Source organism: Budorcas taxicolor, chromosome 5 (assembly GCF_023091745.1).
Source record: "Budorcas taxicolor isolate Tak-1 chromosome 5, Takin1.1, whole genome shotgun sequence".
NCBI classification, from domain to species: domain Eukaryota; kingdom Metazoa; phylum Chordata; class Mammalia; order Artiodactyla; family Bovidae; genus Budorcas; species Budorcas taxicolor.
This window is the reverse complement of record NC_068914.1, coordinates 80657227-81810659: the sequence shown is the minus strand read 5'-3', so window position 1 is coordinate 81810659 and position 1153433 is coordinate 80657227. Positions and strand designations below refer to the sequence as shown.

The following is a 1153433-nucleotide window of genomic DNA, read 5'->3' as shown; positions in this document are numbered from 1 at the left end:
GCATTCCTTCTTAATTGATTTTGACTTGACTGAGACATACCGATAACTACAGTATCCTTAAGAGTTTTATCTACAATTGTCCAAAAGTCTTTAAGAAACTAGAGCACAGTACTAAAACTGCTTGAGATAAAAGTTTAAAAATGACTTTAATAATCGTGAACATGAATAGCCAGACGGAGAGACTTTTACGCAAAATCTGAAGATTTTTATTTGTCTCAAACGTGCATTTTCTATCCCTTGCCTATTGAACTGGATGCTCTCTGAGCCATCATGCACTCTGTGCTTGCTTGTTGTTTGGAGTGCCCTTGGAGAGGTCTGGGATTTCCTTTTTACTTTTCATACAAAATTAGCACACTTAATAAAGACAGCATGCCTACATTCAACTCTAAGGTCATTGAAAAGGGAAATGAATTGTTCAAAATGAGGAAAAATATTAATTTGAACACATTGCTTGATATGTCTGATTTAGGATAGTATACTAAATCTAGTGAAAAGAGGGGGGATGTATTAATAAGCGATTATATTAGAGCAAAGTAAAAAAGACACTTATTTGAATTGGAAGTAGCAGCATGACTTATGACCTTTTGGGAAAGGGGGGCTAATTGGAATAGGTTGAGCTTGGGACAGGCTACATGTCTATGAGGATGCTGGACAAAGACAAAAATATAAAGCATGCTAAACAAAAGTTGTACCTACTGATGGGAGTCAAAGATCAATGTCCAATGTCTGCTAAAATTTGAGAAGATTCAGAGAACAAGCCATTCTATTAATAGCAAGGATCAAATATTTTGATATGTTTAACTGATACATCCTCTTCCCTATAACTCTGGTTGGGAAGTGAAAAATATTAAGGAAACAAGAAACCAAAGAAATAAAAAAACAAACATGAAAAGAAAGAAAGAGAAGGAAAAGGCAGTCCTGCTGAGTTGACACAGATGGCAGTTGGGGTCCTGGAATGGGAAATAAGAGCAGTCTTCAGACAAACTGAAGCCTGAGTTCACTGAGGAGTACTCTGGGCTTTAGGAAATTGATCTTTGTTTTGCCCAATATCTCAGTAAACATTCTGGAATGTGTTGGAATTGTTTATATCAGCCACTTGCTTCCGATGAGCAGGCCAGTGTTCAGAACAGCCAGATGCAAAGGAGATCAAGGAAGAAAGCCCTTGTGAGAATTACAAAGAGCTTCTTCTGGCCTGGTAGAATCCACACTCCTGCAAGTGAGTGATATCATTCACATCCCATAGCTTTTGTCATTGAAAACATTTTGCATCCTCTTCTGTTGGCATCTGTCAGTAACACCATTACCTCATTGTAACAAAGGATAAATTCTAACTACTAGTAGAGGAGATAGCAGAATTCACTTCTAAGTTAGCAAGTGGAAGTTTTTTTAGGTAGCAAAGTCACATACATATACAGGAATATAAAGAGAGCAGAAATAAAATAAAATGTGTTAATGTATTAATATTATTAAAAATGCATTAACATTATTTACAAAATTAAAAGTGAGCAAGATTAATTCCGTTCTTAAATGATTTTTGAGATTAGGTTAAAAAAATCAGAAAATATTTTTTAGGTAAAATATACTATAAACTAGGTAATAATAAATAGATGCACACACTGGAATGGGCAAAAAGTGAAAAGCAGAATGATAATATTATCAACAGAGAAGGTATAATTTAAGAAAATTACAAAATAGGGTAATGATGTCATATACTAAAGTCATAACTCGTATATATCAAATAAAAAGATAAATATGCAAAACAAAAATTACATAAATACATATAGAACTTGATTAAAAACTTAACTTGCAGTGTCAGATTTAGTATAACTCTTTTAGAATCAGACATACTTAGTAGAGTACATAAAAGAAAGAAATATTTTTTAAAAACCAATCTACTCCATTATTTCTCCACAAACAAGCCTAGATGAAATAAAAAATAGTAGAGCTTTTACAGGCTACATTTTTTATCATAAATCAAATAAAGTATAAAAAGGTAATAGGGCATCTAGGTTGCTTCCATGTCCTGGCTATTATAAACAGTGCTGCGATGAACATTGGGGTACATGTGTCTCTTTTGCTTGGGGCTGGTGCACTGGGATGACCCAGAGAGATGATATGGGGAAGGTGGTGGGAGGGAGGGTTCAGGGTTTGGAACTCATGTACACCTGTGGTGGATTCATGTCAATGTATGGCAAAACCAATACAGTATTGTAAAGTAAAAAAAATTAAAAATAAAACCTCAAAAAAAAAAAAGAAGTAGACACGGAAAAAAAAAGATAATAGGAAGTCTTCATATATGGAGCTATCTGAAAATTAGGAATTATCTTTCTAAAGAAACTCTAAATAACAAGCTAAAACCAAAAATTACAGAACTATATACAGAAAAAAAATGAAAGCATTATGCCAAAATCATAAATCCAGCTAAAACTGGAATGCCTTCAAATTTAAGAAGAAATACAGTATAAAAACTAAGACTGGCAGAATTAACCAAAAAGATACATGGACAAAAATCAAGTACAAAATTTCATAGGTGATTTTTCTCTAATCTTAAGAACAGGTAATCTCAGGATATATTGGATCTTTACCTGACTATAGTAAAAAGGATATAAATATTCTTAGTTTATTTTATCAAACCAGACACCTCGATACCAAAACCTGATATGTATGCTCTGTGCTTAGTCTTTCAGTCATGTCCAACTTTTTGTGACCCTATGGACTGTAGCCCACCAGGCTTCTCTGTCCATGAGAATTCTCCAGGCAAGAATAATGAAGTGGGTTGCCATGCCTTCTTTCAAGGGATCTTCCCAACCCGGGGATCAAACTCAGGTCTCCTGCACTGCAGGCAGATTCTTTACCATCTGAGCCTCCAGGGAAGCCCTGACATAGTACCAATGAGAGGGGAAGAGAGAGACAGAGACCATAAAAAAGATATAAATAGAGACATAGAGAAAAACGAGAGAGAAGAGAGAAAACCATTGGCCAATCTCTAAATACAGTATTAGTTTAAAAATCTGATTAGTAACTCAAAAATGACCATTTTATGACAAAGAACAGTTTAACAAGGAATACAGTGTTAGTTCAACACTTTCCTCTGCTTCTGGCATACCCATTCGATGTACATTAGACTATAATGTCCTACAGCGTTGGAATGCGCTGTTCCATTCCTCTCACTCTTTTTTCTCTTTGTGTTTCAGTTTGGGTAATATTTTTTGACCTCTCTTCCTGGTCACTTGTGCTTTCCTTAGCTTGTTGTGTCTACCCGTGGGCCCACTGAAGGCATTCTTCTTTTCTGTTAACACACTTTAGATTGTTAGCATTTCCACTTGATTTTGTTTGAATAAATGTACCACGTGTACCTGAAAAAAATGAGATTATGTTCTTGTTGGAGGCTGTGTTCTATGTATGCTAATTACTCCTTCTGCATTTTCCATATTCAATTGAGGAAGGTGTATTACAGGCCTTAATAAGATAGCAAATTTATCTCTTCCTTTCTTTTTCAACTGTTATTGGATGCATTCAGGTTTATGATTGAGATATCTTTCTGTTGGAAGAGATCATTATGTAATGTTCTTCCTAATCTTCAATAATGCTCTGAGCTTTAACATCTATATTTTCTTTGGTAAGAATAGTTGCATCAGCTTTACTTTGGGTAGTGTTTGTATGTTACAGTTCTTTTTTCCTTTCATTTTCTTTTTTTTTAATTTATTTTTTAATTGGAGGAAAATTGCTTTACAATGTTGTATTGGTTTCTGCCATAAAACACTGTGAACCAGTCATAATTTTATATATGTATAAATATATATATATGTGTGTATATACATATTTATGAAATATATATAGCCTCCTTCTTGAGCTTCCCTCCCCTCCTCCACAACTCACCTCTCTAGGTCATCACAGAGCACCAAGCTGGCCTCCCTGTGTTATAAAGCAGCTTCCCACTAGCTATCTATTTTACACATAATATTGTATATACATCAATGCTTTCTTAGTCTGTCACACCTTCTCTTTCCCCCCACTGTGTCCAGAAGTCAGTTCTCTACATCTTCATCTCCATTCAGTTCAGTTCAGTTCAGTCGCTTAGTCATGTCTGACTTTTTGCAACTCCATGAGCCACAGCATGCCAGGCCTCCCTGGCCATCATCAGTTCTGAGAGTCGACCCAAATCCATGTCCATCGAGTCGGTGATGCCGTCCAACCATCTCATCCTCTGTCATCCCCTTCTCCTCTTGCCCCCAATCCCTCCCAGCATCAAGGTCTTTTCCAACAAGTCAGTCCTTCACGTGAGGTAGCCAAAGTATTGGAGTTTCAGCTTCAACATCAGTCCTTCCAAAGAACACCCAGGACTGATCTCCTTAGGATGGACTGGTTGGATCTCCTTGCAGTCCAAGGGACTCTCGAGAGTTCTCTCCAACACCACAGTTAAAAAACATCAATTCTTCGACACTCAGTTTTCTTTGTAGTCCAACTCTCACATCCATACATGACCACAGGAAAAACCATAGCCTTGACTAGACGGACCTTTGTTAGCAAAGTAATGTCTCTGCTTTTTAAAATGCTGTCTAGGTTGGTCAAAACTTTCCTTCCAAGGAGTAAGCATCTTTTAATTTAATGGCTGCAATCACCATCTGCAATGATTTTGGAGCCCAGAAAAATAAAGTCAGCCACTGTTTCCTCTGTTTCCCCATCTATTTGCCATGAAGTGATGGGACTGGATGATCTTAGTTTTCAAAATGTTGAGGTTTAAGCCAACTTTTTCACTCTCCTCTTTCACTTTCAACAAGAGGTTCTTTAGTTCTTCTTCACTTTCTGCCATAAAGGTGGTGTCATCTGCATATCTGAGGTTATTAATATTTCTCCAGCAATCTTGATTCCAGCTTGTGCTTCCTCCAGCCCAGCGTTTCTCATGATGTACTCTGCATATAAGTTAAATAAGCAGGTGACAATATACAGCCTTGACGTACTCCTTTTCCTATTTGGATCCAGTCTGTTGTTCCAAGTCCAGTTCTAACTGTTGCTTCCTGACCTGCATACAGATTTCTCAAGAGGCAGGTCAGGTGGTCTGGTATTCCCATCTCTTTCAGGATTTTCCACACTTTCCACTTCTGTGATCCACACAGTCAAAGGCTTAGGCATAGTCAATAAAGCAGAAATAGATGTTTTTCTGGAACTCTCTTGCTTTTTCCATGATCCAGCGGATGTTGGCAATTTGATCTCTGGTTTGTCTGCCTTTTCTAAAACCAGCTTGAACATCTGGAAGTTCACAGTTCATGTATTGCTGAAGCCTGCTTTGGAGAATTTTATTTTATTATTATTTTTTAAGTTATTATTTATTTTTAAAATATAAATTTATTTATTTTAATTGGAGGCTAATTACAATATTCTATTGGTTTTGCCATAAATCAACATGGATCCTCTACAGGTGTACACATGTTCTCCATCTTGAACACCCCTCCCTCCCTCTCCATCTCATCCCTCTGGGTCATCCCAGTGCACCAGCCCCGAGCATGTTGTATCATGCATCAAACCTGGACTGGTGATTCGTTTCACATATGATATTATACATGTTTCAATGCCATTCTCCCAAATCATCCCACCCTCTCCCTCTTCCACAGAGTCCCATGTCTGTGTCTCTTTTGCTGTCTCGCATACAGGGTTATCGTTACCATCTTTCTAAATTTTATATATATGTGTCAGTATACTATATTGGTGTTTTTTGTTCTAGCTTACTTCACTTTGTATAATCGGGTCCAGTTTCATCCACCTCATTAGAACTGATTCAAATGTATTCTTTTTAATGGCTGAGTAATACTCCATTGTGTATATGTACCACTGCTTTCTTATCCATTCGTCTGCTGATGGACTTCTAGGTTGCTTCCATGTCCTGGCTATTATAAACAGTGCTGTGATGAACATTGGGGTACATGTGTCTCTTTCATTTCTGGTTTCCTTGGTGTGTATGCCCAGGAGTGGGATTGCTGGGTCGTATATCAGTTTTATTTTTAGTTTTTTAAGGAATCTCCACACTGTTCTCCATAGTGGCTGTACTAGTTTGCATTCCCACTAATAATGTAAGAAGGTTCCCTCTTCTCCACATCCTCTCCAGAATTTATTGCTTGTAGACTTTTGATAGCAGCCATTTTGACTGGTGTGAAGTGGTACCTCATTGTGGTTTTGATTTGCATTTCCCTGATAATGAGTGATGTTGAGCATATTTTCATGTGTTTGTTAGCCATCCGTATGTCTTCTTTGGAGAAATGTCTGTTTAGTTCTTTGGCCCATTTTTTGATTGGGTCATTTATTTTTCTGGAATTGAGCTGCAGGAGTTGCTTGTGTATTTTTGAGATTAATTCTTGGTCAGTTGCTTCACTTGCTATTTTCTCCCATTCAGAAGGCTGTCTTTTCACCTTGCTATAGTTTCCTTTGTTGTGCAGAAGCTTTTAAGTTTAATTAAGTCCCATTTGTTTATTTTTGCTTTTATTTCCAATATTCTGGGAGATGGGTCATAGAGGATCTTGCTGTGATTTATGTTGGAGAGTGTTTTGCATATGTTCTCCTCTAGGAGTTTTATAGTTTCTGGTCTTCTGTTTAGATCTTTAATCCATTTTGAGTTTATTTTTGTGTATAGTGTTAGAAAGTGTTCTAGTTTCATTCTTTTACAAGTGGTTGACCAGTTTTCCCAGCACCAGTTGTTAAAGAGATTGTCTTTTCTCCATTGTGTATTCTTGCCTCCTTTGTCAATGATAAGGTGTCCATAGGTGCATGGATTTATCTCTGGGCTTTCTATTTTGTTCTGTTGATCTATATTTCTGTCTTTGTGCCAGTACCATACTGTCTTGATGACTGTGGCTTTGTAGTAGAGCCTGAAGTCAGGCAGGTTGATTCCTCCAGTTCCATTCTTCTTTCTCAAGATTGCTTTGGCTATTTGAGGTTTTAAAAATATGGAACGCTTCACAAATTTGCATGTCATCCTTGCACAGGGGCCATGCTAATCTTCTCTGTATCATTCCAATTTTAGTATATGTGCTGCCAAAGCGAGCACTGGTTTGGAGAATTTTAAGCATTACTTTACTAGCATGTGAGATGAGTGCAGTTGTGCGGTAGTTTGAGCATTCTCTGGCATTGCCTTTCTTTGCAATTGGAATGAAAACCGACCTTTTCCAGTCCTGTGGCCACTGCTGAGTTTTCCAAATTTGCTGGCATATTGAGTGCAGCACTTTCACAGCATCATCTTTCAGGATTTGAAATAGCTCAACTGGAATGCCATCACCTCCACTAGCTTTGTTTGTAGTGATGCTTTCTAAGGTCCACTTGACATCACATTCCAGAATGTCTGGCTCTAGGTGAGTGATGACACCATTGTAATTATCTGGGTCATGAAGATCTATTTTGTACATTCTTCTGTGTATTCTTGCCACCTCTTCTTAATATCTTCTGCTTCTGTTAGGTCCCTACCATTTCTGTCCTTTATTGAGCCCATCTTTGCATGAAATGTTCCCTTGATATCGCTAGTTTTCTTGAAGAGATTTCTAGTCTTTCCCATTCTGTTGTTTTCCCCTATTTCTTTGCATTGATCACTGAAGAAGACTTTCTTATCCCTCCTTGCTATTCTTCGGAACTGTGCATTCAAATGGGTTCATCTTTCCTTTTCTCCTTTGCATCTCCATTACTTTCCTGCAAATATGCCCATCAGCACATTTTTCTAGATTCCGTATATATGCATTAATATACTGTATTTGGGAGAAGGCAATGGCACCCCACTCCAGTACTCTTGCCCGGAAAATCCCATGGATGGAGGAGCCTGGTAGGCTGCAGTCCATGGGGTCCACAAAGAGTCAGGCACGACTGAGCGACTTCACTTTCACTTTTCACTTTCATGCATTGGAGAAGGAAATGGCAACCCACTCCAGTGTTCTTGCCTGGAGAATCCCAGGGATGGCAGAGCCTGGTGGGCTCTCGTCTATTGGGTCGCACAGAGTCGGACACAACTGAAGCGACTTGGCAGCAGCAGCAGCAGCAGCAGCCTACTGTATTTGTTTTTCTCTTTCTGACTAACTTCACTCTGTATGACAAGCTCTAGATCATCCACATCACTACAAATGACTCAAAATAGTCTCTTTTTATGGCCAGGTAATATTTCATTGTATATATGCACCACTTCTTCTTTATCCATTTATCTGTCAGTGGACATCAAGGTTGCTTCCTTGTCCTGGCTATAGTAAATAGTGCTGCAATGAACACTGGGGTACATGTGTCTTTTAGAATTATGGTTTTCTCAGAGTATATGTCCAATAGTGGGATTACTAGGTCATATGGTCACTTCATTCCTAGTTTTTTAAAAAACTCTCCATATTATTTTCCCTAGTGACTGTATTTCTTTTTAAACGTTCTGTGTACTTATATTTAAGGGATCTCTTGTAAGCTGCCTGTAATGATCTTTTGGCCCTTCTTCCATCTGACAATCTTAATCTTTTTTTTTTTTTTTTGAACTATTTAGTCCATTTACTGATAGACAGGTAGATGTATTTCCCACATCCGCAAGAAAGAGGCCTGTCACCCTGCGACAGGAAGCATTACCAGAAGAATGACTTTCCCCAACAGCTCCCTCAGGGTCTGCTTCAGTGGCAGGGGAACATTCACCTCCACATTTCCCTGCTTCTTCCAGTGCTGCACACATTTAGAGATTGAGCCAGTTGTAAATGCCTAGCCATTTCAACACAACCTAGGACAACTCTGAGGGCAACACCTGCCTCAGAGCTCCCTGCCAAGTTGGCAAAGTATTTGTTGCACCTGAATTTCATTTTCACCTATTCCTCTGCCCAATTCTCCTCCCTTCACCACTGTTAAGCACAGTTCTCATGATACTAGTTTTCAACTAGAATTTTTCCTTGGCTTTTTGCTGTAATTGAATGTCAAATTTTTATCCCAAGATATTTCTTGTTTTATGATTCCTATTGCTTATGGTTCACTCAAACCAAACTCTTTAGTGCTCCATAAATGTATCCCCCAAATCACGGCTACACTGTGCCATTTTCCAAGTTATATTTAGTCATTTTCTCTCTAAACATTTGCTTTCAAAATCCTACCTGTTATACAAGTCACTATTTAAGTGCTACTTCTTTTATGAAAATTTCATTTATGCTCCAGTAAGATTGCATGAGTTTGCTTGCCTCTACATCTTCCTGTTGTGCGTGTGTTAGTTGTTCAGTCTTTGAGACACCATGCAGTAGCCTCTGTCTATGGAATTTTCCAGGTAAGAAATCTAGAGTGGGTAGCCATTCCCTTCTCCAGGTAATCTTCCTGACACAGGGATCAAACCCAGGTCTCCTGCACTTCAGGCAGATTTTTTTTTACCAGCTGAGCAACCAGGAAAACCCTATCTTCCTATATAACCCTATATAACTATATAACCCTTGTTATATAGTTTTAACTTGGCCTTTGGTGCTTACTAAATTCTGTCTAACATTATACTGACTTGTATATCTCTACTACCAAAATGTAAAATTTAGAAGTCAGTTATTATTTGGTAATATATATATATATATACTCATTAATCACATTTTGCTCAAAGAATAATAAACATTCAGTTCAGTTCAGTTCAGTCGCTCAGTCGTGTCCGACCCTTTGCGACCCATGAATCGTAGCACACCAACTCTGGAGCTTACCCAAATTCATGTCCATAGAGTTGGCGATGCCATCTAGCTATCTCATCCTCTGTCATCCCCTTCTCCTCCTGCCCCCAATCCCTCCCAGCATCAGTCTTTTCCAGTAAGTCAATTCTTCGCATGAGGTAGCCAAAGTATTGGAGTTTCAGCTTCAGCATCAGTACTTCCAGTGAACACCCAGGACTCATCTCCTTTAGGATGGACTGGTTGGATCTCCTTGCAGTCCAAAGGACTCTCAAGAGTCTTCTCCAACACCACAGTTCAAAAGCATCAATTCTTTGGCGCTCAGTGTTCTTCACAGTCCAACTCTCACATCTATACATGACCGCTAGAAAAATTATAGCCTTGACTAGAGGGACCTTTGTTGGCAAAGTAATGTCTCTGCTTTTTAATATACTACCTAGGTTGGTCATAACTTCTGTTCCAAGGAGTAAGTGTCTTTTAATTTCAGGGCTGCAATCACCATCTGCAGTGATTTTGGAGCCCAAAAAAAAAAGTCTGACACTGTTTCCACTGTTTCCCCACCTATTTCCCATTAAGTGATGGGACCAGATGCCATGATCTTCCTTTTCTGAATGTTGAAGTTTAAGCCAACTTTTTCACTCTCCTCTTTCACTTTCATTAAGAGGCCTTTTAGTTCCTCTTCAGTTTCTGCCGTAAGGGTGGTGTCATCTGCATATCTGAGGTGATTGATATTTCTCTTGGCAATCTTGATTCCAGTTTGTGCTTCCTCCAGCCCAGCATTTCTCATGATGTACTCTGCATATAAGTTAAATAAGCAGGGTGACAATATACAGCCTTGAGGGACTCCCTTTCCTATTTGGAACCAGTCTGTTGTTCCATGTCCAGTTCTAACTGTTGCTTCCTGACCTGCATACAGGTTTCTCAAGAGTCAGGTCAGGTGGTCTGGTATTCCTATCTCTTTCAGAATTTTCCACAGTTTACTGTAATCCACACAGTCAAAGGCTTTGTCATAGTCAATAAACATTAGTAAATGAATAAAAGAGCGAATCACATAAGTATTCAAAAATAAACTGATGTCAAATTGTATAGAGATTTTCTACTGCTTTTCACTGTATTTCTGCAAGCTTGGGCGTGGAGGCATTCAGACTATCTGTAGTGATTGCTTGCACCAAGGTCAATCTCTTCCTTGCCTCTTCTGTTTTAGCCTGACCACTTTCAAATCCATTTTACAGAGAGAGATGATTTGGAGCAAGAACAAAATATTTCACAAAGCAAGATAATATGTTTGTTTTAGTTTACAGTCAATCTTAAAGTTTAGAAATTCAGTATTTACCCACAAAGTGCTTTCAGCACCTCAGAAGGATAACATAACTCAAATCCAAAGTGCCATTATGTCGTTATCTTCAGTTTCTTGGGTTATGAGGTCACGCTTATTACTCATGTAGTTGGATACTTTACATTTAACAAATACTTCCCAGAAACAGTCCCACCCTAAATAAAACTGTTCAAAGTAAAGACCCTTAGTTTTAAAGTATAAATAAATAAATGATGAAACTTGGTAAAATGATCTTTTAAACCCTATTTGGAACAAAAGAATGTCAACGAGAAGCTTTATAAATGATGCAGAAAAACATTTATTTCTGCATCAGCTAAATTTCTTTCTCTGTCACCTGTGAAGGATCAATTGTCATGTTCTATAAAACTATGTGAGTCATGAGTTTCCAAAAAGTACATACCATTGCCCATCATCAGCTTATGTGGACTTGGAGTTGAAGAAAACAAGCACAAGAGTCTCAAGCTTGAAACATTAATAATACAGTTGAAAGAGATTATAGCAGGAGATCTCTCTCCCATCACTGGATAATCTGATAAAAGCTATTTGGGTTGTATTTACATAAGAAAAAGAAAACTATTTAATTCAGCAAATCTGATTTTTGAAATGGATAAATTATAGCCAATTGGTGATGTATTTAATACACATAAATACATTGATGCAGCCTGTATTTAATACATATAAATCATGTAAATAAAATAACATATAAGTTGTGATATGCATAAATTTAAGCACTCCTGTCTCTACATTCCATTATTAAATTGAAAAGTAGCTGAGGATGAACATCAAGGTCAAGAGTGAGGACTCTGAAAAACCAGACTGCCTAGGTTCAAATCCCAGCTCAAAGATTAACTATGTAATCTTAAGCAAATTAATTAAAATCAAGGTTCTTATATATTGTTACCTTGATTGGAGAGTTGGTTACTGGATGTAAAAATTTATCAAATTCCATTTGACTGAACATCTAAAATGTGTGGATTTTATTTTACATAAATTATATCTCAATTCAGAAGAACAAAATTGCTTAAAAATTATCATTCCTGTAAGAAGTGGGGGGGGAAATCACAGTAGTTATTACAAAGGTTTGTTTCATGGATTAAATAAGATAATGCATTCAGAAATTCCCATCAAATCATAACTGTTATCATTTGAATAAGCCATCAAAATTTTGCAGGGTAAGATTTGTTTTGAACTAATGAGGAAACAGTCTCAGAAATGTGTACTAACTTGCCAGAGATTTGAAACAGAGCATTAAACTGTGGTCTGCTGAAAGTCAGAGTTTTCTGCACTCTAAGAGAAAATTACAGTGTGGACATTTTAAAGGAAGTTTAAAGTTGGATTGAATGAGCAGTTAAGTGGAGATTCCGGTTTTTCTTGCAGTTTAACCAGGAGAAAAGAACTCAAAGATTCAAATGTTTTAGTTTAAAATATTCTGCTTGCAATAAATTTTAGTTTGAAAGTTTACAATTGAAAATCTTATAGTAGCAGCAGTGTTAATCGCTCAGTCATGTCCAACTCTGCAGAGACTGTCGCTCCTCTGTTCTTGGGATTTTTCAGGCCAGAATACTGAAGTGGGTTGCCATTCCTTTCTCCAGGGGATCTTCATAACCCAGGGATCAAACCCAGGTTTCCTGCATTGCAGACAGATTACCATCTGAGCCACCAGGGAATGAGATATAATAGAAAGGAACAGTAATATAAGAGAAGATAGGAACTTCATTCTTGCTTTCTGCTAGCTACTAAGGGACTATTCCTTTGTCTCAAGTATGTTTAGAACTGGTAATTTTCATACTGACAGCCTAATGAATGATACTACAGAACAGATAAAGATACTCTATTTCCTCCTCAGGCACATGGAGAGATATACATAAACACATGAAATTGGCTGCAAACACATTGGTTATATGGTCTGAAAAAAGAAAACCACCATGAAATATATGGTCTGTCTACATAAATGTATTTCCAAATGATACTTTGTAGGTTATGAAATATCTAAAATTACTTATCATTCCTATATTTAAAAAGTTTCCAAATTTCTGCTAAACTACAGATGAAGTTAGCTCCACTTTTTAGCTCATCACCTTTAGCCATATGATGAATATGATCTTGTGAATTAAGCAACATTTTACATACTAAATTATAAGCTTTGATTCTATGTATTATAAATTCATTTATATATTATTATTCATTCTAAGTTTTGAAATTCTAACAGTTTAAAAGTTTTTATATAGACCATTTTTTAAAGTCTTTCTTGAATTTGTAACAATATTGCTCCTGTTTTATATTTTGGTTATTTGGCCAAGAGGCATGTGGGCTCTTAGCTCTCTGAACAGGAATCAGTCTCACACCCTGCATTGGAAGGTGCAGTCTTAACCACTGGACCACCAGGGATGTCCCTGAAATTCTAACATTACAAAGAACTTATTTAAAAGATATGAATTTTTTAGAAACATTATTTAAAATCCTTTTTATATTGCTTTGTTCAGTTGCTGTTGTGTTCAACTCTTTTCAGCCTCATGGACTGCAGCACACCAGGCTCCTCTGTCCTCCACTATCTCTTGCAATTTTTTCAAATTCATGTCCAACTGAGTCAGTGATGCTATCTAACCAGCTCATCCTCTGTCACCCCCTTCTCCTTTTGCCTTCAGTCTTTCCCAGGGTCTTTCCAGTGAGTCAGCTCTTCACATCAGATGGCCAAAATTTTGGAGCTTCAGCTTCAGCATCAGTTTTTCCAATGAATATTCAAGTTTGATTTCCCGTAGGATTGACTGGTTTGATCTTGAGATCCAAAGGATTCAAGAGTCTTCTCCAGCACCACAATTCGAAAGCATTGATTCATTGTCACTCAGCCTTCTTTACGGTCCAACTCTCACATCTATACAAGACTACTGGAAAAACCATAGCTTTGTGTAGATGGACTTTTCTCAGCAAAGTGATGTCTCTGCTTTTGAATACTCTGTATAGGTTTGTCATATCTTTACTTCCAAGAAGAAAGCATCTTTTAATTTCGTGGCTGCAGTCACCATCCACAGTGATTTTGGAGCCTGAGAAAATAAATCTATCACTGCTTCCACTCTCCCCTTCTATTTGCCATGAAGAGATGGGACCGAGGCCATGATCTAATTTTTTTGAATGTTGAATTTCAAGTCAGCTTTTTCACTTTCCCCTTTAACCCTCATCAAGAGACTCTTCAGTTCCTCTTCACTTTCTGCCATTAGATTGGCATCATCTGCTTCTCTTAGGCTGCTGATATTGCTCCTGGCAATCTTGATTCCAGTTTATGATTCATCCAGCCCAGAATTTTGCATGATATATTCTGCATATAAGCTAAATAAGCAGGGTGATATAATACAGCCTTGTTGTACTCATTTTTCAATTTATATAGCAGCATCTTAATGTAAAAAAATCACTATGTTTCCTTTATTCATCCATTAAATAGCACTAGTAATCACATTCAGAAAGAAAATAACTGTCCTGAGTTTGGTATACAAAGGCATCTTCAATGAACTTTCAGTTTAGCGAGGGGAAAACAAATTTATGCGGAAGGGGCTATGATAAAAATCAATGACATCATTTAACCCATGACCAGTGGGAACAAAGCAAGAAGATATTTAGGAAAAGGCAATTTATCCTGAATAGAGAAAGTTTGTATGTGACAATCTTATCTTTGATACAATAAAAATACAGTAAAGAGTATAACTGAGGATGATCTGAAAAAAGGAATCAAAATAAGCAGTGGCAGAAGCACACAAGAACAGAGATTCAAGAGGAGAAAAATAAATAAGATTAATAGCAACTGGTATAACTAAACATTTCAGGTAGTAGAGAAATGAGAGATAGGTATTTGAAAGGATGGTTGGAATCAGAATTTGAAGGTCTGAGAATGCTAAGATAGAGAATTTACTCTCCAGCCTCTGAAATCCTGGCTTTATCTTTATTCAAAGCAGTGGTTCTCAAAGTGTTGTCTAGGGAACATCGGAGCCTCCATGAGGTTTTCAGAATCCACGAAACTATCTTCATAATAACACTAAGATATTCATAGCCATTGTCACTCTCATCGTCCCACAGGTTTACTGTGGAGTTTCCCATGATGTGGGACATCACAAAAGATTAAATGCACAAGCTGATGTGAGAATCCATGGGTCTTCTCTTAAGGCAGACATTAAAGACATTTATGAAACAAAAACACATGCCATTTTTCTTGATAAGTGTGCTTTGTTCTGGAGAATATAATTTTTATAAAAATATATAATGTATATCAACATGTATTGGCTTATTAAAGTTAATTTATAATAAACTAAAATATTTTTGAAGTTCTCAGTTTTATTTCATATATATATATATATATGAATACATATATATATATCAATGTAGATATAACTCAGCTGAACAAAAGCTCTTTGGAGACTCCACCAATTTTTAAGAGCTTAAAGAGGCCCTGAAACAGAAGGTTAGAGAACTGTTGCTGTAACAGTAACTTGGCCTTGGTACAATTCTATCATGGCCTCTAGAGGACACATCCAGCCATTTTGTGAACATGGGGAAAACTGATTCAGTTGCCAAAGTAAAAGAACATAATTAAAAATTTTTAATAAGCCTATATATCTAAAAATATAATTTTGACATGTAATCAATGTAAAATGAGATATAATGAATTCAAAAGAACATCATTTGAAATCCCACTTATCAATTCTTCCTGAGACTTCAGTGAAAAAGCTTTTCTACCAGAGGTGCCAAATCGAAGTTCGGCTCATTTGGCTCAGAACAAGGTGTCTGGAAGCCTCCCTGATTCAAATCACCTGAGCAGCTGACTTCAAAGGAAGATTCCTAGGTCTTACCAGAACTTCCAGTCATCTCTTATGGAAGATCCCATATGCATTCAATCAAGAGTTGCACATTGTTCTTATGAACACTGCCATTTAAAATCCTTGTATTAGGATACTTGTGGTGTACTTAAAGAACTGACAAAAAAAAGCATCACAAAATGGTGGTTAAAACATACATGGTGTCAAACATTTCACTTAACTGGAATTTCGGTTACCACAGATACAGGTGTTTTTCTACTAGAAGGTATCTCGTTGTCAGGCAACAATTGAGAACCCTGACCTTTACAGAACTTATCCAGAGAAAAATAGTTACTCATGGGTCCCTGAAAGTGAAAGTGTTAGTCACTCAGTCCTGTTCAACTCTTTGCAACCCCATGGACTGTAGCCCACCAGGTTCCTCTGTCCATAGAATTCTCCAGGTAAGAATACTGGAGTGAGTTGCCATTCTCTCCTCCAGGGGATCTTCCTGACCCAGGAACTGAACCCACTTTTGCATTGCAAGCAGATTCTTTACCATCTAAGCCTCCAGGGAAGCCTATGGGACCCTAGTGAGACATAAATTCATCAGACATCACTCTGCCCTCACGGAAGAAAAAAGTGTGGATAAAACCTGAGCTTTTGAGACTTTTAAGGTATACAAGAGAATCACCAAAGATTACAAAGCCAATATTTACTATATAATCATTTACAGAAAAAAAATTGCTGTCTCCTGCTCTAAATGAATACTTCTTAAACGTTAACAAATTAATCTTTCAGGACTTCTGTTAAAATGCAGATTCAGTGGATCTGGAGTCAAGATTCTTATTTCTAATCAGCTCCCAGGAGATGCTACTGGCCCACTGGCCACCTCAGAGCAGGTGTGAAATGCAAGACTTCAGGCCAACTGCAGTCCTATTGAACTGGAAGCTGTACTTCACCAGGATCCATGGATAAGCCTCATGCCCACTAACAACTACACCAGAAGAACTGATGTCGATTACAAAAAAGGGTGTGACCCTTGACTTCAGACAAAGCAGAACCAGAATCCTCCTTAATAGTCATGGGGATGCATGTCTGCATGCAAAGTCACTTTAATCATGTCCAACTCTTTGCAACCCTATGAACCTTAACCCACCAGGCTACTCTGTCCATAGGATTCTCCAGGCAAGAATACTGGAGGGGGTTGCTGTTCCCTCCTCCAGGGGATCTTCCTGACCCAAGGATCTAACTTGCATCTCTTACGTCTACCTGCATTAGCAAGTGGGTTCTCTTCTAGCGCCACCTGGGAAACCCAGTCATGGGGATATCTGCATGCAGCTTAAACTCTCCAAGCCCCAGTTTTTTCCACTTCTAAAGTGGGGACAAGAATATTTTGTTCACCCACCTCATAACTATTGTGAAAATAAAAAATGACAATGGAAACAATTTATAAATAACACTAACACATATTGCTGCTGCTGCTGCTAAGTCGCTTCAGTCGTGTCCGACTCTGTGCGACCCCATAGACGGCAGCCCATGAGGCTCCCCCGTCCCAGGATTCTCCAGGCAAGAACACTGGAATGGGTTGCCATTTCTTTCTCCAATGCATGAAAGTGAAAAGTGAAAGTGAAGTCGCTCAGTCATGTCCGACTTTTAGCGACCCCATGGACTGCGGCCCACAAGGCTCCTCCGTCTGTGGGATTTTCCAGGCAAGAGTGCTGGAGTGGGGTGCCATTGCCTGGGTTACTATACCCAAGCTACTATGGCAATTAATTTACAAATAAAGAGATTGAGTATCAGCGAGACAAAACGATTTTTCAGGATTCACACTGCAAACCAGAGAAGAGTTAAACTGGTATTTGGTCCCAACCAGTAGTTACCCGCTCCCACACTTTTTATGACCATATGATTGTGCAACTTTGAAGGTCTTTCAGCCCTATTCCAATGTCTGTGTTGGTGACTTCTATTATTTTTTGCAATCATTCCCCAAAATATATCTCAATGAATAAATGAAAGAAATCTACAATCTGGGAAATAGGGAAAATGCTGCAAAGCATATTGCAAACATTTGACCTTGCCAAGAAGTCAAAAAACAATGAAATAAATCAAAATTGTCTGAACCCATATATTACATCAGAGCAACTTTGTTAATTAAGATCAAGCTTCCAGAAATCCAGGAATGATCAACTCTTAGGCTGACTAATCGTATATTGAAGGAAATAGCAGTATACACAGGCCTCAATTATACAGTCTCCTGATCTTTAAAATCACCTTTGAGCATTACTCTCAGAACAGTTTTTGGCAGCAAAGCCTCCATCTGCTTATAATTTCCCTTGCATTTTCATGGCCTTTTCAGTCCTTGCTGCTTTACCCAGCAGGAAGTCAAATTGGGTGAATCATTTCCACCAGGCAATCCCCATCTCTGCAACTCACTTTCATTTTCCCTTCATGCCCTTAGTAGAGGGTCATAGCCCTGGAAAACGGTCTCTGAAAGAGGAGCAACAGCATCCTCTACTGACTGTGGGTTACAGCGTCAAAGAGGCACCAATTCACTTCAGCATTTCAGTGTGATTTGCATCATTCTTCTTTAGTGCCCTTATCAGTGTTTTTTATGTCTTTATTTTAGAATGAAAATAAAACCCTGGTATTTAACTTTTAAAGCCACTTTATTGAGGTATATAATTGACATGGAAAAAACTGTACTTATTTAATATATACAACTTGATGAGCTTGGAGATAAGACTAAAATCATCACCACAATCTATACCATAAACATACAAATCAGATCACAAAGTTGCCTTCTACTCTCTATTATTATTATTATTTATGATAGGCATACTTAACATAAGATCTGTCCTCCTGAACACTATGGGTGGGAACATAAACTGGTAGAGCCACTGTTGAAAACAGTATGGAGGTTTCTCAAAAAACTAAGAACTACCATATGGACCAACAATTCCACTCCTGGATATATATATGTATGTATGTATATATGTACATACATACATATATATATACCAAAAACACTAATTCAAAAAGATACCTGCACCCCAATATTAATAGCAGCATTATTTACAATTACCAAGACATGGAAGCAACCTAAGTGTCAATCAACAGATGAATGGATAAAGAAGATATGGTTTATTTATAATTAATGAACTATTCATCATAAAAATGAAAAAAAAATTTGCCATTTGCAGTAATATAGAGAGTCTCAGGAGGCATTAGGAGAAGGAAATGGCAACCCATTCCAGTATTCTTGCCTAGAGAATCCCATGGACAGAGTGGCCTGGTGGGCTTCTGTCCATAGGGTCGCACAGAGTCAGACACGACTGAAGCGACTCGACATTCATACATGCATTGGAGAAGGAAATGGCAACCCACTCCAGTATTCTTGCCTGGAGAATCCTATGGACAGAAGAGCCTGGTGGGCTGCTGTCTATGGGGTCGCACAGAGTTGGGCACAACTAAAGCAACTTATGCAGCAGCAGCAGCAGAAGGCATTATGGTAATTGAAATAAGTCAGACAGAAAAAGACAAAAACTATATATCACTTATATGTGGAATCTAAAATATACAACAAAGAAGCAGACTCACAAATATAGAGAACAAATTAGTGGTTACCAATAGGCAGGTAAGAGGAGCAATATAGAGGTGGGCGAATGGAAAGTACAAGCTGTTAGGTGTAAGACTGCTCAAGAATGTATTGTACAACACAGGGAATATAGCTAACATTTTGTAATAACTGTAAATTGAAAGTAACTTTTTCCTTGGTTTCTTTTTTTAATATACATTTATTTATTTTAATTGGAGGTTAATTACTTTACAATATTGTATTGGTTTTACCGTACATCAACATGATTTCGCGATGGGTGTACACGTGTTCCCCATCCTGAACCCCTCCTTCCTCCTTCCTCCCCGTACCATCCCTCTGGGTCATCCCAGTGCAACAGCCCCAAGCATCCAGTATCATGCATCAAACCTGGACTGGCGATTCATTTCATATATGATATTATACATGTTTCAATGCCATTCTCCCAAATCATCCCATCCTCTCCCTCCTCCCACAGAGTCCAAAAGACTGTTCTATACATCTGTGTCTCTTTTGCTGTCTCGCATACAGGGTTATTAAAAGTGAGTCCCTGGTAAAGAAAGCTGGTAAAGAATCTGCCTGCAATGCAGGAGACCCCGGTTCGATTCCTGGGTCGGGAAGATCTACTGGAGAAGGGATAGGCTACTCACTCCAGTATTCTTGGGCTTCCTTGGTAGCTCAGCTGGTAAAGAATCTGCCTGCAGTTTGGGAGACCTGGGTGCGATCCCTGGATTGGGAAGATCCCCTGGAGAAGGGAGCAGCTACCCACTCCAGTAGTCTGGCCTGGAGAATTCCATGCAATTACAGTTGCAAAGAGTCAGACATGACTGAATGACTTTCACTTTCACTTCACTTCACATCACCTCAACTTTTAAAAATTGAATTTTTTTTTTTTCAGATTTTAAAGCAAACAGTCTCTCTACTATCACTGAGACTCTAGGTTTCCAAAGAGGTACACACCCAATCTCTGTTTACATGTAACATGTTTGTATACTGTGAAACTAGTTCACAAAAGCATTATCCATGATCCCACAGGTCATGATAAAAGTAGTAATGACAGTTAACACTTTAAAAATTTATTGGAGAGAGAAATCTAGGAACATGGTATAGTAAGAATCATCAAGAATCTTTGTTTTCCCACCTAGAAAACCATTGTACTGGCAGGACCTGTCTGATATAACCATTTTAGATCTCTGGCATCTATTGAAGCTTTGCAACTTCCAGGGGATGGCTTGAACAGTAAATTGTGATCAATTTCAGTCAATTTGGAGGCTTCCCTGGTGGTTCAGATGGTAAAAAGTCTGCCTAAAACCCAGGAGATCTGAGTTTGATCCATGAGTTGGGAAGATCTCCTGGAGAAGAGGATGGTAACCCACTCCAGTATTCTTACCTGGAGAATTTCATGGACAGAGGAGCCTGGTGGGCTAAAGTCCATGGGGTCATATAGAGTTGGATATGACTGAGTGACTATCACACATACTCAATCAATTTCAGATTTACCTCAACAGCATACTCATAGCCCCTCCCCATTCCCAAGGAAGACAGTCATGATTTGTTCCTGGAGCAGCTTGCACACAGCTTGAGGAATCCAGGGTGAGCAACAAGGACCTGTCCTGAAAATGTGGGGGACATATGTTTGTTCACTGTGAGCTGCTTCTGATCATGACGATACAGATATGGAGACAGGCAGTTACTATGAAACACATCCCCATATACACACCCACTGTTGCAATCCCCTCACTCCCAGCCTAAAGAAATTTACAGGAAATTTAAAGAGCAAGATCTTTTTCCCTCCTTTGCTTTTCTCTTTTTCCCCTTTTGGGAGCCAAACAGTAATGACCAAGACATTCAAAAGCAATTGTATTTGAATTTAGAAAGTCACTGTGAGTGGTTTGGAAAAAGATGTGAGAAGACTTTACACTTACATCCAAGTTGATTGCTGGCACAGAGACAGCCTATAACAGTCCAAACCAAGAGAGAAACAACAAAAAGCAAATCCTTTTTGAAAAAGAGAATCTGATTGCCAGAATTTCTACATAATTAAATTTAAATGTTCTATTTTCAACAAAATGTCACAAGACATATCAAAAAAAACCATGAAAGTATAGACCATTCATTGGGAAAAAATAAACCAACAAAACAAAAACGCCCCTGAAAAGAGACTAGATGGCAGACCTACTAGATAAAATTTTAGAAAGATGCTCAAAGAACTAAAGGAAGACTTAGTGAAAGTCAAGAAAATGTAAATAAATGGAAACATCAGTAAAGGCATAGAAAACCTGTAAAGAAATTTTTAAAAACTATAATTGAAAAGTAAAATACACTAGGGAAATTCAAAGGCAGGTTTGAGTGGCAAAATAACCCATTAACTTGAAGACAGGATAATTTAAATTATCAAGTCTGAGAAACAGGAAGAAAAACAATTGTTAAGAACAAATGTGAATACAGCCTAAGGGACCTGTGGCACACCGTCAAACAGACCATCACATGAACTGTGGGAATCCCAGAAGAAGAGAGAAAGGGGCAGAGAAGTTATTTAAAGAAATAATGACCAGGAACTTTCCAAATCTGATGAAAGACATGAACAAAAGTGTACAGTAAGCTCAATGAACTCCAAGTAAGATGAACTAAAAGAAACCCAAATTGACACACATTAAAATCAAACTGTCCAAATTAAAAATGAAGGAGAGTATTGGAAGCAGCAAGAGAGAATTAACCCATCACACTCAAGTGATCCTTAATAAGGTTTTGGACAGATTTGTCACCAGAAACTTTGGAGTTCAAAAGGCAGTGAGCTAATACATTCAAAATGTAAAAAGAGAAAAAAAAAAGAAAAAAAACACATCAACCGAGAATCCTATATCTGGCAAAACCAGACGAAGATTAAGATATTTCCAGATAAACAAAAGATGGAGCTTATTACTACTAGTCCTGCCCTGCAAAAAATGCTACAAGTAGTCCTGAAAGTTGAAATGAAGGAACACTAGCTAGTAACTTAGTTATAAGAAGAAATAAAGATGTCAATAAAGGTAAATAAATGACTCATTATAAAAGCTAATATTATTTTAAAATTTGTAGCTCTAATTTTGTTTTCTACATGATTTAAGAGAATAATGCATTATGAAAATCAATTACTGACTTATGTTTTAGATCACATAATGTATAAAGCTATACTTTTGTAACATCAATAACTGAAAAACATGGGAAGGAGCTGTAAAAAAATGCTTGTGTATTTTTGAGGTTAAGCTGGTATAAATTCAAATTAGAATATTGTAACTTTAGAATATTAAATATAATCCCCATGGTAACCACAAAGATAATAGTTATAGAATATCACAAAAGGCAATAAAAGTAGAATTAAAATACTAAAAGTTATTGACTAAATACAAAAGAAGACAATAATTCAGGAAATGAGGTACAAAAAAAGCATCATAAAGCACACAGAATATAAACGGCAAATAACAGAAGTAAGTCCTTATCAGTATTTACTCTAAATGTAAGAGAATTAAATTCTCTAATTAAAAGACAGAGATTGGAATATTAGATAAAAAATGATATACTGTTATGTTAATTACATGCTGTTTTTAAGAGACTCACTTTAGTTCAAAGACAAAAATAGGTTGGAAGAATGGAAAATATTTCATGCAAATACTAAACAAGAGAGCCACAGGAGAAGCTATACTAATAGACAAAATGACTTAAAATTTAAAAAAGGTATTAGACAAAGAAAGACATCAATATAAGTAACAGTGTCGACACAGCAGGAAGATATAATAATTAGAAGCATTTACACACCTAATAACAGATGACAAACATACATGAAATATAAATGGACAAAATTGAAGAGAGAAATAGACATTTCTGCAATAATAATTGGTGACACCAATGCTCTACTCTCAATAGTGGATAGAGCAATCAGACAGAAGTAAGGAAATAGAGAACTCATAACACAATCAGTTCAGTTCAGTTCAGTTCAGTCGCTCAGTCATGTCCGACTCTTTGCAACCCCATGAATTGCAGCACGCCAGGCCTCCCTGTCCATCACCAACTCCCGGAGTTCACTCAGACTCACGTCCATCGAGTCAGTGATGCCATCCAGCCATCTCATCCTCTGTCGTCCCCTTCTCCTCACAATAAACCAGTTAAATCTAACAGACATATACAGAACACTGCAAGAACAGAACACACATTCTTCTCAACCCTACAGTGGACATTTTCCAGCAAGGAATATATGTTAGGCCACAACTTAAGTCTTAATAGGTTTAATAAGATAGATATCATATAGAGTATTTTTTATGACAGAGCATTTTTATTTTCATCTAATGATGAAGTTAGAAAACAAAATAGAAGTAAAACTGGAAAATGTACAAATTTGTAGAAATTAGACAACACACTCTTAAACAACAAATGCATCAGAGAAGAAATCACAAGGGAAATTAGAAAATACTTATCGATGAATACACTGAAAATTATGCGAGTGCTGTCTCATCTGACTCTTTGAGACCCTATGGACTGTGGCCTGCCAGTTTCCCCTGTCCATGGGATTCTTCAAGCAAGAATACTGGAGTGGGTTGCCATGCGCTCCTCTGGGGGATCCCATCCCAGGACCTAACCTGTATTTCTTGCATTGGTAGGTGGGTTATTTACCACTAGCACCATCTGGAAACATAACAGAAACAATACTAACTAGGCAATTTATTGTTACAAGCACATTAAAAAAGAAGCAATATCTCAAATCAACAAGCTAACTTTGCAACTTAAAGAACTAGAAAAGAACCAACTAAAAATAAAACTAGCAGAAGGAAGAAAATAATAAGGATTAGAGATAAATGAAACAATAGAAAAATAATAAAGAAAAATCAATAAAACCAAAAGTTGATTCTTTGAAAATATGAACAAAACTGAAAACCTTTAGTTGGCCTAAGAAAAGAGAGAGTAGAACTGAATACCTAAAATAAAAAATGGAAGTGGCAGCATTACCATCAACAATAAATATAGACAACAAAAAGGATTATAAAGAGTAAGATGAACAACTCTGTGCCATCAAATTGGATAATTTAGATGAAATGGACAAACGTGAGAAACACAAAACCAATCAAGATTGAGTCACAGAGATACAGAAAACATGACTAAACTGATAACTAGGTAGGAGGTTGAATCAGAAATCAAAAGCATTCCAACAAAATTCCTGAACTTAATGGCTTCACTTGTGAATTCCATTGAACATTTAAAGAAAAACTAACACCGATTTTTCTCAAACTTTAAAAAAATAATTTCAAGGTGAGAGAACACTTTCTAACTTCAAATTTCTCATTCTCTGAGGCCAGCATTCCTCTAACACCGAAGCCAAAGACACTAGAAGGAAAGGAAACCACAGACCAACACACCCTTATGAACACTGATGCAAACTATGCAACAGAAAATATATGCTTGCATCTAAAGGGCTAATATCCAGAATAAACCCCAGCAATAACAGCAAAAACAAACAACCTAATTAAAAAATGGGCAAAGAACTTGAATAGACATTTTTCAAAAGAAGATATATGAATGACCAATGAGCACATAAAAATGCCAAAATTATTAATCATTAGAAAAATGTAAATCAAAACCACAGTGAGATAGCATCTTACATCCATTAGTGTGGCTACTATCAAAAACATTAAAAATAACCACTGTCAATGAAGACATGGAGAAATTGGATCTGTTCATGGGATTGTAAAATGGAGTAACCACTTTGGAAAACAGCACGAAGCAGTATGGTGGGTCCTCAAACAAATAAACACAGAACAACCATATTATCAAGAATTCCACTTCTGGGTATACACCCCAAAGAAGAGAGACCAGAGTCTCAAAGAAACTCTTGTACATCCATCTTGACAGAGCATTATTCACAATAGCTAAAACATGAAAGGAACCCAAATGTCCACTGACAGTTGAATGGACAAGCAATGGATGGTATATACAATGGAATATTATTAGCCTTAAAATTAGAAGGAAATTCTGACACGTGCCACAACATGGATGAACATTAAATGGGAAATTATTGTTTAATGGCACACTGTTTCAGATTTCCAAAATGAAAAGAGTTCTGAAGATGGATGGTGGCAATGGCTGAAGTACTGAATATCCCTAAACTGAATTTTTTTAAATGGGTAAGGTGGTAAATATCATGTAATGCATATCTTACCACAATAAAAATGTTTAAGCAAAAATGATTTTTAACCTAACTTATGAATCTGACCTAGTGCCAAGTTTTTATAGATTAATATTTTAGCCACAAAGTGAGAAAGATACTACTAACAGCTCACATGTATAGTTACAACCATAATGTTCATACAAAGTCTGTGATTTTCCCAAGGTCATAGAGCTTACATAAGCAGCAGAACGGGAGTGTAGACCTTCAGAACCTGCTGCTTGGTCACTAGAGCCCTTTTGGAATTATTTTCTATGTTTAACATTAAAGAATATAGCTAATTTAGCACTTTCTACCATTCAAGGCATATTCACAAACAATAGCCCATTTAATCTCGTAACTTATATATTAGGAGGGCAAGCAGTGAAATTTTTCTTCCCACCATTTTACAATTTACAACATTGAGGTTACAGTTGTGTGTTTATTATGAGACCCAAAAGACAGAAAATGCAAAGTACATCAAAAACTCAGGCAGACTTAACTATGAAACACTGTGAATGAAATCTTTTTGCTTTGTTTGGTAAACTGAACAGGTTTTGTGCATTAAAAGTGCTGATCTACTCCATTCCAGGACTGCGTTATTTCCTCACAATTAAATACTAAATAGTTTTGTTTCTTCTGGTTCAAAATGGCAGAGTAGAAGGACAGGTACTCATCTCCTGCTAGAGCACCAAAATCACAACTAACTGTTGAACAATCATCAACAGGAGGATGCTGGAACCTACTAAAAGAAGATACCCCAAGTCCAAAGACAAAGAATAAGCCTCAGCAAGATGGTAGGAGGGGGGTAATCATGATAAAGTCAAATCCCACAGCCGCTCGATGGGTGACCCACAAACTGGAGAACAATAATACCAAAGTTCTCCCACTGTTGTGAAGGTTTGGAACCACATGTCAGGCTTCCCAGCCTGGGGACCCGACAAAGGGACTGGGAAACCCCAGGGAAGCTGACCTTGAAGGGCAAAGGGACTTGATTACTAAACTTCCACAGGACTGGGGGAAACACAGACTCAAGTCTTGGAGGATACAAACAAAACCTTGTGCACACCAAGACTAGGGGAAAGGAGCAATGACTCCACAGTAGACTGAACCCAAACTGCCCGCTAGTGTTGGAGGGTCTCCTGTGGAAGCGTGGGTCAGCAGGGCCTCACCACAGGGATGGAAGGACTGGAAGCAGCTTTCTGGGAAGGTCCCCTTTGGCATAAACCCTGCTGGAGGTCACTATTAACCTGACCATAGAACCCTTAGATCAAAGAGCTGGGTTGCCTCAGACCAATGAACTACCAGGGAGGAAGCTCAACCCCACTCATCAGCAGATAACTGGATTAAGTTTTACTTGATTAAGTTTTAATTGTTAAGTTTTACTCTACAAGTCCCTCTCAACAGTCCAGTTCAGTCTCTCAGTCCTGTGAGACTCTTTGTGATTCCATGAAATGCAGCACTCCCAGAGCTTACTCTAACTCATGTCCATCGAGTCAGTGATGTCATCAAACCATCTCATTCTCTGTTGTCCCCTTCTCCTCCTGCCTTCAATCTTTCCCTGCATCAAGGTCTTTTCCATTGAGTTGGTTCTTCCCATCAGGTGGCCAAAGTATTGGAGTTTCAGCTTCAGCAACAGTCCTTCCAATGAATATTCGAGACTGATTTCCTTTAGGATGGACCGGTTGGATCTCCTTGCAGTCAAAGGGACTCTCAAGAGTCTTCTCCAACATCACAGTTCAAAAGCATCGATTCTTCAGCACTCAGCTTTCTTTATGGTACAATTCTCACATCCATTCGTGACTACTGAAAAAACATTAGCTTTGACTAGATGGAACTTTGTCGACAAAGTACTGTCTCTGCTTTTCAATGTGCTGTCTGGGTTGGTCATTCTTTTCTTCCAAGGAGCAAGTGTCTTTAAATTCCATGGCTGCAGTCAGCATCTGCAGTGATTTTGGAACCCAAGTAAATAAAGTCTGTCACTATTTCCACTGTTTCCCCATCTATGTGCCATGAAGTGATGGGACTGGATGCTATGATCTTAGTTTTTGGAATGTTGAATTTTAACACAACTTTTTCACGCTCTTCTTTCACTTTCAAGAGGTTTTTTAGTTCTTCACTTTCTGCCATAAGGATGGTGTCATCTGCATATCTGAGGTTATTGATATTTCTCTTGGCAATCTTGATTCCAGCTTGTGCTTCCTCCAGCCCAGCATTTCTCATGATGTACTCTGCATATAAGTTTAATAAGCAGGGTGACAATATACAGCCTTGACGTAATCTTTTCCTGATTTGAAACCAGTCTGTTGTTCCTTGTCTGTTTCTAACTGTTGCTTCTTGACTTACATACAGATTTCTCAGGAGGCAGGTAAGGTGGTCTGGTATTCCCATCTCTTGAAGAATTTTCCAGTTTGTTGTGATCCACACAGTCGAAGGCTTTATTGTAGTCAGTGAAGCAGAAATAGATGCTTTTCTGGAACTCTCTTGCTTTTTCGATGATCCGATGGATGTTGGCTATTTGATCTCTGGTTCCTCTGCCTTTTCTAATATCAACTTGAACACCTGGAATTTTCACAGTTCACATAGTGTTGAAGCCTGGCTTAAAGAATTTTGAGCATTACTTTCCTATCATGTGAGATGAGTGCAATTGTGTTAGATAAATATAAATTCAAACAGTTGAATACTACTCTCTACTCCATCAGATCAAAAAAATTTGACATGTCACTGAGAATGTAGATATTCTTTTTTTTATCATTTTCAACATGGTTTTTAATACCTTAATGCACATATACACACACAAACACATCAGAGACATGGCATTGCATACTTAAAATACTCTATAAAATTATAATGTAAATATATATTTGCATTATGATTTATTCATGTTTATCATTTTGCTAAAGTCATTGGTTTTAATAGTGTATATTAGTATATATTAATTTATTAGTCTATTTACGTTCACCTGTTTTTTCTTCTATTGATGGACAGTTAGGTTATTTTCATTGTTTAAAAATGGAGCAGCAGTAACATTCTTGTACATATTTCCTTGCACAAGAGGTAAGAACATTTAGATAAAAGTCAGTAGCTGTATCATAAAGCAGGTGCATCTTTCATCTCTAATAGATATTCTCAAATAGATCTGCATAGACTACACTAATCTACACTGACCATAAATTATGAATCATTACTTCACAACTGCACCAATATTTGGTATTATCAGGCTTTTACCATTTTTGCTATTTTTATTGGTAAAATATGGTAGGAGAATGTAGATATTCTAATATTTGTACACAGAGGCAGTGGTAATTTAAATTTATTCCACCCCTTTAGAAAGTAGTACTTTGGCAATTTCTGGTGAAGTTGAAGACAAAAAATGGTGGACATAAAATCTTATTGTTCCCAAGGATCTTCTCCCTCCCTTGGGAGAAGATGGTGAGTCCTCACTCATTTCCATACATCTGGCCATCCTGCCCTGTAGCAGAAGTATATTTCCCTGTCCCATTGCCTAGGATTTGGTCATGTGATTTAATTTGGCCAACTGAATATAAGCATACATGGTACCCCTTCTATAAACAGAAGTCATGGCAAATTTCTGTCAGCCTCATGCCCTTATTTCCATAAGGGTGTACACTGCTACTGCTAAGTCACTTCAGTCGTGTCTGACTCTGTGTGACCCCATAGACAGCAGCCCACCAAGCTCCCCCGTCCCTGGGATTCTCCAGGCAAGAACACCAGAGTGGGTTGCCATTTCCTTCTCCAGTGCATGGAAGTAAAAAGTGAAAGTGAAGTCGCTCAGTCGTGTCTGAGTCTTAGCGACTCCATGGACTGCAGCCCACCAGGCTCCTCCATCCATGGAATTTTCCAGGCAAGAGTACTGGAGTGCGGTGCCATTGCCTTCTCCTAGGCAGGAGTTATTTCCATCGAAATTGCAACAATTAGAGTAAAATGTTTTAGAATTTCTGAAGTGATTTTCCAGTTACAGACTTTTTTTGGTGAAGAATTCTTTTTTTCTTCCTTTTTTTTAAGGAAAATGAAAGCAAAGTCCCAATGTATCACACAAAGATCTTTATTATTCAAATATTTATAAATTATATGATTTTACTTATGCTTAAAAACATTTCTAGAACATGTTATACATTTCGTAATAATGTTTGTAACTGGTTTCAGGCACATAGTGCAAAATACTTCTTTTCTGATACAGAGATCCCTAAATGTTTATTTAACCACATTGGTACAAAATTGCTTTAGTACCTTATATGGTACAATACACCCCTAATAGTTTGAAAAAGAAAAACTTTGTGGGTAAAACTACTACACTACTATTTCCTGGCAAAAACCTATTATTAGATTCAGTTTTCTTGGTTTATAGAGGAGGTTATCATAGAAAAATATTATCTATGATTCTTTTAAAATCAAATGGTTGTATAATACACAATTAAATTATTCACCTAAAAAATCTCTTAATACCTGAGCATTTACTCGTGAATAGTTAATTTTTATACTATCTTTCATGTTCTGGATTTGAGAGACCTCAGATATAAAATAACTTGAACTCTCTAATAAAAATTTTGCATATGTAAAAATAATTTTATGTTTACCAAAACAGGTTCTTCAAAATGTCAATAATTCTTAGTTTTCTACTTGATTAATATACAGTACATAACTTTGAGAAAATAAATTTTTTAAGAGTAGACATATAGGCATATAAGTTATAAAGACATGATAGAATATAAACATTTTAAAAACAATGTATTGCTCTTATAAGTACAATCAAATTAGAGGTAGGTGTTTTTCAGTGAAATTCTACTAAATCATATTTTATTCTGTATTATACCCACAAAATTTCATCTTTAGTATTTAACCCAACTATATACTTTAATTACAAAACTATACTATATTTTAGGATGATTTTTTTGAAGCACCATAATGCATAATTGAAAATTAAAGGAAACATAAAACAAGGTATCTAAGCTGTATCAGTAGAAAGTATAACGGCTATGTACTTTTTTGATGTGACCATTGATTTGCTATTCTCCTGACAGATTCAATAATGTTTATGATTTAAGTTCATTTTCCTAATTTTTATTTGCTCCATTTTAACAAGTAGAATAAGCATTTCATTGTATAGTAGGATGTGAGCAGAGATTTACAAGTGTGTTTATAGGCATAACATAATTCTGGTCCAGTGCAATCTGTTAACAGTAGTATTATCCTAGCATAATTCAAACATCCCTGTATGCCCTACCATAAATTATTTCATCCTTTTAAGGATCCTGATTAGAACCATGTATCATTCAGTTTATTTCAAAGGCCTTGAAAAATTAAGCAGTGATTGACTCCTCATGAGCATCCTGGAAAAAAGGCACAAATATTTTAGACATAAATCTCAGGAAGGAGTAAAGAAACAAGCACCAGCTATTTGCAGGTTCCAGAGAATGTCTCTTCTTTGGGACACACTTTCCTTCTGAATGTTCATACTACTTGAATTGGGAGACCAGTAGTCATGTGAGGAATACACTTTCCACAGAACCCTCCACATCTGCCATAGACTTTGGTTCCATCCTGAAAATAGAAAAGGCAGAGATACAGGAGAATCTGTTACATGCTGGTATCTGTGTGCACGTGGCAGAAAAGCAAAGGCTTTGAATCATGTGGCTGAAATAATTAGCCAAGGTTTCCTATAACAATTATACTTGAGGCCAAAGATCATGCCATTTCAGGATTAGTTGAAATCTGTGGTCACAGGAATTAGAGAACCTGAGATTCATATTAGCCACTTGATGATTATAAACTACACTTTATGTTAGACAATTCATCTCATTCCACGTATTTCTCATCAAGGTATCCATTTGCTTCAGTGAGTTTATTAAAACCTCTCCCAATTTGTTGTCCAGTGTTTCTCACAGACCGAATAAAAGAAAGGTATTAGGATTTTATATAAGATTCTCATGGACTAAATAAAAGAAGGATATTATGCAAACTTGACCTTAACTTCAAACATCTCCTGGAAGCATTAGAAACACAGCTTGAAGAAAATACAAAAGGTGATAGAATGGAGGGAAAAAACTGGATTGCAAGTAATAATTATAATTAGACACAGAGTCAGACACAACTTAGTGACTAAACAACAACAGAAAAGGAGATTCTTTCTTCTTCTTTTTTTTTTTTAGAAAAGCAGAGCTGCTAACTGAGGAATGAGTGGGCAGAGGCTGGTGAAGGAAGTGATGAGGACAGGATAGATTTTCTTTCCAGACTGTCTTCCAACTTTAGGTCCAAAAGTCAAAAGGCCTTTTGATAGGATGAAACAAAAATAGTTTGAACTCTTATGGTTTCTGAAGAAGGTAAGTTTTGCTTTATTTATGTTTTTGTTTTTTTAATCTAAGGAGGGAGGGTAGAAAAGGAAACTGGGTTCCTGAAACTTTTGAGGATAAAGAATGTTTTGAGATCAGGGGCTTTTGAAGTTGCCTCTTCTTTCAGAAGCTTTCTACACTCTAGAGAATCTGAGTAAACAGAGAAGGGGATGGCAGTAAAAATTCCAATTTATATACATTCCTGTTCTCAAATGGATCAAGTAAAGCCCTAATCTTGTTTAACTTTACTAGGAAATGAAAATATGTGTTCATTTCCATAAGTACATTTGGGTTTCATAAGTCAGAGTTTCACTCCATACGTCAGATCTCAGGAAATACCTTCCTGTGCAAAATCTTTGACTGAGGGAGAAATTCTCAATTAAGTAAACAAATAGTCTTTACAATAAAATGTAAATAGATGCGAAAGGAATGATTGTACTAAATATTCATTTTTACTGCTGCCCTTGGCCAGCTGTCATTTAATCAGAAGATACCTAACAACTAGATAAAGTCAGAATATCTCATTGCACTGTCTAAATTTTATACCTACTCAGAACATATTTTAACTAAGTAACTGATTTATTTCTGTTCTTCTACCCAAAAGGATGACACCTAAATTTGCCAAATAAATATTTAGAAATAAATAGCCATCTTAAAAGCCTACTGTTTACCCATGTGATAGAAATAATAAAAATAAAAAGTCTTTAATTATTAATTAAAACACAATTTCATAATAGTCAGAAGTAAAGTATTTTAAAGTCTGCAAATATCAGAAAACTGAATTTCATTTACAAGTAGTATTCATATATAGGAATGAAGTCACTTTTAGCAAAAGAAAGAAAAATTCTAAAACCTTGGTGTAGGCAGGGACTGTTGATGGTACTGATTTAAATGGTGCAATATAGCTGAGAACAGAAATTATAACACAGATCCTGATTAATGTAGATCGGGTCATGCTATCTAAGATGTGGTAATTCTAAGTACCAGGAGCCATCTCATAAATTTTATGTGCTAGCACACTATACCAGCACCACAATTATGAGGATAATACTTTAGATAATACATGTGCTCTAGGAAAAATTAAAATCCCAGAGCACTGGCCCTGAGTGCCTTGTCTCATACATCAAACGTGGACTGGCGATCTACTTCATACATGGTAATATACATGCTTCAGTGCTATTCTCTCAAATCATGGCAATGTTTTCTAAATAAAGATAGACGAGGAAAATGTTCATACAACCATAAAAATATTCCTAATTCTTGAAGAAACTATAATGGATGTTCATTAAATGACAAATGACTCTGACATCACTAAATCACTAAGTCAAAGCAGTGAGGTAAATAAACCAAAAATTTACCTCTTACTTTGAAATATTAAAATGTAACAGTCTTTAATAATTAGAGTATAGCTAAAAAGACTACCTCTTTTTGAAGCACCTGTGTTTCAAACCATTAGCCCCAAACTTGAACTACTTAAATCTATATGCTCTGGCACTTGATTTCATGCACAGATATCTATAGCCTAAACAAGAATGTGTATATATATATAAAACCTCCATAAGCACATGAATAAAAATGAACCTCATTCCATAATTTCATTAGTTATACCTCGTCATAATGTAACATACCCCATTATATGAAAAAACTCATTAGTCATTCAGTTCAGTTCAGTTCAGTTCAGTCCCTCAGTCGTGTCCGACTCTTTGTGACCCCATGAATCGCAGCACGTCAGGCCTCCCCATCTATCACCAACTCCCGGAGTTTACTCAAACTCATGTCCATCAAGTTAGTGATACCATCCAGACATCTCATCCTCTGTCGTCCCCTTCTTCTCCTGCCCCCAATCCCTCCCAGCGTCAGAGTCTTTTCCAATGAGTAAACCCTTCACATGAGGTGGCCAAAGTACTGGAGTTTCAGCTTCAGCATCAGTCCTTCCAAAGAAATCCCAGGGCTGATCTCCTTCAGGATGGACTGGTTGGATCTCCTTGCAGTCCAAGGGACTCTCAAGAGTCTTCTCCAACACCACAGTTCAAAAGCATTAGTCATTAACTTCATATAATTCTGAATTTAAGGTAGAGGAATTTAACACTACTTTCACAGCACTTTCAGACAGGCTTTTTGGTCCAGCAGGACTTACCTGTGATCTGTGAATGATCACAGAGGCATAACTGCCCTGAGCCAGCCACTTTGCTGTACTGGATATCTTCATCCCAGTTCCTGCCAAATTAATGCTGAACTGTCCCTTGATTATAAATAAAAAATAAAAAAAATAAGACTAGATGGAATTAATAAAAAATATATTTATGCATGTACTTGGCTGGAAACACATGAATTGGTATGATCTAAAAAACTTGCCTTCCTAGATTCTTTAGAAAATGAAAGAACGTTGATATAAAACATACACTTTCTTACACTAACAAAATGAACAAGCTAGAGATTTTTTAAACTGATTACAAATAAATCTTCTCAATTACAAGGGACAACTGAAATAATGCCAGATAGTGTTATCTGTTGAAAAGTAATTTTGTCCAGTCTAGGATTCTAGTGATTGACAGCTAGAGCTTACATCCCTAGAGCATCAGCAACAGCAAGTCTAGATAGAAGAGGTGTCATAGGAACTGGTACCAGACTAGCATTTATCCAGTTTCAATTTTTGACCCCTCACTGCTAACTTCACTGATAAGTTACACTTATTTAATGTATTTCCATCTGTTATTGTGCCCTTACATCTATCACACAAAAACTATTGAACATAGTATCATGGTCCCAGCTATCACATCCTTTTAAGTACCCAGAAGTGTTCTGCAGATGTGTGATGCCACATGAATTACACACATGGTATGTGAGCCCCCTAGTGGCATTATGATCTAATTATTCTCAAGACAAGAACCATTTTATGTCAAAATATTCTAGACTATCACTGTTAAAAACTAAACTTTAAATATCTGTTAAGTAAGAAAGTGCATGACTAAAATGTGTGGCATTCATGTATATGATCTCACAGTACAGAATCACACACTGAAAAGCTGAAGTATTTAATGAATGCTAATTAAGCCTACGCCAATGTTCAGTATACATATAGATTTAGAGCTATATTAGGACAATCTTAGATCACATCACGATATTCTGTGGCCTAGGACACAGGAATCTTAAGCAAAACTGTGATAAAACATTAAGGATTATGTTACGTGATGGGAAATATTACCTTTCATGAAAGCAAAAGTAAAATATATTTGTAATATAAATTACTACAATTGCTCAAAATTATGTATCATTCAGTTTATTAAGTTAGATTTCTTATCAATCACATACTTATTTAAAATCAAAATAGATTCAAATATATTTATAATACAATGATAATATATGCAGAATTTTCCCCGAACAGAAATAATTTGTTTTAGATAAATTCCAAAGAAAGTTTATTATTATATACATCACTTGGTTATGGAATTTAAAACACCTGTATGTTTGCTTCATTGATGTAATCCTAGATTCCAAAAGAAGGCCTAGGAACTCTGTGTGTGTGCTTAGTCACTCAGTCATGTCCAACTCTGTGCAACCCCATGGACTATAGTCCTCCAGACTCCTCTGTCCATGGGGATTCTCCAGGCAAGAATACTGGAATGGGTTACTACGCCCTCCTCCAGGGGATCTTCCCAACCCAGGGATAGAACCCAGGTCTCCTGCATTGCAGGCAGATACTTTACTGTCTGAGCCATCAGCAAGACCCATTCAGGTACTCAGTAAGTGTTTTTAAATGGATGAATTAAGTGTAACATTATAAATATTAAATTTTAGCATCATAAAAATTAATATATAGATATATATCTAAACCCTTTACACTTGTGATAATAAATGACATGAACACTAGACACATCAGAATTTTACATTAGTAAATATTTAAATTAAAACTAATTCTAAGGATATATTCTACTATTTGATACTTAGTCATCTGATACAGATTTTGAACTAAATATTTAATCCCACATTAACTCATTTTTTAAGTCAGCTTCTTGCCAAATAAAAGAAATGGAAATATATTCTGTGAAGTAGCTTGTCTGTAACTAACCATTTATGGCACTCTTGTTGTGTCATGCAGTATTTTCACAACTTAATATTTATTGTTTACTTCCCTGCTCAACGTTGCTGGGAAGGATTCAAATGTATATACACTAGAAGTGAAAGAAAAAAAAAAATCCAACTGAGTAATGAGAGATTCAAGTAATGAGAGACCCATAATCAGTTGGGTCTAGAAATATCTATAGCTTCATTTTTCCAGATTAATTTTCAAGAGCTTTGCTTACTTCTTTAGTCCTTCTTCAAAAGCTACATAATGGTATCAAGAAGTAGAAAAACAGTTCATCTGAAACTGGGATGATATCAATTGAGGTAAAAATACATTTCACTCATTTGTTCAAAATTGAGTGGCAGACTTGGTGTCAAGTAGCCACAAGAGTGGAAAGGTCAATCCTTATCCCAATTCCCAAGAAGGGCAGTACTAAAGAATGTTCAAACCAGCAAACAATTGCACTCATCCCCCATGCTAGTAAGGTTATGCTTAAAATCCTGCATGCTAGGCTTCAGCATTATGTGAACCGAGAACTTCCAGATGTTCAAGCTGGGTTTAGAAAAGGCAGATGAACCAGAGACCAAATTGCCAACATTTGCTGGATCACAGAGAAAGCAAGGGAATTCTAGAAAAACATCTACCTCTGTTCAATTGAATACGCTAAAGCCTTCAACTGTGCGGATAAGAACAAACTGTGGAAAACTTAAAGAGACAGGAATACCAGACCATCTTACCAGTCTCTTGAGAAACCTGTATGCTGGTCAAGAAGCAACAGTTAGAATCTTGTACAGAACGACTGACTGGTTCAAGACTGAGAAAGGAGTACGACAAGGCCTGTTTACTGTCACCCTGTTTATTTGACTTATAAGCCGAGCACATCATGAGAAATACTGGGTTGGATGAGTTACAAGCTGGAATCAAGATTGCCAGGAGAAATATCAACAACCTCAGATATGCGGATGAAACCACTCTAATGGCAGAAAGTGAAGAGGAACAAAACAACCTCTTGATGAGGGTGAAGGAGAAGAGTGAAAAGGCCAGCTTCAAATGAAATATTAAAAAAAAACTAAGATCATAGCAACCGGCCCATCACTTCATGGCAAATAGAAGGGGAAAAGGTGGAAGCAGTGGCTGATTTCCTCTTCTTGGGCTCTAAAATCATTGCGGACGATGACTGCAGCCATGAAATCAGAAGATAACTCTGGGAGATCCTGAGAGACAAGAAAGCCTGATGTGCTGCAGTCCATGGGGTCACAACGAGTCAGACACAACTTGGTGACTGAGCAACAAAAACTATGGGAGTACTGAGAAAGGTCTTAGTCTTGATCTGAGAAGGGAAGCATAGATTGATGGTTGCCAGAGGTAGGAGTCAAGGGGAAGGGAAGTGTGTGAGAGTGGACAAAAAAGAAAATCTTCCAGTGACAAGATAAATCACAAGTAGAAGGTAAGGTGATTCAAAAGAACTAAGAATTCAACAAATAGGAATGTTTTCCTGGAATAATTAGCTTCATTAAAGGAAAATATACTTATGGATACAGAGGGAAAGCATAGAAATAGATACAAGCTTTAAAGTTCCACTTCTTGGACTGACTGCTTGGTTCATACGTCCCCATTATGTCATTAGGTTTTACAGTTTTAAAGTTTGTTCCACCTATATCACTATGAAAGGGATCTATAAGTCTAATGCAATTCCAAAAAGAGAACCGATTCTAAAATTTATATAAATTTATATTTCTTTTATAAAGAAATTAAAATAATTAAAACAAGTTTGAAAAAAAAGAATAAAGTTAAAGGACCCACACTACCTTGTTTTAACACTTCTTATAAGGCTATCATTGGAGAAGGGCATGGCCACCCACTTCAGTATTCTTGCCTGGAGAACCCCACGGACAGAGGGGCCTGGTGGGCTTCAGTCCATAGGGATGCAAAGAGCCAGACACAATTGAGCCAGACACAGCTTAGCACGCATGTGAGCATAAGGCTGTCAGAGGCAGTGCTAGTGTTAAAGAACCTGCCTGCCAGTGCAGGAGATATAAGAGATGTGGGTTTAATCAGTGGGTCAGGAAGATCTCCTGGAGTAAGAAATGGCAACATGCTCCAGTATTCTTGCCTGGAAAATTCTATGGACAGAGGAGCCTGGCAGGCTATGGTCCATGAGGTCAAAGAGTCGGATGCAACTGAGCACACACACACATCCACACCCAAACATAAAGCTATCATAACCAAGACAGTGCTGTGATGGTGAAGAGAGAGACATATGCCGATCAATGGATCAGAACAGAGAGTCAGAAATAGACTCAAAATATGTCCAGTTGACTTCTCTTGGCCACACCACATGGCAAGCGGAATCTTAGTTCCCTGACTAGAGATTGAACTTGTAGCCACTGCATTGGAAGCATGGATTCTTAACCACTGAACGACCAAGGAAGTCCCCTCCAGTTGATTTTTGACAAAGGTGGAAAGGAGAGAAACAACTGCCTTCTCAACATATGGTGTTAGGACAGTTGGAGGTCTATACGCAAAACTCTTGCAACTTCATACAAAATTAGTTCAAAATCAATCATAGGTCTAGATATAAAACATACAACTATAAATTTTTTAAAGAAAACATAGCAGAAAATCTTTGTAACTTGGACTAAGTCAAAGAGTTCTTAAATATGACACTAAATGTCATAAAGAAAAAAATGCTAAATTTGAATTCATTAAACTTTAAAACCTCCACTTCAGTGTAAGACACTTAAGAAAAAGAAGGGATAAGGTCCAGACCATGAGTGAAACATGTGCAAATGTTATATACAACAAAAGATTTGTATCCAGACTATATACAGAACTCTCAGGACTTCCCTGGTAGTACGGTGGATAAGAATCTGCTTGCCAATGCAGGCAGAAAGATTGGATCCTTGGTGTAGGAAGATTCCACGTGCCGTGGGGCAACTAGGCCCCTGCACTCGGAGCCCGTGCTCCACAAGAGAAACCACTGCAATGAGAAGAGCACGCACCACAACTAGAGAGAAACCCCTGTCACCACAGCTAGAGGAAGCTGGCGAGCAGCAACAAGGACCAGGGAAGCCAAAAATTAATTAACTTTAAAAAAAGAACTGTCAAAACTATAAACATTAATGGACAATTAGGAAACAACTTAATTGTTTAGATGAGAAAGACTTGGATATACACTTTACCAAAGAGGATACTCAGATGACAAATAAGCACATGAAAGATGCTTAACATTATGAGTGAAATAGAAATTAAAACTACAAAAAGATATCACTGAAGATGGGGAAATGAAAAACTTGACAATACTAAGTGCTGACAAAAGAAGAGAAACAACTAGAAATTTAATCTTTGCTGATGGAAATTTAAAAATGGTACAGTCACTGTATCAAACAGTTTGGATGGGGGGTGGGTAGGAGGGAGGTCCAAGAGGGCTGGGATATATGTATACTCATGACTGATTCACATGGCTGTACAGTGGAAACCAATACAACATTGTAGAGCAGTTATTCTTCAATTAAAAATAAATTAAAACAACAAAAATAAACTAGTTTGCAAGTTTCCTATAAAGTTAAACATACATATATCATATGACCCTACAATCTCACTCACAGGCATTTCTCCCAGAGAAATGAAAATACATGTACACACAAAAACCTGTACACAAATGTGCATATCCACTCTATCCATAATTTCCAAATTCTATAAACAACCCATTTTCTTCCAACAAATGAACACTGTAGGGTAACTGTATGACATCTGATTGATGGAATAATGCTTAGCAATGAAAAAGAACAAATTATTGACACATGCAGCATGCAAAAGACAGATGGACCTCAAAAGAATTACATTGACCAATGTAATGAGAAGGAGTCCCATCTCAAGAGGTTACGCACTGTGTGACTTCATTTCTATGACATTTCTATGTCATCCCAGAAAATGCAAAACTAAAGCAATGAAGTAAAGATCAGTGTTTACCAGGAGGTAGGTGGAAGGAATTGACTCCACAGAGCCAGTATGAGGGAGTTGTTCTATATTCAGATTATGGTGATAACAACATGAATTTGCATACATGTTTAAAACTGTATACTAATAAAGGCAATTTTACTGTTATCTTTTTTCAGTTAAAAATGTGAATGGATATAACATCTAAAGAAAAAAAAAATTCCAATTGACTTGAAAACAAAACCCAAATTACATTCTATATGTAAGAAATACATTTCAAACAAAGTGACTCAGAAAAGCCAAAATTAAAAGTATGTGTGGCAGTGAAGAGAGAATTACTGTGCTGACTTACGGTGATCATCTTTAAAAAATTAAGATAAATTAATTAATTTTAATAAAAGGATGTGCAAGACTATACAGACTTCCCAGGTGGTGCCAGTGCTAAAGAACCTGCCTGCCAAAGTGGGAGACAGAAGAGACGTGGGTTCGATCCCTGGGTCGAGAAGATACCCTGGAAAAGGGCATGGAAACCCACTCCAGTATTCTTGTGTGGAAAATCCCATGGACAGAGGAGCCTGGTGGGGTTACAGTTCATAGGGCTGCAAAGAGTTGCACATGACTGAGGTGACTTTGCACACACACATGCACGCAAGAGTATACCTGGTAACTGGGCATAAAAAGAGAGCAAGTGAAGCAAATCCTGATAATGTAAAATAGAATTCAAGTCTGATATCAGGAAAACATGACATAGAAGTGCTAAACCCATGATCCACAATGAAGATATAACACATGAATATTATACATCAAATAACACAGCTACTTTTATGAAGCAAAACTACAGGAGATGAAAGGAGACGTAGGTAGAAACACCCTAAAAATAGGAAATTGTAATATACCACTTTTAGCAACAAGATAGATCAAGAGGACAAGAATAACGAGAAAGAGGATCTAAGCAGTATAATCAAAAGGGTATGCATATACATCTAACTTGACACATTATAATAAAAAATACACATTCAAAATATTTAAAAATTGGCTCTAAATACTCAAAATGTATGCTGGCCATGATCCTTTGGCATTGGGTATTTCTCCTGCTCTCGTGTAATCAATATTAATTACAAAATAGATAAAGAGATACACATTGGGGATTTTTCTGTTTTGTGGCTCTGCGAAAAGTACCAAACATTTTACTTCACTTCACTTTTGATATATGTATTCTAAAGTCACATCACACTCCTTAACTTCATCTTATATTACAATATCGCAAAGTTTATTTTCCTTAAAGATTGCCATATGTGTCCATTCTCTTTTTAGCATTTATGTCCTGGGGTGCCCTGTCATATGCAAACACAGAGGATGTGGTTTTGATGAATGCTAAACAACAGAATAAGTTCTTTCGGTGACATTAAACATCTGGAGAGTATTCATGAAAATGTTGTATAAATTAACACACAATCTGGTTTATATATTTGACAGAATATCTTCAAGAATACTAGGTAGTTTGTACTCTTAGTAACAGTAACTTCAGGCAATTGAACACAGACTGGAAAAAAAAATGGGCATATCTTTTTTTGACAGCACATACTTATGCCCAATAATATCTAATTTTGGAAATAAAGCTCTGTGTTCCAGAAATGTCTAGAGAACTCTGTGGGGAAGACATCTCACCTTGATGAGCAGGAGGAGCATTTTATTACTATAATAATGCTGCCTTTGACTTTCTGAAGGATCTTAGACAGCTTTTTGACACAGAGTTTCTCTTTCTCCAACTGTAAACTGGAGTTACCTAGTTTATAACTACAAAACTTTCTCAAGATATTGTAGGAGGAAATGACCATTATATTACTTATTTGTGTATCAGTCTCCTGTGAATTTTATTGATGTCTCACTGACCAGGGGCTTCCGAGGTGGTGCAGGGGTAAAGAATCTGCAAGAGATGCAAGAGATAAGGGTTCAGTATCTGAGTTGAGAAGATTCCTGGAGAAGGAAATGGCAACTCACTCCAATATTCTTTCCTAGGAAATCCCATGAACAGAGGAGCCTGGCAGAGTATAGTGCATGGGATCACAAAGAGTCTAACACAACTGAGCAACTGAGCACAGCCATAAATATTTGTTTACAAGTCTCTATGTGAGCATATGTCATACATCTTCTCATTTGCCAGAGCTTATTCAATTCAACATGTTATAAAAAGGACCAGATTTCCAGAACTTCATGATCTTCCCAAAATGATGGTACCTTATAGCAGACTCTTCACATCTCTAGGTGGCATCTTCAATTTCCCTCTCTCTAATCATATCAAGTACATGACCGAAAGGAAGTGATTAGAAGGAAAATGGATTATCGGACAAAGCTGACCAGTCTTGACATGAGCTGGTCATTGGAGAATGAATAATCTCCATTTAAAGAGTAAAAATGGAAATGTTATTTTAAATACATATGTGAGGGAAAAGATTGTTTAGAGCTGTAAAAGTTTTAGATTACACATCCTTGACCTTAGAACAGGTGTTCAAAGAGATGCAATATAAAACTTCAGAAGGGGAAGTTCATCAGGGGAAAGAGAGTCCTGGGAAAAGAACTAAATAAAAGATGTAGTTCAGAGAGTTATCATCTTGGAGGGAGACCAATTGTAGACGAACATGAAAGAAGAGAAAGAGAAGAATAGACATGAATCAAGCTTCTTCTTCTGCTGCTGCTGCTAAGTCGCTTCAGTCATGTCCAACTCTGTGCGACCCCATAGACAGCAGCCCACCAGGCTCCCCCGTCCCTGGGATTCTCCAGGCAAGAACACTGGAGTGGGTTGCCATTTCCTTCTCCAATGCATGAAAGTGAAAAATGAAAGTGAAGTCGCTCAGTCGTGTCCGACTCTTAGCGACCCCATGGACTGAAGCCTACAAGGCTCCTCTGTCCAAGGGATTTTCCAGGCAAGAGTACTGGAGTGGGGTACCATTGCCTTCTTCAATGAATCGAGCTAACCAGGCTCAAAGATTGAGTGAGAGCTTGAGATTCCTCTGAAAAGTTATCTACCTTAAAAGCAGAGCCAAGAGAGGGAGCACTTTTGGAACGGCAATTTGAAGAGACCTGTGGACTAAAGAGTGAAATATAGGGAAAAACAGGAATAGAGGAGAATTTCCTCAACTTGATAAAGAACACATACCAAAATTCTGTAGCCAACAATACAGTTAATGATGGAAGTCTGAATGCTTTCTCCCTAAGATCAGAAGCAATTAAAGCATATTCACTATCGCCACTCTTCAAAATGCTAGAAGTTACAGACATATGTACTAATATGATTCTACTTATACAATAGACAAAAAAAAGACAAAAATTATGGAAAGGAAGACTAGATTAGTGGTTGCTAGGGGATAAGGTGAAGCTGGTGGTGCAAGGGGAGTAGTTGTCATTATAAAAGTCCTTGTGATGATGAAAATGTTCTGTATCTTGATATAGTGATGTCAATATCCTAGTTGCAATATTATACTATAATCCTATAAGATGTTACCATTTGGGGATACTGGGTACATGAGATCCCTGTCTTATTTCTTAGAGCTACATGTCAACAGTTATCTCGAAACAAAATGTTTCATTTCAAGCATTTAAAAAATTATAAAACAACAACCATTTAAATTCTCTTGAAATTGTCCTAAGGTTATACAACAATTGGAGAAACATTTATTCAAGAAAATCTATGAAATCTAGGTTAGAAGAGTAAGTGTCTGTGACATTTTGAACCATGACCTGTCTATGGCCTGTCCTCTCTTTTTCCCACTTCAGCAAGATGATAGCTCCACTCATCATGGGTACAGCTAAGAACAGAGGATTTTATTTCCCCCAGCTCTCTGTTAGGGATAAGCTTTCTCCAAGGGTATATGTCAGGGGCAGGCGAGACACCAGCACTCCTCATCTCACACAGCTCTGTGCTACAGAAGCTGGATCAGAGGTAAGAACTACAGAGATCTGAAGCTCCGTTCCACCACTCAGTCCTCCTTATTCATAGATCTGGAGATCTGCCCCACGCATGGTCGGCCAAGAACTCAAGGCCTGAATCATTCCCACTTAAAATCACTGGTAGGGCACAGGTTTCATGCTGAGCAGTACAAGCCAAGAAGACCAGGGAATAATGTCAAGACCCAGCATTCTGCTCATAGACTAGGGATGTTACTCTGCAAAGTGGGATCTACCCACTCAATCCACAGAATGGGTGCAAAGGCTCTTCCTCAGGGAAAAATCAAGAACAGAAAGTTTCACAGATTTTCCTAAGTAGCCTGAGTATTTGGGACAGAAAATGGGGAAGTTCAAGCCTGAAGAGGCTATTGAAAAAAAAAAAAGAAAGATTTTAGTGGTGTGTAGTTGAGAGGAGCATGGTAGTAACTGCATGAGAGCAACAAGCAAAATAGTAGGTCAGATCTCAGTTTAACAGAGAAAACCAGGGAAAGAGATAGCCAAGAAAGTCGCTTTTTGAGGTTTTTCTGACCTGACCTCAAAGACTTGACCTATAAGCCTACTCTGGCCCTGGGGCTTGAGTTTAATTGGCTCAGACCATAGAGTAATTTATGCCTCCAGGATGTTATTGAAAGAACAGAGCCGTCATCTACCAGTTAGTAGCGGGTAAGAGTTGAGTGTGGTATCAGTAGAGGCAGACCAGCTAGAAACTTCATCAAAGAGAGCCCAGCTAAAAACACTATCATTCCAGAAGGACTGGGTGACTGTACATGTCCAAGGCTGAGCCCTCTGAAGAGTGACACTAAAGGCTACATAATACAGGGGAAATAGATGTCACTGAAATAGCCCAGTCAAGGAGCTAAACAAATACACAGCTAAGCAAACAACAAATCCTAAAGGGGAAAGGAAACTTAGTATCCACTGTTGCTAAAATATACTATCTAAAATGATCTGTTTTCAACAAAAAATTGTGACACAGGCAAAGAAACTGGAAAGGATGACTCATATAATGGAGGAAAAGGCAGCAGAAACTGCCTTTGAGAGGTTTCAGATGTTAGACTGTGCAGATAAAGATTCAAAATATATTAAAAATATATCCAAAGCTATAAAAATATATCCAAAGAACTAAAGAAAACCCATGTTTAAAAAAGTAAGAAAAGTATGATAATAATGTCTCAGCAAAAGAGACTATCACTAAAGAGATAAAAATTATATTTATAAAAAGATCTAAAGGATAATTCTGGAGCTGAAAAGTACAATAACCAAAATAAAAATTCACTAGAGGGGATCAACCAGCAGATTGGAGCTGGCAGAAGAATCAGCAAACTTGAAAAGATACCAATAGTGATGATACAATCTGAAAAAGTAGCAAAAAAAATAATAAAAAGAAGAAAAATGAATAGAGCCTCAGAGAAATGAGAAACACCATTAATACACCAAACCATGCATGATGGAAGTACCAAAAGGACCAGATAATATATTTGAAGAAATCCTGGCTGAAAATTTTCTAAGTTTGGTGAAACTATATTAATCAACACATCTAAGAAGTCAACGGATTCCAAGTTGAGTAGACACAAAAAGATCCACATCCAAATATATCACAAGAAAGATACTGAGACTCAAAAACAAAGGAAAAAATCTGAGAGCATCTAGAGGAAAATAAGCACATATATGGGAATGTCGGTAAGATAAATTGCTGAGTTCTGTTGTTCATCCAGAAGCCAGAGGACAGTGGGATGGCATATTTAGACTCACAGACTTAGGAAATGAACTTACAGTTGCCACAGAAGGAAAGCATACAAGTAAAGAAAATTTCATCAATAGCAACTATAGAAGACATTATAATTGTATGTTTCTTTATTCTCAACTTATTTAAAAGCAATTGTATAAACCAGCATGTATGTAATTATACCATTGACCAGTAATATACAGAAATGTGGGCTTCCCAGGTGGCGCTAGTAGTAAAGAACCCACCTGCCAATGCAGGAGATGTAAGAGACACTGGTTTGATCTCTGGGTGGGGAAGGTCCCCTGGAGAAGGGCATGGCAACCTACTCCAGTATACTGGCCTGGAGAATGCCACAGACAGAGGAGTCTGCTGGCTATGGTCCATAGGTTGCAAAGAGTCAGATATGACTGAAGCGACTTAGCACACAGGCATACAGAAATTTAACATACTTGAAAAGATTGCCACAAATGAAGCAGGTAGGTGGAACCAAAGATGTTTGGGGATAATTAAATGAAAGCAGCTGATAACTGCAATCCACAGGAAGAAATGAAGAGAAGCAAAAAGTTTCACACACACACACAAAAAAACTCTATGAAATTTAAGTTCTCTCATTTCTTACCTCTAAAAGATATAAAATTATACAGTGAAAGTTGCTCACTCGTGTCTGACTCTTTGCAACCCCATGGGCTATACAGTCCATGGAATTCTCTAGGCCAGAATACTGGAGTGGGTAGCCTTTCCCTTCTCCAGAGGATTTTCCTAACCCAGGGATCGAACCCAGGTCTCCTGCATCGCAGATAGATTCTTTACCAGCTGAGCCACAAGGGAAGCCCAAAATTATGTAAAGTAATATTATAAAAATGTATTGTGGGTTTGTTACATAGGTTAGATGGTATATGCATTACAAATACAACAACAGAAAAGGAAAGGGGGAAAAGTATATGTAGGAGTAATACTTCTATGTCACTGCAATTAGGTAATATAAATCTGGAATAAATTCTATTAAGATGTACACTGTAAGCCCTAGAGCAACTATTAAGAAAACAATTAAAAATATAGTGAGAAAATTATGAAAGAAATTAAAATGTTACACTTGAAAACATTCACTGAAATTTTTAAAAACAGTAAAATGAGGACAGAAAACCAGAAATGAAAAGACATATGAAAAACAAAATGCAAATGGCAAAGATAAATTCAGATATATCAATCATAACATTAAACAGTCCAATCAAATGGCAGAAATTCAACAAAATGTTCTCTGTAGAAGTGTCAAAAGCAAATGGGAGGAAAACATATACACCATGTACTATAAACAAGCTGAGTTGCCACTATAATATCAGATAAATTAGACTTTAAAACATAAAATGATACTACAGATAAAAGGGAACGTTTTGTAATGACAAAAGTGTCAATATATCAGGAAATTATGATAATTATAAACAGACGATCATGTGCAATAAAAATCTCAAGGTAAATAAATTACATACAAAGTAAATGAAACTAAAAGATTGATGTGAGAAGTAGATAATTCATCAATAATAACTGCAGTTTCAATACATAAAATAACTAGGGAGAAGATCAACAAGGAAATGGAAGAGTTGAACAATACTTTAAACCAACTAGCCCTGACAGACATCCAGAGAACACTTCACCCAACAACAACAGAACACACATTCTTTCCAAGCACACACTGCACATTTTCCAGGATAGCCATATGCTATGCTATAACACAAGCCTCAATAAATTTCAAAAGATTGAATAATACAAAGTGTATTTTCCAACCACAATGGAATGAAAGTAGAAATCAATAACAGAAGGAAATGTGGGAAATTCACAACAGAGGATGAGAAGGTTAGATAGCATCACTGAGTCAATGGACATGAATTTGAGCAATCTCTGGGAGATAGTGAAGGACAGATAAGCCTGGTGTCCTGCAGTCCATGGGGTCGCAAAGAGTCAGACCAGACTCAGTGATGCAAGAACAAAAACAGCACACTCTTAGATAACCAGTGAGTCAAATACGACATCACAAATGATAATAGGAAACACTCAAGATGAATAAAAATGAACGCACAGCACCAAAACTTCAGGAATGCTGCAAAAGAAGTATTTAAAGGGGATTTTATAGTTGTAAATGCCCATATTAAAAGATAAAAAGGCTCTCATTCCATGACCTAAACTTCTACCTTAAGCACTGAAAAAAAAGGTGGGGGGCAAATTAAATCTAAAGCAAGCAGAAGGAAAGAAATGATACTGAATAGAGTGGAAACTGGAGAAACAAACGAGAAAAATTACAGAGAAAATCAGCAAAATCAAAAGTTGGTTTTTTGAAGTAAGCCAGAAAGAAAAACACCAATACAGAATACTAACACATAAATGTGGAGTTTAGAAAGATAGTAATGATAACCCTGTATGAGAGACAGCAAAAGAGACACAGATGTATAGAATGGACTTTTGGACTCTGAGGGAGAGGGAGAGGGTGGGATGATTTGGGAGAATGGCACTGAAACATGTATATTATCATGTAAGAAACGAATCGTCAGTCTATGTTCGATACAGGATACAGGATGCTTGGGGCTGGTGCACAGGGATAATCCAAAGAGATAATATGGGGTGGGAGGTGGGAGGGGGGTTCAGGATTGGGAACTCATGTACACCTGTGGTGGATTCATGTCAATGTATGGCAAAACCAATACAGTATTGTAAAGTAAAATAAAGTAAAAATAAAAAGTTTTTTTAAAAAGTTGGTTTTTTGAAAAGAACAAAATTAACAAAATCAAGGAAAGAGAGGAGATTCAAATCACTGAAATCAGGAACAACTGCAAATCTTACAAGAATATAAAGGATTATAAGGCAATACTATGGACAACTGCAAGCCAACAGTTTAGATAACTTTGATGAAATGGACAAATTCCTAGGGGAAAAAAACTACCAAAATAGACTTAAGAGCTAGAAAATCTGAAAAAATCCACAATAAATAAAGAGATTGAATTAGTAAATAAAACTACATTCACAAAGAAAAGCCCAAGCTCAGATGGCTTTGGTGGTGAATCCCACCAAACATTACTTTTTCACAAACTCTTCCGAAAAACCAGAAGTGGGGCGGGGTGCTTATCAATTTATTCTATGAAGCCAGTATTTCCCTGAGACCAAAACCAGACAAGGGCATCACAAAAAAAGAAAATGATAGGCCAACATCTTTTCTGTAAACAGACAAAAAATTTTCAACAAAGCATACCAAATCTAGTGACATACAAAGTAGATTAGATATCATCAAGGATTTCCCCCAGGAATGCAAAATTGCTTCAACACACAAACATCAGTGTGTACACCATTTCACTATCACTATAGTAATGAACAGTAACCACAGGATTATCTCAACAAATGCAGAAGAAGCATCTGACAAATCCAGCATTCACGATGAGCCTCCCTGGTGGCTCAGTGGTGAAGAATCCGCCTGTCAATGCAGGAAAAGCAAGAGACACAGGGGATGGGTTTGATCAGATCAGGAAGATACCCTGGAGGAGGAAATGGCAACCAACTCCAGTATTCTTGCCAGGAAAATCCCAAAGACAAAGCAGCCTGGTGGGCTACAGTCCATAGGGGTCACAAAGAGTCAGACATGACTGAACACACACACACAACATTTATGATAAAATCACTTAACTTAGGAATAGAAGGGCACTTCTTCAAATTGATTAAAGGCATCTACAAAACACTCACAACTAACACAATAAATGATAAAGGACTTAATGCTTTTCCTCTGCAATCAAGACTAAGACAAGGATGTCCACTGTAGCCACTTCTATTCAAAAGTATACTGAAAGTTTTAGACAGTGCAATGAGGCAAGATAAAGACATACAATTTAAAAAAATCCAGACTGCAAAGGAAGAAGTGAAACTATTTGTAGATAACATTCCTCTGTATACAGAAAATCCTAAGGAATCCAGCGAAAAATTATGACAACTAATAAATGAGTTTAGCAGGCTTGCAGAATACAAGATCAATTTACAAAAATATGGACAAAAATTAGTGATTTACTGAGGCCTCAGATTTTGCAGAGTGTCTCCTTACTGGAAAACGCTCTCTGACAGAAGTCTTTTTTACCTTAAACTGGAATCTTCTGTCTCATTCATATCTCCTTAAGTAAGGCTTTTTTGGCTAAGATTAAGTGGTGGCTCAGACGGAAAGCGTCTGTCTACAATGTGGGAGACCTGGGTTCAATCCCTGGGTCGGGAAGTTCCCTGGAGAAGGAAACGGCAGCCCACTCCAGTACTGTTGCCTAGAAAATCCCATGGATGGAGGAGCCTAGTGTTCATGGGGTCACAAAGAGTTGGACACGACTGAGTGACTTCACTTCTTTTTCACTTTTTAAGTAACACATACTGATGCCACTGCTGTCTCATGGCACTCTCTACATATTTAATGATAGTTAATCATAACCTCTCTCTCCTTTCCTGGCCACCTTCTTCATTTTCTTTACAAAACATGACTTAAACCTTCCCCTCTTTTCCCCTGATTCTACTCCTAGATAGATTAAAATTTTATCTTTCTCAGACAGAAAATTTTAAATAAATATATTTCAGTGTCAAGCACAAATAAATCTTTTGGTCTCAACATGGTGTTTCGGTACCTTACAATTATACTGGGCAGTTTAGGCATTACTACATGGTCTACATGAGTCATATTGAACTCAGGGTGGTTGAATAAACAACCTAAGTCACTTTCTTATCACTGTGCTGTGTGCTGCGCTTAGTCGCTCAGTCGTGTCCGACTCTCTGCAACCCCATGGACTGCAGCCAGCCAGGCTCCTCTGACCATGGGATTCTTCACGCAGGAATACCGGAGTGGGTTGCCATGTCCTCCTCCAGGGGATCTTCCCAATCCAGGGATCAAACCCAGGTCTCCCACATTGCAGGTGGATTTTTTACCTACTGAGCCAGCAGGAAAGCCTAAGAATACTGGAGTGTGTAGCCTGTCCCTCCTTCAGGGGAACTTTTTGACCCAGGAATTAAACCTGGGTCTCCTGCACTGCAGATGGATTCTTGACCAGCTGAACTACCAGTTCAGTTCAGTTCAGTCATTCAGTCATGTCCAAGTCTTTGCGACCCCATGGACTGCAGCACATCAGGCTTCTCTGTCTGGCACCAACACCTGGAGCCTGCTCAAACTCATGTTTTCATGGAGCTGGTGATGATAACCAACCATCTCATCCTCTGTCATTTCCTTTTCCTCCTGCCTCAATCTTTCCCAGAATCAGGGTCTTTTCCAACGAGTCAGCTCTTCCCATCAGGTGGCCAAAGTATTGGAGCTTCAGCTTCAGCCCTAGTCCTTCCAGTGAATATTCAGGACTGATTTCCTTTAGGAACCCCCAAGGAATCTGACTTTGAAGGCCAGTGGGATTTGACTACAGAACTTCCACAGGACTGGGGAAACAGACTCTTCGAGGGGACAAACCAAACCTTATATGCAGCAGGACCCAGGAAAAAGGAACAGTGACCCCACAAGAGACTGAGCCAGACTTGCCTGTGAGTGCCCTGGAGTAGCCAGTGAAGGTGTGGGTCGACAGTGGCTTGCCATGGGGTCGGGGCACTGAACACAACAGCCCTGGCATAAGTCCTTTGGAAGGAGGTCGCCATTATCGCCATTGGTTTAGCTGCTAAGTTGTGTCCGACTCTTGCAACCCCATGGACTGTAGCCCGACAGGCCCCTGTCAGGACTTCTTATTGACTGAGCTAATAGAACCCCATTACTGCATCATAGTTTGGCCTCAGGCCAACCATCCATCAGCAGAAAATTGGGTTAAAGATTTACTGAGCATTCCACCTATCAGAGCAAGCCCCAGATTTCCCCACAGCCATTCCCTCCAATCGGGAAGTTTCCACAAGCCTCTTATCCTTATGGAAACCACAATCACAGAAAACTAACCAAATGGATCACTTGGATCACAGTGCTGACTAACTCAATGAAACTATGAGCCATGTCATGCAGGGCCACCCAAGACAGATGGGTCATGATAGATAGCACTGAGGAAATGTGGTTCACTGAAGAAGGGAATGGCAAACCACTTCAGTATTCTTGCCTTGAGAAACCCATGAACAGTGTGAAAAGGCAAAAAGATATGACACTGAAAGATGAACTCCCCAGGCAAGTAGGTACCCAATATGCTACTGGAGAAGAGTGGAGAAATAGCTCCAGAAAGGATGAAGAGCCTGAGCCAAAGTGAAAACAATGCCCAGTTGTGGATGTGACTGGTGATGGAAGTAAAGTCCACTACTATAAAGAGCAATACTGCATAGGAACCTGGAATGGAAGGCCCATGAATCAAGGTAAATTGGAAGTGATCAAACAGGAGATGGCAAGAGTAAACATCAGTTTTTTAGGAATCGGGAAACTAAATTGGATTCCAGATGAGCTACTTCAAACCCTAAAAGATGATGCTATTAAAGTGCAGCACTCAACATGCCAGCAAATTTGGAAAACTCAGCAGTGACCACAGGACTGGAAAAGGTTAGTTTTCATTCCAATCCCAAAGATAGGCAATGCCAACGAATGTTCATGTCTTTGTGCTGACATCCAGTCACATCCACAACTGGGCATTGTTTTCACTTTGGCTCAGCCTCTTCATTCTTTCTGGAGCTATTTCTCCACTCTTCTCCAGTAGCATATTGGGTACCTACTTGGCTGGGGAGTTCATCTTTCAGTGTCATATCTTTTTGCCTTTTCACACTGTTCATGGGTTTCTCAAGGCAAGAATACTGAAGTGGTTTGCCATTCCCTTCTCCAATGGACCACATTTCCTCAACACACAACTGCACTCATCTCACACACAAGCAAAGTAATACTCAAAATTCTCTAAGTTAGGCTACAACACTATGTGAACCAAGAACTTTCAGATGTTCAAGCTGGATTTAGAAAAGGCAGTGGAACCAGAAATCAAATTGTCAACATACGTTGGACCCTAGAAAAGATAAGAGAATTCCAGAACATCTCAGTTCAGTTACTTAGTCATGTCCAACACTTTGCAACCCCATGGACTACAGCTCTCCAGGCCTCCCTGTCTATAATTAACTCCTGGAGTTTTCGCAAAACTTGTGATCTGGGCACTTCCTTTGCCTAGATTTGTGCTTGTACAGTACTGAATGCATTTTTGTGGGGAAAGAAAATGAACACAGGCCACATCTTCATTAAATACAGTGGAAGATGGATAATTAGTATTACAAAAGACGCTCTTTTCAAACACTTACTCAGTAAAGGAATTTTCCTGCTTGGTATCTGGCATTTGTGTTTCTCTACAAACCATAAAATCAAAACCTTTATTTGTAATTTTCTTTGTACAGTATGCCAAATCAATATCAGTTCAGTCCCTCAGTCATGTCCAACTCCTTGCTACCCCATTGACTGCAGCAAGCCAGGCTTCCCTGTCAATCACCAACTTCTGGAGCTTACTCAAACTCATGCCCATCAAGTCAGTGATGTCATCCAACCATCTCATCCTCTGTCGTCCCCTTTTCCTGCCTTCAATCTTTCCCAGCATCAGGGTCTTTTCTAGTGAGTCAATTCTTTGCATCAGGTGGCCAAAGTATTGGAGTTTCAGCTTCAGCATCAGTCCTTCCAATGAATATTCAGGATTGATTTTCTTTAGGGTAGACTTATTGGATCTCCTTGCAGTCCAACGGAATCTCAAGAGTCTTCTAAAACACTACAGTTCAAAAGCATCAATTCTTCAGCATATAAGTTAAATAAACAGGGTGACTATACAGCCTTGAAATACTCCTTTCCCGATTTGGAACCAGTCTGTTTTTCCAGAAAGGAGTGAGACAAGGTTGCATATTGCCACGCTGCTTCATTAAATAATATATAGAATACATCATGGAAAATGCCGAGTTGGATGGAGCACAAGCTGGAATCAAGATCGCTGGGAGAAATATCAATAACCTCAGATGTGCAGATGACACCACCCTTATGGCAGAAAGTGAAGAAGAACTAAGGAGCTTCTTGATGAAAGTGAGAGGACAGTGTAAAAGTTGGCTTAAAGCTCAACCTTCAAAAAACTAAGATCATGGTATCCGGTCCCATCACTTCATGGCAAATAGAGGGAGAAACAATGGAAACAGTGACAGACTATTTTCTTGGGCTCCAAAATCACTGCAGATAGTGACTGAAGCCATGAAATTAAGAGACTCTTGCTCCTTGGAAGAAAAGCTATGACCAACCTAGACAGCATATTAAAAGGCAGAGACATTACTTTGTTGACAAAGGTCCGTTTAATCAAAGCTATGGTTTTTCCAGTAGTCATGTATAGATGTGAGAGTTGGACTGTCAAGAAAGCTGAGTGCCAAAGAATTGATGCTTTTGAACTGTGGTGCTGGAGAAGAATCTTGAGAGTCCCTTGGACTGCAAGGAGATCAAACCAGTCAATCCTAAAGGAAATCAGTCCTGAATATTCATTGGAAAGATGGATGCTGAAGATAAAGCTCCAATACTTTGGCCATCTGATTCAAAGAGCTGACTCTTTGGAAAAAACCTTGATGTTGGGAAAGACTGAAGGCAGGAGGAGAAGGAGATGACAGAGGATGAGATGGTTAAATGGCATCACCAACTTGATGGACTTGAATTTAAGCAAGCTCAGGGAGTTGATGATGGACAGGAGAGCCTGGCATGCTTAATTCCATGGGTCACAAAGAGTCAGACACGACTGAGTGACTGAACCGAACTGACTAAAATGAACTGGAATGAGCTACCAGGATAGCCCTCATATCCTTTTACCAGGTTCTATTTGTATTTCTCGGTCTGAAGTCAAGAAGTGAAGCTCAGTCGTGTCCTACTCTTTGCAACCCCGTGGACTGTAGCCCACCAGGCTCCTCCGTCCATGGGATTCTCCAGGTAAGAATACTGGAGTGGGTTGCCATTTCCTTCTCCAGGGGAATCTTCCCAACCTAGGGATCGAACCCGGTTCTCCCGCATTGCAGGCAGACGCTTTAACCTCTGAGAAGATTTATATTTATCTCAGTTAACTTATTTTTTTCATACATTCCAAGAATAGCTTTATTTTTAAAAGTCTGTGTTCATAGTTTAGGTAGATATTTAATCACTTTCTATAATTCAAAATTAAGACCCATAATGCCTCACTTAATCATTGCCTCAAGGAAATGGCAACCCACTCCAGTGTTCTTGCCTGGAGAATCCCAGGGATGGGGAAGTCTGGTGGGCTGCCATCTCTGGGGTCGCACAGAGTCGGACACGATTGAAGCGACTTAGCAGTAGCAGCAGCAACATAATTTTTGCTAGAATGAGTTGTCATTTTTTTTTATTGAATTTATTTTATTATTATTATTTTTACTTTACAATATTGTATTGGTTTTGCCATACATCAACATGAATCTGCCACAGGTGTACATGTGTTCCCCATCCTGAACCCCCCTCCCTCCTCCCTCCCCATACCATCCCTCTGGGTTAACTTTTTTCATATTCATTTGAGCCTATAGTTCTAGTGACCTCCTTTAAGTGCACTGCTCTAATACAGAAAAAGTCCTTTTTTTTTTAAATATTCAGCATATCTTACATGCCATTTGATGGAAATTGTGAATACAAAATTCCTAGAAGAGACAATACAAGCAAACTATTGACTACTTGTCTTCAAAATGACATCAACATTATAATTAGTCCTCCTGTGCATGATTTTTTAATTTTCTATAAATCTACCTAATGATGCTATATTCACCTAGCTTTTATCTCTCTGTCTTATTATAAAATATTGCTCGCTCATAACAACTCTATAAAATCCTTTATTAAAAATGAGATAGTAAATTTATTCTAGAAAACACATTTTGTACTAGAAATCTCAAAGATGACATAAAAATATATATGAAGAGAACCCTGGAAAAGAAAGAATAAAACCAAGAAGACATGGAAATGTATTACTTCACAAATAATGGAAAATTATTTTGAGAATGTTACAGGCCCAGAAAGCTAAAATAACTGATGTTGGTAGCAGTGTAATGAAAGTCACATGCTTGTGATGCATTTCTTTACCTTGTAATATATTGTCTATTCATTTCTAAGAACTAAGTGGAAAGATTAAAAATAATAAAGCATTGTGGAAGGAGAAACAGGATCTAACCTATTTTAAATTCTTATATTATACCTTTTAAACAAATGCAATATTAGCAAAGATGCTTTTCTTCCAAAGTTTATCTATAAACTTTGCAATAAATTTCATCTAAGAAGTTATCATTTTCTATTTATTTATGTTTTTTGCAGTACTGTGGTCAAGAAAATAAATGAGGAAAAATATTATTAATTTTTTTCAGTGAGAAAATACTAAACAAATATGAAATACCTGTGGGCATCTGGCAGCACTATAGCAATCTCCAGCTGTGGCAAATGGAACTGCATTTCCAAATATTGTCTGGGCGAAAAGAAGGTCTGTAGCTAGAAAATAATAAATGAAACTCTTCAGCACTAAGACACTGTATTCAAATCTTCATTGAATACAAAGCATGCAGTCTTCACATTATATTCTTAAATACATTCATATAATTAATCCAAAACTTTAAGCAAAAATGTTGCACAACTGTCCTACATAACATAGATCAGGCTCTCAAATTTTTATTTAACATAAAATAAATGTTCATCTCAAAAACTGCCCTAAAAATGGCAGGGACATCTGTAACTAATCCAGATGTTTTAAAAGCTAAATATATGTTCTATTGTATTTTAGATCATAGTGAATATCTAAAATAGATAAAGTGGAGTCAAGGAACAAAATTAGAAGAAGAATTATTTAAAGATAAATAGGTGTGGAGGCATGGGTTGGCAGGGGCTTACCACAGGGACAGTGGCACTGGAAGGTCCCCAGTGTAAACCCCCTTGGAGTTCACCATTAATCCTACCATGGAGCCTGTAGACTCCAGGCTGGGTCACCTCAAGGCAAACAACTACCAGGAAGGGAGCACAAACCCACCCATCAGCAGATAATTGAATTAAAGCTTCACTGAGCAAGGCCCTGCCCACCAGAGCAAGACTCAGTTTTTACCATCACCATTCCCTCCCATCAAGAAGCTTACACAAGCTTCTTAGCCTCATCTATCAAAGGGCAAACAAGAAGAAGCAAGAAGAAGCATACTCTCAAAGCAGCTAAAACAAAACCACATTACATAAAGTTAATCATGATGAAAATGCATAAAATTATGTCCCAGATGAAGGGACAAGATAAAACCCTAGAAAAACCAGCAAATGAAGTGAAAATAGGCAACCTTCCAGATAAAGAATTCAGAATAATGGTAGTGAAGATGATCCAGGATCTTGGGAAAAGAATGGAGGCAAAGATTGAGAAGATGAATGAAATGCTTAACAAAGACCTAGAACTAAAGAACAAACAAACAGAGATAAAAGGAATCAACAGCAGGATAACTGAGGCAGAAGAACGGGCAAATGACCTGGAGGACAGAATGGTGGAAATCTCTGCCACAGAACAGAATATAGAAAAAAGAATGAACAGAAATGAAGACAGGCTAAGAGACCTCAGGGACAACATTAAATACACCAATATTTGCAGTATAGGAGTCCCTGAAGGAGAAGAGAGAGAGAAAGGACCTGAGAAAATATTTGAAGAGATAATAGCTGAAAATTTCCTGAACATGGGAAAGGAAATAGTCAACCAAGTCCAGGAAGCACAGAGAGTTCCAGGAAGGAGAACCCAAGGAGGAACACACCAAGACACATACTAAAGATAAATAGGGAATTCCAGTGGCTAGCACTCAGTGCTTTCACTGCTCAAGGGCCCAGGTTCAATCCCTGGTCCAGGAACTAAGATTCCACAAACTGTGTGGTGTGACCAAAAAATCAAACAAATTTTAAAAGAGATAAATTATGACAAAGCAATATGCAAGTGCTTATAGAGAGTACATTTATCAGTTCATTTAGGGAATTCAAAAACACCCAGCTAAAAAGTGTGCTATTTCTTTGATTTCTTATATTATTACATTATATTATTATTTCATTTCTATTTTATTTTTGCTAATGGTGTTAACAAAATTTCTCGATTGGCAAAAATGCTGGGGATTCTATATAAAGTATCAAAAAAGTAGAGATCTTGGCTCAAAAATAGGAGAAACCCTGAAGATAAGCTGGGCCAATCACTTTTTGATGCTTAAACCACTTAAATAATATTCCAACTAATGTTCACTCATTCCGTGGCTTTCACCTCTGCTAACATTGTTTCAAATTCTTTCCAAGAAGACTGCAAGACCACTGCATGCCCCAGTGATGACACCAGTCCCCTAGAGGCAATCCCCAAAGGTAGCATTTCTGGAAATATTTATCGTATCTCTAAGAGTAGTTTCCAAACCCAGGAGGCCTTCCGTGGTGTGCCAGGTCAGCTTGTACCCAATCATGAGAACAAGTTTGGTGTGTCTTTTCCTACCTGCATGCAAAACGAGCTCGTGTTGGTAGCTTAAAATTGGTCATGGTGGGACTATATACGTCAATAAACTGAAAAATAATACAAATCAAACTTTTTCCTGGTTGTTAAGAGTTGATTGTTGAACATTTACCCATTGCTTACACATGGGTTAGCAAGGCAAACAGACACAATTTCCAAATCATCCTTTGCTATGGTCTCCTACACCATTACCTGGATAACCCCAAAATTTCACTTAAATTGTCCAAAGAAAGCTGAAAGCCGAAGAATTAATGCTTTTGAACTGTGGTGTTGGAGAAGACTCTGTAGAGTTCCTTGGACTGCAAGGAGATCAAACTAGTCAATCCTAAAAGAACTAAATCCTGAATATTCATTGGAGGGACTGATGCTGAGGCTCCAATATTTGGCCACCTAATGCAAAGAACTGGCTCACTGAAAAAGATGCTGATGCTGGGAAAGATTGAAGGCAAGAGGAGAAGGGGACAACAGAGGACAAGATGGTTGGATGGCATCAACAACTCAGTGAACATGAGCTTGAGCAAGCTCCAGAAAGTGAAGGACAGGAAAGTCTGGCATGCTGCAGTCCAGGGGGTTGCTAAGAGTCGGACACAACTGAGTGACTGAACAATTACAGGTCACAAGCTAAATGCAATTATCCTTTCATGTCACAATTAACATTTCATGCCACAAATCCCCATATTCTTTCTGTTAGAAAATCACAGAGTGTGCCTCTTTAATATTCCTCTCAGGTTCTCAGGCTCTCTGTCTTAAACCTTGTCCTTAACAATTTAGACCCTCATCACTTTCCATCTGAACTATTATATTATTAATAATATTAGCTTTCTAATTATCTTCATGGATAAAATTTGTTTTCCCTCCAACTAAGTCTGTTTCCTCCTTTGCTTATACTTTTACCCCAAAGGTCCTCATAACTCAAAAGAAAAAGAAGATAAATTCAATTTATAGTTTAGTATACATTGTTATTTATGATCTTCTTTCTGGGAAATTCTTTAACAAACTGCTACCAATGTCCACTCAATTTATGCTTAGGCAAAATTGGATGACTTAATCTCTGATGGAACCAGATACTTCACCATCCCATGCTGCGTTCAAGATGCCTCTGCCTCCTGAAACTCCATTTTCTCTCTTTGGTTAATACAAATTTGGCTTCCAGATTTCCTCAAGATAGCTTCTTGAAGAAAGTTGACTCATTCATCAAATATTTCTCTAGAACATATTATGTATTGGGCATTATTATAAGTACTACAAGTGAATGAAACAGGGCCTGATGGACTCTGAGTGCTACCAGAAAGAGAGGTAAGTAGCAGAGTAGATACTATCATATGTTACAGGTGATTATCGCGATAGGAAAAATACATAACCAGGAAAAGGACAGGGGGAAATGAAGTTTAGGCATGGAGAGGGTCTAGGATGCATTCATTGGGAAAATATATTTAAGCAGAGACCCAAAAAATATTAAGTGGTAAATCCAACATATAACTGTGGGACAGTCATTCTAGGCAGATAGAACAGAAAGTGCAGAGGCTTTAAGGAGGGATGGGGTAGATGTTTGATGTATTCAAGGAACAGCAAAGGGACAGGTGTGTCTGAAGCAGTTCATGGATGGGAGGAATGTGGAGGCAAGGAGCAGAGAAATAATGGGTTGGGAAGGTCATGTTGAGTTTTACTTGCCATTGGCAAGGTTTTTATTTTATGAGTTAGATGAGAGATGTTTGGAAAGTTTTGAGCAAAGGTTGGAGTTGTTAAAAAGATGAAATGAGATCATGTGCGAGGTATGACATGGCTTGCTTTATGGATCACTCTGGCTTCTCTGCTGAGAAGAGAATCTAGGTCAGGAGTAGGAGCAAAGGTGAAAAGGAACTTGAGTGCTACCAGAGTAAACAGGGATTCCACTCCATAGGTATAATAATTCAGGTGGAAAAAAATTATATTGACTTCTATCAAGGTGGGAGCTAATGAGGTAATGTCAAAGCGGGACTTGGTGTGTGTCTTAGTTCAAGCTGCCCTTACAAACTCATAGACTGGGTGTCTTAACAGAAACTTATTTCTCCCAGTTCTAGAACCTAAGATCAGGTGTCAGCATCATCAGGGTCTGATGAAAGGTCCCTATCTGGCTTGTAGAACTTGGTAATGGATGGCATGCAAGTATGAGAGAAAGGGGGGAGTTAAAGATGTTGCTGTATTTCAACAAGAGTAACTAGAAGATTATAGTTGCCATATATTGAAATGGTGAAAATTAGGGGTAGAAGGAGTTTTTGTGAAGAAACATTGAAAGTTGAGTTGTGGATACATTGCCAGGTGCCTGTTAGATGTAGGTATGCTGAGCAGGGAGTTGAATCTTGAAATTCAGGGCAGCAGTCCAAATTGGAGCTATACATTTGGGACTGTCATTTAACAGATGGTGTTTGAACTCTGTAAGTTGAAAGAGCTCATTTAACAGATGGTGTTTGAACTCTGTAAGTTGAAAGAGCCCTCTAAGGAAATGATGGAGTCCTGAATTTCTTCAATACTCATTGTTGTAGAAGATAAAGAACCAAGTTGAGAAACAGTGAGAAAAACGGAAGAAAGAGTGACCAAGACAGGCACCAAATGATGAGTGTGTGGACTCCTGGAAGCCAAATGCTGCTGATGGATCAAGTGAAATAAAGACCAAGAATCTGTCATTGGATTTAGAGAAATGGAGGGAAAACGGGTGATATAAGAGAGAAAGGAAAGCTTGCTGAAATAATGTTCTGGAGTTGGTTCAAAGCAAGAAGCCCAGAGCACAAGTAGAGAGGGTTGCCTCAGATGGGAGTGGGAACAGTTCATCCACAGTAACCAGGAGAGGAAACAAAGTCTATAGGTCAAGGTTTAGGTGGGTTAGTAGTTGTGATGTTACCAAAAGCGGGATCCAACTCCTTGCCACTCTAAAGCCAGTAAAGAGTCAGAAAGTGAAGTCACTCAGTCATGTCTGACTCTTTGTGACCCCATGAACTGTAGCCAACCAGGCTCCTCCGTCCATGGGATTTTCCAGGCGAGAATATTGGAGTGGGTTGCCATTTCCTTCCCCAGGGGATCTTCCTGACCCAGGGATTGAACCCAGGTCTCCTGCATTGCAGGCAGATTCTTTACCATCTGAGCCACCAGGGAATCCCCAATAAAGAGTCAAGGGTGGTGAAAAGGAAAGGTTGCTTTATTTCAGAGGCCAGCAACCAGAGGACTGGGCAGGCTCCTATCCACAAGCCAGTTCCCCCACCACTGACAGTCAGTGGGCAAAAGCTTTTATAGACAGAGCGAGGGGGCTACATGCAAAAACAGCACAGTCAGCTCTGAGAGTCACCTTGGAATTAGTCGTGCAGTAGTCTGATCAGAGTCATCCTGATTGTTTTAAGTACAGTTAGTCTTTAGTTCCAGGCTTTCCAGGTAGTGCTAGTGGTAAAGAACCTGCCTGCCAAGGCAGGAGACATAAGAAACTCGGGTTGGATCCCTGGGTCGAGAGGATCCCGTAAAGGAGGAAATGGTAACCCACTCCAGTATTCTTGCATGGAAAATTCCATAGACAGAGGAGTCTATAGTCTATGGGGTCACAAAGAGTCAGACACAACTGAAGCATCATGCCCACACACACACAGCCTTTAGTTCCAGGATCAGTTTCTTCCCATTTCTTTGAGGCCAGTACTCAAAATTGTGGCAGCTTATGTCACAGCTATAGTCCGATGATCATCATGTAGTTATCTTCTTCAGCCTGGTGGGAGTTTCAGTATCTATAAGACAGCTCAAAGGATATGGCTCAGAATATTATCTATAGCCCTTGCGGAAGAACTAAATAAAGATCCTTGACTTTGCTTAATGACTATTGGTCTCCTTTGACTGTTTTCCTTCGTTTCTACATTTTCTCACTTCTCTGATTAAACTTACTCTTTGGCTAAAGTTTCTCTACAGACAGAAGGCAGGCTGAGAACATGAAGGGCAAGAACCGTAGGATCCTGCACCATTTCAGTGGTAGTTTGCAGAAATTCCATTCTTGTTGTTCTTAGTTTCTCAGTGAGAGAGGAAACAAGATCATCAGCAATAAGGGACTAGAGTGGAGGTATTAGAAATTTTAGAAGCTTGAAGCTGGAGAAGAAGCTGTGAGTTAGACATTGAAAGGAGTGGAGGAGGAATGGAGTAGGGTCCATGCAAGCTCAGGAGTCAGCATTTAAAGTAAATCAGTCAGGAGGCCTGTGTACTATTTGCCACACACACATCTCATGCTGCAGATGCAGAGCAGGTGAAAGGTTTAACTTAATCAAGACTGGAGTTTTGGCACACAAGTTTGAGGAAGGACAATGAAAGCAAGTGGAAAGTGTATACATTTAATATTGTATCTTCAGAGCCCAGCCCAATGCCTGGAAAAATGGCAGGTTTGTTAAATAAATGAATGAAAAATAAAAAGTTAATGAACAGCAAATAAGTTCCTAATTGTCCATTATTTACTCAGCAATGCTGACACAGCATATATGATTAAATAATAACTTTATTTATAGAGCACTTACTACCTACAGGGAATTTACTAAGTATGTTGCAAGTATTCTCTCTTAATTCTATCCAAAAACAAAACATAAATAAATAAAAGAAGGAAAGAAGACATAAAAAGAAAGAAAAAGCTTGAGAGGCATCTTACTTTAGAAATGAGGGGATTTAGGCTTAGAGAGAGATGCCCAAGGTCATAGACTAGTAACCAGATGAAGATGGCTTACACTCAGGAGTCTAGCTTGTTTATGATCATATCCAAAGCAGTATAATCCTTCCCCACTACAGTAACGGTGGGTGTTTAGCAAATGGTAGCCACTATCACTGACAATAATAGTTCACCATCATATGACTGCAAGTTAGAGATTATGTATTCATGCATTCACTGTCTCAACACTTTTTTGTTTCTTTTTATGATTTAGGCACTATGCTAGGCTTTGGTGATTTAATTTTTATTTAGAGTTTCTGCTTCTGAAATGAACTTATTTGCCTTTCATGTCACTATGTAATATCCAGGAGGGTAGACTGTCTGATATGTTAGCGTTCATGAACATACTTAAACTATACTGTCCTGTAAATTGATTCCTAGAAAGGCAGCAGGTCCATAATCTGGGATTGTGGGTGGGAGGGACTTTATCTCTGCAATGCCAGTTACTAACTCCAAGAAGTGGGGCAAGTCACTTAATTCTGTAAGTGCATCTTAATTTTATCACTTGCAACAGTATGATGAAATACTGCCTTATCTAGTATAAGGTTGTAAAAAAAAATCAAAGGAGACAAAGTATAAGAAAATATTAGACAAACTGTCACCTGAAACTAATGTTAATTACTACTTTAAACCTTTGCAGAAAGCTTATACAACTACATTTAAAATATTGATTTCCTTATTTTTAATGTAATTTGGAATTTTAGGGTAGAGGGTTATATCTCAGAAGGGCGATATCTTTATTACAACAATATCTTTAGTAACAACAGTATCATTACCACATTTTTATTAAGAACCCCCAAGGTCCATATTATTGCATTGAAGAATGTAGCTAATAACATATTTTTTTAATTTTTAAGTAATTATTGTACAATGCTAGACCCCAGATACCACATACACCAAATAGCATATTGTTAACCTTGCATTAGCAAATAAATGTTTCTCATTTTACTAGAGATTCAGTACTTACTTTTAATTTGCATGGAAGTAAGATCAATTCTTATTTTGCTAAAAACAGTGTGTCCAGCAGCCAGATAGTCATTTTTACATTCACAGTCATGCCTCCTGCTTCCATTAAAAGGACATTCATATGGATTTCGTAGTCTATAACAACATTAGAATATTTTGGTGTTAGGTACAGTTATTAGACCATAATGTAAACAGTAGCTTTGAAAGTGGGAGGGAAAAAGAAACCTCTTCAATATTTTTTGTGTCAACAAGTTAAATGTGAAAGAAGGAAAAATCACTCAAGGTTAACGTACAAAATGATCAATGGGAAATTCAAGACCAGTCTGCAGAAAAATAATTCAGCTGTAGTTCTCCTAGCTTTTGTTACTGGAATCAACTTGATTTCTGTGAAAACATACACAGGTCTTAAATTCTACCCTCCTCTGTTGTCCCATTGCTCACCCACAGCATCCTTCTTATTCAATCTTTCTGTGAGTACATGTTAATACCTAAAGTTTGATTACTGAACAGGCATGGACAACATCTGGCTTATGTCCTAATATGTTCACCTGCTCTTAAATTACTTGTCCCGCTGCGAGCTATTCAACTACCACTCCAAACTCTGGAACTTCTAATTCTCTTGATGAACCATAAATATGCACAGAGAAGGCAAAATACAGCTCATACCTAAAACCATACACTTCAGAAAAGTTGTCTTCTTCACCTTTGACCAATGATATATATTCCTTAGGGTTCTGCAAGTGCATGCCAGCACAATAGATCTAAAGGGAAAATGCAAAGATCTGGAAAAGCTTGTTTCAAAGTCAATGGTCAGTGTTAAAATCAAATAAGAACTGTTTACATAATACCTTTGTTATTCTTCCTTTAATGTTAAGGTAATAGTCACCATCCTTGGTAATGTTGTTTTTCACTTGTATTTCTTTACAGCTCGTAAATGTTTTACCTTCAAGGACAAGTGAGCACAACTTATCAATAATGAACATATTACAGACACAACATGAATTTAACTTAATTATACCAATATTGTTATACTCTGAAAAAAGAAACCTTCATTTTGTGGAGTGTATGACTACTCTAAATATTTTTTTCAAATTTTAATTAAAACTTCTTTAGAGCACTTAGATTCTAAATAGATTTTTGAAGTCTTTACTTACAGTCACTGACATAACATTTCTTTTGAGCATCTGGTTTTAAATGCTTTAAACATAAATCACTGGACAGACCATTATCGGCCGTGCATTCCACTCTTCTCTCCATCATCCCAACTCCACAAGTCACAGAGCACTGTGAATAGAGTAAAATTGGAAGATGAACTATAAGACAGATAATAAGGCCAGTAAATACACATCTCTTCCTCCCTGACTAGGTCCTTTTGGAACAAACTGATGCTCAGTAATGGCCAGGAGGCTGAAGAGTCACAATGGGATAAATCCTTAAGAGACTGAATCTATTCTTCCTCAGTTACTAACTTTTTTCCCTTCATTTTGTATAGTTATCTCAGCAGTATGTTGTAAATACTTGACAAATATGATTTAATGATGGTCAATCAAACTCCTGAGTTTTTACTCAGTGATACATGTTAAGTTTTCATAGCAATATTTACCTGCTTTTTATCAATTAAATTATACAGTGGAAGTGAGAAATAGATTTAAGGGACTAGATCTGATAGATAGAGTGCCTGATGAACTATGGACGAAGGTTCATGACACTGTACAGGAGACAGGGATCAAGACCATCCCCATGGAAAAGAAATGCAAAAAAGCAAAATGGCTGTCTGAGGAGGCCTTACAAATAGCTGTGAAAAGAAGAGAAGTGAAAAGCAAAGGAGAAAAGGAAAGATATAAGCATCTGAATGCAGAGTTCCAAAGAATAGCAAGGAGAGATAAGAAAGCCTTCCTCGGTGATCAATGCAAAGAAATAGAGGAAAACAACTGAATGGGAAAGACTAGAGATCTCTTCAAGAAAATGAGATATACCAAGGGAACATTTCATGCAAAGATGGGCTCGATAAAGGACAGAAATGGTATGGACCTAACAGAAGCAGAAGATATTAAGAGGTGACAAGAATAAACAGAAGAATTGTACAAAAAGATCTTCATGACCCAGATAATCATGAAGGTGTGATCACTCACCTAGAGCCAGACATCCTGGAATGTGAAGTCAAGTGAGACTTAGAAAGCATCACTATGAACAAAGCTAGTGGAGGTGATGGCATTCCAGTTGAGCTATTTCAAATTCTGAAAGATGATGCTGTGAAAGTGCTACACTCAATATGCCAGCAAATCTGGAAAACTCAGCAGTGGCCGCAGGACTGGAAAAGGTCCGTTTTCATTCCAATCCCAAAGAAAGGCAATGCCAAACAATGCTCAAACTACCACACAATTGTACTCATCTCACACGCTAGTAAAGTAATGTTTAAAATTCTCCAAGCCAGGCTTCAGGAATATGTGAACCATGAACTTCCAGATCTTCAAGCTGGATTTAGAAAAGGCAGAGGAACCAGAGATCAAATTGCCAACATCTGCTGGACCATGGAAAAAGCAAGAGAGTTCCAGAAAAACATCTATTTCTGCTTTATTGACTATGCCAAACACTTTGACTGTGTAGATCACAATAAACTGTGGAAAATGCTGAAAGAGACAGGCATACCAGATGACCTGACCTGCCTCTTGAGAAACCTATATGCAGGTCAGTAAGCAACAGTTAGAAGTGGACATGGAACAACAGACTGGTTCCAAATAGGAAAAGGAGTCTGTCAAGGCTGTATGTCAACCTGCTTATTTAACTTATATGCAGAGTACATCATAAGAAATGCTGGGCTGGAAGAAACACAAGCTGAAATCAAGATTGCTGGGAGAAATATCAATCACCTCAGATATGTAGATGATATCACTCTTATGGCAGAAAGTGAAGAGGAACTAAAAAGCCTCTTGATGAAAGTGAAAGAGGAGAGTGAAAAAACTGGCTTAAAGCTCAACATTCAGAAAACAAAGATCATGGCATCTGGTCCCATCACTTCATGGGAAATAGATGGGGAAACAGTGGAAATAGTGGCTGACTTTATATTTTTGGGCTCCAAAATCACTGCAGATGCTGATTGCAGCCATGAAATTAAAAGATGCTTACTCCTTGGAAGAAAAGTTATGACCAACCTAGATATAATATTAAAAAGCAGAGACATTACTTTGCCAACAAAGGTCCGTCTAGTCAAGGCTAAGGTTTTTCCAGTGGTCATGTGAGAGTTGGACTATAAAGAAAGCTGAGCACCGAAGAATTAATGCTTTTGAACTGTGGTCCTGGAGAAGACTTTTGAGAGTCCCTGGACTATTAGGAGATCCAACCAGTCCATTCTGAAGGAGATCAGTCCTGGGTGTTCATTGGAAGAATTGATGCTGAAGCTGAAACTCCAATACTTTGGCCACCTCATGTGAAGAGTTGACTCATTGGAAAAGACCCTGATGCTGGGAGGGATTGGGGGCAAGAGGAGAAGGGGATGACAGAGGATGAGATGGCTGGATGGCATCACTGACTCAATGGACATGATTCTGAATAAACTCTCAGAGTTGGTGATAGACAGAGAGGCCTGGCGTACTGCAATTCATGGGGTCACGAAGAGTTAGACACGACTGAGTGACTGAACTGAACTGAACATATTAAGTTTGCATAGCAATATTTACCTGCTTCCTGTCAATTAAATTGAAAATGGAACAGGGTGCAAATAACCTGTATTACTCATATGTTAAATTTATTTTCTTTTTCACTGAACTAAAAAATACTGCTTAAGTATCTGCTCAACATGCAAGCCACTGTGCCAGGCTCTCTGAGGAAGAGACAGAAAGATTAGTTATAAACCAAGTTATAGGAAACATAGAGACTAGATATTTGTACAAATAACTGACATAGTGATTGTTAGAAAATTGGGGTATGATACTACTCTGATATCTAGATAGATATGCAGATACCCATGTACCCCACAACTAGAAAATCTCACTCATAAGATTTTAAATTCATAATTACATACTGACCTTGCTCCATTTTCCAACTTTCCAAGTGGCCATATGCAAACAGGTCCTAAAATTGCATTTGTAAACCTGAGGGGAAGGCAGCACAGGGCATACTCGATAGTCTATAGGCCATAGTTCATGAAGTTTATGTTTCTCCGTAGATTGGACCCCAACGCAATATGTAATCCTTTGTCGATAACTAAATCCACAGTTACCTGCACACTGAAAAATACAGTGTTACAAGGGGTGAAGAAGATGCCCTTAAACTTAAGGGTTCACAGCTTAGGGTTTCCCCACACAATCCTATTTATTAGCTTCATTTACAGATGGGTAAACAAAGGTTCAGAGACACTAGGCAACTTTCCCAGTAAATGGAAAGGATCCAGATTCAAGACTGACTGTCTATTTGTAGTGCTATGTTTTTTGCTCGTTTGGGTTCTTTTTTCCTTTGTTTATTTTTCTTGTTGATATTTAAGAATAGCTTAACTGAATGAAAAGTTATCTCCTGATAAGCACAGATTTGGAAAAATGAAACATCAATGGTTCTTAACTGAAATAAAGGACATTTATTAGTCTTAACATACTTGTAACTCTATATAAGTTTAGCATACATCTATCTTCATACACACAATGTGATGTATATTACCATTGACTAGAATAGGTAAGTGATTTAGATATAAATGAAAGATCCAGAGCAAAAATGGGCAAATAGATTTCTGACTCCCGAAGAAAGGAATAACAAGGAACAGAGTTACCTTCTAACCTAAAACAACAGAAACCCCTGGATAAAATATATAAAACAATAGCTCTTAAGACACTGGATATTAGGCAATAAAGGATAGTGATCCCTGGGAGATGGAAACAAAGTGACCCTGTAATTCCTCCAGCTTACTGCACTGAGAGAGTGCCCAGGTTTTGAAAAACGGAAAGGGACCCCAATGGGACAGCAGAGTTCAGACTAGTGTAAACGTGTGAGGCCAACTGAGGCCAAGGTTGGACTGATCAAAAACTCATGAATCACTGTATCTGGCACTCACACAGGACCAGAGACAGTGTCAGTTCCCTTCATTCAGACTGTAAAACCTTATATACATGCAGCAATAGGTACCGTATTCAAAAGGGTCTTGTGGCAGAGTAGAGGGGAATAGCTAAGCCTAGACTAAACAATGTGCTGTGCAAGCATGCTAAGTCACTTCAGTCATGTCTGACTCTGTGATCCCATGGACTTCACCCGCCAGGTTCCTCTGTCCATGGGATTCTCCAGGCAAGAATACTGGAGTGGTTTGCCATGCCCTCCTCCAGGGGATCTTCCTGACCCAGGGATCAAACCTAGGTCTCCTGCATTGCAGGCAGATTCTATACCATCTGAGCCACCAGGGGAGGCCTAAACAATGCTTTGGGATTTTTTTTTTATGTAAGACCAGAGTCACAACACACCTGTCTCACATAAAAAAACTGTAAGAGCTAGATAAGAAAAGTGCAAACTGCTTACAAACAAAATAACTACACTCTGGAACAAAGTTCAAAATATACATACAGATATAGGAATAAAAACTATCCAGTAGCCAACAATAAAAATCAATTTTCACAATAAAAAATAACTAGCATGCAAAGTGAAGTCGCTCAGTCATGTCTGACTCTTTGCGACCCCATAGACTGTAGCTTACCAGGCTCCTCTGTCCATGGGATTTTCCAGGCAATAGTCCTGGAGTGGATTGCCATTTCCTTCTCCAGGGAAAGAGACAGGAAAATATAAACTATGATGAGAAAAATCCATCTATCAAAGAAGACCCTGAGGGGTGAGTGACATCAGTGAAAACAGCAGAGCAACGATGTCTGAAAATGTTCTCTTCTATAAACGTAGTGAGAAAACTGGCAACACTTGTGAAAATCAACTTTTTCCGAGCTCTGTAAACTAACCAAAGGCTTGCAGCAATCCTGGAAGCATTTATTAAAGAAATGAAGCTAAATCTTGGAAGAAGAGTTTTGTATGTTTTAGATGCCGTATTTCCATTCCCCCTCTTCAGCCCTATCGTGGCCTTGAAAATCAATACCTATGCAAACATAGTGAGGAGCAAAAGCCTGGAAGCCACCAGAAGAACTGAACTGTCTAAGCCTCATTTCCAGAAAACTATCATTATTTGAACTCTTTGCTTTTCTGAAAGACCTCCCTTGCAAGTCTCTCTTTATTTGACTTTACTCGGCACTTGCCCAGTGCTAAAAGCCTTCTCCTTGGGGGCATTTTTGGACACAATTAAAGGCTATGTTTAACTTTGCAACTTCCACAGAAGGTGGGTAAGCAGGCAATCAATGGGCAACCCAAAAAAGCTTAAAAGGAAAAGTTTGGAAATGTCCACAGAGCTTTAAAGGCTCCAACAGAGTCATAAACAACTAGGAGGCCATGGACATCCACAAGTTTATCCAGGGCTGTTGCAAACTTAGGAAATAACTGAGAAGTGCCTACACTCTCACTCCTGACTGATGTCAAGGTTCTGCATAAGCAGGAAGTAAAGTTAAGGAACAGCTGTCTGTTGAAGGTGGTCACACATTACACAGAGCCCCTTGGCAAAGACTGGAGATTATTGGTTCCAAATAACTCAGAAAATAATTATCCAGTCATAAGTTTAAAACTTAACTAATCACATAGAGACTTTAATGACCACATGTGACAAAGAAAACAGACTTTACAGCTAGTTCAGAAAAGTCACAAACAACAACAACTAGCAGTAAACAAACTATGGGGAGATGGGAGAACATGTACAGAAATCCATGTAGACCCATAAACAAGTAAATAGGTTGAATTAATAATCAAAAAATTTCACACGATCAAAAATCCAGGACTAGAGGCTTCATTGGTGAATTGCCCCAAATGTTTAGAGAAGAATTAGCACCAACCCTTCCAAAACACTTCCGAAACACAGAATAGAAAAGAATGCTTCTTAATGAGACCAGTATTTCCCTCATGCCAAAACTAGATGAAGATATATCAAGGAAAAAATACTACAGACCAATATCTCTTATGAATATAGATGCAAAACGCTCAACAAAACACAAACAAAACAATCCCAGAAGCAGATAAAAAGGATTGTACATCAAGACAAAGTGAGACTTATCCCAGGAATGTAAGATTGTTTCAATATATGAAAATCAATCAGTAGACTGCATCATAGGAAGAGACTCATATACAAAGACCATGTAAGTATCTCAATAGATGCAGAAAAAGCATTTAACAAAATCTAACACATTTTTATGATATAAACACTAAGCAAACTAGGTATATAAGGACATGATAACAGAATCTATAAAAAAATTCATAGCTAACATATTTAATTATGAAAATTGAAAGAAAATTTTCCGAGGAAGGTGTCTATTTTTACCACTTCTACTTAACAGATTTGGAGTTTCTAGCCAGGGAAACTAGGCAAGAAAACGAAGTAAAAAGCATCCATATTTAAAGGAAGAAGTAAAACTACCTGAATTTGCAAATGATATACTTCTGCATATAGAAAAGCAATCTGTACAAAAAAAAAAAAGAACTGGCCTCCATAAATGTGTTTTAACATACAAAAATTAATTATATTTCTGCACATTATAAATAGATAAGCAGAAAATGAAAAGAGTACAATTCCATTTTCAGAAGCATAAAAAATTAATAAAATTCTTAGGAACAAAATTAATCACAGAAGTGTAAGGTCTGCACAATGAAAATTATAAAATTTAAAACATCTTTGAAAAAAATTAATAAGTCCTAAATAAATGGAAAGGTCATATTCGTGGATTAGAAGACACAATTAAGACGGCAATATTCCTCAACTTGATCATGATTCAATGATGCTGAAGTGTACATATAATGTGACAAGCTGATCCTGAAATTTACATAGGAATGTAAGGGACACAGCATAAGCAAATAATCTTGAAAAAGAAAAGCAAAATTTGTTCCCTCCAGTTCCTGATTTCAAAACTTACTATAAAACTACCTCACTATAAAATCATGATTATGTGGAACCAATATAAGGATAGACACATAAGTCAGGTAACTGAATTGAGAGTTCAGAAATAACTCTTCAATAACAGATAATTCAATGCAGAAAGAATAATTTTTCCAAAAACTGTGTTGAAATATCTGGATAGCCACATGCAAAAGGATAAAGTTGGATCCCACTTTACATCATATACAAAAATATAATACAAAGTGGATCACAGACCTAAACGTAACAGCTAAAGTTATAAAATTCTTAGAAGAAAATATAAGCTTTGTAACCTTATTTTCTTAGATAAGATACCTAAAGTATAAGTAAACAAAAATAAATATGACTTCATCAAATTAAATACATTTGTATGTAAAAAGATACTAAGAAAATGAAAACACAGGATGAAAATTTACAACTGACATCACAGAAATACAAGTATCATAAAAGATTACTGCAAACAATTATATACCAACTAATTAGACAACCTAGAAGACATGGATGGATAAATGGATAAATTTCTAGAAATGTACAGTCTCCCAAAACTGAACCAGGAAAAAACAAAATATATGAACAGACTGATTACCAGTAATGCAATTATATCAGTAGTAAAGCAACTCTTAATAAACAACAGTCCAGGACCAGACTGCTTCACAGGTAAATCCTACCAAACATTTAGAGAAAAGTTAACATCTATCTATTCAAAATATCCCCCAAAATTGATGAAGGAACACTTTCCAATTCATTCTACAAGGCCAGCATTACCTTGATACCAAAACTTACAAAAACTAGACAAATAATCACACACACACACACACATACACATACATACACACAAATACAGATCAATATCACTGATGAACACAGATGTAAAAATCCTCAACAAAATATTAGCAAACCAAATTCAAGTGGAGTTTAGTCCAGGGATACAAGGCTGTTTCAATATCCACTAGTCAACATTCATGATACACCACATTAAGAAAATGAAGGATAAAAATCATATTATTATCTTAATAGTACAGGCAACATACCTAAATATATTAATAATAAAAATTATGTATGATAAACCCATAACTAACATCACACTTAATGATGAAAAGTTGAAAACTTTTCCTCTAAGAACAGGAACAAGTCAAGAATCCCCACTCATCACTTTTATTCAACATAGTTTTAGAAGTTATAACCATAGCGGTCAGATTAAAAAAAAAGACAAAATGCATTCAAACTGGAAAGGAAGAAGCAAAATTTTCACCATTTGCAGAGGACAAGATATTATATATAGAAAACTCTGAAGACGCCACCAAAAGAGCTATTAGAACTAATAAATAAATTCAGCAAAGTTGTGGAATACAAAATAAATGTACAGAAATCTATTGCATTTCTATACATTAATAATGGACTGTCATAAAGAGAAAAACAATTTTAGTTCCATTTATGCTGCTAAGTAGCTTCAGTCGTGTCCAACTCTGTGCGACTCCATAGACAGCAGCCCACTAGGCTCCCCCGTCCCTGGGATTCTTGCCATTTCCTTCTCCAATGCTTGAAAGTGAAAAGTGAAAGTGAAGTCGCTCGTTGTGTCTGACTCTCCGCGACCCCATGGACTGCAGCTTACCAAGCTCGTCCGTCGGGTGATTTTCCAGGCAAGAGTACTGGAGTAGGGTGTCATTGCCTTTTTTGACACATATGCTACTTCTGCCCATTTCCCTTGTTTTCTACAGAACCGGTCTAGTTGTAAAACAGTATTATACTTAAGAGACCCGCCAATTGGCTACCAACACCATCCTCCAGTGGATACCGTGGCCATGCAGTATCACATAGGAAGACCAGGTGTGCCTTCTTTAAGCCCTGGGGATCAAATCTATCCCAGTTTTTCAGGATACAGTTCAAAGGAGTGAGGCTGGAATTGTTAGCTCCCGTCTTGTCCTTAAGAATCTCGGACAAGCCCCCAAGATGAAGGTTGTTGCTGAACCACACAAAGATGCCAGAATTCTTGGCCCCCAGAGGAGAAGAATTTAATCCGGGGCCAGAGACGAGGCTTGATCACTCAGAGTTTTTGTGTAATAAAGTTCTATTAAAGTATAAAGGAAATAGAGAAAACTTCTGACATAGGCATCAGAAGGGGGCAGAAAGAGTACCCATTCCATTTATAGCCTCCTTTAAAAGAATAAAATATCTAGGACTACATTTAACCAGTGAAGTGAAAGACCTATACTTTGCAAACTATAAAACATTGGTGAAATAAGCAGAATAAGACACATATAAACAGAAAGATATAACATGTGCATTTGGACTGGAAGAACTAATATGTTAAAGTGCCCATACTACACAAAGCCATCTACAGATGTAATACAATCCCTATCAAAATATCAGTGGAATTTTTCACAGAAGTAGAACAAAGAATCCTAAAATTTGAATTGAATCATTAAATGCCTGGAATAGCTATAGCAATTTTGAGGAAAAAAAAAAGTTGGAGGTACCAAACTCTGCTTTCAAACTATATTATAAAGCTATAGTAATCAAAACTCTATGATACTGACATAAAAAAAACAGACACATACATGAACGGTACAGAACAGAAAGCCCCCAGATAAATCTATGCTTATGTGATCAATCAAACAACAAAAAAGCTAAGGATATACAATGGAGAATAGACAGTCTTATCAATAAATGGCATTGGGGAAACTGGACAGCTACATGCAAAAGAATGAAACTGGACAACTTTCTTACAACTTATACACAAATAAACTTAAAATGACTAGAGATTTAAATATAGTACCTGAAACCATAAAACTACCAGAAGAAAACATAAGTAATATATTCTTTCACACCAGGCTTAGCAGTGTTTTTTCTTTTTTTTGTATCCATCTCCTTAAGCAAGGGTAACAAAAGCAAAAGCAAACAAATGGGTCCTCAGCACATTAAAAATCTTTTACATAGCTAAGGAAACTATCAAAAACATGAAAAGGCACCCTACTGAATGGGACAATATATTTGCAAAAGTGTACCTGATAAGAAAATAAATAAGCTTACACAACTCAGTATCATAAAAATAAATAAATAAAAGCAAACAGTCCAGCTAAAACATGGGCAGAGACTCTGAATAGACACTTTTCCAAGGAAGACATACAGATGGCCAACAGACACATGAAAAAATGTTCAGCATTTTTAATCATCAAGGAAATTCAAATCAAAACCATGATATCACCTCATACTTGTCAGAATGGCTATAATCAAAAAGATTTTAAAAAAACAAGTGTTGGCAAGGATGTGGAAAAAAGGTAACCCCCATGCACTTCTGGTGGAGATATAAATTGGTACATTCACTGTGGAAAATATTATCGAGTTTCCTCAAAAAATTGTAAGTAGAATTACCATATGATTCAGCAATTCCAATTCTGGATATTTTTCTGAAAAAATGAAAACACTAACTCAAAAATATATATGCACCCCAATATTCATAGCACCATTAATTACAACATCCAAGATATGATAGCAATCTAAGTTTCCATAAATAAATAAATAAAGTATATACTTCATATATACACCTTAAACTTGTACAGTGCTGTGGGTCAGTTATACCTAAATAAAACTGGAAGAAAAAAATTTTTTTAAGCAGCCAGCTATGCAGGTCCAGATGCCAAACTGTTCCTGGTAGTTGGTTTCACAGTTATCACCACTTGACACTTCAGAAATGCACCAGAATTTAACATGCATGTCACTATTCCTGTATTTGCACCATCTAATCTCCCAGTGCTTTTATTCCTTAGGTTAATATACACACTATTACCTGCTCCCATGTTCAAATTCAGACCCAGTTTCAACTGTATCAAATTTGAGACTCAATTTTACTTTCTAAGAGTGAAAGTCCTCAACTTCCTTTCTTTGCCTTACCTGGGACGAGTCTCCTGTTACCACGATATACTTGCAGGGAGAGTTTCTGCACTTTTTCACCGCGAGGGGTCTGGTCGCGAGGTCACAGAAACTCTCACTCACTTGAATGTTTTGTGCATCCATGCACTTCACTTGCCGATATGTCTCTCTTTTCTTACACGATACTGAGCACTAGAAACACAATGATGAAATGAAGAACACTCTCTCACTGAACGGCTGTGTGAAAGTTTACTTGACAATACTCACATCCAACCACTCTCCTGCCGCCCAGTGGTACTGTATGCAGTCCCGATGCCAACACTCTCTCTGAAAATAAGGCCGCGTGGATGGATCACACTTTTCTTCCGCCACCCGACCAACTCCTCTGAGTCTGCAGTACACATCCCTCTGCTGAACTCCGGAGCCGCAGGTCACAGAGCACTGTGAAGCCCAAACGATTTGAATAATCAACTGCTGCTGCTGCTGCTGCTGCTAAGTCGCTTCAGTGTCCGACTTTGTGCGACCCCATAGACGGCAGCCCACCAGGCTCCCCGTCCCTGGGATTTTCCAGGCAAGAACACTGGAGCGGGTTGCCATTTCCTTCTCCAATTCATGAAAGTGAAAAGTGAAAGTGAAGTTGCTCAGTCGTGCCTGACTCTTAGCGACCGCATGGACTGCAGCCTACCACGCTCCTCCGTCCATGGGATTTTCCAGGCAAGAGTACTGGAGTAGGGTGCCATTGCCTTCTTCATAATCAACTAACAAATATAAAATTATGTAAAAATCACAAAATAGAGTCATGACCTATTTTCTTGTTTCTTTTAACATAGCCTGATATTATATCACGAATAAGAAAATACATGCAGGATGTATTTTTAACATCGTCTGGTCTGGAACAGCTATTCAAATACACAAATAGATGTTCTTTATTTTGCAATATTTATTCAAGTCATATAGAAACTATGACCTGATACTCCATCCGAATTGGTAATTCTCTTCTGACTTAAACATGCTTAATATCTACAAAATTTGCCACAACATTCAATCAAACTATTCTACTATTACATTGCTTTTGAAGATTATTTAAATCCTTACACTGTATGCATAATTTCCCTCAAAGCAACAATAATTTCCAAGTTTGGGTTCTATTCATCTTTATACCTACAGTAGGTACTGTAGCATGGGTGTCCTAATATTTGTTGACTCATGACTATATTTCAATAGAGAGGTGTTTGAGGAAACTGCGTCAACTTACAGTTTACCTAGGCAACCTTGCCTTAACCTCTCCAGGTCTCATTTGCCTTATCTGCAAAAAGAAGATTTTGCATTGTTTGTAAAATTTCATAAACTCGTTCCACACATTTATTCCTGACAGTAGATATTCAAAGGTAGTACCAAGACTGAGGTCCTGAGACTCAAAGATGTTAAGTCTTTGCCTGAGCTGCTGACTGGAGTCACTGGTGAGGCAGATTTAAGCTCACTCCTTTCCAGACTCTCCTCGTGCTGCCTCCAGGGAACGGAGAAGGACTTGGCAGCCTCTCAGGGCTTTTTCAGCTCCACAAGGCCAAGCCGTAAAACAACAGAGCCTGACCACAACCAAGAGCTGTGATGCCAACAGTAATAAAGTATGGACACTGTCTAAGGGTATTTATTTAATTTGTGAGCTTGGTTTTTATACTCTTTGTTATTCCAGAAGGGATTGGAGGTCATATTGAGTGTTATGTGGGGCCTTATCATTGTTCCCAACTGTGATAGTGTAAGGATAAAAATTCAGGTTTTTCATTAAGGTCTTTATTTATACAAGATTCCCAGAGTCACTGATCTCTCTTTCCTAACAGTAAATATTTATCTGCAGAATATAGTTTCATCATGAACTTAAAAAAACTTTTAAAGCCCCAAATGCTAAAAAACTTAGTTCACTTGATAGATTCAAATTTCTCTAACAGATTCTTATAGCAGTTTTACTCTAGAGGCCCCTTTAAATTTAGTTTTTTGTGTTGTGTCTGTAAATAGCAACCACGGACTCAAAAGAGAATTTTTATATTATTTTTTAACTTACAAAGAATATTCTGCATATCTACATAGCTTACTTATACATGCATGCTAAGTCACTTTAATTGTGTCTGAGTCTTCATGATCCCATGGACAATAGCCCACCAGACTCATCTGTCCCTGGGATTCTCCAGGCCCTCCTCCAGGGGAACTTCCCGACCCAGGGATCGAACTCTTATGTGTTTCTTATGTCTCCTGCCTTGACAGGCTGGTTCTTTACCACTGGCACCACCTGGGAAGCCTGTAAGTTACTTATACTAACCCTCAATTAATGCTTTTGCAGTTGAATTTTGCCAACTTGTTGAATGTTAAAAAAAAAAAAAAAGACATGGCTCCTTTGTATGCAGATAATAATCACATATTATTTTGTGTATTTTGTCCAGGGTACAAAATTAAGCAGGCAAAGATGTTGGGATGTGGTTTTGCTTATTTGAACCTCTGGTGAAAATGTTTAGCCTATAAAATAAGACTCCTGCAAACATTTTCCAGCAATAATTACAGAAATACAAACTATATTTAGAAAACTTTCTACCTCTAAACCTGAAAAAAAAAATTCCTGAAAAAGAAATTCACAAAAGACAGCTTAATAAAAACTTTTGTCAGACAAATATAATATTCTGTTATTCAAGAATCCAAGTTGCCGATTGATCCTGACTGACCATAGCACAGGTTTAGAAGACTCCACTGAGGCCACGAGTAACTACTATTGTGGAGCTCATCCTCAAAGGAAACAAACCAACAAACAAAAAAATGAAAAAACTGGACTATTGGACTACTGCTTGCTTTTCTTTTCTTTTCTTTTTTTAAGAGAGAAGAATATAAAAGAGTAAACTGATATATTTCAGATTTGAACAGAGAAGAGAATCCATTGCTTAAATGAAATATTTCTTAGCTTAGCATCATCAATAACCCTGACTGCCAAGTCCAACAAAAACTTTTCATGTCTTTTCTTAGTTAACCTCACCGACACATTAAGCACCACTAACCATGTTCTGTTGAGCCATTCTGGCTTCAATCCTCTCTGGTTCCAGGTACTTTTCTCTTGGAGTCCTTAATTGACTCCATTTTCTTTGTTTAGCCTTTAAATGTTAGTGTTTCCCAAGATTTATAACTTGCTTCTCTTTATACCTTCTGAAGTCTCTCTGAGCAATTTTTTCTATATACCAATAATTTCTAAATCTGTTCTCTCCAGTTGGAATAGCAACCCACTCCATAATTCGTGCCTGGAGAATTCAATTGACAGAGGAGCCTGGAGGGCTACAGTCCACGGGAATGCAAAGAGTTGGACACAGCTGAACAACTAACTCTACTTTTTACACTTTTTTATATATTGACAAGATTTTCATATGTTTTCTACGTAGATTTGTCAAAGGCACCTCAAATCCAACATTTCCAAAGGAGAATTTATGGCCTTTTCCCATCAGCTCCTCTTCCAGTTGTAAATGGTGTGAAGATATGATAACTCACTCATAAGTCCAGCAATGTATTACTATTAGAATGACCTCCCAAGGTACACCCCTAACTCCAAAATAGGCACCCTTATTCAACAGCTTTATAGAGCCACACATTTATAAGCATGTTAAATGTAGTCTTTATTTAAAAATCCAAGTAACTCATATGAAGGCAATTTGAGGCCATTATTACATGTATGACACAAATAATTGATTTAAGGCACTAACTCACCACCACTGTATAATTTAATTCAGATAGGAAAAGTCTGCCAAATTTCTTATTTTATGCATAAATACACTACAACTGTCCATCCAACACAAGCCTGGACAGTGGAAGTATAGAAGATAAATTTTAGCCAATCCACAGGTACAATAGCCACATTAGCTACTACAGAACAGAGATGAAGAAATGTTAAACATGCTTTGCCAAAATGGGTTCATTAATGCTAATTCACTCTGTCATTTAATAAACAATCATTTAAAATGTAATAGTAAGCTCCTTCCCTGATGCATTATTTATAATTTCTTTTTAATGGAATAAGATTTTGATTTTATTATAATCAGTTATTTGTAACTATATTTTATTTCAAGTGAATCAGTACTGGAGCAGCAGTAGAGGATTTTGAGTTAAAAAAGACTCCAGAAATATCTAATTCTAATTTCTCTTCAACACTGAAATCTATTTCACAGCAGTAGTGAATGAATGAACATCAAATCCATCCAGACTTCCATAGCTTCATACATTCACTATATCCTAAAAGCATTCTGGTTTTGGTTTGGCTGACTCTAAAGTTAGCAAATTCTCTCCTATATTGACCTGAAATATTCTTCCTTAATCTTTTACCCACTGTTTAGAATCTGTCCTCCCTACCAACATAGAACAAATACATACTGACTTCCATGTGAGAAAGTATAAAGATGTGAGGCCTGGAACTGTGGCAGCTATTTTACGACCTTTAGCAGTTGATCAACAGTACTACAGAAATGACAATCCAGCACCCTTGCCATTGTAGAACTCCTGAATCTAACTTAAATCTAGTGACTTTCTGATTTTATTATGTAAAGAATAAATGTCTTTGAGTTCAAGCCATAATAATCAGGGCTTTTCCTGCTTGCAACAGAATACAATGAAACTTATACAGAATAGTTACAATTCAATTGTGCTTCTCTGGGGATTTGCAAATTTGCCAAGCCTTTTCTTTTAGGGTGGGTCTCAGAATAGGTACTATTCCAAAAATCTGAGCAGAATTTATTACTGCAAAGATATGAACACTTCATCTATTACTGTAATCTAATATGTTGCTAGTGATTTAATACATGATCAATAGAACCTTCAATTATTTACCTATGATGTGTGACAACCATGTATACCTTAAATTGATGCTACAGACTTTTTTTATATATAAATAAGCCTGTAATGAACTCAACACAACATAGAAATTACATTTCTCTTGAATACATTATGTGTAGCCCAGTGACATTCTGCAATTGTTGACTTTAGGTGCTTTGTAAGAGGAGCAAAAGATGTTGCTAAGAAAATATAAAGGCAAGCTAATGTAAAATGATAAAAATAATTATGGCAGCAATTACAGTAGGGAAAACTCAGACCAGTATTCAAATGCTCACCCCTCTCCCTATCACTTCCTGCCAGTGACCTGCACAAGCTACTTAAACCATTTAAGCCTTGTTTCCTCATATACATAATGAATAATCCCTACAACTGTGAGGAATACAGAAGTCTCTCACACAGTGTTAGGAGGTCACTGACCCTTGCTGCTTCCTTCCTAGTCCCATTTTTTCACTTTTGTTACAGAGATACAATTATCCCTGCCTTGAAAAATTTCTCCACACACGTCTCAAACCAAAGAGTATTAGTCATCTCAGCCCACTCAAAGACAGACTGTCTTAAGTATCAAGAAAGATGATAAAGGAAGAGATTTCACAGGCAGCATACAAATGCAAAAACAGAATTGCTGGCACTAGCTAGAAAAGATTGAGAAGCATATTCACCCATTCCCAGAGCAAAGAGACATCCTCCTTCACCTTGGGTTCCAAGCTGTCTTGCCAGAAGAAACACTCGACCTGGGTATAGAGATAAGGGCCCCATGGGAGCTTAAGGTTCACTATCTTTGTAGATTATAAAAGATATATATGTATACAGTGGGAATTTTTCAAGTATGACTATATACATATATGCATGTGTGTGTATGTTGGAAATATATAAAATATGGAATTACAGAAATACCAAATCACTTAAACATGCCAGCATTTAGCAGATAGTTTCCAAAAAAGTTTTTTCCAGATCAGAGGGTTTGGGAAAGGGGGCACGTTCCAAAAATCTCATAGATCTACTGGTTAGTGGGAGGGGAGAATTCTGAACAACTCTTTTCTGAGCATGTAAACTACGTTTGGATGGCACTGAACTAAGCATGAGACATGAGGAATCTAACACCAGTCTAGCCTTAAAAACTTGAATTTATAAGTAAAGCTGGTAGTCTCAAATGGGTAAAATTAGGTGAAAACATAAATAAAAAATGTCTGGTTCCAGAAAGGAAAGGATGAGCTCTTTTTTTTTTTTTCCTTTTTAAATGATTCTAGTATTTCTGTTACATCTAATGGCATACATCTGGACCCAGGAGACAAAGAACTCTATGCAGTTATGTTTGTTCCTGTTTGGTTGCAGTCATTAAAATGCATTACTAAATCTTCATTAAAAAAATGATATCAAATACCAACTCAGAAGTGTTAACTTCAAAACTCATTGAGCACCTCTGTGGTCACAATTTGCCAAACAAATCTTTCCATTAAAGGTATAATGTAAAATAGTAATAAAACGAAATTATTTTCTAGTGAGTGCTATTAAAGCAATGTTACAATTTATGCAGCCAGAACAAAGCAGCAACCAGTGATTATCTCTTAACTACCTCTGAAATTACGCTTCTGCTAAATATATTATTATATGTAGTGCAGCGACAGCCTGCGATCGTTAACTCCACGTGGGTAATTTTTATAGAATAAATCAAAAACCAACGACTTCACAAGTGGTCATTTGTTTCTGGCAGAGTTTTGGGTTCTGTGTGGGTGTATGAAGCTAATTTCTATGACAAGGAAAACCAATTCAAAGAGAAGAAGGTCGACTGTACAAAAGCATCTGTGTTTTCTATAGTCTTTACATATTCATATCTGTATCTTACAAACCCCTGGAATATGTTCCTTTAGTGAATCTTATATAATTTCAGACTTGGTGGCAAGCCAACACCAAGTTGTTAGCACCAGTGATTGATTTACTATTGTGGGACTGGAGGTCAAGGGTCAGGAAGAGTCCCTCATGAATAGCAACCACAGCCGCTGCAAGGCACTGAAAGGGTCCTGGGGATCACCAGGGCTACTGGTGGCCAAAAGGGGAGTCTCTCCCACTCCCATCCCCCAGCATCTCCCACCTGACGTCAGAATTGAAAGGTTTCTGCCATGTGCTGGGTGCAGGGCCTTTGGAATGTTTACTTCTCCAGTGGAAAGCTGCTTTGTCATTACCTGCCACATCTTGGTCCAGAAAAAATAAAGCCTACCCCTACTTTAAGCAAAACCACAACATGACAAATGTATAAATTAACAGATGGCAGGTCCTTTTTATTTTATTTTTTTTTTTGCAACTGAATTATAGAATTCAAAGTAAGAAGTATGTAGCTCCGTACTAAGCTGGGCACTTAGTGAACAAGATATCCATTGTATCTAAGATTTCGAGGCCTGTGATAATGCTGAAGAAATAGGCATGGTTAGATAAGTGGTAAAGAATCTGCCTGCCAATGCAGGAAACACAGGAGACACAGGCTCAATCCCTGGATTGGGAAGATCCCCAGGAGGAGGAAATGGCAGCCCAGGCCAGTAATTTTGCCTGAAAACACCCATGGACAGAGGAGCCTAGCGGGCTACAGTCCATGGGGTTGCAAGGAGTCGGACACAACTGAGCACGCACTCACCAAGACTTTAAACTAAGTCATAGAAGAATTAAGACTTCTTCCAGAGCTCATACCATATGTAAGTAAATAATGGCAAAAATACATGTTATGAGGTCACCTAGAAACAGATGATGATGAACTGGACTGGGGTGATTGCCATGGAGACTCAAGAGTGACTCTGATGGAAGAATTGAGAGAAGCTAGGGCTAGAAAATCCCATGGACGGAGGAGTCTGGTGGGCTGCAGTCCATGGGGTCGCTAAGAGTCGGACATGACTGAGCAACTTCACTTTCACTTTTCACTTTCATGCATTGCAGAAGGAAATGGCAACCCCCTCCAGTCTTCTTGCCTGGAGAATCCCAGGGACGGGGGAGCCGGGTGGGCTGCCATCTATGGGGTCGCACAGGGTCGGACATGACTGAAGCGACTTAGCAGCAGCAGCAGCAGGGAATAACTAACTGTGGGGTCAAGGGAAACAGGATAGACCCAGTGTTTCTTTCTTGAACAACTTAGTGGGTAGTAGTGGCATTCACTAAATAGAACAGATTAATGTGAAATCTTTAAAATCATGGTCTCTGCTAAATCATGAAAAATAATTTCATTTACTGTGTGTGCGTGTTCAGTCACTTCAGTCGTGTCCGATTCTTTGCAACCCCATGGACTGTAGCCCACCAGACTCCTCTATCCTTGGATTTTCCAGGTAAGAATACTGGAGTGGGTTGCCATGCCCTCCTCCAGGGCAATCTTCCCAACTCAGGGATTGAACCCATGTCTCTTGAGTCTCCTGCATTGACAGGTGGATTCTTTTCCAGTAGCACCACCTGGGAAGCTCCAATCTCAAGGAGTGAAGGATAAAATTTAGGGGCCCAGGGGAAGCCCACTTTCAGCTCCTGTCTGAGCCCCTATCTTCTTAATGTAGCTCCTACATCAGACAAAGACAAGGAAGTTTCATCAGCAGAAGATGGGTTTCTTTTTCCCATGGCAGGACTAGCTCTTTTAAGAGACGGATACATACCCTGAGATACAGCAGCAAGCAGCCAGGTAGCTTTGAGAAAGCTTAGCCCCACTGACATCAAGCCTCAGGAAATTATTCTGGTTAACATTTCTGGCCTCATTTATGTTTTTCTCCTCTTTACTATTACCCACGCTGGTCTTTGCTGAACAACCACATTCAAATATATGCCTTTCCAAGTTTAGATTTGGAGTTTACCTCTCTGAGTGTGCCAAAGCAAGTATCCATCAGCCTTCTATAACCTGACTTCTTAGCCCTGTTCTCTTCTCAGTATAAGCTTTGTTTTTGCTGAGTCTTTCCAAGTCTGTCCACTCTGGCCTTAGACCAGCCAGGCTCCCTGGTTCTGTCATGTCCCTAACTTTTAAACCATCTTCAATTACAATCCATGTGGAACTTACCAGTCCCTTTTCCAAGTTGCTGCTGCTGCTAAGTCACTTCAGTCGTGTCCGACTCTGTGCGACCCCATAGACCTTAGCTCAAATCCAAGACTTCAGTGTGGTAACAAGGCAGTTACTAAATACCTCAACATTTGTATTTTACTGTTAGACCACCTGGAATAATGTTATAATCATTGGTAGCCTCCCTAGTATTCCGTAACAGAATTTCTTGTAAAGTTTATAGCCTCCAAAATAATCAAGACTAATTTGTTATTAAACTATGAACTTAGCAAATGTATTAACACTGTATAATATCATTTCAGAGCATAGTGTGAAAAAAAATGTGTAATAGAATAAAATACATTTAGTGGCATAAAAGTTTCAAGGTTATTGAAAGCATGCAGAATGAATTAAGATTTTCTTTTTAAATGCAAACATACGTATATAACCATAAAACACCTTACATACCTCCTTCCATCTGTTGGCTTTCCATGAAGGGCATCGGACAGATCTACAAGCTTTATGTGTTCGAGGTTTCTGTAGATGACTGCAATATTTTTCTTCTAATTTCCTGTGGAATTGGTCAATGCAAAGCACCTCACGGTATTTTAAACCTTTACCACAGGAAGCTGAGCACTGGAAGATAAATATGAATGCACTTGATTCATTTTACCTTGACTGATTTATCTATAAGAAGCAGGAAATGAAACAATCAAAACATCATTACTTTGATATTTTCATCAAATTATACTTTGATATTTCTAAGGAGAGAATTTAAAATTTGCCAGTCTGCCCTAGACCATAAATCAATGTTGGTATCATAAGGTAACCATGTATTTTATAAAAAGTATTGCTTATCTACCATACACCAAGCACTCTTCTGGCACATAAATGCTTTAGCTCCTTTAAGGTTAAAGACTATCTGCAACTAACTCCTGTTACCACACATATTCTAATAAAAAACTTGCTTTCAATTTTGTATGGTCATGGCCTAATCTATTTTTAACCCTATATGTCTTGCCACAGTGCAAACTATGCTTCGAATGTTAAAAAAAAAAAAAAAAATCCTCTCAATGAGAAAGCAGAAAATCTTTTTTCAATACATTAATTTATTTGGCAGCATTGGGTTCTTTATTGCAGTACACAGACTCTAGTTGCAGCACACAACTCTCCAGTTACGGCAAGAGGGCTTAGTTGTTTCATAGCAGGTTGATCTTAGTCCCACGACCAGGGATTGAACCTGCATCTGCTGCATTGGAAGGCAGATTCTTAACCACTGGACCACCAGGGAAATCCTCCAAATTTATTTTTTGTAAGTATGATTCAGTTGAGGTTTTTTTTTTTCTTAATCAATCTGGCAATGGTATCATTCCAACACAAACCCTCCAAAATATTTAGCAGAAAACTAAAATCTCTGTAAAGATACAGGTCAAAAATAATTTGGCTTCAGTTTTCAACCAGTTACCATTTTATGAGTGAAGTCAGTGCAGAGGAGCAGAGCTGGAGCTCTGGCATTAAATACCAGCTCTGCACTTACTAGCTGGGTGACGTTAGGCATATTTCACCCCTTGTCCAAGCCTCGGTTTCTTCATTATAAAGATGATAATTTCACCATATTACTGGTTTATTATGAAGATAAACATGAGATAAAGCATATGGAATGTCTGGTCCTGTTACACATGGTGCATTCTCAGTGAATATTAGCTTCTCCTACCATTTTCCTTCATAAACTCTCAGGATGTTGATAATTTTCAGCATCATATATGCACCAGGGAAGAGTTAAGCTAAGAAGACATGGATTCCAGATAACTCCTGTCATTCTTCTGGGATAGCTGGTCACATATCGTTTCATTTAGAAACATATACTGAGTTCTGAGAACATTAGATAATATATTATGCATTTTATGTATGAGTTCAAAGACTGCATATCTAATATAGACTATAAATGCCTATTTTAAATTAAACAATGAATAGTTTGAGGATAATTTACCTTTATTAGATTTGCAATGCTATATCCTATTTGAATAGGCAATTAATTGAACTTGTTGCCTTGATTATTAAGACTTATTACCGTATCTGAGATGTTCTCTTTCCCTTAACACCTACACCCTTACATGTGACTTAAAACATATTTAATTCTGTGTGAATTGCTAATGGATCTTCATAAATTGTATTGTGTTCATTCTTTCTTGCTATTGATCTTCTCTTTCAGATCTACCTTTCTTTATTTATTTTTTATTTTTACTTTATTTTACTTTACAATACTGTATTGGTTTTGCCATACTTTGACATGAATCCACCACGGGTGTACATGAGTTCCCAAACGTGATCTACCTTTCTTTATGACGTACTTCTCCTAGCTGTTTATCTTAGGCACTTCCCTGCCTGCTTCTTGACTTCAGCGTTTATTTTTTCAAAGAATATAACATATTTTATACTTTAGTATAAAGTATGCTGCTGCTGCTGCTGCTAAGTCACTTCAGTCGTGTCCGACTCTGTGCGACCCCAGAGACGGCAGCCCACCAGGCTCCCCCGTCCCTGGGATTCTCCAGGCAAGAACACTGGAGTGGGTTGCCATTTCCTTCTCCAATGCATGAAAGTGAAAAGTGAAAGTGAAGTCGTTCAGTCGTGTCCGACTCTTCGTGACCTCATGGACTGCAGCCTACCAGGCTCCTCCATCCATGGGATTTTCCAGGCGGGAGTACTGGAGTGGGGTGCCATCGCCTTCTCCGAGTATAAAGTATACTAACCTTTAAAAAATCACATACTGTTGAATACCAGGCATATATTATCAGGGAGCATACATACATGTTCACACACAGAAGAATGCTTTTACCAGCAAGGACCTACTGCAAAGTACAGAGAACTATACTCAAAATTCTGTATTAACCTATAAGGGAAAAGAATCTGAAAAATAATAGATATACATGTATGTATAACTGAATCACTGTGCTTTACACCTGGAACAAACACAGCATTGTAAATCAACTATACTTCAATTAAAAATATATTAAGCTGCATTTTAAAACACACACACACACAGACACACAAAGAGTTTTTCTTCTCAGATTCGTATTATTTTTTCTAACTTTTCAATTGTGACCTTTTGAACAAAAGAGCATTCATTACTCTCCCTGAATGTCCCTTTTAAACAGTAGTCATTTGTGAATATTCATGATATGAATGCAGCAATACTTATGGAAGATTGGAAAACATTTATTATTTTACTCTTTCTGTGAATATTATCAGGTTTCTACCATATACTAAAAGTAGCATATAAATATAGATTCATTAAACAACTCTTTCCTTTGATTTATCCTCAAAATGCTTATAATCCAGATGACACATATCACCTATTAAATGGATAATGTCAGAGTACATCTTAAATAATATTACTCAATAAAGATCAGAATAAAAAAGACAGTAAAAAACCATTAAAATAATACAATAAAATTTATGATTAAATTAAGACAATCATGAAAAATAGCCATTTCTTTATGGGATATTTGGCCAACACTCAGAAAGATGTGATATTTGATGACCCTGTATGCGAGACAGCAAAAGAGACACAGATGTGTAGAGCGGACTCTTGGACTCAGAGGGAGAGGGAGAGGGTGGGATGATTTGGGAGAATGGCATTGAAACATGTATACTATCATGTAAGAAACAAATCGCCAGTCTATGTCTGATGCAGGATACAGCATACTTGGGGCTGGTGCACGGGGATGACCCAGAGAGATGTTATGGGAAGGGAGGTGGGAGGGGGGTTCATGTTTGGGAACGCATGTACACCCGTGGTGGATTCATGTCAATGTATGGAAAAACCAATAGAGTATTGTAAAGTAAAATAAAGTAAAAATAAAAATTAAAAAAAAAAAAAGACAAGACTGAAAAAAAAAAAAACTCAGTCTTGAAGATGTAGGTTTGTTGATGGACAAAGGTGGATGGTCTTATATATTTTTTTGATGTGTCTTATCTAGACATTGCCCTTGTGTCTCTGTTGGTCAGCATTCTCATAGTTCTTTTATCAGTGGCAAGAACCCAAGAATCTCACAGTAAACATGCAGTAAATTGTTGATATTTCTTATAAGAATGACCAATTCACTTACGAAACTATGTAACGCAAGAGGAGACATTAAGCCAAAGATATTACTTTAGAATGAGCAATACATTTTCTCTATAAGCAACATCTTTGTATGGACTGTAAACTGTGACACTATAGTTCACTACTGAAGTGAAGACTGGCTTCTCATCTAACTCAAAGTCTCCTTTGATTCTTTCTCTTCTTTGTTATTGTAGTCTGTAACCAAGACTATCCTTAAACATAATTTTAAGCATACTGCTTTTTTTCTCTGCTCAAGAACTGACAATGCATCCTTATTGTCCTTAATAATAAACTTACACTCTTCTTCGCTTTCTTGATCCATGAAATTTCAGTCAACATCCCTTTCCAACCTCGTATTCTGTTTCTATTCAACACACAACCTTCGCTCTAATTAGGCATAATATGATTACTTTCCCTTTAAGGTGACATCTTCACTCACAGCAATGCCTGATTGGTATTATTTCCAGGTTAAACCTGGACTACTCATTTGCCCTGGCATTTCTAAATAGTATTTATCTTTAAAGCTTAAAGTCAACTCCATGGACATATATCATTCACTTCTCTGAACTCTTCTGTCTCACTCTGCTTTTAGCATTTCATCATTTTCTATTTTTGTCTCATCCTTTATCTACCCAAAGTTCTAGAGGTCAAGGACCTTTTAGATCACCCAGGTGACCCACCACTGGTAGGTACAATAAATATCAGCTGATTAATTGATGTTGATCCTGGGTGCAAGCAGTTCTAATTTGTTTTTATTAAACTCTAAAATAATTTATTAAAACAGCTTATATCTCCATGAAATATATTCACTGGTATTAAATTCAAGGTCCTCTAGGAAAGATAGACAAACAATATAAAATAAAAAAATTGCTAAGTAAATTATGCTTCAATAACACTTTTAAAGAACTCTTTCCCCAAGATCTGAATAGATATATTATTTGTCATGTCTGATGAATTTCATGTGGGGATTTAAGTAAGAGAATATGTTATGCAAAGAGTCATGCTTTAGTTGGAATGAGGCAGTCACAGTGTAAATAAGTAGTCAAATATTACTTTCCTTCTCTCAAACCACAATACATTCTGAGTTGTAAAGATTCTAAAAAATAGCTTATTTGGTAGAAAGACTCAACTTGGCCGTTCTTTTCTCTAGGATCCCAGTAACTCTTTTCATTGCTTTTCTCTATTTTATGTCCCTGGTACAATTTTATCTCCTTGAAGATATATTAACACTGTATAACTCATTTCCAGCATGCTTCTCAGAATTTTTTTCTTTAAATATCACCTCGACACCTTTGACAATCTCCTGAGATTTTTCCGTAAATACTGTAGAGGAGTAGCTACAGGAAGTAGTGACATTAAATACAATAACCTGAATTGACACTTCTTATACATTAGGTGAAGACATGTGCCTGTCTAAGGAAAACGGAGCATTTGAAACAAATGTAGAATTTGCAAGCCCTAAAAATGCAATGGAATATCCAGAATTGTGCAGGCTGGATGGCACATTCAACCCCAAAATGGACAGCTGGAATTAATAAGTCCATTCTCACATGATAACTTTGGAACAAATCCAGTTTTTCAAGTGAAGTTGTATATAATTACAGAATAAGATTCTTTCTGATATTATAAATGTGGACTATTGCTCTGTTTGTTTACATATAAGGATATTATAGAAGAATAAATAGACAATTTGTGAGAAACTTGTTGATTAATTCTACAAACTTAAATTGCAAGACAAAATAAAATAAGGAAATGAAGTTTATCTAGTTCTAGTTCTAGGAAATGGGAAACCATGGAGTGTGTGTGTGCGTGTGGGTGTGTGTGCGCACGCTCAAGCGTGCATTACACTTTTGTAAATTTTAATGGTGATCTAGGTCTCTATCATCTCTGAAAGTACTGGGAAACATACTGATACTGGGTTAATTAGTTTGTATCCTAATTAGAAAAAAAAAATAGCCCTGAAAAGTAACTATTACACTGTACATTAGCCATGTGTAAGTTGCCTTTTATTGACAACAAACTGGGTGACTTTAGGTAATGTTTAAAATCTCATTCAACCCCTATTTTTGATATGTAATATTAGTAAAAGAATAACTATTTCATATAAATGTCTGGGTAAAGGTAAGGAATGGAGGAGGAAATGGCAACGCACTCCATTATTCCTGCAAACTTTCACAGAGGAGCCTGGCAGGCTACATGCAACCCACGGGGTCACGGAGAGCAGAACACAACTGAGCACGTGTCATGACATGGCACAGAGGTGAGGAGAAAGGGGTTTTTTAAACAAGAGAAATGACCAAACTCAGAAAACTCTACAGAACTTATAAGGCTATAGCAAAATGTAAAAATAAAATTAATAAAGAATCCTGCAAAATACAAGGTTGATTACATGAAGGACAACCTTGAAAATGTTTCTCATAATGTAAAAGAGAATGGGAAGATGACGTAAAGAATATCATTACCTGGAAAATGCTTTGCTCATCCCCATCCCTTTGTACATGTCATTTCCTCCGATCCTAACACCTTTCTCCCATTGCATCCCTACAAATTTTTCAATGCTAAATTTTAAATTACTTTCCCTCCCTCCTTTCCTGCTATCAGAGCCCAGACTAGATTAGGCGAGGCTCTTACACAGCATTTATACCTCAATACTCAGTTACCTGCTGCATGCCTCATTTACCTGCTAGAATATAAATGCTCCTGGGAACAGACCTACTGTAGGAAATCACAAAAAATGGAAAGAACCCAGAATCACTTGTTTCTAATTAAATGTGTTATGAACTATTCATCTCAAAGGAAGAAGTAATTCCTGTGTACCATGAACCATTAGTTCAGTTCAGTCACTCAGTCGTGTCCGACTCTTTGCGACCCATGAACCATAGGTCTTCTAAAATAATAGCTATTTCACTGGTGGTACATGAGTTGATTTAGATGATATCTTTTAAATTTAATGCTTATTTTACATAGCAATGGTCACCCTCAATTTTAGCTAAGAAGTAGATTAAAAAAAAGAACGTAAAGTTTGGCCTACTGAATAACAAGTGAAGTCAAAGGTTAAGTGTAAGAATTAATTACTAATTATTTTAATTAAGTTTGACTAGAAGGAGCCTGGCGGACTACAGGCCATGGGGTTGCAAAGAGTCGGACAAGATGGAGTCACTAACATACAATTTATAAATACATTTAGAAAAGTATCTAGACTAGAAATTTGACTAGAAATGTTTATTTCAATGCTCCTGCATAGTGTTCTCTATGAACGAAGGAATATATTTTTGTTTCTATGTTCCTTATGTAAATTTTAGCTAAATAACTCTAAGGATAAGTATTAAAACTAACATTTGATTCTTAATATTAGAAAATCATTATTATAAATACCTGATATTAGTAAAGAGCACTAACATCAACTGCAAGTTCTACATTAAATATTTTTAATGACTATCAAGATAAGCAAACAATCAGTGAAAGTACAGATTTTAAAGAAAAACTCATCCATTCATATAGATTCTTGGTTTTTCATTTAAAATTTCTAAATTAATTTGATATATAGCCTAAATAATTTCCAGTTTTCTAAATGGACTTTAGTCAGTAAATTTGGTGATGACTCCATTTTTAAAGTGAGCAGAGTTAGTCATTCATGGTCAATTCATCATAACTAGAAGTATCTTGTAACAATTTAACACTCTTCTTCAATTGCTGATACGGAAAATATTAAACTATTATTAAAATTTGACAGTGCTACTGTAAACATTTTACTCAATATTACACTTTTTCACAAACCATTTCAGGGATGGTTAAAGTTATGCCATTTGGTTTTTCAGCTATCAGAAATACTTTCACTTTAGCTTTACAAAAATTGATGTTATACAAAAATGATTAACAAGAAAATATAAAACTGAATATAAATAAGTTGAAAGTGAAAGTGTTAGTCACTTAGTCATGTCTGACTCTTTGCGACCACATGGACTGTAGTTCGTCAGGCTCCTCTGTCTATGACATTCTCCAGGCAAGAATACTGGAGCAGGTATCCTTTCCCTTCTCTGAGGGATATCCCCAATCCAGGAATCAAACCCAGGTCTCCCACATTGCAGGCAGATTCTTTAACATCTGAGTCACAAGGGAAGCTATATTAATCAATTTATCTTTGCTTTTCAAATTTTTTGGATTTTTCTGATTGTTTTTTGAAACTAATTCTTAAGTCATTAGGCAATCTGATGAAAAAACAATTTTTTACTTTATTTCTAGATATTGCATCATCTCTTTGTTTCATATATAGTAAGGTTCACATTCATTAGTTGCAAAAGTAAAAGCTCACAACTGGATGACTAGATGTCATGTCTACCTGATTGCTTATGGTATGGCAGATATTAGCTAATTTCTTCAGACAACCAAGAAAAATCTGCTACCAAGTGACAAAGGGGTTCAACAGAGTCTGTTTTAGCAGACCTAAACTCACAGAAATGCAATCACTCAATACAACTTCTTACTACAAACCCCAAATCCTTTCCATCAAGACAAGTGCAACTGAATGAGAAGCATCAATTTACAAGCAATAAAACGGAGTGATGTAGATTTAAACACAAACATATCATAGTAGCTAAAACATAATTGGGTATTTGAAGAGTCTTTCTTGAAACAATTTGAGAGGATTCATTGTGTTTTTCTTAGTCCTTGTGGCAACTCCAAAAGTATCAGTGGATTTCTCTGTAGGAATATGTATTATTTATCTTTGTTTTGTACTAAACAAAACTAAACTATCATATACTTCTATTCAGTTCAGTCTCTCAGTTATGTCCAGCTATTTGCAATGCCATGAATTGCAGCACGCCAGGCCTCCCTGTCCATCACCAACTCCCGGAGTTCACTCAAACTCACGTCCATCGAGTCGGTGATGCCATCCAGCCATCTCATCCTCTGTTGTCCCCTTTTCCTCCTACCCCCAAACCCTCCCAGCATCAGAGTCTTTTCCAATGAGTTAACTCTTCACATGAGGTGGCCAAAGTACTGGAGTTTCAGCTTTAGCATCATTCCTTCCAAAGACCACTCAGGACTGGTCTCCTTTAGGATGGACTGGTTGGATCTCCTTGCAGTCCAAGGGACTCTCAGGAGTCTTCTCCAACGTCACAGTTTGAAAGCATCAATTATTCGGCGCTCAGCTTTCTTCACAGTCCAACTCTCACATCCATACATGACCACTGGAAAAACCATAGCCTTGACTAGATGGACCTTTGTTGGCAAAGTAACATCTCTGATTTTCAATATGCTATCTAGGTTGGTCATAACTTTCCTTCCAAGGAGTAAGTGTCTTTTAATTTCATGGCTTCAGTGACCAACTGAAGTGATTTTGGAACCCCCCAAAAAGTCTGACACTGTTTCCACTATTTCCCCATCTATTTCCCATGAAGTGATGGGACCAGATGCCATGATCTTTGTTTTCTGAATGTTGAGCTTTAAGCCAACTTTTTCACTCTCCTCTTTCATTTTCATCAAGAGGCTTTAGAGTTCCTCTTCACTTTCTGCCATAAGGGTGGTGTCATCTGCATATCTGAGGTTATTGATATTTCTCCCAGAAATCTTGATTCCAGCTTGTGCTTCTTCCAGCCCAGCGTTTCTCATGACGTACTCTGCATAGAAGTTAAATAAGCAGGGTGACAATATACAGCCCTGACATACTCCTTTTCCTGTTTGGAACCAGTCTGTTGTTCCATGTCCAGTTCTAACAGTTGCTTCCTGACCTGCATACAGGTTTCTCAAGAGGCAGGTCAGGTGGTCTGATATTCCCATCTCTTTCAGAATTTTCCACTGTTTATTGTGATCCACACAGTCAAAGGCTTTGGCATAGTCAATAAAGCAGAAATAGATGTTTTTCTGGAACTTTCTTGCTTTTTCAATAATCCAGCGGATGTTGGCAATTTAATCTCTTTTTCCTCTGCCTTTTCTAAAACCAGCTTGAACATCTGGAAGTTCACGGTTCATGTATTGCTGAAGCGTGGTTCGGAGAATTTTGAGCATTACTTTACTAGCGTGTGAGATGAGTGCAATTGTGTGGTAGCTTGAGCATTCTTTGTCACCGCCTTTCTTTGGTTTGGAATGAAAATGGACCTTTTCCAGTCCTGTGGCCACTGCTGAGTTTTCCAGATTTGCTGGCATATTGAGTGTAGCACTTTCACAGCATCATTTTTCAGGATTTGAAAGAGCTCAACTGGAATTTCATCACTTCCACTTGCTTTGTTCGCAATGATGCTTTCTAAGGCCCACTTGACTTCACATTCCAGGCTCTAGGAATGCGAGGCTCTAGGCGAGTTATATACTTGTGTACCAAAGATAAATTTAAAATTTTTTTCATGAGATATTTTTGATCATTATTTTTCTACTGAATTTTTTAGAATGACATTTTGGTGATCATGTTAAATGTCTTTGTAACACTAATGAAACAAAAGATTTGTCTATGAAATGACATATTACAAAGGGAAATAATAGAGCTTCAGGTCAAACAGACCAGAAATTAGATATCCTGTTGAATAAAACACTGTATATGTTTCATTTTTTTCTTTCTGATTTTTAAGAATAGAGAAGCTAAATAAACAAACAAACAACAACAACAAAAACAGGCCAAACCTAAACCCAGGAGCAGCATGGTTTTTGAAATTTCAAGAAGCCAATGATAACTATCCACCTAAGAGAAAAGCCCCACTACAGAAAAACTGTGGGCTTCCCAGGTGGCACTAGAGGCAAAAAAAAAACAACCCTGCTGCCAACGCAGGAGACACAAGAGATATGGATCCCTGTGGCAGGAAGATCCCCTAGTGGAGGGCATGGCAGTGCACTCCACCATTCCTTCCTGGAGAATCCCATGGACAGAGGAGCTGGAGGGGCTACAGTCTATAGTGCCACACAGAGTGGGACACAACTGAAGCAACTTAGCACTCATGCATGCATAGAAAAATGTTAGATATGAATTTTGTACAACTACTTTGTAATTAAGAGCATTCCCTACAATGGTAGAATACTATTTAAAACAGAGCTCCTAAATTATTAGAGAAGTAATACATTAACATAGCAAGAAACAGCCAAAGTATAGTAGAGTATCTCTGTGTTTAAACAGAAGCACACAGAAAAAAAAGTCAAAATATGCATATTAAATGTAGTGTCAACTCTGTAAAAGAGTACTGCTACTGTTCCTTTAATTTGATGCATATGTGCAGTAAGGAGTAAGATACTATATCTATCAACAGGGACCCCATTCACAGTATTTCCTGAAAGATTATACTTAGAGTTTTAAAGTTTAATGGAGTCTGAAAATTTCCTTTTTAACCTGTCACAGACACCCTTTGACTATGTAGCTTTAACAACCCAAGACAGCATTTGGTTTCTAAAACATGTACTACTGAAATATTTCATTCAGTTGTACTGCATCTGATTATATTTAAAATTTGTAAATTCAGATATCTAAAATATTTCAAGTCAGGTTTATTTGCAAAGATGTTTGAGTTTCAACTTAAAGGACAAAGAAACATAGGCTTAATAACAAACACATCCAATAAATTTTCACTACATTTATATCACCATAAAATTAAAACATTTTAATTTCTATTTCATGTTCTAAAATTTTATTTTTGAGTATATATGTATATATTTATGTACACACACAAAATACATTTACAGTTCAAAGCTAATCAATGCAACATGATTATCTCATGCATAATTCATTTGGCTAATTCAATCGTAAGTAATGTCTAAAGATAATTTACTACAATATGGAAAAGGTTTCTGATTATTTTTTTAATGTAAAACCCAAAGCAAAATTGCTTTAACTCAAGCAACTACTTTATACAGAAATTTTCACTTATCATACATTATTTTCTACACACAAATATTAGAAAATCAGAATGAAAAATCATCCCAGTAAATGATAACTAAAATATTCAATAATTGGCTTCATTTTCAGACTTGACAAAAAGTCATTAAAAACCCAGAAACATAAGTTACTGAACTCAGGTTTATTGTGCTAGAAGCAACAGTAAATGTAATTCTAATTCAAAACGTAAGCACAATTTGTAGCAAAAAATAGTCTAGAAAAACTGCTATTAATTTAAAATTTATAGTTTACTGTTTTAACTTTCTGTCTAATAGTATGGTTTGTGTGTATTACAAAGGAGTAGTGCACATTTCAGACTCCCCTATAAAACCTGCTTAGCAAGTGGAACTCATCCAAAGACTTCCTGTTCAGAGATTTTATTGACTCTCTGAGTACCACAAATCTTTACAATTATATGGCCATAGGACCGGAAATGGTCAGTTTTCATTCCTATCCTTAAGAAAGGCAATGCCAAAGAATGCTCAAACTAGTGCATAATTGCACTCATCTCATATGCTAGTAAAGTAATGCTCAAAATTCCCCAAGCCAGGCTTCAACAGTATGTGAACTATGAACTTCCACATGTTCAAGCTGTATTTAGAAAAGGCAGAGGAACCAGAGATCAAATTGCCAATATCCGTTGGAACATCAAAAAAGTAAGAGTTCCAGAAAGACACCTATTTCTGCTTTATTGACTATGCCAAAGCCTTTGACTGTGTGGATCACAATAAACTGTGGAAAATTCTTCAAAAGATGGGAATACCATCTTTTGGTCACCTGACCTGCCTCTTGAGAAATCTGTATGCAGGTCAAGAAGCAACAGTTGGAACTGGATATGGAACCACACACTGCTTCCAATTAGAGAAAAGAGTATGTCAAGGCTGTATATTGTCACCCTGCTTATTTAACTTATATGCAGAGTACAAGAGAAACCCTGGGCTGGATGAAGCACAAGCTGGAATCAAGATTGCCGGGAGAAATATCAATAACCTCAGATATGCAGATGACACCACCCTTATGGCAGAAAGCGAAGACGAACTCAAGAGCCTCTTGATGAAAGTGAAAGAGAAGAGTGAAAAAGTTGGCTTAAAACTCAACATTCAGAAAACTAAGATCATGGCATCTGGTCCCATTATGTCATGGCAAATAGATGGGGAACAGTAAGAGAGACTTTATTTTGGGGGGGCTACAAAATCACTGTAGGTGGTGACTGCAGCCATGAAATTAAAAGACACTTACTCCTTGGAAGAAAATTATGACCAACCTAGATAGCATATTAAAAAGCAGACATTACTTTGCCAACAAAGGTTCATCTAGTTTTTCCAGTAGTCATGTATGAATGTGACAGTTGTCCTATAAAGAAAGCTGAGAGCCGAAGAATGGATGCTTTTGAACTGTAGTGTTGACTCTTGAGAGTCATTGGACTGCAAGGGGTTCCAACCTGTCAATCCTAATGGAAATCAGTACTGGATATTCACTGGAAGGATTGATGCTGAAGCTGAAACTCCAATACTTTGGCCACCTGGTGTGAAGAACTGACTCATTGGAAAAGACCCTGATGCTGGGAAAGATTGACAAATGGAATAGAAGGGGACAACAGAGGATGAGATGGTTGGATGGCATCACCAATTCAATGGACATGAGTTTGAGTAAACTCTGGGAGTTGGTGATGGACAGGGAGGCCTGGCGTGCTGCAGTACATGGGGTCACAAACAGACGCTACTGAGTAACTGAACTGACTGAACTGAGGGAAAAAATGTTATTGTCAATATGAGGCTAATATAAATCTTGTCTAATTTTAACAATTTGTTATGGGCCATTATTGTGCATTTACTTTTTCTTGATGTTTTTATATAAATGACAACTGGGACATTACTTTTGTTAGATGGTATGGCACATTCCATGATGCAAACCCACTCCTATTTTATCTCCTGGGAGCTTACATTCAAAACCATGAGCATCTGCTTTCCTGAATGGAACAAAGCAGAAAACTATTCAGTGTGGGTGGGCCATAAAAAGTTAAGGAAATCAGAAAAACAACTGATACCTTTAGAAATATATTGATTTTCAAGGCATTACTTACTATGGTAACGTTTACAAAATTCCTAAAATCAAGTGCTAACAAAATAGCAGGATTTACCATTTCAAGTTTCTTCAAATGTTTTTGCACTAGCTGTGGGAGTTAACAGAAGTCAAGCCAGGAAGTTTGCTTTCCAGTAGGGTTATAAGGGTCTGAAAAGGAATATGTACTGAGAACTCTTCAATGAGAAATAAAAAATGAGCTCTATGAAGGCTTTGATAAGGGAAAAGTCAAAGTTGAAATTAAAGGAACAATATCCACAGCACCTATTTATGTCTATTTGTCATATGCAATAAAACTTGTGAGAGAGTGTTATAGGGATTAATTCTGAGTGATTTTAAGCTAATTTTTAAATTACCTTAATCAGATAAAAGTAAATTCTTTATGTTAAAATTTAAGGTTGGGTTCTATAGTTTTTACTACTGTGGTGTGGAAAATAGAATAATAAAAAAGACATATAGATTAGAATCACAGACCTACACTTGAACCTCAACTGTCAGCTGTTGAACAGCCTTGGGCTAGATGCTTAACCTTGCTGGTCCTCAGTTGTCTCATCATAAAGTGGCAATAACAACACCTACACCTCAGGGTGGTTGTGAGATTAAAGGTGATAATGGATGAATGAATCTAAAACAGTGCTTGACACAATACTCTAAAGTCATATTAAACCTCTTTTCCCCTGTCTTTTTTCTTCCTTCCCAGATCCTCAGGAAATATAAAATAGGTCATGAAAATACAATCTATGGTGTAGGTTTCTCTATTAAACACTTGAATGGAACAGGCGCATTGTTCAGTGCTCTTACATTTACAAATCATTCATAGCTGAGAGAAGGAGGATAACCACGTTAAGTGAATTTCAGTAAGATCCTATCTTGTTTTTCCTGCAAAAAAAATTCTGTTTACCAAGATACTAAAAAACACATCAGACATACCTCAAGTTATTTCAGAGTCGAGAGAAAGAAAAGAAAATAGAATAGAAGGTGAATAGATATATGATCAAAATCCATAATCAATTTCAGTTAAAAATGGTGGAGCGACTATATGTATTCATTTCCCCTCCCTGATCGATTTTCTTTTACAACCCACAATATCAAAGTAAATAAAATAGATTTGGAAGATTCAAGAAGGGAAAGAAGACCAATGTGAAGCAAGACACCCTTGTACCAGCAGGACCAGTGAGTGGCTCACCACCTGGATGCAACAAGGAAAGCTACAACTCCTCCACTCCTCCTTAGGCAGTGAGTGAAAAATCGCTCAATCCTGTCTGACTCTGCAACCCCATGGACTATACAGTCCATGGTATTCTCCAGGCCAAAACACTGGCGTGGGTAACGTTTCCCTGCTCCAGGGGATCTTTCCAACTCAGGGATTGAACCAGGTCTCCTGCATGGCAGGCAGATTCTTTATCAGCTGAGCCACAAGGGAAGCCCAAGAGTATTGGAATGGGTAGCCTTTCCCTTCACCAGCAGATCTTCTGACCCATGATTCAAACTGGGGTCTCCTACATTGCAGGTGGATTCTTTACAAACTGAGCTATGAGGGTAGATTAGGGGTTTATTCTACAGAGAAGTTAAACGTGGGAGCCACAGAGCTGAGGATGCTGGAGGACGAACAGGGAATTCTGCACATTGAATTCTTGACCCTTGGTCTCTCGAGGCATAGTGCTGTTGCTCACAGGCAAGGCATTCCAGGGTCCTTCTTTGAGAAACGGAGACTCCAAGAGAAAAGATCTAAAACAGTGACTTACAGGGAAAATTACCAGCCACTAAACTCTATCCACATGCAGTTTTATATCAAGTCTAACTCTTAAGTAAGAATGAGCTGCAAAAAACTTCCTTAGGAAAACCAGAAAACCACTTCCATTCTTATCCTAAAAAAAAAGGGTCCAAAGGATAAAGAGACAATTAAGAGAGACTCTCCCCTCAAAAAACAGTTATGAACAAGAGGTAGACTAGATGTTATATGGACCAAAGAATAGACTAGTATGACCCCAAGTAATGGGAAGGCAAGAAGAGACTTTGAATTAAATATATAATAACATTAATAATTCAAGAGATGGCTTAGACATTGACAAAGTTTCCCATTAAGTAAAACCAAATGATAGAGATAGAACATAAGATAATAAAAACAAAAGAACCAGAGGATCAATTCAAAAACTCTAATATTCAGTGAGAAAAAGTTGAAAAAAAGAAAAACAAAGGAAATAGTTACATAGATATTACCAAAGAAATAATAAAATTGATTTTCTCAGCACAAATCTCCTTAATGAAAAGGCCTATAGAATGCATATGGATTTCCCTGGTGGCTCAGATGATAAAGAATCCACCTGCAATGCGGGAGATCTGGGTTCAATCCCGGGGTGGGGAAGATCCCCAGAGAAAGAAATGGCAACCCACTCCAGTAACTGAGTTTTAAACACACACACACTAAGCCACTTCACACAATATCAGAACAACAACAAGGATACCAAAGTTTCAGTGGTATATGCACAGAGTCAAAGGCACTTACAACAAGGATTCAGAATCACCAGATTTCTCAAAAGGCTAAAGAATAAGATAATGCCTTAAAATTCTGAGGGAAATTATTTTTCTGCTAGAAGTCTATAACTGGCCAAGTTATCAAGGAAATATGAGGACTGACTAAAGACATTTTCAGATTTGCACAAAAGGAAAAATGAATCTCCCATTTTTCATCTTTCAAGAAGATACAGGGAAAAGTGCTTTCATATAAAAGAGTAAATTTAAAAAAGTAAATGAGATCCAAGAAAAAGTCATCAAAATAGAAACTGAGTGAAAAGACCTCACAGGATGAGAGAATGATCAGCAAGGTTAAGTTCATCCTAACTAGATCAGAGGGAGAAGATCATGGTTTGGGGGTGGGTAGCTCTGGGAAGAGTTTAGGAAAGAGAAACTATCTGAGCATTTAGGGGAAAAATTCATAGAGCTTTTATATAACTGTTCAAGCTTAAGAGAAAAAATAATAATTGGAATGTTAAAAGAAACTACGCAAATTTTTAAAGGATGCAATTATTAACTCCAGGAAAATCAAAGAGTTATTCAAGAAAGGAGCAGTGCTTCAAAGTACATTACTTGACTTCACAGTGACATAAGAATAATTATTGACTGAATCAAAATTCATTTGGGGTACTTCCCTGGTGGTCCAATGGTTAAGAATCTGCTTTACAATGCAGGGGACATGGGTTTGATCCCTGGTCAGGGAACTAAGATACATGTGCCATGGAGCAACTAAACCCCCAGGCCGTAACTACTGAGTCTGCACAGAGAACACTATTCATTACTTTATGAAAACATGAAAAGCGTGCTTCCCAATTTACTTTAGACATAAAATTACAAGGATTTATTTAACTGACAAAGGATTAATCTCCAAAATATACAAGCAGTTCATGCAACTCAATATCAAAAAAACAAACAACCCAAGCAAAAAATAGGTGGAAGACCTAAACAGACATTTCTCCAAAGAAGACATACAGATGGCCAACATGAAAAGATGCTCAACATAACTCTTTCTTAGAAAAATGTAAATCAAAATTACAAAGTGGTATCACCTCACCCAGTCAGAATGGCCATCACCAAAAAATCTACAAACCATAAATGCTGGAGAGGGTATGGAGTAGAGAACTCTCCTACACTACTGTTGGGAATGTAAATTGGCACAGCCACCATGGAGAACAGTATGCTGCTGCTGCTGCTAAGTCACTTCAGTCGTATCCGACTCCGTGCGACCCCATAGACAGCCTCCTACCAGGCTCCCCCGTCCCTGGGATTCTCCAGGCAAGAACACTGGAGTGGGTTGCCATTTCCTTCTCCAACTCATGAAAGTGAAAAGTGAAAGTAAAGTCGCTCAGTCGTGTCCGACTCAGTGACCTCATGGATTGCAGCCCACCAGGCTTCTCCGTCTATGGGATTTTCCAGGCAAGAGTACTGGAGTGCGGTGCCATTGCCTTCTCCAGAGAACAGTATAGATGTTCCTTAAAAAACTACAAATAGTACTACTATATGACCCATTAATTGCACCACTGGGTTCATAATCTGAGAAAACCATAACTGAAAGAGACACATGTACCCCAAAGTTCCTTGCAGCACTATTTACAAAAGCTGGGACATGGAAGCAACCTAAATGCTCATCAATAGATGAATGAATAAAGAAGTTGTGGTACATATATACAATGGAATATTACTCAGCTATAAAAAGAAATAAATTGGGATCATTGGTAGTGATGTGGATGGATCTAGAGTCTGTCACACAGAATGAAGTATGTCAGAAAGAGAAAAACAAGTCTCATATATTAACGCATACATGTGGAGTTGAGACAAGCAGGACAGATGAACCTATTTGCACAACAGGAACAGAGATGCAGATGTGCAGACGGAAATGTGGATACAAAGGGAGAAGGAGAGGGATAAATTGGGAGAGTAACATTGACAGATATACACTACCATGGTAATATAGACAGATAATGGAAAGTTTCTGTATAACATAAGGAGCTCAGCTCAGTGCTCTGTGATGATCTAGAGGAATGGCACGGGGTGGAGGAGGCTCAAGAGGGAGGGGATATACTTACAGCTGATTCACATTGCTGTACAGCAAAAACTTATACAACATTGTAAAACAATTATACTCCAATCATAAAATTTTAAAAATAAATGAAATGTATCCTTTCACTGGAAAAAAATTAAAAAATAAAATTCAGATATAAGAATTTAAAAAGATACGTGAATCTAAAATATTACAGAAAAATAGATGTTCTATACTTTTGCTTAAAAATATCTACTGCTATGGATAAAATGATTCATAACCCTATCATATACTATACATATTAGGCTTATATTGATGTAAGACTAGTATAAAAAAAGACTAGGTGACAACTAGGGACTGAATTTTGATGCAATATTGATTATATTGGGCAAAGTGTTCATATCAAAGCTGGCAATATTCTTTCTAGCTATATTCTTAACAGTTAGACCATTTTTGCCAATGAATGAAATTCTAGATGTCAGATTTTATGAGAGTAATGCTAAGGCGATTGTGATGATTGAAGAGCTGAACAAAATAGATATATTTAATGAGGAAAACAGAAAAATAGCTGCCTTCAAATATTTGCCCTGTGGAGGAGGAATTTGATGCATTCCTACTTCAGGGTGCAGAATGAATTACAGATGAATATTTCATATATATCAATTTCAGCTCAAAATACAGAACAGAAATCACATAACTTTCCTAGAAAGAAGTGGGTTATGTTATACATAGTCTCCAACCTTTAGAAATGTTCATCAATATAGAAACTGTGTATAATTCAGATGAGAAACTTAATAATGTAAGCTTTGTGTAGTAGGATATGAAAGAGGAAATTGCAAGTCTTTCCCAATTTTAAAGATATAATACCAAACAATGTAAGAAAACAGTATTTTTTAAAATATTTCAAATATCGCAGTAATCTAACTCTTTAGATATATATATTTAGGGGTTTATTTTTTAAATTGTATTATTTACTAAAATGAGAAAATGAAAATTTCTGCACATGTGAATCATAGGACATCCTTTGGTTAGAGAATATGCCATCCTTTAATTCTTAAGAACTTCAAATCAATTTTATATTTTGATATTGCCTCATTTACGATGACATAGGTATTGAATGAAATCCTGAAGTTATTCCCAGACTTTTAAATTTTAATTTCTGATAAAATAGTTTTTAAAAATAATCTGCTTTTTATTACGACAGATGTAAACGAAAAACATTCCAACTTTAATAACTTTTTAATAACTCCTCTAGAAATTTCCTAAGCACTCTACATGGAAACATTTTCCCAACAGATAAGGAAGTGAGTTTTACTTAAAAGTTTTCTCCATATTTTGACTTTAAAAGTAACTATAAAGAAATCCTCATAGTTTGATAGTGACACAGTCATAAAAAACTTGAAAGTCAAAGTGAAAGTCACTCAGTCGTGTCTGACTCTTTGCGACCCCATGGACTATACAGTCCATGGAATTCTCCAGGCCAGAATACTGGAGTGGGTAGCCTTTCCCTTCTCCAGGGGAATCTTCCCAATCCAGGGATTGAACCCAGGTCTTCCACATTGCAGGCAGTTCCTTAAATCGAAGAAAATATTTAATTTCATAAAATACAAAAAAAAATCTCCAGCGCTCTTCTCAGTATAAACCATAATCTTAAATGGCCTACTTAATATATCTAAATAAATACCATATCCTTCTTAGCACAACAGAAATTTAGATATTAGGATTATTTTCATGTTTAAATTATGCATCAACAAAAATAACTAGATTTTCTATCAAAGTATGCACACATGTTAAAGGTGCTGAAATAAACATAAATGAGAATTCTAAACTTAATAAGGTCAGAAACCATATCTATAAATGTTTACTGAATAAATGGTATATAGAAGAAATATATGAGCAAATACACACAAAGATTATTTAAATATGCAGTTTATGTCACCTGAATGATGTAGAGTTGGATGAACTTTAGTTCTATAAAAATTATACAGAAAGGAAAGCTTCATCTAATTTAGATCTCTTTCCTCAAGATTTTTGATGTTGTTGTTCTGATTCTATGGGGTACCCTGTGGGTCAGCAGAGACGAGAAGAATGCAGTCTTCCGGTTGCATCTAAAATTAAGATCTTGCACCAAAATGCTGACTTGGAAACAGGAGCCCATATGAACTCCTACTGTTCTTCTGAGCTTGGACACTGATGTGGGAGGAGCCAAGCCTGGTTATCTTCCCTATTCCAAGATGTGAAAATGCTCCAAAGGCCTAAGAATAAACAGTAAAAACGTTTCCCTCAGCAAACTCAGCAAACTTCGGTGGTAGAACATGGAAACATTTTTTTACTAGTGTGGCAGTAAAAATTTCCTTTTATTCTTTCATTTTCCTGTAGACTATATTCTCAAAGAGCACACATAGCCATTGATACAGTATAATTGGCACATTTTAATTCTCACACTATATTTAATGATATCCCAAACATAGTGAATAGTCTTTAATCACAGAAAATGCTTTTTGGTTCTACCTGTCAGTTTGTTTATGATAGGTAAAATCTACCATAAGAAAGACACTTCTGTGAATGTTTATATTGTTCTTCTTTAGTTGCTAAGTTGTATTGAACTCTTTTGAGACCCTTAGGACTGTGGCCCACCTGGCTCCTCTGTCCATGGGATTTTCTAAGCAAGGATACCAGAGTGGATTGCCATTTCCATCTCCAGGGGAATCTTCTCAACCTTGTGTCTCCTAGATTGCTGGTGGATGGTCACCACTGAGCCACCAGGGAGGGCCGAATATGTTTATACCCTGAAAAAAATTACAGCCTATAAACAAAAATGGTTCTACTGCACATGAGCCTTTTTCTGGCAATTTTAATAACTGGACCAAATTTATGTTCCCCAGAAATCTGATTACCTGTCACAGTATTTTCAATTATGTTTTTATTTAGATTTTGGAACTAGGTTCAAAACTGACCTGGAAAAGGTCAGTTTTCATTCCAATCCCTAAGAAAGGCAATGCCAAAGAAAGCTCAAAATGCTTCACAATTGCACTCATCTCACACGCTAGCAAAGTGATGCTCAAAATTCTCCAAGCCTGTAAAGTAATTAACCTCCAATTAAAATAAATAAATTTTAAAAAAAAATTCTCCAAGCCAGGCTTCAACAGTATGTGAACCGTGAACTTCCAGATGTTCAAGCTTGTTTTAGAAAAGGCAAAGGAACCAGAGATCAAATTGCCAATATCCGCTGGATTATCAAAAAAGCAAAAGAGTTCCGGAAAAACATCTCTTTCTGCTTTACTGACTATGCTAAAGTCTTTGACTGTGTGGATCACAATAAACTGTGGAAAATTCTGAAAGAGATGGGAATACCAGACCACCTGACCTGTCTCTTGAGAAACCTGTATGCAGGTCAGGAAGCAACAGTTAGAACTGGACATGGAACAATGGACTGTTTCCAAATTGGGAAAGGAGTACGTCAAGGAGTACTAAAATTGGGAAAGGAGTACTCAAATTGGGAAAGGAGTACGTCAATACTCTGCATATTTAACTTATAAGCAGAGTACATCATGAGAAACGCTGGGCTGGATGAAGCACAAGCCGGAATCAAGATTGCCGGGAGAAATATCAATAATGCCAGATATGCAGATGACATTATTATGACAGAAAGCGAAGAGGAACTCGAGAGCCTCTTGATGAAAGTGAAAGAGGACAGTGAAAAAGTTGGCTTAAAGCGAAACATTCAGAAAATGAAGATCATGGCATCTGGTCCCATCACTTCATGGTAAATAGGGAAACAATGGAAACGCTAACAGACTTTATTTTCTTGGGCTCCAAAATCACTGCAGATGGGGATTGCAGCCATGAAATTAAGATGCTTACTTCTTGGAAGGAAAGTTATGACCAACCGAGACAGCATATTAAAAAGCAGAGACATTACTTTGCCAACAAAGGTCTGACTAGTCAAGGCTATGGCTTTTCCAGTAGTCATGTATGTATGTGAGAGTTGGACTATAAAGAGAGCTGAGCACCGAAGAATGGATGCTTTTGAAATGTGGTGTGGAGAAGACTCCTTAGAGTCCCTTGGACTGCAAGGAGATCCAACCAGTCCATCCTAAAGGAAATCAGTCCTGAATATTCATTGGAAGGACTGATGTTGAAGCTGGAACTCCAATACTTTGGCCACCTGATGGAAGAACTGACTCCTTTGAAAATCCCCTGATGCTGGGAAAGATTGAAGGCAGGAGAAGGGGATAACAGAGGAAGAAGTGGTTGGGTGGCATCAAAGTCAATGGGTATGAGTTTGAGTAAACTCCGGGAGTTTGTGTTGGACAGGGAGGCCTGGCATGCTGCAGTCTGTGGGATCCCATAGAGTCCAACACAACTGAGCAAATGTACTGAACTGAACTGGAACTAGGTTAAAGTTATATTTTCTGCTATTGATAAATCACACATTAAAGCAAACATTTGTCTCAAATTTATGATAGTCATAATTAAATGTATAATTTGTGTTGTTTTAGTCTTTTCTTCAGAGAAGGCAATGGCACCCCACTCCAGTACTCTTGCCTGGAAAATCCCATGGAGGAGCCTGGTGGGCTGCAGTCCATGGGGTTGATAAGAGTCAAACACGATTGAGTGACTTCATCTTCACTTTTCACTTTCATGCATTGGAGAAGGGAATGACAACCCACTCCAGTGTTCCTGTCTGGAGAATCCCAGGAATGGGGGAGCATGGTGGGCTGCCGTGTATGGGGTTGCACAGAGTAGGACACGACTGAAGTGACTCAGCAACAGCAGTCTTATCTTAACCAGTAATATGTACTTGACCTGTAATATGTACTACCTTCTATCTCTTGATACATTTGTATTTTTACCCTCCACATCTAGTGCTGCGTAACTATCACTTACACATTCTAACTGCTATATAAATATCCAGTACTTCTTAGTAGATCAGTGATAATACAAATCAAAATAATGGAATCTTTAAGTAATGAGCTCTATGTCAACCACTTTACCTATTGTTCCTTTTAATACTAAAAAATGTCCTCTTTAGATAGGAACTATTTTATACTCTAAGAAACAAAATCTTAGAAATGTTAAGTAACTTTCCAAAGGTGACTCCGCTAAACAATAGCCATTTTAACCAAAACCTACACATGCTACCACAATTCTTAGTCTCAAGATGTAGGAAAGACTTAATATTTAAAGATTCAGGAGGCTTAAGAATAATAGTATTGCTTCAAAGCTTTTTTGGTAAATGAAAAATTACATTTCTCTTGGTGAAGTAAAGATTGTATTCTCTTACATGAAACTAATGTAACTAATGTAAGGAGCAGCGGCTGTGCTTTGCTGGAGCAGCCGTGAAGAGATACCCCACGCCGAAGGTAAGAGAAACCCAAGTAAGATGGTAGGTGCTGCAAGAGGGCATCAGAGGACAGACACACTGAAACCATACTCACAGAAAACTACTCAATCTAATCACACTAGGACCAAGGCCTTGTCGAACTCAATGAAACTAAGCCATGCCTGTGGGGCAACCCAAGACAGGCGGGTCATAGTGGAAAGGTCTGACAGAATGTTGTCCACTGGAGAAGGGAATGGCAAACCACTTCAGTATTCTTGCCTTGAGAACCCCATGAACAGTATGAAAAGGCAAAATGATAGGATACTGAAAGAGGAACTCCCCAGGTCAGTAGGTGTCTAACACACTACTGGAGATCAGTGGAGAAATAACTCCAGAAAGAATGAGGGGATAGAGCCAAAGCAAAAACAATACCCAGCTGTGGATGTGACTGGTGATAGAAGCAGGGTCCAATGCTGTAAAGAGCAATATTGCATAGGAACTTGGAATGTCAGGTCCATGAATCAAGGCAAATTGGAAGTGGTCAAAGAAGAGACAGCAAGAGTGAATGTTGACATTCTAGGAATCAGAGAACTAAAATGGACTGGAATGGGTGAATTTAACTGAGATGACCATTATATCTACTACTGTGGGCACGAATCCCTCAGAAGAAATGGAGTAGCCATCATGGTCAACAAAAGAGTCCGAAATGCACTACTTGGATGCAATCTCAAAAATGACAGAATGATCTCTGTTCGTTTCCAAGGCAAATCATTCAATATCACGGTAATCCAAGTCTATGCCCCAACCAGTAATGCTGAAGAAGCTGAAGTTGAACGGTTCTATGAAGATCTACAAGATCTTTTAGAACTAACACCCAAAAAAGATGTCCTTTTCATTATAGGGGACTGGAATGCAAAAGTAGGAAGTCAAGGAACACCAGGAGTAACAGGCAAATTTGGCCTTGGAATGTGGAATGAAGCAGGGCAAAGGCTAATAGAGTTTTGCCAAGAAAATGCACTGGTCATAGCAAACACCTTCTTCCAACTACACAAGAGAAGACTCTACACATGGACATCACCAGTTGGTCAACACTGAAATCAGACTGATTATATTCTTTGCAGCCAAAGATGGAGAAGCTCTATACAGTCAAAAAAATAAGACCAGGAGCTGACTGTGGCTCAGATCATGAACTCCTTATAACCAAATTCAGACTCAAATTGAAGAAAGTAGGGAAAACCGCTAGACCATTCAGGTATGACCTAAATCGAATCCCTTATGATTCTACAGTGGAAGTGAGAAATAGATTTAAGGGCCTAGATCTGATAGATAGAGTGTCTGATGAACTATGGAATGAGGTTCATGACATTGTACAGGAGACAGGGATCAAGACCATCCTCAAGGAAAAGATGCAAATAAGCAAAATAGCTGTCTGGGGAGGCCTTACAAATAGCTGTGAAAAGAAGAGAAGTGAAAAGCAAAGGAGAAAAGGAAAGATATCAGCATCTGAATGCAGAGTTCCAAAGAATAGCAAGAAGAGATAAAAAAGCCTTCTTCAGCAATCAATGCAAAGAAATAGAGGAAAACAACAGAATGGGAAAAACTAGAGATCTCTTCAAGAAAATTAGAGATACCAAGGGAGCATTTCATGTAAAGATGGGCTCGATAAAGGACAGAAATGGTCTGGACCTAACAGAAGCAGAAGATATTAAGAAGAGGTGGCAAGAATACACAGAAGAACTGTACAAAAAAGATCTTCATGACCCAGATAATCACGATGGTGTGATCACTCATCTAGAGCCAGACATCCTGGAATGTGAAGTCAAGTGGGCCTTAGGAAGCATCACTGCGATAAAGCTAGTGGAGTGGATGGCATTCCAGTGGAGCTCTTTCAAATCCTGAAAGATGATGCTGTGAAAGTGCTACACTCAATATGCCAGCAAATTTGGAAAACCCAGCAGTGGCCACAGGACTGGAAAAGGTCAGTTTTCATTCCAATCCCTAAGAAAGGCAATGCCAAAGAATGCTCAAACTACTGCACAATTGCACTCATCTCACACGCTAGTAGAGTAATTCTGCAAGCCAGGCTTCAGCAATACATGAACCGTGAACTTCCTGATGTTCAAGTTGGTTTTAGAAAAGGCAGAGGAACCAGAGATCAAATTGCCAACATCCGCTGGATTATCGAAAAAGCAAGAGAGCTCCAGAAAAACATCTATTTCTGCTTTATTGACTATGCCAAAGCCTTTAACTGTGTGGATCACAATAAACTGTGGAAAATTCTGAAAGAGATGGGAATACCAGACCACCTGACCTGCCTCTTGAGAAACCTGTATGCAGGTCAGGAAGCAACAGTTAGAACTGAACATGGAACAACAGACTGGTTCTGAATAGGAAAAGGAGTAAGTCAAGGCTGTCTATTGTCACCCTGCTTATTTAACTTATATGCAGAGTACATCATGAGAAATGCTGGACTGGAAGAAACACAAGCTGGAATCAAGATTGCCGGGAGAAATATCAATAACCTCAGATATGCATATGACACCACCCTTATGGCAGAAAGTGAAGAGAAACTAAAAAGCCTCTTGATGAAAGTGAAAGATGAGAGTGAAAAAGTTGGCCTAAAGCTCAACATTCAGAAAACGAAGATCATGGCATCCAGTCCCATCACTTCATGGGAAATAGATGGGATGGGGAAACAGTGGAAACAGTGTTAGACTTTATTTTGGGGGGCTCTAAAATCACTGCAGATGGTGATTGCAGCCATGAAATTAAAAGACGCTTACTCCTTGGAAGAAAAGTTATGACCAAAGTATACAGCATATTCAAAAGCAGAGACATTACTTTGCCGACTAAGGTCCATCTAGTCAAGGCTATGGTTTTTCCAGTAGCCATGTATGGATGTGAGTGTTGGACTGTGAAGAAGGCTGAGCACCGAAGAATTGATGCGTTTGAAATGTGGTGTTGGAGAAGACTCTTGAGAGTCCCTTGGACTGCAAGGAGATCCAACAAGTCCATTTTGATGGAGATCAGCCCTGGGATTTCTTTGGAAGGAATGATGCTAAAGCTGAAACTCCAGTACTTTGGCCACCTCATGTGAAGAGTTGACTCATTGGAAAAGACTTTGATGCTGGGAGGGATTGACGGCAGGAGAAGAAGGGGACAACCGAGGATGAGATGGCTGGATGGCATCACGACTCGACGGCCGTGAGTCTGAGTGAACTCCGGGAGTTGGTGATGGACAGGGAGGCCTGGCATGCTGCGATTCATGGGGTCGCAAAGAGTCGGACACGACTGAGTGACTGAACTGAACTGAACCGAACCAAAAACTTTGTAATACTTCATTGAACTATCACAAATATATGAAAATAATATGATATATATATATATATATATATATATATCATATGATACCAGTTTTAGGACATGATAGGACATGATAGAATAATTTCCTACTAGATTTAGGTACACTGGTGAGTTTAAGTAGAATCTTAGGGGTGGGGAAGTACAACCAGGAAGCAGATGATAGTGTCTATGGAAACAAATTACATAATTCCAGTCTTTACTGTGTAGCATATGAGATTTTAGAGATGTTACTGAACCTTTAAGTTTTAAGTGTATCTCAGATACAAGGTGATTCAATGGAGTACCCAAAACATTTTTAATAATTTCTGTTCACCTTTGTTTTTACCAAAGAAAATAAGCTTCACTATATGGAGTTATATGTCAGGCTGATATGTCAAGCATATAATACATCAGGTACCCTGGCAGGGAGATCATCAGTTGCAACTCACCTTCAGTGTACTCACATGTCACACACACCCATTGAGAAAGATGAACGATTATGGTTACACATTTATACATTCGTAACACTCTAATGAGATGAGTGTCATACACACTGCTGCTGCTCTTTTTTCTGCTTTCGGCCCAGTGTGCTAAATCACTTCAGTCATGCCAACTCTATGGACTGTAGCCATAGTGTATGTGACTATGTGTAGCCATGTGTAGTCTCTGTGTCTCTGTGGACTGCGCCTGTCAGGCTTTTCTGTCCATGGGATTCTCCAGGCAAGAATGCTGGAGTGGGTTGCCATGCCCTTCTCCAGAGTTTTACATACTGTATTCAAAGTACCAAATGGCCTCATGAAGATGAAGTAATTACTAACTCTATTACAAAAAGAGGCTTGTTCAAAATTTGCTGAATTTTTTCTATGATAATGATAAAAATGTGATACCTAGCACTTAAAAAAAATAGATTCATAATCTCTCTTTAAGGCAAAGGAGACATTTAGCACTGGATGAGAAAACACTGCTTTGGTGGACTACCCTGGTGGTCTGGTGGTTAAGACTCTGAACTCCCAATGCAGAGGATCTGGGTTCAATCCTTGGTCAGGGAACTAGCGCCCACATGCCTCAACTAAGAGTTTGCATGCCACAACTAAGGCCTGGTGCATCAAAAACAATAGTAATAATAACTGCTTCTTTCAAATCCTTCTTTGAAATGCTTGGAAGTATTTCTAGTGTTATGGGATTTGTTACCATAAGTATACCAACTATAAAAACTCTCCATTGTATTTAAAACTTTGGAGCAAAATTTTCTAATATCTTTAAATTGTTTCCAAATCTTTCAAAGTTTCACTGAGTTTTAACACTATTTGTCAAAATACAAAGATATAACTCCTTTTAGTATAATACTTTTCAAGAAGTGAATGACAGAATGGAAAATGGAAATCTGTCAAATTTCAATAAATTTTTTCAATAATTAGAATATTGGATTTAAATTGAATTACTACTTTATAACGGGAACATTCAGTGGTAATGCTACATGGAGATATGCACTTTTGCAAAGTAATTTTTTCAGCTATGGAAGCTATTGAAATCACATAGTAGAAAAAACCAGACTTTTGAACCACTCTGTGCTGAACAAAGATTTCAAATTAATGAAAATAATGAAATATTCTACCACTTTTTAAAAATGAGATGACTATAACAATAGCTCACTATTGAAAAAACAGAGAAAAATTTTGTTATCCATAAAATTAAAAACATATTAAATATTCATCTTATCCTCTTAAATTCTTATTTGTGTCTTCTATAAATTACATTTATATGTTAGTTTATGCTTATAATGTATAGATTATATAATACTATATAAGGGTATATGATCAAACTATTTTACTGAGAAATATGCATATAATTAAAAAATTAGAAATTAATTGTGTTAATGTTTGACTTTGTTGTTAATTATATAGGCACTAAATCTTATTCTCAAACTACCAAATGTTGATACAAAATTATAACAAAAAATCAGAGTATCTAATAAATATGCTAATATTAATAATGTCTATATATCTTATATATAGTTTTACATAGCACATAGATATTGTAGAATACTGAGACTACATTCTTCTAAAACATTTAAAAATCTGTTTCCAGAGATTCTTAAATATTCTGAAGCACTATGCCTGGAAAAATAGAATTACGACAGAAACATGATTGTCTATTTTTTAATATTAAGAAAAATACATATATCACCAGTTAATGATATTCTTTAGTTACCTACAAACTATAGTTAACTATAAACTATATAAACTTTTAGTTAACTATAAATGTAATGATAAAGTTAACTTTTTAGTTATTTCAAATTACATTCTAACTTCACTCAGTCAAACACACATGCAAATGTCTTTTTCACATTCTCATCATTAGACTGTCTCCTTCAGTTTTGCCTAGATTGCACATGTCAAACTTGCAAGGCCCATTTGTGCCTCTAAAACTGTTTTCAAAGCATCACAGCTAGGGTAAACTATAAATCAGTCCACATCCTCCCTTTTGGTGATTCATGAAATCTATGCATACACAAAAAAAGAAAAAGATGCTGCAATTACACAAAAACTAAAGTATTCTTCTAGCACAGAGACTTCAACAGCGCTCATCTCTTGCCAGGTTGTAATCGAATATACCATACTAGTTTAGGCTTTCTCGAAGGAATTGTTGGAATAATAATTAAGTTGTCAAGTACAGTCCTCATTACAAATTCTTGAATAATTATGGTCTATTAAGCCCCTAATATTATGAGTCTTCACTATTATAAATCACAAGGTTGTTACTGAAAAGAGATAGGAATCCCATTCTGCTTCTGATAATCTGTTTATTTAGTACTTTCACCACCAAACTGCAAATTCCTTATACACAGAGATTGTGCCCGATTTACTTCTAGTGACTAACACAATGCCTATAACATGTAGGGAATGCTTAGAATTTGGGGGAGTCACTGAATGTACCATAGAAAGGTATGGCAATAAAACAAATAGAAACATTATTTCAGTAGATTTTCATGATAAATTGGTAATGAAGTAGATTTCTAGCCCTTTGCTATACTTAAGTGTGTCTTTCCCAAATTTAAGAAAATAACCAATTACTATAGTTTTACTGAACATTCCACTTTACAAAGAATTGACAGCTTCTTGAAACCATCTCCCCACACATTACCTTGTTCCCCTGGCTGCTGCTGGACTTAGGAGCAACAGACGCAGTAACAAGTTTCTTTCCAAGTGCATTCCACCTTGAGTGGGAGCCCAGCCCCTCTGCTCAGACCCTCAGTGGTCTTTTGTTACACAAAACTGTTAAATTGACAAACTGCAAATTTACTAGGTGTGTGCAGCTACCCCATGCTCATTTCTGAAAGTGTTTTTATTTGTCACATTCCATTGTATCTTAATAGGAATTTAGTCATACACACACACACACACACATGTATACATATATATGTTTTAACACAATGCTACAGGAGGGTACTATTTTATTAAAAAAATGCTTTGGGAAAAGCACTAGGATCAAGAGGGTTCAAGTACCAAGCTTTCATCTTTTTAAAAAATATTTTCTCAATTTTAGAAGAAAAAACAATCTTAAATGAAAAAATTATTCTCTTTACTTCTGCTGGATCATCATTAACTCCAGAAAACAATGGAATGCACATTATTGTCTTACTAAATATGAACTGATTTTATGTACAGAATGAAAACATCCTAGGAAAATAAATCACTTAAATGAGGCCTATGGGGAAATATAGAGAAATTAATATAAATTTATTTAAAGAGCATTTGCTAAAATAGTCTATGTTACATGTAGTGCCCCTCACTTTATCAAAGAAAAATAAAAATTTTACTCACCTTTTAAAGACTATCCTGGGCATGAGTACATCTATTAATTTACTAAGTAAGTTTGTTTACATCATAAATTTTTATTCAATATTTATAATATATGAATATTAAAATTCCTAGTATTTAAAAATTTATAGCTAAACAATAAATCTCATTTTTAAAAACCAATGTTAGTTTCTAATAGGATTATATAAAAATAACAGTAGCTTATATACATACTCAGTAAAATTATGAAAACATATACTATTCAATAATTAAATGTTTAATAAGAAAAATTAACAATTTGTTATTTAAAAAACCCTCCAAAGAAAAGAGGCATTCTTTACAATACAGAATCGGTTCAGTGACTTATAACATTTTAGATACTGGTTCAAGGAATAAAAATACAACATACATGTGAATTAAGAAAAGCAAAAGACCAACAACACATCATTAATAAGCAAGGGTTAAAATACAATCATTTCACATTGACTAGTCACAAAAATGCAGTCATTAACAGATATGTTAAGATTATTTTCTTTCTTTAATCATGCTTATAGATTATTACAACACAGTTTCCAACATGGAGAAAATTTAAATGTATATTTACAACTTCATTCCTAGCTACATTTTAATTATTTAGCAATTGGTATTTTAATTTTACTTTAAAATGAAAAGTGTTTAAGATTTCATGTCATTTATATATGTATACTTATATACATATACACACATTTTCTTACTTTTCTAACTTAGTAAATAGGATCTTCTGAAATTAAAGTTATGCATTAAAGAATATTAACCTGACATGTTAATAAGAGGTATTCTGAAATCTGGCTAATACGTAGCAACACTGAAAGAGGTAAATTAAAAGGTTATAACTGGTTTTAACAATAAAACTTCAGATCAATTAAACCCTTTTAATATAAAAGGCTAATTTAAGGATTAAAATTCTTCATATAATAAGAAATCCAGAAACTTTAATGATATATATTTACTTTATTAAAAGTTAATAAATAAAATTATTGTAATTTTAAAATTATCTTCAATTTATCAAAAAATTTACAGTTCTTTAATAGTGCAAAGACTGAATTAATCAATGAACTCCTTTGTGGGACAGACATGCAATAAACAATGAAGAATTATATACCTCTGTTTTACTATTTTGTAATTTGAAATTATTGTTTTCTTGGTCACTTGTTTTTGTGAGGTTGACAAAGTTATCTCTGCAAAAGGTCTTTAGTGAACATTCGGGTTTTTTACTTATGACATACCAAAAAATATCATGATACAAATTATTGGATATAGCATTTGATGCAATCGAACACAATCAAAATTTTGTGAGGTTGTACACTTTAAACTTATACAGTATGACTACATATCTCAATAAAGCTGGAGCAAAATTATGTAAATACTATAGTGAATATGTAGAAAAGATTGATAAACCTTAAAATATTTGAAAATATTAAACAAAGGATCAAAAAATCTAAAACTGACTTCAAATGAATATTTGCAATTCCAATATGCTATAAATTTAGGTATGTCAAATTTTTAAAGTTTCATGATGTTTATTAAATAGAACAGGAATCAACAAACTTTCCCCAGAAAGACCAAATAGTAAGTATCTCAGGCTTTGAGGGTCAGTCTCTATTGTAAAAGAAAGTCTCTATTTTAGAGTCAAAGAAAGTCTCTATTGAGTCTAAGAAAGTCTCAAAAGCAGCCATAGATAATACATAAAAAATGTGCATGCTTGTGTTCCAATAAAAGTTGTCAGTCTCTATTGTAAAAGAAAGTCTCTATTGAGTCAAAGAAAGTCTCTATTGAGTCTAAGAAAGTCTCAAAAGCAGCCATAGATAATACATAAAAAATGTGCATGCTTGTGTTCCAATAAAAGTTGTTTATAAAAATAGACAATGGGCCAGGTTTGATAATTTGCTGATCCCTGATATAGAAGATCTAATTCAAATCACTTAATTTTAGGAACTTCAATATATAGCACAAAGCAGAAGCCATGAGTAAATGTTGAATGCTTTGTGAATGAATAAATTCATGAATGAATAGGGAAAATAAAACCTTTATGTCTGCTGTCCCAATTGAGGCAAATTCCAAGAAGGCAATCTATGGATTCAGTCTTATTAATGACTAGGCTTATAATTAAACCAGTAAAACAAAAGAAAATGTAACAGATATAGTACAGAGAAAGTGAATTTCCAACCAAAAACAACTAATAACAAAAAAAAAATCTATAGTGACTTCTTACAGGACGTCAAATCTCTCCAATTAGATTGTAAACTCCATAGGGTAACAAATATGCCTTTATATTATCATGACAGTATAGTCCCTAGGATATAGCAGATGGTCAGTGAACGTTTTAAGTACATATGTGAATGCTTTCCATAGCAAAATGCTTTTGTTAGTTACCCAAAAGTTATGGCTCTCTAATTCTAATGCAGCAATTTAAGATCTTCCCATAAAGTTAAAATGCTCTGCTGTTTTGTATCAGTCATAGTGACTAAAAAGATGAATTTAGTCTGAATTAGAACTTGACCTATTCTTCAAATAGCATGAATTGAAACAGGTTTACATTTCACTGTAAAACTTTGACCTGGGTGAAGCAAAACAAGTGCATACATCAGGTTCAGGTATAAAATCAGAGTTAATTATTTTCCAAATTAAGAACTGTTTAACTTTATAATCTTAATTATAAATAGATTATAGACTCCAATCATTTTAATCCCGGAAAGAAGTGTACTTGGTTGTTTGTATTTAAAATATCAAAATTGATCATAATGCTAGTTTCAATGTATCCATATATTAATTATTCTTCAAAGCCTGGGTAGTTGAAAAATACTAGAAGAAATTAATCATTCATGGCTATTTATGAATTTTTGTCTATGGCTTCAAAAAATAAAAAATTAAAACAGCCCAAAACACAGTAACTCCACACAGTGGAAGATATGAACATTCATATAAATTACTATATAAATCATACTTTTTCATGATGTATGTAACAAATTGTAAACAATTAATTTACTTTGTGTAAGTAAATTTCTCTTTTTTAATACAATATTTTCACATTTCCAAACAAACTATTAAAGTTTAACAATGATAAAAATGTTATTTGATCAGTTACTGGACATTGACAGACAAAAGCCACAAATAGTTACACACTCAAACAAGACACAGCCTTAACTTGCCATTGTTACAAGCACAATGTTAACATTATGTACAAATGTAAATAGCAAAACATTTTCAATTAATTTGTGGCAAGCCAAAAGGGTACTGGAGAAAAACACTTCCATTAGATTAGTGCTATGGTTCAAAATTCACTTATAAAAATTAAATACATGTAAAACTATTTTTTATATATGTATATATTACAGTACTTGAATGAATTTTTCTCTTTCAAACTGTCAAATTTAATGACATAAGCCAAGAGGGCCAATGGTCTGCTTTAAAAAAAATATTGGAAGATAAAATGTGTGCATCACAATTTATAAAGAGAGAAAATTAAAGAAAAAGGGACAGAATAAAACAAAACAGAAGGATAAAAGTAAGAGTACTATCGTACCGATTTCCATGGTCCCCGATGCCATGATACGTCATCAGGGCAAGCATGTATATGACACTGTACCACACTAGGCGGCTTGTTCAACATTTCACAGTTTTGCTCTTGTGACAGCTGGCCATCGGGAAACTGGCATATTACAAATCTTGATTTTATTCCTCCTCCACACGTTTGCGTACACTAAAAATAAGAAGGAAGATAAAAACTATGTGGCTTCAAAGAGAATATTACGTTGGTTTATTCAGTGGAGTACATAATCAGAACTGCTAAAGCTTAAAGCTTATCCTTTCTTCATAACTCTCAACATTTCTTCAAAAATAAATCAAAGTTTCAGTTCCATCCTTTTTTTAAAAGACAAAATTTTGAAAATTAGTACTGTAATAGGTAATAACTACATAATGTATATGGTATCCTATCAAAAGATACATAGTCATGTATCCATGAAGGGAAATCTAAATTTACAAAGATAAAAAGATGTTGAGTATATCTATTACATGAGAACAGCAGGTGGCAAAGCAGCATGTATAATTAATGATTCTGAAACCCACACAGAACTAAAGTCTGGCAGGAAATTATCAAATATTAAAAGTTTGTATCTCTTCACAATTTTTCAAATTATTTGAATTTTCACAGGAATTAACTCACAACTGAAAAAGTTACTTTCATTTTGGAAAACTGTAAAAGTATATTTTAAAGACATACTTTATATTTATTAGCACCTGATCAGAAGTGTATCTTTAAACAATGATTTCCAAATTCCCTATGGAGAGAAAGGTACTTAAAATCATTAAACAGGGGACTTCCCTGGTGGTGCAGTGGATAGGAAACCTGCTACGAAGAAAGGGGACAGGGCGTTGACCCCTGGTCCAGGAAGATTCCACATACTGCAGAGCAAGTAAGCCTGTGCGTCACAACTACTGCGCTTGCGTATTGCCAACTACTGAAGCGCATGCGCCTAGAACCTGTGCTCTGCAACAAGAGAAGCCACTGCAATGAGAAGGCTGAGCATTGCAATAAAGAGGAACCCCAGTTTGCTGCAACTAAGGAAAGCCTGAGCGTAGCAACAGAGACCCAGTGCAATCAAAAATAAATTAATTAATTTTTTAAAAAAGTCATTAAACACAAATATTTGACTAATTAAATTAAGTGGCTTGTTTTATTTATCCAAAGCCAATGTAAGTCTTTCTTCTTTCTCATGCATAATATAGGTGGAATTAGTATTCATTACAACCATTTTAAAAATTATCCTCATATCCCAGTGCCTAAAAGAAGATCAGGACATGAAGAAAGTGCTAAATAATTGATAGCTATTCATTTTAGATTCATCAAATGAATGGTTCCATAATAGGATATTAACATGGCCAACATATCACTCTATTTTTCTGTCTTTATATCAATTAATTTTCTAAGAAATTAAGAAAATAATATACTAGTTTTAGAGAGATATTAGGAAGTCACCTACTGGCTAGCACATAGCATTCTGTCAAAAATTTGGAGTATATATTTCCTATCATAAATGAGTGATTTATACCATGATACAATGTTTATTAAAAGATTATAGTTTTAGTGACTCAATTTTTAAAAAATCTGTCTAGTATAGTGAAGTAAGATTATTCAACAGTACAGGTATGAAGTGCTTAACTTTTGGTCTTAGGGGATGTCATAATTTCCACAAGTTTAGGAGAGAGTAGGACTTACTTCTCCCCAGCTTCCATAGTTCCACTGTGGACAAGGTCCTGAATCACAGTGCTTTGACTCTGGTGGTTTGGACGCTGTATCACAGTAACTGGCACTTTGTCCATTTTCATCCTGGCAGACCACAACTCTACGTTGAACACCTCCAGCACAACTGCTAGAGCACTGGAAAGGATGAAACACAGGAACACACAAACTGAAGATTCCATGTCACAAAATTACATTATAAAACACTAAAATAAAAGAAAAACAGTTCTTTGACTCAACTTCAAGCTCGCCAAATTACCCCTCCCTCCATTTTGGAATCATAATTTGAATAAAGAATATCTGTCAAAAAAACCTATGGTTTCATTAAAATTTATTGATAGGAAGGTAAATCTTTAAAGTTTGCAATAAAAATTCACCCTTGTCCTAGGCATTAAGTAAAAAGGAATTCAAGTTTTCAGGTCTCACTAGGAAGGAAAAAAAAAAAAAAGATAATATTAAGTTTCCCAACTTTCACATTGTTTTTCTTTACTTGGTATCATTAATCTCATACAAAATACGAACCACAATTGTACATTTTGTACAAAGTAATCATGGTTTTACACCAGCTTACTGCACTGTTATCATATCACACAGTTAATTTCTGGGTTTGATGTTTTTCTTCATAGACATTGGTAATCTTAACACTTAAAAGGTTTCATTTTTACTATAATGGACTCTAAGATTTTTTTCAGATGGATTCCTATGTAATCATAATATCACATTAGGTTATAATTCAATTAGAACTCTATAGAGATTTGCAATCTGCATCAAAAAGTGCTTAATCTTTTTAAGATTTAAACTACTGATCTTCAGAAATAATTAGCATTAAAAGCATCTGATGTCATTATGTACATTTCTGTTAAAAGGCCGTATAACATAACAAAATTACAGAATTAGTATAACTCAATAAAGAGGGCTTACTGATCCCCATGGTCCTGTTCTCCACTGGTTTTCTCTGATTGATGGATGGACCCCCTGATTTTGATTATCTTCTGGTTTGTGAGTTAATGGAAAATTCCTGCCTGGAAAATGGCTTGGCTGCTCAGAGGAACTCGGAAAGTGGCTGTACGTGGGAGGGCAGGCTGCCAGATTACATTCTTGTTCTATCACAGGGCGGACTTCAGGGTCACAGTAATTCTCATTAACTGGCTGATGATAGTTGATGCATAAAACTTGTCGAGTCATTTTTCCATGGCCACAGGAAGCTGAACACTGATCACAAATTTAGCCAATAAACTGCATTACCTCAAAGTTCAAATATTATATTTAAATTTCTCATTTCACTTTTTTTGCAAAAAAGTACTTACAGGTGACCAATTCCCTGTTTGCCACTCTCCACAAGGGCTAAAACAGACAGCTATTTCAGCCGGTCGGGGTAAGTGGGCACAAAATGATTCATCTGCTATTCCATCATGAGCATCACGACAACTTACATAGCGGGCTTGATTTCCTCTTCCACAAGACACGGAACACTGAAAAATTGAATCATTCCAGAGCATTATACAGGACACTCCTACATCCCTTACACTTGGTGTTCAAATTTCTAAACCTCAAGATTCTTGAAAAAACTTAATTTATAAATATTATCACCTGGCATCATTTCTGAGTCAAAGACAGAGCAGTGAATATTCCAATGAGTTTAAAAAATAAACTTCACAAATCAGATGCTTGTGATAATAAAACAAAACACTCAACTTTTCAGAATAGTGATTAGCTATTTGTCAAAATTAAAGAAAAGATTATAGATAAGAGAATCTTAAGATAACATTTAAGACAACTCTGAAAGACCTAGGTAATAGAGAAGATAGGATCTCATAATTAAAATATTCAGAGAATATATGAAACTTAAAAATATATCTTTCATGCAAGACCAAAGCAAGTGTATATTCCAAATCTAATAAAAGTCTAATATCACATCTGCTTCTCCTAACAACCTATGACGTAAATATTATCATCCTCATTTGGTAGGATTAGAAAACAGACCTAGAAAACTTAAATTCTTGCCCACAGAAACAGAGCTCTTGAAAGACAGAACAGGATTTAGTCATTAAATTACCTAATTCTAAACCCTATGCTCTTCCAACACCACCTCCATCAAAATACCTGAGAATGAATGCATATATTAATTTGGCAAATCTGGAGCAACTGAAAGCCTCCATGGTAGAAATACTGTCTCTCTTACAGAAATTCACTTACTGGTGTCCAAGAACCATATCGCCATTGTGTTATCTTTCTCATGGGAACAGGTGGCAAGGAAGTGGCCCCAATTTTAGGGATAACTGGGCAAGGTGTAACAATACAATTCTGTTTGAAAGAAAAATGGACCTCATGAAACATTAATGAATTAACCACTATGATTGATACTAAATCCTATACTTCATTTCTCCTTTCAATTATGTAAGTCAAGAACAGATGCATAGTAAACTACAAATAAGCGATGTAAAGGTTTTTATTTTCCAAAAGTACAAAGTACTATCAAGGGCTAGAAGTGGATAGTATGACTCTGAAGGTTAAAGTTTGGATCATTCTGCCTGATGATTTAAAAAGAAAAGAGTAATAGTCTTTCAAAAATATCACTAAGCTGAAACCTTCTGAATGAACACAGATCACTACCTTAAGCCACACTTGAGAAGTTCATTATGTTCATAATAAGGCATCATCCTTCTATAGTTCAAAGGATGGAAACATAAGTTAAATGAGTGATCCAATATCAGATAAAGAGTAAAAACAAATCCATCAATAAAGCTGGCAAAACCAAGAACAATAAACTCTCTATTTTTAAGGCATATATGTTTAAGTGGAAAAATACATATGGAAATAATTTTAACACATCAATAATCTTCCTGTATCAAACATTTTGGTTTATAATCCATGGAGAGGTGTCGTTTACCTGCCTTTCACTTGGGCGACTAGCTCCATGGCACAGTCTGTCATCTAGCACTGTGCTAAATAGCTCGTTGACACACTTCACAGCACGCATCTGGTACCCCTGTCCACATGTGGCTGTGCACTGGAAGAATATAAGCAGATATGAAACACCATTGCTCAGATATTACATAAACTTAATTTTCTTAACATGTACACAGTTAAGAATCTATTTTCAGTAGATATTTTTATTAGTCCTTTATTCCAGATTCTAGACTTAAAATGAAGAAATTTAATCAACATATATCTTTATTCAAATTTATATAGATACTAATAAAATAAGCAATGCCAAAGAATGCTCAAACTACCACAAAATTGCACTCATCTCACACGCTAGTAAAGTAATGCTTAAAATTCTCCAAGCCAGGCTTCAGCAATACGTGAACCATGAACTTCCAAATGTTCAAGCTGGTTTTAGAAAAGGCAGAGAACCAGAGATCAATTGCCAATATCCGCTGGATCATTGAAAAAGCAAGAGAGTTCCAGAAAAACATCTATTTCTGCTTTATTGACTATGCCAAAGCCTTTGACTGTGTGGATCACAACAAACTGTGGAAAATTCTGAAAGAGATGGGACTACCAGACCACCTGACCTACCTCCTGAGAAATCTGCATGCAGGTCAGGAAGTAACAGTTAGAACTGGATAACAAACTGGTTCCAAATAGGAAAAGGAGAATGTCAAGGCTGTATATTGTCACCCTGCTTATTTATCTTATATGCAGAGTACATCATGAGAAATGCTGGGCTGGAAGAAGCACAAGCTGGAATCAAGATTGCTGGGAGAAATATCAATAACCTGAGATAAGCAGATGACACCTCCCTTATAGCAGAAAGTGAAGAACTAAAGAACCTCTTGATGAAAGTGAAAGAGGAGAGTGAAAAAGTTGGCTTAAATTCAACATTCAGAAAACTAAGATCATGGCATCTGGTCCCATCACTTCATGGCAAATAGATGGGGAAACAGTGGAAATAGTGACAGACTTTATTTTTGGGGGCTCCAAAATCACTGTAGATGGTGACTGCAGCCATGAAATTAAGATGCTTACTCTTTAGAAGGAAAGTTATAACCAACCTAGACAGCATATTCAAAAGCAGAGACACTATTTTGCCAACAAAGGTCTGTCTAGTCAAAGCTATGGCTTTTCCAGTTGTCATGTATGAATGTGAGAGTTGGACTGTGAAGAAAGCTGAGCACAGAAGAATTGATGCTTTTGAACTGTGGTGTTGGAGAAGACTCTTGAGAGTCCCTTGGACTGCAAGGCGATCCAATCAGTCCATCCTAAAGGAAATCAGTGGAAGGACTGATGCTGAAGCTGAAACTCCAATACTTTGGCCACCTGATGCGGAGAGCTGACTCATCTGAAAAGACCCTGATTCTGGGAAAGATTGAGGACAGGAGGAGAAGGGGATGACAGAGGATGAGATGGTTGGATGGTATCACCAACTCAATGGACATGAGTTTGGGTAAACTCCAGGAGGTGGTGATGGACAAGGAGGTGTGCTGCGGTCCATGCGGTCACAAAGTGTTGGATAAGACTGAGCGACTGAACTGAACTGAACTGAAAATAGTGAAATTGAAATGGCAATTATTATTGTATCTTTAAAAAGTTATCATGTAAAACTATCAATAGAAGCTTCATATTTTGGTGGCAGAGTCAATACAGTTTAGGCAAACTAAATACTTTTCAAAATTGACCTGGTATATGCATGCCACTTAATATACTAAGTCAATTTTGAAGAGATAAAGAAAGAAAAGAACAGGACAGAGTTAAATGGCAGATGAGAGCAGGTTTCCTGGCAAGTGCAGCAATCTACACAGAATACTAAACTGCCCACAACGCATCCATCAGATTATCTCCTAGCCATCTGTTTGGCAAAACTTCCCAACAAGGCCTACTCTAAATACAGTAGAGAGAATAATTTAGGCACCAAACATGAAAATGCATAGTTTACATAAAGTTGATGAAAGCATAAATTATTTATTGAAGTACAGTTGATTAACAATGCTATGTTAATTTCTGGCATATAGCAAAGTGATTCAGTTATTCATATATATATTCTTTTTCATATTCTTTTCTATTATGGTTTATGGCAGGATACTGAATACAGAAATTTATAGTATTGTGGTTAACAAAAGAGTTACAAGTCAAAGCTAGAATATTTACCACAGCAAAATTAGCAGTACTGAAAAAATTGTACAGGTACAGATTTACATTTCAGCAATCTTTCTCCAAGAGCCACCCCAAAATTAGATGCAGCCACTAAAAGACTGAATATACAATAATTCTGTGCTATTCTGTAATGATGGATTAGAGCAGAAATCCATAGACTGTCATATACTCACAGAACCCCAAGGTCCTACTTGCCAGGAAGTACATGCATGAAGCTCACAGGGTCTCTGAGACTCAGGCTTGGTGCTTGGGTCACAGAAGCCATCACTCAAGTGATCTTCATTCAGGTGACACCACACCTGCCGCTGCTTTGTTCCTTTTCCACAGGTAACCAGACACTGGAAAAATACCACTGACCATTACTTACAGTATTAGTCAACACAAATACTCCCAAAAAATGCAATGATCAGTTTGTATATTCAAATACAATTAAAGCGGAGAAGGCAATGGCACCCCACTCCAGTACTCTTGCCTGGAAAATCCCACGGACAGAGGAGCCTGGTAGGCTGCAGTCCATGGGGTCGCAAAGAGTTGGACATGACTGAACAACTTCACTTTCACTTTTCACTTTCATGTACTGGAGAAGGAAATGGCAACCCACTCCAGTGTTCTTGCCTGGAGAATCCCAGGGATGGCGGAGCCTGGTGGGCTGCCGTCTACGGGGTTGCACAGAGTCAGACATGACTGAAGCAACTTAGCAGCAGTAGCAGCAGCAATACAGTTAAAGACCATCCTTAAAGACATTTTCCCTCCATGCCTCAGAAAAACCAGAGATATTCATGGGGTAAAATCCGCCACTCCAAACTTCTGCTGCCCAAATCCCAGTGCAAGATCTATTTGTTCCAGAAATAAAGGTACAAAACTGACCTTAGAACAAGTATGTATCTCAGCCTACTGTGTACACCATGAAAATGTACTAATCACTCAGTCGTGTCTGACTCTTTGTGATCCCATGGACTGTAGCCTGCCAGGCTCCTCTGTCCATGGAATTCTCTAGGCAAGAATACTGGAGTGGGCCACCATGCCCTTCTCCAGGGGATCTTCCCAACCCAGGGATTGAACCCAGGTCTCCCAAATTGCAGGTGGATCTTTACCATCTGAGCCACCAGGGAAGCCACCAGGAAAGTCCACTATGAAAATGGTTATAGATTAAACACCAATTATGTCATTGTTGGCCACACACTGTAAATAGCTTAAGGACAAACCATTTTTAAATTTTACTATCTTGATAATACCATTATTTACTAAATGATAGAGCAAATTGAAATATTTTTTGAATTACATAGCCTTCCACTACAAAGATCTCCTTTACAATGTTATAATAGTTCTAAACCTCAAGTGCTTAATGTTACCTCACTCCACTCACTAGTGGCCCAACTGGGACAGGAAAATTCATTGCAATTCTCTGTTGTCACTCGGGGAAGTTCCTGGCATTCTCTGTCAGCAAGACGGTGGCCAAAGTTATTTATACAGTAAGATTCTCGAGACCTCTCCCCTCCTCCACAACTCCTGGAACACTGATTAAAAAAAGAAAAGTGGTGAAAAATGGACGCAAAGTAAAAATTTTAACAAAACACGACTCTGAAGTGACAAATATTTAATTAGGTGTAAAATAAAGGAGCAACTTTTCTTAAGCTATCCTTTTTTCTTTGTACCTGAGACCATTCTAAATAATGCCACCTTGTTAAGACACAGTCACCATGGCAGGGTTCTCGGGTTGGAGGTTTAAGTTGGTCACTGCAGTAGTGGTCATCTACTGGAACAGTCTGTCCTTTATGAATGGAATACTTCATACAATGGACGTCCAATGACTTGTATCCTTGACCACAAAAGGTTGAACATTCACTTTTGCCAATGATGTGCCACCTACAAAAAATGATGTTATTATGCTTAGGAGGTATGCTGATGAACACAATTTAAAACATGGATTCAGAAAAATTTGCACATATTATTCAATTTTAAAAATTATGTTAGAAATTATGGACAAGCCACAATAAAAATATTTGATATATCATTGATTTAGTGATGAAAACTTAAGAGATCATAGAGTCCAAACTTTCATCATATAGATGAGAAAATGAAGCCCAGTGATGCTGTGCATTCAAATGGTATATATGCTTGGCTTCTGTCAGAAATTTTACTTTTCTCTAAATAAAATTTAACATTTATTCCAAATCCATAAAAGCTGGAGGTAGGGAACCAGCACGACACCCAGGCATTTGGAGGAACCCCAAGCCTCACCCTAGAGGAACCCCAAGGAAATTTGTGTTCTCTTCCTAGGAATCCCAAGCCTCTCCCTAGATTGTTGAAAACAACTGCATGAGATTAAGATTGAGATTAAGGTTACCAAGTGGCAGATTTAAAACTATAACCAAGTATATCTGACCTATAATCAGGTGGTATCTCCCTATGCAGCGTCTTTATTTGACTGAGGATCACAGAACATCTGGGCACATGACTACATCAAAAGCCTTTAAAAGTTGGTAAACTTGTCTTTATAAAGCATGTCACATTTTCTCATTAACTGATACAATCTACTTTTAGACATGCTTTCAAAGAGAACATTTCTTTTTCCACAAGTAAAATCTGCTAGCGTTAGCAAAATTATCCCAATTACACTCTAGCAATCTCTCAGACAGTATGAGAGCAGCAGTACAGCAAAGAAGAGAATTCATGGAGCTTCTTTCCATCTGAACAGTATCTCAAGGATTTCGCTGCACTTCACTCTACTGCAAGGCAGTGGATGCAACTTGTACATGCCGTTCTACCACTAGCCTTCTACCATATGTCCCCAAACAATACCACAAATACATAAAAAGTCTCATCCTTGCTGAGTAAAGGAGATTCTGGTCATCCCTGAATGTTGACTTGCCTGCTAGACAGGGTTATTGCTCTTAGCGTCACTGTAAGACCCGCCACAAGAAAACAAATGACAAGAATTTTAGAAGAAAAAACTTGCCTGCCATGATCTAGCATCTCGTTACTTAATGTTTAATGGACAAAATGTTGATAAGATAGACAAATCAATCTATCGATTCTCTAATCCTCAAACTTTAAAAGTTTATTGGTACATGAGTTCAATGGGAATTAGAGGATCATGCTTAAATGTATTGTTTCAGAGCTTTAAACCATAGGTTTTCAGATTAGTTTTCCTATATTTATTTTACAGATAAATTTGTTTCCATTTCTTACACAAAACATTGAGGTCTCTGTACTGAAATTCAGCAAATACTATGAATAAAAAACTCAAACCAACTGCTGAGTTTCACAATAAATTAGCAGGTCTAAAGTTTTTTATGGGAATGGGAAAGGACAGACATTAATTACATGTCCACCTTATACCAGGCACTGCAGTAGATTCTTTACATCTTATCTCACTTATTGATTTTTATCTGGTTACATTATACATTATTTCTTTTTTTCTTACCTGAGTTCACAGTCTGTATTGCACCTTTCAGTTACCAGCAATGGAAGAGGTAAGTGGTCACAGCTTTGATCGGACATGACCATATGATCACTCTTACGTACACAAGTAATTTTTCTTCTATGAAGACCTTAGCAAAAGTCAAATGAAAAATAAAAATCAAAGGAAAAATCACATAAGGAGATGTTCCATAATAATTTACTTTTGCTAAAAGCTTGAAGGATGCAGCTAAGAAAGCAAAAACAATTTCAACATAGCATACAAATAGGCTAGCATATTTAGCTAGTCAGGAATGACTTTCTACAATAAGCAAGATGAATCCTGAAACATTGAGGAGTTTGCTGAGTAAGAAGATGTAAGGAAGGTGGGACAAGTGTGTGAAGTAGGAAGAAATTTATTACAGCTGGATGGAAGGGTTGCTAGTGGAGAACTGAGTGGTCAGGGTCCATGCTAATATGATACAGTATACTACTGCTCCCCATTATTTGCTTGCCTTTTCACTGCAACAAAATTACACATCTCTACTTGCTACAACATTTCTATAACTTCCTAGAGGAGGAGCAGACTTCCCTGCCCATCGACAGACAGCCGGTTTGTGCCAACCACCTGGAAGGGAATGTGACTATTCCAGTTCTAAGCAGAAGCTCTAAAAGTCTTTTCTTGCTTCTGCCAACTCTTTTCTCTCTGTTTCTAAAACAGCCTTCTCCAGATGGGGCTGATCCTTCAGCCTGGAATCATGAATGAAAAGGCAGCATGGTCAGACTTCAGTTGATAATAATGGACCAACTGGAATAAATGTGCCACATGAATGCAAGATGGTAATAACAGGGGAACTGGGGAAGGGGTGTGGAAGAAGAGAGAATATAAGAATTTTTTGTAGTTTTTGCTCAACTTTCTATACACCTAGTGTGAAAGTGAAAGTCGCTTAGTGGTATCCAACTATTTGTGACCCCATGGACGACAGCCTGCCAGGCAAGAATACTGGAGTGGGTAGCTGTTCCCTTCTCCAGGGGACTTTTCCAACCCAGGGATCAAACCCAAACCTAAAACCCCTCTAAAATAAAGTCTATTAATTTGTTTGAGAATGACATGGAGGCAGAGAGCAAGCTGAAGAAGAGTCAGAACCAATTAGCAGCCACCACACAGTATGAGCGAGAAATAAATGTTTGTTGCTCCAAGTCATTGAGATTTAGCAGTTGTTTACACGGTGCATAACCACAGTGAAGGAAACTTCGAGAAGTCAGAGAGGCCAGAGGAGACTGAACTTTGCACTTTCCGCAACGAGGAGATAGGAAAACGTTCAAGCTGTCAGTGGCATGATCAAATTTCTGTTTTCTCCAAGTTCAACTGTATACTTTCAGTTGGCGAAACATGAGCATGCATGTTTATTTCTGCATGCATACCATCTGAAAGAACTATAAAGAATTTTGAAAAGGCAAAAACCTGAAGGAACAAAAAGAATGAAAGAGGAAGCAGTAGGCAGGAAAAGGACATGTTAAATATGAAAAGAAGATGGAAATAACTATTTTAACAGAGCCAAGGAAGCTGAAACCTGAGCCTGTGGAGGAAGAAAGTAAGAAACAAACCATTCATGCCACAGAATCCAAGCAAAGGCCAGGAATCAAAAACACCAGGTTCCTCTGAAGAGGTGAATGTGTAAGGCATAGGCCTGAAAAAATGGAGAAATGACTGAAAAGTATTCATGAAGAACAGTCAGACTTCCACCTAAGAGTCAACAGTAGCGCTATCTAATGAAAACAATGTGAAGCACATGTGATTTTACATTGTCTTGTAGTGACATGAGAAAGTAAAAAGATGCAAATCCAAACAGGATCATTTCCACATGATGTCAACAGAAACACTATTGATGATACATTTCACTTTCTTTTTTCATCCTAAGTCTTCAGAATCCATTGTGCATTTCACACTTGTACCATATTTCAATGGGCTAGCCACATGTGGCTAGTAACTACCATACTGGATACTGGATAGCATAGCTCCAGAGCCCGTGAACTTGGGGGCAGAGACACAGCAGCTGAGGGAAGCTGGGGAAGTGCTGTACCGAAAAGAGAGGGACTCAGTACAAGTCTCCATACTGAAATGATGAGATTCAGGCCCACTGGGCTCACCCTCCATTTCCCTCTGGCTCCAAGCCAATTTTTACAGTTTCTCCAGTCCCCTCACTGGCCATCAGAAGATGGGAGAATTCCTTTCTTGGAAAACTCTTTAGCTCAAGAAAAAAGATTAAGTGACAGCAACATTTGAGCCTTTCCCCCAAAGACACAGTAAAAAACTATAAGAAGGCTTATTTAACCCACACAGGACTTTCAATTAGCATTTTAGTCTTAAATATGAATAAACATCAAAGATCAGTAGGCAATTTAGGAAAGACACTCACACAAAAGAGACCTAAATAAGCAGAAACAGAATTAAGAGGAAACACATATGTCAGGGAGCAGAAGAAAGTTCCAAGACTATAATTAATACTCTCACAGACACAGGTATTGCCTCCATGAAACAAAAGCAAGCTGTTGATGAGAAACACTAAGAAAAAAAAATGTACATTTGGAGAGGAAATTATGAGATAAGAGATCAGACCAGGAGGCTGTATATCCAGACAATATAAATTTTACAAAGAAGAGAAAATTTAATGTGGAGAAATTATCAAAGATATCATACATAAAACTTCTCAGATCAAAGAATCTGTGTTTCCAGTTTGGAAGGCATCCTAATTACCAGGAAAACAGATGAAAGGAAAAGCCAAGCCAACACACAGTGTCCTGACATTTCTCACTCCTGGAATTTAGGAGGGGAGACACAAAATTTCCATACTAGGAAGTATCATATCCAAGCATTGGAAACTGGAAAACAAGATTTTCAGCATTCTAAAGGAAAATAATCTATCTTAGAATTTTATACGAGCCAAGCTATCAATCAAGCGTGAGAAAAGAATAATGCCATTTTCAGACAGGAAAGGTCTCAAAACACTGCCTTGCTTTCTCAGGAAATGTCCGACAGCTATGTTATCCTCGGTGGAGGAAATAAAAAGAGGAATTCACAGAATCTGGGACACAGGGAATCCAACACAGAAGAAAGTTAAAGAGACCTCACACGATGATAAAGAAGGGAGAGCACATGACGACAGCCGTGTAACAGGCCTGAAAAGCAACATGGCCAAGTTAGAGCAGGGGAGAAGAGGGCCAAGGGAACAACAGATAAGAAAAAGGAAAGGAAAGCTGAAGCAAATACCCTGAACACAGAGCTCCAAAATTTACAGCCTTCACAAAATGTCTGGAGCCCGATCATTTTCAGTGCACAGGGAAACAAGTAAACAAAACTAAAGAAACTTCACTTTAGAGAAACCCAAAAGTTACACACGTACAAAAGGAACTATAATCGTAGTATATACTTGGTGGCAATTGAATTAACGGCTCCTTTCCTTCTGTAGGAAAGAGATCTTTCCTGGTTCAGACTCTCAAACTATCTCAAAATGCCTACTCCAGCCTTTCATTTTGGATCGTTATGTGTTTATTTGGTGTGTCCCCCATATTTTAGAATGTTCCTTCATTCGACTGTTTATTTAGACTTCTTCTAGCTCCCCATATCTACTGCCACAGACCAGTTTACCCAGTTATGTTGGAATGCTGGTCCCAGATGCCCAACCCGCTTCTCTATGCTCTTCCATAAAGCACATCCAGGTTCTTTGTGTCAAGATGAATCCCTCTGTCTTCTGTGTTACCAAAGCTTTGTTCCTACTTGCAGTGTTTGTGCCAGTCAGCCTGGCATCATCTACTTCAGGCTCCCTCCCCGGAGACACTGTTCCAACAGGAATGCCTGTTTCCACACCAGCACCCGGCCACTGCTGTCCTAGTACCACAGGGCCAAGTCTGTGCCTTTTTCTGGGATGGGAGACCACCATTCCTTTGGTACCTTGAGGTCAGTTTGTTATCTTGCCCTTCACGTTCCCATCTTGTGTGATTGCTGCCTCTGGCCACCTACCTTCTCTCAGCTCATTTCTGTACTGTTCGGAGCTGCTTCTCCTCTGACTCACTTCTCCCCTAATTCCCAGACCTTGTCTCTAGTGCCCCTGGGAACTACTTTCCCACTCTACACCAATCTCTGTCTTCCCATTTCACCTCAAACTGCTCATTCCATCCTTCCTGGGGTCTCCTCGATGCATCCTTATGGCATGGCTTTTACCGTTTAAAATTAAGAAAATTTACTCATTCTTCTGTTTCATCCACTAGACTGTAAAACTTGAATGCAAAATCAGGATCCTAATGATCCAAAACAAAATAGTCTGTCAATAAACATTTGCTGATTCAAACCAGTGTAGCATCACACAACCAGGTATTCATAATTATAGACTGCCCAAAGATACCCGCCTGTTCACTTGCTTTTCTACTATAACTTCACGGCTTTTTCATCTCTCCCTGTGCTCCTTTCAGTTATTCATCCATCAGTACAAACACATTTCCCTGTGGTCGGAGAAGGGAAACAAGAGAATGAGAGAATGTCGACCCCACGACACTGAAAGAAGGAGATGGGTGTCTGGGAAAGCGGATGGAAGAAAAGGACAAGAAGGTGAGCATTTCACCAGAAAACAGTGTCAAGGTCAGGGAACCTTTCTGTAACTGTGAGAACACGACTGAGCAACTTCACTTTCACGCATTGGAGAAGGAAATGGCAACCCACTCCAGTGTTCCTGCCTGGAGAATCCCAGGGACGGGGGAGCCTGGTGGGCTGCCGTCTGTGGGGTCGCACAGAGTCGGACACGACTGAAGTGACTTAGCACCAGCAGCAGGGAAGGAGCTGTGATGCAAAACATTGAAAACGGCTGAGATAAGGGAGGCTGTTAAGCGTAAGGAGCCCAGAATGAGTGGGGAGAAAAGCAGACAGAGAGCAAAGATGGGAAACCTTTGTAAGTCTGTGTGGTATAAGTGTGTGGGTTCTACAGGCAGCCAGACTCAAGAGCACCCCAAATTATACCAGCATGCCACAGCTGAACTTATGTCCCTTTTATTTAATTCTAGTGTACCTTGACACATTTTTGTACAGTCTTGCCATGGTCCATACGGGTCCCATGTGAATAGATCACTCTTCTCTTCCACGGGGATATTGAAGGAATAACGTACATCAGGGTTGTATAGATTACCCACACACAAAACCTCAATAAAAATACAAAGGGGCACACAATCAATTCATAAAAGATATATTCTTAAAAGATATCACTCTATGTTGAATAATAAATACAAAGCACTTACTTAAGCATCATATTTTACTAATATGATTAAAACTGTCTTAGTAACAACCACTAAGAATTTACCTGCAAAACAAGTTCTTCTTCCAGTCGATCAGTACTATTAATCCTTTCAATTGAGTTGTTTGAACCACTGTATTCAAAAATAGCTCCTTGTATGTTGATTTCCCTTTTGGACATACTTACAACAAAATTCCCATTCAAAAGAAAATTCCCTTGAGTGTCCGATAATGCTGTAAAAGGATAGTGCTCATGAAACAGCAAAACCAGTCAACGGTCCAGAAACAGTTTTAACTTTTAAAATTCACATTCTTTTCTTTTGCAGTTAGAGAATATAAATATAAACTAATACGGAGGAAATAAACTTTACTTTATGATAAAGTGGTATCTAACCCATAAGCAGCGAAACTTTAGCATATCAGCCAAACCCATGAAAATACATTCACTCTACAATTTTTCTTTCTGAGAAGGTCATCTTCCACAAACCATGCAGCACCAGGAGAGACATACAGGAAGTGGAAAAACAGAGGGAAGTCGTGCCAACAGATCAGCTAAATCAACCCTGGTCATCCACGGGGAGGAAAGAAAGGGCAGCCAGGCTGCTGTAGTGTTCTGTTTACCTTGGAAAACATGTATAAAGCTTCAACATCCTAGGGTCAATATTTTAAAAGCCCATGCCTCTCCACTCCTCCCTCTGTAAACATCTGGATCTTTTTCATGGGAGGCACTCATCATTGGTCACGCCTGTGTGAGTGGCTACTTTTTCAGAACCCTCCCACTGCCCCCTCTGTTCTTGCCCCTGGTGATTCTTGCTCTTTCCCATGGATAGGTATTAACATCAGCCTATCAAATAAGTATATGTGTGTCTATCTATATACTAATATTTACATGTGTATATGAGTATGGAACAGAGTATGTAGTCAAAATTTGTTACTTTTGTAAATACAAAATTGCATGGTGTCCACAGTGTTGTGGAAGACCACAGGACTTAGTACAGTTGATTTAAATTCAAATTGTTCCAATTAATTTCTATGTGATCTTGGATAAACTGCTTGCTTTTTAATTACATAACAGGAATAACAAAAATTCCCAACTCACAGGCTTTATAATTAGAATCAAATTTGGAAAATGTTTTTAAAGTATATAGATTGTAAAGTGCTGTGTTGTTAGTTTAAATTTTTGAGAGGGTGTCTAATATTTTAAATTGTACACTAATAAAACCCCCATGTTAATTAAATACATCTTTGCTGATTTACTATACTTCTCAGTGGAATAATCTTTTTGGAAAACACTTATTTGGTCTTCCAGGAAACCCTACCCAGAGCACACAAGTCACCATGACAAAACAAATACTACACACCACCTTGAACCAAAGCTGAAGGAAATACTACCAAACATGTTTGCTGATTCTGTGTCTTGGTGGACTGTTGTGATTGTCTTTATACCCTACACTGAATTCAGTGAAGAACCAACAAAATGAAAATCACTCTGTAAATCTGCACATTATCAGAAGTGGACAGGCCTGTTTAAAGGACTGCCTGTTACACTAAAATTAAGGGAAATAAACAAAACTTTACTGAGAAAAACTATATACATTTCATTATTTTTAGTTACCAAAGCAAATTCCAAGTCCTTTCTAAAGACTCCACACATATATTTTGCTCCCCTATTTAGATTTTGGTATTTCCATTAGTAGTTCTTTGACAAAGTATACTGATATTTTAATAGTGAACATTTCTAATCTTTAAACTTGAGCAGAACCAAATTTCTACATTTGGATCCTAAGAGAGACATAATAAATTGTCTATAATACATATGGCAAATGTCTATGCCAAATGATAAATATGGCATATATCTATGTATATGTAAAAGAAAAAGCAGTGCAACTAAATGTCAACAGGTAAAACATTTACATTTGATTTTCTTTAGGAATTTTTTTGTTTTTGTTTTTGTTTTTATAGAGGTGAAATGAACAAAACCAGAATTAACCATTTTAAATTGAACAACTTGACGGCATGCAGTACATTCACAGTGTTGTGCAACCTCTACTAGTTTTCTAAACTTTTTCATCACCCTGGAAGGAAAATCTGCATCCATTCAGCAGTTGTTCTTTCTACAATTGGCTCTATAAAGCCAGATATAATTTCTGAAATGGGCTGTTCATTATAGATTCAGATTCCCAATCAATTCAAAGCATTGATTACTTGAGCCAATATTTCACATTTCATTAATGTAAGGCAGGTGTTTTTTCATTATCAGCTTTTTATCACCAGCTTAGTGAATTACATGTAAGTCAATATTAAGGTATTTATCAGACAGAAACAAGATTTGTAAAGCATTCTTTTCATCTCTAGGCCTAAGTGAAATGCTTTAAACTTATAAGTCAATTTCCAAAAAGTAAATAACAACTGAAATGTATACTCTAGAAATAGCTAAAAGACAATATATTAGAACTATGTTCATTACCATCTAAAAATATGAAACTATAGTCCTCTTTCTGTAGCATTAGAGCAATAAAAATACAATCACAATAAAAATTATATTTAAAGACTTGTGCTACATGGTAAAAACATTTAAGAAAAAATTTTAAAAACATTTCCCTTCCCCGGTGGCTCAGATGGTAAAGCATCTGCCTACAATGCAAGCAAGAGACCCAGGTTCAATCCCTGGGTTGGGAAGATCCTCTGCAAAAGGCCGTGGCAACCCACTCCAGTACTCTTGCCTGGAAAATCCCATGGACAGAGGAGAGTGGTAGGCTACAGTCCATGGGGTCGCAAAGAGTCGGACACGACTGAGCAACTTCACTTTTTTGGATTGGGAACACGTGTACACCCATGGCGGATTCATGTTGATGTATGGCAAAACCAATACAGTATTGTAAAGTAAAATAAAGTAAAATTTAAAAAAAAAAAAAAAAAAAAACATTTAACCCCAATGAGGTTTATAACTAGAGAACTGTATTCTAACTACATACACAACTTTAACTGAATATAACCTCTGGTTATCTAAAACACCCTCATGGGGAAAAAAGCTTAATTTGTCTTCCAGAATTTAATTTAGTATCTTTAAAATAGGATATGGTATGTAATTCAGAAAGAGAACACATATATGGAGTCAGATGACTTGGCTTAGTCTGAGCCGAAACTGCATGTTTATTCAAGGGGCTCTTCTTGCCTTCCAAGAATTTACAACCACAGACCTCCATGAAACTGCACATACTGGCTGCCATTTAACTAAAAATGTTTACCCAGGTAATTGTCATCTTCTGGTTTTCCAGAATAGCTGTGCTGAAGAATATCAATATTTGTTGCTCCTGGGGGAATCTTTACAACGACATTATAACCTGCAATATAATTTTATACATGTTAACTTTCACAAAAAGCAGATGGCCCAGAGGCTAGTACTGCTGAGTGAAAAATCTGAATAGTATAGTCAGAATTAATTTCATTTTATCTCTGAAAGATGATATGTGCTTATTCTTTTTGAATCAATGGCTTATACAAATTACTAAGCATTAAGAAAAAGTGTTTGTTGCCTAGAAACACACAGTTTGGGATTCTTAAGGTGCACTTCCTAATTTCTATTATTTTTAAAATTCTGAATATAGAATAAAAATGAACCTAGTAATTTAGCTCCTGAACTACTTAACACACACAGTAATTTTTAAATGTGACCAATACTTTTACATTTTATACTTCCTAATGGGGAAAAATACAGGATTCCAAATGCTATTCACAAATCTGGGAGATATAAAAATAGTTGACCATTGCTAGATGTCTATACAGACTCAGTGAACAGCAAAATAGTGAATGTTAAAGAGGAATGTTTTTCTTAAGCTTTTAGGTTCCAGTGTAAGCAGGAATCTCCATAGCTACCCCCTAAATTTTACATTATTTTTTAAAGTCTACTGACAAATTGTCAAGAGAAAAGTAAAAAGTTTACTCTAGGGAAATGTTTTATGAGACCAAATTCAGTAACACTGGCACTTTTCAAAATATGAGGAAACACTATATCAAATATACACTACATTACATATACAAATATACATTAAACAAGAAACATTTTTCCTGCACTAAAACCACTCATGTCACATCATTTTCCAAATACTCTCAGGTTTTAAGTCAACAATTAATTCTGCTCTATGATATTATTCTAAGGTTTTCCTTTCTCACATTAGGATTTTCCTCTTTCATCTAATATAAAAACAAAGAGTTGAAATTTTTCACATACATTAAGTTTTACAAATATGAAATTAACTTTAGAAGAGGAAGTTTTAAAAGAGGTTAAGTCTCATATGAGATTATCTTACGTTTTCAGAGCAGCCTTATTTATTTATATCTAAGATATCATATTTAAATATAAGGTGATAAATGGTATGGTTATTCTGTATACATTAAATGCATACTGGTTGTAGATATAAGCCTACAAAAATAATTTGACTCATGATTCTTTTTCACTATAAAATGTTCCTACCAGCTCCACTATTTATGTCTTTGCTATGCTTTTCAAGAAAGTATTCCAAGGCATTGTAAATGAGACAAGATGAAAGCTATCACTAGGGGGCAGTAATGTGACAACTGCTGTTCAGAACCTGCACATGAATTTAATCTTTTTCCATTTGCAAACTGATTAATTCATAGCACAATTTTAGCAAGGTTAAATTCTAATTTGGTGCATTCAGCTTTATATAGAAAAATTACTTCTCAGTGAATACAGACCAGAATTTGATAAATGTGTGCCACTGGTGATAAAAAGGGATCAAATATATATAGGTCCCAAGAAATAAAGAGTCATAACAACTAGAAAAATAATGTCAAATCATCTAGTCACTTAGATGCATAAGCATGACCAGAGTAGTAAATGTTCTACACTTTTCATATAAATATAGTGTTCTAAATGACACTGTTTTAATTGAAGCGACTCTTACTAACTTAAACAACTCTGTTCAAAAACATGTGAATACAATTTGAAGCTGAACAATAAAACTGTAAAACATACATCATTTATTTTGCAAATAAAGTTTTAATGGGTTGATTTTATTACCATAAAAATAAAAAACGTTTCTGAGAAAATTTAGTGGAAAATATCTGATATATTCTCATAAAATTTTTCAAGAAAAATGAAGCCATAGCCAAATATCAATTATATCTGTAATCCAGACTTACTGAAAAATCAAATGTAACAATAATTCCAAATTAACATTTAAGTTAATGGCTTCATCCTTCACCTTCAATTAGTTTCAATATATCATCAATAAAAAACAACAGACAGGCCAGATCACTCACACAGAAAACATGTAGTGCAGATGATTAAAAATAATTGAAATCAAATTTCCTGGAAAGATTATAAACATATACAATATAAATTACAGAAGCAGCAGTAAAAACACTTCATTAACTGGTACGACAGGGGACTATTTACATATCATTGTCAAATTGTACTGGATTTATTCTAATAAATGCACCTAAATTTTTTTTAAGAATTAAGCTTGTCTTAAGCAGGTAAATTCATTAATTCAATCATACAACTTGTACAAGATTTAATTAATCATTTTGAACTAAAATACAGAATAAACAATAACAAACCAACACTATTATTCCTTAACGATATACTCCCATTATTATACCCAAAGAGAAAACTGGAAAGAAATGCAGAGCTCACCATAATGTGCACTGTTGAAGACGCCTGCCATTGTCCTGCAGGAGGAGTTATCCCCACCACACACGCCACATTTGTCTCTCCTGGCCTTGGAGTTTAACACGTGATCACAGCCAGCTTGCTTCAAAACACAATAATTGCAGTCAAGATTATTAAAGTGACTAGCGAAGCACTAATGGGGCTTTACAAAGTTCTTTCCAAAAATATTCTTTCAATTAACAGGAAATTCAATACAACAGGATTTTTTCAGGATATCTAATGATCTTGCTATATGTACACGAGTATTTTCACACAGCTGTTCACATGGTTGAAAAAGCACTGTTTTTTAAAGGATCATCTACATACTTCCTGCATCAAAATCATCTGGTGTGGGATTTAAAGATAGATTCTCAGATGTTCTTAAAAATCCCTGGAAGTAAAAAGCTAAGAATCCACATTGTAATAAATATTGACAGTGATTCCTATTTTGATTATTTGAGAGTAATTCTTTAAGGACATGTGATTCAAATGGGACAAAAAGTAACACACTATAGTAACTTCAAAAAGAGGTCGTTGATGACTTACTTTATTTTTTTTTAACTTATGACCTTAGAACTCTGGGGATAAACTGAGCATATCTGAAAGAAATAACTTATTTCCTTAAAATTAATATCCAGCATAATGAAGTGTTTAAGAAAAAAATGAGTAAATAAATAAAGGTGAGAGTACACAGTTTGACCCAAGGCTTTGAAAGAACAAACGCAGCTCTTTTCCATACAGATGGTGCCCTCTGCATACACTGCAGTAACATTTAGTTCTTTGGAACACTCCTTTAAATTTAGTGATCAGGAGAGTAAGAAAAATTCATAAGCCTCATGACTTTGTATTTACAAGGTAAATACTTCCAAAAGGAAAATTCCATCCAGATATTTTCTGAAAGTAATATGCATCTTTATGTTCAGACACATGTCATATTTTCTCATTATATCTGACTCTCTGGGTTTAACTTAGATAAAACAAGTTTTCAGGCACCAAGTGCCCTTTTTCTCACATTTAAAAGTCAAATAAAGTGAAGTGAAAGTCGCTCAGTCATGTCCAACTCTTTACAACCCCATGGACTAGCCCATGGAATTCTCCAGGCCAGAAAATCCTGGAGTGAGTAGCCTTTCCCTTCTCCAAGGGATCTTCCCAACCCTGGGATCAAACCCAGGTCTCCCACATTATAGGTGTATTCTTTCCCAGCTGAGCCACAAGGGAAGCCCAAGAATACTGGAGTGGGTAGCCTATCCCTCTCCAGAGGATCTTCCTGACCCAGGAATCAAGCCTGGGTCTTCTGCGTTGCAGGCAGACCCTTTACCAATTGAACTATCAGGGAAGTCCAAAGCTATTTCCAATCTGTAAGTTATTTTCAGTTTCTCTAAACATCTCATTAGCCCTTTGGGTGCAAGGCCTTTATCACCTAGGTAATAACAGATGTTTGGTTATAGGGAGAAGAATTGGTCCTATTAAGTTGCACTTAAGGAATGAGTTCACAAGATGATACTTATATTCTTTAGACAATATTCACTATCCTAGTTCTCAAACTCACCATCCATTGTTAGGATTGCCATCTACAATTTACACGCTTTAATTCAGGGGCTCATCTGCTCTCACCTAAATCCTACCTGCATGCATGTGTGCTAAGTCTTCAGTCATGCCCAACTCTGTGCAATCCTTTGGACTGCAGCCGGCCAAACTCCTTTGTCCATGGAATTCTCCAGGAAAGAATACCAGAGTGGGTTGCCATGCTCTCCTCCAGGGGATCTTCCCGACCCAGGGATCGAACCCGCCTCTCTTACATCTCCTGCATTGGCAGGCCAGCTCTTTACTACTAGCACCACCTGGGAAGCCCCACTAAATGGCCTACCTAACTCCAGTTTCCTAACAACTCGGTACATTCTGAAGATTTTAACATGCAAATCAAATCACATCTCTTGCTTAACTCCAAATTCTTGGATCTTCAAGGACTTCAGGAAAACATTTTCACATAACAACCATCAGCTGGTGGCCACCTCCAATCTTGGTCCCTTACTTCTTCACCTTTCTAAAACTTTCTTATCCTAATAATTAGATCCAGATTCACACCCTGCATGAGCCTCCCCAAATCCTTTACCCACCTCCCCATAGACTAAGACACTCCATCTACAACGTCTGCATGCCACCTTGCACATAAGCCCATAGCCCTGTGTGTGTGCCCATCTCCCCCACAGATCTGCCACCATGTCAGAGGCGGGTGTTCTTTTCTATCTTTTCATCTCAGTGACCAGAACAGTATGTTGAATTCAGAGTGTGTGTGTGTGTGCACGCACTCAGTCATGTCTGACTCTTTTCAACCCCGAGGACTGTAGCCATCCAGGCTCCTCTGTCGATGGGATTCTTCAGGCAAGAATACTGGAGTGAGTTGCAATTTCCTCCTCCAAGGGATATTCCTGACCCAGGGATCAAACCTGTGTCTCTGTGTCTCCCGCATTGGCAGATAGATTCTTTACCACTACTGCCACCTGGGAAGCCCACATAGAAATTTGGTAAAAGTTTGTTGAATACATATAAGAAGTAGGAGAATGGAAAGTGGGTGGGAGGATATCACTGCTTCCAACACAGAGGGAAAAAGTGTCACCACAGAAGGTCATGTTCAAACTAGCAAAAGGACTTTGCATTCCTTGGGTCCTGAGACATCTTAGGAAGTTAACTTCATCCCTCATCTTGATTTTGAGCACCATAGGCAAAACAAAACCAGCAAACTCATCTTACTGCTTCGTGAGTCACTCCTGATGACAAACAATAGCTCCTAACCATGTTCCTATCAGAGAAGGCAATGGCACCCCACTCCAGTACTCTTACCTGGAAAATCCCATGGACAGAGGAGCCTGGTAGGCTACAGTCCATGGGGTCGCAAAGAGTTGACTGAGCGACTTCACTTTCACTTTTCACTTTCATGCATTGGAGAAGGAAATGGCAACCCACTCCAGTATTCTGGCCTGGAGAATCCCAGGGACAGAGGAGCTTAGTGGGCTGCTGTCTATGGGGTCGCACAGAGTCAGACACGACTGAAGCGACTTAGCAGCAGCAGCAGCAACATGTTCCTATAGACAGTGGGGTAGCAACAAAGGATGCTGCACTGAAACTCATAAGAATGTATATCAAATTGCAGAAGTAATATCTGGCTAGAAAAATAGAAGGAAAACAGCATTCTGAAAGTCATTTTAAATGCAGTGATTTTACTTACCCGACACAGACCTTGAACACAGATGTCACTTGTTTCCGTTCCACAAGGAGTACCATCGGCAACCCTATCCTTCAGTTGGTAGAAGCTAGTGGTTCCAGCCACCCGGCAATAGAGTTTACAACGATCTTTTACAGCAACTGTAAGAAAAAGTCAAATTTTGGTGGACACGAACACAGCTGTGTGTTCCTTTGTCTCAAAACTGTTCACAGCAAAAAAATATTCTAATTACTTACTCCCACTGTACTTTGGAAGCCACCTCACGTTAGGGGAGAGACCATTGATGTTGAAATGTTTACCATCAAAATCAGAGCACTGCTTCTCACGGAAGTCTTGCTTGCCTTTTGGACATGAATCAGTGTTACATGATCGAAATTTCATCCTGCGGCCCACACAGTACTTGCCTCCGTTTCTTGGCCTAGTCAAATTCATTACAGTTTAAAGCACATCAGTACAAGGTTATTTCTGCCATTTCATTCTAAAACTGTTCCATCCCTTTCCAGGATCTGGAAAACCACTGATGTCCCACTAACACTTTTTATTTTTAACAGAAGTATGTAACATGATTGGGAAGCAACTCTGTGGTTAATGAACTATAGAAAATCCATTTTAATATGGACATTGTGGCCTGGAGGGCAGAAATGATGTCTTATTCACGACTAGATTAACTAACAAGGAACTAATGGTGGGGATTTGTTTATGCATTTTGGAGGCAGGGAGACATATAGAGTGAACCCAAGATGATCACAAAGGAAGATGACACCATGTTAAAATTAAAAAGAAGTATATCTGACTCTTTGTTGTGTGTATCCTATGTATCACTCAGTTCAAAGAATTTCATGGTATCAATCTATAGACATCCAACTCCATTTCATGTTGGAAGATTAAAAACTTATATGAAGACTTTCAGCATAATTCAACTATTTTAAAATTCAAATAAACTAAGTCATATTCTATTCATAGTATGTCATATTTCTGCATTAAAAATTCTTTATTTATATCTATAATAAGAGAACCATTTTTAAAATTTTTTATGGAATCCCTAAATTCTTCTAAACAGTTTGGTGAGCAGGATCTGTGCTTCAGTACTTATTCAAGCTAAAGACACTGAAGCAACTATAAGATGAAAATAAGAAAAAGAAAATATGACATGACAAATTATACCAAACAGTAAGAAATGGTAACAAAACTACCTATTTTACCCACGAAAACCAAAGCACAGTTGAAAGGGGCCAGGCTCTTTCAACCAAAGCACAGTAAAAGTAAAAAAGCCATTATATGACTGTCATTATTTGCAACTATTTCTCAAATTTACACTAAATCAAAAAAGAAAGAAAATGTCTGTCTTAAATTCTTAAAAGTATTTTACTTTTTTTTTTAAGGTCTGAATCTACCAAGATAGAAAGTAATATGGCTTAAAGTATTCCAGAAGTTTTCTGAATCTCAGAAACTTACAGACTGACCTCCAGTTTTAGAAGTGAATGAAACTGATGTTTACTTTCTGGTGCCTTGAGATAATCTTAATTTACAGTGACATAAAAAAGACATACTCGGGGCGATTACAGAGCCTGCTTGTGCTTTTGATTCCACCTCCACATGTTCTTGAACAAGAACTGTAAGGTCCCCATGGTCCCCAATCTCCATCTACAGGACGTGTTTCCATTTCTTTATTTACACATAGCCCATGGTGGCAATGCTATGAAAATGACACAAAAAGAAACGATTCATGTGTTATCTAGTTAGGACATCCCAGTAATAATAACAACAACAGAAAGACCAGTAGAAGAAAATGCATACAACTCCAAGCAGAATGTTATCAATTCAGAAATGAAATTACATTTGGTACCATTTTGTGAATATTTCCTGAGTATATACTGAGTAACTGGAAACAGATCAACAGAATGCAAAAAGGAACAGGAAATTTACTGTGCTTATGAGAGCTAGAGTCTCACTGGAGAGGGAAGACCTATACCTATGGGGAAAACTTAAAAATGAAAAGTATTTTTGAAAAAGAAGCAAACAAATATTTGATTAATATGGTATATAACCATGCTTCTACCTTTTATGCAAAGGTATCTATCACTCTCCTACTCTTTTAGCTAACTTTCTACTCTATCTTACTCAAAGTCTCAAAGATCACTTTGTTTCTTGTTTTCATCAAGAAAGTGGAAATCTACAAAAGAAGGTGTCCAAAATCTCCCAGAACCTCTTCTACCCACCCAACACCCAAAATCTCCCACCATCCCTTATGCCCAGTATGCGGCCTTCCTGCCCATGAGTAGACATGAAAATTCCAAAATCAGTCCCTCCATCGTGCACCTAATCTCATCTCCTCTCACCACTCCAGCAATTCTCCCATCTCCCCTGCATCATCACTGTTCCAGCCACCACTATATGAAAGCTAATCAAACTGTAGTCCATGCACAGACGCTGGTCTTTGAACTAGTCACTGTCAACTGGGAGAACATGAGTACAGAAGATGAAGGTAAGCATTTAGAAACTTTCAGAAGATTAATTTTGTTTATTAAAGTTAATAATGATGAAATCAGCTTACATTTTATTTTTTAACATTTATGCATTCATTCATTTCTGGCTGTGCTGGGCTTTTGTTGCTGGTCATGGCCATCCTCTGGTTGTGGTAAGCAAGGTCTGAACTTTGTTGCAGGGAGCGGGCTCTCATTGCAGTGACTTTCTTGTCGTAAAGCACAGGCTCTAGGCAAGCAGGCTCAGCTGCCCTACGGCATGTGGATTCTTTCCTGACCAGGGATCAAGCTATGTCCCTGCATTGGCAGGAGGATTCTTAACCACTGGACTACCAGGAAGCCCTGTTCTATTTTTAATTGTGGAAAAAGTCACACAACAAAATGTACTCCCATAGCCGTTTGTAAGTGTAGAGTTCAGTGGCATTAAGAACATTCACATTGCTGTGCAACCATCACACAGAACTCTTTGTCTTCCCAAATGGAAACTCTGCACCCATTAAACCTGGCAACCACCATTCTACCGTGTCTATGAATTCAACTGCTCTGTACATCTCACATAACTGAAATCACACAGTATTTGTCTTTCTGCATACATGCTAAGTCACTTCGGTCATATCTGATTCTGTGCGACCCTATAGACTGTAGCCCGCCAGGCTCCTCTATCCATGGGATTCTCCAGGCAAGAATACTGGAGTGGGTTGCCATCCCCTTCTCCAGGGGATTTTTCCCAAACCAGAGATCAAACCCTGTCTCTTAAGTCTCCTGCATTAGCAGGCAGGTTCTTTACCACTAGTGCCACCTGGGAAGCCCATTTGTCTTTCTAGGACTGGCTTCTTTCACTTAGCAATATGTCCTGAAAGTTAATACATGTTCCAGCATGTGTCAGAATTTCATTCCTCTACCAACTGAAAAATATTCCATTGTATGTATATATCACATTTTCTTTATCCATATATCCATGGAGGGACACGGGTTGCTTCCACTTCTCAGCTATTGTGAATAACGCAATTCTTTTGGATATATACCCAGAAATTTTTGTGTTAGGTCACATGTTTCTATTTTTAATCTTTTTGAGGAACCACCATTTTGTTTTCCATAGAAAAAAATTGGCTCACACTTGGAATGTCTTTCTTCATTTCATTTTTACCACTTTATACAATAGCATGTTTATACATGACCAGAAATAGTTAAAAAAAGAATACTAGTCCTTTACAAGAGATAGTTTGAGAAGCACTCCACTCATTCTTTTTAAACAAAAATATCAGATCTCATTTCCTTCACCAGTTATTGTCCTATTTTTCCGTGAAAGAGTTGTCTTTGTTCATGGTCTAACTCTCTCCACCTCTTCTCATTACCCGACTGCAGCCAGAGGCTTTCACATCCCACCTTCCACGAACCTGCTCATGTGACATCACCAGTGGCCTCCAGGACACCATGACCAGTGGCTAGTTCTTAGTTTCTGCCTTCTTTGACTTATATGACGTAGTAAGTGACAGAGCTAATCATTCTTCTTCTTTGATTCACTTTTTCTTCTCTTGGTTTCCAGGACTCTACACACTCTTGGTTTTCTTTTCTCTTTAATGATTTCTCTTTTGCAGTTTCTTCTTCTTTCTAACCTCTTAATGTCTCTGGGCTCAGACCATGGTCCTTTAGTCATCTGTTTCACTAATCACTCCCAGTCCAGATCTCTTTCCTGAACTCCAAGCTCTATGGACAGCTGCTTCCTCATTTTCATTTCAATGTCTAATAGCCACTTCAAGGATAACATACCCAAAGCTGAACCTGCCCCCTCAAAATCTGCTGAGTGGATCTCAGTTATCAGCCAAATACATAGTCATCTTATCTCTTCCTCCTCTAATATTCCATAGCTAATACATTAGCAAATGCTCTGCTGCTGCTGCTGCTAAGTCACTTCAGTCGTGTCCAACTCTGTGTGACCCCATAGACGGCAGCCCACCAGGCTCCCCCGTCCCTGGGATTCTCCAGGCAAGAACACTGGACTGGGCTGCCATTTCCTTCTCCAATGCATGAAAGTGAAAAGTGAAAGTGAGGTCGCTCAGTTGTGTCCGACTCTTCTCGACCCCATGGACTGCAGCCCACCAGGCTCCTCTGTCCATGGGATTTTCCAGACAAGAGTACTGGAGTGGGGTGCCATCGCCTTCTCTGAGCAAATGCTCTAGTTCCTTCAAAAACATATATAAAGGTGACTTTTAATCATCACTTGATTTGAGCCACCAGCATCTATTTTACTCCAACAGGTCCCCTGAGTACATCTCCTCCTTGTCTACTCTTGGCCCTTAGAGTTTAGTCTCAAAAGTTGTCAGAACAGCCATGGTCCTTTTTTAATGTAGTTTAAAAATTAAGTCAAATTAGGTGACTCCTCTGTCAAGTCTTTCAATTATCTCACTTTGAGTAACACAAAATTCTCATAACATCTAAAAGATTTTCTAGTAACTCCCACACACATCTCTCTCTCTCTCTCTCTTCATTCCACTTCAGTCAAAATGTTATCTTTGCTCTTCCCTGAACACTCCAGGAAAATTCCAGATTTAGAAGTCTGGCTGTTCCCTTTGCCTGGAGCTCAACTCCCCTGCAATGTCCTCATAGCAAACTCCCTCACTTCCTTTAAAACAGCTCATTAGGCAACTTCCCATAAGATCACCCTTGACCATCATATTTTAAATTGCAATCTGTCCTCTCCTACCACACAACATCTAATCCCTTTTCTGCTCTATTTCTCTTATTCATGGTGCCATTATATTGTTTGTAATACTGCAGTATCCAACTAGAATATAAGCTCCAGGACAGGGGCAGGGATCTTTCCTCTTTTGTTCATTGATATATTCTGAGCACCTAGAATAGCATCTGACATGTAGGAGGCCCTTGACAAATTTTTGTTGAATGAATTAATCCTTGTAACAAGATTATTAGCAGAAAAAAAAAATGCTTTGTGCCCTCCATTAGCACAAATCATTTAATATGAGAAAGCCATACTAGAAGTGAACAAAAACAAAATCTCAAAATAGAACATACTGTGTGCATGTAAATTTTGTGGGCATCTTCCAGAAATGTTTAAATAATCCTGGCACACTCCCTTTTTATTTATTTATTTCTGAGGGAACAGAGCATGAAAAAGAATGCTATGTTGTTCACCATGCAGTAAAATTAACTCATTGTCAGATGGGCTCAGCATGTCTACATGCAAACAGATTTACTACGAAAAGCGTTTAACAGACATCATCCATGTAAGATAGTCACAAGATAAAAGAACTAAAGGAAAAATTAAGGATATTTGTTTAACTTTCCTTGAATAACAGGAGCTCTTAATACTCAATACGGCTAATGCATAGGGGCTCACTATTTTCAGTTAATTTTTTTAAGGGAATTTATACCTCGTATGATTTACATTTTATGCCAAACGTCACCTCTACTTTTAATCTACATGGGTTTTAAAGTAGGTCTCGGTTATCTCACCATATTTACCTGGATTTCAACAAACCCATGCTTTCCATACTGTCTCATTGGGGAATTAGTTAAGTGAGCTAATAAAAAAAAGATGCTTAAAATTGGTAATACTTAGGATAATACAAGTCAAAATAAGAATTAAATTCTATTTTGTACCCCCAGAATGGCTAAAAGTTTGTTAAGGCTAACAAAATAAACAATTGGCAAGGAAAGCAGAACAATTCAAACTTTCTTATATTGGTTGGTGAGTCTAAAATGGTTCACATACTTTGGAAAATAGTTTGGTACTTTCTTATGAAGTTAAACACACACCCTATAGCCTAACAATTTACTCAAGAGAAATACAAACATATGGCCACAAGAAGATTTATATAAGGATGTTCACAGTGGCTTTATACATAAAAGCCCCAAACTTGAAATGACCCAACTATCTATCAACAGAAAAGTGGTAAACAAATTATGGCACAGCTGAATTAAACTGCAACATAAAAGAAGAAGCATTGATGCACACAATGATATGAATAAAATTCAAAAACATCATGTTGAACAGAAGAAGCCTGACCCACTAGCTCCTAGCCAAGTGAGAGTATACTAGATAGTTTCATCTACTTTAAAATAAAGAACAGAGAGGAGATGGGGCAAAGATAGTGGACCCTGAGCTCACCTCCTCCTAAGGACACACAAAAATTATAACTATTTATAGAGCAACTATCAATGAGAGTGACCTGAAGACCAAAGAAAAGACTTTAGCTAAAGATATAAAGAAGTAACCACGACAAGATGGGTAGGAGGGAACATAGTATAGTTAAGACCCATACCCCTGGGTAGGCAACCCACAAATAAAAGAATAATTAGAATCGCAGAGGTTCTCTCCAAGGACCCAGAAGTCTAAACCTCACAGCAGGCTCCCCAGCCTGGGAGTCCTGCACCAGGAACACGAGCCTCACAGTGTTTGGCTTTGAATGCCAGCAAGGCTTACTTTCAGGAAAGTCAGAAAAAAGTAGGAAACAGAGACTCCACTCTTAAAAGGCACACACACACACACACACACACACACACAAATCACATGCTTCAAGACCCAGAGAAGAAGCAGAAATTTCAAAGAAGCCTGGGTCAGACCCATTTGCTGATCTTGGAGAGCTTCCCAAAAAGAAAGAAAGCATCTGGGACTCACCCTGGTAACACAGAAGCTGACAGAAGGCATTTTAGGGAGCTCGTCCCACCACGAGGACACTGGTACTGGCAAGCACCACTTTCACTCCTCCTGCTAGCTTATTAGCATCAGGACCTGGCCCCACTCACTAGCTTGCTGGCACATATCTTGGGTCACCCCATGCCAAGCAATTACCTGGGAGGGAACACAGACCCATCTTCCAGCCAGCCACTGAGGCCCCAGCCACTCCAAAAGATGATCTTGCCCACCAGAGGGCCCAGGATCCAGCCCCAACCACCAGTGGGTCATCACTAACCCCAAGGTTCCAAGAGATTTGCAGCCAACCATCAGAGAAGATGCCACCCAACGGGGGCAGGTACCAGCCCTTGTAACCCCTGGGCTCCAGCCATACCACCTGCTGGCCCACACTGACTCTGGGACCAGTAGGGCCCTGAAGCCAGGAACCCAGACCACACTCAGCCACCAGTGGACCAGCATCAGTCTTAGGGCTTCCTGGGCCTTAAGCTACCCACCAGGAAAATAACACCAGCTCCAGGACATCCCAGGTAAACACGGACCCCAGAATCCAGCTCCATTCGCCATGAGCAACTACTAGCTCTGAGGCCAGATTCAGCCACTAGTGGGCAGGAGCAAGTGCCTGGACTCCCTGGACCCACAGACACCATCCCTGGGAGTACCAAGGCTCCATAGCCAGCTGTGTAAAGATCTGGCCCACCCATCAGCAGGCCATCAGCGGGCTGGCACTAGCTCTGGGACCTCTTGGGAACCTCAGCCAACTGCCCTGGAATCGAGGTCCAACCACCAATGAGCAAGCACCAAGACCAAGCCTCCACTGACCATGCAGCCAGCCACATCAGGACCCCATCAAATGTGCAAGTGGCCAGCAGTCTCCACACAAGACAGAATCTGGCAACCAATAAGACCAAGAAGACTGAAATCATATCGAGCATCTTTTCTGACCACAGTCCTATGAAACCTGAGATCAACTACAAGAAAAAATTTGCAAAGAAAAAAAATAAGACACAGTGCGAAAGCTAAACACTGTGCTACTAAACTACCAATAAGTCACACAGTAATTAAAAAAAAAAAAACAACGTGGAGACAAATGAAAACACAACCATCTAAAATCTCTGTAATGAAAGCAAACGCAGTTCTATGAGGAACATTTGTAGCAACACAAGCCTACCTCAGGAAAGAAGAAAAATCTCAAGTAAACCTTATACCAAAAGGAACTAGAATTAAAAGGATAAACGAAACTCAGTGATGGCAAAAGGAAAGAAATTATAAAGGTCAGAAAGAGAAGAAATTAATAAAATAGATACAAAAAAAAGAATAGAAAAGATCAAAGAAACTAAGAGCTGATATTTGAAATGATAAACAAAATTTATTATTTAGATCCATCAAGAAAATAAGAGACGGCTAAAATCTGGTGGCTCAGTGGTAAAGAATCTGCCTGCAATGGAGGAGATATGGTTCAATCCCTGGGTCAGGAAGATCCCCTGAAGCAAGGCATGGCAACCTGCTCCAGTATTTTTGCCTAGGAAATCCCATGGACAGAGGAGCCTGGCAGGCTGCAGTCAATAGGGTCTCACAGAGTCAGACATGACTGAAGCGACTTAGCGGCAGCAAATCAATGAAATAAAAAATGAAAAAGAAGTTACAACTCACACCACAGAAACACAAAGGATCCTAGGAGATTACGATGAACAATTACATGCCAACAAAATGGACAACCTGGAAGAAATGGATCAATTCCTAGAAATGTACAATTTTACCTGATTGAATCAGGAAGAAAACGTAAAAATACCAGTTTATAAAGTTCATTAGTAATGAAACTGAATCAATAATTTTAAAAACTCCTTTTCAGATTTTATTTTACTTTACAATACTGTATTGGTTTTGCCATATATCAACATGAATCCACCACGGGTGTATATGTGTTCCCCATCCTGAACCCTCCTCTCACCTCCCTCCCCATACCCTGAAAAAAATAAAAAAAAAATAAAAACTCCCAACTCTTGAAAGTTCAGAGCCAGATGGTTTCCCAGGTGAATTCTAACAAACATTTAGAGAAGAGTAACACCTATTTTTCCGAAAGTTTGAAAGTCACTCAGTCATGTCTGACTCTCTGTGACCCCATGGACTATACAAGTCCATGGAATTCTCTAGGCCAGAATACTGGAGTGGATGACCTTTCCCTTCCCCAGGGGATTTCCCAACCCAGGGATTGAACCCAGGTCTCCCACATTGCAGGCAGACTCTTTACCAGCTGAGCCACCAGGGAAGCCCATTCTTCTCAAACTATTCCAAAAAATTACAGAGGAAGGAATGCTCTGGAATTCATTCTACAAAGCCAGCATCACCCTGATAATGAAACCAGACAAAGGTATCACAAGAAGGAAAATTACAGACCAGTGTCACTGATGAACATAGATGCAAAAATCTTCAACAAAATATTAGCAAACTGAATTCAACAATACATTAAAAGGATCATACACTATGATTAAGTGGGATGTATTGTTCAATATCCACAAATCAATATATGTAATAGATCACATTTCATTATCACGGTGAACCCAGTCACTTCACATCTTGTTGGCAGATTTACATAAGTTTATCACTGATGCTAGAATGGAAAAGAGGCAGTATGACTGACAGTTTGTCTTAGAGATACAATGTATTTAAAAACACTAAAACCAATAAAGTTCTGAAGAAACTTAAAACTTTCATTTATATTTATCTGAATTTTTAGGACAAATGTATACAATGGTAAATCCTTAAATTTGGGAGTATTTCAGATATTTGCTGAAATACTTATAGCTAGATACATCTTTAATAACAAGACTATAATATGCTTACATAAGTAAATGTCCACGTAATTATGTTAACTATAATATCCGTCTGCTTTATCTTGAAAAAAGGATAAAATTTAAATTCTAATTCACTTGAAAACGTACATCAAACAAACACAGCAAAAACATTAATTCAACTAGCAGAAGAAAATATGATGGTGAATAATGAAGAGTGCTGAAACACAGAGCAATCACATCCTTGGATAATCTCTTGATACAAAACTCACCCTTCGAGAAAACCTACCATCCCAGGACCACAGTTTGTTCCGTCTGCCAGAGGCATGTGTTGAGTGCGGCAGCCCCTGTGGACTCCTTCTGCGCTGGTACACCAGAGACGCCTGCATTGCTTCTGTGAGCAATAAAAGGCAGGCACACAAGAGTGAAAATAACACTACGACCACCAGATCAATTCAGTATCATGCACAGATTTATAAATTGATCCTAGATACTTCCTGGTTTCATGGTCAGAGCTGGAAATAATCAGTAATAATCTTTTACTACGGCTTCACTGATGGCTCAGACAGTAAAGAATCTGGTTGAATGCGGGAGACCCGGGTTTGATCCCTGGGTCAGAAAGATCCCCTGGAGAAGGGAATGGCTACCCACTCCAGTATTCTGGCCTGGAAAATTCCATGGACAGAGGAACCTGATGGGCTATAGTCCGTGGAGTTGCAAAGAGTCAGACATGACTGAACAACTAACACAGATACACATAATAATCTTTACTCAGTCAGTCTTGGTCATCAATTTTCCTCTAAACACATAAAATGGCAACACTTAGTTTTTTAAAAATTGGATTATCATCAAACACTGAATAATGGAAAAGATGACTTGGAGCGAAGCATTCAAAATTACTGACATACTTTTCTCTCTTTGCAAAACATTTTTCTAAAGGATTTTTTGTTGTTAAATGTTATTCACAAGGAGTTTCCAAAAGTCCCTTTTGATCCAATAGAGGAATGTATGAATAATGTGCATAGAAAAACTGTATAATGTATATTGGTTTCCTATTTTGTAAATATAATGCATACTTTCAATTTTTGAACATAGGGTTCTGAAGTTTTCCTAAGATATGAAAACCCACAGAGGCTCACAGGAGCTATGCCCAAGATAATCCCTTTCTTTCTTCGAATTTAAATTCAAAGTTCATTCAGTATCCAAGTCAGTATGAAAAAAATGTATTTTTTTATAAAAAATAATTGACATATATCGTCTCCTCTCCATAGTGGATATTTAAAGACATAAATAATTGTGATTTTAAATTTAAGATTTTAGGAATAATATGCACTATATGCAGTATGCTTTGCATGTCCCTGTGCTCATTAAGTACCTTTCATTTATTCATACATCCATTCATTCATTCATAAATCATTCACGTATTCATTCATTCAACAGTCCGTAAACATTTTTTTTTTGGCTCCTATTATATGGCAGATCTGAACTAAATCCTTGGAACATATCTTTATTTAAATGAATGAACAAGGTGAGATTCCTGGTTCAATCATCTTCACAATCTAGTTGTATAGTAAGCAATTTAGCAAAGGTCTGCACAGGATTGAAGAATATGAAATGAGTATTCTGCTTGGGAAAGTAAGGCATGGATTCACCAAAGTACTGACATTTATTAGAACTAAATCCTAAATTTACCCCCAAAAGAAGACAAAATCTTGGCTACAGAGTCAATAAAAATGTCCTCAACTTTTTCAGAGGTCACTGTTCATTCCAGTCCCAAAGAAAGGCAATGCCAAAGAATGCTCAAACTAACGCACAATTGCACTCATCTCACACACTAGTAAAGTAATGCTTAAAATTCTCCAAGCCAGGCTTCAGCAATACGTGAACTGTGAACTTCCGGATGCTCAAGCTGGTTTTAGAAAAGGCAGAGAAACCGGAGATCAAATTGCCAGCATCTGCTGGATCATCGAAATAGCAAGAGAGTTCCAGAAAAAACATCTATTTCTGCTTTATTGACTCTGCCAAAGCCTTTGACCATGTGATCACCATAAACTGTGGAAAATTCTGAAAGAGATGGGAATACCAGACCACCTGAACTGCCTCCTGAGAAATCTGTATGCAGGTCAGGAAGCAACCGTTAGAACTGGACATGGAACAACAGACTGGTTCCAAATAGGAAAAGGAGTGCGTCAAGGCTGTCTATTGTCACCCTGCGTATTTAACTTATATGCAGAGTACATCATGAGAAACGCTGGCCTGCAGGAAGCACAAGCTGGAATCAAGATTGCTGGGAGAGATATCAATAACCCCAGATATGCAGATGACACCACCCTAATGGCAGAAAGTGAAGAAAGACTAAAGAACCTCTTAATGAGAGTGAAAGAGGAGAGTGAAAAAGTTGGCTTAAAGCTCAACATTCAGAAAACGAAGATCATGGCATCTGGTCCCATTACTTCATGGCAAATAGATGGGGAAACAGTGGAAACAGGGGCTGATTTTGTTTTTCTGGGCTCCAAAATCACTGCAGATGGTGATTGCAGCCATTAAATTAAAAGATGCTTACTCCTTGGAAGGAACGTTATGACCAATCTAGACAGCGTATTAAAAAGCAGAGATTACTTTGCCAACAAAGGTCCGTCTAGTCAAGTCTATGGTTTTTCCAGTGGTCATATATGGACATAAGAGTTGGACTATAAAGGAAGCTGAGCACTGAAGAATTGATGCTTTTGAACTGTGGTATTGGAGAAGACTCTTGAGAGTCCTTTGGACTGCGAGAAGATCCAACCAGTCCATCCTAAAGGAGATCAGTCCTCGGTGTTCATTGGAGGGACTGATGCTAAAGCTGAAACTCCAATACTTTGGCCACCTGATGTGAAGAGCTGACACATTTGAAAAAACCCTGATTATGGGAAAGATTGACGGCAGGAAGAGAAGGCTAGAACAGAGGATGAGATGGTTGCATGGCATTGTCGACTCAATGATGGGTCTGGGTGGACTTCAGGAGTTGGTGATGGATAGGGAGGCCTGGTGTGCTGCATTTCATGGGGTCGCAAAGAGTCGGACATGACTAAGTGACTGAACTGAACTGAACTGAACCTATGAAAAATCCTTGAAACCAATTATAAAGTAATGATTAAAGAAAATTAAACAACAGGCTCCAAATTTCATTCCTTTGTATTCAAATCTGTATACAGTAAAATATAGTCTATGAAATTCTTGGGGTCTTTAATACAATTCATTATTAAAGCACTTGTATTATCTCTCCCACCCACAAAACAACATCATTTGAAAATAACTATTTGAATGCTTTTAATTTTCATTAACCTGGATATTTCATAGGATTTTGTGAGAGTTAAAGATAATTTTTAAGTAACTAACAAAGTGAAAGTGAAAGTTAATCACTCAGTTGTGACTAACAGTGACTCTTTGCAACCACATAGACGATAGTCATCCAGGCTCCTCTGTCCATGGGATTCTCCATGCAAGAATACTGGAGTAGGTAGGCATTCCCTTCTCTTGGGGATCTTCCCAACCCAGGAATCGAACCTGGGTCTCCCACATTGCAGGCAGATTCTTTACCATCTGAGCCACCAGGGAAAGCCCATCTAAAATAGCACCTGGCGAATAATAAGTATTCAATAAATTATAGTTTCCCTTTTTTTAAAAAACCTCTTTCTGACAAACACCAAATTTTTCTAATATTTAAAAATCAAGATAAGTTCAGCATACTACCTGTCCAAGAGAATAAAGTACATTTTGAAATATATCTTAACCATAACTTTATGGTAGTTTTCAAACAAAAGAATATAGTTTTCCTTACTAAATAGGGACACACTTGTGATCCAGGACCAAACATAAGCTCACATTGCTTGTTTACATCATACATTAATCCAGGAAGCTGTGAAGATAGATCATATATTCTTCCATTTGGTTTGTCAAGGAGGCATTCCCCATGACCGGTACTGCAACAACAACAGGGAACAAAATATTGTGAATACACATGGATGTATTTAAGTAGAAGATTCTTTACCACATTTTTCTGTAGCTCTGCACTTTCAAAGAGAACATCAGTATTTTTCCATAATTTAAAAACCAACTCACATCAAAGTCAATAAGAAAATCTCACAGTTTATAAAGGACTGATTCTATGTGTTTGTTTTCATTTAATCCCCACAACTGCCTTAAAGGTAAAATTTTTTTAAAGAATAATGAAAAATAAACAAAAATGCATCGAATATAATGTTTAAAACATGCATTCCTAATGTTTATCACACTACACTTTTGGTCTGCTTTGCTATCCAACAGGAATTCCCTATATCTAATTCCAATCTGTCAAAATGTAAAAAGTAACATTTTCAGATCATCCGAGAAAGTTCCTTTATAGTTGACAACAAAATAAAGGAATTCCAGAGTGCTATGCTGTCTCTGTCTCAAACAGTTTCTTAGAAAAAGAATATAATGCAGAGTAAACAATGCCAGCTTTGGGACTTTGCATTTGAGTGTCACCACTTTCCGAATTGCATGGTGTGGACAAGTTAGTTAGTCTCCCTGGGTCTGAGACTTCTCAACTGCAAATTGAGAGTAGAAATGGCTGCTTTGCAAGTTGCTATTAAATGCATTCTATAATAACTTCAAAGGAGTTTTCAAAATAGTAGATAGTGGCAAAAATGTGTATTTGCTACTCCTAGTTTGTCAAGTAATATATAGTATATAGAAAACTGTGAAAACGTTCAGCCATTCCAATTCAGTTAAAAGCAACCATTTGTTCAATTTGAAATAATTAGAAGAAATATTTTGGGGAGAATTTTTTACTGGCTAGAGGGCATAATAAATTTTGCCCAAAAAAAAAACTGAACATGTAACTTTTAAAATACCCATTGGCAAGAATCATATCACCCCCTTCCAAAAATAAGCATACCTACTAGTATTTTTAATCAGTGCTTCAGTCAGCAATCAAACAAAGCTATATGCCACCATGTACAGATCAGCAACTATGTGTTGTGCTTTTAAATCAAGTTCCCATACAAGGATAAATAATCACTGTTAATCATAATTAAGGGATACATTTATAAATATATATTCCAAAAGATGGTTTCATTCATTCCCATAGTTCTCATAGAGATAGGTAAGTGAAACTGTATAAATTGGTGATTAGAATATGTAGTAGAAAAAATCAAACAATATTGTGATTACACCAAAAGATTACCTGGAAAGAGTTTGGCCTTGCTTTTAGAACAAGTTTCAATAACTAGGATAGAAACACCATTTGGATAAGTTGGGAAGCAGAGAAATGTAGGAGATGAAGAGGCAAGGCTAGAACAATCTGAATCTGAGCTAGCAATCGTCTCCAAAGGATAGGTAAACCCAGAGACTCCATACCTCTTTAGAGAACTATTTGGAATATTCATAATTTGACTTCAGCTATTCTCTGTCCTTCAAGGACACCTCAAACTTGAGCCACTCAAACTCCTCTCAAAATATTACTTTGCAGCTTCTGAAGAAATTTTAATACACAAGGAAGCTTTGATTCCCATTAAGCATTTCCCTAAGAAGGAGTTTTTATCATAACAGGAACCCAAATTAAAAAAAAAAAAAGATAGCTCTGAATTAAATTCCCCACCAAAAAAAAATATAGTTAAGAATGAAATAATAAAACTCTTTGTCTTTAAACATCCATTTGTACAGTGGAAGCAAACTTAAATTTAAGCAATAAAAAACTCAACAGAGATTGAACTATTCTAAAAGAATACACGTTTCAAACTTTATAATCTAATAAATGTTCAATTATGTAATTAAAGTAACACGAAATCACTTACTCTAGGAATTCAGTGATATATTTCTGACTACATTTTGACCAGGTCCAAGGACTTGTGTGGTAATTTAAAGTTGGAGCCATGACATGATACTGATGTTTAATTCCAGTGTCCTTACATTTAAAACTATCATCGTGTGGAACATTAAATCTAAAAATAAAAATAAACACTTAAAAAAGAATAATGAAATGTATACAACATTAGAAACAGATCTCTTATTTTATAATATAATCTAAAATGTAGACCAATCTGATTATATCAGGATTTATACTCTTGATCTCTTCATAAAGTACTGAAATGCTAGGGTTACCTTTATGTTTAGAAGGGCATTGTGTTTAAGAAATAGTAGATTATAACGCTGATCAGTAGCACAGTCTGTTGCTTTGGTATATGAATTTCAACTATCAAATTATTTGGATTCTGGCTCACCTCATCACAATATCAACACAGCATCCACCCATAAAACAATTATAATTTCTAACATGCATACCCGAGGCAATGTGTGTGGAAAGATTAGGTAAAGGCTCCACGGCAGTAACTTCCAGACTACTGACTATCACTACAGAATTAAAAAACAAAAAAACTTCTTTAATTCTTAATTCCATATCACTTTATGCTTTCCACCTATTTCACATGAAACAGCTTAACTGCTCTTTCTGCTTTATAATCATAAAGCAATGACTGATAGAACTGGAATAATAAAAATATTCCCAAATGGCAACCAAATCTTTACAAGGGCAATGACATTAAATGGTCAGCTGGTCAGCAACAGATTCTACATATTTTTTGAGGATCCCAGTGAAAACTACATTTAGAAGGGATAATGAAACCACTTGATTCAGTCCTTACCTGTCAAAATATGTACTTAATATCAGTGTTTTAATTAAACTACTTACTGATATTCTAAACACACCTAAAAAGTTTCTCAGGAAGAAAATAAAAGGTAGCATCCTTTGCGAGAATACTGTACTAGTTAAAACCCTTGGTAACCAGCAAACACTGCCTTCAGGTTGTTACCGCGATGCATGATATGCCTCGAGCATGCTGCTGAACCTGCTCTACTTCAGCAAACAACGTAAAAATCTGAGCATGCATTTGGTGGGTGGTCATGAGATATAACGATGCTACAGGGAACTGAAGAGGAACTAGTTTAATAAAAATTATCTCTGCCTGAAATTATTCCAGTTGAATACTCTAAGGATGTCAAGGCATGACCAGGAAAAGACAATGGAGTTCAAGAGAAGCAGCTCCAGCTTCAATTCCTTATTAGCAAATAACCAAAAAATCAAAAGAGTACTGTGGGTACATTGGGAATCATTTTTCAGAGGATGAATTTCTAGGGGTTTCTGACTTTCTATGGGAGCTTCACGGGTATCATGGGATATCATGGCCTCCACATTCTTAGAGCATAAAACCACAGTAGAATTTTTAATAATATAGGAACAGATAGAATTCTAAATGTTTACCAAAAAAAAAGAAAAAAAAAAAAAACTATAGATCTGGGAGAAAAAGTTTTAAGAAAATATTTCAGTGATTAAGAAATTCCCACAGACCACATACTCTGTTGGGGCTCTGAGCAATAAAAGCAAGAAATAAATTGATACTACAAATATTTGGGGGAGTTCCCTAGAACCAGGGGACCCTATAGGCCCTCCCATAAGACGGTAGAGCACAGTACCTGGTCATGCATAGGATAACAAGGGATAGAGGCCAGAAGTGCTTGTCATATAATCCAATACAGTAAATGAAAGAAAAGAGTTCCAAATTTCTAGTTCTTTGCTTAGTCTGTTGATCTGTGTAGCCTGTCTGACCTAACATAGATCACAAAAGAGCCAGAGTTAGCATTTCAGGGGTTAAAATTACACTACTAATATTTTGTAAAGATATAAGGATGCTAATTACTCCGTTAAAGACAGAATTGTAGACATTCATGCAACGCTATGTAGAAGGCACACTACCGAGGGGACAGAAGGTACTTACACATGACCAAGCTCATGGGCTATGGTAAAGGCAGCACTGAGCCCATTTTCTTCACTAATAGAGCAGCTCCGTAAAGGGTCACACAGGGTACCTAATTCTGCTAAACCTGAAAAATTTCATGTTTGCATTTCAACAAAATGGGGAATAGCAGAATCATAAAGAAAGCACTAAAGCATTTATCATTTGGCATTACTACTTAGAAATAAATGCAGAGTTGACTGTTAATACTGCACAGATGTTTTAAAAGGCAAAGAAAAAAAAGAACAGAATGATTTATCTGTAGCTGAAACCATATACTTTTACTGAAGAAAATAATCCAGAATATGGGATAAGCAAACAATTTTTTAAAAGACAGGAAAAGGAAAAGGCCACAGGAAGAATGAAATTTTAGGCCACGTTAGTGTTATTAGTAGGAAAGGTAATGGATGTCTAAACTGGTAACAGTACTAATAAAGAAAATGGTCCAGAACAATATAAATTATAAATTTTATTTAATTTTTTAAAGCTTTGAAGCAGTATACACTTATTCAATTACCATATGATAATTAAATGACTAAAAATATGTTATATACTTAGAATAGTGCCTGGAGTTAATAGATGTTAAATAAGGCATGATAATGACATAATCATTGGAAGCACTCATTTTGTAACCATTTCAGCAGTGGAACACGTATCACACATCAAGATCTAGCCACTCATTTAAATAACAACTTGCAACTGGAATTGCTGCTGAAAGATGATGACAACATGAACTGGCTGTACACCAAAGACAACAGTTACAACTGATACAGTCTTTTAATCTAGGATAAGAAATATAAAATAAATGCTCATTACAATATTCCATATTTCATCATCAAGTTATGATTCCATTTTACCTTTTAACATAACACATAGCTTTTACTATTACTATCCTTCAACATTTGCTTACAAATTTATTTTCTCTCCTATGATGATTCCTTCAATTAAAAAAAAAGATTTTCATATATACAATAATCAGTTTCTTATTGTAAAATTTTTCATTTAGAAATTCCTTAATATAAAATAAACAGACATATTAGCTACTGTGTTTTAGTCTTTCCTATTACGTGTACCTAAAAAAAGAAATAGAAGTTAACTAAAGAATCTAAAAATACTGGAAAAAAGTCAGACTAATGAGTTCACTCACCAATACATTCTTAACAAAAATGAAAGATGCCCTCTTTCTGACTCTAATGCCAAAAAGCCTTGCTTGGGCAAAGTCCCCACCAAAAGAACTTTTCCTTAGTTAGAATCAAGACCAAAGCAAGAAGGGAAAAAAGAAAGAAAGATATTCTTTCTTTAACAGTCCTCTGAGAAAGAATGAGAGAATTATTATTTTCTTTAAGATTTTAAAATTCATACTGTATGGGCAATTTTTAGTGAATTTCGTATTTCTCCTTTGTCAAAATAAGTTACACTGTACACATTGCTTTTTAAGAATATGTGCAGTTCCCTTGCCTTCACTAGTATTTTCAATTTGCCTAGTGGCTCAGTTCCAGTGTACTATTCATTTACAGTGCTGGGTATTTGAAATACAATATAGACTCCATTGGGTTCCCATGGTGGCTCAGACCATAAAGAATCTGCCTGCAATGTAGGAGACATGGGTGCAAGCCCTGAGTTGGGAAGATCCCCTGAAGAAGGGAATATAGTCACTCCAGTATCCTTGCCTGGAGAATTCCATGGACAGAGAAGCCTGGCAAGCTATTGCCCATGGAGTAGCAAAGAGTCGGACATGACTGAGTGACTAATACTTTAACTTTTCACTTTTTTCATTGACTCCATTACCACCCAAACTTTGCTTCATGCTCAAATATGGGTGGGACTTCCCATAGCTCAGATGGTAAAGAAACTGCCTGCAATGCAAGAGACCAAGGTTCAATTCCTAGGTCAGGAAGATCCCCTGGAGGAAGAAATGGCTTAAGATGGATATATTCTAAGTTGAACATCTTAGTCACATGACATATCTGTAAAAATTAGCATTGCACATGACTAAAGATCAAGCTCAAGCATGTCCATTAGATAAACAAGATAACAAAAATCAAAGTGAATGTATAGCCTTATAGTACCAAGCAGTTGGCTGAGAGTTTATGCCTAGATTCACTCATTCTGATTCAGGGCTCTCTAAAACTGGGCAGAGATATTAACAGAATAAACTAGCACAGCCCAAATGTGACACAGATTCCCTGTGTTTGAAAGTGCAAGAAGCTGCACAAAGTCACCAATCTATCATCTTGAAGAATAACAACAATTTTTAACTTACTTTGTAAAATATTCCCAGAGACTAAGACAACAATACTTGCAAAAGGAGATATAAGCAGGAAACTTACTAACTATTGCCAGTATCTGGTATTTGTTATTAAGAACTATTCTTAGTTTGTTATTTTTTCCACATATTTTAGAAGGGAAACTAAAATACTAAAACTTGGGTTAATACAAGTTGTGTAGCCTTGGACAAATTATTTATCCTCATGTATAAAATTGGAATAATAGGTCTTCATAGGTTTGTTGTAAAGATTAAATGAGTATAATCATGTTAAACCTTAGTGTAGTGTTTGATACATAGGCACTCAAATATATCAGCTATCATTATAATCACTGCTCCTCTTGATTTAAAGGATAACAGGACTACTTTGATTTGCATGGTCTATGTTTCTAGACATCAGTATGATTTATGTGCACAGGAGTAGCTGAACTGCAAAAAATGAATGGGGAGTGAATAACCCAAAATTTAGCATTAAATCATTTTTAAAAATAGAAAAATATAGCAAATATATTCATACTTAACTTTTAGTATAAATATGTAAAAACAAGGCAAAGATAATCTAAGAAATACAGAACATATGCATCTGAGTACCAAGTCACTTCAGCTGTGTTCAACTCTTTGTGACCATATGGACTCTAGCCTGCCAGGCTCCTCTGTCCATGGGGTTCTCCAGGCAAGAATACTGGAGTGGATTGCAGTACCCTCCTCCAGGGGATCTTCCTGACTCAGGGATCAACGTACGTCTCTTACATCTCCTGCATGGCAGGCAGGCTCTTTACCACAAGCACCACCTGGGAAGCCTAGATATACAGAATAATACATCTAGATATATAAATATATTTAATTATATAGAATATATCTACAAAGTTAGAGAGTAGCTTGCGAGGAGAAGAGATGAGGTCTGTTGTAAAAATTAGAGTGGCAGGTGCCTACTTCCACATTTGTGGAAGATTAACTTCTAGACAGTCCTTTTACCACAACGAAACACATCCAGTAATAAAAACTACTTTTTAAATGAATACTGAGCTCATGATGTATGAGAACTATCAAAACTCCACACCTCCAAAACCTAAGATATATTCTCTCCCTGCTCATCTCATACCTAATAATGCATGCATACATACATATGAACAATTGTATCATGTGAGTGAAAGTCTCTCAGTCGGGTCCAACTCTTTGTGACCCCATGAACTATACAGTCCATGGAATTCTCCAGGCCAGAATACTGGAGTGGGTAGCCTTTCCCTTCTCCAGGGGATTTTCCCAGCCCAGGGATCAAACCCAGGTCTCCCGCATTGCAGGTGGATTCTTTACCAGCTGAACCACAAGGGAAACCCCATATGATTCATATCATGTGCTAAATCCTAAACAGCAAGCAAGGAATAGTAAGAATAGGAGTTACTCTGAGACCAAATACTGATAAAAGCAATATGATGCAGAGACTAAGAGCTTGCTAGAGGAAGCTTCAAAGTAGAGGATCTGATTCTGAAGTCTCTGCCTTAGGTATAAGGGAGCTTGGTTATTAACACCCTTCAGATTACAGCAAAAACAACTGAAAATCTCTCTAGAGGAAAGAACACTTTTTAAGCAGTCCACCACTAACCTTATGGATTATTTTTATATAAATATGAACTTACACTTAGAAATCATGAAACATACAAACAAGTAAACATAGCAGAAAATTAGCAGACAATACATATTTGGTTATCAAATGTTTAGAATATGGGAACTGTCAAAGATGGCATATAAAATTACTCCAAATAAAATGTTTCAGTAAATATGAGAGGCAATGATAAATATGAGAAAACATAAAAAGAGTATAAACAAAGTAAATAGGCAGATTTTGAATAACAACTAAGTAGAATATTTGAAATTGCAAAACATGTTGAAATGGAAAATTCAGGGAATGAATGAAATACCAAATTAGATGCAGCCAAAGGAAAAAAAAACAATAATATGCACATTAGAGCTGCTGGAATAAAGCATGAAGATAAAAAGAAATAAAAGGATGGAAAACAATTATAATAAATGTAAATGGACTAACTTTGGTAGTAACAAAGATTATTATGGTTATCATTTTAAAAATCCAATTATATGATGGATTTATCTAAAGAAATGAGACTCTGAACAAAAGATATATCCAGCAAATATTAAACAAGAAAAAGTCAGACTAGTTATAGTATTGCTAGACATAATATTATAAAAATAAAATTATAATGACTATATTTTATTTAAAAAGCATTATTAGACATTAAAAAGTCACTATACAACTGCAAACAACTCAAATCAAACTTATATGCACCTAATAAGTTAGCACAAAAATAGATGAAACAAAGTATCTGAACACTATAACTGAAGAAATTTTAATGTCAAATTAAAAATAAAGAGTAACAAAGACATACTCATGTTTCAGGTTAGTCTCCTACTAAGCAAAAAAAAAAAAGTAAATATGTAGTTGATTTGAACAGCATAAATTCATTTAACAGACATAATTAAGAATATACATTCTGTTTGAACATACACAAACATTTTTTAATTGGCCACATAATAGACCATACAATTGAAGTCTAGCATGGAGGATTTTGAGCACGACCTTGCTAGCATGTGAAATGAGAGCAGTTGTGCAGTAGTTTGAACATTCTTTGACATTGCTCTTCTTTGGGATTGGAATGACAACTGATCTTTTCCAGTCGTGTGGCCACTGCTGAGTTTTCCAATTTGCTGGCATATTTAATGCAGCACTTTCACAGCATCATCTTTTAGGATTTGAAATAGCTCAGCTGGAATTCCATCACCTCTACTAGCTTTGTTGCTAGTGATGCTTCCTAAGGTCCACCTGCCTTTGCACTCTAGGACGTCTGGCTCCAGGTGAGTGATCCCACCATTGTAGTTCTCTGGATCATTAAGATCTTTTTTGTATAGTTCTTATGTGTATTCTTACCACCTCTTCTTAATATCTTCTGCTTCTGTTAGGTTCATACCATTTCTGTCCTTTATTGTGTCTGACTTTGCATTAAATATTCCCTTGGTATCTCTAATTTTCTTGAAGAGAACTCTAGTCTTTCCCATTCTATTGCTTTCCTCTTTTTTTTTTTTTCCATTGTTCACTTAGTAAGGCTTTCTTATCCCTCTTTGCTATTCTCTGGAACTCTGCATTCAGATGGGTATATTTTTCCTTTTCTCCTTTGCCTCTCTTCTCTTCTTTTCTCGGATATTTGTAAGGCCTTCTTAGACAACCATTTGCCTTTTTTGCATTTCTTTTTCTTGGGGATGGTCTTGATCACTGCCTTCTGTACAATGCTACAAACCTCTGTCCATAGTTCTTCAGGCACTCTGCCTATCATATCTAGTCCCTTGAATCTTATTTGTCACTTCCACTATATAATCAAAAGGTATTTGATTTAGGTCATACCTGAATGGCTTGGTGATTTTCCCTACTTTCTTCAACTTAAGCCTGAATTTTGCAATAAGGAGTCCATGATCTGAGCCACAGTCAGCTTCTGGTCCTGTTTTTGCTGACTATATAGAGCTTCTCCATCTTATGTACACATAGAGAGAGCTTATATAGAAAACTGGATTTAGAAAAGGCAGAGGAACCAAAGACCAAATTGGCAACATCTGCTGGATCACAGAAAAAGCAAGAGAATTCCAGAAAAACATCCACTTCTGCTTTATTGAATACACTAAAGCCTTTGACTGTGCGGATCACAACTAACTGTGGAAAATTCTTAAAGAGATGGAAATGAGATTACCTTATCTGTCTTTTGAGAAACCTGTATGCAGATAAAGTAGAAACAGCTAGAACTGGATATGGAATAACAGACTGATTCAAAATTGAGAAAAGAGTACATCAAGGCTGTATATTGTCACCTTGCTTATTTAACTTATATGCATAGTACATTATGCAAAATGCTAGGCTGGAAGAAGCACAAGCTGAAATCAAGATTGCTGGGAGAAATATCAATAACCTCAGATATGCAGATGATACCACTCTTATGGCAGAAAGCAAAGAAATAAAAAACTTCTTGATGAAAGTGAAAGTGGAGAGTGAGAAAGTTGGCTTAAAACTCAACATTCAAAAAACAGAACATGGCATCTGGCCCTACCACTTCATGGCAAATAGATGGGGAAACAATGGAAACAGTGACAGACTTTATTCTCTTGGGCTCCAAAATCACTGCAGATGGTGACTGCAGCCTTGAAATTAAAAGATACTTGCTCCTTGAAAGAAAAGCTATGACAAACCTATACAGCATTTCAAAAAGCAGAGACATTACTTTACCGACAAAGGTCCATCTAAACAAAGCTATGGTTTTTCCAGTAGTCATGTATGGATGTGAGAGTTGTACCATAAAGAAAGCTGAGCACTGAAGAATTGATGTTTTTGAACTGAGGTTTTGGAGAAGTCTCTTGAGAGTCCCTTGTACTGCAAGGAGATCCAACCACTCCATTCTAAAGGAGATCAGTCCTGGGTGTTCTTTGGAAGCACTGATCCTGAAGCTGAAGTTCCAATATTCTGGCCACCTGACGCAAAAAGCCAACTTATTGGAAAAGACCCTGATGCTCGGAAATACAGAGGCAGGAGGAAAAGGGGACGACAGAGGATGAGATGGTTGTATGACATCACCAACTCAATGGACATGAGTTTGAGCAAGCTCTGGGAGATGGTGAAGGACAGGGAAGCCTATTGTGCTGCAATCCATGGGGTCGCACAAAGTCAGACATGACTGAGTGACTGAACAATAGACCATACAGGGGATATCAAAAGACTTCAAAGAATGGGTATCATATAGATCATGTTCTGCAACTACAATGAAATTGAACAAAAAACAGTAAATCTTGATACATTCATATAATTTTAAATGCATTTCTAAATTAATAAGTATAGTTAATAAGTGAAGAAATCAAGATGGATTTACATATACTTAGAATTTTTAAATTTTAAATGTCATTGAAAATATCTATAAAAACATGTAGGACATAGTAAAATGATACCTTGAAGTAAATGGGTAATCTTAACAAAATTAGAAAAGAAAAACTTGGGGGGGGGGGGGGGGGGTTGTGAGCTAAGCAAACATAAGTAAATTGGGGGAAAATGAGAGAGAGAAAGCAGAAATTAAAGAAACAAAAATGAGATTAAAAGAGTTGATCCTCTAAAAAAAAGAAAAATGTAATAGACGATATTTCAGTGAAATTGAGCCATTTAAAGAAGTTCAAATAAATAATATCAGAAATAAAATGAGGCTTGTAGACAGGTATAGACAAGAGAGTTTAAAAGAAAGTGCTATGAGAATAATTTAAGTTATAAATTTTACTACTAAAAGGAATGGTATAATATCTAGAAAAAACAGTTTTTAAAGCACATTCAAAAAGATGTTTTTTTAAGTCTGATTATCCTTGGAGAAATTAAATGGTAAAATATATTTCCACACAGGAAAGATAAAACCCAGATGGTTTTGTAGGTGGGATCTCCCATGCTTTCAAGGTATAGATCACTCCAACACTATATAAAATCTTCCAGAGAATGGGAAAAAATATATACTCCCAACAAATTTGTCATGGTGAATAAAACTTTGGTATCTGTGTCTCTCTTCCTACTCATGACACCACCTGTCTCGCTGTTCACACTGTCCGCACTTTTCGCTGAGCCCAGGCTAGACAAGGCGTGAGCTGAGAGGCTGGAAGGAGCCGTAGGAACTACAGACACGTTTATTCTCGCTGGGCTGGCACGGCAGCCATAACACAGCCACTCTCCTGACTCACGCAGCAGTCGTAGCAGCAGCCGCAACATAACCATAATGCGGCAGTAATACAGCCACGGCATAACCTCACATAACATAGCCATGATGCCACTCCAATGCAGCCCTAGTGCCACAGCAGCGAGGGCTCTTGCGGTGATGCTCTGACTGGCAGAAGGCACAAAGCAGCTTGTGACCAAGCAAGTATCTCGTGATGCCCATGCGCAGCGCTGTAAGTGATCTCAGCTGTTACATAGTTATTATTTACAAAACGTGCGGTGAGAGAGCCTGACCAGGCCATCTTGGCTAATTTGCTCTCTCCTCACAGTGTCAAAATCAGAGAAATACAATCAAAGGAATGTCATTTCAGTCCTGAAAATATACGCATGGAATGAAATCTAGTGGTGTGTTTAGAAACAAAAAAAAAGGAAAAAACCATAATCAAGATTGATTCAGTGTTACAAAACTCATAAAAGGAATTCATAAGATTAAAATAATCATATGATCACTTCTAGATTTGCAAAAAATTTTAATAAAAAGTATACATTTTCTAAGTTTCAGAAAATTATGGTAAGTTTATCAGCCAAGAAGAACTTGTGGCATATATTCCTAATGGTGAAACTTTACAAATATTCCCTTTAAAATCAAGGGAAAAAAGGCTATCATCATCATTTCTATTCAACATTCAACAGGTTTTTATCTTACTTTAAGACAAAAAAAAAAAGGAAAGAAAAATATTTTAAAAAAGGAAAGAATATTATAAGGGTTGAAGAAGGGAAAAGAATAACAGCCATAATTTACAATGATATAAATGCCCACAAGTAAATAATGAGATTAATTAATGAATCAGGTGTCTATATTTAAAATCAATAATCCAAATAATTCATTATATTTCTATCAATCAACATCATACACCAATATATTAATAAAAGAGGTAAATGAAAGTTGGGCACAATAAACTCAAAAAAAATAATACATATTACTAAAAAGTATTTTAAAAGAGCTTCACAAATAGATAACTGTTTCATAATGACTTAACATACTGGTGTAAAATTTTATAGGAGATCATAGGTCCAAGAATAGCCACAAACTCTTGAAGAAAATTAGATAGAGTATATACTCTATGAATTATGATGATTTATTATAAAGCTATATAATTTGAATTTATGGAATTGGTAGATGAACTAAATAAAAAGTATTGATTAATGAAACAGCAGGATGTTTGCACATGCCAGTGCAAACAGAAATTTTATATGTGGCACTGCAGATTCTAAGGAAAGGCACTGCAGATTCTAGGAAGCTAATCAAAACATAATCTCAGGAAACTGGATATCCACACAGAAAAGAATCTTACAAAACTGGATCCTTATTTGATACCATATCAAAAAAACTCAAATAGTAATAAGAAAACAGAATAATACATTCAGATTTTGCACTACAGAATACTTAGAAGGCTATAATTTCATTAATAAGACATAAAATTTCTAACTCTAAAATTATAAATTCAGCTACAGTATACATTTTCATACAAACACAATAATAATCATTAAGGAACTAATCATTAAGAGATATTTATAATACATATAATCTAAAAAGGGTTTGGTATCAAGAAGTTATAAAGAACACTAAAAGGCATAAGAAAATAAAAAGTACTACAGCAGAAAAACAGGCAACTTTTTTTCATTTATTTCATTCCTCTCAGAAAAGATATATAAATGGCTAGTAAATATATAAAAAGATGCCCAGACTCCAGGGAACTGAAAATTACTACCCTAATGAAATATATTAAATTAAGATTGGCAAAAATGAGAAATTTGAAGATTCTTGTATTGATAAGAATATAATCAAAAGGAATGCTTAAACACTATTGATAAAAAATGAAAATTGGCACCACTTTGGAAAATAATTTGGTATATCTTATAAAGTTGAACATGAGCACACTTAATGACAAGAAATTCTAATCTTAGGAATATACCTTAGGGTCTTATAATAAAGTTCCTAATAGAAAAAAGCTGAAATCAGCCCAAGTATTCACTGACAGAATAAAGATATGTGAACCATGGTTGAAATATTGTGTAATAGTGAAAATGCATGAACTAAAGCTCAAAAATAAGCATAATCAAGCAGTTTCTTTTAAGAATACATACATGTGCTATAAAACTATTTTTCAAAAAAATGGAAGGAACTGGCACATACAACATTTATGCAACTGATTATCTCTTGGGAAAATGCAAGGGATAGAATAAGGACTTAGCACAGGCCATAGAACAGTACTGCTAAATTTCTAATTCTTAAATCTAATTCATAAATCAGATAGTGAATTCATGGCTATTCATTTTTTTTTAAATTTTTTAATAATCATTTATCAATAGCTTTTTTTAATTTTTTTATTTTTTTATAGTTTTTTATTTTTTTAATTTTAAAATCTTTATTTCTTACATGTGTTCCCAAACATGAACCCCCCTCCCACCTCCCTCCCCATAACATCTCTGTCGGTCATCCCCATGCACCAGCCCCAAGCATGCTGTATCCTGCGTCAGACAGACTGGCGATTCAATTCTTACATGACAGTTTTTCTTGCTTTACATTTGCATATAAGTTATTATGTACTATTTTATATGGATCAAATGATACATAATAAAATACTTTTTAAAAAAATAAATAAATAAATAAAATACTTTAAATATGTTAAGTTTTGCACAGCACTTGATATTTAGTAATTGTTATATAAATAGTAGTTCCTATTATTCTTTAAAACTTATAGAAGCAAAAATCAAATAATAGTGACACTATAATCATTAATCAAGACAACTAAACAAAATGATTAATATGTAAATTAAGAGAAAGATAATCTAAACATCATCTTAAATAATTCAGTAAACAATTATATAAGCTATATTTACAAAATAACTCACCTAATGTGTCACATTTCTCTCTAGCTCCACAAATGTCTTCCCTTAAAACAAAATATTTTGAAGCATTTTTAGAAAATATTTTCGCAACACGCCAAAGCAAAGACAAAGAAGCTTTAATTTTGACATATCTCTTGCCCTAAATTGACTTCTAAGATCTAGTTCTCTCAAGCTCTCAGTAAGTTTAAACCTAGAGTAATGCACCATTTTTGCATACCAATAAGCAAATAGGTACAGTATAAAAGTGACTGCTATAAACAGCTGGAGCTTAATCAATTTCAATGAAAAGCTTTCTTAATGTATTTTTCACCTCCCTGCCTTTACCTTTGCAGTAGTATATGTAATATTCTTTTCTTGATGTTTCAACATGATTATGAACTAAAGCTATTATTCTCGGCTGCAAGATAATGATGTTCTCAAATGTTACCAAGTTGCTTAAACTTTTTGCTTCTGCATTACTCGGTCTCTAACCATTCAATATGACAATTCTCTAGTCTCTTTCCCCGTGGCCTCCTCTTAGAGCCCTTTTCTTCCCTCCTATTTTAATCTGTTATCTCTAGCCATAACCTAGGGCATTAGAATACAGTGTATAAATGTGAGCAATTCTGCTTTAGTTTGGAAAAGAGATAAAGCACATAGACTATGTCAGTTGTTTTACACTGACTGAAGATTTTCATTTCAGGGTTCTAGAAAGTCAAAATTTCTCTGAATCTGACCTTCAAGCAAAAGATTTTTTTCCCTTTTGGTCAACCAACCAAGCAAAACAAACTACAAAAAACCTGGGATTCTTACACCATGACGGTGGCTGAAACAACAGTGTGAATTAACAATGTACTTATAAAATAAACATTTTATAATAATAGCTGTTATTCATTTAAATAAATAGGGTTGAGAAAAAAGCTTAGCAAAAGCAGCCCAGTAATTAAGATACAAACTGAGCAACAAAACACAGAGCAGATAGGGCTTTTTTAAAGTATAAGGAGTCCAAAATAAATTCAGAGGCTTTATTTTCCAAGCGATTGGAAGGTCAAATAGGGAAGAAACAAAATGCATTCCCAGTTCCATAACTATGCTAATTTTCAAATAATTTTCCGAATTCTGTTATTCTGTCACTAACATACTAAGGAAATCATCTTGTTTAGGTCAAGCCATTACTTAGCAACCTAATGCTGCTAATTTCCTAAGGAATCAGGCCAGTGTTCTGGTCTGAAAGAAACAGAAGAATGCTTTCATTCAAGGGTATCTTTCGTAATACAAGTTCTCACAGAACACTACTATGTACTACTGATAAAGAATTAAGGTAACAAGAAGTATTAGTGATCATGCAGGAGACAAAGGGTAAACAATTTCATTGGAAGGGTTATTCCTAGAACTGTACCTTGTGATAAGAACAGCAGTATCATGGTGGGATGGGTGGGCATCATCAAGAACATTCTGAGTTTGTTGCCACAAACAGAAGTTGCGTAACGTGGTAGCTGCATTAAAACTGATGACTGGTCCTTCCTACACACAAAAAAGCAGCAATTCAACAATTACATCAAAACATTCATGCCCTCTCCCTTCCAAACTTGTCAGTGTTTATGCAGTTCATTAAATAGCATTTTTATAGGCAAATGAAGAAGTCACTTCATTGCTCCCTCATACCTCAAACATATTTTAGCAATCCTTAAAATGTTGTGACCAAAACAGAACTGAATTAGATGCTTCTCAATGTAAGCATCCAATATTTCAGATCAAAAAAACTAACTTCTAAAAATGACCATATTTTAAATCTAACAGTAGACTTATAAAAAGTGAGTATCTGATTGTTTTCAACGTTAACTTTTTAAATTGTTTATTACTTGCTGTGACTTCCTCTGTTGTCATTTCATTTCCATCATGATGGAAAAAGTCAACCTCATTCCTTTCCGAATCAAGATTTTTAACATGTTTTTCAATTATCCCATTTCATGATCTACATACATATATTCCTCCTAAGAGCCTACTACAACTAGGAATATTAGTTTTAGAACTGTTTCTTACCTGCTCATCATGAATTATAACTAATTTTACAATTACTATGTTTATAAGATTTCCAATACTTGAGTCCTTGTAGATTGCTGCAACCTGCAAGGAAAAAGTATAAGATTTGATCAATATTTTTTTTCTCAAAAGGAAATTAAAACCAATCTGACAGCATCAGTTCTCCAATTCATTTGTACACTGGTATCTCCTAGGGAGCTTTTCATAAACCTTAAAGCTCAGGCCACATCCCCCCTCATCAATGAAATCAGAAGCTCTAGGGTTGAGACACAGGCATCAGTATTTTTTAAAACTCCCTGGCATTTTTCTGATTCCAATGTGAAGCCAAGTTTGAGAAACAGTATCCTTAATCTTGTTGCTGAGATTAATCCATTGATCAGCAGCATCCATATCACCTAGAGCTGATTAGAAATACAAACTCTCAGGCCCCACCTGGACAAGTGAGTCAGAATCTTTAGTTTAATAAGATCTTCAAGGCATGTGAATATGGATTGGGGCTTGGAAATACTGTTCTAGATGATTCAGCAAAAAATTCACTCTATTCTGTGTCACAATCCACAATCTATGTGACCAAAATACTCCATAAAAATAAACACATAAAAATAAACACATAAAACACTACCTGTTCTTTGGTAGTTTTACCTAATCTTTCTTGCCATGACTGGGTATTTTCAATTCTGAATATGCTTATGGTTTTTAATTGCTTAGCACCATTAGAATCCATGGAGACAAATTCATCAAGAATCACAAAGAGTCATTAGTTCAGTTCAGTCACTCAGTCATGTCCAACTCTTTGTGACCCCATGGACTGCAGCACACCAGGCTTCCCTGTATTGTCATCAACTCCTGGAGCTTCCTCAAACTCATGTCCATCGAGTCAGCAAAGAGCCACGGAAGAAGTCATAGGTCACAATCTGGTCTTCTACTCTCCAAAACTGGAGAATGCCACTCTACAAGGGACTCTGCATGGGCTCAGTTTGTGACTGATAGTGAAAGTGTTGTACAATTCACCAATTAATATCCTCCTCTTACAGCCACCATGGAGGCTGCCAGATAGCAAGAGTGTATTCCATGACCAACACCTCTGCCTAGGATTTCTGTAGAGATATACCTTTCTGGAGCTGGGCCACCCATGCCATGAAAATTGCTTCTGAATGTGGATCACCATCTCCTGGACCACTGTCCAAACCAAGACAGCAATTCCTTCAGGAGGTGCTACTTCTTTCATTTATTTAATATTCAGCAAATATTCCTTCCTTTATTGGCTACAGACCCAGAGACAGGGAAGAGAAGATGATCCCTGACCTTGTGGAGCTTACAGTTTCCTAGAAGTACCAATAGTGGAGCTCTGATCCTATTACCCAAAGTTGCTTCAATATAATGAATAACATGAGAACCATCAGAACCAGACCCAAAAGCATCTCTGGAAATGCTGACCCTGTAGGTCAGCATGAACTTAAATAAAGTTTCTAGCATTTTTCCTATTGTTTTAGCTGTACAACCACAAGCACAGATTGACCATCTTTACCTGCAGTGATGCCTTTTGTTCTAACATTTTTTGGCAAGAGAGATGGTCACCCCAGTGGAGTTAAGAGTTCAGTTAAACAGAGACAGGCAGATGACTGGCAATTTCACACTGGTTGGCTAGTATTGCAGTATTGCTCACTTTAAAATGGCAGCTGTGGAAAAATCTATGGCTGAACTAATATAGAGTTACACGGAAAATGAGCATCTATTGTAAAAAAACAAAGTATACCCATATGTGTGCCTTCTGAGTTATCCTCTGACCATGTGAGGTTAAAAGTAGATGCTTCCCGAAGTCAAACTAGAAGGTAAACAAAGCACCTCAAAGGCAAGCACAAAGGCTCTTTTAATGAAAGCCAATTGCAAAGACTTGCCACTGGCCAGCATGCATTCCTGGTCCTCCAGAGATAAAAGCTTAGGCACTGTGAAGTATCTAAATGGCTAATTTCTCTACGCATTGCCTGAAATGTGCTGCCTACAAATGACAATCTGGATATACAATATAAACTATAAAATAACCACAAAAATGTTTTCAGTTTCAGAAGAAAACAGATGCGGCACCTTGATTGACAAGTGACCAAGCAACCAGCTAGAATTTAGAAACATGTCCCCAGTGTTCTGATACTGTTTTTTAAAATATATTACTTCAGCAAAATTTCTTTTAAAATTTAACTTTAGGAAAAAAAATAATTCGAGTAATTATGCAAGATGGGCAATGTTATGAAGTAGAGTCCTTTTAATTCCAATGTTAACTGACACTTGATAACACCTAATTACCAGGCTGCTAATAAAGATTAAATGCGATGGTATACAGATAGCATTTAGATCACTAGAAAAATAGCGCTGATGAACCTATTTTCAGGGCAGGAATAGAGACATGGACATAGAGAAGGGACTTGTGGACATGGGGGGTGGGGGGCGGGCAATGGAGAGGAGAGGGTGAGACAAATTAAGAGAGCGGCACCAGCACGCATATACTTCGTGTAAAACAGATAGTGAGTGGCCAGTTGCTGTCTGGCACAAGGAGCTCAGCTCAGTGCTCTGTGATGACCTAGAGGGGCAGGAGGGAGTGGTGGGAGGGAGGCTCATAAGGGAGGGCATATATATACACACATATAGCCCATTCACTTCATTGTACAGCAGAAACCAATAAAACCTCATAAAGCAATTATACTCCAATAAAAAACAAACAAACAAAAGCAACAACAATAAAAAATAAAGCACACTAGTTATTGTAAAGAAAAGCATTTAGATCAGGGTCTGGGTCACAGTGATCAATGACAGCTATTATTACTACATTCAGAAGAAAAGGCATATGTTATACATAATGTTTATTCTAGTTCATGTGTTTCAAATTAGTTATCACAGAATGGCAAATTGAAAGCAAAGGATCCAAAAGCTTCACAGTTTTCTCTCTTTCAATATTTGTTAAATATCTACTGGCTTACCTAATACCATTAAAAATTCAGTCTTCCAGGGGTAAAAGACACAGATGGTTCAGTTTAAATAATTATTCATATATGCCCCAAAAAAATCCTGAGGATGGTATTTTCTAAGTGTATATAAAAACACTAAAATGTCATGTTTCTATATATACTTCCGTGTGTAAAACAGATAAGCTAGTGGGAAGATAGCATAGAGAGTTCAGTTCAGTGCTCTGTGACAACCTAGAAGAGTGGGATGGTAGGGGTTGAGAGGGAGGCTCTAGAGGGAGGGGATGTATGCATACAGATAGCTGGTTCACATTATTGCACAACAGAAACTGTGTAAAGCAAATACACTCCAATAAAAATTAATTAAAATTAAATGGCATGTCTCTTCAAGGTCATTTTGCTTATTTAATTGTAGACACTTACTTCTTACTGTTTTATGTATTGACCTTTATAATCTATGTGCTCACACCCTATACATATATATTTTTTACAGTATTTGGATATTTAAAGGTGCTTTTATTGAATAACTGTTCAATTAAGCTGAATGGTGAATCAGGCAGGTAAGTGATCAGAAGGCCTACTTGTTATTTCAGAAGCTTTTCTAATTATCATGACAACATGCTTCTCTTATCCCTAAAACTGCCACCCCATAATAGGCCACCACAATGATAGGGTATCATGTTTGCAACTTCCTCGTAAATACGTAACTAGAAATAATATTTATTGAATATTTACTGTGTGTCAGATGTGATCTAAGTTTTAAATGTATTAATTCATTTAATAATTCTCAACAAATTTTATAAGCTGGAAACTATTGTGTCCATTTTACATATAAGAAAATTAAGGTACAGAGAAATTCATAACACACTCAAGGTTAGGCGGCTGGGAGCAACACAGTAATTTCCACCCGAGGTAGTCTAGCTTCAGCTCTGACTACTTTGTCTGATCTTATGAAATTTCAGCACTCTACTCTAAGTACTTCCTAAATAGCTTTTGGCACAAAGAGCTATTTTAGACCCTGACATTATTTTAGACCCTGACATGATTCATGCCCCAACCCTGACACTGTCCTGCTAGTTACTTGACCATGGCCTCAGAAGTCCTACGCAGACAGGAGACCTAGATTTCAGCTCTGGCTCTTACTAGTTACAAGTCAGTTGTCCAGCTCTGGAAATTGATTTATCTACTTTTTATCTCAATACCCCCCACCACACTGAGCACCAAGCACCCTTGGTCACAATGCCTTGGTGTATTGGATTAGTATTCACCAGAAGCTGTTGGGAAAAGGGTGTGAGAACATTTGTTTTAAAGAAAAAAAATTATTCCACAGTTGGAGAAAAGTTGAGTAAAAAGATATCTTCATGGGTATCTTGGAGTGGATAACTCCATGGATAACTCTTCATGGAGTCTTGGCTAGGCTAAGTCTTGACTAGCCTTGACTAGTCTTGACATGCATAAATATTAAATGTACGAGAAGTATTTATTATATGCAGCTTCTTACTCAACTGCCTGGCCAAATTCTCTTTTCCCCTCCATCAACAAACCACAGGACTAGTATCCCACCCCACAGACTATACTGTAGAAAATACTAGATCAGATTACTAAGGTATATTTTCTGTTCTATAAAACCATGTAATATTATTATATATAATTGTAATCACTCCATTTTAGAGTGCTATGCATTTGGACTTTTATTGATCCAATTAAAATGTGTTCAATCCTTTATCCTGTAAGTGATTTTTTTTTTCCCTTGGCATATAGAATTCATATTGATTTACAGGCCTCATAAAATAGTAAACACTGCTTCATAGATAATTAGCAAAAGGAAAAGAAATGCTATAAATTGTTTAAATATTTTAAGAAAATCTCAGGCAACATACAGTTCATGCAATATGCAAATTATATCTCTATTAACTGACTACTATTTTGAAACACAGCTTCAGCAAATGTTCAAAAATGGCATGTTTAGAGACCACCTTTTTTTTAAAGCCATTTAAAAAAATTAAGATAATTGACATATATCAGTATATTAGTTGTAGGTATACAATGATTTGATATATATGTGTGTATATGTGTGTGTGTGTGTGTATTACAAATGACCACTACAATAAGTTTAGTTAACATTCATCACCATATATAGTTGTATTTTTTTTCTAATAAGGACTTTTTAGATCTACTCTCTTAGCAACTTTCCAATACAAAATACAGTGTTGCTAACTATAGTCACCATGCTGTACATTACATTCCCCAGGAGTTATTTATCTTATAACTGGTTATTTGTACCTTCTGATCACCTTCACCTTTGAAGTTATCTATAAAAAGCTGATTTTAGCAAAGTGAACAGATTTTGTTACATAGATCCTTACTCATCAGAAAGATGTTATTGTTTTTAAGTTAGAAAATGACATTCCACATATGTCCAAAGAAAATATATGCAAAGAATTAAGAACAGGTAGAGCACTGAGTTGAAGGAAAAGGTAACATAAAATGGTTGAATGTGATGTACGAAAGCAAATCATTAGTTTTTATTCTAATGCGGTTGAAAATTTTCCCCATCCTAAATAACATCAGTAAAGACAACTCAAAGAATTGAAAGCAATGATATTAAGGCAACGTAATGTAGGTAAAACTTTCTAGTTGATAACTGCTTCTAATAGCAACTGTATTTTTAAAAATAGGGCTAATTCCTGACAAATGATGCTCTTGAGATTTACATTATTAAATCTGTAACAAGGTGAATATTATCAAATCAAACTTTGTAAACAAAAGGAGTGTGGAGGCTTCTGACAATATTTCCAAGGTTTATTAAACAGTAAGTCATTGCATATCAAAATAAATCTGCTGAAAAAAGTAATTTTCCTAATTTAAATACTACTTAATAGTTTAATAATGAATTTAAAATGACATTTTAACCTGATAATATCACCCAAATTCTCTAAGGAAAAATTTTAGAGTAGCGAAAAGTTGAACATCTCTGCTCATTTAACACACACTTATTTCATTAGGTACACTATACACCACAAATGTGCTTTTCCCAGCTAATTTTAACGTTATTTCTAGAAACTCTTTGAATTGAGATCACTAAGCTATTTTTACAACATGAGTAAAGCACTCTAAAAGGTGAATTAAATCACACATTATTTCTATATCCACTGCACTCAGCTATTGTTAAAATGTTGAAAGAAAAGGAAAAGTTTGAGAAGACTGCAGAATTGTTTACTTTGTATGGGATGAGTTAAGGTAGATAATCCCCTCTCTAAAGTATGTATACAATCTATCTGCTCAATGCTGAAAGCATTCGGCAGTCTCCCTCACTATATCTGGAGCTCAACACAAAATCTCTTTCGTCACTTTGAACTTTTCTTTAAATGACTCTCAATCATATTCCAGGTGTAAATCACATGTTCTTGTCTTTTTCCTAAGTTACTATGACCAAAAAATATTACCAATACACCTAGTGTGTCTGAATAAATACAGCTAATGTCTCTTTAAAACTCAGGACATACACAAAACTTGAATAGCTTCTTCTTCAACTGGCAACATTTGGAGACAATTTTGGGGAGACAGCATTCCTCTTACTTCTTTAGAGCAATATGGAAATGGACTTCACAAGTGCAGATAAAACAAGCTGGATTATATTTGACAAGTCCCCATGTAGTGTGACCAACTGTCCCTGTCTGCTTAGGACTGAGGGATTTCTAGGGATATAAGATTTTTAATACTAAAACTAAGAAATTCCCAAGCAAAACAAGTCTATTGATTTTCTCCAAGTTTCTCTTTACCTTTAATATGGTTTACATCTACAAATATAGCTACAGCCACTATTGTTAACTAATAAAATAACAATGCATGTCCAAAATCATAAAGTCTGCTGACTTTCCTATGCTGCTAAGTCACTTCAGTCGTGTCCAACTCTGTGTGACCCCATGACGGCAGCCCACCAGGCTCCCCCTTCCCTGGGACTCTCTAGGCAAGAACACTGGAGTGGGTTGCCATTTCCTTCTCCAATGCATGAAAGTGAAAAGTGAAAGGGAAGTCGCTGGGTCGTGTGCGACTCTTAGCGACCCCATGGACTGCAGCCTACCAGGCTCCTCCGTCCATGGGATTTTCCAGGCAAGAGTACTGGAGTGGGGTGCCATCGCCTTCTCCAATATCCTTATTTAAACACTTAATGAAAGAAAAAAGGAATAGAGAAAACAAAAAACCCAGGTAATCTGAAGTCATCTGAAATTGGACCTCTGAAGAAGAAAGAAAGTATGTATAAAACCAAAATTACCTCAAAAGGGAGATTTATCCTCCTAAATATTTCCTCCTATAGTCCATGGGGTTGCAAAAGAGTCGGACATGACTTAGTAACTAAACAACATCTATATTTGGAATATCCCCCTATTCCTCAACTGTGGCGATATTTCCCTATGAATGAAAGCTAAACACAGATTAACTGACAGCATCTACGAACACTTCATCTTAACTGAAATGGGCTCTCCTAATGGAATTAAACATCTAGGGAATGGTACGGGCATGCATAGGTCTGTGGCTTCAAGCAATCTCAGAACCAGATTTACTTTCCATGATGGCAGAAGGTTGACTTTGTCATTCATGAACTCTGGTTTTAAAACCCCCATGGACAACTTCACAAGGTACATCACAATATCTTCTAACTGATACTGTGATTATAATGATTTTAATCATAACATACATATGACAAAACTTTTCTGAGGATGGTACCATCATCAAAACTGTATGTAGTTATTCAAAAATTACTTTTGTGTTCCTTTACCTCTTAGAGTCAGTATTTCCAAAGCACTGATACGGAAGTTGTCATTTAACATCCAAACCTGCTGTACTTATAAAATCTAGTAATTTTCTTCACTATCTCTATCACCTTCCCAATTTTCTTAATGAATATCTTCTTCAACCATATAAAATTTCCAAGTTTAACCCACACTATTCCATATAAATGGTATAATTTCCTATATATCAATCATCATCCTCCATGTTCTCATTAGAATCCCTTCACAATGAGCATGCCACTGCTGCTGCTGCTGCTGCTGCTAAGTCGCTTCAGTCGTGTCCGACTCTGTGCGACCCCATAGGCGGCAGCCCACCAGGCTCCCCTGTCCCTGGGATTCTCCAGGCAAGAATACTGGAGTGGGTTGCCATTTCCTTCTCCAATGCATGAAAGAGAAAAGTGAAAGAAGTGGCTCAGTCGTGTCTGACTCTTCGGGACCCCATGGACTACAGCCCACCAGGCTCCTCCATCCATGGGATTTTCCAGGCAAGAGTACTGGAGTTGGGTGCTATCGCCTTCTCTGGAGCATGCCATACCAGTATCTAAATAATTATACATGTAGATAATTATATACATCTAGATAGTTACTTCAGATTCAGAGGTTAAAAAGTAGTCAGGATAAATCTGTATGTAGAGCTGTGTTGTCACTTTAAAAATTCAATTCAAGTAAATAAAACACTACACTGCACAAATTTCAAAGCATCATTTTAGATGATGTGTTTGTTGCCCATTATAATGTCACTTATTCTGAAAAAAGTATTACCTTAATCATTTATTTACTTATTCTTTTGCTAACTATTGAGTGCTCATTTCATACCAGATCCTTTGTTTAGGCAGCAGAAGCAATGTATTCCCAGCACGTATAAGAATTTAAGATAAAATGCTGTATGTAAGGAAAATAACAAGGTCTTAGGATCTTTTCAGTCACAATGAAGTTGATCGGAAAGTTCTTGCTAAGTGAAATTTATAATCGATGTGTCCAGGTCCCATCTTTCCAACCAAGCAGACCTGAATTCCCTCCCTGTGAATATGAGATATGATCCAATATCCTGAATGTGTATAAATAGAGGAAACTATAAATTTCATCAGCTAAACCAAGATATTCCTGAGCATGAAAGAGCTGCTTTCAGCAGTTACTTCAAAAGAACAGGACTTGATCCAGGAATGTCCCAGACAGTAGGTACATGTGTGTATATATTTGTGTGTGTGTGTGTTAGTCCCTCAGTTGTGTCCAACTGTGTGTGACCCCATGGACTGAAGCTCACCAGGCTCCTCTGGCCATGGAATTCTCCAGGCAAGAATACTGGAGTGGGGAGCCATTCCCTTTTCCAGGGGATCTTCTCCAAGGGATCTCTCCCACCTGGAAATCAAACCTGGGTCTCCTGCACTGGAGGCAGGTTCTTCACCATCTGAGCCACCAGGGAAGCCCGTACATACGTGTATGTGTGCCTATGTACTTTAGTGTATAAAAGTGCTGCCACCAGCAGAACTGGTGCTCTTCAGTAGCACTAGAAATCTATCCATATGCCACCACTGCTCAACAGAGACGTTAACATCAGATCAAAAGTGCTTATAGTTACTGTGCTCTGACTGTTCATTGTTGCTGCTCAGTCACTAAGTGGCTGACTGACTCTTGTGTCTGACTCTGCGACCAGGCTTCCTGGTCCTTCACTCTCTCCCTGAGTTTGCTCAGACTCATGACTGTTGAGTCCATGATGCCATCCAACCATCTCATCTTCTGTCACCCTCTTTCCTCTGGCCCTCAATCTTTCTCAGCATCAGAGTCTTTTCCAACAAGTTGGCTCTTCATATCAGGTGGCCAAATTATTGGAGCTTCAGCTTCAGCATCAGTCCTTCTAATGAATATTCAAGGTTAATTTCCTTTAGGATTGTCTGGTTTGATCTCCTTGCTATCCAAGGGACTCTCAAGAATCTTCTCCAGCACCACAGTTTGAAAGCATCAATTCTTCAGCACTCATACTTTACGGTCCAACTTGCACATCCATACATGACTCCTGAAAAACCATAGCTATGACTTTATGGACTTTTGTTAGCAAAGTGATAAAGAGATTAAAAAGTTTCTGCTTTTTAATACACTGTCTGGGTCTGTCATAGCTTTTCTTCCAAGGAGCAAATGTCTTTTAATTTCAAGGCTACAGTCACCATCCAATGATTTTGGAGTTCAAGAAAATAAAATATGCCACTGTTTCTCTTCCCCTACTATTTTCCATGAAGTGATGGGATCGAAGGCCATGATCTTAAGATTCGTCTTACATCCTAAGTTTGTTAAAGCAGCTCTATTAATAATAGAGCTCATTTTATTACCATAAGTACCTTTATAACTTAAAATATGTGTCCCAATTTGATTTGGTGAATGCAATAGTAGTAAAATTAGTATTCCCTCCTTCTATACAGAAACAATTAAAAATTCAGATTCAAAGGGCAAAAGATCAATTCTGTCACTAGGGGGCAGAAGTCATTCACGTGATGAAATCAAGATTGAAGCACTTTCTGTAAGCGATTTGTTTAAAAGGTTTTAGTTTTTTAAAATTGTCCAAGTAACAGAATGCAACACTTGCTTTATACACCTATATATTTAAATTTCATTCAGATATTTTGGCTTAAATGTAAACAATTTGCTTACATCTAAAGTTTGGGGAAATTTTTAATTAAATGTGAAAAAATATTATGTAAAACATTTTAGAAAATACCACTGTTAAGTTTACTTACAATTGACATCAGAGTTAGTACGTAGTGCTGCAAGTTCTGTCCATGATGATGAACCATTTTAGAGTCAGCTGTAACCATAACTTCCACGTATCTTGGATATGATAAAAAACGTTTCTTCCTGGAATGCAATTGACTTCTTTCATCTTCCAAAGATATATTTTTTGAAGTGTATCCTAAAACTCTCTCTTCCTTTATATTGAGATTTTCATTAATGTCGCTGTAGTTATGAAAGGGTAGAGTAGTTTTCTTTATTTCACTTTCTGGTGGGGGAAGAATATAATAATATAGAGTCATTAAATTGGATGTGACTCATAATACTGCACAGACTAGAAGGGCCAAAAATATTTAATACTTTTACAACTGCTTCCAATAAGAAATATAAGGACAAAAAATGTATTTTAAAGTCTTACACCACATTATCATAAGCATTACTATTACTCATAGTAATATAATGTCCACATTTTCATATATTGTACTAACAAAACTGTATATAAGTCTTACTTTAACAGCCATGACTATTCAAAATGTGCATTAACCACTGGAGAGAAGATAAAAACAAATCAAGGAGAACTTAGGCTTTTTTCAGTAGGTAAATTGGGTCCTCAAGCCGCTGACTGCATCTAATCCCATTGCAGAGAAATTATATTTTATAGGATAAAGCTTCATAAAGTAGAGAAAACAAATATATTTTTTTGTTATGCAACATCAAAAGAGCACCAAATCCATATAGCAATAGATGGCTTTTCGAACCCAGAAATTCAAAGGTTGATGTAAATTTTGTAATACTTGATTATATAAAATACCTGATTACTTTGATTATGTTTGTTTATATATAAATATAGCATTAAAACTAAAACATTAGGGATTATTATGGCAATCACTTTAAGTCCTTCTATAAAAGTTACTTCTAAATTCATGATTATTTGTGCTAATGGAAAAAATTTCATCGGCAGCTTGAGTGTTTGTTCTATTTCCTTCTCCTTCAATTTATTCCTCTACTCTCTTTCTTATTTTTCTCTGCTAATTTTTCTGATAATTGTTTGGTGAAAGTATTTAGAACAGGAAAGTGGATCAAAGCAAATAGGTAAGAAGAAATAAAAGGTCCTGGATAGTTCATAAGTCAAATCATCAATACTACAACAATCAAGATTTAGTTGTATTACAAGGATTGTGAAGTCACTCAGTCATGTCTGACTCTTTGTGACCCCATGGACTGTAGTCTACCAGGCTCCTCAGTCCATGGAATTTTCCAGGCAAGAGTACTGAAGTGGGTTGCCATTTCCTTCTCCAGGGGATCTTCCCAACCCAGGGATTGAACCTGGGTCTCCCACATCGCAGGCAGACGCTTTACCATCTGAGCCACCAGGGAAGCTCAAGGATTAGACAGAATATAAACCTTTATTACAAAAATAATTCATTTCCCTTAAAATTAGTAGCAACTCTATGGTTGTAAAAAATGAAACTAAAGTCCTTGAACAATGTTTCTACAGATGAACTGCTTTTCCTAATTTCTAAAACTATCCTGCCTTTTAATATTACTACACTGTTAAGTTTTAAAATATAGCTCAGTGAGAGACTATGGGCATCTGACAAACTGAATATAGATTCCTAAAATTTTGTTCTGCCATATTTTTCCTAAAGGTGAGTCAACCACCAAAATGTGCTGTGCTGTGCTAAGTCGCTACAGTCGTGTCTGCAAGGCTCCTTTGTCCATGGGATGCTCCAGGCAAGAATTCTGTAGTGGATTGCCATGCCCTTCTCCAGGGGATCTTCCCAAACCAGGGACTGAAACTGCATCACTTACGTCTCCTGCATTGGCAGGCACGTTCTTTACCACTGGTGCCACCTGGGAAGCCCACCCACCAAAATATTCATGACTAATTATTTGACCCTGGAGAAGATCCTAGATATATCTGATATATACAAATCTCAGTGTTATCAGGAAAAAGATAAATATTCATGTTTTTATTATTTGTTCACTCATTTCATTCATTCAAAATAAACTGAGTAACTGCTCAAGGTCAGCAAACATCAGAAATTAAGCAGAAAATAGCATCTAATAAAGTTTATACTCTAGTGGGAAGAATAAAAAAAAAATGAACACATATCGAAGGACTTAAAGTTATCTCAAATTAGTCCTTAAATAACAATTCAACCAAAAGTTTTAAAAAATGACTCTACCTTAACAAAATGGCTAAAACTTAAAAGACTGATAATACCAAGTATTGTCTCAGTCACTTTAGAATGCTATCTGGCAATTTTAAAATTACACATGTACCTATCCTCACGTGAAGTCACTCAGTCATGTCCGACTCTTTGCGACCCCATGGACTGTAGCCTATGAGGCTCCTCCATCCATGGGATTTTCCAGGCAAGAGTACTGGAGTGGGGTGCCATTTCCTTCTCCAGGGGATCTTCCTGACCCAGGGATTGAACCCAGGTCTCCCGCATTGCAGGCAGATGCTTTACCATCTGAGCCACCAGGGAAGCCCTGCAATTACAATCCTGATACCTAAAAGAAGGAAAACATATGTCCAGAAAACACTAAGAATGTCCATAGCATGACCTGCACAAATACGAATGGAATAACCAAGAAAGAAACCTTTATATATATGGTCAAATGATGTTTGACAAATGTGCTAACTAAGGACAGCCCATGAAAAATGAATAGGTTCTTCAACAAATGGTGTTGGGACAACTAGACATGTCCATGCAAAAGAGTGAAATTGGACTTCATCTTACATCATATATAAAAGTTAACTCAAAATGGATTAAGATCTAAAACAACTTTGAAACTCCTAAAAGAAAACAGAGGAAAAGCTCCATGACAGTGGGTTTGACAGTGATTATTTGGATATAACACCAAAGCTCAAGCAATAAATGCAAAAAATCAGACAAATGTGACTGCAAACTTTAACATGTATGTGCATTAAAGAACACAATCAAAACAGTGAAAATGCAATGGGAAAAAATACTTGCAAATCATATCTGATGAGGAGCTATGGAGGTAATACCCACTGCTGCTAAGTCACTTCATTCGTGTCTGACTCTGTGCGACCCCATAGACGGCAGCCCACCAGGCTCCCCCATCCCTGGGATTCTCCAGGAAAGAACACTGGAGTGGGTTGCCATTTCCTTCTCCAATGCATGAAAGTGAAAAGTGAAAGCGAAGTCGCTCAGTCATGTCTGACTCTTAGTGACCCCATGGAATGCAGCCTACCAGGCTCCTCCGTCCATGGGATTTTCCAGGCAAAAGTACTGGAGTGGGGTGCCATTGCCTTCTCCCACTACACATATACAAATATATATATATATATATATATATATATATATATATATATATGCTTATAACTCAATAAGGGCTTCTCTAATAGCTCAATTGGTAAAGAGTCCACCTGTACTGCAGGAGACCTCAGTTTGATTCCTGGGTTGGGAAGGTCCCGTGGAGAAGGGATAGGCTACCCACTCCAGGATTCTTGGGCTTCCCTTGTGATTCAGCTGGTAAAAAAGCCACCGGCAATTGCAGGAGACCTGGGTTCGATCCCTAGCTTGGGAAGATCCCCTGGAGAAAGGAATGGCTACCCATTCCAGTATTCAGGCCTGAGAAGTCCATGGACTACATAGTCCATGGGGTTGCAAAGAGTCAGACACAGTAAGCGGCTTTCATTTTCATGACTCAATAAAAATAACCTGATTTTTTAAATGGGGAAAGGATGTGAATAGACATTTTACCAAAGATAAAAAATGGACAACCGCATATAAAAAGATGGTCAATGTTACTTATCATTAGAGATATGCAAATCAAAACTACAATGAGATATCATTTCAAACCCATTAGGATGGCTAGTATTAAAAAGAACAGAAAATAATAAGTGTTGATGAGGATGTGGAGAAACTGGAACCTTCATGAACTGATGGTAGGATTATAAAACAGGGTGCAACCACTATGGGCAATAATATAAAAGTACCTCAAAAATTTATATACAGAACTACCAAATGATTCAGCAATTCTACATCTCAGTATATATCCAAAAGAATTAAAAGCAGGGTCTTGAAGTAATATTTTCCCACTCATGTTCACTGCAGCATTATTTACAATAACCAAAAGGTAGAAGCAACTCAAATATCTATTGATTGATAAATAGATAAATGAAACGTAGTATATATAGAATATGGGTTATTCATCTTTAAAAAAGGAAATTATTACATTCTCTGATATGGATGAATCTTGAGGATAGTATGATAACTAGAAATGAGCCAGCCACAAAAGTATAAATACTATTTGATTCTACTTATTAGCTATCTAAAACACTCAAAAATCATAGAAACAAAATTGAATGGTTGGTTACCAGGGCCTGTCAATATCTCCACCTGAGATAGCCCCCAAAGTTCTGTCCAGCCTGGGTGCTACAAAATTAAACATCTCACTGGTTAATGGTAAGCTAAACAAGAACACAACTGAGGAAGTACTGTGGCTTGAAGGAGTTAGATTGATAGTAAGTTCAAATAGGTGACTCTGTGTAGGCTGAAATAATGAAAGAAAGAAAGGATTCCAAATTGGAATGAAAACATTGGATAAACAATATATACAGAAAAAAAAAAGAATCCTTAGAACAAAAAAATATACAAATTCAAATTTAAAATTCAATTCTGGAGTAATTGTTTTAAAAAGGGAAAAATAAACATTAAGAAGATATTATAAACAACTTGATACAAACAAATTAAGAAATGTTTTCTAGAAAATTTCTGGAAAAAACATAACTTATCAAAACTGACCCATGAAGAAACAGAAAGTCTAACAGCCACATAACTTAAAGAAATTGAACTCTAATCAATTCTTCCCCAAAAACCCAGTCTCAAAGGGCTTCACCCGCAAACACGACTAAGTATTTAAAGAAATAGCACTACTTTCTCAAAACTTTTCTAAGAATTTTAAAAAAGGGAACAATCTCAAACATGTTTCATCTGTCTTTTAAATGATGATATATCAGAATATATTCATGACCTTGGGTTTTGTTTGAGAAAGGACTTTAGGACACAAAAAATACTAACCAAAAAGACTATTCATTTGAGTAAACCAAGACTTTGAACTGTGTTCACCAACCAACATTATTATGGGAAAAGGAAGAGATATCTGGAATAAATATAAACAAAGGACTTATATACAGATTATATCATTAACCACTGCAAATAGGAAATAAGGTAATAATAAAAATAAGGGAGACTTGAATACCTCACAAAAGGCAAAATTCTAAAGCATAAACACAGGAAACAGTACCAAAAATTACCAATAATCTGAGAAATGCACATTAAAACACAATGAATTTAACTATATATCCTCCCAAATGGCTAAAATGAAAAATATTGAAAATAACTAGGCATGGTAATATAATCTGGGGCCCCTGAACCTCTCATATACTGCTGGAGACAGTGAAAAGTGGAATAATCACTTTGTAAAATTTCAGTGGACTAAGAAGGAATTTGGATATGTGACATAGCTTAGTGCAAAAAGGATACAATTATTACATTCCTTTAAAATCAGTAAGTATAGGTATGCATATATACTGCTGTTAAAATAAGCACATTACCAAAGGAAAAAGATACTTAGTACAAATTCTAAATTCAAAGTGTTGTGGGATGACTTAAGAATAGAAAAGTCAGCAAAAGGAAGGAAATAGAAAAAAAAAAGAAACTGAATAAAATTCATATGAAATACAAATAACACAATGTATATTGTCTATTATAAATCAAGTAGAGATAATCCATGAACAGCATGGGTTTGAACTGTGTGGGTTGACTTATACATGTATGTTTTTCAATAAATATGTACTATGGGACTATGATCTGCAGATCTGAAGACGCAGAACCACAGATATGGAGAGCCAGCTGTAAAGGGACATGCAGAGTTTACCCTGAACAGGGGAGTCAGCACCTCAAACTCCTTCCTTGTTTATGGGTCAACTTTTCATTTCTAACAAATTTATTTATATTAACTCATCTAATTTTTCTTTAATCACTAAGTCATATCCCACTCTTTTGCAACCCCATGTACTGTAATCTACCAGGCTCCTCTGTTCATGAGATCTGCCGCACAGAAAGACTGGAGTGGATTGCTATTCCCTTTTCCAGGGGATCTTCCTGACTCATGAATGGAAACCACATCTCCTGTACTGGAAGGCAGGTTCTTTACCACTGAGCCACCAGGGAAGCCCAACTTATTTAATAGTGGCATATAAAGTAAGTACTATTATTAATTCCACTTTATAGATGAGTAATCCACAATATACAGAGACTAAGGAATTCACATACACAGTTAATTAAATTTTTATGCAGGTCAGGAAACAACAGTTAGAATGGGACATGGAACAACAGACTGATTCCAAATCAGGAAAGGAGTACGTCAAGACTGTAGATTGTCACCTTGCTTATTTAACTTATATGCAGAGTGCATCATGAGAAACACTGATCTGGATGAAGCACAAGCTGAAATCAAGATTGCTGGGAGAAATATCAATAATCTCAGATATGCAGATGACACCACCCTTATGGCAGAAAGTGAAGAAGAACTAAGGAGCCTCTTGGTAAAGTGAAAGAGGAGAGTGAATAAGTTGGCTTGAAACTCAACATTCAGAAAACTAAGATCATGGCATCCAGTCCCATTAATTCATGGGAAATAGATGGGGAAACAGTGGAAATAGTGACAGACTTTATATTCTTGGGCTCCAAAATCACTGCAGATGGTGACTGCAGACATGAAATTAAGAGGCACTTACTCCTTGGAAGGAAAGTTATGACCAACCTAGACAGCATATTAAAAAGCAGAGACGTTACTTTGCCAGCAAAGGTCCATCTAGTCAAAGCTATGGTTTTTCCAGTGGTCATGTATGGATGTGAGAGTTGGACTACAAAGAAAGCTGAGGGCCGAAGAACTGATGCTTCTGAACTGTGGTGTTGGAGAAAACTTTTGAGAGTCCTTTGGACTGCAAGGAGATCCAACCAGTCCATCCTAAAGGAGATCAGTCCTGAGTGTTCATTGGAAGGCCTGGACGTTGAAGCTGAAACTCCAATACTTTGGCCCCCTGATGTGAGGAGCTAACTCATTTGAAAAGACCCTGATGCTGGGAAAGATTAAAAGCGGGAGGAGAAGGGGATGACAAAGGATGAGATGGTTAGATGGCATCACTGACTCAATGGACATGAGTTTGAGTAAACTCTGGGAGTTGGTGATGAACAGGGAGGTCTGGCATGCTGCAGTCCATGGGGTTGCAAAGTTGGACATGACTGAACAACTGAACTGACTGAGCTGAAAATGAAAACAAATAACTGGTTCATTTCAAAAACCAGGAAAAAAAAAGTAACTGGTTCATATACAAACAAAGGTAGTTTAAATTTGTCTATCAAAAAGCAAAAGATCTATAGAATTAGATTAGTAAAATACAACCATATTTAAGTAATAAGTAGCACATCTGAGATTGAAATCCTACATATCTGGCTCCAAAGTTGGTGATTTTAACCAATAAAACATATTGCTTGACAATGAAAGTTAAAGGAAAAAAAGAAAGAAAACTATAATTTAACAACAAACACACTTTCACCAAAACAGATATCACGGGTTTGATCTCTATAGAAAATGAAATAATGATAAGAATATTGTGCAGACTTTGTAAAATATTTGAATTATTTGGAAGAAATCTGATTTCATGCTTTAACACACAACAATATGAGTGAATTTTGTTAATTACAAGTGACCTAAATGAAAAAAATTAAATATGACACATTTTTATGTAGCTTAAAAAACAAAATAAAGATTTAAGAAATATGTATTGATGCAGCAACACTACAGAAAAAGCAGGGAGGTGACGTGCATGACGTTTAGAATGATCGGGTCGGAGGAGGTAGGTGGACTAAAGGGGAGGGGGGATGCAAGCAAAACTGTGTGGCCATATATGGGCTGCTGTCCAAATGCTGTATTTCATATTGGTTTATATATTCATGACTTTCATTATTATTATCAACAAGTTCTTAACAAACAGTAATTTACAAAACCAACTACTATTAAAATAACAGGACAGTTCTGATCGCTATCATACAGTAGTTTTAGAAATGCTATATATTAGGAAAGAAATGCTGAATACTATAGAGAAAGTTTTTTTGCTAATGTTTTGATTCTGCAAATCTAATTTTGCAAAGACAAATGGCTTTGATAACTAAAATAACCAAGAGGCCACATTTAAACCTTTTTAAACAAACAATGTTATGCAGATATGGAAAAAAAATGAGTGAGGTCTATGTGTTTTCATAAGGAAGGATGTTCATGATGCATTTTTAAGTAAAAAGTGTAAGTGGCAAGATAATATGAGTGATAGTATGATCTCATTTTTGTGAAAACAAACTTTTACAAAATATACAGATTCATAAAAACTTATATGATGAGCCAAAAATACATGGAAGTTATACCTCAGACTTTTAGCACCAGTCATAAGGAGAGGTGTGACTAGACAACTACTAAATTCTTTCATTAATATCTCAGTCTCCTTTAAATCATTACAATGAATTTGTTTACTGGTTTCTGAATTATAGTATTATTTTTGAAAATAGTATCTGTAAATATCTTACAGGCTAAACATTTTATCTCATTACCTTTTTCTGATATTTATGCTTAAGTACTATAATAAATGATCATAAAAATGATCTTTCCAAATACCCTAAATAAATGAGCACTATGCAAAACTCTTTGCCAATTCAATTACACCATTTCTATGCAATGCTCCATAAACTCAAATGTTTAAACAATGTCTTGTCTTTTATTAATAACAAGTGTATTATGACCCAAAACTAATTTAGACCAAAGCACTACATCTTAAACATCATGCAACAATGATAATCGGCTTACTAGAACATAAAATACTTAAAATTACAAAAGGAAAAATAACTCCTCCAACAGCATATAGTATTCTAGAATGCAAGGTGATTAAATAATCTATGCAAATATAAACTACTAAAAAGTTTGTCAAACAATAATGAAATTATCCGTAATTTGACTTGAATGTTCTACTGACACAAAGCATATAAAAATGAGTTAATTTTCTTTTCCCATCCCGAGTTTCCCTTTTTCTATCAATATGGGCAATAACTTCCAAATACCACACTGAAACTAAACTGTACACCACAATTGGGCTCTTCCTATCTTTCCTTCACCCTTTGTATCTGATCACCAAGTTTTGCCACTTCTTCAAATTTTTCCTTGTATTGCTCCTGCTGTCAATATTATTATTGCCACTAAACTCATTCAGAGCTTCACACTTAAGAGTAACATTGTTGGAATCAGTTCAGTTCAGTTGCTCAGTCGTGTCCGACTCTTTGCAGCCCCATGGACTACAGCACCCCAGGGCTCCCTGCCCATCACCAACTCCCGGAGTTTACTCAGTCACGTTCATTGAGTCAGTGATGCCATCCAATCATCTCATCCTTTGTCATCCCTTTCTCCTTCTGCCTTCAATATTCCCAGCATCCGGGTCTTTTCAAATAAGTCAGTTCTTCACATCAGGAGGCCAAAGTATTGGAGTTTCAGCTTCAACATCAGTCCTTCCAATGAATATTCAATGATTGATTTCTTTTAGGACGGACTGGTTGGATCTCCTTGCAGTCCAAGGGACTTTCAAGAGTCTTCTCCAACATCACAGCTCGAAAACATCAATTCTTTGGCATTCAGCTTTCTTTATAGACCAACTCTCACATCCATACATGACTACTGGAAAAACCTTAGCCTTGACTAGACGGACCTTTGTTGGTAAAGTAATGTCTCTGCTTTTTAATATGCTGTCTAGGTTGGTCATAACTTTTCTGCCAAGGAGCAAGCATCTTTTAATTTCATGTCTGCAGTCACCATCTGCAGTGATTTGGGAGCCCAAAAAATAAAGTCTCTCACTGTTTCCATTGCTTCCCCATCTATTCGCCTTGAAGTGATGATACCAGATGCCATGATCTTCGTTTTCTGAATGTTGAGCTTTAAGCCAACTTTTTCACTCTCCTCTTGCACTTTCATCAAGAGGCTTTTCAGTTCTTCTTCACTTTCTGCCATAAGGGTGGTGTCATCTGCATATCTGAGGTTATTGATATTTCTCCTGACAATCCTGATTCCAGCTTGTGCTTCATCCAGCCTGGCATTTTGCATGATGTACTCTGTATATAAGTTAAATAAGCAGGGTGACAATATATAGCCTTGACGTACCTCAGGAGGCAGGTCTGGTGGTCTGGTATTCCCATCTCTTATAGAATTTTCCACAGTTTGTTGTGATTCACACAGTCAAGGGCTTTGGCATTGTCAGTAAGGCAAAAGTAGATGTTTTTCTGGAACTCTCTTGATTTTTTGATGATCCAATGGATGTTGGCAATTTGATCTCGGATTCCTCTACCTTTTCTAAATCCAGCTTAAACATCTGGAAGTTCATGGTTCACGTACTGTTAAAGCCTGGCTTGGAGAATTTTGAACATTACTTTGCTAGCGTGTGAAGTGAAGTCGCTCAGTCGTATCCGACTCTTTGCCACCCCATGGACTGTAGCCTACCAGGCTCCTCTGTCCCTGGGATTCTCCAGGCAGAAATACTGGAGTGGGTCACCATTTCCTTCTCCAGGAGATCTTCCCAACCCAGGGATCGAACCCAGGTCTCCCATATTGCAGGCAGACGCTTTACCATCTGAGCCATCAGGGAAGCTCATCACTAGCGTATGAGATGAGTGCAACTGTGTGGTAGTTTGAGCATTCTTTGGCATTGCCTTTCTTTGAGATTAGAATGAAAACTGACCTTTTCCAGTCTTGTGGCCACTGCTGAGTTTTCCATATTTGCTGGCATATTGAGTGCAGCACTTTCACAGCATCAACTGTTAGGATTTGACATAGCTCAACTACTCCCATCACGTCCACTAGCTTTGTTCGAAGTGATGCTTCTTAAGAAGTCAAGGCCCACTTGACTTCTTAAGGCCCGCTTGAATAGTAAATCAAAATAAGACACAAACTATCTCTTGAATGATCCCACTATCATTATCAGTCTCTTCTCCCTCTCATTCACCCTTCATTTGTATCCAAAATGATTCATTTTTAGGACTATCCCTTTCATCTCATCCTTATTCAAGAAATTACAATGGATCTTCATTGCTGATAAGATGAAGTCCCAAGCCTCCCCCCATCAGCCCACCACTAAACATAGTCATCCCCACTACCATCAAGCAATACACTCTGTCAAGGCCTGAAAACACTGCTGGGCAATATGTTCTGCCCTTTAGATATGCTTAATAAATGTTCATGGAAAGAAAGGAAAAGGAGAAGGATGAAGATGAGTGCAACTGTGTGGTTGCACTGTGTGCACTCAAAGTGAGGATGATAAATTTGGAAATGAGATAGAAAAAAGGAAGATAGAAGGAGGAAGATGGAAGAAAGGAATATAATGAGGAACAAGACAATAAATTTATCAGATGAACACGGCAGAGCAGGGGTAATCCAATCAGTTGTCAGCTGCTTCATGTGCAAATGATTTCTCCCATTCTGAGGGTTGTCTTTTTGTCTTGTTTATGGTTTCCTTTGCTGTAAAAAAGCTTTTAAGTTGAATTAGATCCCATTTGTTTATTTTTGTTTTTATGTTTCTTACTCTAGGAGGTGGGTCAAAATGAGTCTTGCTGTGATTTCTGTCAAAGAGCATGTAAACCAGATAACTAGTGAGAACCTGCGGTGTGCAGCACCGGGAGCTCAGCTTGGCACTCTCTGATGACCTAAGGAAGTGGGGGGAAGGAGGTTCAAGAGAGAGGGCATAAATATATACATAAAGCTGACTCACTTTATTGTACAGCAGAAACTAACACAATATTGTAAGGCAATTATACTTGAATTAAAAAAAGCATATCAAGTACAACATTCATTCTAGTCTCTGGGCTGAGGCTGGAATTGATACTCCTGCTCTGTATTTAACCAGATGAGTAAACAAATCTTACATTCTCCAACAGCACATCATCCATTTTAAAAACAAGCATGAAATCACATGAAGCTCATTCTAGACTTTTAATATTTCAAACTACTTGTTAAATACCCAATAGGACTCTCAGCTCAAAGAACTGAGTGTGCCTTGAAATAAAGGACGATCATATCACATATACTGTGACATCTCAATTATATTTTCTCATGATTTAAATTGTCTTCTGGATCTAGTATATGTCCTATATTGCAATCTTATTGAGTTTTCTTATTACTACTACTAGCAACAATAATGGCAAACATAATATTCAATGATGCTAACTATGTATCAGGTACTTGTAAATTACTTCATTATTAACAACTTTATAAGGTGGATATTTTGATTATCTTTATTTGAAGAAAGCGAGGAACAGGAGGGTCAAGTAAACTGTACATGCTAACATAGCTTGTAAATATAATTTCAGAACATATTTTTTAAAACAGCAGTATTCCATAACATAAAAATTCATAAAAATCTATAGTTCTCTGATTTGTCAATATTAGAAATATCAACCACTGTTGAAGAATTTGCTTATAAAACACTTTATAATTCTTTATTTCAAAGAGGTTCACAAGTTAATAATTAGAACCCCATCTATTAGTGATAAATGTGCAGAACATCATGGACTTGCCTGTGGCCAGTTGAAACATGAAATATAAAAGCATTATTACATCATTAGTCCTCATTACATCCCTGAATCAGCTACTATTATGGTGTACTTTTTAAAACAGAGACATGTGACACAAGTTACATAAAATTTCAACAACCACCAAAAATAAGTGCATAACAAAGAGATGAATTCATATTTTCTCAATATCAATTATTACATCCGAATTCCACATCACATGACCCTTTTAAAGGTCATGTGTGGGTAATACATGCAGAATGTTAAGAATTTAGTAATTAGTGTTATAATGGAAAATCCTGCCTCCTACAAAATTAAAAGAGGAGTTAGTCATATGCATGAAAATATAGGGTCTTGTCTTCTTTGCATTACAGAACCATAGAGTTGAGCTAAAATTCTGATATAAACGGGTTTAGCTCTATTTTTTACTTTACTTTTTACTTTAGTGGCCCTCAGGGAGAAAAAAAAAGGGGGCACTGGAAACCCCCAAATTACTCCCATTAATCCTACATATAGCAAGAAATTCTAGTTCCTTCTGCTATGTGTTCTGACAGGACAAAGGGCACACTGGTAAATATTACAGAGTAAATATCCTTTCTTACACATTCTGAAAAGTCAACCTTTGGGGCTAGCTCTGAAGATGTACAAGACAATTTCTCTAATAAGCTGAATCAAGGATTCTTGCATAAATCAAGAGTTAAAAACAAGCATATATTCATTCATAAATTCAAAACCTTTAAGATTTTTTAAATGGAGAGGAATACACAGCCATTGTCTCCTATCAGCTTTTGGCACTCCAACCTCCATAGAATAGGAACACTTGCATTGCCCTTCGCATTTTAGGAAGTGCCTTTTCAGGTCTTAAAATCCTATCTCTTTTCAGAAATTCTAAAAAAAGTGAGACTAAGACAAACTAACCAAATGATACAAATTAAGAAGAATTTGAATGTACAATTACGTATATTGATATAACAATGTTATATTGTATATTGATAATAAATATTGATAATAACAACTGCTTGAAAAGATACTGAAAATCTTATCAATGAGTTAGATTTATACCCTTAGCAACTAAACATGTAAATGAAATGTGACATTTCATTCTTTAAAGAAAAGTCAGTTACTCAGAATTCATGCTGAACACTACATATTTCATTGATATGTAGTGAGCTTATTTTGCAAGAGTGCACTACTGCTGAAATTAGAACATAGCATAACACTATTAAAATAGACACCAACTGAGAATTCTACCTCATTAGTCTTGTCTTCCTATTTTCAGATGAGCTTTCATGGCAAGTCACTCCTGAACCATAGCCACTTACTATTGCTTAATAGTAGATAAAATAACTCCCTCTGCTTTCCAAACTTTCCATGACTTCCTCCTAGAGCTCCATTTCTCCATATTATCTGACAATCTGCCTCATGTAGAATCATTCCAGAACTGCCTTGAGATAATTTTAAGTACTAAGCATCCTAAAACACCTCCCAAAGTACAAAGTTAGTTCTAGGTAGCCATTTATAAGCATTAGATGCTACTTGGGTCTTCCCTGATGGCTCAGCAGTAAAGAATCCGCCCTCAACGCATGAGATGCAGGAGATGCCCATTTGATCCCTGGCTCTGGGAAGATCCCCTGGAGGAGGAAATGGCAACCCACTTCAGTATTCTTACTTAGAAAATCTCATGAACAAAGGAGCCAGGTAGGCTATGGTCCAAGGGTTGCAAAGAGTCGGACATGACTGAGCATGCACACACACCCTATTTTCTCTATCCCTGAACTAATATACTATTTTTCCACACTATTACTAAGTAACTCTTTAAAATCTTACACTTCCTGTAGTGTTATTAACTATGATTTATGTCTCAGATTTTTTGGAAAATAAAGTTATAACTCATAAAAATATAAAATGTAATGCAAAGATATACTTTAACTTATTCTTTATTCCAATGTTACTGCAGTCATTACAATTTATTTCTTAAACTATATATATATATATATATATATATATATATATATATATATATATACACTCTTCCTGACTCTAAAATTCCTGAAACAGTTTTGGCTGAAAATAGACTTCTTATATGAAATATTCTCTGAAACTTTACTATTTGCTTAAAATTTTTTTTAAAAAAAGAAATATTAAAGGTATTTCCCAAAGTAAATATAACAGTGAAAAACTTAGAGATCTAATTAAAACAGTCATTAAATGAACATAAAATGTTAAAAATTAAAATTTTATGCAATATCTTAACAGTAATTAGCATCTATATTATAGACTAAATTTTTATTCACACTGCTTTTGTAAAGGCTTTTATTAAGTCCAGTTCTTTTAGTTACTGACAAAAGTGGGGGAAGAAAATCAAACTCTGAAATCACCGATAGGTCAAATTCTTATTTGCAAGCAGGTATTTTGTTTAATCTTTGGCTACACTTCAGAATTTAACAAATTACCACTTTCTAAAAGAATATTTTTGTCAATGGTACACCAGGAAGTTATTTTATATCTAGGTACATTTGTATTTAGGCAAAAGAAGTTGCAAACTGCAGATTAGATGAGAGTGGGAAGGGAGTTTTTATCTTCAGTTTTCTGGCTCTCTTCCAAGGAAGAAAAGCACAAGGAAGAAGAAGCCTCCTTGGGGGAGGTCCAGAGAACTGGATGCTCTCCACATGAAACAGATGTCTGTCGCTGACCTGATCACTGGCCCAGCTCTCACTCTACCAATAATGATCCTCACAAAGAGTGGAACACCAGCTGGGACCAGCCAAGAACCTGGCCCATCCTTGTGTAATTTTCCCCAACATTTGTACTCATTGTAAAAGTAGACAATCTCATGTCTTGATGTCTTTAAACAGAGCTGCTTTTGAATGTTGCAATTCTGAATTAGATTTTAATTGCAAATAATTAGAATCTTGCATCTTCTTCATGAGAAAAGTATCATGTGAGTCAATACTAGTGATCAAAGATTAATACTTCATTAGCGTTTGTAGTTAAGTCATGTGTTGGAAGACCAAAACAAAACTAAAATGAACAATCTGGCTGATTAGTAAACTAATACTTTACATAGAAAATTTTACATTTATTGCTCTCCAAAAATCTACTGAATTATTTACTTCTTTACTTTTTGAGTAATTCTAAAAGAATATCAAGTATATAAAACAAAAATGACTATATAGCTAATATTTCATAGTCCATCATTTTAATCATTCTTTTCAATAGCCCTTCATCTTCCTTGCTCTTTTCTATGCAATAAGGGAAAAATTACAAACCAAATCCACTCATAAACATAGATGTAGAAACTCTAAAGAAAATACTACCAAAACTAGTCTGATAAGACCCCAAGCCAGATTTGCCATTTAAGAATCAAATAACTAAACAAAGGGGGAAAATATGATCACCTTGGTACATGAAGGAAAAAATGTTTTGATAAAATTTAATATCCATTCATAATAAAAGTTCTTTATGAAGCAGGAGTTTAGGGGAACTTTCTTAATCAGATAAAAATAGATTTTTCTTCCTAAGAAAGAGCTGCAACATTTGGTTGTAGACATTGTGCACATCAGAAAACATCAAAAGCTTTCATTTCAAAACTGGCAATGAGGCAAGAATTTTCATCACTGCAATTTCCATTCAACATTGTTCTAGAAATCCTGCTGCTGCTGCTGCTAAGCCACTTCAGTTGTGTCCAACTCTGTGTGACCGCATAGGTGGCAGTCCACCAGGATCCCCCGTCCCTGGGATTCTCCAGGCAAGAACACTGGAGTGGGTTGCCATCTCCTTCTCCAATGCATGAACGTGAAAAGTGAAAGGGAAGCCGCTCAGTCGTGTTCAACTCTTAGAGACCCCATGGACTGCAGTCTACCAAGCTCCCCTGTCCATGGGATTTTCCAGGCAAAAGTACTGGAGTGGGGTGCCATTGCCTTCTCCGTCTAGAAATCCTAGTCAGTGCAATAAGGCAAGAAAAGAAATAAAATATGGAAATAATCTTTCAAAGAAAGAAATAAAACTGTCTTATATTTTCATATACAAAACTCAACAGTATAAACAAATAAACAGAATATATAAGCAGAAGAAGATCAATGTAAAACTTTGCCTGCATTTTTATGTATAATAATTAGAAAATGAAATTGTTATATACAAAATTTATACATTTTATGTATAATAATTAGAAGATAAAATTTAATTATATTATTTACAATAGTGTCAAAACTGGCTAAATACCCAAGAAGAATCCAAATATACAAGACTTCTACAAAGAAATCCAGAAGACATTAAATGAGAAATTAAGCAAGACTTTATGGATATGTCATATGGATAGATTAGAAGATAATACTGGAAAGATGTCAATGCTTCAAATTGATCTATTAATCCATTTAAATACAATAAAAATCCCTTTTATTCTTTTGTGGAAATCAAAAATATATATATCAAGAATAGCCAAAACAATCTTGAACAAATTTTGAATAAAATCAAGGATCTGTTGTACCACATTTTAAGACTTATAACAGAGCTATAATATTTTTAGGACTCTTTTTAGCTTTTATTGTCATGGTACAATATCATAAATAGGCCAATGATAGAAAAAAATTATATATAAAACAGATACACATATATGAACACTTTTCAAAATAAATGTTATGCTAAATGTTTATTCCCATGAAATATCTCAATTGATTTACATGACATAAACTTATTTACACTGCTTTCAAAAGCTTTATTAAGTTCACTATTTCTGGATTTTGACAAAAGGAATAAATCAAAGTTTGAAATGGATAAATTGAGCTCTTAATTTCAAAGATATAGTTTAGTCCATTTTATGCTGCATTCCAAAGCTTAATGTATCACTTTTTCAACAGAAGTTTTCACCATTGACAGGATTAGTCCTCTCAAAGCCTAAAGATAGTTAATCTAAGTCTCCTTCGTAATACCTTAATGTTATGAATTTTTATTCCTGAAACTATTCTGGAACCCATTCCAATTAGCACAATACTTAGGGTCACCAATCATCTCTACTTTGCAAAATCCAATAATCAGTTCTAAATCTTCATGTTCTTTGAATTCTCAGCACCATTTAGCCAATTAGTCTTACCTTTTGAAAAATCTTTTATCACTTAGATTGGGACACTATTGCCTCAGCTTTTTTTATTATCTCCCTACTTTTCAGTCTTTCTAGTTTTCTCCTCATCTCCACAACTGCTAAAAATCAAATACCTCATTGTTCAGTCCTTGGACTTTTTCTCTTCTGCAACTAATCCATTCCCTACACAATTTTATGCAAACTTATCTTAAAACATCATTTATATAGTCTGACTTCAAAATTAGTATCCCAAGTTTAGACTCCTTACTGATCTTCCAACTCATATATTCCATTGCCTACCTAACTATTCACCTTTTGGATATCTAATTAGTACCTTAAATTCAAAATATCTAAAGGCTAATTTCTTGATATTCTCTTCTAATCCATGGTTTCCACAGACTTCCCCATCTTGGTAAATGACAATTCTTCCACTTGTTTAGGAAAAACAAACAAATATAAAACATAAATAATATGTGGCAATTTTTACTCTCAACCCCCACCTTCACTCCACCTATCAGCTTGACAATTAAGATGTACACAGTATCTGTGTACATGGCTAACTTCATGGCTACTGCCCAGTTCAAGACATCATTTATCAACTTGATTACTGCAATATCCTTTTAACCTTCCTTGCTTCTGCCCTTCTGCTAGCTTTGCAGTGTTCCTTACAACAATCTGAGTGATATCTTTAAAAAACAGGCTGATCAGATTACTCCTACATTCAAAATCCTACAGTGGCTTCCAGTGTTGAAGTTATAGCCAAAGCCATTATTGTGTCTTACAAGGTCCTACATGTTGAGGCGGGTTCACCATGAATCTAAAATAGCTGAACTTTCTATCTCTCACTTACAAAGTCCCTTTCAAAGACCTTGAAGGAAACCTAGAAGCTTTTGTCCTCATAATTTATTTATCATTTTATTTTTACTTTATTTTACTTTACAATACTGTATTGGTTTTGCCATACATTGACATGAATCCACCATGGGTGTACATGCGATCCCAAACATGAACCCCCCTCCCATCTCCCTCCCCACAACATCCCTCTGGGTCATCCCCATGCACCAGCCCCAAGCATGCTGTATCCTGCATCGGACATAGACTGGCGATTCGATTCTTACATGATAGTATACATGTTTCAATGCCATTCTCCCAAATCATCCCACCCTCTCCCTCTCCCTCTGAGTCCAAAAGTCCACTATACACATCTGTGTCTTTTTTGCTGTCTTGCATACAGAGCCATCATTGCCATCTTTCTAAATTCCATATATATGTGTTAGTATACTGTATTGGTGTTTTTCTTTCTGGCTTACTTCACCCTATATAATTGGCTCCAGTTTCATCCATCTCATCACAACTGATTCAAATGTATTCTTTTTAATGGCTGAGTAATACTCCATTGTGTATATGTACCACAGCTTTCTTATCCATTCATCTGCTGATGGACATCTAGGTTGTTTCCATGTTCTGGCTATTATAAACAGTGCTGCGATGAACATTGGGGTACATGTGTCTCTTTCAATTCTCGTTTCCTTGGTGTGTATGCCCAGCAGTGGGATTGCTGGGTCATATGGCAGTTCTATTTGCAATTTAGAAGCTCCCCCTTGTGTAATCTCCAGGTCCCACAACCTGGATTCACCCACATCTATAGGATCTAGCCTGCCATAGGAGATGTTTACTTCATCTCCTTCTACCCTCTCACCCTGCTCACAGCAACTGTATTTGTACCGGCTGGTCATGGGATGAGTTACATCCCCAGCACCACTGTAGCATCAGTGAAGGAGGTGCTCAAATATATGTATTATAAATGAATGAATAAACAAATCCATGTTAGGGTCAAATTGAGACCTCATCCTCCAGAGTTACTGATGTGAAACAAGACCCAGAGTCTCCTCTTAGCAGTCAGCTCTTTTCTCCACTTATTCAATTTAAGCTCACCCCAGAACATGGAGCAGGGAAAACCTGCACACATATTTCACCACTGAACTCTTCTTGCGTCCCTTCTTCATTCTTCTTCTAGCACACCACAAGATGGACAGGCTATTTATTTATTGACCCTACATCATATATTTTCTCCTTCCTGCTGAATGCTATAAATGGAGTCCCCTAGGGCTAGTAATGAATGTACTACTATAGTAAAAGAGAAAGAATTCAGAAATTTCTTCCATTTTCTTGTGGCACAAATTTAAAAGTCATAACCTGAATATCATCTTGGTCTTTCTATTTGCATGCTCTACATCACCAAAATAAAAAACTGAGAGGTGGTCAGGAAATCCAGATTTGCTAGCATGTATGCAAAATTATTGAATACCACGACAGCAGGAAAAAATGAACTGACTGAAAATTCTGGACAGTGTTACACTAAGAACAAAATTACTACTAGTTCTCTTACTCGTACCATAGCTTGTATCTTAGTTATTAATGTCTCAGTCCTCTACTCATTCTGTATATTTCAACGCAAAGTTCAGCTACTAATCTGTTAACGTCAGAAATAGTCTCTTCATTCTGTATTTGTCAGTTGTTGGCATTTTCTTTTGCCAGTGCTCATAGGCACCAATTTTTATAACACCAGTATTATAACTGCCCATCTTGCGTTTCTGCAGTTTCCCCTCTCTAGCATTTATTCACCTAACTTCTCACAACAGTCCCCAATTTCTCTTTGGGTATCTATCCCCATCTATTCACTTAGTCAAGAGTTCCCGTTACACTCACCTGACCCTACCAACAGAGCGATGTGGCTGATTACATCTCTGTCTCCCAATAACAGCAATTAATTCAGACCAAGTCAGGCCAAACAACATAATCAGACCCCATATCAGGATTTTTGTTTGACCTACTTGAGGAGATGACTCTCAATATCTACAGGATAAGTGTTGAGGTAAAGCCCAAACCCCTAATCCAGTTTATACTGACCTCCATGAACTTCCCCTTGTTTACCTCCCCAGTATTAGATCATCCTGCTTCTGTATGGAATACTTCTCACCCTCTCCCTGTCTAATCCCTACTCTTCTTCTGGGTTTCAGATAATGAGTTTTTTCTCAAGTAAGCTTCTACAACTTTCATATCTGCGTTAGACTGTCTTTGTATGATGCACCAACTCACCTTCTAAATGAACCTCATCTTTCATACCTATCTGTAAGCAGTCCAGTTATTTTAGTACTAACAATTTCTCAACTATTTACATGGGCATGTATTATAAGCATAACATAGTACTAGTTGCTGTGGGGAATATAAAAAAATGAAATAAAATATAACCTTTTAGTTTAAGGAACATAAACAAAGAATCTTAAAACTGAGATGTAGGATAACAGAGCACATAAGAAATTTTAAAACAATACAAGATAGTGTTAATTATGTGCAGAATAAATAGAGCAGCCCCTAAATAGTGAGATATTACAGAGCCAGAAATTCAAAAGTCCATGATCTTAATCTGACAAAATCATGGGCAGGTACGTTAACCAGAGGAGAATGAGTAAGATGCTAATTATAAGTAAAATGAATAGCAACTTTTAGTAGAGTAAGAACCTATACTAAGATACAGTTAGTAAAAGAGCTAAAAATGAATAACTCCATTCACATTTTTATCTCTATAAGTGAAGAGCATCTTAAATATCTAAATAAAATTATATTTACAGCAAAGGGATTTTTTAGAAATTTGAGGAGATACCTCTCACTGTAGAGAAAACATTAAGGAGAAATTTCTTTAAAGAACAAGTGACTAAGAGCATGAAAGAAGCCAAAGGAAACATACGGTGGAGACAGAGCACTGAAGAACAAGCACTGCTATAATAAAGGGGAAATGGAGATGTACTCAGCTCTAGCAGAGAGGCTTATATTACCGTCCAGTTAAAACACATAGAAACTTAACCAAGTTGCAAAGTGACTAAGAATACTACATAAGAAATTTCAAAACAGGAAGCGTACCAATCTAAAACAAAGAGAGAAAAGTTATTAACGGAGGTGGGAAAGAAACACAGACGCACAGTGCATTTCAAAGAAGGATTAACAATTTCAGTCTCACCTCAACAGAGATTTGGTGAACACATGAACCAGAACAAGTTGACATCAGAATGCCTAGCAACAAAAAAAAAGCTGTAATTTTACAGCGAGAGATAAGCAAATCTTTAACAGAAACATAAGAAGTGGTTTGGCACTATTATGTTTAAGACACAGGTGTAGTTTACTCTTCAATTAGGGGTTATAATTATGATCATTTCTTTTATACCTCGAGAAGCACAACTCTCCCCATCAATTCCCAAGTTAGTACAAAGACATCAAGAAAAAGACTACGCTTCAAAACTAGAAGAATGGATCATTATTCCTACCAGCAAAACATTCTCCGGTTTAAAGACACAGTGTGAAATATATAATCCCAATACAGAGGAAAGAAGATTTTTTAAAACTGTTAAATTTTTAAGAGTAGTCTTCAGGTAGTTCTTCCTGGTTAGAACTGTTGTTACCACAGTTAAAATATGAAAGATCACAGTGACTTTCCATGATACATATTTTCAAAATGCACCTGTCAGACTGGATAAATATATCTTCTGGTTCCCAGCATGTGGGTTTCCTTCTTCATATCCCATTTAAAACACAATTCACCCAACGGGAATCATTAACTTCATTACAAGTAAAACTAGATAATACAAGACTTCACAAATAAAATAGGACTTCAAAGTTCTGGAACTGCTATAGGCATAATAATGATAACACAAAGTAAGTATCAAAAATGGCAGACTGATCCTTCTCTTTGGAATGAATTATTTAATACATTTCACTATTACAGCAAGCAGAACACACAATTGGCAAAACAGATCAGCTAATAAAATAATGCTATATGCATAGAGCAAATACACAGCACTACTAGGTCTTCCCCTCACAGAAAACATGCATGAGCCAAGGATGATTACAGCTCAGAATTACTCTAAGGAACAGTGACACATGACTATAAGGAGTGCTTTGAAAAGTACAGATCCATGCTTCCCTGGGAGCTCAGCAGTAAAGAATCACCTGCCAATGTAGAAAACACAGGTTTGATACCTGGGTTGGGAAGATCCCCTGGAGAAGGAAATAGCAACCCACTCCAGTATTCTTGCTTGACAAATCCCATGGACACAGGAGCCTGGCAGGCTACAGTTCATAGGGTCACAAAACGTCAGACACGACCGAGTGACTAAACAGCAACAAGATATATTATATATAGATAGATAGATAGATATCTTCTATTCCATAGCATTCACAGTCTCAAAATCTTAATAGGTTGGTCAAATTTCACAGTTTGGGATTTTTCTTTTCTTGGGATAAAACTGAACTTAAGAACATTGCTAGTATAATAAAATGAAGAATAGCCACTTAAGCAACTAAACTGCTTTCATGAACTTTAGCATGCTGATTAACAAATCAAAAAAGAAAACCTGAAGGTTGAGGCAAATAATCTGTTATTCAAATATAAATCAATCTTTTCTAGTTAACTGAACAGGACTTTAAAAAGCATGATACTGGATGCTTAGGGCCAGAGAGATGGTACAGGGAGGGAGGAGGGAGGGTGGTTCAGGATGGGAAACACGTGTATACCTGTGGTGGATTCATGTTGATGTATAGCAAAACCAGTACAATATTGTAAAGTAATTAACCTCCAATTAAAATAAATAAATTTAAAAAATAAAGACAGAAAGAAAGAAAAAAAAAGTAATGCTTGTTAAGTGTGCATCATAGAGCATATGCTTAATTTCAACAGAAATTTGAACACCAAAAACATACTTTTGGGGAGTGCAGGTAAAAAGGGAGATGGGAGAGAGAGTAACTTTGGATTCAGATGTATTGAATCTAAGATACCCTGGGACATCCAAGAAAACACTGGCATCCGGCAGTTGTAACCCTGAGATTTCATCTTAGGACAAGCTGAAGATGAACATGTTTAAGTTCTATATCATTTAAATTAGAAGCTAAAAATTAGAGAAGTACAAAGGAAATATATAGACTATATAAGAACTGGTATAAAGTGGTGGCCAAGAAGTGCACTTTTAAAAAATGTTCAACTTAGAAGATGGGAAAGCAATAACAACCAAGAAGAGAAATGGGAAGAAAGGTAAGAAAGAAAAGGACACTGAGAAGAGAGAGAGAGAGTAGTGATGGCAGAATGGGAATAAGGCTCACGCAGCCTCCCAAGGAGCACAGACCAGCTCTGACCTGCCTTGAAGAGTAAGTAAAGGCAGAACCACACTTAACAGAATCCAGAGGGCTATCGTCATTCCTATCAATCTTTTCAGGGTTTCCCTCCCCCTTTGGTTTAAATTTTGTTACTGTGCGGTTGTTTGTTCATCTCATGGGTTTTATGAGCTTATTTTACCATTACTACTGGATTTACTTCTAATATGTCTGATATCTACCTGGAAACCTGGCATCCACAATGGCTAAGGTTCAGCTACCAAACATAATTCATATAGCCACATGATAAATTCTGATGTAAAAAAAAAATTAATCCATCAAGACTGAAGCAACTATGAATTACAGCATTTTAGAATTTTAAATAAATTTAAATCAATAGAAATATGAGAAAAAATGGCTTTTCCTTTTCCAATTAATTCTTTGGGTTCCTAAGTTAAAGCTTTAGGCCTACCTACTTGAAGAATTCTCCTCATGTTTTTAGAATATATAAGATCCTGCAAGTATTACAGAACAGCAGTGTGTGAACTGGGGACGAAGGAAAAAACCTTCGATAACATTTTACTAATGACATTTACAACTCTCCATTTTACTAACAGGATGATGATTAGCAGCTAATTATTTAGGCCATTAATTGATTGCCTTTTTAGTGATTAAAAATATATATATTAATTATACCTAAAAATGTAGGCAATTTAAGAATTGAAAAGAATGATACTACTTTAGCATTTTAGTAGATAAACATTTTGGGAAAATATATCGTGATTAAAAGAAAACTAAAATTCATAGCTTTCTATTTGCTTGCTATTTGTAGTTTTTATAATAAATCTAATTTAGTACAAGGGGGTTTTTTTGCAGTTTTTTTTTTTTTACTTTTTTAAACAAAAGGGCCTGGCTTTTCTTGAACCATTCTCTTTCTGATAATGAACGGATTGTAAATGCAAAACCCTGCATATCATTATGTGAAACATTTACGCATTCAGAGTGTCTACTTGGTGGCTTTCTTCTTAAGAAGCTAAACAATTCATTAAACAAGCTGCTCGTGAATGGTGGATCAGAACAAGCATAAGCTGCCTTCCGTAGAATTCTATTGTGGAGCTGTACCCATTTGTGTTTTCTTTGAAGCCATAAAAATGAAACCCTTATGCTCATATTAAAAGCATAAGAAAGGCATCTATTATGTCAATAGATTTAAAACACGGCCTTAGACACAGTGAGAACCACTCCAAAATGGCACTCATATAATAGCAAAGGTTAAGAAGTGCATTCCCAGGGAAAACCTTCAAAGGCCTACATATCATTATATCCCCAAACAGATGGCATTGCAGTGTTTGGAACCATAGTTCGCGGACACCTACAATCTCAAATAAATCCTTTCTAATCCCACTCTTGTCTAGATTTTATACTTTGATGGTAAGTGCAGGTGCTTTTCACCATTCTTCATAGAGTGACATAAAATGATATGATGAAGATTCATGTATATTATAAGGACACAGCTCTTAATACAACTTCTATGCAGCATACAAGTATTCTACTAGCAACAGACTTACATTTTATAGAAATAATCAATTCCTAAGTTCTAAACCATGAATAATCTCCATTAGTTTGAATTTTACAGGAAAAAAAAAAAGAGGAACATACTTCTCTCATGTATTGCTGGAAATAAAAATTGATTTAAAAAAACACTTCTTTGCAAAATAATGTGGAATTCTCTAGTAACAATGTGTATACTCTGAATGGACTCAAACACAAGAGATGAGGATAAGAATTTTCACAGCAGCATTTTTTACAGTAGCAAAAAACTACAAATAACCCATAAGCTCATTAACAGGAAGACGGATATTTGAACTGTGATATATACCCTGCAATGAAAATGAACAGCTGCTACATGTACCAACATGGCCAACCCTTAAAAACAATGCTGAGCAAAAAAGTTCCAGAAAACTATCTGAAATATTTCCTTTATACAAATTTAAAAGTATGTAAAGTTGAGCAACATGTTATTGTTACTAAGGTTCAGTTTTTTCAATCATTTAAATTCTGCTGAGAAAAATCATACTATTGTCACTAACAGATTAAAGTAAAAAATTTCTGATTCTTTGTTACAAATCTCAAATCCAGTGGACTCTGAACACAGGTTAGAATTGCACAGGTCCACTTTTATGGAGTTTTTCTCACTAAATACATACTACAGTACTATGCAATTTATGATTGGTTGAATCCATGGATGTAGAACTGCATATAAGGAGCATTAACTATAAAGTTATACATGAATTTTCAACTGGGCAGGGGATCAGTAACCCTCATGTTTTTCAAAGGCTAACTCTACTGAATACTTTTTTGAATGTAAACAATGTACAACAAAATTGGCTATAGATTAATTTCTAATGGATCCCTCAGGTCAAGAAAATTTGTTTAAAATATCACATATATCAAAATTTAAAGAAAATACATAAATTCTAAACTAAAAAAGATAATAATATTACAGTTTTACCATAAAGAGTTTTACTTCACAGTTTACCTGAAACATCACAAGGCTTGTGAGACTGCAGAAAATAGTTCCTCTTTAATTCCTGTCTGTATATAAGATGTGGCTTGCTATGATCATCTTCATGTTCACTCCCATCTGCCTTCATTATAGGTTCTAAGAAATATTCACCATCATGTGCTTTAAATGTTCCCATCTGGAAATAAGGAAAATAAAAATTTATTTTCTTCCGTCACTAAGTAGAAAAAAGTATGCTGTCCCACAGGTTAAAATGAGGACACAGAACAAGATAGCCAGGAGTTCATTCACTAAAGTCATCAACTGAACATAATGTTTCCTTTCCTGGCTCACGTCTTCTTCTTATATATAAAGTCACGGAGAATGAATAATATTCCAATAAACAGAGTTGAAATGACAGGCATTCCAGCTAGGAAGAATAGCATAGGCGACAGCATCAAAATGGCCAAAAGCTTCTAGAAAGAAGTGAGAAAGCCTATTTGGCTTGGTCTATGTAAGGTAATAGTGTGAGACAAGACTTAAAAGGAAGGCTAGGGTCAGATAAAAGATCTCGAGTGTGATGCTAGCAATCTAAATTGTGAGAAGTTGAGAGCCATTGAAGAGTTTTCACAAAGACCTGTCTCCTGAACTCCAGAATGCAATATCTAACTTGCTTTTTGACATCTCCACTTAGATCAACAGTAGCATTCTCAACCTCAACATGTCCAAAACCAAACTCTTTATTTTCAGTCTAAACCTGCTATTCTTCAATGCTCCTTCTTTCAGTAAATGACAACAGTTTTATTTAGATTGCTTCAGACAAAAGTCCTTAGAGAAAAATAAAGGATGGCTCTCTCTCAAATCTCACATTCAATTCATCCGCAAATCCAAATGGCTCAACCTTCAAGATATAATTGAAATCTAACCACTTCTCCCAAATTTCACCCCTGTATCCATGAACTAACCTAACTTTCTCTCCTTCCTGAACTAAATCAAAGCCCTCTACAGTCTCTACAGAGGAGCCACAATAATTTGTCTTTAGTCAAGATCATGTTGCTCTCAAAAAAGACAAAAACAAAAAAAGTATTATAACTGTTCAAATCACTCAGTAAGATCCAAATTCCTTATCATGGTCCGCAATGTCCTATACAATCTGCCCACTCCTTTCCACCACCCCATCCCTCCAAACACACAGACAACCAAGAGCTCTGACTTCATCCTCTGCTCTTCCACTCTGGCTCATTCTCGAGCTCTATTCCTGATGTCTCTGCTATTCTTTAAATATGACAAGTATTCTCCTAGCTCAGGACCTATGACTTAGTAAACCTGCCTCAAGCACTTTTCCCAGCTGGCTCCCTCTGTGACTTGTTTCAGGTCCCAGCTCAACACTCATGACCCTATTTATTAAAATGTTACCAGCCTCCTATGTCTATCCCCACTATCCAGGTTCATTTTTCTCCATAATGCTTATCACTACCTGATAGATTATTACTTATATATGTTACTTGTCTGACACCATCCACCAAAATATAAGTCCATGAGAGTAGGGCTTTGTCCATCTTCTCTGCATGCCTGTCATGCCTGCCACATAGCATATTGGATAATATATATTAAAGGAATGAATAATATTGTAGGCAGTAAAATTTAATCTAGTGACACTGTGTGTTGAAATACTAGATTTATAAGGTAGAAGCTATAGCCCAGAAGGGAGGTAACAAAACCTAAATTATGGTGACAGTGATGGTACAGCAGCTGGAAGAGAAAGATTACATGATGTCAGTGCCTAAGGAAAGCAGAAAAACAGTGAGAGGAAGAATTTATGACGGAGATAATTATCTGGGAAAATATTATTTCCAAAATGACTTCAGAGATGGTAAAAATCCAACAAACCTCTTTACTACCAAACAATAGAAAAAGATACCAGAGTTACATCATAGAAACTCCTGGCCTTGATAATGTCATAGAGGAATCCCACCAAACCTAGCAAGAGCAGATAATTCCACTGTTATTTTCATTGTTTCAAACTATGAAAAAGAAACACTAGTTATTTTTATGTATAGTGTAAACACAAGGAGAAGGCAATGGCAACCCACTCCAGTATTATTGCCTGGAAAATCCCATGGACGGGGGAGCCTGGTAGGCTGCAGTCCATGGGGTCGCTAAGAGTCGGACATGACTAAGCAACTTCACTTTCACTTTTCACTTTCATGCATTGGAGAAGGAAATGGCAACCCACTACAGTCATCTTGCCTGGAGAATCCCAGGGACAGGGGAGCCTGGTGGGCTGCCATCTATGGGGTTGCACAGAGTCAGACACGACTGAAGCAACTTAGCATAGCATAGCATAGTGTAAACACATGGCAAAACCTAGTTAAGACAGCACAAAAGCAAAACAACTACAAAAAAAAAAAAACAACAAAACAAAAATAGGACAAGCTCACATATGACTATATAAGCAAACACAAGTCTGTAACATGGGAAAATGACCAGATGGAGTTTATCATAAGAATATAACGATGGTTCAACATTGGAAATCTTAATTCATCATAGTCACTTACACAAATGTGAAAAAAAAATCACGAGCTTTTTGAAAAAAGTCAACATTATTGATTTTAAAAACATCAATAAAATATAAATAGATGTTCCCTAAACAAGATGAATTGTACCACAGCCCAAAGACAGTATCATGAATAACAAAGATATATGCAAGGCACTCCTACTTAGGTCAGGAATACAAGGATGCCCAGTATCACCGGTTGTAGATAACAGAATTAGATAAAAGATTAGAAACAATAAATTGGAAGACCTAAAACTGTCATCTTCATCAATGTACACCTTAACAAATAAGAATTTTAAAACTACTATAAAAATGAAGTGAATTTAGTCACAGAATATACAGATTAAATAGTATTCACATATATAAAAAACAATGAGAAGATATTATGGAAGAAGCAATCCAATTTACAAATGAAACATGACCCAGCAACACTACCACTGAGCATATACACTGAAAAAACCATAATTAAAAAAGACACATGTACCCCAGTGTTCATAGCAGCTCTATCTACAATGGTCAAGACATGGACACAACCTACAATGGTCAAGATATGGACACATTGACAGATGAATGGATAAAGAAGACATGGTACATATGTATAATGGAATATTATTCAGCCATAAAAAGAAAAATGAATTTGAGTCAGTGATAGTGAAGTGGATGAACCTAGAGCCTGCTATGCAGAGTAAAGAAGTCAGAAAGAGAGAAACAAATACAGTGTATTAAGACATACGTACGTAATCTAGAAAAATGGTATTGATGAACCCATTTGCAGGGAAGGAATGGAGATACAGATGTAGAGAATGGTCTTGTAGACATAGCGGGGGAGGGAAATAGATCTCTTTCTCTAGTTTAGTGAGGCTAAATTATAGAGGACAGGCATTTATCATTATCTCAGTAGCTAATGCTGAAATATACAGCAGGTATCATTCATATACATTCATCATTTATTTCCACCTACCAATAACTCTGAGGCAAGTTATTATTATCCTTATTTTACAGGTGAGACAAAGGAGTAACAGTGAGGTTAAGCACCTTGTCCAGGTCTTACACCTAGTAAGTAACAGGATCAAGGTGTGAACCCAGGCAGCCTGGCTCCATAGTTTGTGCCTTAATACCGTGCACTGTGTTAGTGATCGGACACCGATGCTGATAAACCCGCAAAACAGCTAACAAATATTTAAAGAGCAGGCAGAGGTCAAGGGACTAGACATACAGACGTGAATATGATAAAATTTCTGCTTTCAAAGAATTCATACTTATATAGGAAAAGATTAAAAAATGCAATATGCCTGGTGGTATATCGGTCCTATTACCTATTGGTAATAGGTCCAATAAAGAAAAAATAAGGCAGGGAGACAGAATCCCGGAGGGTGTGGGGATGGAGGCACTCTGGGCTGAGGCTGGAATAATGAGGAGGTAGCCATGGAAAACTCTGGGAGAACACTGCAAACAGAAGAGCAGTGACTGAAAGGCCCAGTGGCGGGGAAAAGCTTGGCAGGTTCAAGCGACAGAGGAGAGTGAGGCTGAAGATCTGCAAACAAGGGATACACAGCAGAAGCTCAACAGTCAGGAGCCAGCTGTACTCATTACATTCGGCAGTGAAAAGCACTCATCACGCCTCCAAAGACACAAATGTACGTTTACCTACATATAAAACTTGGCAAATTTCCACTTAGAAAAGTATATTTCTGTGAACAGCCAATTCAGAAATGAATTACTGAATTATGGATGCTATGACAACTACAGTTTTAGAGAATGAGGCTTCATTTCCATGTCTTAATTGTAAACATCCTTAAGTTATTTAGGGATAATAACTTTGAAATTGTTGTTTTAAATTCCATTGTTAATAACATATGTAAATCACCATTTTAATTGAATAGTCACTCAAAGCTATTTAAATGATTCAGGCAATTAGAGTCATAAATTCTTCTCTACATTCATTACCACACAAAAGCAACCAAGTCTTTACTATTTCTACAGTTCCAAAACCTAAACCATTGCCTGAGACATAGCAGGCACTCAACACATATCTACAGAAATAAACATTTTTGTAACATGGTAATGTACCTGATTTCCCCACACCATATACACATTACTTATCTTTTATTTTTTTCTCTAATATTTTTAAGTTACAATAGTTTAGGGACTTGGCTGAGATCAGCATGATTTCTTTCAATGTTAAAAATTTAAATGTTCAGGCATTCTTGGTAACAAAATGTGTAAATATATTAGGAATACACAGTTTAAAGGCTTAATATAAAGGAAATTTCATCAGATATATGGACATTCTAGAGTAGAAAAGATACATAGATATATATATAACAAATTCATGTTTCTTAGTATATTATATTCTAGAATATTTCATTCATTCTACCAGTGCTTTTTTTTCAAACACAACTACAAATCACTTATTTTCAACACATACCAGAATTCTAGCTTTCTTTGCCTTCCCAGAAAAATAATTAACTATACTTAGAAGTAACAGACTATTTCTGAAACCTGAGTAAATGGACTTATAATGAAAAATCACTTTCTGTCTATTTTAAAAAGCATGCTGAGGAGGGAAAATGTGATAGCATCCTGGTAAAAGATACAAATAGACATGAGGAGGCTTGTTCCTCATCCCAAAAATGTTTTGAATAATGTCACATTTTCCCCAAGCAATGCTGAAAATATCCATATTTTGGAAACTTTTTTATATTCCTTTTTGATCAAACTTTTACTGTGGGGTACTTCAGTGGTAATGTTCAAATAAACCCACACACAAGTCCAACTTTCATTCTCATATGAAAGGTGAATATGGTTGTATCAAGTCCATTAGTATCTCCTGGAGTCATGCTAGAACACTCTAAAAGTGGAAGTGTTAGTTGTTCAGTCATGTCCGACTGTTTGCAACCCCATGGACTGTGTAGCCCACCAGGCTCTTCTGTCCATGGAATTCTCCAGGCAAGAATACTGGAGTGGGTAGCCATTCCCTTCCCCAGGGGATCTTCCCAGTCCCCCAGGGGATCTTCCCAGCCCAGGGACTGAACCCAGTCTCCTGCATTGCAGGCTGTTTCCTTACCAACTGGGCCACTACCAAAGACCCTAGAATATTACCCTGCTAAAAATAATACTGCTTTTATAACTCAATCGTCACCTTCAACAAAATTTCATGTTTTAAAAGAATTAGTTCAAGAAAAAAAATAACTGTCCTCAAAGGGGTTTACCCATATTTATCAGTGAAGAAGTATTTTGCTTCCAACAATTTTCCTATAAATTTCCTACTGCAGAGGACTTTCTGCAAAAATAATGAAAAATATTAGAGCTTTACCTAAAGGCTCCTAATGGAGCACTTATTTTTTTTTAAACTTGGAAAGGAACCTGGTAAGTCATTGGAAGACTTAGTAAAACAGGTGGCTCATACAATTATATTTAGAGCATGCCATATTTTTAGCAACTGCCTATGTACAGAGAGTCACTGCAACTTGATTCATGAGAAATGCCAATCAAATTCCAAACTCTTCCTTTTGATGACTATTAAAAGCAGAATAACTAGCTTTCACTTGAGCAAGGGGTTCCAAAGTTCTTGAAGCAATAATCTGTTACTTGCCACACTGTTTTGAAAGGCAGTAAGTGATTATACAACAAGTTCTAATTTGCTCTCATAGGCCAAAATTTTTATGTTTAGAGGATTTTCATACAATTGTTTTTCTAAAATGTTTCTATTTCACTATTGTGACATTCATTCATACATAGTTTTTTCTAATAACATGGCAAGCACATGTACTGTGGCCACAAACAATAATGTATTCTCAGATTTTATTAAAAGGTAAAAACAACAAGCTCAAAATATAAACCATTTGGACTCTTTTCCCAAAAACTTACAGCTAATCACATTAACATCGGAACAATAGAACTAGTTCAAAATGAAGTACTACTGAACAAGACAATTAGAGCCAATATTGAGAATCTATTTTAGTAACAAATTGTTCCCAACTATTAATAAAATCAGATTTTTATTTAAGGATTGAAACACTGGTAATTAATATCATGAAATCAAAATGTTTAGTTTCTCAATCTTTAATCATTGCTGCTGCTGCTAAGTTGCTTCAGTTGTGTCCGACTCCGTGCAACACCATAGTCAGCAGCCCACCAGGCTCCCCCGTCTCTTTAAGTCATATGAAAATCACTTGGACACTATTTATAATAAGTAAGTCTGAATCCTCGGTTTGCACTCATGGAATCTTGGGCAAGCCACTTCATATTTCAAACCTCAGTTCCACAACTTGTAAAACAAACAAATAATTCTATCTATCTAACCTCCTTAGAAAGGCAGTGTCTGTTAAAATGATGTCACTGGGCTTTCCAGGTGGCACTAGAGGTAAAGAACTGCCTGTCAATGCAAGAGACATAAGAGATGTGGGTTTGATCCCTGAGTCTCAGGAAGATCCCCTGGAGGAGGGCATGGCAACCCACTCCAGTATTCTTCCCTGGAGAATCCCATGGACAGAAGAGCCTGGAGGGCTACAGGCCATAAGGCCACAAAGAGTCAGACAAGACTGAAGAAAAACTCAGCACGGTCCAGCACCTAACTTCCTTAGAAAGGCAAAGTGTGTGTTAAAATAATGTCAATAACAGTTTTGAAAGTCAGTACATTTTGACACAGGATGGAAAAGTCTCCACTAAAACCACAAATGTTACAGCGACTATTTTTTATTCTAAATAAAGTATAAGTGTTATGTAATAAAAGAAGATAAAGATTAACTCTGAGTTTTATCTTTATTTTAGGGTGCTCTATTCAATGCAAAAGGATTTTTCCCCTGACAGCTCCTCATTATTACACTACTAATCATGCCGAGGAAATGGTGTATGATACACAAGCACACACTGAATGAATGAACAGATGATAGGAAGAACATGTAACTGGCCCCAGGAGCCTAAAGCAGAAGATTCATTGCAAAGTTTTTGAAAAGATGGGTCTTCTCTCCTCTGGTTCAGTTCAGTTCAGTTCAGTCACTCAGTCGTGTCGGACTCTTTGCAACCCCATGAACTACAGCACGCCAGGACTCCCTGTCCATCACCAACTCGTGCAGCCTACACAAACTCATGTCCATTAAGTCGGTGATGCCATCAAATCATCTCATCCTCTGTTGTCCCCTTCTCCTCCTACCCTCAATCTTTCCCAGCATCAGGGTCTTTTTATATGAGTCAGCTCTTTGCATCAGGTGGCCAAAGTATTGGAGATTTTGCTTCAATATCAGTCCTTCCAATGAACACTCAGGACTGATCTCCTTTAGGATGGACTGGTTGGATCTCCTTGCAGTCCAAGGGACTCTCAAGTCTTCTCCAACACCACAGTTCAAAAGCATCAGTTCTTCAGTGCTCCGCTTTCTTTATAAGTCCAACTCTCACATCCATACATGACCACTGGAAAACCCATAGCCTTGACTAGACGGACCTCTGTTGCAAACAAAGTAATGTCTCTACTTTTTAATGTGCTGTCTAGGTTGGTCATAACTTTCCTTCCAAGCAGTAAGTGTCTTTTAATTTCATGGCTGTAATCACCATCTGCAGTGATTTTAGAACCCAAAAAAATTAAAGGCAGCCACTGTAACCAATGTTTCCCCATCTATTTGCCATGAAGTGATGGGACTGGATGCCATGATATTTATTTTCTGAATGTTGAATTTTAAGCCAACTTTTTCGCTCTCCTCCTTCACTTTCATCAAGAGGCTCTTTAGTTCTTCTTCATTTTCTGCCATAAGAGTGGTGTCATCTGCATAGTTGAGGTTATTGATATTTCTCCCAGCAATCTTGATACCAGCTGTGCTTCATCCAGCCCAGCATTTCTCATGATGTACTCTGCATATAAGTTAAAAGAGGGTGACAATATACAGCCTTGATGGACTCCTTTTCCTGTTTGGAACCAGTCCATTGTGCCATGTCCAGTTCTAACTGCTGCTTCCTGATCTGCATACAGGTTTCTCAAGAGGCAGGTCAGGTGGTCTGGTATTCCCATCTCTTTCAGAATTTTCCACAGTTTATTGTGATCCACACAGTCAAAGGCTTTGATGTTTTTCTGGAACTCTCTTGCTTTTTTGATGATCCAGGAGATGTTGGCAATTTGATCTCTGGTTCCTCTGCCTTTTCTAAAACCAGCTTGAACATATGGAAGTTCACGGTTCACATATTGCTGAAGCCTGGCTTGCAGAATTTTGAGCATTACTTTACTAGCGTGTGAGATAAGTGCAATTGTGTGGTAGTTGAGTATTCTTTGACATTGCCTTTCTTAGGGATTGGAATGAAAACTGACCTTTTCCAGTCCTGTGGCCACTGCCAAGTTCTCCAAACTTGCTGACATATTGAGTGTACCACTTTCACAGCATCATCTTTTGGGATTTGAAATAGCTCAACTGGAATTCCATCACCTCCACTAGCTTTGTTCATAGTGATGCTTCCTAAGGCCCACTTGACTTCACATTCCAGGATGTCTGGCTCTAGATGAGTGATCACACTGTCATGATTAACTGGGTCATGAAGATCTTTTTTGTACAGTTCTGTGTATTCTTGCCACCTCTTCTTAAAACCTTTTGCTTCTGTTAGGTCCATACCATCTCTGTCCTTTATTGAGCCCATCTTTGCATGAAATGTTCCCTTGCTATCTCTAATTTTTGTGAAGAAATCTCTAGTCTTTCCCAATCTATTGTTTTCCTCTGTTTCTTTGCATTTATCGCTGAGGAAGGCTTTCTTATCTCTCCTTGCTATTCTTTGGAACTCTGCATTCAGATGCTTATACCTTTCCTTTTCTCCTTTGCTTTTTGCTCCTCTTCTTTTCACAGCTATTTGTAAGGCCTCCCCAGACAGCCATTTTGCTTTTTTGCATTTCTTTTTCTTGGGGATGGTCTTGATCCCTGTCTCTGTACAATGTCACAAACCTCTGTCCATAGTTCATCAGGCACTCTATCAGATCTAGGCCCTTAAATCTATTTCTCACTTCCACTGTAGAATCATAAGGGATTTGATTTAGGTCATACCTTAATGGTTTAGTGGTTTTCCCCACTTTCTTCAATTTAAGTCTTAATTTGGCAATAAGGAGTTCATGATCTAAGCCACAGTCCGCTCCCGGTCTTGTTTTTGCTAACTTATAGAGCTTCTCCATCTTTGGCTGCAAAGAATATAATCAATCTGATTTCAGTGTTGGCCATCTGGTGATGTCCATGTGTAGAGTCTTCTCTTGTGTTGTTGGAGTATTTGCTATGTCCCGTGCGTTCTCTTGGCAAAACTCTATTAGCCTTGTCTTGCCTTATTCTGTACTCCAAGGCCAAATTTGCCTGTTACTCCAGGTGTTTCTTGACTTCCTACTTTTGCATTCCAGTCTCCTGTAATGAAAAGGAAATCTTTTTTGGGTGTTAGTTCTAAAAGGTCTTGTAGGTCTTCATAGAACCATTCAACTTCAGCTTCTTCAGCATTACTGGTTGGGGCATAGACTTGGATTACCATGATATTGAATGGTTTGCCTTGGAAATGAACAGAGATCATTCCCTGGTTTTTGAGATTGCATCCAAATACTGCATTTCGGACTCTTTTTGTTGACCATGAGGGCTACTCCCTTTGTTCTAAGGGATTCTGGCCAACAGTAGTAGATATAATGGTCATCTGAGTTAAATTCATCCATTCCAGTCCATTTTAGTTCACTGATGCCTCGAATGTCAATGTTCACTCTTGCCATCTCCTATTTGACCACTTCCAGTTTGCCTTGACTCATGGACCTAACATTCCAGATTCCTACGCAATATTGCTCTTTACAGCCTCAGGACTTATTTCTATCACCTGTTACATCCACAACTGGGTGTTGTTTTTGCTTTGGCTCCATCCCTTCATTCTTTCTGAAGTTATTTCTCTACTGATCTCTAGTAGCATATTGGGCACCTACCGACCTGGAGAGTTCCTCTTTTAGCGTCCTGTCTTTTTGCCTTTTCATACCATTCATGGGGTTCTCAAGGTAAGAATACTGAAGTGGTTTGCCATTCGCTTCTCCAGTGGACCACATTCTGTCAGACCTCTCCACCATGACCTGTCCATCTTAGATGGCCCCATACGGCATGCCCCACTTTCACTGAGTTAGACGAGGCTGTGGTCCATGTGATCAGATTGGCTAGTTTTCCACTAACATTCTTTATTCCCCACTCCACAGGACAACTCCAGATCTGCAGTGTGAACATGAGGGGAAACACTGCTGATACTCACCGAAAAAGACAAGGGGCTCACCACGTCCTGACCCATGAGGAATAAGAATATAAGACAGACTCTGGATTCATCTACCCAAGATTGATGCAGCCAAATGACTCAGCTATATAAACAGTGTCCCAGAGATATCACTAACGAGGAGTAAATTCTGTAACTTTTCTTTTTCCTGGAGGAACTGAGATGTGTTTGAAGTCACTTGGACTCACTAGAAATGGAGAGAACTGTCAAAGAAATGCCCATATTCTTGTGAGGTCTGTGTAGTAGTCCTCAGAAAAGTCTCTCCCAACCTCTTACTAAAATATCTGTGAAGACATAAGGCCTAAAGTCATCATAACAAATTATAAATTTAAAACAATAAGAAATTATTAAGAACTACTCCATAGATGTATAATGGAAAGATGTTCATGATCTAGTGTCAAAACATTTCAAAGCAGTATTACTTAACAAAGATTTATATGTAAGTATTATATATATAAAATAGTTTGGACACATATTACATACCTGACAGACCATCTGTCATATTTACAGCATATATTTTCCTAGTTTTACTTTAAATTTTCAATTTATTTACAGTTATTCTGACATATGGTACTCTTCAATTATTAAGCAAATATCATCTTTATCACTCATTATGTCTCCCTTTACATTTTTCTCTAATGATTATAATATACAAGAAGTTTATTCTATCAATACTGATTTAATACAGTTGGAATTTGGTTTACCAAAGATGAGAATTCAATATTTTGCTTCTCTTCATAGAAGAGTCTTGGAATTCACAGATTTAATGTAAATGCCTTTTAGGCTCTGGTAACTGTCACAGGAAACTAATTCGAAGCAATTACCAAAATTTGACTTCCCATCAGAAGTCAACCTGGTTTTCGAGATTACATTTTCCAAGATACATGAGCCTAGACTAACGAAGCCCTGGACACTTTCATTGTAGAATAATCTACAGACCCTCAGAACTACCAACATTCTGTAGGAAGTTAAAATTTGAATTACAGTCATGCTGTATATTGGGTTGGGGGTGGTGCAGATAATTTACCTTTTAATTCAGTAATTGCTAAACCACAAGGAGCCACATCTGAACTTTATGGCAAAGACTGTGCATTACTCAGAGATCCTGCACATGAGCAGAAACAGTGCCCCTGAAGGCTTGTCTCCTTATATACAATATAAATATGTCTGAAGTGTAAGAAGAGAAAAGCACAGGTATGCTTGGTGCACAGAAAAACAGCCTACAGTGAAAAGTGTTGGTGATCATCAGAATCTGTCCTCTCTTCCTCATGGACATAGCACTGTCCCTCATTTTCTAGCCCCTGACATCTAGGCAGAGCCAGGCAACAAATTTTCATCAACAAAATGTAGACAGAAGTGGTGTGTGTCACGTTTGGACTGAGGGAGTCAAGAGGTTAGGCATGCCTTTCCAATTCTGTTACTATGGTAATAAAGCATTTATGTAACTCATGAATACTTTTAATTAATAGATTTACTGCTGTTGTAATAAGGACATGACTGTATGTCATATATAACAGTGGCTGGTACATAAGCACTGATAAGGATCAGTTGAAAAGAATGATCTATTTCTTCCTCTAAATATTAGTATGAAATGGACAGCTTAAGTAACATTATTTTATGGGAAACAGCAGTTACCAGATAAACAGAAATACAGCCACAAGTAACAAAGGCGCAGTGTAAGCCCATATAAGTGTTAGTCTTTCAGTCAAGCTCGACTCTTTGTGACCCCGTGGACTGCAGCCCATCAGGCTCCTCTGTCCATGGGATTTTCCAGGCAAAGATACTGGAGTGGTTTGCCATTTCCTTCTCTAAGCCATATAAATGAAGTAATAAATGGAACACAACTAACTTAGACATCTGAAAAAGATTCAATCTATATGAAAGAAATTTTAAATATGTCCAAGTATTTCAATTAAAATTGATAAAATAATTTTCTTGCACTGAATTCCAGAATAGAATTAACCTAATTACCTGGAACATATAAATAAAAGTTGCTCTAGATCATTCATTCAAGTACTGAACATTTCTATATGCTATACTGGGTGCTAAAGTAAACAGGAATATCATTCTGTTACTTAAAATCTATAAATGACAGAAACATGGACAAATAACCACAATTCCATATATGATGTATATACAGTCTGGTGGTGGAATGAAGGTAGGCCTGGTCAGCTCTTCCCAGAGAAGATCAGGGCAAAGAAAGCAAGTAAGATGAGTAGGAGTTTTAGGAAAAGGACATTCTAGACAAAGAGAAGAGTAAATATGAACTCAAATCCTTCTGAAGATTAAAGTATACCTATGGTAAAATCAAACAAATATTTCTAGAATAAGTATCTGTTTCTTGCCACCTCCTCCTGGTATTGACTTTCTTGGTCAATGGCTACAGGATCACTCAGTCATTTAAGTCATGAGTCATTAGAACCATATTTTTCGACTGCTCTTCTGATCCAAAATTCTAATAGGTCTCCTACAAGATTGCATAACTTCAGCACCATTGACATTTTGGTATGCTTCATTGTTCTGGGCATTATGGGATGTTTGGCAACATATCTGGCCTCTACGCACTTGGTGCCACTAGCTTCCCCTGCCCGCTGCACAGCTGTGACACCAAAAGTTTCCCCAGACGCTGCCAATGTTCCCTAGGGTACAAAACTGCAGCTGAGAAAGATTGGTCTCCATGTGCACTGCCCACAGGGACCCACTCTTCTTGCCCCTGCAACTACATTACTTTCAGCGGCTCCCCTCCCCTACCCATACAGGGGTCATCCTTACACAACAGTGGTCTTCTCAGTGCCTCCTCTGCCCCTGCACAATGTGCATAAGGGGATACCACTCCTAACACATCGGGCTAATATACCACCTACAGTTTTAGCCCTTACTCTCATAATACATTTCAAGCCTCAATCTGAACTTAACCTTAATTTTCTCTCTTACTTCACAAGCCACTCTATGCTTCAGCAGCTGAGACCCACAAGAAGCCCTTGAATTTTCACATCCCCAAGTGTTTAGTCATCCCTCAAAGTCCAGCTGAGAAGCCTCCTACAGCCTAGTTCTCATAACACTCTTACTTGCACCTTTCTCAAAGTTCACCCAGCACTTCTTATACTCCTCTGTTAACAGCATTTAACAGACTATTTCATTGAGTAGATGTGTTGGTGTGTGTGCCGGACGTCACTGTTTGGTGGCCCTGAGAAGGCTGAGCATAATTAGCTAAGGACTCCCACAGTAGGCTTTGAAAGCCATCGTGCGTGTGCCCCAGCAGTATCTCACATGCACCACTCAGTCAGTAACCAAGTGTGGCCTGGCTATGAAGAGGAAACTTTCTCTTAGGAGGCAAGGGATTCCTCTGCCAGACAAACAGTTTTGATGAGGAGCTTTGTGGAACCTTGCTTAGAGTGCCCTGCAGCCTGGGGTACTTCTACCCAACACTGTCATCCTCTCTTCACTGGTTTCAGACTCCACTGCTCTCTCCTTTTCTCTAACACAGACACTTCCCCTAAATAAACTCTTTGCACAGTTAACCCCACCTTGCCATCTGAGGACCTAGGCTAACACTACAATGTTAAAGGCAGAGGCATAAGAAAGTCTCCCTACTGTTGTTTATTTAACTGAGTATGGGAATAAATAAAAGGGGTCCTTGTGAATTTTACCAACAAAGAATACAGAATAGCATGTGTAATGATCTAAGGCTATAGGACTTCTGAGCAAATAGAAAGTTTAGAAAATAAAAGTTTTACAAGACAAAAAAACAGTAAAGACACTATTGATGGTTTCCATGCAGTTATTTCCTGTCTGAACAAGGAGTTACTAGAGCACCTCAATAATCAGTCATCAGAGGGCATTAGTGTCTGACATGCTGCAGAATGGTTCACATGAGAAACTTCAAAAAAGTACGCACAGACACTGCAAGCTACTCCGTGAGAATACTGTAAAAGCCAGATGCAACGTCTGGTTTTATGACATCTGGAAACTGTTTCTTTCAACCAAAAAGACTGCATTGCTTCAAATCCCACCAAGAAACAGTGAAGTTAATTGTCTAGGCAGTCGGGTTAGTCCCTGAGGGCCTCTGGAAGAAGGGAACCCACCAGGTAATGTAAGAGAGCTGGAAGAGAGACAGGGGTTGTCAGGAACGTCTCTGTACAATTTACACATGCCATCCTGACCAGGATATGCTCCCAATATTATATCTTAAGGAATACTGACCTCTACTTTGGCAATTGTCTATCAACATTATGAGAAGATAAATAATATGACCGTGAAAAAAAAGTCTGTAGTTGAATCTAGGGGTATTAAGGCCTGATAACTATATAGTCTGTGACTTTATCAATGAACTAAAAACAGAGTTGATTAGCCATTATATTGCTCATAGGTAACTTTATGATTTGGCTCTATTTTCATATCTACTATAGATTTTAGAAACATAAAAATAATCAGAAATGTTTGAGTATGTGATAAATACTTATGAGAAAGAAAAATTACAGGGAAGGTAAGATTAGAAAAGCAAAAGTTATACCCACATGAAACAAAGAAAATTTCTGGCAGACTCATAGCCCCTTCTGGTTCTTGGGCCCAAAACACTAAAGAAAACTAAACAATACAAGTTATGGTTCAGTGGTTTAATGAAAGAGAAAAACATGTAAAACCTAAGACTTCCAGAAGTAGGGAAAATATAGCTGAATAGAAATTAAAAGAAAGCTTCAGTTCATATATCTGAGTTGCAACACTAGCAACTATAAGGAATCAATAAATATGTTGCGGTGTCAATTTTTTTAAAGGCTGTATGTTCAGAGGTGTTTGGAAAATAGTAATTTGTTTTTTATTCCCTTCCTCTAAAGGTCAAGTTCCTCAGCAGCCACCAGAGAAAGGAAGGCCAGATGCTACTTCAAGTGAGAAGCTGGAAGGGGAACAAGTCAAGTGAATGAGACATGAAAGGAGAACTTAGTGGATTCCAGGAAGAAAAGAAGGATGGGTGTGAAGGAAACAGTTGAAAGGAGGTGCGTGCGCTGACTCACTGGAGGTTAAGGTCTGGAGGCAGAAGGCGAGTTAGATGGTCTAGGGGCACTGCCAAGATAAGTGCTTCAGCGTGCTACACAGGATTCAGGGAAGGGGTTTCTCTCTGCAAGGCCCTCCCACACACACATTGAACTAAGGGGCATGGCAGAGTCTGGCAAGGGGAGGAATCAAGTCCCCATGCCCTGGAGGGTCTCAGAACCTTAGTGGGGTCTGGAAGATTACCAATGGCATCACCAAACCACCTTACATGGGGACAGCACTGCACAGGAATTAAGTGACCCTGTGTCAAGGGCTGCACAATGCATCCGGCAGACAAGAAATCAAACAGGTGTTGCAGCCAGAACTCAGAGGGACACACAGTGCTAGAGAGAACCCAGGAGGGAATGAGTCAGTGAAACCCAGCTGAACAAAGAAAAGCCATCAGGCTCAGAATATAGCTGCTGGTGCCAGAAAAATGCAGAGACCAAGGCACAAAGGACATTGGAGGCCAGAGGAACTGGAGGACAATATGATTTCCCCACCCTCCTCTCAAGCAATACAAAGGCCTCAAAACACTTTATGGCCCTGTATGAGGTCATTTTCATCAACGGTCAACATTTGCCCGAAACCAGCAATGTTCAAGATAATGAACATTAGCGGGGAAAAAAAATTAGGAAGTCTCACATTCATTCAAGATATTCGGGAAAAGCATTTGATTAAGTACAACATCTATTCATGATTAAAAGCAAAACTAAAAGCAAAGAGCAACCAAAAAAAGAGAACCTCAGCAAGACTCGCTCTAAATATCCTTCAGTAAATCTCAACTTTAGCAATTAACGGACTGACAGATCAAAGCTGGATCATTACAGCAGCACATATACAAAGTCACAAAGATGAGTTGGGAAACGAGAAGGAACTGGGCTGTAGGTGAGCATTACTGACAACCTGGGCATTGCATCAAGGTGGATTTGCAAAAACTCAGCTGGTTCAAGTTGTGGGTAATGCAACTTTATCTGAATCTAAAGACTAATCTGAGATTAAAAAAAGAAATCTGGTGTTATAACAAATGGACTCTAAAGCCTACGAGAAATTCTGCCACCTGACAGAACTATCATTCTAAAGTGTGCTAAGGAGAGAATTGAAGTAGAAATAAAACAATCATAAAGGGAAAGCTGCTCAGTCGTCATGTCTGACTCTTTGTTACCCCATGGGCTATACAGTGTGTGGAATTCTCCAGGCCAGAATACAGGAGTGGGTAGCCTTTCCCTTCTCCAGGGGATCTTCCCAACCCAGGGATCAAACCCCGGCCTCTCACATTGCAGGTGGATTCTTTACCAGCTGAGCCACAAGGGAAGCCCAAAATAATAGCTAATATCTGCTATAGTACTAACATCATAAGTGAAAAAAAATCAAAGAAATGTCACTAATCTCATTAGTGATTCAGACTTATAATTGGTCCTCATCACACTTCTAAAAGATTTTTAGATTCTGGTACCTCTAGTTATTTTCTGTGTTACTAGAAATTTTCTATCTCTGCCATGACTGATGTCTTCAACACAGACTTACACATACAAAGGAAGTGAGATAAAGCTGAGTTATATAGGTATGAAAAATATGTTTTTAAATGTTAAATCAAATTAAACTGATAATATCAATGTCTAAAAGCAAAGTACATACATAAATCAAATTAATAACACAGTATAACTAGACAACTATGTCCTAATTGATGAAGCGAGAAGAAAGGATGAACTTCTGTTAAGACTTAAAAACATTTTCAAAAAGGAGATGCTGAAAAATAATTTGAACTACAGCAACATTATGAATCAACATGAGCAGAAACATCATTCCTAATAACGTTTCCCATCTGGACTTTTTTCCATGCCTTAAATACTAAATCAAGAAAACATACTGACCGTGGCAAATTTGTGGTAGTAAATCTAGAATTGTCCAGACAAACTAAACATTTTGAAAGTTTCTTGAAAAGAGAATACTTTTCTTCCTTTTATCTGTAGATGGCTGTGTAAATATTAGCGTGTTTCTGCCATTCTGATATTGAATTTTACATTTATCTATAGCAGGAAAGAAAACTGTCCACGGCATTCCTTGTATGTATAAATCAAAATAATAATTATATATATATAAAATACCTTGAGATATATATATGTAATATCTTGATATATATATATATATATATACTAAAATAGCAGGGAAAAGAACAAAGAGACATTCCAAATCTACTTAGTAATGACCAATACTCACACCCAGAAAGACATCTTAGATCAATTACCCTGGAAGGAAGTATTATATTTTGCCTAGAGGGAACTGTTATCAATTTTCTACTTCATCAGAAAGTAAATAATGTTGATGTTCTGAAACTCTTCTAAATTTTGACCAACAAAAGCCAGAATACTTGAAGAGAATCCTGTAGCCAAATTATTAGTGTCTTTTTCTTGAACACAAACTTAAGTTCGTGTATGTTTTAATATTAACTGTTCACAACTAAATGTTCTGTGAACTTGGATAGAAAAGTGTTACATCTTTATTTTCCCTAACCTCTGATACTTAACATTTCCTTCAATTACGATCGTAGGTAAAACTACAGACATTGTGACTTTGTTAGCAACTAAAGAATAGTTGCACATTCGTGCTCAGTTGCTTCAGACATGTCTGACCCTTTGTAACCCCATGGACTATAGTCCTCCAGGCTCCTCTGTCCATGGATTCTCCAGGCAAAAATACTGGAGTGGGTTGCCATGCCCTTCTCCAGGGAATCTTTCCAACGCAAGGATCGAACCTTCATCTCCTATGTCTCTTGTACTAGAGGTGGAATCTTTACCACTGAGCCACCAGGGAAGCCCCAAAATAATAGCTACTTCAACACTAACATAATGCAATATGAAACTATCTGGATTATTTATTCTCATTACCACCACAAAAGTATAGAAGTAGTCTTCTCTCCAACAGATATTATTTAATACATTAATAAAGAAGAAAGTATTATGACATCACAAATTCTAATACTTATAACATTTTGATTATTGTTAGTATTTAAAAGAAAGCCAATTAAAGAACATGTATGCTATTTTACACAGTAAAATTATGCTGACAGGAGGTCCTGGGTTTCCCCTAAGAATGCTGAAAAAGTTGATGGGGAGAAAAAAAAGGTTTAGAACCTCTGTTTTAGAATCCAATATTTCATTTTATTTCCTCTCTCTACAATGAGATTTTTACAAAATCCACATCTTTTACTCTTGTCATTCTGATAGTCATTTCTCATTTGCTGGCACCAGATTTTCGTAGATGCTCTACATTTTTAAGTGTACATTTTAAACAGACAGATTCAACCTTTTCCCTATCCTGTAATTCACAGATTAATGATTATCCCCACACTAGCCAAAAAAAACCCAACTCTTTTCAAACCCTATATTCATTCTCTTTTTCTTCTATCACTCTTCATTCAAAGAACATATTTAAGTAAATTCAGGGGTGTTGGTCTCAACAGAGTCCAGCATGGATGTGTAAGTGAAAAAGCCTGCCCTCCTGCTGGAAACCGCACTTCACGTGAGGGCAAAGAGCCCCGCCTGCCTCCCCGACTTGCTCAGCATCTGACACTTTTTCTCACAGCTTTGCAAAAGAGGGTCAGTTTTGCCCAGCAGAGAGGGACAGGCTGATCCTCCACATCCCTCTCCCCCTGCAGGAAGGAGTGGCCTCTGGCTTGGGTTCATCTAGGTGTTAACCCCTCTGGTGGCGCACTCTGATCGCCTGGGTCCCCCAACCGCGCATTCAGGAAAAGCCAATGTTCGGCTTACTGAACTGGATCCCAAGAAAACGCTAAGGGAGCGGAGGGCGCTTACCAAGCCTCCACAGAGACTGAAGACGGCTGTGTGATCCTCGCGAGCATTGACCTGGCCGCGGTAGAAGCAGTGGCGCAGGTCTGCGGGCGCCGCGCTGCGCTCCTCCGCCGGGTGCGCAGAGGTGCCTAAGTGCACCTCGGTGTATCCCGCAGCCAGGAAGGCCGCGTCGGCGCTCAGGTTCAGCTGGAAGAGCTGCCCGTAGGCGCGGATTCGGTAGTGGGTTCTGAACGGTGTGGGCTCCAGAGTCTCCGAGCTGCGCTTCCTCCGGCTGAAGTGGTGGCTCTGCGGGAATACTTCGCCGAACTCATTGACCCGCGCGGGGGTCACCACTTCGTAGGAGGCCAGTGTCCTCACTAAGGCTTCTGCAATCACAGGGATACGGCCATTGAGCCCCACCCGTTTCCAACTTCCCAGCCTCGAACTTCATCAACCAGACTTCCTTTCCAAAGGGCCGAGGCCCCAGGTCCCCATATCCCCGGCCAGGCGCGACAAATGGACACACGCTGGCCAGCGCGCGCGCACACACACACGTGCGCTCTGTGAGTGTGCCTGCCTGCTTTCCCACACCCCCGATTCTCTCCACCCTCCCCAAGCAGGGACTCTGACATTCAGGGTCCTCAGCATCCACCTCCTTCCCGCGTCCCTCTTCTCCTCCCTGTGGCCGCCAACTCGTGCCCGCTGGCGCCCTCGCCATCCTGCCCCTCGCGCCCCCGCCGCGTGGTCCCCGAAGGGAGACGTGGTCCCTGCGCGCGCGATTCCTAGAAACCCCGCATAGCCGCAACCTCCGGGGATGCTTCGGGCTGACGGATCCTGGAGTCCCGAGAGCCCCGGCAGGGCTACGGTCCCCCAAAGGACAGAGTCGCTCCCCGCCCCCGCCTCCGTCCTCCCGCCCCCTCTGGCCCGCGCCCCACCTCGCTCCTGAAGTCGCCCCGCGGTGACCTTACCCTGCCTGGGGTGGAAGTGAACTTCCCAAGACCTGGTGATGAAGAGCGAGAGCTGGTAGAGCAGCCCCGTCAGCCACTTGACCACCCGCATGGTTCCACCCGGGGGATCCCGACCGGGGAGGCCAACTCGAGCCGCCCGCCGCCCCGCCGGCTTCCCAGCGCTCCGCTGCCTCTCCTCCCTCTCGCCTGTCGCTCTCCGCGCCGGCCGCCGCGGCGTCTCAGCAGCCTCCGGAGCAGCAGCCTCGGCCCCGGGCCGGCCCGTCGCGCCACACTGCCAGTCTTCGCTCCCTGAGCCACTGCTTCATCTCACTGCAGCCCCGCAGCCCACGGCTCGCTCTCCGCAGCCTCGCTTCGCTTCTTGCGCCCGCGCCGCCCTCAGAAGCCCTCTACAGCAGTCCAGCCCAGCGCGAGGAAGCAAGCCGACCTAGCAGGAACGGTGCCAAGAGAGCCACCCCGGGCCGGGCTAGCGCAGGGGAGAGCCCGCCCCCAGGGGCCGCGCCGGGCCAATCAGAGGGAGGCGCGGCCCCGGCTCGCCCTCCAGCGAGCTGCCCGCCCCCAGCTCCCAGCCGCACGCGGAGTGCGGTCCCTGAGGGCTCCCGCTGTGGGCGTGCAGCGTGGTGAGTCGCCCGAGGCCCAATTGGACACCATCCAGGTACCCGTAAAACCTAGGACTCAAGTTGCGCGGCCGAGGTCCAGATAGGGGATAGGTGTGTGAGGTTTTAGTTCCTACAATGAAATGGCAAGCATCAGATGAAAAGTTTCTGTTATTTATGCATCATGGTAATGTTAGGCTTCTCAAGCAAGATAAAGTAAACTACAGCGGGAAAATCTTATAGGCAGAGGATGCTACCAACGATGCTTACTGGCCAGGCCTCATTTGCAGGGCCCCTTGTGCACCCGAGGAGTTGTTGAGAGTTTCAGTATTAGAGTGGAAAGCAAAGGTGCAATCAACACACTTCTGGGGAGAATTTCTGACAATCACCTAAAGAAATTCAACAACGACAGAAAAGGATCGCAGTCTCTAAAGTTAGAGTAGTCATCATTTTTTTTTAATTTCAATATTCATTTTTTTGTACCTAATTTTGCATAAAGGGCGTCACCAAATTATGGAAATATCAGCCACCACAAAATTTGGATCTACTCCTGTCTATGGGCCATTGCTTTTATGAGACTTCCTGCGGATACTTTCACAGTATTCATACGCCCTTTGTTTATAACACCCAAATAGCCCCATGTATTCACAGTTATCTTCCTCAGCATTTATTGTAGCTCTGAACCCAGTTGCGTCATCTTGTGGTTTGTTAAGTTGGATAAAGCTCAGGGGCAGCAAAAAGTGTCATCATTTCAGAACTCCTTTCTCATTACCCAAATCCACCTGTTTAATTTACAGGTTCCATATTGCTCCTCTCAATAACCAATATAAAAAAAAAAAAAAGGAAGAGGCAGTGGTCAGATATTCTCCAAATCCAACTAAGGGAGAGAAAAAGTATGAGTATAAAAAATAAAGGAATTAGATGAATAAATCTTCACAAACATAAAGAAATACACTCTCAATTTAGTCCCTGGCTGTCCTTTCTCCTCTGAGCTCTCAACAATGAAAATACTGTTCACTCTGAGTTGACCTCTCATAACAAGCCTCTGTTTCATGCCCTTAGTCCATCTGTTCATCACAAATGTGGAAGTCTTGTCCAAGGAAGATTTTCTTACTTTTGCCAAGGAAATTACCCAGCTTGATAATGGTAATTCTTCCACAATCCATCCCCTTCTCCTCTACCCCTTGCTCACAAGTGTCATTTTTATTCATCACAGAATTACAGACTCCTCATGGTGTTTTTCTAAATTAATCCTACTGTTACTCTAAACAAAGCAAAAACAGACTTGACCCACAACTATTTGGTGGTTGCCTTCAGTATACTGTAATTTAGAGTCATTCCAATTGCCCTGCAGCTCTGAATGCATTGTTACCTTAGGAGCCATGCCTGTGTGTGCATGCTAAATCACTTCAGTCATATGACTCTGTGCAACCCTATGGACTGTAGCCCACCAGGTTCCTCTGTCCATGGGATTCTCCAAGAAAGAATACTGGAGTGGATTGTCAGGCCCTCTGCCAGGGGTACTATCCAACCCTGGGATCAAACCTGCATCTCTTACATCTCCTGCATTGGCAGGCAGGTTCTTTACCACTAGTGCCACCTGGGAAGCCCAGGTGCCATGCCTACCTTCATACAAATAACAGAAAATAGAACTGCACCTGTTTAACTGACTATGACTGCCAACTGCAGGCAAAATAAATATTTCATTTTCATCACAGAATGTTTGTCATTCAAAGCAGTATTTGCAGTGGAGCATTTGATTTTTTTTGATCTGCTGTAACTTTTTGGAAACAATGTCCTAGGAACAGGACTGTTTTTTTCTTGTTTTAAAGAAGCAGGAAGATGTATGGGATATGTATTTTATGTCATTATAATCTGCACAGTGTTTAGTAAAGAGCATTATTTCTTTCCTTTTATAAAAGATAAATGTTACACAGTATCTAAGTAACTGACTGGATTTCTAAAAACCCTGACACCAGAATTTTTTCATTATTCCAGACCAGAACTGTTGTGATGAATATCACAACATTTACTTATCTCTCTTTATTATCTTTCATTATCTCTCTTCCTTTTTCCTTCCCTACTGGTGAACATGTCATGAATAAACTAATCTATGCCACCTAAATCAAACATTTCTCCACATGGACAATTATAGCTACCACTTATAGAATTCCTTTGACATACCAAGCACTATACAAGGGACTTTAGAAAGGTTACTTTATTTATTTATGCATTTCCCCCCATGAGACTTAGAGAAATTTGGTAATTCAACCCAGATCACATATCAAATCTCTTTGGTTTCAAAATCCATACTTTTTAAGAGAAGACTGTATTCTTCATACTAGCTCAAATCTCATGCAGCACAGTCATAACCAACAACAACTTGGAAAATAAAGCCATAATTATATCAAATGTATTGTTTGATTTATAATGCCAACAATTATTATTATAAATACAAACTACGTTATGATATTGGCACAGTGTAGAAGAAGTAATTCCAATCTTTCAGAGCAAGGATATATGTGCACTATACTCAAGATAGACCTTGCTTTATCATCTGAATTCGACCATGACCAGCTGTGTAAAGTTCAAGAATGTATTCAAACTCTATAAGCCTACTCTTTATCAACTGTAAAATAGAGGCAATGATATTTATCTCAGGCAATTGTTAAGGTGACTAAGAGAGCTAACATATTTGGCATAATACTGAACAAAATATGTGCTTAATGTATGTTCGTGCTGACTATGATTTTTATTGTGTTACAAGAGGAGACTGAGCATTCATACCAAAAGAAACAACTAAGTGAATACAGACTGCTTTTCAAGTATTAGTAGGTAGGGTTTAGGTTTATCATTCTCCACTGTTTACCTAAAACTGGGGGGTTTTCTGAGATGCAAGACTTTCAATGTGAAAACGGGATGTGCTGAGCAAACTGGGATGAATGGTCACTCAGGTGCAAGGTTCTCAACTAAGGCACCATCGACTTTTTGGGCTGAGTGAGTGTTTGTTATAGAGTTGCTCCCCTGTACATTTTAGAATGTTTATCAATATCCTTGCCCTCTATACATTCAATGCCAGGAGTACCTCACTCCTGTTGTGACAACCCCAAATATTTCTAGACATTGTCAAATGTGCCCCCAGGGAAACAAATTGGCCCCAGTTGAGAACCACTGACCTAACAGGGGGAAAGAGTTGGAAAATGGTAAATGCACAGAAAATGGGTTTGCCAAGAGACCCCCAGAGTTGCTGTTTAATTTTTAAATGTAAATGACCAACTGTTAAGTAGAAACTCTATATGTTGTAGCAGATCTGGAAATTTTTCATTATTATAGTTAAAATAGTACAAGCTGTGGCCATTGAATTAATAACTTTTAAACCATTGTTATTTGCAGTTTTCATATACAGGTATACAGAAAAAAACCAAGCTCCACTTCCCAAGGATTTATTAACCTATGTTCTAATTGTCTGTTTACTTTTCTGCAAACAAAACTAGATTATAAGCATCACGTGAAGAAGAACTATAAACAGAGCTTGAGGAAGTGTCCTCCATCACCAAATGCTGTGTAAGTACCAAAATTTCTATAACCTAGGAGAACTAGGGAAAATTATTAGCCAATCTTACAAAAGACTGGTTCCAAATAGGGAAAGGAGGACGTCAGGCTGTATATTGTCACCCTGCTTATTTAACTTATATGCAGAGTATATCATGAGAAACACTGGGCTGGATGAAGCACAAGCTGGAATCAAGATTGCTGGGAGAAATATCAATAACCTCAGATACACAGATGACACCACCCTTATGGCAGAACATGAATAAGAACTAAAGAGTCTCTTGATAAAAGTGAAAATGGAGAGCGAAAAAGTTGGCTTAAAGCTCAATATTCAGAAAACTGAGATCATGGCATCTGGTCCTGTCACTTCATGGCAAATAGATGGGAAAACAGTGGACACAGTGACAGATTTATTTTGGGGGGCTCCAAAATCACTGAAGATGGTGACTGCAGCCATGAAATTAAAAGACGCTTACTCCTTTGAAGAAGTTAGGACCAACCAAGACAGCATATTAAAAAGCTGAGACATTATTTTGCCAACAAAGCCCCATCTAGTCAAGACTATGGTTTTTCCAGTAGTCATGTATGGATGTGAGAGTTGGACTTATAAAGAAAGCTGAGCACTGAAAAATTGATGCTTTTGAACTGTGGTGTTGAAGAAGACTCTTGAGAGTCCCTTGGACTGCAAGGAGATCCAACAAATTCATCCTAAAGGAAATCAGTCCTGAATATTCATTGAAAGGACTGATGCTGAAGCTGAAACCCCAGTACTTTGGCCACCTGATACAAAGATCTGACTCATTTGAAAAGACCCTGATGCTGGGAAAGATTGAAGGTGGGAGGAGAAGGGGACAACAGAGGATGAGATGGTTGGATGGCATCACCAACTCGATGGACATGAGTTTTAGTAAACTCTGGGGGTTGGTGATGGACGGGGAGGCCTGGCGTGCTGCAGTCCATGGGGCAACAAAGAGTCAGACACAGCTAAGCAAGTGAACTGAACTGAACTGATCAGCCAGTCTTATCATCTCTCTTTTAATTATGATATTTATGCCATTTATACTTAATATAATTATATATTTACATCCTGCTATTTGTTTCCTATTCTCTTCTCTTCTTTTTTTCTGGGAATAGTAGTCTCAGTTGAGGTTTATTTTTTTCTTTCTCTTTCATAATTTATAGATTTTGATCTACTTTCTTCTTCCTTGAGTGTTTTGCCAATAAAGATATGTCATCCTTATCCTCTGTATATTGGGTATCTTTGTAATGACTGTTTTTATGATTTTCTCTCTTGATCACTATTGTTGTGTGAATTGTTTATGGTGTACCCTGAGGTAATTTTTTTCATGTGTCTTCCTTTTGGAGTTCATTGAATCTTGAGGACTGCAAGTTTATCATTTTCATCAAATGTGCTAACTTGGGAGCCATTATTTTTTCAAATGTATTGTTTTTCCTTCTTCTCCTTTAAGGGTTCTAATTATACGTATATGAAATTGAATGAAATTGTCTTACAGCTCTTAAGGCTCAGTTCTTTAAATACTATTTCTTCCTTTCTGTGTTTCATTTGGTTTATTTATTTATTTATTTTTGCTGTCTTCAAATTCACTTGTCTTTTCTTCTGCAATGTCTAGTTTGACAGTAATCCTATTCAATGTATCTTTTGTCTCACAAACTATAGTTTAGAACTTTAGCTTGGGTCTTTTTAGTAGTTTACATGCCTCTACTCAACTTTTTGAACATATGAAATGCAGTTGCAGTCATCCTTTTGACGTCTGTTTTTAACATATGAAAAAAATTCTTAGTCAAGTTTCGACGAATTGATTTTTCCCCTCAGTATTGGTCATACTTTCCTGCACCTTTGAGTGCTTCATAATTTTTGATGGGTGTGAATATTACACTTGTGAATATTGTGAATATTACATTTTGGGGTGCTACATGTGTTTGTATTCCTATAAATCTTCCTGAACTTTGTTCTGGGATGCAGTTAGAACCTTTCTGATTCTACTTTTAAAATGCATTCAACAACAGTGCATTTGGGCTTCCCAACATAGGGCTAACAACCCAAAAAGATGTCCTTTCCATTATAGGGGACTGGAATGCAAAAGTAGGAAGTCAAGAAACACCTGGAGTAGCAGGCAAATTTGGCCTTGGAATGCGGAATGAAGCAGGACAAAGACTAATAGAGTTTTGCCAAGAAAATGCACTGGTCGTAGCAAACACCTTCTTCCAACAACACAAGAGAAGACTCTACACATGGACATCACCAGATGGTCAACACCAAAATCAGATTGATTATATTCTTTGCAGCCAAAGATGGAGAGACTCTATACAGTCAACAAAAATAAGACCAGGAGCTGACTGTAGCTCAGATCATGAACTCCTTATTGCCAAATTCAGATTGAAATTGAAGAAAGTAGGGAAAACCACTAGACCATTCAGGTATGACCTAAATCAAATCCCTTATGATTCTACAGTGGAAGTGAGAAATAGATTTAAGGGCCTAGATCTGATAGATACAGTGCCTGATGAACTATGGAATGAGGTTCATGACATTGTACAGGAGGCAGGGATCAAGACCATCCCCATGGAAAAGAAATGCAAATAAGCAAAATAGCTGTCTGGGGAGGCCTTACAAATAGCTGTGAAAAGAAGAGAAGTGAAAAGCAAAGGAGAAAAGGAAAGATATAAGCATCTGAATGCAGAGTTCCAAAGAATAGCAAGAAGAGATAAAAAAGCCTTCCTCAGCAATCAATGCAAAGAAATAGAGGAAAACAACAGAATGGGAGAGACTAGAGATCTGTTCAAGAAAATTAGAGATACCAAGGGAACATTTCATGCAAAGATGGGCTCGATAAAGGACAGAAATGGTATGGACCTAACAGAAGCAGAAGATATTAAGAAGAGGTGGCAAGAATACACAGAAGAACTGTACAAAAAAGAGCTTCATGACCCGGATAATCACAATGGTGTGATCACTCATCTAGACCCAGACAGCCTGGAATGTGAAGTCAAGTGGGCCTTAGAAAGCATCACTACGAACAAAGCTAGTAGAGGTGATGGCATTCCAGTTGAGCTATTTCAAATCCTGAAAGATGATGCTGTGAAAGTGCTGCACTCAATATGCCAGCAAATCTGGAAAACTCAGCAGTGGCCACAGGACTGGAAAAGGTCAGTGTTCATTGCAATCTCAAAGAAAGGCAATGCCAAAGAATGCTCAAACTACCGCACAATTGCACTCATCTCACATGCTGGTAAAGTAATGCTCAAAATTCTCCAAGCCAGGCCTCAGCAATACATGAACCGTGAACTTCCTGATATACAAGCTGGTTTTAGAAAAGGCAGAGGAAGCAGATATCAAATTACCAACATCCGCTGGATCATGGAAAAAGCAAGAGAGTTCCAGAAAAACATCGATTTCTGCTTTATTGACTATGCCAAAGCCTTTGACTGTGTGGATCACAATAAACTGTGGAAAATTGTGAGAGAGATGGGAATACCAGACCACCTGACCTGCCTCTTGAGAAATCTGTATGCAAGTCAGGAAGCAACAGTTAGAACTGGACATGGAACAACAGACTGGTTCCAAATAGGAAAAGGAGTATGTCAAGGCTGTCTATTGTCACCCTGTTTATTTAACTTATATGTAGAGTACATCATGAGAAACGCTGGACTGGAAGAAACACAAGCTGGAATCAAGATTGCCGGGAGAAATATCAATCACCTCAGATGTGCAGATGACACCACCTTTATGGCAGAAAGTGAAGAGGAACTAAAAAGCCTCTTGATGAAAGTGAAAGAGGAGAGTGAAAAAGTTGGCTTAAAGCTCAACATTCAGAAAACGAAGATCATGGCATCTGGTCCCATCACTCCATGGGAAATAGATGGGGAAACAGTGGAAACAGTGTCAGATTTTATTTTTTGGGCTCCAAAATCACTGCAGATGGTGACTGCAGCCATGAAATCAAAAGACACTTACTCCTTGGAAGAAAAGTTATGACCAACCTAGATAGCATATTCAAAAGCAGAGATATCACTTTGCCGACTAAGGTCCATCTAGTCAAGGCTTTGGTTTTTCCAGTAGTCATGTATGGATGTGAGAGTTGGACTGTGAAGAAGGCTGAGTGCCGAAGAATTGATGCTTTTGAACTGTGGTGTTGGAGAAGACTCTTGAGAGTCCCTTGGACTGCAAGGAGATCCAACCAGTCCATTCTGAAGGAGATCAGCCCTGGGATTTCTTTGGAAGGAATGATGCTAAAGCTGAAACTCCAGTACTTTGGCCACCTCATGCAAAGAGTTGACTCATTGGAAAAGACCCTGATGCTGGGAGGGATTGGGGGCAGGAGGAGAAGGGGACGACAGAGGATGAGATGGCTGGATGGCATCACTGACTCGATGGACGTGAGTCTGAGTAAACTCTGGGAGTTGGTGATGGACAGGGAGGCCTGGTGTGCTGCGATTCATGGGGTTGCAAAGAGTCGAACATGACTGAGCGACTGAATATAGGGCTTCCCTGGTGGCTCAGATGTTAAAGTGTCTGCTTCCAGTTCGGGAGACCTGGGTTCAATCCCTGGGTTGGGAAGACCCCCTGGAGAAAGAGATGGCAACCCACTTCAGTATTCTTGTCTGGAGAATCCCATGGACAGAGGAGCCTGATAGGCTACAGTCCATGGGGTCACAATGAGTCAGACATGGCTGAGCGACTTCACAAGCAACAGTGAAGCAGTGCTCAATATAGGGATTATTATTGCCCTTATGTATTATTATTAAGAATAATTAATTAGAGGCAAGAGCTGTCTGTGTATATCAATGCTTATGAATGGAAAGGTTTTCCAGTCTGGTTTGGGAACAGACACTGTTTCTAATCCTATAAGAGCCAAGGGCACTATCACTTCTGATTCTTTTGGGTGGTTCTTTCCTTATTCGTGTAGAATGTCTCACATGCATATGCACTGTTTTTAAAGATGGCATAGTTCATATTGTTCAATTATGATGGAAAAGTCGACTTAAAAGATGAACGTTGCTGCATAGATTTGGATAGTTCGCCTTCTTCTGGAAATTTCTTTTAAAAAAACAAAGGATAATGGTAACTCTAAGCTTATAGAACAGTTACTATAAACAAAGAAATAAAGAAAAGAAATAAATAAAATATTCACAAAGGAGAAAGAAGGCTTGGCCAGCACAGATATTAAGTAATATGAGTGAAAAATACATTTTCTTAGGATGAGTATTCACCCTTTTTTTTGAAAATTATAGACCCTGTGTGACACATCAAAAGTTGAGTATGTGAGCAGGTTCATTAGCAGGAGTTCTCCTAGACCATGTTTTGTCAAGAGAAGCAGAGGAAACAGGCTATGCAAACAATAAAATGAAGCCAGAGCTATAGGAAGCTTTATGATAAGACAGAAAGAAAGTAGCTGGAAAGCTACTGCACCTCTCAACCCCAACAAGTAGCTGAGCTGGTCCAGAACAATTCAGTTAATTCAAAGACGGCTTTTCCTCCTTAAGGATTGCCCACAATAAATGCAAATATACTCTAAGAAGCAAGCTGGGAAACAGGATCAAAATTTACCTACCACTGGAAAAAAGAATGTCAGAGAAATCTGGTTATGGAGCAGATAAAAATTGTGACCAAATATTTTAGAATTAATTATAAAACAATGAAGAGATTTCTTTTGAAATTAGACCTCAAATCAGAAATACAGGAAATGAGGGTCAGTATAGAAAGATAAAAGGAAGAAATAAAATATATTCTAGCAAAATTCAGAAAAGAAGTTGGGGGAACATCACAACTAAAACAAAATTGAAAACAGTTTAACAGAAAATTGAAAAATATTAAGAAATAAAGAATTTGGAAAAATGAGGAAAGTGACCATGTTGAAATGGAAATTATGGCAGGAAAGAAAAGAAGGAAAGAAGAATGGATAGATTAGGGAGGAAAAAATAAAAAGATATGTATTAGAAATCAACTGCATGAATTTTGAGTCATCCCTGAAGGAAAAAAAAAAAAACAGAAGAACAGAAAAAAAAAATTGTTAAAGTCATGATTCAGGAGAGCTTTTGTTGAAACAGAACAGCTGAATCAGTGTATCTAGAAAGACACACTGGCTACAAAGGAATTGACAAAAAAGGTCAACATCAAGACATTTCCTAATAAAGTTATTGGGCTTTAAAACAAATAGAAATGTTTTTACCCAATCAGATAAAATAAATATTGTTTATGAGAATAAAATAAATAAGTTATATTCACATTCTCCACAGTAATATTCAACATCTCAAGACAGTGGAATGATATCCTTAATATACATACTTGTGGAAAGAAAACATAAGACAAGGATTGTACCCACCCAAACTATCCTTTACGTACAGACAATAGACAATTTTGAATATACAAGAACTCAGAGAATATTTTTCTGCCAGCCAAAATGCAAAGAGAGGATAGGTAAATGATGGCAAAATGAATGATAGTTTTGAATAATTCTAAGTTGAAGCTAAGATTGAAACAAATGTTGAGTAACAGAACAAAATGAAAATTATATCGAGTAAGATGGTTTTGAACTGTGGTATTGGAGAAGACTCTTGAGAGTCTCTTGGCCTATAAGGAGATCAAACCAGTCAATCCTAAAGGAAATCAACACTGAATATTTATTGGAAGGACTGATGCTGAACCTGAAGCTCCAATACTTGGGCCACCTGATGCGAAGAGCGGACTCATTGGAAAAGACCCTGATGCTGGGAAAGATTGAGGGCAGGAGGAGAAGGGAATGACAGAGGATGAGCTGGTTGGATGGCATCACCAACCCAATGGACATGAGTTTGAGCAAGCTTCGGGAGATAGTGAAGGACAGGAAGCCTGACGTGCTGCAGTCCATGGGGTCGCAAACAACTGGACATGACTAAGTGACTGAACAACAAAGATGAAAAATAAAATACAAATACATCACAGTTTTACATATAAAACCATATTGCATAGAAACAAACACCACATTGTAGAAATTGAATTAAAAGGAGATACAAGAAAGAACAGATTAATTGCAGGAGTTTTTAAAACACATCCATCAGTTCATGACATAGCAGAGGGCAAGAACATAAGTGAGAATACAGAAGACCTAAATAACATAAGTAATAAAATAGTTGTATCTTGAGATATGACTTTTGTATAAGCATGTAGCATACATAAGTTCCAATAAATAAAAATAGTTCTGACAGCAACAGCATTCTTTGATCACAGTCTAGTAAAATAAAAAAAATAACAAAAGCAGAAAAATTAAAGATGCTTCTAGAGAGAGTTTTAAATAATTCTTAGGTCAAGTAGAAAACATATACTAAAGATTTCTAAAAGATTGTTTTAGAATATCAGCAATAATAAAAAGGTGAACATAGGGGTAAATTAAAACAAGACTCAAAAGAAATTTATTTTATAATTTTAAAATTTCAGATAACTTTAAAAAATAAAGGAAAAATTAACAAGTAATTCAAATATTATTTAAAATTAAAGGAAAACAGAATAAAGAAATTGATAAATATGTAAGCAGAATAAAATACTAGAAAACAAACTATTAAGCTCTTAAATTATACTAAAGATAATGTGTCTAATGACTGGTGGAAGAAAATTGCCACAAACGAAGACAATTGCCACAAAAGGGAAACTCAAAAGTCTCCTTGACAAGTTAGTCTGTAAATATGTGTAGCTTAAATATGTGTAGTTACACTATCCTAGTGGCAAACTTTTTTGATTTGTTTTTTGTCATGGGTGATAAGGGAGAGGTTCCAAGGAGAAAAAACAGAAACAAAAAACTAGACATCTTATTTCTGGTTCATAAATGAGAGGAATAAAAAATAATAATAACTTTTACAACAGTATCACTAAGTAATAAAACTAAGAAATGATAGCAAAAGAAGTACGTGGAAAGATACACACTAGTGTCAGTGATGGTATTCTTGGATAGCTACAATGGGCATGTATCCCTTAAATAGTAATAATTAAAAGAGGATTCTCTATCTCAAATAGACCCAAAAATCAATTCCAGATTTACTGCATATTTAAATGTGAAAGATAAAGCAGTAGACTTTTAAAGAAAACATAATATATATGTGACCTTGGGATCAGCAAAACTTTCTTCAAAAGGATTCCACATATATGTGTTAATATAGAATATTTGTTTTTCTGTTTCTGACTCACTTCACTTTGTATGACAGCCTCTAAGTCCATCCACATCTCTACAAATGACCCAATTTTGTGTTACCTTTTATGGCTGAATAGTATTCCATTATATGCCTATACCACATATTCTTCATTCCTCTCCTGATGAACATTTAGGTTGCTTCCATGTCCTGGTTACTATAGATGGTGCTGCAAAGAACCCTGGGGTGTATGTGTCTTTCTGAATCATGGCTTTCCCAGGGTATATGCCCAGTAATGAGATTGTTGGGTCCTATGGTAGTTTTATTTTTAGTTTTTTAAGGAACCTACATACTGTCCCCCATAGTGATTGTATCAATTTACATTCCTACTAACAGTGCAGCTTAGTTCAGTTCACTTCAGTCGCTCAGTTGTGTTTGACTCTTTGCAACCTCATGAATCACAGCATGCCAGGCCTCCCTGTCCATCACCAACTCCCGGAGTTCACTCAGACTCACATCCATCGAGTCAGTGATACCATCCAGCCATCTCATCCTCTGTCGTCCCCTTCTCCTCCTGCCCTCAATCCCTCCAGCATCAGAGTCTTTTCCAATGAGTCAACTCTTCGCATGAGCTGGCCAAAGGACTGGAGTTTCAGCTTCAGCATCATTCCTTCCAAAGAAATCCCAGGGCTGATCTCCTTCAGAATGGACTGGTTGGATCTCCTTGCAGCCCAAGGGACTCTCAAGAGTCTTCTCCAACACCACAGTTCAAATGCATCAATTCTTCAGCACTAAGCTTTCTTCACAATGCAACTCTCACATCCATACATGACCACTGGAAAAACCATAGCCTTGACTAGACAGACTTCGTTGGCAAAGTAATGTCTCTGCTTTTCAACATGCTATCTAGGTTGGTCATAACTCTTCTTCCAAGGAGTAAGTGTCTTTTAATTTCATGGCTGCAATCACCATCTGCCGTGATTTTGGAGCCCCCCAAAATGAAGTCTGACACTGTTTCCACTGTTTCTCCATCTATTTCCCATGAAGTGATGGGACCGGATGCCATGATCTTAGTTTTCTGAACATTGAGCTTTAAGCCAACTTTTCACTCTCCACTTTCACTTTCATCAAGAGGCTTTTTAGTTCCTCTTCACTTTCTGCCATAAGGGTGGTGTCATCTGCATATCTGAGGTTATTGAGATTTCTCCCAGCAATCTTGATTCCAGCTTGTGCTTCCTCCAGCCCAGTGTTTCTCATGGTGTACTCTGCATAGAAGTTAAATAAGCAGGGTGACAATATACAGCCTTGACGTACTCCTTTTCCTATTTGGAACCAGTCTGTTCTTCCATGTCCAGTTCTAACTGTTGCTTCCTGACCTGCATACAGGTTTCTCAAGAGGCAGGTCAGGTGGTCTGGTATTCCCATCTCTTTCAGAATTTTCCACAATTTCTTGTGATCCACACAGTCAAAGGCTTTGGCATAGTCAATAAAGCAGAAATCAATATTTTTCTGGAACTCTCTTGCTTTTTCCATGATCCAGCGGATGTTGGTAATTTGATCTCTGGTTCCTCTGCCTTTTTGAGAACCAGCCTGAACATCTGGAAGTTCACGGTTCATGTATTGCTGAAGCCTGGCTTGGAGAATTTTGAACATTACTTTACTAGCATGTGAGATGAGTGCAATTGTGCGGTAGTTTGAGCATTCTTTGGCATTGCCTTTCTTAGAGATTGGAATGAAAACTGACCTTTTCCAGTCCTGTGGCCACCGCTGCACCTAACAGTGCAGTAGGTGTCCCTTTTCTCCACATCCTCTCCAGCATTTATGGTTTGTAAATTTTTTGATGATGGCCATTCTGACTGTGGTGAGGTGATATCACATTAATTTTTATTTGTATTTCTCTAATAATTAGTGATATTGAACGTCTTTTCAAGTGCCTCTTGGCCATCTGTGTCTTCTCTGGAGAAATGTCTATATAGATCTTCAACCCATTTTTTGATTGTGTGGTTTGTTTTTCAGTATTGAACTACATGAGCTGTTTGTATATTTTGGAGCTTAATCCCTTGTCAGTTGCTTCATTTGCAAATGGGCTTCCCTGGTGACTCAGAGGTTAAAGCATTCTCCTGCAATGCAGGAGACCTGGGTTCAATCCCTGGGTTGGGAAGATTCCCTGGAGAAGGAAATGGCAACCCACTCCAGTATTCTTGCCTGGAAAATCCCATGGACAGAGGAGCCTGGTGGGTTATACCGCATGGGGTAGCAAAGAGTCTGACACGACTGAACCACTCTCTTTCTTTTCTTTCTTTCTCATTTGCAAATACTTTCTCCCAGTCTGAGGGTTATCTTTTCATCTTGTTTATTGTTTCCTTTGCTGTGCTAAACCTTTTAAGTTTAATTAGGTCCCATTTGTTTATTTTTTGTTTTTATTTCCATTACTCTAGAAGGTGGGTCAAAAAATTTTTTGCTGTGATTTATGTCAAATAGTATTCTTCCCATGTGGAATCTAGAAAAATGGTACAGATGAACCTATTTGCAGGCAGGAATAGACATACAGACGTGGAGAACAGACCTGTGGGCTCGACAGAGGAGGTGGGGTGAATTGGGAGACTGGAGTCGACACATATACACTGCCATGTGTAAAATAGATAACTAGTGGGGAGCTGTTACATAGCACAGGGTACTCAGCTTAGTGCTCTGTGATGACCTAAAAGGGTGGGGTTGGGGTGGTGGGTGGGAAGTCCAAGAAGGAGGGGATAGTGGTAATGTTAGTCATTCAGTCATGTCTGACTCTTTGTGACCCCACGTAGTGTAACCCGCCTCTGTGGGCTACAGAATCTTCCATCAATGGCATTCTCCAGGCAAGAATACCAGAGTGGATTGCCACTACCTTCTCCAGGGGATCTTCCCAACCCAGGGATTGAACCCAGGTCTCCTGCATTGCTAGCAGATTCTTTACTGTCTGAGCTACAGGGAAGATCCATACTTTGCAGAGTGATATCTAAATCATTTGGAAAGCTAATCTGATTTAAATGTCTCATTATCACCAGACAATTGTTCTGACTTTTGAGGAAAACACATGCTGCTTCCAAGAGTCTCCTCTGTTCTTTTCTTTCTTCATCCTAGTCTGTAGATCTTGTCAAGAAAGATTTACAGTAAGCAGAATCTGTTGCATAAAACTGTATTGATAATAATAGTCATATTTCAGAAAATACTGTTTCTTTCACTTTGGTTGTTTAAAACTGAGATAGGTCTGAAAAGGTGGTTGAGGTATAGGACAAAGTCAACCTAGGTGTCCATAAGTTTCCCAACTGTTTTCTGAAAATAAGGAAGGGAGTGAAACAAGAAAGGAAGGTGATCATAAAAGAATCACTGAGAGGAAAATGAAGAGTGGGATATATGTATATATATATATATATATATATATATATATATATATATAATTCATTTTGATGTACAGCAGAAACTAACACAATATTGCAAAGCAACTATACCCCAACTTTTTTTTTTACAAAGGATACAAAAGTGTCAATCAAAACTGACTGTAGTAAAGTTAAGAACTTTCATTAATCAAAAGATACCATTAGAAAAATAAAGAATGTGGAAGACATGCTTTGCAAATCGTGTATGTGACAAAGGACTTGTTCTAAATATATACAGGTAAAAGTTTTGCTTGGAATTACAATGAAATTAAGAACTTCTGTTGGAGACACTATTAAGAGAATGAAAAGTATGGAAGAAATTATTTATAGCACATTTTATCTGACAAAAATTTGTAACCAGAATATATTAGAAAAAACTTGAAATAAAAAAATAGACAACTAAATATAAAAATAATCAAAATATTTAAAATATATTTGGTTAAACAGTATATCAAAATAGCCAATAAATGTAGGAAAATGTGCTCAACATCATTAGTCAACAAGAAAATACAGATTAAAATAAAAAAACACACAATTTTAAAATTACACATTTTATTACATACCCACAGAATGGACAGATTTAAAAGATGAAAAGTACCAAATGGTGATAATGACTTGATATACTCAGACACTGCTGGGGGTGCAAAGCACTATGACCACTTTAGAAAGTGCTGAACATATGCGTAGTATATAACTCTTGAGTATATTCTCACAAGAAACGCATTAGTGAGTTCAAGAAGAGACATAAGAGACATGTACAAGAATGTTCACAACAGCACTATTTTTGCAATAGCCAAAAATGAGAAAATAGCACAAAATCAATCAACAGTAGAATAGATCAACAGACTGATATGTGTACATAGTGGCATGCTAGACAGAATGAGGATGTATAATCTACAACTACATGCAACAATAGAAATGAATCTCACTGAAAAAATATTTAGAGAAAGACTTAGAGCCTCCTTCTCCCAACAAATAGTGCATACAAAGTGATTCAATCTATTTGCAATATACAAAAGCAGGCAAACTAGTCAATTTTATTAGAAGTGGCTAATTTCCAGGATGGGGAGAATAAAGATTGAAGTAAAGGTGGGTGAGCTTCCAAGATGCCGGTGCTTTTTTATTTCTTGATCTTTGTTCTAATTGTACAGGTAGTTTGTGAAATTTCATATATCTGAAATCTTGTGTATTTTCATATCATAATGATATGTATCATTTTTCTGTGTATATGTGATGCAATACATTCTATAATAGACATTTTTAGAGTAATGTTACTATAAAGAAACTTCACTATTTTTTTTTGCTATACGGAAAAAATTTGAAAGAACTTCAGGTAATTAAATATTAAAATAATCTTTTAAGATAAATATTTAATTCCAGACACAATTTAATCCAAAACTAGAGTCATAACTAAACATCTCACAAGCCAAAATTGTGGAAAATTCTGATAAAAATAACTTGTTGGTTGTATAAACATTATAAGATTATTTGATAGAAGTATTTTGGACACAATGGATTCACACTGAATACATCAACTGAGTTTCTATGGAGACAAATAATAATGGCCCATGAAAAATGAAATATAATTGGAAGCATCAACTGCTTTAAAAGGATGTAAGTTTTTCAAAACATTTACACAATTATTTCTGTTTAAATGGCCTTTATAATTGGAATTCTGCAAAGTATTATGAATTTATGTGTCTTGCTCCTGAAAGTTTGTCTTTTGGTAAAAAATTATTGAAAGCAAGGTCCTGATTGTTTATAGTATAAAGATACATATAAACAAAATGCTTCCTTCTGGGCTTAATTCAGTAATATATGGTTCATTTCATTTTGCTAATAAGACAAAATTCTAGCAATCTATTAGGATAGAAAATGTCAGGAAAAATTATTTTCACTAAGCTTTATTTAAAATCCTACAGTAGAGAGCAAGGATATACTATATTTAGAAAAAGTAAAAATAGCTTTCCTCTAACCATGGGGTGGCTGAGAGTTGGACACGACTGAGCGACTTCACTTTCACTTTTCACTTTCATGCATTGGAGAAGGAAATGGCAACCCACTCCAGTGTTCTTGCCTGGAGAATCCCAGGGACGGGAGAGCCTAGTGGGCTGCCGTCTATGGGGTCGCACAGAATCGGACACGACTGAAGTGACTTAATAGCAGCAACGAGGTGTTAAATTGGAAATGAGCACTGTGGCATACAACCAGTAGTTTTTCACCAGGGTAAAAAATGGCAGAAGATCAGAAAACATAGGAGCCATTCTTGAAGTTTACCCCAGTGACATGATTGAATGCCAAATAAGCTGAAATGCCACCAGGATGGAGTGAAAATAAGACAAGGAGCCTTCAGCAAACCAATGAAGGAAAGGATGTTATCTTCCCAAGGCCAGAAGAAGAAAGAGTGCTCTTACCCAGCCCACCTTGAATTAGAAAACTCTGGAAGCAAAGGGGGAGCTAATAATACAACTCTGTTCTAGCTGGGGAGGTGCCTGGAAACCCATGGCAGTAACAAGATGATGCCCAAGTGTTTAAATATAAGATTCTACCAGTGTGTTTGCAAAAAGCCAACTACATGCCTGCACTCAGAAGAAAATGACACTGAGCAAAAATCCATCCATGCATTTCATTTCAACACACAATGTCACATTTTTCAAAAATTACAACCATTTATTTTATAAAAATGTGGACTAATTAGACATACTCTAGGACAATGTCACAAAAAAGAGCAAACATGTCAAATCTCTTTACTTAGCCTTTTAAGGTCTCAGTGTGTTTTCTTATCAATAAATTATGAAGACAGGAGTGGATAATTTTGGTGACCATTTACAAGCCTAACATTTTATGTCTCTGTAATTTTATGACTTGAAATAAAGTATAAAAAACACACAATCACCAGGGAGTGGAAGAGTTTATGGGCTGAAATAGGTCAATATGGATATTAGATCTTCATTTTAAAGGAAAGGTAGCAAAAATGGAGGAGAAGGCAATCGCACCCCACTCCAGTACTCTTGCCTGGAAAATCCCATGGATGGAGGAGCCTGGTAGGCTGCAGTCCATGGGGTCGCTAAGAGTCAGACATGACAGAGACTTCACTTTCACTTTTCACTTTCATGCATTGGAGAAGGAAATGGCAACCCACTCCAGTGTTCTTGCCTGGAGAATCCCAGGGACGGGAGAGCCTGGTGGGCTGCCGTCTATGGGGTCGCACAGAGTCAGACACGACTGAAATGACTTAGCAGCAGCAGTAGCAGCAAAAATGGGCAATGCATTTTGGGATATAATCCAGGAACTTGAAGAAATTCTTACTCCTTTATGAAACAAAATATGGTGGGAACCAAAAGCTAAAACCAATATTTCGCCATCCAGTGCAGGTCTGTGCAGCTCAGATGAATTATATGTAGTCAACCAAGTTTCACAAACACACTGAAGTGAAAAGAATGTATTTAACAACCATTTTTGAGATGTTTTATAGAAATAAGATTTATGCACACTGATTTTTTTAGTTCCATCCTTTTACACTGCCCACAAATATAAAAAGAACTCCTTTAACTATAAGGGTAATAAAAACTGAAATAGACTCAACAGAAATGTGGGTTCTCCTTTGTTTCATGTACTCACCTGTGTAAACTGAGACAGAAAATGTATTTCACATAAAAGCATGATGTTTTTATGGAAAATTTAAGAAAGACATTATGAAGCAAGTATAATTCTATATTATTTTCTGGTTGTTTGCTTTTTCCTAATTTTGTCTGCAAGTGCATGAAAAATGCTTGGAAAAGTGTAGGTTTCAGAGCCCAATTATGAACCATATAAGAAAATCATTTTACCTGTTTTATTGCTACATACATTTTATTAACCCATTGTCCAAGTTACATATTTTACCAGACTTACTCTCAGTTGAATAGTGAATGTATTGGAAATTCAAATACATGTTAAGGCCTCCACTGGGGACCCTAAAATTTCTTTTGTAGTGGCTGCCTCCAAGAAAAACTCTTTAAAAATTATTTCAACCTGTTTTAAGAAACATTAATAGTCCCTATCACATAGTGCAGTAAAAGCAAATATGTTTTGTTTAATCTTTTTAGAATATTTTTAGAACTGTGAGCATAACCTATCTATCTATCTACCACATAATCTGCTTGACCAAAATTATCCAATGTATATAATTAAAAGATAAAGCCATCTTCTGTCATCCACAGCTAAATTAAATGAACTCTTAGGAATCACTTTGAACATATATCTTCCTAAGCAATTCTGTATATAGCTTTTTTTCACTTATGTGGCTGTAGATAAATACAAATAGGTGCTATTGTAACTTCCCATTACCTTTGAGGTAATGCTGAGAACACACAAGGTCTGTAGTATCCAGAACAGAAATGCTGCTGAAACGCAAACCAGATATCATCTCTTACCATCATTTTCTCCCTTCTTCCAGAAGTAAACAAGAATTCTAACATGCCTGCTGAGCTTGAGCCATATGAAGTTGGAAATTTGGAAAATACCTAGATACCTGTTTATAAATACAAAGTAAGGAAGGGTAAGCTAAGTTACCTATTTTTGACAGTGGTTTTCCGCAATCTGGATCAGAGCTGAAAGCACTGATATATTTGTTAATTATTCTTGATAGGGCTTTGTCTCATTTAATGTAAGCCAGAAAGAAGATAGGAGGAGCAGGGTGGTGAGCTCTGCCTATGTGTGAAATCACCATGGAAACCACATCTATGACTAATCAGTAAGAACAGGCAGGCATGATTTTGCACTTATTATTACAAAGCCCCACATGTGAACTTATTTAAATTCCCTCTCACTTTGTCTCTCTTTTGAGTTAAAACAATACTCAGGGTTTTATTTTTTCCAGAGTAGTGCCCGGGTGCCATTTAGCCAGAGATCCCCAGCAACCTCTTCTCTCAAAATCTGGCCCAACATTTCTCAAAGCAATTGAAAACATCTATCACCTCTCACCCTCTCTCTCTTTCCCTCTCCCAATCTCTTTCTTTCAATCTGCTCTGCTCTGCCATCATATCTTTTTTTAAATATAGTAACAAGTGTAAAGATATGCCCACATCTGCACGTTTGGTTCATCACAGTTGGAATAAAGAGCTGTTGGGATGGTTCAAAATGCTGTCTTAAAATATCAGGACAGAATGTCGAAATAGGATTCAAAATTAGATTGCTTAAGAACCAAAGTATTTCCAGAAGGACAGGTGTAGTCAAGAAGGTCAAATAAAATGAGGAGTGATAAATATCTATTGGATTTCACAGAGAGGAAATCATCGACGACCTTCGTGGAGCCACTGATGTAAAACTGGAGTAGGATTAATGAGGAGGAGGGGTGAGGAGGTGCAGACAGTGAGTTCAGAATGAAGTTCAAATAACTTCTTTGCAAAGAGAGAATGGCATCTGAGACATATGCTTGAAAAGGGCTTTGTTTTCTAAACATTTTAAAGGCAGAAGTGTCTTGAGTATGTTCAAACACGAACAGGGTGGAGCTAGTAGAGAGCAAACAGTTGCAGACAGAGAGAAGTCAGAGGCAGGAGGCGATAGTATCCTGGGAAGAAGCATGTGGACTGGCCATGGGCAGAAAGAGATACCCAGCTAGTAAAGGGTAGGTTATAACCCAAATTAACATCTCAGTGTGGTGGCAGGAAGTTAAGAGAATTCTACGTTCAGACTTCGAATTTCACCTTAAGGTAAGTAACCAAGTCACCTTCTGAAAAGGAAGGTCAGGAAGCAGATGAGAGGTGTCAGGTAAGTTGAGAAAGTCTGAAAGGTTTTGTTTCTGATGAGGGCAGAAGGAGATTCTGGGGGAAATATTTAAGGATGGCCAAGAAGCACTGAGAAGCCACCTAAGGCTGGAGAGGAGTCTGTGGTGGCACCAAAGCCATGTTGAGGCCACTTTCTTCATCAGGACCAAGTCACCTAGTAGAAGAAAATATTGGGTGGGTGCTAAGTCACTTCAGTCATGTCCAACTCTGTGAGACCCTATGGACTATAGCCCACCAGACTCCTCTCCATGGGATTCTCCAGGCAAGAATACTGGAGTGGGGTTGCCATGCCCTCCTCCAGGGAATCTTCCCAACCCAGGGATTGAACCTGTGTCTGTTATGTCTCTTGCATTGGCAGGTGGGTTCTTAACCACTAGTATTAATTGAGGGAAAATAAAATGGCCTAAAATATTCCTAAGATTATATCACCTATTGAAAATTATTTTTGCCAGCCTTAAAGACCTATTTAAATACATGCATACACAACCTTTTGGAAGGCACACCAAATTTGTCATATTTCTAGGAATTAATCACTGTAAGGCTGTTTGAGGCCAGAGATATGCCTTTCTGACACTGTGCCCCAGGATCTAACAGGGCCAGGCACATAGCAGACAATGAATGTTGATAAATATTTATTTAAATCACTGCTATGGGTTTTGCTATGGGATGGGTTTCTTCAATATACTGTGAAAACAAAACATTGGTCATTTGTCTTCAAGACCAAAAGAAATCAGTATAGAGTATCAGTGTAAAAAGATCAGTATAAAATATCAGTGTAAAGTGCCTTCCCTGGTAGCTCAGATGGTAAAGAATCCACCTGCAATGTGGGAGACCTCGGTTTGATCCCTGGGTTGTGACAATCCCCTGGAGGAGGGCATAACAACCCACTCCAGTATTCTTGCATGGAGAATCCCATGGACAGAGGAGCCTGGCAGGCTACAGTCCATAGGGTTGCAAAGAGTCAGATGCAGTTGAACAACTAGGCATGCACACACATCAGTATAAAGTATAAGGGCAGACTACTTACTGGCAAATTGCATGTGGAAAGACATACATGTACTTTTAGTTTATTACTAAAGAACATGATTTAAAAGAGATCCAGGTACACTTACTAAAAGGAGATCATCATATTTAACTCTTGTGTCAGGAGGAAGTAGGAGACAGTAGCCAAAAGACAGAGGGCTGACCTCAGGGAATGCAGTCAGTACAGATACAAATTTCACGTCATCAGTTGATGATCCAAGGACTTAACCATGAAACCAAAAATAACAGTAGTTAGTCATTATCAAAATAACATTCTGGGGTATGTATTATGTGCCATGTTCTGGGCTCAGCACTTTAGATGAACTCTCTAATCTTTACAACAACCATGGGCGACAGGCACTATAAGCATCCTCTCTTTGTACAAAGGGGACTATACTTAGATGAAATAACTTGCTAATGGGTACAGATCTGGTAAGTGTCAGGGTTCACATGGGTTTAGCTCCGTCACCAGAGTCTACTCTCTTCCCCATGCTGTCTTCTTGTCTAGTGCAACCCTTCATTTGTCTAATGTGGAAACCAAGGCCTGGGGAGTAAAGTGAGTTGTCTCTATCCACACACTTTGTCAATCATAGACCGATGAATAGAACTCATGTCTCTTCATCCCTAACCCAGCAATCTCATATCCATTCTTGAAAGCCATAAACCCTGATACATTAATTCTATATTAATGTAATTTCATTAATTTAAAATACCATAATTTCAAGTACCACCTAATTCCAATTCATTGACTCGATGAACAAAATTCAGCCTTAGCTAAGTGACTGGATCCATTTTTGATCTTAACAATTTTGACCAAACTGAAATGGATCTAATATAATTCATAACTTAGGAACATATTTTTAACTCAGATATTTGAGAGAAATTCTGTCATAATAATCTTTACTATTATTCCATTATTGTAATGTGGGAACAGCAAGAAACAAAGACCACTATAAGAAGAATTTGGGAGAATACCAAAAATAGAAAAAAGTAACAGCAGGTCCTATCACTTCATAGCAAATAGGAGGAAAAGTGGAAGCAGTGACAGATTTCATTTTCTTAGACTCCAAAATCACTGGAGTCTGCTATCACAGTGCTGTAGCCATGATGCTTGCTCTGTGGAAGGAAAGTTATGGCAAACAGTGTATTAAAAAGCAGAGACATCACTTTGCTGACAAAGGTCTGTATAGTCAAAGCTATGGCTTTTCCTATAGTCATGTACAGATACGAGTTGAATGATAAAGAAGGCTGAGTGCCAAAGAATTGATGCTATCAAACTGTAGTGCCAGAGAAGACTCTTGAGAGTCCCTTGGACAGCCAGGAGATCAAACCAGTCAATCCTAAAGGAATTCAACCCTGAATATTCATTGAAAGGACTGATGCTGAAGCTCAAATACTTTGGCCACTTGATGCAAAGAGCTGACTCATTGGTAAAGACACTTATGCTGGGAAAGATTATAGGCAAAAGGAGAAGGGGGTGGCAGAGGATGAGATGGTTAGATAGCATCACTAACTTCAATGGACACAAATTTGAGCAAACTCTGGGAGATAGTGAAGGACAGGGAAGCCTGGCACAGGCTTTGTGACCTTTATGATGTCACAAAGAATGGGACACGACTTAGCAACTGAACAACAATAGTAGCTAATATTACTATGGTCAAGCAATAACCTAAGCTCTTTAAATTTATTATTTATGTATTTATCACAGTATTGTCTCACAGAAGATGGGAAAAAATAGCACTCCATTTTTCAGTTCAAGGAAGTGAAGTACTGGGTGTTTTCATCATGTATCTAAGAAGCAGCAGACTCTGAATATGGATCTTGCCTTTCTGGCTCCAGAGCCCACACTCCTACTGGAGAACCCTTCACTCATATTCACATTTAGGCCTGTGCTGATTGTGCTTGTCAGTTCAGTCGTGTCCAGCTCTATGTGACCTCACGGACTGTAGCTTGCCAGGCTCCTCTGTCCATGGGATTCTCTAGGCAAGTTTACTGGAATGTGTTGCCATTTCCTTCTCCAAAATAATGTTCTTATTTTCATATAAACATAATTTAGGCATATATTTAGTCATATAAAAGAGTAGTAAATAGGACTTCTATACCATTCTTGAGTCTTCAGCTGAGGTCCCAAATCTGAGGTCAATGGATGAAAAGTACTATGTCTCTGATCTAAAGGACTTACCATAACTATTCTAGAAGTCATCACTTCTAAAAATCTATAGAAGATCAGGATAGAGTTTCATTAGAAATTCCCTAGGGGTTTTAGCAAGATGAATTCCTAGTGATGGGAGCAAAGAACAATCTTTGGATAGACTGATGGAGGTGGCATCAGTTCAGTTCAGTCTCTCAGTCGTGTCTAACTCTTTGCAACCCTATGGACTGCAGCATGCCAGGCTTCCCTGTCCATCACCAACTCCCAGAGCTTACCCAACCTCATATTCATCAAGTTAGAAATTCCCTCCAACCATGTCATCCTCTGTCATCCCCTTCTCTTCCCGCCTTCAATGTTTCCCAGCATCAGGGTCTTTTCCAATGAGTCAGTTCTTCACATCAGGTGGCCAAAGCATTGGTGGTTCAACTTAAACATCAATCCTTCTAATGAATATTCAGGACTGATTTCCTTTAGGATTGACTGGTTGGATCTTCTTGCAGTCCAAGGGATTCTCAAGAGTCTTCCAACACACAGTTCAAAAGCATCAATTCTTCGATTCTCACATCCATACGTGACTACTGGAAAAACCATAGCTTTGAGTAGACAGACCTTTGTTGGCAAAGTGATGTCTCTGCTTTTTAATAAGCTATCTAGGTTGGTCATAGCTTTTCTGCCTAGGAGGAAGTGTCTTTTAATTTCAAGGCTGCAGTCACCATCTGCAGTGATTTTGGAGCCCTAAAAAATAAAGTCTGACACTGTTTCCACTGTTTTCCCATCTATTTGCCATGAAGTGATTGGACCTGATGTCATGATCTTAGTTCTCTGAATGTTGAGTTTTAAACTAACTTTTTCACTCTCCTCTTTGACTTTCATCAAGAGGCTCTCTAGTTCTTCTTCACTTTTTGCCATAAGGCTTGTGTCATCTGCATATCTGAGATTATTGATATTTCTCCCGACAGCCTTGATTCCAGCTTGTGCTTCATCCAGCCCAGCATTTCACCTGATGTACTCTGAATATAAGTTAAACAAGCAGGGTGACAATATACAGCCTTGACGTACTCCTTTCCCAATTTGGAAACAGTCCATTGTTCCATGTCCAGTTCTAACTGTTGCTTCTTGACCTGCTTACATATTTCTCAGGAGGCAGGTCAGGTGGTCTGGTATTCCCATCTCTTGAAGAATTTTCCACAGCTTGTTGTGAGCCACACAGTCAAAGGCTTTGGCATAGTCGATAAAGCAGAAGTAGATGTTTTTTCTGGAACTCCCTTGCTTTTTCAATGATTCAACAGATATTGGCAATCTGATCTCTGGTTCCTATGCTTTTTCTAAATCCAGCTTGAACATCTGGATATTCATGATTCACATACTGTTGAAGCCTGGCTTAGAGAATTTTGAGCATTACTTTGCTAGCATGAGATGAATGCAACTGTGTGGTAGGTAGTTTGAACATTCTTTGGAGGTAGCATACTCCAAAGGAAAGGTAAACAGACATCTCATTCTCCCATTGTATGCCCCTTTCTAAGTGGATAAACCCCCTTGATTCATCTTGGTATAATACAAGAGTGAAGTAGAAGAGTCCTTGAGAGAACCTAGTGAATCCCTGGAGTTCAGAGGGCAGAGAGCATAGGTATGAGATGCACCCCTGGAGCAGTGTGGCAGTGGTATCTGGCACAGTGGCCTTTGGCAGATAGGTGAGTAGAGAGAGGAGGGTGGGGTAGTAGGAAAGACCAACTTGTGTTTCTAGAGTTTGGTAGAACCCGGAGGCAGAGCCCAGCTCTGGTGGACCAAACAAATGTCATTGAAGTAAGCCAGATCCTAACCTAAGAGAGTTGTCTGGTTGGGAGGTGGGAATCCAGCAGAGAAAGACTATGATGGCTCTACCTCCAGGACAGAGCTTGAAAAGCTGAACATTGTCCTGAAAGATAAGCTGAAGAAAGTATCACCCATGACAGGGGATGTTACAATATGGAGGTCCTGAGACCATTGGAGGTGGGTCTCAGAGGAGCCACAAAAGAGCCTCCAACAGAGGAAAAGAAGCATTCAGGGATCTCCTACAGGAAGCCCAGGTCTTTTCCCCACTTTTTGATTGGGTTGTTTGTTTTTCTGGCATTGGGTTGTATGAGCTGCTTGTATATTTTGAAAGTCAATCCTTCATCAGGTGTTTCATTTGCTATTATTTTCTCCCATTCTGAGAATTGTCTTTTCATCTTGCTTATAGTTTCCTTTGCTGTGCAAAAGCTTTTAAGTTTAATCAGGTCCGACTTGTTTACTTCTGCTTTTATTTCTGCTACTCTAGGAGGTGGGTTGTAGAGGATCTCGCTTTGATTTATGTCATCAAGTGTTCTGCCTATGTTTTCCTCTAAGAGTTTTATAGTTTCTGGTCTTACATTTAGGTCTTTAATCCATTTTGAGTTTATCTTTGTGTATGGTATTAAGAACTGTTCTAATTCATTTTCTTACACATAGCTGTCCAGTTTCCCAGCATCATTTATTGAAGAGACTGTCTTTGCCCCATTGTATAATCTTGCCTCCTTTGTCAAAAATAAGGTAACCATAGGTGCATGGGTTTATTTCTGTTCTTTCTGTCTTGTTCCATTGGTCTATAATTCTGTTTTTGTACCAGTCCCATACTGTCTTGATGACCGTGGCTTTGTAGTATAATCTGAAGTCAGGAAGGCTGATTCCTTTAGCTCCATTCTTCTTTCTCAAGACTGCTTTGGCTATTCAGGGTCTTTTGTGTTTCCATACGAATTGTTTAATTTTTTGTTCTAGTTCTGTGAAAAATGCCATTGGTAATTTGATAGGGGTCACACTGAATCTGTAGATTGCATTTGGTAGTATAGTCATTTTCACAATATTGATTCTTCCTACTCAGGAACATGGAATATCTCTCCATCTGTTTATGTTGTCTTTGGTTTCTTTCATCAGTGTCTTATAATTTTCTGTGTACAGTTCTTTTGTCTCCTTAGGTAAGTTTATTCCTAGATATTTAATTCTTTTTGTTGCAATGGTGAATAAGATTGACTCCTTAATTTCTCTTTCTGATTTTTCATTGTTAGTATATAGAAATGCAAGCGATTTCTGTGTATTGATTTTGTATCCTGCAACTTTGCTGAATTCACTGATTGGCTCTAGTAATTTTCTGATACAATCTTTAGGGTTTTCTATGTACAGTATCATGTCATCTGCAAACAGTGAGAGCTTTACTTCTTCTTTTCCGATCGGGATTCCTATTGTTTGTCTTCTCTGATTGCTGTAACTAGAACTTCCAGAACTATGTTGAATAATAGTGGTGAAAGTGGACACCCTTGTCTTATTCCTGATCTGAGGGGGGGATGCTTTCAGATTTTCACCATTGAGAATAATGTTTGCTGTAGGCTTCTCATATATGGCCTTTACTATGTTGAGGTAGGTTTCTTCTACACCCATTATTTGAAGAGTTTTAATCATAAATGGGTGCTGAATTTTGTCAAAGGGTTTTTCTGCATATATTGAGATTACCAAATGGTGTTTATCTTTCAGTTTGTTAATATAGTATATTGCATTGATTTTGTGTATATTGAAGAATCCTTGCATTCCTGGAATAAACCCAACTTGATCATGATGTATGAGCTTTTTGATGTGTTGCTGAATTCTGTTTGCTAAAATTTTGTTGAAGATTTTTGCATCTATATTCATTGGTGATATTGGCCTGTAGTTTTCTTTTTGTGTGTTGTCTTTGTCTGGTTTTGGTATCAGGGTGATGATGGCCTCCCAGAATGAGTTTGGAAGTGTTCCTTCCTCTGCAATCTGTTTGAGAGAGTTTTAGAAGGATAGGCATTAGCTCTTCTCTAAATGTTTGATAGAATTCTGTGAAGCCATCTGGTCCTGGGCTTTTGTCTTTTGGGAGATTTTTGATCACAGCTTCAATTTCAGTGCTTGTAATTGGGTTGTTCATAATTTATGTTTCTTCCTGGTTCAGTCTTAGAAAATTGAACTTTTCTAAGAATCTGTCCGTTTCTTCCAGGTTATCCATTTTATTGCCATATAGTTGTTCATAATAGTCTCTTACAATCCTTTGTGTTTTTGCATTGTCTGTTGTAACCTCTCCTTTTTCATTTCTAATTTTGTTGATTTGATTCTTCTCTCTTTTTTTTTCTTGATGAGTCTGGCTAAAGACTTATCAATTTTGTTTATCTCCTCAAAGAAACAGCTTTTAGTTTTATTAATCTTTACTATTATTTCTTTCATTTCTTTTTCATTTATTTCTGCTCAGATCTTTATGATTTCTTTCCTTCTACTAATATTGGGGGGGTCTGTTCTTTTTCCAGTTGTTTCAAGTGTAAAGTTATTTTGTCTGTTCGATTTTTTTTTTAATTTCTTGAGATATGATTGTATTGCTATAAACTTCCCTCTTAGAACTGCTTTCTCTACACCCCATAGGTTTTGAGTTGTCATATTTTCATTGTCATTTGTTTCTAGAAATTTTTTTATTTCCCTTTTGATTTCTTCAGTAACCTGTTAGTTAATTAGAAACATGTTATTTAATCTCCACGTGTTTGTGTTTCTTGCAGATTTTTTCTTGTAATTGATATCTAGTCCCATAGCATTGTGGTCAGCAAAGATGCTTGATATGATTTCAGTTTTCTTAAATTTACTCAGGTTTGATTTATGACCCAAGATGTGGTCTATCTTGGAGAATGTTCCACGTGCACTTAAAAAGAAGGTGTACTCTTCTGCATTTGGATGGAATGCCCTGAACATATCAATGGGATCCATCTCATTCTACTGTATCATTTAAGACTTGTGTTTCCATATTAATTTTCTGTTTTGATGATCTGTCCATTGGTGTGAATGGGGTGTTAAAGTCTCCTACTATTATTGTGTTATAGTCAATTTCTCCTTTTACGTCTGTTAATGTTTGCCTTATGTATTGAGGTGTTCCTACGTTGAACGCATAGATATTTACAATTGCTATGTCTTCCTCTTGGATTAATCTCTTAATCATTATGTAGTATCCTTCCTTATCTCTTGTTATCTTCTTTATTTTAAGGTCTATTTTGTCTGATATAAGAATTGCTACTCCAGCTTTCTTTTGCTTCCCATTTGCATGGAATATATTTTTCATCCTCTCACTTTCAGTCTATATGTGTCTTGAGGTCTGAAGTGGGGTTCTTGTAGACCACATATATATGGGTCTTGTTTTTGTATCCATTCAGCCAGTCTGTGTCTTTGGTTGGAGCATTTAATCCATTTACATTTAAAGTAATTATTGATATATATGTTCCTATTGCCATTTTCTTAATTGTTTGGGGTTGATTTTGTAGATCTTTTTTCTTCTCTTGTATTTCTTGACCAAATAAGCCCCTTTCACATTTGTTGTAAAGCTGGTTTGGTGGTACTGAATTCTCTTAACTTTTGCTTGTCTGAAAGCTTTCTATTTCTCCATCAATTTTGAATGAGATCCTTGTAGGGTACTATAATCTTGCTTGTAGATTTTTCCCTTTCAGTACTTTAAATATACCCTGCCATTCCCTTCTGGCCTGCAGAGTTTCTTTTGAAAGATCAGCTATTAAGCATATGGGATTTCCCTTGTATGTTACTTGTTGCTTTTCCCTTGCTGTTTTTAGTATTCTTCCTTCGTGTTTAGTCTTTGTTAGTTTGATTAGTATCTGTCTTGATGTGTTTCTCCTTGGGTTTATCCTGTATGGGACTCTTTGTGCCTCTTAGACTTGATTGACTATTTCTTTTTCCATGTTGGGGAAATTTTCAACTATAATCTCTTTAAAAAATTTCTCATACCCTTTCTTTTTCTCCTCTTCTTCTGGGACCCCTGTAACTTGAATGTTGGTGCATTTGGTATTGTCCCAGAGGTCTCTGAGACTATCATCAATTCTTTTCATTCTTTTTACTTTATTCTGCTCTTCAGAAGTTATTGCCACCATTTTATCTTCCAGCTCACTGATGTATTTTTCTGCTTCAGATATTCTGCTATTGATTCCTTCTAGACTATTTTTAATTTCAGTAATTGTGTTGTTTGTGTGTTTGTTTCTTAATTCTTCTAGGTCTTTGTTAATTGTCCCTTGCATTTTCTCCATTTTGTTTTCAAGGTTTTTGATCATCTTTACTGTTACTATTCTGAATTCTTTTTCAAGTAGTTTGCCTATTTCCTCTTCATTTATTTGGACTTCTGTATTTCTAGTTTGTTCCTTCATTTGTGTAGTATTTCTCTGCCTTTTCACTAATTTTTTTAACTTATTGTGTTTGAAGTCTCCTTTTCCCAGGCTTCAAGGCTGAATTCTTTATTCTTTATGGTTTCTGCCTTCCTAAGGTTGGTCCAGTGGTTTGTGTAAGCTTCATATAGGGTGAGATTTGTGCTGAGTTTTTGTTTGTTTGTTTTTCCTCTGATGGGTAAGGCCGAGTGAGGTGGTAATCCTGTTTGCTGATGATTGGGTTTGTATTTTTGTTTTGTTTGTTGTTTAGATGAGGCGTCCTGCACAGGATGCTACTGGTGGTTGGGTAATGCTGGGTCTTGTATTCAAGTGGTTTCCTTTGTGTAAGTGCTCAGTATTTGATACTCCCTAGCATTAGTTCTCTGGTTGTCTAGGATCTTGGAGTCAGTGCTCCCACTCCAAAGGCTCAGGGCTTGATCTCTCTTCAAAGACCAGCTTAGGTCCAATCTACCAAGAGGAATTACATCTCAAATGAGAGGGCCTTTACTTGAGTTCCAGAAGCCAGTGTACAAGAACACAACAGAGATCTTTGACTCAGTGGAAACTCAGTATTGCCTGCCACATGGACAGGCCTCCTTGGATTGCAACAGATGACTAGAGGGTCTCCCCTGTAGTTTCTTAACTGGTCACCTTATTGCCGGGGTCCAGCCCCGGTGGATCCAGGGTGATTCGAAGGTGGGGATGGAGTCGGTGTCTTTGGAAAAATACATATTTAATCACAGATATAGAGAGAGATTAGAAATGGATAGTGTAGTAGGAAGATTAGTGGAGAAAAAGAGGCTGAATAACTTGGATTATATGGAATAGCATCCATGCTCCAGATGGGAATTCACCCAGAAAAACGGGAGTAAGAAAGAGGCAACATGGGGGAAACAGTCTTTCCGGAAACTGATCCAATTTCTTTATTTTTGGGTTTGCTTATATACCTTTTGTTGCACATAGGGATGAATACAGAGTCACGCGGGGGTCAGCAGTCCTGACCTTTATCAAAATCAGGTGCTTCACATAAATGTATAAAAAAGGTACATCATCTTCCGGCCATGAGTGAGACCTGCTGACATTTTATGATCCTTTCTGTCTGATAACCAAAAAACTTATTTCTTCCAAGGGTGTTTTTTCTTAAACCAGGCACCACCCTCCAAATAAAGTTACATTCCTATAGGGTGAGGGTGTAGTGAGTTACAATCAAGAAAGGAATTTATTTAACCCAAGGTTAACATGATTAATCTTAAAGGTTAATACTTATTTCTCCTATATGCTTAAAGGTTAATACTTATTTCTCCTATATGCTAGTTATATTCATTATAAGGGTAGGGAACATGGAGATTTAGCAGCAAACATCAGCCCAACAACTGAAAATCCTTTCACCAATGCTCCCCTTAAGATCTATTTAGTCTTAAGATATGATAAAGTTACATTTTTACATAGCAATGACACAGCGATTTATAACAAAGTACAGTGATCTATTACAAAAGAGAAAATCCATTAACTCAAAAAGTCTAGTATTGCTAACATCAAAAACTACTATATTTCCTTTGCTATATTCCAAATACATTGATTAATATATTCCCAGGTGCCTAAGGATATGGAAGCCTGGCGGCAATCATTGACTCAACAAGAAGAAAAAGCCCTATGCTAATTAAGACTCTCAAAATACTCCAAAACTCTCTGTGCTGTTTATGGTTAAGAGGTAGTAAATAATCATGTGCCTAGTGGCAGCAGTATGGATAATCCTGTCACACAAGCTAGTCTGTCAGCAAAGAGGTTTGACCTGAGACATCCTTGTCCCACCCAGAGCAGGGAATTAGCAGCAATTATTGATACAACAAATGAAAAACCCTTCACCAATATAATTCCTAACCAACCCACTATACTAATAATTTCTAACTCCCCAAAATAATTTGCCTTTAGTAAGTCTAAAATATCTCATGCCTCTCAGATTGGGAGGCTGTAAACAATCACATGTGGCCGGACGAACCTATACAGGTGGGCTAGATAACCTTCAGAGGAGTCCGTAAGCTGACACACTCTTGTCACGCCCAGGAATTTTTATTGCCTTTGAGCTGCACGTTTACTCCTTCTCCGAGAGGTACGGTTATGGGGGAGAGCCCCCCGTAAAGTCAGAGGTGTAGGTGAGAGCATAAAACAGACTCTGGTTTAGGGGTTAGATGCTCAGGAACAGGGGGTTTCCTGAGGCTTGATCACGCCTTAGCGTATGCCAAGCCTCGTTCCTCATGACCTTTGCCATGGGCGGAGTTCCTCACGCTGGCTCCCAGCACCTTATCTTCAGTCTAGCAGTTCTTTATCCAACATTTACATTGCTTTCAATAATACTTTTCCAAAAGAAATATTACTTCCTTGCTCTGACCTTTTTTTAATGCTTGCTCCCTCCCAGTTAAGATTGAACTCTTCAATATTCATGGAAGGGATTCAAAAAATCTATTTTCTTATTCATTTTCCAACATATAAGTGTTTTGACTTGTATTTGGACCCACTATGAAGAGGAAAATTTAAATAGATCTCTAAGAATACATTTTGGCCCCACGAAGTTCTGTGGATGTGGACTTTTATTTCCCCAAACTTACTATGAATGTCACAACTCTGTCTCTCAAGCTGAAATGCTTCCATAACCCCAATCAAAATCCAACCACCCTTCAAAGTTCAGCTCAAATATCACCTTTTCTTAAATGTTACCTGATTCCCCCAGTTGGAATCAGTTAGTCCCTGGTCTGTATTCTCCTGACTTTTCCTTATTTTCGTTGTGATCTTGTTTCATTCTGTTTCATATTATAGTTAGCCATGTAGAAAGGGTGCAAGACAAAAGCCCCACATGTACATTCACTCCCAATTTTCAATTTATCAAGAAATAAAAAGATGGATTTATCAGATTCCAGTTACATGAAGATTCAAAGAGTCTGCCTGAACGAGCAGTGACTGAGACCTTTGAACAAGTCCAGGGTCAAGCAAATCTAGTTACCTATGAGGAATGCGGTCTTCAGATGAACCTGAGTGAACAGTGTGGAGATAGTAAGACTCAGTCTTGAGGTACCAGCAGACATGCACCAGGGACAAACCTGAGAGATCCATAATAAGTGGTACCAGTTCCCAACAGCTGGATTTAGAAACCTCAGGAGAAGAATTTAAGAAACTGAACTTAAGAAAGGATTTTTATCTCTAAAGCATTGCAATGATGCTATTTTGGAGCCAGTTAAGAGTTTTTTCATATGGTTTCCACAGTGGAAAGGATAGGGAAAGCGATAGTTAGGGAGTTTGGGATTGACACGTGCACACTGCTGTATTTAAAATGGACAGCCAACATGGATCTACTGTAGAGGGCATTGAACTCTGCTTAATGTTATGTGGTAGTCTGGATGGGAGGGAAGTTTGGGGGAGAATGAATACATGTATATGTGTAGCTGAGGCCCTTTGCTGTCCATCTGAAACTATCACAATTGTTACTTGGCTATACTCCAACATAAAATAAAAAGGTTTTAAAAATTATTTCATTGGAGGGAAGAAAGTTATTTCTTATGTCAGCTGAAGGTGAGAGTGATCAGGGGTAAAAAGAAAGTATTGAAAAGCATGAGGATGTGGGCATGATATCCGAGGGAAGATGACAAACCCTGAATTGTGATTTGGTCTGTCCATATGGGTGCTGTTAGAGGCCGAGCAGCAAGTGTGTGGGCTCAGTGTGTGAATAGGCACAGAGGAGAGGAAGTCAACAGCTCGCGTGTGACTGTGATACTTTGACATATCAGTAGCAGTGGCCTCTGACAAATTACAGAATTGCTTTGGAATTAGAGAAACAACCTCTTATGGCTATAGGGGGACACTCTAACGTGCCAAGAAGCTTGAGTAAATCACTCCACCAGGGAAAGGGATTTGCATTTGAGTTTCACCTACTGCTCACTCCTATATTCCAAGACAGGAGAAACTGAATGTCAAGGGTTACAGTTGGAGACACTTAATAAATGTCCACTGAATAAATAATAAGGATATCATCATGTTCTGTGGAAGATCTCATTATCAGTTCTTGCAAAACAGTGTGTCTGGCAATTCTCTCGTGAGTCAGATGGTAAAGAATCCACCCGCAATGCAGGAGACCTGGGTTTGCTCCCTGAGTTAGGGAGATCCCCTGGAGAATGGAATGGCAACCCACTGCAGTATTCTTACCTGGAAAATTTCATGGACAGAGGAGCCTGGCGGGTTATAGTCCATGGGGTCGCAGAGTCGGACTTGACTGAATGACTAACACTTTTAAAGACTTCCCTGGTGGTCCAGTGGTTAAGACTCCACGCTTCCACTGCAGGTGAGACAGGTTATATCCCTGGTTGGGGAACAAAGATCCCATATGCTTCATGGTGCAACAAAAAAAAAAATTAAATTTGATATTTTGGGTTTCCCTGGTGGCTCAAACGGTGAAGAATCTGCCTGTAATGTAGGAGACCTGGGTTCAGTCCCTCCGTCGGGAAGATCCCCTGGAGAAGGGAATGGCTATCCACTCCAGTATTCTTGCCTGGAGAGTCCCATGGACAGAGGAGCCTGGTGGGCTATGGTCCATGGGGTCTCAAAGAATCAGATATGACTGAGCAACTAACACTTTCACTCTCACTTTCAGCCACCTGTATCTTTACCTGCTGAATATGCCCCTTTCCCCTTCCTCAAGTAAATGCAGCTCTTCTTTGATGGACCTGATCCTCCTTGGCTCTAACTTTTGATATTAAGTGAGGCTGCCAGTAGTAGGCACATGAATCAGGCTTGCCATTCAAATGGTTCAATTGTTTTAGCAACAGGGACTGGTAAGAAGGATTGACACAAGACTCAAACTTTGGTTAATCAGCATTTTTCCATAGAAATGTCATATGCAGAAACATATCTATCTTTCCTCACAGTAACAAACCTACCATGTTAACAATATTGGAGCTGCTGCTCCCAGCCATGTTCACGGTCATATGGAGCAAAACCCAGCATGGAGGAGAAGCGAATGAAGGCCAGCAAAGATAAGCTCAGAGGTGTGTGTGTGTGGGTGTGTGTGTGTGTGTCTAAGACAGAGAGGCAGAGAGAAAATTTTTATTAGGAAAATAGTAATTATGTTTTTCAGTGTACATTTTCTCCATTAAACATTTTCCTGCTGTTTAAACAAAAATTATTCTTTTAAGTCAGAAGAAAACACAAATGTATATAATAAAACACATATTGGGAGGACACATGTGAATGTTTATCATCCTTTAGCTGAGCTAGCCTCTCCAGACTTGCCTGTTTTAGGCTGTTTATATCCATCCTATCACCATTTGTGACAGTAATGAAGATTCTGGCTTCATAGTCCATATGCTAGAAGCTGCATTGTTTTCAGTAACACTCTGGGACCCCACTATAAATATTTAAAGCATGTCAAGCTTGTTATCTACAAAGGAGATTCTGGGTAAGAACTGAGCTCTAAAGCTCTCCTAGAACATTAGCATGGGGTGAGAGAGTCATTATAAATCCATAAAGCTTTGTAAAATTCAGGCTGACTTCTTATTTTAGAAGTTGTCTTTGATTTTTCTCATATATCTTTCTTTGTATATCCTGTTTCTGACTCAATAGCCTTGTTTAATATTTCTAAAGGAGATCATCACACTGATTCTTAAAATCAAAGAACTTAAGGAAGAGGAATTTTAAAAAACCAACAACTAGGGGCGAAAACTAAGCAAAGAATAAAATGTTAAGGAAAAGTAAAATCAAAATTGTCATGAACCACCAACAGACTTGAAAGTTGAATTATTCAAAGCAGCACATTTTCTGGATTCCAGCTCAATGCTGCAAGAATTGGAAACAGAAAACAGGGGCATTGTTATATATTTTTCACTGCCAGCCTTCTGCTGCTGCCACAAAGCACCCCAGTTCCTGTCCTGACTGACAGTCGGCAAAACCTTGCATGGAAATTAACAAACAGAGTCCCTGGTTTTGTTTTTAAGTGATACAGATTCACCTTTAGATTTCTTCGGAAACCCTACTCCATCTAAAATTTTACCCACCAAATTTTTCTAATAATCTATCAGGGAAGACTTGCTTTAATCATTTGCTTTAACATTGGGCACAATTGCAAATATAAAGACTGGATATATTAAGGCAGTTAATTTTCAAAAAGTGGATACAGTTCCTATCATTTCTCTCCAACTTGTGATCTTTAAATCGACATTGCCAGCATTTATCCTAAGATCATATAAGTAATAGACCATCTCCAACTTTATTACAAATATGTTGCCTCCCAACTCCATATATTTTTTGATAATTGAGACTTCAACAAAACACTGCAGTCATTCTTTTTCTTCTTTCCTTCTTTGAAAATAAACTTAAAAAAAATTTTTTAACCTGCACTTCCATAGGGCTATTCATGGGATTTATTTCTTCATGAAAGCAGAGTAGTCTCTGTGTGGTTTGAAGAGCCTTGCCTACAATACTTTTTGTTTTTTTTCTCTTATCAGACTACTTTATGTTAAGTCCTGCATCTCTGGAAAGCCATGGTAAGGCTGTTGAACAATGCCTGAAAGGAAAAGAGGAAGAGAGAAAGCTGGAGTGGGTTAGTCACTGTCTTGGAAGGGCAGACTCAAAAAGGGAGTGTCATGGCAATGCCCAGCAAAGGAACACCTGAAAAGATGTAGCAAAGGAGAGGTGAATTTTGTTGCAGACTTAGGTGATGTTTTAAGTCAACTTTTTCACTCTCCTCTTTCACTTTCATCAAGAGGCTCTCTAGCTCTTCTTCGCTTTCTGCCATAAGGGTTGTGTCATCTGCATATCTGAGGTTATTGATATTTCTCCCAGCAATCTTGATTCCAGCTTGTGCTTCATCCATCCTGGTATTTCACAAGATGTACTCTGCACAGAAGTTAAATAAGCAGGGTGACAATATACAGTCTTGACATATTCCTTTCCCAATTTGGCCCCAGTCTGTTGTTCCATGTCCAGTTCTAACTTTTGCTTCTTGACCTGCATACAGATTTCTCAGGAAGCAGGTCAGGTGGTCTGGTATTTCCATCTCTTGAAGAATTTTTCATCATTTGTGGTGATCCACACAAAGAATTTGGCATAGTCAATAAAGCAGAAGTAGATGTTTTTTGGAACTCTCTTGCTTTTTCAGTGATCCAATGGATGTTGGCAATTTGATCTCTGGTTCCTCTGCCTTTTCTAATCCATCTTGAACATCTGGAAGTTCATGGTTCACGTACTGTTGAAGCCTAGTCTGGAGAATTTTGAGCATTTCTTTGCTAGCGTGTGAGATGAGTGCAGTTGTGCGTTAGTTTGAGCATTCTTTGGCATTGCCTTTCTTTGGGATTGAAATGAAAACTGACCTTTTCCAGTCCTGTGGCCACTGCTAAGTTTTCCAAATTTGATGCTTTTGAACTGTGGTTTTGAAGAAGACTCTTGAGAGGCACTTGGACTGCAAGGAAATCCAACCAGTCCATCCTAAAGGAAATCAGTCCTGAATATTCATTGGAAGGACTGATGCTGAAGCTGAAACTCCGATACTTTGGCTACCTGATGTGAAGAACTGACTCACTGGAAAAATCTCTGATGCTGGGAAAGATTGAAGGCAGTAGGAGAAGGGGATGACAGAGGATGAAATGGTTGGATGGCATCAACAACTCAATGGACATGAGTTTGAGTAAACTCTGGGGGTTGGTGATGGACAGGGAGGCCTGGTGTGCTGCAGCCCATTGGGTCACAAAGAGTCGGACACAACTGAGCGACTGAACTGAACTGAGCTGAAATAGGTGATATAGGGATTCCCTGGTAGTTCAACTGGTAAAGAAAGTGAAAGTCGCTCAGTGGTGTCTGACTCTTTGCAACCCCATGGACTATACAGTCCATTGAATTCTCCAGGCCAGAATACTGGAATGGGTAGCCTATCCCTTCTCCAGGTGATCTTCCCCACCCAGGAGTGGAACAGGGGTTCCTGCATTGCAGGCAGATTCTTTACCAACTGAGCTATGAGGGAAGCTGAAAACTGGTAAAGAATCTGTCTGCAGTGCAGGAGACCCCAGTTTGATTCCTAGGCTGGGAAGATCCCCCAGAGAAGAGCTACCCTCTCCAGTACTCTGGCCTGGAGAATTCCACGGACTGTATAGTCCATGGGGTCACAAAGAGTCGTACACGACTGAGCAACTTTCCCTTCACTAGGTGATTTAGCCTAGGAGAAAGCACTACTACACAGCTTGGCAGGAAGAGCTTTTGTATAGTGTCTCCTTTTCTGCCCTTCTTCCTGGTTGTCCATATAACAGAGAACTAGCCCGATGGGGGACATCGCCAGGACCCACTCCCCCCCAAAAAGACTAAATGTCCACGTTTCCAGTTTCCAACAGATCAGGCATAAGCTAACTCAGTACTATGCTTGTCCTAAATAATGCATGTCTAATGAAATAAGTTTGGAAGGACTAAAAGTTCCCACTCTATCTCTCAGCTAAAATTGCATACAGATGCTGCTCTGTGCCTGTATTAACTTGTAACTGTGAACAAATTATAAGGTTTTAAGATCACAGAAAAGTTTTTGAAGTTGAAAATAACCACCATTGCAGACAAAATAACCTGTCACTTCTTTTAGAGTTCAGGGAAATAAAATGTTGGTAAGAAAATAAAACATTCTGGCTCCATGCCAGAACATAACATTATACTTTCATGCACTTCTAAAGTGCTTATCTTAAGTGTCAGCAAGTGGTTGTTTGTTGAAATCCATATTCCTTAAGCATATTTAAGACCTTTTTGATTGACAATACTGAGTGTCTGTTACACATAAGATTATATGTTAACTTTGCTCTAAAGAAATAACATCCAAACCTTTATTTCATCGGATTCAAACTTACATTTATTTAAAAACCATCCACAAATCAATTAAATATTTATTTAGTATATTTCATGAAAGAAGTGATAACTGTATTTTAACTCTGTAATGTCATTATCATTTCCTAGCTTTGATTATTTGAAACAAATAATACATACAGTTTAGAATCTGGCTAGGAAAACTTTACACTTCTGTCTGCAGATACAAAATCTAATAATAAGAATAAGGTTTTTAAGACATGTGTAAGTTCATAAAAATGAGGCTTAATTATAATTTTATGCTGTGGTTTTGATGGTTTAATCATAATGGTTTAATCATAAAGAATAAATGACCAATATGAAATTTAAAGGGAAGTGGTTTTTACCAACACTCTGGTTAATCAGAAAATGTGCAATGTTAGGTCTCAAAAAGGAGAAAACCTCGTTCTCTCAAGACTTCTCTTCTGCAGCTGTAATATACAGAGATCTAAAAATGACTGAGATGAATTGCCCCAAGGTTCAACCCAAGCTTTTTGTTTGAAGGGCACACTGAGGGTAAATTTTTGAGCCTAATTATTATGCCACTTCAAATACACTCCTCCAGTGGGATCAGTGGAACAGAGCCATCCACACACAGGTTGAGCATCTCAAACGTCTACCCTTCTGACCTTTTTAGCTCCTCTTCCTGCAAGCCAAGTTATTCTGGCTTTTATTTTCTTTATTTATCTTTCCTACACTCAAAGAGAAAAAATGAATGTGAAAGAAACAGAGCCACAGTACCAAGTTCTTGGGCATACATACATAAGCAGGTAGATAGACTCTCTCATACTTAGATTTTTAAACTCTGTGCATAGCTTGTTTCAAATCAGGAAAATAATTTTTAATTTTCAGTAGCAATGGCACCCCACTCCAGTACTCTTGCCTGGAAAATCCCATGGACGGAGGAGCCTAGTAGGCTGCAGTCCATGGGGTCGCTAAGGGTCAGACACGACTTAGTGACTTCACTTTCACTTTGCACTTTCATGCATTGGAGAAGGAAATGGCACCCCACCCCAGTGTTCTTGCCTGGAGAATCCCAGGGATGGGGGAGCCTGGTGGGCTGCCGTCTATGGGGTCGCACAGAGTCGGACATGACTGAAGCGACTTAGCAGCAGCAGCAGCAATATAGGGCCTAGTATGACATGTCATACAGGCCAGGGAACTCAGCATCTGAGAGCACCTTCTGAAGAGTAGAATTGATACATCAGACCAGTTAGCAAACATGTTATAATTTAATTCTGCCTTTATGTTCATAGGTCTAATGTTTTCGACTAATTTGGTATTAACTGGTCTAAAGGTCAGGAATTCTAGATTCTGCCCTTCCTTTAGAACTCTATGTTACCTTGAGTAATTCATGTAAATGATCTGTTCTAAATCATTTGTTTCCTCATCTGTGAGGTGAGGAAGTTGAATCAAGTCAGTTTCTAACCTGTGGGTCAAAAACTTGTTAAGGGCAATGAAGTTACTAAAAAGGTTCAGATAAATCAAATGTACAGCTGAATAAACCCTACTATCACACTAACACATGTATTACTAATGTTTCAAATGTATGCATATACTGTTGCTTTCAGTAGACTATAAATTCATTTAAAAGGCTTACTGAATTCAGAAAAGCATTTTGTTATTTTGCATTTTTATTAATCATCTAACAATAAAATTACAACTGAAATTATGTGAGAGGTCCTATTAAAGTATCTGGTGAAGTCTGAGATTATGCCAACTTTGAAATGTTAAAAAATCCTTGAAAAAAACGCCGTGCAAAATTCTTAGGCTGCTCTTTGGAAGGGCTATAGTAATGTAAAAATAGAGCTATTGGGCACCTCTTTATCCTGTTTTCTACCTCACTATTAAGGTGACTTTTTCTGTGTCTATGGCTGTGGATTCTAAGCACAGTGCCTTCAGACTCCAGCTTAAACTAGGAATACCAAAGACCGGAAGCATGTCTATTTCTTTTTTTGCCAGGAAGATAATCTAGCCTCTAACAACTGCAACATTCTTCTTGGAAGACAAAGCTTAGGCTGTGAAATTCCATATTAGAAAATAGTTTTGAGGCTTGACATGAGAAAAATGAAATAATTCCTTCAGAATAAAAAAAGAGTGTTGGAGAGATAATATACTTCCATGAAATTAGTACCACAGAAATAGGAAAAACTGTATACTATATTCATTGTAATGCTTTGGGCATAATATACGTATTATATAAACATAAGTTTTTTTTCTTTTCTTTTGTTTTCTTTCATTAGTCTTATATGTATCCAAAACTGAAAGTGAGCTAAAATTCTCACTGGGGATACCAATTGATCAATTATCAATCAGAGTAAATCTTTCCTTCTTTAGTTGAGTCTTCATCTCTGTTGCCCATATACCCTCACAATCCTTTCAATGGTATTTTCTGTTGTTCACGTCTCACAAATATCAGAGCACTGGATTCCTCTCGGCATCACTCAGAATGCTGGTGCTTACTTACTATCTACACTCTGATTTTCCACAGGCAGAGTTCACTTTGTCCCAGTGAAACCACAAATTCCTACTCCTGATTGATTCCAGGTCACTTCCTACTCAAATCCATTCTACTCTGCCATCAAAATTGTTTTTCTGAAATAGATTTGCTTACGTTAACAGCTGCACCCAAGTTTTAAAACCCCATTATCATAAAGAGACATTCTGCCCTTCTTAATCTAGCCTACAAAGTTTCACAGCTTGGATGTGAACCTCCTTTTTAGCCACATCTCAAACCAGCTAAATCTTACTATTACACTATGATTTTTTGTAACTCATGGTATTTGCTAGTGCTACTTAGTGGGTCTAAATTATTCTCTTTCTAAAGTCTCACCAATCCTGTGTCCCTACCTGTCAACCTTGTATTCTTCAATATCCAGACTAAATATCCTCTTTTTTGCAGCTTTGTCTTACTCCTTTGTCCTTGGGAAAATGAACTGAACCCTTTGTGCAATAGTAACTAAACATCTATGTGTGATAGCATTCTAGATACTTTGGGTACAAATGTTTATAATGAGACAAATTCTTGCCTTCAGTGAGCTTTCAGACTAGTAAGGGATACAGTTCTGAAAGAAAGAAATGCCACTTACTGCATCAGTTCTGTGACAAAAATCTGTACTCAGAGTGGTTGACCACAAAGAAGAAGGTGATCAGTTCTAGAAGAGGGCAAAGGGGACAAGGAGGAATAGGTCCAAAAAAAATCATAGAGAAGATAGTTCCTGAGCTGAATCTTGAAAACATCAATAGGCATACAACAGGGGATAAATAAGAATCAAGAGAAATGAGAGAGTCTATATATGCAGTCATTCAGTTGTTCATTCAGCCATTTATTGGGTGACCATGATATGTCAAGCACTGCACTAAGGGTTGAGAACATAAAAATAAGTTAAAATACATTCGTATCTTGTAAAAGGCAAACAAGTAAAATAAGCAACTATATGATAACAGATACAGCAGACAGCCTCTAAAATAGCCTCATGGAACAAGGAGTCTGACTTCAATTGCATTTTGCTTTTTGATTCCTGACACCTCTCATGCCCTATTCTCCCCCTTTCCATTCCACCCATATCAGAGCAAGACAGTGAGAAAGCCTTGGGGCTCCATCCACTGGTTCCGGTGGAAAAGTTTAAACTATCCAACCCCTTTCCCGTGGGAACCCTGACCAAGGCCCCACCTCCTCACTATAATAAAAACTACAGCTACTGTCTTCTCCCTTCTCTCAAGAAATTCCAGACTGGCTTTTATGCCTGCCCTACTCTCCAGAAAGACCCCATTATGTGAGTAATAAACATTTTTGTACCATCTTGGTGCATGTGTGGTGTCATCAGTCTGGACATGCAAACCAATTATGGGTGGGATTTATTGCTGCCACAGGACAATCACAGAACATTCTCAATGATGCCAGCCTGGGTGTTCCAGGTCTTGTATAATCCCCTCTATTTGAATGTGAGCTGAGCCTAGTGACTTGTTTCTAACAGGTGTATCCTATCACTTTAAAGAAGTATGCCTCTGTGCTAAGCCATGTCCAACTCTCTGACTCTTTGTGACCCCAAGGACAATATCCCACCAGACTCCCCTGTTCATGGGATTTTCCAGGTAAGTTGCTATTTCCTCCTTCAGGGGATATTCCCAACCCAGGGACTGAACCCTCATCTCCTGCATTGGCAGATGGATTCTTTATCACTGAGCCACTTGAGAAGTCCCTTTAAAGAAGTTAAAATAATCCTCTGTGATTAGAATGCAAAAGACTTGTTTTCCCCTGCTCATTCTTTCCTGCTGTCTTCCTCAGTCTGATGGAAACCAGTTACCAGGCTGTGAGTTACCTATGAGGGCCACATAACAGAGAACTGAAGGAGGCTGGTGTCAAAAGCCAATGAAGGACTGAGGCCCTCAGTCCCTCAGCCTATGTGGAACTGAACTGGCCAAAAGCAAGGTCAGTGAGCTTCAGAGTAGATCTTCCCCTAATTGCACCTTCATATGAGACCACTGCTCTGATTCGCACCTTGATCACAACCTTGTAAGAGACCTTGGATAAAGAACCCAGCCAAGCCATGACCAGATTCCTGACCCACAGAAATTATGGTACAGTAAGTCCTCTACATACGAGCCTTCAAGTTGTGAACTTTTGAAGATGGAAGCACACTTTCCATCCAAGTTAGGTGTGAGTGAAATTGCAGTTTACCCTCTGTCTTCAATTGCTGACAGTTCTTCAGCCCTACCATCTCCCACCTCCTCTTCCTTCTCCAGTCAGTAACTTTTCTTGCCTTTTCATTTGATGCCAGGTCCTGTGTGCCAGCTGTCGTACCATGCTACAGTCCTTTTTAAGGTACTGTGCTGGGAGATTAAAAATATTTTATTTTTTGTGTATGTTTGTTTTTTATATATTGATGTTATTTGTGTGAAAAGTATTATAAACCTATTATAGTACAGTACTATATGGTCGATTGTGTTTGTTGGGTACTTAGCTAACTTAGTTGAACTTACAGATGAATTGGACTTAAGAATGCATTCTTGGATTGGAACTCATTCATATGTAAGGGACTTACTGTATAATAAATATTCATTGTTTTAAGTCAGTAGGTTTGGAGACGATTTACTAAACCTCAATAGATAACTAATACAAAAGACTATTACAGTGGTGAAAATACATAAAGAAAATATGCTACTTCTGAACATAACGGGTAAAGCATACCGACATGAGAAGCGTGGCAAATGTATGAAATGTGTTGCTTAAAGTAATTCAGCATCACTAGACTAGAGAGTCAGGGTAGGGTTTGTCTCCAGCTGAGCCCAGATAGATGTACTAAACCACGATAGGAGAGTGCATTGTGAGGTCATGGAAAGTGGAGAGAAAAGAGGCATTGAAGAATTCTAAACAGCAGGACAACATGATCATATTTATGTAACTTGAGCCTGTGCTGTTCTCTCCCTCAGATTCAGACGTGTCTGGACAGGTTTTTGAGGACTAAGTGGTGTAGACCCTCAGCAGTCCGTTTGCACGAGTGATCAAGAAACACCCTGGAAAATAAGTCAGTCTGTAAGAAGCAAGAGTTCCTAGGACTCTTAAAGTCAGTGACAGAAGAGCAGTGCTTTAAGCTTAGCAACACAATGTCTGCAGCTCTGATTCCCCTTAATTCCTGTCCCTGTAGATTGATGCCTGAGGTCCAAGAAGAAAGAACTGTAATGACGAGCAAGGAATCTACAAGACTATTTCAGAAACTTCCCTGGTGGTCCAGTGGTTAGGACTCCAGGCTTCTACTGCAGAAGGAATGGGTTCAAACCCAGCTTAGGGGGAACATCCCACATGCTGTGTGGTGTGGGGGGGGGGGGGAGGAAACTACAATTAAAAATAAAATAAATGCACTTCACGTTTTTTCAAAAAAAAAATAAACAAAAGGACTGTTTCACAAGATTCCCATGAGACTCTCAGATCCCAAGACAATATCATCAAATCAACAGCAGTGGAGTCAGTAGATTTGGCAGGACGAAAGGTACTGGCTGCTTTGCAAGGACATTGGAGCCTTAAACTTTGGACACCATCATTGGCATCAGTACCCTGGCAAGGACTCCAGATCTTTCAGCAGAAAACATTATTCTCTTTTTTCTTTAGGAGGTAGAACAAGGGAGAAGGAAAGTAATGGATGACCAAAAGACTACATACTTCAGAGTATAGATGGAATGCCACCAGCCCCCCAGGCTCCCACGTTTGGAGAAGAATTTGAGAGATCTAGAGGTTTCTCAATAGGGAGGGGTCAGTGAAATATAAAGAGGAATACTATTTTTTATTAATAAACTTTATTCTTCATAACAGTCTAGATTTATAGAAAAGTTGAGCAGATAATAGAGAGTTTTGACTGCTTTTCCCTATTATTAATATCTTACATCAATATGCTACCTATATTACAATTAACTAACCAATATTGATATATGATTATTAACAAAAGCCCATAGTTTATTCAGATTTCCTTAGTAGTTACCATATGTTCCTTTTTTGCTCTATGATCTTATCCAGGACACCATCTAGAATTACATTTAGTTGTCACATCTCCTTAGGCTCCTCTGAGCTGTGACATTTTGTCAGACTTTCCTTTTTCAATGACCTTAACAGTTTTGAGGAGGACTAGCCAGGTAGATTGTAGGACTCGCCTCTATTGGAATTTTCCTGATTTTTTCACATTATTAGACTGAATTTTGGGGAGGAGAAAAACTATTTTGATACTGATGTTGTGCATATATTTATCTCTATACTGCTTTGGCCTGGGAATATAAAATGTATTATATTTGTATTTCGAAAAATCACTACTATAGAAGAAACATGGAGTAGGGTCAAGAAACTAAACAGTATGACCAATTTGAAGACTATTGCATGATTCAGATAAAATACAATAAGGATCTGGGCCAAGGAAACTTTGCATGAAAAGAGAAGGGAGACATATGAGATGTGTACAGAATGTTGAAATGGCAAAATTCTCTAGCCAACTGCATATGAATAGGAGGATTCTGCAAAAGTGACTGAGAAGAAATGGTTGAAAATGGGACAAAGAACCAGAAAGAGCTGAGTGCAAAAGTCAAAGAAAGAAAGTTTCAGGAAAGATGTGGTAAGTCAAATTAAAGAGGGCCGATGTGATCTTTGGACTTGAAAATTAATAGAGTTTTTGAAGTCAAGGTAGCAGCATGGTTGAAAGGGCTCAAAGTAAAATGAAACTGAAAGTGAAAGTCACTCAGTTTTGTCCGGCTCTTTGTGACCCCATGGACTATGGAATTCTCCAGGCCAGAATACCAGAGTGGTTCACCTAGCGCTTCTCCAGGGGATCTTCCCGACCCAGAAATCGAACCAGGGTCTCCTGAATTGCAGGAGGATTCTTTACCAACTGAGCTATAAGGAAGCCCTGAATTGAATATAAGGAAATTTAAAAATAGTGCCAATATTCTAAGTATTCTGATCCTAAAGGAAAGGAGAATGACTAGTGTAGAAGCTAGAGAAATACATAGAATGGAGGACATTTATTGATAAATGAGACAAGAGCATTTATTTGTAGACTGTATGGGGTAGAAGGAACAAATAAAAAAGATTGAAAACATAGCAAAATGAAAAACTGGTTGTATAGCAGATGACAAGATGGTGTCGTCATGATAATAACAGTATACATACTGAGTGTTTACCTAACTATTCCAGGCACTAGGGTAGGGCTTCAAAGTATTGTTTGTATTAACCTTAACAATACTCTTAAGAGGTAAATATTGTGATTATCCTCATCTTCTGGATGAAAAAACTTAAGCAGATAACAGTGTGAGTCAAGATTTGAACTCAGGCAGATTAACTCTACCATGGGGTCGCACAGAGTTGGACACGACTGAAGCCACTTAGCAGCACCAGCAGCCTAATCACTGTTGTATACTGCATCCCCAACGCTAAGGTGGTAGTCTGAAACAGCAGAAGAGGTATCTGTACCATGGAGGAAAGCAGCATATGTGGGTGGCATATGGTGGTTGCATAATAAATATTTGTAGAATGAATGGAAGAATAACAGAGTGCAAATATAAATACATAGCTATTGGGGCAGGAAGTTGATGGGGGTCACATTTTACAATGCTGATTACATCAGCATTGATGAATTTGTAACACTTCATACATAAACAGTATAGCACTTGTTTCATTATATTACAAATCTGTATTTCACCTCTGTGTCCTCACTTACCTGAATCATACCTCCTCAGCAAGAGAGGGGGTGGGGCTGATCTATCCCTTGGATTCCCTAGGGCAGAACTGGAAAAGACTTCAGAAGATGTCAGAGGCAAGGCAGAAGCAGAGCACAATGAGAAATTGAAATCCAATGAGTTGAAAACCAGCGGTCTCCAAACAGATGGGAGAAGCAGAAGCAGGTTTGGAATCTAAAACTGTGTCACTAGGGATTTGAAATCCTCGGAGTCAAGAGCCAAAGCAGAGACCTGGAAAAATGATTTCAAATGATGTGGCTTTCTGAGTCTTACTTTCAGCTCTCAATCACAGTAATGAATGCCCAAACTGTCTAGTTTAGAATGGGAAAGACTGCAGATCTCTTCAAGAAAATTAGAGATACCAAGGGAACATTTCATGCAAAGATGGGCTCGATAAAGGACAGAAATGGTATGGACCTAATAGAAGCAGAAGATGTTAAGAAGAGGTGGCAAGAATACATGGAAGAACTGTACAAAAAAGATCTTCATACCCAGATAATCATGATGATGTGATCTAATCTAGAGCCAGACATCTTGGAATGTGAAATCAAGTGGGCCTTAGAAAGCATCACTATGAACAAAGCTAGTGGAGGTGATGGAATTCCAGTTGAGCTGTTTCAAATCCTGAAAGATGATGCTGTGAAAGTGCTGCACTCAATATGCCAGCAAATTTGGAAAACTCAGCAGTGGCCACAGGACTGGAAAAGGTCAGTGTTCATTCCAATTTCAAAGAAAGGCAATGCCAAAGAATGCTCAAACTACCGCACAATTGCACTCATCTCACTCAATGCATCTCATTGCAATACGTGAACCGTGATCTCCCTGACGTTCAAGCTGGTTTTAGAAAAGGCAGAGGAACGAGAGATCAAATTGCCAACATCTGCTGGATCATGGAAAAAGTAAGAGAGTTCCAGAAAAACATCTATTTCTGCTTTCTTGACTATGCCAAAGCCTTTGACTGTGTGGATCACAATAAACTGTGGAAAATTCTGAAAGAGCTGCGAATACCAGACCACCTGACCTGCCTCTTGAGAAATCTGTATGCAGGTCAAGAAGCAACAGTTAGAACTGGACATGGCACAATGGACTGGTTCCAAATAGGAAAAGGAGTCCGTCAAGGCTGTATATTGTCACCCTGCTTATTTAACTTCTATGCAGAGTACATCATGAGAAATGCTGGGCTGGAAGAAGCACAAGCTGGAATCAAGATTGCCGGGAGAAATCTCAATAACCTCAGATATGCAGATGACACCACCCTTATGGCAGAAAGTGAAGAGGAACTAAAAAGCCTCTTGATGAAAGTGCAAATGGAGAGCGAAAAAGTTGACTTAAAGCTCAACATTCAGAAAACGAAGATCATGGCATCCGGTCCCATCACTTCATGGGAAATAGATGGGGAAACAGAGGAAACAGCGTCAGACTTCATTTTGGGGGGCTCCAAAATCACTGAAGATGGTGATTGCAGCCATGAAATTAAAAGACTCTTACTCCTTGGAAGAAAAGTTATGACCAACCTAGATAGCATATTCAAAAGCAGAGACATTACTTTGCCAACTAAGGTCCGTCTAGTCAAGGCTATGGTTTTTCCAGTAGTCACGTATGGATGTGAGAGTTGGACTGTGAAGAAGGCTGAGCGCCAAAGAATTGATGCTTTTGAACTGTGGTGTTGGAGAAGACTCTTGAGAGTCCCTTGGACTGCAAGGAGATCCAACCAGTCCATTCTGAAGGAGATCAGCCCTGGGATTTCTTTGGAAGGAATGATGCTAAAGCTGAAACTCCAGTACTTTGGCCACCTCGTGTGAAGAGTTGACTCACTGGAAAAGACCCTGATGCTGGGAGGGATTGGGGGCAGGAGGAGAAGGGGATGACCAAGGATGAGATGGCTGGATGGCATCACGGACTCAACGGACATGAGTCTGAGTGAACTCCGGGAGATGGTGATGAACAGGGAGGCCTGGCATGCTGCAATTCATGGGGTCGCAAAGAGTCGGACACGACTGAGCAACTGAACTGAACTGAACTGATGTCTTTGTTAGCATAATTATGTCCCTTGTGTATGGTGCCTGGCATAGTGAATATGGTTTGAAGCTGATAGGATATGTGGAGGGACTGATCAAGAACTAGGAGAACTAGAACTTAATTGATAATTATTGTTGATGCGTGTATTTCTCAATCTCTTCCTACTTCTGGACATACAGAATGATTATCTCTTGAATGCAATCAAAGTTATCTGACCTGCTTTGATCAGTAAAATAGGAGTGGTAGCACACACACACACAAAAAAAACTGAATGGGATGGAACACTAATCATCTGTAAGTTTAAACTAAAAATTTTAGCAGAGTTCTTAGTGACTATTTAAATGAGCATATTTGAATTTTAACTTGATAATTATGCTGTAATGTCACTTGGATTTTCAATATGTCCCTGGCTTATACTTGGACATTATTGACATATAATATATAGTCCTATTTAAGATGATAAATGATTACCCTTCTAAGGGAATGATAATAGAACTGTGAGTCATAAGTGTATTAATCATTCTCTCTAATTGTAGGTATTCACAGTATTTCCAAACATTTTTATTGAGAACATATGCAACCCAGATGCCTCTCTCTAGTCTTCAGGTTTCCTCAAGTGTATCAGTTAGCATTTGATCAGGGAAGTGAAAATGCTGTAACTGACATAGAATAAGGGATTTTTTAAAAATAGGGATTGGTCCTTATGAACTTGTGGGAGCTGACGAAGAATTTAATGGAAAATACTTGCACATCTGATGGTGGGTCTGCAGTGCCAGCAGGTCAACAGTGCCCACAGTCTTGTGTGAAATGCGAATCTGTGAGGGCAAAATGGTACTCCAAAGAACAAACTGGAAGCCACGAGTAAAAAGTAGACCCCACATCTGTCTCCCAATATCTCCAAACTTGAGATGTGGATGACCTGAAGAAAGGGCTCATCCCCTTCTCCATGGTGCTGCACACCCACCTGGCCCAGGAAGCTAAGAAGCTAAAGGAAGACTTGGGGGGGAGCTGCAGGGCTGCAGGCCAGTGGTGGCCCAACACCCACACACGAGGCCAGCAGATCAGCAACAACGCACAGCACTGGCACTCTCCTCGACCTTCAGAGCATGGTCACCGCTGCTTCATGTGGGCCTTCCAGACTCTTCCTGGCCAATCCTAACCTCAAAACATGCTGAAAAGCAATTCTTGGGAAGGTTATTTTATAGAAGCTGAGTTGATACAACAGAAAATCACATTAAGCAATGCTAGTGTGTTCTGCAAATCTGTGTTTCCCCTCATACAGGACTTCCCTGCTCCAGAGCTTTGCAGGTCACCTCCTTTTGCCTCTCAAGTATTCTGCCAGGTTGTTCTCTTAATATCCTGTTCCTACTCTCGAGTAGGCACGGCTAAGTCACTACTGAAATTATCGATACCCCAGAGTAATGGAAGTATGTGGGACCCAACACTGGAAGTGGCCGAGGCCACCATACTTCCTTTTATTTCCACCCAGCAATGGGAAACTAGATGTCAACATCACCTCTGGTTCCTAAATCAACCACCCAGAGTACTAGACAAAGGAAGAAGAGTTCAAATTCCGAACTCCATATGGCTCTCAGGCAGCTTCTGTTTCTGCCTCAGCCTCCCCCTCCCTCAAAGCTCCCATGGGAACATGACAGTGAGAACACACACTTCTTCAGGGAGAAAAGCCCCTTCTGCACTCACCAAGTGTGCTTGGGCCCAGTGGCCCGAAGAAGGAAACAACAGTGGGCACCCCAGCATGGTTCTCAAAGACAGCTAAATCAGCCTCAAAGAACACTGTGTGGGATACCAAAGTGAAGTCAAGTTAGTGTCAGGCTTTCCCTGCACAAAGAGGAAGAAATCCGGTCTGTGTTTTCTGCTACAGTCTAGTCTTATGGACCTTGTAACAGCAATGTTTAGGCAAAAACAAAATTCTCTCTCTGTGTCTCACACACACACAGACACACTCTCTCTCTCTCTCTCTCCGTCTCTCTTCCCCCAAGAATTATCAGTATTTTTAGGCATTTGGAAACTTCAAGGCAGATTTGGTGGGAGATTCTGTCTTCAGTGTGGAATGATCCTACTGAAAGTGTGAAGTGTTTAGTGAATAGAAAAAAGCCCTAACATCTCAGTGAATGCATTATCTTTCAAGTTCATGGTTGGGTCACCATCTCTTCCAGGAACATTAGGGGATTTTTGTCTTACACTTGTGTAAGTTAAGCTTGGCTTCTGGTGGTTCCCATAATCTCCACCACCAAATCAAAATCTCTTCCACTGATGAATTGACAGCTCCACCTCCAGATGGACAAAATTGTGAACAGCTTGTAAAGGATTCTTTCCTAGTTAAAAAATTAAAAGTTCAGACATTCCATTGCCTTTTCAATGCACCTCCCAATGGAGGCAATCTCTGAGCCTCTATTTATGAAATACTTTTCTTGAAAGAGAATTATAAGAAATAAATGAGATGTTGTCTCTTGGCAAAACTTTCCATATAATAAGTACTCAAAGCTATTAGTATTACATATTACTCATAATATTCAATTCATATACATCTATGTGTACAAACATATATGTGTGTATATGAATACACATCCTTATATATCATTGCTTACAGTATCAGGAAGAAATAATTAGTTTCCATATTGAGCACATATGTGAAAAGGAAAGAAATTCATCTCTCCAGAGAGTGGGAAGGAGAATGGAAAAGACAAAGAAGTATTGAGTGAGGAAAATTTCAGTGAAATAAAACAGACACTCTATAAATTAACTGTAGCAAAATCTCATTTTTATTCCAATTTTGGATGTACCAACAGACATCCTTGAATAGTCTATATTATCTCAAATAAACTATAATAAACATCCCTTGACTTTTATTCCTACTGTAAAAATTATTAAAACTTTTGAGGACAATGAGTTCTACCAATTTTTCAAGGTTTTTCATAAGAACAGATGGTTGTGTGCTAATTTTTCACCTTATTTTGAGCTGTTACATCATAGCATGTGTTTATTATGCTTAAACGTCCAAAGTTGAAACAATGTTAATTTTTTCTTGGCATTTTATATGCTTCAAATGTTTTTATTGTTTTCCTAAAGAAGACTATTTAAGTCATATGGAGGAATCTCTGTATTTACCAGGTTTTTCACATTTAGCAAATTAATACAGATAATAAATCATTTGTTTCATGTCACTAATGAATTCTTTCATGCACCCATGACTCACTGATTAATTTTTGAGATCTTTCCAAGTGCCAGGTACTGTTCTAGACCCTGAAGAAACAGAAACAAGTCTTAGTTTCTGATTCAAACAGATTTATTGAGTCTGTTACCAGCATAGACATTTTTTCAATCACTATACAACGTAATCAGAGGTAAATGTAAAATACTGTGTGGTAAGGAAGGAAGTAACAAATGTTCTGTGGAGAACAGAGAGATGGTAGAAAATAATATTTTAACTGGGTGTTAAAAGAGGGGTTTACACAGAAATAGTAGAATATGGTTTTAAGTAGAGAATAAAACATGATAAGTGTCAGGGAGAGTGGGAAAATCACGTGGCCTGCTGGGTTATGGCAAACAAGGCCCAGGGGAGACAATGAGCTGCAGAGGGAAAGCAACCCAGAGGTACCTTTGGAAAGGCATTCTGAAGAGTTTTCACTTGGTCCTGTCAGCACAAGGCCCTTTAAGGACTGACATAGTTCAAAGATTCAAAAAGTGAAAATCAAAGAAAATGATATAGAACTGATATTTTCCTTGGTGTTTCTTATTGAATTTTAACCTGGACATCACATTATACTAGGTTTCCAACCAATCTGAAGAAGGTCTGTTAATGAAGTATATGATAAAGTTTCAAAGTCAAGAAAGTTTAACCGATGTGAATCTGGGAGAAAGCTCAGAATAGGATAATAATTCCAGGTGAAAGTTCTCTATTTCTGTAGTTACAGTGTGGAAAGTCTTAGTCGTTACACTGTAGAAAGATTTTGACCTGAAATATTCCCTTACCTCCTGGAATATTCAGGAGACTTCCTTCCAGCTTATCTATCATCAGTGATCGTAAGCTATCTGTAAAAATATATTTGCAATGACTCATCACTGTAAAAAATGTAAATTAATATTTTTAAAAGTATAAGAGCAATATATTTCTTTGGGGGATTGTATCTGCATGGGAAAGATAGAAGAAATAACAGACAGGATTTTAAGGAGACTAATTTATCAGAAGACATGAGAAGTTTTGTGTGTGGACATTTATATTATGATACAAAGTCTTTGAATAAATAACAAATAATTCCAAAAAATGTTTAAATCAATACCAGAAGCTAACACTATCTAAAAAGAAGCAAGAAGCAGAGTTTCTAAGAGCTAAAATAAGAATGGTCCTTTATTAACTTTAATTTTATAGAAAAAGTCGAATCTATTTCAACTTATAACCATTTACATCCATTCAGTTCAGTCGCTCAGTCGTGTCCGACTCTTTGTGACCCCATGAATTGCAGCACGCCAGGCCTTACATCCATTGGCTCTTATTAATTGGCATAGATATGGTGCACATAGTTGTTATTAGACAACAACTAATTGTTATTATTAGAAAGTATACTCAAATTTGTATCTTCATTCACCAGTTCTTTGTATACATATATTCATACAAAGTAGTCTAATTACTATAATGTATTATAATTAGGATCTCTACTTGAACCAATTGGAGAAGTAATTTCTACCATTTCCATCTAAAAAGTCACCACCATTCATGATCAAGTTCAATTGCATTTGAAAGTACATTAGACCAGGAATTAAGAGACCATATTTTAGTACCCGCTGTACTATTGATCGGAAAAGGCAATGGCACCCCACTCCAGTACTCTTGCCTGGAAAATCCCATGGACAGAGGCGCCTGGTAGGCTGCAGTCCATGGGGTCGCTACTAGTCAGACACGACTGAGCGACTTCACTTTCACTTTGCACTTTCATGCATTGGAGAAGGAAATGGCAACCCACTCCAGTGTTCTTGCCTGGAGAATCCCAGGGACGGGGGAGCCTGGTGGGCCGCCGTCTATGGGGTCGCACAGAGTCGGACACGACTGAAGCGACTTAGCAGCAGCTGCAGTAGCAGTACTATTGATAATCCCAAGTAGATTGCTACAAACTACTTCATCTCCTTCAAACTCCATTTTTCCAACTATTAAATAAAACAGTTAGAAGGAAGACTTAGGTATCTTCTAGACCCCAGATGCAGATCCTGATATATAGCATTCATTCATTCATTTACTTATCCATTCAACTGATATTTACTGGGTATCTTATCTGTGTCAGTGCTGGAGATACAGCACCTGGGATACAGCAATGCGAAAGACCATCAGAAGTCCCTGCTCTCCTGGAATTTACATACTCACGATAGGAGATAAATAATAAATCAACAAGTAAATGCAGTAATTTCAGATAGTTATAAATGCTGGTAATATGTTTAAGAATATCTGATGAGGAGCAAGGATTTGGTTCAGTACTGTGTACAAATCGATGTACAGTGCATAATGTACCTTACCCCATATGCTTCATATTTGAATAACAATGTTTCTTGCAATTAAATTTTTGTACCTAGTGGTATAAATAGCAAAAATAGCTTATAGACATCGCATATATTGTTCTTTATAGATTAGCTGCCGAATTTAGTTTTATCCTCGGTTGTATTCAACTCTTTGCGATCCCATGGGTAGTAACCCACCAGGCTCCTCTGTCCACGGAATTCTCCAGGCAAGAATACTGGAATGGGTTGCTATTTCCTCTGATCCCTCTTGACACAGGGATCAAAACTGAGTTTCCTGCATCACAGGCAGTTTCTTTACCTGCTGAGCCACCAAAAATCTCTTTTAAAATATGATTATAGTCTGGAGCATTTAGACAGATATTAACATGGAAGTAAAAAGATATTAAAGTGAAAAGGATATGAGAAGAAGGTCATTCAGTTGTTCATCCTTGGGGCCCCATGATAGATCAGAAGGTGGTTAATATTTGCCATGTCCAGAAGGGCAGCGCAAAGCTAGAATCAAGACAACTGTGACTATCAGGCTTATTGATATGATTTTGCTTGGATTATGCACACTTATGTTTCCATTTTTCTTTTATTAAATGACAAAAATATTTCCCTTTCTATTTTATATAGGAGACATAAAGACAAATTTATCATTTCCCTTCATTTGAAATGCTGATTGCTACCATGTGCATATTGAGTTCACAAAAAATATGTTCATCACTGAAAGGTATCAGTATGTGCAGTAACAGCCAAGTAGAGCTTTGTTAGGATGGGTTTTGAAAGCATTCATAATGTCACTATACAGTGATTGTTGTGGGTTTTTTTTTTTTTTTTTTTTTTGAGTTCAAGTCTGTGCTTTAGGTCATAAATAATCCTTAAAGTTGTTTTCCTCTTAGCTGATTTGGTGAATACATTCTGCATTTTCCAAACATGTCATCTATAAACTACTTCAAATAGTACTCTGCAAAATGGAACAGAATTGCAAAATAATGGACCAGTAGGTCAAACTATGGATAATGAAAGATACTGATGTATTTGTTCACATAAGAGATTTGGAAAATAATGATAAATATGCCCCAGAATTCCATAGAGGAGTGGATGAGGATCTTCCCTTTATACAGACATCACATCCAATGTAAAAAAAATTAATAGGTCAAATTGTACCTCATTTAAAACAAAGATGGATAGGACTTAGAATGCTAATCACATCAATTTCTCAGCAGAATATTGCTGCCTCAAGGTGCTCTGGGTGGTGCAGTAAGATGGGTGGAATAAGCTGCAATTGACCAGAGAACTATAGCAATGTAACTTCAGGAAAAAAAAAAAAAAAAAACCACTTAGTTTCCAAAGTGACAGAATGCTTTGAGAAAGTACCTCAAAGTCAGAGTTGAAGATACTACCCCTACTTATTTAGACCTAAAATTTCTCTTTCACAGTATGAAAATAACATAGCCACATTTAAACCATTTTAGATTAGATTGATTTACTTGTGCAAAGAGTTTTTATCTCAGGATATGTATTTTTCAATCTGTTTGAAACTGTAAATAATGAGCCACTTCAGTCCATGGGATCTCAAAGATTCAGACACGACTGAGCAACTGAACTGAACTGCACACAAAAGAAGACTATCAATCTTTGAAACAAATATTTGGTAATTTAAATGCTATGAAAATAAAAGAAAATGTACTGTAAGGTAAAATCTTCCAGTTATACTAGGTATCCCAAGATATAACAGGAAAACTTATTCCAACTTAAAAAAAAATATATGTGACACTCAGAAGTGTTACACTGGCTAAGTCATCAGAAACACATTGTTTCTAAGAGCATTGTTCCAGGTGCCATTGTCCACATAGCCCTGTGACAGGTTTGGTGTAACTGTGTTGTGACCTCCCAGCTTTAAAACAAGACATTTATGAGCAAGCATTTCTTTTCTTTCAGTCCTTTGCTCTTTGCTTGAGGTACACAAGCACAGCCGTCACAGCACAGACAAAACTATAGACAGAAAATGGCCTGGCTAACGTCAAGTGAGCCATGCTCCGACCAAAGATGGGGAAGAGCTGTCCAGGCACAGATGCCTTGTGACTTGACTATGATCCTGTTCAGACTGATGCTGAAGCTGAAGCTCCAGTACTTTGGATACCTGATGCAAAGAACTGACTCATTAGAAAAGATTCTGATGCTGGGAAAAATTGAAGGCAGGAGGAGGAGGGGATGACAGAGGATGAGAAGGTTGGATAGCATCATTGACTTGATGGACATAAGTTTAGCAAGCTCCAGGAAGCTGGTGATGGATGAGGGGCCTGGCATGCTGCAGTTCATGGGGTCACATAGTCGGACATAACTGCGTGATCAACTGAACTGATGATCCTTTCCCCCCTTGGACCAAGAATCAATTTGTATCTTGTTTTTTAGATCAAGTATGGAGTATGAATTTATTCAGTGGACACACCACTTCTGCTTCCAATCTGAGAGAATACATTTTGCTGTAGTGGTCCTATGAGCCTTCACATTGATGTGAATGGCTATAATTCTGTGCATGGGAGTGATCCTCAGTATATGGCAATAAGAGGCTACAGTGTATTCTTCCCCAAATGTGGATGTAAAATAAACAAATTGTCTTTCTAATCTTAAAATAATATCCTGTTTCACTGGCATGCAATAGCAGGAGATTAGCAGAGACCCGACCTCTAACTACATTAAATCTACAGAGCAAACAGAAAACATAAAATATTTCCAGAATATGAGAGAAATAAAATATGTCTGAAGTCTCAGGGTATAGCCAAATAATACTTGATGGTTGACATAGTGCAACTTTACTTACTCTTTTTTCTTTTAATTTACTTCCACTGTCTTTTCCCTCTTACCTTTTTTAAAGCATTCTAAACAAACTGTTCACAGGGATCTAACAGTGACTCAGTTTATATGCTTCCTTAAAAACAGCATAATTTCTTTTAACTCATAGCAACCCTTATTACTTTTAACTCTGTTGTTGCAGGTCAATGAATATCTTATAATTGCTACATGTCCTCGAAATATTTTTGTTAAGTGTTCAAAGACAGAGCACCAATAAAGAATGAAAGAAGGAAGAATGAAGCCATGCACTTGGGTGAAGAACGCCAGCTGTGTGGAAGTCCAGAATCAGCTTGTCTGATGGCTGCTTTGACACCTGCTGTAGAGACATCACGAGCCTAATGAGATAAGAGCCCACATACATATGTCACCAGTTTGGGGTAGGAGGCATATTGGATCCACTCCATCTAGCCATTAGAGCTTTGACTTTGTTATGATGCTGCTGCTGAATATACTTATAGGATTGGAGTCATTTGATACTTACTGAAATATATATTAGTTTTTAAAGAATCGAAGTATGGGGGACCAAACAGTGTATTGAGCTAATTATACAGTATAGCTACTATTTTGCTATTCAACAGTTAAAAATTTGTCACCATAGGTCTTGCTGATCGCTGAACCCAGGGTAGGCAAGGCTCGAGTGGGGAAGCTGGAAAAAATCTGAGGAGCCATAGGAGTTGCAGACATGCTTTGTTCTCTAGTGGCTGCTACTGCTGCCGCAGCAAGTGATTTTCAGGTGGTGCTTATAAAGGTGTACAGAACAAAGGGGGCAGGTGGCCAAGCGAGGACATCATGGCATGGATGCACAGTGCTCTGAATGATCTCAGCTGTTACATAACCATTCAAAGTCATTGTTTACAGAATGTGGGGGGACAGCGAGAGGACATGGGGAGAGAACCTGACCACCACCATCTTAGCTAATTGTTATCCCTCTACATCATAGAAATCAAATGTGCATTTTTTTCTGAGGATCTCATTAATGTAGGTGTTCTCCCAATGTCAACCTTTAGTCCTCATTAATTCTCAACTTCATACTCTCCATAGGGAGTAGCTTCTGTTCTCATTGCTTCAGTTGTATCACTAAACTCACAGTCCCCAAATCTATTCAACCCAGTTCTCTCACTTGGACTTCTGACCCATATATGAAACTACCTGCCAGATCTCCCACATTTGTCTTACTTTTTGTCTCCAAATCCATATGAGTTCTTCCCCCGTGCTCCTTTATTCACTGTATTTTGTCCATTGAATATCATCATCATTCATCCAGTTATCAAGGTCTACACCGGAGACTCTGACTTCATCCCTGCTCCTTCCCTGATATATTAATTACTCCCTGATTTAATCAATCCTAGTAGTTTTTTCTGTTTCTTTAATATTATATCTATATGAGATGATGGATGTTACTAAACCTATTGTGATAATCCTTTCATAATGTATGTAAACCAATCTCTATACTGTATAACTTAAACTTAAATAGTGCTGTATGTCAATTATATCTCAATAAAATATATATGTATATCAAAAATTTAAAAACACAAAACCAGCATAACCTACTTTTCCATTATTATAAGTGATTCCAGAAGCTATCACTCTGTTCATCATGGATAACATTTTATCTATACCATGCTGAAGTTTCAAGGACACTAAATTAGGAAATTTATACCTATGGCTGATTCATGTTGATGTCTGGCAGAAACCAACACACTTCTGTAAAGCAATTATCCTTCAATTAAAAATAAATAAGTTTAAAAAAATTTTTAAAGAAAAAAATTACAAACAAATAGGACTTCCTGGCAGTCTAGTGTTTAAAAATCTACCTGCCAATGCAGGGGACATAGGTTCAATCCCTGGTCTGGGACAATTACATGCAGCAGGGAAACTAAGCCTGTGCAATACAGTTACTGAGCCCTCATGTTCTAGAGCCTGTGAGCTACAATTTCTGAAGCCTGAGTGCCCTAGAGCCCGTGCTCTGCAACAAGATTAACCACTGCAGTGAGAAGTCCACGCACTGCAACTATAGAAAGTAGCTCCCACTCCCCTCAACTAGAGAAAAATGAAGACCCAATATAACCAAAAACAATATATAAATAAAAATTTTAAAACTACAAATAAATAAATGAAAGGAATTCATGTGTTCCACTCCGCTTATGCTGAAGCAGTAGAGTAACAAGGAAATCCTAAACCCACTTGTGACCAGAAGACACTGATGCACCAGATAGGGAAATGTCATGAGTTAAAGCTCATGAGTTCTCTATTCACTTTATTTGGTTATTATTATCTCAGAAAAACCCTAATTTCAATTTCTTTATTCTTATGGACTCAAGAAAAGCTCATTTAATAATCTAATGAGAATTCATTTTAATGCTGAGTTCCTTTGTTAGTCTGGACAAATTTTGTATGGCCCTATCAACTCATAGAACTTGTCATTTGGGCCATATCCAAGTTAGGAAAAACTCAAGCCAGTAACAATTAATGGTATTCAGACTTTCTTTTTTCCCATCAGTTTTGTCTTATCTTTTTTCCTTTCTTCTTTCATTCCTTCCTATTTTCCTCTCAATTACTTCTAAACCATTAATACAGTATCTGTTTCTTTAGAACCACTGTGCAATCCACACAGTTAGGAAGTATAGTATCAGAAGTCTCCTTGCACATTCTTCAAGACTGGTGACCAATAATATCCCAAGAAAAGATGACTCTAATTTTCCTTGTATCTGATGAAATGAGTTGGGACTAATGAATGTCAAAGGGTAAGGGTCAAGGGACAGAATATCCATTTGCCAGAATCATTGTAGGAGTTTTCAAAGGGCAAATCTTTGTGTTGGACCCAACATTCATTCATAAGAAACAGTAGACATCTTTTTTTTGTTCCTGTTGATGATGATCTAATGGTGGAAATTCCCTGCATACTTGCCAGCAGTGAAGAAATGTTGCTTCAAGCAGGACTACTGATGCCTTTCCATTATAACACATAAGGCTGCCAATGTAAAAACCTAGCTCGAGTTTCCTCACCCCCCAAAAAGGAGAGATCATGTGTCTTGAGAGCAAGTAAGGAAAGACAGAAAGAGCATTAACTCCAAACTGGGGACTCTGAAAGCTAGTTCTGGGCTCTGCAACTAGCTTCACTCACCGAACCCTCATTTCTTCAACTGTGGAGTGAAAATATTGGATGAGATGATCCTTAAAGCCCCTTCTGAGAAGGGCATGACAACCCACTCCAGTATTCTTGCCTGGAGAATCCCATGAACAGAGAAGCCTGCTGCTGCTGCCGCTAAGTCACTTCAGTCGTGTCCGACTTTTAGCGACCCCATGGACTGCAGCCCACCAGGCTCCTCCATCCATGGGATTTTCCAGGCAAGAGTGCTGGAGTGGGATGCCATTGCCTTCTCCAACAGAGAAGCCTAGTGGGCTACAATCCGTGGGGTCATAAATAGTTGGACACTACTGAAGTGACTTAACAAACCTCTCACACCTCTAACACCCTTTGTTCCAGAGTTCATCATGAAAATGATTTCAAAGAAAAAATAACAGTGGAGTTTAAATAAAATAAATGAATAAAACAATGAGGAATATGAAGGATAGAGTGAAGAGCATGATGAAATAGTTCCAAACTCCTTGACTGAATAAATACAATCTTTTAAAAAATGAATAAATGAGATCAGTTTAACTGACAAATTCCTGCCACGCTTGTGATCTACGAATGTTCTAAGTAAGGACGTATTTTCCCACTGCAGATCAGAACCTCCTCTGGTAATGAGGCTGAATTTCAGCAGTGAACTTGAGATTCCACAGAACATAAAGGATGTGTTTTAGGGAGATAATGTGGACTCCTAGGAGGACTTGCTAGAGAAGCAAATGTTCTCTGTTCTGTTTCACAGAAGCTGCCTGGCACCAAATCCACAGGCACTAAGCTCACTACTTGCTTTTCCTCATACTCTCTCCATAAATGAAGGGAGACAAAGAAATAAAATGTACCAGTGAGAGAGTTCTGTTACTCACCCCAAACTAGATGCTTACAGTTTGATAGAAAAATTTAGTTTTTAATTGTATAATCTCATTCCTTGAGTCTCAGAAAAATGAAAATGAATGGGGTATTTCTTCTCATTTTTTTCTTTCAGTGTAATCATTTTAGGAAAGTTATTTTGCAATGCCAATTTTAAAACTTTCCCAGTTAACTGTTCTTTCATTTCTGCAGTGCCTAAGCAACTCCCAAAGTTCAAAGATCACAGTTCTTTACAAGGCAGCTCAGTATAACGGTTATGTTCACACAGAGCAATGAATTGCATGCAGTATTTCACGCTCTTTCAGAGTGGTAACTGTTGGCAGGGCAAAACTATTGGTAATCCTTTCCACAGCTGCAAAATAGCCTCTGTGTATCATATCACTAGATCTAATGGCAATCAAAATGCACACTACCTTAACAAATAAATATTAAATTGTATTGAGACTCAAAAATTCAAGATGACCGAAATTTCACATCCTAACATCAAAAGATCTTTATTTATTTATAGTGGGTATTAAATTTGTTTGCAACCTTGCATGAAATATGCATTAAATTTTACTAATTTCATCTGACAGTAGTTTATTTGGCTAGGATGCACAGTACTATGTATGTGCCAGGAAGATTGCTGTTTAATAAGTGGGAAAAAAATGGAGCTCATAAATGTTTGTGGAGGACTGGAATGTTCTACATTAAGACTAAATTTCAGTGATGTATTATTTAAAAATTATAACAGCACTTTGGAATTTGAAGTGTCTGATGTACTGTGTAACATAAAACTGTGTACAAATACCCTCTGTTTTGAGACAAATCCATTCGCTTCAGCCTCTCCACTGCCACCCAGAGGAGTTAAAAATCAACAAACAACAGGGAACATTTCTCTGAGTCAGCGTTAGGAGGAAAAACCGAGTTTCTTTAGGAGTTTGTTTTTGGAGAGCATCAGCCAAAGGATAATAATAACAACAACAACAATTTGGGTGAAGTTTTCAAGTGACCGAGAGATCATCAACTGGAATTCAAACTTAACAAATGTGCAGGGGCATAGGGTTTCAAGTCACAGCCCAACACAGGTTTGCCTGGTGTAGGGCAGAAAACAGAGCATCTCTAAGCATGGCCCATTACTTAAACGCATAAAAGCACTGACTGAAACAGCTGAGTGTTTTCAAAGCTTTTACCCTTCAGTTAGTCTGGATAAAGTAACTTGTTTTAAAGTTAATTGTAGGTTTCTTTTAAATACAGTGTGAGGGGGTCTCCAATTTATGATTCTCCTTTTCATTTATTGCAAAGATAAAAGTGGAGTGTGTATGTGTGTGTGTTTCAGTTGAAAGGCTTTTATAAATTTATGTCCTGAGAGTACCCTGATGGTCTTCTTAGCAGAGATATGTTTTTCATCTTAATGTTTTATGCATTTTTGGTCTTTTTGACACTCTTCAGTAGATCTTAAATAGGAAAGGTGGGATAAACTGCCCCAACTCTTTTAGTCTAATAAAAGATGCTTTCATAAAAAGGCATTAAAATCCCATTACTGTCTCTGTTCCAGGTCAATGGAAGACAGATACACAAATGTTATGGTTAATTCTTACCTCCCATGAAGCTTATGATTTAATGTACACAATAAATATTAAATATGTATTAATGTATATACATGCTATATGTATCTAGTATACTTCCTTAAAATTAATATTTTAGCATCAAATTCTAGTTGGTTTTTTTTTTTTTAAGGGAGAAACAAGGTTTGTTTTTGCTTGGTATAGAGCTACAAAGAGTGTCCACTGATATTGTTTCATTTTATAATTAAGATATATAAGTGAGGTAAATCTTCATATATTTAAAGTCTATAGTTGATTCAGTTTTGACATATATTGGTTCCATGGTAAAGAATCTGCCTGCCACTGCAGGAGATGCAGGAGATGTTTGATCCCTGGGTTGGGAAGATGCCCTGGAGAAGGAAATGGCAACCCGCTCCAATATTCTTGCCTGGTGAATCCTGTGGAGAAAGGAGCCTGGTGGGCTACAGTCCATAGGATCACAAAGAGTCAGACACAACTGAGTGACTGAGCACACACATAGACACCTGTAAACACCACAGCCAAAGAAAAAAAAAACACTTCCATCATCTCCAAAAGTTATCATGTGACCCTTGGTAATCCATCCCTCCTTCATGCAGTCCCCAAGCAATCATTGATCTTTCTTTCCCTATAAATGGGTTTGCATTTTCTAGGGTATTATAAAAGTGGAATTATAGACCATGTGCTCTATTTTATCCAGATTTCCTTCACTCAGCATAACCATTTTGTGATTCACTAGAGTATTTATGTGTAGTGATGATATCTTCCCATTTTATAATTTTATTTATTTATTTTTGGTTGTGCTCGGTCTGTCTTTGCTGTGTGCAGGCTTTCTCTAGGTGCCGTGAGTGGGGGCTACTCTTCCTTGCGGTGCATGGACTTCTTGTTGCAGTGGCTTCTCTTGTTGCAGAGCATAGGCTCTAGGCACAAATAGTTGTGACACGGGGGCTCAGCAGTTGTAGTTCCCAGGCTCTAGAGCACAAGCATAGGCTCGGTAGTTGTGGCAGCAAGAAGGACAACTTAGTTGCTTTGCAGCATGAGGGATCTTCTTGGACCGGGGATTGAACCAGTGTCCCCTGCATTGGCAGGCAGATTCTTTACCACTGAGCCACCGGGGAAGCCCAAAAATATCTTTCTTTTCACTGATGAATAGTATTCATTGTCTGACTCTACAAAAACTTCTGGATTTACTCTTTTGATGGGTATTTGGGTTGGTTCCAGTTTGGGTGAGTTTTTCAAATCTTAGACATTATTTTGTGTGAGTTCTCATTGTGGTTTTAATTTGTATTTATTTCCCTGATGATTAACAACTTTGAGCATATTATCTTCCATTATGTTTGTCTATTGTTTGCTTGAAACAGTTCTTTATATATTCTGGATACAGGTTAATGTTTTCATCTATATTTTCTTATAGAAATTTTATCATTTTAGATTAGATCATTTAGATTGTTTTTAAACTAATGTTTATGTATGGTGTATAGTAAGGGTTGATTTTTTTTTTCCCATTCAAATTCTTGTTTTGTTCTGCTTATGAATGTGTCTATTTTATCATCAATAGGAAACTAACTTTACAGTAGGTCTTGAAATTTACTAGGGTAAATCCTCCAACTTTCTTCTTTTTTATGGCTTTGTTTATTCTAGCTCCTTTGCATTTCCATGAAAGTTCTATGAAAATGTTTTTCTATTAAAAAAAAACTGGAATTTTGATTGGGATTACATCAATTTTATAAATCAGTTTGGGGATCTTAAGAATATTTGCCATCTGAGGGTATTTTTTTGAAGATTTTTTAAAGTATTTATCAAAGATATTGGCCTGTCATGTGGGTTTTTTTTTTTGTTTGTTTTGTTTTTGTAGTGTCTTTGTCTGGGTTTGGTATCAGGATAATATGACCTAATAAAATGAATTTGGGAGTGTTTCAATCTCTGCAATATTTTGGAATTGTTTGAGAAAGATAGGTATTAGTTCTTCTTTATATGTTTGGTAAAATTCCCCTGTGAAGATCCTCTTAACTTTCTCTGCCTCTATGAATTTAGGTGAAATAGTTGCCTATTTCAGTCCTTGAAGGGATGTCTTCCTGTGGGAGTGTTCATCTACAGACGGCGTGTGCTCAATGTCTTTGGTGGGAGGGCTGGATTTGATGTGGACACCGCTTATGTCTTTATTCAGTTTGTGCAGGCAGCTACCACCTTGGTAGAGGGTGTGGCTGGGGTAGCAGGGCTAGTCCTGTGCTGGGTGTGAGGCGGGATTTCCTCTCTGCTTAGTGGCCATCACCACTCTGTCAAGGGTGGAGTCTGAGCCCAAGTTGTTGGAGCAGAAGCCCTGAGCATCAGGCTTAAGCTAGCTTTGTTCCCTTTAAGTTTGTGTTTTCCCTCTCCCCATACCAGGACCTTTGCCCCAGAGGAGGGGAGTGCTGAAGAGAGTGCTACCCACCCCTCACAGACAGAGGTCCAGTGTACTTCTTGAGTAGGCTTCTGGAGCTCCATTCATATGCAGCCCTGGGTGTAAGCCTCTTTTGTCTCCCATAGCCACTGGTCACTGCCCCTGCCTCTGCCACCCCCACCCTTTTGTGAAAGGGCTGGCAGGGACCCGCGTGAAATCTCAGCATGTGTCAGGAGGTTAGCTGTGGTAGAATTGCTGCCATCAGAGATTTTGGTAGCTTCTGTGGTGCTGTGTAAGCACCAAAAATGGCTGTTGCTCTACCCCAACTGCACCCCAGGGCTAGGTCACCTCTGCATCCCACAGTCAAGTCTTTTCCCTGGTTCTAACCCCAGATCTAGTGCCACACTGTGGCTTGGAGAGAGTGAGATTTGCTCAGCTCGAGCTAAGGTGTACAGAGTGGTAGTCACAGGAAACCCAGCAACTGCTGTGGAAGACTTCTCTCCTTATGAGCAGAGTCCAGCTTTCTCCAGCCTTTCTACTGACCCAGCGGCCATTCAACCAGACAAGGGGACTTGTCCCTCTACACTGGACCCCAGGATTAGGATGCCCAGACTGTGGCTCAACTCAGCCACTTCCCATAATGGATGTCTGCTCACGCAGTCTCCATTTTCCTACCAGGGGCACAGGTCCCTACATGATTACTTTTCTTCCCTCCAGGCACAATTTTGTGAGTATCTTTCTTTCTTTATTTCTTTTTAGTTTTTACTTATTTATTTATGGATGGCTGTGCTGGGTCTTTGTTGCTGATCGTGGGTTTGTCTAATTCAGGTGAGTGGAGGATACTCTTCATTGTGGTTCAGTGGCTTCTCTTGTTGAGAGCACAGAGAAGGGCTTCAGTAGTTGTAGCTCATGGGCTCTAGAGTGCTAGCTCAATAGTTGTGATGCACAGGTTTAGTAGCTCTGCAACATGTAGGATCCTCCTGGACCAGGGATGGAGCCCATGTCTTCTACATTGCCCAGTGAATTCTTTACCCCTGAGCCACCAGGGAAGCCCAGGTTTATCATTCTTACAGCCTTGGTTGTGTAAGAGTTCTTCTGCCAGTTTTGGGTTGGTTTGCAGTAAGGATTGTTCCACATGGAGATACATTTGTGATATGTTTGTGTGGGAAGGTGAACTCTATGTCTTCTTATTCTGCCATCTTAATGTCCACTTTTACATATTTTTAATAACAGTATGTTCAAGCTGGCTTTAGTAAAGGCAGAGGAACCAGAGATCAAATTGCCAACATCCGCTGGATCATGGAAAAAGCAAGAGAGTTCCAGAAAAACATCTATTTCTACTTTATTGACTATGCCAAAGCCTTTGACTGTGTGGATCACAATAAACTGTGGAAAATTCTGAAAGAGATGGGAATACCAGACCACCTGACCTGCCTCTTGAGAAACCTATATGCAGATCAGGAAGCAACAGTTAGAACTGGACATGGAACAACAGACTGGTTCCAAATAGGAAAAGGAGTACATCAAGGCTGTATATTGTCACCCTGCTTATATGCAGAGGACATCATGAGAAACGCTGGACTGGAAGAAGCACAAGCTGGAAGCAAGATTGCCGGGAGAAATATCAATAACCTCAGATATGCAGATGACACCACCCTTATGGCAGAAAGTGAAGAGGAACTAAAAAGCTTCTTGATGAAAGTGATAGAGGAGAGGGAAAAAGTTGGCTTAAACCTCAACATTCAGAAAATGAAGATCATGGCATCCGGTCCCATCACTTAATGGGAAATAGATGGGGAAACAGTGGAAACAGTGTCAGACTTTATTTTGGGGGGGCTCCAAAATCACTGAAGATGGTGATTGCAGCCATGAAATTAAAAGACTCTTACTCCTTGGAAGAAAAGTTATGATTAACCTAGATAGCATATTCAAAAGCAGAGACATTACTTTGCCGACTAAGGTCCGTCTAGTCAAGGCTATGGTTTTTCCTGTGGTCATGTATGGATGTGAGAGTTGGACTGTGAAGAAGGCTGAGTGCCAAAGAATTGATGCTTTTGAACTGTGGTGTTGGAGAAGACTCTTGAGAGTCCCTTGGACTGCAAGGAGATCCAACCAGTCCATTCTGAAGGAGATCAACCCTGGGATTTCTTTGGAGGGAATGATGCTACAGCTGAAACTCCAGTACTTTGGCCACCTCATGTGAAGAGTTGACTCATTGGAAAAGACTCTGATGCTGGGAGGGATTGGGGGCGGGAGAAGGGGACGACCGAGGATCAGATGGCTGGATGGCATCACTGCCTCGATGGGCATGATTTTGAGTAAACTCCGGGAGTTGGTGATGGACGGGGAGGCCTGGCGTGCTGCGATTCATGGGGTCGCGAAGAGTTGGACACGACTGAGTGACTGAACTGAACTGAACTGAATAACAGTATTTTCTTTATCAGATGTTTCTTTTGCAAATAGTTTCTCTCAGTCCCTGGCCTGTCTTCTAGTTGTCTTTATATCATTTTATGCAGAGCAGATTTTATTTTCAGTGAGTCCAATTGATCAATTATTCTTTCATGAATTATGTCTTTGGTATTGTATCATAAAAGATCATCTAGATATTCTCCTATGTTATCTTCTAGAAGTTTTATAGTTTCGCATAGGATGATCCATTTTGAGCTCATTTTTATGAAGTGTGTAATGTTTGTATCTAGATTGACTTTTTGTACGTGGATGTTCAGAAGTTCCAGTCCCATTTGTTAAAAGACTGTTTTTGTTCCCTTTTTTTCAACCTTTGCTCCTTTGTCAGATCTCAGTTGACCGTATTTAAAGGAGTCCGTTTCTGTGTTCTCAGTTTTCTTCCATAGATCTATTTGCTTATCCTTTTGCCAACACAATACTGTCCTGATTACTGTAACTTTACTGTAAGGTTTGAAGTTTCATAGTGGCAGATCTCTAACTTTCATCTGCTTCAAAATTGAGTTGACTATCCTGGGTTTTTGCCTCCCCATGGAGACTTATAGAATCAGTATGTAAATATCTACAAAATAACTCACTGGAATTTTGACTGAGATAACATTGAATTTATAGCTCAACTTAGTAAGAACTGACATCTTGACAATAGTATGTTTTACTATCCATGACCATGGTATATCTCTCCATTTATTTAAGTTTTTCTTTGATATATTTCATCAGCTTTATAGTCTTCCTCATAGATCTTGTACATATTTTGTTAGGTTTATACCTAAATTATCATTTTGGGGAAAGCTAATGTAAACAGTAATGTGTTTTAAATCCAAAATTCCACTTGTTCATCACTGATATATAGAAAACTGATTGACTTTTGTACATTAACCTTTTATCCACACCTTTGCTATAATCACTTATTTGTTCCAGCATTTGTTTTGCTTTGTTGTTTTTAATCATTTCTTTCGAATTTTCTACATAAACAATCATGTCATCTACAAAGACAGTTTTATTTCTTCCTTCCCATTCTATATAGCCTTTGTGTTTGTTTTTTTTTTCCTGTAACTTATTGCTTTATTTTTTATTTTATTTTTTTTGCTCTTTATTTTTTATTATTATGATTTTTTTACTTTATGATAGGGAACACCCTTGCTTTCCTCTTAATCTTAGCAGGAAAGACTCACATTTCTGCCTACTAAATGTGATGTTAGCTACAGGGGAATTTGTATGTATTCTTTTTTTAATATAAATTTATTCATTTTAATTGGAGGTTAATTACTTTACAATATTGAGGTAAAAGTTTTCATCTATTCCTATTTTGTTGAAAGTTTTTTAATCATAAATGGTTGTCAGATTTTACCAAAGGCTTTTCTGCATCAATTCCATATAATCAGGTGATTTTTCTATTTTAGTCAGTTATATGATGAATTTCTTTTCAAATGTCAAACTAAACTTGCATACCTGGGATAAATACCCCTTGTTTGTGATGTATAATCCTTTTAATATGTTAGATTAATCTGTTAATGTTCTTGAGGGCTTTGAACTACTATTGGGTTACTGTCAATTTCTTCCTTCATGTTCGTTAATATTTATTTTATGTATTTAGGTGTCTTTATGTTGGTTGCATATATGTAGTCTTTGTTTTCAAGTCTATTTTATCTGATATTAGTAACACTACCTTTGCTTTGTTTTTATTTTCACCTGCATGGAATACCCTTTTTTATCCCTTCACTTTCAGTCTGTATCCATTCAGCTATCTTTTGATTGGAGCACTTAGTCCATTAACATTTAATATAGCTATTGATACATATTCACATATTTCCACTTTGTTAATTGTTTGTGGGTTGTTTTTATAGTTCTTTTTTTGTTCATTTCTTCTGTTGCTCTCTTCTTGTGATTTGATGACTCTCTTTATGTTTGGATTGCTTTCTCTTCCTTGTGTGTATATCTGTTACAGATTTTTGGTTTATGGCTACCATGAAGGGTATGAGTGTGTGTGTGCATATGTCTTCAGTTTGAAAGTATTCTAACAACCCTCAATTTTCCTCCCCTTCCATTTACTGTTTTTCACATCATATTTTGCATATTTTCATTTTGTACATTATGCATAGATAAGATTTTATTCCTTTTGTCTTTTAACCTTCCTAGTAACTTTACTACTGGTTGATCTATGACTTTTACAATATGTTCACCTTTACCAATGAGACTTTTCTTTTGTAATTTTAATATTCCTATGTCTGTGATCTTTTCTTTTCTGTTTATACAAGTCCTTTCAACATTGTTAGAAAGCAGGTTCTGTGTTATTGAAGTCAGTTAGTTTTTGCTTGTCTGTAAAACTTTTGATCTCTTCTTCAAATCTGAATAGCCTTACCAGGTAGAGTATTCTTGGTTGCGAGTTTTTCCCTTTCATTAATTTAAATGTATCATGCCACTACATTCTGACCTGCAGAGTTTCTGCTGAAATGTCAGCTGATAGCATTATCGGGGTTCCCTAGTATATAATTTGTTGTTTTCCCTTTCTATATTTAATCTTGTCATTTTAATTACAATATATCTTGATGTGATACTCTTTCAGTTGTTTCTGTTTGGGACTCTCTGTACTTCTTGAACCAGGATGTCTATTTTCTTCCCCAGGTTAGGGGAATAATGTAAATGTTATAATAAATAATGTATAATAAATGTATTATACATTATAAATATACATTATATACATTATAAATAAATGTATAATAAATAATATAATAAATAAATAAATAATGTAAATGTTAGTACTCTTGATACTGTTCCTAAGGTTTCTTAAAGTATCTTCAATTTTTTAAATTCTTTTTTCTATTCAGATGCAGTGATTTCCACTACTCTGTCTTCCAGTTTGCTGATCTGTTCCTCTGTATCATCTAAATCTACTGCTGATTCCTTCTAGTGTATTTTTATTTCAGCTATTATATCTTCAGCTATTTGGTTCCTTATATTTTCTCTTTGTTAAACTTCTCCGTTTTTGTGAGTGGTGGCTCAAATCTTGGTTCAGTGCTAAAAACACATTCTATGTTTGTTTGAGCCTGTTATAGTAGGAACAAAAAAATGAGCCCAAGATATCTGCTAGTTTATACACAGAGTTAAAGTATCTCTTCTCTGGATCTCTCTTCTTTGAGACTATCTCCTCATTCTCCAGTCCCCAGAGCCTCTTTTGCTATTTTTCTGATTATAAGGATGGACTCTCTATTGAATATTTAGCCCCTCATGTATCCACTCCACTATATGCTGCTCTGTGACTGGGATCTACCCTTGTAGCAAAGCATGAGGAAAAAAAAGTGGGAAACACACCTTGTGCCTTTAGTTTTTAATCCATTCCTCAAAAAATAAACTTTCAGAGTCCTCGGATAGGGTTTTTTTTTTTTTTTTTGTCTGATATTTTAGCTGTAATTAGTAGAAAATATGGCTATAGTTGGCTCACATAACCATGCTGGACACAGAAATCCCATCCTTATTGTTTAAATCAATGTTTCTCAAATTGTGGATCATGACCACTTGTCGGTCATATACTAAGTTTAGTGGTTGTTGATTCACATTCTAAAAATTAAGTGTGTTAGCAACTTGTCTAGATTATATCAGATTGCATCACATGTAGTAAAACTAAGTTATCTCGTAAAATTTTTACTTGCTCTTTATTCAATAAAAATTTATTGAATGCTGGCTAAGTGTCAAAAACTGTTTTTGATCACAGGGAGTATAGTAGTGAACATAATGCACAAATATGCATTTTAAAAATTTTACTTATTAGTTTGGGCTGGGTCTTCATTGCTGTGCATTGGCTTTCTCCAGTTGTGGCGATAGGAGGCTGCTCTCTAATTGTGACGCATGGGTTTCTCTTTATGGTGGCTTCTCTTGATGTGGAGCATGGGCTCTAGAGCACGTGGACTTTCATAGCTGTGACTCCTGGGCTCAGTAGTTGGGGTGCACAGGCTTAGCTGCCCTGTGGCATGTGGAATCATCCCGAACCAGGGAACAAACCTGTGTTCCCTGCATTTGCAGGTGGATTCTTAACCACTGAACCACAAGGGAAGTCCCAGTGCATACTTATTTTTAAATGGATTTGAAGAAAAAATATTTCTTAAAAGTTAGTTCACTCTATAGTAGTTAGACAAATAAAAGAAAAAGTCCACCTTACCTGTCTAGTCTTGTGTGAAGGAATTCTTTGGGGAAAGTGGAAATTGTACCCTATCACAAGAAACAGAAATCTAAGCTTCCTAGGAAGTGATCTGCAATAATGTGGACCAAATAAGGTCTAAGAGCAATTTTACAATAGCTACAGTATAGGGTATTGTGGGTGTTTTTTTTAACAGAGCTTGCATAAACAAGCGTCTTCTCCTCCAAAATGTTTACACTGATTGTTTTACACTGTTTATGAAGATAAAGAGAGTTTACGTGATGTTATAGAATGGAAAGCTAGAACCATTGTTGTTAAAAATTCTACTGCCCCAGAATCAGGAATCTCCTACTGACCACATTTAAGTTGCAGGCCCCCAACGTGGTGCCTGATCTCTCTCTTTCTGCTCTCCCATATTATCTTCTCTGCTACTCACCATAATCACATTCCTGCTTATTTCTTATACAGAATGGTGTCAATTTTCCTTTCTTTAACTTGTCTTCAACTTCTTGCCTCAGATCTGATAGTAGGTCAACCTCAGGACCCATTCTACAGCCTCTTATCACTCTACCCTCCTTAAGCTAGAAAGGCTATTTTTCCTTTGCATCTGGAGTCTTGTTATAGTATTAGGAGTTTTATTTTGGATCTGTACTTGGGAATGGAGCAAAACAAGGCCCTATTGTCCTCATATCCAAACAGTCCCCTCAGTGGAAGTAAGAGAATGAAAGTATGCCTTTCCCATTTCAAAAGCCTCTGGTAACTTATTGGATAGTCTATATGTAGTCTATATGTTTATATATACATGAGAGTATATATCAATACATAGAGTCATACATGCTTTATCCTATTCAAATTTTGTTTGTTACAGACATGTTTGTTTTTAGTAGAAATGTTCTTCATCTATTTCTGATATGGCATTAATATTGGGATGGGAGGCATAGCACCCATTCCATATGTAAAGCAGAGATCTCTAAGGAACAGTTCCCTATATCCCACATCCTTCATTCTTTATTTTTTTCTCAAAACAGCCCTAAGTCAGCCACTGCCAATCAAACCATATTGAAACAGGAGATAGATTATATAGTCCCTCTCTTCTTTTGTTGTTGTTCAGTTGTGTCCGACTCTTTGCAACCTCATGGACCACAGCATGCTGGGCTTCCCTGTCCTTTCCTGTCTCCCAGAGTTTGCCTAAACTCTTGGTCATAACAAAAACAACAACAAAACTTTCCCAGAAAGTTGTGTTTTTGCCAGTTTTCACAAATAAATTTGCATTCCTGTAAGGTAATTGCAGAAAGCAATGCCCATTCCAAGTCATTCAAGTTTCTCTAGGCACCATTTTCACCCAAAAGAAAATTAACTGAGCATACATAGCTAAAGAAAATGTACATTTAGACAAACACAGTGATTCTTTTTAAAGAACAAATATTTCTTTCTAGTCTGCTTCTTAAAATAAAAAAGTGCAGATCTGGAAGCAATTTGGTAAATTTACTGCATGTAAATTATACTTAGCTTTAGACAGAAATCATTTGTTTTCTTGAAAAGAGGTAGATAAACTCAAGGACAAGGAGATCAGATTCAAATCTTAATCCCAGAGTTAAGTGAGGCAGAAAGAGACCCAATGTGCAGTGTCAACTATAAATATACGCTAGGCTCTTTGAATTACTATGTTACTGTCTACAGTGTTGCATTACTTTTTTGCTATAATGAAATCTTACATATTTATGGCTTTGACTACACAGAGACTTTGTGAATATGATTACTTTAGTTCAATATGCTTGCATATAAAATTGAGATGAATTAGAAGTTATATACCACAAGCACCAAGCCTGAAAATGCAATATCAAAGTTGGTTAATATGAGTATTAGTGAATTTCAAAAGAACACTGTTCAAGGAATAACATAAATGAGTTGAAGCAGATATTTCAATTCTGCTTTACAAAAACGGTGCTGTGGAATGTCTATTCTCTCAGACTCTCCCCAGGAGGATCTTCTGTCTCACAGCTTTTACCAGGTAAACAATGGACCATATGCTTTTACCTCTTCACACCAAAGATAGCTAGATAGGTGTCAGCAAGTAACACTAGGGTAACCCAACACCAAGTCCACCAGAAGTCTATAACATGCTTTGGTATGAAAGACTACACAGGAAAAGTAGAGCTAAGTCAATCAGATTTACTACGTAAAGCTGAAAATAACAGATATGGAAGAGAAGGCCAGTTGGTGGTGAGCTGCGAGGCTGGAAGGTTAAGCAGACTCAAGGTTAGAATGTGCATTTGGACAATGAAAATTAACCAAAGCTCAATTTTGAGAGGAGCAAAGAGAGGGGAAAAAAAAAGAAAAGCATAGAGAAAAGCAGAAAATGGAACAACACCTAAAATAGAAAAACTAGTGTCCCTCTGCCCATTAAGGAGTCTGAGATATTGACTTTTCCTGGAGACATCCCTCAAGGATGAGGTTTTGAAAATTGTATCTGCATAAAAACACACCTAAGCTGGGCAGCGGATAAGGTTCAAAGAACTTGTCATCACTGGGGACTACAGTTGGCTATATCAGCCTGGAAGTTAAGTGCTCTGAGAGGTGATCACATTCATGTGATCCAATCATGGATCACATTCATGGAATCATCATCCTGCCCAAGACTTCCATTGTTTCCTTTTCTACCATATTTTCATATATTCACTTCATAAATAGAGCACTTTGCTTGGAGAAGGCCAAAATACCTCTTTCCTCCTATTCTGGGACCTACCCCCTCAAGTCCCCTTAGATATTGCCTTATCAGATATGTATCTCTTCACACTTTTCACTCAGCCTAAATATCAATATATCACCAAATCTCTCTCATCTTAGTTCTGCATCAGCACTGCGTCTTCATAAAGCTAAGACTTGTCTTTTCCCTTCTTTTCTCACATATGCATTTTGAAAGTCTACAGATGTATCTATGCTTCACACTTTCATTAACCCCTTAGCCTACTGTAAGCTGGCTTCTCAAATTGCCAAATATAATAATCTCTTTGAAAACCTGAGAGGGATATTCTTTACCCCAGCAGATTTACTCTCCACTCTTTCCCACTTAGCTTGTTGCTCAAGGAATCTGACCTAGATGAACCGCCTCGACTGCTCTTCTTTTTTCTTCTTGCAACCCACTGAGTTTTGTCAGTGAGTCACTATAGGAGGCCAGAATATGTGCGGAAGGTATACGTCAGGAGGGTCTCTTCTACAGCACAGTCTCTCAATCTCTCTCTCACACACGTACACACTTCTTAATTACCCCATTTGAAGGAGCAAGTTGTTTCCTGGTGAAACTGACTGTTCAAGTCCTTAAAGTCTTTATCAAAATTTTCCTACAATGGAATTTAGTACTCTTAAACATCTCTTCCTTCTAGATAATCTCCAATTTTTGAATTCTTAGTTTTTGACAGCTCATTCTCAACCCACTTTATCCATTTCTCTCTCCATGCTACTCTTTTTATATTGGTGTTTCCCAGAGCCCAAGTTATATTTATTTCATGTTTTCACTAGGATAACCCAATCCAATCTCCTAGCTTTAATACTCACCAAAACGCAGTGTTTGGTTTATAGTAGGCACCCAATATATACTTGCTATGTGAGTGAGTGAACATGTACACTGATGACTACCAGATCTTATCTCTATGCCTGATCTCTCCCTTAATCTTCTTAATATGTATTATTAGTCTCTACCAAACGTCCCCATTTGGATGCCTTCACAAACATCAAAAACTCAACATGTTCAAAACAGAATTAATTATCTTTACCTTCAAATCTTAGTTCTTGTGTCCCCTATCTTATTTAATGCAAACCTACCCACCCAGTTGCTCAATTTATAGATCTAGGTGTTATCTAAATAACCACCTAATTCCACACTTTGCTCCTTAAATCGAGTCAGTTCCACCACATTAAGTCCTCTCTTCCTCATACTTGGTTCTCCATCCGCTACAGTCTTCATCAAGGACCTCATGGTCTCACATCTGACTAGCGCAATGTTCTTTGTTTCTGCTTTACTCCTTTCCAAATTGTCCTGGAAACAGCCTTCCAGGCGATACTTTTATGTTACTTCTCTACTTAAAATGACTCAGTGGTTCTCATTTGCATGACCTTCTTGGTCATGGCAGGCTTCCTACCTAATTTTCAAGCTTTTTGTCTTTTACTTCCAACATGTACTTTAAACAAGTTGACAATACTCAAAATAACTCTTACGGTTCTTTCGGTTAGAATTTTCTCCTCAATTTTATCTTCTATGCATCTTCATATCATCTAAAACCTCAAGTGATCTCCTCACTGATGCCTTTCTTCATTCTTCATTCTTTTTACCTCTCTCTTTTTCTTGTCTTAGCTAATTCCTTGAAAATTATTATTATAGCTCTGAATAAATTGTATTGTCATTACCTATCTATCTCACCCAAGAGACTGTAAGACCCTTGAAGATATATCTTTACTTTGTTTGATGTATTGAATATAAGGCCTTCTTAAATTTAAAAAAAAATGCAAAGAGATAAAGGAAAACAATAAAATTGGAAACTCTAGAGATCTTTTCAGAAAAATTGGAGATATCAAGGGAACATTTCATGCAAGGATGACATGACAAAGGACAGAAAAATCAAGGACCAAACAGAAGCAGAAGAGATTAACAAGAGGTGGCAATCACTTATTGGTCTTTTGGCTAAAATCATGTGAAGAAGAGGTGGCAAGAATACACAGAAGAACTACACAAGGAAGGTCTTAATGACCAGGATAACCATGATGGTGTGGTCACTCACCTCAAGCCAGACATCCTGGAGTGTGAAGTCAAGGGAGCCCTAAGAAACATCACTATGAACAAAACTAGTAGAGGTGTTAGAATTCCAGCTGAGCTATTTAAAATCCTAAATGATGATACACTCATGTCAACAAATTTGGAAAACTCAGCAATGGCCACAGGACTGGAAAAGTCTTTTCTTCTAATTGCAAAGAAGAGTAATGTCAAAGAATGTTTAAACTAGTACAATTTCATGCTCATCTCACATGCTAGCAAGGTTATGCTCAAAATCCTTCAAGCTAGCCTTCAGCAGTACATGAACTGAGAACTTCAAGATGTACAAACTGGGTTTCAAAGAGGCAGAAGAACCAGAGATCAAATTGCCAACACCCATTGGATCATGGAGAAAGTAAAGGAGCTCCAGAAAAACATCTATTTCTGCTTCATTGACTATGCTAAAGCCTTAGACAGTGTGGATCACAGAAAACTGTGGAAAATATTTAAAGAGATAGGGGTACCAGTCCACCTTACCTGCCTCCCGTGAAACCTGTATACAGGTCAAGAAGCAACAGTTAGAATCATACATGGAACAATGGCCAGGTTCAAAATTGGTAACGGAGTATGCCAAGGCTGTATATTGTCACCCTGATTATTTAACATATGCAGAGTATATCGTGGGAAATGCTAGGCTGGATGAATCACAAGCCAGAATCAAGATTGCTGGGAGAAATATTAACAACCTCAGACATGTAGATGATACCACTCTAATGGCAGAAAGTAAAGGGGAACTAAAGAGCCTCTTGATGAGGGTTAAAAAGGAAAATGGAAAAAGCTGGCTTAAACTCAACATTCAAAACACTAAGATGATAACATCCGGTCCCATCATTCCATGGCAAATAGAAGGGGAAAAAGTGGAAGCAAAGACAGATTTTATTTTCCTAGGCTAAAAAGTCACTGCAGATGGTGACTGAAGCTGTGAAATTAAAAGATGCTTTCTCCTTGGAAGGAAAGCGATGACAAAACTAGACAGCATATTAAAAAGCAAAGACATCACTTTGTTGACAAAGTTTCATATTGTCAAAGCTATGTTTTTCCAGTAGTCATGTACAGATGTGAGAGTTGGACCATAAAGAAGGCTGAGTGTTAAACAATTGATGCTTTTTTAAAAATATAAATTTATTTATTTTAATTGGAGGCTAATTACTTTACAATATTGTATTGGTTTTGCCATACATCAACATGAATCTGCCACGGGTGTACACGCGTTGCTAAAGAAAACTCTTGAGAGTTTCTTGGACAGCAAGGAGATTAAACAAGTCAATCCTAAAGGAAATCAACCCTGAACATTCATTGGAAGGACTGATGCTGAAGCTGAAGCTCCAATAATTTGGCCTGATTTTAAGAGCCAGCTCATTGGAAAACACCTTGTTGCTGGGCAAGATTGAAGGCAAAAGGATAAAAGGGTGGCAGATGATAAGAAGGTTAGATAGCATCAACTCAATGGACATGAATTAGAGCAAATTCCAGGAGATAGTGGAGGACAGAGGAGCCTGATGTGCTACAGTCCATGAGGTTGTAGAGGGTGGGACATGACTTAGCAACTGAACAGCAGCAACTGAATTCAGTAAGTAAGTGTTAAATGAATTTCTCTTTCAAATCCTGCTATTCTTATCCAAGATTTACATGGAAATTGTGTTATGGGTTAAATTGTTTCCCCATCAAAATACTGATGTCCTAATCCCCAGAACTTTAGAATGTGACCTTACTGGGAGACTGAGCCTTTACAAACGTAATCAAGTTAAAACAAGTTTATTAGTATGGGCCCTAGTACATAAGACTCAGCTCAGTCATGCAGTCATATCTGACTCTTTGTGACCCCATGGACTGCAGCACACCAGGCCTCCCTGTCCATCACCAACACCCAGAGTCTACTCAAACTCATGCCCATTCAGTTGGTGATGCCACCCAGTCATCTCACCCTCTGTTGTCGCCTTCCCCTCCCACCTTCAATATTTCCCAGCATCAGGGGCTTTTCCAATGAGTCAGCTCTTCGCATCAGGTGGCCAAAGTATTGGAGTTTCAGCTTCAGCATCAGTGCTTCCAGTGAATATTCAGGATTGATTTCCTTTAGGATGGACTAGTTGGATCTCCTTGCTGTCCAAGGAAAACTCAAGAGTCTTCTCCAACACCACAGTTCAAAGGCATCAATTCATCGGCGCTCAGCTTTCTTTATAGTCCAACTCTCACATCCATACATGACTACTGGAAAAACCGTAGCTTTGACTAGATGGACCTTGAAAGGCAAAGTAATGTCTCTGCTTTTTAATACACTGTCTAGGTTGGTCATAACTTTTCTTCCAAGGAGTGAGTGTCTGTTAATTTCATGGCTGCAGTCACCGTCTGCAGTGATTTTGGAGCCCCCCAAAATAAAGTCTGCCACTGTTTCCACTTTTTCTCCATTTATTTGCCAAGAGCTGATAGGACCAGATGCCATGATCTTAGTTTACTGAATGTTGAGCTTACGGCCAACTTTTCCACTCTCCTCTTTCACTTTCATCAAGAGGCTCTTTAGTTCTTCATCACTTTCTGACAAAAGCTTTACCATAGTCAATAAAGCAAAAGTAGACGTCTTTCTGGAACTCTCTTGCTTTTTCAATGATCCAATGGATATTGGCAATTTGATCTCTGGTTCCTCTGCCTTTTCTAAATCCAACTTGAACTTCACAGTTCACATACTGTTGAAGACTGGCTTGGAGAATTTTGAGCTTTGCTAGTGTGTGAGATGAGTGCAATTGTACACTAGTTTGAACATTCTTTGGCATTGCCTATCGTTGGGATTGGAATGAAAACTGACTTTTTCCAGTCCTGTGGCCTCTGCTGAGTTTTCCAGATTTGCTGGCATATTGAGTGCAGCACTTTCACAGCATCATCTTTCAGGATTTGAAATAGCTCCACTGGAATTCCATCACCTCCACTAGCTTTGTTTGTAGTGATGCTTCTTAAGGCTCACTTGACTTTGCATTCCAGGGTGTCTGACTCTAGGTGAGTGATCACACCATCATGGTTATCTGGGTCGTGAAGATCTTTTTTGTACAGTTCTGTGTATTCTTACCACCTCTTCTTAATATCTTCTGTTTCTGTCAGGTCCATACCATTTCTGTCCTTTATTGTGCTCATCTTTGCATGAAATGTTCCCTTGGTATTTCTAATTTTCTTGAAGAGATCTCTAGTCTTTCCCATTTTATTTCTTTCCTCTATTTCTTTGCATTGATTGCTGAGGAAGGCTTTCTTATCTCTCCTTGCTATTCTTTGGAACTCTGCATTCAAATAGGTATATCTTTCTTTTTCTCCTTTGCCTTTATCTTCTCTTCTTTTCTCAGCTATTTGTAAGACCTCATCAGGCAATCATTTTGCCTTTTTGCATTTCTTTTTCTTGGGGATGTTCTTGATCCTTGCCTCCTGTACAATGTCATGAACCTCTGTCCATAGTTTTTAAGGCTCTCTCTCTATCAGATCTAATCCCTTGAATCTATTTGTCACTTCCACTGTATAATCATAAGGGATATGATTTAGGTCATATCTGAATGGTCTAGTGGTTTTCTGTACTTTCTTCAATTTAAATCTGAACTTGCCAATAAGGAGTTCATGATCTGAGCCACAGTCAGGTCCTGGTCTTTCTTTTGCTGACTGTATAGAGCTTCTCCATCTTTGGCTGCAAAAAATATAATCAATCTGATTTTGGTATTGACCATCTGGTGATGTCCATGCGTAGAGTCTTCTCTTGTGTTGTTGGAAGAGGGTGTTTGCTATGACCAGTGCATTCTCTTGTCAAAACTCTGTTAACATTTGACCTGTTTCATTTTGTACCCCAAAGCCAAATTTGCCAGTTACTCCAGGTAGCTATGACTTCCTACTTTAGCATTCCAGTCCCCTATAATGAATAGGACATATGTTTGGGATGTTAGTTCTAGCTAGAAGGTGTTGTAGGTCTTCACAGAGCCATTCAACTTCAGCTTCTTTTGCATTAGTGGTTGGGGCATAGACTTGTATTACTGTGGTATTGAATGGTTTGCCTTACAAACAGAGATCATTCTGTCATTTTTGAGATTTCATCCAAGTACTGCATTTTGGACTCTTGTGTTGACTATGATGGCTACTCCATTTCTTCGAAGGGATTCTTGCCCACAGTAGTAAATACAATGGTCATCTGAGTTAAATTTACCCATTCCAGGCCATTTTAGTTCACTGATTCTTAAAATATCAATGTTCACTCTTGCCATCTCCTGTTTGACCACTTCCAACTTGCCTTGATTCATGGACCTAACCATTCCAGGTTCCTGTGCAATATTGCTCTTTTTTTTGGACTTTACTTCCATCACCAGTCACATCCACAACTGTGTGTTGTTTTTTCTTTGGCTCCATCTCTTCACTCTTTCTGGAATTATTTCTCCACTCTTCTCCAGTAGCATATTGGGCACCTACAAACTTGCAAAGTTCATCTTTCAGTGCCCTATCTTTTTGCCTTTCATACAGTTCATGGGGTTCTCAAGGCAAGAATACCAATAAAACTGTCATAAAAAGAGAAATTTTGGATACAGATACACAAATGGCCAAAAGATGAAGTGAAGAGAAGATGGCTAACTACAAGCCAAGAAGAGAGGCCTGGGCACATCCTTCTCTCACAGCCTTCAGAAGGAACCCACCTGCCAACACCTAGATTTTGGACACAGTTTTGTCCAGTCTCTGTTGTCTAAGCCACCTAGCCTGTGGTTCTTTGTTATGACACCCATAGCAAACTAATACACATTGCAATTCAGCTGTTATTTCTATGCAAGTTTGTCTATATGTTTTTAATTTGCCACTTCTATTCAATCTTTAATACCATTCCTGGATGCTGAGCAATTTTCACTGGGCTTGGAGTTGGCAGTGTTTTCATTATTAAATGTTAATGGTATTCAGTTAACTGAATATCTTTTTAACTTAGTGAGTTAAAATGCAACTACTAATGTACTCTTGTTATGTGGTGGTGGTTTAGTCATGTCCAACTCTTATGACCCAATGGACTGTAGTTTGCCAGGCTCTTCTGTCCATGGAAGCATACCTCTTGTTATACTTCTATAAAACTTCCAATGGATCTTGAAAATATCTCATTGCATTTAAATTCATAACTATCTTACCTGAAATTTGTTTTGCATTTCTCTGGCTCTACTATTTTTTTTCACCATATAGTAGTTTCCTCTTAGATGTTTCCCCTCAAATTAACCAGTCAATATATGTCATATAACCTCCTCTCTCTGAAACCATATTATTGACTCATTTCTCAGACACTGAGTGAGAACTTAAAGGTTTCAACAAATTGTCCAAAGTACTGAAGGTGGTAGAAGAATAGGGCCATCACAAGGGGGGAGAGGATGTGGGAGAGGGAAGGATTGAGAGTTTGGGGTTAGCAGATGCAAATTATTGTATGTAGGGTATATAGACAGACAATAAGGTCTTACTGTATAGGACAGAGAACTATGTTCAATATCCTGTGATAAACAATAATGGTAAAGAATATATATATATATATATACACACACATCATACTACTATAAACTAAATTTCAAAAATAAATAAAATTTAGATAGTAAAACAGAAAAAGAAGAATAGAGCCATCAAATGAAGCCTTGACTACAAAAAGCATGCAAACTAGTATAAAGGATGAAATAAATATGGTAGATCTTGAAATTATTACACATGTGCCCAAAGACATTTGCAATCTCCAAATACCAGCATATAATTTCATTAGTGACTCCTACTAAAATTGATATAATAATACAAGCATTGCAGGGTTGTTTTGACAATTAAATGAAATAAGATATCACAGACAGCAGTACTGTTGCCCTGAAGTCCGCAGATTCTGTATGTCTGTCTAGACTTCCTTCCCTGCTCTCTGTGACTCATGCTCACACATCAGCCTTGAAGCACTCACAATTCAAAATGATACCTCAGCAAATATATGCCACAGACTTCTGTTTTCTTAAAAATGCTCAGATGCCAAAAGTTTGCCCTATTCAAATGGCTGCCATTTAAGCAACAAGGAGGGATTCGGAGGAAAGAGAAATTACACCTGATTGCATTAGAAGATCCTGGGTTAAACAAAATAGCTATTCATACAGGAATTTCATAATTTTTAATGCATGAATGTGAACTATTAATACTTCAGAAGGGCTAAGTATTATAGAATCTTCCCAATGTATATTATCACTAAAGAGTTGGGCATGACTTAGCAACTAAGCAACAAACAACAAATATGATCATAAAGACATTTTTCATAGAAGAAAACATGGGAAACTATTGCTCATAAAACTCCAGCCTGGCAATTCTGGCTTATAAAATAAATCTGAAATTCTTTAGCATGAAAATATTTTCAGTGTTACTCAATTCTTTCTTTTTATTATTGTCTCAGTATCTTATTTTGATTATCTTCACTTGAGGTTTGTAATCCTCTCTGCATTTCCACAATTTATTATTTTTTTTCTACACTGTACAGCTCCTGGGATCTTTGTTCTCTGACTAGGGATCAAACCTGGGCCCATGGCAGTGAAAGCATTGAGTCTTGACTACTGGACTACTGAGGGATTCCCTCTATGCTTTATGTTCTTATTCATGAAGTTCAACCTGCCTTTCCTCCTCTCTGTACACTCTCAATCTTTAGAGCACATGAGAAAATATTTCTTATCAGTCAAGATAGGTCAAGATATTGAAAAGAAGTCATACTTCTTTTTTTTCTCTGAAAACTTCCTACTTCCTGTACACTCAGGCAGAATTATTTTTGTTCTTTATGTTTTTGTTGTTCAGTTGCTAAGTCATGTCCAACTCTGCAACCCCACTGACTGCAGCGTGCCAGGCTCTCCTGTCCTTCACTGTCTCCTGGAGTTTGCTCAATTCATGTCCACTGAGTCCAGTGTTGCTATCTAACCATCTCATCCTCCGCCCCCCTTCTCCTTTTGCCTTCAATCTTTCCCAGCATCAGGTTCTTTTTAAATGAGTCGGCTCTTCGCATCAGGTGGCCAAAGTATTGGAGTTTTAGCTTCAGCATCAGTCTTTCCAATGAATATTCAGGGTTGATTTCCTGGTTTGATCTTGCAGTCCAAGGAGCTCTCAAGAGTCTTCTCTTGAGAAGACTACTCAACATGTTATGTACTACTACAAAACTACTGGAAAAACCATAGCTTTGACTATTGAAATTTCCTACATTCCAGCATATTTCACGGGTATAAAATTATTTGTTTGTGACTATTTTCCTTATTAGGTTGCTACCTCCTTAGAGACAAGAGCTGAATTAAATTCCTCTTTCCATAGCTAGGACTCAGCACAGATGCTGGCCCATGTAGTATCTCCTCAATCCTTACAAATGAAACAATTAGATAATTGAAGCTAAATAATTCAAGTGCATACAATTCATCAGTCAGGTTTTGACTATCAATAATTACCACCCAGCAAGAGGAAACTAAAAAAAAAGAAAAGTTAAGATCTGAATGGGAATTGTAGAGAAGTTGTAAAAGTCTGACTGAAATAGCTGATAGGAAGCAGTCTATAAAAAGAAAGATGGAATTAAAGAGATGATGAAATGAGAGAATTAAGCAAAGTCAAAGGATTCAAGAATCAATGGGTACTCAATGCAGGTTCAGTAGGTCCGAAAATTAGAAAGTTAAAGCACTTCAAGTCAGAAATGATATTTTTAGAGCTTAAGATTTAGAAATGAAGAAATGTAACCAAATACCTGCCTCTTTACAGAATGTATAAAAGTTTGAAGAAGCTGCATAACTTAGGATTGATCGGTGAAAATCACAGGAGAGGCAATTTCCAACTTCATTGGAAGTTGTCAGCAAAGAATTATTCAAGCGAGAATTATTCAAGCTTTGTGTAGCTAGATGGGGGAAATGGGATGGACGTGTAAAACACTGGAGATGGTGAGATTCCAATGTAATATATATAAAATGGAGATAAGTGCACTGTGATCTAACTACTTATGGAAGAAGAGAGGTTGTCCTAGAAGACAATACATGGTGTTACTGACAATGTGAAAGTGAAAGTGGCTCAGTCCAGCTCTTAATGACTCTCATGGACTGTATAGTCCATGGAATTCTCCAGGGCAGAATACTGGAATGGGTAACCTTTCCCTTCTCCAGGGCATCTTCCCAACCCAGGAATCAAACTAGGGTCTCTTGCATCTCAGGCAGATTCTTTACCAGCTGAGCTACCAGGGAAGCCCATCTATATGAAGACAATAATAAACGAAAATGGCATAAACCTCAAAAAAAGAGAAAGGTTGTTTATTGATAGTGGCAAAGAGGATGTTGTTTTCTTCCTCAGGCCTGATGAATTACATGGAAGAGGAAAAAAAATCAGTTCAAGGGTCAAGGGCAAAAGAAGCTTACAAATGAGGTTTCTCTGAGGAAGTGAGAACTGTCAGTGGAAAGAACATATGCAAATATACATGGCAAAATATTAGGTTTGTGTGCATTGACAATGGCAGATTTACTTATGTAAAGCTGGAAATACTTAGTTATTCTATATTTAGACTGAAGAACTTGGAGGTGAATTTTTTGCCTGTAAATGTATAGTGCAGAATATCATAAAAAGTATTCAAATACTTAATAGTGAACTTTAATAATTTTTATTTGTAAGTTATCTTTTGGTGTCTTGTTTTAAAGTCAAAGTACTTAGATTATTTAAAATATCTAAGGTTATCCAAAAATCTATTATAAAAGCATTATCATAAATCTAGAGGGGACACTGACAAACTAGGAAGTGTTCCTGGTAAATGTGACTAGGTTGAAAGGCTCCAGGAATCAATGTTACATGAAAAATGATTTTGAAGTATGAATGCATAATCTAGAAAAGTCTGAAGCAGAGGCATAATATGTCCCTTCACATACTTAAAAAACCTTTCTTGGAGAGAGATTAGACATCTATATAGAAAAAATATTGATCTATGGTAATATCATTCCTATATGTAGATTGGAACTTGAAAAAGAAAACAAATTAATTAAATTGTTTAAATTTTTTTTAAAGAAAAACTAGAAAGTAACCAACAACAAATTGGCTATCTTATAGGGTAGCTGGCTTACCGAAGGGAGAATTGTCCAACAAAAAAAACAAAATATGGGGATTACATTATTATATGTTATTACATGGTTCTTGCATTGGAAGACAGATTAGATGATGGTTGGAGGTTCAGGACATTGTACAGGAGACAGGAATCAAGACCATCCCCAAGAAAAAGAAATGCAAAAAAGTAACATGGCTGTCTAAGGAGGCCAGACAACTAGCTGTAAAAAGAAGAGAAGCAAAAAGCAAAGGAGAAAAGGAAAGATACATCCATTTGAATGCAGAGTTCCAAAGAAGAGCAAGGAGAGATAGGAAAGCCTTCCTCAGCAATCAATGCAAAGAAATAGAGGAAAACAACAGAATGGGAAAGACTAGAGATCTCTTCAAAAAAAAACTAGAGATACCAAGGGAGCATTTCATGCAAAGATGGGCTCAATAGACAGAAATGATATAGACCTAACAGAAGCAGAAGATATTAAGATGTGGCAAGAATACACAGAAGAACTGTACAAAAAAGATCTTCACAATGAAGATAATCACAATGGTGTGGTCTCTCACACTCATCTAGAGCCAGACATCCTGGAATGTGAAGTCAAGTGGGCCTTAAGAAGCATCACTATGAACAAAGCTAGTGGAGGTGATGGAATTCCAGTTGAGCTATTTCAAATCCTGAAAGATGATGCTGTCAAAGTGCTGCACTCAATATGCCAGCAAATTTGGAAAACTCAGCAGTGGCCACAGGACTGGAAAAGGTCAGTGTTCATTCCAATCCCAAAGAAAGCCAATGCCAAAGAATGCTCAAACTACGGCACAATTGCACTCATCTCACATGCTAGTAAAGTAATGTTCAAAATTCTCCAATCCAGGCTTCAGCAATACGTGAACTTCCAGATGTTCCAGATGGTTTTAGAAAAGACAGAGGAACCAGAGATCAAATTGTCAACATCCGCTGGATCATCAAAAAAAGCAAGAGAGTTCCAGAAAAACATCTATTTCTGAGTTATTGTCTATGCCAAAGCCTTTGACTGTGTGGATCACAATAAACTGTGGAAAATTCTGAAAGAGATGGGAACACCAGACCATCTGACCTGCCTCTTGAGAAACCTGTATGCAGGTCAGGAAGCAGCAGTTTGAACTGGACATGGAACAACAGACTGGTTTCAAATAGGAAAAGGAGTGCATCAAGGCTGTATATTGTCACCCTTTGTTTAACTTATATGCAGAGTACATCATGAGAAATGCTGGGCTGGATGAAGCACAAGCTGGAATCAAGATTGCTGGGAGAAATATCAATAACCTCAGATATGCAGATGACACCACCCTTATGGCAGAAAGTAAAGAAGAACTAAAGAGCCTCTTGATGAAAGTGAAAGACGAGAGTGGAAAAACTTGGCTTAAAACTCAACATTCAGAAAACTAAGATCATGGCATCTGGTCCCATCACTTCATGGCAAATAGATGGGGAAACAGTGGCTGACTTTATTTTTCTGGGCTCCAAAATCACTGCAGATGGTGATTGTAGCCATGAAATTAAATGATGCTTACTCCTTGGAAGAAAAATTATGACCAACCTAGACAGCATATTAAAAAGCAGAGACATTACTTTGTCAACAAAGGTCCATCTAGTCAAGGCTAAGATTTCTCCAGTGGTCATGTATGGATGTGAGAGTTGGACTGTGAAGAAAGCTGAGTGCTGAAAAATTGATGCTTTTGAACTGTGGTGTTGGAGAAGACTCTTGAGAGTCCCTTGGACTGCAAGGAGATCCAACCAGTCCATCCTAAAGGAGATCAGTGCTGGGTGTTCATTGGAAGGATTGATGTTGAAGCTGAAACTCCAATACTTGGCCACCTGATGCAAAGAACTGACTCATTTGAAAAGACTCTGATGCTGAGAAAGATTGAAGGGGGGAAGAGAAGGGGATGACAGAGGATGAGATGGTTGGATGGCATCACCAACTCGAAGGACATGGGTTTGTTTAGACTCTGGCAGTTGGTGATGGACAGGGAGGCCTGGTGTGTTGCGGTTCATGGGATCTCAAAGAGTCCTACACGACTGAGCAACTGAACTGAACTGAACTGAAAGTACCTTTTAAACTCAATTTCCTGGTTTAATAGTACTATATGTTTAGCAATCTATTTTACGTTTTAATAAAAATTGAATTAAGTCAAGAACCTTATGGAACCAAGTACATATTTTACAAGCTCCATTTTTCTTTACTGAAATGTTTAAGCAGGTTTAAACATAAATAAGCTCTTTTAAAACACACTTGGCTTTTAAAAGAATATTTATTCAACCATGACTGTTTCTTAAAAGAAGGAAAAATATTAGTAACTTATGTTTATTAAATGGATTTGAAGGACATTAACTCATGATTCACTTAAATGAATTCAAAGAGGTTGACTAATGGTTTTATACTTTCTGTCTAGACTAGAAGCTTAAAAAGCACACCTGTGACTCCCCAAGCCTCTGCTAAATTATGTCTGGTAAGACAGTTTTGTAAGAAGAAGAAAAACTCATCACCCACAATACCCACAAGTATGAATCTATAGATGGGAAGCCGAGAGTCATCACTGCATGTGACTGCAGCAGAGCTTCCCAAAAGCTTTTGGCCTTTGTGCAAATATGCAGAATGTATATTCCAGCAGGAGCTCAGGGAGGGCTGATCGTGGGAAGGAAAAAAAAGTGTGAACCATCTGTTAGTTTCCACTCCATAAATTCTCACCACCCTTCTTCATAAATCAATTCCATGGGCCTTGAGTCTTTCTCTTCCCTGACACTCCTAACGTTTAAGGGTCTATCTTTCTCCCAGCTTAACATTTGAGAAAGACTGGTGTTCAAGCAGTAATGCTGAGTGTGTTCATTGTGTTTTAAGCTAAAATGCAGTAGATTTCTTTTATCTTATCTGATTGGATGACTACTGATTTATTAATTCATTGGAAACTATTCATTCCAAGATTGCCAAATTATAGAAATGAATAAAATAATCCTTTCAGTCATTAAAATATTGGTAGTGGTTTTTCAACTTTGGTCTTCAGAGGCTGAACAGTTATATCCAAGAAACTGTACTGGTTCTTCCCAATTACAACATAAAAGGGGTCTGAAGTCCGCTTACACCACTTACCTTTAAATCACCCATTAGTTCCACAGGCATCTCTGTGACTTAATAGATGAGGCAGACATGTAAATAACTAACACAATAGGAGACAATACAATAAAATCTATTGGGAGCATTTGAACAAATATCACAAAGAATTAGCATTTGCATTGTACATTAAAATCCAAACAGGGTTTTGACAGAAAATGTGAAAGGAAAAAGGGGCAAGAAGGTAAGTGAAGGAAAAGTTGAAAGAAAAATTCACAGAAGCTTAGAAGTAGAAGCATGTTTTAAGAACAAGTCCCAGAATGCAGACTCTTTGTTCTTGGTTTCCTACACGTTTTTTGTTTCTCCCTCCCTCAGGAATTGTTCAGCCAGGATGGACGCAGCATTGGAAAGAATAGGTCTGCAGGATCTAGAAAAGGCTTTTCCTCTGATGTAAATACGCTTGTCATCCAAACGGGACCATGAGACAAGGGCATTAAATACCATCAATGTTAATATAGATATCTGAGCACTTACCACTTATTGCAAGAGTCGTTCAGAGGCAGCAAGCGTCCTCAGTTTGATTTGCTCATTCTTCTTTTACCATTTTTACTCTCCTAGTCCCTAAAATTTTCTCAAATTGAAAAGTTCAGAGGGAACAAAAGATATAACCAGATCGCAATTCACTGGAGCATTTTTTGCCTCTCAAGTAAAATTAAGCGGTTGGCATAGAAGGTCAGGAACATTCTTTCAGGTTGTAATGCTGTTGGATGCTACAAATACAAATGTAGTCAGCATTTAATCCATCTCTCATCTTTCCTCTCTCCTTTTCCTCCTTCCTATTCTCTCTTTCTTTCTCAGTCATAGATATTTATTTTATACATAAAAATGACATACATTTTTGACAACAATGATTTTTAAAAACTACTTAATCTTTAGGCTAGTCTGACATTTTTATCCAGAGGCATTTTATCCCTAAGTGAAAATTCTTATAGTATATTTACATATTTAGCCTACTAATCAATATAAAAATATATGTCATGTATATATGTGTATGTGTACCATGGTACACATATAAATCACTTGTGAAGAGAGTCTAATATAAAAAAGTGAAAATGAAACTCACCCAGTCATGACCGATTCTTTGCAACCCCATGGACTATACAGTCCATGGAATTCTCCAGGCCAGAATACTCGAGTGGGTTCAGTTCAGTAGCTCAGTTGAATCTGACTCTTTGCAACCCCCATGAAGTGCAGCACGCCAAACCTCCCTGTCCATCACCAACTGCCAGAGTCCACCCAAACCCATGTCCATTGAGTCGGTGATGCCATCCAACTATCTCATCCTCTGTCATCCCCTTCTGCCCTCAATCTTTCCCAGCATCAGGGTCTTTTCAAATGAGTCAGCTCTTCCCATCAGGTGGCCAAGTACTGGAGTTTCAGCTTCAACATCAATCCTTCCAATGAACACCCACCACCGATCTCCTTTAGGATGGACTGGTTGGATCTCCTTGCAGTCCAAGGGACTGTCAAGGATTCTCCAACACCACAGTTCAAAAGCATCAATTCTTTGGCACTCAGCTTTCTTTATTGTCCAACTCTCACATCCATACATGACTACTGAAAAAACCTTAGCCTTGACTAGATGGACTTTGTTAACAAAATAATGTCTCTTCCTTTTAATATGCTGTCTAGTTTGGTCATAATTTTTCTTCCAAGGAGTAAGCATCTTTTAATATCATGGCTGCAGTCACCATCTGCAGTGATTTTGGAGCCCAGAAAAATAAAGTCAGCCACTGTTTCCACTGTTTCCTCTTCTATTTGCCATGAAGTGATGGGACTGGATGCCATGATCTTAGTTTTCTGAATGTTGAGTTTTAAGCCAACTTTTCCGCTCTCCTCTTTCACTTTCATCAAGAGTCTCTTCTTCACTATCTGCCATAAGGGTGGTATCATCTGCATATCCGAGGTTATTGATATTTCTCCCAGAAATCTTGATTCCAGCTTGTGCTTTTTCCAGCCCAGCATTTCTCATGATGTACTCTGCATATAAGTTAAGTAAACAGGATGACAGTATACAGCCTTGATGTACTCCTTTTCCTATTTGAAACCAGTCTGTTCCATGTCCAGTTCTAACTGTTGCTTCCTGACCTGCATACAGGTTTCTCAAGAAGCAGGTCAGGTGGTCTGGTATTCCCATCTCTTTCAGAATTTTCCACAGTTTATTGTGATCCACACAGTCAAAGGCTTTGGCATAGACAATAACTCAGAAATAGATGTTTTTTTCTGGAACTCTCTTGCTTTTTTGATGATCCAGTGGATGTTGACAATTTGATCTCTGGTTCCTCTGTCTTTTCTAAAACCAGCTTGAACATCTGGAAGTTCACGGTTCATGTATTGCTGAAGCCTGGCTTGCAGAATTTTGAACATTACTTTACTAGCATGTGAGATGAGTGCAATTGTGCAGTAGTTTGAGCATTCTTTGACATTACCTTTCTTTGGGATTGGAATGAAAACTGACCATTTCCAGTCCTGTGGCCACTGCTGAGTTTTCCAAATTTGCTGGCATATTGAGTGCAGCACTTTGACAGCATCGTCTTTCAGGATTTGAAATAGCTCAACTGGAATTCCATCACCTCCACTAGCTTTGTTTGTAGTGAGCAAAAACAAGACCGGGAGCTGACTATGGCTTAGATCATGAATTCCTTATTGCCAAATTCAGACTGAAATTGAAGAAAGTGGAGAAAACCGCTAGACCATTTGAAAGTGAACTCACTCAGTTGTGTCCGACTCTTTGCGACCCCATGGACTGTAGCTCACCAGGCTCCTCCATCCATGGGATTCTCCAGGCAAGAATACTGGAGTGGATTGCCATTTTCTTCTCCAGGGAGATCATTCAGGTATGACCTAAATCATGACCTTATGACTATACTCAAATGGGTAGCCTTTCCTTTCTCCAGGGGATGTTCCCAACCCAGGGGTCGAACCCAGGTCTCCCGCATTGCATGTTGATTCTTTACCAGTTGAGCCACCAGTGAAGTCCCTAATACAAAATGGCTAATGTCAAATGTGAACACATCCCTATTCAACCCAGAAAGAATATGAGATTTTGCTCTGAGAAAGGAAAGTCTAATAGTTAGTCATTTCAGTAGCGTTCCTAAGACTCCAGAACTCTTGCCTCCAGGATTGTGATTCAGAGCAGTGGTTAGATCAAGTGTAGGGATTTTATTCTAATGGACACTGATCATTAGACTGACATTGACCGTTAGACTAACACTTTAACATTAACATAAGACTTCCTCAGTCCTCATGGAAAAATTAAATAAATTTTTAGCACCCTTGAAGAAGTGGCAATCCTAAATCCAAAGTCGACAAGGGCCCCATGAAACTTTCAGAACTGGTTTCAGCGGGGTTGATAACATGTAAGTATAGTATAAACCCAGGCCCAGGCACTCTACTTCCACTTAGGAGTCCAAATACTCACTTCTGGAAGATTGGTCTCCACACTCTCAAAAAAATTCTGATTTGTGCTGCTTCTTAAATGCTGAATGTGTGGAAGGAAGGTGAGAATTGAACTATGCAAAAGTGAATATGCTGATTTAGCCCATTAAGGAGAAACACCCTGGAAGGTTGGGAAAGCACAGGCAATAATCAGTTAAATGAGTCATACAAAATGAATCTCAAATAATTTTGTATGTCATACAAGTAAGGACATTTCTCTCAAACATATTAAATGTAACTAACTCATTAAACTATTTGGATAATATGGTGAGAATATTTGGATAATACAATGAGAATTAATAGCAGTAGACTAGACTGTAACAAAATGAACCCTTACGAAAAGGTACAGGATAATCTGTTTATAGGAAATTTCATAAACTGCAAGAAAGATTTATTTAGTAATGTCTGTACCACTGTAGAAAAAATCATATGGATATCCTCATTCAGCAAATCTCACGAGTCCCAATACTTGTAGATACATTAAATTTTCTGACTCTGAGAGTTTTGACAAACTTTGCCTTACATTCTAGCATCTTGTATGTAGGTTAGTAATATATATTCCTGGGAGACATATTTAATTTCCACTGGAGCAAAGCAAAAAATTATTTTCTAATCAAACAAACCACACTATAAACATACCCTTGAAAATAAACTAAGCAAATTTTATAGACATGTTGGATTAGACTAGCCTTTAATTATAACAGAACTATTACATCTCTGATGATTAAATTATGAGCTGTCAGCATTTCCTTACATTTAGTAATTAATGACTTGATCATGAAATTTTACTTTCAGCTAAGGCTTGATAAGGAAAGGCCATAATTTAATTATAACAGCAGTAACAACAACCTCATCGAAGATGCAACGAAAATTCCTAAAATTATCCAGGGATTCAGTTTTTATACCTTTTTCAATGTTATCCATTTCAGGTGCATATTGGTTAATTATAGGTTGTTTGTACTTGATACAGGCTTCCCCAGTGCCTCTGTGGCACTAAAGAACCCAAATTCAACATTTTAAATGCAAGAGACTTCAGTCTGATCCTTAAGTCGAGAAGATCCCCTGGAGGGAGGGCATGGCAACCCATTCCAGTTATTTTTGCCTGGAGAATCCCATGGACAGAGGAGCTTGATGGGCTATAGTCCATAGGGTCTCAAAGAGTCAGACACGACTGAAACAACGGAACGTGAGCACATAGAACATAATATAAGTTGTGCTCGTATGTCACTCATATTAAAAATCAAGTTTAAAATAACTTCAAAAATAAGATTTTTATGTTTCCAGTAACATTTTGTGCACAGAAATGGTTAATAGTGACAAAGTAAAACTAGTAAAACTATATTATACATACAGTGATTTTAGAAAATAATAGATTATCAATTTGGTATTTCAAAGTCACAGCCAATGTACTGTTTCTATCTGTTGCATTGTTTATTTGACAAAACAACTGGCTTTGAAGCTTTTGTTTAAAAAAAAAAGCATAATCAAATGAAGTCAACATGATATTTGGAACACATTACTGTAATTTTTAAGGCAAGACTAATTTTAAACTTTACAAAATTCTTTCGAACTATTTGAATTTCTAGGAAATATTTTTTTTAATTGTTTGTGAGTATGTGATAAATTACATATTCTCCCAGGAAGCAATTAAAGTATTAACTACATGTTTTAAACTAATTTTCCTAAGGATCAGATTAAACATTGAATAAGAGAAGAAGGACTTCCCTGGTAACTCAGACGATAAAGCATCTGCTACAATGTGGGAGACCTGGGTTCAGTCCCTGGGTTGGGAAAGTCTCCTGGTGAAGGAAATGGCAACCCACTTCAGGATTCTTGCCTGGAAAATCCCATGGACAGGGAAGCCTGGTAGGCTACAGTCCATGGGGTTGCAAAGAGTCGGACACGACTTCACTTTTACTTTCACTAGAATGATACTATGTCCAAAGGTAAGGAAAATTATTTTTCAACTTCTCTCCTTTAATACCATAGTGAAAGTGAGTGTCTTAAATATTATTAAGTACTGTCTTACAGAAATATCAACTGTCTTATAGTCATATTTATTCTGTCCCACAGTAACTTTAAGACGGTTTTCCAGGCTGCTCAGTGGTAAAGAATCCACCGCCCAGTGCAGGAGCTGTAGGAGACACCAGTTCGATCCCTGAGTCGGGCTGATCCCCTGGAGGAGGAAGTGGCAACCCACTCCAGCTTTCTTGCCTGGAGAATCCTGTGCACAGAGGAGCCTGGAGGGTACAGTCCATAGGGTTACAAAGTGTCGGACACAACTGAGCCACCGAGCATGCACAGATGATATCTCTAAAATAGTGACTTATATATTTAAATCTTAAAAGTTTGTGTTTAAATTTTAAATATGGTTGCCCTAAATTCTGAAACTATAGTTATTTCAGACAATTGAGTGAATTGCCCCAAATCAGTCGTTGAATGGTCCCATGTATATGGAAATGAGATACAAAGTTCATGCTCTCTTCCCAAAGTTTGCAAATGTTTCTTGATTACGTAATTCAATTACTTAGCAATTTGGAGGATTAAGATGGTAAAGAGAAAGCCCCAGGAAGATACTTAAAAATATCCCATGCTAAAAAGATTAGGTGCTTTAGGCTTGACAAATGTGAAGTGACATCTGCTGACCCTTTTGTAGAAAAAGATAAAGGAACTGGTTCATCAAGGAAAAAAAAGAATTCTTACCAGGAACCAGTGAGAGGAATGACACATCATCAAAAAGAAGCAGGGCTAAGCAAGTGGATCACACGTACTGCTTCAGGAGATGAAAGGCAATGGCTTTTAATGGTTTTTAATTCATCTTATTAATATGTAGACCAAAGATAAAGAACCTTCTAGATCAAAGCCTAGAAGCATAATGGAAACTAGTTGAATACAACTAGATCTCAAAACATCTGTCAAGTGCTTAATGTGCAGAAATGAAATGCTTTGGCTCTACTAGATGATCTTTAAAAACTCTTTCAGCTCTATTGTCATATAATATTATATTATGAAACAAAAACCAAGAAGACATGTGTCCTTTCAGGCTAGTACTTTTTAATGTTGAAAACAGGAAGTGTGCCTTGCCTAGCCATGAAAAACTGGGCTCTGGCAAATGGCTGTAGTATAAGAACTTTAAATTACACAAGATTTTTGAATGCTGCTTCATTTTCAGGCAAGACTGCCTAAGTGTTAACATTCAAATGTGATAATTATCAGAGAAAATGTTCACTCCTTTAATATCAATTGAATCATTGAGTATTAAAATTTGCCAACTAAATTAAAACTAACAGGCTCATATCTCTGTAATACTTTTTTCTCTGTGTTAAAATTGTTTTACATATATAGCAAAGAATCCTGTTAGTGGTTGTTACCCACCACAGAATGAATAGGAAACTTTCTTTAGTGAAGACTCACTTAAGTGCGGGGGCCATGAGCCCTATTATTCTATCCAAAGGATCAGTTACTTGAAAGAGATAGATCTTCCTTATTCTGTGGAGAATCACTTATACCATCTCCCTTAGTTATGTAAACGTTTGCCTAGCAGTGCCATGGTCCTGTCAGAAATATATAATAAAAGCATTTTTGGTTCTGAGGCATTTTCTTAAAAGCATGAATGTGTGCTAAGTCTGTTCAGTTATGTACAACTCTTTGTGACTCTATCGACTGTAGCCTGCCCGGCTACTCTGTCCACGGAATTCTCCAGGCAAGAATACTGGAGTAGGTTGCTGTGGCCTCCCTCAGGGGATCTTCCCCACCCAGGGATTGAACCTTGGTCTTTTATATCTCCTGCATTGACAGGCAGGTTCTTTACCACTATTGCCACCTGGGAAAAACTGCCCCACTCACGTGGGAACAAGTTAGTTATTTGGGGAGATCTGGCCTTCAAGGAGGCCCCAGGATGCTTCTAGAACCAGAAGACTCCAGAGCTATGCTAAGAAGGAACTGGAGCCTTGGAGAGGGAAAGATTGATCCTTTGCACTTCCTCCTTAAAGGAGTTGACATACTGCAGCCTGGGGACAGGCTGGAGAATGTTCTTTATAGCTCAAAAGGAGCAAGAGTATGTATGACAGGCTCGGAGCCCTAGGGATGCTAGATGTGTACATGACCTGAGTGATGAGCACTGGCAGCCTACCTATGCAAAGGGGCAGCTGCTTATTTTTGCCAGAGAAAGTGTTTTCACTGAGAATTGTCAGCCTTTCTGATTTTTGTCAGAAAACCCAAGAACATTCATGTGAAAACTCTGTTTCAAATGAAGCCAATGAATTTATGATTTTATTGAAACATTGTGAAGGGCCATACAAAGCAAGTCTACAGGTGGATTCAACTCTGAGTAGGGGCCTGGTGGGTCTCTAATGAAATCAAGTCAAAACAAGTAAGAACAGAGCCACTGAGACTGTGGCCTGAAAACAGCCACCTTTATGTGGAAAGCTTTAGCTTAAAAAAATTTCCTCACCTGAGATCGTTTCCACTTCCAAGGTCAGTCCACATGATCTTAGCCACTGCTGCTGCTGCTAAGTCGCTTCAGTCGTGTCCGACTCTGTGCGACCCCATAGACGGCAGCCCACTAGGCAACTCTGTCTCTGGGATTCTCCAGGCAAGAACACTGGAGTGGGTTGCCATTTCCTTCTCCAATGCATGAAAGTGAAAAGTGAAAGTTAAGTCACTCAGTCGTGCCCGACTCTTAGCAACCCCATAGACTGCAGCCTACCAGGCTCCTCTGTCTTCCAGGCAAGAGTACTGCAGTGGGGTGCCATTTCTTACTCCAGGGGGTCTTCCCAATCCAGGGATTGAACCTGTGTCTCTTGCATCTCTTCCATTAGCAGACAGATTTTTTACCACCAGTGCCACCTTTGAAGCTCCAAGGTCAGTTCACATCCAATGACTAATCTACAAAGAATATAAAAATCTAGCCTCCTTGTGCCAACTCTGGATAACCTGAAGGACCACTTCAGTTCCAGAGCCACTCCTGAGACTATCACTGGGGCCATAACATAGCTCCACTTGTTTCTCTGCCCACTTCTTCTCTTCCTTTTTTGCTAGAAGAATGCTCCTTAATACTTATCCCATATACTAATCTCTTTTGAGTTCCTGGGGAACCCATTCTGAGATATAGATAGAAATAAGAATGATAAATTTTTGTGGATTTCATGGGTTCTTTTCTTTTACATTCCTGAGAAAATACTACTTAGGGAAAATTTTATAATACAAGTTAAGATGACAATTTTAGAATTTGGTTTTAGAGTCTGAAGAATATTTGGTTTAGATTTAAATGATTCTAAAAGGAAGTTTGGAAGATGAAAACAATTATATTATTGTTTTCAATAATTCTAGGTATAGAATAATGAGTTCGATTCCTGGGACAGGAAGATCTCCTGGAGAAGGGAATGGCTCCCCACTCCAGTATTCTTGCCTGGGTAATCCCAAGGACAGAGGAACCTGGTGGGCTACAGTCCTTTGGGTCCCAAAGAATTGGACACAATTTGAGCGGCTGTGCATGCACAAAGACATTGGTATGACAGTATAAGCTTGACTTTTCAAAGGATGCATTATAAATTTGAGGTTCTGTCATAGAGTAATTTTGTCTAATGTACCAAGGAAAGGAAGAAATTTCCCTAGCCTTTTTATTTCCAATAATCTGTAATTTTACAAATAGACTTAATTGTATAAACTTATAATTGGACACACTTCTTGGATTTATGTTTAATTGGAGTTTTATAGGAAAAATTGATAATTAGGCAATTTAAATATAATTTCCTGAAATACTTTAAGGTTGTTTTTGCATCCTGGCAGTTTGAATGACCTTTGGTCAGATGGTATTTTCCTCAGGAACTTCCCAGAAATACTTTCTTTGAAAGAAATTGAATCTATCTACTAATTGCCTCATTTAAATTTATTTCTTGATTTGTGGAAACAGTTTTTGAAATTTTATGAAATGATGCTCACTTCCATAGCTCCTAGAAATGCACGCTTTTTTCTAAAATGTTAAGTTCTGTCTGCAATATACATTTTAAAATACAAAAAAAAAATCATGCCCCTAAAATCATGTCTGCATTATCAGTTAAATGTTGATTTTAATTGTAATGCCTAAATATGCATCCATTCTTCTAATTAAAATAATGATTAAAACATGTTCTGAAAAATATATCTTTATATTTTGGTTTAGAGCGGTAAAGGTATGACTTTCTTAAAATATGGTGATTGAACTCTTGTACCATTTACATATTTGTAATATTTATGAATAATTAATTCAGATGAGACTGAATAATAAAATGAAATCCACAGTGGAGTTAAATTTTTATTACACCTTTGATATACCTTTCCTTAAAAGAGAGTGAGAATGCTAGTGTGTGTGTCATGAAGAACACATGGATTTCACTACTTAATAGCTTTCTGAATGTGGACAGTTTACTTCAATTCTAAACCTCAACTTTACATAGAGATTGTAGCTCAAAATGTGATGGTGAGATTAATTGGGATAATATTGATATAAGGAAAATGCTTAGCACATACAAAATACCTGTCCCATAGTCAGGATTTTAAAAATTATAACAATCATTAATATTTGCATCAGAACACCTGGATTCCTGTCTCTATCATTAGCAGCTGCTGCTGCTACTGCTGCTGCTAAATCGCTTCAGTCGTGTCCAACTCTGTGCAACCCCATAGATGGCACCCACCAGGCTACCCCGTCCTTGGGATTCTTCAGGCGAGAACACTGGAGTGGGTTGCCATTTCCTTCTCCAGTGCAGGAAAGTGAAAAGTCAAAGTGAAGTCGCTCAGTCGTGTCCAACTCTTTGTGACCCCATGGACTGCAGCCTACCAGGCTCCTCTGTCCATGGGATTTTCCAAGCAAGAGTACTGGAGTGGGTCGCCATTGCCGTCTCTGTATCATTAGCTATGGGTCCTAAATCCTCTAACTTGGATTTTTGTCATGAGGAATATGAGGAATTAATAATACCTGGCCTTCTGTACAAGGTTGTCTTAAGGATTAAATGAGATAGTAGATATGAGAGTGAAATGTTAATCACAATGATCCTAATTTTTCAGATGAGGAAACTAAAGGCTAATTATTGGAAGCAAACTGTCAAAGGCTGGATTGCTAGCAAGTAGTAGAGCCCAGATTGGAAACCAAACCTTTAGTCCCTGAACACAGGATTTGGTTCAGTTCATTTTATCACACAGCTGCTTCTCATAAAATTTTTAAGCACTTTTCTTTGCATAGGCCAAGATTATTCCCAGTGCCTGGGGTAGGATTAAGCCAAAAAAGGAAGTGAAAGAGCCTCAGCTGCTGGGGTGAAAGGGCACAGGAGTGGAGAGTAGGGACAGCTAATATACTAACCATTCTGTTCCTAATAATAGTTCTCCCAGCATCCTGAATTCAAGCTCTGAAGTCAATCTTTGACTTTCCCTTCATCACCCACAGTTGTGTTTCCAATTCCAGCCATTTCTTCTTTTAAAATGATTCTATTATCCCTCTTTTTATCCCCATTTCCACTGCTACCATTTCTACATATTGCTTTATGCCTAGATACAGCAAACAGCCAGATAACTTCCTCTGCCAAGTTGTCCTCAGCAATATTGCTAGACAGCTCTTACAAAGACTTCACTTTTAAGAACTGTGAGGACTGGGATTATACAGGAGTGGGCTGGAGCTGGCATGTACCAGCTGGCAAGACTAGACTGTGCACATTTCAATTCTGAATTCAGTGTAAGTAGCTTGAAGCTGGCTGTGGTGTGGATATTTATGCCACAGAAGTCAGTGAATATTACCAATCAGGGCCCATTTCCCCCCAGACAGCAGTTGTTAAGCATTTAGCAGCCCTGACTACATCTGACATATTCACCCCTTATAGATCCTCTGCAGAGTACTAATAAATACATATACTAAAGAAATCAGGAGAAGGCGATGGCACCCTGAATCCCAGGCATGGGGGGGCCTGGTGGGCTGCCTTCTATGGGGTCGCACAGAGTCGGACACGACTAAAGCAACTTAGCAAGCAAGCAAGCAAGCAAAGAAATTAAGGGCTTCCTTGGTGGTTCAAATGATAAAGAACCTGTCTGCAATGTGGGAGATGCAGGTTTGATCCCTGGGTCAGGAAGATCCCTTGAAGAAGGAAAAGGCTACTCACTCCAATATTTTTGCCTGGAGAAGCCCATGGACAGGGGAGCCTGGTGGGCTACAGTCCATGGAGTCACAAAGAGTCAGACCTGACTGAGCAACTAACACACACAAAGAAATTAAGTAAAATCACTCAGCTCCTCAAAAATATATACGTGTTCATTCATCACAGTCCATAGTCTAACTCTGCTGCCTAACTTTTTCGACCTGTTTAATTTGGTTCTTTCTTACATAGCTAACCTTTTTTGTTCTTCTGTAAGACCCATTCCACTTATACTGGTAAGCCCCCACTGGCGTTGGCGTGACCTATGATGAGCCCAAACGTTGTTACCTGTACCCATGCTCTGACTCCCACATAGAGAGATTTCTCTTTCTCCTACTTTTTCAACTTTCTATTATTCTCAAACCTTTTGATCTCTACAGAGTTTGTCCAATTATTTGGCATATATTTCTTTTGTATTCTTTCATTCCTGTAGCTATAGCACAAATGGTTTGCAAGCAGCATCTATGTGGTTGTTTGTATTTCCAGAATCAGGTAATTTGTAGTCAAACTCAAGAAGCTCAGCTAGCCCAGTGGTTTCCAAACACTTCTCTGTGATCTGATATTGTTGTTCTGGTTCAAAACATTCTTCCAAGATTAATGCTGGGCTTCTCATTTTTGAAGCAGTTAGTGGCCCTATCACACTCACAGACCTCATGTGGAGAGAACCAGTGAGCCCCCTACCTGCAGCCCTCACTGGCCCGTCACCCTAGCTGTAACTAAAGGCATGGCTTGGACTGCCTCCATTTTTCTAGAATATTCCTAATAAAATTGATTATTTTTCCTATTTTTGGTCAGCATTATCATGTAAATTAGTATTTTCTAAGTTTAACTGTGAAAAAAACTACATAATATAGGAAAAAGATTGGAAGAATAAGTTCTACTTCGTAATACATAATAAAAAAAAGATTCCTAAATTGACAGCTGTTCAAAAAACAGTTACACATAGGAGTGCCTTAAATATGTTATTATATTATATAGTTATCCATTTTAATAATATTTACCCTTTGTGTGCCACATATACAATGTGAGTGACACCTCCTGGCTCAATTCAGGGCAATATGAGGTTTATAAGAAAGGACTAGTAATTCATCTGCAAATAAGACTCTGTTTAGACTATAAATGGTTGAATGTTTACAGTGTGGTTTGCTAAAAATTCAGAGGATACAAAGATATTGGTTTGACCAAAAAGCTTGTTTGGGTTTTTCCATACCATCTTACAGAAAAACCCAAATGAACTTTTTTGGCTAACCTAACAGATCAGATAATGTTCCTTTTCTCACATGTTTTACCATCTAATGAGGGAGACAGGCCAGGAGGCTACACACTAACTATAAAGCGAAGAAATCACTATAAGTTCAGATTCACCAAGCCGTCATTTTTTTCACTTAAAATAATCAATAAACCCATCATCATTTACTGAGCTGCAGCACAATTAGGCGGTTAGGAACACAGATGGAAGAGCTGGAATTTCAGCTCCGTTGCTAGAGGGTTTGTGAACTTGGCCGGTTTTCTCAGCCTCTCAAATACCTACATTTCCTCCTGTGGAAACTGTGGGAAATAATGACAGTATCTACCTCGTAGGGGTGTTTGTTGTTGCTATTTAGTCGTAGGAGTGTTAGGAGGTTCTAAATAAGTTACCACTTGGAAATGAGCACAGGGTCTGGCACATGGAAAGTGCTAGAGAAATGTTGATTAAGTACCTATTGTGGTGCTTAGAGATTTTTTTTTTTTTTGTCCTGTTTGATTTATCATTCTTAACATATTTCATCTATTTAGAAGAGTTCAGTCAGTTTATGTTGTTTGGGTTCATTTGGGGATAGGATAAAGGAACATAGAGGAGGGAAAACTATCTATATTTGTGTCATTGCTTTTCTTCACCATCAGTAGAATGAAAATGACCTCAGGATATAGAGTTTCTGGTACTGGAAAAAGTGTAACAGACACTGGAGGCCCTTCGCTTCCTAGAAACAACCACGTGCAAGCATTTTTTAATTGAAATGAAAATTAAATCATTTCAGTCATGAAATTAAAAACTCTTAACCAACAGGTGAGGAAATCAAAGCCAAATTTAAAGTTGGGTGGGAAAAGGCTTGAATTACGAACCAAATTCCATTTGCTTCTACTGGATTAGATGATTTACAACAAAATCTGGAAATTTCAGTGGCTCATAAACAACATAAAATCAAGGTTTCAGTGTATCTCATAATTATCTTCTGCAGTCCAAACACACTGACAGAACAGATAGGTACAAATACTTTTAGAAATTTTCCCAGGGTCTAATGGGAATATGTATTGGAACAATAACAAAAATAGACTTCAGTGTTTGCTGCATTGTCCTTATACTAAGAGAGAAAACAAGAACCAAGACACAAAATAATTATGTATCCACCTCTGATGTATTTAAAGGAGCAATTGACACTTTATATGTTGAGATAGCTACATGTACATTTTTCCATAATTATTTATTCAGGCATAACATAATAGTTATTTTGACTTCTTTTTTGTTTACTTTTTTATCCTATGGATTTGAGGCAGACTTTTCCTGTAAAAGGAATGCTAATCTTGAGTCACTAGCAACAATCAAGCAGTTATAATCTCCTCTCACTTTCAAGATTAAATCCACATATTTAACTTCTGCCACAATTCCCTACCTGTTGGAAATGATCTTTTGAAATGTGATCCAAAAAATAACTTTCATTGATTTCATGTGAAGGTACTAGAAAATGCTAAACTATCTAAAATAACTTCTCAGAAACTCTGAGCAAAATAGACAGCTTTATTTTTACAAAAGCCGTTTGAAAATACAGGAAAAAGAAGAAGTGATTCCATGAAAGTACATGAGGTATAAAGTGAGTATATCCCTCATTCTTTTGCTTCTTACCTGCTGAGATTTTTTTAAAAAAAAATGAAACAATAGCAATTACATGATTAACCCTAAAGAAAGAAGAAAGGGCTAATAATACACAGGAAAATAAATAAAAATATATTGAAGTTAAAGGTACCAATAATTAACAATGTAAAAGAACTAAATACTGTAATTATAACTCAAGGATCACTAGAACGAATTAAATAACAACTAATGGTTCCAGAATCACTGTGGATGGTGACTGTAGCCACGAACTGAAAGATGCTTGCTCCTTGGAAGGAAAGCTATGGCAAACCTGACAATGTATTAGAAAGCAGAGACATCACTTTGCAGTGAACAACATATGCTTACAAGAGAAACATCAAAAAACACATAAACATCCAAAAAAAATTTTTTAAGTAGATAATGTTATACCACACAGACATAAACTGTAAGAAGCAATATACTTGCATTGCTATACTTATGTAGCTGAATCACACAGAATAAACTTTTAGGAAGAACCATTACTAGAAATAGAGACATTTCATTATGGTGGAAGTGTAAGTCCACCAAAAAAAAAAATGTAAAATTCAAATTTGTTATGCACATAGTAACATAGCCTCAAAGTATATAAAGCAAAATTTGACAAAAATTAAAAGGACAAACAGACAAATATGTAATCATGAGGGTAGATTTTAATACACTTAGCAACTGATGCAATAAGGATATACACAGTGAAGTCATAAACAATTTGAATAAGACATTTATCAAATTGACCTAATTAGCATAACACCTCACCTCAAACTTCAAAATATACATTATTTTTAAGCATATATAAAACATTTACCAGAACTGACAATATGCTAAATAACAAAGCAAATCACAACAAATTCAAAATAATTGAGTTCTATAGGATTAAGCTAGAAATCAATACCAAAAATACTATTTTTAAAACCCCAGATACTTTGCAGAATACTTTGGGAATTCACTTCTAACTAGCCCATGAGTTGAACCTGAAATATACAAATCTAAAAAATATTTTGAGCTGAATCATGATGAACATATGATATTTCAAATCTTGTGTTATGCAAGTAGCGTGTGAGTGCTCAGGCGCCCGACTCTGCCACCCTATGGGCTGTCGCCTGCCAGGCTCCTCTGTCTGTGGGATACTCCAGGCAAGAATGTTGGAGTGGGTCGCCATGCCTTCCTCCACAGCGTCTTCCCAGCCCAGGGATCAAACGCAGCTCTCTTAGGCCTCCTGCATTGACAGGCAGGTTCTTTACCACTACCACCACCTGGGAAGCCCCAGTATGCAGGTAGAGCTGTGCTTCAAGGAAAGTTTGTCGTTAAGTACTTACATTAGAAAAAAGACTAAAATAGATTATCTAAGTATCCATCTTAGGAACTTAGGAAAAAGAATAACAAATTAAACCCAAAGAAAGTAGAATAAAAGAAATTATAAAAATAAGAGCAGAAATCAGTGAAATATAGTAAACAAAGCCAAAAATTTATTCTTTGAAAAGACTAATAAAATTTGTAAATCTCTGAGAAGATTGACCAAGGAAAAAGAGAAAAAAGGTACAAATTGCCAATAAAAGGAATGATTTATATTTCCTACCAATATTTGAAGGCAATAAAAGTCATCAAAATATTTATGCCAATTAACTTAAAATTTTAAATGAAATAGACAAATTTCTAGAAAAACACAACTTATCAACACTGAGAAAGAAGTAGAAACTTAGAGTCCCATATTTCTAAATATACGTATTTCTACATCATTACATGATCTGGATAATAATAAAAATCTTCTCACAAAGAAAAAGGAGGGAGAAGTGAATTGGTGAATTTTACTAAACATTAAAGAAATATTAAACTTATCCAAGGGCTTCCCTGGTGGCGCAGTTGGTAAAGAATCTACCTGCAATGTAGGAGACCCAGGTTCAATCTCTGGGTCGGGAAGATCCCCTGGAGAAGGAAATGGCAACCCACTCTACTATTCCTGCCTGGAAAACCCCATGGACAGAGGAACCTGAGTCAGATACAACTTAGCGAATAAACAACCACCAACAAAAACTTTATCCAAACTCTTCTTCAAAATAGGAAATAGGAAACACTTTCCAACTAAGTGAAATTTGATAAGAAAGTAGAATAATGAAAAGATTTTTTAAAATAACTTGGGGAAGTATGCATCTTCAATAAACTTCAGATATAAATACACTGTTATGATTTTTAGAAATTATTTTTCCTTGTCCTAATTTTGAATTTTAAACAGTTCAAAAAGAAACTGCTTCTTGGTGTAACTCCATTTGTATTAATGGAATAAAGGAATTTGGGTCTTCTAAGTATTTGTTTTTCATTTCAATACTTCAATAATATTTTTTATTATTTATCTCCTTTCTTTTTACCTTCCCTCCTGAAGGTGGGCTTTTTCCTCCTGTGTACAAAACACTCGGTTACCTTCATCCCTAAAACTCCCCCTCAGCCCTATAAATTCCTGGTTCCCTAGCCTGCCTTTAACCAACTAGACTTGAAAAATGAACCTTATCTTCCATCTCTAATTTTTCACATTCCATTTTGTCTTTCAGCCTCAGCAACCTGATTTCCAACTGCACCATTCCACTCAATCTGCTTTCAGAAAAGTCACCAATAAACTCCAGATTCCCAAATGAAATGTAATTCTTTCTGTCTTTATTTTTTTTCTGGATCTTTCTGCTTCATTAACTCTGCTCACTTCCACAGATTCTCCAGACTTTTCTTCTGTGACAATAACCTCTTCTGGCTCTCTAATCACTATATTTTTTTGGCGCCTTATTCCTCTGATAATGTATTTCTAAACAGATGCTCTATTCCACTTTTTAACTTATGCAATATTCTTATTTATCAAAACAATTTGCATATCCACAATTGCTGTGCTAAAGCTTTAAAGAAACTGTATTTTTAAAATTGGTTTAATACTGCTTACTATTTTTACTGCAAACATTCTTATTACCAAAACTTTAAATAGTCTATAAAGTTAATGCATGTTAGTATGTTATCACAAATTCTAATTCAGTGAATTTACCTGAGAGTGAATTAATTAAAATTGCTGCCAACTCCACCTTTCATTAAGTTGAAACATTCTAAGTGATTTTGATGCATCTTAATTAGTTGTGTTTTGAAAGCAGAAATAGCTACAAATTTGACGCCTATCTTGCTCATCTTTTAAAAATGTAGGATCACCTTTTCCCTTTCAAGATAAATCAGAATTTTCACATTTTAGAAAATGAGTGACAAGGCTAGTAAGCTATCTGTTACTCTCTCTCAAACCCATGAAGAGAAACTTACTAATCACTACAGCTTCAACCTCATATACAACATAGAGACTGGAATAGATTCTCTCTAGAAAAAATTCACAATTGGCCCTTTCTACACCAATAAGAACATGATTGTAATCTTCGCCCAGTAGCCCAAAGCCTTTCCTTTGTAGTCACTTTGGTCTGAATTAAACAACATATGAATATACAAGTCAATAATTGGAGCTTGAATACAATGAGAGTCCTGAAAGATGGTAGAAAATTAGGGATTTTCTACAGGAAAGTGTTTAAATTAACTTGCCTCTTTGGGGCAAAAAGTTGAGAAGCAGTTTTTGCATTTGTCAAACACTTGGCTTGGATTACAGTGAGCTACTCACCTCACTGTAAACTGTCAGTACATTTTAAAGTCCAAATGTGTCCTCAGATTAAGAAGAAAATGTAATATGCTAATTACCATGTGTTACCAAACCAAACTTGGGTCTACTTTGCTCAATCTGCAGCAAAGCCAGTTTACTGATCCTAGGTTGTAATGAAGGAAAGTACAACATTTATTGCGAATTCAAGCAAGGAGAACAGGCAGCTAATGCTCAGAATACTCGAACTCCTAGATGGCTTTCAGGGAAAGCTTTATAAAGGCAAGGTGAGGAAGTGTATCACAGGGTACCTGATCAGTTCATGGACATTCTTCTGATTGGTTGGTAGTGAGGTAACAGGGTGGTATTTTGGGAATCAATCCTCACCTCCAGTCAGTCTGGTTTTATGTATTCATTGTCATCATGCAGTTAGCTTCTTCCACCTGGTATGATTTAAATATCTGCAAAACAATCCAAGGATCTGGCTCAGGACATTGCCTATAGCCCTTCTTGAGGAGGAACCAAAGATCCTTGATTTTGTTTTATGGCTGAACTATTATTGTTTTGTCTTCCTTGTCTGCTTTCCCTTGTTTCTTCATTTCTCACTTCTGTGATTAAATTTGCTCTTTGGAACTTGGAGACAGCCTAGGAGTCTAAAGCCTTTCTACAAACAAGATACAGAGGACACAAAGGTTTGCCCCCAAGAAGGTCCCTCAGGGTCTTGCTCTGGTAAATTCCCTGAAATCATTATTTATAATCACACTGTAGAAATTTACAAAATAGTAATACATATGTTGAATTCACCCAAATAAATCATTTCAATTACTATTTGTCTTTGTCTATGAATTATAATCCCACATGGGCATTCATTGACTCATCCCATAATTTGCAGCCTACTGGTTAATGATCTAGTCCACAAAATCAGAGAACACCAACCATTAAAATGTAGAATACGTGTTTTAAATTATCAAATCTTTCTAAAAATAGTTTAAAGATGTTGTCTAATGAAAAATTATATTCTTTAATCTTTAGCTGAATTTATCTCTAATTCTTATATAATCTTATCATTGAGTGAATATAAATCATAAAGGAATGGAAATTTTCTAAGTAGGAAAGAACTTATGAATGAAGAGGAATTTGTGTGGAAAAGTTACTCTACTTGCAAAGGTATAGTTAAGCTTTTAAATAAAACTTCATGTTTGAAAGGACTTGTTATTAAATTGAAATAGAATCTGTAATTCCTTCACTGCATTTCAATTTAGGTAAAATTTCTTCACCAAATATGAGGTCTTTTTATAAAGAATTCTCTCTCCCTATGTAAAATACCCAGCTGCCCCTTAAGCCCTTTAAGTCATTGTAAAAGATTGGATCTGTGAGTCCAAGTTCGATGCATGAAACAGGGCACTCAGAGCAGGTGCACTGGGACAACCCAGAGGGATGGGATGGGGAGGGAGGTGGGAGGGGATCTCGGAGTGGGGGATCCATGTGCACCTGTGGCTGATTCATGTCCACGTATGGCAAAAAACTACCACAATATTGTAAAGTAATTAGCCTTCAATTAAAATAAATAAAGTGATTTAAAGAAAGGAAAGGAAAAAACAAACAAAAAAGAATGGGTCTGTGAAGGGCAAATACGTGCAGTGGCAACATAACCAGATCCTAGGAAGGAACTCAGTAATTCCAATTCAGAGAAGTCTTAGTAGAATAAAGCATGTTTTAAAAATGCTGTTGCCTTTTGAAAGGTCCACATCTCATAAGACAAAGATAGCATAAAGGATGCCACAACAGTGTTTACAATGCCTGCCTAAGGTAGATTTGAGCCTTTACAAGAGGTTTGCGGACTATCTGCTTCCCATTAGTGACAGAGCAAAGCATGAGAGGCAGCTCCTACCTCTGCCTCCCTCCCCACTTCAGTTCACCCCTGTCAATCTTCACCACAACGCGTTGCTCTCTTAACTGACATGAACAGGAGGGCTCCACTGTGAAACCTTATCTTTTGACAATGGCTTTCTGAAAATCAAGCAGAACCAGGATAAGATGAATGAGGCAGGAAAGAAAATTGAATCAGAGTATAATTTTGCTAACCCTGGCCTTGCCTGTCTTCCATCCCAGGTTTCTTGTCGGGCCCTGAGCACATAGGAGAAGGGGCTATATGTGTCTAGGGTTTCTTTTCATACCCATTCAACTCCCACATTCTTCTGTCTCCCCATCTTACTAGTCACCACACCACAACTCCCTTCAAGGCAAATCCCTGTTTCCTATTAAAAAAGACTTTCTCAGGTTTTGACTACCAGCAAACTGAATTCTTCCAAAATGGCTAAATTGAAGTAATAACTGTAATAAATTAATCCATTCTAATGGAAATGGATAGAAAAGCCTGAAATCGCCTTCCTTCCTCTTCAAATAAACACATTTTGGTAATAATTTGGAATAGTAAAAGATACTTCCTGGCCAAATAAAAAAGGAAAAGATCAGGGAATTACACAGAACATAAATATCCTCTCCTCCTCTTTTCTCCTCTTATAACTTACATCTTCTCTGGTAAGTTAGGCATGCTGTTGTAGGGAAGCTAAATACTAGAATTTGAAACCCTCTCTGTAACTCACAAAGTATATTTCCCAGAACAAGTTCTTATTCTTAAAACTTAAATTCAACAAGTATAAATGGAGTTTAAAAATTATCTAATCATAGAGTTGTGTGGATCAGGTTGGTTTTATGTAAATCTAACAAATACTATAAAAATAAAAACTTTTCTTTTGTAATTTAAACAGTCTTATCAGAAACCCCACTGGTGCCATTATCTGTGTCTGACTTATGGGACATGAGGATATTTTTGTCTAGTTTTAACCAGTAAGCAATAAGATTCTTCACTGCAACATTTTAAAATTTATTACAATTTTCACTCTTTACAACTGATAACATTTTCCTAATGACTACATGTGATACATGGTTTATAATAAATAACCAGGCAAGAATAACTAAAAGCAAAATCTTGGCATGTGGCCAAGCTGTCATCACTGAAACTGGGTTTAGCTTATGTGAAGAGAAATGGTTAAATTTCCAGACAGTCCAAGAGCAGAAATACATTGTCCATATGCCAGGCAGGCAGCAAAGAAATTAAAGCTTAGTAATAATATACCTGCAACCTCTGGTGCAACTGTGGGAAACATGGAAGAAATAGAGCAGATGCACTAATTTCAGGAAAGCTATTAGAAAAGAAGAGGTTAACACTAAATAAAATGTTGGAAAGTCATAAGGTAGAAAGGTAAAATCATGAATAGTTAGTGATCAAATCTCTTAGTAGTCATAGCAGTGGCCCATGGTTAACTTGACATGTAGCTATTTTGAAAGGCATACAGGCATAAGTTGACCAATACATCAATGCTTACTAACAAAGTATAATTACCTATTTTATTTTAAAGTCTCTAGCAATTGTTTCTTCTCACTGATTATTAATCTAAATAATTTCTTAGGCAATAAAAAAATACAATTGCTGGTTAGCTCAAGGGCACACAATCCTAAAAAAAAAAACTAAGAATCCATTTTTGATATTGCTAAAAGAGATAAGGATAATTGTATCCCCTTCAAACATCTTTCTTGTTTGGAACATGTTCTTCACATTAATTTAAACATCTGTAATCATGTTAGATGCTGCCCTCTGACTTAAAAAAAAATCTATTATAGAAAAACATGATTTCATTCAAATGTTAAAATAGATGAAAATTTACTTTTGAAATAGGATCGCCTTCACTATCCCTTATTTCCATGGTAAAATCACTTATCTTGAAGGGTCATGAACTCTTTTTTATAAGAAAAAGAGTTCATGAGGATTCATGTCATCATCTGTGACCCATTATCTTTCCAAAAACATACTGACAACTTTGCTTTGACTATGAGAGATCATTTCAACTATTGTAAAAGGATAAAAACTATAAGGCTAGATTAATGAAAAATGTGTGTGTAAAAAAGTTTCTTATAGCCTTTTTATAAAAATCAGATTATGCTAAGATAATATAAATCTTACTTTTACATCTTATATCCAACTACTCCAATGTTAAAAATTACTGTGGTTTTTCTTTTTCTTCTTTTTTCTTCAGGTGGAACATGCTTTTACCTGAGTCCAAAGGATCTCTTCCATTCTTATTTCTGCTCTTCGAGCTATGAATACTGTCACACTTTTGTGGGAAACGGTCGTGTTCTTCTACTGTGAAATTTTAGTTTAATTACTCGAGTGCATTAAAAAACTAATGATTTACCAAAAATAGTGATTTTTTTCCCAAAGGATAAGAAATATCTCTCTTCAAATCTTAAAAATATACAATAAATTTGCAGATGTCTCAGGGAGAGAGAAAAGCTGGCCTGGTAGATTATAAAGCAGAACATCTATGAGATTTGGATATGATGACAGAGTTTAAAAAAAATGGAATTAAGAATCAAGAAAATCAACGCATATCAAGTAAATATGCAATGTTAGAACAGTACAAATGTGGCCAAATAAAAAGCCAGTGGTCATAGTAAACACTCTCTTCCAACAACACAAGGGAAGACTCTACACATGGACATCACCAGATGGTCAATACCAAACTCAGATTGATTATATACTTTGCAGTCAAAGAAGGAGAGGCTCTACACAGTCAGCAAAAACAAGAATGGGAGTTGACTGTGGCTCAGATCATGAACTCCTTATTGCCCAATTCAGATTTTAATTGAAGACCATTAAACCATTCGGGTATGACCTAAATCAAATCCCTTACGATTATACAGTGGAAGTGACAAACAGATTCAAGGGATTAGATCTGATACACAGAGAGCCTGAAGAACTATGGACGGAGGTTCATGACATTGCACAGGAGGCAGTGATCAAGAACATCCCCAAGAGAAAGAAAGGCAAAATGGTTGTCTGACAAGGCCTTACAAATAGCTGAGAAAAGAAGAGAAGCTAAAGGCAAAGGGGAAAAAGAAAGATTTACCCATTTGAATGCAGAGTTCCAAAGAATAGCAAGGAGAAATAAGAAAGCCTTCCTCAGTGCTCAATGCACAGAAATAGAGGAAAACAATAGAATGGGAAAGACTAGAGATCTCTTCAAGAAAATTAGAGGTACCAAGGGAACATTTCATGCAAAGATTGACTCAATAAAGGACAGAAATGGTATGGACCTAACAGAGCAGAAGATATTAACAAGAAGTGGCAAGAATACTATATGGAAGAACTATAAAAAAATATCTTCATGACCCAGATAACCATAATGGTGTGATCACTCACCTAGAGCCAGACACCCTGGAATGTGAAGTCAAGTGGGCCTTAGGAAGCATCACTACAAACAAAGCTAGTGGAGGTGATGGAATTCCAGTTGAGCTATTTTAAATCTTAAAAGATGATACCATGAAAGTGCTGCACTCAATATGCCAGAAAATCTGGAAAACTCAGCAGTGGCCACAAGACTGAAAAAGATCAGTTTTCATTCCAATCACAAAAAACGGCAATGCAAAAAATGTTCAAACTACTGCACAACTGGATACACACACTAGCAAAGAAATGCTCAAAATTCTCCAAGCCAGGCTTCAACAGTATGTGAACAGTGAACTTACAGATGTTCAAGCCTGATTTAGAAAAGGCAGAGGAACCAGAGATCAAATTGCCAACATTCGTTGAATTATTGAAAAGCAAGAGAGTTCCAGAAAAAACATCTACTTCTACTTTATTGACTATGCCAAAGTTTTTGACTGAGTGGATCACAATAAACTGTGGAAAATTCTGAAAGAGATGGGAATACCAGATCACCTGAACTGCCTCCTGAGAAATCTGTATGCAGGTCAAGATGCAACAGTTAGAACTGGACATGGAACAACAGACTGGTTCCAAATTGGGAAAAGAATAGGTTAAGGCTGTATATTGTCACCCTGCTTATTTAACTTATATGCAGAATACATCATGCAAAATCTGGACTGGATGAAGTTCAAGCTGGAATCAAGATTGCTGGGAGAAATACCAATAACCTCGGATATGCAGATGACACCACTCTTATGACAGAAAGTGAAGAAGAACTAAAGAGCCTCTTCATGAAAGTGAAAGAGGAGAGTGAGAAAGTTGGCTTAAAACTCAACATTCAGAAAAATAAGATCATGGCATCTGGTCCCATTACTTCATAGCAAATAGATGGGAAAATAATGGAAACAGTGCGAGACTTAATTTCGGGGGGCTCCAAAATCACTGCAGATTGTGACTGCAGCCATGAAATTAAAAGATGCTTGCTCCTTGGAAGAAAAACTATGACCAACCTAGGCAGAGACATTACTTTACCAACAAAGATCTGTCTAGTCAAAGCTATGGGTTTTCCAGTAGTCATGTATGGATATGAGAGTTGGACTATAAAGAAAGCTGAGTGCTGAAGAATTGATGCTTTTGAACTGTGGTGTTGGAGAAGACTCTTGAGAGTCTTGGACTGCAAGGAGATCCAACCAGTCCATCCTAAAAGAAATCAGCCCTGAATATTCATTGAAAGGACTGATGCTGACGCTGAAACTCCAATACTTAGGCCACCTGATGTGAAGAGCCAACTCATTGGAAAAGCCCCTGATGCTGGGAAAGATTGAAGGAGGGAGGAGAAGGGGACGACAGAGGATGAGATGGTTGGATGGCATTACCCACGCGATGGACATGAGTTTGAGTAGGCTCCGGGAGTTGGTGCTGGATGGGAAGCCCTGGCATGCTGCAGCCCATGGGGTTGCAAAGAGTCGGATAGGACTGAGCAATTGAACTGAACTGAACTGAGAATGTAGTAAATGTTTTGTCTCTTTAGGAAGGTCAGATTAAAAATATATCTAAGGCCAAAAAAATAATCACAAATTACAATTACACTCCACATTGTTAAGAAGATTTAACCTAATATGTCCTTACCTTTGTGACACTGATAGAAAAAACTGTCAAGACTATGTGGCAGAGGAGATCTGACACAGAAATTTCTAAATGCATTTTAATGGAAGCTTTTATATCACAATTATGATATTAGAGGTAACTTGTTACAGGTTAATAGAACATTTTTTGGCAGTCAATAGATATATGAGTTTTAAATCTTAAAAATAGAAGTCTGACAGATATTACAGTCAAGAAGTATGAAACAGCCAAGATTTTACCCTACCTGAAGCTAATAAATCAGTCTGTCACAGTTTCCTGGATGCTTGTGGAAGACAAGAGTCTCTGGAGTAAAAGACGAGGTTTGCTGGTCACAGCATTACCAGCGGGCTATATACATCAGCATTTTTCCTGTGTCCCTGAGTCTCGTCCACATAGGGTGATGTACAGAGCCAGTGATATCTGCACATGTGGTAGGTTACATTACAGGACTGAAATCCTGAGCTTAGGGAATTCGAATTTTTCATAATGGGCAGTAAGCCTGTGTGAACTTCTACCAAAGAATAACACATTTTTATATTGACAACAAAGAAATCTGCCTTTAATTTGAGGGTGATACTATTTCTATCTCCAAGGCTATTTGCTGTACTAGGTGTCAGCAAATTTTTTTGTACAGAAAACAGGTAGTAAATATGTTAGGCTTTGCAGGCCATCTGGTCTCTGTTGCAATTACTCTACTGTTGTTATTGTAGTATGAAAGCAGAAATAGACAATATGTAAGTAAATTGATGTGCTGAGTTATAATAAAACTTTATTTACAGCAACAGATGATGAGCCAAATTGATCCATGGGCCACCTCTGGTGTAAAAGCATCCTTCAAAATAAAACAAAGGCCAATCAGTGTCTGCTCATAAGATATACAAAAATATGAAAGCCTCCCAACGTTATGAAGCAGTTCTCACCTCTAGTTTAAGGCCAGATGTTTTAACTATAGGAAGTCCCCTACATACAAACCTTCAAGTTGTGAACTTTAAATGGTGTGAACATGTACGCCAGCCCTTGCATGCCGTGCTGTTGTACTGCACTGCTATACTTTTCAAGTAACTGTACCACAAGATTTAAAATGTTTTCTTTATTGTTTGTGATTTTATGTACGTATTATTTGTGTGTAACGCATTATAAACCTATTACGGTACCATTAGCTGACTGTGTTAGTTGAGTACCTAGGCTAACTTGTTGGACTTATGAACAGATTGGATTTACAAATGCATTCTCAGAATGGAACTCATTCGTAAGTAGGAGACTTATTGTATTTATATATCTAGTGATACACACACATACAAAGATAATAATATATCAGAGAAAATATCACTGAAAATGACTGTATTGGCTGACCAGTCAGACAAATGTATTCAATAACCATATACTGAACCTCTACTATGTGTCAGATTTTATTCTATGTGCTGAGATGCAAATGTGAACAAATCAATAGAATTTCTATTATAATGGCAGGAAAGAGGTTTTGAACAAGTGAGCAAGTTAAGTGCAAACAAGTGCTCTGGAGAAGGCACTTAATATATAGAATGACAATATAAAATTTATCTCACTATATAGAATAGACAAAATAAACAGACTTACACATATAAAATAAACTGCTGCTACATGACAGAAGAAACAAATGGAGAAAATGTACAGAGTTAATATGCAGCATTTGAAAATTGGCAAACGAAATGGAAAATAAAACTAATTTTACTTTAATAATATATATGTCTAGATTAATAATCTGAAAAATGTAAGATATCTGCAAACATGAAGTATATATGTCAGGTTGTAGGGAAAGCTCTTCTTTCATACATTTTCAGTAGTACATGTCCATACTGAAGGATATCTGTATGAGGATATTGTATACAGCAGCAAAAATCAGAAATAAGTTAAACGTCCATAAATAATAGGATAGATGAAATGAGGTACATAATAAAGATGAAATGCTGTAATTTAACAAAATAGTGTTTAAAAAATTATGTCAATGTAACTTCATACCCCAAAATTTTGAGTAAAAACAAGCCAAGTTGCAAAAATGACCAGACTAGCTTTTTAACATTTTGGGGCTTATACACAAAAACGTCCTACATTTTCTATGGATGTATATGTATAGAAAGGTAAAAGGTTCTTAAAAAGATAACAAACTAAACATGGTTGACTTCTAAGGGAATGTAGAAAGGGCTGGAATTGGGAGCAAACATCACATGGGATTTTAACTTTATCAGCAACATCCTAAATTTTAACTTAAATGGTCTATATACTCATATGGGTCATAAGCTGAACATGCCCCCCAATCAAAGATATCAGATTTTAGTCCCAGAACCTAAAACATTCTCTTATATGAAAAGATTTTGAAGGTGTGAATTAACTAAAAATTTTGAGATGAAGAAATTATCTTGGATTATCTGGATGAGTTCTAAATGCAATCATAAGTGTGTTTACAGGAACTTTCCTGACAGTACAGTAGATAAGAATCCACCTGCCAATTCAGGAGACACAGGTTCAATCCCTGGTCCGGGAAGATTCCACAGCCACAGAACAGCTAAGCCCATGTGCCACAACTACTGAGCCCACATGCTGCAACTACTGAAGCCTGTGTGCCTATAGCCCATGCTCCTCAACAAAAGAAGCCGTCACAGTTAGAAGTCCACACACCACAACGAGAGAGGAGCCCTCGCTCTCCACAAGCGGAGAAAGCCTGCAGGCAGCAATGACCCAGCACAACCATAAATAAAATTAATTAACTAAGTTTTAAGTGGCTATATCATTTTATTTTAAAATAGAAAAGCATGTTTATGACAGAGAGGTAGAAGAGATTTGACACAGAGATGAAGGCAATAAGAAGATAGAACAGAGATTTGAAGATGCTGACTTTGAAGACTAGAGAGATACAGCCACAAGCCAAGCAATAGCAGCTGCCACCAGAAACTAGAAGAGACGAGGAATGGATTGTCTCCAGGAACATCCGAAGGGAGCATAGACCTGAAACTATCTTGTGTTTTTGGCCTGGTGGAACACATTTCAGACATAGATTCTCGAGAACTAAGATAGAATGAATTTCTGTCATTTTAAGTCACCCAGTTTCTGCTGATTTATTACAGCAGCCAATGGGAAACTAAACTAAAGAATATACAAAGGGAAAAGACCAAAAATAAATCCCTAAAAGCCAAAATGTTAACAGCTATTAGTTCTGGGTCATAGGTTAAGAGTAATTATTCATTTCTTCCTTCTCTGAATTTTTAAAACTAAAAAAAGACACTGATAAAACTGTCAGAGGATTAGAGCATTTAGAAAATTTTACTTTGGAGCCAAATTTCTCAATTAGGGTATTACCTGTAGAAAATCAGTTTTAAAGATTACAAAAATGAATTAATGTCACTCAATCTATGGCATAGCCTCTAAATTAATTTACTTGGTTCACAATTTCAAAGCCTCTGGTATACCTTGAAGAAAATCTAGGTTCTCTGGAATACTCTCCAGGTCTCTTGGTTGTTTCTAGATACCTTCAAGTTAGCATTCTTCAGGCAACAAGCTCAGTCTAGCAGAGAGCCTGAGGCTTGAGCTCAGACAGCCTGAGGCTTGAGCTAAGCTTATAGCTGTGTATGCACTACTATGCTGGTGGCTGCTGTCCCTCCTTGGCTCATCACAGAATCACTGCAATCTTCATAGATATTTTTTAAATGATCAGTTATAAAAGGACCCCACAGTGTACCAAGACTCTACCTGAGAAACTGCCTTTCACAAAAAGGCAAGTTTTTTCTTGCCCATAGCCCCTTTCATGATAGCCATTTTCCTCTTTAGAAGGGAAAACATAATTCTCATCCATCCTGAATCTTATTATAGTATATTGTTTCAGGAAATACACTTGGCATGGATAATCATCTATGGATACACAAATTAATTAGTAGAGCTAGCAAAATTTCCATCTCATTAAAGAGATGCATTACCAATAAAAGTTTATTTTTGTATTTACCATTATCAAAATATATGTACTTTATCAGTTTTATATTCATAATAATCATAGTGAAAACTTAAGCTATTTTTACTTAAAAGTTGTATGGTCACAGGGCATAAAAATCTAAATTCCAATATATAAGTATACATATTTTTATGGAAAATAAGCATGAGAGGGGAGTCTTAGTTTGGGTCTACAAACCAGGAGCTTGAAGAAAGAGCTATGACTTTTATTGCTGTTGAGTCACTCAGTCATGTCTGACTCTTCATGACACCACGGACTGTAGCCCACTATGTCCGTGGAATTTTCCAGGCAAGATTACTGGAGTGGGTTGCCATTTCCTTCCCCAGGGGATCTTTCTGACTGAGGGCTGAAACCTGAGTTTCCATGTCTTCTGCATTTCAGGTGGATTGTTTAACACCGAGCTACTAGGGAAGCTCATAAAACTTGGCATTTATTTATAAAAATAAGTTGCATTCACAGAGAAAAATTCAAACTTTATAAGCTTGATGTAAAATGTTACTAGTTTTTCTTATTTGGGAAAAACAGATCAAATCAAAAAGGTCTCATTTTCATAATACCCCCATATATAACAAATTATCAGACACATCTGTACATATGGGTACACTATATTCTTAGAATATTTTTGCAAATAACTTAAAATCTGATTTGGCAAATCATTCAACTGAAAAATATAGAAGAGCTATAACTCCATATGACTGTAACTATTCTTCATATATTCTAAATATTTACCCCTTCTCTTACATGCTGGTGATTTAGTCACTAAGTCATGTCTGACTCTTGTGACCCCATGGAATGTAACCTGCCAGGCTCCACTGTCCATGGGATTTCCCAGGCAAGAACACTGGAGTGAGTTGCCATTTCCTTCTCCAGGGGATCTTCCCAACCCAAGAATCGAACCTGGATCTCCTGCATTGCAGGCAGACTCCTGTGCCACAGGCAGACTTTACCAACTGAGCTATAAGAGAAGCCCTTGTCTTACATAGGATTTACAAATATTTTCTATCATTCCATAGGTTGCCTTTCAATCTGTTGATTGTCATTTGATGAACACACATTTTAAAATATTGATGTATTCCCATTTGTCTATTTTTATCAAATAAAATCAGTCAGCAGTGTTGAAAATGATTTTTTTTTAAATTTGGCACCAAAAGCAAAAACAACAAAAGTGAAAAGAAACAAGAGGGACCATTCAAACTAAAAAGCAAAAGATTTTCATACCAAGGAAAATCATCAAACAATGAAAAATCAACCTAGAGAAATGTTTACAAATCTGTTTTCTGATATGGGCTTACTATCCAACATATATCAGCATCTCATGCAACTCAATAGTCAAAACACAAACAATCGGATTAAAAACCGGACAGTGGAACCAAACAGACACTTTCCCAAAGAACACAAGTGGCCAACAGGAATATGAAAATGCGCTTTAACAAGGATTAAAAATCCAAATCATTGGGAGGAAAAGTAAAGGAGAAAGAGGGAGAGAAGGAGAATGGCAAAGGTGCACGAGGGCTGGATTTGTTGTGCCCAATACCGAGAAGACACAGGATCAGTTCAGTTCAGTTCAATCGCTCAGTCATGTCTGACTCTCTGTGACCCCATAGACTGCAGCACGTCACCCCTCCATTTCCATCACCAACTCCTGGAGCTTGGTCAGACTCATGTCCACTGAGTCGGTGATGCCATCCAACCATCTCATCCTGTCATCCCCTTCTCCTTCTGTCTTCAATCTTTTCAAGCGTCAGGGTCTTTTCTAAAGAGTCAGTTTTTTGCATCAGGTGGCCAAAGTTTTGGAGCTTCAGCTTCAACATCAGTCCTTCCAATGAATATTTAGAACTGCTTTTTTGAATTTCAGAACTGGTTTGATCTCCTTGCAGTCCAAGGGACTCTCAAGAGTCTTCTCCAACACCACAGTTCTAAAGTATCAGTTCTTTCGCACTCAGCTTCTTTATGGTACAACGCTCACATCCACACATGACTACTGGAAAAACCGTAGCTTTGACTATATTGATCTTTGTCAGCTAAGCAATGTCTCTACATTTTTAATATGCTCTATAGTTTGTCACAGCTTTTCTCCCAAGGAGTAAACATCTTTTAATTTCTTGGCTGCAGTCACCATCTGCAGTGATTTTTGGATCCCCCAAAAGTAGAGTCTCTCACTGTTTCCGTTGTTTTCCCTTCTATTTGCCATGAAGTGATGGGACCAGATGCCATGATCTTCATTTTCTGAATGTTGAGTTTTAAGCCAACTTTTTCACTCTCTCTTTCACTTTCATGAAGAGGCTCTTTAGTTCTTCTTCACTTTCTGCCATAAGGGTGGTGTCTGAGGTTATTGATATTTCTCCTGGCAATCTTGATTCCAGCTTGTGCTTCATCCATCCTGGCATTTCGCAAGATGTACCCTGCATATAAGTTAAATAAGCAGGGTGACAATATACAGCCTTGACATACTCCTTTCCCAATTTGGAACAGAGTCCTTTGTTCCATGTCCAGTTCTAACTGTTGCTTCTTGACCCGCATACAGATTTCTCAGGAGGCAAGTCAGGTGGTCTGGTATTCCCATCTCTTGAAGAACTTTCCACAGTTTCTTGTGATCCACACAAAGGCTTTATTATAGTCAATGAAGCAAAAGTAGATGTTTTTCTGGAATTCATTTGCTTTTTCTATGATCCAACGAATGTTGGCTATTTGGTCTCTTTCTGGTTCCTCTGCCTTTTCTAAATCTAGTTTGAACATCTGGAAGTTCTTGGTTCACATACTGCTGAAGCCTGTCTTGAAGAATTTTGAGCATTACTTTGCTAGCGTGTGAGATGAGTGTAATGTGCGGTAGTTTCAGCATTCTTTGGCATTGCCTTTCTTTGGGATGGGAATGAAAACTGACCTTCTCCAATCCTGTGGCTACTGCTGGTTTTCTAAATTTGCTGGCATATTAATCCAACAACCTTCACTATATGAAAGCAAAACTGTACATGTACTGGCAAAAGGGCTGAATTCTCCTAGCATCAAGAGACCTGACCTTAGATTTTTTTAGCTATTCTCTTCAATTTTCTATTGCTTAAGCACACAGATCTCTCTGTTTGCCTTTCTTATTTGATGTATTTGCTATTCTAAAAAAAAAAAAATCTCAGAAAAGAAATGTAGATCTAGTTTTAATTTTGCTCTTGAAAAACAGTTCATCCTCCAGACTTTATACTTTGATGCTCTAGTCAAACTTCTCTGTGTTTAGGAGAACAAACAAACCAAATTTATAGCCTTATAGATGTTTAAGGCTTTAGGAATACTGAGTGTTTCATTAATCCTAAACACTGCATTCAAGTATCCAAACATCTTGAATTATAAAAGGCATTTTTAACAGGAAGACAAATAATTACATTACCTTTAGTCTGGGCATTTGATCAAGAAGTTTCCTGTCACATTTAGGCAGGAATTTCTGTTTAGATTACTAGTCAGATAGATGCCCTATCATCTTTTTAATCAAGCTAACAACTCTTCAATCAAGGTTACAATGAAATAAAAACACATATAGGAACACACATCTTATAAACAGGAAAAATGCAGGTCATGACACCGTACAATTAACTGTTTGCTCTTAGGGGAAAAGCTCTCATTGTTTCTTTAATAAAATTTAAAAAGTAAATTAAAAACCACTATAATTCATTTCAGGTGTATCTTTCAGGCATACAGAAACATGGTACTAGTCTATAATTCACAATCTATATATATTTGATAATAAAGCTTCCTAAGTACTCTTGTGTGTTTTTTTAAATGATACTCTCTCATCTTTCTTTAGGTGCATGGGTTCTCTTTTTTTTTCCCAAAGTGCTCATCTATGAAATTTTCTACTCAAAGTCACATTACATAAATCATGTATTTCTAGCGGTAACTAGTCAGAATATAGCTAATCTTCTAGCTCTCCTGCTGCTAGACCATGGCAATAACTGATTTAAAAAATAATATAAAATAAAGGCCTTTCCTTCTTGAAGATTGTGCTTTGCGTCTCAGATGCTGAACTGGAGGTTTGAGGCAGAAGTGCTTGCAGGTGAATAGAAGAGTGAAATGATGCTAATTTTGGTGTTTCTCTAAATGTATCAACTGGGCATCAAGAGATAGCCCAGAGTGTGTTTCCCTACCTCTTATCCCTTAACTAATTCTTAGCGCCAAGGATCCTGTGGCCCGGTTTCTATTGAAAAGTTGTTTAAAAATCCAGAGAGATGAAGTGTTTTCTTTTCTGGATAAAATGTTTAAATTTTTATTTTAAAAAATATTATTATTCTCCAACTTAAATAAACATTCAGGTAAATCCTTAACTTTGAAAAGAAATTTAATTATCAAAGACAAAAGCTCCCTCTTTTTGTTGAAAAGCTGAACAAGTTTTCTACTGTTTCTTTTTAAGTGGAGGCCTCTCATAATGTTCTACCCTCAATAAAAAAAACTCTGGGGTAGACCCATCAGCTCTGGGGACATCATTATTTTTCAGGATGATTGGTGATTAACAAATGCATTATATCATCAACTTGCATTTATTAAGTGCCCAAATGAACATAATGTTATGCTGCATGCTGTATGAGGCAAGTTAAATACACAGTCTCTACCCTCTAGAAAGAAATTATTTATATTTATCAGATAGCAGCATGATGTAATCCGTGGGGCATTGAATGAGAGCAGATTTTATTCATGAGAGTATCACTAACTGAAATATATCCTTTAGCTACTCCTTAGGCAAAAAAATGAAGAACAGGAAGAATTACTCTTGTTTTCTGTCTAGGTGTTCTAATAATGATTCTAAATCTCTGCTTCATGTCACAAAGGGATAACCTAGCTACCTTAAAATAAAGTTTAGGAAAATTTCTATTTTATCCAGTAAATTAAGGTGAAGAGATTATAGAAGATATTCCCCAAAAGTAGCAAACTTGTCATTGTCTAAAAATAATTTTAGGGAGTACAAAAAATAGCATTTTAATAATAATAAATTTATAGTAATACATATTAGAAGTTATTTATGTAAATGCTCCCTAAATCTTTGATATAAAATTTCCTTTAGATAAATTTATTCAAGTTTAAAAAGTGATTATATTTTTAAAAATATATTAACTACCATGCAGATATGACAAAAGTCATGAAGGTAGAAAGGAAGATGATGAAGTTTGGGATACATTGGGTTAAAGTATGAACTTAGCATGTAAGTAGCAAAAGAACAATGCCAAAATAGTCTGGCTGGCCTTTCACATAAAATTTTCTTGTTCAAAGTTGTGATGTCATTTTTTTTCATAGGAGCATAACAGTTAAAATATCATGCAATACAAACCCATCAAAACTGTTCATCAAATAATTCACATTTAACACACTGAGAAAACAGATACCATTCCAACTACAATATTACAAAAATTATAAAATACTTAGGATAAAAAATAACAAAGGAAAAGCAGGAGGTGTTCTGAAAACCAGAAAACACCACTGAGATATATTAAAGACCTAAAAAAATAGAAAGGTACCCATTGTTCATAGATTGGAAGACTTGATATTGTCAAGATGCAATATGCCCCAAATTGATCTATAGATTCAATGTAATTTTGGGAAATTCCTCAGTTGGCTCAATGGAATAAGTAGACAAGCTAATTCTACATGGAAATCAGAAATTAGAAAATTTACATGGAAAATCTAGAGACCCGGGATAGTCAAAACAATCTTGTAAAAGAAAAAACAAGTTGGAGAACTCACATTTCCTGACTTTAAACTTACAACAAATTTACAATGACCAAGACAATGTGGTGCTGGCATAGCTAGATGTATACCATTGGAATAGAATTCAGAGTCCAGAAATAAACCCTTATATGGAAGGATTTTTGGCAAAGGTACCATGAAAACTCAATGGTGAAAGAGTAGTCTTTTCAAAAAATTTTGCTGGGACAAATGCATATCCATATGTAAAAGAATGAAGTTAGACCCACCTCATGGTGGTGGAGGTGGTTTAGTCAGTAAATCGTGTCCAACTCTTGCAACCCCATGGACTATAGCCTGCCAGGCTCCTCTGTCCATGGGATTCTCCAGGCAAGAATACTGGAGTAGATTGCCATTTTTGACCCACCTCATATCATATTCAAAAATTAACCCAAAATTCACCAAAGAACAAAATGTAAGCACTAAAACAATAAAACTCTTAGAAGAAAACATAAGCACAAATCATTGTGATCTTGATTTAGGCATTGACTTTTTAGATATGACGGGCTTCCCTGGTAGCTCAGCTGGTAAAGAACCCACCTGCAATGCAGGAGACTCCAGTTCAATTCCTGGGTTGGGAAGATCCGCTAGAGAAGAGATAGGCTACCCACTCCAGTATTCTTGGGCTTCCCTAGTAGCTCAGCTGGTAAAGAATCTGCCTGCAATGCGGGAGACCTGGTTTTGATCCCTGGGTTGGGAAAATCTCCTGGAGAAGGGAATGGCTACCCACTCCAATATCCTGGTCTGGAGCATTCCATGGACTCTATAGTCCATGGGGTCACAAAAAGTCAGATACAACTGCAATTTTTACTTTCATTTTTAGATATGACACCCAAAGCACAAGCAACGAAAGAAAAACAAAGCAATATTAGACTTCACCAAAGTTAAACACTTCTATACTAAAAAAAAAAAAAGTTAAAAGATGACCCATATAATGAAAGAAAATCTTTGTAAATCTTATATCTGATAAGAGATTTGTATCTATAGTATAAAGAATACTTACATTTCAAAAATAAAAAGAAACCACCCAATTAAAAAAAAATGGCTCAGTGATTTGAATAGACATTTCACTAAAGAAAATATATAAATGGCCAACAAGTAGATGGAATACTGGTCAATGTCATTAATCATGAGAGAAATACAAATTGGAACCACAATGAAATGCCACATCATACTATAGAATAGCTATCAAATAGAGAGATAATAAGTATTGGCAAAGATGCAGAGAAATCAAACCCTCATACATTGCTAGTGGAAATATGAAATGATGCAGCTACTTTGGAAAAGTTTGACATTTCTTCAAAAACCTAAATATCAATTTACCATATGCTCCAGCAACTCCAATCTTAAGTATACAACCAAGAGAAATGAAATAATATGTCCACATAAAAACTTACAGATGAATGTTATAGAACCTAATAACCAAATAGTATAACTAATCCAAGTGTTTGTCAGCTGATGAAGGAATAAACAAAATGTGGTATATATATACAATGAAATATTCAACCACAAAAAGAAGTGAATTATGAAACTGAAATACACTACAACATGTTTACATACGTTGAGACCTTGAAAACATTATGCTAAGTGAAAAAAGCCAGAAACAAAAATACAAATATTGCTTGACTCAATATATCAAATGTTTGAAAAGGAAAATTCATACAGACAAAAAGTAGACTAGTGATTGCCAGGGGTTGGGATAAAAGATTGATTGGGAGTGATGGCTAATGGGAATATGGTTTGTTTGGGCAAAGATGATGATGATAGCATTCTGGAATTTGATAGTGGTAATGGTTCTATAACTTTATCAATATACTTAACAAAGTATATTTTGTATATTATATTTTAAAAGGGTGAATTTTATGGTATATGAATTATCAGTTCACTTCAGTTCATTTCAGTCGCTCAGTCATGTCCGACTCTTTGTGACCCCATGGACTGCAGCATGCCTCTTTAAACAGTATATATTACTAAACTAGCAGCATTAGTTCCCATTTTTAAAAATATGCATTAGCTTTGTTTTTCATTTCCCTAGAATGTTGTTCAAAGAATAAAAATAAGCCAGATTCCAGTATCATGAATATATAACTAGTACTTATTAGTTTCTTACAGCTGCTATAACAAATTACCAGAAACTCTATGGCTTAAGATAGCCAAAATTTATTCTCTCATAGTTCTGAAGCCTAGGATTTCTAAATGAACATTTCAGGGAGACCATATTCCCGCAGGAGGCTCTAGGGGAGAATGCCTTCTCTTTTCCAGTATCTGGTGACTGACTATGCTCCTTGACTTGCGGCCATATAATTCTAATCTTTGCCTCCAGGCTCACACTATTTTCTCTCTTCTATGTCTAAGTTTCTTCTGCCTCTCTCTTACCAGTCACTTGTGATGACATTTAGAGCCTATCAAGATAAAACAGGATAACCTCCCTATCTCCCTTTTTCCATAGAAGGCAACACTCACAGGTTCCAGGCATTAGCACATGATATGTTTGGGAGAAATTATTCCACTCATCCTACCTCTAGTACATTGCAGCACTGATAAATTTTAGTGACTCAATGTCCATGAATTGAACCAAACTCCAGATGGTCAAGCACAGGGAAGCCTGGTGTGCTTACATATGGTGTGTTACATAGAAAACCCTAAATATGCCACTAGAAAATTACTAGAGCTAATCAATTAATTTAGTAAATTTGCAGGATATAAAATTAATAATAGAATTATTATGTATTAATAATAATATTAATGGCATTCCTATATACTAACAATGAAAAATCAGAAAGAGAAATTAGGGAAACAATTTTCCTATTTGGAACCAGTCTGTTGTTCCATGTCCAGTTCTAACTGTTGCTTCCTGACCTGAATATAGAGGCAGGTCAGGTGGTCTGGTATTCCCATCTCTTTCAGAATTTTCCACAGTTTATTGTGATCCACACAGTCAAAGGCTTTGGCATAGTCAAGAAAGCAGAAATAGATGTTTTGCTGGAACTCTCTTACTTTTTCCATGAGCCAGTGGATGTTGGCAATTTGATCTCTGGCTCCTCTGCCTTTTCTAAAACCAGCTTGAACATCTGGAAGTTCACGGTTCATGTATTGCTGAGGCCTGGCTTAGGGAATTTTGAGCATTACTTTACTAGCATGTGAGATGAGTGCAATTGTGCAGTAGTCTGAGCATTCTTTGGCATTGCCTTTCTTTGGAATTGGAATGAACACTGATCTTTTCCAGTCCTGTGGCCATTGCTGAGTTTTCCAAATTTGCTGGCATATTGAGTGCAGCACTTTCACAGCATCATCTTTCAGGATTTGAAATAGCTCAACTGGAATTCCATCACCTCCACTAGCTTTGTTTGTAGTGATGCTTTCTAAGGACCACTTGACTTCACATTCCAGGATGTCTGGCCCTAGGTGAGTGATCACAATCTCATGATAATCTTGGTCATGAAGACCTTTTTTGTACAGTTCTGTATATTCTTGCCACCTCTTCTTAATATCTTCTGCTTCTGTTAAATCCATACCATTTCTGTCTTTTATCGAGCCAATCTTTGCATGAAATATTCCCTTGGTATCCCTAATTTTCTTGAACAGATCTCTAGTCTTTCCCATTCTGTTGTTTTTCTCTATTTCTTTGCATTGATTGCTGAGGAAGGCTTTCTTACCTCTCCTTGCTATTCTTTGGAACTCTGCTTTCAGATGCTTATATCTTTCCTTTTCTCCTTTGCTTTTCACTTCTCTTCTTTCCACAGCTATTTGTAAGGCCTCCCCAGACAGCCATTTTGTTTTTTTGTATTTCTTTTCCATGGGGAAGGACTTGATCCCTGTCTCCTGTACAATGTCACGAAAATCAGTCTATAGATCATCAGGCACTCTATCAGATTTAGTCCCTTAAATCTATTTGTCACTTCCACTGTATAATCATAAGGGATTTGATTTAGGTCATACCTGAATGATCTAGTGGTTTTCCCTACTTTCTTCAGTTTAAGTCTGAATTTGGTAATAAGAGTTCATGATCTGAGCCACAATCAGCTCCCGGTCTTGCTTTTGCTACCTGTATAGAGCTTCTCCATCTTTGGCCGCCAAGAATATAATCAATCTGATTTCGGTGTTGACCATCTGGTGATGTCCGTGTGTCGAATCTTCTCTTGTGTGGTTGGAAGAATGTGTTTGCTATGACTAGTGCGTTCTATGGCAAAACTCTATTAGCCTTTGCCCTGCTTCATTCTGCATTCCAAGGCCAAATTTGCCTGTTACTCCAGGTGTTTCTTGACTTCCTACTTTTGCATTCCAGTCCCCTATAATGAAAAGGACATCTTTTTTGGGTGTTAGTTCTAAAAGGTCTTGTAGGTCTTCATAGAACTGTTCAACTTCAGCTTCTTCAGCATTACTGGTTGGGACATAGACTTGGATTACTGTGATATTGAATGGTTTGCCTTGGAAATGAATAGAGATCATTCTGTCGTTTTTGAGATTGCATCCAAGTACTGCATTTTGGACTCTTTTGTTGACCATGATAGCTACTCCATTTCTTCTGAGGGATTCCTGCCCACAGTAGTAGATATAATGGTCATCTGAGTTAAATTCACCCATTCCAGTCCATCTTAGTTCGCTGATTCCTAGAATGTCGATGTTCACTCTTGCCATCTCCTGTTTGACCACTTCCAATTTCCCTTGATTCATGGAACTAACATTCCAGGTTCCTATGCAATATTGCTTTTTACAGCATCAGACCTTGCTTCTATCACCAGTCATATCCACGACTGGGTATTGTTTTGCTTTGGCTCCATCCCTTCATTCTTTCTGGAGTTATTTCTCCACTGATCTCCAGTAGCATATTGGGCACCTATTGACCTGGGGAGTTTCTCTTTCAGTATCCTATCATTTTGCCTTTTCATACTGTTCATGGGGTTCTCAAGGCAAGAATACTGAAGTGGTTTGCCATTCCCTTCTCCAATGGACCACATTCTGTTGACCTCTCCACCGTGACCCACCCATCTTGGGTGAATCCACACGGCATGGCTTAGTTTCACTGAGTTAGACAAGGCTGTGGTCCTTGTGATTAGACTGACTAGTTTTCTGTGAGTATGGTTTCAGTGTATCTGCCCTCTGATGCCCTCTTGCAACCCCTACCATTTTACTTGGTTTCTCTTACCTTGGACGTGGTGTATCTCTTCATGGCTGCTCCAAAGCAAAGTGCAGCCACTGCTCCTTACCTTGGATGAGGGGTATCTCCTCACCAAGGCCCCTCTTGACCTTGAACGTGGAGTAGCTCCTCTCAGGACCCCTGCGATGGCGCAGCCACTGCTACTTCCCAAATGGCCATCTATATTTGTCCCTTAAATATTGAGTGCCAAGCATGTCCCTAGCTCTAGAAATAGTGTTCTAAGAATGCTGGATCATGGAAAAAGCAAGAGAGTACCAGAAAAACATCTACTTCTGCTTTATTGACTATGCCAAAGCCTTTGACTGTGTGGATCACAGAAAGAGATGGAAATACCAGACCACCTGACCTGCCTCTTGAGAAATCTGTATGCAGGTCAGGAAGCAACAGTTAGAAGTGGACATTCAACAACAGACTGGTTCCAAATAGGAAAAGGAGTATGTCAAGGCTGTATATTGTCACCCTGCTTATTTAACTTCTATGCAGAGTACATCATGAGAAATGCTGGACTGGAAGAAGTACAAGCTGGAATCAAGATTGCCAGGAGAAATATCAATCACCTCAGATATGTAGATGACATCACCCTTATGGCAGAAAGTGAAGAAGAACTAAAAAGCCTCTTGATGAAAGTGAAAGAGGAGAGTGAAAAAGTTGGCTTAAAGCTCAACATTCAGAAAACAAAGATCGTGGCAGCTGGTCCCATCACTTCATGGGAAATATATGGGGAAACAGTGGAAACAGTGTCAGACTTTATTTTGGGGGGCTCCAAAATCACAGCAGATGGTGACTGCAGCCATGAAATTAAAAGACACTTACTCCTTGGAAGGAAAGTTATGAGCAACCTAGATAGCATATTCAAAAGCAGAGACATTACTTTGCCGACTAAGGTCCGTCTAGTCAAGGCTATGGTTTTTCCAGCAGTCATGTATGGATGTGAGAGTTGGACTGTGAAGAAGGCTGAGTGCCAAAGAATTGATGCTTTTGAACTGTGGTGTTGGAGAAGACTTGAGAGTCCCTTGGACTGCAAGGAGATCCAATCAGTCCATTCTGAAGGAGATCAGCCCTGGGTGTTCTTTGGAAGGAATGATGCTAAAGCTGAAACTCCAGTCCTTTGGCCACCTCATGCGAAGAGTTGACTCATTGGAAAAGACTTTGATGCTGGGAGGGATTGGGGGCAGGAGGAGAAGGGGACGACCGAGGATGAGATGGCTGGATGGCATCACTGACTCGATGGACATGAATCTGAATGAACTCCGGGAGTTGGTGATGGACGGGGACGCCTGGCGTGCTGCGATTCATGGGGTCACAAAGTGTCAGACATGACTGAGCGACTGAACTGAACTGAACAGGATGTTTTGGTTGCCTAGAAAAGGAGGCTCTCACCATCTAGGGTTTCAGGGAATCCCTCACTGAAAGGTGTTTAAATTAAGACCTTAGATAGTAAGGATTATGCAGGAAGATTGGAAATGATACAGTTGATAAAACAGGGGCAAAGTAGGAAATAATCGGATTTCCATTTTGTAGGAAATAAATGGATTTGAATATGACTATTGTGTATATAACAAATAAACGTTAATATCTTTAATATGGGTAGAATTGTTACAAATAAATAAGCAAAGCTGACCATATCAGGGGCATAAGTCAATTTACCAAAAAAGAAACTGAAATGTGAAATATTTTAGAAGTAATCAGCAAATAAAAATTGGAATTTAAAAAGTGAAAAAATCTAAAAAATTATTTTGCATGTTGTACTAGAAATGCTTTAAAATAACTAGCACTTTTAATTGGAAAGAGGTACTGCGGGTAATTTGCAACCCACTCCAGTGTTCTTGGCTGGAGAATCTCATGGACAGAGGAGCCTGGCAGGCTACAGACCACAGGGTCACAAAGGGTTAGACATGACTGAGTGACTGAGAACAGACACACCCACTCACTGTGGGTGATAATGCACGGTGCCTAGAAGCTTGGGTTGGGAGCCATATTGCCTGGGTTCAAAACTCACCTCTCACTTATCACCTGTATGATCTTTGGCAAGTTTAATCTCTCTTAGTTTCAACATCTATAAAATAGTTCCAGTACAAGCTCATAAGGTTATTGTGAGGTGAGGATTAAATATGAAATAATATGTATCAAGTGATTAAAGCAGCACCTGGTGCCCAGTAAACTGCTGTTATTATTTTGTGACCCTGCCCAGTGATTTTATGTGGTACTGAATCCAAATACTGAATCATAACAGATACCTGGGCTCATTTCCCATCGACTTGTCTAGTCTTACACCATACAATAGCATTTAATTTCATAATGCATATTCATATAATACATGTTAATTGCTGAAGACTTATGTTACTATATTAAAATACATATTAATGACAGGATAAATTCTCTGGTTATCATCCTAATTTTGAAAACTTTCCTGGCTATTTTTGCATGAATTTTTTTCCTAAATGCCCTTTAAAATCTTTTTAAAATTTTCAAATTCCAAAGTAAAATGCTCCAAAAAAAAAAGGCATGGAATGCACTTAATTATAGATGAATGTGGAGAGAGAGTCCCCCTATGTATGTATGTGCTATTTTTCTTTGTTTTACCCTTCCATCTTCCCACATGAATACAACCACGATAGTATGATTTTATACATTTTTTCACATAGGTCAAAGAAACAAAACTCTATGTGCATGTATGTGTGTTTGTGTATATGTATATGCATATATATATATTTATACACAAACACAATGTATTTATAAAACAAATTCTATAGGAAATTCCAAAACAAGTATTTCAATAATGTAGGAATAAGCATATCACTTCCAAAAATAACTCCACTAAAGGAGAAAAGTATTTATTTTAAAGATTCTATTTACCTAAAAATTAATCCTATTTCTTTATAATTAAACTGTATTTCAATAACCTATATATATATAAAGTGCTAAGAAATTCTGTTTTTGGGTGAAAACCTTTGCCAGTTAATCTGACAAAATTATCATATACATCCACACACATCAACACACCCAACTTTGTATTTCTTAATCCAGCTGTGAGTGCTCACATGTTGTACATGGTTATAGTCATTACATTGCATGGCATTTGGATTTTTATGTACTTGAAATATTCTGTTTAATCAGTACATACAAAATGAAGGAACACAATTTATCATGGTTCTTTACAATGGGAAAATTATACATTAATCATTCTCCTTCCAAAATATCAAAGTTAAAAACACCTTACAATCTCTTATTACAGAGAAAGCAGAAGGGCAGTTTCTAGATTCTAGTACATGGACCAAAACAGGCTCTTCAGCAAGAGTCCTAAGCCTGGGCCAGACTGCCGAACTTCTATTCTGTGAAATAACAAATTCAACACTTAGCCCAAAAAGTTCATTAAGTCAAATAGAGGACCAGGTGAGGTATAACACAAATCAGTGGCAAAAACAGCACAAAGTATAATGTATACTATAAACAGCCCTGTGGACAAGCAGAGGCAAACTTACCACGAAGCTAAAGATACTTCAGGGTTTTGCCCTTGCATTGGCCACCTCCAAGACCTCCAGAAGCTGCTGAATCAATGTGGTCATATGTTCACTTGTTTTGTTTATATTTTTTACACTTTTTATTTATATATTTTTAAACTTTAATTATTTAATTTTATTTTTGGCTGTGCTAGGTCTTTGTTGCTGCACATGTGGGCTTTTCTACAGTTGTGGTGCGCAGGCTTCTCATCGCAGTGGCTTCTCTTGTTGCAGAGCATGGGCTCTAGAGTGTGTGGGCATCAGTAGTTGTGGCATGCGGGCCCTAGAGCACGTGGCATGGGCTTAGTTGCCCCGTGGCATCGTGGAATCTTCCCAAGGCAGAAATCAAGCCCATGTGCCCTGCATTAGCAGGCAGATTCTTAACTACTGGACCACCAAGAAAATCCTATTCACTTGTTTTAAACTTATAAAGGTATTTTGCTTTCTGATTCTTAAAGAACCCCTTTCTTCTCATATTGAATTTCGATTCTAGGGAATCCCCTAGCGGTCCAGTGATTAAGACTCTTTGTAACAACATGAAAACTCCAGTATTCTTGCCTGGAGAATTCAATGGCCAGAGGAGACTGGTGGGCTACAGTCCATGGGGTCGCAAATAGTCGGACATGACTAAGCAGCTAACAGTCATAACTTAGGGAATTCCCCGGCAGTCCAGTGATTAGGACTTGGTACTTTTTCACTGAGGAGGGCCTGGGGAACTAAGATCCTACAAGTATATGTAAATATTCTTATATATATTCTTTTTACTTAGTTATTTATTTTGGAGACACTTCTTCCCTAAGTGTAGAGGGACTACACTCTCTTGGCTTTGTTAACACCTCATCGCTCTTGGATACATGCATCCTGTCCCCTCCAACCCTGGTACCCAAACAAAAGCAGGAGGGAAGGATAAATTACTTTTAACTCATTTAAACTTCTGCTTAAAAAGGAATAGTTTGGAGAGAAGTGAATTTTATTACACAAAATGTTAGTGACCAACAAATAACACTTATGTACTACAAAACACATATCGACTTTAAAAATTCCTAGCAATGGCAGAGGAAGAGACCAAGAAAGCCCTCTTTGTATTATCGTTCCCTTCTTGTTCTAAGACACGGATGCTTCCAGAGGCAAAGAAAGGAAAGGAATGCACAGTAGATACTTCAAACTGTCCGTAAAGTTTTATTTTGGTTACATTTTCGTTGCAGGACAGATGAGAAAAATGTTAAGATTAATAAGGAAAATAACCATTTAATAAATGACATCTGTTGGAAAATAGCCTTTGAAAATTCAGCCCTTTCAAGTGAAAAAACATTAAAAATCCTCTAAGCGTCCCTCCCCAAAGTGAAATACAAATTGAGCAGAGCGTTTCTAGGGGGGAAAGGTGTAGCATATTTTTCATATTTTGCAACTGCAAGTGTAAAAGAAAAAGAAGACTGCAGAAAACAGAAGACACTAATAATAAAGTAAGAGATCACCAAAGTTGAAACAAATTTGAAACACATGGACATCACCAGACGGTCAACATGAAATCAGATTGATTATATTCTTTGCAGCCAAAGATGGAGAAGCTCTATACAGTCAGCATAAACAAGACAGGGCGCTGACTGTGGCTCAGACCATGAACTCCTTATTGCCAAATTCAGACTTAAATTGAAGAAAGTAGGGAAAACCACTAGACCATTCAGGTATGACCTAAATCAAATCCCTTATGATTATACACTGAAAGTGAGAAATAGATTTAAGGGACTAGACCTGATAGATAGAGTGCCTGATGAACTATGGACGGAGGTTCGTGACATTGTACAGGAGACAGGGATCAAGACCATCCCCAAGAAAAAGAAATGCAGAAAAGCAAAATGGCTGTCTGAGGAGGCCTTACAAATAGCTGTGAAAGGAAGAGAAGTGAAAAGCAAGGGAAAAAGGAAAGCTATACCTATTTGAATGCAGAATTCCAAAGAATAGCAAGGAGAGATAAGAAAGCCTTCCTTATAGATCAATGCAAAGAAATGGAGTAATACCATAGAATGGGAAAGACTAGAGATCTCATCAAGAAAATTAGAGATACCAAGGGACCATTTCATGCAAAGATTGGCTCGATAAAGGACAGAAATGGTATGGACCTAACAGAAGCAGAAGATATTAAGAGGTGGCAAGAATACGCAGAAGAACTGTACAAAAAAGATCCTCACGAACAAGATAATCATGATGGTGTGATCACTCACCCAGAGCCAGACATCCTGGAATGTGAAGTCAAGTGGGCCTTAGAAAGCATCACTACTATTACACAGTCTAGGCTTGTCACAGCTTTCCTTCCAAGGAGGAAGTGTCTTTTAATTTCACAGTTGCAGTCACTGTCTGCAGTGATTTTGGAGCCCAAGAAAAGAAAATCTATCACTACTTCCACTTTTCCCGCTTCTATTTGCAATGAAGTGATAGAACTAGATTCCATGATCTTAGTTTTTTGAATGTTGAGTTTTATGCTAGCTTTTTCATGCTCCTCTTTCACCTTCATCAAGAAGCTCTTTAGCTCCTCTTCACTTTCTGCCATTAGACTGGTATCAACTGCATATCTGAGGTTGTTGATATGGCTCATGTACTGTTGAAACCTAGCTTGAAGAATTTTGAGCATTACCTTGCTTCTTGTGAAATGAGAGCAATTGTGTGGTAGTTGGAACATTCTTTGGCATTGCCCTTCTTTGGGATTGGAATGAAAACTGACCTTTTCCTATGGCCACTGCTTAGTTTTCCAAATTTGCTTGGATATTGAGTGCAGCACTTTAACAGCATCATCTTTTAAGATTTGAAATAGCTCAGTTGGAATTCCATCATCTCCACTAGCTTTGTTCATGGTAGTGCTTTCTAAGGCCTACTTGACTTCACACTCCAGAATGTCTGGCTCTATGTGGGTACTCACACCATTGTGGTTATCTGGGTCATTAAGGCCTTTTTAAAAAAAAAAAAAAAGATTCTCATGTGTATTCTTCCCACTTCTTAATCTCTTCTGCTTCTTTTAGGTTCTTGCTGTATCTGTCTTTTAATGTGCCCATCTTTGCATGAAAAATCTCCAATTTTCTTGAAGAGATCTCTAGTCTTTCTCATTCTATCGGTTTCCTCTATTTATTCACTTTGCTCACTTATGAATGCTTTCTTATCTCTCCTTGCTATTGTTTGGAAATCTGCATTCAGCTGAGTATATCTTTCCCTTTCTCCCTTGCCTTTTACTTCTCTTCTTTCCTCACCTTTTTGTAAAGCCTCCTCAGACAACCACTTTGCCTTCCTGCATTTCTTTTTCTTTGGGATGGTTTTGGTCATTGCCTCCTGTTCAATGTTTTGAACCTCCGTCCATAGTTCTTCAGGCACTCTACCTACCATATCTAATCCCTTGAATCTATTCATCACCTCCACTATATAATCATAAAGGATTTGATTTAGGTCATACCTGATTGGCTTAGTGGTTCTCTCTACTTTCTTCAATTTAAACCTGAGTTTTGCAGTTCGGAGCTCATGATCTGAGCCACAGTCAGCTCCAGGTCTTGTCTTTGCAGTATATATAGAGCTTCTCCATCTTTATCTGCAACGAATATAATCAATCTGATTTCGATATTGACCACCTGGTGATGTCCATGTGGAGAGTCATCTCTTTTTTTGGAAGAGGATGTTTGGTATGACCGGTGTGTTCTCTTGGCAAAATTCTGTTTCCTTTTTCCCTGCTTCATTTTGTACTTCAAGGCCAAATTTTCCTGTTACTCCAGGTATCCTTTGACTTTCTGTTTTTGCATCCCAGTCCCCTATGATGAAAAGACATCTTTTTTTGGTGTTGGTTCTAAAACATCGTATAGGTCTTCATAGAACTGTTCAACTTCAGCTTCCACAGCATTAGTCACTGGGGCATAGACTTGGATTACTGTGATATTGAATTGTTTGCCTTGGAAACAAACAGAGATCATTTTGTTGTATTTGAGATTGCACCCAAGTACTAAATTTTGGACTGTTGTTGACTGTGAGGGCTACTCCATTTCTCTGAGGGATTCTTGCCCACAGTAGTAGATATACTGGTTATCCGAATTAAATTCTCCCATTCTGGTCCATTTTAGTTCACTGACTCCAAAAATGTTGATGTTCACTCTTGCCATCTCCTGCTTTACCAGGTACAATTCACCTTGATTCACGAACCTAACATTTCAGGTTCCTATGCAATATTGTTCTTTACAGCATCAGACTTTACTTTCAGCACTTTTACAGACACAAGCACAACTGAGCATCATTTCTCCTTTGGTTCAGCCTCTTCATTCTTGCTGGAGCTATTTCTCCACTATTCCCAAGTAGCATATTGGACATACTGACCTGGGGGCTCATCTTTGGTGTCATATCTTTTTGCCTCTTCATACTGTTCATGGAGTCTTCTCCTTCTCAAACAGCTTTTGACATTTTGGTTGGACTTATGGATGTCCAGAAGATGAACCATATTTCCTGGTCTCCTTAGTTGCTCAATGGGCAAGTGACTGAATTCTAGCTAATGACAGGTAAGTTTCTTTAAAAATATTAGGCCCATACCTTTTGATCCTCTCTTGGTCCTTTTTTTCCCTTTCTGCCTTGAAAACATTATAGCAACCAATTTGGATATAAGCAAACCTTGGAATGGAAATCTGTGCATTGCAAAGCAAGATAGAAGACATATGGTTCCCAAACACCTTGCAGGATAAATCTCTTCTACAGCATTGCACCGCCCATTTTAGAATTTTACTTGAGAAGTAAATTAATTACTCTCTTATTTAAACCATTGTTATTTGGGTTTTCTGTTACTGGCAACTGAACATTACCATATCTGACATTGGATATTGCACCAACTAATTTTCTTGGATATTAGTGTCAAGTACTGAGATCTCTCTCTACCATGTATGGGCTATTAAAAATATCAGTGCAAGGTGCTAAGTCATCTTGAGAGGGACAGCATTTTCTCCTCACACAAAATGTGCAAGCTGTAGAATGACTAACTGGAGTACTTAGCCACAGTTTAGACAGAAATGAAAAAGGTGGAGTTCACAGAGACAGAAGTAGAAATGTGGTCATAAGAGTCATCAAGGCTGTGACTAAAGAAGATCTAAGCAGGCAAAGATCCAGGTCAACAAAATTAGCAAAGGTAGACTGGAGTTGGCAAGTACTTGGACCCTGATTAGAAATCAGTAGATCAGGAATCTGGAAGGATTTGAAGACACCCTAGAAGAATGAGACCTAAGATTAGAGATTCTGGGCCATAGAAGATCAGAAACTCACGTCAAAGAGCTTAGCACAGAGCTTATTGTTGTTTTTTAGTTGCTAAATCATGTCCAACTCTTTTGCAACCGTATGGTCTGTAGCCTACCAGGCTTCTCTGTCCATGGGATTTCCCAGGCAAGAATGCTGGAGGGGGTTGCCATTTCCTTCTCCTTAAAAGGCTTAGGTTCCCATTAGAAGGTTTTAAGCAGTCATGGATAATCAACAGTAAAAATGAGGTCTATTACTGAGCTGAGGAGTCTGTAATTTTAGAGCTCCCCATATGTTTAACACAGGGCTAGAATTTATCTCATAATAAGCAACTGATCTGAAACTTCAGATACCTTTGGCTGGGAAGAAGGAGTAAAAGAATTAAAGAATAAAGAAATTCTTGATATAGGGATCCAAACTCCAAGTATGTTAGACTTTCTTGAGCTAATTTATGAGCATGATAGGATTTTATGAAATACAAGATCACAATAGTTGTCATGAAAATGTAGTCTTTCAGTCATGTCTGACTACTTGTGACAGCAGGGTTTATAGCCTTCCAGGCTCCTCTGTCCATGGCACTCTCCAGGCAATACTGGAGTGGGTAGCCATTCTCTTCTCTAGGGGATCTTCCCGACCAATGTATCGAAGTCAGGTCTCCTACACTGCAAGCAGATTCTTTATCATCTGAGCCATCAGGGAATAGGATCCCTTAAAGTCAAGAAATAAACCAATTTAGTGAAGACCATGGTATGACACTCTCATTCTGGTAGAATTAAGTATTACTGACTAGTTTTTCATTTTCTCAAGCATAATGCATAAACTATATATATTCTACATGGAAGCCTGAAATAAGACAATTTGGTTTCATATGTAAGAACATGGAGAAGGCAATGGCACCCCACTCCAGTACTCTTGCCTGGAAAATCCCATGGATGGAGGAGCCTGGTAGGCTGCAGTCCATGGGGTCGCTAAGAGTCAGACACGACTGAGCGACTTCACTTTCACTTTCACTTTCATGCATTGGAGAAGGAAATGGCAACCCACTCCAGTGTTCTTGCCTGGAGAATCCCAGGGACGGGGAAGCCTGGTGGGCTGCCGTCTATGGGGTCGCACAGAGTCGGACACGACTGAAGTGACTTAGCAGCAGCAGCAGCAGCATGTAAGAATATGGAGTTTGTTTGTTTGTTTGTTTTCCTCTAGGAAAATTTTGCCTACTAGGCAATTTTGCCTCTAGGCCTGATAGCTAAACCCTGAAACTGGAATAATCTAAGAAAGAGGTTGAGGCAACTTGGATCATCACTTCCACTGTGTTTTCATGCTGCTATGAGGAAAAAAAGCTATCAACATACAGAGATAAGCAATATCCTGATTTTCCTAGTAACAGAGATAAAGAGAGAGACAGAGATAGAGAGAGACCAACAAAGAAAGAGACAGAGGCTCAGATCTTTAACAGATACTGAGCACCACATTTATGCCAAAATCAGCTTATTTATTTTGATGTAATCTATCCAAGTCTTCACAGAAATTTCTACCTTACCCAAATTTTACCTACTCCTGAAATTCTATCATATTTAAAACAGAATAAAATCCTAGTTTTTAAACTTTAGATTGATAAAAAAAAATAAAGAGGCAGAGATAGGTTTTTCTTTTCAATCCATATAGTTACAGAGTGACTTCTAATTAACAATATGTGTATGATTAACAGATAAATTTCAACTCATTCTACTATAGTGAGAAGAGAAAAATAGTGAAGTTTGAACAAACAGTAGATATAGAGATAATACTATAAGAAAATCAATAGAATGAGATTCCTAAAGAGAAAAAAGAGAAAGAGAGAAGAAATCTAAAGTAAAGGGGTAAAATTACAAATGGGCTTTCAGACAAGCTGTAAGTACTCCAGGCAATGAAGGATGATTGAAGACTGGAATTAAAAACAGATTCAAACAACAAGAAACATATTTTGTACAGAGGGACATATGTAATGGCTCAAGGGGAAGAAAGGAAGTAAGCCATGGAGCAGTGAACATGAGAGAGTGATTCACTCTGCAGTCACAGCAAGGTGATCAAGAGATGAGGTTAGAAAGCACAAAATGACTTCTCAAGTTAAGCAGGAAATTTCAAAGTAATTTCAGGGTCCGAGTAGACATACTGAAATGGTAGCTGATACAAAATTAATCCTCTCCTGTTCTTGAAAGTCTTGAAGTAGGAAGAGGGAAGTTTGTAGGGAAATGAATAGGGAGAAGTTCAAAGATATTCATAGTTGTTTACATGTAAGAAATGCCCAAGTAGGAAAAGATTTTCAGCAAAAGACAACTCATCAATCACCTAATTTAATACTATCAGTATGCAAAGTACTGTGGTCTAGATGAGTGCCCTAAGGTTCAAGGCTTGGTTCCACCTCTTACATTATCATCTTATGCAACATCCTTGTTTCTTTGACCAAAAGGATCTTTGTCTATAAAATGAGGATAATAATGTATATTTAAAAGAATATTATCAAGATTAAATCCAATAAATTGTGCTCAAATGCTATGTAAATAGTACATATTATTGAAAAATAGAAGTGGACATTTACTTTACAGTGGTTTTAAGCAGAAGAAACACCTTAGAGAAGCTGCAGGGATTCACTTAAAGCACTGTGACTAAAACGTCTGTGATCCTAAAATACTTAGCTCTACTGCCTCAGTCCCTGATCTCAGGGACTCTGCAATTTAGTTGAAGGGGAAATATGTGAAGGGGAAATATGTTAAATAATGAGACAACAGAAAAAAAAAAAAAAAAAAACTATCACAAAGAAACACATAATTCACATTAGATGAGTGTTAGAGATACAAAGGTTTATGCTGGAACATTCTTAGAAGAACTTCCTGGAAGAGAAAAGGCTTGAGGCATGCTTTTAGAATGATTGGAATTGACTAATCAAATGAGGAATAATAAAAGAAGAAAATGGCAAAATAATAAGGCTAGAAATATAAAGCATAGATATTCAGATTACTTAGTCCATCTATGTTAGAGAAAGAGATAAAAAGTTTAAATGTAATAGAAATGTTAAATGTTGCTTACATGTCATTGAAACAGAGGAAAATAACTACAAATAATTAACTCCAATATATACAAATATGTTAGATATAGAACATATAGAATAATATAAGACAATTTTCTATTTTGCTAATTGAGGGATAAATTAAAATAAATGCCTATGGGAGGAAAAGGGGATGACAGAGGATGAGATGGTTGGATGGCATCACTGACTCAATGGACATGAGTTTGAGTAAGCTCCGGGAGATGGTGAAGGGGCAGCCTGGCATGCTGCAGTCCATGCGGTCGCAGAGTGAGACATGACTGAACGACTAAACAACAACAACAACGGGATATACTAACCAGAAACCAAAAACCAGTAAAAGAAAATGTAAGCCAAAATGAACACAACCATGATCTTTATAAAGACTGTATTTATTTAGACAAAATTTATTTATTTAAGCAAAATAATACTATAACACTTAAAAAAACCTTATTTTAAATAAGGTAACCTTATTTTAGTTATTCATTTAAAATAACCTTATTTTAAAATATTACTTCTGGATTTTGTGCTTATTTCAGATTTAAGGTTTAATAAAATTATATCCAGTTTCATAAATGCTTGTTATCATTGGCCTTAATAAAAGAGAAGTTAGAAAGAGAAAAATTGAATCTTAGGACTTTTTATTATATACTATTGAAAAAATTGATAAATCTTAACACAACATGGTCTTACAAACTATAAAAACTGCATTGTGTCATCTACTCATTTTGAAAGCACCAAGTCAAAACTCAAAAAGTAGAAACACAAGTATAACATACATAAGAGAGAAGGAAAATGTGCTTAAGTTACAAGGTACTTCTAGGAAACATGGAACTTAGAACAATTCCTGCTGTCTTCATCTCTCTTCATCCCTCTTCTTTGCCCTTTTGGCTTCTGCTGAAACTCTCACAGGGAATGCTGTTGCATTAGAAATGTGAGAAACACCATTCAAGTGGTCCCTGGGCAACTTTGGGGTAAGACCTTACCACATTGTTACCAAAACGTTTTTTCCACTAAAGCATTTCTTATGAAAATGCAAACAGTCTCTGGCAGGAGTAATAAATTCCAAAATTAAAACTGTGATGAGCATTTCATTATCAGCTTTTTATCTATTTTCCTAGTAGGACTTGTAGTCCTAGAGGATTTATTTGCAGGAATGGGAAGTGAGGAAGACCTTGGCATGGCTTGTGTATTATTTAGGATTCTTTTGTAACAAGCAACAGAAACCAAACCTGGCTAAATTAAGTCAAAAGAAAATAATGATATGAGTAGCATACATGCCCTTAGGGAAAGCTAAAGAACAAGGTTGGAAAAGTGGAACCAGACAACGCCAGAAGGCCTTCCCAATCCCATGTGACCATAAATGCTCAAATATAAACAAGTTTCTTTTATCTCTCATTACCTCACTCAAGTATTCTGTCCCTGGACAGCAACTGATTAGTCATATTGAGGTACTTACCTTACTCTTGACACTACTGGGGAGGGTTAGAGGAAGTGTTTGGCAGGAATAGCCAACGAACTTCTTTGTTTTCTGTAGGGACTAATCAAGCACTTGGGTTTCCATCATGGCAACACTTCACACAAAAAAAGGTGGCTAATTTGAAAACAGCAAATCAGAGTGCCATTAGGAAAGGGTAGAGGAGTCTGGCAGCCAAAAAAAAGAATCAAATACTGAATGGCTACACAGAAAATTTCTGTGGAGGTTTTTCAAGTGAAGCAACCCTGTAAAGCAAATGGTCTAGAAAGAAATAACAGCTTCAAATGCATGTTCACACAATACGTAGAAAATAAGTTATTAAAATAACTCGATAATTGCTATTTGAGTATTGACAAAAAAGACTGAATATAGGAAGCACTTAGAAATCAAAACCCAGTAAAAAATGGAATGCCAAATAAAGAGAAAAGCTAACTAAAAAGAAGTTTAATGGATCAATTCAGTTCAGCCACTCAGTCATGTCCGACTCTTTGTGACCACGTGAACCACAGCACACCAGGCCTCCTCTCCATCACCAACTCCTGGAATCCACCCACACCCATGTCCATTGTGTTGGAGATGCCATCCAACCATCTCATCCTCTGTTGTCCCATTCTTCTCCTGCCCTCAATCTTTCCAGCATCAGAGTCTTTTCAAATGAGTCAGCTCTTTGCATCAGGTGGCCAAAGTATTGGAGTTTCAGCTTCAACATCACGCCCTTCAATGAACACCCAGGACTGATCTCTTATCTCCTTTAGAGAGTTTGACTGGTTGAATCTCCTTGCAGTCCAAGGGACTCTCAAGAGTCTTCAACACCACAGTTCAAAAGCATCAATTCTACTGTACTCAGCCTTCTTTATAGTCCAACTCTCATATCCATACATGACCACTGGAAAAACCATAGCCTTGATTAGATGGACCTTTGTTGGCAAAGTGATGTCTCTACTTTTGAATATGCTATCTAGGTTGGTCATAACTTTCCTTCCAAGGAGCAAGCGTCTTTTAATTTCATGGCTGTAGTCATCATCTGCAGTGATTTTGAAGCCCAAAAAAATAATGTTTGACACTGTTTCCCCATCTATTTGCCATGAAGTGATGGGACCAGATGCCATGATCTTAGTTTTCTGAATGTTGAGCTTTAAGCCAACTTTTTCACTCTCCTCTTTCACTTTTAGTTCTTCATTTTCTGCCATAAGGGTGGTGTCATCTGCATATCTGAGGTTATTGATATTTCTCCCGGCAATCTTGTTTCCAGCTTGTGCTTCCTCCAGCCCAGCTTTCTCATGATGTACTCTGCATATAAGTTAAATAAACAGAGTGACAATATACAGCCTTGACGTACTCCTTTTCCTATTTGGAACCAGTCTGTTGTTCCATGTCCAGTTCTAACTGTTGCTTCCTGATCTGCATATAGGTTTCTCAAGAGGCAGGTCGGTGGTCTGGTATTCCCATCTCTTTCAGCATTTTCCACAGTTTATTGTGATCCACACAGTCAAAGGCTTTGGCATAGTCAATAAAGCAGAAATAGATGTTTTTCTGGAGCTCTCTTGCTTTTTCGATGATTCAGCAGATGTTGGCATTTGATTTGTGTTTCCTCTGCCTTTCCTAAAACCAGCTTGAACATCGGGAAGTTCACAGTTCATGTATTGCTGAAGCCTGGCTTGGAGAATTTTGAGCATTACTTTACTAGCGCATTAGATGAGTGCAATTGTGTGGTAGTTTGAACATTCTTTGGCATTGCCTTTCTTTGGGATTGGAGTGAAGACTGACCTTTTCCAGTCCCGTGGCCACTGCTGAGTTTTCCAAATTTGCTGGCATATTGAGTGCAGCACTTTCAAAGCATCGTTTTTTAGGATTTGAAATAGCTCAATTGGAATTCCATCACCTCCACTAGCTTTGTTTGTAGTGATGCTTTCTAAGGACCACTTGACTTCACATTCCAGGGTGTCCGGCTCTAGGTGAGTGTGAGTGATCACACCTTTGTGATTATCTGGGTCATGAAGATCTTTTTTGTACAGTTCTTCTCTGTATTCTTGCCACCTCTTCTTAATATCTTCTGCTTCTGTTAGGTCCATACCATTTCTGTCCTTTATTAAGCCCATCTTTGCATGAAATGGTCCCTTGGTATCTCTTATTTTCTTGAAGAGATCTCTAGTCTTTCCCATTCTATGGTTTTCCTCCATTTCTTTGCATTGATCTCTGAGGAAGGCTTTCTTATCTCCCCTTGCTATTCTTTAGAATTCTGCATTCAAATAGGTATATCTTTCCTTTTCTCCTCTGCTTTTCACTTCTCTTCCTTTCACAGCTATTTGTAAGGCCTCCTCAGACAGCCATTTCTTTTCTGCATTTCTTTTTCTTGGGGATGGTCTTGCTCCCTGTCTCCTGTACAGTGTTGCAAACCTCCGTCCATAGTTCATCAGGCACTCTGTCCACCAGATCTAGTCCCGTAAATCTATTTCTCACTTCCACTGTATAATCATAAGGAATTTAATTTAGGTCATACCTGAATGGTCTATTGGTTTTCCCTACTTTCTTCAATTTAAGTCTGAATTTGGCAATAAGGAGTTCATGATCTGAGCCACAGTCCACTCCCGGTCTTGTTTTTGCTGACTGTATAGAGCTTCTCCATCTTTGGCTGCAAAGGATATAATCAATCTGATTTCATGTTGACCGTCTGGTGATGTCCATGTGTAGAGTTTAATAGATACTCTATACTCAAAAAAAAAAAAAATACTACCTCTAAAGATAAACTCTGGAACTAGCTTTATTTTATGACTCTGAAGGAGCTGCTGTATCTCAAATTTTGTATGCCACAAATTGTTTTGATCCCACAGACAAGTCAAAATTCTAGTGGCATATGTAACATTTACAAATTGCCATGTAGTCTTGGGGTACATGCATGTGGTCACTTCTATATTTTTCCAATTAATTCCTTAGGTCCATATCTGCCTCTTGAGTAGGAAGTGCAGCATCTCTCTTTGGGATCCTCCTTTTCCCTGAACTCTCCAAAAAACCCTGGCTTTACCCAGTAGAAAAGGATATCTTCCACACTGAAGCAGAGAGTCAGTTTTGCTCTTGATTTTTATGCTACCTGGTGCTACTGTTGAAATCTAGTGCAATAGACAGACTGTGCTCATATGATGTACACCCTTGTTCAGGTAGCCTTAGGTCAGGAAAAAAGTATGAGCTCTTTCACCCAGGGAAAACCCCACAAAGTTTGTCCACACTTGATTCCTGAGTCACACAGGGCTGTTTCCATTCTTTATCACATAAAGGACCAGAATCACTCTCCTTTTTCTTTTCCTTAAGATGTGGGGGTATTTTGCTTTTAAATTCTATAAATTCAAAAGCTCTTATTACATCCTATTCCTGCTGACAAGAAGTCTTCTCAAAAATTGTCCAAGGAATGACATGCTCAGGTCTCCTGGCCATTTCCATCCCTTCCCCTAACCCCAACCCCCTGCCTCCCCCCACACACACACACTTCTGAAAGAGACCACTTTTAATGTCTGCAAGGCAATTCATCAACCTAAGGGAAACTACCCAGCTGATTATAATCACTTTCAGCTTCTCTATTGAGTCTATGTTTTCTTTGAAATCAGGTTTAACCACAATTTCCTTACTTTATATTTGCTAAGAAATCTTCAATTATGAATACCCATGCTAAGTTCGTTATATGAATTCCCACTAGCTGAGTTATCAATGCATGCAGAATAGATCCATGGTCTGTAGGGACTTATATGACCTGACTCATATCATCCTGAATCTTCACTCATACCATGTAACCCACAGCCCCAGTAACATTAGTGTTTTCCCCCCTTGAATATGCTAAGCTCATTCATATCCTGCCCAATGCCTTCCACTCTGCCTTCCGTATGAAGGTTTTCTTTTTCATGACTCTTCAGATGTCCTATCTAATTCCTACCTTCTTAATTTCAGTGTCACTGCCTCAGAGAGTCCTCTCCTGAAGCTCCTCTCTTTACTAATTCCATCGCTTGATCATTTCTTCTGTCATACTAAAGCTATTAAAATTTGCTTCTTTACTTCTTTATTGTTTGCAACCTCCCTCTAGAAGTGTCCTTCTCTGTCTTGTGTATTGCATTTCCAGACCCTGGAAAAGTTCCTGAAATACAGTAAGCATTCAATAAATATTTTTTAAATAACATGAACTAATTTATGTGAAACATAACTTTTTAATAACTGTTCCTTTATTTGTAAAATGGAGATGACATCTGTGCTTCGAGGATTGAATAAGAAAAGAGCTTATGAATGCTGATATCGTACTACTACAAATACATAATTATAGCTGTACATAAAATATTAGAAAGGGAATTGAGTATTTCTTAAGCAGTTACTTACCAGATTGTGAGCTCCTCAAGGGCAGGAATTCTATCTATTCCTGCTATCACTGTATATTTCATGCTTAGTATAGTGTTTGCCAACTAAATAAATATTTGTTGAATGAAGAGATGACTCAATTAAGTGAGAACAGCGTCTCTCTGTTTCCAGAAAGACTTCCATCTAGAAGGAAGAAATTTAACTGTAATCCTTCAGAAGGAATTATGCCAATATTACTGTGCTCTGTTCTTCATTTACTCATTCATAAGAATCATTGAGGACCTACTACGTGCCACACACTGTATGTAAGATATGAAGGATACAATGATACAAGTAAGACAACCAATCAACCAAAAATAATGCTCCTGCCCTCATGGATGCCATTATATGATGAGACATTAATCAAATAATCACAGAAATAAATTTATAATTTCAATGAGATAAATGCCGGGAGTGCACTTGAATTACTTTGGAAATAGGCATAGCTATTTCAAACAGATGTTATAAAAGTTTCTCAGACAGAATATATATTTTGGATATTAAAGAAGATAACTTTTTGAAGAGAGAGCTGGATCCAAGAATATACAATATAAATTAAAATTTTTGTCTCATCTACAAAGTTTACTAAATTAACTATTGAATGATTTGCATGTTCAAATATTTGTTTACAAGGGAAATTTCACCTAACTCTCTTTATCCTTAAGTTTGTCAGTTGCCTTTAAAAGTTACCTGCATCCAGAATGTCTCCTCTTGCTGTCAAAATGAAAATTTCCTCTTCTTAATGTGTTTTGAATATTAACTTGATATTGACTTCTTAACTTGATATTAAGACTATGATTTCAATTTGTTATTAAGATCACGACTTCTTTCTGTTGGCATTTGCCTTTGTTCATAACTTTATATTCAACCATTAAAAATATTTGTTTTGGGTGAACCTGTTGCATATAGCGTAAAAGCACAAAGAGTGATATCTTTCCAAAAAAAAAAACTTTTCTGGGATTAAGCCATTATAAATGTACTGATAAATGTTTTTGGCCTCATTTCTATCCCAGATTACTGTTTAATTGAAAGTTTGTGTCCAAAACCAAAATGGAGTTAGACATGCAAGAGATCACTAAGGATACTGTCTCTGAAAGGCAAGGTACGAGGAAACAGAAGTAGAATGGAAAAGCTTTTGGACCAAGGTACCGGTCAGAAAATTGAGCAAAGAGAGGAGAAAGGAAGGACAGCTGGTTAGGAAAGAGCTTCAGGCTGACGCAGCTCCCTGAAAACATTAGGACCAGGCCAGAGAAGAGTCTACAGAGAGACTGCCCATCGAGGGGTCTCTACTATCCATGTCATCCAGCTACTGGCTGCAGTAGCAGACAGAACATGTCAGCTCCAGTGCGTCAGCACTCTGAAGATGCTGCAGCTGGAGCTGATAGGCTAATAGCTTGCCACACGGCAGGGTCACTTTTGAAGGGACAGCTGAGTGAAAGAGTTCAGTGACTGCCACAGACATGCTATTTTACTCAAGTACCATCTACATATAGTGAAATATACAAATCTCAAATGTCTACAGCCTAACGAGTTTTAACAAATTTATAAATCCATTTACCGCATCCCAAATAAGATGTAGAAGATTTTGTTTACACAAAAATATTCTTTCTTGGCCTTAGATCCAAACTTCTTCCCTTTTGCCCCCACCACACACACATACACACTGAAAAACCAACTGTCCTGATTTTTATTACCACAGTTTATTTTGCATTCTTTGAACTTTATATACATGGAATCACAACACATGTTCTCTTTTGTTCCTGGCTTCCCTCATGCAGTACAATACTTTTGATATTCATTAATGCCTTTGCATGTATCTTAAAGTTTTCCTTTTATTGTCTGAATACACCACCATTTCTTTATCCGTTTTCCTTGTATACATGTTTGGGTTGTTTCCAATTGCTGACTATTACAAACAAAGTCACTGTGAACATTTTTTTAAAACATTTTGTAAAATTTTGTGGATGTATATTTTCATTAATCTTTGATAAATACTTAGGAATTGGACTGCTGACTCATATGATATGTTTAAATATATGAAAAATTGCCATATAGGATTCCAAAGTATTTGTACAAGTTTTTACACAGTTGGCTGTGTTTTGATTATTATTTCATTAAATGTACATACCAATTTTGGATGATCTGACATCTGAACAAAATTGAGTCTTCCACTCAATGAATATCATATCTATCTTCATTTTCTTAGTTTTTTTCCTCTCAGAAATACTATCTTGTTAATGATATATAGGACATGGAAATCTTTGTTAAATATATTCCTAAATATTTCATGTTTTCATGCTACTGTAAATAGTGTTGTTTCTAAAATACCACTGCTCAATTATTCATCACTATTATATGGAAAAAATCTTGACTTTTGTACACTGAGTTTGTGGTTTGTGAACCGGCTAAAATCATTTATTACTTTCAGCTATTTCTTTTGTTCTTGTAGATTTCTTTGTATTTTCTTGTATAAAATCATATTGCCTTCCAAAGGTAAAAATTTAATTTTTCCTTTCCATACTTTATGCACTTCTTTTCCTTGCTTTATCCATTGGCTAGGATGTCTAGTATAACAAAAGTGATGAATGCAGATATATTACCTTTTTTTTCTGATCTTAACAGAAACTATAATATTTCACTACTAAGTTTATTCTTAAATATGGATCATATTTTCTGGCTTCATTGACTGTTTTATTTTTTAAAATTTCATCCCCAGTGTTAAGCATAAAGGATCATCAGTATTTTTTAGATTATTTCTCAAACAGTACAAGTTTCTTCCTAACTTGGCTGTTGGAAAGAAAGGCTATTTATTCTGAATCTTCCTGGGACTTGAGTTGTTCTGAGGATAGCCCACAGTTTAATTAGAGTGGGTTTACCTACCCTCAGATATGGAAATAACATGGCTCTCTACTAACTATTAAGAACTCATCTCATCCCAGTACTCAGTCCATCACACTTCCTGGCATACAGCACTCTTTTATAGTTTCCTAGAAAAGCTTGAGAAACCTATATGCAGGCAAAGAAGAAACACTTAGACCTGGACATGGAACAACAGACTGGTTCCAAATAGGAAAAGGAGTACATCAAGGCTGTATATTGTCACCCTGCATATTTAACTTATATGCAGAGTACATCATGAGAAATGCTGGGCTGGAAGAAGCACAAGCTGGAATCAAGATTGCTGGAGAAATATCAATAACTTCAGATATGCAGATGACACCACCCTTATGGCAGAAAGTGAAGAGGAACTAAAAAGCCTCTTGATGAAAGTGAAAGAGGAGAGTGAAAAAGTTGGCTTAAAGCTCAACATTCAGAAAATGAAGATCATGGCATCTGGTCCCATCACTTCATGGCAAATAGATGGGGAAACAGTGTGAGACTTTATTTTGGGGGGCTTCAAAATCACTGCAGATGGTGACTGCAGCCATGAAATTAAAAGACGCTTACTCCTTGGAAGGAAAGTTGTGAGCAACCTAGATAGCATATTCAAAAGCAGAGATATTAATTTGCCAACCAAGGTCCATCTAGTGAAGGCTATGGTTTTTCCAGTGGTCATGTATGGATGTGAGAGTTGGACTGTGAAGAAAGCTGAGTGCTGAAGAATTGATGCTTTTGAACTGTGGTGTTGGAGAATTCTTGACAGTCGCTTGGACTGCAAGGAGATCCAACCAGTCCATTCTGAAGGAGATCAGCCCTGGGTGTTCTTTGGAAGGAATGATGCTAAAGCTGAAACTCCAGTACTTTGGCCACCTCATGCGAAGAACTGGCTCATTGGAAAAGACCCTCATGCTGGGAGGGACTAAGGGCAGGAGGAGAAGGGGATGACAGAGGATGAGATAGCTGGATGGCATCATGGACTCGATGGACATGAGTTTGGGTAAGTTCCAGGAGCTGGTGATGGACAGGGAGGCCTGGTGTACTGCAATTCATGGGGTTGCAAAGAGTTGGACACGACTGAGTGACTGAACTGAACTGAGAAAAGCATAATTTTTATTTTTATTTTTAATTTTAATTTTTATTTCGTCCCAGATTTTCTTGTCATCACAAACACAAAGGTTTTGGGCATCTTAACCACAATATTTTGTCATTTCTGTGTGTATGTAAGTCTTCAAATATTTAGGAGGGTTCAATTTTGTTCTCCTTACCTTTTTGTCCCTTATATTTTCTACTTGTCTACTGTTTAGCGCTTGCTTCGATTTCATCTTCACTTCTCTGATGGTTTTGTTTTTGTCTTCTGCGCCTTTTTTGAAATCTGCTGTCTCCGGTTTCTTCTCATCCTCCATTTATCATGTATTATATTTCCTATGTTCTTTTCTTTCTTCTTCCATTTCTTTTAATTTTTTGGCCACACCACATGGCATGTGGAATCTTAAGTTTCCCAACTAGGGATTGAACCAGCACCCCCTGCATTGTAAGCATGAAGTCTTAACCACCAACAGGAAAGTTCTTTACGTCTCTTTTTTGTCTTCTTTCATAGAAGTGATTGCTTTACCAAAAAATAAAAGTATGTGTCACCATTTTTATCTTCTTTATGGTCACTCGTTTGCAGGCTGTTAGTAAATTTTGCTTCTCTTTTCCACACGTTTATCTCCCCACCCACCCACATATTCATGTTTGTATTGAGACTGTGACAGTTTTCTTTGTTACTCAGTATTGAATGACTTGAATTCTCCTGGGCCAGTTATGTGCAGGAGGTTCTTGGTTAGGAGGGTAAGGCCAGGATAATCTTCCATGATTTATGACTCAAAGATTCTCTCTTCTGCTTCCTACAAGTACTGATACAACATCATTATTTGAGATGATTTTTTTTAGCCTCAAACCAGGTTTGGCAGTATTTTTGCCACCAGCCTACCTACTGAATTTTTCTCTATAGGGTACACCCCTCATATTTAGAAAAAACATTTCTTGCTGTTTTTGAGATCTGCTGTTACTGAACTCTCTTGTCACTTTTCCCCCCCACTTCCTACCATGCAAGTTTTTTCAGTAAAAACTGCTCTTGGCAGTATTTACATGCACTTTAAATTTGCTTATCATATTGTTTACTGATTTTAAAAAATGCTGTTTTCCTTATTGCATATTGCTATGATTTCCATTCAGGAGAAGGGTAAAAAAGCCCAGTTACACAACCACATTCATATCACAAGTCACCTGAAGGTGTTTTGGCAGAGACCTAATGACTTATAAGACTTAATGTCTCTTGGATGACATTAAACCCAATTATAAAAACAGTAACTGAGGATTTAGCTGTTAAGTTCTCTAATTTGTCTTATTAAACACATGTGAAATATTTCCTAATAGCTCCAACTAGGAGAAATTCTATTCCACAGCAATTACTAGAGCAATTAAGCTGACTGTCAAATTACTTTACTTGATTTGTCACCTAGAAAGTGACTGCATGATAAAAATAAACATTCTAACACTTCAGAAACAGGCAGAGAAAATTCTGAAATAGTCTCCAGCTTTCTTTAGAGCACTAAAAACATGGAGAATACCTAGTAGAGTTAGATGAGTGACAAAGGGCTTATAAGTACTAGGATATATTTCACTGTGAAATTAGAGCAGGCATTGAAGTTGAAGGCTGTCTCCTACTGAGTTTTCTTCTGGGAATACTAAGAAACCATCAGTACAAAGGTCACAGAAGTATCTTATGAAGCTAACGACATGACTTTTTGTGGCTATGGAACTGATCAAGTCAGTTGTCAAATGTAGACTGAGAGCATGGGGGCATGAACCAAAGAGAAAGAAAAGTAAAGGGGAAACACAAGGAAATAACTATGAGTAGTCATATTTATATACATATATTTTCTAATACTTTTTGTTTTTAACATAGCCTTTAAAATGCACAATGATCATACGCTCCTCCACTCTCTCTGACTCTATATAATATAGTGTTCCCAGTCTCTTCTTTCATATGTAGAAAATATTTGTATCACACTGAAGTAGGTTCGGAGAAGGCAATGGCACCCCACTCCAGTACTCTTGCCTGGAAAATCCCATGGACGGAGGCGCCTGGAAGGCTGCAGTCCATGGGGTCGCTGAGGGTCAGACACAACTGAGGAAATTCACTTTCACTTTTCACTTTCATGCATTGGAGAAGGAAATGGCAACCCATTCCAGTATTCTTGCCTGGAGAATCCCAGGGACGGGGGAGCCTGGTGGGCTGCCGTCTATAGGGTCGCACAGAGTTGGACACAACTGAAGTGACTTAGCAGTAGCAGCAAAGTAGGTTAGAAAGAATTCAAGAGTATGAATTAAGGAAAAAATATTCTCTTTATATAAATATAAGAAAAATGAAACACACCTACTGTGGAAGACAGTAAGTATTGAAAATATATAAAGGTTAAAAATATTTTTTAAATTTTAATAAAGAATTTGAGCTTGCTTCTCTAATCATGGTTTAATCATGGGTTTTGTGTGTGAAATAGCAACATCCACACACTTTCTGGTTAAACTTATGATTAAGAGAATAATAAGTGATAGAGTATAGAAAATAGTAAATACTACATATATATATACATACATACATACATTTTGTGGGAAAAATTTAAATATTTTTAAATCTTTTACAGTCATTCAAAGTTTCAGTTCAGTTCAGTCACTCAGTTGTGTCCAACTCTTTGCGACCCCATGGACTGCAGCATGCCAGCCTTCCTGGTCTATCACCAACTCCCAGAGCTTGCTCAAACTCATGTCCATCGAGTTGGTGATGCCATCCAACCATCTCTTCCTCTGTCATCCCCTTCTTCTCCCTCCTTCAATCTTTCCCAGCATCAGGGTCTTTTCCAATGAGTCAGTTCTTCACATCAGGTGGCCAAAGTACTGGAGTTTCAGCTTTAGCATCATTCCTTCCAAAGAAATCCCAGGGCTGATCTCCTTCAGAATGGACTGGTTGGATCTCCTTGCAGTCAAAGGGACTCTCAACACCGCAGTTCAAAAGAATCAGTTCTTCGATACTCAGCTTTCTTTATGGTCCAACTCTCACATCCATGCATGACAACTGGATAATCCATAGCTTTGACTAGATGGACCTTTGTCAGCAAAGTAATGTCTCTGCTTTTAAATATGCTGTCTAGGTTGGTCATAGCTTTTCTTCCAAGGAGCAAGTGTCTTTTAATTTCACGGCTGCAGTCACCATCTGCAGTGATTTTGGAGCCCAAGAAAATAAAATCTTTCACTGTTTCCATTGTTTCCCCATCTATTTGCCATGAAGTGTTGGAGAAGACTCTTGAGAATCCCTTCACTTTCTGCCATTAGGGTGGTGTCATCTGTATATCTGAGGTTATTGATATTTCTCCCGGCAATCTTGATTCCAGCTTGTGCTTCATCTAGTCCAGCATTTTGCATGATGTACTCTGATATAAGTTAAATAAGCAAGGTGACAATATACAGCCTTGAGGTACTCCTTTCCCAATTTGGAACCAGTCCATTGTTCCATCATATATTCAAAGTTTAAAATGCTTTGAAATCATGGTTGAAGGAATTAACTCTTCTTATTTTTCTTGAAAAATTCAATGTTTAAATTTTTTATGACAATGGAAATGATTCTTGTATCTAATCAAATGTCTCTTATCAACTAATCATACAGCTCTAATTTGAGGAGCACACATTGTTAGAGCAATCCTCCAGTACCTAGTTTGGATGTTATGACTGTTTTTATTCTTTTAGTGATCATTATAGACATTATACCACATCTTTCCAATTTAACAAAAATTAATCAATATATTTATCCATTTTTACAGATAAACTTATATTGTTAATACATTTTAGTTCCCTCCCAGGTGCTATGTTTTAATTTATCATCTATATTAACCTCAAAGATATTATACACATCAGCATTTTGTCAAGTCAATGCTTGGTTATATTTAACTACATATTTACCACATTTTTTGTTCATCACTTGTTCTTCTACCTTAGGCTTTTGATTTGGGATCTTCTGTCTTCTGCTTGAGGATTATGTTTGTTTTAATTTCTTCTGGTGATAAGCTTTCTGAGTTATTTCAATATATTTCATTACTAGTCTGGAATTAGCTATCATACCCAGAGAATAATCTTTACCTGGATGTTTTTAAGCTTTCTTTAAATTACTGATATATTATATATTAACTATTATGTGTCTCAAAGTGGCTTTATTTTTATTTATACTATTTGGGATTGATTGGACTTCTTAAATCTGTATTTTACTATCTTATTAGCTCCAGACAATTCTCAGCCACTATCTGTTGAAGTGTTGTCTTTACCTTATTACTTTTTTTCAGATTCAATTCCTTCAGATTCCAATTAAATGCATTTTGAATTTCCTGACTGTAACCTTCATGTCTCATCTCTGCACTTTTTTGTTCTTGTTGTTAACCTCATTGTTCCATTCTGGATTTCTTTAGGCCTATATTTTGGTTTACTATTTTCTTATTTCACATCCTAAAGATGATGCTGTGAAAGTTGCACTCAATATACCAGCAAATTTGGAAAACTCAGCAGTGGCTACAGGACTGGAAAAGGTCAGTTTTCATTCCAATCCCAAAGAAAGGCAATGCCAACGAATGTTCAAACTACCACACATTACACTCATCTTACACGCTAGCAAAGTGATGCTCAAAGTTCTCCAAGTCAGGCTTCAACACTATATGAACCATGAACTTCCAGATGTTCAAGCTGGATTTAGAAAAGGCAGAGGAATCAGAGATCAAATTGCCAACATCCGTAGGATCATAGAAAAAGAAAGGGAATTCCAGAAAAAAAAAAAGAAAAAAAAACTACTTCTGCTTCATTAACTAGGCTAAAGCCTTTGACTGTTGGCAATTTGGTCATAACAAACTGTAGAAAATTCTTAGAGATGTGAATACCAGACCACCTTACCTGCCTCCTGAGAAATCTGTACGCGGGTCAAGAAGCAACAGTTAGAACCAGACACAAAACATCAGACTGGTTCCAAATTGGGAAAGGAGTACGTCAAGGCTGTATATTGTCATCCTGTTTATTTAACTTATGTGCAGAGTACATCTTGCAAAATGCTGGGCTGGATGAAGCACAAGCTGGAATCAAGATTGCTGGGAGAAATATCAATAACCTCAGATACGCAGATGACACCACCCTTATGGCAGAAAGTGAAGAAGAACTAAAGAGCCTCTTTATGAAAGTGAAAGAGGAGAGTGAAAAAGTTGGCTTAAAGCTCAACATTCAGAAAACTAAGATCATGGCATCTGGTCCCATCACTTCATGGCAAATAGATGGGGAAACAATGGAAACAGTGACAGACTTTATTTTCTTGGGCTCCAAAATCACTGCAGATGGTGATTGGAGCCATGAGATTAAAAGACGCTTGCTCCTTGGAAGAAAAGCTATGACCAACCTAGAAAGCATATTAAAAAGCAGAGACATTACCTTGCCAACAAATGTTTGTCTAGTCAAAGATATGGTTTTTCCAGTAGTCATGTATGGATGTGAGAGTTGGACTATAAAGAAAGCTAAGCACTGAAGAATTAATGCTTTTAAACTGTGGTGCTGGAGAAGACTCTTGAGAGTCCCTTGGACTGCAAGGAGATCAAACCAGTCAATTCTAAAGGAAATCAGCCCTGAGGATTCATTGGAAGGACTGATGCTAAAGCTGAAACACCAATACTTTGGCCACCTGACATGAACTGACTCATTTGAAAAGACTCTGATGCTGGGAAAGATTGAAGGTGGGAGAAAGGGATGACAGAGGATGAGATAGTTGGATGGCATCACCAACTTGATGGACATGAGTTTGAGTTTGAGCAGGCTCCAGGAGTTGGTGGTGGAGAGGGAATCCTGGCATGCTGCAGTCCATAGGGTCACAAAGTGTTGGACATGACTGAGTGACTGAACTGAATTGATTTTGCTTTCAATTTTGGGCACTGTTAATAAACTCATGAGTTATTAAACTCATTTTGATTATTACAATTTTCACTTCTGGAAAGTATATTAGTTCTTTTTCAAATATGCTAGATAGTATTTTAAATTTCTTGTTTCCTGCATATTTTCAAGCTTGTTTCTTACTTCTTTAAAAGTAGTCAACATGAAGCCCATGTCCAGAATTTTGAAGGTCTATTCATACCATCTTTTGTTTCTGCTGACACTCATACATGATGTATTGCTTCTTCTACTTTTTTTTTTTTTCCTGTGCTGCTTAGTGTCTGAACATAAATGGGAAACCTGGGATAAGTTTCCTCAAGAGAACATTTGTGCTAGTATCTATGACGTGGACTCACTACCACTTAAGTTCAAACCAAGTTCATGGCTTAAGAGTCTTTGGATTCTATAAGAAAAAGCATCTGGGCTTCAGCTTTGGCTCTATGTTTTACCCTTCTCAAGTTTTTTAATTGCACTCTATCTCTGTGCCTTCATCTATAAAATAAAAATAACAGTACTTAACCCACAGATGAATACTTACTGGTAAGATGTAAAATGTTAAACACATAGTGTTCAATGATTAAAATCCCATTATCATTATGTTCCCCCAACTTGCCTTAATGTCATAAAGTATTAGAAATATGCATGCAAATTCAGAAATGGGAAGAAATTAATCACAAATTAATAAGCAAACTGTACTGCGACACTTTGCATTAGGAACCAGCAGAGCAAAGTATTTATCACCATGGGCTTGAAAACAAGGAGAGCTAGGGTAAATATTCTTTGTAAACTAGGGTAAGTTAGTAACCTCTTCAAGCCCTAGAATCTTCACTTGTAAAATGAGAATAGTTACAGTCCCTGAGAGCTGGTTCTGAGTTGTAAGTGAAATTCTGCAATGCATTTAATATTTAAATCAAAAGTAGTCATTTTGTAGGTAGTGATGACAAAGATGAAGAGATTAAAATTATTTTGGCAATTCATGTAGAAGTAGAAAGGCATTATAAGGAGTTTCAGTTCTAATACTCAAAATTTTCTGTGAGGATAAAAGACTATTTTAGAATTTTCCTGAGATACATATACTTACCAAGCAAATTTACCTAGGTGTAAATTATTAAGCCTGCTACATGTGAGGCATGGATGTGTACCTGAGGTATAAAAATGAATACCCTTGAATACTTAGTATAGATGACCAGATATTCACTCAAATAAGTATAACGTGATGTAGGGCTGTTATAAGGACACAGATTTTACCGATGAGACATTTATTAAGTCTAAACAGAGAGGAATGGAGAGGTTGAGAGAGAAAACATGAGAAAACTTGCTATTTTTGGAAAGGAACAAACAGAACTGAACAAAAGGTATATTTTCACAGAACACGAGGCAGATGACACTTGAAAGATAATCTGAAGCCATACTTTGCAGGTCTACATGTGCTGTGTTTAGGAATTTGGATTTTCATTCCATTAATACTGGGAAGCCGCAGAAATGTTATATGGTCTCAACACAATGACAGGATCAGATTTCTACTTTCAGGCGGGGCAGGAGGGTAACTGACATTAGTATACAAAGATAGACCAGTTAGAGTGAAGAATGGGGGCAGTCAGTTAGAAAATTATAACAACAATCAAAACGAGAGACAATATGTACATTAAAAACACAAATCATCAAATGCTTCATATGAAATTAGTTTTCTCTTTCAATGCCTTGGAAGAATGCTCTTAGAATTCAGAATAACTGCATCTCAGTTTGTCCACCGGTTTCTAAATGTAAAACGTGCATTGTTATTATTTACATATCATAAAATCTATTAATTTCTCTTAAAATATTTCATGGAAAAACTAGTTTCCTTTTGAAAATCATATGCAAAAAAACCCAGCACATTTTATCATAGCCTAAGGAAATTATAAAGGTTATGTTAATAGAAAGAGTCTAAACCTTCCCTTTTCAGAAACAAACACTAGTCCTTTATGACCAGGGGTGGGGGTGGAAACAATAATTAGCTAAGATTAAAACCCTATTGTAGTGAAAAATTCAGAATTCTGACTTAATGAGTCTAAGAAAATGCCAGCAAGGCTTACCAGAAAAGGGTGACTTGGAATCAAAGCAGAAAGAATGAAGTCCCTAACCCTCTCCACTCCCCACTCATCTTGTTGCTCAAACACCCTCAGCTGAGGAGTGACCAGCTGTTTGTTCTCTTCCCCCTAAAAACAACCAAATAGCTCTTGTTTTGACTTCATGATTAAATTTCCTCTTTGTAACAGAAAATATTAGTAATTGAGTTGAGTATGTAGACAGGAAACTGATAAAGGAAAGGCAAGTTAATGTTTCTTATATTTTGCCCTATTTTCCAGTGTCTAAATATAAATAATTTCATGGGTATCGTGAAATTAGCTCCTGCTTCTCAGTTGCTGAGAAAATGAATAGCTTAAGATTAGAGTCATTTTCTTTACTTAAAGGTATTCCTGACAGCCCACACTGAAATTACCCAAGATTAACTCCATTAACACCATTTTCCATTCTTTAAACTAGTAGCTTTCTAGAAAGCAGTATCTAGACTGAATAGTTCAAAGCATATTTTAAGAGAAGATCTCACAATGCTTAGAAACACTAATGTTAGCATCATTTAAGGATTCAGAATGAGGTGCTGCGTGGTCAAGAAGTCTATTATTGGTCCTACAGTGAGCCGGAAGTGAAATGAAGACACCACTTGTTTTTCTCTTCGCCATCTAGTGGTCTGCATACTCTTTTTGCAGATGGCATTTCAAATCAAATGATATTGTCAAGGATATCCCTCAAAGGCAGGGATATTACTGATTTGTCTTTCCCCATTGCATCTTACAGAGTGCTGTGAATTTAGGGGCATGTTTGGGGGCCTACCAAAAATAGGTAAAAGGAGAGGGGCTTAGGAAAATAAATTAAAACAGTACCATAAGACATCAAGCTATTCTTAAGAATCTTTCTGAGTCTGAAAGCAAAATCTATAGCACAGGTACTACATTTTAAACTATTTATATATGGCAGTTCAGTAGTTAGGATTTCACGGTCTCACTGCTGAGGGCCTGGGCTTGATCTCTGACCCAGGAACTAAGATCCCACAAGCCATGTGGCATGGTCAAATAAATAATTAAATAGATAAATTAATTAATAGATTATTTGCATTAACCACAATTAGTATTGTGAAAATGTACAATGCATAAATTTTTGTCTCTCTAGTGATATGTTGGCATGAGCAACCAGACCATTCTGAAAAAATGCAATCATGATCCTTCAATTTCCTCACCTTATAGTTGTTAAAATTTCAGTATTCTTTAAGCATTCTTCAGTTTCAGAAGTAAATACAGAAAAAATATGACAAGTCCTATTTTCCTTCCTCTCCAGATCTCCCTCCAACCTCTTCTCCTGTTCCAACATTAATGCAAGAAAGTTTTCCATTATTATATGCAGCTTCATTTCTTGTCTCTTAAGGGTAGTTCTCAGGTGGAAAATATTGAAAAACAGTGACCCAGATAGTTCTTAAAGATCTAAATTTGAATGAACTGCTGAATTCCCAGATTTAGAAATGTGTAATTCTACTTATAAAAAATAAATAAATGTAAAAGTGTGTTGAATTATAATCATTTTATGTTAAGACAGAGTCAGATCAGATCTCAAGGGAAATTCATTAGCCATTCAATTAAAAAACTTTCAACAGAGAGCCCAGTAATGTAATATTAACTAAAATAACACTAGTTACATTTATTAAGAATTTGCTAGGTGCTACACACTAGCACTTTCATAAGATTTTCTAAAAGAAAATCCCTATCAGTACAATTTTAAGATATGACACGTGATCATTAGTACTTGTGCTTATAATATATTGAATTTGTGTACTTTTCATTATTTTGTTTGATGCTATACTGTCCTAGACTGGAAAATGATTACTAACATAACTTCACACTTGACATCACAACAGAGAAATTCAGTGGGTTACTAAAGTGAAAGTGAAGTCACTCAGTCATGTCCGACTCTTTGCGACCCCGTGGACTGTAGCCCACCAGGCTTCTCTGTCCATGGGATTCTCTAGGCAAGAATACTGGAGTGGGTTACCATTTCCTTCTCTGGGGGATCTTCCCCACCCAGGGATTGAACCCGGGTCTCCCGCATTGCAGGCAGACGCTTTGACCTCTGAGCCACCAGGTACACACTAACACAGTGACAGGCCCTCTCTGAATTCAGGTACTCTCATTATTCCCCAAACTTCAATTGTTCATGTATTGCTGTTTTAATTACTGCTATATCTATACTAGTAGTTGCTTATTACCTTTACATTGATTTCCTCTTTTCAAAATTATTTTTCAAAGAAACATCAAAAAAGTGGAAAACCAATATTATTGGCCATAAAAAAAAAGTACCTAGAAAAATAAAGTCAATAAAACACAGCAGTATTATGAAATTCTCATTAGATATTATTGCCTGGTGGTACTCCTGAGCCTAGGGCCTCCACTAGCTCTGTTAAAAAGGTAAACCCAGCAAGTGATATGTAAATATGAAATAGTCAGCTTTCTCCTTGTCTTAAACAGAATGGTTGATGAAAAGGTTGGAAGATGACTGGGAAAACAAAACAATTTTCTCACTGTACTTTTTCAATGAAACTTAATATTGTACCAGGTATCATCTAAAGAAACCTTCAATAGCCTATAATGGTGTTGCCTATCATTGAGATACAAGTCCCAAAATATTCTAGAAAACACCCCCAAATGATTTGGAAATTCCCTAAATGATCTCCTATTACTTTTATTTTGTTCTCAGAATCTCAAAAGTAATTTTCTTTCTCTCAAGACATGCCCCAATATGTCTATTAATCAATATCAAGAAATATTAAGTTGGTAGAAATAGAAATTATTATTAACCAAAAACTTTTCAGAAGGCAAATATTAAGTGGATGAAAGCAGTACTGATCTAGAAGCATAATAAAGTTCAACCAGATACCATCTTGCTTGAACTTGAACAGGTCAGTAAACCACTCAAATATTTTCCCATTTGCAAAAACAGGGAAAACACTACCCACCTACAGGGTGGAAACATGTATTACAACAAGAGGAGCGGAAGTGTCTGTCACAACACTCAGCAAATGTTACCTGGATCAAAGTTGCATATGACTTTGTTTATGATAGCTTACAAAAAATCCAAGTGTTTTTATCTTAATAAAAGACATAAATTTGTTTTACCTTACTAAGCCTGAGTCACTATTGCTCAGTTTCAAATATTACACTGAAAATTAAAACTAATCCAAAGATTCTTCTGAGAGCCTAAAATGCTCCAGAAAAACTGCAAAACCCTAGGTGACTACTCGTTTGGTCCAAAGTCTATTCAAGTCCTTGCTGGGGAAAAAAAATAGAAATTAACATAGCAAATAGTATTAGTATATTAAATAATTTTCCACATGAACCGTATCTGAATACATTTTATGGTAACGGGAAATAAGTTTAGTGATCCTTTCTTTACACAGGGCCAAAGTGCTAAATAAAGATAGCTAAAATTATAGTGCCACCTAGAGGCAAAGAAAATACTGTCAATGATGGCACACTTTTAATACTTTCATATTTTCTAATTGTTACCAATGTTTAAAAGAAAACTGGAATTTAATTATTGAGTAATTCACTTTCAGATTATATTTACAAGATATAATTTATCATATAAAAGTTAAAACATTACTTCTAATTTTTTTTACTACTTAATACAGCATCATTTCATTTTCAATGACCATTAGATAATAAAGGTAATTTTGAAAATCCACAGTACAACAATCTGCAATTTTGGTGTCCTGAATTTATTAATTATTAAAATATATAAAGACAAAACAGGAATCTTCTAGTATTAAAAAAATTCCAAACATTCTATGACATTAACAGAATTGCCTTTTCATTTCTTTCTGTTCCCTTCCAAACTTGGATTTGTGGATATTTATTTAACAGTAACTAAGTGCTAGGTACTTTTCTAAGCTGCTTTATATATATTAACTCAAAATCATCACAATAATCCTAAGAGGTATGTTTATTACCATCCCTGTTTTTATAGAAGTTGAAACTGAAACACACAAACTTCTAAGGCCACACTGCTGTAAATGGCAGAGCCAAGCTTCAAACTAGAGGAGTTTGTCTCCAGTATCCATGCTTTTAATCACTATTCTGAAGTGCCCCTCCTGTGTAAAAGCTGCATTTAGTGTATACACTCCATTTGTGTTTTACATATACTTTTGAGGGGCAATATTTTCTCACATACATAAAACTTTCATTGTTAATACCTTCATGTTTTGCCATCAAATTGTTCCATCTCATTTCACTTTAGGTTAGCTAATGCTGGCCTTTCAAACTGATTCTTTCTACATATAAAAATGTTACACTAAGCAAATCTCACATTACATATGGTTTTTTTCTTCTTCTGAATTTTATTTCCTTATGTTAATATATCCAAAATGGTTTGACTGACTTAAATATATAAAAGTACCACATTACTAACATAATACCCTCTACAGTATTTTAAATTTAAATCATTATGTAATGCTACCAGCAATAAAAGAATGCTCAGATTTTTTCTAATCAGTATATTCCATTTGCTCCCAAATTCAACTGATATAAAGTGGTTAAAGAGATTTGTGACATGGAATAGTTAACCTAACAAATATTTAGAATTGAGAAAGACACAAATACCCCAATGTTCATTGCAGCACTATTTACAATAGCTAGGACATGGACTCAACCTAGATGTCTATCAGCAGATGAATGGATAAGGAAGTTGTGGTACACACACACGGAGTATTACTCAGCTATAAAAAAAAGAATGCATTTGAGTCGGTTCTAATGAGGTGGATGAAACTAGAGCCTGTTATAGAGTGAGGTAAGTCAGAAAGAGAAACACAAATACAGTATATTCATGTATATATAAGGAATTTAGAAAGATGGTAATGATGACCCTACATGCGAGACAGGGAAAGAGACACAGATGAAAAGAACAGACTTTTGGACTCTGTGGGAGAAGGCGAGGGTGGGATGATCTGAGAGAACAGCACTGAAACACGTATATTACCATATGTAAAACAGATGACCAGTGCAAGTTCATTGCATGAAGCAGGGCACTCAAAGCTGGTGCTGTGGGACAACCCAGAGGGATGAAGTGAGGAGGGAGCGGGGAGGGGGTTCAGGATCGGGGGACACATGTACACCCATGGCTGATTTATGTCAATGTATGCCAAAAACTATCACAATATTGCAAAGTAATTATCCTCCAATTAAAATAAATAAATAAATACATTTAAGACATATTTAAATGTTGGAATGGGTAAAATGTTTTCTTCCTCTAGAAACATTAAAAAGGTGGAGATAATTCTATTATTTGTTGTTTATGAGGTTGGTGCCACCTTGATTCCTTAAATGAGCCTCAAAAAGAATCAATAATAGTCACTAGTAAGTGTCAGAGCTAGAGTCTGAGCACAGATCTGACTCTAAAAATTTATGTTCTAGATGATAGAACAAAAATTACAAAAAAGTGGAGGGTCAGTATAGGTCAAAATAAAGAAATTGTATAAAAATGTATTTCAATGTTCATCAAAGATCATTTATTTCATAAAGGGGATATCATACTACTACTACCCTGGGATCAGTTCAGTTCAGTTGCTCAGTCGTGTCTGACTCTTTGCGACCCCATGAACCACAGCACGCCAGGCCTCCCTGTCCATCACCAACTCCCAGAGTCCACCCAAACCCATGTCCATTGAGTCGGTGATGCTATCCAACCATCTCATCCTCTGTCGTCCCCTTCTCCTGCTGCCCCCAGTCTTTCCCAGCATCAGGGTCTTTTCCAATGAGTCAGCTCTTCGCATCAGGTGGCCAAAGTATTGGAATTTCAGCTTCAACATCAGTCCTTCCAATGCACACCCAGGACTGATCTCCTTTAGGATGGACTGGTTGGATCACCTTGCATATCATGTTAATAAATAGAGGGATAATATTTTCCTGAAGTACTGTTCTGATCAATAATTTCAAAAATAGAAAAGAATGGCACTAATTAACAAAACGCTTCATCTTCCCCTCCATATGTTTTGATTACAACCTAGTTTAATCTACATTTTAAGCAAGGAGCCTGAGGATATAAACACTACTCCAAAAGTTTTTCTTTAATGTTATCTTGCAGTATGCTCCTAATAGTCCAGAAAGATTTTAACTTTCATAGCACAGAACAAAGGTCATTGAGATATTAGTTAATAGAAAAAACAAAGGCTTTGGAGTCTTAAGTTCAGATTTTGCCACTTGCTAACTGTACGTCCTCTTCAATGTGAGTATCAAATTCCTACTTCATTGCGATGGTGTGTAATTAAAGAATATAACAATTATAAAGCTACTAGCACATGGTAGACACTCAAATTTTAGCTCCCTTTTCACTTTCCTTTAAAAAGTGGCACATACTGATTATATCAAGGGTATCAGTTTTAAAAGTCATGCTTCATTATTTCCCTCAGACAAACTGTAGCATAACATGAAGCGTCAAGATCAAAAGAGATCAAAAGGGATAAAGTTGCTTCATCGATGTGGGAACCTTCCTTCTTGACATCAATACCATGGTCTTCCATCAATTGGTATGAGAGATTACAGGGATGTTTCAAAATCTTTCTATAGCATCCTGGAACATTTAGTTTCAGGGTAGGTATTTTAAATTTACATGTCTGTAGTCCATCTCTGCTGAGTATTTCCTGGTACCACTGCCCTACTTTGTTTTTAGGGTACTGAATATTGTATCCAAGCACTGGAAGAACCACCTATGCAAGGGAAAGGGAAAAAAAAGGTACATGAAACAGCCTTCAGAAAAATACGTGATCATTTCTCTTTTTTTTTGGCCACCCTGCATAGCACATGGGATCTTACTTCCTTAACAAAGGACTGAACCTGCAGCCCCTGCAGTGGAAGTATGGAGTCTTAATCATTGGCCTGCCAGGGAAGTCCATATGCAATCATATTTTAAATTTACTTCTATGACTGGGAGTTGAATATGTAAAAACACACTCAGAATACAAACACTGCAATCACTCTAAAACGTGCCACTGAATACTACACTATTTTGATTCTTTTTAATGCTGCCAGGCAAAAAGAAGAGCTAACTGAAATCAAGAAGGACTCTTAGTTAACAAGGTAACCAACTCAAGTCAGATATTATTTGACAAATTGCTGTTAAGGTAGAAGAAATGGAATAAGAAGTTGAGGTACATCTAATTACCCAACAAACTTAATCTTTATTCAGTCATACAATGCTAAAAGCATATTCTTTCTGGAACAAAAAGAATAATCCCTACTGCTCAATCACAGAAAATTTGACAATTTTCCATTTTCCTTGCTTACTTATTAATAAAAACATGAAAGCACAGAAGAAGCTGCCAAATTAATTTCTATTTTCTCAGCTGCTCATGAGTAAACTACATTTTGTGGAGGTTTCCTTCTTTGCTGATGACTTCTAGATATTTTTCCTTTAACTGGAACCAAAATGTAGGCAGCAAAAAGCACCAGGTAAAAAACTCAAATACACACAACATGAAAATTTCAAATTCATTATGCTCATTGGAAGAAGCCAGACACAAAAAAATCACATATACTATATGAATCCATTTCTATGGCATTCTTTCAAAGGCAAAACTGTAGGGCAGGAAGTAGCTGAGTTGGGGCAGGGGCAAGGGTGAGAGGTGACTGCAAAGGGGCACAGGAAGTTTGAGGGAGATGGGAAACTGCTCCTTATCTTGATTCTTGAGGTAGTCATATGATTGTCTACATTTATCAAAACTCATAGAACTATAAACTAAGAAGTGAATTTTATTGTATATAAAGTATATCTGAATAAAAAGTAGTAGAAAAAAAGGAGGCGGGGAGGAGAAATGCTTAATACACTGTCTTTTCAGCACAATGTCTATATTTAAGTCTAAATGATACTAATTTTTAAGCAAGTTTACCTGATGTATTGCATATGTGTTAGCTGATTCCTCTTCTTCAGTTACTAGATGAACCTATTTTTAAAAAACATGATGAAAATACAGATGATTCACAAATGTTCCAAATTCCCTCAACTTTTCCTAACTGTTACGTATAATACAACTTCTTAACTGAATATACTCATACTCAAATAAGATCTTTTCACAGCTTGTTTCTATAGGAGCAGACTACTTAAAAATTAGAATGATTCTTCTTGCTTTAACCCAATAACTGCAGGGGAAACAGAGAATGGGGCAGCTTATCACTCTGAAGCAACACCTTCACCTCAGTTATCAATCATCTTTTTCTAAATAGCCAAGTATTTTTTTATTACACTGAATCAAAATCTGTTTCCATGAAATCCCTCTCCAACCCCTGTTCCCAACAGGTATTATAGTACTCTATGAGAAATAGCGCTTCTCAAAATGTGTTTCATAGACTAGGAATAATTGTCACACGTACGTGGGAAAAAAAAAAGTGAGTGATAAGTTTGAGAAATGTTGCTCTAGGACACAGAATAAATAATTTTGATTTCTCTGAGACATGAAAGCTCAAAAGTATAAAGGTAGCTACCATCACTCCATGAGGATTAACACAGTCTCATTTTCCTAAAGCATTCACCATATAATGCCTAGATCGTCTCTAAACTTGCTTGCTTTCCCAATTCTCCCTACTCAGATCAATAATATGCCTCCTTTTTGGTTTTTCATTTTGGGTTTATTTGTTTGTTTACATGTTAATAACCCATTTTAACTGCTGCATTCAGAAATGTACATAATATTCTAGATGTGATCTGACCAAAATACATGGGACTATGATCTCTCTTGCATCATCAATTCCAGCTCTTTGCCTTTCACAAATTCATAAGCATTCCTAAAATACTACAATTTAAGCAATCTGTGAAAATACGGAACAAACATTTTCAAGTACAGAACACCGTAGCTCTCTTTAGAGAAGTCCCTCCAAGCGGATATCAACTGATGAACTAACCATTCTTTGTCGTATGGCATCTCCACAAAGATGAATTCACGTGAATTTCTCTTTGTCTAATTCACATTTCTCCATCTTACTCACAAAAAAATTATGAAAATCTGCCAAGTCACCTGAAATTAAGCTATATCTGTAGGCCTAGTACTCTTGCCTGGAAAATTCCATGGACGGAGGAGCCTGGTAGGCTGCAGTCCACGGGGTTGCTAAGAGTTGAACACGACTGAGTAACTTCACTTTCACTTTTCACTTTCATGCATTGGAGAAGGAAATGGCAACCCACTCCAGTGCTCTTGCCTGGAGAATCCCAGGGATGGCGGAGCCTGGTGGGCTGCCATCTATGGGGTCGCACAGAGTCAGACACGACTGAAGCAACTTAGCAGCAGCAGCAGCAGCAGCAGCAGCAGGCCTAGTAATTCTATCGAAAAGGGATTCAGATTAGATTCCTATAGTTTCCTACAATTTTTAATGTAGATGTGCAACATGAAATATTCTACAAATATTGTTTTTTCCTTTTCCATATTTTATGTCCTGAGCCTCCAATTCTTGCCTTTTCTTTTCTCAGTGCTAACTAATAAAGTATAAATAATCAATTTAAAAAATACAGATACTTTCCGCCACTAATGAAAAGAAACTCTGCAAAATGTGAAAGAGAAAAGTTTTTCTTTTCTCCTATATCTCCTGAGAGAAAAGCAGACAAAATCTTGATCACAAAAATATCCTTGCAAATGTTACTTGGAACAAAGTCTTATGAGACACATGCATTTCAGAGATTATTGCTATATCTTGTCAAAGTGAACTTCTGAAAATTTGAATTAGAAACAGCTGACTTACTAAATAATGTATTGCCAAGAAATATTTAAAAGGACATGTTTTCTGAAAGGTATTAAAAAACTTAATGTTTTTCATTATTTATCAAAATGGAATCAACTGACATAGCCCTTCTTCCATTTATATGAGGTAAAATAAAACCTAAGATGCAGCTAGATTTCTTTTTACACAGTTTCAGAATCTGTGTCTCAGTTAAATGACCATTCTTAATGAAGCTCCTAGTGATCACTTTTTTTTTCCCCTTAATGTTTCTTATATTTTATTGTTTGACTATGCCGGGTCTGACTTGTGGCACGGCAAGATCTTCGATCTTGTTGCAGCTAGCAGGATCTTTACTGTGGCATGTGAACGTTAGCTGAAGCATGAGAACTCTTAGTTGCGGTATGTGGAGTCTAATTCCCTGACCAGGGATGGAACCCAGGCCCCCTGCCTTGGGGGCAACAGAGTCTTAGACACTGGATCACCAGGGAAGTCCCTCGGCTTTCTTATCTAAATATTCACAAGTCATTCATTTAATAGAATAGTAAAGCAGACCTCTTTGTTGTGGCTCACTCATCACTCAGCCTTGACTCCTTTTCTGATAGTGTATCTGCAATTTCCTGGGAGCTTCCCTCCCAGTTCTTGAATGTGGTTTGGGTGGGATGGTTCCAGGAAGGAGTCCTTGGAACACAGGCTTTGCCAATCACATACTGCAGTCCACAGTAACTGGTCTGGGGACATGAACACAAACCAAGCCATTCTGAGACTCAATTCCATGGCTTTGACTGAAACTGTTAGGAAATAAAAGACTTCTTTGCTGGAGAAGAAACTGAGAATGGATCTAACAGAGAGGAAAGCAGAGCTGAAAGATGAAGAAAATGAGATGGATGATTTAGGACACTGTCTAAGCCCCTTCATAACAGCTGTACCTGAATCAATCATGGACTTCAGTTATGAGGGCCAAGAAATTCTTATCTGCTTTCCTTAAGTTAGTCTGAGGTGGGCTTCTATCACTTGAAACAAACAAACAAACAAAATCCTAACTTATACATCTAAAACTCTGCCGTTAATTTAGATAAATCATCCTTTATGGTAAGGTTAGAGTCTGTTTTTTCTCCACTTTTGAAAAATAGGACCATGCCCTATCTCCACATGCTGACACTTTTTTATACCCCATAATTTCTCTAGTTGAGACCAAGCTGGGCTAGGAATCAGACAACTACGTCTTCTGAATTCTGCTACCTACTGTCTCCTCTCCAGCCTGGGTCTCAATTTTCATTTCTATGAAATAGGAATTAGAAAAGAAGTCTCTAAAATATTTTTATCCCCTAAAGTTCAATGATTTTATGATGTTATATACAAAAGCACTACTCAAATCCCTTCATTAATTTGTAAAATATAGTTTTGAGATTGAATTAAGATAATGATGATTAGTCTCTTTTTGCATTACAATGCTATGAAATGAATTTACGTGATTTATGGAATTCAATTTCATTATTTAGGTCAAATTCACAGAGATTAAAATACCATAAAAATACTAGTTGGAAATACCAATATCCAAAATATCCAAAATACCATGGAGGAAATGGAAGGATCAATTTTATAAGACAAATTATATTTCATTAATATAAATGTCTCTAAGATCTTGTTAAGAGAGAAAAAAACATGTTGTAAAACCACACTTATATCAAAGAAATGACATTTCATATCCTATAGCATTATTATAGGAATTTTATTCATTTTCCTTTCATGGTTTGAGTTTCGAGTCTCAAATTTCTGGCTTTTTTTTTTTCTCACTGTTAACTAACAATAAAAATCCACTTTCTGTGGATATTTATGGGAAAGCATAGAAAATGGTCTAGAAGGAAATATGCCAAAAGAGACTGATTTTCTGACAGTGGCAGAGGAAATCACAATAGAGTGGTGGCAGGAATGACATCTCCATCTGTCCTGTTTTGGATTTTTAAGGAGCCTGTTTCATGCATTGGGTGTGTGCTCAGTTGCTCAGTCTTATCTGACTTTTTGCAATCCCACAGACTGTAGCCCGCCAGGCTCCTCTGTCCATGGGATTCTCCAGGCAAGAATACTGGAGTGGGCTGCATTTCTTCCTCCAGGGGGTCTTCCCGACCTGGGGATGGAACTGCGTCTACTGCATCTCCTGCACTGGCAGGCGGATGCTTTTACCGATGAGCCACTGGGGAAGCCCGATTCATGAACAGCTGTGGAATTTTCTAAAGAACGTGTTCTTTTAAGGAAGGCTTACTATCTTTGTAACTCTCACTTCATACCACTGACCATTTGTATACTTCTATTTAATGGCATGTTAAGTGTCAGCTGACAGCAGAGTAGAAGCAGATGAGCAAATACAAGTTTAAAAAAAAAAAAAAGCATGTTTAGTTTTAATTTTTTTCTAAAATAAGAGTTCCTGAAAATAAGTGCTCCTGATACATAACTACTCTTGATGAAATGATACTTACTTTACTACTTGGTAATTGCTCATTGTCAGCATCTTCATCCAAACAGACCAAGTCACCCTCCACAACTCTTGAGCCATAAGTTGCAAGTCTGTAAGATACTGCCTCATTCCAGATTTTGCTGCTGTATGCATGAACGTAGAATATGCGCATAGAATGGGGGAAGGAGAACCACGCCTGGATGCAGCCCTCCTCTGTCATGCCAAAGCGATGCAGTGAGTCTAACAGTGCTCTCTCCCGAACTTTGAATTCGGGCATCAGGGAAAGTGTGCCTTTAGCATCCTCTGAAACAAAGAGATCAGTCAGTTCCTTTTATTCAAAGGCCAGTTATTAAGAGCTTTACCATGCTCTCTAAATGTACTGAGCTATCCTGGGAACCTGAATATGAAGATGAGGCTCAGCACCAGCCATAAACCAGAGCTACATTTGAAGAGGTTTTTTGTTTGTTAAAAATCATTAATCATATGGTTCATTCACTTTCCCTGCTTTAAAAAGAGGACATTAGTAACTCCAATTTCAGGATGGAGCTTAACTAATTTGCAGTTATTTAGAACACTTTTTTTTTAAAGCATTATACAAGTCCCTGAGCTGAGATTTTAAAGAGCTATTATGGACATTTTACAGAATTTTTTGAATAAGAAAGGGTTGACATCTGGATCCTTCAAGTATACTATTCAATATTCTACTATTCAGCATGCTTTTTAAAATTAGATTACTGGACTCCATGGCAAAGCTGCTTATTCAGGTAGGGCCTTGGAGTAAGCATTTTAACAAATGCACCAGGTTTCTTGCACACACTAAAGTTTAACAGTCACTGCCATAAGGAAATTATTTTCTCAGGACCCTACAATAGATGTAATTTTGAACTTTGTTTAGTGTTACTTAGATTACTCATAACAATGTGAAATGCTCATATGGTTTATAGATTTGGGTGTGGCATAAAAATATTTTTCACCTATTAATCATTATATATGTAATATGTACCTAATTAAAAATAATGGAGATATTAGAAACTGATGTCCTTTATTTGTATGCAAGTGAAATTTAATATGCACATATATGTTGATCATGTATTTAATGAATCTAAAATCTTATGGTTGCTGTTACTACTTAAATACCCATAACATTTATTCAGTATTCAGAATAAGCCAGGCACTATTTTAAGAGCATTAAGTCTATTATTTCATTTAAATATTAACAGTCTTTTAGGTACCATTATTAGCTTCAATTTGAAGATGAAGAAACTAAAACAATGAGGCTAAATCACTTGCACAAGACCGTATGCTGGGAAGTACTAAAGTTGTATTAAACCCATGTAGATGGCACCCCACTCCAGTACTCTTGCCTGGAAAATCCCATGGACAGAGGAGCACGGTAGGCTGCAGTCCATAGGGTCGCGGAGAGTCGGACACGACTGAGCGACTTCACTTTTACTTTTCCCTTTCATGCATTGGAGAAGGAAATGGCAACCCACTCCACTGTTCTTGCCTGGAGAATCCCAGGGACGGGGGAGCCTGGTGGGCTGCCGTCTATGGGGTGGCACAGAGTCGGACATGACTGAAGCGACTTAGCAGCAACAGCAGCAGCAGACTGACTCTAGAACCACACTCAACAAATTTTTTTTAGTGCTTCTCATTAAGTATTCTACATATATTTAGCTAAAGTTTTCAAAATTAGCAATCAGGGCTAAATGGAGACTAGATCAAAAACAATGCACAAAGTACCAGATATAACAAATGTACTTTTATTTAGTTTATTTTTCAGTCTCCTGATTGCAGTGAATTATACTTATATCAATGTCAGTTTAGAACTGGGAACTCATCTTTTTTGAGGATTTAGGCCAGGAAAAACTCATAAAGCGTCTTTCCCCTCACCCAACCCCAAAGCAAGAGTTATACAAAAGTCCCATAAAAATGGAGTACCTAGGGCACATAATAAAAATGCTTAAATATATATTACAGTCTATTTCTTATCACATTTATGTAGAAATGAATGCTATCCTGATGATATAACACTTGTATATCTACCTAACTATATACGAGGTAAAGAAACTTTTAAAGTACCAGTCTGAAGAAAATATTTCTTTGCTCTATTTACAGGATCATCCAAATCTTCTGGTGTAAAAAACAATTTTACAGCCTTCACCTTTAAAGACCAAACAAGCAAATACATATTAGATGAAAATGACAAATTACTTACTTTAAAAAAAGGTACATCTTGAAAGAACAGGCATTTAACATGATATTTGACATGGCAATTCTATCTTTAAGCATTCATAAGCTAAACAATTTAGAATTAACTTCCAGTGCAAAGCAACCTAATATACAGATTTAAAACCTTATGGACTGGAAAAGTGGTCGACACAACTTCCATACATCTTCTGTCATTTTTTGCCTCTATCATAGAAGTAAGAACACTGTATTAAGTGATGACAGAAAACTCAGGCTTTTCCAACACACACAACAAAAAAGGGGGAGAGAACAAGCATAGGCAAGTGGCAAGCCACTAATTTCATTTGTGTTCTCAAGTTTCAGAACTCTTTGTCTTTGGTCTTAAAAATAATTTTAAAAAAAATAAATGTAAATAAAAGTTTAACAAATTCCCAACTTTAATATTTTCTTTTAAAACATAAACAGATTAAAAGATGCTCCTTTAAAAAAAAACATATCTACTAGTTCCTGTATTTTATCACTGTTTCCAGTACTATAACTTATTTCTAAGTATGCATCTTAGAGTAGGAAAGGATCTTAAAACAGGGCATTCAATCTAGCATCCAACTCAATCTAGCCTCCAACTCATTCTTCTTTTATACTATTCATTCATTCAAACAAATATTATTCAGCATCTGTTTTGCTGTAAAGTGACATCATGAATATAGTTGCTATTCAATAAACATGATGTACAGTACATATATTTGGGGGTATACATGCATTTATATGCTGGGTTAAGAAAGCAATGAGCTGGTTCATGTAGTAAGTACATCTGACAAAACAGGTAAGTTCATATCTTTTCAGAATCCATACCGTTTCACTCTTCAGCAAAGCCAATCCAATTTGGTCTGTGTGAACTTTCCTTCCCATCCCAAATCTCTGTGGTCCATAGTAATTCACAAACCCTTTATTCTGTAAACACACAAAAAAATCAGTTAATTAAAAATATATTACTATAGACTCATGTCTGTGTCCTCCCAAAAATCACATGTTGAAACCCTAACCTCCAGTGTGATGGTATCTGGAGATAAGGACTTGAAGAGATAATTAGATCATGAGCATAGCGGCTTCATGAATAGGATAAGAACTCTTATAAGAAAAGGTGCTGGAGCTAGCCGACTCTCTTTCCACCCCATGTGAATACAATAAGAAGACCAGGCAGGTATCCTGATCTCACGCTTCTATCCTCCAGAACTATAAGTAATTTTCTCTTGTTTAAAAATCACCTTGCCTATGGTTCTTTGTTACAGTCTCAAACTAAGATAAATAATACAATTATTGTGTCAAAATATGTAACCAAGTCTTTCTCTTTGTCTTTATTGTAATAAAAGAATCCTGTAATTGGCAATACACACATGGATACCAAGTGGGCTGAGAAACACTATATGGTTAAAGAATACAAAGGAAAAGAATAAATGATTGAAAATCAGAAAATAAGTGAAAAAGCTTTAAAAATATGTGAGCTTTTCATTCCCATTATTGAGGAGTTTTCTGGCATGTGGGTTCTTGGTGCTAAAATCAAGAAAGCTCTGGGAAAACTGGGATGAACTGGTTACCTAGTACTGCATCTGCTCTGATCCCTGAAGCTCCTCCTGATTTCGAGGATTCGGCTGTCTGCAGATGCTTGAAATACGAAGCAGGTTTATTTTCAAACCCAGCAAGTCCTGGCTTTTTTGTATATAATGGTTGCTTTTTCGATTATCTCAGTTTCTGAAAGTCTGGGCCAAGACAATGGCATAGCATCACTTCAGTAGGAACAGAAAATTGATATTTACTACTGCAACCATTGAGGATACTGGTTGGTGGTTAAACATGTCCTCACAAAGCAAACAGCAGGCCCATATGGTTTCCTGAAAATCAAAAGAGCTCTCTACACTCACTCTATGGGGGGAATATATTAATATATTCATTCAATGATGATTATCGAGCACCAATTCCAGGACTGTTCAATAACAGATGCAAATAAAAGATAATCTGTAATCAGCACGCTACACAAGGAACTGCATCCTGATCTCATGCCACAAAGATCAACTGCAGATAGAATAAGTACCCCCTGTATTAAGTCTCACAGTTAAATCTTTTAACTATTTCAAATTTGGAAAAATAACATTAGACAATATCCTAAAAACACCAGGAGAGTTTTAAGTACCCCTGCCAAGTTATTCAGGGTTGATTACAATAAAATGTTTATAGCAATCTGAGTTATAACCCTTTAAAACAAAACTCCAAAGATTTCTTATTTTCAGGACTTCTCAGCTCGCTTCCCCTCATCATAAGAACTAAAGGAAAGTTGGCTAAATCTAAGATTATTCCTACAGAGACTTTAAAATGTATATAAATAGGTACCAAATGAAAGATAGGCAATAAATAACATCAAAGTTCAGAAAGCCCCACTCCCTTTTCTAAGAGATATCTTTGTAATAGTTTAACAGGGGGAAAAGAAAAAAAAAAAATAAAGTCTTAGGTAGGTCTAGAGAAAAGGAAAAAATAACCATATGAGGATTTTAAATATCTTTAGTGAAGATATTTTCCTGACTGTTAGGAATAATAGTGATTAAAATCTGGTTTCTGTTTGTTTTCCTGTAGGAGAGGCATAAAATTGTATGAAAAGGTCTTTGTGGTCAGAAACTTGCAGCAGTGTTTCTCAATGTTAGCTGTGGAGTAGAATCACTTAGGGAGATTTTTTAAAATGCTAATGCCTAACCTACATCCCCAAATGTTCTTATTCAATCGGTCTGGGAGAAAAAACAGATTATTGAAAATTTTTAAAACACCCTAGGTTGAGAATTTCTGGTCCAGATCAGGGGTTGGCAAGCTATTTAACTAGTCCACAAGTCAAATCTGGCCCTGTAACCACTGCTTTTGTATATAAAGTTTTATTGGAATACGGCCATGTTCATTCATTTATGTATGGTTCATGGATGCTCCCACACAAAAGCACTAGAGTAGCTGCAACAGAGACCATATGTCTATAAAACACGAACATTTCTTTTCTGGCCCTTCACAGAGAAAAGTTTGCTGACCCACAGTCTATATGATCAGACTGAAGGCTATGGCTATATGTACACATTTAGATGCCCAGCAAATATCATTTTAAAACTTACAGTAAGTAATTTTTTTACTGTAAGAATAAAATGTATATGATTTACCATTTGCATACATTGAAACAAAATTCAAAATTAGATTGAAAAGAAAAAACATTCTGAAAAGTAATATAAAAACTATTTACCAAAGATTTCTGAAAAGAAATGCTGAACAAAGTCTCCCCCCAAATTAATCTCTCTGCCTGTAATATTACTCTAAATGGCAGATGCTAAAAAACAAAACAAAAAAAACCTGTCCTTTTAAATAGATAGGTTTTACCCTTCCAACTGGGGGAGTCTACACAATTTTTTAAATTACACTAACATTGTGTTTTTTTCAATACAAAGATATATACCAAGAAGAAAAAATAAGTAAAATGGATCCAATTATCAGTTTTTAAAATAATTATACATGCACATAAAATGTACAAAAGAAAATATTTCCCTTCATATCTCAATGTAAATAAAGATTTTCCCAAAATACTCTACAGTGCAGTTTTCTTACCTTAACATTTTCTATTGCCTCCAAAATTCTCTCTCTTAGGTTTGCAGAATCATTTATTTGATTTTTTAAATTTCTGATGACAATATCAAAGTGATTTCCTTTGAGCTGACCAAGTCTAAGGGAATCCTCTACAGGCCGAATGTTAAACACATTCATTCTTTTCTTTTCAACTTCTTTTTCAATATTTTTCAACCTATAAATGATAAATCATTTATCATTTGGATTCAGTTAACTCTTACATTTAAAAAATAGTTTGTGTTTAAACTAATGTTAAAAATTATTAATATGTTTAAAATAGTAAAAATGTCAAAAATTAATTTAAAATAAAGTTTAAATGACAGATGGCAGACAACCACTTATACTGGAATACTGAAAAACTGGAGGGATTATTTCAAAAACACATCTTTAATTTATTTCAACAGATGTGCACTAAAAACCCTTTATCATAGGATTATATTAACAGAGTTATTCTAAGAACTGGAACACATATTCCTAATGCTATCACTCTATGTAGCCTTCTGACTTCTCAGTTCAAGTGAAAGAACCTCTTAACTGTTCTTCGCTCTTCTGTCCTTAGACTTTGCTCCTTTCCTTCTCAGTTCTTCTCCAATGTTACCAAAAAGCCACTAGCGCCAGAAGACTTTCCTAAAGTTCTGCTCTGAACACTTCTTTACTCAAATTTTCAGTTCTTCACCAATATTAGATCCCAATTGTCTTATCCTAACTTCTAAGATCCTGTAAGAACTGATGTAAACTTTTCTTTTTCTATATTTTCTGTAGACCTTAAAAGGAACCATCTGCTTTATCAGGCAGACTGTTTTGCTTACAGGTCCTCCAAAATATCTTCAGATTTTCTGCATCTGCTAAAATCTTACTATTGGTTAAAGGGTAATTAAAATTCCATACCCATAAGCCAAATCAAACTACTCTTTCCTCCTAGAAACTAATAAAATATTTTGTCTTTGGTGGTTAAAAAACAGTTTTTAACATCTAAATACCTTTTAACATCTAAAGTCATTCCTTCTTAGCACAGTGCACTTTTTGACCACAAAGACAAAATCATAAACATTTTTCTATCCCTCATATAAGAACTTAAAAATATTTAACAGAAAATAGTACTTAAATATCTGATGACTAAAGATTAATATATTTTTAATACGTCAAGTTAGGCAGAATTTTAGTCCAATGATTCAACTTTTTTTAACTTTACCTTAAGGAAAGCATCCATAAATGGCACAGATTTAAGTGTAATAAAGTTAATCACAGTAGTATTTACAGTGAAAAATTGGAACAAATTTCTATATCCCCAAACAAGGGAAAGTTAAAGAAATTAGTCCATATAATAAACGTGACTTTGAAATATTTCAGGACATAAATTTTCATTAAAAATACTATTTTACTTTTATTAAGTAAAATACAAATTACATATACAGTACAATTTTCACATATATAAAAAAGGCCTCTGTAGCATCTGCAAATATCTTAGTCTCTGAAAAATGTCTGAAACAGACCAAACTGTTTTTGTGGTTATTTCTGTGTAAGAGAAATTTTAGTGACATTTAATATTCTTTTATATTCTTCTAAATCTTCTACAATAAAAATGTATTACTTTTACAATAATAAAAGTCTATTTAGAAGATAATTATACTATTAATGCAGAATATGCTGCTCAGTAAGCCTATAATTACTACTGATAGTGAGGTTAATATGCTCCCAGTATTATTCTCAGTTTTTAATCTAGTATTTATTTATTTGATGCAATAAGAAAATAAAGTTCTCTCCTTTAAACATCTTATTACCTCTCTGGTGTCACTTTTCTAACCACCATCGCTTGATAAGTGATGGCTTTCTTGTCTTTAAGTCCTGCATAACTAAAATCCGAAGGAATCACACCAAGTTTGACAGCTAAAAAACCAACTGCTTCAAACATTTCTAGATTTTCTTTTCGTAGGGTAAAAGCTGAAACAAACAAAAAATCCTCAATTACAAAAAAAGGCAGCTAAATACATCATTTACATTCTTAGCAAACTGACAGATCATTATAGTGAATCAAACCATTAATTTAGATGAGTATTTTTAATCAAAATACAATCAGTAAAATACAAACCTCACAGATTTCAGCTCTCATTTTTAAAATGCTACTTGGTTCACTAAAGGCTTACAGAAAAAAAAAAAAAATCCACATTCCCTGATTAGGCATTCATATTGGCCCTAATCCACCCCTCCAGTCTGCACTTGGGCTATCTTATATATCCTATAATTGTAACCCAGAGAACTTGTCACAATCCTTGGATGAACTAAAGTCTTTCACTGTTGTGGACTTGGATGCATTGAGGTCCTTTGTCTAAAACACATGCTCTCTCTACTTATTATTTGCCACACTTTTTTTCATGCTTCAAGATCCAAGGGCCACAGCAGTTTTCCCTCAAATTCCTTCCAGGTTCTCAAGGCTGAATGCTCCCAAAGTAGGGATCGTGTTTGTTTCATTGACCATTATACCCTCAGACTAACACAGTAAGTATTCAAATATTTGTTGAATAGATGAAAAAACAAACATTACAAGGAGTTGATTACTTAAACCTACATGTCTTCACAAGCTGTCATTATCTACATCATGACACTGAACACCATGCCATAATTTATCTCTTTAAGTTTGTGTGCCCTGTAGATCGGGAGTTCCAGGCCAGGAAATCAGTAAATAAAACAGAGCTTGTTGCCTCATGGTAGAGCCTTCAAATGTCTATTAGATGAGAAGGTGAGAATGAGATCGCAAAAGTGGAAGGAGGAACAAGCCCAGTAACAATTACCACCAAGCACTACCCCCGAACCCTGCCAACCTGTTGGCCTATATAACCTACCAACATTGACAGTAAGAAAATATCTCAGTCCTCAGTTCACCATAAACATATGACACTTCAAAGTACTGTCCTCTTCCCTCATATCATGGAAAGGAAATTCAAAGTATTCTGCAGAATAATTTGTTTTGTACAACTCCTGTAACCATCATCAGGAGCTACAAGGGTCTCTCTGAAGAGCACTCTAAGAAAAATGAACATTTAACATAAGCTTGACTCAGGAAGCAGAAGGATATGAAATCTATCTATCTCTGAATAAATGAAATAGCTAAACAAAAGCTTATAATATCTATTCTTTAGAAATCATGTTTAAAAGAAAAGAAAAGAAAGATCTGTATGTTCTTTGTATCTCTCTATAAAGAATCTCTAAAAACATGGAAACAGCAAGTTTCAAAAATATGCAGGGTGGATATTATTTATGAAAAGTTTTAAAAATTTGCAATGATTCGGTATTTGAACATATTGTAAAATGACCACCACAATAAGTCAACATTTATCACCACACATAATTACAATTTTTTTCTTGTGATGACAGCTTTTAAGATCTATTTTCTTAGCAACTTTCAAATATATAATACAATATCATTGACTATAGTCACCATGCTATACAGGCCTCCTGATGGCTCAGTGGTAGAGAATCCACAGGTTTGATCCCTGGGTCAGGAAGATCCCCTGGGGAAGGAAATGGCAATCCACTCCGGTATTCCTGTCTGGGAAATCCTATGGACAGAGGAGTCTGGCAGGCCATAGCCCATGGGGTCCCAAAGAGTCGGACACAACTTAGGCCACAGCCAGAGGGATGGCAAAGAGTTGGAAACGACTTAGTGACAAAACAACAACAATCATGCTGTCTGTACACAATATTCCAGGACTTGTTTATTTTATAACTGGGAATGTGTACCTTTTGACCACCTCCATCGATAAACATAAATTCATATTTCTAAAAATTCATTTTAAATTGCCAATAAGTTAAACATAATTACAACATAAGCAAAACCTGTTTTGAGATCCATAATAATTTACAAGAACTATCCTAGTCCTGGAGCCAAAACTTTGAGTATCAGTTAGTAATAGCGTGGAAAAAAAATAGTATTTTAAATATACCAAATCTCGCCAGTCTATGTCTGACGCAGGATACAGCATGCTTGGGGCTGGTGCATGGGGATGACCCACAGAGATGTTATGGGGAGGGAGGTGGGAGGGGGGTTCATGTTTGGGAACACATGTAAGAATTAAAGATTTTAAAATTAAAAAAAATAAAATTAAAAAAAAATAAAAAGAAAAAATAAATAAATAAATATACCAAATCTATGAAACTGGACAGACATCACTAAAATATCTTAAAAGTATAGGAACAGCCTGGCTAGGAACTGCAAAGTGTGAAAAACAGACCAAGAAAGTGTATTACATAGAATAAAAATCAGAATCTGATAACAGGGCTCAGAAATCTCTCTCAACAAGCCCTTTTGATGATTGTATGAATGCAAAATTTCGAGAAACTCTTCTTTAAAAGATGGACAGTGTCAAACGAAGGAACTCCCTATAAGTCTGCAGGATTCTTTCCATAGGCGATGAAATCCAGCTGCTCCAGATTACAAGGTATTCTCTTCACTTCCCCAAGTACTGCAAACATATTTTACTTCTTTCCAAATACTTAAGATAATTTTCAAAATACAAAATCAAGATTCACCCCCGTGAGATTTATTAAACAAAGTAATTCTTTAACTTTATACATTTGTGACTACATTAACTATAAACGTGTTAATCACACTTTCATCAATAAGGTTAATATTTTACAACTAGTATATTTTGAAAGGCTTATCTTTCACTTAAAAAAGGACCCATATATTGTTTTCAATATCCCTCTGGACATGTCTATTTAATTCATTTGAAATTACACAGATTTCACATAATTTTATCTAAGTGTACCTAAGAAAATGGTAATGATGTCTTGTTACCTGTGTATGTATCTTTTCTTCCCTGGCATTCAAGAAGAGACCTCTTCCAGTGCTTGTGTGCTTTGACCCGAAATCTTACAGTTATCACCACATTTGGGTTATCAGCACTGTCACTCAGTTCAGGAAAGGATTTGGTCTCCACAAGATTTCCAAACTTCTTGTTGACAAAATGGTGGATAGCTTTTCTGTGTTCTTTGTTTGTATCAGGTTTAAAGGTAAATTTGGAATTTTCTTTCTTTGCATCCAAATATTTAAAAAAGTCAAATGCTTCCTCTTCGGATACCAAGTGACAAAGTTCCTTATACTCAAGATTTGGCCTTACAACAATTTCACAGTTTTTTCCTACAGTTTTTAAAAAAGGAAATTTCTGCCTAATAGCACTATGCAAGGTAGCCCTCTGGTTCTTATCAAGGATTCTGCCTAATGAGAATTCAGGAGATGGTCCAGTTAGCTCAGTTTTGGAGTCCCACTTCTCTTTTATATCACAGGCAAACTGATTCAGTAATTCATTAGTTTTTTCATCTAACAAGGAGCCTAATACGTCAACACTTTCTTCTTCACCTTTGTAAGTTCTATCTTTGATAGTATCTTCCTTTTCTGAACATGGCACAAAATTGTGGTCATCACTGGAGCTACCAGCCGAAGTACTGACTTCTTGATTGCTTGTCTCTTCAAAAGATAAAATCTGAAGATCTAGTTTTGCTTTTTTAGCCAAATTATTTGGCTCAGGTAGTACTTTAGTAATCTTGTAAACAGGTTTGTCACTGGCTTTATTAACTAACTCTCCCTGTTCATCAATCTCAATAACAATGAAGTCACTTGGTGAGCTTTTTATGTTGCCACGAAAACCAACATGATCAGTTATAAAACACAAAGAACTAAATCTGATTCTGAAATCTGTATCCTCTTCCATTCTTGAACAATGCCTACAAAAGAAACAGAGGTGATCAATTACCAGGAAGAAAAAAAAAATCTGGATAACAAAAAAAGAAATAGGTTTGCAGGATTTATTTAATTCTGCTTCTCTCTCTCCCTTCCAATTCTGAGTCCCCTTAAATGACATTACTAATTTATTTCTATATATCATGTGTATTTTGACTCTCCTGTACCAAGATGGCATGTCTGGTCATTTGCATCTTGACTCTTCACCCATTCCACGTTTTCATCTATTAAAACTCCAGGATTAAAATGGGTTAGTTTCAAGCTCACTTTTAAAATATCATTGGTAGACCAACAAAGAAGAGACTGGAACATACACTTTTTTTTACAATGAGTTGTCTGAATTCCATCCCTGAAACCTAAAATTTCCAGTTAATTTCAGAGAATCTGTGACTAGATACTAATATATGGAGGGATAGGGGTAGGGTAAAGGCTGAGGGGAAGACAGGAAAAAACAGTCCACAATGACATATAATGAAGTACTAAAAACAATTTGCAGGACTTCCATGGTAGTCCAGTGGTGACTCCAAGCTTTCAATGCAGGGGGTGCAGGTTTGATCCCTGGTCAGGACACTAAGATCTGCTGGGCATGATTCCAAGGCGCATGGCCAAAGAAATTAATTAAATAAAACCAACATGCAATGTGATTAGGCTTCAAGGAAGGCTTATGTTAACCTTGGACCTTAAACCTTCATGAAAGCTCAGATACAAACTTTTTCAGCTGACCTATAAGAAAAGTACAACCATCTCTCTCTGGCATCAGTGAGAAGACACATTTACAGAGCTTCTTGAAGCAAACTTCACTCACTCTTCGCACAACCCATGGCTACCAAATGGAGTTTCAGGAGAGAGAAAATGCCCAAGGAACTGGTACTGCCCAATTCTTTGTGTTCATCATGCTCTCCAGGTAATACATCATCTGGACCTTCATCCCATTTCTACGGTGTATCTATTCATCTGAACCAATTTAGAAAACCACTTCCACTCCATCCTTTCTGTAATGTGGAACTCACAGAAATTTCCTAATATTCCACTGTCCTAGGAAATAAATAGGATATATTTATTTTTCCTCATTCCTTAATTTCCTGCACAGACTCCTCAGTTTCTTGCCTGAACTGAAACCTGGCTATTTACCTTGGGGTGCTTCGTCTGTAGTCCTCCTATGTGACAGCTATTTTTCCTTTCATACCCACCTGGGGACCTGGAGGTTGTAAATATATTCCGTGTTTGCCACTGCTGCTTCCAAACCACTTCTTCTTCCTCTACCTCCTCAAATCCCATTTCCTTTGAAGTTCATGCCATCAGGCTGTACTATTTGCTGCCACCCTCTCTCTGGTCTCAGGACAATTCTTCTTCACTCACTAATGACTTTAATACCTAGCTTAATATATACTATCCAGCCTGACCTCCACAACCATCCGTATGCATGATTCATTTAACATCACAGTCCCTCAGTTCCTTAATCTCAACCTCAAACCTTCTACTTTGTCTCAGTCTAAGCTTTGATTTTCTCATCACCAAAAGTTGCATCACCTTTAAGCATCTGGCTCTCTGATTATCCCTACTGCCCTTTCATCACCTCTATTTTAATACGTTCACTCCAGAAATTCTTATACACTATGAAGGCCTCTAATCTCTGCTTCTATTACTAGTCTACCATAGTCAATTTTCCACATAGTAGCCAGAATGATGATTTAAAAAGGAAAATTAAATCATAGCACAACCCTATTTAAACCCTCTAATCACATGTATAATAAAATCCAAATTACCTACCCTGGCTTCCAAAGACTTCTAAGATTCTGAACTCTGTTCTCCAAATTTATCCTGTACCCTTTCCCCATTATCCACTATACTTCAGCTACACTGGCCTTCTTCAGTTCCTTTATGCCAGCTGTTCCTGTTGATTAAATCAGTCTCTCTTCAATAATATCCTTAAAGAGATCTTCCTTGACCAATAATCGGAAGAAACCAGCAAGTCACTATTTTCCATAAAATCTTATTTAATTTTCTGCATATTTCTATTTAATCATTTTACTTCACTATTTACTAAATACATACCCCAACTAGAATGTTTGCTCCATGAAAGAATCCTGTCTGCCTTATTCATTGATTATCTCACAATTAGAACAGAATCAAGCACATAGTAGGTGCACAATCAATACTGATTATTGAATAAATAAAATGACTAGTACAAAATAAGGGCAGTAAGAGTGAAGAGGAAGAAAGAGGGGGTCACTTTTGCCTAGAATAATCAGTAAAGCATAATGCAAGAAGTGGCCACCTTTTCAAAACACTTCAGGAGACAGAAATGAGGCAAAGGCATAAACAAACTATGCAACGTGTTAAGAAAAAACTGAACAGCCCAGACACAGAGCAGTCGGAGAAAGTGTTTTCTAGCACAGTTCTGGAAAATATGGCCGGATTAGTGCCAAACTAGGTAAAACACTTAATGCCCTGTCAGGGGCTTAGAATCCATTGAGTGGTTAATCGATGGCCACTGGAGGTGTCTGAACAGGAAAATAACACAATCCTAAAACATGTTTTAGTAAGATGACTGATAGTACTAGGCAGGATGAATCTGTTGAACAGTTAGAGGAGATCAAAAGCAACAAGATGTGATAAGAGCTCAGCTGTAGGAAGAAGATATGAAAACATTCTAAGCTAGTGGCATAGGAGAACAATTTGAGAATACAACGATGAGGGAATTACAGCCAAGCATCCTAGTAAGAGTGGAACCGTGCTGAAGGGCAGCCGAGGAACCCACACAGTCGAGTTTCCATGCCACAGATGTGTCGATAAGCCTGCCGGGCGGACATGGAGAGGGCAGTTTGGCTGACCCACGGCTTGGGAATTTGGATTGTGGCTAAGGGCAGAGTCTAGGAGGATGTTTAAAAAGGACAGTAGCTCCTCCTGTTCCTTCCACCGCCAACGCTCCACCTAATTCACTCTTACTTCCTACTTCTGCCACCAACCAGCAGACTGACTCCTGCAGCTTAGACTTCAGGCGCTTCCCAAAGCACCCCCGACACAGCCATTGGCTCCACGGGCGTCTTCTCCACCCCCATCCCCACCTAACTCAAGGCGCGGTACTAGCTCACATCGCGCTCCTCTTGGGGACAGAGCGTCAGGGGCTCAATGCCAATACTGTCATCGCCCCCTGCACAAGCCCACGTGGCGCCAAGAAGCTCAGCCCAGTCTACCTCAAGTCCAGCTGAAGGGTTTCCTCCGCACCTCGCCGTGCGCATGCCCGGAAGCCATAAACTAGCTAGTCTCCGACAGAAGAGTATTTAAAGGGACAGGCTCCTACTTAAAGAAACGCCGCTCTGGAATTTTTGACTCAGTGAAGCGGCGAGGGGGAAGCACAAAGAGGAAGGGGGCGGAGAGGGGCGGGGGCGGGACCTGACGGATTGGGCACGCCCCGGCCCTTCGTAGTACCTGGGTCCTGAGGTCGCTGGCTCAGCCCCACGGCGCCCTGTGCGCCCCTGCGCCCGCGCCCGGGCAGGTAAGGGGTTCCGGACTTGCGCGCCACCTTCTCCGCGAAGTGTCCGAGGTCTGCGCCCTGGCCTCAGGGTTGTGGAGGGACTGCTCGGAAGGAAAATCGACTTCCCTTCAGCCCAAGTGAGAAAAGTTAGAGGGGAAGTAGGTGGCGTGGGCAGCGCCTGCTCCAGGGTAAAGATTTGGGTGGGTCCCTAGGGATTAGAAAATTGGTGGGTCCTCCATTGGAGGACCGTGGGGGCGAAGAGAAGCGTCACTCGGTGGTCGGACCCCGCCTCGAGTTTCTCAACTCCCGAGCTATGTGTTCCGAGAACCCTGTTTACGAAATGAAATCTCTTTTCCTCAGAACCAGGAAGTAGGACCAGCACCCAACAAAGATGCTGACCGCGTGGAAAGCATTCTGAACCCTCACAAAATTCTAATTAGCTAGTTTCTCAGGCTTCCAGGAAATTAGAAAGTGGAGCGGCATTGTCAGTACGTTATTAGATGGGGAAAGGGTACCGACAGCCTGGAAACGAGAGGGAGCGAGGGGATGAAAAGCAACCTCAGAAAGCATTTTAGCCATTTAGGATGGGATGCTGGGGAAGATTGAAGGCAAAAGAAGGGGTGGCAGGGGAACAGATGATTGGATAGCATCACCGACTCACTGGACAGGAATTTGAGCAAATTCCCAGAGATAGTGGAGGATAGAGGAGCCTGGGGGGCTATTTGGGGTCGCAAAGAGTAGGACGGGACTTAGCAACTGAACAAGTGCCTCAAAAACGTCTCTGCCTTAAGAGCTGAGAGCAGAGGATATTCCGATTTGCCTTTTCCCTTTCTGAGGGTAATCCTTGAAGAGACCTGTCAGAAAGTTAAGATTTCTTTTTACTTTTGTTTGCGTGCTAAACGTTCATTTGACGTTTGCTTACCCCTGTCCAAACAGAAATCCTGAACTTCCAGGCTAAACCTGCTCCTTTCACAGTCTTCTCCATCTTATTGTAAAGGTCAGGAAAGGGGCGGAGAGGGGCGGAACCACGGGCGTCTTCTCCACCCCCATCCCCGCCTGACTCAAGGTGCGATACTAGCTCACATCGCGCTCCTCTTGGGGACAGAGGGTCAGGGTCCTTTCACAGTCTTCTCCATCTTATTGTAAAGGTCAGGAAGCTTGTTCAAGCCAGAAACCTTGGTGCCAACTTCTCACTCTTCATAGCAGCATACAGGATTCTGTGTGATTTCTGAGGTTTCTACCTCAGAAAATATCCATCATCCTAGGAATTCTACCTTCTTTGCTACCACTGTGATGTAAGCTACAGGCACCTCCCACCTGGATTATTGATGTACTTAATTGATCTCTTCCTGCTTTTCTGCCCTCATTTTAATATACTTTATTCAACAATAATTTAAACAGGAATTAAACAACAATAATTTTCCACAGCAGTCCCCGATGTCCTTTTAAGTATAGAGCACGTCTGTCCTCTTCTCAAAATCTCCCCTGTCTTCTCATCTCCCTCAGAAGATGAAAATGAAGTAGGACCTTAGGGGACCTGGCCCCATTACCCCTCTCTTCTGCTCTGCTTTCTTGCTCCCTCTTCTCCAGTCTTACTGTTTTCTTGTGGTTCCTCAGTGAGCCCATTCCAGACCCTTACATTCTGTATTCCTTTTGCCCAGAAACTTATACCACAGATATCCCAGTGGCTAGCTTTCTCATTTCCTTAAACCTTTAATCCCATGGCACCTTTTGAGGCCTACTCTGAGTACTCTATTTAAAATTAAAACCCCTTCTCAGTTATTTTTTTTTCATTTTCATTTGGCATCATATGAAGACTTCCCAGTGGCGCAAGTGGTAAAGGACCCACCTGTTAATGCAGGAGACATAAGAGACTCGGGTTCCGTCCCTGGGTTGGGAAGATCCCCTGGAGAAGGAAGTGGCAATCCACTCCAGTATCCTTGCCTGGAATATCGCATGGACAGACGAGCCTGGTGGGCTACAGTCCATAGGGTCACAAAAGAGTCGGACATGACTGTAGCAACTTAACACAGCACAGTGTACTGTAGAGTAAATGCTTACTACCCATCTTCATCTGTTAGAATATAAGCACTCTTGCCTGGAAAATCCCATGGACAGAGGAGCATGGTAGGCTCCTACAGTCCATGGGGTCACAAAGAGTCGGACACAACTGAGTGACTTCACTCACTCCATGAATTCAGTTAATTTTTTTTTCTTATTTTCCTAATGCTTTATCTCTAGGGACCTGGATCAATATCCAGCACAAAATAGAGACTCAGTAAATATTCATAAATGAATAATATTTTGGTTTTTTAAAAATATATCCAAAATGTTTCAAATTACTTACCATTAAGTTAAATTGATTTTTGAGGATGGTATTAATATATTGTGTTTAATTTATGGCATATTAGCAAACATCCCAGTTTGAGAAGGGCAGTCCTGTATAACCTATTAGATCTAGAAGGTATCACAGGCTTTTGTTCATAATGATGGTGTTGGGTTGTCCAAAAACACTTTTGATCTAGGTAAATGGTTATCTACAATACTTTACTGAGGAAAGCATGGGAGTGAATAATGTATTTTGGGAAGATTATAAGCATATTAAGGATACTATGCTTAGTAACATGACTGTCACCATGAAAAGCTTGGCTGTGTTCTCAGACCTCTTATTTCCACTTCCTCTCCTTTGGTTGCCTTTCACTGCTGTTTTGAAATTGAGCTTAAATAAAACTCTGCACATTTCTTTTTTTAAAATGTGACATAGAAATAACTTCTGCCTTGCAATAATCATCACTATATTTTCTTTGATCACTTATTATTGATAGAATTAGGCATCTTTTGATTTTTAATCTATACAGAAACTCTTAGATATGACCATCTCTGGTTTTCAGATGAAGAAACCGTAGTCCAGAGAAATTGAGTTATTGATGCTAGTCACAGTTGGCTTGTGGAAGAGCTACATTAGAACCCAAAGTCTTCTTGGAAAATGTATTCTACTATGCACTCATTGCTCCACCAAAACTGTTCTTAAGTCACCCAAAGGCCTTTTGGTTTCCAAATTGAGCACACCATCAGTATTTATCTGATCTCTCAGGGACTTTTATGCCAATCTATACCCCATTCTAGAAATCTCTGGTATGCTACTGTCCTGGTTTTCTTAGCTTCCATGACTTATCAATACTTTTTTTATAGTTTCTTTTTTTGTTTCCCCTTCATTCCTTCATTCCTCTTTATATTCCTAATAGGCAGGCCCATGTTTCTTGTTGCTTCAGCCAACTATTCATATAGGAATATGTGAGAAGGCTCATACTTGAGGATTCATTACCAAAACTTCTATCCTAATCTCCAGACTGTATACTTAGCTACTTAGTGCCAGCTTCCCTGATGGTGCTAGAGGTAGATATTTCACATCTAACATTGACCAAAACTGAACATGGGGCAACCCACTCCAGTATTCTTGCCAGAAAAATCCTGTGGCCAGAGGAGCCTGGCGGGCTATAGTCCGTAGAGTTGTAAACTTCGGAGCGAGCACGCGTGCAGAACTGAACACATTATTTCCTCTATCATCTACGTAATTACCCAAGCCCAAAAAGTTAGGAATCAGCTTGTTTTCCTCAGTCTCCCATCCTTCTAATGTCTTGATTTTCCTCCCAAATCTTTGAAGCTGTTTCTTCTCCATCCCCTGACTGAATGCTTTCTTAAGACTTTGATTTACAGATTATTGTAAAGTTTTCAAACTGATCTCTTTCCTTAATATGGACCCCTTCAAGTTTTATCCAGAAGAATCCAGTTAACCAAATAAGATCACTTACCACCTTTTCTTAAATTGTGCAGTGGCTCCCCTGTACCTGTTCATATGAAGTTTAAATCTACCATTGTAGTATATGAGGGCCATGATGACTTGGCCCTGCCTACCTCTCCAACTTTATATTTTACTGCTTAATGATATGTATCCTAGGTCCAGCCATAGCGAACTCCTGGCCTTAGCCTAACCCGCCCTTTGCCATGCTAATCCTGCTGCCTGGAATTCCCTTTGGGGTTTATCCTCATTCCTTCCAACTACCCACCCACCCAAATCTGTCTTCAGACTTCAGACTCTTTAGACTTCCTTCCTTGATGCTTCTCCTCTGGGCCCCATTAACACTGCTAACACTTCTTGTAACATTTATACTGAGTGTAAGTGGTTGTATCCCCCATTAGACTGAGAAGCTTGAAAACAAAGATTTTCTCTTCTCTGTAGCTCCCGTCACTTAGTGCAAAGCCTGACATATATCTTTATTAAGTGTATGAATGAATGAAAGGAAATGACTGGTCTTTCTAGAAAAAAGAATGACATGAACAATGAGTTGAATTAGAGAAACAGGCATATATGACATGAATTTGGAGTCAGACATGGGTTCAAGAACTAACTTTCACTTACTACTTTCATGAAATAGAGATCCCAGCCCTGCCTTACTCACTGTTATGATCAAGTGAAATATATAAGTCACCTAGCATGGGCAAGAAATTCATTCATTTGTAATACTGAATACCAATTTCTGGGGTATGCTAGTAATTAGTTATATATTAGTGAATAAAATGAACATTACCTCTGAATTCATGGAGCTTATAGTCTAATGACGGAGACCATTATAAGCAGCTAAACAAATAAATATATGATTACAAACACATTGTGCAATGACGAAAGATAATTAGGTTGAGAGTAGGTGGACCTATCTAGATGTGATCAAAGAAGGCCTCAGAGAAGAAACTGCCAATATAGAGCCTAAGACACAGGAGGACTTCTTTCTTCTTACCTTTTTGTAGCATCTGAATTTCATACCACGTGAATCTAGTCTTTACTCCCAAATTAATTATATTGCCCTTTTAAAATAAAAGTATGTAAGGGAGCAGGAGAGTAATTGATAGGAGAATATTTAAATCTACTTGTTTTGATTAATTAGAAGGAAAGGCCACTGGCCTGCTGAGAATGAGTGAGGTAGAAGTCAGATAAATTATGGGGAGAGCTAAAGGTATGAAATAAGTCACTCAGGGGGATGAGCAAAGGCAAGTGAAAGGATAAACAGCAGTGTTGAAGGCCCAGTGAAAAGGGGTCCCCTAAATTTGTGTTCACACCAGTCTGCTCAGTTACTGGGTTCTCCACAGCTATATTCAGCAGTGCTGGTATATAAGAAAAATTGTGAGGTCCCTAGCTACAGCTCTCCAGGATGGAGTAACAGAAGAATAGGGGAGTGAGCAAATAAAGGTTCTGCCTAAAGAGTAGTTAGGTGGCAAACCACAGGGTTCACCTTAGTAGGGAATGAATTATCATCAGGCAAGTCTGATGGACTCAAAAATTGCGGCAGAGTCAAGGAAGAACATGTTACATAAAAAGGTAGTGAATAGACCATCTTTGAATGCTATACAAATTATTTCAGGACTTTTTTTTTTTACTTCTACCAAAGAATGTTGCATAAATATTTACTAGTAAAAAATACAGATTGAGAAAAATATTTTAAATTGAAAAATATTTTTCATAATACATTTGATTCCTGAATACATTTACATGAATTTTTATGAAAAAGTACACTTTTTGCACCTTTTTGTAAATTTCACTTAGAAAATATTAATGTCAGAAAAAAATAATCCTGTAATTTTTAATTAATATTTAGAGGCGGAGAAAGACTAAAATATCAATGTCTTGACCTTGGAGTTTTCCTTTATTACAGTGTAATAAGTTGCCAGCATTTCCTATGTTAGAGCAAAGTGTGATGTATAAGCTTATAGATGTCATCACTAAAGCTACTGTAAAATTTTAATGAGAATTTCCATATTTTAGGAATAAAAGATGAACAAACCCATAACAGCATCAACATACGTGCGCTGCCTCAGTCTTGGACTAATTAGAAAGCTGTCCGATTTTATTGATCCTCAAGAAGGATGGAAGAAGTTAGCAGTCGCTATTAAAAAACCATCTGGTGATGATAGATACAATCAGTTTCACATAAGGTAACATAAAAATCTTTCTCTTTTTAAATTCTTACATCACAATTTAGAATGATTAATAGGCACAAATACTGTCTAATGCTGCAGTTCAGAAAATAAATCTCTCTCTAGGGGAGGTATGGTAATAAATCCCTCCTCTTTTTTTTTTTTCTTTTTTTTGCGACTTTTGCTTCATTCTCCAATATATCAGCCAGGTCAATACTGTGATCTTGCAAATAAATTTTTATGGTTAAATTCACGTATGAGTCTCTAATTCACTTAAGTGGTATATTTGGGGAATTCTTCAAATTGATGTTGTAAAGTTGCTTGTACATGTATACATCTATAAATCGACTTCTTAGTTCTTACCATGGATTTTTCAACACTGTCTTCAGAAAAATTCCATTCTGTTTGTCTCTACTTGATTCAGTTTGAGATATAAGTACAAATTTTGTTTTTGTCAGTTATTTCAGCCAAAACTCATGTCAAAATATGTCTCTGGAAGCAAAGGGAAATAAATTTATTTGTGACTTTCAGCATTAACCTGAAAAAAATCTGAAACTTTAGTTTTCATATTAGTCCTTCCAGGAAGTGTTTTCACATGTGAAGGATGAGCATCTTAAATTATTTGGAGGAAGCTTAAGTTTAAACCTCAAAAACCATTCTTATAGACAGTTTGTTGATATTCACTTGAAGACCTTGGGAGAAGGGACTTCCGTGGTGGTCCAGTGGTTAAGAATCTGCCTTCCAAAGCAGGGGATGTGGGTTTGATCTCTGGTCGGGGAACTAAGATCACACATGCCAGGCACGGGGTAGTCAAGCACGTGTGCAGCAACTCCTGAGCTCATGTGCTCTAGAGCCTGTTTACTGCAGCTGGAGAAGCCTGAGCCCCGCGATACAGCACAGCCAAAAAACAAAAAAAAAACGCAGAAAGCATAGTTGAGGGAATGAGGATAAAAGACTCTTCTTTACAGAATAATGGCAGCAAATATTGAAAGAATGAGAGAACTAAAAAATTACCAATTTACGACTACCAGTGAGTAATTGATTATGGAGGGCTCATCAGTGAGTGCTGAAACCCCAAGGCAAAAGGGTGTTGATGAACAAGATACCCATACGATTTCAAAGTATATTCCACAGATGATTTATGAATTGCAAAGGGGAAAGGTGCTTTTGCAGAGAAAAAATCTGCAGTACACCTCCTTAACCAAGTAATCCAGCTGGTGTCATCAGTATTGGTACAGACTGCCAGTATGTGCCCCCGGATGTGATGCAGTGGAAAGGAGACATTGTCATCTATGTAATGCTCTTACCAGCAGTTTTTCATCTGAATTTAATCGTGAGAGATTCGTCAGACAAATCTAGACTGTGAGAGTTCTACTACACATCTGGTCTAAGTTCTGTAAAGTGAGCACACAGACACAGAGATGAAGAGGGAGAGGGCGAAAGCATAAACATGGTTAAACATTGCCTGGTCATTCGGTGAATCTAGATGGTTGCTCATGGTATTTTCCTTTCAACTTTTCTGTAGGTTTGAAATTTTTTGAAATAAATTTTCAGGAAAAAACAGGGAGAGCTAAGTTGTTTAGGTTTTTAAAAATATTGCTTTCAAAACTGTTGATAGTTTTTTTCTTTTTTTTTTTAATTTTTACAATGTGGTGTTGGTTTCTGCCATATAACACAAATCAGTCATAATTATACATATATCCCCTCCCTCTTGAGCCTCCCTCCCTTTCCCCCATCCCTCCTCGCTAGGTCGACCTATCAACAGAGTGCCAAACTGGGCTCCCTATGTTATACAGCAACTTCTCACCAACTATTTTTAAAGAAATTTTTCATGAAAAACTGATCTGTTTTTCCCTCAGTTGAAATGGAATATAGTTAAGATCCAAGGAATAATTCTCCAAGTGTATGTATTTTCTATTTCTTTAAGCAGCCTGATTTATTAAAAATCATAAGGCTAACTGTTAATAAGTCATGAAGGGAACTAGTATAGCTTAGTATGTTCAGAGTACACCTGTGTGTGCAGTGAGATATCAGTTTGAATCTCAGTTTGTATGCAAGTTTATTGGCTGTGTGACTGTGGACTGCTTACCTCTCATGCTTTCTCTTTAGTACATTAGCATGATATTCACAGTGTCTTTGAGAACTATATGAGTTCATGTTTTGCATCCTGTAGCCCACTGTAAATATTCAATGTCTGTCAACTTATCATCACCTTCAGCATCTTTTCTTCCTTCTGCCTGTCTTTCCTATTCTCTGTAATTCTTGCTGACTCTCTTTCTGCCCCTTTCTTTTTTTAATCATAGGAAGTGCTGTGGACAAGAAGGGGATTGAGGGGAATAATACCTACTTGTTAACTCTGCTTACATACTAATCTTATTTCTCTGTTACTTGCTTTAAGGAGATTTGAAGCATTACTGCAAACTGGAAAAAGCCCCACATGTGAATTACTGTTTGACTGGGGCACCACAAATTGCACAGTTGGTGATCTTGTGGATATTTTGGTCCAAAATGAGTTTTTTGCCCCTGCAAGTCTTTTGCTACCAGGTAAACTGAGTGTGTCTACGATATCAGTGACTAGGATGGAAAGACAAGTGACAGAAATAGGAATGTTTCTTCTCTTACTTTTTTCTCAGAGTAGATGAACCTTACCTTTAAGATTCTTCATTCTTTCAACTCTCCCCAACTCTTTAACAAGCACCCCAGACGCTGCAGACTTGCTGCTGAGAAAATCCTGAAACTGGTAAGACTTCAGGATTCAGTCTGAACATGCAGTTAAAGTCAGGTAGCTTTATGCCAATAGGAAATTTAGAATGATGACAAAAAGCTCTTGCTTTTTTTCATCCTCAACTTCCACCCTGATGGGACTCTGTGATTTCTTACATTGTGTTCCAGTGAGTTAGTGTCTGGTTGCCTTCCTTCCCCATCAACTACTTTTTCCCTTTGACGCTATTTACACCAGCAGTTCTTACCCTTCAGAGGGCTTAAGAATCACCTGGAGTTCTTGATTAACATGTAACTTCCTATGCTTTACTCTAGACCTCATTATCAGAATTCTTGAATTAAGTTCAAGGTCAATGTGTTAAAACAGGTACTTCAGTGCTGCTGCTGCAGTGACTTATAGGCCACTTTTTGGAAACACTGCCTTGCCCATCCTTATCCAAATTTACAAATTCTTACTAGGTAAATTCTCATGAGTGCTGTGAAAATATGGGGCTAATGGGTAGAAACTGCAATGATGTTAAGTAAATTGAGCTCCTAATTTAACTTTTTCACAAACACTTTTTCTTATGTAATAACAACTTGTATCTTATTTCACTTCTTAGATGCTGTACCCAAAAATGTTAATACACTGCCTTCTAAAGTCACTGTAACAGTTCAGCAGAAACCGAAGCCCGTCTGTTGCAAAGATAGGACATCTGTGATATCTGATGAGAATCTTAAACAAAACTATGTGCTACCTGACTCCTCAAGTCCAGAAAATACAAGTTTAGAATTTAGTGATACACGTAAGTAATATTTGCCTTGCTTTCTGCTAGTGAGTTTGTCATGAGACCATCACTGCTTTAAAATAAAGCTCTCCTTTTGTTTATTTTCTCTGGCAATAGCTCTTCTGTGGTCTTGTCTTCCTCCTGATTTATTAGGTGGTGTCTTCATTGTTTTAGTGTTATAGGTGAGTAGATGTAATAGGACATATGAACAACCACAGAAGATGTGATAAAAAAAGAAGTAAATATTTACATAGTTTGAAAGGATCATTTTATAAAGAAAATAAGTGACTAGAGTTTAAGTATTTGCATAGGTATGAAATATCCAAATTGAGAAAATACTGAAATTATGAAAACCAATCTCTTTTTTATTGAAGCACTCTTTTTCTTATTCTATTGACATTACAGGTTTTCACAGTTTTTCATTTTTTGAGTTGAAGGATGTCACAAATAACTTTGATGAACGGCCCATTTCTGTCGGTGGTAACAAAATGGGAGAAGGAGGGTTTGGAGTTGTGTATAAAGGCTATGTGAACAACAGGACAGTAGCAGTGAAGAAGCTTGCAGCAGTAAGTTATATTTTCTGGAAGAGAAAAAATTACACTGTTTCCTAGTGTGCTATATGTGAGTGAGTGAAAGTTGCTCAGTCGTGTCCGACTCCTTGCGACCTCATGGCCTGTATAGCCCATGGAATTCTCTAGGCCAGAATACTGGAGTGGATAGCCTTTCCCTTCTCCAGGGGATCTTCCCAACCCAGGGATTGAACCCAGGTCTCCCGCATTGCAAGCAAATTCTTTCCCAGTTGAGCCACAACGGAAGCCCAAGAAGACTGGAGTGGGTAGCCTATCCCTTCTCCAGCGGATCTTCCTGACCCAGGAATAGAGCTGGGGTTTCCTGCATTACAGCTGGATTCTTTACCAACTGAGCTATGAGGGAATAATAAATATCAAATTAATCTTTAGGAAACATATTATTTCAGTGTGTATTTTCGCTCAGTAAACATCATTCTAAATTGGCAATTCTTAACATTTAAAACTTTGTTGAAAGCTATAGACACTGTCTTTACAAGAATTTAGTTGTATTCACATACATACAATTATACACATAATTTGGGGAGATTCATAAAATAGAGAAGCCGAATTCTACACAGTGCTCCATGTAGAATCAATATTAAAACATTAAGATGCTAAGAAAATTTTATAAAAATATCTTCCTTATTTACTTTTCTCATTTAAAAATAAAGTTTAGAAAATATTGCAATAAAATATTTTAAAACTTCTCATTTGCACCCTTTGCATTTCTATTAGAATATCTTATATTTTAAATCTATTCTTATATTCTAAAATATCAATACAATACATTTTTTATAATAAAGATCCCTTTGTCATATATGTTGCAAATACTTTTGCACATCTTGTTTTTCTTTTTGCCTTCAAAATTGCTTATGTTTTCTAACACACTGAATTTTTTTTCAGAATGTTTACAGTAAAGTCTCTTATTATGTCATTTTGTTCCCACAATGAATCACTGAAGTATATGTAGTTATATGAGTTATATGGTTTTCTTCCTTCCATTTAACCAGCCATGAGACCTTGAGCAAATCACTATTTCTAGTTCTCAGTTGTTTATAAAATGGGGAGAATGATGACTTACATATATTTAAAAAAAGCAGGATCTGCCAGATGATCTCTTGTACCCCTTCTAGCTTTAGGAGCCTCTGGGTTATTGTATGGTATTATATTGTATATTATTTTATATTTTTAGATGGTTGACATTAGTACTGAAGAACTGAAACAACAATTTGATCAAGAAATAAAAGTAATGGCAAAGTAAGTTAATTTGGCAGTATGGTACCATGGAAGAGAGCAGAACAAGAAAGGACGTATTTCTTACCCAGAGTATGCCAAGAACTGGTGATATTTTTAAATATGGGCTAAAATAGTTTAATGAACTTGACAGAACTTTAACTCTACAATTTTATGGCTACATATACTCACTCATATGTGTGTAGATTAAACAACAGTCATTCTAAATCATGGCAAAATTATATGGAATTTCAACTATCTGGATAGTTGATAATGGAACTATGATTCCGTTATCATGTTTTCTGTTCCCAAAATTTATGAGAGGTAAATTATAGTATATATATGCATGTGTGTATAAATATATATTTATATATTAATATATACATGGCAAATAGTCTATTTGATATGTTAACACCATAAACCAGGGAAGTGTTATATGCAAGAATGTTTAGAAGCCATTGACTCAGTATGTTTGAAAATTATCAGAAAGAGAAGGAAAAACAAATTGGGAAATTTATTCTAATCATTATAGTGATTGATACTTCACTATATGTTGTTGTTCAGTCACCAAATCGTTTCTGACTCTTTGCGACCACATGAACTGTAGCATACCAGGCTTCCCTGTCCTTCACTATCTCCCTGAATTTGCTCAAACTCATGTGCGTTGCATCAGTGATGCCATCCAACCATCTCAACCTCTTGCCCTCTTCTCCTCTTGCCCCTAATCTTTCCTAGATCAGGGTCTTTTCCAGTGAGTCAGCTCTTCACATCAGTTGGCCAAATATTGGAGCTTCAGCTTCAGCATCAGTCCTTCCAATGAATATTCAGGGTTCATTTCCTTTAGGATGGACTGGCTTGATCTCCTTGCTTGATCTCCCTCAAGGGACTTTCAAGAGTCTTCTCCAGCACCACAGTTTGAAAGCATCAATTCTTCAGCACTCAGCCTTCTTTATAGTTCAACTCTCACATCCATACACGATTACTGGAAAAACCATAGCTTTGACTATACAGACCTTTGTCGGCAAAGTGATGTCTCTGCTTTTTAATATGCTGTCTAGGTTTATCATAGCTTTCCTTCCAAGAAGCAAGCATCTTTTAATTTCATGGCTGCAGTCACCATCCACATTGATTTTGGAGCCCAAGAAAATGAAGTTTGTCACTGTTTCCATTGTTTCCCCATCTATTTGCCATGAAGTGATGGGACCAGATGCCATAATCTTACATTTTTTAATGCTGAGTTTTAAGCCAGCTTTTTTACTTTCCTCTTTTTCACCTTCTATACCATAGACCAAAAACTGTAATGCATTAACCAATTGTTATAACCACAATTGTTGTAACCACCCCAATACACACACTTTTTTTTTCCCACTGAGATACAGAAACATTAAATAACTTTATCCAAGGTCACTTAAACATAAATATGTGGGTTTCAAATCCAGATCTGTCTGACTCCAGAACTTGCGATTTTGAAATAAATCCTAAATAGGATTTACCAATTTATTCTCATTAGACCCATTGCTATAAATGACCAATTCTAGTTGCTTAACTTCAAGAAAGAAAGAATAGATTGGAATTAATTTTTTCAGTAAAAATAATGTACACTGAAAAAAATAAAAAGACTGTCCAGGATTTGTTCTTTCTACTCCTACTTCCACTCTCCAGTCCTAAAAGTAACTTGTTCAAAATAGATAATCTGGAAAATACAGGAAAATATTCATCCCTGGAATATATCACTCAGAGATAACCACTGCTAGTATTTTGATGTACTTGCTTCATGATGAGTGTGTGGCATTTTTTCCATGTTGAAACATTTAAAATTATTGCGTAACATTCTAGCATATATACAAATTATGTTTTATTTAACCATTACCCTTCCATATTTGTTTCTAATTTTCAGTATTACAAATTAAAGCACCTTTAAATCTCTTACATAAATATTTAAGTGCAAATATGCTTTTTTCATCAGGAGACAGTCCTGGAAGAATTACTGGTTCTGAATGCATGCACTTTTTAAAGACTTTCTGAATATTTGTCTAAATGACTTTGTAGTTGTTATAATAATTTGGTGGCTCAGATGATAAAGAATCTGCCTGCAATGCAAGAGACCCAGGTTCAGTCCCAGGGTCCAGAAGATCTCCTGGAGAAGGCCATGGCAATCCACTCCAGTATTCTTGCCTGGAGAATGAATCCCCATGGACAGAGCAACCTGGCGGACTACAGTCCATGGGGTCACAAAGAGTCAGACATGACTGAGTGACTTTCACTTCACATACTTCTACTAGCAGTTTATTGCGATTTCACAACTGCTACCACAATACCATTAAATAGTATTGCTCTTTTTAAAATAAATATCAACCTCTGGCCCTTACTAGCAGAATGACCTCAGCCAAGTTTCTTAATTGTCCGTTTTCTCATTTGTAAAATGGGATAATTATTTTAATAATGAAATGTTTCATTAAGTTATTTTAAGGGTTAATTAAACAAAGCAGGTAAATCAAGTACCCCATGCCTTGTTAGTATAAACTCAGCAAATGTTATCTACTCATTTTTAAAGTGTGCCAATTTGGTGGAAAATGGAATACTTGCTGTTTTAATTTGCACGTCATAGAATATATTCTGGGCTCTCATATTTGTTGCTCTTTAGTCACTAAGTCCTGTCTGACTCTTTTGTGACCCCTATAGACTGTAGCCTACCAGGCTCCTTTGTCCATGGGATTCTCCAAGCAAAAATTACTGGAATGGGCTGATGTTTGCTAGTTCAGGGTATCTTCCCAGCCTAGGGATCAAACCTGCATCTCTTGCTTGGCAGGCTGGTTCTTTACCACTGAGCCACCAGGGAAGCCAGAGGGCTCTCATATGTATTTGCTCATTTAATTCTCACAGCATTTATGTTACATAATAGGCATTATTACCCACATTTACCAGGGAAAGTTGCTGAAGCTCAATGAGGCTGTTAACTTGTGAAAGGTCACATTTCCAGGAGGTGGCAGAGCTGTACTTTTAAACTTAGGACTTTGAGCCCAGATTTCTTTGTACATACTGTACCATAGATGCCTGCAGTTTTGTTATACTTCAGCTTTATTTAGTCTTATTACTCTCAAGTATATAAAGAAACTCAAATTAGGTTATAAATAACCAGATACTATTAAAGATCAAAAATGTATAAATTAGATGTAATTGAAAATCAGATATCTGTAAATCAGTGCTTTGAATGTGTTTGAGAATTCTTGAAAGGGTTGTTGTACACGTTTCAACACACTTCTTGAACTCTTTTGTTTACGCTGTCATTAAAAATTATGTGAAACAATGGTAAACACCTACCTAGTTCTTAACCAAACTATTATATGTGAATTATTGAGCTTTAATTTTAAAATCAAAATTATGTTGATTAATATTGACCAAAAGGGAACTGTTTACAGAACATTATAAACAGTTATACTAAACATATATAAAGATTTAGAAACATACGTATCACATTGCAATAATGTATAGCATATAATTATTTCTTTCTCTGTTTTCTTTTAAAGCTCTAAATTGAATAACATAACCTTCAGGGAAATATGTGTATATATGGTAATAATTTTGGATGGAAAATTATTTGCCACAGGTGTCAACATGAAAACTTAGTAGAGCTCCTTGGTTTCTCAAGTGATGGCGATGACCTCTGCTTAGTGTATGTTTACATGCCCAATGGTTCATTGCTGGACAGACTGGCTTGCTTGGTAAGATGTTTTTTATTAGGTTGTTTGGCTTCCTGTTTCTGTGTTGGAATTCTAATATTTTCTCTATGACAGAATCTTTTAAACTGTATTAATATCTTTCCTAGTTTGTGAAAACTATACAGTTGTTATTTAAACAATTGGAATTCCCTTTCTATCAGATGATAATCTAAAATGGAAAATTATCAGTCAAGGCTAGACTTTGAAGATGCTCTCATATATTTTTATTGTTTGATAAGAAATGCTAACTTCCATTTGATCTTATTTAGCTCCTTTTGTTTAACAACTTAAAAAGTGGTAGTTCTAAATTGTTAGCAATGTAATAATATGGTCAGTAGCTGCTTAGAAGAAATGTTCTGTTATATATTTTCTATAGTTTTTTTTATTCTCCTCTTTTATTTTTAATTGGTTTGTTTCTTACTTCGTAAGGATGGTACTCCCCCACTCTCTTGGTACATGAGATGCAAGATTGCCCAGGGTACAGCTAATGGCCTCAGTTATTTACATGAAAACCATCATATTCATAGAGATATTAAAAGGTAAATGCTGCCTTTAAAAAGCTTTTGGAGAACGGTCTTTAAAGAATAATTTTCTCTCACTCTTCCTATTCACTGTTGACATGAACTTCTTAACTTGCCATGAAAGCTCGTCTCACTAAGGACGTCTATAATCTCCCTTATTTCAAACCCAGTGACCTATTTCTAGTACTCATCCTAAGTAACCTGTGTCTTTTTGTTTGTTTTTCACAGTATGTTACTCTGTTCTTCTTGTCAGAATTATTTTCTTATTTTCTGGATCATCACTCTTTTTTGAATCACTTTCATTCTTCATGAGTACATTTCAGTTATCTTCCTTGTTATGTATTTATTTAGTTAACAAATATTAATTGAGCATCCATTATACGACAGGTACTGTAGATGGTATAGTTAGCAAAAGTAGCATTTGTAGCATCTGTCAGCAATCAGATAATCACAAAATAATATTAGAACTTTAGTGTATAGTCTATAGGATTAGTGTAAAAAAGAGTTCCCTGAGAAAATTATACTTAAGCAGAGATCCAAAGAATGAACAGGACATGAGTGAGCACAATTTGAGAACAGCTGTAGAATATGGAGGAAAAGTATTCTGGGAATAAGGAAGCACATTTCTGAGACCAGTGTTCAGAAGGAACATGATGGATTACAGGAGGTAAAATAAATGACTGAAGTGCAGAAATTGAAGGAGAGATTGATAGAGAAATAAGATAAAATTATAAGGTAGGAAGAGAGCTAAGCCCTGTGTAGGACCTAATAGACCAATATAAGAGCTTTAATTTTATCATAAGTATAATCAAATGCCATTGAATAATTATAAGGAGGAATGTGGCATCATAGTTGAGTTTTGAGAAGATCACTTTGGCTTGAGTATAGAGACTCATTTGTAAGAAAGGGGAGCTTGGAGCCTGTCATAGAAGATTTGGTGATAACAGTTTATATGAAGAAATGTGAACAGATTCTTGCTTACTCTTGCCTGCAGGGTGGGTGGGTAGCATTCAGGGAGAGGAACATGTCAGGAATGACAGGAGGATTTATGGCTTCCAGAACCGCATTCTGGAATGATTGTGGCATGATTCATTTACAGAGAAAGCACTGAAAGAGGACAAGGTTGGGATTGGAAAATGTGAGTTCTCTTTTGTACATGTTGTGTTAAAGGCTCCTTTAAGATACAGAAGTGAGTAGAGATGTTAATCAGCATGACGTACATGGTGGAGCTAAAAGAAGTCTGAGCTGAAGATATCAATTTCTGTGTTACTATGTATGGGTTGAAGAGCTAGCATATAGTTACCTTAACTTTAAGAAAGATACAGATTAAGAAAAGGTTACAAGATTTAGCCCTGAGGAACTTTTTAAGACTTAATGGCCAAGTAGAACAAAATGAGTCTAAAAAGGAATCTAAGAAAGGATGCAATGAAGCTGAAAACCAGGAGAGTGTGGTATCCCTGAGAACAAGGAAAGACAGTTGCCTGAGAAGGATTAGTCAAAATTTTCAGTTGCTTTTTGGAAGTCAGAATGAAAACTGAAAAATGACCCATTTTAAAAAACATTTAAATGAAGCATTTGATTAGTGCCATGAAGGTCATTAGTGACTTTCAGGAAATCTATCTCCATGTAGTAACTGGGTCAGAATTCAGGTGGTAGTTTCATGAAAAGATGGGCTCAATAAAGGACAGAAATGGAGTAGACCTAACAGAAGCCGAAGATATTAAGAAGAGGTGGCAAGAATACAAAGAAGAACTGTACAAAAAAGAGCTTCACGACCCAGATAATCACGATGGTATGATCACTCACCTAGAGCCAGACATCCTGGAATGTGAAGTCAAGTGGGCCTTAGAAAGCATCACTACGAACAAAGCTAGTGGAGGTGATGGAATTCCAGTTGAGCTATTTCAAATCCTGAAAGATGATGCTGTCAAAGTGCTGCACTCAATATGCCAGCAAATTTGGAAAACTCAGCAGTGGCCACAGGCCTGGAAAAGGTCAGTTTTCATTCCAATCCCAAAGGAAGGAAATGTCAAAGAAGGCTCAAACTACCACACAATTGCACTCATCTCACACGCTAGTAGAGTAATGCTCAAAATTCTCCAAGCCAGGATTTAGCAATACATGAACCGTGAACTTGCTGATGTTCAAGCTGGTTTTAGAAAAGGCAGAGGAACCAGAGATCAAATTGCCAACATCGGCTGGATCATCGAAAAAGCAAGAGAGTTCCAGAAAAACATCTTTTTCTGCTTTATTGACTATGCCAAAGCCTTTGACTGTGTGGATCACAATAAACTGTGGAAAATGCTGAAAGAGATGGGAATATCAGACCACCTGACCTGCATCTTGAGAAACCTATATGCAGGTCAGAAAGCAACAGTTAGAACTGGACGTGAAACAACAGACTGGTTCCAAATAAGAAAAGGAGTACGTCAAGGCTGTATATCATCACCCTGCTTATTTAACTTCTATGCAGAGTACATCATAAGAAACGCTGGGCTGGAAGAAGTACAAGCTAGAATCAAGATTGCCGGGAGAAATATCAATCACCTCAGATATGCAGATGACACCACTCTTATGGCAGACCGTGAAGAGGAGCTAAAAAGCCTCTTGATGAAAGTGAAAGAAGAGAGTGAAAAGTTGGCTTAAAGCTCAACATTCAGAAAACGAAGATCATGGCATCTGGTCCCATCACTTCATGGGAAATAGATGGGGAAACAGTGGAAACAATGTCAGACTTTATTTTGCTGGGCTCCAAAATCACTGCAGATGGTGACTGCAGCCATGAAATTAAAAGACACTTACTCTTTGGAAGAAAAGTTATGACCAACCTAGATAGCATATTCAAAAGCAGAGACATTATTTTGCCAACAAAGGTCTGTCTAGTCCAGTCCATTCTAAAGGAGATCAGCCCAGGGATTTCTTTGGAAGGAAAGAGGCTAAAGCTGAAACTCCAGTACTTTGGCCACCTCATGCGAAGAGTTGACTCATTGGAGAAGACTTTGATGCTGGGAGGGATTGGGGGCAGGAGGAGAAGGGGACGACCGAGGATGAGATGGCTAGATGGCATCACTGACTCGATGGATGCAAGTCTGAGTGAACTCCGGGAGTTGTTGATGGACAGGGAAGCCTGGCGTGCTGCGATTCATGGGGTCACAAAGAGTCGGACGCGACTGAGCGACTGAACTGAACTGAGTCAAGGCTATGGTTTTTCCAGTGGTCATGTGTGGATGTGAGAGTTGGACTGTGAAGAAAGCTGAGCACCGAAGAATTGATGCTTTTGAAGTATGGTGTTGGAGAAGACTCTTGAGAGTCCCTTGGACTCCAAGGAGGTCCAACCAGTCCATCCTAAGGGAGATCAGTCCTGGGTGTTCATTGAAGGACTGATGCTAAAGCTGAAACTCCAACACTTTGGCCACCTCATGCAAAGAGTTGATTCATTGGAAAAGATCCTGAGGCTGGGAGGGATTGGGGGCAGGAGGAGAAGGGGACGACAGAGGATGAGATGATTAGATGGCATCACCGACTCTATGGACATTAGTTTGAGTAGACTCCGGGAGTTGGTGATGGACAGGGAGGCCTGGCATGCTGCGATTCATGGGGTCGCAAAGATCAGCCATGATTGAACTGAACTGAACTGAGGAGAGAGTGAAATATGAGTATAAACGAATCTAATGAGACACTTTTATTTAGCCCATGAAGGGGGATAGCTGGAAATCAATGTGTCATTCAGCAAACTTTTTTTTTTAAGATGGCAGAGACCAAAGCGTGCTTTTATGCCTGTGGGAAGAGGGATGTGATAGAACAGAAGAGAGAAGTGAGGTAGTTTATAGAATAAGGTTCCTGAGAATGTAGAGAGGAGTCCTGTAGAGGGCTTGGCCTTAGAAAAGAGAAGATACACCATCTCCCATCCCTTACTCGGTGTATTCTAACTGATCTGTGTTCTAATTGATTGCTACCTCATTGTCTCTTCTGTTAATCCTGCGTATTCTTACTGAGGGATATGTTGACTTCAACTGCTACCTCCATGTGGGTGACTCAAATCTATATCGTCAGCCTCCAGTCCTATATTTTCAGTGTCTCCAGACTAAATCACCCTACCACAATGTTCCATAGCAGTTCCTAAGTCAACATGTTAGAAGTCAAATTCATTTCTCTTCCAACCCAAATTCTTCCCTCTGTGTTTTTTTCCTAATCAAGTGAAGTCAGTATGCATCCCGTCTTCTAAGCTAAAGACTTCCTCATTCCCCATACCATATAAATTACAAGGTTGTATTGAGTGTACCTCAAAATTTGCACCTCCTTTTCTCCTCAGCCTTTATTTATACTTTCACTATCTCTTATTTGCTTTTTCACAAACTTTCCTGGTCATCCTTTAATTGGTCTGTGCCAGTTCTTGTCTGTGCTCTAATATACTGCCAGGTTGTGGTTCTAAAAATCAAGTTTGATAACATCATTCCCCACTATGAAACATTCAGCTGGCATTCTGTTGCTTCCAGGATAAAGTTCAAGTTCTCCTCACATTCCATTGACACTAGTTACTTCAAATTGAGCGTATGTTTTTTGTTTTCATCGGAACTGTGTCCATTCTGTTCCATTTGCCTCAAATGCCTTTCTTTCCCTCAGTAACCTCAACTTCTAATAATCCTTCAAGACTACACACACTTTTCACCTTCTGCTTGAAGTTTTCTGCAGTTCTTCTGCACACACCGTTGTTCTCTCAGCATCACCATTAGGAATTTTTAGAAATTATTTCTATGCCTTTGTCACAGACAAGATTCTAAGATTGTCCCCATGCCCAGCACTGAGCTTAAATACTGTAACACATTGTGGGTCTTCAATAAAGTTTTGTTGAATGAAAGTATGATTGTATGAGCAAATGCATAAAATAAATTAATTAAGATCTTTTAGCCATATTATTTCCTCTTCAAAAGATTTCAGAGAGAGTACCCCCTAAGAAATGATATAGTTGAGATACTCTGGTTGGAAGTTTGTTTTTAAATGAATTGAGAAATTTTAGGGGAGGAATTAAGAAGGGTGCTTTCACATACTTTGAGGGAAGTTGCCCTATAATAAATTATTTGTGAAATAATAAAAATATCACTAATGTGAAGAGTTTTACTTCACTTTTTTTTCAAATTTTCCTTATAGAAACAAAAAGGAAGACAGTTTTATGCTGCTTTAGCTATAATCCTTAATCCAGATTTATTTACATAAATTCAACCTTTTATGATGTGTATTATGAAATACTCTGTAAATACATACAGTGTTATACCTTCCTAAGGAACTATTTGATTTGTTTAAAAAGAAAAACTGTTTTTCAGTGCAAATATCTTACTAGATGAAGACTTTACAGCCAAAATATCTGACTTTGGGCTTGCACGGGCTTCTGAGAAGTTTGCCCAGACAGTCATGACTAGCAGAATTGTGGGAACAACAGCTTATATGGCACCTGAAGCTTTGCGAGGAGAAATTACACCCAAATCTGACATCTACAGCTTTGGTGTGGTAAGTTTCATATATGTGTATTTATGTATACATGTAATAGGCTTCCCAGGTGGTGCTAGTGGTAAAGAACCTGCCTACCAATGCAGGAGGTATGAGATACAGGTTTGATCCCTGGGTCAGGAGGATTCCCTGGAGAAGGGCATGGCAACCCACTCCAGTGTTCTAGCCTGGAGAATCCCATGGAGAGAGGAGCCTGGTGGGCTACAGTCCATGGGGTTGCAAAGAGTTGGACACGACTGAAACAACTTAGCATGCATGCACACATACTTGTAATATATTATATTTTACTATACATATAATTAGTAACAATAATTGTTCTGGCTGTACTTGTGAAATTGAAATAGAATATTTTGAATACACCTATGTTGCTTAGCTCTCATATGTAAAAATACAAATTGCTCACTTTAACCTCTAGTTAAATGAGGAAGTAATAAAAACTTCTCTGAATTTGTAAGGCTTTTAAATTGATTTCTGAAATTACTGTAAGAAATAATATTTTTGCCACATGAATTAGCATGAAACTTAGTATATAAATTGTGTCCTACACTATGCATTTTAGTGTCATATTTTAAAGAGGAAATTTTTTGAAGGAAATATGTTGTGGCATTTTCTGATGTACCAGTTTGATAATAACCTTTTATGATAGTGTAAGGAGTGGGGCAGGAGTGGTTGGAGAATTGGAAAATCCTTTATCTTTTACACTCATATGTGTTTCTTTTATGGATGTCTACTGTCATAACACTGTGAAGTTAAGGCACAAGTTTCTAGGATATGCCTGAGGTTTAGAAAATAGTATTCTCCTAAAAGCCAGAGAAAATTATTCTTGTGAAATATCTTCTTCAAGACAGGAAAAAGAGTATCTCCAGAACACATATTAAGGGGGCTGATTGTTTAGTGAGTTGCCAGTATTAAAGAATTGCGTGTGGAGATGGATGAGTTCTGAGGTGTCAGGGAAGAAAGAGTGGTAAGAAATGACGACAGCTTGTGTTCTTTCCACTTTCATGCCTAAAAGGCATGCAGTGTGTGGAAATGGTTCATTCAATTTCATAATCAAGAGCCATGTTCCTTCCAGTTTTTATGTGTTGTCTTGAGTCTTATGTTTACGGGTTTTACTTTCTTCTTAGGTTTTACTAGAAATAATAACCGGACTTCCAGCTGTGGATGAACACCGTGAACCTCAGTTATTGGTAATCGAAAGATTTCACTTTTCTAGCTCTTTTCTCTTTCATTTATAATCTAAATTTATGTGGGTAAATTTGACATCTGGAAATGTCATTTTCTACTGGCAATCTTTCTGTTGACAATTACATAGTGGCATATGGAAAAAGCATCAATTATTTTTAATCTCAGCTCTGCCATGAAATATTTGTGAAGCTTAGAGAAGACACTGATATATTCTATGTTCTAGTTTCTTTGAAAATCACAATGGAGCTGTATGATTTCTGAGATCTCCTCTAGTGTATTTTTATTTTGTTACTTTCATGGTGATTACTAATACCATTTTCAGAGGAGAAATAACATTCTTCCTTAGAAATTTGTGTCAGACTAGAATTGCTAATAAAATTCTTTCTCCATTTCTATTATGGAATATTTTTAATAAAGTTATTATAGAAAATTTTACCTGTGTATTATATAGGGATTCATTGACAATTATATAAATAGACTAACTGAACGCTAAAACTACAGTAAAGTTATGCCAGGCCTTGTTTTCCTGTATACTAAATTTTAAGAACTTACAGGGTCCTATAAAATTAAAAACTTACATAAATACTACCACATATGTTTTTCATAAAATTATTCATATACCTCAGTTTAGCTCAGTTGCCCACTCTTTTCCAAATCCTTGCCACACCATGGACTGCAGCACTCCAGGCTTCCCTGTCAATCACCAACTCCCAGAGCCTACTCAAACTCATGTCCATCCCGTCAGTGATGCCATCCAACCATCTCATCCTCTATCGTTCCACTTCTCTTGCCTTCAACCTTTCCCAGCATGAGGTTCTTTTCCAGTGAGTCAGTTTTTCACATCAGGTGGCCAAAATATTGGAGGTAAAGCTTCAGCATCAGTCCTTCCAGTGAATATTCAGGACTGATTTCCTTTAGGATGGACTGGTTGGATCTCCTTGAAGTCCAAGGGACTCTCAAGAGTCTTCTCCAATACCACACTTCAAAAGCATCAATTCTTCGGCACTCAGCCTTCTTTCTAGTGCAACTCTCACATCCATACATGACTACTGGACAAACCATAGCTTTGACTAGATGGACCTTTCTTGGCAAAGCAATGTCTCTGCTTTATAATATGCTGTCTAGGTTGTCCATAGCTTTTCTTCCAAGGAGTAAGCATCTTTTAATTTCATGGCTGCAGTCAACATCTGCAGTGATTTTGGTGCCCAAGAAAATAAAGTCTGTCACTATTTCCACTGTTTCCCCATCTATTTGCTATGAAGTGATGGGACCAGATGCCATGATCTTCGTTTTCTGAATGTTGAGCTTTAAGCCAACTTTTTCACTCTCTTCTTTCACTTTCATCAAGAGGCTCTTTAGTTCTTTGTCACTTTGTGCCAAAAGCTTTCAGTTCAGTTCAGTTCAGTTCAGTCACTCAGTCGTGTCCGACTCTTTACGACCCCATGAATCACAGCACGCCAGGCCTCCCTGTCCATCACCAACTCCTGGAGTTCACTCAGACTCACGTCCATCGAGTCAATGATGCTATCCAGCCATCTCATCCTCGGTCGTCCCCTTCTCCTCCTGCCCCCAATCCCTCCCAGCATCAGAGTCTTTTCCAATGAGTCAACTCTTTGCATGAGGTGGCCAAAGTACTGGAGTTTCAGCTTTAGCATCATTCCTTCCAAAGAAATCTCAGGGCTGATCTCCTTCAGAATGGACTGGTTGAATCTCCTTTCAGTCCAAGGGACTCTCAAGAGTCTTCTCCAACACCACAGTTCAAAAGCATCAATTCTTCGATGCTCAAAAGCTTTAGTGTAGTCAATAAAGCAAAAGTAGATGTCTTTCTGGAACTCTTGCTTTTTCTGTGATCCAGCGGATGTTGGCAATTTGATCTCTGGTTCCTCTGCTTTTCTAAATCCAGCTTGAACATCTGAAAGTTCACGGTTCACGTTCTGTTGAAGCCTGGCTTAGAGAATTTTGAGCATTACTTTGCTAGTGTGTGAGATGAGTGCAGTTGTGCAGTATTTTGAACATTCTTTGGCATTGACTGTCTTTGGGATTGGAATGAAAACTGACCTTTTCCAGTCCTATGACAACGGCTGGGTTTTCCAGATTTTCTGGCATGTTGAGTGCAGCACTTTCACAGCATCATCTTTCAGGATTTGAAATAGCTCAACTGGAATTCCATCACCTCCACTAACTTTGTTCATAGTGATACTTCCTAAGGCTCACTTGACTTCACATTCCAAGATGTCTGGCTCTAGGTAAGTGATCACACCATCATGGTTATCTGGGTCGTGAAGATCTTTTTTGAATAGTTCTGTGTATTCTTGCCACCTCTTCTTAGTATCTTCTGCTTCTGGTAGCTCCATACCATTTTTGTCCTTTATCGAGCCCATCAATGCATGAAATGTTCCCTTGTTATCTCTGATTTTCTTGAAGAGATATCTAGTCTTTCCCATTCTGTTGTTTTCCTCTATTTCTTTGCATTGATCGCTGAGGAAGGCTTTCTTATCTCTCCTTTCTATTCTTTGGAACTCTGCATTCAGATGCTTATATCTTTCCTTTTCTCCTTTGCCTTTAGCTTCTCTTCTTTTCTCAGCTATTTGTAAGGCCTACACTGATTTTATTCTAATTTCTGTGTTCTAATGGGACAAACCACTGTGAAAAATTCAGACATGTGTATACCAGATTATTTCCCTAGAACAAAGATTAGAAAGTCAAAAGGTATAATATATTTTCTCAAAGGCTCATGCAATATTTTTAAGAAAAACCATAAATGTAATATCTCTATATTATAATGTTGCTACAGATGTCCCTTATATAAGTATATATTATAAAGCTTGCCATGGGTTCTTGGATATGTACAATGAATATTGAAAAGTGAAAGTGAATGTTACTCAGTCATGTCCAACTCTGCAACCTCATGAAGTATATGGTCCATGGAATTCTCCAGGCCAGAATAATGGAGTGGGCAGCCTTTCCTTTCTCCAGGGGATTGTCCCAACCTAGGGATCGAACCCAAGTCTCCCACATTGCAAGCAAATTCTTTACCAGCTGAGCCAAAGGGAAGCCTAAGAATACAGGAATGGGTAGCCTGTCCCTTCTCCAGTGAATCTTCCCAATTGAAAGGCAATTGTCATTGCCTTTCTTTGGGATTGGAGGGGTCTCCTGCATTGCAGGCGGATTCTTTACCAATTGAATATTACATGGTATCTAATATTTTACAGTAAAGTATAAAGCCTCCAATTATTATGAAAAGTTAATATTTTCATAATATTTCATAATATTTTATACAGGGTGCGTGCATGCTTAGTCATATCTAACTCTTTGCAACCCCATGGACTGTAACCCACCAGGCTTCTCTGTAGCACATAGTGAAATTTTGTCTTTATTAAAGAAATAAATCCTCTGTTCCATTGGTTATTGGAGGTCAGGAAAGAAGCCTGGGCTGGAGTTACAGTTTTTGAGCCGTTCATGTACAGGCATACATAATGCTTTGGATGTTGATTGTATTATACAGAGAAAGTGTATAGATTAAAAATATAAGAGGGAGAAAGATTACTACCACAAAAATAGGACTTGCAATGACAGAATTACTCTGTCATAGTTCTGGAAACCAGAAGTTGAAATCAAAGTTTTGTCTAGGCACCATTCCCTCTGGATACTTTAGGAGAGAGTCTTCCCTTGCCCCTTCCATCTTCCAGTGGCTGTTGACATTCCTTGACTGGTAGCCACATCCCTCCAGTGTCTGCCCCTGTGACGGTCTTCCCCTCTGTGTGTATGTGTATGTGTTTCTTTCTTATACAGATGTTTATCATTGGATTTAAGGCCTACCTGGGTAATCCAGGATGATCTTATCTTAAATTGCTTAACATAATTACATGTGCAAACACCTTTTTCTCCAAATACAGTTACAGTCACATGTTCTGAGAATCAGGACTTGGACATTTCTGTTGGGGGACCACTGTTCAACCACTACAGCATTCTTGTTCTCCACCTCTCTCCGTATTCGTTACCTTTCTATCATGGCCTTGCCCCCTTTTTCCTCCTCCCTTTTTCTCTTGATTCAACAGTGTGAGTACCCACAGAGCAGTGTGCTTGTGCAGAGAGGAAGATCTGCATTCAGAGTTGAAGTTGCATCATTGGGGGCACAGCACAGGAGTAGACCTCACTGTGCTGGAAGCCTAGTAAGGGCTGCTAATGAGCATGTGAGAACAATGGCTAAATGTTTCTAGGAAGGAGATATGTAAGTATGTATTAATATAAGTAAGTAAATAAATAGAGTTTGTCCTAGATGTCCTCAATTCTTAATAAGGTTACAATAGCAGATAGTAAATACGAGTAAATGTTATTATAATATAGATTAAATAATTTAAATTATTATTTTATAACATAGTAATATTAATTTAGTTATAATTTATATTTATTTATAAATACACTTATGAATTTACCTGCTTGTTTCTCTTTTATTTGAAACTTTTAAAGTTTTAACTTTTGCCTTAAAGCTAGATATTAAAGAAGAAATTGAAGATGAAGAAAAGACAATTGAAGATTATGTTGATAAGAAGATGAATGACATTGATCCCACTTCCATTGAAACTATGTACTCTGTTGCCAGTCAGTGTCTGCATGAAAAGAAAAATAAGAGACCAGACATTAAGAAGGTATTCATTTTTATATGTATTTAAAATGTGAAGGAGGTGGGGTTTGTCATTTTTTCCCACGTGTACATTTCCAATCAATTATTTAATGCGTTTGTTTTCTCTTTCTTTATAAAAGGTTCAACAGCTGCTGAAAGAAATGACAGTTTCTTAAAACTTTATTGGAATAGACTCTTGGATTTTTCTATACAGCTATCTAAATCATTTTTTAAACTAAAGTGTTTGGTTTTTTTTGTAAGTATTCTTTATCTTTTATAAGGCAGCATGGTGAAATGCAGTGGTTATTAAAGCTTATGTCCTCACAATATAGAGGACAAACAATAGTCGAACCACTGTTGCAACACAACCCAACTTTCTTAGAGTCACTCTGAGTTCTTACAGTAATCCCTGAGATATTTCCTTGGAACCTCAGCAAACACAGTTTGAAAACTCAGAATTAGCTAAACAGAGGACGGGACTATAGGGTGAAAAGACCCTGTGCTGAAGCCTGACTGTACTACTAACTTTCTGTAAGGATTTGGGAAATGTCTTAGCTGCTTTGAGCCTTGTTTTTTTCACCTGTAGTGTTGGATTAATATCTACTGTGCCTCTCTGACAGGTAGTCATGATGCAGAGTATGTACAAGCACTTTGTAACTTGTAAAGGGATGTAAAATTTAATGTTTATATAAATAATTATAAAATCCTATTATAGTTTTCATTTCTTTATAGGGTCATGTTCACAGTGTGCTATTAGCAATCATTCACCATAAGCCAGTTATGCCCTGATGGTACTCCCATGATGATGTGGCCATTAGATTATGTTATTGGCAAATTTGAAGGTGTTTTGAGATGCAGCTAAGGTCCCTCATCTGCTGACTTTGAGTATCAATAATAAGATGCTGTTTTGGGGGCCTGATCTAATAAGGTAAGCTCTTACAAGAAGTCTGAGTGATCCTCCTATGGACCTTGAAGTAAGCTACCATGTTGTAGGAAGGCCACATTGGCTATAATTTACTGATAGCCTCTAGGAGATGAGAGCTACCTTCCAGCTCTCAGTCAGCAAGAAAAATCTGGAACCTTGGTTGTGTAATACCAAGAAACTCAATTTTCCAAAAACCTGAATTAGCTTAGAAGAGTACTTCACATTTCAGATAATACCATAGCCCCTGCTGACACCTAAATTTCAGCCTTGTGAGACCCTCAGTAGCAAACATGGATTTCTATGCCTGGACTTGTGACATACAAAATCGTGAGATAATGAATGAGTCGCTATAAGCTACTAAGTCTGTGATATTTTTTTATGCAGCAATAGAAAATGAATATAGATATTCCCATGGTTCTCCCATGGGGACATTCCGCCATGTTCATAGGTTATATCCACAATACCAGGTATCTGTAATTACTCATTCATTCAATAATCTTGATATCATTAGTTCTTTCATTAACCCCTGTCAAGAATGGGCAGAGTGAGCTATAGTAGAAGGTGATTGTCCTCTATATTATTTAGACTTTCCTAAATGTTTTCTTGGGGAACAAAGATAGTACACTTTTCAAATCACCTTTATAAACTAAGCATTTAAGCAAAAAGAAATGTTTGCTAGTGGAAAAGGAAAATAAGTAAAATCACTTGATAACAATCTCACTAGGAACCCACATAATCTGAGGTACGTTATGGCTTATAACTGAAAATGATGCTGTTTGAAAATATAATGAGAATTTAATTATTTCTTGAAATTAAATGGTAAACGAGGAGCCAGGCTTCAAATCCACTCTCATATGTAAGCCTATGCTCTTAACCCTTCAGCTTTCTCTTTCTCCTCACCCTTGCCTCACCTCTCAACTAACTTACCTCATGGTTATTGGGATCCCAATGGTGCAGTCAGTTTCCTACTAACTGTACAGATGCTTTCTCACATTGATTTTTTTCATGATTACTTTTTTACACAATTGAGTCTGTTCTTAGCTGAGTAACTTGGTAACTTAAATTTTTGTTCATGTCATCATACCAAGCTGGCTTGGTATCATTTTAGATAATATCTTCCCTAACATCAAGCTTCTATGCAACAGTCTCTTTTGGCCTTTGTCTAACCACTTCATCCACTCTTCAGTGGATTTTCATCTGTGTTTTTGACAGTTTATGGATAAACAAAGATGTCAAAGAGACAGGATGTGTCTGAGTTTATTTATCCTGCCTTTGGCAAAGGAGTCTTTGTCTGCAAAATGAAAGTGGTTAGAAAGCAAAAATAGGATTAAAAAAAAAAAGATGATGCCCACAGTATAGATGTAGCAAGCTCTCGTGTTGTATGCAGTTGAGATTTCTTGCACCATTGGGACCTTAATGACTGTGAGATGGGTTGTTTGAGAGGTGGGGGAGGCGTGAGAAGGAAAGACAGAAAATGATGCTCTACCCTTCAGTTTCACCCTAAAGAAATTGTCCGTTAAACCTGAGATCTGGGTTGTTTGCTAACCACCTCTCCAAAGCATGCATTTGCTCAGAAAATGGGCTTTCAGAGAAAAGAGAAGGATGTGCGTTATTAGCTAAGACCCTATCTCTCCGCAGGGGAAGAGCCAAAAGGTAGCAGAAGTGATGTTCTTAGTTCCGTAAGATTGCACAAGGTACCTAATCTGCTCCATCAGACTCAGTCTCTGTTAAATTGGCTTCCTCCACTGTGTTCTCTGAGAGCTCTCACGTGACAGGTTACCTTCCCTTTACCCTCTTTATCAGTCAGAAATAATTTCATAAGCATCTACTCTGTACTCAGCATTTCCTTTATATACAGGCCAGTTGTCTGATGTGGCTTGGCTGATGTTTCAGGAAGTTTTCTTTGTTGTTGAAACTGTGCTTAATGCTCTCCCTGGATTATCTGCTTCCATATCCAGAACAGTCTTGTAAGAAAGAGTCTATTAACTGTGATTTACAAAAGAAAAAGCAGGCAGAGAGAGGAGAAATGACTTGTTAGAAACCAGACAGCGAATCAAGGGGCAGAGTGTGGATGCTCACCCCACTTCCTCAAATTCTAAAGCCTATACATTTATGACTATCAAATAGCAGAAAAGTGAATAGGAACTCCTCCACCACTGTTCTTCTCATGAACAAAGTGGATTCTGTTGAGGAAAGGTAAATAAGAAAATTGCTTGGTCAAATAAAAATGAATGTCATTGCTTGGTTAAATAAAAACAAATGTTATTACTAATCAGGTGAGCAGTATCTCCAATGCTGCTGGGGAAAAAAAGTCAGGAAATCGCTTATTTTCAGAAAAACACTAATTATACAGATATAAATTCTTCTGAGTAAAAATGCCAAGAACACTAGTGTCATCTTCAGCTTAAATAGGCCTTCTCTAGTTTGGCTGGCATTGAAATATTAGAATTTTATCTTTATTCCTCCAGGAAAAAAAAAGCATATGTATAAAATAGCATGTCCAAACTATATTAAAAAAATTCTAAATGAGTAACCCATTTCACTGATTTTGAAAATTTCACAGTATAATTTGGTAGATATTTCCATTCCATTAAATGGTATTGATATCAGACTTACGAAAATTAGATATGGCTTCTCTCTCAGGTTAAGACTCTGTCTTAACTATTTTGAAAGCAGCAGTATAGTAAATCCAAGATTCCAAAGCAAGAGTCTGCACTGTTTCATGCCCGATGGTTATGTGCTGCATGGTGGGGCCTGAGTTTGTGTGACTCTTAGCTCTGGGAATGAATGACAGAGGGGTTTCCCTCAACTCGCAGCTGAACAGGACTAAAGTTCTGAGAAGAAAAATGTACAATGTACAAGCTCTTTTCACTGTTTCCTCAAGGCAGAATTTAATGGCCTGTAGTGATATCTAGTTGAAGCATTTTCTTAACTGCCTTTGGAACATGCTTCCCCCTAATCTTTTATAGAAACAGAAAAAATCAGACAGATTTTTTAAAAAACTGTTCAGTGGAGACTTTGATGTGAATTTTTCATGTTGCCTCCAACAACTGATTGTGCAAACCAATAAGTAATGAGAGCAGGGTTGAGAACCAGTGGCCTGCCCCATTACCAGAAAGAACAATTGCTTTTTTTCCCTGTATTTTTGACCCATTGAATTTTGCCAACTAGCCAACTAAATTTTTAATTCTAAATTTTTCCAGGTTTTAAGAGGAACAGGCAGATAAGAGAAAAAAATAGTCAATATTTTTCTTTACTTTTCCTGACATAAAATTAAGACAGATTTAAGACATTCTAAAGTATTTATTGGGCTTCCCTGATGGTTCAGTTGGTAAAGATCTACATGCAATGCGGGAGACCTGGGTTCAATGGCAACCCACACCATGCAGTATTCTTGCCTGGAGAATCCCCATGGACAGAGGAGCCTAGCAGACTAGTTCATTGGGTCCCAAAGAGTCAGACACGACTGAGTGACTAAGCAAACACAAAGCATTTATTGCTCTGTTCACCTTTTGGTTCTATAGCTATATAAAATAACTATGGTCCCAGCTATCTATAATTCCTTTTTTCATTTTCAAAATAATCATCAGTTCAGTTCAGTCACTCAATCGTGTCTGACTCTTTGCAACCCCACGGACTGCAGCACACCAGGCTTCCCTGTCCATCACCAGCTCCTGGAGCTTATTCAAACTCATGTCCATTGAGTCAGTGATGCCATCCAGCCATCTCATCCTCTGTCGTCCCCTTCTCCTCCTGCCCTAAATCTTTGCCAGTTTCATGGACTTTTCCAGTGAGTCAGTTCTTCACATCAGGTGGCCAAAGTTTTGGAGTTTCAGCTTCAGCATCAGTCCTTCCAATGAATATTCAGGACTGATCTCACTTAGGATGGACTGGTTGGATCTCCTTGCAGTACAAGGGACTCTCAAGAGTCTGCTCCAACACCACAGTTCAAAAGCATCAGTCTTCGGCACTCAGCTTTTTTTATAGTCCAACTCTCACATCCATACATGACTACTGGAAAAATCATAGCCTTGACTAGATGGACCTTTGTTGATACAGTAATGTCTCTGCTTTTTAATATGCTGTCTAGGTTGGTCATAGCTTTTCTTCCAAGAAGCAAGCGTCTTTTAATTTCATGGCTGCAGTCACCATCTGCAATGATTTTGAAGCCCAAGAAAATAAAAGTCTTTCAATTTGTTTCCCTATCTATTTGCCATGAAGTGATGGGTCTGACGGCATGATCTTAGTTTTCTGAATGTTGAGTTTTATGCCAACTTAAGCAACAAAATAAGCATATATTCTAATTTTTTCCAACTTTATGGAAGTATAGTTGAAAAAATTGTGTATACTTAAGGTGTTCAGATGACACCACCCTTATGGCAGAAAGTGAAGAGAAACTAAAAAGCCTCTTGATGAAAGTGAAAGTGGAAAGTGGAAAAGTTGGCTTAAAGCTCAACATTCAGAAAATGAAGATCATGGCATCTGGTCCCATCACGTCATGGGAAATAGATGGGGAAACAGTGGAAACAGTGTCAGACTTTATTTTGAGGGGCTCCAGAATCACTGCAGATGTTAACTGCAACCATGAAATTAAAAGATGCTTACTTCTTGGAAGGAAAGTTATGACCAACCTAGATAGCATATTGAAAAGCAGAGACATTACTTTGCCAACAAAGGTCCATCTAGTCAAGGCTATGGTTTTTCCAGTGGTCATATATGGATGTGAGAGTTGAACTGTGAAGAAAGCTGAGCGCCGAAGAATTGATGCTTTTGAAGTGTGGTGTTGGAGAAGACTTGAGAGTCCCTTGGACTGCAAGGAGATCCAACCAGTCCATTCTGAAGGAGATCAGCCCTGGGATTTCTTTGGAAGGAATGATGCTAAAGCTGAAACTCCAGTACTTTGGCCACCTCATGCAGAGTTGACTCATTGGAAAAGACTTTGATGCTGGGAGGGATTGGGGGCAGGAGGAGAAGGGGACGACAGAGGATGAGATGGCTGGATGGCATCACTGACTCGATGGCTGTGAGTCTGAGTGAACTCTAGGAGTTGGTGATGGACAGGGAGGCCTGGCGTGCTGTGATTCATGGGGTCGCAAAGAGTCGGACGCGACTGAGCGACTGAACTGAACTGAAGATGTTCAACATGATGCTTTGATATACAGCTCTCAGTATCCCCAAGGCATTGGTCCCATGGCCCCATGGATACCAAAATCCATAGATTCCCAAGTCCTTTCTATAAAATGATGTAGTATTTGCATATAACCTATGTACATCCTCCTGTATATTTTACATCCTCCTGTATATAAGTAATCCTGTAAATTACTTATAACATCTAGTACAATGTAAACATGATATAAATAGTTGTAAATACAATGTAAATAGGTAGGTAGTTGCCAATGTGGCAAATTCATTTTGCTTTTTTGACCCTTCTGGAATTTTTTTCCAAAATATTTTCAATTCATAGATGCAGAAACCATGGGTAGAGGGACCCAACTGTTCATTGTGAAATGAATACCACAGTCAAGCTAATTAATACATCCACCACCTCACATGGTAACCTTTTTAGTTATTTTGGTGTGGTGCGAATACTTCAGATCTAATATTTTAGCAAATTTCAAGTATATAATGTAATATTACTAACTTAAGTCACCATGCTGTACTTTAGAGCCTGCAGACTTACTTATTTTATAACCAAAACTTTAACCCTTTAACCAACCTCTCCCCATACTCCTTCTAAAGTTTGAACTATCCCACTATAAGAATAGACACAGGTAGGATTGGCTTTTTAATCACTCACATTCTAGTCTCAAAAATAGTATGGAGGCAACCATAATGAATCTCCAAAATTAATGCTCAGATGAAATAAGGAAAAAATATGAAATATTCTCACCTAAAATAAAAATCAGTAAACTCAACAAGCTTTGGTTGTTTTCTGTGGTACAGGCACTTAAAAAAGCAATGTATATATGCAAAGTCCTTGTTCTCAAGAGAAACTCTCTGTTCAGATAATGATAACATACAAGTAAATTTATAAAAACAGCATCAGGTAAGGAAAACTGTTAAGAAAACATTAACACTATGTGTTGTCACAGATTCCCTTCACATAGAACATTTAACAACATCCAATGGCACCCCACCTAGAAAATCCCATGGATGGAGGAGCCTGGAAGGCTGCAGTCCATGGGGTCGCTGAGGGTCGGACACGACTGAGTGACTTCACTTTCATGCATTGGAGAAGGAAATGGCAACCCACTCCAGTGTTCTTGCTTGGAGAATCCCAGCGATGGCGGAGCCTGGTGGGCTGCCGTCTATGGGGTCGCACAGAGTCAGACACAACTGAAGTGACTTAGCAGCAAGCTCAAAAAAAAAAAAAAAAAGGAAAGAAAGGAGGCTACCAGTGTAAGTCTCAGAAGTTACTAGAATGTACTGTAACTTTGAAAAAGAAAATAACCTAAACTGAATCAGTTTTTTGTGTGTTATGCTGTGTTATCAGAGACCACTGGGTCTCAGTGAGCCAAGAAGACTTCATTATAAAGTTTCTACTACTAATACTATCCTGGGAAAAGGAATACTGTTTTTCAGATTATGTCAGATGTTTTCCTCTATTGGCTATTTATGCATCACATAATTTGGAGAAGGTAGTAGTTAAGGTCATCTAATCTGATTGCCTCGCACTATGCGCTCAGTTGTTATGTCCAAGTCTTTGCAATCCCATGGTCTGTAGCCTGCCAGGCTCATCTGTCTATGGGATTTTCTCAGCAAGAAATACTGAGGTGGACTGTCGTTTCCTCCTCCAGGGGACCTTCTTGACCCAGGGATCAAACCCATGTTTCCTGCATCTCTTGCACTGGCAGGCAGATTCTTTACCATTGAGCCACCTGGGAAACCTTTGCTTTGCATTGACTGTGTGGATCACAATAAACTGTGGAAAATGCTGAAAGAGATGGGAATACCAGACCACCTGACCTGCCTCTTGAGAAATCTGTATGCAGGTCAGGAGGCAACAGTTAGAACTGGACATGGAACAACAGACTAGTTCCAAATAGGAAAATGAGTACATCAAGGCTGTATGTTGTCACCCTGCTTATTTAACTTGTAGGCAGAGTACATCATGAGAAACACTGGGTGGGAAGAAGGACAAACTGGAATCAAAATTGCTGGGAGAAATATCAATAACCTCAGATATGCAGATGACACCACCCTTAAGGCAGAATGTGAAGAGGAACTAGAAAGCCTCTTGATGAAAGTGAAAGAGGAGAGTGAAAAAGTTGGTTTAAAGCTCAACATTCAGAAAATGAAGATCATGGCATCTGGTCCCATCACTTCATGGGAAATAGATGGGGAAACAGTGGAAACAGTGTCAGACTTTATTTTGGGGGGCTCCAGAATCACTGCAGATGTTAACTGTAACCATGAAATTAAAAGATGCTTACTTCTTGGAAGGAAAGTTATGACCAACCTAGATAGCATATTGAAAAGCAGAGACATTACTTTGCCAACAAAGGTCCATCTAGTCAAAGCTATGGTTTTTCCAGTGGTCATGTATGGATGTGAGAGTTGGACTGTGAAGAAAGCTGAGTGCCGAAGAATTGATGCTTTTGAAGTGTGGTGTTGGAGAAGACTTGAGAGTCCCTTGGACTGCAAGGAGATCCAACCAGTCCATTCTGAAGGAGATCAGCCCTGGGATTTCTTTGGAAGGAATGATGCTAAAGCTGAAACTCCAGTACTTTGGCCACCTCATATGAAGAGTTGACTCATTGGAAAAGACTCTGATGCTGGGAGGGATTGGGGGCAGGAGGAAAAGGGGACGACAGAGGATGAGATGGCTGAATGGCATCTTCAACTCGATGGACATGAGTTTGCATGAACTCTGGGTGTTGGTGATGGACAGGGAGGCCTGGCATGCTGCAATTCATGGGGTCGCAAAGAGTCAGACATGACTGAGCGACAACTGAACAGAATGCCATGTTTATCTGGCAGTCTTTTTTTTAATTTTGATTTTTTGGTCTGGGTTCACCTTTTGGAAGATAATGTACAGTGACAAAGACTGTTGTAATCTACATATCAGTTTTTACTGTGGAATTTTTTTTAAAATTTCATTTATTTATTTATTTTGGTTGCACTGGGTCTTTGTTGCTGTGAGCGGCCTTTCTCTAGTTGCAGTGAGCAGGGGCTACTCTTTGTTTTGGTGCGCTGGATTCTCAATGCGGTGGCCTGTCTTATTGCAGAGCACAGGCTCTAAGTACACGGGCTTCGGTAGTTGCAGCGTGTGGGTTCAAGCTCTGGAACACAGGCTTAGTTGCTCTGCAGCACGTGGAATCTTCCCAGAACTGGGATCAAACCCATGTCCCGTGCATTGACCAATGGATTCCTATCTACTGTGCCACCAGGGATGTCCAGAATGTATTTTTATGATTAGGAAAAATCACATTCTGGTTTATAGTGAAGTACTTTGAAAATTTAGGTAGTATGAATTAAATCTTCAGAGACTGATCATCTCAGGCTGTTCCATAATACTGATATCTAAACTCTAGGTTGTGATAGGCCCCTTCTTCTGCTACAGCCATTCTAACAGCCAGATAGTGTCTTTACCTCTTTTAAGAATTAGAAAGGAGCTAACAGTATGGTGATAATCTTTTTGCAATATGTAAGTGTAGCAAGTCACCATGTTATACACCTTAACCTTACACAGTGTTATGTGTCAATTTTATCTCAATAAACCTGGAAAATAAAAGAATTAAAAAGTTAAGTGGAGACTACATCCTTAGCCCATCCTCTCCTTTATAAAATGTGTAAATAATGATAGAACTTGTATTGTCAAGAAATCATATCCCATTATATATTTTAGACAAAGACTAGCATCCTTTATAACCATAACAGAGTTTGACTATTATAAGTTAATGAATATTGACCTTAAAAATATTGACATGCTGACCAATATCTGTTTAAAAATAATATCACTTCCATTGTTGGCATTCATTGGTCAAATATTCTTAAATCAATTCATAAGTTAGAAGGGAACATGCTATTACTTACTCTGTTAAACATATTAGGAAGCCCTGCCATACCAAGATTATTCTTTTGCCAAGAAAGATTAATAATAGTATCAGCCCTTGAATATTCAGGCCTAGAAAATGGCAAAGGAGCTTTAAAAATTCTTCTCTCCATTAAAAAAAAAAAAAAAAAAGGCCGGCAATAATTGTCAGAATTGACTTTTTCAGAAGTGGAAATTAATCAAAAGCTTGCAGCAACGCCATGAGCATTTATTCAAGGAAAACAGCTAAATCTCAATAAAGACAACAACAACAACAAAAAATAAATAAAGGCAACAAACTTTGTGGCATTTTAATTTACCCTACTCCTATCCCCTGCGTCCTAGCTCAGCAGTAACTTAAAAAAAAAAATAGCCCACATTTTTGGTACCAGAGGGAACAGAACAGAACTGGAGTTCTTCACAGCCTGATTCTGAAAGAACTACAGTTATTTAACTTGTCTGGCGGTTCCCTGGAAGACTCTATTCAAAGGTTTATCTCTATTTGATGTGACTAAAGCTGACGTATCACTAAAAGCTTTTATGTAGAGTCATTGTCAAAACCATTTACTGGGAAATTTATATCTCAGTTTAATATATTTTATTTATTATATTGGAATGTAATTGCTTTATAATGTTGTATTAGTTTCTGCTATATGAAATCATGAATCAGCAATATCATATGCCCTGTCTGTTAAGCCTGTCTTCTGCCTTCCCATTCTACCCCTCTAGGTCATCACAAAGCATCAAACTGAGCTCCCTGTACTATACAGCAGTTACAGCGGAGGAAGCGGGTGGGGGATGAATGAGGGAGTAGCACTGAGATAGATATATATATACTGGTTTAGTTGTTAAATCGTGTCTGACTCTTGTGACCCTGTGGACTGTAGCCTGCCAGGCTCCTCTGTCTAAATCGGGTAGCTGGCAAATGTTTTAATCACAGCTGCCTAAAGTGATGAATAGTACAAACAATAGGTTAATATCCTTGAAAGGAGAAACTGAGGGAGAAGACCTTCATTATGGCTTTGAAAGGTCTTCAATACATTCTTGGGGATGCAGAAAGCCATGCACATGTGTAAAGGCCATGTGCATGCTCAAAAAATCTGTGATGGCCTAAGATCTAACCTCTGGCTGACCTTCAGGCTCTGGACAAGCAGGAAGTGAAAACTAAAGGAGAGTCTAAACTGCCTGGCTGAGTGTGGATGATGTGTCTCACGGAGGTGCACACAGAGCCTGTGGCAAAAACGGGGATTTATTGGTGTCAGACATCAAGCAATCTTTATTGATTCATCAGCTGATGACTAAGCTGAGTTGAGATTTCTGTGGCCACATATCATGAAGAATACAAACTTTGCAAAATTAGCTCATAAAGTCACTACATAAACAACAAATCAAACAATTAACAACAACAACAAACCTTGGGGAGGAGGCAACCTGATGTCCAGAGTTTCCACATTATATTATATTAAATTCCCAGCTTTCAATAAAAATAGACATGCCAATAAACAGCGAAGTATGATTCATATCTGGGGAAAAAAATTTCACTCAAAACTGTACTTAAGGAAGCCTAGATGTTGTGCTTATGAGACAGACTTTAAATCAGTATTTTAAATATGTTCAAGAGCTAAAGGAAACTGTGTATAATGAATTAAAGGAGAACGTGAGAACAATGTCCTAATACATGACATCAGTGAAGAGATATAAATTATGAAAAGAAGGCAAAGAGAAATCCCAAAGTTGAAAAGTACAATAGCTGGAATGACAAATCCATGAGAGGGCCTAACTAGATTTGAGCAGGCAAAAAACAAAGAATCATCAGTCTTGAAGAGAAATCAGTTGAGGAACAGAAAGAAAAAGAATGAAGGAAAATGAGCAGATCCTCAGAAATCTGTGGGGCAGCTTCAAGGTGACCAAAGTATGTATAGTGAGAGTTCCAGAAGGAGAGGTGTGAAAGTGCTAGAAAGAATATTGGAAGAAAGAATGGTTAAAAACTTAGTAAACTTCATGAAAAATGTTAGGCCACTCAACCGAGAAAGTAAGAACTGCAAGTAGGATCAACTCAAAGAGATCTTACTCCCAGATACAGCATAATAAAGACAATCTTGAGAGCAGCAAAAGCAAGAGATTTAGCAGATATAAGGGATTCCCTAAAGGCTCATTATCTAATTCTTCAGCAGGAAACCCAGACATCCAAGGCCTGAAAGAAAGAGTGTCAACCAGTAATTCTAACAAAACAATTCTAAAACATTGAAGAAAATAAGACATTGATAGAGAAACAAATGTTGAGAGAATTTATCAGAAGAAAATCTGCCCTTTGAGAAAAGAAGAAATCCTTCAAGCTGAAATGAGAGAATACTAGAGACTAACTATAATCCACAGGAAATAAAATAGAAATAAAAACACCAGGAAAGGTATTATACACATAAATGTAAGAGGCATCACAGATATCTTGTGTGTGTGATTAAACCAAATGATTATAAATGTCATAAAGCAATAATTATAAATCTGTGTTGGCAGACACACAGTGTGCATAAAGATGTAATTTATATGACAATAGTTCAAAGAAGGGGGCTGGTACAGATCTACACAGGAACAAAGTTTCTGCATATTATTGAAATCAGGTTTATATTACTTGAAACTAGATTTTTGCGTAAATTAAGATGTTAATTGTAATCCCCAGGATACCACTAAGAGAATAACTTAAAAAATATGCTAAAAGAAATGACAAGGAAATTTAATTATTATCCAGGATATACATAAATATGTGTGTATATGTATATATATAGTCCTTCAGTTCTTCCACTAATGCTTTTGTGTTAAATATATTTTTATATATAGGATAATATATATTATATAGTAATGTTAATATTATATTGCTATATAATCTTCACAATAAATATATATTATCCCTAATATTATATTATAATACATAATAAGTATATGCTTTCCAGGTGGCTCAGTGGTAAACAATCTGCCTGTCAGTGCAGGAGACTTGGGTTCGATCTCTGGTTGGGAAGTTCCCCTGGAAAAGGAAATGGCAACCCACTCCAGTATCCTTGCCTGGAAAATCTCATGGACAGAGAAGCCTGGTGGGTTACAGTCCATGGGGTTGCAAAGAGTCAGACATGACTGAGCAACTTCACTTTCACTTGAGCAACTAGACAACAACAATCCTCATAACAACCCTATGAATTTGATAATACTATCCACATTTTATAAATGAGGGAATTGAAGAAAAGTAACTTGCCCAATATTACACAGCTAGTAAATTGCAGAGCTGGAATTTTAACTCAGACATCTGACATCGGTCTGTGCACTTTACTATGCTGCCTCTCATCATACCGATCATAATCATCTTCCCTGTCATTTGAGGAGAGCTAACTGTTGTGCCAAAATCTGTCGGATCATCGAAAAAGCCAGAGAGTTCCAGAAAAACATCCATTTCTGAATACCAGACCACCCGACCTGCCTTTTGAGAAATCTGTATTCAGGTCAGAAAGCAACGGTTAGAACTGGACATAGAATAACAGACTGGTTCCAAATAGAGAAAGGAGTATGTCAAAGCTGTATATTGTCACCCTGCTTATTTAACTTATATGCAGAGTACATCATGCTAAATGCTGGGCTGGATGAAGCACTAGCTGGAATCAAGATTGCCAGGAGAAATATCAATAATCTCAGATATGCAGATGATATTACCCTTATGGCACAAAGTGAAGAACAACTAAAGAGCCTCTTGATGACAGTGAAAGAGGAGTGAAAAAGCTGGCATAAAACTCAACATTCAGAAAACGAAGATCATGGTATCTGGTCCCATCACTTCATGGTAAATAGATGGGGAGACAGTGACAGATTTTATTTCTGGGGGCTCCAAAATCACTGCAGATGGTGAGTGCAGCCATGAAATTAAGACACTTACTCCTTGGAAGGAAAGTTATGACCAACCTAGACAGCATATTAAAAAGCACAGAGACATTACTTTGGCAACAAACATCCATCTAGTCAAAGCTATGGTTTTTCCAGTAGTCATGTATAGATGTGAGAGTTGGACTATAAAGAAAGCTGAGCACCCAAGATGCTTTTGAACTGTGGTGTTGGAGCAGACTCTTGAGAGCCCCTTGGACTGCAATGAGATCCAGCCAGTCCATCCTAAAGGAAATCAGTCCTGAATATTCATTGGAAGGACTGATGCTGAAGCTGAAACTCCAACATTGTGGCCACCTGATGCGAAGAACTGAATCATTGGAAAAGACCCTGATGCTGGGAAAGATTGAGGGCAGGAGGAGAAGGGGGTGACAGAACATGAGATCATTGGATGGCATCACCAACTCAATGGACATGAGTTTGAGTTACCTCCAGGAGTTGGTGATGGACAGGGAGGCCTGGCATGCTGCAGTCTATGGGGTTGCAAAGAGTTGGATACGACTGAGTGACTAAACTGAACTGAACTGTTATGTCAAGCGTTAAGTCTACAGCAGGATCACATTTAATAGCTCTGTAATGTAGGTCCTATTTTTTTTTTCTTATTGAGAAAATTGATGCCCCCAAGTTTAAGTAATTTCTCACTCATTTTCATTGTGTTAGACAGCAATTCTCCACTGTTCCCTAGACCCACGCCCTTTGCAATATACTTCTGTAATTCTTCCCATCAAGAGGTAAATTTCATGTTTCTGGTCCTCGGATTCAGAATGGTCTTGTAACTTACTGTGGCCAATAGACTGTAGACAAAGTGATATATCAGTTCCAATCCTGGGTCTCCAGAGCCCCTGTGCACTACTTTTCTCTGTTCTGTCTCTTGAATCATTGTCCAGTGCTATGAGAACAAGCCAGGGCTAACAGGCTGCTGCTGAGACCGTACTGAGCAAAGACATCTCAGGTGACGTCATTCTAGACCAGCCAACCTGCCAGCAGACCACAGATGTGAGAGAGGTCAGCCAACCAGGAGACTTGTTGGAAATAATTGCTATTTTAAACCACTACATCTAGAGGTAGCTGTAGCTGCCATTAGTATGGTAGCAATACGTAACTGATGCAGTCATGTAGCCAGGATGTGACAGCATCTCTCTCTCACACAAATACACACACACACACAGACATGACCTGTGGGCTCTGATCCATGCAGCTTGATAACAGGAGACTAAGAAATAATTGATTTAACCCCACCTCCATTCATGAAGCCACGAATGTGGAGGGGGCACAGGAGACCCCCTGCCCTAGCACCAGCATTGGTTGAGTAGGAGGGAAGAGGAGGGGAGGGGCCTCCGAGAACTTTCCAGCCTCTTCAAACTAAGAGACATCTCTGTGGCCCGATCTCTGTTCCTTTCTTAAGAGACCCACCCCTCAGCCTGTCCCTCCTTCCTTCCCCTCTCTCTCACCCAGACCTGGTGGATCCTTCAGACCTTTTGCTCTTTCACTCCCTTTGCTGGGGCGGGTGCTGTTTGTATGTGGAGAGTGGATCTTTGAAGTTCCTGTTCTTTTCCAGCCCAAGTCTCTAGAAGTGGAAAGGTGGAAGTGAACAGATTTTTTAAATATAAATAAAGGGTTTATAAGACACTACAGTCTAACTGAATTCTAGCAAACGCAGATGTAATGGATCAGCAGTAGCTGTTGAGTAGAAATTTGTCTTTGGTCTTCGCAGAACAGTCCACTCGGGAATGGGTCAATACTGGAGTTTCCTGGGGTAGAAACTATGGTCTTCTGAAGGCAAGAGGCTGGGCAAGTGCTAGTGACATTTGCCCTGCCCAGAAATACAGCAATGGAGGCCGGTGCCACTGTGCCGAACCTATCACTGCTTCAGCGTGCTCCTTTCCCCACTGTCCAAGGAAAGGCAAAATCTCATTTTATTTATTCAACAATGAAGTATCCACTATGTCCTAGACACTGTTCCAGGTGCTGAGGATGTATCAGTGTAAAAGCCACCAAACTTGTATGGAGACAAGCAACACAAATACATATTTCTTAAGTGCTTTGAGGAAAAATAAAGCAGGATTAAGGTGTGAGGACAGGAAGTACAATCAGACTTGGGAGGTCAGGGAAGACCTTTCTAGGCAGGTGACACTTGAGCAGAGGCTGCATTAAATGAGGACGTAAGGTACGTAGATATTGGGAGAGAGGGTGAGGAACAGCAGTTTTCCTGAGGCAGCAGCCGCGTGCTCGGTCCTTCAGCGGTCCTGCCAGCCGCTGAGCCGATTGCACTGATCAAGGGATGTGGAGAGAGCCATGGGCCAATTATCACCGTTAATCATAACCACTATAGACCAATAGGTAGGAATAGTTTGTGGACTGAATGGAGGGAAACATTCAATTTATATCATTTAAGCCAACTGTATCCCGGTCATGGCTACCCATGAAATCATTTGTGGAACTGTGATTCCTGGGCCCACCTACTCTTTATCAAAATCTCTGGAGATGAAGCCCTAGAATCAGGGATTTTTAAAAACAGAAACAAAAACCCTCCAATGTTTCTAACGTATGATCATATATGCAAAGAGAACACATGAAGAATGTATGCACCAAACTCCAGTATAGGAACCTCAGGCAGAAATGAGCAGAAGTGCCTTAAAGAATTTAACTTTTTAAAATAGTTCTCAAAATTAGCCCTTTTAATGAAATTCTGTCTTGGTAAAACTGCTACCAAAGACATCCAGTTTGTAATATAGCCCTAATAAAAAGGATCAATCTGATCCTTTATTGCAAACCAGAATGCACTCAGTATTTGTTGGATGAATGTCTCTTAACAGCTTACTGTCAAGTCTGTTGGTCACCCTACTCTTCTGGGTTGCTGCTATCACAGCAGAAACCAATAATGCCATTTCCATTATTGCTGCAATAGTGGGAAAGTTCTCATCTATTAAGCACTCTATTGATACAACCTGCTTAGGTTTCAAACGAGTTAAAATCCTTTTTGATGTAGATAGGTTAATTAACAAACAGATGAATGGATTTCTAACCCATCAACAAGTATCGCATTATTTGAGTGAAAGTTGCTCAGTCATGTCTGACTCTTTGCAACTCCGTGGACTGTACAGTCCATGGAATTCTCCAGGCCAGAATACTGGAGTGGGTATCCAGGGGCTTTTCCCAACCCAGGGATCGAACTCAGGTCTCCCGCATCGCAGGTGTTTTCTTTACTACCTGAGCTACCAGGAAAGCCAACTGCATTATGTAGACTTATCCAAACATTAAAAAAGAAAGGTTATACTAGAAAACCAACTTAGGACGCAATTTAAAGAGAAAAATTTTATTGCAATATAAAACGCACTTATAAAATGTCCACAGAAGGCATGTAACTCTTCACTGCTATATAAATTTACTGGGAATACTTTATTCACTTTCTATTGTTATGACATCACCTAAAACATAAACGATGAGTTATACTCTATAACAAATGCATCATTGATTTTCAACAATCATTGGTTTAATAATTAAAGATTATATAATCACATCTATATTCTGGAATGTTCACTTTCATGTAGTGTAATAGAGTTTAAGAGTATAATTGCACATGGATGGTATAGAAAGAAAAACATTCACTACTAAATTATTTTATACCATTATAACAGGTTAACATTCTTCCCGACTGAAAATAAGAGCTTCAGCAGCTTGGTCTATAGTCAACACAGTTCCAGGATTCTCAATGCAGTAGTGTGTATGTGTTTGTGTGTGTGTACCCACCGAAAAACGTAACTCTTTTGTAAAAAAGTGCAACATTACTGTAATTATTTTGCATGTTTAAATATGCAAATATTTGTAAACAAACAAAACCCCACACAAATACTAATTCTAGAAAAAAAAAATCTGTCAACTCATTATTCTAACATGCTTTAGTTGAACACACATTGGATTTCTGAAAGGTGCATATATTACCTTAGATAATAAAGTGTAAAAATGACTTTCTTATTTCATACTATGAAATGGGCATGTCTGGTATTTGCTTTATGCATCATAAAGTTTAGATCAAGAAATTCTAAATCCTGGATCCCCACAATTCACTTAGAAAAGTCCTCAAAATTATGGCTCTTGCAGCAGGTTTATCAGATTACACACGATGAAGTGTTCTAGCTCCCTCTGTTTCAAGTATTGAAGAAAATGAGGCTCAAAATCTCTGGAGGTTGTTAACTAAAAATGTAAAGCTTTAGAAAACAGTTAAATGTGTTTTGAAATATGATATAAACTGAAACATATTCTTAATCTGTGTTAGGCTGATGAGTACCAGGACTTTAAAATAATTTTATTAAATCTGAACATTCATTCAAAAGTGATAAAGAACAATTTGCCTGTTAGTGTACGGTTTTAGACAAATCAATTGTGATGTTTAAAATGTTTTCAATATTGTTGACATCAATTTTGTTTTCTTTTGAATATTAACTTGATGTTCAATTAAACATAAATATTTTGCCTCACACTACATATAATGAAATGACTTGTTTTTGAAATGGAAAAAATTTTATAGCACTAGAATGAGAATGTACTAAAGTTGTTTAAACATGTCTTTCAACATCATCAAAAGTCCTATAGTATAGAAAATATCTAGTACCTTTAAGGTTTCAGAGTGAGCTGATCTTCTGCAATTTTAAAGCCATTTAAAAAACCAGAAAGTCAAATAGAAAAGACTGCTGCAATAAAGCACTGTCTAAACATTGCAGATATGATCCCACAGTCTGAGTGAGCACTGCTCTTCAGAGCAAGCAACTTTCCACTTTTTCCTAGGCACATGAAGTTTTCAGCTTAGAAAATAACCTAACCTGGTCCTTAACATATTCATTAAGTGGAATGAATATTTTAAGGTCTTTCTCCCTTAAAAAAAAAAAGATGTATCACCAAACAGTAATAAGACTTGTATTTTACTTTTAGACATTAGCCTTTTCTGGAATCGGCCCAACTGTATAAAATTTTAAGAATTATATGAAAAGTGTGGAATAATCACCCTGTGAAAACTGTGATGAAATTAAACATCATTATATTGAACTCTTTTCTAGATTTAACTCAGAAATCATAAGTCTTCTTTAACATTAATTTTATAAACATAGAGAAGTGAAAAGTGCTAATTTTCAAAAAGTACAATTTTTCCCTCTACTATATATTAACATGGAATGATTTCAGTTCTCCTGTACTAAAAGCTGGACTTTTAAAAAACTAGTATTATAATACTTTTATTCAGTAGTAGCTTCAGTTTCAGCTGGACCCCTAATTATTCTTCGAATTCCTCTTTTTCCTGAAGGGCCTTTTGGTTTTGCAAAACTTTGTTTATGTGCATGCTGCTTGGGATGTACTTCTTCATAAAGGAAGTCTGCAGTCAACTCATCCCCATTGTCTATCTCGATCTGTAAGAGGTGAAATTAGCAAAGTGTAATGCAGTATGAAAAAACACAACATTCAAAACCTAATACAAACAACGTTTGCAGGTGTGAATGCTCACAGATAAATACATAATACCCATTCCAGCAAGAAAGATCCCGAGACCATATGAAAATAGTTCACTTGAATCTTTTTTGGGAGGAAGAGGTGGGAGCTAAATGGACTTGCTTTAATATATAATCCGCTATATTTATTTTCTGTTTGGTTCTTTCTTCTCCAGTTTAACTAATGTTTAAAAGTAGTATAGTAGGAATCATCACTATATTCTTAAGTTGTTCTGCTTTAGTACACTATATTTTCCAGAAACATTACTAATGAAGCCTTCATCACTTGGGTCACTTGAAATCACTCTGTTACACAGGCTGGCAAACTGTGGCCTGCAGAACAAATCTTGTTCAAGCTAAGAGTGTGTTCTACATTTCTAAAGGGTTGTAAAAAACAAAATAATAAAACAAGAATATGTGAAAAAGACCATATGTGGTCTGGCAAAGCCTAAAATACTATCTGGTCTTCTGGTAGAAAAAGTGAGCCTGCTATAGGTGATTCTTAAGAACTTCAAAAGCTCTTAAAATGCTCAGTACCTAAAACACTGGTAATTTGTAAAGACCTGTGTTTTAGGAGTTGAAGAGGTCAAGAATGACCATATGTTTAATAAACCATATGTTTCCCCATGACTCACCTGCATTTAAGAGAACTTGTAACTTAGTTCCCCAAATTTATGTTATGCTCATACTCTTTCCTAACAACTGGAAAGATTCTCAACACCCCATGACTCAGTTATAAATGAAGACTGTGGTTTCTTACTAATAAAGTCTTGAGAAAATAAGAAATAAGCAGCTTTAGTAGCACTGTCCAACAGAACTTTCTGCAATGTGGACTTACCCTCAAAATTCTGCACCAAATACAGTGCCATTGGTCACATGTAGCTAAAATGAGCATCTGAAAGGTGGCTAGTGCTTTTAAGGAACTGAAATTTAAATCTCATTTAATTTTTATTTATATTTAAATAGCCACATGTACCTTGTGGCTAAACATTAGATCTACAGGGAGGCTGGGATCATAATAGATCATCCCCAAGCACTTAAGAGAATTTCCTAAGGATTCATGATGAGAACAAGGGAAAAAAAAAAAACCTTTTCATTTACAAATTACAGTACATCATGAATTACATGAAAAACAATAAAAATGTAATAAAAATTGAAGAATTTTAAATAGGTATTAAATGTATTAATAAGATAAATTAGGTAAAATAAATTAGATAAATAATTAGGTAATTACCTTTCTAATGACATCCATTTGTAGTTGTCTTTCTACAATCTCTAGCAGAGGGCTCTTGCAGCTAGAATACAGCATTCGTTCTCTTATACTGCATGTGTATCCAGGCATTGAATAAATAAAAACTGTAAATTAAAATAATAATAAATCCAATTAGCATATCAATTAAAGCAAATACTAAATCTTGTAAAACTACAATTAAGCCCTCTGGTCAAGAAATAAGCAAGAATATAGTGATGAAATGCCAATCAGCAAACAAAGAGCAACATGTTAAAAAAAAAAAAAAAGTACCATATACCTATAGACTCCAAATAGTCTCCTTCATGAGAATGTTTATACAGAAAGAAATGATAACGTGCTGCATCTTTGGGAATCCTCTTTGGCAAATCTTTTAGTTCTGTATTTATTGTGTTGGCCAAAATTATAATTTCATTTTTTATATCTATTTCCTGTCAATAGAAACAAAATAGTTATTAAAATAGATACACAGAAATTTAAAATTTATAATTAAAAAAACAAAGAGATAAGGGGAAAGTTACATAGTTTCACTTTTTCCACTGAATATATTTGCTTTTGTAAGTTTAAAAACAATGAATAAAAAATAAACACTTAAAATCCATTAAAAACAAACCTTATATTAATATAAGCCAAAGGTCCCGAAGAGAGAAGCCACTTCATAAAAATCGTATGTCTCTTACCAACTGCACATAGTTCAGCTGTCTGTTATTCAATTTTTCCAAAGCTTGAAAAGCTTCTTGAGAAATAGGAAATGCTACTCCTTGAAGTGTTTGATGCTTAGCGTCCACACTCACGTCAGTTTGTACCTAGTATGACAGATTCAATTTACTGATGAATTTTAGCATTAAGCAGTGTCAGATGGCAAAGAAAACGTAAACTCTACAGAGTGCCATTCCACCCTTTTAATATAATTAATTCTGCCCATTTAAATATAATTAAAAGTAACACTTAAAACACTATGAACTTAAAAGGCAAATTGTTCACATTTGTTTCAGGTTCTGCTAGCACTTTGTCAACATGCAGACTGTATGCCACATTTTGATGAAAATGCCAAAAGTGAACATCTGAGTGAGTGTGCAATGTTAGCAGGACTTTGTTTATATGTTTGGTTTGGCACAACTGCCATGAGCTATACACAAGCTCTTTGAAGTATCTTCAGATTATACTTTTAATTATGATATTTTACTTGATAAAACTTATGAACACTGTGATATAAATATAGTATGTATAGAACTTTGTTCCTCTAGACATAAAGTGCAACACAAACACCATGCAGAGTTGAAAGGAGTACAAACAATATACAAAGACAACATAGCTCAACAAATTATACTACTGCAGAAGTTCCAGACTTAAGAGCTTTCATTCCTAAGAACACGGGTGTGCACGTTTTGGAAGAAGAGTACTTCAAGAAAGCTTTCAATGCACATATTTAAGACTTTCATACTCAATAAAAGATATTTTAGTATAGGGTCTCATTTGCAGTACTGCAACAAAGTCAAAATTGAAAGTTTACTTAAAAAAAAAATGAATGGAGATTCTACAGCATAAATGGCATTGGATAATGAAAACATTACAGAACATATGCAAATGCATACCCCAATAAGATCCTCTGGGTTCTGATTGCAAGGAATAAAACAAACTATCAAACTTGTTAAAAAAAAAAATCACGTAAAAATCCATACTCCAATAACTTGAGTTAAAATAATGATAGATCCTTGCTATCAGGTCAATATAAATAATATTCATTTTCCAGACTGATTCTTATTAGTCTGTTACTCAGAGAAGTGAACAGTAGTTTCTGCTACTTGTTCTTTTCTGTAAAATTCCAGTAGAAATACAGTACCTATAGCTGCAATAAATACATTAGAAATGATAAACTATAATATGGATGAAATTTATTGAGTCATATGCTAAACAAGTACTCATATAACCATCTCCTATATATGTATATATATGTATGTGCACACACCCATCCAGGCAGTGCCCACAGACAACTTACAGAGCCTCTAGAATCCTAAACACACTATAGCATATACGTTTTACTCTCTTTAGCCATTAGTATTCTCTGAAATAACGAAACAAACCTTCCTCAGGCAACCTTATTAGATATCATATCCCTCACACTATGTAAGTAACATATACTTTTCCCATTTATTTAGAATTCAAAGTATAAAATTAAGAACAGCTGTACTTCTAACAGGAGGATTACTAATCTAACCCATATATTATAAAGACAGGAGAAAGCTATTTATGAAATTGACATGAAGTTTAATATTTACTTCCAAGTTTTTCCTAAAAACACATTGAACACGGTCTTGTCTCTAAATGGAACAGAATGTTAGCTATTCAACTTATTTATTCTCCAGTTACCTCTTCATCTATTAATTAAAAATTACAATACTTTTAAGCACTTAAAATCTTGCAAGATTTCAAAATGGTAACATACCTCATTAATTTTAATTTGTCGTAATTCTTCCTCAGCTGCAGTCAGCGGGGCAGGAGAAGACTGTGACAGCAAATATTTTTTATACCCATGTAATGATACATCTTCCTGTAAGCACAGCAATTGACTGTTACTAGTTGTCAGGCTACTTTAGGAAAAACAAAATTATTAATTTAACAAAAAAATATTTTAATTGAAAATAAATGGTAACAAGAATCTTACTACTTCTCTATTTTTAAAAATATTTTATTCTACAGTTTTCAAAAAGTTTTAAGGGGAGTAGCTATGCTTCATTTCCTAAAGCTTTATAATTACTACTCTTTTGTATGAGGTGGTGGTGGTAATGCCAGACACATGATGAACCTAATTGTGCTTCAAGTCTACAGGACAATTACTACTAACCTTCTGGGGAAGCCTTCCCCACAATTATTTAATAATCAGCATCCTCAGATTATGAATTCTGTACTATAATTATTTATAGAAAATAATTATAGTTCTTATTTAAAAGAAAAATTACTTCAAATAAATTTACTTCTCATCAACATTTTGTGGTTTGGAAGACTGAAACTAGAATTGAGAAACCAGACCACTTCACAACTAATGTGAATAAGCAAAGCATTCCCATTCTTGTGCTCTACCCATCAGAATGTAATAGTCACTGAATCACAATAAAAGCTCTGAATACAAAACAAAAAATTTGTTCAAAAAATAAACTGTAATTTTCTGAATGTGGGGGTATATGTACAAATACATGTATTTACCATACAAATTTTATAATGAAGTAAATTCTTAATCTTAACATACATATTAATCAACAATTACCCCAATCATCAATTTACCTTTCAATATTCTAAATAAAATAGTTATTGCTTCCATATTATGAGTATTAATGTCCAAAATACCTAAAAACCACTGTTTCTTTTAAGTAGTCTCTCATTTTCTGAGCCTATTAACTCATCCTTAAATTAAAAGGTTGAACTAAATGAGGGGTTGAACTAAATTATCTCTAAGAGAGATTCTAGCATTTGAAGACTGAGGTGTCAACATATTTTTAAAGGGTGAGTATTGTATGTTTCAGTTAATATGCATATCATATGAAATGTTTCCTCTTATTCTTACGTTTACAGATTTACCAATCAGAATTCACATTAATTACTCCATTACCTAGAAGTTCTTTAAGTGTTTTAACTGCAACACACAGACTCCATATATAATATAAGTTTTGTACCTTTACTGTTCCAAACACTTCATCTTTAATGTGGCCACCTCCAAACTCCTTTTTCAGAGTTGCTCTTGTTGCTGCATACAACATTTTTTGACGAACCTAGTAATTGTGAAAGTTTACTTGTAAGTTTACAGGTGAAGACTATCATTACAAAAATAGCATTTAATGAATGTTTTAAAACCGTCAAGCACATTAAAAACAAACTATGACAAAGTCCATCAAGTGTAACATGCTAAAATGTGCGTATACAGATAGGCATCATAACATTGGCATCTAAAACATCAATAGCTACTAAGGTAGATCTCAACTTATAAGTCATTTTTCAAAAAGTAGAAAAAGCTAAATTTTAAAAAATTCTTCATTTTTTCAAAGTATGAAATGAGTTCAAGAATTAAAAGAAGCTACTTAAAACACTACTTTAAAGTCATTGAAATAAAGTAATCTTGATAGTGACACTCTACTCAAAGCAAGTCTAGGTGAGATATTACTGATTAAAAATCAAATATTCATGGCATAACTATGGCATAAAACATTCTATGAGGGACAAAGATGAAAAGAATTATAAAATATACTATTATTAAGGAGTCTGATATTTATAGCATCTACGGGAAACTACTAAAGATAACTGCCAACCAGTAGAAATCATTTCATAATTTTGCACTGTCAAATCCAATATTTCTTTCAGACAAGATATATAGAGTTAAATAGGAGGGGATGACTTTTGAGAATGATATCTACAAAACTTTAAAAATTATTATTTTTCTATAAGAAGAAAGAATTAAGTCTTTAAAATATTGGATTGTATCCATATTTTTTTTTTGTTCTATCACTTAAGGGCTTCCCTCATAGCTCAGTTGGTAAAGAATCTGCCTGCAATGCAGGAGACCTAGGTTCGATCCCTGGGTCAGGAAGATCCCCTGGAGAAGGGAATGGCAAACCACTCCAGTAGTCTTGCCTAGAGAATCCCTATAGACAGAGGAGCCTGGCTGGCTACAGTCAATGGGTAGCAAGAGTCCAAGAGTCGGACGTGACTTAGTGACTAAACCACCATCACTCAACTTTCCTAAAAGAAATACTTACTTGTATGTATGCTCATCACCTGAATGGTAGCTATTAAGAATATTTCATATAATGCTCAGTTAGTTCTGTAAAAATTATTTATTACGATCAGAGCAAAATAGTAACCTTTATTCTTCAGAGGTCCAGAAAGTCATTTATAATAGCCACAAATTTTTAAATTTAAAATCAATAATAATTATTCTGATTTCAATCAAGGTCAAGATTTCTGAATCTCGGTAAATTATCCTTGGTTCTACATTACCAATCCAAGGATTTTTTTCCATCGTCATTCCCTTCTATGAAAAAGACTATTGGTTCCTAACTTTTTCTTGGCCTAGGAATATTTCAGAAAAAATTTTTTTAGCTTTTAATGTTAAAGTGAAAGTGGAAGTGAAGTCAGTCGTCTCCAACTCTTTGAGACCCCAAGGACTATAGCCAACCAGGCTTCTCAGTCCATGGGATTTTCCAAACAAGAATACTGGAGTGGGTTGCCATTTCCTTCTCCATTTAATGTTAAACAAGTTACCAAAAAATTACTTACATGAGAATGATCAGGAGACCACGCAATGAATATCCATTCATATCCCTGGGCATTCTGAGAATCTAACCTGAATAATACATAGCACGGTTGTTTGTCCTCCAACAGGGGTAAAACAAAAGAATCATAATCCTGATCCCAGGAATCTGAAGGCTTCCTACATGACCCAATCACAAGTTTCTCTGTGAAGAACAATTTTGAAGACACATAAATGGTTTGAAATACCAAATGGTGGAATAATGAAGAACAGAAGAATAAATTAATATGTAATTATTAATTGCTCTATTCACATCAATATATGAAAAGGACCTTGGCTGTAACAATACAATATATAGGAGTATATAATAAAATATTAGTATATACAAAAATATAATATAAAGTAGTATTAAAAAGTAAAAATTATGACCAGGACAGGTAAAATAATGTTATGAAAAACACAAGAAAGGAACATACAAAAATGATTATAAATAGCTGAGCTAGATGGTTGAAGAAACGGTAGTTATAGTCTATTTTCCAAATGTTTGTTATAAAGTATCAACAAAATGTATTTAACTAAGCATCCAACCACTCAAAGGTGTAATTTCTGAAATTAACATTGAATTGCACAGTTAAGAAATACTAAATAAAAACAGGTTTAGCTCCTACTTGGCCATAGTATTACAAATTTAAAAATCTGTCCACAAGCATAAATTGGTACAGTCACCTTGAGACATTACTGGGAGAATCAAGACTGTATTCTGCATAGAGAAACTCTTGCACATATATACAAAGGTATTCACTGCAGCACCATAAAATAACAGTGGAAACTGAAAATAGCCCACATGTTCATCAATAAGAGAAGGGACATAAAATATGTGGCAGTCATGATAAAATTCTATTCATATTTAAAAAGAATTAATGAGCCTCTATCAAAGGGGCTTCCCTGGTGGCTCAGAGGTTAAAGCGTCTGGGTCGGGAAGATCCCCTGGAGGAGGAAATGGCAATCCACTCCAGTATTCTTGCCTGGAGAATCCCATGGACGGAGAAGCCTCATAGGTTACAGTCCATGGGATCGCAATGAGTCGGACACAACTGAGCGACTTCACCTCACCTCACCTCACCTCACCTCACCTCTATCAAAACTAATTATAAAAATATTTACAGAAAAAGGAATGATGCAGAAAAAGACATCAGCTCATATGAACTTAAAATCTCAAAAACAGCACTACATGTTATTTAGGGATTGTACATACAAAAAAAGTTCCTAATATAGTTTCCTCAGGAGAAGGTTGGAAAGTACAGTTGTTTCAACATCAAATTACAAAGGTTTGAAGCAAATTGAAAAAATGTTAGCAGTTATTAATTTAAGAAGGGATGGAAGTATTTGTCATTTATTCTTCATAATTTCCTTATTTAAAATTTTTTCTCAAAACAAAAAACAGGATAAGTGACAGACAAAATAGTGATTTTTCTGTTGTAGAGATGTGTTATACCAACTTTTCCATTTTACTTACCTAAGTCAATTAGAAAGTGATAACACTTAAAATTTTAGTTCAATAGTTCTAAAACAGGCTACTTTACAGTATATGTTTATTCTCATTGAGTGTGTTAACATATGCAGAACTGCATATTTTTCAAACTATTTTAGTATTTTTAACATATAAGAGAAACTGGAAACCAAATTAGATTTACTTCCAGTTTATGAAAGAACAAGATATTTTTCCAAAGCAAAATATTTCAAGGTAATTAAGAAATTAGGCCAATGGGATGTTTTAACATATTCATTTGAGATTAAGTAATTATAATTTAATTATTCACACTCAAACCAGCCAAATTAAAAGACTCTCCCACCCAATTAATTTCCCTGCTTTCAGCTTTATTTTGAAAGGCTCAATTTACAGTTTATTATATTCTCAGAACTGTTTCCCATAACAAGAAAAGGGAATCATTTCTCAACAAACATTACAATCAAGTTGAAAAAACAGGCAGTTTAAAATCCTTTCCTTCTACTTCAAACTAACTTTATTGAAAAATAATTCACAAATAACTGTTTATTTTTCAGATAATCGCCTGTTACTGATTTTCATTCCAGAGATGCAAGCACTGACATTAGATACAGACTGCATTACAGAAACTGAGACTCAAAAAAGTGAAAGAGAAAGATGTCACACCAAAACCAACATCTTTTTGTTTCCCTGATAGTCAACTACAGAATTCAGAAGGTAAGCAAGGGCCTTTAGGAAATGCCCAAAATATAGAGGATACAGGTTAACTAAAGGCAAGCTTTCAACCCGCTTCACATTTATTAATAGTCCAAATCACTGACAATGACTTAGCTTTACATAACACCCAATAATTCAAGAACAAAAAATGTTTAACTAACCATTTTCAATAGATATCTTCAGAAGTCTGTATTTTCCATTTCTTGCTCTGGCAAAAATATCTTTAACGTCTTCACTTGCTGTGCAAAAAGATACAGAAAAGTAATATTTATGCATTAATACTTTCTAATGCTACAATAATAATGCTAATTGAATAAGGAAAACATGAAATATAATACAAAGAAAAAATCTTGAGTATGCAATATTTTCTTATTAACAGTCATTTAAATTATAAAACTTAAAAGGTATACCAGACACTGAAAAATGGCTTTTGCTGTTGTTGTTGTTCAGTTGCTAAGTCATGCATGTCCAACTCTTCTGCGATCCCCCGTACTGTAGCCCGCCAGGCACCATACCAGAGCGGGTTGCCATTCCCTTCTCCAGGGAATCTTCCCCAACCAGGGATCAAACCTGCATCTCCTGCACTGGCAGGTCGGTTCTTTACCACTGAGCCACCAGGGAAGCCCCATATACAGCTAAGAGACATAAGTATGTTTTAAAAGTATATTAATTCTAACCTGTCCTAGCTACGTTAGAATTGGGAATGAATATATTAAAGTTTCTCAAACCCAGTAATGAACAAATTACAAATCTGAGAAATACCTTTACTGATTGTTTGAAAATGCTGAAAATCTGCTTTCATTCTCTTCTGGTCCAATTTCAAGTTTACGATAAATAAAAACACTCTCTTCATCAATTCATTTTCTACATTTTCATGTTTAAAGATGACAATAAATGTCAAATGCCCTATCCTGATTGAAGTCAATAAAATTCCTTCAAGTTTATACTTCTGATCACACTTTTCTGACTAGTATTTCTCAAAAAGCTGGAGTAATCTCACTGAGCAAATGTATACTTAATAACCTATCCCTTGCGCTATTAAAACTTCAATTTCGTTCTGATTTTGTTCTTGGGGTGTATATTGACAGCAAGAACCACTTTTAATAGTGCTTGTTATTAGACTCAAGCATCAAAGTCAATAATTAGATATCCATGCATCAAAACTAACGCTAACAAAAGAGTGCTTTCAGATTCGAGACTATTTTGCTTTTCTTTGTGTGTGCAGGAGGAGGTATGGGGTGGTGTCAAAGACTTATGAACAAAACACAATTAGATGTTCATCTGGGGAAAAGATTCGTTGTCTATTAACAGGAAGATCTTGTGTTTATACTAGAACTCGTTAAGTGATCGCGAGTAACCCCGGGACATATTATTTGATTCTGATGAGGTGAGAGCTTTCAGACTGCCCATTCGCAAACCATGAATTAACACAGGTCAATTAAAATTGCACATTCAACTGCCTGAATGGGATAATTATACGATGCGACACAGATCAGACTTTTCAGTTCCCCGAGGAGTACCTAAGAACGACCAAGACACCTCCTACTTAGGATACATACAACGGTGCTGATGTTCCCATTTTGGAAGAAAGCGCGGAAGAGTTTGGGAAGCATTCTTAGTAGAAATGAAAAAGATTCCGCATCTTTCTTTTTATAATTCAAATAACATAACAACTCTTCTGGATCGTGAAAAAGAAAATTCGCCTGTCTCTTGACAATAAAAGGACCCCGATCGCCTTCACGTCTCCAGGTCTTCCCAACCCGTTAAAGTTGTGTTAAGGTCGGCTGCGGCTGCAGGCACGCCCCCTTCACCCCGGCCGCCGCCGGACCCACTTCCTTCGCTCCGGCGAATTTCGGGTCCGTCCGCAACGTGGCGGCGGCCGGGCCCGGGAAGGGAGGGAGGCAGGCCGAGAGCGCCCGGGACACGGGAGCGCAGAGAGACTCAGAGGCCCGGCTCGCCCCCGACACACATTACCAGTGCTTCGGGCCCGACTCCGGCCCCGCCCGGCCTGCCCGGGGCCTCCGGGGAGCCCCTTCCCCAAGGGCAGCGCCGGCGCCGTTACCTTGGATGCCGGTCTGGTGGGACATGGCGGCGGCCGCGAGCTCCCGGCTCCAGCGCTGAGTGCAGCGAGCGGCCCCGGACGGCGGCTCCAGGAAGTGGCCGCTCCTCCGCCGGCCCCGGCGCGTCATCGGCCTGCGACCCACCGCCGCCCCGCCCCGCTAGGCCCCCGGCGTCCTTGCGCGCCCCCAGCGCTCCCGCCGCCTCCGGTCACCCGGACTGTCTCCCAGCTGCGGGACTGCAGGTCCATACCTTCGGCCCTCAACTCCAGCTACTCCAGCTTTCTGCCTAGGGTCACTGTCCCCGGTGTTTGCCGCCGCTTCTCCGGCTCCACCACCGTGAAGCACCACAGGGCTGGCAAGATAGCTTTCCCTTCTGGGGTCTGCCCTGCCAACGCCTTTCACTGGTTCAGCAAAAGGATGCTCAAAACCGGAAACGAACATTTTACTGAACACAAGTTTTCAGCTTTAAAAAGATGTGCAAGATATCCTTCTTGGTTTACTCTTCTGCTGTGTGTACAATTTAATGTAAAGGGTCCCGCTCCTCCCGATTTTTTAAAAAGGATAGGCAGTTTCCCATCAAAATTTGAAAGGCTTTTAAATTAATTTCAGACTTAAACCTTTTCTTTCTTTAGTTGGGCCCATTTAGAGACAAGGTTTTCCTTTCTCTTCATTCCAAAAAGAAACAGCCACTGAAAGTAAAATTAGCTGATTTGAGTACTCCTCTGTGGTCAGTTCCATCATTCCAAACTAACACTGCTCTGCTTTCTATTGGTCCTTTAGTCTTCAATCAGGTAATTATTCAAGATTCATTTGTGAGGATAAAGTTGTAGCATATTATTAAAAACTATTTTCCATTCTGTGCTTTTATAAGCATGTGTTTCCATTTCTAAGGATAATTTATTTATTGTCTAAATTTCTGGCTGCACTGGGTCTTTGTTGCTGCCCATGGGCTTTCTCTAACTCTGTGTGTGTGTGTTGGGGGGGGACCCTACACGTAGCTTAGTTGGGGTGCACAGCCTTCTCATTGTGGTGGCTTCTCTTGCTGCGAAGCACAGGCTTTAAGGCGCATGGGCTTCAGTAGTTGCAGCATGCGTGCTCTAGGGTGCTCAGGCTCCAGTAGCTGTGGCTCGTGGGCTCTAGAGTGTGAGCTCAGTAGATGTGCTGTGCAGGCTGTAGTTGCCCACAGCATGCAGAACCTTCTTGGACAGGGATGGAACCCCTTTCACCAGTATTGGCAGGCAGATTTTTCTCCATTGAACCACCAGGGAAATCCCTCTAAGGATAATCTTGGTAGTTATTTTTGTACTACTTTTCTAGAACTCCTGGATTATAATTTTCTAGGTAGAAAGCTTGGTGTTTTGTTTTTAGGGCCTTGAACTGACAAGTATAAAAATGTACAATCTGATTATCAACAAATACTTTGTACAGACCAATAATATAAGGACAAGTTAACAAAATCACTTTTGAAATGTGACATATTTTTAATTAGCAGGTAGGTAATTGCTTTTCTTAATGGGGTTCACAGCAAAAAAAAAGATTGCTGTGTTCTGTTCCTTGTTTTTTAGGCTCTATTTCTCAAACACATCTTCATATTTTGGAATAACCAAAATTTAATCTGAGCTTTATAACTTGTTTGGATTTAAGAACCGTAAGGAGGAGTTCCATTCTAACCAAATTCTTCCTGACATGACAGTTCACCCTGATTTACCAGTTTTCACAGCATTGTTGAGCACAGAGAGTGCCTCTGCAATTTGTTGACTGACTCATGTTCTGGTGAGTAGGGAAAATTGCTTAAGGAGGTTGACATTACTCAAATGTACAGATGAGAAAAATTAATTTTCCCATGTTGATCCTTAGAAAAGATCCCTGTATATTCAACCCTGAAGAGGAGGAAAGTCCAGGTAGGTTGGATAAGACCACCGCAGCATCTGCCAGATAATGCTTTTTTTTCTGCCAGTACAGTAGTTTGAGTTAAAACTGCAAGGGACTTGTCTGCATTGTTTATGAAACAACAAAATTCCTCTAGCAAAACAGGAAATCTGAGGAGGGAAGATGTTTGTTAAGATGTGAACAGCATGACCAAAATGTTTTTTTTTTAAACTGTCCATCAGCATTTCTACATGTAGCCAGATAATTTCCTTAGCAAATGGATTCTTGATGCCTTCATCGGATGTTGTTTTATGAAAATGTTTCTGGTCACTATTGACAGCACACTTAAATTTCATAATTTGTTATGTCTGATGTTCATTTCAGGTTAGGTTATTGTACTAACTTTAGAGAAACGGTTTATTGAGTATGTAGAGTGCTAGTGGTTCTTGTATTTTACCTATTTAAGAGACTAGATTATGATAGAAATCTTGTTTGTTTGGTTAATCTCTCTTGCTTGCATCTTTAATGTGATACCAATTACATGACTTCTCACCTTATCTTTTTTAAAAAATCGTGATAAAATACACATAAAATTTACCATCTTAACGATTTTTAAATGTTCGATTCAGTCATGTTAAATACAGTCGCCTGTTATGCAACCAATCACCAAAATTTTTTGCCTGTTGCAAAATTAAAACTTAGTATCAACATTAAATAACTTTCCATTCCAACTCAACCTCTAGGCCCTGGCTAATATCATTCTATGTCTGTCTCTATGAGTTTGACTATTCTTAGTACCTCATATAATTGGAATCATACAGTAGCTGTCTTTTTGTGATTGGCTTATTTCACTTACCAAACTGTCCTCATTTCATCCATGTGTAGCATGTAGAATTCCTTCCTTTTAAAGGCTAGACAATATTTTAGTGTGTGTATTATACCATGTTTTGTTTATCCATTCATCCATCATGTCTTCCTTCTTGTTAGCAAAATCAATTGTATTATTCTCAGATATTTTTATCAGTTTCCTATAGCTACTAATTAACAAGTTAGCACAAAGTAGATGGCCTTACACAGCAGAAATTTATTCTGTCACAGTTTTAAAGGCCAGAAGTCCAAAATCATAGCTGCTATCCCTCTTGAGACTCTAAGGGAGAATCTTTCCTTACTTTGTCCAGCTTTTGGTGGCTGGTGGCATTTCTTGATTTGTGGCCCCATCACTCTAATCTCTGGAGTAGGAAATGGCAACCCACTCCAGTGTTCTTGCCTGGAGAATCCCGGGGACGGGGGAGCCTGGTGGGCTTCCGTCTATGGGGTCGCACAGAGTCGGACACGACTGAAGCGACTTAGCAGCAGCAGCAGCAGCACTCTAATCTCTGCCTCTGTGGTCACATTGCTTTCCTCCTCCTCTGGGGTATCAAATCTTCCCCTGCTTTACTTTCATAAGGACACCTGCCATTCGATTTAAGACCCACTCAGAAAATCCACGGAGAAGGCAATGGCACCCCACTCCAGTACTCTTGCCTGGAAAATCCCATGGATGGAGGAGCCTGGTAGGCTGCCGTCCATGGGGTCACTAAGAGTCGGACACAACTGAGCGACTTCACTTTCACTTTTCACTTTCCACTTTCATGCATTGGAGAAGGAAATAGCAACCCACTCCAGTGTTCTTGCCTGGAGAATCCCAGGGACAGGGGAGCCTGGTGGGCTGCCGTCTCTGGGGTCGCACAGAGTTGGACATGACTGAAGCTGCTTAGCAGCAGCAGCAGTAGCAGCAGATAATCCAGGATGATTTCTTCATTTCAGTAAACTTAATTGCATCTGCAAAGATCCCTTTTCCAAATAAAGTAACGTTCACAGGTTCCAAAATTAGGATGTAGACATATATTTTGGAGTGTTGTAATTCAGCCATCAGTCCGCGATAGATGCCCGAGGCTTCTGATACTCTTGATGATTGCTTCTTCTTGATATACTCCTTTTTCTCTTCTTTAACACTGCGCTTAACTGATCTTCTTAACTTGGCTGGGCCACAGTATCCAGAGTATTATTGTCATACTTTAGTCTGGATGTTACTGTGAGGATGTTGTGGGGATGAAATTAACATTTAAGAAGGTAGACTTTGATAAAGCTGATAGTCTTCCATAATGTGGCTGGGCCTCATTCAATGAGTTGAAGACCTTATAAGAACAAATACTGAACTCTAGAACAAGAAGAAATTCTGCCAATCTGACTGCCTTTGGACTTATATGGAAACTTCCCCCTGAACCTCCAGTCTGTGGGATTATCTCATCAGAAATTTTTGTACTTGTCAAGTCTCCACCATTGCCTAAGCCATTGGCTTAAAATAAATATCTCCTTTCATGTATACATACATCCTGTTGATTCTGTTTCTCTGGAGAAGCCTAATACCCTTTAACTCCTCTGTCATCTTTACCTCATTTGTCAAAATTTGTGAAAAATGAATTAATTATATCTTCATCAAACTAGCCCTACTCTATAGACTTCAGTACTTCTCGGTGTGATATCATCACTTAAAAGCAGGTCCTTCTAACCTGCCACACAGCTGCCTCCAGACCTAGGAGACCTTGCTTATAATAACCACGTCACAGGTATCACATACAAAATTAACATAGTTGTTATCTAGTGACTAAGTCATGTCCAACTCTTGTGACCCCATGGACTGGAGCCTCCCAGGCTCCTCTGCCAAGGAATTTCTCAGGCAAGCATACTGGAGTGGGTAACCATTTCCTGCTCCAGGGGATCTTCCTGACCCCGGACTGAACCCAGGTCTCCTGCATTGTAGGCAGATTCTTTACCAACTGAACCATCAGGGAATCCCTCACTTATATATCTTTCAACTTGTCACATCCAATTATTTTCCAATTCTTACAGATTTCAGCTGGTTTTGCTTCTGAAAGCAGAACCCATTTTTAGGTTCCCTTTGTGTTTGTTTGGATTCCTTTTTTGTGTGTCTAGTTGCTCTACTCTTCTTACCTTGCTTTATTTTCTATATCGGCCCTACATGAACAAATCCACGCTCAATTGTCAAGTTCATTCCCTAAAGTGCTTTTCTGACTGGTCAGTCTCCCACATGCTGATTTTCACTGCCTCTCACTGCCTGCAGAACATGGGCCAGACTCCTCATCTTGGCACCCAAGGCTCTCTGCAGTGTCTTTCCTACCAGTGGCCTATGGCCATTACATGTTGTCTTCTGCTGTTTACTAATCTGGAAGACAACCCCTCACTCTCTAGCTATATGCCCAGTTTCCACTGTCTCTACCTTTCAACAGTTAACCCACCCTTTGGAGTCCTATCAACTTCCAAGAAGCCGTTTTTCAATCTCTAATATGTAAGGAGTCTTAGGTCTTCAAATACCTTTAGCATTTCATGTGTCTGTTCTAGCACCTCTCTTACTCTTTCCTGTAGTCACAGATGTATGTGAACTGACCCGTCTTCCTATTAGCCCATCTAGTCCAAGGACTTTATCTTGTTGCTTTTTGCATCTCACATTTATCTGTTACTCACTCATTCAATTATCCTCTCATTCATTACATTGTTTCTGAAATTGGGGATATAATCATGATCACTGTGTTCTGTAAACATTTCTGGAATTTAAAAAAAATCTTGATGATTTTCATTTTACATGTGGAAATGAATGTTGCTAAGTCACTGATCCTCAGTGGAACTGCAAAATATGAGTGCTGAGCAGTTTCTCAGGGATGTTCTTTTAAGTTATCAAACCGTGTGATTCTTTGGTAATTAAAATGATTGTATATCTACTCAGTAAAACAACTGTTTGGAGACAGTTCCATTTAGTTTATGCAATTTAATGAATTTTCTTTTGAAAAATCTGTATTGTAAGATTCTTCTTTTAAAAAACCTTTATTTTTATGGTAATTATGTTTCCAGCAGTGACTACTCAGACAGTTATAAAAATTGCATACTCTAATGCTACCTCTTTCTTTAGAAACTAACTGATATAAAACAGTGGCACCTTATTGTTGGCCCTGTCAAATTATGTATTCTTATTATTATTTATATATATGAATCCTCTGCTCTAACCATGAATATTTTCCCACCTTTTCTCATCAATTACGTCTGCAGTTGTTTAACATTTATCAGAACTGTCATGATACTAGTCCCTTAGATTTGTATAACGGTTTCAAGTTTTAAGGGGCTTCCCTGGTGACTCAGACAGTAAAGAATCTTCATGCAATGCAAGAGACCCAGGTTCGATCCTGGGGTCGAGAAGGGATCCCTCCACCCCTGGAAAAGGGAATGGCAACCCACTCCAGTATTCCTGCCTTAAGAATTCCATGAACAGAGGAGCCTGGTGGGTTACAGTCCATGGGGTTGCAAAGAGTGAGACACGACTGAGCGACTAATGCTTTGACACTTATGTTTTGAAAGACAACATATAGCCTTGTTTGAGCACTGAAATAATCCTCTCTGACAGGCTGAATGATGTATTCTCAGGTTTTATTTTTTAACTTTCAGATTGAAAATTGAAGCATAGAGAGAGGAAGTCAGCAGCTTTCAAGACTAGGGCAAATGTTTCTAAGAGACGGAAACCATTTAAGACAATGTATGCAAATAACAAGATTTATTATAAGGATACAGAGCCTGGCTTCATTTCTGCTTCTCTCTTTTTTGCTCTCTTTCCTAACGGGAGCTCTCTGTGCACTCAATGATAGAGTATGGCCACCTTAACCTTCCCAATTGACAGTCACAGTTCTAGCCACATGCAGAGATTAAATAGTTGTTTCTAAGTTTCAGATTCCTAGGGGAGCATATGATTGAGCCTGCTTGGCTTAGGTATCAAATTGTCCTGGGCCAAGTTGGCTGGTTTAGCCAATACACACTGTTCTATGAATGAAATGCAATTACTATAAGAGGGCAGATGCATCTTGGATTTGACAATCTTAGAATTTCTGCTTTTTAAAATTTGGTGGAGCAGCTGCTTAGAACCTCAGTTAGAAGTCACAAACTCATAGCATCCCAAGGACAGTTAAATAACATAAGTGAATAAAACTGACAGATGGAGGCTGCAGGACCCAGATGGAGCACAGGCTCCATCAAAAGGGAGCTGCGACTACTCAGTTTCAACTGACTGATGCTCCATGGGAGTCTGGGCCCAGATAACCAATCTTCTTATTTTCAAATAAACTCAGAAATTGGGATTTTATATAAAGTTCCCGTCTAAATTTTTTTAAATCCCAAATAAGTGAGAAAACAAAAGCAAACCAAAATCCATGACTGTGGGTCATAGCTGACCTATCTGCCAGTAGTTTAGGACTTCTGACCTAGATCTGTCTGGTCAGTTGTCACAGAATGACATATAAGCTGTTACATCCTCCATGAAGTTTTTATACAATGAAAGAGAAAACGGTGTGTACATTATTAACGTGTGTAGTCCCTGCGTTTGTATATGCTGGGTATACAAATAAAGCATAAAGCATCATTCATCTACCTTGGCTCTGAATAAGAAACTTGATGAAAGCATATCTTCTTCACTTTGTGAGATAGTTTATTATAAAGAGCTGCACTATTTGCTTTGCTGCTGCTGCTGCTGCTAAGTCGCTTCAGTCGTGTCCGACTCTGTGTGACCCCATAGACGGCAGCCCACCAGGCTGCCCCATCCCTGGGATTCTCCAGGCAAGAACACTGGAGTGGGTTGCCATTTCCTTCTCTAATGCATGAAAGTGAAAAGTGAAAGTGAAGTCTCTCAGTTGTGTCCGACTCTTAGCGACCCCATGGACTGCAGCCTACCAGGCTCCTCCGTCCATGGGATTGTCCAGGCAAGAGTACTGGAATGGGGTGCCATTGCCTTCTCCGGCACCATTTGCTTTAGGCTTTCCTAAAAAAAAAAATGTTGATGCTGTGAAAGTGCTGCACTCAATGGGCCAGCAAATTTGGAAAACAGCAATGGCCACAGGACTGGAAAAGGTCAGTTTTCATTCCAATCCCAAAGAAAGGCAATGCCAAAGAATGCTCAGACTACCACACAATTGCACTCATCTCACATGTTAGTAAAGTAATGCTCAAAATTCTCCAAGCCAGGCTTCAACAGTATGTAAACTGTTAACTTCCTGATGTTCAAGCTGGTTTTAGAAAAGGCAGAGGAACCAGAGATCAAATTGCCAACATCCGCTGGATCATGGAAAAAGCAAGAGAGTTCCAAAAAAACATCTATTTCTGCTTTATTGACTATACCAAAGCCTTTGACTGTGTGGATCACAACAAACTGTGGATAATTTTACAAGAGATGGGAATACGAGACCACCTGACCTGCCTCTTGAGAAACCTGTACGCAGGTCAGGAAGCAACAGTTAGAACTGGACATGGAACAACAGACTGGTTCCAAATCAGGAAAGGAGTACATCAAGGCTGTATATTGTCACCCTGCTTATTTAACTAACATGCAGGATACATCATGAGAAATGCCGTGCTGGATGAAGTGTAAGCTGGAATCAAGATTGGCGGGAGAAATATCAATTACTGCAGATATGCAGATGACATCACCCTTATGGCGGAAAGCAAAGAAGAACTAAAGAGACTCTTGATGAAAATGAAAGAGAAGAGTGAAAAAGTTGGTTTAAAACTCAACATTCAGAAAATTAAGATCATGGCATCTGGTCCCATCACTTCATGGCAAACAGATGGGGAAACAATGGAAACAGTGGCTGACTTTATTTTTGGGGGCTCCAAAATCACTGCAGATGGTGACTGCAGCCATGAAATTAAAAGACGCTTAGTTCTTGGAAGGAAAGTTATGACCAACCTAGACAGCATATTCAAAATCAGAGACATTACTTTGCCAACCAAGGTCCATCTAGTCAAGGCTATGGTTTTTCTAGTAGTCATGTATGGATGTGAGAGTTGAACTATTAGGAAAGCTGAGCACCGAAGAATTGATGCTTTTGAAGTGTGTTGTTGGAGAAGACTCTTGAGAGACCCTTGACTGCATGGAGATCCAACCAGTCCATCCTAAAGGAAATCAGTCCTGAATATTCATTGGAAGGACTGACGTTGAAGCCGAAACTCCAGTATATTGTCCACCTGATGTGAAGAACTGACTCATTGGAAAAGACCCTGATGCTGGGAAAGATTGAAGGTGGGAGGAGAAGGGGACAACAGAGGATGAGATGGTTGCCGGCCTCATCGACTCAATGGACATAAGTTTGAATAAACTCTAGGCAATGGACATAAGTTTGAGTAAACTCCAGGTGTTGGTAATGTACAGGGAGGCCTGGCGTGCTGCAGTCCATGGGGTTGCAAAGAGTTGGACACGACTGAGCAACTGAACTGAACTGAACTTCCTAAAGAACAAACCTTGTTTTAGGAGAAAAAAAGCCATGTAGAATCTATATGTCCCTGAACAAAATTTTTAACTTGAACCTCATTTTTCTGTTACGCCAATATCAATGTCTCATGATTGTCATGGACATATGATTTTATAAAGCTTTTGATGTATATTAGGTGCTCAACATATGTTAGGCTTCATATCTGCTAGTTGGAATTAAGTTCAACACAGTACTATAGTTTTAGAGCATACAGTATGAAACATGCAGTATGTTTCAAAATAGTGTGATTAAAAACAGGGCAAGTAAAGCTATACTGAATTTTCAAACATGAAAAGTACTGACCCAGTGTTGGTTTGTTCTGAGTGCTGCTCAGTCATTTCAGTCATGTCTGACTCTTTGTATCCCTGGGGACTGTAGTCTGTCAGGCTTCTCCCACGGCATTCTCCAGGCAGGAATACTGGAGTGGGTTGCCGTGCCCTCCTCCTGGGGATCTCCCGAACACAAGGATTGAACCTGCGTCTCCTGTGTCTCCACATTGCAGGTGGTTTCTTTACCCACTGATCCACCTTGTTTTCTTATATGGGTCCATAAAACCACAGTATCACTAACTGCTTTGTCTTATTTACATTTCCTTAGAGTTATACAGCATCAAATAAGAAAAAGGAAAACTTTGGTCATAAAAAAATAAGGCTTAAGCATTAAACAACTTTTTTATGCATGTAATTATAACCCCCAACAATCTGTAATAAACACCTGGCAAGATTGCAAAAACTTTGAACACAGTAGAGGATATTACAGAAGATTCTTCCATTTCAGTGGGGCTCTGTGTTTGAATGAATCACCAAGGAAACAGAATAGTTTGGGTTAAAGATCAGCTCCAGCAAATAATATCTCTTTGTCAGTCTCCCTGAGTGAAATCTAGGCTGAAGTAATCTTACGCACTTTCTAATGAAAGAAGCTGAACACTCAGGTTCAAAAGAGCTGTTTATAATGATAAGGATCCATATTGGAATCAAAGCGCAGGAAAACACAAAGCACCCAGCTTTTTAATGCATTATTTATAGTGGGATTTTCACCCCGGTTTGAAGAAGTGCCTTAGCAACGGGATCTTGAACCTCATTCTCATTATCTCTAATGTCTTTGTGTGGGTAGGATGGTTTAAATGGCTAATGGGAATATTTGCAGACTCCTTTGGAAAGAAAGTGTTCTCTCTTTCTTTCCCTGTTTCTCTGTCTTTTCTAGTGATTCTAATTAACCCCTAAAAGCTCATCTAACATTTTAGTGGCACACGTGAGAAAGCCTGTCCAATACTAATTCCAAGATGGGGGACAACCATCTATGTCCTTTTAAGTATTTTTGTAGTCGCAACACAGGCAACTTCAACATTTCTGTATTAGAGGAATTTAGGGCTGAAATCTGCAGTCTGGCTGGAAAGCAGTGCAAGGGATTGTGAAGTTGAGCTTACCTAGCAGTCGGTTTTGTGCTTTGTGTGTGTTTTTCTGTGTGTGAAATAAATTTGAGAAAACAGTTCATATCAAATAATTGGGGGATGGATGGAGCTGGAGCTGAGCAAGATTGTGGGAGAATTAAGCCCTCTTCACCTACATCCTTAACTACCCTTTGGAGATGTGTGAAAACCATAGTTTCCTGATGGGAATCCAAAATGGATTAACCTTTTATTAAGTATACTTCCATAACAAAGACTTTATACTAAAGCTTCAGTGCATCTATTCTGTTTTTTATTGGAAGACGAAGTCCATGTGGTGGCTTTATTTAGGGATGTTAGCGCATTAACTAACATTTTATATGTTAATGATGGGAACAGTCATACAATGAATTCTAGGAAAGGGATTGTTCTAAAGTCATTCATTATATTGGATCATATGTATTTGTAAGGCATTAATAATATATTTTGGTGAGACTGATGGGTATTAGACAATATTCTTCCTTAACAAGAAAGTTCAGATTTTATTGACATGGCTAGGTACCCAGATAAAATTTGCATTTCCATCTCCCTTGCAGCTTGATGTGACTTTGTGATTAAATTCTGGCCAATGAGATAGAAAAGCTGTTGGGTGAGTCTTGACAGCCTTCTTAAACCAAAGCTAAATAGCTGGTGAGACCCCTTTTTGATTTCCCACTTCCTCCTGTTTCCTACTAGAATGAGGATATGATAACTGAAGCTTTAGCTGCTGTATTGGACTTGAAGTAACCTTGATAAAAAAAAAGCCACAGATTTGGAGAGTTGAAAAGAAAGAGAGGAGCCTGAGTTCCTGTTGACTGTGGCTTTCTAGCATCAGACCTAGAATGTCTACCTTCAGACTTCCTTTACATGTAAGAATAACGTCTTCCTTCCTTTTTAAGCCATTGTTATCACCAGTCTTCATTATTAGCAGCCAAATATATTTCATAAGTAAGACACTTTGTTTCACCAAAACTGTTGTGTTTAGTTCACCAAGACCCAGGATAGCAGGTTTGTGAAGTGAGAGGTGTTATCCAAGTTCCGTTGGTTCCTGAATTTTGGATAACAATTAGAATTTGGAAAGCAAGGGATACAGATAGTTTTAAAGTGATGTTATCACTAGTTGGTATTCTATATGCTCTGTAACCACAAGATGAGTCTGTGTGTTAATCATTCAACCTTGTCCAACTCTTTGCGACCCCATGAACTGTAGCTAGCCAGGCTCCTCTGTCCATTGGACTCTACAGACAAGAATACCAGAGTGGGTAGCCATTCCCTTCTCCAGCCAGGGGATCTTCCTGACGCAGGGATTGAACCTGGGTCTCCTGTATTGCAGGCAGAATTGAGTGGAATGGGACCAAGGACTCCTCAGAGACGTGAGGATTCATCCTTTTTCTTTCTCTTTACTCACTGCCATGCAGCACATTTTAATACAAGTCACAAGCACCTTGGATTTAATACAGTAAAAGGAAAGTGAAGGGTAGATTGGTATACCAGAGAAAGAAATGGAAAATTCTTACTTTTGTGCTTTACTATTCAATCATTAGGTTGGCCAAGGTTTCACTGGTTAATAGATCCTTCCATGTACTTCTCATTCCTACCTGCCAGTCTGTCACTAGCCCTTTCACTTTTTTTTTGTTTGTTTTTTTGGCTACACTGTGTGCAGCCTGTGGGATCTTAGTTCCCTGATCAGGGATTGCGCCCTTGGCAGTGAGACCGTGGAGCACTAACCTTTGGACCACCAGGAGATTCCCTGATCAATCTTGTTTAAATTGGTTTACTTTGATCCTAGGGCTAGGCTGGTCTGTTGTTAAGAAGAAGCTGACTTTGCCATTTGGTTCCCAGGTCTGGTTTCATTTGGCTTCGTTATAGAACTGTTCTACTTGGAGTCACATGAGTCACTGGCTCAATGTCCATCCCTCTTGCCCTCACAATAATACTTTTACCAGCCTTCCTGATGATGCTGGGTTTCATTCAGGTTTTCTGAACTGGTTTTCCTTCTCACCTTTCATATCATGAACTCTCCTTTTTTTCCCCTGCCTTAGAAATAACATCCCAGCTTATTTCTTTACACTGTAGCCCTTTGCCGTGGCAGCTCACATGAGCCCACATCAGTCCGTTTCTCCTGTCAGGGTTCATTAGGCTCCCTCTCATGGAAGCTCATTTCACAGCCCTTAGCTGTTGTTTCTTCCTGAACCATTCTTTCACAGGATGACAGCACAGGTCCAGTTAAGTCACAGTTCACTTTCCCTGGCTCTAGACACAGTAACCTCCAACCCACTTTAACTTTGATCCTGTTCATTTTTAAAAATTGTTTTTCCTCCCTCCTTCCAGCCTTTCATCCCATCTGCCTTCCTTCCCTTCCTCCTACAGCCATTGTCAGTGCCCTGATGTTTCCATGTCACTATCCTTGTTAACAGTGAAGAGAAATAGAGATTCCCCAGTGGATCCTCTAGTAAATTCTTATCATTGCGGCACATCTTAGATGTTTACTAGGGTGCTAGAATAAGCGTTGCACACTGCAAGCCCCGTACTTGCTCAGCCTCAAGACTGAAGGGTTAGACTCAGTGAGAGAGCCAAGTTTCATGAGTAGGAGGAGCTTACGTGTCAGAGGTGAGGTCCTGGAGTAGTATCTACCACAGATAGCAGGCAGGATATGGTGGCAGTCTTTGCTACCAGGGAGGGATGAAGTTATGGGGGAACTGATGTCAAGTTGACTCTTCAGTTACCAGGAAAACCAGTAGAGGAGCAGGCCCCTCACCCCTGCCTTTGATAAGCTATCATGGTGGAGACGTTCTTATCTAAGGATTAGAAATACCTCTAGCTGGGGCCAAGAGCAAGTATGTCAGCATGTACTAATTAGGCTTTATGGCTAAAGAGGAAAGGTCATCTCTGTGAGTAGGGTGTAGGTGAGGTAAGGTCTGGTCAAGCAGGAGTGTACAAAGAGCAAGAAAACAGCCACCTTGGGTAACCTGATTATATGGTGTACAAGAGGATATAGATCTTTCTGTTCTACAGTTCAAGTCCAGAGGAGAAATACATTGAGATAATGATAATGGGCATGAGAAAAATACAGCTCAAAGTGAGATAAATTGCATTTTAAGAATTTAAAGTCTGAATGTGCATATTGGAGGCTATATTATTTCCCAGAGGGGAAAGCTCTGGTTTTAAGCTCACATCCATGACTGCCTTCCTGTGTGATGGCAGTGAGACATTGAAGTTGTTCAAGACATTGAGAAAGTGAGACATTGAAGCAGGCAAGAAAGGGTGATTGCCCTGTAGTAGTCTTTGAGCTACAACAGAGCCCTGAGTTGTTCTGGTACTTTCTTATTTTTGCTGGTTTTTTTTTTTTTTCCTTTCTGTTCTCCTCACTGCCATCCTGTAACATTGCAGTAATTTTGTTTTTGATTCTTCCCTGGTTTCTCTGGAGGGTGTCTCATGTGAGCCTACTGGTGCTGGGCCCTCTGCTCTGGACCACACCATTCCTTCCTCCTACCCAGCGAACTTGTCCAGGCTGTCACTTGTTCACAATACTTGCCAGGTAACCAGAAGCCAGTCCGGTAAACTAATTCACAGCAAGGTGCTCATTCACAGGTTCATTAAACATTTACAGAGCAGCCCCGCTCCTGTGCTCAGTGTGAATGACTCACCAGGGCTATTCAGCTGCATTATCAATGTATCCTGTGGCAGCCTTGGGCTTTGGATCAATCAGTCCTGGGTTTGAATCACATCCTGTCACTTGCTAGATATCATCCTGAAAAAATTTACTTAGCCCTTCTGGAAGTCTCACTTTCCTCATCTGTATAATGGATACAAGACAATGATAATTCCTTGCAGGAGTTTTGGGGTTTTAAGAACAACCATATACACACAGTGGCTAGCTCAGAGTAGATTTTAAAGAAATAGTGACTTTTATGATATTATTGGTTATCCTTTCCAGATATCATTTATGAGGACCTCTAACACTTTAATTTTGGATGTAACTCACCGGTGCCTTAGCAATAATGAGAATTAGAAGTCATATGACACGTTGTGAGAGACATTTAGGGAGTCAGAAGTCTTTCCCTGCCTCCCACCCACACCAGTTGTCTCAGTTCTGACACTAGAATACCCAAGTATCAGCTGTCTGAGGAACTGAAGCAGAGTGGATTGCCGAAGACAGGAGAGGTGTTATAAGGATACACAGAGGTATGTTTTCTAATGAGGCAGCCTGGCTCTAAAATGCCAGGAAACAGCAACAGCAGATCATGAATGAAGAAAAATAGGTCACTTGTTTGGAATCAAGGTGTCAGGTAGCATGCAAGGTGAAGAGCCCAAAGCCATAAACAGTAACAGGCTGTGAAAACTGCTACCACAGCCGTAAACCAAATGGCTGCCTTCCCACATACACCCGATGGGTAGAACTGGTCATGCAGTGTCTTTTTGCCACACTTGCACACATGCAAAACAACACCATCAGCCATCCGCAGCATCATTTTGAACAGAGGACAATGCTAAATCAAGAGACCAGACAGCTGGTTATGCAAAAGGGCAGGAGGGCAGTGCAAGAGAAAGTGGGAATAAAGCTCTCCATTTATTTGGTTTGCCACCTTAAAGTGTATTGTACTTTTAAACTGTTTATGGCTTCAAGCTATAGTGTGTCAAATTTCAGAATGCCTAAATGAAACATCTGCTTGTTTGCATATTCTTAATACATTGAGTAAGACCTCTACTATTGTAGGATGCTTCTGTGTTGTGAAAAAAATTTCTAAATACTTATTCTGTATGCTGGTTGTAAAGGATTTTAAACTGGAAGCCGGGGACTACCACGTCAGATGGCCTTTGAGCAGTCATCTGGGATTGTCAGCTTTCGGGGAAGGGAGGAGGTAAACAAAATGCTGTTTGGATGGTGAGGGATAACAACGCGGGCTGTGCGTTCTGCCCCATTACAGGCATTGTCATCCCACAGTTCTCTCTTCTACGGTATTCACCTCCTGCGCGTTACCCGTGACAGCGTCAAACTCTGGGGAGATGACTGAGATAAAAGAGTAGCTGAGGCAACAGCAATTTTGGTGAACCCTGGATTTAGAAGCTAGTTGCAAAGAAAGGAAAGACTTAGCTATCAAATGGCTAGTGTCTTACAAGTTCTTCAGATTTCGCAAGCTTCTAAAACTAGCTACATTATGATGATTACTTTTTAAAAGTGACTTACCTATCATGAACTAAAGAGTTATTTAAAGTAACATATTAATATTGTTGAGCTTGTGCCTCAGCCGTGTCCGACTCTTTGAGACATTTTGGACTGTAGCCCAGGAGGCTCCTCTGTCCATGGATTTTTCAGGCAAGAATATTTGGAATATGTTGCCATTTCCTCCTCTAGGGTAATGTTGTTGAAATTACCGAAAATAAATTTTCTGAAACCCAAACTGTGATATGATGTTAGGATTATTTTCTCTGATTTCTGATATATATTTATATTAATTTTATTGCAAAAGGGTATAACTGAAATTTCATAAAACCTAAATTCATGAAGAGTTTAAAATAAATTGAAGTTATCTAGAAGCTAGGAGCTGTGAAAGGATACAGAAATATCCTAGTTTCCCTAACCCTTTCAGTTGTTAAGGAGCACACTGGATTCTGGAGCATTTGAGCAGATAAAGGGCCTTTGAAAAGTCAATAAGTAAATGAATATAAATATTGGTTCAAATATGCTCTTTAAAAATAATACTAATTGATTCAACTGAATACAAATTTATATAATTTTAAGTTGCTGGAAAAAGCAGTTTGTGTAGACAGTGTAACTGTTAACCTACTCTCAGAAAGTAATTTTAATGGATCTCTATCAAAGGCATTGGCTTTACCTGAAAGGATAACAAGCTGATAAGGGAAATATATATATTCCTGTTGTAGTTATGCTTAAAAAGTAATTATTGAATAAAAATTCCTCTTGGAGGAAGAATCGAGGGTGGTTTAGGAGATACTCCTTTTGTTTTATGATAGAGAAGAATATTTATATTTGTTTATTTCCTTTTGAAGTCCTGACTTGACAAGAGCAAAATTTGAGTTTATGGCCTTAAAGGACTGGAATGGGCTTAGGATTTTCATGAATTTAGGCAGCAACTAAGGAAGGCTTCCACTCCTCCTGAAAGCAATGGAAACTATTTAAATAATTTAGAGTCAGTGGACAAGGACTACACCATTCTTTTGAGCTTTTTTTAAAAGTTTTATTTTTCAGATTATAAATTATGTTAGTATACGAACACAATTGTCTTGGGGGATTTTGGATGGAACACTCATTAAATTGTTTGATTCTGCTTAGCACCAATGCAGAATTTATAAAAACACAGTTTTTCCTAAACTCAGGCTGAACACTGAATTGTTTATTTCTCATTAGCATAAAATTTACTTATATCAGCTATATTAATGCAAACATAAGAGTTTTATTCTTCAGAGAAGTTAGTTTTGTGATCTAAATTTAGAGCTGCTTCTCAGTTTATCTCATGAGTGATGATGCTATTTTAAAAAAACATAGAAACAAAGAAACTTTATGGCCCCTGTGGCTTATCTTCTTAAAGATGTGTACTTAGAGAGAGAACAGGTATATGCTTGCATTTAATTAGCAGCTCAAAAATACAGAAGAAGGTCTTGCTTTTCAAAGATGCCTCTCTAATGAATTTGTAGAATCTGAAGTCCACCTTAAGAGTGCACTTAGGACTTAGATTTTTTTCCCTACTTGCATTTTAAAACTTGCAGATAAGGTTATACAAATAGATTCTCACTTCTACCCATTTATGCATGATTAGTTCTAGATATTTGAGTGAATCAACATTCCTATGGGGAATAGGAAGTACATAAAAGTATGTGCTGACATTTTTCAACATTACATTTACTGAAAAATAAAATGAACTTTTAAACAAATGTTTTCTAATTTATAAGGAATCTGTGCTCCCTCCTCTCCACCTTAGCCTTTTCTTTGTTTATCAGTTCTCTTAATCTTAAAATTTTAATACCACCTTTGTGGGCTCAGTTCAGATTTTGATTTATTTTTTAATGGAGTGAGAAATAGAGATCAGAGGGATGTGTATGTCCATGATATTTTAAAGAACTACATATCTTCATAACATCTCTCCATTCTTGATTTTTTTTCATCACTTTCCTTTTCCTGCTTGACTTGTCATTTGTCCTTTCAACTTGAAATACCTCTCAGTATGGGGTTTCCTTCATTCCCCATAATGAACCACATACATTGGGAACAGGAGGTTAACATTAAGCCAAAGACAGAATTGTAGAGGGAGGGGCAGCACGAGGTCACGGCTGCTGATTAAGTCACTAAACAAGTTGGGGAAGGAGTCTCTCTTGAACTAGTTTGTTGACCTAATCATTCACTTTCTATGAAGCGGTGTAGACACAGTCTATGCCATGCTTTTACTGTTTTTTTTCTTAACTTTAGTGAAGGAAAAAAAGAATACGGGCTTCTACCTGTCTCTGAGTCTCTATCTACTGCATGCAAGTTTTTCTGATTTTCAATTCTAAAGCTTGGTTGGTGGCAGACTCCACTGTAAGACGAACTTCCCTATCTTGTTTCTTGGAATACTGTTGCATTTCCCCTTATGATATTTCAGAAGGCATGTTTAATCCAACAACATTGATTTTCTCTATTATCCTAGTTGTGACTAGGTGGTTTAATTCAAATATGCATCATTATAGCACATAACTCTCTAGGCTGTTGGGGACTTCTAGAAAGAGTTGTATTGTCATTCTAATCATTTTGTGATCCTTTTCTATATGGAAGCGATCTAAGCTTATATTTCCCAGATAAAGGCAGTTGCATAAATATGGTAAGATAAAATTAGAAAAAGAAGAAAAAGCCTATGTTTATCCATTGCATATTTTTCAGATATTCCATCTCTCTAGTTCTTATGAGCATGTAATTAAAGGAATCAATGTAGAATCAGTGCATTGCTGTAGAAAAATAAGGAACAAGCATTCTTTATTTTGCAGATGTGCAATTTCATGTATCTTGCCCATGTTATTGTCCTCATAATAAAAAATCATTGGGAGGAAGAGCACTGCTGTCCCATAAATATAAGACAAATTAACCTCAAATACACAGAGAGAAATAAATGATTTAAATCTTTACCAAACCTGCCTATCTATGAGATGTTTTAGAAAACAAAATGAATAAAATTTGCATTTATTACCACTTGGTATAAATTATTTATAACTATAGAATCTTACAGATTAAATAAGCTCAATTGTCTGTGTGTCCAATACCCCTATTGTTCACATGAGGAAATCTTGTGTATGTATGTTAGTAAAAGTACACAGAAGTACATGGAATTCCAAACCTGGGTGCCCTGAGGCCCTAAGGCACAGAGATTTATAAATTTATCCACGGTGATACAGATTGGCAGTATCTGTATTGGCAGAGCTGACTAAACCCACCTTTGGCTCCTTTCTTCTTCTTCTTTTTTTTAAAGAGCTGTATCTTAAAAAGTTTTTTTTCTTTGTTTATTTTATTTATTTGGCTGCACTGGGTCTTAGTTGCTACATGTGGGATATTTTATTGTGGTATGTGGGATCTAGTTCTCTGATCTGGGATTGAACCCGGACTCCTTTCATCACCAGGAAAGTCCCCTGACTCCCCTTTTAATTCTCCTTTGTCATACTTCAAATGTGATTATTTGCAAGACTACTGAATTATTAAATCACTATGTTTCATTTGTGGGGAAGGACAGGAATTTGGACCTCTAAGGAATATAAATTTTTCCAGTAATTTATTTTGTGTATTTCTTAAATGTCAGCCATGAGGGTATAGAAGACCATGGTGGGTGAACTAGCTCTGGGTGCCCCCATGTGGATGTGGCCTTAGCACGATTCTGTTTGTCTCTTTCATGGGGACAACTACAAAGAAATAAAAGATGATGAGCCTCATAAAGTTCCATAAACTTTAAGAGAGCTGGGCATTTGTGGATATGGAACTGATACTCAAGAATTCAAGACTTCTCTCTGAGCACACAAGACTCAGCCCACGTGTTTATGTGTATCTCGGTTGTTGTTTAGTCACTAAGTTATGTTCAGCTTTTTTGAGACCCCATAGACTGTAACCCGCTAGCCTCCTCTATCCGTGGGATTTCACAGCCAAGAATACTGGAGTGGGTTGCCATTGCTTCCTCCAGAGGATCTTCTCAAGCCAGGGATTGAACCTGTGTCTCCTCCTTTGGTAGGCGGATTCTTTTTCACTGAGCCACCAGGGAAGCCCCATGTGTGTCTTTACTAAGGGACAAATGTGAGCTGACTTCTATGAGAGGCCAGCTGTGGAAAGATAGCCACATAGCTATCTGGGTTGTGTGAACCCAGATAATCACCCACACCCACATTAAAACAAGATTTTTCTTTTCTTGCTAGTAAGTCCTACAGAGAAACTCATATGAAGTAATTAAAAACTTTGGTTTTGTAGATTCAGGTAAATTTATGATTACTGCTTGTTCAGTAGTGATAATATTGTAACATAAGTCAGTTATATGATAAAACTGACTTTAATAATTTTTAAAATGGCTATAATTAATATTTATAAAATTCTTAAAGGTCTAAAGAGCACTGTAACATTTTTTATGTTTAACAAATATTTTATGAAAAAGTTATATGGTATGATATTTTGGAAATAGAATCTTTTTTATAAGTTCCCTGGATTTACCTCTCTTAAATGCAGTAAATCTATTTAGGGAAAAGGCATTCATACACGAAGCAACCTGTGGGTCCACAGAAAAGAAAACAAATTAATATAAAATAATGTACAAGTAAAATATTATTAAAATAGTCTCTATTTGTAATGATAAAATTCTTTGCATAGTAATCTTGGAATATCACTTGTTACTACTTCTGTGAGTCCTATGTCTCTAGGCAAAGCTAGTGGTTCATAGACTACTTATTCCTCAGGTTTCTGTTGTAATAGAATGATAATAATAGTGGTCTTTTTCTTTAAAAGACGAGCTTCTTATATAATACATCTTATGTAAGATAATGCTGTCTTAGTTGTTTCTGCAATACACAGTAAATGCTTGCTAGAAGAATTAAAATATTGTTTGAAGTGGTGATCCATTGAAATTTGACAGTCATTTTATGTACAGAGAATTCTATTCAATAGTGGTAATTATAACAATGTTAGACCTACTGTACAATTGAACTCATAAAATGTATTAGAGACACTGAGTGAAAGTCATGGACCCAAAGAGGTTGATGAACTTTTCCACTAAAATTTTGGTGAGATATTCATATAGGAATTTTATTGTAAAAATGTGAGGCCTTTCATGAGATCTGTTATCCCTGGAAATGAAACTTAAAAAGAAGATAATAGATGTACCATAATATGCCAGATATTTTACTATTTTGTTTAATTCACTGTGTTCCATAACTTACATATTATTGGCTAAATATTTTAGACAAGAATATCTGTTTTAGATAGAGTATATTCCAAATAGGAAAAGGAGTACTTCAAGGCTGTATATTGTCACCCTGCTTATTTAACTTATATGCAGAGTACATCATGAGAAACGCTTGACTGGAAGAAACACAAGCTGGAATCAAGATTGCTTGAAATCTCAATCACCTCAGATATGGAAATGATACCACCCTTATGGCAGAAAGTCAAGAAGAGCTAAAAAGCCTTTTGATGAAAGTGAAAGAGGAGAGTGAAAAAGTTGGCTTAAAGCTCAACATTCAGAAAACAAAGATCATGGCATCCGGTCCCATCACTCCATGGGAAATAGATGGAGAAACAGTGGAAACAGTGTCAGACTTTATTTTTGGGGGCTCCAAAATCACTGCAGATGGTGATTGCAGCCATGAAATTAAAAGACGCTTACTCCTTGGAAGAAAAGTTATGAGCAACCTAGATAGCATATTCAAAAGCAGAGACATTACTTTGCCAACTAAGGTCCGTCTAGTCAAGGCTATGGTTTTTCCAGTGGTCATGTATGGATGTGAGAGTTGGACTGTGAAGAAGGCTGAGCGCCGAAGAACTGATGCTTTTGAACAGTGGTGTTGGAGGAGACTCTTGAGAGTCCCTTGGACTGCAAGGAGATCCAACCAGTCCATTCTGAAGGAGATCAGCCCCAGATTACTTTGGAAGGAATGATGCTAAAGCTGAAACTCCAGTACTTTGGCCACCTCATGCAGAGTTGACTCATTGGAAAAGACTCTGATGCTGGGAGGGATTGGGAGCAGGGGGAGAAGGGGACAACAGAGGATGAGATGGCTGGATAACATCACTGACTCGATGGACGCGAGTCTGAGTGAACTTCAGGAGTTGGTGATGGACAGGGAAGCCTGGCATGCTGCGATTCATGGGGTCGCAAAGAGTTGGACATGACTGAGCGACTGAACTGAACTGAACTGATAGCAAAAATAATATTTGAACTCAGGCCTGTGTATCTATTAACTCCAAAAACTCTAGTAATCTTTTCTTCATAATGCCTATTTACTCAAGGTAGGAGATTAAATGGTCAAAAACACTCTTTTGAATAAGGCAGAAAACTATCTCAAACAAAACTGTATGAGTAAGTTTTATTTTTTAAAATAAGTATTTGAAACAAAATGTATTTTTTGTGTACTGATGACAAATCAGTTGAAACACTTTGCACATCAGCTTAAATGCTGATTTTCAAGTTTCTCCCTGTTATTGTGGATAGAAAACACTTTGTGCCAACTTAGCAGTTTTAAGTGACAAATTGCTTATATTAATATATATATCCTCACAGCACTAAAACACTAAAAATTATATGCAGATGTCCAGTATTGCTATTTTCAAAAATAATGACTAATCCATTAGCTAGTACTTGTGGATATAAGGGAAACAAGAGATTTGAGGAAGTTCATTATCACAGAGCAGGCCACGCTTCTCAAATTTCTCTTACCAAATCCACCCTTCCAGGGACCTAAAGGAAGCTTTCTGGTTAAACAACAAACAGCGCTGCTCCATCCCAAAGAAGAGTGATTTACTGAGGTGAGGGGTCATTCGGGAACCCAGGTGTCACTGGTCCGTGGCAGCAAGGAGCCTGGCCTTGCCTGTAGAAGGCAGTGGTATCAGTGTCGGTGTCAGACTTCACCTTGGCCTGCGGCGAGTGCTGCTCCCAGCACAGCTGCCCCAGTTCTCTCCATGTGACCTGAGATGCTGGCGACTCCAGCTCCAGGAAGTGGCCTGTGAATCAGAGGACAAACCAGAAGGTGAGGTAGGGCCTGTTTTATGTGATTTTCCTATTTCTGTGCCATGCTCAGGGGGGACTGGGGTCAGTGACAAGAGGTACTTAGAATTCAAGGGGACTGGTATGCAGAGGGTGGGGAAAACTGAGAGGATAAAGCCCCTCGATAGAGTATATTATAGGACTCAAATGCCTTCAGAGGTCAGGGGTCCAGGCAGGTAACTCAAATGACTAGGGAAGGCCATTTTGAAGTAGCTGTTTTGCCATTTAAGAATATAGGCACAGCAAGGCCAGTTCTTTAAGTTTTCTGAGAAACTAGGCATTCATTTTTTTGATGTGAAATCTATTTGTTTTTAAATATTTGCAACTAAGTTAGAATTTTCTGTTTTGCTTTGTTTTTTACCTCGTTATGTGGCATGCAGGATCTTAGTTTCCTAACCAGGGATGAATCTGTGTCCTATGCTGTTGGAAGCACAGGGTCCTAGTTGCTGGACCCCAAGTTAGAGTTTTAGAGTAGTGTGAGGTCAAAGAAAATAATTTAACAGGCCTAATTGTTCACCAGTTTGCAAGCTTTGTTATAGGGCAACTATTTGGGACTCTGGAGGGAAAGGACCTGCCACATTCCCTCTGATAGATGGATTTCATTGGTCTGCGATGAGTCCCAAGCATCAGATTACCCTAATGTGAAGCTGAGGTTGAGCCCTACTCACTTAATAGGTGGCATGAGGTGATGGAATTCCAGGAGCTGCAAGGCTGTATCAACAAGGCTTCCCTGGCTGCCTTTTCTCTTGCATTCTCTTATGCGACTTCACCAACAGAGCCATGACTTCAACAATTCCCTCTACCTATGCTTCCCCAACTTAAATTGTACTCAAGAGCCTATTAAAATTACTAAACACACTGCAGGAGATTCTGATTCAGTAGGTGGGTTCTGGAATTTGCTCTTAACACCCACATTATTTTACTGTAACACAGATGGTCTGGAGACCACACTTTAGAAACACTGACTCATAATGGGTACTGTTGGCTGGCACATCTGTTATTTCAGTCTGAGTTTCTTGCCTAAGTTATAGGTCTGCATACACAACTGCCTGCTGGAAATCTCCATTGTCTTTACCTGAATATCTCAAACTTATTGTCTGAATCCAAATGTATTATTTTTCTAAAGCTTGCATGCAGATTTTTTTTTTTATTTCATTAAAATGCATCATCATCAACATAGTTGCCCAAGCTAGATACAGGTACAATCTGCATTTGTACCTTTGGTGGGTAGGGACTAGCATTCAGGATGCAAGGGTATATGGTGGGCAATAGCATGCCCACCAATCAGCTGCTTTCCTATCCAGTTCTTTGTCATGTCTGCTCAACTATCCTCCTGTGGCTTCCTAAGTGTAACCTAGTTCTTCTGGGACAAGCCAATACTAATAACAACTTTATTTACTGAGGTTTACTCCATGCCAAGCACTATTCTAAGTGTTTCATATGTATTAACTCAATCTTTTCTTGAAGCCACTGAATTCTCTGTCTAGTTTTTGGCAGCTCCATAACTCCACGAGGCTAAATCTGCTCCCCATCTAACCAGTTGCCAACTGGGACGTCTGGTTCAAAATAGATATTGTCATCTTCTTCCTACAGTCATACCACCCACTTAACTACAGATCCCAGGATCTAGGATCCCTACTAGGGATTCCCCTAGGGTCTAGGATTCCAGGGATATTGATGGCTGCCTGAATTGAAATAATTTTTAACTCAGTTCAGTTCAGTCGCTCAGTCGTGTCCTACTCTTTACAACCCCATGAATCACAGCACACCAGGCCTCCCTGTCCATCACCAACTCCCGGAGTTCACTCAGACTCATGTCCATTGAGTCAGTGATGCCATCCAGCCATCTCATCCTCGGTTGTCCCCTTCTCCTCCTGCCCTCAATCCCTCCCAGCATCAGGGTCTTTTCCAATGAGTCAACTCTTTGCATGAGGTGGCCAAAGTACTGGAGTTTCAGCTTTAGCATCATTCCTTCCAAAGTAATCCCGGGCTGATCTCCTTCAGAATGGACTGGTTGGATCTCCTTGCAGTCCAAGGGACTCTCAAGAGTCTTCTCCAACACCACACTTCAAAAGCATCAATTTTTCAGCGCTCAGCCTTCTTCACAGTCCAACTCTCACATCCATACATGACCACTGGAAAAACCATAGCCTTGACTAGACGGACCTTTGTTGGCAAAGTAATGTCTCTGCTTTTGAATATGCTATCTAGGTTGGTCATAACTTTTCTTCCAAGGAGCAAGTGCTTTTAATTTCATGGCTGCAGTCACCATCTGCAGTGATTTTGGAGCCCCAAAAAATAAAGTCTGACACTGTTTCCCCACCTATTTCCCATGGAGTGATGGGACCGGATGCCATGATCTTCACTTTCTGAATGTTGGGCTTTAAGCCAAGTTTTTCACTCTCCTCTTTCACTTTCATCAAGAGGCTTTTTAGTTCCTCTTCACTTTCTGCCATAAGGGTGGTGTCATCTGCATATCTGAGGTGATTGAGATTTCTCCCAGCAATCTTGATTCCAGCTTGTGCTTCTTCCAGCCCAGCGTTTCTCATGATGTACTCTGCATGTAAGTTAAATAAGCAGGGTGACAATATACAGCCTTGATGTACTCCTTTTCCTATTTGGAACCAGTCTATTGTTCCATGTCCACTTCTAACTGTTGCTTCCTGCATATAGGTTTCTCAAGAGGAAGGTTAGGTGGTCTCGTATTCCGATCTCTCTAGAATTTTCCACGGTTTCTTGTGATCCACACAGTCAAAGGCTTTGGCATAGTCAATAAAGCAGAAATAGATGTTTTTCTGGAACTCTCTTGCTTTGTCCATGATCCAGCAAATGTTGGCAATTTGATCTCTGGTTCCTCTGCCTTTTCTAAAACCAGCTTGAACATTTGCAAGTTCATGGTTCACGTATTGGTGAAGCCTGGCTTGGAGAATTTTGAGCATTACTTAACTCGCGTGTGAGATGAGTGCAATTGTGCAGTAGTTTGAGCATTCTTTGGCATTGCCTTTCTTTGGGATTGGAATGAAAACACATTTTCCAGTCCTGTGGCCACTGCTGAGTTTTCCAAATTTGCTGGCATATTGAGTGCAGCAGTTTCACAGCATCATCTTTCAGGATTTGAAATAGCTCCACTGGAATCCATCACCTCCACTAGCTTTGTTCGAAGTGATGCTTTCCAAGGCCCACTTGACTTCACATTCCAGGATGTCTGGCTCTAGTTGAGTGATCACACATCATGATTATCTTGGTCATGAAGATCTTTTTTGTATAGTTCTTTGGTGTATTCCTGCCACCTCTTCTTAATATCTTCTGCTTCTGTTAGGTCCATACCATTTTTGTCCTTTATTGAGCCCATCTTTGCATGAAATGTTCCCTTGATATCTCTAATTTTCTTGAAGAGATCTCTAGTCTTTCCCAATCTGTTGTTTTCCTCTATTTCTCTGTATTGATTGCTGAGAAAGGCTTTCTTATCTTTCTTGCTCTTCTTTGGAACTCTGCATTCAGATGCTGATATCTTTCCTTTTCTCTTTTGCTTTTTACTTCTCTTCTTTTCACAGCTATTTGTAAGGCCTCCTCAGACAGCCATTTTGCTTTTGTGCATTTCTTTTCCATGGGGATGGTCTTGATCCCTGTCTCCTGTACAATGTCACGAACCTCCATCCATAGTTCATCAGGCACTCTATCAGATCTAGTTCCTTAAATATATTTCTCACTTCCACTGTATAATCGTAACGATTTGTTTCAGGTCATACCTGAATGGTTTAGTGGTTTTCCCTACTTTCTTCAATTTAAGTCTTAATTTGGCAATAAGGAATTCATGGTCTGAGCCACAGTCAGCTCCTGGTCTTGTTTTTGTTGACTGTATAGAGCTTCTCCATCTTTTGCTGCAAAGAATATAATCAATCTGATTTTGGTGTTGACCATCTGGTGATGTCCATGTGTAGAGTCTTCTCTTGTGTTGTTGGAAGTGGGTGTTTGGTATGACCAGTGCATTTTCTTGGCAAAACTCTGTTAGTCTTTTCCCTACTTGATTCTGTATTCCAAGGCCAAATTTGCCTGTTATTCCAAGTGTTTCTTGACTTCCTACTTTTACATTCCAGTCCCCTATAATGAAAAGGACATCTTTTTTGGGTGTTAGTTCTAAAAGGTCTTGTAGCTCTTCATAGAAACGTTCAGCTTCTTCAGTGTTACTAGTTGGGGCATAGACTTGGATTACCGTGATATTGAATGATTTGCCTTGGAAACGAACAGAGATCATTGTCATTTTTGAGACTGCATCCACCTACTGCATTTTGGACTCTTTTGTTGACCATGATGGCTACTCCATTTCTTCTAGGGAATTCCTGCCCGCAGTAGTAGATATAATGGTCAGGTTGCCACGTCCTCTAAAACAGTGCAGTGCTAGAGTTGGGAGGGCATTCAGAGATTGTCTGGAGCGATTTCCTTATATTACAGACTTGGAAACTGAGGCTTAGGAGTACATAGTGGCTTTCTAAGGGTAAGAAAGATGTAGGAGAGCTGGAGATCAAACCCCAGGTTTCTGTTTCTGTGTTGAATGCTAGAAGGTAAGTTCCCATCATTCTAGGGGAGTTACATGATACAGGGGAGTTTTGCTGTGTATTTTCTGTATCTGCCTACATGTAGAATAGTGCCTGGAACAGTGCAGTGATTGCAAATATATACACCACAGATGTATCTATCTGTGCTAGTTTGGCAACACAGAAAACTCCTTTGACATGAAGAACTGTTGCTATGTTGCAGGAACATTATGTTTAATGTAGTATGTGGATTACTTAGCACCTCTAGCAAAAATGCAATGAAGGAAATAGAAGGTTGTGGCAGCAAAGACCTACCTTAATTATTCTGCACAAATATCCCTCAAGAGAAATCTGCCCTGGCCACCCTTTCTAAAATTTCCATCTTTCTCCATGCTCTGACTCTGCCTGTTTTTCTTTTTTCTTTTCTTTTTTTTCCATTGAAATGTAGTGGACTTATAATATTGTATTAGTTTCTGATATACAGCACTGTGCTTCAGTATGTTTACGGATTATACTCCATTAAAAGTTATTACCAAGATAATGGGTATAATTCCCTGTGCTATGCAGTATCTTCTTGTTGCTTATCTATTTTATATATAGTAGTTTATATCTCTTAATCCCATGCCCCTAATTTGGCCCTCCCACCTCTACTTTTCTTAATCGCATTTCTCACTGCCTGAAGTTTTATCGTTATGCCTTTTGTGTTTACCACCTATACACTCACTAAAACAGGCTATATGAGGGCATAAGCTTTGTTTTTTTCACCACTACATCAAGAGAAGTATCTGACACAGTAGAACTTCCTGAAAATGATGGTTTTACATTTTGGAATGGAAACTTAAATAACATTCAGCACTTTGGCATTTAGAGGCATAATATACCTCTCCAAATAGAAGCAAAAAAGACTCAGGGCTGTACAATGCTGGAGTCATAATGTGAGAGATTGGATAACATTATTCAGAGGGATATTTACAAAAAACACTTTACATTAAGTAAATGACTTCTCCCATGTATTTTTACCCTGTATTGGACGAATAACCCAGTACTGCAAGTAAAACCATGACATTTGGACAGGGGATACTTGCTTATTTGTGAATACAAACATAATAGGTTGAATTCCTCCAAAATTCAGATTCACTTGGTAACTCAGAAGTGATTATATTTGAAACTAAAGTATTTATAGTTTTAATTAGTTAAGGATCTTGAAATGAAATCATGCTGGATTTGGGGCAGGTCCTAAATCCAATGACTGCATCTGATTTATTTATTTATATTTTAAAAAACTTTTCATCTTATATTGGAGTATAGCTGATTAACAATGTTGTAATAGTTTCAGGTGAATAGCAAAGGGTCTCAGCTATATATATATATATATATATATATATATATATATACACACATGTATGCATTCTCCCCCAAACCCTCCTCCCATCCAGACTGCCACATAACATTGAGTAGAGTTTCATGTGCTATTCAGTAGGACCCCATTGGTTATCCATTTCATGGAAAACATATATACATGTTAATCCCCTCTCTCTCCCCACCGGCAACCATAAGTTCATTCTCCAACCCTGTGAATCTGTTTCTGTTTTGTAAATAAGTTCATTTTTTATCATTTCTTTTTAGATTTCACTTATAAGGATCCAATGACTGTATCTTTATAAGAGAAAAGAGAGGAAGATTTGGACACAAAGACACAGAAGAGAAGATGCCATGAAGATCAGAGTAATAGAGCTGACAAGCTGAGGGACACGAGGAACCACTGGGTGTTTCAGGTAAGAAAACATTCTCTCCTAGTGTCTTTGGAGAGAGAAGACCCTGATCAAGATGGTACCTTGACTTCAGAGTTCTGGGCCCTAGAAATATGAGAAAATAAGTATCTGTTGTTTTAAACCACCATTTGTGGTAATTTGTCACAGCAGCCTAAAAAACAAATACAATGAAGACAGGAGATAATTTGCTTACTTGTAGATAGAAGGATGTGGATTGTACCATATAAATTAGTCTACAATATTTTGAAGTTAAGTATCATAATACCTAATTCACTAAGTGAAGATAATGCTTTGAGACTTATCCTTTTTTAAAAATTAATTATTTTTGAAATATAGTTGATTTACAATATTATATTAGTTTAATGTGCACAGCATAGTGATTCAGTATTTTTGCAGATTATACTCCATTTAGGTTATTACAAGATAATGATTATAATTCCCTGTGCTATAAACTATGTCCTGTTGCTTACGTTTTATGTACAGTAGTTTGTATGTTAGCCTCATACTCCTAATGTGTCCTTTCTCCTCCCCTCTTCTCTTTGGTAACCACAAGTTTGCCTTCCATGTCTGTGAGTCTGTTCCATTTTGCATATAGATTTATTTGTATTTTTTAATCCACATATGAGTTATATCATACAGTATTTGTCTTTCCCTGTCCAGCCTATTTCCCTGAGTATAGTATTATCTTAAAGTCTAACCTCATAAGGCTTCCGCATTCTCTTCTACAGTGTACAGGCCCATGTAAGGGATGTGCGTGCTCAGCCGCTCAGTGGTGTCCACCTCTTTGCAACCATATGGACTATAGCCTACCAGACTCCTCTGTCCGTGGGATTTTTCCAGGTAAGAATACTGGAATGTGTTGCCATTTCCTACTCAGGGGATCTTCCTGATCCAGTGATGGAACCTGCATCTCCATCCACATTGCTGCAAATGGCATAATTTCATTCTTTTTATGGCTAAAATTTCATTGTGTATGTATACCGTATATTCTTATCCATGTGAATTTTAGGATTGTTTATTATAGTTCTGTGAAAGATGTCATGGATATTTTGATAGGGATTGCATTAAATTTCTGGATTGCTTTGGAAAATATGGCCATTTTAGCAATATTAATTCTTCCAATCCGATAGCATAAGTTATCTTCCATTTTATATATCATTTTCAATATCCTTCATCAGTGTTTTATCATTTTCAGAGTATAGATCTTTCACCTCCTTGGTTTATTCCTAGATATTTTATTCTTTTTGATGTGATTAAAAATTTTTTTTTCTCATTTTGATATTACATTATTGGTATAGAGAAATTCGGGCATCCCAGGTAGTGCTAGTGGTGAAGAACCCAGCTGCCAATGCAGGAGACATAAGAGACACGAGTTCAATCCCTGGGTTGGGAAGACTCCCCTGGAGAAGGAAATGGCAACCCACTCCACTATTTCTGCCTGGGAAATCCTATGGACAGAGGAGCATGGTGGGCTACAGTCCAAATGGTCGCAAAGAGTCGGACATGACTGAAGTGACTGAGCACATACGCAGTACATACACATAATCAACAGGTTGCTATATATTAATCTTGTATCCGGCAACCTTACTGAATTCATTTACTCTAATACTTTCTGGGTGGAGATTTTAGGGTTCTCTATATGGAATATTATGTCATCCTTAAATAGTAACACTTTTACCTGTCATTGTTTGCACAGACTTAAACTTTTTAATGATATCCTAAAACTCAGAGGAGTGGGCCAGGCAGGCCTCTGGGATGAGCAGCTATGATGGAAGAGAGGGCCTAGGCTTTGAAAATAGGCTTGCAAAGCCCCTCCTTATTTTTCCAAAAGTTGAGACAGTTGAGGGTGGGGGGGATGGCTCCCCTTAACCCTTAAAGTAGGCAGGGAGAACAGCCCTTCTAGCCTATGGGCAGAGTTAAGCTACTGTTTTTCATTTCATGGCTACATGAACACATGGACATTTTCTTCAAATACAGAAGTAAATCATTTTCATTTCTTAATTTAAAAAATTCCTGCTGCTAATTATTTTTCTTATCTTTTGTTTTACTCTCCCATATCCTGTCTTCCTGCCCTGAGGCTCTTAGTGCTAAAATAACTGGAACTGAAAAGTCCCTTTTCAACCAACTGGCTGTCCCTACTTCTTCAAAGACATTATTCACTATCCCATACAACCTGTTCCTGTGAATGAGCCATAACATTCCTGATTCTTCCAGCTTCTTCTCCATATCCCTTCTTCCCACTTTCTCTCCTACTGGTCTTTTCTCTCTCCCCTGCTTCAGTGTGTGCTGACCAAAAACCTTATGAGTAATGAGCATTGTTTCTGTGTATTCCCCTTTGCCTGGAATTTCTTGTTTCTCCCTTTCCTGCTTATCTAAATTCTTGTTATCCTTCAGTGTTTACTTCAAACATCTTCTTCCATCTGGTGTGATACAGCAATTCATAAGGATGGCTTTATTCTCCATTGCAAATTTCTATAGACCTTATGTTCAAGTTGAATGCATTTGGCCTTCATCACATGTCACCTTTCATTAGTATTTATGGTGATTTTAATCCATCTCTTGTCTGCTTATTTACATCATGAGTTTCCTGCGGAGACAGACATGCTGTGTTTATCTTTGAAACCTCAGCACCTTGCAGTGCTTTAATGGACTAGTTGCCTTGGATAGGTTTATAGGTTGGGTGGTGTATTTGGTACGTTACATGAAATTAAGAGGGTTTTTTTTCCCCTCATTTTTTTTCTGTTTCTTTTTTTTAAATTATGATAACACATTTACAGGAGTCTTGGAAAATACAGAACATAGTCACATATATTCCACTATATGTTACCATTATTTTTAAGTAGATAAATTAAGATTTTTAGTTGGAGTTGCAATATCAAACTCTCAAAAATTAACAGAATGAATATTTGGAAAAGTAGAAGGATATAGTAGATCTGAAAAGCACTATGAACCAATTTGACATAGGTAAGATTTATACAATTTTCACACAAGAGTAGGATACAAATTCTGTTCAATTTCCCACAGACCATAAACCAGGAGACACTGGAACATCTCTAGGGACATAAAACAAGGTACAAAAATCTCATGCTCTAAAGCTATTGAAATCAAACAGAAACTGTTCTCTTATCACTGTGGAATTATGTTAGAAATCAATATCAAAAGATACCTGAAAATAACCCACATATTTTCAAGTGCAATGTGACACTTACCAAGCGAGATCTTTGACTTAATTATTGAAAGCCTCAATAAAGTTTGAAGGCTGAAAAAACACAGAGGGTGATTGCAGGGAAGAAAGCATTTAAATGAGAAATTAGTATCAAAATGAGAAATTAATATCAAAGATACTTAAAAAAAACCCCATGTATTTGGAAATTAAATATCCACTCTAAAATGATAGGTATATCTAGAAGCTATAACAAGGAAAATTAGAAAATATTTTATCAGAATAAAAAATAAAAGAGAATTTATCAGAATTTGTTGCATGCAGCTGAAGCTGCTAATCAAGAGTTTTGAAGTCCCTCAATCTAGCCTCTCCCCCTTGGGCTGTCTATGAAACTGTCTAAGTGGATCTACTGGAAACAGTCTGAAGAAGAAAAAAAAAGGCCATTTGTTTTAGGAGAAATGAAGCAGGAAGAAAGTGAAGGTCAGCTCAAAACTTCCCAAAGGCAAATTTGCCATTTAAAACCAGCAGTCACATTCCTGTGGATGAAGTCATCCCCAACCTCAGTCAAGTGCTGCTTCCTGGAAGTGAAGGGCTGGTCAGCTCTTAGGGCCTCTGTATATGTAAGAGTGGGTGTGAGGCAGAAGGGAGAGATCAAGAAGAGGCAGTAGAAACAACTAAAGTGAGTGGGCAGTGAAACAATTGACCCTCTCGGTCATCATAGCAGAAATGGCTCTTTAAAGGAACTGCTGCATTTATGCAGATTCTTCAGGATGGGCATGAGACAGGGCAAATGCTGGCCACCAAGCAGGTGACAGCTCTACTCTTCCTATGACTGCTAGTCTATGCTTTGTTTGCATGACTCTTTTGTTTTACAACCTGTACAGAAAAATCCCTCTGCCAAGCCCTTTATAGGCTAAAGTGGGGGCTAGGTGAATCAGTCATTTGGTAAAAGAAACTCCATGGAAATATAAGCAGGGCAGGGAGGAGATAAATAATTATGATAATAAGAAGATCATTTATGGAGAACTTATATGAACCAGGCCAAATGTTAAAATTGTAAGACATTATTTAATCCCTCTAACAACCTATAAGGCAAGTACTACTAATGTATAGAGGTTCAGTAATTGGCTTAATATCACATTGCCACTATCTGGGCAGAACCAGGATCCCACAGCAAAGGCTCTAATGGTCCAAGCAGTAGACATGTGATGGTCATCTTTCCCCAAGCAAAATTCAGGACCTGCGGACTAACTAAAATATATCAGAGTACACTGTGTACCATGGGGATAGACATTCACAGTTAGGATTGCTGAGAAGAATCCTGGCAATAGGGTCACTGGCCTTTAAATACCAGAAGAAAATTATGGATCAGCTTCAAATGTCTATTCTTGCCTCTTTGGCAACAGGAAATTGTGCTGTTTGTGTTTGGAGTGTGCAATTAATATCAGTCTGACTGACCTATTGGAAGTTAAAAATAGTTTTGCTTGGAGTTCATCAAATCATTGATGAAAGGGTTTCCTGGTACACTTGATATGGATTACAGATGCTTCCTCCTATAGTTTCCTTTTGGTTTCAAAGGTCCATTTAGAGAGGATCATTTGGTCTGATAAAAAGTTTTCACCAAATTTTGAAATGTATATTGAGCTTGTCTTTTTCTTTTTTTTTTTTTCAAATGGAGTATAGCTCTATTATTAGTCTAATGGGATGAGGTAAACAGTGAAACATAATCTCATGTGGTTACTTCTAATTTCTGCACTTGGTTGGATTTTACAAAGAAATTATATGTAAACAAGACACATTTGAAGCCTGTCTATCGGCAGGGTTGACTCTGCTTGAGGAGGTGGAGTAGGCAGATGATTGGAGTTCATTTGAGAGTTTCCTACTTCCACTATTCCTATCATTGCCTGGACATTGTCTGAAACTGGGGTCAGTTTGCTGCCTATAAAGAAAAGAAATGGAGTCGTTTGGTTAAAATAAGGATGGGCTAATGGGAGATACATAGCCCTGCCATCTTGGCATCTTTCTGGGGCTTGTGTCTATACCATTTTCAAACACTGCTGGCCAACATTAGAGAAATGATTAATTTCTATGAGTAAGCAATCATCATCTGTGTACTGGACCAATAGACTTTGACCTGAAAGAAGGTTTTCATAGCACAATAAAGTTTGATGGGAAGGAAGAATGACCTTTATTGAGCACCCATTATGTAACTGGTATTGTATAGGAGTCTTATACATATTAAGGCATTTAAAACTCCCGATAGGTCTGTGTGGTAGGTAGCAACTGGGATGGAAAGAGACTAGAAAATAAGGATAACAGTAACATAATGATGAAGAAAAGAAGCCCTAGGGATTCTTATTGTAGTTTTATAGTAGCAATTTGCTCAGGGTGTGGCTAGGGTTGTAGTGGAACCAGATTCAACACCAATAGTCCCTATTCCAGATCTCTAACTGTAAAAACCCATACCCCTTTTGCGATACACAGGAGGAAGTATAAGATGAGAGGTTGAAATCTGGGCTGATGAGATCCGTTGACTGGTTTCTGATCCTTACTCCACCGCTCGGACCAGTCATGAGATCCTGTATGAACTGATCAGTCTCTGTGTGTCTCTTTCCTCAAAGGTAAACATGGAAGGGAAACTAACAGCAGCTATCTATCTCACAGGCCTGTTGCAAAGATTTTAACACTTTAATACATGAACTGGGTGTGGTGCACAATAAGCCTTCAATAAATCAGGCTTTTATTGTTGCATGTTATTGTGAGAAAGATCAAATGTAGAGGCTATTGCCCTGTCTGGTTGTTAGGGCTGAACTGGAGATCCTGGGTGGGTAAGACCCTTGTAGGCAGATCCTTTACAATCTGAGCCACCAGGTAAGATCCTGGCTTACCAAAGCAAAGGACACACGCCTCTTGATCAGTGGTAAAAAGGGAACATTGTTATTGAAGAAAATCCTGCTCATTTCAATATTTTGCCTTGAAGTGGTTCTGGAGAACTGTATTCTTTAAAACTTCAGACCTCTCAGTTAAGAACAATTAGTAAGCTTTGCTGCTGCTGCTAAGTCGCTTCAGTCGTGTCCGACTCTATGCGACCCCATAGACGGCAGCCCACCAGGCTCCCCTGGCCCTGGGATTCTCTCGGCAAGAACACTGGAGTGGGTTGCCATTTCCTTCTCCAAGTAAGCTTTGGTTAAGCTTATTCTTAAAATTATTATTAAAGGAAACCAGACCATATGTTAAGAAGATAGGGATCTAAAGGTAGGATAACAGCACCATGTAAAAGAGGCCAGATATTTCAGTTCTGATTAACTGAAGTTCATTCTAGTAGACACCTGTGTAATTCAACCAGTCATAGAGTGGAGCAAGTTCTCTCTTTCAAGTAATCTGGAGAGAAGTTGCTCAATGATTTTCACCCCATTATCCTTTGAAATACAGCGTGTTGTACACACTGTCTTTCAGGGATAGGAAAAGTGCCTTTTGTTTTCATTTGGCTTGTTTCGTGGGAGTGGGGTAGTTAATAAGCCACAGGCCTCAGTATTATGCTGCACAGTTCTTGAAGTTTTAAGATTTTCCAGTTTTAATTTATTGAAGACTTCTTGCTCTAAATGAAGATGTAAGGAAAATATAACACATGGTGAAGATAAGGAGAAAAGGGAATTCTATTATACCGTGGGTGGGAATGTAAATCAGTGCAGCTACTATAGTAAACAGTTCCTCCAGAAAAAAAAAAAAAAACCTAAAAAGAAAATTAGCATATGATCCATTAATCCCACTCCTGGGTATATATCTGAAGAAAGCAAAAACATGGATTCAAAAGTTATGTATACTTCAGTGTTCATGTGCATGCTTAGTCGCTCAGTCATGTCAGACTCTTTACAATCCCATGGACTGCAGCCTGCCAGGCTCCTCTGTCCTTGGGGATTCTCCAGGCAAGAATCCTGGAGTGAGTTGCCATGCCCTCCTCCAGGGGATCTTCCCAACCCAGGGATCGAACCGAGGTCTCCCACACTGCAGGCAGATCCTTTACAATCTGAGCCACCAGGGAAACCCAATGTTCATAGCAGCATTATTTACAATAGCCAAGACATATATGGAAGCAACCGAAGTGTCCATCAACAGGTAAAGAAGATATGGTATATATTTACAACAGTAAACTGCTGCTGCTGCTGCTGCTAAGTCACTTCAGTCGTGTCAGTAAAATACTCAGCTATGAAAAAAAAAAGAATAAATTTCTGCCATTTGCAACAGCATGGGTGGACCTAGAAGGGTATTATGCTTAGTGAAATAAGTCAAACAAAAACAAATATTGTATGTTGTCACCCCTACGTGGAGTGGAATCTAAAAAATGAAGCAAATGGATGAATGTAACAATGACTCAAAGATATAGAGAAAAAACTAGTGATTACCAGTGGGGAGAGGGGTGGAGGGAGGGGCAACATTGGGTAGGGAATTAAGAGGTATAAACTAGTATGTATAAAATAAATAAGCTAAAATGTATATTGTACAGCACAGGGAAATATAGGCCTTAGTTTATAACAATTTTAAATAGAGTATAATCTATAAAAATATTGAATCACTATGCTGCACATCTGAAACTGATATAATATTGTAAATCAACTGTAGTTAAAATATGGGACTTTCCTGCTGGTACAGTGGCATATATATATATAGCATATGCTGACTGTGTGCTCAGTTGTTCAGTCATGTCTGACTCTTTGCAGCCCCATGGACTGTAGCCCACCAAGCTCCTCTGTCCATGGAATTTCCCATGTGAGCATATTGGAGTGGGTTGCCATTTCCTACTTCAGGGGATCTTCCTGCCCCAGGGATCGAACCCGTATTTCTTGTGTCTCCTGCATTGGCAGGAGGATTCTTTACCTCTTTGCCACCTGGGAAGCACCAGATACAGCATATGGAGCTCATGTTAATTAGTTACATGGTTTAACAAGTTTGTTTTTTTTTTAATATAAAAAGATGGTAGACTTGAATGGTTAAACTGTGGAATTAATCTGCTATTTATTGAGCTATTACCATAACTCAGTGTGTTCAGTATTGAGGATGCAATGGTAAGATTTAGTCTCTGCCCTCAAAAGCATTTATAGCTTAATGGGGGAGGAAAAGACATAAAAAAGTACAGCACATGTAAAAAATGTCATAGTAAAATGTACAAAGTGCAAGCATAGGAAACAGCTATTCCTGGGGAAACTTGTGAAAGCTTCACTATGCTGAGAGTTCAATAAGATGATCACAAACTGACTGCCATGGGGATTTATGTGGTCATTCTTAGAAGCAGAACAAATGTCAAACAGTGAGAAGTATGGTAGTGCATGCCCAGTGAACCCTGTGTACACTAGCTACACTGCAGGACTTGAGAATGGCTCTCTCCACCCCATTTCAAAATCTGCTGACATCTCAGCTCTTCCTCTTGCTGCCCAATCAATTCCTGAATCATGCTGATAGTCCAGGAGAGAGGCTATTCTCCCAGGTTTGCTACTGGCAGTAGCTATGCTGCTGCTGCTGCTAAGTTGCTTCAGTCGTGTCCAACTCTGTGCAACCCCATAGACGGCAGCCCATCAGGCTCTGTCGTCCCTGGGATTCTCCAGGCAAGAACACTGGAGTGGGTTTGCTTTTCCTTCTCCAATGCATGAAAGTGAAAAGTGAAAGTGAAATCGCTCAGTCCTGTCTGACTCTTCATGACCCCATGGACTGCAGCCTACCAGGCTCCTCCATCCATGGGATTTTCCAGGCAAGAGTACTAGAGTAGGTTGCCATTGCCTTCTCTGGGAAGTAGCTATAAATTGTCCCATTTTCCATTTGACTAGACAAACTAGTGATCACTTCCACAGCAGCTTTTAATACATTATAAGCAACCTGTAAACTGAGGTAGCAGTTGTTATTGGGTAGGGAAAGAAACAAAGGCCACACATACATACAGTAGGAAAGAAAAAAGTGAAAGTGAAGTCGCTCAGTCGTCCGACTCTTTGCGACCCCATGGGCTGTAGCCTACCAGGCTCCTCTGTCCATGGGATTTTCCAGGCAATAGTCCTGGAGTGGATTGCCATTTCCTTCTCCAGCGGATCTTCCCAACCCAGGGATCGAAGAAAGAAACCGGTCAAATGTGATAAGAGGGTCTTCCTCCTGCATGCTGCAAATGAATCATTTAAGCACCACAGAATGTTAGTTTTCTGAGCTTCAGGCTGCAAAAACGTTAAAAATTGTGCTTGTGTGTGCTTCTGTATACATGCGTGTGTAAATGTGCCTATGCATTTATCTGTGTATATGTGAATATATATGTATGCATGTGTACATTTATCTGTTCATTTCTATGTGTGTATGAATGTATGTGTGCTTATAAACATGTATATACATGTGTGACTATATTAGCGTGTGTGTGTGTAAGAGAGAGAGAGCAAGACAGAGAAACCAGACAAGCTGGAAAGTAAGTTTAAGACTTTCTCACATCCTCGCGGTCTCTGTCTCTCCCCATCCCCACTCCTCCACACCAACAGACAAAAGCAGAAAGGATGCCCTGTGACCTGACTGCATTAGAAAGTTTGCAGCTCTTAAGAGGACGTTCCACCTGGGAACCTCATTGGTTCTCCACAGGATGGTGGGTTTTATAAGAAATCTCCGATTTCCCCGGGAAGGGACTGCTGCTGACAGGTTAGGCTGGAGCGCCGCCGCCCCCGGCCGCCACCCCCACTGCTCTGGGTACCAAAGTCGGCCCCCGCGCGCTCTGCAGAGGAGGGCCGGGCCGGGCAGCTCGGCCCCGGAGCTCGGCGCGGCGCGGGCGCTAGGGGAGGGAGCGGGAGGGCAGGGCGGGGGCAGGGGCGGCGGGAGGCCATGCCTCCAGCTGCGGAGGCTGCCGCACAGCTGGAGCCGGCGCGGTCATCGGCGCGGCGCCGTCGCCCTCGCGCTCCGGCTCTCGCTGCCCGGCCCGCGGCCGGCGGACTTTGCGGAGGGCGCCTGGCGTAGGCGGCGGCGGGTGTGGGCCGAGCCAGTATTTATAGCTCGGTGACAGCAGCCGTGGCAGCGACGCCGCTGGCCCGTCTCGCCGCGCTTTCCAGAGAGGCCGCGAGCGCGGCAGAGGGCTTCGCTCCCCCGGGTCTCCCGAGTGCGGACGCCGAGTCCGCGCGGCCCCCTCGGTGAGTACGCGGCCCGGGCGCCCGGCGCGCCTACCCCGGCTCTCGGTCCCGCCGCGGCGAAGCCCTCCCGGCCCGGCCGCCCGCAGCCGCGCCGCCTCCTCGTCCCTGCGCGCGACTGCGGCCCCGGCCGCGGCCCCCGCGCCCCGCGCCGCCTCTCCTTCCTGCCCGGGGCTGGCGCGCCGAGGGGTCGGTGAAGTGGCCGGGAGGGGAGCGCGCACCTGCCCTCCTGAGAAAGGGCGGAGGAGGCTCGGGGGAGGGCCGGGGAGGGGGCACCCTCAAACTCCCGGGCTCCGGGGGGTGAGGGACGTCACCAGGATGGACGGCGAACTTTCCTCGCTTCAGTGATTCCTAGGATGCGAACAGAGTGAAAGCCCCAGTACTGTGCGTTAATTAAATTAACAGGTTGTAGTTCAGGACTGTTTTCCTTAAAAACAAAACCCCCCAGACCGCACAAAACTTGAGCACTTTTGAGTGTTTACTACCTTCATCACGATTAATAAAGCTACCTCTCTGTTCCTACTTTTGAAAATGCCGGAGGCCCACAAGTGTGTTTGACCCATGTGGGTCCACGTTGGCTCCCTTATTCATTCTACCCGCTGTGGAACAATAGGCGAGTGTGTGTGTATGAGAGATGCTAGTAAACATCACAAGCTTGTTTTAGTATTATGTGTAGATAGAAGTCTCATGATCGACGAAGTGTTTTTTTGAGTTAAAGTACATTGAATAAATGTGTTTTCCCTCTAGTTATAAATGATACGTTGTTTGAAATCCAGAGAAGAACTTCTAGGAAAATTTCAGGGTTTTGTTTTGTCTTCAGAATAAAGTTCTTCCAGTTTATTGAATATAAAGGGTAGTAAGAGTCCCTGTAAGAGCTATTTCTGTTGTAAAACACTGAATTTTTGTCATGTTTATACTAACTCTATATTCTTCCTTCCCCAATCTTTGTACTTTAAAGGTAATTATGGATTTTGACATTTTGACTCAGATACTTGTTCTCACCCCACTCCACCTTCATCTGAGCCTTGTATTCAGAAACCAGTACTTGTTTATTGTATTTAATTTGCTTCTTCAAATTGTCCGTCAGTTAAAAAGCAATTTCAGATATGAGTAAATTTTATTTTATTCATTAACTCTTACTTTTTTTGATGTTGTGTCTGGAATATGATCATGACAATTAATTCTTCATCAGCACATGTCACTGAAGAGAAAGTCTAAGTATTTTAGAAGAATTAATTGTTGATTGTTTTTCCACGTAGGACATGAAAAGGCCATTGTGATGGGAAAGCTGGCTAATGTCATGTTTAGAGGGGACCTCAGACCTGCTCTGCTTTCAAGTTTCCTATTTAAAAACTCGCATTGGTTCAGTGCTTTGTTATCCCAAAGACTGGAGGGTAATAACAAGGAAAACAAGTAATTTAAAGATTGGAACAATGTGATGAGAAAGTCTAGGAAGTGATTTATGGATGTGATCCTCTAAATTAGCTAGGGTACCACAAGTACAGACCTGATATCTGTGCAGAGCCACTTACAGCGGTTTCATTGATTGACTTAAAAGGTTGCTTTTTATTTAAAAGACTGTGTGGTCTCTTGTATTGGACTAAAAAATGAGAAGCTCCAACTTTACTTCTGTTATTATTGCTATTTGTATTTTTAAAACCTGTATTAAGCACTTGCATTATGTAAAATACTATGTCATTTCCTCGTGCTTGCCTTTTCATCCAACAATTCAAATAGTAAACTAAGACCTATTCTTACCTCAGGACTGGTCCAGGCAAATATATATATTTGGTTTTCTCACCTTCTGCCATTTCTCTTTTTACAGACTTGGATATCCCTTTATCAAGAGTCTGCTCTGTCTGGTATAGAATCTTCAGTGCTTTTTTTTTCTCACACAATTCTGGTCTGTTACCCAACTGTCATCCACACATTACTTTTTCGCTTATTTATCCATCAGCAAAGATTTTTTGAGTGCCCTGTCGGTGTAAGTCACCACCTAGTTCTCACCCTTGCTTCCTTCCCACTGGAAGTTTTTAGGTTATCCTTTTCAGTGTAGGAAATGCACAATAAATGAGAGTATTGACTCTGGGGTCATAAAGAGGTGGTTCTGCCTGCTTCCCCCAGTTGGTAGCTGTATGACCTTGGGCAGATAACCTTTTAAAACTCTGTTTCTTCACTGGTAAATCCAAAGGTTAGGTCTAAGGGTTGATTGAGATAATGCATGGAAAGTACTTGCCAAGAGCCCCAAATATAAAAAGCACTCCAAAATGTTAGTGCCTATATCTGTTCCAGAGGTATTCTTCTCAGGAAATGCATTCCCCATCTCAGGAAATGGCAAATCCATTCTGGGGTTTGTCAGGCCATGTCCACATCCGGTCCATCAGGACATCTTGTTATCTCTTCTTTTTTAAATGTATCCAGAATCTGGTGCATTTCCAAGTATCAGGCAGAGTGGTCAGATTGCATCACTCTTCTGTCCCCCATTTGCACAGAGTGAAGCCCATGTGGTAGGATGGCCTCAAGGCCTTATCATGATACTGCCTCCCAGATCTCTAGTCCCTTCATACTCCCCTGGCCCCACATACTGTCCAGTCACACTAGCCTCCTGGCTTTTCCTTAAATGCACTAATCATGTGCAGCTCAGGCCTTTCCCTTTGTCTGGATCATTGTTTCCTCAGATGTCTGCTTGCTTTACTTCCTTCTTTCACGTCTGCAGTTGTCACCTTATAGTGAGACCTTCTTAACTTCCCTGACACCCCATGTTAACTTTTCATTTTCTGCATCAATTTATAACTTTCTAAAATACTGTCTGTTTCATTTTTCTCTGTTTAATTTCTTTTTCTCTCAATCTAGATCCTAAGGTTCAAGGCAACAGGGGTGTTGTTTGTTAGTAACCTTCACGTGTAGGCCAGTGCTTGGCACAAATATGCAATAGTGAACATTGAATAGTGAATAGTGAACAAGTGAATGATGAAATTATGGAATTAGTATGGAATTAGCAAATCTGGACTTCACCACTCTCTATATATGATTTTGGACAAGTAGCTTGTGCTTTCTGAGCCTCATTTTCAATATTTGTAAAATAGGGTGATATTCATGCTTTGTGTTATAGTAAAATCCCGAGACACTGAGAATAGTATATACAAACCGCTCAGTAAATGTAATATACAGTTGATGTTATTTCCATGCTCATGTTTAATGGGAATGACCAGAAGTCACTTGCGTTTTAATAGTGGTCCTCAGGTAAGGAAGTGTCTGAAAGTGACCAGGCACTTACAAGTGAAATCTCCTTTAGTTTCCACTACTGCCCTGTGAGGAAAGTATTTTCGTTAGGATTCTGCTGGTGAAGAGGTGGAATCTCAGAGTGGTTAGGGATTTGCTCAAGGTCATAGAGCTAGTGAGTAGCAGGTCAGGTAGAAATGGACCATATTTCTCCCATCACCATTTGTTTTGCCTTCCTGACGCTTTTGATCATTTGTGTGAAGTCATTCTAATGATGTGATTTCACCCGATAAAAACACTAAGTGGTAAAACGTGATATAAACATAGGCTGTTGTTATTTATCTTTTAAGGAAATAGTATTAAACAATTTAAAGCTCTGTCTGCCCTTTTGATAGGCAATTTTTGAAGTGATTATTTCCCAGGGACTAAATGAAACGATTGTATCAATAAATAGTGTTCTGTCAACTGCAAAGAGCTTTACATACATTAATATAATACTATAGCTAGGTAACTGAAGTAAGTAACCTTTAACTTTGTCTTGTACTAAAACAGCCAAGAAGTATCCCACACACAGCTGTCTGCAGCACAAAGTGCATACCACAAAAAACAAAGTACAAGGAATCTTTTTAACAATTATTTTTCAAGACATTAGATTCAAGGTGCTGAAATAAAGTTCACACTTTTGGCAGGGTACAGGCATGGTCATCTTTAATAAGCCCTTTGACAAGAATTAAGAAGGATTTCAGGTGAATTTTCAGACATAAATACCAAGGAGCTTCAAAACATTTAGAGAAATTCTTTTTTTTAATCCTAGCACAGTGCTGCACAGTGCAAATGATGTTCATATTACCTGGTTAGGTATCACTAGATTCTAAGACCTGCATTAGCAGAGCTGGACTTTGGGGGCACTTGGCTAGTAATACTGTCTCTTGTATAGCATAATTTTTTAGTTCATCAAGGACTTTGCCATATGAACTCATACTTTTTTTTTTTTTAATGGAAGTGATACACTCCATCTTGCTCATACTTGTCATTATGCATAAAGCATCACCCGAGCCAGGGTTCCTGCTGAGGGAAACATAAAATTTGTGCTCTTGAAGTTCCTTGAGATTTTCACTTATTTGGAAAAACCCCAGTAAGTGAGGAAGGCAGGGTGCTTTGGTCCAATCAAGTAAATGATTAAAACAATTATCAGGGCTTTGATGTTCTCCTGGTCCAGTACTTGATTATCTTTAATGTAAACTGTTGGAGCTGCCTCCCAGCTAGGGTTGCCGTTTTCATCATGCCTCTTACCAGTTTGTCATTTTCCAAGTAGGCAGAGAAATCTTTCAAAACCCTGCTGCAAGCAATTGTACTGCTTTGAAAACTTTGATTCTGTGGTCTCTAATCAGTAAAATAAAGAACATTCCTTTTGTGTAATCTTCGTTAAAATAGCCCCAGATTATCCTTAACTATCTGAGGGTGCCCCCAAGTGCTCTGTGTTCCAGCCACACAGAACTACTGATACCTCTCTATGTCTGTCCCAGACGTCCTTTCCTGTGCCTTTGCTGAGCTCCTCCTCCCAACTTGCATGTAATTACCTACTTTCCATTTCTCCATTCTTAGCTGTTAGTACCAGGTGAAATGGGGCTTCCGTGGTGGCTCAGATAGTAAAGAATCTGCCTGCAATGCAGGTGACCCAGGTTCAGTCCCTGCGTTGAGAAGATCCCCTGGAGAAGGAAATGGTTACCCACTCCAGGATTCCTGCCTGGAGAATTCCATAGATAGAGAAGCCTAGAGGGTTACAGTTCATGGGATCCAAAGAGTCATACACAACTGAGCAACTAACACTTTCACTTTACTTCACCAGGTAAAATACTGGCTTGTAGTAAAATGCATGACATTTCTGATACCTACACTAAATACCAGTCCCTCTAGAGTATAAACCATGACTGAAGGCCTGTGGATTATCAGGCAGGGTATAAAGTTTCCGCCTGTCACTGCTGTTATGTGAAAGCAGCGGCTTCCAAGATACTGATGGTGGCATCTATCTCATGATTTTGTTATTATGAGAGGAAATTGAATAGTGTGAATTAGTCTAGTTCTCAGAGGTGCAGTGTTCTGTATAAGTAGAGTTGGAAAATCAGAATGGATGTCAGTAATGCATTGCAAAAGGACAATCAGATCAATTCAACTACTTACACTGATGTTCAAAGGAGAAGGAAAAAAATTAGAGCAATCCTGGTCAGTCACATGATCCCAGTTCTTTCCAATCATGGTATCAAGTCAGTTTGAATAGTAATAGTAGATTCATTTATCTTAGAAGTACTATGAATCTTTTGTATCAATTGGCTTTATCATTAGGAACTTTCTAAACAACATGAAAAAAGGCAAGATTTTGGAATCTATGTCTTTGTGTGGAGAAGATGTAGTATAGAATGTTGAAGGCACATGGCTTGAATTTGAATCCTGGCTCTGGCGAAGGCTTGTTCTGTTCTTTGATGCAAGCTACTAAACTCAGTTTAAACATTGCTTCCAATAGAGTATCTCTTCATTAGGTTGCTATGAAATTTGAATGAGATGTTTGTAAAGCCCTTTAGCATAGTGTCTGTGAAGTGGTTAAGTCTTTAATAAATGTTAGTAATAATGAGAACAGTGCAGAACCAGGTGCTGAAATGGTATGATAGCTGTAGGGATGGGGCTGAGGGTGTATCAGTGCTTGTTACCGGCCTATCATTCTTGAAGTCTTTGGATTCAATGCTCTTCTCTTTCCTTAGTGGAAGGAATGGCAGGTTGCTCTGCCTTCTTTTCATCTCATTTATACAAGGGGGCTTCTCTTCTGTAGTTGCACTCAGTTTATCCAGTTTATTGGTTGCCCACTATGAGGCCAGCACTGTGCTATGCCCTGAAAGTAAACAGCCCTTTCTCTGGAGACTTTGTGATCTAGGGAGGGAGACAAATACATAAATAGATAACTTCACTATGATCTGTTAAGAGCTAAGATAAAAGCACATTTACTTAAGATAAAAGCTCAATATGGAAGCAGAATTGAATTTTAAAAAATTAAAAAAAAAGTTTTTAGACTGTGTATACCCTGTAGCATAGTCGGTTTGAACAGCCTCAATCCTGGGTTAACAGTACAGCCACTGAAAGTTTGTATTGATCATCAGAATGCTTAATGGGAAGTACAGAGGGGAAAGCAGTTTTGGTGGTCTGGACAATAGGCTGATATCACTAGGCAAACTTTTGTCAACCTCCTCACATAGGGAGTCAGGAAGTGGAGATGAGTGCTGTTGTTGTTCAGGTTATGTAAGTTTTGAAATTTGGGGCCCACTAGGATACATTGATTTCACTTTGGAGTGTGAGGCAAGAATATATAAACATGTTTACCATAAAAGAATAAGACCAGATGATCCTATTCACTCGGCTAGTGTCTAAGTCACTGAATCTGTTAGAGGAAATGAAGATTAAGCTGTAAACATGATTGGAAATATTATTATTATAATATGAATTTATTAGTGGCTGCACTGGATCTTTGTTGCTGTGCACAGCCTTTCTCTAGTTGCGGTAAGCCGGGCTGCTCTTCATTGCAGTGTGCAGGCTTCTAGTTGTGGGGACTTCTCTTGTTGCAGAGTGCAGGCTCTAGGCACACAGGCTTCAGTAGTTGTGGCTCATGGTCTTAAATGTGGAATCTTCCCAGACTGAGGATCTAACCCACGTCCCCTGCATTGGCTGGTGGACTCTCAACCACTGGAGCCCCAGGAAAGTCCCTTCTTTGTTTTCTTATCATTCATAAGGGAGTAGTAGTAGCATGCATAGCATGGCTGTGGGAGTTAGGACCTGTACTAAGGCAGGATTGTTGTTCAGTACTATAGTTCTCTCTTGAAACAATATAAATATTGGAGAGGAACAGCTACCTCCAAATTTTTTTGAATGTTGTAACTCAGTTTGGACATGTGGAAATTGCAGAGCCCACAAAGCAAGATTCTGAAGTGAAAAACAACAGCAATAAAATAAATATATGCCTGCTTTCCACAAAACATTTATTTAAAAATGAATCAGAGTTATATGTATTTAGTCGTCTAAATCCGGCTGCCTTGCTTGTGTGTGGGTGGTGAAGGGAGTTGATGGGGGAACCACACCAGAATTCCTCACTGGTAGCAGAAGTTTCAGAGAAACTAACTTCTTAACTGACAGCCCTGTCCAGTTCTGATGGGCATGTAGCAACTATTTGGACTCATTGGCCTTGAGGTGTTTCTGTGTATTCTCTTCTAAAAGTGGTCTTTGGACACTTCCAAAGATTTTGCATGAAATTGAGTTGACAGCTGGCCCCTTCTGGCATTCTTCCGTATTGAATACTGTGAAAATGCATGGTGTTTGTCTTTGTTCTTAACTACTTTTATCTGCATTCTTTGGTGTGAGAACAATGTAGGTCTGTAACTGGGTGAAGAACCTCATGTTAAAAAAAAAAAAAGTGCCATCCCTTAGTGATCTGAGCTCCAGCCCCTAAGAACAGATATTTCAGAGTATTTATGAAGAAGGAAATTGGTTGGAAGTTTTATGAATAGAAGGCACAATGACTATCTGTGTTGCTAAATTTTACTGCCAGTCTTTTTGTGTGTTTCCATAACTTTTCTAAATAATTAAGCCAAGTCTTCATTAGCTTAGATTGTGGTCTTAATTGATATTCATCCACCCAGAATGTTGGACTGGAACTTGGGAGGCAGCTTTGGAGGCTATTCTCAGGTCTTCCATTGACTTCAAGTTAATTCAGGCTTGTGACTTGATCTTTGTATCTTTTTCTATGTGTAAAATGAGAATTTTATTATTATCCTAAATTTAATCAGCTTTATTGCTGGATAAGAAAAGAGTTACAGCTTAGTCTGAGCACCAAATGGGCTCACCAAGACTGAACCCCAGAATTAGATAAACTAGTCACCCAGTCCCAGCCCTGGAGGACCTAGAAAGGCTTTTGTTTCTATGGGCAGACTGGCCCCCAAAGAGGAAAGAGAGAAGAGCTGAGCAAGATTTAGGGGTGGGGCCTGGGTATCAGCATTTTAAGAAAGCTCCTGTACTTGAAGTACACATCTGTGTTAGGGCCTTGCTCTTGAGGCACGTTACATATTTTGCAATGCCTCTGGGCCCTTGCATGCACCTAGGTTAAGCACATGTGCGTTCGTCGCTGGGAAAAAAATTCTATTGATCCTCCAAACTCCAATTTGAGTATGTCCTCCTCTCTGAAGTCTTTGCCTTTCTTCTCAGTTCACACAAGCAGTTGCCCAAGTTCTACTTGCAACTACTCTGCCATAGGCTTAGCTATTTCATGAAACTTATTCGGTGCTGAAATTATTTGACAAATAAGACTGAAAATTTTTATAAAAGTCTGTACATGTACACACATTTTTCAATGTAAAAAAAAAAAGAAGATCTGAAAGTATAGGCACAAAATTATTAAGGGATCTTAACTCCAAGGAGAAGGAGTTGGACAGAAGAGGATATTTATTTTTTGTTAGTTTGTGATCAGTTTACCTTTGTGTTTCTTTAATTTTTAAATGATCTGTTTCATGATTAAAACAAAGAAATGATCATCTAAAATAGGAAGAGTCATCATCCCAATTTCAGACCCCATTGTGCCCTCTCATATCCCTTTCTCTCTCCCTACTCTTTTACTTCCCGAAGTCCTCGTATGATCAGACGTATGATGAGATAACAGGGAAGGGACAGTATTTACTATTCTCAGTCTCAAACTTGTCTTGGTACCATAACTAGGAATTGGTCTTTTCCAAATCTCTCTTTATTGGGTTGTTGTAAATCTGAACAGGTAGCAGAAAGAGAGGGACTACTTGTTGTTTTGGTCTAACCCTGTGTATCTTTTCTCATGCAGGTAAACTGTGGAAGTGAAGTTTTGAAGGATGGGTAAAGACTTTCGTTATTACTTCCAGCACCCCTGGTCTCGCATGATCGTGGCTTACTTGGTGATCTTCTTTAACTTCTTAATATTTGCCGAGGACCCAGTTTCTCATAGCCAAACAGAAGCCAATGTTATTGTTGTTGGAAACTGTTTTTCATTTGTAACAAATAAATATCCTCGAGGAGTTGGCTGGAGGCTTCTGAAGGTGCTTCTATGGCTACTTGCCATTCTCATAGGACTAATAGCTGGCAAATTTCTATTCCATCAGCGTTTGTTTGGTAAGTACCCGTGAATGTAATGTAGGTAATTATTAAATTCTCTTCTCCAAGATAGAGATTTGTTATTTCTAAATGCCAGTTTAGAATGCATTTCATTTGCCTTCCAGCATTAATTTGCTGTGTCCTGTGGTAGCTCTGGTTCCTCAGGTATTCTCTGTTGAATGGTGTACTTGTCTATGTCCTGAGGGATATTAGCATGAGGTAAAATTAGTTCTAAACTTAATTTTTTTAAAAAAGGTGTTACCTCTAAAATGAATGTGTGTGAAATCTTACTTAAAGAAGATGTGTAAATAGCTCTTTCCCCAGAAGTAGTACCTAAGTGTGATGTCATAAAGGGTTTGTAAATCATAAACAGAATGATTCCATATCATTACAGTAGGCTAACCATTGCCCATATATTTATACCTATTATTCATTCAGGGAATTAGAATGGGAACTCTTAACTTGTTACTTTCATTTCTTTCCTTTTTGTCTTTGTAATTTTGAACATTGGTTCTAGATGTTTATTTTAAGCCTCCTGGTCAACCAGAGACCTGTATTATAGTAAGGAATCTCTTGGTAGTAAGCAACAGAATAAGAGAGTAAATTAGTTTATGTTTAAAAATAACTTACTGTATGGATTTTGGGATATTTCACAGAGACCAGGGATAGAACTTGTTTTGACACTTGGGATAAATGGAAACAAGGGCTTGAATTCTATCTGGATGATGAGACAAAGGATGTTCTTTGTCTCAACTCCTCTATCATATATGCTATATTCTCCTTTCACCCTTAAGGTCAGTTTATATCCACTTAGAATGTTTTGACTCTTGTTCCCGAGTTTAAACTCTTTAGTTCAGTTCAGTCATTCAGTTGTGTCCAACTCTTTGCAACCCCATGAATCACAGCACGCCAAGCCTCCCTGTCCATCACCAACTCCCAGAGTTCACTCAAACTCATGTCCATCGAGTCGGTGATGCCATCCAGCCATCTCATCCTCTGTTGTCCCCTTCTCCTCCTGCCCCCAATCCCTCCCAGCATCAGGGTCTTTTCCAATGAGTCAACTCTTCGCATGAGATGGCCAAACTATTGGAGTTTCAGCTTCATCATCAGTCCTTCCAATGAACACCCAGGACTGATCTCCTTCAGAATGGACTGGTTGGATCTCCTTGCAGTCCAAGGGACTCTCAAGAGTCTTCTCCAACACCACAGTTCAAAAGCATCAATTCTTTGGTGCTCAGCCTTCTTCACAGTCCAACTCTCACATCCAGAGTTAACTCAGTTTGGGTGTGGTTCCTACCTCTGGCCCAAACTATTTTGGCCAGGAGGTGGATACTATTTATTCAACAAATTCATTGGTTACTTATTATGCCAGGCACTATTCTAGACTCTGAATCAAAAATGCAGGTTATCTACCCTCATAAACACATCCTACAGGAGGGAGAAAGGTTCTAATCAAATAAATGTATAAAATGTGAAAAGGTGGTAAGTGCTGTGGGGAAAAAGAAAGTTTTAAATGCTCCTGGATCAATTAAGAAGAGAATTTAGCAATGAAACTTTAAATTTAGCAATTATAAGATCATAGGTCACTTAGTGTGGATATTTTGAGTCTAGAAGCTTGGTTAGAAACAGATGGCAGTGGTTTAGGAAATAAACAAAAATATATGTACCTACATACACATAATTATACCGATATATTCTTCTCAATCTCTACTCCTCAAACTGTAGCCATCTGTTTCTATTACATAAACATAGAAAATGTACATCTTTTATATTTATTATAAAATATGTGATTTCATGAAATTTGATGAGGAAATGGGAAGTAGCTAAAATTTAAGGGGCCAAGGGGAGATTTTGTTGTTATTTCAGGTGATGGAGGTTTTATTGGAGAGGTGAGATTAATTGATCTGCTTGTCATTGTGGGGGAAGAAGTTAGATTGAAGCACAGATAAAGGTATAGAAGGAAGACAGTATCTCTGAAGGTTTCTTTGGTTTGTGACTTAGGACCCAGGCACAAATAGTGGTCTTAGGACAGTAAGAGAGACTTGGTTCCTCAGAGATAGTCATGAGTGAGATCAAGGTTGGTACTGTAGTAGGTATATTTGAGGCAGAGGAGTGGAGAGGTGAGTATCCTCCCACCTGGAGATTTCTGTTTCACTGTGAGGAAGGAAGAGCTTAAGATGAAGATAGAGGGGTTGATGAACAAGGGGCTTACGAAAATGGCCAACATTTTGTTTGTTTGTTTGTTTTAAGAAATCTTATTTATTTGTTTGGCTGCATCAGGTCTTAGTGTGGGGGCTTCTCTCTAGTTGTTGCTCATGGGCTTAGTTACCCAGAGGCATGTAGGGTCATGGTTGCCTTACCAGGGATCAAACCCATGTCCCATGCATTGGAAGGTGGATCCTTATCCCAGAAAGTGGTCAACGTTTGAAAGAGTTACAGAAGGGAATGTGGGTGTGAACTGACTAGGACAAGGTTTACTGATGATTGCCAAGGGCTGTGGTGGTTAGTCACTATAAATTTCAATGACAGCAATCTGAATAGTGGAGCAGCTTTCTCTGTGAGAGTTCTGTCACCTGGCACAGAATTTGAGTGATTCATCTGGTTGGGGAATGCTCAGGCTTGCTGTATTAGAAACGAAGGATGGGAAACAAATGGAAAGTTCTAGGGAAAAAGTTATTGATGTGATTAGCAGAGGGTTCTCGCTGGACGTGGAAAGGAGGTGGGGAAGACAATGGTTTGGGAGGAGTGGACAGGGGCCTGAAGATGTGGATGAAACCTAACTGTGAACAGGTAATCCTGTTCAGAGAAGGGGAAGGACTGATGGGTGTGGTTAGATGGCATGTTATAGCAGAAGTACAGCCATTCTTTAGTGGTGATTCCCAGCTAGGGTATGTTCTGAAGATAATGGGTGCTAAAGTTAAATGCAGAGAGGGGTCATTGATACGAAGGATAACTAGGAATTAGATATGAGGTGGGCCATCCACTGAACATTGAACAGGTGTGGTGTTATGATACTAATCACATGGATATAAGAGGTCAAGAGGAAGGGTAAGCAGGAGATGATCGGTTTTCAAAGATGGGTGAAGGGACAAGCAGAACAATAGATATCAGTTATAAATGGCTGGATGTATCTGTAACCCACTCCATAAATTTGCTCAATATAGAAAACTAATGCAAATTCAGATCAGAACATCCAGTTTATCCAGAATATCCAATAACCAGATTATCTGCCTATATTATAAAAGACTGAATGAAACTCATAAGGTGAAAAAAAAAAGAAAATTTAGGTGAAGGTAATGGTTTTTAATAATACAGGCAGATAATTTGGCTTTGTAATTATTACATTTTGTTAAGTTACTCTATTGTGGTCTTATCTCTTATACTAAAATTACATTTAGTCATGGCTTTTTAATTTGCTTGCTGATATAATTCAACCCTGGGGGAAAAAAAAATCACTCCAGATTTTATGTAGTTTATTTACTACAAATTATTTTAGCAAAAATGTGTCCTCTCTCTTTTTTTTTTTTTTTTGCTTATAATAGATAAGATTTTATAGAATAGTCAGCTTTATCTCTTCTATTTGGTAAGTTACTTTTTTCTTTTCTCCCCTTATTAAAAGTCTATGAAATTACATGGGGTATTAGAAAAGGGATAATAATCTTCAGCAACTCTTGGTGATTACTAGGTAAGATAACTGGACTCTTAATTTAATTTTTTAATGAACTCCAGACTAGTCTCCTCCTTTCTTTCTCCATGGCCGTTGTTTCTTCCTTCACACACAAATATTTATTGGTCATTTGCTCCTAATAGTTCTCTCCTCCTCCAACTCATTCTGGATTTTGTTACTAGAATGAATATATATATATATATATATATATATATATATATATATAAACGTGGGTAAATGGCTCCTATCAGCTACAGAAAAAAATCAAAACTTCAAAGCACATTATTGTCTGCTCCTGCCTGACTTTTAACCTGGTCTCTTTCCACATGCTATGGAATTGTTTGCTAGTTTTCAAACCTGCTGTCTTCTCAATTCTCTGTCCCTTTGCATGCGTGCTCTCCTGTGCTCATCATACTTGTCCCCTTCTTGTTAATTTGGCCAATTTCTCTTTTTCCTTCATATCCAAATTCAAGTATTATGTTCTCTGTGACACTTTCTCTGACTGCCTCCTATCAGATGAAGTTGTTTTCTCTCCAGCTCCCACTGTGTCCACTTGCACCAAAGCACGTACAGGAGGAAACTCTGGAACTGACAGCCATGCGGGCCTCTTGGAAAAGAACCCACATTTTAATGCAGGCACACACATTGTCCTCATTGGTTTGGAATGTGATGAATGTTTTCATCTTTGTTCCCCTTTGTACATAATTCATTTTTTTAAAAGGCCATATTAAACCTCTAACAGTTTGTAGATGCAAGCTTGTGGTAGGTGGTGGTAATGGTGATGATGGTTTATGTATCTTAAGAGGTATGGGATTATTTACTACAAGCACAGACACTTTTATTATAGAAATTGGAATGGTTTACAAAATAATCAAAATTATTGTTTGACCAAGTAAACAGTTTCTTTTTTTGAAATTCTTTAATGAAATAAAAATATTAAATAGAATGTCACTACCCCTTTCATTTTACTAACTTGTTGAATTTTCCCTCATTTATTTTACTATGAAAAGTCTCATCTTAGTATATTTCAGAAGGTCAACACAATATTGCCATTTTAAAGTGTGTGTGAGGAAGAGTGAATGATTGTATGAGCACACAATTTAATCCAGTTCATTGGTTATAAATCTTATTTTTATGAGACATGAAAACTATAAGCAATTTAGTTCATAACATGAAACCCTGTCATGATTGATAGTTTGTAGTGGGATTTGTCCTAAATAAAAATACCGACTCTTGCAAATTGGAAACTGCTTTTTATCAGAGACAGAAATGATTACATCCATTTAAAACTATCCCCTTCTCACCTGTGCTGTATGACTGGAATAAAATGAGAGAGTTCGTTTTCCTACATATTAGCACTAAACTTGTAAGATTTCAGACTGGTCACAAATCCCAAATTTCCCACATGTAGAATATAATTTAAGACCACATGTTAAATCAGAATTAATACATTTCAATTAAATTTCTTTAGTTTTAACACTGAATCTTGTTGAGGTATTATATTAGGATTTACAAAATTGGATTTCATTAGACTATCAGTTTGTACTTTTCCAGTGCCTTTGTTTTCCATTTTGTTGGATGATTCCATTGTTTAAAAAACTAAGCATTAATTTAAATAATGCCTTTTATAGGATTGTACAGGACTAGAAAAGGTCAGTTTTCATTCCAATCCCAAAGAAAGGCAATGCCAAAGAATGCTCAAACTACCACACAATTGCACTCATCTCACACGCTAGTAAAGTAATGCTCAAAATTCTCCAAGCCAGGCTTCAGCAATACGTGAACCATGAGCTTCCTGATGTTCAAGCTGGTTTTAGAAAAGGAAGAGGAACCAGAGATCAAATTGCCAACATCCGCTGGATCATGGAAAAAGCAAGAGAGTTCCAAAAAAACATCTATTTCTGCTTTATTAACTATGCCAAAGCCTTTGACTGTGTGGATCACAATAAACTGTGGAAAATTCTGAAAGAGATGGGAATACCAGACCACCTGACCTGCCTCTTGAGAAACCTGTATGCAGGTCAGGAAGCAACAGTTAGAACTGGACATGGAACAACAGACTGGTTCCAAATAGGAAAAGGAGTCTGTCAAGGCTGTATATTGTCACCCTGCTTATTTAACTTATATGCAGAGGACATCATGAGACACACTGGACTGGAAGAAACACAAGCTGGAATCAAGATTGCCGGGAGAATTCTCAATCACCTCAGATATGCAGATGACACCACCCTTATGGCAGAAAGACAAGAGGAACTCAAAAGCCTCTTGATGAAAGTGAAAGAGGAGAATGAAAAAGTTGGCTTAAAGCTCAACATTCAGAAAACGACGATCATGGCATCTGGTCCCATCACTCCATGGGAAATAGATGGGGAAACAGTGGAAACAGTGTCAGACTTCATTTTTTGGGGCTCCAGAATCACTGCAGATGGTGACTGCAGCCATGAAATTAAAAGACGCTTACTCCTTGGAAGAAAAGTTATGAGCAACCTAGATAGCATTTTCGAAAGCAGAGACATTACTTTGCCGACTAAGGTCCGTCTAGTCAAGGCTGTGGTTTTTCCAGTAGTCATGTATGGATGTGAGAGTTGGACTGTGAAGAATGCTGAGCACTGAATAATTGATGCTTTTGAAGTGTGGTGTTGGAGAAGACTCTTGAGAGTCCCTTGGACTGCAAGGAGATCCAACCAGTCCATTCTGAAGGAGATCAACCCTGGGATTTCTTTGGAAGGAATGATGCTAAAGCTGAAACTCCAGTACTTTGGCCACCTCATGTGAAGAGTTGACTCATTGGAAAAGACCCTGATGCTGGGAGGGGTTGGGGGCAGGAGAAGAAGGGGACGACAGAGGATGAGATGGCTGGATGTCATCACTGACTCGATGGACGCGGGTCTGAGTGAACTCCGGGAGTTGGTGATGGACAGGGAGGCCTGGAGTGCTGCGATTCATGAGGTCGCAAAGAGTTGGACATGACTGAGCGACTGAACGGAACTGAACTGAATAGAGAAACCTAAAATTATTATGCCAATAGACTTATTATGCTCCAAACTCTGGGAGATGTGAAGGACAGGGAAGCCTGGTGTGCTGCAGTCCATGGAGTTGCAAAGAGTTGGACACGACTGAGCAAGTGAACAACAAGACATATAAAAAGGGGAGCTTGATTTTTTGAGCTTATCCAAGAAATCATTTTTATTCCAAAAAAGGAATTGAAATGATTTACAAAGCATTTATGTTTAGCACATATGTTTTTAGAGTAGAAAATGATTCCATAGAATCAAATATGTTTTGATTTCTTGAGTTTTGCTGTAGGTTTTGTGCTTCCTTAGAGGCTGGACAAAAGGGAGTGTGTGACACATCATATAGCTTTGGATATCCGAAATGACAGAAAGGATGCAAACTGCATTTCATAGGGGAATTTTTCTGTGCAGTAAATTCTGGAATTTCTTGCCCTAAATTGTAGTAAGGAGATTTTTTTGTCTTTTTTTTTTTTGTCATTTTTTTCCCCCTTATAGAAAACACTGAATGGTGAGGTGGCAAGTGCAGAAGTAGATTTCATATTCTTGTGTTTAAAAATGAACTTTCTTAAAAGTCTAGAGTGTAACTTTTAAGCAAAAAAGCAATTATACAATATTTTATTCCCTGAAAGGAATTCTATGAAAGGCAAAAGTGATCAGTCTAAGTAATGCCTTCTGATTGAATAGCTTTGTTTAGGGATGGATGTTAAAACATCAAGATTGTGACAGACTTATTTCTCAAACAAACTGCTCTTGCTATTTGTATTTCTCTGTTTCTTTTTGTTTTCTAAGATCTGCGGAGCACCTATTAGTTGCAATTTTCTTTTTAATTTGGATGAAGGGCAGGCTATGTGGGTGAAAGGCAGGTCGACTAAGAATGAACTGACTAGTATAGTGTATAAAAATGATTCTGGCCCTGTTAATATTGTCTAGTTCCTTTTTTCAAACTTATATATACATAATTATTTGTATAAATTATTTATTATTTTTTTATTTCTTAGCCATACCATAAGCCTCACAAGGTCAAGAATAATGCTTTGTTGCTTATCGTTTAATCCTCAGTGCCTAAAACAATGCCTGGAACATAGTATTATTTGATAAGTCTGAATGAATGAATACATTAAAATTTTTTGTCTTTGACATGTTATCTTTGCCAGTGTTGCCTTTTTATTGTCAGCTATAGAAGAGTATTCATTTGTTCATTTATAAGATATCAGACATGGTCCCTGCTCTCAGGGAATTTAAAATCTGGTTAAAGATAAGACACATATGCATGAAAAATTAATTACTTTGATAATGCAGGAAATGCATATCAAGTATCAAATGAATAGAACAGATAGTGAGAGCTGTGGGAATTGAAAAAGGGAGGTCACAGTGGACCAACAAGGGGAAAGAAAATTGCTGCCAGTGTGGGATTTAAGGGAGTCTGAAGCATGAGTGAGTTTAAAATTATCAAATATGAAGCAAAGGATTAATTACAGATTTCAGGTCATGAGGTAGATGGTGTAGGCAAAAGAGACGAGAACAATTTAGCTTTTTTTAGAGTGGAGGAAAACTGAAGAGGTCATACTCATTTTGACTGGAGTGAACGGTTTGTGTTAGGGAAGAACAGGAGATGCAGTGGAAAGATAGGCTGAGTCTAAATTCTTTGTCTTATGTGGTGGTCTCAGACTTTGGACTTTATCACTGCAATATTTGAATCAAGGGAAGTATCTGAACAGATGGGAGATGATTACAGGATTAATCCTGAAGCAGAATCTACTGGAAATTAGAGAGAGATTAGGGGAGAAGAAAGGAGTAGGAGAAAAATTGATATTTCTGAACTGTGGTGTTGGAGAAGACTCTTGAGAGTCCCTTGGACTGCAAGGAGATCCAACCAGTCCATTCTAAAGGAGATCAGTCCTGGGTGTTCATGGGAAGGACTGATGCTGAAGCTGAAACTCTAATACTTTGGCCGCATGATGCAAAGAGCTGACTCATTGGAAAAGACCCTGATGCTGGGAAACATTGAGGGCAGGAGGAGAAGGGGATGACAGAGGATGAGATGGTTGGATGGCATCACCAACTTGATGAACATGAGTTTGAGTAAACTCTGGGAGTTGGTGATGGACAGGGAGGTCTGGCGTGCTGCAGTCTGTGGGATTGCAAAGAGTCGGACACAACTGAGCAACTGAACTAAAAGGAATAGGAAAGTATTTTGGGAGCCTTATGCTTGAGACTTCTCACTCAGGCCAGTCTGGCATAGGAGTGAGATAGTGGGCAACAGAGTGGGAGGTACTGGAACCTTTTCAGCTTCTACAGCTAATGAGATGTGAGGAGGTGAGAGTAAGGGTGAGGTAATGGGGATCTAGGAAAGCTGGTATTGTTGACTAATGGAATGATAATCTTATAAAAAAAGAAAGTCATTAGGAGAATCCAATTAGAGATAATGAGTTCAGTAAATGATAGGTTCAGGTAATGAGAACAAAGTGAAAGCCAGTTTACCTTGACCTGTACTCAGTAAGCACAGATTGGGTTCACTTATCTTAATCCAGGCCCACCACTGCTTACCCAAACATAGAGACCAGATGTGTTTAAGATTTCAGTGTTTGTACTTATAGTAATAGACTTCCCTGGTGGCTCAGAGGGTAAAAGCATCTGCCTACAACTCAGGAGACCTGGGTTTGATCCCTGGGTTGGGAAGATCCCTTGGAAGAGGAAATGGCAACCCACTCCAGTACTCATGCCTTGAAATCCCATGGACGGAGGAGCCTGGTAGGCTACAGTCCATGGGGTCGCAAAGAGTCAGACACAACTGAAGGACTTCACTGCCCTACAGGACTGAAGAAATACTCCATCATCAAATACATCTGTATATCTGTAGCTGAATGTATATGTAGTCACATGAAGTGGTACATGAAGTCACATGAAGATCAGCTCAGGTTAGGTTTTGCTGCTAAGTGAATTCAATCAAAAGGTTGAAGACAAAAGGAAAAGGAGGCAGCAGGGGATGACATGGTTAATTAGCATCACCAACTCAATGGACATGAATTTGAGCAAACTCTGGGAGATAGTAGAGGACAGAGGAGCCTGGAGTGCTACCATCCATGAGGTGGCTGAGAGTCAGATGCAACTTAGCAACTGAACAACAACAATAATTCAGATTTGGTCAGGTCTTGCCAGTAAATCAGTTGCAAAGATAGAGTCTTTTGGTTTAAAGAATTACAGAAATTGGATAATGGATCTGTACTTGACTATAAGCAAAGTTTCATATAAATCTTTGGTTTCCTCAAGATATCTATCTGCATAGAATTCAAAATTCTTTTTTCAAAGGCTGTGATGAAAAAAGTAATGATTTGACTGATTAGAAACAAAATAAAGATATATGTTGAAGGTTTCTTTTCCTTGTGTTTATATTATGTAAAATATTAAGAGTGTGCTGTCTTCTGTGTACCTTGGTCTGTTTTAGTTTTAAACAGGAAGTTCTAAATAAAGCATTCTCAAAACATATAGAAATTTGAGGAGACAAATTCTAGGAATTTTCCTTTCATTTTATTTAAACAAAAATCTGTCACCAAGTAACTCAACAATGTTTTGTCACTTAATGGATTTAATAAAGGTAAAAACTTACTTTTTGTTGTCTTGGCTTTAAGTCTAGTTTGAAATTTTTTCTTTGTATTTGAGTTATGCATATGATTTTATCATTTCAAAATAGAAAATATTCAGACGTTTCAGAAAGTGTGGATAAGATAGTCCTCGGGATATAGGAATGTCAAAACATGAAGGAACAGATTTAATCAGATATCTCGTAAGGAAAAATTATTAATTTAATGCAATGATGTGAGTATGATCCAATCTCTTTTGTGGTAATTTGAGATCTCAATAGCTGAATAGTACAAATGACCCTAAAAGTTGATAATAACTATCTTGATAGTTTATAGTACATTAAAAATATGTGTATTTATTATTACCCAAAGTGATTGTCCGATTGACTTATTTTTAGTATTGCATTCTCAAGATGCTATGTACTTCATTTTGGAGAACAAATGCCATATATGTAGTCAACATGCATAGAATATCCATAATTTTAAGCTTTGTCTTCTCAAGATAGAAGATCATGTTTGATACTCATGATAGATACTATTTAAATGTTTATCACCATCTTCATTCTCAACCAGTGTATACACAATGCCAGAGTCTTCATATTTCTAGACACTTGAATTGTCAGCACATAATTCCTTTTTGTAGAGTAAAATAATTTTAGAGTCAGAGTGACCACAGAGTTCATATTGAAGAAAATATTACACCATTGCATGGAGTGGCATTTCATATGGGAGGAAAAAAGCAAAGGTTTTTGATATGTAAAGTTAGGAAATGTAAGCTGGGAAAATGATTGACATTTAGCATTAAAATAATCCCCAAGGAACACCCCTCTTCATAGGGGAATTTGATGTCTGAGAGTTATTAAACTTGGCAGCCCTTTCCAAAAAATTTCTCCTGTTACTTTAATGTTCTTCTCTGTCTTTGAGCAAGAAGGGAAGGTGAGGCTGGAAATTTCAAGTCTGCGGCCATTTCTCCCCACACCTGCTTCTTACGTGCCTTCGGTTAGTTTGCGGTGCAGCCAGCTGAGCATCCATTAGCACTAAAGGGCATCAGCTGCAGCTTCCAATGTGTTAGGATCCTCTGGCTGCTCTGCTTCCCCTAGGACAGAGGATACAAACACTATAAAAGATACCTCAAGGATTTACTAAAACTAATTCAGATTAGGGCATGGTAATTAAGCAATTATTAACCAAGTACCTTTCTAGGTACTTTTTACTGTACTTGGTAGAAATGAGTCATTCAGAGGCCAAGGCACCCTTTCCTTTCCAGAGTCAATAGTGGCCTCCACTTTCTCTTCTCATTTCCTACTTATGGGAGGTAATGGTAGAAATTTCTTATGAAAGCATCTATCAAATGGAATTGATTGCAGCAGAGAGACCCCCCCCCCCCCCCCACACACACATGGTGCTAAGAGAAACTGCTTCCACCGATGAGCAAAATGTAACTAACCAGTTAAACAATACTTAGTAAAATCTGAAGTGAAGAGTGCTTGATCACTTTTCATTTAGAATCACATTGCTGAGGTTTTGTTTTTCAAATAGTAGAATAGTCCTGGGTGGGAGAGGAATGTGATTTGAAAGAGCACTGACAAATAAAAGTTTCCCCTCATTTGTTTCTTTTCTCTTTTATTAATACCCATACCTTAGAATCATTTCTTGAAGGTTTTTTACTGGGTTGAAGTTTTATGCTACTTGGGAGGGTGATGAACCAACAGAGAGGTTAAGAGTTGACATCCTCGGGAGATCTAGGTTCCAAGGATAAGTGCTGGTGGATGGGAGAATGCTGGAGAATGTTCTGATGTGGTAGCTGGGATGCTGTGCAGATTTCTAGGTAGAAGGGAGAAGAAAAACCATTAGAAGGACTGGAGGAACACAGGGAATCAGGCTGGAACACGAGGTGCACAGCCTTGCCAAAGACAAACTCTAGTTGCTTTCAGTGGTAGACTTGAAGCTGCACATTTGATTTTGAATCAGTGGTGGGTGAAGTAGTCCTGCTGTTTTCGGTTTGTATTTTTATCATGGCTGTGACCCAGACTTATTGCTGATGGATAAACAGAAATGTTCAGGGTTGATTAGCTTGGCTCCAAGGTCACAACAATAGCCAGCTGTAAAATTGGAACATAAACTGAAGTCTCCTGGTGCCCGGACAGACGCCTATTCAGGTTCCCAGATGGTGAACTGACAGCCTGCGAGCCTTGCCTGCCTCAGGACTTGTTTTTGTAGGGCCACTCCCCATGGCTTTGCTCCACTTTGCCCATGTGCAGGGATCTTTTCTGGCATCCCCTCCTGCCTGACCAGCCTCTCTTTTGGACAAAGAATGTCATTTAGCTGACCCCACGGAATGTTGTGCAGTTTCCCGGGAAGAGCCTGTGGTTGGTGCTGACCCGGAAGATCTGAGCACGATGGTCTCTGCTCATGTAGCCATCAGTAATCTCACAGCCTTGCTGGACTTTACTTCTTCCCCAGATTCCAGAGGAATGTGATTACATGTCAGGATTTCCCTCGGCTTGTCCGTGCTTGTGTGATTCTTTGTGTGTTCTTGAGAATATGCCCATTGAAATGAATAGACCCGCTAAGAGTAAGTGCGTGAGCAGACATGTAAACTTGGGAGAGTGAGTCAGAACTTCCCTTCCACCAGCCCCAGAGTGTTTGTATTGTAAGTTGATTGTTTGTTTGTAAATTTTAAACTTCACACTCTCCTGCTGCTGCCACATTCCTACAAACACCTGACCCAGATGACCAGGGGCACCAGGGTGAGGAGGCTGGCCTCTGCCACAAGTCCCTCTTCTTGAACTCCCTAAACTGTGTCTCCCTAGTGACGTTAAATGAACACATGATCAGTTGCTAAATCATGTCTGACTCTTTGCGCCCCCAGGACTGTAGCCCACCAGGCTCCTCTGTCCATGGGCTTCTCCAGGCAAGAATACTGGAGTGGGGTGCCATTTCCTCCTCTAGGGGATCTTCCCAACCCAGGGATCTAATCTGTAACTCCCTTATTGGCAGGCGGATTCTTTACCACTGAGCCACCTGGGAAGCCCTAGTGACGTTCAAACACACCAGTAAAATCCATCACACGCTTTGTGTGCCTGACCCTGAGCCCCATAAAGGTACTTGCCCATGGGTCCTTACTCTCCACTCCCTGCCTGGCTGGTTGAGCCTGCTCCCTTGGCCTTCCATGCCCCTGTCCCTGTGTGGCGCCCCTGTGGCATGCAGTGACTGTTCCTCTAGAACATGTGAGTATAGTGTTTTCCTGTGTCTCTCCTTGTGTTTCCTATTGTGACTGCACCTGGCTGACCATCTCATGAGAGAATATAAAATTTCTTGCAGCTTCTTGATTTATCCACTCTTCCTGTATGAACTGTACCATTTTTCAGCATCATCAGTAATAAGCACTGTGTACCTATCATTTGCAAAGGACAGTGCTAGATGCTATGAGACATTGCCTTTTAGGAGGTTGCAATGAGCTAAGAGATTAGACACACATATGAAAATACAGCTGTACTATAACGGCAGTGCCAGCATGTGATAATTGCCATGTAAGCAAGATGGGCAGTCTGTTTTGAGGGGTCTATTCCAAACAGAAATGGTTATATAAGTCTTTGTAATAGAATTCGGAATTCACAGGAACCACAGCATCTCAGTGTGAATGGACTTAGCAAGAGCATCCTTTTTATATTTTCAGCCAGCATTTGAGCATCTATGATAGTGGCAAACTCACCATCTCTCAGGAAGTGTGTATCTGACCACATTTGTACAACAGTTCTTGAGTCTGAATCTGAGTTTTCCCTTGCACTTCCGGTAGAATTCTACTGGATAGAGGAGGGCATTCCAAGCTGGAGCAAGCACTACTGGATAGAGGAGGGCATTCTAAGCTGGGCAAGCACAAAGTTGTTGGGCGGGTGGGGGTGGGTTAAGAACAAATGGTTTTGAGGTAGAGTGAGAATCTGCAGCAGCAGATGTGAGTTGACTGGAGGCAGGAAAGGGAAGTTGCAAGGCAAATTGTGGAGAGTATTGAATTTAAAGTTCAGGAACTTAAAATTTATTTTGGAAACATAGCAAGTCATGGAGCATGGCCAGCCTGTTTTAATTTAAATTACAAAAGTAGTATAATGTTGTAGTGAGGAAAAACCCCAACCCCCCAAATATGTGAAATCAAAGAAGAAAATCAAATATTTTGATGACAAGATGACAAGATCAAGATACTGTTGTAGGAAGATGAACACAGGATCAGTTGGCCTTGAGGCAGGAGGTGTGCTGCAAGCGCTCGAGTACACCTGACCTCAGATAAGCAAGGCTTGGTTTAGAAGTGGCAATGAAGATGGAGTATCAGGAAAGGAAGGAAGAAAGGGTGTGAAGGAAGTCCTAGCACGCTCACTCTTCTTTTCCTTTTAAAAATAAAATCTTCATTTTAAATACTGTTTCCTGAATCCATGCCCCATCATTTATTGAACATAAAACATATCGATCCATTTCTAAGATTGAAACTTAAATTATTATTAAATCATCCTACCTTCTTTTCTCAGTTTGCTGAAAGAAATGAATGTATTTTTCTGGTTATTTGTAACACTAGAAGACCTTTAGGAAAAAGCAGATTTATGCATATATATATATATATATATATATATATATATTTATATATATAAAACTGTGAAGACACTTAAAGCATTGAATTTCTGTTTTGAAGCTTAGTGTTTGCCTGCCGTTGTCTATTTTTTTGAATCATGCTCTTTGATTTGTCTCAATTCACTTGAAAAGTATGGCAGCCTTAATTATTTAGGGCTTGATTTTGTTCGTTCAGTAAATGCTTACTGAACATTGTCTTGGCTCTGGGGATCCAGCATTGAGCAATACAAAGTCCTTGCCCTGAATGAGTTTACATTCTAGGGGGAAAAATGTACAATAAGCAAGTTATTACATGTTATGTCAGAGGGCAATAAATTCTGTGGCAACAAATAAAGCAGGAGAACTTTAGGGAGGGGCCTGGGAAGTTGCTGAAACTCCCTCTCTGTAAAGGTGGCATTTGGGCAAAGGCCTGAAAGATGAATGAGAAACCCAAGTAGCTTTCTGGGGAGGCAACTAAAAGAGAAGAGAGCAGAGCAAGCCCCAAGGCAGTATGTTATTTTGAGTGTCTGATGAGCAGCAAAGAGGCTGAGCAGTGTGAGCAGAAAATAGGAGTGGCGTTGACATGTGCTGACAAGATTACAGTCATTTCATTGTAAACAGTCCTTTTCCCTTAAGTAAATGGGAAATGCTAAGCAAATACATCAGTGTAGCTTTAAGAATTTAGTTCCTAATATAGATATACTGTATTTAAAATTGGTATTTTAATGAAACTCTTGAGCCCTGCTGCTTGTTAAATACTGCACAATCAGTGAATTTATTCTGTCAATTTCTTTACTCTTCTGAACTCCCCATTATGCTCCTTTATGGGGATGCCCACCCCACTCCAGTGGGATATAGAAAGGAAGAAAGCTGCTTTTTTAAAAGGATGGGTTAATTTTTAAGTAATTTTAAAGGCACTCTACTCTGCCTGGCGTGCTGCAGTCCATAGGGTTGCGAAGAGTTGGACACGTCTTAGCCATTCAACAACACCAACTCTGCCTGTTTGTATCCCTCTGCCAGCAGTGTTAACTCTGTAGTAGTGTTTTCAGCAGTACGGCGGGGAGGATGTTACTGAAGGCATCAGTTGTGGGGCAGTCCCAATTGTCTGTCCTAACTCTCATATTTCCCCCATAGAGTAAGAAAAAGGATCTTTTTTTTCTCTAGAGATGAATAGATGTTCTGTCCACATTAGGGGGTCAGGTGTTGTAGAGATGGAGGTTCACAGCCCTTCCCAGGTTTTCTCTGCTTTATAACCCCAGCCAGAAGTCTGTTGGTTTAGTCACATGAAAAATGACCCTACTCATTTATTCCTAGGTTGTTTTGCTGCTTCTATTGAGAGCCTAAACAGATCACTGAATTTTGTAAACATAAGCATTTGTTTAAACCAAGACAGAGAATTTACTTAGCAGCCAAATTCTAGATGGTAGATCAAATTGAAAACGAAAGAAGGCTATTTTTGCTCTTTCTCAGAAAACTACCAGCAGTGGGTGGAGGAGGATTTTCAGACAGAATACTTTGAGCAAATCTAGATTTTCTAGCCTTAGATAACCAAGAAAGATTAATAAAAGAGATGTTACACATCCCTTCAAAAGATGTTTCTGGTGTGCCTGTTATATGGGAGACCCAATTCTAGGCACTGGGGATACAGTGGTGAATGATAATAGGAAAGAAAACAAGATTCTTTTTCTCATATGTCAGTGTACTCTGGTGGGGTATAAACAATTGTGGTCATTCATGCAGTTCATCAGATGCTTCTGTCTTACCCTTCTCCTCTGGAATTGTACTTTGTGGTCTTGTGATTAACTCTGTGGTAACTCTTGTGATTAACACTGACTAGTAAGTAAGTAGGCATGATGTGTAGCGCTTCTGATCTAGAGCATTTGATTGCACATGCAAGAGCCTCCAGCTTTGTTTCCTCATTTCCTGAGCGAGCAGCAGTCTTCCAGGTAGGTGCTGCTCAGAGTCCCAGAGTGAAGGCAGTGTGGAATAGAGCTCTTAGCTTCCCCATAGTGGACATGTAGTATGAAAAAGGAATAAACCTTTGTTGTTTAAAGCCATTGAAATTTTGAAGTTGTTTGTTGTCATTGCATAACCTGACTGACATCATAATTTAAAAATAAACCCAATTTTACAAAGAGAGAATTTCAAATAATGCTAATTCTATAAAGAGAACAAGACAGAGAGCTGATGGAAAATGCCTGGGGTGTGTGTGGAGGCTGCTTTAAATAGAGTGGTCAAATTAGCTCCCTTTGACTAGGTTATATTGGAACTAAGACCTGAATGGTGAGACGGAGCTAGCCAAGGGAAATCTGGAAGCAGTGCACTTCAAATGAAAGGAACAGCAAATAAAAAATCAAAAATTGAAAAAAATCTCTTTTGGTATGCTTGAGAAACATCAAGGATATTCATGGAGGCTGAAGAGGGAGGAAGAAGTAGGTAAGAGCTAATGTTCTAAGACTTGGCAGGTCATGGTAAAGAAATTTTATTTCATTTTAAGACTAAACCAGCATAGGGATTTGAGCAGAGAAATTACATTACCTGATTTAGGTTTTTATAGTGACTATTTGGGTTGCTCTGAAAAGGATGGCTTTATGGGGAAAGAATGAAAGCAGGGAGACTAACTTCTAACTGGTAGGTGATTGCTTGCTGGTCCTCATGAAAGAATATGATGGTTTGATTCAGGGCAGTAGTATGGAGATAGAGAGAAGTGGATGGTGTTAGGATGCATTTTGGAGGTTGATTTTATAGGATTTGATGATAGATTGAATGTGGGTGATACTCATAAGATTTAAAGAGGGATCGTGTATGTGTGTGTGTGTGTGTGTGTGTGTGTATGTACATTTTTGAGCAACTGGGTAGATTGTGTTGCTACTTAATAAGGTAGGGAGATTGGGGGGATAAGAGATTTGGATATGAAAAATCATGTTTCTGTTTTGGACACACTGAGTTTGAAATGCCTATCTATAATCATATTTATTCCATACACATTGGGTGTGTTTGAGATTCCAGTTCTAGTAATACGCAGTAGCTTAATCAGACTAACTTTCCTGCAGATAGAAATTCTAACTTTTTATGCTTCCTCCTCCCCCAATACTACTATTTTAAGGCACTGGAGAATTACCAAAAGAAGGCAGAAACAGGAGAGGATTTAATCTTGATAAAAGGGAGCCATACTGGTGTGATACATGTATATATAGCTTTAATGCTGAAGATATTTCTTAGTCTGTTAAGTGGAGGAAGAGCTATAACTCCAGTAGAAAGACACAATTCTTTGGATTTGAGGATTCAGAATATGCCATTCAGGGCTGATAGAGCAGTTGCAATGTAATGAGGGAAATCCTGGAAAAGTCATATCCACAGAGTGGCATGCCCTGTATTTTATGTGTAAACTATGCTTGAACGTACTCTGAACTGTACATTCTTGGAGGGATCTTCAAAAATCCCAATAAAAGCACTATAGCTGGTGGGTTGAAGAGCTGGATGGAGATTTTACTGGCTGTCCACCACTGGATAAAAAGTTTGGAATTTGAGTCCTGCTAAGTTAGAAGAATCGGTAAACACCTTGGGCTTTCCACTGAAATTTCAGAAGGGCTGCCCCTTAGAAGGCTGTATCCTAGGGCCACGCAATTTGCCCCAGACCTGAGGAGGAAACCAACATAGACCCATCCTATCCAAGTATAAAATCAAAGCTACACAAGTTCAAGATAATTAGTCAACAATTTAAGTGAATGGTTGAATAAGAAATCAACACTCTTTAGAGGAAGATAGCAGAATGCAGAGTCTCTACAATGTATCATGTATAATGTCCAGTATACAATAAAAATTGATTTTATTTACAGAAACAAAACCAAAACCCAAGCACAGTTTTACCCATAGTCCAAAGAAAAAGTAGTTAATAGAAACAGATACCTAGATTACCTAGAACTCAGTTAGCAGACAAGGACTTTAAAGCAGTGTTTATGCATTGTTTGTTGGCAGGTAGGATAATACAAAGAAGACCACTAACAAGTTCATAATCAAACTGCTAAAATCAAAGATAAAATGCTAATCTTGAAAGCAGCTGGAGAATAGTCATTTTGTATAGGGGAATAATGGTATGAATGATAGCTAACTTCTTGTTGCAAACAAGGCCAGAAAATATCTTTACTGAAATAAAAGTTTCAATCCAGAATTCTATATCCAGCCAACATACATTTCCAAAATGAAGGTACGTAAAGACATTTATCTCTAGCAGACCTTCACTGTAAGAAATGCTTAAGAAGCTTCTTTAACTTGGAAAGCAGTGGAAGCAGACAGACACTGAAGTCTATAGGAGACTGAAGAGCACTAGAAAGCATAAATATGGGGACAGATTAGAAGACTATATTTTCACTTTTAATTTCTTTAAAACTGGATGTATAAAGGAAAAATATATTATGAAACTTTATAAAATATATGACAGAAATAAAATAGCACAGAGAATGGAGGTAAATGAAACTATACTGTAGTGAGATTCTCATGTTTTACACGAGTTGACACAGTGTTAATCTTAGACCATGGTAAGTTAAGAAGTCATGTTGCAATCTTTAGAACAATCACTGAAAAATAATACAAAGAGGATAGGCGAGAAATCTAAATAGGAAGTAAATTAAAATTAAATTTTTTTGATTATGCTAGAAGAAGACAGGAAAGAAGTAGCAAAGTATACAGGTGGGGTAAGGATAAATCCAATAGCAGAGTGGTAGACCTAAACCCAATGATATCTATAATTAGATTCTATGCAAAAAGGCTAAACATTCCAATTAAAAGGCAGAGATTGTCATGACTGAATTTAAAAAGCTTTATCCAAGCATGTGCTCACTGTTTGTAAGAGATGTACTTTAAGTATGAAGGCATAGAGCAATTGAAGTTGACAGGATGGAAAATGAATATATCATCTAGACAGTATATGAAAACTGGTGTGAATGTCTGACTATCAGACAGAGTAACCAAGGCATACATTTCAAAATGATGAATGGGTCAATTCATCCAGAAGATACAGCAAGTATATGTGTACCCAAGTATAGAGATTCAAAACATCAGAAACAAAAACTAAAAGAATTAAAGGGAAGAAAGCAAAGCTATAAATATAGTTGTATGGATTTATTGTTCTTTTCATAATTTATAGAATTAAATTAGAATATTTAATAAAAATATAAGCTATTTTAAAACTAATGTCAAGCATCAAACAAAAACCATCAGAATATACATTCTCTTCAAGTGGAATGGAATATTCACCAAAGTTTATTCTTCTGTAAGGAAAAGGGAGAATCGAGGATTTTTTATTTATTTATTTACTATTTGAAATGTAAAACAGTTCAAATTAATTTCAGAAGATACTAATACAGAGTATGTTTTCTGATCACAATGGAATTATAATTAGAAATAGACAAAAACACAAAGCACACAGTGCACACACAGGAAATCAGAAAAGATTTGGAAATTTAAAAACATTCTTTAAATACCTATGATCAAAGAAGAATTTAGAAAGGAAGTTAGCAAATATTTCTAACTGAATGATGATGAAAATATAACATCAAAGTTTATGGGATATAATAAAAGTAATGCTTAGAGGTAAATTTATATTTTAAATGCTTATATTAGAAAATAAAACAAAGATTTTTAATCATTGCATTAAGTTCCCATCTTCAGAGGTTAGGAAAAGAAAAACAAACAAAAAATAACTAGAAAGGAGAAAATAGAGAAGATAAGAGCAGAAAAGAAAGAGAAAAAGGACAAACGATGGACAAAATCAACAAAGCCAAAGGTTGATTATCTTGAAAAAATAAAACTTGAAGTTATACTAAGATTGATCAAGAAGCAAAGATAGAAAACAGTTTACCAATATTAAGTGTTAAAGAGGGAATGTCACTACAGTTTCTAAACATGTTAAAACACAGGGAATACAAATTTATTTATGCCAATAAACTTCCCCAAACCCCACATAAGAAATGGATAAATTTCTTAATAGACTTAGTTTAACAAAACTGAAATAAGAATAAATAATCTGAGTAACTTTTATATAGATATAATAAATTGAATTCATTATCAAAAATCTGTCCACAAAGAAATTTCCTGGGTTAAATGTTCCCATTTCTTTTGGCTTTGAGGAGTTGGTGTTATTCTCTACGCAAAAGAGAGATTCAAGGATTTATTCATTCATTTATTTAATACTTGTATAGTAGTTATGTGCCTGGCATTGTTCCCAGCACTTTACAAATGAAAACAAAATGTCAGATATTTATTGTAGTAAGGACATGGAGAGATGAAGGAGAATTTCAGGAATGATTACCTCCTACAAACATGCTGTATACCTTAACAGAACCTGGCTGTTTTCTTCCCACAAGTGACAGAAACTTGTGGGCAAACTGAATCATTCTTTCAAATGTGTACTCTGATACTGTGATCGATCAGTCAGTGCCTTATTCTCATTTTCTTTCTGCTTACAGAGTAAAACACAATAGGTTAAAGTCTGAAATATGAGGCCCAGTTATCTTGCTTTCTGTTCCCTGTTCTTGCCTCATCATTTTCTGGCTTTTGAAGTCATGCTGTCTGTTCCCTTACATCTCTACATGTCAAACCTTATCTGTTCATCACAGTTTATTTCAAATGTTGCCTCCTTCCTGATTTGTCTTTGTATAAACCCTTTGCATATTGCACATTGTAGGGATTTAATAAGCATTTCTTGAAGCACATGAATAGATGAGTGAATGAAGGCAGGTATCTATTATGTTAGATGATTCAAGAAGCAACCTTCTCATTGCAGCTTCATCCTCATTGGTATCGTGCTTTTAAGACTAAAAATTAACTCTGAATAAAATGTCTAGTTTGGCTGCACAACAGTGACTAATGTTTAATACAGCTGTTTAAGCTGTTACAGAGCAATTTTGCAGCACTTGAGAGCAGGTTGACTTGATATTGATTTGATTGGGTAATTGATGTATGTCAACAAGAAATTAATGTTTCATGAAACATTAATTAGAGATATTTTTCTAAGCATTTATGAGGGATATTTTTTCCTGTGTTCAGAGTATAGTACTAGGTCTTATTGGATGTTCAACAATTCATTCAGGTGTTGTTCTGATAGAAAAAGGCACCTTATCAGCTTTCTAGGTCCTATCTTAATTCCTTAATTCCTTAGTCAACATATATGTTTATTATTAAATATGTAATTGGGATTAAATCATAAGTGGTAATTTCTTAAAGACTTGGTGTAAATGAGTGTAACAGTCTTTGCTGTTTCATGGGGTGAGTTGTGACTAAGGCTTTTCAAAGTTCCCTATCTTCAGAACCACCTGCTATGTATACAAACCACAGGCTCATCATTTTCCATTTTGGGCTTATATCCTTTAGTAATCAAAGATTGGCTTGAAAACAGTATTGGCACAGACCATCATTATGAGAACAGATACTATTCTAAAAATAAGTGAAAAAATTGTCATAGAAAACCTGTGACTAAGGCATTGTACCTATTTGGCCAATGGAGAACACAGTGACACAGCAGGTATTAAGAAGTAAGAAAAGTCTTTTAGGCATCTAATTTGCTAATTTTTGTTGAAAATTCCAAATACTTCTCATTGTCTACCCTGTATGTGTGTTTTAATGTTACCAGAGAACTAGTTTACTCAAGAATGAAAGATTATAAATCATTATATGACCTACTTGAAGGGGTTGAGCATGACAATCCCCCAGTTGCAAAGGTACTTTTGAATCTTTCCATCTTTAAATTATGACATTTAAGATAATAATGAGTTTCCCTACTCTACCATCAAGTGTTGCAGTGTTACTTGCTCCATGATGCAAAGAAATAATGTTGAAGTAAAATTTAGCCATCTTTGAATTCTTAATATCCTTGCAAGCATTCTGCAGTTTGTGTAATATCCATAGATTATAGCTTGCTTTTCTTCTTGTGATTCTTTTTTGGCAAAGAGAAAGAAGGAAAGAAATGATGATACAAATGAGGTATTTTACTGCAATGGGAAATATATTGAAATAGAAGATCATAAAGTCAGAGTCTAAAATGTAGGGGCAGTAGCTGAAGAGTCTGGAGGAAGACCAGTAGAGAATTCTTCAAAAATGCCATGGGAAACAAAAACTTAAGAAGTGGGTGCTCAGTAGAGATGAATGCTTGAAGAAAGACAGAAAGGTGTCGCAAATAAAGAGTCATTAAATGTGCTGATAGTTTAAAATAGAGACAGCATTTGTTATCAAAACTGCTTCTATTTTATCCTTTTTATGGAATGATAATGCTTTATAGATTTCAATTCTTTGAGTGTTATCCTTCAGTTTAAAAATGAAAGAAAATCTTACATTTCTTTTTAAAGAAGCTTCTTAGTACAGTATAATCTGGCACATTTAGCAAGTGCTGTGCAGCATAGGAATTATTTAGAAAGTTGATTATTTAAGGATCTACTTTAATCAAAACCTTTTCATATATGAGAGTATATCAACATATACCTGAAATCTGTTAACTCTAATGTGTAATATAAAGGAATCAAGCTCATCCAACACATTGAGATGTTCACAGTTTTGATGAAGCTCTAATTTATCAGTTATTTTTCATATCAAATTTAATAAAAAGTTTGAATCTGCTATTGTTTTTGCTTGTCATGGATATTAACTAAAATCAGACTTAAACTAAAGCAGGAAAACATTTTGGTTAGTTTTATGTCATTAAAAAGAAGCTGCTCATTTTCATTTTAATCTTTTAAAGGTTTTTTTCTTTCTTTACTTTTCTGCTCATTTTTACTGTATTCTTTTTTGGTTAGCTTTTACTTCTTACCTTTTCTTGTCACTTCGTGTTTCATTCTGAAATTTTATCTCTTGCCTTTTACCAAGATCAGTCCTTGAGTTTTTGCTATTTTGTTTTTGTTTCTTGCGTATACTTGGTTTCTCCTTTATTTCTCTTTATTCTTTCAATAATTTTTCCTTATTTATCATTATAGCCAGTAATGAGTTATAATTGTTTTTGTAGTAGCTTACTTTTACTCTGAACTGAAAATTCCATACATATCTTTACACACTGTCCTTTCATCTGTTTTGACTTCTTTTCATTTCTTTATTTTACTCTTGTTTTCCTATCCTAGTTTCTCCCACTTTGGTACTTGTTGGTGTTTTTTCCTTTGGACTAATGGACTAAACTTTCTTAGTTCAGAATTCTGTAGGAGGGAGTGAAAATACTAAAGATTAGAGAGACTTCAGTTCAGTTCAGTCGCTCAGTCGTGTCTGACTTTTTGCAACCCCAGCTGATGTTGGCAATTTGATCTCTGGTTCCTCTGCCTTTTCTAAAACCAGCTTGAACATCTGGAAGTTCACGGTTCACGTATTGCTGAAGCCTGGCTTGGAGAATTTTGAGCATTACTTAATGAAGACTAAAGAAAACCTTCTGCTTTTCTGTCACAATAAAAAAGAAGTATTATGGACTTTGTCTCTTCAGGGGTGAGAGGCCAGAAAGACTTATCAGCAGTATTAAATCCTGGAAGATAGCCTCATCTTGTCTGTTTCTCCAATCCCTATTCCCTCTTCTTATTTTTAATCTAAGCAAGTTTTTGGATAGTTGATCCTGTATTCTTCGTATTCTTTTTAATTTGACTTGTTCTTCAGTTTAAGTCGTTTGTTAGTACTTGGCACACAAATAACACACTGTATGTATCAGTTGAGTTAATTGGAGCTACCGTCTAATGTACTGGCTTTGTTACCATCTAAATACACACTCAAACCTCTAATTTCTAGAAGGGTAATGGTGATACCAAATTGGATCTTGTGGGATGGAGTGATGCCAGGATGGCCTAAACTCTCTGGGGATCCAGGAGGGAATTATGTTTTCTCACTAGTAAATAGCATTTGATATTTGATAAGTTTTCTCAAGTAATGAAAGATCCTCAAGGGAACTGGACTGATTAATACCAACTGTATTAATTCTCCTCTGTGAAAAACAAGTTAACCCTCAGTCATTTGTTAGATACAAGTTGTGCCAAGGTATTATATAAATGATGTATTTTTTAAGAAAGAAATACAAATACTTTATTTGTATCATTTGCTAAACCCCAGGACAAGGGGTTGAAAGGAATCATGGGGAAGAATACGTGTATGTGTATATGTGGAGTGGTAGCATGTTCAAAAGCAGAGATATTACTTAGCCGACAAAGGTCCGTCTAGTCAAGGCTATGGTTTTACCCGTGGTCATGTATGGATGTGAGAGTTGGACTGTGAAGAAGGCTGAGCTCCGAAGAATTGATGCTTTTAAACTGTGGTGTGGGGAAGACTCTTGAGAGTCCCTTGGACTGCAAGGAGATCTAACCAGTCCATTCTGAAGGAGATCAGTCCTGGGATTTCTTTGGAATGATGCTAAAGCTGAAACTCCAGTACTTTGGCCACCTCATGTGAAGAGTTGACTCACTGGAAAAGACTCTGATGCTGGGAGGGATTGGGGGCAGGAGGAGAAGGGGACAGCAGAGGATGAGATGGCTGGATGGCATCACAGACTCGATGGACGTGAGTCTGAGTAAACTCCGGGAGCTGCTGATGGACAGGGAGGCCTGGCGTGCTGCGATTCATGGGGTCACAAAGAGTCAGACACGACTGAGCGACTGAACTGAACTGTGGTATGGTATACAAGGTGTATATAAACAGAGTCAGAGTCTAGTAGGGTAAGAGGATAAGCCGAAAGGGCTAAGCTGAGGTTTCTAGGAGATCCAGTAGCCTGCATGTCTCCTATTAGACTTAGTCCTGGGTGCTCAGACCCATGGACCAGATGTAACTGAGTTTTAACTGGAAATCCACATCTTTTCTTCTGAGATATGTTACTGCTTTATGCTTCAGTAGCTCAGGCAATTCAATTTGAATTCTGTGTTTCTCATTTCCATTCTAAAAGTCATGCTGGATTGTGTCTAATAGAGTTTCTTTCATAAACTCATTTCTCAATCTCTTTATTTCATTTGCTCTTTCTCTTGACTGTGATTTTGGCTGGACTGATCATCTAGCTGCTTAAAATTCAAAGAATCTAATTTGGGACAGAGCCTAGAACAAAAACATGTTGGGCTGCTTTATTTATTGTTGAAAAGAAGAGTGACAAATTATCATACCATTATTGAGCTTGGATAACAATGGGCAAGGGAAAAAATGTGAGGCCATTTTGCCTTGTCTTTATGTCTCGCTCTTTTCCCTTTCCCTTATGTATTAATTTTTCAGAATGATGTGCATCCACAGACCCAATCCACTGCATAGCTGGAACCTCTGCCTTTAGTCTCATTTGGTAAACTTACTCATGTGGAATAATTTGAACAGCTTAAACCTTTAGTCTGTTCAAATTCAAACACGTCGTTGGGGTAGTTTTGATTGACTTGGTCCCTTTGGGTAAACTCATTATTTCAGATTTCCTCTCCCTCTCCAAAATGTCATCTTGAATTATGATAGAAGAATGTGCCTTTCATGATCTGCATGGTGTCCAGTGGCTCATCCTGTCTCTGTGGCCTTGTCCCTTTCATTCTGGTTATTGTTTGTTTTGTACTTAAGGTAAAGATTAGCAGTGATAAAACTCGTGATTTGGTTTCTCTTAGATTATTCAAGTGTGGCTGATTGGGCTCTCTGGGTCTTTGACTGGTTCATCTGTTGGCTCCTACCCAAAGTGTTCCACCTCTTCCTCACCATGGCTGGCCTCAGCCAGGCTTGGGCTGTCCACTCGGTTTCCTTCACTGGTATTCTGTCATCTCTAGGGTCATTCAGGAACTTAGGCTGATCTTCAACATATAGGTCTCAAAGGCACTCCTTTCATTTATATCCAGCTGTCAGACAGAGGACAAGAGGATGGAAAAGGCATGCTGTGTTGTGCATATTCGCTGTGTCGTGTCTGACTCTTTGTGACCCCATAGACTGTAGCCCGCCAGGCTCTTCTGTCCATGGGGACTCTCCAGGCAAGAATACTGGAGTGGGTTGCCATGCTCTCCTCCAGGGGATCTTCCCAACCCATGGATCAAACCCAGGTCTCCTGCATTGCAGACAGATTCTTTACCAGTTGAGCTACCAAGTAAGCCCCTGGAAAAGGCATACTTATTTTCAACTACTTCTGCCTGGAAGTGGCACAGATTATTTCTGGTTATATTCTATTGGTGAGAATATTGGAATCTTAAGATCTGTCCTATTTGTCCTATAAACTTGATTTTCAACTTGAAGTATGTTTATTAAAAAACAGCTGTACTCTTTGACCTATTAATTGGGAGAATCTATTCCCTGATGTCTCAGATGGTAAAGAATCTGCCTGCAAAGTAGGTGACCTGGGGTCAGTCCCTGGATCAGGAAGATCCCCTGGAGAAAGGAGTGGCTACCGGCTCCAGTATTCTTGCCTGGAAAATCCCATGAACAGAGAAACCTGACAGGCTATAGTCCATGGGATCACAAAGATTTGGACATGACTGAATGACTAACACTCACGTTCACACTGTAGAAATAAAACTGGTTTTATGTAAACATATGTTTGCACATTTATGGGACTTGTAGCAGCAAATAGCTGAAATTAATATGAATGACAACAAATAAGAAAAAGTTGAATAAAATGTGTGTTGTGGTCCTCTGATGGACCAAAACCTGGTGGTCTGGAGTCGACGATAAGAAAGTGAAAGAAAGAAAGAAGCTAGTATTTCCTGGTTTACGCAGAGAACCAATAAAACCCTATAACAGGGCTTGCACTGCTCGTGAAGGCTCAGGGCATCCTCTCGAGGAGGTCTTGAAAGCCCAGGCGGGAGAGTGAGCTCAGTGGGTTTCCACGCTCCAGAGGACTAGCTGGAGGGAAGGGGAGAGAGAGAGACACGGGGACCCAAGCCTCTGGTGGAGGAAGGGTGCTTTAATGATCTTTCTGTGAGTATATATAGGCTGTTATACAAGGAATTTCTTTCGACAATGATAAAGATCAGAAAACCAAACGTACAGCAACTGTTATCAAGGAAACAAAGAATTAGCAATGGTCATAAGGTCAGAAGACAATCCATGTCTCAAGAAAGAGGGTCATGACTAAGCAGTTTTGTCCTCAGGAGAATGTTTACTGAAGGAAATCCATGCATGTGTTTTATCTCATGACCTCAGTCCTGGGAGCAGCATGCCGCTCGACTTGTTCCGTTAACCAGGAACTGATAAGGAACAGAAGATTTATGAGAGACAGAAAACAGCACACAGGAATCGTCCTGTTAAAAGTTCCCTGACAAATGTGGATTATCCATGTTACATAGTATTATGTAGTCATTAAAATTATATCTCTTGACCCACAGTGATGTCCATTTTGCTAAGGGAGAAATACAAGTTCCAGAATAATGTACATGTAATTTTGTGTTTATAAAACCAAAAAGCACACACACACACACACACGCACACACACACACACACACACACACACACACACACACACACACACACAAACATATAATCACTTTGTGCTGTGCTTAGTTGCTTAATTGTGTCAACTCTTTATGACCCCATGGACTGTAGCCTGCCCGGCTCCTCTGTCCGTGGGGATTCTCCAGAAAAGAATACTGGAGTGAGTTGCTGTGCCCTCCTCCAGGAATCACACTTTATATGTATATATATTTAAAATTTGTTTGAACATAGAGTTGTGAAAAGATCTACTCAGCTTTTGAAACATTATCTTTTTGTCACATGTTACAATAAGGAAATTTTACTTTTGTAATAAAAAGTTAAAAATCAGGAAAAACATCACAGCTCTGAGAAGCCACTGTAACTTTTATCCAAACTGCTTTCTAGACTAGAGAGCTTCCTGCAGTCCCCAGGGGGAATTTCAGAGCTTTGAAGAGTGTGCTCTGAAGTCGGGATGACTTTTGTAGTTAAATTAATTGTTATATTATTTTACACAGGAAAACAGCTAAACTATTGGGATTTATCCAGTTATTGATGTTCTCAGAGGCAATCATCCTCAGAAAGACTGCTGAAAAAACCTGCTTACATCCTGGCCTGGTTCATGTCAAGCAACCAGTTTTCCAGAAGTGGATATAGTGAATGAAATAGCAAAAGTGTATCAATTTAGGAAGTTATTAGAACTAATCTATAATTTTTGGTAGATAAGAGGGAGGAACACATTTTGTAGCAGCTAAAAATATGAGAATCAAATAGGGTGGAAACAATAACATGTAGCTAAATTTGTGCTTTTGGTAACTCACTAGGTTTATGAGATTTTGATTGAAATTTTATTTTTATGTAGGAAAACAGTAAACAGTTAAAAGGGAAAATTTTTTGTATGTTTTAGAAATTTTAAAGCATGGTACTGTATAAAAACCATTTTCAAATGAGACATTTTAGTAATTTAAAGAACAAATGTAAAGTACCTACTTTATTTAAAAAATAACATTGATTATTGCTCATGGATAAGAGTTTGATAATTGGAAGCCCCTGAAGATACAGCACAGTGACTTAAATATAATAGATGATCAGTTTAGAAATGTGTACCAGTGATACTCTGAAAGTATCTATTGAAATGGGTCCCTGGAAAGCTGTGCTTATTCTTGATTAACCAAAACAAAATATATTTTAGCTGAATTATAAATGATCATAAATGGTAGTCATACATACTGACTCGTGAATAAGTTTGTCAAACATTATTAGATTAGGGATCCAAACATTACCACTACATTATTTTAATATGGTTGTGTTTCAGCTGCACATATAAATAGATTTATCCAAGGTATATGTTGAAGTTATTCCTCTCCTGTAAGAGTTTCAGAATTTAAACCCTAATCGAACCCTGGTCTCCCACATTGCAGGCGGATTCTTTACATTCTGAACCTCCAGGGAAACTCAAGAATACTGGAGTAGTTAGCCTGTTCCTTCTCCAGCAGATCTTCCCAACCTAGGAATCGAACCCAGGTCTCCTGAATTGCAGGCGGATTCTTTACCAGCTGAGTTACCAGGGAAGCCCCCTATATGAGTCATAACATAGGTTAAATGAATAAGGAAGATTTTTATCTTATATTTTCTAAAACTTTATAATCAATAAAATTTAAAGCATTTTTATTCAATAATTTTAAGGCATCTGTAAAACTTTATGAAAAAAAAATTTAAAGTACTCAATGAAATTGGTGAAATGGAAATGAGAATCTTCCATGGTGGTTATCGGTGACACCATATATATCAGTATATAATTCTGTCTATAATCCCATTGCCAGCTCCCCCCAGTGGTGAGGTCAGTGAGGGTAACACATCTCTCTGAAGCAGACTTTTACAAGCTGTGCCAGTACAGGACCCCAAGCAGTAAATAAGTTAGTTTTGCTATTTGGTGGGGCAAGTATATCAGTAGTTAACATGCAGAGAGGGGCAGTTCTTACCTATTCCTCATTACAAGTCTGATGTGGGCTGTGGCTTTTCCATAGAGAGGCTGGATTCTGAATCATCATCTTTCACCCATTTGCTGTATTTTAAGGAGATCCCCGACTCCTCTCTGCAGATTTCATCAATGTATATTTTATCAGTATGCACAGGTTAAAACATTCACTTATTCAAGTTTATCTAGCTCAGCTAACTGATAATTTGTCCCTGCTGCATTTGGGGTAATCTATCCCCAAGCCTTTCTGTGTTATCTTGAATAATTGAGAGCCCGCTGGTCCCAGAGCCGCATTGCTATCGAAGCTGCTGCTGGGCCTCCATGGCTCGATTGAGAGTGATTCTGACTGGCTGGGAAAAATGTACATGAAGGTTGTAATAGACCTTGAGAAAGGAAATCTGTTTTACCAGGACAGAAGAATAATTCATATATAAGGAAAATAAATGAAAGTTTCCTTCAAGTCACTGGAGTGCCTCCCTCTAGTGTCTAACATTTTTCAAGTAGCATTTTATTTTTTACATTCCTTATTTCATCAGCTTTCAGTAGGAGAGTTTCTGAGTCTTAGTTTTCTCATTTATAAACTGAAGTAATAACTGCCTTCAGTTATACAGTTTTGTGAAGATTAAGTAGTTAGAGGGATGTAAAAGCTCCTATAAATTTGCATACTACTCTAAGGCATTACTTTCTTTCTCAGTTTTTTTTTCTTTTTATTACTTTCATAACTTCCTGGACTATATATTGATACTGCTACTTGAATATAACATATAACTAACCATGTTACATGGTTAGAGGATTATTAAAAATTTCATTTCTCACTAACTTGAATTTTTATCTTTTATTTTTTCTGTGCATAAAGAAAATCAGCCTGCAGTCACTCATTTCCAATTTCAAAATTGTCTTGTAAAATTAAGTAGCTGAGGCTTTGCAGAAGTTTGGGGAGCATGAGGAACTGCAGATGAGTGCCCACTCGTTCTGGATGTTCAGATCCTAAGGAAAAAGTTGTATTGCCCAATTTCAGCTTGTTGTGTCTTGAAACTGGGCTCAGAGGGTCCCTGAAGACTTCCGTGCAGGCCCAGAGGCAGTGCTTTCCTTCAGGTGCTTTTCCATTGAGCCAGAATGTGTGACCTCTTGCTGCTGCAGGTTCACAAAGAGATTGTATTTCACTCTGCTCATAAACCCATCTTGTAAAAGAAACAAGGTTGTCTTTTAAACTTGTGCTCCTGTTGACAAGAAAAATAAAACCCAGCCTACTTTCAGGCAGGACTTTAGGTCCTGAAAAGGATTCTTAACAAAAATGAACGGTCAGCTTCTCTTATGTCCTAATGAGAAGTCAATCCTTTTCATTTTTGTTGAGAATACTTTTGTATCAACTTCCCGTTCTTCATGTACAAGTGCAGTCTATTATGAAAAAAAAAAAGAAGAATCAGGATTGATAAATAGGCCGTTTATGCTTTTTTCTGTCTGGAATTAGAAAGTTCCAACTATCAGGGCTGGTTAAATGGAGAGTTCTACAACCCATAATGAAAAGATGCTTGTTAAATTTACTTTTTAATCCTTGATCTTTGTTTTTATTATTATTATAGGCATGACATGTAATACCCATCTTACGTATGTGTGAATTTTCAACTATTTGCTCTGTCGTATCTTCTTATATATTTTATACCTGGCTATGTCAGTATTAAATAAGGCTGGGATCTATTTTGGGCTTCCCAGGTGGCCTTAGTGGTGAAGAACATGTCTGCCAATGCAGGAGACATAAGAGATACGAGTTCGATCTGTGGGTCAGGGAGATCCCCTGGAGGAGGGCATGGCAAGCCACTCCAATATTCTTGCCTGGAGAAGCTCACGGGCAGAGGAGCCTGGCAGGCCACAGTCCATCGGGCCGCACAGTATCAGACACGACTTAAGCAACTTAGTGTGCACAAGTTAGTCTTCAGTTCAAAGCTTATGGAGATAAGGGAATTTAGATCAATTATTTTTATATCATTTATAAGAAGAAAGCATTTGTGAATTTCTTTGTGTCAGTAGTAAGGGTAAATAATAATGTGTTTGCATTTTTGTTTGTATATATTATTTGACCCTAAAAAATAGGCTGAATGTTTAACTTTTTAGTTGTAAATTGTTTGGTTAGATTCTCTCTCTCTTTTTTTTAGAGCAGAGAAAAGTTTATTGTAGGGCTACGCGAGGAGAATTGGTGGCTTATGGCTCATGTCAAAAAAGCTGAACTTTCTGATGATTTTCAGGGAATAATTCTTTTGAACAAGATTTGGGATGAGGGCTGCAGGGTATGTGACTTTTTTCTGATTGGTTGGTGGTGAGGTAATAGAGCAGTATTATGGGAATCTTGTGCTCAATCTGTAGTTACAATCCTTCACCTGGGTGGGGGCCTTAGTAGCTGCATGCGACAGTTGAACATGTGAAGTGAGGCTGGTACAAGCTGAGATGTGTTGGATGTTGTAAAGTGCACACAAAAATGAGCACAGAAAAGATATAAAATATTTTACTAATAATTTTTACATTGATTGAATGTTGGAATGGTATTTCAGATAAATTAAGTAAGATATAATATTATAATCAATTTCACTCTTAAGTTCTTTGATTGTGATCACTAAAACATTTACAATTGCATATAACATTCTTGAAATGGTGACATTACAGAGATGGATAACAGGTTAGTGGTTGCCAGGGGGTGTGCATTCCCTTGAAAGTATAAGTTATTTAAAATTTCTCAGGGGACTTAAAGTTGTCTTCTATAGCAAATTAATTTTTTGGTTCAGTAAATGTTTGAGAAAATCTTTTGTTTGCATCACATTATTTTGATACAGGGGATACTCAATCCTTGCTTTGAGAAATTCACTAAAATGCCACATAGGAAGCCTCTCATTATATGGAATTATATGTTAAGCCATTTGGTGGGGAAAATGACCCACCATGTATGAAGGCTCAAAGAGAGACAGGATATAAAGAAATAAAATAAAATTACACGTGAGACTCTCATACTTCTATTGCACAGTACTGCTCTGAATAGTTTTGGTATAGTTGTATTATGTTTAGCTCCTTCTCTTCACTGAGTTCCCTCATTTTGCCCCTGAATTTGAGAGCAATTTAGGGAGATGTGCAATTTCCAAAGGCTCAATAATTTCCAATAATTTTCATTGTTTCACATCAAGAATTGCATTATTTCAAGGGCTTGCTAATTTCTTAGAGGTTTCATTTGTAGAAAGTAGACTTTAAATTCGCTTTGGGTCAGAGAGCATGAGCATTCTGTAGTTCAGCTGTGTAGAGAAAGGACGCTCTTCTTAGGGACAGGGCACCGTCTTGTGGAATGTACTGAGTATAGCAGCTTATTTCAGCCATCAATTGTAGATTTTAAGATCCTAAACTAGTCAATTAATTTATTTCAGACATTTGGAAAAAGAAACTAAGACCAACAATAAAGATGTACACTTCTCTGTAGCATCTTCGTTCATAAGTACAGCTTATTTCAGTTCTGGGACTGATTTTTCTTAGTTATGTGATACTGAAGTTGAGACAGGATAATAGCATTCTGATTTGGTGTGCTTTTAAAAATATAAAGCTCTCATTCAAGTTCTTGAGCTATTTTTTCCTTTCTCAAATTTCCAACTGAGATGCTTGTGTTTTATTATAAAAAGAGTTCTATATTTTTGCCCTTTTTATTTGAAAAATAAAGTGTTTAAATTATTTGATCCAAACAAGTAAGCACTGTTGGATAACGGAGGGAGAAAAGATTCAAACAATTTATATTAAATTCTCTGAAACTGATTGAAGTTATTTGTAGACGTGAATTTTAAAAAGTGAAGCTATTGAAAGAGTCTGGTTCATATATTTATTGCTTTTTAATGTTTCTTCTTGATGTATCATGTGTACATATGAAGATTAATTATTCAGTTTATATCTCTTCATCATCCCATTTCATATTCAAAGCCTGTCAAAAATAACTGCCAGATCACTGAGATATTAACACTGAGAACAGAATAGATTTCTCAACCACGTCTAGCAGAACAATTAGTAGATGAGGCAACATCCAGCCATTGAGCTAACCAAAATTTTCCAAAGCATTTATTGCCTTTTTAAGCTGATGTAAGAGAAACTACACATAAAGAGTGGCTAGGAGGGAATAAGTCAGTTTGATTTGCCTTTCATTTGGAGACCCTAGCAGTCCATTTCTAAAATTTGTTTGTTTTATACGTATTACATTTTTTGGAATCCAACAATTATATGAAAAACCATTCCGATTGTGAAAATATAACACAGATACCCGGAAAATTCAAAACTGAGGAACGAGCCAACCAAATATGTTATAAGAAGGAAGCATAAGGTTGGCCTTGCCGCATTAGAGAATGGAGACAGAAGTTACCCATATTGACAACAGAGAGCTGAAATAATTGTTCCATTCTAATGAAAATATTATTGCCATTGATTGCTTTGTTAATCAAAAGCCTTCATGAATTTCAATGTGGGAACAGACTTTAAAATCACTGTTTAATATTGCATAGTATTTATTTACTAGACGGATCAGTTCTTGATGGAATAAGAATTTTGTTTAAATTCACTTTCCCCCAAAAGTCAGCTTTTATATTTATAATATTAGTTTTAATGATGACCATTATTCAGTTCTGTCTAGCGTTTCCAGAAATCTGTGCTTGTTTCGTAGCCTCTAGTAAAGGTTTCTGTTAATGAGAGACCTTGACCCATGTCCTTTCAGGAGAACAATATATATATAAATATTTTTTTAAATAAAGTATCCAATTCAGTGGAGTCTTCCAAGCAACTGTTTCCACCATCTCCCATGATCTTGCTCCTTTCCTACTGTTTTTGTTTTTCTATCCCATCCCGTTTGTGAAAGCGAGGCACTGAGCCAACAGACACCTCATGGATTGGTAGCAATCTCAGTCACTTGAGTGCAGGGTGGCTAGCTGGCCTCTTTTGGTGTGAACAATTCAGCTCTGTGTGTATTGGTCCTAGTTAGGGCGGGCTCTGTAAGGACACTCTTTGAGATCAAGGTGCCCCATGCCCAGATAGGCTTGTCAACATGTGAGTGCTTCAAAGAGAACAGGATGCAGCTCCTCCTTACCGTTTTGCTCTTGATAGAGATGGAAGGGACTCACCTATTTTCAGTGAGGCATTGAATGATTGCCCCTGCTGTCATTCTCCGGCATGACAGGAAGTCAGGACTGCTGCTTGAAACAAAGCTAGAATCCAGTTCTCAGGAAGAGATTTCCTCGGAGAAAATGTTATTTGGTATCTTGTCAATAGCCGTTCTCTGGGGAGAGTGATTAGCGCAGGCTAAGAATAAAGAATGTACTTTTCTGCCTGCTATTTTCTGCAATGTATACAAAACTGATTAAAACAGATTGTTGCAGGTTGCTGTTTCATGATGCACAAAAGCATCATGAAAATTTGAACAGTTGGAAGGCAAACTTTGGTGAAAAATACAGGGGCTTTTGCAAGAAACTAAACTAAATCTGCTCTTTAAAAAGGTGTAACTGGAGTCTGTTTTGTGTTTGGTCTACTTTGTGACCAGGATTTTGGGCCAGTGTAGACATGGGAGCTCAGAACAGGGGCCCCCACAGTTCTGATCCCAGCAGATCTAATGTGTTGCCTCTCACTGCCAGACCTGGAGGACCAGAAGGAAGAGCAGAAATTACACTCATTTGGGGTCAGAGTGAGGGCTGCTGTAGCCTCACTACACTACAATGCCCAGATAAAGGTCAGTCTACTCAAGGATGACAGGGGCGAGAAGACAGATTCCATCGACTAAGCATGGAAGCAGAAGGAATGTGGGATTGAAGAGCAGAGAAGAGCAAATTGGGGATTAAGGATTCCTTCTTTCTGCTCTGCAGGCTGTAGTCTCCAAGATGACTCTTTGTGTCTTTGCATTTCTGGTATGCCAGAGGTCTGTATGGGGCAAATCTGTAGAAGAAGAGTAAAGCAAAAGAGAGCTTATAGACTAATATAAATATCTATATGCAGGAAAACTAAGTTAAATATTGGTTCTACCTCTTAACAGGTGGGTAATCTTGAACACTTTACTTACTTACTCTAAGCATCATCAGTTTTGTATTGCCGAAGCGCATAATACCTACCTCATAGTGTCTTTTTTTTGAAGATTAAATAAAATATAGTATATAAAAACAATCCAAACTGTACCTGCCATATTGTAAATGCTTAGTAAGTGCTAAGTGACTATTATTTATCAGCTTCTATATAGTATGAATACTACTTTCTCATACCTTAATAATCAGCTGTATTATCCATGAACTCTACACATGATTCATAGTTGCATGCTCTTAATTATTAGTAGTTTGCATCATCGGTGTAAATGCATGGCTGTTAAGGGAAAGCAACTCTAAACTCCTGCCCCGTTGCTAACGAGCAGAGAGAAGGGAAGGGGTATGTGTCCAGCTCTTACTATGCACTTTTGTGTACATCCCCTGAGTTTACCTGTGCAACATTTTGATGAAATAGGTGCTATTATCTTTTTGTTTATAGTGAAGAAACCGGGATTCAAAGCATTTAAGTTGTCTAAGCTCACATGGATTAATGGTGGAACTGAAATAGTGGTTTTGAAAGTCAGGTATATGCTTTTGCACTTTAATCATATTTAATTTTTTTAAATAAAAGAAATTTAGGAGGTGGATATACTTTAATAACCACTTTGATAAAATTGTTTTTTAGAAAAGTAATACATAGATTCTATTTACATTTCATTCTTAGAACAACAGGTGAATCATTCACCTTCCAGGCAATCATTGGATGAGAGTGGGGAAGGGAGCAATTCCCTGGGTAAAGTAGCTCTTCATCAAAGGACCATTCTTCGAGAGGGTTGAGAGTTGGAGCTGGTAGCTGACAGCATTCTCAGAAGCTTGGAAAACAGATCCTTCAGTTTTGAAGGGAGATCTGGAAGGTATTCCTAGCATCCATGACACTTCCGGTGACATGTAAGTTAGAAAAAGGAGAGTTCAGTTCAGTCACTCAGTTGTGTCTGACTCTTTGTGACCCCACGAATCACAGCTTGTCAGGCCTCCCAGTCCGTCACCAACTCCTGGAGTTCACCCAAACTCATGTGCATTGAGTCAGTGATGCCATCCAGCCATCTCATCCTCTGTCGTCCCCTTCTCCTCCTGCCCCCAATCCCTCCCAGCATCAGAGTCTTTTCCAATGAGTCAGCTCTTCGCATGAGGTGACCAAAGTATTGGAGTTTCAGCCTCAGCATCAGTCCTTCCAATGAACACCCAGGGCTGGTCTCCTTTAGGATGGACTGGTTGGATCCCCTTGCAGTCCAAGGGACTCTCAAGAGTCTTCTCCAACACCACACTTCAAAAGCATCAATTCTTCAGCACTCAGCTTTCTTCACAGTCCAACTCTCACATCCATACATGACCATTGGAAAAACCATAGCCTTGACTAGACAGACCTTTGTTGGCAAAGTAATATCTCTGCTTTTTAATATGCTATCCAGGTTGCTCATAACTTTTCTTCCAAGGAGTAAGTGTCTTTTAATTTCATGGCTGCAATCACCATCTGCAGTGATTTTGGAGCCCAAAAAATAAAGTCTGACACTGTTTCCACTGTTTCCCCATCTATTTGCCATGAAGTGATGGGATCAGATGCCATGATCTTTGTTTTCTGAATGTTGAGCTTTAAGCCAGCTTTTTCACTCTCCTCCTTCACTTTCATCAAGAGGCGTTTTAGTTCCTCTTCACTTTCTGCCATAAGGGTGGTATCATCTGCATATCTGAGGTTATTGATATTTCTCCTGGCAGTCTTGATTCCAGCTTGTGCTTCTTCCAGCCCAGCGTTTCTCATGAGGTACTAGAAAAGTAAACATTTAATAATGGGTTTCTCTGGTAGCTCAGTGGTAAAGAATGCCTCTGCTAATGCAGAAGACACAAGAGATGTGGTTTTGATCCCTGAGTCAGGAAGATCCCCTAGAGTGGGAAATGACAACCCACTCCAGTATTCTTTCTTGGGAAATCCCATGGACAGAGGGGCCTGGTGGCTACAGTCCATGGACACAAAGAGTCAGACACAATTGAGCGACTGAGCACACACACATGGAATTATTGCCTATGTTCTGTTTTCCTACCAGTTATAAACTGTTTGAAGCTTAATTTTCTTTGTTTCCCTTTCAAATGGTAACAGTTCCCTTCGCAACTTCTGTACTAGGTTGACTGTTTCCACACTTTAGTTTTGCTTTGAAGACCACTGTTGAAAATTTGTTGATGTCTCACACCAAATAGTGTAAAATAGTGTAAAATTATTTTCCTCTCCAGGTTAAATGAAGGTCATTTGTATGTTTAGCCATTCTGGATGCGTTTAAGATAAAATTAGTGTCTTTTCTCATCAGGTTTTAGGCCTAGGGATAAGGACTTTAAGGATTATTTTATTATGAATATTATTAAATAAGGCCGTGATTCAGTTCAGCCCAATTAGATGTTATGTTACATCTATTCTAAGAGTATTTTAGATTCATGTTTCTTTTTTTTATCTGAAGAGGAAATCTGGGTAGAAAGAAAGTACTTTTAGTTACTCTCTTATTGATTTCTTAATGACTTTCCCCGAGAGGTGATCATGGACCTTATCTCTTCTTTTCCTGGGCCATCCTCCTCTAAACCTAGCAGCCTCTTACTATACTGAGAGGTATGAGATAATCTTATTTGATGTCTCTGCATCCTCCCATATTTCAAGCTTTGTGTGTTTCTTGTATGACCTCTCATCTTTCTTGAGTAGAAGAGTACATACCACGTGTTAGGTTCTCTTCTAGGTGCTTAGAATATGCCAAAGAACAAACACTCTGAAGTCCCTGCCCTCATTGACCTCACAGAATAACTTACATTTGTACTAAATAAGTCCTCATTTCCATTCTTAATTCCATCTCTTAAATGTTTTCTTTGGAAAATACCTATTGCATCTTCGAGCTTTCTACATGTATATTGATATTCACTTTAATATACATATGTATATATGTATGTATGTGTGTGTATATATATATATATATATATTTATATTTATATTACAGTCAGGCTACCCTGGAGAAGGCAATGGCACCCCACTCCAGTACTGTTGCCTGGAAAATCCCATGGACGGAGGAGCTTGGTAGGCTGCAGTCCATGGGGTCGCTAAGAGCTGGACATGACAGCGACTTCTCTTTCATGTTTCACTTTCATGCATTGGAGAAGGAAATGGCAACCCACTCCAGTGTTCTTGCCTGGAGAATCCCAGGGACGGGGGAGCCTGGTGGGCTGCCGTCCATGGGGTTGCACAGAGTCAGACACGACTGAAGCGACTTAGCAGCAGCAGCAGCAGCAGGCTACCCTAAAATCACAATACTTTCTTAATTTTTCTCTCCGTTGTCTGAGTAGTTTGCATCTAGTATCCCATCTTCCTTAGTTCTCCATTCCCAGTAATCTTGTAATCTAATGTCTTATCTTAAAAGTTTGCTTTTTTTTTTCTAGGAAACTAGAAACGGCAATCCACTCCAGTACTATTGCCTGGAAAATCCCATGGACAGAGGAGCCTGGTAGACTACAGTCCATGGGGTTGCAAAGAGTCAGACACGACTGAGTGATTTCACTCACTTCACTTTTCACTTTCATACATTGGAGAAGGAAATGGCAGCCTACTCCAGTGTTCTTGCCTGGAGAATCCCAGAGATGGGGGAGCCTGGTGGGCTGTTGTCTTTGGGGTCGCACAGAGTCGGACACGACTGAAGCGACTTAGCAGTAGCAGCATACTCCCATATTAATCTCTTTTAGCTTCCACTGCTGCCACCTTGCCTTTTTCTTGGACCACTGAAGCATATTCTTTCCTAACTGGCCTCTTTGCCTATAGTTACTTCAGTCCTCAAGTCCAGTTTATAAGCTGCTGGCAGAATATTCTTCTTTGGGAAGTTCCCCAACACCAGCTCCAGTTTTGATGATTCACCAGGACTCAGAGGCCACAGTATGTACTACTCAATGGCTGTGATTATGTTGAAAGGATACAAAGCAAAATCCAGGAGGGGAAAAGCTATGTGGGGCACAAACCTGGGAAACCAGGCACAAGCTTCCTGAGTTCTTTCCCAGTGAAGGCATGCAGAACACACATAATTCTTCCAGAAAAGAGTTGTAACAACTGTGTGAAGTGTTGCCAATCAGGGAAGCACGTTAGAGACTCAGTGCACTGAGTTTTAATCGAGGGCTGGTCATATAGGCACCCTCTGCCTCTGGAGCATATCCAAATTCCAGACTCCCAAAAGGAAAGCATGCTTTTAGCATAGTCATATTATTTATGCAAACAGTTTATGAAGAGACAGCCTTATTAGTTATAGATGATGGGAACTCTTCCAACATCCAAATTCCCATGTGTCAGCCAAAGGCCAGCTTTGTCAGCTGGCCTTTCTAAAGATTGCTGTTCAGGACTGCTATGTTAACTCTTTTTTGCACACTCCTCCTAAAGAGTAGCTCTGATGTCAATCATTCACTAAAAGCTTAGTAAATATCTGAAATGCATTATGTACAGTGTTAGATATTGGAGATGCAGTGATGAGCAAAATAGATAAAATTCCTATTTTGGGTAGCACAATGTCAGGTGGTAATCAAGGTTATGAAATAAAATAGAGCAGCTTAATTAGATAAAGACCAATGAGATAGAGTGGGTGGTGTTTTAGATGGAGTCACAAGGGAAGGCCTGTCTGAAGAAGTGAAATTTTAGTAGAGACTCAAAAGAACATCTAAGCATTGACAATAGCTGGTGAAATGCCTAGAATGAAACCACAACATTTATTGTAGCTGGAGTGGAATGCGAAAGGTGAGAGAATAGACGGAGATAAGTTTGAAGATGTAGAAACTGGATTATATGGGCTGTTTTCGGAGACCATGGTAAGAAGCTTGAATTTTATTCTAACTGTGATGGGAATTTCTTAAAGCTTTTGGAACAGTGAATAATATAATCTAACATATTTTTAAATGATCGTATTAGTTGCTGTCAAAAACTAGGGCAAGAGTGGAAGGACACTCAGTTCTAGAAGTCTTGAGATGTCTTGAAGTGTTGGACTAGAGAGGGGGCTGTGGAGTGATGAGAAGATATTAGGACAGTTTACTTCTTAAGAACTGCAGTCACCCAGTGGCTACAATATGCAGTTCCGATATCTTACTTTGGCCTTCAACACATTTTTGATCTTGAACCAATCTCACTCCCACTAAAAGTTTCTCAAAATTTCCTCTTATATATTCCATATTTATTTCAGCATCTCTGGCCATTAATTAAATATGATACATTTCCCCTCACTTTCATGATTTATTTTATACTCATCTTCTTATGAAAAATTACAGTCCCCTTTAACTGTTCTTTTGCATCCAAATGTTACTTATTCTTCAAAACTCCTTTTCTACAAATGCTTCCCTATTTTCCACTTTGGAATTGATTTCTCTTTTTTTTTTTTTCACTGCTTTATGCTACCTAAAAATCTAACCTACACTTAAGTAAGTAAGTGTAAGTGTTAGTCTCTCAGTCGTGCCTGACTCTTTGTGACCCCGTGGACTGCAGCCCTCCAGGCTCCTCTGTCCATGAGATTTTCCAGGCAAGGATACTGGAGTGGGGTGCCATTTCCTTCTCCAGGGGATCTTCCCCACCCAGGGATTGAACCCGGGTCTCCTGCACTGCAGGCAGATTCTTTACCAACTGAGCTACAAGGGAATACCAGTTTTACGTTGCTCATGATTTGTGGGCCAGAAATGCAGAAAGGGCTCTGCTACGTTGTGCACCTGGTGTGCCATCAGCTAGAGTCCCTGGGACTCGAGGATCCATTTTCAAGATGGCTAGTTGACTCCCTCAGTTCTTCTTGGCTCTTTTCTGTCTCCAAATCCTTCATCCTTCAGCAGGGGTATCCATTTACAGGTCTGATTCTTATAACCGTGTCTGAGGTGTATGGAGAGAATTTGCCATCCTCATATTACAGATGAGGACCAGTCTAGAGAACTTCTGGCAGAAATAGGCCTGTAATTTATCCTGTTTATTTCCAGGACAATGATATACTATATTGAGGTTTAATGCCTAGGCCCTCCATAGTATAGTCATAAATCTACCCTTCCATTTATACCTCTCACTACACTTTTAAGTGGAAGGCTTCCCTGGTGGTTCAGATGGTAAAGAATCTGCCCGCAATGTGGGAGACCCGAGTTCAATCCCTGGGTTGGGAAGATCCCCTAGAGAAGAGAATGGCAACCCACTCCAGTATTCTTGCCTGGAGAATCCCATGGACAGAGGAGCCTGGTGAGCTACAGTCCATGGGGTCGCAAAGAGTTGGACACAGCCGAGTGACTATGCTTTCACTTGTCTTATCAACAGACCCAAAAACTTTCTCATAATTTTGCTGATATTTACCTCTAGTTTCTTTTTTATTTATACTTATTAATATTGAAATACTAATATAGATTGAGATGCTACTTTGTGAGACACAAGGTACTAGAGATATAAAGGTGAGCAGGAAATGTTCTTCACCCTCAAGGGATTCTCACACTAGCATTTAGAGATGGTGTCTCCTAGGTGGGGCCTCATCCCTCTTTCACTTCCTTTTCCCACCTCTTGTTAAAATCCTACTCATATTTCAGATGTCAGAAAAAAAGGTCACCTCCTCCATGAAGCCATTTTTGTTTCTCTGGTCATCTTGTCATTTTTATATTGTAGGTTTTGTATTGTTCACAGTTTGTAATTGTATGATTGTCTACAACTTCTTTGGGTCTCCTACTCTGTTGATATTCAGCAAGAGGAAAAATTTGGGTTCAGTTTATGATATATGCACCCCCACCTGTTGGAACACTGATGACTTTGTAGCTACTTCCAGTTTGCCAGAAACAAACATATCTTTGTTTGGTCCCTGCCTGCTACACAGGAGAATTCTGCCTCAGTCATGGCCTCTGTTGAAGCCCCTGGTGACTGTGATTGTCTCCAGGGCCTGTGATCATTGTCACCTGTGACTGCCCCTTGCTGCAGTTGTTTGGACTAGGAAAAGTGCACAGAACCCAAGGCTGATGAAGTCATTAGCTGAACTGCAGCTTATCAGCCTTTCAGATTTTCTAATGAGTTTGCACTTAGACCGGAAAGTTTCAGTTTGTGGTAGATGTTTGCCCTATAATTTAATATGTTTTTGAGTCCAACGACCATATTGGTCTGTGCCCAAAGAGAGAGACAGCAATCGGAGACTCTGAGAGTGTGGCTCTGGTTGTAGTTGTTCCACAGTTCAACTTCCTCTAAGTTTGAACTTCACTTTAGTTTCTTTCTTTATGAGATTGCCTCTCAGATGATCACTGAGATCTTGATCTCATGGTCTTGATTGCATACATTCACTTGAATATGTTTTGCAACCCAAAATGTTTTGACCAAAACGTTGCCAGATTCAATCTTTTTTCAATCCACATTCTTCTGTCTCTCACTACATTTTAAAACTGATGGACCACATTCTGAAAAATGTATGTTTTCCTTGGCTTTTAAAGCATTGATTATTTTGACTCCCCCTTCTCCTGACATCTCCTTCTGTGCTTGCCTTTCTTTTTGTCCTATGAAATACAAGCATTCCCAGTGGCTTTTCTTTTGGGTTTTGTTTTCTTTGTTCCTACTTTTCTCTTGTTCTTGTCTGTTACCATGGTATCAGCTGTCATCTCTATGAAGGTTACTATTAAATATACTTCATACACACATGCACACAGCCTTCATAGTCTTGACTTCTAAATTCCACTGTTTTCTTATTGGCATATGAAACGTAACTAGTCAAAACAGAATTCTTAATCCTTCCCTCCAGATGAGTTCATACAGCTACTAGATAATTTTAAAATTAATCCTATGAATTTGAGTCCTCATGAGTTTCTTATTTTCTTTTAATAGTGTTATGTTTCTCTTAGTAACATAACGAGAATTTTATTTATACACTTCTAGGTTTTTTAGTGTTAATCTAGGCTTTCAGAATACATTATGATTAAGAATGATTAATAAAAGAACTACTTGAGTCATAATTAATAAGAGTAGACCCTACTTGAAGTTCACATTTCTAGACCTGGCCTTTATCTGTCTACTGAGTGGGAGGCTATTTTCATCTCACCTGTAATCCATTTTAGATGTCTAGGATGTAGGAAAGTAGTGACTGCAGAGTCACAGCAGTGAGTTGATCCTGTTGACCTAATACAGTGTCCCCTCAGCAGTTCTGTATGGGTGAGAGCACCTTGTGATGTTGGTATTGAATAACTTACTTCACAGTGTCCAGCACAGTAGTTATTTGTGCTCTACCAGACTGCTTCTCTTATATAACGCTTCTCTTGAAATTCAACTCCTGAACTGATTTGTTAACCTTTGCAGTAGAACGAGAGAGTCTGAGACGTACAGAAGGTAGGATTGACTTTAAGATGAAAGCAGCTTTACAGGTAGTTGGAAAAGCAACCTATCTGACTAATTCAGGAACTTCCAGATTCTTAGTCCCACCAAAGAAGATAGCAGTCATCTTCCGCTTGGCATGGAGCAGCTGTCAGTGAATGAGTATCTATCAAATACATGTGATAACCAAGCATTATATCTGTTATCAAAAAGATCTTGAAAATGAAGCCTCTGCCCCCATACATGAACCTTTCAGACTGATGAGAATTCAATACAAGGCCTACTTCAATCACATGAGAGAGTTGATGATTGTGCTGCTTTTGGAAACTCATATTGCTTGAAGTCTGGTACTGCATATATTTAATTAAGAAACTGAAAATATTTTTTTAGCTCCAGTTGAAGCCATCCTAATAGTAATGAACTTTGTAAGGCATGAAGAGAAAGTTGGATTGTGTAGAGCACGGTTTCTTGAATGTCTTTACTGATGGGTCTTCTGTCTAGACCACAGTGGCAATTTCATGATTTGTAAAAGATTCCAAACTGTCTCCTGGACTGTCAAGAGACAAACTTATTTTCAGTGTATGTTAGAGAATTTTATTGTGTAACACATTGGTGGTCTATATTTGCATTTTGAAGTAGCAGTACTAAACAGCCTTATTCCCTGATCATTCTGAATAAACAGAAATTTACCACATAGTGAAATTTGCATATTGGACTCATGTGGAAAACTGTGTTTTGCAATGAATAGAGGCTAATTCAATGAATAGGAGACCTTTGAAATTCATTTTAGGTATATATTTACCACATTTTAATTCTTTTTGAAGTGAGAATGTACAAAAATCACTAACTTTCAGCAGCTGTAAAAATGACTATCATTATTGAGCACTTGCCCAGTGCATAGCACGGTTCAAGGTACTTTATACTTGTTCTGTCTCAAATTAGTAGACTCATTAGCTAAGTAGTGTATTAGAAAGAAAATGAGCTTTGGGGGGCATCAGAGCTGGACTTACCACTGTATAGATTTGTAACCTTACATAGCTTTTTTTCTTGTCTCTGGAGAGGTTTGTCATACCATTCATGTATACTCGTTTTATCCTCATACATATGTTAATATAAAGCTGGTCAAATCAATAGCACTCAGTGTTTATATTAATCCCTTGGGTGAGAATTGAATGTGAGTTTTTATTTTGAAATTTGGAGCCCACCTGCACTTTTCTCAATCTGTTCTCAAGTTGTCTGATTCTCCTAATAGCAGTAAAAATCTAAAAAATCAACTGGTGGGATTAGACAGCTGGAGCTTGCTACATTGTATTACATTTGAATAAGGTATTTAGATACAGTGTTTATGGTATATTTGTTTGCTTGCCTGGTTTTTCCTTAAGATCCTTAAGATTTTAGCAAGCCTTAGCTTTCTGAGGGTAGGAGCAGGCACCACACAGAGGCAGATTAAGAAGTTACAGCACTGAGTGTGACTGTTTTTGGGAAACCATCCCTGTTAACCAATGAAACACCAATGAAAAAGAGAAATCAATTAGATTCTTTATTATACTTGAAGATACTCTCATGCTTTAAAAATATTTTATATTCTTTATATTTTTCTAGGTTTAGAACAATACTTACTTAGTATAGAGTTTTTGATATCTATAGAACCAAATGTGCATGCAAGAGAGAGACAGGAAAGAAAATTAAATTCATCTACCATTCCACCCTGTTGCTGGGAAAGATTGAAGACAAAAGGAGACAAGAGTGGCAGAGGATGAGATGGTTAGATATCACCAACTCAATGGACATGAATTTGAGCAAATTCCAGGACATAGTGATGGACAGGGAAGCCTGGCATGCTGCAGTCCATGAAGTCGCAAAGAGTTGGACACACAACTTATCAACTGAACAACCATTCCACCAGTCTTGACTAACCAGAATACAATTTTGATTCTGATTTTTTCCATTTTATTAAGTTTTATAAGATAACAATTTAAAAAGACTATATGATTTCCTGTCATATAGCTATCCTGTAATTTATTGAGCCAAATTTCATTGATTACTTAGGTCATTTTTCCTGTTGATATAAATGAAGCATTTCTGTGTATAAATCTTTGCCTGAATGTCTGACATTTTAAGGGAAGACTCTTAGGGAATTATTTGAGTCAAAATAATAGAATTTTAAAAAATTTCTGAAAACAAATCATACAATAGCTTTTTGAAAAGAATGGAACAAGTTGCATTTCCACCAGTAGCATAGAAGAGTTTTGTTTTTCTTTTTTCTTCCCAGATGCCTTCCTTTTTAACAGTATGTTGGTGAATTTACAGTTGGTTTTGTGTATCTTGAGACAGAGTCAGGCATGGCAGTGCTCACTCCACTGGACCAGAAGTTTAGAGGATCTGAAAGTTGGAACTAGACCTGCCCTTGAGTGGAAGAGGTTGAGGCTGGGATGGGATATGGGACCAGGATGTAACTACAGACATTGGGAGGAAGTCCATTCAGGAAGGTGCTCTGTTGTATACAGAGCGCAGACATAATTGTTTTGTCAGGACAGAGAACCAGGCACAGAGGGATGTGAGCAAGAGACCCAGTTACCGCATCTAAAGGCTCAACTGGAACTAGGCTTCAGGAGCAAGCCGGAAGTCTAATTGTTAAAACTTGGCCAAAGGATCAGTTATCAGAGCCAGACTAAGAGCAAGTTCGACTTGATATCTGGTGCCCTACATTGAGCCAGAGTTTCTGTCTCACAAGGATGCTGTTGGTCCAAAGCCTAAGAGAAGACTGAACATCCAGGAGAGATTAAGTGGCTTCCACTCTACAGAAAGGAGCTATGGAGTTGGAGCATACTGGAAGAGACGGACCACAGTAATGTCACCAAAGGTGACTATCAGGGTTTTAGAGGAAGTTAGAGAGAGATATGGTGATGTAGAGGAGCTAGGGGAGCCAGGCCTAGATATAGTGCTGTTTAACACTTGTGTTAAGTTGATAAATTAGGGAACAAGCCATTCACTACTCAAATGGCATTAAATAAAAACAGTAGCTTGTAATTTGGGAAAAATAGATCTCAATATTATCTTGAAAAACTGGATAAATGATTAAAACCCAACAATAGCTTGGCAAGGACAAATGTCCAACAATACCTTTAAATAGAAAAACAATTCCTACCAATAAATTATTTCTACTCAATTACAGACTAAAAGATTGAAGACCTTTATTTTCTAGTTGACCTTTTCTGGAAAACTCATGAGCTATTAAAGGAATTTTAAAATTGAGACATTAGTAATTTTAGTCTTACCAGTTTTAATATCTCCTGAAATGTACTGGATTTTGTAGTGTCTGGTTACATTTATAACAAGAATAAAATATGTATCAGACCTCTCTTTGGTGCCAGCTGGCAGGTACTTCTTAGAATAAGTATTGTATTTTTTTTTTGGCTCCAAGTCAAAAGGAAATGGATATCATGAAATTATGAAAAGGAAAATCTGGTTTCTCTAGTGCTGGATGGGAAAAGGTCACTAAACACCACTGATTACTGCTTCTGCTGCTGTTTTAATAAAAACTTCTAAGAAACTGAGTGTTGAGGACCTGAGGTCAATTGAGTACAAAAGGGAGTTATTGAATATACAGCAGAGAAAAATAAAAATTAGCTGAGGAGACACTGGAATGAGTCATCCCACTTTTTATAAATGGAAATATCAGTGCAGCAGAAAATTTTATTAGAATGATTTTCATGTGTTGCACTAATAGCGTGCTTTCAGTTTCATTAAAAATTTTTATAATACTTGAAAGATATCACCCACTGATGTGGATTTTTAGATAAAGATGAAAAGGTTAGTGGTAAGGAAATGAGGGAACACTTATAGCCTGAGATATGGGCCTTTCAGGAGCCCTAACATTATAGAAAATGTAAAAATGTCTGATATAACTGTGCTTTTAAACCAAGTTTCTGCCAGGTGGTCGAGGTGATTTTTTTTGGAGGTGATTCAAGCCAAGCAACCCTCTTTCTGGCAGCTCAGCTCAGTCTGGGCCACTTATATGCCTAGCCATGGGTATCTGGTTGTCTGACCTCTTGAAACAGGAATTCTATCCTTTTTAATCTTCCTACCACCAAGAGTGGTTGAGTGTTAACTTCTGCCTCAATGTCTCCTTTACGTACTCAAGTACCATTCTTCCGTTGTCTTAACTTCTCTTCCACAAAAGCCCGTCTTTAGTCACTATGATATTTAATTATATGCACTATTTAATGCACTGTCATATGCATTTGCAGAGTATTGTGTTTTATCTCAGTGATTGCATGATCGTCTTGCCAGGTAGTATAATTTAAGAAAAGAAGCAATTCAGGTTTTCTGAAATCAGTTTACCTGAGCGATTTAGCATCATCACAGATTAAAAAGGGTGATTTGAAATTGTTTTTTCAAAATCATAGAATAAACCAGAGTCTTTAAATTGTTCACTAAAAGAAATTTTATTTCCTTAAAAACAACTTTTAAATTTAAAATCCTTTGTGATATTAGTGTTTTAAATGTTATCTTCATCTTTAAAATGGGAATTTCTCAGTATACCCTGGATTGCTGGCAACTATTTATAATGTGGGCAGTTGGTTTTTAAAAGATTGGGAAAATGTCCCTTTCATTTGTGAGTGAAAGAAGCATTGAAATTAGTGGGGAAAGTAATGGTTAGACAGAGAAGGCATTATTCTGTTTCTAAATCTAGATGGCAGAGCAGAGTGTGTTCGAATCAGAGAGATTTGTTGATGATGTCTTGATTTTAGATTTGCCACTGAATCTCCATGGCCTGAAGAAAAATCTTGACTCACCAGGGAAATGTTTTTCAGTTCCACATGCATATATTAATCTACAGTTAACTTCAGGCCTAAAGATTGCATGAGTGCATTAGATTACCTATAGCATGTATTAAAATAGATTTTGATAGTACTAGCCCTAGAGTCCTCACCATGCCCTTGCATAGGAGAGGTCCTGGCCAACTCTTTTCTACCATTTTATTATCCCAGGTGAGTGTCTTAGCTTCCCTCTCTCTGATCATTTAACCATCTGAAGTGGAAAAGCAATCATACAGCTAATACTCTCTGTATCCAAGAAAACCACCTTCTCCTTGTCATTATACCAAGCAGGTTAGTCCCTTTATTGTTCTGGTTTCTTCATTCCAAAAATAGCGTTTGCTTCAGTATTTGCATATCAGAATCTGTTTTTTTAGCCTTTGTCTCTGTGTGTGTATGTCCAGTCTCAAGATTTCTAGCTCCCTAAAATTTTAGTGAAAGCTTTGAAATGGTGGCTTCAGTTGATGGGCATCAGATGAGTTTCTTAGTACTCACATTAAGATACTTGTCCTTTTTCTCATTCCCAGTATGTACCCAGTTGAGCCTTTGAGGCATGTGATGGGAGGGTGGGAGGCAGTCCTGATGGGGAGTGGGAAGCAAGATCATCTCTTTCTCTTCCTCACAGACTCCATGGGTCTAGATTTTTCTCCCATTACAGAACTCTCGTTACATCAACTGTTAAATCAGTTCACATATACTTTTAAAACCACTTGTGATTTTTTATTCAAGTGTGTGTAAGAATAATATCAGAAAAATGCCATGTCTCAACCTTTTCTTTAGAGTGTGTATTAGAAATAACCTGAAGTGTTCAAATTAGAGAAGAATGAAGACTAATTCATCCATTTAATTTAGGAAAGTTACTTAGGCTTGGAGCAAAAACTCATTTTCCATGAACATTTCCATGAACTCCTGGGTCTAGCTCTAACATCTTATTCTTTATAGAGAAGGGAGTGAACTCTGCCTCCAACCTATTCTCATTGATAACATTGTTTTTCGCTCTCTGCATGTTTTCTTATGATCCTCTGCTCCCAAATCCCTAAAATTTTTCTGTTGCTTTTGTTGGGATCAGATGAGTGAATATAGTTAAGAAAATATATTTTCTGAGCATTATCATGCTCATAATATCATTTATTTCTCTATTTCCATGTTGTGGTTTCAATGATTCTGTTCATTTTTACCAAGTATTTTTACTAGTATGTTAAGCATTACATTGTATTTTGAAACTACCTTTTCTATCTAAACATTATTTTCTTTATATTTCTATTTTACTTTATCTATTTTATTTCAATTAATACTTATTCATAGTTGATCAATACATGCTGTTGTTGTTATTCTGCTGCTAAAATCATGTCCTACTCTTTTTGCCCCTGTGAATTGCAGCACGCCAGGCTTCCCTGTCCTTCAGCATCTCCTGGATTGCTCAAACTCATGTCCATTGAGTCAGTGATGCTATCCAACCATCTCATCCTCTGTCATCCCCGTCTCCTCCTGCCTTCAGTTTTTTCCCAGCATCAAGGTCTTTTCCAGTGAGTTGGCTCTTTGCGTCAGGTGGTCAAATATTGGAGCTTTATTTTCAGCTTCAGTCCTTCCAATGAATATTCAGGGTTGATTCCCTTTAGGATTGACTGAGTCCAAGGGACTCTCAAAAGTCTTCTCCAGCATCACAGTTTGAAAGCATCAGTTCTTTGGCACTCAGCCTTCTTTATGGCCCAACTCTCACATCCATACATGACTCCTGGAAAAACCATAGCTTTGACTATACAGACCTTTGTTGGCAAAGTGATGTCTCTGCTGATCAGTTCATGTTAGATGAATTATTAAATAAAGATGGTAGAATGGGAGCTCCATGAAGGCTAGGATTTCTGTCTTTATTTTTTGTCTGTATTTTCAGCATTTACAAGAATGCTCAGCACATGGTAGACACTCAATAAATATTTGTTCAATGAATGAAAAAATATGATACCCCCCTCAGTTAATATTATCCTTAAGGTGCTAATGTTTTGGGGGCTTCCCTGGTGGCTCAGCAGTTAATAATCCCAGTGCAGGAAATGCAAGAGATGCAGATTCGATTCCTGGGTCTGGAAGATCCCCTGGAGAAGGAAATGGCAACCCACTTCAGTATCCTTGCCTGGAGAATTTCATGGACAGTGGAGCCTGGCAGTTTACAGTCCATGGGGTCACAAAGAGCTGGTGAGACTGAGCACATGCGCTGATGTTTTAAAGGTGTTTTTCCATGTAATTATCAGTTAACATGTAGCCTTTCATCTCCTGTATGTCCTCCAAGGAAATTAGTCTCATTTCTTTATATTTTCATTTCAACCAGAAATAAACCTCACAGTTTAAATGTTCACCAATCATAGTTTTTCACTATGATTTTGAATAACTTACTCTTCCCTACTCCAAGGAAAACTTGGCATCATTGAAATTATTCACTAAAGATGTCCTAGGCTTTGAAACATTCCAAAATAAAAGTTCAAAAAATGTTTTGAGCAACTGGAAATGTTTTGAGAGATGGAATTCTTTATATAAGCTCCAAGTTTGTCATTCTTAACCTCACTGGGGCCACCGACCCTTTTGAAAATTTGATATCTATCAAACATCTGACCCTGCCAAATGGACATACCAACATTTAACACACACATAATGTGTTTGCCTTAATAAGCCTCTGAAAGCTTATTCAGGCTTCTCTTGTGGCTCAGATGGTGAAGAATCCACCTGCAGTGCGGGTGACCTGGGTTCAAAAGCTTTTTCATGAACTGTCTATGGGTTCTTGGACTCTGGTAAGATAACCTGACTTCAAGGGCAGGCATAACTATAATACCAGACTTCAAATTTTTTAGCTCAGTGTCTGATTCTGATTCATCTTCCATCATAGAAAAGTGCTTTATGCTTAACAAATATTAAGTGAAATAATGTCTAGTGATAAAACGTCATAGTTTTATGATAATATTTTAAACTTTTTACCATCAACATGTTTACAAAGGTTAATAAAATTTGTCTTGGTTATTTGTCCTGTCGTAATATAAAGGACATATATGATGTCCAAGGGGAAGGGAGCTAACAGGAGGACTTTTCTTTATGGAAAGCTGGGACTATCTAAATAGCATTTGCATGGGAACTGGACACAGGGGAGCAGAAGCAGTTAGAGGTATATTTGACCATGTGCAACTGTTACTCTAAATCTAAGACCCAGTTGTTCTCTTAAGTTTATGAATCTTTCCCATTTTTGCCACTGTGTGACAAGTTGCCATTATTGCTCGAGTATATTATCTCTAAGAAATCAATATAAATTGAATTTGTGCAAGGCACAGAGTTACGCAATATACTTTGATATGAGAGTAAAGGAATCTCTTGACTTCTGTTTTTTCATTAAGCATTTTGTTCACTTCCATCATGGCAAAAAGAAAAATAATTATTTTTGTTTGTTTATAGAAATACAATTGAGAGCAGCAGTATTGCAAGTAAGAATATTAAATATATCTTGTCAAATAAGATAAAAGGTATCATGAAATCTCCTATTTATACTGATGCATTTCAACAGACTTAATTCTGCCTTGTTTTGGGGATGTTAGGTGTAAGTACCCAGATGTGAAAGGCAGAAATGCTCTATCCTTTTCACTGTTTCTCTGGGGCATCCTGGGGTAGACAGAGGAACAAAGGAGAAGTTTTGGGCTACATTCAATTAAGTGCAAACCCAGATCCTGCAACCTGTTGTATCATTGATGTGTGGGAGAGCTGGAGCCAGGAGGAAGGGTAAGGAAAGGATAGGTTTGGAGGGCTTGAAGCTAGCAACACTTATCTGCAGAGAAGAAATGGAGTTAGTAAACTTGTTCTGACTCTGATTTGGTTTCGCTCCTCTTCTCCACAAGTCTTTTATTCCCCTTCTCCTACCTGCAGGTCTCTTAAGAATCTCAATGAAAATGAACACACTCCTCATTCTTCCTTGAGATTGTGATCACTTCCTATTCTTCCTTGCTGCAAGTGTGATATGGTGATTGAATGAACTAACTCATTCATTTCTCAAATCCTCCTGGAGCTCCTACTGTGTGTCAAGCACTTTGCTAGGTATTCAGTGGGGAACAGAAGAGACACAGGTCCTGCCATTGGAGCTCTAGGCCTCTGGTTAAATGCATGATAGAGAGAGACATGGGGAACAATGTGTTACTCTTACAGTCTCAAAGTGATAAGTCTCCATGTGAAGGGTGCAAGGATTGATGAAACTGGGCAGTAGTAGTGGCTCATCTTCATTCTTCTTGCACTCATTCGTGAGATCAACTCGATTTTAAATTGATTGGCTCTGTCTAAAAAAAATTTGGGTATATGGGAATGTTGGGATCAAAAGGAGAGGAAGCTGAAAGCTTCAACTAGTAGGGATTTGATCTTATTTGACTTGTTTATAATGTAACAGTTATGGATCACTTGATAATACTCAGTGATGTAAATTCACCTCCCCCTCTGAAAATATAAATTAAAACCAATTATACGTCTGCATATCAGAAAGTATACAGCATCTCCTTGCGGATTTCCATCTCGTCCTGATTTGCCTAAGAGCCCCAGCAGCTTATACTGTAAAAGGATGGTCTGATTGACTTTCATCCCCAAAGCAAAGCACTGATACTTGAACAGTGTTATTGCCATTTCTTTTTCTGCTTCCATACCCTGTCAGTATTGAATGACAGTCCCTCTCAGGCCCACAGGCAGCCCTGTCCTGCACTGCCCTCAGGGTGCAGGTCCTCCCCGTTCTAAGAATGAGGTTTGGCCCACCACTCAGTGACATTTACTGAAGGAACTCCACACTTAGGTTTCCCTTTCAGTTAATTCTCCTGTGACCAGACCTTGCCCCCTGGGGTCCGAGCACTGTGACAGGTGGCAGGAAATGGAGGACAGACCAAAATCACTCCTCTTCTATAGACCCTGGACATCTTATTTTGAGTCTGATTTATCAGCACACAGCTCTCTTTGCCTCACCGTAATTTTGTTTCTAGAACTTTATTGCCCTTTTTTGTCCCCTGACCAATTAATCTCCCTAACTTAAAATTCCATTAGTTTTTTATACTAACTGATGCACATCCCAATCAGTGATAACTTTGCATAGCCAGCACTCTTGCTTGATCACAAAAGGGTTAATTGCACTTTAGTCCTAGAATACTGGCTGTCTACTAGCCCTAGAATTGCCTAATTAGAGGATTGCTCAGGTAAGGAGGCATAAAGAATTGTTTGCTTTCATTATTAAAAGAAAGAAAAAAGAAGTAGGAAGGGGAAAGAGGGAAGGAGGGAGGAAGAGAGAAAGGAAGGAAGAAAAGGAGGGGAGGGTGGGACAGAGGAAGGGAAGAGGGAAGGAGAGAAAAATCCAGTAATGTTTATCGAGTATATATTATCTTCAAATAGAGGGGTAAATGAGGGTAAGGAAAAAGTTTTTTAAATGGGAGGATATGACCACAATTCACTATTGCTACTACTGACATTGCTACTTTCTGAAGGCAATGGCACCCCTGGAAAATCCCATGGATGGAGGAGCCTGGTAGGCTGCAGTCCATGGGGTCGCTGAGGGTCGGACATGACTGAGTGACTTCACTTTCAGTTTTCACTTTCATGCATTGGAGAAGGAAATGGCAACCCACTCCAGTATTCTTACCTGGAGAATCCCAGGGATGGGGGAGCCTGGTGGGCTGCTGTCTATGGGGTCGCACAGAGTCGGACACAACTGAAGCGACTTAGCAGCAGTAGCAGCAGCAGCCTCCAGCACTAACAATTCTGTTTGATCTAGAGAAAGAACTGCCATGCCCATTATGGTGAATAGAAGTCAGGGAAAGGGTGAGGCTAAATTCATAGCTACTCCTAACTCATTCTTCTCTCCCCGGCTATATTTTGGGGCAGCCTGACTGTACTGATCTCTTTGGCCATCAGAAGAGGGAAAGCTTGGAGGGAGAAAGGTTCAAGGGGAAATGGAGGCGTGAGGGGGGATTTCCTGTCCCAGCTGTTTGCTCTTCACTGCCAAATGTTTTCAGTGACTTAACGCAAACTTTGTTAAATGTTTTATTTCCTTAAAAAAATTGCTAAAATTATTAAGCTAAAGTAAGACTATTGTATAGAATTTAGAAACTGTAGCAAGATTCAAAGAAGAAAATTTCTCTTGTAATCCTTTCATCTAGAGACCACCGCTGTTAATATTTTGACATGTGTTCTCTGAATAAGATGTGCACTTAGAGTGTATATTCAATATTTATCATAGTCCTACCCCTTCCAGGCCATTAGACATCATTTTTACACCCATCTTAATGGCTGCATGATTTTGTCACTTTATTGCACCCTGATATTTGGTTGAACATTTAGGATGTTCATGAGATGCCACCTTTTAAAACTAGTTACATCACTCCAATGTGAACATTTTTCTACATTGTTAGAAAGGCAAACCCAGTGAAGTGTTTCATATCACTGCTGCTGGAATATGTAACTGCTGGGTCTGGTGGGGCTCTCCCTACAGTTCCTGGGACTGAGAAATCAAAGATTATCTGTAGCAGTTTTCCTACTCCCTCACAGGACTCATATGTTCCCTAGGGCTGAAGGGGCTAAACCATAAGCCAGGTAGATATACTGGGCAGAGCCTCTCCTTCCTTCTCACTTCTTGTTGTCCTAAAATAGATATGGCCTTCTTCTGGCCAATACGATTTCAGTGTTACGCCCAATGCTTCTTGCCTGGAGATTCCCGTGGACAATGGAGCCTGGTGGGCTACAGTCCATGGGTTGCAAAGAGTCGGACACGACTGAAGCGACATAGTATGCGTGCATCCAATGCTTACGCTTCCCTGTGCAGCTCCTCCTAGTGGCTCATCCTTCTTTGCTGCTGTAATTAGATCCAAGTTAGGGTTGGAGCTTTCCAGAGCATATTCATATTATCTGAAACCACTTTTAAGACCTTTCTATGCCTAGTTGTAAATGTGGTGAGTTGCATGCAGAGATCAAGTGTGATTCACTGAGGTAGAGATAAAATAATAACTCACCTTGAGCACATGCCACGTATCAGGTACTAACAATCCTATGACACAGTTAATATTATTACCCTCATTTGGCATATGAAGACCCACAGGTGGGGTGGGGTTACATAGTGGCTGTAGGTCATCCCAGTGGGCTGTTTAAGTAAACCAGAATTCAAGCCTCTGTTGTCTGTTTCTTGAGCCCTCACCCTTACTCATCAGTTCAGTTCAGTTGCTTAGTCATGTCTGACTCTTTGTAGACTGCAGTCCGCCAGTCCTCCCTGTCCATCACCAACTCCCAGAGTTTACTCAAACTCATGTCCATTGAGTCAGTGATGCCATCCAACCGTCTCATCCTTTGTCGTCCCCTTCTCCTCCCGCCTTCAATCTTTCCCAGCATCAGGGTCTTTTCCAGTGAGTCAGTTCTTCGCATCAGGTGGCCAAAGTGTTGGAGTTTCAGCTTCAATATCAGTCCCTCCAATGAACACCCAGGACTAATTTCTTTTAGGATGGACCAATTGGATCTCCTTAAAGTCCAGGGGACTCTTAAGAGCCTTCTCCAACATCATAGTTCAAAAGCATCAGTTCTTCAGTGCTCAGCTTTCTTTATAGTCCACCTCTCACATCCATACATGACTACTGGAAAAACCATAGCCTTGACTAGACAGACCTTTGTTGGCAAAGTAATGTCTCTGGTTTTTAATATGCTGCCTAGGTTGGTCATAACTTTTCTTCCCAGGAGCAAGTGTTTTTAAGTTCATGGCTGCAGTCACCATCTGCAGTGATTTTGGAGCCCCCAAAATAAAGTCTGTCACTGTTTCCACTGTTTCCCCATCTATTTGCCATGAAGTGATGAGACCAGATGCCATAATCTTAGTTTTCTGAATGTTGAGCTTTAAGCCAACTTTTTCACTCTCCTCTTTCAGTTTCATCAAGAGGCTCTTTAGTGCTTCTTCGCTTTCTGCCTTAAGGGTGGTGTTATCTGCATATCTGAGGTTATTGATATTCCCTACTCTTCATGATGATATACTCATCATGTATATCATAAATATATGTGTATAATTTTTAGTTTAATTTACTTTTTTAAAAGTTCATGGGCTAAAATAAAACCAGGACATTACATAATTCTTACCTGAATTTTTAAGCCAATTATTTTACTTGCTTCTAATATTAGGTTTCTTTTAAGACTTTCATCAGGCAAAAAAGCAAAAAGTTTCATGAAGACTTATAAACTCATAGAATGTTTCAGCTTGAGTGAGGAGTCTCAGCAATGCTCTTGTCCTATTGTCTGGTTGTATAGACTTAGGTTGTGATTTTAGACCTTGGCTGGTTGAGGTTGATTTAGATTTCTGCTCTGATCTCTATTCCAGTCTCTTGGTCTGTGGCACTGAGTCATCCTCACTGGTTTGTTAGATATCACTCTTCTCTAGTGGGGAGTGGAATCCTTCAGTTTCAATTTCTGCTCCACCAGAATACTCTTACCAAGGACAGAGCCTGTGAGAGAACATAACTGCCAGACACACTCACATTGTTTGAGAAAATTATGGCCTCCATGGTGCTGTAGGACTCCTGGCAGATCATAGACCTTACCAGAGAAATCATTCTGCCCTTGCCCAAACATTTCTTTTTTATTTTGATAATAAGTGACTGTGCCCTTTTTGTTTATGCAGGCTCCATCTGGTGTAGTCTGATGAAGGTTGATGGTTATTTTTATATCATCAGCAATCATATTTTTTGTTTCATTTTTAGAACATCTCTTGCAGGCATTTTGAAAAAAAATATCTCTTTTTTAACTTGTTGCCAGATTCCTACAAAGGTTAACAGCAAAGTTTTTCACTGCCAACCTCACTTAAGAATTAATCAGCTGGATGGCATCACCGACTTGATGGACGTGAGTCTGGGTGAACTCTGGGAGTTGGTGATGGACAGGGAGGCCTGGCGTCCTGCGATTCATGGGGTCGCAAAGAGTCAGACATGACTGAGCGACTGAACTGAACTGAAACGAAAGGTTATTTCACCATGCTAATCCTTTTGTTTGGCTTTGTATAATTGAGTAGTTAATTAGAAGCTGTTTCTGATTCTGTATTTCAAGATAAATGCTTTCTGGACTCTAGACCTGTTCTTTGATTTTCTTTGATTTTTTTCCTTCCCTCTCCCTTTCTCTGTCTCTCTCCCTCTCCTTCTTTCCTCCCCCTCCCCCCCCACCTTGTTTCTTCTTTTTTTAAACTAATTTGATACTTGCTTGGTGCAGTTCTTCATGTGGGTTTGATTGCTCTTGATTCTGTGTCAGCCTCCTATATGCATTTCTTTTTTTTTTCCTTTTGGCTGATCCACATGGCTTGAAGAATCTTAGTTCCCAGACCAGGAGTTGAAACCACACCCTCAGCAGTGAAAGTGCAGAATCCTAACCACTGGAAGGCCAGAAATTCCCTCTGTGCCTGCCTCCTTGACACTGGGGATTATTCTGTGTTCTACTGAGTTTGCAACTGTCTGCCTTGGCCAGCACTCAAAGCCACTGTCTCATTCTCACCCTGCTTCTGGAAATGCTGTCTTCAGTCTCAAATGACTGTCTTCACACAAAATCCTCTTTCTTGTCTTCATTCTTTTTGATTTCTGTAAAATTTGATACCGTTCACCATACTCTCCTTGATATTTCCTTATTTGATTTCCATAGTGAATGTTATCTACTGTATTACTCTGCTTTTTCTTCTTTTTCACTTCCATTTTTGTTTTTTATCTTCCAGTTTCCTGTAAGTACTAAGAGAACTAGGTGACATAGCTGCTTCTGTGATTCAAAAATTCAAGCTTCTGTGATTCAGGCACTGGAGATCATGCTGTGTCCCTAGCCCTCCTTTCCATTCTTTTCTTCTTTCCTCAACGGATGCTCTCTCTTTCAGTGACTGTTTACTCTGTAGAATTCACTGATTGGCTCTGGCTTGATGAAGTTCAAGTTTATATCTTTAGGTCCAACCTCACTCATGTTTTTTCTATCTCTTTTAGGACCTCTCCATTCCAGATTTGTCTCTGACGGCTGTCCATTTCTGCATCTTTCCCTATTCTGCTACTGCCATTACCATTTTCCCGGTTCCTGAGTTTGAAATGCTAAAGCCATTCTCTGATCTCTGTCTCTTTTATACTCAATAGGCTATCAGTTGCCAAATTTTATAGATTTTATCCCTTAAGTGTCCTGTACCCCTTCCTACCCCCTCCTTATTTCTTTTTTTTTTTCATCATACCAATTCAAACCTGTACTCTTTCAATAGGCATTTTAAAATCTATTCTTTACAATGTGGATAACTTTGTATGAATATATCGTCTGAAGCGTAACTCAGAGAATGCCTCTTCTCTTTTTGGAAACCCAATTATTCACTGTGTTTAAAATGAAACTTAGATAAAATAATACTTTAAAATGTAACTTAGATAAAATAATGCTTAGATATTTGAAGTCCACAGCCTGACTCCAGTTACCTTTTTGCTTTCCCTCCTGTAGCCTGCTTCCTTTATCTTATACTGCATTTAAACTACTGTTTTGTTAGTCACTGATCTTGCTTTACATATCTTTCACTCATGGTGTCATTCATAATTGGAGTCTTTGACTCTCATTATAATAAACCTGCCCACTTTCCCATCTTCTATTATGCTTTAGTTGATTCTCTTAAAATAATGTCTCTATCCTTCTTTGAGCCCTGTAGCATTTTATGTTGTGTATGTTGTGTGTGTGTGTGCGTGTGCTTTTCTTACTTAGCTCTGCATTATTTCCATTTGCTAAGCTGTCAGTCTCTCTCTACTCAACTACCTAGCAATAGCCTAGAAACTTCAAAAATGTAGCACATTGTTTTCTTTCTGATCCTTTCCCCACAGCACATGCATGCACTTCAGCAGAGAAGGTAGTTAATAAATATTTGGTAGAGGCCTAGATGAATGAATTATATTTTGCTCATTTTCCAGTGCTTGGTTTTCTTTATATACAGTTTATGTTAAAAAATTACTGTTTTAAAAGAGAAAGAGGTTTGGAATCTGATAGAGCTAGCTTTAGATTATAGACATCTGATTTCTACTTGTGTGATCTTGGACAATTTATGTAATTTCTCTGAGCCTTTACTTTCTCATCTGTTATTCAGAAGAATCACATGTGGTGCTTGCTATGACATTTGAATAAGATATTATGTGAAAGACCTTGGCAAAGAGAAGAATCAGTAAAAGTTTTGCTTTCCCCGCTGTTTTCCATTCTTTCTTCTTTTTTTCTCTATTATCAGAAATGAAATAACAATACAGTTATTATTTACTTTTTGTTACTGTGTGTCTCATCTCCCCAACTAAATGTCAGGTACCTTGAGGGAAGGAACTGTTTTTATATTCATATCAGCAGTTAAGATCAGGCTCTACAAAGAGAGTTGCTCAATAAATATTCATTGGATAAATGAGCTTTACCTCTTTACTCAGCTGACATTCTTTCCATTCGATGACTTTTTTATATTGGCTGCTTCTCCATCGTTTCTTCTGTTTGGCCTCTTTCCTCTTGTTATTCACACATCTCCCAAATTGCACACTCATGCTTTTAAGGCAGGCTTTCTTCCTGAATTCTACTGTTGTTTTATTTTTTAGTTGCTAAGTTGTATCCGACTCTTTGTGACCCCATGGACTGCAGCTTGCCAGGCCTCCTGTCCCTCACCATTACCTGGAGTTTGCCCAAGTTCATGTCCATTGAATCAGTGATGTTATCTAACCATCTCATCCTCTGCCGTTCTCTTCTCCTTTTGCCTTCAGTCTTTCCCAGCATCAGGGTCTTTTCCAATGAGTTGGCTGTTTGCATCAGGTGGCCGAAGTATTGGAGCTTCAGCTTCAGCATCATTCCTTCTAATGAGTATTCAGAGTGGATGTCCCTTAGGATTGACTGATTTGATCTCCTTGCTGTCCAAGGGACTCTCTACTGTACCTAGTCCTAAATTTTTCTTTCTTCAGATTGCCTATACTAGAACACCTCTTGTGAGCAGGACCAGAGAAAAGCACAATAAGGAGTATTTTTGTTGGATTTAACACTGAATCAAATATATCTCACAAACTTTGGTTTCTCTCAACATTTACCTAGTTTATTCCTTTCTTTGGTGTTAGACAGCAGTATGCTTGCAATGGATTCTGTTAATAGGAAGGACTGTATAGTTAGAGAATGGAGCAGTAACTTCATTGTCTATAGAGGTTCATTATGAACCTAATTCTTTTGAATTTTTTGTTTGAACTTAAAGACTTTCTTGATGATTTCCTGATAGTGATGGAAAATAGAGAATGCTATAGAAATTAACATGCAGGCAAATCTAGCCTTATTTGTGCCTCTGGCTTAATTATATTTAGTCATTTAAATGTCTGTGGGATTTTTTTAAGTAAAGGCATTACAGTAAAGTGATGAATTTGGTGAATTTATGTTAGCATGACATCATCTTAATATTATGTTTCAGTTGGTCTAGAAATCAGCTTTGCTTTGAAGTTTTCTTGGTTAAACCATGTTGATTTATTAACGTAACCTTTGCTTAAATTTTCTGAATCTTGTTATTGTAACTCAAACAACTGAGGTAGTTTACATTAGTATAAAAGTTAGAATTCATGAAAATGCTGGTTGGTGTCTTCATGGTTTTATTTTGTCATTTTGTGGGGTATTTAGTTATTCTAATCACTGATGTTTTTAAATTCTTTAGAAGATCCAGGAAGAAACACCCCTCATCTCTGCCCAAGTTCCAAACAAATTAAGAAGTGAGACATAAATATTATGGTGATCAAGATAATATCTCTATTCTGGAATACTGTGAGCTGGAGAGTATGTGTAGCTTGTATCTGCAGGCAAGGGGACTTCTCAACACTCAACTCTAGAGTTAAGTAGGCTTCCCAGTCCCAGGCAGTACTGCACTGATATACCTCCCCTGGAGGAGCAGAGCAGAATTTGTTGTGCTCTCCAGGAGAAACCAGGTCTCTAGGGAAAAGGCACTAAGCAATATATGCCAATTTTCTTCTTCTGAAATAATCAGTCAGATATGTCACTTCTGCCCTGTAAGTGGAGAGAGATTAGCAGTGGTATAGCCAGTGGAGCACTCTCCACCTGGAAGGAAACCATCCCCCCAGCAATGTTAATCATCTTGTGATAAGTTGGTGGTTAGGAAAAATGGTATGGACAATGAAAACATATTTATCTTCGTATGTTTAATAAAAGGAATAGCCGAGAGTTCACGTATTACTTTGCATTTAACAACTACCTAAAAATGTTTCTTTTTCATGTATTTGGTGTGCAAATTAGGGTGACATCTGGTCACACATTTGCAATTACACAAATGATTCCCAATATGCTCCTGTAATAGGTATCACTGTTTTATCTAAGTCTTAATGATAAACCACAGTAGCATCTAGCCTGTTACAATATCAGTATTTATCATCACCAACACATCATAAGTGATTACTTCCCCTAGACATTGAAAAAACTATTTTCAAGTCTATACAAGAGACTAACTCAAAAGAGATATTTGGAAAGATTTTCCTACCAGTATCTCTTGAAACTATTGGTTTGCATACTTGATTAAAAACAAAATTTCCTGTCATAATTTCAAGCTGATATGCCACAAAAATAGTCAGTTCATTTTGTATAATCATGGAACTTCTTTGAGGACAAACAGTTCTTTGAATTGAAAGTATCAAGAAATATACCAGTATTCTAACCACAGATTTTCATGCCTTCACATACAGAAACTTAAATGTCAGTAATATTCTACAGTGATTAAGTCATAGAAACAGTTGTGATGTTCAGGATGGGAAATAAATTTGCATATACAAATTTGCATGCACATTAATATTTGATATATAAATGATAAATATTAAATTATCTCCATCAAGCCTTATAATAAAGCTACATAAGTAACTCTTTAATAAAATACCTATAACACAGACTTGAAGTCCATAACACTATGTTTGTGTCCACATATTATATAAGAACTAAATAAAAAGTGGATTGTATGAAAGTAGGACTTCAAACAAGAATGAAAGAGTGGATTCTAATGGTCTGTATACATTTAGCTCTTTTCTATAAAATGCATTTTGTTGGCTATCCAGACTGTGATGTGGGTCCTTATTTGTTTTGCTTGCTTATTCTTTTTATATCAGAGATAAATTGCAAACATTACTAGATTAAAACTTGAAAGCAATATTGTTGCATACTCAAAAATGAAAAAGTACTCCTAACAGCTAAATTATAATGCATTATTATTCATTCAGTTTGCATGGACACTGAATGAATAGGTCCTTGAAAATAACTAATCCTCTAAAATAATAATAATGACTAGATCCTCTAAAATATAGATACACATAGATCCTTTAAAATAACTCCTATCTTTTTTATTTTATTGGTAATATATGAATCAAAAGTCTGACTAAAAGATTATAAAATATGGTGAGAAAATGACACATCATGTGAATTATAGTAGCGATCAAAAGAAAATATCATTAGTGACATTTTCTACACAAAGGTTGCCCTTTAAAATTACTCAATTATTTCAAGACTTTCATGCTGTGAAGATTCTTTCCACAAAGTTTCTTGTGCCCTGTCACCATAATGTCAAACACTTTATTAGGTAAAGTAAGCATTATTTTCTATTTTGTGATATTAGATCTTTCATCATAAAATCATATATCTTATTAGGTTTTGTGATTTCCATGCTTCAGATTCTCAAGTGGCTCCTATTAGCTGCCAGAATAATTACAGAGTTTAGAGTTTTTAGTGCTAGGTAACAAACTATCCCAAAATTCAGAGGCTTAAATCAGTAATAAATATTTCTGATGTCACAGTTTCTCTGGGTTAGGAATTTGGGAGGAGTTTGGCTGGTTACACCTTGGGATCTCTCATGAGGTTGTGTGACTATTTCAGCCAGGGCTACACGCATGTGAAGGCTTGTCTTGAAAGTTCTCTTCCAAGATGACTATCAAGTGGATGGCGAGTTGATGCAAGCTATTGCCTGGAGCCCTCGGTTCCTTACCACTTGATTGTCCCCAAGACATGACAGCTGATTTCCCCTAGAGTGAGCAATTCAAGAGAGAGACCAAGGTGGAAACTGCAGTGTCTTTCAAACCTGGTCTTGGAAGTCACTTATTGTCACTTCAACAATTTATCACCTGTCATACAAGCCAGTCACAGTTCAGTGTGGGAAGATTCTACACCAGGGATAACTAGCAAGAGGTGAGACTCGGTAGGAAATATCTTGGAGTTTGGCTGTCACAATTTACAAACGTTTATTTTAGTTAAAAGTATTAAATTGGGTTAGAGGGTCATATTTATATGCATAAAACAATTTCACTGATTCTTTGAAACTTCTAGTTTCTAAGCTTCTTTTTTATAACTTTTTATTTTGTATTTACAAAATACAATTATTTTTTATTAACAATGCTGACAGTGCTGTGGTAGTTTCAGGTGAACAGTGAAGGGACTCAAACTTGCATATACATGTATCCATTCTAGCCTTCTTCTAAATCTCAAACATTAATTTCTTGCAGTCCCCAGAAGCATATCATATAGGCTGATGAAACTATATTCTGTTTTAGTGACTTCTGTTGATATCCACTGCCTGGAGGTGGGGTGGGGTTGGGGCTGGTAGAGGCTGGTGCTTCCATAGTTATGGCTTCATGTTTTAACCTACTCAGTTTGAGATCCATGCCTATCCTCTGGTTTCTTAGTGTTCCCAGAATTGTAATCTATCAAACTGCTGAAATAAAGATGAACTCCATGAAATCCTTCCTCTTTTAGATTTGTACCAATTTCCACCCAAGAATGGAAAAAAAAAAAGTTTCTATTTGCATCTCTGAATTGCACGTTATTTTATTCCTAAGTATCCGAAGAGCATGATCTTCTGGGTCCCACAGGGCTCATACTTGGATTCATGGGCTGAGCTTCATGGTAATGTGTACCATGATGCTTTAGAAGCAGTGTTGTCTTGCGTATTTCTTTTTATACTCAGCTAGAATATTTCAAGAAGATAAAATTATTTGTTATTAGAATTTTTTCCTTTAAATTCATCAGACCTCTCTGAATCCCAGCTGTAGGCTCAGACTAGTCACCTGCCACAATCTGCACAGCATGGTATGTGTTAAACAAATGTATACCCAGTACTTTTAGCAGCTGCATAAAGAATATTTGTGGAAAAAATATTGAAATTAGAAGATGTTAACCTATGTGCTATGCTGTGCTAAGTTGCTTCAGTCATGTCCAACTCTTTGCAACCCTACAGACTTTAGCCTGTCAGTCTTCTGTCCATGGGATTCTCCAGACACAAATACTGCAGTGGTTTGCTGTGCCCTCCTCCAGGGGATCTTCCTGACCCAGGGATCGAACTCTCCTCTCTTATATCTCCTGCATTAGCAGATGGGTTCTTCACCATTAGCACCACCTGGGAAGCCCTTGTTGATCTTTGTGCTCATTAAATATACTTTGAGAAAAATGAGATTTGGTTTTGTATGTCTTGGAATTATTCATTGCAAACACCTGTCAAGGTATCTTTGGTATGATAATGAAATATTTCAATTTAAAATGGGCAGCGTGAAACTCTTACCTAAACTCAGGAAAAAGCACCCTGGCATATCCCTCCCAAATATGGATAATAGATTTTTCCTACATTTTATGTGAAGTGCTGTGTAACTATAGATTCAGCCCTCTTTTCCCCTTTTCCAACTGGATGTTTGTACCAAGCTTGTAGCTTATAGGATTTCAGGAACTGCAATGCTTAAGTTCTGAGAAATTTTTTTCATAAGCTATGGAATATGTCTGAGAAAAAATAACAACATCTGAATTTCCTGTCTAAATTAACATTAGCCATCTTAGTCAATATTTACTCTTTTAAATAGATATTTTAATGAACTATAAAGTCCTAGAGGAAAGAGTTTTTGAAAGATTGAAATTAATTGTTACTTGAATGTTTAAAAGTGCTCCTTATCAAACTGTCTGGAATGATATTTTCTTTATAGAAAGATATTTCAACTACTGAAGAATTTTTTTCATGGTTTTAGAATAATTCAAGTTTTATACTTCCTTAATCAGTTTTGGCACAATAAATATTTTTCAAAAAGTTTGTTCATTTTGTATCCTATTTTTTTGGTGTTTGTGACTATGTACGTTTTTCATTTCTAGTACTTTTATCAGCCATCTCCCTTTTTTTATTCATTAATCTGGTAAGAGAGTTGTCTGTTTTATAAAATGTCAACATCTTTAGCTTTGTAGATTCTTTGTATTTTATTTTTACCCTCAATTTAATTATTATTTGTTCTTGTCTTTAATATCACCTTCCAGGTATATTCTCTTTTCTTTAAGTTGAATATTTAGTTTATAGATGTTCAGGCCTCAGTTTAGTTCAGTTGATTTGCTCAGTCCTGTCCGACTCTTTGTGACCCCATGGACTGCAGCGTGTTAGGCCTCCCTGTCCATCACCAACTCCTGGAGTCCACCCAAACTCAAGTCCATTGAGTTGGTGATGCCATCCAACCATCTCATCCTCTGTCATCCCTTTCTCCTCCTGCCTTCAATCTTTCCCAGCATCAGGGTCTTTTTAAATGAGTCAGTTCTTCACATCAGGTGGCCAAAGTATTGGTTTCAGCTTCAATATCAGTCCTTCCAATGAACACTCAAGACTGATCTCATTTAGTATGAACCTCTTTGCGGTCCAAGGGAATCTCAAGAGTCTTCTCCAACACGACAGTTCAAAAGCATCAATTCTTCGGCACTCAGCTTTCTTTATAGTCCAACTCTCACATCCATACATGACCACTGGAAAAACCATAGCCTTGACTAGACGGACCTTTCTTGGCAAAGTAATGTCTCTGCTTTTTAATATGCTATCTAGGTGGGTTCAGGCCTTCTTTTGTAATGGAAGCAATTGGTGACTAAATTTCCCATTTTGTAATGCTTTTTTTGGTATTCTACATATTTGATATGGAATTTTTTGGAAAGGAGTCCTAGTGTAGTTTAAATATTTGAAAACTGCCTTTTGATGCAATTGTTTATCTGTTTTTCTCTGGGAAAATGTTTTAATACCAGGGCTGCTGAGTTGTTTTCTCTTGTGGAGATTTTTTTTTTTAATCTTAGTTGTATAAAATTTGTACCACATTTTAGTTTATTGGATAAGCTTAAAACACAGTATTATAGAAAGCTTATTCAAAGCTATCCTATGTCTTCAAATATTATAGAAAATGGAAAATATACAAGTAAATTCTGTTGAAAAAAATTGTGCAATTCTAAATATTTCTCCACTTTGGTTAGAATTTTTGTTTTATGAGTGAATTATTTTGAAATACGTTTTAAAATTTTCTGGACCGTGAGATATAAAAATCATTAACTTTTTTTATTGATTGTTAATTAATTATATTGTGTTTGGAACTGTGGTCTGTGTGTTGTCTAATCATTGAATTTTGCTAAGATTTCTTTTGTAACATAATACATGATCAATTTGTAAAGTTTTCAGTGCATGTTAGAAGAATATGCATTCTGTAATTGCTATATGCAGAGTTCTGTATGTCTAAGTCGTTTTAATTTTATTATTCAAATATTTTATTTGTTTGTTAAAGTTTGTTGTCTACATGACCTATCAATAAATAACAGAGGGATGTTCAAATCTCACACTGTGTAGTAGGTTTCTTAGTTTCTCTGTCTAGTTCTATCAGATTTTGTTTTATATATTTTGAATTTATCTTACATGATGTACTGTGCCGGCTTGAAGATTATTGTATTTACCTGGAGAGTTTAATGTTTGTCACTATGTAATTACCCTCTTTAGTCCTAATATTATTTTTTCACTTAAAATCTATTGGTCTAGAATTCATACCCATTCTAGCTTTCTTTTGGTTAGTTTTGTCTGATATACAATTTTACACCTATTGCTTTCAACCTTTCTATATTCTCCTGTCTCTCTTGCAAGCATTCATCTTTGATTTCATTTTTCTGTCAGTTTTCTAACTTCTAACAATTATTATACTATATATGATCAATATATTACTTTTATATTGTGATCTGATTATACCACTTTTTTGTGTTTTTCCCATTATGTAACTTTTCCTTCTTTTTGTCCTTTTTTGGGAAGGGAAGATGAACAAATTTTGTCCATTTCTCTGTTTCTTTCACTTTTTCCATCCCTCCTCTACTCCTCCTTTGGTTTATAAATTATACTTTCAATACCTACTCTTTTAGTGTCTACCCTTGAAATATCACTATTTCAAGTAAAATTTAAAAACCTAGCAACTCTGCAGCTAATCAATGTTTTAAGCACCTCTCAAATGATACAAATTATTAGAATGTTTTAACTAAAGTCAATTGTTTCTTATATGGGATTGTTGTTGAGTATTCTGGTTCTTTGTTTTTAATTCCACAAAGTAGGCATTAATATTTTTATTATTTTATACAAACATTGTTTAGATTTGATATGTGTTGGTCAGTTTCTTTTCCACCATTCTTTCTTATCTCAGATATTTCTTTCTCTGGAAATGAAGTCAATCCCAGAGTCAAGTTCATTTTCCTTGAAGTACAACCTTTAGAAATTTTTTGAAGGTCTGTAGAAGATAAATGCTCTCAATATTTATTTTTCCTTTACTTTTTAAATCCTTATGACAGTTGTCTTTTAATTACAATTTTAGTGCATTTGCCCTCATGTAATTACCAATATATGCATGTTTAAATCTATCATTTTGCTACAAACTAGCTTTTTGTCTAATATTTTTCTAAGTTCTTTTTTTCTTCTTCTTTGCTTTCCTTTAAATAAATAAAACAATTTTTTGTATTTTATTTCTTATCATTCCATATCTTTGTTTATCATACATATTTATACATGTTTATCATACATATTTTATTCTTTTAGTGATCACCCTACAGTGATAACTGACTTACCAGAGTCTACCTTTGCTTAATATTGTCGACACTTTACAAGACCTTTATAGCTTTTAACTCCATTTATCCCCTCTGCCTTTAGACGTATTTTTGTCATAAGTTCCACATATGTATTAAACCTAAATGATAGTATAATTGTTGTTTTATTTAATTAATTAGTTTATTTTGGCCACACCGCATGGCATGTGGGATCTTAATTCCCCAACTTGGGATCAAACCTGTGCCCCCTGCAGTGGAAGCATAAATTCTAAACCAATGAACCTTCAAGGAAGTCCCTTGTTGTTTTATTTTAAAACAATATTATCAAGGTATAATTATCATACAATAAAGTCCATATGTGTAAGTGTACAGTTTGGTAAGTTTTGACATATGTATACATCTGTGAAATGTTTCTTCATGAGCTTTTGTAATTACTTTTTCTGATCCCTTCAAACCTCAAGCAACAACTCTTCTGCTTAGCTTGCATTTTCTAGAAGTGTATATAAATGAGATTATACAATGTGTACATGTGTGCCTGCTGTTTAATTGATATATTGGTTTTTAATTTTAGTCATTAATTTTAGTTTTTGACTTTTTAATTGATTTCAAAAATAGATGCCAGTTATGTGATAAAATTCATAATCTTTTAATCTATTTTCTTGAACGTATTAATTGGTTATTTTGATTTCTATGTGCATCATTAACCACTTTATATTCTGTGTCTTTTCCTATTGGGTTTTAAGTAATTTTCTTATCTTATTTTCCTGTGTACCTATTTTTTTTTATTTTAAATTTTTATTTTTACTTTATTTTACTTTACAATACTGTATTGGTTTTGCCATACATTGACATGAATCCACCACGGGTGTACTTGAGTTCCCAATCATGAACCCCCCTCCCACCCCATATCATCTCTCTGGATCATCCCGACGCACCAGCCCCAAGCATCCTGTATCCTGTATCGAACCTAGACTGGCGATTCGTTTCTTGCATGATAGTATATGTGTTTCAATGCCATTCTCCCAAATCATCCCACCATCTCCCTCTCCCTTAGAGTCCAAAAGTCCGTTCTACACATCTGTGTCTCTTTTGCTGTCTCACATACAGGGTCATCATTATCATCTTTCTAAATTCCATATATATGTGTTAGTATACTGTATTGGTGTTTTTCTTTCTGGCTTACTTCACTCTGTATAATCGGCTCCAGTTTCATCCATCTCATTAGAACTGATTCAAATGTATTCTTTTTAATGGCTGAGAAATACTCCATTGTGTATATGTACCACAGCTTTCTTATCCATTCATCTGCTGATGGACATCTAGGTTGTTTCCATGTCCTGGCTATTATAAACAGTGCTGCGATGAGCATTGGGGTACACGTGTCTCTTTCAATTCTGGTTTCCTCAGTGTGTATGCCCAGCAGTGGGGTTGCTGAGTCATAAGGCAGTTCTATTTCCAGTTTTTTAAGGAATCTCCACACTGTTCTCCATAGTGGCTGTACTAGTTTGCATTCCTACCAACAGTGTAAGAGGGTTCCCTTTTCTCCACACCCTCTCCAGCATTTATTGCTTGCAGATTTTTGGATTGCAGCCATTCTGACTGGTGTGAAATGGTACCTCATTGTGGTCTTGATTTGCATTTCTCTGATAATGAGTGATGTTGAGCATCTTTTCATGTGTTTGTTAGCCATCTGTATGTCTTCTTTGGAGAAATGTCTATTTAGTTCTTTGGCCCATTTTTTGATTGGGTCGTTTATTTTTCTGGGATTGAGCTGCATAAGTTGCTTGTATATTTTTAAGATTAGTTGTTTGTCAGTTGCTTGATTTGCTGTTATTTTCTCCCATTCTGAAGGCTGTCTTTTCACCTTGCTTACAGTTTCCTTTGTTGTGCAGAAGCTTCTAAGTTTAATTAGATCCCATTTGTTTATTTTTGCTTTTATTTCCAGTATAATTGAATGTCAACGGTAATATGTGAAGAATTATATAGATTCATGAAGATATGATTCTCCTAGGGAAGATTTAATCATCTTCTTGAATGCAGATAGAAAATGAGTTTTAGACTTTGGACTGGTCTATTTCTGGTTTGTCGTCTTGTGTTATAGCTCTTTATGTACCACATCTGATATCCTGGACTGCACTCAGAGTTCCTGGTGTATTCTGATTTGGTGTATTCTGAATTCCAGCTTTTGTTTCATCAGCATTATGAGACTACTAGAACCTATATTTAGGGATTTTCATGTATCCATTATTCTTCACTTGGTCTTACCTCTGTCGACTTAAAAAAATGCACAATGTGAAAGTTGAGAGCTAAGTTTTATTTGTGGCATAATGAGGACTGCAGTCCAGAAGGCAGCACCTCAGATAGTGCTGAGAAACTGTCCTGATGAGCTATGGGGGGAGAACAGTAGATATGTGATTTTGGTGAAGGGGGAACACATGCAATCAAGCGTTTATTTTTCCTGAAGTTTTCTACTAGTCTTGTGAAACTTTTGCTGGTCATGAGGAACAGTTGTCACCATGAAGGATTTTAGAGCTTTTGTAGATGAGGAGATACAAGTATTGGGCTCATAAAATCAACTCCTGAAAATATCTAACTATCTGAAGACCTGTCTTGCCAGTTTTTCTTTGAGCACAGAATGCCTCATCTCTGTTCTCAACTCTAAACTCCTTTCAAGGGGTGTTGAAAATCCGAAGCTGCAGCACACATGATTTAATCCTTGTAGAGGTAGATGGCAAGTGCCCATGGCAAGTACCCGTTTGTAGTTGATATCTCTCGTCTACATAGTTTAGGTGTCAGCAAATACTCTATAGGAAATTGTGCTAGAACGTGGGGCTTACTTTCTGAGTTTTCCTTTTTCTGGTAGTTGGTCCCTTGTGTTCTAATAGTATTGGTAGCCAGAATTTCAATTTCTGTCTCACCCAGTGATTGCCTCAGATGATAAGCCACAGTATTCCATATGGTCCCTGAAAATCAGAAAATCTCTCAAGAAGAAAAGACAGCGATAAGAGAGGAGCACAGAGAAATAACTTCAGAGATTTGAAGATCTCTCTTAAGTCTTCAATTGAGTCATAATGAGCACATACCTGTGAGGAAACCACTCAGGGTAGGGAAGGAACCACTCACAAGGATCAGGGGTAAAATCCTTGGTTCTCATACAGGGCCAAGAATAGTTTGTGTCCCCACAAGTCAGAGAGGCAGAGTCTTGGAATTTATGGTGCATCAAGTAGAGTGGAGAGGTGATAGTGTGACAAAGTTAGCCCTAAAATAAAGACTTCTTTGATCTAACAACGCTGAAAAACTAGGCTCAATAGGATCAGATGATTTCCAGGTAACTTAAATACATCTCAGAACAAAACCCAAAAGTGCTTAATAGGAATACAAACATATCTAACACTTAATAAGATGAAAATTCATAATGTCCAGATTTCAGTAAAAAAATTATCAGGCATGCAAAGATGCAAGAATATATGACCCATGATGAGAAGAAAAATTAATTAATAGAACAAAGCCAGAATTGGCACTGTCAACATAATTAGTAAACAAAGGTATTAAAAATTATTACTGTAATTCATATGTTTAAGAATGCAGAGGAATGCTAGCATGTGTTGGGACAGCCAATTTTAAATACTTTATGTTTGGTAATTCCCACATCTGAAGTCCTTGTGTGGTCTAAACATTCTATTTGCTATTTCTGTCGACTCATGCATGGTAACATTTCTTTTTGTATTTGGTGAATATTAACTCTGAACTCATATTTTAATAATAAGATCTATGGGAATTCTGAGGATTTAAATTAGGCTTCTTTTCCTCTAGAATACATTTGGGTTTGCCAAGTTTGGTGTCCAGGAGACACTATTCTTTTAGGACAACTGTGGACTCTGGAAGATCCTGATTTACTGTAGAGATGCAAGTTCATTTCCTAATATGTAGTATCTCCAGGCTTAACTTCATTTTCTTAGCCCTCTTATGGGCCATGGCCCTAAAGGAACACCAGATTTTGAATGTGCTCACTCAATTCAGTTCAGTTCAGTTCAGTTCAGTCACTCAGTCGTGTCCGACTCTTTGCGACCCCATGAATAGCAGCACGCCAGGCCTCCCTGTCCATCACCAACTCCTGGAGTTCACTCAGACTCACGTCCATCGAGTCCGTGATGCCATCCAGCCGTCTCATCCTTGGTCGTCCCTTTCTCCTCCTGCCCCCAATCCCTCCCAGCATCAGAGTCTTTTCCAATGAGTCAACTCTTCGCATGAGGTGGCCAAAGTACTGGAGTTTCAGCTTTAGCATCATTCCTTCCAAAGAAATCCCAGGGTTGATCTCCTTTAGAATGGACTGGTTGGATCTCCTTGCAGTCCAAGGGACTCTCAAGAGTCTTCTCCAACACCACAGTTCAAAAGCATCAATTCTTCGGCGCTCAGCCTTCTTCACAGTCCAACTCTCACATCAATACATGACTACTGGAAAAACCATAGCCTTGACTAGACAGACCTTTGTTGGCAAAGTAATTTCTCTGCTTCTCAATATGCTATCTAGCTTGGTCATAAATGTACATCTGCTGTGTTTTTACAATTATATTTATATACATTACATTTATAGTACATAACATAGCCAGACACATAGTAGGTTCTCAACAAATTTGTAAAACAAATATTTTTATTGTGAAAAAATATTACCAACAAAATGAAGAATTTTCCATATGAACTACTAACATGAACATCAAAGTCATGTATACTGCTGCTGCTGCTAAATCGCTTCAGTTGTGTCTGACTCTGTGCGACGCCATAGATGGCAGCCCACCAAGCTCCTCCGTCCCTGGGATTCTCCAGGCAAGAACACTGGAGTGGGTTGCTATTTCCTTCTCCAATGCATGAAAGTGAAAAGTGAAAGTGAAGTCGCTTAGTCGTGTCCGACTCTTAGCAACCCCATGGACTGTGGCCTTCCAGGCTGCTCCGTCCACGGGGATTTTCTAGGCAAGAGTACTGGAGTAGCAAGAGTCATGTATACATGGATACAAATAATAGGAAACCTGGAGGACATGGCAGAATTTTGGCTCCTGGCTTTATTTTGGCTTCCCAACCTTCCCAATATGTATGGTTGTGGGAGGGCCAGTCCCTCCTGTCCCATCACCACCTATGATCAGGGAGCCAGTGTCTGAGCCTCGTATTGATCAGGATTGCTTGAAGAAAATGGATCAGCCTTCAAGGGATTAGTCTTGACAGTTTAATTTTTCTTTTTTGTTGGATCAATAGAATGCCCAACACTAAATTAAAACCTAGTTTAAAAGTATAAATATTTTTTTTCAAAGCTGGTGTCCATATAATAATGATGATGCAAAAAATTTATTAATAGTGATGATGTTATCATTCCAAAAGGAAATCAGCGCTGAATATTCATTGGAGGGACTGAATCAAAAGCTGAAGCTCCAATGCTTTGGCCACCTGATGCGAAGAGCTGACTCACTGGAAAAGGCTCTGATGTTGGCAGAGACTGAGGGAAAGAGGAGAAGGAGTAAGCAGAGGAAGAGATGGTGAGGTAGCACCTCTGATTCAATGCACATGAATTTGAGCAAACTCTGGGAGATGGTGGAGGACGTGGTCTGATTCCCCTTTCTTTCTAGAACCTTTTGAAATGTACATTGTAATGCATATTATAATATACATGTTATACTTATAATGCATATTATGATTTTTAGCTTCACACACAATTATGTTTCAACTCACCATATTTGATTTTCTGTCAAACTCAATGACACAAATATTTTCTGTGTAAACACCTATTTGTAATGAGGAATGATAGCCATCTGTTCAATGTTTTTAAGTTCTCTTAATACACTGAAGTAAGGAGATTTGATCTGAATATTAATGAAATGGTGTCCTTAGGGTAGAAAAGTTTCATCATTTTATACTTATTATATAAAATTGTGTTTGTCTAACTAGAATAGCCTTCTTCCCTAATGATATTCTGGTGTGTTTTGTTATATAATTTTCTTTGTTGAGGTCCTATTCGTGGACTAATTCTCTAACTGTTGTTATTTTTATTCTGTTAGCATTTTAAAATTAGTAAATCTCGAAATATCATTTTCTTACAAACTATACGTTTATACAAACCAGTCATGAATTTTTCATATACTTATTTTAGTCTTATTGAAAGTGAAGTCCGATTAATTTTAAGTGCTCTGATTCAATTTCATTTTACACTTTATCCTCTTCTAGACCTAAGAAATTGAACGTATTAATTGTCAAGTATGCTGATATTTAAAATGTTAAATATTAATGTTAAAGAATCTTATCAGTGTGTTACTTTGGGTTCATTTTATATATTAGAGAGGCATTCAATGATAGATAAAATATAAGAAGTAATATTTTTTCTCTTAACGAGTAAGACTAATTCCTTTCTTTAACCTAAAGACTTTTGAGTTAGCAGACTTTGAACTAATCTCTCATTAACAAAACAGTCCTCGAGATAAAAGTCATGTAACCCACCCCTTTACACTGTGCTTGGCTAGTGCCCGTATCGCCTTGTCTTCACTGGAGGAAAATTATTACCTCCTGTGAGACTCAATCCTATAAGCTCTTCTGGCTACTACTCCAATATATGAAGTGTTTGACAATGAGGGAGATTTCCTAGAGGAGATCATGTCTGACCTTAATTTTAAGGCCCACAGGAAATATAGGTCTCAGTCCAGTGATGGAGGAAGAAGAGTACCCCAAGCAGAGTGTTCAGCATGAACACGGGAAACCGATGTCTGTTTAGTGTTGATCGAACTAGAGAGAAAGCTGGTGAGAGAGGAGAGATGAGCCTGGCTCAAGTCAAGCAGTGCCTTCCATACCATGGTAAGGGGCTTGAATTTTATTCTTTAGGTGAGGAGTGATCACTGAAAGATTTAAAATGAAGGGGTAGTATGACCATAGTTATATTTTAGTTAGCTCTATTGTGGGTGGATTGAGATGGGAAAAGAGGAAGATCAGTCAGATTTTTGCCACAGTCCCACTGCAACAAATTATGGGAGAAGAGCATGCATGAAAGCTTATAAAATAATAAGACCATGGATTGAAATGGAAGGTGTGCAGGAATCAAGAATCAAGAATGAATCTAACCTTGTCATTTTGAAAATGATAAGATGATGAAGTCAGCAGTAGGGGTGGATTTAGGGATGGGAAAGATCAGATTGGAGTCATAGGTAAACTGTGTGTTGGGACAAGAGGTGGACATTTTGAATTCTTTTATTTTTTAATTAGCTTATTTATCTATTTTTTGTCTGTGCTGGGTCTTTGTTGCTGTGCTCAGACTTTCTCTAGTTGCAGCAAGCGGGGCTACTCTTCCTTGTGGTGCGCAAGCTTTCCAGTTTCAGTGGCTTCTCTTATTGCAGAGCTCAGGCTCGAGAGGAGTGAGCTTCAGTGGTGGTGGTGAATGGGCTCAATATTTGTGCATGGGGGTTCAGTAATGTGGTGCATGGGTTTAGTTGCCCCGTGGCATGTGATATCTTTCCAGACTGGGGATTGAAATCATGTCCCCTGCATTGGCAGGCAGATTTTTAGCCACTGGCCCACCGTGGCATCCTGGATTCTTTCTTGTTTACTGGGTTTGCATTGACAGTAGGACATCCAGGAATACAGCGGGTAGGTTTGCCCTTCCAGTCTGAAGCTCAGGAGGAGAAATCTATGCTGGAGATACTGGATATTAAACCCACAGAGTGAGTGAGACTCTATAGGGATATGACAAAGGGAAAGACTGAGGACAGGCCATGGGGAACATTGTTGTTTATGTGACAAGTGGAAGAGATGCCCCACAAATTGATGAGAATAAACAAGAAAGTAGAAAAAGCACAAGGAATATTTGGTGTTTGGGAAACCAAAGAAGTAGAGTACCAAAAAGGACAGAGTGGATAACTGCTGTGTCAGACGCAGCCTGTAAGTTAAAGGCCAGTATATTTCTACTATATTTGGCAATGGTGGGGACCATTAATATTTGCCAGAACAGTTTCAATAGTGCTTGCATTGTATGCCCCCTCATGAGGGGGACTGATGAAGATTACTCTCTTGAAGTCTGGATGAGAAGGGAAATTGAATGGATGGTAGTTTAAGGACATGAAGTCAAGAAAGCACTGTTTTTAGGATGGACTTAAGAAGCTTAAAAGGCAGAGGGAAGAGAACCCAGAGAGAGAGATTGGATACAAGGAGAGAAAAGAAGGTTGCTGAAGCAAGGCACCAAAACAGGGGAGCCTATGGTTTTAAAAGCACGTGTGATGTTTTTGCAGGAAGAGCACAGAAAAATACAAAAGAAGATGGTAGGAATAGCAGAGAAAGTAGAAAAGTGGATGGATGTATATGAGTGGGAAGAAAGTTGAAGGACGTCATATTTAGTGGCAGTGATATCTTCTTGAGGTTGAGACTAAGGCCACATTCTGAGAGTGAAAGAGGCTTAGTAGGAGCTTTGAGGTGGAATTTAAAATGGATGTATTACTGTGCAGTGCTGTGGTAACAGCAGGAGTTGGAGACCTTGATGATGTAGTAGTACATCAACCCATTTGTGTAGCTCTTCCCCCGGAAGTTTACTGAAATTGGAGAAAGCAAATTGTAGCTCTGAGTCAGAGTTGGGGTTTTGTTGGGCAAATATAAAGTAAACCTAGGGTGCACACAAAACAAGGGTGCTAGGGAAAAGAAAGTATGATAAGGAAACAGGAGTTTAATGCTGAGTAGGAGGAAATGGATCTCAGGACATGTTTAATTGATGGGGAGAAACTGGGGAGGAGGTGAAGCTTAAAGAACTACAGGGCTCCACAGGGCTCAAAAGGTGGGGGTAGTAGACACCAGATTTACAAAGACAGAGGGTTTTTAGTTGTAGAGTGGAATGTTGTTTGCTCATTTGTTTGTGTGTTCCTTCCTTTTTTAATCTATTGGACAAATCTTTATGATTTAAAACATGCTGTGTGTCAGTGCCATGGAGACACCAGTGGTGAGGAAGACAAGCATGGTCCTCACTGTGTTGCAGCTTACACACAGGTGTGGTGTGTGCACCGCAGACAGGAAGCTGCACAGTCTTGGGCATTAGGTTTTCTGAGGTTGTGTTATCTGAGAGATGGCTACATCATCAGCAACAAGATGTGTTTCCCTGCGTATTTTACATGTAGAATTTTTTGGAGGACGTGAGGGCAGGTCTCAATTTTCCTTCCAGAATCTGCCCATCAGTATTTTATCCAAAAAAAATATTTACCATATGTTCTGCTGAATACTGGGGACATAAAGAAAAAAAAATAAAGATTCCACAACTTGGACCGTTATAAACCCGATTCTTTCTTACCTTCTCAGAGCCTTTGATTCACTCACTGGTCATCTTGTATCTGGTAAGACAACACTAGCTGCAGTAATAAAATCCTACAAAATATGGACTGACTATATCTCAATTGAATTTCTCACTCCTATAAAGCCCAAAACATGACAGATTCTTCCGTCTGAAGCAGTGATTCAAGGACCCAGGGACTTTGGGTCCCAAGGATGTAGGGCTCCACCTTTTTCAACTTGTTTGCAATACTTGCCTTGCATTGTGGATCAGTGTAATGCTAGGGAACTAACTTTGTCTGGCTCTGGGAGTGAAACATGTGACATAGGCTTAGCTAATCATTGCTTTTCATAATTCTGGTTATGGTGATTGGTTCCGGATCCAAACAAGCCCAGGTAGAGTTAATCGTACGACTTTCTTAAGAAATGCTCCTACAAATCATTTCTCCCTAGACAAAATGAAGACACATACCTCAGGATTGCTTCAGTCATTTTAAGATTACAAAAATTATGTGCAGATGTGTTGGAGGAGCTGGTTAAGATGGGACCCCACTCTGAAGAAGGAGCTGGGAAACAGAGATAAATCAAGCCTTGGTCCATATTGTTTGAGTGCTGGATCAAGCCTTTCTTGAAGTCATATTATTGTTTAGTTAAACTAAATCTACATTATTTTCTAAACACTTATAGTAAGGAGAAAATTATTTTTTGTTCAAGGAACAAATATCTTCAGAAAATATGAGAAGCCATAAAGATCAACTTATTATAATTTAAGCTGATATTAGTTTTCTGTTTTATTTATTTAAATTTTAGAATGATATCTATTTAACATATGTTTTGTAACACCATTTTTGGAGTACATCAGAAGCCTAAGTATTCCATAGTGATAAAAAGCAAGGGTTTGGAACCGTTGTTTTTGTTATTAGCAACATAAAATATTATTACTGGTATGTAGAATGCCTGCTGTGCTGACTTTGAGTTTTGACTGCAGCAAATTAAATATATTCCTTTAAATAACTGCAAATTTTATTTATGTATATCTGTATACATTAAGTAGTTGCACATATACATCATGTATGTAATTGGCACATTGTATATAGGAGATTTTGGAGCAGAAGACTTAATGAATAGTAGTGTTAACTTCAGTTTGGCATCTTCTTGAGGAAAGTATCTCCTTTCATATTTCCTGGTCAGGGAAGTATGTGTAATGCCACATTTTCTCCTCTAAATTAAATACCTTGGTCAGACTTCCTACTTACTAAGGTGAACAGAGAGTACAAAAGTGGTAATTTTTAGAGCATCTTTTTTTATCTCTAAAATATAAAGCAGTCCCAAGGCTTGTTGAGTCCTGGAAATAAATCTTTGAGTCTGCATTAACCTGTCCTTCCCCTCTTCTCTTGCTGCTTCAGTGATGGTCTTTGGCACCATGATGGCATCTAAGAGAGTGTAGATTGGAACATGGGAACTTCCTGGTGAAATCTGAAACTGGCCCTGTGCAAGGAGGGAAGGAGCAGACCAAAGCATGAAGCAGACTCCGCCAGACTGGTAGGCTTAGCAAGCAAAGGAACTTACTTGTGAGGCTTGTCTCGAGTGGTCGCAAGACAGTGGATCTCTGCATCTACACGCCAGAATCAGAGGTTTATACAGAGGTATTCAGTGGGCTCAGTCATATATTCCATCCTGATGGTCTCAAAAACACATTTCTCTCTTAAGACTGTGTTCTTGGAAATGGTTCTCATTAGGGGAACAGTGTGGGCTTCCCCAGTGGCTCAACAGTAAGGAGTCTGCTTGCAATGCAGGAGCCGAAGGAGATGCAGGTTCGATCCCTGGGTTGCAAAGACCCTTTGGAGGAGGAAATGGCAACACACTCTGCTATTCCTGCCTGAAGAATCCCATGGACAGAGGAGCCTGACGGGTTACAGTCTGTGGGGTCGCAAAGAGTTGGACACGACTGAAGCGACTTAGATACAAGCATAGGGAACCAGTGGGCCGCATATATCCCAAGTCTGGGCATGGGGGTGAGGAACCTCTCATTGCCCTGGTTCTGTTCCTGGGTCAGCCAGCTGTCATGCCCTCTTGATGACCTCTACCAGCAGACTGCTGGAATCCTACCCAGGTTGCTGTGTTCCTAATGAGAGTGGGTGACTGCTCTGCTGGTTGCTCTTCCCTTGAGGCCAGCTCAGTATCTTTACTTGAATTCCAAGGCCATGGCCCCTGATACTTTGGCCTTCACCAGCATCCATGGCTTCAAACCCAAGTGAGGTTTTGCCACCTTGGAGACCAGAATCTTTGTATCCTCTCTGAATCTAGAAGCCCTCCACTCAACCTTGCTTCAACAACTTCCCAAGAGTACCCCCATCTCTTAACTGGAAGCACACATGCTTCTAGTCCTTCTCTGAGGTTGTTTAGTTTATTTCTTTGTTCAAGGTCTCCTGCTGAAAACTGCTTCTAAAGAAAAGGGACCCAGAACTTAGCATAAAAATCTGGCTGTGAGGTAAAGAGCAAATGTTCCTTTTTATTCTTTTGCTGATGAGAACACAACAGCAAAAAAAGCCAAGAAATAAAGTAGTTTCTCCGTAATTCTCTTACACCTATCTACTTCCATCTTCCACAATTCATGTAAGCTCATCATATATTTTAAAATTAGCTTTTAGGTCATTATCCTTGTTAGAATCTTATGATTCTTAGTGGTTCTAAACCTCCTGTATCTCCAGGAAAGATTCTGAGATTCTAGGCTATTTCAGTACTTTACACCAACATTTGTAACAATTAATCACTGTGCCCTCCAACCCTCTCTTCTAACGCATGGGCTTGTGTACCACTTTAATGCTGTCGATAGTTTTGTTTTCCAGTTACCTTGACCATATCAAAGGTGATGGCCCATACAGTCCAAGACATATTTTATTAGGAACATAAACAAACACTAAGATTTACAAATATGCATATGATTAAAACATAAGTCATTTATCACTTTGTCAGTGATATATCCCTCTTAGTGATGTCTTTTATTTCAGTTGACTGTTTTCACTCAGGTATCTCCCTGAATCTCCTCTAAAGAAGAGTGTTAAAAAATTCTGAATTCTTTTACCTATAAGAAAGGTGGCATATAACTTATTATCCAAACCAATACACTTCAGAAAGGAAGGGGACGCTCTTAATAATTATGCCAGGGCAACAGTCACAAGCCACTGCTGTCCCAGGGAAAACAAACGTGTGTGGTCACACCATAGGGTGGAGATAGCTCACTTTCATGTGACATCCTTAGGTAACTCTGAGGTTTCTGGTTTAATTAAATTGATGGGGAGGGAGTCAGCTGATGACAGTGTGTGTATACATATTTCTAGCATTAGGATGGTCACTCAATGAGTTAACCTTGAAGTAGCTTACGGGAAATTTTTTTTAATATGATTTGACTCAACATTTGGGTCACTCTGGTTCTGGCGTTAATATATTGAAGCTCTTTTATTGTGTGTTTCAAGTGAATTGCAAGTCGTGTTAACTTGCCATTTTGTTATAATGGCTCTAATGGCTGAAATTAGTGCCAGGCAATGAGTTCGGCAATGACAGCATAAATGATCCTGTCACATCTCTCATTTTACTAACTCGTCGTGTACAGTCGTCAGTCGTCATGTACAGTTAACCCACTGTTTTTTATTTGCAAAGTACTCTTGAGTCACCAGCATTATGATTTGACTTTTAAAGTATATCCATTAGTGAAATTTTTGACATATGCATATGTTAAGAAAGAAATTCACATTTTAATTTCAAAGAACTCTAATTTCTGGTCTTAGCAGTTCTTCAACATATCAACTGCTGAACTGAATAAATAGATCAAGGCTGAAGGACTTGCAGCAAAGGGAACACTGAGCCCATTGGTCTAAAATAAGATTTTCATTAACTACTCAAATGATGGTTGACTTTGAACATCTTCCTGCCTTGCTCACAGCTGTACCTCTAGCACTGGCATGTGAGAAACACACATTCAATACTTGTTGAAAGAATGAATGATATTCTTTGCAGTTTGCTTTAAGATATTTATGACGTGGATTTTTCACTCTCAAGCATTCTCTGTTTAATATCTATTTATAATATTCCCGACAAGGTGTTGTGTGGAGACTTGCAATTCCCTGGATTTCTATAATTATTGATTCAATTATCACAAGTTGTATAAGGCTGTAATTTGCAGCATCAGTGTCCTTTGCTTCATTAGAACATTTTCCACATTCTTCTCTCAGTTATAATTCACTTTCCCTCTGACTTTCAGATTTGTCCTTTGCTTTTCTTGTACAGGCCAAGAAACCAGAGGAGGTAACCAAATCTCCCATATTTGCTCCATTTAGAGTTTTAGCTGGGGTAATGTTTCTGTTAGCCTGGTTTCCAAATGAAATCTAAAGTGCTATTTTAATAACAGAAAGGGATGAGGGAAAATTAGTTAAATCTTAAAAGATGGTTTCTTCCTATGCTCAGAAGCCTATGTGAGAGCTATTGTCTCTCCCTAGAGAGATATTTTGCAGATGGAAATATACATATTTTCCCCATAGCTTTGACACATCATCAAAAAGAAATATTTTCTCTCGTGAGAAATTTTATTGTAAGATTTCAGACCTACCCTATTTTATTTGTAGTTCCTATATGTGCATCGTCTTCTTTCTCATTATTTGGATAAACTTTCTCTTAGGAGAAACCAGGATGGCCTGTGTTTATTTTTTCTTATCTTGTTATTTTATTTTTTTTATCTTCCTCACCTTTCAGGATACTAGTGCTCTCAGTTCTCTTTATCATAAATCAAAATATTTATCTGGCCTATTTATGATACCAGTAATTTTTACTTTAGTATTCATCTTAATACATTTTCCTCCTTGAAGTATTTGCATTTTAACATTTTTGTCTTTTTTTATTGAAGTGTGGTTGATGTAGAGTATTATATGTTATAGGTATAAAATGGAGTGTTTCACAATGTTTAAAGGTTATACTCCACTTATGGATATTATAAAATGTTGGGTATATTCCCTGTGTTGTACAGTATATCCTGTAGCTTACTTTATACATAATAGTTTGTACCTCTTAATCCCTATATTGCCCCTCCCATTTCCTTCTCCTCACTGGTAACTACTGGTTTGTTCTCTCTATCTGTGGGTCTGCTTTTTTCATTGTTATTATGTTTACTAGGTTGTTTTATTTTTTAGACTCTACATATAACTGATATCATATAGTATTTATCTTTTGGTCTAACTTTTATTTAGTGTAATACCCTCCCAGTTCATTCATGTTATTGCAAGTGGCAAAATTTCATTCTTCATTCTAGCCTTATTCCTGTGTGTGTGTGTGTGTGTGTGTGTATTCATATATTGATGGACACTTAGGTTTTTTCTATATCTTAACAATTGCAAATAATGTTACTGTGAACATTGGGATTGACGTCTGTTTTTGAATTAGTGTTTTTTGGCTCATTTGGTTATATACCCAGGAGTGGAATTGGTGAGTCAAATGGTAGTTCTATTTTTAGTTTTTTGAGAAACCTCCATACCGTTTTCCCTAGTGGCTGTACCAGTTTACATTCCCACCAGTAGTGTAAAGGGGTTTCCTTTTCTCCACATCCCTGCCAACATTTGTAATTTGCCTTCTTTTTAATAATAGCCGTTGTGATAGATGTGAGATGATATCTCATTTTGGTTTTGACTTGCATTTCCCTGATGATAAGTGATGCTGAGCAATTTTTCATGTGTCTGTTGGCCATCAGCATGTCGTCTTTGGAAAAATATCTGTTCAGGTGTTCTGCCTATTTTTTAATCAGGTTATTTATTTATTTATTTTTGATGTCCACTTGTTTGAGCTGTTTATGTATTTTGGATATTAACTCATTGTCAGTCATATCATTTGCAAATGTTCTCTCCCAAGTTGTCATTTTGTTTTGTTGGTGGTTAGCTTTGGCTCAGTCAGTTAAGATTCCACCTGTAATACAGGAGATCTGGATTCGATCCCTGGGTCTGGAAGATCCCCTGAAGAAGGAAACAGCAACCCACTCCAGTATTCTGGCCTGGGAAATCCCAGGGACATAGGAGCCTAACAGGCTACGGGGTCACAAGAGTCGGACACGACATAGTGACTGCACCACCACCACCTTTTATCTGTGCAAAAGCTTTTAACTTTAATTAGGTCCCATTTTTTATTTTTGCTTTTATTTCCTTCACTTTAAGAGACAGATCCAAAATTGCTACAATTTTAGTCAAACAGTATTCTGCCTGTGCTTTCCTTTAGGAGTTTTATGGTTTCCAGCTCCACATATTGATTTAATCCATTTTGAGTTTATTTTTGTATATGGTGTTAGGGAGTGTTCTAATTTCATTCTGTTATATGTAGCTATCCAGTTTTCCAAGCACCACTTATTGAAGAGACTGTCTTTTCTCCATTGTGTGTTCTTGCCTCCTCTGCCATAGATTAATACACCATTCTCTCCATTTTTAGTAATTATCTTTGTAAATGAATACTAGGCATGATTAGAAATCATGTTTTGCTGGGAACCACACTGACTCCATAACACATGTACGTGCTACCAGACCCCACACACCCCACACACTTGTGCACCAGCCTGTATGTGGAATGGATATTTTAGGTATGAGTAAGGCTATAAGGAAAAGGTAATGGCACCCCACTCCAGTACTCTTGCCTGGAAAATCCCATGGATGGAGGAGCCTCGTAGGCTGCAGTCCATGGGGTCGCTAAGAGTCGGACACGACTGAGCGACTTCACTTTCACTTTTCACTTTCATGCACTGGAGAAGGAAATGGCAACCCACTCCAGTGTTCTTGCCTGGAGAATCCCAGGGACGGGGGAGCCTGGTGGGCTGCCATCTATGGGGGTTGCACAGAGTCAGACACAACTGAAGTGACTTAGCAGCAGCAGCAACAGCGAGGCTAATAAGCCTTCTGATTCTTATGATAGAGACTTCATTTTTACTGTTCACATTTTCATGTACTTTATCATAAGTGAAGTTTGCCTATCATCTGACCAGTACTGGGAATGGGCCTGTGGGAACAAAAGGGAATTAAGAATTTATGTAACATCTTTACCATTTGCCTTACTTAAGTAGTTTCAGTAAATGAACCAAAAACATATTTCTGAAATAAAAAATATAAGGTAAGTGTTCTAATTAATCTTATTTTCATGCTAGCATTATGAGTGCTCTCTGTACACTAGATTTTCATGCTAGTATTTGCTCTAGAATGATGAGGTGGAGATTGTCTTGGACTTCATCATTTATTTACAAAAGAGCGATAAGGACCTTAGGTAGTAGTTTCTCCTGTAAGACAAGTGATAGGGGCAAAGACTTCAGAATATTAGTGAGATAAAAGAAATTAACTAAAATAAAACAATGCTGTATGTATTTTGAGTTGTACACTGATATCCAATAATAATTATATTGCAGGTCAGTTGCTCCGGTTAAAAATGTTTCGTGAGGATCATGGATCATGGATGACAATGTTCTTCAGCACAATTCTCTTTCTCTTCATCTTTTCTCACATATACAACACGATTCTTCTAATGGATGGGACAATGGGGTAGGTTATCTTTCCCCTTTCTCCTGTGGTGAGTGTTATATTTGAAACTCATAAGAATTCAATAATTTTTTAGTTTGTGGTAGCCTGAATCTTTATTAAAAATATTCTATCTTAAAAGGTATTTATGAATTTTTCTTACATAAGACATTTAGAGTCTTTTCTCCAAGAAGCTTATAGCATTTTATAATACTTATATTGTATTCCTTATTCTTTAGGTCTTCTCTTGAGGTAGTTTGAGAGCAGGCAGTAATCTTAATATAGTGACAGAGTATGAGAATCAGGAAATTTTGACTTGTTTATATTCACACAATCAGTAGAAGTGTGCTGAAATGAAGGTCTCCATGTTTACAATTTCACTGCTTTACAATACACGGCTAAAAAAAAGTTTTTTATACTGGTGGCATTTTTTTTTTTTAACTCTCTGGCAGTTCCAACAGAGAGACCTTTGTTATAAATGGGCCATTTTAAAAGTGGGCCACCCTGTATTAAGTCCAGAGTTGTAATCTATACTTATCAAATCACTAATCAAATCACCATGGCATGAAGATGTGCTAACAAGTAGATTGTAGATTTTTTAAAACTTCTCCAGTTATTGGTTTGCTCTTTTTAAGTTTTAAGGGCACAATACAAGGAAAATGGCTTAATTTAGAGCGTTAAGAATTAGATTAGTGACAATAAGAAACCACCTTAGATATTTGCTGTGCACTGAAACAGTTCCTAAGGAAAGTTTTGATCTATTCCCCCCAATAGATTGGAAAGCCAGCTAATACCCTTTTCTTCTAAATGTAGTAAAAGCACTTCTGTCGACCAGTTCTATAGTGCAATTGTTTTGATGTTATGTATGGATTTTAGCCACCACTCTTCAATGCTAAGAGGGATAGCTCAATTAAAACTTTATTAGTTTTTCCCCTCACCATTAAAGGAGATGAATAGTCAAGGAAAGGCAGGCATTTCACAAGATTTATACTTTAGTCCGTACTCACAAGTGGTAAATTCAATAATGTGATTGTTTAATAGATCAAACATTCAGGCTTTAGGAAACTATTAAAACCCATTGTCTGTTAGTTATTTCTTAGGCTTCAAATGAAGCCTTTCATACTGGGTCTGTTTTTAAATAGTGGAGTTGCAGATTCTAACCCATGGCTAGTCAGAATAAGCCTCAGCCTTAGAGCCAGTACCTGTGTAATGAAATGGGTAATGGTGTTCTTGTAATTACCTAACACAGTTGAAAGTCTCTGAATGGATACATGTATATGTATGGCTGAGTCCCTTAACTATTCTCCTGAAACTATCACAATACTGTTATTTAATTGGCTATACCCCAATACAAAATAAGTTTTTAAAAAAAGTCTCAGGAGAGCTGTGTATTCTCACCCCTGGGACCAGAAGTGGAGGGAATCCATGTAAAACTTACTCTTTCTAAGCTGTTGCTGGAAATAAAGTATTAAATACCATTTGTATGTAAAATATATGCGTTGCTTAGAAGTTGACTTTTCATTTGATTCTACTCTTTTTTTTTAATTTTTATTTTTACTTTATTTTACTTTATAATACTGTATTGGTTTTGCCATACATTGACATGAATCCACCACGGGTGTACATGCGTCCCCAAACATATACACAATGGAGTATTACTCTACTCTTTTTTTTTCAAATGGAACTAAGTGAGGTCTGTGATAATCAGAAGTGCTTATTCTGAAGAAAGAAGCAGATTTAAAAGTAATAAATGCAGCAATGCAGATTCCCTGGCACATTGTAAAGCACTCCATAGCTAATAATAAAGCTAATTTTAGTGAGAGCTAGCAAGAATTGACCACAGTAACAGACCTGAATTGTTTCAGGCCTCACAATGTCCCTCTGAAATAGGTATTTTTATTATCTCCATTTTACATATCAAGAAACTGAGGACCAGAGAGGTTTCACCACTCAAGCAATAATAGAGAAGGTGTTGAGCCATTAACTAGTGAATTCTAGTAATATAGCCAGCCCTAAGGTTAGCACACATTTGAGGGATGGTTGATCCTGTTGTTCCAACACCATATGGAACCTTTCTTTGTATTTTTATCATTCAAACTGAATTTGAAAATTGAAAGAAGTAGTAGGTATGTTCAGGAAGAGAATAGTTTAGAATTTTTTATATGTATCTATCTCAAGTAAAATGGAAGGTGATTGTCTTTTATTCTCAGACTAAATATAGTATTTCATATTCTTCTGTAATTCTTGAACTTTTCACCAATAGGCTGCATCTTTGTTGAAAAGAATCTTTTCTTGAGAGGACATTTTTAATGGTACCACTGAAAAAGAAGTCCAACCACAGGAAAAATGGTTTCTTTCTGCAGATTAAAAAATTAAATCTCCATTTATAAAAGATGCATTATTAATTATTAATTATTTTGACACATGTCATTTGAACTAGTGAGTGCTTTAATGTAGGACTGCCAACCTTAAGGAGAATCAGTTCTCAGAGTGGGTGGATACCACTGTGCCTTTGAGGTAGATGTTCCATGTTATCTGAGGCATTGCTTCTCTTGTTTAAGGCAGGGAATGATGGAGCCAGAGGGTACAGGAAGGATAGCAGGCTCACAGATATCATGATTGACAGATTTTCTATCAGAGGGTTGCTGCTGGTAGAGAGGAATTCAGGATTCTTTACCCTGTATCTGATTTACATTGAGGATTCCTGTGTGTCCTGGTCTTTAGATCTTTCTAGGAATATTGGTTTAGAACCATTCCAAAGAGGACTTTAAGGATTTTCTATGAAGGCTAAACTTTTGTTCATATAGTTTAGAACTCCTTTCTAGAACAGAAGCTGTTAGGCCTACAAAGAGTGAATTTAGGATTTAAGATTGGAAAAAAAGATGTTTCCCTAGAATGATTTGCTTTTTCCTCTTCCCCCCACTCAGATTTTAGAATTGATTATAAATTTAGGCTCAACCAGAGTCCCTTGATCCCTTGTTACCAAGAACAAAATCCCTAGATTTATCTGATCAGAACTTCAATAGTTTTAGCCACAGCTTACTTGATAAGAGTCAAGTTGCCTGCTCCTAGAGTTCTCATTGCAATGAATTCCCTGAGGTATATACTCACTCATGGCTTCAGCTGCCTGTGGGGAGCTAAGCTGAGAGGCAATGAGAGAAAGGGGATAAGAGGAGAGTTAGAGATGGGCTAAAGGGACCCAGGTCCAGACAATCCCTATTCCTCTTATCTTTGATTCTGCTTCCGCTGCTCCATACCTCCTGCCACCAAAGTGATGCTGTCGTAACCTCTTTATTTTTTAAGTCACCAAGATGAAACTAAGTTCATCTTCCATTAATGTGTGAGACTGTAGGTGTGGGTTCTGCTGCAGAGAAGGCTCTCAGCCTGGGCAGAGTTTTACATCTAGACATTTTATAAACAATTTTGTTTTTACAAGGTGGCTGACTACCTAACCTGAAACCTCTCCTCCTAAAAGACATTTAGAGATGCTTAAAAATACAGTACAGCCTTAGACTTTTCCCCCTCTCATTTCATATTATTTGCTTATTTTTATTTTTTATATGTGATTAACACTGACTGATTGAAATATAGTTGGTGGGTAATATTATATCACTTTCAGATGTACTGCCTAAATAATTTGGCATTTGCATACATTATGAAATGATCACCATGATAAGTCTAGTAACATCTGTCTCCATATAGAGTTATTACAGTATTATTGACCATATTCCTTATGCTTTATATTACATACTTGTGAATTATTTATTTTATAACTGGAAGTTTGTACCTCTTAATCTCCATCTATTTCAATCCCATCACCTCCCTCCCCTCTGACAAACACCTGTTGTTTTCTCTGTATCTGTAACTGTCTTCATTTTATTTTCTTGTGTCTTTGTTTTGTTTTTTAGATTGCACATAAAAGTGAGATCATAGAGTGATTTTCTTTCTCTGACTCATTTCCCTTAGAGCAATACCCTCTAGATCCATATATTCTGTTGCAGTGGCACAGTTCCATTTATTTTATTAAGATTAATATTCCATTATATATGTAATACCACATCTTCTTTATCCATTCATATATGGATGGATATTTAGGTTCTTTCCATATATTGGCTATTATAAATAATGTTGGGCAATGAATATAGGGGTGCATGCTGCTGCCGCTGCTAAGTTGCTTCAGTCGTGTCCGACTCTGTGCGACCCCATAGACGGCAGCCCACCAGGCTCCCCTGTCCCTGGGATTCTCCAGGCAAGAACACTGGAGTGGGTTGCCATTTCCTTCTCCAGTGCACGAAAGTGAAAAGTGAAAGTGAAGTCTCTTAGTCGTGTCCGACTCTTAGCGACCCCATGGACTGCAGCCTTCCGGGCTCCTCCATCCATGGGATTTTCCAGGCAAGAGTACTGGAGTGGGGTACCATTGCCTTCTCCGATAGGGGTGCATATGTCTCTTCAAATTAGTGTTTTTATTTTTGGGGTATAGATACCCAGAAGTAAAAATGCTAGATCATATGGTAGTTCTAGTTTTATTTTTTTTGAGGAACCTCCATACTGTTTTCCATGGTGGCACCAATTTATATTCCCACCAACAGTGCACAAGGGTTCCCTTTTCTTCACTTCCTCATCAACACTTGCTATTTATTGTCTTTTTGATGATAGCCGTTCTGACAGGTGTGAGATGGTATCTCATTGTGGTTTTTGTGTTTCTCTGATGATTAGTGATGTTGAGCATCTTTTCAAGTGCCTACTGGTCATCTGTGTGTCTTTAGAGACCAAATGTGTACTCCCGTCCTTTGCCCATTGTTAAATCTTTTTTTTTTTTTAATGTTGAGTTAGATGAGTTCTTTGTATATTTTGAATATTGACCCTTTATCAAATATATCATTTGCACATATCTTCTCCTGTTCAGTAGGTGGCCTTTTCATTTTGTTGATAGTTTCCTTCCCTGTACAAAAGTTTTACAGTTTGATGTAGTCCTATTTGTTTATTTTCACTTTTGTTTCCCTTGCCTGAGGAGACAGATCCAAAAAAATATTGCTAAGACTTGTATAAAAGAACATACTGCCTATGTTTTCTTCTGGGAGTTTTATGGTCTCAGGTCTTACACTTAAGTCTTTAATCCATTTTGAGTTTTTGGTATGGTTTGGGAAAGTAGTCCCATTTTATTTTTTTGCTTGTAGCTGTCCAGTTTTCCCCACACCCTGATAGAGTCTTTATAAATGCATAGTTGAGCTTACCAGAAGATAAAGAAAAACCCTGAGGCCAATAATGAAGAAGGATTTGAACACCGAGACAGTGAGTCTATGAAGTGACACTTAGGCAGTGACTTAAGGACTTGAGTTTTAACTTTCATGTCAGGATTAGAAACAAGGGACTTGGGTCGTATAAGTAAGAAACTGAAATGGAAGCCTCCACATTAGATGGTCCTGCAAGCTGCCTCTGAGAAAAAGGATGGTCTGGAAACATATAACCACTGGCACAGGGAGCATCTAGGAACTTTGATTTAGAGCAGGCCTTGGGTGGAACACAGAAAATCTTCCAAGAACTCATAGCCACAGGTGTGATTTATGGTTTTCACATACATTTTCTCTTGGATTTAGAACACCTGCCAAATCTCCCTGGCTGCTCTTTTCTCCCAGTTTGAAGTTTCTGCTTCTCTCTGGAGCACCTCCCTACCCCCAAATAACTTCCAGAATGCTTCTGTTTGCTTATACAGAGCAATTTAGTTCCTGCTCTTCTCAAATTGTGTCCACTTTGATTTACTGGGGCTTTTCGTTTCACAACCAAAATCATACTGCTACGTGTTCCAATCAAGAAAACCGGTGCTCTAAGATGAATGCTGTCGTTCCCAGAAATGCAGGGGCTGCGGCCGTGGCATTTTGCCGTGCTTTAAAAATAGCAATTATCCTTTCTCCTTTCATTCAGCTGTGTATTTAATTAACTGTCTCTTGGGAGAGAAACACGAAGATGCTCAAAGAAAAGGGGGCAGAGCAATCAACCAAGTTAAAATTAAGGCTATGTAGTAAGCACATGCCGCGGTGTGCTGCCTTCTTCACAGATAAGCCTGAAGCCTCAAGGCAGCGGGCCACTGATAGGAGAGAAACAGGAAACCATTTTCTCCTGGAGTTAGAGGACTTGATTAAAAATGACTCCAGATAAATCTCTCTCCAATTTTTTAAATTGCTTGTGTTCATTAGGTGTGTCAAAGCCAATCTATTAGAAATTCTCTGTGGGCAGAAACGGAGGGCTCTGCTCCCGGTCCAGATTGAGGGCCTCACTAGTAGAAACTGAGTCGTGTGTGGCTGGAAAGGGTTTTCGGTGTTTGGACACTTCAAACCCCTTTTAATGTTGTCTTTCTGAAGAGCTTCTTACGCATGGAACTTTTTAAGAACGGAAACTATTAAGCCCTAATGTAGGGAATGATTACCTGGTCTTTTCAGACCCCTCAAAGGCTAAAACATGTGTTGTTGTTCAGGCACTCAGTCCGACTCTTTGCGACCCTGTGGACTGCAGCATGCCAGACTTCCCTGTCCTTCACTGTCTCCCAGAGTTTGCTCAAACTCATGTCCACTGAGTTGGTGATGCCATCCAACCATCTCATCCTCTGTCGACCCTTTCTCCTCTTGCCTATATGACTATATGAACTCTTGACTATATAAACCTTTGTCTATAAGGTGATGTCTCTGATTTTTAATACACTCTTTAGGTTTGTCATAGCTTTTCTTCCACATGTGTAATATGTAAGAAATGAACTGGTGGGAAAGCAAAGCATTTGCACTGAGATTGAGGCTTATATATTTTGGGGCTCCAAAAATCACTGCAGATGATGACTGCAACCATGAAATTAAAAGACATTTGCTCCTTGGAAGAAAAGCTATGCCCAGCCTAGACAGCATATTAAAAAGCAGAGGCATTACTTTGCCAGCAAAGGTCTGTCTAGTCAAAGCTATGGTTTTTCCAGTAGTCATGTATGGATGTGAGAGTTGGTCTATAAAGTAAGCTGAGCACCGAAGAACTGATGCTTTCGAACTGTGTTGTTGGAGAAGACTCTTGAGAGTCCCTTGGACTGCAAGGAGATCCAACCAGTCCATCCTAAAGGAAATGAGTTCTGAATATTCATTGGAAGGACTGATGCTGAAGCTGAAATTCCAATACTTTGGCCACCTGATGCAAAGAACTGACTTATTTGAAAAGACCCTGATGCTGGGAAAGATTGAAGGCAGAAGAAGGGGAGGACAGAGGATGAGCTGTGGATGGCATCACTGACTCTATGGACATGAGTTTTGAGTAAGCTCCAGGAATTGGTGATGGACCGGGAGGCCTGGTAGTCCATGGGGTTGCCAACAGCTGGACATGCCTGAGTAACTGAACTGAGCTGAGACAGTGCACTAAGTCGTGTCCAACTCTTGCGACCCCATGGACTGTAGCCTGCCAGGCTCCTCTGTCTATGAGAATCTCCAGGCAAGAATACAGGAGCGGGTTGCCATTTCCTTAAGGCTTATATATAAAAAGATTCCAAAAAGGACCACTTGATGGCAGCAAAGGGCATGTTTTCATCACTCACTGCCTGTTTTCAATGTATCACAAGCAGGTTTACTCCTTTGAAAAGAAGTCTCCTCCCCCTTCTGAATTTTTGAAACTTGGTGTTGAAATATTTGCCCTGTCAGTGGTTAACAGCCATTTTAAGAAATCCACATAGTAAGCTCTCTTATAAGTACTTATTTTGTGATGTGTTTGGCCCCTTTTATGTTCTAAAGGAGGTTTAAATATAGTACATATAAACATCTCTATGAACACATACACCTCTATGTTTATGGACTTATTCTAGTGTTACAAGGATAAATATTGTGTTTAGCACTGAAGAGATGAGACACTTGACTCACTGATAAAAAATTCCTACATGAACTAGAATAAGTGTCTGAAGAGTACATAGTATTTAGGGCAGGATGTGAAGAAGCTGATGTTTTCTAGTGTTAATCACGAAGAAATGTTTTATTTTTCCTGATAGAGAACCTTTTCCAGGGGAGTTTTACAAATATTAACTAATATGTTAATATGTGTTAAGTATTACAATGACAGAATTTGAGAAATAAGACAAAGTAATTCAGGCAATTTAGAGAATGGAGGTGAGAATTAGGTGGTGGGTGTGATGACAGTGGAAGAGACTGTCTCTCCTGTTTTCTTTCCTTACATTTTAGTAAGGACGTATCTGGAGTACTCACTGAAAGAGTGCAGTGAGCGCTGTCCGGGAGGGGGATGTGGCAAGAGCAGTTGGTTGAGGGGAGGCGACAAGAGAGAATGTTTAAAATGGACACTATTTTAAAATCTAAGATGAATGGCTTGTATGCATAGAGGGGGCAGCAGAAGCAAGCAAGGATGAATCAGAGAAACAAGTGAGAGACTAGCCTAGACTTGTCTGTAGGTTGCATGAAATCATTTAAGGTCTAATAATGTTTTGTATAGTACACGTGTGCAGCTGCCCGAGACTTTTGCCTGTCACCCTCTTATCCTTTTTAAGAATGATCATACTCTGGTCCATCAGGGTGTGCATACATTGCATCAGAAAAGACTCAGCTTCTGTTGCCAGGGATGTAGGTTACAGCCCAATATGAAAAATCAGGGTGAAATTTTTTACTCCAGGCAGTACTTTTTTCTTTACTAAATTCACTGTTTTTAAAACCTTCACTAAAGCTCTTAGTTTCCTTAATCAGACTTCTTTTCTAGTCACCAGTAGTCTAGAAGTAGGAGCCCTGCTACATGTTTTTATTGTTAAGAACTGTGGTTTTCATTTGCTCTTCAAATACAAAGTTGCAGGACCTACTGGTAGCTGCATGCTATGGAAGGAGTATTTTTGTGAGTTTGTTTATCTGTTTTGAAAGGTGATTAATTTATTTTGATAAAATTACAAGAAAAAATTTAAATAGTCTTTAATAATGTTAAACAATGCAGTTTTCCTATAACCTAAACTGACAAAATTATTAAGTGCAAAGCTATCCTTTTAAACTGTAGTAAATGAAAAAAGGTCTCTGAGACTCCTTTCAGTGGTATGTAATAAAACATTGAATTTAGGGATGGGTAAAGGATGGAGGCCTGGTGTAAGGTTGAGAAGCTGGGGTGAGGAGAAAGCCTAGTTGTGAGGCTTTTAAGAAAGCCTGGAAGTGCTTGAATCAATAGCTGAAAAGCCTGATTGGCTACTAATATAAGGCTGAATGCAAATTCTGCTGGAGTGGTGCTTTAGATAATTTGTTGGCTTCATTCTTAATTAGGCTAAACATTGACTTGCTTGTACATTTAATTCACAATAATAGCACAATTAATTACTAAGGCTGGGAGGGAAGCACAGAGCTGGTTGCCTGAAATGGACTGGTGAGAAGAAAAGCTGCAAATGAAGACTGAATCTGGTCAAGAGGGCTGACCCAGGGAGGGAGGCTGGTGAGAGAGACAGAAAGGGAGAAAGGGAGGGAGATTGAGAGAGAGAGAGACAGATAGACTTATTTAGCCAGAGGCAGTATAGCAACAAGACTCAAGTGGCTGCTTTTAATACTATTGGTTGCACATTACTTAGTTTTGATAGTATTAATATAAAGGTAAAATAGTGCAGTGTGTCTCAGTTGTCACAGGTTTATTTCTAGCATTGGTTAAATTGATAAAATTTTAAAACATCAATGAAAACCATACTCAATTTTGCATCCTTGTTCAGTTCAGTCACTCAGTCGTGTCCGACTCTTTGAGACCCCATGGACTGCAGCATGCCAGGCTTCCCTGTCCATCACCAACTCCTGGAGCTTATTCAAACTCATGTCCATGGGGTTGGTGATGCCATCTAGCCACCTCATCCTCTGTCATCCCATTCTCCTGTCACTATCAATCTTTCCCAGCATCAGGGACTTTTCCAGCGAGTCAGTTCTTCGCATCAGGTGGCTAAAGTATTGGAGGTGAAGCTTCAGGATCAGTCCTTCCAGTGAATATTCAGGACTCATTTCCTTTAGGATTGACTGGTTTGATCTCCTTATTATTCTGTAGGATCCTTATTACTCTATGGGAATCATTATCATCTGTCTAGAATTGACATTGATTTGACACACTTGCCAGGTGTTCTGTGATCATTGTTCATAGCTGCTTATTTCAACTCTCTTGTTAGTTTATCAGCTTGTTATTCTTGTTGGTTTTCATTCAGTCATGTCTGACTCTTCATGACCCCATGGACTGCAGCATGCCAGGCCTCCTTGTCCCTCACCATCTCCTGGATTTTGCCCCAGTTCATGTCCATTGCATCAGTAATGCCAATTCAGCCATCTCATCCTCAGCTTTTTACTGGGGAAGAATTCTGACCCAGGAATCAGATATCTGGATTGTACCCCAACTTAGCTACTTACTGGAAAAAATAACTCAAAAAAGTTAGTTTCCTTTTTTTCTTTTTAGAAATAGGTTGTTGTGAGAGGATTCTTATTATATTACTGTTATCACCTTCCTCATTATTATTATTAATCTGGGGGAAATGCATGCTTCTATATTGGAGTAACAAGCTAAATTAAACATAACATTGCCCAAAATCTTGGTTGCCTTTAGTTTTGTTTGGTATAGAAAGCAATGCAGTATAGTAGAAAGAGTATGGACTTTTGTCCTGACACCCTTTAACTGTGTCACCTTAGGTAAACTTTACTTCCTGAGCCTGAGTTCCTCCAACATAAAATGGGGATATGTGTACCTACCTTTGTGTTGCTGTGACAATCAGAGATAACAAAACAATTGATGTAATTCCTGCTATATAATGAGCTCCTGATAAATGCAAGTTGCTGTTATAATAATTGAAAACATAATACTTTATCAAATCTTTAGCTCTCATTAAATATCAGTTGTTATAATAACGGCAAGTACTTTGGTTAATATAATGAAGTGATATACTTTATGACAATGAGCTAATTACATTATCATCAATTATAATAATTACTATCAATTTCATAAAAAATACCTAAATCAATGCTTGTCACCTATAGGTTTTCAATAAATATTAATTTTCTATGTCATAAAACATCATACATAATCATAAACTTACTTGATTTAGAAGTGAAATCAATGCATGTAATACATAGCACCCGGCTCAAATGCTACTGGAACACATCTTTATGAATGCAATAAGCTATTCTTTTCTTTGTTTTTCATCAGTGATGCTCAAAGACCTTTCCTGATTTAAGCAGCATATTAAATGAATATTGTTACCTAATTAAAAAAATACTGTATTGCATCATTTATAATAAAAGATCAATAAGGTAAAAAAATTTGAAGAAATTAAAGGGGTATTAGATTTTAATATTTTATAGCCTAATACTAATATTTTAATTATCTCTCCTTAAAAATACATATTCTAAAAGATTAGGAGGATAGTTCCCAGGTATGTTGAGAAGTGTAAAATATTCAACATCATGTGCAGTTAATAGTAAAAAATATATATCACATATAAAATGTGTGATATATATATAAAATATAAAATATATATCACATATATATCACATATAAAAATTAATATGTTTGTTTGCTTCATTTCTTCATATACTATTTTTAATGTGTAATATGTTATTGTAATATATTTGAAAACATACATTATATATAATAGATATTATTCAATATACTTACATACATATATGTATATATATATAAATGTTAACTATTAGATAATCAAATCTATTTATTAGTTAAGTCTTTTACTTTTATTAGAGAATTTGATGTACAAACTTTTAAAGTTAAGCACCTAAAATAATTCAGTGAAGATAAAGTCATGAGTAACTACCCAGGGAAGAGAAATTGTAGCAGTATGTATATAATGTAATTTGTAAAAGGAATCCAAATTGGAAAAGAAGAAGTAAAACTCTCACTGTTTGCAGATGACATGATCCTCTACATAGAAAACCTTAAAGACTCCACCAGAAAATTACTAGAGCTAATCAGTGAATATAGTAAAGTTGCAGGATATAAAATCAACACACAGAAATCCCTTGCAATCCTATACACTAATAATGAGAAAGTAGAAAAAGAAATTAAGGAAACAATTCCATTCACCATTGCAACGAAAAGAATAAAATACTTGGGAATATATCTACCTAAAGAAACTAAAGACCTATATACAGAAAACTATAAAACAGTTGGTGAAAGAAATCAGAGGACACTAATAGATGGAGAAATATACGATGTTCATGGATTGAAAAAGTCAATATAGTGAAAATGAGTATACTACCCAAAGCAATCTACAGATTCAATGCAATCCCTATCAAGCTACCAACAGTATTTTTCACAGAGCTAGAAAAAATAATTTCACAATTTGTATGGACATACAAAAAACCTCAAATAGCCAAAGCAATCTTGAGAAAGAAGAATGGAACTGGAGGAATCAACTTGCCTGACTTCAGGCTCTACTACAAAGCCACAGTCATCAAGACAGTATGGTACTGGCACAAAGACAGAAATATAGATCAATGGAACAAAATAGAAAGCCCAGAGATAAACCCACACACCTATGGATACCTTATCTTTGACAACGGAGGCAAGAATATACAATGGAGTAAAGACAATCTCTTTAACAAGTGGTGCTGGGAAAACTGGTCAACCACTTGTAAAAGAAATGAAACTAGAACACTTTCTAACACCATACACAAAAATAAACTCAAAATGGATTAAAGATCTAAATGTAAGACCAGAAACTATAAACCTCTTAGAGGAAAACATAGGCAAAACACTCTCTGACATAAATCACAGCAGGATCCTCTATGACCCACCTCCCAGAATATTGGAAATAAAAGCCAAAATAAACAAATGGGATCTAATTAAACTTAGAAGCTTCTGCACAACAAAAGATACTATAAGCAAGGTGAAAAGACAGCCTTCAGAATGGGAAAAAATAATAGCAAATGAAGTAACTGACTAACAGCTAATATCAAAAATATACAAGCAACTTATGCAGCTCAATCCCAGAAAAATAAACGACCCAATCAAAAAATGGGCCAAAGAACTAAATAGACATTTCTCCAAAGAAGACATACAGATGGCTAACAAACACATGAAAAGATGCTCAACATCACTCATTATCAGAGAAATGCAAATCAAAACCACAATGAGGTACCATTTCACGCCAGTCAGAATGGCTGTGATCCAAAAGTCTACAAGCAATAAATGCTGGAGAGGGTGTGGAGAAAAGGGAACCCTCTTACACTGTTGGTGGGAATGCAAACTAGTACAGCCACTATGGAGAACAGTGTGGAGATTCCTTAAAAAACTGGAAATAGAACTGCCTTATGACCCAGAAATCCCACTGCTGGGCATACACACCGAGGAAACCAGAATTGAAAGAGACACGTGTACCCCAGTGTTTATCACAGCACTGTTTATAATAGCCAGGACATGGAAGCAACCTAGATGTCCATCAGCAGATGAATGGATAAGAAAGCTGTGGTACATATACACAATGGAATATTTCTCAGCCATTAAAAAGAATATATTTGAGTCAGTTCTAATGAGGTGGATGAAACTGGAGCCTATTATACAGAATGAAGTAAGCCAGAAAGAAAAATACCATTACAGTATACTTATTGGAAAAGACTCTGATGCTGGGAGGGATTGGGGGCAGGAAGAGAAGGGGATGACCGAGGATGAGATGGCTGGATGGCATCACTGACTCGATGGACGTGAGTCCGAGTGAACTCTGGGAGATGGTGATGGACAGGGAGGGCTGGCGTGCTGCGATTCATGGGGTCGCAGAGTTGGACATGACTGAGCGACTGAACTGAACAGAACTGAATGCATATATATGGAATTTAGAAAGATGGTAACAATAACCCTGTATGCGAGACAGCAAAAGAGACACAGATGTATAGAACAGTCTTTTGGACTCTGTGGGAGAGGGAGAGGGTGGGATGACTTGGGAGAATGGCATTGAAATATGTATAACATCATATAAGGAATGAATCGCCAGTCTAGATTTGATGCAGGATACAGGATGCTTCCCTGGTGGCTCAGAGGTTAAAGCTTCTGCCTGCAATGCGGGAGACCTGGGTTTGATCCCTGGGTTGGGAAGATCCCCTGGAGAAGGAAATTGCAACCCACACCAGTATTCTTGCCTGGAGAATCCCATGGATGGAGAAGCTTGGTGGGCTACAGTCCATGGGATCACAAAGAGTCGGACACAACTGAGTGACTTCACTCACTCACTCTCTCACAGGATGCTTGGGGCTGGTGCACTGGGATGACTCAGAGTGATGGTATGGGGAGGGAGGTGGGAGGGGGGTTCAGGATTGGGAACATGTGTGCACCCGTGGTGGATTCATGCTGATGTATGGCAAAACCAATACAATATTGTGAAGTTAAAAAAAAAAAAAAATATATATATATATAATGGGGAAAAAAAGTTATGAGTAACTACCCAGGGAGAAGAAATTGCAGCAGTATGTATAAAAGGAACCTTACAAATTCATCTTAATTGATTATGTGGATGTATATAAAACCGAGGAATAATTAAGATTTTAGTAGGTGTTACGTGAGCAACAGATGTGATATATATGTGGGGATTATGTCAAGTTAATGCACACAGTGGGTTCAGAAGAAAGGAGAAAGCTAAGTCAGCATCTTAAACAATTTAAGTGTCTGGAGAACATGGTGTTGATTATCATTTCACTACACTATCTCCAGGTGAGTCAGTTTAGGGTAAATTTATGAAAATTCAGTAACCTAAACTAGTTACCTAACTAGTAAAGAAGCTAAATTTGTGCACCCATTTGCTGAACTGCTTCCAGGGAATTTGCTTATTACTTAGACCCTCAAGTATGGGACAGTTCTTAATTAAAATTCACAATAGCCATTTCTCTTTATGTTTCTTAGGAACAGGGTCTCAGACAAAACCAGACTATTGACATTGTTAATTTTCCTGAACTTGGCCTCATTGATTTAAAAATACACTTTTTGAGTACTTCCATAGGGTAACAAAGAGTTGGACGTTACTAAGCGACTATCACTCACTCACTCACTTTGAGTACTAATCACCAGTTGTAGAGATTGATCTCCTTGGGGTCAAAGAAGTTTCTAGAGCTGGTTCAGGAAGCAGGTTACATACAAATTTAATCATGGCCAGACAATGGGTGATAATGGGTTACAAAGATAAGGTAAGAATCTTGGACTAGGAGATCCAAGTCAAGGTCAACAACAAGAGATTACCTGTCATGGTTGTAGACTAAATGTATAGATTACTTAAGAATCAGCAACAATTTTTAAAAAAATCAGCAACAAGGTAGAGCTGACATCAGGAGTTTTGGAGAATCTAATGATCACTGTGGACCCTCTTCCCCAGAGTCTCAAATTTTGTGTACAATATGAGGAAGTTAATGGACTTCATTTTGAAAGCCATTGAAGTATGTGTCTCAGAATTAGGAGGCTCCAAGGAAAAGATCTTAAAGCTAAGATGTATCAGTCAGGATAGATTAGTGTCTATATTAGTAACAAATGAATTCTACTTAGTAAAAATATATCATACTTATCCTTCCTATATGAAGTATCTTTAATAGACTTCTCCACCTTCTAACACAGTGTCTTTCTTCCTGTGAAGGGAATAGATATAAAATGATTAAAAAGTCATTATCTTGTAATTTGACATAAAAGGGATAGATGAATTTCTCATCAAACTCTAATACTCATTTGTATATGGTGATAATATTAGATGGTCAATCAGATAGTTAATGATTGATTGGAAGAGAAATCTATTTGATAGCAGGAAAGAATGGTACCAAGGTTTGTTAGACTGATGGTAGCATGCCCTGGTTCAGTTCTTTTTACAGCTAGTATACATACCAATTTGGTGAATACATCCATTCTGAATGATACTTCTCTTGCTGTGTCTGTCCTAAACACGTTGAATATCATCCCTACTTAATAGAAATAAATGAGGTAAGTTAGTAAATTCATCAGAAGAGACACAGGTCAGTGAGATCTTAGGAAGATATTGATAAAATGTATAATGAATCAGAGGTATCATGGAATTTTTTTACATTCTAGGTGTACAAAATTGAGATGAGTCAAGAACACAGCTGGAATTAGATCAGTTAGTATAGAGGAGCCAACTGAGGCTGAACTTAAGCACTCCTGGTTTCCCTGGCAACAGGGCCCCCTTCCCAAGCAAGTAATATTTTAGTGTGAGTGAAGTAATAACTGGAAGTAGAAAAATATGTGTTCACGTCAATGCCTACTTCTGGGAAGGTTTGGGGAGGAGTTTGCTAAAGGCAAAGGATGAGGTCATGAGAGAGGAAGAATTTAAATTAAAAAAGAAAAAAAGAGTTAAATTCAGCTTGAGCTTGAAAGCTTCTGGGCCTAGCACCACACATAGCAGTGCTGCTTCCCTGACTTTGGGTGAAGCCAGGGTAGATAGTAAATCACATGGGTGCATATGTGATATATTATCTCTTCCATCTTAGCCCAGAGAAAGTACTGGGCTGGGAAATGGTGACCTGAGTAAATTGGCTTGGATTAGAGCCATCTGCTGTCTGGATTTCTCTGCCTGCTTTTATATGTACCTACCCAGGAAGTTCTCATTTGCCCAGAAGGATCAAGAGGCAGTCAAAACAGATTTGCCCATATATTTCTGTGAATTTAGTTTACTTTGTTTTTAATGTTTCCATAAAGTGCTATTTTTTCTTGCCAAATGTATCTTTTCAAATTCTGCTCAATGGTCTGAACCTTTTCTACTTTTGTTAAATATTGGTTGAATGTGTAGCACTGCTTGGAGAACTGAGAGCCTGGGAAGAGTCCACAGTGGGAACCTCACTCTTTCAATTCTATTTTTCCTTCTCTGTTCTAGAGGAAAGTCTTAGCCTTGATGTGTACACTGAGTATCCCTGGTTGGAACTAATTTTCAGTCAAGTTCTTAGGCTTCCCTTGTGGCTCAACTGGTAAAGAATCCATTGCAATGTGGGAGACCTGGGTTTGATCCCTGGGTTGGGAAGATCCCCTGGAGAAGGGAAATGCTGTCCACTTCAGCATTCTGGCCTGGAAAATTCCATGGACTCTATAGTCCATGGGGTCTCGAAGAGTCAGACACTACTGAGTGACTTTCACTCTCTATTATAATAAGGACCATGAAATTATTTTAAGATTAAAGATCTCATTGCTCTTTTCCAGGAATAAGTGGATATCAGGTTAAAATGTAGTAAGAATGAGTTCATAGGCAAAAAATGAAATGATAGGGATCCATATTCACAGTGAAGCCTCAGAAAGGGCCTTAGTGATTGGCCAAAAAAAGGCCAAGGTTAAGGGTTGACAGACAAATTTGATTCCATTTTCTGCACCCATGGCTGTAGTTTAAGGAAGTTAAAATCAGTTCCATTTTGCTTCAGGCAGTATTATGAAGCCCTATTTTTTTTCTTTTTTGTTTTAAAGATTTTTTTGATGTGGACCACTTTTAAAGTTTTTATTAAATTTGTTACAATATTGCTTCTGTTTTATGTCTAGTTTTTTTGGCCACAAGGCATGTGGGATCTTAGCTCCCCAATCAGTTACTGAACCTGCACCCCCTGCATTGGAAGGCGAAGTTTTAACTATTCAGTGGCCTGCCAGGGAACTCCCAAAGCCCCATTTTCTCCTCCCTGATCCCAATAATAGTAAATAAGTGTCCATGTCATATAAGAATATGATTGTAACTGTGTGTGCAATCAGCAGTGTCTGACGTGGTCCCAGTGACCCTACTCCTGGTATTCAAGGCCTTGTGTTCTTCTCTCCTTAAGTGTAGGTTGAATCTAGTGGCTCACTTCTAATGAATTGAGGATGTAAAAATGATGGGTTGTTAATTCCAAGATTAGACTTCGGTCTTCCCTCCCTTCTCCTTCCTGCCCCTCCCCATCTCCTCTTTTGCATCTAGTCCTTACTCTGGGGAACAAACTGCCCCATTGAGAGTTGTCTTATGGAAAAGCCCTCTGGCAAGGAGCTCTGCCAACAGCAGGCAGCAAGGACCTGAGGCCTGTCCATAACTACCTGAGTGAGCTTGCAAACAGATCCTCCGCATATCAAGCCTGGAGAAGATTATAGGCTTAGCCAATGTGGTCATTCTAGCCCATGAGAGACCCTCAGCAAGAAGACCCAGGTAAACTGTGCTCAGATCCCTGATCCCCAGAAATTGTGAGATAATAAATATTTGCTATTTTTAAATTGCACATTTTGGAATAATTTGCTTTCCTCAGTAGATAATATACTGTTTAAAACAGAGGGTTATATGTGATGAAAACATTCAATAATAATGCTATATACACCCACAAATGCATGCTCAGTTGTTCAGTCATGTCTAACTCTTTGCGATCCCATGGAGTGTAGCCCACCAGGTTCCTCTGTCCGTGGAATTTACCAGTCAAGAATACTGGAGTGGGTTGCTGTTTCCTTCTCCAGGGGATCTTCTCAGCCCAGGAATCAAACCCACATCTCTTGTACCTCCTGTATTGGCAAGTGGAGTTTTTACCACACACACATCCAGAAGGGCCACAAAATCCCTGTGAATGTATGGTAGGTATGAGTTTTTCCCTTTGCTTTCCTCCATTTTACCTTTCTCTGCACTAATTTTATTTTCAGCTATGTTTTTCTGACTGTCTTCTTCCATGTTGATGGTAGGAAGACTTTAGAGCAGTCCCAAAGAGATTAGCAAATAATTATTGGATAATATCAGGCATAGTATGAACAGTATGGAAAGGCAAAAAGATAGGACACTGAAAGATGAACTCCCCAGGTTGGTAGGTGCCCAATATGCTACTGGAGATCAGTGGGGAAACAACTCCAGAAAGAATGAAGAGATAGAACCAAAGCAAAAACAACACCCAGTTGGGGATGTGACTGGTGATGGAAGTAAAGTCTGATGCTGTAAAGAGCAATATTGCATAGGAACCTGGAATGTTAGTTCCATGAATCAAGGCAAATTGGAAGTGGTCAAGCAGGAGATGGCAAGAGTGAACATCAGCATTTTAGGAATCAGTGAACTAAAATGGACTGAAATGGGTGAATTTAACTCAGATGACCATTATATCTACTACTGTGGGCAAGAATCCCTTAGAAGAAATGGAATAGCCGTCATAGTTAACAAAAGAGTCTGAAATGCCATACTTGGATGCAATATCAAAAATGACAGAATGATCTCTGTTCATTTCCAAGGCCAACCATTCAATATTACGGTAATCCAAGCCTATGCCCCAACCAGTAATGCTGAAGAAGCTGAAGTTGGACAGTTCTATGAAGACCTATAAGACCTTCTAAAACCAACACCCAAAAAAGATGTCCTTTTCATTATAGGGGACTGGAATGCAAAAATAGGAAGGCAAGGGATACCTGGAGTGACAGGCAAGTTTGGCCTTGGAGTACAAAACAAAACAGGTCAAAGGCTAACAGAGTTTTGCCAAGAGAATGCACTGGTCATAGCAAACACCCTCTTCCAAAAACACAAGGGAAGACTCTACACATGGACATCACCAGATGGTCAGTACCGAAATCAGATTAATTATATTCTTTGAGGCCAAAGATGGAGAAGCTCTATACAGTCAGCAAAAATAAGACCAGGAGCTGACTATGGCTCAGATCATGAACTCCTTATTGCCAAATTCAGACTTAAATTGAAGAAAGTAGGGAAAACCACTAGACCATTCAGGTATGATGTAAATCAAATATCCAGTGGAAGTAAAAAATAGATTTAAGGGATTAGTTCTGATAGACAGTATGCCTAAAGAACTATGGACAGAGGTTTGTGACAATGTACAGTAGGCAGTGATCAAGACCATCCCCAAGAAAAAGAAATGCAAAAACGCAACATGGTTGTCTGAGGAGGCCTCACAAAAAGCCGAGAAAAGAAGAAAAGCTAAAGGCAAAGGAGAAAAGGAAAGATATATCCATTTGAATGCAGAGTTCTAAAGAATAGCAGGGGGGATAAGAAAGCTTTTCCTCAGTGATCAAAGCAAAGAAATAGAGGGAAAAAATAAAATGGGAAAGAGTAGAGATTTCTTCAAGAAAATTAGAGATAGCAAGGGAACATTTCATGCAAAAATGGGTACAATTAAGGACAGGAATGGTATGGACCTAACAGAAGCAGAAGATATTAAGAAGAGGTGGCAAGAATACAGAGAACTATACAAAAAAAGATCTTTATGACCCAGATAACCACAATAGTGTGATCACTCACCCAAAGCCAGACATCCTAATGCGAACAAAGCTAGTGGAGGTGATGGAATTTCAGGTTAGCTATCCTAAAAGATAATGCTGTAAAAGTGCTGCACTCACTATGCCAGAAAATCTGGAAAATTCAGCAGTGGCCACAGGACTGGAAAAGGTCAGTTTTCATTCCAATCCCAAAGAAAGGTAGTGCCAAAGGATGCTCAAACTACTGCACGATTGCACTCATCTCACACGCTAGCAAAGTAATGATCAAAATTCTCCAAGCCAGACTTCAGCATTACGTGAATTGTGAACTTCCAGATGTTCAAGCTGGTTTTAGAAAAGGCAGGGGAACAAGAGATCAAATTGCCAACATCTGTTAGATATCAAAAAAGTGAGAGTGTTCCAGAAAGACATCTATTTCTGCTTTATTGACTGCACCAAAGCCTGTGACTCTGTGAATCACAACAAACTGTGGAAAATTCTTCAAGAGATGGGAATACCAGACTACCTGACCTGCCTCCTGAGAAATCTGTATGCAGGTCAAGAAGCAACAGTTAGAACTGGACATGGAACAACAGACTGGTTCCATATTGGGAAAGGAGTCTGTCAAGGCTGTATATTGTCACCCTGCTTTTTTAATTTATATGCAGAGTACATCAGGCAAAATGCCAGGCTGGATGAAGCACAAGCTGGAATCAAGATTGCTGGGAGAAATACCAATAACCTCAGATATGCAGATGACACCATCCTTATGGAAGAAAGCGAAGAAGAACTAAAAAGCCTCTTGATGAAAGTGAAAGAGGAGAGTGCAGAAGTTGGCTTAAAACTCAACATTCAGAAAACTAAGATCATGACATCTGGTCCCATTACTTCATGGCAAATAGATGGGGAAACATTGAAACAGTGAGAGACTTTATTTTGGGGGGCTCCAAAATCACTGCAGATGGTGACTGCAGCCATGAGATTAAAAGATGCTTGCTCCTTGGAAGAAAACCTATGACCAACCTAGAAAGCATATTAAAAAGCAGAGACATTACCTTGCTAACAAATGTTTGTCTAGTCAAAGCTATGGTTTTTCCAGTAGTCATGTATGGACATGAGATCTGGACCAGAAAAAAAGCTGAGCACTGAAGAATTGATGCTTTTGAACTGAGGTGATGGAGAAGACTTTGAGAGTCCCTTAGACTGCAAGGAGATCCAACCAGTCCATCCTAAAGGAAGTCAGTTCTGAATATTCATTGGAAGGACTGATGCTGAAGCTTCACCTCCAATACTTTGGCCACCTGATGCGAAGAACTGACTCATTGGAAAAGACCCTGATGCTGGCAAAGTTCGAAGGCAGGAGGAGAAGGGGACGACGGAGGGTGAGATGGTTGGATGGCATCACCGACTTAATGGAGATTAATTTGAGTAAGCTCCGGGAGTTGGTGATGGGCAGGGAAGCTTAGCATGCAGCAGTCCATGGGGTTGCAAAGAGCCAGACACAACTGAGCAACTGAACTGAACTGATCAGGCACAGAGACTGTGTAGTGTATCATACGGTGGGTTTTAGAGGCACTATTCATCTTCTTCTGGAAGTCAGAGATAATTTTTCTATGAATTGTCATAAAGAAGACCGTCAGTGACCTTCCTAGTAATTTTCTTACAGTAACTAGAATAATGAATTTTAGTGAGCTGATTCTTTCCTGGTGTCTCAGTATGGTCTTTATTTCCAGTCTTAAGGACTAACCTCATTGTAGGTGTGGCACCCAAGTGGAAGTCATTAGTTTCTAAGGAGAGTGTATTACCTATTGGGCTTTTACAACAATATCAAGCATCATGGCAAAAGTTTTTGCCAATTTTTTTTTGCAGATGGATGGTTTCTTTTAGATATAAAGTTCTACTTGTGATCAAGGAAAAAACAATTGTCAGGTAATATCTTCAAGTTTTCCAGTTATGTAATTCTATGATTTGTTGTTAGACAACCTACTTTTTAAGTGTTTCTTACCAAAAAGGTGTATATTTGGCTTGAAAACCTGGTGAAGGAAGGTTAATTCAAGGCAATGTCTCTTCCTGTTCTGACTATAGGGGTAGTTAAAACTCTGCAGGTCTTTTCTATTTCTTTCTTTAGGGCAGTGCAAATTCTTTGAGTCATCAGATTACAGGTGCCATATACCACTTTAATTTAGGAGTAATTGTGTAATGCTCTTTAAGTTAGGCATGAGAAAGTACCTGTATTTAAAACTGTTTCCCCACTTGGCAGTTTTTACTGCAGCCTGCACTTGCTCAGATAATTCTTAGCTAAAATCACCTAACACTTCCTCGTGAGCTTTGTGTGACACATTGATATATATGTATATCCTTTTAGCAGGAAATGAGTTTGAATTTTACTTCAGGAAGTAAGAATTATATTATAAGCAGAAATATAAAAAGATATGATAAAATGCTTTCAGCTAGTAATGTCATAGCATCCCTAACCAGAGAAAGCACAACAGAGACATGGGAATACCCTTTTACTTTGCAGAATGAAGCAGAAAATTCATGTCATGGTTTCAGGTAAAGATGGGAGGAGATACTCTTCGTGATAGATGTCTGTTAGTGGGCTGCAATTTATTATCATGCCTTTAAAAATTAAAGTTATACCCTGCCCTCATATAAAACCCCCACGAGGCTTCTGGCACTCACTTTGTAATTCTTCCAACCTGTCATCTAGCAACTTGCTGATTTTTCTCTCTTATCCATGTAAAAGGCTTTAGTACCCATCTCATTGGCTTGCTCTCTGTTGTAAATCTTGCCATTGTTCTGGGTGTGTCTAAAATCCACACTGTCACCTATTACCTCCTGTCAAAACATCTAATGGTTACTTCTTAGTCTTTATTTGACCTCTGCCTCCAGCGCTTGGCACTTGGTATCATTTCTGCTTTTTTGAGATACTATATATTCTTGGTTTCTATGTCCATATACTCCCCTCTTCTTTTTATTCTCTCCTCTCAAGTATTGCTTTTTAGTTTTCCTTCGGCTCTCATCAGCCTTCTTGTATGAGACCCATCCTCTTCGCTTGATTGACAGTTCTTACATCAGTAGTTCTAAAATATTTATCGCTTATTTTTCTTCTGGGATGCATATCATTTTAACTGCCATAAGTATCCATTCAAGCATCTCAACAATATTTACCCTTGATAAATCCCAAATTGAACTCAACTCAAATCCCGCATCGCAGCCCTGCTTTGTTCCATACAGTGAACGGCACTAGTATCTAACCAGTTGTTGAGTCTGGACACTACTGTTCATTCTTTCTTTTCTTTGCTTATTTTATACATGCAATGTCACAAAGGTTCTTTGATTATACCTGCTAAATACCTCTTAAATGCATCTACTTAGGTCTGTCCTACTGCTACTCCCCTATGGTTTTTTCCTTGGATTCTGCAACAGCTACCCCTTCCAATTCATTCTCCACACTATGGTGATTCCTCTTAAAACGCAGATATCCCTGCTTACAGTTCTTCCATTTTCATTGTCTTCATAATAAAGTCCAACTTCTTCCATGGCTTAAAAGGCTCAAAATAATATGGCCCCAGCTTACCTTGTTATTATGCTCTTTTGTTACGTTTGCCCAAAGACTAAGTTCTATCCAAAGTGAACTTTCAGTTCTATAAATAGAACAATATCTTTCTCACCTCTGTCTGACTCTATCTATTCAGGTCTCTGCTTAAACATCACTTCCTCTTAGAAAATGGTCCTAACACTTAAAGGTCAGGTAAAATGTTCCTTCTTTATATTTGCATAACTCTGCACATCAGCCACATCATAACATATTTACCACACTGTGTTTTAATTGCCTTTTTACTTGTATATATTTCTCATCAAATTATGAGTTTTATGAGGGTGGTAGTTTTTTAAAAAATTTTTTAGGTGAAAATGCACTTTATTGACATTTGTATACATTATGAAAGGATCATCATGATAAGTCTAGTAATCATCTGTCCCCATACAGTGTTTTTACAGTATTATTGATCATATTGCTTATGCTATACATTGCATCCTCATGACTTTTAAAATTTTATAACCAGGTATTTGTACCTCTTAATCCCCTATACCTATTTGCATCCCCCCTTCTCTGGGAGCCAACTGTTTGATTCTGTTTTAATTTTTGTTTGTTTGATTTGGTTTTTAGATTCCACATGTAAGTGAGGTCATATGACATTTGTCTTTCTTTGTTTAACTTTCTTCACTTACGATGGTACCCTCTAGATCCATTCATGCTATGGCAAATGGAAATGTTTTATCTTTTTATGGGTGAATACGGTTTCATTGTGTATATAGATATCACGTCTTTATTCTTTTATTTATGAACATTTAGGTTGCGTCCCAGAAGTGAAATTGCTGGATCATATGGAAGTTCTATTTTTCAATTTTTGAGAAACCTCCATACTGGTTTCCATAGCAGCTGTAATTTACATTCCCACCAACAGGGGGCAGTTTTTCCTCTGTATTTTCACCTAGACTTGTTATTTGTTACCTTTTGGGTAATAGCCATTCTGACAGATGTGAGGTGGTATCTCATGATGATTTTGATTTGAATTTCCCAAATGATTGCTGATTACTAAGTGAGCATCTTTTCATGTGACTATTGGCCATCTGTTTGTCTTCTTTGGGAAAAAAGTGTATTCAGGTCCTATGCCCAATTTTTAATCAGGTTTTTTTTTGTTTTTAATGTTGAATTGTATGAATTCTTTGAGTGCTTTGGACTTAATTCCTTATTGACCATATCACTTGGAAATACCATCTCCCATTCAGTACATTGTCTCTTGGTCTTGCTGATAGTTTCCCTCACTGTGCAAAAGATTTTTAGTTCAATGTAATCCCTTTTGTTTATTTTTGCTTCTGCTTCCCTTGCCTGAGGAGACGGATCACCAAAAATATTACTAAGACTGATGTCAGGAGTTTACTGCCTAGCTTTTTTTCTGGGAGTTTTATGGTTTGCGGTCTTACATTAAAGTGTTTAATCTATTTTGTGTTTATTTTTGTATATGGTATGAGAAAGTAGCCTGGTTTGATTTTTTTGCACAAAGCTATTCACTTTTGCCAGCGTGTATATTTAAGAGGCTATCTGTTTCCCATTGTACATTCCTGTCTCCTTTGTTGTAAATTAATTGACTGTGTAGTTTTGCTTTATTTCTGGGTTCTCTATTCTGTCCTATTGATCTTTTTGTACCAGTACCAGAGAGTACAGGTGATATCAGGGAGCATGGTACCTCTGATTTTTCTTTCTTTAGTTTGCTTTGGCAATTCAAGGTCTTTTGTGGCTCTATTTCCATACAAATTTTAGAATACTTTGTTCTAGTTCTGTGAAAAATGCCTCTGGTATTTTGATAGCGATTGCACTGAATCTGTAACTTGCCTTGGGTAGTATTATCATTTTATCAATATTAATTCTTCCAATCCATGGGTACAGTATATCTTATCATTTGTATGTATTGTGTTCAATTTTTTTCATCAGTGTCTTATAATTTTCAGAGTACAGGTCTTTAACCTACTTTTTGTTATAGTTGTTCCTAGGTATTTTCCTCTTTGATACAGTTGTAAATGGGTCTCTTTTCTTATTTTTCTCTCTCTGATAGTTTGTTATTAGTGTATAGGAATGCAACTTATTTTTGTATATATTTTGCATTCTGCAAATTTAGTGAATTAATTGATAAGTTCTAATAGTTTTTTGGTGATGTCTTTAGGATTTTCTATGTATAGTATCATGTCATCTACGAACAGTGACAATTTTACTTCTTCCTTTTCAATTTGGATTTCTTTTATTTCTTTTTCTTGTCTGATGGTTGTGGCTAGGACTTTCTATACTGTGTTGCGTAAAAGTGGCAAGAGTGGGCACCTTTGTACTGTTACTGATGTTAGAGTAGATGCTTCTAGATTGCTTTGTCATAGATAGCCTTTATTACATCATGTTCCCTCTATATCCACTTTATTGAGTATTTTTACCATAAATGGATGTTGAATTTTGTAACAAGCTCTTTTTCTACATCCATTGAGATTATTATATGATATTTATTCTTTATTTGTAAATTTGATGTATCAAATTGGTTGATTTGTGGTATTGAACCATCATTGCATCCCTGGGAAAAGTTGAATTTGATTATGGTATATGATCCATTTAATGTATTGTTGGATTAGATTTGCTAATATTTTGTTGGGGATTTTCGCATATATGTTCATGAATGGTACTGGCCTGTAAGAGTGTGTATGTGTGTATCTTTGTTTTCTTTTAGTATTGGGCTGATGCTTTGAAGGTGACTTCAGTAGCATTCTTTCATCTTTAATTTTTCTGAATTGTTTGGGAAAGATATTAACTCTTCTTTAAATGTTTTGTAGAGTTCTTCTCTGTAAAAAAAGTCCTGACCTGTTTGAAAGTTTTTTGATTACTGATTCAATTTCATTACTGGTAAATGGTCTCTTCATATTTTCTGTTTTTTTTTTTTTTTATTTTTTTTTTTTTTCTGATTCAGTCTTGGAAGAGTGTCCATTTATAGAAACTACTCATTTTTTCTAGATTGTCTATTTTATTGGCATTTATAGCTGTTTGTAGTAATTTCATATGATCCTTTGTATTTTGGGGTTGGTTTTCATATCTCCTATGTCATTTCTGATTTTATTTCTTTGGACTCTCTCTCGCTTTTTCTGTTGGTAAGTTTGGCTAAAGGTTTATCAGTTTTGTCTCTTCAAAGAGCACAGCTCTTAGTCTCATTGAATATTCTACTTTTAAAAAATTCTCTATTTTATTTCCTCTTTGATCTTTATTATTTCTTTCCTTCTACTAGCTTTGGGTTTTGTTTGTTCTTTTTCTAGTTACTTTAGATGTAAGTTTAGTTTGTTTATTCAAGATTTTTCTTGTTTCAGAGGTAGGCTTATAATACTAAAACCATCCTTAGAACTTCCTTTACTGTGTCCCATAGATTTTAGAATGTTATGCGTTCATTTTCATTTGTTTCCAGCTATTTCTTATTCTTTCAATTTCTTAAGTGATCTATTGGTTGTTTATTAGCATGTTGTTTAAATTACATGTATTTGAAGTTTTTTTTTTTTTTTCTATTTTTTCATGCAGTTGATTTCTAGTTTTATACCATAGTGGTTAGAAAAGCTACTTGATAAGATTTTAATCTTTTTAACTTTATCCAGGCCTTTTTAAAGATTAGCATGCTAATTATCATGGGGAATATTCTATGTACACTTGAAAAGGATGTGTGATCTGTTGTTGTAGAATGGAATGTTCTGTATATACCTATTAATTCAGTCCAGTCTAATGTATCATTAAAGCCAGTGTTCTGCCTATTTTCTTTGCTGTGATATTGACAGCACCTAGTGAGATGTCTCTTCACTTTCATGCATTGGAGGAGGAAATGGCAACCCACTCCAGTGTTCTTGCCTGGAGAATCCCAGGGACGGGGGAGCCTGGTGGGCTGCCATCTATAGGGTCACACAAAGTTGGAAATGACTGAAGCAACTTGCGGAAATGGCATCCCACTCCAGTGTTCTTGCCTGGAGAATCCCAGGGACGGGGGAGCCTGGTGGGCTGCCATCTATAGGGTTGCACAGAGTTGGACATGACTGAAGCAACTTAGCAGCAGCAGCAGCAGCAGTGAGATTTCTACCTGGCACATAATAAGTACTCAGTGAGCATTTGTTGATTGGATGGATTATTGAATTTTCTTTCTAAAAGATTTATTATTAAACAGGCTATAAAGGTGACAGAATCACAGACAGCTCCCCAGGTGGCACAGTGATAAAGAATCAGCCTGCACTGCAGGAGATATGCATTGAATCCCTGGGTCAGGAAGATCCCTGGAGTAGGAAATGGAACCCACTCCAGTAGGAACACACTCCAGTATTCTTGCGTGGAGAATTCAATGGACAGAGGAGCCCAGCAGGCTACAGTCCATAGGGTAACGAAGAGTCAGAGATGACTGAAGCATGCACAGAGTGTGACATTTTAAATGATACTACAGTGAATGGAAAACATAATTCTCAGTTGCCTAAATTGCTACCAGAGAATGAATGTCCAGCATATAGGAAATCTTATGAAAAGTCAGTGGCATAATACTGTGGCATTAATTTACCCATCACAAAGTAATATGCTGATCACATGTTAATGAAATAGTGTGTTTTGAATGATTTTTGTAGGAGTTTGATTTTTGTAGGAGTGCTGTGTCTACAGAACTACTGTGTTTACTACTGGCATTTTGCTTATTTAGTTCTTTAGCTTTAGTAAACCTTTCAAAACTTTTCGACTCACTTATCATATTTTGTCAGCTTTCCTCCATGACTGGGAGTTTGTAGAGAGAATGAAAATATGAAGCTGCTTTTCAGCCAGAAGTTTTTATTCCAGGTTAAGTGATGGATGCATACCTTTTCCTTTTACAACATTGTTTTTTTAAATTTCACATCAGTATACCTTGATATCTGTCTGAAGATGCCAGATGCAAACTTGGCTATGTGAAACCAATTTTTAATTTTGATTCCTGTGTGATTTTAGCTTACTTGGTCATGGATGGTGTTAATGTGGGCAGGGAAAATTTGAAACCTTGTGTAACTACAGTTAGTACACCTCACTGCAACAGTTTAAAAGAAGGTTTGTTTGTAGCCATTTTGATCACCATGAGCATAACTAAGGCATGTGCTCTGCCGGGAGCCAGCACGGGAGATCCCACCCATGACAAGGTCATACGGGAGAGGCCTGACGGGCAAGGCAGAATCAGGACTCGAGGGACTCCCTGGATTGATCCCACCCATGACAAGGTCATGCAGAGAGACCTGACAGGCAAGGCAGATCAGGACTCGAGGGATCCCCTGGACCTGCTTGAGCCTCTACCCCCAAACCAGAATTTGTCCATTTTTCTATCTTATGCTTTTCGCCAAACTCCTGATATTAATGGGGGCTGTCCCCGACCACCTTTCTCTGAAGGAAATCAACTTAGAACTCTAGTTATTAAGTCTACTGGGCATGATAAGAGTGTTCCAATCCAAACCCCTCTGATGACTTTTTAGCTTGCCTGACAGGTTTGTTTAGACTCCTGCAGTTACGCATGTGATTGTTTACAGCCTCCCAATTGTGAGAGGCACAGGAAGCTTAAAACATTCTAGGAATGTAGAGCCTTTCGAGGAGTTAAAAATCATTAGAATAGAACTGGTTAAGGGTTTCATTGATGAGCCAATGCTTGCTGCCAAGTTTTCATATCTTTCATTGTGTACCTGGGAGTACATTAATTAATATAGTGATATATAGAAATATAAGTAAGTAGCCTTGATATTTACAACATTAAACCTTGAGTTAATAAATTCTTTCCTTGTTATAGCCCACTGGACCTTTGCCCTATAGGAATGCGGCTTTATCCAGTGCTTTCAGTTTAAACCTTCCTTTAAACTGCTGCAGTGAGGAGTACTAACTGTAGTTATACAAGGAGGACTTGTATAACTAGACTTTAGAAGAATCGCCTTTAGAGAAAATAAGTTTTCTGGTTAACTAACCTTTATCAGAAAGAAGGGTCATAAAATGTTAGCAGGCCTCCTGGCCAGAAGATGATGTAAATCATGTAAAACTTTTGCATATGGAAAGGTTGGCAGAAAGAAAGCCTGGTCTTGATAAGGGTCAGGACTGCTGACCCTGCATGACTCTGCATCTTCCATTATTCTCTATGTACAGCTCAAGGTATATAAGCTTCCCTGGAAAACAAAGTTTTGGGCCTCGCCTCATCATCGCTTGGCTCCCCTGTGTCTTTCTTTGTTTCTTTCTTTATCTTATTTTCAGGCTGACTCCCTGGGGCTTAGGGGCCCTCTGAGTTCACTTTCCTGCCTGGGCTTCTAAGACCCACGTGAGAGGGAGCCCAAGGCAGGGCACCTTCTGCTACTCAAGAGGGCGCCTGTGGCCTACGTGAACAGAGCAAGTCTCTTGTCTGAAGCTTTATTAGCTTTCTGCGTAAACCAAGGAATATCAGCCTCTTTTCTCTCCTCTGTTCTCTTAACTGCAAATTCTTTCCTCATCTCTCTCTATATCTATATCTCTCTCTTGCCTTGCCGTCCATGCTTTGGATACCCTGGATCCAACCGGGGCTGGACCCCGGTAGTGCTCCACTGTATTTTCTCTGGTGATTCTAGATTTCTGACCACTTCCTGGGCTTTCTTGTAGTTTTTTTTTCCTTCATGGAGAAATGTAATTTTTGTTATAGATTAACATGTTTGGAAAGTGTTACATTTTCCTTCATATATTTCTTGCTCTTTTTAGAAAGTGAAAGCGTGCACAGAGGAACCAAGAAGATAAGACTTTGGAGCTGGAATAATGGACAGTGGTTGCAGGTTTAGGGGATTTGGAGACAAAGTGATTGTAACTGGGCAAATGTAAGTTTTTCAATAAGATGGTGGAGCTTTGAGTCTTGGCTCTGTTTATTAATTATCAGAGCTTATGCAAGTTGTTTAAGTCTTTAAGCCTCAGTGTACATATCTGTAGACTTACCTTTTAGACTTGTGAGAAGGATAAGAGATGATGATGATGGATTTGAAAGTGTTACCATCTGAGCCACCAAGGAAGTCCAGTGCAAAGTGAGGTAGCCCTTTAAATGATGATATTTTGTTGTTGGCAGGTTGTTTTTCACTATGTTTTGTTGTTGTTGTTTAGTCACTAAGTCATGTCCGACTCTGTGTGACCCCATGGACTTCAGCACACCAGCCTTCCCTGTCCTTCACTATCTCCTGGGGTTTGCTCAGATGTGTGTCCATTGAGTTGATGATGCCATCCAACCATCTCATCCTCTGTTGCTCCCTTCTCCTCTTGCCCTCAATCTTTCCCAGCATTAGGATCTTTTCCAACAAGTCAGCTTTCGCATCAGGTGGCCAAAGTATTGGAGCTTCAACTTCAGCATCAGTCCTGCCAATGAATATTCAGGGTTTATTTCCTTTGGGATCAACTCTTTTGATCTCCTTTCAGCCCATGGGACTCTGAAGAGTCTTTTCCAGCACCGCATTTTGAAATCATTTCTCCACATTATAAAATAGTTGATACTTTGGAGTGTATCAAGAGTAAAACTCTGAAACAAGACCATCAATGGCATGTACTTTGGGACTGCCATATGCTTACTGCTGCAGAGCTTTTCATTCACACCTACTCAGGCAACCTTGGGTCCTTGGTTTGGGATTAGTTTCTGGGATGGCATTATTCTTATTGAGATACTTCTTTGGACACCTAGCATTTAAAGGATACTGCAGGTGAACTTCGTAAGCTATTCCTAAATCAAGATTATGTTCCATTTTTATATGCTATAATTTAATGAATTCTTATTTTAAAATAGTGATATTTGCTTGAGTACTGAGGCACCTGTGAAGCCAAAAAAAGATAGTTTTGCATAATTTTGTCAGTTTAGGTATATTACACAAGAATTCTTATGGATTGTAGAAGAATTCTATGTGACCTAGTCTTTTCCACAGAACCATTCTAGTTGTCAGCCAAGAGAAATAAGGGTTTAATTAAACAGAATAAAGTAACTTTTTCTATACCCTTCAGGCATTTGAGTTGAAGCCACAACTGGAAGAATTTCCTGCCTTTGTTATACTCTGGGAAGATCTGTCTGTGTCATCCTATCTGACATCACCTGACACAGAACTGTGGCATTTCACCATCTTTTGTCATTAATCTCAGTGTTTAGAGAAGCCCTGATTGAACATTTCTGGTTGAGCCCCAGAATTAAAGACTTTGAGTAAACTTCAGAATTTTAAAATTTGATTTTATTCAGAAACCTTTTTATTGTATAGGCGAATATTGATATTATTGTTTGTTTAAAATGAAAGAATATGTTGCTGGAATTATTCTTTGAAAAGTAAACTTTGTGATGGACTTACTGTATTTCTGAGTTCTTGATTCTTTAACTTATTTCTAAGAGTGCTTAGTGCTTAAATACACATTAGGCTGACTGATACCTGGTGGGAGAAGAATGCTTCTTTCTGTTTTCTTGAAAGAACTGAATTTCTGTTAATAATTCTCTTTGTCTTCTTCATCGAGTAACTAAGATAAGCACATTTTTTATCTCTCCCTCTTATCTTGTTCCAGATGAACATTTTTGTCTTTTATCCCAGTTATTATGTATTTAATACAGCCTCCTCAACTTTGTTACAACATAGAAATAGATATTTCTTTTACTAGAAAACCATAAAATAAACAACTATGTAATTTTGTATCTTTATATTCTTCCTCCCCAGCTTTATTTAGATATAACTGACAGAAGTTGTATTATATTTAATGTGTACAGTGTGATGATTTGATATATATAAACACTGTGGCTGCTGCTGCTGCTAAGTCACTTCAGTCGTGTCTGACTCTGTGCGACCCCATAGACAGCAGCCCACCAGGCTCCCCCATCCGTGGGATTCTCCAGGCAAGAACACTGGAGTGGGTTGCCATTTCTTTTTCCAATGCCTGAAAGTGAAAAGTGAAAGTGAAGTCACTCAGTCGTGTCCAACTCTTAGCAACCCTATGGACCACAGCCTGCCAGGCTCCTCCGTCCATGGGATTTTCCAGGCAAGAGTGCTGGAGTGGGATAAACACTGTGAAGTGATTACTAAAATCAAGTCAATTAGCATATCCATCATCTTACATAGTTACCTTTTTTTTGTGGTGAGAACTTTTAAGATCTACTCTTTTAGCAAATTTCAAATATATTATATAGTCTTGTTAATTTTAGAGAAGGAAATGGCAACCCACTTCAGTATCCTTGCCTGGAAAGTCCAACGGACAGAGGAGCCCTGTAGACTACAGTGCATTAGTCACCATGATACATAGTAGGTCTCTAGACTTTCTTCATCTTGCATAGCTGAAACTTTGTGCTCTTTCACCAATGTCTCCCATTCCACATCCTCCACCCCTTGCCTCCAAACCCCTGGTAATCACCGTCCTACTCTCTGCTTGTATGAGTTCAACTTTTTAGATCCACATATTGGTAAGATTGGGATTCCCTGGTGGCTCTGTTGGTAAAGAATTTGCCTGAAATGCAGCAGATCTGGGTTCGATCCCTGGGTAAGGAAGATCCCCTGGAGAAGGGAATGGCAACCCACTCCAGTATTCTTGTCTGGAGAATTCCATGGACAGAGCAGCCTGGTGGGCTACAGTCCATGAGGTCGCAAAGAGTCAGACAAAACTAAGTGACTAACACAATAGGTGAGGTTATGCAGTACCTGTTTTTCTGTTACTGGCTTATTTCACTTAGCCTGTTGTCCTCAAAGTTCACCCCTATTGTTTCATATGACAGAATTTCTATCTTTTTAAAGGCTGAATAATATTCCACTATATGTATGTATGTATATACATATATACACACACATATTTATATGTTCTTCACTCATTCATCATTCTACAGACACAATTTGGTTGCTTTCGTATCTTGGTTACTGTGAATAACACTGAAATGAGCATGGGTATTTCTTTAAGATAATGATTTTCTTTCCTTTAGGTACATACTCAATAGGTCATGGATCATTAATGGTAGTTCTATTTTTAATTTTTTGAGGAACCTCCATACTGTTTTCTGCAATGGCTACAATTTACATTCCTAACAACAGTTTAGGAGGGCTCCTTTTCTTCCATATCCTCAAAGACACTTGTTATCTTTTGTCTTTTTGATGACAGCCATTCTAAGAGGTGTGAAGTGACGTCTCATTGTGATTTGATTTGCACTTCCCTGATGATTAGTGATGTTGAATGTTCAAAAATACATATTTGTTGAAGATTTGTATGTCTCTTTTGAGATTTTTATCATGAGTAATATTGATATGTCTGTTAATATTATGTCATGCTAATGAATAATGAATTTAGTGCATAATACATAATAAATTTATCTTCCTAACCTTTAGATCTCTAGACCGTATTCATCATGCATAACTGAAATTTTGTATCCTTTGACCAATATCTCTCATTTCTCATCCTATAATAACAATAGACTCTCAGTCTAAGGCCCAGGAAGGTTAGAGAAGTCATGAAAATTTATGGTAACCCAAAAAATAAAAATGCCATTCATATTTGCCCTCAAATACTTAATAGCAGAGGAATTTGTTGCTGTCTCGTGAATGTCCCGCTTTGAACTACTGCTTGTCTATCTTGTAACTCATCTTGATCTTGGGACCTAGTTCTTCAGTTCAGTTGCTCAGTTGTGTCTGACTCTTTGCAATCCCATGGACTGCAGCATGCCAGGCCTCCCTGTCCATCACCAACTCCCGGAGTCCACTCAAACTCATGTCCACTGAGTCAGTGATGCCATCCAACCATCTCATCCTCTGTCGTCCCCTTCTCCCACCTTCAATCTTTCCCAGAATCAGTGTCTTTCAAATGAGTCAGTTCTTCGCATCAGGTGGCCAAAGTGTTGGAGTTTCAGCTTCAAAATCAGTCCTTCCAATGAATACTCAGGAATGATTTTCTTCAGGATGGACTGGTTTGATCTCCTTGAAGTCCAACGGTCTCTCAAGAGTCTTCTCCAACACCACAGTTCAAAAGCATCAATTCTTTGGTGCTCAGCTTTCTTTATAGTCCAACTCTGACATCCATACATGACAACTGGAAAAACCATAGCCTTAACTAGACGGACCTTTGTTGGCAAAGTAATGGGTGCTTTTTAATATGCTGTCTAAGTTGGTCATAACTTTTCTTCTAAGGAGCAGGCATGTTTTAGTTTTATGGCTGTAGTCACTATCTGCAGTGATTTTGGAGCCCCCCAAAATAAAGTCTGCCACTGTTTTCACTGTTTTCCCATCTGTTTGCCATGAAGTGATGGGACCAGATGTCATGATCTTAGTTTTCTGAGTGTTGAGTTTTAAGCCAACTTCTTCACTCTCCTCTTTTACTTTCATCAAGAGGCTCTTTAACTCTTCTTTGCTTTCTGCCACAAGGGTGGTGTCATCTGCATATCTGAGGTTATTGATATTTCTCCCAGCAATCTTGATTCCAGCTTGTGCTTCATCCAGCCCAGCGTTTCTCTTATACTCTGCATATAAGTTAAATAAGCACAGAGACAATATACAGCCTTGATATACTCCTTTCCTGACTTGGAGCTAGTCTGTTATTCCGTGTCCAGTTCTAACTGTTGCTTCCTGACCTGCATACAGATTTCTCAAGAGACAGGTCAAGTGGTCATATCTTTAAGAATTTTCCACAGTTTATTGTGATCCACACAGTCAAAGGCTTTGGCATAGTCAATGAAACAGAAGTAGATGTTTTTCTGGAACTCTCTTGTATTTTCAATGATCCAGGAGATATTGGCAGTTTGACCTCTGATTCCTCTGCCTAGGCCTTAGCCTGGTTTTTATCCTTAAGTTGTCACTATAAAATCTCTAAGTAGACTATGTCTTTGGTTCCATTGTTTCTCTTACCAGTCTCAAAATCCTATTTTTTTCTATGAAATCAAATGATAGGATCAGGAAGACTGGTTGTATTTTCTAAGAAGAAAAAAAATTAGTTGTATGTGTCCTTGGCTAGGCATATTTGTAGTAGCTTTGAGGTCAAGCTCTGCTTCAAATCCTGCCTCTGATGCTTTTCTAACTCTCTTGTCTTTGGCTATAATAATTATAGATAATGCTTGTTAAGACTTGGCTGTTTTCCAGGTGCTGTGTTACATGATTTCTATGTATCGTTTTATTTAATGCTCATGAAAATCTTAGGTGGAGAGTTGCTAACAAAGGTTAAGTAGCTAATATTGTGTTGGACACAGTCAGAATTCAAACGCAGGTTTTCTGACTCCAGAGAACCTGCAGTTTTAGCCACACTGAGTTTTCCCAGCTATAAAATAAAAATAATAATACCTGCTTTATATAGGATTCATTTGGTGATTATTAATATAATGTATGAATATATTTATTTTTTAAAGATTTAAACATAAAACATTATAGCAGGCTATCATGGCTTTGAAACTATTAAAGCCATTTGAAACTAAAGGGACTGTTTTAGTTGGTAGAACAATGAGTTAGTTCCCTGTCATGGTACACTGCATTCTCAACTAAACAGAGATGATTTTTGCCCAAAACCCAGTGCCTTTATGATAACAATTCATTATCTTATACTGAAAAAAATACATAGAGTGTTTTGGTTTTAGGATTACAGGGAGAAGCACATGTTAAAAAGACCAATAGCCAGATGACCCTTAGCAATTCTAATGGTGTGCTACAGGGCTCTGGGTCTTCCCCTGGCCTATCAGCCTATCAGTAGTGTAGATGATGATAAAGAGGCTGAGGAACTGAACCATATTAATTAAGAATTCTTGGGCTTCCCATGTGGTGCAAATGGTAAAGAATCCATCTGCCAATGCAGGAGACACAGATTCGCTGGCTTGGGACAATTCCCTGGAGAAAGAAATGGCAACCCACTCCAGTACTTTTTGCCTGGAAAACTCCATGGACAGAGGAGCCTGGCAGACTACCATCCTTGGGGTTGCAGACTCAGACACCACTGAGCATGCACATACCATGTATGCATAGACCCGAGTAAGGGGCTGAAAGTAACAAGAGGAAAATTAGAGACAACTTTAGATCCTACACTTGGATTCTACCGGAAAAATACAGGCTGTACTTTTTTTTTAATTTTAAATTTATTTATTTTTTAAAATTGAAGGATATATTGCTTCACAGAATTGTGTTGGTTTCTGCCAAACATCAACATGTATCAGCTATAGGTATACATAGATCCCCTCCCTTTTGAACCTCCCTCGCACCTCCTTCCCATCCTGCCCTTCTAGGTTGTTCCAGAGCCCTGGTTTGAGTTCCCTGAGTCAAACAGCAGATTCCCATTGGCTATGTATTTTGCATATGGTAGTGTAAGTTCCCATGTTACTCTCTCCGTACATCCCACTCTCTCCTTCCTCCCCCCATCCACTATGTCCGTAAGTCTGTTCTCTATATTTGTGTCTCCAGTGATGCCTGCAAGTAATTTCATCAGTACCAGGCTGTACTTTTAATGGAAGCTTGTTTAGTAAAGCTCTTAAGGTTTTAGCTGACTGGAGGCTGAATGGCAATCACTAGTGTGAAATGACTATTAGGGTAGCTCATGCTGTAATACATAGAGTTGTTTTCCAAAATAAGGAAAAGAATCATACTCAAGCAGTAGCAGACCACATCTCATACATTTTGATCAGGTCTCATTTCATATACTAAAAAGTTAATCAACCATCTGCTTGTACTTGGAGACCAGACCAAACTAATAAAGAATGTTCTGACTATTTGATTTCAGGAACTGTTAAATCTGGATTTTAGCCCTGGGAATGTTATCTCTGTCTTCAAATACTTGAAGAGCTGTCATGTACAATTGGGAGTAGTCTTAATCTTTGAAGTGCCAGAGGGACAGAAAAGAGAAAAGATGAATGAATCACAGTTATAGAGAATCAGTTTGGGTTTAATATAAGAAAGAGCTTTGAAACTATTAAAGCCATTTGAAACTAAAGGGACTGTTTTAGTTGGTAGAACAATGAGTTAGTTCCCTGTCAGGGTTCAAACAGCTATTAGCAAACCACTTGTCAGGGAGAGTACTGAAAAGATTTTTGCTTTGGGTGACTGGCTAAACCTGATGACCTCTAAGGTCTTTTCTAAGTCTAGAATCCTTTATTGTTATGAAAAAAAGGAGACATTAATGTTTGCAGCAGAGCAACATATTGCCTCATAAAATGACATCTAAATGAGGAGGAATATGAATTCTACTAAGGAAATTACCTTTTCAGGAGATATATCTTTTAATTTTTAAAATTTGTACAATTTAAAAATTTATTTCATCTGTAGTTTTACTTGTACTAGTTCAGTTCAGTTCAGTTGCTGAGTTGTGTCCGACTCTTTGTGACCCCATGGACTGCAGCATGCCAGGCCTCCCTGTTCATCACCAATTCCCAGAGTTTACTCAAACTCATGTCCATTGAGTCTGTGATGCCATCCAACCATCTCATCCTCTGTCTTCCCCTTTCCCTCCCACCTTCAACCTTTCCCAGCATCACAGTCTTTTCAAATGAGTCAGCTCTTTGCATCAGGTGGCCAAAGTATTGGAGTTTCAGCTTCAACATAAGTCCTCCCAATGAATATTCAAGAATGATCTCTTTTAAAATGGACTGGTTGGATCTCCTTGCAGTCCAAGGGACTCTCAAGAGCCTTCTCCAAGACCACAGTTCAAAAGCATAAATTCTTCGGTGCTCAGCTTTCTTTATATACACAGTACTTAAAAAAAAAATCTACAAGTAGGAATGTGAATTTATTATTTTAGGACAAAACTACAAATGTTAGGAAAATTGGGTCAGCTTAAATAGTTTTCCTGAAGAATACAATATTGAATTCAAATTGTCAGAAGGATCCAGGTGAGTGTGCACCTGAACAAAGGAGAGTAGGTGCACAACTGTTTACTTACATCGGTTCTAATGCCTCCATCTCCACAAAAGGGAGAGGCCTGCTAGACAGACTCAGAAGCCCGTGAACAGTTCATGAACCCCATGAACAGTATGAAAAGGTGGACTCAGTGGACCCATTGACTTGACAGGAGCCCTCTTTACTAGGTATAGAAAAAGACAGGTCTTACCAAGAAACCCACACTCTTGTTTTCTGGCCATTTCCTTTTTAATTAAACACATTAAAAGGTGGTACCTTGGATCAAGTTATAGTTAAATCCAATAGGCTTGTAGTTAGTTATTTTAAGATACTTTTATTTTTGCTTGAACCCTATATGTATGCTTTATCGTGCAGATTTCTTTTTTTTTCAGTGTTTTTCATTTTATTTTTATTTCTCTGAAATTATTTAATCAGAATCAATTCTTTGTTTCGAAGATTTGGTCACATCTTGCCCATATCTAATTTTGCCACTGAAAATTTTGCCACTATAATTTTTTTCTTTTTTTGGCCATGTGCAGGATGAAGTACATTATTATGACCCATTCTTTAAAATTTTATTTTTTAATTAATTAAAATTACAGTATAATTGATTAACAATGTTGTATTAGTTTCTGGTATATAACAATGCGATGCAGTTATATGTATGTGTGTGTGTGTGTGTGTGTGTATATATATATATATATATAATTTTTCAGATTCTTTTCCATTATAGCTTATTATAAGATATTGTGTATGGTTCCCTGTGCTATACAGTAGGACCTTGTTTATCTATTTTATACATAGTAGTTTGTATCTGTTAATCTCAGACTCCTAATTTATCCCTCCCCTCACCCCTTTCCCCTTTGGTAACCCTAAATTTGTTTTCTGTGTCTTTGCATCTATTTCTGTTTTGTGAATAAGTTCATTTGTATAATTTTGTTTTAGATTCTACATATAAGTGTGACCCATATTTTAAAATTGCCTATTTTGATCAGGTTTCTATAAAGTATTCAAGAAGCCCAGTGTGAAGTTTCTTTTTAAATTAATGGTGGATTTACAGACTTCAAGACTGAGCTTATGATTGCTGGGAGGCAGAAGGATGGGAGGAAAGGATAGTTAGGGAGTTTGGGGTTGGCATGTGCACACTGTGTTTAAAATCAATAACCAAAAACAAGGACCTACTGTGCAGCACATGGAACTCTGCTCAATGTTATGTGGCAGCTTGGATGGGAAGGTGGTTTGGGAAAGAATGGATACATGTACACATATGACTGAATCCCTTCGCTGTTCACCCCAAACTATCACAACATTGTTAATTGGCTATACCCCAATACAAAATAAAAAGTTTAAAAAATTAATAGTGAACTTATTATGATTTACTTTTTACATTGGTAAATTTTTTCCCTACATATGCCTGACAAGTTTTTGAAGTGCCTTTGTAACGTTTTCCACTTATACTAGGGAAAGGTCTTATACTAGGGAAAGGTCTCTATTTTCGTTTAAAAATTACTTTGCCGTGTTTCTTCAGGAAAAATCACACCACAGATTCCTCAGTTGTTGTCTCTCCTGGAAGTAACCTGGGAATAAAATATTCTTTCTTTTACTTCTCTTGTGATATCACTAGTCACAAAATAGAGAGTATTTACATATTATTAATATATATTTTGTTTAGGATCTCAGCCATCAAAGACGAGCTACATGAATTCTTGGGAAAAAAATAACGTTCTTTGACTTCATTTCCCCTGGTTAACGATTTCTTAATGTGTATCTTTTCAAGCAAGTTCTTATTTTTAAAGTCTTACTATAAAAATGAGAACTATGCAGTTGAGAAAGCTGCATAATAAACCACCCCCAAACTGAGTGGCTTAAAGCCAACTTTATTTAATAGTTGCTTAAATGAAATAGCCATTTTATTTGTTTGTGTATCTATGGGTCAGCAATTCAGGGTGGATATTCCTTTGCCCATCTCATTCAGCTGTAGTCTGACATGCTTTAGAATGACCTTACTCATATATTTGTTCATTTCTGCTGTCAGCTGGACCACAAGTCCGTAGCCTCCTTGTACAGGCTTGTTCACATGGTGGCAGCATTTCAAAAGTTGCAAGAGAGAGTTCCCAGTAGCAGGAAGAGAAGTCTAATGAAAAAGCAATTTTTAAGCCTCTGTTTGTGTCACATTTGCTTAAATCTCATTGGTCAAAAGAAGGCATTTGTTGGTAAGGAAGTAGATGATGCAGGGTCATGGATGCAAGGAGATGTGATTAAGTTGTTTCTATAGCCAGCTATCATATTTGTGTGTACATTTATTTTAATTTTTGATGCATTTTAATTTTTTTATTTTTGTCAATGTAATATGAGCATAGACTCTAAAGAAAGTAAAAGTGTGGTGTGGACAGGAGGGAATAAAATATTAATACACTGAGAGTTCATGATCCTAAGAACTTCACATACTTTAGCTCATTTAATTTTGTGAGTTGGAGTGGAAACTGAAATTAAGGAAGACAAGATTAAAAGCCTTGTGTAAGGTCACAGTTAACAAGTCTATGGTCTCAAAAAGCATTTTAAAAAAATAATAGAAAATATTAGTTATGATACATATTAAGGATAGGCACTCTTTTATAAACTGTATTTATTCTTATGTGTTGGTTCACAATGCATAATAAAATTCTTGTAATGGATAGGTTTTCAAAACGCTTTTAAGACACTCTATTAGCCTATATGGCCTCCCTTGAGTGTATGAAACCAGAATGCTCACAACCAGGGGGATTTAAAAATATACTACTATTTCCCATTCCTGCTTTATCTGAAAGGTGTACCTTGACTACTATATTACATTGACATAGTGTTTTAATCAGGTGATGAGCACCCGACCTTTTCCACTGCAGTTAATCTCTTTTTATCAGCAGCTACTAACATTTCTTTGAGACTTAAACAAAATCATGACCTTAGGAAAGATTTTATATTCCAGAGTGGAAGAGATTAGAACATAAATTTTCCTTATTGATAAAACCCTTTTAGAAACCAATAAAGAGCAAAAGAGGCATTGAAATAGTTTGGATGCAATACTGTGTTTTGAACTGAAACATTTGTTACTCAGATTGGCTGTCTGAAAGAGGTACGGGGAGAGCTTCCTATCACAATCTATTACTATTTCTTTGTTAATCTCATTTTTCTTCAATCATACAAAATGAAATGTTCATTTTAAAATCAGCACACATACCAAAATGTCTTCTTTTATTTGCAAAATGGAACCTTTCCATTAAACATGGGAAGAGAAAGAGACTTTTAAGGAAATATCAACAGAATAAGAGCATTTCTATTAGAAGTTTCTTGAACTGAAATAAGTTTCTACTTGATGAGTTTATTTGAAGTTTCTCCCTTTGAGATTATTTTTTTCATACTTACCCAACATGAGTAAAAATTGCAAATTGATAAACTGGAAATCATTTGATAGAAAACAATAGAAAGAAAATGTTCATAAATTCCTACAAATCTCTGCATGCCAAGAATTCAAACAGTAACTTGAAATTCTCAAGAGTGCTTTAGAGATTGATTAGAGATTTTTTACAGCCATCATCTTCTGTGCTCTCCAAGTAAAGTGTGGGCTGGAAAGTTATTTTAAAGTCATTTTATTGCAAGGAAAACAGCAGGATTCTTCCAGAGCCCAAATGCTAGTAAAATTGCAATGAAACATTGAAAATTACAAGGTCAAATCTTTATATTTATGTGAAAGCAATATTCAGACAAAAAAGGTGATATTTTTCTAAAATGTGGCATATTCCAAAGAGATGTGCCATGTGTGTGCTAAGTTGCTGCAGTTGTATCTGACTGTGACCCTATGGACCATAGCTGTCGACGCTCCTCTGTCCATTGGGTTCTCTGGGCAAGAATACTGGAGTGGGTTGCCATGCCCTGCTCCAAGGGATCTTCCTGACCCAGGGATCGAACCCATGTCTCTCATGTCTCTTGCATTGGCAGGCGGGTTCTTTACCATTGGTGCCACCTGGGAAGCTGCACATTTTGATAATTACCCCCAATTTAGGAAATACTAATGAAGAACATCATTTTAAAGGCATGAAATTTTTTTCATATAAGAAATGAATCGCCAGTCCAAGTTCGATACAGGATGCTTGGGGCTGGAGCACTGGGATGACCTGGAGGGATGGTACTGGGAGGGAGGTAGGAGAGGGTTTCAGGATGGGGAACACATGTATGCCTGTGGCGGATTCATGTTGATGTGTGGCAGAACCAATACAATATTGTAAAGTAATTAGCCACCAATTAAAATAAATTTAAATTAATAAAAAAAATAAAAGTGCTTATGAAATGTAATTGTGGTATGATTACTACTTATTGAGTTTATTTTCAGATACTGCTTTGTATTTGGAGTATTGTTTTGAAAGGAAAGAGTCAGCAACAACAATCAGCTTGTAATTAGTGCCAGGTATGTCAATTTTTTAAAAAATGATTTTAGCAAACAAATGATAGAAACTGAAAATGAAGGTGATTAAAAGAAGGTAATTTCCCAAACAAAGCTAGATTACCTGAGTATAGAACCCCAGCAGGCCTCCTGTTTTGGCTCCTTGGGCTCCACTTTTGACTGCTGATAAAATAGGCTTATCCATGTTGGACCCTTGAAAAGGAAACGGCAACTCACTCTAGTATTCTTGCCTGGAGAATCCCATAGACAGAGGAGCTGGCGGGCTGCAGTGCATGGGGTTGCAAAAGAGTCGGACATGACTGAAGAGGCTAAACAAACAACAATCTATGCTGGAAAAGGGCTCTGCAGGTGGTTCAGTGGTAAAGAATCTGCCTGCCACTGCACGAGACACAGGAGTCGTGGATTCCTGCCGAGTAATGAAGACCCCCTGGAGGAGGAAATGGCAACCTGATCCAATATTCTTGCCTGGAAAATCCCATGGACAGAGGAGCCTGGTAGGCTACAGCCCATAACATAGAGTTGCGAAAGAGTCAGACACAACTGAGCGATGAGCACATGCCAGGAGAACAGACCATTAGAAGAGATCCAGTGTGGCCGCTCCAAATTGAAGCTTCTATAATTTGTTAGTTTGGGCTTCCCTGGTGGCTCAGCTGGTAAAGAATCCACCTGCGGTGAGGGAGACCTGGGTTCAATCCTTGGGTTGGGAAGACCCCTGGAGAAGAGAATGGCTACCCAACTCCAGTATTCTGGCCTGGAGAATTCCATGGACTGTATAATTCATAGAGTCGCAAAGAGGTGAAAATGTCTAAGTGACTTTCACTTTCATAATTTGTTAGTTTAATAATATTTTGTTATACAATGTTATAAATCCATTATACTTGAATGGCAACTCACTCTCCCACTTGTCTTCAATTGTCATTTTGGGATAACACATTTCATCAGAAAAGAGTAAGAACCTTTGGATGAATACTTAATATATTTAAGTTCTTTTTCTACTTTGTAAAATTGTGCTTTTGTTATAAGTACCTTTACTGTTTGCAAAGTTATACCAAACAGTAAACAACGCAATACAAAAACCCCCTTGACTGTCCATTTAAACATAAATGATTCAGTTTTCTATTGATCCATTTAACATTTTTTAACCTGATATAAAGTGAATGTACAATATTATGCTAATTTCAGGTGTACAACATAGTGATTTGACATTTGAATATACTATGATATGATCCCCACAACAAGTCACCACCTACACATCTATTATTAAAGTATTGTTAACTATATTCCTTATGCCCTATATTACATCCCTGTGGCTTATTTATTTTATAACTGAAAGTTTGTACCTCTTAATCCCCTTCACCTATTTCACCCAATCTCCAAACTCCCTCTGCTCTGATGACTACCAGTTAGTTCACCCTATCTATGAGTTTGTTTTGTTTTTTCATTTGTTTTATTTTTTAGCTTGCACATAAAAGTGAAATCATACAGTAATTTGTCCTTCTTTGTGTGACTTATTTCACTTAGCATAATACCCTATTTCCATCTACTTGGACTGCAAGGAGATCCAACCAGTCCATTCTAAAGGAGATCAGTCCTGGGTGTTCTTTAGAAGGTTGCTAAAGCTGAAACTCCAGTAATTTGGCCACCTCATGCGAAGAGTTGACTCATTGGAAAAGACTCTGATGCTGGGAGGGATTGAGGGCAGGAGGAGAAGGGGACGACAGTGGATGAAATGGCTGGATGGCATCACCGACTCGATGGACGTGAGTTTGAGTGAACTTCAGGAGTTGGTGATGGACAGGGAGGCCTGGTGTGCTGCAATTCACGGGATCGCAAAGAGTTGGACACGACTGAGTGACTGAACTGAACTGAACTGAATACTCCATTGTGTGTATGTATATACATATACATACACATCACATTTTCTTTATCCATTCTTCTATTAATGAACATTTAGGTTGTTTCTATATCTTGGCTGTTGTCAATAATGCTGCAGGAAACAGTGATGCATTTATCTTTTCAAATTACTGTCTTTGTTTTCTTTGGGTAAATATCCAGACATGGAATTGCTGGATCCTATGGCAACTCTTTTTTAAATTTTTTGAGGAAACTACGATTTTTCAATGTGGTTATACTAGTTTACATTCCCAATAACAGTGCACGAGGTTTCCCTTTTTTCCACATCCTTGCCAACCATTGTTGTTTGTTGTCTTTTTGATGATAGCCGTTCTGATAGGTGTGAGGTGATATATCATTATTATTTTGATTTGCATTTCCCTGATAATTAGTGACATTAAGCATTTTTTTCACATGTCTGGTGACCATCTATATGTTTTTTTATTGAAGAAATGTCTATTCAGGTCCTGTGCCCATTTTTAAGTCAGATTGTCTCTTTGATATGGGGTTTTGTGTGTTCTTTGTATTAATATATTTTAGATATTAACCTCTCAGCATATACATCTTGCAGATATCCTCTCCCATTAAGTAGGTGGCCTTTTCATTTTTTAATGGTTTCCTTCCATATGCAAAAGGTTTTTAATTTGATAAAGTCCTATTTATTTTCTCATTTGTTTCCCTTGCGTGAGGAGACAGATCACCTGAAACTATTACTGAGATTGATATCAAAGAACTTACTGCCTGTGGTTTCCTCTAAGAATTATATGGCTTTAGGTCTTACCTTTAAGTCTTTAATCCGTTTAAAAAATTTACTTACTTGCTATTATTTTTATTTTAAGCTGTGTTGGATCTTTGGTGCTGCGCATGGGCTTTCTCTAGTTGCAGTGAGCAGCGGCTGCTACTGTTTGTTGCAGTGTGGGGGCTTCTCACTGCAGTAACTTCTTTTGTTGTGGAGAATAGCCTCTAGCCCCGTGGGCTTCAGGAGTTGCAACACCGGGACTCAGTAGTTGCAGAGTGCAGGCTGTCGTGCGTGGGCTCCACAGGGGCTTAGTTACTCTGTGGTGTGTGAAGCCCTTCTGGACCAGAGATCAAACCTGTGTCCCATCAATCGGCTAACAGACTCTGATCCACTGTGCCATCAGGGAAGTCTGTCTTTAATCCAGTTTGAGTTTACTTTTGTAGTAAAGTAAGAAAGTATAAGAAAGTGATCTAGTTTAATTCTTTTGCATGTACCTTTACAGTGTTCCCCAGCACCATTTACTGAAGAGGCTGTCTTTCTCTCCACTGTATATTCTCACCTTCTTTGCTGCAGGTTTAGTGACCATATGAATGTGGGTTTACTTATGGGTTCTTTATTCTGTTGCATTGATCTTTGTGACTGCTTTTGTGCCAGTACCATATTGTTTTTACTACTAAAGCTCTGCACTATAGTTTGAAATCAGAGAGTATGATCCTTCCAGCGTTGTTCTTCTTTTTCAAGATTGCCTTTTCTATTCAGGGTTTTTTGTTGTTCTATACACATTTTTGAATTATTCATTCTAGTTCTGTGATAGTTGCCATTGATATTTTGATAGGACTACATTGAATCTTCCTTGGTTAGCTGGCCATTTAACAGTGTTAATTCTTCAAAACCATGAGCATGGAATATATTTCCATTTATTTGTGTTGTCTTCATTTCCTGTCATCATTATCTGATAGTTTTCAGAGTACAGGTCTTTCACTTTGTGGATTACTTGTATTCCTAGATATTTTATTTTTTTGATGCAACTGTAAATTGTTTTGTTAATTTCTCTTCCTGATAGATTGTTATTAGTATGTGGAAATACAATGGTTTCTGCACATTCTTATCCTGCAGCTTTGCTGAATTCATTAATGAATCTAGTAGTCTTTTGGAGGCATCTTGAGGATTTTCTATGTATCGTATCATGTCATCTACAAGTAGTGACTGTTTTACTCCTTCCTCTCTAATTTTGATACTTTTTCTTGTTTGATTGTTGTGGATAGGGCCTTCAATACTATCTTGAATAAAAGTGGCAAGAGAGGGCATCCTTGTCTTGTTTCTTTTGTTAGAGAAAACACTTTCAGCTTTTCACTGTTGAGTGTTATTTTAGCCTTAAGTTTGTGTAAATGACCTTTATTATGTTGAGCTATGCTCCCTCTATACCCATTTGTAGAGAGTTTTTAGTATAAATAGATATTTAACTTTTTTAAAAGGTATTTTTAAAAAGGTATTTGCTGAGAGGAAAGATGCTTTTTATTCTTCATTTTGTTAGTGTGGCATATCACATTGATTGATTGGCAGATATTGAACCGTCCTTGCATCTGGGGTAAATCCCACTTGATCACGATACATGATCCTTTTAATGTGTTGTTGAATTTGGCTTGCTAATATTAATGTTTTGTTGAAGATTTTTTCATCTCTGTTATTCAGTGATATTGGCCTATAATTTTCTTTATTTCTTTTTATTTTTTCTTCTTTTTTTGATGATGTTTTTGGTTTTGTTATCAGACTGACGCTGCACTTTTAGGATGAGTTTGAAAGCATTTCTTCCTCATGAGTTTTTTGAATCTGAGAAGGATGATTTTTAACTCTTATTAAAATGTTTCATAGATGGCATCTGTGAATCTGTGTGGTTCTGGGTTTCTTGAGAGTTTTTGAATACTGATTCAACTTATTAGTAATTAGTCTGTTCACATTTTCTATTTCTTCCTGATTCAGTCTTAGAAGATTGTATGCTTTTCAGAATTTATCCATTTCTTCTAGTTTGTCCATTTTGTTGGCATATAATTGTTCATAGTAATCTCTTATGATCCTTTGTATTTCTGTGGTGTCAGTTGTAACTTATCTTTCATTTCTGATTTTATTTTGGGGGCCTTTTTTAATAAGTGTGGCTAAAAGTTTATCAATTTTGTTTATATGCAAAGAACCAGCTCTTAGTTTCATCGATCATTTCTCCTGTTTTTTAGTCTTCATGTATTTCTGTTCTGATCATTACTTTTTTGTTCTTTCTACTAACTTTGAGTTTTGTTTGTTCTTCTTTTTCTAGCTTTGTTTGATGTAAGCTTAGATTGTTTATTTGAGATTTTTCTTGTGTCCTGAGGTAGGTTTTTATGTCTGTAAACATTCCTCTTAGAACTGCCTTTGCTGTATCCCATAGATTTTGGAACTTTTTCTTTTATTTCTTCAGTGATCCATAGTTTGTTTAGTATTATATTATTTATATTCCACATTTCTGTATTTTTTTGCCATTTCTTCTTGTAGTTGATTTCAAGTTTCATAGCGTAGTGTTTGGAAAGCCACTTGATATAATTTCAGTCTTCTTAAGTTCTTAAATCGTAAGGCAGAAGGAGAAGGGAGCAACAGAAGGGTGAGATGGTTGGATGGCATCACTGAATCAATGGGCATGAGTCTGAGCAAACTCAGAAAGATAGTGAAGGACAGGGAAGCCTGACATGCTGCAGTTCATGGGGTAACAATTAGTCAGACAATGACTTAGTGACTGCAAAAGAACAACAAACAGTATTCATCCTGGGGAATGTTCCATATGCCCCTGAAAAGAATGTTTATTCTGCTTTTGGTTGTAATATTCTGTATATATCTAATACGTTGACCAATATGTCATTTAAGCTTAATGTTTTATTTTTGATTTTCTGTCTGAATGATCTGTCCATTGATTTAGGTAGTTGTTAAAGTCCCCTGCTACTATTGTGTTATTATCAAGTTTCCATTTATGTCAGTAAATATTTGCATTATACTGTTAGGTGCTCATTTTTCTTTCTCTTCTCCTAGGATCCCTATAATGTGATATTAGCATATCTGATATTGTCCCAGAGATCTCTTATACTGTCCTCATCTCTTTTCATTATTTTTTTCTTTTTTCTGTTAAGCTATAGTGACTTCCACTATTCTGTCTTCTTCTCACTGATCTGCTCTTGTGCCTCATTTAGCCTAGTACTGATTCTGTCTAGTGTATTTTTCATTTCCGTTATCATATTCTTCTTCTGTTTGGTTGTCTTCTATATTTTCTAATTCTTTGTTAAAAACTTCTAATTTCTCACTCGGTGTATTTCTTCTCCTCTTGAGTCCATGACCATCTTCATGATCGTTAATCTGAACTGCTTCTTGGGTAGATTGCCTATCTGTATGTCACTTAGTTTTTCTTCTGGGGTTTTATCTTACTCCTTCATCTGAAGCATATTCCTTTGTTGACTCATTTTCTGTGAATTGCTGTTTGTATTTTTACATATGTGGTAGATGAGTTACATTTCTTGACCTTTGAGAAGTGGCCCTCAGTAGGTGATATCCTTTATACCTAGCAATGCAGCCCCTTCTCGTCACCCAAAGACAAGCTGGTTGCAAGGAACCATCTGGCCTTTGTTTGTGGATATGGTATAGTCCTGTAGGCTATAGGACTCTAGTTTTCTTGCTTCTGGTGTATGCCCTCTGGTGGGTGAGGCTGGGTCTTGGCCCTTTGGTGGGTAGCATTTTGTCTAGAAGTAGCTGTGGACTCAGAAAGTCTTTAGGCAGTCTGTCTGCTGATGAGTAGGGCTGTGTCCCCACCCAGTTTGTTGTTTAGCCTGAGGCATCCAAGCAAAGGAGGTTATAGGCTATTGAATGTGGCCAGGTCTTAGTGCCAAGATGTCAGCCTCTAGGAAAGCTCTTGCAGATGAATACTCCCTGATATGTTTCCCACCAGCATCTCTATCCCCAGAGTGAATCATAGCTGCCTCCACAGCCCCTCGCTCCGCCTCCCCAAGAGACCCTCTAAGACTAGCAGGTAGGTCTGGCCCAGGCTCCTATCAAATTATTGCTTTTTTGGGGCGGGGGGTGGCCCTGGTGCATGTGAAATTTCTCTAACACTTTTAGAGAGAAGTCTCTATTCCCCGCCCCCCACCCCCACCCCATTGTGTGGAACTCCTGCAATCAAGACCCATTGGCCTTCAAGGCCAAATGCTCTGGGGGAATCCTCTTCTTGGTACCGGACCCCTGGGCTGGGGAACCTAATATGGGGTTCAGAGTTCTCACTCCTGTGTGAGAACCTCTGTAATATAATTATTCTCCAGTTTGTGGGTCTCCTACCCAGGATGTGTGGGATTTAATTGTATCTCGTATCCACTTTCTTAACCATCTTGTAGTTCCTTCTTTATGTTTTTAGTTGTAGAAGATATTTTTGGGTAAGTTTCAGTCTTTTACATTAATAATTCTGCAGTTAGTTGCTTGTGAGAGGAGGTGACCTCTAGGGTCCTTCTACTCTGCCATCTTGGCTGTTTCTGTTTGATGGTAATTGTTAATGTTAAAATATTAGATGTTAAAAGCAACATTAGATCACTGTAGAAATTTTTTTAAACACAAAAAGTATAAGGAAGGAACAAAAATCACCTGTAATTAATGTACTTAGAAGTAATTGAAATAAACTTTTTGTTATAAATACATTTAAAAAAAAATTCGCCTTCTTTTCTTGAATGAAGGTGTAGCTAGATATGGAATTAGAAATGACTATTATTTTCCTTTGGCACTTTGAAGATATTATTCTGTTGTCCTTTTATATCTATTGTTACTAATATCTGTGTAATTTTTATTCTTTTTTAGATAATAATTGTTCTGTATCCTTCATTGCTTTTATAATCTGTTTGTGTTTGAAGTTTTCTGCATTTCACTATAATATATCTAAATGTGATTTATTTTCATTTATCTTGATTAGAATTTTTTGCAATTCCCAAATTTTAGAATTAACATATTTGTGATTTTTGGAAAATTCTCAACTATTATCCCAGTATATATTGTCTCTCTCTCATTTCTGTAATATCCTTTCTTGTATTTCTATAAGACATATATTATACCATTTTATCTTATTTTCTTTCCCTCTTAATTATTTCATTTTAAGAATAAGAAAATCTTATTCTTCTGTCTCTGTGGCTTTCTGTGGTGTACTGTATATTATCCACAGATGTTTTCTAGGTTACTAATTACCTCTCAAAACTTTGAACGAAACTTCTATTCTTTAACCTATCAATTTTAAATTTCAGATTGTGTTTTTCACTTCCATAAGTTTTATTTTATTTTAAAATCAGCCTTTTCCTGGGACTTACCTGCTGGTCCAGTGGTTAAGACTCTGCTTCCACTGCAGGGGTGCAGGTTCTCTGCCTTTAGTTCCCCGATCCCACATGCCATGCAGCACGGCCAAAAAATAAAATAAAATAATATTAGTCTTTTTCCTCCTTACATAGCGTTATGGGCTTCATTGTCTGCTCCACTCCCCCCACCCCAAAAGATTTTTATCATTAATTTTGTTAGATGCTTTTCCTCATGTGTTGAGACAATCATGTGATTTTTATTTTTTACATTTATTGATGGCAGTTTTTCTTTCAGCACTTTGAATATATCATCCCACTACTGACATGCAATGTTTCTGCTGAAAAATGCACTTACAGTGTTATGGTGGTTGCCTTGTATGTGACAAAGTCACTTTCCTGTTGCTGCTTTCAAAATTGTCTCTTTGTGTTTTAACTTTTGACAAGTTGATTATAATATCTTAGTGTGGATTTCTTTTTTATTCCTAGAGTTGGCATATGTTCAGCCATTATTACTTTGAGTATGTTTTCCTTTCTCTCTTCACATTCTGGGACTCTAATAATCTAACATAACAGTTCACTTGTTGGTGTCCCATAGATCCCTTAAGGTTTCTTCACTCTTTTTCATTTTTTTTATCCTTGACTTTATTATTTTCAGTGATACTTCTTTGAGTTCATGAATTCTTTCTTCTGTTTAGTCTGCTGTTGGAACTTCTGGTGAGTTTTTTATTTCAATTAGTGCCTTCTTCCAGCTCTATGATTTCTGTTCGGTTATTTTAAAACATATTTTTCATCTCTTTGTTAAAATTCTCCCTTTGTTCATGCATTGTTCTCTTGACCTCTCTTATGACAATTGTTTTGAATTATCTGTAAAATAAATCATACAAGTTTTTTTTTTTATGGTCAGATTCTAAAGCTGTATCTTATTCCTTGCTTGTGATATCTTTGTCTGATTCCTCATTATTATTATTATTTTTTTAACCCTGTGTGTTGGTTGTCTATGCAGTGGACAAACCAGACACCTATCTCAGTCTTCACAGAGCAGCCTTGTACAGAAAAATACCCCATCAAGCATCCTTGCCAGGGATTCTGGAGGCCTCTATGAACTGTTTCCTTCATGAGGTTGAAGTAGGTAGGCAGCTTTTGTTTTAGCCCCCTTGTCCTGTGGTGAACTAGGGAATGTGGGAGGAGGGGCTATAGCACCTACCAGTGCAAACTGCTGTCTCTATTCTCCGCCAAACTGTGCTAGACTGTGCTTGACCTGTCAGAGCTTCAAAACTGGTAAGTCAGATGCTAATTATTTAGGCATCCCTTGAAAAGTTAGGGCCTTGGATGTGGATCAACTTTCTCTCCCGGGGGGAATCTAAGAGTTAGGCTTCTTCATCTGCTCATGATATGCTGAACAAAGAGGAGGATCTGTGGTATCTATCAATCCAGGATGTCACCTTCATTCTCCCCTGGGCTGCTGGAATGTCAGAGCTCATTGGAGCTCCAAGATTGGCAAGACAGATGATAATTCTTTGGGTGGTTCCAAAGAAGTTGGATCATTGGACACAGGGATCAACACTTTCCCTCCCCAGGGGGAAACGGAGATAGAATATTTTTTTTAATCCACTCATTTGTGTTCAGCAGGGACAAGATCTATGGTGTTGAACCAGCCCAAAACACCATCTCCGTTTTCCCCTGGTGGCTAGTTTGTGCTGAACACATCAAAGTCTGACAGTCAAGATAGAAGTCATTTTTCTGGGAAGGCCCTGCTGGACAAATGAAAAAAGTCCCTTTTCCTTCTTGAGTGAAGCTGGGGGTTAGAGGTCTCTTCCTGACCATATGGCACTGTACCAGGGACAGAACTCTGACAAGAGATTATGCAGAATCTCTCAGCTGGCTTCATTAAGTCTGGGTTTGCATTCTCTGATGTATAGAGGCCTTTCAAATAGTTTCTGAATTTCTCACAAAAGTAATTTTTCTGAAAATTGTTGCTGAATTAGTGTGTTTGGTGGTGGTTGGAGGTAGGATGAACCAGCTTACAGTTTTTAATTAGTTTCTTGGGAGTCTTGTGTGCTCAGGTCAGTTTAAAGAATAATAATCCAATGGACAAAACTTGAATCTCATTTTAATTTGTTTTACTTTAGGTACTAATGAGTTAGAACTTTTAATACAGTTAGTGACAAGTGGTGCTAGTGGTAAAGAACCTGATTCAGTCCCTGGGTGGGGAAGATCCTCTGGAGAAGGAAATGACAACCCACTCCAGTATTCTTGCCTGGAGAATTCCATGGACAGAGGAGCCTGGCAGGCTACACTCCATCGGGTCGCAGATCTCAGACAAGACTGAAGTGACTTAGCGTACATAACATTGGCTACATGCATTTCTTCTTTTGTAAAGTTAGGGTGAATATACATATTATCTTTTGAAAGCAAAGTGAGTTCATTTATCAGCCTACATTCTCTGATGATTCAGTGTTAGCCACTTCTGAGTACTGTCATATCTGCAAGTTACGTCTTTCTTGGCCTCCTCCAGAAAGTTGAAAATTAAATTTCATTTCTATATTTGGCAGGAAAACACATACGTGTTTGAAAATGAGTCGGAATCTTGTTTTCAACTGTATTTAATACCTGCAGTTAATCATAAAAAACCACCAATTTCAATCTCTCAGGATACTGTACCATATTCTAATTTTGTAACAACTAAAATAATATACTCCTTTTCCATTAAAACTTCTTTAGAATCTTAGTCTTATGTAATAGAAAAAGTTTCAGTTAAATATCTTCTTATAAATGAATAAAATAAGATACTCTGTGGTGTACCCACAGAGTAGGGCACATAAGACTCACTTGTTGATTAAAAAATATAGAAGATGCCTGACAGCATTTGCAAAAGTGAGATATAGGTTTATATGCTTGTGTTGTTTAACCCTTGGTTTAGAATTACTTTTCACAAGAGATAAAAGAGCGTGAGTTACAAGGTTTAGCATATATAAATTCCATATATGTCATATATTTTTCAAGTTTTAATGACTGAAACTCGTCAGTGTCATAATTTATGATTATACTACACTAATATATTAGTGTTTAATTTGTTGTTGTTTTTAGGAAAGCTATTGCTAAACTGCTGTAGATTTGACTGAAAACCTTAAGATTTGAGGAAGTATGATACATTATAATGCCTTTAGAAATTCTATAAAGCACTAACTAAATATTTAACAATAGCTACCAGTAGAATTACATGGGACAGAGGTTGGGAGGTCAATTAGAAGTTGCTCAGAATCATAACTGGCATTTTTCCAAACTGTTGTATGTCTTTTAGTGTTTGTTAAGTGTGATTCATAAATGAAAAAGCATTCCTTTTTTTTCCTTATAAGCAACTATTTTTTCATTGAATTTCGAAGTTGGGCATGGGAAATAGATGTCACCTCAAAACCAATGTCACTTGATAGGTAGTAACTACGTGAGGGTGATGTTTTCGAGAGGATTCAAATACCCTCTCTAAGCAAAGATGCTCAGTGGAAAGTATCATTTTCCAATAGTGTGGGTGTTTACTGACCCTTTACAAGTGCTAATAAGATAGCAAATGTTACATCCAATTTTTCATTATTTGGTCCTTATAAAATATTTTGAAAATAGAATTACAGATGGCACAATTTATTTGTGCCAACTTTATTTTCATATTTCTGGGATGGGTTTTCAGAATTTGTTATTTTGGGCATATGATTATTTTGTTCATTGCTTTCCAGTCACTGCTCTGACTCAGACCTTACTGGAATTGGAATTGGGCCGGTGGCAGTTTTGCAGTTATGCTTTCCTAATGACTCATTTGTACTTGAAATTTAGTTTTGGGTTCACAAGTGTAAGGTCTAGAATCTCTCTACTGCTGTATTTTATTTAACTGTAATTTTATTCAATATTCTACAGTGTATTCTACCCATGGCTGGTTTGTCTATCCTTTTTCAAAACCTGGTTGATAATCTGTGATTGTAGCTTAACATTTGGGTATGGGAGATTTCAGCTCTCACTTAGAAGATTCCAGTCAGATTGATGACTTCCTTTAATTTGAATATATGTATTTTCTGGACAATTGTCCTCTCTGTTAAGGGATTCTGCACTTAGCTGCTTGAATCTTCTAAAATGTCAAACTCTTTTTAGCAAATGCCAGCTCCATAGAATGTGTTCCTCTATTTATCAAGTAGTAATAGTAATAATAATAACAATTATTATAATCATTTTGGTTTCCACCTAAGATTTTATTCTTACAAGTCAACATGGAATGATTTACCTACATTTATGAGCTTAGATATTAAAATCTCTTTTATCTTCACCATCAGTAGCATTTCCTGACTCTCAAAGAAAGAGATTTTTATTTCTGTATTATATCTGAATACCTTAAAGGCAATATGTTTGAATGAGATAATGACTATATTATATACTTGCTCTCAGATAGCATTTTAGGCTGTATCTCCAAAATGAGAAACATGCCCTCCGATAAGATTTAACCTAGTATATAAATCAAGGCCAATATTTCCTAATGTAGAAGCTGATCTGCCTAAGGAAATGTTAATTGTAAGAAAAACAATTAAAAACAAAAACTCAAAACAGCCTCTTAAAGGCAATTCTTGGAATAACGGGTGTTAGAGCAATGGATCATCACCCCCTCAGTCCACAACTCTAGCTTTCCTGGCAGCTGTTAACCCTTTGCCCTCTTTAAAGCCACATGACATAGGTAGACAAATGTAGGTAATGAGGGTCAAGCAAATCTGAGGTCTTTTCTTGTGCAGTTTCAGAAATTAGATTTGTAAACCATTTTATTATACAAAAGTGACTTCAAGGTAACTCCTTATTTCCTTTTAAAATACTGTCATGAGACATTTCACTATCTTCTGGAGTTTTAGAAGATGAAATTTAGATGAGTGCTTTTAATTTAGAAGGTGAGAACATTTAGAAAATGATATTCTATTTAAATGTTTTTATACCTCACACTGTAAAAGTTTTGTATAATGCTGTATATTATATTAATTCATTTGTATGCATCTTTAATTCATTTAAATTAGTTGGAATTTAATCTGCTGGATCTTTGATTCAAAAATCTCAAAGTATCTTGCCTGATTGTATGAGCTTATTATTTTTTCAGTATATCCTGGTGAGGTAGTGGTTAAGCATTAGTCCTTATTTTACAAATGAAGTACAAATGAAGCTGAGAGAGGCTTAAGGGACTGGCTTAAAATCCCAGAGCAAGTTAATAGCAGAAAAGCAATAAAGGCATAGTTCCCTGACTTGAGAAATTTCCAATCTTTCCTCAAAATATATTCCTAATTCCACTCTAAAATGCTACATTGTCTATGAAAATTAACATATTATTATATGCCCAGCGCTTTAGGAAATTAAAATGTACTAAGAGGAATTTAATACTGATAAAATATCTCTTTCTCTCTATTACACTTTGAGAGGATTTCCAAAGAAATATGTGTGATGTAAGTATCCTTATGTATACTGGTACAGTAAGATATTTTCTTTCATCCAGTCATATAAGGAGCACTGACAAAAGGCATCAGAAATAGTAAACAGAGGAGAAAATGGTGACTATAAGTGTGTTTGAGATTAATGGTAATTTTTCTTACTAATAGAGAGTCTTACAAGCTCAGGTATTTTTCTGTTAACTAGCAGGTGTTTGTCCTTCGAACTCAATGAATCATACAGTCATTGATATGTTAGTACTATTGGGGGCTTTAGAATTTTCTGGAAGCTTACATAGAAAGCAGGATTTTGTTCTAAAACACGCTTGACAAGTCATCACACAGTCTCTGCTTGAGCACTTTGGGAGATGAAAACTTATCTCTTTTCAAAAAACATTGTTCCACTAGTGAATAATTGTAATACCCAATGCACAAATATTTCTTGGGCACCAATAATATATAGGTATATATTAACCTGTATGCAAATTTATTTTATATATGTTATATAATGAAAGAAATAGAAGATAATGTCTGATTTTGAGGACCTTGTCCAGGTTAATTCCTGAACCTCATTTTCCTTATCTGAACCTCAGATTCCTCATCTGAACCTCAGATTCCTCATCTGAACCTCAAATTCCTCATGATGGGGAATTGTTCTGAAGACAAAATTAGTCAAACATAAAACATATAGGAGAGTGCCTGCTACATATAGTAAGTGCTCAATAAATCTCAATTCTTATTGTTCTCTGAAGAGAAACCAGAGTATCTAGATACCGTATTAGAAAGCAGAGACATCATTTTGCCAACAAAAATCCTTATTGTCAAAGATATGGTTTCTCCAGTAGTCATGCATGGATGTGAGAGTTGGACCACATGTTGATATATGGCAGAAACCATCACAATATTGTAAAGTAATTATCCACCAATTAAAATAAATTAATATTTTAAAAAATAAGGCTGAGTACTGAAGAATTAATGCTTTCAAACTGTGGTACTAGAGAAGACTCTTGAAAATCACTTGGATAGCAAGGAGATCAAATCAGATGGTGATTGCAGCCATGAAATTAAAAGACACTTACTCCTTGGAAGAAAAGTTATGACCAACCTAGACAGCATATTCAAAAGCAGAGACATTACTTTGCCAACAAAGGTCCATCTAGTCAAAGCTATGGTTTTTCCAGTGGTCATGTATTGATGTGAGAGTTGGACTATAAAGAAAGCTGAGTGCCGAAGAATTGATGCTTTTGAAGTGTGGTGTTGGAGAAGACTCTTGAGAGTCCCTTGGACTGCAAGGAGATCCAACCAGTCCATCCTAAAGGAGATCAGTCCTGGGTGTTCATTGGAAGGACTGATGCTGAAGCTGAAACTCCAATATTTTGGCTACCTGATATGCAGAGCTGACTCATTTGAAAAGACCCTGATGCTAGGAAAGATTGAGGGCAGGAGGAAAAGGGGACGACAGAGGATGAGATGGTTGGGTGGCATCACTGACTCAATGGATATGGGTTTGGGTAGACTCTGGCAGTTGATGATGGACAGGGAGGCCTAGTGTGCTGTGGTTTATGGGGTCACAAAGAGTAGGACATGACTGAGCAACTGAACTGAACTGAAAGGAAATCAGTCCTGAGTATTCATTGGAAAGACTGATGCTGAAGCTGAAGCTCCAATACTTTGGCCATTTGATGTGAAGAGCTGACTCATTGGAATACACCCTGATGCTGGGAAAGACTGAGGGCAGAATGAGAAGGGGAAGATAGAGGATGAGAAGGTTGGAGAGTTTCACCGACTCATTGGACATGAGTCTGAGCAACCTCTGGGAAACAGTGAAGGACAGGGAAGCCTGGCATGCTATAGTCCATAGAGTCACAAAGAGTCGGACATGACTTACGGACTGGATGACAATTGTTTTCTATGTACAAGATGACAGAAAGGAGAGAGAGAGAGTTATTTATTTGTTCTCCACCCCATTGCCTTAAGTTAGCCCCTCATCACTTCTCACTGAATGACTGAAGTAGCCTCCACACTGATCTGTTTCTAGCCTCTACCTTTGCAGTCCATTTTCCCACATAGAAACAAAAGAGAAATTAAAGTGCAAACGGAGCATGTTAATCACCATCTTAATAGCCACTGCTATGCATATACTTCAGTATGAACTCGTTCATATGACTGGCAGTGTCCTTGATCCAGCCCCAACTGCTTCTTCAGACTTATCTATACTGCATCTGTCCTCTAACATGGTCCACATTCTCAAATTTAGACAATATGTTGGTTCTCCATGCTTTCTCCGGTCTTCAGTTCTCCAGGTCTGGCCTGGGCCTCCATTCCACCCCTTGTCTGAGCTGCAGTATCCTTCTCATCACCTGACCCTGTTTACTTCCTTCCCTAAGGTGTTATTCCTACTCTCCTGTCAAGGTTCAATTTATTCACCTCCACCAATAAGTAATTTGATCTGTAAAGTGCTCTCAAAGACTTTTATTCCTACATTCCTACCTACTTACCACATAGGGCTACAGTAACCTTTTTGTCACTTCCCACCTCTAAACTCAAGAGCCTGGAGATGAGGGACCATGTTTTATTTACTTGTCTTTCCCTAGGGTCCTTTTCTTGGCCCATGGTAGATATTCAGTAAGTGTATGTTGAATGAATAACGATAGACAACAGAGTGAAACTGTTGCTTCAAAAAGAGTGTGATAAAAGTTACAGAAAGGGAAGACTGTGCCCTGACTTGTAGGCAGAGAAAGGAGCACAGAGATGAAAGTACTTGAGCTAGAAGATTTTTCTTTCTGGAGTGAAAGGTATTCAAATAAAACTGCAGGGCATCAGTCAAACTGTAGTCCTTGTGCCAGAATGTAATCCCTACTCAGCTACTTCCTACCCACTTCCTGTAAGACATTATACATCTATACAGTGGATGTTGTAATGATAAGACTTCCCTGGTGGCTCAGATGGTAAAGCGGCTGTCTACGATGCGGGAGACCCGGGTTCAATCCCTGGGTTGGGAAGATCCCTTGGAGAAGGAAATGGCAATGCACTCCAGTACTATTGCCTGGAAAATCCCATGGACAGAGGAGTCTGGTAGGCTACAGTCCATGGGGACTCACAAAGAGTCGGACACGACTGAGCGACTTCACATTCACGTTCACATTATATCCCTCAGCTCAGTTAAATATGTTTTAACTCTTTTGAGAGCTAGATTGAGGAGATGCAAGTTGTCTTCCTAATAAGCCTGATGATTGGGAACTCATGTAAGTTTTGTATATCATTGAGTTCTGTTGTTTTTGAGGACCAGAGATTGGAAAGCAAGCAAACAGGCTTATACATAAGCAACAACTTGTAAAGTCCAGGATTTTGGAAATCAGCAATAGCTACATGGTCCTGCCATCTCGTATTTTTCTTTCTTTTTTATCTAGTAGTACATTCCAATGCTCCTTTTCCTGTTCAATGAATTGAAAGGCTTCTATTTCCCTTTGTCAGCATGAATCTATGTGTTCAAAGGAAATCACATTTTGTATTTACTTATCTGACATATGATTGTTAGGAAGTGGCCTTTGTTAGGACTGGGAGAGAAGAGAAGGAAGGGGGTTGGGATGGGGCTTGAAGGAGGAAAATGGAGTTTTGATTCATGCCTGGTGTGTCCTAGTCCATCATATGTATATTGCAGGTTTTAGCTCATTTAGTTCATGTAGCAGTCCTGTTGTGTATTAGGAGCAGCATCTTTGTTATAGGTGAGATAACTGAGGCTTCAGAAATTAGGGAATTTGCCGAAGGTCACACGGCTTGCAAAATTGGCCTTTAACCTCATCTTTGACTCTGAAGCCTCTAGGGCTTTTGTTTAACCCCCATGAGATAACCATTTTTGAAAACTGGTGTCTTCCAAAGGTTTTTTTAGATGCCTTAGTGGTTTTACAGAAATTGACAGTACCATTACCAGATAAACTGAAACTATTTTCCCACACTCTTTGGAGAGCTGGACTAGCCTTCAAAGAGGAAAGTAGCCCCAGTAGTTAGTTGTCTTCTCATTAGCTAGTCTAGCTGGTACTCTGGACTGTAGAATACTGAATGATCATAAGTCCCAGGCTGTTAACTCAAAAATCACTGAAGCAATAATGGTAACAATACACAGCCAGATTATGAAATTAGCCCTGGGTCGGGAAGTTCCCCTGGAGAAGGAAATGGCAACCCACTCCAATATTCTTGCCATGGATGGAGGAGCCTGATGGGCTACAGTCCATGGGGTCGCAAAGAGTTGGACACAACTGAGCGAGCTCACTTCACTTCACTTCATGGGATTTTAATGGGTCATCTCTGTAAACTTCATCTTGTAGGTCTCTCTTTAAATAAGTACATGTTCTCCAGATAATTTCACAAATCCTATAGAAGGCACAAGAAAGTTTATAAAACTTGTGTCTCAGGCTCTAGGGTTGTTACTAAGGTGATAAACTAACTGGATATGAACTTGTCTTAGATACAGCAGAATTTAATCTGAACCATGTATGGAATAGATGATATTAAAACAGCAATAATCATAACAGAAATCTTTTATTGTTTGCCCTCTGATTGTATAAGTAATAATAAGTCCTGTTTAAGAAAAAATATAGTACAGTAAAACATTTTTATGAAAATGAAAATTATTGATGATTCTGTTATCTATGAAAAACACTGTTAATATTTTAGTGCCTTTTCTTACAGTGATTTTAGTATATATTGTTTTCTAAAATTTAGATTGTACTCTATATTCAATTTCATAACCATTTTTTACTTAAATTTAATGTATCCCTTTTCACTGAAATGTATCATTAAAATTTTAAAATCACTATTTTATAAGTATTATTTTTATATTTAAGGGGTTTAGAAGTATAAATCTAGGGGATTTCCTTGGAGGTCCAGTGAATAAGACTCTGTGCTCTCAATGCAGGGGGCCTAAGTTTGATCCTTGTTCTGGGAATTAGATCCTACATGCCACAACTTTAACAAAAAATTTCCACATGGTGCAATAAAGTTTGAAGATCCTGCATGTGGCCACTAAGACCCGATTCAGGCAAATATATATGTATTCTTATTTAACCATATCCCATTGGCTTATTTGGTTCAATTGGAGGTGTGCACTGGCTAAACTCAGCTAATTGGAGTGCTTCCAAGAAATTTTTAAACTTGGAATTGCTCTGGTAGCTGAAACCCTGGCAGCTTTCACTGGCTTTGTTTGTTGGGTACTGTGTGCACTGGGAGTACACAGTCGCTTGGTTGTGTCTGACTCTTTCTGACCCCATGAACTATAGCCCACCAGGTTCCTCTGTCCATGGGATTCTCCAGGCAATAATACTGGAGTGGGCTGCCCTTTCCTACTCCAGGGGAGCTTCCTGACCCATGCATCAAACTCTGCATTGGCAGGAAGATTCTTTACCACTGTACCTTGTTGGTCTTTGTAAGAAAAAATTAAATTGACAATGCAGAGAGAAGATACAAGAGTCAGAAAAAAGGACCCCGCCAGTATCTCTAGTTTCACTTGTTCTTGAAACTCATTTTTATTTCTGGCTTCCCATGACTCATATGTTCTAACTTTCTACTGATACCCTGAGCTCATTTAAGCTGGGTTTCTGTTGCTTTCTACAAAATATTTTGACTAGCGCATTAACCTTGGAGGTTATAGATGAGAAAACTGAGGCTGAGAGAGCTTAGGGAAGCTGGAAAATGGTAGAATCGTGATAACACTCAGATATATTTGACTGCAAGATCTGCACACTCAACAATTAACATTCATTTTCCTGGAGCAGAGATTTTCTGGAACTTCTATTTCCATGTGTTTCTCTCCAACAAAAATAGCAGCAAGAACAGGAGAAATGATACATAGGCACCTGTTAATTTTAGTTTTAATCTTTTATTTTTTTCTTTTCTGGTACAGGGACAGAGAACTGAATATGAAACAGTGAAGAAAAAGTGCCTTTGTGTTTCTGTGTTTCCCACCTACTACTGTTAATGTGGGCTTGCTTCCCAGGTGGCTTTAGTGGTGAAGAACCTGCTTGACAATGCAGGAGACGTAAGAGACATGGATTCTATCCCTGGGTTGGAAAGATGCCCTGGAGGAGGGCATGGGCAACCCACTCCAAAATTCTTGCCTGGAGAATCCCATGGACAGAGGCGCCTGGTGGACCATGGTCCATAGGGTCACAAAGAGTCAGACATGACTGAGTGATTCAGCACCGCACAGCACTGTCAATGAATGCCCTGCCAGTAATGACCAGGCTACTTCTCACACAGCTGGGACTAGTTATCAACTTCTTTATTAAAGATACTGGGCTTCTTGTTTCTTCCTTTGCCCTCCCCATTTCCCCATAACTCTGAGGTTTTAGAAATAAGGTCACCTACATGGAACCTGTGATATTTCATCATCATCATCACTACATCATCACTGGTGCTAATATTTGCTGAGTGATTGTCACAGGCCTGGAGTAATTTAGGCACTTGATGTTATTTTCTAATTTAATTTTTACTAATGAGACTTTCTAGGTATTTCTACCATTACTGTTTCAATTGATGCCATTGCTGTTGTTTTCTCCATTTTACATATGAGGACTCTCTCAAAAGATACCTTTTTGAAGGTCACATACATAATTGATGGAGTCCAGATCTGAATTCGACTCTGTCTTCTCTGGAAGTCCATGCTTCTAACCGCTCTAATACTACTGCTTACAACATATTCAGTGGTAGGCATGGTTCCCTCAACCTGCACTGGGAAAGAGAGGGTGATAAGCAGACTGTATCCTTTTTAGTAATGGCTTCCCTGGTGGCTCACTGGTAAATAATCCACCTGCAATACAGGAAATATAAGTTTGATCCTTAGGTTGAGAAGATCTCCTGGAGAAGGCAATGGCTACCCACTCTAGTATTCTTGCCTGGGAAATCCCATGGACAGAGGAGCCTGGCAGGCTGCAGTTCATGGGGTCGCAAAGAGTTGGGCATGACTTATCGACTAAACAACATTCTTTTTAGTAGTGGGGCTCACTGCTGGGGCAAAGGGGTCAGTATTTAAAAGGGTTGTGGAATCCAGTAGTCAAGATAAGATCAAAGATAAAAATCCATCTCAACTGGTACAATATTCAGATCACATTGCAAGGAGCATAGTGGTTCTGCTCTAATATAGGATGTAAATTACTGCTTGAGAATTACAGAGACAAGGTTATCCAGACATTGGAAGAGAGAAAGGGAAGGACTGGAAAAGTTGTCAGAGCTCCAGCCGAGTATAGCTGTCACTGCAAATCTCTGGGTTTCCCAGTTGGTGCAGTGGTAAAGAATCCACCTGCCAGTGCAGGAGACTCATGTGATGCTTGTTTGATCCCTGGGTCAGGAAGATCCTTTGGGGATAGGATATAGCAACCCATTCCAGTATTCTTGCATGGAAAATCCCATGGACAGAGAAGTCTGGCGGGCTACAGTCCATGGGGTCCCAAAGAGTCAGATATGACTAAGTGACTGACCACACATGCACACAGATCCCTAGATTCAGTCAAAGAATTGAAATGCATTAGAAAACAAAGTGTGGCTGTAGAAACTGACTGATCCCAAGAAGGCTTGAATGGGAAAGTTGGAGAAGTGTGTCTGTGGGAGCTGTGGTGTCACTGCAGATGTGTTAGCATGTAGGTATGCTGTCTTAGCCAGGGTTCTTCAAAGAAGCAGAACCAATAGGAAACACATGTACATACATATGAGAAAATGTAAAAACTATGTGTAATATATGTGATAAAATATATATATGTAAAAATGAGATTCATTCTAAGGAATTGGCTCATGTGATTATGAGGCTAGGATGTTTTATGATCTACTGTGTATAAGCTGGAAAGCCTTCTGTGTAAATTCCAGTCCTGGTCCAAAGGCCTGGGAACCAGGAGGGCTGATGGTGCATGTCTCAGTCCAAGAGTAGCAGCCTGATGCCCCGGCTGAAGCAGTCAGGCTGGGAGAACAGATTCTCCCTTCCTCTGCTGTTTTTGTTCTATTCAGACCTTCGACAGATTGGATGGTGTCCATCCGCATAGGGGAGGGCCATCTGCTTTACTGAGGCCACCAGTTTTAATGCTAGTCTTATCAGGAAACAACCATACATACATATTCAGAAATAAGGTTTAATCTGAGCACCCCATGATATAGTCAAGTTGATACATAAAATTATGCCAAATAATAGCCACTAGAAAGACTAATTTTAGAGTATATCAGCCAATGGGCAAGACCAACGATTTGGAGATTAGCCAACACTTGCTTGCTGCTTGCTGACTGACCTTTAGCAAATTATTTCACCTCTCTAAGCTTGAATTCCCTTATCTGCAAAGTGAGGATAAAAGTATTTATCATATGCAGTAGCTAGGATGCCTGATCGACTTATAATTTACATGGAATAGAATGCTATTTTCAAATATTAAAATAAAAATTCTTTGGTTTAAAGAAGTGAGAGTAGGAGGAGAAATATATTAGTTAGGGTTCTCCATAGAAACAGAACCAGATCAAGTGAATGCACACACATACACACACATATACCACACATGCATACCACAAACATATGCACATACACACACCACATACACACACATACACACACCACATGCATATACACCACACATACCACAAACATACCACACACACACACCATAAACACATATACACACCGCAAACATACACACACACTACATGCATATACGCCATACACACACCACAAACATACCACACACACATATATGCCATAAACATGTACACACACACCACAGACATACACCCCCCGCACACTACACACCACACCACACATACTCAACCAAGGATTTTCTCATGGGATTGTGAGTTTGAAATCTGTAGAGTAGGCCGGTAGGCTGGAAAGTCTTAGGCAAGAGCTGATGCGGCTGTCAGTTCAGTTCAGTTCAATCGCTCAGTCGTGTCCGACTCTTTGAGACCCCATAAATCGCAGCACGCCAGGCCTCCCTGTCCATCACCAACTCCCGGAGTTCACTCAGACTCATGTCCATTGAGTCAGTGATGCCATCCAGCCATCTCATCCTCTGTTGTCCCCTTCTCCTCCTGCCCTCAATCCCTCCCAGCATCAGAGTCTTTTCCAATGAGTCAACTCTTCGCATGAGGTGACCAAAGTACTGGCGTTTCAGCTTTAGCATCATTCCTTCCAGAGAAATCCCAGGGCTGATCTCCTTCAGAATGGACTGGTTGGATCTCCTTGCAGTCCAAGGGACTCTTAAGAGTCTTCTCCAACACCACAGTTCAAAAGCATCAATTCTTTGGCACTCAGCCTTCTTCATAGTCCAACTCTCACATCCATATGTGACCACAGGAAAAACCATAACCTTGACTAGATGTACCTTAGTCGGCAAAGTAATGTCTCTGCTTTTGAATATGCTATCTAGGTTGGTGATAACTTTTCTTCCAAGTCAGGAAGTAGAATTTATTCTTCTTTAGCAAAACCTCTATTTTGCATTTAAGGCCTTAAGGAAGAATGCATTAGATGAAGCCCTCATACAATATTGAGACTAAAACAACCGATTTTAGGATGCTATGTCTACATCTACAAAATACCTTCATAGCAACACCTAGAATAGTGTATGAAAAACTGGGTTATTCAAATTGACTCACAGAACTAACTATCGCTGGAAGTAAGACACCTGTGGATGATGGCCACTGAGAATACCCAGGAGGCTTTGAAGGGGAGTAGACGGGAAGACATGTCTCCTCAAACACACTTGGGGACCTTGAAGAAGGGGAGCCCTATGTTTTAATCATTGTGTACAGCCTGGGAGGTGGAAATCCATGCTCATTAGCCTCTTCATTCCTAGAACATAGTGGCCACAGAACAGAAATCGTTGCAGGTAGATGGGTCAAGGCAAGTGAATGGGCAGGCAACCTTATAGAATTCCAGTGGGAACTGATGCAGAGAATAACAAATTCCTTTCTGCCCTTGCCTCTGACAGTGATATGGACATGTTCCCTCCACAGGTCATGTGAGATGGGGAGGATGAGAAGATAAGAAAGATGAGCAGAAGGCCTTAGACCTGGGCCATTGAGGAACTGCATTTATCAGGACTAATATGAAGTTTCTGCTTCCAGGCAGAATATGAGTTAGAGGTGGGAATTTCTATCACAGCAAAAATAAAGTGATATTTTTGCACACACGGGACTATAGACTAAAACACTGTAAGCACGATACTTGGCATAGTGCCTGTCATATACTGAGCACTCAGTCAAGCAATGCTAACCGTAGAAGTAATAGTATCGCAGTGAGCAGTGGTAATAGAGGAGTGGGCTGCTGGAGATGGTGATGATACTAGTAACGTTGGTACATGGATTACCAGTCTCAGGGTGGGCTCAGAGACTAGATGGACCAGAAGGGGGTGGTGGTGTTGAAAAATAACAGTGACATTATAGCTTATCTTGGTCTCAGATATGTCAAAGTTTTATGTGGAATTTTTCAGAAAACTCTTCTACCCTTAACCTCCACCTGCGGCCTCATACAATGTTCTAGTGAACCTGTGATACTGATGGAAGTGTGTGCTTTCTTTCAGGTGTGTAGATGTCAGCTGGAAGTCTGAGAGCTGCAGATTTCCCCTTATTTATTTACCTTATTTAAGGTTGAGGCAACTGACCCTAAGGGCTCAGGGTAAATTAATTGCTGGGACTGAACCCAGGCCCTCTGCTACCCAGTAGTATTTCTACCATACCCCCTCTCTTCTCCTCAGGAGAAACACACAGCCACTTATGTAAAGAGCACATCTATAAATGCATTGTAGGAAATCGAAATAATGAAAAAATATGTAGAAATATACTATTGGAAGAATATGAGGTTCAGTTTCTAAAGCTCAGCTCCATGAAACTGAAGTATAAAATACGAACTTTGCATAATGATGTCTACATTTGGTGAACAGTATCCTTCAGGAAATCTTGAATGTTTAGAAAGGGAAACTTCATAGGAAATTCTGTTTTTAGGAAAGGTAGGTAATGTGGTGGTGACGATAAGCTGCATTCCAGGGAATCAGATTAATGACTAGCAAAGTAGTCACGGTGAAACAGACTCTAACATTACTTTTTGGTTTCACAGAAGATGATATTTTGATGTCCTGGGGAAATATATGTTGGGTTTAGTGATCCTTGTTTCTCAGACTTTTAGACAGTTGGTAGAAGTGACTTTTGGCAAAAATCTCCAGATTTTCTTGAAACAGGAGCCTGAGAAAAAATAGTCGGGAGCACTGTTCTCCGGTAATTGAGGCCAGTCGCCTGTGTAGATTCACTTTGCACAGCACACAGCAAAGAGCTGGATAAGACAAAGGGTAATGATGAATCAGACACCAAGTGGACATAGAAACCCATCTGTTAATGCTTGGGTCTCTTCTCTGACATCCCTACTAAGCCTTCTTCATGTCTTTGCTCAAATATCACCTAACCACTGAGGCCTGTTTTGACCTTATTTAAATTCTATCCTGACTCAACTCCTGTGCTCCCGAACCCAAATATCCTGCTTGATTTTTTTCTTTAGCATGCTTTATCATCTAACTTACTGAGAATTCCTTCATTTAGTGCATGTTATGGGTTAGATTGTATCTTCTTTATAAAAGATATGGTGGAGTCCTAATCCTCAGAAGGATCAAGACCTCAGAAGGTAACCACTTGGAGAGAGGGTCTTTATAGAGGTAGTTGAGTTAAATGAGGTCAGTGGGCAGGCAAAATTCAGTACAACTGGTATCCGTGTCACAAAAAGGGGAAAAAGAGACACAGAGATAGACACACGTGGAAGGAAGATGATCGAGAGACACAGGGAAGAGACAGCTGTCTATAAACCAAGGAGAGAGGCTGGGAACTGACTCCTGCCTCACGGTTCTCAGAAGGAACCGACCCTGCTGACAACTAGGTTTCAGACCTCTATAACTGGACAATCCATGTCTGTCCTGTAACCCATCCAGTTTGTGGTACTTTGTGATGGCAGCCCTAGGAAACTAATATGTTTACTATTTAAGGTGTGTGTTATTCCACTGGAATTATAAACTCTAGGAAAGCAGAGATTTTTCACTCTTTTGTTCACTGATAGATCCCAAGCATCTATAGAGAACAGTTCTTGGAATATTGTAGATGCTCAATCAGTATTTAAAAATATGAATGAATGGGTGATTAGGCTTAAGCACGAGTAGTCTTAAGGAGCTTGCTACCTGTATCATCAGGTGGATAATACCGTCTTCTTGGGAAACTGATGCCTAAGATCAGGCTGCTCAGAATCATCACAAAACAGTACAGGTTTTCTGAATTCCGCTTCCAGTTAAGGTCAGTATTTGATCTACTATCACAGTGGATCTCAGCTGTAGTTTGCATCAGAGTCACCTGCAAGGTGTGTGAAGACCTAGATATTCAGATTGAGACAGTGTGAGGAGTGAGCCCTGAGAATTTCTAACGAGTTCCCAGATGATGTTGGTGTTGCTGGTTCTGGAGGAGCACTCTGGAAACCGAAGTACTATGTAATAGCCAACTTCCTAACCTTATGACTTGGTAAGTATAAGTAGCTCAATACATAATCAAAGGCTGTGATACATTACCCATTACCATGGGTTGTGTATCTTTTGAAACTTGATTAATCACCTAGATGTTGCAAGGAAAATAAACACTCGTATTTCCATTCTTGGTTATTACTGTTTTTTCTTTCTTTAATGTTGTGCTTTCATGTTGGCTCTCTTCTTTTTTCCCTCATTTTCTTTGTTCTCTTTACTGTGATCTTTCTTTAGAAACCCTATTTGTTGTATCCTGTGAAATACAGTGATAAGTGAAAATAATATAACTTAATTAAGCTTAAGATAAATTATCTTGCATTTAGCCTGAGGACAGCACAAAGCCTGCCATAATTTATGTTGTTAACTTCACTTCGGAGGTTTTATTTGTTGAGGGGTATCTGAAAAACCATGGAGATTCAGTTCAGAAAAAAGCAAATTGGGCGACTGCAGTAATAATGTTTAAATCAGAGAGCTGAGGTTTTAGACACAGGTGATGAAGTTATCATGGAAAACATTTTTCCCCTTTGGCCGTTACTACTCTGTAACTAACTTTAACTTTTGTACGGGAATAGTGCATCATCTGGAAGAAAGGAAACTGGACTTCAAAAAAAGAAAACGAAAATAGAAAATTCGAATCAGAGAAAAAACATCTGTCTTAAATTGCTTGTTGTGTCCATACTGATGTTCTTAATTAAATAGAACAAAACCAAGGGAGACCTAGATTAATTCCTCAAATAACATATTTTTGTGTCATGATCAAGTGAACAGTGATCAAATTTTGACTGGATAATAAATGATATTTGCTAGTATTTCTCAGATATGAAATTCTTAGATTGTATGGTTCTGAGACTTCTGAATACTTATAGCCATTTCAAATATGGGAAAGGATTTGCTCAGAGAACTTTTTCATTTTTTTTGATGTGTGTTGAAATGGTAATTAAAACCACTAGAGGGCACTGTGGATAAACACTTGTACCAAAGACATCTATTCAGAAGATGCAACTTGTCTGAATTTAGTTGTACAGGAAGTCTTCAATTACCCACATGTACTGTTCCAAGATTCTGTTTTTAAATTACTACTTTGGAACTCAGAATGCATTTTTCTCATAGAATCAATAAAAAGAGTTGTGATATGTTCCTAAGTTAACCCCTAATAGTCCATTGAATGTACATTGTAACTGAGATTTATTGGCTGTATAAAAGTAAAAATAACAAAACAACAGAAGAGCCCCAGTAGAATATACAACTCATTTATATGTAATGGGGTTAAGAAAAACTGAATGTAGAGGTTTTTGAGGGGCGAGGGGTCAGTTTAATTACAGAAGCCCACTGGCTTAGAAATATTACAAAGCTGCAATCTGCTCCTTCAGAAATGATAGAACAGAAATCGTCAGCATTGAGCTGCTAATCTGCGGGTGCTGGCTAGCTAGACTGCTTGGCACTAGCCCCCTCCTCCCTTCCGCTGTTGCTGAGGGTGGGGTTGACTGTGTTCTGCTTCACTGGGAGCCAGGTTAGTACTTTGCTTTCTGATGACCACTACTTATGGGCCCTCTGCTTCTCCACCTGGTATTATTCAGGAGCATTTCTTCCTTTTTTCCTTTATGTTAAGAGGCAGCCATCTGTCCAGCCAGCTGTATGCATGCAGCTATTTCCTCCTGGCCTCAAGCTTGCAGGGGTGATTTCTTTTAGCAACTGTCCTGGATCTAGTTTCAGGAATTCATTCAGCTCACTTCTAAGGAGGGCATGGGACCACCCCCTTGGCCGCAGCAGTCACCCCTCTGTCCCTCTGTCCTCCTGCACTGGGAATGGTGTCTGCTGCCACTTTTGTCCTTCTAACTTAATGACTGTTTCTGGAATATCCAGTTTTCTTTTCTCTAGGGCTTTCACTCCATTAGTCTACATTTCAATCAGTGAATATCCTAACCTAGATGGGAAACAGCACCATTTATTTTTCTCCTCAGAGTTGAAAGTCAGTTTTCTTTATTCTCTTCAGAGCTCATGGGGATGAAGATGGAGGAAAAGGGTGAGCAAAATGTCTGAAGATGTGTGAGTGAAAGGCTCTTCCTCTCTGGATGGTAAATACCATAACTGCCCTCAAAATTTAGGTTGTATCAGTATCACCTGGGAGTGCTCATCAAAAATGCAAGTTCCCAGAGGTGTGGAGTGAGAGCCAGGAAGCATCCTCAGTGATTCTGTGTGATTCTGAGGAGGGTGGGATTCAGGCCACACACTGATAAATTATGCAGTAGGCCCTGCATCCGCAAGCCTCTTTCAGGCGAATGTGTTGTGATTTTAGAGTGCAAGCCTTTGTTTATGGGTTTTTGTTTTAAGGCAGCACATGTGTCACTATCACCAAGGAGACAGGAAAGGTATTTAGTTGGTTTGTTTGGTTGAGGTTATGAAAAAATAATGTTTAGTGAAGATGGGCATCGATCTGATCTGCCCATTTAGGAGTATGAATGTAGCGTTTCCACTACATTTTCTGCAAAAGGGGAAAGCATTATTCATGAAACCTTCTCCATGTATGTTCTTTTTAGATGATAAATAATTGAAAGTAAAGGTTGGCATCAGTATGCCATCTCAGGCTTTTCTTTTCCTTCTTTTTTTTAAGGGTAATGAGGAGACAGATGGTGTTTTTTTCTATAAAAGCCAAAAAAAAAAAAAAAAAAAAAGAAACACCCCTCCCAAATCTCACAGTTGTGGAAGCAAGTCTTAAACGGTTTCCAAAAGCAGATCTCAGATCCTGCAGGCCCTACCACCTTAGCCCCCAAGGACAGTGAATTTCATGAATGGTAGATTTACATATTCTGAATATATGTTACTGGATCGGCTAAATAGAGGGGATTTTGGTTGAAACCAGGTCTTTCTAAGTACACAGAAAATAAATATCTAAGCAGGGAGAACCAGCTGTGTCCAGGTGAATAGTAGTGGCTACGTTTCAAATATGCTGGCATTTAAATGAGTAATAGAAATTACACTACCCCCCATACAAACATGAACATACTGTTTCATTTCAGTGCTTATAGCCTTTCATCAAAAGTAACATTATTACTTAAATGGAAGGAAGAAATCCGTTTTAGAAAGATAAAACAAGTTTCCAGTATGTGTTTTGACCAGACAGATGATGGCAAAAAAATTCCAGCTCTGCTGCCTCATTTTTAAATAGATCATTGAAATGACAGCACTTTGATTTTTTCAGTGTTCTTTTTAACATTTGACAAGTCTAAGTGCTTCTATCTACATAAGTCACATACTAATTAGCAATTAACCACTGTTATTTAATTAGACTATCTAGTTGGTGATCACGCATTAATCACTCCCAATTTGTTGTGTGCTGGCTGTTTGTGGTGATGAGACCATTCTGCTGGGCTTCGTTTCATGCTGTGAGATGCAGCTGTGCCCAGACACAACCTCTTTCTGCCTTTGTCTTGAATTTACAGAAGCAACATAAAAATGTGTGGAATTGTGCTAACCCTAGCTAGTCAAGTAGATTTCCAGAAATGGTTACAAAAGACAAAAAGGAGTATTTGCTGATTGAGTAAAGGAAGAACCCTTTCACTGAAGAGATTCATTATGTTTTCTTCGTTCCTAAGCTTTGGATTTTCTCTCAGATCATTTGAAAATGACATGTACACTTTAAGGAAAGGTCAAAATTGTATCTTACACCTACTGAATTTGCGGAACTATAACTGTACAATAAAAACTCAAATATTCAACACTTTTCTAAAGCTTTTGGTGAATAGGGTATATTGCATGAAATGCATTTGAAAGAATTTTAATTAGAAATGACCAGAGTAATTTAGAGACACTTATTTTAAGAAAAATGTTATGATTAGAGTAACTCTTTGTATGTTTTATTCTATTGGTTGTTATATAAATGGGGACTTCTACTATTATGAATTCTTTCAACAGCATATAATATGTCTTGAAAAATAGCTCCTAGGGCCTTATCAATTATTTTATCCAGAAAATACTCTTGATAATTAACTCTCCCCTCTTGTAGCTGCACTGAACCAGGAGTAGACTTCATCTAAGTCAGTGGTTCCCAGCTCTGGGCAAAGGTCAAGGAAGCAGGTGATTTATGTATCCTAATTACGTAAGTTTTTTGCTTGTTTACTTGTGTTTCTGTATGAAAGACTGTTGTTTCTTGTGGGGCTTTGTCATGAAAGGCAGCCATTTTTCCCCCCGATCATGGGACAAGCTCATCTGGTGTGACGAGACTCGTTGTTCCCCCAGAATGTGAAACATGCCAAAACCTAAGGCAATGATCACTTCAGGCAAGTCTGACAGCAGTCTGACTTCCCTGAGTGACTGCATACTGGCAGTTCTCTGCTGGAAGATCCATTATATTTCCCAAGCATGCTCACCTACAGCAGCCCTGAGAGAGAGGCAGCATAGAAACCAAAGCTTTGAGAAGGTATTGACTCATTCATATTTGCACAGTTCAGAAGCCCTGGAATCAGGACCAGGACCCAGTTTTTTCCTACTGGTCTGGAAGTCTCTCCACTGTACATTTCTCTACCTTCTCCTCATCTTCCTTTTCTTCCTCTTATCTTCTTCTGGATAAAGGCATTTAAACAAAGAAATTCAAGTTTAGTGGGCCATTATTTTAAGTTGTATGTAATGATTTAGTTCATAAACATAACTTTGTGTTAACTTTTACTTCTTTAAAATGACAGGTTCATCAATCAGCTCAAATATGTATAGATTATCAACTAGTCAAATGTTACCTTTTATGCTGCATGCATTCCTAATTATTGAAAAATGGAATTATATCTCTGGAAGTATTTTAATAAAGGTTCTATAATCATGAATAATGAATCCCCCTAGCTGCTTTGACTTTTCTCTTTCCATGTATAACCCCCAACTTCAGAAAAAAAAAAACAAAACACAGAATGAAGCCTGTCTTCTGTTGTTTACAGAATGATTGCTGTCTCATTGTGATAGAAGCTGATTGGTGATAATACTCAACAAATAGAAATCCTTCCTCCTCTACCACTCTCCAGCACAGGAAATATTTTAGTTGATAATAGAATTTCCTTATAAATTTGCAGTTATTAACTATACTAATTAAAAATAAATTTAGAATTAAGAACAAACTGGGATTAAAGAATTCCAGATCTTTTGGACAAATCCAATGATGATATATTTGGTAAGAGAAACAGTTTAACTCTTTTAAAAAAAGATTTAATGGAACTTTTAAAGGTTGCTTTCTATTTACAGTTATTACAAAACATTGATTATAGTCTCCACGTTGTAGGTATAGTACATCCTTGAGCTTATTTTACGTCTATTTGTATCTATCACTCTCCTACCCCTATACGGCCCTTCTCCCACACTGGTAACCACTAATTTATTCTCTGTGGGTCTGCAGCTTAACTCTTTCAGTGAACATGGTAAGTTTCTGTGTTAGCAGTATTCAGGTATCATGATCAATGAATCAGTTACTTCATGTCTTTAATTTACACGGAGCCCAATCTGACAAGAATCAGTGTTCTCAAAAGAACACATGGTGCTATGCTTCATATTACTTTTGGTATATTCTTCCTCTGGTCCAAGACCAGCTGTGTGATTTATAAAGTGGTAGCATGGCATAGTAGAACTCAATAACTCATTTTGAATTCAAGATTCCTGACTTCTAGTCTATCATTGGTTACCATCTAGTGTTGTGATTTTGGGACATCATTAACTCCCATCTGTAAATGGAAGGAAATAGCCTAACATTATCATTTATGCCTTTTAATCCTAAAGTTTTATGTGAATATTTAAGCAAATATGCTTCAAACTCTGGGCAAACTCCCAGGCTATGAATGCTGATTGAAATCTGGGACTAGGGAGTTTCCATTTAAACTCTAATGATTTTAAAAACATTCTTGAGTTTTCAATAGTCAGGGTATTTTATGGACATTTTTAAGGAGTTGGCAGTTTGCTAAAATTAGGTAGCAGCTAGAACTCAGCCTACAATCTCTGCTCTGTTTAGGAGGACGCTGAAAACAGCACAGAGGCTACGATACACAGAAATGACAAAATTCAAAATTTTTCTTCAGTTTACTCCTCAGTTTGTTAAACCAAAAATGTATGCCATGATTTCTAGCGATACTGAGGTTGGTGATAGAAATTACAAAGCTTGAAAAACCTAGACGTTTCTTTTTTTCTACTCAGAGTCTAAAATCAGAGCAAAACTTATCAGCTCATTTGTTAAAAATATAAAGAGGAGGAGAATTCACGTATTTAATTATTATTCTTTTCCACTGCACAAAGTAACTGACATTTAGTCTTTCAAGTGGAGATTTGTATATTATTATGTGAATGACCCAAAGATGGCATCTGTGTACATATTGGCCCAACAAGGCCTCTATGTTCACATCATAGCAGGCTTAGATAGTTAGCTGGCATCAAACTCAAATTCACATCTGTTTGGTTGCTTTACTCTGTGTCCTGTGTGTTGCTCCTTGGGTTCATACTGCCTAGGACTCTGCACTTCCTGGGCTTGGGTGACTGTTTCAGTTCAGTTCAGTTCAGTCGCTCAGTCGTGTCCAACTCTTTGCAACCCCACGAATCGCAGCACGCCAGGCCTCCCTGTCCATCACCATCTCCCGGAGTTCACTCAGACTCAAGTCCATTGAGTCAGTGATGCCATCCAGCCATCTCATCCTCGGTCGTCCCCTTCTCCTCCTGCCCCCAATCCCTCCCAGCATCAGAGTCTTTTCCAATGAGTCAGCTCTTCACATGAGGTGGCCAAAGTACTGGAGCTTCAGCTTTAGCATCAGTCCCTCCAAAGAAATCCCAGGGCTGATCTCCTTCAGAATGGACTGGTTGGATCTCCTTGCAGTCCAAGGGACTCTCAAGAGTCTTCTCCAACAGCACAGTTCAAAAGCATCAATTCTTCGGCACTCAGCCTCTTCACAGTCCAACTCTCACATCCATACATGACCACAGGGAAAACCATAACCTTGACTAGATGGACCTTAGTCGGCAAAGTAATGCCCCTGCTTTTGAATATACTGTCTAGGTTGGTCATAATTTTTCTTCCAAGGAGTAAGTGTCTTTTAATTTCATGGCTGCAGTCACCATCTGCAGTGATTTTGGAGCCTGCAGTCTGCCACTGTTTCCACTGTTTCCCCATCTATTTCCCATGAAGTGATGGGACCGGATGCCATGATCTTCATTTTCTGAATGTTGAGCTTTAAGCCAACTTTTTTGCTCTCCTCTTTCACTTTCATCAAGAGGCTTTTTTCCCCACATTAAGGAAGTTTTCAGCTATTATCTCTTTAAATATTTTCTTAGGTACTTTCTTTCTTTGTCCTTCTGGGACTCCTATAATGCAAATGTTGGTGCATTTAATATCCCAGAGGTCTGTTGGACTGTCTTCATTTCTTTTTATTCTTTTTTCTTTATTCTGTTCTGGGGCAGTGGTTTTCACCATTCTGCCTTCCAGCTCACTTATTTATTCTTCTGCCTCAGTTTTTCTGCTATTGATTCCTTCTAGTGTATTTTTCATTTCAATTATTGTATTGTTAATCTCTGTTTGTTTTTTCTTTAGTTCTTCTAGGTCTTTGTTAAATAGTTTTTGCATCCTTTTAACCCTTGTCTCCATTTTTTTTCTGATATCTTGGATCATCTTTAGTATTTTTAGTTTGAATTCTTTTTTTGGCTATCTCTAATTCACTTAGTTGTTCTGGGGTTTCATCTTGGTCCTTCCTGAGATATATTCCTCTGCGGTTTCATTTTGCCTAACTTTCTGTGATTGTGGTTTCAGTTTCAAAGGCTGCAGGGTTATAGTTCTTGCTTCTGCTGTCTACCCTCTGGTAGATGAGGCTGTCTAAGAGGCTTGTGGCAGCGTTCCTGATGGGAGGGACTCCACTGTTGGGTGTACCTGTGTCTTATCTCTTTGATGGACAGGACCATCCTCTGGAAGACTTTAAGCAGCCCTCTGCTGGTGGGTGGGGCTCTGGTCCCTCCCTGTTAGTTGTTTGACCTGATTCATCCCATCGCTGGAGCTACAGGCGGTGAGATGGGGCTAATGGCAGCCTCTAGGAGCGCTCATGCCCCAGAATTGCTGCTGCCACTGTCTTTGTCCCTGCAATGAATCACAGTCACCCTCTGCCTCCACATGAGACCCTCAATAGGTCTGGCCAAGTCTCTTATGAGGTCACTGCTTTTACCCCCCTGGATTTTGCTATGTGCCTTCCAGGAGTGGAATCTCTGTTTTTCCCAGTCCCATGGATCTCCTATGATAAAAGCTCCCTAGCTTTCAAAGCCAGTTTCTTTTTATTGCTCTCATGCCAATACAGAAGTGACAAAAAAGGGCATAAAGTAAGTTGTTAAACTCTAAACTGAACTGAAGTCACTTAAGTTGTGTCCAACTCTTTGTGACCCCACGGACTGTAGCCTACAAGGCTCCTCTGTGCATGGGATTTCCCAGACAAGAGTACTGGAGTGGGTTGCCATTTCCTTCTCCAGGGGATGTTCCCAACCCAGGGATTGAACTCAGGTCTCCTGCATTGCAGGCACATGCTTTACTGTCTGAGCCACCAGGGAAGTGAAGTCTTAACCACTGGACCACGAAGGAAGTCCCACTAAACTCTAAAACACTATGAAATTAAGAGTATAGACTCTGTATTCAGAACTTGGCCATACAGCTTAGGTGACCTAGGGGAACTTCCTTGAACCTCATTTTTTTTATTGCCAAATGAAGGTAACGATACTACTTCCTTCATAGGGTTGTTCTGAGGATCAAAAGAATTCTCCTTCAAATATTTCTAGAGCACAGACATAAATGTGTATTATGTATATGTTTCCCTGGTAAAATGAAGTGAAATACAAGTATCATATAAGTTATCTACAAGTGTTATGAGGAATGTGAGCATATTATAGAAGCAAAATGTTTCAGAGTAAATGTCTCAGAGTAGATGATACTCAGTTCTAAAAAGCCAGTAGGACTTTGGGAATAATTTTGCATTTATGTGAAAGACAACTCTGAAAGTTAATAGTGTGAAATATTAAAAAATGTAATATTCAAAAATAAAAATCCCTCTAATGATCAAAATAATTCTCATATGTCCATTTTTTATGGTTCATGTACATGTAGTCTTCACATATATTATACTCATACCACGAAAATATTACCCAAGTACAGAGATGAATTTATAAAAACCAAGGAGGCTTCTTGTTTTGATTTAATTTCCAGACAATAAATTGCATCAATGAGTTGTAGTACCTAGTAAAAACTACAAAAGAAGAAATAGATTAATTATAAGACTACAGATTCACTGGCTCAAACATGATGCTGATTTTCATGCTTTAATTCACGTTGGTTTGACAAACTCAATCCTCCTAACAGAGAAAACAGACTGTGCTTGAACACCAACAGTAAGGTGACTTAGTGTTTCAAAAGCTGTCCTCATGAGGACAGGATGCCCTTTCCAGAAGATTAGCATGGTAAAGTGGGTTCAGAAAACACAATGAGCTGTTGACATTTACTCTTTGTGAACCAATGCACGATACTTTAAGTGCAGTTATCAGGAGATGTGTGCAGTTGGTCTAGAGCATGGCATTAAGGGGGTTACAACAAAGAGCAACTAAAATAAAGTCAATTTGTACATCTACTTAGACTATATGCTGAGCAACAGAAATGCCAGTAATAGAAAATGAAGTCAAATAAAATAGGGTGACCTGGAAAATGTATACAATAAAAATATTATTGCTGAATAGGCAGATGTGAAAGAGAGCACTCCTCCACCTTACAGTGTTGATTTCTGTGATGGATGATTTAGAGAGCATGGATTGACCATGCTGCTGCTAAGTTGCTTCAGTTGTGTCCGACTCTGTGCGACCCCAGAGACAGCAGCCCACCAGGCTCCCCCATCCCTGGGATTCTCCAGGCAAGAACACTGGAGCGGGTTGCCATTTCCTTCTCCGATGCATGAAAGTGCAAAGTGAAAGTGAAGTCGCTCAGTCGTGCCCAACTTTTGGCGGCCCCAGGGACTGCAGCCTACCAGGCTCCTCGTCCATGGAATTTTCCAGGCAAGAGTACTGGAGTGGCATGCCATTGCCTTCTCTGGGATTGACCATATGCACTGATAAAAACAAATTATTAAGAAAAAAGTAAGGAGATTATTTAATGTCTATTATATGACGCATGTGTATATGTATATATATATATATATATCTATACACAGATTAAATTTCTGTTATAGCTAAAAGATGAATAGGTTGCTCCACCATTTATATGATAGGCCTCTTATATAGTAGTGAAAAGAGTGAATGGCCTTAGATAAATAAGGTGATTTTGCTAGGCTCTACTTTCCTCTTATATAGAATGGGGATTATAACTCTTAAATGGTTGTAAGGAGTAGATGAAAAAATGCCTGTAAATTTTGACATACATTAAAGATTTCATTAACATTAGCACACAATGAGGGAGAAGGCAGGTTGAGCAGATACAATTTAGGAGCATTTGATCATCATAAGCAAGGAATATACAACTGTGTAGATTCATGCAATGCTGGTTTTCATTTAGGAAGGAACTAGAAAAGTTGAGATTTGTTTAACTTTTCATAAATATTCATCCTAGTTAGGCTTCTCCTTCTGAGAAGAAGGAAGCTAACATAAAAATAGGCAGAGTTGAGACTTTAATGCATGTGTAAATTTAGGAAAACAAACTATGTGGGTAAATGAAAGATACGGAGAAATGAGTAAATGTTAAAATTGAATGCACTTATTTAAAGGTAGAAAAGAAGGATGAAGAGAAATTCCTCTTTTTTTCATTTCTCTATTGATATGTGTTGAAAGGACTTTTCATGAGTTTAGGAACGTTTAGTAATGAAATACTAGGACAATTTGTGAATTCAGATGTTGTATTTTAGGAAAAAAAATGATGCTGGCAGCCTCAATGATGCTGGAACACCTCATTTTTTATTCTACAAAATTTATATTAAAGAATCTTCTTTCTTTGAGAAAGGAACATTTCTAGAAGATTTCTGAAGTTTAAATATGGTAACAGATGGTACTTCAAATCTTCTGTCAATTATGTATGTGATATAATTCCAAAATTTAGATTCATTACACAGCTGCAATTCTGACTGAAATATTATAAAATCCAGGTACAGTCAGAGGGATATCCATTCCTACGTGGACTACTTATATATATATTTGGAGGAAATTTTAGATTGCTCAGGTCACCTGTCCTTCTCTTTCAAGGATGACTCCCAGAGTGGTTACTCTTTAGTTGTCAACACAGATCAGTGTGAGACCAAAAACCTTGTCCATCCTTTGCATGATAAAGCATATTGACTAGTGTGAGGCTGTAGGTGATCCTGTTAGTCTATGACTTATCACTTTTGGCTTGTGATTTTTCTGACTCTTTCACTTGAATGAGAAGCACTGGCTTTTTTGTTACTCTGGCTGTTTTCTAGATGTCTATGACGGTATTCTTTTGTTTGAAGCATGCCCATGTGTCCAAAATGATACCATAGGATATTCTGATTTTATACTTCTGCTTCTTCGGTTCCCTGCTGCCATATTTTTCTTTCTGTCTTTCCTTATAAATTTAGACTGTAATCAAAAACCTGAGACCACTTCATGACCTTAGCACATGCTGTCCCATATGCCTTTGGTGCTTTTTCTGAGGTTTCCATGTGTCTCTACTTATATGTCCCATTCTCAGAAAGACATTCCCTGTCCTTTATATCATTAGTTCCCACTGATGGTCCCCACTTGTTCCCACTTCCTACTTGCTTCTGTTATTTTTTATTTAAGTACTGTGTTGTGTTTTTTTTGTAGCACTTATCACAGTTTATAATTGTGGTTGCTGTTGTTTAGTTGCTGTTTGTGACCCTATGAACTATAGCATGCCAGGCTCCTCTGTCCTCCACTATCTCCCAGAGTTTGCTCAAATTCATGCCCATTCAGTCAGTGATGCTGTCCAACCAACTCATCCTCTGCTGCCCCCTTCTCCTTTTGCCCTCAATCTTTCCCAGCATCAGGGTCTTTACAATGAGTCAGCCCTTCGTATCAGGTGTCCAAAGTATTGGAGCTTCAGCTTTAGCACCAGTCCTTCCAATGAATATTCAACGTTGATTTCCTTTAGGATGGACTGGCTGGATCTCCTTACTGTCCAAGGGACACTCAAGAGTCTTCTCTAACACCACAGTTCAAAAGCATCAATTCTTTGTCTCTCAGCCTTCTTTATGGTCCAACTCTCACATCCAAACATGACTATTGGAAAAACCATAGCTTTGACATAATTTATAATCATTCATTATATATGTTACTTAAAAAATCTTTCTTTCTCCTCTGCACCATGTCTACCTGGAACATTTTTATATTCTCAGATCCTTGATTAAGATATCCAGTTATTTTCTTTTCCATTTATTTGACATGTTTTAAAACTTATAAAGAAATTACAAAATAGCAGAACTCCCAGATATCTAGATTCTCTATTAATATGTTTGCTGTATTTGCCCTATCATTTTATCTTCATATATACCTATTGTTATTATGTATAGACCTCCAAATACTTCAACTTACTTTCTAAAAATGTCTCCTTTAAACACTTTTTTGTTGTTTATAAACATAAGACAATTGTGAAAATCAGGGCACTTGGCACTGATATGATATTAATGGTTAATCCACAGTTCACATCCAAATTTTGACATCTGTTCCATTAACATCTATCCTGGCAATTGTTTTGAGTCCAGGATGCAAGTCTTGATCACGCATTGCATTTAGACACCACATCTCTTTATTCTCCTTTCATATGAAGTCAGCTTTATAAAACCTTGGCATTTCAAGAAAGGATAGTTTAGTAGTGTTGTCGAGTATCTGTAAATTTGGTTTATCTGATGGTTCCTCATGATTGGATTCATTTTTGTCAGGAATGTTACCTGAGAGGTGTTTCTGGCTCACTGCATCATATGGTGAGGCACATGATGTCAAACTCTATGTTTCACTCAAATTTCTTTTTTTTGAAAACAGTTAAGTTTTAGTCTCTTAGCAAATTTCAACTATACCACCAATGTTATCAACTATAATCACCAAAATTATATATTAGATCCTCAGATCATATTCATCTTATAGTTGAACATTTGCATCCTTTTACCAACCTATTTCCCTCACTCCCTGGCCCTTGGCAACCTCTTTTCTACTTTTTGTTTGTATTCGTTTGACTTTTCTTTTTTTTTTAAGATAATAAATATTACCATGCAGTAATTTTTATCACTCTGGCTTGTCACATGCATGTGTGCATGCTAAGTCACTTTAGTCATGTCTGACTCTTCACAGCCCTATGGACTGTAGCCCTCCAGGCTCCCCTGTCCATGGTATTCTCCAGGCAAGAATACTAGAGTGAGTTGCCATGCCCTTCTCCAAGGGATCTTCCCGACCCAGGGATTGAACCTGTGTCTCCCGTTACTCCTTCATTGTGGGTGGATTCTTTACCTCTGAGCCACCAGGGAAGCACCTTGGCTTGTTATACTTCCATCAAATTTCTTAACAATGACTGAGTGAATAGTAGAGGGTTATATTCTAGAACTCCAGACATACTGTTTGTCAGTATGCCTTACAAGTGGTATTCATGAAACTGTTCAAAACTAGAGATGATTGATGTGTGAATCCAGGCCTCTGGGCCCTCTGTCAGGTCTAGACTTAGATGTTATACACTATTAGCTTTTCTTTTTGTATTTGAAGTGTACACTTGTTATTTACTGTCAGTAAGCTGTATGATGAGGTATGCTGCTGTGAAGTCACTCAGTCGTGTCCAACTCTTTGTTATTCCCATGGACTGTAGCCTGCCAGACTCCTCCTTCCATGGGATTCTCCAGGCAAGAATACTGGAGTGGGTTGCCATTTCCTTCTCCAGTGATGAGGTATCAGTCAGTTCAGTTCAGTTGCTCAGTCGTGTCCGACTCTTTGCGACCCCATGAATCGCAGCACGCCAGGCCTTCCTGTCCATCACCAACTCCTGGAGTTCACTCAGACTCATGTCCATCGAGTCAGTGATGCCATCCAGCCATCTCATCCTCTGTCGTCCCCTTCTCCTCCTGCCCTCAATCCCTCCCAGCATCAGAGTCTTTTCCAATGAGTCCACTCTTCACATGAGGTGGCCAAAGTACTGGAGTTTCAGCTTTAGCATCAGTCCCTCCAAAGAAATCCCAGGGCTGATCTCCTTCAGAATGGACTGGTTGGATCTCCTTGCAGTCCAAGGGACTCTCAAGAGTCTTCTCCAACACCACAGTTCAAAAGCATCAATTCTTCGGCGCTCAGCTTTCTTCGCAGTCCAACTCTCACATCCATACATGACCACTGGAAAAACCATAGCCTTGACTATAGATGGATCTTTGTTGGCAAAGGAATGTCTCTGCTTTTCAATATGCTATCTAGGTTGGTCATAACTTTTCTTCCAAGGAGTAAGTGTCTTTTAATTTCATGGCCACAGTCACCATCTGCAGTGACCACAGCCTTGTCTAACTCAATGAAACTAAGCCATATCCTGTGGGGCCACCCAAGACGGGCAGGCATGGTGGAGAGGTCTGACACAATGTGGTCCACTGGAGAAGGGAATGGCAAACCACTTCAGTATTCTTGCCTTGAGAACCCCATTAACAGTATAAAAAGGCAAAATGAGAAGATACTGAAAGAGGAACTCCCCAGGTCAGTAGGTGCCCAATATGCTACTGGAGATCAGTGGAGAAATAACTTCAGAAAGAATGAAGGGATGAAGCCAAAGCAAAAACAATACCCAGTTGTGGATGTGACTGGTGATAGAAGCAAGGTCTGATTCTGTAAAGAGCAATATTGCATAGGAACCTGGAATGTCAGGTCCATGATGAGGTATAGGTTATTGTTATTTTAAAAAATACATATTTCAATGTATGTGCCTGTGTCTAGAACATAGGCATGAGGTAAATTAATCAATGAACCAGTGAATCAGTGTTCAGGATTAGATTAATGCCATGATATTGTGCCAGTTCTGAAAATCGATCCTCTGATCCTCATAATATGTCCTTGGTAGAACCATACCATGTCGTACCATTAGGGCATTTCCTGATTTTCCTCACACATTTTTCAGTAACAGGTGAAATAGCTGAGTTCTTAAAACTATGGAGTGATTTGCCCAAGGTCATGCATTGTGATTGGGATTTGAACATTTCTTTAACAATAACTTCCATATTTGGGGGTAATCCTCTTAATCTCTTTAACAGAAAGGATTTTCTAAGTGTAGAAGCATATTTTGACATCAGTTTCTAGTTTTCTTCTTTCTCCTTCAAGGATGACTGAATAGAATCTAATAAAAATGCTTTTAATGTAACTCTCCTTGATTGGAGATGGGTAATGGACTAGATGGGGTTCTGCCAAATAGATGTACTCAACTGGCCTTCAGTTTAAGGATGCTTGTGATTTTCTCAGGATGGAATCAAAGACCATTAATAGAACTTGATGTTTTCTTCAGTTCAGTGGAGAAAGAGATGTACTGATTTTGCTTTTTATTCTCATCTACCTTGTCAACAGCAAAAATCATTTGTGTCATTATTGTATTATTCATTCTCTGGTGCTGTTAATCTTAGAGCACTGTGTACATTTTAAAATCCCTCAACCAAAGAAAGATGAGAAAAATAAGGAGATGGAAAATTCATTCTTTCTTAGGAAAGGGGTTATACAGCTATTTCCTGCTTTTCTGAAGTTTGCTTTACACCACTTCACTTTAATGAAAGACCGACATCAGTACTTGTTTTCACTAACCGAAAGAAATTTTGCTTTTGTAAGGAAGGTGAAAGTGAAAATAGGGTTTAGGATTTGTTCTGTTGCACTGAGTCATTATGGAGGCAGCACGCTCTGCATTATCATGAGAGCCACTGCCAAACTCCTTTCCTGGGAACTACAGGCAGCATCTCAGCATCAAGCTGCCATAGCTTTGAAATGTGTTTCTGGGCATTAGTGCTTTTTTTTTTTTTTTTTTTTTAAATTATTTTGTCCATCCATTAGCAAAATATGTCCTAAGGTAACTGCTCCTTCACTTTGCATTTTTTTAGCTTTTGAAAGGTTTCATAGGAACTCTCCTTTCAGACACTGGGAGAAACCTGTACTTTCACTTATTATATTATGATAGATTTTATATCAGAGAAAGCCTCCTGTTACAAATGTTTAGAAATGCTGGATAAGATACAGCCAGCAACATTACTAATGTAATTAGTAGCTGTGACCATAAGAAAGTAAAGGAAATTCTCAGGGACCAAACACTGAGAGTGATGAAAATAGGGGTTCTGTCCTTGCTTTTAGTGGTCTCGTGGGTAAATCAGTAACATTTGGCTTTGCATATTATAGTATTGGTGTTAGATTTGAATATTGATAGATATTAATAATAAAATGATGGTTTAATCAACATAAATAATAGTTGTTAAATTAGTCCAAATAAATTAAAATATATGTGTGACTTTTCGTGCAGTTAAGTTTATGATGACTGCTCCTAAAGTCATCAGATGCAGAATTTTAAGTTTTTGGTAGCTATGGTAGATTGTAGCACAGTCTTGGACTGCAGAACATCCAAGAAAGAGGGCTCACATCACATTTTAGTGATTGAAAACCTACCAGAGCTATTGACTCCACAAATCACACTCAAGTAAAATTAAAATTAAAAAATAAAAATGAATGATTATTTTGCATTTTGAAAAACCTAAAAAATCAAGAGAATTCCAGAAAAAAATCTACTTCTGCTTCATAATAATTTGCTTTTCCTCATATATTATCACATATAAATCCTTTTTGATGAATATATTATTTATGTTTGCATTTCTGGAATTTAATATGGATAATGTATGTTTTAAGACTTGCTTTATTTCACTTAACTGTTGGTCTGAGATGTATCTATATTGTTGTTCATGACTAAGTTCTATTCATTTTCACTGCTGTATTACATTGAGAAAAATACCACACATAATTTGTCCTTTCTGTTCTTAGTAGAAATTTTGATTGCTTTTAGTCCTTTTGCCATTTCAAACATTGTTGATAAGAATATTTTTGTACATGTCTGTTTGTGTACATATATACAGCTAGAAAATACTGTTGCTGTTGTTCAGTTGCAAAGTCATGTCCTACTCTATGTGACTCCCATCAACTGTAACACACCGGCTTCTCTGTCCTTCACTATCTCCTGGAGTTTGCCCAAATTCATGTCCATTGAATTAGTGATGCTATCTAACCATCTCATCATCTGCCACCCTCTTCCCCTTTTGCTTTCAATCTTTCCCAGCATCAGGGACTTTCCCAAAGAGCCAGCTCTTCACATCAGGTGGCCAAATTATTGGAGCTGCAGCATCAGTCCCTCCAGAAAATTCAGAGTTCATCTCCTTAGGAATGATTGGTTTCACCTCCTTGCAGTCCAAGAGGCTCCGAACAATCTTCTTTAGCACCACAATTCAAAAATATCAATTCTTCTGTGCTCAGTCTTCTTTATGGACCGACTCTCAACATCTGTACTTGACTACTGGAAAAATCATAGCTTTGACTCTACGGACCTTTACCAGCAAAGTGACGTATCTGCCTTTTAATATGCTGTTTAGGTTTATCATAACTTTTCTTCCAAGGAGGAAACGTCTTTTAATTTCATGGCTGCAGTCACCATCTGCAGTGATTTTGGAGCCCAAGAAAATAAAACCAGTCACTGTTTCTACTTTTTCCCCTTCTATTTGCCATAAAGTAATATGAATGTATGCCGTGATCTTAGTTTTTTGAGTGTTGAATATCAAATCAGCTTTTTCACTCTCCTCTCATCACAAGGCTCTTAAGTAGGAATCAAATTGTAGGTTGTAGGTTATGTGTATCTCCACTTTGTCAGATACCACCAAATTATTCTCTAAATTGCCTGTTCCAATTCACACGTCTATCAGCTGTGGATCAACTTTTATTTATTCACCTTCTCATCAAACTTTTAAACTTTTTCCTATCTAGTAGATGTGATATGATATCTCCTTGGGGTTTTAATTTTCATTCCCATAACTATAGGTGGAGTTGAGTGTCTTTTTATGCTTAGTGATGTTTCATATTCTTCTGTGGAAAATATATTTGTTGCCCCTACTCCACATTTTTGCCATTCAGTTCTTTATCTTATTAAATTTTTTATGAGTTCAAGTCCTTTGGAAGTTAATCTTTTTTCTAGGTATATGTGTCATTAATAATTTCTTTATATTTATAGTCTTTTAGATCTTTTATTATGAGACATTTCAAACATAACAGAAATAGAGAATAGTGCCCTGAGCATGCGTACCATTGCTTTGCTACAACAGTATCAATTTTCTCTTGGTATATGGTTACTCTTGCTTCAACTATATCTCTCCCCATAATCCACTCTTCTACCCCTCAAGCAAATCCCAGTTGTCATATAATTTTTATAGGGCCTTTATAAGAAAACTTTTTATTTTTTTATTTTTTATTTTTTTTTTAGTATAGCCAATTAAAATGTTGTGATAGTTTCAAGTGAACAGTGAAGGGATTCAGACATATGCATACATTCTTCCCCCAACTCCCCTCCCATCCAGACTGACACATAACATTGAGCAGATTTCCATGTGCTATACAGTAGGTCATTGTTCAGTTCAGTTCAGTTCAGTCACTCAGTCGTGTCTGTCTCTTTGCAACCCCATGGACTGCAGCATGCCAGGCCTCCCTGAACATCACCAACTCCTGAAGTTTACTCAAACTCATGCCCATTCAGTTGGTGATGCAATCCAACAATCTCATCCTCTGTCATCCCCTTCTCCTGCCTTCAATCTTTCCCAACATCAGGGACTTTTCCAATGAGTTCGTTCTTTGCATCAGGTGGCCAAGTTATTGGAGTTTCTGCTTCAACATCAGTCCTTCCAATGAATATTAAGGACTGATTTCCTTTAGGATTAACTGGTTGGACCTCCTTTCAGTCCAAGGGACTCTCAAAAGTCTTCTCCAATACCACAGTTCAAAAGAATAAATTCTTTGGTGCTCAGCTTTCTTTAATAGCCCAACTCTCACATCCATACATGACTAGTGGAAAAACCATAGCCTTGAATAGATGGAACTTTGTTGGTAAATTAAATTATTTGCTTTTTAATATGCTGTCTAGGTTGATCATAACTTTTCTTCCAAGGAGTAAGTGTCTTTTAATTTCATGGCTGCAGTCACCATCTGCAGTGATTTTGGAGCCCAAAAATATAAAGTCTGACATTGTTTCCACTGTTTCCGCATCTATTTCCCATGAAGTGATGGGATTGGATGCCATGATCTTTGTTTTCTGAAAGCTGAGCTTTAAGCCAACTTTTTCACTCTCCTCTTTCACTTTCATCAAGAGGCTTTTTAGTTCCTCTTCACTTTCTGCCATAAGGGTGGTGTCATCTGCATATCTGAGGTTTTTGATATTTCTCCCAGCAGTCTTGATTCCAGATTGTGCTTCTTCCAGCCCAGCATTTCTCATGATGTACTCTGCATATAAGTTAAATAAGCAGGGTGACAATATACAGCCTTGATGTACTCCTTTTCCTATTTGGAACCAGTCTGTTGTTCCATGTCCAGTTCTAACTGTTGCCTCCTGACCTGCATACAGATTTCTCAGGAGGCAGGTCAGGTGGTCTCGTATTCCCATCTCTTTCAGAATTTTCCACGGTTTATTGTGATCCACATAGTCAAAGGCTTTGGGGTAGTCAGTAAAGCAGAAATATATGTTTTTCTGGAACTCTCTTGCTTTTTCGATGATCCAGCGGATGTTGGCAACTTGATCTCTGGTTCCTCTGCCTTTTCTAAAACCAGCTTGATTATCTGCAAGTTCACAGTTTACGTACTGTTGAAGCCTGGCTTGGAGAATTTTGAGGATTACTTTACTAGCGTGTGAGATGAGTGCAATTGTGTCATATCCATTGTTGGCTATCCATTTTAAACATAGTGTGTACATGCCCATCCCAAACTCCCTAACTATCCTTTCCTTTCATCCTTCACCCAGGCAACCATAAGCACCTGCTTAAAGTCAGTGAGTCTGTTTCTTTGTTGTAAATTCATTTCTATCATTTCTTTTTAGATTCTGTTGTAGTTTTTTTTTTCACTTTTTTGCTTGTTCTGTTGATAAATAGAAGTTTTTAATTTAATGTAGTTGATTTTATTAGCTATTTTTCTCCACAGATTAATGTGATTATAGTTCTTGTTTAAGAAATCCTTTGTAGCTGAGATCATGAAGACATTCTCCTATCTTCTAAATATTTTAAAGCTTTCTTTTTCACATTTAAGTTCTTACTCAATTTGAATTAAATATTTATGTATGGTATGAGATATAGGCCCAATTTTCTTTGTTCATTCTTTTTGTTTTTAAAGAATGCCTGTTTGTCTAGGCACTAGTAATACTAGGTCCCCTATACCCTTCCCATCCAGTCTTTCATGCTATCTCTAGTATATATCAGTCCTCCAAATTTGTGAAGATTTATTTGTAGATTCTTTATTCTAACATGGTCATGTTATCTTAATTACTATAACTTTATAATAAATTAGCATTAGTAAAGCAAAAGCTCTCAACCTTGCCCTCCTTCAAAATCTTGACTATTCTTGGAGCTTTGCTCTGTCTTATAAATTTTAGAATTAGATTATTAAGTTCTACCAAAAGCTTTGACATATTTATTCAGCATCACAATCCATGTATATAAAGATTGGTGGTAAAATTATATATTTCACATTTGGAGGTTGAAAACGTGAATGTGTTATATTTTTCCATTTGTTTAGTTTTTTCTTCTCTTTATTCTTTTCTTTAGTTTTCTCCTTCACAGTGAGGTTTGACCTACTTAAAACTGTAATCCTCTTTTACTCACAGTGTTTAACCCCATATTACAAATTGTTAGAAGTGAGAGCAGACTTTTATCTGTTTGGTTATTTCCTAAAGATACACATTAAGTACTCAATAAATTAATTTTTATAATAGCTACCATAAATATCATTTATATCTTTTGATAGATTCATTCCTTTTTTCAGTGATATCCTGGTAAATGTTTCACAGTAGGTTTTCTGAGCTTAAGGGAGAAGAGGAATGGTTTTTAGAGTTGCTGATTTTCATGGTATATATTATCCTACCATGGCCAATTTCAGGCTATTGGGTTGGGTACAAAAAGTTCCTTCAGATTTTAAGTAAAAATAAAAGACACATTTTTCACTTTCACCCAGAAGTTTATTGAACAATGTATTCACCATTTTCTCCCCTAACTTCTGCTATTTCCAGACAATTTCATAATTGTATGTCCTCAAAACTTTTTCACTCTCTGAACAAAGAATGTGCCTGGGAGCTTTTTACAGTCTTCCAGGGAGTTGAATATTTTTCCATTAAGAAACTTTCATAAAGACTGAAATAAATGGAAATCCAAAGGTAAAATGTCTGGTGAACATGGTGAATGAATCAGAATTTCCCAGCCTAGTTATAGCAGTTTTTGCCTGGTCATATAAGAAACATGTGGTCTTGTGTTATCCTGATGGAAGATTATGTGTTTTCTGTTGACTAATTCTGGACACTTTTCATCAAGTGCTGTTTTCAGTTCTAATGGGGAGCAGTACTTGTTGGAATTAATTGGTTGTTTTTCTGGAAGGAGGTCGTAATAGAGGATTCCTTTTCAGTCCTGTTGGGCTTCCCAGATGGTGCATTGATAAAGAATCTGCCTGCAATGCTGGAGACCCGTGTTCACCCTCTTGGTAGAGAAGATCCTCTGGAGAAGGGAATGTTTACCCACTCCAGTATTCTTGGCTAGAGAAGTCCATGGACAGAGAAGCCTGTCAAGGCTACAGTCCATGGGGTTGCGAAGAGTCGGATGCGACTGAGTGACTGACACCACTACCCTTCCAGTGCTACCATATACACTACATCACCTTCTTTGGATGAAGACCAGACTTTACTGTGGTTGAAGTGAAGTGTTAGTTGGTCAGTCATGTCTGACTCTTTGCCACTCTGCGGACTGTAGCCTGCCACAAGTTCCTCTCCCATGGAATTTTCAAGGCAAGAATAGTGGAGTGGGTAGCCATTCCCTTCTCCAGGGGATCTTCACAACTCTGGGTCTCCTAAATTGCAGGCAGATTCTTTACCATCTGAGCCATTCATGGTTGGTGGTGGTTTATTTCATTTCTCTTCTCCCCACAATCTCTTCCATTACACATTATTGTATAATATCCACTTGACATCACCCAGCACAGTTTGTTTTTAAAACAAAACGTTTTTTTAATGTTTAAGTAGAGAATTGCATGCAGAAATATGGTCAAGAAGGTTTTTTTGCTTAACTTATGTAGAACTCAAACATCAAAGCAATGAACATAACCAAGCTGGTGAAAATGAGTTTTGAAACTTGATTTGGATATTTTGAATGTGTCAGCTATCTCCTGCATGGTATAATGTTGATTGCTCTGAATTAATGTCTCAGTTTGTTAGCTATCAACTTCAACTGGTCTGCCTGACTGTGGAGCATCATCCAGTTAGAAATCTCCAGGACAAAACTTTGCAAACTACTTCTGACATGTTTAATCAGTCACAGCACCTTCTCCATACACTGGACAAATGTGTTTTTGCATTTCAGTTGCATTTTAAACTCTCTTGAAATAATAAAGCATAGTATGCTAAAATGTTGCTTCTTTTCTTCCATCTTCAATGTTAAAATGGCTACACAAAGATTCACCAATTTTGAGAATTTCTTTAATGCATGCTGATATGACAGCTGTCACAATACAATGTAACAAAATTATTTCAGATGAAGTTAAAGGCATCTGAGCTCTACTAGAGCCAGGTTATGGAAAAATCGGAATGAACTTTTTGTCCGGCCCAATAGTAATGTGAGTGTAGAACTGGAAAGAGATATGAAGTGGCACACTATTGTATAGTATTCCACCAAACACAAATAGTAGGTGTAAATAAACTCATGGTCACAAATAATCGCAAAATGTAATGATGCAGCTAGGTATTGAATTATATGTTTATATATTATTTTTAACAATGGCTTTAATTAACAGTTGACTTGCACAATTTTTGAAAATTTAGCAATGAATTTTTGCAAGCTGTACATAGTGACTGCAGAATACCACTGTCTAGATTCTTTATGTTTCGTGTGACTGTTTTAGATATCTTTTCTCACTTTGTAAAATTAAGTTTTCTAATACTTTTTTGTTGGTGTATGGGAATGCAATTAAGTTTTATGTAATGTCCTTATATTTGGCAAACTGGTTATAATCTGTTCTTAACTGGAATAATTTATATGTACATTCTTCTAGGCTTCTTTGTAGACAGTGTTATCATCTATAAATAATGACAGCTTTATTTCTTCATTTCCACTCCTTATACGTTTTATACCTTGTTCTATTATTGCATTGATGTGAACCTCCAGTACATTTTAGTGGTAATGGGAAGTCTCTTCCTTTTGATTTTCAATGAGTGCTATAAGATTTTCTCTTTTTGATATCTTCTTAGACAAAAAGCTTTGTATTATTCATAGTTAGATGAGAATTTGTTTCCTTTTTTCATTAGTCATTAAATTTTATGTGCTTATTCTATATCTATTGAGATGATCAATACTATGTAACAAAATATTTAACTTGCTAGTAGTATTTTGTCACATACTTAGTAATACAGTATCACAATACAGAGAACCATTGTTGGCAGAAATAAAAGGAGACATGGAAAAATAAGTACACAGAAAAAATAAATGTATGTGAACATAATTACATACTTGATCTACTGGAAGAAAATAGAGTACTCCATTGAATAATATAAAAATACAGAATATTCTCAAGCCACATGGAATGTTTATAAAATTGGCCATTTAATAGGTCAGCTATAAAGCAAGTCTCAGAAAACTTCACAGAATCTGTATCATGCAAGCAATTTTCTCTGGCCACACTAAGCTTCTTAGTACCTTAACTACCTTTAAGTAACATCTTCTTATTTAAATTCAATTTCACTCATTCTGCTTTCAGCTACATGTACCTTGACTTTTAGTTTATTCATGTTTTTTGCATTTATCATTGTAGTTTTTAAGTCCCAAAGTTCTGTTAGATTTTTCAGGAAATCTGCCAAAGTTTGTATACTTGTTTTTAATGATCTCTTAAAATCTTGGGAAAAAAAATTCTTCAAATATCATTAAACATAGTTATTTTATATCAGATTACATGCTGAATATAATTTCAACATTTTTTGTATGATTTTATTGTTGTTTTCTTCTGTTTCTATATTCTGGTTGCTTATTTCTTCATGTTAGTATAATATAGACTTGAATTTAGAATCGATAGAATTTCTTGAGTTTTGCATTTAAAGTGCTTTACTGCAGAGAGAAGGTGAGTTTGCTTCACGCATAACTATAGCCTCTAGCAACCTTGTATTACTTGATATTAATATCTTGGCTTGCGATTTTTTGACCACATAAATATTGTGAGTTCAGTCTCCAAATCCCTTACCTCTGTCTGTATTCAAGACAATTTTTTTTCTCTTATTCCCCTCTGTAGGGTGTGTTTTATTTTCTAATCCATTATTTTGTAGAGGGTACTGTTGTTGTTCAGCTGCTCAGTCATGTCTGACTGTTTGTGACCCCACGGACTGCGGCACACCAGGCTTCCCGGTCCATTACCATCTCCCAGAGTTTGCTCAAATTCATGTCCATTGAGTCAGTGATGTCATCCAACCATCTCATTCTCTGTCGCCCCCTTCTCCTCTTGCCTTCAGTCTTTCCTAGCATTAGGATCTTTTCCAACAAGTCAGATCTTTGCATCCGGTGGCCTAAGTATTGGAGCTTCTGCCTCAGCATCGGTCCTTCCAATGATTATTCAGGATTGATTTCCTTTAAGATTGACTGGTTTGATCTCCTTGCTGTCCAAGGGACTCTGAAGAGTCTTCAGTCTTTCCCAGCATCAGGATCTTTTCTGATGAGTAGGCTCTTCACATCAGATAGCCAAGATATTGGAGCGTTAGCTTCAGCATCAGTTCTTCCAATGAATTTTCAGGGTCGACTTCTTTTAGGACTGACTGATTTGATCTCCTTGCTGTCCAGAGGACTCTCAAGAGAGTGTTACTTTTTCAAAATTTTTGCTTTGTTCAGGAGTCTGTAGTTTTACTGGCTAATTTTCATACTCCATAGGCTTTGTCTGCAATTCCTTACATGATTATACACTGTAAAACCCAAAATGCTAGGCTTTCAGGGAAAAATTCTAAATTGATCAAAGTGTACCATTATTGGGTATAGTTGACTGATATTTTGTTTAGAATATTTGCATTTTAGTCCAAAGGTGAAACTGACTTCTGATTTTCCTTTTGCATCAATTTCTTATCAGAATTTAATGTCAGCATTATGCTGACCTAAACTAAGTTGAGAAAGGTTCCCTTTTCACCTATTCTCTGGAAGAGTTTGTATAAAGATTCTTTTTTTCTCTTAGTGTTAGTGGTATTCCTCTTTCTCTTTTGTATTCTGCTTTCTCTTTTGTGTACATTAAAGGCTATACATATTCCTATACACTTACACAACAGCTATAGAAGAATCTGACAAATTTTGGTGTATATTGTCACTTGCAAATTTTTTTTTTCCTGCTGTTACAGATTAAAACTGTTTTCATAGCATAAAATACAGTGTGAAAATAGAGGTCACAGTTAAATGAACAATAAGGGTTTCAAAGCATCTTCTACTCCTGGCAAGGTAGTGTGCTCATTGGTTGAGAAAATTTTTAACATGGTAAAATAATACCAGTTGGCCAAAACCATGCAAAGTATATTTGTCCACACTAGCTGTTAATGGCTGTGAGCATATTAACATTCAAAGCATAGGAAATATAAATACACACCATTTGGGGTATTTTTTTTTCTGAAAAAAATAATGCTTACCAAAATAAATAGTATTATAAGAAATCAGAATTTCATAGGAGATGTTTAATGATATAATGATGTTTGCTTTTATATTCTTTATAGCTCTTGGCACAGTACTGATATTTGAATGGACAGTATTAGAAAATGTATATTAAACAGTGGATAATTCCACCGTAATTTTAATGGTAGTTGGAGCATCCCTGTGTTAGGCCCTATCCATGTCTTTATTTCTTTGCTTGTGTGAAGTTATGTGTGAGTACCAATAGACAAGTGTATATGTGTTCATGCATAAAATAATGGCCTTAAAAATTACTTTACAAAATTATTCATCAAAAATTTCACATTGCTTATAAAAATAATGTTTACCCACAACACGCATTCAGGTATAATTTGAAGAATTAAATAATAAATAAATGATTACAGTTTTGCAAAGTATTATTGTGGGATTCAGATTAGAAAGAGTATAAATACTTGACATTTTTATATTTTTAAGGATTAATCAAAACATTTTCAAGAATTATATATTATAAATCACAATTAAAACTATGGGAACCATAAAGAAAACTGAAACAAAATTTATTTTAAATATACCATTTAAGAAATGTAAGAGTATAATCATTTGTACCCTCATATCAAATGAAAGGCAAAAAAATTAACTTTTGATTTTTGTCACCTTGTAAATAAAAAACATTCCAGAGCAAATGATGATCAATGCTCAGTGAATAATAAAGCTTTATTTGGCAGGTTTTACAAAAAAGTTAACTGGAGTCAATATTTGATCAGCTAGAGGGATAGAGGGACAGGTAGGTCAAAGCAATCATTAATTCACAGTTTTACTGCAGAATGAAGAGAGGTAAGCTGTGGAGTTGGAGTGAAGTGTTGTGGAGGTGGAGGTGGAGGTGGGGCACTGGAAAGCTAGGAACCCAGCAGGGGACAGAGCTGCTGGGGAGTTGGGGGAAACAGACCACAGCCTTTGTTTGCTGGATGGGGCTTTCCAAAGGGCAGCTAAAGCAGTGAGAGCTTGAAGCAGGTCAGTCTACCTTGCTGGCTTTAGGTACTGAAAAGTTGATACGTAGATAAACCTCTTTCCTGACACTCTCTACCAGCACTTTGTCCCCATCTCTCTGGATTGTTTCTGCCTCTCCTTTAAAAATCTTTTAAAAATCTAATATTGATGGCACAAGCCTATTTTGAGGCATTGTGCTTGCTAGGTACATTATCTCAAGGAACTTTGAGTCTGGTAAGAGAACCCTTCAGAGATCTGCTGCTTAATAATATAGTTCTAAAGAGTAATTTCTTAAACCATTTTTATCTGTCACCTTTTGTTTCACAAAGGATGTCTTATATTCCTTTGAGTTAAGAATTTACATCAGTAAAGAGTGAAGATTTAATCTTACTGACAGCCCTGAGGACATTCAAGGGCAATATCACCCACGTTCTGGGAAGTTTAGGAGTGAGAGTGATGGCATGTATTAAAGATATTCAGATTGCTACTTCTTCTAAATGAAAATTTATTATTTCATTATTCCTGAGCTTTTATTTATTACAATCCTTGGGATTTGAGATAATTGAAGATAACAATAATAATCCCTTTATGTGTTACATACTGTGGAGTCGAAGGATTCCCAAGTGTGTCGCAGACTGCAGATAGAGTTCAGGGTGGGGAGATCCGAAATGGTGAAGGAAATGCACGTACACACACACACGGATGCCCTTGATGTCCTGAGGGAAACTTGCAGTTTTAAAATATGATAAACCCTGTGGAATGTCAGAGGTATTGCAAACCCTCCCCCCAGCTAACAGTAGCTATAGCAATTTGATGCTAGAGGGAGGATAATAACAATGATGATGATAATAACAGGTAATATCCACATTTGTTCTAATGGACAACAGTAGCAAAAGCTATGCTCTCTGTCTCTCTCTGTATATATATATGCAAGGAATGTCAAACCTCTTTTCATTTCTCAGGAATAAATGAATAATAAAGTAAAGTGGAAGCCTGGAGATATAATAATTAAAAATTATTGTAAAACTGGACCCTGGGAGAAAATGTTGAAAGAGGAAAATTGAGCATTATGTGTTCTTTCGCTGCATATTTCCCTTCCTGTCAAGTGGAAAATCAGGTAGCCACTTAGGAACATCTATGATGTTTAGATTTTCTATAATCAAGTTACTTGACAATAGAAGTCATATCATCTTGATAAAGAAGCTAAAATCCTTAAAATGGTAACTAATGACTGGGTGAATGGGAGTCCTGGTGAGTTGGGGGATAATGTGGGGGCATTAGTCCCTGAATGGCCATGTCCCACATGCTCACCACTTATTATTCAAGTTAATAGAGAAGCAACTAACCTGAATATGTAGTAGCAACTTTAAAAGAGATCATATGGACTTAATCATCATTATCTGCTTCATCAATATGCTTTTAAAAATTGACATTCAGTTGGCAAGCTAATGTGATACATTAATGAATGGCACCATCACTGCAGTCAAAATGATCTGGATTCAGATACCAGCTCTACCCCTAAGTAGATATGGAATACTGGTAAGTTATTTCATTTTCCCAAGTTTCAGTTTCCTTATCAAATATAAAGATGAAAATAATAGTACCCATAGTTCATAGAGTTATCGTGTAGATAAAATGTGTGTGGCACATAATAAAACAGTGCACATTAGCAATGCTGGTAAAGTTATAGGAAGACATTTATATCACTGAGTGATTCATTTCCTCCAATATGTTTGAGGCATTTTGGGGGCAAGGTTCTATGGGATTTGTTCACCCTTTCCAATCCTTTGTGATGAAACTGAGCCCATATCGCATGACTTTTCTGGCATCTTTTAAAAAATAATTTCATTTGGCTACTTCTAGCCCTCCTTGAAGCAGGCTCATTGGGTCAGGGGCGATAATCAGACCTCCCAGTGTGCTCAGTGAAAGCCTCTTTCCTTTCCACTCGGGTTGCTTCAGGCTGACTGTGGGAAGTAGGCAGTGGTTGGCCTCTTCATCTCATCACCTAGCACTCTGATTTCTCTTCCCAGTTTTCTTGGCTGCCTCTGGCTCCACAACAAAGGAAGGGCAGAGAAGTAGGAAAGTCACGCTCGACTCTGACTGTCCTGGCAAGCTCTGTTGGCCCTCTCCGGGCGGTCGTGGGGGCTCTGTGGTTCCCTGATGCAGCATTGTTGGGAATTTCTCCCTTATAGTTCCCTTGATGTGGCTTTCTCTTTCTATCAATTCTGGTTCCACCCTCATTTTCCAGGCACTTCTGGTCTCTCCATTCTGTCCCAGGGACCTTCTTGGCTAGAATCTAAGACAACTCTTGTTGGCCCTCTGAAGCACATCCTTTATCTGACCAAAGCAAAGAGTTACAAACTCTTTAGCTTAGCTCGTTCTGCAGCTGCGGTCTATCCTCAGTGCAAGGAGAACTCTCAGCGAGGCTGTTGGGTCAGGTAGCCAGAGTCTCTTCCTTGTTAGATTTCTCAGGTGTAGACTGTGTGTATCGTCTTAGTTCTGGAAGACAGGTATGGAATCTCTCTGATTCTGTTTTCCCAGGGCTTAACATTCAAGAACATCACTCCCCGATCCCAAGGAATACAAAGAGCTCTTGTAATTTGCAGCCTCTCATCTCTGTCTCTCTTGCCTTAGATGTAGGTATCCAGTTCTGGATTGTTGAAGAGGTTTTTGATCACCTCCTTCGTAAGGTTTCTTTAGTGGTCTCTAACACTAAATGGGCATCCTACAATTTAATTCAATTCAATTGCTAACTATCCTAGTTAGCACAGGCCCTACAACTTAAGGGTCTGAGTTCCACGTGACTGTTTTCATTTAAAATGCTAACTGCAAGTCCTCCATTCCAATGCTGTCTGCACTTCTGTTCAATTTGGTTACAAATTCAGGAATTTCAACACTCTGCCTTCAGGTTTGAAAATCCATTAGAATGACCCAGAACTCAGGAAGGTGCTATACTTACAGAGACTCTTTTATTATAAAGGAGGATACAAATGAGCAGTCAGATAACTTGATACTTAGAGTAGCAAGTTCTCGAAGGCTCCTGAGCACAGAGCTTCCAGGCCCTCTCCAGGCACATACCTACAGAACACATCAGTATGTTCACCAAGATCTCCAATCCTCAGTGTTGAGAGCTGTAATCTAGGTTTTATTTCATTGATGTGATTAATTCATTGGCAATGTTATTGAACTAAATTTCTAGTGTCCTTCCCCTCCCTGGAGGTTGTGGGGTATGGTTGAAAGTTCTAACCCTCTAATCCTGTGGTTGGTTTCTCTGGCACTAGCCTTTCCATCCAGAAGCTACCTGGCCATCCCCCTCTCCCCCACCACCATGGGTCACTTTGCTAGTGTAAACTTCATATGGTCCAGAGTGGCTTGTATGAGAAACAAGAGACTTAGGAAACCCAAAGATTTTTGAAGCTTTGTGTCTAGAGCCTGGGACAAAGATCAATTATTATTTTTTTAATTATACCATCACCTTGAAATTTGGGAGTGATTGGTGCCTGTTGTTTAAAGCCCCAACCAAAAGTGAGACAGGAAGAATCCCATTTTATGTTCTGTTGACAGTGAAAGCGCAGCGGAACTATGCTGATGTGAATGTTAGTTCATGTAGAAGTGTGACCTTTACGTTTGGGTTGAGACCACTTTAAATGTTTTTGGAATTTTGTAATCATGAGTGAAAGAAATGATTCAAATCAAAGCACTTGCTGAAAAATGACATCCTTGATAACTAGTGACATGTTTTTAATGTTTGCTGTAAATACCATGAAGGTTCTGCCTTTGGTGAACCAATTTGAATAGAGATTCCCCGGGTACCAAAGCATATATTGAGAAGAATATTTTATTATTTTGAAAGATTTGTATTTAGAAAGAATCTATGTGCCTGTAAATCTTAATCAAGGATTAGAAAGGAATAATTTTATCTATTAATTTGTAAATTTTCAAACATGTCTGAGGGAACTAAACTGCTTTGACTCTGAAGAATGCCTTGGGGTCATATTGAAACTTCTCAAAAGGCTGCCCTTTTCCATAATCTGGAAATTGATTTTCTTGCAAATCTCCCTGAATATATGAACAATCAGTTTTGAAATTCAACTGAACTGTATCAAAGGGTTGGTTATAATAATTGTGAAAGCTGCATGGAGAGATTATCTTAAAAACCATATGTCATCTTTCAAAAAAGATGTCATAATATAATTTAGAAACTGGAATTCTTTGCAAGAAATGTTTAAAGATCAGAAGTACCTGTTATCACTTGGAGTACAAAGTTATGTTAGTTTTTAGGCTTATGAGTTAGGCTGTGTGATGAATGATATTTTAGATAACAATAAGATTGTTGAGTTAGACCTGTCCTATTCTGTATGCCCCCAAATACCAGCATAGTCTGTACACCAGCCACACCATAAGCTAACCTGTGTGAACCCTACTTAGATATATAGCAGAGAGCCACATGTAAAACTGATAGTGATCATTAATCAAATCCATTTCATCTGCCTTCACTAATCAATGTTGTTTTAATTGTTGCTACAAAAGACTTGCATGTCCTCAAAATGACACATCACCTACATAATAAGGTGTTTACCTGAATTGTTTTCAAGCAACTTGGACTCAGCTGTGTCTAGTTTGAACTGGGCTGGTAAAGACTGGATAGGATCCTTGACCCTCCAGATGGGCATGAGTGAGTGTCTGCTCAGTGACCTTTAGAAGTCAGGGGGTTGAAAACTCCACCCTCAGATCTTCCTAGTAAGCACCTCCTTTTTTGAACATGTAGAGACCTGTCACTTAGCTACACCCACACAGAATGACAATTATTACACCTGTTCCCAGTCACTTTCCCATACACTTCCCACATTCCCCACACTTTGGACCTATTTCTTTTTTCTTTATCCCATAAATACCCTGAGCCCCTTGCTTTAAGGGAGGCATATCTGAGGCTTGTTCTCCTATCTCTTGGCTTGACTGTCTTGTGAATAAACCCTCTCTTTGCTGCAAACCTTGGCATCTCAGCCATTTGGCTTGCTGCATATCAGGAAAATCAAACCTGGTTTGGTAATGTATTTATTACTCTGTTTATAATAGGTAGACAATGGTGTGGTTTAAATTCATACAGTTAACATGGAAAACAACTTAGATGAAGGCAAGTATAAATCTATAATACAGACTAATTTACAAAGTTAGCAGGAAGCTTATTTTGTTAAGTAAAGACAGAAAGATTAAAATTAGACACGATTAAAAAATAAAAACTTTTTAAATCTCTACTGATTATTTACATCTATGACATCTTTTTTCATGAAAATGAATGCACACTTTGGGAAAGATTAAACATTTAGCTGTTGAGAACAGTTTTTCTACAAATAACAGAAATTCACTGTAGAAAAATTTAAAATATGGATAGTCAAAAATCAGTCTTAGGAAAAACGTTTAGTGAAAAGAGCATGGACACTGGAGCAGAACCCTTGAGTTTAAATAGTGGCATATCCACTTACTAACTGTGTGATGCCAGGGGATTTGCTAACCTCTCTGTGCTTGATATTCCTCATTTGTAAAGTGGTAACAATAATAACAACGTTCTTATAGGGTAGATATGAATAGTAAGTTAGTTAATATCTGTAAAGTGTTTAGAACAGTGTCTGAAATAAATTGTGTGTGTATGGGCTATGTTGCTTCGGTTGTGTCCAATTCTTTGTGACCCTACGGACTGTAGTCTGCCAGGTTCCTCTGTTCATGGGATTCTCTAGGCAAGAATACTGGAGTGGGTTGCAACCCCCTCCTCCAGGGGATCTTTCTGACTCAGGGATTGAAACCATGTCTCTATGTCTCCTGCATTGGCAGATGGATTCTTTACTACTAGAACCACCTGGATATTGAGTGCTTATATAAATGTATTTTAAATAAGTTATATATTAATACACATGCTCTTTGAACAAAAATTTTGCCCTACTATATATCTTGATCCTGTTTTTTTCATGTATGTTACCATTTTCACATTTTAAATATTTTATGCAATTCAGTTATTAAACAATGATTTATCACACATTTAATCCAAAAAGTATATAACCTATTATTATACTTTTAGCTTTGTTGACTGAAAGAAAACAAACAGTGTAAAAGCTGTGAGTGAAGTCTATTCAGTACCTTAGTGAGGACTGTAGCCCAGCAGACAGCCTCTCAGAGAGCACTGAGAAATTGTTCAGAAGTAAGGGGTGTGCCTGGGATTTTGGTGAAGGGGGTACGTGCAACCATGACGCATGCCAGGGGAAGATGGCTGCTAGTTATGAGTAATAGATACCTTAGTTAATGATTTTAGTGCTTCTCTAAGTATGGGAAGGTGCAAGTATCAGGCTCCTAAAAATTTTATCCTGAAAACTATCTGAAGACCTGTTTTGCCAGTTTTCCCAGAGCACAAAATGCCTTATTCCTGATCACTACCCTGAAACTGCTTTCAGTGTGTGTTGAAGGTCAGCAACTACAGTAGCTAATGACTTGCTTTGTTTAGAACCACATGACAAGTGACATTCTTTTGTTGGCAGCTTGTTTTCAGCTTTTTATTTTTTAAAACAAAATCATAATCTAAATTAGTAGCAGTCATGATTTACAGGTGGCATGGTTGGTAAAGAATCTGTCTGTCAATTCAGGAGATGCCAGAGATGCGGGTTCCATCCCTGGGTTGGTAAGATCCTTTGGGAGAGGAAATGGTAACCTACTGCAGTATTCTTGCCTGGAAATTCCATGGACAGAGGAGCCTGCCTGGCTATAGTCCATGGGGTTGCAAATAATTGGACACAACTGAGCAAGCATGCACTGATTTTAGGATAAGTTGTAAGAAATGGAATTATACTCAACATAATAAAAGCTATATATGACAAACCCACAGCAAACATTATCCTCAATGGTGAAAAATTGAAAGCATTTCCCCTAAAGTCAGGAACAAGACAAGGGTGTCCACTTTCACTGCTACTATTCAACATAGTTCTGGAAGTTTTGGCCACAGCAATCAGAGCAGAAAAAGAAATAAAAGGAATCCAAATTGGAAAAGAAGAAGTCAAACTCTCACTGTTTGCAGATGACATGATCCTCTACATGGAAAACCCTAAAGACTCCACCAGGAAATTACTAGAGCTCATCAATGAATATAGTAAAGTTGCAGGATATAAAATCAACACACAGAAATCCCTTGCATTCCTATACACTAATAATGAGAAAGTAGAAAAAGAAATTAAGGGAACAATTCCATTTACCATTGCAATGAAAAGAATAAAATACTTAGGAATATATCTACCCAAAGAAACTAAAGACCTATATATAGAAAACTATAAAACACTGATGAAAGAAATCAAAGAGGACACTAATAGATGGAGAAATATACCATGTTCATGGATCGGAAGAATCAATATAGTGAAAATGAGTATACTACCCAAAGCAATTTACAAATTCAATGCAATCCCTATCAAGCTACCAGCCATATTTTTCACAGAACTAGAACAAATAATTTCAAGATTTGTATGGAAATACAAAAAACCTCGAATTGCCAAAGCAATCTTGAGAAAGAAGAATGGAACTGGAGGAATCAACTTGCCTGACTTCAGGCTCTACTACAAAGCCACAGTCATCAAAACAGTATGGTACTGGCACAAAGACAGACATATAGATCAATGGAACAAAATAAAAAGCCCAGAGATAAATCCACACACATATGGACACCTTATCTTTGACAAAGGAGGCAAGAATATACAATGGAGTAAAGACAATCTCTTTAACAAGTGGTGCTGGGAAAACTGGTCAACCACTTGTAAAAGAATGAAACTAGATCACTTTCTAACACCACACACAAAAATAAACTCAAAATGGATTAAAGATCTAAATGTAAGACCAGAAACTATAAAACTCCTAGAGGAGAACATAGGCAAAACACTCTCAGACATAAATCACAGCAGGATCCTCTATGATCCACCTCCCAGAATTCTGGATATAAAAGCAAAAATAAACAAATGGGATCTAATTAAAATTAAAAACTTCTGCACAACAAAAGAAAATATAAGCAAGGTGAAAAGACAGCCTTCTGAATGGGAGAAAGTAATAGCAAATGAAGCAACTGACAAACAACTAATCTTAAAAATATACAAGCAACTTATGCAGCTCAATTCCAGAAAAATAAACGACCCAATCAAAAAATGGGCCAAAGAACTAAATAGACATTTCTCCAAAGAAGACATACGGATGGCTAACAAACACATGAAAAGATGCTCAACATCACTCATTATCAGAGAAATGCAAATCAAGACCACAATGAGGTACCACTTCACACCAGTCAGAATGGCTGTGATCCAAAAATCTGCAAGCAATAAATGCTGGAGAGGGTGTGGAGAAAAGGGAACCCTCCTACACTGTTGGTGGGAATGCAAACTAGTACAGCCACTATGGAGAACAGTGTGGAGATTCCTTAAAAAATTGCAAATAGAACTGCCTTATGACCCAGCAATCCCACTGCTGGGCATACACACGGAGGAAACCAGAATTGAAAGAGACACATGTACCCCAATGTTCATCGCAGCACTGTTTATAATAGCCAGGACATGGAAACAACCTAGATGTCCATCAGCAGATGAATGGATAAGAAAGGTGTGGTACATATACACAATGGAATATTACTCAGCCGTTAAAAAGAATTCATTTGAATCAGTTCTGTTGAGATGGATGAAACTGGAGCCGATTATACAGAGTGAAGTAAGCCAGAAAGAAAAACACCAATACAGTATACTAACACATATATATGGAATTTAGAAAGATGGCAATGACGACCCTGTATGCAAGACAGGAAAAAAGACACAGCTGTGTATAATGGACTTTTGGACTCAGAGGGAGAGGGAGAGGGTGGGATGATTTGGGAGAATGGCATTCTATCATGTATATTATCATGTAAGAATTGAATTGCCAGTCTTTGTCTGACGCAGGATACAGCATGCTTGGGGCTGGTGCATGGGGATGACCCACAGAGATGTTATGGGGAGGGAGGTGGGAGGGGGGTTCATGTTTGGGAACACATGTAAGAATTAAAGATTTTAAAATTAAAAAACAAAAAAAAAAGAAACTATAAAAAAAAAGAAATGGAATTATAGATGCATACATGAAAACACATATGTGAGCATTTTAAAATACATTAAAAAATATTTTTTAAATATCCTACTAATTTTCCTCCCAGAATCAGGGAATGAGGTTATTGCTACCCCCTTTTAAACTTCAGTTCTCAAACTACCTGTTTATACCATGCTGAGAAAGGTGTTTCCAACACAAAGTTTATCATTTGTCAAATTAACATTTTACCTTAAATTTTGATCTCTTTTCCTTCTAGAGATTAAATTTTTAAAGTTTTAATTATGCTTACTTGAACAGAGAATTGGAAATATTTTGGGATTTTAAGCAGTTGTGGGTGTTAGAATACAGCTTTTAAAATGCGTATGTGTGGCAACTTTAGCAGATAGCAGAGACTTGAGCTTGATTGTCTCTTTTGTATTTTAACATGAATTTATACTTAAAAGACATCTGTAGAAAAATGTATGACACAGGAGAAAAAATGAACAAATATGTTGTCCATTCAACCTGATAACAGCAACCAACACTTCAGGCCGGCACTAAGTGATGTATATGTATGAATAAGTATAACTATACATATACATAGCACATGTATTTTACATAATCTCACATCTTCATAATAACTTTCTGGGACAAGCTGTATTATTATCCTAGTTTTGAAAACCAAGAAACTGAGCTACCAAGAGGTTTTGTAACTTGCTCACGTTTCCATAGCTATACGTGATGGAGTCTCACAATTTAAATCAGGGAGTCTGGTTCAGACTCTATGCTCCACACATATTACCTTTCCAAATTCCTTAAACCAGGAATCAAAGACAAGAAGGAAGCCACAAATTTGAAGTTTGGGGAAAATTGCCTTCAGAAAGTGAAGCTATAAATGGAGCCTATGTTGTGATTTCAAGGACTGAGAAATAGCAGCCTTGTTTGGGTCACCTAAGGCTTAATGAGTCAAGTATGGAATAAAGCTTGGATTTCCCTTGTGGCTAAGCTGGTAAAGAATCTGCCCGCAATGCGGGAGACCTGAGTTCAGTCCCTGAGTTGGGAAGATCCCCTGGAGAAGGGAAAAGCTACCCACTACAGTATTCTGGCTTGGAGAATTCCATGGACTGTATAGTCCTTGGGGTCGCAAAGAGTCAGACATGACTGAGCAACTTTCACTTTCACTTCTCTTTCATGGAGTGAGGCTTGGATTCCTCTCAAGGTTGGCATGAGCTGTTACACAGAGCAGACACGAGCAGGTGCCTTGTGTAGGGTGGAGGAATGGATGCCACAGCTTGATCAAGGCAAGTCTCATGACTATGAGACTCTCCAAGGGAAAGCCAGAGACAGCCTGTGCCAAGAATATAGAAAGAAATTGCTTTAAATAATGATTCTTTCATATATTACTTTGAAGTGTTAAATCAAATGTGGTTGCTGTTATATGTGACCCCTGACTCCATTAGAAATGTAAGCTACATGTCTAAATTACCAAGTTGGTAAGGGTGTTTTCTGAATGAATCACTTATTCAACAAAAAGTATCTCTATGTGCCAGTTACAGTCCTGCTGCAGTTCTGGAGATTCATGCCTAAATAAGACAAATATAAAACTTTCTCTTAAGGAACTCCTAGTGGGAGGCAAATAATATGCAAATACACAAGATAATGACAGACCAGACAGGGAATAAGTCATTTCAGGAGTTAACAAGGGGCTATCGAAGAATGCTGTGTGAACTCCCTGGACACAAATTGCTTGTGTGTACAACACTCATATCTTGAAAGAAAGTAAAAGATGTTCTCCTCTAAATCAGCATATGATGTCAGATAATGTCACAGAGGTTCTAAGAGAAAATTTTCCATAAAGTCAGTGCTAGGACTTCCCTAGTGGTCCAGTGGTTAAGACTTAACCTTCCAGTGCAGGGGTGCATGTTCAGTCCCAGGTTGGAAGGAGGAGATCCCACATGCCTCATGACCAAGAAACCAAAATACAAAATAGAAACAATATTGTAACAAATTCAATAAAGAATTTAAAGATGATCCACGTATGTGCCACAACTTCCTTATCCATTCATCTGTCAATGGACATCTAGGTGGCTTGATGTACTTGCTATTGTAAATAGCGCTGCAATGAATGTTGGGATATGTGCGTCTCTTTCAATTATGGTTTTCTCAGGGAATATACCCAGTAGTGGGATTGTGGGTCATATGGTAGCTCTATTCATAGCTTTTTAAGGAATCTCCATACAGTTGTCCATAGTGGCTGGATCAAGTTACATTTCCACCAGCAGTGCAAGAGGGTTCCTTTTCTCCACACCCTTTCCAGTGTTTATTGTTTATAGATTTTTTTTGATGATAGTCATTCTGATCCGTGTAAGATGATACCTCAGTGTAGTTTTGATTTCATGTCTTGGAGAAGGGGATGACAGAGGATGAGATGGCTAGATGGCATCACCGACTCGATGGATGTGAGTCTGAGTAAACTCCGGGAGTTGGTGATGGACAGGGAGGCCTGGTGTGCTGCATTTCATGGGGTCGCAAAGAGTCGGATACGACTGAGTGACTGAACTGAACTGAACTGAATAATGAATGATGTTGAGCATCTTTTCATGTGTTTATTAGCCATCTGGATGATGTATGGCAGAAACCAACACAATATGTAAGGCGATTATCCACCATTGAAAATAAATTTTTTAAAAATGATCCACATAAAAAAATCTTAAAAAAAAGTCTATTTAAAAAGTCAATGCTATGATTATGTGTTTTGGGTAAAAAGATAAAATATATATGGCCAGCTAATAGATTAGAAAACTGAATATTTGTCAAAAAATACGTCAATTGCAATTTAAATTACTGAGGGCAACCTGAAGAACACTCTTCAGAGTGTTTAGAGGTCTAGACTCTGGGCCAAAGTCTGCCATTGATGAGCTGTGTGACTGCAGGGGAATCTATAAACTTCTCTCTATTTCTTGGTTTGTTTATCTAGAAATAAAATTATAAAATATATATCAAGATAAAATGAATAACAAAGCTTGCATGAAGCTGATTTGTTTTACATTAAATGGTGTCAGTGTTTTAAGCAGTAGTGACTGAATCTGATCTATCTAATGCTTTTATAGGCTTCAATTCATAATGTCAGGCTTTCACCAGTTTTTCCAATTTTGTTTAACCAAGGTTGTTCTATATAAAAATGAATCATTGCTGAAACATTTATTTTATTCCAGTTGTGTTGATAATAAGCTGTTTGAGAGCAGCTGTGTTTCATTGTTTATTTTGATTCAATATTTAATTTGGAGAAAACCAACAATATAAAGATGTAGGAAATAGAGGTGCTCTTTTCTAGAACAGTCATCATACTTGTTGACATCATTTACTGGACAGTTTTAACTTGCTCAAAATAATACATTCACTGAGAATCTCAGCAGCCTCTAGTCAAAAATGAAAGCTCACTTATGCAATAAGAGATAGTCAAATCAGTATGACAAAATCTGAAACCTATATTTTTCTCACTGAACATGATCTATAATCACAACAGAAAGCTATTTCACCAGGTGTTACCCAGGAAGGCACTGGTAGGTAATCTTACCTGAATCAGTTTTTCTATGCTGTGAATACTAATGTAATCACTTTCTTGGGTTTTCATATTTTTCTCCACTATCCATTTAAAGATGAACCAAGAACTGGTTCTTATTTTCAGGATACTTCTTCCTTTACATTGTTTCAAGCGGTTGGCAAATTCATATACTGAAGGAGTAAAAGTTGTCATGGTGATTTAAAAAAAAAAATCCACATAGCTACATTCATTCTAAAAAGTGTTCCTTGTTTGGCAGGGGATTGGTTTCTGTAATGTACAAACAGTTATTGCAGGCAGCAAACTGCAGTTGTGGATGTGAAGCTGTGTAGGTTCATATGCATTCAGCTTTTAGATCTTTCCTTCACCTTTTCTTGGTTCACTGTGTTGTCAATGTATTTTGTACGTTCTCCTTTGTCAGTTTGGCAGATCAGAGAAATCATTGTATGAACTAAAGAAGGAAATAATGTATTTCAGTTTATTCAGAGCATCTATAGTTTAGAAAGAAATTAGAATAACAGATACATTTATAAGGAAATGGCTTATTGATACCCACCTTCTTATCACTTTATCAAAATCTCTTTAAGGTAAAGGTAAAACATACAAATAGCTGTGGAAGAGTTATATATCACATTTTTTTCCAGAGTCCCCATTATTCTGAGGAGAGAAGCTCATCATTTGAGACAATTCTGCCAATCTTTGTGCTAGCAAATGTATTTCAGTAGTTCAGAAACACGTGATAACCTTGCTCTTTCCATTTGGGGAGGTCCTTACTTAAAAAAAAAGAGCTTAAATGAGTCATGGCAGCATTTTGTAAGTCATTTACAAAAGTTTGCACCATTTTGTCTCTTTCACATTGAAGAAATAAGGCATATTTTTCGTGTTGTCAGCAAATCACTCTGTGACAGGCAAGTACCTACATAGTGTGTACAGCAACCTTCTCTAATGGATTGCATGCCCCACATAAGAACTTGCAGTGTGCTCATTAAAATTACAGCAACAGGAAAAGCAGAATAAATTGCCACCAAGCATTTGACTATGACATTTATGTATATTTCTTCTTGACATGCCTATGGGCATGTCACTGTAAATTGTCCATGAGGATCGTAGTGACAGCTTTATGGACTAAAGTTACAGACCCATCCTCTCACTCGGCTAAATGGTGACAGCCTAAATAAGAAGAACATAGTGAGAATAGCCTATACGTTGCTATATAATTCTGTTATGACACATTTTGGCGAGGACTATCCCAAGTAACTTGGGGATTTGAAACACGAGAAAGTAAGTATCATCAAATGATTTTCAATTATGACAAATATGAAGGCTCCTAGCCCTGGAACAATTACACATACAACAATGGTATCTACTTTTTAGGATTATTGAGAGGATTAGTGAAAACTCCTAGCCCAGTGATTAAGATATAAGAGAGATTTCATAAATATTTCATTTTTTCTTGTTTGCTAGCATTGTCTCTCTTTTCCTTTACTAAACTATGTAAAGAAACTCAGATGAGGTGCAAAAGGGTGGTATCAACAATGTTCAGTGCAGTCATTCCCGGGGAAAGTTGGAGCAACTGAAGAAGAATCCAGGGAGAGGTAGTCTAGTATTTGAAGGGGCTTGGTACGTAAGTTAAAGCTGGGGGGATGCAGAGATTATTCTGACAAGAGGCCCCGCAAAAGCAAAAGCTGTGCAGCAGGGGTTCACTTGATGTTTCTGACAGTCAGTGGAAGAACAGCTGAGACTGGCTAAAGGCAGAGGGCTTCAGCCTGATATACCCGGAAAACTATGGACTTCATCTTCTAGTAGTTGAATAGTTTTACTTGCTAGAACAGTGGTGACATTTATAGAGAAAAGTTTGTCTGAAGAGGAGCTGTTTTCAAAGGTGAGAAGATAATTCAGTTTTAGACATAGAAGATTTTAAGAGAAGAAGTCACAGTAGAAAGTGTAGGGCTGTATATATGAAAGCCATTTAGCTGGTGAGTTTTTACAGACATACACAGCAGTAGAGAGAGACACGTACATAAAGAAAGATGGAGAGACGTACAGAAAGGGAGGGAGGGATGGTCAAAGGGAGAGAGAGACAGAGGCTAACAGACAGAAGAAGAAGAGGAGGACAGAACAAAGAGGGGAAGTACAAGGTCTTAACTAACTTTGGCATAAGCTCACATTTAGCAGGTGGGAGGAGGTGACACCAGTGAAAGAGAGTAAAAGAATGGTCATTGAGGGAAAAAGAGAAAGAAAAATAGAAAATTGTCTACTGTGCTGGGAGGCATGCCTTTCTTTTTACTCGGTTCAGTCACTGTATGGGTGACTTTAACTCACTTTATTTTTTATAACAACCCAATGAAACACTATCACCAAGTTCCAGAACAGAAAAAGAGGCTTTTATAATAAGGAGGTTGTTAAATAAGGCCATCCATGCACTTTTTAAGTGGCAAAGTTGGATTTGCACCAGGGATTATTTGACTGTGAGCTCTGCTTTTATGATCACATCCCCAAGGCAAGAGTTCAAAGAGGAAGGTTTTTAGCAGTTCTGAAAAGATACACAAAGAAAGAAAATTAGACAAACCCAATGGCTTTGGTTGTTAAGAGGTCTTTGATGAAGGTCAAGAAAATAGTTTCGATTGAGAGCTGAAAAGATTCATTGCATGGGAAGTGAGGAGTTCATGGTTAAAAATCAGAGGCTGAGGTCCTCTGTTCTCTGGGGAAACTGGGCAGTGCAGGAGAGAAATATGATAGTAGGTCTTTGGTGTCTGGAGTCAGAGGAAGGTCTTGGGTAGTGACATGAGAGCATGTTATCATCTTAGCAGCTCATATAAGACCATCTTTGTAAGATAGGAAGAACTTCTCTGAGAAGAAGATTGAGAGAAAGCTGCTGGGGCTTGGCTGGGCTATGTTTTATACTGAATAAAAAAATTACTCTGCAAGATAAATTAGGGAGAAAGAGGAAAGGCTTAGTCTCTGCTCTTTCTAGTTGGTGGATTTCCTGGCAAGGTGTAGTGGCCAGGGTCAAGAAAAGAGACTGAGAAAAAAATCGTGTTTAATGAGATTTTGTGTGTGTGTGTGTGTGTGAAAAATCTATGCTTCGTATGACATGACACCTTCTGTTATCCTTACATATGTCATTAAAACTGCAAAATTCAAAATATACTTGGTACTATTAGTTGGTTTTGTTTTCTTGTAAGATTTACATCACTGTTTGTGAAGTATTAAAGTAGTCATTTCATAAGGAGGAGGGCCCATATTTCCTGAGCATTTAATTTGTTATGGTGGTTTCATATTGCTTTAAGATTAGAATAGTCGAACTAATAAACTTCTAGGGTAGAAGGAAGTGGTAGAGAGAAGAGATCGGAGATGCAGTGTGAGATTAGATGGACTCAAATAGGTGTGAGGAAGCACAGTTGAATGTTGGACTTTGAGGAAGGCAAAAGTTTTGGCCCATATGAGTAAACAAGTGAATAAAATGATTGCCAAGGAACAGAGAAAGATAGTTTCCAATGCTATTGTATTAGTTTCATAAATTTTTCTAGCAATGTTGCCATTTGAAATAGAAATGGATAAAGTCCAGGCGTATATTTAGGTAAGGACTGTATGTTTCCTTCAAATGTATCAGGAAGGTAAATGACAGTTTTATTAAAAAAGAAATTTCCACTAACTAAATGTAAATGTCTTAGGACACCTAATAATTTAAGTATCTATGTAGGCGTCCATATCATTTATGAAATATCTCCATTTTTGCTTCTGAGACTCTACCCTTGGTGGAATAATCCAAATGTCATCTACCCTCCGTATTGACTGCTTCACAATTTTGCTCTTATGGGCTGTATTACATATGTTTCTTGTCATTTTCTCTACCCATTGCTGCTGAGAAGGTGAACTTTCATGTTTAAAGTTCCACTGAAGGGATAGACCTTGGAGCCATGGTTTTAACCAGATTGTCTGAGTCTTCTCTGGACTTCAGCTGATTGGAACATGGGAGTCCCCTGACAATGCAACAGCTAAGCTGTACTTACTTAGTGACTTATGATCCATGGCCTAACAAGAAAAGATGAGCTGGGCTGATGTTTCTCTCTCTCTAGAGAGTATTATTTGATAAATGCTGTGACAAAAAGCTTCAACAGTTTACTGAAATGGAAAGAATGTCCTGAAGTTTACTTGTGGCCATAAGGGTGGGATAATCGTGATTTTAGGTCCAGTTTCTAAAAGGTCTTTAAGATGAGATCCTAAAATATAATTTTAATTCTTTGTTTTTAAAAAGCATTAACTCTCCAACTAATGGATCAAAGGGTGCAGTGCATCTTGCTCTCTGAGCTCTGATGTCTTCTCCCTTGAACAGTTGTAATAAATGTTATAACTGAAACTGAAACAGTATGGTCCCACCTGCAACAGAAGTGACTGTTCTCAGAACTAGCGAAGAGACTCAGACTGCAAATACTGTCTCCAAGAATCTTTGATCATTTTATTCACTAAAATATGAGGACTGTATATTAGTATTTCTTCAGTATAGATGTATTTCTATTTTGAAGCAAGAAGAGATTTTTAAGAATATGAAAGAATGCTGAAGATCCATTAAATCCCTCATTGGCAGTTTGTAGTCTCTGCATAACCTTGAATATTTTATTAGCAAGGCCATTTTGCTTTCAAAATGCAGTCTTACTGCTCAAAGTACTCTCTCATAGACTAGCTTCTTTAAAAAACTAGTTTCTATGCGGTTAAAGAGGACAAAAAATTGTCACTCCTGGTTTTATTTCTTCTCTCTGTATATTGTTCTTACTTCATTTCATTTTGGGGAAATATAATAAAGCCAATTAAAATTCTGTGCAATTTTCTGATGTTGTAAAGGATGCATGACTCTAAGGGAAGAAAGTGGCTAAAGGTGGTTGCTAGGAGCAACCAAAAAAGAGGCTGTAAATTAATAGGCTTGTTCCTTTCAAATATGGCATTAATCAGAAGGAAGGAGGGAAATTTGAAATAATTTCTTAAAGGAAGAACTGTGTGGTAGGGAGATTAGTAATATGTTTGTATGCCAAGATGAATTTATGGGCCTCTTGGGGGTCTCTTTGAAGGGATTGTTGAGCGACAATTCTAAAGGGAGACCTATGACTGACTTACTGGATCAAAAAAGAAAACCACAGAGCATGAGGTGATTCTCTAAAAAGAGAGATGATGATAAACTTCTGGAGTGAAGCCAAAATTAAATAGGTCGGGTGAAGGTTTTTCCTTAAAGCCATGGAGACAATGTCAATCAGTTGGCATTATTTCTGTTTTGCTTTGGAAAAGGTTTAAAGAGTTTCTGCTTAAATTTGATGCTGATTTTAAGTTAATTTAAACATTGGCTATTTGCATAACATGTATGTTTTTCACTGGAGAAGTATTTGGAAGCTCATGCTAATTTGTGATTTCGGTAAAGTTTAGGACTTGTGATTTAAGTCAAAAACAAATCCATGATTCTGCTACTAACTGGTGCTAAAGTTACTTAACTGCAAGAGTATTTTGTCAGATGGCTCTTTGAAAAAGGTGTGGACATGTTCTGCAAGTCTATCGGTGAAGATTTCTATGAAATGTGTTGCAATTCATATGTATAATGACTCAGGTGATGAATCCATTTTTAAAACAGTGTTTTCTCTCCTGAATGGTACGATTTCCAATGTAATATAACAAACTACTTGTTCTCTCTTCAGTTTTAAGCAGTAGTAGGCTTATGCTTAATTGAGTGCACAACTACAAAATCCCTGTTATCTTAGTTTTAGTAATGGTGCTGCTGCTGCTGCTGCTGCTGCTAAGTCACTTCAGTCGTGTCTGACTCTGTGCGACCCCATAGACGGCAGCCCAGCAGGCTCCCGTCCCTGGGATTCTCCAGGCAAGAACACTGGAGTGGGTTGCCATTTCCTTCTCCAATGCATGAAAGTGAAAAGTGAAAGTGAAGTCGCTCAGTCGTGTCCGACTCGTAGCGACGCCATGGACTGCAGCCCACCAGGCTCCTCCGTCCATGGGATTTTCTAGGCAAGAGTACTGGAGTGGGGTGCCATTGCCCTCTCTGTAGAGGTGTATAAATCTTTTCAAATCAGTGTTTGTGTCTTAAAAAAATGTCCAGAAGTGGAGCTAATTTTAGTGAAACTCTGTGCTGGTTTTCATTGTGGCTGTACAGTTTACAATCCCAGATGCAGTGCAAGTGTTCACTTTCTCCATACCCTTACCAACACTTATTATTTGTTGTCTTTTGCTAATAGCTATTCTTATGGGTGTGAAGTGGTATCTCATTGTGATTTTGATTATAGTCACCTGGTGATTAGTGATTTGCACATGTTTTCATGTATCTGCAGGCAATCTGTGTGTCTTTGAGAAAATGTCCATTCAGGTCCTCTTTTAATCTGGTAGTTTTTTTTTTCTTTCAAGTTGAGTTTTATGAGTTCTCTAGATATTTTAAATATTAACCCCTTATCATACAAATTGTTTGCAAATATCTTCTTTTGTTTAGCAGGCTGCCTTTTCATTTTGTTGGTGGTTTCATTCATTGTGTACAGGCTTTTTAAGGTAGTCCCATTTGTTTATTTTCAGTTTTGTTTCTCTTGCCTGAGCAGACAGATCCACAAAAATATTTCCAAGACTAGTATCAAAGTGTACTGCCTATGTTTTCTTATAGGAGTTATATGATCTCAGGATTTACATTTAGGTCTTTAATCCATTTTGTGTTTATTTTTGTATATGCTGTGAAAAAGTGGCCCAGTTTTTTTTCGCATGTTAAGCTGCCCAGTTTTCCCAAAACCATTTATTGAAGAGATTGTCTTATTATCATTGTATATTCTTGGCTCTTGTTCAGTTGACCTTATAACTGTAGGTTTACTTCTGAAATTTCTATTCTGTTTCATTGGTCCACCTGGCTGTTTTTGTGCCTGTACTATACTTTTTTTTTGATTATTTTAACTTTGTAGTATACTTTGAAGTTAGGGATCAGGATACCTCCCACTTTGTTTAAATGTTATCATTATTTGGGGTCTTTTGTGGTGCTGTACGCATTTTAGAATCATTTGTTGAGTTTGGTTTCTTAATATTTTGTTGAGGATTTTTGCGTCTATGTTCATCAGTGTTATTGATCTATGATTTTTCTTTTTATTGGTATATTTGCCTGATGTTGGTGTCAGGATGAAGCTGGCCACATAAAGTGAATATGGAAGCATTCCTTCATCTTCAGTAGTTTTGGAATAGTTTGAAAAGTATGGGTGTTAACTCTTCCTTAAATATTTAGTAAAATTCACCTGTGAAGTTGTCTCATTCTGGACTTCTGTTTTTGGCAAGATTTTGATTATTGATTCGCTTTCATTACTCGTAATTTGTTTGTTTTTTTCTCCTATTTCTTCATGCTTCAGTCTTAGAAATTGTAAATTTCTAGGACTTCATAGTTTCTCTCAGGTTGTCCATTTTATTGACATAATTTTTCATAGTAGTCTCTAGTGATCCTTTGTATTTCTGTGGTGTCAGTTGTAACTTCTCTTTCATTTCTAATTTTGTTTACTTCTGGCTAAAGGTTTATCAGATTTGTTTATCTTTTCAAAGAAGCAGATCTTTGTTTCGTTGATAGTTCCTTTTTAAAGTGTCTATTTTATCATTCCCATTCTGATCTTTATTACTTATTTCCTTCTCCTAACTTTCAGCCAGTTTTGTAATGTTTGGCATCATAGGTTACGTCTTTTTGTCTTGTGTATCCCTGAACTACTTATTGTGGATATAGATGATTTTACTACATTTGTCTTTTAACATTCTTTCTAGCTTTGTATGTGGTTGATCTGCTACCTTCCTGTATGTTTGTCTTTATCAGTGAGATGTTTCCTTTCAGTTTTCATATTTCTAGTGGTTTTCTTTTCTGATTAGAGAATTTACTTGTAAAGCTGATTTAGTAGTGCTAAATTAGTTTAACTTTTCCTTCTCTGTAAAACTCTGTATCTCCCCTCCAGCTCTGAATGATAGCCTTACCTGGTATAGTGTTCTTGATTGTAGATTCTTTTTCCCTTTCATCATTTAAACTGTATCATGCCACTTCCTTCTAGCCTGCAGAATTTCTGCTGAAAAGTCAACTGGTGGTCTTTTGGGAATTCCTTTGTGGATAACTAACTACTTTTCTCTTAGTTCTTTAAAGTTTCTCTCTTTATCTTTAATATTTTCCATTTTAATCGCAATGAGTCTTGGTGTGAATCTCTGTGTTTCCTGCATCTGGATATCTGTCTCCTTTCTCAAGTTAGAGAAGTTTTCAGAGAACGTCAAAAATTCTCTTCTCTTTTCTTTCTTTTTTCTTCTCCTTCTGGGATCCCTGTAATGCAAAAATATTTTTATGCTTGATGTTGTGCTGAAAATCCCTAAAAATTTCCTCCTTTTAAAGAACTTTGTTTTGTTGTTCAACTTGGGTGGCTTCCACTACTCTATTTTCCAAATTGCTTATTTGTTTCTCCATATTATCTAATCTATTGATTCCTTCTAGTTGGTTTTTTTTTTTTTTTGGCTCTTGTATTCTTCAGCTCTGTTTGGTTCTTTACATTTTTTGTCTGTTGAACTTCTCACCATATTCATTCATTTTCTCCTAAGTTTGTCGAACATTTTGTTATCATTACTTTGAAGTTTTTAACAGATAGCTTATTTTCATTTAACTTTGTTCTGTTTGGGATTTTAGCTTGTTTCTTTGTTTAGAATATATTCTTCTGTCACCTCATTTTGTCAAAATTCTGTTTTTAATTCTATATATTATGTAGATTGGTTATATTTTCTGATCTTATAGAGGTTGCCTCACGTAGCAGACAGCCTCTGGGGCTCAGGAGTACATTCACTCTGGTCACCAGGGCTCTAGGGGTGCCCCCTATGTGGATTGTGTGGGCTTTCTGTTGTGGTGGGGCTGACTACTGTGGGCACACTGGTTAGTGAGACTGGGCTCCTGCCTGGTTGGCTGTCAAACCCTATCTCATGTGGTAGTTCCTGTCCCTCTGGTGGGCAAGGCTCGGTCCCAGTACATCTGGCTGCAAAACCTGGAAGGCTCGGGGCTGGAAGTCAGCCAGCTGCTGAGCAGATCTGAGTCCTAGTTTGATGGCGACATGGGCTAGGATATCCTGGGACTGGTGCTGGCCCAGTGGTGGGTGGACCAGCTCCTACAGCGGCTACTAGAAGTTCCCAGGGGGCTAAGAGATGTTGCCAGCTTGCTAATGAGCAGAGCTGAGTCCCAGCAAGACTGGCTGCTCAGCCCTGGGGAGTCCCAAGACTGGTGCCAGCTGGCTGGTGGGTGGGTAAGCCCCTGCACTGATAGACTAGAGGGAAGACTCCTAAATGTCACTTCCAGCAGCAGTGTTCTTATGGTAGAAGGAGTTCCCCCAAATGGCTGTTTCCAGGTCTGTGTCCCTGTGGGGAGTCCCAGTTTCCTTCTACATCTCCAGGAGGCTCTCTAAGATCAGCAGGTGGGTCTAACCCAAGTTCCTTATGAATTACTGCATATGCACTGGGTCTCAGAGTGTGTGAGATTTCCTATTCAGTCTTTAATGACAGAGCCTCTGTTTCTTATAGCCTCCTGGCTCTCCCGTACAAAACTTCCTACTGGCTTTCAAAGCCAGGTGTCTTTCCTGTTAAACATCACCAGGCTGGTGAGCCCAGTATGGGCTCCTGGCACCTTGAGGAGAACCTCTGCAATTGTGCTTATCCTCCTGTTCATGTGTTGCCTGTTTTACTGGGCCTCGATTATATTAGGGTGCAGGTCTTAATTATACCAGATCTTTGTCCCTCCTACCATCTTATTGTGCTTCTTTTTTGAATCTTTGGTTGTATACAATCTTTTCTAATATTCAAGTCATTCTCATCAATAGTTGTTCTGTAAATATTGTTAATTTTGGTGTTCTTGTGAGAGGAGGTTAACTTAGGGTCTTATTACTATACTATCTTGGCCACCCAGTAATTATTTCTTAAAAAAATGAATAGATAGTTCATAGAGAAATGTATATATAAGATTCTATTTTTATTTAGATTAAATATAAAACTGCAAAAAATTACAAATCTTATTTTATAAAAAGTCTGTGTAAATCATTCAGGGTATGGGACTTTTGAACTGAAATTTTCCTTAAAACCAGGAAAGAGTTTATGTGGTAAGCAGCAGAAATGAGATAAAGAAGAAATCCCACTCTTGCATAGATAAACAATTATAGCTGAAATTCAATAAAGTTGTTACTGAGTCCAAGTTCATAGTGTTCACCTTCTGATGGGCCAGTAAAGTGAGAAACAAGTTGTTAGGGCAAAGAATAGTGACTTTATGTGGAAAGCCAGCACACTGGGAAGGTGGCAGACTAATGTCCCAAAGAACCATCTTCAGTTCAGTTCAGTTCAGTTCAGTTGCTCAGTCACGTCCGACTCTTTGCGACCCCATGAATTGCAGCATGCCAGGCCTCCCTGTCCATCACCATCTCCCGGAGTTCACTCAGACTCACGTCCATCGAGTCAATGATGCCATCCAGCCATCTCATCCTCTGTTGTCCCCTTCTCCTCCTGCCCCCAATCCCTCCCAGCATCAGAGTCTTTTGCAATGAGTCAACTTTTCGCATGAGGTGGCCAAAGTACTGGAGCTTCAGCTTTAGCATCATTCCTTCCAAAGAAATCCCAGGGTTGATCTCCTTCAGAATGGACTGGTTGGATCTCCTTGCAGTCCAAGGGACTCTCAAGAGTCTTCTCCCACACCACAGTTCAAAAGCATCAATTCTTCAGCACTCAGCCTTCTTCACAGTCCAACTCTCACATCTATACATGACCACAGGAAAAACCATAGCCTTGACTAGACAGACCTTAGTCGGCAAAGTAATGTCTGCTTTTGAATATACTATCTAGGTTGAAAGAGTCCGAAATGCAGTACTTGGATGCAATCTCAAAAATGACAGAATGATCTCTGTTCATCTCAAAGGCAAACCATTCAATATCACAGTTATCCAAGTCTATGCCCCAACCAGTAATGCTGAAGAAACTGAAGTTGAACGGTTTTATGAAGACCTACAAGACCTTTTAGAACTAACACCCAAAAAAGATGTCCTTTTCATTATAGGGACTGGAATGCAAAAGTAGGAAGTCAAGAAACACCTGGAGTAACAGGCAAATTTGGCCTTGGAATGTGGAATGAAGCAGGGCAAAGACTAATAGGGTTTTGCCAAGAAAATGCACTGCTCATAGCAAACACCCTTTTCCAACAACACAATAGAAGACTCTACACATGGACATCACCAGATGGTCAACACTGAAATCAGATTGATTATATTCTTTGCAGCCAAAGATGGAGAAGCTCTATACAGTCAACAAAAACAAGACTAGGAGCTGACTGTGGCTCAGATCATGAACTCCTTATTACCAAGAACCATCTTACCTAGTTATAATTCAGGCTTTTTTTATACTAAAAGGGGAGGCAGGTAGTTGGTTGTTGCAAACTTATTGGTATCAGAATCCTTTGTTCTTGCATCTGTCTAGACTCATAAGGTCATGATGTTCCTGTAAACTTCTGAGATGACAAATACTATTCTCTGTTCTGAAACTCTGTGTTGTTCAGTTGCCCAGTCTCATCTGGCTCTTTGTGACCCCATGGGCTGCAGCACACCAGGCTTCCCTGTCCTTCACCATCTCCTTGAGTTTGCTCAAACTCATGTCCATTGAATCAGTGATGCCATACAACCATCACATCCTGTTGTCCCCTTCTCCTCCTGCCTTCGATCTTTCCCAGCATCAGGGTCTTTTCTAACGAGTCAGCTCTTTGCATCAGGTGGCCAAAGTATTGAAGCTTCTGCTTCAGCATCAGCCTTCCAATGAATATTCAGGATTGATTTCCTTTAGGATTGACTGGTTTGATTTCCTTACAGTTCAAGGGACTCTCAACAGTCTTCTCCAACACCACAGTTCAACAGTATCAATTCTTGAGCATTCAGCCTTCTTTATGGTCTATCTCTCTCATCCATACATGACTACTGCAACTCTTTATATAAATGGAAAAGTGTTACTCCTTTAAAGGTTAGAGCCTTGAGAATGGTCTATCCTTTATACTTTCAGACTATAGGCCATATTCTTAACTTGTAGCAATAGCGATAGTAAGCGAAGGTTAAAATCAAGGAAATGGACCCAATGCAGACAGATATATTCATCCCTATTACAAGGTGGGGCAGCAATTTCCTTTGCTACCCTTGTTATATGGGCCCTCTCTCCATGTTAATGAGGCTATAAAGAAAACATCACATGCAAATGAAGTAAACAGTAAATAAGTTTTGAGATCCAGTTAGTATCTTTGAGAATGATGGGGGTAGAGTCTGGCAAGGGTTTGTGGGGTAAGTAAATGAGATTGTGGGAATGGGCCTTAACTTTAGAAGCAAAACATGGTTTTCTAAGCATTCTCTGGAATTGTTGATCTTCCTACTCACTTGGTGAATCAGCATAAACAAGCTAACTATTTTGAGTTACTTGTGTCACCCATTCTGATTTGAAGCCATTGCTTAGTTGAAGGCAATCCCAAGCCTTGAAGAGTATGGACTGTAAATATTTAGTGCAAACACTTTTGTAAATTGACGTGAGTATCTAAAATGTAAATTGGCATGACAGCCGATTGTCACAGTTGTTTTTCTTGATTCTTGCCAAGGAGTTTGAGCCCACCCACAGGGTTTAAAATAAGTAAAATGGGGAATCACCATTTAAATCTCTACTCCTTATAACTTTTAATAATGCTTATTTATGTAATGGTTTACTATGTATGTGGCTTGTTTTCTGAAGTACCTCAATATTTTTTTGGATGTTGTTATGGCATAAACAATAATTTTTTAAAATGTTGTTAATCTTTTTACAGTTCAGAAAAGAATAAACCCTCAAGTATTAAATCAACTTTTTGAGTGAAATCTATAGATTTTTGGAAATATATGAATCTGTATTAATTTTAAACATTACATGGTGAAGTGAAACAAAGCTAGGCAGTGGATTTTTTTGCAATTTGGGTAGTGGAAAGGCCTCACTGAAAGGTAATAACATTTTAACAGAGACTTGGCAGAAGAAAGGGAATGAGCCTCGCAGATATCGATGGGAGGAACATTCAGGCTGAGAAAAAAGTAAAAAAAAAAAAAAAGTCTTGAGGTAATAAAAATGTACCTGCTGTGTTGAGTCAATACCAAGGAGTAGAACAACTCAGGGGAAGATGGCCAGCAATGAGTTCCATGAGTTCAAAGGGCAGGGTGTGTATGGCCTTTTTGGGCCTTGAGTGACATCCTTTTGGGCCTTTGGTGACAAATTATGGCTTCCCTGATAGTTCAGTTGGTAAAGAATCCACCTGCAGTGCAGGAGACCCCAGTTTGTTCCTGGATCAGGAAGATCCACTGGAGAAGGGATAGGCTACCCACTCCAGTATTCCTGGGCTTCCCTCGTGGCTAAGCTGGTAAAGAATCCACCTGCAATACAGGAGACTTGGGTTTGATCCCTGGGTTGGGAAGATCCCCTGGAGAAGGGAAAGGCTACTTACTCCAGTATTCTGACCTGGAGAATTCCATGGATGGTATAGCCCATGGGGATCACAAAGAGTCCAACATGACTGAGCGACTTTCGCTTTCACTATGGACAAGAATCGAGTAGGAGATGGTAACCCATTCCAGTATTCTTGTCTAGAAAATTCTGTGGACAGAGGAGCCTGGCAGGCTACAGTCCATGGGGTCCAAAGAGTCAGACATGACTGAATGACTGAGCACACACATATGGACAACAAAACATGTCGCTGACTCATTCATTATTTCTGGCACCTCACTTTAGAATTGTTATGAGAAGCCTGGCTTCTCTTCCCTGGCTGATGCATTACTCTATGCATCCAGCCTTTTCCAGTGAGAGACCAGTGAAGGGTACCTGCTTCCTCTGAAGGGTTGTGGACTGTAATCACTCTGTAGCTTTTTCCCCCTTGGTTACACAAGATCTGAGCCCCTTGGGGCAATGCAGAAAGTTAAGGAGTATGGAAAAACATTCTATAGAGAGAAGAGGCAGAATCAATCTCCTGGTCTGTTGACACAGTAGAAGAGTTGCTGAAAATTCACGGATAGAATATTTTTTTGGAAGAAACGTTTAACATGCACCAGGAGAACTTTTTGTAAAGGCAGTGTCTTTTTATTAATTTTGTGAGTTACATGATTATTTTATGAAGATAACAATTGCCCTTCGTCTTTTGACTAAATCTGTGGTTTTCTGTTGCTATAAGATGTGCTCGATGCTGGGTTTCCGAGTGGCTCTGAGAAGCAGAGCAGCTGCTCTCTGTGTCAGAAAAACATTTTTTCTCCTGTCTCAGAGTGGACATAGTTGGCAGGGGCTCATGTAGCTCTTCAGCCTTAGATCCATCTTCTGTCCAGGTGTGCATTCACCCTTCCTTTCACAAGACTGATGCTTTATCTGAGAGACCTTGGGACTGAAATAATTAATGACCCAAGGCTCCAACTTGGCTAAGAAAGAACAGCAAGGCCCTCATATTAGATACAAGGAATACAAATGTAAAAAACTATAAGGAATGGAATTTTTAACTTATTTATGACATTGAGAAAACAAACTGCATTTAATTCTTTCAACAATGTGTGAGATGTTACTATGTTTTACTACTATTTGTGTTTTACAGGTAAAGAAACTAAACCATATAGATGAGTAAATAGCTTAAAGTTACAACCAATAAACAACCAAAAACTGAGTTTTGGATGCAAGCATATTTTACTCATTCAAATACTAACAGTTTTCTGTGTCGTAAACACTCTGGCAAAAACAAACAAAATGACTCTAGAGAAAAATTAGCAAAGGTGGTAAAATTCAAGGAAGTCTCAGGGACCGAATTCAGAAATAGGTAATCCTATAATTATCCTATAAATGAGATTTGTCATGGCCTGGTTTAAGGTCAGTGTGGTTGTGTCTCAAATATCTATGAGCTTAAAAATCATTTAGGGAGTTTCTTTTAAAATGCAGATTTCTGAACTCTAACCCAGAGGCTCTGGTTAAGTGGGGGTAAGGCAGAGTCTGGAAATCCCCACTTGGTAAGTATCCAGATAATGTTGATGCAGATTCTCTGCAAAAACATTCTGAGAAATATTGCTCAAAGTGGAAATTCACTCGTCAGAACAGTACCAAGAAACAGGAGGCTTCCAGTTTCACATCCAGGAATTGAGAAGAAACAGACCAGTGCACTGCTCACAGGGTTTCTCCAGTAGAGGCTTTTCCCATTTATTCCAGTCTGACTTTGAGAATAAGAGAAGGTGTGAAGTGAAGTGAAGTCACTCAGTTGTGTCCGACTCTTTGCGACCCCATGGACTGTAGCCTACCAGGCTTCTCCATCCATCGGATTTTCCAGGCAAGGGTACTGGAGTGGGTTGCCATTTCCTTCTCCAAGAGAAGGCATAGAAGAAGTAAAGTAACTCCCCTTTTAGGTAAGATTACAGAAATTTGAAACAAATGCAGAAGAGGAAAATGTAAAACATATTTATTATTTCCCTCCTTATTTTCATTCTGTACTTTTTTATTTCACTCACACAGCCAGATACGCTAGAAGAGATTCTCAGAGAAAGCTAAAAATACTGCTCTTGTCACTAACAGACTTCACATCCCCATTGCTTCTTTTTTTTTTTTTTTTTTCTGAATCCTTAGTAGAGAAGGGTATCTTTTTGTCTCTTGCCTTTTTCTGACAAAAATTAGGTTCCTGGGCTCTGAGTTACTTTTGTGATAGATTCTTGTCTCTCTGACTAAATTCACTAGATCTGCATTGAGGCCAATAGTTCAGGTCCCCGGGATGTCACTCAGGCCTGACATTGGGCTCAGGTTGAGCAAGGGCTTTGTTTTAAATAGAGAGCTCAACCTGGCAACACAAAGAATAAAACAGAACAAAAGTCCCAAGGCTGTAGTCTTGAACATAAGTTTGTTCTGTCATTCAACAAATATTTATTGAGTGTTTATTGTTTGTCAGATATGTGCTGGGTGTTAAGCTGAGGAATAATTCACGGTTAAAAGAACTGATTTAGAAAATCTCATTGTCTTTGGTTTCCTGTTGAAAACCTTTTAAATTTGTTTATCTATTCTGTACTGTAAGCTTATTTAAACCTATGATTAAATACATTACTTTTGAGCATTTATGATGCCTGTTTCCTGGAGAATTCTATTTTCTGTGCCTGGAGAACTCTGTGTATTTTGGGGTCATGTAAAGAAGAACAGTACTAAGACCATAGACTTAAAAGAGTCAAACCAACTCTGGGTCATACTTGCTTTTGATTCCTGTTAGCAGGGTGAACCCAGCTGAGTTATTTCTTTCCTCTGGGCCTCATTTTTGAAAAATAATCTGTAGAACTCTAGAGGCTTTCTGAAGAGCAAATAAAGAATATAAAGGATTTGGCACATATTTAGTAGTTAATAAATTTCAGTTACTATTATTATGGTGGCTTCCCTTGGGGTTCAGATGGTAAAGAATCTGCCTACAATGCAGGAGACCCGGGTTCTATCCTTGGGTTGGGAAGATCCCTTGGAGGAGGGAATGGCTACCCACTCCAGTATTCTTGCCTAGAGAATCCCATGGACAGAGGAACCTGGTGGGCTACAGTCCATGGGGTTGCAAAGAGTCAGACACGACTGAGCAGCTAACACTATTATTTTTGTGATTTTCCTAAAACCCATGAGGAGCCTACAGTATAGACAGGGACACAGATATGTCTTTAAAGGTGAAAAGCAAGGCACTGCAATGAGCACCAGGTGGGTCAGGGCAGCACCATGTGCTGTGGAGATAGTAGCGAGGAGAGGTGTTGGAAGCAGCCTCCTAAAGCCAGTCTCCACTGTGTGGTATAGACACAGCATGATGCCACCCTCTGACTCTATATTCAAATCGATCTTTAGTGTGCAGTTCTTTATTTTGAGCTACACAAATCAAGAAATATTTAAAAAGTAAGTAATAGAAGAAAAAGAACAGTTATTTTTGTAAGGGAAAATTAAAGGATGTGTGATTATTTAAATCTAGCAACATGGTTCTTAATAAAGTTTCTAGTACATGAACTCTTTTGGAAAGGCAAGAAAAAATACAAGACAAGAAGAAATCTAATGATAGAGCTTTTGTTTTTAATTTTTATTGCCTTCTCATGCCTCACGAAGGGATTACAGGAAGCAGGTGCCAATTAAGCATGTGCTGATGAATGACTGCTATTTCCCTCTTTTCTGACTGATTTTTGCATCTAAAGCCATTAAACAAGAACAATTTTTGTTAAAAACAGCTTATCTGGAATGAGAGGACTGTTAACTTTTGAAGTTATACTAGTTGCATTATAGCCAGGGTGATCAAAACATCTGTCATTCAGAAGGGGATACTTTTGAGAATAAAAAGGGATTCTTTATTAATAACTAAGCTGAGATGCATGTCAACTGGGCTTGTCCTGGATAAACTGAATATGTAGGCAGCATAATGATAGTTTTTATTTATTAAATACTCATCATTAGTTGTTTCCTGATTAATATCAGAAATAAATTCAAAGAGCCTATAAAACTAAGCTAACAAAAACTCAGTCATGCAAATGCTATGAGAAAAGTTAAATGTTTAACAGAAAGGAAAGAAATAAAGATGAATAGTTATTGAATGATTATTTTTTAGGCATCATTTCACTCAATCATAGATAAAATGCCCAGAGAGATATGTAAATTCCTCACGGTTTCACTGCTAGTAAGTAAAATAGATACAGTGGAAACAGTGTCAGACTTTATTTTTCTGGGCTCCAAAATCACTGCAGATGGTGATTGCAGCCATGAAATTAAAAGACGCTTACTCCTTGGAAGGAAAGTTATGACCAACCTAGATAGCATTTTCAAAAGCAGAGACATTGCTTTGCCAACAAAGGTCCGTCTAGTCAAGGCTATGGTTTTTCCAGTAGTCATGTATGGATGTGAGAGTTGGACTGTGGAGAAAGCTGAGTGCCGAAGAATTGATGCTTTTGAACTGTGGTGTGGGAGAAGACTTTGTGAGTCCCTTGGACTGCAAGGAGATCCAACCAGTCCATTCTAAAGGAGATCAGTCCTGGGTGTTCTTTGGAAGGAATGATGCTAAAGCTGAAACTCCAACACTTTGGCCACCTCATGCAAAGAGTTGACTCATTGGAAAAGACTGTGATGCTGGGAGGGATTGGGGGCAGGAGGAGAAGGGGACGACAGGATGAGATGGCTGGATGGCATCACGGACTTGATGGACATGAGTCTGAGTGAACTCCGGGAGTTGGTGATGGACAGGGAGGCCTGGCGTGCTGCAATTCATGGGGTCGCAAAGAGTCGGACATGACTGAGCGACTGAACTGAACTGAACTGAACAGATATAAATGCGGCTTTAATTTCAGATCTTTCTGACTTGGGATTTTATCAAAAACTATATAAACAGTTTTTGTCTTAAAGCAGAAAAATGTTTAGTAGCTGCATTTAAGTAAAAATTGTGATTCTTAAAATAATTCACAGTGTTCCAGAAATAGCAATATAATTTCAGAGAAAGAGGTAAATTGAATCTTTCTATGAAGGTTAGTCTCTCTTCCTGGAATCCTTCGGAACATGGGAGCATCCCTACTTTTGAGGTAATTTAAAACAAAAAATAGAAAGGGATGCAAGCTATTTTCCATGTACACTATGCATTATTTTTTCCTAGTCCATTTCTTCTATACTCCAAATGTCCATGCAATTTTCCCAGAAACTGAGTATTTTTAATTTACCCTTTCCTTGTGCTTTTTCCTTGGTGCTGAGTGCTGATTTCTTATACTGGCTCACTGGTAAACTTGTTTCTATGTAATAAAGTAGACCAAGGTTACTTTGTGACTCCCATCTTGAACCTGAGTTGCGCTCTCACGTCTAAAGGATAACGGTGATATTGCAAAAGGAATAGAGATCCTGGTGACCTTGAATCCGGGCACATAATGCTGACTATAGTCAGACCTCTGTTTTCAAATCTTTGTGTTTAGGCATACAGTAGCTGTGTGGGTTTGTGTAAGTTACTTCACTTCTCTGTGCAGAGCTGGCTTCAAGGATGTGTAGTCTGCAATTACCCAGGGCCTGGTACTCGGGAGGACTCCTTTGTTCTTCTTCAGTGCTACATCATGTCCCACTCTTTATGACTGCATGGACTGCAGCACGCCAAGCCCCTCTGTCCTCCACTATCTCCTGGTTGCTCAAATTCTAGTCCATTGAGTTGGTGATGCCATCTAACCATCCCATTCTCTGCCACCCTCTTCTCCTTTTACCTTCAGTCTTTTCCAGCATCAGGGTTTTTTTTTTTTTTTTTTTTTTTTTTTTTTTTTACAGTGAATCAGCTCTTCTCATCAAATGGCCAAAGTATTGGAGCGTCAGCTTCAGCATCAGTTCTTCCAGTGAATATTCATGGTTGACTTCCTCTAGAATTGACCGGTTTGATCTCCTTGCAGTCCAAGGGACTCTCAAGAGTCTTCTCCAGTACTACAATTTAAAAGCAACAGTTCTTTGGTGCTCAGCCTTCTTTAAAGAGGACTCTGCCCTTGGTTTAATTCTCTGATGTCTCTATCTTTAAATTTGTAGTATTTTTCAAACACAGAGCTTTTGCATTTTCATTTGGCACCAGGTCTCACAAATTATATAGCAGATCTTGTTTCTAATCCTTATTTTATTATTTTTTAAATTTATAAAAAATTTTAAAATAATTTATAAAACAGGGATAGTTTTCTTCATCTTAGGGTGCATGGGTTCCTCCTAGGAAAGAGCACGCCACTGGGAAGGTAGAGTCAGGCAGTGAGCTTAGTCCAAACTGTTTAATTTATTAAGGAGGAAAGTTGAACTTGGCCATCACATGATGTTCACTCCTCTTAGTGTTTTTGGTTTAGCCAGCTGTGGGCATGTGCCATGGGTGGGGGCAAATAAAAGTGCTCTTTTAAATGAGAGTATCTAGGAGATATTTGAAGCATAAGGCAAAGCTGCATGGAACTATGGTCAGGTATAATGGCATGATAATGAGGGAGAGTGTTTCTCTTTATGTCAGCAAAATTGGGCTGTGGTCCCACCATGTCGGTGCTGGCGTCGTGGCATCAGGGTCATAGCTTAGGGGACTGGCACTGGCCAAGCGCCAGGGGCAGTGTTGACAGTGGTGATAAAGTTCCCTTTGAGGTTTTAAAGCAGCAGATACACTCACAGCCACTACCACCATGAAAATGAACTGACATTATCCTGGGAGGAAGTGGAGGAGAATGGCAGATGTCAGGTGCTTCCTTAGGCACTGTATGAAAAACACAGGTGAGAAATATTCTGCACACTCTAAGAAATAATTGGAATGGATTTTGTAAGGGGCTAGAGGTTCTTTAAAAGCTAATGAGGAAATGGCATCAGAGAAAGGTGGGTTGTTGAGAAAATTAAGACCCTATTCTGAGTTATTGTGGTCTGTGACATATAGGTTACTTTGACAAATGAGCCTCCTTTATTTTGTTAATTAATGTTGGGAATAATTGTATTTCGATTATATATTTAAGGCAATGTGAATGAAAGTGTTAGTCATTCAGTATGTCTGACTCTTTGCAACTCCATGGACTGTAGCCCGCCAGGCTCTTCTGTCCGTGGAATTCTCCAGGCAAGAATCCTGGAGTGGGTAGCCATTCTCTTCTCCAGGGAGTCTTTCCAACACAGGGATCAAACCCAGGTCACCTGCATTGCAGACAGATTCTTTACTGTCTGAGCCACTAGGGAAGTCCAATAAGGCCATGTAACATTCTAGCAAATCATAATCTGAACACCAAAAGCAAGGGGAAATAAACCTCAGTAGAAATGTTACTAATGCATTCCTTCTTTATAAAAAATGATAATGGAGTGTTACTGTGGTGTTTAGAAAGGTTTTTATTTCTTGTTAACACCTCATAGCTCATGAAGTTGAAGGCCATTTAGTATGAAAATGGTGGCTCAGATGGTAAAGAATCTGCCTGCACTGCAGGAGACCCTGGTTTGAATGTCCTAAATCAGGAAAATCCCCTGGAGAAGGGAATGGCAACCCACCCTAGTATTTTTGCCTGGAGAATTTTACCGACAGAGGAGCCTGGTGGGCTTTAGTCCATGGGGTCGCAGTCAGACATGACTGGGTGACTAATATACAGTATGCAAGTGAAGGATTCTGTTCATGTTCCTACATTTATACTGTGGAATTAAATATGGATAACAAATTGGCATATATTCCCAGTTAGCCAATACTGCCATATAGTTGAGTAATCAGTGTCCACAAAAATGTCTTAATTTCTGGTAATGCATAGATTAAAATAGTTGCCTTCTTAGTACATGAACTTTGTAGTTGAGAACAGTGGGGATAAAGAGCTGTTCATGGAAGACAGTACTTTCAGAGGTTATTTCTATAGTTCATTAATGTGTCAACATTTGAATTATAGAGGTCCCAGAAGAAGAATAAAGAGGGAAAGGGCCCGAGAAAATATTTGAAGAGGTCATAGTCAAAAACTTCCCCAACTTGGGAGAGAAAATACTCAGAAAGTGCAGAGAGTCACATACAGGATATACCCAAGGAGGAATAAATATACCAAGACACATATTAATCAAACTAACAATTATTTAGTAATTACAAGGAAAGAGCTGACTGTGGATTCACTGGCCCAACGGAAGAGACAAAAACAACAGAAACAGAAGCCACCACCCATTTCTAGGAAGGAAAGTAAAGACAGGACATAAACTATTGGTTTGACACTTGGTACAGTGTATTTAAAAAAATGTAACACTGAGAAGCAGATTTCTCAGCCTGCAGTGCCTGCCATGGAGAAGAAATATGCCATTTAGCAAGTACCTTGCCCAGGTGTTTTTGCTCCTACCAGCTGGCAACTACAGAATATAACACCATCTTATACTCACCAGGAGACATTACAACAAGTTCCTGGGGAGTTAACAAATAGAAAATATCCAGGCATGCTCAGCAGGAATGAAGCTTTAATATTCTTAACCTGCTGAAGGCAGTGGAAAGTGTTCATTAGAACAGTTGCTTAAATAAGTCACATTTATATCATCCTCTAACCTATTTCTTTACTGAACTACTCTGAAGCTGGCATTTCCACAGGTATAACAACTTGCTGCAAACAGGTCAAGAATTCTGCTCTGACTTTTGCCAAATTTGGAGAGTTTTGTTTTCATTTATGTTTGAACCATTTTGGTTGATAGCCTATATGAGAGTATTTGCCTGAAGACTTTTTGGGGGGCTTACTTTGGAATGGTGAATCCCGTGGACAGAGGAGCCTGGTGGGCTGCAGTCCATGGGGTCGCTAGGAGTTGGATACGACTGAGTGACTTCACTTTCACTTTTCACTTTCATGCATTGGAGAAGGAAATGGCAACCCACTCCAGTGTTCTTGCCTGGAGAATCCCAGGGACGAGGGAGCCTGGTGGGCTGCCGTCTTTGGGGTCCCACAGAGTCAGACACGACTGAAGCGACGCAGCAGCAGCAGCAGCAGCAGCAGAGCTAAATTTATCACTTAGAAACATTAAACAATAGCTTGAAGGATACACTTTCTAGCCCCCAAAGTGACCAGATACAGTGTCACGCTTTAGTCCTGAGCTTTGTTAATTCACTGAGTCTTTATGTTGATTTGAAGAGAATGACTCCTGGAAGATTTTGTTCTCATTTTGAAATATCATCTGCTAAATTGCCATACTATTCTATAAACATTTTTTTAAATGAAGATTACCTTCTAAGAACAATTTAGAAACATTAAGATAATTTCACTTGTAGTTGTGACCCTGAAAAAGTTGCAAAATGTTCCCGCTTCATGATTTTGGCAGAGTACTTCAAACCAAACTAACGATTCCGGCAGCACTATTTCATTATTCAATTTGCTAACAATTCCAGGTTCCTGCTACATATCTTAAATTTTCTTATTTATAGAAAGTGTTTTCTTCTCATAGACATAGCTTTAGAAATTTTCTGATACTGAAATATGTTGTTATAATACGCAAACTCAAAAGAAGTTTGAGGGACAAAGCTAGTAATTCAAAAGAAATGTAAAGTCAAGAGACAAAATTCAGAAAGGAAAAGTGTAGGAATTAAATCACTGTAACTTCTGTGTTGATAAAAACTCAGAAAAAAGAAATGTTGTAATTACTTGAAATGTTTAATTTTAATAAATGGAACACCATTTGTCTAAAAGACATTTTCATACTATTAGCCTCCATTTTTTCCTTCAAAGAATGTTTTGCTGGAGCATTCCTTTGGAGCGTAGAGATGCCCCAACTATCCATAAATATTTAAGATCCCACAGAATTATTTGATTTCTTGTAGCAGTTAATAAAACTGTATCAAATAATTTAGAGTAGATGAGCTGGCTGAGAATAGATGTCATGCAACACATATGAAAGAACTATTTAACATTCTAGGAAAGTGACTCTCCTCAGCTGGATATTCCATTTTGACACTGTTTATCACACACAGCTGGTTCATCCATGGTGGGTCATTCGTGGCAGAGGATGTACTCAGTGGGCAACTCAAGAATGTATGCATGATTGGATGAACCACAGGGAAGGCACTTTGACTCAATTTACAGTATATTTGCTTCAACATGTTTCATTTCTAGTGTTTAAAGATATATCAAGATATTTTGGATAAGGCAGATCTGGTGAACTCTACATCAGATTTTATAAGACCAAAGGGAGACATTACAATATTCATCATCCTCAGAGATGTACTTTTAAAAATGAATTCAAATTAAATGCAATAAAGGAGTTTTTCCTGGAAGAATATTGAGGTTTGCTAATTCTATGCAAAGTACCATTTTAGAAATCTTAAAGCCATATGAGAAGGACAGTTTTTTTTCAGTGTCATGCAAAAAGCTGGTAACTTTAGGAAAAAGACTTTTCTAAAAGAATAATTTTATATCTAAGCCAGGTTTGGTAAACTATGGCTCATGGATCAAATCCTGCCTAGTTTGGTATGACCCATGAGCTAAGAATGGTTTTTACATTTATTTTAAAGTTAACATTTATTAAATAGGTATTCCATACCAGGTGCTACATGTCTTAACTCTTTTCATCTTCCCTATCCTTTAATGAGTTTAGCATTATCATAGTTCACACTTGTCAATGCGGAAACTGAAACAGAGCGAGCCAGAGAGCGAGCCAGAGTCACCCAGCTAATAAGGGTCAGAGCCAGGAGACAGCAGTTTGACTCCAGAATCTGTGCTTTTAACCTTTTATTGTCCTTTCAATGCTACAACACCTCTGAAGCCCAAGCTCCCTGATCTGCTCTCTGTGCCCTCTCACCACTTGCCCTGTCCTTACTCTTCCGTAGTTCGCTCCAGACATCTTTGACTCTGCTGCTGCTGCTGCTAAGTTGCTTCAGTCATGTCCGACTCTGTGCGACCCCATAGATGGCAGCCATCAGGCCCCGCTGTCCCTGGGATTCTCCAGGCAAGAACACTGGAGTGGGTTGCCATTTCCTTCTCCAATGCATGAAAGTGAAAAGTGAAAGTGAAGTTACCGAGTCGTGTCCTAATGTGTCTTCTAATCCATGCAGTCTGTGGATTGTCACTGAAGTTTGCCTTCTTCACTGAAATACTTTTAACCCATCTCTGTCTTTCCAAGTCCTGCCTGCCTTTTAAGAACTGTCACTAGTAATAAGCAACTGGAAGATGCTCTTTTTATTAACCCCAAAACTTTTAGCAACCAACTATACAGAGGAGATAGTTACAGAATTATAGGAGAAAATTTGAATAATTTGAATGGTATTCACATATTTAAATGGTTGAAAAATGAGAAAAATAATATTTCATGACATGTAGAGATTATAAGAATGCAATTTCAATGCCCATAAATAGTGTTACTGCACTATAGCTATGCTCATTCATTTATGTATTGTCCATTATATATTTTTTGTTGTATATGGTTGCTTTTATGCTGAAATAGTGGAGTAGGGCTTCCCAGGTGGCCTAGTGGTAAAGAACCCACCTGACAATGGAGAAAGGAGATGGAAGAGATGTGAGTTCAGTCCCTGGGTTGAGAAGATCCTCCGGAGGAGGGCATAGCAACCCACTCCAGTGTTCTTGCCTGGAGAATTCTATAGACAGAGGAGCCTGGTGGGCTACAGTCCATACAGTTGCAAAGAATCAGACATGACTAAAGTGACTTAGCACCCACTCATGCACAGTTATTGCCACAGGGACAGTCTGTACAAAGCCTAAAATCTTTACTATTTGGCTCTTTACAGAAAAATTTGCCAACTCCTGTTCTAAATTAGTTTCTGATCTTGATCTACAATGAGAAAGTACGTAGTTTTTAATACATTTGACTTTATGGCATAATTATATCATAATTATTTATGAGCTAACATTGTGAATGGATAATCATAACATGTTTGATTGCACTAACATTTGCATGACATGTAGTAGGTTCCCAGTAAATGCATAGTTTTGAAGACATGTTTAATTTAGTCATGTTTGTCATCTCCCTGAAGCAATTAATTGCCATAAATTTGAAAACAATACATTTGTGAAATCACAAACCATATTTGTGTCTGATTTAACTCAGCTAAATGTAATCTTAATTAGATGCATGGTATTCTAGCATTTCTTGTTTCCAATTCATTTTTTATGGTTCCTCTGTGCCATGCAGTATTAAAAATATATGCAAATCTCTGTGACTGTTCTCACTGAGAGACAGAATTTTCTGTGATCTGTAATCATCTATTTATACATAAAGAAATTGATTTGTAAAGAATCAATAATTAGATGGCCTTGAAATATAAATCTTAGGTTTCTGCTATAGAACGACTTTCTTCTGGTTAACACTTTTCTAGGTTCTGAATCTGATGCTTCCACAGTTATTGATTATAATTATTTTTAAAGTTAATGACTCTCTTGTGACTTCCTTCAAGGCTGGAGTAAGTCCAAAATGCAACACTTCTGACGGAGGTAGTAAACAAATAAATCTTTAATCCTATCAAGCAGGTGTTTTACTGGAAGTTGTGCTTATTAGAAACAGTGTCTCACAATTCCATTAATAAAATCACATCAGCATAATGTAATAAGTCACATGTACAACAGTGAGGTTTTGGAACCAGAGCCAACATCCCCATGAGAGAGAGTGAGTTGTATGAATCTTAATCTGAGAAACTATTAAAACCTTTTAGAACAAACAGGGATATGAGAAAAAGTTTCCTAGGTAAAGGCTAACTTCTCTTTATGAAATAGTAAGCTATATATTTGAAATATAAGATTGTTTGGACAAAAAATGACTATTTGCATATATGTAAAATAAGTAGAATAATTCTTTTAGAATGACATTGAACCATATTAATCTTTATTTCCACTGATGCAAAATAAAAGCTGTATTCATGCTATTTATTGTGTCTCCGATAGCATAGAAAATTTGAGTAAGAGTTAGAAAAGAACTCAGCAGTTAACATTTTTAAGAGTCGCTTAGTCTAAATTCAGTTTTTTCACTAGGAAAATTTGAAATATAATTGATACTTCTGATCACTTTACATGATCTCTAAGTGTGTGTGAAGGAAATATTTTTTATAGGTTCTATAGCTACTATTTTCTATAGGATTTCTTTTTTAAAGTTAATCTATCACTGACTCAATGGACATGAATTTGAGCTAGCTCCGGGAGATGGTAAAGGACAGGGAAGCCTGGCGTGCTTCCTGGCATGCAGTACATGGGGTCACAAAGAGGTGGACAATACTGAGTGACCCAACAACAATGAAATGATAATTATGTAACATGGTGTTACATGTGAATCTTTAAAGAGTTTTAAATATACCAGTTTACAAATACAAAATAATGCATGTAACATGCAGGTATGTTATATGGCACAATGATATAATGAACACCACTGCCCACATCAAGAATCAGAACACTAGTATCCTGGATCCCTTTAGACATTATTTTGAATTTTGTGTTTGTTATTCCCATGCTTTTATTTTAAAATAGTTTTATGGGGAATTTCCTGGCTATCCAGTGGTTAGGACTTAGCACTTTTACGCCTGAGGGCTTGGGTTCTATCTCTGGCTGGGGAACTAAGATTCCACAAACCATGGCTCAACCAACAAAAAAAAAACCAGTTTCATGTATCATAACTCCCCCCACAACTGTTGTCAATATTGCTTATCTTTGAACTTTTTTATTAATTTTTTTCTATCCCTGATACTGTATCTGGCACTTTCATTCATTTTCTCTGCAGTAAAATATTCCACTGTGTGAATATACCACAAGCTATTTATTCATTATCCTACCTTTGGGCATCGGAGCAAGTGTGTATACTGCCTCATTTTTCACTATGCTGCTATTCAAATCAGTGTAAGTGTCTCCTGACATTTGCAGAATTTCTTTGTGGCATAGAATGAAGAGTAGGTTAAGCATGGAAGATCATAGTTTATCCAAATAATGACTTTACTATGTAGTGCCTAACTGGTTTTACCATACGGCACATTGTTTTAAAAATGCATATGCACATTTGTTACCAGCAACATTTGATTGAATCTGTATCCTCCCTAGCACTTGGTATTGTCAGAATTCTTAATTTGTGCCAATCTGTTGTGTGTAAAATGATATCACTATAGTCTTGATTTTCATTTCCTTAATTACTGATAAGAATGAATACCTTTATATTTTTATTACTTTTACATATTTCTTCTCTTGTGAAATATCTTGTGTCTTGTCATGTCTTTTGTCCATTTTCCCCCTCTCTATTGGGTCATTTGTCTTTTTGTTATTGATTTTTATTAAAATCCAATTTAAAATTATGATCTCCACCAAAAGAATGCTCATTTCTGATTAAATATTCTGTTGAAGGTAGATACCAGACTAAACCATATATATATTCTATTATATAGATAGTAGCCTATATTAGCTGGAAATATGTTTATATTTTTTAAACCCAGAACTAAGAGTGATCTTTCATCGTAAAGCATTTTAATTCTAATATGTCTATTATTGGGACAAGTTGAGTACTAAACTTGGCTTGACACTTTTATTTTATTCTAATTAATTATCATTTGTATTAGACTTGGTACTTTGAAAAGTCTTCCAATATTCATTGAATTTAAAAGTTCATCATGATAATTATTTAGGTCATTGCTATCATATCTGTAGGTCATTTTTATTTTTAAAGCCCTTCCTAGTAGTATGTCATTATGCCATTGTCAATGATAACATTGTATCAATATAAAAGCTACTTAAACATCATTATGTTAATTATTATAGCTAGTTAAAATGCAACTTTAAAGCCAAATTGTGCTTTAAAGTGATATTTCAAATATAAGAGGAGAATCTATTCCTTGAAGTATGAGCTTTCCCTGATAGGGGTTTTTCATTCTTTTCTTCATCCTTATCAGAAAAGGTCACCATCTGAAGATAATTATTCACTTCATCTTTCGTACTTAATGTGATGACTTGAATTCCCAAATGCCTTTTCTTTTCAGAGCTCCTCACTGTACCTCAGGCCCCCATGCTAAATCTAATTTGCTCATTGACTTCGTATGTTTACAGTAGCATAACAATGACTGTGTTGAATTACATGCTAAATATATTCTCCATGCTGTTGCTTTCTATATAAAAGAGAACTCTACTTTGCTGGTATCATCAGACATTTAAACCAATGTTCCCAGGTGGAATGAGAGTTCATCTTAAATCCAGTTTCTGAGAAGTAAGGATAAGCTAGAATCAAGATTGCCAAGAGAAATAACAACAGCCTCAGATATGCAGATGATATCACTCTAATGACAGAAAGTGAAGAGGAATTCAAGAGTGTCTTGATGGGAGTGAAAGAGCAAAGTGAGAAAGCTGGCTTAAAACTCAACATTTAAAAACCTAAGATCATGGCATCTGGTACCATCACTTCATGGCAAATAGAAGGGGAAAAAGTGGAAGAAGTGACAGATTTTATTTTCTTGGACTCCAAAATCACTGCAGACTATTACTGCAGCCATGAAATTGAAAGATGCATACTCCTTGGAAGGAAAGCTATGACAAACCTAAATAGCATATTAAGAAACAGAGACGTCACTTTGCTGACAAAAGTCCCTAGAGTCAAAGCTATGGTTTTTCCAGTAGTCATGTATAGAAGTGAGAGTTGAACCATAAAGAAGGCTGAGCGCCAAAGATTTGGTGCCTTTGAATTGTGGTGCTGGAGAAGACTCTTGAGAGTCCCCTGGACAGCAAGGAGATCAAACCAGTCAATCCTAAAGGAAATCAACCCTGAACATTCACTGGAAGAACTGATGCTGAAGCTGAAGCTCCAGTACTATCGCCACATGATGTGAAGAACCAACTCATTGAAAAAACCCTGATGCTGAGAAGGACTGAAGGCAAAAGGAGAAGAGGGCAGCAGAGGATGAGGTGGTTAGATAGCATCACCAACTCAATGGACATGAGTTTGAGCAAACTCCGGGAGATAGTGGAGGATAGGGAAGCCTGGCATGCTGCAGTCCATGGGGTTGGAAAGAGTCGGACATGACTTAGAAACTGAACAACCACAACAAAGGAAACCTTATATGGGATAACTTCTCTAAGACTTTTGCTTCTCTGTTACCATCTAATGTTAGCAGAACTTCTGAAAATTACATGCAGTAGTTGCTGTCTGTGGGATGAATACATGCAATGTTTAAGGTATCAGGAAAGATATATGGAATACAAAGAATGATAAGGGGCCCCCTGGATACTACTTTAGAAACTGCTTGTATAAATGTGAAGTGGTAATAAATATTTATAAATTATTAAACTTCATAAATTATTATGAAGTTTGCATTGCAGTTTAACAAATATTTTCCATTTGACTCCCCCCCCCCCCGCCAATAATATTGTGAGATGTCATTGTGCAGATAGGAAAAAAAAAAATTACATTCAGGAAAATTAAGTGATTGGCTCAAGAGAGCTCAATGAGTAAAATTAAATTCAGTTCTTCCAATTGCAGAGCTTATGCGTTTTTCATTATAACATATTTCCTTTCATACTTGTGTAACCTGAAAATTCTCCATGAAACTAGGTTAGTTGAGTTCAATCAGGTTCTAGCACACTCTCTAGAGCATCATTCGATTGGAAGCAGACCTGAATTCTCCATGTAACTTTAGAGATAGCCTGAAATGTCTGATTTAGCTATTGCTGGGTGACATTTGAGAGGTGGATTTTGTTCATGGGTAATCCACAGATTTGGAGGTCTTTCTTATTTGGATCCTGGGATTGCATCCATCATGAGTTTTTAACCTCTGAATGTACATGTACGTGTACATTTCAGAGAGGCCTGATAGCCATAAATAGTAATTGGCCACCACTCAAGAGTCAGTAGAACTTCAACAGACTGGTTAAACTTTCCCTAGGCTGACCTGTAGCTCCAGCACTAGACTCAAATGGCTGATGGCAAAAGTATCAAATACCATTTCCCTGGGAGCTGGCCCTGGTGTCCTCTTTGGAGGACTGCACTTTCTGTACTGTCTTTAAGCTTTAACCTTTGGGCAAATCAAAATGACAACACCATACACCCTGTAAATCAAAAACGATGGGGCCAAAGACCATTCTTTATCTCTGTTGCCACTCAGGGCTTTTATTCTTCAAGTACTAAACATGAAGAAAATATGGATCACAGGTGTAAGGAGCACAAGTATGTTCTGGGTAAGAAACTATAAATAACAGTGTCAAATTTTCTTTGAAATGAATGAAAAGGAAGGATAGATTTATAGAAATGGTGTAAAAAGCTGATGGTTTTCCTTTCTCCGCAGTGAACTTATCTAGTTATATGAAATAAAATGACTGCTTTACTGAGATAAAAAGAATGGTAATATATTCTTGACTCTGTCTTTCATTTGATTTACTTATCTGCTAAAACAAAGCACAACTCATGACAATAGCTAATATAATAAAGCTCCTTTCTACTGACTATGAAGAGAAAGTCCTCATTTCTTCACTTGGCATTTAGGTGCTTTGTTATTCTTGTACCCAACTCAAAACCACCACTTCCGCGTGGCCACCACTTCTTCAAACAATCACCTGCTGCCAGGTGGGTCTCCCTATCACTGCGACTCATAGATGCCCACCTCTGTACTTTCGTTTGTTTGGTTCCCTCAGCTCAGAGTATTCCTCCCTCATTTCTTCCTTCACTGGCTTCTACCCATACTTTGAACCCTTCTTTACCCGCCCAGAGCAAAGTAGTCTAGAAGAGTAGGGGCTGACAGGCTTGTTCAGTAAAGACAGTAAATGTGGTAGGTTTGGTGGGCCATAACACCTCTGTTGCAACTACTCAATTCTGCTATTGTAGCACAAAAGCAGTTCTAGATAGTATTTTTAAAAGTGAGCATGGCTATGTTCCAATAAAATTGCATACAAATAATTTATAAGGATTATTTATATAAAGGAGCCATAGTTTGCAAATTCTTGTCCTAAACATCTATCATTATTAGCAGTCATTTTTCCTGTACTTTCTTTTTTTCTTACTGTTTCATGTGTTTATCTGATACTTATCCAGCTAGACCATAAGCTGTATGAAGACAGTCTTATCATTCTTTGTATTCCGTACATCTTTCCTGGTACCTTAAATATGGCATATATTCAGATATTTGTGATTTATTTAAACATCCTTTTAAATAGAGTAAAATGCCTGATTCCGTCTTTACTTCCATCCTGTTGCCTTTTTTTGTGTGTGTACTCTTGGCTCCAAAGTAAATAATTCACCTGCAAAGCAGGAGACCCAGTTTCAGTCCCTGGGTCAGGAAGATCCCCTGGTAGAGGAAATAGCAACCCACTCCAATATTCTTGCCTGGAAGATCCCATGGACTTAGGAGCCTGGTAGGCTACAGTCTATGGGGTCACAAGAGTCAGACACGACTTAGAGACTAAACTACCACCATCATCACCACTGATTTTTGATACTGCAATTATATGTTGATTCTTTGCTGTGTGCAGGCACCAACCCATGCTGAGATATAGTGTATTGCCTCTCTATGGTACAACATGTATTAAAGATCAGGATAAATGCTTTGACATGTATTCTAAGAAAAGATTTTATGACTTATTTGCTGACAGAATGGTTACGATGAGACCTTTTGCCTAGCCTGACAACAGCCCTCGTTTCTTAGGAGAACAGAGTATCACAGGTTGGCCTCCTCATAGAAAGCCTGCTGAGTTTCACCATTTAATAAAATAGAGTACACAGTGCAATTTGTACAATGTCAAACTTCAAAGAACAATTTATAACAATAATGTTTCTATTTACAGCATGCCAGTAAGGAAGGGACAATAAAATGTCAAGTTTGACAATGTCCACTGATTGATGTTAAGGTCAGAAAGGAAAAGATTTCTGTTCTCAGCATTGCAGAGTCAGTTGGCACAAAAGAGGGCAGAATACAATCAACTTTGTATTCTTTTCAAAATTCAAGGCTTTGGGAAGGACAGCAGTCAAGATGTTATATTTACCCAAGAGAAGCTTGAGTAGAAAAACCGGAAACAATCGAACATTGCATAGTACCCGGTTTTTCCCCCTCTCTGCTAGCCTGTAAAAAGTTCTGATAAGTGCAGTCCGGTCATCAGTTTTTATTCATGCTATGCTGTAACCATCTATTTGGATATGTTAGCTGAGCCTTGCAAATGCTACGCCCACATTTTCTGGCAACAAAGATGGGGTCTGAGAAGATTCGTTATAAGCCATGAGATTTGTAGAACTGATGAGGGGGCAAGTATAACTGCCCCAAGTGACAGGAAATACTGATCTGAGATGACTCATCTTGGAATATGAATTAGCATGATTCACTAGTAGCAAATAATGGTTGGGCTGATCACAGTGAAGTATCTGATACATGTCAGCTACCTCTCTTTATAATAAAATGCCCCAAAGCTAAGTATAGTAATAAGTCATTCTCATACCACAGTGTGTGGGATTAAGTGCTCAACTTTGTGTAGGCTGTTACTGCATTCTAGATTCTTCACATACTGATAAAATCATAGAATTTCTGAAAGTATATTTCTCAATCACACCGTCTATCAAAATATTGCTGTTTCAACCTACTGTACAGCTCAGGGAACTCTAATCAGTGCTGTGTGGTGACCTAAATGGGAAGGAAATCCAAAAAAGAGGGGATATATGTATACGTAAAGCTGATTCACTTTGCTGTATAGTAGAAACTAACACAGCATTGTAGAGCAACTGTACTCCAACGAAAATTAATTTTAAAAATGATGTTAACTGTCTCAGGGTGAACCTGGGAGCAACTGAGCTCAGCACTGTGGCCCAAGTACCAGGCAGGGCATGAAACCTAGAACTGGAGGTTTTCCTGAGTGACTTGTGATGAAATCAACTCATCTAGGAGGTGGAAGAGGATGTACTTTAACGCTGGCTTATGTAAATGATATTACTTTGTCAGCACCTAGGGAACACCCAAAGGCATTGAAATTGCATCACCTTTCACCCCACACTTAAGAGTGTGGTTTTGTCAAAGGAGTAGCCATTGTGGAAGCCAGCTCATAGGAACAAAAAATACTGAAATCATTAAAAAGTATGCAGACAAAATAGAGAACCAGAGAACTCAAGCTGTATGGAAGAACTTCAGCACTATCCACATAGAGATTGAGAGACTGAGTATTAGTTACTAATTTTTTTTTCTATTAATAGTTGCTGAGCTTGAATGCTGTGCCAGGGGACAGACATGAACAGAATAAGACAGATATTACCTCTGTGTGCTTCCCAGGTGGCTTAGTGGTAAAGAATTCACCTGCCAGTGTAGGAGGCTCAGGTTCGATCCCCAGGTTGGAGAGATCCCCTGGACAAAAAAATGGCAACCCGTTCCAGTATTCTTGCCTGGAAATTTCCATGGACAGAGGAGGCTTGAGGGGTGCTGCCCAAGGGGTCACAAAAGAGTTGGACATGACTGAGCAACTAAAACAACAAAATCCTGTGCACATGGAGCATATATTACAACCAAGCAACTTTATGATTATGATATTTTCAGGTGCTGCAAAAGAAGAGTAAGGGTGCTTTGAAGGTCTGTGATAAAAAATTGACCTGACATAGTGTGAAGAAGGGTTGGGGGCAGGAAAGTTCCATTGAAGCAATGACATTTACAAGTTGTAATCTGAAAGATGATTAAAAGTTAGACTGTAATGGGGGTAAGAAGAGAGGACAAGTGTTCCAGAGAGAGGGAGAGCCTATGAAAGTTCAAGGTGAGCATGATAAAGTTTTGGATCTACAAAAATGCTGGTATGGCTTTGAGCTGGATTAGGCTAAATTGCTTTTTCTGAAGAAAGAATAACAACAGATTTTCTCATATTATTCAAATTAAATTAATTATCCCCAACACCCTAAAGTATCAAGCCAGGAAATTCTTTTATCATTTTAGTATTCTAATTGTTACCACTTTCATCAATCCCATTTTTATCATAAATCCTATAATTGTATAGTTTTTTATTAAGTTTATCAAGTGTTTTTACATGTGACATTCAGTTCTCACAATATGAGTCATAGAGACTAGGATACTTTTCTATTTTTTAAATTAATTAATTAATTTTAATTGGAGGCTAATTACTTTACAATATTATAGTGGTTTTTGGAGAAGGCAATGGCACCCCACTCCAGTACTCTTTTGCGTAGAAAATCCCATGGACAGAGGAGCCTGGTGGGCTGCAGTCCATGGGGTCGCTAAGAGTCCAGCACGGCTGAGCGACTTCACTTTCACTTTTCACTTTCAGTGCCTTGGAGAAGGAAGTGGCAACCCACTCCAGTGTTCTTGCCTGGAGAATCCCAGAGACGGGGGAGCCTGGTGCGCTGCCATCTCTGGGGTCACACAGAGTCGGACACGACTGAAGCAACTTAGCAGCAGCAGCAGTGGTTTTTGCCAAACATTGACATGAATCAGCCATGGGCGCACATGTGTTCCCCATCCAGAACCCCCCCCCCCCCCCACCTCCCTCCCCATCCCATCCCCCAGGGTCAGCCCAGTGCACCAGCCCTGAGCACCCTGTCTCATGCATCTAACCTGGACTGGCGATCTGCTTCACATATGATAATATATAAGTTTCAATGCTATTCTCTCAAATCATCCCACCCTCGCCTTCTCCCACAGAGTCCAAAAGACTGTTCTTTTCATCTGTGTCTCTTTTGCTGTCTCACGTATAGGGTCATCGTTACCATCTTTCTAAATTCCATATATATGTGTTAGTATATTGTATTGGTGTTTTTCTTTCTGACTTTCTTCACTCTGTATAATAGGCTCCAGTTTCATCCACCTCATTAGAACTGATTCAAATGCATTCTTTTTCAGTTCAGTTCAGTTGCTCAGTTGTGTCCGACTCTTTGCGACCCCATGAATTGCAGCATGCCAGGCCTCCCTGTTCATCACCATCTCCCGGAGTTCACTCAGACTCACGTCCATCGAGTCCGTGATGCTATCCAGCCATCTCATCCTCGGTCGTCCCCTTCTCCTCCTGCCCCCAATCCCTCCCAGCATCAGAGTCTTTTCCAATGCGTCAACTCTTCTCATGAGGTGGCATTCTTTTTAATGGCTGAGTAATATTCTATTGTGTATATGTACCACAGCTTTCTTATCCATTCGTCTGCTGATGGACATCTAGATTGCTTCCATGTCCTGGCTATTGAAGTCAGTGCTGCGATGAACAATGGGGTACACGTGTCTCTTTCAATTCTGAGACCAGGATGCTTTTCAAGGGAAATAGAGGGTATCAGCATAGACCTTACAGTCTCATTTTAGGCCAATTCTGATATTTACAGTGAAAGTCAGACAGATATTTACAAAAATCATTTTTGATTTTTCAGCTCAACTATAGGAAGTTCCTTTTTTTCTGGGGAGTTATAAATCAACCCCATCATCATTTTTTTCATTGAATATGATTTTTTAAACATGTCACTTTTTTGATGATTAGTGAACTGAATATTTGTTTTCATTTACTAGTGACTATTTTTATTTCTTTTTCAGAGAAACATATGTTCATGTCTTTTGCTCATTTTTTTCCTCCAGCTTTACTGAGATATAGTTGATAAATAATATTAGATAAGTTTAAGGTATACAAAATACTGATGTGATGCACTTTATATGTTAATAAATGATTAGCATCATAGCGTTTGCCCTTTTTAAATTAAGTTTTATTCTGTTTTACTGTAAAAGTTGCTTATGTGTTTTGGATATTAACTTCTCATCAGATATATGGTTTCTGAATTTTTAAAAAATGTATTCATTTTTAATTGAAGGATAATTGCTTTACAATATTGTGTTGGTTTCTGCCACACATCAGCATGAGTCAGCCATAGGTATACATATGTCCCCTTCCTCTTGAACTTCCTTCCCACCTCCTACCCCACGCCACCCCTCTTGCTTGTCACAGAGCCCTGGTTTAAGCTTTCTGAGTCGTACAGCAAATTCCCACCGCCTTGGTTTGTCAGTTTTTCCCCCATTCCTTAGGTGCCTTTTCACTCTGTTGATTGTTTCCTTTATTGTGCAGAAGCTTTTTAGTTTGATGTAGTCTCACTTGTCTATTTTTGCTTTTGTTGCCTGTGCTTGTGGTATCATATCCAAGATACTATTGCCAAGATCTATGTCGTGAAGAATTTTGCCTCTGTTTTCTTCTAGGATTTTTACAGTTTCAGGTGTTAAGTTTCAGTTTTAGTCTCTTTTGAGTTGATTTTTGTATATGATGTGTATTTTTCTTTCTTTCTTTTCTTTTCTTTTTTTTTTTGCATGTAGAAATCCAGTTTTACCTGCACCACCTGTTGAAGAGACTCTCCTTTCCCCTTTGTGACCTTACTGAAGATCAGTTGACCATATATGTGTAGATTTATTACTGGGCTTTCATTTATTTTCATTTCTCTAGATGTTTCATTTGGTCTCTATATATGTTTTTATGACAATTCTATTCTGTAAGACCATAGTGAGATGTCATCTCATAGTGAGATGTCACCTCATCACAGTGAGGACAACCATTATCAAAAAGTAAGAAAAAACAAGTGTTGGTGAGGATGTGAAGAAAATGGAAAACTGTGCAAGCCTGTGGAATGTGACATGCTGGAGCCACTATGGAAACAGTATGGAGGCTTCTCAAAAAAACTAAAAATACAACTTATCATATGTTTCAATAATTCTGCTTCTGGATATATATCCAAAAGAATCGAAATCAGGATCTGGAAGAGATTTGTTTTCTCATATTCATTGTAGCATTTTTCACAGTAGCTAAAATGTGAACATAATATTAATGTCCATTGATAGATGCATGGGTAAAGAAAATGTGAGATACACACACATACATTCACCACCACCCCACCCCCCCAACACACACACACACACACACACACACACACACACTGTGTTTTTCTGGTGGCTCAGTGGTAAAAGAATCTGCCTGCCAAGCTGGAGATTCAGATTCAGTCCCTGGGTTGGGAAAATCCCCTGCAGAAGGATATGACAACCCACTCCAGTATTCTTGCCTGGGAAATCGCATGGAGGGAGGAGGCTGGCAGACTTCAGTCCATGGGGTCTCAGAGAGTTTGACATTGACATGTACACACACACACACACACACACACACACACACACATACACACACTGGAATACTATTTAGCCTTAAAAAATGAAATCCTAATATATACAGCAGTATGGATGAATCTCGAAGGAATTATGCCATGTGGGATAAGCTAGTCACAGAAGAAAAAATACTATATGACTCCAACTATATGAGATATATAAAGTAGTCAAAGCAGAAAGTAAAATGGTGATTACTAGAGACTAGGAGTAGGTAGAGGGGGAATAGTAATTGGTGTTCAGTGAGTATAAAGTTTCAGTTATGCAAGATGAAAATATTCTAGAAATCTGTACAACATTGTGCTTATAGTTAAGAATACTGTATCATACAGTGAACAATTTGTTAAGAGGGTAGGTCTCATACTATATGGGTTGTTTTTTTTTACTCAAATGTTTGAAAAAAGAAACATAATTAACTCATTACTTTATATTGGATGCTGTGTGTGTGTGTGTGTGTGTGTGTGTGTGTTAGTCACTCAGTAGTGTCCAACTCTTTGCAACCCCATGGACTGTAGCCCACCAGGCTCCTCTGTCTATGGAATTCTCTAGGCAAGAATACTGGACTGGGTATCCATTCCTTTCTCCAGGGAATCTTCCTGACCCAGGGTTGAACCCAGGTTTCCTGCATTACAGGTGGATTGTTTATCATCCGCACCACCAGGGAAGCCAATATTGGATGCCACTAAGAGATGAAACCATCTAAGGGACAGAGATGTGGAATACATGTGAGAAAATGAATTCTTCTTGAAAGAGGGCTTATAGACTGGATGACCACCTAAGATTCCTTTAGCTATGGGTTTCTATGATATCTGTGTGAAGATGTGTGAAGCAGTTTGCATATCATTAAGAATGCTGTCTCTAGTATAGGGATAATTTAGTAATGCTAATTTACTAATTAATATACTAATGGTGGTATTTCAAGTGCTGTGGATTAAAAAAAAATAAGGAGAATGAAAAGCAAAGCGCAAAAGGATCTGCTTTAGCTCTATGGCATTTATGATGTATTATGGTCCTTGTTTGATACATGACTGTAATAAAGCATTGCCATTCAATTAGAGTAAGTTAAGTTTAAAATTAATATTGTGCCTGTGTTTGATTCCATTTAAAGGGCTGGAGAAAGGAGAAAGGGTTTTGAACCATTCACTGTGCATTAGCTCCAATGACAGACTATAAATCATATTAAGTCATGGGCCTCTGCCCAGTTGTGATCGCTGTGTGGTCCATGTCAATGTCAAACTTTAAAAATGTGCACCTCAGTTAGAACGGCATGCGTTTAGTAATTGGACAGAAGTAAGTGGAATGAATAGGAGGTTAAAATCTGGCCCTTTGGAAATGCTTTGACACTTTACCCAGGAGCCTGCATTTATTAATAGTAATGGTTTCTAAATTTTTATTTTGGCCAGCTTGCTGATTATATAGAAAGCCCTAGAAGAGTGATGAAGGAAATACATTAGTAAAAAGTATTAAAAATTATCTTTGACATCTCTTGCACAAGGAGCAAGATCAGATGGTTGATGAAAGAGCATAATTCAATCAGTAGGAACATCCATTTTAGATTTTTTCTTTCTTGTTTGATATTTAATTCTTCCCATTCTTGTTATGAAGATACATCAAGAATTCCATTATTACTAAGAAACTTCATCCTGTGGGCATATATTTTGAGCTTTGAATTTTGAACTTTCTCAAAATTCACTTATTAGCAACTAATGAACAGAAGAAATTAAAGAAATAAAATACACACATGTGTAAGTTTATGTATGTAGTATATATTCAATTGAAAAGAAAAGCTTTGAGAAGGAATTAAAATTTCAAAATTATCACTGTGTCAGAGATTCTTTTAGACAGTAACTAATTTGTAAACAACTAACAAGTATTATTTGCTTGAGAATATATGACATTGTTTAAGATTTACATGCCATCACATTTTTATATTAGTTGTATGATATAATCGAGATTAGTTAATTAACTAGTTATGTTATTGCCATGATGATCAGCTCTTTCTTGGTGGAGGATGATAAGAAAAAAATACATTACTCAGGCATTGACATCAGGCATTGGATTCACTACATCACTATAGCTTGTTGTTTCTGCATCTGCAATGTGGTAAGCAGTGAAAAGGCACAGCATTTGCCTATTATATACATACCTATCGCACTAAAACAAATATTACACAATCATATACCAGCCTTTTAATGAGAATCTGATCCTGAAGCATCAGTATATTTATTTGCTTTATTCAGTTTAATATTTTTCTGGCATTTTGTATATGGAATCTTCAAGTCAGACAATTCCTTGGCAACAATGTTGAGAAAAAATAAGCAAACTCATCCAATGATGAGGACTGGGAAGTCATCTTGCATAAAATTTGCATCAAAGATGCTTTTGAATGAGGGGTTGAGTGATTTACAGATAGAAATTTGATGGGACAACATGGAAATAAGTAGAAACATGAGATGAGAGATAGAAATTATTTATTAGAAATAGAGTGGAATGGAGGTTGGATAGTGAATATATGTCAGTACAGGAGTAGAAATGAGAATTTAAAATGGGCCCTTAGATTCAAAGGAAAGTTGAAGAAAAGCAGCACTGGGGATGACGAGGAAAGAGGGAAGAAAAGACTCAATCCCACAGTTCCCACTTAATTCCAGTGTAAGTGTTAATTCCCATGACTCAAAGATGGCTTCTAGATCTTCACTAGCAGCCATACTGGAATTATGTAAACCAGAAATAATCTGGAATAGGTCAAAGTGAGTTTTTATGATGCTTGGGGACAGTTCAGATATGCATCCATAATGAATTTTGAAATAAAGAATATAAGCTATCCCTCCTGAGAGTTCATATTTAATAGATCAGAGCAGATAGGGGTAAAATCATCTTTAGAATAAAATTTCCATAGGTCAGCAAGTTCTACAATAACCTGATTGGATATTAATGTATTTGAAAATATAATGTTTATTGGCTAGCCTTGCAAACATAGAAAAAGGTGAGTTGAGTTCATTCAGCCCACAAATCTAGACTGAATGCCTACCAGACACCAGACACAGGACATAGTGATGGACAAGAAGACAGTGACCCTACCCCCACATAGCACTTATAGTCATTGAAGTCACTGTTGGAATGATGTGGCTGACCTTGTCCAGGAGAGAGGGTGTCAGTGATAACCCTTTTCCATTGCCCAGAGCATGTCTCCTTTGAAGACAGAAGGAGCAGGTACTTTTGTCTTTTATTACTAAAGAACTGAATTATCTAACTGATCTTGCTTGAGTTCATATTAACCATACAGGTTTCTGGTCATAATTTTGTTTTGCAGATGTGTCTGCTAATTGGGAAAGAATACACTAGTTGAACAAATATGAGCACTTTGGTCCTTGTGACATTTATATTTCCCTTTTGAGATATGGACATTAGCATTCTCTGTATTATTAATATATTATAATATATAATAACCCCTTAGGGATGGTGCCCTTCTTAGACTGCTGCCAAAATCAGGTTGTTGAGTCTTAGAGGCTGGGGGCTAGACCGTATACTATCATCAGTCTCTTGGTCTCTTGAGGATTGGCTATTTGGTGACATCCAATATTTCCGGTTAGCTGTTCCTGTTCGCTCTTAACATTTCTGGAAGGAATTGGTCTTGTTCAGTTTCTTCAAATAATATAGAGCATGGGTTTGAGAAATATTACTTTTAAATTAGCCATGGAATAGATAAGCTCTTCTTTTCTTGCTTCTTCTTAGTGATTCCCTGTGTCATTCCTTGATCTCATCTTATCCCAGGCATTTCCTGCCTCAGGTGTGGCTGGCAAAGGGCCATCCCATCATCTTATGTGTGTTTCTACTGTTCAGGGATCAGAGTGATCTCATGATGTGTTAATTTGCTTTTTTTTGTTTCCGGTCCATTTGCCGAGAAATCTGCTGTTATTTGGTTATAGGCAAAGCCAACTTCAGGCTATATATTTAAAAAAGACAGAAAAGAAAACCTGAAATTACCTGCCCTTTTTTAAGGAGATTGTAAGTAGAGCAGCAACTAATTATCCTTTAACAAAATGTCTTGTCTTGGTATCAGCATTTTTTTTTTCTTCTTATTTTTTAGAACTTTCCAACACAAAATACTTAAATAGATTTGTGCCTGATAACTATATCTATTTTTACCATTGTCCTGTGCAGATCTCAGTGGTATTTTGCTTTTATTAACCCAAATGTTACTATAGTTCACAGTGGACTTGGTTGAAGAGATTACTATTAGCACTGTACTTTTTTCATGCAAATTTGAAATGGGAACATGAATACTTTTCTTTTATGGTATACGTACTGGGGTATTTGTTTAATTATTTGTCATTACTTAGGTATGTGAAGAACAGTGACATAACAGGATGTTTAAAAATTTTAAAAACATTTGATTTTGATTTTTTTTTCACCATAAAATATGGTGAACCTGATAAACATAGAGAGACTCTAGCTGAAGCTTGGAAGGACAGATGAGTTTGGTGGAATCCTGGCTTAGAACTCCATACAACACAGTTTTGAAATCTAGAGGTCAGAATTTCAGGGTCAGATGCTATTGGTGGAGACCAAGAAACTGAATATTAGTTTGCCATATGTATATGGAACAGAACTTTGAAAAAGTCCACCAAGAAAAACTGGTATCAGTAGAAAGGCTAAAATGAACCTAGAAATGGTTGCAAATTGGGAGCAAAGGAAATATGTGGCCATGAGATGAGGGCCATGAGATGAGATGACACTGCATTAAGAGGAATGCAAGTTACAGATTGTAGGAGAACATTGGAATGCAGACTGCAGAAGCTTTCAGGAAGTATTTAATACTACATTAAAATTTGAAAGATTCTTTTTGAGCACAGCAGTCAGGCATAGCAGGACTCTAAAATTAGCGACAGAGTTTAGCTCAATACATTTATCCTGTATAATGGGCCAGACACAGTGCTGGGTACTTTCATATTATATGGTGTACTGAAAATAATGCTGAAGCTAAAAACTTAAAACATGGGTTATTTCATACCTCATAAACATGCCAGATGGGAATCACTAGCATTCTATTACCTGCTAATATATGGAGTAATGATATATAGTGACCAGTAAAACAAAGATCATGGCATCCAGTCCCATCACTTCATGGGAAATAGATGGGGAAACAGTGGAAACAGTGTCAGACTTTATTTTGGGGGGCTCCAAAATCACTGCAGATGGTGGCTGCAGCCATGCAATTAAAAGACGCTTACTCCTTGGAAGAGAAGTTATGACCAACCTAGATAGCATATTCAAAAGCAGAGACATTACTTTGCTGACTAAGGTACATCTAGTCAAGGCTATGGTTTTTCCAGTGGTCATGTATGGATGTGAGAGTTGGACTGTGAAGAAGGCTGAGTGCCGAAGAATTGATGCTTTTGAACTGTGGTGTTGGAGAAGACTCTTGAGAGTCCCTTGGACTGCAAGGAGATCCAACCAGTCCATTCTGAAGGAGATGAGTCCTGGGATTTCTTTGGAAGGAATGATGCTAAAGCTGAAACTCCAGTCCTTTGGCCACCTCATACAAAGAGTTGACTCATTGGAAAAGACTCTGATGCTGGGAGGGTTTGGGGGCAGGAGAAGGGGATGACAGAGGATGAGATGGTTGGATGGCATCACGGACTCGATGGACGTGAGTCAGAGTGAACTCCGGGAGTTGGTGATGGACAGGGAGGCCTGGTGTGCTGCGATGCATGGGGTCACAAAGAGTTGGACACGACTGAACGACTGAACTGAACTGAACTGAGTGTTGGACTGCAAGGAGATCCAACCAGTCCATCCTAAGAGAGACCAGTCCTGGGTTTTCATTGGAAGGACTGATGCTGAGACTGAAACTCCAATACTTTGGCCACCTCATGCGAAAAGTTGACTCATTGGAAAAGACCCTGATGCTGGGAGGGATTAGGGGCAGGAGGAGAAGGGGACGACCCAGGATGAGATGGCTGGATGGCATCACTGACTTGATGCACATGAGTTTGTGTGAACTCCGGGAGTTGGTGATGAACAGGGAGGCCTGGCGTGCTGTGATTTACAGGGTCGCAAACAGTTGGACACAACTGAGCGACTGAACTGAACTGAACTGAGTGTTAGAACTGAGATTTATTCTTTGTATTTGTAGCACTGGTCATTCTTTTCTGCATGGGCAGTGCTAGTTAGAGTTTGGAATATATAAAAATATCTAAACATGCCAAGACAAATAAATTCCATTTAAATATCCTAATCATCTCAGATTTATTGCACATATTAATGCTTAGATACAGTATATTGTAGCAGTGTTTAGTGCCAATTCATTCTATTTTTAGTTAAGGCTCACTCATTGCCAAGTTTTGATGTGTTTTCATCCATAAAAATGTAATGCTTGATGATACTTTGCTCATGTTTTGCTTCTTCTCTTCAACCTGTAACTTTTCCCAGAGCAAAACTCATTTGACCCTTCAGTTTCCCTCAGATTTCCTCACTATCACTGTAAGACTCCCAGATTGGAGAGTTTTATCTCTATGTCCTTCTGACTCAGCCCACTGCGGTTTGCTTGCTGCTCCCACTGCTCAGAACAAGCAGCCCCTAGGGTCACCAGAGCAACCTGCCAAGTGCAGGTCCTGGAGCTTCTTGGCAGCCTCTGTGTCACTCTTCCCATTCTCTTCCAGCTTCTTTGACTGCTTGCTGTCAGTCTCTTTCACGGGTTCTCCTCCCTCTATCTGTTAATGGCCCTTGAATGTGGATCCACATCTTCCATTTCTATAGCATTTGCCTTGATTTGGTACTAATCACCTCTCACCTAGTGTGTTTCAAGAAACGCTGAAAGTCCTAATCACTGGGCACAAACCTCTCCCACCAACTCCAGATCAGACTATAACGGTGGCCAGAATAGTCACCCCTTAAGACAAGCCTAATTCTCCACTCTATTGAAATATACATTGCCCAATGAATAAAACAAAAGTCCTTACCAAGGTACACATAAGCCCTCTTGGGGGGAGGATAGGCACTCTGTCTATCATGTCTAATCCCTTGAATCTATTTGTCACTTCCACTGTATAGTTGTAAGGGATTTTATTTAGGTCATACCTGAAAGGTCTAGTGGTTTTCCCTACTTCAATTTAAGCCTGAATTTTACAATGAGTTCACCATCTGAGCCACAGTCAGCTCCCAGTCTTGTTTTTGCTGACTGTATAGAGATTCTCCGTCCTTGGCTGCAATAGGTCTGTCTAGTTAAAGCTATGGTTTTTTCAGTGGTCATGTATGGCTGTAAGGATTGGACTATAAAGAAAGCTGAGTGCTAAAGAATTGATGCTTTTGAACTGTGGTGTTGGAGAAGACGCTTGAGAGTCCCTTGGACTGCAAGGAGATCAAACCTGTCAATCTTGATGCTGGGAAAGATTGAAGGCAGGAGGATAAGGGGACAACAGAGGATGAGATGGTTGGATGGCATCACCCACTCAATGGACATGAGTTTGAGCAGGCTCCGGGAGTTGGTGATGGACAGGGAAGCCTGGCATGTTACAGTCCATGGGATTGCAAAAAGTCAGACAGGACTGAGCAACTTTATTGAGCTGAACTAAAGGCACACAAGCCTCCTGAGTCAGTCTTCCCTTCTCCATCCCTGCCTCATGTCCCTTCTCTCTCCTCTCTGACAGAGGCTGACACCTCTGAACTCCTGATCCTGCCCATGTATCTGTCCACTTACCAGTCTGAGTCTCCAGTAGCTTTAATCTTTTTATGCCCTATTCCCCATTGATAACAGTAAGAGTAACTGCAATGTCTGTATTAAGAGATTGTGATGGCCCAAGGAAATGTGGCCTGTGTAGCTGGTGAATTTCCTCCAAGCGCAATACAATGATCTGTACATGTTCATTGTGGCTCCTGTTTTTAGATCACTCTGAGGTGGGCTTGAAGGGATTGGCAGAGGATGCTCAGGAAACCAATAAAGATAATTAAAAGCTTAAAAAATTAGAACCATGGAAAATAGGTAGAAGAATAATTATTCAGCCAAGAGAAGAAAAAGCCTAAGGGGAGATATAAGAGTGAAAAATTATTTCCTAGAGGATAAACTGAGACCATCCTCCATTAATATTGGGAAGAAAACACAGCAAAACATGTAGGATTTATATTTGCCACAGGAAATTTATATTTCCCAGATAAGGGATTGGCTATGTAGAATTGTTTATTCATGAAACTCTCTAAATTTGTTTGTCTATAGATCTAAAAAGATATATTTACTTCCATCTAACCAGTTTAGGTGTAATGTGGCCTGCCTGCAAAGAAGTAACTTAGGGATCTTGTGCAGTCCCTTTTCTCTCAGTAAGTCTGTCTCCTTTTGCCCCTATTCGTCTCTCGAAATGTCTCTTTCTGGCTTTCTGTCTCTCTACCTCTCTATTTCTATTTCTTGTCTGTTTTTCTATCTCTTTGTTCTCTCCTCATTTTCTCCCTACCTGACAATATCTCTGTCCCATCCTCCAGCCCCAATATGCAGTATAAGCAAATGTTTTTCAGAAATAGTCCAAACACTACTCTTCTGCTCTTCTTACCTCACATTCATTGTGTTTTTTTGGTTGGCATTACAGTATTTGGGGTTAGAGGAAAATTTGTATTTCTGTAATGAGTTGAGGGGTAAAGAATCTGCCTGCAAAGCAGGTGATGAGGGTCTGATTCCTGGGTCAGGAAGATCCCCTGAAGAAGGAAATAGCAAGTTACTCCAGTATTCTTGCCTGGAGAATCCCATGGACAGAGGAGCCTGGCAGGCTACAGTCCACAGAGTCGCAAAGGAGTCATAAAAAACTTAGCAACTAAACAATAGCAGCAGTGAGTTGAGGACAGAAAAGCTTTATGACCACTTTCTTTGAAACTTTCTGTTGCCACTTTTTTTGATAAACGTTTTATGATTACTTTCTCTGAGATCTTCTTTTTCCTGCCATATAGTTACTTATTTTAGCAAACTACATATGTTTTCCTTTTGAGAAGATTTTTTTCTACGAGTTTTGAACAGAGCATTTGACCAGAGAAGTTCCTGTATTGCCTGATATTGGAAGTCCAAAGGAAGGTGTATTAATTATAGAACTGATCTGAGAAACACAGATCCCTGCTCACCTTTGACCAAGGGTTTTGCAGGTCCCGTTTCTAACCTCTGGGATTTCATAGATTGTAGCTGTTACAGTATCTTTCTACGTATGTGTGGATGTCCCTTCTTTCTTTTATTTTGCTTTATTGATGCTTGTGGTGTTCTTCTTTGTCTTTCAATAATGTCACCTCATATTTATTCCCTATGATTTCTAGAAATCTAGAAATCTAGAAAAATAGAATTTTTTTCTATTCTTCTCTTTCCTTTTTTAGTTTCCAGCCTTTGGGACAGATTTCCCCTTATCTTTTTATGAGATTGACTCTTCATGGATGCAGCCTCCACTAGAATCCTGTCACTTGGCAGACCAATGGATCTCAGCACCTACTACTAGAATCCACATGGCAATGAGGTGACAGATATTAATGCTCATGTTATTTGTGAGCGTCACATGGCTGAACTGATACAAACATTTTTCTTTTGTCCTGAGCCGAGACAGTATTTCATCCTTGACTTTTTTTTAAAAATCTGGTGTTTACCAGATTTTAGAAGTTAAAAGGTAATTTAATTATATTCCTTCTCCGCCCCCCCCAAACTAATTCATGTCATAGTTGAAGAGAACAATCTAGTGTCCAACATCACGGGTACATTGTGACCCAGCAAACCCCAGAACTTGAGCTTTGTAATATAAACTATAGGAAGAAGAGTGAAATTGACACTGCTCGTGACGTGTAGAAGAGAAGAAATTAAGACAAGAGAAGGGATTGGTGGTCACTGTATGCCAGATGTGGAGTTGCCAGTGTATGAATAACCACTCTGGACTACTATATCAACAGGTGCTACCAAATGTTAGCTGCCCTAGAATGGTTATTGGGAACTGAGTGTGAATAATGTTGCTGTAAGGTAGAATTATTAGTTAGTAATATTACCTGTAACTACAAGTCAAGTCACTTAAATTATAGCTTTGGGTTCCCGGCCTCCATTTCTCTCTTCCTTTACTTTAAAAAATTATTTTGAGCACACACAATCAGTTTAATCAAAATTACATTATTTAAATGTTTTCAATTAAGTAGTGTTTAGGTTGCATTTTTCATGTGTGTGTCACAAACATTTACCGAGCCAGTATCATTTGCTAGACGTTACTAAAGCACCTTATTTATTTATTCATTTAAACCCCACAAAGGCCCTATGATTTGTATTATCTTCATTTTAAATGTATGAAAGCAGACACAATTTTCTAAGAGGGTGCTTTAGGTCAGACGTGACTATTATTGACAGAGACTAAGATTTTTGGAAACTGGACTCCAGTTTTCTTTCTGTTATACCTTCAGTTCAGTTCAGTTGCTCATTTGTGTTCAACTCTTTGTGATCCCATGGACTGCAGCACGCCACGCCTCCCTGTCCATCACCAACTCCCAGAGTTTACTCAAACTCATGTCCATTGAGTTGGTGATACCATCCAGCCATCTCATCCTCTGTCGTCCCCTTTTCCTCCTGCTCCTAATCCCTCCCAGCATTAGGATCTTTTCCAATGAGTCAGTTCTTCACATCAGGTGGCCAAAGTTTTGGAGTTTCAGCTTCAGCATCAGTCCTTCCAATGAATATTCAGGACTGATTTCCTTTAGAATGGACTGGTTGGATCTCCTTCCCATCCAAGGGACTCTCAAGAGTCTTCTCCAACACCACAGTTCAAAAGCATCAATTCTTTGGCACTCAGCTTTCTTTATAGTCCAACTCTCACATCTATACATGACTACTGGAAAAACTGTAGCTTTGACTAGATGGACCTTGGTTGGCAAAGTCATGTCTCTGCTTTTTAATATGCTGTCTAGGTTTGTCATAACTTTTCTTCCAAGGAGCAAGTGTCTTTTAATTTCATGGCTGCAGTCACCATCTACAGTATTTTGGAGCCCCCCAAAATAAAGTCTGTCACTGTTTCCCCATCTATTTGCCATGGAGTGATAGGACTGGATGCCATGGTCTTCATTTTCTGGATGTTGAGTTTTAAGCCAACTTTTTCACTGTTCTCTTTCACTTTCATCAAGAGGCTCTTTGGTCCTTTTTCGCTTTCTGCCATAAGTGGGTTAGCTGTTCCAATTTGTCTGTTGTATTGAATGACAATTATATATTGTTATAATATTGAGTAACAATTATAGAATATATATCTGGAAAATACAATGGAAATAAGGAAAATTTCTTCTCTTATTTATATAATCCAAATTAATACTTGACATCAAATTAATAATTGACAGAGTGATAGTGAGTATTTTGTTTGAGGAATAGAAGATGAGTTCCAGTTATAGATAGTTTATTTCCTTTATCAGATTTCGAGACTACTTAGTCCCATTCATAGAAAAGTAGACTTTCTTTTGTAAAACAGAGCTTATACAGTATTTTACTTATTATGCTATATCCCTTTTCTCTTTTTTAAGCTATTTTACTACTAGCATTGCATTGATAAGTTATATTCCTTAGATGGCAGTCAGAATGAATGATTACTTGTCTGCCTCTCAATAAAGTATAATAAATTTATGATGGTATAATAAAACACTAACAACAGCAGACAAACCACATTTAATGAATATATTTTAGGAGTCAGATAAGAAAGAAACTTTCCCCTGTTCCTCAGGGATAGTAAGATGTAGGGTGAGAATCTGAATGTAGGTTTGCATGCCTCCAGAGCTCAGAGTATTAACAGCTACCAAAAAAATAAGGAAAAAAGTAATTTTAGGAAATAACGATTTTTTAAAAAATTTAATTCAAAAAATACTAGAAATTCAAGAACTCTTTGGACATCTGCTCAATCCACATATTTTCTTTGAAAAAACATTAATATTAAAATGAACTTTTATAGAACAGTCTTATTTTCTTTGTGAACAGATGGCCAGAATTATATCTATGAAACATTTTTTTTTTCATATTCTGGAGACACGATATGCAGTGGTTGTAGCATAGAGCTTATAAGAGTTCTCATTTCCTACACTGAACCAATTTAATAACATGACAAAAAATCATTAGTGTCTGACCTGACTTCTAGGGGCCAAATAGGCCTTTCAGTATTTGTTTATTTGAGTCTATAAGTTTATTTATTTTTCATTCTGACACTTCATAGTAAAATAAGTAAGATCTTCTCAACAGTTTAAAATGGACAAAAATCTTCATTCACAGATGTGTTTGTTGAACTGTGATCCGTGCATTCACCAGATAGAATTTAAAAGGAATAGTTGATCCTTTCTCTTTATTTGTTTCACTAATCACTTTTGCCAAAGGGGACATATTGTTTAGTTGCTTCTATTTTAAAGAAAAATGGCAACTTCCTCTTCCATATTTCCTTCTTCTTTCTCTGCATAAAGGCCGTCAGGAATGAAGCCGTTGCTAGTGCTTGCAGATGAGCCTCTATGCAAATTGCAGTACTTTGTAGCAAGATAAAACTCATAGAGGGCTCATCTCTGCATGTAGGACTGTTTTTTTTAGCAATGTATTAGATGCATGCAATAACTCACAGGTACTAAGTCCAAGTACAATCTTGAATAGTTGAGCATATGCCTAAATCAGGTCTTGAATCTGCTTGACCAAAGAAACCATTCTCACATCCACTTCTGGTTCACTCAGTGGCCTCTGAAAGTAATTTATTCTGAGCTTTGTTTCCCCTCCAGTCAGTAAGGCTAATCATACTTACCACACGCCTCCATCACAGCAGTCTTCTGAGATTAATAAGAGTGTCCACTGAGCATCATGGATGCTGAAAAGTCACTGCCTGAGTAGTACTAGTAGATGGTGTAAAAGGTAGAGGTGGGAACACATTCAGTTCTTCTAAGTATTATGCAATAAAGCAAACACTATTATTTGCTATTAAATGCTGCTTCTCCCAGATTCCTACATGGAGACTTGTGGCCACGTTAGTTTTGGTTTTTATAAAAAAAGATTCTGAAACAAGCCATGCATAAAACATCTCTCTAGCCTTCAGCTCACTGTAGGATTTTCTTTTTAAAACTTTGTTCTGAATGAACTTTCAGAAAAATAAAACGAATCACATATTTTCTTACCTTTCAGAGCTGGGTGTGTGAACTGTTTCATTGGGGTTCATGAGTAATGTCGCACGTGTGCCACCCACTCCTCTTTTTGCACACATAGCAGACATTGCAAATTTCGTAAAATCCACCACTACCTGAGTGAAGCAGAACCTTAGACTTCTGCATAACTCCGTGCTATGATCAGTCTGTCAGACTTGGGGATGAATCAGAACCTTTGTCATTCCTCATCATATTATTGGAATTTTTTAAACTAAAGTCGTGCAACTTTTTTTTTGGTGTCAGATGAATTAAATCTCGGATGTACATGTCCCCCTTCCAGTTTTGTTCTGTGACATTGGGTTGTTTCTATAATTTTTAAGTCTGGGTGTACTTCTAATACAATATTTTTTATATTCCTCACATTCTTTCTGATTGATTGCCTCATTCATTTACTCATTAAGTAACATTTGTTGACCCACTGCCACATCTGAGTTAGTGCCTCTGCAGTAAAGCAATTTAGAGAAAAAATGTCATGTACAAAAACAGCCATGATACAGGATAACGTGAGTTCTGATTCACTTCCCTCCATTAGAAACACAATTGTGTGTCTCTTCTTAAGCCTATGAGGCCTAATTATCAGTGTGTCATTCTGTCCCTTTATAGCCAGGCTTTTGGAATTAAAGTGAATGCCTATACTCATGGTCTCCTTTTAATTTCTTCCTAAATGTGATCAAACTCACTATATTCTAATATTTTCCTCTACTCAACCAATGGTATATTTCTGTTGAGGTTAACAATGATCTGAATGTTAAATGTTGCAGCTATATTTCAACTCTTAATTTTTCACCTCACTTAAGTATTTCATACTGTCAATTATTTTCTCTTTTTAAAATTTCTTATTTTTTTCCATTTTCTTGAATTTCTTGTTGTATTTCATTGTACTTAAGCAGTCACTCGGTCATGTCTGACTCTTTGTGACCCCATTGACTATAGCCTGCCAGGCTCCCCTGTCCATGGGGATTCTCCAGGCAAGAATACTGGAGTGGGTTGCCATGCCCTCCTCCAAGTGATCTTCTCAACCCAGGGATCGGACCCAGGTCTCCCACGTTGCAGGCGGATTCTCTACCATCTGAGCCACTAGGGAAGCCCAGGAATAGTGGAGTGGGTAGCCTCTCTCTCCTCCGGGGGAACTTCCTGACCCAGAAATTTAACTGGGGTCTTCTGCATTGCAGGCAGATTCTTTACCAGCTGAGGTACCCGGGAAACCCTATATTTCATTAGTATACTCCAAAGTTTTTCTGTCTCTGGACAGATTCTATCTCTGGGTCAGTCATCTCTTTAGGCAGGCTGGAGTATTTTTCCCTTTGCAATTGTTTTGAGGTTGATATTCTTGGGATTCTCACCTCAGTTCCTCTTCCTTTTCTTTATGGAATTTTACCCACTTTTATAACTGTAAAGAACAAACTGTACCTCTAACCTAAGTGCTCTTACATCCTTCCCTGCATTCCAGTACAGACTCATATATTCAGCTACCTATTTTGCATGTCTCCAGTGCTCCACAGGAAGATAAATCTCAGCTTTTCCAATACGTATCTCCTTTTTCACATGTGCTTCTCTTCCTATATTTTCTAATTTGATGAATGGCACCACTGCCTACTCAGTTGCTGAAGCCGAAATACAGAAGTTTCTCTTAAGTCCATCCTTTCTCTTAGCATCCTCATCCTGCAAATGAGGAAATTGTCGGTTCTTGTTCCTTGTTAGCTTTGACTGTGTCTCTACCTCCTCCTCTCTGCTGCTGGTTCCTTAGTCAGGCCTGTCTTTCAAATAACTTGTTTTGGCAGTCTCCTGACTAGTCAAATTTCACCTCATTGTGGCCTTATCAATCAACTCTCCATGCTGCTGCCAGCTTAGTATCAATAGAATACAAATTAACATCTGATATACAAGCCTTGGATCAGTGAAAGCCCCCTTTACATTGAGGATTAAATGTAAACAATTCTTTCTTCAGGATCTAGTTGCTACCTGCATTTCCATCTTCATCTGTCATCACTCTGATCCTCTCTATGTAGTAGCCCTTGGTTTGGGCTTCAGTTTCCTAGCACTTTGAATTTCTTGAATACATCATGATCTTTCTTGCCTAGTTATTCTTGCACCTGAAATTCCCCCTGTTCCTCTTGGCTTCCTTAAATTGACTCATACATTAAATTTCAATTCTGATGCCATTTCTACATTAAAGCCTTCCTTGAGTTATAGCTTTTTTTTTGTTTTTAATTATAGCACTTTCTGCTTAGCATTGCTGGAGAAGGAAATGGCAACCCACTCCAGTATTCTTGCCTGGAGAATCCCAGGGACGGGGGAGCCTGGTGGGCTGCCGTCTATGGGGTCGCACAGAGTCGGACATGACTGAAGCGACTTAGCAGCAGCAGCAGCAGCTTAGCATTGAAGTTGTCCTCTCTAATCTTTAGCTGTCTATCTCAGTGCCTTTTACTATTCATAACACATGAGTTGAATCAATTGCTATATCTATATCCAATATCTATCCACTCTGTCCCAGGGCTTCTGGACATACCCTTGACAGAGTTCCCCTGCCTGGGTTTGCTGGTGCATTGGCTAGTGGCAAACAATATGCAATATCGGATCCTGAAGTCACTAGGAGTTTGAGACAAAACCAGGCTGTTTTGCTTTTGATTAGTGAGGGAGAGAAAGATAAAAGAACTATGAAATAACTTCCCACCTAATTTAAAGCATCATTTTAATGTCATCTATATTGGGGATGCAAATCTTTTATCTTTGTGGTCTGTCATTACTATTCGCTTTACCATGAAAAATGTCAGAATGATACTGTTTGACTTGTTTAAGTACTTCCTGCTTCTTCAAGTCAAGAGATCTTATAAGTAAAATGTCTTACTATATCTTTGCATTATACATTTATTGGGGTGTATTGATTATCAGTTGTCTTCTTTGTAATCATTGTGTAATTTATTTTTATAAATTATTATCTATCTAGTTGCCTATCATCTCTCTAATCTTCTGCCACATCTTAATATTTTTTATTTAGGAAATATGTAGAAAATATATTGGAAGGAAATTGTAATAGTTGTGAATAATGCAATGTCAGATCATATCTTCCTTCCAATCTTTAATGCTTTTTTGTTTTAATAGTGAACCTTTTTTTACCTTTATGGTTAAAAAAACAGGAAGAAAATCAACAAAATAAAGGGAACGTATATATATGAAAAGTAATAACATTTTATATTCAGGCCAGTCCCTTTCTGAGAGAATAATGACCCACATTCCTTTTTAATACTTACTTAACCAACAAAAGTTTATTAAGTGCCTTAACCAAAGGGAAAAGTGCTGTGATTTAGAAGACAGAAAACCCAACTCTGCTTTAGAAGGTAGAAGAGGACAGGAAGACAAACTGATACTGGAGCTTTATTTCAAGAGATAGGCAAGAGTTGACTGCTGAAAAGATAAAGGAAGCTATTTCAGGCATAGGGAACAGCCTTGTACAAAATCTCACAGAACTAGAAAAGCAAGTGGGGAGTCAGTTTGGCTGAAGAGTACTATGCATATGAGCTGGAGAAAACTAGAAAGATTGTTTGCCACATAATTGTGTTATTTCATAAATTTTGTAAGTATTGATGAAAGGAAAATACTTTTTCTTTTTTTGGAACTTAATTTTTTAATTTGAAGGGTAATTTCTTTACAGAATTTTGTGGTTTTTCTGTCATACATCAAAATCAGCTATAGGTACACCCATGTCCCCTCCCTCCTGAACCTTCCTCCCATCTTCCTTCCCATCCCACCCTTCTAGATTGTCACAGAGCCCCTGTTTGAGTTCCATGAGTCATACAGAAAATTCCCACTGGCTATCTGTTTTACATATAGTATTGTAAATTTCCATCTTACTCTCTCCATACATCTCACCGTCTCCCTCCTCCCCTCCCCCCATGTCCATAAGTCTCTTCTTTATGTCTGTTTCTCCATTGCTGCCCTGAAAATAAAGTCATCAGTACCATCTTTCTAGATTCCATATGTATGCATCAGTGTACGATATTTATATTACTCTTTCTGACTTCACTCTGTATAACAGGCTCTAGGTTTGTCCACCTCATTAGAACCAACTCAAATGTGTTCCTTTTAATGGATGAGTAGTATTTCATTGGGAGAAGGCAATAGCAACCCACTCCAGTACTCTTGCCGGGAAAATCCCATGGATGGAGAAGCCTAGTATGCTGCAGTCCATGGGGCAGGGAAGAGTCAGACACGACTGAGCAACTTCAATTTCACTTTTCACTTTCATGCATTGGAGAAGGAAATGGCAACCCCCTCCAGTGTTCTTGCCCGGAGAATCCCAGGAACAGTGGAGCCTGGTGGGCTGCTGTCTATGGGGTTGCACAGAGTTGGACACGACTGGAGCAACTTAGCAGCAACAGCAGTGTTTCATTGTATATATGTATTGCAGCTTCTTCATCCATTCATCTGTTCATGGATATATAGGTTGCTTCCATGTTTTCAGTTCAGTTCAGTCGCTCAGTCGTGTCCAACTTTTGCGGCCCCATGTTTTTTTTGCAGCATGCCAGGCCTCCCTGTCCAACTCACGGAGTTCACTCAAACTCACGTCCATCAAGTTGGTGATGCTATCCAGCAATCTCAACCTCTGTCGTCCCCTTCTCCTCCTGCCCCCAATCCCTCCCAGCATCAGAGTCTTTTCCAATGAGTCAACTCTTCACATGAGGTGGCCAAAGTACTGGAGTTTCAGCTTTAGCATCATTCCTTCCAAAGAAATCCCAGGACTCATCTCCTTCAGAATGGACTGGTTGGATCTCCTTGCAGTCCAAGGGACTCTCAAGAGTCTTCTCCAACACCACAGTTCAAAAGCATCAATTCTTCAGCGCTCAGCTTTCTTCACAGTCCAAATCTCACATCCATACATGACCACTGGAAAAACCATAGCCTTGATTAGACAGACCTTTGTTGGCAAAGTAATGTCTACTTTTGAATATGCTATCTAGGTTGGTCATAACTTTCCTTCCAAGGAGTAAATGTCTTTTAATTTCATGGCTGCAATCACCACCTGCAGTGATTTTGGAGCCCAAAAAAATAAAGTCTGACACTGTTTCCACTGTTTTCCCATCTATTTCCCATGAAGTGATGGGACCGGATGCCATAATCTTCATTTTATGAATGTTGAGCTTTAAACCAACCTTTTCACTCTCCTCCTTCACTTTCATCAAGAGGCTTTGTAGTTCCTCTTCACTTTCTGCCATAAGGGTGGTGTCATATGCATATCTGAGGTTATTGATATTTCTCCCAGCAGTCTTGATTCCAGCTTGTGCTAATTCCAGTCCAGCGTTTCTCATGATGTACTCTGCATAGAAGTTAAATAAGCAGGGTGACAATATACAGCCTTGACCTACTCCTTTTCCTATTTGGAACTGGTCTGTTGTTCCATGTCCAGTTCTAACTGTTGCTTCCTGACCTGCATACAGATTTCTCAAGAGGCAGGTCAGGTGGTCTGGTATTCCCATCTCTTTCAGAATTTTCCACAGTTTATTGTGATCCACACAGTCAAAGGCTTTGGCATAGTCAATAAAGCAGAAATAGATATTTTTCGGGAACTCTGTTGCTTTTTCCATGATCCAGCTGATGTTGACAATTTGATCTCTGGTTCCTCTGCCTTTTCTAAAACCAGCTTGAACATCTGAAGTTCCTTGTTTTAGCTATTGTATATAGTGCTATAATGAATTTTGGGGTACATGTGTCTTTTTCAATTTTGGTTGCCTCAGTGTATATGGTAATTTTGTTCCTGATTTTTTAAGAAATCTACGTGCTATCTTCCATAGTGGCTGTATCAGTTTACATTCCCACTAGCACTGAAAGAGGGTTCACTTTTCTCCACACTCTCTCCAGCATTTACTATTTGTAGACTTTTTGATGATGGCTGGCCATTCTGACTGGTGTGAGGTGGTAGTCATTATAGTTGTGATTTGCATTTCTCTAATAATGAGCAATGCTGAGCATCTTTCCATGTGTTTTTTAGCCATCTGTATGTCTTCTTTGGAGAAATGTCTGTTTAGGTCTTTTTCCCACTTTTTGATTGGGTTGTTTGTTTTTCTGGTATTGAGTTCTATGTATATTGGCTTGTATATTTTGGAAATTAATTCTTTGTCAGTTGTTTCCTTTGCTATTATTTTCTCCAATTATGAGGGTTGTATTTTCACCATTTGTAGTTTACTTTGCTTTTTAAAAGCTTTTAAGTTTAAACAGGTCCCACTTGTTTATTTTTGTTTTATTTCAGTTACTCTAGGAGGTGGGTCATAGGAGATCTTGCTTTGATTTATGTCATCGAGTGTTCTGCCTATGTTTTCCTCTGCTGCTCTTACATTTAGGTCTTTAATCCATTTTTGAGTTTATCTTTGTGAATGGCATTAGGAAGTGTTCTAATTTCATTCTTTTACACATAACTTTCCAGTTTTCCCAGCACCACTTATTGAAGAATCTGTCTTTGCCCCATTGTATATTCTTCCCTCCTTTGTCAAAAAACCCACAGGTGCATGGGTTTATCTCTGGACTTTCTATCTTGTTCCGTTGATCTATATATCTGTCTTTGTGCCAGTACCATATTGTCTTTATGACTGTAGCTTTGTAATATAGTCTGAAGTCAAGAAGGTTGATTCCTCCAGCTCCATTCTTCTCTCTCAAGACTTTTTTTGGCTATTTGGAGTCTTTTGTATTTCCAGATGAATTGTGAATTTTTTTGTTCTAGTTCTATGAAAAATGCCATTGGTAATTTGATAGGGATTGCACTGAATCTGTGGACTGCATTTGGTAGTATAGTCATTTTCACAATATTGATTCTTCCTACTCAGGCACATGGAATATCTCTCCATCTGCTTATGTCATCTTTGATTTCTTTCATCAGTATCTTATAATTTTCTGTATACAGTTCTTTAGTCTCCTTTTTGCTGCTGCTGCTACATCACTTCAGTCGTGTCCGACTCTGTGCAACCCCAGAGACAGCAGCCCTCCAGGCTCTCCCGTCCCTGGGATTCTCCAGGCAAGAACACTGGAGTGGGTTGCCATTTCCTTCTCCAATGCGAAAGTGAAAAGTGAAAGAGAAGTCACTCAGTTGTGTCCGACTCTTAGCGACCCCATGGACTGCAGCTTACCAGGCTCCTCTGTCCATGGGATTTTCCAGGCAGGAGTACTGGAGTGGGGTGCCATCGCCTTAGGTAGGCTTATTCCTAGATATTTTATTATTTTCATTACAAAGGTGAATGGGATTGATTCCTTAATTTTCTACTTTTTCATTATTAGTATACAGGTATGCATGTGATTTCTGTGTATTGACCTTATATCTTATGACTGCTGAATTCAATGATTAGCTCTTAGTAATTTTCTGATAGTATCTTTAGGGTTTTCTATGTATACTATCATGAGATGGTTGGATGGTATCACCGACTCAATGGACATGAGTTTGAGCAACATCTGAGTGTTGGTGATAGACAGGGAGGCCTGGTGTGCTGCAGTCTAGAGGATTGCAAAGAGTCAGACACAACTGAGTGACTGAACTGAACTGATCATGTCATCTGCAGACAGTGAGAGTTTTACTTCTTCTTTTCCAATCTGGATTCCTTTTATTTCTTTTTATTTTTTTTATGTCTCTAATTGCTATAGATAGGACCTTTAAAAATATGTTGAATAATAGTGGTGAAGAGTGGACATCCTTGTCTTGATCCTGATCTTAGATTGAATGCTTTTAGTTTTTAACCATTGAGAATAATGTTTGCTGTGGCCTTGTCATACATGGCCTTTACTAGGTTGAGATAGGTTCCTTCTATGCTCATTTTTTGAAGCATTTTTTACCATAAATGGTGCTGAATTTTGTCAAAGGCTTTTTATGCTTCTATTGAGATGATCATATGGTTTTTATCTTTCAAGTTATTAATATGGTGTATCACATTGATTGATTTTTGGATATTGAAGAATCCTTGCATCCCTGGAATAAACCCTACTTGATCATGGTGTATGAGCTTTCTAATGTGCTGTTGAATTCTGTTTGGTAGAATTTTGTTGAGGATTTTTGCATTTATGTTCATCAGTGATGCTGCTGCTGCTAAGTCGCTTCAGTCGTGTCTGACTCTGTGCGACCCCATAGATGGCAGCCCACCAGGCACTCCCGTCCCTGGGATTCTCCAGGCAAGAACACTGGAGTGGGTTGCAATTTCCTTCTCCAATGCATGAAAGTGAAAAGTGAAAGTGAAGTCGCTCAGTCGCATCTGACTCTTCGAGACTCCCATGGACTGCAGCCTACCAGGCTCCTCCGTCCACGGGATTTTCCAGGCAAGAGTACTGGAGTGGGGTGCCATTGCCTTCTCTGTGATATTGGCCAGTATTTTTCTTTTTTGTGTGTTGTCTTTGTCTGGTTTTGGTGTCAGGGTGATTGTGGTCTTGTAGAAGTTTAGAAGTGTTTCTTCTGCAATTTTCTGGAAGAGTTTCAGAAAAATAGGCATTAGCTCTTCTCTAAATGTTTGATAGAATTCTCTGAAGCTCTCTGGGGTTTTGTTTTTCGGGAGGCTTTTGATCACAGTTTCAATTTCAGTGTTTGTAATGGGTTGTTCATAATTTCTATTTTTTCCAGGTTCAGTCTTGGGAGGTTGAACTTTTCTAAGAATCTGTCCATTTTCTCTAGGTTATCCATTTTATTAGCATTTAGTTGCTCATAATATTATCTTATGATCCTTTATATTTTTGTGTTGTCTGTTATAACCTCTCCTTTTTTTATTTCTAATTTTGTTGATTTGATTTTTCTCCCCTTTTTTCTTGATGAGTCTGGCTAAAGGAAAACGGAGGGAAAAGTATAAAGGAAGGGGTGGAAAAGAGGGTGACAAAAAAGAGAGAAAGAGTAAAGGAAAAATAGAAAAGCAAAGATAAATAGACATATGTGAAAAAGATTTATATATATTCAGGAACAGCTACAGCGAGTAAAGAACTAGAAGAAAAGCAGTTGAATATTTCAAAACACAGTCAGAAAAATTAGCAAAAAAAGGGTGAAAAAGAAATCTTAAAGTGAAATTTTTTTTTAAAACAAGAAAAAACAAAAAGGAAAACTCTATAGCATCACAAAAGGCTAATATGAAGGTAGAAATATATAGGGGGAATAAGCAGTATGATTTATAAGAAAGAAAAAAAAGGTTCTCAAGGTCTTAGCTCTTCTTGCTTGTGGAGTCTGCCCCCGGGGATGGGGGTGGGTTAGTGTTCTGGCTAATATGAAGGTAGAAATATATAGGGGGAATAAGCAGTGTGATTTACAAGAAAGAAAAAAAAAGGCTCTCAAGGTCTTAGCTCTTCTTGCCTGTGGAGTCTGCCCCCGGGGATGGGGTGGGTTAGGGTTCTGTGGTGTTTTCCTGGTTGGGTGAGCTTGTGCCTATGTTCTGGGTGATGGAGCTGGATTTCGTCTCTGTGAGTGCAGTGCAGTGTCCAGTGGTAGGTTTTGGGGTGTCTGTGGGTTCAGTGTGCCTCTGGGCAGTCCTTCTGGCTTTGGCAGTGTTAGACGCATCTATTTCTGCAGCTGCTTCAAAGTGGCCCTCTCAGCATGTCTTCACTGCTGCCAGCCCCCTACTTATCCCTGGAATCATTGCCAGAGCTTCTGTTCCCTGATCCTGCGCTTTGCTGCTGGCCGGAGCTTGCTAGGTAGGGTCTTGTGTGGCTCTTTTCTTGTCTCCCCGACCATGCCCTCTGCATCGTGGAGACTTGTGTGGGCTTCCCTCAGCCCCTGAGCTCACCCTCTGGATCGCAGGTCTTGTGTGCACTTGCCTCGGCCCCCTGAGCCCTCCCTCTCTGTTGTAAGGCTAATGTGCACTTGTCTTGGGCTCACCGGACTGCCCTCTGCACCTCACAATTTGTGTGCACTGCAGAGGTTTGTATGCCACCCCTCTCTCGGTATGCCGGCCTGCCCTCTGTGCTGCGAGGGTTGCGTGTGCTGGAGAAGTTTATATGCTTCCCCACTCTTGGCACCACAGGCTGCAGGACTTCTATGGGCTTCCCCTCACTCCCCGAGCCTACTGTCTGGTTGGGTCCACAGTCTGTGAGCTGTTCATGGGCTGAAAAGTGCAGCTTTTCTTTTTTTTCTGCCCTCTAAGTCCCTACTTTGCCTGGTTTTCCAAGACTCCACAGTTCCGCCTTGGGCCCACCTGCAAGGGAGCTTCCAAGTGCTCAGGAACTCCTCCAGCTTCAGGACTCCCTCCTTCCCTCGAGGCACAAGGTCCCATCCAGGATTTCTCCACCTTTTCCCTTTATGTGTCTCCATCCTCTTTCCTACCTCATTTCGGGGAGCTTAACCCGCCCCCCTGGGAGGCCGGGGGTCTTCTGCTGTCGCCCAGAAGTTGCTTTGTAGTAGCTGTTCTATATCTTGATGAGTGCTTGGTGTATTTGAGGGGAGGCTGGTGATCTCCCTGTGTTACTCCTCAGCCGTCTTCTTCCGTCTTCTACTTTTTCTTTCTTAGTTAGCTCTAAGTAAGTATATCATATGCAGTATGTCATTTTATGCAATATATCATTTTGTTAAAATTAATATGCATTGAATTTTTCTTCAGCCTTTATTTTCCAGGTATTAGTACTATTTTTTAAATTAATTTTTATTGGAGTAAGTATTTTTTTCTGGAAAAATCTCATGGACAGAGCAGCCTGGCAGTCTGCAGTCCATGGGGTTGGAAAGATTCAGACATGACTTAGCAACCGAGCATGCATCCGCAGTTGCTTTAAGTATAAAATGGATAATTAATCAGAACCTTTCCACTTCTTTAAACTTATCACAGTTTATTTGTATAACCCCCTTTGGATGAATCTCGTTATATTTTTGTTTTATTACAAGTAGTTTCATTTTTGTCTGTGGTTTTAAAGCACAATTCTTGCATTTTATTTTTCCCGTTTTCAGGCATCATTGGGGGATATAAAGCAGCCATTAGTAGAATGACTGTCACATTTCTAAAGAACCTAAAATAGTATTAAACTTCTCACCTTGACCCATAATTCATGTTTGTCCCATAGTTAATCTTATTGGAAAACTAGCTGCAAAGTGAATGAGAGCAGTTATGCAGCTATATTATATATATATATATATATATATATATATATATATATATATATATGAGAGGGTGTGGCTATATTAATTTCTTTTACTCTACTTTGAATGTAGTGGTACCGGGCACATCCCCTCATGATCATAGCTTATTTAAACCAGAAGGTTTCTAATTTAAATAAATTCTGGTTTTGTTAATCATCAAAGGTAAAATTGTGTCATCATATGCTGTGTGCTTTTAAATCAGTGATTCTGAAGCAGATTGTTCTTTGATATTTCCATCATTTTTTCATGAGCTGGCATCAGGAACTTTGGCAGCTAAAAGAATTCAAGCACTCTGAGCAGAGTTTAGATGTCTCCTGATGGTGGGATGGTCACGGTTATTCTGAATGAGATTAACTATTATTCTGAATGAAATTGATGAGCACTCAATCAATGAATAAATGAGGACCTTGTTTGAAGTCAGGAGGCTGTAAATGTTTCCTTTTCATAAGCTCCAGCTCTGATCATTTTTCATCTGTCCAAGTGTACTTAAACGTGTCATTTGGTGCTTATAACTCTTAGGGAGCTTACAACTTTTAGAATATAATCTGCTTTACAGGGTCCTTTGTAGTGACCCCCAAGAACCTTTGTAGATCAATGTGGTCTTGATGCTTGCCCGAAATTGCCTTCCAGACCACCAGGAGTAGTGTAAAGAGGCCTTAGCTACAGTGGTGGTTTCCAAGTCTGGCTGAATATTAGCATTTCCAGGAAATTTTAAAAAATGCTGGTGTCTGCATCCCACACTAGCTTAAGTCAGACTCTGTCGGAAAGGGGTCCAGTCAGTGATGTTTTCTAAAAGCTCCTGGGGTGAGTCTAGATGTCACAGAGATGGAGGATGAGCTGAGCATGGTCAAAACTAAAGGATGGAATGGGCATGCCCTCCTGTTAGCCTTCGTGAAGGACCTGGGAACCAATGTCAGTCTGGGCAGAGAGGAAGACTCAGGCATAACGTCAATATACTGATGACTAGAGGGCTTGAAGAGGGAAAAGTTAAAGCAGATGGTAGGAGATGGGGGCTGTGCATTAGCTGGTGCCCTTGATGGTGTGTTTGCAGATCAGGTAAAACTGTATTGCAAAGAAACAAGTTCAGGGGAAAAGGGACAGTTAGTTTAAAAGATGACAAATACTTGAAATTAGTAGAAATAATAGTTTTCCTCTTTGCTGTCTTCTGTTCTCAATTTTGAGGGCAGCTGATTTGCATGTGTATTGTTAGACTAACTAAAGCCAGTGACATCTTTATCAATGCAATGTTAAGTAAAAGGTGCCATGTGCTTGGCCTTCCTTATATGTGTGCACTTAATGCGTTGTCTATTAAAATCAGGTAAGGTTCACCAGGCTCCAACACTGATGTCTATTTGGAGACCTCCCTGGGGCCTATTCTTCTGTTCATTTGAAGCACTCCTAGCATGCCCTCACTCTAGCTCCAGGAGCTAGATGAAAAGCTAACCGTATGTGTAACCAGAGGGTCTACTTTTTGCCTCAGGCGTTGCTCCCAGCTGCCCTTGTGCCTGCCTACGGACATGGTCTGGTTTTGTACTTTGGTGACCATGTTTCTATTAAATCTCCTCCCTGGAGCTGCTGATTTGATTTTTTTCAATTGGCTGAGCAACTTTAAATAGACCTTAGTTATCTGTTAATCCTTGATTTAGAATCCTAGTTCAGACTCTGACTGCTCAGCTCACTTCCTGGTTTCTGGTTGTTGGGACGCATACATGGCAACCACTATTAAGAGGCTGAGAGGTGTAGCCCATGCCCTCTTCTGCCCTGTAACCAACCAGTTCGCAAGGACTCTATAAAGATGTCTAGAAGCATATTTTTGAGCATGAATGATACTCAAATGGAACTCATTATAGATCAAGGTACAGGTCTGAGATCTTGGAAATGGAATTAAAATGTCAGAACTGCTGTACTGTTTCAGTATTTATTCAATATTTTTGAATGATAAAATATTAAAGTTTAGCTAAATCAGTATGGACTTCTCAGAGTGTTGATGAGAAGTATCATCTATATTTCATGAGATTCTATTTATATTTTTGTGTGTATGTGTGCTAGGGAAAATAGAGGCAATGCTACAAGGATTCTGTGTTGTATTCTAAATTTACAATCATAGAGATTTTAAAATGTTGTATCAGATGTTGATGGGAGTTATATTTTTGAACATGAAAAGAAATCCATCTTTAATTGTAAATTGGGAATAACTTCTGTGCTGGTTTGTTTTATGTGTAAACTCAGGTAAACTCTAGTACCCAGCTTTTGAATCCACACAAAACATCTGGAAGTTCATGGTTCATATATTGCTGAAGCCTGGCTTGGAGAATTTTCAGCATTACTTTACTAGTGTAGTGTGAGATGAGTGCAATTGTGCGGTAGTTTGAGCATTCTTTGGCATTGCCTTTCTTTGGGATTGGAATGAAAATGGACCTTTTGCAGTCCTGTGGCCACTGCTGAGTTTTTCAGATTTGCTGACATATTGAGTGCAGCACTTTCACAGCATCATCTTTCAGGATTTGAAACAGCTCAACTGGAATTCCATCACCTCCACTAGCTTTGTTCATAGTGATGCTTCCTAAGGCCTACTTGACTTTACATTCCAGGATGTCTGGCTCTAGGTGAGTGATCACAACATCGTGATTATATGGGTCATGAGGATCTTTTTTGTACAGTTCTTCTGTGTATTCTTGCCACCTCTTAATATCTTTTGCTTCTGTTACTGCTAAGTCACTTCTGTTGTGTCCGACTCTGTGTGACCCCATAGACAGCAGCCCACCAGGCTCCCCCGTCCCTGGGATTCTCCAGGCAAGAACACTGGAGTGGGTTGCCATTTCCTTCTCCAGTGCATGAAAGTGAAAAGTGAAAGTGATGTCACTCAGTCGTGTCCGACTCTTAGCGAACACATGGACTGCAGCCTACCAGGCTCCTTTGTCCATGGGATTTTCTAGGCAAGAGTACTGGAGTGGGTTGCCCTTGCTTCTGTTAAGTCCATACAATTTCTGTGCTTTATTGGGCCCATCTTTGCATGAAATGTTCCCTTGTATCTCTAATTTTCTTGAAGAGATCTCTAGTCTTTCCCATTCTATTCTTTTCCTCTATTTCTTTGCATTGATCTCTGAGGAAGGCTTTCTTATCTCTACTTGCTATTCTTTGGAACTCTGCATTATCTTTCCTTTTCTCCTTTGCTTTTCGTTTCTCTTCTTTTCATAGTTATTTGTAGGGCCTCCTCAGACAGCCATTTTGCTTTTTTGCATTTCTTTTTCTTGGGGATGATGTTGATCACTGCCTCCTGTACAATGTCACGAACCTCTGTCCATAGTTCATCAGGCTCTCTGTCTATTTGATCTAGTCCCTTAAATCTATTTCTCACTTTCACTGTATATTCATAAGGGATTTGATTCGGGTCATACCTGAATGGTCTAGTGCTTTTCCCCCACTTTCTTTAATTTAAGTCTGAATTTGACAACAGGGAGTTCATGATCTGAGCTGCAGTCAGCTCCTGGTCTTGTTTTTGCTGATTGTATAGAGCGTCTTCATCTTTGGCTGCAAAGAATATAATCAGTCTGATTTCGGTGTTGACCATCTGGTGATGTCCATGTGTAGACTCTTCTCTTGTGTTGTTGGAAGAGGGTGTTTGCTATGACTGGTGCGTTCTCTTGGCAAAAATCTATTAGCCTTTGCTCTGCTTCATTCTGTACTCCAAGGCCAAATTTGCCTGTTACTCCAGGTGTTTCTTGACTTCCTACCTTAGCATTCCAGTCCCTACTAATGAAAAGGACATCTTTTTGGGGTGTTAGTTCTAAAAGGTCTTGTAGGTCTTCACAGAACTGTTCAACTTCAGCTTCTTCAGCGTTACTGGTCAGGGCACAGGCTAGGATTACCATGATATTGAATGGTTTGCCTTGGAAACGAACAGAGATCATCCTGTCGTTTCAGAGATTGCCTCCAAGTACTGCATTTCAGACTCTTTTGTTGACTGTGATGGCTACTTCATTTCTTCTAAGGGATTCCTGGCCACAGTAGTAGATATAATGGTTACCTGAGTTAAATTCACCAGTCCATTTTAGTTCACTCATTCCTAGAATGTCGACTTTCACTCTTGCCATTTCCTGTTTGACCGCTTCCAATTTGCCTTGATTCATGGACCTAAATTTCCAGGTTCCTATGCAATATTGCTCTTTACAGCATCTGACCTTGCTTCTCTTACCAGACACATCCACAACTGGGTGTTGTTTTTTGCTTTGGCTCCATCCCTTCATTCTTTCTGGAGTTACTTTTCCACTGATCTCCAGTAGCGTATTGGGCACCTACCAACCTCGTAAGTTCATCTTTCAGTGTCCTATCTTTTTGCCTTTTCATACTCTTCATGGGGTTTTCAAGGCAAGAATACTGAAGTGGCTTGCCATTCCCTTCTCCAGTGGACCACATTCTATCAGACATCTCCACCATGACCCGTCCATCCTGGGTGGCCCCACATGGCATGGATTAGTTTTCTTGAATTAGACAAGCGTGTGGTCCATGTGATCAGATTGGCTAGTTTTCTGTGATGGTGGTTTCAGTCTGTCTGCCCTCTGATGCCCTCTCTTAGTGCCTACCGTCTTGCTGGGGTTTCTCTTACCTTGGACATGGAGTATCTCTTCACGGCTGCTCCAGCAAAGCACAGTCATGGCTTTTTACCTTGGATGTGGGGTATCTCCTCACCGCCACCGCTTCTGACCTTGGATGTGTGGTATATCCTCTCGGCTGTTGCTCCTGACCTTGGGTGTCAAGTTCACAATTTTTAATTAAAATGGAAATAAGCAGCAGCTTCTAATTTGCATCCACTGGACCATCAAAAAAGCAAGAGAGTTCCAGAAAAACATCTATTTCTGCTTTATTGACTATGTCAAAGCCTTTGACTGTGTGGATCACAATAAACTGTGGAAAATTCTGAAAGAGATGGGAATACCAGACCACCTGACCTGCCTCTCGAGAAACCTATATGCAGGTCAGGAAGCAACAGTTAGAACTGGACATGGAACAGCAGACTGGTTCCAAATAGGAAAAGGAGTACGTCAAGGCTGTATATTGTCACCCTCCTTATTTAACTTATATGCAGAGTACATCATGAGAAACGCTGGACTGGAAGAAGCACAAGCTGGAATCAAGATTGCAGGGAGAAATATCAGTAACTTCAGATATGCAGACGATACCACCCTTATGGCAGAAAGTGAAGAGGAACTAAAAAGCCTCTTGATGAAAGTAAAAGAGGAGAGTGAAAAAGTTGGCTTGAAACTCAACATTCAGAAAGCTAAGATCATGGCATCCGGTCCCGTCACTTTATGACAAATAGATTGGGAAACAGTGGAACAGTGTCAGACTTTATTTTTAGGGGCTCCAAAATCATTGCAGATGGTGACTGCAGCCATGAAATTAAAAGACACTTACTCCTTGGAAGGAAAGTTATTACCAACATAGACAGCATATTGAAAAGCAGAGACATTACTTTGTCAACAAAGGTCCATCTAGTCAAGGCTATGGTTTTTCCAGTAGTCATGTATGGATGTGAGTTGGACTATAAAGAAGGCTGAGTGCCGAAGAACTGATGCTTTGAACTGTGGTGTTGGATAAGACTCTTGAGAGTCCCTTGGACTGCAAGGAGATCCAGCCAGTTCATCCTAAAGGAGATCAGTCCTGGGTGTTCATTGGAAGGACCAATGTTGAAGCTGAAACTCCAATACTTTGGCCACCTGATGCGAAGAGCTGACTCATTTGAAAAGACCCTGATGCTGGGAAAGATTGAGGGCAGGAGGAGAAGGGAACGACAGAGGATGAGATGGTTGGATGGCATCACCGACTCAGTGGACGTGAGTTTGGGTAAACTCCGGGAGTTGGTGTTGGACAGGGAGGCCTGGTTTGCTGCAGTTCATGGGGTTGCAAAGAGTCAGAGACAAATGAGTGACTAAACTGACTGAAGAGCAAAAACGGATTTCCCAAAGAAATGAGAAATTCTTCCTGATGATTGCAGCATCAGTTCCTTCCCAAGAAGTTCCAACCTACTGGCCTGCCCTGCAGACCTCAGGCTTGCCAGTCCCACAGTTGTATAAGCCAGTTCCTTGAAAGAAATCTTTTTGTTTATGTATATTTTTCTGTGCGTGTGTATGTAAGCGTGTCTGTCTTTCTAAGTCTATCTGTCTGCTGTCTGTCTATCTATCTGTTTTATCTATGTATCATCTCCTACTGATCTCTTTCTCTGGAGAACCCTTACTGATAACAGTTTCCTAAATGGAAAGCATTTTAAAGACATGAAGTAGATAACATCCAGGTAAATGCTAGGATATGGGAGTTGGAATTTTTTGTTCTGATGCTCCCATTTTAGTAAACTATTTTAAGAAGCAGATTGTGAAGGCTATGCAAAGCCTTCCGTGATAAGCCCTGGCTTCCTGGCCCCTTTTCCTGTCTCACTGTGCATCCGGCAGCAGCTCTGAGTGGCCCTTGCTGCTCCCTTTAACATTCTTGCTGCTTTCAATTCTCTCTGACTTTGTACATCTGCTCCCTTATACTTCAAATACATCTTCCCTCCTCTGTCCATCTTCTGTGAAGCCTGCTCTTCCCTGGCCCCTCTCTTTCACACCAGAAGAATTGGGAGTCTTTCATCTCTGCCTCTCCCCTGGTGTACAGCATTGTCCACATAGGACTCTGTTGACTTATTTGCATGTCTTTTTTCATTTGCTAAATGGTAATGACCACATCTTGTTCATCTTTGTATTCCCAACACCTCACACAGTTCCAGGCATACGGGAGGTATTCAGTCAGTATTGCCAGAAGAATGAATAAGTAGCTGACCCTCTCTCAAATTAAATTGCAGCCTGGGAGGCATTTTTAGTGGCTGTTTTTTTTAGGGTTGGATATGCTTTTTTTATCTGAAGTGGCTGAAGAGAAGTCTCTAGGCAGATAGACCTTTAATTCCTACCCAAAGCCTATGCTTTTAGTAGTTGTGGAGGATGATATATACTCCCAGCAGATTTAAGCTGATTGGGCAGAAATCTATGGCATTGTATATTGGTGGCATGAATGCTTCCTAAACTCAGAGTACAACTTTGGTCCTAATTAATTTTAACTTTTCAAATTAATGACTTGAGACTCTTTCTGCATTCATTAGCAAGGAATCCAGTCTCCCTTTTTAAATTTAACCTACCCAGTTCAGTTCAGTCACTCAGTCATGTCTGACTCTTTTTGACCCCATGGACTGCAGTATACCAGGCCTCCCTGTCCATCACCAACTCCTGGAGGTCGCTCAAAGTCATGTCCATTGAGTCAGTGATGCCATGCACCCACCTCATCCTCTGTTGTCCCCTTCTCCTCCTGCCTTCAGTGTTTCCCAGCATCAGGGTCTTTTCCAGTGAGTCAGTTCTTTGCATCAGGTAGTCAAATTATTGGAGCTTTATCATCAGCCCTTCCAGTGAATATTCAGGATTTATTTCCCTTAGGATTGAGTGGTCTAATCTCCTTGCAGTCCAGTGGAGTCTCAAGAGTCTTCTCTAGTACCACAGTTCGAAAGGAGCAATTCTTTGGTGCTCAGCTTTCTTTCTGTACCCAGTTGACCTTAAATTTTGTGCCTTACCTGACCCAATGTGGAGTCCCTGGGGTCTTTTTCAAATGTGAACCATCAAGGAAGCTATTGATTATTCTACTGTTCTTGGGTCTAGCTGCCATGTAGTATGTAATTTGAAGCTTGCACCCACATCATTACACACACTCCTGTCCACTATGCCTTGGAGCCCTCCCTGGCCCCAACCTGACCTGGGCCATGAGCATATCCCCCTTCAGAATGTTTAGAAGTTTAGAAGAGCTCCCATCAATCAAACTTTGCTGGCAGGTTTGGTTTGGGGAGGCCTCAGGATTCTGTCCTACCCCTGCGCTACAGTCACATCCTTCACAAGCCTGTGTACCTCCTCTCTTGAAGAGTAGATGGACCCATTTCCTCCCCCGTGACCAGCTCTGCATGTCAGGGATCTTGGAGAATTTTTGCAAGAGTCTCAGAGATTTAATACGCTCTTTCCTATTCCCTTTCCCCAGTAAGTTTCTTATCCTAATGCGTGGAACTTCTGGAAAATTACCAGCGTGATTCTTCCTGGAATCGAGGGAACATGTGCTTTGAGGTGACTTTCTGCTTCATCCCTTGAAATTAGTGAAGCAGATCTCTTGTTTATGAGTCTTTCAAATGGCACTTGATTTAATCTCTATCTTATCAGGCATTATGGATGGCAAAATGGTAGTCCTTGCATTTGATAAGGCTATATCACCACTTTTCCATTAAGAGATACCAAGAAACATGGTTAGTTAAAAAGCAGAAAGGTGTTTAAAATACAATGCCTTGTGGAAGAAACTCAAAACAGTCTAAATTCCAAATGTGAATTGTCCACAGGCTCTGAAACAGGGACTAAACTACCTTGTGGGTACTCAGTGCCCTTTCCCACACCATTAATTTTCAGCTTCATCTTTTATGATTCCTTTATGTTGTGCTTGCTCTAGCCAAGATATTTCACTACTTGCACTGCTCCAATACATGCAGACTTGCTCATATTTCAGGAATTTTCTCTTGTTCTTCCTCTTCCCTTTGTGGGACCTTCCAATTCAACCTAAAAATAATTTTTCTCCCAAAAGCTGGGTTTATCTTTTGCTAGCCCAGTGTTTCATCTATGACAGTAATAGCTACCATTTCTTAGTCTTTTCTATAATAACAAGTACTTTCTTCTTGGTGATTTTTTTAAAATATGAAAATAACATACCTACATAAAAGCATATAGAACATGCACATATGTAACTTAATTTTTACCTGCATGCATGCTAAGTAGCTTCAGTCATGTCTGACTGTGCGACCCTATGGATTGTAGGTCGCCAGGCTCCTCTGTCCATGGGATTCTCCAGGCAGTAATCCTGGAGTGGGTTGCCACGCCCTTCTCCAGGAGATCTTCCCAACCCATGTATGGAATCTGTATCTCCTGCATTGCAGACAGATTCTTTACCACTGAGTCACCTAGAACCCGAACTTTTATGACTCTTGAGAGTCCCGTGGACTGCAAGAAGATCCAACCAGTCCATTCTAAAGGAAATCAGTCCTGAGTGTTCATTGGAAGGACTGATGTTGAAGCTGAAACTCCAATACTTTGGCCACCTGATGCGAAGAGCTGACTCATTTGAAAAGACCCTGATGCTGGGAAGGATTGAGGGCAGGAGGAGAAGCGGATGACAGAGGATGAGATGGTTGAATGGTATCATCGACTCGATGGACATGGGTTTGGGTGGACTCCGGGAGTTGGTGATGGACAGAGAGGCCTGGCATGCTGCAGTTCATGGGGTCGCAAAGAGTTGGACATGACTGAGCGACTGAACTGAACTGACTGAAATATTTTTAAGTGACACCCATGTTACCGATGTTATTACCATTTATGTTAAACAGCAACAACAACACAATTGCCAGCACCCTGGAAACCCTCTGACTGTCTTTCCTAATAATAAACCTCTGTTTCTCCAAAGTAACCCATATCTCACTTGTATGCTCTTCGCTTTCTTGCTTTTCTTTGTAGTTTTACCACTTAGAATACTCCCCTAATCACTGTAGTTTCATTTTTCCTGTGTTTTGAGCTTTATATACTTATAATCATACAGCATGTTCTCTTTTATTTTTGTCTGGCTACATTTATATAAGTTTCTGAGCTCCATCCAGGCTTTGTATAGTAGTAATTTGTTCATTTTCGTTGTTGAATAGTCTCCATTGTATGACTGTGCTGTAATATGTTTATCCATTCTTTTGCTGATAGACATTCACGCTGTTTCCAGTTTCAGGCTATTATAAATAATGATACTATAAACATTACTGCTTATTTCTCTTGGTGACCATGTATACATCTGGGCCTGGAATTTTCCTGTGGAAACTTTCTAAATTCAATTTTGTGAATAGATCTGTTTTTTAAAATTTCTTTTTTTGTTCCTATGTACATTTTGGGCATTTGTTTTTCTACTGTGTTGATTTCCTCTAAATTTCATAAAATGCCCTCTTATTATTTGTTTAATATCTGCAGGATCTGTAGCAATGCCCCTTTTTCATTTGTGACATATTTACTTTTCAGAAATCTTTAGTTGTACCTTCTCTCTTTATATTTGACTCATCTTGCTAGAGAGTTATCAATTTTATGTCTTTTCATAGGACCAAATTCTCTCACCTTATCTATTGTATATTTCCATTTTTTCTTCCACTTAAATTCTATTTTTAGAATTTTAAAATTATGTTTATCTTGTGGGGGTTTATTTTACTACTTCTTTAATTTCTTGAGAAATATTTTTAATTCATTAATTTTTAGCATTTTTTCTTTTTTAATATATTTATTTAAAAGTGAAAGTTTAAGCATGGCTTTAGGTGTATCTCATGATATTTTTTATTACTTTCCAGTCCAAGATGTTTTCTCTGTCCCACTGAGATTTTGATTTTGACTTATATATTACTTGGATGTGTATTTCTTAGTTTCCAAAGATCTGGGGATTGTCAAGTTAGTTTTTTATTGTTGATTTATGGTCTAGTTACATTATGGTCAAAGAATATCCTCTATGTGATTCAGTCATTTAAGAATTTTGAGATTTGCTTTGTAGTCTTGTTCATTTTCTTTCATTTTCTTCTTGAAAATGTTTGCCTTGTTTATTTCCAATATGTCTGATATTCTTTGTTGCATTAGAAGAATGTATATTTTGGACTTATGTGGGTATATTTTTATGTGTGCGTGTGTGTGTGAATGTGTCTGTTTTTTCTTGCTGTCTTATTAATTTACTTTAATTCCTAAATTTTGATGGCATGTTGTATCTTCCTGATGGGTTTAAATTTTGTTTAATTTACAATAATATTTTTGCCTTAATTGATGTTACTATAGCTATACCAGATTTCTTTTTGTTATTGTTTGCATGGTACTTTTTAAACATTTTTTACTGTTTTTCTTTGAACACTTAAGTAGTCTTAGTTTTAGTTATATTTTTTGTTTGTTTGGTTGAGTTCTTTTTGGCATCTGAGACCTTAGTTCCTTACATGTGTGTGTGTGTGTGCTAAGTTGCTTCTGTTGTGTCTGACTTTTTGTGACCCCACTGACTGCAACCCACCAGGCTCTTCTGTCCATGAGATTCTCCAGGCAAGGACACTGGGGTGGATTGCCATGCCCTCTTTCAGGGGATCTTCCAGACCCAGAGGTTGAACCCACGTTTCTTATGGCTCCTGCATTGCAGGTAGATTCTTTACTGCTGAGTCACAGAGGAAGCCCCTAGTTCCCTGACCAGGGATCACATTGTGCCCCCTGCATTCAAAGTTTGGAGTCTTAATCACTGGACCACTAGGGAAGTCCTGTTATATTTTTCATGTGCTGTGCTTAGTTGTTCAGTCATGTCCAACTCTTTGCTACCCCAGGGACTATAGTTTACCAGGCTCCTCTGTCCATGGGATTCTCCAGAGAAGAATACTGGATTAGGTTGCCATTTGTAGATAGCATATAACTGAATTTTTACATTGCATATCAGGAAAGTATTTTTATTCTATCCATACACTTTTTCTCTGCTTTTTGTATTGTCTATTTCCTCTAAGTACCTCATTTTTATTTAGTTTTGAGCTTTTTTGTTGTTAAAAATTTACCTCAAATACATGGTAATGTGTGAAGTGTGTTCATTCTCAGTAGTGGGCAGTAAAAGATGATTGGAAAGTCTCTGTGCGTAGACAGGCTTGTGACCAGTAAGACTCGAGTAGAAGGGGGTTGTGGTCTATGGGAATTAGCTTATCTCACTGGGTGATCCTCAACTGTTAATGACTTTTGGGGGAAGGTCAGAACTGGTCAGTTTTTTTGAAATGGAACTTTATCTTTAACCCATATAAGTAGTATTTTAGGTAATGCGGCTCACTGTTTAATATTAAAAAATATATAAATTTTTTGGCTTCTGCTTTCATTAAGGGGTCTAAGTCTGCTTGAATTTCTCCAGATATTGCTAGCAAATGCCCTTCTTAGCTAGGTGAGACACAAGTCATTTTCTGTGTTTACTGACTGGAAGAAAGTACATAAACTACTTATGCAGGATTTCCAATCCTATTTTAAGTTCCATCCTTTCTCTCTCTCACATCTAGAAATACTGAACCTCCTCCAGTCCCTGAGTATTGTCAAGGTTCAGAAACAGAATTAGGTCCTTCCTTAATATCCCCAAAGAATTTCATACTACAGGGTGAGTTGAAACCATCATCATCTCTCAATCTGCTTTGTAAAAACCTTATTAATATTTCTCATTTTCTGTTATCTCTTCTCCTACTTTGCAAGTTTATTCCTCTCTTCCTATACTGTCATATCATTTGAGTTTGGTGAGGAGAAGCACATCTTCTCACTCCACCAAGTTCACATGCAATCCTGCCTCTGAAGTACTGTTATGTATGGCACCAAAGAGCCTCCTGGAAAATAACACTGAAAAGGCAGTTAAAGCAAAGATATCTTGCTTAAGGACAGTGGGCAAGTGTTGAAATGGAAGGAATTATATGAATAAATCATAACATATTTTATTCCTGTCCCCATGGATTTACACGTGAATCCTAAGGTGAGAGAACATAACTGCAAATCATTGATACAGTAATTTCTCTGATGATTAGTGATGGTGAGCATTTTATCATGTACCTATTAAGCAGTTGTATATCTTGTTTGGAAAAATGTCTATTTTAGTTTTCTGCCTATTTTTAATTGGTTGTTTGCTTTTTTGATACTGAGTTGGGTGAGCTATTTATATACTTTGGCTATTAGCCTCTTAATAGATGTATTATTTGCAAATATTTTATCCAATTTAATAGGTTATCTTTTCACTTTATCAGTGGTTTACTTTGCTGTGCAAAAACTTTAATTAGGTCTCATTTGTTTATTTTGCTTTTGTTTCTTTTGCTTTAGGAAATGAACTTAAAAAAATATTGCTGTAATATATGTCAAAAAGTGTGCTCCCTGCATTCTCTGCTAGGAATTTAATGGCTTCTGCTCTGATATTTAGGTCTTTAATCCATTTTGAGTCCATTTTTGTGTATGGTGTGAGAAAAATCTTCTAATTTCATTATTCTACTAATTAAAGAGACTGACTTTTCTTCATTGTATATTCCCGCTTCCTTTGTCATAGATTAACTGACCATAAGTGTGCATGGGTACTGTGAGTGCTAAGTTGCTCAGCTGTGTCCAACTCTTTGCAACCCCATGGACTGTAGCCTGCCAGGCTCCTCTGTCTATGGGATTCTTCAGGCATGAATACTGGAGTGAGTTGCCATTTCTTTCTCCAGGGGATCTTCCTGACCCAGGCATCAAATCAGCATCTCCGTTATCTCCTGCATTGGCAGGCAGGTTCTTTACCACTGGTGTCATCTAGGAAGCCCATTAATTATGTGGTGGGTTTATTTTTAAGCTCCTTTTATGTTGCTGTTGATCTGTCAATCTGTGTGTCAGTTTTTATGCCAGTACTCTGTTGTTTTACTGTCATTCTTGTTCTTGTTGTTGTTTAGTCACTAAGTTGTGTCCAACTCTTTTATGACTCCCTGGCCTGTAGCCTACCAGGCTTCTTTGTCAAGGGGATTTCCCAGGCAAGGCTACTGGAGTGGGCTGCCATTTCCCTTTCCAGGGATCTTCCTGACCCAGGGATAGAACCTGTGTCTCCTGTATTGGCAGGAGGATTCTTTACCACTGAGCCACCAGGGATAGCTTTGCAGTATTGTCTGAAGTTAGGAAACATGATATCTCCAACTTTGTTCTTTCTTTCTCAATATAGTTTTGGCAATTTGGGGCACAATTTGTGGTTCCACATAAATTTTAGGATTACTTGTTTTTGTTTTGTGAAAAATGTCATGGGTATTTTTATAGGGATTGCATTAAATCTGTAGATTGCTCTGGATAGTATGGACATTTTAACAATATTAATTCTTCCAACCCAAGAGCATGAGATAGCTTTCTGTTTCTTTTTATCATATTTTTATTCCCTTCATCAAAACTTTTATAATTTTCAGAGTATAGGTCTTTCACCTCATTTATTACTGGGTATATTATTCACTTTGATGTGATATAAAATGGGATTGTTTTCTTGCTTTCTATTTCTGATAGTTCCTTATTAGTGTATAGAAAAGCAACAGATTTCTATATACTAATCTTGTATCCCACAACTTTTCTGAATTCCTTTATTAGATCTAATAGTCTTTTTAGTGGCGTTTTTCAGGTCTTCTTGGAGAAGGAAATGGCAACCCACTCCAATATTCTTGCCTGGAGAATCCCATGGATGGAGGGGCCTGGTGGCTGCAGTCCATGGGGTCACAACAAGTCAGACACGACTGAGCAACTTCACTTTCACTCTTCACTTTCAGGTCTTCTATGTATATAACATCATGTCATCCTCAAATAGTGATAGTTTTACTTCTTCCCTTCCAATCTGGAGACCTTTTATTTCTTTTTCTTGTCTTATTGCTGTGGCCAAAAAAGTCAATACTATGTTAAATAGAAGTGGTGAGAGTAGACCTCTTTGTCTTTTTCCTGATTTTAGAGGGTAGGTTTGAGTGAACTCTGGAAGTTGGTGATGGACAGGGAGACCTAGGGTGCTGCAGTTCATGGGGTTGCAAAGAGTCGGACACAACAGAGTGACTGAACTGAACTTTCAGGTTTTCACCATTGAGTATGATGTTAGCTGTGGATTTGTCTTAAATGGATTTTGTTATGTTGAGATATGTTCCCTCTACCTCTACTTTGATGAGGATTTTTATCACGAATGTTGAATTTTGCCAAATGGTTTTTCTACATCTAGGTATATGGTCATTTAATTTATATCCTTCCTTTTGTTAATGTGATGCATGCATGCTCAGTTGCTTCAGTCATGTCCAATTCTTTGCGACCCTGTGGACTGTAGTGCACTAGGCTCCTCTGTCCATGGGACTCTTCAGGCAAGAATACTGGAGTGGGTTGCCATGCCCTCCTCCAGGAGATCTTCCCAACCCAGAGGTTGAACCCTTGTCTCCTGTATCTCCTACACTGCAGGCAGATTCTTTACCACCAAGCTACCAGGCAAGTCCTGTAAATGTGGTATATCACAGTATTTGATTTGTGTTTATTGGACCACTCCTGCGTCTCTGGAATAAGTTGCACTTGATCATCGTGTATGAACCTTCTTACATATTTTTGAATTTGATTGCCAATATTTTGTTAATGATTTTTATCTATATTCATCAGATTTATTGGCTGGTAATTTTCTTATCTTTATTTTTTTATTTTTGGTAGTGCCTCCATCTGATTTTGGTATTAGGCCTTCTAGAATGAATTTGGGAATGTTTCATGCTTTTCTGTTTTGGGGAATAGTTTGGGACGAATTGGTACTAGGTCTTTATATGTTTGGCAGAATTCTCCAGAAACTAAAATTTTGGTGGTGAGCATGCTGTAGTGTATACAGAAATTGAAATATAAAGTTGTACTCATGAAACTTATATAATGTTATAAGCCAATGTTAATTAAAATAATAAATACTAAGCATTTTCCCATATTCTCTGTGGGTGTTTGACGCTTTAGGGTATCAGCAGCACTGTTGATATTAGGACGTGTTGGGATAGAACTAAGGTAATAATGTGGGTACATTGATGACTGATCTCAGAATTGGAGAAGGTGGCATAGGGCACAATGACAGAATTACAGTGTACTTTTGGGTCTTGACACATACACTAACAACATAAATAGTTGCAATAACAACTTTAGTGGACATCAGTACAAGAGAGGATATCTTTGGTACCATTTTTGATATCTGTATCAACTGGAATAAAGTTGCTAAGAGTACTAGTTCTAAAAGCACAAATGAAACTCTATGAAATATCTTTGAATTATTTGGGAGAAAATTGGATGGACTTGAAATGTTCACAAGTGGGTGAAAGTGTGGCCTTATTTCCTTTTCTTGTTACCATAGGCTGGGGTGGTATAACCTGTGAAGCAAACACTGTAAAAATCAGAGAATGAAATTCTTTATTATTAAATCAAAAGAAGCTATATAATTAGTGAAATTGCAGAGCAAATTTATAAAGCAATAAGATTGATCTCACTTTTAATTGGAAGCACATTTGATAATAATTGGGCATTCATAATTAGCTGAAGAGATGCCCCATGGGTGAGCCTGACTCTTAGACAGAGGGTCCAGGCCCAGAGATGTTTGAGGGCAGAAGTGTGTGCTAGTTGACACATCAGTAGGGTTTGACATCTGGAAAATATTTAAGAGTCCTATATTTGCTCCCCTCAATCACCCATACTATTGGCAAACTCAGTTCTAGACTCCTCTCCCAAGCTTCTGTGAAGCTTTCTCAGCTCTGTAGTCTTTACTATGATGTCTACTTAAGCCTATCTTTTCCTTACCTTCTCCTGACACTTTGTAGGAGACTTGTGAAAGTCTTTGATCTGTCAGAGATGCAGCCTCTACTCTAAGCTACACTTAATCTGTCTTTGTTTAGTCTTTTGTCAACATGTTTTATTTAAAAATCAAGCTCCCTTTACATTAGCAGTCTAAGAGATGTAACCTCTTATCTACTTCTTATCTGTTAAATGCACAGATACTCCCTGTCACTCAGTTGACACCCTCTCATTGTGTGTCCTGCATCTCAGTGGAGACACATTCAACATATTGGTTTTAACTAAAATATGTATATACATTATTTTTAACTGTGGAGAAGAATCTTATTTTAAACTTTAGCACATTTAGAAAATGTGTATATGTAAATAGTACATTGACATTTAAACAAAGCTCCCTTCATTGTCTGAAGCAGCATCATAAAGAGTGGGCACAATATATTTATCCTTGTTCTTTTTAGGAGGAGTCTGAAAACTAACCTAAGTCTATCAGCCAAACTGACGATCCTTTTCCTGCAGCACATTTAGTGGCACTCCTTTCTAGAAGGAAAAAAAAAAAAAAAAAGTACTGTTAAAACTGAACAAAGTATTCAAAATCGCATTTTTAAGCTCTAAATTTTTTACTTGGAGAATAGTTAAGGGCTTCCAGGTGGCGCAGCAGTGAAAAATTCACCTGTCAGTGTAGGAGATGCAGGAATCGTGAGTTTGATCCCTGGGTCAAGAAGATCCCCTGGAGTATATGCGCCGACCAGGTCAGAAGGTGTCTAATATGCTACTGGAGAATAGTGGAGGGCAATTACTAACAGTTCCAGAAAGAATGAAACTGCTGGGTCAAGCAGAAATAATGTGCAAGTGCCTGGTGGTGAAAGTAAAGTCCGATGATAAAAGAACAATGTTGCATAGGAGCCTGGAATCTTAGGTACATGAATCAAGGTAAATTGGACATGGTCAAGCAGGAGACATTAAGACTGAACATCAGCATTTTAGGAATCAGTGAAATAAAATGGATAGGAATGGGTGAATTTAACTCAGATGACCATTATATCTACTACTGTGGACAAGAATCCCTTAAAAGAGATGGAGTAGCCCTCTTCTACAAAGAAAGAAAGAGTAGAAAGCTGAGTGCCGAAGAATTAATGCTTTTGAAATGTGGAGTTGGAGAAGACTCTTGAGAGTCCCTTGGACTGCACAGAGATCAAATCAGTCAATTGTAAAGGAAATCAGTCCTGAGTATTCATTAGAAGGACTGATGCTGAAGCTGAAACTTCAGTATTTGGCCACCTGATGCAAAGAACTGACTTATTGGAAAAGACCCTGACACTGGGAAAGATTGAAGGCAGGAGGAGAAGAGAATGACGATGGTTGGATGGCATCACCAACTTGATGGAAATGAGTTTGAGCAAAGAATAGCAAGAAGAGATAAGAAAGCCTTCTTCAGTGATCAATGCAAAGAAATAGAGGAAAAAAACAGAATGGGAAAGACTAGAGATCTCTTCAAGAAAATTAGAGATATCAAGGGAACATTTCATGCAAAGATGGGCTCAATAAAGGACAGAAATGGTATGGACCTAACAGAAGCAGAAGATATTAAGAAGAGATGGCAAGAATACACAGAAGAACTGTACAAAAAGGATCTTCACGACCCAGATAATCACGATGGTGTGATCACTCATCTAGAACCAGACATCTTGGAATGTGAAGTCAAGTGGGCCTTAGAAAGCATCACTACGAACAAAGCTAGTGGAGGTGATGGAATTCCAGTTGAGCTATTTCAAATCCTGAAAGATGATGCTGTCAAAGTGCTGCATTCAGTATGCCAGCAAATTTGGAAAACTCAGCAGTGGCCACAGGACTGGAAAAGGTCAGTTTTCATTCCAATCCCAAAGAAAGGCAATGCCAAAGAATGTTCAAACTACCGCACAATTGCACTCATCTCACATGTTAGTAAAGTAATGCTCAAAATTCTCCAAGCCAGGCCTCAGCAATACGTGAACCGTGAACTTCCTGATGTTCAAGCTGGTTTTAGAAAAGGCAGAGGAACCAGAGATCAAATTGCCAATATCCGCTGGATCATCGAAAAAGCAAGAGAGTTGCATAAAAACATCTATTTCTGCCTTATTGACTATGCCAAAGCCTTTGACTGTGTGGATCACAATAAACTATGGAAAATTCTGAAAGAGATGGGAAGACCAGACCACCTAACCTGCCTCTTGAGCAATCTGTATGCAGGTCAGGAAGCAACAGTTAGAACTGGACATGGAACAACAGACTGGTTCCAAATAGGAAAAGGAGTACGTCAAGGCTGTATATTGTCACCCTGCTTATTCAACTTCTATGCAGAGTACATCATGAGAAATGCTGGGCTGGAAGAAGCACAAGCTGGAATCAAGATTGCCAGGAGAAATATCAATAACCTCAGATATGCGGATGACACCACCCTTATGGCAGAAAGTGAAGAGGAATTAAAAAGCCTCTTGATGAAAGTAAAAGAGGAGAGTGAAAAAGTTGGCTTAAAGCTCAACGTTCAGAAAATGAAGATCATGGCATCCAGTCCCATCACTCCATGGGAAATAGATGGAGAAACAGTGGAAACAGTGTCAGACTGTATTTTTGGGCTCCAAAGTCACTGCAGATGGTGATTTCAGCCATAAAATTAAAAGACACTTACTCCTTGGAAGAAAAGTTATGACCAACCTAGATAATATATTCAAAAGCAGAGACATTACTTTCCCGACTAATGTCCATCTAGTCAAGGCTATGGTTTTCCCTGTGGTCATGAATGGATGTGAGAGTTGGACTGTGAAGAAGGCTGAGTGCCAAAGAATTGATGCTTTTGAAGTGTGGTGTTGGAGAAGACTCTTGAGAGTCCCTTCGACTGCAAGGAGATCCAACCAGTCGATTCTGAAGGAGATCAGCCCTGGGATTTCTTTGGAAGGAATGATGCTAAAGCTGAGACTCCAATACTCTGGCCCCCTCATGCAAAGAGTTGACTCATTGGAAAAGACTTTGATGCTGGGAGGGATTAGGGGCAGGAGGAGAAGGGGGCAACAGAGGATGAGATGGCTGGATGGCATCACTGACTCAGTCGACGCGAGTCTGAGTGAACTCCGGGAGTTGGTGATGGACAGGGAGGCCTGGCGTGCTGTGATTCATGGGGTCTCAAAGAGTCGGACACAACTGAGTGACTGAACTGAACTGAACTGAAGCTCTAGGAGTTGGTGATAGACAGGGAAGCCTTGTGGACTGCTGTCCATGGGGTTTCAAAGGGTCGGACTCAACTGAGTGACTGAACTGAACTGAACTGAGCCCTCATAGTCAACAGAAGAGTCCAAAATGCAGTGTTTTGGTACTGTTTCAAAAACAACAGAATGATCTTGGTTAATTTCTAAGGCAAACCATTGAACATCCTAGTAATACAAGTCTATGCCCCAACCATTGAAGCCAAAGAATCTGAAGTTGACTGGTTCTGTGAAGACCTTCAAGACCTTCTAGAACTAACACCAGAAAAAAAGATGTCATTTTCATCATAGTGAATTGGAATACAAGAGTAGGAAATCAGGATATGCAGAATAACAATGGAGGTGATGAATAGATTCAAGTTTGGCCTTGAATTACAAAATGAAGCAGGGTAAAGGCTAACAGAATTTTGTCAAGAGAATAGGCTTATCATAGAAAACATCCTCTTCCAATAACACAAGAGATGACTCTACACATGGACATTACCAGATAGTCAATTCCAAAATCAGATTGATTATGTTCTTTGCAGCTGAAGATGGAGAAGCTCTATACAGTCAGCAAAAACAAGACTGGAAGCTGACTGTGGCTCATATCATGAGCTCTTTATTGCAAAACTCAGGCTTCATTTGAAAGTAGGGAAAACCACTAGGCCATTCAGGTATGACCTAAATCAAATCCCTTATGATTATACAGTTGAGGTTGTCAGTTGCTCAGTTGTGTCCTACTCTTTGCGACCCCGTGGACTATAGCCCACCAGGCTCCTCTGTCTGTGGAATTCTCCAGGGAAGACTAGTGGAGTGGGCTGCCATTTCCTTCTTCAGGGGATCTTCCCGACTCCGAGATTGAGCCCATGTCTCCTGCCTTGCAGGCAGATTTTACAGTGGAGGTGATTAATAGATTGAAGTGATTAGATCTTATAGACAGAATTCCTAAAGAACTATGGTTGGAAGTTCATAACGTTGCACAGGAGATGCTGACCAAAACCATCCCCAAGAATAAGAAATCCAAGAAAGCAAAGTAGTTGCCTGAGGAGGCTTTACAAATAGCTGAGGAAAGAAGAGAATCAAAAGGTAAGGGAGAAAAAGAACAATATCCTAACTGAATACAGAGTTCTATAGAATAGCAGAGAGAGAGAAAATGGCCTTCTTAAATGAACAATGCAAAGAAATAGAGAAAATAGTCAATGCTATGGTTTTTCTAATAGTCATATATGGCTGTGAGAGTTGGAGGCTAGGTGCCAAAGAATTGATGCTTTTGAACTGTGCCAGAGAAGACTCTTGAGAATCTCTTAGACTTCAAGGAGATCAAATCAGTCAATCCTAAAGAAAATCAACCCTGAATATTCATTGGCAGAACTGATGCTAAAGGTGAAACTCACTGGAAAAGACCCTGATGCTGGGAAAGATTGAAGTCGAAAGTAGAATGGAGCAGCAGAGAATGAATTGATTGAATAGCATCACCAACTTAATCGACATGAATTTGAACAAACTCTGGGAGAACAGAGGAGCCTGGCATGCTGCAGTCCATGGTGTCACAAGGAGCAACTGAACAATAAGAACAACTCTCAGAGGATAGAACATTGTCACCAGTAATTACTGGGCTTTTCTTCATTCACCCTCCTGGAAAGAGATTTCTTCTTTCTCTCTTTGAGTCTTGATTCTAAATTACCAGGAAAGGGAAAAAATAGGATATCAGCAAATTTGGCTATGCCAGTATGTGGGTGCCTGCTAGGTCGCTTCAGTCATGTCTGACTCTGTGTGACCCTGTGCACTGCAGCCTGACAGGCTTCTCTTCCATGGAATTTGCGAGCAAGGATACTGGAGTGAATTGCCATGCTTCACTCTTAGTACAGGATATCTATGTTCCAAGCCTGCCCCTGTGACTCTGTGGACTGGGGAAATGTGATAATGGGTTGAAGAAATTATTAGACAAGAGGTGCTGGATGATAATCCAGGAAGTGATACCTAACTTTGGGATGCGTTCTTCCCTCTTGGAAACTTTTGAGTTTACAAATATTGGGTCCATGATCTAGCAAATAGGAAGACTATAGAGATTTAGTGAGTAATGAACTATGTCAGTTTACTTAGTGAATATGAACTATGCTTATGTAATATAAATTCATGTGCTACAAGAAGGGCTTCTCTGGTGTCTCAGATGTCAAAGAATCTGACTGCAATGCAGGAGACCTGGGTTCAATCCCTGGGTCAGCAAGATCCCCTGAGAAGGGAATGGCTACCCATTCCAGTATTCTTGCCTGGAGAATTCCATGGACTGAGAAGCCAGGTGGGCTACAGACCATGGGGTCACAAAGAGTTGGACATGATGGAATGACTAAGTGCACACACAGTGCATCATAACTGTTTCATAATAGATATGCAAATAAAGGATAGGTCTCTGACCTACTAGCTCCCATTTCCAAAATAATATAGTGGTCCAGAAAAGCAAAAAAATGGGGAGGTCACACAAGATGGCAGAGAAGTAGGAAGTAGAATTTGCCTCCGTTCACAGAAACAATGAAAATATATATACAAGTGGCATGAATCACACAGAATATCTACTAAGCACCAACATAAAGCCTCGGATGCCCAAGAAGACAAGAAAATCCTCACATAACAACTAAGTAGGACAAAAAAGAAAAAGAGAAAGAAGGAATCAGAGTGGGGCCTGTACCCTAGGGGGAAGCTTTATATTCCTTATTTCATGTAATCCTCAAGAAATCCTTGTGAGGGAAAGATATTCTTATTCCCATTCTACAGATAAGGGAATGGATTATTATCAAGCTTATCATTTATCCCAGGTCATAGAGTGGGAAGGTGGTTTGTCAACCCAATACTTTCTGGTTCTAGGACTCCTGCTCTTCTGGTACACCATTTTAATTTCCCAGAATTTACCATAGTGGCAGAAATAATCTATAATAAGTTGAGGATAATCACAGGGAAACAGGAGGCTATTGTGTAATTCAGAATAGAGATGGTTATGAACAGAGATAAGATATTGGTAGCAGTAATGACAGAAAAACAACATAGTTTGAGGACCTATCAGAAGTAACCTTATGAAAGGTTACATTTGATTAACCAAATGTTGAGGGTAAAAGAGAGGGAGGAATTGATGTTATTCTAAGGTTTCTGTATCTACTACAGATGAATTTCACTGAGTAGGCTTAAGCAAGACAAGGAATGAAAGGAAGAATTGACGTAATGTGCGTGTGTTAGCAGTCAGGGTGGGTTTGTCCAGTAAATACGCCATCTGCGGTCTTATATGTCTTCTGTAGAGAAATTAGAGAGAATGAATAGCTAAAGATGGGGAATTTGAGTTGGAACTTTACTTGTAAACATTTTTAGGTTCAGATGCAGGTTTAGTCACTCTAGACTCTTCTCTGGTGGCTCAGCTGGTAGAGTCCACCTGCAATACAGGAGACCTTGGTTCGATCATTGGGTTGGGAAGATCTCCTGAAGGAGGGCATGGCAACCCACTCCAATATTCTTGCCTGGAGAATCCCATGGACAGCGGAGCCTGGTGGGCTGCAGTCCATGGGGTCACAAAGAATTGGACACGTGACTGAGCGACTGAGCACACACGCAGTCTCCTTCTAACAATTGTCTGCAACAGTTGTCACTTTCCAGTGAATTTTGCTCTGTAGCTTCATATCCTAGGTCTTTCCTGGAAAGTTCATACACATGTTTTGATCTCCTTCTAAGTTTTTCAATAGTCAAGAAGTAGACATTTTGAGAAGAAATACTAAAATGTGGTTATTTGGATAATAGTTGAACAAGTGACTGAATTGAAGACTTTTAATCATTTCATTACAAATAATTAAGAAAGGCTAATCTCATAATATGTTTAATTTCCGGCATTTTATGTCAACAGATTTTCACCCCAAGCCTTAAGACCACTTAGAGTTTTTGCTTGAGGTTCATTGTGTTTAATACAGGTCTGTACTCATGTTAAGTCAACTCCTTATCCATGATTTACTTGTTTGTGACGCCCCCAATCTTGTTTATATTGCCCAAACGTGGCTGAAAGAGACAGCTGTGACATTATGAATCCAGCTGGCCACAGATGGATCTTCAGTGAAGCATGAATCCATTTTGGGTTGGTGATCTATGTTTACTGCCTCTTGTTAAACTTTCAGAGATTCAGCTCCTAAATCACCTGGCATGACTGAATCCATTTACGTGTAAGTAATAGACTGAAGTAAGCTGGAACCTTTGTTGCTTGTGCTCAAGACTCTCACCTGTAGGGCCAATTCTTCATATTATCATTTTGTTGACTAGTTAGTCCATGTTAGAATCTGTTTAGTTTATGGCCATTTAACACGTAAGTTTCATTAGGTGCAATAAGCTTGGTAGCTCATGTTTTGAGGTTACGATGATTATGAGCCTTTCCAAGATTTTGTTGATGTTTTCACATTTATGTTATGGATTTGACAGTTAAACTTGAAATCTCAAGGAGGGGGGAATGAAGTTGTAGCCTGAAAAGTAATTCTTTTAGAATTTTTAGAAAATAACAATGATGAATGTTTACCTGCAAGGCTGATAAAAGTGCAGGCTTTTTTAGATCTGTGCACGGATACCAGTTAAAGCACAAAGCAAAACAAAGATGTATGAATAGTTGAAATAATTAGCTAAAACTGAACAGAACTGAAACTTAACAATGGCTCCTAGCAAATAAAATTTAATTTTGAATCAGTTTCCAAAAACTCTTGAGTGTATAAGCTCCATAACTTCACTGTTTCAGAGTCCAATGTGATATTCAAACTGGCCAGAATTGCTGATATAAATATATGCACACTGTGTCCTTTACAACCTGAGTAGGAAATAGTGCTAAATGTTAATAGATATGCAAATGAGTGAACTCATGTTTGAAAGTTTTTATGGTAGGTCTGCCTATTTGTAATTCTTCTTTACATTTGTCCAGAACAGCAAAATTTAGAATAACTGCTAAATTTTTTGATACAATATGTTCTTTTTAAAAAAGAAGCTTCTCTCATGGCTCAGTGGTGAAGAAGCTGCCTACAATGCAGGAGACACAGGAGATGCAGGTTCCGTCCCTGGCCAGGAAGATCCCCTGGAGAAGGAAGTGGCAATTCACTCCAGTATTCTTGCCTAGGAAATCCCATGGACAGAGGAACCTGGAGATTTTTAAAATTTTGTATCAGGCATTAGCTGATTTATAGTACTGTTTCAGGAGTACAACAAAGTGATTCAGTTATACATACATCATTTCCTTTTCAAATTATTTTTCCACTTAGGTTATTACAGATTTTTGAGCAGAATTCCCTGTGCTGTACAGTAGGTCCTTGTTGTTTATCTGGTTTAGATATAGTAGTGTGTATATGTCAATTCTAGATTCCCGATTTATCCCTCCCTCTCTGCCTTTTATCCTTGGTAACCATAAATTTGTTTTTACATGTGTGACTCTACTTCTGTTTTGTATATAAGTTCATTTGTATCAGTTTTTCTTTTAGATTCTGTATATAAGCCATATCCTATGATATTTTTCTTTGTCTGACTTTACTTAATGCAATAACCTCCAGGTCCTTCCATGTTGCTGCAAATGACATTATTTCATTCTTTTTAATGACTGAGCAGTATTCTGCTGTATAATATGTACCACATCGTTTTTATCCATTCATTTGTCAATGGACATTTAGGTTGCTTCCGTATCTTGGCTATTGTCAACAGCACTGCAATGAATATTGGGTTGCATATATCCTTTCAAACCATGTTTTTCTCCAGATATATGCCTAGGAGTGGGGTTGCTGCATTATATGGTAACTGTGTTTTTAGCCTTTTAAGGAAACTCCATATTGTTCTCCATAGTGGCTGTACCAATTTACACTGAAGTGTAGGAAGATTTTTTCCCATACTCTCTTTATCATTTATTGTTTGTAGATTTTTTGATGATGGCTGGTGTGAGATGATATCTCTAGGTAGTTTTGAGTTTCATTTCTCTAATATTATGATTAGTGATGATGAGCACCTTTTCTTGTGCCTGTTTGTCATCTGTATGTCTTCTTTGGAGAAATGTCTAGAATAAGTAATAAATTTTAAATATCACTATTTACTTTTAAATATATTAACTAATTTATTCTCAATTAAATTCTCTATGCTATGTCCTCCACTTTATCATGGCATTCAGTACTCACCATGTGCCCACAGCCACAGAGGAGGGACATTCTCCTGTTTTGTGCTGATGTATCTTTCTACATGAATATAGGATAGTTATTCTGCCATCAAGGAGATATAAATGTAGTTGGAGAAGTGAAGTAAAAACAGAAAACAATATGAAAACATGTAAAAATTTTTCATGTCAATCTTATTTTATTGCTATTTCTAGGGTTTAATATATATTGGTTTACCTGTGTAGTGAAAGTGAAGTCGCTCAGTCGTGTCCGACTCTTTGCAACCCCATGGATGGTAGCTTACCAGGCTCCATGATCCATGGGATTTTCCAGGCAAGGATACTGGAGTGGGCTGCATCAATAAATCTGAATAACTTGGGTCACTTTGTTAATTCAGAAATTAAGAGATGTTTACTGATTACTTACCACTTGTAGGCAGTGCTCTAGGCTCTGGGGTATCAACAGTGGAAAGAATAGATAAAAATGACTTGCAGTCTTCCTGGAACTTATGGAATAGTTTTAGCTATTGTTTACTCTCTTGGTTTTCAGGATCTTGATAGGGTCTTGTTTCTTGACATCCTAGTAACTTTTGATTGAATGATGGATTTTATAAATAAAAATAGATGATATTTTATTCTTCCTGAAAAGGTTCACTTTTTCCTCTGTTAAGTGTGAAGAATAGAAGCTGATCACCTTAATTCAGTCGTGAAATGGACTAGAAAAGGGGTTGATTTACAGTTTCAACAAGGACCCATACATCACAGGTTTTCTTTAGTCTTCATTACCCTAGTGTATCCTGGGCTATACTCTCAGAATTTTCTGAACTATAATAGTTTCCTCAGTGTGAAGTAGCCAGACCTCTGCTATACTTTACAGAGACTTCCTCCCATCCAAGTCCTAACGAGGCCCAACCCTGCTTAGCTTCTGAGATCAGACAAGATGGGTTGCGTTCAGGATGGTATGGCCGTAGACTATAAAGACTTTCTGCTTAGTCTCTCAGCTTTCCTTGTGCACAAGTTCATAATTTGGCAAAAGTCTTGAAAGGAAAACTGGCTGTGTCTCTTACTCTCTTCTGAGCATCTCCTTTCTCACAAGAATCTTGATTCCTTAAATTTCAAACATTGCCTCTTTAACCTACTGAGACTGTTCTCTGCCAGGGCAAAATCCAGGTTCTCGTTTTCTTGCCTTGCATGTGGAATCAGCTAATGTCCCCAGAGAAAATACAGTTAACTTTCCCATAAAGCTCACCAATCTGGTATCTTGGTTTTTCTTCTCTTCATTGCTTCATCAGCTCTTAGATGACTTTAAGCAGATTTGAGGAGTTATTTTTATATTTTGGTTTTTTTTAGGGTTTTTCTGCTGGATCATTGGTTGGTTGCATGCTTACTATCTCATCCTTGTTTTCAGATACTGAAATAGAAGAATCATGCCTTCTCTTATATACATCTATACAACCACAAAGAATGTAGCCAGGAATTTCTATCCTAGCCCAATGTATTCTGGAATTAATTGGCAGAGTGAACAGGTAGAGATGTAACATTGAACAAAATCTTCAAAGTAGGTGTCATTGAAAAAGCTGGACAATTAAAAGAGCTACTATGCTATAGTTCCCTGAGTCCAGTGACCAAGAGCTGCTTAGATGGGTGAACTCAGTATAAGTGGGAATCCAAGACCTGATGGTAGCTCTAGGGAGCTGTAGCTTCTGGATGCTTCTCTTGGCTTCTTATTATGAATTATCCCCACAGGAAGTAATCCTTCATTGTCATTGTCTTATTAAAATACTTGGGAACAGAGATATTCTTTGTGCTTTTTATATCTCTACTAACAGTTGTAGGAAGAAGGTATAGCACAGTAGTTAAGTGCCTGGATTTGGGAGTCAATCAAATTTATATTCAAATCTTGTCTATTTATTGGATGCTTAAACTTGAGAAAGTTGCAAAAACTCTCTAAAGCCTTAATTCCATATCTGTGAAATGGGAGTAGCAATACATTTCATTGTTCTGATATGAAAATTGATAAGGACTGTGTTTTTAAAATGCTAATAATCTCTAGCACATTGCTAGCATGCAGTTTTTGGTAGCTAAATTTTTTGGGGGGGCGGCTATTATGGAAACATGTGGACTAAGACCCAGAATTTTGAGATGAGACCTTAAGATATTTACATAGCCCCTCCAGAGTAAGCAGATGAAGCACATGGAAAAAGTTGTTAAGAATTATGTTTGTTTTTGTTGTTAAAAAACTATTTAAATATCTGTGTAAATATCTGTGTGTTTAAATATCATATAAAAAAACTATCTGAAATAACTGAATTGGAAGCAGTTTAACTCTCAATGACTTCAAAAATGTGCTTCTTCATAGTTTCAATAGACAAACATTTATCTACTGCATATTGTTTTAAAGTTAATCTAATGGGTACTCTAAGTTGTATAGGTATTATCATGTTTAAGAAAAGGAACAAAATTTAAAGTGAAAGAAAACTGAGTAAAAAAAAAATACTTAGAATTAAAAAATATGTACAGAGAAATTTGGTTCCTAGGTACCATTCATTAGTTAGGTGGTATTGATTGGGCAGGGTAAGTAATATTTTTGAATCTCAGTTTTCTTAGTGAAATTACAAATGGGAAAAATGATAGTTCAGATTTTCTTGACTATCAAATGAGAAAATGAAAATGCTTAATAAGCAATAAGCATGATCTTATTACCTGTTTTTAGTAGTCGGGTGTACCTTTGAACCTTTCTTTGAGCTCTGAGGAATATAAACTTGTGTTTAATAGCAAGCAAACGATAACTAGCTACGCCAAGTGATGAAGTGGAATCTGGCCATTGCTATTAAATAATAATTTAAGTCACATGTATTTGAGTAAAATTTTATATCGCTTCCCTACGTGGAAATTTTTCCCAAGTCTTGACTTTCTTCTGAACATTATTCAGATATGGCATTATACTTAAAACTTACTCCCAGCATCTTTTCAATAGTTCTGACTTTGAGAAGACAGAACTGGAGGAAAGTGAGCGCTTCTCTTCCTTTCTAGTTACTCTAATTCAGGAATTGTTTCTGCTCTCCTCATACTTGAGTGAGCATGGAATGATGCCTTTGCTGAGTATTTCTGTTTGATTTTCCAAAAGCTGTTGTCAGTCCTGCAGCTCAAAAATGAAAGGCACATGGTAATTGGTGTAGCCACAGTCAGTTTTCAAATCTAATTGGAACTGACCCAGACACCCTCAGAGCTCCTCCTAGCCTTTCAGATTTATAAGCGCATCTGGTGAGACAAAAGCAAGAAAGTTTGTTAAAAGGGGGAAAATTCCCTTTTGAGTGTTGCTGAACCAGAAGGCTTTGACTGTATGGTTCTCTGAGTCTGGACAATGTCTTGTGTGTTTGTTTCCACAGAGCATATATCATTACAGACTATATGGGCATCCGAAATGAAAGTTTCATGAAATTAGCTGCAGTAGGGACCTGGATGGGGGACTTTGTCACAGCTTGGATGGTAAGAAATTTTAACTTCACCCATTTCAAATGTCAGATGGAAGACATGCTCATAATGTTATACACACTATTTTTCTTTTTAAATCAATAGCCTCATGAATTATTTAATTTCATGTTATATTTCAAATAACATTCCAAAGTGAAAAAAGAAGGATCTTGTTTTCATGGTTAGCATTATTGCACTTGTGCAAAGCCCTCAGACATGAGAAAGTCTCATTTGTTTCACCAAATTTAAACAGTCATTTCAGTAACAGGCTTGTTAGATAATCCAAGTCCAGTTATCCCTAAATTTCCAAGCAGTAAGTCACTGGAAATGCTGAGCTCTAATTGTTGGTCTTCCTGTCAGCCCAGCTCCTTTTTGACATAGCAGTGCTGTTTATTTTGTTACATCATTCCTCTGTCCTCCCAAGGGTTAAAGATACAGTTTTATTTTTCTCAACCAATGTGAATTGGATTTTATTCAGTACACACTATTTTTCATGGTTTAGGACAGAAGTTACTTCTCTTGCAAGGGGAACAAATTCATGAGAAAGACAAATCTAGAGATTATATGCAATATCTGTTTACCTCAGGAAAAAGCATCAATACAATTATAATACTAATGATGACTATCTACTGAGATATATTTGTATATGTAAAGTACATTTATGTGTGTATATATGTATATGTATAGACATGTATGTGTGTGGGACATACACATTCATCAAATTAATGGAAAACTCTTCTGGGAAATTTTAAATAATTTTATAAGGATTGTTTGCTTGTTTTTGACATGTACACTTTTAAGGTAAGAAATACTGTTTGGGCTGTCTGATAAGACACATGAAGTATCTTTAAGGACTTTAAAAATGGTTTTCTGCATTTCTTTTCCTCGTTGAACCTACTAACTGAATGGTAACTAAGGAGGTCTGAGAGTTATCTGTTTTAGTCTCTTTCCTGCCTTATCAGTCTTTGTGTCTGCAGCAATTAGACAAACCATGTTTCATGCTGGGCTCATCTGCTAGGAGAGTAATTTCTGTATTTAAACACTGAGTTAATTAAAGACACTATGTAGCTTAAAGGCTCTGGGTCCTATAAGTTTATAAGAGAGTCTCGGAATGCAAAGAGCGTTGTTGTTATTGTTTAGTTGCTAAGTCTTGTCTTTGCGACTCCATGGACTATAGCACACCAGGCTCCTCTGTCCATGGAATTCTCCAGGTAAGAATACTGGAATGGGTTGCCATTTCCTTCTCCAGAGATCTTCCTGATCCAAGGGTCGAACCTGCGTCTCTTGCTTGACAGGTGGACTCTTTACCACTGAGCCACCTGGGCTTATAAAAATGGAACACTTTAGCATTCACTGACACCTTTCATAAGTGTAGTTAATCCTAATTAGCTTTATTCAAATTCATTCACTTAAAAATGAGAGGACCTACCAAGAGAAAGATGATGCCCAAATTAAACACAGCTTGGCAGGGACATGCCCTATAGACGTGCTCCTGACACTGCAGGGCGATTGTCACAACTGTTACTGCCATTTCTGTTAATAGCTTTGTTTCTTACCTGAAACAGGTGTTTTCAGGGTACAGGAAGCAGTTATTTCTTTAATAGCTACTACTGTCATCATTTTGCAAGTGACCATAACAGAGTTTGCCTAGCCTGTTTTTGAAACTCCTCCCTCCTCTATTTAATTTTAGAATGTTATTAGAACCCATTACCAGATGCTTTCCGTTTTATTATTTTTAAAATTGAAATTTGAAAATGTTATTTGTTTGTAATCACTAGAAATAGGAATGAGAATAAGCTAGACATTAAGACCAGGCAGCCTCATCTGTTTCCACTGGGAAAACCGTTTAAAAGGAAAGATCAACTTTAAACTCGTAATTCCCTTAAATTCTGAGCTGATGCCTCCTGGAAATTTTTGCATTTATTGCGAATTATGATTTTGACTCATTTTATGATGGCTACTTAAAAAATGCAAAAGAGAACTGGATCAATTCAGAAATTTGGATTCTCTAATCTTGCCACCTATGGTTTGACCTTCCACAAATAATATACAATCCTTTGAGCCTTAGTTCGCACGTGTCTTAAAAAGGATTAATAGTTCCGATTGGTGCTCCTGGGTTTTTTGTGAAGATTAAATGTGTGGTCCTGGGACCAGACTTAAAATGCTGATGTGTAAGGGAGATATAAGTGCTTTATTGTTATTGTTCATGTTTATGAACCCCCATCATCTTGACTGGTCCCAGTCCCTTGAAGTAATGCAAAGGAAGGTCATCGATCCAAACTTTAGGCTTTGGAGACTTTATATCCCTCCTCTGAAGCTCCAGGAGCGCAAGAATCCCACCTTATCTCAGACCTGGGGTCCAGGCACTTGAGATTTTCTACCTATTGCCCACGGTACATTTCCTTTTCACGGAAGTGTACACTGACCCTTACCAAAGGCAGGGAGAAGCAACAGAGTAACGAAACAAAGTTTGCAGGCTCAAGTCAGCCATTTGATACAGAAACCGCTTCCTTTTCCATGACACCGTTATTTATTTGTGACCCAATTCCACCCAACTTCTCCTCAGACTTTCCCACAAAATAGTGTTTCCTAGGCCATATAGGGGTTTCCCAGGTGGTACAGTGGTAAAGAACCTACCAGCAATGCAGGAGACGTAGGTTTGATCTCTGGGTCAGGGAGATCCCCTGGAGAAGGAAATGGCTACCTGCTCCAGTATTTTTGCCTGGAAAATCCCATGGACAGAGGAATCTGGCAGTCTGCAGTCCATGGGGCCACAAAGAGTCGGACACAACTGAGCAACTGAGTGCACACACACATACACAGGCTGTATATGTAGCTCTGCCTGTATTGACTGGTTATGCTATTTTTATAATTGAGCTATTTTTCTTTTGAACCCTAATGTTGGGTGCAATGTCTGGGCAGCACTGAGAGGCAAATGCAGGGTATGACTTTGCCCTTTAACCCTTCCTGATTGGATTTTTACCATGCAGTCTTCTGCCCTACTCTTGTGGTTTAAGGGAATATCAATAATTCCACAGTTCAATCTGTAGTCTTTCTCTCCATCATCCAGATTATCTTCAGAGTTTCTCTTAAATTTAGTACTTTAATTTCTTCTATTTCTACTAGCTAACCTTATAACTTTTTACCTTTTCCTATACTGTAGATTAAGACTGGATTGGGAGTCAAGAAAACTGTGCTACAGGTTCAAGCCAGCAAATCTTCTGAAGTCTCTCTTCTCTTCCTTTCTGTAAAATGAGGAAGAATCAAAATCCCTTTCTGCTTATGTTATCTGAAAAACTGACCTTTTCCCGTTAGTCACAGGGACAGAGATGGGGGAAAAAAAAAGTTTTCTCCTGATTTGAAAGTTCAGTCACACAGAGAGGATTCCCAGAGCACATCATTTCTATTCCCATTTCTATTCACTGACTAGGCAGTATGTTTCCATATAAATATTTATATGTCTACATATGTGTGCATTGATAACATTTAAAAAAATAATAGTTTTCCTCTTGAGAGGAGCCTAGGGAAGCGTTGACCTTCATTTGTCCAAAGAATTCTCATCATGAAATGAATATCAATGATGAAGGTGACTTGTGGAAAAGCAAGTGATTATTTACATTTCTGATAAAAGTATGCCTTTCAATAGATTTTAAAAATAGAGAATTTTTCTCCGGTGGAAATAATTCAGAAGTTTCCCTTGGTTTTAAAAGGCACATCAGAACTGATGTAATCCACTGATGAGGCCAGTATGAACCAATCCGGCAAAAATCTTTGGCCCTCACTCTACTAAGTGTCAGGCTCTGCTCGGTTCAATTCCCTGGCAGTCCTGGCTATTCTGGACTCTGTTGTATGCCTTGGGCAGAGGGCGATGTGTCGGGGTTAAAGTTGCTATTTTTTAAAAATAGATTAAAAAAAAATTAGGATAAAAGAAATATATAAAATGACCAGTTATTTAATTCAGCATTGAGCTGGCCCTTTTACTGTGTTGCAGAAACACAAAAGCAAAAACACGGGTGTCTTCTGTGACACCATGGCCATGTATCCCCATATTTGCCCACACTCTGTGCCATTAAGCCAGGAGTTGAGGAGGGTCAGACAGTCCCACAGCACATGGCTTCAGCTTGACCACCCCTCCCTTTGAAAGACAGAGGTCACAGCTCTGCTGAGCTATAAAGTGACAGGGGATTTTTGAAGACATGGTGATGACACCTGCTTTTGTCCCTCACCAGAAGAAAAATTACTTGCTGTCTATCTATCCCTATCCTATCCCTATCCTTATCCTTTTCCTCAGCCCCTGGTTCCTCCTGCTCTGGTGACTTTGTTTTACAGCAGTAGGTGGTACATGGCTCACAATAGTGATAGGGACATCACATTCTAGGTTTGAAGCCCATGGCTGTGGGGAGGTGCTTTCGTGTGTACTAAGTCGCTTCAGTCATGTCCGACTCTTTGTAACCATGTGGACTATGGACTATAGCCCTCCAGGTGCCTCTGTCTATGGGATTTCCCAGACAAGAATACTGGAGTGGATTGCTATTTCTTTCTCCAGGGGATCTTCCTGACCTAGGGATCGAACCCAAGTTTCTTTCGTCCCCTACATTGGCAGATAGGGTCTTACCACTAGTAGAGAGGTGAAGAAGGATAAAAATAAGTCAAGACAGTTCTGATGGTAAACACTAATGTCATGATAAAGCACCCTACATCATAAAACCACATACTGTGTATACAGGCATTAAAAAAGTGCTCAAGAAATATTTATTGTGGGAATAAATAGATACATTGTAAGAACACATAGCAGTAACTTCTTTTTCTTCTGTTCTTGTTCAGTTTTGTCACTTTGTGTTATAAAATGGGCATTCTAAAGTATTGTCAAGGTTGGAGGGATGGGAGCTGTACTGTTTGGGACACTTTCGTATACCAGCTCCCTTCCCGCCTTCCGACAATAAGGCTGTGCACTTCCTCCTGCTGAGCCTGTGTCCATAATCAGGAGGACACGAGCTAGGAAACACCCTTGAATGGAAGTAATCAATTGTTTTTAAAATTCCTCTTAGAGCATAGTTGATTTACAAGATTGTGGTAGCTATAGGTGTACAGCAAAGTGCATGTTATACATATATCACTCATTTTTAAAATTCTGTTTCCATATAGGCCGTCATCTATTTTATATATAGTAGTCTGTATATGTCAACCCCAATCTCCTAATTTCCACCCCCCACCCCGCCCCTTACCCCCTTGGTTTGTTTTCTACATCTGTAGCTCTATCTCTGTTTTATAGATAAGTTCATTTGTATCTTTTTTAGATTCCACATGTAAGCGATGTCATCACATTTGTCTTTCTGTAACTCACTTCATTCAGTATGACATATATATATTCTTTTTAAGATTATTTTGTGTTATTTTGCATTATAAGTTATTACAAGATATTGATTGTAGCTCATTGTGCTATATAGTAGGGCCTTGTTAGCTATCTCTTTTATAGAGTATGTGCTTAGTTGATCAGTTGTGTCTGACTCTTTTGCAGCCCTATGAGGATCCTCTATCTGTGAAATTTTCCAGGCAAGAATCCTGGAGTGGGTTGCCATTTCCTCCTCCAGCGGATCTTACCAACCCAGGGATTGAACCAGCATCACTTAGGTTTCCTGTATTAGCAAATGGGTTCTTTTCCACTAGTGCCACCTGGGAAGCCCCCAGTAGGAGTATGTTAATCCCAGACTCTTTGTTTATCCCTCACCCTTTGCCCCTTTGGTAACTATAGGTTTGTTTTCAGTGTCTTTGAGTCTCTCTGTTTTGTAAATAAGTTAAAGTGTATCATTCTACTGAATGGTGATGTACCTTTTATACAATACACAGTCTTTGGCAATATAAAGATTGAGCTTCTCAGATCCCACCAGAAGGCTTCTTGAGTGGTCATTATTGCTTTCAGGGGCATAGTTCTGCTCCTGGGGGCAATGGAAGAAAACTAGGTTGAGATAAATCCCTTCAACCACTTAAGCAGAGAGTTTTTACTGTACTATATAAGACAGAAAACTGGTTAAACTTCAGTGGACAGAGGCAGAAATAATTAAAGAATGGTATATACTTGAAAATAATTTATACTTTTGGGTTAGTATTTATTTACAAATCTAGAACAGAGTAGAGATGAGAAATACCTTTGCAGCATTTAAGAGTAAACTATTCTTTCTAGCTTATTATTTTTAAATATAAATTTATTTATTTTAATTGGAGGCTAATTACTTTACAATATTGTATTGGTTTTGACATACATTGACATGAATCCACCATGGGTGTACACGTGTTCTCCATCCTGAACCCCCCTCCCACCTCCCTCCTCATACCATCCCTTCTTTCTAGCTTAAACATAGAAAATATGAAATAAATTTTGTAATTATGAATACATACCTGAAACTTGGTGAATTTTTCTATTGTCCCATGTTTATTGCATGCTTAATAAGGAAAGGGTGTGATTGTTTATACTTTTTTCATTTCACCAAATTAGTCATAGTTTATTTAGTTCAAATTTTTCTGTAATATACACATCATTATTTTAAGGACTGTTCTGCAAATGCTAAGTTTGTGTGTGAGTACTAACCTAGAATATAACCAACATCACATCTAGCTAGTTATCTTTTTGAAATTGAGTTTATTAATTCATATCATGATCAATGCCAGTTTTCTAATTATTTCTTTACACTGATATTTCAAAATGACAGAATAAAGAGTATAACTGAATTGATTTAATATCTAAAATTAAGTAGCATTAATAGCTTTACTGAACTATCATAATAAAAGAATTTAAACCGTGAAACACTGAATAGAGAGACCATAGTCAGCAAACTCATTGAACAAGTATATATGAAAACTGAAGGAAAAATCAGAAACCTGCATGCAGATTTGGAAGCAGCAGAACTGGACATGGAAAAACAGACTGGTTCAAGATTGGGAAAGGAGTATGTCAAGGCTGTATATTGTCACCTTGGTTATTTAACTTATATGCAAAATGCTGGGCTGGATGAATCACAAGCTGGAATCAAGATTGTGGAGAGAAATATAAACAACCTCAGATATGCAAATGATACCACGCTAATGATAGAAAGTGAAGAGGAACCAAAGAGCCTCTTGTTGAGGGCTAAAGAGTAAAAAAGCTGGCTTAAAATTCAGCATCCAAGAACTAAGATCATGGCATCCAGTCCCATCACTTCACGGCAAATGTATGGGGGAAAATGTAACAGTGGCAGATTTTATTTTCTTGGGCTCCAAAATCACTGTGGATGATAACTGCAGCCATGAAATTAAAAGACACTTGCTCCTTGGGAGAAAAGCTATGACAAACCTCAGTTCAGTTCAGTTCAGTCGCTCAGTCATGTCCAACTCTTTGCAACCCCATGAATTGCAGCATGCCAGGCCTCCCTGTCCATCACCAACTCCCAGAGTTCACTCAGACTCACGTCCATCGAGTCAGTGATGCCATCCAGCCATCTCATCCTCTGTCGTCCCCTTCTCCTCCTGCCCCCAATCCCTCCCAGCATCAGAGTCTTTTCCAATGAGTCAACTCTTCACAGGAGGTGGCCAAAGTACTGGAGTTTCAGCTTTAGCATCATTTCTTCCAAAGAACACCCAGGACTGATCTTCTTTAGAATGGAATGGTTGGATCTCCTTGCAGTCCAAGGGACTCTCAAGAGTCTTCTCCAACACCACAGTTCAAAAGCATCAGTTCTTCAGCACTCAGCTTTCTTCACAGTCCAACTCTCACATCCATACATGACCAAAGGAAAAACCATAGCCTTGACTAGATGGACCTTTGTTGGCAAAGTAATGTCTCTGCTTTTCAATATGCTATCTAGGTTAGTCATAACTTTCCTTCCAAGGAGTAAGTGTCTTTTAATTTCATGGCTGCAGTCACCATCTTCAGTGATTTTGGGGCCCAAAAATACAAAGTCTGACACTGTTTCCACTGCTTCCCCATCTATTTCCCATGAAGTGATGGGACCAGATGCCATGATCTTAGTTTTCTGAATGTTGAGCTTTAAGCCAACTCTTTCACTCTCCTCTTTCACTTTCATCAAGAGGCTTTTGAGTTCCTCTTGACTTTCTGCCATAAGGGTGGTGTCATCTGCATATCTGAGGTTATTGGTATTTCTCCCGGCAATCTTGATTCCAGCTTGTGCTTCTTCCAGCCCAGTGTTTCTCATGATGTACTCTGCATATAAGTTAAATAAGCAGTGTGACTATATACAGCCTTGATGTACTCCTTTTCCTATTTGGAACCAGTCTGTTGTTCCATGTCCAGTTCTAACTCTTGCTTCCTGACCTAGACAGTGTGTTAAAAAGTAGAGACATCACATTTTTTACAAAGATCTGTATAGTCAAAGCTCTGGTTTTTCCAGTAAACGTGTACAAATTCGAGAGTTGAACCATAAAGAAGGCTGAGCACCAAAGAATTGATGCCTTGAATTGTAGTGCTGAAGAAGACTCTTGAGAGTCCCTTGGGCATCAAGGAGATCAAACCAGTCAACCCTAAAGGAAATCAGCCCTGAATAGTCATTGGAAGGACTGATGCTGAACCTGAAACTCCAGTACTTTGGCCACCTCATGGGAAGAACTGACTCACTGGAAAGGACCTTGATGCTGTGGAAGATTGAGGGCAGGAGAAGAAGGGTGTGACAGAGGACGAGATGGTTGAATGGCACAACTGACTCAATGGAGACTTATAGCAGAGACAGTGGATATGAATTTGAGCAAACTCCCAGAGATAGTGAAGGGCAGTGAAGCCTGTGTGCTGCAATCCATGGGGTTGCAGAAAGTCAGACATGGCTTAGTGACTGAACAACTGTTGGAGCTGGACCCAAGAGCCCAGTGTTACTCTGATATTTTTCTCTCTTGCTCTCTCTGCCTGTTCACTGAAGCTATTTCATGACTATAGTCTACTCCATGCTTGGTAAATTTACATTGCTTTTCATTATTTTATACAGTGAAATAGGAAACTGGATCAATCCTTTAAATAAGTAATATGCTCTCTTTCTATGAAGATTCTCTCTAAAGTGAGATACCACAGTGAAGTGTATGCCAGTGGATTTGGAAGCACATTGAGGAAATGCTCTTGAGGGAAATCTGTAAGGAGATGAGAGAAGCAAGGGACAGATGGGGAAGGAGGTGAGCAAAGATGTGGTCATAGTCTCAGGTAGTCTATCCTTGACTTGAACCTCTGGGCAGGTTCTGTGTTCCTGGGGATTGGAGTATACCAGTAGGTGACGGGGACGTGGGTATGACACACCATTGACTATAACACAGAAAACCCAAAAACGTTATACTGAATGGCACCCATAACTGTCAAAAAACATTGTCAGTTCACTTGATTATTTGATTGAAATGAGAAATCTAAGGGAGGAAATATTTTTTACATTTCCGTTTTATTCTCTGGAAAATTCAGAGGGAACCAAATACGGTCATTATGACTTTGCATGTATAAATACTTTAATGTATCTATAAATATTTTAGCATTGTGTTTCATGTTCCTTCAAAATAATAAGTTCTTACTAAAAAATTAATAAGACTGGAGAGTCTAACCTCCTATTTTCTGATAGCATCACAAATGGTGATCAAGCGTCTTTTGCTTTTTAGGGTTCTTGTATTTTTAAAGTACTAACAGAATATGATGTAAAAAAAAAGGATTTCTGAGTAAAATAGATTGTATTATAGAATATAGATATTTAAGAATAGAGGCACAAAGTCCGTCTCTGCTGTAACTCTCCTAACCTCAATATCTATCAGAAATTCTATAGTATGTTATACTATGTATGTACTTTATATTTATTTATTAAAAATGTGTGGAATATATTATTCTAAGCATATAAAGGGTACCAGGAAAGTGCATTGGATTGAGCTACATTAAGATGTGAAAGGCACTATGGACATCTCTTATAGAGAGACACTCCCACTAGAGGCAGGAGATGCTCACATTCATCTTTTCCATCCCTAGCTTAGTTGCAGCATCTTTTCATGATACTATATTTCTATTACTTGGTTTGTACTTCCACAAGGCAGGTGTCCTTTTTGTCTACACATTTGTTGTGATTTTTGTAACTCAATATTCCACACTTTTTAGAGCACCATTTATCAATCATTTGCCTGAGGTTTAAATAAAAGCTAGGAGACATTGATATTTTTGCCTCTGAAAGTCCATTATATAGTGAAATGAATGCTGGTTATTAATATTAGCTCAGAACCCTCAAAAAAGAAGCTATGTGCTTTTTTATGTAGTAATTTTGAAAGTAGTTGGATTATTTATCTTTTACATTTTTTTTTTGTTAGTTTAGTGCCTTTCCTGTGGGTCAAGCACTATTTTGTGTATGTGTATGTAAAATTTCAGTTAGTTTTCAATGCTTTCAACTACTATACTATCCTGTCAAGTGAAATACTTTTCTTAAGGGTATTTAATCATAAACATTAACAAGACATGGAATATAGCTTTTGTTGGTTTGATACTTTTTTCTGCCAGTGTGTGAATAAAATTTGTTTAATTTAGTCATTGGTTGGGAGAGGGGAGTGCGTATCTTTTTAGGTACTAAGTGATAGTACATCACATCTTAGCCAAGCTAATCCCTTATTTTTTTTTTAATTTTTATTTTTACTTTATTTTACTTTACAATACTGTATTGGTTTTGCCATACATTGACATGAATCCACCATGAGTGTACAAGCTAATCCTTTTAAACTTTAGAAAACTCAGACATTTTTCCTGTTCCCTTTGAACAAATATAGGTGTTTGAAAGCATGTTATTTCTGAGGCTGGAAGAAAGTAGAATAATAGTTTTATGTGATATTTTTAAGATAGATAATTCAGTTCCTGATTTTTTAAGTCCCAAGTGTTTTGTTTACATAAAATTGTTATCCTTTAAGCAGTTGTTTGCCTCAAGGATTTTTTGAGCAGTAAAGATTTTTTATATTCACAGTGTATGTTGCATTTGTAGCTAAATGTTCTATAAACATCAAAATGAAATTTATAGCAATGAAGTACTAGTACTTATGTCTCATTGCTGTTGTTTATAAAAGCTCATACATCATATTTCAAGAGACTGAAGTAGTTGAGTGAACAGAGGGAGTATTTTGATGACGAATGATGAAGTAAAACCATGTTTGCCATATATTCTTCTCTGTTCTTATATATCTGAAATCTGGCTGGGAAATAAAGAACTTCCTTTTGCTCTTTATGCCAGACCTAAGCTTGACTCCAGTATCCTTCACTAGACTACCAGTCGCTCAATGAGTAGCTTCCTGAACATGCTGCTGCACAAGAAAAGGACTAAACTGAGCATACAATACTAATGGGACTTATCAGTTACGTAGAATATAAAATAAGTGACCTTTGACATTTATGAAGACATGAAATAGAACAGAAGAGTAAGTTCACATCAGTTGTTCCTTTAATGCTAGATACCAGGGATCACAGAAAGAAAGTCAGGACACCACTCATACCAACTTAAAAATTCCAAATTATTCTTGACTACTTTGCCGAGAATATATTTGAGAAGTATTACCTAAATGAGTCAAGTGGTTGAGATAAAACAGGAAACCTGGAGAGTAGCCTTCCATTTTCATTGAAAAGAATAGCACCTCTCATAAAGGTTTTAAAATACATCATGAAAAAGATACTGTGAACCTGTAGCTATGGAAGAAAAATGAAAGCTAATAATTTTCAAGATCTGAGTACTTTTTCCCTTGACTTATCATATAATTATCCTAATTTCTATTTGACATTTTCAATTTCAACTAGAGGTGACAAAATCAATGGATGATTTTTTAAAAATCCAAGTGCAGATTCAAGAAACCATAATGCGTCTTGTTTTGCTTCAATAAAGATTAGCAGAATGAATCAACTTTCTGTCTAACCATATGCTAGATATCTAAACTCATTTATTCATTAAATGCATATTTATATAGTGACTTACTACTTTACTATGACTGCATGTTCAGTCGCTTCAGTCGTGTTTCACTCTTTGAGACTCCATGGACTATAGGCTACCAGGCTCCTCTGTTTATGAAATTCTCCAGGCAAGAATACTGGAGAGGGTCGCCATGCCCTCCTCCAGGGGATCTTCCTGACCCAGGGACTGAACCCAAATCTCCTGTATCTTCTGCATTGCAGGTTTATTATTTACCCCCTGAGCCACCTGGGGAGCTCATACTTTACAACCTTATAATATAATGCTTTTGAGTATTAAAAGGGGACTAAAGATAATAAAAATTATTAAATTGTTGAAACATTTTGTTTTAAATAAAAATTTTAAAAAAAGAGAAATATTTCTTTTACCAACAAATTGGATTTACTGTTTTGGTAGAGATATAAAATGTCTTTTCAAAGACCATTTGAAAAATGATTTTTTCTAAAATACAAAAATAACATACTCATGTATAATAAAGCAAATATATATTTTACAAATCTTATTTTGATTATATGAACACTTAAAATATAAGCAGAATTATTATTCTTGGTTCCTATTCACATATTTTACTTTCTTAATCTTGAAAATCTCTAAACTCTCTGTCCTGTGGACAGTCTGGCGGGCCACAGTCCATAGGATCGCAAAGACATGGATGCAACTAAAGTGACTTAGCACACATGTGCATAGATCATAATATTTTTGAGAAAATATGTTCTCTAGTGTCAAAAGCTCTGTGAAGCTAACAATGTATTCTACTCAACAGAGGATTGTACAATTTTATTTTTAGCACAATTTTAGCCCAAACATTTCCACAGATACCATATTTTTGCTACATTCCCACTATCTTTTTATTTTTACTAATATTTTTACATGATAAAACTCATGAACTAAGTTGTCTCTAAGTGTAATTTTAAAATATTTTCCCCAATTTTGATGCTGCAAAGAAACCTAAGATACTTCATCCCTTATCTCACCTATTAAATACATATTAATAGTAAGCAATTACAGGGGCTTCCCTGGTGGCTCAGTGGTAAGGAATCCACCTGCTAATGCAGGAGCTGTGGATTCGATCCCTGATCTAGAAAGATCCCTTGGAGAAGAAAATGACAACCCACTTCAGTATTCTTGCCTGGAAAATCGCCATGGGCAGAGAAACCTGAGGGTTACAGTCCATGGGGTTGCAAAGGGTCAGAACTTACTTAGCAACTGAACAACAAAATCACCTACAGAGTAATAACAAATGAGTGATGAAGTAAACATTAGAATATATTAAATATTGTAAAATGGAATTCAAAGATCATTGCATTTAGTGTTAACCTCCTCTTATTAAAGGAATCTCCTCAGTGCCTTGCCCCAGCCAGCCCTTCGCAAGACTTGCTGAGTTGGTGGGTATTCATGCTGCGTAGGAATTGTTGTCCTGCACCATCTTTTAGTCTATTCAGATCTTCCCCACCTTCTTTCAGTATCCTAAGTCATCAGTTTGTGGTGAAGTTTCAGTGAGTGACAGTGGCTTTCTGTGTTAAACTTGCATAAATAATAAATACTGGAGTTGCAACTTCAAATGCTCCGAGGGCCAGGCCCCTCTAGTACAGTGTGAACTATCTGGTATGAGATAAAAGGGTATGCAGTAGCAGGGTGGAGGAGAAGAGGTGTTGAACCGGAGAGCGTATTTCCACAAAGAGACAAAAAATTTCAGTTTAGTGCAAAAATACCAGGAATGAGAAGGAGGCTGTAACTTCAGCACGGATGCTACCCACTTGCCACCTGCTTCTTGCTTTCGTGAAGCTGCAGACTGACTGACACATGACATGAACACGGAGAGATGGGGACGAGAAGTGAGCTTCGGGAAGGTGCCATTTTGGAACGTCTCAAGCATACCTCCTAAACTGATCCATTCTCTAAGGGTTGGTTCTCCCTGTTTGGTGATGGACATGTAGGGGAGTCAGGAAGTACCTAGGCTCTAATCACAGGTGATGAGAACAACCCCAGTCCTTGTACCACTTAGCGCTCATCTCACCCAAACAGTGAAGGCTCAAGTAGGCAGAAACATTTTCCCAGGAACACTTTCTCAAGTGTTAATGAAACACTTGTTATTGAGGTCAGGCTCACCATTACCAGCATGGGTACTGAGAGACCTGGCACACATGCTGGATTTGTTGGCTGACTGCACTGTGCAAATCTCACTAGGGTGTCCATATCCATAGCACTCTGAGGCAGTTTCTAAATATGTACAGTGAGCCAAGCTTATTGTTTAACTGGTAGCCCCAATCAGGTTGTTTTTTTTTTTTTTAAATCTGCATTTCACAAGGCAGTGGTTCCCAAATTTGTCTTTACTTTGGAATCTCCTGGAGTGCTTCAAAGACCACTGATGCCTGAGACAACAGGGAGGGGACTTAAATTGTCTGGATTGTAATCTGGGTGTGGAATTCCTCGAGCTCTAATGTGCAGGCAAGTTTGGGACCATTTCTCTTAGGTGATTCCAGTAAGTTTGATGTGGGAGTATTTTGGCATATTCTTTGGGGTCATAACCAGCTGATATTAAGTAAGGCTGAAGGGAATCAAAGGAAGGAATCTTGTGTTGCTGCTGGGAGACTGTCCAAGACAGAGATGAAGCGGGGAATGAAGAGGCAGAATGGGTGAGAAGAGGGCTGGTCTTCTCCTGAGTTGCAGCACCCCAGAGGCACACACATTGCCACAAGGCGATGTGAGTGCTCTATACATTTTCCCTCGCCTCCAGTGGTGTATGTCTAGATCTTGATTTGGGTTTCTTACAGAGCAACTTTGACTTCCTTCTGATACGCACAGCAGACTGTCCTGAATATACACCAGCTTTGCTAAAAAGCTAATCAGTAGCATCTGCCTTGGCTTTGGCACAAATTATTCAAGAAGTCTGCCTCTCCAGAGAGGACAGGCATCCCCCACCTTCTCCCAGTTCATAAGATGGAGAAGGATAGTCATGTCATCATTTTGCCTATTCTTGTAGAGTATCTTCTGCATAAAGTTCCTTTTAGCCCACCCTCCCACCAGCAAATGACCCACTCCCCCAGTTCTCTACATGCTTTAATTTGATTCTTTACTTGCATTAAATGTTACTAAATATTGTTGCACTAAGTATTGTTGCCATTTGCTCAGAGGGTGGGTTACTTTTAATAATTATTGCTTAGAGAATATGACTGTGAACTGCTGTGAGATAAATTGAAGCATGTGGAATTATGACTGTTCATATTGTTAGTGTTACTTAATTTAAAAATTATAGTGTTTCATAAATGAGAACATCTTAAAATATAGTCCACAATTTGCATTTTCTGAATGAAGACTTTTTTTTTTTACTAATTTTAACATCTTTTTATTTTTACTATACTGTACTATTATTCCCACAACTAAGCTAAACTGAAGTAACATCAAGATTGTATATTCACCATTTTATAAGTTTTTTCAAAAATGAGGTCAGCCTTAAGTAGCTCACTCTAAATTATAAATATGCATGATGCTAATGTTATATCATTTGCTAGAGTCTCCTTTGCTTATAGGAATTAAGATATGAACTGCATGAAATATGTTTAATGATGAAAACTCCCACTGAAAGGCTTATATTCTTTAACAAATACTTGTCTGTCAGTTAAATTTTCCAAATGATGATAGGACTATCTCGGGTAAATAAGAATTCATATTTACTGAAATAAATGGTTAAAAAGTAGTGTTGAAGAATGCTGAATCTTAAAGTATAATCTTGATGCAAAGTAGATAATTTAAAACTTTAACTGCCATCAAACTTTATCTTATAATTTTTCTCCCCTGATGGGCTCTTAATTCCAATAGTACTGGAATTCCTCTATCAAGATTAGAGGGAAAAATACGCTCATATTTTAAAAGATTTCTTGCCATATATTTTTAGTCCTGTTTATTTTAGTAGGGTCCAGGTTGCAGATTTTGTGAAAATACTAATTTTATAGTCTCTAAAATGGATTATATGTAAAAAAAAATATGAAGGGAGGAAGTTTAGGCTAAATATGCCATTCAAGAAGCAAACTTGAGAAGCAGATGCATAAAGATGACATTTTCCTAGTCAATGACAATTATCAAGAGCCTCTCATCTGGTTTTCCTGCCACATTATGTTTCCACAACAGTTCATTGACTTGTCTATAAAAGTAAAGCTTGGAATCAATTAAGGTGTGACAACAAAGGAATTCAATAGAAAACCCAGGGGAATCAAAAGATAAGGTAAGTGTAGATTTTAATTCGGAAGATTTGAGAAAACAGCTGCACAAGAACAACAGTTTTTGATGCGAAGTGGATCTTGACAGAAGCCCAGATCCCTGATATTTCAGTCCTGTTCATTTGTCAACATAAAGGCGAGAAAGAGTCTTATGGGATTAAGCAAACTCCATGGCTAAAAATATGGTTTGACATTTCTTGAATGCACTTGACAAGACTCCACATAAAATTATATCAGCATTCTTTCCAGCTAAGAGAAGATTTTTAAGGGAGGCCAACTTCTTTTATTCAAATTCAAATTTCATCTTTGGTTGCCATGACATCTTAAGAAATTTAATCCTGTATTGTTCAGTATTAAATGTTGCGTATAGGGTATTTGAGTATAGATGGAAAATAAACTTTTAAAATGTTATTGTAAAAATTAAATTTCATTTGGACACTTTTAAAAGAATGAGCAAAGCCTGTAAAAGTCAATTACAGAGATTCTATACAATAGGAAAAGTGATTATTGACCATATTGTCAATAGCTGTCTGTGACTGCCCTGCTCTCTGGTTTCCTTGCTGCTGCACAGCTGGCTGACAGATTGTGGCTAACGTGCAAGCAGAGAAGGTGAGGAGGAGCTAGGGTTGCAGGATACAGGATGGATGCCAGCAGCCTGAGCGACTGGGCCGATGCCTATGGCGAAATTCTGTCGTGATTGGGGTGATTGGAAGTCAGGGGTGAATGAAAAATATATAATGGAAAGCAGGTACCTGTAGAGCCTCAAAATGCTAAGAGCTCCTCTTCATATATAATTACGGTCTTATGTTACCGCCTTAAAATATCTGCCTTCTTCAATTGTCCATCCCTTCAGAAAATATTATTTGCCGGCTTGTTAGACTTGAGGTCTTGTTCTCTTTTCCTGCAGGAACAACATGCTGCAGTGTCCAATCACATTATTTACTTTTTAAAAACCTTTCTCTCTCTCTTTTTAAATTATTTTAAGAGACAAAAGCAAAGTCAGATGGTTTAGTTTTCTAAAATGAATGCAAAGGTGTGAATGGTTAATCAGGCTGAAACAATTGCAGAGCTGTGCTTTTGAAAGCTTACCAAATGTTAGCCCCACTTTCAATGTTAGCATTTTTTTTTTCCGTAACAGTGGGTCCATAATTTTTAATGAAGGCTTTACCCATTCATCCTTGAAATTCATAAGTATAACGTACACCCAGATAATCACAAGATTTGGTATCAAACTGTGAGTCATGTAATTTCTGCATGCCTATGAATTAGCACTTGATACCCTCAAATTTCACTGTATTTCCTGTTTTCCCTACACATACCATTAAAAGTAAAAATGCTGACAAAATTATTATTAATTACTTGCAAATCTGTTGCAGTCATCAAAAGAATGAACTTAATTGGGCTGGTTCTTGAGATACTAAAAGTGACTTGAAAAAAAGAATCCAAGCTACCAGATTGCCTGGTGAGAAACAAAGTGCTAATGTGGAAATGACAGAGAAGGTACAGAAACAAATGTAGGCAATTTAGAATAATGGGCATCTCCACCCAGGTTCCTAGTTTCAAATCAGAGAGCGGATGAAAGCACAAAAACCCTGGCCAATGGAAGACTGCAAGAGAAGCGGCAGATTGTAAATTAGCAGGACCCTGCCGCTAACCTGAAAAACAACATGACATTTCCTGAAGGTGTTCCAAGGATAAAAATAAATACTGAGCATGTGTAAATATCCAAGCTACTCCCTGGAATAAGGCTCATGCATTTGCAAACAGCATCAACTCTTTTAAATCACCGCATCAGTCATTACCTTAGCATCTAAGTTATTTTGGTCACGTACTTCTCCATATATATATATATATATATATATACGTATATATATATATATATATATATACATATATATATATAGTGAAAAGGAAAATATTAGTCGTTCAGTCATTTCCAACTCTTTGCAATCCCATGTACTGCAGCCCACCAGGCTCCTCTGTCCATGGGATTTTCCTGGCAAGAATACTGGAGTGGGTAGCCATTCCCTTTTTCAGGGGCTCTCCTGCCTTGCAGGCAGATTCTTTACTGTCTGAGACTCCAGGGAAGCCTCCAAATGAGTGATAAATATATTGGACTTCATCTGCAATTCCTGGGTAAATTTGAATTAATCCTGAGCTGGAGCACTGGAAACTGTTATTTGCAAATATTACAGTTACCATTTAGAAATATGTATATGATCTAAGTTTTCTTTTGAGAAAAACTACCCACCTATATTTTAAAAAAAATGCCTTGACAAAAACTGTCCTTGTTTGACTAATCATTTTGTTTCTTTAAGTAACGAACGTATGCAACGTTGGATCCTTGATGAATCAACATTTCTCTGTGGATACACATCTATGTTTACGTGCTGTTCGAACAGAAGTCACTGTATATAGGAATGTTGCTTTGAAGAAATATTTGCAAAACATGCAAACTTCTGTATCTGTATTTGGAAAAAAAAACAGGTTTTTGTTGCTAATATATACATACTATATATATATATATATATATATATATGTGTGTGTGTGTGTGTGTGTATATATATATATATATATACACACACACATAGGCTTCCCAGGTGGCTCAATGGTAAAGAACCCACCTGGCAATGCAGAAGATCCAGGAGACGCAGATTCAGTTCCTGGGTCAGGGAGATCCCGTGGAGGAAGTCATGGCAACCCACTCCAGTATTCTTTCCTGGAGAATCTCATGGACAGAGGAGCCTGGTAGGCTGTAATCTGTAGGGCCACAAAAAGAATTGGACACAACTTAGTGACTAAATAACAACAATGTGTGTGTGTGTGTGTGCATCTGTGTGTGTGTGTGTGTGTGTGTGTGTATACGTAATTCATTTTGGAGGAAAGATAATATATAAAAATCCAAGTTTTCTCCCTTTAAAATTTTTTCATTTTGGAAAATAAATTATAAAAGGAAATGATTGGTTAAAGTGCAAAATAATCCATCAATGAGTATTATTTTAATGAAAACTATTACTTATATTTTAAAATTTTGAGTTGTACATAATTTTCTACAAATACAACCACTGAATAATATTGGATTTTATTGTACTGTTTATGAAGCTCTTCTGTCAGCACTCTGATTCTAATTGGTGATTCCAAAGAAATTATTGTAGTTGCCATAGTAACAACAATCACATGTAAAACTTACTGCACTCATGTGCCAGAGCCCCTTCTAAATGCAGTGAAAGTCTCTCAGTCATGTCTGACTACACTGTTCATGGATGTCTCCAGGCCAGAATACTGAAGTGGGTAACCTTGCCCTTCTCCAGGGGAATCTTCCCAACCCAAGGATCGAACCCAAGTCTCCCACATTGCAGCAGATTCTTTACCAGCTGAGCCACCAAGGAAGCCCAAGAATATTGGAGTGGGTAGCTTATTCCTCCTCCAGTGGACCTTCCTGGCTGAGCAATGGAACTGGGGTCTCCTGCATTGCAGGTGGATTCTTTACCAGCTGAGCTACCAGGGAAGCCCAGAGAATCTTGTTTGAGAGTGAGCATTACATATCCCCTTTCATCAACCTGATCATCTCCCCATTGTTGGTAAATTAAGGTAACTTAAAGTGAAAGTCACTCAGTTGTGTCAGATTCTTTGCAACTCCATTGACTCTACAGTCCATGAAATTTTCCAGGTCAGAATATTGGAGTAGGCAACTGTTTCCTTCTCCAGGGCATCTTCCCAACCCAGGGATCAACTAGGTCTCCCACATTGCAGGGGGATTCTTTACCAGCTGAGCCAACAGGGAGGCCCATGGATACTGGAGTGGGTAGTATCCCTTCTCCAGCAGATCTTCCTGACCCAGGAATCAAACTGGGATCTCCTGCGTTACAGGTGGACTCTTTACCAGCTGAGCTACCAGGGAAGCCCAAAATGTTTTAAGTCTATTGATGTATTTAAACCCAGTGCTAAAATGTATATGTATTATTACTCCCATTTTACAGTTGAAGAAATGGAGGCATTGTATGCCAAAGGTTACACAGTTATTAAGTGATTACAACCAAGAAGTTTCATGAGCCTTGGGCAATGGGATAATTATGGATATTGAGTAAAATCTCATTTACTTGACACCAAAAATAGAGTTTTCTCCCATTTAATATTTCATGCAAATAAAAGTTAATTCCTGGAGGTTAGTGATTGTAATGGTGCTTTGATGAAAATGTTTCTGAATGTCTCTGTCTTAATAAACAAAAAATGATAGAGATAAGTTAAGCCTTTTTATTCATAGTGAAAATGTTGTTGAGTTTGTCTAGGGCTGGGTTCAGATCTCAGTCCTATTACTTAGGTGTTACATGATCTGAGCTTCAGTTTCTGTATTAGTAAAATGAACTGATACCTGCATCCTTATAAAACAATTAGTGTAGAACTTAGGCCGTCATAAATGCTAGCTATTATTATTTTTTATTGACTTAAAAATTTCATTTTCATAAAAGGAACGTGAGTGTAATGTCTACTTTGTAGGGGTTTTGTGAATTAAATCAGTAGAATTGTATATGCTATCATTTCTAAATGCATATGTGTGTGATATACTCTAGTACAGGGCTTCACAGTTAAAATTCAATAAGCATATAGATTAAATGGGTTAATTCAGACAAAGCACTTAGAAAAATGCCTAGCACATATGGCACATAGAAAGTGTTTATTGCCTATTAGTTATTGTTATTGCTATGGTATCATTTAGTTTCCATCCTTCAGTTTGTGCTCCTGTTATATTTATTCCCTATTCCCTGTTGATCTATGGTTAGGATAGATTAATTCATTCATTAAATTTTTTTATTTCTTTTCTTTTGCTAAGTCATGTCCTACTCTTTGTGACCGCATGGACTACATCATGCCAGGCTTTCCTGTCCTTCACTATCTCCTGGAGTTTGCGCAAATTCATTTCCATTGAATTGGTGATGCTATCTAACCATCTCAACCTCTGCTGCCCCCTTCTCCTTTGCATTCAATCTTTCCCAGCATTAGGGTCTTTTCCAATGAGTCAGCTCTTCACATCAGGTGGCCAAAGTATTGGAGCTTCAGTACGAGTCCTTCCAATGAATATTCAGGGTTGATTTCCTTTAGGATTGACTGGTTTGATCTCTTTGCAGTCCAAGAAACTCTCAAGAGTCTTCTCTAGCACCACAATTCAAAGGCATCAATTCTTCAGGCCTCAGCCTTCTCTGTGGTCCAACTCTCACATCTGTACATGACTACTGGAAAAACCATAGCTTTGACTATAGGGATCTTTGTTGGCAAAGTGATGTCTCTGCTTTTTAACATGCTCTCTAAGTTTATCGTAGCTTTCCTTCCAAGGAGCAAGCATCTTTTAATTTCATGGCCTCAGTCACTATCCACAGTGATTTTGGAGCTCAAGAAAATAAAATCTGTCACTTCTTTCACTTTTTCCCCTTCTATTAGCCATGAAGTGATGGGACAATATGCCATGATCTTAATTTTTTGAATGTTGACTTTTAAGCCAGCTTTTTTCACTCTCCTCTTTCACTCTCATCAAGAGGCTTTTTAGTTCCTCTTCAGTTTCTGTCCTTAGAATGGTGTCATCTGCATATCTGAGCTGTTGATATTTCTCCTGGAAATCTTGATTTCAGCCTGTGATTCATCCAGCCTGGCATTTTGCATGATGTACTACTCTACATGGAAGTTAAAAAAGCAGGTGACAATATACAGCCTTGTCATACCCTTTCCCAATTTTGAACCAGTCAGTTGTTCTGTATCCAGTTCTAATCTGTTGTTTCTTGACTGGCACATAGTTTTCTTAGGAGGCAGATGGGTCTGATAGTCCCATGTCTTTAGGAATTTTCCACAGTTTGTTGTGATTCATACTTGTTCCAGGTAATATCACTAAGATCCATAATTCAAGAAGGTGAGAAATAAATGGTAAGGAACGTATTGAGATCAGCTGTTAGTTTGAGGTGTCTATGGGACATCCAGGTACAGGAGTGAGTCAGCAGTTGAATACAGATATTAAATTGGGCTCTAAACAGCTCTTTGGGAGTCATCAGAATTTGCCTATTATTTGAAACCATGAAAGAGAATTTAAAGAATAAGAAAAGGAGTATGCTGTATTTGAGCTCCAGAAAATAGACTTTTGTCTTCCAGTTGTTATTTGTAGCATTGCTATTTGTAGCATTCACTCCATAAGGTGGAGTGAATGAATGCACAGATGATGTTATGAGAGTTCTCAGATTGAATAAATACTGATCACTCAGAGACCTGAGGACCTGTTCCATTTAAAACATCTATGATGTTATCTTGCCTCTGTTTCATAAATGTAGACTAATGTTCACCTAGTTGTGCAGTCATCTCCATGGGTATTATAGACTTGCCTTTCTCAAAATTCAGTAGTGAATCATAGATTAAAAACAAACAGCCTTTTGCAAGTTATTTTGGTACCCTAGGGAAATCTTCACTGATGCTGTATATTTTGACTGGTCAGCAGCACTGGATAAATACAGGTAGTTAATTTCTGTTTTGCGATTTCATGGATTAAAGACACTTCCTGACCAGCCTCAGTCCTCTTTTCTGTCTCACTTACATTCTTACAGAAGGGATTTGCCAGTTGAAGAAATAAGCTAGAAAACTTTAGAGATGGCTTGCTACAAAGTTTACATGTTCCTCTTGGGAAGAAAAGAGAGCAATTTAGCAAATTCCTAAGGTTTGCATTTAAACAGAAGTCTAGATACCAGCACATTTAAGAAATGAGATTAAAATTCTTCAGCAGTATGAGCATCATTTTTGAATTGCTCACCAAGGCTTTTCAAACATCCTTAATACCTATGTCTACAAGATGATTCCATGACATAACATCTAGGGATATGGAGAGCTTAAAAAATGCTCTAAGACCTTTTTTTTTTTTTTTTTTTTTTAAGAAAGAGCTCTACATTTATCTAGTAATAGAATAGAATTTCTGTCTTTATTGGACTCTGCATTTCTGAAATGATCTTTCATGGAAATTTCAAGAAGGCAATAGAATCAGTCTGTAAATAAGCTCTTATCTTTGCATGCTTTGCTTTAGAAGCAATAGGTAAAGGTGTTACACCTTTGAAAGTACAGTGATAAAGATTTTTGATAGTCATCAATTTTGTGAGCATTTATAGCATTGAGCATGAAAAGAGAAAAGCTTTCTTTATTTTTAACTAGAATGATGATTAGAAAAACTATTTCATGACTTCACCCAGAAGGAAATGATGAGCATCATTAAGCTATATTAATTTTAAACTTTGTTGGATTGCCATTGATTAGCTAGTATTCAGAAATGGGAGCTCTAAAACGTAACATTCTAGGTAGAATCGTGATTACTTTTATGTTTTAAGACAAGCATATCTAATCTTCTAATGGTATTTAGCATCATTGAAGCCACTCATCATAATTCACCAAGTCACCTGGATTTGTTTCTGAAGCATTTTCTTATTTTCAGTTAGCACTGAGCCCCTAGATTGGAACAGCCTCTTGTTTTTCTCCCTTCCCAAATGAGAAGAATCCCAAGTTAACTGAATTGGCTCCCAAGACTCCTGGGGGAATAGACAGGAGCTAGGGTGGGTTTGGGCATAATGTCTCCTCCATCATCCATTGAATCCACAATGGAATGAGGGAGACTAGAGAGATCTCAGCACCAAGGGGTCAAAATGTAAACCAAAGTCACAGAATCATGCCATTCTGAGAAAATGGGCAAAAGCCCTGGTCAAAAACAATAGGATAGAAATGTAGAATAATAGTTTTGACATGGAAAGAATAACCTAAGAAAATGCCTTAATAAAGAGATTTCTGAATTAAGAGACTGGCAATTTTAGCTGTGGTTGAGTGGGTAGTCAGAGCAGCAGAAATGAATACAGTGACACTGTCTATATTCTGAGAATTGCTTAAGCATTTCTGGATGTTACATTAAACCACCTTCATGGTTAGTAGCACTAAGAACTTCAGTTGAGCTTTTTTTTTTTAAGAGAATCTATAAAAATGAATATTTAGGGGAGGTATATCAGTAAATTTTGTGGAAGAAGTGAAGCTTCACATTGTCTTTGGATCAGAGTCAACTTGAATCTCCTTACTAAGAATAGTCCCCCGGGGAAAACCAGCCTAAACATTGAAAATGCTTGCATTTGAGCAAGTTGTCTGTATGGGGTGAATTACACGAGACCCACTGGTTTCTAGATGGACAAATCAAATTATCTGAAATAAACATGTTATACTACTTAAGTGGTCATGCTGCTATAAGCCTTGCAGTTAAAAAACGACTAGCCCTCTAGTCAGACTATGTTCACACAGTTTTTAAGCATTCTGCAAAATCTTCTTCATTGAATGGTTAAGAGCAGTTTCTACACAGAATTCTCCAAGTTGTCTGTCTTTGAAATTAGCCTTCTTAGCCAAATTTACGAGGCTTCTTATCAACCATAGCAATAGCTTAAAATATACCCTCAGTCTGTCAAGACTTAAAGCTATAATGTTTCATTCCATAGTAGGATTGCATCTAGCCCGCTGTAGTTGACCGATAAATGCTTGTTGAAGGAACACTGTTCTTATAAAAATTGCCACATCTCTTATAAGACTTTTACACCTTTCTTTTACCTTAATTTCCCAGAAATTTGGGATCTGTACAATAGGATAGTTCCTAGAGGATTTTTTTGAATGGATTTTTATCTCAATTCATGTGCAGTAAAATGTACTTTGTTATACTAAACATGAATTTGTTGTACACCATAGGAAATATCTCCATGGATGATTCTGCTGTCAAATCCTCCAGCATAACAATACTTAATGCACTGTAGTCCTGCTGGATTATAAAACTTATTAATTTTTCCTCCCCCTAGAGACTAATATACTTTTTTGATGTCTGGGTATACTCTTCTTGCCCCTATTGGATTTGATATTACAGTGTAAAAAATTATAGACTCTAAAATCAGATATTTGGGGTTCTTGCTTCAACTCTGCCACTTCCAGTTTGTGGTACACTGAGTAAGTTACATAGTCTTGTTGAATCCTAGTTTCTTTCCCAGTGGGGTAAAGAAAGTGATGTATACAGATACGCATATCTGATGTTGCATTACATAATACAGTTCATAGTATGCATAATCGGAGAAGGCAATGGCACACCACTCCAGTACTCTTGCCTGGAAAATCCCATGGATGGAGGAGCCTAGAAGGCTGCAGTCCATGGGGTCGCTAAGAGCTGGACACGACTGAGTAACTTCACTTTCACTTTTCACCTTCATGCATTGGAGAAGGAAATGGCAACCCACTCCAGTGTTCTTGCCTGGAGAATCCCAGGGACGGTGGAGCCTAGTGGGCTGCTGTCTATGGGGTCACACAGAGTCGGACACGACTGAAGCGACTTAGTAGTAGTAGTAGTACAGTGTTCTTGCCTTGAGAATCCCAGGGACGGGGGAGCCTGGTGGGCTGCCATCTATGGAGTCGCACAGAGTTGGACAAGACTGAAGCAACTTAGCAGCAGCAGCGGCAGCAGTATGCATAATACAGGTGTGTAGTTCAGAGCCCTACACGGTTGGAGCTAAAAGATAAATTGTTTAATATCCTCTTGAAAATTCCAAACTGTCCTTTTATTTCCTAAGTTCCTATACTGTTAGGCCAGATTTAAAAATCTTGGATCTGCAGCATTAATGGACCACCCTGTTTGCTGTGACAATTAACCACCTAAAACATTTTATTTGTACAAGAAATATGTGGGTGTTACTGAAACAGTGGAAAATAAAAAAGAGGAAAAAATTCACTCATGTTCTTACTACCTGAGAAAACCATGGTTAATATTTTATTTTAAATTTTTATGCCATTGTACATTATTATAATTACATTTCAGTGTTAATTACTTAGCACACTAACAATGAGCATTTATTCAGTGTTATCAAAATCTTTTCAATGACTGCAGCATAACTCCGTGTGGTTGTAACCTAGTTTAAGGATTCTTTCATTGTTGTTTAGATTCTTTCTAGTGTTGTGCTAGTCTAAATAATGATGCATGTTTTGCATGAAGCTTTTTCAGTTTTTTCATGTTATTTTATTAATTGAGATTCCCCAAATTAGAACTTTTGAATCCCCTACATATGTACTTAACATTTTTATTGTGGTAATATATATATAACATAAAATTTACCATTTGAACCATTTTTTTTTTTATTGGCATACCATCAGATTGCCAAAGCAGGGGCAAAGAGTCATAAAATCTAGTGTTGGCAAAGATATGTAGAAATGATAATTTTCATACATTATCAGGGGAAATGTCCACTTTTATAAACTTTTAAGAAAGCAACTGAGCCACATACCAAAATATTAAGTGCAGTATTTTTTGATTCAGCAATTTTAATCCTAGAAATCTAGCCAACAAAGATACTTGCATATTGCAAAAAAATATATATGCTAAGAATTTCACTGCTATGTTGAGTATAAGGGCCAAAAATTGAAAATAACTCGTGTATATCAGTAGAAAAAGAGTTAAATTATTATGTGTTCAGATTTTATAATATAACGCAACCATTAAAAAGAATAAATTAGGGATACATATGCCTTCATGGTGGAGAAGGCAATGGCAACCCACTCCAGTACTCTTGCCCAGAAAATACCATGGACGGAGGAGCCTGGTAGGCTGCAGTCCATCGGGTCGCCAAGAGTCAGATACGACTGAGTGTCTTTAGTTTCACTTTTCACTTTCATGCATTGGAGAAGGAAATGGCAACCCACTCCAGTATTCTTGCCTGGAGAATCCCAGGAATGGGGGAGCCTGGTGGGATGTCGTCTATGGGGTTGCACAGAGTGGGACACGACTGAAGTGACTTAGCAGCAGCAGCAGCAGCAGCAGCAGCAGCAGCAGCAGCATGCCTTCATGGAAACTCTTCCATGATGGAGAATGTTGAAGCATATGTGCTAAAATATTAAAAGTTAACATTTTTTAGTTATATACTTCAGTGGCATTAACTCACATTTTTGTGGAACCATCACTACGCATTAATCTCCACCACTTTTTCATTTTTCCAAACTGAAACTCTATATCCATTAAATAATAACTTCTGTTCTTTCTCTCACCCAGGCCCTGGCAAAAACTGTTCTACTGCTGTCTCTATGAATTTGACTATTCTAGGTTCCTCTTATAAGTAGGATCATATAATATTTGTCTTTTGTGACTAGTTTATTTTACCTAGCACAGTGTCCTCAAGATTCGTACATGTTGTAAGCATCCACTGGAGTTTCTTTCCTTTTAAAAGCTGAATAATATGTCACTGCATGTATGTACTATCTTTTGTATGTCTATCCACCCATTGATGGATATATGGGTTCTTTCCACCTTTTGGCTAATCTGTGGCTGTGAATGTTGGTGTACAATACCTCTTCAAATCCCTTCTTTCAGATATTTCTCCCGAAGTGGAATGTCTATATCATGTCATAATTCTGTGTTTCATTTCTGAAGAACCACCTTGCTGTTTTCTAAAGCAGGAATATTATTTTGCATTCCCACCAGCAATGCAGAAGGGTTCTATTATCACCAACAGCTGTTATTTTCTGGGTTTTTGTTTGTTTGTTTTCTTTTTGTTTTTTACTTTTTTAAATAATAGTTGTCCTATTGAATGTGAAGTATTTCATTGTGGTTTTAATTTACATTTCCCTAATGATTAGTGATGTTGAGACTCTTTTCCTGTGCTTATTGGCTATCTGACATCTTCTTTGGAGAAATGTCTGCTTATGTCCTTTAACCATATTCAATCAAATCGTCTTCTGTTATTAGGGCTTCCCTCGTGGCTCAGACGGTAAAGAATCTGCCTTGCAATGCAGGAGTCATGGGATCGATCCCTGGGTCAGGAAGATCCTCTGGAGAAGAATACTCCAGTATTCTTGCCTGAACCCCATGGACAAAGGAGCCTGATGGGCTCTAGTCCATGGGGTCACAAAGAGTCGGACAGGACTGAGTGACGTTCACATTCACTTTCCTGTTACTAAGTTGTAGAAGTTCTTGATGTATTTTGGATAGGAAACCATTCTAGATATATGTTGTGAAAATATTTTCTCCCACTCCATGAGTTTCCTTTTCACTGTTGATATTGTCCTTTTATACACAAAAGTTTTTAATTATGATGAAGTACAATTTATCAGTTTTGTTTTGTTGTCTGTGCTTCAAGTGTCATGACCAAGAAATCATTGTCAAATCCAATGTCATGAAGCTTTTCTCCTGTTTTTTCCTCTAAAATTTTAATGTTTTAGCTCTTATATGTTTAGGTTTTTTATTTATTTGAGTTAATTTTTGTATGAGATAGAAGGAAAGGGTCTGACTTCACTCTACTACATATGGTGTCTAGTTTTATCAACACTGTTGAAAAGACTGTCCTTTCACTGGGTCTTGGCATCTTTTTAAAAAATCACTTGACCATATATGTGAGAATTTATTTCTGAACTCTCTAGTCTATTCCATTGGTCTATGTCTGCCTGTGTGCCATTATTATATTATTTTAATTGCTATAATTTTGTAGTAGTTTTTGAAATCAGAAAATATGACTTCAACTCCATTTTTCTTTTTAAAATGAATTTTTAATTGATTTTTATATAGAAATATGCACATTCATTTTATAGACCAACAAGTTCTAAAAGAACCAAGTAACATTCTATCTACCTTCTGGGGGAAAACCAGTAAAATTTATATCCTGAGGGATCAATGCACTCTTTTCCCTGTGAGTTAATTTTTTGTTTGTTTGTTTTAAACTATTTTTTTTTTGAAATAATTTTAAGCTGACAAAACAGTTTCAAAAATAATACAGAGAGTACCTTTCCTCCAATCTACTTCCCCTAAAATTAATGTCTTCTATAACCATAATTCACTTATATGAAAGAGAAAATTAACATTAGTATAATGTTATTAACTAAACACAGATCTTGTTTGAATTTAATCAGTTTTTCTGCCAGTGCCTCTTTCTGTTCCAAGATTTGATCCAGAGCCTCACATTTTCTCTTTGTAATTGACAAAAAAGAAACAAACTTTGAGGATATAACTTTGTTGTTGTTGTTGTTGTTCAGTCACTAAGTCATGTCTGACTCTGCAACACACGTGGCTTCCCTGTCCTTCACTATCTCTCAGAATTTGCTCTAACTCATGCTTGTTGAGTCAGTGATGCCATCCAACCATCTCATCCTCTATCACCCTCTTCAACTCTCGCCCTCAATCTTTCCCAGCATTGGGGTCTTTTTCCAATGAGTCTGCTCTTTGCATCAGGTGGCCAACGTATTGGAGCTTCAGCTTCAGCATCAGTCCTTCCAATGAATATTCAGTGTTGATTTCCTTTAGGACTGACTGGTTTGATTTCTTTGCCGTCCAAGGGACTCTTGAGAGTCTTCTCCAGCACCACAATTCTAAAGCAACAATTCTTAAGGACTCGGCCTTCTTTATGGTTGAACTTTCGCATCCGTACATGACTACTGGAGAAACCATAGCTTTGACTATTTGGACCTTTGTCAGCAAAGTGATATTTTTGCTTTTTAATCCACTGTTGAGGTTTGTCATAGCTTTCCTTCCAAGGAACAAGCTTCTTTTAATTTCGTGGCTCCAAATATAAGTTTAAGACAACACAAATATTTCTATTTCTCTTCAAACTTTTGCCCAGCCTTTTTAGCATCCATTAGTGGATTTTGCCTGAAGCAATTATTACTGTGGTATTTGCCTAGTGGTAATTTTATACTTCCCTCATTTCCTTTTACATTCGTTGATTGGACTTCTTTTGAAAGGAAGAACTATCCCTTCTTCCCCCATTTATTTATTTAGATCATATTTTTTAAGCTTCTTAATACAGTTAGCCAACTTGATTCCTAAGAGATTTCACTCAAGTTATGCCTATTAGCAATAGTATTTAATATGTAATAAAAATGTTTTGGCTAACACATCTCCTTCTTGAGAGGCTCTCTCTGAATACCACATCTATGCAGACTCCCCAACTCTAATATTCTCTGTTTTAAAAGCTGAGCACCATGAAAGAGAATATCAGGGGATGGTAACTTAGAGGTGTTGGTCAGAGATAGTGAAATATTTGCTCAGACCAGAAGTTTGAGGAAGAATCAGGCAGAGAGAAAGTGGAGGGAAGAGTATTCCAAGCAGAGGAAACAATGTGCGCAAAGACCTGAAGCAGCCAAGTCACTGGGGGATTCCGTGAACTCAGGGGAGGCCAGTGTGGTTGGAGCCGAGTGGGCCAGGCAGAGGTGCTTAGGAGCTAAGTTGGATGGTAAGCAGTAGCCACATCAGGCAGTCTTGAAGACGGTTTGAAAGGATGGCATTTGCACAAGGAGCAGTGGAAAACCACTTGACGGACAGTTTTCAGAGGTTGTTTCAGCATTGTCAATTCTGTTACTAATTATATTTATTTCCTAGAGCTGCAATAACAAAGAATTAGGATTTAAAAATAATTATTCTCCCACAATTTTGGAGGCTACAAAACTGAAATCAAGGTGTTAGTAGCACCCTGTTCCCTTTGAAGAACCTAGGGTAGGATCTTGCCTTTTCCTAGCTTCTGGGGGCTCTAGGCATTCTTTGGCTGGTGGCATAATACTTTCTCATTTCTGCCTCCACCTTCACGTGAGTGACTTTTCCCTTTGTATCTTTATATCTTTATATAGTAGGCCTTCTCTGAGGCCAACAAAGGTCCATCTAGTCAAGGCTATGGTTTTTCCAGTAGTCATGTGTGGTTGTGAGAGTTGGACTGTGAAGCTGAGCGCCAAAGAATTGATGCTTTTGCACTGTGTGTTGGAGAAGACTCTTGAGAGTCCCTTGGACTGCAAGGAGATCCAACCAGTCCATTCTAAAGGAGATCAGTCCTGGTTGTTCTTTGGAAGGAATGATGGTGAAGCTGAAACTCCAGTACCTTGGCCACCTCATGCGAAGAGTTGACTCACTGGAAAAGACTCTGATGCTGGGAGGGATTGGGGGCAGGAGGAGAAGGGGCCGACAGAGGATGAGATGGCTGGATGGCATCATTGACCCGATGGATGTGGGTTTGGGTGAACTCTGGGGGTTTGTGATGGATAGGGAGGCCTGGCGTGCTGCAGTCCATGGGGTGGCCAAGAGTCGCACGTGACTGAGTGACTGAACTGAACTGAACTGAATTCAACACATAATACTGCCAGTATTTCTTTTTCACTTTTGCATACCCACCTATATGGCAAATTTTTGTAATTTCAAAATATCTTTTGATCTTATATTGTTAATGTAATAACTTCATGTATTTTGTTCAGGATACCAATTCAAAGTATTTTTGCAAGGAAATTTTATAGTTGGGAACCATTTACCCCGATGTTTAGTTTAATGGCCTTCTTTTGAGTAACAATGTGCATTTTTCCATACATTTGTGAGATATATGTAACTTCACTAATTGTCTGTTTTGACACTTATTCTTTGACCACTTAGAAGACAAGAATTTTTCCTGTTATTATCTATAATTACTTAATATGGAAATTATATTAATGTTTCATCTGTTGTTTTTTCTGCACAAAACATGCCAATTTGTTTTTGGTACTTTAAATAATTTTTTTAATAAAATGTTTTTGTTTGGATTGTTTTATATGTTTCAGTGCTTTTCTTTGAAATTTATTTTCAAAATGCATAGACAAGAGCATAGAAAATCCTCCTTTATCAAGAGGTCAGATTAAATAAGCTCCCTGTATTTTCTTCTAGTTTTCTATGGGTGAATTTTCTTTACAGTTAAAGATCTTTAATGTTTATTTTTGCTAATTACTAAAATGATGCATTCCATATCTATATATAAACATAAAATAAGTGGTTAGTGTCTAAGAAAATTTAGAAAAGTTTGAAGGGAAAACATTTTCCCATACCTTTATGACTTGCTGGTAACTGCTTTTACCATTCAATTTGTTTATTTTCAGGCTTTTTTCCACGCCTATATTTTTAACCATATTGAATAAATCTCTGTGTACAATTTGCAGAGTCTCACTTTTCTAAAAATTATGATCACAGCATGTTATTGAACATGCTTTGTAAATATTTTTCAATCAGTTGATTCATTGGTTCAGTATTTGTGACCCCATGGACTTCAGCACACCAGGCTTCTCTGTCCATCACCAACTCCCGGAGCTTGCTCAAACTCATGTTCATTGATTCAGTGACGCCATCCAACCATCTTATCCTCTGTCATCCCCTTCTCCTCCTGCCTTCAATCTTTCCCAGCATCAGGGTCTTTCCCAATGAGTCAGTTCTTCCCATCAGGTGACCAAAGTATTGGAGTTTCAGCTTCAGCATCAGCTTTATCAATGAATATTCAGGACTGATTTCCTTTAGGATTGACTGGTTTGATCTCCTTGCAGTCCAAGGGACTCTCAAGAGTCTTCTCCAATACCACAGTTCAAAAGCATCAATTATTCAGTGCCCAGCTTTCTTTATAGTCCAACTCTCACATCCATACGTGACTACAGGAAAAACCATAGATTTGACTAGATGGACCTTTGTCGGCAAAGTAATGTCTCTGCTTTTTAATATGCTATCTAGGTTTGTCATAGCTTTTCTTTCAAGGAGCAAGCATCTTTTAATTTCATGACTGCAGTCATCAGCATCTGCACTGATTTGGGAGCCCCACCCCCCCAAAAAAAAAGTGTCTCACTGTTCCATTTTTTCCCCATCTATTTGCCATGAAGGAATGGGGTCGGATGCCATGATCTTCATTTTTTGAATGTTGAGTTTTAAGCTAAATTTATCACTCTTCTCTTTCACTTTCATCAAGAGGCTCTTTAGTTCTTCACTTTCTGCCATAATGGTGGTGTCATCTGTGTTTCTGAGGTTATTAATATTTCTCCCGGCAATCTTGATTCCAGCTTGTATTTCATCCAGTCCAGTATTTCTCATGATGTACTCTGCATATAAGTGAAATAAGCAGAGTGACAATATACAGCCTTTCCAAACTTGGAACCAGGTCATTGTTCCATGTCCGATTCTAGTTGTTGCTTCTTGACCTGCATACAGGTTTTTCAAGAGTCAGGCAAGGTGGTCTGATATTAATATCTCTTGAAGAATTTTCCACAATTTATTGTGATGCGCACTGTCAAAGGCTTTGGCATAGTCAATAAAGCAGAAGTAGATGTTTTTCTGGAACTCTCTTGCTCTTTTGATGATCCAGCAGATGTTGGCAATTTGATCTCTGATTCCTCTGCCTTTTCTAAATCCAGTTTGAACATCTGGAAGTTCATGATTGATGTATTGTTGAAGCTTGGCTTGAAGAATTTTGAGTATTACTTTGCTAGTATGTGAGATGAGTGTAGTTGTGTGGTAGTTTGAGCATTCTTTGGCATTGGACTTTCTTTGGGATTGGAATGAAAATGGACCTTTAAAGTCCTGTGGCCACTGCTGAGTTTTCCAAATTTGCTGGCATATTGAGTGCAGCACTTTCACAACATCATCTTTTAGGGTTTAAAACAGTTCAACTGGAATTCCATCACCTCTACTAGCTTTTTCACAGTGATGCTTCCTAAGGCCCACTTGACTTCACATTCCAGGATCTGGCTCTAGGTGAGTGATCACACCATCATGATTATCTTGGTCATAAAGATCTTTTTTATACAGTTCTTCTGTGTATTCTTGCCACCTCTTCTTAATATCTTCTGCTTCTGTTAGGTCCAGACCATTTCTGTCCTTTATTGTGCCCATCTTTGCATGAAATATTCCCTCAGTATCTCTAATTTTCTTGAAGCTATCTCTAGTCTTTCCCATTCTAATGCTTTCCTCTATTTCTTTGCACTGATCTCTGAGGAAGGCTTTCCTATCTCTCCTTGCTATTCTTTGGAACTCTGCATTCAGATGTTTATATCTTTCCTTTTCTCCTTAGCCTTTTACTTCTCTTCTTTCCTCAACTATTTGTAAGGCCTCCTCAGATGACCATCTTCCCTTTTTGCATTTCTTTTTCTTGGGCATGGTCTTGATCACTGCCTCCTGTATACAATGTCACAAACCTCCATTTATAGTTCTTCAGGCACTCTATCAGATCTAATCCCTTGAATCTATTTGTCAGTTCCACTGTATAATAGTAAGGGATTTGATTTAGATCATACCTGAATGGTCTAGTGGTTTTCCCTACTTTCTTCAATTTGAGCCTGAATTTGGCAATAAGGAGTTCATGATCTGAGCCACATTCAGCTCCTGGTCTTGTTTTTGCTGACTGTATAGAGCTTCTCCATCTTCAGCTGCAAATAATATAATCAAACTGAAATTGCTATTGACCATCTGGTAATGTCCATGTGTAGAGTCTTCTCTTGTGTTGTTAGAAGAGGATGTTTGCTATGACCAGTTCGTTCTCTCGGCAAAACTCTATTAGCCTTTGTCCTACTTCATTTTGCACTCCAAGGCCAAATTTTCCTGTTACTCCAGGTATCTCTTGACTTCCTACTTTTGCATTCCAGTCCTCCATGATGAAAAGGCCACCTTTTTTGGGTGTTAGTTCTAGAAGCTGTTGTAGGTCTTCACAGAACTATCCATCTTCAGCTTCTTCAGCATTACTGATTGGGGCATAGACTTGGATTACTATGATATTGAATTGTTTGCCTTGGAAATAAACAGTGATCATTCTGTTGTTTTTGAGATTGCACCCAAGTACTGCATTTTGGACTATTTTGTTGACTATGAGAGCTGCTTTATTTCTTCTAAGTGATTCTTTCCCACAGCAGTAGATAAAATGGTCATCTGAAATAAATTCTCCCATTCCTTAAAGATTGCCAAATGTACTGTTGTACAGATACTTTACTAAAGGAGTCAGAGAACCCTGGCCCATTGGCAAAATCCAGCCTACTGTTCGTTTTTGTAAATAAAGTTTTAATGGAATGCAGGCACACTCATTTGTTTCCATATTGTGTGTGACTTTTTGTGGTACATTGAGAAGTTATGACAGAAGTTATAAACACCAAAAATCTTAAGTGATTACTATCCCTTTCACAGAAAATATTTGTAAACTCTTCTCTAATATACTTTATTATTCTTTGAGTTTTGTAACCTAAATTGTTTACTTCTTTTAACTTAATATATAACATGGCAGTGAAATTTTGCCTATTACATTTTTATTTATATTTAGTTTTTTTAGGCCAGAATATGAATAACTTTAACATAATCATTTCAACAAAGATATATTAAATGTAGATTTTATAACTAATGCTATAGTAGTTTCTGGGGATACACTTACAACCTTTTCCAGTCCTATGGCCACTGCTGAGTTTTCCAAATTTGCTGGCATATTGAGTGCAGCACTTTGACAGCATCATCTTTCAGGATTTGAAATAGCTCAACTAGAATTCCATCACCTCCACTAGCTTTGTTCGTAGTGATGCTTTCTAAGGCCCACTTGACTTCACATTCCAGGATGTCTGGCTCTAGATGAGTGATCACACCATCATGATTATCTTGGTCATGAAGATCTTTTTGTACAGTTCTTCTGTGTATTCTTGCCACCTCTTCTTAACATCTTCTGCTTCTGATAGGTCCATACCATTTCTGTCCTTATCGAGTCAATCTTTGCATGAAATGTTCCCTTGGTATCTCTAATTTTCTTGAAGAGATCTCTAGTATTTCCCATTCTGTTGTTTTCCTCTATTTCTTTGCATTTGCTGAGGAAGGCTTTCTTATCTCTTGCTATTCTTTGGAACTCTGCATTCAGATGGGTGTATCTTTCCTTTTCTCCTTTACTTTTTGCTTCTCTTCTTTTCACAGCTATTTGTAAGGCCTCCCCAGACAGCCATTTTGCTTTTTTGCCTTTCTTTTCCATGGGGATGGTTTTGATCCCTGTCTCCTGTACAGTGTCATGAACCTCCATCCATAGTTCATCAGGCACTCTATCTATCAGATCTAGTCCCTTAAAAGTAGTAGAATTTAAGCTCTGCTAGAGCATGGACTTTTAAAAAAATCTTTTTGTTCTTTGCTATACATGTAACACCTAGAATGTAATGTTTGGCGCATGGTAGGTGTTCAATAAATTCATCTGTGAAATGACTGAGTGAGTGAATCATACATTGTTGTTAAACTGAGATGTGTAATTGATATCTCATTAGTGCTTAAGTGTGGAAGTCTTTGTTAGCTAGTGATCACATGCATAGAGATCCCTATTAAACTGTGTTCTCCTCAGTGGATCTACGGTTTGTTAATCTATGGATCCCCATCATCTTGTATGTAGTTTATCACCTGTTGTTGTTGCTCAGTCGCTAAGTCATATCTGACTCTTTGTGACCCCATGGATTGTAGCACGCCAGGCTTCTCCATCCTCCACTATCTCCCAGAATTTGCTTTAATTCATGTTCATTGAGTCAGTGATACTATCTAACCATTTAAAAGTTTATCACCCAGTAGGCCTCAAACATGTTAGTTGAAGTTCAGAATGACTAAATTTCTGCCTTATGTTTGTTGGGTGGGAGGTGTACGGAAGAGAGTTCAGTGAACAACCTAGACTCCAAGGGACACTGAACAGAGAGCTTGTTTTCAGCATTTTAACCTTGGTTTACTAAACTAAAAGGAAGTGTTTTTTTCCTTTAAAAAGTAATTCTGTTGGAAGACAAAAATTGATTGGTCTTCACTTGACTTTGCCAACAAAGGTCCATCTAGTCAAAGCTGTGGTTTTTCCAGTGAACATTTATGGATGTGAGAGCTGAACTATAAAGAAAGCTAAGAGCTGAAGGTCTGTATAGTCAAGGCTATGGTTTTTCCAGTAGTCATGTATGGATGTCAGAGTTGGACTGTGAAGAAGGCTGAGCTCCGAAGAATTGATGCTTTTGCAATGTGGTGTTGGAGAAGACTCTTGAGAGTCCCTTGGACTGCAAGGAGATCCAACCAGTCCATTCTAAAGGAGATTGATCCTGCGTGTTCTTTGGAAGGAATGATGCTAAAGCTGAAACTCCAGTACTCTGGCCACCTCATGCAAAGAGTTGACTCATTGGAAAAGACTCTGGTGCTGGGAGGGATTTGGGGGCAGGAGAAGAAGGGGCTGACAGAGGATGAGATGGCTGGATGGCATCACTGACTCGATGGACGTGAGTCTGAGTGAACTCCGGGAGTTGGTGATGGACAGGGAGGCTTGGCGTGCTGCGATTGATGGGGTTGCAAAGAGTCGGACACTACTGAGCGACTGAAGTGAACTGAACTGAAGAGCTGAAGAATTGATGCCTTTAATCTGTGGTGCTGGAAAAGACTCTCGAGAGTCCCTTGGACTGCAAGATCAAATCAGTCCATTCTAAAGGAAATCAGTCCTGACTTCATTGGAAGCACCAGTGCTGAAACTGAAACCAATACTTTTGCTACCTGATGTGAAAAACTGACTGATTGGACAATACCTTAGTGCTGAGAAAGATTGAAGACAGGAGGAGAAAGGCATGGTAGAGGATAAGATGGTTGGATGGTATCACCAACTCAATGGACATGAGTTTGAGCATGCTCCAGGAGTTGGTGATAGACAGGGAAGCCTGGTGTGCTGCAGTCCATAGGGTCACAAAGACATAACTGAGTGATTGAACTGGGCTGACACTTGACTCCTTAGTCATTTCACTTTTTGCCTTGCTCCAGTACTGAAATTCTAGCTGGTGATGGAAAGAATGTTATATAATGGTCTCAACATAATTAAAACGCTGCCCTCAAAGAATTTTATAAAACAACGTAGGAAGAGAGTGACCGAGTTAAGAAGAGAAAAAATGGCTACCGTGAACTGTGGTACAGTGTAATGGAGGACCAGCTCAGGAAGAAAGGGATTAAGTGTGACTTGTGAAACACCTAAGACCCATCACATAACTCATGTTGACACACTTGTTATCCCAGCTGCATTTCTCAGACTTAAAAGATTGAGTTATAAACCATTAAAGAGATGCAATAGCATTTCCAGTAAGAAAAGCCCATTCCTCACTGGTTTCTTGTAGAAGCATTGTTTATAATGCAGTGCAGACCATTTTAGGAAGGAGACAATGCTTTAGAACACAAAGATACCCAACTCTTTGTGGGCAAAATGGTCAGTTATCTAAATCTTCAAACTTTGCTGGATGAACAAAAATATACTGGGCAAATATTGAATATCTGTCTTCCTTTTCTTCTTTACACCAAAGATTTACTGTTATAGATCATTTAAGGCTTAATACCACATGAATAATCACTTGGCAGTCCCATCACCTAAATCTTAAAGCAATCTACCCTTTCCACATGTATAATCACAAACCTTGAGTGTAACAGAAATGTTTATATACTTATAACTTATTTATACATTTGCCTGTGGCTGTGATTCTGCAGGTAACGTGAAAGGGACTGTTGCAAATTTAATTAATGATTGCAAGCTGGGTATACTCAGTCAGAAACCCTCACTTCTTTTTCTTAGATCTTTGCATCCCCTGATTCACCGTGCCTCAGGAAAGTTATCAATAATTCAAAATTTATACCCTATAAAGTGAAGACTGATTGAGCTATGAGTTGATTAAAATTTACACTTATCCATTTAGTTGTGGTTTCTCAATTTTGAAAGAGAATGTCATGATAATGTTATTGATTTTGATTTTCACTGGATTGTTGCCTACAACTTTGCCAATGAATTGTCTAGGATAGGCTTGGATGCCTCCAGTGATGGAGTACTCATTACCTCGTGGGGAAACCCTTTCTATGTCTTGATAAGTCTGACTATTTGAAAACTTCTCCTTTCAGTGACCTTAAATCACTTCTCTTCAGCTTATATTTTTGGATTATTGCTCCAACTGTTGTGGACATACCAAAACTTCCTATTATATATTTAAAGGTACATGACATAATTCACCTAAATATTTTCTTCTCAGAGCAAACAGCTACAGCTCAAGTCATTTCTGAGTTGACTTGACTTCAAGATAGCTTGGTACCACAGTCAATATTTTGGCAATATTTGTCTTGAAATGTGGATTTTGCACTATAAATCATTACTCCAGCTATGAGTATACCCAGAAAATGACTATACTATCAGCTTTCATGTTTTAGGTACACTAGTAATTTAGGCCAAGATTACATTTATTTTTAATAATTACATCAATTTATTCATTCATATTGAATGTACTGAAAACTATATTTTGTTACATAGGCTACTGTTAAGCCATGCCTCCTCTCCCATTCTAATTTGTTTATTGCCTATGATGATAAAAATTATATTTAACCTTATTATAACTTGTAAAATCCAGGGCATGTCTGCATTTTTAAAAATACATGCTTTGATCATTTTTTCTAATCTAGTCTATTTATTCTGCCAGTGCACTGTCACCCGCTGGTTTGAATCATAGAACTGTATGTCATCCAATTCCTTGACTGGTATATTAAACTTCAGCATTCCCTCTAGGTGATTCATTAACCAATCTCTTTGGATAAGGTCGTTCAACCAATTTCAAGCCTGTAAATACACATTGTTATGAGCATGCGTAGAAAAGTCAGAAATCCTAAATAAGATTCTCAAACCTCCCATATAAAAGATATAATATTTTAATTATCCTTGATAAATTATGCAGTTCTTCTATCTTTTTTTTTTTTTTTAACCCTTAAAAGATGACATAGCTACATCTCAAAATCTGAGAAACACTTTAAATGGAACAGAGTATGTAAATTGCTTGGCAAAATGCCTGGCACATAGTAAGTAGTCAGTTAAGACTGAATAGCTTCATCATTGTGTTATTTAGGGGAACATGTGCAGCAATAACAAGTAACTCCAAGATTTTAGTACCATATAACAGTCAATGTGGGTCATGTTGGTTGGCAAGTCACTTTCTTCAATGTTGTGATTTAGGGACTTGGACTCTTTCCATTTGGGAAAAGATGCCATTCCTTAAAAATCTCATTGTCTTCTTTATCTAGGTAGAATATAAAAAGGAGGTGGAGAAAGCATACCCACTCATAACTACTATCACCTAGAAGTGCAGTAAATCACTTCAACTCACATTCCATTGAGAACTAATCAGATACCTCACCCAGCTGCAGGAAGGGCTCAGGAAACATGGCCTCCAGGTGAGTGACCACTTCCTGGTATTAGCTTAGCCCTGAGTAATATGCACGAGCACACATTTTTGGTGAACAGGTTCCCATCACTGCCTCCTTATTATCATCACCTTATTATCATCAATATTCCCTCATCAAACCACAGGCATCTCGTCCCTCTATTTTGTCTAGTAAGATCTGTCAGCAACAATGACAGAAAGAACTACCTGACATTTCACTATGTCCTCTCTATGTACTAAAAGGTTTTGAGGAGTGATAACATTATTACAAACCCAGAAAAGAGCCTGATAAATAATTCAAGCACACACACCCTGACACACCTAGAAATGCAGCTGTTTGAAGGTATCTCATAGCCTGGTTGCAGTGACTGGCAAAGGCTTGATGAGCTGGCCAGTGACACCTCAGTCTTACACATAGAAAGAATTTCTTTTGATGTCTAATTAAACAAAAAAATCCTCTTTCTCCAAATCTTTAAGTTAAAATAACTTTCTAGATCTATTAGTTGCCTGAAGGTGAAGGTGAAGTCGCTCAGTCGTGACCGACTCTTTGCGACCCCATGGACTGTAACCCACCAGGCTCCTCAGTCCATGGAATTTTTCAGGCAAGAGTACTGGAGTGGGTTGCCATTTCCTTCTCCAGAGGATCTTCCCAACCCAGGGATCGAACCCAGGTCTTCCGCACTGCAGGCAGACACTTTACCATCTGAGCCACCAGGGAAGCCCATTAGTTGCCTACCCTATCTAATTATATACGCTTACTTTTTTCATATTTAGGGTATTAAAAGACTCCTGTGGACATCATTATAGTCATTTGTAATCAATTATTGTGTTGTATGTGTTTTCATATGTAGGAGTGTATGATTTATTATACTTAGAAATATACAAATGAAAAAACAAAGCATTGCCAATAATCCTCAGGTGGAGAGAGTAACAGTTTAAATTCTGGTGTAGTTATAATATTTTTCTCATTTGTATGAGAGAATTATTATTAATGACTATGCTGCATTACTTGGTAAGGATGAATATGCAATTGTTCATCCAAGCATTCCCTATTGTTAGATGCATGTCCGCATGGTTGTTGTTGCCTGTGCCATAGCATTGTAGTCTGTTTCCTGAAACAGGTAGAGGGTCTCTGCTCTGTGATATCATGGCTTTGGGGTCATTTATTTATTGCCCACTTCTGTGTAACATGGTGCACAGGAGAAAAGAATCTGATTGATGTTTGAGATTAATCAGTTTGTAGGATCTCTTGTTCATTCTCAGACCTACCCTAATATATACAGATAAGCTCCTGTGTTCTTACAGTGTTATTATTAGTGTCTTTTCTCACTTGCCACCTATCAACCATTCTACCAGACAGCAGAAATTTAAAAACAGGTCACCAGAAGGTTCTGCAGCAATATAAGCCGGATAATGATATGTATCCAGTAAGAACTCCAAAGGGCATTTATGCAGGAAGAATAAGAATGATTGGCAGATGATTTGCCTAGAATCTCTGCCAAGACCTCCACTTGGTGAAAAGGGCGTTTGGGAGTTGTGATAAGGAGATATGGTTAGAATTTTGATGTCTGCTCTTACAATTATCATGGGAAGTCCTAGTCCTTACAACACCAATACTGACAGCTGAATCAAGCAACCATTGTTGACTTGCCTTCCCACTGAACCTTATGCCTCAATGAGGGTAATCAGAATATTTTCTCCTTCAGAGATGTAGGGTCGGCAAACAAAGAAAAGTTAAATGAGAGCAGTGTTCTTCCCTTTATAACTTGTTTCTTTAATTGATAGCCAACTTAGCAAATTCTCTCTGAGCTGTTAAATGTACATGAAAAGATACAAAGAGAGAGACATGCATGTGTAAATTGCTTACCTTCAAACCTCCCCATATGTTGTGTCACACTTAACACTTAATAATTCTATGTAATAGGATAGGTGAAATGAGAATGATTCACTATCAGAATAACCTATTTTTATAAGAAGTATAGTTTAAAAATCTAGTAATTTTCAAAACTATTCAGTTTAACATAATTTTGAGTAGCCACCTTGTATATCTAGGAAGACCAATTTTACTGTCCCTAATAGAAGGATTACCTTAGCATCCTTCATTTTATAAAAACTCTGTGGTAGAAAACCAAAAGGAAGAAAGTTATGAATTTGTAAAAGATATAAATAAATAATAATTACACTAGAAAAGCAAAAGTAATTTCATCTCCAATCTCCCAAATCATTACTACTCTGTAGTGCTTCAGAAACAGGTTAAATTTCAGTTCATGTGAGTAAGAATCAGTAGTGGTTCTCTGGTGGAATGAAGGAATTACCATTTCTTTAAGCATGCCTGACATTCGTTTCAGGAGTGATTTGAAGTGAGAGAACCTGGGAGTATATAGAAAGTAACCTTATATTAAACCAGCAGTAATTTTATGTTTAAGCATCCTCATTTAATTCTGAAGGCAGTCAGGCTTTCTAGTACCTATTAGTTTCTTGCACAGATGGACTCTCACTGGGGAGGCTTCTTAAAACTCTTTAATATATATGTGCTTTTTAATTGTATCCAGATTTTTATATTTGCATATTTATATTCCCCATATAAAGGTAATCTAGATGGACAGAAGTAAATAGGAAAAAATATAAAGGTCATTATGATCTTTATGTTTTCTCTGGTTCCTTTAATCTACATGTTTGTTAAAGCAAAATTCTCATTTTTTTCTATTTTTCAAAAATACTTTATTTTGTGTTATATGCTAAAAGAGGGAATTTTGACTATATATAATTTCTCATATTACGCCCTTTAGAGCTAATGTTGTTAGCCTATTATTTATATTTTCATTTAATCATTTATCAAGTATTTGAAAATCTATAAAAGGCAAGGGCCATATATTTATAATGTTTGGTCCTCAGTAATTTTTTTAAACTTTGTATTTTTTATTAGTGTATAGCCACTGGAGAAGGGAATGATAAACCACTTCAGTACTCTTGCCTTGAGAACCCCATGAAAAGTTTGAAAAGGCAAAAATATATGACACTGAAAGATGACCTCCCCAGGTCAGTAGTTACCCAATGTGCTACTGGAGAAGAGTGGAGAAATTACTCTAGAAAGAATGAAGAAATGGATCCAAAGTGAAAAAAATACCCAACTGTAGATGTGATTGGTGATAGAAGTAAAGTATGATGCTGTAAAGAACAGTAACACATAGGAACCTGGACTTTTCAGTCCATGAATCAAGGTAACTTGCAAGAGGTCAAATAGGAGATGGCAAGAGTGAATATTGACATTTTAGGAATCAATGAACTAAAATGGATTAGAATGGGCAATTTTAATTCAGATGACTTTTATATCTGCTACTGTGGGGAATAATCCCTTAGAAGAAATGGAGTAGCCCTCATAGTCAACGAAAGAGTCCAAATGCAGTATTTGGGTGCAGTCTCAGAAATGACAGAATGATCTCTGTTCATTTCCAAGGCAAACCATTCAATATCACAGTAATCGAAGTCTACGCCCCAACCAGTAATGCAAAAGAAGCTGAAGCTGAATGGTTCTGTGATGACCTACAGGACCTTCTAGAACTAATACCAAAAAAAAAAAAAAGATGTTCTTTTCATCATAGGAGACTTGAATGCAAAAGTAGGAAGTCAAGAGATACCTGAGTAACAAGCAAATCTGGCCTTGGAGTACAAAATGAAGCAGGGCAAAAGCTAGCAGATATTTGCCAAGAGAATGAACTGGTCATAGCAAACACCATCTTCCAACAACACAAGTGATGACCCTACACATGAACTTCACCAGATAGTCAACATGGATTTGAGACTGATTATATTCTTTGGAGCCAAAGATGGAAAAGCTCTATACAGCCAGCAAAAACAAGACCAGGAGCTGAATGTGGATCAGGTCATGAACTCCTTATAGCCAAATTCATACTTAAATTGAAGAAAGCAGGAAAAACCACTAGACCATTCAGGTATGACCTTAATCAAATTCCTTACGATACAGTGGAAGTGACAAATAGATTCAAGGGATTAGATCTGATAGAGTGTCTGAAGAACTATGAACAGAGGTTCATGACATTACACAGGAGGCGTTGATCAAAACCATCTCCAAGAAAAAGAAATGCAAAAAAGCAAAATGGCTGTCTGAGGAGACCTTACAAATAGCTGTGAAAAGAGAAGTGGAAAGCAAAGGAGAAAAGGAAAGATATACCCTGAATGCAGAGTTCCAAAGAATAGCAAGGAGAAATAGGAAAGCCTTCCTCAGTGATCAGTGCAAAGAAATAGAGGAAAACAATAGAATGGGAAAGACTAGAGATAGCTTCAAGAAAATCAGAGATACCAAGGGAATATTTCATGCAAAGATGGGCTCAATAAAGGACAGAAATGGTATGGATCTATCAGAAGCAGAAGATATTAAGAAGAGGTAGCAAGAATACACAGAAGAACTATACAAAAATATTTTCATGACCTAGATAACCGCAATGGTGTGATCACTCACCTAAAGCCAGATATCCTGGAATGTGAAGTCAAGTGAGCTTTAGGAAGCATCACTATGAACAAAGCTAGAGGAGGTGATGGAATTCCAGCTGAGCTATTTCAAACCCTAAAAGACTTTGCTGTGAAAGTGCTGCACTCAATATGCCAGCAAATTTGGACAACACAGCAGTGGCCACAGGACTGGAAAAGGTCAGTTTTCATTCCAATCCCAAAGAAAGGCAATGCCAAAGAACATTCAAGCTATCGCACAAATGCACTCATCTCACATGCTAGCAGAATGATGCTCAGTATTCTCCAAACTAGGCTTAAACAATACATGACCTAAGAACTTCCAGATGTTCAAGCTGGATTTAGAAAAGGCAGAGGAATCAGGGTTGAAATATGCAACATCCATTGGATCATCGAAAAAGCAAAAGAGTTCTAGAAAAACATCTACTTCTGCTTTATTGACTACACCAAAACCTTTGACTGTGTGGATCACAACAAACTGTGGGAAAGTCTTAAAGAGATAGGAACAGCAGACCACCTTACCTGCCTCCTGAGAAGTCTGTATGCAGGTCAAGAAGCAACAGTTAGAACTGGACATGGAACAATGGACTGGTTCCAAATTGGGAAATGAGTATGATGAGACTGTATATTGTCACCTTGCTTATTTAACTTATATGCAGACTTATATACATCATGCAAAATGCCAGGCTGGATGAAGCACAAGCTGGAATCAAAAGTGCTGGGAGAAATATCAATAACCTCAGATATGCAGATGACACCACCCTTATGGCAGAAATTGAAGAGGAACTAAAAAGCCTCTTGAGAGTGAAAGAGAAGAGTGAGAAAGCTGGCTTAAAACTCAACATTCCAAAAATGAAGATCATGGCATCTGGTCCCATCACTTCATGGCAAATAGATGGGAAACAATGGAAACAGTGAGAGACTATTTTTTTGGTCTCCAAAATCACTGCAGATGGTGACTGCAGCCATGAAATTAAAAGACGCTTGCTCCTTGGGAGAAAAGCTATGACCAACCTAGACAACATATTAAAAAGCAAAGACAGTGCTTTGCTGACAAAAGTCCATCTAGTCAAAGCTATGGTTTCTCCAGTAGTCATGTATGGGTATGAGATTTGGACTATAAAGAAACATGAGCACTGAAGAATTGATGCTTTTGAACTGTGGTGTTGGAGAAGACTCTTTACAGTCCCTTAGGCTGCAAGAAGATCAAACCAGTCAATCCTAAAGGAAATCAGTCCTGAATATTCATTGGAAGTACTGATGCTGTAGCTGAAGTTCCAATACTTTGGCCACCTAATGCGAAGAGCTGACTCATTGGAATAGACCGTGATGCTGGGAAAGATTGAACACAGGAGGAAAAGGGGACGACAGAGGACGAGATATTTGGATGGCATCACCGACTCGATGGCCTTGAGTTTGAGCAAGCTCCAAGAGTTTTTGATTGACAGAGAAGCCTGGTTAACTGCTGTCATTGGGATCTCAAAGAGTTGGACACGACTGAGCAATTGAACTAAACTGAACTGAACAGCCAGTTAACAATATTGTGATAGTTTCAGGTGGACAGCAAAGGGGCTCAGGCTTACATATTCATTTATCCGTATTCCTCCCAATCCCACTCATATCCATGCTGCCACATAACACTGAGTAGAGTTCCCCATACTATATAGTAGGTCTGTGTTCATTATCCACTTTAAATATAGTAGTGTGTACCTGTCCATCCTGAACTCCCTAACTATCCCTTCCTCCCACCCTTCTCCTCTGGTAACCATAAGCTCATTCTTGGCCAAAAAATACACGAAATGATGTTGAACATCACTAATTATTAGAGAAATGCAAGTCAGAACTACAATGAAGTATCACCTTACACCAGTCAGAATGGCTATCATCATCAAAACAAAAAAAAAAAAATCCACAAACAATGAATGCTGGAGAGGATGTGGTGAAAAAAGAACCCCCCTACACTGTGGTGGAAGTGTAAATTGGTACAGCCACCGTGGAAAACAATATGGAGCAAAAACAGAGCCATCTCATGACACTGCAGCCTTACTCCTGGGCATATATCGGGAGAAGAACATGGTCTGAAAGGATACGTGCATCCTAATGTTCATTGCAGCTCTGTTTATAGTGGCCAAGATATGGAAACAACCTAGAGGTCCATCAACAGAGGAAAGAATACGGAAGATGTGGTGCAGATATACAATGGAATATTACTCAGCCATTGGAAAGAAAGAAATAACGCCATTTGCAGTAACATGTGTGGACCTGGAAATTGTCATACTGTGTGAAGTAAGTCAGGCAGAGAAAGAGAAGTATCATACGATAACACTTATATGTGGGATCTGAAAAGAACTGATACAAAGGAACTTATTTACAAAGCACAAACAGACCCAGAAATGTTTTTCAAAATAATGCTGTGTGCCAAGGAAAGTGTGAGGGGGTTCAGGTTGAATACATTGTGATCTGTAACCTAGAGGAGCTCATAGTCTAATGGGGGAAATGGGCATATTGTACTTGTGCTGAATCTTGGGTCATAAATAGAATTAAACCAAACAAAGCAGTAGGCAGCTTCTCAGGCAAAACACTATGTCCCAGTGTTTGAAAATCAGTTATCTGCTGCCCTTAAGAAACCACACTGGACCATTAGTATATGATTTTTGAGAAGGCTGCTTCATGTAAGGGTGTAAATATGAATGTATTGAACAGAGAGACGCTTTGTAAGATCCTCACTGACTCATTATGAAGCTCTAACCAGTGATTTACTTAGCATTGATCTGTCTGTCCATGAGGTCTAAGGAAGAATCAATATGCTAACTTTCTATTTCAAGAGGCAGCTAATAACATTAAATCCTTTTTTTTAGGTGGATCTGAGAATTGCTTAAGAAATGAAGTACAAATAATCTAACCTAGTGTTTGGGGAAAGAACTTGTACATAGTACCGCTTTCAGGACAAATTTGAAAGGTATATTGTACAGTAAAATAGTTATGAGATACCTCATGAGTCAGGAAGGCTTACACTCAGGCCTTGGAGATCACATTAAATTACTGGGACAATGTGAGCTACTTACATCTCCGTATCTGATTTTATTTCTTCCTGATTTGGGCTCCTCTTTTAGGCCTGTGGTTCTGTTTTCTCTCTCAGTAACTTTAGTTATCTTCGCATCTAATAAGTGACTTTGACTTTGCTTTTCTGCTGACTGTTTGCTGCTAATCCTGATTCATTTTTCCTTCTTGTTTTTCTGATACTGGTTTTCCATCTTACTGCATCTCAATGCTTAACTCATTCAAGGGCCCCTTAACTCAGTAAAGAGAAACTGAGAGTTATAGATGTTATCATGGTTTCTAGAGCAACTCAGCCCTACTTGTGGCATTTCTAACTAAGGAGACCAGCAGACCTTACTGACAAGCCTCCCTGCTCCTGCTGCTCTGTGTTTAGCATCATGCAACTTCTGTCCATTTTGCTCAAATGCCACCATCTCAATGAAGCCTGTCCTTTCCCCCTCCAAGTACAATTGCAATCATCCCCATCTTGGCTGCTACTTGCCCCTGCCCACCCATCTGTCTTACCATGCTTAGTTTTTATTTTTTCCATGTCCCTTATCACTTTATAATATGTAACTTCTTTACGTTTATTGTTTAAATGTTTCTCTCACTAGAAAAATTCCAAGGACAGAGGAACCTCAGGGCTACAGTCCACGGAGTCACAAAAGAGTCAAACAGGACCTAGCGATGAAACAACAACAGAATGTTAATACCATAATTTTTGTTTGTTTCATTGATGTAGCCCAAGAATCTAGAATAGTGCATTAGCACATTGATAATTCTTAATTCATGTTTATAGAATAAATGAGTGAGCGATTCTCATGTCCAATTCATTGCTGCAATTAGGAATGGATTTATTTTATATTCTCAGTACTCATTTCAAATAGCTACTTGCTGGGAATCTTCCTTTCAGTCAAGTGCTGCTACAGAAAATAGTTTTCCTCTGTATTGTATGAAAAGATTCGCTATCACTGTGAAAAATATGTAAAGGTTTGTGAGAATGGTTTTGATAAGCTGGAGATACTAAAAGAATGTTAGATTTTCTTCTATAGAACAGTATACTCTTGGACATAAAGGTATTTACCTTAGGCTCATGTTATCATGAGCATGAATTTTATGAAGTTGTTTGTAACATACAAAGGGATATGACAACATGCTATACCTGAAATAAAAGTTAAAATATCATCTTATTACTCCTTAGAACAACAAAAGAAATCTCAGCCACCTGCAATGCTTAAACATCTCTTTTGTAAAAGGGAAAGGGAAAAAGGTTCAGAAACCTTAAATAGGCAAAGAAAAGCAGTAATATGCTACTATTCCTCAACACAAGGAAAGAACTTAGAAATACTATCAAAATTAACTTCTCTGTATCACTATAAGATGATATAGAAGTAACTTTAGAAAAATCAGTTTTTATCCAGAGTTTAAATAATTTCTTCTGAAAGAAAAATGTGACATACTAGATAAGATGACTAAAAATGTGTGAAATTCTGGGGTTACCTGTTCTAAAATGAAAAGCAAACTAGCATGACTTTTTGACAGAGCTTCATAGAATTATGCCAAGAACTGATTAAATTGCTCAGTTAAAGGAACAGAGATGACAAACAGGACCAGCTGTAGACCAAGCATTAGTCCACATCAGCTGTGTACAGTGTGAGCTACAGAAGTGTCTGGCTAGGGAAAGTAATAACAGACAAGATGGCCACTCAAAATACAGAATTTAATGAAATAGACAACCCACTTTCATGATATTCTCTTTTTTTGTTTGTTTTTATTTATTTATTTATTTTACTTTACAATATTGTATTGGTTTTGCCATACATCAACATGAATCTGCCATGGTGCACACGTGTTCCCCATCCTGAACCCCCCTCCCACCTTCCTCCACATCCCATCCCTCTGGGTCATCCCAGTGCACCAGCCCCAAGCACCCTGTATCATACATCAAACCTGGACTGGCGATTTGTTTCTTATATGATAATATACATGTTTCAGTGCCATTCTCCCAAATCATCCCACCCTCTCCCTCTCCCACAGAGTCCAAAAGTCCATTCTAAACATCTGTGTCTCTTTTGCTATCTCGCATACAGGGTTATCATTACCTTCTTTCTAAATTCCATATATATGTGTTAGTATACTGTATTGGTGTTTTTCTTTCTGGCTTACTTCACTCTGTGTAATAGGCTCCAGTTTCATCCATCTCATTAGAACTGATTCAAATGTATTCTTTTTAATGGCTGAGTAATATTCCATTGTGTATATGTACCACAGCTTTCTTATCCGTTCGTCTGCCAGTGGACTTCTAGGTTGCTTCCATGTCCTAGCTATTATAAACAGTGCTGCGATGAACATTGGGGTACATGTGTCTCTTTTGATTCTGGTTTCCTCAGTGTGTATGCCCAGCAGTGGGATTGCTGGGTCATATGACAGTTCTATTTCCAGTTTTTTAAGGAATCTCCACACTGTTCTCCATAGTGGCTGTACTAGTTTGCATTCCCACCATCAGTGTAAGAGGGTTCCCTTTTCTCCACACCCTCTCCAGCATTTATTGCTTGTAGACTTTTGGATTGCAGCCATTCTGACTGGCGTGAAATGGTCCCTCATTGTGGTCTTGATTTGCATTTCTCTGATAATGAGTGATGTTGAGCATCTTTTCATGTGTTTGTTAGCTATCTGTATGTCTTCTTTCGAGAAATGTCTATTTAGTTCTTTAGCCCATTTTTTGATTGGGTCGTTTATTTTTCTGGAATTGAGCTGCAGGAGTTGCTTGTATATTTTTGAGATTAATTCTTTGTCAGTTGCTTCATTTGCTATGATTTTCTCCCATTCTGAAGGCTGTCTTTTCACCTTGCTTATAGTTTCCTTTGTTGTGCAGAAGCTTTTAATTTTATTTAGGTCCCATTTGTTTATTTTTGCTTTTATTTCCAATATTCTGGGAGGTGGGTCATAGAGGATCCTACTGTGGTTTATGTCGGAGAGTGAAATCTAACATCCAAAATGCTTAAGTTTCGATTTTCAATTTTGGATTTGAGGAGTGGTTAACTTAATGTTAAGCATTCTTTTTTGTTGATTTTCTTAAGCTATTAAGGATGCTCAGTCATGACCTCATGGACTATAAGCTGTAAAGCTCCTCTGTCCATGGAATTTTACAGGCAAGAATACTGGAGTGGGTTGCTGTTCCATACTCCAGGAGGTCTTTCTGATCCAGGGATCGAACATCTTTCTCTTATATCTCCTGCATTGGCAGGCAAATTCTTTACAACTAGTGCCACCTGGGAAGCCCTAATTAAGTCAGATAGAAAGATGTCACTTTGGTTTCAAAGGTCCATATAGTCAAAGCAATAGTTTTTGGAATAGTCATGTATGAATGTGAGAACTGACCGTAAAGAAGCTGATTGCTGAAGAATTGTTTCTTTTGAATTGTGGTCCTGGAGAAGACCCTTGAGAGTCTCTTAGACAGCAGTGAGCTCAAGCCAATCAATCCTAGTGAAATCAGACCTGAATATTGATTAGAAGGGAAGATGCTAATGATACAATACTATGGCCACCTGATGCGAAGAGCTGACTCATTGGAAAAGACCCTGATACTAGCACACATTGAGGGCAGGAGGAGAAGGGGGTGACAGAGGATGAGATGGTTAGATGGCATCACCAACTCAATGGATGTGAGTCTGAGCAAACTCCAGGAGATAGTGAAGGACAGGGAAGCCTGGGGTGCTGGGAAGTGCTGCAGTCCACGAGGTTGCGAAGAGTCGGACACAATTTAGTGACTGAACAACAAAAGAGCAAAGATATTGTCTTCAAAAATATTTGAAATCATGGCTCTCATAACAAGTGTGTATAGAAAATCATTTATAGACTTTGGAAAAGATACTCAGCCCTGGATACTACTTCAGACAAATAGAATCTGAATGTCCTGGGGTAAGACTCAGCAACCCTGTGACAGGAACACTGCTTAGGTGATTCTAATGCCTGTTGTTGGCTTTTGCCAGGAGGAGAACCCATTTATCTACATAAATCTGTGGAGAAATGAAAGGAATAAACTGAGTAAGAAATGGATGAGAAATATGTGTTTCAGTTACACACTCCTGAGATTTATAACTCTTTATCCACAATTCCAAAATCTCAAAAGTTTTGAAAGCTAAAAAAGAAAAAAATATTTTATAACTTCATGGCAAAATCCACATAGCCTTCATTTTTTGGCAAAACCACATCTGAACTGACATGAGGCTCTTTGTGCCCTTTATTTACACCAACAGTTGTGAAGACTCATGTGTTTTGTTACAGAAACACAATGCGTTTTATTGTGGAAATGATACCTGATAGACTGTATGTCTACCACATTTCCCTTCTAGAATCTGAAGAATTTGGATTCATGTCAATGTATGGCAAAACCAATACAGTACTGTAAAGTGAAATAAAGTAAAAATAAAAATTAAAAAAAAAATTCTGCAATATATCTGGCCCCAATAAATTTTAGATAAGAGATGATAGACTTGTAAGGACCTCAGCTAACATTTTGTTCTGTCCTGCAGTGAATCAATTTGAGTATATTCTACTTCCCGGTTCTAATCTCCTTGAGGGCAGGGACTCTGATATGCTTATTTTGTTCAATAGTTACATTACATATTAGATCACTTAATAGTATCTTTTCCTCCAAGCCTGTATTAGTCAGGAGTCACCAGAGAAACAAAACTAATATGAGTTGTATATATGCACATAGGAGATATATGTCTGTGTATATATATATATATATATATATGTATATAGTAGATATATATACAGGTGATATATATACATATACATACACATAGGTGATATATCTCTGCACATAGGATATATATATATACACATACACACACATAGAATATATATATATATATATATAAGATTGTGGCATCTGGTCACATCACTTCATGGCAAATAGATGGGGAAACAATGAGTGGGGGGGGGGGGGCTCCAAAATCACTGCAGATGGTGACTGCAGCCATGAAATTAAAAGACGCTTGCTCCTTGGAAGGAAGGCTATGACCAACCTAGACAGCATATTAAAAAGCAGAGACATTACTTTGTCAACAAAGGTCTGTCTAGTCAAAGCTATGCTTTTTCTTGTCATGTGTGGATGTCATAGTTGGACTATAACAAAAGCTGAGTACTGAAGAACTGAATCTTTTGAAGTGTGGTGTTGGAGAAGACTCTTGGGAGTTCCTTGAACTGCAAGGAGATCAAACCAGTCAATCTTAAAGGAAATCAGTCCTGAATATTCATGGGAAGGACTGATGCTGAAGCTGAAGTTCCAATAATTTGGCTACCTGATGCGAAGAACTGCCTGATTGGAAAAGATCCTGATGCTGGGAAAGATTGAAGGCAGGAGGAGAAGGGGACAACAGAGGATGAGATGTTTGGATGCCACTGACTGGATGGACATGAGTTTGAACAAGCTCCAGGAGTTCGTGATGGACAAGGAAGCCTGGTGTGCTGCAGTCCATGGGGTTGCAGAGTCAGATATGACTGAGCGACTCAACTGAACTGAACTGATAGGAGATATATATATATATATATATATATATATATATATATGATATATACATAAAATATAGTTTATATATATTTATGCACACATATATATATACACACATATAGGATATATGCATAGGATATAGGATATATATATATATATATATACACACACACACATAGGAGAGATATATATATACATATGTGTGAGAATATTTATTATAGAAATTGGTTCCTGAGATTTTGGAGGCCAGAAAATCCTATGCCATCTGTGAGCTGAAGAGTCAGGAAAGCCAGTGGTATAATTCAATCTGAATCTGAATACCAGGGAGTCAGAGAACCTGAAAGCCAGGGGTGCACTGATTTAAGTTGAAAGGCCTGAGAACAGGGGCGATGGTATAAGTCCCAGTCCAAGTTCTGAAGGTCCAAGAACCAGGAGCACCAATGTCCAAAAACAGAGGAAGATAAATGTCCCAACAGGAATAAAAAAAAAGGAAAATCACCTTTCTTCCACCTGATGGTCTATTCAAAGTTTCCGTGGATAGGATGATGCCTATCAATAGAAGGGTTATCTTCTTTACTCAGTCTATCAATTCAAATACTAATCTCTTTTGGAGGCACACTCACAGACACACTCGTAAATAATGTTTCATCAGGTACCTGTATTCCTTAGCCCAGTCAAGTTAGCACACAAAATTAGTCACTGCAAGGCTCACAGCAATCTTGTGAGGGACACAGGGCTTATTATTTTCATTATTAGAATGAACAACTTGAAACAAGTCAGTGAACTATCATAACACTTAGTGGAAGCCACAGAGTTAATGATCAGTGAGTATTTAGTAAACTGAACATTGCTTTACATTGAGCTGAAAAAGCAGCTGAGTTGTTTTCCCATATGTAAAGAGTACATCAGTGTGTGGTTATCAAAACTTTAAAAAGGAAACATTTAATAAATACTTGTAAAATATATAAACATTTTCCAGATCTTGCGATGAAAAATAAATGAGTCAGTGGACACACATTTTATTTTATTTATGATCAGAGTCAGCTTTCACATAAATAGGGATGTATAAGGGTAAGTGAAAGTGAAAGTGAAGTCGTGCCCGACTCTTTGCGACCCCATGGATAGTAGCCTGCACCAAGCTCCTCCGTCCATGGGATTTTCAAGGCAAGAGTACTGGAGTGGGTTGCCATTTCTTTCTCCAGGGAATCTTCCCAACGCAGGGATCGAACCCAGATCTCTCACATTGTAGACAGATGCTTTACTGGCTGAGCCACCAGGGAAGGGTATAAGATTGACACTAAATTGTGGCTCTAAAATGTTTCTTCCTAATTTTCAGATTTAATATATTAATCACCCCTCTTGTATACAATTTCCTCAATATTTTCAATTTTAGTGGACTAGACCAGTGAAAGTGTCAGTCACTCAGTCGTGTCCAACTCTATGTGACCGTGGACTGTAGCCCACCAGAATCCTCTGTCCATGGAATTCTCAAGGCAAGGAGTGGGTTGCCGTTCCCTTCTCCAGGGATCTTCCTGACCCAGGGGTCGAACCAGGGTCTCCTGCATGGTAGGCAGATTCTTTACCATCTGAGCCATCAGGGAATGGTTTAAAGGGAACAGGATTTTCATGTGTCAACATCATTCTCTCTCCAGCAGCAGAGTCTCCAGTTGCAGAATCAGGGGCCACATGTTGCATCCAAGATCCTTCGCACTGAAGCTTGGGCCTGGGTTTCCTGCTCCAACTCTTTGTCTCTCAAGGATATGGTGGATGTTCAGTATTTTCAGTCTTTTCTAAAGGGGATTGTCATTTTCCAAATGTAAGTGTCAGGGAAGGGAGAGGATTAAGAATAAAACGGCTTACTTTGACTGTCATACTAAATTGTTCTGTGCATGTCATGAATCTTCTCTGTGTCTGCTTCCCCATTGTTAAATGAAGAGTGCAAACTATTGAATGGCTATGGACACATGTGAACTGATGTTAATAAGAGTGCTCTGCAAATTATTGTATATTTAATGTAGGTGAAGTATTGGTTGAATACATTGACTAAATAAAATATCCTTCTACAAAAAATTCTAAAAATAGATGGTAAATTGTTTGTTGAAATAAACCATCATTAATATTAATGAAGTAGACACAGGGCACACTGGATAACAGCTTGGACTTTAGAATCAGACATACTGACATTTAGTCTGCATCTCAGCTCTGCCACAGTGTGACACTGGATCAGATCAAGCACCTTCTGCTCCCCATTCTGGGAATATAGTAATGCCAAGATCATGGAGAAAATGCATGTTAATTGACTATCAGAAAGCATATATTAAACTCCCAAAGATATAAAGTGAAAACTTGGTTAGCATTTTCTCTGCTTTATATCAGTTAAGATAGAAATAAGTTATGTGTGGGAAGGGGAGGCATTTCTTCAGTGTATCCAGATTTGTACTTATAGACTTGAAGACAAAACAGAGAACCTATGAGTTTATTTGTCTATGCACTTTTGAACATTATTAAATATCTTTATTCATTCTAGAATTAATTATTTTGAGATCTTAGTCATGCCTCTCTAGGATTAAAGATGAAAACTTGGAATCTTTTAAAATGTCATGTTCTATGAGAGGGTGATTGAAAGGGTGTGGAAAAATTAAATCGTTACTAGGAATATGGTGAGGCAGCTGAAAAAAGCAGGGAAAAGGCTAACAGAGTTTTGCCAAGAGAATGCACTGGTCATAGCAAACACCCTCTTCCAAAAACATAAGAGAAGACTGGTTGAGAAACTCTATACACTCAGCAAAAACAAGACTGGGAGCTGAATGTGATTCAGACCATGAACTCCTTACTGCAAAATTCATACTTAAATTGAAGAAAGTAGGGAAAGCCACTAGACCATTCAGATATGACCTAAATCAAATCCCTTATGATTATACAGTGGAAGTGACAAATAGATTTAAGGGACTAGATCTGATGGAAAGAGTGCCTGAAGAACTATGGACGGACCATCCCCAAGAAAAAGAAATGCAAAAAAGTAAAATGGCTGTCTGAGGAGGCCTTGCAAACAGCTGAGAAAAGAAAAGTGAAAGGCAAAGGAGGAAAGGAAAGATATACCCATCTGAATACAGAGTTCAAAAAAATAGCAAGGAGAGATAAGAAAGCCTTCCTTAGTGATCAGTGCAAAGAAATAGAGGAAAACAATAGAATGGGAAAGACTAAGAAAATTAGAGATACCAAGGGAATATTTCATGCAAAAATGGGCTCAATAAAGGACAGAAATGGTATGGACCTATCAGAAGCAGAAGATATTAAAAAGGGGTAGCAAGAATACACAGAAGAACTGTACAAAAAAGATCTTCATGACCCAGATAATCACGATGGTGTGATCATTCACCTAAAGCCAGACATCCTGGAATGCAAAGTCAAGTAGGCCTAGGGAAGCATCACTATGAACAAAGCTAGTGGATTTGATGGAATTCCAGATGAGCTATTTTAAATCCTAAAAGATGATGCTGTGAAATTGCTGCACTCAATATACCAGCAAATTTGGAAAAACTCAGCAGTGCCCACAGGACTGGAAAAGGTCAGTTTTCATTCCAATCCCCAAAAAAGGCAATGCCGAAGAATGCTCAAACTACCACACAATTGTACTCATCTCACACAGTAATAAAATAATGCTCAAAATTCTCCAAGCAAGGCTTCAACAATACATGAACCATGAACTTCCAGATGTTCAAGCTGGTTTTAGAAAAGGCAGAGGAACCAGAGATCAAATAGCCAATATCTGTTGGATCATCGAAAAAGCAAGAGAGTTCCAGAAAAACATCTACTTCTGCTTTATTGACCTCACAAAAGCCTTTGACTGTGTGGATCACCACAAACTGTGGAAAATTCTTCAAGTGATGGGAATACCAGACCACCTGACCTGCCTTTTGAGAAATCTGTATGCAGGTCAAGAAGCAACAGTTAGAACTGGACATAGAACAACAGATTGGTTCCAAATAGGAACAGGAGTACATCAAGGCTGTGTATTGTCACCCTGCTTATTTAACTTGTATGCAGAGTACATCATGAGAAATGATGGGCTGGATGAAACACAAGCTGGAATCAAGATTTCTGGGAGAAATATCAATAACCTCAGATATGGAGATGACACCACACTTATGGCAGAAAGCAAAGAAGAACTGAAGAGACTCTTGATGAAAGTGGAAAAGGAGATTTAAAACGTTGGCTTAAAGCTCAACATTCAGAAAAACTAAGATCATGGCATCTGGTCCCATCACTTCAAGGCAAATAGATGGGGAAACAATGGAAACAGTGAGAGACTTTATTTTGGGAGGCTCCAAAATCACTGTAGGTGGTGACTGCAGACACGAAATTAAAAGACACTTGCTCGTTGAAAGAAAAGTTATGAGCAACCTGCTGCTGCTAAGTCGCTTCAGTCGTGTCTGACTCTGTGTGACCCCATAGACAGCAGCCCACCAGGCTCCGCCGTCCCTGGGATCCTCCAGGCAAGAACACAGGAGTGGGTTGCCATTTCCTTCTCCAATGCATGAAAGTGAAAAGTGAAAGTGAAGTCACTCATTTGTGTCCGACTCTAGCAACCCCATGGACTGCAGCCTACCAGTCTCCTCCGTCCATGGGATTTTCCAGGCAGAAGTACTGGAGTGGGGTACCATTGCCTTCTCCATATGAATGACTTAGACAGCTTATTAAATTTGCATCTCCAACATCTCCTGCATTACAGGTAGATTCTTTACCTCTGAGTCACTGGGAGGACCCAAACTCTACCATGCAGTCAAAAATTACAAAAGACACAAAAAAACAAGTAACAGCAATAAATACAACTAGCAGAAACAGACCCACTGAAAGTTTAGTTTTTAGAATCTTCCATGTAAAACATAAAAAGATATTTTCAAATAATGCATTCAAGTAAATAAAGAAGAAATTAAAAATATAACTAAGGAATGAAAGAGTTCAGTTCAGTTCAGTTCAGTTCAGTTGCTCAGTCGTGTCCGACTCTTTGCGACCCCATGAATCGCAGCACGCCAGGCCTCCCTGTCCATCACCATCTCCCGAAGTTCACTCTGACTCACGTCCATCAAGTCCGTGATGCCATCCAGCCATCTCATCCTCTGTCGTCCCCTTCTCCTCCTGCCCCTAATCCCTCCCAGCATCAGAGTCTTTTCCAATGAGTCAACTCTTTGCATGAGGTGGCCAAAGTACTGGAGCTTCAGCTTTAGTATCATTCCTTCCAAAGAAATCCCAGGGCTGATCTCCTTCAGAATGGACTGGTTGGATCTCCTTGCAGTCCAAGGGACTCTCAAGAGTCTTCTCCAGTACCACAGTTCAAAAGCATCAATTCTTCGGTGCTCAGCCTTCTTCACAGCCCAACTCTCACATCCATACATGACCACAGGAAAAACCATAGCCTTGACTAGACGGACCTTAGTTGGCAAAGTAATGTCTCTGCTTTTGAATATATTATCTAGGTTGGTCATAACTTTTCTTCCAAGGAGTAAGCGTCTTTTAATTGCATGGCTGCAGCCACCATCTGCAGTGATTTTGGAGCCCCCCAAAATAAAGTCTGACACTGTTTCCACTGTTTTCCCATCTATTTCCCATGAAGTGATGGGACAGGATGCCATGATCTTCGTTATCTCAATGTTGAGCTTTCAGCCAACTTTTTCACTCTCCTCTTGCACTTTCATCAAGAGGCTTTTTAGCTCCTCTTCACTTTCTGCCATAAGGGTGGTGTCATCTGCATATCTGAGGTTATTGATATTTTTCTCAGCAATCTTGATTCCAGCTTGTGTTTCTTCCAGTCCAGTGTTTCTCATGATGTACTCTGCATGTAAGTTAAATAAGCAGGGTGACAATATACAGCCTTGATGTACTCCTTTTCCTATTTGGAACCAGTCTATTGTTCCATGTCCAGTTCTAACTGTTGCTTCCTGACCTGCATACAGATTTCTCACAAGAGGCAGGTTAGGTGGTCTGGTATTCCCATCTCTTTCAGAATTTTCCACAGTTTATTGTGATCCACACAGTCAAAGCCTTTGGCATAGTCAATAAAGCAGAAATAGATGTTTTTCTGGAAGTCTTGCTTTTTCCATGATCCAGCGGATGTTGGCAATTTGATCTCTGGTTCCTCTGCCTTTTCTAAAACCAGCTTGAACATCAGGGGTTTCACGGTTCACGTATTGCTGAAGCCTGGCTTGGAGAATTTTGAGCATTTCTTTACTAGCGTGTTTAAAAACGACCCAAACAGAACTTTTAGGAATAAAAATATATAATGATTGAAATGAAAATTTTAGTTGTTGAATTAAAGAGCATATTAAAGATAGATATTTATAATTATTAAATTATAAAATACATCTGAAATATATTTTCCATAATGATGTACAGAGAAATAGAAAATATTTAAAGAAGGTAAATGACATGAGGTAACAAGCTTTTATGTGCCTCTTATCAAAATTCTGGAGGTTGAAATAGGATGGATGAAGTAATATTTGAAGGAAAAAAAGGTTTCAATTTTCCCTAATGTTAAAATTATGAATTTTCAGCTTCCCAAATCACAACAAATTCAAAATTTCCATCCCTAGACAAGTGAGAGTGAACATACGTATTATCAAAGGAAAAAATATCCTTAGAAGTAACAAGAGAACAAAACAAGTTATCTGAAATGACAGATTGATGATTTCTAACCAGCAACAAAGGAGTCCAGGAGAATATCTTCAAGGTGCTAAAAGAAAATTAGAACAGCATGCATTGCAAAAATTGTTTTGTAATGAAAGAACCAAGTAGAAACTTTCTTAAGAAGTAAAGCAAACTTTATCTTTACAAACTCCTACTAAAGAAACTTCTCAAGGCAACATTATATTTAAGATGCATGAAAAATGATTTTTTAAAAAGCAAACATGCTAGAAGGGATATATGAACCAAAAAATGTTTAATGTGCTTTTAAATATAAGCAAAAATGATTGTGAAAAAGTACCATAATGACTTATTTGTTAAAAAAAATAGGCAGGTGATAATAAAAGCCAAATGAAACTAAGATTCTGAACAAATTAGCATCTAAGTGGGAAGGGGTGATCAGAGTTTAGTCCCTATAAGTTCATTGAATTGTTTGGGAGTAGAGTGGTGATATTGATTAACTAGATTTTACTTTTTTTCTAACTTTATTTTTAAATTTATTTTTAATTGGAAGATAATTGCTTTGTAATGTTGTGTTGCTTTCTGCTGTACAACCATGTGAATCAGCTATAAGTATACATATATCCCCTCCCTCTTGAGCCTCCTTTCCCCCACCCCATCCCACCTTTGAGTCATCACAGAGCACAGAGCATGGAGCTGAATTTCCTATACAGCCCCTCCCTCTACCTACTTACTTTACACATGATAGTGTATATATGTCAATGCAACTCTCAGTCCATCTCACCCTTTCCTTCTTCCACTGTGTCCACATGTACATTTTCTACATTTGTGTCTCTATCCCTGCCCTGCAAGTAGGCTTATCAGTGCCATTCTTCTAGATTCCATATACATGCATTAATATACAGTATTTGGTTTTCTTTTTACTTTCTTCTCTCTGTATATCAGGCTCTAGGTTCATCCACTTCAATATAACTGACTCAAATTCATTCCTTTTTGTGACTGAGTATTTTTGCATACAGGGTAAACTTTCTACGGCAAATTCTTAGTAAACAGAAATAAATACTATAGCATCCAAATCAATGGAGAAGAAAGAAATGAAATACGAATAAAAACTCAAACAATCTGAAAGATGCTTTCAAATTATGGTGCTAGAAAAGACTCCTGAGAATCTCTTGGACAGCAAGGAGATCAAACAAGTCAAGCCTAAAGGAAATCAATCCTGAGTATTCATTGGAAGGACTGATTCTGAAACTAAAGTTGCAATACTTTGGCCACTTGATGTGAAGAGTTGACTCACTGGAAAAGACCCTGATGGTGGGAAAGATTGAGGGCAGAAGGAGAAGGGGGTGGCAGAGGATGACATGGTTATATATCACCAACTGAATGGACATGAATTTCTGCAAACTCCAGGAGATAGTAGAGGATAGAGGAGCCTGGTGTGCTATAGTCCACAGGGTCAGAAAAAGTTGGACATGACTTAATGACTAAACAACAATAACAATCTGAAAAAAAGGCAAACTGAGGGAAAAAAAGAAAAGTTGAAGCAATAGAGGATAAAAAATGAAGTGGTAGAAATAAATTATATTAGTAAGGACAATTAGTTTTTAAAGGGCAAGACTGACAGATTAGGTTAAAGCAATTTTAAGCTATGTGCTGTGTATTAGTTTTCTGTTTCCACACAAGTTATCACAAACTTTGCAGCTTAACCCAAAGTCATATTGCAGATTTCTAAAGGTAGACATCTACATGAGCTATACTGGGTTCTCTGGTTCAGATCTCACAAGTCTGAAATCAAAGTATTGACCATCCTAAGCTCTTACCTGGAGGAGGTGGGGAAGAATCCACTTCCCAGCTCATTGAATTTGTTGGCAGAATTCTTTGGATCCAACAGGCAAGGATCATTGGGAATCATTCTTAGAATTCTACCTTGCTATTCAGTCACTCAGTCGTGTCCAACTTTTGCGACCCCATGGACAGCAACACACCAGGCTTCCCTATCCTGCATTATCTCTCAGAGCTTGCTCAACTCATGTCCATTGAGTCAGTGATGCCATCGAACCATCTTGTCCTCTGTCATTCTCTTCTCATGCCTTCAATCTTTCCCAGCATCATGATCTTTTCTAATGAGTCAGTTCTTCTCATCAGGTAGCCAAAGTATTGGAGCTTCAGCTTCAGCATCAGTCCTTCCCATGAATATTCAGGACTGATTTCCTTTAGGATTGACTGGATTGATCTCCTTGAAGTCCAAGGGACTCTCAGTTCAAAAGCTCAATTCATTTCAAAAGCATCAATTCTTTGGTGTCCGCCTTCTTTATGGTCTAACTCTTACATCCATACATGACTACTGGCAAAACCATAGCTTTGACTAGATGGACCTTTGTTGGCAAAGTAATATCTTTGCTTTTTAATATGCTGTCTAGGTTGGTCAAATCTTTTCTTCCAGGGAACAAGTGTCTTTTAATTTCATGGCTGCAGTGATTTTGGAGCCCAAGAAAATAAAGTCTGTCCCTGTTTCCCCATCTATTTCCCATGAAGTGATGGGACCAGATGCCATAATCTTTGTTTTTCAAATTTTGTGTTTTAAGCCAGCTTTTTCATTCTTCTCTTTCACTTTCATCAAGAGACTCTTTAGTTCTTCTTCACTTTCTGCCATAAGGATGGCGTCATCTGCATATCTGAGGTTATTGATATTTCTCCCAGAAATCTTGATCCCAGCTTGTGCTTCATCCAGCCTAGCATTTCACATGATGTATTCTGCATATAAATTAAATTAGGAGGGTGGCAATATACAGCCTTCACATACTCATTTCCAAATTTGGAACCAGTCTGTTGTTCTATGTCTGGTTCTAACTGTTCCTTCCTGACCTGCATACAGGTTTCTCAGCACACAGGTAAGGTGGCCTGGTGTTCCTATCTCTTTAAGAATTATGTCTTCCACATGCTGTTTTCAAAACTCATGCCTCAAATATAAAGAAGGAGAAATTTTGAAAATAAAAGAATGGAAAATATGTACTAGGGAAACATTATCCAAAATTAAATTGATATAATTGCATCATATCAAGCTAAATGGATGTTTAGAAGGGAAAATAAGGCATTTTAGGGTTGAGAAGAGTTACCACATTGTGATGAATAAAATGAATTCACCAGGAACGTGTAACAATTTTAAACTAATAGGTTCCCTATAACATACCTTCAAAATTTATAAAGGAGAAATTGACAGAATTTAGTAACTGATACATCTACCATCATAATATCAATACATATATTTTAAAAAGAGATACTGAAAATGAATAAGTATTCAGTATTAAGAACTTATAGTGATTAAAAGCAGGAGAATCAGTTTTAAAAGATAAGGAAGAAATATATGAGCAGAGATTCATATAATAGACTAAGGTACTATAAGAGAAATTAAAGTAACCAATAAAATTTTGAAAACCTAATAAAATTAAAAAATTTTAATGAGATTAATCAAAATTAAAAGAAAAAAAGCACAAATAAGCCATATGAAAAATGAAAAATAAGCGAGCAATAGAGATACAGGGAATATTGAAGTATAACTATATGCTCTATTCTAGATAAATATCAGCAAATTGAATTTAAAAAGCCAGATACAAGAAAAGCACATTATATTATTCTGTTTATAAATGTACAATATAAATAACTAAACAATATTCTATTATATTTTTGTTTATAACCAGATGATGTAAAACCACAAAGAAAAACAGGAAAATGGGAATTACAAAATACAAAGTTTAGAACTGTGGTTACCCTAGGGTAATTTGACTAGGGATGAGTACACAGAGGGCTTAAAAGTCTTTGTTTTTATTCTATTTTTTCCAAGTTAAGTAGTGGGAACATGCCATACTATTTATTTGTATTCTTAATGCCTTAATATACATAATATGCTCTTTGATAGAAATACAACTTTTAATAATTTTAATTAAAACATCTTAAATATGTAGCTGCATGTGATATATTAACAACAGAAAACAGCTTGGTTAAAGGAGACTTCCTGAGTTTAATTTTAAAATATGCCCTAAAACCAATATTTTACTTTTATTAGAAATGAAAATACTTAGTTTTACTTTTAGACAATGAATGTTGAAATAATAATCCTATTGCAAAGATACATATTTAGGTCGCTGCTTTTGAATTCTGAGCTTGCTGTTATATCACCCAAACATTTAGTCCATCTGTGTTCAGGCAACAATGGAGCATGGAAATAATGCTTGCTTAAACTTATAAGGTATGTTACTTGGTGGCTGCCTTACTTGATAATCTCTCAAATTTATGGAAAATATGGACAACCAATGACAACCTATGTCAGATGGTTGATATAAGTTCATTTTCTTGGACTTACTATTTACTAACAATAGGAATGTTAAGTCAACTGAGGTCTGGAGATTTGTCACCTATCAGAGTTGACTGAAATATTTTGATAAATTTTGTGCAAGCAATATGGCAGGCTATATAATGGTGCTGGGTTTGGGAGACTGAGCCAGCTCCATTGGTTCTCTCATTAGAACTAGCTTGTTGTAGACATTTCATTCAGAAACTAGGATCCTGAGGTCCTTAACATGACTTTTATTTTCCCTCTGGGGAGATATTTGCTCTTTCTATGATATAAGGACTGTCGATGTATAATGATTCTTATAATCACATTTCTGAAAGCATCTTTTCTTTGTCTTTCTTTTGGCCATCCATTCATATGTACAATTACAAAGCTATTGTAACACGGCCTATTTTGTATAATTAATTTCTCTAGTAACAATAATATCTATATTAAAAAATAAGGAAAGTCTAGAAACTGAAAGGTACTTATTCCTTCAAGTCACAAAACAAAAATAAATTCTTAACCATGTAATATTCAGCTACTATCATTTAATAATTTAGCCACTCATAAGGAATAGCATGTCAGAAGATAATGTAAATATTTTCCTGTTGGCTCCTTGCTTAGAAAAACCAGTAGTAATTTTCATTCTTCCCATTTTTTCTAAATTATAATTCAGTGTGGTATACAGCAAATTGTACCGGGGCACATCATATTTATTTTGCATCTGTTAACACACTGTTGGGAACTCTGCAGACCTTGCCTGGGAAGGTACTTTTAGATTGTGTCTATTTCTGTATTCAGGTTATTCAGGTATCTTTTTCTAAATGCTTCTATATTCTGAGACATGCCTAATTTCCTTACTTAATAATAAAACATCCCGTGACTCATTGTAAATCAGTAGGGATCCAGCAATAAGGTGCAATACATCACAAAAGCAGTGCAGCTATCATTGGAGATAATAAGCAGGTGCATTAATATTCATGCTATATGAAATCCTGGTTGTGCTTCTAAAAAGCTATAGAATACATTCCAGGTTTAATGTTCACCAATAGATGTTTGCCAGTGATTTTCAGATATTTCTTGTAGCAATTCATTCAAGGCATCACTAGGTAATTTAGAAAACTTTCATCCTTGGTTTCCATTTACTTAATTGTATACTCAGCTCATGTACCTCAGTGAGCATGCATAATTCTTCCTGGTTGGACTTGGCTCTTTTTCTCAACTGGAAGTGCTGTTGTATAAGGCAGATTGTATGTGTGCATCTGTGTATGTGGTATGGTGTGTGCGGTGGGGGATCAGATGGCAATGAAAGGGAGAAAACTACATGCATTATCCTATACGGTACAGTATTTCCCTAGTGTCAAAGAAACACATTTGGACTTTGTTTCCGTATGGAATGACCTATGAGGGAGGATAAGAAAATAATACTTTGCTATAAGTGATACAGAGATACCAATAAAACAGGAATACCACGTAAAAATACACAGGCTGGCCACTGTCCACGTCCAGAGGCTACCACACACCACCCCCCAGAATTACACAATGTAGCAACACCACAGATAAGGCACATGAAAGTGCACTCCTGTTCACTCTTTAAGGTAGATGATTAATACATGTCCTTATTTATTTTATCTATAAATAAATTTATAATAAACCAAACATATTATGCACATGGATAATTTTTAGTAGCATGCATCTTAGACTAAATATCCTTCTTGTTTGAAATTGGTTTTGATTCTTTTTATTTTTCCAGGCATTGATAAAGGCCTTTTCCACCTCTTTTGGAATCTTGACTATATATCTTCTGTGTCTTCCTGGCTTCCCAAGCAGTGAAGGGACAGGGTTGGGAAGAAAAGGAATATTCTACCATCCAGAGAAGAGTGGATGGTGAGGCTTAAAAGTAGTCAGTAGTCAAACATCAAGCAAAAAAAAAAAAAAAAAAAGAGTCCGACTCCTTACTCCAATTCTGATTATGGTGGGAGAAATTTGGGATATATGGCTGCAGTATGAACAAGGGCTTCCCATCAATCTTCTTAGAAACATAGAAGTAAAATGAACATTTTCAAGAAATGCTGGAGCCTTGCCACCATCTTTTCCTCCTGTCCAATTTAAGTGCTGACAATTCCTGGTTTCTGACCAATGACTTTTACTCACTGTCATGTTCATGTTATTCATAATGATAAGCAGTCTTTCTTCTTGGCCTGGGTATGTGAAGATTCACTCATTTTGATGTTGGCTTTAGCTATTGGTAAATCAATGTGTCTTGAACCATAATTCTCTGGGCAACTAAAGCCCTCAAAAATAGTTCCTTCAATATTACAAATTGAAAAAACTTTGTAACTTCTCATCCTGTCCCTGAATGAACCACTGTAGGGAATTTCAAAGCACATGCCAAAATGTGGATTTGCTTGGTATTGAATATTTGGCATTAATTGACTATTCTTGCTTAGTAAGTTCCAAATACTGGCTCATAATTCCACCTAAAGAATTTTGTACAATTAATATGTACAAATTAATATGTGTGATGTACCTCAATCTAAATAAAAGTAGCATCAGTAAAGTCAGGGAAAGAATATTGCAGCTCTAGTGGATAATTATTACATTACTGATCATCTCAATTTACTTTCTTACTTGGACAAGGAAGTTAAAAATTGAACAAAGAAAAGACACATCTTGGTCATAATAACAATTATACAAGGACATTTATTCAAGTGTTTAAGAAATAATTGGAGAAATCCATAAAGACCATCATATGCCATGCCATACGCTGATAGCATATGTGCTGCTTGGTCACTTCAGTCTTGTCCAACTCTTTGTGACCCCGTGGGCTGTAGCCTGCCAGGCTCCTCTGTCTATGGGATTCTCTAGGCAAGAATACTGGAGTGGGTTGCCCTGCTGTCTTCTAGAGGATCATCCCAACCCAGGGATCAAACCTGCATCTCCTGCATCTCCCACATTGCAGGAGGATTCTTTACCCAGTGAGCCACTTTGGAAGTCCCTGCTGATAGCATATTTTGCCTTAATTTCATGACATGGGAAAACTACTGGAAAATGATTAGCATTATTACCTTTAAGAGATGAAAATTATTAATGCTCTTACAGAATGCTTATCATTCCATCAACTAAACACTTTTTCATATTTCACTTATCTGATAATATAGGTAGCCACATAACCTAATTAAAATTCTGTTACATATATATACTATACTGAATATAAAGCAAAGCTTTTCTTCAAAATAATCTCTCAGAAATTATTAACCTGCTTTATGTTCAAATAACTATAAAATCGTATATTATGTTTAATTTTATTTTGAATAAAGTTGTATGTGGGGAAGGCATTAATCTAAAACAATGTTAAATAAAAGTGAACTTTGAATGTTATTTAGGTCATCTGATAGATACTATTCAAAAAGGAGACAAGTATATCACAGATGTAGTAATTATTTTTGATGGTCTCAAAATTGCCAAAAATACATATCGTTGTAAAGAAGCCTCTTAATAATCACTTTAAATAGTAATATAGAATTTTTCTTTTAAGATAACTGAGGAAACCAGAATTGAAAGAGATACTTGTACCCCAATGTTCATCGCAGTACTGTTTATAATAGCCAGGACATGGAAGCAACCTAGATGTCCATCAGCAGAGGAATGGATAAGAAAGCTGTGGTACATATACACAATGGAGTATTACTCAGCCATTAAAAAGAATACATTTGAATCAGTTCTAATGAGATGGATGAAACTGGAGCCTATTATACAGAGTGATGTAAGCCAGAAAGAAAAACACCAATACAGTATACTGACACATATATATGGAATTTAGAAAGACAGTAATGATAACCCTGTATGTGAGATAGCAAAAGAGACACAGATGTTTAGAATGGACTTTTGGACTCTGAGGGAGAGGGAGAGGGTGGGATGATTTGGGAGAATGGCATTGAAACATGTATACTATCATGTAAGAAACGAATCGCCAGTCTATGTTCGATACAGGATACAGGATGCTTGGGGCTGGTGCACGGGGATGATCCAGAGAGATGATATGGGGTGGGAGGTGGGAGTGGGGTTCAGGATTGGGAACTCATGTATACCTGTGGCTGATTCATGTCAATGTATGGCAAAACCAATACAGTATTGTAAAGCAAAATAAAGTAAAAATAAAAATTAAGAAAACAAACAACAAAAAAAAGAAGCCTCTTAATAATCACTTTAAATAGTAACATAGAATTTTTATTTTAAGATAGGAGATATAGGCAATGAACTCAAAGTGTAGAGTATAAGTATCAGAGATTCTAACTTTATCTTAAAAGAGGAGCAAATCAGATGCTTGATCTGTGATGGAGGGTTGCCAAATGTAGTGACAGTCAGCTATGTTTCAAGACAGTGCTAAGTGGAGATATGATGGCTACTGCTCTCAGGCTCAGATGGCAAAGGACAATTCTCCAAGGTAAGTGGTACTCCCTGAAAGGCCTGGAATAATGGTGATAGCTTACTTTGAATGGTGTTGCTGGATTTGTGGTCTCCGAAGAAGATTTAACAGTGGGACCAAAGACAGGTCTCAGTCACTCAGAGCTTTGTGCAGCAAAATTTTATCTCAAGTGACAGGACAGAGAAAGCTTCTGACATAGACACCCGAAGGGCGTAGAAAGAGTACCCACCCTCATTAGTTTAAGCAGGGCCTTATGTACTTCTCAACTGGCTGCTGAGAACAGATAAAAAGAATACCTCAAGGTTTGTAAAAATTCCACCAGATCCTTTCCCAGGGCATACATCCGAGATAATTTTGGCACAAGATTAGCCAGGGAGAATGGGTTCTGGGTGAAAATCTCTGGGTGAGATATACTGTTGCTGTGTAATCAGAAGGATGAGTCTTGAGAAACACGTTCCCAGGCGAGATTTGTTACAATTAAAATCATTAGCATAGAGCCTAAGAAAGGCATTTCTATGAGTAAAACATTGTGTTGTGTAGTCATTAGTTCTGGACCTGAAGCAAGGCCAGTTCTTGGGCAAGATACATTGTACACAAGGCTTAAGGAAAGCATAAGTGAGAATGTTCACTTCCTCCTTAAAGGCCTTGGACCGCCTGCCTAAGCTTTAACTCTCACCATGGGGATAGGTGTGTTGATTGGGAGAGGGCTCTGCCACCCATCAACATGAGCCTCTTGCAGAATGCTAGTCTAGGAGCAACTCACATCATTCAGATGGCAATCCATTCCAAATGAGCCAGTATGAGAGTTTTGTTATTAAGAATAAAAAGGGAGAAAATAACAAGAAAGTCCAATAATAGTTGAATCCTCCACCAGAAATATGATACCACAAACCGGAGGAAAATTTCGATAAAAACATCTCAGTGAACTAATAAAATTAGAAGAATCATTTTCTTTATAAAATAAGATTTCAGAGCAAGATTTTAGAGGAAAAAAGAATTTAGAGAGGATGGTGTAAGACAGTAGAAGAAAGGAGAGACGAAAGGCTCAAGGAGAGATGCAGAAGAGACAAAGTAGAAGAATAAAAGTCAAATTGGAATCTCCAGAAACATTCATCAACACACCCAAAATCAAAGTACAGGATATGACTGAGGGAGTAAAATTAAAAAGAGGTGTAGACATCGAAGACAGAAAAAGTAAAAGTATGCCCCAAAGACTTAATAGACTAAAGAAAGACTTGAATCTTTAGACTTAAAAGGCAAGTTGTGTCTAGAAAAGAGACAGACAACAAAAAACTTAGCAAAATTATTACACTTAAAAAAAAGATACCACGGGCTTCCCAGCTATAAAAAAAATCAAATTCACTTGTAAAAAAAAAAGGAAAAAAAATTCAGGCTCCAGTTTTCTGGTATTTCTCCTTGGGATCACTCAATAGTGTTATGGTTGCAAAGAGTCAGACATGACTGAGCAACTGAACTGAGGGCTGGCTGATTGACATTGTTATATGGCAGAAATCAACACAATATTGTAAACAGTTTTCCTCCAGTGAAAAATGAATACAAATTAGTACTTCCATTGTGGCAGTAGATAAGAATCCACCTGTCAGTGCAGGGGCCATGGGTTTGATTGCAGTTCCGGGAAGATTCTGTATGCCGCAGAGCAACTAAACACATTCACCGCAGCTACTCAGCCCATGTTGTAGAGCCCACGAGCCGCAACTGCTGAGCCCGTGTGCCCCAGCTACTGAAGCCTGCGGGCCCTGGAACCTGTGCTCCGCAGCAAGAGAAGCCACTGCAATGAGAAGCCCAAGCACCTCAACAAAGAGTAGGCCCTCTCACTGCAAGTAGAGAACACCTGCGCAGAGCAAGGAAGACCCGGCACAGCCTAATAAAATAAAATTGAACACATACGAGTATTAAAAATAAGGAAACAATGCCCTCAGTTCTAAGGAAAACAATTGTGATTCAGTAACTTCATATTCCGCCTAATTACTGTGTGTGTTAGTAGCTCAAACATGTGCACTCTTTGTGACCCCACGGACTGTAGCCTCCTAGACTGTTTAAGATCATGGCATGTGGTTCCAACACTTCATGGCAAATAGATGGGGAAACAATGGAAATAGTAATAGACTTTATTTCCTTGGGCTCCAGAATCACTGTGGATGGTGACTGCAGCCATGCAATTAAAAGGTGCTCTTTGGAAGAAAAGATTTGACCAACCTAGACAGTGTATTAAAAAGCACAGGCATTACTTTGCCAACAATTGTCCGTTGTCAAAGCTATGGGTTTTCCAGTTGTCATGTATGGATCTGAGAGTTGGACCATAAAGAAAGGTGAGTGCCAAAGAGTTGATGCTTTTGAACTGTGGTATTGGAGAAGACTCTTGAGAGTCCCTTGGACTGCAAGGAGATCCAACCAGTCCATCCTAAAAAAGATCAGTCCTGAATATTCATTGGAAGGACTGATACTGAAGCTGAAACTCCAATAATTTGGCCACGTGATACAAAGAACTCAGTCATTGGAAAAGACCCTGTTGCTGGAAAAGATTGAAGGCAGGAGTATAAGCAGATGACAGAGGATGAGATGGTTGGATGGCACCACTAACTTGATGTACCTGAGTTTGAACAAGCTCCAGGGGTTGGTGATGGACAGAAAGGCCTGGCGTGCTGCACTCAGTGGGGTTGCAGAGTCAGACACGACTGAGCAACTGAACTGAATTGGAGTGTAAAGAAAGAATTTGCGTGTAGACTGCATTGTTATCATGAACCTCCCCAAAGAATGTATCGTAGAAAAAAAGTCCAGGCATTTGACGTAGTGGAAAAACTCTAGCTATAGTGCTAGAAAAGATCACTGAGGCAATTTGTTTGCAGGACTAAGGTCCAAAAACTGCATGACTTCTGATTAGAGATCAGAGTGTAGATGTATTCCCAGACCATAGCAACATAGAAATGATATATGATGTAAGAAAGTATAATATTCTGATGTTCTCATCTGTTTTAGATGAGGGGGAAAGATATCATTTAAAGATGATAAAAAAATAGGGATTTAAGATATTTTGCAAATCAAAAAGTTAGTAGGAAAAATAAGATAAGTACAATAAGGTGATGGAGGGGGAGAAGGCAGAGGGAGAATAATCAGCAAAAATATTTTATCAATGCTGTACTAAGGAGTAAATAACATTGAAAGAAATAATAAAATACATCTGTTAAATGAAGTTTGTTTGTTTGTTTGTTTTACTTTACAATACTGTATTGGTTTTGCCATACATCATCATGAATCCACCATGGGTGTACATGTGTTCCCCATCCTGAACCTCCCTCCCACCTCCCTTCCCATACCATCCACCTCTGGGTCATCCCAGTGCACCAGCCCCAAGCATCTTGTATCATGCGTCAAACCTGGACTGGCGATTTGTTTCATATATGATATTATACATGTTTCAATGTCATTCTCCCAAACCATCCCACCCTCTTCCTCTCCCACAGAGTCCAAAAGACTGTTCTATACATCTGTGTCTCTTTTGCTGTCTCGCATACAGGGTTATCATTACCATAAGCTAATCAGAAAAAATAGAAACCTTTTATATTTCAGTAGTGTGTGTGTGTGTGTTTGCTCAGTAACTCGGTCGTGTCCAATGCTTTGCAACCCCAATGGCTATAGCCCACCAAACTCCTCTGTCCTTGGAATTTTCCAGACAGGAATACTGGCGTGAGTAACCATTTCCTCCTCCAGGGGATTTTCTCAACCTAGGGATCGAACCCGAATCTCTTGCATCACCTTCACTGGCAGGTAATTCTCTACCACTGTGCCACCTGGGAGACCCATATTTCAGTAGAATGCTCATAAGATATAGGAGAGAAAAATAAAGGAATAAATTATTTAAATAGCTTTGCATGTTCTGTTGTATAATATTCAAGGTGTATGGTTAAATAGAGCAAAGTTTCAAATGAGAATGCAAAATTGTATGTGTAAATTTGCTCATTAATACTGTTAACATATATGCTTAATAGAATAGCACTATATCCCTTAAATAATACTCCACTGCATAATAGCTATATCAAGAGAGGCACTATGTAACTATAGTTATTGTTATTATGTTTTGATATTGTATCCTTAATAAATCAGTATTTTCAGTAATATCACATGCTAAACATAAAACTGTATGTAGTACCTACATTTGGAGAAGGAAATGGCAACCCACTCCAGTATTCTTGCCTGGAAAACCCCATGGACAGAGGAGTCTGGTGGGCTACAGTCCGTAGTATTGCAAGAGTCGGACATGACTTGATGACTAAACCACCACCACCACATACATTTGAGTACCTGCATGTATAATTGGGATAAGAAAATGAGACTGGAAAAGGTGGGGAATGTTAAAATGCAAATGAATGCTCAGTTACATTACATAAATCTTCTAGGAAACCATCTTAGATTGTTGCAGCCTTTGGTTGCTGACCTCCATTGCCTTACTTTTTAACAGCAATTTTAAACTATAACATTTTTAACATTATAGGATATTTTCATCATTTTCTGACACTTCAGTATATGATAGTCTTGTCTTTATGGAAGTGATGATTTGATTGTCAATCCCTTTGATTCCAAAACCAGTTATTCAACGTAGTCACAGGAAGCAGAATGATTGGGTAGAAGTTCCAAATATCAACCATGAAACATCAATTATTACTGTTATAACACCTGTTAATATGTATTATGTGCCCTTAGATGAAGAACAGTGGCTCAGATGGTAAAGAATCTAATCTGCCTACAATGCAGGAGATCTGAGTTCGACCCCTGGGTCAGAAAGATCCCCTGGAGAAGGAAATGGCAACCCACTCTGTCTTCTTGTCTGGAAAACCCTATGGACAGAGGAGCCTGGCAGGTTACAGTCCATGGACTAAGCAACTAACACAGAGAGATGATGAATAAGAAACTGAGACACAGAGGGGTTGATTATTTTGCACCAAATCTAAAGCTAGTTAGAGGTAAAATATGGAGAAGGAGGGCAGGCTAACTGCTGAACAAAATATTAATAGGATGGAGGAGACTGTTAGGCTGTAGTCCATGGGGTCGCTAAGAGGCAGACACGACTGAGCGACTTCAGTTTCATTTTCACTTTTCACTTTCATGCATTGGAGAAGGAAATGGCAACCCACTCCAGTGTTCTTGCCTGGAGAATCCCAGGGACAGGGGAGCCTGGTGGGCTGCCGTCTATGGGGTCGCACAGAGTCGGACACCACTGAAGCAACTTAGCAGCAGCAGCATCTGTGTAACCCTGCTCACTGATTTTTCTTTATGGACAAAAGATGGGATATAACAACATAAAATTGAAAAATTGTTAAGAAAAGTACATCTAAGGGTTTGTAATCCATTAAGTTCACTAGGAAATGTAAGGTATTACTGACATCATTGTTATTTTCCTGCTGCCCTATTACTCTCCACATCACATACAGTCAACTCACACGAGAGCAAAGTTTTCACTTAGATTCCTGTAAAGATTACTTTCTTTCATATTCAGTGGATCAGATGGTAAAGAACCTGTCTACAATGCAGAAGACCCTGGTTCAATCCTTGGGTTGGGAAGATCCCCTGGAGAAGGGAATAGCTACCCACTCCAGTATTTTTGCTGTATTTTTACTGTATTCTCCAGTATTTTGTCCATGGAGAAGTCCATGGACAGAGGAACTTGGTGGGCTATAGTCTATGGGGTCGCAAAGAGTTGGACATGATTGAGCGACTAACACTTAACACTGACTTTTAAAACTCGATATTCATCTACCTCTCTACAAAAGTAGAAATACTATATAGAAATTCATGAAACCAGAAGTTTTTTCTTAGAAAAAATCAACAAATATAATGAACTTTTAGCCTACACAGACTAAGATAAGAGAGAAAATTCAAATTACTAAAATCTAAATAAAAGTGGGGACATGACTATTGATTCAGGAAATAAAAAGGATTATAAGAGATTATTATGAACAATACACCAGAAAGTGGGGTAAATCTAGATGAAATGGAGAAATTCCTGGAAACACAAAACCTACCAAAACTACATTATAAAGAAATAGATCTGTAGCTAGTAAGAAAACTGAATCAGTAATCAAAAATATCCTAATAAAAGCCCCTGGGCATAATGGTTTCACTGGTGAAGTCTACCAAACATTTGAAGAACTTGAAAAAAAAACAACAACTCTATATTCATGTTTCTGGTCAAATTGCACAATGAAAGTAAAAGTGAAAGTGTTATCGCTCAGTAATGTCTGACTCTTTGCCACCCTGCACTGTAGCCTGCCAGGCTCCTCTGTCCATGGAATTCTAAGGGAAGCATGCTGGAGTGGGTTGTCATTTATCAAACCTTACAATAAGCTTGTATTCTACTGAGTAAAACTACCTTCAAGGCATAATGCGTTAAGGAACATAATGAAGTTCTACATTTTATGCAAAGACCTAGTAAAGAGGAAAGGATAAGGGAACAATTGTGAAACTCAAAGAGTTAAACAAATATCTCTCAGCTGAGAAAGTCCCACAATTTCAAATTCTAATAGTCTTCCTTAGAGAGAAGCATCAGCAAGTTTTGCATTGTATTTATGTTACACAGCAACCTTTTTTTGCATTGTCCTCAGCAACCCCTTTCCTGCAACTTTTCCCACAAAGACTGTCCTTGACCAACATAAGAAATGCATTTGATTTCTCTAATGCAGAAGGTAATTGGATTTTTCTTTATTGAATGGATCCCTTTAATGACTGTCTCTGCTCCTGCCAATTTAGCTGCAAGTGACCTGACATTGATCTGATGATATGACTTAAAAAAGATTTGGAGCTGGGGGTGAAAAAGACCAGCTGTCTAGCGTCAGAAAAATGTTCTTTGCCTCATCTTGCCATTTTCCTGAAAAAAGCCTTTATCCTTGAATGTCATTTTTACAAAACATGCTGCTGTAATAATTGGTATATAGCAGCAGATTGCCTCCTTCTAGAAAATATAATAAGTATTTCCCAGAAAGTGCCCTGGAGAAAACATTGAAAATTGAATAAAATCCACCCAGTAATCATTCTGTACCTTGAAAATATTTATTACCATGCAGCCACTTTCTGAAACAGGATAAATATTGCTGAACAGAATTAATTAAATCTGTTACAAAACTGGTGAAACATGAAATATTTATTTAAGTATTTATTTACTTAACCTTGAGGTTTTGTAAAAAATAAAATTTGACAAGAGAATTGTTATTCAAGACGATTATGAAGGAATAGTGGATGAAGTCATTATATTCGGAAGAATAGCAATTCTTTCCTCAAGGGGAGTTATGATATAAAACTTTTTATGCCCAAGAATATATGGAATTTAAATGTCTCTGCTTTTGTCTTTACTCGTTTTCTCGTAAGCATGTAACTCACTTGATTCATGGTTCGCTTTTATTCTATCATCTTCCCTTTGTTCATTCTGTTAAATATCATGAATCTTTTTTTGATTGAAGATACAATCTATAGGCAGTAGTCTGAGTGAGAAAATAAAATCTTTTAATTGTGAAGTGTCATGAAGAAAATAAATAATAAAGTCATTAATAAATAAGTTTCCTTTAAAAGTAGATGAAACCAATGTTTTTCCTTTTGAATTCATAATATTACTTGCATTCACAATTACCAAAGTCATTAACAATTTAAAGAAATAAACTGAAAGTTTATATTAAGACTACTTATACTTGACTCTTCAGATTCAGTAGTAAAACCATATCACACACAAAGTTGGTGTAAGCCAAGTTAAGACAAAGGTATAATAAATTCACGATGTTACTCAGTGACGGTCCATGAACTTGCTTTGGTTCTCATCAACCAAGAGAAGCTTGGGAGTTCTATCCAAGAACTGATGTTGAAAAGAGAGTATAAAGAAGAAATGAGTGAATATTTCCTGGAGACTGGGCTCCTCACCCTCTGTTCTGATTTCATCTTAATCGCTAGCATGCCAGTGAGTGTTTTTAGAGACCATTTCTTAGATGTTGAATAGCACATCAAAAGGGCTTGCCTGAGAATTGGTGTGCCTTCCACAGAAATTCCAGTAGTATTGAAGGGGTCACTTATCCAGAAGACATCCCCCCTCTACCCAGTCAAAATCTTTCATCATAAATGATTAAATCTCACTCATTCCATTCCAGTCAGATCATTGTTGGAAGTCACACTTAAATGTAATGTTAACACTTTAAAAGAGCATGAAGAAGTATATTTTAATGGATGATGAAAATGTTTCGTTACTCAATTCAGTATATCTCATCCTATATAGTTTCTTAATTTTGAATTTGTTTTGTTTGAATTTGAACTCTTATCAATTAAATATATAATTAATGAAATATTATTCTCTTAAAAGGAAGGTATATTTTGTGAAAAAAGGAACATGTGTGTGTACATACACAAATACATTTTCTTTTATTAGAAAAAGTATATTCCCCATCTCTATCAGCTTTTTAAAAATACTTTTGTAATAGGGTATTTACTTATGATTATTTTTAATATTGGCTGAAACTATTAATATGAGATGTGGCCAGTGAGCAGTTTACTTTGTTAATGCATTTTTGTGCTTTTTAAAATTGAAGTATAATTGATTTACAGTATTATATTAGTTTTAGGTGTACAACATAATTCAATATTTTGTAGATTATACTCTATTTAAAGTTATTATTAAATATTGACTATATTCCCCATGTTGTACAATATATCATTTTAGCTTATTTATTTTATATATAGGAATTTGTACCTCTTAACCTCTTACCCCTATCTTGCTGTTAATGCATTTGTAAAAACAAGCATGCATTTGTATCAGTTCATTTCCTTGTATCTTCTTTGAGCAAATATTTTGAAGTCTTTTATGTAAAAGATTCTTAGACATTAAAAGGGAAACAAAGACAAATCTTCACCTTCAAGAATTTTAAAATGCAGAGAAGAGAGGGGAAATAGTACATAAATGAGGAAAATAGAAGGTGGAAAGTGATATGTGACATAAGAAGTATGACTCAAGGACCACAGGTGGAAGGAGCAGGGAAAAACATCACAGTGGTGATGTGACTTTACCCAGGATGTCAGGATCTGTGGGTGTGAGAAAGAGAGGTAGAACACTTTTGAGAAAATGCTGGCTAATTATAATAAGTGTGCCATAAAAGGGTTCAAGTCATGGGACTTCCCTGGTGGTCCATTTTTTAAAAATCCACCTCCCAAAGCAGGACATATGGGTTTGGTCCCTGATCTGGGAACTAAGATCCTACATGCCTCGGGGCAACTAGCCCATGTGCCACAACTAGAGAAGAGCCTGCATGCCACAACGAAAGATTACACGTGCTGCTACTAAGACCTGACGCAGCGAAATAAATAAATAAGTATATTTTTTAAAGGGTTCGTACCATTGAAAGGGAAAAGGGAGAAAAAAGAAGTCACTATTTTGACTAGTAGTATAGGTAAAAATCTCAACACATCAGGAAATATTTGAATTTTGGAGTTTCTGATTTAGAAACATTTTAAAAGAACATGGCATTTAATTTAAATATTATGTTTTTGTTTCTATGGAGAAGTTAACAGTATCTTAATATGCTTTCTTATATAAGATCATCTTGATGGATGTTTTTATTTATTTATTTTATTTGTTTTTTACTTTACAATATTGTATTGGTTTTGCCATACATCATCATGAATCTGCCACAGGTATACACGTGTTCCCAATCCTGAACCCCCCTCCCACCTCCCGCCCCATACCGTCCCTCTGGGTCATCCCAGTGCACCAGCCCCAAGCATCCTGTATCCTGCATCGAACCTAGACTGGTGATTCGTTTCTTATATGATATTATACACATTTCAATGCCATTCTCCCAAATCATCCCACCCTCTCCTCCTCCCAAATTTAGAAAGATGGTAACGATAACCCTGTATGCGAGACAATAAAAGAGACACAGATGTATAGAACAGTCTTTTGGACTCTTGATGGATGTTTTTAAAAGAATATCACTGTTTGATATGTTCAATGAACTTGAATATGCTCATTCATTATGTAAAGTCAAATGAACTGTGAAAACTTTTAACTGAAGGAAATATATCCTTATAATTTTTATCTCTGCATGTGTTCTAATGTTAAAATACATATTTTATTCTTAGCAAAATGTAGATTTTATATATATATAATTTATGTGTGTGTGTATATATATATATATATATAAAGCTGAATGGAAGATTTATGAAAGTGCCTAATAAGTTTCTTTCATTGTTGCAGGTCACTGATATGATGCTTCAGGACAAACCCTATCCTGATTGGGGAAAATCTGCAAGAGCTTTCTGGAAGAAAGGAAATGTTAGGATCATTTTATTCTGGTAAGAGACTGTTTCATTTATTGACTGTGTCTTGCCTCATTCACAAAGGACTTGAGTTGGACTTAGTTTTCTTTAAATATATAGAATTCTATCTAAAGAGGCATTTCTAGTGGACACTATGCTCCATCATTAAAATGATGAAAACCATTATCCTAACTAATCACTTTTTGCCTACACATTGTTGCGTATACCCATTTACAAGAGATACATTTACTAATACAGTCAAGCAAATGAGATTTTATCAGAGGTAAGTAGGTTTTTGACTCGGTAAAAATAAGCTAGAATTTTCAATGAAATCTGATATAATCCAGCATATTTGACAGGATGTAATTTTGCTTTAAAGAAATCGTGCAGGGAGGGAAATTCGCTACAGACCACATCTGGCTCATTGGCACTTCTTTATGTAATTTCTTTTAGTTGTCCAGCCCAATTATTGCAATGAGAAAACAATCCATGTCTTATAGAACTTTGTTTTTTGGCAGAGTCAATGTTATTTATATATATTTGAACAAGCTTAGACAGAAATGGTAGGAATATAGAAATAGCAAGAAGGGCATTTCACCAGGCTGTGTGACACTGCACAAGTACAGGGATTCAACCTGGTGTGTGAAAAGTTATCTACTCTGACACTCAGAAGGCTTGTAATTCATGATAATTTTAACTTCATAAATTGCATAAAGTGCATATTGTTTACCTGCATTTCAAAAAAGAAAAAATCTCTTTATTCTTGGATTTAATTCAGAGATTTTATTTTATTTTTTCATGTACAGACTCCAAAAACCATGGTTACTAAGTACTTGGAAGAAAGTATACACTCTAAGCTATCTTTATGCTTCAGCAATATTACTAAATATTTCTTTAGATATACAGTATTTTTAATTCAATTATTAAGACTCTTGAGAGTCCCTTGGACTGCAAGGAGATCCAACCAGTCCATTCTGAAGGAGATCAGCCCTGGGATTCCAGGGAATGATGCTAAAGCTGAAACTCCAGTACTTTGGCCACCTCATGAGAAGAGTTGACTCATTGGAAAAGACTCTGATGCTGGGAGGGATTGGGGGCAGGAGGAGAAGGGGACGACAGAGGATGAGATGGCTGGATGGCATCACCAACTCGATGGAAGTGAGTCTGAGTGAACTCCAGGAGTTGGTGATGGACAGGGAGGCCTGGTGTGCTGCAGTTCATGGGGTCGCAAAGAGTCAGACACGACTGAGTGACTGAACTGAACTGAACTGAATTAGCAAGTAAACAAAAATAGATTTTTTACTACTATAAGAATGAATATGATTTTGTAGATGTTTATTCACAGCTTGTCTCTATGAGTCAAGTGTGGCCTATTTTTATAATGCATTTAACTTATATCTTTTCCTATTTGTAAGCTCCCCATGTAGCTTGACCAGATAATATATACTATAGTAATTATAGCATGTCTTTACTGAAGGTATGTTTTGCTCCAGTCTCTGTGCTGAGTATTTACTCATTTCATCCTGATAACCCTATAAGTAAGTGTTACTAGTGTAAGTATAAGTCTCTGACTTTAAGGCTCCAATTCTTAATCTTTACACTAGACTATTTCTAGAAAAACCAAGGATACATTGGTGTACAAATTCCAAATGACTATCCTTAATCATTATTTAGGTAATGGTGCTAAATAAGAGTGTGAAATTCTGGAAGATCATTCTACCCTATAGAATTCTGTGCAGGGGTTTTAAGAATCATGATTTAAAAGGAGATTAACTCTAATATTGAAAGTGTTTATGGGCTATGTCTCTTTTAAAATATCCATTTACTGTGGAGGATTTCCCTGGCAGTCCAGTGGTCAAGACTTGGTGCTCCCATTGTAGGGCACAGGGGTTCAATCCCTGGTCAAGGAACTAAGATTCCACATGCCCCCTGGAGTGGCCAAAAATAAATAACTAAGATAGTCATTTTTTAAAATCCATTTACTATGTTTACAGATTTTTTGTATTATTAAATGTATCTTCAAAGGCAGCCCGTTGATTATTGCAGGCTGCAGTCGCAAAGAGTCGGACACAACTAAGCAACTAACACACACTTTGTTTATTAGATAATATATTTGAGAGATGATTTTTCCTTGTTATATTTCAGGGCATGGAGAGCATAAAACAATTGGAGGAAAATTTAAATACCACTTTGAACATATTTTTTCCTATTTTATCCATTACATATAGTCAGATTATCTTGACAACAGTATTCATGGTTTTAGAAAAAGGAAAATCTGATGTAAAAAGGTGAATAAGGAAATTATGTGGGAAGCAAAGAAATCTCCTTTTTTGTTTCTACTTTTCAGATAAAAGGGATTTAGCAAGTATAAAGAACATTTGTTTTTTTAGCTCTAGGAGATAAAAATATAGAAATCATTGGCAAGGTTTTAAATGAAATAAATGATAGTATTTACATACTCTGTGTTACCCATTCAAAAAGAGGGTTTTTTTTTTTTTTTTTTTTTTTGCTTTTTCCCTAGTTAAGGAGAGATAAATTTATGTAAAGAAAAGAAATCTGTAGTAAAGAAATTTTGCAAAGGAAAGCCTTATAAGTTGCAGTGTGATTGTGTGCCAGAGTTTAAACATTACAACATGCAATTATGCTGTTGTAAACTTACCTTTTACCAATATGTAGCTGCTTAACTCACATTTCTGAGTCTGTCAGAAATATTTCATCTGCAACTATGTGGCTAAGTTCTTCCTTAATTCTTAGTAATATATGTTTCTACACCAGAGGAAATGGTTCTTTCTTTCAGTAAATGTGCAAAGGTACATTTCATGGGCCTTTAAGCCTTGGAGGAGACTCAACTGTGGTAGGTTTGAAAATACTAAATGCAAAAGGACAGACTATAGAACTACCCTTCCAAAGCCCCATTCCCAGGCCTTTTGTTAACTACAAAGAATAAAAATTTAAAATCTAAATCCTAAATTAATGCTGTAATGTGTGTGTGATCAGTTGTGTCTGATCTTTGCAACCTCATGGACTGTAGTCTTCCAGGCTTCTCTGTCCATGGAATTCTCCAGGCAAGAATACTGCGGTGGATAGCCATTCCCTGATCCAGGGGATCTTCCTGATCCAGAATCGAACCCGAGTCTCCTGCATTGCGGGATAATTCTTTATGTCTCAGCCACCAGGGAAGCCCCAAGTTAATGCCACATACTGTTCTATTTTCCAGAGGGATGCACAAAGCCTATTTTCACTCACCTGTATCTGAAGTGAATGTGTGCATAAACATGGACATAAAAATAACAAGTAGTATAATATTTATGTTAGCATCTATCTCCCTGCTTTATTTACTCTCTGGAGATACAGTTTATATGCTTTTGAGCGAAAACATGTCACAAAGGTATTTCCCAAAGTTTTATATTAAAAAATAAGGGAAGACACTCTTCTGTAATTAGTAGGAGAATCAGTGGAAGAAGAAATTGGGAGAGCTGGTGGGTCATTTGGGCTTCACAGATACTTCAGTTCCTTGCCCTGGAGACACATTAAGAGGATTGCACTTTTCTGCACCCTCTGATCACATGACTTGTTTTGACCAATTAAAATGTGAGTGGAAGAGACACGGGTTACCTGTAAGTAGAAGCATTTAATTGCCAATGAGAAGCATTGAAAATGGCTCCTTTCTTGGTAGCCACTGTTGGAGTTTGTGTCTAGCTGAAGCCCTTGTCATTCAGGCTCCATGAAAGACCAGAATAGAGCCAGCATCCTTAACAACACATGTAGTATAAGCAAGGAATCAGTTCAGTTCAGTTCAGTTCAGTTCAGTCGCTCAGTCGTGTCTGACTCTTTGCGACCGCATGAATCTCAGTGAGGAATAAATCTTTGTAAATGTCAAGCCACTGAGATCTGGGGATGTTTGATAGGGCAACAAAAACCAGCCTGTCCTGATGTACCCTAAAAAGTGTAGTGCTGTCACAGCAGAAAGTGAAAATTTTTGTCTTTTAAGAGCTAGACAGAAAATGGCAAGGAAACCGATGATGGAGGCTAGAAAGATGGCAGTGCAGATGTTATAGTGCCAAAGCATTTGGTAAAAACTGTGGCCTGTGATTAATTAGATGCTTAGACTTGGAAAGCATAGTGTATGGCTGTGTGTGTCTGGGTATAAACAACCTCTTCCATTCTACTCTGTTGCATAGAAGAGACTGCATTTCATTTGTTCTGTATTTGATGATTCAGTTTAGTTCAGTCACTCAGTCATGTCCAACTCTTTCAGCTCCATGGACTGCAGCATGCCAGGCTTCCCTATCACCAACTCCTGGAGTTTGCTCAAACTCATATCCATCCAGTTGGTGATGTCATGCAACCATCTCATCCTCTGTCATCCCCTTCTCCTGCCTTCAATCTTTCCCAGCACTAGGATCTTTTCCAATGAGTCAGTTCTTTGCATCAGGTGGCCAAAGTTTTGGAGTTTCAGCTTCAGCATCAGTCTTTGCAATGAATATTCAGGACTGATTTCCTTTAGGATTGATTGGTTGGATCTCCTTACAGTCCAAGGGACTCTCAAGAGTCTTCTCCAACACCATATTTCAAAAGCATCAATTCTCTGGTGCTCATCTTTCTTTGTAGTCCTATTCTCACATCCATACATGACTACTGGAAAAAACATAGCTTTGACTAAATGGACCTTTGTTGGCAAAATAACATCTCTGCTTTTTAATATGCTATCTAGGTTGGTCAAAGCTTTTCTTCCAAGGAGCAAGTGTCTTTTAATTTCATGGCTGCAGTCACCAATTCAGTGATTTTGGAGCCCCGAAAAATAAAGTCTCTTCCTGTTTCCATCATTTCCCATTTATTTGCCATGAATTGATAGGACTGGATGCCATGATCTTAGCTTTTTGAAGGTTGAGTTTTAAACTAACTTTTTCACTTTGTATATTTTTTAAAGCTACTTTGTCTAGTGCCCTTATGGTTTGGGCTGGCAACTTTTGATCATGATTATTTTTATTCTTGACTGAGAAACAAATGAGCTGATGCTGGTTTTTCTACTTTGAGTATTATGGTTATTACTCAAGTCTAACAAGTGGGGGCAATGGCACCCCACTCCAGTACTCTTGCCTGGAAAATCCCATGGATGGAGGAGCCTGGAAGGCTGCAGTCCTTGGGGTCACTGAGGGTCAGACATGACTGAGCGACTTCACTTTCACTTTTCACTTTCATGCATTGGAGAAGGAAATGGCAACCCACTCCAGTGTTCTTGCCTGGAGAATCCCAGGGACGGGGGAGCCTTGTGGGCTGCCATCTATGGGGTCGCACAGAGTCAGACACGACTGAAGCGACTTAGCAGCAGCAGCAACAAGTTTATTTGACCAGACAAGAGCTAATCAAGAAATGATTATTGTCTTAATATATATGTGTGAGAGAGTAACAGGATAACAATAACAATAAATGAAATAAAGTAATAAAAAGACTGGAGAATTGGGGAAATATCAGTCAGAAGGGTTTTAGTAATAGCTTTACTAATATCCAGATGTATGTCCTATATTTCTACTTTGAGTTTCCATTTTCTTTTCTGTAAAAGGGATGTTTGTTACTTTGTGCAGTCCTTTTCAGCTCTGCAATGCTATTTTCTATTGTAAGATTAAGGTGTTAGAGAGTAATTCTGTCTGCTTTACTCCAGAGAGCAGAATATGGACTGCTATAGTCTGAATGTTTGCGTCCCTCCAAAATTCCTATGTTGAACTCTTGATGCCCTGTGTGATGGTGGGACCTTTGGGAGGTGCTTAGGTGGTGATGATGGCACCTGTAGAAATGGGACTAGTGCATTTATAACAAAAAGGCCACAGCCCGTTCTACCACGTGAGAGCACATTGAGAAGGCACCAGTTATATATTAGGAAGGAGGGTCTCACCAAACTCGACCATGCTGATACCTTCGTCTTGGACTTCAGACCTCCAGAATTGTGAGAAATAAATGTCTGGTGTATATGTGTCACCCAGTGTGTGATATTTTGCCATTACAGCCCAAATGGACTCAGATATGAGTCAATGAGTGTAAGTCCCACGAAACAGATTTAGGTCCAAGTATGAAAGAATGCCCTAATAACATGAGTCTCTGAGTGCTGAATGAGCCTGGCTGATGTACTGCTAAATTTCCCATCAGTGGAAGTATTCCTGCTAAGACTACTACATAATCCCTCAGGGATGCTATACAGGATTTTCACATTGAATGAGAAAAAAGGTAAATCACTTAAAATTTTCATCAAACTTCAAGATTCTCTGACTCTACATTTTTAACTAGAAAAGTACTGCATATTGATTTTTAATAGAGGATACTAATTATAATTTAATATGTTCTGTATAATTACATCATCATTATAGCAAAATTTTTGCAGTAGACAATAATTCATGAAAGGTTCCAGGGGCAACTAGAGTATGCACAGATTTTTTGCCTCACTTCCCAAGTAATAAATGAGCCCATATCTTCTCTCTGGATGGATTTTGTCTTTTTGCCTTCAGCCTTCCTTCCACCTCAACATGCCTCTTTATGCAGTTGTCTATCTTTAATTAAAAGCTGCCTCTGTGAGGAAAAGCAGAACATTTTTAGCCCAGGTCATGTAAGTGTACCTATTGAATCAATAACCTTCACTTTTTACACCACACTAAGTTAACAGACTCCATTTAAATCTGGCTACTTCACAGTGGATGGATTCAAGGATATGCTTCACCTGGTTTTCTTGCTAAATGTTGAGTTTCCTACTGCTGAATAAATAGATGATTCATGTTGCATTACTATTTTGTCAGACTGATGTGTTATATCACTTGGTGATTTTCATGTAAAAAGTAAATTTTATATTTATGCCTTAGGGATTTAACTCTCAATCATATATTTATGCCTGGGCATTAATACCCATGCCCTTCAAGACATAATTTTGCTGAATTAAGAAAAAGTCTTCTTTTCATTAACTTATTTAAGTAAATGCTTAAGCACTGGGTACAATATGGTTAGAAGTGGTTAGAAGCACAACTGGAGCAGGTTGCCTGACTTCCCATCCTGGCTTTATTACTTACCATTGCATGTCAGTTGTTACTATTTTGCTTTACCTGGTATTATGGTATGTTATGGAAACAATGGCAGCTTTTATTTTCTTGGGCTCCAAAATCACTGAGGATGCTGACTGCAGCCATGAAATTAAAAGACGCTTGCTCTTTGGAAGAAAAGTTATGACACACCTATGTATGCTCAGTTGCTCAGTCATGTCTGACTCTTTGAGATCCCATGGACTGTAGTCCACAGGCTCCTCTGTCCATGGAATTTTCCAGGCAAGAATACTGGAGTGGGTTGCCATTTATTTCTCCAAAGAAAAACCTAGACAATGTATTAAAAAGCAGAGACATCGTGTTGCTGACAAAGGTCCCTATAGTCAAAGCTATGTTTTTTTCCGGTAGTAATGTATGGATGTGAGAGTTGGACCATAAAGAAGGCTGAGTGCCCAAAGCTGATGCTTTCAAATTGTGAGCTGGAGAAGACTCTTGAGAGTCCTTTGGAAAGCAATGAGATGAAACCAGTCTATCCTGAAAAAAATCAACCCTGAATATTCACTGGAAGGACTGATGCTGAAACTGAAGCTACGATACTTTGGCCACCTAATGCAAACTGGTGACTCACTGGAAAAGACCTTGATGCTGGGAAGGATTGAGAGCAGGAGGAGAAGGGGATGACAGAGGATGAGATGATTGGATGGCATCACTGACTCAACGGACATGAGTTTGAGCAAACTCAGGGAGATAGTGAAGGACAGGGAAGCCTGATGTGCTGCAGTCCATGGGCTTGAAAAGAGTTGGACACAACTGAGCAACTGAACAACAGCAAATGTTACAACTGGTATTATGAGCACCAGGTGCTCTCTATGATGCTGAGAATGCAACTTTGAAAGCGAAAATAAGGACTCTGACAGCATAATGTTCTGTCCTGTGAGAAATATGGTGAAAGTGAAGTCACTCAGTCCTGTCTGACTCTTTGTGACCCCGTGGACTGTAGCCCTCCAGGCTCCTCCACCCATGGGATTCTCCAGGCAAGAGTACTGGAGTGGGTTGCCATTTCCTTCTCCAGGAGAAATATGGTAGTAGGAGGAAATACCTACCAAGGTGTAAGTGCTGTGATATAGTTTGAGGTGAGCTACAGGGATGGTTTACCTAGGGGTGAGATGTCATCCAGGATAAGGAGTAGCCAGAAACATGATGATTGGTTAGGTATGTAGATTGAGGTCAGGCAGAGGAAGTTCAGGGTACTGTTGAGTGGTTAGGCTTGAGCCACTGAAAAGGTGATTATGGTACTTACTGAGATAGGAGAGCCTGGTGGAGGACCAAGTCTTAAGAAGAGGTGTAGTGAATCCAGACTTGAGCATGTTGAACTTGTACTAATTGAGGTGCCTACTATGCAGTTCTCTATGTGGACGTGAAGCTAAGGAGTGATGTCTGAGACAAGAATACAACTAACATTTGTATTTTGATTTACATTTTTATACTTTTGTAGATGTCATTATCTATATATATACAGTGTTTGAGTGGGTGTAGAATAAAAAGAAGGCTTCCCAGGTGATGATAGAGGTAAAGAACTGCCTGCCAATGCAGGACTCATAATTCCTGAGTCAGGAAAATACCCTGGAGGAGGGCATGGTAACCCACTCCAGTATTCTTACCTGGAGAATCCCATGGTTAGAGGAGCCTGGCAGGCTATGGTCCATAGGGTTGCAAAGAGTATGGCACAACTGAAGCGACTTAGTGCACACACACACACACACACATACACACACACACACACAGAGTGAAAAGATCTGCTAGAATAAACCTGCAGAGCTCTTTTATTTAGGAGCAGTCAGAAGAGGCATCTTCAAAGAAGACAGAAAAAGAGGGGACAAAAAGAATGAAAATTCCAAAAAAGGTGTGTCATGGATTCCAAGAAAAGAGAAAATGTCAAGAGACAGTCATGTCAACAGTGAAATGCTGGTGATATATCAAATAAGATCAAAATGCAAAGTATCAATGAGACTTCACTCTAAAATTACCATCAGTGATGAGCTGGACAAGAAAGGTTTTCTGGAATGTTGCTGATAGATTCCAGACTTGTACCTCTCTTGTATCAAGGGTAAACCCATGTTTAGGAGAGGAGGAAAGAGGAACAGTGAGGGGATTTAGAAGGTAGGAGAGAAAACTAAAGGAACATTTATATTTAAAAATTAATATTTCCCAGAAGAATTTAAATATAGTTTACTGATTTGGTTATTAATGTATTTGTTTCATCCAGAGCATATTCATTTTCCCCCCAAGAGGTAGAGCTCATTTCAAATTATTTGCTGCCCAGATATTGAATGAAAAGCTCTTAAATACTGTAGTGACAATTTACTGTTTGTTATTCTCATGTTTTAGTAGGAAGATAGAGAATAAATAGTTAATAGAGTTTTAAATTAAAAATCTTTAAAAGTTTAAAGAAATGTATTAAAGTCAATTGGTGACTCAGTTCTCTCCATATTTCTGCTCAGATTACATTACTTGAGAGCATGACAGCATCTTACTCTGTCCCTAGGACTGTGTTCCTGGTACACAGTAAGCATTAAATATACCCTTGTCATGTTGACTACTTTGGTGAGAACTGTCAAATCTAAGATACTCTATGATATTACTGAAAATTTCTTCAGATAGAAGACTTCATTTAAAATGATGAGGATAATTAAAAGTATTTTGACTTTTTGATTAACTGATATGTTTATTAAAAATCTGATAGTGCTTAGGAGTTTTTTCTGAAAAATGTTTAGAAATTTTTTTTTTCAGTTTAAAAAAAATCATCTTGGTTACAAATTATGTGCTTTACCTACACTAAAAAGTCAATTAAAATAGCATGGGATATATTTCTACAGAGACTTAACGTTAGCCATACACTGACCCTGAAAATTTTAAATTTAGGATCTTTCCCTCATCTCTTAAAAGTGAGTTAAGTTTAAGGAAAAGGAATTCAATAAATTGGTGTCATCTTACTTACTAGTACTTCCCTCTTATGGGGCTTCCCAGGTGGCACTATGGTAAAGAAGCTGCTTGCCAATGCAGGACAAGTAGGAGATGTGGGTTCTATCACTGAGTTGGGAAGATCCCCTGGAGGAGGGCATGGAAACCCACTCCAGTATTCTTGCCTGGAGAATCCCATGGATGGAGGAGCGTGACAGGCTACAGTCCATAGGGTCACAGAGTCAAACACAACTGAAGCAACTTAGCACACATGAACCTCCCTGTTACAGGCTTTTAATTGCTAAGCCCTGGAATAGCAACCCTGAGCGCAGGAACAATCCTTGATTTAGAAATGTTTGAAAGAAAATGCCCTTTAATAATGGGTTGGAAATACTGCATAGTTTTTCTGTGTAACAGTTATTGGTAGAACAGAATTATTCCTCTTCAGTTTTAAATTTACTGGTCATATGGAGTACTCCCCTGCACTGGGAGGCCTAAGTCATACTTATTACTTTTCTAAAGTATAGGTCATGTGTTCTAAGGTCCCTGAGTTCACATATAATAGTATAAATGCACAAAATTAAAATAGAAACAATAAATTCTAGAAGAAAAAAAGCAGCATTTAACCAAGTTTAGTGTCTCAATTCATCTCAGCAGTGTAGGAACGCTTGCCTGTCTTTTCCTTCTTTCTCATGAATGTGCCTTATCCCACTTTCTCTAATAGAATAAAAGTGCAAGTCTTTCATATTAACAAAACTCCAAGTATTTCTATGACTCTACCTATTAGAAAGCCCAAATATTATCTTCACTCTTGCTATTTCCCTAGTAAAACTATTAGTGGAATATTTTGAGATATTTATCTTCATCCTGTATATATATTTATATACAAAGTACCACAGTACAAGTGTCTTAAACTGTCTTTGCTAGCATAAAAAAGTCCTCCTTAAAAAAAAGTGTTTGTTTTTGTGGGCTTTGGTCAAAATCTGCCAGTTAGAATTAAAGTTTCCTATTCAGGAGATAATTAGTATTTCAGAAGAGCTGTCAATCTTTGTTTAAATCATTCCCATCATAACTGTCCATCAGCTTTTCGCAGACTGAATGAGACAACAATAAGTCTCAGTGTCACCAAGTACAGCTGGTTGTTTAGTGCCCATGATTCATTTTGGTTCACATTCAGTGCTGAGATGGGCGAGCCACCAACTCAGTTTCTGTGGCGCATCATTCACTGTTGGAAACTCACCATTGATTGGTTTTCAAACCAGGATGGCTGGTAAATAATACTTCAACTTTCTCTGCAAGGCAAATCTTTTACTGTTATCAACTGGAAATGAATCATTGTTTATTTCATGGGCCACTGATCAAAACTAAGGCAGTTAAAGAATACAGGGCAAGGTTCATCCAAGACAAGCTGAGGCCTGTGACAGTCCCCACCCGTGTGCAGTTTCTTTCTTTCTGAATTCCCCCCAGCAGTTCTGGTTCCTTAATGCCAGCTCTTGTTTTCAGAATATCCTATTCCTACATTTTCCCCTGATGGGCAGATCTCCCTGTACCTTCTCTGTTTAGAAGAAGGGATGGATTCATTAACCATGTTAAAGACTGAACTGCTTTGATGCTTGTTGTTGCACCTGGGAAGCTTTCTGATGAAATAGAGATAGAATGTATAGGCAAGTGTCAGATCAGATGAGACTACGTTTGTTCTCACATGTGTATTTTTAGCCTAAGGTGAAACTGAAAGTTGCTCAGTCATGTCTGACCCTTTGCAATCCCATGGATTTCTCCAGGCCATGGAGTTCTCCAGGCCAGAATACAGGAATGGGTAGGCTTTCCCTTCTCCAGGGAGTCTTCCCAACCCAGGGATCAAACCCAGGTCTTCTGCATTGCAGGCAGATTCTTTAACAGCTGAACCATACGGGAAGCCCAAGAATACTGGAGTGGTCGAGTGGGTAGCCTATCCCTTGTCCAGCGGATATTCCCAACCCAGGAATAGACCCAGGGTCTCCTGCATTGCAGGCAGATTCATTACCAACTGAACTGTCAGGGAAGCCCTTTACTTAGCCTAAAGGTTAAACAAAATCTGATTATAATGCTGGGCATATGAGTGACTCACATTTCAGAAACCAAACAAGAACCAGTGTCTCCATGTGTAAGCTGGACAAAGCTTTGCTCCAGAGTGATCAACGAAACATGCAAGCTTGTCTCACTCATTTATTCATCAGATGGTAAAGAATCTGCCTGCAATGCAGTTGACCAAACCTGGGTTGGGAAGATACCCTGGAGAAGGGAATAACAACCTACTCCAGTATTCTTGCCTGGATAATTCCATGGACAGAGGAGCCTGGTGGTCTACAGTCCATGGGAGTCAGAAAGAGTTGGACACGACTGAGTGAATAACACACTATTGACTGTATTAGTAGTTCTGTTGGGAGTGCAACAGTGAACAGGAAACATACATAGCTCTTGTGTCACATGATTTGCTGTCTTTCTTACCAACTAGATTATTGATTGACTAGAAAAAATAAGCAAATAAAATTATAATGATAAGTTCTAAGAAGAAAACAAATACCAGGTATTGTAACCTTTGCCAATTCTCTCCCTCTTCAGCTCACATTTCTTGAAAGGATTGCCCACATTTACTCTCCACCTGGGGCTTCCCTGGTGGCTCAGTGGTAAAGAATCTGCCTGCAATGCAGGAGATTTGGTTCCCATCCCTGGATTAGGAAGAACCCCTGGAGGAGGAAATGGCAGCCCACACCAGTATTCTTGCCTGAGAAACCCCATGGATAGAGGAGTCTGGTGGGTATAGTCCATAGGGTCAAAAAGAGTCAGACATGACTGAAGTAACAGCATGCATACACTCTCTACCTTGCCATTTGCCAATTACACTGTCATCTCTACTCTTCTACTCCATAGTGGTTTCTTGTCATCAGTTCTCCTGAATTTAAGCTTTTCTCAGATTTACACTGCACAAACCATCACTATTTTGGAGGTTAACCAAGCGCTTCTGACTTTCGTGGGCCATGTTTTATTGTAAGGTGGTCAATTATGGAAGGACATAGTTGAGAAGTAATATCTTGACTTTTTTAATGTTCTTTGGTTCAAATAAGAAAGGGGAACTTTTGCATATGGGTATTAGACATTATATTATTTTCCTAAATATAAAATGTCATTTAAAAAACTTTATACCAGTATTGTTGTTGTTGTTCAGCTGCTAAGTTGTGCCCATCTCTTCGTGATTTCATGTACTGCAACATGGCAGGCTTCCCTGTTCTTCATTATCTTTCAGAGTGCTCAAACTCATGTCCATTGAGTCAGTGATATGATCTAACCTTTCCATATTCTGTTGCCCCCTTCTCCTCCCACCCTCAATCTTTCCCAGAATCAGGATCTTTTCCAATGAGTTGGTTCTTCACATCAGGTGGCCAAAGTGATCTTCAGCATCCAATGAATATTCAGGGTTGATTCCCTTTAGGATTAACTAATTTGATCTCCTCGCTGTCCAGGGGACTTTGAAGAGTCTTATCCAACACCACAATCTGAAAGCATCAAAGCATCTTTGGGGCTCAGCCTTCTTTATAGTCCAGCTCTCATATCCATACGTGACTACTGGAAAAACCATATATTTGACTATCCTTTTCATTATTATTTAGAATAAGAATGAAACTCCAGAAAAGCACTCTCTCTTCATTTTTTAAATTAGTACATATATGTTGCATGGTCTCTCACTTTGTAGAGGGCCTTGTATTTTAGTATTTACAAACTTCTGAGTTTTATTTCTTATTTTATTTAATTTTTTTTTGGTTTCATTTTCCTAATAGGCAAATAGCCTTTTTCCTCTTGGTTTTATTTCTTTATTATTTATTTTTATTTTTTAATATAAATTTCTTTATTTTAATTGGAGACTAACTACTTTACAATATTGTATTGATTTTGCCATACATTGACATGAATCTGCCATGGGTGTACATGTGTTCCCCATCTTGAACCCCCCTCCCATCTCCCTCCCCATTGCCTCCCTCTGGGTCATCCCAGTGCACCAGCCCCAAGCATCCAGTATCATGCATCAAACCTGGACTGGCAATTCATTTCACATATGATAATATAAATGTTTCAATGCTATTCTTCCAAATCATCCCACGCTCGCCCTCTCCTACAGAGTCCAAAATACTGTTCTGTACATCTGTGTCTCTTTTGCTGTCTTGCATACAGGGTTATCATTGCCATCTTTCTAAATTCCGTATATATTATATGCATTAGTATACTGTATTGGTGTTTTTCTTTCTGGCTTACTTCACTCTGTATAATAGGCTCCTGTTTCATCCACCTCATTAGAACTGATTCAAATGTATTCTTTTTAATGGCTGAGTAATACTCCATTGTGTATATGTACCACAGCTTTCTTATCCATTCGTCTGCTGATGGACTTCTAGGTTGCTTCCATGTCCTGGCTATTATAAACAGTGCTGCGATGAACATTGGGGTACACGTGTCTCCTTCAGTTCTGGTTTCCTCAGTGTGTATGCCCAGCAGTGGGATTGCTGGGTCATATGGCAGTTCTATTTCCAGTTTTTTAAGGAATCTCCACACTGTTCTCCATAGTGGCTGTACTAGTTTACATTCCCACCACCACTGTAAGAGGGTTCCCTTTTCTTCACACCCTCTCCAGCATTTATTGCTTGTAGACTTTTGGATTGCAGCCATTCTGACTGGTGTGAAATGGTCCCTCATTGTGGCTTTGATTTGCATTTCTCTGATAATGAGTGATGTTGAGCATCTTTTCATGTGTTTGTTAGCCATCTGTATGTCTTCTTTTGGAGAAATGTCTATTTAGTTCTTTAGCCCATTTTTTGATTGGGTCGTTTATTTTTCTGGAATTGAGCTGTAGGAGTTGCTTGTATATTTTTGAGATTAATTCTTTGTCAGTTGCTTCATTTGCTATGATTTTCTCCCATTCTGAAGGCTGTCTTTTCACCTTGCTTATAGTTTCCTTTGTTGTGCAGAAGCTTTTAATTTTAATTAGGTCCCATTTGTTTATTTTTGCTTTTATTTCCAATATTCTAGGAGGTGGGTCATAGAGGATCCTGCTGTGATTTATGTCAGAGAGTGTTTTGCCTATGTTCTCCTCTAGGAGTTTTATAGTTTCTGGTCTTACATTTAGATCTTTAATCCATTTTGAGTTTATTTTTGTGTATGGTATTAGAAAGTGTTCTAGTTTCATTCTTTTACAAGTAGTTGACCAGTTATCCCAGCACCACTTGTTAAAGAGATTGTCTTTTCTCCATTGTATATTATTGCCTCATTTGTCAAAGATAAGGTGCCCATAGCTGTGTGGGTTTATCTCTGGGCTTTCTATTTTGTTCCACTTATCTTATTTCTGTCTTTGTGCCAGTACCATACTGTCTTGATGACTGTGGCTTTGTAGTAAAGTCTGAAGTCAGGCAGGTTGATTCCTCCAGTTCCATTCTTCTTTCTCAAGATTGCTTTGGCTATTCAATGTTTTTGTATTTCCATACTAATTGTGAAATTATTTGTTCTGCTGCTGCTACTGCTGCTAAGTCGCTTCAGTCGTCTCCGACTCTGTACGACCCCACAGACAGCAGCCTACCAGGCTCCCCTGTCCCTGGGATTCTCAAGGTAAGAACACAGGAGTGGGCTGCCATTTCCTTCTCCAGTGCATGAAAGTGAAAAGTGAAAGTGAAGTCGCTCAGTCGTGTCCGACTCTTAGCCACCCCATGGACTGCAGTGCACCAGGCTCCTCCATCCATGGGCTTTTTCAGGCAAGAGTACTGGAGTGGGATGACATTGCCAGCTCTGTGAAAAATACCGTTGGTACCTTGATAGGGATTGCATTGAATCTATAGATTGCTTTGGGTAGTATACTCATTTTCACTATATTCATTTTCCAATCCATGAACATGGTATATTTCTCCATCTATTTGTGTTCTCTTTGATTTCTATCACCAGTATTTTATAGTTTTCTATATATAGGTCTTTTGTTTCTTTAGGTAGATATATTCCTAAGTATTTTATTCTTTTTATTGCAGTGGTGAATGGAATTGTTTCCTTAATTTCTCTATTTTCTCATTATTAGTGTATAGGAATGCAAGGGATTTCTGTGTGTTGATTTTATATCCTGCAACTTTACTATATTCATTGATTAGCTCTAGTAATTTTCTGGTGGAGTCTTTAGAGTTTTCTATGTAGAGGATCATATCATCTGCAGACAGTGAGAGTTTTACTTCTTTTCCAATCTGGATTCCTTTTATTTCTTTTTCTGCTCTGATTGCTGTGGCCAAAACTTCCAAAACTATGTTGAATAGTAGTGGTGAGAGTGGGCACCCTTGTTGTGTTCGTGATTTTAGGGGAAATGCTTTCAATTTTTCACTATTGAGGATAATGTTTGCTGTGGGTTTGTCATATATAGCTTTTATTATGTTGAGGTATGTTCCTTCTATTCCTGCTTTCTGGAGAGTTTTTATCATAAATGGATGTTGAATTTTGTGAAAGGCTTTCTCTGCATCTATTGAGATAATCATATGGCTTGTATGTTTCACTTTGTTAATGTGGTGTATTACATTGATTGATTTGCAGATATTGAAGAATCCTTGCATCCCTGGGATAAAGCCCACTTGGTCATGGTGTATGATCTTTTAAATATGTTGTTGGATTCTGTTTGCTAGAATTTTGTTAAGGGTTTTTGCATCTATGTTCATCAGTGATATTGGCCTGTAGTTTTCTTTTTTTGTGGCATCTTTGTCAGATTTTGGTATTAGGGTGATGGTGGCCTCATAGAATGAGTTTGGAAGTTTACCTTCCTCTGCAAATTTCTGGAAGAGTTTGAGTAGGATAGGTATTAGCTCTTCTGTAAATTTTTGGTAGAATTCAGCTGTGAAGCCATCTTGTCCTGAGCTTTTGCTTGTTGGAAGATTTCTGATTACCGTTTCAGTTTCCTTGCTTGTGATGGGTCTCTTAAGATTTTTATTTCTTCCTGGTTCAGTTTTGGAAAGTTGTACTTTTCTAAGAATTTGTCCATTTCTATCAAGTTGTCCATTTTATTGGCATACAACTGCTGATAGTAGTCCCTTATGATCCTTTGTATTTCTGTGTTGTCTGTTGTGATCTCTCTATTTTCATTTCTAATTTTATTGATTTGAATTTTCTCCTTTTGTTTCTTGATGAGTCTGGCTAATGGTTTGTCAATTTTATTTATCTTCTCAAATAACCAGCTTTTGGTTTTGTTGATTTTTGCTATGGTCTCTTTTGTTTCTTTTGCATTTATTTCTGCCCTTATTTTTAAGATTTCTTTCCTTCTACTAATCCTGGAGTTCTTCATTTCTTCCCTTTCTAGTTGCTTTAAATGTAGAGTTAGGTTATTTATTTGACCTTTTTCTTGTTTCTTGTGGTATGCCTGTATTGCTATGAACCTTCCCCTTAGCATTGCTTTTACAGTGTCCCATAGGTTTTGGGTTGTTGTGTTTTCATTTTCACTCATTTCTATGCATATTTTGATTTCTTCCATGATTTGTTGGTTATTCAGCAGCGTGTTGTTCAGCCTCCATATGTTGGAATTTTTAATAGTTTTTCTCCTGTAATTAAGATCTAATCTTACTGCATTGTGGTCAGAAAAGATGCTTGGAATGATTTCAATTTTTTTTGAATTTACTAAGGCAAGATGGTAAATTATGGCCCAGGATGTGATCTATCCTGGAGAAGTTCCATGTGTGCTTGAGATAAAGGTGAAATTCATTGTTTTGGGGTGAAATGTCCTATAGATATCAATTAGGTCTAACTGGTCTGTTGTCTCATTTAAAGTTTGTGTTTCCTTGTTTTCTGTTTAGTTGATCTATCCATAGGTGTGAGTGGGGTATTAAAGTCTCCCACTATTATTGTGTTATTGTTAATTTCCCCTTTCATACTTGTTAGCATTTGTCTTACATGTTGTGGTGCTCCCATGTTGGGTGCATATATATTTATAATCGTTATATCTTCTTCTTGGATTGATCCTTTGATCATTATGTAGTGTCCTTCTTTGTCTCTTTTCACAGCCTTTGTTTTAAAGTCTATTTTATCAGATATAAGTATTGCTACTCCTGCTTTCTTTTGGTCTCTATTTGCGTGGAATATCTTTTCCCAGACCTTCACTTTCAGTCTGTATGTATACCTTGTTTTGAGGTGGGTCTCTTTTAGACAACATATATAAGGGTCTTGTTTTTGTATCCATTCAGCCAGGTTTTGTCTTTTGGTTGGGGCATTCAACCCGTTTACATTTAAGGTAATTATTGATAAGTATGATCCCGTTGCCATTTACTTTATTGTTTGGGGTTTGCATACATACACCCTTTTTGTGTTTCCTGTCTAGAGAAGATCCTTTAGCATTTGTTGGAGAGCTGGTTTGATGGAGCTGAATTCTCTCAGCTGTTGCTTGTCTGTAAAGCTTTTGATTTCTCCTTCATACTTGAATGAGATCCTTGCTGGGTACAGTAATCTGAGTTGTAGCTAATTTTCTTTCATCCCATTAAGTACATTGCCATTCCCTTCTGGCCTGAAGAGTTTCTAATGAAAGATCAGCTGTTATCCTTATGGGAATCCCCTTGTGTGTTATTTGTTGCTTTTCCCTTACTGCATTTAATATTTATTCTTTGTGTTTGATCTTTGTTAATTTGATTAATATGTGTCTTGGGTGTTACACCTTGGGTTTCTCTTGTTTGGGACTCTCTGGGTTTCTTGGACTTGGGTGATTATTTCCTTCCCCATTCTAGGGAACTTCTCAACTATTATCTCCTCAAGCATTTTCTCATGGTCTTGCTTTTTCTCTTCCTATGATTTGACTGTTGGGGCGTTAAACGTTGTCCCAGAGGTCTCTGAAGTTGGCCTCATTTCTTTTAATTCATTTTCCCTTTTTCAACTCTGTTTCATTTTTTCTATCATTCTATCTTCTACCTCACTTATCCTATCTTCTGCCTCTGTTATTCTACTGTTGGTTCCCTCCAGGGTGTTTTTTTAAATCTCATTTATTGCATTATTCATTATATATTGACTCCTTTTATTTCTTCTCAGTTCAGTTCAGTCCAGTCACTCAGTCGTGTCCGACTCTTTGTGATCTCATGAACTGCAGCACGCCAGCCCTCCCTGTCTATCACCATCTTCCAGAGTTCACTCAAACTCAAGTCCCTTGAGTTGATGATGCCATCCAGCCATCTTATCCTCTGTTGTCCTCTTCTCCTCCTGCCCCCAATCCCTCCCAGCATCAGAGTCTTTTACAACAAGTCCACTCTTCACATGAGGTGGCCAAAGTATTGGAGTTTCAGCTTTAGCATCATTCCTTCCAAAGAACACCCAGGACTGATCTCCTTTAGAATGGACTGGTTGCATCTCCTTGCAGTCCAAGGGACTCTCAAGAGTCTTCTCCAACACCACAGTTCAAAAGCATCAATTCCTCGGTGCTCAGCTTTCTTCACAGTCCAAGTCTGACATCCATACATGACCACTGGAAAAAACATAGTCTTGACTAGTTGGAACTTTATTGGCAAAGTAATGTCTCTGCTTTTGAACATGCTATCTAGGTTGGTCATAACTTTCCTTCAAAGCAGTAAGCATCTTTTAATTTCATGGCTGCAGTCACCATCTGCAGTGATTTCGGAGCCCCCCAAAATGAAGTCTGACACTGTTTCCTCTGTTTCCTCATCTATTTCCCATGAAGTGATGGGACCAGATGCCATGATCTTAGTTTTCTGAATGTTGAGCTTTAAGCCAACTTTTTCACTCTCCACTTTCACTTTCATCAAGAGGTTTTTTAGTTCCTCCTCACTTTCTGCCATAAGGGTGGTATCATCTGCATATCTGGGTTTATTGATATTTCTCCCAGCAATCATGATTTCAGCTTGTGCTTCTTCCACCCCAGCATTTCTCATGATGTACTCTGCATAGAAGTTAAATAAGCAGGGTGACATATACAGCCTTGTTGTACTCCTTTTCTTATTTGGAACCAGTCTGTTGTTCCCTGTCCTGTTCTAACTGTCACTTCATGACCTGCATATAGGTTTCTCAAGAAGCAGGTCAGGTGGTCTGATATTCCCATCTCTTTCAGCATTTTCCACAGTTTATTGTGATCCACACAGTCAAAGGCTTTGGCATAGTCAATAAAGCAGAAAGAGATGTTTTTCTGGAACTCTCTTGCTTTTTACATGATCCAGTGGATGTTGGCCATTTGATCTCCAGTTCCTCTGCCTTTTCTAATTCCAGCTTGAATGTCTGGAAGTTCATGGTTCATGTATTGCTGAAGAGTCTCCTGGAGAATTTTGATCATTACTTTACTAGCATGTGAGATGAGTGCAATTGTGCAGTAGTTTGAGCATTCTTTAGCATTGCCTTTCTTTGGGATTGGAATGAAAACTGACCTTTTCCAGTCCTGTGGCCACTGCTGAGTTTTCCAAATTTGCTGGCATATTGAGTGCAGCACTTTCACAGCATCATCTTTCAGGATTTGAAATAGCTCAACTGGAATTCCATCACCACCACTACCTTTGTTCATAGTGATGCTTTCTAAGGCCCACTTGACTTCACATTCCAGGATCTGGCTCTAGATGAGTGATCACACCATCATGATTATCTGGGTCATGAAGATCTTTTTTGTACAGTTCTTCCGTGTATTCTTGCCACTTCTTCTTAATATCTTCTGCTTCTGTTAGTTCCATACCATTTCTGTCCTTATCGATTCCATCTTTGCATGAAATGTTCCCTTGGTATCTCTAATTATCTTGAAGAGATCGCTAATCTTTCCCGTTCTGTTATTTTCTTCTATTTCTTCTGTTTCTTCTATTTCTTCTATTTTCTTCTATTTCTTCTGTTATTTTCTTCAATGCAAAGGCATTGATCGCTGAGGAAGGCTTTCTTATCTCTCCTTACTCTTCGTTGGAACTCTGCATTCAGATGTGTATATCTTTCCTTTTCTCCTTTGTTTTTCGCTTCTCTTCTTTTCACAGCTATTTGTAAGGCTTCCCCAGGCAGCCCTTTTGCTTTTTTTCATTTTTTTCCTATGGGGATGGTCTTGATCCCTGTCTCCTGTACAATGTCATGAACCTCCTTCCATAGTTCATCAGGCACTCTATGTATCAGATCTAGTGCCTTAAATGTATTTCTCACTTCCACTGTATAATCCTAAGACATTTGATTTAGGTCATATCTAATGGTCTAGTGGTTTTCCCTACTTTCTTCAGTTTAAGTCTGAATTTGGAAATAAGGAGTTCATGATCTGAGCCACAGTTAGCTCCTGGTCTTGTTTTTGCTGACTGTATAGAGCTTCTCTATCTTTGGCTGCAAAGAATATAATCAGTCTGATTTCGGTGTTGACCATCTGGTGATGTCCATGTGTAGAGTCTTCTCTTGTGTTGTTGGAAGAGGGTGTTTGCTATGACCAGTGTGTTCTCTTGGCAAAACTCTATTAGCCTTTGCCCTGCTTCATTCCACATTCCAAGGCCAAATTTGCCTGTTACTCCAGGTGTTTCTTGACTTCCTACTTTTGCATTCCAGTCCCCTATAATGAAAAGGACATCTTTTTTGGGTGTTAGTTCTAGAAGGTCTTGTAGGTCTTCTTGAACCGTTCAACTTCAGTTTCTTCAGTGTTACTGGTTGGGACATAGACTTGGATAACTGTGATATTGAATGGTTTGCCTTGGAAACAAACAGAGATCATTCTGTCATTTTTGAGATTGCATCCAAGTATTGCATTTTGGACTCTTTTGTTGACCATGATGGCTACTCCATTTCTTCTAAGGGATTCCTGTCCACAGTAGTAGATCTAATGGTCATATGAGTTAAATTCACCCATTCCAGTCCATTTTAGTTCACTGATTCCTAAGATGTCGACGTTCACTCTTGCCATTTCTTGTTTGACCACTTCCAATTTGCCTTGATTCATGGACCTAACATTCCAGGTTCCTATGCAATAATATTACTCTTGTCAGCATTGGACCTTGCTTCTATCACCAGTCACATCCACAGCTGGGTATTGTTTTTGCTTTGGCTCCATCCCTTCATTCTTTCTGGAGTTATTTCTCCACTGATCTCCAGTAGCATATTGGGTACCTACTGACCTGGGCAGTTCCTCTTTGAGGATCCTATCATTTTGCCTTTTCATACTGTTCATGGGGTTCTCAAGGCAAGAATACTGAAGCGGTTTGCCATTCCCTTCTTCAGTAGACCACAATCTGTCAGACCTCTCCACCATGACCCACCCATCTTGGGTGGCCCCACATGGCATGGCTTAGTTTTATTGAGTTAGACAAGGCTGTGGTCCGTGTGATTAGATTGGCTAGTAAGATGGTAGGTGTTGTGAGAGGGCATGAGAGGGAAGACACCCTGAAACCAAATCACAGACAACTATTCAGTCTAATCGCATGGACCACAGCCTTGTCTAACTCAATTTATTTCTTCTGGGTCCTTGTTAAACCTTTCTTGCATCTTCTCAATTCTTGTTTCCAGGCTATTTATCTGTAACTCCATTTTGTTCTCAAGATTTTGGATCATTTTCACCATCATTATTCAGAATTCTTTGTCAGGTAGATTTCCTGTCTCTTCCTCTTTTGTTTGGTTTAGTGGGCATTTATCCTGTTCCTTTACCTGGTGGGTATTCCTCTGTCTCTTCATCTTGTTTATATTGCTGAGTTTGGGGTGGCCTTTCTGTATCCTGGAAGTTTGTGGTTCCTCTTTATTGTGGAGTCTTCTTGCTATGGCGGGGGGGGGGGGGGGGGGGGGGCAGGGGGTGGACAGATGGCTTGTCAAGGTTTCCTGGTTAGGGAAGCTTGTGTCAGTGTTCTGGTGGGTGGAGCTGGATTTCTTCTCTCTGGAGTGCACTGAAGTGTCCTGTAATGAGTTTTGAGATGTCAGTGGATTTGGTGTGACTTTGGGCAGACTGTCTATTGAAGCTCAGGGCTATGTTACTGTGTTGCTGGAGAATTTGCATGGTATGTCTTGCTCTGGAACTTGTTGGCCCTTGGGTGGTACTTGGTTTCAGTGTAGGTATGGAGGCGTTTAATGAGCTCCTATTGAGTTATGTTCCCTGGATTCAGGAGTTCTCTGGTGTTCTCAGAATTTGGACTTACCTCCTGCCTCTGGCTTTCAGTCTTATCCTTACAGTAGCCTCAAGACTTCTCCATCTCCTTTTGAAGACAATGGGCTGCCTTTCTGGGTGCCTGATGTCCTCTGCCAGCATTCAGAAGTTGTTTTGTGGAATTTACTCAGCGTTCAAATGTTCTTTTGATGAATTTGTGGGGGAGAAAGTGATCTCCCTGTCCTATTCCTCTGCCAGCTTAGGACTGCCTCCACTTCTGAGTTTTATAAATGGAATGAGGGACTTTCCTTTTCAGAGGATGTGTGGTTGGGGAGGAAAGATTTAGGATGCCTGAAAATTTGGAACAAAATATACTTCAGGAGATAAAATAAGAATGTTAAGAGACTTTAGAGGTAGGAGATAGATGTTACATAGGCATGTACTATAAACCAAATGCCTGTGTCTCTCCATAATTTATATGTTGAAACATAATCACCAGTGTGATGGCATTTGGAGGTGAGATCTTTCAGAGGCCTTAATAAAGAGGCCCCAGATTGCTCCCTCACCTTTTCTGCTAAGTAAGGACCCTGCAAGAAGCTGACTGGCATTGAGCCAGGAAGCAGGCTCTTCACAGCCTCTGAATCTGTGGGTGTCTTGATCTTGGATTCCCCAGTTCCAGAACTGTTAGAAATATATTTCTGTTGTTTATAAGCCAGTCTATGGTATTTTGTGATAGCAAACCCACTAAGACAGTATGTCCAACATAAATAGTACTTTAAATATTTTGCTGATTTGTATTACAAATCTTATGTTTTTATTTTGAAATATTTATAGCTTACAAAATTGGGAGAATAGTAAAAAGAATTCCTGCATACCTTTCATCCATGTTTCTCAGCTGACAAATTTTAAAATCATTTGCTTTATCATTCTTTCTCACTTGCTATATAATTAGGTAAGGGTAATATATTGAGATCAGTCCTAGGTGTTCATTGGAAGGACTGATGCTGAGGCTGAAACTCCAATACTTTGGCCACCTCATAGGAAGAGCTGACTCACTGGAAAAGACCCTGATGCTGGGAGGGATGGGGGCAGGAGGAGAGGGGGATGACAGAGGATGAGATGGCTGGATGACATCACTGACTCGATGGACATGAGTTTGGGTAAACTCCGGGAGTTTGTGATGGACAGGGAGGCCTGGCGTGATGTGATTCATGGGGTTGCAAAGAGTCGGACATGACTGTACAACTGAACTGTATGTATTGATATTAATTTCCTGATTTGGACAGTTAGACAATTCATGTTAGAGAATGTCCTTCTTTCAGGAAAGGACAAGTACTCTATTGTATTTCCTAAAACTATTTTCTTTTAAGAGTAATATTTTATTTCCTAAAACAAGGATTTTTCTCACATAGTTTAAGTGTCAAAATCAGAAAACTAACATTGATACAATATTTTATTTATAGACCTTATTCCAAATTCACCAATAGTCTCAATAATGTCCTTTATATGAAGAGAGAGAGTGGGAGATAAAAAAATTAAAAGATTGTTTTGTTTTCATCTGGTTTTCTGGTTTAGTACTCATTACAGAAATATACAATATATTTATTTGTCAAACCTCTTTAGAATTCTTTAGGTGCATGTTCTTTTATGAGTGCTGAAATAAAATATTTTCATTAATCTTTGAAGATTTATTAGAACTTTTTCAAGATTTGATGAGCTTTAGATAGCACATCACATTATGGATATTTTCTTATAATATGTACATTTAAAAATTGAATGTATTCTTAGTATAACACATTTTCAGTTTGGCTCAGTGAACTTTTGAGAAGTAAATGCTGCTATCTGCCAATCTTCTTTAAACCTGTCCATATATTTGTTTTATGTAATTCAGAATCAGCAGTACTTTAAGCAAGCATTCAATAAGCTGCTAAAATAGATTCCATGTTGGGCTCAAATTGTAGAAGAAAGAGAAAACTTGTATTGGATTTCAGCTCCCAAGATCCATGCAGTTGATTTGGACAAATCAAAATGCAAATACAGTGATTGCAGGTCACATGATATGGTTCATCAACAGAAATTATCTCATGCTGACCATGAGTTCCATTTGGAAATAGAACATTACAAAAGAGGATTAAGGTTGTCATGGAAATAGTCCCAGAGGAAATTGAATCTAATTAGGCCCTTGAAGAAAGCAGAAGTCAATAAGAAGCACAGAGAACTAGAACCTTCAGATCATGGCAGATTCAGCAAAAAGAAAAAAAATGAGTACTTGTGAGAAAATTGGAATAGTTAGCATTCTCATATCCAAATGGATATCTGGCAAAAAGAAACATTTTTTATATATGAATAATCTTGTCATAGGGCTGGGGTTCCAGAGCAGGGTTCCACAGTTCTTAGAGGCACTGGGGTGAGCTAAACATAGTGACTGAGCCCATGAGTTGCACACACACGTGGATTTACCTGAAAGGGCAAGATTGCCTCTCAGGAACTGCCAGAGGCCTATTGACCATACTAGGCTCCAAACTCAGAGCCAGACAAGCAACAGTGTTGGCCTGATGCTGAGTGCCCGGTGGTTGAGGTGAAGATAATTAGAGGCCTCTAATCTCTAATGAGAGGCAGGGATTTATAATTTAGGCTTTTATTCCCAATTATGTTAAGAAAGTTGGCATTTTTTGTGGTTTTCTTACCATGTTCCTCCAACTGTGAGTTCAAGGAAGGGATCATGTTTTGTTTTGCTCAGTATTCCCAGAGCCTACTGACTATTTAATAAACATTTGTTCAGTATCTGATGCCAGAATAAATGAGTACAATCTTCTTTTATAAACAAAACTAGGGCCTTCTTATATTTTTTTAGTAGAGAATTGCCCTGGAGTGAGGACATCCTAGTGTGTGTGTGTGGCGGGGGGGGGGGGGGGGGGGGGGGGCGTGCGTGTGGGGGGGTGGGGAGCTCATCTGTACGAGTAGCCCTACATCCCTTGAGGTATTGCCCTTCCCTTGGGGTTCTATCATTTATATTCCTGCCACCATCACCACAACTTTGGCCAAATGTGATAAGAAACACATTTTTCATTTCTGCTTGTCATGGTTAATGAGTCCAAAATGTTCCAGAAGACCAGTACAAAACATTAAAACAGAAAGTATTTTAAGAATGTGAAGATGTCATAAACACAGTCTGGTATCCTACATACAGGTCTGTGATCCTATACCATCTCCTCTGTTTAGTTCAGTTCAGTCGCTCAGTCATGTCTGACTCTTTGAGATCCCATGGATTGCAGCATGCCAGGCCTCCCTGTCCATCACCAACTCCCGGAGTTTACTCAAACTCATGTCCACTGAGTCAGTGATGTCATCCAACCATCTCATGCTCTGTCATCCCCTTCTCCTCCCTCCTTCAATCTTTCCCAGCATCAGGACCTTTTCCAGTGAGTCAGTTCTTAGCATGAGGTGGCCAAAGTATTGGAGTTTCAGCTTCAGCATCAGTCCTTCCAATGAATATTCAGGACCAATTTCCTTTAGGATGGACTGGTTGGATCTCCTCTCTGTCCAAAGGACTCTCAAAAGTCTTCTCCAACACCACCAGTTCAAAAGCATCAATTCTTCAGTGCTCACCTTTCTTTATAGTCCAACTCTAACATCCATACATGACTACTGGAAAAACCACAGCTTTGACTAGACAGACCTTTGTTGACAAAATAATGCCTCTGCTTTTTAATATGCTGTCTAGGTTGGTCTGGAGAAGGCAATGGCACCCCACTGCAGTAGTCTTGCCTGGATGGAGGAGCCTGGTAGGCTGCAGTCCATGGGGTCACTAAGAGTCGGACACAATTGAGTGACTTCACTTTCTCTTTTCACTTTCATGCATTGGAAAAGGAAATGGCAACTCACTCCAGTGTTCTTGCCTGGAGAATCCCAGGGACTGGGGAGCGTGGTGGGCTGCCGTCTGTGTGGTCACACAGAGTGGGACATGACTGAAGTGACTTAGCAACAGCAGCAGCTAGGTTGATCATAACTTTTCTTCCAAGGAGCAAGCGTCTTTTACTTTCATGGCTGCAGTCACCATCTGCAGTGATTTTGGAGCCCCCAAAATAAAGTCTCTCACTGTTTCCATTGTTTCCCATCTATTTGCCATGAATTGATGGGACCAGATGCCATGATCTTAGTTTTCTGAATGTTGAGTTTTAAGCCAACTTTTTCACTCTCCTCTTGCACTTTCATCAAGAGGCTCTTTAGTTCTTCTTTGCTTTCTGCCATAAGTGTAGTGTCATTTGTATATCTGAGGTTATTGATATTTCTCTCAGCAATCTTGATTCCAGCTTGTGCTTCATCCAATCCAGCATTTCTGATTATGTACTCTGCATATAAGTTAAATAAGTAGGGTGACAATACACAGCCTTGACGTACTTCTTTCCCTATTTGGAACCAGTCTGTTGTTCCATGTCCAGTTCTAACTGTTGCTTCTTGATCTACATACAGATTTCTCAAGAGCCAGGTCAGGTGGTCTGGTATTCTCATCTCTTGAAGAATTTTCCACAGTTTGTTGTGATCCACACAAAGTCTTTGGCATAGTCAATAAAGCAGAAGTAGATGTTTATCTGGAACTCTCTTGCTTTTTCAGTGATCCAACAGATGTTGGCAATTTGATCTCTGATTCCTCTGCCTTTTCTAAATCCAGCTTGAACATCTGAAAGTTCATGGTTCACATACTGTTGAAGCCTGGCTTGGAGAATTTTGAGCATTACCTTGCTAGTGTGTGCAATTGTCAGACATTTGTACAATTCAAGGACCTTTTACTTTTTCCATTTGCTATTCTGCCTGATTCTTTGTGGTTCAGGCCACCGTATTTCTCACTGGAGTCTTCTGAATGAGTCTGGCACAGCATTATAGTTACTTTTCCAGTTATGAGTCTGAGTTATTGCCAGACTGCGGTGATTAATCCAGGACTGGTCTTGACCTCTATGTAGCTATTACCCTACCCAGAGTATTATATATGAGCCATGACAGTGGTGATTTTGTTGCTAAGCCATGTCCAGCTCTTGTGACTCCATGGACTGTAGCCTGCCAGGCTCTGTTATCCTTGGGATTTCCCAGGCAGGAGTACTGGAATAGGGTTGTCATTTCCTCCTCCAGATCTTCCTGACCCAAGGATTGAACCTGGGTCTCCTGTATTGCAGGCAGATTCTTTACCATTGAGCCACCAGGGAAGCTGATATATGAACCATACAGGAGCCCAAACCTCCATAGGAAAATTAGCTCCAGCCATAGGGTCGCAGAGAGTCAGACACAACTGAGCTACTTTCACTTTCACTTTTTCAAGTCCTTTTTGTATGACTTTCAACCATATTAACTTTTCTGTTATTACCTCACTATTGAAATATCCTTAGAAATCTATTCCAAAATTGGTATCATTTATTGAGTGTTTCCTATGTGGCCAGCATTGGGCATTCACTGTCATCGTTTCATTTAATCCACACCACCACTCTGAAAGGTAATAATCATCATTATCTGCACTTTAAAGAAAATCTCTGTCTTACAGAAGTTGTGTAGCTAGGGTTCGAGTGCAGGCTGGCTGATTTCAGAACTTACACAAAATCGCACTGGTGAGCCTACTTAATCCAAGATTTTAAGACATTAAGCACAGTTAATAATTATTAGTCACATTTTCACAAATAAGTTGTTGTAACCTTTTCTTTCTTCTTGCAAATGAATTTGGGTGGATAAAAAAAGAGACAAGTCCAAGAATCCTTTGAGTTTATCTGCTTTTGTTCTAATACCCTCATATTATTGACAAAGAAATCAAAACAAAAATCAGTTCAGTGACCTGTCAAGGTAACAAAATTATTATCTCTATGCCAATGAACACTCAGGACTATTGGTTCCTTGTTTAATATACTTTTGTTTCCTATATCACATTGCTTCTCTATATTATTTTTTAATCGATATAATTTAGACTAAAAGAACTTGCTGATGATTGGATATGTTAAGGTAATAGGTCATATAAGCCAATAGTAATAATCAGAACATTTTGTGTAGTTTAAATTAGTGTAATTGTATATCATTTTTCTCAATTATAGGAATTAGGCAAGAAGAAGATGTACAATATGTAGTTTAATATGCCAATAAAGCATGATGTATTAACAGAATCTTCACTAAAGTGTTTATATGAAAAAGCAATTGCTGTTTTTCTTATTTTATCTTCAGGAATTTCAAGGACTTCATTTCTTTAAAACATATTTGCAAGGTTGAAAATAAAGATTATAGTTGATGTCCTAAAAGCTGGCACTAACAACTACAATAAAAATGGCAGCATTTTACTAGGGGATGCTAGAAGTGTGAAGATATTAAATATTACAGCTAGTCAAAGGACCTTCTCCTTGGAAAATAGTGAATTTAATATTCCTGCAGAAAATATGCCAGAAAGAGAGAATAATTCAGCACTGATTGCAGGAATAAACTAGATGACATCCAAAGTTCTTGAGATTCTAAAACTCTATCATTCTATGTAGATGATTTTCTTATCTAAGCTTATCTATGTGTTTGGACAGAAATGAAGAGTTCAGAATATTGATTAAAGCAACTCCAAGTAATATTGTAAGGAAATGTTCATTTTAGCATGGTTATTTTATGGAAAACTATCCAGCCATTAAAAGCTGTGCTTTGGAAGGATTTTTAATGACATGAAAGGTGGAGATGAATAAAAAAGATGCTGATCTAAGTAAATGTGGGAAACTGTTTTGATTGGAAACTGAAAAACCAAGAAAAAGGGAGCTAGAGATAAATAACTATTTATTTGGTAAAATTATTTCTCTGGGGATATGGGTTAGTAATTCTGAGCCTGCTTCACGTGTATACTGAGGTTGATCAATGAATAAATAAATGGTGCATGGTTTTCAGTGGATTTCTAACTGTGGAACTGGAAAGTTAGAAATAAGTAAGGTGGGTGGGTGGGTGAGGTTACAATGAGCAATGTGGTACTAGATTAGAGTCAGAAATATCAGTATAAATTCATGTTTAGTTTAATATAAAGATAGATGTATACTTACAGAAATAATTTTAGGTACATTCGTATATATGGGTTGGAATATATACATATATTTCTTGTTCTGTACATTGAGAGGGCTTAAGCAGAATGACACTCTGGTAGCAAAAAAGCACACCTAGCGACCAAATCTTGGTTTCTAATGTTGTTCTTCAATGAAAGAAATCAGGGTACCTGGGAGAAGTGTTCAACCCTAGATCTGGGTCAGATAATATATAAAGTGATCCTAGAGTATCTTGAAGTATACCAGAAGTTAAAGTGAAAGTGGAGTTGCTCAGTAGTGTCCTACTCTTTGCAACCCCATGGATTGTAGCCTACCAGGCTCCTCCATCCATGGAATTTTCCAGGCAAGAATACTGGAGTGGGTTGCCATTCCCTTTTCCAGGGGATCTTCCCAACCCAGGGGTCGAACCTGGGTCTCCCATATTGCTGGCAGACCCTTTTAGCATCTGAACCACCTGGGAAGCCTTGGGAACCAGAAGTTAAGGAAGTGTTCAAAAACAAAATAAGAGGCATGTCAAAGGGACTCATGAGTCAATTTCAAAGAGCTTCTAATGACCAAAGTTAGAATAATTTGATCAGCAAAATAAATGAAATAGTACTGGGTTATGCTTCAAAGTATCAAATAGGTATTCATGAGTTTATATCAATATTGAACAGACAAAAATGATTGAATGGGCTTCCCCAATGACTCAGTGGGTAAAGAGTCTGCCTGCAATCCAGGAGAAACTGGAATTATGAGTTCAATCCCTGAGTTGGGAAGATCTGCTCAAGGAGAGCGTGGCAACCCACTCCAGTATTCCTGCCTGAAAAATCCCATGGAGAGAGGAGCCTGGTTGGCTGCAGTTCGTAGGGTCACAAAGAGTCAGACACGACTGAGCAACTAGGCAAGCAAGCACGTGATTGAATAAATAAATGAAGAAGATAGAAGTCTCCCATGTTGAAGAATTCTAAATAATTTATGGAGAAACTCCTTCCTTCAAAATAGTGAAGCTCAACTGCTCACCCATTGAATGCAGGCCAAAGTTTTGTCTTAGTTCCAAAGGGTAAAGTAAGGAAAGGGTGAAAAAAGTCACCTGCCAGTGGTAAACTCTGGCAAACATAACCCCAGCTCTATGTTCAAGCTTAACATCATCAGTGATGAGCCATGTTAGTAGCATATCGATTGACCCCATCTCTAAAATGCTGTCCTGTTAAAAACATTTTATATTTACTTGGGCTTAGTTTTTAAATACTGTGTCATCATAAGATCGGAAAGGAGAAAAGGCCATTTATCTCCTTTTCTAATATTTTGAGGGGCCTTCTGCCGAATTGTTAAGTAAACTCAGTTTATGGGGGAAGACGCCTATTCTGGCTGACCTCCTGGCTAGTGGGAGAAGATGCCTATTCTGGAGGACCTCCTGGCTAGCAGCCACAGGCTTCATATGGCCAGTGTTCTAGCCTTACAGTAAGATTCTAATTATGGGCTTTCTGTTTAATATACTGATCTCATTCCCATCTCAATGTAGAGAGATCTCAAACATATATATGTTATAGGTAGGTAAAGAAGTTAGAATATATTGTGATCTCTATCATGCCTTCCTTATAAGCCTGCTTGCAGTTACTAGAATTTGTAGGTTTGAGAGATCATCAAAAAAATTTAAATTACTAGTTAATGATACTTCTGAGGTTTTGGATCTAAATGGTCACTTTTAGAGGACTCATTCTTACTTAAAGTCTGTCTGTTTGGGGTTAATGTTCAATTTTTTCAGATCTCCTTTCCCCTTTAGACTTCCTTGCCTTACTTGATGATAGAGGAGAGGAAAAGCTCTGTATCTTTGCTGATCTCTGCAGTAGAGTTGCTGATTTAGCTTTATCTGTGGACAGAGATGACTGACATATCATTAATTCTGTCTGATCTTTTAAGTCTTTTTCTACTTAGGGATTCCATGTGCTTTTTCCCACTCAAGTCTCAACAACCCTTTTGTCTTGATTGCAGGCCTGTGCTGTCCTCTCCAGGAGGTATTTGGAGCAGGTTTAATCTCTTGTACATAGCCCTACCCCTCTACAGTGTCCTAAAGCTGTAATAGCATCCTTTTGTAAGAAAAACCTGCCGCTTTCCTTGGACTACAGCCAGGGAAACCCTGATATGCTGGAGGACTTTTTTTTAATGTGGTCATTTCTACACATCACTACTTCCTCCTTAAAGTGGACCCTGGTTGTATAGCAGGGTAAGATACTTGCTGTCTGGTCTCTTCATCTGTCTTCTATCTTTCTTTTACTTCTAATACTCATAGCTGGAAAAGCCAATTTCTCCTATTTCCATTCATAGTGTATCCATCCTGTATTGTTTTTACTCCTCTGTTCAAGACAGCAAGGGCTGTTTACAGAGGAGCCCTGAGATAATAGAAACTAGGAATTGCCAAGGATTAAAGTATATTGGCTTAGTCAGTCAGTCAGTGTTAGTCGCTCAGTCATGTCTGACTCTTTGCAACCCCATGGACTGTAGCCCTCTAGGCTCCTCTGTCCATGGAATTCTCCAGGCAAGAATACTGGAGTGGGTTGCCATTCCCTTCCCCAGGGGATCTTCCCTGACCCAGGGATAGAACCCAGATCTCCCACATCGCAGGCAGATTCTTTACTGTCCAAGACTCCAAGGAAGCCTCCATAGTTCCAGAATATAATCCTCACTGCATCTCCGCCCCGACCTTGCATTCAAGCAGCACTATAATGCCCTATGCTACACTTCCTAGGAATTTAAATCTTTTCAGAATACTTTATTCTGTAAATCACGTGTGGTGGTTGTGTATACAAGAAGGTGCTGAAACTATGAACTTTGGGGAAAAGTCATGAACTGAGAATTTGAAAATTCTCCTTGAACTCTCATTTAGTCCCCAGTCCCTGGGCCACTCCCTAGAAATTTCCTTATACTAAGGTCTTCTTATTCCAGCATTATAATGCCAGCATTCCAGTAGATGACTTGGGCCCTTCAGCTGTGTTAAAGAACCTTCAGTCTCCACCCTAGACCTTCTCTCCTCATGTGGGGAGGGGGGTCTAACTTGACCATCATTTGGAACTTGCTGCTTCAGTTTTTATGCATGTTTTAAAAAACACATATTTCAGTGTGTCTTTCTTACCACCAAAATGAGTATTTACCTATGTTTTTTTACATGGTTCCAAACAAGGGCTATTAAAATATTCTATTTTTCTCCAACTTGGCACTTACTTGGCTGCTAAGAATATGCCACTCTTAAAATGTTTTTAATTAGAAGATAATCACTTTACAATATTGTGATGCTTTTTGCCATATATCACCATGAATCAGCATTAGGCATCCAAAGTGTTCCCTTCCTCATAAACCATGAGTTTCCTACAAGTTTTAGGGCTGTGCTTCCTACCATTCACACGTGTTTCACCTTAATTAACTAGCTCAGAAAGAAATACCGAGAAGCTTCTGAAAAGTATGATTGGCTCCCTCACCCTGCCGGTTGGTTGGGCCTTTTCAGAAGATGAGGACTTCCTGGGATGTGATCCATCACCCTGGTTGTCAGCACACCTCCCCTGCATCTTACTAACTTTGCACTGTTTACAAAGCTTAGTGTATCTTTTTTTTGAAAAATATTCCTCTCCGCATGACCTACCCCTTTTGCTTCCCTTCTTGTGCAACACCTGCAACTTCATTCTGAAATCTGTTACCGGCCTTTGCCTTAACTCCCTTATACGTTACACACACAAGTACAACACCCCAGGATGTGCACACACATACACACGCACTGGGTCCACACACATTCTGTGCACACACAGATGCACATAAACCCACACATATGTATACTCACATGCGGACACATATGAGAATATATTGAATTGATCATGATCCTTGGTCTATGAAAGTTTTATTATTGATTCATGCAATATCATCTTTATTCTACTCAACTAGATAAAGTCAGGCTTAGACTTTATGGATTTCGATCATTGTCAGTCTGCTTGTGCTATGCTGTGCTTAGTCGCTCAGTTGTGTCTGACTCTTTGTGACCCCATGGACTGTAGCCTGCCGGGCTCCTCTGTCCACGGGGATTCTCCAGGCAAGAATACTGGAGAGGGTTGCCATGCCCTCCTCCCAGGGGATCTTCCCAACCCAGGAATCGAACTCAGGTCTCTGCATTGCAGACAGTCAATCTACCTAAGAACCCACAAAGTACAATACTTTAAATTGGACTCTTTTTTCAACTACCTCAAATCTACATACTCTTTGATCACCTTTCTCTACCCTGCTTCATCTGTGCCATGTCCAGAACAAGGGGCAACCAAGAATCAGTAATTATTTTTCCAAAGGAAATTTCCTTTTAGCTGAAGACTGTCCAAAAAACAAATATTTCTAAAATAATTACTTATTGTTTTTAATATACTTATAATATTAATAATTACTTATTATTTTTAGAAATATTTGGTTTTTTGACAAAGTCTTAGGCTAAAAGGAAATTTCCTTTGGAAAAATTTCAAGTATTAGAAGGCATGTGAAGTAAGATTTGGAAGTCACTGGGAGCTTCATTTTTGCCTCTGAAACCCTACTGTGTAAGTGTGATCCCCCAGTCCCTTTGTGAAGCTGGCCTTTCTTCTGAATATTCTTTTAGTAACCAAACCATGCCAGAGGCTATGTGATTCCCTATGATAAATCAATGAGTGCAGCTGTCATTGTAGGAAAAGTGGAGAATTTAAAAAACATCACCATAGCTTTGTTCTCCGCAGGCTCACTGTATTTCAGTCTTCCTCAGCTCTCCCAGTCATGTGTCCCCAACATTGTCTTCTAGAAGCTTAGGGCAGAGCAGCCACCTGTACCACCAGGCTTCCACTCTTCCCTCCATCCATAAGGGATGGGAATGCTGAGCTCAGTGCCCCAGGATATGCATGTTTTATTCACATCTGCAGCTCTGATGAAGTAAAATTACTACATGCTGCACTCTCTCAGCGCAGCATTTTCATGTATCTTGGTGTGGAGTGCTAAATGTGCGGTAGGGAAGGGAACAAAACTATATGTTCAAATAAAAATACTTTACTCAAATGAGAAAGAGCAGACCACTTTTAGGTTTTCCCTCACACTTCTAAAATGCTGGCTGAGATTCCTTTGTAATGTATTGTGAAGCAACTTAGTACTTAATGAAATGAAATTTGAGTATCAGAGAAAGAAAATGACAGGCCAAAAAACTGCCATGAAACCACATTAAAATGTACTTGGCGTACATTTGAATTACCCCAGTTGCATTGCAAAAATAGTGCAGCAATAGAGTTACTGGAATTAAAAGAACAGAACGTTGCCAAGGTTGAAACTATCAACAGCAATTTAGTGTGTGTGTGTGTGTGTTTATCCTCATGAATAAATGAGTTTATATTTTCTTTTGTATAAGGTATGTATGTGTGTATGTCTGTGTGTGTGTGTGTGTATAGTCCTATAATCTTCAACTGGATTCTAATTTCTCACAAATGTTACATGAAGACAGTTTATTATTTGTTACCATTAAAGCAATTTTAGTATATAAATATCTTCACCAGTGATTTTACCATGGTGTAATTTTTTATGCAAAATATTGTGGTGCCAACTGAAGGTCTCTGAGGTTAATGAATTGCTCACTTAGCATCATTGCTTATAGTAAATCTGTCCTTGCTGTAGAAGACTCCAGTTAAGTGATCCCTGATTATTTATCTGCACTGCAGCAATAGTCTTTAACAAAATTGTGTCCACAGTGGATTGAATTTACTGGACTGGATTGGGAGAAGGAGAAAGGATACTAATATCTCTGAGACTGTACTGCAGTTGCTGTTTTAAATATATTATCACACTTAAGTTTTGTGAAACCCAAGGAGCTAGATGTTATTATCCTTGTTATACACAAAAAGAAACTCAGGCTTCTAACTAATGTCATAAAACAGTTTTAAAAACACATACTCATGTCTGTTTCACCTTATCATGGTGCTTTGAGAGTTCCCTGGATGGCAAGGAGATCAAACTAGTCAATGCTAAAGGAAATCAACCCTGAATATTCCATGGAAGGACTGATGTGGAAGCTGCAGCTGAATACTTTGGCACTTAATAAAAAGAACTGATGCATTAGAAAAGACCCTGATGCTGGGAAAGATTGAGGGCAGGAGGAGAAGGAGATGACAGAAGATGAGATGGCTGGATGGTATCATTGACTCAATGGATGTGAGTCTCAGCAAACTCTGGGAGATAGTGAAGGACAGGGAAGCCTGGTGTCCTGCAGTCCATGCGGGTTGCAAAGAGTCGGACACAACTAAGTGACTGAACAACAATCATGGTACATGTAGATTCTATGTCTAAACAGTGCTCTACATGTTTAATGAAAGAAATAGAATAATATGATGTAGCCACCTTCAAGAAGTCCTTTTGTCCTTTGGGGGAGCCTCCACATTTTCCCAGAGTCACATAGAATCACTGCTAGTGTTGGCTCAGAACTTGCCCTTATACACTTACTGTAGTTTGTTAAGATACTATGGCCATCTCCTCCATGTCGGTGAGCACTGGGCTAAGATATGGGCTCTGTTTCTGGATAAGAGCAGAATGGAGGGCAGAGATAAAGGTCACTGGAAATGCCCTTAAAATAGCATAAATAGGATGAATTATTTCTTTCTGAACAAGTTATAAATGTAACCAACAGACCCCCTGGGTTTAGTATCATCAGTTCAGTTCAGAGCTCAGTCATGTCTGATTAATACTTTAGTATCATACTAATAATAGTATGATACTAATACTTTAGTATCATAGATTTTTCTTCTACCCTGAAGTGTGGAGAGTTTGCCTCACTTTTAAACTCCAGTGAAATTAGTATATATACTGAACTCAAAACATAGATATATAATATAGATAATACATGTGTAACATATATATCTATACAAATATCATATCTATACAAATATCATATACATGTTTATGGCCTAAATATATCTCCTCAAATTCGTATTAGAAGTACTAACCCCCAATACCTCAAAATTTGACTGTAAGCAATTAATAGTATTTAAGTTTAAATAGTTATCAAGTTTAAATTAAGTCATTAAGATGGACCATATTCCAATATGACATATGTCCCTATTAGAAGAGGAAATTAAGTCAGAGATACACATAGGGTAAATCATGTGAAGACACAGGGAGAAGATAAAGGAGAGAGGCCTCAGAAGAAGCCATCCAACAACTTGATCTTGGGCTTCAGACTCCAGACTTGAGAGAAAATAAATTTCTGGTTTTCATGCCAGCTGGTCTGTAGTCCTTTGGTATGGCAGCCCTAGCACATGCATAATATAAATATAATAAAAAATTAGCCCAACTGATCCCAATCCCCAAACAATGAATTTTATTAAAAAATAATAATAAAGTTATATAATACAAAAATAATCTAATGTCATAGATTTTTGCAAATGCAGTTTCTAAGGTCTGGATGCCATTGGCTAATTTCATGTCATGTCTAATCTCCCACATGTTCAGTATTTGCATTACAGAGCCACAGCCATGGTTGATTTGCAGAAACATGACCCTAGGGCACTTTATTATTTGCAGCCATGGAAAAAAGATTCAATCATGTTTAGTCTATTATACTTATGAAAGAAAGAAATGGATTATTAGATTTTTGAAATATTCACAAGTTGGAACAAAATGGCTTTGCAAGTTAGCTAGAAATTCAGTTTATCAGACAGCTTTTTCTGCCTAATCATGTGTTCAGTTCAGTTCAGTTCAGTCGCTCAGTTGTGTCTGACTCTTGGCGACCCCATGAATTGCAGCACACCAGGCCTCCCTGTCCATCACCAACTCCCAGAGTTTATCCAAATTCATGTCCGTTGGGAGAAGATAATGGCAGACCACTCCAGTACTCTTGCCTGGAAAATCCCAGGGATGGAGGAGCCTGGTAGACTGCAGTCCATGGGGTTGTGAAGAGTCGGACACGACTGAGCGACTTCACTTTCACTTTTCACTTTCATGCATTGGAGAAGGAAATGGCAACCCCCTCCCGTGTTCTTGCCTGGAGAACCCCAGGGCCAGCAGAGCCTGGTGGGCTGCCATCTGTGGGGTTGCACAGAGTTGGACATGACTGAAGTGACTTAGTAGCAGCAGCAGCATGTCCATTGAGTTAGTGATACCATCCAACCATCTCATCCTCTGTCATACACTTCTCCTCCTGCCCTCAATCTTTCCCAGCATCAGAGTCTTCAAATGAGTCAGCTCTTTGCATCAGGTGGCCAAAGTATTGGAGTTTCAGCTTCAACATCAGTCCTTCCAGTGAGCACCCAGGACTGATCTCTTTTAGGATGGACTGGTTAGATCTCCTTGCAGTCCAAGGGACTCTCAAAAGTCTTCTCCAACACCACAGTTCAAAAAGCATCAATTCTTTGGCACTCAGCTTTCTTTATAGTCCAACTCTCGTATCCATACATGACCACTGGAAAAATCATGTGTTAAGGAAGAGCAAACTTTCCTGAAAACAAACCTTATACTTACTTCTATATTTGAACAATAATGCTAACTTACATACGTTGTGTCTCTAGTGTACTTTACAAGCTATAAAGAACCTTTCAAGGATTGTCTCCTCTTTGGCAAACCCTTCCAGGGCTCTGTTTGATCTCATGTCACCCAGATTTCCCTCTGTTACAGCTTTAATTGCACCATCATGTGGTCTGTTTACTTACATGTTGATCTCCAAAGCAGCAACTGAGCCTGTTCACATTTCCATTCCCAGGACCCAGCAAGGTTCTGACATAGGGCAGGTGTCCAGTAAATACTTGTGAAGTTTTGTGAAGCTTCATATGCCTTTTCAGAAACACCGATTTTACAGCTGAAGAACCTGACATTCAGAAAGTTTTGTTGACTAGTCAGGTTAAGGAGAGACAAAAAGCAGACATTGGGATGGGTAAGGTAGTGATATGGGAGTCCTAGTGGGCAGTCAGAGCCTGGATCAGTTTAGGTGTTATGATTTTGTTCCAAGGGAGATGGAAAGTCACTAGATACTTTTAAACAGATGTGCAATATGATTTCATTTATATTTGTAAAGATTGCCCTAGCTGCTAAAGGAAAGAAAGAGACCAATTAAAAGGACATTACAGGCATCCTTGAGAGAGACAGTGGTGGTTTCTTAGGAAGCAGCTGAGATGAAAAGATATAGCTTGATTCGAGATATATTTTGGAAGGAAAACTGTAAGGATTTGCAAACATATCAGACATGGGGGGGTTATTTATTAATTTGGTAAATATTTATTACCTGTTGTGTGTCAGTAACTGTTTTAGAAACTGAACAGATATAGAGAAAAATCAGATAAGGTACCTGGTAAACCTGCAGTTTACATTCTGGTGAAGTTATACAGGTTAAACTGAACGAGCAAGCAAGTAACTAAAAAACCCATAATGGTTTTTGCCATAAAGAAGACAAAACAGGTTGATGACCAAAAGAGGCCACTTTTCACTGTATCATTAGGGAAATTCCCGTGGATCCTTAATTAGAGAACTTAATGACAAGAAGGAACCAGCCATGTGAAGATCAGGAGAAGGTATTCCACGCAGAGGAAATGGGTCATACAAAAGCCCTGCGATAGGAACCAAGCATGCCCTGTTCTAAAAATAGAAGAAACGCAGTGAGGCTCACAGGGAGTGAAAAAATTGTGGAGAGTCCTTCAAAACTAGGTCACTCCAAGAGGCAGTAGTGGGAAAGATGTGGTTTGGAGTCTGAGGGTCACTCTAAAGAGCAGAGTAGAAAGCCACTGTGAAATTTCAGTCAATATTTAAAAACAGTCATTCTAATTACTCTGTAAACAATGAATTATAGGAAGGCAATATGAAAACAGTGACCTGGGCAAGACATGATATTGACCTGCACCAAAAAAGGTGGTGGTAGAGATAGAGAGGTGTCCATAGATTCAGAATATGTCTTGGAGGAAAAATAGACATGAGGAAGCACAGAGAGAGATGATCCAAAGATGACTTGTAACTTGTGACCTTCAGCACCTGGGCAGATACTGATGCCATTTAGAGATGGGAAATTGGCAGAGAAGCAGTTTGGAGAGGAGAATCAAGATATCTCTTTGCATAGGTGTCTGTTAAACACCCAAGTTATGTCAAATAAGCTGAGGATCAGAGAAAGAAAAAGAAATGTTACTTCCAGAGTTTTTCGAAGTGAGCAATACAATATTAAATGGTCAAGTTGAGATGCCCATTGAACATCATGTTGGAGATATCAATACCAAATAAAAGAAATAACCCAGACTCTGTATTTATGAGTGAGTGGAGCCACACCACCCTGACCTCTCATAGGCTGAGACAAGGCCATTGTTCCTAGTACATAGTTGTGAGAGAGGGACGTGTACTTACTGAGCTCAGATGAATGTACCGTGCTAGAGGAAGGGCACATCACACAGCTCATGCGCAGTGCACAGGGATTCTAGAGTGGCTCACTTCCAGATTACTTCCATTACTTCCCCCATTTTTCACTTTTTAGACACCATCTTTTGACTCCTTCTGATCCCTGGGAGCCTTTCCCACACTTCTGCCTCCTGCCTTGTAAAGCTGGTAGAGACCATAGCTATGCTTCTCTTTCCAGCAACTGCGCTGTTCATAAGATTTCTTTGGGGAACTACAATTAGTGTTTCAATACCTAACAAGTGTTCACTATATTGAAAAAAGGTTATTGTAATTATATGTGTCAGCATTGGGGGAAATGTTGCTCTTAATTTCAGTGCTTTTAATATGGAGCCACATTCAACACACAATAATTTCATAAATTAGTGGAAATGTTTACTTCTAAGATTAACATAAACCAGACTAATTTTACATTTTAAAAACCCTCCTTTGTTCAATATTGTGAGCTCTTAACTCTGCAGTTACATGCGTGTGCCACTGATGTGCTTTTCCATGCATCATCTAAAAGCACCCTATAATTGTCATTCCAGATTTAGATTCAGTGCCAAGCCACTCTTCTGACCTGAGCCAGGTGTTTTTATGCTACCCAATTGAATCAACACATCAACTCTGTGGAGTAGTAATATTATCCCAGTTTCATAAACGAGGGCATTCCTGGTAGCTCATGTGGTAAAGAATCTGCCTGCAATGCGGGACACCTGGGTTCAATCCCTGGGTCAGGAAGATAACCTGGAGGAGGAAATGGCAACCCACTCAAATGTTCTTCCCTGGGGAATCCCATGGACAGAGGAGCCTGGCAGGCTACAGTCCATGGGATTGCAAAGAGTCAAACTTGACTGAAAAATAACACTTTGAACACTTGTAAATGAGTAAACAAGAGTGGTCTGGTCCATGAATTGTTTGATATCATATAGTGAGTAAGTAGAGGAGCTGACACTCATTTCCCTGCTTTTGAATAACAATCAGGTTAAATTAGTTTCAAATTAATTATGCCCTCTTGTCCTATTATAATTAGTCTTTCAGTTTGCTGTTTGTCCAGCTTACTGAATCACATGGTATGGTTTTCTAGAAATATTTACTTTCACTCACTATTAATTCTCTATTCCCAAAATGCAAAGTATAAATGATGGCTCCAGTTTGTCCTCCACCTGGGTTTTACCTGAGTTTCAGATTTATGAAAGTTTCATAAGAGCAGAGCCTCTATTGTTTCACTTTTATATTCTCAGTGCCTGGAACAGCAGACATCCAATAAATATGTACCAAATGGGTGATTAATGAGTATCTCATTTTGAATGTCCCAGAGTCTCCCAAAGGGAACTTTCTGTTCTATTCTGCTCTTTTCTCCTCTGGTCCAGCCCACCTTCTGTCTCTCTGTCTCCCTAATTCTCTCTCTTTCTGTATCAGAATGGCACTATCATCGATTTATACCACCATATCCAATAATTCATCAAGTCCTATAAGTTCTTCCTTCTTGTAGGAAGAATTGTGGAATTTGTGGAATCTGCCCAGTATTTGCTATCCTTTCTGCCATTTCCCTAGTTCAGATTGTCACCCCTTTTCTTCTGAAATACCATAATAGCTACCTAATTCACTTTCCTACCAATATCCTTGCTCACTCTTAATCCATTCCTCACTCAGAAGCCAGAATAAAATGTTTATTTTGTTTAAAGCCTTTCAATGGCTTCTACTTAAGATGGCACTTATGATAACTTCCAAAAATTTTAATAGGATTTCAAACTGAATCCAATAATATACTGAAATGATCATCCACCATGATCAAGAGGGATTTATCCCAAGGATGTAAGAATTCTTCAGTATCCACAAATCAATGGGATACACCATGGTAACAAACTGAAGAATAAAAACCATATGATCATTTCAATAGATGCAAAAAAGCTTTTGACAAAATTCAACACCCATCTATAGTAAAAAGCTCTCCATAAAGTGGGAAAGAGTTGACTCATTGGAAAAGACTCTGATGCTGGGAGGGACTGAGGGCAGGAGGAGAAGGGGACGACAGAGGATGAGATGGCTGGATGGCATCACTGACTCGATGGATGTGAGTCTGAGTGAACTCCGGGAGTTGGTGATGGACAGGGAGGCCTGGTGTGCTGCGATTCATGGGGTAACAAAGAGTCGGACACGACTGAGTGACTGAACTGAACTGAACATAATAAAGGCCATATATGACAAACCACAGTTAACAAACATCATTCTCAGCAGTGAAAAGCTGAGAGCACATTCCCTCTAAGATAAGGAACAAAGCAAGGATGTCCATTTTCACCACATTTATTCAACATAGTTTTGGAATGGCATTCAGAAGAGAAAGAAATAAAAGGAATACAAATCGATAAAGAAAAGTAAAACTGTCACTGTTTGCAGATGACATGATACTATTCATAGAAAATCCTAAAGATACCACCAAAAAACTATTTGAACTAATAAATGAATTCAGTAAAGTTGCAGAATACAAAGTCAATATATAGAAATCTGTTGCATTTTGATACACTGATAGCAAAATATCAGAGAAATCAAGGAAACAATTCCATTTACATGGGTACCCAAGCATCCAAAAGAATGAAATACCTTGGAATAAACCTACCTAAGGAGACAAAAAACCTTTACACTGAAAACTGTAAGAAACTGGAGATGACACAAACAGATGGAAAGATACACCATATTTTTGTATTGGAATAATTAATATTGTAAATATGAATATACTTCCATGGCAATCTATAGATTACATGCAATCCTTATCAAATCACCAATGGCATTTTTCACAGAACTAAGACAAAAAATTTCACAATTTGTATGGAAACACAAAAGACCCCAAGTAGCCAAAGCAGTGGTAATAAAATGGAGCTGGAGGTTTCTTGACTTCGGACTATACCAGGATTTCAAAGTCAATTTTATGAAGCTTATGTTTGACTCTAACTTCATCCCTTGTCACTTCCCACCTGCAACTCCCTTGACACGCTTCCCTCTAGCCATAATGAATGTCTTTGATTTCCACATGACTTGATACTATCACTTGCCTTTGTATCTTTATACATTTTATCCCCTTTGCCTGGAGCACTTAAAACCTTTTTTTCTTTAAAATTATGAAATAAAACACACACAGAGAAAAAGACTTAAACATAACATACTATATAATGAGTAATTATAAAGTGAACACCTTTGTATCCTCTACTAAGTCAAGAAAAAAAAAATCAACTTCCCAGAGGCCCGCCAATGATTGTTTCATGTTAAAGCCTCTTTATCTTCTTCCCTCCACAACCAAGTTAACCACTATATGAATTTTATTTCCTTGCTTAAAAAAAAATAGTTTACCAATCACACATGAGTTTCTAAACAGTTTGATTTAGTCCTTTCCCATTTTAAGATTTATATAATCATGCTCTATATTTTCCTTCTTTCACTCATAATTATGTTTGTAAGACTTAAACATGCCTTGGTGAGTGTCTCTAGTTACATTCATGTGTCAGTTCCCTGAAGTGAAGTGAAGTGAAGTCACTCAGTTGTGTCTAACTCTTTGCGACCCCATGGACGTTAGCCTACTAGGCTCCACCGTCCATGGGATTTCCCAGGCAAGAATACTGGAGTGTGCTGCCATTTCCTTCTCCAGGGGATCTTCCCAATGCAGGGATCGAACCCGGGTCTCCTGCATTGTAGACAGGTGCTTTACCATCTGAGCCACCCTGGTCCCCACCAAAATTGAGATTTGTGGCTTAGATGAATCTTAGGAGTCCATCCTAAAGTATTAGAGTTTCAGCTTCAGCATCAGTCCTTCCAATTTCCTTTTAGATTGACTGGTTGGATCTCTTGCAGTCCAAGGGACTCTCAAGAGTCTTCTCCAACACCGCAGTTCAAAAGCATCAATTCTTTGGCACTCAGCTTTCTTTATGGTCCAACTCTCACATCCATACATGACTACTGGAAAAACCATAGCTTTGACTAAATGGACCTTTGTTGGCAAAGTAATGTCTTTCTTTGGTTTTTAATATGCTATGTTGGCCATAACTTTTCTTCCAAGGAGCAATCATCTTTTAATTTCATGGCTGCTGTCACCATCTGTAGTGATTTTGGAGCCCAAGAAAATAGTCTCTCATTGTTTCCATTGTTTCCCCATCTATTTTCCATGAAGTGATGGGACCGGATGCCATGATCTTAGTTTTCTGAGTGTTGAGTTTTAAGCCAGCTTTTTCACTCTCCTCTTTCACTTTCATCAAGAGACTCTTCAGTTCCTCTTTTCTTTCTGCCATAGGGTGGTGTCATCTATATATCTGAGGTTATTGATATTTTTCCCAGCAATCTTGATTCCAACTTATATATTAGTTAGGATCATGTAAACTCAGATTTACAGCAACCTAAGATCAACAGTGGCTTGAAAGACTCCAGAAGTGAGCAATCCAGGGTCAGTACAATGATGCATGGTTTGCAGATTTCCAACCTTTTCACATTTTGCTGCGCTGCTCTTTAACATTGCAACTCATAAGCCAAGGTACATACTGGAAATCCAGTTGAATCTTCACATTTCAGTCTGTGGGTAGGGGAAGGGACTAAGTAAGCGCATACATCTCTCTCTTCTTTTAATGGCACCTCCCCAAAATTGCACATATGACTAATATTTACATCCAAAATGCCTAACTCTAATTACATGCCCACTCTTGGTTTGGCTGCCAAGCACATATGGAATAATCACATGTTTATCCCTTTGGAAAAGGAGGGAACAGACTGCAACAACTTGTGACCTTTTCATCCTCTCCAGTCTCATCTCCCAGTCACTCAGTTCTCCTGGAATCTATTGCTAATTACATTTTGTATCATTTTAGAAGTGGTGTAAGTACATTTATATTTTATACACATATACATGTATATATTTAATTGCTTTGTTTATTGTATACTAGTGTTATGAGAGTGTATTATAGACATTTGTTCATCACATGCTTTTGTTTAATAATTTTTTCTATATTTCCACATAGCATAGATGAACCATAATTTACTTAACCACTCCCCTATTCATATACATTTATATGTTTTCAAATGTTTTCAGTGATTATTTTCTTAACATATATTATTTCATATTTGTATGAAACAGTATATGTCACTAGAAATGTAATTATTGGGCTAAATGGCATATACACTTTTAATTTTAATAGGTATAATGAGTTTATTTTCTTGGAAGTTGTACCAAATTGCACTATCACTGGGAATGCATGAGATTATTTGATAATTTGTATTTTATTAGACATTTTTACCAACACAGCATATTATCAGAATTTTTAATCCATGCCTTTGTTAGATTAAAAATGGTGATTCCTTTTAGTTTTGACTTTTATTCCTCTTTATTTGATGGTATTGATAATTTCCTTTTTATTTGGTAATGGTGAGCTTTTTTGGGGTTTTGTGGCAGGTATTTTGCCTTGCAGAAATATTTTATTTTTATGTAGTTTAACTTAGAGATCTACCATTAGTTTTTAGACTGAAAATCTTGTAGTCCTACCACTATCCATTGACCAAGCCTCCTTTTCCCTCACAGATTTGAAATACTGCAATACTTATAGTCTAATCTCTGAACTCTTAAATTTTCTTTAGTGATGCACATTTTTCATCCTTCTATTAGTACTAAAATTGTCCATTTTATGTACATATGGTTGCTTATAGTAGTCTCTTACGGTCCTTCGTATTTCTGTGGTGTCCGTTATAACTTCTCTTTTTTCATTTCTCACTTTATTGGTTTGGGCCCTCCTGTTTTTCGTTGATGAGTCTGGCTTAAGGTTTATCAATTTTGCTTATCTTTTCAAAGAACTGGATTTTAGTTATATTGATGTTTTCCATTGTTTTAGTCTATATTTCATTTATTTATACTCTGAAGAAATAAACTGTATTAATTTGTGGAACTTTGTACTTTATATAGGAGTGGTCCACATTTGTTTTTCATTTTCCAAATTTTCTTGATTGTTCTAACTATTTTAGATAAAATTAAAACAGGTATTTTATTTTAGAGTGAGTTTATGATACTTAAAAATCCTATTGACATCTTTATTAAGAAACTCTTCTCTTTTCACCAGTGACTCTCTCCCTTCCTTGCTTTTTTTGTTTTGCATATAGTACAGAAATTCCTTTTTTGATATCTTTAACATTCCCCTGAAGTCATCTAGTCACGGTTTCTCAATCAATAGTAGATAATTGTAGAAATTAAAAGTCCTTAATATTCTTGTGTCAATCTTTGATTTTTAATTCATCTTGTATCTTTTTGTTCATTGTCTTTTCAACACTGACATTATCAGATTTAGGCCATATTAGAAGTAATGTCTTCATGGAATATGCAAAAGTAGCCTCTAGGTTACTTTCTTGTATAATTTAAAGCCAGGATCAATTAATTAGAAGGCCTAGCCTGAGAAACCCTGGAGAAGATTCTATTTGTCATTACTATCTAAGAGTTTACCTATTATATTCTCAGGTTAAAAATCAAATTGAAAACTAAATATGAATGAATTCAAACCATTTATCCTTTAATTTTAATTATTTAAGGGAAAATTGGCGGGGGGACTAAGAAAGTACTACTGAGAACTCTGGACATGATTATTAGGGGAAAATGATAGGAGGAACAGGAAAATGGGACTTTCTATAATCTCAATTTAGCTTACATTCTTTGATGGAAGTGACCATGTAAAAGAAATGTCTTATATGTACACTACATAGCATTTCTAAAACTCCATATGTGCTGGGTCAAAACAATCATTAATGCATCATTTTGTAGAAAATGCTTTCATTCATTCTATATTAGTCTGGAGGTTTAAGAATTTTAATTTGACCACAGTCTGTAGGATAGCAAAGAGGTGAATAAATATGAAAATTATAAGATCAGTTTCTCAAGTTGAGCCACATAAAGTTAAAATTCATTAGTTCTATTTTATCTTAACAACATATATATGAAGGTATAAATTTTACTTTGCTCGGGGGGTAATGTACCCTCCATTGGAAATACCTCACCATTTTTAAGTATGTTTATCAAAGAATGTTAAGAAACATTTAGCTTCTTCCTTGAGTAGAACTAAATAATATTGATAAGATATTCTGTGTTTCAGCTTTCTGTTTCTGAATACAAGAAATTTATGTTTTCCTTCTGTAAATATATTTACCACATGAAGGAGAGCTAGAAACTGGCAGAATAAGATATTAATATAGCCACAGTGTTTATTCCCCTTTTAAAGAAGACAGTGTGCTTTCCCATTGAAAAATCTATTTCAGCTTCTTTTTTTCCAGCCCCTGTAACTTTGTTTGCTGCACATCGTGTTTTAAAAAGTCAATTCAGACAAGATGTTTAGTGTCACCATTTTGACATGCCATTTTCTCCTGCTACAAGGAATTTAAATGACAGTCATATATTTTGAACAATTTCTGAAAACACACTTTTTCTTTTAATCTATATACAAACTCAATTAGCGTGCAGGTCAGTAAGTGGGAAGGCATTTGTAGACTCAATCATTTTGGGTTAAGGAGTAGACACTCTGAAAGCTTACTAATTAATGGAATGGAAATAATGCTTGGAACCTCTCCAAACAGTAACAGTCTCAATGGAGCGATTAAATATGTATGAAGAATGTTTGCTGAGAAGTTCAAAGACACCAACCGAGCGTTTATATTTTTGGTTTAATTTATTCAGCACCTTCCAGTGAGCTGATGCTTGATGGTCTAAAGACGTTTCTGGGCCCTGTATACACTGTATCCTGCACGGAGCTTTGACTGACAATCAGTCAGAAACAATGTTTATTTTAATCATTTAAAGAAGTACAAGAGAGGGGGGGAAATAGGAGTTTGGAATTAGCATTCAGGTACCTAGAACTGCCTTGTGAATGAATTGGGCACTATTAAGAGTATGCCAGACAATCTTCAGCCCATTTAATTGAAAGTATTGGCATTAGCAAAACTCCCATTTCTGCTCACAGCAGTGGCATTTAGGCCTTCAAATTATAGCTCACTTATGTTATCGCTGTAATCTGTATCTTCAGATCATTACTCTTCCCTCTCACAAAGAGAAGTCTGTGTGGTAGTGACTAGCTGCACTTTATGTCCTTAGTGAGTAATGCAGCTATTGTAATATTACTGATTAAATCAACTAATAAAAGATTTTTTGCAAAACAAAAAAGGCAACAGAATGAGAAGGCAATGTTTCCTTTTGTGCTCTAGTCTTTTTTTAATTGCAAAGAACATAAACATATTTAATAGAGAAAGGTTGTTTTGTTTGTTTTTCTGGGGATTTCTATTCAAATGTATGTGGGGCTATACTCATAATCTCTCATTGTGCATTGTTGCTCATTATTCTAGGCTGAAGGAATTGAAATTATCAAACAACTACAATCCACATAATGGGCAAATATCCAAAGAAGGTCAAGGTTTCGAGGGGGTTCTCAGTGGCATGATTGCTCTGCTGGATGCCCCTACCATTTCCCGTTTACATATAGTCTCATCCTGGGAAAATGGCTTTACAGGAACCAAAGCCATCTCCAGAGTGAGTGACCACTCTGAGGAGGAGCCACAAAGCCGAGGCATTCATCTTTGAAATAGATTTACAACATTATTACAGGAAAAAGCTGAAGCATCACCATAATTTAACTGGATATAAAATGAAAACAGACCTTCCAAAATGAAAACCTGAAATCCCAGGGAGGCATTTAAAAGGTGGTTACTGACAGTTCTGTCATGGCCAATTTATAAGCCATGAAAATGCCCTGCTTTCAAAACTTCTTTTAGGACCCTGGCATTTGGGGCCTATCAGCCATCAGTTGGATGCTTTTCTTATACTGAGGAAATCCTAAAGGTGCTTATAAGGTGATAGATTCAGCTCCCCTGAGACCTGGCACTTAATGGTCTGTGATGGCAACCTGAGACCAAGCCTAGTCTGACCGTTGTCGCAGATCACCGAGGAAACAGTTCAGAGCTCTGTCACGTATATGTAAAACTGTAATTAACTTATTGAATAATTATAAATATTGAATAATCTTATTAGTTGACACTGAATCTACCAACACTCCTAACTAATCTTTTAGTTAGTGACTCTGTACTCTAGATGGTTAAAGAAAATGGTGTTAAAGATATTCACCTGTAGGTAAGTCAAGCATGTATTTCTGAGGTCACAGACAAGTAAATAACAAAGTAAGGCATCTAGCACTAGCTTCTTAAAATGCTGACTGGACCAGATCACTCTCAGAAACCTTTATTCTCAAAATAGTAATACGCCACCCAGAGATCATCCCCACCCCAGCCTTACCACCCCTTGCCTTCTACTTCATTACCAACAGCAACAAAAAAGTGCAGATTCTTAGCATAGTGTTCAAGGCTTTACGGGCATCAGGTCCACCTCCATTTACTGTTTGCATCTTTGAACATCCGTAACTGCAAGGAGGTCCAACCAGTCCATTCTGAGGGAGATCAGCCCTGGGATTTCTTTGGAAGGAATGATGCTAAAGCTGAAGCTCCAGTACTTTGGCCATCTCATGCGAAGAGTTGACTCATTGGAAAAGACTCTGATGCTGGGAGGGATTGGGGGCAGGAGGAGAAGGGGACGACAGAGGATGAGATGGCTGGATGGCATCACTGACTCAATGGACATGAATCTGAGTGAACTCCCTGATGGACAGGGAGGCCTTGCGTGCTGCGATTCATGGGGTCGCAAAGATTCGGACACGACTGAGCGACTGAACTGAACTGAAACCAGCTTACCTGCCACCTGCTCACAAGAACACAAGCTCTCCATGCTTTCCTGGGAAGTGGGGGATGTGGACCATGTTCCACTCTCCCTAGAGGGCCTTCCTCCCTTTTCCAGTTATTCACCTTCATACATCTCCAAAAATTCATCTTAAGTGCCATTTTTTATGGAGTCCTGCTCCATCTCTATTATTTAGGACTTCTTTTCATTTTCACATCTCTTGATTCATCTTTACATTATAGTACTGCTTCCTAGTCTTTGAGTTGGGTGTTGATGGGGGCTTGATTTACACTGAGATGAAATACCTTTCTCAGTTGAAAGACTTAGAACACTTTGTTTAACCTTCTGAGCCTCGCTTTTTCCACAGGGTTGTAGAAAGCATCTAAGGGTATCTGACACTGGGTAGGCATTAAAGACATTTAAGGAAATGTCAGACTCACCTAACTCTGTCCAAGAAAAAATATTTATTGTTCTCTAGCAAAATGAGATCAATAAAGATTATTGACTAGAATTTTATGGTTGTTGCTGTTGATAGTTGTTACTTAGCAAAAAGAAGACAACAATTAAGAGAGAGGAGAAAGAGAGGGAGAAGAAGGTGAAGGAGAAAGATAAGAAGAATGCAGTCCTCTATTTAGCCTCTAATTAAAAAAAAAAAAAATCAGTGCTTGTAACATAAATGTCAAGAGCCAATGCATTTTTTAAATGTTTTTTATTGTGGAAAAATACAATATAAAATATAATGTAAAACACACTGTTTTCACCATATTTAACTGTACAGTTCAGTGGCACTAAATACCTTCACATTGTTGTGCAGCTCTCACCGTCATCTATCTCCCAAAGTGTTTACTTTCCTAAACTGAAGTTCTCCTGCCATTAAACACTAACTCCCCATTCCTCCTCATACCCACCCCCTGGCTCCTGGTATTTACCAATATACCTTCTGACTCTTTGAATTTGACTATTCTAGCTACCTGGTATAAGTGGAATCAAATAATATTTGTCTGCACCTAATGCATTTTTGAACTGTGGTTTAATTGGTATGTCTAATATTACATTTATATCTTTAAAAAATTACCTATCAAAATACAGGAAAGAAATAAATGACTGAGAATTTTTAAAACTTATTTTTATTGAGAAAATTATGGCATATCATATTGTGTAAGTCTGAAGTATGCAATGTATTAATGTGATACATTTGTTTATTACAGTATGGTTACTTTTTCACATTGGTAATGAAACATTAATGAATAGGGTGAGTATCTGTGCATTAGAGAGGTCATATTATCTTTTTTCAATTATACAGTTAAAACATTCTCATATTAGCCCCAGAATAAAAAAATCAGCTGCAAATATTAGCATACACATTGCTGAATTTTTCACCATATTTGGAAAGGATGTTCAGGGTGATCACTTAAAATGTGGGCTCCTATGGTTTATGCACAATTCATTCTGCCCTAAGGAGGCACCTTAAGGCAAGAAGCAGCCATCCACTCAACATATTGAAGCTAGAAAACTGGAGCATAACCACGTTAAAGGATGGAGAAAGTTTGGAAATAGGGAATGAACCAGTTGCTGTTAAACACTATGCTAAGAAGCCTGCAATTATTTTTCCTGTAAATAATTAGGCAGTGGGTGGTGAAGGTGGGAAGGCAGTAGGCTTAGATGAGCCTCTCCGCATTCTAAGCCACAACAGCAGAATTGCTGAATTTCAAGTGTTGGTTGTAAGGAGCTCCTTTACCTAAAGACAAATCTACATAATGGGCTCAAGGAGATTGGAAACTGCGATTATTTGAGTGACTCCATTAATTCAGCAGGAAGTTCGTATTCTGTAGGCACTTTATATGTTGACTCCATATCATTCTCATGGCGTCTGTGTGAGGCTGACATTGTTACTCACATGTAGGCCGTGTGAGCAGACAGATTAGGTAATTTGTTTAAGGTCACACACTAGTAAGTGTAAGAGCCACAATATCCACTGTGATTTCAGAAGGCATAAAAGCCGTTATGCTATACTGACACCTTCTACATGAACCCTTACAGATACACAGACACAATCAAAGAGAAACATTACAAAAACATGAATAAAGGTCTTGTCCGTAGAGAATCTTGGAAAATGATCTTGGGAAAAAAATTGTTTGATCCTCCTTTCTTTCCCTTTACCCCATTTGACCAAAAAGAAAAAAGAGAGGCAACAATTCAAGTAAGGTAATAGTAACCATTATGAAACAAAAAATTTAAAGACATAGATTAGAATGGCTTATGAATAGTTAAGTAAACTCAACAAATTTCTCATCATCAAAATAAAAAATCACAAGTCAAAAGACCGACATATTGACTATATAATATATATCTGTGTGTATTTGTTTATATATACATTTTCAATAGAAAATAATTTTAAAACATTTTAAATGATTGATACACTGGGAACATATTTTAAACGGAGATGATTAATATTCTTACTAAAGAATCAATTTGAAAAACACTATGAAAATAAAGTTTATAGAAAATACATAAAAATAACAACATGTAAAATTAACAACTTGATTATTGAACACAGACATTCTAATGAAAACTGCAGGATACCATCTTCACCTATCAAATTGGCCTAGATATTTTTTTAAGTTTCCACTGTATAAGATAAAAATAGACATTTATACACTGCTGGTGGGGAGTGTAATTTGAATCAACTTTCTAAGAAACAACTTTTAAAATACAGAAATTACCCTTAAATAATCATAACTTTTGATTCAGTAATTATTCTGCTTGTAAAAGTATAAGTTAAGAAAATGCTAGATATTGACTAGGGTCTATAATACTGACATACGAGAAAAAGATAGCAAGTCTAAATAAGCTAAATAACTTTTGTCATGGAATATTATTTAACATTAGCTGTTTAGCTAAAATAATATTTTTGAAGAACATTAATATTTTCTGATAAAATACCCACAATGTAACAAGTTTAGTGTAAAATCAGGATGCAAACTTGGAAATGGCATAATAATAGTTTTGTAGCACACACATGTGGGTACATGCATTGCACATACACAGGTATGCACATATAGCTACAGAAAAAATACTGAAATTAAATACAGTCAAAGAATTACAAAGCACTAGCAGGAAATCATCCATCAAATTATTATTATTTGAGTAATTTTATTTTCTATTATGTGCTTTTCTATAACTATGAGCATTAAAACATAATTTTAAAATGGAAAATAAGTTTTGAAAAACAATCCTTTCATATTTCAAAATGAGGATACATCACTGGATACTGATGATCACTATAGGATTGTTATTAAGTGAAGTGTGCTATTGATCAACTGACTTGGGGAGCCAATCCAGATAATACCATAGATCCCCAAGGGCATTTGATGTTACATTATTCATATCAGTCATTTATAACTCCAATTACATCGCTGGAAACACTACTTAGGGGCATCATTTGTGGTCAGCAGTTTTGAAAAAACTTTGTTTTCAAATTTATACATCGCTTTGCTGGCAAAGGTCCATATAGTCAATGCTATGGTTTTTCAGTAGTTGTGTGTGGATGTGAGAGTTGGACCATAAAGAATGCTGAGCACCGAAGAACTGACACTCTTGAACTGTGGTGCTTGAGAAGACTCTTGAGAGTCCCTTGGACAGCAAGGAGATCAAACCAGTCAATCCTAAATGAAATTAACCCTGAATATTCATTGAAAGGACAGATGCTAAAGCTTAAGCTCCAATACTTCAGCCACCTGATGTGAAGAGCTGACTCACTGGAAAAGACCCTGATGCTGGGGAAAATTGAGGGCAAGGGAGAAGGGGGCTACAGAGGATGAAATGATTGGATGGCATCAACAACTCAATGGACACAAGTTTGAGCAAACTCAGGACAGGAAACCTTGGCATGTTGCAGTCCATGGGGTCACAAAGAATCAGACATAACTAAGCAACTCAACAACAATATACCCACATACTATGTATACAACTATATGCACATATAAAGATAAGATACTATATATATATATATATATCAGTTTATATAAAAATTTAATATATATTTGTATGTTCATATATAATAAGCAACATATATGTTTTGAAGAAATAGCATACCTTTTCTGTGTTTTTATTGCATTTCTGCACTTTTAAAAATTGCAGCCACATGCAGCTACATTTAAAGCTCTGTTGGTCAGTTATATAGAATCTCATTATTATACTTAAAAGAAGTTAGTATTGAATGTGGGCCCAAAATGTCATGTTTTAACCTTTTAAATATGAAAAAGGGAAGAAATATGCAATCACATGTTTCAATAAAGCTAAATTTCATTTTCAGCCTCATCTCATTATTTATGATTTGATCAGAATCACAAGATGAAATTACTCTTATAAATAATACATGGGTATTTCATGTGGATTTTGATGTAGGTTTATTCAGTGTAGAATTTTAGTGCCTTATATTACCATACATTCTTGCATTTTATACCAAAAGTTATGGCCAGTAGTAATATAATGCATTAGAATTTAGTATGATGTCACAAACCGCCAAAAAGAATTTACAGATACAATTAAAAAGTATAAAATAGCATAGGCTTTTATTTTACTTGATTTCTGCTTCTGAAAATAGCATTATTTGGATTAATAAAATATCATTGCTTTAAAAGCATTTTCATTATCTTTAAAAATGCACAAATTTTTTTCTACAGGTTATTGAGTTTTACCAGTCCCAGCATGTGATGATAATTTGTTTGGTATTAAGTCTTTTTCAAAAGGGTTTATAACTTGGACATTATTTGGATAAACAGCCCAGTTTTATGCATAGGTTTTTCCTATTTCCAGGTCTGTGGCTGGCTCATGTTGCCCCTGACAGATGGCCCCTATCCGTCCTAGTTAACCCTTCCTCACATAAAAGAAAAGGCTTCCCAGATGGTGCTAGTGGTAAAGAACACGCCTGCCATTGCAGGAGGTACGAGAGACTCAGGTTAGATCCCTGGGTCAGGAAGATTCCCTGGAGGAGGGCACATTCCAGTCCCCTCAAAGAGCCCATGTTATAGGTCACTGGAAGAGAGGGGAAGGGAATGTTGGACACCCATGAGACACTTCTCTTTCTCAAGCGCCACTCCAATCTGGACACCACTCAACTCTCAGTACGTTGGTTCTACTCAGTGAAACAGAACACATCATTCAGGAGAGAATTTTTGTTTTGCATGTTCTTCTCAGAACAAAGAGTTATAATATGCAATAGGGAGGAAATCCATGAGAAAATGTGGTGTTTGTATTTTCAATAAAGTATATATTGTGCACATAGGTTTTTCAGTTGAGACAAAATTCTTTCTGCTATAACATTTCTTAACTCATTATTGTTCAGTCATAAATTTGTTAGTTTTCATACTTTTCTTTAGTATAATTTGTATCCCATATCTTTAAAATAAGCAGATTCAGAAAACCTAGAGGTTATTAATGCTTCTTGTTGTTCAGTTACCCAGTCATGTCTGACTCTTCATGACCTCATGGACTGCAGCACACCAGGCCTTCCTGTTCCTCACCATCTCCTTGAGTTTGCCCAGGTTTCTGTCCATTCCATGCTTATTACCTTTAAATAAAGAGAAAACATATGGAGAGGCATTGGTCAAAGGGCACCATGTTTCAGTTATGCAAAATAAAAACGTTCTGGAACTCTAATGTACAGCATGGTGACTATAGTTAATTCATTATTTTGAAATTTACTGAAACTAGGTCTTAAATTTATTCATCATACACTAAGAAGACAACTATATGAGGTCAAGGATTTGTTAAATAGCTCGATTGTGGTAATCATTTCATAATACATATGTTTATCAAAATATTATATTGCACACCATAAATATATGCAATTTTTGTCAAGGTGTTGTTTAGTCACTAAGTCATGTCTGACTCTTTTTGACCCCATGGAGTATAACTCCCCAGGTTCCTCTGTCTGTGGGGTTTCCCAGGCAAGAATACTGGAGTGGGCTGCCACTTCTTTCTCCAGAGGATTTTCCCTACCCAGGGATGGAACATCTGTCTCCTCCTTTGGCAAGTGGATTCTTTACCTCTGAATCACCACGGGAGCCCTTTTGTCAATTATATCTCAGTATAATAAAAAAAATGAATTGTACTGTGTATTAAAAATGGTTCAAATGTTACTTTTTTCATGATGGAAACTTAACTACCTTTTTACTAAGAATTTCTTTGTTTAGCTTAGCTTTGATTTCAACTCAGTAGGTACTAAAGCATAAGGTAGACATTTGTGAACAAAATGAATCTGTGGCATCATGTTTGATGTTAGACAGTAGTTCAGACCCTTCCAAAGCTTAAAAGAAGTTCCATATTCATTCCATTAAATTTTTAAAAATACGTGTTTATATTTTTCCTCTGGCATTAGCTCTTGTTATGTTAGGCAGTTACTGTCTATAATAATATGGACAGACATGGCCTCATTGAATAATGGTTGTTCTATTTCTTTCAATAGTTTGAAAGACTTGTGGCTCATATGGCTGATTATGAAGTTTCATTCACTTATGAAAAAAAATGTTCTTTCCTGATGACATATGGTGTATATTCTAGGGAAATATTTTTAACATTAAGGCATCACCAGGGAAAAAAATTAGACTGTTTTGACATTTCTTTTATTTAAACTCTTAGAGGAGAAAAATCAACCTTGTTAGATGAAAGAATCAATATTTATTCAAAACCTTTTGAAGAAACATTAAAGATGGGTTCAAAACATTTGTAATTACATTTTACCTTGGAAAGCTTTTTACAATTCAATAGTCAATGTTTCTTTTAAGGCATCTCAGTGGAGAAGATAGATTTCCTCGAAAATCACATATAAAAGAATTAACAAACACACAGTAGTGGCTGTGCTCACAGGCTACTGGAATGTTGAGATGAGTATTGATCAGTTAAGTCTCTCATCCGAGTGTTTCATTAGTCTGCATTTTCCAGCATGGGGCCATCGGGAAGAAGTGGCTACTGAGTTTGTGAAATATGGCAGTCTGAACAGAGATGTGCAGTAAGTGTAAAGTATACCATGGATATAAAGGCTTTAGTAAGAAAAAAAAATGTAAAATATCAACTCCCTAAGTTTGTCTTGATTACAGGTTGTAATGATAATGTTTAGATACGTTGGACTAAATGTATTATTAAAATAAATGTCACCAGACTTCTCCGGTGGCACAGTGTATAAGAATCTGCTTGCCAATGCAGGGGATACAGGTTTGATCCCTGGTCCTGGAAAATTCCAAATGCTGCGAAGCAATGTGCTTGGTTGATCTTGTCTTCTGGACCTATGAGCCACAGCTACTGAGGCCACAAGCGGTAACTGCTGAAGGGTCTGCACCTAGAGCCTGTGCTCCACGGCAAGGAGGCGTGCACACCACAGGGAGGAGCAGTGCTGCAACTAGAGAAAGCCTGTGCGAAGCAACCAAGACCCAGTGCAGCCAAAAGTGAACCAATAAATAGATAAAATTTAAAAACCAAAGAAGCCTTAAGAGTCACCTTCTCACTGTTTTATTTTTTAACTGGAAGAGAATTGCTTTACAATATTGTATTGGTTTCTGCCATATATGAACGTGAATCAGCCATAGGTATACATAGGGTCGCAAAGAGTTGGACATGACTGAAGCAGCTTAGCACACACACAGGGGCTAGTGGTACCTGATGTGTTTTTCCAAGGCACATAGTGCTGTCCAGAAGACTGGACTTGGCCACCAAAATAATCCCACAGTTATCTATGGCTAGAGAAAGGTAAGAAAGCACGTTCTTAAGTAATTTGTAGTCACTGCTGTGTTTACGATGAGAATTTCTGTGAAATTGTGCCTTATAAACTCACTTGTGATTTTCTGACTTCTCTTCTGGCCAGGAGAGGTCTAAACTTTTCCTCAGATTCTGCCTTGATCATCAGGTGCATAGATGTGAAAACTCCTTTAATATTAGATGAGAAGCTATGTGACATCAAAAGAAATTGTGCCTAAAACATGCTATAATTGTTACTTATCAAAAAGAGGTCCTTAGTAAGAAAAAATTTCCACTTTGTAGGCGCTATCTAATACTCTCTATTTTCAAACCATTGGTCATATCATCTATTATTATCTCCTATAATAAATACCAAAAAGAACTACATTATTTATTATGTGGTGTTTGGGGGAAATACTATTCAGAGTGAATTCACTTTAAAGCTGGCTATATCAGTGACCATTATTTGCCATGACAACATGTACTTCAGTTCAGTTCAGTTCAGCTCAGTCACACGGTAGTGTCCGACTATTTGCAACCCCATGGACTGCAGCACACCAAGCTTCCCTGTCCATGACCAAATCCCAGAGCTTACTCAAACTCATGTCCATTGAGTCAGTGATGCCATCCAACCATCTCATCCGCCGCTGTCCCCTTCTCCTCCTGCCCTCAATCTTTCCCAGCATTAGGGTCTTTTCAAATGAATCAGTTCTTCATATCAGTTGGCCAAAGTATTGGAGTTTCAGCTTCAGCATGAGTACTTCCAATGAATATTCAGGACTGATTTCCTTTAGGATAGACTTGTTTGATCTTCTTGCAGTCCAAGGGACTTTCAAGAGTCTTCTCCAACACCACAGTTCAAAAGCATCAATTCTTCGGCACTCAGCTTTCTTTGTAGTCCAACCCTCACATCCATACATGACTACTGGAAAAACCACAGCTTTGACTAGACAGACCGTTGTCAGCAAAGCAGTGTCTCTGTTTTTAATATACTGTCTGGTTGGTCATAACTTTTCTTCTGAAGAGCAAGTGTCTTTTAATTTCATGGCTGCAGTTACCATCTGCAGTGATTTTGGAGCCCCCCAAAATAAAGTCTCTCACTGTTTCCCCATCTATTTGCCATGAAGTGATGGGAAGGAAAGTTATGACATGACTGAGCGACTGAACTGAACTGAACTGATGGGACCAGATGCCATGATCTTAGTTTTCTGAATGTGGAGCTTTAAGCCAGCTTTTTCACTCTACTCTTTCACTTTCATCAAGAGGTTCTTTAGTTCTTTACTTTCTGCCCTAAGTGTGGTGTCATCTGCATATCTGAGGTTATTGATGTTTCTCCTGGCAATCTTGATTCCAGCTTGTGCTTCATCCAGTGTAGCATTTCTGATTATGTACTCTGCATAGAAGTTAAATAAGCAGGGTGATGTACTCCTTTTCCTATTTGGAACCAGTCTGTTTTTCCATGTCTAGTTCTAACTGTTGCTTCTTGACCTGCATACAGATTTCTCAAGAGGCATGTAAGGTGGTCTGGTATTCCCATCTCTTGAAGAATTTCCCACAGTCTGTTGTGATCCACACAGCCAAAGGCTTTGGCATAGTCAATAAAGCAGAAATAGATGTTTTTCTGAAACTCTCTTGCTTTTTTAATGATCCAACAGATGGTGGCAATTTGATCTCTGGTTCCTCTGCTTTTTTTCTAAAACCAGCTTGAACATCTGGAAGTTCATGGTTCATGTACTGTTGAAGCCTGGCTTGAAGAATATTGAGATTACTTTATTAGCGTGTGAGATGAGTGCAACTGTGGTAGTCTGAACGTTCTTTGGCATTGCCTTTCTTTGGGATTGGAATGAATACTGACCTTTTCCAGTCCTGTGGCCACTGCTGAGTTTTCCAAATTTGCTGGCATATTGAGTGCAGCACTTTCACAGCATCATCTTTCAGGATTTGAAAGAGCTCAACTGGAATTCCATCACCTCCACTAGCTTTGTTCATAGTGATGCTTCCTAAGGCCCACTTGATTTCACATTTCAGGATGCCTGGTTCTAGGTGAGTGATCACACCATCATGGTTATCTGTATCATGATCTTTTTTGATGGTTCTTCTATGTATTCTTGCCATCTCTTCTTAACATCTTCTGCTTCTGTTAGGTACTTCAGGCTGCACTAATTTAGAAGGGGAAAAAAAAAAAAGGGACAAATATCACTTCATGGATAGAGTTTAGTTTAGTTTTTTTTAAAACTATCTTCCATACTTCCTGACTTCCCACTAGTTTTACCGTGAGAAACCATATGGTAATTATAGCTCCATCTGCTGGAAGAGAAGCAGATGGGCCAAATCTTGAGGTTAAGAATCTTGATCAGAATCCACAAGTAAAAAGAAGAAAAGATTTTAACAAGTTGCTTTAAATATATTTTGGTTTGTTTTTGTGAGTTGCATATTAGATTTTATATAGCATATACTTCAATATACTAGTACCTCTGTTAATCACATAAGTTGAGTTCTTCACAGCTTGTCATGGAATTTTCCTTTATTTTTGCATAGTAGTTATATACAGATTACAAAATTACACTGTTTACTGTCCTTAAGATATAAATTTTAAAAATATGAAAGTACAAATATTTATAAGTAGAACACATTGATATTATTTAGTAAAGCTGATCCACAGCCTTTACTATATATGTCCCTTTACTAGTGAGATTTTTTCTTCCCTATAGATATTGATTTCTTACTGAAAAGCCTTTAACATTTCTTTTAAGGTGGGTTTAATAGAGGTGAACTCTTCTTACATTTCCTTTATCAAAAAAGTTCTTTATCTCTCCTTCAGTTCTAAGTAATAAACTTGCTGAGTAGAGTATCCTAGGTTGCAGGCCTTCCCTTTCAGTAATTTAATAAAACATACACCTCCTAGGGGTACAGCTCCCAACCTGATTGTTCCTCATGCCTTTCTGTGTGTTTTTTGTTTTTTGTTTAACAAGAGTATTTTTTGTGTTTTTGGTGTGTGTGTTTTGTTTTTTAACAAGAGTTTTTCTACCAGTCTCAAGTCAGTTTTCAGTGAGAATTGCTTCACATGTAGATATATATTTGATGTGTTCTTGGGGGCAGGTGGACTCCATGTCCTTTTAATCCACCATCTTGTTCTCCACCAACCATCCCCTGGGGAAATCAGGGTAGATATTATCATTTTCTTACAGATGAAGACACTGGGGCTCGAAGAGCATAAACTTGCTTATTATCACATAATTAGTAAGCAGCAGAGTTGTAATTAAATATAGGTCTGCCTAACTCAGAAACTAACTTTCCATACCCACACCACTGATCAAAATATCAAAATATAATATGGAAAGTGCATAAAATCTGAAGTTTTTGGCTCCTATAGAATCAAAATTCTGGAGTTTTGGTATCTTAGTTAGAAAGTCTTTAGATATCATTGAAGATTTGGCCGTTTGGTACCACATTTTCTGAAGGTGTATATTTGAAAAACTTAATGCTGCAAATGTTTGTATCATTGTTATGCAAAAAAGTCATATGAAAAAGTAAAGCTTAAGGAAGCAGCCCAATTTAATCATAGGACATAGACAGAAGATACTGCGGTGTTCAGTAACTCCTGCTATTGATATTGAGCCATTTAACTGGTAAAGAAAACCACTGTAATTTTCCCAGTTGAGCAGTAAATTGAAAAGTAAGAGTGTTTGAAAAACCTTTACATGTGCCAGCATTTTGAATGGAATTTGGAACAAAGCCTTATTGTAAAGCTCAATTAAAAGCAAGTCCCTCTGAATGAAGTTCTGAAATAGTGTTTTTGTTTTTTTTCACTTTGCACCCCATGAAATTCACCTTATTGTAATTCTTTATTGATTTGAGTATAAATTACAAGATAATGACTTTTATTCAAAGTTGGAAAATTACCTTGTTTAATGAACTGGAATGTAAACAGCCAATGTTTTGCTATTAAAAAGAAAATCCAAAAGGGCTTTATATAAAAGAGAAACCCTTAAGGATTAATATAAGTGTGAGCCAACTTCTTCAGGCCTTTTCCCACTAAAGACAAGTTCTGTCTTAAAAGTAAAAAAAAAAGTATTATACAAACTATATTCAATATTCTAAAATTTGAATGTATCACAATTTTTTCAGTTTATCACACATGCACATATTATGTAATGTGTATGTATGTGTGTTCCAATTTCTGTAAATTTGAAAATAAACATTATTTATTTTTTGTAACAGGTAACTGTAATAGTAAAGAAGTAAAAACTCAGTTTTCCTTTGGAAGTAGATGGCAGGAATTGAACCCAGGTCTCCCACATTACAGGCAAGATATTTTACCAGCTGAGCCACAAGGGAAGCGCAGGAACACTGGTGTGGGTAGCCTATCCCTACTCCAGAGGATCTGCCTGACCTAGGAATCAAACTGGGGTCTCCTGCATTACAGGTGGATTCTTTACCAACTGAGCTATCAGGGAAGCCCAAAGAGAAAGTGTTAGTCACTCAGTTATGTCTGAGTCTTTGCGACCACATGGACCATAACCCACCAGGCTCCTCTATCCTTGGAATTTTCCAGGCAGGAATACTGGAGTGGGTTCCCACTCCCTGCTCCAAGGGACTTCCCAACTCAGAGATTGAACCTGGGTCACCCACATTGGAATTAGATGCTTTACCATCTGAGCCCCTAGGGAAGCCCTTTGTTCACTCAATGAGACTAAAAGAATAGAGAATTCTGTTCATTCCTGTTGCTTCCACAAATGCGTATGCTTGAGGAAGATGAAGGAGATAGCTCGTCTGAGATACAAAGGTAATAGTTATCAATACTTTATAGCTCCCAGAATAAAGTTTCATGTGGTTTGTGTTCCCTTTTGTACAGTTTTATAGCAATTAATATGATATACCACTATTTTCATGAAATGAGATTCATTTTTAATATTGCTCTCTTACTAAATGAAGCAGTTAACTTCAAGAGTGGAAGCCAGGAAAAATCTCTTGACCAGAATTTGTATTAATCCCTGCTCTATTTTTTAGGTAGTATTTTTTATTGAAATTGTGCTTTGTAGAAAGCTATGATTTTTGCCCTTTCACCGAGAGGTAGTGGCATTTTTAAGTTAACACTTTAAATAGGCTGGTGTTTGAAATAGATAAAATACTTTCAATTTGGGAAGTTAATGATATGGTAAAATAAATTCAGAATTGCTTTTATGTATAACATAAAGTTTTTTTAGAAATGTAATATTTCTCTGTATGTTTGTTTAGTATGATTTCTTATGCCATTTAGAAAAGCATGAGATCAGTTCTGCATTTATTATTTTAAGCATTTCTTGAATGACATGGCACCTTTAAGGCAAGATATTTCCATCTAGATAAGATGGCTAACCCTGGAGATAATTGGCCATTTCACTGAGCTGCCATCACTGGTGAGATAGTTTTTTTGGACTTAATTGTCATTATGCCTCTAGTAAGGAAAAAATGGAAAAACACGTTACTGTACATGAAAAGCATAAATGGAAAATGCACCCTTCACTGGCTAAAACAAAATAGAGTAATCAGGACATATTCTTATAGTTCATAATTTATTTCATTGAAGGTTCATTTTATATCCTGGAGGATCACATTAACATTTTCAAAGTAATTGAATTGTTTAATGTTTTACAGCATTTCAATTTTATAATTAGAATCCCTGTTTTAGGCTCTAAAATGTTACTTATTCAATTTCATGGCTTTCTAAAGAATTTTCAGTATACCTACAAACAAGCTAACACTGACTATGTATATAATGTACAGTTAATACGACAGAACTATTAGTTTAATGGGTGATTGAAAGTGAAAATATTAATTGCTCAGTCATGTCCAGCTCTTTGCAACCCCATGGATCATAGCCTTCCAGGCTCCTCTGTCCATGAAATTCTCCAGACAAGAATACTGGAGTGGGTTGCCATTCCCTCCTCCAAGGGATCTTCCCTGACCCAAGGATCGAACCTCAATCATCCACATTGAGAACAGATTCTTTACCATCTGAGCAACCAGAGAATTATGAGGTAGCATATTTTTCTTTCTGAATACATTATTTTTCATCTGTGTCTCATTCATTGTTTCTGTCTTTTTTGTCTACCTAAAACATCGACCACTAGCTGGAAATTCAGAATCCATTTTCGATGTGTTCTCTCACCACCTTGATTTTGTAACTATTAATGAAGCGTCACCCTTTGGCATTTGTTTTCTCCACAAATCACAAATGTGAACATTGAACCATTTGCTTCAGAATGACCCACTGCTGCTGCTGCTGCTAAGTCGCTTCAGTCATGTCCCACTCTGTGCGACCCCATAGATGGCAGCCCACCAGGCTCCCCCGTCCCTGGGATTCTCCAGGCAAGAACACTGGAGTGGGTAAATGACCCACTAGCAGTGCTATTCCCTGAATATCTGTTACCTTAACTCTGAGGCTTGGGGAACATGGGGCAGTGTTTCTGAGAGGAAGGTTTGTGTGTGTGTGTGTGTGTGTGTGTGTGTGTGTGTGTGTGTGTGTGTGTTGGTGGGGCTGGAGTGAGAAGCCTGCTCAGAGATCCCTCAGATGAGAATAACATTGATGAGAAGATATAAGGGAAGGCATAGAGGAGAAGAGAGTTCTCACCTCATTGTTGCAGAGGAAGTGAATGACAGCATGGGCAACCTTGATTATTCAGTGTATATGTGTATGGGCATTACTCAGAGAACAACAGAAACTGGACATAACAGGTGATTTTCTAGCTAACCTAAAACCAACAAAAGGAGAACATATAAAGATGTGCTTTGACTACATATTGTCTATTATATTTACATATTTGTAATACTGAATTTCACCATGTGTATGGATATTCACTGAAAGAACCTAAATAAATATTAGTAATAATAGTAACTGCTGCTGCTGCTGCGTCGCTTCAGTCGTGTCTGACTCTGTGCGACCCCATAGACAGCAGCCCACCAGGCTCCCTCGTCCCTGGGATTCTCCAGGCAAGAACACTGGAGTGGGTTGCCATTTCCTTCTCCAATGCATGAAAGTGCAAAGTGAAAGTGAAGTCACTCAGTCATGTCCGACTCTTAGTGACCCCATGGACTGCAGCCTACCAGGCTCCTCTGTCCAGGGGATAACTAGCATATATTAAAACTAGCAATATTTTTAGCATTGTATAAACATTACCTTGTTAAATCCTCACAACAACCCAACGAGTTATGTACAGATAATGTAAGTTGTTCCCAAAGTGACAGAGCTGGAGTTAGAAGCCAGGCAGTATAATTGCAGAAAATGTGATATAGGGGTAGTGAATGATGAACACACAGATGAAAAACAAGCAACAGAAAAAATAACGGCTTTGCAAAGATGTCTTCTTGAGAAGTAAAATAAGATGGCATGAAAAAGAACGCTTGGGTGACTGTTTTTGATTGGGAGTTCAGGGAACACTTATCTGAGGTTTAAGCTGAATACTGTATGATAAGAAACCAGAAAAGCAAAGATGAGAACAGGGATTCAAAGGCCGCAAAGCAGGAAGGACCTTGGTGTGTCTAGGAACACGGAATAGGCCAGAGTGAAAATGGTACCAGATAATATTGGAGATAGGAAAAGGTGAGATCATGTAAATAGTAGGTATGGTTTTGGATTTCATTCCAAGTATAATGAGATACCATTGGAGAAGTGAGTAATACAACTTGGATTATGTTAAACAGGCCATTTTGGTGCTCTGTGCAACATATCATAGAGAGTCAAAAACTACAAGCACTAACTAAGCGTATCTGTATAGTCCAAATGAAAGAGGACAGTTCTTTAGAGTGTAAGTAATGGACATGGAGACAAGTGAACAAATTCAGGACATGTTTTTGTCTTTTTTCAACCTTTATTATTATTTTATTACTGAAGTGAAATTGACATAAAAATTTAATAATTTTACAGTATACAACCAGTAACATTTGGTATATTCAAAATGTACAATTATCACCTCTATTCAGTTCCAAAACATTTGCATCACCCCAAAAGAAAATCCTGTACTCATTAAGCAGTTGCTCCTCATTTTTTCCTCCCTTAGATACTCACCAATCTGTGTTCTGTCTGTATTTATTTACCTAGTCTGGATATTTCATATAAATGGAACCATATATGTAGTCTTTTATGGATGATTTCTTTCACATAATATTTAGGTTTGTTTATGATGTATCATTTATTAATAATTTGTTACATTGTATTACTAAAGAACATTCCATGTATGGATAAAACACCTTTTATGGGGACTTCTCTGGCAGTCTAGTGGTTAAGACCTTGCCTCCCAATGCATGGAGCACGGGTTTGATCCCTGGTCAGAGAGCTAAGAACCCAAGATCCCACATGCCTCACGGCCAGAAAACCAAAATGTAAGACAGAAGCAGTATTGCAACAAATGCAATAAAGATGTTAAACACACACACAGACACACACATTAATCATCAGTTGACTGCCTTTCTCAACAATTTCCTTCATTCTGTGCTTTGATTTTAGTGTTCTTCATTTTCTGAATTCTTAACGTGCAAAGTTAACTTACTTATTGGAGATCTTTTTAAACATAGACATTTACAGCTCTTTGCCTGTAAACAGCACATCTGATAAGATTTTTTTGTTGTATCTTTGGTTCATTCATTTTAAAATATTTTGCGGTTTCCCCTGCAATTTTTTCTTGATCCACTAGCTATTTAGGAGTGTGTTGTTTACTTTCTGCATATTTTAAATTTTGAATTTTAAGTGATTTGTATATAAACTTTTGCATCTTGCTTTTTTTGGTCAGCGTTACATCTCTGAGTTCCCTCTGTGTTGTTGGTGTGCTCTGTGCCCTGTGCTGAGTCACTCAGTCATGTCCTGCTCTTTGTGACCCCATGGACTGTAGTCCTTCAGAATCCTCTGTCCATAGAATTTTCCAGGCAACAATATTGAAGTGGGTTGCCATTTCCTACTCCAAGGAATCTTCCTAATCCAGGGATCAAACTTGCATCTCTTGCGTCTCCTGCATTGCCAGGTGGATTCTTTACCACTGAGCCATCTGGGAAGCCTGTGTTGTTGGTGTGAGTTATTTATTTTCATCACTGTAAATATTTATTTGCATTAATACAAGGTAGTTTACATATCCACAGAATTAGTGCTGCCTCTAATTATCTTTTTGTTAGTCATTATGATCAATTATGCTAGAAATATTCTAGTGTCGTTGCAAGAACTGTGGCTTGTATACTATGGGCATTTTCAGTTTTATTATACAGCAGTAAATGGTTTTCGAAAGTGGTATAATAGTTTAAACAACATAATTCAGTTCACACTGCTCCATATCCTCATTGATAACTTGGTATTGTCAGACTTACATTTTTGTCAAACTAGTAGGTGTGTGGAAGTATTTCTTTGTGGTTTAAATTTTAATTTCCTTGAACTTTAACTAATAAGAGTACAATTTCATATTAAGATTGACCCACAGTCTTCCTTTTGTTTCTGTCTTTGTCAGACATTAAATGAATTGGGAAACTTTCTCCTGTTATATAATAATATTAACTTTACGGAAGTCTGAGGCCTAAGACATGATTTCTTCTGCTCTATTGTCTGGCGTTTAAACTAGAATGGTTTTGCAGTTTGTTATGTGATGTTTTATTGCCCTATAACTGATACATGCATTATTATAAAAACAAAAATTGAAGTGGCACCAAAAGACATAAAATAAAAAGCAAACCATTACCACCTCTAGTTCCACTCCCCACAGTGGCTATTTAAAACTCTTCCTGTATTTAGTTCTGTTTTTTCTAATCCTAAACAATTGTATTGAAAGTGAAATGGTTAATCTCTCAGTCCTGTCAGACTCTTTGCATCCCCTCAACCTGTACCCCGCCAGGCTTCTCTGTCCATGGGGTTCTCCAGTCAAGAACACTGGAGTGGGTTGCCATTTTCTCCTTCAGGAAATCTTCCGGACCCAAGGGTCAAACCCTGGTCTCCTGCACTGCAGGCAGATTCTTTACCATCTGACCCACTTTTTAATTGTATCAACTAAATAATAATAACAACAAACTATCAAAACATAGCAAATTTACTCTCCTATACCTGCCTAGTGGCTCAGATGGTAAAAACATCTGCCTATAATGCGGGAGACTCAGGTTCTATCCCTGAGTCGAGAAGATACCCTGGAGGAGGAAATGGCAACCCGCTCTAGTACTCTTATCTGGAAAATCCCATGGGTGGAGGAGCCTGGTGGGCTACAGTCCGTGGGGTCACAAAGGGTCGGACATGACCAAACAACTTCACTTTCACTTTTTCACTACCTTCTAATACCCCTCCAGCCCACTCTGCAGTGCTTCGTATTTATTTTCTTAGTATTGGTTCTTCTATTTCTTTCCTTTAAATAATGGCTCCATGTTTCTCTACCTTTTTGCCCTTCCACATTCTTCAAACTTCTATCAGCTACATTATTTTTTTTTTACACTGTAGAGGTTAATTACACACTTGTCATTGGAACTGTAATTGCCTTCCATGTTTCGTCTATTGATTCAGATCAACATTTGTAAACCCACTAATGATTTTTAAATTATATGTTATATTTTAAATTTGATCCACTGAAGAATCAAATAAAATGACTGATCATGCAATTAAGGCAATGACATTAAACCTGACATTCAGTGAAGACCATGTAACCAGTACCAATGTCAGACAGATTCTCTCTTTTATACTCGAATAGCTGCCCAAAACCATGGATAGGAGAAGAGAATAAAGAGAATTCTATCAGGCTCATTCCCACTGCACCTCGCTTCCTGTTTTTCACACCTGCTGTCTCCTTTTTTTGAGCTCCCTGGAATCTTACTGAAACGAAGGCCTACTAAGCCTTTGTGCCTCTGCTTCTGCGGCCTTCATTTTGAATCACACATATCCAAATCCCATTATCTTCTTCTTCTGAAAATTTATCAGAATCTTTCTCCCTCATGTTCTCCTTGCTATTACGGATTTTCTTCCCTTTATGCTGCTGCTGCTGCTGCTGCTAAGTCACTTCAGTCGTGTCCAACTCTGTGCGACCACATAGACAGCAGCCCACCAGGCTCCGCTTTCCCTGGGATTCTCCAGGCAAGAACACTGGAGTGGGTAGATCATCACTAAAACATCAATGGGATTTGAAGTGGTTAAAAAAAGAACACAATTTATCATCTTGATATAAAAGATGTTTATCTTTGGATATCCAAGAGTGAGTGAGTGAAGTCGCTCAGTTGTGTCTGACTCTTAGCGACCCCATGGACTGTAACCTACAAGGCTCCTCTGTTCATGGAATTTTCCAGGCAAGAGTACTGGAGTGGGTTACCATTTCCTTCTCCGGGGGATCTTCCCGACCCAGGGATTGAACCTGGGTCTCCCACATTGCAGGCTGATGCTTTACCGTCTGAGCCACCAGGGAAGCCAATAGATTTCTAAATTTTCAGCTGTTGGGGTTTAATATTTGCTAAAATTCCCTAACTGCACCACTACAAAAAAGGCTATTGGTAGAAAAGGTAAAAATTAAATGTATCACTTTTGATCCTAAAATAGCTTTCCAAACCTATCTTTTCAAATAGCCTTAATCTATGCTTGTTTTTATGTTTTAAAGGCAATAATCCAATCATTCTTTAGTCTTATTTCTCTAAATTATCCAACAGATATTCAAGGATAAAGCTGATATATATATACACACATATTTTTTCAAGTTCTTTGCCATTATGGTTTATTTATTAGATGAGCCAGAAAACTTAGTTGCTTCAGTCATGTCCGACTATTGGCAACCCCATGAACTGTAGCCCATTAGGCTCCTCTGTCCGTGGCAAGAAAACTGGAGTGCGTTGCTATTTCCTCCTCCAGGTGACCTTCTTGATCCAGGGATCAAAGCTTAGTCCCAGTCATTGCAGGCAGATTCTTTACCACTGAGCCGCCAGGGAAGCCCTATGTATAACATATAGAATGTCTTTCCTTGTACTATATAACAGGACCTTGTTTATCTAATTTAATATACATCTATATCTATATATCTATCTATATCTATATATTAGCTTGTATCTGCTAATGTCAAACTCCTAATTTATCCCTCCCCACTCCCTTTCCCCTTTGGAAACCATGAATTTGTTTTCTATGTCTGTGAGTCTATTTCTGTTTAGTAAATAAATTCATTTGTATCAAACTTTAGATTCCATGTATAAATGATATCATATGGTAGTTGTCTTTTTCTAACTTACTGCATTTAGTATGATAATCTCTAGGTCCATCCATGTTGCTGCAGTGGCATTATTTCCTTCTTTTCTATGGCTGAGTTTTTTGTCTCTATGTATTGTACTGTGCAGAGACATTACTTTGCCAACACGTTCCATCTAGTCAAGGCTATGGTTTTCCCAGTATGTATGGATGTGAGAGTTGGACTATAAATAAAGCTGAGTGCTGAAGAATTGATGCTTTTGAACTGCGGTGTTGGAGAAGACTTTTGAGAGTCCCTTGGATTGCAAGGAGATCCAACCAGTCTATCCTAAAGATCAGTCCTGGGTGTTCATCGGAAGAACTGTTGTTGAAGCTGAAACTCCAGTACTTTGGCCACCAGATGCAAAGAGCTGACTCATTTGAAAAGACCCTGATGCTGGGAAAGATTGAGGGCACGAGGAGAAGGGGACGAAAAACCATGAGATGGTTGGATGGCATCACCGACTCAATGGACATGAGTTTGGGTGGGCTCCGGAAGTTGGTGATAGACAGGGAGGCCTGGCATGCTGCAGTTCATGGGGTCTCAAAGAGTCAGACATGACTGAGAGACTGAACTGAACTGAACTGATTGTAATGTTCTGTATTTGAGCTTCAGCTCTATGGCAGCGTTCCCCAATCCCACCTCCTCTGTACATCTCACCTCTTCTCAAAGTAACCCATCTGGGGTCTGGAAGCGGGAAGAATGTAGGAAGAAAGAGTCCCCACTAGCTAGTACCAACATTTTAGCCTCCTATATCCCACAGTGAACAGTTTGAACTATTATCACAAACATAAGAAAAATAGAGGTTTGACATTTCTTTTGAAGGTTCCCATCCATTGTACTAAAATAATGCTTATTGGACTCACACAGTCCCATCATCTTGTTATCAAACACGCAGTTAAATTCATGTGACATCATCAGTGTTGAATGATCTAGGCATGAGAAAAGACTATAACATCTAACAGTGGAAATGAAGGAAAAGGGATGACCTTCTAAAATCTCTAAACTGAAAAGGAAGTCAGAATGTCACTAGAGCCTTTTGTTCTTAGATGAGGAATGGATGGTATTAGAGAGCTAAGTACCTAAACTGTAGCTTTAAGGAATGAGGACAGTAGACTGGGTGAAATGTATAAGTTTGAACTGGATGAATTCAGTTCATCCAAATTTTATTTATTAAAAACAAAAAACAAAAAACACAGAAAAATACCTACCTTTGAAAACTACCTACCAAGACTCATGCACCTCAGATCCTTTAAATGTTCTTGAAATTATCATAATATGATGATAAGTTTTGAAAATCACCCAATTTCATTAGGTTAATGGGTGATACCTTCAAAGTTTCCATTGGGCCAAATCAGATATTTCTGTGCCTGTACAAGCATACCACCAACTCCAGAGTGGATGGCCCTTTTATCTCATAATGCCACCAAAGCACAGAAAATTATTACCAATGAGAAATATGGGTTTGTGTATTAAATACATCATCTCTAATTTAAAAAAAAATTAAGTCTTATAATTCAAAAGAAAATTTCCTTACCTATTTGAGAATGAGATAATATATAGTAGCTTTATGCTTGAATACCTGTTGAATAATTTGGAGAAATAAGACTGAAGAATGATTGGATTATTGCCTTTAAAATGTAAAAACAATATTTAAAATGTTCATTTATTATATTTATATCCCTCACAACATCATAAATAGGTAAGCCAAAATAGCAGAGTGGCTGAGAGCTTGGCAGTGAAGTCAGAGATGTACCTCTATGCATACTCAGTTGCTTTAGTTGTGTCCAACTCTTTGGAGACCGTGTAGCTCGCCAGGCTCCTCTGTCCACGGGATTCTCCAGGCAAGAATGCTGGAGTGTGTGGCCATGCCCTCCTCCAGGGGATCTTCCCAACGCAGGAATCAAACCTGCATCTCTTACATCTCCTGCATTGGCAGGTGGGTTCTTTACTACTAGCACCACTTGGGAAGCCCCTCAGTCAGAGATACCCCGATTTAAATCTAAGCTCCCTATTTGATTAAAATCTAAGCTTTGTGATCTTGGACAGGTTATTTAATTTCTGAAAGTCTAGTGTTCCTTATGCAAAATGAGGTGATTAATAGTACTTACCTCATAGGATTGGTTATATGAGAATTGAGTGCAATAATATACTATCTACTACATTATGACTGCTATCATTATCCTTTACTTCTTCTTCATCATCATAAACATTGTCACCATTTCAGAGATAAAAAATTAAGCCTTAATCTTCTGAGTACACATAAATAAGTACTCTAAGCTATGACCGTTTTTTGTCTTCCTTTGACAAGGTTTCTTTTTAATATATATATGAAGAGCTTTTCTCATAGAGTAGATCCAGACTAATAACCTTTTAGAGCAAAGATAGTTAAATTTAACTAAGAAAAATTGCTTTTAGGTATTAGATGGCATTTTAACATGCTTGAATGCACTTTGAAAGCATCTTTCTTTCTTGTTACATTTTAAGAAAAGACATTGAAAGAACCTTCCCTCTACAATTATTTGTGCATTTGAAGACAAGTAGCTGGGCCAAGTTTTCTTCTAAGGCTAATTTTTTTTTTTTAATTTAAGTGAGCATTTTCCTGTGAATAGATGTTCCATGGAAGCCTGAGTTTATTTTCCAGATTGGATAGGTAACGATTTTGACTGATCTTAATTATGTCAGATTTCAAGAGCTAAGCATTTCTAGTCTATATCTGGCCTGGAAATATTTCCAGTAAGCAATTATTTTAGGATTCCAAGAATCCTAAATTTCTAGAGCTGTATTTTCTATTGCTTCATAAAACATCACCACAAACTTAGTGTCTAAAAAAAACAACAACACTTTTTTTTCTTATAGTCTATAGGTCATGTCTGGTATTATGTGGCTGGATTCTCTGCTCAGGCTTTAGACAGGTTGTCAGCTGGCTTCTCATCTGGAGACATGGTCCTCTCCAAGCTCACTTCTGTTGCGGGCCTCTTTCACTTCCTTGTGATTATAGGACTAGCATCCCTATTTTTGTGCTGCCTGCCAGGGCTGCTTCCTGCTCCTAGATGAGAATGACCCCCTCCGTTTCAACAACAGAGAAGCCTCCCTCTCACACTGCAGAGCTCTCCATTTCCCTTTACTGCTGCCAGTCTCTGCTCTGAAAGAGCTCATGTGGTTGGGTTAGGAGCACCCAGATAATCTCCCATTTGGTTAACCAAAGGCCAAGTAATCAGTAATCTTCATTAAATATGCAAGAATCCCTTCTGATATGTAAAGTAATATAATCACAAGAATGATATCTCACAATATTCATAGGTTCTGCCCAGACTCAAAGGGAGGAGATTGTACAAGGACAAGGATCACTGAAGGTCCTCTTAGACTTTGCCTGCTCCCAGCACCCAGTGAAATACCGAGGGTATATAGGTTTCTGTGGCTCTCTAAAGAAAGACAGCTCATAATCTGTTCTCACACCAACTTTGTTTCCAGCTTCCCTATTTCAATAACTATCATCCAGTTTAGCATGAGTTCTATTAATTTTCCTTTCAAATTGATATGCATATTTATTTTATCCTCTGTATCATTATAACCATACCATTCATGCTTTACTGCAATGGTCTATGTTCTATTCTTTCTCAGTCTGTGCTTCAACTTCTCTCCAGGACTGAAGCTATTCAGCAAAATGATGAATTTGCTTGAGATATTTGAGTAAATGCCAATAAAATTGTCAATTACTGGTTAATTGCAACCAAATAGTCTTAAATTGATTTTCCAGATAATTTCCTCAATTGTCTCTTCCTCTTTGCTAGTAGAGATCCTGGGAGCAGAACACAAATTAGGCCCATGTCTGAGTTTACATCCAATTTTGCAATTTTCAAAGGAGTCTATATGTTAAAGAAAAAAGTGTCCTCAACAGTGGTTCATCTTCAGTCTTTATCCTGTAAAACCTCTGCCTAGTATTTGGCTGTTTTGACCACATATTCATTCTTGAAATTATCTTTCTGGCTTCTATAAAGTTGTTTCTTTGGCTGCCCTGGGTCTTCATAGTGGCCCTCTGCTTCTTCATTACAACTCTCTGGCTTTTCTTATTGGGCTTAGCTGCCCTCTGTCTTGTGGAATCTGAACCTATGTTCTCTGCACTGGAAGGTGGATATTTAGCCACTGGACCACCAAGGAAATCCCCTAAAGTATTGTTTTATTTTGGATTTCTTCGTATATCCTGTCATATGTCTCTGGCCTTCTCATCCACCAACCTTCTCTGGATATACCATAAAAAGAGATGAGCCTGAAGATTCTGTCATTGACTTTCTGTTTTTTTTTTTTTCCTTTTTTTTTTCTGAAAAATCTTATTAAGCTTCATGTCTTTAACAATTATGGGTTCTTTCGTTGGCTCAACAATAAAGAATCCACCTGCAATGCAGGAGAGGTGTCAGGAGCCATGGATCCAATCCCTGGGTGGGGAAAATCCCCTGGAAAAGGAAATGGCAACCCATTCTAGTATCCTTAGCTGGAAGCTCTCACTGGACAGAGGAGACTGACAGGCTGCTGTACATGGAGTCGCAAAAGAGTCAGACATGACTCAGCAACTAAACACACATTTTAACAATTACTTGTATTTGAATGAACCAAAACCCAGGGCCTGATCTATCCTTGGCCAAATTCCTATCACTAGCTGACTATTGATCATTCCTATATGAATGTCCTACCAGCCCCTTAAACTCAACAAGGTGTTCAAAACAGGATTCAAAATATTTCATTCCTGCTTTATTTCATATTTCTCACTTCAGTGAATGACTTCACAATCTTTTTAGTCACACAGTCTAGAAACTTTGGAAATATGTCACTCTTCCTAAAAGTTTCACTACTACCCACTACTACTATTTCCATATTTTCTTTCAAATTTGCTTTTTATCTTCAATATCCATTCCACTATTGCAATCTACTCATTTTTAGGTCTAATTTCATTAAATATCCTAGATACTTTTCATACCTAAATAAAAATAAATCAGATATTCCTGAAAACTTCCATAGCAGCATGGTTTTTGCTTAACTTTGGATTTGTTTGTATATGTTGCCTTCCTTTAGCTGGTGATAAGTTCCTTAAAGGCAGAGATCATTCCTATGTCCCTTCAATTTATGTCTATGCCATACATGCTCAAATATGTACATGCTTGAATTTTCTGTGTCCATGCATGTGTTACAATATGACTTTCTTATTCAAAAAGCAATACTCTTTGTCAGTCTTGTACATTACCTGAAATAGCATTATTTTCTCAAGGAGCTATCTAAATTCTTGATAAAATTGCACTTTTACACAGCTTCAAAATTCTCCACTGATTGACCAGACAAGGTGGATGACCTACTTTTCAAATGCCAGCAATCTACTATTAATTAAATCAAATTTATAAGTTGGTTCTCTGACTAATGCTGACATGCTCCTTTCCTCTTTTTTAGTGAAGTGGTTTTTTTTTTTTCTTTCTAGTTTGTCCTGAATTATTTATAAACAAATCAAAGATTCTTCACAGGTTCCCAAGAGAAAATAAATATATATCTGCAGTAATAAAGCTTTAGATGTTTTAAAAAATCTTTTCCGTTAGAATTCAAGAATGGAGCATGTCTCTTATGAATCCTAATATTAATTTTTTGATCTTCCATTGTGACATGACATAATTTCTTTTACATATTTTTGTAAGACTGTTGGGAATTTTTCTATTTCTGTGGTCTATTTTGTCATCTTCTTTCATAGAAGTATTTTGTGTTTGTAATATCTGCTTTCCTAGCTATTATATTATGTCCCCAGTGTCTTTGAAAAGATTCTTTCTTCTAGGGGTACTTAAGTTCTGAAAGCATTCTTCCCAGTGGACAGTCTCCTGATGATACATCTTCTTCAAGAGATATTTGAAAAGATACTGAAAATATACTTTAGGCCTTGGCTTGACTTATTAAACATCTTGGCTTCAACGAAGTCACATAATTTTACCTGAACCTCCATTTTTAACTCAGTATATAAATTCATCCCAGTTTTTAAAACAAATAAATCATAGTTGGGTTCTGCTTACCCCATAAGATCCTAGTTTCTCTTCTTTTTTAAAAAATAAATTTAACAGGAAAACATGAAACATGGTATGTTTAACTCAAAATTTCTGCTTGGCATTTTTAGAAGTCAAAAATATATTTGGAATATTATAGCTCTCATTTTATTTTCATTAAATAAACAAACAGGGGTATAGTTCTTGCTGGCATTATCTGTAGTTAATAGGCATTTATGTATAGCTTTATCTTTATTACCACTTTCATTACTGATTTGTGGTAACATTTTATACCTGAGGTAACAATTAGTAGAGTATGTTACACATGCTTTCTTCTATTGAATTGGTGAATTATTTAGTATGTACATGGTAATTCACTAGGAAGAAAAATTGGGTTGGTGAGTTTGCTAAGAGACAGAGAATTAGCATGCCTGTTAGGTCCATGAAGCCTAATTTTGCATTGCACAGGCCTCTTCCTTTGCTCTGTAAATACTGAAGGGAATACCATCAGTCGCAGAAGTATCTGAGCTTGGGGGCAGGTGAGGAATAAATACTATTTCCTCCACTCAGTTCAGTTCAGTCGCTCAGTCGTGTCCAAATCTTTGCAACCCCATGAACCGCAGCACACCAGGCCTCCCTGTCCATCACCAACTCCCAGAGTTTACCCAAATTCTTGTCTGTTGAGTCAGTGATGCCATCTAACCATCTCATCATCTGTCGTCCCCTTCTCCTCCAGCCTTCAATCTTTCCCAACATCAGGGTCTTTTCAAATGAGTCAGCTCTTCGCATCAGGTGGCCAAAGTATTGGAGTTTCAGCTTCAACATCAGTCCTTCCAATGAACACCCAGGACTGATCTCCTTTAGGATGGACTGGTTGGATCTCCTTGCAGTCCAAGGAACTCTCAAGAGTCTTCTCCAACACCACAGTTCAAAAGCATCAATTCTTCGGTGCTCAGCTTTCTTTATAGTCCAGCTGTCACATCCATACATGACCACTGGAAAAACCGTAGCCTTGACTAGACGGACCTTTGTTGACAAAGTAATGTCTCTGCTTTTGAATATGCTCTCTAGGTTGGTCACAACTTTCCTTCCAAGAAGTACGCATCTTTTAATTTCATGGCTGCAGTCACCATCTGGAGAAGGAAATGGCAACCTCCTCCAGTATTCTTGCCTGGAAAATCCCATGGACGGAAGAGCCTGGTAGGCTACAGTCCATGGGGTCACAAAGAGTCGGACATGACTGAGAGACTTTAGTTCATTTCAGTCACCATCTGCAGTGATTTTGGAGCCCCCCCAAAATAAAGGCAGCTACTGTTTCCACTGTTTCCTCATCTATTTGCCAATAAGTGATGGAACCAGATGCCATGATCTTAGTTTTCTGAATGTTGAGCTTTACTAGATTAAATCAATTGATTTATTCTTACTGTTTTTAAAATATCAGTAATGTGCCAGTCATTCTGAGAAGGCAGTGGCACCCCACTCCAGTACTCTTGCCTGGAAAATCCCATGGACGGAGGAGCCTGGTAGGCTGCAGTCCATGGGGTCGCTAGGAATCGGACACGACTAAGCGACTTCACTTTCACTTTTCACTTTCATGCATTGGAGAAGGAAATGGCAACCCACTCCATTGTTCTTGCCTGGAGAATCCCAGGGACAGGGAAGCCTGGTGGGCTGCCATCTCTGGGGTTGCACAGAGTCGGACATGACTGAAGCGACTTAGCAGCAGCAGCCAGTCATTGATAATTAGTTATGGATGACACAGCCCAAATCCAAAGAACTTCGCAGCGCACTAAGTAATTTTTTCCTAAAACATGTGTTTTGTTCCACATCTAGAATTATGAAACACAAAGAAACTAAATTGATTTCTTGTGACCAAAACTAACTATGCTCTGTATCAATAAGCTACTTTTAAGAACCTCTGAGTAAACTGACATCATTCAGACACAAGTAGAGAAATTCAGGCCACTGAAAGGAATGTGGCCATTTCATTTGTCACCTCTTATGTCAAAATTGCCAATGGCCAGGATTCCACATTAAGTTGCAATGGTTGGACACCGCAGAAGTCCAAGGGGCATTGTTTATGTAGATTAGCATGCCAGGACCCTGTCCACATAAATTAAAATCTGCATGGCCAGATGACCCAACCCAGAGGTGCCTTTTTTAGCCACCTCTTTCATGCCCTTTCAGACACAAGAGTTGCTAAATATCTTCTTCATTTCACTGCATTTTGAGCTCCTGCTGTATTCAGGGCACTTTTCTTCATGGAATAATAGAGAGATATAAAGATAAATAAAACATAAACATATAGTTTAATGGACAACATTCAAGTCTAATAATTTCCTTTACCATCTCCAAATCCCAATAGAGCCAAAAACAAGATAAGTTTAATAACTGCATCTTGTTTCACAGGATCCTATCTTAACACATCTGTTCAGGTTGGCCAAGAACTGACTGTAGCATTAAAGAAAGCCGCATGAGAAGCTATGCCCTTTCCCTAGGTCACTAAGCAAGCATCACCTTTGTGTTCCCTTGGTGCTTCTTGCTCGTAAGAGTGGGAAACAGGAAGGACACTAAAACCGTTTCTTTATGGACTTCTAAGGAGCAATCTTGACTTCATTAGCTAGGTGATGGTGCTGAGTAAACCCATGAATTTCAGGATGAGCTGGCTTGAGGATCTAGGTGGTGGTTGTTTTACTCACAGAGTTGCAGTGGTAACGTTGGTCATTAAAACAAGCAAAATGAAAAGTGTCAGGATTCTCTCAAGGCCATCTCTCAGGTCACAACTTCTGTGTGCTGGTAGTTGGTGTTCCAAATGGAACTGGATGTTCGAACTGGCTCTCAGTTTTACAATGGAAAGTGAAGAAGAGTATTCTTCTGTTTATGCCTGCTTGTTTTATTTTCCCCTCTAAACAACATGGTGAGAAATAATGATATTAAATCATTTTAAATTCTATTGGCATGTCGCATTTCATTTTATGTGTTTAGTACTTTAACATATGAAACTATAACTAACTTAATTGTAAGATTAAATTTGCCATCTTGATCCATGCATTCATTCTTTTTTATAGTGATAACATTAGAATTTTCATTTTTAATAAGAGTCACAGAATTTTATTTTCTTATGAGAAATTATAAAATACTATCTGACTTGTTTTGATTGAGCTCCAACATTTTAACACAAGTACTATAGAAAGAAATTAAAGTGATTTTTACTTCTTTTAGCGGTTACAGTAATTGTGCCACATAATCAGAAAAAAATATGGTATTCATGACTGGAATAAAAGATTATAAACATTTTAAAACATGAGTAATGGCTAATCTATTAAAACATATGAAAACATTTATTATGTTGAATCACATGAAACTGCTATTTTTAGTAGTATAAAACATGATCAAATTTTGATGATTTTGTTTTATTCAACATATAATATATGAGTTAGGAGATTCTCTACATCCCTGCTGCCTGGTTTAGTCAAAATGAAATTGTGTGATGATTAACACGAGTTAGCCCTCTGTGGATTATCCAAGCTCAATACCAGTTCTCTCTCTTGATTTAATCTCTGATTTCAGGCTATTTAATTGTGCAATAAGTCTGTCTTACAGTGGTTATGAATGGAAGAGGGAAAGCAACATTAACTAATTTAGTTACTTAAAATAGAAGTTCAGTATTTTTTCCAAAAATCAAGAAATTAGAGTGAAAGACTGGTTAAGACTATGAATTAAACCACTCTTGGGGAATTATCTTGATTCATTTACATGCACTACTCTGTTTCCAATCAACATACGTAATAGATATTTGAGTAGATTATAAAGTATGTTTCCAGATGAGATCCAGATTATATTAAATTTTTTAGCATATCTGCAGATTTTTAGCTAAAGAGAGAAAGTAGTTTACTACAGGGCAAGTCCTGTCCCTGGCAATCCATGTGACATGAGCAAGTTCCCTAACCTCTCTGGAAGCATTTAATTTTCTCGTTTAACTGACAACTAATAGTGCACATATAAATTCACAATTCCATAGCAACCCTGTGGTTCCCAGGAGCCAAGCCCAAAGATTGGGCAGTGAATTAGAAAAGCTCTTTTAACCCTTCTTGGTCTCACATTCTAATTCCTATTAATTTAAGAGGAGTTAGCAGCAATTGAGGGAAAGCAAACACACTGGAAATTTGAAAACACGGACATGAGACTAACCACTTCAGCTGATAATTATGTGTGAGTTCTTTCTGTTTGACTGGTGGCCAGAAACCAGAGGCAGTAGAATTGATGAGCCAGGATGTCCTGCTGCTGCTGGCTACAGCTTGAAAAGAAATAATCCAGATAATTGTTTAATTGGATGCTATTTAAAAAGAGAAGTTGGAACTCCCAAGAATCATGATCCAGAGTAAACATCTTTTCAACCATATTGGTTAAATAAAAACCAAAGGATGCTGCATTGATGGCTAGCATCCATGAGGATCCATTTTCACTATCCTTTTTAACCATTTCCTGTCAGTTCTTGTTAGAGGCTCTGTCACTTTTACTTTTCAATGTTAAGCATTCCTGGATCATAACTTTCCAACATTATACTTACATTAATAATAAAAAATGGAAAATGAGTGAGATCTTAGCTATGGATCTAGTAATGAGAAAGTAAAATCAAGTGCTTCAAATGAGAGGCAGTGTGTATAGCAGTTATTACACAGGTTTTCATGAGTCAGCCTGGGTTTGAGTCATCTTATACCTTTTATTTTATATAATTGATAAAATCCATAGCACAGGTTCAGTTAACTGAACTTTCACTCACTCAGTTTCTGCACTTGCAATTTGGAGTTAGTTGATATTGGATTGTAGTAAGAATTATACACACACACACACACAAGAATTATACTAGTTAATTTGTGTAAAGCTCTTATACCAGTCTGTGACATATTGCAGGTGGCATGCCTGTAAATTTTTGTTGTTTAGTCGCTAAGTTGTGTCTGACTCTTTTGCAACCTCATGGACTGTAACGCACCAGGCTCCTCTGTCTGTCAAATTTTCCAGGCAAGAATACTGGAGTGGGTTACCATTACCTTCTCCTGAGGATCTTCCCAACCCAGGGATCGAACCCATGTCTCCTGCACTGCAGGCAGATTCTTTGCCACTGAGCCACCTGGGAAGCCTATGACTAGTAATTTGTTATTGTTACTGTTTCCTTCATAGAAGTTTCACATAAAAATGACTATTTTTGTATAACCTAATAGAGTCATGGCTCTTTGAAACTGGTGCTTTAACTGAATTATCATAGCATGGTACAATCTATCAGTTTTATAAGAGGTGGTTCAGAAAAACAAATCACAAGCAATAGTTTTGCTTCCACAAACTGTCTACATCTTATCTATATCTAGATAAGGCATTGAATGTAATTTTGGAGGTGGAATAACCAATTAATGGATTTTGATCCCCTTTTCCTTTTCTTTATTCCATCCTCTTGACTTTATTTTTAGAGCTCCTTCTCTGAGCTGTATGCATTCATATTTAATGATTGCCATTTTTATTCTTTTTGTAGTATTAAATATTAAATATCAGGCAGAATACTTCCTTTAATTTCTCTTTGGAGTAATAAAATATTATCAGTAACTTTCTCTTGAGATCTGTAGCAATACTCTTTGTCAAAACAGAAGTAATTAATAAAGCCAAGAAAGCACCTAGGAAAAGCTCTTAGGAAGAGTATTATTATTTATTGGGTAAATAAAATAGATCAAATAAACTAAATATCTAAGACATGAATTGGTATAGATTTGGTCTCAGGAAGCTCTGAGACATTCTGGTCTCAGGAAGTTCTGTAGAGCTCTGAAGCTCTACAACAGATATTATGATAAATTCTAATTACCAAAGAGTTTTAATGATTACTTTTAATGACTTTATTCGCAGTACAGTGAGATTATTAGCATGAGTAAGAATGACTCCTCTGAACAGACTATGGTTGACAAGGAAAAGGGGTATAGGGGAGGGGTGAACTGGGAGTTCAGAATTAGCAGATGCAACAATTTTGTATAGAGTGGATAAACAACAAGGTCCTATTGTATAGCATAGGGAACTGTAGTCAGTACCCTGTGATAAACCATAATGGAAAATATGAAAAAGAATATATATATATGTGTGTGTGTCGGTGTGTGTGGGTGTGGCTGCATCACTTGGCTGTACAACTGAAATTGACACAACATTGTAAATCAACAATTCTTCAATAAAATAAATTTTAAAAACAAAATAACTCCTTTGTGAATTTTGTAATAGGTGAGACTTGTGATTATTCATCAAACAATTATTTTAAAATCTCATATTTTGTCACCTAAAAATATGCCTCTGCATTAATATTTAATTTTACAGTATCAGTTAACATACTTAGACCAATGAAGTAATATTAAATATGAATTCCTATGTAATCAACTGTCTTCACAAAAATAAGATTTCAGGTGTCTCTTGGGGAAAGTGCAGCAATGACATTAAAAATACTAACCTATCAACCACAGGCTCAGACCAATAGGATGGATGCTAGCCTTGGAGCTATAACCCTGTTTCACCAAGACTTCACCCTCTCGTACTGGATAACAGGAAGGTGGGGGAGCCTTGTGAAATAGGCAGAGAGGGACAAGCTTGAGAGAATTGGGATCCCAACCATTTACCAACCTGTACCAGACAGGGAAGCCTGGCATGCTGCAGTCTATGGGATTGCAAAGAGCTGGACAAAACTGAGTGACTGAACAAGTTATACAGTGTATACTAAGAAGTATATATATTCACAGCATCCTTGTGAAGCACACATATAAAAAGAGCTTCAAAAAATAGTCAATATCCATCTATTCTTTGTGAAAGTTGTTATATTTTTGTTGACAAAAGAAATTGTAATTTAATTCAAATTTGCTTAAAGTTTCTCAAAACTCAAGAAGACAAAAACTAATTGACTTAAAAAAATTTTTTAATTCCATTGTTCTTATGTTTCATTGTATAATATTTGCAATTTCTTTCTGTTTTAGCTAACAATTATTTAGGATTTCTCTCATGCTCATTTAATCCACTTGGATTTCAGGAAATGCTCAAAGATGTTCTAAACAGTAGCATAGATAATTTTTAATTTATACTTTGGAGATAATGAGTCAAGTTCTTTAGAATCTGCAATTTTAATAAATTTTAATAAATTTTTATTTTCTAAAATTAAAAAAAAATGTATCTTTCTATTCATAGGGTAAAAATCTAAAGAAGAGTTCATTATATTCATTTTATCAAAATATAACCTGTTCCAAATAGAAAGTTGTAAAAAGGAAACTTCAAGTTTTAGTTTAGAAATTTGTAGTTTGTTCAGTTGTTAAGAGAATTCTAGGATGATTCATATTATTCCATTTTTCTTTTCTCTATTTTATTTATTCCTTTACATTAAAATTATTTTCAGAATATTTTTTCTTTTTCATTTTTCTTCTTATAATTCAAAACAATACCTTTGTACAAAGATCACTCTAAAAGCAGAGGCTCTACTACATGATGGACATTCTCTGGCAGACTGCATTTTCACCGCCCACATTTCAGATTCACTTTGAATATCAGTATTAAAGACCAATTTAAGTATTTTCTTTAAGACTTTATTTGATAATTGTTACAGTTTCAACCAATGTTCTTTGGACTCCATCTGCATATAATTGTGTATGATTTTATGGAGGCTACAAAAATATATTAAAAAAAATCTCAGGCCCCTAATATCTTATGGGCTTCCCTAGTAGCTCAGATGGTACCAAATCCACCTGCAATGTGGGAGGCCTGGGCTCGATCTCTGGGTTGGAAAGATCCCCTGGAGAAGGGAATGGCTACCCACTCCAGTATTCTTGCTTGGAGAATTCCATGGACAGAAGAGCCTGGTGGGCTACAGTCCGTGCATTCACAAAGTCGGACATAACTGAGTAACCAACACACACAGTATCGTGTATCTAGGGATGGGGGAATCAGACGTTGTGTGACCTGGATAGGTCACTAGGCCCGAAGTGATCTATGATATGAGTCACACGAGAAGAGGTATGCATTCAGCATGTAGAAGTCGCTTCTCTACAGAGCTCGTCAGGCTATGGGGATGATGAAGGAGATCCATCTGTCTATATTCTCTCTTTTTAGAATGATCATGGAATTCGAGGACTTTCTTACCCATCTGCTTTATGTATGTCTGCCACCTTCAGTAAAACAATGTATATATAATGAGAGTTACAACCAATGCTCTCTTTGGAATATATGGTATACTAAGTAAGGTTATTTATAATATTTTGTTGTAATTATTTGTTCTATAGTCAGTGCCTTATTTTTCTTTGGGAACATTCTTGAAAGAGATACTATCATACCTTTTTCTAATTGCTTTTGAAAGAAAGCTCAAGTTGCTTCTCTTTTCATCCTCCTTTTGGGGATTATGCCTTAGGATAAGTACTTGGCAAAGGGCAGATGTTTAATACAGCAGCTCATGTGCACTCGCCACTGTTTGTATTGTTACTCTAATGTTCTTTACTGTCATGTTCCTTGCAGGACAGTTCTTTTTACTCTGACGTCTGTGGTTGTACTTGTCATTACAACTGACTGGATCAGCTGGGACAAGCTGAATCGGGGATTTTTGCCCAGTGATGAAGTTTCCAGAGCCTTCCTGGCTTCTTTCATCTTGGTCTTTGACCTCCTTATTGTAATGCAGGTAAATGTCTTTGTATTTTCTTCCTCTCCTGAAGCCACCCCAAGCTTTGTTCTCTATATTGTAAACATCATTCAGTGAAAGGCTCCATAAAGCTAGAGAAATGCATAGTTTACAGTTGCTATTAATGGAGCCTTCTCTAATCATATTTTCAGCCCTTTTACTGGGAGTATAAGCCAAATGGGCTTTTATGAGAAGGGCACCAAGAAGTCATCGTATGACCATTGCAAGGTGGCCCTGGAAGCCATACAGAATGGTTTTGTTCTTTGCCAAAGCTTCAGGGGGAAAAAAGCATCACTGTCATTTAGTAAATGGAAAGCTGCAGAGATGAGGATGATATAAAACCAATGAAGCCAAGATAAGCAATTGCCAAAGCAACTCAGGGTTTTAAAGCAGTTGAAATGGAATAATATAAAAATGCTTTTTCTGGTTATGGAAATTATCACTTTCTTTCAGTATTCACAAGAGATCATTCCATTTTTATGTAAACAATATTTCTGCCCTGCTTAGCAACAGATTGTTTGTACAGTGGCTTTGTGCTAACCAGTGCTACTCATGTAATCTTCTGGTGTGAATGCTTTGGGTCTTAGGGATGTTCCTTTGAGTTAAGCAGAAAGAGACATTAACTATTACTTGGCACTTTGGCACTTTGTCTTGTTCATTAAATGTCCATCCATTTGCTAGACATTCTCTTACTGCTTTCATAAGGCAGTTTTGTGTTTTCCTCTCCAGAGGCATTGTAAGTCACCAGAACAAAGGCTCCATTGCTGAAGGGAAAATAAACTTCATTATCTTCAGAATTTATGTGAGATTTCACAGAATACTAGACTGGTTTTCTCATTTCTAGAGGCAAAGAGATGCCTTTATAAAAGATATTCTTTAGTGTTTTGAAAGAGAATAACAATCTGTTTTGCTTTGTGGTTATTGTTGTTGTTTTTGAGGGGGGTTATGTTTTTGTTTCTTTGTTTTGGTATATAACATTGCCCAGGCATGAGACTCAAGATCGTTCCTAGGATATATTCTTTTGTGCTGTGCTTAGTCACTCAGTTGTGTCCAACTCTTTGCAACCCCATGGTCTGTACCTCACCAGCCTCCTACGTCCGTGGTGATACTCCAGGCAAGAATACTGGAGTGGGTTGCCATGCCCTCCTCCAGGGATCGTCCCAACCCAAGGATCAAACCTAGGTCTCCTTCATTGCAGGAGGATTATTCACTGTCTGGGCCACCAGGAAATGGTATTATTTTAATGGATGACAATTTAAAATACATTGTTATTTTTAAGAATTAAATAAAATTGAATTATTGTCTCATCTAAAACTTGACATACATCTTTTTTATTTCCTGTGTGATAGTTTAGCATAGTGAAGAAAGCCCTAGGGAAGCCCTGGCAAGGTTCCTTGTCTCTCACTTGCTGTAGGACCTCCTCTGGATATTTGTAAAATTAAGTTTATAGCACTTACACAATAATGTGTCATGCGTTAGTTGTTTAAAGACTATTTTTATTTTCTTTCATCTAACACTCCTCTTAATGAATATACTATCATTTATAAAATATCTACTTTGCCCAAGTGGCCTACTGGCACCTCTTGAACCCATCTTAGTGTCCGAAGTATTCATAGTCAAGTAGACCATTATCTTTTCATTTGTATATGTGAGAGCATAAATGTCTTGATTTCCTACTACCATCCACCACCTTTTACCCTCTTTATATAGTTTTAATTATTCTTCCAATAGGTTCACTAAAATCAGGGATTGAAGTGGGAAAATGTAATGTTACAATTTGCCAATGTTATGGGTCACTCTAAGAGTATTTAATAAAAGAGAGATGGAAGGAAGAATAATCAGGATTTATGCATGCAGAGTCAGCAGGATTTGGAAGGAAAAGGCATTCTAGATGCAGGAAATGGCATGAAAGTGTGGAGTCAGTAAATACTGAAGTGTTCAGAGAGTGCCCAGAAAACCTTGACTGAAGATGGAGAGTTTCTGCTGAGGAATATATCAGTTTGGACTGTTTTGGCTACAAGTAACAGTAACCCTGCCAAGCCAACGTAAAGGGGAAAGGGGGAAATGTATGGCTGCATGATGAGGCTGTCCTGCAGAATTAAAGAGGAGGTATGCAGTAGCGTTTTAGTGGCACACGAAAGCAGAGACTAAAGTGTAACAGGAAGCCCAGACCAAGCTCTTATTCTCCAGCTCTCATCTTTTTTTCTTCGCTGCTACTTTCTTATTCTCTTTTGCTGTAAAGCAGCTTTTTCAGCTTTCCAGTTCACATGGAAGAAGATGGCCACAGTCAGCACCTGAAAGAGAGACTGCTCTCTGGCTGTTGGGTCTGCCTCTGAATTCCAGGGAAGAAGTAGCAGGGACCAGATTGTCCTACATCCGTCTGTGTCCTGCTGGGAGTGAAGCAGTCCTAAAGATAAATGGGGGAGAAGTTGGGCCTCAAAAACCAGATTAATAGGTGTCTAATACTAGGAGGAGTCAAAGATGAGGCCCCCCCAGAGGAGGTCTGATTAACTTCTTTGCTCTCTCCCTCAACCCTTAGTAAGCCAGCCAGGCATACTGATTGATCATTTGCTATGTCTCTTGTGGGGCTTCCCAGGTGGTTAAAGAATCTGCCTGCAGTGCAAGAGACACAGGAGCTGAGGGTTCAATCCCTGGGGTCAGTAAGATCCCCTGGAGAAGGGCATGGCAACCCACTCTAGTATCCTTGCCTGGAGAACCCCATGGACAGAGGAGCCTGGCAGGCTGCAGTCCATGGGGTCACAAAGAGCTGAACATGACTGAAGTGGTTGAGCATGCATGCCTCTTGTAACCTCGTCTTTCCTTCTCAGTCCTCTGCCACCATTCCAGTCCTGACTCTCCTCTGTACTATTGTAAACTAATCTCCAGTTGAACCTTCTGCCTCCAGATGTCCCTTTGGCCCATATGCCCTATACAACTCACCCTCCTAAGTTTCCAATCTGAAACATCATGATGTGTATGTCACTTTTCAACCAAAAATATTGTCAGTGACTCCCATTGTCAAAGAATGAAGTCCAGACCCCAGGAGCTCTCTGTTAGTGCCCTGTGTGGTCTGACCTTATCTATGTATTCTCTCACATCTTCTATGATCTGGCTCTGCCCCAGCCCCGAGGACTATTACTTGACCCCAGCAGCTTTATTCCAGGATGTCTGTGATCCTCTGTTTCTTTCCCAGATCACGTCTCTCAGTCCTGTTCTGCTTGTGTTGACTTGACCACTGAATACCATTCCAATACCCCCTCATTAAAGCCATGGGATGACTTCCTCCTTGCAACTCCTGAGGCACATTTTACCCAACCTGCAAATCAGCATTTCACCTTTTCCTGCTTGGTAGAGCGTAAGCCATTGCTTATAACTATCTGTCCCTGGAGCCTCTCTAGCACAGAGCCTTACATGTGCAGCAATAGACTCAGAGTAATAACTGCTTGATGAGGATAAAGTAGTGGCATTTTGGCACCGAGTTTCATGCAAACTTGGTCCCCCTCTGGGAGCATCATGTTGAAGTTCAAGGAACTAGTACATGTGGTGAGAGAGTGGATTTAAGGAATCAGAGCCTCAGAAGGCATATATATTCAAGCTTTTAAAAATATCTAACACAAATGTCCTAACAAGTCCATAACCAACTAAGCTCTGATCTAATCCACTTCATATCCACATATTTCTAACAAAAGAGAAATAGAAAAGTAGAGAAATTGGTAGAAATGGAGAAATAGTTTTACTAAAAGGTTTTGCCTCATTAGAATTATTTAAGTGATTTAAAAGTAATCGATTCTAGGCTTTTATAATCGTAGGAAAATTCAACTTATACGATTGAAAGATATTTAAATGCTTGGTTAAAAAAAACCCATTAGAATCTTATAGTATAGCTATAAAGATTTTATATTAACAGGACTAGTGGGCCCATTCTGAATATTTTCAGAGAAAGTGCAATTATTTATTTTTATGACTTTTAACTAGAATTTTTCTACATTTTTGTGAATACTATTTGTTGTATCACATTTTTCTGAGTTTTAGTAAATTTGCTAGAACTAAGGCATAAACAGATGCCAATAAACTATAACATGACTCATATAAATCACACATTACTGTAGAACACAAGAAGTAAATTGTAAAGAACATTCCCTCTGAGGAAATCTTGTCTCAAATTTGTTTATGTCATTTAACTTTTATATACTCCTTGAATTCCTTCCTTAAGTATTTAATCTGCCGTTATATTCCATCTGGGATTCCCTGATAGCTCAGGTGGTAAAGAAAAAAAAAAAAAAAATCCACCTGCACTGCAGGAGACCTGGGTTCAATCCCTGGGTTGGGAAGATCCCCTGGAGGGAAGGGCATGGCAACCCACTCCAGTATTCTTGCCTGGAAAATCCCCCATGGACAAAGGAGCCTGACAGGCTACAGTCCATGGTGTCACAAAGAATTGGACACAACTGAGTGACTAAGCACATATATCCCACCTACTCATCTTTTCTGCTATATTGAAGAAGAGATATACCTAAGACATAAAAGAATTAAAAATACATGTTGTCCAGGAAGCAAGGGCTTCCCAGGTGGTGCTAGTGGTAATGAACCCATTTGCCAATGCAAGAAACATAAGAGATGTTGGTTTGATCCCTGTGTGAAGAAGATCCCCTGGAGGAGGGCATGGCAACCCACTCCACTGTTCTTGCCTGGAGATCCCATGGACAGAGGAGCATGCTGGGCTATGGTCCATAGAGTTTCAAAGAGTCAGACACAACTGAAATAACTTAGCACACATACACAGAGTAAGCAAAGAACAAAATGTGTCTTAGGGGTTCACCAAAAAAGAAAAATAAACAAAAGAGAGATAGCAGTGTAGACAGAACAGTAGGGAGGAGCTTCAGAAAAGAAATTAAATTAAGACAAGCATCTTGAATTTTAGAAGACAGAACAAGGAACAAGAAAAAATTTTCCAACTAGGAGTAGTATCATAGTCATCAATGTGAAAACTCAGTTTTGTTCCATTAAGATAAGAAAACATTTAAAAATTCATTTCTAGTGTTCATCTTAGCAGGTGCTGGAGACAGAGGATAGGGGAAAGGAGATCAAAGATCAGTAACACAGTGCACAGGAGTCTGTAGCTGCAGAGAGGAATTCACAATTTAATGGAATAGATATGAATAGAAAAATAGAGATATTTGAAAAGGACTATATTTAGATGAATTATTCAGGTTGGAAGTAAAAATTCCTGCCTTGACACTTTTAAATTCAGCTAACCCACCCTCCCAAAATATGAAGGCTTTAGGAGAAGGAAATTCCTCTTCATAAGTTAGAGAACATTCTGGGGTTTTTACTAGACAAGAAGAGAGACAGAGTGAAAGAAGGAAGAGAAAGGAAGAGAAGGAGGAGGAGAGGTGAAAGGCTAGAAAGATAGATATAGGCAGGAGTGAGTGGAGGAGCCAGTAAAATTTTCCAGTGTGTGTGAGTGGGTGGAGGTGGGCAGGACTAGGCAGTGGTGATGACCACAGAGGCCAGTGATGCTGTCAGTTCAGTTCAGTTGCTCAGTTCTGTCCAACTCTTGGCAACCCCATGGACTGCAGCATGCCAGGCTTCCCTGTCCATCACCAACTCCCAGAGCTTGCTCAAACTCATGTCCATCAAGTCAGTGATGCCATCCAACCATTTCATCCTCTGTTGACCCCTTCTCATCCTGCCTTCAATCTTTCTCAGCATCAGGGTCTTTGCAAATGAGTCAATTCTTTGCATCAGGTGGCCAAAGTATTGGAGTTTCAGCTGTAGCATCAGTCCTTCCAATGAATATTCAGGACTGATTTCCTTTAGGATTGGCTGGTTGGATCTCCTTGTAGTCCAAAGGCCTCTCAAGAGTCTTCTCCAACACCACAGTTCAAAAGCATCAATTCTTCAGCGCTCAGCATTTTTATAGTCCACCTCTCACATCCATACATGACTACTGGAATAAACCATAGCTTTGACTAGATGGACCTTTGATGGCAGAGTAATGTCTCTGCTTTTTAATATGCTCTCCCGGTGGGTCATAGCTTTTCTTTCAAAGAGCAAATGTCTTTTAATTTCATGGCTGCAATCACCATCTGCAGTGATTTTGGAGCCCCAAAATATAAAGTTTGCCACTGTTTCCACTGTTTCCCCATCTATTTGCCATGAAGTGATGGGACCGGATGCCATGATCTTAGTTTTCTGAATGTTGAGCTTTAAGCCAACTTTTTCACTCTCCTCTTTCACTTTCATCAAGAGGCTCTTTAGTTCTTCACTTTCTGCCATAAGGGTGGTGTCATCTGCATATCTGAGGTTATTGATATTTCACCTGGCAATCTTGATTCTAGCTTGTGCTTCCTCCAGCCCAGCATTTCTATAAGTTAAATAAGCATGTTGACAATATACAGCCTTGACCTACTCCTTTTCCTATTTGGAACCAGTCTGTTGTTTCATGTCCAGTTCTAACTGTTGCTTCCTGACCTGCATACAGGTTTCTCAAGAGGCAGGTCAGGTGGTCTGGTATTCCCATCTCTTTCAGAATTTTCCACAGTTTGTGGTGATCTACACAGTACAAATATTAGGTATAGTTGATAAAGCAGAAATAGATGTTTTTCTGGAACTCTCTTGCTTTTTCAATGATCCAGCAGATGTTGGCAATTTGATCTCTGGTTCCTCTGCCTTTTCTAAAACCAGCTCGAACATCTGGAAATTCACTGGCTTGGAGAATTTTGAGTCATTGCTTTGCTAGTGTGTGAGGTGATATATCTTTTGTTAGGTTTTCATTTTTTCTTCGCTTATCAAAAATGCTTTGCACAACAACTCTGATGGATTGGTGTGGGAAGGTTAAAAAACTGTTGCGCTTCACACCTGGATTGGTATAGCTTAGCATCAAGATAACATCTGTTGAACAAAGTGCCCAGCAGGTGGAGAAAGTCATGAGTTAAACTGCTAGAATTTACAGGTAAATACAGGGAGGTTTTGAACACTTATGTGTTTCCTTGAACTTTTCTTCTCTTTAACAGCTTGTCCTCTAGAAATCTTCTCTCAATACCTTGTGTGTTTCTTAGATATATATAGATATATATAATATACATATAGATAGATAATACGGATTAAATATTCATTGTATATGTGATAGCTTTATGTGTTTCAGGGTGATGGAAGAAATCTTTTAAAAAAGAGACTTTTAAAGGGAAAGATAGATTTAAGGATTATATTTTGGTGAATATGTGTGAAAACACTGTTGATGCATCTTTTCAATGCTTCTCTTTCTTGTAATTTATCTATGCACTTGCCTATTACTTTCATACCTACATACCTACTTTCCTCCTGTAACATGTGAGCTCAAGGAGAAGAAATGTATTTTTTCATTTCACAGCTAATTTATGTTCAGTATGTTGCAGCCCTACCATAAATATTTTGCTGAATGAAAGAGTAAATAAAGGGATGAACATAACATTATTTCAGGAAAGCCAAAGAATATGAGATTTTTCAAGAAGTAAAATATTTACGAACAGCAGGAGAATGAACCATCAATACTATCAGATTAGGTCATTTCCACTGAAGTATGATCCTACAGTAATTAAATATCCAAATAAAAATCTGAATAAAATGCTCAGTTAAATATTAAAAAGGACTCTTTGGTCTAGTTGGAAAGCACTTAAAGAGAAGTAATATTTTCTGAAAAGTAATTATTAATGCACTAAAAAATAATTATGAAGATTACATTCAACAATCATTTCACTGAATTACATTTACAAATCTAAATTGTATTTCTTTTCTGTTCCATGCATCATTGACTATTTAAAAAAATAGACATTGTATCTCTTGATAGACTTCATTTAAAAACTCCATTCACCTGACTTTAGTAGGGCACTTATTTTGAGAGTGGAATCAGTTCCTTTAGAACATGGGGCAGAGCAACAAGCATGAAGCTATTTTAATTAAATAGCCATAGTGTTTTGACAAGTTGGCATATATTTTTAGGATGAGTTATTTCAACTGTTTTGTTTACAGCTTACATAGAAAGGGTTGTTTAAATGTCTGTCCTCCAGTTTTAGCATCTTCTTCAGCTTTGGGAATACTTTATATAACTTTCTTCAAAGTATTTAAAACTCCTCTTCACATTTATTTTATATCTTTATTTTCCTTATGCAATTTCTACACTCTTGTTTGAAAACACAGTAAAGGTGATTTCTGTCATAGGTCGACATGATGATATGAAATAAGGATTTATCCTTTAAATAATACCTGGATTAACCATAAATGCTGGTTCTCTTCATGATATGTGTCTAGGAGATCGAATCGCAGCTTTATTGTCACCATTTTGTGCTTCTGACATCATTGTTGGTCCAAGTAGATAATAGAGACATTCAAATTGTAGCCCCATTTAAATGCTTCAGACCCCGAGGTATTTTGTTCAAAAAGAAAAGTTAGAGGATAATCACAGAGGGGAACCTCAAATATTAATTAGTAGTCCCAGAAACTGGTCTCCAAATAGCAGACAGACTTACCATAAGTCATGTCTATGCAGCGTGATGGAGGCCAACCAAGCAGGCAGGAGGTGCCAGAGAACAGATTTTGGCAGAAGGTGATAGGTAAACTGGAAGCATTGGGGTTATCAGGCAAAATAAAATTTAGAATTCAATTGCAGTATATGACAAACACACTCACTCGAAAATGAAACTAATAGTCTGGCTAGCATATGAAATAGATCACAGTTTTAAAACAAGTGGGAAGGTCTATGAGGGATTATTGTGAGCAGGAAAGATCACTCAAGTCTTTATGGATAATGTGGGGGAGAATGTAGCTTGAATGTAGCTTGAAGGAATGATAAGATTTGTTTAAGCAAGTGGAAAATAGAGACATTCAAGTGGTAGCCCCTTTAAATGCTTCCGACCCCGAGGTATTTTGTTTTTTAAAAAAGAGCTGGAATATGATTTTTTAAAACTAGGAAGATATAAATTCTACACTATTGCACATGAGCAATAATTTTTTCAAAGCCACACTGAGGCAGCAAAACAGAACTCCCTTAAATTAGTATTTTTCCAATGGGTGCATTGTTTGCAGGTGCTGTGGCATGATCAGTGCTTGATCATCACCCCTAAAGAGTGTTCCAGCCCTGGCTGCTACCCTGTCTTTGTGCGTATGTATCATGGTTCTCCCTGGATCGCATGTATTGTGTTGCCATTTGTCATTGCATCAATTATACATGATAAAACAAAGTATAATGTTGAAGACTAACACATTCAGTCATTTCATCAGGCCCTCGGCTTCACTGGGGCAAGTTTCAAACTGGAAGTATTATACTACAGGTCAGAGTTTTATAGGTTTGTTGTAGAACAATAAGACGTCCTCATGAAGAGGACGTGACCCCACCAGTTGACCCACAAGTGGGATCTAGCACTTGAAAGGCTCCTCTCTGCTCCTCTGCGTTTGTATATCTCCTATCCGCATCATTCCCAGAGTGCAAGCCATTTTCAAAGGAGCAGTCTTGAGAGAGCAAAGTGTAGTTGAGACCATGTGATAGGTAGTTTCTGAGTCAAAGTTCCATTAACTCTGGAGTTGGACATGCAAGATGAGCCTTGAGGAATACCGGGTAGAAACTAATGTAAAAGGCTAGCATTCACTGAGCAATTACTATATTCTGGGCGAAGACCTGGATGCTTAGGCACACAATATCTTATTTAATCTTCTTAACCCCTTCTAAAGGATTGATAGTGTTATTGTATATAATTTAACAAATGAGCAAAGTGGGAACTGCCCAAGGTATGCAAAATTGGGATTAAAAAAAAGAAAAAACACAGCTGTTATGATTCCAAAGCCCATAGTTTTTTCAGATCTTGTAGTATTGTACATATCAAATGAATTAATCTACACAAATATACTCAAGTAATGTCCAAAGCAAAGGACTTGACATATAGCAGAAAGCTTCGTGAATGAAGGGAACACTCCTGCAACAGACTAGAGGCAGGATCTAAAGTGTGATCTTGGTTAAGTCACTTCATTTTTTCTCATCTATAGTGTGATGTTTCCTGACCCATGTTATTTTTATGATAGTCTTAAAAAGGCACTTGAAGTGTGATATTTTTACATATTGAAACTATATAATCTGGTTAGAGGAAAATAATTTGGTTAAGAAGTATTTCAAACTTATGCTGTGAATTACAATTAGTCATTTAGGCTTCTTTTGATCTTAGCTATGTGGCTCAAGGGTAAAGAATGTGCCTGCAATGCAGGAGAGTCAGGAGACGTAGGTTTGATCCCTGGGTTGGGAAGATCCCCTGGAGGAGGAAATGACAGCCCACACTAGTATAATTTTTTTTTTAATATTTATTTGTTGATTGATTGATTTTTTAAATTGTTCTACACATTGTGTTGGTCTCTGCCAAATATTAACATGAATCAGCCATAGGTATACATATGTTCTCTCCCTCTTGAACCTCCCTCCCATCTCCCTCCCTATTCTACCCGTCTCAGTTGTTACAGAGCCCTAGTTTGTGTTCGCTGAGTCATACGACAAATTCCGGTTGGTTATCTATTTTACATATGGTAACATATGTTTCCATGTTACTCTCTACATATATCCCACCCACTCCTTCCTCCTCCTGCAGCTGTAGTTTCTGAGTCAAATGTCCATTCACTTTGGAGTTGAACATGCAAGATGAGCCTTGAGGAATATTGAGTAGATAGTGGTTCAAAGTCCAGTCTAGTCTAGTGATCCTAGAGATTGGGTCCATTACCTGGTGCCCATAGTAAGAACCTTTCTTAGTGGAAATGGCAAATAAGCTATGAAGAAGGGTAGAATTTGCAGTGTAAACAGAACTGTGCTAAAAAGAAAACAAGGATGAAGAGAGAAAAGGAAGCAGGGAAGCAGAAAGTGTCAATAAGTCTGTACTCTATGTCTGTGTCTCCATTCAGTTCAGTTCAGTTCATTTCTTAGTCGTGTCCAACTCTTTGTGACCCCATGAACCACAGCATGCAAGGCCCCGCTGTCCATCACCAACTCCTGAAGTTCACCCAAACCCATGTTCATCGAGTCAGTGATGCCATCCAACCATCTAATCCTCTGTCATCCCCTTATCCTCCTGGCCCCAATCTTTCCCAGCATCAAGGTCTTTTCAAATGAGTCAGCTCTTCACATGAGGTGGCCAAAGTACTGGAGTTTCAGCTTTAGCATCAGTCCTAACAATGAACACCCAGGACTGATATCCTTTAGGATGGACTGGTTGGATCTCCTTGCGGTCCAAGGGACTCTCAAGAGTCTTCTCCAACACCACACTTCAAAAGCATCAGTTTTTTGGTGTTCAGCTTTCTTCACTGTCCAGCTCTCACATCCATACATGACCACTGGAAAAACTAGATGGATCTTTGTTGACAAAGTAATATCTCTGCTTTTTAATATGCTGTCTAGGTTGGTCATAAATTTCCTTCCAAGAAGTAAGCATCTTTTAATTTCATAGCTGCAATCACCATCTGCAGTGATTTTGGAGTCTAAGAAAATAAAGTCTGTCACTGTTTCTGTTGTTTCCCCATCTTGTGCCATGAAGTGATGGGACCAGAAGCCATGATCTTTGTTTTCTGAATGTTGAGCTTTAAGCCAACTTTTTCACTCTTCTCTTTCACTTTCATCAAGAGGCTCTTTAGTTCTTCTTCACTTTCTGCCATAAGGGTGGTGTCATCTGCATATCTGAGGTTATTGATATTTCTCCCGGCAATCTTGATTCCAGCTTGTGCTTCCTCTATCCCAGCATTTCTCATGACGTACTCTGCATGTAAGTTAAATAAGCAGGGTGACAATATACAGCCCTGTTGTACTCCTTTTCCCAACTGGAACCAGTCTGTTGTTGCATGTCCAGTTCTAACTGTTGCTTCCTGACCTGCATATTGGTCAGGTGGTCTGTTATTCCCATCTCTTTCAGAATTCTCCACAGTTTGTTGTGATACACACAGTCAAAGGCTTTGGCATAGTCAATAAAGCAGAAATAGATGTTTTCTGGAACTCTTGCTTTTTCAATGATCCAGTGGATGTTGGCAATTTGACCTCTTGTTCCTCTGCCTTTTCTAAAACCAGCTTGAACATCTGGAAGTTTACGGTTCACGTATTGTTGAAGCCTGGCTTGGAGAATTGTGAGAATTACTTTACTAGCGTGTGAGATAAGTGCAATTGTGTGGTAGTTTGAGTATTCTTTGACATTGCCTTTCTTTGGGATTGGAATGAAAACTGACCTTTTCCAGTCCTGTGGCTACTGCTGAGTTTTCCAGATTTGTTGGCATATTGATTGCAGCACTTTGACAGCATCATCTTCCAGGATTTGAAATAGCTCAACTGCAATTCCATCACCTGCACTAGCTTTGTTCATAGTGATGCTACCTCAGGCCCACTTGGCTTTGCATTCCAGGATGTCTGGCTCTAGGTGAGTGATCACACCATTGTGATTATCTGGGTTGTGAAGATCTTTTTTGTACAGTTCTTCTGTGTATTCTTGCCACCTTTTCTTAATATCTTCTGCTTCTGTTAGGTCCATACCATTTCTGTCCTTTATTGAGCCCATGTTTGCATGAAATGTTCCCTTGTTATTTCTAAAATTCTTGAAGAGATCTCTAGTCTTTCCCATTCTGTTGTTTTCCTCTATTTCTTTGCATTGATCCCTGAGGAAGGCTTTCTTATCTCCCCTTGCTGTTCTTTGGAACTCTGCATTCAGATGCTTATATATTTCCTTTTCTCCTTTGCTTTTCACTTCCTTTCTTTTCACAGCTATTTGTAAGGCCTCCTCAGACAGCCATTTTGCTTTTTTGCATTTCTTTTTCTTGGGGATGATCTTGATTCCTACCTCCTGTACAATGTCACAAACCTCCATCCATAGTTCATCAAGCACTCTGTCTCTCAGATCTAGTCCCTTAAAGTCTTCAGCTGTACTTTGCTGGAGCAGCCATGAAGAGATGCCCCATGTCCAAGGTAAGAGAAACCCAAGTAAGACTGTAGGCACTGAGAGAGGGCATCAGAGGGCAGACACACTGAAATGATAATCACAGAAAACTAGTCAATCTGATCACACAGACCACAGCCTTGTCTAACTCAATGAAACTAAGCCATGCTGTGTGGGGCCACCCAAGACGGACAGGTCATGTTGGAGAGATCTGACAGAATGTGGTCCAGTGGAGAAGGGAATGCCAGACCACTTCAGTATTCTTGCCTTGAGAACCCCATGAACAGTATGAAAAGGCAAAAAGATAGGATACTGAAAGAGGAACTGCCCAGGTCGGTAGGTGCCCTATGCTCCTGGTGTCTCCATTGCTGCCCTGCAAATAATTTCATCAGTGCCATCTAGAGTCCAAATATATGTGTTCGTATACAATATTTTTCTTTTTTCTGACTTATTCCACTCTGTGTAATAGGCTCTAGGTTCATCTACAGCACTAGAACTGAGTCAGATATGTTCCTTTTTATACTGAGTAATATCTCATCGCATATGTGTACCACAGCTTTTTTAAGATTCATCTGTCAGTGGACATCTAGGTTGTTTCCATGGTCCAGCTATTGTAAATAGTGCTGTAATGAACATCGAGGCGCATGTGTCTTTTTCAATTTTGGTTTCCTCAGGGTATATGCCTAGTAGTAGGATTGCAGGGTCATATGTTGGTTTTATTTGTAGTTTTTTAAGGAGTCCCCATACTGTCTTCCATAGTGGCTGTATCAATTTACATTCCCACCAACAGTGCAAGAGTGTTCCCTTTTCTCCACAATCTCTCCAGCATTTACTGTTTGTAGACTTTTTGATAATGGCCATTCTGACAGGTGTCAGGTGATATCTCAATGTAGTTTTGATTTGCATTTTTCTCATAATCAGCAATGTTGAGAATCTTTTCATATGTTTGTTAGTCATTTGTATGTCTTCTTTGGAGAAATGTCTCTTTAGGTCTTTTTCCCACATTTTGATTGGGTTGTTTGTTTTTCTGGTATTGACTTGTATGAGCTGCTTGTATGTTTTGGAAATTAATCCGTTGTCGGTTGTTTCATTTGCTATTATTTTCTCCCAATTTGAGGATTGTCTTTTCACCTCATTTATAGTTTCCTTTGCAGTGCAAAAGCTTTTAAGTTTAATTAGGTCCCACTTGCTTATTTTTGTTTTTGTTTCCATTAATCTAGGAGGTGGATCATAGAGGATCTTGCTGGGATTTATATGATAAGAGTGTTCTGCCTGTGTTTTCCTCTAAGAGTTTTTATTTTTTTATTTTTTTAATTTTAAAATCTTTAATTCTTACATGTGTTCCCAAACATGAACCCCCCTCCCACCTCCCTCCCCATAACATCTCTGTGGGTCATCCCCATGCACAAGAGTTTTATAGTTTCTAGTCTTACATTTAGGTCTTTAATCCATTTTGAATTTATCTTTGCCACACTAATATTCTTTCCAAGAAAATCCCATGGACAGAAGAGCCTGACAAGCTATAGTCCATAGGGTTGCAAAGAGTTGGACAGGACTGAACTACTGAGCACACATACACAGATAACTATAGTAATGTGATGATATATAAAGAGGCTGAAGTCTCAGTGCATTGCATCCATAATCTGCTAGTAGAGATGTACACTAAGGGGATTATTCAAACCCTTACCTGTTTGGAAGAATCACCAAAACTTACAAAAGTGTGAATTCTCTGACTATAGAGAGATTGCTAGAAGTTTCTAACTTAGAAATATACAGTGGGGCTGAGGGATTACTAGGCATTACAGATGATTCTTGTGACTCCAGTCACCTGGGAGCCACTTAAAAATGCAGATTTTCTGGTCTTCTTATAGCTAGAGGATTTGGCCTGTGAATATGAGTTTCTATTTGCTCAAATGGATTTCTCTGAAACTGATTGCTCTAAGGTAATGTCCTAGTTATAAGTGAATGTTTGTAGTTACTACAATTCAGATGGCTATACATAAAATTACACAAAAGAACCCTAAGAAAATTCACATTGCCAGATGGTACTCAGAATTTATCACATTTGATGAAGTTTGGGGAATTATTCTGAATTTTGCATTTCCCCTATAAAAATACATCATTCCTGTGGTACATATTGTGAAAAGTTGAACAGTTAACATCAAATATGTATGTGTTGCATTTTTCTCTAATTTTTGATGAAAGTATATTTTTTAAATATCCCTTTGCTAAAAAATGTATTTCTGAGATGCTTACCATTTATTTGTTTAATATCTGTTTGATAGCTGAGTACATTTAATTGGCAAGTTGAGAAGAATAGAATAGCATGAAACCAAAGAAGTATCAATTTCTGTTTTATAACAAATTTCTACATAAAAGTATGCCTGGGGAAAGCAATGAAAATTGGTTGTTTATAATTATTTTCATTCCTTCTAAAGTGACTAGGTGCCAAGATATCTTTTGTTTTAATGAATAGGATGATAGTATGGATGCAAAATTAGGAAACTCAGGGACATAGAGGGGCTTCCGGCATATGCAGTAGGATGGTAGGAGCCAGAGGGTTAGAAGGAGTTGTTGTGGGAAAAGAAAAAGAGAAGATATAGTGATGGCAGCTGCTACAGCTAACAGAACTTAGGAGAGGGAGAGGATTTTCTGGAAAGTTTGGTTCTATCAAATGCAGTGTTATATCCAGCTTCTCAATCAAATTTCAAAATATATGTAATATTCTCTAATCCTTTTGGCATTATTTTCCCTCAGTCCCATCCTCCTATTTTCAGTTCAAGATGGGCTTCTGCGCAAGATTCAGGGGGAGGACAAGGTCATGGAGGCCAAGGTATATTCTGATTATACATATATGAAAATAAGTGGGTCCTTACATGTAATGAGTAAGTGCAGAAATAAGATCTGATGGGGACATTCACTTTGTCTTATGACTGCCTCTTAATTATTGAATATCTGAACTTCTTTCCTGTTTGATTTCCATGGGACTACCTGTTAGTGCAAAGACAAATTATATGTTTGTTTCCTCTCATGGCCTTGATATATTAGTATACCCTGAGGTTCTTCCCTAGCCTCTTTATCTTTTTTTCCCAGCTATTTTTCCAAGACAGTTCCTCCGCATCATGGCATCAAGTCCTCCATTTAAGCTGGTCTTTCTCTAATCTTTCTCAAATCCAGATACCTCTGCTGAATGTCAGGCTTGGATATCTAACTGCCCACTACCTGTATACTCCTAGATGTTCCATGAACTTCTCTGGGTTATCATTTTTAAAATGAACCAATCATGAATCCCTCAGACTACTATCAACTTAGTCACTCAAGTGGAAAAAACAAAACAAAACTGGGAAATATAAACGATGTTTCTTTCTCACCTACCTTCCAGCCAACAGTCAAGCTTAGGCCTTCTTTTTGCTAAACATCTCTTGAATTTGTTTCTCCTGTACACCCTTATACAAACCTCTGCTTCAGTGTGTGTGCTCAGTCACTTCAGTCATGTCCAACTCTGCGACCCTATGGACTGTACCCTGCCAGGCTCCTCAGTCCATGGAGAACCTCCAGGCAAGAATACTAGAGTGGGTTGCCGTGCCCTCCTCCAGGGGATATTCCCAACCCAGGGATCAGACCCACGTCCCTTATGTCTTCTGCACTGGTAGGCAGGTCCTTTACCACTAGTACCACCTGGGAAGCTCCTGCTTCACTTTGGGTTACCATCAACTTTCACTTATATGAGTACAATACTGTTTCTCTTTTTTTAGGCTTATCCCATTTCTCCAAAATAATCTTTTTTACATAAAAATTTGATCCTCAAAATTCTTCAAATAAAAATTCATTTGCACACTCTACTGGGCTTTTTATCATCTAATCCATGCTTTGCTGCTGGCTTCTTCCTGGCCTTCATCTTCCCTTCCCTCCCATCCCCCACCTTTTACAGCTTATATTCCTTTAATTCTTAAATACCTATTGATTACCAAAACCATGATGTCTTTGTTCATGGTGTAGGCCTTTACACATGCAATGCAAAGGCCTCTCCTCAGTGTGCATGTTTGGTTGCCCTTAGCCATCTTTCAATCCTCAGCTTAAATGCAGTCTTCTCTGTGAAGCCTCATCTGCCTCTCTCAGATAAACCTAAGTGCTTCTTTTCTTATATGTCCAAGGCAATTTTTATAAATTTCAATTAGAGGTACTCCCCTATTGCATTGTGTTTATTCATTTATGTGTATATAACTATCTCACTATTTCAAAAGTTGTGAGAATTACATGCCATAGGTAAGTCAAATATAGAGAATATTCAAGAGGTGTTGGTTAAACTCTGAGCAGCACCTAGATCAGTACCTGACAAGTCACTGGGACTCATTAATCATGTTTTAAATGAAAAGTTTTACGGTATTTACAAATGGAAGTGATTTTATTATCTTTTTAGGCTTTGGGGCCAGTGTACTTTTATGAGCTTCTTATAAGTTTTCTACATGAGAATTGTATTTCTATTGATCAAAAATCAAAATGTTTGTTTTTACAGGGTTTCTTTAAGGTCCTGTTGACATTAGACAGCTTATACATTAAATGTGGTGTGGGTTCTAGAAATATTTATCATCTGATATTTTGCAGGGCACAATCCAAATCCAGAGTAGAGTCTGCTTCTACCTTTACTGTTTTTCCCTGAGCCCATTTTTTGCTCAGGTAAACTCTTCTAGCTGAAACTGGTGTCCTCCATGACCACCATTAATATACCCCTTATAGACAGCTGGAAAAGAGGCTGAAAGAGTGGAAAAATGTGTTGCTGTGATTGTTCCTCCCTGTATTATGAAACAGGTTAAAAAAAAATCTGATTTAAAAATCATCAGAGAGATATTCTGAACATGACAAACCTTTTTTATTTTTTGTAATTCCTGGAAGAAGGAAAAGAGATAAGAATATTATGACTGAGCCTTGACTTAGCAGAGGGGCTTCCTTGAGAATGGAGTGATAGATAAACAACAACTTGCTTTAACATTAGGTAAAAATGTCTGTTATTGTGGGTGGAAAGACTATACAAAATGAATTAATACTTAAAACTTTAAAAGCTCGTAATCCTAAATATAGTCATAGAGACTCCATGATAATTTATTAATTTATAAAAATAACAATCATCTATTTTCAAGTCCTTACTACATAATGTTAATAATGATACAAGTCTGCTTGGTATTTAATATAGAATCACTCAAAGGTTCAAACTTAGTGACAAACATACCTTTAAATATATGTTTATTATATTTTATAATAAAATTATGCTATATTTATTTATAATAAAATTATATTATACTTGAAAAGTTATGGTTTATTTTAATGAAGAGAGGGAAAAATTGTAGATTTCAACAATGTAAAGTGGGAGAACTTGAAAAAGGATTTCTAATAAAATGAGACGTTCTAACTGGAAATATATATAGCTGTGTGAGATAGAGTATAATGAAATACAAAAGGATAATAATTTCATTAGAATAAAATTACTTGAATTTTATGAGACAAGCCTTGTCACGGAGAAGACACTAAACTTACCATCTTCAGCATGGTCCAGGTGTTAATTCTGTCTGCATTTGTATGATTAGCAGCTCAGAAACATTTTCTGTTTGACTGCTAGAGTTCTCTTGTTAATACAATATGTATTTTCTGAGATGGTCCCCCAAAAGATAAATACCTAAATGAATAATGAAACTTCTCTAAAATTATTGACTCCCAGAGATCTAGAGTATTGAAGCACTCTCACCTTTTCTGTTCAAAATCATTTGGACACTTTATCTCAACACTAAAATGGCTTTCGGATGCCCTCATCCCTCAGTAAGAATAAGTCTGATGTGTTTTTGAATGTTTTAGAAAATTATTCCCTTATCTGAATGATTGTAACTTGCTTGTGAATCAGAAAGAGTAGATCATCAGCCCCCAAGCTAGGTGGAGGAAGGCCAGTGTAAATATTTTTGACAGTTCTTTTGAGATCTGTTTTAAAGCTGTGCTTTAAAGGGAACTTGCAAATCTAATTAATATACAACTATAGTCCCATGATGCACAGTAACCTACAGGGATATTTTAAAGTCAGTCTGCCAGAAAGATTGTGATTATTTATATACCCCCAACAGTGACTGAAGATACTCGGTGTGATAGGCAGAATAATGCACCCCAGCACGCACACACACACACACACACACACACACACACAGATATCCACATCTTAATCCCTGGAACCTCCAAATATGTTAAGGTATACAGTAAAGAGAAATTAAGTTTGCACTGGAATTAAGGTTTCTAATCAGCTGACCTTAAAATAGGGAGATTTTCCTATAATACCCAGGAGGGCCCAATGTCATTACAAAGGTCTTTAAAAGAGGAAGAGAGAGGCAGAACCAGAAGGACAGCAGCTTGAAAAAGAGTTGGCCCAGTATTGCTGGCTTTGCACATAAAGGAAGGGAGCCAATAAGCTAAGGAATGCAGGCAGATTCTAGGATCAGAAAACAAGGAAGTGGATTTTTCCTAGAGCCTCCAGAACAAAGACAGGTCTGCCAACACCTTCATTTTAGCTCCATGAGAACCATTTTGAACTTTTGACTTCCAGAACTATAAGGTAATAAATTTGTATTGTTTTAAGGCATGAAGTTTGTAGTAGTTTTTAAATAAGTAGTGCTAGAAAATTAACATCTTTTTCCAATCTTTGCTAATATGAGATATTATTGCTCTTTTAAATCTTTTTGCTAGTCCATAGGTCAAAAATACCTTAATGTGTTTCAGTTTTTTTAATTGTTAGTTAGATTGAGTTTATTCTGCTAGATATTTGATCGATACTAAAATTGTTTTATGAACATCAAGCACATGAGTTGATACTATTCATTACTGAGGTTCTAGTTTGTTTTTTTTTTTTTCTTACAGATTTGTTTGATCATTGTTTCATTTTTGCTGTTGGTGTCTAACACATTAAGAAAAGCATTTGCTAAGTTTTTAATCAGGAATTTGTGTGTGTGTGTGTGCTAAATTGCTTCAGTCATGTCTGACTCTTTGTGACCCTATGGACTGTCACTAGCCAGACTCCTCTGTCCATGGGATTCTCCAGGCAAGAATGCTAGAGTGGGTTCCCATGCTCTCCTCCAGGGGATCTTCTCAACCCAGGGATCGAACCCAGGCCTCTTATGTCTCCTGCATTGGTAGGCAGGTTCTTTACCACTGTGCTACCTGGGAAGCCCAGGAATTTATGGTGAACGTTTTATAAAATAAAGCAACTTTTCAACATCATAGAGGTGCTGTTTCTTAGTATGTTTTTTAGTTTGCGCTCTTAATGTAGTAAACCATGAAAACAGATTTCTTACTTTGACCCATCCTTACACCACTAGAGTTATTGCTCCTTGTGATAGTGCATTATGTATAGTATACTGCTGCAGTCAATTTTGTAAGTATATTTGTAAGTGAGATGTGTGTATTCTTTCCTTCCTGCTAATTTTTATCTTGGTCATGTTAGTCCTATAAATAAATTAAAAGTCCCTGACTTTTGTTGTGCTCTGGAATGATAAAGGAGCTATTTGTATTACACTCTATTGTTCCATGCCTTGTTACTCCTCTTTCTGTACATGATTTTTACATAAGGTAAATAATCTCTATGTTTAGAGAGTAAATGAAAATACTCATATTATCAAACTACAATTTTGAGGTAGAACCTCTCTACCCCCATCTTTTAAAATTAGAGTGTTTTGTTTTTGTTTTCCCACATCTTTAAGCCATTCCTGTCATTATGGGAGGAAAAGGAGGTGAGACATGAGAAACACTTCTCCCTGGAGAAGTGTTGTTGGCAGCATAGCCTCTGGTTGCCTGTAATTTCATTAGATTTATTTTCCTATCATGTTTTATTGTTATTACTCTGACTATCATTATCATGTGTGCATAGTTGCTCAGTCTTGTCCAACTCTTTGCAACCCCATGGACTGTAGCCTGCCAAGCTCCTCGGTTCATGGGGATTCTCCAGGCAAGAATACTGAAATGGGTTGCCACGCCCTCCTCTAGACGATTTTCCCAACCCAGGGATCGAACCCATGCCTCCTGCATTGCAAACAGATTCTTTACTGTCTGAGCCACCAAGGAAGCCCAAGAATAGTAGAGTGGGTAGCTGAGCTACCAGAGAAGCCCATCATTATCATTATTATGCTTTATATGAAATCCTGTGTGTAGTATACCAAATTATAAATATATTGTTAATTCATCTTTTATTATGTTGACTTAGACTATACTAATAGAAGCATACAGGATACAACATTTTTTAATGGTCAGTATATTTCAGCAGAATTGTTTTAAATTTGGGGTACTATATTAAAAATGTATTGACTTGAGAACAAGGTGGCAGGGGAGTAGGTGGACAGGGAGCACATCTCTCTCCACAGAAGCATCAGGAGTACACCTTCCGACAGAGAGGTGCATGCAGAACACCAGCTGAGAGCTGACAGGAGCACGTGACCAGCAAAAAAGTGTGTATAGACCTCCGCAAAACTTGGTAGGACAAAGGAACTGAGGGGAAAACAGGAGTGTTAGCAGGACTGGACCTGCCCGTGGCGGGTGGGGGTACTGAAGCAGGGGTCCAGTCCCCACATCGGGGCAATTGTCTGAGTCAGACTGATAATGAAACAGCTGATCTGTAGCAGCCTAAATGGAATGAGAATCAGATAGTCCTTGCCACAGCCATACATACCCCAGACAGGGACATAGATCCCCTGGAAGGTGCAGTGGCTAGGAGCTGGAGTTTGGGGATTGTGGAGAAGTCCCAGTGTGAGGACTGCTGTTGACTGTGAAGAGATGGATCCAGGGGATGTGAGGAGGAGACTGTGGTGGGAACTCCCAGTGGAGGAAAGTCGGGCAGCCATGGAAGCAAGGGGACACTGCTGAGTCATACGTAGGGGATGGAGCCATCACCATAGACTCTGTCCCCCAACAAGCCAGCATTGGTAGATGAACAACAGAGAGGCTGGCCCATCAAACACCTGAGCACTGAACTTCAGAGTAGGATCCCACCCAGGGTGCCCTTTTAAGTGCCTGATGTGCCATCTACAGAATAGGACCCCAGCCAAAGGGGCCCCTCTATGTGCATGATGTGCCAAACAACAGAGAAGGACCCCAAGCAAGGAAGCCCTCTAAGTGCCTGCATGGGCAGAGCTAAGGAGAAACACTGGCCTAAAGGGCCTTCTGATCACCAGCTACAGGAGGCTCAAAAAAAGACTGATAGGGCCATAACTCCTGTGGTGGAGGCAGTCCCTGTCCCTGCACACTTGGCGCCACCAGGGTCCCCACAATCCAAGCAGCTGCACCACCTTCACATTCAACTCTCTCTGGGACAGAGCTGCCACAGGCAAAGAGAGTCTTACATCTGCATGCAGGGTCGCTTCAGTTGTGTCTGACTCTTTGTGACACTGTAGACTATGGCCTGCCAGGCTTCTCTGTCAGGGAGGATGGTTCTCCAGGCAAGAATACTGGAGCATATTGGCCAATACTGGTTACTAGAAGGGAATCCTTCTAGAGCACTTTATTTCCTGTTGCCCTAGCCAACAACTCCCCAGAGTACCTGATGCTGCCAGAACCCCTGCGGCCCAAGCAGCTGCACCACCTCCACACCTGGCCCTCACAGGGGCAAACCCAAGTCCTCCAGGGCAGCCTCAGGAGCAAACCCCAGAGAACAACCCACGTGCAGAGATGAAAATAAAACCACAATTGAAACCCAGGGGCAGTGTGACTAAGGAAGAAGGCCCAAAACCTTACCAGCTGTACAAGCTAGTTAAATTCATATGATCAACTAGGCAGACTCTGTGTCTGTGGAATATATAAAAGGTCATTGAGAGCTCCTACAAAAGATGCACTAGTTCTGATAGCTGTGGACTATGGAGGCAAGAACACACAAGAGTAGGACCAGATTAGAATCTGAGCTGCCCCCATAGCAGGTCCAGAGATCAGCACAGTGTTGGAGGGCATCCTAGGGAGGTGAGGTGGACTGTGACTCCCAGAAAGGGAAAGGACTCTGACAGCAGTGACTCAAGAAAAACATTTATTATTCTTGTGTTTTGACTTGTTCTATAGATTCTTTTGGATTTTTTTTTTTCTTTTTTTCCCTCAAACCACCCTCCCCACCCCCACCCTGCTGCTGTTGGAGTTGTCGATTTTATTGACACTATGAAATCTAACTAAGCTTTTGAACTTTTTTTTTCTTTTTTTTCTCAGTAACATTTTTTATTGTTGTTATAAACCTCTACCTTTCTACATTGGGCTTTTGCAGTTCTGGGAAGTTTTCCTTTTTTTCCTTGTTTTTCTTTCTTCTTCTGTTTTTTTTTTTTTCTTTCTCTTTTTTGTAATTTTAATTTTAATTTTTTTAAACCTAGTATATTTTCTCTACATTTATTCTTTTGTTTGCCTTTCCTACTGTTCTTTTCCACTTGAGGTTAATCTTTAATGTATATAAATCCTCATCTACCTCTATTTAACTTTGCATATCTTTTTTTTTTTTTCTTTCCTGTCCTCTCAACATATTTGTTAATTTTGTTTTCATTGCTTTATTCCCCACTTGGCACCTTGCTTTAGTTCTGTTTTCCAGTTTGTGCTTTAGTTACTTTTGTTCTTAACTGGTAAATATAATTTTTTATTACCTTTGTTTGCTGGATCAATCTCCTGTACTTTATTTTTGTTGGACTGTTTTGACTTTGCTCATGGGTGTATATGTGTACATGTATATCCCATTATTTTAATTATCATTTGCCTGATTTTGTGTCTGCCATTTGTCTGGGGTTCATCTTTGGTTTCTCATTTTTGGATATTTGTTTTATTTATTTATTATTTTTTTTACTTAATGCCATAACAAACCACTTGTGTAGTCTTCTTTACTGACTGGAGATCAAGCCCTGAGCCTTTGGAATGGGAGCACTGATTCCAAGACCCTAGACTACCAGAGAACTAGCCATAGGGAGTATCACACAAAGGAGCCACCTGAATATAAGACCCAGCATCACCCAACCACCAGTAGCACCCTGTGCAGGACAGGGTGCTAAATAACAGACAAAACAAAAATACAAACCTAATCATCAGCAGACAGGATTACCACTTCACTCAGACTTGCCCATCAGAGGAAAAACAAACAAACAAAAACTCACCATAAATCTCACCCTACAGGAAGCTTACACAAACCACCAAATCAACCTTAGGAGGGCAGAAACTAAAAGGAAGAAAGAATTCAAACTTGAAGCCTGGGAAAAGGAGACCTCAAACACAATAAGTTTACAAAAATAATGAAAAGGCAGAGAAATACTATAGAAATGAAGGAACAAATAGAAACACGGAAGTCCAAATAAATGAAGAGAAAATAGGCAAACTAAGTGAAAAAGAATTCAGAATAATGATAGTAAAGTTGATCAAAAACCTTGAAAACAAAATGGACAAAATGCAAGAATTAACAAAAACCTAAAAGAATTAAAGAATAAACATGCAAAGACAAACAACACAATTATTGAAATTAAAAATACTCTAGAAGGAATCAATAGCAGAATATCTAAGGCAGAAGACTGAATTAGTGAACTGGAAGATAAAATGGTGGAAATAACTTCTGAAGAGCAAAATACATTAAAAAGAATGAAAAGAACTGAGGATAGTCTCAAGAGACCTCTGGAACAATATCAAACACATCAACATTCAAATTACAGGGGTCCCAGAAGAAGAAAAGAAAAAGAAAGGATTTGAGAAAAATTTTGAAGAGATTATGTTGAAAATTTCCCCAGTATGGAAGAGGAAATAGTCAATCAAGTCCAAGAGGCATAAATAGTCCCATACAGGATAAACCCAAGGAGAAACACACCAAGACACATATTAATCAAACTGCTGCTGCTGTTAAGTTGCTTCAGTCGTGTCCAACTCTGTGCAACCCCATGGATGGCAGCCCACCAGTCTCCCTCGTCCCTTCTAACAAAGACTAAACACAAAGAAAGGATATTAAAGGCAGGAAGGGAGAAGCAACAAGTAACATACAAGGGAAAGCCCATGCACTTAACAGCTGATCTTTCAGCAGAAACTCTGCAGGACAGAAGGGAATGGCAGGATATATTTAAAGTACTGAAATGGAAAAATCTATAACCAAGATTACTGTACCTGGAAGGGATTTCATTCAAAAATGATGGAGAAATAAAAAGCTTTTCCGACAAGCAGAAGTTTAGAGAATTCAGTACTACCAAACCAGCCTTAAAACAAATGTTAAAGGGACTTATATAGTCAAGAAATACAAGAGAAGGAAAAAGATCTACAAAATCAACCCCAAACAATTAAGTTTTCTCAATTTTTGCCATTTTTGGCAACAGGAACATATATATCAATGATTACTTTAAATGTAAATGGATTAAATGCTCCAATCAAAAGACACAGACTGGCTGAATGGATACAAAAACACGATACATACATATACGTCTACAAGAAACCCACTTCAGACCTAAAGACACATATAGTCTGAAAGTGAGAAGATGGAAAAATATATCCCATGCAAATGGGAAGCAAAAGAAAGCTGGAGTAGCAATCCTCATATCAGACAAAGTAGACCTTAAAGTAAAGAAGATTATAAGAGATAAGGAAGCACACTACGTAACGATCAAGGAATCAATCCAAGAGGAAGATATAAGAGTTATAAATATCTATGCACCCAACATAGGAGCACCTCAATACATAAGACAAACACTAACAGACATAAAAGGAGAAATTGACAGTAACACAATAATAGTAGATGACTAACATGCCACTCACACCAATGGACAGGTCATCAAAAGAGAAAATTCATAAGGAAACACAGTTTTAAATGATACATTAGATGAGATGGATCTCATTGATATCTTCAGAACATTCCATCCAAATGCAGAATAATGCACCTTCTTCTCAAGTGCACATGAAACATTCTCCAGGACAGACCACATCTTGTGTCACAAATCAAACCTCATTAAATTTAAGAAAATTGAAATTATATCAAGCATCTTCTCTGACGACAACACTGTGAGGCTAGATATCAATTACAAGAAAAAAGCTGTAAGAAACACAAACATGTGGAGATTATACAACATGTTTCTAAATAACCAACAGGTTACTGAAGAAATCAAAAGGGAAATAAAAAAATTTTTCTAGAAACAAATGACAGTGAAAACATGACAAGTCAAAACCTATAAAGTGAAGTCGCTCAGTCGTGTCCGACTCTTTGCGATCCCACAGACTGTAGTCTACCAGGCTTCTCTGTCCATGGGATTTTCCAGGCAAGAGTACTGGAGAGGGTTGCCATTTCCTTCTCCAGGGGATCTTCCTGACCCAGGGATCAAACCCAGGTCTCCTGCACTGCAGGCAGACGCTTTACCCTCTGAGCCACCAGGGAAGCCAAAACCTATGGGATGCAGCAAAAGCAATTCTAAGAGGAGAGTTTATAGCAATACAATCCTACCTCAAGAAACAAGAAAATCATTAGGCAACGTAACTTTATGCCTAAAACAACTGGAAAAAGAAGAAGAAAACCCCAAAATTAGTAGAAGGAAAGAAATCATAAGATCTGAGCAGAAATAAATGAAAAAGAAATGAAAGAAACAACAGTAAAGATTAATAAAACTAAAAGCTGGTTCTTTGAGAAGATAAACAAAATTGACAAACCTTTAGCCAGACTCATCAAGAGAAAAGAGAGAAGAATCAAATCAAGAAAATTAGAAATGAAAAAGGAGAGGTTACAACAGACAATACGGAAATAGAAAGGGTTATAAGAGACTATTATGAACAACTCTATGACAATAAAATGGATAACCTGGAAGGAATGGACAGATTCTTAGAAAAGTTCAATCTCCCAAGACTGAACCAGGAAGAAATAGAGATTATGAACAACGTAATTACAAGCACTAAAATTGAAGCTGTGATCAAAAATCTCCCAAAAAACAAAAGCCCAGGACCAGATGGCTTCACAGGAGAATTCTATCAAACATTTAGAGAAGAGCTAATGCCTCTCCTTCTAAAACTCTCAAAAAATTGTGGAGGAAGGAACACTTCCAAATTCATCCTATGAGGCCACCATCACCCTGATACCAAAACCAGTCAAAGACAACACAAAAAAGAAAACTACAGACCAATATCACTGATGAACATAGGTGCAAAAATCCTCAACAAACTTTTAGCAAACAGAATTCAGCAGCACATCAAAAAGCTCATACACCATGATCAAGTTGGGTTTGTTCCAGGAATGCAAGGATTCTTCAATATATGCAAATAAAACAATGCAATACATAATATTAACAAACTGAAAAACTATATGATAATTTCAGTAGATGTAGAAAAAGTCTTCGACAAAATTCAGTATCAGTTTATGATTAAAACTCTTCAAATAATGGGTATAGAAGGAACCTACCTCAACATAATAAAGATCATATATGATAAGCCTACAGCAAACATTATTCTCAATGGTGAAAAACTGAAAGCATTCCCCCTGAGATCAGGAAGAAGACAAGGGTGTCCACTATCACCACTATTATTCAAAATAGTTCTGGAAGTCCCAGTTACAGCAATAAGAGAAGACAAAGAAATAAAAGGAATCCCAGTTGGAAAAGAAGAAATAAAGCTCTCACTGTTTGCAGACGACATGATATTGTACATAGAAAACCCTAAAGATAGTATCAGAAAATTACCAGAGCTCATCAGTGAATAGCAAAGTTGCAGGACACAAAATCAGTGCACAGAAATCACTTGCATTTCTATATACTAACAATGAAAAATCAGAAAGAGAAATTAAGGAATCAATCCCATTCACCACTGCAACAAAAAGAATTAAATATCTAGAAATAAATTTACCCAAGGTGACGAACTGTACACAGAAAAGTATAAGACACCGATGAAAGAAATCAAAGATGACATAAACAGGTGGAGAGATATTCCATGTTCCTGGGTAGGAAGAATCAATATTATGAAAATGAGTATACTACCAAATGGAATCTACAGATTCAGTGCTATCCTTATCAAATTACCAATGACGTTTTTCACAAAACTAGAACAAAAAATTTGTGGTTCATATGGAAACACAAAAGACCCCAAATAGCCAAAGCAGTCTTGAGAAAGAAGAATGGAGCTGAAGGAATCAGCCTTCCTGACTTCAGATTATGCTACAAAGCTACAGTCATCAAGGCAGTATGGTACAGGCACAAAAACAGAAATATAGACCAATGGAACAAGATAGAAAACCCAGAAATAAACTCATGCACCTATGGGTACCTTATTTTTGACAAAGGAGGCAAGAATATACAATGGGGGCAAAGACAGCCTTTTCATTAAATAGTGCGGGGAAAACTGGACAGTTTTGTGTAAAAGAGTGAAATTAGAACACATCCTAACACCATACACAAAGATAAACTCAAAATGGTTTTAAGACCTAAATGTAAGACCAGAAACTATAAAACTCTTAGAGGATAACATAGGCACAACACTCGATGACATAAATCAAAGCAAGATCCTCTATGACCTCCTAGAGTAATGGAAATAAAAACAAAAATAAACAAGTGGGACCTGATTAAACTTAAAAGCTTTTGCATAGCAAAGGAAATTATAAGCAAGGTGAAAAGACAACCCTCAGAATGGGAGAAAATAATAGCAAATGAAACAACTGACAAAGGATTAATTTCCAAAATATACAGGCAGCTCATACAACTCAATGCCAGAAAAACAAACAACCCAATCAAAAAGTGGGAAAAAGACCTAAACAGACATTTCTCCAAAGAAGACATACAGATGACTAACAAACACGTGAAAAGATGCTCAACATCGTTCATTATTAGAGAAATGCAAATCAAAACCACAACGAGATCTCACCTCACACCGGTCAGAATGGCCATCATCAAAATGTTTACAAACAGTAAATGCTGGAAAGAGTGTGGAGAAAAGGGAACGCTCTTGCACTGTTGGTGGGAATGTAAATTGATACAGCCACTATGGAAGACAGTATGGAGATTCCTTAAAATCTAGGAATAAAACCACCATATGACCCAGCAATCCCACACCGATGTGTATACCCTGAGGAAACCAAAATTGAAAAAGACACATGTAGCCCACTGTTCACTGCAGCACTATTTACAATAGCTAGAACTTGGGAAAAACCTAGATATCCATTAACAGATGAATGGATGAAGAAGTTGTGGTACATATACACAATGGAATATTACTCAGCCACAAAAAGGAACACATTTGAGTCAGTTCTGATGAGGTGGATGGACCTAGAACCTATTATACAAAGTGAAGTGAGTCAGAAAGAGAAACATAAATGTTGTATTCTAACACACATATACGAAATCTAAAAAAATGGTACTGAAGAATTTATTTACAGGGCAGCAATGGAGAAACAGACATGGAGAATAGACTTATGGACATGGGGAGAGAGGAGGAGAGGGTGAGATGTATGGAAAGAGTAACATGGAAACTTACATTCAGTTCAGTTCAGTCGCTCATTCGTGTCCAACTCTTTGTGACCCCATGAATCGCAGCACACCAGGCCTCCCTGTCCATCACCATCTCCCGGAGTTCACTCAAACTCACGTCCGTCAAGTCGGTGATGCCATCCAGCCATCTCATCCTCTGTCGTCCCCTTCTTCTTCTGCCCCCAATCCCTCCCAGCATCAGAGTCTTTTCCAATGAGTCAACTCTTCGCATGAGGTGGCCAAGGTACTGGAGTTTCAGCTTCAAAATCATTCCTTCCAAGGAACACCCAGGGTTGATCTTCAGAATGGACTGGTTGGATCTCCTTGCAGTCCAAGGGACTCTCAAGAGTCTTCTCCAACACCACAGTTCAAAAGCATCAATTTTTCGGCACTCAGCTTTCTTCACAGTCCAACTCTCACATCCATACATAACTACTGGAAAACCATAGCCTTGACTAGACGGACCTTTGTTGGCAAAGTAATGTCTCTGCTTTTCAATATGCTATCTAGGTTGGTCATACTTTTCTTCCAAGGAGTAAGTGTCTTTTAATTTCATGTCTGCAGTCACCATCTGTAGTGATTTTGGAGCCCCAAAAGATAAAGTCTGCCACTGTTTCCACTGTTTCCTCATCTATTTCCCATGAAGTGATGGGACCAGATGCCATGATCTTCGTTTTCTGAATGTTGAGCTTTAAGCCAACTTTTTCACTCTTCTCTTTCACTTTCATCAAGAGGCTTTTTAGTTCCTCTTTACTTTCTGCCATGAGTGGTGTCATCTGCATATCTGAGGTTATTGATATTTCTCCCGGCAATCTTGATTCCAGCTTGTGCTTCTTCCAGCCCAGCATTTCTCATGATGTACTCTGCATAGAAGTTAAATAAGCATGTTGACAATATACAGCCTTGACATACTCCTTTTCCAATTTGGAACCAGTCTGTTGTTCCATGTCCAATTCTAACTGTTGCTTCCTGACCTGTATATAGGTTTCTCAAGAGGCAGGTCAGGTGGTTACATTACCATATGTAAAACAGCCAACAGGAATTTGCTGTACGGCTCAGGAAACTCAAACAGGGGCTCTGTATCAACCTAGAGGGGTTGGGATGGGGAGGGAGATGGGAGGGAAGTTCAAAGGGAGGGGATATATGTGTACCTAATGGCTGATTCATGTTAAGGTTTGACAGAAAACAGCAAAATTCTGTAAAGTAATTATCCTTCAATAAAAAAATAAATTTTAAAAAATGTATTGACTTTATTCCATTGAAATACAATTGATTTACAGTATGGGTTAGTGGCAAAAGGGCTTTCAGCGTTTCATTTTTCAGTATTATGCTGACTGGGTTTGTCATTAAGGGCTTTTGTGTTGAGATATGTTCCCACTATACCCACTGGGGAGAGTTTTTATCATGAATCACTGTTGAATTTTTTTCAAATGCTTGCTTTTTCTGCATCTATTGAGATGATGTGGTGTTTTTTCTTTTGTTAATGTGCTGTATCAAGTTGGTTGATCTGGATATGTTGAATCATTCTTGTACTTCTGGAATGAATCCCACTTGATCATGGTGTATGATCTTTTTAATGTATTGTTGAATTCAGTTTGCTAATATTTTGTTGACGATTTTGGCATCTATATTCATCAAATATATTGGCCTGCAATTTTCCTTTTTGCAGTGAGTTTGTTTGGTTTTGATATCAGGGTGATGATGGTTTCATAGAATTATTTGGGGAGTGTTCTCTCCTCTTCAGTCTTTTCAGGTAGGTTGAGAAAGATAGATATGTGTTCTTCTTTGTATATTTGGTAGAATTTCCCAGTGAAGCCATCTGGTTCTGGAGGAGCTTTTCTTTACTATAGATTCTAGTTCACTTCTAGCTATTAATATCTTCAAATTATCTGTTTCTTCTTGACTCAGTCTTGGCAGAGAGTTTGTTTCTAGAAACTTGACCTTTTCTTTTACATTGTCCAATTTGTTGGCATATAGCGGTTCATAGTATTCTCTTAAAATTTCTTTATATTTCTGTGGTTATTGTTGTTGCTCAGTCACTGTCATGTCTGACTGTTTGTAACCCCATTGACTGCAGTATAGCAAGCTCATCTATCCCTCACTGTCACCTGGAGTTTGCTCAGATTCATGTCCATAAATCAGTGATGCTATCTAACCATCTCGTCCTTTGATACCCCTTTCTCCTTTAGTTTTCAATATGTACTAGCATCAGGGTCTTTGCATTAGGTGGCCAAAGTCTTAAAGCTTCAGCTTCAACATCAATCCTTCCAATGAATACTCAGGGTTAATTGCCTTTAGGATTGACTGGTTTGATCTTCTTGCTGTCCAAGGGACTCTCGAAGAGTATTCTCCAGCACCACAATTCAAAAGCATCAGTTCTTCAGTACTCAGCCTTCTTTATGTCCAACTCTCACGTCACTACATGGCTACTGGAAAAACCATAGCTCTAACTATATATACCTTTGTTGGCCAAGTGATATCTCTGCTTTTTAATATGCTGTTTAGGTTTGTAATAGCTTTCCTTCCAAGAAGCAAGCTCCTCTTAATTTCATGGCCACAGTCACAGTCTTCAGTGATCCTGGAGCCCAAGAAAATAAAATCTGTCACTGTTTCCATTTCCCCCCCTTGTATTTGCCATGAAGCAATGAGAATGGATATCATGATATTAGGGTTTTTAATGTTGAGTTTTAAGCCAGCTTTTTCATGCTCTTCTTTCACTCTCATCAAGAGGTTCTTTAGTTCCTCTTCACTTTATGTCATTAGAGTGGTATTATCTGCATATCTGAGGTTATTGATATTTTTCCTGATGGTCTTGATTCCAGCCTGTGACTCATCCAGCCCAACATTTTACATGAGGTACTCTGCATATAGGTTAAGTAAACAGAATGACAACATACAGCTTATTGTATCCCTTTCCCAATTTTAAATCAGTCCATTGTTCCATGTCTGGTTTTAACTGTTGCATCTTGACCTGCATACAGGTTCTCAGGAGATAGGAAAAATATTCTGGTATTCCCATCTCTTTAAGGATTTTCCTTAGTTTATTGTGATCCATAAAGTCAAAGGCTTTAGCATAGCCAATAAAGCAGCTGTTTTTTTTCTTGAATTCCCTTGCTTTTCTATAATCCAAAGAATGTTGGCAATTTGATCTCTGGTTCCTTTTTCTTTTCTAAATCCAACTTGTATATCTGGATGTTCTTGGTTCATGTACTGCTGAAGCCTAGCTTGAAGGATTTTGAGCATAACCTGCTGGCATGTAAACTGAGTGCAAGTGCATGGTAGTTTGAACATTCTTTGGCATTGCCCTTCTCTGGGATTGGGATGAAAATTGACCTTTTCCAGTCCTGTGGCCACTGCTGAGTTTTCCAAATCTGCTTACATATTGCATGCAGCCCTTTAGCAGCAGCATCTTTTAGGATTTTAAATAGCTCAGCTGGAGTTCCATCACCTCCATTAGCTTTGTTTGTTGTAATGCTTCCTACAAGGAAGTCAAGACCCACTTGACTTCACACTCCAGGATGTCTGATTCTAGGTGTGTGACCACACCATTATGGATATCCTAGTCATTAAGACCTTTCTTATAAAAATTTGTGTATTCTTGCCACTTCTTAATTTCTTCTAGTTCTGTTAGATCTTTAATGTTTCCGTCCTTTATCATACCCATCCTTGCATGAAATGTTCCCTTGATATCTCCAATGTTCTTAAAGAGATCTCTAGTCTTTCCCATTCTATTATTTTCCTCTATTTCTTTGTATTGTTCATTTAAGAAGGCCTTCTAATCTCTCCTTGCTATTCTCTGGAACTCTGCATTCAGTTGAGTATATCTTTCCCTTTCTCCCTTGCCTTTCACTTCTCTTCTTTCCTCAGCTATTTGTAAAGCCTTCTCAGACAGTCATTTTACCTTCTTGCATTTCCTTTTCATGGAGATGCTTTTGGTGACTGCCTCCTGTACAGTGTTATCAACCTCCATCCATAGTTTTCAGGCACTGTGTCTATGAGATCAAATCCCTTTGATCTAGTCATCACCTCCACTCTATACTCATAAGGGATTTGTTATAGGTCATACCTGAATGATCTAGTGGTTTTCCCTACTTTCTTCAACTTAAGCCTGAATTTTGCAATAAGGAGCTCATGATTTGAGTCACTGTCAATTCCAGGTCTTGTTTGTGCTGACTGTATAGATCTTCTCCATCTTCAGCTCCTAAGAATGTAATCAACTTGATTTCAGCATTAACCATCAGTGATGTCCATGTGTACAGTCATCTCTTGTGTTATTGGAAGAGGTTATTTGCTATGACCAGTGTGTTCTCTTAACAAAACTCAGCGTTTTCCCTGCTTCATTTTGTACTCCAAGGCCCAACTTGCCTGTTATTCCAGATATCTCTTGACTTCCTGCTTTTGCATTCCAGTCCCTTATGATGTAAAGGATATCTTTTTGGTGTTAGTTCTGGAAGGCCTTGTAGGTCTTCACAGAATTAGTCAACTTCAGCTTCTTTGGCATCAGTGATTGGAGCCTAGACTTGAATTACTGTGATTTTGAATGATTTGCCTTGGAAATGAACTGAAATAATTCTGTTGGAGATTGCACCCCATTACTGCATTTTGGATTCCTTTGTTGACAATGAGGGCTACTCCATTTCTTCTAAGGCATTCTTGCCCATAGTAGTAGATATAATTGTCATCTGAATGAAATTTGCCCATTCCTGTCCATTTCAGTTCACTGACTCCTAAAATGTCGATATTCACTCTTGGCGTCTCCTGCTTGACCATGTCCAATTTACCTTGATTCATGGACCTAACATTCCAGATTCCTATGCAATATTATTCTTACAGCAGCAGACTTTACTTTCACCACCAGGCACATCCACAACTGTGCGTCATTTCTTCTTTGGCCCAGCTGCTTCGTTCTTTCTGAAATCATTAGTAATTGCCCTCTGCTCTTCCTCAGTAGCATATTGGACACCTTCCAACCCGGGGGGCTCATTTTCTGGTGTCTTTTTTTCCCCACCTTTTCATACTGTTCATGGGGTTCCCATGGCAAGAATACTGGAGCAGTTTGTAATTGCTTCTTCCCGTTGACCACATTTTGTCAGAACTCTTCACTATGACCTGTCCATCTTGGGTGGCTCTGTATGACATGGTTCATAGCTTCATTGAGTTACACAAGTCCCTGTGCCATAACAAGGCTGTGAGACAGGAAGAGGATTTCTGTAGTATTTATTATTTCCCCCCTTTCATTTTTTACTTTGTTTATTTTGAGTCCTCTCTGTATTATTCTTGGTTAGCCTGACTAGACATTTGTCAGTTTTACTTTTCTTTTCAAAAAATCAGCTCATGGTTTTGTTGATCTTTTCTATTGTTTTGTGTCCTCTGTTTATCACTTCTCTGATCTTTATTAAATCCATCCTTAGCTGATTTGGGGCTCTGTTTGTTCCTCTTTTTCTAATTATTCTTGGTGGCAGGTTAGGTTGTTTTTTGAAAATTTCCTTCTTTTTTAAGGAAATCCTTTTATTGCTACAAACTTCCCTCTTCAAACTGCTCTTGCTGGATGCCACAGATTTCATATCATTGTGTTTTCATGGTCATTTGTCTCAAGGTATTTTCTGATTTCCTCTTTGTTTTCATCATTGAAGCATTGATTTTTAGTAGAATGTTGTGTTATCTCCATGTAATCATTTTTTTCTTGTTTTTCTTTCTTCAGTTGATGTCCTTTCACATCATTGTGATCAACAAAGATACTTGAAATAATTTCTATCCACTTAAATTTGATTTCCATTTGCATGAAATACCTTTTCCCATATCCTCACTTTCAGTCTATATGTATCTTTCTCTCCAAAGTGAGTCTCTTGTAGGCAGCATATTACAGGTTCTTTTTTTTTTTTTTATCCAATCTGCCACTCTGTGTCTTTTGATTGGATCATTTTGTTCATTGGCATTTAAAGTAAATTTTAATAAGCATGTATTCCTTGTGATGTTAAACATTGTTTTCCAGGTGATTTTGTGGTTGTTCTTGTTTTTTTTTTTTAATTTTTGTGATTTGATTATTTGTATTATGCTAAAGTTCCTTTTAGGGTTTTGTGAATCCATTGTATCTTTATGATTTGTGGTTACCCTGATTTTAAAATTTAACCCATAACTATATCTACTTGCTTTAGGCTGATAGTCATATAAGTTGAAACACATTCTAAAAGATCTACATTTTTACTCCTTACTTCCATGTATTGTGATTTTTTGATGTCCTATTTTATATCTTTATGTTTATCATTTTGATGTTAATTATGGTTATAATTACATTAAAATTCTTGATTGCCTCTCAATCTTTGCCTTGAAATTTAAGTGATCTTTGTTAGGTGAAAGACGACCAGCACACCAAAAGAGTGTTTAACAGGCTTTAATGGTGAAGCGCTCCCGGGTGGGGTTCCCAGACCCTAACGGGGCAGGTCGAAGAAGTCCGTGCACCTGGACCGTGTTAGAAGTTTGTTTATATATGCATGCTGCGAGGGATGGCCAGGTTAATGGATGGGGGGTTTGGATAGGTTGCCAGGACGAGGTGTCGCGGGCTGATAAGTCCTTCTACGTGGCAGAGGTGGGGCAGGTTTAGCTGGCGAACTGTGCTGTCACTGGTCCCCGGGATCTGGGAGGCCCCTTTCTTAGGGACTTCCCCCGCCGGCAGGGGAGGGAAGGGGCAGCCCATCATAGCCCCCGTGGTCCGACCTTACAATCTTCAGTCCTTTTATATATTTGCCTTTCATATTGTCTAATGTGAGATATTTCCTATAGATTCTTGCTTATTTTCTATTCAAGAAGACCTTTCAATATTTCTTTTAGAGTAGGTTTAGCATTGCTCTATTTGTTTTTGTTTGTCTGAGAAATTTCTAGTTTCTCTTTTTATTCTGAACAATATTACTGCTGGATAGAGTATCTTAGGCAGCAGAATTTTCCCTTTCAGGACTTTGAGTACATCCTGCTACTTCCTTCTGGCCTGCAAAGTTTCTGTAGTGAAATAAGCACATAGCCTCATGGGAGTTCCCTTGTAACTGACTTTTTGTTTTCTCTTCCTACTTTAGAATCTTTTCTCTCTTTTGTTTTTATTTTTTAATTTTCTATTTTATTTTGGAGTATGGTTAATTTCCAATGTTGTGTTAGTTCCAGGTGTACAGCAAAGTGATTCAGTTACACATATACATGTATCTGTTCTTTCTCAGATTCGTTTTCCATATAGGTTATTATAAAGCATTCAGTAGAGCTCCCTGTGCCATGGAGTAGGTGTAGTAGGTCCTTGTTGTAGAATCCTCTTTATCTTTTACTTTTGCCATTTTAATTATGATATGTTTTGGTGTGGGTCTATTTGAGTTCATCTTATTTGGGACACTATGTGCTTTCTGTAGGGCTTCCCAGGTGGCTCAGTGGGTAAAGAATCCACCTGCAATGCAGGAGACGCTGTTCGATCCCTGAGTCAGGAAGATCCCCTGGAGAAGGGCCTGGGAACTCACTCCAGTATTCGTACCTGGAGAATCCCATGGACAGAGGAGCCTGGCGACCTACAGTCCATAGGGTCTCAAAGAATCAAACACAAATGAAATGACTGAGCGTGTCCACACATGCTTCCAATACCTGGATATCAATTTCCTTCTTTGTGTTTGGTAAGTTTTCAGCCATAATTTCCTCAGATACATTTTTTATCCCCTCTTCTCTTTCTTCACCTCCTGGAGCCCCTATCACACATAGGTTGGCACACCTTATGTTGTCGTCTAGATCTCATATGTTACTTTTTTTTTTTTAAATTTGTCTTCTTGTCTGCTGCTGATTGGGTGGTTTCCATTATTCCATGTTCCCGATGACTTATTCATTCTTTTGCATTATTTAGTCTGCTATTCATTGCTTTAAGCTCACATTTTATCTTGGCAATTGAGTTGTCTAATTTTGATTGGTTTCTCTTTATAGTCTCTAGTTCCTTGTTACAGTGATCAGCATTTATGTCAAGAATCTTCCTTTACAAAAATTTTTTTCCTTAATTCCTTTAGCATTTTTATTACCTCTTTTTTAAACTTGGCATCTGGTAGACTGATGAGACCTATTTTACTCTGTTCTCTCAGGGAATTTCTCTTTTTGATTGGGAGTAGTTTCTCTCCTTTTTTTCATTTTACTTAAGTTTCTATGTCTCTATGAGTTTAGGAGAAACAATTATCTAATGTGGTCTTGAAGGACTCTTTTTTATGTGGCAGCATCCCTCTGTAGGGGTTTCCCAGGTGGTGCTAGAGGTAAAGAACCTGACTGCCAGTGCAGGAGATGTAAGAAGTGTAGGTTCAATCCCTGAGTCAGGAGGATCCCCTGGAGGAGGGTACAGCAACCCACTCCAGTATTCTTGCCTGGAGAATCCCATGGACAGAGGAGCCTGATGAGCTAGGATCTCAAAGAGTTGGACACAACAGAAGCCACTTAGCATACATGCACACACCCCTGCATAGACTGTGTGAGTCCAATATTTTTGACGTGAGGGTTGTTTTTGGTGTGGATGCCTGCTGTGTCTTTCCTCAGTATGCTGGCTGTTATCCCCTTGATAGGGGCTGTGATTGATTAGTGTTATGGTGACTAGAACCTGAACTGGATATTGGGCAAGATCTCCTCTTCATTCTGTGGCTGTCACAGATCTGTTGAGGTTAGGGTTGGCCCCCCAGTTGGATTAAAAGCCCCCAGATCTAACTCCAAGCTGCAGTGTGGGATCAGTGGAACTGGAATACCCCTGTAGGGAAAGGAATGGCTGAGTACACCTCTACAGGATCCGTCTCTAGGATGTGAAATTCTGTGATGCTGCCCACCACTTGGTGTGTACACCAACAATGTCTGCCACTGCTGGACCTGCCCTTGGACCTGTTCCCCCTAGCAGAGATAATGATCGGCTCAGATGTCAGCCCCCTTCTATCCCATGTGAGCTCACAAAGCTTCCTGCCACTGGAGCCAGGCCTGGTGAGCATGCTGACAAAGGGATTCTTATGGCAGACCCATGCCCTGTCCTGTGCCCCGTGATATTGGAGCTCCTATGGTGACACTGCATCCCACTCTGCACATGTGATGGCCCAGGACCACACTCTAAGCCCTTCTGGCTGTCTCTGTGCAGCTAGACTGAGTCTTCTCCCAGGGACTATCCACTGAAGCCTGAGTTTCAGCGCCTAGTACCTGTGCATATCAGCAGTCCTGCCCATCTTTGATTTCCAACTTGAAAGTAAAGTGACTGGCAGCCATCAGGCACTGTCCCTCTGGGCAAGCCAGCACTTGCACACTCTGTGTGAGCAGATTCAGTCCCCACCAGGTCACTACCTGTCCTTGGAGGCCTCTCACCTGACAGTGGGGGTTCCCTGAGCAAGGAAACCTTTCCTCTTTCACAGATCTCTTCCACAGGCACAGGTCTTATCATGATACCTTTCTCTTGGAGGTGGGAGGAATCCTACCCAATTACAGTGACTCTTTCTTGGCTGTGTAAGAGATCTTTTGCCAGGTTTCAGTTGGTTTTCTGTGAGAATGTTCCTTATGTAGACATATTTTTGATGTATTTGTGGCAGAGGGTGAATTCCATGTCCTTCTACTCCACTTTCTTAATCTCCACTCCTGAAGTATAGACTCCTAAGTTACAAAAAGGTTACAAGTTTTTGGGAAAAAAAGACTGGAAAGCACAGAACAGAATAAATAATAAAATCATTTATAATATAATCTTCCAGATAAATTCATTGTTATTTGTAGACTTTAACTTATATATATACATATTTTCCCCCAAACAGAATCATCCTCTGCATTATTATTGTTTGGTAAAATGCTTTTTCACTTCACAATATTATTAAAATTTTCCATATCATTACATGTTCTTTCAAAAAATTATTTTAATTAATGTATTTTAATTTTATCAGTGATGGTATTAACAGATTCCCTATTGTTAAACATTTGTTTCCATTTTATTATTATTTGTGATGCTTCAATGAACATGACACTGATTATTTCCTTGAGATAAGTTCTCAGAAATTGAATTGGTAGGTAAAATGTGTTACATGTTATAATGACTTCTAATATACTCAGTTAAATTTCCCTCTAGAAGTTATTTTCTTTATAATCCCATAATAAGCACCAGAAGGTGACCACTCACCTCAACAGCAAAGAATATTGGATCTGTATTAGTAGTTTCCAATTTGATTGGCAAAAAAGAGTATTTTATTTTTATATACATTGCTTTAATTACATATGTCCATGATCATTAATTCAACTCTTAAAACTTGGATTTCTTTTTTACTTTCAGCAAGATAATATAGAACTGTAGATTCTCCAACCTTTAGGGGCCTTAGGTAGCATAGTCAACTAAAAACAAAAACATCCTTCTGCATCTCTCTGCAGTGAAACATGAATATCCGCAATGAGTACAACATACAGAGACCATCAATACCCTCTGTTCTTGACAGGTTTTACCACCAAATGAGCTCAAGTCAGATTAAATTTTACTGCTGTATCAATGCTGGAAAAAATATTTTCAGAGCTTTTCTACTTCCTTATTGAATATAAGGGATGGTAGACATGTAGTAAGGATGGTCATTTTTTCCTTCTCAATTGGCTATTTATATTCATTCTTTTATATAAGTTTGTTGTTCACTTTTTATTAAGATGCTTACTGTTTTTCTTCATTGGCTGCAATTGCTGTCTGCACATTGATGATATTACCTCTTTTCTTATAATATGTATCATTAATATTTGTCCTGAGTTTTATTATTAAGATTATTTGCAGGTGTTGTCATGCTTGAGTCTGCTCCAAAATCACCTAGTGTATCTGCATGTGGTAAGGAGTGGCTGTGTATGTGTGCATGCATATGTGTGTGTCTGTGTCTGTGTCTGTGTGCACATGCATGTTTGATGAAAGTTCCTGAGCACTACTCATAGAAAATACTATATAAAAGGTAAAGATAAGATTCTGGAGTCTGAATCTTAGAAGGCCCAAATATGATTCTGATGCAGGTAATCAGAGACTCACATTTTTGTTTGTGGCTGAGTTTGTTCAATTTGCAGCTATTTTCACTTTCAGTTCAGTTCAGTTCAGTCGCTCAGTCATGTCCGACTCTTTGCGACCCCATGAATCGCAGGACGCCAGGCCTCCCTGTCCATCACCAACTCCCAGAGTTCACCCAGATTCACGTTCATCAAGTCAGTGATGCCATCCAGCCATCTCATCCGCTGTCGTCACCTTCTTCTCCTGCCCCCAATCCCTCCCAGCATCAGAGTCTTTTCCAATGAGTCAACTCTTCGCATGAGGTGGCCAAAGTACTGGAGTTTCAGCTTTAGCATCATTTCCTCCAAAGAAATCCCAGGGCTGATCTCCTTCAGAATGGACTGGTTGGATCTCCTTGGAGTCCAAGGGACTCTCAAGAGTCTTCTCCAACACCACAGTTCAAAAGCATCAATTCTTCGGCGCTCAGCCTTCTTCACAGTCCAACTCTCACATCCATACATGACTACTGGAAAAACCATAGCCTTGACTAGATGGACCTTAGTCAGCAAAGTAATGTCTCTGCTTTTGAATATACTATCTAGGTTGGTCATAACTTTTCTTCCAAGGAGCAAGCGTCTTTTAATTTTATGTCTTCGGTCACCATCTGCAGTGATTTTGGAGCCCCAAAAAATAAAGGCTGACACCGTTTCTACTGTTTCCCCATCTATTTCCCATGAAGTGATGGGACCAGATGCCATAATCTTAGTTTTCTGAATGTTGAGCTTTAAGCCAACTTTTTCACTCTCCTCTTTCACTTTCATCAAGAGGCTTTTTAGTTCCTCTTCACTTTCTGCCATAAGGGTGGTGTCATCTGCATATCTGAGGTTATTGATATTTCTCCCAGAAATCTTGATTCCAGCTTGTGTTTCTTCCAGTCCAGCGTTTCTCATGATGTACTCTGCATATAAGCTAAATAAGCAAGGTGACACTATACAGCCTTGACACACTCCTTTTCCTATTTGGAACCAGTCTATTGTTCCATGTCCAGTTTTAACTGTTGCTTCCTGACCTGCGTACAGATTTCTCAAGAGGCAGGTCAAGTGGTCTGGTATTCCCATCTCTTGAATAATTTTCCAGTTTTCACTTTAGGTCTGGTGAAATCTATCAATCTTTTCCTTTGTGGGTTCTGCTTGATGCTAAACTGTGGGCACTGTGTTTCAAGAGACATTGACAAACCAGAGAACTTCCCCAAAGGTCAACAACCAGGATATTGCAAGAACCAGAATGACAAAGGAATGATGGAAGGAATGGGATGTTTGGCTTAACACACAGACTTTAGGAAGGAACATGCTGGTTATCTTCCACTGTCAAGTGGAACAAAGCATGTAACCATTCTCTACTGTACCAGAAGGCTGTACTAAGAACAGTGTGTTGAAATTCAGAGCATCAGATCCATCTCCCACCTTGAATTTCCTTTTACACAGCATCTCTCATCATGTCACTTCTCTGGAATCTCTTATGGTGCTGGTTGTCTTTAGGAGAATCCTGTGTCCTATGAGAGCCCTCCCAACCCCAGCCTCATCTGGCAGCCTTACACTTACTCCTATGAGCCCTTTCCACAGTCATCAATGTGTTGCCCAAATGAGGGCTTGAATTTTCTCAAAAATCTAGACAAGTTCATGAGCCTTTTCCTTCTCAAACTTGAGTTTCATAAGTTATCTGATCTCTAACAGATAGATCTTCCCTTCCCTCTGCCCTGAGCCAAATGGCCCAGAATCCTTGGGAGTCCATTTCTCACATGATCTTTTTTCTGAAGTTTCACCACTGTGACCTTACTCAGAAAAAAGTCATTGAAACACTCAAAGATGTGTTTTTCTGCTCTTGCATATATTAATATGTAGTTAATATTTATTAGGTATAGGCTAGGTACTGGTAATATAAAGATGAATAAAATACATATCATTTATTTTAAGATTCTCAGCATCTCTGAAAATAAGAATTAATGAAAATTAAATGAAAAAGTTTAGTGAATATTTAAAAATTTCGGAGAAAGGATCACAACTACATAATTCACATTTCCACAGTTACCAAAATTAAAGTGAATATATAACGCATTCAGATATAAAACTATGTTTAAGAGGATAAGTATAAAGGAAAATAATTAAATTTGCCTGACTTATATAGAAGAGTAGCAGCATTGTGTTCTGAATCAAATGCATAATTTTTGCTGAGATGATTAAGTGGAAGATGTTTATGCTTCCATTGGAAATTTGATTGGTGTTATACAGCATGTTAACTGAAAGACATGCTCATTTTTACTTGGTTAGGAATCCTTATAATGTTCAATAAAGTGGCTGCATGTTTTTGCATAACAAAAGAAAATGTGCATAGTTAATCACTGAATGTCTTGGGATAATGAGCATGTTACGTATTTTAGCATCTGTTATATTTATATTTCATTGTGGCCATTAATGGACAATTTTCCTTTCCACTGTATAGAAGAAAATTTTTTCTTATTGTTTTACAGCAGTTTGAAGTAGGAGTTGTAGTTTTTCTAGAAGCAAATTACTCAAGTGTATTATTGTATTTGGAGTCAATCCTTTCAGATATCAGTGTGCTGTGCAGCTGAAGTTCCGAGTCAGTAAGAAACCCACAATTGGGGGTCAGAAGCTCTCAATATTTTAATCCCATATCTCTACACTTTCAGAGTTGGCTAGAGAGCTGTCATGAAATGCCCATTAAGAAAAATGTATCCCTCAATATTATACACATGACTTAATTAGCCAGACCCAAGCCTGAACTTCTGTGAAAAGTTCTGTAAACTTCTGTGGAAAAAAAAAAAAAAAAATGTGTTTTTCTCTGTAAAGCAGTGAGCCAGCTAAATAATTTCTAAATAGTAGACTTGTCATCCTAATGCAGTTTGACAGTATCTCTAGTTGATCAAAAACCCGAGCTTTTTCTCAAGGTGATTAAGAACCCTTTTATGCTTTGACTATAGAATATTTTGAAAGTTGATACTAATTGTATTAGCTAAGGCTGATTTCCTTTGCAAGTTCCAAAGCAGTGCAGGGTGCACTAGAAGGCAGAAGCCATCATACTTATCTTAGAATCACCACCATTTGGCCAATGTGATGCAGTAAGAGTTCCCATAAATATATATCGAGTTGAATTAACTTCATTTGCCATGGATTATGGAAACTACCAAGAATTTCAGCAAAACTAACACTGTCAGTTCTACATAGAGTTTGAAGCTTTAAGGAACAGTGCATTTTATTCAGCTAGTAAGTAAATGTAGCTATGAGAAAACTATTAGATCTTATAGTTCATTCATTTAGCTACTTTTGGAAAACTATTATCTCAGACTAGACATTCTAATTCTAGCCAGGCAAATTCTAGCCAGGCAAAGCAAATGTCATAATCAGTGTTACAAGCCATAACTAAAAGCTATCTTTGCTTGAGATACAGAACATTTTTCCCTAATGTGCATCTTGAATTTTTGCTACCATTTCAGCTCATTTGTTTTCAGTGAATTCTAGAATCTTCCTTTCACAGAAAGATATTCTCATTACTAGGGAGTTCAGAGACCATTAAAAAGCCCAGTGTTATGAGGTAAAGGGAAAGTCAGAAATAGTTTTTAAAAGAGAGATTATAAACAAAGTCTGTTGTATCCATGATGCCTTACCTCAATGACTCTTGAAATCAGAGTGAATCGCTTAAGGAATTTAGGGAAATGATATGATGTCAGAAGTAAGAAAATATATCTTAGTATATATAGACACAATTGCATTTCCAAAACTCTAGCTTCTGCAGATATGTCACAGAGGCCACTGAGGGGGAGACCAAGACCTCAAAACTGGTGGTAAATGGAAATGGGACTATCTACCTCAATCAGAACACCTTCCATTTTGTGGCAGATTCCTATACAGTATCTCTCAGAGTTTCTGTTCAAAATATTTCAACACCACACCTCTAGAACAGTAGAAAAATGTAATTTTAAATTATTTATGAAGAAGTGTAAGGGTTTTGAAAAATCAAGCTGCAAACATACAGAATAGAGACTTAGTAACAACAGGCATGAAAACATCTTATTGCTGAATATGAACCATCACCATGCTATGGCTGCCAATAAACAAACAAACCAAAAAGCTTAATAGGAGATAGAGCTATACTAAAAGAAATATCAATTCAAATTTGACATGATAAATTCAGTTCTGGTCTGAACTGCTCAGCTGACTTATCCAGAATTGTGTTCAGAAAAATTCCTGTAAAACTGGAACATTTTCAGAAAACTTGTCCAGGATAGTGAAGATTAATACAAAACCTGGAAGAGAAAGTTTTCAACCAAATTAATTTTCTTAAAATACTGAGACACTGATATAAGACAGATATTTTGTCTTAAAGACAAAGTCCTTAGAGATGGAATTAAAGTTTTTAAAATTCAGACTATAAGAAAAAGAAAAGAGAAGTCCATGTTGGGTATGAGTCATAGCTTGTTTTTTTTTGGTAATTTTTTTTATTGTGGCAAAATAATGATAACATAAAACTGACCAGTTCTGTGGCTTTAACTATATTCACATTATTGTGCAATTGACAAAGACTCTCTCCCTGACCGGGCACCCCATGACTCAGCGGTAAAGAATCTGCCTGTAATTCAGGAGTCACAGGAGATGCAGTTTCCATCCCTGGGTTGGGAAGATCCCTGGAGCAGGAAATGGCAACCCACTCCAGTCTTCTTGCCTGGAGAATTCCACGGATAGAGGAGCCTGGTGGGCTACAGTCCATAGGGTCACAAAGAGTCGGACACAACTGAGGTGACTTAGCATACACATAGCACCCACTGTCCTTGACCAGAGCCTAGTCAGGCTTCTCTAAGAGCTCTCCTCTGCTAGACTTCCTGCCTTGGCCTTATGCTCAAGCCTGCCTAGCCCTTTGTAGCAAAAATCCTACTACGTCAGCTTAGAGTGACTGCTCGACCTTTATCTAATTACCGCTGGCTGACTTCTTCAAGAATCCTGTGAAGTTGGTTTAGTAAGAATTCCGTATCCTTGATGTGTCCTATTAGTAATTTTCCATCCACTGACACCACCTCCCACCCTCTTCCCCAACCACTCTGCTCCTTAGATATGAATTCTCATTTGTCTCTACCGTGTTTAGAGTTGAGCCCAATATCTCTCCCCTACTATGGTGGTCTTGGCACCTACTGCAATAGTTCTGAATAAAGCCACCCTTTTAATAGCATCAGAATAATTTTTTTTGCTAACACAATCATCACCATGATCCATCTCCATAATTTTTCATGTGAAAAACTGAAACTCTATGTGCATTAAACTATAACTCTTCATTCTCTCCTCACCTCAGTTTCTGGCAACCACTATGCTACATTCTGTCTGTATGAACTTAACTACACTACATACTTCATAAAAGTAAAATCATATGATATTTTGCATTTTTTGACGGGTTATTTCACTTAATACAGCATCTTTAAGGTTCATCCATGTTGCACCACATGTCAGAATTCCCTTCGTTTTTAAGACTGAATAATAGTCCATTGAGAAGACTCAACTCATTGGAAAATACCCTGATGCTGGGAAAGATTGAGGGCAGGAGAAGCAGGTGACAGAAGTTGAGATAATTGGATGTCATCACTGACTCAGTGGACATGAGGTTAAGCAAACTCTAGGAGATAGTGAAGGTCCGGGAAGCCTGGTGTGCTGCAGTCCATGGGGTCACAAAGAGTTGGACAGAGTTAGCGATTGAACTACAACAGTATTCCATTGTTTGGATATGCCACTTTTGTTCATCTATTCATCCATCATAGAAACTTGAATTGCTTCTACCTTTTGGTTATTGTGAATAGTACTGTTGTGAACATGGGTGTACAAATATCTACATGAGTCCTTTCAGTTATCTTGTATATATAATACAAGTGGAATTGCCATATCATATAGTAATTCTAATTTAATTTTTTGAGGAACTACCATGTCAGTTTCCGTGGTGACTGTACCATTTTCAGTTCCGATCAATAATGCCCAAGGGTTCCAGTTTCCCAAATCTTCTCCAACACTTGCTATTTTCTGAGGGTTTTGATAATACTCCTTGTAATAGGTGTAAAGTAGTTTTCATTTGCATTCCCTAATGATGAGCCATTCTTGTTTGCATTCCCTAATGATGAGCCATTCTTGTTTTTCTTTAAAGTTATAAACATTTTTTGTATCAGTTAAAAGAAAAGCTTTATATCTGAGTTATTTGGAGTTCTGCCTCCTAATAACCTTAGGATCCCTCTAGCCTCCTAAGTTCCTATACTGTAAGACACCTCTGTCCAATAGAAATACAATGTGAATGATCTATATAATTTTGTTTTGTAGTAGCCATATTTTTTAAAAGAAATATATAAATTAATTTTAATAATATATTTGAATACAATATATCTAGAAAACTATCATTTTAACTTGTAATCCATATAAAACTTAAGGTGTTTTATATTCCTTTTTCATGCTAAGTCACTAGTGTGTAGTTTCTACTAATTTGTTGTTGCTGTTCAGTTTCTCAGTCATGTTCAACTCTTTGCTACCCCATGGGCTGCAGCATGCCAAGCTTCCTTGTCCTTCACCATCTCCTTGCTCAAACTCATGTCCATTGAGTCAGTGATGCCATCCAACCATCTATTCTTCTGTCATCCCCTTCTTGTCCTGCCTTCAATCTTTCCCAGCATCAGTGTCTTTTCTAATGAGTCAGCCCCCTGAATCAAGCAGTCAAAGTATTGGAGCTTCAGCTTCAGCATCAGTCCTTCCAATGAATAATCAGGACTGATTTCCTTTAGGATTGACTGGTTTGTTCACTTTGCAATCCAAGGGACTCTCAAGAGTCTTCTGCAACACCACAATTCAAAAGCGTCAATTCTTTGGTTCTCAACCTTCTTTCTTAGTTCTACTAATAGCACATCCCAATTCTTACTGTCCCCATTTCAAATACTCAATAGGCCCATGATTATTTGGGGCTATTAGCCCCCAGTAGCTAGTGGCTACATATTGCACAGGTCTAAGCTCTTGATTCTAATTAAATACTCACTGAAGTTATGAAAAATTCAAAGACAAGAACAACCAGTTAATAATACATGGAAACAGTTAGAGACTTTATTTTGGGGGGTTCCAAACTCACTGCAGATGCTGACCGCAGTCATGAATTTAAAGGATGCTTGCCCCTTGGAAAAAAAGCTATGACCAACTTAGACAGTATATTAAAAAGCAGAGACATTACTTTGCCAACCAAGGTCCATCTAGTCAAAGCTATGGTTTTCCCTGTAGTCCTGTATGAATGTGAGAATTGGACTATAAAGAAAGCTGAGCACCAAAGAATTGGTGTTTTTGAACTGTGGTGTTGGAGAAGACTCTTGGGAGTCCCTTGGACTGTAAGGAGATCCAACCAGCCCATCCTAAAGGAAATCAGTCCTGAATATTGGAAGGACTGATGCTGAAGCTGAAACTCCAATACTTTGGCCACATGATGCAAAGAAACTGACTCATTGAAAAAGACCCTTATGCTGGGAAAGATTGAGGACAGGAAAAGAAGGGGATGACAGAGGATGAGATGGTTGGGTGGCATCATGGACTCAATGGACATGAGTTTGAGTAAACTCCAGGAGTTGGTGATGGACAGGAAAGCCTGGCATGCTGCAGTCTATGGGGTCACAAAGAGTCAGACACAACTGAGCAACTGAACTGAACTGGACTGAACTAATATACAGAAATCCCATACACATGGGTAGCTCGTGGGTAGATGAGGACATATTGCCACCTCGCCACCATCCACATGTTGACCACACATATTTCTGCCTGCTGCCGTACTCACAGGTGGAAGGAAACCTCTTTCTGGACAATGGCAGCCAGAGGGTCTCCATTTTGTTATGTTACTGTAAGGTGACAGTGCTATTTTATACTATTTTATATTTCTTTAAAACTCACACCATCTCAACTAAGCTAAATTGTAAAATGTGGTTCAGCTAGTATGAACCATAAATGCTTTGATTGCCCAGGAACCAATATACAAACAAAGTTTGGAATCATGTCATTTGTGAATTGGTCAGTTTCTGTATAGAGGTGACTTCTTTAATATTTGATTTGTAGATCAAATAAAGGTTAATTTTTCCCCTATTGGCATGCTTTTTAAGATTTCTTTTTTCTTTGGACAAATTTTAAAGTCTTTGTTGAATTTGCTACATTATTGCTTGTTTTATGTTTTGTTTTTCTGGCCATGAGGCATGTGGAATCTTAGCTCCACAACCAGGAATTTAACTGGCACCCCCTGTATTAGAAGGGGAAGTCTTAACCACTGGACTACCAGGAAGTCCTGGCATGCATATTTTAAGTTTATCCTTTTCTTTTTCTTTTTTTCCAGTAGCCAGCAAGTCACAGAAGTGGTGCCATTCAAATTTCTTTTTTTTAATATGAATTTATTTATTTTAATCAGAGGTTAATTACTTTACACTATTGTATTGATTTTGCCATACATCAACATGAATCCGCCACAGGAATACACGTGTTCACCATCCTGAACCCCCTTCCCTCCTCCCCCCCAACTCACCGTACCATCCCTCTGGGTCATCCCAGTGCACCAGCTCCAAGCATCCAGTATCTTGCATCGAACCTGGACTGGCAATTCGTTTCATATAAATTACACATGTTTCAATGCCATTCTCCCAAATCATCCCACCCTCTCCCTCTCCCACAGAGTCCAAAAGACTGTTCTATACATCTGTGTCTCTTTTGCTGTCTCACATACAGGGTTATTGTTACCATCTTTCTAAATTCCATATATATGTGTTAGTATACTGTATTGGTGTTTTTCTTTCTGGCTTACTTCACTCTGTATAATCGGCTCCAGTTTCATCCACCTCATTAGAACTCATTCAAATGTATTCTTTTTAATGGCTGAGTAATACTCCATTGTGTATATGTTCCACAGCTTTCTTATCCGTTCATCTGCTGATGGACATCTAGGTTGCTTCCATGTCCTGGCTATTATAAACAGTGCTGCGATGAACATTGGGGTACACATGTCTCTTTCAATTCTGGTTTCCTTGGTGTGTATGCCCAGCAGTGGGATTGCTGGGTCATATGACAGTTCTATTTCCAGTTTTTTAAGGAATCTCCACACTGTTCTCCATAGTGGCTGTACTAGTTTGCATTCCCACCAACAGTGTAAGAGGGTTCCCTTTTCTCCACACCCTCTCCAGCATTTATGGCTTGTAGCCTTTTGGATCGCAGCCATTCTGACTGGCGTGAAATGGTACCTCATTGTGGTTTTGATTTGCATTTCTCTGATAATGAGTGATGTTGAGAACTTTTCATGTGTTTGTTAGCCATCTGTATGTCTTCTTTTGGAGAAATGTCTGTTTAGATCTTTGGCCCATTGATTGGGTTGTTTATTTTTCTGGAATTGAGCTGTAGGAGTTGCTTGTATATTTTTGAGATCAGTTGTTTGTCAGTTGCTTCACTTGCTACTCTTTTCTCCTATTCTGAAGGCTGTCTTTTCACCTTGCTTATAGTTTCGTTTGTTGTGCAGAAGCTTTTAAGTTTAATTAGGTCACATTTGTTTATTTTTGCTTTTATTTCCAATATTCTAGGAGGTGGGTCATAGAGGATCTTGCTGTGATTTATGTTGGAGAGTGTTTCGCCTATGTTCTCCTCTAGGAGTTTTATAGTTTCTGGTCTTATGTTTAGATCTCTAATCCATTTTGAGTTTATTTTTGTGTATGGTGTTAGAAAGTGTTCTAGTTTCATTCTTTTACAAGTGGTTGACCAGTTATCCCAGCACCACTTGTTAAAGAGATTGTCTTTAATCCATTGTATATTCTTGCCTCCTTTGTTGAAGATAAGGTATCCATAGGTGTGTGGATTTATCTCTGGGCTTTCTATTTTGTTCCATTGATCTATATTTTTGTCTTTGTGCCAGTACCATACTGTCTTGATAACTGTGCCTTTGTAGTAGAGCCTAAAGTCAGGCAGGTTGATTCCTCCAGTTCCATTCTTCTTTCTCAAGATTGCTTTCGCTACTTGAGGTTTTTTGTAATTCCATACAAATTGTAAAATAATTTTTGTAGCTCTGTGAAAAATGCTGTTGGTAGCTTGATAGGGATTGCATTGAATCTGTAGATTGCTTTGGGTAGTATACTCACTTTCACTATACTGATTCTTCCAATCCATGAACATGGTATATTTCTCCATCTATTAGTGTCCTCTTTGATTTCTTTCATCAGTGTTTTATAGTTTTCTATATATAGGTCTTTGGTTTCTTTAGGTAGATATATTACTAAGTATTTTATTCTTTTTGTTGCAATGGTGAGTGGAATTGTTTCCTTAATTTCTCTTTCTATTTTCTCATTATTAGTGTATAGGAATGCAAGGGATTTCTGTGTATTGATTTTATATCCTGCAACTTTACTATATTCATTGATTAGCTCTAGTAATTCTCTGGTGGAGTCTTTAGGGTTTTCTATGTAGAGGATCATGCCATCTGTAAACAGTGAGAGTTTTACGTCTTCTTTTCCCATTTGGATTCCTTTTCTTTTTCTGCTCTGATTGCTGTGGCCAAAATTTCCAAAACTATGTTGAATAGTAGTGGTGAAAGTGGGCAACCTTGTCTTGTTCCTGACTTTAGGGGAAATGCTTTCAATTTTTCACCATTGAGGATAATGTTTGCTGTGGGTTTGTCATATATAGCTTTTGTTATGTTGAGGTATGTTCCTTCTATTCCTGCTTTCTGGAGAGTTTTTATCATAAATGGATGTTGAATTTTGTGAAAGGCTTTCTCTGCATCTATTGAGATAATCATATGGCTTGTATTTTTCACTTTGTTAATGTGGTGTATTACATTGATTGATTTGCAGATATTGAAGAATCCTTGCATCCCTGGGATAAAGCCCACTTGGTCATGGTGTATGATCTTTTTAGTGTGTTGTTGGATTCTGATTGCTAGAATTTTGTTGAGGATTTTTGCATCTATGTTCATCAGTGATATTGGCCTGTAGTTTTCTTTTTTTGTAGCATCTTTGTCAGATTTTGGTATTAGGGTGATGGTGGCCTCATAGAATGAGTTTGGAAGTTTACCTTCCTCTGCAATTTTCTGGAAGAGTTTGAGTAGGATAGGTGTTAGCTCTTCTCGAAATTTTTGGTAGAATTCAGCTGTGAAGCCATCTTGTCCTGAGCTTTTGTTTGCTGGAAGATTTCTGATTACAGTTTCAATTTCTGTGCTTGTGATGGGTCTGTTAAGATTTTCTATTTCTTCCTGGTTCAGTTTTGGAAAGTTGTACTTTTCTAAGAATTTGTCCATTTCTTCCACGTTGTCCATTTTATTGGCATAGAGTTGCTGATAGTAGTCTCTTATGATCCTTTGTATATCTGTGTTGTCTGTTGTGATCTCTCCATTTTCATTTCTAATTTTATTGATTTGATTTTTCTCCTTTGTTTCTTGATGAGTCTGGCTAATGGTTTGTCAATTTTATTTATCCTTTCAAAGAACCAGCTTTTAGCTTTGTTGATTTTTGCTATGGTCTCTTTTGGGGTTTTTTTTGCATTTATTTCTGCCCTAATTTTTAAGATTTCTTTCCTTCTACTAACTCTGGGGTTCTCCATTTCTTCCTTTTCTAGTTTATTTAGGTGTAGAGTTAGGTTATTTATTACACTTTTTTCCTTGTTTCTTGAGGTATGCCTGTATTGCTATGAACTTTCCCCTTAGCACTGCTTTTACAGTGTCCCACAGGTTTTGGGTTGTTGTGTTTTCATTTTCATTCGTTTCTATGCATATTTTGATTTCTTTTTTATTTCTTCTGTGCTTTGTTGGTTATTCAGCAGCGTGTTGTTCAGCCTCCATATGTTGTAATTTTTAATAGTTTTTCTCCTATAACTGAGATCTAATCTTACTGCATTGTGATCAGAAAAGATGCTTGGAATGATTTCAGTTTTTTTTTGAATTTACCAAGGCTAGATTTATGGTCCAGGATGTGATCTATCCTGGAGAAGGTTCTGTGTGCGCTTGAGAAAAAGGTGATATTCATTGTTTTGGGGTGAAATGTCCTATAGATATCAATTAGGTCTAACTAGTCTATTGTATCAATTAAAGTGTGTGTTTCCTTGTTAATTTTCTGTTTAGTTGATCTATCCATAGGTGTGAGTGGGGTATTAAAGTCTCCCACTATTATTGCATTATTGTTAATTTCCCCTTTCATACTTGTTAGCATTTGTCTTATATATTGCGGTGCTCCTATGTTGGGTGCATATATATTTATAATCGTTATATCTTCTTCTTGGATTGATCCTTTGATCATTATGTAGTGTCCTTCTTTGTCTCTTTTCACAGCCTTTGTTTTAAAGTCTATTTTATCTGATATGAGTATTGCTACTCCTGCTTTCTTTTGGTCTCTATTTGCATGGAATTTTTCTTCCAGCCCTTCACTTTCAGTCTGTATGTGTCCCCTGTTTTGAGGTGGGTCTCTTTTAGACAACATATGTAAGGGTCTTGTTTTTGTATCCATTCAGCCAGTCTTTGTCTTTTGATTGGGGCATTCTACCCATTTACACTTAAGGTAATTAATGATAAGTATGATCCCATTGCCATTTACTTTATTGTTCTGAGTTCGAGTTTCTACACCCTTTCTGTGTTTCCTGTCTAGAGAAGATCCTTTAGCATTTGTTGGAGAGCTGGTTTGGTGGTGCAGAATTTTCTCAGCTTTTGCTTGTCTGTAAAGCTTTTGATTTCTCCTTCATATTTGAATGAGATCCTTGCTGGATACAGTAATCTGGGCTGTAGGTTATTTTCTTTCATCAGTTTAAATATATCTTGCCATTCCCTTCTGGCCTGAAGAGTTTCTATTGAAAGATCAGCTATTATCCTTATGGGAATCCCCTTGTGTGTTATTTGTTGTTTTTCCCTTGCTGCTTTTAATATTTGTTCTTTGTGCTTGATCTTTAATTTGATTAATATGTGTCTTGGGGTGTTTTGCCTTGGGTTTATCCTGTTTGGGACTCTCTGGGTTTCTTGGACTTGGGTGATTATTTCCTTCCCCATTTTAGGGAAGTTTTCAACTATCATCTCCTCAAGTATTTTCTCATGGTCTTTCTTTTTGTCTTCTTCTGGGACTCCTATGATTCGAATGTTGGGGCATTTAACACTGTCCTGCAGGTCTCTGAGATTGTCCTCATTTCTTTTAATTCATTTTTCTTTTTTACTCTCTGATTCATTTATTTCTACCATTCTATCTTCTACTTCACTAATCCTATCTTCTGCCTCTGTTATTCTACTATTTGTTGCCTCCAGAGTGTCTTTGATCTCATTTATTGCATTATTCATTATATATTAACTCTTTTTTATTTCTTCTAGGTCCTTGTTAAACCTTTCTTGCATCTTCTCAATCCTTGTCTCCAGGCTATTTATCTGTGATTCCATTTTGATTTCAAGATTTTGGATCATTTTCACTATCCTTATTCAGTATTCTTTATCAGGTAGATTCCCTATCTCTTCCTCTTTTGTTTGGTTTGGTGGGCATTTATCCTGTTCCTTTACCTGCTGGATATTCCTCTGTCTCTTCATCTTGTTTATATTGCTGAGTTTGGGGTGGCCTTTCTGTATTCTGGCAGTCTGTGGAGTTCTCTTTATTATGGAGTTTCCTCACTGTGGGTGGGGTTGTACAGGTGGCTTGTCAAGGTTTCTTGGTTAGGGAAGCTTGTGTCGATGTTCTGGTGGGTGGAGCTGGATTTCTTCTCTCTGGAGTGCAATGAAGTGTCCAGTAATGAGTTATGAGATGTCAGTGGTTTTAGAATAACTTCAGGCAGCCTGCATATTGAAGCTCAGGGCTGTGTTCCTGTGTTGCTGGAGAATTTGCATGGTATGTCTTGCTCTGGAATTTGTTGGCCCTTGGGTGGTACTTGGTTTCAGTGTAGGTATAGAGGCGTTTGATGAGTTCCTGTCAATTAATGTTCCCTGGAGTCAGGAGTTTTCTGGTGTTCTCAGGATTTGGAGTTAAGCCTCCTATTCTGGCTTTCAGTCTTATTTTTACAGTAGTCTCAAGACTTCTCCTTCTGTACAGCACTGTTGATAAAACATATAGGTTAAAGATGAAAAGTTTCTCCACAGTGAAGGACACCCAGAGAGGTTCACAGAGTTACATGGAGAAGAGAAGAGGGAGGAGGGAGTTAGAGGTGACCCGAATGAGATGAGGTGGAATCAACAGAGGAGAGAGCAAGCTAGCCAGTAATCACTTCCTTATGTGCACTCCACAACTGGACCACTCAGAGATGTTCACAGAGTTATACAGAGACGAGAAGAGGGAGGAAGGAGACAGAGGTGGCCAGGAGGATAAAAGGGGGGAATCAAAAGGAGAGAGACAGATCCAGCCAGTAATCAGTTCCCTAAGTGTTCTCCACCATCTGGAACACACAGAGATTCACAGAGTTGGGTAGAGAAGAAAGGGGGTGGGGTGGAGACAGAGGCGACCTGGTGGAGAAAAAGGAGAGTCCAAAGGGGGAGAGACCAGTCAAACCAGTAATCTCGCTCCCAAGTAAAAATGGGTACTGAAGATTGGGTTCTTAAAGGTACAAAATTGATAAAATTACCAAAAAGCAAAGATTAAAAATCTAGAGTAGAATTTGGAATTTAAAAAATACAATATTAAAGAAAATAAGGAAAAAAGTCACAAAATTATAAAATACATATATATGAAATTTGCTTTAAAAAATAGGGTCTTTTTTTTTTGCAAAGTAATAGTAAGTTATGAAAGTGAAAATTAAAGGAGTAATAGAGGACTTAAAAATAAAAAAAATTTTTTTTTAAAAAGAATGATTGTAAACAGTAAAAATATATCTAGGACTTTCTTTGGTGTTGTTGTGAATATTGTGGGGTCAGTTCATTTTTGGATAGTTCCTTGGTCTGGCTTCCCTGGTGGCTCAGACTGTAAAGTGTCTGTCTACAATGCGGGAGACCTGGGTTCGATCCCTAGGTCGGGAAGATCCGCTGGAGAAGGAAATGGCAATCCACTCCAGTACTGTTGCCTGGAAAATTCCATGGACAAGAGGAGCTTGGTAGGCTACAGTCAATGGGGTCGCAAAGAGTTGGACAGAACTGAGTGACTTCACTTTGGTCTGGCTTATATTTCTCAAGATCTATAGGCCCCTTCCTATGTAGTTGGTACTAATGACAGGGTTTTAGTCTATTGTACCTGTCACTTCCAAGGCGGTTCCCTCTGTTTTAGCTTCTTCCGTTTTCTGGTCTCTTCAGTGTCTGATTTCCGCCCTGACACAAAGGGAGTGGTGGTTGACACTTTTTTTAGGCTCACTTGTTTAGTCACGCTGTGGGGAGGGAGGGATGCTGCAAACAAATAACACTGGCGTGTGCTCGCAGTGTCCCCTCACATCACGTGTGCTCTCCCTGCCCACATTACTCAGGGTCTAGGTTGCTCCACCAGGAACCATCCAAGGCCAGCCCTGGGCTGCATGCACCTCCCAGGTCTAAGCCGCTCAGGTTCAGGCACTCGGGTAGTCCTCAGAGGCGCAGACTCGGTTGGGCTTGCGTTTTGTGCCCTTCCCTGGTCTGAGCAGTGATGAGGTGTTTGGTGAGCACAGTCGCTGTGACTTATCGCCTCCCCCGTCCCTACTGCTCGGTTTACTGGGTGTACAACTGGCACACCTTCTCAGGCAGATGTTGACTGTCCAGAACCCCAAGAAGTCTTAGTTAGCAAAGAAGCCTTCTTGCAGTTTGGTAGATAATGTCTCCTGGGGCTGCGATTGCCCCCTTCCGGCTCTGGCTGCCTGTCACCAGAGAGGGATGGTCTGCAGCAGGCTAGTTCTATTCAGTCCTTTGTTCTGTGCATGGGACTGGTGGTGTCTTAGGGCTTTTCACGTGGTAGCTATCCCACAGTCTGGTTTGCTAGCCCAAGTTACTTCACTCAGATTGCCCTCGGGGCATTCAGGCCAGATCCTTACTCTAAGCAATACAGCCCGCACCTCCTCCCTGCCCAGCCCCCGCTTGCTAGTGCCGGGTGCAGGTGTCTGGGCTGCTTCTCCACTGGGGGAGTTACCATTCAGCTCATAATCTGTGGGGTTTAATTATTTATTTATTTTTCCTCCCTGTTATGTTGCCCTCTGTGCTTCCAAGGCTCGCCACAGACTCGGCAGTGAGAGTGTTTCCTGGTGTTTGGAAACTTCTCTCTTTTTAAGACTCCCTTCCCGGGATGGAGTTCCATCCCTACCTCTTTTGCCTCTTTTTTTGCCTTTTATATTTTCTCCTACCTCCTTTCGAAGACAATGGGCTGCTTTTCTGGGTGCTTGATGTCCTCTGCCAGCATTCAGAAGTTGTTTTGTGGAATTTATTCAGCGTTTAAATGTTCTTTTGATGAATTTGCGGGAGAGAAAGTGGTCTCCCCGTCCTATTCCTCCAACATCTTAGGACCGCCCCCTCAGATTTCTTGATTGTCTAAGAGTCTTTTTAATCTCTACAGAAGCAAAGGCACTATACTGTAAATACAGCACCATGGGTGCCAAATCAGAAACTGTCACATGAAATATTAGATCCTCCGAGATCCTTGTCAACTTTAATAATAGCAATATTTCATGAGCCAAGAGTCCCCTCTGGGGCCAGCCTAACACTAATAGCTGTTAAGTTCTAGCCCATTTCAGTGTTCCTCAGGGTTTCATATTTGTTTCTTCTTTGTTCAGCCTGCATGCCAAACAGTTAGAGAGCTTTTAAGCAATTAAGAAGGAACCTCTTGTCAATTTAAGCTTAACTGTTGACAGTTTGGATCACAGGGTAATTGTTCATGAATTAATGATGCAGTGAGATTCATTGAAATTGAACAGACAGTATTGACTACCTTTCTATGCTTCCTATAGAAGTCAACATTTTTTACTACTCACAGTGTCGGATACCCTTTCTTGTACACTGGATTTCTCCCTCCCATCCAGAGGGAAGCTGTCTGGGGACTAGATCCCTGCCTGCTGCCACTCTTCTGTCCCTCAGGGCATCCAGCTCCACCACAATGCTCCATGACACTTACCCATGGACTGACAAGGAAATTTTTCATTCTTATCACCTTGGGCACATGCGTTTTACCTATGCTTCCCCAAATAGATTTAGCTCATTAAAGTAATATTAATTCAATAATTATATGAATGCCTACCAAGTATCAACTCTGTGCTGGAGGCATCACACTTACTAACATATCACATGAATCCGGCACTGATTATTCTTCTGTTACATGTATGTAAACTGAGGCCCAGTGAAGGCACACCCTGCATGGGTCAATTACCACCCCTGGTGCAGTGGATACATATGGAACATCTCTGGGCTCTGGCTTCCCTTATTTAAATGATGGGATCAGCAACACTGCTACCAAGTGTTGCTGTAAGAAATAAATTATGTAATGTTTTATTTTAATCCCTTTTCTTCTTCTCTTCACTTTGCAGAAATGGAATAAGTTTTTGCAGAGCATTGTACTTCTTAATAGAAAGAGGAAAGAAAACCTCCTCATTTAGACTAATGAGCCAGTCTTTCACTGTGTTATACCAGATTGTTCTGTATCAAAGAACTGGGCCAAATGAAACTAAAACTAAATGTGCTTTTTTAAGGCTCTCTTTAAATATTTTTTAATAATATGACCACTAATGAAATTGTTCTATAGAATCCTATTGTAGTCTAAGTTAAAATTTATGACCCCAGCATGATTAATATATAGGATCTCATGCACTAGCATGATCCTATGAAATTTCTTTTAGGCAGAATCAACTTATAGCTAAAGTCTTATAAAAATGATATTAAACTACATATACATAAATGTATGTACTTGGGCTTCCCTTGTAGCTCACTTGGTAAAGAATCTACCTGCAATGCAGGAGACCGGGGTTTGATCCCTCTGTCTGGAAGATCCCCTGGAGGAGGAAATGGCAACCTACTCCAGTAGTCTTATCTGGAGAATCCCATGGACAGAGGAGCCTGGCGGGCTACAGTTCATGGGGTTGCAAGAGTCAAACACAGCTTAGTGACTACACCACTACCAGACATAAATGTAGAAGTATAACACTATGAAAATATTGATATTCCATTTATACTGAATACTATTTATTTCTAGTCAGGCATTTGAGTGTGTGTATACTGTTTTGAACTATGGTGTTGGAGAAGACTCTTTTGAGAGTCCCTTGGAGTACAAGGAGTTTCAACCAGTCCATCCTAAAGGAAATCAGTCCTGGGTGTTCATTGGAAGGACTGATGCTGAAGCTGAAGCTCCAATACTTTGGCCACCTCATGCAAAGAGTTGACTCATTTGGAAAGACTCTGATGCTGGGAAGGATTGGGGGCAGGAGAAGAAGGGTACAACAGAGGATGAGATGGCTGGATGGCATCACCGACTCGATGGACATGAGTTTGAGTGAACTCCAGGAGTTGATAATGGATAGGGAGGGCTGGTGTGCTGTGATTCATGGGGTCACAAAGAGTCAGACATGACTGAGCGACTGAACTGAACTGAACTGAATACATAGTTTTAACTAATACCAGAGGATTTTAAATATCTGTAACTTTAAACTATCTTAAAAATAATTTTGTGTAAAGCTATACCTTTTCAGTTGCAACTAATACTAGCAAATTTAAAATAGGTATTTGTGTATTGAGTTTTTTTATCATGTTATATTTATTTTTATTACAATTGATAAGTGTGATAGATTACTAGAGAGTGTTGCTTAATATTTTCAAACCAGCAAACAACAATTGTGTTGTCAAAAACAGCTCAAGCAACTTGCACATCTCTCACCTCTCTGAGACTGTATTGTTCTTACTGGAAGTGTCTTTGATCAACCACTCCCAAATTTCTTGCTTCAGACCACAGGGTATCAATGTCACTTATTTGATAAGTACCTATTAAATGCCAACAACATGCCAGGCCTGGGGTATTAAATGTGGCGGATAAAAATGGCATTGCCCTTTTGGAGCCTGGAATCTAGTGGCAGAACTAGGTATTAATCAATGAAGTATAGAAATATATACAAAAGAACAAACTATGGTGATTTTTCTTATGGAAAAGTACAAGAAGATATGAGAATATTAAAAGGGGGGACCTGGTATTGTCTGCAGAGCTTGATTACAGATTACCTCTCTGACCAATCAACTAGGTGAAGAAGGTGCTTTAGGGAAAGACATTAGACTTTGCATGGATATAAGCTTGCTTTTCAAATATGTCTTCCTTGTCCTGAGGTAGGTTGCTTAAATTATCTGAAAATCTCAATTTTCTCATTTATTAAAAAGCAGAGACATTACTTTGCCAACAAAGGTCTGTCTAGTCAAGGCTATGGTTTTTCCAGTAGTCATGTATGGATGTAAGAGTTGGACTGTGAAGAAAGCTGAGCGCCGAAGAATTGATGCTTTTAAACTGTGGTGTTGGAGAAGACTCTTAAAAGTCCCTTGGACTGCAGGGAGATCCAACCAGTCCATTCTAAAGGAGATCAGTCCTGGGTGTTCTTTGGAAGGAATGATGCTAAAGCTGAAGCTCCAGTACTTTGGCCACCTCATGCAAAGAGTTGACTCATTGGAAAAGACTTTGATGCTGGGAGGGATTGTGGGCAGGAGGAGAAGGGGACGACCGAGGATGAGATGGCTGGAGGGCATCACAGACTCGATGGACGTGAGTCTGAGTGAACTCCGGGAGTTGGTGATGGACAGGGAGGCCTGGCGTGCTGCAGTTCATGGGGTCACAAAGAGTCAGACACGACTGAGTGACTGAACTGAACTGAACCAAACTGATAAAAGGACTTTGTTGTATTTACCAACACAGTTCTTTAAGACTGTAAACTAGATTTGTTAGTGCCTGGCATACAACAAAGCACTTAGTAAATAATAGTGTCCTTTCTCTCCATTGCTCCTTTGATGACAAACTTTTTCTTAAAGCCTAAAAAAATTGCATTCTTCTTCTTAAATATTCTTACAAATTCTATCCAAATCAAAGACAGGTAATTACAATATAGAATTTTACCTGTGGTAGAATGCTGATGTTCAATTTACTACATTTTATTTCAAGTCAAGTGTTTGACCAGGAGTATAATTAAGGGCATGGATTCATTGACTTTAGGAAAATAGCATTATACATATCATTAGCTTGCCTGAGTAAAGTCATGTGTCTTAATGGAAAACCCACCAAACTAAGAGCTAGGAGAATGCGATTGCAAGTGAGATGCTTGAAAAGTCAGGGTGCAGCTCTGGGCCTCAGGCCAATTCCAAATCCCTTTTAGCTCAATCATCATAGGAAGCTGAAAAATTAAATTAGGGCCTGTTTCACATGGTTGACTCTTATTCTTTCTGGGATTCTTAGCTTAAGGGTCACCTCCTCTGAGAAACCTGCTTTAACTGCCTAAGGTTTGGTCTATTGTCAGTCCTCTAGGCTCCCTAAATAGAAAAGGCCACTGTTTACTGAATGTGTGTGCACAGGACTGAACCTTCCCCACACTATGTTCTCTGTGAGCGGGTGAATAGTGCCCACCTCACATCTGAACCCACCTCACATCTGAACCCACCTCACATCTGAGCTTGACACAGTGTTCGACATTTAATAGGCACCATGCTGCCGAGAGAGTATTTGGTGTATCACCTAAGACAGAAAAAAGATCACCAGTTATGTGCTTAGCACCATAAAAGTGTTCTCAAAAAGCCATATAGACTGAACTTTCACCTTAAGGAAGTTATAGGTAAGTGAAGAGAGCAAGACTAAAACACAAACAAAAATGAGACACTATAAGGAGGGCATCATAAAATGAGGTATGAAGACTGGAAGAGAGTTGACTGAGTAGAAAAAGGAATAGACAGAACACATGGGAAGATAATAAGTAAGTCCAGCAGGATGCATGGTAGTTAGTGGTGGGAATTGAAGCCTGAAGTCAAGTTATGAAGGGTCTTGAAAATCAAGAGGAGCCATTTACAATTTTTAGAAATTTCATACATATGAAATTCTATTTTCATATGATCCCATAATAATCCTTTTTTAAAATCCTCTACTAATATCCCCACCCCCCTTCCTCTCCCCTCAGGGAACCACTAGTTTGTTCTCTGCATCTGTGAAGTCTGCTTCTTTTTTGTTTTATTCACTATTTTTTAGGTTCCATATATCATAAAGTGATATCAAGTGGTGTTATAAAGTGTCTGATTTATTTTACTTATCATGAAAGTGAAAGAAAAAGTGTTAGTCGCTCAGTCACATCTGACTCTGCGACCCCATGAACTGTAACCCACCAGGCTCCTCTGTGCCATCCAAATCCATATATGTTGCTGCAAATGGCAAAATATCATTCTTTTTTATGGATGAGTAGCATTCCATTGTGTGTACATGTGTGCATGTGTATGGATATATACCACATCTTTGTGCATTTATCTGTTGATGGACACGTAAAGTGCTTAAATACTTTGGCAATTGTAAATAACACTGCTATGAACACTGAGGCACGTGTAACTTTTTCTGGAGTTCTTTGGATATAAACCCAGGAGTGGAATTGCTAGGTCATATGGAAATTCTATTTTTACATTTTGGAGAAATGTCCATAAAGTTTTCCACAGTGTCTGAACCAATTTACATTTTCACCAGCATAGTAGGAGGGTTCCCTTTCCTCCACATCCTTGCCAATGTTCATTATTTGTATTCTTTTTGATGATAGCCATTCTGACAGGTGTGAGTTAACATCTCATTGTGATTTGATTAGCATTTCCCTGCTGATTAGTGATGTTCAACATCTTTTCAAGTGCCTAGAATTTAAAGAATCTTTCGTTCAAGAAAAAGAAAGTTCACAAAAACCGTAATAAGGCAAGATAGGAGAAGGTTTAGAAAGAAGGTGATCACAATAAATAATGAGTCAGTTGAGTGGCCTTATCTTGTACCTAGGAAAAACTTTTGACAGAAAATTATATAGGTAAACATTACCTCACTCAGCCATGTCTGACTCTTTGTGACCCTATGGACTGTAGCCCCACCAAGCTCATTTGTCCATGGAATTCTCCAAGAAAAAGTCCTTGTGGGTAGCCATTCCCTTCTCAATGGGTCTTCCTTACCCAAGGATTGAACCCAGGTCTCCTGCACTTCAGGCAGATTCTTTACCATCTGAGCCATGAGGAAAGCCCCTTTGAGTACAGCATGGGAACAAAAGGAAGTTGTTATTGTTCAATTGCTCAGTCGTATCCAACTCTTCGAGACTCCATGGACTGCAGGCTAGCCTGTCCTTCACCATCTTCTGGAGTTTGCTCTAACTCTTATACATTGAGTCAGTGATGCCATCCACCCATCTCATCCTCTGTCATCCCCTTCTCCTGCCTTCAATCTTTCCCAGCATCAGGGTCTTTTCCAATGAGTCAGCTCTTCGCATCAGGTGGCCAAAGTATTGGAGCTTCAGCTTCAGCATCAATCCTTCCAGTGAATATTCAGGACTGATTTCCTTTAGGATTGACTGGTTTGATCTTGCATCCCAAGGGACTCTCAGGAGTCTTCTCCAACACCACAGTTCAAAAGCATCAACTTTTCAGTGCCCAGCCTTCTTTATGGTCTAACTCTCACATCCATACATGACTACTGGAAAAACTATAGTTTTGACTGTATGGACCTTTGTTGACAAAGTAATGTGTCTGATTTTTAATATGCTGTCTAGGTTTGCCATTCCAGAGAAGACAATGGCACCCTGCTCCAGTACTCTTGCCTGGAAAATCCCATGGACATAGGAGCCTGGAAGGCTGCAGTCCATGGGGTCACTGAGGGTTGGACACGATTGAGCGACTTCACTTTCACTTTTCACTTTCATGCATTGGAGAAGGAAATGGCAACCCACTCCAGTGTTATTGCCTGGAGAATCCCAGGGACAGGGGAGCCTGGTGGGCTGCCATCTATGGGGTCGCACAGAGTCGGACACGACTGAAGTGACTTAGCAGCACCAGCAGCAGCAGCAGCAGGTTTACCATAGCTTTTCTTCCAAGGAGCAAGCATCTTTTAATTTCACGGCTGCAGTCACCATCTTCAGTGATTTTGGAGCCTAAAAAACTAGTCTGTCACTGTTTCCTTTGTTTCCCCACCTATTTGCCATGAAGTATTGGGACAAGATCCCTTGATTGGTTTTTTGAATGTTGAGTTTTAAGCCAGCCTTTTCACTCTCCTTTCACCTTCATCAAAAGACTCTTTAGTACCTCTTCACTTTCTGCCATAAGGGCAGTGTCATCTGCATATCTGAGGTTATTGGTATTTCTCCCAGCAATCTTGATTACAGCTTGTGCTTCATCCAGCCTGGGATTTCACAGAATGTACTCTGCATATAAGTTAAATATGCTGCTGCTAAGTCACTTCAGTCGTGCCCGACTCTGTGTGACCCCATAGATGGCAGCCCACCAGGCTCCCCGTCACTGGGATTCTCCAGGCAAGAACACTTGAGTGGGTTGCCATTTCCTTCTCCAACGCATGAAAGTGAAGTGAAAGTGAAGTCGCTCAGTCGTGTCCGACTCTTAGTGACCCCATGGACTGCAGCCTACCAGGATCCTCCATTAAATATGCAAGGTGACAATATACAGGCTTGACATACTCCTTTCCCAATTTTGAACCAGTCCATTGTTCCATGTCTGATTCTAGCTGTTACTTCTTGATCTCCTTACAGGTTTCTCAGGAGGCAGGTAAGGTGTTCTGGGATTCCCATCTCTTTAAGAATTTCCTACCATTTGTTGTGATCCACACAGTTAAAGGCTTTAGGGTAGTCAATGAAGCAGAAGTAGATGTTTTTCTGTGATCCAGAGGATGTTGACAATTTGATCTCTGGTTCCTCTGCCTTTTCTAAATCCAGCTTGTACATCTGGGAGATCTTGGTTCACATACTAGCTTGGAGGATTTTGAGCATTACCTTGCCAGCATGTGAAATGAGGGCAATCGTGTAGCAGTTTGAGCATCCTTTGGCATTGCTCTTCTTTGGGATTGGAATGAAAACTGACCTTTTCCAGTCCTGTGGCCACTGCTGAGTTTTCCAAATTTGCTGGCATATTGAGTGCAGCACTTTCACAGCATCATCTTTTAAGATTTGAAATAGCTCAGCTGGAATTCTATCACCTCCACTAGCTTTGTTCGTAGTGGTTCTTCCTAAGGCCCGCTTGACTTCACACTCCAGAATGTCTGGCACTAGGTGAGGGATCACACCATCGTGGTTATCTGGGTCATGAAGATCTTTTGTACAGTTCTTCCACATATTCTTGCCACCTCTTCTTAATATCTTCTGTGTCTGTTAGGTCTATATTGTTTCTGTCCTTTATGATGTTTTTTGCATGAAATATTCCCTTGGTATCCTAATTTTCTTGAAGAGATTTCTAGTCTAGTTTATTCTAATCCCTAAAAGAAAGTAAGGATTAGAAATACAAAGAGTTAAGGGATAGAGGGGGGAAAAAACCCACTCAATTGATTCAGAATTTATACCAGCTTTGACTCAGACTTTTTTTTTTTTTTTACTTTACATCAGTTGTGTTTAAATATTTTAATAAAGAAAAAAACCTAGAGGCACATACACTTGATGGATTTAGGAATGTGGGCCGCTGGTGGCATTGAACATGAAACTAACATGCTCATAATAAAGTTTCTAGAAGTTTAGGGTAGATTCTTAGGATAGTACGTACATGCTAATTCAGTAGTGTCCAGTTATTTGCAGTGCTATAGACTGTAGCCTGCCATACTCCTCTGTCCATGAGGATTCTCCAGGCATGAATTCTAGAGTGGGTTGCCTTGCTCTCCTCCAGAGGATCTTCCAAACCTAGAGTTGAACCCATGTCTCTGAAGCCTCCTGCCTTGGCGGGCAAGTTCTTCACCACTAGTGCCTCCTGGGAAGCCCTCTTGAGATAGAATAAAGTCTAAAAGAAGTAAGACAATGAACAAAGTCATTTTAGAATAATACTTTTCATTTAAATCATGTTCTTATTATCTAACTCATGCCCACTTCTTTTATCTCATTAATCATCATAGCAGTTCAATCAGGTGGAGTACCAGTTATAGAAGAACAGATACTCAGAGAGATTAGTTGTCATATTCAGGGTCATCTAGTTAATGCAGAGTCAGAATTAAAAGGAAGAATTTCTGAATTTCAAATCTGTATCATTAAAGTTAAAACTAAAATTTATTAAATAGTAGGAGTGTTACGCACACATGTTCAGTCACTAGGTCATGTCCCACTCTTTTGTGACCTCACGAGGAGCCCGCCAGGTTCCTCTACCCATGGAATTTTCCAGACATGAATACTGGAGTGGACTGCCATTTCCCCTTCCCGAGGATCTTCCCAACCCAGGGATTGAACCTGCATCTCTTGCATCAGCGGGCAAATTCTTTACCACTGTACCACCTGGGGATATGTTTTCTATAAATAGAGTGAATTTAAGACATGACAATCAACATGTTTAACTTAATTTCTTGAGTTCTGTTAGATGATTCATAATTTTTGTCCAGAGAACAATGCAGATAATGATTTCTTGCCAAATACTTTAGGGTAGTCCATGTAGTATTTATGCTGAAGAGGATAGATCCTGGGCTCAGATTTGCTGGGATAAACCCTGATCCCCATTTACTAATTTGTTATCTTATGCAAGTTTCTTAACCTCTTAAGTCCTATTGTCTTTGTCTATAAAAAGTGGATAATAATAATAATAAACATTATGATTCTTTTAAAATAGGAGAGGAATAAATAAATGAATTGATGGTAAGGAATAAAAAGTTCTCATGCAAGCTAAACCACTGTTGTACATATATTTTATACATAGATACAGACATACATGTAGTTCCTATTTGCCATGAACTACTAATTTGTATTTTAGGACATGTCTAATCCATTTCATTTTCTAACCATTCACTAGAGACATGACACAGTTAGTTTTTCAGGAAAATAGAATACAAGCTTTTATGACATTTTACTGATTTTTAGTGATCTGTGTTGATTCAGTCAGTTCAGTTCAGTTCAGTCACTCAGTTGTGTCCGACTCTTTGCGATCCCATGAACCGCAGCACGCCAGGCCTCCCTGTCCATCACCATCTCCCAGAGTTCACTGAGACTCATGTCCGTCGAGTCAGTGATGCCATCCCGCCATCTCATCCTCGGTCGTCCCCTTCTTCTCCTGCCCCCAATCCCTCCCAGAATCAAAGTCTTTTCCAATGAGTCAACTCTTCACATGAGGTGGCCAAAGTACTGGAGTTTCAGCTTTAGCATCATTCCGTCCAAAGAAACCCCAGGGTTGATCTCCTTTAGAATGGACTGGTTGGATCTCCTTGCAGTCCAAGGGACTCTCAAGAGTCTTCTCCAGCGCCACAGTTCAAAAGTGTCAATTCTTCGGCACTCAGCCTTCTTCACAGTCCAACTCTCACAAACCTTTATTGGAAACCAGAAGCAAATAATTCCTAGATTCCTGGTTTTAGATTTTAAAGCACTCCATTAGGCATTGGAAAAAGTGCCTGAAAGTTACATTTTAAAGGCTTTTCTTTTTATACCAAAGCCTTTTCATTTTCCCAATAAGGTCTATATGTAAAACATGGTATCACTCATGAGTAAGTACATGTTAGTAAGTACATGAGTAAGAGCACTTTATGACTATACTTTATAAATGTTTACATTTAGATATTTCTTCCTTGCCCTTCCTCCCCTCTCACTCTGCACTCCAAAGCTGTTACAAAATTATTTATTCAAAACAATGTGAGTAAACTTCAGCAAAACCCACTGTTGGCTAGAGCAGTTTTTGCATTCCCAGAAATTGAAGCTGCTGACAGGAGTAGTGCTATGAATTTAAGCATGTGAGAAGCAAGATTGAGCTTTTAAATTATTGTTTGAAACTCGATCCCTTCAGTAACTTCTACTCCTTTCTGCTGTGTATAATATTCCTTTGTGGCTTTGGAAACTTGTAGAAAATACCTTGTGGCATCCAGTAAGATAAGAATGTAACAGAGCTGCTGGGAGAGGCTGAAAGAGGCAGAAGGAGGTGGAGGGGGTGATCCCAGTTCTTGTCAATCATAGCCTCCATCCTTGAGAAACACCCTCTGCTATAGACTGGAAACCTGACTCCATACTTCAAAAGGACCAAATCACACATTTGTCTGAAAAGGAAAATAATGTATCTTCTGATGGAGATGAGGACAACCAGCCTTGCAAGAGATCCTTGGGAGTCAGAGTCACAGCATGTATACCATTCTAACACCCACATTTTCACATCTAACTGCATCTCAAAAGCCAGTGGACACACTTAATACTTTATTCCTATATTCTTTTCATCATAAAAATGATTATTAAGTTGTTAGTACATCTTATAATTAAGTTTATGTGTTTACTTTATGTGTAAATATATATATTATGTTTGTTAGATATATGCTTTTTATAGACACATAGGCATTCAAAATATTTTGGCATTGAGAAGTGCAAAATAGTTTGGACAAAATTGTATAAATTAAGTGTTTATAAATATATGTGCAGTCTAACAATATTTCATTCCTTTGCAACTGACAGAATAGAGAAGGCAGCAATGAATGATTAAGAACCACTGATCTATGATGGGGAAATACTGGAAATATTTAAAGTAGATAATTTTTTTATTTTAAAGGATACTATAGGTGTTACATTAGAACTGAGGTTTGTAGAAATTTGTTTTCTTTTCCAAAGATGAGAAATTTATTTATTTTTTAAATATAAATTTATTTATTTTAATTGGAGGTTACTTACTTTACAGTATTGTATTGGTTTTGCCATACCTCAACATGAATCCGCCACAGGTATACACGTGTTCCCCATCCTGACCCCCCCTCCCTCCACCCTCTCCGTACCATCCCTCTGGGCCATCTCAGTGCACCAGCCCCAAGCATCCAGTATCATGCATCGAACCTGGACTGACGATTCATTTCAGGCATGATATTATACATGTTTCAATGCCATTCTCCCAAATCATCCCACCCTCTCCCTCTCCCACAGAGTCCAAAAGACTGTTTTATACATCTGTGTCTCTTTTTCTGTCTCAAGTATTTTTAAAAATTTATTGAAACAATTATTTTGTAAAATGTGTCTTGACCTCCTAGGAAATTGTCAATTATTTGAGAAATTTAACACAACATCTTGATCTAAATTAAGGTGAAGAAATGTGGGATAAGTGTTAACATAGCTTAGTGGGTTCAGAACTGACTGAAGATTGGACTAATATATTAATTTAAAAAATTAATATCAGTCTTTAACGTGATTTCTAAAGGTTTGCAGCAGGCTTTTATTTTTAATCCTCTCCTATTTAACTTCTTTCTAAGTAAATTGCATTCTGGTCAGATTTGCAGATGAAACTAACTTGAAAGGTATAGATAATATATTGGATTATAAAACTTTAGGCCAAATCTAATAAGATGAAATTTAACAGAAGTAAAAGGTGGCTTCTACTCTTTAAAAATACACACGTGTGTGTGTACACATGTGCACACAGAGACACACATGAAAAAGATGGTGGAAACAGGTTTTAAAGTAACGTGTATCAATATAGAACATTTTTTAAAAACAGTGGATGGATAATGGATATTTATTTACTATAAATTGGCTTTCAAAGCAGGAAGCTAAAGAAACTAAGGAGGAAAAAATAGACCATAAAATTATAAATGAGAAGAGTAAATAACCATGAATATAGAGGAAATTAAAGGAATAATTTCAAAAGTATTTCAAAGGCATTATGCAAATATATTTGTATATGTGCACATAGGCATACACATTTTCAAAAGCCAACAACATACTTAATGGCTAAATATTAGAATTCTAAATGCATTTCCTTTCAATTTAGGAACAAGATAAGGTGTTCTATCATTAGAGTTGGTTGGCAGATAACAGAAGCCATTCTAACTAATATTAGTATTTTAGATATGGTCATGTGGCAGAAGTGATTATGAAATGGTTTGAAGACTGTGGACCAAGATCTAGGCTTAGCTTCCAAGTCCGTCACCCAGAATTCCAGTCTAAAACTGGCCTGCCAGGAGAGCTGCTGCCTCCATTGGGATTACTAAGTAGGGGAAACCCAGCAATCCCAACAGTTAGCTCCATGACCACACCATCTCAGGTATGACCTATGGCAGCAAAACAAATGCTCTGCCCACTACCTCTCAATACCTAGAAAAGAAGGCATTAGACACAGGGTCTCTGTATGATTGAGAAAACCTCAGAATGTCTATGAGGGTGCTCCTGGTTTAGAGTATCAACAGACCAGAAGCATGGCACAATTTGCCTCACTTCCACCCTCCAAATCTCATGAGGAGACATTTTCTTCTTCTCAGTGTGAGCTAGATTATAGGTTGGATCTAAGCTTGAAGTGACCCTAGGAACTAAGCTAGAGGCTTAGTTTCCTAGCCTCTAGCAAGCAATAAGTCATTTTAAAAAGGAAATGAAATGACCATGACTGGAACAGTCTAAAACGTCTGCCATACTATAATTTCATTGCTCAGGAAATGGTAGCCAATGAAATTAACCAAGAGAAAGAAATCAGAAGTATAAAGAAAGAAGCAGAATTATCATGTTTTTAGTTAATAGGGTCATATGCTCAGAAAACCAAGAGAATCAGCACGAACAATACTAGAAACAGTTAGAAATATATTTGGTTTTAATATATAGAAATTAAATAGCTTTTTTATAATCAGTAACCACTTAGACAATATAATGTTATCCCATTTACAAGTGCAACCACCACAACAAAAGATATACCAGCTCCCATAAAATTAATAAAAATGTTTATGTGAAGAAGGTCTTGAAAATTCCTGCTAGAAATATATATAAATATATACAAGAAATATTAAAATTCTGGTGATATTGAACCTTGCCATTCAAAGCAAGCTGCCTGGGTGGCGCAGTGGTAAAGAATCTGCCTGCCAATGCAGGCGAGGCAAGAGACACTTGTTCAATCCCTGGGTCTGGACGATCCCCTGGAGAAGGAAATGGCAACCCACTCCAGTATTCTTGCCTGGAGAATCCCATGGACAGAGAAGCCTGGTGGGCTACAGTCCATGGGGTCGCAAAGAGTCAAACACGACTGTGCAACTGAGTACACATTCAAAGCAAAACATGTTTTTACATTGCTTTTTCTTACATATATTTATAAATTATACATAATATAAATATATACTTATTCATATATTCATATAATTAATAAATATACAATATACAATTTTATATAATTAATAATTCTGTATTTTTTCTATAATATATTGATGTTTATATATTGTAAATATATTGTTTTTATAATAAAATATATGTTTATATGTTGTAAATATATTTTTAATAATAATATATGAATAAATATATTGTTAATATTAAAACAAATATTGGTGTTTATATATTATATGTTTATGTCATATATAATAAATTATACATGATATATAATAAACATAAATATATAACATGATTTATATAAATATATATTTCTTAATATATATTTATAAATATATATAAGAAAAAACATGTTCTCTTTTAAATAGCAAGGTTCAATATCACCAGTATTTTAATGTTTTTTAATCATATGTAAAATATATAAATTTATATACATGTGTTACAATATATATATATTTTTTCCCAAATCAACAAGACTTTTTTGGACCTGACAATTCTACATTTAAAATTGAAAAATACATGTGCAAAATTAGCTGTGAATATCTGAGCCAGATATTAAAATATATCATGAAATCATAACTAAAATAGTTTCTGCATTAAGAAGTAATAGAAATTCACTGAATTAAGGTAGAGATTTAGAACACATCTAAAAGATATATAGAAATAATCTAAAGTAAAATGAAGTTGACATTTCACATCAGTGGGAAAAAAATAAATTATTCAATAACTACTGAGGTAACAGGCTAGGTGTTTGCAAAAAAACAAAATAGAATTGGATCTCAACCTAAATATTTAACACCAGAATCACTTCTAGGTGAAATAAATATATTAAGGACAAAAATGGGTAAAAGCCATAGTTGATAAATGTAAATAGTTAATAAACATTAAAGGAGATTCAACTTCACTCATAACTTAGAAAAAACCAATCAAAGTAAAGATCATTCATTTTTTGCCTATCAGATAGAAAGGCCATAGGACCTCATTTATGAATACTGTAATCTGGCTGTAATTCCTGCTTTTCTGGAAAGGTTAGCCAGTATCACCATAACTCTATTTTAGCACATTTGCCTACTCACTTTTTAGCCAATTTCCAGCTATGGAAGGCCTTTCCTGTTAAAATATATGAGGCTTGAGGAAGAAACAGCTCAACCCTATCATCTCTAGCCATTTAATTACTTAGCTGTGCATGTAAAGAATTTGTTTTCTTAAGAGATACCATGTAGTTGTCTTTGTGGTGGGGCGGGGGGAAGGGGAGAATGGTGCTGGGGAGATGTGGGCTAGAGGCTTTGAAGGAGGGGAGGGAGTGTTTTTAAATCAGAGGCATCTATATGCCTGTAGGCTTCCCTGGTGGCTCATAGGTAGAGAATCCACCTACCAATGCAGGAGATGCAGGTTCAGTCCCGCATCTGGGAAGATCCCCTGGAGAAGGAAATGGCAACCCACTCCAGTGTTCTTGCTGGGATAATCCCATGAACAGAGGAGCCTGGTGGGCTACAGGCCATGGGGTTGCAAAAGTCAGACACAACTTCACAACTAAACAGCCACCACCACATATGTCTATAGGCATGTTTGAATTTTTGACCATATGTGCATTTTCATATTTTAAAAGTGGCATAGCATCTAGAACAGGGTTGGTGTTTGTCACACTCTTTCCTGAGGAGATGAACTGGGTTGTCATTGGGTTCAGATATAGGCATTACCTTCTAAGATTGGTCTGTGAGCTAGCCAGAACACGTTAGAAAAAGTAACCACGTCACAAAGGAATTTGCAGTCTTGCCAGAACAGGCATCCAGATATGTTATATAGTTAGTTGAATGAGGAACTGGGGTAGAAATTACAGCAGTGCTCATGAAAGAGAGTCTGGAAAAGGAATGAAAATGTGTTGGCTGTGGGCTCAAGGGATAGGATGGCGTCGGGGAGGATATTAAAGGAAACAGCTTTGGATTGATGGAAGAAAAAAATGCTAAGCAGCAAGGCTCTCTGAGGAGGCTGCTGTGGTCAGTAGTGAATTCTGTCATTCAGAAAGCTGTTCAGGACTGAGCCTCCTGTCATTCAGGTAAGGGGAGCAAAGGGGTAGAGATCAAGCTTGGGATTCTACAGGCTCACAGACATAGAGTACAGACTTGCGTTTGCCAAGGGGGTTGGGAGGTGCAGAATGGGGGTATTGGGAGTTTGGGATAAGCAGATACACACTGTTATACACCGGAGAAGGCAATGGCACCCTACTCCAGTACTCTTGCCTGGAAAATCCATGGACGGAGGAGCCTAGTAGGCTGCAGTCCATGGGGTCGCTAGGAGTCAGACACGACTGAGCGACTTCCCTTTCACTTTCCACTTTCATGCCTTGGAGAAGGAAATGGTAACCCACTCCAGTATTCTTGCCTGGAGAATCCCAGGGACGGAGGAGCCTGGTGGGCTGCCGTCTATGGGGTCACACAGAGTCAGACATGACTGACATGACTTAGCAGTTAGCACTGTTATACACAGAATGGATAAACAACAAGGTCCTACTCCAAAGCCCAGGGAACCAATTCAATATCCTGAAATAAACCTTAATGAAAAATAATATGAAAAAGAATATATACACACACACATATATATATCTGAATCACTATGCTGTACAGCAGAAATTAACACTACATTGTAAATCAACTATACTTCAGTAAAATAAATTTTAACAAACTCAGGATTCTTAGAGGTTATCCTAATCCTTCTGGTATTCATTGTTGGTAAGAGCCCTTAGATATTTTAAAAGATAAAAAAGAAATAGTTCTATATAAGAAAACAAACTTAAAATAGGTTGTAAAGCTAGCAGTCAGCCAACTAGTCTCTCAAGAACTCTTCTGGGGAACCAGCTCTTTAAAGCAGAGCCACAGCAGATTGCTAGTCATGTCTAAAGGCCACAGGACCACTTTTATCACTTTTTCCATTTGGCTTTGCGATTTTTCTAAAGGTTAGCCAGCTTTACCACATCTTAGCATCTTGGGAAATCCAGGGAATACTCCTTTCTTTTCAGCTTGCTTCCAGCTGATGGATTCAAGACAGCTGCTTGTAAGCAGCAAGAAGACATATGACCTTGGAGCAAAGGTGGTAAAGCAACTTGGTCTCACCTTCCCTTCCTCAGACCACCAAGTCCAGAAAGTGAATGTTTAATACCCTTGGGAAGATTTCTGGCCTCTGTTCCAAACAATTACTGAACTAATCTAAATTACACAAACACAGACCATTTATCAAGGTCAGCCTGCAACGATTTGCATATCTTGGCAAAATGTTCCTAGTACAAAGGGTGAGCAGAGGATAAATAAAGCAGAAATAAGGTGCTGATTCAGTTCGGTCGCTCAGTCATGTGTAGCTCTTCGCAGCCCCATGGACTGCAGCATGCCAGGCTTCCTTGTCCAACTCTGGAGCCTGCTCAAACTCATGTCCAACAAGTCGGTGATGCCATCTAACCATCTCATCTTCTGTCGTCCCCTTCTCCTTCTGCTGATTAGTCAAAGAAAAAAAAAAAAAAAGGTGCTGCCTAGTCAAAAAAAAAAAAAAATCATTAAATACAATGGAAGAGTTAGCTGGTTACATGAATGATATTTTGTTTTATTAGTATGAGACCAAAATGTGCTTTTCTTCTTTTATAATAACCTAAGAAACAAAACCCTTTGCAATTTAGATGGAGACACTAAGACTTTGAAGGATAACATTGTTGACAAATAAGGGAGAAGTGAAGAAAAAGAGACAGCCAACCCAAAGGAAGTGGTAAAGGAGATAATATTTGCAACCCAGAAATCAGCTCCAACTCTCCTTTTCAGGCCTTATTTCCTACAATGATAAGCAAATTCTCTAAAACTAAGTGGTTGTCTATTAATAGCCCATAATTAGAACTGTGATTCTCCTCCAGTTTTACACATTCTCCTAAAAAAATTGTTGGTGGTGGTGAATTTGAGGTTCTTTCTTCATCACAAAATAATTGGGAGATGAAGCAGAGAGGTAAAGGGAAAATTTATTTAACCAAGGATACACTCTTAGAGGGAAAGCGGGCAGGCAGGTGAGGAGCTGCCACACTGAGTTTCTTTGGCAAGCTAGTTATGAGGGGCATACAATGAAAGGGTGGAATATTCACTGGTGAAGAGGAGTTTGGGGGTCGACTTCCCTGATTTTCACCCCAGCTCCATTTTCCTGATGGGAGGAGGGATTTCTGCCCCCCATTAGCTTAAATCAGAAATGTCCTGGGCCTCCCTGTGACTGACGGTAAAGAATCTGCAATGTGGGAGACCTGGGTTCAATCCCTGGGTTGGGTAGATCCCCTGGAGAAGGGAATGGCCACCCTCTCCAGTATTCTAGCCTGGAAAATTGCATGGATAGAGGAGCCTGTAGGGCAACAGTCCATGGCATCCCAGACCACGGGATCATAAAGAGTGGGATCCAAGACTTGGACACAACTGAGCGACTAAAACACACAGAAGTGTCATGGTGTTGGTGCATTATGAAAAAGGTAAGGAGAGCAAAGTGAGCAAAAGGTTACTTTTGGACTTGAGAGATTCCCACCTTTCCCCGCCTTTCTTTGCTACTCAAACACTTATCATCCAATTTCCTATCATTTCCTGCTTTCCTTTGTCTGCCTATGGGCCCCCACTGTGTGACTTCCTGCCACCTGGCTCCTGCCCCCATTTCTCTGCTGATATGTAGCTATCTGCCTGCTGTAACTATAAGCCCATCCCCCAAAGACAAGTATTGTATTATTTGTTTCACTTATGTGAGATACCTAGAATAGTCAAATTCGTAGGTGCAGAAAGTAGAATGGTGGTTGCCAAGGGCTGAGGGGGCAGGGCATAGAATAGAGAGTTTTATTTTATTAAATACAAGAGTTTCAGTTTGGGCAGATAAAGTTCTGGAGATGGATGCTAACGAGGCTATACACCAGTGTAAATGTACTTAAAACTACCGAACTTAAAAATGTATTAGATGGTCAATTTTATGTTATTTTACCACAATTTAAAAGAAACAAAAAAAGTTAAAATCAGTAAATGATAATCAGTAAGGTACTCTTATAGTGACTGGCTTTAAATGTCCACAGTCTCACACGTGCTGTGTCACCATCTCTCTGAAATAATATTTTTGGTGGGAAGAGCTTGGCACTAAGCTGATCATCCTTGAGTGTGTTTGGTAGACCGTGAGTCAGAACCATGTCCATGGCCTTGACAGGGAGTTTGAAAGCCTGATGGAGTCACACAGGGAGGGCAACCTGGATTGGGAGGTTGCCTGGCTTGGTCAGTGCTGAGCTCAAGGGTAATAAGGGGAAAAGTGAAGGGCTGAAGACAGATCAGACAGACTAGTACAAAAGTCTTTAAGGATTAAGGTGAACAGAGAGCTAATTGTGATTCATTTACACAGTCAACATATCATGATTATTACTTTATTTTCTGATTGTTAATGTTATTTTTCAATAAGGATGTAATTAATTCTACATTTTAAAATTCAAAGTATGCTGAATAGTGAGCCTGGTACTATTAATCGTCTCTTTTTTTATGGTCTGCAAATAAAATGACAGTTAGGGACAATATAGCTTCTTATCCTCTACTAGATAATTTATCTCACTTGTAGAAGAACAGAATATTTTAAAGGTAAAAGGGACCTCACAGATCATCTGTTAACTAAGGTTTCATTTTTTAACAAATGAAGAAATTGAGATCTGTGAAACTGTGTCCTTTATAGCATCGAATTACTTTCTTCTAAAATTCTGTCCATTCCATAAAAATAAAATCATTTTGTTTGTTTAATTTGATTACCTTTAAATAAGTTAACTTACATCATTTCAATCTAGGTCTTAGCTGGAAAGCCAGACTTTTATTATTTGTTCCCACTGCTCTCCTTTTATTATGCTCTAGAAAAGAGTATTTTGGACAAATGTTTGGCAGTGTATATAAGTTATAAGTGACATATGCTTTAGTAATGGTGTATGCCACTTGCAGTGTTCCATGAGGGTGGATCTAAATCAACTTTCAGTTCCTACATAATGATGCCTGTACCATGTCCTTCACTCTTTAAATGGATTAATAGGGTTTTGGTCATCCTGCTTCAAAATGCAGAGTGTGGTTGTCCATAATCTCTTGTTCAAAATACACAGGCAGTGTGCAGCACACAAGACGCATGACAGAGCCTCTTCTTCTTCTCCTCTCTCTCCCTCTTTTTCCTTTTCTCAGCAGTGAAAGGACTCATAAGTCTGTCTTCTCTTAGACTCTTGCACACACTGCATGATAGTTGAAGCTGGAGCAGCAGGACATGCTTGGTTCCGTTTTCCAGGCCGTGTCACTTCTGCATATGTTGCTGAGTTGCTCTTCATTGTGTCAAATGTAGCTTGACCAATTTCCTCCAGAACACAATTTGAGTCAGCAGAGTGATTTCAGAGTTGAGTGCCTACTCTAACTGACAGTCTGTGTGAATTTTAACTGAGGTTTCCAACACAAGGGGAAAGACGCATTAGGCCAAATGTAAGTAAAATCTTCAGCTCACTGAAGTGGGTTGTCCCTTTGCAAATAGTTGTATTAAGCAAGCATATCATTGAAAATAATGTTCCTCCAAGGGATGCCATGTGAGAAGAGATCATTTTAGAAGCCAATGAATTAATTTTAATTGCTTTTTCTCTGATAAGGACATTGATTTGCCATTTCTTTAGACAACTGAATATAATTTGTTAATTTTCTCCATCAAGATTTTTATTCAGTCTGTCTTTACATATACACACAGACACACACACACACCGACACACACACACACACACAGTATGTATATGTGTAATCTTGCAATTAAATCACTTTTACCTATCCTTTAATATTTTATTCCATGGTGAATAGTTTTCTAAATTAAAAGTTTGAAATTTTCCCCATAGGTAACAGATTCTGGAAGGATTTCAAAGCCATGCATGTTAAACCTCAGATGTAGAAATAAATCTGAACTCCAAAAAACTCACAGATGTGATAGAATCATAAAAATCTCTGATGTGGACCTGAGAATACTCTTGGGCTCAAAGGCACTTAAGTTTTAAGTATTCACAGAGGAAAAAGGTAGTAGTTTCTCTGAATGATTCCTATCTTGCTGCATAACCTCACAGTTCTGGTAGCACGCTTAAGTATGTATTTAGTTGCAAAGGAAACTCTCAACATAAACTCCAAACCCTCCACGCACGAGCACAGGAGAGTTCTGAAGAGACAATCATCAAGGTAATTAATTAATTTTCTTATATCTGGCTCTGTTCCCAAAATAATTTAGAGTCATAGCATTCTTCAAGTAAACTGTCACTTCCCTCTTAGGGAACTTTGTGTTTTGCTTAATGATAGAGATGATTTTTCTTACAAGAGTTACCAATCATTGGATCAAAGTGACAGGACAACATTTTTTAAAACTCGAAGAAATAGTAAAAAAAAAAAATAATAATAATAATAATAATAAGTACAAAAACAGTAGCTGTCCCTATCATTAGAATTTTTCCATAAAATGTTTCTATAGTCAGGTCTAGGAACAACAATTTCAAATAAGCTGCATATTAGAATTTCCTGAGCTTTTAAAAAAATACCTATATTTGAATCTCACTGTAGAGGTATTGGTAGCACCCTGATTGTGCTAGTGGTAAGGAACTCATCTGCCAATGCAGGGGATATGAGACACAGATTCAATCCCTGAGTCGGGAAGATCCCCCAAAGGAGGGAATGGCAACTGACTCCAGTATTCTTGCCAGGAACCTAGGAGCCTGGCAGGCTACAGTCCCTGGGGTCACATAGAATTGTACACAACTGAAGCAACTTAGCACACAAGCACATAGAGCAATTGAAGTGACTCTGTAAGAGTAGTATCCAGTGAGTCAAGCCTGAGCATTGTGGCCTCAGAGGGATATGTTTATGATTTAGTAAGAGGGCTAATCACAAACAGGGACCAACAGAGTAATAGAAAGTACTTGACTCAGCTTCTAGTTAGAATCTTATATGGGCATTGTGTTTGAAAAACAAAAATAGAGGGACCTTTGGGAGTTGTGTTTGGGGGGCTATAAAAAGTGTTTTTATGGAGATTTTCTTAAAAGAACAACAATGTTTAACATTAAGGACATCTCAGAAATTACCAAAGCATAGTTTAAGATAGAACACATAGGATAAAAAGTCGTAGAGCCTAGTAGGTGATGGTATTAATTATTAATTACCACATATAGAAGTATATGCATTATATCTAACTTCGTGTTTATTGAATTCATATCTCAATTATTTTCTTAAATTTTCTTTGGACTGTTAATGCTAAGACCTAATTATATGAAAAAGAGCAAAGGGGAAAGCATTTTATTTCAACTGTAGTTTTTGTTTTTAGATTAAGAAAAGGAGACTTTTGTATCTTTGGGGCAATTTGTGCTGATAACAGCAAGAACCAAACTAAAAAAAACACACACACACACACACAAGACACAGAAGGAAGCTTGAAGTAAAGCATTAGGATTATTACAATAGACTAGACCTCTTTTCCCATCAGAGTTCATGTTTCCCTACAAGGCTCACTTTCCTCATCCTTAAAGGGTGCTGCTTTTGCTAAAGAGCTGATTCCTTTACATCCTAGCCTGTATCTCTAGGTTTAAAGTCTTGTGCCAGTGAGATAATAAAAATTGGGGGTTGAAAGCCTTTCTTAATCACAGTGAGTACTGAAACTATATTATTATTATTAGTCAAGTATACATTGGTAACAGAGATTCACTGGTATAAGAATTCAAACAAACTGCATTTTTGTCCCTCTTAAAATACCATAGACTGATATCAATGATACATCTCCTTACCACTTTCAAAGGCTTAGATCATAAAGTGTGATGGAATATCTTCAGACTTTTGCAAATCTATGTTTAATTTTTTTCCATGAAAGTTAGTAGATGGTAGATCAGTTTAACTCATTCTTCAGGCCCTCTGTTACACAAATTTTCTATTGTTTGTTTAAACAAACAATAAGTAAATTTATTTATTACAAAACATGCTAAAAAAAAGTCACCCATTCAGTAAAATATAAATAATGTAGTTATTTTAACAACTATGAAAACTAGAATCAGGTTGTCTGGGTGTTCTAGCAGAATTCATAATGTAGAAAATTAAGCTCGTTTAGAATATGTTGGTTTAAACAGTACAAGTTGTTTCTTTCCAAGTGCTTGTAGCATCCCTCTATTATTAATCACAGCCTGGCAACTGACATTCCTGCCAGATCAGAGTGCTGTTCTATGTCTTGTTATGTGAGAATACATTCTAAAATCTACTCTTTAGGTTCCCAGAGAAGTGCTGAGCACTCTTTTGGAAGTAGCATCCTTCTCCCCCTGAGGACTTAATCTGTCATTTTTTTCCTAACTTAGTAAAATGCAGCTGCCTTATGGAATAGATTCAGTTACTCACTCACTCATTCTTTCAATTGATTTTTTTATCCTCTTACTCTGTTCTCAAAACTATATCAGGCATTAAGAACATATAAGATGAATAAGACATAGTTCTTGCCTACAAGTTGTTACAATGTAGCATAGGAGAAAGACCAAATCAGCCAACTTGACATAGGCAGGGTGCTCCTAGTGGGCAGGGTGCTCCAAAGAAGACCATAATGGTCTTGGCTTCAAATGTCAATTTAAGGAAATGAAAGACAAGAAAGATAAAGTAGCCAATCAATAGGTTATGTTTCCAACTGACCCAGTTTTTATCCAGAGTATATGCCCATATCATTGATACTTTCTTAAAAACTCTCACTATCATTTTCTCTTTTTTCTAAAAATAGTTCATTTCTGGGAATAGCCTGTCTTCTTTAGGAAAGTCTTGCCTGCCATACTTTTTTAAATCACTCAAGGCATACAAATAAATTCAGATTCTGATACAGAGTCATACAGGGAAAAGATAATTATCTTTTGATTGTGGATTTTTAATAAAAATTAAAAATTAAAATCAAGCTATTGCTTTTGTCAAAATTCAGGTGAGTTTACAGCAATTAGAACATACTTTGGAGTATTTTCTGACAGTTCATCCCAAGTGATTTCTAAAATCAGAGCTGCTTTTAGAATGACGTTCCTATTCTCTACACAGCACTGAAATTGGTAGATATATCACCAATGGCATAAAACACACACACACACACACACACACATACACACAAACACTGAAATTGCATTTCCCAAGCAATCACCCTCAGTAAAGCCTTTTCTGCATTGGGGTCATTTAGGAGACTGGTGAACAGATTTATCTTCTTTTCATTTTTATTTACTTTACTTGCCTTTTCCCCTTCTGTTTCTTAAGACAGATATATATGCTTGATAACTAAAAGCTGAAAAAAGAACATTTTACTGAAAAGAAAGTTAAGTGCTTTTAATTTGGGGAATAATTTTTAGTAGTATTAATCTATAAAGAAAATTAGTCATAGGAAGAAATTTTATGTCATCTCAGTTCTTTTGAAAATTCTATGCAGAACCATAATCACTGGGAAAAGCATGAAATTAGAATTAATCTGACCAGCATACTTATATAACTTTTTATTAGTATTGAAAATAATAAAATCAGCAGACCCAAAGTAAATGGATATACAGTGCTGTTTTTTATTAATATTTCCAAAGGCCGAGGAAACTAAAATTTCATGCATGGTACTGTAAAACTTAAATGATGCACAGTAGTTTGAAACATGAGTTTTTCTTATATAACTTGGCCTTTTCAGGTCTATATATTTGTTTAGAAATCTGTATCTTTTGGTTTATATTGCTTTACAATGATCAAGTTTGTGTTTGAATTTAGTAATGAGATAGTCTTTTGAATTTGTCAAAATGAATGTCTAAAACAAAAAGAGATTTAGTTCTGTTTTATATGAAATTTCCTTTCCACTGGCTATTTGGAAATTACATAAACTCCACCTACTTATTCTGTTTGAGACATGTGGCATTACCCATGATCACCCAATCTGTATTTCCCTTGAATCAGATATGATCAGATATGTATGGAGAGCTCTTAGGTACTGGCTTGTGAGGAGTTCATTTGTATGATGGATTGGGGAGAACTGGGGGAAATAATCCATCCTATGGGAGGAATAGAGGAACTTGATAGAGTAAGCTATATATAGCACCACAAGAAGGGAGCGCATAGGAACAGAAAGAATGCCTGAAGCAGGAGGCTGGATCAGCCTGAGAAGCAGCAGAATTGAAAACATTTTAAACAGTCATTAGCAGGAGGCAAAACCAGCGGTTCTAGAAATTCTAGGCTAATGAGAATCCTCAGTGTCTTTCCAGTATTTTCCTAGCAGGTTCATGAACATTATCTTCTATGGTCGATGTCTGTTGAAAGTCAGGGGAAAAAAAGAAAGAAATGGAAAAGGCAGATGCCACTTGGTAAGAGCCATGTGCAATTGTGAGCCTCATTGGTCAACTTCCCAGTAACAGTGTACGTGTGGTAGAAGATGGGGGATAATAAGGCAATTTTTTAAGAATAAGAAGTCTTGAAATGCCTCAACATCCTTTTCCTCTGGAGATGCCTTGGGGAAGACAGATGAGTAAGAAAAGAATGATAGTGACAAGATTACACGTAAAACAGATACAGGAAAAGAACCACACTCAACAACAACAAAACTAAACCCAAATGTAAATTATAAAGGAGGAAAGTGTAGTTAAATTAAGCTCCTTTCATTCATTTCTCATTTATAGTATTTATAGTATTGTCTTTGGAATGAGTTCATGGAGTCAGAAGAATTAACAGGATAAGGGGTATCATATCAGTGCCTCACTAGGTATTCAACTGAGTTCCTCTAAATAATTTTCTTTTGTTTATTTTATTTGGAATATCTTTTTCTAATTTCTTTTCAGCTTTGACCTCTTCCCCAAGCTGTAGACCGATAGACCACTTGACTTCTGGACACTGCCACTGAGCATCCTATAGGAGTCTCATACTTGACATCAGAACTTGTTTTATGACCTTTATGCTGCTGCTAAGTCACTTTAGTCGTGTCCAACTCTGTGCGACCCCATAGATGGCCTCCTTCCAGGCTCCTCTGTCCCTGGGATTCTCCAGGCAATAACACTGGAGTGGGTTGCCGTTTCCTTCTCCAATGCATGAAAGTGAAAAGTGAAAGGGAAGTCGCTCAGTCGTGTCTGACTCTTAGTGACCTCATGGACTGCAGCCTACCAGGCTCCTCTGTCCGTGGGATTTTCCAGGCAAGAGTACTGGAGTGGGGTGTCATTGCCTTCTCCAAGGCATCTCCAGAAGAAAAGGAATTTGAGGCATTTCAAGACTTTACTATTGTGGCCCAAATTGCTCTGTCTCCTATATTTTGTGGTTGTTGTTAATGATGTCACCATCTGTTCAGATTTGATTTTTGTTTCTTCCATACCTTTGGTTCTTATATCCAATATATTGACATCAATACCAAATTAATTTTTCAATTCTCACTCCCAGATTCCTATCATTGACCTCATCATGCCTTGCATAGACTTTTACAGTAACTTTTTAATATAAGACTCTCCCCACTCTAATCATTAATCTTCTTATATTATTGCTACAGTCATCTTCTTAAGGACCGATTTGATCTCATCATTCACCAGCTCCAGAATCTCTGTTGGCCCCATTGCATGTTGCATTAAGTCCAATCTTGAAAGTGTTGGAAATAAAGCCGTCAGCAGGTCCCTCAGCCCCATCCCTGCCACTCAGTTGCAACCACACTGAATTTCTCACCCTTCCCTGCACAAGCCTGGACCATTCACACCTATTTTTATGTTCTTTGACAATCGCTTCAGTTGACAGCATATTAACCCTCTTAGTCGTCTTTTCAACAGAGGACAAAGATCACCTCCTCTGGGAAGCCTTTGTAAATGCTCTCAGGCAGGATACTCTGTCCTTTGGCATTTTACTTCCTACCTGCAACATAGCACTTACCATATTTGATGATTTTTCTATCCTGGTGTCTGTGTCCCATTAGACTGTGAGATCCTGTAGGAGAGAGAAGTATCAAACCTGTGTGTTCCCAGAGCCTCACAGGGAGCCTACACAATAACTGCAAAGTAAATGTTGGCTAAACAAATGAACAAAGAAGCAAAGTATAGTGAAATGACTTAAGTCAGAGGAAGGACACTTAGAGAGATTTCAGAAAGCAGAACAATGGAGGGCAGGATCTAGTTAAATGCAGAGTACATGCTAAGTGTCAAAGCTGTTTTTAGAAAGTAAAAGTGTCACTTTCCTACAAATGCTCAGAAAGTGATTGAGCACTTATGAGGAGCTGGCTAAGGAATTTGTACATGAGATAAGGGGTGGCTATATTAAATGACCTCTAATTCAATTCAGAAGTTGTGTTATTCCTCCTTAGTAACAATGCCTCAGATCATCTGATGATTTCTAGTAATGAGTAATAGCTGAATTTTAACCCTGGTTCTGGAAGCTTTTTTCTCATAAATAATTGAGGATATACTCAGTTAGAACTCAGCAGAGCCAGGGAGAACAGTATATTAAGCAAACACAAATGACAAACTGTAATTTTTAGAAGATTGTACATAAAAACCAAAGTATCACGTTTTTAACATTGCAGGAGTGGGGTTTGCCTTTAGTGCTCTCAGAGCAGGGAGCAACTTCCTCCCTCTCCCGTCTTGTAGGGATCGGCATTAAGGGACATTGTCTGGCCTACATTTGGATTGAGTCCAGCCCTGTCTGCTTGTGGTAAATTGTAGCTCTAATATCTCTGTGGGTTTTATAAAACATAAATAATTATAATGCATTGTTTTTATATAGCATCTTTCTCTATGGAGTCTAAAGTGCTGCATGGATGTGTTATCTCATTAAATCTCACGGCACACTGGGGACATTGGGAGAATGCAGGTGATATTATATCCCCTTTGAACCCAGAGCTGAAAAGGAATTGCTTCAACCAAAAGTAAATAAAAGCATGATTGAATAAAAGCAAGATTTATAAGACAATATAAGGTTAGAGTTTAAAGAAAGAAATTGACTATTAGAATTAAAGAGTTTTTTTTTTTAAAGGAATTGCTCTGAAAAATGTGTGTCTAGAGTGTGCTTATAAATATTTTAGCTATGAAATTAAAATAAAATGTGATAACTTTAGAAATTTAAAAAACGAGGGCTTTATAAACCATCTGTAATTTTACCACAGTAACAGAACAAATTTGGTATATTATCTCCATATTGCTAGTTTTTAATTTGGATTTTTATTTGCTGTATATAGGCAAGATTATACTTATAGTATATATTCAATTTTATAAATTATGTATTTTTAACTTAACAATATGTCATCAAGTTTGCATAATTATAATTCTGAGAAGCTTATACAATTTTCCATGGAATGATATGCCATAATTAGTTTTACTCTTCTATCTAAGTTTGTTTCTATTTTTTTCATTAGATTGAGTAATAACAAATTGAAACTATGCACAAGGTTTTTTTATTTTAAGTTATTTCCTTAGTTGAAAGATTTCCACATGCAGAATTATCAGGTTAATATGGATGTATAAGTATGTTATAACGAGTCTATATAAACATACTTCAAAATTAGCATGTAAGTCAGAAAAAGAAATAGTGAGAAAATAAATCTGTCTAAAGACTTACTATGTTTATAGGTTGGCAAAGCAGCCACTTTAAAAGCGAAAAATCAATTTTTTGTCAACGCTCAAACAAGTAGTTTGGTTTTATTTTCCATCATGTCTTTATTTAATTTAATTACTTTGATAGTGTGGAACCAGATAGAAAAGAGAAAGTTGACTCATAGAAAACACAAATTTGTACCAGATGGAGGAAAATAGATTTACTTGGATAGAACAGATAATTTTTCTGCCCTTTTAATTTACATGGCCAAATGTTCTCTGAAAATAATTAGGTGTGTATGTGAATATCAATACCTAACGTCCCATTTCAGGGAGGTAAATAAGATTGTGGTTTTCTTATTAATTATAGAGGCATTGGGGGAAATGATATGCATATAACTGTTTTTAGTGGTGAGTTTTTATATGGTTATCTGATTTATGACATAGTCATTTACCAAAGTTGTTACTTCCACTCAAGGATAAAAAATATTGGCTTTGGTTAAGGTAAACATTAATAAGTGTTGAAATGTGATGTAAATACTGGCCAAGGAAACTGCCAGGCTGATGTTACTCTAAATGACCATCAGTCTAAATGATAACTTGAGTATGAAGTCAATACTAGCTTCAGTATGGGTGAGGCATATAGTGTTAAGCATGGACTTGGGAATCCTGAGGTTTTAATCACTTTTCTCAATATTCTTATGGCTCTTAACTCATATGCCCATGTTTAACTATTCTATAGTTGAAAGCAATGTTGCAAATTGACTTAGGTTTATGTAGGACACCAAAAACATTTCTACTAGCTCACAGAAATTTTGCAAATCATTCATATTTTTATAGCTTTAGCAATAGTGTTCAAATAATATGCTTTGAACATTGTGGCAGCTCTATAGGTTGCATTTTTTATTTTACTACATATTCTAGTAAGAGGATCTATCTTGAGGAAAAAAAGAACTTAAGTCAAAATTTCATAAGAAAAGAGGATCTGGTGAAGTAACCAAGATGGCAGGGTAGGAAGACCCTGAGCTCACTTCCTGCCCTGGACACACCAAAATTCACAACTGTTCAAAGAGCAGCTATCTATGAGAGTGACCTGGAGAGAAGGAGAAAAGAACTTCTACAGCTAAATATAGAAAGAAGGAACCACAGTGAAATAGGAGGCATGAAAACACAATAGAGTCAAGACCCATCCCCCCCTCACCCCCAGTTAGGTAACACATAAATGAACATTATTACAATTGCAGAGGTTCTTCCTAAGAACTGAGGGGTCCAAGATCCACATCAGGTTCCCAATCCCATGGGTCCTACACGGGGAATGCTGAACCCCTAGAACATTTGGCTCTAAAGACTAGTGGGGCTTACTTTCAGGAGAACCAGGGGGCTATGAAAAATACAGACTGTATTCTTAAAGGGCTCACACAAAATCTCAATGCTCTATGACCCCAGGTAGATGCAGTGATTTGAAAGCAAGCTGGGGAGTACACACTCATTGATCTTGGAAAGCCTTTTGGATAAGGAGGAAGCAATTCAAACACCCTGGGACATAGAAACTCACAGGAGCCATTTTTGGGAGCTCATCCTACTACAAGGACACTGGTGCCGTTAAGCAGCATTTTGGAATCTGCCTTCTAGCTTACTAGCTCCAGGAGCTGGCTCTGCCTACCAGTACCAGTCCTAGGACACTTCAGGTCTAACAGCTAGCTGGGCAGGGACATAGCCCCACCCATCAGCAAGCCAGCTGTCTTAAGACTCCCCAAGCCTCCAGCTGTTATAGGACCAGGTCTTACCCACCAGAGAGCCCAGCCCCAGCCCTATCCACCTGCCAGCCAACAGTCACTCCAGGAGCCCCAGGATCCTGCAATCAGAGACCCTGGAACACAGCTCTGCCCACCAGTCAGCTGGCACTAAACATAGTACTCCCTGGGCCCTAAAACTACTTACCAGCAGGCTTAAGCCACCTCTGAAACCTCTGGGCCCTATAGCCAGAGACCCTAGGACCCAGATCTGCCCACCAGTGGGCCAGTATTAGCTCCAGGAGTAAGCCTCAGCCACCAGCCCCAGGACTAGTGAAGCCCTACAGCCAGCCATGTCAACACGTAGCCCATCCTCCAGCAGGCTGGTGCTACCAGGGATGCTGGTGCTACCAGGGCCTCAGCCCCACCCACTAGCAGGTTAACACCAATTCTGGAACATCCTGGATCTCTTAGAAAGTCGTGTCAAGATCTGGCTTCACCAGCAGATCATCAACAGTTCTGTCATGTTGGACCCCTCCCCTTTCCCCACCAACCCTCCCATCCAATAGCAGGCAGACACTAACCATGCAACCCTTCTCCAACCATGATCTCAGGACCTCACAGCTAGCAGCCATTCTAGGACCCACCTCCACCCATGAGTGGGTCAGCACTTGCCTTAGGACCACCCAGCACTCCATAACCAGTTGCCTCTGGGCCAGCCCTGGGACCAGGATGCCCTTGACAGTGCAGCCAGCTGCACCAGAACATATTCCTGCCCACCAGCAGCTGGCAGCCTCCACACAAGGCAAGGTCAGATAGTTAACAGACCAGTGGCCAGCTTTCCTACCACACTGCCCACAGTAGTCAACCCACCACAACAGAAGGACCCATATAACCCACATAGGAGGACCCCTAAAACATATAGCTCTGATGACAGAGAGGAGTGCCCTGCTGGTCCCCATAGGACATTTCCTACATAAGGTCATTTCTTCAGATCAGGATATGAAACTAACCTGGCAAATACAAAGAAATAAAAGCAGTGAATTAAGTAAAATGAGGTGACAGAGAAAAGTATGTTCCAAGTGAAGGAGTAAGATAAAACCCCAGAAGAAGAATTAAGCAAAATGGAGATAAGCAAAATACTTGAAAGATAGTTTAAGGTTATGATCATAAAGGTGCTCAAAGAATTCAAAGAAGAATGGATGAACAGAGTAAGAAGTTAGAAGTTTTTAACAGAATTAGAAAGATGTGAAAAAGAATCAAACAGAGCTGAAGAATAATATAACTAAGAAAAAAAAAGGAGAAATCAATAGTAGATTAAATGATACAGAGGAACAGATCAGTGAACAGAAAAAGTAGTGGAAATTACTCAAGCAGAATAACAAAAAAAAAAAAAAAAAAAAAAGGAGAGAGTAGACATCAACTACAAGAAAAGAATTGCAAAAATACACACATGGAGGCTAAACAATGTGCTCTAAACAACCAATGGGTCACTGAAGAAATTAATGAGGAAATTTTTAAGTACCTGGAAACAAATGACGCAAAAACAAAATGATCCAAAATCTCTGGGATACATCAAAATCAGTTCTAAGAGGGAAGATTACAGTGATACAAACCTACCTCAGGAAAAAAGAAAAATCTCAAATAACTAAACCAACACCTAATGAACTAGAAAAAAAGAACAAATACAACCCAAAGTTAGTAGATGGAATGGAAATCATAAAGATCAAAGGAGAAATGAATAAAATGGCTACTAAAAAGCAATACATGATTAATGAAACTAAAAGATGGTTCTTTGAAAAGATATACAAAAATGTATTTAGCCAGACTCATCACGTAAAAGAGAAAGTGCCTGAAATCAGTAATGTCAGGAATGAAAGGGAAGTTACAACTGAAACCACAGAGATACAAAGGATAGCGAGAGATTATTATAAACAATTATACATCAATAAAATGAACAACCTAGAAGAATTGGACAAATACCTAGAAATGTACACTCTCCCAAGACTAGAGAAAGGAAGAAATCAAAAGTATGAACAGACTAATTGCCAATAACGAAATTGAATCATTCATTAAAAAAAAAAAAAAACCCTCCCAACAAACGTAAGTCCAGGATCAGACATTAACAGGTTAATTCCAGCAAACATTTAGAGAAGAATCAACATCTGTCCTTCTCAAACTATTCCAGAGAATTGTAGAGGAAGGAGTACATCCAAACTCATTCTACAAAACCAGCATCACCCTAATAGTAAAACCAGACAAAGATATCACAAGAAAAGAAAACTATGGACCAGTAACACTGATGAACATAGAGGTAAAAATTCTCAACAAAATACTAGCAAACCAAATCTAACAATTAAGAGGTTCATACACTGTGATCAAGTGGGATCACAGCGATGCAAGGATTTTTCAATATCAACAAATCAATGTGATACACTACATTAACAAATTAAAGAGTAAATGTCATATGATCATTTCAATAGATGCAGAAAAACATCTGAAAATTTTTAATGTTTATTTATGATAAAACCTCTCACAAAGTGAGTATAAAGGGAACATACCTTAACATAATAAAATCCATATATGACTAGCTTAAAGCTAACATCATAGTCAATGGCAAAAAGCTAAAAGCAGTTTTTCAAGAGAAAGAACCGGCTAAAAATGCCCATTATTGCCAGTTTTTATCTAACATAGTATTGGAAGTCCTAGCCACAAAAAATGAGACAAGAAAAAAATATATAAGTAGTCAAAATTGGAAAAGAAATAAAAGTGTCACTGTTTGCAGATAACATACTGTATAAATAGAAAATCCTAAAGACACCAGTAAAAAACTACTAGAACTCACCAATGAATTTAATAAAATTGTAGGATATAAAATTAATATACAGAAATATGTGGTATTTCTATACACTAAATTATCAGAAAGAAAAAAAATCTAGAAAGTCCCACTCACAATTGCATCAAAAAATAATAAAATACCTGGGAATAAAACTAAGGAAGGAAGTAAAAGACCTGTACTTGGAAAAGTGTAAGATAACTGATGAAAGGTATTGAAGGTAACACAAACAGATGGAAAGATACACTGTACTTCTAGACTGGGAGAACTGATATTGTTAAAATTATCATAATACCCAAGACAATCTTCTGATCCAATGCAATCCCTATCAAAATACCAAGGAATTTTTCACAAAACCAGAACAAATAATTTTAAGACAAAACAGTCTTGAGAAAGAAGAACAGGCTGAAAGAAGAGCAATTTCAAACTATAGGGCAAGTTGATTTCAAACTATAGGACAAAACTATGGTAATGAAAACAGTATGGTACTGGCAGGAAAGCAGACATACAGATCAGTGAAGTAGAATGGACAGCCCAGAAATTAATTCACACTTCAGTCAGTTCAGTTCAGTTGCTCAGTCGTGTCTGACTCTGCAACCCCGTGAATCACAGCACACCAGGCCTCCCTGTCCATCACCAACTCCCAGAGTTTACACAAACTCATGTCCATCGAGTCAGTGATGCCATCCAGCCATCTCATCCTCTGTCATCCCCTTCTCCTCCTGCCCCCAATCCCTCCCATCATCAGAGTCTTTTCCAATGAGTCAACTCTTTGCATGAGGTGGCCAAAGGATTGGAGTTTCCGCTTTAGCATCAGTCCTTCCAATGAACACCCAGGATTGATCTTCTTTAGAATGGACTGGTTGGATCTCCTTGCAGTCCAAAGGACTCTCAAGAGTCTTCTCCAACACCACAGTTCAAAAGCATCAGTTCTTCGGCACTCAGTTTTCTTTACAGTCCAACTCTCACATCCATACATGACCACTGGAAAAACCATAGCCTTGACTAGACAGACCTTTGTTGGCAAAGTAATGTCTTTGCTTTTGAATATGCTATCTAGGTTGGTCATAACTTTCTTTCCAAGCAGTAAGCGTCTTTTAATTTCGTGGCTGCAGTCACCATCTGCAGTGATTTTGGAGCCCCAAAAAAATAAATTCTGACACAGTTTCCACTGTTTCCTCATCTATTTCCCATGAAGTGATGGGAACAGATGCCATAATCTTCATTTTCTGAATGTTGACTTATATAGGCAATTAGTCTATGGCAAAGTAAACAAAAATATACAAAGGCAAAAGACTCTTCAGCAAATAGTCTTGGGAAAACTGGACAGTTACATGCAAGACTTACACTGACCTACTTTTTCATACCATATTCAAAGTAAATTCAAAACCAATTAAAGACTTAAATGTAAGACATGAAACTATAAATCTTCTAGAAGACATGCAAAGTATCTCTTTGACTTCAGTCTAAGCAATAATTTTTTGTATATTTCTCCTCAAGCAAGGGAAAAAGCAGCAAAAAATAAACAAATGGGACTGTAACAAACTAAAAATCTTCTTCACAGAAAAGGAAACTATCAACAAAATTAAAGGGCCATCTACAGAATGAGAAAAGATACCTGCAAACAATATATTAAATAAGGGGTTCTATTTCCATCCTTATTTGATTCACCTCCAACTTGTTCACAAGCACCAATAAATTATAGTGTCCATAGGCTTTTTTTCACCATTGTGTCCCAAGGACCAAGCAGAATACCCTGATAAAGTAGAGAATTGAGCACTTGCTTTGCACAATATTCTCTTCTCTTTGTGTGGTTGGATCAATCCCATCCTCAGTTCTCAGATCAGGTATCACCTCTTCCAGGATGCCTCCTGAGTGGCCTCTTTGCTATTATCTTTCTGTCTTCACTTTATTTCCTTCACAGCACTTACTAATTTTACCTCATTTCATCTAGTTGACTCTACTTCTTTCATCTTTTGTTCTCTCTGTATGTGCTATCATGCTTGGTCATGTCTGACTCTGCAACCCCATGAGCCCACCAGGCTCCTCTGTCCATGGGATTTTCAAGGCAAGAATACTGGAGTGGGTTGCCATTTCCTACTCCAGGGCATCTTCCCGACCCAGGGATAGAGCCCACATCTTACCACTGTGCCACCTAGGAAACCCTCTTGACTTAAGTTATTATACTTGAGAGTGGGGTCTCTGTTGGTCTGTTTTGTTCCCTGTTGCATCCATAGCATACATCACCTTACCTGGTACCTTTCACTCGATAGGTTTAATCTACCTAGAGACCTTCTCTAGCCCTACTTAAAGTAACTTCTCCTAGCCAGTCATCCTAGCCTATTTTCTCTTTGGCACTAATCATTTTCTGAAATTATTCTGTTTGAGTGTTTGTGCTACATTCAAACTGTAAACTTCATGAAGGTAGAGCCTAGAACTAGATCAACTTGGAGATACTACTGAATGGCCAATGTGGAAAAAAGGGGCTGACATGACAAATTGCCATGTGTACAAACATTTAGCCAATAAAAGATGATGTCATGAAAGGAAAAGACAAGTTACATTAAAAAAAAAAAGCAGTAGTTAAGACTGAGATGCTTGGGGCTTGGCAGCTACTTTCCCACTTATATATTATAGTAAGTAAGTCAAATACCTTTTCTGAACCTCAGTTTCCATACTGCAAAATGGGAAAAGGAAAACTCACCTTGTATCATTATTTTAAAGATAAAACAAGGAAACGTACGTAAATAACTATGCTGGTGCAGAGCCTGTTTCATTAGCTCATTGAATGGTGGCTGTTTGTCATAACAGTTCATGCTTCAGTGCCTGGCTGGAGGGATGGCAAGCAGAATGTTTAATAATATTAGTAAAAGGAAATCCATTTCCTTACATTTAAATAACTTTAGAGGGCATATCTTTATTTTGGATCATAGAATGTGTAACCTATAGATCATACTATATACTTGTCAGTGAGGGCATACTAAATCATAATCGTCGACTTGAAAAAGAAAAATTGTTAATTATGATCATATATATTCTTTCTCATTGTATGTAATTGAGCCTCAGGAAGTACAATTGAAATATTTCACTGATTCTGAGTTAATTAGTATCTCCTGTAGTTGCTTACATTATAACACACAAGCATTCTTTGTATTTTTTCCAGAAAAGAAATACGAAGAAATCTGCATTTCTGGCTGAGGCAATTGTGTATCTATATTTAGAGGCAAATGATACCTGATTCTTTGAAGTTTTTAGTATGGGTATTTAGTTGTTAAAGAGTGGATTTATTATTTAAAAGAGAAATACAATTATTAAAAACCCAGTATCTCTGAATTGAGAGTGGGAGTGGGGATCTATCAGAGAGCTATAACTTTGTAAAACAATTTGGAACCTTTATAAAACTAATTTCTGAAGACAGTCTATTGCCTGAACAGTTTCATAATGATGTGGACTGGCCAACTTCTCCTCTAGTGAGAAGTAATAAATCAAGTGCACCTGGATTTATATAGGAAAAATAACATATTAATTGATTTATGTATATGTGTTACAGATATCCATAAAACAAAGCTTTTGGCAACTGCAAATATAATAATTTCAAATTTACCTATGACTCACCAAGTACAATTGAATGCTTGAAGGCAAAATTTTATGTTTTATGTTTAGTTTTTATGATTGCTTTCATGTAGCTTTTCTGTGCATTGAAAGTCAATTTTCAGAATCAAAAGCTTACCAATTTTTACAAATAAAAATTTTATGAGATATTATCCTGAGGTAGTATAAAATTATTTTCTGATAATTTTTACCACCTTCCCAGAGTTCACTGTTACTTTTTTTCCACAGGATATTGTTTGTAATATTTCTAAATATGACACTTTTCATTAAAATCTAATATATTGAACAGAGATATTATATGGGGCTTCAATCCCATAATATTAGTGATGACTTTTCAATGTTGCTTACACTGATAATTCTGTTTAAAATCAAATAGCAAGACAGGCTTTAAATGGATTATTAATAACATATTTATAAAAATTGTGTCATCTTCTACCTATCATAATTATGAACAAGAAGAATTAATCCTTGGAGAGGTTCCCAGAAACACAGTAACTTCAATGACATACAGAACAAGGAAGACTTGAGATAAAATAAAATAGATTTTTTAGAGAGCTGTGCAGAATATATACATTTTTGTATTGTTGTTCAGTTTCTAAATCATGTCTGACCCTTTGCAACCCCATGGACTGTAGCACACCAGGCTTCCCTGTCCTTCACTGTCTCCTGGAGTTAACATAAACTCTGGTCCATTGAGTCAGTGATGCCCTCCAACCATCTCATCCTCTGTTGTCCCCTTCTTCTCCTGCCCTCAATCTTTCCCAGCATCAGGGTCTTTTCCAATGAGTTGGCTCTTTACATCATGTAATCAAAGTATTGGAGTTTCAGCTTTAGCATCAGTCCTTCCAATAAATATTCAAGGTTGATTTCCTTTAGGATTGACTGGTTTGATCTCCTTGCTGTCCAAGGGACTCTCACAAGTCTTCTCCAGCACCACAATTTGAAAGGATTAGTTCTTTGGCACTGCCTTCTTTACACACATTACATTAAATTATAATATATATGATCATATTTATATATATACACAAGGAAGAAAGCTATAAAGAGAATATATGTTAAATGTGTTATATTGTTCTTATAGTTCTCTTTCTCGTGTTTTTGTGCTACCTTGAGTCACCTACATAATATAAAATTTTATCACTTAATGATATGTCAAGCCACAATGCATTAGTAACACAAATCTCACTGTTATTCAACTTCCGAAGAAACGTAAAAGTTGTGTCTTTTTAGGAAGTCGCAAGGTTTAATAGCCAACACTGAAGTGAAAGTGTTTGTCACTCATCATCATCCGACTTTTGTGACCTCGTAGCCTGCCAAGTGGACTGTAGCCTGCCAAGTTCCTCTGTCCATGGAATTCTCCAGGCAAAATACTGGAGTGGGTAACCATTCCCTTCTCCAGAGGATCTTCCCAACCCAGGGAATAAACCTGGGTCTCCCACCTTTTAGGCAGATTCTTTACCATCTGAGCCACTAGGGAAAAGTCAACACTAGTGGGCACCAAATCACCCCCAAATTAATCCTGTTTTCTAGTGCAATGATACAGGAGTCTGCCATCAGAGTATGATGAAAATATTCTCAGGTAAGAAAACTGAAGTGCAAAGAAATTGGGGAGAGAGTATTCATTACTACAAGTATTCTAAGTTTAGAGCCAAATCTATGAATTGGCAGTAAAAATTCTAAGATGGCCATAAACCATCTAGGGGCTTCCCAGGTGGCTCAGGGGGTAAAGAACCTGCTTGCAATGCAGGAGACACCAGAGATATGGGTTCGATTCCTGGGTTGGGAAGATCCCCCTAGAGGAGGGCATGGCAACCCACTCCAGAATTCTTGCCTGAAGAATCCCATGGACAGAGGAGCCTAGCGGGCTACAGTCCATAGGTGGCAAAGAGTTATACATGACCAAAGTGACTGAGAACAGCACAGCATAAACCATCTAGAGTTAAACATGCACCTCAGCCTGCGTATTTTGTGGCTTTGTCAATGACTTGCAGGGTAAACACAGACCCACTGCCATTCTTTGACTTTGCAATGGAAATGAGGCAGGATTCCTTCCTCGTGTGCTGCAGGTACCAAGATAATTCTAAGAAAATATTATTTCAAGATGAGCTACAACATACCACTAACAGGAAAGTTTTAATTACAGATGTAAGTTAGCATCCGAGGGAAATACACATTGACATGACAATTGACTTTTAGGTGGGAAGATAGTTGGAATGTTAGTGCATAATGAAAAAATTAATGAACAAGCTTGATACGGATACGGTATTAAAAAAAAAATCTCGAGTCAGACTGGGAACCAACCCTTCTGATAGTCACTGTGCAGGACTGGGCAAGCTACTTGACTGTTCTCTGAGCCTCAGTTTATTCCCTTATAAAATGAGAAAAATTTTCCTTGCCCCATGTATTTGCATGTGGTTTATTGTCGATCAAGTGCTTTATACACTTTATGATAAATGTTTATGATAAATGTTGGTTTGTTTTGTCTGAATATAGTATGAAATGTTGCAAGTTTATGATAAATGTTGGTTTGTTTTGTCTGACTATAGTATGAAAATACAATCTTCTTAACAGGATTTTTTTTTTCTGTTAAATAGATTTCTTAATAAGGGGGGGATGTAGTGAAACACAGTGATACTGATTTAATTTCATCTAATCTTTTCTCTACCAGTTGTCTGTTGGCTTATAATATGGGAGGAGTCTTGTGACATCACTGACCCTCATTGTCTATATCTGCAGAAGGAAGAGCCTAGTTTCTTTACTTATTAATGCCATTTGATATTCTTTGAGAATAAATGCATTGCATATAGTTGGTATTCAATATGTGTTGAATTAATTGAATTGTATGGTACAATTCAATTAACAGGTACAATTCTATGTGCAAGTAGCATGAGTTAGTAGGAACTTCTTATATAGACTTCACATTCAGTCTAAAAGTGCTGAGTGGATTCTATAAACCAAGCCGACAATAGTCACCTCGGGCTTTTCTGAATGGAACGTGTCAATATAAAGACAGGCAACTGCTAAGATGCATGCAAGGCTTCTTTACCCCAGCTTGGAGACTTGTTTTTCAAAAGGACCCTGAGGGTGGTAGAATCACTCTCCTAGGTTTCCAACAAGTAAAACAATGTATTTTCGGTTTTTCTTGGCCAGTGATCTCTGAACTAAGAATAGGTTCAGAAAAGTTTTAGATTCACTGAGGTATAATTCCCCAACAACAAAATGTATTTGGTTCTTTTCATCCCTCCAACCTGCCTCTATATATCTTGTTTTTCTAGTCTTTACTCTCTTACTTGAGGGTTGATAATTTTTCTCTAGCGCTCAGAGGATGAACTCTCTTGACCTAAAACTCACTGAAGAAAGGCCTGGAATTTCTGGTAGTTCAAATCCATTGCTCTAAAGGTTTTACTTTCTGTTCATGTTATCACCAGACAGTGATAACTGGGGGTCAGAGGCAGACACTCTGTGATTGTCTTCTCTGAGAAAGATGAAGACAGAAGGAAATCATGTTAGTAGAGCAGCAAGGATCCAGCCTACTGTTTCTAAAACTCCATTGCACTCTGGGTACAGTGAACTTAGCCTAGCGTTGTTTTGTTTTGTTTCAGAAAAGCAGCCCTCTTGACTTCACAAAGAGTGATGGTCAGAATATTTAACTACTGATACAGTGAAGGTATTGATCAACCAGAGTAGACAGCAGCTGTAAACAACCAATGCATCCATGCTGGTGCACACATTAGCCATTGCAGGAGCTGTTGAAAATATAAAAAGGAAAGTTCAGGTCTCAGAGTCCCCTACTCAGTCAACATTGACTTTATTTTATACTAACAATAATTTATTTGAAATTAAAAGACTTGTAGTCTCTCTCCAGCCTCTCTCCTGCCTCTTTACTCTGTTCCTACTAAGAGCAAACCTCTTCATAAGGGATCTACAGTTATTGTCTCTACTTCTCACTTGCCATTTTCTCTTGAACCAGGCAGTCAGGCTTTTGTCTCCAATTTTAGCTTCCTCCAGAGCTTGGGGATCTTAACCAGAGCAACAGTCCTGACATTGCTGAATCCTATGGTTAACTTTCAGTCTTCTCACTCAGACTTTCAGCTGCATTCAGTGAAGTTGACCACTTCTTTCTTCTTGAAACACTTTTTTCACCTGGCTTCTAAGCTGAACTTTCTTTTGTTCTTCTTATAATATATGTCATTCTTGCTCTGTTTTCCTTACTGGCTTCTCCTCTTCCAAATTCTAAATGTCAGTGTGCCTCAGTGTTCAGTCCCTGGTTATCTTCTCTTGGCTTTCTATGCTCCTTTTCCAGATGATTTTATCCAGCTCTGTGGCTTTATATCATTGTGACTCCTACACCTACATCTCCAGTATTTTTTATTTTTTTTTTGGCCATGCCACATGGCATGTGGGATCTTAGTTCACTAACCAGGGATAGGACTCAGGGCTCTGCAGTGGAAGCTTGGAGTCTTAACCCCTGGACTGCTAGGGAAGTACCTACATCTCCAGTCTTGGTTCCTCCCCTAAGTTTGCCAACTGCCTACACAATACCTCTACTCAATGTTTAATAGCATATTCTAAATAGATCTCTAGATTTCTTGTCTACCTCCCTATCTTCTACAAGTTGATTGGTTCCCCAAATTGTACCTTCTCAGTAAATGATACTGTCATTTACCAGTTGCTGGAGCAAATGGTAAATTCAGAAGCTCAGTTGGTGCTACTTCAAAATACTTCTTGATCTGAACACCTGATCAGCATTGTTGAGCCACCATCATCTCACACCTAAATTACGACAGTCATCTTGTGTGTTGTCCTTAGTTGCTCAGTTATGTCCAACTTTGCGACCCCATGGGTTGACGTCTGCCGAGCTCCTCTGTCCGTGGGGATTCTCCAAGCAAGAATACTGGAATGGGTAGCCTTTCCCTTCTCCAGGGGATCTTCCCAACCCAGGGACTGAACCCCGGTCTCCCGCATTGCAACTGGCCTTTATTCCTCCTGCAGCCAACCTACCACTCTGCACATCATTCACCCTCCTATATGCCCCTTATATTCCTGCTGTTTCTTGAACATTTTTGGTTCATTTCCTCCTCAGAGCCATTGCATTAGCTCCTCCTTCTAGCTGATGTCCTCCTTCAGAGGTGTGCAGAGCTTGTTCTTTCATATGAGTCAGTACTCCATACAAAGGTCACCCTCAAAGAAGCTTTCTTTTGACTAACTAAACTAGTACTCGCCCCTAACTCACCATGCTCCATCCCCTTACCCTGCTTTATTTTCTTTAGAGCATTTATCTCTATTTGACATCATACTGTATTTCTATTCGCTGATTGACTGGTCTCTCTTCTATTAGAATATATGCTCCATGAGACATTGTTGACAAATAAATTATGAAAAACGAACCTATTGCAAGAAACACTAGAGCCCTTTACCTCAACCACACATCTGATCAATCTTATATCCTGTCTATGGCTTGTGAATATTTTTATATTGAATTACATTTATCCACTGATCTCCACTATTATTATTTTTTCACAGAGAAAAATGACTTCAATATTAAATTAAAATTTTACCAAGGACAATATCTACTGTTTTGACAGTATGCAATTAATTTTCCTATATAGCTTATAGAAGAAATTAGTCATTCAGACAATTGTATGTGACCATTCCTGGCAGCATGCATAGAGCCAGAACAGATAACTGGAGCAGTGACATTTTATACCAAATGTGCAAATACAATAAAGCACAAAATAAGCAAGGGCTGTTACTATTGAACTGCAGCCAGTGTCTGAAAAATAACATGAAAATGTGATGTTCAAAAACTCTTCCACCAGACTTCACATTTTCCTCTTTAGGAAAAGAGTTATTAGGTGGTCTCAATTTTTAAAATATCAACTTATTATATAGCTAATATTCATTCATCTTAAGTGCAAAATAAGTCAAGTTGTTCTTTGATGATGGATGGAAGATTTTATCCAAAAGGATCTATCATTGAGTTATGACACCATGTTTCTTTAGTCTTTGTATTAGCTTTCATTTTCAGCAACTTGTCCTAGCCTGCACCCTACCCCCTCACCCCCACACACACATAGGAGTCCGTAAAATGTCAAGCACTCTTTCGGTGCATATTGGTGAACAGTACTGCCCTGGTGAGGGATATTGATTTCCCATTATTCCTAGAGGCCACATGATGCATTTCTGTTAGCTGTAAACACTTAAAGAATGACTTTTATTTCTTCCTTTACTGCATCTGTCTGCCCGGGCAGGACATCTGTAAATGAGGCCTCGTGCTTTTCATCAGACATTCTTCCACCTTTGTGCTTAAAGGAATGATGCCTTCAAGCTGTCTAGATATAATAAAACTTACCTTAAAAAACCCACTGCTGTGGTACCAGAAATTCATGGTAGTCTCTTAAAAGTAACAAACTACACTCACTTCTCAAATCTACTTTGGGCTTGACTTATTTGCTTTCTCTATGGGCACTAAACTTATTCAAATCTCAATGAGGTACACGGGCTTCAAAATTAGCCAGGGAAATTCCTATTGGCCTTTGCAAGTGAAAAGGATTACTGATGAAGCAAATACGTTAAACCACACTACAAAATATGCCTTTAGGATGAATTAGATTGTTTGAACAACAATTCTGAGAGTTCATCCGTATCTTAGAATGTGTAAAAATCTTGAGTCAACTTCTTTCAACATTTTACGTAAGGATTTACAGTTTGACTTGGATTTGTCTTAGTGATGACTTAGATCTGCTATCTCTTCTACTCATTGAAGAAAGCCTACTTCAATCAGAAAGACAAGATTTTTCCCCAAAGCTTTTAAATCTTTTAAATACCATAAGTGACTCCTGAAAGAGAACTCCAAAAGAGTATGGAATTCATTTGCCCAGAGCGGGAAAAAACAATAATGAGTATTAGGAGAAAATGAGAGTATAACTTGTAAGAATAATTGTCGAAAGATACCTATAAGAATTAACCTGCTGATCGTTCTCTTTTGTACATCCTTCATGTTTATTGCTGGGCATCTCTGATATTCGTTGTTGCCTTGATCACCTTCCTAGTGTCACCCACTGTGGGAAATGATCTAAAATTTTTTAATCACGTGTTGTTTTACATTCTCTTTTCTTATTCTCTAACCTGGTTGAATGTGTCTCATGAGCTCCTTTACACTTATATGGGAATTAAAAGGGTATGTTGGATCATCACAATGAGCATTTTTACTAATTCCCCAAATATTAACTGCCTCATTTAACGGTATTTAACCACTTTCTTCCTCCCATTATATACTGTTTCCTTTCCTCTGTGATCTTTGGCAAATGACTTAATCTTTGGGTTAAAGGAATGATCTTTCAAGCTGTCTAGATGTAATAAAACTTATCTTAAAAAACCCACTGCTATCATACCAGAGCCTGATGGTAAAATTTCTTAAAAGTAATTACTGTCTGTGTAATTGCAATACACCTTGTTATAGGGGAAAAAAACATTTTTTTTCATTATAATGAATCTCAGTTTGATGTGTAATATTATTTACAAAACCACATGTTTATTGCTCTGTTTAACTAAATTCCATTTACATGAAACCCAAAAGTAATTGTATATCTTTAACTTTCAAAGAGCACCATTCATCAATTCATCAAGTATATGAGTTCTTAGTATATACTGCAGAAATGGAGAAATGTAACGGTGAACAAAACAGGAGAAAATTCCTTATGTTGCTTGGTGCTTACTTTCCAATGGGAGAGGCAGGTAATAAACAAACAAATAAGCAACATCTACTATACATCAAGGTTTCCAAGGATTTATTCAGCTAAGTGATACCATGGCAGTTTTGCCAATTAGGAGAAGTGTACTGTTGCTGAAAGAAATCAGGCACTTGAGATTCTTAATAAGAAGCAAAAATATCTTCCAAAGCATGAGTACAATTCTTTAGACCACCACTGTTCACTGTCATCTAAAATCTTGTTGCTAGGACACGGTAAGCATGGAAAAACCAAGGATACTTTACAAGCTGGGGACATTTTGGGTAGAATAATGTTCTGATATTCGTGGACCTCTATTCAGTTCTGAAATAGGAAGAATGGAGATTAACAAAGGGAAAGAAGCAAATCTGTAAAGTTGAATTTCGAAATCATTTAAATCCTTACAATCTAAGTGCCTATAAAGAGGAAATATGCAAATTATTACACTGAAAAATGGTATTTTTAATCAGTATTTAGGAATCTATTGTCAATTCTATTCTAAATTGTTATCTATACTTTTGGCAAACTGTTATCTAAATTGTGTCTTAAATTTCTCAAAAACCAAGTGGCCAGTCTTAAGCTCCTAAAATATGATTTTTGTTCTGAAACCATGGTTTCATTTTTGCAGGGTAAAGTATTCACTGTTATTACATTTTTATCCCCTAATACTTCTGTAAATAGAAATGGGGGCCCCTTCATTTGATTTGGGAAATTGAATGCTAGTTGGGGAATTCAAAACCATGTTGGTTTCAAGCTTGAGTTCCTCTGCACAGTACCAAGCGCTTTTCCTGAACCCCAGGGCATGTATCTCAATGAGAAAATGTGAGGAAATGATGAATCCAGGATATCTTGAGACTGTATATTGAACACCGTCCTGCAAGTCTATCCGGATGTGATCCATGAATAATAGAGCCACACTTGGATGGAATCACATTTGGACACATCAGTCCCAAATTACTCGTCCAAATGCAATTTGGACATCAGTGTTCAAATGTGATTTTTATAGCTATAAGCAAAAGTAAACCCTTGTATGTAAGAAATCTGAGTAGATACATACCATGACATTTCTCATTTATTTTTATATGGGAAATATACCCAACTGAATAAAAATTAGCTGTTTCTCATATATGAAGCAAGATACAAAGTCGGAAGTCTGTTCATTACTGTAAGCTGATCATAACCAGAGTAGGGTGAGTGACACAATGTACTTAAATCATTCTCACATCACTGAGCCACAAATGGAACAGACGGCTGAAGGCGTTGTTGGATTTGAGAGGAGACCGTAGTAAGGAAGCTTTGAATTACTCAATACTGATAGCATTCCTTAAAGAACAGAGTAAATGAACATATTATAATGTAAAATCACAGGACCCACCTGTCTCTACCCCAATCTAGGTAGCTGAATACATCTTGCTTCATCAACGTTTTCATCTGATGTTCAAAATATAATTTTTCAAATGTATGCAGAAGGGAAGAACACCATGGCTCTCATAACATGTACATGCAATCTGTGCGTGAAACTGCCATACATCCATAGTTTTGATGCCAAGAGAATCTCAGTACCTGCTAGTAATCTCCTGTTGGTCAAATCTCCCCACTCAACAGTCTAATTGCAAATCAGCAACCTCTGGGACAGTTGATTAATGGAGAAAAAGTTACAGTTGATCTTCTTGGTCAAATTAGGCTTGGATAAAATACGAGAAACTTCTGGGGTTGGGGTGGGGAAATCATTTAAAGCCGCTCATGGAACTGACTTTTGATGAGAGATGAACATGCAATGACTGTTATCAGTGGTTCTCAGTAAGAACAGGTATAGTGTACACGCCCACTCAATTGCTCAGTCGTGTCTGACTCTTTGTGACCCCATGGCCTGTAGCCCACCAGGTTCCTCTGTCCATGAGACGATCCAGGCAAGAATACTGGAGCAAGTTGTCATTTTCTCCTCCAGGGGGTCTTCCCAACCCAGGGATAGAACCCATGTCTCCTATGTCTCCTGCATTAGCAGGTGGATTCTTTACCACTCTACCACCCGGGAAGCCCACAGAACAGGTATAGCAGGTGTAGATAATTCTAGTAATGAGTCAAAAGCAGTTAAGGGTCATCAGTTTTCATAGTCAGAGGCAGCATGGCCCAGCAGAAAATATGTATTCTTTCGCCTGTGCTCTGCCATATGACAGCTACCTCATTTTGTCACAATTTAACCTCTCTAAGGCAAATTTTTCTTTTCTTTAAAATGAGTTAATAATAGCAAGTTTCAGGGGGTTATTTTGTATGTAATTATAAGTGTGTAGCTTAGGATGATGCTAGAACATTGCCAGTGCTTGAAAATGTATGATCCAAGTATCCTTGGGTTTCTTTGGCCTTTAGTTTCACATGTTGCTAGGTTACCAGCTCCTGCTGCATGGTAGCAATGCCTCCCCCATCACAGTGAAAGTCCACCAGTTATCCTGGAGGTCACTACAGTGTGAGATACACATTGCACAAGAAATTAGTTTGCTCCTGTTCTTCTGTCCTCCACTGAGGTCACTCACATGTCCCTTTAAGAGAAATGACCTTCCCTATGGTCCTGCTCCTGGTCCCCTCTGGGAGGACTCTGCTCTGACCAAAGTCCCATCAGAGACTTCAGGAGGCCAGCACTATGCAGTGGATGAGGGCAGGAGAAGATGACCTTCATCCTTTTCCACTTGGACCCTGAAGCAGCTTTGGGTGTGATTCTCCTGAAAACAGATCTGTCTGCTTCCTCTGCTTCACTCTCAGGAACACTCTGACCTTGGAATGATGCTGGGAAATCAGCCATGCTCATTGACTGTTTCTCTGTCTTTTCCCTCTGTTTCCAGCAATGTGCTAGTTGCTGTTCAGGCATTATCTCACCTTCCCAAGAAGCCTGTGGGATTTGGAGATGAAGGTGGGGATTGAGAATATCATTCTTCTTCCTCTTTTATCTCCTATATTAAAAAAAAAAAAAACATACTTAAGGTATCACTACCGTCTGATACCTCCATTAAGATGAGCCCAAAATGTATTGAAAGTGGTAGCAATGCTTATTATTACCATTCCATTCTAAGTCAAGGTCAAAATTTACACTGATTCAACAATGCATCTGCAGAAATATACAGAGTAGGAATTGAACTAGGGGCTTCCCTGGTGAATCAGATATTTAAGAATCTGCCTGCAATAAAGGAGACCCAGGTTTGATCCCTACATTTGGAAGATGCTCTGGAGAAGGGAATGGCAACCAACTCTAGAATTCTTGCCTGGAGAATCCCATGGAGAGCGGAGCCTGGAGGGCTACAGTCCATGGGGTTGCAAAGAGTCAGGACACAACTGAGGAACTAAACTACAAAAATAAGAGTAGCAGGGAGAGGGTGGAGGCAGGGAGTTAAAAGACTAAGGAAAACAGCTTTTAAAACCCATATCTGGTCGTTTTGTTTATTTATTGTTTGGCTGTGCTGGCCTGCCTTGCTGCACGAGCTTTTCTCTAGCTGTGGCAACCAGGGGCTGCTCTGTAATTGTGGTGTGTGGGCTTCTCACTGCAGTGACTTCTCTTGTGGAGCAGGACTGTGGGTGTACAGGCTTCAGAAGTTGTGGCTCCTGGGCTCTATAGCACGGGCTCAATAGCTATGGTGCACAGGCTTGGTTGCTCTGAGGCATGTGGGATCTTCCCAGACCAGGGAGCGAACCCATGTCTCCTGCGCTGGCAAGCAGATTCTTTACCACTGAGCTACCAGGGATGCCCCTGGACATTATAAAGGGGGAATCTGAGAGGCTTTATGTATCATCTCTTTTATTAGTTCTTTCTTTGTTTTTAATTTCTCAAATGGTGTAAGATACTACTCTCACATTTTCCCCCAAACTCTCTGCCTTCATCTCTTTAAAAAAAAAAAAAAGAAAGAAAGAAAGAAAAGAATGCCACCATCTAGATGAAGAGGAAGACTTTCTCCCGTCCTCTAGTCTACATTTCCTGAATTCCTCTTTCTATCTCCAAGTACAGTTGGGATATAATTAAGGAACTATTTGGGGGGTGGTGAGGATTTGATCCCAGTATACAAGAAATCTCTAGAGATTACTTTCAAACTAAAATCAATTTCATACCCAGTAGAAAGCTTTCATTTCATGAAATGAAAAGCTAAACAATAACAGTCCAAGAACATCTTTTCAAAAGAAAGTACGCTAAGTACACTTGCCCAATTACTACCAAAGAAGTATTCACTCCCTTTTTTTTTTAATTGAAGTGTAGTTGATTTACAGTGTTGTGTCAGTTTAAGGTATACAGCAAAGTGATTCAGTGATTCTTTTCAGATTTTTTCCATTAACAAGGAATTAGATATAATTCCCTGTGCTATACATCCAGTAAGTCCTTATTGTGTGACTATTTTATATAGATAGTAGTGTGTATCTGTTAATCCTAAATTCTTCCTTAAACCAAGAAGTAAGAAAGGGAATTGCTCTATTGATAATATTTTATGTTTCGTATCCTGGACTAGTGAAAGATTCTCTGGTTATCATTGCCAAGCATAATTTTTTATGGCAAATGTCAGTTATATTTTAGCAAAGGACTAAATTCAATTTTAATTCTTCACAAGTGTCTTCTGAGTAACATAGAGCAAGATGATATCAATGAAAAAAAAAGTGCACTTTAATAAAATACAATAGTTCACAAGTATTATTCCAATCCATTTTACACTAATATTTTAGATCAAAATATTCCAAATTAATCCAGCATCAGTGCTTTGGGTTTTCTGAATTTCCAAAATTACATGTCTATTTGCTGATGATGAAAAACCAGGAAAAGCAAGACCAACAAGATACTGGCATATGCACCGGTAGTAAGGGATGATATTGCATCATTTTATTTTTATACTTATATATTTATTTTTTATAACTGGCTTAAAGTTCTCCATAGATCAAAAATTAATAAACATTGAAAACTTTCCTGATTACCACCACTCACATATTCTTCTTTCCTTTAAGGTTTGTTCTCCCTTAATCAGAATTTTCTGCAAAGAGGGAAGTGGAATGAAACATTCATGCACACTATTATCAGCACACCTCAGTTAGCTTCATATAGAGAAATCTCAGAAAAATTTAACTGTTTATGTCAAAATAATGGATTAAAAATTTAAAGTAATATTTTGTTTATTATTTTTTCATCTCCAAGTTCTTTAGAAAATATTCACTAAATATAGAGCTGTTTGTTAATTTAGGGGTAATTTTATTACTGGAAATAAAAACATGGATTCAGCTTAAGGTTTCTTCATTATTTAGTGTATTTCTTCTTCACATGCTAGTTATGAACTTTAATTTGGTGCTTCTATCCAAAAACCAAGAGCAGATGAGTCACCTAAAAATATCCTCATTTGCATCTTTTTTCCTTCCTTGTGAGAAGGAGGGTCATCCCACATGATTTTGCCTTGACAACAAGGAAATAACTAATGACAGTTTTGGAATTAATTCACTGTGCATCTCTCAGGCTAGCATGTCAGGCCTTCCATCATTTGGTTCAAACTGATGCTAAATTGCAAGAGAACAGGACAGAAGATTTTGGCATTTTTCCATTCCATATAGTTGCTAGCATAGATGATTAATAAAACTCCCTTGATGTGAATTGAGGAACTTGGTTAAATGAATTAGACCGTCTTTGTCTTCTTACAGAAAATACGCTGGTATAAATTTCTTATTTTTAAAAAATAGTGGAACAAAAAATAACTAAATTACCCCATATTTATAAAATATGGATCACTTTCTTCCTATAAAAATTTAAGATCAGACCTCCATAATGAAAGAAAGAAACATATATTAATGCACATCAATTCTGCATTGGTTTCTTATTATCACATTAAAGAGAAAATCTGAGGATATAAGTTATGACAATTTTAATTTTGATTGCATACTGCTACCTAATGTACATAAAACAACCATCACAGAACAAAACAGATACAACCAACAGCTGGCTGCATTTAAATGATTTTAAAATAAGTGCTTATAAAAAGTCAATTTTTGGTGTTTTGCTGCTTAGGAACGAAACAAATCACAGATATGTTGTCATGTTGGTTTTCTCTGACAGGACTGGGAATTTCCACATTTCATGGGAGATGTTGATGTAAATCTTCCCGGTTTGCATACTCCTCATATGCAGTTCAAGATTCCTTTCTTCCAGAAGATCTTCAAGGAGGAATATCATATTCACATAACAGGTAAAAGTTCGAACATGATTTGATTGTCTTCTGGTTAACGTCATGCTGGCTGCTTTAAAAATGAAAATGGTAACAGTTTAGAAGCATCTGGCAATATAGTTTAGTTTTACTCACTTAGCAGTGCAAGGTGGTTCCAGATCACTGGGGGCCTCTGGACCATCATTCTGGACTTAAGTTCCTGGTGCTTTAACAATTTCAGCTTCAGCATCCAGTGGGCAAATGGGAATAAAGAGAATGGGGGAAATGACTGAGAGAGTTTGTCTGTTTCTTAGCCACCTGGCCTGGAAATAGAACGTGTCACCTCCACTCACATTCTATGAGGAGTACCTAGTGAGATAGCCCCACACAGAGTCAAGGAGAACAGAGAGACGTGATCTGCCACTGAGCACCCATGTGGTATCAGGTCTTGTATTCTAGCCTAGGAACATCACTAGCTGTCTCTGCCACACTCCTTAGGCCACTCTGCCTGGGTTTTGTTCATTAGGTAGGTTTCTTTTTCACAACATACAGCTCAATATATTTTTTCAACGTGAATACTCTTTGTGCTTTCTACTTCATTTGCTGCTGAGATCAAAACAATGGTATCCTACAGCTCCAGTCAGACCACATTGCTTTAGGGAGTTCAGGCCACTTCTCATTTGATTGAGTGAAACTTACTGCTGTGGCAAGGCTCCATGGTTGCCTCAAGTCATTCTCTTGTGGATCCTTAGATTATTCCATTTACAAATGTGTCCTGCTCTTGAAATGGCTTGAATATGATTTATTATAATATTCTTTCATGACATCTCAGTCATTCTCATCTAAACAAGTTATGTTCTTAGAGTTATGTTTTATAATTCTTTTTTTTTCTTTTAGCAAGAATCAGTAAGCTACATAATCAAATAAAGAATGGCATTAGTTCTCAAGCTGTTCAAATGCAGGTAGTGAACGTGTGTGTTTTAAGGACAATGGCCTAGGATCCTACACCTGCTATAATAAAAACTGCCAAAGAAATCTGTGCTTACACGACCGTCTGTGCTGCCGAATAAAAATAGCCTGAGCGCAGAGAACGTGAACATCTGAGTGCTGCAAAAAAAACCTTTACTTCCCAACTTGAAGGCTGTTTTTTGCTTTGAGCATGAGGCGACCTTCCTAAATTGGAGAATGAGCTCATGAATAGGGAAGATATAGCAGGTTTCTTTTCCTATTCAAAATGAATGAGGCCCATCTATTAAATTTGCTGGGTAAATCAATCAATTTGAGTTCAGGTCACATAGTGTGGTTTCAGAGTCCCCACTTAATCTCTGCAGCACACTGCCTCTCAGACTTCTAAAACAGCTATCACACACATGGTATCATCATATCCCTTTGGGTGGGCTTTTGCCAGAACCATCTGTTCTTACTATCAGCTCTTGTCTCAGACCATCATGGCACTAATATTGTCGCTGACTATCAGAAGGCTTTTCAAAAATATCCTATTTGAGTGTAGAACATCAAGTTTAAAAAAAGGAGAGGAGAGGTGGGGAGGGAGGCTCAGAGAGTCCATTGGCCAGAAAGGAAAATAAAACTGTTAAAAATATTTAATTCAGGGCTCTTATGCATAGCTTTGTCATATATGCTGTCATGTATAGACAGGGGTAGGGGCAGGTTTTGCGATGCCCAAAGCTTACATAATTTGGAATGTTCTACGTAAGAATGCATGTGTGTGTGCCAAGTCACGTCAGTCGGGTCTGACTCTTTGTGACCCTATGGACTGTAGCTCACCAGGCTCCTCTGTCCATGGAATTCTCCAGGCTGGAATACTGGAGTGAGTTGCCATGCCCTCCTCCAGGGGATCTTCCCGACCCAGGGAAACTGAAGAAAATCAGAACGTTCCCCCTTTTGTTTTGTCACTGTTGTTCTCTTTGTTCTGTGAATTGACTGAAGAGGTTGCTGAAGCCATCCTGGAGTACCACCCATCTGCCCTGAAAGGCCTTTGACTTTACTTGATATTGTAAAATAGTTGTTTCTGGGCAAACCCAGGTAAAATATCTAAAACATAGTGCACTGTGTTGTATTTTAACATGCTCAATAGTTAGTAGCCCACAAACTTCCAAGAGAACCACAAATGCTAGCTTGATAGTTTCCTCCAAGTTCTGCTTTTTGTAGGTAGACCTTAATGCTTTCCGGGTCAGTAAATATAGAATCACCCCGGGATCATTAAGCATGAAACACTCTCTATCTGTCAATAGTTCTGAAGCTTTAGTTTGTATGGGAATCACCTGGAAAGCTTGTGTAAATGATCCATCAGCCACACACCCAGAGTCAGATACCTCAGGTATGAGGTGGAGCCTGGAATCTGCCATTCTCTGGAGCACCACCAGTGATGCTTCTGCAGGTAGCCAGAGGATCATACTTTGAAAAATACAGCTACTGAGAAACATTTCCTGTAATCAGAACTCCTCTCATCTCAGCATTTATGTGCTTTCTATAAGTCTTATCAAATGAAACCCAAGGGGCAGAATACACATTCAATAGAAATGGGGTAGGGACATCCCTTGTGGTCCAGTGGTTAAGAATCTGCCTTGCAATGCAGAGGATCTGGGTTTGATCCCTGGTGGGAGAACTAGGATCCCGCATGGAGTGCAACTCAGCCCATGTGCCACAACTACTGGGCCTATGAGCTCCAGAGCCCATGTACCACAACTCGAGACTCTGTGCGGGGCAAGAAAAGATCCTGCCAGACACAGCGAAGATCCTGCATGCCCCAACTAAGGCCTGATGCAGCCAAATAAACAAATAAAAATTTTAAATGGGGTAATCAGTGAGAAAGGCATATCTGAGAGGAGTTAGAAAGTTCAGAGCTGGGGCCAAAACGGAGGAGGTCCCAAAGCAGAGCATGACTGGAGAAAGGTCCAGAAGAAGCTGGAGACAGAGCTAGAAAAGGATCCTACAGACTGCCAGACAGCTGTGTCTAATGCTTTCTGTGTTTGTTCTGTACCAGAAGAGCCTGGACAGGGATGGCTGGGATTCTTCCAGGGTCAAGGATGGCTTGATGGTCTCAATTATCATTTCTCTGTGATCTGGAAAAGACGTTCAGTGCATGCTGAGGCAATGGAATGTAAAGATTTGGTGTGTAGATTCCAGCTCTGCTACTAACTGGTGGCAGGGCCCTTGTCAAGCTCTTTAACCTCTTAGAGGTTCAGTATTTTCATCTGTTAAATGGGGACAGTGATGGTACTTATCCCATAGGATTGCAGTGAGGATGAAATTAATTAATATGTACAAGGCACTTAAAACATTGCCTGCCATGAAGCAAGCACTCACTAAGTTCTCACTGTTTTTACCTAAAGCTTTTCCTTTTATCCATTCAGAATCTGCTTTCCCTATAATTCAAAAAATACTAGGTAGCCTGAGAGAGGGCTCTCTGATTATTTATCAACTATTCTGAGTTCTTTGCTGTTATGTAAATAGCAGTTATGTTCTGAGTCCTCGAGAAAGACAAAGCTAGGAATGAAAAAAAAAAATCTCTCTCCCAATGAAATGCTCTATATGTAGAGGGTTATCTGACACTGATGAGTTCCCATTGACATTTTAAAAGCCTTTAGGATTTGAGTATTTTTTAATCCTGATTCCTAGCTAGTTTTATTTATTCATGTCAGAAATAACTTGAATTGTTGCATCTGTTTAGCTCATCTGGATCCCCCCCGACAGATGGTTTGCTGCAGTATGTATGAGCTTTCATTTTATAAGCTGAGCTACAGCTTATAAAAATAAATCATCTCTTTTCCAAGGGTGTGTTAAAATATTTTTTTCTGGGAATTTTGACTTTAGTAATAAGGGGGATAAATGGTTAGTGATTTGGTCACACTGGTGCTTTTAGCTCAAGTCCACTGTTCATTCTCCTAAAAGTAAATGCTAAATACAACCATATAATTATTTCTTTCACCCTCTCCCCTTTTACCTATAAGATGAGTGCAAAGATGGATTCAAAATATGATGTACCAAGTCTCTGGAGGCCAGAGAGGAATGGCCTCTCAATTCAGACTCTGAAGCTCCCCAAGTCCTATTAATGCCAATCCCATTGGAAGCTCTGCCATCTGTCATCCCAGTCAGACAAAAGAAGTGTCCCATTGGTGGCCATCATCTGAGTAAATTAGGAGAGGGTTGGGGAAAAGGCCAGAAGGAAGGCCTGTGCATCTGTGAGGAGAGAATTCACACTACTGGCACGATGAGGCCCATGGGAACCTTTCAGCAAAAATGGAAAATGTAGCAGTAAACAAGCCTCCCTAGGTCTGTGTTCTATTTCAGTTTCCTGAGCAGTGTGAGGGCAGAGGTGCTTCACAATGGCGAGAATGTGGAAAATAATGCGTAAAAATAATGTCCTTCATTTTATTTCCATAGGTGCATGATTTCTGGCAAATTAGTTCCCAAGGATTGTTTTTTAAGGAGCTCTCCTGTGTCAATCAGATCTTGGAAAGTGCTGGCAAGGGCAGGCCAGTGGTCCGTCCAGCAGAATATTCTGTCTGGCAAATTTAGCAAGGGACTTGTTATAAGGAAATGCAATGCATCTTCTTCACCATGACAGTCCCCAGTGATCATGAATTTATCCAAAGCATACAAGGATCTCTTACTATTCTCTTAGTTATGAATTTTCCTGAACCTTTCCTGCAGCAATTTCCATTTCCAACACATTTGTGAAACTCTAGCATTAACTGTTTACTTCTGCCTAAAGCAGCAATTCCTTTTATTTGTCCCAAACTCATCTTCTTCAAGGCCATGGTTGCTCTGCCCATAGCCTGTCAGCCCTTGCTGCCCCTAAGCTGGTCTGTCCTGTCCAGACTAAGGTGTCCTGGGTTCATTTATGCATAGATGAGGGTTTTTATAGTAAAACTCACATGCTTTTCAGATATTTCTCTTTATAGCCAGAAGAAAGACTTGAGATATATAACTAATCATATTCTTTAAGACATAAATAGTTTGTTTTTCCCAATTTTCCAGACTTTATCTGATTTTAGCAGTATCTTAGAATTCACCAGATCATTGTGACAATGGCATTTGATTTGAAAGACTAGAACTTCACTCCTTGAAATTTTTCTGGACATAGTATTTCAGACTTTACTTATTGATTAATGGACACTTTCTGACTTAACATGTGTCTAAAACTAAACAAGGATCTAGGGAATACAGAAATGAGCATAGCACAGTTCCCAGTCTCAAGAAAGTCAGAGTGTGATGGTAATTGAATTCAGTACAACTTCACATCCTTTTCTTTTGCTTTTCATCATCACAAGTTTCTACCTGTATTCATCATATTGGATTATGTCCTAAAGGAGTAGTCTCCTACTTAAGAAAGTAACAATGACAAGAGGCATTTTGAGAAGCTATATTCATTTGCTTTTAAGTCTTGAGATAATTTACTAACTCAGTTCTTATTAGTTCATGAACTTTTTAGTAAGTATCTTCAGTTTGCTCAACCATCTCCTCATGACCCAAGCATTTAATGTGGTTTCTGGATATTCTTAAATTACCTGGTTGCAAGGGGGATGGGGGGGGGTGGGGCCAGTGCTTAAAGAGCGGCTAACTCAGAGTGCCCTGTTTACACTGATCAGGTCTGGAAATAGAGGATATTGAACATGGCCAGGAAACCTATTACAGCACACTGTTACTTATTTAATTATACAAACTTCTTCTTCTTCAAGGTCAGGGTTTCCTGTGATCACATAATGGATGCTGGTGACTTTGTGGAGCATGACCACTGGGCATAGAGTCCGCCCAAATGGTGACACCTCTTGCTAGAGAGGTGCTAACAACACAGCTCAACCTCAATGCTAACTGGCAACCCTACTGAGTAAAAGATTTTTTTAAAATATTATAATTGCATATTTGAATCATGAAAGGTTCATTATAGGTAGAAATATCAGCACATATAGTATTTTTCCTTAGTTGAAAAAAATAACACTTTTCCCCAAACTCTTGTCATTTCCTATGCTAAAATGAGGCTGATATTTAATGAAGAATTCTTTTAAAATTAACTAGCCCAGGATTCTCTAAGCTCCCACAAAGTAAAATGATAAAATTACCATCATAATATTTTTGCCAATCAGTAAGATTCATTACAAGCACACAACACAGGAAAGAAGCAATCCCACAACACCATGCAGGGATTTCTCATTAAAGGAGACAGTGAGGTATTTCTAGAAGGAGATAAATAGAACTAATGTATGGATTCTTACCCTTCCTCCTTGCTGATTTACATTATGCTATGTAGTTGAAACAACAGGGGGAAATGCAAAAACTCTCATGCAATTAATGCCAAAATACCAAACCTCTTGTTGTGGTTGCTTGACTGTGCATTCACAACAACACACATGAAAAAATGGCAATAGAAGCACTGTTAGTCTTTATCTTTTTCTGTGTCTTACACCTTTTCATGTGAGTCATTTCAGAGACTCAAATTTATTTTTTATGGTAAACAGGATTTCTGAGAATATACATCTTTTTTTTTAAGGAAAGCTTTCTCCACTGAAAAATGTGTATTGCATCTTTTTTGTTCTAATGGTGAGATTTCCTGCTCCATCATAAAACATTAAGGTTTAGGCTGTGTTTATTTCGTAGACTCATCAAGAAGACTTTTAGAACTAGGAAGAAATCTTAAGGGTTATATAACTCAACTCCTTCACTTCATGGACAAGTACACTAAGTTGAGTTGTCCCACTTGATTTTGCTTTCTAGTTTGCTGCATCTCATAAATGTAATTTTTTAAAGAAGAGAGAATATTGCGAAGGTAACAAAACACTGTGTAGGAAAATGGAAAAAAGGACTGTAGAGAAAGATGGGCATCCTTCCTCTGTACCGATGGATAAATGGAGCAGGAGTTATGTCAGGTGGGCAGGATGCAAAAAGTAAGAAGAGCCCTTTCTTCTCTATTTTCAGCAGTTGCATTTTCAACTGAGCAACTACAGCAGTGGGGGAAGGGCAAGGCTACCTTCGCAGAAGCAGAACAGGAAATAAATCAATAGGAATCCTGCCTCATCTAATTCTCTCGCCTCCACACTTCCCCACCCCCACGTGGTCTCTCAGCTGTGGAAATGGAGTGGGGGTATGGGGAGAATCTATCCCCTGTTATTTAGCTTCACATTTTGTGTGCGTTTCTCTGGACTGCAAGCTGTAGACAAATTATCAATTGCTAAGGATTTTTAACATGTTGAATATGCTGATTCACAATGCATATTTACATTTAGATACTCAATGGGGCCTCTTAGGTAATTAGTTCAGTGAAAGTAAAAGTGTTAGTCGCTCAATCCTGTCTGACTGTAGCCCACTAGGCTCCTCTGTCCATTGAATTCTCCAGGCAAGAATACTGTAGTGGGTTGCCATTTCCTCCTCCAGGGGATCTTCCCACCCATGGATTGAACCCAGGCCTTCCACATTGCAGGTAGATTCTTTACCATCTGAGCCAGCAGGGAAGCCCAATTGGTCCAGTGATATCTACCTGTTAATGTCACTGCTCAGTAATTCATTCTGTTTTATCCAAACTGAAACACTGAGGGTATATCTTTGTTAGAAACCATTAACATGCTGTTCTCTCTACTTATATGGTATATTAACTGGATTGAAGAAACAGAAAGAAGAAATTGTAGAAATAATACTACCCTACATTTTGGGCAAACAATATATGTCAGAAAACTCTCAAATACCACTTCTTATTGTGCTTGCATGCATGCTAAGTCGCTTCAGTCGTGTCCGACTCTGTGCGACCCAATGGACTGTAGCCTACCAGGCTCCTCTGTCCATGGTCTTCTCCAAGCAGAAATACTGGAGTCGGTTTCCATGCCCTCCTCCAGGGGATATTCCTGATCCAGGGTTTGAACTGGCGTCTCTTACATCTCTTGAATGGGCAGGCAGGTTCGTTACCGTTAGCATTACCTTGCAGGTCCACAACTTTCCATTATAACCTGTGAAATGAAAATATCTCCTGCCATATTAATTAACAAGAAATGTCCCAATCATCACCAATATCTGGCCTCCAAATGTGAAAGAGGACTCCCAAAACTGAGATCCAGCAGATGCTGCCACCCCCACAGAGATTGCTTAGGGGCTGGGGGAATGCAAGGAGCAAGGTAAACAAGGAAACAAGATTGGCCCCAGACAGCTGAGGTGCATGTGAAAGGAATGAATTCAGTGAGCCCAGAGGCTTGCATCTTCCAGTACATACAATGCTGAATTCCTTAACTTGACACCTGATCTTCGATGTTCAAACTGCCTGCTCCCTTTATTGCAAATTTCCTGACTTCCCCTCCTGCCTTCTTAGAGCAGTTTTGTCAGAACTAATTCCTAGATTTGGCGTCTTTAACCTTCCCTTCAAATAAAATAGCTCTCTACTTGCAGGTTGTGACAATATTTTTTAGTCAACAGTCATGATAATCCTTTGAAGTGGTTTGATGGGTGTCTGAGTAACCTGTATGCAGGTCAAGAAGTAAAAGTTTAAATCGGACATGGAACAAGAGATGGATTCAAAATTGTGAAAGGAGTATGTCAAGGCTGTATATTTTCACCCTGCTTATTTAACTTATATGCAGAATACATCATGAGAAACGCTGGACTGGAAGAAACACAAGCTGGAATCAAGATTGCTGGGAAAAATATCAATAACCTCAGATATGCAGATGACACCACCCTTATGGCAGAAAGTGAAGAGGAGCTCAAAAGCCTCTTGATGAAAGTGAAAGAGGAGAGTGAAAAAGTTGGCTTAAAGCTCAACATTCAGAAAATAAAGATCATGGCATCCGGTCCCGTCACTTCATGGGAAATAGATGAGGAAACAGTAGAAACAGTGTCAGACTTAATTTTGGGGGGCTCCAAAATCACTGCAGATGGTGACTGCAGCCATGAAATTAAAAGACGCTTATTCCTTGGAAGAAAAGTTATGACCAACCTAGATAGTATATTCAAAAGCAGAGACATTACTTCGCCAACTAAGGTCCTTCTAGTCAAGGCTATGGTTTTTCCTGTGGTCATGTATGGATGTGAGAGTTGGACTGTGAAGAAGGCTGAGCACCGAAGAATTAATGCTTTTGAACTGTGGTGTTGGAGAAGACTCTTGAGAGTCCCTTGGACTGTAAGGAGATCCAACCAGTCCATTCTGAAGAAGATCAACCCTGGGATTTCTTTGGAAGGAATGATGATGAAGCTGAAACTCCAGTACTTTGGCCACCTCATGTGAAGAGTTGACTCACTGGAAAAGACTCTGATGCTGGGAGGGATTAGGGGCAGGAGGAGAAGGGGACGACTGAGGATGAGATGGCTGGATGGCATCACTGACTCGATGGACGTGAGTCTGAGTGAACTCCGGGAGTTGGTGATGGACAGGGAGCCCTGGCATGCTGTGATTCATGGGGTCGCAAAGAGTCGGACACGACTGAGCCACTGAACTGAACTGAACTGAATGGCAGAAAGTGAAGAGGAACTAAAGAGCCTCTTGATGAAGGTGAAAGAAGAGAGTGAGAAAGCTGGCTTAAAACTCAGCATTCAAAAAACTAAGATCATGGTATCCAGTCCCATCACTTCATGGCAAATAGATGGGGAAACAATGGAAACAGTGAGAGATTTTATTTTCTTGGGCTCCAAAATCACTGCAGATGGTGACTGCAGCCATGAAATTAAAAGACACTTGCTCCTTGGAAGAAAAGCTATGATCAACCTAGACAGCATTTTAAAAAGCAGACATCACTTTGCCAACAAAGGTGCAGATAGTTGAAGCTATGGTTTTTCCAGCAGTCATGTATGGATGTGAGAGTTGGACCATAAAGAAGGCTGAGCACCGAAGAATTGATGCTTTTGAACTGTGGTACTGGAGAAGACTCTTGAGAGTCCCTTGGACAGTAAGGAGATCCAACCAGTCAATCCTAAAGGAAATCAACCCTGAATATTCATTGGAAAGACTGATGTTGAAGCTGAAGCTCCAATATTTTGGCCACCTGATATGAAGAGTTGATTTATTGGAAAATACCCTGATGCTGGGAAAGACTGAGGGCAGGAAGAGAAGGGGATGACAGAGGAGGGGATGGTTGGGTGGCATCACTGACTCAATGGACATGAATTTGAGCAAACTTAGGGAGAAGGAAATGGCAACCCACTCCAGTATTCTTGCCTGGAGAATCCCAGAGACAGAGGAGCCTAATGGGCTGCTGTCTATGGGGTTGCACAGAGTCGGACATGACTGAAGCGACTTAGCAGCAGCAGCAGCAGGGAGATAGTAAAGGACAGGAAAGCCTGGCATGCCACAGTACATGGGGTCACAAAGAGTCGGACATAACCGAGTAACTGAATAACAACACCGGTGTTATTCTCCATTTCACAGCACAAAAAATTGAATTTACATAGTTAACAAATAGAAGGGTTTGGAGGGAGAGGACAGAATCATAGAACTGGAAGGCATCTATTTCTGTTAACTCAATTTGAAACTAAAATCGTTGAGATCTGGAGAGGTTAAACACATTACCCACATTGTACTATTTGATCTCCGTCTGCTGGTGTCCAGGCTGCAGTTTTTGTCACTAGGATTCCCTTCTCACAAATCAGTAAAGATGTGTTAGAGCAGAGTGATGGTATCCATGTCAGGCAACACATTCTTAACTGGTGTCTCCTTCCTCTTGTCTTAATATATGGACACCAGGTCACGTGAGAAGTGACATAACATGATTCTTTAATGTGAATGTTTAGTGGTCAGGCTGACCCAGCACCATTCAACTTGGGTAGAGAAAATAATTTGAAAGTATGAAAAAAAGCTCTTTCTATCTGCAGAGTTCCTTCAGTTTGATCACTGTACATTCACTACCACTTTTTTCCCTGATTTTTTTTTTCCTTTTACTGTTATTCACTGAGCATCTTCTAGCCACCAGAAAAAGCACCCTTCTCTAAGCTCCATGAGCATTCCTCTTTTTCCTTTCTGATTCTGTGGTGCTGCTTATGTACAATTTCTGACATCATTACCCTAGAAACAGAAACCCCATATGGGAGACTGCTCTTTTCATGAGTTGATAAATGTGATCTAAGCAGGGTTTTTCCAAGGGGCCTTTGTGAGCTCAGATGGTAAAGAATCTACCTGCAGTGTAGGAGACCCAGGGTTTCCTCCATTGGTCAGGGGGGAATACCTTCTCCAGTATTCTTGCTAGGAGAATTCCATGGATAGAGGAGCCTGTTGAGCTACAATCCAAAGGGTTGGAAAGATTCAGGCATGACTGAGAAATTAGCACTTTTTTCACTTTGTGAGTCAAAAAGTTGATGGTCAGTCATACAGTTTCAAGGACCTCTTCCCCTCCCCATAGCTTCATAACCGATGTCATTTACAAAAGGAGAATAAGTATGGACCTCCTACAACAGAGATGGACCCAAAACCCCTCTCCTAACTGCTCCAATCCGGAGAAGGCAATGGCACCCCACTCCAGTACCCTTGCCTGGAAAATCCCATGGATGGAGGAACCTGGTAGGCTGCAGTCCATGGGCTCGCAAAGAGCTGGACACGACTGAGCGACTTCACTTTCACTTTTCACTTGCCTGCATTGGAGAAGGAAATGGCAACCCACTCCAGTGTTCTTGCCTGGAGAATCCCAGGGACAGGGGAGCCTGGTGGGCTGCCATATATGGGGTCACACAGAGTCAGACATGACTGAAGTGACTTAGCAGCAGCAGCAGCAGCAGCAGCAGCAACTGCTTCAATCACGAAAGCTACAAACTTAGTGCCTCCATGACACTGAATGAGAATCTCTGAACTTTTCATATCACCGGTCCCTCATTTTGCTATGCCTTCTTTTCCTATGATAGTCTCCATTCTTTCCCTTCTCTCTGCCCCCTCTCTTCCACATTAGCTGATCTTTTTCTGTACATTATTCTATCTGCAGCATAATAAAAACATATACTAAAAGAAGCATAACATTCTCCAAACTGTTCCCTGTCCTTTTCTTTTGCTACCTCATGAATTGCTACTTCCTTCAAAATTCTTTCTGCAGAAGTTAGCACTCAGTTTTTAGTCCATTTTCTCAATGTCTTCAGCTTTATGGTTTGTATTACTCCTGTGACACCTCTTAGATGTGGCCTTTTATTATTATTATTTATCTGTTGATGTCTCTGTTCTGTTTTCTCCCATAAGATGTAAGTTCCTTCCTTGAAGGCAGTGACATATGCCCTCAGGATCTACTAAGGTATCCTCCACAGAGTCTATTATGAATACAATAAATATCTGGCAATGATGCCTGCCTTTGTATTTGGTGGAATTTCTCTGGCTTGAGCTTTCTTGATTTATTTTACGGTTGATTCTGTTTTCATTTTGAAGATACAAGAGGGCAGGAGTGGCTTGAACTTAATAGTACGAGGTGTTATAAGCATCTTTTCATATCTGGAGATGTCTCCAGTGTCCCCACTTTAATTTGTAGTTTGGGTGTGCCAAATTAATCATTCAGGCAAGAATTCTCATTACAAATATTATAAACCCTGTATAGTTGAATGATTTTAGGACAGGCAGTTATAATTTCTGTTCCTGTGGCTTAAATAAATTCTCTTCATACAGAAGTTGTACCTTTCCATGCAAATGAAGACATTATCATGACTTAGGCAAGGCTTTGATGATAATAATAGTGACAATTACTGAGTTCCTATTATATAGCAAATATTGTGCTTAGTATATAATAATCTCATGAAATGTTAACCGCTTTAATAAGTACTGTTATTTTCTGCTTGTATAGAAATTGGAGTTTGGAGAATTTAAGCAACTAACTCAAGTTAATGTAGCTAGTAGGTTTTGGAATCCAGACAAGGGTTTGGGAAAGCCTTCATATATGCACATTATAGGAGCTTGAAAATGTGTAATGATGATGATAAAATATTTTCCTAACCTCCTTTCCTCCACCGAAGGTCATATTTAAGCTATGTGTTCTATTGAAGTATGTATTACAAAATACGTGTTTACCAGTTTTAGTTTAAGACGTTTTCCCAAGATCCTAGCTGCCATGTGAGGCTGTAATTTAATAATGTTCAATATAATTATTTTTAAATACAAAATAATTTTGACATTATATATAATAATTACTACTAAAGCTTTTAGAATCTGTAAATATATCACATTATTTGCTGTAGCAAAACTATGAGGTGTTACTAAGCTAACACTTCACACTGTAAAATTTGGAATGAATTATAATGAAAATTGTAATGGAATATAGTATCCCTTCAAAGTTTTTCCACATTATTTCCATTTAAAGATGCAAAGATTTCACTAGATAATATGTCTCTAAATAATATCTTATTTATATAGGACTTTTAAATCCTACAAAGAAGTCATAGTGGTTATAGTCTCTCCAAATCATATCTTCTAAAGCTTTGGTTATATTTATATGTCTGATGAATGAATTCTGTTCAATGAGAATTTGATGCAATTATTTTTAAAGTCTTGAATGCTCAAGGATTATTGATCTGAACCACATTGACTAATAGTTTAATCAACAGGTCACCAACAAACAGCAATGTGAATTCAATTGATGCACTTTTGTGCTTACATTGCAAAATGATTTATTTCTTTCCCAGACATAATTATAAAACCATAAGAGATATTCAATCATATGTTGGACTTTTCTAAGAATTTTATTAGAACTTGTTTTTAAACCTTAATTGAAATGTTCTAGAGAATAACCTACATGAAACCCAATTAAAGTATAGTGGTGGTGCCTTAAAAGCCAGGAGACTTTGTCTAGTTAAGTGCAAATACCATAAATTACTGGCTCTGGGATCAAGAGTTACATTTTCACATGCTTAACATCCATTTAGTAAATTCCCTTTGCCAATTGACTTAATGGCAGCATAGTACTCTCAAAAAATTGTTGACATGTCTAAAACATTAACAGTTTATGCTATAATACCATTATCTCCATTTTATAGGAGAAAACCCTATTGCAGTTTTATCAGTCTTTGACTAATACACAGTATTTCTTTTTTAATGCAGGCAAATGGTTTAACTATGGAATTATCTTTCTCGTCTTGATTTTGGATCTTAATATGTGGAAGAACCAGATATTTTATAAGCCTCATGAATATGGACAGTATATTGGCCCAGGACAGAAGATATATACAGTCAAAGACTCAGAGAGTCTAAAGGATTTGAACAGAACCAAGCTATCCTGGGAATGGCGGTCCAACCACACCAACCCTCGGACTAATAAAACTTATGTTGAGGGAGACATGTTCCTCCACAGCAGGTTCATAGGGGCAAGCCTCGATGTCAAGTGTCTGGCTTTTGTTCCAAGTTTAATAGCTTTTGTGTGGTTTGGATTCTTCATTTGGTTCTTTGGACGGTTTTTGAAAAATGAGCAAGGCATGGAGAATCAAGACAAAACTTACACTCGCATGAGAAGGAAATCCCCCTCAGAACACAGCAAGGACATGGGAATCACAAGAGAAAACACCCAGGCCTCGGTGGAAGACCCACTGAATGACCCTGCCTTGGTGTGCATCAGGTCTGACTTCAATGAGATCGTCTACAAGTCTTCCCACCTAACATCGGAGAACTTGAGCTCGCACTTGCATGAATCAGCCAGCACCACTGAGGGTGACGGGGATCCAACGACTTCTAAAAGTACACCGACGAACTAGATCCACTTTTGGGGAAAGCACAAAGAGCAGCCTTGAGTGTAACTTTCAGAAGTTAGTCTTTCCTTTCGTAAATGTGAGGTTTACATAGCATTAGGTAAAGAAATACAAATGATGCCACAACGGTGCTCAACATGCTTTTTCTAGGACTCATTGTTTTCTATTTGTATTATTATGATACCTGTGCCTACAGTATATCTAACAGTCCTCTAGAGATTGCTTTTCACAGTTGCACAAGCTATTTACTGACTTTACAGCCTACTAGATTAGCTGGTTACCCGCGTATCCAATGTTCAACCATAGTGGTGCCTTGAGACATTAAACTTTTTAACTGTACCAGAAATGAAGCGTGGAACAGTTCTCTAACCTACTTCACATGGGTTTTTTTTTTTTTTTGTATACAATTATTTTCATCTCCACTTGATGTCTGAGCAGGAAACAGATAAAGCCAAGATGTGGTTCAGAAAGTATGTCTCGCTTTCTTATTCAGCAGTGGAGTTGGTGACTTTGACAGCTGGACTGCAGAGAAGCATAGTGATTACCTTTGAATTTTTATTGGCTTCCTGCCAAATACAAATACAGATGCAGAATTCAGTAATAGGAGAACGCTAATCCAGCATGGGTCACTACTTGTGAAATGTGACTTTCTCCAACCAATAATTGCAATTAGATGATAATACATAATTATGTTTTCCTAATTACAGATAAATTGCTACCTGATTAAAAATCCTGCCCTTCACCTTTGGGACCAAAGGTTGAGAGGCACAGTTAGGTAAACTCTGAAGTTTATTGGCATTTACACAAAGCCCTAGAAAACCAAGGAACTGAAGTTTTAATCCTGTGAGGGTTGTGCAGCCTACCATCTACAATATTTGTACATCTTTCTGTAAATATGGCTCTGGACAGTGAAAACTGAAAAACATATGCCAACTCTGAGCCGGGGAACACCTCTAAAAATCATGCCATGGAACTTTGTGAGGTAGAAAAGAAGATGTGCATGACAAAGTCTGTTTATTGGCTTCTTTTGTGTGTGTGTTTTTGTGTTGTTTTCTTTGTTTTTAAGAACTAAACATCGCACATTAATAAATCAGAATTATACATCAGTAATTATGTGATCTAGTTTTTTGTTTATAATAGAAGGATCAATTGTATCTTAATTTAACAACAGCACCCCCTGCCTTTTTTTAACTCAAAGCCAGGCAAGCTAAGAAATGGGACAATCCCAGCTTGCTTTTAATTTTGTTCCATAAATTGTGGTTACATCTTTCTTGAGGGGGTTGAGGAAGATTCACTTTTAAGGCAAAATTATTTTCTTGTCACATACCAACATAGCTCTATTTTGTCTTTATGATTTTTTAAAACCTCTCTTGTTTTGATCTCTCTGCTTTTAAGCTTGCTGCATGTTGAAATTAGCATGCATAATAGAACTATGCATTTATCTGTCACTTGAGAGTCAGCTTTAATAAACATCTTTCTACCATTGTTTGCTCAGCAATTGGAACCATGCCCCTGCTGTTTCTTTTACCTTTAATAGCATGCATGGGGTACTTAGGAACATAAATATCTCTGACACTAAAATTGCAGAGATCAAGCTCACTATGGTAACCCATTGCCCCTTCTGTGCAAAGGAACTTACCACATTATCCCTGATACGTAGGAACATTGGCCATTACCAAATCTCCATAGCATGGAGCATTCAACTTTTGGCTCTGGGACAAGTAGATAATGCCATTTAAGACTATATTTTTATTTTTTATGAAAGTCATTGTCTTGTAGAATGAGGAAGGAATTGATTTAGAAAGTGGGTGTTATTATCCGTATGTAGTCCTAATTAAAATATTATTTGAGGATCTCTACATGGCTCTTAAAGAAGAAGTGCTTCATGAAGGAATCTTGTCAGCAGAGATAAGATAAAAAACAAACCAATCCATCAACCTTAGAGCACTATGCTTAGGTGATTTAGGGGGTTTCCTGGAGAAACTGGATATCAGCTGATATGAAAATATGTCTTTAAAGTTTCCATGAATTTTAGTATCAAATGGAATAATTTCCAAGGATGACATTTTAATAGTCAAACAAGATTCAAGCCTTCAAAGGCTTCCAGTATTCAGTTGTATAGACCACTCTCGACCTTGTCATCTGCACATGGGTCTCCCTCATTTTGCTACCCCTTTTGTTGTATTGTACATTCCATTTGCACCTATTCCAACTAAAGATTAGGAAATGAAATAAAATCAAAGTCAAAATCACACCCATCCATGCTTAGTCTCAGATCTGGACTTACATGTCACTGGGTTATGACTCCACAGAGCTTTATGAATACCAAAACTTTTGGACTATCAAGGACACTTAAAAAATGTGTAGTAAATTCAGAAAATGGAGAGTTAAAAGAAGAGGATTAAAAATTACTAACCAAAATTCTAAACAAAGCATAACAAATGTGATGACTTAATTGCTGTGATGCTTAAGGACTATAAACAATTGTATTTCTACTGTTCAGTAATTATAGTATTTTCTTCTGTGCAGTGTAGAAATTGTACTAATTTGACATGATTTTAGTATCCTGTATCATAGAGTACTTCATTAGCAGTTTAAATTGAAAATTAAATAAACACTTGTATTTATGCCTTATAATATATTCCTAGACATAAATCTTATCATCACATACCCATTTAAATCATATAACCACAGTCAGTTATCTCATCTCCCCGTGGTGGCTCCTTATTGTGTTCACTTATCTTCTTGCACATATCTAAAATCATCAGCGAATCCTATTAGAAATGTTAAGAATTATTTCTTCATTTATTCTGAGTCCTCAGACACAAAATCCCCTGTCACCTTGATAGCATCAGATTTCACATGTAGTGTCCAGTGGCACTACCTCTGACAAGACAACAGAAAGTTGTTCAACACAGACACTCATATCTGAAAGTAAGAGTCGATAGCACTGTCATATCTCATGACCGGGCTCTACAAGCAATTCTGTTACACTCTTTGGCTGTCTTATGCGTCCCATGCATTCACGCTAAGTCGCTTCAGTCATGTCTGACTCTCTGCAACGCTATTGACTACAGCCCATCAGGCTCCTCTGTCCATGTGGATTCTCCAGGCAAGAACACTGGAGTGGATTTCCTTGTCCTCCTCCAGGGGATCTTGCCAATCCAAGGACTGAACCCGCATCTCCTGTGTATCCTGCTTTGCAAGCAAATTCTTTACTGTTGAGCGACTGGGGAAGATAGTTTGTGATGCCAACTGTATTACCTGACACTCAGCCAGAATCTCAGCACCCTACCATATCTTAACACTTAGTTGTCCTCACTGCAAACTGACAGCTCACTCTTGCGTTATTGTTGTTCAGTCACTAAGTTGTTTCCAACTCTTTGCGACTCTGTGGACTGTAGCCTGCCAGTCTCCTCTGTCCATGGGATTTCCCAGTCAAGAACATCTCCTGCACTGGCAGGCAGGTTATTTACCTCTGAGCCACCAGGGAAGCCCTCATTCTTGGGTGCTGCTGCTGCTAAGTCGCTTCAGTTGTGTCCAAGTCTGTGCGACCCCGTAGACGGCAGCCTACCAGGCTCCTCCACCCCTGGGATTCTCCAGGCAAAAACACTGGAGTGGGTTGACCATTTCCTTTTCCAGTGCATGAAAGTGAAAAGTGAAAGTGAAGTCGCTCAGCCATGTCCAACTCTTCGCAACCCCATGGACTGCAGCCGACCAGGCCCCTCCATCCATGGGATTTTCCAGGCAAGAGTATGGGAGTGGGGTGCCATTGCCTTCTCCCATTCTCAGGTATGCAACCCCAATCTGGGTATTGTGCTTTTATTGACTTTTCTCTCTCAGGTGGAAATGTGACTTCCTACACTCTCTGGCCTGATTTCCCCCAGCTTTGTTCTGTAGAACAAAACTCCATTCACGCTCTACCATCTGCCTAACCTTCTCTCTCTGCTATAAATATCCATGTCATTTTCCAATTATCTTCAACAAGAGTGACTTGTAAGCCACAAATGCTACATCTCAACTTCTCTAATTGTTCAGTTATAGTACAGCCTGGTCCAGCCTGAACAGTCAGACACGAGCCGAAGAGTCAGACACGACTGAGCAACTTCACTTTCACTCTATCTGGCCTGATTTCCCCCAGCTTTGTTCTGCAGAGCCAAACTCTATAAACCACTCTGCCCTTAGGAAGGAGAGAGCAACTGAATTAGTTCTGCAACAGATAAACTGGCACTTTTCTTCTTTATCCCTATTTTTATTTTTAAACATGTTTGTGTACATGCAGTTGTGATTAACGAGAACAAACATAGATAAGAGACCCAAGGTCAGGCACCTTGCACGTTCGGGCTGGACCAGGCTATACTATAATAGAACAATTAGAGAAGTTGAGATGTAGCATTTGTGGCTTACAAGTCACTCTTGTTGAAGATAATTGGAAAATGACATGGATATTTATAACAGAAAGAGAAGGTTAGGCAGATGGTACAACGTGGATGGAAACGCAGCAAGAAAGTCTTGGAAACGAAAAATGGCAGATTTAGTGCAAATGGGCCTTGAAACTTCAGGGAATGGAGGGTGGTTGTTGTCAAAGGAACTTCAATATGAAGTTATCGTGAGGGCACTACTCCTGCCTGTTAGGCAGGAGACTCAAAAAGATATTGAATACAACTGAGGGGGTGACACAAAAGGTTGGATGGTTTCCTAAGCATCCTTACACTCAAATGATGCCGCATCTGCCCCAGGGAGTGTGGTGAGACCCAAAAGTGGGGGTATGAGACCTTGGAAACAAACTACAGACATAGGTGTTGGTGGAGGGGACAACACAAGACGAGAAGGACGAGATCAGCATGTAACAGCTGAAAGGCTGCAGCTCCCTTGATGAGAGATCAGACACGAGGGCAATGTCTGTAGTGTATTATTAGCATATAAAAGCTGACATCTCGTGAACAAAAATATCTTGCGGATCCTTTGGGATAGACATTCTGAAAATTTTTAGTGAGAAACACTAAAAATTTAGTGAGAAACCCTAAAAAAAGTTAGGTAGTATTATTACTATTTTAACATATGTAAAATACCACTGATTTTGAGCATAAAATACCACTGATTTTGAGTGTGAAGTATCAGTTACTTTATTTCAGAGAATATGAAACACATCTAATATATTTCATAGGCTTATTTCTAACCTCTGTCTTCTAACACAATTTTTCATAAGGTTTCAAGTTTTTTAACACAACATAATTTTACTACTAGCTTTTTTAAGGGCTTAACCTGCATGATTGAGAAAGACCACTATAATTGACAGTGGAGAACTACAGTAATAAAACAGATTTATAGATGTTCCTTATCTTAAATATTTTGTTCTATCTAGATCTTTGTTCATTCTTCATATCAATATTAAACCATTTTGATTATTTTCTATGTGCAAACTATTGCATTTAATCCTCCCATTAACCATTAAGAGTAAGTATGGACTCCACAGACTGTAGCCCTCCAGGCTCTTCTGTCCATGGATTCTCCAGAGAAGAATACTCTGGTGGGTTGCCACTTCCTCCTTTAGGGGATCTTCCCGACCCAGGGATTGAAACTGTATCTCCTACATTGGAAGGCGGATTCTTTACCACTGAACCACCTGGGAAGCCTAAGTAATCTCATAGATGATGAAATAGGTTCAGAGAGGTTTATTAACTGGGCCAAGATAATAAAGCTAGCAAATACAGAGTTAAGATTTGAACCCAAATTTGCCTGAATCCAAAGCCCCATTATTTTCCATTACAATCCTTCATAAAGATCCACTGAAACTAGAGTATCTTTCAAACAGGATCTTTGGTGAGGATGACCTGAGAAGCAGTTGTAAGACCATAATATGCATGCTTGCTAGCAATTCTTATCTCTCAAGAATCTAAATTAAATAATTTCAAACAGCTGTCTGGAAGCAATTTGCAGGTTAAATCATATGATTGAAACAGGTAAGTTTGAATGAAATGGCATTTATTGCCAGGTGTTCTGATTTAAGCTACATTTATAGAACCACAACACAGATTTGTCCTAATACAATCTCCAACATTGGAACTGGTTTCTTGCATGGTTTCCTTTCCTGGTTTGAAAGGAAAGAATGGACCTCTGCATGTTTTAAATGAACATGAACATCTGCCCTCAGGCAGATGCCAGAGTAATAATATGTAGTTGTGAATATTTAAACTATAAAAAGTGCTTAGTGATTGGCCAGTTTTAGAAAGCATAATTTGAACATGGACTCTGGAAACAACCATATTTTGAAGTAATCATCCATAATTTATCATTTAAAGTCTTTACCAAGGTGAGTAAGCTATATTGTGATAAATAAGCACTGATCTTGAAAATATGACCCTTGAACACTATGAACTTTAGTTTCTAATCCATCAAATGGGAATAGCTCACAGAGTTTTTGAAAAGAATAAGCTTAGACTGCACGTGAACACATACTGTGAACAGCAACAAGCCGTGCAGGTGGCAGGTAATGTCCCAGGCCTGAGGTTCAGGTCCCTCCAGTGCTCATCTTTCAAGGGAGCTCGGGGGCTTGCCTTCACCAGCAGCTCCACACAGCATTGAATGTGGTTAGCCTGTTTGTTCCAAGTTTTCTGTCTCTCTGTAATGGTTTTGAACTCTGCAAACTGCAATGTAATCCCTTTTCACTTTTAACGGAAGTTCAGATTCCTTAGTTTGGAGCAAGTAGCTAAATTGTCTGAAATCAATGACCATAATCCCTTGGAGCTGCTGAGCCAAACTTATTCCTCAAGGTTTCCTCTGCTCTAGAGTTCTTCAATTATTTCCCTCCTTTTATGATTGCTTTACTAGCTTCTCCTATCAGGACTTTCTCATCATGCCAGTAATCCACCACCTTTCATAAATCCTGAAGTGAAAGGGCTTGTGTCCTCACATTTAGACAAGAGCCTAAACACGCACACCTGAGCCCCTGCCCTTCAGCATCTTCCAAGTGTATTAGGATGCAGTCGAGGTAGCCGTTTCTGAATCAGGGTGTTGCTCCAGCCTTGCCTTTCAGAAAAAGCCCAACTGCATAGCCCATGGCATTAAGGCGATGCTTCGGCCAAGCCGTGGTGCTTCAAAGAATGATATTTAAAAACAGGATTGTGGTTTTCCATTCAGCTTAGAGACATTTGCCTTGAATACATTATTTTATCTGGATAGTTCAGTTGACTTCAATCTAACCAACATGAGAAAAGATTTGTACTTAAAAATCACTCTTGAATGAAACAAAATGTGTAAGATGGGAGAAAAAGCAATGGCCAAATCGAGAAAGACAACTCTAACAATTACTATTGACAATGATGAAATTACTATAAAACTATCTTTGAACAAATCATAATGTTCCTGAATTTTTTGAGCAATATTTAGAGTTTCAAAGATGCCAGAAAGCCGGCAGATTCTGCCATTTACATAGCCAAATGGTCTCCAGTGAGAATAGATTGAATTCACTTTGTGTCTCACAGGCTTTGTCTCCTACTGTCTGTCATTATCACTGACTGCCACACAGAGATCTCATCATCTCTCCCCAGGATAGCTGCAGTGTTCTTCCCAATGCTTGCCTTTATCCAGTGTAATCATCTTCCACACATTAATGAAACAATCTTTCTAAATCTGGTCATATTACTTTACCTTTTCAGTGACCACTTATTGCTCAGTTAATAGTTTTTAATATTATTGTGCACAAATGCAAATTCCCTATGCCTACACATATTAGGATTTCATTTCTTGCTCATGTTACAACTGAATCAGGTGTCCACTGGGTGGCCTTCCATTCAGCCATTTGGGGATCCAGACATATTCCAACAATGGTTCCTTGACTCTAGAGTTTTCTGTGTATTTAAAAAATGACGTCTGGTGAGAAAAGAGAGAAGGTGAGGAAAATCTCATGGTAGGCTGTAGGAACAGACCTAGAAGTGCCCTACATCACATCACTTTCAGCATGTGTGTGCTCAGTCACTCTGTGTGTCCAACTGTTTGTGACCCTGTAGACTATAACCCACCAGGGTCCTCCGTCCATGGGATTTCCCAGCCAACAGTACTGCAGGGGGTTGCCAATTCCTCCTCCAGGGGATCTTGCTGACTTAGAGATTGAACCCACATCTTCTGCCTGCATCTCCTAAATTGGCAGGCAAATTCTTTACCACTTGAGCCACCTGAGAAGCGCATGCCCTTGGCCAAAATTCTGTTTCAGGGTCTGCCTAACCACAAGGGATTCTAGGAAACACCTTTAGCTCCCTGCTTACAAAGGACAGGGACAATTTTTATAATTTCTAGTTGGAGAAGCATTTACAAAATGTAAACCCAGTCATGTCTCACATCTAGGAGTTCAAACTCAGTGGCTTTAGGATAGAACTGCCACTGAGCTGAGTTTTTAAAGTTCCATAGGTGACTGTCTCACAAACATCAATTCAGGGGTCATTGCTAAAGTGTAGAATTCACTCTGGCACTAAAGACTGTCTCTGACTTCCATGCCCACAGGGTTCTGATCATCCATCCATGTTTAACTACTTACTACTCCCCTAGTGAGCCTCCATATCACTTAACCCTGCTATTGTCAGTGTCTTCTGTTTGAAATACCCTTTTCCACCATGCCCCTAGGATTAACTCAAGTATCATCTCTTTAAGGCTTTCTTCACCTTCCAAACTGAAAATGACTACCCATACATGACCCACTTTCATCTAGCAAAGCGTTTTTAACATTCTCTTTTTTTATAGGTTTGCATATCTGAATCTACTATTCAATTATAAAGTCCTTGATCTTGCATATAGCAATGACTTGAGGTAAAATTTGACTGAATAGCTATGTAGTGAAGCAGTGTACTTGTACTTAGAACTGTCTCATTTGAGTAGCATAATATTCTCAAATTCTCTGACCCCCTTGATGATAAATGTTGTAAGGGAATGGACTCAGCCAAACAATTTCTTTAAGTTAGGTGGGAAATAGGATAAATTTTTGCATTTGATCTGGGGAGTGAGGGGTATACTAGCCAGGGCTCTCTAGAGAAACAGAACCAATAGAACATAGATTTAGAAGATGTACAGATATGTGCATATAGATATGAAGATTTATTATGAGGAATTACCTCAAAAGATGGTGGAGGCAAAGAAGGACCACAGCTGCTCTCTGCAAGCTGGAGACCCAGAAAAGTGGTGATGTAATTCAGAGCTCTAAGGCCTGAGAACCAGTGGAACTGATGCCACAAATCTCAGTATGAGGGCAGGAGAAGATGAGATGAGACGTTCAGTCTCAATCAGCAAAGCAGGAAAGGAGAAGCGGACTGCTCCTTCCTCTGACTTTCCATTCTCTTCAAGCCCTAAATAGATTGCATGGTAGCAAACCCTAGGCAACCATGGCCCTGGGTTTCCCTATTGGCTCAGTGTTAAAGAATCCACCTGCCAATTCAGGAGACACAGGTTCGACCCCTGGGGTGGAAAGATCCCTGAGAGAGGGAAATGGCAACCCACTCTTGTCTGGAAAATCCCATAGGAGCCTGGTGGGCTCCTGTCCATGGGGTCGTAAAAACGATTAAACTTAGTGACTGAACAATAGCAACAATGCATGGCCCCTCAAATTGACACATAAAATTAACCAAAATCTCATTGAAATGGAGTGTCACAATTGAGCCAGAAAATGTGTACAAATTCTTCCTTAGGTAAAGGAGGCTCAAGATAGGTGCTGAGAACCAAACCAGGACAAAGCATGAGAGGCAATTAAAACAAAGAGCAGCCAATCAGCGTGGCAACTGGAAGTCCATGTTCCAGGCCATGAGACGGAGGTTCTATATCCCCACCTGAATAGTCAGTTGCTTCTGCTACAGACTAGATGGGTGAGTTTACTGTGATTGATTGCATAGGCTGTGACATGATGACTGACCATGTATTCTGAGATGCTGGTTTTCGAAGAAAGGAAGTACGCTACCTCATTCTATGTAGCATTGTGAGTAGTTCACAGCTCTCTGCAGACCCAAAGCACTCAGGGCATCCACGGGAAGAAACCACAGAGTGAAGAGAGATGATGAAACAGATTTGCAAGATCTTACATGTTGTTCTCTGGAAGCCAAAATTAGAAAACAAAACATGAAGCTAGAAGCTCTAGGACTCAAATGAACAATGATTATAGCGGTACTCTTACAACTTGTGTCTCAGAATTCCCTAGAAGACATTTACATATTGAAAACATCAATTATTCTTCCCATTTGAAAAATGTAGATCTCATAATCAATTGCTTTGAGTCAATGTTTAGAATTATTCATGAAAGAGTTATATTGTAATGGCATTTGATGAGAACCAGCAGCAGCATCCATTAATTTGATTAGTTTTGTAGGGGCTGGAAGAAAAAACTGGCACACAGCCCTAACTGAATCAATTGTATGGGGTCTAAGTGTAAATATCTAAGCCAGTCTCACCAGCCTGAGATCCAGAGGAATGACAGCTGTGTGGGGAGAAAATCGTCAGGGAGGAGATGTCTCATGTCTTCTCATTCTGCTGCCTTGGCATTTTATCCTCAGTCACCTGTTAGTGAAAACAGTGACAGATTTCATTTTCTTGGACTTCAAAATCACTGTTGATGGTGACTGCAGCCATGAAATTAAAAGATGCTTACACTGGGGAAGAAAAGCTATGGCAAACCTCAGTTCAGTTCAGTCACTCAGTCGTGTCTGACTTTTTGCAACCCCATGAATCGCAGCACACCCGGCCTCCCTGTGCATCACCAACTCCTGGAGTTCACTCAAACTCATGTCCCTCAAGTCGGTGATGCCATCCAACCATCTCATCCTCAGTCGTCCCCTTCTCCTCCTGCCCCCAATCCCTCCCAGCATCAGGGTCTTTACCAATGAGTCAACTCTTTGCATGAGGTGGCCAAAGTACTGGAGTTTCAGCTTTAGGATCAGTCTTTCCAATGAACACCCAGGACTGATCTCCTTTAGGATAGACTAGTTTTATCTTCTTGCAGTCCAAGGGACTCTCAAGAGTCTTAACACCACAGTTCAAGCATCAATTCTGCGGCACTCAGCTTTCTTCACAGTCCAACTCTCACATCCATACATGACCACAGGAAAAACCACAGCCTTGACTAGATGGACTTTTGTTGGCAAAGTAATGTCTCTGCTTTTGAATATTATATTTAGGTTGGTCATAACTATTCTTCCAAGGAGTAAGCGTCTTTTAATTTCATGGCTGCAATCACCATCTACAGTGATTTTGGAGGCCAAAAAAAATAAAGTCTAACACTGTTTCCACTGTTTCCCCATCTATTTCCCATGAAGTGATGGGACTGGATGCCATGATCTTCATTTTCTGAATGTTGAGCTTTAACCCAACTTTTTCACTCTCTTTCACTTTCTGTCATAAGTGTGGTGTCAACTGCATATCTGAGGTTATTGATATTTCTCCCAGCAATCTTGACTCCAGCTTGTGCTTCTTCCAGCCCAGCGTTTCTCATGATGTACTCTGCATAGAAGTTGAATAAGCAGAGTGACAATATGCAGCCTTGGCATGCTCCTTTTCCTGTTTGGAACCAGTCTGTTGTTCCATGTCCTGTTCTAACTATTGCTTCCTGACCTGCATACAGGTTTCTCAAGAGGCAGGACAGGCGGTCTGGTATACCCATCTCTTTCAGAATTTTCCAGTTTATTGTGATCCACACAGTCAAAGGCTTTGGCATAGTCAATAAAGCAGAAATAGATGCTTTTCTGGAACTCTCTTGCTGTTTCCATGATCCAGCAGATGTTGGCAATTTGATCTCTGGTTCCTCTGCCTTTTCTAAAACCAGCTTGAACATCTGGAAGTTCACGGTTCAGGTATTGCTGAAGCTTGGCTTAGAGAATTTTGAGCATTACTTTACTAGCATGTGAGATGAGTGCAATAGTGTGGTAGTTTGAGCATTCTTGGGCATTGCCTTTCTTTGGGATTGGAATGAAAACTGACCTTTTCCAGTCCTGTGGCCACTGCTGAGTTTTCCAGATTTGCTGGCATATTGAGTGCAGCACTTTCACAGCATCATCTTTCAGGATTTGAAACAGCTCAGCTGGAATTCCATCACCTCCACTAGCTTTGTTCATAGTGATGCTTTCTAAGGCCCACTTGACTTCACATTCCAGGATGTCTGACTCTAGGTGAGTGATCACACCATTGTGATTATCTGGGTTGTGAAGATCTTGTACAGTTCTTCTGTGTTCTTGTACAGTTCTTCTGTGTATTCTAGCCACTTCTTCTGAATATGTTCTGCTTCTGTTAGGTCCATACCATTTCTTTCCTTTATTGAGGCCATCTTTGCATGAAATGTTCCCTTGGTATCTCTAATTTTCTTGAAGAGATCTCTAGTCTTTCCCATTCTGTTATTTTCCTCTATTTCTCTGCATTGATCACTGAGGAAAGCTTTCTTATCTCTCCTTGCTATTCTTTGGAACTCTGCATTCAGATGCTTATATCTTTCCTTTTCTCCTTTGCTTTTCACTTCTCTTCTTTTCACAGCTATTTGTAAGGCCTCCTCAGACAGCCATTTTGCTTTTTTGCATTTCTTTTCCATGGGGATGGTCTTGATCCCTGTCTCCTGTACAATGTCACGAACCTCAGTCCATAGTTCATCAGGCACTCTATCTATCAGATCTAAGCCCTTAAATCTATTTCTCACTTCCACTGTGTAATCATAAGGGATTTGATTTAGGTCATACCTGAATGGTCTAGTGGTTTTCCCTACTTTGTTCAATTTAAGTCTGAATTTGGCAAAAAGGAATTCATGATGTGAGCCACAGTCAGCTCCCGGTCTTGTTTTTGCTGACTGTATAGAGCTTCTCCATCTTTGGCTGCAAAGAATATAATCAATCTGATTTCGGTGTTGACCATCTGGTGATGTCCAAGTGTAGTGTCTTCTCTTGTGTTGTTGCAGAGGGTGTTTGCTATGACCAGTGCGTTCTCTTGGCAAAACTCTATTAGTCTTTGCCCTGCTTCATTCCATATTCCATGGCCAAATTTGCCTGTTACTCCAGGTGTTTCTTGACTTCCTACTTTTGCATTCCAATCCCCTATAATGTAAAGGACATCTTTTTTGGGTGTTAGTTCTAAAAGGTCTTGTAGGTCTTCATAGAACTGCTCAACTTCAGCTTCTTCAGCTTTACTTGTTGTGGTATAAGCTTGGATGACCTTGATATTGAGTGATTTGCCTTGGAAACAAACAGAGATCATTCTGTCGTTTTTGAGATTGCATCCAAGTACTGCATTTTCTTGACTCTTTTGTTGACCATGATGGTTACTCCATTTCTTCTAAGGGATTCCTGCCTGCAGTAGTAGATATAATGGTCGTCTGAGTTAAATTCACCCATTCCAGTCCATTTTAGTTCAATGATTCCTAGAATGTCGACGTTGACTCTTGCCATCTCCTGTTTGACCACTTTCAATTTGCCTTGATTCATGGACCTGACATTCCAGGTTCCTTATGCAATATTGCTCTTTACAGCATTGGACCCTGCTTCTATCACCAGTCACACCCACAACTGGGTATTGTTTTTGCTTTGACTCCATCCCTTCATTCTTTCTGGAGTTATTTCTCCACTGATCTCCAGTAGCATATTGGGCACCTACTGACCTGGGGAATTCCTCTTTGGGTATCCTATCATTTTGCCTTTTCATACTGTTCATGGGGTTCTCGAGGCAAGAATATTGAAGTGGTTTGCCATTCTCTTCTCCAGTGGACCACATTCTGTCAGACCTCTTCACCATGACCCATCTATCTTGGGTGGCCCCACACGGAATGGCTTCGTTTCATTGAGTTAGACAAGGCTGTGGTCTGTGTGATCAGACTGGCTAGTTTTCTGTGATTATGGTTTCAGTGTATCTGCCTTCTGATGTGGAGAAGGCAATGGCAACCCACTCCAGTACTCTTGCCTGGAAAATCCCATGGATGGAGAAGCCTGATGGGCTGCAGTCCATGGGGTCCTGAAGAGTCGGACACTACTAAGGGACTTCACTTTCGTTCTTCACTTTCATGCATTGGAGAAGGAAATGGCAACCCACTCCAGTGTTCTTGCCTGAAGAATTCCAGGAATGGGGGAGCCTGGCAGGCTGCCATCTATGGGGTCGCACAGCGTCGGATATGACTGAAGTGACTTAGCAGCAGCAGCAGCAGCAGCCCTCTGATGCACTCTTGCACCACCTACAGTCTCACCTGGGTTTCTCTTACCTTGCATGTAGGATATCTCTTCACGACTACTCCAGCAAAGTGCAGCCGCTGCTGCTTACCTTGGACCAGGGGTATCTCCTCACGGCCACCTCTCCTGACCTTGAACGTGGAGTAGCTCTTCTTGGCCCTGCTGCGCCTGTGCAGCCACTGCTCTTTGGATGTGGGGTTGCTCCTCTTGGCCACCACCCCTGACCTCGGGCATGGGGTAGCTCCTCTCAGCCACCGCAGCCCGGTGACTGAGATCTACTACCCCACACCCGAGGTCAGGGGCCGCAGCCAAGAGGAGCTACCCCACACCCGAGGATGGCAAACCTAGACAGTGTATTAAAAAGCAGATATGTCACGGACAAAGGTCCACATAGTCAAAGCTACGGTTTTTCCAGTAGTCATGTATGATTTTTAGAGTTGGACCATTAAGAAAGTAGGGTGCTAAAGAAGTGATGCTTTCAAACTGTGGTGCTGAAGAAGACTCTTGAGAGTCCCTTGGAAAGCAAGGAGATCAAACTAGTCAATCCTACAGGAAATCAACCCTGAATATTCATTGGAAGGACTGATGTTGAAGCTGAAGCTCCAATACCTTGACCACCTGATGTGAAAAGCCAACTCGTTGGAAAAGACCCTGTTGCTGGGAAAGATTAAGGGCAGGAGGAGAAAGGGGAAACAGAGGATGAGATGATTGTATGGCATCACCAACTCAATGGACATGAGTTTGGGTAAACTCCGGGAGTTGGTGATGGACAAGGAAGCCTGGTGTGCTGCAGTCCATGGGTTGCAAAGAGTCGGACATGACTTAGCAACTGAACAACAACAACCTCATAATTCCAGGCAGTGATATAAGCTGTATCATGCTCCAACCCACCGCGACCCCACTCCCTGTTGTCTTTTCTAAAGGACAGAGCAGAGGAGTCTTTTTCTGAAACCCAAGGGCTCAAGTATGTGTCAGAGCCCAAACCTGAAAAGCAAGGTAATGAATCAACATTGAGGAAAATGATAGTCAGAGCTGAGGGTTTCACTTCCCCATGCAGTTCATCCATTTGAAAGGGCCAAGGAATGATCATTCAAGAAGGCAGAAAATGCTTTGTATCCAAGGGATCTGATGGGAGGAGTGGCAGCGGAATCTGCCAAAGTTGTCACAGTAATGTTGTCATGGTTCCAGAGCAATCTATCCAGCTTGAAGCAGGAAGCTTTCCTGAGGGAGGCCCAAGCAGGGTTACAGGGATGACTCAGGGCTTGGAAATTGACCAGTTTGTGTTTCCTGGGGCATGCGGCCTCCATGCAGTGGTGTGGGATTTCAGGAAGGTTACCAGTAGAGCTGGACAGCAGGTGAGAGACCAGGCTGTGTTCTGTCCCTGCCAACTGGACACAACAAATAAGAAGGGGAAAATATCTTAATGCCCACCCCACCCCAAACAGGAGCTGGCTTATGAGAAAACATCACACTGCTGAGGATGGCTCTCCTGGGACACTGATAAATTTGGATAGGGGTCACTTAGTAACTGAACAAGGCTGAATCAACAGATGTGTAGGGGTTAGTTGTTTAGTTGCTAAATTTTGTCCAACTCTTTGCGACTCCATGGACTGCAGCACACCAGACTTCCCTGTCCACCATCTCCTGTAGTTTACTCAAACTCATGTCCATTGAGTCAGTGATGCCATCCAAACATCTCACCCTCTGTCGTCCCCTTCTCCTCCTGCCTTTAATCATTCCCAGCATCAGGGTCTTTTCAAATGAGTCAGTTCTTCTCATCAGTTGGCCAAAATATTGCAGTTTCAGCTTCAGCATCAGTCCTTCCAATGAGTATTCAGGACTGATTTCCTTTAGGATGGACTGGTTGGATCTCCTTGCAGTCCAAGGGACTCACTCTCAAGAGTCTTCTCCAAAACCACAGTTCAAAAGCATCAGTTCTTCGGCGCTCAGCTTTCTTTATGGTCCAACTCTCACATCCATACATGACTACTGGAGAAACCAAGGCTTTGATTAGACAGACCTTTGTTGGCAAAATAATGTCTCTGCTTTTTAATATGCTGCCTAGGTTGGTCATAACTTTTCTTCCAAGGAGCAAGTGTCTTCTAATTTCATAGCTGCAGTCACCATCTGCAGTGATTTTGGAGCCCCAAAAATAGTCTTCTCCAGAAGCACAGTTGAATGCATTGTCTGGGTTTACATACATAGATAACTTGCAAGTCAAAAGGTAATAATGTATCTTAGTTATAGCTCTGGTCCACTTCTTAAAAACAAAACAAAACAAAGAAACCTTGTTTCTGCAAATAGTTGTCCCCAAACACCAACAATACCAATAACATCCTCTTAATGACTTCTGGCGAACTTGGAGATGAGCTGCCCAGACCAGCAGACACCTCCAACTGTCAGCTCCTCAGGCCAATCTCTGCTGCAGAGACACTTTGCCTAGGGACTCAGCCTTCCTGTAGCAAATCGAGTGCATTATTTTCTAAGTTAACTAAAAAGGAGTGTCATGGGCTGGATGGGAGGGGAGTTTGGGGGAGAATGGATACATGTATAAGTATGGCTGAATCCCTTTGTTGTCCACAGGAAACTATCACAACTTTGTTAATCAGCTATCAGTTCAGTTCAGTTCAGTTCAGTCGCTCAGTCATGTCCGACTCTTTGCAACCCCATGAATTGCAGCACGCCAGGCCTCCTTGTCCATCACCAACTCCCGGAGTTCACTCAGACTCACGTCCATCGAGTCAGTGATGCCATCCAGCCATCTCATCCTCGGTCGTCCCTTTCTCCTCCTGCCCCCAAATCCCTCCCAGCATCAAAGTCTTTTTCAATGAGTCAACTCTTCGCATGAGGTGGCCAAAGTACTGGAGTTTCAGCTTTAGCATCATTCCTTCCAAAGAAATCCCAGGGTTGATCTCCTTCAGAATGGACTGGTTGGATCTCCTTGCAGTCCAAGGAACTCTCAAGAGTCTTCTCCAACACCACAGTTCAAAAGCATCAATTCTTCAGCGCTCAGCCTTCTTCACAGTCCAACTCTCACATCCATACATGACCACTGGAAAAACCATAGCCTTGACTAGACGGACCTTAGTCGGCAAAGTGATGTCTCTGCTTTTGAATATGCTATCTAGGTTGGTCATAACTTTTCTTATACTCCAATACAAAATTTTAAAAAATTAAAAAGGAGTATCAGATTGCATTCACATGAATCAAACAGAAGTGTTTATTTATAGTGTTATTGAAGGAAAACTCTCTTGTTGCTAAGTCACTTCAGTCGTGTCCGACTGTGCGACCCCATAGACGGCAGCCCACCAGGCTTCCCCGTCCCTGATATTCTCCAGGCAAGAACTCTGGAGTGGGTTGCCATTTCCTATCAAAACGTGGTCCAAAGAAATCTGGATCCTCTAGACATCCTACAGAACTTCACACTGACTCATTTTACCAATGCTATTCTATTTGCTGGGCCAAATGAGCAAAAGATGGTTAACATACAGAAGGTCTTGGTAAAAGGTATGTGTCCTATAGGATATGGGCCTTCAGAAAATGCAAGTACCTGATTCATTTGTAAAATCTTCAGGGTCCAGTGGTTGAGAACATACTAACACATCCCCTTCAAAATTAGTGGATCTGCCACCAAAAAGAAAAGAAGAATCACAATGCCTAATGTAATTTCACATATAGTAACATAGCCCTAGTCCATATAGTGGGCAACATGAAAGGCTTCCAGGTTTAAGTGGATTTAAGCTTTGACTAAGAAAAAACTGCAACAGTTTTTAGGTGAGGAACAAAAACCTCTGCCACCACTTGGACCATAAGATCAACAAGCCCTACAGAGCTGGAGGCATCCGTGATGTGAAAAGAGGCTGAGTGGCGTTTGTGCCATGTCCCACTGAGAAAATCACAGCAGTTTTCCTGGGTTTCTGGAGCAAGTCCATGCCATCTGCAGCAGAGCGTAAAACATGGGTAAAGCAACTCTTGACGTGGGACTAGGCCCTGGTAGAGATGGAACGTCACTTAACCATACAACTCGATTGCTTGTAAGCCAACTATAGGTAGGGTACACCCAGGAAATGTTCACTGTAAGATGAGTGATACATCTGGCTTCAGGCATAGGCAGGACCAGAGAGCACGTTGAAGGGTGAAGGAGGGTAAGCCAGACCCCATCCCACCACCATGGTGTCTGCTGTGAACTGAAGGTTTGTATCTTCCCCAAATTCATATACGGAAGCTTAATCCCCAGTGTGATGGCAGTAGGAGGTGGGGACTTGGGAGGCAACCGGGTTTGGATGAGGTTTTGGGAGTAGGGACCCCATGATGGGATATGTGCCCCTCAGTTCAGTTCAGTTCAGTTCAGTTCAGTTCAGTCGCTCAGTCATATCTGACTCTTTGTGACCCCATGAATCGTAGCACGCCAGGCCTCCCTGTCCATCACCAACTCCTGGAGTTCACTCAGACTCAAGTCCATCGAGTCAGTATGTTCCCTTACAAGGAGATAAATATCCCAGAATGGAATCTCTTTGTCATGTGAGGATGTTGCAAGATGGCAGCTGTCTCTGAACCTGGAGGCTGGCCCTCACCAGACACCAAGTTTGTTGGTACCTTGATCTTGAATTTCTCAACCTCCAGAAATGTAAGAAATAAATGTCTGTTGTTTAAGGTACTCCATCTATGAAATTTTGTTATAGCAGCCTGAACTAAGACAGTATCCACATTTATTATGATAGTATCCTTTCCTCATCTGTTTTTCAGATATGTGACAGATCCCAAATTACCAACTAACAGGAAAAAAAAAAAAATCTCAGGCTTGGTGTATGGATGGCTTGGCTTGGAATATGACACAGCTGAACACCAAATCTAATACGGCTCATTAAGGGATGGCCCTGAAAAACGCTGGAAAGAGAAATTCTTCCCAATGGGCAGTGCTGTGGTTGGTTCACCTGGTCATATATTCTGTGTAGAAAGAAAAAGTAACCCATGTTTGGGATGTATGTGGACTTATAGGTTGTGGCAAGTGGCCTGGCAAGCCAGTCAAGGGTTGTGGAGGCATACGCATAGACATAGGAGTGATAAAGTGTTAAGGTCTTTGTACCAAATGCTAATGCTTACAGAAAACACTCACCCTGAGCGAGAAATTAAACAACCAAATAGAAAAAATAACTCAGCAGTTGATGTCAGCCTCTATCACTGGACATCCCAGGTTAAGAAAAAAAAAAAAAGGATATATATACACGTACATACGTGTGAGTGTGTGTGTGCATGCGCGCATATATTCTGCTTTCTAACCATGTGTTTGTGTATTTGGGAAATTGCTGAGGCTGAGTCATCATGGCAAAATATTGATAAGAAATAAACTAGAACAAGTAAGCTGGATTGGCAGCTTCCACAGGAAGAAACCCGAACTGCCCACTGAAAACATATCATGTTATGAAAGATGTTTTGTCCGTCATAATCCAGAGAGATTTTTCAGCAAAATCAGTTAGTTTGTGCTCATTAAGACAGCAAAAACAATCTGTCAGCCTGACCTTTCTCCACCATCTTTCTGTGAGCCTTGGGCTGTCCAGAAGCTTTGGGGAGACCTGCCTGCCTGACAGCTGATTAGAATACTTCAGCGAGATGCTGCTATGAATAAGAATTCTTAAATAAGGCAGTGAGCTCCTTCCTCATTCTGCCTGGGTGCTCAAAGACTTTCTAAGGATATTGAGACGCTTTTTAAAAGAGTCTATTAATTAGGGAATATTGGGTTAGATGTCTTCTTCCATCCAAAGAACATGTTTATTCCAGTATCATGAGCGCAAAATATATATATATATATATACATATATATACATATATGTATATAGAAGATTAGCAAAGAAATAGACACATAGATGCAGCCTTATTTTTACTGCACTATTAATAATATTCCCTTTACTGAACAGATGCAGAAATATTTGATAATCCATGAAAAGTGAAAGTCACTCAGTCATCTCCAACTCTCTGGGACCCAGTGGACTGTAGCCTGCCAGGCTCCTCTGTCCATGGAATTCTCCAGGCCAGAATACTGGAGTGGGTTGCTGTTACCTTCTCCAGGGGATCTTCCTGACCCAGGTATTGTGAACACAGGTCTCCTGCATTACAGGCAGATTCCTTACCATCTGAGCCACCAAGGAAGCTGGGTGGGAATTCATTTATTCTAGAACCACAAAAGCTGATGTGTTAGGGTATGGATATTCATGAATATGAGATGATTAGGCAAGCTGTCTTCATCATTACCTCTTCAGTGTGGGCATCAGAAGAAAAGACAAGCAATGCTTCCTTAGGAGCCAATTATCTCCATAGACAGATGAGGAAGATCCCACCCAGGACATGCTTTCTAAGGCTTTCTTCTCCATGTAGTACATTATAGAGCTTTTATTTTTATTTTGTTTTGCAAAACAAACTTATACACCAAAATAGCAGTCACTACACTAAAACCAAGCGGACCAGCCTAAGTATTCTGTCCTCCCCTTAATCTATAAACACAAAACTTGCCAATCATGTGTGCACACACACATGTACATACACACACAAAGTGAAATAATTTAGCACAAAGTAATGACTTGGATTTTAAGATTATACAATATTTCATTAGCAAGAGAGTAACAAATTGAATGTAATCATATTTTTATGAGCTACTGTATAAAATCTGTCTGGTTGATTGGATTATTGACCCATCATAGCAAAAAAATATATCTTACAAAGCTGTCTATCTTAAAAAGCATCTTCAATAAATACATATTGATTGGATAAATGAGTAAAGGAATTAATGAACAAATAAGTGGATAGATGAATGGAAGGATTAATGAATGCAATGTAAGTGGTATGAGAGCTTTACATAATATATGATCAGATCATATATTATGATTTTCATTTTCCTAACTAAAAGCTTGCTTGCCCAAATTATCCAGAATCCAGTAACATCTCTCTAAAGTGTTCTCACTTCAACTGTTAACCCAGGTCACTCAGTCCTGTCTGCATTTGAGAGAAATGCCAAGTCCATTTTCATTATTGATTCCTCATTGCCATATGGAGTTGCTGTTGGAAATTGGTCCCTTTTAGTCACAGGGGTTGATTCACACTGCTAAGATGACACCCTTAGGAATTTATAGCCTTTAAAAAGAACAGGCTCAAGAGAATCCCCTGCTCCTGTCTTTGAGTTCCCAAAGTAGAGCTCTTTAGTTTATTTATCCTCAGTGTAAGGCCATTTTTTATACAAAACAAAATGCAGTGGACAGGATGCTGGGTTCTGAGACTCCATCGGCCTTGGAATCATGATGGACTGAAAGCAGTTCTGCCTCCAAAGCATTTTTAAACTTGATATTGAACCTAGACTCTCCCTTTCCATCGGACGCACACCCCGTTAGGGCCCATGTTGTTCCTTTTGCCAGATAACTAACTAAAAGCATGGGGTAATGTTGAATCTCAAAGAGGTGATGTAGATCTTTCTCCCTCCCGGGAGGTTTCTGGGCCCCATATTTTTAATCTCCTTTACATATCAAGGGGAATTGAGAGGGAATTCCCTTGTCCATGACCAAATGGCCTGCTCCTTCTTCCTCAAGGGAAATCAGCCTATACATAACTAAGAAGAACTACTCATCAGACTCTTACATAAACACAAGAGAGTCGCCATAGCAAAGGACCACAGCTGCTGCAAAAGTGTCGAGCTCAGTCTCACCCAGCACTGCACAGCAGTGCACACGGTGACATGTGCTGAATCCTTTACTGCCAACCAGGCTCTATTTAAAGCATGTCACAATCATTAGCTCATTTGATCCCCAGGTAATCTCTGTGATAGACATAATCATTGTCTCCTTTTTACAGATTAAGAAACTGAGGCTGAGGGAAGTTCAGAAAGGTGGTGGGCAATGTTGCAGAACTAGAAAGGAGTATAACCAGATTCAAGTTTATAGGCATATGAATTATCTATAGATACACAAGTATCATAGGTGAGCAAAGCTTGCTACCACAACATCTCTTTGGCTTGTGGATTATTTTGAGATGAAAATACTCTAGGTTCAAAAGACTTGGAGAAGAAACTTTGACTTTATCCAGTTGACTGCCTAAAAGAATTCAGGTAGAGGGTCTGTTGCCAGAATAAAGCTATCACAAGTGGTTGTTGTTCAGTTGCTAAGTCACGTCCGACTCTTTGTAACCCCATGAACCGCAAAACACCCTGCTTCCCTCTCCTTCAGTGTTTCCCGGAGTTTGCTCAAATTCACATCCATCGAGTTGGTGATGCCATCCAACCATCTCACCCTCTGTTGTCCCCTTATTTTCCTGCCTTCAGTCTTTCCCAGCATCAGAGTATTTTCAGTATGTCAGTTCTTCACATCATCTGGCCAAAGTATTGGAGCTTCAGCTTCAGCATCAGTCCTTCCAATGAATATTCAGAGTTGATTTCCTTTAGGATCAACTGGTTTGATCTTCTTGCTGTCCATGGGACTCTCAAGAGTCTTCTCCAGCACCACAATTTGAAAACATCAATTCACTGGCACTCAGCCTTCTTTATGGTCCAACTTTCTCATCTATACGTGACTACTGGAAAAATCATAGCTTTGACTATAGAGACCTTTTTCAGCAAAGTGATATCTCTGTGTTTTAATACTCTGTCTAGGTTTGTCATAGCTTTTCTTCCAAGGAGCAAGTATCTTTTAATTTCATGGCTGCAGAATACCACCAGAAATGTTTGCAAAGAGTATGGGCTGGCTGCAGTGGAGGAAACTCCAGGCGGCACCTAGAGACCAGAGTCCGCTCTATGTCCTGTTGTCTCTGCCTGCCACAGCAAACATTTGCTTTTCCATCTCCCTGTGAATTGTCTTCTTCCACTCGGAGATCTCAAACCACTACCCCTAACATCTTCTTTTGTTTTTCGCTGAACATGGTATTTAAGGTGAGGGCTTTGGCCATTTTGGGCAAGTTTCTTAGTTTTCCTGAGTCTCTACCACGTATATGTGTCATGAAACTTTTGCTTGATTTTCTCCTGTTAACCTATCTCATGTCAATTTAATTCTATGATCAGCCAAAGAACCTAGAAAATAGGTAACTTCTTCCTCCCTGACAATATGTGTAGCCTGCTCTGTGCTGTGCACTGACTTCATACCAGTAGTGTGATGGGAAGACAGCAGGAGGCCTGGGAGGCAGAAATCAGAGATCCTAGCAGAGTTTGACCCATTCTTTTTGCCTATGCTATGTGTTTCTTTACCATGGCCCTACAAACAGAATTTATTTTTCACGCTTTCCCTGCGACATACAGAATTTAAAGTGCGGGAAGCCTCAGTACCATTGAATCAAATTTGATTACAGACATATTGTATGCTTCATTTTCTGCAACACTCAGAGAATTAACACACTTAAAATTCCTACATGTGGAAATGTGTCATTTCTTTGGCTAGTTTTGCTCTGATAGGATTTTTCTTTTTCATTTCTTTGGAAAACCAGTTTACTCAAATGCAGATCCCTGTGGAGGGAAAAAAATGGAAAACCGCTAGTGGAGAACTGCTTTTAGCTTTTGCTATATGCTTCTATTGGCAGAGGATTTTACATGATACCAAGGAAAAGCGAAGAATAAGTAAATTTGAAAAGAGATTGTTTCAATGATCAAAATCCTCCTATTATGCATAGCTATATATTTTTGTAAAATGTCAGGATTTACATAAGCAAATTATTTTTCCTTTCTCAAAACCATCCCTTTTCTTGTATTACAGATCTTGCTGTTATGTAAAAATTAGTTTAAAATTCTTCAACACACGGTAATACAAAATGTGCATATTTGTTTAAAATATATTCTAGGCAGTAAGTGGTCCTGATAGGAAATCTCATTTCTAGGGGGGTCAGCTAACATTAGATCAGAAAGGTTGCACTTCAAAGTGCTTTCAACAGTGTTCCAGTTATGTTGGTCTCAGAACTGATCTTACTACACAGTATGATGAATGCCAGAAGTCATCTCTCATTGGTGAAATTAGTAATAAGATATTTTAATAATATTTAAGTGATGAAGATATTTTAATGATACTTCTCATTTTTGGATGAATGCAGAATAGAAACCTCACAAATCTGGTGAAAGACACTCAGAGAAGGCACTCAAAACTTAATCCCTTCAGGACCATTGAGATCCAGCCACCAAACCAGAGAATCCTTGTTTCCTGATGGTTACTAGAAAAGTGACCACATTCTGCCTCTAAAATATTGTTCAGTCTGCCTCAGGTGAATCTCTCATGCAAGGTGTTTTAAGTCACTTAAGAGAACAGAGAGATGGGATGTTATGATCACAAGGCAGATTGCATGCACTCTTTCATGCCTGTTTAGAAAATATCTAATAAATGTTGATGTGGGACGCAGAATTTTGTCTAAGATCTGCTTTCATTATGATATGCTACCCTTAATGCATAATACATAACCTTCATTATCTCAAAGTTTTAGAGACTACATTTATCTATAGAAGCATCTAGAGAAGTGCATCATTCAATTAATAAGTCTGCATTTGGTTATTGTTAACCACTCATCTACTTATGGAGAAGGCAATGGCACCCCACTCCAGTACTGTTGCCTGGAAAATCCCATGGGTGGAGGAGCCTGGTAGGCTGCAGTCTATGGGGTCGTGAAGAGTCAGACACGACTGAGCGACTTCACTTTCACTCTTCACTTTCATGCATTGGAGAAGGAAATGGCAACCCATGCCAGTGTTCTTGCCTGGAGAATCCCAGGGATGGGGGAGCCTGGTGGGCTGCCGTCTATGGGGTCGCACAGAGTCAGACACGACTGAAGTGACTTAGCAGCAGCAGCAGTAGCAGCAGCATCTACTTACAGAAGCCAGAAACCTCAGCATCAACTTTGATATTATTCAATTTTTAAATAATACATTGAAACAGGCAGCAAATCCAAATCTTTCTAATATATAGTTCAGATACCTTCTTTTCCACCTCCACTACTACCCACCCAGACTAACTTTTTATTATCTATCACATGGATTGTTGTCACAACCTCCCACCTGCCTTTCATTGTGATCTTGGCTTTCACATTTCTGGCATAATATTTCACAGTGTCACCCACTGTTTATAAACCTTCAATAACCACCCCCCCCCCCCATCCTTCTTTTCCTTTTATCAGAATAAAACAGGATTCCTTACATTAGAATCCAAGGGCTGTCACCAGTTGACTGTCTGGTTTCACGTCATTCTCCAGTTCTCCCACAGTTGCGCACGCCTGTCAGTCACTGCCAAGATCCTTGCTATTGCTCCTGGGGTTCCCTCTGCATAGAACACACGCTTTTCCTTCTTTACCTTTCAAAGCTTAAATGTAAATGTCACACCCTCCACTAATCTTTCCTGGTCCCCTTACTCAGAAATAGTCTTTCCTGCTTCTGTTACCACATGTATCTAAGTTTAATAAGCACCATAATTCTTCATTTTATTCTGCCCCCTCTACTAAATTTGAGTGTTTGAAGGCATGAATCACATCTTCATTTGATGTTCTTTATAGCACAATGGTAGTATATATCTACCTAATAACTTTTAATTGCCTGCTGTACATTCAGGGCTTCTCTGATAGCTCAATTGGTAAAGAATCCTCCTGCAATGCAGGAGACCCTGGTTCAATTCCTGGTTCGGGAAGATCCCCTGAAGAAGGGGATCCACTGGAGAAAGGATAGGCTACCCATTGCAGTATTCTTGGGCTTCTCTTGCGGCTCAACTGGTAAAGAATCTGCCTGCAATGCGGGAGACCTGGATTCAATCCCTGGATTGGGAAGATCCCTTTAAACTTAGTTATACTTAGTGGTTTCTTAAATGCTTAATGTAAAAGCAGTGGCATTAAGCATTTTTTTAATTAATAAACTTATTTTAATTGGATGATAATTACTTTACAATACTGTGATGGTTTTTTGCCATACAACAACATGAACTGGCCACAGGTACACATGTGTGCCCCCCACCCTGAACCACCCTCCCTCTTCCCCTCCCTACCCCATCTCTCCAGGTTGCCTCAGAGCACAGACTCTGGGCGCCCTGCCTCATGCACCGACCTTGCACTGGTCATCTCTATTACATGTGGCAATGTACATGTTTCAGTGCTGTTCTCTCAAATCAGCCCACCCTCGCCTTCTCCCACTGAGTTCAAAGTCTGTTCTTTATGTCAGTGTCTCCTTTGCTGGCCTGCATGTAGGATCATGAGTGCCATCTTTCTAAATTCCATATATTTGTGTTAATATACAGTATTTGTCCTTCTGGCTTACTTCACTCTGTATAATAGGCTTCAGGTTTATCCACCTCATTGGAACTGACTCAAATGTGCTAAGTGAATGTAGAAACCATGGAGGTGGCAGTAGGTCAGGAGTAAGAAGGAGCTGATTTTCCAGATTCTACACCTCAACCCCCAAGGTCCTAACCCAGGACCTAGAGCAAGCACTTTAAAGCACACAGCCCAGATTAATTCTGAAGCAGATGGTTTCAGGATCACATCCTGGTATGTGAGTGGGTGGCAGGGCATGAACAAGGAAATGTTAAAGTGAGTCCAAGAGAAGAACTCACTGGTGCTGAGAAAGGAAACCTGGAGAGCTAGCGGGCAGAAGGTCATTCTCTTTGAGTTCTCTGTCTCCACAGTTCAGCAATCAAACCAAATGGATGTTGTAGGTTTTCACTAGAGAAAAAAGTGATCTATGACCATATTCTTTCTTTTGAATTACTCTTAAAGGCCACCTGCAGGAATACATCAGTGTTGAAGTATTGATTATTTCCTTATTTTGAACAGAACATGCCAGAAAGTAACAGACCTTGGTATTTAAGTTGGCAAGTTGGTGGGTGGTTGGTAGAAGGGAAGTCTAATAAAATCCCATCACTGAAGGTTGAAATGGTTTTCAACCAATCAGTGGTTGTTCTTCTGCAATCATTAATTCAAGTGCTTAAGCCCAATTGTAGTAAAATAAGCAAGTGAAACAAATAAGCAATTCATCATTTAAACTGATGAATTTCTTGCCCCAGCTACAACATGTAAAGAACTTGGAGGCTCCCATATTTACACCGTGAAAAAGCTGAACTAACTGAAAATCAACAACTTTTCTGAGATATGTCAGAGAAATAGAGGCGACAGGGGCAAATTGTCACCCTGAGACTGGGAAAGATAGGTGAATACAGAGGATCATAGCCAAACACAGAGAATCACAGGTGACATCCGCTTATCTGAATTCGGAGCTACTGAAGGCAAAAACTGGTAGGAGCACTTAAATGATAACTTTAGTGTATTGGTAGAGTTTGAGTGTAAACTAGCTTTACAGTGAGAACTCTTGAGGGTCCAGTCTTTAGGGCCCTCCACTCTTTCCAGGGTTCACCTTGTAGAATCCCCAAGTTCTCATGCTGAGCAGCTCCTATATTTCTTGCAGGGAAAGTGAGAAAGAAATCATTCTGAGAAAAATCCATTCTTTATAATAAAAATCTAACCTCTAAGAAAAACAGCTTTACCAGATCCTTATCCACCTGAGGGAACAGTGATTATTCAACTCCAGGTCCTTCTAGCCCTTCTGTCTCACCTACAGAGAGAAAAAAAGTAACTTTAGAACATCTGTAAAAGTCATAGGTCAGGGACACAGACCCACTAAAAGACTGAGATTCAATCATAAAATTGTAGAATGTTTCTGGTCCCCCAAACCTCAGGATTGTATCAGTAGGGCTTCAATATCATTATAATGGATTACAGCTAAAAGAGCTGCAATATACAAATTCTATTTAAGAAGCAGTTCTTTGGTAAACCCAAGACAGGAGAAGAAATATAAACAACGACTTTAAAGGAAACTGAAAACTGAAGCCTCTGCCACCCACAGCTACAATAAACACTAAACATGACCCAAGTCCCAGTTAGATAAGCATAAAACCTCACACTAGCTGCTGTATACCTCAACTCCCTTTATCCTATGCATATTCAGCTTTCAACAAAATATTACAAGTCATGTTAAGAGGCAAGAATAAAACACAGTCTAAGAAGAAAAAAACAAGTATAATAACCATACTCAGAGATGGCATAGATTTTAGAATTATCGGTTAAGGAATAAAAATACTATGATTAATATATCAAGGTCTCTAATGAAAAAGTACACAACATAGAACAGATGGGTACTATAAACAGGGATAAAACTCTACATGGATAAACAGGAAATGCTAAAAATTAAAACCTGTAAATAAAATGAAGAATGCCTTGATGGGCTCATCAATAAACTAAACACAGCCAAGGAAAGAATAAGTAAACTTGAAGATATGTCATTAGAGACTTTCTAAGTAAAATGTAAAATAATAATAATAATAATTTAAAAAGCTGAACATCCAGAATTGTGGGACAAGTGCAAAAGATTTATGTATTTTTACACTTATGTAATTGGAATACAAGAAAGAGAAAATAAAGCAGAAAAAAATTTAAAACTTACAATATTTGAGAATTTTCCAATATCAATGACTGTGGGAAAACTAACAAGATGGCGCCAGTAGGGCTCCCCTCCCCACTGTCTCCCGCTCTTGTCGCATGTTTTGTAGATGCTTGTGTGACAGCTGAGCTCACATGTAGCACTGTGCATGCGCGTCATGAGGTACTTGCCTGGCCACGTGCTGCTTTGTGCAATACGCCTGTGTGAGCTTCACCATGAAAGCCCTGGCTGTTGCTGTGCTGGGGCTACACTGGAGCCACAGCATGTTTTATGTTACATGAGGTTATGTTCTGGCTGCGTTTTGGCTGCATTATGGTTATGTTGTGGCTGCTGCTACAGCTCTTGTTTCCGTCAGGAGGGAGACTGTGTTATGGCTGGCATGCCACCCAGGAGAGAATGAACATGTCTGCAGTTCCTGTTGTTCCTTGAGTCTCCTTGCACCCTCTTAGCTAGTTCCTTGCCTATCCTGGGTTCAGCAAACGGTGCACACAGTGTGAACAGCAAGACAGTTGGTGTCACAAACAGGATCAGCAGTGCAAGTGGCATAGTCAGCAGGATGAGAAGCAACACAATGATAGACATCAAACCACAGGTAAAGGAAGCTAAGAGATCACCAAGTACGATCAATAACACATAATCAATACATAGACATGTCATACTCAAACTGCAGAAAAATCAAAGAAAAAGAGAAAACTGTAAAAGAAGACAGAAAAAATATGCCTAATGCCAAAAGGAATGAGAATAAAAGTTACATTGGACTCCTTGTCAGAAAACCATGCAGGCAATAAGAGAGTAAAATATTTAAAGAGTTGACAAAAAATCAGCTTAGAATTATGTACTGAGTAAAATTATCATTCAAAAAAGGAAATATAGTCTTTTTAAAACAAAAACCAAAGGAATTCATTTCTGGCAGACCTGTTCTATAAATATTAGAAGTTCTTCAGAGAGCAGAAAAATTATATAGGTGAGAATTTTAATCTATATAAAGAAATGGATAGAGTTGGAGAAAGAATAAAAAAGATAAAATATTTTACTCTTCTTCTTAAACAATAACACGTAACTCTTTGTCAGCAATACAATCATACTAAACAATATTTGGGGTGATTATGGCTTACGAATGAGTGAAGTGGATGGTTTTAAAGGATGGGAGGGTGGTGATAATACTTGGCAATAAGGTGACTGCACAACGTATAAAGCAGTATGCAATATATGAGAGTAGACTTCGTTGGTAGATACATGGCACACATGACAGCAACCACGAAAAAGAACCTTAAAAGTATAATTAGTACGCTAAGAGAGGAGAGAAAATAGAATCATATTAAATGCTCATTTCAAACCGGCCAGAGAAGGCAGAAAAAGAGGGTACGTTCGTTTTTAAAAGGAAATAATAGAATGAGTGCAACAAACAGAGAACCATAACAAACATGGTTAGATAATACATCAACTGTAACACTGTATTAATTGGCTCAGACGGCCATAACAACATAGCCTAGACTTGGAGGCTTAAACAAGAGAAGTTAATTTTCTCCCAGTTCGGGAAGTTAGACATTCAAGATGGAGGTTCTGCCTGATTCAGCTTCTCTTGAAGATTCTTTTCAGTATTTGCAGACACTCTCTTACTATGTGTGCATACGGTCTTCCCTCCGTGCATGCTGAGATGAGCGACACGGAGAAAGAGAGAGAGAATGAGGAAAGGAGCGAGAGGGAGAGATGGTGGGCTCTCTGGGGTCTCTTCTTGTCAGCGCAGTAATCCTGTTAGATAGGCGCCCACCCTTATTGCTTCCTTTAACCTTAATTATTCCCTGTGAGGAGAAGGAAATGGCAACCCGCTCCAGTGTTCATACATGGAGAATTCCATGGACAGAGGAGCCTGGCAGGCTGCAGTCCATGGGGTCACAAAGAGTCTGTCCGCATCATCAAATATGGTCATCCTGAGGTTTATGTCCAAAAAGTTAGTCTTATTTCTTTAGAAAAATTCTTTAAATAGAAAAATATATAAAACATGTTGCAGTGCAGTTGTCTTATTTATCAGCCATGTTGACACGACGAAAATGAAACAAACAAGGAGGCACTGGCTGTTCCTGGGCGAGAAAGGGCCCCCAGTCAAGGACTGAGGCTTTGGAAAGGAAGGGGAAACTTGAACTATCACCATTTTCAATGGGTCACCGCAGAGATTGAGGAGAGCAGACACTGGGCTCCAACTTAGGCCTACACAGAAGCGTGCCAGTGGCAACGGACCGCGCAGAAGTGTGGCGGAGAGACCTACACCTTGCCCGAGGTCCTGGGCAGTGGCTGAGAGAAGCAGTCCCACATCCAAGGAGCGGCGGCTGCGCGGGCGCAGGAGGGCCTCCACGTACAAGGTCAGGAGGGGTGGTCGTGAACAGATACACCTTGTCCAAGGTAAGAAGCAGCAGCTGCGCTTTGCTAGAGCAGCCGTGAAGAGATACCCCACGTCCAAGGTAAGAGAAACCCAAGTAAGACAGTAGGTGTGGTGAGAGGGCATCAGAGGGCAGACACACTGAAACCATAACCACAGAATACTAGTCAATCTCATCACACGGACTACAGCCTTGTCTAACTCAATGAAACTAAGCCATGTCATGTGGAGCCACCCAAGACGGATGGGTCATGGTGGAGAGGTCTGACAGAATGTGGTCCACTGGAGAAGAGAATGGCAAACCACTTCGGTATTCTTGCCTTGAGAACCCCATGAACAGTATGAAAAGGCAAAATGATAGGATACTGAAAGGAACTCCCCAGGTCGGTAGGTGCCCAATATGCTACTGGAGATCAGTGGAGAAATAACTCCAAAAAGAATGAAGGGATGGAGCCAAAGCAAAAAAAATACCCAGTTGTGGCTGTGACTCGTGATAGAAGCAAGGTCTGATGCTGTCAAGAGCAATATTGCATAAGGAACCTGGAATGCTAGGCCAATGAATCAAGGCAAATTGGAAGTGGTCAAACAGGAGATGGCAAGAGTCAACGTCTACATTCTAGGAATCACTGAACTAAAATGGACTGGAATGGGTGAATTTAACTCAGATGACCATTAGATCTACTACTGCGGGCAGGAATCCCACAGAAGAAATGGAGAAACCATCATGGTCAACAAAAGAGTCTGAAATGCAGTACTTGGATGCAGTCTCAAAAACGACAAAATGATTTCTGTTCATTTCCAAGGCAAGGCATTCAATATCACAGTAATCCAAGTCTATGCCCCAAACAGTAATGCTGAAGAAGCTGAAGTTGAACAGTTCTATGAAGACTTATAAGACCTTTTAGAACTAACACCCAAAAAAAATGTCCTTTGCATTATAGGGGATTGGAATGCAAAAGTAGGAAGTCAAGAAACACTTGGGGTAACAGCCAAATTTGTCCTTGGAATACAGAATGAAGCAGGACAAAGGCTAATAAAGTTTTGCCAAGAGAACGCACTGGTCATAGCAAATACCCTCTTACAACAACACAAGGGAAGGCTCTACACATGGACATCACCAGATGGTCAACACCGAAATCAGATTGATTATATTCTTTGCAGCCAAAGATGGAGAAGCTCTATACAGTCAGCAAAAACAGGACCAGGAGCTGACTGTGGCTCACATCATGAACACCTTATTGCAAAATTCAGACTTAAATTGAAGAAAGTAGGGAAAATCACTATACCATTCAGGTATGACCTAAATCAAATCCCTTATGATTATACAGTGGAAGTGAGAAATAGATTTAGGGGATGAGATCTGATAGATAGAGTGCCTGATGAACTATGGAGGGAGGTTCGTGACATTGTACAGGAGACAGGGATCAAGACCATCTCCATGGAAAAGAATGCAAAAAAGCAAAATGACTGTCTGGGGAAGCTTTACAAATAGCTGTGAAAAGAAGAGAAGTGGAAAGCAAAGGAGAAAAGGAAAGATATAAGCATCTGAATGCAGAGTTCCAAAGAATAGCAAGAAGAGATAAGAAAGCCTTCCTCAGTGATCAATGCAGAGAAATAGAGGAAAATAACAGAATGGGAAAGAATGGAGATCTCTTCAAGAAAATTAGAGATACCAAGGGAACATTTCATGCAAAGATGGGCTCGATAAAGGACAGAAATAGTATGGACCTAAAAGAAGCAGAAGATATTCAGAAGAGGTGGCAAGAATACATAGAACTGTACAAAAAAGATCTTCATGACCCAGATAATCACGATGGTGTGATCACTCACCTAGAGCCAGACATCCTGGAATCTGAAGTCAAGTGGGCCTTAGAAAGCATCATTATGAACAATGCTAGTGCAGGTGATGGAATTCTAGTTGAGCTGTTTCAAATCCTGAAAGATGATGCTGTGAAAGCGCTGCACTCAATATGACAGCAAATTTGGAATACTCAGCTGTGGCCACAGGACTGGAAAAGGTCAGTTTTCATTCCAATCCCAAAGAAAGGCAATGCCAAAGAATGCTCAAACTACCACACAATTGCACTCATCTCACACACTAGTAAAGTAATGCTCAAAATTCTCCAAGCCAGGCTTCAGCAATATGTGGACTGTGAACTTCTAGATGTTCAAGCTGGTTTTAGAAAAGGCAGAGGAATCAGAGACCAAATTGCCAACATCTGCTGGATTATGGAAAAAGCAAGAGAGTTCCAGGAAAACATCTATTTCTGCTTTATTGACTATGCCAAAGCCTTTGACTGTGTGGATACATAAATTGTGGAAAATCCTGAGAGAGATGGGAATACCAGACCACCTGACCTGCCTCTTGAGAAATCTGTATGCAGGTCAGGAAGCAATAGTCAGAACTGGACATGGAACAACAGACTGGTTCTACATAGGAAAAGGAGTACGTCAAGGCTGTATATTGTCACTCTGCTTAGTTAACTTATATGCAGAGTACATCATGAGAAATGCTGGGCTGGAAGAAGCACAAGCTGGAATCAAGATTGCTGGGAGAAATATCAATAACCTCAGATATGCAGATGACACCACCCTTATGGCAGAAAGTCAAGAGGAACTAAAAAGCCTCTTGATGAAAGTGAAAGAGGAGAGCGAAAAAGTTGGCTTAAAGCTCAACATTCAGAAAACAAAGATCATGGCATCTGGTCCCATCACTTCAAGGCAAATAGATGGGGAAACAGTGGAAACAGTGTCAGCCTTTATTTTTTTGGGCTCCAAAATCACTGCAGATGGTGATTGCAGACATGAAATTAAAAGACCCTTACTCTTTGGAAGGAAAGTTATGACCAACCTAGATAACATATTCAAAAGCAGAGATATTATTTTGCCAACAAAGGTCCATCTAGTCAAGGCTATGGTTTTTCCAGTTGTCATGTATGTATGTGAGAGTTGGACTGTGAAGAAAGCTGAGTACCGAAGAATTGATGCTTTTGAACTATAGTGTTGGAGAAGACTCTTGAGAGTCCCTTGGACTGCAAGGATATCCAACCAGTCCATTCTAAAGGAGCTCAGTCCTGGGTGTTCTTTGGAAGGATTGATGCTGAAGCTGAAGCTCCAATACTTTGGCCACCACATGCAAAGAGTTGACTGATTGGAAAAGACTCTGATGTTGGGAGGGATTGGGGGCAGGAGGAGAAGGGGGCGACAGAGGATGAGATGACTGGATGGCATCACTGAGTTGATGGACATGAGTTTGTGTGAACTCCGGCAGTTGGTGATGGACAGGGAGGCCTGGCGTTCTGCGATTCATGTGGTTGCAAAGAGTCGGACGCAACTGAGTGACTGAACTGAACTGAACTGAATGGAATTTCTGAAAGATATTAATTCATAGTGTATTACAGACAGGTGAGTCACAGGTAGAGTTATATAAAGGATGTCTTAGCCAAGTCTTCCCACTTTCACTCTCTGTCTGCATATAATCATTACAGTGGTGTTGCAGGAAGGGGAACCCCTTCCAGGGCCTGAGAATGGACTCATCTAACACTGGGAAATGAATTTCCAAGGAGACATATACAATGACAAAGCAAGACACTTTGTTGGGAAGGAGCACTAGTGGAGAAAGGAGGGTAAAGGAACCCAGGAGACCTGCTTGGCCCTGTGGCTCACAGTCTCTGGCTTTATGGTAATCTGGTTTGTTTCTGGGTTGTCTCTGCCAATTATTCTGACTCAGGGTCCTTCCTAGTGGCACATGCATCACTCAGCCAAGGTGGATTCCAGCAAGAAGGACGTTGGGAGATTGGTAGGACATGTGAACTGGAGTCTCCTCTCTCCTTTTGACCTTTCCCAGACTCTTGCTGTCAGTTGATAGTAGCTTGTTAGTTCTGTGTTGTTTACCAGGAGTCCCTGTTATTAAATGACTCATGCAAGTGGTTACTATGGTGCCTGGCCAGGGCGGCGGTTTCAGTTAGTGTTTCCCATTTAATAATAGCAGCTGACACTTACTGAACACTTACCATGCTCTGTCATGGGACTATTAAAATTTCAGTAGCTATGGAGTAGACAGTATGATAATCTTTAGTTTGTTGTTGTTTAGTCACTAAGTCACATCTGACTCTTTGAGACCCCATGGACTGTAGCCCGCCAGGCTCCTCTGTCTGTGGGAATTTCCAGGCAAGAATACTAGAGTGGTTGCCATTGCCTTCTCCAGGGGATCGTCCTGACCCAAGGATTGAACCTGAGTCTCTTGCATTGCAGGCAGATTCTTTACCACTGCACCACCAAGGAAGCCCTGATCTTCCTTTTATAGGTGAGGAAATTAAGGCAGGGAAGGATGACACAATGGCCCCAATGTCACAGCTGGCAAGGGTGAACCTGGCACCTGAACCCTGCTGGCCTCTTTATACACCCCACATTCCACAGCCTCTGCCTCTACGCAGGTCCATGAAGTCATCTTGGAAAAAAAAAGAAAAATTTTAAAATTAAGATTTCTTGTGAATGTGATATGCCAAACCCCACCCTCGCAGGCACTAGCACAGCCACTAGAGGGGTCCCGGCCCATGCGATCACCTCAAGGAGAAGAAAGGCTACACGGAACTGGCAGCCAGATCTGTCTCCAGAGGAAAAGCCATTGGGCTGTGCTTGCAGGGGCCACACAGAGAATTCATCGCTGTGACCCAGGGCTGCCCTGTGACCTGAGACCCAGAACTATTTCTCTCTACCTGGTGGCCCCAGGAGAGCTGCAAATTCAATTCAAGACCTCTTGTGGCAGAGAGAAGAGGACACACAGCCATCCAGAGAGACACAATCAGTAAGGACTGTCTGGGGAGAGTTATTGTTCCTCAGGAGTACCTGACCTCCTGATGAGCCAAACTAATTCCCTTCCCTCATGGAGAGAATCGGACATCACTATTTCCAGAGAGTCCCAAGTTGGATTACTCTTGCTGTCTGCCCTCTCCTTCAGCCTGCCACTTAGAAATGCTTATTCCTAGTGATCACACTGTTTAATTAAGAAGGTTCATTAAGCTCTGAGACAAGGCTGGGTCTTCCAGAAGGAGAGCATTTAGTTTTTATTTAGAGTAATTTGATTTTCTGTTTTAGAAATAAAAGAAAGAAAATATATATGTTTACTTGTTTAACTCACCTAGTAAAACCACCTCCCTTGTCTCCATTGCTAACAGAACTTTAATTTTTTACTTTAATGCAAAGGGCACAAGCACCATATTGCTTTTTTTTTTTTTTTTTTTTTTGACTTATGCAATATTGGGGAAGTTACTTATTTGTGATTTGGTTCCTTTGTCTACAATAAGTAGAATAAGATTGCTGGGAGAACTATAAATAACCTCAGTTAAACAGATGAAACCACCCTTGTGGCAGAAAGCAAAGAGGAACTAAAGAGACTCTTGATGAAGGTGAAAGATCATGATATCTGGTCCCATCACTTCATAGCAAACAGATGGGGAAACAATGGGAAAAGTGAGAGACTTTATTTGCTTAGGCTCCAAAATTGCTGTAGATGGTGACTGCAGCCATGAAATTAAAAGACACTTGTTCCTTGGTAGAAAAGCTATGATAAACCCGGACAGCATATTAAAAAGCAGACACATTAATTTGCTGACAAAGGTCTGTATAGTCAAAGCATGGTTTTTCATGTGTGGATGTGAGAGTTGGACCATAAAGAAGGCTGAGCACCAATGAAAACTGATGCTTTTGAACTGTGGTGTTGGAGAAGACTCTTGAGAGTCCCTTGGACTCCAAGGAGATCCAATCAGTCCATCCTAAAGGAAATCAGTCCTGAATATTCACTGGAAGGACTGATGCTGAAAACTTTGGCCACCTGATGCGAAGAGCCGACTCACTGGAAAAGACCCTGATGCTGAGAGGGATTGAAGGCAGAAGTAGAAGAGGGTGACAAAGGATAAGATGGTTGGATGGCATCACCCATTTAATGGACATGAGTTTGAGCAAGCTCTGGGAGATGGTGAAGGATAGGGAAGCCTGGCGTGCAGCAGTCCATGGGTCACAAAGAGTCAAACAAAACTGAGTGACTGAACAACAGCAACCTCACAGGGTTATTTGAGATTTATAAGTTAATACAAGCAGTTAGTTCAGTCATTCTGATTATTACCCATGAGGAATGGAAATCAAGAAATCCACACAGGGTTGATTATGCAAACAAATTTGTAGCTGATCTATATACTGCTCCAGTTCAGTAAAGTTCAGTCGCTCAGTCATATCCAACTCTTTGTGACCCCATGGACTGCAGCACGCCAGGCCTCCCTGTTCATCACCAACTCCCGGAGCTTACTCAAACTCATGTCCATTGAGTCGATGATGCCATTCAACCATCTCATCCTCTGTTGTCCCCTTCTCCTCCTGCCTTCAATCTTTCCCAGCATCAGGGTCTTTTCAAATGAGTCAGCTCTTCACATCAGGTGGCCAAAGTATTGGAGTTTCAGTTTCAGCGTCAGTCCTTCCATGAATATTCAGGACTGATTCCTTTTAGGATGGACTGGTTGAATCTCCTTAGAGTCCAAGGGACTCTCAAGAGTCTTCTCCAACACCACAGTTCAAAAGCATCAATTCTTTGGCGCTCAGCTTTCTTTATAGTCCAACTCTCACATCCATACATAACCACTGGAAAAACCATAGCTTTGACTAGATTGGACCTTTGTTGGCAAAGTAATGTCTCTGCTTTTTAATATGCTGTCTAGGTTGGTCTTAACTTTTCTTCCAAGGAGCAAGCATCTTTTAGTTTCACTCAGGCCAGTTCATTTCATCCCTCCTTTTCATCTATATGCTTTGTATTGATGACAGCTAATTCTACATTTCTAAGACCTTGCTCTTGAGCTTTAGATTTAAAATATACCTGCCAAATGTATATACCTGAACATCAGAAGCATTGAATTAATATGTTTAGTGTGTCTAACACTTTCCCACCATCATCACCCACTCAATAGACATTAGTTTGAGCCAACTCATGGGAGATACTGAAGGACAAGGAAGCCTGGTGTGCTGCAGTTTATGGAGTTGCAAAGAGTCAGACACGACTTAGCAACTGAGCAAAGACAAAGACTTTCCCACAGGCCTTCCTATTTTATTGATAATTTACTTTAACCACTTACATTAAAATTTTACTACATAAACAGTGTGAAGTAGTTTTAAGTTTTAAACAGTTATACAAGTTAATTTCATTCTATGCCCTAAGGGGATTTATTGTATTAAAAGTATCTCATCAGAAATCAGGCTTCAATCATTGTTACTATACATTTGAATTACCATTATCAAAATCTAAAACCTTAAATTAAGTAGTCTAAGGTATATTAAAATTTTTAAAAAATAACAATTGAAAATATGAATGTGTTCAGGAAAAATGACTGGCTAGGAATGTTCTACAGTCTTCACTTGCAATAACAGGGAATAAGAACCCAGCAAGAGTAATGGACAGGGAGGCCTGGCATGCTGCAGTCCATGGGGTCACAAAGAGTCAGACACAACTGAGCGACCAAACTGAACTGAAGAGCCTCTGGCTAACATGCCAACAGGGGGCATCTCCCCCTCCACACAGAACTCTGTAACCTAACCAGGCTAGAGAGTTGTCTGCCCCGTTTCTCAGAAAGTTCTGGAATCATTTATCCTAAGCCTTTTCTGCAAGGTGCTAGTCAGGTGGCCAGTGCAGAGTGTGGCACTGTTCTTGTGTTATTGTTCAGTTGCCAATCATGTCCAACTCTTCACAACCCTGTGGACTGCAGCACGCCAGGCTACTCTGTCCCTCACCATCTCCCAGACTTTGCCCAAGTCCATGTCCATTGAATCGGTGATACCATCTCACCCTCTGTCACCTTCTCCTTCTTCCTTCAATCTTTTCCAACATGAGGGTCTTTTTCAGTGAGTCAGCTGTTCATGTCAGCAGTCCTTGTGCCTTTTGGCTAGTTATGTTTGAGTTTTTAGTAGAATTTGGCCTGACTGGCTTTCACAGTGGCACGCCATCCAGTAGCAAATTTGTGGATAAGAGAAAGCATAGACCCCCCAGTCTACCTCTTCTCCACCAGAAGATACCATATTTACCAAATAAGCTGTTGTCTTCTGCCCTGCCAAACTGGCTTTAGAACAGTTTGCATCCGTTTCCTATTTGATGACTGGCCCTACAGTTCCCAGATACTCAAGTAATGAAAGAAGTTATCCTAGATGGTTTGCTTTCTCTGACTTTAGTTATTCAATCATTCCACCTCGTCTCTACATCCAATATGTCACTTCAGCTATATCCTTACCAAGTGTGCCATAATTCAGAAGCTCCCTCTCTTTCCTGGAACTCTAGAAACACTTAACTTTCCCTCCCCCTCATCTTGCCATAACTTCTAACACATTCCACATGGCAGCCACTCCAGTGTACTCACAAGTCTAACCATATTCTTTATTCCACTGTCTTACACCACCAGCTTTCCTGGTTCTCCAGTTTGCAGACAGCCTATTATAGAACTTCTTGTCCTCTATTATCACCTGAGCCAATCCTGGTAACAAATATATACTGCAATATATTGCAACAACTTTGTTATATGGTCTTCTGTCTCCTAGACTGAGGGTTTTAGGGTTTGGTTTGGGGAGTTTGCTGTAGGTAGGGACAACATCACCCTTGTCTATCAAGCCCTAAACACAGTCTCCACCATGCTCTACTTGCTCTTTGAAGTGTCTTTTTCATCCACCAACCCCCTCTGCCTCCCCTCTAAATCACATCTTTCCTTTTCAAAGAGCATTCAGAGAAGAAAAAAGTGAAGATATTTATCAGCCTGAACATTTTCTGACCTCAAACTGACACCACTTTAACCAAAAACAACTAGACATTTGTCACCTTTTTCTAGCTGCCTTGATGATGCTGGGGTGAAAGAGGCACAGCCTCTTAGACCTTGCCCTGGACAGCTGGCAGGAGGAAATTGCTTACCAAGGCACAACAGTTCAAGCTTATGCTAAAATCTTCAGCTAATGTCGTTCAGGAAGAAAAGGTTTCTGATGAATTTCTGCTGCCCAATTCATGCATAGAAAAATAAAGAACAGTCGCCAGTGTAATTAGCAAGCAGATCTTCCAGCAACAGAATTTACACCTGGACATAAACATGTTCACTCTGGTTGGGATGAGCATTTGCTAAGGTAAATGCTTTTTGCAAAATTGTAAAGCTAATGATCTTGCACTGACAGCATAACCTTGAGCTTACTGCCAAATAGAATGCCAAGTGTAAACACTTAATGGAAGAAAACAAGCAATGATAATGGTCCTTCTTGTGACCCCCGGATTAGTGACACTTTGAGTGTTTCTGAGGTCAGTGGAAACACTTTCCTACTTGCTGGTAATTTTTTTATGCAGTTTTATGTATTTTATGATCTGACTTGGTATGGATGAGAAGCACTTCATCAGTCAGTGCACGATGCAATAATTGCTTCTCTTCCTCTGATTTCTTATCCCCAGAAGTGGAAATGATCAGCCCTGAACTGCAGTAGGGGCCAGTTATTATTTTTAAATATCAATGAAGTCTATAGGTAAAATCATTAACACTTATTCTGTTGGATTAGGGACATTTGTGGAATTAATCATGTGTCAGGGTAGGGAACAGGAACCATGTGAAGGAAGTTGAACACACAAGAAACTTCCTCTCACTCAAAATTCCAGTAGCCAGTCCTCACTGTTAAATAAATGAATGGCATAGTGAAAGAAACACAGGATATAGAATGAAAGGACTTGGGGATGAATTCTTTTGTCCAACCTCAGATAAGTTCAATCATTCTCACCTCCCAGTTGCCTTACCTCAAGAAAAAGTGGACAGTAATTTAGGGGTTATAGGATTGTTATTAGAACAAAATGAAATAATAATATATATGAAAGTTGTTTGTATAGTACCTGGAATAAAGAGTTCAATAAATGCTACTGGGAATATGTGAATAATAAGCATTCATCCATGCTTTAAATTAAATGATATCCATATTATAATACTTTTCTTTCTTTCTTTTTGCCTCCCCAACATCTCATTGGGTGATTATCACATACATTTATATGTGATAAAGTGCCCACTTGATTATTATAGGAGCCAAAATAGGAGATACACTCTCTACTTACTTCCAGAAAACCAGTAACAGGCACATCACCCTATTATATATTTTGCTTATTTATCAAATTTATCATTATTTTTTGCACTTTCTTCAATACCTTAAGCTTCATAAGACAGAGCATTTTTATATATTTTGTTTGTGAGGAGATCCTCAGCACCTAGAATGCAGCTTGATACACACACAAAACTCAATGGATTTGATATTTCTGCCCATTTCTGCATGTGTGCATGCTAAGTTGCTTCAGTAATGTCCAACTCTTTGTAACCCCATGGACTGTAGCGCACCAGGTGCCTCTGTCCATGGGATTCTCCAGGCAAGAATACTGGAGTGGGTTGCCATTTCCTATGCCAGGGGATCTTTCCAACCCAAGGATCAAACACACATCTCTTATGTCTCCTGCATTGGAAGGCAGGTTCTTTGCCACTAGTGTGAGCTGGGAATCCACATAATATTGATTTATGAACAAATAATGCAGAAATTAAGGGACAGTTAAAATTCACTCCCGTTGGTGGAACATAGATGTCAAGGTGTTCAGAGGAGGTGCTCACCAGAGATGTTGTCCACAAAAACCACTGCACAAGCAGAGGAAGCATCATGCTAGAATCTTCGGTTTCCAGAGCCATCTACGTTCCTGCCTATTTACAAAGCCTGCTTTAGTAGATTCCCTTCAATCTTGCGAGCTACTCAATACCCTTTCTGTTATTTATTTTGCTATTATTTTCTCAATTATTATTATCTTTTTTTGGCCACACTGCGCAGCATGTAGCATGGGGAAATTTTATTTCCCTGACCAGTGATTGATCACACACCCACCACCAGGGAAGTATCAATAGCCTCTCTGCAAATCCAGTTTTTCATAAAAAAGATCTGATTCCTATTGGTTCCAGGTATGTGACTGATACTGAATTTATGCTTCTTTGGTGCCTACAGAAGAGTGATTGCTAAGATCACAGTTAGTAGGAACATTATGACAGAAGCAATCCCATTTTGGTAGTGTCACATATGACTTGAGCTGACCACTCACATGTTTAATCATTAGCTAAACAACTGGGGTGACAATTAGCTACATTAGAGCCATGCTCTGCCAGCTTTAATAATTTTAAATTCAACAGTCATACAATCATCACTGAATACCTGCAAAAATTGCCTAGAATTAGAAATAATTCTTGACTATAAAATGGTGACATTAAGGTAAGCAAAGATTTTTTTAGACCATAAATAGTACTTACAAAAAAGACTTTTAAATTTTTGCTCTTTAAAATATGATTTTAAGAAAATAAAAAGGCAAGCAACAATGGGAAAAATATTTGCAATTTCTAATAAATTATTTGTATTCAGAATATATAAGTACATATGAAAATAAATTGATGTTAGTATAAATAATATATAAAACACTCTTACAACTCAACAATAAGAAAAGTCAGTTTTTTAGATAAGTAAAAAGCTTAAATAGATATTTTATAAAAGAAGATGTAAGAATGCCAGTAAGCACATGAAAAGATGCTCAACATCTTTAGTCATCAGGGAAATGCAAAATAAACTCTCATGCATTGCTGATGGGAGTACAAATTATATAATCACTTTCAGAAACATGTAATTAATTTTTATATAGATAAACAATGCTTATGAAATCCACCTCTTTGACCCTGAGGTATTTACACAAAATAAATAAAATCTTATGTCCACAAAAGGCACCCACACAAATGCTCACTGGGCCTGTATTCAAAATAGCCCAAACTGGAAATGACTAAATGGTCTATCAATGGGTGAATGGATAAAGAAATTATGATATATCTATATAATTGAACACTGCTCAGCAATAAAAAAGAAGAAACTACTGATACACATAACAACATGGGTAAATTTCAAATAGTATACTGGGCAAAAGCAATAAAATTCTAATGAGTTTGTACTATACGATTTATTCTAGCCCTATAATTGGCAAAGTAAGCTCTAATGATACAAGTTTGATTAGTCATTACCTGATACAGGAATCAGTGGGGCAAGGGGGACTGACTGCGAAAGGGACGACAGATGTCTCTGTGGTAATGGAAATAATCTATATCTTGATGGAGTAAGTGGTTGGATGGGGTACACATCTGTCAGCTCCTCAAACTACACAGTTACAATGTGTGTATTTTACATGTGTATTACATGTAAATTTTTATCTTGATAAAATTGATAAAAAAGATCATTGATAATTTGAATACACAAAGCATGAGGCAGGATGTGGTAGGTGCTGCCATAACAATACAAGGTTAAATATGAAAGGAGAAAAGAAAAATTATTTTCACCTGGAGAAGTTAGGCAAGGCCTAACAGAAGACACAGTGTTTGAGTGAAGGTTTTGGGTCTGGCTGCCATTTCAATAGAAGACAATAGGGGAAGACACATGGATAGAGTATGCATGGGAAATGGCAAAGAATCAGGTGCAGCTGAGGTGCCCATAGCATTTATTCATTAACTCAGCAAATATTTTATTGATGGCCTGCTAGAACCAGAGACTCCCATGGTAGATGATAGAAAGTTCCTGCTTTCATAGATCTTACATTTTTACATGGAGACATATATAAAAAACAAATAAATTTATAATATACCAACTGTGCAAAATATAGCTGGGAAAAGGAGAAAGAGAATGTAGGGGTGGGGATTTGGTTGCTCTGTTAGATGAAGTAGTCAGCAAAGATCTCTCTGAAAGGGTGACTTTTGAGCAAAGTCATGAGTAAAGAACACTGCAAATATCTGGGCTTCCCAGGTGGCACTAGTGATAAAGAACCTGTCTGCCAATGCAGGCAATATAAGAGATGCAGGTTTGATTCCTGGATTGAGAAGATCCCCTGGAGGAGGAAATGGCAACCCACTCCAGTATTCTTGCCTGGAAAGTTCCATAAACAGAGGAGCCTGGCAGACTACAGTCCATGAAGTTGAAAAGAGTCAGACACAACTGAAGCAACTTAGCACAGCAGGTATCTGGAGGAAGTACATTTCGGACTGAAGGAACAGTTAATGCAAAGACCTTGAAGATGAAGCCTGACAGGTGCACTCAGAGAACAGCAATGAGCAAAGAAGGATGTAGTGATTCCAGGGCAGGATCAATGGGGAGCATGGCAGGAAGTGATGGGGAGTGTGGGAGAGGGACAGAACTCAGAGGGCCTTTCTTCTCATCAGTGTGCAATATGAACAACCTGAAGATCTCATTAAATCTCTAAATTGGGATTCAGCTGGTGTGGGGATACGGCCTGAGATTTTGCATTTCAAATAAGCTCGTAGATGATGCAATGATGATTGGTCCACAGATCACTTTTAAATAGAAAATATTAGGACTTTGGAGAATATTTTAAGGAGTAGCATTATCCGCTATTTACATCTAGGGGGTCAAAAGCAGAGTCAGGAAAAAAAGGAGACTACTGAAATACATTTGGGGGATAATGGTGATTTGAACTAAAATAGCTATGGAAGAGTGACAAGAAATGGTTGAATTTTTGATGTAGTTTTCAAATAAATCTGAAAAGACTTTTATGACATATTAAATTTTTTATGTGATGTAAGAGAGAGGTCAAAGATGACTCCAAGGATTTGGTCCTAGCAAATGAAGTATTAATGAATCTGTAGTTCAGGGGAAAGACAGACATAAATTTTGAAGCAGTGAGGACAGATATGATACTTCTTGCCATGAGATGAGATGAGATCACCATGTGAAGGTAGAGAGATATTCTAACATTGAGCCTGGGCATCCTCTGAAATTTAGAAGTCAGGAGATTAGGTAGAACCAGTAAAGGAGATTAAGTATAAATGGCCAGTGAGGTATGAGAATCAAGAGGATGATGTCTCAGAAGCTAAATCAAGAGGATTTTTTCAAGAAAAGAGTGATCTTGACTTTCCTGGTGGTCTAGTGTTAAGAACCTGCCTTGCAATACAGGGGACACCAGTTTGATCCCTAGGTCAGGAAGATCCCACATGCTGCTAAGCAACTGAGCCTCTAAAGACCTTGCGCTGCAACTACCGAGCCCACACGCTGCAACTACTGAAGCCCACGCACCTTGAACCTGTGTTCCACAGTAAGAGAAGCCACCACAATGAGTAGCCCTTACACCACAATGAAGAATAGCACCTGCTCACGGCAACTAGAGAAAGCCTGCACAGCAACAAAGACCCACCACAGTCAAAAATGTAAAAATCAATCAGTCAGTCAATCAACCTTTTTTTTTTTTAAAGAGTGATTCATGTGTTGAATCTGCCAATTAGTTGAGTAAGATGGAGACTGAGAATGGTCATTGGGTTTAGCAAGGTAGGGGCCACAGGTGACCTTGATGAGAGCTATTTTATTGGAATGGTGAATTATAAAATCTGATTAAGGGGGGGTTTAGAAAGAATGAGAAAGGAGGAAGTGAAAACATTGAGTTTTTGTGGTTCTATGGTGATCCCTTGGTAAAAGGGAGAACAGCAAAATGAGACATAGCTGGAAGAGAGAAAGCACCATGAGAAGAACTGTTATAAAGGAAATTATTACTTTATGCTCTATGTTGCTAGGCATGACTCAGGACAGAGAGAAAGATAAGGGATAATAAGGGATAATTGCTGGATGTTCTCAGAGATGAGAGACTGAAGCAAATAGAGCACAGGTGGAAAGAGTAACTCAGAGCCATGGAAACAGGTGGGAGGGCAGAGCATAAGTGTTTAGATCTAGAGAGTAGGGAGCTATAGTGTGAGCTTGTAGGTCTCCAGGGAGTGGAAGGTCTTACTGGTTTAGGTTTTGGTGTTTTTTTTCCTCAATGAAAGAGAAAACATCATTAGATAAGAGGGGATGAAAGGTGCTAGAATTCTGAAGGGAGAGGATAAGCTGTGACATACTTGTCTGAGAGGATGAGAGAAATGCTAGGGAAACACTATCAGACTGGCAGACAACACCATGGTTAGTTTTGAACTGAAGAAGAAAACGTCAACATAGTTTTCCAACCACAACATAAACTGTATAGACGTCGAATAGGCAGAGAGTTGGCATTAACAGACTTCTGTCAAACAAATAGGTTGCAGGAAGAAAAAGGCACAAAAGGTAAGAGTACACAAAAAGAAAAAATAGACGGAATATGGGATGTAGCCATAAAAGGAAAGAGAGTACATAAAAAGATAAGAAATACTGTGAAGGTGACCATTTGATTATATGCCTCTGTAATAGAGTCACAGAATTTTGCAATGTAGATAACAGAGAGAGTAAACTAATTAATAGATTAATCACTTCCCTGGTGGCTCAGATGGTAAAGAATCTGCCTGCAATGTGGGAGACCTGGGTTTGATCCCTGGGTTGGGACAATCCCCTGGAGGAGGGCATGGCAGCCCACTCCAGTATTCTTGCTTGGAGAGTCCCCATGGACAGAGGAGCCTGGTGGGCTACAGTCCATGGGGTTGCAAAGAGTCAGACATGACTGAGCAACTAAGCACAGCACAGGTTATAATCAGAGAGGAGTGTTGAAATCCATGTTACCGAGGTCGTGCAGGCTTCCCAGGTGGCGCTAGTGCTAAAGAACCCGCTTGCCAATACAGCAGATGTAAGAGACTCGGGTTCCATCCCTGGGTGGAGAAGATCCCCCGGAGGGCACAGCAGTCCACTCCAGAGTTCTCGCCTGGAGAATTCCACGGACAGAGTACCCTGATGGGCTACGGTCCATAAGATCACAAAGAGTCGGACATGACTGAAGTGACGTAGTGCACACACACATGTGCACGGAAGGTTGTGTAGTTGTCAGCAGTAACATGTCCTAGGATTTTCCATGAGAGAGATGTGGCACAAGCACAGATAAAGACGAGAATATTGCAGAAGACATTAAGGAGCCTAGGGCCCGCAGCATTGGAAAGGGCATCTAGAGGATACTTAAATCCCCAAGATTCAGGAGTAGATGGGAGAAACTCTCCCCAGTTTCAACAGTTGGTCATATATTTGTGGCAAAGGTACCCTTTGCGATAACAGGGGGCCAAATACTAAGATAGTCATGAAAAAATGATGGGGTATAGAGGAGTCAAAAAAAAAAAAAAAACTTTGCAGAATATCACCTGGGATTTCTACAGATGTACAGAAGAAGGGGAAATGGTCTAGAAATAACAGTGAAGAGTAAGAAGGACACAGCATTTCTCTTGTCTGAAAGAGCTTCAAGGGAAGTGATGATTTAAGAGGAAACCTAAATTCAATCAGAGCATGAAGGCTAAGAGAACATTCAAAGAAAAGGATGACATGGAAGGGATTGGTAATTTGCTGAGGATTGGCCAGATGTATGAAGCGGATTAATGCAAGGTGGAACTGAAAATGTAGAGTAAAGACCAATCATGGAGAACTGAAAATAAGAGAGAGTTTCAAATAACGATCAGGGAATACTAAGAAAAATTCAGATACAATTATAGAAAACTACCCTGGTGAAATCACCCTCCTGCAATGCAGGAGACCCTGGTTCGATTCCTTGAGCTTCCCTGGTGGCTAGGTCTGTAAAGACTCCGCCTGCGGTGTGGGAGACCTGGGTTTGAACCCTGGATTGGGAAGATCCCCTGGAGGAGGGCATGGCAACCCACTCCAGTATTTTTGCCTGGAGAATCCCCATGGACAGAGAAACCTGGTGGGCTACAGTCTATGGAGTTGCAAAGAGTCGGATGGGACTAAGCAACTAAGCCCAGCACAGCATCCTGGTAAAATACAAATTTTCAAAGTTAATCCCTTAAAAGAGTAAAGTAAATGATCAATTGCTCTGGAAGATTCTGGGGAATTGTTAAAGAGGTACCATTAAAAATTTACCAGAGACAAGAGGTTATTCAAACTGGAGTTCTTTCTTAAAGAGAGCAATATTTTTCCTAAGCTATTATAAGATTTAGGGGAAAAAATAGAAAGCTCTCTAATTTCCTTTACTAAAATTGATTTTTTTTAAGTCCAAAAAGTTTAAACAAATATTAAGACTACATTTTAAAATATTATGACTACATTTTAAAATCATATTTTCTTTGCATTTCCAATAAGGGTTTTAAAAATATATGTTTGTAAAACCATTACAAAACTCAGGTTTCACTGCTCACTGTTCAAAAACAAATACTCTAGAGACAAGTGTAGGAAAGGAAAACGTTGCTTTTCTTTTTTTTGAACTTGTGTCCTGAAACAACTCTGAAGACTCCACTCAGCCATGAAAGATTTTAAAGAGAAAAAAGGAAAATGATCTCAGTTAATTCTTGAGGTAGGAGGTCAGATTCTTTACCAGTGCGTGCAGGCTTGTTAACTGCATGTGATCTTTTTTAGATGCTATCTGTTCACACTATCTGCTCACAAGATTACTGAAGGGGAAGTTGGGGAAGTGATCTAGTCATCCATTAATTACTTATTTTTTATTTCTGCTTCTTTAATGTAAGAAAAGAATCAACAGGTTGCGTCATCATGTGATCAAAAGATTTGAAAGGTGTGCTTTGTTCAGAGGTTAGTTAGGGGTTAATTATACAGGGTGACCTGATATAAAGGTTAGTTAAAATATAGCTTTGCCAAAGTGACAAGACAAAGGGACTTCTGCAAAGAGCTGCTTAGGTGGTCGTACATGGTGCCTTGTTGTCTTCATAAGTAGTACTTTAATATTTTGCACTATCTTTGCTCTTTAGAGCTTTTAGCCTTAAATTCTCTCTTACCTGATACTGATATTGCCACTGTAACTTTATTAGAGTCCTTTCATTTTCGATATGATATTACTTTGTTTTAAGGGTATTTCCTATAAGTAACAATGCCTAAGTGTATTTTTTAACCGAAGTGACCGTTCCTGTCTTTATTTTTATTTTATTAGCTAATGAATTAATTTGGCTGTGTCGGGTCTTAGTTGCATCATGCGGATATTTCGCTGTGGTGCACAAATTCTCCAATGATAGTACACAGGTCCAATAGTTGTGGTGCTCAGGCTTAGTGCTCAGCAGCATGTGGGATCTTAGTTCCCCAGCCAGGGACTGGACTCATGTCCCCTGCGCTGCAAGGCACATTCTTAGCCACTGGACCACCAGGGAAGTCCCCATTCCTGTTTCTAATAGAATTTATCGGGCTAGTCCCATATAGTGCTATCAGTAACAGTGTGGTCTTCTTTTAAGGGCAGCTGACTTGAGTGGACACTACCATGTTTTGGTTTCCTATTGCTGCTATAACAAATTGCCACAAACCTGGTGACTTAAAACAGCACATAATTATTATCTGACAGTTCTGTTGGTTAGAAGTCTAACATGGATTTCAAAGGGTTAAAAGCAAGATATCAGGAGGACTGTGTTTCTTTCTTGAGACTTGTGGCTCAGACGGTAAAGCGTCTGCCTATAATGCAGGACACCCGGATTCAACCCCTGGGTCAGGAAGATCTCCTGGAGAAGGAAATGGCAACCCACTCCAGTATTCTCGCCTGGAAAATCCCATGGACGGTGGAGCCTGGTAGATTACAGTCCATGGGGTCACGACTGGGTGACTTCACTTCACTTCACTTCTAGGGAAGGATACATACTTTTTCCAGTTTCTGGAAGACTCCCAAATCCTTTGGCTTACGGACCTTTACTCCTTCTTGAAAGTCAGTGTGTGGCATATGTTTGACCATTCGTCTGTAGTAAAACTTTCCACTGTCCATATCTTGGAAAGTTTCTATGGAAATGACTCATATGCTTAGACTGACAATCTAGAATAATTTTCCTATCTCAAGGTTCATCACTTAATCACATTTGCAAAGTCCCCATTGGCATGAAACATAGCACATTCATGGGGATCAGAACATGGACATCTTTGGGAGGCTATTATTCTCCTCATCACACATCGCTGAGGTGCTCTGGGCCACCCAACCTCTTAGGGATTGTCCTGATCGCAGGGTGTTCCTTCTTTTTAATTATTATTATCTAGTATTCCTTTTGTGTGTCTCCAATCACTCTATTGTTAACTATTTAGATTTAACTGTGCAAGTGCAGAACCAGTTGCTCAAAACGAATGCCTTTCCTCTTACACACCTCCTATCATGAAGTTTCTGTTTGGATGCATTTACGTCTATTCTTGAGTGATTTTTCTCTGACAGGGTGGTAGCGTGCCATATTCTTAGAATTTGTATACCCTCAAATTTTTCATCCTAACTAGCGGAGAATTGGAGAAGGAAATGGCAACCCACTCCAGTTTTCTTGGAGAATCTCAGGGACAGAGGAGTCTGGTGGGCTGCCATCTATGGGGTCGCACAGAGCTGGGCACAACTAAAGCGACTTAGCAGCAGCAGCAGCAACAGTGGAGAATATCATGCTCAGAGATTCCTAGGTTGGACTCATCTCTTCTCATCAGTCCTAAGGTTTTTTTTCCACTGGTTTCTAGCTTTTATTGCTGCTACTGAGAAGCCTGATACAAAATTGTTTTTCCTTTTGAAGAGTTTTCATTGTTATTGGAAACTTGAATATGTTTTCCTCTTCTTTTTAGAGTTCAAAAATTTTACCAGGATATCCCTAGGTACATGTGATTATTTTTTTTTTAATCCTTCCTTCCTGGATCTCAGTAAGCCCTTCTAATCTATTGATTCAAGTAATTCTTTAGCTCGGTTGAAATTTCTTCTCACTCCTCTTCCTTTTCTTATTTAAACTATAGCCTTTCTTCCATATACTCATTTATCTTTTCTGGAATTCCCGTGAAGTCTATGCTCTGTTTATTAAATCTGTCTTCCAAGTCTTTTACATATTCCCTGATGGTTTGCATACCTCTGTGTGTTTCCCCTGTATTTTGAGAAACTAAGTTCTCTCAAGCATTTTGGTTCTCAAAATTTCAATTCTTTTTTAATATTCATTTATTAAACATTTAAGTTTAAAATCAGTCCTTTGAGAGGCTATAATTGAATGTCTTTAAGGACACTTAATTTTCCTTACAGAAGTTAATACATTTTGTTGCCATACATAGATATGTTTACAACAGAGTCTTTAAAAAACTTCTGGTTACTTCTTGACCAGCAGTACTCCCTTGTGTGCTAGTGAGAGGATAGCAGTTTCTGTTGCTGTGGGCTAATCTGGAAGGTTGTCAGTCCCCTATTTGGGTCCAAGAAGGACCCTGTGCTCTATTCTCCCTCAAGCTATGAAGCCTTCCAGTTTCCAATTTCAGGAGCAGAGAGGGTTCAGCCCACTGTGAAACTCCCCTGGCTTAGAAGGTGAGGCTAATAGCACATCCTTAGAAGAACAATCAAGAAAAATGGTATTACTGTTGTTTTGTTAATTTTTTTTGAAAATCTGTGAATCTGTATGCACCAAGATCATCCCAGGATCAAGAACCTCTTTTCTTTCTCTAAAATGTGAATAATATTTCTGAAAGAAAATTATACATGTAAAATGCAAAAAATAAAGTTAAATGCTCTGTGAAAAATATATGCAGTTGATAGATGAATATGTTCCCATATCTTCCTCTTCCTCCCAGGTCAAGTTTAAAAAAGATTTATCTTCTAGTTTAAGCCAGGCAAATATATACACTTTCATATATATGAATTTATTTTATTTCTGCAAAAAGACTCATGAACAAGCAGTATTCTTTAGAGATAAAAATGTTAACAGAGTTTCTATAAAGGCTTTACAAAATTCAGATTCAGATCTTTGATTCCAAGTCCAGTGTGTTTTCCACTATTCTACAGAATTGCCCTTACAGTGTAACACCATGCCCTCTAGCTTCAAAGAACATCGATTTAAGGGCTGTCCATTCTGAAAGCATTTATTAATATACATCTTTTGCAAGTCATATCATCTCTTACTTAATGACATGCAATAAATTTATGCTTGACTTTAGTTTATGAACAAAATTTCTGTTGACTAGTTTAAATATTTTCTTCTTCCAGAATATCAGTGCTACATAATCTCCCATCTTCTTTTTTTTCTCTAATGCCAAAAAATTTAATTCAGTAAAATTAAGGTCTAATTATGGTAATCAATAATAACACTGGATCCCTTTACTTCCTAAATTTAAGGAATCTTCTCTTTCTCATATTTTTTTTGTGAAAGCATCATCAAATAATTTTGAATAAATAAATAATAAATAAAATAATATTAAATAAAAATGAGTTGTAACTTTCTGCAATTTTGACAGATATTTTAACTGGCTCTGGGTCCAAAACGTACACACCAGCCAGGTCAGCTATATAACTTGGGGGGCAATTTGGGTCATAGATGAGGAGTAAGACAAACAGATAACTAAGCTGATCTCCTTAAGAAATTAAGGAAAATTTGCTAGGGTTGGAGAAAAGTGATTTGGGGAGGAGAGACAAGGGAGAGGAGGTTGGATCAGAGGGGGAAAAATATAATAAATACTGGAAGCGTAGAGCTCAGATAGAAGAGATGAACAGTGAAGATCCCTCAGGAGATCTCATGCACACATTTAGTCCAATAACCCTTGATACAGAGTTCAGAGACTGACATGGGTATACGCTCATCAGCCAGCATCCTTTAACTCTCCTTCTGCTCCTGTCCCTAGACTTGTTAATATATCCCTTGGCTCTTCATTACTGAAGTCACATCAGCACTCTCTAGCACAGTCACTAGCCACAGCATCCCTCTGGAATATGGAAACTCCTGTCTCCTTGCCATTGTGATCTGTTACTTCTGTTTTCTTGTTGCAAATATAGGCTGTTATAACTTTCTATCTGTTTTGTACTGGTCTCAGCCCATCAGTAACCAATGATGTGACTGGACCATCCTTAGGTTCTTATTCTGATGGCAACAATATTTACCCAATGTACAGGGAGCTCTAGAGCTGGGAGAGCCCTTTAGAGTTGCCCCAGGTTGGAACAAGGACTTGAACCCTGCACAAAGGGGTAATATCTTTAGGGGAATCAGATCAGTTCATTCACTCAGTCATCTCCAACTCTTTGTGACTCCATGGACTGCAGCACGCCAGGCTTCCCTGTTCATCACCAACTCCCAGAGCTTACTCAAACTCATGCCCATCAAGTCGGTGATGCCATCCAATATCTCATCCTCTGCCGTCCCCTTCTCCTCCCACCTTCAATCTTTCCCAGCATCAGGGTCTTTTCAAATGAATCAGTTCTTTGCATCAGTTGGCCAAAGTATTGGAGTTTCAGCTTCAGCATCTGTCCTTCCATGAATATTCATGACTGGTTGATTTCCTTTAGGATAGACTAGTTTGATCTCCTTGCAGTCCAAGGGACTCTCAAGAGTCTTCTCCAACACCACAGTTCAAAAGCATCAATTCTTCGGTGCTCAGGTTTCTTTACAGTCCAACTCTCACATCCATACATGACTACTGGAAAAACCATAGCTTTGACTAGATGGACCTTTGTTGGCAAAGTAATGTCTCTTCTTTTTAATATACTGTCTAGGTTGGTCATAGCTTTTCTCCCAAGGACCAAGCATCTTTTAATTTCATGGCTGCAGTCACCATCTGCAGTGAATTTTGGAGTCCCCCAAAATAAAGTCAGTCACTGTTTTCACTGTTTCCCCATCTATTTCCCATGAAGTGATAAGACCAGATTCTGTGATCTTAGGTTTTTGAATGTTGAGTTTTAAGCCAACTTTTTCACTCTCCTCTTTCACTTTCATTGAGGCCCTTTAGTTCTTCATTTTCTGTCATAAGGGTGGTGTCATCTGCACATCTGAGGTTTCTGATATTTCTCCCGACAATCTTGATTCCAGTTTGTGCTTCATCCAGCCCAGCATTTCTGTATATAAGTTAAATAAGCAGGGTGGCAATACACAGCCTTGATGTACTCCTTTCCCAATTTGGAACCAGTCTGTTGTTCCATGTCCTGTTCTAACTGTTGCTTCTTGACCTACATAAAGATTTCTCAGGAGGCAGGTCAGGTGGTCTGGTATTCCCATCTCTTGAAGAATTTTCCACAGTTTGTTGTGATCCACACAATCAAAGGCTTTGGCACAGTCAATAAAGCAGAAGTAGATGTTTTTCTGGAATTTTCTTGCTTTTTCAATGATCCAACGGATGTTGGCAATTTGATCTCTGGTTTCTCTGCCTTTTCTAAATCCAGCTTGAACATCTGGAAGTTCATGGTTCACATACAGTAGAAGCCTGGCTTGGAGAATTTTGAGGATTACTTTGCTAGTGTGTGAGATGAATGCCGTTATGCGGTAGTTTGAGCATTCCTTGGCATTGCTTTTCTTTGGGATTGGAATGAAAGCTGACCTTTTTCAGTCCTGTGGCCCTGCTGAGTTTTCCAAATTTACAGTGCCAAAGAATGTTCAAACTACCATAAATTGCACTCATCTTTGGGAGATGGAGGAGGAGAAAGTGATGGAAAAATGAGTTACAATCAATTCAATACAGAACATCCACAATCTTTTTGCTCTTTTATCTGTGACTTGCCTTTTTCAATGGCAATTTCCATGTCATTTCCCCAAAATTCTAATGGCAAAAAATAAAATATGCCATCCTAGGTAAATGCCAAACTGATTTCCTTCCATAGTGCCACAAATAGGAAAGTGCTCAAATAGGACAACAAAGTCAGAAAAGATCATTAGTCAATGATGATGTCTTCCATATTGTATTCATTCTAATAGTCACAATCAAAGGGTACACATCCCCACTGACCCATAGCAGAGGCTTTGAATTTATCACCTCCTCTTTCTTGAATTAGACCTTTGGAGACCTAAACAAATAATATAACAAAATGGAACTTAGTATAGAAAGTCACTCTCAAAGAGCTGTATTGCATTCTCTGTCAAGATTTGCTCATTACTCCTAATTTAGAAATCTACACTCCATCTTCAAAGTCTGCATAGACACAGACTACACCACAGAAATGAGCATTACTAAAACAATATTTCCCTCCATAGCAAATCGAGCATAGGTTCACAGTAAAAGGCAGTCTTACTCAAATGATTTCTGGCAATGGCACTTTAAATTGCATGAATGCTTTTAAATCTGGGACAAGCTATGTGACTTTGGGCAAATCACTTTCCCCCTGTCTCAGTTTATCAATCTTAAAAGACACTGGGGGAAAGGGAGAAGCAGAAGTTAATACCTGTTCTGTACAACAACCAGGTTTGTTCTAACGATGAACTGTGTTAAAGCAAACAAACATAAAACCAAAATCTTATGTACGTGATTTGCTCAATGGTACTATAGTATGATAGAGGGATTCTTAAACTGAGTATGCATCGGAATTACTTGTAGTACTTCAAATGAGATTTATAGGCTGTATTGCAAGAGATTCTGATTCAGTAATTCTGGGATGGAGCCCAGAAATCACCATTTGTAAAAACTACTCAGACAATTCAGATATAAGTAGTTCAGACCCACATGTGCAGAAATATTCAGAGCAGCATAATTGGGGCACCCATGTTGCCTTCCCCACTCTGTTGATTATTGGCACATGGCCATGGAAAATGGTCCTCAATGGTCCTGAGCCTCAGTTTCATCACATGAACATCTGGAATTAAATGGATCTTACTTGAAAGAACTGCACTAAGAAATGAAATGGATATTCTTTTTGAGATGCAAACCATTCTGTAAATGATTGTTAGTGGAAATTTATGTCATTGTACCTGCAAAAAGGGAGTTTAGAAGGAATAGGTGGATATATGGTTAAAGTGATACAGCTCTGGAAAGGTCAGTGAGAAAAAGGCAGAAAAAGAACATAGGTGACATTCTTCTTGGGAAGGTAAGAGTAAGTAGTGACACAATGAACTAAAGTCTGGTTCTCCTCAAATCTGTTTACTTCCAACAGTGTTCATTTTAATAACATTCCAGAACTATTCCTATTTCTGTATAGGAGTCATGACTTAACAGCGATGCATCTTTCATGATAAGCAGCATAAAAAGTGCAGTTTTTGCTCCACTGTAAGTTTCCACTAGTATATTCTGCCTTAAGTTTAAGACTAACAGTGGCCATCTACTCACCAGGATGAATCAGTTATGATCAAGTACAAAAAATGGCTTCCAGCTCTGATTAAATCAACCCTCCATTATTCCTATCTCTGAAGTGAAGTGAAGTGAAATTCTCTCAGTCATGCCTGACTCTTTGTGACCCCATGGAGTATATAGTCCATGGAATTCTCTAGGCCAGAATACTGGAGTGGGTAGCCTTTCCCTTCTCCAGGGGATCTTCCCAACCCAGGGATCAAACCCAGATCTCCCACATTGCAGGAGGATTCTTTACTAGCTGAGCCACAAGAGAAGTCCATCCCTATCTCCTAACAATCACCAAGATTAAGTAAGTTAAAATTCATAATACGTTTGGCATATATTTAAAATCAAAACACAATCACTCTAATCTTGTACCTTTTGCCATGTGGAGACTGTTCAGATTTCTCTGTTAAATCACTACCACCCAGCTTTGCAAGTGATGAAAGCTTTCTTCTAATTACTTAGCTAGCCTTAACATTTACTGAGCACATTCAAGGATAGAAAGCTCTATGGAATTGAACTTGGCAGGAAAGGGTGGTTATAGATATACTCATAGCACCCTCAGTAAGGCCTTATAGAACCACAAGATCTAACCTTGAGAAGTTCTGCAAAACTGTCCACTATGGCTTGTAAACTGTGCATCTAAATAAGAAAAACATGTATTTCACTGTCAGGAGGATGCAAAACTTGACTGAGTCTCTTCCTGGACTTGTTCATCGCACTGAGGTTATTAACGGGCTGTTGATTTTTCTCCCTCCACACAGCCTGTTGAGAAAAACTAGCAGAGGTACCTCCTGCTCAGTAAGAATCAAGCTAAGGTTATTATCTATAAAAATGAGATGCTGGAAAAGTTTTGACAACATGTAGCACTAACTAGCAGAGAAGGCAATGGCACCCCACTCCAGTACTCTTGCCTGGAAAATCCCAGGGACCGGGGGAGCCTGGTGGGCTGCTGTCTATGGGGTCGCACAGAGTCAGACATGACTGAAGCGACTTAGCAGTAGCAGTGCAGCAGCATTAACTAGTGCGCACCACTCAGAACACAAAGCAAGTTACAATTATATAAAACATTTAAAAGTTTGTGTCCCAAATCTCATCTCAGGTTACTCTGTCATTAAGTGCAGTGCTGGATTAGCACACCATCTATTAATAGTACTTCCTTCTCTGCAAATAATGACACCTTGAAAAACATTCTTTCAGAAAATCACTGAAGAAAGTTGGATCATTTTTTAGGGGCACTCATGTATAACTCATTAGAAGAAAACAATATCATGATGCAGAGAAAAAATAAATTGTGTATAAAGCCACTGTTGGTTCTAAAATTGTCATATTAAAAATTCAGTCTTTTCTTTCTCTATACCAAAATCAGGAAACCAGGTCTTGTGTTTGAAAGTGAATGTTAGTCACTCAATCGTGTCTTACTCTTTGTGACCCCATGGACTGTCGCCCACAAGGCTGCTCAGTTCATAGGACTCTACAGCCAAGAATACTGGAGTGGGTTGCCATTTCCTTTCCCAGGGGATTTTCCCAAACCAAGGATCGAACCTACATCTGTGTCTTCTGAATTGGCAGGCAGATTCTTTACTGTCTGAGCCACTAGAGAAGCGCTTGTGCTTACTGAGGAGTAATTAAAACTGTGAAAGGACCCAGTGCTTGGTAATTGGCACATGGTAGGAAATCAATCAATAGTTCTGCACTCTAGAAATAAATTATTTTTTGCCTTTGATTTGTCAAATTGCCATATTTATAGTAATAGATCTGTTGACAGCTTGCACAAACAGGTAAATGTTATTAATTGGAATTAATTTAACAGGTCAAGGTCAGTTGAATAGATCAAACAACTTCTCAAGGATGATGACGACCAGTGTTCAAACTCCAGGAGAGAAATCACAAAGCGGACTCAGTTTCTCTCAAGACTAAGTCATTGGATTGCCCTGAAAAAGTCCTTATTGTGTTATCAATTGGAAATTGTGCTTTATAAGAGCCTATACAATATATAAAAGTGTTTTTACAGATGATTTTTACAAACATTTACAATTTTTTTCAAGAACCATTAGTCTGCAAATAAGTGTATTTAACCCATTAACTGCCCAAGCCTCTTTAGCCTTCTTAATCAAGAATGAGACATTAGAGTGAGGTGAGGTCTGGTTTCAGATTGCTGTGCTTAATCCTGACTCTGCTCACTTACTAGCTGTAACACTTTATAATGTTCATTTCTGCTAACTATGCCTCAGTTTCACCATTTGTAAAGTGCGCCTAATGAGAACACTGTTGAAAGGATCAATTATTTGCACTAGTTCATTAACTTAATTAATAACATGGACTTCCCAGGTGGCGTTAGTGGTAAAGAACCCACCTGCCAATGCAGGAGACAGGACAGATGTGGGTTTGATCCCTCAGTCAGGAAGATCCCCTGGAGAAAGAAATGGCAACTCACTCCATCATTCTTGCCTAGAGAATCCCACAGAGGGGCCTGGTAGGCTACAGTCCATAGGGTCACAGAGTCAGACATGACTGAAGCTGCTTAGCACAATCGCATTCATGCTCAAAGTCTCTAAAAAGGAGAACAAAGCATTTATAAATGTTAGTTATTATGGTTATTCATGGTGATGGTGGTTTAGTTGCCAAGTCCTGTCTGAGTCTTGCGATCCCATGCATTGTAGTCCACTAGGCTCCTTTGCCCATGGAATTCTCCAGGCAAGAATACTGGAGTGGGTAGCCCTTGTCTTCTCCAGTGGATCCTCCAGACCCAAGAATCAAACTCGAGTCTCCTGCATTATGGATAATCTTCTGCATTGCAGGTGAGTGTTTACCGCTAAGATAGTTATTTGTGATTTATTTTAATACAGAAATAACTTGTTTCTCACACGAGCATATATATAATTGAAATAAATTGAGGGAAGGCAAGTCAAATATATATATGAATTCATGATCCATAACTTGATTTTGATCAGTTCCATCTTTTGGTTTTCATTTTACTAGACTTGAAGTCTCAGAGACGTATTTTGGGGAAAAAAACGTATTTTGAAGATACCTTTATTATATTTCAGAATGATCAACCCATAGCTATGTAGGAATTTTTGTGGGATCATTTGGGTAAACTGTTTGTCAATTCTCTCAGTTTATAAAGAGTGGCGTTTGCTTTCCCGGGTCATAAATTCCCAATTCCCTTGAGAGTTAATGGTGCATCCAAGTGCTCAGTAGTCACCTTGATTCCTCCTCTTCCTC

General features: G+C 38.1%; 5 protein-coding genes and 2 non-coding genes across 9 annotated transcripts; 2 read left to right on the top strand and 5 right to left on the bottom strand.

Moving 5' to 3' along the window:
* Window positions 1-6932: 6932 nt before the first annotated feature.
* LOC128049070 (U6 spliceosomal RNA) lies at window positions 6933-7039 on the bottom strand. The gene has a single exon (XR_008199443.1). It is a non-coding gene; the product is annotated as a U6 spliceosomal RNA (small nuclear RNA).
* Window positions 7040-30979: 23940 nt separating this feature from the next.
* On the bottom strand, window positions 30980-231535 carry ADAMTS20 (ADAM metallopeptidase with thrombospondin type 1 motif 20). The gene is made up of 39 exons (XM_052640352.1): window positions 231445-231535; window positions 230501-230862; window positions 210884-211046; window positions 184497-184756; window positions 174018-174101; window positions 173374-173498; window positions 171999-172039; window positions 161062-161167; window positions 159085-159231; window positions 157089-157230; window positions 153558-153662; window positions 144890-145035; window positions 143576-143757; window positions 143343-143479; window positions 140102-140219; window positions 137688-137783; window positions 134507-134673; window positions 134219-134348; window positions 129184-129310; window positions 127412-127622; window positions 127109-127273; window positions 125930-126094; window positions 123550-123669; window positions 122856-122963; window positions 121967-122131; window positions 121581-121871; window positions 120636-120797; window positions 118941-119117; window positions 84803-84970; window positions 75754-75927; window positions 75508-75678; window positions 67670-67870; window positions 64799-64928; window positions 64493-64587; window positions 64311-64405; window positions 63646-63779; window positions 55877-55968; window positions 33995-34099; window positions 30980-31069 (listed from the first exon to the last, which is right to left on the bottom strand). Exons 1-39 carry the CDS (start codon window positions 231533-231535, stop codon window positions 30980-30982), a joined length of 5748 nt encoding a protein of 1915 aa, XP_052496312.1.
* TRNAR-GCG (transfer RNA arginine (anticodon GCG)) lies at window positions 185794-185865 on the bottom strand. Its single transcript has one exon. It is a non-coding gene; the product is annotated as a tRNA-Arg (tRNA).
* A 165541-nt stretch (window positions 231536-397076) lies between the features above and the next one.
* On the bottom strand, window positions 397077-414396 carry PUS7L (pseudouridine synthase 7 like). Its single transcript, XM_052641129.1, has 8 exons — window positions 413484-414396; window positions 410470-410629; window positions 408671-408863; window positions 405896-405994; window positions 404936-405017; window positions 402876-403156; window positions 398583-398636; window positions 397077-397403 (listed from the first exon to the last, which is right to left on the bottom strand). Exons 1-8 carry the CDS (start codon window positions 414394-414396, stop codon window positions 397077-397079), a joined length of 2109 nt encoding a protein of 702 aa, XP_052497089.1.
* A 9334-nt stretch (window positions 414397-423730) lies between these two features.
* On the top strand, window positions 423731-444951 carry IRAK4 (interleukin 1 receptor associated kinase 4). The gene is made up of 11 exons (XM_052640937.1): window positions 423731-423891; window positions 426272-426417; window positions 427197-427379; window positions 427767-427927; window positions 429123-429187; window positions 432771-432885; window positions 433312-433421; window positions 438725-438908; window positions 440033-440095; window positions 444584-444742; window positions 444858-444951. The coding sequence occupies exons 1-11, from the start codon at window positions 423731-423733 to the stop codon at window positions 444891-444893; spliced, it is 1383 nt and encodes a 460-aa protein (XP_052496897.1). The 3' UTR covers window positions 444894-444951.
* An 18874-nt stretch (window positions 444952-463825) lies between these two features.
* Window positions 463826-474978, bottom strand: TWF1 (twinfilin actin binding protein 1). Its single transcript, XM_052640848.1, has 9 exons — window positions 474852-474978; window positions 472951-473028; window positions 470592-470770; window positions 468995-469090; window positions 467770-467874; window positions 466004-466129; window positions 465604-465754; window positions 465309-465430; window positions 463826-463996 (listed from the first exon to the last, which is right to left on the bottom strand). Exons 1-9 carry the CDS (start codon window positions 474976-474978, stop codon window positions 463826-463828), a joined length of 1155 nt encoding a protein of 384 aa, XP_052496808.1.
* Window positions 474979-489617: 14639 nt separating this feature from the next.
* On the top strand, window positions 489618-1094566 carry TMEM117 (transmembrane protein 117). 3 transcript variants are annotated; one of them, XM_052640317.1, is made up of 10 exons: window positions 489618-489672; window positions 503867-504015; window positions 504741-504852; window positions 523400-523704; window positions 609616-609748; window positions 808861-808960; window positions 887758-887855; window positions 972445-972604; window positions 1079566-1079695; window positions 1093647-1094566. In XM_052640317.1, exons 4-10 carry the CDS (start codon window positions 523428-523430, stop codon window positions 1094291-1094293), a joined length of 1545 nt encoding a protein of 514 aa, XP_052496277.1. In that variant the 5' UTR covers window positions 489618-489672; window positions 503867-504015; window positions 504741-504852; window positions 523400-523427; the 3' UTR covers window positions 1094294-1094566. The 3 variants fall into 3 exon arrangements, with proteins under 3 accessions (XP_052496277.1, XP_052496278.1, XP_052496279.1); XM_052640318.1 differs by lacking the exons at window positions 489618-489672; window positions 503867-504015; window positions 504741-504852 and adding an exon at window positions 514238-514317; XM_052640319.1 differs by lacking the exons at window positions 489618-489672; window positions 503867-504015; window positions 504741-504852; window positions 523400-523704 and adding an exon at window positions 563807-563850.
* The last annotated feature ends 58867 nt before the right edge of the window (window positions 1094567-1153433 follow it).

Excerpts from the sequence above, each read along its gene's own strand:
- ADAMTS20 (XM_052640352.1), bottom strand. The coding sequence starts at position 231,535 with ATGCGGGTGGTCAAGTGGCTGACGGGGCTGCTCTACCAGCTCTCGCTC. Across the intron at positions 143,480-143,575 it reads GCTTCCAAAGTACAGTGGGA|TTGCTGTAAAAGATCGTTGT; the intron begins GTAAGTAATTAG and ends TTTTTCTTACAG. Across the intron at positions 134,674-137,687 it reads AGAAGATGACAATTACCTGG|CATTATCGGACACTCAAGGG; the intron begins GTAAACATTTTT and ends ATCCTTTTACAG.
- PUS7L (XM_052641129.1), bottom strand. The coding sequence starts at position 414,396 with ATGGAAGAGGATACAGATTTCAGAATCAGATTTAGTTCTTTGTGTTTT. Across the intron at positions 405,995-408,670 it reads AGGCAATAGAAAATGTTAAG|AATAAAGGGTTTGTGAATTA; the intron begins GTAAGAAAACTG and ends GTGTGTTTACAG. Across the intron at positions 405,018-405,895 it reads CTTTGCTGAAGAGTGAAACG|GTGAAGGCTGTAAAATTGTT; the intron begins GTATGGATTCTG and ends TGGTCTTTAAAG.
- IRAK4 (XM_052640937.1), top strand. The coding sequence starts at position 423,731 with ATGAACAAACCCATAACAGCATCAACATACGTGCGCTGCCTCAGTCTT. Across the intron at positions 427,380-427,766 it reads TTTAGAATTTAGTGATACAC|GTTTTCACAGTTTTTCATTT; the intron begins GTAAGTAATATT and ends TTGACATTACAG. Across the intron at positions 433,422-438,724 it reads ATTCATAGAGATATTAAAAG|TGCAAATATCTTACTAGATG; the intron begins GTAAATGCTGCC and ends ACTGTTTTTCAG.
- TWF1 (XM_052640848.1), bottom strand. The coding sequence starts at position 474,978 with ATGACGCGCCGGGGCCGGCGGAGGAGCGGCCACTTCCTGGAGCCGCCG. Across the intron at positions 467,875-468,994 it reads AAGTGTTTGGAACAGTAAAG|GAAGATGTATCATTACATGG; the intron begins GTACAAAACTTA and ends CTGTGCTTACAG. Across the intron at positions 466,130-467,769 it reads GACAAATTAAAATTAATGAG|GTACAAACTGACGTGAGTGT; the intron begins GTATGTTACCAT and ends CTGTCATACTAG.
- TMEM117 (XM_052640317.1), top strand. The coding sequence starts at position 523,428 with ATGGGTAAAGACTTTCGTTATTACTTCCAGCACCCCTGGTCTCGCATG. Across the intron at positions 887,856-972,444 it reads GTTAGGATCATTTTATTCTG|GACAGTTCTTTTTACTCTGA; the intron begins GTAAGAGACTGT and ends TGTTCCTTGCAG. Across the intron at positions 972,605-1,079,565 it reads ACCTCCTTATTGTAATGCAG|GACTGGGAATTTCCACATTT; the intron begins GTAAATGTCTTT and ends TTTCTCTGACAG.